This window comes from Bombus affinis, chromosome 1 (genome assembly GCF_024516045.1).
Source record: "Bombus affinis isolate iyBomAffi1 chromosome 1, iyBomAffi1.2, whole genome shotgun sequence".
Lineage (NCBI taxonomy): Eukaryota > Metazoa > Arthropoda > Insecta > Hymenoptera > Apidae > Bombus > Bombus affinis.
The window spans coordinates 12019190-13172622 of NC_066344.1; the positions used below are offsets into that span (position 1 = coordinate 12019190).

At 38.0% G+C, this 1153433-nt stretch overlaps 64 protein-coding genes, 21 long non-coding RNA genes and 2 pseudogenes across 233 annotated transcripts in view; 46 read left to right on the plus strand and 41 right to left on the minus strand.

Moving 5' to 3' along the window:
• Positions 1-13065: 13065 nt before the first annotated feature.
• LOC126921463 (peptidyl-prolyl cis-trans isomerase G-like) lies at positions 13066-15506 on the minus strand. Its single transcript, XM_050733115.1, has 2 exons — positions 14924-15506; positions 13066-14441 (listed from the first exon to the last, which is right to left on the minus strand). The coding sequence occupies exons 1-2, from the start codon at positions 15065-15067 to the stop codon at positions 13926-13928; spliced, it is 660 nt and encodes a 219-aa protein (XP_050589072.1). The 5' UTR covers positions 15068-15506; the 3' UTR covers positions 13066-13925.
• A 105222-nt stretch (positions 15507-120728) lies between these two features.
• On the minus strand, positions 120729-200767 carry LOC126921124 (WD repeat-containing protein 47). 5 transcript variants are annotated; one of them, XM_050732417.1, is made up of 11 exons: positions 200652-200767; positions 175067-175766; positions 174274-174877; positions 173833-174181; positions 165895-166005; positions 165446-165524; positions 132941-133137; positions 125820-125989; positions 124784-125091; positions 123727-123967; positions 120729-123330 (listed from the first exon to the last, which is right to left on the minus strand). In XM_050732417.1, exons 2-11 carry the CDS (start codon positions 175745-175747, stop codon positions 123185-123187), a joined length of 2886 nt encoding a protein of 961 aa, XP_050588374.1. In that variant the 5' UTR covers positions 175748-175766; positions 200652-200767; the 3' UTR covers positions 120729-123184. The 5 variants fall into 5 exon arrangements, with proteins under 5 accessions (XP_050588374.1, XP_050588352.1, XP_050588344.1 ...); XM_050732395.1 differs by lacking the exon at positions 200652-200767 and adding an exon at positions 199334-199398 and having other exon boundaries at positions 123727-123949; XM_050732387.1 differs by lacking the exon at positions 200652-200767 and adding an exon at positions 199334-199398.
• Positions 156046-157607, plus strand: LOC126921509 (uncharacterized). The gene is made up of 3 exons (XR_007712364.1): positions 156046-156410; positions 156691-156970; positions 157034-157607. It is a non-coding gene; the product is annotated as an uncharacterized LOC126921509 (long non-coding RNA).
• LOC126921372 (uncharacterized) lies at positions 177023-179877 on the plus strand. The gene is made up of 5 exons (XM_050732912.1): positions 177023-177145; positions 177235-177654; positions 177727-177862; positions 178339-178688; positions 179251-179877. Exons 1-5 carry the CDS (start codon positions 177128-177130, stop codon positions 179665-179667), a joined length of 1341 nt encoding a protein of 446 aa, XP_050588869.1. The 5' UTR covers positions 177023-177127; the 3' UTR covers positions 179668-179877.
• Positions 200768-201496: 729 nt separating the features above from the next.
• LOC126921060 (E3 ubiquitin-protein ligase MYCBP2) lies at positions 201497-461742 on the minus strand. Of its 8 annotated transcripts, none has more exons than XM_050732278.1 (54): positions 461356-461742; positions 460776-460839; positions 460454-460693; positions 460236-460389; positions 459943-460145; positions 459549-459866; positions 459302-459469; positions 458999-459217; positions 458717-458918; positions 458247-458639; positions 457964-458129; positions 457827-457909; positions 457621-457752; positions 457336-457533; positions 457059-457255; positions 456723-456975; positions 456202-456645; positions 456001-456128; positions 455706-455932; positions 455445-455625; positions 455197-455383; positions 454998-455132; positions 454782-454924; positions 454079-454714; positions 453734-454001; positions 453378-453664; positions 452975-453300; positions 452782-452882; positions 452499-452708; positions 452204-452348; positions 212202-212424; positions 211709-212053; positions 211419-211625; positions 211106-211311; positions 210882-211032; positions 210522-210804; positions 210194-210374; positions 209930-210135; positions 209447-209512; positions 208970-209059; positions 208401-208630; positions 206794-208320; positions 206542-206713; positions 206071-206456; positions 205786-205915; positions 205305-205711; positions 205126-205240; positions 204861-205051; positions 204371-204799; positions 203920-204288; positions 203625-203849; positions 202760-203532; positions 202282-202652; positions 201497-202120 (listed from the first exon to the last, which is right to left on the minus strand). In XM_050732278.1, exons 1-54 carry the CDS (start codon positions 461448-461450, stop codon positions 202005-202007), a joined length of 13902 nt encoding a protein of 4633 aa, XP_050588235.1. In that variant the 5' UTR covers positions 461451-461742; the 3' UTR covers positions 201497-202004. The 8 variants fall into 8 exon arrangements, with proteins under 8 accessions (XP_050588235.1, XP_050588215.1, XP_050588225.1 ...); XM_050732258.1 differs by having other exon boundaries at positions 209930-210120; positions 210447-210804; XM_050732268.1 differs by having other exon boundaries at positions 209981-210135; positions 210447-210804.
• LOC126921165 (uncharacterized) lies at positions 203633-240482 on the plus strand. 2 transcript variants are annotated; one of them, XM_050732482.1, is made up of 4 exons: positions 203633-203781; positions 236409-236828; positions 237465-237757; positions 238255-240482. In XM_050732482.1, exons 2-4 carry the CDS (start codon positions 236448-236450, stop codon positions 240017-240019), a joined length of 2439 nt encoding a protein of 812 aa, XP_050588439.1. In that variant the 5' UTR covers positions 203633-203781; positions 236409-236447; the 3' UTR covers positions 240020-240482. The 2 variants fall into 2 exon arrangements, with proteins under 2 accessions (XP_050588439.1, XP_050588430.1); XM_050732473.1 differs by lacking the exon at positions 203633-203781 and adding an exon at positions 215305-216119.
• Positions 335176-451637, plus strand: LOC126921354 (uncharacterized). Of its 3 annotated transcripts, XM_050732887.1 has the most exons (4): positions 335176-335588; positions 413767-414019; positions 439916-440699; positions 447643-451637. In XM_050732887.1, exons 3-4 carry the CDS (start codon positions 440538-440540, stop codon positions 449008-449010), a joined length of 1530 nt encoding a protein of 509 aa, XP_050588844.1. In that variant the 5' UTR covers positions 335176-335588; positions 413767-414019; positions 439916-440537; the 3' UTR covers positions 449011-451637. The 3 variants fall into 3 exon arrangements, with proteins under 3 accessions (XP_050588844.1, XP_050588824.1, XP_050588834.1); XM_050732867.1 differs by lacking the exons at positions 335176-335588; positions 413767-414019 and adding an exon at positions 432905-433058; XM_050732877.1 differs by lacking the exons at positions 335176-335588; positions 413767-414019 and adding an exon at positions 435707-439704.
• A 611-nt stretch (positions 461743-462353) lies between the features above and the next one.
• On the plus strand, positions 462354-466675 carry LOC126921334 (RING finger and SPRY domain-containing protein 1-like). Of its 4 annotated transcripts, XR_007712298.1 has the most exons (13): positions 462355-462690; positions 462762-462942; positions 463049-463374; positions 463507-463672; positions 463762-463944; positions 464015-464081; positions 464168-464308; positions 464409-464524; positions 464605-464752; positions 464843-465056; positions 465210-465470; positions 465552-465720; positions 465801-466675. XR_007712298.1 is itself a non-coding variant. In XM_050732845.1 (12 exons), the coding sequence occupies exons 3-12, from the start codon at positions 463160-463162 to the stop codon at positions 465637-465639; spliced, it is 1599 nt and encodes a 532-aa protein (XP_050588802.1). In that variant the 5' UTR covers positions 462354-462690; positions 462762-462942; positions 463030-463159; the 3' UTR covers positions 465640-466675. The 4 variants fall into 4 exon arrangements, 3 of the variants coding, with proteins under 3 accessions (XP_050588802.1, XP_050588792.1, XP_050588812.1); XM_050732845.1 differs by having other exon boundaries at positions 462354-462690; positions 463030-463374; positions 465552-466675; XM_050732835.1 differs by having other exon boundaries at positions 462354-462690; positions 465552-466675.
• A 248-nt stretch (positions 466676-466923) lies between these two features.
• On the plus strand, positions 466924-614712 carry LOC126921174 (serine/threonine-protein phosphatase 4 regulatory subunit 1-like). 9 transcript variants are annotated; one of them, XM_050732502.1, is made up of 12 exons: positions 466924-466977; positions 467061-467105; positions 490278-490434; positions 595829-595941; positions 604003-604145; positions 604379-604516; positions 608511-608681; positions 608916-609199; positions 609420-609609; positions 609880-610713; positions 610811-611081; positions 611169-614712. In XM_050732502.1, the coding sequence occupies exons 1-12, from the start codon at positions 466971-466973 to the stop codon at positions 611333-611335; spliced, it is 2520 nt and encodes an 839-aa protein (XP_050588459.1). In that variant the 5' UTR covers positions 466924-466970; the 3' UTR covers positions 611336-614712. The 9 variants fall into 9 exon arrangements, with proteins under 9 accessions (XP_050588459.1, XP_050588509.1, XP_050588473.1 ...); XM_050732516.1 differs by lacking the exons at positions 466924-466977; positions 467061-467105 and adding an exon at positions 481227-482330; XM_050732525.1 differs by lacking the exons at positions 466924-466977; positions 467061-467105 and adding an exon at positions 489765-489982.
• Positions 478492-481044, minus strand: LOC126921505 (uncharacterized). Its single transcript, XR_007712363.1, has 2 exons — positions 480595-481044; positions 478492-479779 (listed from the first exon to the last, which is right to left on the minus strand). It is a non-coding gene; the product is annotated as an uncharacterized LOC126921505 (long non-coding RNA).
• On the plus strand, positions 496873-595822 carry LOC126921427 (uncharacterized). The gene is made up of 2 exons (XM_050733019.1): positions 496873-496883; positions 575966-595822. The coding sequence occupies exon 2, from the start codon at positions 581417-581419 to the stop codon at positions 582503-582505; it is 1089 nt and encodes a 362-aa protein (XP_050588976.1). The 5' UTR covers positions 496873-496883; positions 575966-581416; the 3' UTR covers positions 582506-595822.
• LOC126921300 (uncharacterized) lies at positions 614707-617731 on the minus strand. Its single transcript, XM_050732774.1, has 3 exons — positions 617506-617731; positions 615568-617228; positions 614707-615490 (listed from the first exon to the last, which is right to left on the minus strand). The coding sequence occupies exons 1-3, from the start codon at positions 617648-617650 to the stop codon at positions 614957-614959; spliced, it is 2340 nt and encodes a 779-aa protein (XP_050588731.1). The 5' UTR covers positions 617651-617731; the 3' UTR covers positions 614707-614956.
• A 135-nt stretch (positions 617732-617866) lies between these two features.
• Positions 617867-618998, plus strand: LOC126921486 (selenoprotein F). The gene is made up of 4 exons (XM_050733148.1): positions 617867-618057; positions 618205-618323; positions 618400-618521; positions 618594-618998. The coding sequence occupies exons 1-4, from the start codon at positions 618013-618015 to the stop codon at positions 618773-618775; spliced, it is 468 nt and encodes a 155-aa protein (XP_050589105.1). The 5' UTR covers positions 617867-618012; the 3' UTR covers positions 618776-618998.
• Positions 618999-619069: 71 nt separating this feature from the next.
• Positions 619070-625579, minus strand: LOC126921306 (zinc finger protein on ecdysone puffs). 3 transcript variants are annotated; one of them, XM_050732805.1, is made up of 11 exons: positions 625485-625579; positions 624057-624415; positions 623827-623973; positions 622684-622913; positions 621778-622084; positions 621539-621697; positions 621226-621466; positions 620955-621152; positions 620706-620890; positions 620127-620632; positions 619070-619760 (listed from the first exon to the last, which is right to left on the minus strand). In XM_050732805.1, exons 2-10 carry the CDS (start codon positions 624408-624410, stop codon positions 620150-620152), a joined length of 2304 nt encoding a protein of 767 aa, XP_050588762.1. In that variant the 5' UTR covers positions 624411-624415; positions 625485-625579; the 3' UTR covers positions 619070-619760; positions 620127-620149. The 3 variants fall into 3 exon arrangements, with proteins under 3 accessions (XP_050588762.1, XP_050588753.1, XP_050588743.1); XM_050732796.1 differs by adding an exon at positions 624491-624654 and having other exon boundaries at positions 619070-620632; positions 625485-625568; XM_050732786.1 differs by having other exon boundaries at positions 619070-620632.
• A 230-nt stretch (positions 625580-625809) lies between these two features.
• On the plus strand, positions 625810-629140 carry LOC126921327 (protein arginine N-methyltransferase 5). Its single transcript, XM_050732823.1, has 13 exons — positions 625810-625828; positions 626020-626132; positions 626279-626399; positions 626472-626590; positions 626660-626883; positions 626952-627134; positions 627216-627425; positions 627514-627722; positions 627867-627989; positions 628063-628238; positions 628332-628535; positions 628608-628789; positions 628855-629140. The coding sequence occupies exons 3-13, from the start codon at positions 626311-626313 to the stop codon at positions 629005-629007; spliced, it is 1872 nt and encodes a 623-aa protein (XP_050588780.1). The 5' UTR covers positions 625810-625828; positions 626020-626132; positions 626279-626310; the 3' UTR covers positions 629008-629140.
• Positions 629141-630507: 1367 nt separating this feature from the next.
• Positions 630508-632069, plus strand: LOC126921476 (glycine cleavage system H protein, mitochondrial). Its single transcript, XM_050733141.1, has 3 exons — positions 630508-630874; positions 631247-631390; positions 631481-632069. Exons 1-3 carry the CDS (start codon positions 630730-630732, stop codon positions 631708-631710), a joined length of 519 nt encoding a protein of 172 aa, XP_050589098.1. The 5' UTR covers positions 630508-630729; the 3' UTR covers positions 631711-632069.
• Positions 632070-632115: 46 nt separating this feature from the next.
• On the minus strand, positions 632116-652064 carry LOC126921215 (nuclear hormone receptor FTZ-F1). Its single transcript, XM_050732575.1, has 5 exons — positions 649940-652064; positions 637271-637953; positions 635600-635858; positions 635389-635489; positions 632116-635295 (listed from the first exon to the last, which is right to left on the minus strand). The coding sequence occupies exons 1-5, from the start codon at positions 651246-651248 to the stop codon at positions 635149-635151; spliced, it is 2499 nt and encodes an 832-aa protein (XP_050588532.1). The 5' UTR covers positions 651249-652064; the 3' UTR covers positions 632116-635148.
• A 45581-nt stretch (positions 652065-697645) lies between these two features.
• LOC126921499 (uncharacterized) lies at positions 697646-706744 on the plus strand. Of its 2 annotated transcripts, none has more exons than XR_007712361.1 (3): positions 697646-700247; positions 700619-702752; positions 705315-706744. It is a non-coding gene; the product is annotated as an uncharacterized LOC126921499 (long non-coding RNA). The 2 variants fall into 2 exon arrangements; XR_007712362.1 differs by lacking the exon at positions 705315-706744 and having other exon boundaries at positions 697646-698627; positions 698998-700247; positions 700619-702225.
• A 5090-nt stretch (positions 706745-711834) lies between these two features.
• Positions 711835-714364, minus strand: LOC126921390 (probable medium-chain specific acyl-CoA dehydrogenase, mitochondrial). Of its 2 annotated transcripts, XM_050732954.1 has the most exons (11): positions 714271-714364; positions 713960-714201; positions 713731-713809; positions 713478-713645; positions 713298-713398; positions 713156-713236; positions 712965-713095; positions 712779-712887; positions 712560-712700; positions 712204-712479; positions 711835-712126 (listed from the first exon to the last, which is right to left on the minus strand). In XM_050732954.1, exons 2-11 carry the CDS (start codon positions 713972-713974, stop codon positions 711974-711976), a joined length of 1254 nt encoding a protein of 417 aa, XP_050588911.1. In that variant the 5' UTR covers positions 713975-714201; positions 714271-714364; the 3' UTR covers positions 711835-711973. The 2 variants fall into 2 exon arrangements, with proteins under 2 accessions (XP_050588911.1, XP_050588903.1); XM_050732946.1 differs by lacking the exon at positions 714271-714364 and having other exon boundaries at positions 713960-714223.
• A 296-nt stretch (positions 714365-714660) lies between these two features.
• LOC126921445 (metallophosphoesterase domain-containing protein 1) lies at positions 714661-716189 on the plus strand. Of its 4 annotated transcripts, none has more exons than XM_050733052.1 (6): positions 714661-714788; positions 714920-715043; positions 715189-715333; positions 715404-715680; positions 715755-715981; positions 716036-716189. In XM_050733052.1, exons 2-6 carry the CDS (start codon positions 714921-714923, stop codon positions 716161-716163), a joined length of 900 nt encoding a protein of 299 aa, XP_050589009.1. In that variant the 5' UTR covers positions 714661-714788; position 714920; the 3' UTR covers positions 716164-716189. The 4 variants fall into 4 exon arrangements, with proteins under 4 accessions (XP_050589009.1, XP_050589031.1, XP_050589013.1 ...); XM_050733056.1 differs by having other exon boundaries at positions 714679-714846; XM_050733064.1 differs by having other exon boundaries at positions 714680-714811.
• A 5-nt stretch (positions 716190-716194) lies between these two features.
• On the plus strand, positions 716195-718044 carry LOC126921420 (zinc finger protein 846-like). Of its 2 annotated transcripts, XM_050732996.1 has the most exons (3): positions 716202-716562; positions 716775-716954; positions 717100-718044. In XM_050732996.1, exons 1-3 carry the CDS (start codon positions 716395-716397, stop codon positions 717838-717840), a joined length of 1089 nt encoding a protein of 362 aa, XP_050588953.1. In that variant the 5' UTR covers positions 716202-716394; the 3' UTR covers positions 717841-718044. The 2 variants fall into 2 exon arrangements, with proteins under 2 accessions (XP_050588962.1, XP_050588953.1); XM_050733005.1 differs by lacking the exon at positions 716775-716954 and having other exon boundaries at positions 716195-716562.
• A 161-nt stretch (positions 718045-718205) lies between these two features.
• On the minus strand, positions 718206-722021 carry LOC126921318 (protein scabrous-like). Its single transcript, XM_050732818.1, has 3 exons — positions 721368-722021; positions 720914-721253; positions 718206-720124 (listed from the first exon to the last, which is right to left on the minus strand). Exons 1-3 carry the CDS (start codon positions 721595-721597, stop codon positions 718577-718579), a joined length of 2118 nt encoding a protein of 705 aa, XP_050588775.1. The 5' UTR covers positions 721598-722021; the 3' UTR covers positions 718206-718576.
• A 147-nt stretch (positions 722022-722168) lies between these two features.
• LOC126921101 (inositol polyphosphate-4-phosphatase type I A) lies at positions 722169-731954 on the minus strand. Of its 4 annotated transcripts, XM_050732351.1 has the most exons (17): positions 731812-731954; positions 729839-729931; positions 728321-728476; positions 728036-728236; positions 727785-727939; positions 727522-727694; positions 727277-727418; positions 727054-727169; positions 726861-726947; positions 726604-726764; positions 726344-726527; positions 725019-726217; positions 724476-724741; positions 724116-724333; positions 723666-723988; positions 723273-723540; positions 722169-723160 (listed from the first exon to the last, which is right to left on the minus strand). In XM_050732351.1, exons 1-17 carry the CDS (start codon positions 731927-731929, stop codon positions 723028-723030), a joined length of 3993 nt encoding a protein of 1330 aa, XP_050588308.1. In that variant the 5' UTR covers positions 731930-731954; the 3' UTR covers positions 722169-723027. The 4 variants fall into 4 exon arrangements, with proteins under 4 accessions (XP_050588308.1, XP_050588316.1, XP_050588332.1 ...); XM_050732359.1 differs by lacking the exon at positions 729839-729931; XM_050732375.1 differs by lacking the exon at positions 729839-729931 and having other exon boundaries at positions 728321-728472; positions 731812-731944.
• Positions 731955-733053: 1099 nt separating this feature from the next.
• LOC126921411 (exopolyphosphatase PRUNE1) lies at positions 733054-735867 on the plus strand. Of its 2 annotated transcripts, none has more exons than XM_050732981.1 (6): positions 733054-733318; positions 734359-734494; positions 734581-734852; positions 734978-735219; positions 735298-735459; positions 735539-735867. In XM_050732981.1, exons 1-6 carry the CDS (start codon positions 733246-733248, stop codon positions 735716-735718), a joined length of 1065 nt encoding a protein of 354 aa, XP_050588938.1. In that variant the 5' UTR covers positions 733054-733245; the 3' UTR covers positions 735719-735867. The 2 variants fall into 2 exon arrangements, with proteins under 2 accessions (XP_050588938.1, XP_050588933.1); XM_050732976.1 differs by having other exon boundaries at positions 733172-733318; positions 734253-734494.
• Positions 735868-736281: 414 nt separating this feature from the next.
• Positions 736282-744303, plus strand: LOC126921155 (discoidin domain-containing receptor 2-like). Of its 4 annotated transcripts, XM_050732429.1 has the most exons (16): positions 736287-736469; positions 736546-736755; positions 738096-738273; positions 738382-738487; positions 738795-739020; positions 739341-739488; positions 739648-739949; positions 740073-740286; positions 740388-741020; positions 741218-741375; positions 741458-741622; positions 741701-741810; positions 741896-742075; positions 742158-742250; positions 742340-742481; positions 742632-744303. In XM_050732429.1, the coding sequence occupies exons 3-16, from the start codon at positions 738189-738191 to the stop codon at positions 742962-742964; spliced, it is 2895 nt and encodes a 964-aa protein (XP_050588386.1). In that variant the 5' UTR covers positions 736287-736469; positions 736546-736755; positions 738096-738188; the 3' UTR covers positions 742965-744303. The 4 variants fall into 4 exon arrangements, with proteins under 4 accessions (XP_050588406.1, XP_050588397.1, XP_050588386.1 ...); XM_050732449.1 differs by having other exon boundaries at positions 736282-736755; positions 740424-741020; XM_050732440.1 differs by having other exon boundaries at positions 736286-736755; positions 738102-738273.
• Positions 742094-747757, minus strand: LOC126921432 (UDP-sugar transporter UST74c-like). Of its 2 annotated transcripts, XM_050733041.1 has the most exons (5): positions 746785-747741; positions 745189-745547; positions 744693-744916; positions 744063-744563; positions 742094-742668 (listed from the first exon to the last, which is right to left on the minus strand). In XM_050733041.1, exons 1-4 carry the CDS (start codon positions 747044-747046, stop codon positions 744386-744388), a joined length of 1023 nt encoding a protein of 340 aa, XP_050588998.1. In that variant the 5' UTR covers positions 747047-747741; the 3' UTR covers positions 742094-742668; positions 744063-744385. The 2 variants fall into 2 exon arrangements, with proteins under 2 accessions (XP_050588998.1, XP_050588989.1); XM_050733032.1 differs by lacking the exons at positions 742094-742668; positions 744063-744563; positions 744693-744916; positions 745189-745547 and having other exon boundaries at positions 745579-747271; positions 747336-747757.
• Positions 747758-748010: 253 nt separating this feature from the next.
• Positions 748011-752049, plus strand: LOC126921378 (protoheme IX farnesyltransferase, mitochondrial). 4 transcript variants are annotated; one of them, XR_007712311.1, is made up of 11 exons: positions 748011-748238; positions 748347-748468; positions 748543-748816; positions 748911-749106; positions 749193-749368; positions 749452-749769; positions 749862-750129; positions 750942-751033; positions 751111-751297; positions 751419-751612; positions 751679-752049. XR_007712311.1 is itself a non-coding variant. In XM_050732926.1 (7 exons), exons 2-7 carry the CDS (start codon positions 748394-748396, stop codon positions 750077-750079), a joined length of 1257 nt encoding a protein of 418 aa, XP_050588883.1. In that variant the 5' UTR covers positions 748011-748238; positions 748347-748393; the 3' UTR covers positions 750080-750274. The 4 variants fall into 4 exon arrangements, 1 of the variants encoding a protein (XP_050588883.1); XR_007712304.1 differs by having other exon boundaries at positions 750398-751297; XR_007712305.1 differs by having other exon boundaries at positions 750942-751297.
• LOC126921221 (tRNA-dihydrouridine(16/17) synthase [NAD(P)(+)]-like) lies at positions 750273-757141 on the minus strand. 18 transcript variants are annotated; one of them, XM_050732688.1, is made up of 11 exons: positions 756994-757133; positions 755850-756920; positions 755611-755775; positions 752316-752588; positions 752073-752232; positions 751809-752004; positions 751476-751724; positions 751206-751351; positions 750918-751015; positions 750581-750739; positions 750273-750494 (listed from the first exon to the last, which is right to left on the minus strand). In XM_050732688.1, exons 3-11 carry the CDS (start codon positions 755767-755769, stop codon positions 750336-750338), a joined length of 1599 nt encoding a protein of 532 aa, XP_050588645.1. In that variant the 5' UTR covers positions 755770-755775; positions 755850-756920; positions 756994-757133; the 3' UTR covers positions 750273-750335. The 18 variants fall into 18 exon arrangements, 17 of the variants coding, with proteins under 17 accessions (XP_050588645.1, XP_050588560.1, XP_050588633.1 ...); XM_050732603.1 differs by having other exon boundaries at positions 754189-755775; XM_050732676.1 differs by having other exon boundaries at positions 755611-755784.
• Positions 757142-757394: 253 nt separating this feature from the next.
• On the plus strand, positions 757395-766276 carry LOC126921095 (protein KIAA0100). Its single transcript, XM_050732338.1, has 16 exons — positions 757395-757542; positions 757638-757764; positions 757914-758105; positions 758239-758490; positions 758717-758881; positions 758984-759196; positions 759294-759561; positions 759693-759915; positions 759984-760105; positions 760215-760535; positions 760653-761176; positions 761261-763355; positions 763460-763704; positions 763793-764849; positions 764975-765192; positions 765332-766276. The coding sequence occupies exons 1-16, from the start codon at positions 757484-757486 to the stop codon at positions 765614-765616; spliced, it is 6366 nt and encodes a 2121-aa protein (XP_050588295.1). The 5' UTR covers positions 757395-757483; the 3' UTR covers positions 765617-766276.
• Positions 765132-767638, minus strand: LOC126921468 (sesquipedalian-1-like). Its single transcript, XM_050733129.1, has 2 exons — positions 766999-767638; positions 765132-766898 (listed from the first exon to the last, which is right to left on the minus strand). The coding sequence occupies exons 1-2, from the start codon at positions 767290-767292 to the stop codon at positions 766542-766544; spliced, it is 651 nt and encodes a 216-aa protein (XP_050589086.1). The 5' UTR covers positions 767293-767638; the 3' UTR covers positions 765132-766541.
• A 23-nt stretch (positions 767639-767661) lies between these two features.
• LOC126921402 (corepressor interacting with RBPJ 1) lies at positions 767662-769944 on the plus strand. Its single transcript, XM_050732968.1, has 6 exons — positions 767662-767894; positions 767971-768065; positions 768151-768401; positions 768496-768622; positions 768723-768854; positions 768960-769944. Exons 1-6 carry the CDS (start codon positions 767823-767825, stop codon positions 769468-769470), a joined length of 1188 nt encoding a protein of 395 aa, XP_050588925.1. The 5' UTR covers positions 767662-767822; the 3' UTR covers positions 769471-769944.
• LOC126921367 (ribosomal protein S6 kinase beta-1-like) lies at positions 769942-775385 on the minus strand. Its single transcript, XM_050732899.1, has 13 exons — positions 774923-775385; positions 774795-774835; positions 774463-774637; positions 774319-774402; positions 774126-774259; positions 773910-773972; positions 773702-773830; positions 773156-773246; positions 772947-773063; positions 772715-772846; positions 772534-772641; positions 772270-772448; positions 769942-772135 (listed from the first exon to the last, which is right to left on the minus strand). Exons 1-13 carry the CDS (start codon positions 775007-775009, stop codon positions 772063-772065), a joined length of 1413 nt encoding a protein of 470 aa, XP_050588856.1. The 5' UTR covers positions 775010-775385; the 3' UTR covers positions 769942-772062.
• A 754-nt stretch (positions 775386-776139) lies between these two features.
• On the plus strand, positions 776140-787752 carry LOC126921086 (pre-mRNA-processing-splicing factor 8). The gene is made up of 30 exons (XM_050732326.1): positions 776140-776296; positions 776745-776982; positions 777163-777331; positions 777422-777586; positions 777689-777904; positions 778183-778521; positions 778771-778876; positions 778959-779487; positions 779574-779800; positions 779894-780220; positions 780315-780521; positions 780633-780923; positions 781012-781392; positions 781478-781716; positions 781840-781986; positions 782111-782675; positions 782774-783100; positions 783193-783362; positions 783689-783836; positions 783931-784220; positions 784323-784514; positions 784788-784982; positions 785068-785239; positions 785345-785632; positions 785764-785957; positions 786048-786429; positions 786551-786754; positions 786868-786992; positions 787091-787245; positions 787336-787752. Exons 2-30 carry the CDS (start codon positions 776763-776765, stop codon positions 787488-787490), a joined length of 7125 nt encoding a protein of 2374 aa, XP_050588283.1. The 5' UTR covers positions 776140-776296; positions 776745-776762; the 3' UTR covers positions 787491-787752.
• LOC126921284 (G-protein coupled receptor Mth2-like) lies at positions 787749-797898 on the minus strand. Of its 3 annotated transcripts, XM_050732743.1 has the most exons (6): positions 796566-797898; positions 793132-793983; positions 792732-792810; positions 790077-790261; positions 789844-790009; positions 787749-788999 (listed from the first exon to the last, which is right to left on the minus strand). In XM_050732743.1, exons 1-6 carry the CDS (start codon positions 797392-797394, stop codon positions 788642-788644), a joined length of 2469 nt encoding a protein of 822 aa, XP_050588700.1. In that variant the 5' UTR covers positions 797395-797898; the 3' UTR covers positions 787749-788641. The 3 variants fall into 3 exon arrangements, with proteins under 3 accessions (XP_050588700.1, XP_050588716.1, XP_050588708.1); XM_050732759.1 differs by lacking the exon at positions 793132-793983 and having other exon boundaries at positions 796566-797894; XM_050732751.1 differs by lacking the exon at positions 796566-797898 and having other exon boundaries at positions 793132-796547.
• Positions 797899-799502: 1604 nt separating this feature from the next.
• LOC126921459 (phosphoserine phosphatase) lies at positions 799503-800941 on the plus strand. Of its 2 annotated transcripts, XM_050733091.1 has the most exons (6): positions 799503-799662; positions 799728-799934; positions 800103-800237; positions 800319-800464; positions 800539-800700; positions 800770-800941. In XM_050733091.1, exons 2-6 carry the CDS (start codon positions 799795-799797, stop codon positions 800856-800858), a joined length of 672 nt encoding a protein of 223 aa, XP_050589048.1. In that variant the 5' UTR covers positions 799503-799662; positions 799728-799794; the 3' UTR covers positions 800859-800941. The 2 variants fall into 2 exon arrangements, with proteins under 2 accessions (XP_050589048.1, XP_050589059.1); XM_050733102.1 differs by lacking the exon at positions 799503-799662 and having other exon boundaries at positions 799692-799934.
• Positions 800942-801135: 194 nt separating this feature from the next.
• LOC126921688 (ubiquitin conjugation factor E4 A) lies at positions 801136-806101 on the minus strand. Of its 3 annotated transcripts, none has more exons than XM_050733448.1 (15): positions 805365-806101; positions 804871-805263; positions 804476-804796; positions 804196-804389; positions 803996-804106; positions 803690-803887; positions 803487-803604; positions 803235-803411; positions 803000-803145; positions 802744-802893; positions 802370-802613; positions 802132-802294; positions 801803-802007; positions 801553-801714; positions 801136-801465 (listed from the first exon to the last, which is right to left on the minus strand). In XM_050733448.1, the coding sequence occupies exons 1-14, from the start codon at positions 805926-805928 to the stop codon at positions 801573-801575; spliced, it is 3126 nt and encodes a 1041-aa protein (XP_050589405.1). In that variant the 5' UTR covers positions 805929-806101; the 3' UTR covers positions 801136-801465; positions 801553-801572. The 3 variants fall into 3 exon arrangements, with proteins under 3 accessions (XP_050589405.1, XP_050589401.1, XP_050589415.1); XM_050733444.1 differs by having other exon boundaries at positions 801544-801714; XM_050733458.1 differs by having other exon boundaries at positions 801535-801714.
• A 228-nt stretch (positions 806102-806329) lies between these two features.
• Positions 806330-811391, minus strand: LOC126921722 (uncharacterized). 3 transcript variants are annotated; one of them, XM_050733518.1, is made up of 7 exons: positions 810992-811390; positions 809828-809915; positions 807955-809745; positions 807694-807879; positions 807184-807356; positions 806673-806782; positions 806330-806502 (listed from the first exon to the last, which is right to left on the minus strand). In XM_050733518.1, the coding sequence occupies exons 2-7, from the start codon at positions 809888-809890 to the stop codon at positions 806447-806449; spliced, it is 2379 nt and encodes a 792-aa protein (XP_050589475.1). In that variant the 5' UTR covers positions 809891-809915; positions 810992-811390; the 3' UTR covers positions 806330-806446. The 3 variants fall into 3 exon arrangements, 2 of the variants coding, with proteins under 2 accessions (XP_050589475.1, XP_050589485.1); XR_007712528.1 differs by lacking the exon at positions 807184-807356 and having other exon boundaries at positions 810992-811391; XM_050733528.1 differs by lacking the exon at positions 806330-806502 and having other exon boundaries at positions 807169-807356.
• A 469-nt stretch (positions 811392-811860) lies between these two features.
• On the plus strand, positions 811861-816579 carry LOC126921757 (MAU2 chromatid cohesion factor homolog). 3 transcript variants are annotated; one of them, XR_007712535.1, is made up of 9 exons: positions 811861-812591; positions 812894-813073; positions 813145-813423; positions 813495-813741; positions 813820-814067; positions 814143-814348; positions 814430-814632; positions 814702-815699; positions 815815-816579. XR_007712535.1 is itself a non-coding variant. In XM_050733614.1 (8 exons), the coding sequence occupies exons 1-8, from the start codon at positions 812367-812369 to the stop codon at positions 814896-814898; spliced, it is 1785 nt and encodes a 594-aa protein (XP_050589571.1). In that variant the 5' UTR covers positions 811861-812366; the 3' UTR covers positions 814899-816579. The 3 variants fall into 3 exon arrangements, 1 of the variants encoding a protein (XP_050589571.1); XR_007712534.1 differs by having other exon boundaries at positions 811862-812591; positions 814702-814971; XM_050733614.1 differs by having other exon boundaries at positions 814702-816579.
• Positions 816580-816695: 116 nt separating this feature from the next.
• On the minus strand, positions 816696-818106 carry LOC126921915 (NADH-quinone oxidoreductase subunit B 2-like). Its single transcript, XM_050733961.1, has 3 exons — positions 818018-818106; positions 817031-817582; positions 816696-816927 (listed from the first exon to the last, which is right to left on the minus strand). Exons 1-3 carry the CDS (start codon positions 818040-818042, stop codon positions 816830-816832), a joined length of 675 nt encoding a protein of 224 aa, XP_050589918.1. The 5' UTR covers positions 818043-818106; the 3' UTR covers positions 816696-816829.
• LOC126921947 (uncharacterized) lies at positions 818016-823104 on the plus strand. Its single transcript, XR_007712601.1, has 2 exons — positions 818016-818146; positions 822865-823104. It is a non-coding gene; the product is annotated as an uncharacterized LOC126921947 (long non-coding RNA).
• On the minus strand, positions 819417-848762 carry LOC126921614 (anoctamin-8-like). 9 transcript variants are annotated; one of them, XM_050733352.1, is made up of 17 exons: positions 848615-848762; positions 847534-847909; positions 837334-837419; positions 832164-832324; positions 831768-832044; positions 831302-831490; positions 830486-830671; positions 830187-830339; positions 829141-829276; positions 828504-828559; positions 827691-827765; positions 826720-826986; positions 824966-825163; positions 824456-824747; positions 823352-823663; positions 822885-823155; positions 819417-822789 (listed from the first exon to the last, which is right to left on the minus strand). In XM_050733352.1, exons 2-17 carry the CDS (start codon positions 847724-847726, stop codon positions 822306-822308), a joined length of 3336 nt encoding a protein of 1111 aa, XP_050589309.1. In that variant the 5' UTR covers positions 847727-847909; positions 848615-848762; the 3' UTR covers positions 819417-822305. The 9 variants fall into 9 exon arrangements, with proteins under 9 accessions (XP_050589309.1, XP_050589302.1, XP_050589293.1 ...); XM_050733345.1 differs by having other exon boundaries at positions 823352-823639; positions 826675-826986; XM_050733336.1 differs by having other exon boundaries at positions 823352-823642; positions 826675-826986.
• Positions 836386-838476, plus strand: LOC126921984 (uncharacterized). Its single transcript, XR_007712616.1, has 2 exons — positions 836386-836834; positions 837261-838476. It is a non-coding gene; the product is annotated as an uncharacterized LOC126921984 (long non-coding RNA).
• LOC126921965 (uncharacterized) lies at positions 847907-894115 on the plus strand. 6 transcript variants are annotated; one of them, XR_007712608.1, is made up of 5 exons: positions 847907-848055; positions 881866-883527; positions 883901-884077; positions 884842-888216; positions 888296-894115. It is a non-coding gene; the product is annotated as an uncharacterized LOC126921965 (long non-coding RNA). The 6 variants fall into 6 exon arrangements; XR_007712613.1 differs by having other exon boundaries at positions 883270-883527; XR_007712610.1 differs by lacking the exon at positions 847907-848055 and having other exon boundaries at positions 884842-885085; positions 885246-888216.
• Positions 851841-881820, minus strand: LOC126921513 (uncharacterized). Its single transcript, XM_050733187.1, has 10 exons — positions 881534-881820; positions 865380-865724; positions 864340-864741; positions 862143-864148; positions 861284-861542; positions 859964-860701; positions 859122-859565; positions 857970-858476; positions 855394-856041; positions 851841-854410 (listed from the first exon to the last, which is right to left on the minus strand). The coding sequence occupies exons 1-10, from the start codon at positions 881534-881536 to the stop codon at positions 852887-852889; spliced, it is 6876 nt and encodes a 2291-aa protein (XP_050589144.1). The 5' UTR covers positions 881537-881820; the 3' UTR covers positions 851841-852886.
• On the plus strand, positions 866687-868852 carry LOC126922006 (uncharacterized). The gene is made up of 4 exons (XR_007712625.1): positions 866687-867192; positions 867272-867408; positions 867792-868635; positions 868732-868852. It is a non-coding gene; the product is annotated as an uncharacterized LOC126922006 (long non-coding RNA).
• Positions 894116-894232: 117 nt separating the features above from the next.
• On the minus strand, positions 894233-896745 carry LOC126922022 (uncharacterized). Its single transcript, XR_007712632.1, has 2 exons — positions 895035-896745; positions 894233-894866 (listed from the first exon to the last, which is right to left on the minus strand). It is a non-coding gene; the product is annotated as an uncharacterized LOC126922022 (long non-coding RNA).
• A 16-nt stretch (positions 896746-896761) lies between these two features.
• On the plus strand, positions 896762-900319 carry LOC126921998 (uncharacterized). The gene is made up of 4 exons (XR_007712621.1): positions 896762-898548; positions 899236-899552; positions 899884-900009; positions 900076-900319. It is a non-coding gene; the product is annotated as an uncharacterized LOC126921998 (long non-coding RNA).
• Positions 900320-900491: 172 nt separating this feature from the next.
• LOC126921661 (multiple C2 and transmembrane domain-containing protein) lies at positions 900492-943526 on the minus strand. 8 transcript variants are annotated; one of them, XM_050733429.1, is made up of 14 exons: positions 943399-943526; positions 930540-930860; positions 924349-924723; positions 922429-922704; positions 921541-921683; positions 921010-921201; positions 911999-912147; positions 910925-911330; positions 910468-910610; positions 910032-910391; positions 909590-909719; positions 908677-908841; positions 907584-907909; positions 900492-907099 (listed from the first exon to the last, which is right to left on the minus strand). In XM_050733429.1, exons 2-14 carry the CDS (start codon positions 930595-930597, stop codon positions 906988-906990), a joined length of 2835 nt encoding a protein of 944 aa, XP_050589386.1. In that variant the 5' UTR covers positions 930598-930860; positions 943399-943526; the 3' UTR covers positions 900492-906987. The 8 variants fall into 8 exon arrangements, 6 of the variants coding, with proteins under 6 accessions (XP_050589386.1, XP_050589377.1, XP_050589395.1 ...); XM_050733420.1 differs by lacking the exon at positions 943399-943526 and adding an exon at positions 942336-942519; XM_050733438.1 differs by lacking the exon at positions 943399-943526 and adding an exon at positions 942336-942518 and having other exon boundaries at positions 908677-908796.
• LOC126922041 (uncharacterized) lies at positions 907841-908411 on the plus strand. The gene is made up of 3 exons (XR_007712642.1): positions 907841-907976; positions 908094-908245; positions 908316-908411. It is a non-coding gene; the product is annotated as an uncharacterized LOC126922041 (long non-coding RNA).
• Positions 908714-909077, plus strand: LOC126922029 (uncharacterized). Its single transcript, XR_007712636.1, has 2 exons — positions 908714-908848; positions 908935-909077. It is a non-coding gene; the product is annotated as an uncharacterized LOC126922029 (long non-coding RNA).
• LOC126921975 (uncharacterized) lies at positions 916554-917897 on the plus strand. Its single transcript, XR_007712614.1, has 2 exons — positions 916554-916693; positions 916763-917897. It is a non-coding gene; the product is annotated as an uncharacterized LOC126921975 (long non-coding RNA).
• Positions 943527-946492: 2966 nt separating the features above from the next.
• On the plus strand, positions 946493-949390 carry LOC126921959 (uncharacterized). 2 transcript variants are annotated; one of them, XR_007712606.1, is made up of 4 exons: positions 946493-946835; positions 946981-947085; positions 947181-947334; positions 949296-949390. It is a non-coding gene; the product is annotated as an uncharacterized LOC126921959 (long non-coding RNA). The 2 variants fall into 2 exon arrangements; XR_007712607.1 differs by lacking the exon at positions 946981-947085.
• A 36-nt stretch (positions 949391-949426) lies between these two features.
• Positions 949427-958156, minus strand: LOC126921578 (uncharacterized). 2 transcript variants are annotated; one of them, XM_050733277.1, is made up of 8 exons: positions 957422-958156; positions 956442-957034; positions 956031-956360; positions 955887-955955; positions 955259-955814; positions 954912-955188; positions 954629-954814; positions 949427-954526 (listed from the first exon to the last, which is right to left on the minus strand). In XM_050733277.1, exons 1-8 carry the CDS (start codon positions 957576-957578, stop codon positions 952876-952878), a joined length of 3819 nt encoding a protein of 1272 aa, XP_050589234.1. In that variant the 5' UTR covers positions 957579-958156; the 3' UTR covers positions 949427-952875. The 2 variants fall into 2 exon arrangements, with proteins under 2 accessions (XP_050589234.1, XP_050589235.1); XM_050733278.1 differs by having other exon boundaries at positions 954912-955170; positions 957422-958155.
• A 3469-nt stretch (positions 958157-961625) lies between these two features.
• LOC126921777 (sterol carrier protein 2) lies at positions 961626-964653 on the plus strand. Of its 2 annotated transcripts, none has more exons than XM_050733653.1 (4): positions 961626-961832; positions 961893-962406; positions 962510-962885; positions 962966-964653. In XM_050733653.1, exons 2-4 carry the CDS (start codon positions 961977-961979, stop codon positions 963777-963779), a joined length of 1620 nt encoding a protein of 539 aa, XP_050589610.1. In that variant the 5' UTR covers positions 961626-961832; positions 961893-961976; the 3' UTR covers positions 963780-964653. The 2 variants fall into 2 exon arrangements, with proteins under 2 accessions (XP_050589610.1, XP_050589604.1); XM_050733647.1 differs by having other exon boundaries at positions 961628-961832; positions 961949-962406.
• A 1385-nt stretch (positions 964654-966038) lies between these two features.
• LOC126922032 (uncharacterized) lies at positions 966039-966960 on the plus strand. Its single transcript, XR_007712637.1, has 2 exons — positions 966039-966158; positions 966275-966960. It is a non-coding gene; the product is annotated as an uncharacterized LOC126922032 (long non-coding RNA).
• Positions 966961-967333: 373 nt separating this feature from the next.
• LOC126921520 (trichohyalin-like) lies at positions 967334-985000 on the plus strand. 13 transcript variants are annotated; one of them, XM_050733209.1, is made up of 31 exons: positions 967334-967690; positions 969042-969218; positions 971789-971887; positions 972199-972288; positions 975383-975531; positions 975621-975709; positions 976591-976674; positions 976854-977019; positions 977294-977519; positions 978486-978572; positions 979437-979590; positions 979648-979777; positions 979920-980138; positions 980245-980418; positions 980514-980674; positions 980761-981043; positions 981103-981232; positions 981309-981423; positions 981528-981650; positions 981731-982078; positions 982230-982400; positions 982494-982649; positions 982714-982821; positions 982894-983169; positions 983250-983304; positions 983366-983507; positions 983586-983697; positions 983783-983889; positions 984005-984149; positions 984232-984329; positions 984624-985000. In XM_050733209.1, exons 3-31 carry the CDS (start codon positions 971790-971792, stop codon positions 984694-984696), a joined length of 4269 nt encoding a protein of 1422 aa, XP_050589166.1. In that variant the 5' UTR covers positions 967334-967690; positions 969042-969218; position 971789; the 3' UTR covers positions 984697-985000. The 13 variants fall into 13 exon arrangements, with proteins under 13 accessions (XP_050589166.1, XP_050589175.1, XP_050589212.1 ...); XM_050733218.1 differs by lacking the exon at positions 969042-969218; XM_050733255.1 differs by lacking the exon at positions 978486-978572 and having other exon boundaries at positions 967336-967690.
• On the minus strand, positions 984797-988651 carry LOC126921707 (G patch domain-containing protein 1 homolog). The gene is made up of 4 exons (XM_050733471.1): positions 988133-988651; positions 987675-988053; positions 987388-987612; positions 984797-987312 (listed from the first exon to the last, which is right to left on the minus strand). The coding sequence occupies exons 1-4, from the start codon at positions 988194-988196 to the stop codon at positions 985071-985073; spliced, it is 2910 nt and encodes a 969-aa protein (XP_050589428.1). The 5' UTR covers positions 988197-988651; the 3' UTR covers positions 984797-985070.
• A 396-nt stretch (positions 988652-989047) lies between these two features.
• LOC126921819 (uncharacterized) lies at positions 989048-991371 on the plus strand. Of its 2 annotated transcripts, none has more exons than XM_050733703.1 (3): positions 989048-989648; positions 989703-990283; positions 990359-991371. In XM_050733703.1, the coding sequence occupies exons 1-3, from the start codon at positions 989328-989330 to the stop codon at positions 990720-990722; spliced, it is 1266 nt and encodes a 421-aa protein (XP_050589660.1). In that variant the 5' UTR covers positions 989048-989327; the 3' UTR covers positions 990723-991371. The 2 variants fall into 2 exon arrangements, with proteins under 2 accessions (XP_050589660.1, XP_050589669.1); XM_050733712.1 differs by having other exon boundaries at positions 989051-989648; positions 989712-990283.
• On the minus strand, positions 991250-995252 carry LOC126921882 (ubiquinone biosynthesis protein COQ9, mitochondrial). Of its 2 annotated transcripts, none has more exons than XM_050733893.1 (5): positions 995085-995252; positions 992503-992691; positions 991947-992290; positions 991638-991859; positions 991250-991570 (listed from the first exon to the last, which is right to left on the minus strand). In XM_050733893.1, exons 1-5 carry the CDS (start codon positions 995131-995133, stop codon positions 991535-991537), a joined length of 840 nt encoding a protein of 279 aa, XP_050589850.1. In that variant the 5' UTR covers positions 995134-995252; the 3' UTR covers positions 991250-991534. The 2 variants fall into 2 exon arrangements, with proteins under 2 accessions (XP_050589850.1, XP_050589852.1); XM_050733895.1 differs by lacking the exon at positions 995085-995252 and adding an exon at positions 994842-995061 and having other exon boundaries at positions 991947-992303; positions 992482-992691.
• Positions 992792-994835, minus strand: LOC126921773 (glomulin). The gene has a single exon (XM_050733633.1). It carries the CDS (start codon positions 994633-994635, stop codon positions 992854-992856), a length of 1782 nt encoding a protein of 593 aa, XP_050589590.1. The 5' UTR covers positions 994636-994835; the 3' UTR covers positions 992792-992853.
• Positions 995253-995791: 539 nt separating the features above from the next.
• Positions 995792-997295, plus strand: LOC126921926 (uncharacterized). The gene is made up of 2 exons (XM_050733999.1): positions 995792-996033; positions 996453-997295. Exons 1-2 carry the CDS (start codon positions 995919-995921, stop codon positions 996998-997000), a joined length of 663 nt encoding a protein of 220 aa, XP_050589956.1. The 5' UTR covers positions 995792-995918; the 3' UTR covers positions 997001-997295.
• A 55-nt stretch (positions 997296-997350) lies between these two features.
• LOC126921861 (uncharacterized) lies at positions 997351-1004088 on the minus strand. Of its 2 annotated transcripts, XM_050733854.1 has the most exons (4): positions 1003645-1004088; positions 1000207-1000764; positions 998203-998352; positions 997351-998057 (listed from the first exon to the last, which is right to left on the minus strand). In XM_050733854.1, exons 2-4 carry the CDS (start codon positions 1000657-1000659, stop codon positions 997563-997565), a joined length of 1098 nt encoding a protein of 365 aa, XP_050589811.1. In that variant the 5' UTR covers positions 1000660-1000764; positions 1003645-1004088; the 3' UTR covers positions 997351-997562. The 2 variants fall into 2 exon arrangements, with proteins under 2 accessions (XP_050589811.1, XP_050589801.1); XM_050733844.1 differs by having other exon boundaries at positions 1000207-1004088.
• A 106-nt stretch (positions 1004089-1004194) lies between these two features.
• Positions 1004195-1011449, plus strand: LOC126921896 (DNA-directed RNA polymerase III subunit RPC8). 5 transcript variants are annotated; one of them, XM_050733911.1, is made up of 8 exons: positions 1004195-1004500; positions 1004702-1004893; positions 1008475-1008561; positions 1008646-1008829; positions 1008900-1009040; positions 1009113-1009234; positions 1009350-1009417; positions 1011103-1011449. In XM_050733911.1, exons 2-7 carry the CDS (start codon positions 1004801-1004803, stop codon positions 1009401-1009403), a joined length of 681 nt encoding a protein of 226 aa, XP_050589868.1. In that variant the 5' UTR covers positions 1004195-1004500; positions 1004702-1004800; the 3' UTR covers positions 1009404-1009417; positions 1011103-1011449. The 5 variants fall into 5 exon arrangements, with proteins under 5 accessions (XP_050589868.1, XP_050589877.1, XP_050589886.1 ...); XM_050733920.1 differs by having other exon boundaries at positions 1009155-1009234; XM_050733929.1 differs by having other exon boundaries at positions 1009170-1009234.
• Positions 1006618-1008078, minus strand: LOC126921871 (ribosome biogenesis regulatory protein homolog). Its single transcript, XM_050733867.1, has 5 exons — positions 1007903-1008078; positions 1007575-1007833; positions 1007196-1007497; positions 1006921-1007094; positions 1006618-1006851 (listed from the first exon to the last, which is right to left on the minus strand). Exons 1-5 carry the CDS (start codon positions 1008049-1008051, stop codon positions 1006716-1006718), a joined length of 1020 nt encoding a protein of 339 aa, XP_050589824.1. The 5' UTR covers positions 1008052-1008078; the 3' UTR covers positions 1006618-1006715.
• LOC126921789 (F-box/LRR-repeat protein 16) lies at positions 1009419-1024501 on the minus strand. The gene is made up of 7 exons (XM_050733664.1): positions 1023408-1024501; positions 1017756-1018114; positions 1015442-1015735; positions 1014608-1014899; positions 1013571-1013766; positions 1012053-1012201; positions 1009419-1011325 (listed from the first exon to the last, which is right to left on the minus strand). The coding sequence occupies exons 1-7, from the start codon at positions 1023502-1023504 to the stop codon at positions 1011177-1011179; spliced, it is 1536 nt and encodes a 511-aa protein (XP_050589621.1). The 5' UTR covers positions 1023505-1024501; the 3' UTR covers positions 1009419-1011176.
• A 306-nt stretch (positions 1024502-1024807) lies between these two features.
• Positions 1024808-1026898, minus strand: LOC126921850 (actin-related protein 2/3 complex subunit 1A-A). Of its 4 annotated transcripts, XM_050733810.1 has the most exons (8): positions 1026780-1026898; positions 1026509-1026717; positions 1026396-1026440; positions 1026066-1026326; positions 1025697-1025987; positions 1025434-1025612; positions 1025090-1025359; positions 1024808-1025010 (listed from the first exon to the last, which is right to left on the minus strand). In XM_050733810.1, exons 2-8 carry the CDS (start codon positions 1026537-1026539, stop codon positions 1024972-1024974), a joined length of 1116 nt encoding a protein of 371 aa, XP_050589767.1. In that variant the 5' UTR covers positions 1026540-1026717; positions 1026780-1026898; the 3' UTR covers positions 1024808-1024971. The 4 variants fall into 4 exon arrangements, with proteins under 4 accessions (XP_050589767.1, XP_050589757.1, XP_050589777.1 ...); XM_050733800.1 differs by having other exon boundaries at positions 1026509-1026827; XM_050733820.1 differs by having other exon boundaries at positions 1026396-1026824.
• Positions 1026899-1027027: 129 nt separating this feature from the next.
• Positions 1027028-1031558, plus strand: LOC126921711 (uncharacterized). Of its 4 annotated transcripts, none has more exons than XR_007712526.1 (7): positions 1027028-1029728; positions 1029788-1030024; positions 1030086-1030459; positions 1030564-1030791; positions 1030904-1031034; positions 1031110-1031154; positions 1031243-1031558. XR_007712526.1 is itself a non-coding variant. In XM_050733496.1 (7 exons), exons 1-6 carry the CDS (start codon positions 1027953-1027955, stop codon positions 1031140-1031142), a joined length of 2826 nt encoding a protein of 941 aa, XP_050589453.1. In that variant the 5' UTR covers positions 1027028-1027952; the 3' UTR covers positions 1031143-1031154; positions 1031243-1031558. The 4 variants fall into 4 exon arrangements, 2 of the variants coding, with proteins under 2 accessions (XP_050589453.1, XP_050589443.1); XM_050733496.1 differs by having other exon boundaries at positions 1030857-1031034; XR_007712525.1 differs by having other exon boundaries at positions 1031110-1031558.
• Positions 1031467-1033285, minus strand: LOC126921931 (putative mediator of RNA polymerase II transcription subunit 26). Its single transcript, XM_050734013.1, has 3 exons — positions 1033154-1033285; positions 1032001-1032330; positions 1031467-1031841 (listed from the first exon to the last, which is right to left on the minus strand). Exons 2-3 carry the CDS (start codon positions 1032325-1032327, stop codon positions 1031602-1031604), a joined length of 567 nt encoding a protein of 188 aa, XP_050589970.1. The 5' UTR covers positions 1032328-1032330; positions 1033154-1033285; the 3' UTR covers positions 1031467-1031601.
• A 136-nt stretch (positions 1033286-1033421) lies between these two features.
• Positions 1033422-1034954, plus strand: LOC126922014 (uncharacterized). The gene is made up of 4 exons (XR_007712628.1): positions 1033422-1033627; positions 1033803-1033891; positions 1034164-1034392; positions 1034687-1034954. It is a non-coding gene; the product is annotated as an uncharacterized LOC126922014 (long non-coding RNA).
• Positions 1034955-1035007: 53 nt separating this feature from the next.
• LOC126921937 (uncharacterized) lies at positions 1035008-1036997 on the minus strand (annotated as a pseudogene).
• A 142-nt stretch (positions 1036998-1037139) lies between these two features.
• LOC126921919 (uncharacterized) lies at positions 1037140-1040699 on the minus strand. 2 transcript variants are annotated; one of them, XM_050733984.1, is made up of 4 exons: positions 1040517-1040699; positions 1039540-1040341; positions 1038499-1038840; positions 1037140-1037901 (listed from the first exon to the last, which is right to left on the minus strand). In XM_050733984.1, exons 2-4 carry the CDS (start codon positions 1039555-1039557, stop codon positions 1037599-1037601), a joined length of 663 nt encoding a protein of 220 aa, XP_050589941.1. In that variant the 5' UTR covers positions 1039558-1040341; positions 1040517-1040699; the 3' UTR covers positions 1037140-1037598. The 2 variants fall into 2 exon arrangements, with proteins under 2 accessions (XP_050589941.1, XP_050589931.1); XM_050733974.1 differs by having other exon boundaries at positions 1039540-1040192; positions 1040517-1040644.
• Positions 1040700-1040870: 171 nt separating this feature from the next.
• LOC126921980 (uncharacterized) lies at positions 1040871-1044009 on the plus strand. Its single transcript, XR_007712615.1, has 4 exons — positions 1040871-1041260; positions 1041353-1041482; positions 1041633-1042631; positions 1043877-1044009. It is a non-coding gene; the product is annotated as an uncharacterized LOC126921980 (long non-coding RNA).
• Positions 1042983-1046154, minus strand: LOC126921826 (uncharacterized). Of its 3 annotated transcripts, XM_050733744.1 has the most exons (6): positions 1045996-1046116; positions 1045335-1045586; positions 1044768-1044926; positions 1043898-1044290; positions 1043313-1043481; positions 1042983-1043152 (listed from the first exon to the last, which is right to left on the minus strand). In XM_050733744.1, exons 1-6 carry the CDS (start codon positions 1046020-1046022, stop codon positions 1043115-1043117), a joined length of 1038 nt encoding a protein of 345 aa, XP_050589701.1. In that variant the 5' UTR covers positions 1046023-1046116; the 3' UTR covers positions 1042983-1043114. The 3 variants fall into 3 exon arrangements, with proteins under 3 accessions (XP_050589701.1, XP_050589692.1, XP_050589682.1); XM_050733735.1 differs by having other exon boundaries at positions 1042983-1043481; positions 1046008-1046154; XM_050733725.1 differs by having other exon boundaries at positions 1042983-1043481.
• A 3312-nt stretch (positions 1046155-1049466) lies between these two features.
• LOC126921950 (uncharacterized) lies at positions 1049467-1054365 on the plus strand. 3 transcript variants are annotated; one of them, XR_007712605.1, is made up of 4 exons: positions 1049467-1050189; positions 1050326-1050380; positions 1051029-1051324; positions 1054165-1054365. It is a non-coding gene; the product is annotated as an uncharacterized LOC126921950 (long non-coding RNA). The 3 variants fall into 3 exon arrangements; XR_007712602.1 differs by having other exon boundaries at positions 1051029-1051318; XR_007712603.1 differs by having other exon boundaries at positions 1051029-1051220.
• Positions 1050480-1062499, minus strand: LOC126921799 (tyrosine-protein phosphatase non-receptor type 2). Of its 4 annotated transcripts, none has more exons than XM_050733680.1 (9): positions 1062057-1062498; positions 1060081-1060242; positions 1059753-1060012; positions 1059433-1059658; positions 1059210-1059362; positions 1058837-1059002; positions 1058559-1058772; positions 1058371-1058481; positions 1050480-1051084 (listed from the first exon to the last, which is right to left on the minus strand). In XM_050733680.1, the coding sequence occupies exons 1-9, from the start codon at positions 1062150-1062152 to the stop codon at positions 1051018-1051020; spliced, it is 1455 nt and encodes a 484-aa protein (XP_050589637.1). In that variant the 5' UTR covers positions 1062153-1062498; the 3' UTR covers positions 1050480-1051017. The 4 variants fall into 4 exon arrangements, with proteins under 4 accessions (XP_050589637.1, XP_050589647.1, XP_050589623.1 ...); XM_050733690.1 differs by lacking the exon at positions 1050480-1051084 and adding an exon at positions 1051995-1054242; XM_050733666.1 differs by lacking the exon at positions 1050480-1051084 and having other exon boundaries at positions 1051995-1058481; positions 1062057-1062499.
• Positions 1062500-1063369: 870 nt separating this feature from the next.
• On the minus strand, positions 1063370-1065259 carry LOC126921876 (abasic site processing protein HMCES). The gene is made up of 6 exons (XM_050733881.1): positions 1065206-1065259; positions 1064887-1065109; positions 1064352-1064663; positions 1064174-1064281; positions 1063902-1064056; positions 1063370-1063783 (listed from the first exon to the last, which is right to left on the minus strand). The coding sequence occupies exons 1-6, from the start codon at positions 1065223-1065225 to the stop codon at positions 1063648-1063650; spliced, it is 954 nt and encodes a 317-aa protein (XP_050589838.1). The 5' UTR covers positions 1065226-1065259; the 3' UTR covers positions 1063370-1063647.
• A 143-nt stretch (positions 1065260-1065402) lies between these two features.
• On the minus strand, positions 1065403-1070415 carry LOC126919859 (uncharacterized; annotated as a pseudogene).
• On the plus strand, positions 1070406-1087899 carry LOC126921838 (sarcospan). Of its 4 annotated transcripts, none has more exons than XM_050733776.1 (9): positions 1070406-1070992; positions 1074126-1074400; positions 1075817-1076156; positions 1076555-1076786; positions 1077535-1077715; positions 1078278-1078478; positions 1085642-1085808; positions 1085901-1085996; positions 1086322-1087899. In XM_050733776.1, the coding sequence occupies exons 4-9, from the start codon at positions 1076661-1076663 to the stop codon at positions 1086727-1086729; spliced, it is 1179 nt and encodes a 392-aa protein (XP_050589733.1). In that variant the 5' UTR covers positions 1070406-1070992; positions 1074126-1074400; positions 1075817-1076156; positions 1076555-1076660; the 3' UTR covers positions 1086730-1087899. The 4 variants fall into 4 exon arrangements, with proteins under 4 accessions (XP_050589733.1, XP_050589713.1, XP_050589723.1 ...); XM_050733756.1 differs by having other exon boundaries at positions 1074223-1074400; XM_050733766.1 differs by lacking the exon at positions 1074126-1074400.
• LOC126922008 (uncharacterized) lies at positions 1070469-1074118 on the minus strand. Of its 2 annotated transcripts, none has more exons than XR_007712627.1 (5): positions 1073871-1074118; positions 1072369-1072555; positions 1071753-1071927; positions 1071533-1071671; positions 1070469-1071344 (listed from the first exon to the last, which is right to left on the minus strand). It is a non-coding gene; the product is annotated as an uncharacterized LOC126922008 (long non-coding RNA). The 2 variants fall into 2 exon arrangements; XR_007712626.1 differs by lacking the exon at positions 1073871-1074118 and adding an exon at positions 1072729-1072858.
• LOC126921594 (transmembrane channel-like protein) lies at positions 1087896-1096491 on the minus strand. 4 transcript variants are annotated; one of them, XM_050733301.1, is made up of 18 exons: positions 1095927-1096491; positions 1093711-1093876; positions 1093198-1093369; positions 1092713-1092950; positions 1092460-1092648; positions 1091956-1092191; positions 1091700-1091891; positions 1091186-1091434; positions 1091018-1091087; positions 1090765-1090936; positions 1089860-1090579; positions 1089657-1089763; positions 1089283-1089578; positions 1089030-1089209; positions 1088794-1088914; positions 1088440-1088590; positions 1088218-1088359; positions 1087896-1088073 (listed from the first exon to the last, which is right to left on the minus strand). In XM_050733301.1, the coding sequence occupies exons 1-18, from the start codon at positions 1096041-1096043 to the stop codon at positions 1087965-1087967; spliced, it is 3627 nt and encodes a 1208-aa protein (XP_050589258.1). In that variant the 5' UTR covers positions 1096044-1096491; the 3' UTR covers positions 1087896-1087964. The 4 variants fall into 4 exon arrangements, with proteins under 4 accessions (XP_050589258.1, XP_050589248.1, XP_050589238.1 ...); XM_050733291.1 differs by having other exon boundaries at positions 1088218-1088365; XM_050733281.1 differs by having other exon boundaries at positions 1088218-1088368.
• Positions 1094772-1096017, plus strand: LOC126922017 (uncharacterized). The gene is made up of 3 exons (XR_007712631.1): positions 1094772-1095251; positions 1095506-1095661; positions 1095905-1096017. It is a non-coding gene; the product is annotated as an uncharacterized LOC126922017 (long non-coding RNA).
• Positions 1096492-1096622: 131 nt separating the features above from the next.
• LOC126921733 (carboxyl-terminal PDZ ligand of neuronal nitric oxide synthase protein) lies at positions 1096623-1135703 on the minus strand. 7 transcript variants are annotated; one of them, XM_050733545.1, is made up of 12 exons: positions 1134511-1135703; positions 1125806-1125953; positions 1118491-1118562; positions 1118314-1118403; positions 1116854-1116915; positions 1116471-1116579; positions 1101226-1101430; positions 1100772-1100896; positions 1100473-1100658; positions 1099624-1099806; positions 1098134-1098406; positions 1096623-1098055 (listed from the first exon to the last, which is right to left on the minus strand). In XM_050733545.1, exons 2-12 carry the CDS (start codon positions 1125911-1125913, stop codon positions 1097570-1097572), a joined length of 1899 nt encoding a protein of 632 aa, XP_050589502.1. In that variant the 5' UTR covers positions 1125914-1125953; positions 1134511-1135703; the 3' UTR covers positions 1096623-1097569. The 7 variants fall into 7 exon arrangements, with proteins under 7 accessions (XP_050589502.1, XP_050589512.1, XP_050589547.1 ...); XM_050733555.1 differs by lacking the exons at positions 1125806-1125953; positions 1134511-1135703 and adding an exon at positions 1124432-1124793; XM_050733590.1 differs by lacking the exons at positions 1116471-1116579; positions 1116854-1116915; positions 1118314-1118403; ... (1 more) ...; positions 1125806-1125953; positions 1134511-1135703 and adding exons at positions 1102408-1102813; positions 1105732-1107956.
• LOC126921989 (uncharacterized) lies at positions 1103802-1118320 on the plus strand. Of its 3 annotated transcripts, XR_007712619.1 has the most exons (6): positions 1103802-1103946; positions 1104061-1104157; positions 1115444-1115743; positions 1117427-1117497; positions 1117788-1117879; positions 1118072-1118320. It is a non-coding gene; the product is annotated as an uncharacterized LOC126921989 (long non-coding RNA). The 3 variants fall into 3 exon arrangements; XR_007712617.1 differs by having other exon boundaries at positions 1117427-1117879; XR_007712618.1 differs by lacking the exons at positions 1115444-1115743; positions 1117427-1117497; positions 1117788-1117879; positions 1118072-1118320 and adding an exon at positions 1104224-1104639.
• Positions 1130733-1131568, plus strand: LOC126922038 (uncharacterized). Its single transcript, XR_007712639.1, has 2 exons — positions 1130733-1130869; positions 1131200-1131568. It is a non-coding gene; the product is annotated as an uncharacterized LOC126922038 (long non-coding RNA).
• A 491-nt stretch (positions 1135704-1136194) lies between the features above and the next one.
• On the plus strand, positions 1136195-1138418 carry LOC126920763 (diphosphomevalonate decarboxylase). Its single transcript, XM_050731515.1, has 9 exons — positions 1136195-1136319; positions 1136648-1136718; positions 1136824-1136891; positions 1136961-1137007; positions 1137068-1137219; positions 1137307-1137474; positions 1137551-1137844; positions 1137924-1138082; positions 1138162-1138418. The coding sequence occupies exons 1-9, from the start codon at positions 1136268-1136270 to the stop codon at positions 1138303-1138305; spliced, it is 1155 nt and encodes a 384-aa protein (XP_050587472.1). The 5' UTR covers positions 1136195-1136267; the 3' UTR covers positions 1138306-1138418.
• Positions 1138419-1138623: 205 nt separating this feature from the next.
• Positions 1138624-1139799, plus strand: LOC126920774 (acyl-coenzyme A thioesterase 13-like). Its single transcript, XM_050731525.1, has 3 exons — positions 1138624-1138869; positions 1139214-1139398; positions 1139478-1139799. Exons 1-3 carry the CDS (start codon positions 1138792-1138794, stop codon positions 1139635-1139637), a joined length of 423 nt encoding a protein of 140 aa, XP_050587482.1. The 5' UTR covers positions 1138624-1138791; the 3' UTR covers positions 1139638-1139799.
• LOC126920718 (peroxidasin homolog) overlaps positions 1139651-1153433 on the minus strand; it is a 17392-nt gene continuing 3609 nt past the window's right edge. For 6 of the 8 annotated variants that reach the window (XM_050731459.1, XM_050731488.1, XM_050731477.1 and 3 more), the window contains exons 3-6: positions 1145619-1146136; positions 1143381-1144149; positions 1142765-1143110; positions 1139651-1142687 (exon numbers count right to left, since the gene is read on the minus strand). In XM_050731459.1, the coding sequence (XP_050587416.1) occupies positions 1140633-1142687; positions 1142765-1143110; positions 1143381-1144149; positions 1145619-1146136 (3688 nt within the window). In that variant the 3' untranslated portion in view covers positions 1139651-1140632. Of the gene's footprint in view, positions 1142688-1142764; positions 1143111-1143380; positions 1144150-1145618; positions 1146137-1148394; positions 1149165-1149333; positions 1149736-1153433 lie in introns of those variants that run through there. The other 2 variants (XM_050731497.1, XM_050731507.1) reach the window with 2 other exon arrangements.

The following is a 1153433-nucleotide window of genomic DNA, read 5'->3' on the forward strand; positions in this document are numbered from 1 at the left end:
CTTTTTAGAAAGTCCTAATCGTTCTTCTATTTACCGAAACTTTTCATTTCGCGAGTTAGGATAACAGTGGTAATTCGTCGGTATATATTTAGAGAAACATCAAAGAGACTAGTTTATTTGTATCACTGTACATGTACGTACAACTGTGAATTACGCGAATTTCCCAGTTAAATACGCATCGATCGCTTTGCACTTGTATATTCGGCATTCCTTATTCAAATTTAATGTTACTTTGGAACGTGCCCGTTTGGAACGGTGGCGGGTCGAAATGGCTCGACTTTAATTAACGTCAATTAACGCGCGTAAATAATTCCGTATAGCTGGACATTCAGCGCGAAATTACCATCGACAGGTGTACCATTCGTTTTATACCTCGGCAGGATCATCCGACATAGAAAGTTATTCGCGACCAGGTCCCCGTTACAATTTCCAGCGGTAACGATGCCCACTCTCAATATAACTATTATCTTGAGCCTGGCGAGTCACGGTCTCCCGGCCATAGAGTGTCCACTTATGCAAACACCGACGATCGTTGTCATTCAAATAGTCACCATCCTCGTTATCTCGGAAGAAACGTCTACCAATCTGCACTGCAGCTTTCCCTTTCCTTTTCATCATTCTTCGAATACATATTTTCTTCGCGATTCGCCATCACTGAACGCATACCACAAGTACAGTAGCAATTGATGAAGAAAAACGAACATTCGAATACGTCGATAGACGAGAACTGCGTATAGGGTGTTCCAAAGTTCCCGGCAAACTTCAGAAGCATCAAAGCAGGCAAAAGTGTTTCGAGCAACGTGGCTGTGAGTATCATCGGTCTCAGAATTATGAGATGACATTGTGTTATAATTTCGTTCCACCGTTTGAAAAATTATGCATCACTAATTTGTGTCTTCTTGTCATACAACTCCAGGTAAGCAGGTAAGGCTTCTCTGGTAAAAACGTCTTATAACGTCGAAATTATTATAATTATCGATATTTGTAGGCCGGTTCGTTACAACTTTTTTGCTTACTTTAACGAGATACTGTACTACGCTCCTGAAGATTGGTTCCAATTTTTTGAAACATCCTGTATGGTAAATATTGGGTCGTCCGAAAAGTTTATTTCGTTTTATAAGAAAATAGTGGATGCACAACATTTTCCGTTTTATATTATTTTATCGAATTACGTATGATCCATTTTGTTCTATCAAAATAAAGACACATTCACGTTCGATAGATTAGCTTTCATGTTTGTATAAAGATGCATCATTGTAAAAGACGTGTTTGTAAAAGAAAGACACTTTTCGGACAACCTAATAGGATATAATATAGGAAATAGTATATAGTGTACACGAACAATGTCACGCTTTGAAATCAAAGTTAGGTTGTTCTTGTAACCAATAATTGAAAGAAACGATTCTCCCTTTGACAAACTGAACTCGGGAAGCCAGTGCGTGGCTCGCATTCCTGACACCACCCGCTGCTCCAGGCCCTAATAAATACTATCCAGCAGCCTATTGTTACGTACCCTGACCCATGATTTGTGGCAATTAACGTATGATTTGCTTGTTCGCCGAGAGACACGGCGGGTCGAGTGTTTCTATTCGCTCGGTCCGGTCGTCCCGTTTGTTCGGCTTTCAACGATGCCGACCGATCGCGCAGCTAATTTATGCCCTGGTTCCGCGCTGCGATCGGCTAATTGTTTTTTCAGGCCACCCTTTCGCCGTGCATCTCGTCCACGTAAGATCGTACGTCTTGTTGCGTGCGGACGACTCGCTGATTGCGATTGCTTATAGATCCTCGTGGCTCGCTGCCGATCGAAACGATTCACTCTGAGGTATTTGTATCGGAATGCTGGATAAAAGCCAGTTTAAATAATTTTGCTCAATTTAAAACTTTTTTTATTTCGAAATAGGGTGAAATAACAAAGATTTGTTCGTTAACGCGTGCTTGAATTAATACTTTGAAAGTTGATACTTGATTTATTTGATTTTCTGTAAAGTGGTATGACTTTGAAACGATTCTTAAAGATTTGTAGAAGATAATATCAAGGTTTGATTAGAAATTATCAGAAAATTGTCATAGTTTTATTTTGCGTTACAATGATAATAAACTACTTCGATTCAGCGTGAATTATGTGCAAAAGTAATTTTATGCATTCTCAATGTAAATAACCGAGTATGCGCTCTGTCGATTTATTTCTCGTAATGGAGTAGTTTTTTTTTTTGTCGTCCCGTTTCATAGAACTCTCGCTTTTTCTATATATCGTGTTTACGTGGAACGTTCTAGTTTTTCGTATAAATTGGACGAGCAAAGAGGCGTTTCAGATTTTTCATCGGCGCTCTGTTAATGAGGACGAGGATCAAAGTGTCACCTGTCGGTCGCGTGTTGTCAGCCTGTGATTAAGTCGGAAGGACGACCATGCAAATAGAAAATTGCCTCGTGCATGTAACTTCGATCACGTGAGATTTTTTTTTTTATTCGCAGCCGTCACTCGTCGACAACGTACAGCATCGTTCGCACCTTTTGATACGTTTAACTTAATGCGTCTACTCCAGAGGTTTTTCTCGTTGGCGGTTCTTCTCCTCGATCCGTGGACAGAGAAATATAATTATTCTATATTTGCCTGAAGATACGAATTATTCGATAACCATAATTTGTATTAATCATAATCTATGATATAGGAAAGTAGCTACAGGATAAACTGCATCAGCTGGTGATACTATAATCGTTCTCGACTCTGCACTATTTGTTTTTAAACTTTCATTACAAATTACTACTGACAATATGTCTAAAAATGTTGGAAGATATATTCAGCGAAGGCTAAATTAATTTAGATGTACCTATACTGCCTGAAAATTGCAAGATAATTTTTCTACCAATTTTGTTGTTCTTCGTAGTAGTGTTTACGCTAAAAAAATGTTTCTGTTTGCGTAGTTGGAATAATAAATGGAACAGTAAACAGTGATATACAAATGTAACCAGCATGTCTATCCAATTTAAAGGTCGGACAGAGACTGATGTTATAAAAAGAAGAATTCAGAAATTAAAAGACTCGGGAAAGGACATTCCACTACACATCTCCACTATGTCTCGCATATCAAGATTATTAAGATGCGGATATGTACTTCGATTGTTCTTATCGTCGTCTTTTATCATACAATCAACGCTTGTATTAATACTTACGAAATATTTCGAAACGTGCAACTCGCAATATTCGCCTTTTGTTATTCTGATAATACAGTTTATCCCACATAAATCTCGCGATAAAGGTACACCAATTGCTTCGTATCGTACGACGTAAAAACGTAAATTTGCCTGGAAAAATTTCTGAATTCTCGATCGCATGACGATCAATGATTATTCAAATCCGGGCGTCCCGTCAGCATCGACCCTCGGCGATATCCGTTTCCTTCGATTTCGACTGCAAGCACCAGGCTGTCCATTGCCCGGGGCAAATTTCGTACACGGTAAAATATGCCCGACCGGCATCCAATCCAATTAATCACCGTTAATTACGGGCGCGGGGGCAGTGGCGTGGCGAACGAGGACGATTAATGAGTAATTGATTTCGATCACGCCACTCGCCGACCGAGAAAGAACGCGCCGAGAACCAAGAAGTTGGCCTGATCGTAAATTTTCTTTTCCTGCTCCCGGATGACACGTTGCTCTACCCGATAACCCTTGTGATAACGTTTCCGAAACTGTCTCGCTCCTCTTCCACAGTATCGAGCAGCGTCTCGATAATTTCATCGATCGCTTGTCAACCGATCAATCGATCTGTAATTAGATTATCGAAGATTACAAGGTTCAATTACTCCCGGTCATCCGTATTCGTATTTCAATTTCGGAAATGTCGTGTTTCGACATACCTGGTCAGAAGCGCGATTGAACGCGCTGATTCGGCTCGTTCGTTGAGCGAAATTCTCGAAATTATGATAGGGAACGGTAAATTTCCTATTTATGGAACGGCAGATTCGATTCGACGAAGCTCAAAGGCCTGAGCCGACGCAAAAACGCGGCGAATAGTAATAGTGGCAATTATGTTCTCGGATATCAGTCAGCAGAAAACATTGAAGACGTATACATCGAACGTTCCGCGACTCGTAAAGACAGGCCCATAAATTATCACCACTTTACCAGCAGCCTGTGTCGCCGCGTTCACCGACGAAACAAAGAACCTCCCGGTTTTGTTACTCCTTCCACCTTGCTCGAATCCCGTTTCGCGATAATGATCGCGAGGTATTATTGGCCATTAACGATCGTTGTCGCGGCATCATTCAGCTACCAGATGGACTAATCTCGGGTCAACCAACTCCCCGGAGGCTTACGCTTGTTCTACCTGGCTCGATTAACGGCCAGCTTGCTCACCTGACTCGCCGATAATTCAAATTCGAAAGAGGTCGAAGGCCCGCGCCGCGTGCCTACGTATGCGGCTCTCGTGTTGCGTGCCAGCTCCGAAAGTATTAATTCCTCGGCTTTTTTTTCATCATACCCCCGCCCCACGCGTTGCTATCCGACTCGATTCGACCGGCTGTTTTCACTTCTCGGACTGATGCGAAGCGTGAAAACGACCGGTATTCTCGTCGAAATCGTTTCTAATTAGATTTTACGCCGTCCTAGTTCCATCTCGTCTTACATTATAGCGCGGTTCGGGTCGTAAATTTTTGACGATCGACACCACTTACGAGATATCACAGCTAGAGGTTCTTGCGATCGTTTCACACTTCCAGCGAAATTTAGATGCCTCTAGTCGTAACTTATTCTTCGAATAATCGCCACCATTATCTCCCACGTCGATCGGCTGCGAACTTCCTCCACGTGTGACTTCCCACGAGCGAATCAGTCCGATTTCACAAAAGGGATCGTGGACGTACAACTCTAACTTGGAGAGCACGGAACGGTGGACAAGCGGTTAATTAATTAACGCGAGGATTCACGGACCATGAGACGTTGAATCGAAACCGGGATCCGTCGATCAACGATCGATTCATCGATCGATAAGAGAACGTCGCAGACGGCGCGGAAAGCGCTGAGTTGTGATTACATTGTTTGGAGCTGAATAGAGCCGTGTGTACGCTGCGCGGATCCATTGTGGCTACCCGGGGAACCTGTAGGTCCCTTCTCCTCCTCCTTCGTGTCCTCTATCCTTCCTCCTCCTCTCATCCGTCGTTACGTCCTCGCGTTCGCTGTTGGTTTATACTTTATATAAATACAAGACCGGTAACCTCGGCAGTTCCGTGCGGATGGTTGCCGTTTCCCGCGTATCGGAAGGCGAGTCGGTATTTTCATACATCCTTTTCCCCTACCTTCTGTTCTTCCATTGAAAATCACTTCGTTGAGTTACTACATATAGGCGAATCTTCAGTGGCCGATATGACACTCCTGGCTTTTTAGTTTGCGCTTATCGTCACGCGTGATAAACAATCGTACGCGGAGTATTCAGCGCCGAACGAACAAGACGGAAGAAAAACGAGCTCGCAGGAGCTCGCTAAACACTAAACGGTGTATGGTTTAATACATCATAAACAAACCGGCTGTATCGATTTTATTTACATGATCGACCTGGTATGCGCCTTATTAAACGTTTAATTAACCGGCTTCAGCCTAACGCGAGTCCACGCGACTCGTTACTCCAACGAGATGGAGCTCTGCGCTTTATCGATCAGATAGCTATTACCTTCGGCGTGTGTCGCGACTCGCAATTGTATACTTTTGTTCTGCTGTAAATCTTCCGCCTAATTATTAGCTTCATGGCATTATTATAATTTTATTTGTAATTTGCAAAATTCCCTTCCAGTTTTTCGTTCATTTCATTATCAAACTTGTTGATATTATACAATGTTATTTACCTATATCGATAACTCGTAGCTCGTCTACCATGTAGATACACGATCTGATAGCCAATAATTTCACCGCAAAATACTGGAATAGCCGAGGAAACAGGGACCAAACGCGAAACCGGTAATTAATCGCGATCAAGTAATTTTTCACGCGCGTAATTAAAATTCATGGTGCTAGATCATTGAAAAACAGAGTTGGTCGGCGACGTTATCGCGAACGACATCCAATTTCAGTCGTTAAATGACGATGCAGATGCAATTCGCTTGAAAGAAAGAACGCGGAAGGAGGACCGGTGCGCTGCAGGACGAAGACGCCTACACCTAGAAGCGCAAAAACGCCACCCGTGTGTATTCGCGGCTGCGTCGCAGGTGTAGCCTTCCCTTCCGGTCGACCGTCGCTCTCTGGCGATCGCCGCGGCAGCCTACGTAATTTTATCTCGAGCACCGTTAAAACGAAGTTAATTAGGCCTCCAGATAAAATAATTATCGATAGGGCTTCCGGCGAGCGTACGCACGACATCCGGGGGTGGTGCCAGCTGCAGTCTGCAAAGAGACAAATATCTCTGGCTGTCACGTTCACCGTGCCCTCGCTCGTGATCTGCCTTTCTGGATCTTGGAATCGGGTGGGTGTACCGCAATTTGTGGCCTCGCGCGTATTCCATGCACCTTTCCTGCGTGAATGTTATACCGTTGCTTTGGAGAAGGTTTGGGAGAGCTCGACACTGGTGGTACCAGTTTTCTTTCGTTTCACTCGGTATATCTTTGTCGCATCTTCGAAATAATTATCAATGGAAAGCTTTTTTTTGTATTTATAGAATATAATTTGCTGTTATTTTGAATACAGCAAGATACCTAGCAAGCTTGAAATATTATCTCTGTCGAGTAGTATGTCGTGAAAGTTAATTGAAATAAAGTTATCCTGTGTTTATATCGAAATATGTAGATGTTGTAGGACGCTATGAAATTATCGTGGCTATGTAAGAAATTAGTTGCCTTCTCTATTTTCCAGACTTGAACAAACTTACCTTTATTATTATTCGGAGAATTGAAAAATGTGTTAACAGTCGAGCGATGTTTGCGTTTCATCAAGCTGATGAACTGATAACTACAGTGAACAGTTACTTTGTGTCTCGTTGAAGTGTACCCAGGCTGAAAGAATTCACAATGAAAAATAAAAGTAATTATAAATATGCTTTGGTCGTTAAACCGTGAATTTTTCAAATTGGCCGTGTGTATTATTCGAAACAGTACCTTATACACAAAATCACCCCATCTGATGTACTGAATTGACTTTTCACACTATCTTACGCAATTTCCATTTATGACAACAGAAAAAGCAAGTATGTGAGAGAACGCTTCCGCTCTGAAAGACGTTCCTTTCCTTCTATCTTCGAAGCGTAGTCTCAACAGGTAGTTAATGAGACCTTGAAGCTTTATCGTGGTCGATCTGGTGCACACCGTTTCGCACTTTTTCCCTGTCGAGCTCTATATAGAGAACACGCTATCGATGGTAAGAATAATAAGGATCCAGGTAACCATTCGAGGAGAAACGGAGCTTTTACGCGTCGTCTCGTTTTCATTTTGATGGAAAACGCGCGATCGAGGCCGCCGACTTACCTTCACCCATCGGCCATTTTTATAAACGTCCGATCGTATCTTAACGATTCACTAATTCGCTATAAATCCTGCGCCGATATTATCCGCCGACGCGGGCACGTTCGTTACACGCGAATCCTTAATAGAAAACTACGATTCGACAAATCGGTCATGAAAAAGCGACCATGAGACGAAGCCATTGATAATCATCGTACCGATCGGAATTAACGGCTCATCGTTGCTCGCGATCTATCAAACCGGAACGAAGATTTTCAACGTGTGTAGATTTTTCAGAATATTACCGGTTTGAACACGCTCGAATGGTAATTATTCATCTTTGTGCTGATCTTGCCTTCGTTTACCCTATTGAGAATTAATCCGGCTCGATCGAAGAAAGAGTATAAATTAGCGAAACGAAGAATTATTGAATTTCCAGGCGAACATATGGCAAAATCACTAACGAATATTTATGTTTCACTCGTATTTAACCGAAGCTATAAACTTTCCAAATCAACATGCTCCAAATACGCTCGTGAAGCTACATTTGAATTCGCGTAGGCCGCAGACTTATGTAAATTTATATTTCCATGAACATGTGGAGATTTATGTCAATCTTTAAACGTTATGACCAATTCTTTATTTTGAATATTTCGTGTATTTTTGCACGCTATAGGTACGCGCTGTATACGTTCTCGCGTTTCTAAATTTTGCCATAAATGCATAAATAACCGCAGTCTAGTTATGAGAAACGTTCAAACCGCGTATAACAGGATTCACCAGATAGCTCATTTCGCATACGGTCAATTCCTATAGAATGACTTTTAAAGCAAAGAACTCACACTCGATTTACGGGTTGGTGCGAGCCTGGCCGCGTAAATGCATTTGCGTAAATGAATAGCGAGACTCATTACAAATCCCGACACTCGGCCCGCGAGCTTTGCTCATCTCTTTATAATGTCCCAAGTAAGATAAAGTGGACGGGAAAATAATCATAATGTTGAGCTTACACGGCCGACATTTCCCCGGCGACTAGCCCCGGAGACCATTATCGGTAAACACACTATTAACGCAGCCGTTGGTAGCCTTTGCCCGGCCTGCAGAACCGTGTACCAATCTAGACTCATAAAACTGGCCAAGTGTCCGGTAATAACGTGCGAACGCGCTATCCATCAGCCGGGACAAAACAGTTAAGCGGTTGTACGCTTGCTCTGTACGCGGGCCGACGCTGTAATGAACGCGCGGTCCGGTGAAATGTCGGCGAAAAACCCTCTGGAACACGCGCTAAATCTTCTTCCGCTCGTTGTGCCACGAAGATGCAACTCTACCGCAACGTGGACCGTTGTTCTATTCGTGTAGAAATTCTTCGGTCTTTAGGCGTGGATGGAATCGTGTTTGATACAAGAAGAATCTCAGCAGCGAGAGTAATTTCATCGTTTCTTACGATTATCCGGAGATCTTCAACTCCTATTCTGGAATGTAGACGTGGCCGATTGATTTTAGGTTCGATTAGATTTCCAGATTTTCCTGCCTTGATGAAAATTTATTTTTGAGCGTACGCGGAATATTTGAAGAACGAATAAGTATAATACGTATCACGAAGGTTTTAGAAAGCAGGAATTTAGAAAATCCGTTACGAAATAAAATGAAAAGAACGGTAATTGCGGTCGCATCTGCGCCGCAATTAAGCGCGGTCACCTTTCGTGGTGGCGTCGCTGTGAGATTCTTCGCCGGCTACCGCGCCGCGAGAAAGCGAGGTATCGTTCGGTAATCGGGCGCTGAGATCGCCACCTGCTGATCTCGTATCATCGACCTAGCCTAATTCGAGCAGCCGGTAGTTCACTGCCGGTTATCGAACGCGTAGATCGCTCGAATTAAAGTTTCTCGCGTGTGGTCCTGGTCTATTAGCCGCGAAGGTAGCGACTAATTAAGTTCCTCGAACTAGGTTGGATTAGATGGGTTCGCACGGACCAGAACCAGCGACCATGTCTCTTTGAAAGAGAACATTCAATTGTCTTTCTTCTTCTTTATCGTACACGTGCGCGTGTTTACGCGTTAATCGGCCTGATGCATCGTACGAGTGTCTATCCGAGTCATGAAAGAGAACTTTAAGTTTCTTGTGGTTTCTTCTTCCGTAGTCAATCTCTATGCTTAATCTATACAGCATCTTCGATGATTTATTCCTGATTGCAAAGTTCAAGGAAATGCGATTTGAAGGATGAAGCGCTTAATTTAATTTACCTTATTGAAAGTTCAATATCCAAAGCGAGAAATAAAGTTGCAAGAACGCGAAGAACCGTTCGCTTCGCAACCTCAATTTCATTTACAAATACGCCTGGAAATATATAGCGATTCTCTAGGAGTACTCGGTAAATTAACCAAACGGTTTTTCACTCGGCAGCAATTTACTTCAATACGCGTATATTCGCGTGCAGCGTACAGCGTGCAACCAAACGCCTAACCTAACCTCGAGCTGCCTCCGTTTACGTAGAACATAAATTTACCTTAATGATATCGCACGTAATGCCAGGGTGACGCTATCTCGCAGGTTGATACACGTAAGAACAAGGCTGACACCTCGATCCACCGTTTCGTACGGCACTTCGTAAGAGGAATTGCGGCGCGAAAGATCGTATCGTCGAGATTTTCTGCGGCCCTACCCTGCTTAGCTTCGCGTAGTCGTTTAAGGGAACTCGCGTCGCGATGACCCGTCCACCTCGCGAGACCTCGTTTGCACCGTTCAACCACGAAATTTTCAACCTTTTCACTCCTCGCCAGCTCGTGTTTCTGCTCGTTTAAGACAGCCAGAAATGATTCCAGCCGCGATTCGTCTTCAGATAGCTTGGAGATCCGCCGGCCATTCGCGTCGCCCGCGCTTCCTTCAACTTTTTCTCCATTTACTTTACCGGCCATTCCGTACGCTTGCTTCACACTCCACGTTGCAGATGGTATCTCGACTTTCGCCACTTTGTACGACTCTTCGACGCTTTCACGAAACCCTTTCACGATCCTCGACCTTTTTTATTCGGTGCATCCTGGTTTGCTTTCGATCGCAAATTAACTTGCTGATTGCAATTATCGGCTCTGTAGTTAATAATCGCGTAATTAATAGTTCATACAGATTCTTTGCTTCGAATTTTTTAATTTTAACATAAGCTTCGCGAAATTGTGCCGTCGTTATCTGTATTAGAGAAACATCGAAACAAATGGGGCATTCTCAAATAATAAATAAATCACGGAAACACTACGTTACAAATTGTTACATTCAAGACATTAAAAATTCAAGCGAAGAATTAACAGATTAATTCTATATCAGAATGGAGAGCCGATTAAGAATTTACTAAAAATATGAAAGAGCTTTCAGAGTAGTGTACGCAAAAAGCACGCGTTGCTGGCAGGTGTAAGGTCTAAGGAAGCCAAAAGAGTTGGTGGCCAAGCACGCTGCTTCCCGGAGACGCTGTTCCTGCGAACTAATTGTGAGATCGGTGGCGTGGAAGGGCCTGGGATACGGCGGGACACGAAACGATAACGGGGCTTTCAGCGTGGAACTCGTAAATTTGTCAGTGGCGGGTTGTATCGTGGATTTTTAGGCCGCTTCCCTCCTGCAAATTATCCCCCCTTTCAATTTGTTCGGTTCCCCTTATCGACGCGGAGGCGAGGAGTCGCGCTCGTTAAATAGTAGATAAGGTGTAACGCTGGAACGAAGGAAGGAAAGGTTCTTCCTTTCTTTCTCTCGACGTTATCTTATCACGAACCAGTGCTCGACCCCTTGGCTTGTGCGTCGAAGAGGCACGGCGCAGGTTCCGTCGTGCTAAACCAAAGAGAAGTTCGTTCCGCTCAGGGTGGCATCAGTCGAAACAATCTGCCAGAAGGTTCCTAGGTGAAAAACCCGTGACAAACGATTTCGTGCCGGAGCAACGTTCTACCGAGTGTGTAATAAACGATGTTATGATATTTGTGGTGTCATCAAAGAAAGAATAATTTCATCTTCGAAAATTCACGTCAGAGTATCAGTACTATGATACCGTAGATAATACGAAATATCGACGGTTTAAAAGTTTTAATGCACGGCGAATTCTTTGTGCAATCAGAAAATGTTTTTCAATGTCGTTTTGTTCTATGTACAAATCGTATCTCTTAAGAACTACCATCAACGGACATAGCGTTGTTGCTGTCATAGGCGAAATTTCACCCAGTGTATGTTTTTCACTGTAATTGTGCGTTACGATATAGTTATTGATAAAAAGCAGATAAGTGGTTAGAAATGACAGGAACGAATAATATTAGAAAAATTCGAGTGAGTTGGAATTTCACCCCTAATGGTCTTTACCGAAGTAGAACTATAACCGAAATTCTTTAACTTCTTCAAACATCATAGCTTCTTCTCGTAATTTGAAACAGGCAATTTCAAATCTGATCTGGCTTTCTCAAAGATCTCAAAGAATCTGCTATAACGACACCTATTATTGAAGATCCACAGACTCACGTTTTTGAAGCTCGTAATCTCAGGATGCCAATGTATCGACCTCCCATAGGTTCGATCCGTTCATTAAGAGAATAGAATAGGCCAGTACGATGTGCTGTTGCTCTTGTAGCTCTTACGAAATAATAAGCTACGTTATGGCACACACAGCGAGCGATTATAATGCGCGGGCGCTTACTCGTTATCGCGCACAATGGGTCGCATGTTGAGCCCCGAAACTACCGGCTGCCAGAGCCGATTTAAAGCAGCCGCGACCTCGTTCGTCCTACGTTATCCGTGGACACGAAATAAGAGAACAAAAATGAGCGAGAAAATGAGTCAGCGAACTACTGTCCGTTTTATGAACCGTTGTTTCCTGGACACAGGTAATCATCTCGTGAAACTTGAGGACGATCTCATTTCTCAGCTTCCTTGCTTGTTTGCGATTTCAATCGTGACAGAGAGATTTATCTCTTTCGTGGAAACTTTATATTCGAAATTTTATTGTCTCTATTTATTTACATTAATCGAGTCTCTCAGATCGAATCGAGCAACTCCACTTTTTTTCTTTTTATTCCTTAATTTCGTAAGCATACGACTAACGTTCAATTCTCGATAAGTTCATTTATCGCAAGAAGGCGAGCAATAGTAAATTCTAACGTAAGCTTAAAAAAATAGTGTTTTTATTATATTTTTAGTTTTCCATACTTGGCTTGTGAACGGTTCAATTGATCTTAATAATTTCGTATTTTCTTGACCTCAACTTTTTGTATAGCATGTTACTGTGGCTGTCTGGTCGCATTCAAAGAGTAGCATATTTGAAACAGAAAATAGCGAAGAAACGCAAAAGTAGGTTCCGTCGTGTCGATAAACAAATCGACGGAGATCGAGATAACCTCGCGAAAATCCTTCGATATGAATCCTTTTCATCGAGCTACCGAAGATGGACCTCCGAAGAAGTTTCGGGAAAGCGAACGGTGTACTCCGCGGACGTGGAGGGAAAACTCTTTCGTACAATACCGATACTCACCGTTAGAAGCACATTAATATCGTCCGATGAATTGACCGGTAGTGTCACGTCGACCTCCGTGAGAGTCCTGCTGGAGAATAGGGAGCAGTTAGATCGCGATATTGTGACGCGTACGCGGGTCCCCGCGGGACGTCCGAGCGGTACCAGGAATCGGCAGGCTCTCTCTCAGTGGGGACCGGTAAATACCACTAATCACTTCTCGATCCTTTCTAACCCACCTTGACCCCACCGCTGGAAGAGTTATGGCCGTTGGTTTTATTCAGGCTACCTCGGCCAAGGCCCCGACCTCAGTTCTCGCCTGGAACCCCAGCCGGGGTTCGCCAGACGTCGTGAAAAGTTGTATGTTGAAGAGTCGAGGAGAGAAACCGTCGACGATGTGATTCATTTGCGATTCTTGTGAATTCAAATTCGGAACAGCCGTATATTCGAGTCTTAATGTAAAATAGAATTCTATTTAGGAGAGCCGTATTTATCGGAATTTTATTTAAATGAATACTCAGAGGATCCAGGAAGGGTTTTGTGATATTTTCACTAACAAAGTTGTAAAAGATTATACATACTATCAATATACAATCCTCGTATCTGAACGCAAACCTGCGTTGTATAATCTTGTATTATCCAATTATCGTGTACTTATTGTTCATCCCTAGCAAATTCTGATAAACGAACTTTCACTGCCTAAAGATAGAGCAATAAAACTACATCTATTGATACATAGTGCCTATTTATTCGTTCGAATGTTACACGACGAAACTGAATCAAAGTACACTTATTACTTGATAGAATGATTGACACGAGCAATAGATCTAGTAATACGATCAGTAAGCTACACGATTTAGACAGAGGTGATGAACGACAGGTGACGCTCCGAGACGCGAGCGGTTCCATTCGGCGTCGATCATCACGGGGATGTCGATCGACAAGCCGAGCGTTGTCTGACAACGCGCCGAGAGATTGTCACCGTTAACGATGCACACACGCACGTAGTGTACGAACCGACTTTCCTGATCGATTAATCTTGATCATGGATAGGTCGTCGATCGGTTATGGCGCCATCTCGATCGCTGTTTGCCGATGATCGACTACGACTCAGACTATGATCACGACTTCTGCTCTGTCTGCTTCGGTTCTCCTCGTTACTCTCCTTCTCGCACGTACACACGTTATCTGGCTCTTGTTGCACCACTGGATTGTTACTCAGAACGTCCACGTTCCTGGTTCTCTTGGTACACCTGCATCTAGTGCACCCAATTCGCCTGGCTCTCATAGTAGCGCCACGTCTTCTTCGTCTTGAGCGACGACGACTACGACGACTTCTCCTACGCCTGCCTCTGCTACGTCGACGTCCTCGGCGTCTACTACGTCGTCGTCTGCTGCTTCGTCGTCGTCTGCTTCTTCGTCTTCCGTACCTTTCGGTTGGCGTCAGGTTCGACGTGAGCTGCGGCTCGACTTCCGTGTTCAAGAAGTAGTGGCCCTGCGTCTTCTTCAGGATACCGCAATCCAACCCACGTTTTAACGCTGCTTGCATCTGGCAAATGATTCCATCTTGTTAGCAACATACATTATTTACAGTAAGGTGATAGAGTCTGGTTTTGTTTAGTAGTTTCAGATTGCTGGAGACATTGACTGCCAAGTAAGATTACCGTATGGATTATGATAAAATTTTCATTATTATTGGTCTGCGGAGAATCGAATTGAGTAAACATGAGCAAAGTGCATGTGTGTGATATGCGGAAAGATACGGAAGTACTCATTACCATAGATATGACCTTTAACATTCATAAAAATACGAATTAGCATAAACACCTGCAGGCATATCATTATCAATGTTGTTTGATTTACATTTATCACAGTGATAGGAAATAAATGCTATTTTTACTCGATGATGTATATTACGCTTATTTTAATCCTTCTAAAAATATTAGTAATACTAGTCGTCGGTGACCAGCATGATGACCAATGAGTTTACAAAGTATGGCATCTAAAGAAACGTATATTTTTCAAAAATACCTGTCTCTGCACGGTCATCTCGGGGACGTTGCACTGCGACATGATGTAATTCATGATCTCCTTCGACGTGGAGCCGTGAGCCTCTCGTAGATTTCTAATGGCATTAACCACCCTGGCCGACATTTTCGGTGCCTGTTTCCCCATTTTCCAATTGTTTCCTTCGTTTACCCGAACGAATCTTCAACGCATTGACCCTCGGGTCAGCTCTGAAGGAACCTCTAGTCTCAAAACTATTAATTTGGATTTGATCTTCACGTGGAATTTTAACAATCGCTCTATTAGTGTTCTTGAACTAGGATTTTAATATCACGAGAAAATTTGAAGAAGTTATGCCAAAATCATCGTGACCCTGAATCGATTTGCGTCTCGGAGGTGATCCGGGAACTAATTGACGACACTGTTTATTCTGGTATCCGCGTTTCGATTTTGTCAGGAGACGCCACGCTTCTCGCTCGAAAACGATCGCACTCGCCACTAACGTCATACGATGTAACGAAAAATTGTCACACTTGCCAGAAAATGGCATTTATATAATTTTTGTAAAAAAAGAGAACTTGTTCCGTGCTGGTTTGTGGCTGGACGAGCAGGAAGATTAACTTATCGCCGGCTTATCTCGTCTACAGGATGACCGGGAAAGTGGAGCTGTTTGACTCGAGGATACAAGGATTTTCGAAGTATACCGCTGTTAAATCGAATTACATGGCTGAAATAATAAGGAAAGAGAAATGAAATCATAAAGATAGCGACCTGTCAAACGAACGCCTTCGCTAACGTTAAACAGTCCGAAGTTTCGCTGTTCTTTGGATAATTCCTCTCTTAGTATCTCTCGATAGGTGTCTCTTTTCTGTAGATTCTTTGCTTCCATTGCTTCCATTTCAAGCATATCTTTGGATGTTTCGTTAGATTCCAGTTTCGTTTTACGTTAGATTCCACCAGGAATGACGTGTCGATTAATTAATTGAAAAATTGATTCGAGCATACATTATGGCCACAATATAACGGGAATGATAATAATTTAAAGTAGTCGAGCCTATCTCGTATCTGACTCGATTGCGCTTTATCTCAAAGTATAAGAATTCCGTTTCAGATTCGTTTTGTTCTAATGTCACGTTACTTAATCATTGCACTTCCTTTTCGTCGATTAGCGATCGCGCTTTCTAACTATTGATCTCAGGGTTTCTTATTAGAAATTTATCAACGACGCAGGAAGAGGTAAAATATAACGTCAAATGTTCATTCGAGACCTAACTATGTCAACACCGCTATCGGTTTCGTTATTGCAAGTAGGTAATTCGAAACACGAGCATTTCACTGAATACAAACGACCGTTTCACGCCTTTGAGCATCGAATATAAGCACCCAGCTCGAGGTAATTTTCACTAATCGATCGATTTTCGAATTTCTCACCCAGTTCGCGTCTCCGACGGGCATTCACTTTCGTGATCGATTAATAACAACGAGGTCCTCTCCTGAAGAGAAAGAGAGAGAGAGAGAGAGTGAGAGAGAGAGACGCGAGCGGAACGATCTTTAAGGCCTCATCGTGGTACACGTTAGTTGTTAAATTCGGTGATCCGGATGGTAACGAAGGCAGTTTGCAGCCGGCTCGGTGCCACGCCAAATTTGCCGATTAATTTTTTCCCCCGAGCTCATTAGCCGCCCTTAATGGTGTCGGCAGCGTTAAAAAAGCCGCGATTCCGAGTCCGTGGCTGGAACGCGTGTATCCAGCTCGGGACATCTTGCCACCTCGTCCAGTAATTGGATAGTCGGGAACGCCGCGGTTTACAAGAATAACGCGGCAATTTAGCCGACCATTTAGCCTTCTACCTGACCAGAACCGATTCCCCGATTCGTTAATCAGCACCAGGTGTCGCGCGTCGCGTCGCCGCGCATTCGCCCCGGACCTGCACACCTGCATGTAGATGCTCGCGTCTATACACCAATGATTATTTATCAACGTCGCGCTTAGACAAGAGGAACGCGCCGGTGCCACGGGCTGAACGTCGCGTTTACGCTCCTTTATCGTCGTCAGCCGGAGCGCATGCTTCGGTAATCGCCGCCACTTTCGTCCCTTTTCTTCCGATTCACCGACGTTCATCGCGCTGATTTCATCCTCGCCACCATTCCTCCTTTCTACTCCTTTTACCTTTCTCTCTTCCTTTTTCTTTCTTGTCTTCTTTTCTTCCCTTTCTTCCACTACACAGACAGCTTCTTTTGAACGAACCCTACGAAACGGTAATTCACGCGCCGTATATTTACGAGCAACGCGGAAGGGAAATTTATACCGCGTTCCATTGCAACCATGCATCATCCAAGCGGCCAGCTAGTCAAGCGACAATCCTATTTCGACGAATAGAAACGCCAGCATTTATTGATATCTCCGTGTAGCAGGACTATTTGTTGTTACCTGGAGCCGATACGACGTGCACAGCCGCATTCCGTGACCGATAAAACCGTCATCACGGGACATTATTCCAGGCAGCCGCGAGATATTGCTTCATCGAGGCGTCATGTACCGGAGCGTCTGACAAAAACTGGATCCTCTTCGCGTGGAGAATTTTGTTGTACGGTATTATGGTACACAGTGTTCGATCTGCTCGCGAATTCTCGTGTTCCACCGGTTTTATGCCCACCATGCACCTGTTTTCAAGACGCGAATCAAGTCAATGGCGACGCTGGTGTAACAAATGTCACGCGTCAACGTAATTACCGCGCGGAATTCTCCTCTTCCATGAGAGTTCTCCGGGTCACGAGCGGCCAGAAAAGAGAATCTCGTGGCCTCGATACGATCGTAGCAAATGCCGCTGTTCGAGCGTAGTCTCTGTATGCAGGAGCCGTCACCCTTCGCCGCAGGATGTCCGTTTGGATGGACACGCGGTCAACTGACCCTGACGATTGTCTACTACGCTATTTTTACACCTACGCGACTTACGCAACTTCCTGTAATCGATCGATACATTTCCATCCTAATATTTCTTGCTTCTGAAACAATTCAACGCCCAACATTTTATGACCGTTTACAGTCGATGACGATACGCGGTGATCACAACAAGTGGATGATTGTATTTTTCGAAATCTGTTATAAATGTGATAAAAAGTATCGCGTAAGAATTTTAAGACGATTCCAGTTCAAGATGCGATCATACTTCGTCTTCGTACATTTAAGAAAATCATGGAAATTGCACTGACCTATATATGGACAGGCTGTTACGAGCGCTGTAATGCATCCAATTTTCAAATATCACGTTTATTTGTTCCGTGCCTCGATAAAAGGAAACGAAGATCCTTTGCATATGCGCCGTAGCCTCTTTTCTAACTGCTGATTGCCATTTTACAGCGACTTATTTAATTCCAGTCGTATCACAGGAATCGTACTCTCTGTCTTTCTTGCACTACGTAGAGTATGCATCGACGTTACGTGTCTCGTAGTCAACGCGTTTTCTACTTTGCCCACATATGCAAGTAAGTAGAGAGTGAACTGTTTCTCGGCGAACGAGTTGACGGTGCCCCCGTCGCGTATCGATGATATTCAGCCGGGAGGCTTAGCCTCTATTTAAAAGCGGATACTGGCTGTCGCGTGTACAGGGGCGACACGCGAACAGACGGCTGCTGGTCGATCGACCAATCAACGGCATTGTACCTGTGCCGCGCGATGATTGCAATTGGCTGATTAACGGCCTTTCCGATCGCCAAACGGTGGCCGGGAGTCGCGTAACCCGTAACAGAAAACTGTCCGTTTTGCATACTCGATTGCATCGAGGCGAGCCTGTGTCGCCTTGCTGTCCATTATCGCTGCGTTTTTGCCCCGCGTCGTTCGCCATTTTGCTTATATTATCGCAGGATCGTTAGGTACCGCACGACAGAAATTATCGATCGGCCGGTGCGCGCTCGTATATCAGCTTATAAATATTCGTGGCGCAATTAATAATTAATATTCCGCGAATGAGCCGAGATAAATCGCCGCGTTTTGTATTCATTAGAAGGTTGGGAACGGCACCGAGACACGGCGTGCCGAAGGAAATTATTCGCGGTAGGCCGCGCAACCAGACGAATTGATTGCCAGCGACCAAGGCCGGATCCAGTGGCTCTGGTTTTTCTTTCGTCGATCGTCGTACGATCGTTTTCACCTTGTGGAATTCCACGGCAGCGTACTGTCGCTCCGTTTTTCCTGCGCTCGTTTCACCCTGTCGGCTGGACATCAATTACGCGGAAAATGGAGCTCGTTACAATGCGAAATACGGTTATCGATTCTTCTACAACAGTTCTCCCATACTCGTCATCGAAAGCGTTTTCTATAGCTGAAACCGATATTGCGTAGTCGTAAAATCGATCAAAGCTGTAAAGTTTAAATTATGTAGCTACTATTCGTGCAAGAGTGCTATCAGTGAACCTTTGACCCGGCACTGCCCATCTAATAGTCAAACACGAGCCTTCCTCGTGAATCATCCAAGTAAACTAGTACCTGGCTTCGGAAGGAATTTTCCTTTTCTTCGTTCATTTATCTATCTCTCTCCTTCTTCCTCGTATCTACAATACCGTATTTCATGAAATTTCCCATTGAATCTATTTCTCAAAATCTGGCAAGGAAAGTCGATCGAAGCTTCGAAGTCGAATGTTCCTCCCTCCGAGCGAAACAGTTTGCTCGCGTTAAACCTGTTCCGCGGTTCCTCGAATCTCCCGCGTCCTTTGATCACGGCAGCCTTTGAGTCTGGAACGGTACACACGTGGGACGATGCACGCGAGCAAAGGGACAGCTCGCGCGATCCTCCCTATTCACTCGTTCTCCCTCATTCCCTCTTTGTCTCTTTCTCGTCGTCCGTACAAACCAGACAGATTTTCGGTGCACGAGGTTCGCGGCAAAGGGTGAATTAATGCCGATGAGAGCGGGCGCAGTTAATAAACCGGACTTATTAAACGATTACATTAACGCAACCGTCGCCGGAGATTAATGCACTCGGCTCTGGAACGTCTCACTCGTTCGCGAGCGGCGAGTATATACATATACGAAGAAAGGCAGAAGCCGACAAGAAATATGATCTACACGGTGTGGGCACCGTATCGCGGTAGCCTCGAGATAATTACGGCCACGACCGGCGATAATTTTTGCGTATCGAAGGGCTAAGCTCCGACGCAAAAGTGGGCCGATAAAGGATCGCGTTAATGTCCTCCATCCCAGTCTCTCTCTCTCTCTCTCTCTCTCTTTCTTTCTTGCCCTCCCTTACTCTTGGACCACCCTAATTGGAACGAAATCCATTAAAAAGGTACAGAAGGTATACGATAATTAGCCGAAGGACAGTCTCGTCTGTTCCGTAACGATGTTGACGTAGTTTTGCAAGTTCCAGAATTTATTCCTCTTTCTTTCTTGATTTCTCAACTTTTCGATATTGGTTTTACAATTACAATTCTCGAGCGTATTCTCTTTCATGTTTTCTCCGATTAATTTATTCCTTTAATACCATATAACATAGTTAAATGTGAAAACCTATGTATCAAAGATGAAAGATACAGTCCCTCTATTAATGTTAGAATAGACACGAAATTCGACTAATCGCGACACCTGTTCTTATTATTATAGCAATTAAAAATGAATTATTCTCTTTCCTCGTAAATACGACAGATATATGTTTCCTTACATTCATCGCAACGCGTTCAATTGAGATAAGAAACGGACGAGGATCGAACGTTTCTAAACGAAGCGAAACGCCGAGGAAACACTCGAAATATTCGTATCGGCGAAAACGAGAGAAGTTCGCGTCGGAAGGAAGCAGACACCAGTGTCGGGAATGTAATAAGACGGACAGGGGAAAAGGAAAATATGGAATCAGACGAGCACGGAAGAGAATATGTACGTAAGAGGCTACTGTCGGTCGTCGTACACGCGAGCAGGTGGACGAGAAGAGGCGAGAATACGAAACTGCTCGGCCCACCCGCACCAACCACTCGCCCCGATGTCATGTGTTTATAAATAGTGCATCAACGTAATGCCTGGCGGCTGTAACCACGCTGAAAGATTTACGCGCATCGCGGCCGCCGTACGCTTCTCGCGGACGCGCTGAACGCGGAAAGGAATTCCGCGATATAATAACGAGGGTGTCTCATCTTGTACCTAGTTAGGCGTTACCGATGACTGTCCGAGATTTCACGGCTGCTTCGTTTTCTATGATCTACGCGTCTCGTCGCGTCGCGACGTTCTTCGAATTCAGGTTATGGTACTCGTCGCTGAAACGACGATGGTTTATGGATTTTTCAGGTCGTATAAAAGGTTGAATGAAAATTCCCGCATTTTATAGGGGATGAAACTGTGACGTTTTATCAGAGAATCAGTATTTTGTTCTTGGAATCAAAATTCTCATTGTTTAAACTTCGATGGTTTACTTTTTAGGTGTTTGTCCCAGTGGGTTGAATGGAAAAATTGACTTTTTTAACGAGATGTCCCGTTTGTGTTGTTGTTGATGATGTCTCGAATTCTCAGACGTACGATTGTTAGAAATGTATTTTATCATCTTTATGATTATACTTTTACATGTTTTATTGTAATTTATGATTCGGAGGAAATAGATCGGAGAATGAAATTAGAGAATTATACAGTATTCCTCTTATTTACTAAACATATCCTTTGTAAAGTTTTCAAGATGCAGAAGATAAGGAGTAATGTTCCTGCGAAGAAGGAGTTGAAAATCTCGTAAACTATTGAAATAACTTTCGTCTTTATTCAACGCAATGTCCCTGGTATTGAAACGCTGTCTTTCCCCGAATCACAGTTTCTCGCAGCATAATTTAGGGCACGCATCACGCGGGCGGACAAGCGAAATGCGTCTCGGAAACCATGGCTTACGTTCCACGCTGGCGACGTTAACGCACACGCGACAATGAATAATCTTGTCGCGTGTCACAATTACGCGTCCGCCGGCAACCGAAAACAATCCATTTTTCACGCTAATCCGCCGTCATAATTTTCCGAGAAGCGGCATTTGATACTCGGTGCGGTACGATTCCGACGCGTTTCGCGGCGAAGAATCGAAAACGCGCGAAGGATGACGCGATGGCGCATTAAACCGAAAGCCTGGTAACAAACGATGGTCGAAATTTTCGAAGTTTCTATCGTGGAGGCCGCTTTATCAACGTAGTAACATATTTCACGAGTCCTAACATTGCTGGACGCGTGCTTAGCTATTTCTGCGGTCCGTGACACAAGCGTTTGAGGCGTGTTCTCCCGCGCTACGACGACAGCCTGTCATCCTGTAACGGTTCCTCGACGAAATTGTTATCGCTACTACGTATTTTGTCCTGCTCTTCCTCGTCCTCGAATTTATCGTCGAGTTTCAATCTTGCTTGGTAATCGAGTGAACGGATCTGGAGCTGGCGGCGAAATTAGTCAACGTAATTAAACATCACGTGGCCGCCTGGCGGGAATGCAGATTGAGGCGATCAAAGGAGCCATCAGGGAGACGAACAGGGATAGAAAATATTCGTCTAGATTCTTGGTAACTGCGTGATAATGTTTATTGTTACGTTGAAAGGCATACGATGCATAGGGAAAGTAAAAATATATTTATCTTCTTGGTGAATTCGTAAGGTTGTTCAGTTTGGTACGCACGGATGATAATATAAAATTATTTGTTCATTTTTCTAGCAATAAATTTGCAATGAAGTTTATTAGGTGAAGTTGAGCGAGTAGGTACGATTTTTTAAACGGAGATACCTTCATCGATAACGCAAGACGTGACGTAGAAGAATTACAAAGAAAAAGTGCACGTTGTAACGCAATACTTTGAATGGAGATTTCGATTGGCAATGAAAGACGCGTGAAACGCCTCGTTTAGCAAAAGCGAACAGGTCCAATGATTTCATGGAACCGTCACGGTGCGCGAAAGTTTAATCTGCCGAGAATTACGAAAGCGGTATCGTGGTACGCATGACGAGTTTATTCGTCACGACATTTTAATACCTACACATGATCAAATTATTAAGACATCGTTTCTTTAGTGGTGGCTCGACCATAATATTTAATTTCTCATGCTTCTCCAGGCCAGTGACAACGGTCTACATTCCCTTTTCTTTATCCTCCATAATACCAACACTTTCATTCTCCATGCCAAAGGGATACCCCCAAGCACATACCAATCCTGTCAAATTTGAATTCATCTTAAGAAAACATTTTATCCTTTCAACAACGCTATTCTCATCTTTCTGTTTTAGAATGGAATAACAGCGAGTAACGCTTGAACTTGATGTACGGCAGACGCAACAATCAGCTTGCTAGACGAAACAATCGAGAACGTTCCCTCTGTGAGAAATGCCCGCGAGAAACAGACACCAACGCCCTGGATTCCCCTGAGATTATGTACGCGTACATTTGTTAGCTTAATGGAATCCAACATGTGTATTACAATACGCCCGAAAATAATGGAGTACGCTTGTTGAGACGCGACCGGCACAAAGCGACCACGTCTCTACCATCTACTTGCACGCGCCTTCTCGCAAGCGTAGAATATCCATATTCTCGTAGCCGAGGACACTCCCCCGGTCTCGGGGAATCCAACGACACCGTCGCTTCCGGGTGCCTCCTACGAAAGAACCCGTCGACCAGTTTAGAAACAACCGTCGTGGATCGTTACTGTGCCTACTGGGAGCGAGACGAGCGCCAGATGTTGTCAGAGGGTAGATATGGTTTGTTTGATGTAAATGTTACAAAAGCTTAAAGTCGGTGCAGTTGGGTGTTTAGCGATCGTAGAAATGGTAATTTGTCTTCGCGATTTACCGTGGATTTTTGAAACAATTTTATTGGCCACATTTATTTTCTTATAAAGGATCTTGCTCGTGTACCGATATGCATTAGGTTGTCCGAAAAGTTTCTTTCGTTTTATGAGGAAATAATTGACGCACAACGTTTTTTGTTTTATATTATTTTGTCGAATTACGTACGATCCATTTTGTTATGTTGAGATAAACACCGAAACATTTCACAGACTTGGTTTTACGTATACATGAAGGTGCACTGTTGTAAAAAACACGTTTGCGAAAGAAAGGCACTTTTCGGACAACCTAATATATATGTATTTAATGGTTATACGAACCATTTAAAAGTCAACTTTATTTTCTGACAATCTTCCCAACTTTAGAAGCAATACGTACGATTAACGTGATATTTATTGGAAGCGAAGCAAGAAATTCCGATAGGCCGATCAACTTAACTCTATGAGTGTAAGGAGTGGATGTATTTAAGTTTATGAGAAATTGAGTAATATCCAAGGTAATTAAGATCAAAGGGAGAGAAATTAGTAGTCCAAGAAATCAAATAATATCCAAGTTCATCGACATTATAGTTATATTATTCAAAAGTTAAGCGGCACTTTGATATTTTAATACCTTGAAGATATGCTTTATTGCGAGTTATTTTACCGCCATCATAGGTATATTCTAATTATTCGGTCGAAAAAACATTCTATAGCTCGTTCGAAAGCTAAAAATAATATGAATCGTATAAACAGATCCAAACACACTTAAAGTCTAAAATTCTCAGTAAAATACAAAGTTCCGTTGCCTCCAACGTATATCTTCCACCAAATTAATTTGCACGAAGACCTCCATATAAAAAATTTCTATTAAGAGGCAAGATTGAAAACGCGTTTGCAGCGTATAATTCGTTGATCGCTCAATGTCACGGGCGATCGATTAAGGAGAACAGGCGTGATTCGACGCCAAGGATCCAGTCGGCCTGGGTGCTCATTCGCGGCCGTCGACGCTCTCTAAAGCGAACGACGCGACGATCTCCTTCCGTGGCCAGTAAATCAGCCGATTCCAAGGCTTACGGAGGAGAGTTTATAAATGTATCTCCCACGCCCTCCACTGTCTGGGCCGGATTTCTCTCTTTGCTTCTCCGCTCGTCGCCACGCGCCGCTCCTCGCGGCTTCTGTTCGTCGCTACGCCGTTGTATTACGCGCGAATGCTTCCTCGGGGTAAATTAATTTGCTTCTTTGCCTCGTTCTACGCTCCGTTTCGAGGATGGAACGCGTCGGTGTCTGGGTTTAGAAGATTGCTTCGAAACATTCTTTTCTTCGAGAGTAAAAGCGCGTCGATGTGCTTCGGGAATGTTAGTGATAGAGAAAAAAGACTGAGATTTAGACGTTTTAATGCGATCAACTCGCGAAAATAGGTGACGAGGACGTTGGATGTCTTTAAAGGACGAATTTATTGCCGACACGATCGTTGCAGTGAATTTCTGTTAAAACAAGCGAATTAATCTTTGAGGTGTTGGTACATATGGTGGATGTTAGATAGTAGAAGGAGTTGACATTTTAACCAGCACTTTCAGGGTTGTATACGTATATGTGTGTATGCTTGACAGGTATGTTTTATGAGTAACAGTATTTTTTAATCGTTCGCAAAGGACGTTAATTTGAGACTCGAGTGGAACAAGTAAAAAATGATGCAGGTAATGCGCAAGATTGATTAAAATAAATATGCGCAATAAGAAAAAGCTGGCCGTTTTTTGCCTGTGTAAAGCGTGAATATGGTTGTTGTTTTATACATTCTAATGGTTCGACTTTTTACGTCTTTGTCTTTTATTGATCTTGATGAATGTAAGAAATTCATATATCCTCATATCCTCACATGATCATCGTTTTTTATCGCGTAAAATTAATATCCAACTTCCGCCCCATCAACATCGAACGTATCTTAGTTTCTGGAATGTTATAATTACATATATCCTACTTTTCTCCCTGGAATTTATAATTTCATTAAACACGAAGAAACCCGTCTTTATCATCTGCTGTCTGCTTAAACCATTAAACTCGTGATTTCAGGGTATCACATCGTGATTCCAGTGGCTGAAATCGTAAAGTAGATTCGTTATCGTTCTAATTCATCGTGACACCCAGCTTCAACGCGGTAAATTAAAACGCTGGAACGAGTCGCAAGAGGAGCGAAAGAGTAAGAGAAACGTAGTAGCGTGCGAGCTCGCTAATAAAATTATAATTGAAGTATTAAAAGACGTATAATTAGCGGCGGTGTAGTTAGACGCACGTCGGGGGTTGACAACCGGCTCTCGACTCCTCGGACGTTCGCGGTCACTTAACGACACTTACGACAGTCGACTATGCTCGAATGAAACGCTTCGTTGGCCGTGATCGCACATGGAAGAATTATCACGGAGTTATAACAGATTAACAAAATGTACGATCCTTTTCCTTGCAATTAGCAATTCGTTTGTATTAGACAAACAAGGAATATTTTTGTTGGAATTGTTGAAACTTGGCAAATAATTAGTTAAACGATGGATGAAGATCTGTGAAATTTGGGAAAATTCGAGTTCAGGCAAACTCTTATTCCCAATTATAATCTTTTTCTCAATTTTCAATTTTAATTACGAATCGATCGTTTTGACTGTTCTGATTATTTTTAGTGGTCCTCGAGAGTTACAATTGCAACGATCGTGTTATCCAAAATTCATACGATCGAAGTGTCTTTCTTATTCCTCAAACGACGTTTAAAAATTTCTAGACGGACTAGATTCATACACTGCTCCCATAAGTTATTTTTAAATATCAATCGAGTCTTTTAGAAACCACATCGATCAGTCTCGTAAATTGAAAAGCGCAGGGAAGCAGAGATATTGCAAATATGATTTCCTTACAACGAGTAAAATTATGAAAGCAAGTCATCCGTTTCTCAAGAATTGGATACGAAATTAATAAAAAGTGGCGACAAGCTTGGTTTCCGAGAGGCTCTAGTATCGCGAAACAATGACACCAGATATCACAGAAACCATTTGTCCGGTGTAATTTCGAAAGCATGTAACCATTTCGACGTTTGTTTCGGGTTCAGAAATTTCTTCCGCTATGTAGCTTTAATTGCCGCCACGAGCAACGCACCAGTCCACGACTGGATACTTGTGGATCACGCAACAAGAAACGACGCTGTTGGCGACGCTCGCGTGAAAATAGACGCTCAATGCTTCATAGTCGCGAGACGCCGTGCGACACGCCTGCCTTGAAGTCTCCCCTCGATCCTCCGGGTCAACACGTTTCACTGTTATGAGCAGCTATAATAACAGTGGCGGCTAGCCGCGACGAGGAACCCCTCATTAATGGAACACCCGCGAGACTATGAATCGCCATGGTAAGTCTCAGTGAACGAGCTACCGTCTGCTGACGGTCTCTTGAACGCGAATGAATGTACGCGGAGGACTCGTCGCGCTCCTATTGCATCTCCGATGACAATAATAGACAGGACCGGTGGTCTACGACCGCGTCCAAACCGACGACCACTGGATCACGCGCTCGAAAATCGGACCTAATTGGTCTGCCAAATGGAAGAGTTTCGGTTACTTTCCTTTTCACTTCTTCGCTTTCTGCTTCTTTCGATTCTTCGTTTTTTTAATGGAATTGCAGGGTTTCAGGAATGCTTGGTAGTTTAGGGAGTTGATATCTTATAAATGATATTGTTGATATATCTCATTGATGTTTATTATGAATATCCGAAATTAAGAAAAATGCGATACATCGATGTCTTTGAAAGTTTACGATAATGTCTCGGTGATCAGAAATTTTACAATTTTTTTTTTAATGCCATTTATTTTAGTTCTTTCTTCGTTTATAGGTACAAGCATATTTAGTTTCTTCTCGTTTATTATTATTTAGTCGAATAAATGTTTCACTTCTTTTTTATATTGACTTTGTAATTTGATTAATAATTTTAATATAGTTTACTTTTAAGTATACGTATCTTTGATATAATTCTAAGCGTTTTTTAAAAATAATATGCCACAATGAAACGTTTATTTTCGTGTCAGAAAATTCTAACGCGTATTTGTGTAGTAAGATATAGAATATCGGATTCCGTGCACGGAATATTAAATATAATTGATAGAGTTATCTCCTAGTTGTTTGGGATAATAGATTGCAACATTGATAACAAATCACGGGGTTAAAAGGACGCCTTTGAAAGAAGTTTATTTAAATGTATATACAGTACGTCGCAAAAAGCGTCCGCGAAATTTATGGCTCTCTTAACGGTCGTAAACGTCAGAAGGCGGTTCAACGGGCTACGTTCTGGAAGGCTAAGCTTAAAAAATAGCACCAATTTAGACATAATCTTCCTATGCTCAGAACAAAGCTACATTCCAATGATTCTTCACAACGACACTTATACCGATCCACCAAACTTTTTTATTAGCGAAAATTATTTCCTTTTTTAACTTGATAACCAACAAGCATCCGAATACTTCAACTTCGGAACTAACTTGCTCCTAAACTAACAATTTGTCCGTCACTTTCGAAAAAAGACACTCCTGTAATCTCTCGTAATACGTAATCTCGTTTATAACAAAACTTACGTAAGAAGCAGCACTTTGGAAATGAAATTTGCCGCCCTTTAAACAACCTTTAACATTTCGCGGCGCAATTCGTCAGCGTCGTTCGAAGAGCCGCTACCAAGATCGATGGTTAACTCGTTAACCGGCTATACGCGTCCTTAGAAAGAGGAAAATTGAAATCGACGCCTCGTTAGTCGTGCATTCCTCTCGCGATTTCGCGGCCCCGCGAAATGATTTACGCGCGCGCTTTTTCCCCCGGCTAGGATGAGGAACGATCGTCCACCGGTCGTTAGTTATTTTTCCTCTTCCTTCCTTCCTTCCTTCTTTCGTTGCTTCGTTTCCACCGCCGACGTATCGATATATAAAATTTTTGACGCATCGCGCGCCGCGAGGTCCGCAGCCGCAGAACCCGGGCAGAAGCGACACAGCCAGAACGAATGGTATCGTTCCGTCCGTTTTCAGCGCTTTGATTTATGACCGTCTTATACGCGCACTCGTAAACGTTATATTGGTTTTCACAGTAGCCACGTTCTCCGCGGCAACACGGAGAACCAATTAACTTCGCATCAGCTCCGATAAAAAGCGACATGGTCCGCTACGAGGGAAAAAGGCTGGCGCTGCTTACCGAAAGATATACGTCGAGCCGCGTCTCGCGGCATCGTGAAAAATTATTGAGACATCGAATTCGCCGAACGTAACGAGTTCATGACGCGGCTCGTGTCCAACTTTTAATTCGGTTGATTAAACGCGGACACGACAATCGAAACGAGCATGGCAAAGAACTCAGGACGAATTTTGTTGCGTCTTGTCTGGCTGCTCCTTCCTCTGTCTAGCTCTTATTTCCTTTCTCTCTCTCTCTGTCTCTCTGGTTTTTCGTTACTGTTCGAAAAGAATCGTCGTACGTTGTTCAGAAGTATGCTCGATCGACGAACGAGACCACCGAAAGTTATTTCATGCGACTCTTTCTGCCAACACTTACCACGCTGGCGATTCGAGCGAGGGCGTGCTGACGTGGGACGCCATGACGCTGAGTGCGTTCCAAAAATACGACTGCACTTTGGCACGGCACACCGCACCCGGTGAGTTTAGCGGTTGTTTACATCGATGAAGAAGCTGTTGCGAGTGATTCCGGGCCATTAGTGGCAGTCTACGATGCACCCTCCTCGAAAGGTTAAAGGAGAGTAATCAATCTTTCACCGTTCTTCCGAATACCGAATAATCACGTTCTTCGTATTCTCTAACCCTTTTTCCACTTTGATTCGATTCATTTTTGAGTTGCGTTTCACGAATAGATGCTCCAAAGGAATCGTAATTTTTCTTCTTGACGACAATGCTTTCAGGGACGTACTTTATTCGTAACTCACCGATTAGTTTAGTAAGTTCGTGAGGCAAATTTATAGTTCGTTCAGTTAATTATTTACAGTAATTAAATTATACTTTTAAAGTGTCTAATATCTGTCATAAGCGAAGGATCATTTGCTGAAATAACCGAATTTAAATTAGCAACATGTGACAATAACCATATGTCACACGTACGTTCAGAATATCTTAAATCGTAGAAAAAATTAAATTGTAATCGACTTTATGGAAAGTATCTAATGTTAATGTATTTTATGGAAAGTTATCAAGTTGCTGCAAAGGATCACATGTTTGAAAGAGTTAAATGAGTCGATCATTAAACATGGCAACACGAAGATGCATCTCGCGTTCTCGAAGAGAGCGTCGACTAATCGATGTGTTTGTCTGCGTCTTGGAACCGTGAAAATGTACGGTTAGTCGTTTCCATTCATTAGCGGCGTGCGGGAAAATTAGATGACGCATAATAACAATAACATATCTCAACCCAGCCGTTCATAGATGCGTGTGTCTGGCGGAGTGACGTTTAGTGGGTGTTTTTGGTTTCCATTCGTCACGAAACGAGGTGTTAATTCTCCTACGTAGAAACTACGATGCGCCGACAGTTCTGAATTATTATCAACTCGCCTTGTCGACGCTGCTAATAATTCTACGGCGAACAAGCCGCGATTTCGATGACTAGTTTCTTTCTCTTCTTTTATTCTCCCAGCTTCCCGAGTCTCTTTACGCAACAGTGTAATGATTCCAAGATCTTAAGCCGATTCATATCCAAGCGAAACGATCAAATAACCTTCCAACGTATTAATCAATTTCGAAAAAGGAGAGATAGATAGATAGATAGAGATAGAGATAGAGATAGAAAGAGAGAGAAAAGCTACACTCAACGTGCAATCATCCTATCGATCGATTACTTTGTTACTCGCTTCTGAATTGCTATAATTGCCGCTTGCTACGTCGTCAACTAAAGCAGAAAACCGTGAAATCTGTTTATCGATTAAAAGTTCGAGCGTAATAACGCGTATCGTTGCAACGATTACAACGCGTATCGCTGGAACGATTACGACGCGTATCGCTGGATTACAACGCGCGGCGTCCGAGTAGCCGATGTCGGTGCGGAAATCCACGCGGTGTCATTATAATCCCATTACTCGCGTCGATTCCTCGCCGTGGCTTAATTACAGTCCGCATGTAAATAACGTCGGATCGAGCATCGTAGATGCAGTGAGCCACTACCACAGAGACTTTCTAGCGATTTCTAAGACCGATTGGGAATCGTTCTCGAAACCGTAACCAGTTAAGAAAGGACAAACGTGTCATTTTCGTACAGTTTGGTTTTATAACGTTTCGGAGCTCTCGACCGGCCAATTTGTGGCTGGACACAGTAATCGAGTTGAAACGGCGTTTGCCGTTTAAGACGAGCGTTTCTAGTTTTTTGCACCGGCTGGCAAATCTTCTTTTAAGTGTTACCCATAATTCATCCATAGTCAGATGACCGGTTAGAAGAACGCCGAGGATAAAAGATCGTTTCATTTAAGGATGCTTTTCATTTACCGTATCTTTGTCTAGTTTCGAGAGACCAGTTTAAACGAGATTATTATTAAGACTGCTAATCGATATCGTCGACTGTTGAATTTCAGATCGAAAGGTAGCAGTATATTGCGCGAATTGAAACGCGTTATTGATATTACGAATCGCACATTATCGACTCTTTCGATTCGTAACATGACCTGGCAGTTTGAACCACTTGCGCGTATCGTGTCGAGTCTATCACGATTCATTCAGCCGTACCGATTTGATCTATAGCACGATCCATCATGCACTGTGTCAAGCAATGTCACTATCATCATTGTTATTGGACAAACACAAAGGGAGTGGACAGGCGCAAGTACAATTTGTAACATATCGAACACGTTGACCATCCTACACATATAGCAATCCGTCATAATTTGGCACGAGTGAGGCAACTTAGTCCCTAATTGCTACTGTTGAATCCTGGAATGCTCAGATATATTAGAAATATCGTTATAATTTCTCAAATGATACGTGATGCTGCATCTATGTATATCTTCAATTAGAGCAAGCCTTATAATTATAACTCGACCGCGGAAGTTAATGCATTTAGAGGAAATTTAAAGATGCAAAAGTAGGCAATATGTATACGTGATATGGAAATTTTTCCAAAAGTAAAGGATTATAGTATTTAGAAGGTGAAACAAATTTCTAGCTACTTGTAAAATACGAATTTGCATAAACGTCTGTAGTTTAATTACAACTTATAAAATTAGGTTCAAATGTTTTATCGAGCTACGTATCTTAGAAGATCCGCGAGAACTCCAAAAATTATATAGAATTACCTACCACACTTCATTTTTTAAAACAAACCGTTTACAGCTATTCGTAATTCATTTTCAGCTCACTGCAAGCATTGATTAAGTACTTATATAATTGTAAAGCAATATCTCAAGACTATTCTGAATGCAGCTTACAATAGCATCAAATCATCAATCATTTCCAGATTCTTTTCAAACTGTAAAATAATCTCAGTAGCCGAGTGTCGTAACGATTAAACTTCAAAATGTCTCATTTATAAAACGCGTGGAATATTCATGAAATTTATCTACAACCGTTCCAAAACATTTATGGACTTGTGGATCTCACACATCGTATACGAATATCTTCCATAAAAGCTTCGTATGAATATTTCCCCATAGAAGTTACATTGTACAAAGTTATGCATCGTTTCGACGATTTTTCACGAATCAATTTCTCTTCTCGGCTGTCAACGACGCGCATTTTACACTCGTCGCGGAACATAAACGAGTCGCAAATTTCGCGCAGTTGAACGCATCTGCCATGTGGGTGTTACCACTAAATCTCGTGTGCGCGATATGTCGCATGCCTGTGTCACACGTTCCCCGTTCACAATGGCAGTGACAGCGCGTCGGTTGGCGTGGGTTCGCTCGCGTGTTACAAGAGCGTGCAAGATGAGCTTAATGCGGCCAACGACAGGCACACCCTAAAATCGAGAATCGCGACGCTCGCGACGGGGTATCGCGCGTTGACAATATACGAACCGCAGAATACCTCCCTGATGATGTGGAAAAGAATCTTGGACAAATGTCCCCCGATGTCTCTTGCTACGTTGGGCTTTACGAGCCTCTTTGTTCGGGTTTTGACGTTGGTGTGTTAATACCTTCGCGTATGCCGTGCTAATAACTCGAAGCTTCTCGCACTTGACAAATATTGCTCAAGGGGCTAATAGGAATGCTTTGTACGTTTAATATTGTTATATCGTGTAATAATACTGCAGCTCTTTAATAAGTCTTGGCAGATCTTTTATTCTTAATAAAACGTCAGTATGCGATTCGAATTACGAAGTTCAAATTGCATTTTAGTAAAATTATGGTATATTAATACCTTACGCGTTAATAGTTTTCTTTGTCGCGTGATATTATATCTTTAACGGTTAGCTAAATTTAACAAATTTCGATGCAGATAATTGAGATGATGTTTTGGAACTTTTGAACGGGGGTGTAGCATGCCATGTAAATCTAATTCAAAGTGAAATATTCGTTACAATATCGGAAAGTGAAACAAATTTCTGTACTTATGTTCTGACAATACTATTTTCGTTAAAAAGAAAAGATTTGTACCTATTTAGAGAAAAGCATTGCTCCCTATTATAAAGAAGTTTTTTGTCGTTACACAACGCACAGTGCGCAGACACAGAGATCACACAATGGTTTTCTGAGTCAACATTTATCACCGCTATACTCTCTAAGAGAGTAAAACAAATGCAAAATATTTACGCTTCAAGTCGCCGAATGTATGTCGCCGTGCGTGTAATCCATTTTTAATGCGAATATTAATGTAACCGTAGAACATGGGCAGCATTGGTCGTCTGAGAACAGACGAAAGCTTAACGAGCATTAAAAATACGGAAACTTCTTTTTCTCGAGTTCGCCCTGTTCTGTTCCCGACGACGACGTTTCTGCGAAATTCTCCGTCCTCGATGGAGACCTCGAGAATCTTCCCTCCTCCCAGCGCCCGCTCTGTGAAAGTCAGACTAAACACTTTATCCCGGGGTCGGCCACAAAAAGAGTGTGTCACCCGCATTTTCGCGATGCGTGCGAACAATATCAGCAGGAAAAAGGAGGGGTGGGGGCGTGTAACGGAAGACGAAAGAGGAAACACGAGGGACGAACGAAACGGAGAAGACGGAGGATGTCTGGGTCCTCTCTCCGTTAAACTCTTCCAAGACAACAGATGTTCCCTCTTTTTTTCGACGGTCTGCGCATGCCACGCGAAAAAATTCTTCCTCTCACGACGCTGTCAAAATCGAACGAGGAGGTCTTATTTATCGGGGCCCCGTGGTCGTTCCCGGTTTCCCTTGCAGCTCGATTTCTTCTTTTTTTCCTTCGAGCCACCCGGCTGAACGGGATATCGATATTATCCTCTCGTTTGCGTGTTATAAAATTCCCCCTTAATGAACTCGTCCCGCGGACTTATTTTTAGTGCGTGCCAGGCCATCGGGCCACGCTCGTTACGTGTCCATCGTTTCCATCGGAGAGAAACGAGCGAAATCCTTCTCGCATCGCGTTCCTTTCGTTTCACTTCCTAAAGCATTTATTGGATACGCTAGATAACGACTTTGTACACGAGAAGTTTCTGGATTGAGTGACGCATTGTTGGCCGTTGCACAAACGTAACGCGATATCCAGTCTGACGCTATTTTGTCAAGTAGATTTTACCGAAGATTCAGTAGTCTTTCTTCGCTCATGGTGAAAGGCATTTTGGCAATGATTAATATCATAGCGTAGATGTACCATGGGCTGGACCGATATAGCGAGGTCGTAAAATGGGTCAAAAGTTAAAGTTCATACGTTTTGAAGATTCAAGCCAATACGTTGTACGAAGTATTCTGGAAAAATATTTTTGGCTCTTACTAACAACTTCGTAGAGCGTACAATTTAGAAAGCAACTTTCAGGAATATGTAAAGATTTCTGCTTCCTAAATCATAGATATATTGCATACGTACACGGAATTATAGAAATATACAGGTAGAAAAGGTAAACAAGTAGTATAGTCATTCACGATCAGACACGTACAAATACGCGAAATTTAAATAGAAGCTTCAGATCTAAACCGCAGCTATAGAATTCCTACAGCTCCAAGTGCGGTTACATTCACCGTTAGTGTACCTTTTTATTCAATTTTTATCAATTGTAAAGTTGATATATATAATTCAAGAATTTACTATATCAATTCCGCTATAACACACATGGAGAATATCAAAATTCCACATGTTAATCCTTTAGGCGATCCACACAATTGAAAAATAAAATGAAGGCCTAACATATCGCATTTGTACGAAACAGAAAGCGCGCGGAATAACGAAACGTTTGAGTTTCGTGCGACGACTAGTAGCGAGCGAATCTGTTACTTTCTGCATTCTTTCGCGGAGTCGTTCGCAAGATCGGGGAGACGAGGCTTGGCTCGAGACGCGCGGTCTAAGTTTGCCACAAAGCCGGACAACTCTGATATATTAGTTTCATGCGTGGTTACATAACCGCGAAGAGTTGTTCGCCATCGCATACCCCACGTCAGCCCCGTCGTCGCGGATGAAAAGTCGTTGTTGTCGTCTTCGTCGTGTGCGAGGCGGCGTCATCCGCGTCGAGCGCCCGCGCGCGTTCTGGCGTCGTTGCGTCTCACGCGAATGTCACGCCATCACCGTTTTCTATCTTTTCGTAATATCGCGTCTCAACCTCTTGACAAATTTCTCAATTCTTCGTAATCGTAGACGCTAGCAAATTTTTAATCGGAATTTAACAATTCACGCACGATTCTTCTGTTCGTCTTCTTCGTTAGAAATTGTTCGGTGGGTTGGCCATTTCTGCGTATTTTTATCTTGCGCTTTTCGCTTGAACGTTCAGTATTGAATACTAGTCAGACTGTGTCGTGACATGTATTTTTAAATTTAACATGTTTAAATTACTTTAGGCTTAATCGTGAGAAAGTAGACATCAGAAGATTAAGATGCAAAATGCTTTTGGATTTCGCTAAATTTTAAATAGCTACAAAACCGTCGAACATTACGCTAAATTTTTAAATGGCACGTACTATCGAACGAATACAAATAATATCGCGTATATGATATTATCGATATAAATGGGTAGATTGTGAATAAACCTAACGGGAGAGAAATATTTTAGTGAAATCATGCACGGAACGAGTAGAAGAATCGTAGGTGATTTTCATCTGAAAAAGGGAGAGAAGAAACGCAGGGAACGAACTCTAGGGGAGTTGGCATAGTAGGACGGTCTCCGGGTTATAGTTTCCATGTAAATTAGCGGTCGAGGAAAGAGAAGAAGAGAAGGCCCGCGTCTTGGCCTGCAGCGGTCTTTTACGCCGTGAAACGATCATCGGCGTATGGTCGCTCGTAAAATTGTCAATGATGATGATTACGGTCCAATTACCAGTTCACGTATCGACGTTGTAAAGGAATAAAGAACAGAGAGAAAAAGAGAGAGAGAAAGAGGGAGAGAGGGTGAAAAAAGAAATACCGAGCAGAAGAGTGAAAGAAAAAGGAAGAAAAGAAAGGAGGACGGAGAAAAGAGTAACGGGAGAAGAAAAATAACTTTTCTCCCTCGCCCTGCGGGTCCAGCCGCTAAACGATAATCGTTCGCAATTTAGCAATCAAAAATTCGAAATAAATTCTCTTCCCGTTAGCAATTAACTCCTCGTCGCACGATCTTACATCGTCCTAGATACATATGTAATACTTAGGGTTTCGATCTCGTTTTATTTATGACGGAACAAGACATGAGCACGATCGAAATTAGAATCGTAACACGTTCTAAATATCGGTTTCGCAATTACTCGACGAGAGAAACGACGAGTGGAACAAGAAATAGATGAACGCGCCCTACACTGTATTTACCAGGACCACACGTCGCGTTTTCTATTGGCCACCGATTATCCGCCTCGCGATCGTATCTCGTCGCGCGTTTTTCACCGCGGCACGTTCGCTTTCGAAAACGCGCGACGTGTCTCGAAGCGGTCGCACGCAATGACTGCGCCACCAGTATGTTCGTTCTCGAAACGAGTTCATTATCTACGTGAAAAAGCGCGATCCATCATCGTGCTCGTCAGATTAGATCAAACGGAGAAACAACGCGCGCCACGTGTAACCGTGTGTAACAACTGGTAAGAAGCAGCCGAGGAGAACGCGCGGCCAAGCTCCGTTGTTTCGTTAGAAACAACATGACAGTTTGGCATGATTAGTACACGTGTACTATTGTTCATTCATCCCGAGGCCACCCACCATAGTGCGCACAAAGGAACGCGCCAGTGGTCCACCAGTGTAGAGACAGATGTAGATCACTCTTGTAGATACCGAGACGAAAAATAAAGAGCAGCAAAGCCTTCTACTCATCGCCGACGTGTTCCTTCTACCAATCGTCCAACCGTCTATTGGCTTCGCTTCTATTTACGAACGAGGCATTATCAGTCCCACCGGTTCTCCGCTATGTCTCGCGAGCAATCCATTTCCATTTCACAGATCAGATTGGTATCGCGCCGGGACTCCAATATCCCTTGCGAGCAACGAGTTCGCGCTAATAGAAAATAGAGCAGCAAACAATGGATAGCGTATAGGCGTGCGCTTACGGAAGGTTGTCGGGCTCTGTCGATTCTTAGGTCGCGATTAGATGGTTTTGTTGGCTCGATGTGTCGAGAATAAAGGGATAGGAGAAACTAGTTTCAAGCTTTCATAGATTCAAAATATGTTCAGCTTTCTCTAAAAAGGAGATGAAGTTTTAAATGATATTTGAGTCGTTCATAGGCCAAACTAGATACACATAGGTGCAATGTTTCAAATTTTTCCAATTTTCACGCTACAGCACCGGATTAATTTTTACGTTACATCGTTTCATCGATTTTCTCTACCTCTCGTCTCGTAGTGTTAGCCGATTTGGTAAATAAGTGGCACATTTAGAAATCTTTGAATTTACGTCACGGGTTTTTGAATCTTAAAATTATTAAATCGTATCGTTGTACTAGATCCAAGTAGCCGGCGATCCCAGAGTCACGAGAACGAAGCAGAAGACCTTATTAATAATCGTAGAGTGTCACGGGGACGCAAGCGGAGTTTCCATCTTGGAGTTACTAGAAAAAGATCACAAGGAACCGGGATTGTGCAAAAGGAAGAGACGGAGAAATAGAGAAAGGAGGAGGCAGAAACCTGTCTGTCGTACTGTCCGTCAAGACGTTGCGTCTGGGGGGTGGCGAAGGCGTAATAATAGCGACGATAATACATGCGCTCGACACGGTGAATCTCGTGCGAGAGTCCAAGCAAACGGAGTCCTGGCTTGTCTCCCTTTATTTCATATCTGCCTGACTTTCTCTCTGATCTACTCCATCTTTCTGCTCTCCTCTGATGCGTGTACCACGTCTGAGGTGGGTGGCCACGGATTCAACGAACAATAGTACACGTGTACCCGTCATGCCAGACTGTCGTGGCTATTTCAGACGAAACAACGGAACGCGACCAGACGTATCTTCGCGGCCGTCGCTTCCCCACCTTGCGATCCGATCTACGTCCACCTGACAAATTCTCCTCCGTTGGAATCTCGCGCGCCTCGATTCGTCTGTGGAGCAAGACATTCTACTTATTTTTTTACTTTTCGTTAAAATAATAAATACGAGAAACGAATTATTTTGGTACGAGCTCCTTGGAACCAGCTTTTGAAAGTACCTCAATTTCGTTATCTGGTCATATTATTAATATCCAACTCCACTTAATGGAACGAAATTTGTAATCAGTATGTAACTTGAATGGTTTCCTGATAATCGGAACTATTTATTCGAAATTGGATTCCAATTGTATGAAACAGAAGTAACAGATAGCTTATTACGTAGACTCCAGCTGTAGATCGATCTGCTTGTTCGCTGATGGGTTTGATGAATGAATGAAGTTCTACTTATCGAACAACAAAGTTCTGTAATTGCTGAGAAATAATTTAGGATGAAATTATTAGACAAAGTTTGCATCGATAAATAATATAATTTTTCTGCCGATCTATTAGTATATCAACGCTGCGCTCTCCGAGTAGTTTTGGACACGAAAAACCATGTTCCTACCTGGCGCCATATAATGCAAACATAAATTACTCTCGTGCATAGACAGAACAACGTGCCTCGGAGTAGAATGTTCCTCTTTTTTCTCGCCCCCTTCCATTCGATAATTTTCTTCGATCCTTTTACCTCTTCGCCCTTCCTCGAACATCCTTTCTTCCGCCTAGTTCGTCCGCCTCGTACTTTCATTTTTCTCCTACAAACAGCTTATGGTGTATCTCCTTCCTTGTTTTACCAGGCTGCCCCCTCGGCGAATCGTCAGCGCTCGCTTTAGTTGCATTCCTCTGGCAAGAGACCTTAAGCGTAATTCCGCGAGCCGGAGCCCGTAACGCCTGCTACGAACTAAGGCGGCGTCGATGACGGCGTTATTGCCACCCTGCAACGCTGCCGCTTAACGCGATCGCTGACTGAGACCAGCCGTTATCTGAGAATAGGCGGAGAGACCGCGGTAAAATTGGTTGGAAAATTATGTGTACGCGCACTGGCTAACGTATTCGTTTTTCGAGTTCCGTCCCATGGAACGTCGTTGTGGCGCCGATATGCAGCTCTCGGCACTGTTTCAACATTCTGCACCTTCTAATAGAAGCTCTTATTAAACTACATGTTTATAGTAGCGGCGTATTAACTGGTTGGGAATTTGTTTCGTTAAATGGTCATTGTTAATCCTCGACAGTTCTACGGACTGATTTGTTCAGGAGCGAGCACGTGGTGTTGCGTGTAATAATTTGTGAAAGTGTTGGAATACTTGCTAGTTGTATCCACTTATATGTTATATTCATTAAATGTTTCTCTAACAAGTGTCTTTGCCCTCGAAAAATACTTTTGTGGATTAAATAAACAGATATGCCAAACATCCATACTCAACTTATTCTTGAGACTTTCTAGAAATATATCTACCTCGATAATTGAACAGACAAAGTCGGATCCATGGTCGGTTAACGAAGCATTGCTACTTTAGATAGAATTTTACTCCATCTGAATCGAAGGATAAACATAATTCTTCCCACTACCAACGATTTTACGTTCATATTATAGTTCACATTCGATCAAACACTAAATAAAATTTCGTTTCAATAAACGAAACTCCACTGCAACGAAACATTTCTCACATCAACGAATTAGAACAAACATACAATCCAGCCGAGTTTTTCAAAACTACTCCAAAGCGGTTCCACTCACGCTCGTACAACTCGAAACACGTTACAGCTGTGTATGTATAAGCACGACTCATTTGTCGTTGCACCGCGTAATCGCTCCGTCCACCAGACCACAGACTGTTTCGAACTCGGCACGTCGCATCGCGTCGACGAAAATAAGCGGCAGTGCTCGAAACGAGAACGACGATACCTGTCAGCGTGGCGGAACATCCGCGGAATTTCAGGAAACGTGAACGCAAGGTCCCGTAACGTTTCGCTGTTCGTTTCACGAGGCATCATTACGTAAGCCGCGAGACGGAACAATATTACTGGTCGCATTTTAGCCACAGACAGCCACCCACGCAAGCTGGTTGGCGTTTGCCATTCGTCTTCCTTCCGCTCTTTCCACGACGTTCTCTCTCGATCTTCTAGTTTCCTTCTGCGCTTTCGATCGTACGGAACGACGCCGTGACGGACGTTCATCGCAGCTTTTTTTGTCGTTGCAGACGCCGCGACGATGCACAGACCGTGCGAAAACATTACGATCATTCCCCTCCTTGCCTTGCACATCGACCATAGCCACCGCTAATTCCTTGCTACTATTTGAAGCGGACGTCCTGTACCTCGACTCGCCTTGGTCTTCGTCCAGGACGTTCGACCAATTCTCTTACTATGAGATTACCCCGGGATGACCAAATGGAACTTTCGATGGAACTCGAACTACATCGTTAGTTTCAAAAGATAGAAAGAAAGAAAGTATCGGTATGGATACTGTTTTCTTTCTTATTTCTTCGGATATGAGTTGTCTAGATACTTACACGGATCTATAAATTGGAAAGTACAGCAAAGTGACGATGGTAATAAACGTTAGTTTGCTAAATTTGCCTGAGAATTCTTTACGTCTTTACGTTTATTTACGATCAATAAACTTGCAAGTAAGTAGTTAATTTTTTAAGAAGTTCGACGTTAATCTAAAGTGTCAGATTACAAAGGCGAAGTTCAGTTGATTAACTCGACTTCCGAGAAGCTCGTACGGAAACGAAAGTGGAGTTGAAACGCGATAGGAGATTCTTCGCGAATAAAACGACCATCTCCAAAAATACACGACAGGAAATGCCACGTAATCTATTCCCTCTAATCCCCATCGAAGCCCGTCGATCGTATCTCTCCAGGAAGCCAGGAACAAGCCACTCGGTTGCCGTGAAACTTAACGAACAGTTCCGCGAGAGTCGTGATTTTTGCTCTCCCTTGTAAACGAGATAACGCGTTTGAATAACGGGTCTCCCATTCTGCTGTGAAAAATCTCGTGGCATAGACGAAAATAATCATTGTAGTTAGCCAGTGACTACGTCGTGGAAATTACGTAGAAGAGGAACTGAAATTCTCGCGGATGCTCGTTACCGTCGCTCGATTATAAGTTCTTTTCGTCCTTCTGCCATCGCCTGGAATTCTACCACAGGGTCACGGATTTTTCTTCCGTGTTTTCTCCTTCACGGTGAAGAGTTTGTCGCCAGCGAAAGGTGGAACGCGGTGAATCGGAGAATTTCGCGGCGCGAAAAGGTGCTAGTAGAGAAGGAAGAAGGAACGAACGAAGCACGGGCCGCGCGCGTTGGAAAGCCAGACGTCGCCGGCAATAACTTGTTGCACCCAACCACTTGTTGCACGCCTCTCAAAATTCTTCACGCCTCGCCGAGCAATTTTACCGTAAATTGCCTGTTCGGGAAAAAAATCTCTTCTCGTGGCGTATCTCATTGGCGCGAAGCCGGCACCGTGCAAGAACTGGTCGCGAAAGAGCATTGCTTATAAGATTGCGACCAGGAAGGACCAAAAAGGAACCCGATAGACGGACGCCGCGGTAACAAATTGAGAGATTTTACTACGACGCCGGTTCGCGCGACCGCCGCGTTATTATCCGTTCACCACCGCCAACGCAACGCGGCGCCGCCATTCAATGTCGTTGGTTGTTCGGCGCAGCGTTTCTCTTTTTTCGTTTTTTTTTTTTATTTTTAATTTCGAAGATTGGTTTCACTGGTGTATTAATTGCATCGTTATCCTAGAAGAAACGTATTTATTGCTAAGTTTGGTCGTAAAGTATTTAGTTTAAGAGGAAATTCGAAAAGGCTGGAATTTTTTAACAAGTTGATTAGTTAGCTAGAAATTGTGCATTATGTAATTTTGACGTGACTCGATCGGTATCTAATTAAGGAAATGAATAGAAGGGAATAGAATTTTGTAAAAGTTAACGTTAGTAGAAATTATACTTTTTAGATAGACAGTATACAATTTTAATTTAGATCGATCTGCACGAGTCGTATCATGTATATGTATGCATAATAAAAGGAATCAGAAACTGTGTTCGTAGAAGTTAAATAGAAAAGGATAGTAGTTGTAAAGTCATAATATGTCTTGATGCGGTTGCGCGTACGTTTAATTGAATGGTAATTAACTACCAAGCTTAATCCGGAACGCATTGGAACGACGAGGAAAACAAACTTGATTAGGATAATCTCGAACCCCAAGAACTGAAACGTCCTCGTGATACGGCATATTGAAACGAGCGTTAAATTCTGGTGCTTCGCGGCGTTATTTTCAAGTAATGGGAGAAAAAACAACATTTCCATTAAAATCCACCGGCTAGGTGATCTACGAGCAGGGAATATTAATTTCAGTTGCTCGCGAGGCCGCCTTGATAAATTAGCTCTGCAAATGACCATGAATGTGCCAGCGTTATTCCAGCGAAAGAAGAAAAAAGAAGTGAAACGATTAGATTGTCATAAGGAAGTGCGAATTCTCGTTTCTTTGGGTTGTGCGCGCAAACGTGATGCGATTAGTCTTCTTTTTTAACTAAAGCAGTACCGTACGGTCAATTGAAGCCTGTTGCAGCTATCGTTGCTGCGATTGTGGATTTAACTTGGCGATTTTAATATCGATCAAGATGAAAAGTTGTTCGAATTTACTTTTTAAATATACGTCGTTATCTCGAACGACGATATTCTTTTTCTGTTTGCTGCCGCGTTACAGTAAAACGACAAACACGAGACTAAATATAAATCATGTAATTAATTTGTTGCGAAATCATTATAGCAAGAAAAGTTTTATATTGTTGTAACAGCATCCATTTATCGTTATTTAATAATATACATTATGCAATAGAGTAGCATTTAATGGAAGAACTGGCGCGTAGTAAGTCGATAGAATGTGGTAATAAATATATAATTAGTGATTAGGCTCGATATTGGTACTAGCTTCCAACCTGTTTTACAAATAACATATTTCGTAAAATGGATGTTAAACTGTATTTCATTGCTTCTATGCCTATTACGGCTATTTTATCGGAACAGCGTTTTTGCACGTTTCCAAATATGTATAGTTTTACTAGATTTAAGGAATCCGAATTATCTTGTTTGCTTTGACGTTATCGATATGAGGCAAATTTCAAATCAAACTATCTATTATGGTATTTGAAAGATTTTACATTTTTATATAACGCATCAGTTTTAACGACTTAAATATAAATAAATTTCTAACAACATTCAATTTCTTGGTAACAACGATGCAGTAGAACGGGTATATTCACGCACAGTTCAAAGTTTCCAGTTTAAAGTTCCACGTCGTATCTTGCGATGTTTCCTCGACGAATTAATATTTCGTTTTGAGAGTTTTACGACTTAGGTAACCTCTCACGTATAGAATTGTGATTCGCGGGTCGGCTTCAAACCAATTCGATCGAGTGGATCTACTAGCTTTCGTTTTTCGACGTAGAATGGCGGCTTTTGAAAGGTGAGCGGCTGTGAGCGGATTGATTGAACGTTGAACGACGACGAGTACATCAAAGGAAATATTATTAGTACGTGACAGGAACTCGCAAAAATAGCAACACCCCCGCAGCTTTGTTTCAAATTTCACTTAGCCTGTGGACAGCAGTCTGACACGTATATTAGAACCGTGTTATAGCAAAGTCTTAAATTAAAACATCGTGCAGCGGTGGCACCAAGGGTGGCATGTAGCATTCTTTAGAGAAAACGAGCAGTAGCTGAAGTATATTCCAGTAGTCAAAATTAATATTTAGGCTCGTGCCTTTTCAAGTTTCCACCAATTTGTTCGTTCGGAACATTCGAATCTATTGAGATATGTATAACTTTGTGCGCTAGACTAGATTGGCCGCGTAGTAGTGACACACGTATGTGAATATGAGTGTGTGGAAGTATGTGTGTGCGCGGCGTCTCGAAAAACAGATGAATGTAACTGTTCTGTTGGCAGTGTGATATGAAAGATGATGAGACAAAGAGAGTGCTGAGACGCGTGCAAATGTATATCGATCCTAAATCTAAAACTATTTTAATATGAATTCCAAGTGTAATCTTAGTGTTCCTTTACTTTTATTTCCGCGATTAAGATCCACAATTCTTAACAGAATCATTCTCCTTAAAGCTATTCTACTTAACTCCATGATATAGAGTTACGTAACGTTCAAAATCAGTTCTTGGTACTTAACGATCTTTGTAATATTATCTCTACGTTAATTTTATTCTTTGTAAATTTGCCAACTTCGTTACGTGAATAGTCCAGTTAACGTTCGATTATCAAGAAGTAGACGATTCAGTTTCATAAGTTTGTTTATCACAAGGAATATTTGTACCATCATTTATCTCTACTTTTGCTTATTATCAAATTCAACTTCAAGCATGTTACTCTATCGTCACATATCTAATTTCAATGAAAATTGTCCACCTGTATAAATAATGATAATTTGAAACCTCCGCCCATCGTCTCGATACAATGTACGTTTCATTCCCAATTAAATCTGAATACAATCAGGGACGAACGAAATGCGATGCGACGCCTCTGCAAGGCGTATCACTCACTGGATCCATCGATAGCGATCTCGGGTTCGCGTTTACGTTCGAACGACATTCGCCAGGCGACATAGAAGGATCGATCGATCGTCCTCGTCGAGTCGATCTACGCTGGTTCAGCGGATATCTTACTCTCGATCCTCTTCTCCACCTTGCTCACCACCCACCCGACTAACGAACTCACCGCGACACAAGACACTTAGCACGGCTCTCCGGTAAAAATCGTTTTCACGCATGCAAACGAGCGACTCAGCATTAATTAGCGTCAACGTCATCGTCGTGGCGCACCGCTGCTCACCTGGCTGTTATGCAAGCGTGTAATAGCTCGAGCACGCTTCTGCGAGCGAGTGCGTGCCACTAATGACAAATGCGAACGATCGAACGATGATTTTTCGTTGAGATTTCCTGGCGACCCACAACCGTTTCACGCAAACCGAACGTTTCACCGCAACACGATGCGCTAACATGAACCGTAATCATCGTAATTATTTTATCGCCGTGCAAAGAGAGAGGCAATTAAATCGGCTGACACGAAGGTGCGAATTAATTTAATTGGGTCCTGGTAATTTGTCCAATTTTTTGCAACCTAATTTCGTTATCTCCTTTTACTAGCGTGCCGCTGATTTATCCGCATGCTTGATACGCTCAATTTACGCTTGATCGATCGGATGGTGTCACGGGGTCGGTGTGACAACCGATTACGATCGTTTCTGACGTCGATTGATGCGGAAACCCGGGAACATTGCCGTCTAGTCAACATTGTCCCTCCGACAGCGGAAGAATCTTTCTTATTACGAGATCTCTGAGTAAGCAATCGGAGAATTAATTTGACAAAAATTCATGAATTTCACTGAACATCGAAACCTAGGTATCTTTTATACTGATTACGATATCTCATAGTATTCTTAGCTATAAGCGCTATTCTCAGAAGATAAATTTCAATTCTTCTAATATCCAAGCGAAGCAATCGAACAAACTTCTACAAACCTACAAACGAAAGGAATCTGTCTCTTACTAAGAGATTTCAAATTATATCATCCTCGACTTAATTTGACAACAATTTCAAGTTGAAACGTATTTTCCTTAGGACGTGGTTTCACAATGCCACTGTAACACTGGCATCGAAAGATAAATCTCGACCCTCGAAACAACCGAGCGAAGCAATCAAACAAACCTCGGCAAGCTCGCAAACAAAAAGGAAATCTCTCGAGAAACCACTCCTCCCTTTTGAAAGACGCTGCCATAGAATCACCATCGTCACTTCCGTTTCTCCCCTGTCGTCTTCCCACGTTCACCAACGCGTTCGATCGTGACTCATGACGCGCCACTCGCCTCGAGACTCGCGCGTCGGACGGACGGACAAAGAGAAGAAAAAAGTGCGCCGGTGGGTCGACCGAGGAGGAAAAGTATTCGCGAGCGGCGCAGATATATCAATCCGAGTCGGTATGAATCCCGCCGACAGGTTTAAGGCTTGCGGCTCCGACGAGTCCTGGACAGGTGCGATTCCTATGAAAGACGCGCGACGCACACGCATGCCCGTGCGTGTGAGCGCGCATTGTCCGCGCGCGTTGCATTTCGTGTTAGCTGGAAAGGCGAACGAGAAGCTTGACTGCTCGGTGACACTAACCCCTGAGATCGTTAATAAATCGAGAACTTTTTCGTGCCATTTGGATAATATTTTCGTGAAGTATACTTTCAAGAGAAGGATAATGATAGGTTTAATATTTTTGTGGATTTTCGTTTCAAAGCTCTATGAGAAGGTTTGTAAGCGTTTGGAAGAAGATGAAAATTTGATAATGAATTTTAGGCCTCCATTATACGTGATGCAATATGTGTTCATTATGGCAACGCGTTAGATTTTATAAAAAGAAATCGATATGGACTGTTTCTTTGCACGCTGTTGCTTATTGCTAATTACATTAACTGTTACAATAAATATCACTGGATACGATGGATTTTGTACGATATATGACAAATTGTCCTCAATAATGAGCTTTTATTAATTATTCTTTTTATATTTGCATAGAACGTGACACACGAATCCTATCAATATCTAAGACAGTTTGGTTTATATTTGACTCATGTTAGATAATTATGGTGTATTTAATTTATCATCTTGTATTCTACGTATTAGACTTGCATCGTACAGGATACAGAATACACGTCAAAACGAAGCAAGTGATTCCAGCAACTGCAACTCGCCTATTTACGACGCAGTGAAACCACTTGAAAATTTAAAAAATTATATTTCTTACCACTTTGTCATGTTACATATAATTGGTTTTCTTACTGTAACGATGTGCCTAACACGATAGATGGTTTGAAATTAAAATACTCTCATTTGACACGTAATATACCGGTGCACCATATTACGGAAACAGTTTTTCTTTCGCTCGTAAGATTTGGTCCTTAGCCGTAGCCCGATTTAATTACACGAATCGATTCGACAGAACCGACGTCGGCTGACGACGAAGTGAAAGCCTTTCCGTCAGCGGAGACGCCAATTAGGACGTGTTAACCAGCTCGAGATCGTAAGAACCTTATGTCTGGCTGAAGTGCGATCTCTTTCATGTCAATCGTCACGCACCATGGCAGCAATCGAAACGCACAAATTACCAGCCACGATTATACCTGTCCGTTAATTGAGGGGAAAATTACGTTACGTAAAATTGCATAAAATAAACAGTTTTTAAATCTCCGTCCGGCGAAATTATATTTCGCTTTCGAATTTTAAAAAGAAAGGGAAACTCAACTTTATCGATATCATTTATTATCCAACGTAATGAATTTGTATTATGCGACCAGAGAAATTCAGGCAGGTTGCTAAATAGGCTACTATAAATTTCACATCTTGGATGTCATCATACGTAACGCAATTATTAATATTTATCTCCTGTTGTAAAGTTGAAGATATATATTTGTATACTCGATACTAGGTCCTTCTGCGTAATTGAACTAATATCATTAGCAGAACTTGACACGTTGTACGTTACAAATTAATATTATCAATAAATATTCCTGCACGACAGCAATTAGCGTAGCAATAAAACGAAATGCAAATTACAAATTACGTAAATGGTCTACAACCTATAATTTCAAATTTGTCGTTTCACCGGTATTGTTGGTTAATCAATTACTATAGAAAGGGAGGCAGAAATTCAAGAAATCATAATAATAAAAAAACGATTTCAAACTCTTGGTTATTTTCATTCACTGTCAAAGAGTTGATATTATTTTTCTATACATTTTTTTGGAACCAAGCTGAGGATCGATTCGGAGGGAAGAAAATGGCGACGTTTCAGCCCCGAGAGGCAAGTCGAAACGTTAGAAAAGGGGCAGGCCTCGCGCTGTCTTTCTCGCACCGCGATGACGTACGATAAAAAATCTCATTTTCGTTGCACCTTGCGTGCGGTGGGCCACGCCTGCTAAATTATGTTTTTCCCAAATTGCCCCCAGTCACGCCCACTCGTACGTTCTCGACATCGAGAAGGGTTGACGGTCATTAAAGCGTACACGATCTCCCAGTCGAACAACGATCGTCCGTTCGACTTTTAATCCCTCAAAAAAATCGAGTCGTTTGTAGAATCGTCTGGCAAATTGTATCATCCGACTTTCGCCGTTTTCAACTTCGTCCAACCGTATTAAACAGTCGATGTCGGACGCTGATGCGAAGTTACGTTCTTTCATTAACGATGATCGAGCCTCGTGAAATGGCCAGTATTTGTTTGATACTCCTCGTTGTTGCGGAAACAGGCTTACAGGGAAGGTGGAGTAGCGCGTCAATTACTTGTAATTGTTCGTCAGCCTTTAAGACGTTACATAGCGTACCCAGAATGCTCTTGCCGTGGATAAACATCGCGTGGACGTCCGCTGCGCAGAAGTTTCCAAGAGATAATCCGATCGTATCACGTCGGAGACACAATAAAACCGATAGATCGCCGGTGATCTCCTCGCGTCGCAGTTCAAGCGTTTCACGAATAAGGTGAAGAAATTGAACTTTGTATATGATAATAGAATTTATTATGCAAATCCAACAGAATTACGGTTCAAGGTGTTACAGAATGATTCAAAATGTTACAAGAGACTGAGTCAAAATATTTTAACAAACTGGGGCGAGCGCTTATTTTGAAGGGTTTTTATATTGTGGTTTTAATACTTCTGGAGGGGTTGTCGTCTGGTGTATCTCAGAGGCGCCTATTCCGTTACTATTTGGTTATTGTTTCGATGGCTGTGGTACACAGGATGTCTAGCCTATCCTATTACTGTTTCTGAGCGGGTGGTCTTCTCCAGCGTGTGACAATCGCGTGTTTTTCAAAAAGGGATGTTGCGTTGGACAGTTTCGATCGTTACATCGAGACAAAATAACTCAAAGAGCATATTAAAAGTATAATGGTAGGTAGCTCGACGTCGTTATTACAGCAATGTAGCGCAAGTATATTATAATATAATGAAGTAAGAACGTGGAAATATGAAAGTTAAGGATAAAATTGTGAAGATCGTTGGAAAAGAGGACAAAGACTCGACGACAACGTAGCAGCTTCAACGTTCTATTCTGAAAAGCATGCGGTATATATTCAGAAGCCAATCGATCGTCCATGAAGCACCGAAGAATTCAGATACCTTACCGAACGTTGTTGGAAATAATAGCCGAATTAGCAAGGCCATGCCAACGTCTATTCTTAACGTCCATTACACTGGCGTCTCGAAATCTGCCTGTAAATCTGTTATCGCGACTAAAAGCCTGCTCGTCGTGCGTCACGAAGTGAATTATGATCAGAATATGGAAACTGTCGCGCGTCATTGGTAAAATCCATTCACTATTAACCCACCTCTTAGCATCAGCAATCGAATCCACCTCGAACGATCTTGCCTTCTCGAAGGTTTCGGAGCACGTTTCACAATCTACCGCGAGATGCTCCGAGAATCTACATCGAGTCAGCGAAAAGTGGCGGTTGGACCAGTCGTTTCGAGCGTTTTGACGAGGTAATCAACCAGAATGGGCAACCTTGTTTCGCGGTGGATGTTAAGAAGTCGCGAGATGGACGCGAGGCGGGTTGAGACGCGCGAGGTTACGACAGGTGCGTGCTGTGTTCGACGCTGTCTCATTGTTCACGTTTGTTAAAAGCGTTAACGCGGTAATTAATCACAATTACCGAGCGGCTTGTCGAGGTTAAAATGACGAGAAGACTTTGTGAAAGCGAGAATTGTGTAGAATCGGTAATTTGTTCTGTTGGTAAAATAGGTATTAAACATACGACTTAGTTAGGGGCTGGCTTGCAGATGTTGGCTTTTGTTTAAAGATTGATAGCCGTTAACAGAAGTTTCAATAAATGGGTTTTAATAAATTTCCTATAGCGTACGTTTCAATCTACGACGAATGAACATCGTTCCTTAAAAAATATAATTTTATCGTAAAATAATTTTATTTCGTGACTTATCACAAGTACTATTTACATTTTACATTATTCTCTTGTTTCAACAGTTGTTAACTATTTCTTTTGAAAATTATGTAATATACATATAATACAATAGCTTATATAATTCATGCAATTTAGATTCGAAATGAAATGGAAACATTATTTTGGACAACGTAATAGAAAGAAAATATCTAAAAATGCATTTCTGTTCCAATAGACGCGATATATTCGCAGTTCATTAACATATGTAGAAACGACGCATGGAAATCTCAATAGGATTTTCATGTTCACCATTTTCTATCGGTTAATTACACGCTCCAAATGACAACGACCAGCTTCATCTTGCGTAAGGGGAAAGCAGCGTATGCCATACGGGTGTTTAGGTATGGATTTATGAGCGGCCGTGACCGAGGAACGTTGGAGATGTTCACGTGCGAGCGTCTGTTCGCTGAGAAAAGTTCATCACGGGTTAATCCTGAAATACGGCGATCGGACATCGGACAGCGCGGAGAAAATGCTAAGCCGTGTTAAACGATCGATCGTGGTTAACTGCCGGTGCATACGTTGGACGAGTCTTTGCGCGGGAATTGTGCCGTGAAAATACAACTAATTTATCGTGGCATTTTGTAAAAGCACGTTTGTGTGCGGCATCGTTCAGTTGTATGTGTCACTTGATTATCTTTGACAGGGTGTAATTCAATTGTGACAGGATGAAGAAAAGAACTCCGGGTGATTATACTCTTTTTGCTGTCACAGTTATTGTGTAGAATATAATGACACGACAAAATTGATTTTTAGAACTAGTAACGTAATAACAAAAATGAAATCCATAAGTGTCGAACGTCGTGCATTTGCTTGGTTTTGTAACATGTCTGTTACTTTAAAAGTAAAGACTACCGCGATTGATTCAAATAGCGATATCGCAAACTGACAGCTACTTTGATGAATCGTGCGTAACTTTCACACGCGTACACTATCGCCACACGTTTTTATGTATGATCGAAATTTATAACACGTTGGTTCGATAAGAATATGACAAGCATAGCCTCTAGTTATTACATAATTCGTTAATAAGTTACATATCAGAACTATCCTTGTGGCGTTACTGCAAATCAACAAAAATATCTACAAATATCATATCTACAGTCGGTTTTAATTTCTTCAAATTAATTCTTCTCCTTTTTGCAGCTGCGTTCTTCTTCTTTTCTCTACGTGTACTGATTCAGGTTTGTCAGATTCTACAGTCCAAATGAAAGACCATTTTCTCTTCTTTTCACCGCTTTAACCGCGAGTCCGACTTGCTGAAGTATGGGAAGGGCTTAATCTTCTATGTCCTGACAATCCAAACATCGCACGCTAATCCAAAAATCTTCGCAATACATTGGCAAATGAAGGGAATTATTCCAAGTTTGGAAAAGCTTTTTAAATTCAGGAGGCAAAATCCACGCTCTTCTATCCCTTCGTTCGCATCGTTCCCCTATTTCATACCGGTTCAATCTCCGGACGTTATAAGCAAACTCATCGTTGAACGCAAATGGTCTGCGGTAACTACAGGTCCGAGCAGAAGCGTGATGTCTGCTCGCGATCGATTCGCTGGCCGAGCTTCGGATGAATGGAAATCGCGTGAATGACCGAGGGAACGCCCTGGGTGATTGGGGTGATGCCAGAATGAGCGGCGAGCCGACATGCGTGATCGAGGATGATCGGTCGACTCTCCGGGAATCGTTGGGTCCTCCGGTTTGCTCGCGCAGCGGCTCCGAGAAATCGTCGTTGAAATAATCCTCCTGGAGGCATGCGCGCGAGCGAGCACACGTGTGCCGTGGAAACGAGAGAAAGACGCAGAAGCCGGGAAACGGACAGCGAACCTCCGACGAACGGCAGAGAAAAAGAGAAAAGAAATAGCCAAGTGGAAAGTGGCAGGCCACCGTTATTGGCCGGCCGAAAACGCGCCGCCTCGAGGCGCAATATGCAAACGACGCTTTAAAACGGGATATTTGCGCTTCGCGCGCTCTCCGCCGGATAGCCACGCACACGAACGCGCCAAACTCTGGCTCATGCGAGTAACCGCGGTTTTACTGTTTTCTTCATTCACGCGTCTCGCCGACGCGGGTCCAGATGCGTGGGCTTGACACGGCGGCGTCGATGAAAAAAAAAAATCGTCAAGCACCGACCTGCCGGACATGCGACCTGTAATCAGTCCGGGACCAAAGGGAGGAAACAAGATGGACGTGCAACCGGCAGATTAGGATTTACATTTAATCGAGATCGTCCTTTGGCGAGCTACCGCCCGTAAAATTGATAAAGATTAGGTCGGACGAGTAGTCTTTGGTCGATCGCTATTCTGTTAAGGGTGTAATAGTTTCGTTGCAGCGAGATTCCTGATTTACGCGAAAAGAGAATTGCTTAAGAAAGAAACGCATCTCCCTCAGCGGTAGTTGACCTGGTTCAAACACCTGGATCACCAATTGGCACGGTAAAATAATATTCCTCGAATACTTTCAGGAAAAAAGCGGACCACCTGTGTAATCTTACTCGAAGTTCGATCACCGAACCGAACGTTCTTGGACCTTTGAAAATGCGTCTCGTTACTGATTCCAGAAGGGTTCCGTTACGACTGGGCCGATGTGCTCGAGGTTTGACGAAGCGGCGTCCGAGCCTTGGGGGAGGACCGCGGCGGAGGAAAGAAAAGAGAGTAGCGAGATGCTGGGACGCGGGACAGGTTGCGGGGAGGTGGTTGCTCCACATATAAAAGAGCCGTAGCCCGAGGCGCGACTCTGCTACCGACGTTCCTCCGTTGTGCTACGTGTATAAGACTCGGAAGAGGAGCGGCAGAAACAGCAGCGGAAGAAGGAGAAGAAGAAGAAGAAGGAAGAAGAGAAGAAGAAGAAGAAGGAAGAAGAGAAGAAGAAGAAGAAGAAGAAAGAAACAAAGTGGGAGACGAGAGGGGAGAAGCGAAAGGAAGGAACGTCCATCTCATCCATCCTCCTACCGTCCCCTCATTCTTGCTTCTCCTAATGATAGCGTGCACGTTGTGCCCCCTTCGATGCACCGCGTCGACTGCACCAGCAACAACAACAACAACTACGACGGCCGACAACAACGCGACCGACCGCTGCTCGACGAATATATACACCGAGAAACGACGGTGAAGGCGAACCTAACTACCAGAGCACGCCTCCGCCTCCGTGCACTAAAACATTACCACGCCGCCAGCGTCGGCTGCCGTTCCTGCTACCTTGTAGGGTATCATCCGAGGCACGTATAGGGCCCTAAGTGCTATTCCAGGGCCCCGAACCAGAGCCACCCTTTCCTCGTTCCTCTCCTTCCAGCCAAACATTCTGCTCCTTTCTATCGTGCCCGAGAGGGAGAGACGGGTAATCGAGCGAGACCCGTGATTACCCATTGAGGGTGGAATTCATTATAGCGAAATCCAGGCTTGATACGCTATCCCCCCTCCCCTCGTGTCCGTTTCTCGTCCCTGCTCTCCCCAATTTCATCTCTGTCCTCGTCTTTCGCTCTTCTTATCGTTTCTCGACGCGTTTCTTCTTCTTCTTCTTTCGAGTCTTCTTCTGTGCTGTTCTGCTTTCTATATTCTTTTTCTTTGTTCCATTTTTGGTTTTCTTTTTGCAATTGATCCACCTCGTGTTTCTCTTTCGCGCTTTCTGCGCTCTTAGCGCGGACCAATTAATTTTAGCAGCAGTGATTTAAGAGCGCAGCGTTCGTTCGGTAGATTGAGTTTTGATTCGAATAAGTAGCATCTTTGAAATATGGTTTCTCCGTATTTTCTTTTCTTTTCTTTTTGTTTTTTATTTTGTCGCGCGTGAGAAACGCGACAGCGTCGATTTGTTTTCTTACGAGCGGTATGGGAAAACGATGCAACACGAGAGGCAGAGCGACAGTTGTTCGGCGATCCGTGCGATTTCAGTATCGTGTCGCTGCAATTTACCCCAGAGATGGCAGAATTCCTCCTTAACGACGTATTCGTTGCTTGTTTTCAGGTTGACCCGCGCAGGATCGCGACACGATTATCTGTGACCACGTCCTTAGAGCGAACTTCGATTTCGCGAAGTGGAAAACACCGTTGCTTTCCTTTCCCGAACGCCGATTTTCGTGACATTCGAAGATATGCACCAATAAATACGGAGAACACGTGACGCGAACAGAATTTTAATGACGCCGAGTTAATAACCTTCTCTCCCCAATCTTCTTTGCCACGAAGCAAGACAGATTTCCAAGGAATCCTCTGGTCGACATTAATTCACGATTTCACAGAAACGCGTGAAAGAAAGCACGACATGCACGGGTCACCGGCGGTGACTAACGAATCCGCGAAACGTGTATCGAATGCCGGATATAAAAACAAAATTAATCAAACATCCGAGTCGAAGCGAGGAGACGCGAGTCGAATCGGTAACCCGCGCCACGAAGACGAATCGAATACCCCAAAGCAGTGACCGCGCATGGAACGCAATCTCCGGGTAAAATTAGTCGAGTCGAATGCTCGAATCAAACCGAGGAAGCGCCTCTAAATCGACCATTAAACCAAAACAGACTTGAAAAACCAAAAAAGAAGCCAAGAATAGAAATAAAAGCAATTTCATCCTCTAACTCTGGCTGTCTCGAAATTCAATTTATCGAAACGGAAACGACGGACGTACCGTGATGGGGACTTGCGTTCTCTTCTGGTCGTCCCGTCCTTTTCTCCAGTTTTTGCGCGTCGCTTCTCCCGGGCGGAGTTTTTGCGAGCGCTGGGCCAAGGCTCGTTTCTCGAGCACTCGCGGACCAACGACGCGGAGTACGTGACAACGATAATCAGCGAGCTTAAGTGGGGTTTAATTTCCCTTGGCGCGGGCGGTGGAGAAAGGTGCCGGTGAACCAAGGGGAACGGAGAGGGGATTGGGGCAAGGGGTAGACGGTCGTGGGGCGAGGCGACGGAAGGGAAATGCGTGTATACACCTGCCAAGAAACATGCAGACTCGTACACGGCATAGGCGGACCTTACGGTCTCGAGAAAAGGAGAGGAACCTCGACGAATGGACAGAAAGAGAAGGGATAGGTGAACGAGGAGAGAGAGGATGGTCGGACGCGAGCTGCGCCTCGGACAGGGACACAAGAACGTCCTGAGCACGCCCGCGCCACCTGTAATTGGGTCCAATCATCGTGGTTCTCATGCCGACCGATCGTTTCGATCGCCAACCGGTAACCTGCTGACCACTTGGTTCAACGTAGATCTAATCTACAAGGATCGGAATTGGAATTCTTGTTGCACTTTTTGTTCTTGCTTCCTGTTTTATGGGTGTTGCTCGAAGGAGTGAGTTTCATCGCTGGAGGAACAGAGTGATGTGACAAGTGTTCGCTTTTATTTTTACTTTGTTTGTACGATTATCTTGGATTTTGAAAGGAGAGGTAGAAATTTGATGGCAAGTTTGATCGATGATGGTTTGACGTGGTTACGAAGAATAAATTGATTTCGACCATTTCGGTTGGTTTCGCAACCTTTTGACAGTTTGATGTCAATACGGAATGAGAGTTGCTGGTTGGTTGCGCGTACAGGAGCCACGTCGCATCTCCGGAGGCAGCTGCCTTGACTCCTTTGCCTTGCCTACACGGACTGCATCTATCCTCCGACTGGACGTAGCGCTGGATTAGAACGATACTCGAACCTGTTCAAAATTCTCTCACACCGTCTCTGCTTTTTTCATCGAATTTACTAAAGTGTAAGGAATACAAAGGAAATGCGATATAAATTAACGTATGCAAAGACAAATCATAAAAACTGATCACAGGTATCGGGAATGTCTTATCTTCGATCTATTGCGATCTAGCGCGGATAGTTTTCTCATATTTCGGATTAACAGCGTACATCGATCACGACGATCTTAATTACATTTATTAATTTGCTTCTACATAATCTGTCACGACATAGGATTCATAGAATTCGTTTCGTATTTGTGAAAATGATTTCCGAATAAATCAACTAGCCATCTCCTATAGATTCAACGCATTAAGATATTCATAATTTTACCAAAACTCTTGAATGATTTTGAACATTGATACAAGAGGAGGGAAAAATTACAAATCACTCGATAATTATATGATCTCGAAACTCTCAACGAAACAATGCAATAAGCTCACGTTCCGAATCAAATTATCCCTTCGTCGCTGCGGATCAGCGCAGACAGCCGCTCTAAAAACAGCCCGAAGTCAACCGTGTTGCTTCCGCGCTTCCATAAATCGGCGATTCGAAGCAATCGTCGTACCGGCGCGTAACGGCCCGCGAACATCCTCGGGAAAAAAAAGAAGTTCGATCGGAAAAATCCACATACCGGCGGTCCTCCTCTCGCTCGGTAAAGATTATCTCAATTATGAACGCGTAAAAGAAGCAGACTCATGCCGGCGTGCTCGATCATCATCGTCGTGAGAGCGCAATCGCAATGCCTCCTATGTCCGTGCGTGCGCGGTATAAACCGCTTCTCCACCTTTTCCTTTTCCTTCTCCTCCTCCTCGTCCTCTTCCTCCTTTCCTTTTTTCTTCCCGTTGGTACGCGCGAACACGTACATATACGCCTCCACCTGCCACTCGACGATGAACCGCCTATAAAACCCCGACGAAGGGAACAACTTTTAGCTCGTACCTCCGTAGACAACGTCCACGCTTCTTCGTTTCCACGAGAGGGAAGACTCTCTCTTGCTCCGCTTGAAAAATTTCATCCAACAGGGAGACGCATTATGGTACCTTTACGACCGCGCTCAATGGCACCTGAATCGACGAGATGAAGACGGAGGTTCTCAGGAATCGAAGTCGATTTCAAGTAAATTCACGAGACCAGTGTAATGATTTAATGACTTCGTGGTTAAACGTCCGATGCGAAAGATGAATCGGCAATGGGAAGGAGTGATTATTCTCGGTTGATAAGGAGATGATAAATTATTGGGGTGTGAAATTTGAATTTTATTGAAGACGAGCTTTAGGAGAGATTAAGCTCTATGATTTCTTTGGCTAATATATACCCGTTAGTTGTTTGCAACACGTTAAATTTAGTATATAATTAATGTGTTTAGGAAACATAATTAATGTTCCAGCTGAGATTAACCTCTTACCATATGTTTTGTCTAATTGATATACACATACGTGTTAGCTGTTTGCGATATTAAATTTAGTACATAATTAATGCGTTTAGAAAACTTTAATCCGTAGTTACAAAGAATTGACATTGAGGTTAGAGTTCAAATTAGAATTTGTTGCAAGTACAAATTATCACTTATAGTTAGAAAATTGACTAGCGGAAGGAACGGAAGTCTGAATAACTTTTAAGATATTAATATCATTTTCTATTGCACGATCTCAAAAATAAAGCATAAATCGCACAGATCGCAGGAATGGCGAGTTGATACTTTTCTTTCATCCGTATTCCGCTAGCTATCTCGTCAGCCATGCGTAGTATTTTCATCGAATGGCTATCATTATTCTAGTTAGAAAAGTAACAGGATATTGCAAGCCATGCCATGAAAAACTAATTCCGATATAAATCGTCGATCCTCGATCTTCGTTCATACCTCAGGATACCTGATACAATTTACATCAACAAAAGCGATCTAATCGTGAATACGAAACAGCAACTACTTACAAAATACCAATAAATAATCAAAAATACTCCAAAGATGTAAATTCTAATTAATGGAAAGTTGACAAGAAATCGCTACAGGTAACATTGGCAATTAGACGAGGACCGAATCGGTTGGTCGAGATGGCGAGCACGAGGGTGCGATTATTTTTCTCGCGTTAGGCGCGCGCGAATGCTTTCGATTCTCGACGACCCTTTTCGGTCCCGCGCTACTGGCTCCATATCAGCTGGCGTAATCGCTTGGCATTCTCCGTGTACACCGCGAAAGAAACGAGCGAACGGGCTGGAACTTATGGCGGCGCCGTGCAATGACATCAGTAAGCTGGAACGGGTCCGTACGTCATCGTCGCGTACGCGAGATTCCATAGATGAACGCTCGATACGCGCTTATTAATGCAACAACGCCGAGGATCGTCCGGCGCCCAACCCCGGTCGATGGTGGGCGAGAAAAAAAAGAGAAGGAAAAGAAAAGGGCGAGAAGAAAAGTAAAAAAGGGCAAGCGGAAAAAAAGAAAGGAACGAATGGCTCGTTGAACAACTTCTTCGAGCGGTGAGGCGCCGATAAAGTTTCACCTCGCGGTGCAATCGCCGGCCAGGATCGCCAGTTGTCGCTGTTACTTCTTATTCGTGCGCGGGGGCGAGCTTATCTGCGCGAACGACACCCTTTCTCCTTGTCTACCTGCCTCGTTGCCTTGTCGCGCTTTTTATTCCCTTCCGGTTCCCAGAATATCTCCGTCTCGCGATCTTGTCACGTTCGGCAGAAGCTTGCCGGTTTCTTGGAAACGATTAGTCCGCGAGACTTTCAATTCTGGTAGCATGAGGTAAGCATCCTTTGTAGGCATTCAAAGTAGCAACCCGTAACCGATAGTTTCAATTCGTTTAAAAATTCTCTCTTTACGATACTAGCTATTTTTCATTTATTTATAATCGTCGTGCAAGCGTGTTAGATTAGACGCAAGTAGTATATAAATAGCGTTTATCAAATAGTATTTATCGATATGCGTCAATACAAAGTATTAGGTTGTCCGAAAAGTGTCTTTCTTTTACAGACACGTCTTTTACAACAACGCATCTTTATACAAACATGAAACCTAATCTGTCGAACGTTGTAATTTTTATCTTGGTAAAACAAAATGGATCATACGTAATTCGACAAAATAATGTAAAACGAAAAGTGTTGTGTATCCTTATTTCCTTATAAAACGAAAGAAACTTTCCGGACGACCTAACAGTAAATACCTCGGTAACTCGTTCACCACGAAGGTTAATATGTATATTACGCCACCAAATATCGCGGGAGTTTTATCGAATATTGATAAGTGAGTAATCATTTACTAAATTCACACATAAATTCACATAAGACATTATACATTTAATTATACAAAGTACATTCGCGCATACGTGTTCGTATCTTCTGCATAATAACAGGATATTCCAATCTCTATAGAATAACATCCTTCTAACCAACTCTTTAATAAAGCAAGAAAGATGGGTGTTTTAAAAATGCTCCGAGCTTATCTATTGAACATCGCACCCCCTTCCATTCTATTTCTTTTACATCAATAAGAAAATCCCATTCACCCTTAATTCGCCGTCGCTTCGTCGTTTATTCATCTTTTCTCCCCCTAAACCCCTGTATCCATTTTCTTCCTTTTTTCGGGCGTATCCAAAAGTCGTTGGAACTGTCTTTGACGAACGGTCCGTACGGTTCGCCGCGCATTCCCCGATAGTTTCGCAGCCGCGTTAAAAATACCGTGGCCGTCGTGCGGAAGGTCAAAGGCACGCGGGGGTCATAAAGTGTACGCGGTGCCGCCACCCGCGTGCAGCGTATAATAATAATTAAAGCCGCTTAATTACCGGCACGTTGGCGGCAAGGATTCAGACGGGCGATAATTCAGCGGCGGCCGAAGAATCCCGGAGGGTTGGCGCGTCGCCGTAGCGCGTGCACCGCGAATTCGACGCGGGGTGGACGGTTGTCGGTGTCGCACGGGGCAAGGATAGCCTGCAGAAGCACGAAGCAGTTAATATTGTCCTCCGAGGGCATATTTTACCGAAGATACGATCTTCGGGATGCCTTGCTAAAAGCTACACGTGTTTATCAGCGTAAGTTCCTCCTTTCTATCCTCTTTCGCCCGGTCCGTTCCTTCCTCTCACCCGACCATCGCAACTCTGACTTGGTCCAGTCGCCTGTTTTCGGGTAACGTCGCGTCCAACGTTCCATTCACCTTCCTTCGTCTCCTTTTTTATCGAATCTGCATCTTCCGAAGTGTTCCTTGTACCCACGACATCGAGTTCGCGTCGATACGCAACGGTATAAGTACACTTCCATTCATAAGTATTGGTGTACACTTGATGCTGTGTGAAACGTGATAATTGATTTGGGTTGTTAGCATTTTTAGCTGCTGCAAGATAAGGAGCGAAAGTATATGATAAAATTTGCCAGTAACTATTTTCTTCATCAAGCTTTCCGATACACTATATGTAGCCTTTAACTATCTTCTTTATTTATTGTAGATAGACTGGAACGCATTGTAGAGGTAGCAGCGATACTCACAAAGTGATGGGTCACCCATTATGTTCTTTGCCCCATGTATTGCCAAAATAGATAGTTGCGGTTAAGGAAAGAAACTAAGAAAATAACGAGAAATAAAGATGCTAAAGTATCTTTCTTTCCCGCCTGGAAATCTTTTATATCTCTTCACTTTTAAAATCGAATACTTAGGAGCATTCTAGAATTACATGTCCATCGGTTATAACCGCCGATCGACGATTATACGATAGATTCGAGCCTCTCGCAATTTGACATTGCGCTGCTTTTAAGAGTTATCGAAAAATCCATACGTGTATTCTCCATATGTGCCTTGATTTATGAATAATCTCGCTTATATCGATACTCATAGTGTGCGGCACCAGGAGCAGGCAACAAAAATAATAACCTATCATCAACCGCGGTGGGGACACCTCAGAAGTGGTTCGTTTCTGATCGATGCAACTCGTTTACGGTCGCAATGGTTGCCGATGATAAAGCTCCTCGCGGGGGTTCTAGATGTCGTAGGAACCGGGCGATAACGAGCCGTTTCGATTACCAGCGGTGCCCTCCGGTACCACGGCACTGTGCACGCGAGATAAATGCGCCAGATAGGAAAGTACAAATGATCGAGGGCCGCGATTGAACGGCGCAATAGCCGGTACTGAGCGTGCCGCGAAATGGCTCGCGTCGTTTGACCGTATGACGGATTTCTGTGGAAGCGGCAATCAGCCAGTTAGAAGCAGTATACGATACGCAAGGTGTTGCCACTCAAGATCGATCTTTGCCGGAATTCCTCTCCTTTTACCCCTCGTGATTAACTTGTTTGATGATAGAACGTTTTCGCCGGAATTATTATCCATAGAAGCTTCAGCCGGATAATCAGCGAGAATTCCAAGTTGAAACCCAATAATCAGTGCAACATTGACGAATCTTTTTCAACTTTCTTTCGCTGGATTGCTCGCCAGTCGTAAATATGAAATTACATTAAACGACAAGCTATTAGGCATCTATACTATAGCATTTACTTACAGTCGATTCTTTCACGACGTTACGAAGTATGTCGAGACAGATTAATAAAAAATTCCATAGTTTCGAGTTAAAGACACGGCTAGGGAAACCGTTGCGCCGATACTTCGATCGGATCTCTGGAACGAATCTCGTCAGTCTCCTAGATAGATGCGGCGCGTATTAAATCCCTTTCCAATATTATAAGCTACGCGGAATTTTTTGCACCAGCCTGAAAACGCCAGCAGGATAACGTGTCATTAGATGGATTATACTGTTTAACTTTATTAACGAATTTTTTTACCACGGCCGGCTGTTTGGTCTCTTAGCGCGCGTGCGCCCCATTCGTTCTGACGCCAGACTAAGAGAACGCAGTGAAAAAAGGAAACAGATCGTTCCATTAAGGAACGAAACAGCCGAAAAACGGTGAATTATAACTGAGAAAACTGACAACCTGCTTGTCCGAGTGAACGAACATAAAATTACACGAGAATCACTGTGATTAAGCAATATAATTCATTATTTCGATCCTCCGTTACGCTGAAATAATTTTGTTCAAATAATGCTGGAATTTGTAAAATACATATGGGATGATCGTAAGTACATATATATCGTTGTGGTAATGATACCTTCGGAAAAACGATACGCATCTATCATTGCTATCAGCGGCCACTCCCGATAGCCACTGGTTCGATAAAAACCGAACCGTTGCGTCGGTAGCCAAATTTTTACATATATTATCGTGGTTCGACGCGACGGCTACGCCCATATCACGATGTTCCGTCGTGTTCCGCCAAACTAATTGTTTATAATCTGCTTACCTAATTTCACCGATGAGATTGCACGTTAGCCCCGTTGCGCACGGTGGCCGAACGTTATCGTATATTTTTTAACGCGCTCGAAAATTATCCGACGAACCTAAAATTTCGAGCCGTGAATCGGGAGCTCGCTCGTTCCGTAACCTGACGGCACTTTTGTTCGGTTTGTGCGATCCTCCGCGTGTTGTTTCGTCTGGGAATACGGGCCTGCGACTCTCTTTGATGATACGGTATGATGTGACTACTATCCTGCGCGTTGTGAATATTCAGATATGCGGCAATGCGCGTCTCTTTCGAGGAAACGGGCCGTATTTCGTTCACCTTTTTTCATTTTGTAGAATTTGCTTTGGCACGGTGCCCGCAAATTTGAACGATAGGTGGTAGCTGTTTAGGAAATTTTATTAGAGAAGTCGTGTGGTATCAGAGTAAAAATTTGTGATACGGCTGGTGGTGAACTATATTAAAAAAATGTATATTTCCAATTCTTTTATTTCTATTCTCGCATTATTTGTTTATATTCTTCGCTTATTCATTTACACTTTGAATCTACTTACCTATAACCTCGATTTGTTTAATTACGTTTTTATTATCGTTTGTTTTCATCAGTGGTTCGTTTATCTATTATCTACAATTTATTTATGTATTTTCTTCTCATACTATATCGTACACAAAAATTTATTTTATTTCTATCGCCTTTCTAAAACTATAATAAAATCCCCTTATATAGTTGATGTAATCCTATTCAGCATATTTAAATCTCGTAATGCTTCAAACCTATATCTTCACCGTAGCGTTTAGCAAGAATTTCTAGAAAATTATTCAACTCATAGCCGTATGTCATAATCGCGTGTCAAAAGTATACCGATAAAATATAACGCCTAGCTCAATCGATTTCGTAGTGAAATCTCTTAACGACACTCTCAATCGAGTGTTCTTCGTGCTGTCTCGATCGTTAAGCAACCACCTTGACCGTACCATGAATGAATTATCGTCATAAACGACAGCCGTTAATGCGCGAAACTTCAGAAAAAAGGCAACAATCAGTCGCGCGTGAAAGAGAAACGCGTTTAATGGTCTCCTCATTAAGCACTTCTAGCAGGCTATAAAATATGAACGATAAAACGGAGAAATGATAATCGTTAAGGTCAAGAACGACGATTGCATAAATGATAGGCAGGAAGAAATCGCTAGACCGTGCAATTAATCGTGCGTGCAGAACGAAGCACGTAGAGGAAATCGCCAGGAGGTGCCAAAACGAAATCGAAGGTCGCGGCTGGTCAACAGGTAAAACCAAAAGGGATCGTTCGTCCGCGCACGTGGTTCTCCGTTTCATTTGCATATTCAGCTCTCGCCGCGTTACAACAATAAAATACCGGTAAACACGTGTTTCACGGTACATTACAGTCTGATTTTCGATAGTCCAGTCGCATTTTCAGCCTGTTCTTCGCCGTTTGTGCCTTTTCACGTACGGCCAACATGAACGCTACCGCGACCGTAATCGCAAATTATTCTCGTATCTTCTGATCTCCTTTCGTATCTTCCTCCTTCTTTACGTTATTTTATTTTTTAAATTATTGCCACACAATGCTTTCTATTGGATCCAATAATACGTAAGATCCAAATAGAGAGCATGCAAAATTTAAGATGACGTTCTGATACTTTCGAAAGAATATCATTGTGCCTTTTCAATTGTATAATATGTATGTACCTTCAATGTACTTAAAACGATAGTCTCAAAAGCAATAAGATAACATTTAATAACGTCACGGTGAAACTTTTGTCATACAAAATCTACAATTCCTATTCGCAGTCATAATTTATGATAATCATAATCATATAGATGAAATCGATATTTGTTCGTATATGTGTAGTTAGCAACATCTTTTTTCAATAGCGTTGTAATATTTTCTCCGTGCGTAGGATACGCGTCTTATATAAATCAATACCTACTCTAAATAACTAAACATATTAAACGACATTACGCGAAACTTGGCAGATCTAAAGCTAAAAGCAAACCTTACCCTCGACGCATCTCGAGCCGCCATAAACCAATTTACAAAGGGGAACTATCTAAACAGTGCAGTAGCCTGGTCACGATATTCGTACCTGCTTCCTAGAAACTGCCTGCTAAATCAATATTACACCCTCGTAAGTTCTGCGCAACGACGTGATCCCGGATAAACGTCCAATTATCAAAATCGTAGCTAGCGTGCCACCGACAGGATAAATATGTCGGTGACACGAAGGATCGCGGGCCCGACAAGGATCCTGCGTGCCAGCTCTGCGCATAGGTGTTCAAGTTGCGTGGGCGAGCAGACAATCGCCCGGCCTGCGTTCCTTTTTGCACCTAGGTAGCTCGCGGCAAAAATCAGAATAGCTCGAGCTCTCGCCGCGAGCTAAGCCGAGCCGAGCCGAGTTCTCTTTCGTCCCAGGAGCCTACACGAAAGGGTAGGCAGCGGTGCGTTCGCGCGTTGGAGACGCGTGTACCCCGCGTCCAACGTGAACGCGTCGCCTTAATCCACCAGGTTGATTTACGCACTGATTTACACTCTCCACCGCGTGGCAAGCGAATACCAACGCGAGCGGGTTAATACCGCGACCCTTTTGTCGCTCTCAGTGTGTACAAGGTGTAAACCCGCTTGTTGTCTCCTGCAAGCTTGTTCTACGGTGTCGAGCAGAGGCGAAAAGCCGCGAGTTATGCGACCTCGAAGAATAAATGCCTCGAGCAACGTCGTGTTATAGATGGAGGTGTTTATCGGATCTTGTTGTAGAAGTAAGGGTTCCTTTGCATGGAAGGGAAATAAGGGGTGAGCATGAGTTGATAATGGGGACTTTTTTGTTGCTTGTTTGCGATCATTGAAACAGTTTATGAAAGATGTAGTTAGTTAATCCATTCGCTATTGCCAATGTATATGACGCAGTCGTTTTTGGTTTTGTACATTTCAATAGGAAGATTTAGCAACGTAGACACAGATCGCCACTTAGGTTTTACAGCCTTTTAGTAATTGAAACTCTTTCTCTGTTTTTCATTAAATCGTATAAATATTTACAATGATAAATTTTATACAGTTGAGATTGCATTTATTAAGAGAATATTTGGCATATGTTCGTAGTTAAGTAAAATAGTAAATTCAGGAGGATAATCCAATAGAATACTTTGTCAAATGTCTTCTTTCAAAATGTCTCAATATCTAATAACCAAATTAATCATTTAAATATTCCCACCTTAACAAAGAAAGTAACCACTTTCTCTTTCATTTTCAAATATAACAAATTAAGATACAATCCCATCTCATACCATTCACAAAACACGATTCATAATACACGACCCGCGAAACAAGCAGAACAGTAGCCGCCACTCACGCGAACTCGCTGCAAGGCGCGGCAGCTTTCGTCATAAACTCCTTTGCACGCGTCACGCGCATAATTCGCGCATATTGTCGCTTGTACGCGACATTTCGCATTGGGCGTCTTTATGCGTGCAACGTAACACGGCCATACGTTGATATAACGCGTCACGACGCTCGCCGATACCGTAGAAACGCGGACCGATCGTCGACATTTTCGAAACCGGTCTTCGAGGTCCTGCAACGACTCCTACGCTCTGCTCTCGCGGATCGGCTGCGAATCGCGCGCGACCGGATCGATCGACGTGCGTCGAATTTTGCCGACGCGGCGATTTCCATACAGGCGGCACGTGTAACGAAGATAAGGATCGATATTCGTTGCGAATGCGTTTCCTTTCTACGTCCCGAAAAGATATCGCGGCGATAACGAGAGGCCTCGCGCTCGACAGAACGAGAGGGCGAGTTTCATACGGAGTCGTCCCGGCAATTTCTTCTGGTTTTTGCTCTTTAGGGAAGCCGAACGGTTCGGGGGCTGTTTTTAAAGTACACACACGGAGCGCATCGTGTTATTACGGTGGCGCGGTGATGATAATAATTATGGAGCATAAAGTACGTAAGTTGCCGTGATCTTTCGCGATTCCAGATAATACCAACACGTTCGGCAGCCGATGGGAAGTTTCGTTCGGAGACGATCGTTTCTCGGTCGCTGTCGAACCGGAATGACCGCAAAATTTCCCAATACGAGTCCAAGTTTCGCGAATCGAATCGATAGACCGACACGGGTTTGTTTAGTTTACGAGACATGAATTCTCACTAGGCCACGATCTTCGAACAGAAAGATATCTCCTTTTCCATTCTCCTTCACCTTTTTATTTCTTGTCTGTTTTTCTTTTCTCTTCTTGTTCTTCGTTCCTGTTGCTCTTGCACACGCGTACGCGAGACCGAATCAGTTCGATGCATTACCATCTTGACATGGGCGCCGTCGTCTTAATTCCCATCAAGCTTTTCGTTTCTGATACTAATCTGGCAGCCGGCCGATTGCCATACGATCACGATGACTCGCGTGTCTTTCTCTCCGCCTTCTTCTTCTCTCGTTTTTTCTTCCCTCTACTTTTACCGATGCCTTGTTCCATTCGGTCGTTCCGAACGAAATTCAAACGTCTTAATCTGACGTATAAATGAATGCCAGGGTGGTTTCTTTCGTCCCAACACGCAACCACGGATTTCACGAGCGTCCTTTCTTCTACAGAGTTCTATCCTCACGGCTCGATGTCCACAAATCCTCGGGTCGATCTCGCCGCGCGAATCGGACCACCCCTTACGTCTACTCTGCGATCGATCCACTCGCCATGCATGACTTATCCTCCGACGAAATCTTGTTTCTTCGTTAAACGAGAACCGATCGAAACGATCGCCGTGTCCACTGGCTTAGGTGTATATGTTCGATTTTGCGATTTTCGGAGTTTCTACCTGTGGGGCGACTACGTGTCCAGGTACCGTACGTGCATTCGTCACTCCGCAGTTGAGCGTAGTTCTAATGTTTTGTGGTTGGTTAACGAAGATCTTATAATCGCAAGATGATCTACTATTTTTGCACTTGGGATGTAATAATATTTCGTGAATATAATAATAAGGGATTATAGTACTGTTCTAAAGAGTCAAGCTTTTTTCTAACTACTAAAGATAGTATAAGAAAGAAGATGAAGGTCAAAAAGAAGGAAAAGATGAGAAACATAGCAAATACATTGCTTAAAATAATCGAAGCATATTTGTTACGCGCTTTACAAATTTCTAGACACGTTCCTTGCCCTTGTATATTTCTTAAATGAAGATTTTAATGTCAGTTTTCGTTACAGCATCGTATGAATAACATTTCGATCTGTCAAACCCATACTTAGGTTGATCGGTGCAATAATTAATATCGTTTATAGTAGCAATTTTCCAATTGTTTGTAGCAAAGTAAATAATTGGAATGATAAATAAGCCCGTCAAAGTCCAACCGACAATTCCACTTTTTACGAATATTTAAATCTCATTACATAAGTAAACGATTAACTATCGATTCTCAATAAACAAGTGGTAAATTCTATGGTAAATTTGAAAACAGCGTTTGTAGCTTTTCTGTACCTTCTAATTTATAGAGTTGATCGATATAATTTCTAAATTGCTCGAACAATTAACATAACAATAATTAAGAATACTTGACCCTGTAATTATACAAAGTCGATAACCAAGCGATGGACGATTAGTATTGGAGGAAAAGCTCCCAATGTAGAAGCACTGTGTGTCACTGAATTTTTCGACTTCTCACATCTCGTGTATCTTTGAACGTTATCGCGGATGATACGCGTGGGAAGGTAAAGATTGAAGATAAGCCGGAACTTCGCGCGACTCAATCGAACCCCAGTAAGTGCTGCTATACAGAGGCTATTGTGCCCGATTCGATAATCGACGGTTGAATGAAAGAGTCGATAGACGGGTAATCCACGTGCAAGCAGAAAGGTGCAAATAAGGGAGATTTTTTTCGGCGGCAACAAGTCGCCTAGCTTTTTCAGTTCTCGCTGGCTTCTCTTTTCTCCCTCTTTTCTCCCTGCTTTCTTCCGTGATTGCTTTTGACTGAACATGCGAATATACTCGATACCAGCTCGCTATTGTGTTCTCACTATTGTACAAATATGCGTAGTTATTTGGAGATGCCGATGTCGATAAATTACTGCAAATGTAACGTCACTACAAGATTATTAGGCGAGCTTGTGAAACTTGAATGAAATTTGATCAAAAAATATTGTGAAATATAAAAGTACAACGATATTTAGAAAATTTATGAAGGAATATTTTTGGACATTTTGATAAAATATGTACAGACATTTGTACTAGTCATCGTCTCTGATGGAACAGTGAGCTGAATTCCTGTATTTGGAATTATCACAAATTTCCTCAATCCTACCAATGCGTCGGAATATTTTAGTATTTTCAAATAGATTAGATTCTATTTTATACCAAAGTATTTTAATTCAATTTTCACTTGAAATATTCGGCGATAGAATAACAATCTACAGTTCGAGTATGCTACAGAAGTCTAGCTTGATCCACAATCAGTCATATAATTTTCACTATGTTTTTGGAAATTCTCGTCAACCTAATATAGCTCCAAATGTACCGTTCAATAGTTCAAATGGCACGTCTCTGCCGCTATTTTCACCGCAACGTACTCGTAGATTGATCGACAGATACCAAGTCTTCCTCAAAGAATTTCTCTCGTTCGTCTTCGTCTTCGTCTTCGGGGATGTTCTCTCGATTAACGTCTTATGCGAGCGCAACGTCCATCGAGGATGAATTCAAGACGCATGATAACGAGCGAATAATGGACACGGAGTCTGTTTAAGGACAGGAAGATGCAGCTCGAGAAAGCGAGAAATTCCCAAATCAAGAAATGCCAGCGAAGACCGTCTTCACGAGTGTATCTCGATGACCTTTCGAGAGAAAAGTTCAGGCAGAGAAGAATACGCCGATTGTACTTCGTCCAGCGATAACTACCGCGTATAGCGCGGGTAAAAATTGTCGGTCGTGAGCTTCAAAGAGAAGTATCTTTTGAAGTATAGTGAGAAAGGGCACTTTAGGTACGTAGAAAATTTTATAAGATAATAATATTCTTATTTTAGAATTCACTAGTGTGTAATGTTTTTCCTCTGATTGATTTTCCTTCGTCTTTTAACATCTTCTCTTTTCTTCTTCACGCTGCCATGTTTCTTCCTCCCCCGCATACTCTTTTCAAGTTATTTTTTATTGTCGTTCTATTGATTATCTTAGGTGATTTAATATTTCGTGAAATCCCTTGAACGCAGTTTCCAATGTATTTCAAAGTATTATTAGCGTATTTTCTTATTTTTAGATATTTATTTCATTAGTACTATTACCTTTCTCTTAACTAGTTCCTTCGGTTACCACTTCCTCGAACATGATGTTTCGAGAGAGTAAAGAAAGAGAACACTTTTGTTGTTAAATTTTTCAGCATATAGTCTCAAATCATCTAACCTGTACAATTAACAAATTATATCATAAAATTATATATAATATAATAACATTAACAAACCATCTAACCTGTACAATTAATAAACATACCATTGAATTAGAAAATTTCTAACAAATAGGAACACACAACGACATCTTCGACCACTCATTTCAATCTGTCAATGAAATTAGCTTCCTATCATTGAATCTTTTAACAATCTTATTTATTACACCGAAGATGGCCACCTACGGTAGAAAGATAGTTGTTCGTTAAATTCACGAACGACCAACTGATCCAGTCGCGAAAATACTCGTAACACTGTCAACCGCATGTGGCCACCGCGAGAAAGAGAAGGAAAGGAGAACAGCGGAAGAAAAGTGGACACGGGGTGTCAATCACTTGACCGCCTCGGGATCGGTCGTTTCCTCCGAGAAATGAAACGAAACGGCGTTCGAATCCGCTTTACGAGCGCAATTTCGCGAGGGGAATTACGGCCCTGGCGAAACGAGGCACTTCCGTTATATTTTTCTCAGTATTACACGGGCGGCGCGTGAGCCGTGCCGCGCCGAGAGGTGACTAAAACTTTTCACCTCCGCCTTAAACGGGATAATTAACCGTCTCCGGCTCGGGTTAACGGTAAAAACGCAATATTTCAGCCAGCTTCGGCCCTCGGCGTCGTCGGTACGCCACGGCCACGGTACCGTACGCGTCGTTTCTCCGCTTCGAAACGCTCTTTCCACACGCCCCTGCAAGCACCTTACGCACCTTGTAATTTCGTCCAATTAAAAACGCCCGATAGACGCGGCGTGAACGCGCCCCTGAAACCATCCTAGAGCAAGCGTTAACTATTAGCGCCAATAATTACCAGCGGAGCCGAGCGAGAAAAATTGATCGTGCCGCGAGTACAGGGGGAAGAGTTTCATGCCGCGATATACCTGTAATCTGCACCGTTTAACCTTAATGCCGCGTGCTCGCGTTTGAAGCTCGGCCGCGCTGTGAATTAAGCGTACGAGGTCACGAATGCGCGCCTTCCGGCGTACAGCGTGCTGGTTTTTATGGGTTTCGAGACGGTGTCATGGAATGGATGTCATCGTCGTTTGTTGAACGTTAGGACGATCGTTACAGAAGATAATTACAGTGAAATTCCACTTATGGCAACGAAATATTCATTGGGACGAAATTTTACTTCGTGTCTGACTTTTGATGAATGAATCCACTTACACGAATGTAAACGTTTATTATTTCGTGGATTGTGTCATAGAGCGGATGTTGTTATATGGGTAATTATAGTGAAATCTCATCTATTCGAGTTCTATTTTTTGGAACTAAACGTTACTTAGCGTCCGACTCTTGACGGATGAATCTACTTGTATGGATGATATACTGTTATTTGCCGAAATGCGCGGAATTATAGCGATTCTTATCGATTCAACATAAAGAATAATCGTAATAATTGGTGTTCGAGCTATTGCAGAGAAGAATTTGTGATCTATCTGATATACCAATATATACAGAACACTGCAACAAGATTCTGTACCGTTAGCGTAAATCAAGTAGCCCACAAGTCGATATTACTATACCATTAATATTCTTCAAAAATACATACCCGATCAGCTTCTACCATCAAGATGATCTCCTTTCAAGATGCGGTTCAAGATGTATCTTCCGCGGTTAAAGCGAACCAAGCTAAAAATAGGTATAAATTACCACAAAGATAATCATCTACCCAAGATTCTAAGATCGAACGAAGAATGGTCAAACAGTAAATCGAAAAGGAATGGAAATTATTGCCACTATATAGTGTCGTATAGCTTATTACCAACTAACAACTATGTAGGCATTTCAGAATGATTTACCGACTATCGCAACCCATTGGGCTATAGCACTTGAATCGATTCACAAGGAATTGCCAATTCTTTAGAGGTAGACCAGGATAGTTGGTTGTACCGGCGTATTTTACATTATGTATATATACCGTTAATAAAATTCAGTAGTCAAAGCAGCTGGTCAATTACGTCAGCCCCGGGACATAATTCTGACAGTACGATCAATTCCGGTGAGCGATTGGTGCTCCCGATGACTACAGAGTTACGGCGAAAATTATCATGCTCTCGTCTATACTGGCGGCGGTGCACCTGCGTTCATTATGTGGCGCGGCTACCTCGAAACGCGAGCACGATAAGAATATCCAATTTATACGATCGTTTCATAATTCTGATATCGTTGGATCGGTAACCGGAGAATTAAATTTCCACTTAACTTGTCCAGTTAACCGAGGTAAACAAGGAAACGCGTTGCATCGACGACCGTTTCTATTTCATATCCTATAGAATCAACGTGGCTAGCAGCTCGAAACTTTCGTAGATTTTGCAGAAAGAACGCGATCCAATGCCCGGCCATAACACTTCGATGATTACCAGTCATAATTCCGATACCAGTTGCAGAAATAGCAACTTTCTTGCGGATAGTTGCAGAGCTCAAGTGGAGTGAATGTTACTGGCTATAATGGGTAACTGGTGAGGCGTAGGCCAATCGAGTAAGAACCGATAGCCTTGGGTCAAACGAAAACCGATTGGGTCTAGGATAACGCGTTTTTGATCAATAACGAAACAGTAGGTTTAGAGTTTGGAATTTTGATTAACGTTTGCAGTAAAATTTGATCAGTTATCGCTTATCTTATTTTAGTAGATTAGATTAGCGTAGATTATTTTAATGCTGAGAAATATTATTACAATCGCGATGGAGAACATTAAGGCGTGCGTACTCGTAGAATTAAGCTACTTAATAAAGTAAAACTAATAGAATGAAATAACTTAAATTCAAGCGATTTTATATAGCAAGTGTTCCGACTAATGAATATGAGAATCGAAACTCGAAGAGACATATATCACGTAAAGTAAATAATAGATTTATGCTTGAATGTGATGACTCGAATTCAAGTAACCCGACTAATTTGAACGAGGCTTTACTTCATTATAGTTCTAACGTTAAATCATAGTTTGTTATTCCAAACGAGTCACAGAGCATTTTTCGAAGTACGAGGGGAGAAGCTGTGAGAGTCACACGTAGTGCTCATTAATAACGCGATTATTAGGCGCCGCGCCAGCCTCGTTACGCTATTCGGATCCTAACCTAATTGGCATGGACAATCGGCCACACCGTGAGCCGTTTCGTGCACCGATGAATTTATCTTCTTCCCCGCGGGCCGCGATGCGAACCATAATTCTCCGCTGCTCCGTCGCTCCTTCGACGAATAAATTTTTCCCCGTCTGGATAGGCGCCGCTATGTTACGCCCACGCCCGACGAAGCTATGAATGACCCCAGCTATTTACTAAATGATCCCGATCGAAACACCTCCGGGGAAATTCTTTCAAACCGAGAACTCCGAGTTTCGAGAATTTTGTGGAAACTTTCTTTTTTTGTGGAACAAATTTCACTCGCGACTACAATTATTTTTATTTCGATAAAAATTCAAAATACATCCAATAACAATGTCGAGGAAGCGTACTCGCGAATCGTGCGTTATTCAAACATAGAATAAATCAGCGACAAAGCTACAAAGATCCGTACACGATAGACTCGCAACGATACTTCTCTTCGCTCGAATCTTTCGCGAAAACCGACACCTGTACGAGTAGCTTCCATGAACCAGGCTGATTTAGACAAAAATTTATACCCATCCGAACAACGGTCGTCTCGTTGATCATCGCGGCGTTCCTTTTGCGGCTCGTTTCTCATTGTATCGGGCCAAAAGTTAGCCGGCAAAAAGTCGTCACCTGGTCAGAATGAAAGGGCTTTCTCTCTCTGTCGTTGGCGTACGATCTCGCATCCAGGGCGGTGTGCCCAGAATGCCGGAAAAGGGATCCATGGATCATTGTTTTTGCGGCGGGACGGGAGACGGGACAGAAACGGAGGGCATAAATCCCTCGAGAGACTTTCATTGAACGTAATTGGATCGTGGCCAATCGGCGTGGTCGGTCGGTATACTCGACGAAAGTTTTCCCCTCTTGTCAAAAATTGAATGGCGGCCAGGAATCGTAGCTATCGTCCAACAAGCCGAGTACTTACTTACGTATACTCGTATAAACTGGCGATATCGACTATCGGCGAAAGAAATCGCTTATGTCCCAGTGGCTTCCGGAAACGCGGATGGAAAGGCTAAGAAGTTTGCAGAGCGAATTCTATTCTAGCGATTGGATCTCGCGTGGTAACGAGCTTCCGGTCGATCGCGGCTCGTTCCATGGCCTTATAATTACAAACTGGTACGGTTTCTCGTGGAACGGCCACGGTGAGCATCGAGAGCCGGTTATCACGGCGCTGTCTTGTTAGGACCGTATACATTTCCGATGATAACGATTGCGATTAAACCGCTGGAATTAATGTTCGCGACGGGCCAGTGCCGCGGGCAGATAATCGCACGGAAAAACGCGTCGCGTTCTCTGTTACTCACGCGCCTGGAAAGTTTCTAGTCGCCGCGGCTAATTCCGTTTCCGGCGCCTCGCGACCGGCGACTTAATTCACCGTTCTTGTCCTACGTGCGCTTTAGGTTATCGGTAATTTACTTGGGAAGCGAAATTATTTATCATCGTTGAATGGAACCAAGTTTATGTCTCCTGCGGTGTGAAAAAAGATGATATTAACATGGCGATAAAGAAATGGCAATAAAGTTTAGTAACTCTGTTAAATATCTTACAACTCTTTTACATTTTGTATACGCTTTTGTGTACTGAATTAATATCTATATATTACGATAGTATATATTGCTTGAATTATTATAATATCTACTTCGTAATAATTCATGCGAGGTATCAAATACTCGCGTTTCATTAAAAAATATTAATTCTTAAAAAAGTGCGAAGAATTGTTTTCGAATATAATGATACATTATTTCCTTTTTCTTAATCGAATTGATCAAGGCAAGGGAAATAATTATCATAAAGGGGATCAGAAAAGAGAATCGCGTTTTTCTTCTCAGATTCTACATTTTCATAGAATCAAATTTCTCTAGTCATAGATACAAAATTTAATATACCTGGATCTAGCTAATTAGTGCATAAACGTTACGATAAATACAATGGTGTGAAGATACATTTTGTAACCACTGTACGTAACATCTTTACGTAATGAAAACTCAGTCAATAACAGTAAACACGTTAAAGCACTTAAACCGTATAATCGCCGTAACAACAAACTCTAACACGACCATTAACGTCCCGTTTCTCAATTTGCGTGCAACGTGAGCCGGAATCACGGTTCTATTTTCCGCGTTACAGATGTTAGAAATATATCGGGGCCGCCGTTATTCAGAGGCCATTTCCAGTCACGTATTCCTCGTCTAATAATCGGTTGATCGCGGCGCGTCCGCGCGCAAAACGCCCCGCACTACCGCGAACGTTGACGCGATTTGCATACAATCGCACGTCGCATGGCTTCGACGTATCGTTTCGCGCGTTTTCAAGACTTCTTCTCTCTACACGCGCGCACGTACCCCCATCGCGTTTAACCGGCCACCTTGCGTCCCACGAACCAGATACAACGCGTGCAAGCGGCTGCCAGTCATTTATTTTTATCGACCTGTTGAAAAGTGCCGATGATTGTACGCGACGCCTGTTTCATGCTCGCGTTACGATACAGCTATTATTATTTATTGCCGCGTTACGATATACCGCCCCATTCGACGCCAATTTGATCGAGTGTTAAATCAATCATGTATAATATGGCTCGCTTTTTGCTTCCTTCTTTTCGCACTCAATGGGATTGTTATGTGCGGCTTTATGTAGTGGCAATTGGTAATACGATATAGCGCTACATTCTGTACTTTACAGAAGCAGGAGATTGGCGTCTGTTATTAGCAACCAGAATATTGGATCCTATCATTTTGTATTCAGAGTTAAATTATCGGTGATAGGAAAAAATTCCGAGAGAAAGTGTCGTTTTTTTAAATGAAATTGTACTATTGAAGTACAAAATTCGAAGGGAAATAGAACATCTTTTATTTGTTAAAATATAGGAAATATTTTCTAAAGACACGTTATGTAGATATAACGCTTTGGACAAATTTAAGGATGAGTAGATAAAGCAAGGGACCACGCGGAGCGAAGAATTACTTATTCATACAAGACTTTCGACGCGAAATTGATTACGATCGATAAATCAATCAGCTCGCGCTCCAGAAGGAGCTAAGGAAGATCAGGACGAGAGGAGCAACACGATCTTTACGTCAAAATTAATATATCGATATAATTGATTTAATAAGTTCATCGATTTATGGAAGCAATCAGTGTCGATGGGCAGATTTATTGCGGTAAAATCGTTCGCCAGTGTAACGGTCCGCGAAAATGAAGCATCACGAACCTTTTTTGTCTTTCTTCTAAAGGGGTTGTATATCGAAGTATTCCTGAAAAATATTTCTCATTGAACGAGCTCGTAGTAATTGCGTAAACGATAAAATCATTAATGAAGCAAGTTCTATATCGCGGGTGTTGTGCTTGGACCGTACTGCTACTCGCAAGCGGCATAATATTTATACAGGAGGATTCAGAAGTAGAGATGCAAATTAATTTTTACGTATCTCAGCGTAAAAAATAGAAGAGGATTCAGAAGTAGAGATGCAAATTAATTTTTACGTATCTCAGCGTAAAAAATAGAAGATTTTCGATTATACATTTATCGAACATATTTTTTCTTTGAAGACATAAAATACCTACAATATAAAAGATTTTACGATTTATGACTTTTGAATTATTACGCATTTGTAGCATTTGTATCTCAACGAAAATTCGATCAAGCACTTAAATCTCCCTAAGTACATGAAATATGTATCGCACTGTAAACGTTCATATCCACCAGTCATATCAATTAGACGTGTTCGCGTTTCCGCGGTGTAATTCACGAGCGATCGTTCGAGCTATGGACGCAACGGCGGGCCGCATCGATCATTCGGACTATCGCACGTCGATCGTGCGTTTCTCGAAAGCATCAAAATCTTATGACTTCTATATTGACGTTCTAAAAGGAAAAAAAGGAGAGAGAAAGAAAGAAAGCTCCGCCATTCGTTGGATATTTCGGCGATCTTATCGATTCCCTCGCCCCGGGCTGTTTGTATATAATACATGCGCATCGATCTTGATCTCACGTATCGATCGTTTATCGATGCAAAGATAACGAGGACGTTTAGCGCGATATTGTAGCCATGGTTTCCGTTGTCATCCTCGCTGCTGGAAGCGTGGATTCCTGTCGATGTCTATCTGAATGGCACCCGACTGTCTTCGAGTGCTCCAATTTGTTTTCTGGCACACACGAGTGCCACCTCATTCGACCTCCCGCCGTCATTCGCTACTTAAGTCGCATTCAAAACTCTTAACTCGCGACCCCGTATCGATGCCAACGTATTCTTCTCAATATTCCACCGGGGCATGTGTCGGCGACTTGATTTTTAAATGGCACCCTGCTGAGTCCAGATACATGATAATGATATAATGGAGGAGTCTAGAGCGTTTGATCGTCGAAGATTTTGTTTCTTCTAGAGAAGGATCGATTAAAAAATATAATTTATTGCCAATATTTAACAAGAATCGTTGTTAAAATGTCGCATGAATGCCAAGAAAATTTCCATAGTTTTTATGTGCTTAATACGAAGTACGTAAATCAGAAATAGATAAAACATGAACATTGTAGTTAACTTCCACGTTGTATATAAAACAATGTAATAGAAATGTATGATGTAGGTATATAATTTTCAGTCTGCTTTTTTCAAAGTTCTTTGAAGAAGGGAACATTTAAACATGTATTTTGTCGTTAATATTTATAGTAACAAGTACCTACGCCTTACTAAATTATCGTTTTTATAATGTTTCATTATTTTTCAAAACTCATGAAACGTGATTATCAATAACAAGCTGATTTTCCAACTTTTAATCTCCTTGATGATAAACTTAGTAATTGGAAATAAATCATAGACGAATATTAGTTTTCACGTTGCCAACTGGTCAGAAACGTGGTAAAAAGGAAACAAGGTTGAATACAGTAGAATCACAGCGATTCTCCGATTCACCTGATACGATGAAAGCGGATGGATTCGAAAATAGCGGTCACTGTGAACGCACCTTGAAACGTCGGTCCCTGCCAACTCCGTGGGATGCCATGCTTCGAGTCAAGCATTCCTGACACCCTGAAGTGGCTGTCGGAACCAGAAATGGAAAGAGGGAGAGGCAGCAACAGAAGAAGACCGATAGTCGATTCGCAAAACCGAGAAAATATCTAGAGTTCCGAGATAACGAGAGAAACACTTTACACTTTTTCTCATAGTCAAAACTCGCAGGAAACTCGTAAAAAATGCTAACGTTATCTTCTTTGGTTCCTTTGTTAGTCTGTTGCTTTCGGCTGGTTACGAACGACCCAAAGGAGAGTAATAACGGAAGATAACGTAATTGAAAGATATGAACTGGCGCGTGTGGTTACTCTGTACCACTTTATGAATCGTTACTTCACCCTGACGCAGATTGAACGAGACCAAAAGGGAGGACGACGGTGGAGGGGCGCGCGAGGAGGACGAATCTCATGGGAATGCAATGCGGAAATTTCAGGCTGGAACTCCTCCCCCTCTTCTTTTCCTCCATCCTTTTTGGCCATCTTCGCCTGTTCCTTCTCGTAGGTTGGAACCTCGCGATACTCCGAAGTATCCAACTGATGTCAAAATCTAATACGACACTCGAGGGAATGTCTCTTGTAGTACGATACAAGATCATTTCTCTCACAATGCTTCAAATATTCTTCGTTCTTTTTGATGAATTGGTAGCATTGAGAAATTTGACGAAGATTATTTAATTTTACAAAATTTGCACGCGATTCCGTTAATCGATATCGAGACTAAGCTAGAGCAGAGTATTTAATTGATTGAAAATTCTAATTCTATTGATAGAACGATCATTTTAGACAAGTTCAATAGACATAAATGACAAAGAGCTGCCATCCTTCGGAAATATTTGAATCAGAAATGAGTTCGCCATGCTGCGAATGTATTTGTAGTAGCTAATAGGAAACCATTTTCATGATTTCTTTCCTTCTTATCAAATCATTCCGTTTTATAATTTCTCAAGCAATTTTGAACATAAACATATAATATACTTTATTCAATATGTGGTTCCACATGGCAATCCAGTAGGTAATGAAATAACATTTCGAACCCCAAGAACACCTCCCTATTAATAGCGTAAAAAAGAACGTGAACCACGTTGCGCACAGGAGGCAAAAATAATAGTCAGACGACAGACGGAGTCTTGTTGCGCGATATTTTAAGTGATATCGAGTTATTAATATCGAGCGTTAGGTGTCCCGCACCTAAATATACATTTTTGGCGCGGACCCAAGTGATCGCTGGCTGGTTTTATCGCGGGGGGATAATGTTTTACCCGATAATTAGAAACCGTAGATCTCGGTAGGCGGGGCCTGTGGACCGTTCGATAACTTTTAATTGGGACCGAACCGGTGTACATAATACGTCTCCTTGCCGTGGCCGCGTACTTTCAGCATTCCTCACGGAACAGCCGCGAGACCAGCCTCAGATATCTTAACAAATCGGTCCGAGCTCCCCCCGTTCGACTCTTTTTTTCCATTCCACGCTTTCTGCTCTCTGTGTGCCCCTCTTTCATTCTCGTCGTCGGAGAACTTCGTTCTCGATCCAACCTGGACCCAGAGTGATCTCTTCGGTTTCCACGGGAACTCATTAGTGCTGCCAGGCTGCCCTCTTCAAGACGGAAGATCCGAGATCCTCGATCATTAAGACAATGTTTATTAGCGAGCTTTGCATAAAGATATTTATTGCCTGGCGTCTACGGTTCTCGGCGTTCGTTTCTAGATAGAAACGACGACGTCTTGTTCCTTGAAAACCGTGTGAATTCGTTGATTCTATGCTTCTCTAAGGCATCGTGCGATTTTCTAGCGATCACGCTATGGTATTCGGCAGATTTACATTTAAATGGTAAAAGATAGCTGTTTACAAGTACGGTGAAAAATTTAGCCATTAGACTTATCGTTCTATCGTGATAGAGGTATAATTTTGAATTCCGAATAGACAGTGGTTGCAAAAGATGGAAGTATATTATAGAAAGAAATGAATTTAATCAATCTCAAAGTATTCATTGTCGTTTATTTTCCTTCCATATCTATGAAGCTGTGTCTATAAACGTTGAAGCTGTGTCTATAAACGTTGAAGCTGTGTCTATAAACGTTAAAGCTGAAGATTTCACACTGTCATTACTGGAAACTAGTAGAAAACATACCACCTAATCTAACAAATTGGTAATATTTATGGGAAATTTAACAGTACAGAAATGTACAGAATTCAATAATACGTAAAAGCACATGCAAGATATCTAAAATTGCTCATTATAATATTTAGCGAGTGAAACAAGTCTCTAGTTAAGCTCCATTTCTTTATTTACAGTCGTAAAAATCTAAATTTGCATAAGTATCTATAATCTAATAAAATATTGATATCAACAGGTGTATACACATGCACTATATTAACTGTGATTTACGGCCAACATTCGCTGCTCCAATTAACAGAACCTACTATGTTCGGGAAATGACTTCATTTTACTACTTGTAATTACATAGGTGGTTAAAATACTTCCGTCAATCTACCTATATACGTATATCGCCATATATACATATATCGCCATAGTTGGGAAAATTCGTCGGAGCAGAGCATGATCTTGGAACAAATGCGAAAGGGCCATCAAGTCCCACGAAGGGAGGTGATCAACGTCGAAAAAAGGATTCCGTGGATCGTGTGCGAATCGCGCACAGTTCCCGTTCTTTTCGTCGTTCGTCGTTCCTTCTCCTTTCTTCTTTATCTCGGCCCCTTCAAACTCGACTTACCGGACCCACGATCTCGACGACTCATTAGTGCTGTCAAGCTGTTGAGCCCGCAACAGAAATCAAAGCTAACTAGGGTGCTCGATCACTCAGACTTGTATTAAGGGTATTTGCATAAAGAACGCTTTTATCGGTATTAGAAATTCCATTCGAAGAGACAAGGGGTGGCTCGCCGCTTCTTCCTTCTTCTCTTTCTGCGTATCTCCGCGAACCACCAAGTCTTTTGTCTTTGCGTATCTACTTACGCTTGGCGCGCGTCTAATTTTCAAGGGACATGTTACCGATTAATGGGACTCAATTAACTCGGTTTCTTCATCAACGTCTAAACCACGATTACACCGAGGTAAAGAAGAGGGGAAAAAAGAAGGAAACGAGGAGACGCTACCAGCAGACCCTTTCAAGTAGACGAAGGTTAATGGTCTAGCGAAAGATGCTCGAAGAAGAGGTTTCTGTGACAGGTCCGATAGAGAGCGGTAAGAGAGGCGAGCAACAGACAGAGATGGTTGTTAGTAACCGAAGAAGCGTCTGTTAACGCCTGGTATTCACATGTAAATCGACGCACCAACGAGAACGAGAAATATATTAAAGCGAATAAAAAAAAAAAAAAGAGAAGGAAGAACAATCTGACGGCAGTTACAATATGAGAACCCGTGACCACGCTGCATAAGAGAGAGAAAGAGATGCGAAAGAAAACGATGTTAAGTGTCGGTTATGATGAACGCATAGGTGCTTCCTGACTGAAACGATCGGTTCGAACCGAGAGTTGTCTTTCGGCCGATCGACCAATCCTCTTCGTAATAGTATTCCCATTCGGTAGCGTCGATCGTCGATACGCGGATCGATTTTTCTCAGGCCTGCACGTCTTGGGAACAGTGACAGCCATCGAGTGCACGCTTCACTCCAAGTAAAATGATGGATCTGATGTTCAAAGCGCTCGAGATTGCGGGATACCACTGCACAGGGTTGGAATTGGCGGCTTGATCTCGATCGGCAACGATTCAAAACGCATTTTTGAGGCCAGACGGTGAGCGAAGTTTGAGGAACGCTGCTTCTTGGTCAGCAGAAACGAAAGTAGGCGCGATTGAACAGTTGGCGAATGATTCGTGACGGAGGGTGTTAAATTTATATCTTTGTTGGGGAGGTTAATCTTTTTTGTAAGATTCATCTTGATTTTGAAGTGTCGAAAAATAACTATTTTAAAATAGAATACAAATTTTAATAAGTCGAGGTAAAGGATGTTAAGTATTGCGTAGAGATTAACCAAATGCACCTTTAATTTTTGGAAGGACAGAACATTTCATTATAAACGAAGCCACGCCTAATTAAAATCCTCGAATACAGGTTCAAAATACACAGGTTCACGTTTTCGACGTCCACAGGAAATCCCACTTTCATCGATGAATCCAATAACAGACACCTTCACCTTCCTCTGTCTCATGCTTCCATTTTCCTTTCTACCTTCTACTTTCATCATACAACCACATCCTCCAAACCAGAAACTCTTCACCTCTTCCAATACATCAGCCCACAAAGTACCTAAAAAGCTCCCATGACCCCGCTACAATGTATCAATATCGTGCTCTGAAGTATCATCGACATTCAATTACGCAATATTCCCAAACATCGATCTCGACCCCGAGGCACGCGTTATTGACCCCTGCGGTCCGGGTCTCTCTCACGAGGTTTGCCTTGGCGAAACGCGATAACGCGCAATCATGATCGCGGCGTGACGAAACCAACCAACAAAACAAAGGGAAAGAAAAAGATCGAGACAGGAAGGTGGGGAGACGATCGTTGACGATAATTGCCAGGGCGAGGTTATGTGGGCGTAGAGGAAAATGCGGACGAGTAAGGGTGCATCTGTAAACGAAGGTGTAGGAAAGCGCGCGCGCACGCGAGCGTACCCTTGCCTGTTACTTGCATTACAGGAACGTGCACCGCTTTCGTGCCGCGTTCAGATAAGTGGTGTATGATTTGGCGATGATTGATGGGGTCGTAGGTCAAAGTGATCAGCGGCGCTCTGGGCGCCTCGGCTCACCTGACTGCGCCGGACCCGAGCCTCGAATACCGGGGGCCCCCTGGCCGTGTAATACGCCCTCGACCCGACCCTCCTCCCACTCGTACGCTCCTCACAGTCTGTTGGTATTGCCCACGCGCGGTTCACTCCAGGAACTCGCTGTTTCGTTTCTTAAAGGGAATTTGGAGGCAGATCTAATGGCTCTTAAAGAGGGTGGTTGGTTCGTTGATTATTGGTATTGTAGCATTTGCGAGGCAGCGATCGAGTGGTTCCAAAGAGAAGAAGAAAGTGGGAATTTTCGGGAGATCGTTTAAGAAAGTTCTTGCAATGTTTTGATAGCACTCCAAAAAGACTGGAGAAGTACGAACGTTGACACATAATATGGCTATCCATCCTTGAAGGTGCATTCTGTTTCTTATCAGATACGTATTATCGAGCGATAATGTTTATGTCATTACGTATGTTTCTTACTGCTTTGTTTCTCTTTACCATTCTGTCGTCAAAAGTAAAATATAGTGGGTGTAACATTCGTATTACTTAAATAATTAAATCAGTCACAATCCAATGGCATAGAGCTTGGTTTGAATTCAACAAAGTATGTTTCCTTACTTATGTAACCTTAATTTTGTAAAACCTTAATTTCAACTTCAATTGCCTAGTAACAATTGATATAAACAACTAATTTAAAATGTTTCAATATCTCGTATCATAATAAAGTTCAATCACGACTTTTTAGTAACTACTTAAGATGAGGAGTTAATGCAATTGACCCATTTCCAATCCAGACTCAAAATTTCCACATTATGGCGAACACAAACAATTAGTGGCAGAATTACGACAGCTATGTACGGTGGGTGCGTGTCCACTAAGTCAACGAAAATCATCGTCGAGATGTTGCGGATCTTCCGTCGCGTCCGCGTAGCCGATGCAACTTCCGAGAAACTTCTCCTCTGTCTACGACAAATTGGTATATCCACCCGCCCCTCTAGAGATCTTTTTCTCTCTCTTTGTCTCTCTCTTTTTCTCTCTCTCCACCCTCTCTGTCCGTACTCTGACGTAGCACGGTGAATATAAAGCAGCGCCATTAGTCAAGCTTCTAACTAATTCGGGCAATTAAGATTGGAACGGAGATCAGGCATGAACCAAAGTCGCCGGGATCCAGAAGTGAAAACGAGCCCCACTGCTCTCCGAGGATCCAGATGAAAGCTAGAGGGGAAGGATGCTGTGAATTTTCACTGGCCACGGCGATAATTACGTATAATTCGAGGGAGATGATCAGGAAGTTGTTGCTATTAATCTTGCCGACTGGTTGTTCGATTTGTCTTTAGAAATGTGTTACGTGGAGCCGGGTGAAGATTGATGGGAACTGTTACGACCCCGTGAATTAAATAATTTTAGGCACTTCGAATATAAGTAACTTGTTCTAGATCGACAGTTCTTTGTGACATCTTTGAATTTTCTATCGTCGAGTTTGCAAGTCTGGTGAATTTTTAAATTTATTGGTTAAATTAGTTAATCTAGAATTAACAACTTTAACAAGTTGCAAATTTTTTATTTTGAATACGGATTTCCCTAATTCTTTCGTCGTCACAATATTCTAATTCCTTCGCGAAAAAAAACCTACGATTTTAAGAAGATACTTTTCCTGCTTAACCTTGACTACGTACTTACGTAGCAGGAGCTTATCTCAAAGCATATACTGTTGGATGGTAGCTGTTTGAATCAGTAATAAATCTTAAGCTACTCACATCAAAGTCCAATATTACAAACTGGATTCCACGAGTCTAGAGTTCAAGAATCCGCGTAATCCATCACGTGGAAAGATTTTCCTTTACGTGGGCGAGTGGGTGCACGCGGATTCCGGTAGATCGACAGTGAGTGATCTACAGACAGTGTAGCGCGAGACACCGTTTTGTAGATGAGACGCACTCAACCATAACTAATTAACCCATTCGCGTGCAGCTATTACATCTTGTCTTTTCGAACGTCGAAATCACGATAACGCGTGAATTTACGTCGTTGGTAATTGCTGACATCCGTTCAAGCACCGAGTCGAGCTACTTGGTTCGTAATTTTCGTTACGGTGGAAGCAATGGTCGCAATCTAGAAACATCGACTGAGATCGTCGAATTATTCTGATTATCCCGAACGTCTTTTCGTTCTCGAAGGCTTTCTATTTTACGGAGCAATAAAATATAAGCCCACGTTTGACTATCTTTTGCACTTCGTCGTTTATCGACTCGGAGCTTGTCACGATATGCCTTGATCCTCGTTTAATGGTAGATCGTTGTAAGCTGTCGCTTTTGAAGTATGCTTTCTGGAATTCGATCCACGCATTTATCGATATTGTCAAACATACGGTATTGATTGGTTTAGATAGTATCCTATGTTTTTGCGAACGTTGATGATCAGTCATTGCAATAATTTTTTGAACGTGTCTACGGATAAATCAGTCTTTGACATCGGATAATGCTCTTTTGTTTCTATTTCTTTATTTGGATAACGTGATAATGACGAATTTACGGACACGATGAATTAACATTGAAACAAGATTAGCTATCTACTATCTTTATTCGCTATAAAAATCCTTGTTCATTTTCAGTCTTGATCTTCAAGCCTTATCCTCATTAACTTTACCCTAACCTTCCCTACATTATGAATCAAGCTTTATACAATTTTTATCAAATCTTATTCCTTTTTAATCTTTGCGCTCAATCTTTATCAAAATTAACGATCCTAATCTTCCTCCCTGTCACAGACAATATATTGTATCTAAATCTTCATACTTAATCCTTATTATTATCAATTTTATTAAATCATAAATAATATGCAAACATAATTTCACAAAATTCACATCCGCTATAATTCCATACTGTAAATCCTTGACCTTTCCCAACTTTCATACTCAATCTTTATTACGATTAATTTTATGCTAATTCGTCTCTATAACGTAATCAATATTTAAATACACTGTCACAAAAATTTACACTCAATCCCCGCCATAAATTCTAGTCCCTTTTGAATCTCCATGTTCTGCAAATCTTATCACTACCATATTATCTTCATCTCTGGCATAGTCCTTTTTTACATTTTTAAAGTATTCGACGCGGTTCCCAAAGGTTCACAACAAATCCCTTTAACGCTCGAGCTATCGATTTCACTTGGCGTAAAAAATGCTTGGAAAGAAAGAATGAACGCGGAAAAAGAGGATATTCACCGGTAAACGTTTTTCGTTCAGTGTTATCGTCGGGCTGGGCCAGCAACGAAGACGCTGGTAATCCAGGCTAATCAATTTGGGCCTAATTGGGGATTACGGCGGATCCTCGATTCCGTTTCCTGCAATTCCCCTCGTCGAGTTTCTTTCCCTCTTTTATCCTCGGTTCGGCGTGCTCGAAGCGGCGCGGAACGGGCGCGGCGCTAATAGATTAATTTATTACGCCAAAGCCTTCAAAGACACCGCCCGACATTGCAGCCCGACGACATATTAGTATCGTGTCACGACGATCGTTAAATAGACTCGAGGGAGGGGTGCAATCGTCCGGCGGCGGAATGTTAATTCCATCAAGATTCGCACGAGCGATCGCGATGTCAGCCGGAATGCAACGCGACCGCGTGGGTGAAACTTACTACCCTTTTTTTACAGCTTCTTTCTCTCTTCTCTAAACGGCAAACATTCCGATGGACCCGACCCAGAATGGACCTTTTCTTTGCCTGGAGAAAGGAATTTTTGCGTATGTAGGTAGTTGTTTGTTGCGTTTTCGGGTTTTGGGAGAGCGGAATTTTATTTAGGAGGTCGTAGTGAAATATCGTAGCATGGCATTGGGAGCGTAGCGGAGGATAGTGATCATAAATATGTTATATTTAATAACGAAATGTAAGTATGAATCTCCTTTTTGTTTTCCTGGCGCCGCTACTGAAAGAAAAATTATTATTTGGTTTTACCTTCGTCCATAAGGGAGAGTAGAACGATTATAACTTTGAAACAAAGTTTTTGTTTTTTTTTAAACAAAGATCGTATCAAAATATTTTGCAATTTATTTCACAATTTGCTTATCGCTTAAAAATCTCCATTCTACGATCTCTCAATCTCTTTTAGATTTTTCTAAATTAACGCTGTTATACATTTCTTAAAGCCCATCTTTCTTACAGCTACTAACATGTATCAGTGATAAATAAAACTGTTATAAAATTAGCCGGAGATATCTTTAAGCTTCGCGACAGTTTTATGCTATGGATCCCAATAATTTACGATATCATGACAGTCTTCCATTAGAATTTTAAGTGGATATGGAATTTTTATTAATTTGTTTTCCGTAAGATTTTATGCGTACAATATTCTGATGAAATTAAAGTCATGAGAATATAAAATAAGATTCTCGGATATTCCTTCGAATGAATCTTTTAGTAGCCATTACACGGAACGACAAGACGAGTTCATTCGAGATCATTTATATACGTGATTTCGAATCTTCCGTCATATATTTCATATTAATTATGAATGATCTCCAATAAACTTTTTAACTCGCAATCAAGCAGTTTACATTCAATTCCCCACTCGTTAGTAATCCATTTTATAAATCCGTATATCGTGTATAAATTTCATTAGCTGAATCGAAATCTCAATTAATCAATAGAAATTTGTTTTTCACCGCTCAGAATCGCAGAGCTCAGTTATTCTGTTGCGATTAAATCGCCCAAGAACATGCTACTACTTGCGATAATTCCGGGATCGAATCAATTAGTTCTTTCGCGATCTCCAGCGCCGGTTATGTTTCGATAAATAATCGGCGCTGGAACTAGCGTAGTCGATGTATCGAGGACCCGACGTTTATTAATCGCTAGTTACTTGGCCAATGATGGCGTCATTATTGAACTATTCGCTTCTATGCTTCCTTCATCGTTCGTTATTTAGGTCTGTCGCATTTTCCACGATTTTACGTAACTCGACTATTAATCATTTATAGACTGATGCGTAGAACATCCCAGGAATGTTCAGGAATTTATAGATAATTAAACGAAATAAATATATACTCGTACTCATAAATATATTATGAAACTATGAAAACAAAATGTAGAGCGTAATAAAAATGTGCTTCTTTAAAAAAGAAACAAATCTCAAAAATATGAATTTATACAAACGCTCATAATCTGACCATAATTGACAATATGCATATAATGTAATAGAAGCATCGTACAAAAATCAGAAGCCACCTAAACAATGATTAATCAACACTTCCTCAAGCACGGTTCGCAACCATCGCTTGGATCGCTGCAACAAAACGGTATCTTCTTTCCCCGGTAGCAATGTATCCTCGAGGAAGAAGTGGGACCTCGAGAAAACAACAAAGAACGAGTCCCTCATCAGTCTGGAAGTCTAGGAATCAATCAATGACCGTCTTTCCATGGAATTCAACTCACTCGTAGGCGTACACTTTATGCTTCCTTTCTCGCTCTTCATCCTCTCGCTTCAATATTCGCTTCCATCTCTGTTTTCCATCCTCGTTTCTCTGCACAATTCCAATTATTCGAGGTGCCCTTGGTTTTCATGGAATCTACCCTATTCTAAGAGGTTTTTGCGCATCGAGGTTCAGCCAGAATCTGGCAATCGCTTCATTTCGCGCGACATTGAGGATAATGGGTGTTCATGATGGTAACGAGAATGAGGGTCCTTTCCTGGTATTCCGTGGTTTTTGGAAGATTGGAATCTCGCTCGTTGTGTTGGCCACCTGTTTGATTGGTCGTCAGAAGAACTGAGGTGACGAAATGTCTACACTTGTATCGATTTATTTTAGTCGCGTAATACTTTTTTCTCATGTACGTTATTACCGTAATCATTTTCTTGCAAATCTGAGGAAGATTTACTATGACGAGTATGTAAATAGCTACAAATTCTTCTGACGATTTAACTGAAATTATATGTAGTTTATACACAGCTATACTTCTGACTAGAGCGCTATGTATTTGTTGAATAACCATTACAGCTTTACAGATATTAATTTCACGGTATAGTGATATTAATTTAGAAACAAATATTTTACGTTATTATTTGTTAGGATTATCAAAAACATAATGTCCTTATTTATACAGCTTCCAAAATCGAATAAAAATGCAAAGGTCCTCATTTACTTATTACATCAGCTATATAGTTTGTTACGAAACGTGTATTTTTAATAAAAAAGAAGAGGAGAATTTCAAAGCACTGACCGATTTTCCAAGCAAATGTAATACGACTGGCCTGGAAAGTTGGAAGGAAAAGATCGTCGCTCGACCATGAAGAGCTGACAGCCGCGAAAGGGAGAAAATACGCGCGGAAGATGCAAAGAGGACCGCCTCTTTATTTCTTCCAACGGTGTCTTTCACTTTTCCCGCAGCCTTAGATGCACTCGACCTTCCGCACCTTTCATCGTCCGGTTATAAAGCGCTACAGAGCTCCAGTTCCTGCAAAGATAAGAGAGAAGATGTTTACAGCAAGTAACAAGCGCGCCAACGAGCATCGCCGATAGCGAGCTGAAATCCACTGCCTCGTTTTTTCTCTGACTTCGTCGACGAAATACACGCCTGTGAATTTATTCTCCAAAGGCACACTCTTCAGAACTGTGACAGGGAAAATACGTATCTCGTGCATTGGATTCATCGATAATACGTTAATTTAATGTTACTCATCGTGAAATTCTTACCCATTTGTCACATTGGCTGTTACGGAGGTCAGCAATGATTAGAAAAAGCCCGAATTAAATAAATATAAATTTGTATTACAAAATCTTTACCATTTTTAATGTTACGATACAAAGCAGACTGTAATCTCATCAGAAAATGCCTAATAACAAATCTGCTTTTCAATAAGATATAACGTAATATAACGTGAAAAGAGATTTATTTATACAGAAAAAAAAACACGATGTCGATCGACATCTTTTAATATTACAGGATCTTAGTTTTCCGAATACGGTACTGTCACGTTAATCCAACAAAAATTTTGTTTTGTCAACTGGCTATTTGTATTCCCATCGAATTCAGAAATGGATTCCTCATGAAGTGAATTTCTGCTGTTAGACACGTCAGCCACTTGTACTTAGCAAATATACTTGAGATTTTTTACAGATGTACCACGCTCGATAGCGAAACAAATAAGGTTCCAAACTGTAGCTAGTTAGTGAACTAGTACGATAGAACATACTGCTATATAATAAACTATAAAGAGAACCAATAAGATTGTAACGCATTTCATATGCATATTACAATGTATCCTACTGAAATAAATAACTTCGGTGTAGCAAATAAAATATATAAAATTCACGTGACAGTCAACATATGAGACACCAAAACCATCAAAATCCGTTTTCAGTACTTGTAATATTGTATCGGTACACAACGCGCAATAAACATGTGAAAATGGGGCGACACATTTTTCTCAAATCGCAGTATGAGATCTCTACCTCGAAATCTCGATTTACGCGAGTATCTCGCCCACGCGAATCGCGCGTGAAATTCGTGCGACCCTTAAGTCTCAACACCATAAATTCAGCGCTCGTGGCATCATTAACACCGAATAACGAGGCCGATGTTATGGTTGCTCCAGCTGGGGACCCCGACGTTGGATCCACCATCCGAAATAACGACACCCGTCGCCGGTGGAACCATGGGGTGCGTCACATTCCCGGAGATCCGAAAATAAGTAGTTTTGCCCTTCTTATACGCGGCCCATTTGCATGGAGATTCCGGGACCCGGTCTGCGCGGAATCCTCCATTCTTCAAACCGGCTATTCCTCTGGCCGTTTCACGATGTCTGTTGACTCTTAACTCGTGAAAGGCTTGCGAAGTTGCGAGCAGCATTTAGAAAAGTTGGAGAGAGGGTACGCTGTGTTTACGAATTTTTGACCCGTTTAAAACGTTTCGTTGCATCCACCATTTGTTCCCTTGAAAATTTGGGGTGTAGAGTAAGACGGAAAGAAAAAGAGATAAATAAGTAAATAAGAGATAAAAAATAAATACGTAAGGTTATAAGAGGTTTCGTTGTTTCGCTTGTTTTCCTGAAAGTTTAAAATGTAAACTGAAGAAAAAAAAAGAAAGTACAAGTATTGTAAGAGATGCTTAAAAATCTTTCCTGTTGATTTCAAAGACGTAAAATATTGCTTATTTTTTGCATGAACTTCGTTCGTACGAGTCAGATTCGATATCAATATTCGACTTCGATTTCCAATAAACTGCAATTCGTGTTAATTTTTTAATAAAGCACGGAAATACGTTCGTCGATTTACAACAAACAATATTTGCCACTCTGAACGATGGTATATGTATTTATAAAACTGCGCTTCCTACTTACGATACGAACATATCGCGGATAATCGTAAAGGAGACGCGGAAAGCGTACCGAGACTCACTGTTTGTTAGGCTTTAGTCGTAACCACGTATCTATAAATTCTCGCCGTGTTATCCTTCGTCGTGATCGCTCCCCAGGGAAGAGGAAAAGGGAGTGGAAAGAAGAAGAAGCGGGTGCACGTGCTGCGGGCTTAAATCATAAATGAGAAGGAAGGGGTGCAGCTGCAAGACAAACGCCCTGTAAACGAACGTTGCAAAACCGACTTTCTCCTGACGTACGTCACATTGTTGCATAATTTTATTGGGACTCTACCAAGTGTTTGGAATGTTTTACACGTGGGTTTTGCAAAACATAGAGTGACACTGTAGCTATCTTTTTTTATTAATGCATGACACTTATCTTGGCTACTCTACCCTTTCAGCAAACTACGATAGAAAATCAAATAAGAAACTTGCCTGTCTTAGTTAAAATATCCTACCTGTCATTTTAAAATTCTAATAAACCGAAGCTTTATCATTTTCTTCGCTCGATGTAAAATGTCAGTCATTGTTTTGTAATAGCCTGTATAATTTTTCTCGTCAGAACATTTAATTTTACCAGTACAATCTTAATTACTGTCTCTTATCCAGTTTACGATCGGCGCTATATTTACAATGATCATAAAGAATAAAATTATTTGCAAACTTCCTTACATACAACGTTATTATATAGTAATAAATTAGAATATTGAATTTGATTAAATTATAGTGTGTCAAAAGTGAGTAAACCTTCGAACGGTAGTGGTTGGAATGAAACTGGCGAACGTACGAGCGGTAACACGCGTACCGCACGTCTTAATCATTCTTTAATTATGCCTAACACGATAGTAGCCGTGTAACTGCCGAAGGCAGTGGTCGATACCGTGGCTATTCACTGTCGAGGTTCGCGCGTCGCGTTTTCATCACGCGGTATCCAAGAAAACGAATCGAGTTATGAAATACGACTGGGAATGTTTACGTTAGCGTAATTAGAAGAAGAGCGGATTACGCCGCTAATTTATCTCCCTGTCACGCACGAAATAAATCACTTCGCAATGCATCGACCACTGTCGCGCATAATCATCGATAGCCACAGTGAAAGTGTATTCTCACCGCCAGATTGAATTCTGAAGCCAGTCGTCGTATTTACTCAACGGCGTCAGATTTAATAGCTTCGTTTAAAATCGAATAAAAATTTATGAAGAAAAAATAATAATGAAATATAAAAATCGTGCAGGTTTAATGATTTTTTAACGAGGGTTTTGACATTCAAATAAGTCATGGAAAATTTCAAACGGCCCAAAGTCGCAGTCACATTGAAAATCCAAGGGACAAACTTCTGTTTTTTCGTCGCGATATTTAAGAAAAGAGAGAGGCTTTTATCTTTTTATTAGAATATTTGTAGCTTTTCTCAACTGAAATATTTTTTTTTTTTTTAGTTTTCCTTGGAATTTACTATTATTTATATTATTCACACGCGATGAATGAACTTGAGAGTAGTCACCTATTTTTTGAGAATTGAACATTAGTTTTTCGGATAATAAAATTGAAGAACTTGTAAGAAATGAAGTTATTTAATACTACCTATATAAATAAATTTTATTTCTCTTATCCTCAGGGTTTATTCGCCATTATCCATTCTAAACACGTTTCGTTCGTAGCATTATGTTCACCGCGTGATCTCGGTAGAATTAATGGTACAATTTCCAATGGAGGCCACCCCCAGAGGCGTTTGGTTCCGCGTCAGGAGACATCTTCCTCGGCAAGGTTCAATTCCGCGTATCCGGCGCGGCAATCATCGTGGAATTTTAGGCGGTCATGAAAATTGCGCGGTCGCGGTCGTAGCGACTCGGAGCGGTTCGGAACGGCACCTAATCTTTTTGCGGCGTTATTACGGTAATCAAGGTAGTCCGTACGGCCATTATCGATGCTCCACATTTCGAACCCTCCCCCGCCTCGCGGGCCCAACTAGAGCTTCGGTGTACACACTGGCACCGAAATCGTCGTGCAATTACTCGCTCATAAACGAGGGACGCTAAAGGAAGTTATGCGCCTGGCCAATAAAAGCAGCGTCAATGACACACGCACGGCCGCCAGCAAAAAGCGTTAATGGCTGACGTACCATGCCGGGGCCACGAGCACAATGTGTTCGGTTGTACAGGCCGCGTCATTTTCACCGGACCACTGGAAACACAGTTGGATGACTAGATCTATAACTAGATGTATCAATGATTTACATTTATCCTTTGTGTATATTGATTAATACTGAAATAATAATATTATTTAATTTGATTGCAAATAATGGTACAATTATTAAAAATATACAGATTCATTCTGTAAAAATAATGGTGATTTTTATGGGAATAGGAATACATGTAATTCTGTACAAGTATTTATTTTCATTATATCACTATGAATAACTTGTTCGGGTATATAATATAAGTTCGTATCTAAACCAACCAAAGTCTAGTACTTTCATACTAACTGTTATATGTATATATGTGTGTATGATAATATCGTTACAAGATATTAACTAACTAAATGATAATTGTATTTGATTTAGATAAAAAAAGTGGTTCTAATTCTTATAGTTTGTCTTTTTCATAGGAACATCCAAAAATGCCTGACTCCGTTGTAAACAATAATTGATAAAAAAAGAAATTTTTTCCATCGTATCTATATATTTCGAGAAAATTTGTTTAAAGAATATAAATATAATTATACTGATTTATTCACATAGCTTCATATTTTTAAGTCTTTTTGACAGAATTTGAGTTAGCATTGGGAGATTACAATAGCGATGAAATATTTTTAATAATCGGAGGACCGTGGAGATGAAAAAGCTGCTGTCATCGAATCATTGAATTCCAAGTGGCGTTCCAAGGATCGCCCTATGCAGACACATATACACGGGCAGTTAAACCTTATCCAAAGTCGATGCCGAAGAGTACAATAACGACGAAGACGATAGCCGTGTCTTGTGTGCTGCCCATAAAAGCTTTCCAGTCGGACTACGCGGATAATACCCGCATTAATAATTTATAACTCGGCCGTTAACAGTTTTTTTATCTGTTGTTCGTACGTTTTGTTCCTCTCGAGCCGGTAGGAAGAACGTCGTCGCTGGATCTTTGTGCTTTCGTGCGACAAAAGGCTCCCGTCATCGAGCATCTTCGTATCTTCGCTTTGCGTTCAAATACTTGCTGTTAATCGAGCATAACAACCAATCAATTCCATTAGAATTCACGCATTCCCATTGAGATTTTCCAGAAAAGCGAAGACATTTAAAAAGTGACCAGTTTTTAAATAGCTGTGGAAATTAATTCTAAAAGTGAACTATGTTCTTCTTATTTGATAAAATTATATCATTAAACAACAATAACATTACGATTCAAATAATTGGTAACTAAAGAGTGAAAAAATTGCTTTAATTGCTAAACGAATGAATTTAGTAATTTTGCTAATTAATTGTAATTTAATGTTACTATCGCCAACGAATCTCAATAACCTGACGCATTCTTTCCTCAATCCCTTCTAATCAATCTACGATGTGACGTATGATCGATCGCTTATATAACTGTAACTGCAGATGTAAACGAAACTGCATTTGCATGCGCAAGTGTAACTTTGACTACGTCTCCAATTGTAAATGCAAATGCAACTACACGATGGTAACAAAACATTGAATATCCACGGGTAGACATTCGCCTGTAGATATAATTCGCATTTTAATCAAAAATTTTGGCCGGACGACTCCAATGACAACTCTGGTTCCGTAATCTTTATGCATCGAACGGTTCTTTCTCTGTATTCGTTCTTTCGTAACTCTGGCCCGAGAAATATCGGTTGGTACGATTTTTGGAACACTACAGAATGTCTGTAGGGTGCAGATTCGCGTGATTACGTATCGGTGATCAGTCATTCGAAGGGGCCTACGGTTCGTTTCGAGTCGCGGAATCACGACGATATCGTATACAGGAGAAACGAAAACGAGCGTACATCGCCTACCTCCTTGTGGTTTATTTTGTCAGATAAATCAGAACGGGCTACGCGATACTGAAGGTAATAAATTTATTTTACGTTCGGCTCCGGTGATCCATCGTCTTCTTTTTTCTGATATACACACTTAAATGTTTTTCGAGAAGACGATTGATATAATGATGAAGATTTCTCCCGGACGATTTCGTAGTAACATCTTGTTTTTATCCATCCCGATGCGGGAACATTTACATTTGTGATTAAGGTGACTGATATTGAGAAAAGATTTAATGCTCCCTTCGATCGGTCAAGGTATATAAAACACGTGGGAAATAACTCCCGAATTTCCAAAGACGTACGATCATGTGTATTATCGACGCTCTTATTAATTTAATTTCATTATTTCCACGGTCTTAATACAGAGGAAACGATTAATCGTCGTTAAGCTTTTACTTTACGATATTTTTCATATTATATACGATCTGAGGAGTCAAATTGATCGAATCCATTTTCTGAAAATTTGTTTATTTTAATGTCGATGTATGCGATTAATTAATTCAGAAATCAGATAATTAATTTTTAACGAAGTTAATCAATTTGGTTTCTATAAGGCTGGCATGTAGTATGATTTACATTGTGTCTAAAGTAATGTATTAAAATATTACATACAATTCATATTCAATAATATGAAATATGCGTAATAAAGCAGTGTTATAGCGTAGAATTCAAGTTGGAGTTAAGATTAAACACGCGTAATCTATCTTCATTTCATTTGCCCCCTTAATTCACGCCTCAAGTGTAATTCAATATTAAAAGACAAGGAGTTGTAAATATCTCGGACAATCGTTAAAAAAACATCATCGTAAATTATTAAGAGGATCGTGACAACGAAACAGTGTTCTCGGTGTGAACAGCGCCTCAAGAGAACAAGCAACGCGCTGGCAGGTCAACAAAGGCATATTTCGTATTCGCTGGGCATAAGGAGTATTAACTCCAAGAATAGTGCGCGTGGGCAGCTCTCCCACGTACGCGTCATACGCGCGTCATACGCGGCAAAGCGGCTCTTCGAGATCCAAGCTCGACAGGTAAGAGAGGCCTGTCTGTGTCTTCGACCACGAATCCCGCGGTAGCCTGTAAAATTAACAGTTTCGTGAATTTTGAAACACAGTCTCAACTTCAAACATTTGTATTCAAATTCGTCTTAATTGCATTCTTACATGTGAGAAATAATTATTATCTGAAGATTTTTCTTCAACAAACGTTTGTGAGCCTCGATTGAAAATTAATACAAGTGCACTTTTTCTAAATAAGATAGATATCTAACTTTCGTGTTTATCTAGAAGATTTTCACGAAAAATTTCACGTTTTTTTTTTATATTTATGTAACGTTTGGAAGTATATAGAATTTTTCTCATTTTTTGTCATTTCATATATTGAATCTATGTTTGAAACCTTCTTCAATCTCTTTATATCGAATATTTTTTTTTTCTAAACACTATAATGGTATAAAAAAGTGATAAATAAATAATCGCAAGGCAAAAGCGAAAATCTGCTACAGTTTTTTTCCTAGCGGCCGAGCAAGCAAATTCAATGTAGGTCAGCAACAATTCAGCTCAACGTCCGACCACCCGTCACTCAACTATTAAAGTGAAGTCACCCACAGTTTTCTCAAATCAAAGTCTTTGTCTCGTACCACTTCTCCACCGAGCTTTTCAACTGTGATAATAGACGACCTATTCGTTTCTATTAACTCCTCTATTTCTTGTTACAAATACAGTAGCTACATGCTGATCGATTCATCTACGTTCTAATGCATCTAATTTACGCAATTCGCCATAAATTTCACTTGGATATATCAATTTTCCATTATCCTGTCGTGTTAAAATGACGCAAGAAATCGTCGGTTGCTATCGATTGCGTAACGGGTCAAACCGGTGGCTGGCAGCGTTGGCGGATCGATGCTTGATTTACAACCGGTCGGATGTCTCGCGTGATCCACGAGAGAAAATTGACCACGCAACGCGTAATTGGTTGGTCGTTGCTTATCGTGGAAGGCAACTGACTTTGTCTGTTTGATGTGGGTGTCGAGCATTTTTTATAAGAGTCCTCTTAGATTGGCTTTGCAGCACAAAGTCACGGCGCGAGATCGTTGGAATACTACAGCCATATTACAATAATAAAATTTCAAGCTGATCGTACACGTAACAATTGGTTGTAAAACTTGCTTCTTTATTTGTTGCGTTAAACGACAACGGCGACTTCGCAAGAATGTAACACTGTTTGTACTGCGCTTCGTCTTGTTGCCCAACGAGATAAAATTAGTATGTGTTTGTTTGTACAGATTTTATTTTTAGTAGACAGAAATATCGTACGAATGTTCTATTAGAATATGTATAATAATACGGTCTCTCTAGTCGACCATTTTCAATTTCTTGGACAAAATCAAATGATTAATTAGAAAGATTATAAATAATATTCATTTTGCGGAATTTATGAAGGATTTTCTTTGGTTGTACATCTACAGTGGAAATGACATTAGATATAATTAAAAAAATGTAATTAAACTCTATTACATATATAAGTAGGTACATTATTCCAATCACTCTATTTTATATTTAGATCTACCAAGGACAGATTTTTGATTTCCATGATACTTCTACAAGGTACACAAAATTTAATATGACGGTGAATCAGAGCATTCGATAGAGATATAAACACGTCTTGGGGAAATTGAAGTATAGCTGTAGAAAACAATGGTTAACATATTACTTATAACCGAGTGGATCTTACGCCTTAACATTTTGAAGTTCACACGTATTCATAATCTGATATTCAAACTTCGACGATCCTAAAACTCAAGTTCCGCGTACAAAACATGTCTTCTGCTACAAGTTACATGAAACTCGGGTAGTTTAAGTAATCTTGCTCGTATCCACCATGAGGGAATTCTCGTATTTGGGCGAGAAAGGTGACAGAGGAGAAGGCGAAGGAGGTTTCCTGCGAATCTCTGGCAGTTCATCGCGGCAAACAGCGGTCGGCCTCGATTAGAGTCACAGAATAAATTTCTGCAGAGTGTGGGAGCGAGGCGGTCGAGGTCCGCGTCTCCAATTGACCCCACTTTGCTGCGAAACTCAGGCAACTCCGCGGGCAGATTTGTCAGTCGGGACGCGACCATGCCTAGATTTTCGCAGATTACGCGTGTTTCCGTACTCGAGACACCGACCAGGTGAACCACCTGGTGTGCTTACAGCTTCCAGTAAGACGACGTCTCCTGTGTAACTTGTCTCAGTTACTCTCGGTGCGTGTACATGTTTCGAATTTTCTCTTTGGCCCATTTCCCACTTTCTTGGTTATACCGTGTCATAAAATATCGTCTAATGAGAATTATAAATTCTACTCCGGAGATGTATGCTAAAATTACCAAATTTTACCTTTCGAGTCGAATTCTCCGTATCAACAACGCTTAGCGGTAAATTATTTTATAAATATGTATGAGACTGTGATGGGAATGAATATTTTTCGTATTGAGAATATTTAAAAAAATGATACAAGAAATGATATTCACCTTCTGCAAATTTCGAACCTTGAAATTACGCTGGAATCATAAATATCAATAGGATGAAACTAAATTGGAAAGAAACGCTTATACAAGTAGAATTTATAACGATTCTTATCGATGGTCGATGTCATAGTGATGTATACGACATAATGCAGAATATTCTGTAAAAGATATATCGATTATATATCGTTATCTGATATTATGTAATTATGTCTATTATAAGTGAATGGAGATGTAAATGAACTTCTTCACGCGTTTCCGTAGTTAAAGGCTTTTTTCTTTTTCTATACAATGTGGAACTTTAACACGGCGGAATCTTTCGACTTTTAAGGATTTTCATTTGTAATTAAATTTTAACAAAATTAACCTATACGATCAAGTTATAATTTTATTACGTAAATTCAGCAAAATATCTCGCAGTGTCATTGTGAAATTAAAGACAAATTTCAATAATTACAACAGTGAAACATTCGTTTTAGCCTATTTGGGAGAACGGGAAAGGATAAAGCGGCGTGGCAGTGTGATTTACGGGCCACCATCCTCGATCTCGACTCGCGGTTACGAACGAGCATTATTCCGCAGCGCCGTATGAATCAAGATCGGTATCGTCACTCAAGCTCTTATAAGATAACAAGCGCGACTCTTGTTACGAACAAACACAGCGTGTCGAGAGGCGTAGTGGGTGGTGGTTTCGTGTGGACGAGTCTTTAAGCGTTAATTGAGACGAGAGCCGCGCGTTGGTGGTCTAAATTCTTCGCTATTCCGGGAAGGCTATTTTCAGTTGTATCTACGACAATTCGCCAAGTCTAAGGAAATGGGGGGTGGACGATGACGTCCGCGGATGTATAAATTCTCTTCTTTTACCAGGCGACACATTTCTCCAGTGCCTATCGTGGACTTGTTTGTTGCCATCGCCGTGGATTTAGTTCAGATGCAGTGAGAAATAAGGGCATCGAAGTTCCAGGAAAGCTCTATAGACTTATAATAAGTTTTTAATCAAAGAGAAATATAGCTTTCTATTGTATAAGAGCTATTTATAATTGAGAGATAAAAGTACACAGGATGGAACTTTTCTTGTAAGACCTTTTTACTCTTTTAAATTTACCTAAAGCTATAAAAAGGTCGTACACTTTATAAAAAGACCATTTTTATTTAGATAAAAAATATAGCTACATCGTCGTGACATTTATTTTTTAACTTACCAAGCAATAATTAAACTTTCTTCAGCCATTTTCCTATAGAATGATGTATACAACTATGTAATTTTGTTGTATCTTATTCTAATAAAAATGACCTTCCAAGATTTTACGAGTGATCGTACCTTTTTCATTTGAAGTTTTATTATTGCCCCCTCCGCTATCTGTCAGCATCCTCGTCTTACCTTCAGTTACTATAACTTCGAGAATGAATCAAAGAACCCTCTACAGAAACACTATCATCGAAATAGCTGAAATAATCGAAGTAACTAAAATCCAAAGCCTACCATCACCGGAATAGCTAAAATCTTCATCGAAATAGCTAGAACTTGATATCTAACTTCACCAAAATAATTATATAAAAATTAACTTCTCCACTAATTATTTCACTATCCACCATGAATTCGAAGACAAAACTGCAACGTTGTTGGAAGCTGTTGTATTGTGTAACTCATTGCACATAAGGATCAGTGAAATTATGGCCGTATAAGCAAGCTTATGGAATAAGTAATGTCTATCAATTTTTTTCTCAGTTCATTTTTCAGCTCGTTTCGAGGTAGCTGCGTGGGAGGGTGGGGTTGTAATGACCGTCAGATAATAACGAACGGATACGCATTCGATCGACCGGTGAATCAAGTACGGCTGCTTAGTATTTCACGGTTTACGGGTTACGAGCACAAGGATTATCGTTACTATTATCGTCGGACCACCTGCGTGGTCGGAGAGGCCGCTTTCACGCGAGCGCTGCCTGCAATGAGGAAGGGATTTTATTTTCGTTCGTTGAAAAGCCGCGTTTCATCACCTGTCGAGAAGATTCCCCGATGGGGGTGAACATATAATACTTCGTAAAGAAAGGGAAGAGTATGGATGAACGGGAATTTAAGGAAGAAGTTAAAATTGCTATGCAATTTTTTACGTAATTATTAGCAGACTGTAGACGTTTGTGCATTTATGGGAAATTTAAATGTACAAAAGTGTACAAGCCAGCAAAAGTACAGTGATTCTTCATATTTTTAGACGTGGATATTTAAGGAATGATAGACATGTTTGTAAAAGTTCTACTTGTTTAATCGTATTCAGAAAAATGGATTTGCAAAAATAATCGTCTGAATTCTCAGATACTAAATACTAATCGCGTACTTTGCTAATAAAATCAGATAAGATTAATTAAGCGGCTCATTTAGAAACGCAACGATAGAAATATCTAACTTTCGAATCTGTCTAACAAAATCTGAAGCAAACTATACGAAGGCTATTTAGAAAATTAATAGGAAACTTTCAAATGTCAAAAAACATCAAACACCTTCTTCCGCCGCAAAAAATGTTTCTCCCAAGCCGTAATCTCTCCTCATTAAGGTTACCAGTTAAGATAAAAGCGTTCTCTGCTCGTACGATAGCTTGGTACATAAACATTTAAGTACTCAGTTAAATTAATCGTCACGCGCGATTTAAGCAGCCGCCATGACGATAATATACGACCAAATTTCCATGGTGGATCATGCTTGATGTCGTCCCGGTCCAATATCGTTTAGATTAGCTCGAAATTGTCGGGGCGAGGCGAGCTCAGTCGATTTACGTACGCCCACACGTGAAACGCCGTCGCATCTTAAGTGGTCCCAATGAAAAAACGCCAGCCAGTCGTGGTCCAAGCCGGTTGCATTATAATTACTACAAATTGAATCGTTTAGCCGCTTTTAAGGTCGTGAGATAGTGTCCGGGAATGCGACGCTCGAATAAATCAATTCACGGGTTCCTCGACTGCTGCTCGCTTCTCACTTTGCGAATTGAATGTAAGAACGACGAGCATGCTTGTTACTTTGGAAGGACAAAATCGGTATCGTTTACAAGAAAGAAATCTATCGGATGGTATGAATTGCAGGAAGAAAACTTTATTTTGGTATAATTAGTTTGTCCTGATGATTCAGCTTTGCAAGATTTTTGTATTAAAGAAGTATTAATTTAATAAACGTACTACGTATTACATAAAGTCATTTATTTACAGGTATGCACGTATTAATTGATACGTAGACGTATCCCCAAACAGTGAAGTCTTATTAGTCGAGGCATGGATTTTCAATTTTCATTTCGTATATACTATCCATCAACCGCACACATTTACTAAGGATAGTGGATATTCTTACCTTTTTGGATTTAGCGAATGTATTTACATTCTGCATTTAGTAGAAACCCACAAACAATATTTACTAAATTATAGGTATATTTTACATGCATATAATATGTTACGAAAGACAAGGAATTGAAGTCGTAGCCTAGCAAAAACATATTGGATGATTCCTCTAATCACCCTGACCACCAACAACCTCGTCTCAAGATACCAAGCGCATACGCACAAACGCATAACAATTAATCGAAAGAAGAGCCCGCAGCTACGTCGTATACAATCGACAACTCTCTCATACCTTCCGCGCATCTAAACTACAGAATCCAAGATATTTAAAACTAATCGACGCTAAACAAAAAGCACTTCCCTACTTAATATCCTAAAACTAATCTTTCTGTAACGAGTCGGGAACAAGCGAGGGCTTCCGCGCTCGTCGCACGCGTTACGATCGAAATCTGATTATTTTCATACAGGAAAAATAACTGCTTCCATCGTACGATCTTCCTTTGATCTTTTTTCCTTCGTTTATTATGCCGCTTTTTTCTTTCGCTATAACACGTCCGCGGCCAGCTTTCTAGTTTACGGTCGATGAAAGCTGCGTCGTTGGACGCGCGTTTAATCGAAGCTGCGTTCTCTCCTATGCCCTCTCTCTCCTCCGTTGAGAGACGAGCGTTTCATTTGGATATTTCGCGGCCAGGGTCATCGCCTATAAACGTCGCGGACCAGGAGATCGGTAATTTACGGCCGGTGCCCTGGAAAACGAGCGGACCAGCGATTATCGGTCTAATTGTAATTAACGTCTCCCGGCACCGAGGCCAGCGCGCCCGATCGTTTATCGTCCGCGCATATTTATGAGTGTTCGCGAATCACTTGTCGCTCGCCCTGATACGCTTCGACCAGATACATCTGTTTACGCTCTTGCGAGCCTTTACTTGCTGTCCGAGATCTCTCTGGTCCAGAGAGAAACAGAAAGAGAGAAAGAGAGAGAAAGTAGAGTGGAGATCCAGTCTTCAGCGCGGTTTATTATCGACGAACGAAGAGGCTGCCGAGCGTAGTCCCGAGTGTGGGCGGTTTCGGGAGGATGGGATCGGGATTGGCGACCGAAAGTGATTGAAAGCGATCGCCTTCGGAGATATTCCGCCGAGGGTGAACCAGGAGGAGTGTAATTATGGTCGTATTAAGGCTTCTTCGAGCTCTTTCGAAACGCTCCGACAATGTACAGGGTGTTCCAAATAATAACAGTTTCAAAGATTTTTGTTACGTATCTCGTAATGTGCTGAAAAATTAAACTCGATCGTTATACAAAAGCATTTAGAATACTAGAATTATCTTATTGTATGAATGGAGTCGGGTTAGAATGTAAAATTTAATTGTTGATGAAATACTTTGAACTTTAGGAGCGAGGATTGTTAAAATTATTGAACTTGATAGATATTTATGCCGCGAGTACATCGTGCTATAATGTTAAATTTAATTGTTGATTTAATATTTAAGGCCCTAGGATGAGGATTTTTCAAGAATATTTATCTTCAATTGTAATTAAGGTTATTCAATATCAATGAAAGTGATCTCGTTATTAATGATTACGTTCTATTTTAAGAGATCATGTGAGAAACATTCTGTCAAGTTTCTATCCGGTACAAGTTGATTAAGAACGCATACGTGAAAATAGACGACGGTGGACTGCTGGCAGTGATCAAGCAGTGAAAACGAAAAACAATTTGCCGATGCAAATTCGCGAATGTCTGAATCTTAAATGGCGATGCATATCTGTTCTAAATACCGCGTATTATGAACTGTCCCGCAAAATCGTTTAATTATACACGACATTCCCGTTGCATGCGTATCACGAGCTGTTGCTTCAATTAACATTCCAATCAATTCGTAGATATCATTGATGCGCACTCAAACTTTGTAATTGCTTAAAGGTGTGCATTCTACCGTGAAAAAGATGTTATTTAATACTATTCAAATTGATTTTCCAGATTCATACTTCGATAAATTATCAACGTGGGCGTGAATGGTACAGAAAAAGTAAAAATAATACTTATCTATCATTACATTGGACGTTTATAGTAATAGATTTGAAATACAATTTTAACCACATTTGAATTTAAAATATGTGAAAAATGTAAAGTACGTACTGATGTTACGTGTTGGTAAAGTGATTCAACTGAGTTGCTATACATCGTATTCTTTTTTTTTTTTTTTGTTTCAGGCTAGTGTATATTGAACTTGATCCCATCACTAGTAATTACTTTCCCTGCGGCCTTTTTCGCCGCGTCCTGATGAATATTCATGTCGGTAATGACGCGAATAATTGCGCGCCCTTTAAGGAATCTTAAGAGATCTACGAGACTTGGGCCCTTCGGCAGATTCACGTAACACGGTGGTTCGTTTGGTTTCAAGCCCCGAAAGCACGCCGGTTTACAAATTATGTCGAGCTTCGACGCAGAATATGATACAACGAGCCGATGATTAATAGGCGAACGCAAATTGTACGGGAAGTATTGCTGCTTCTGTTTCTGCACTTTTCTGTCATTATTTCACTACGTACATACAAATATATTTATATGGAATTATGATTATATAAAAGTTTAATAGAACGATCGAAGTAAAATTATTGAACTTCGCGCACAGGCACTCGCATATAAGAAATCTTCCAAAAATGATTTAAATTCAAATTCAAATTTAGATTGCAATAATATTTTTCAAAAGCCATATTTCAAATTGTAAATCTCAATGAAGATCGGTTAGGAACAAAATGAAAGATATTCTAAATAATGTGCCTACATTGTTTAGGAAATATTTCGTCGAGTCAACTGCAAATCTTCGCGGCCTCTGCGAAACATTTCTCACCCCCTGTGAGAGCAGAGAATCCAACTTAAGACGTCTCGTGAATCGCGGATAATCGTATGGTGTGTCTAGGGAGGGAAACATTTGCTAAAACGTAGAGCAGAAAGACGAAGAGATCGACCAAAGTGAAACGTTTGCGGCACCCACGCGACCACCAGTCTAGATGAACTGTTTGTTGTTGCGTTTCAGTGAGTTATGACCGGACCGCTGCCCCGTGCTACGAAACCGCCGTATATTAGCGGCTGAAAGCCAGCAAATGAGATCCGGGAAACATTACAATTACCATCGCAAACAATATTCCGTCGTACGCAGCGAACCTAAGAAAACGGTAATTTACTACCCATTATATTCACGAAACAGCTTATGGTGGCGCGTGTTCATTCGACAATTTTTAGGGGAGGATCCTTGACGCTAGACCCAGTACCAGACCAACGTTACCACCAGAGATAAAATAAGCAATTAAAAATTCTTTATAGAAATTTTGCAGGTAAATAACGGTGCATTTTTTAGAGATACGAATAGAAATGAAATAAAACTTTTGGAAATTTAATGCAGTATATGAAGCAAGGATTTATTTTTTTTCTCCCATTATGTATTACATATTTTCATATAGCTATTGATTTTTTTTAATACTTTAACCATGGGTAATCTTCGTATTAACTTCTCAAATTAATTTAGATCGAAACATTAAAATATCGCATGAAACGTAAAAAGTTTCTATTCTAAAAACGAGAAAGAACATTTTCCCAGTGACTACTTTGCGGGTAGGTGAGTACATTATTTATCTCGCATCGCCTACCGTTTTGAATAAGTCGAGAGCCCACAGAAACCCGATGGATTTAATCGACCCAGATCGCTGACAATGCCGCGTCAATACTCGTAAATAACTGGCTAACAAATAAATAACAGCGAACGTTTCAATACACAATCAATACCTTTCACAATACTAACCAGATTGCATTCAGAAATTCGTTCCACCGTTTGCCTTTTTCTATACGCTGTGTTTGAAGTCATCCTGATTTTTGCTACCGTGTTCAACGAAGAATCGGTTTGTCGCACCGATCTTGAGATACAACCTCAACCGGAAATACCAGGCGTGTCGATCGGAATCTCCGCGTGTTGGAGTTTCCTAAGCAACAGGAAAAAGAGGGGTGAGCTTTGTTGGCGTCTAGGCTGGACCTGGCGCGAGGAAAAGTCAATGTCCGGCATTAGGCGCATTCAAAGCATTCCCTAATGTTTCACCGGAGGATTTATAACATATTTAGCGAGCGGTGCCGCGATACATCGTCAGATAACGCCGACGTCCGTAAGCGTACGCGGCACACATACGCCCGTTGTTCGGAGATTTATGCGCAGCGCATGGAACGCGCCGTTGTCGCCATTGTGCCAGCATTAGGTAACCCGGCTGGCACTCCATCATCGCCGATATAATAAGCCGGCAGGGAGAAAAAAAGTAGTATGCGTTGGAAGCTACTCATGCAGAGACGTTTCTTCGTAAATCTTGTTTGTAGGTACTTGAAGTTTTGTGAGATGTACCATGTCGAAGTAGAGATGACGAATATCGAATTTAAGGTTCTGTAAAAGTTAGGCTTCCAGATGAGGGTGGATGTTAGGGAAGGGCTGTATATTAGTTGTTGGTAAATTAATGTCGGTGAAGTTTAGCTTTGACGAGAATTCTCCGTAAGGTTTACGATGTTATTTCAAATTTTTGCGAATACAACTAAAGAAACGGAACCTAAATTATTGAGAGTTATCTAAAACTATGACGGGAGACTGCGGCACGATATCTGTTTACGTATAATTATGTAAATCAAAAGAGAAGAAACAAGAGTATAAATATGTAAATTTGTAGTAATAGGAATTTCAAAGAAAAAGAAGTCCAAATGAAGAGGCATTGAATGGCAGAATACAAGACTAAAGAACAGGAAATATTAAATTCTGTGCTATCGTTACCTGTCAATTATAACGAGAGAATTTATATTCCTTTATCTTATCCTGAGCAATTAGGTAAACTAATTAATAAATGAATAGATATATCGTTGTCCCAACGATTAATGGAATCTTTATTAATTAATTAACAAATAATTCAATATCATGTTCCAGCGAGAAAATAAAATTCCATGGTCAAAAATAGGTAGCCTAAAAAGGACATCGTTCTGTAAATTCAATTTCAATGTCCACTTGCGACAAATCACTCGATCGAGATCTAAACTAAATCAAAAGTATGAATCCTTGCTGCATACGCTGTAGGTAGGCGCGTGCCAAACAGGAACTTTGTGGTCGATCGAACAATGGAAAACTGTATTGTATTCGAGTCCAGTAGTTGATCAACGGAAGTACCTGGACTATAAGATCGAACAGTAGCAACCGATCACGGTTACGATCGAGCTGCGTCACGAAAAAAGCTCGCTGTCACCACAACGAAAAGAGTAGCGCGGGCGCGGTCCTACAACGACAGAGACGACCACGGGGAACACGAGAATGCGGCAGGAATCTAAATAAGACACAATCGTGGCGAACAATCGCATACCGGTGGCGCATTGGGACTTTCTAATAAGCGCTTCTCGGCGCCGCGCCGCGCCGCGTCGTGCTGCGCTGGTCGGCCTTGCTATGACTACTGCTAGTCGAATCGAAACGGGACTGTTCACGTTCAACAACCTGTTGCTCGTAAGCTATCTGTCTCACAATCTGTGCGTAGTCGCTGGCGGAAATATTAAAGAGGAAAATCGAAGCTGATTGATAGGATGAACGTTGGAAATGTGTAGCATGTTCCTCGAGTGTCAATGAAAACTGAAGCGTAGTACAAAGTAGCTACGGGAAGGGTATTATTGAAAAGGAAACGGAGGAAATCTGATTAGAGTGATGGAAGTAGTTAAAGTGTTCGAAGTCTTGCCTTTTCCGACTACCTTTATGTTAAATGCTCTCTTATGAAAACAATTTAAGGTACAACTGATAAAGAATTCAGAGTTTGAAAATTTAAAAGATTCAGTTTCCCATTTCATATTTTTCATTAACTGTATTAATTATCCTTTATTTAGATTTAAGCGTCTTGCATTCTTGAGATTAGTTGATTTTTGTAGGACAAGATGAATGAAGATACACCTGTTTGATATTTTATGTCTAAAGTAGGAAAGGTTTAAGTAGCAATCTACGCCTATTTAATAAATCTACGAAGTTTGTGGATCTACTGACAATAGTTTTCCTTTAAGACATTAGTCTTCTTTTCTGCACATCGTTTGAAAGTTAACGCGAATTCTCCTATTGCAATTGTTAATTTATAGATTCTAATTTATAGATTTATCACGGCTATAGGTCTTTCTCATGATGGCGAAACGTTTCATGATGAAGTTTGTGAAATTGATATTTATAGAAATACAGCTAAAGGTATACGATACGTACGACGAGAAATAAAATTGAAATTAAGATATGTATGCTGGATGTTTCGCTTAATTGAGCTGAAAGGAATCGAATATCAAAAATGATTCTTAATTTCCAGCCAAGTCATGTAAAAAATGTTAAATGGATTTTGATAGATCGTAATTCTCACACTTAATCTTTGATTAATAATTCAGAATCTCGGTGTATTCAACGCTGTACGAAATTTTCGGCTCCGTTCCGGGATAGCCTCATTCGCACTTCATAACCGCGTGGCGAATGCAAATGCGAAACAGCTGGAAGATGACTGGTGATCCGAGATCGGGTTCCACTGGTTTCGAGGGTCGCTTAATTGAATTTAAGAGGTCTGCCCATGACTGTGCGCAAACAGTACAGCTCCTGGAAGTCCCCAGACAAAATTCCACTTGCTCGATTAGACATTATCTGCGGTTAATTTATTTTAAAAATAAATTTTGCAATTTCGACGTGACCTTCGCTTTTCTGTACCGACGCACCTTGCATCACTTTTGTTTTCTCACCCCTCGTTCATAACTTATCTTGATCTAAGACATGATAAATATAAAACAGCAGTATGGCTTGCACTTCGTTGCATGGTCGTTGAACGATGCCGATAATCTTATGCCCGAACACAAAAAAATCTCATTTCTCTAACAATAGTTTTAATGAAAAAAGGAAACCCAAATTTATGTACAACTATTTGTCTTCTCGTCATATTGATGCTTCTATCATTAGGTTTGTAAGTTTGATTTTAAGAGACAAATTACTTTAAGAAAGTAAAGGATGGCCACTTTGAAATAAACTTTAAAATAAAATAAATCGTTACAATTGTTGTTCTTTCCATCTTTCATAAGAGTGTAAATAGTATGTCATCGTCGTCAAATCTAATCCACCCATAGCATGATATTGACGCGTTTAAAAAAATGCAATAAAATATTTATTTAATTTAATAAATATAATTTTAAGCAATTACTTACATAATCGTGTATTTCACCACTAAAATTAATAAATTCTTAGAAAGTAGAATAATATGAAGCGATGTTGCTAGTAGCCAATATGAGAAACTCTGTTAGACCTATAGACGTAATAGGAGTGGCGTTTTCCACCCAAGTGTCAAGTGAAATGAACCAGGTTTCCGTGATAATTCGATATTTCAGCTGAGAAATATAAACGCGAGTGGCTGGCACGGGTTGACTTTTTCTCTTCCACGCGACACGTCGGCTTTTTCACGCGAGCAGCTCGAATATTAGCCGAACACACGTAAACCTCGCTTGCTTTTCTCTTTTGCGACGCAACCAGTTCTCCGATGTTCGATAACACGAGTCATCGTTTTCATAAGTCAACCACCTTCCTTTTTTCCCCTTCTACCTTCAAGATCAGTACGGTCGATAGACTTAACGCGGTTAAATTGTTTTCCGAACTGCGAACAAAGGGAAAAAAAGTAGAGAAATTTAAAGAGCGCTAGTTCGAAGCTTTTTAAACACCTCGTACGAGCTCTGTTTTGATTTTAATTATCGACAACAAGTCAAGGGGATAAAGGGGTTGAGCGTTGAGACTCTTAACGTTGTTTATGGGGAACCGATTAATTGCCCGCCTGACCACACAGGTCGTCCAGCGAAAATAATCCCGCAATTATGCTAAACCATTGTATGGCAACAACCTGAAACTACCCATCATCGTATTTTGCTGTTCTCGTATCTCACCGTCTTGGCAACTCTGAATTTTCTGCGATCTCACGTTGCGAACTTCATTCTGTCATGTCTATAATGTGCTTTTTTCCCCACCCTTTCTTTTTTCGACGTCAGCAAATTTTTTACTTGTCCTTCGGTGTCTCTGGAAAATAATTCTGTGGAGTAAGAACCATCTTGGTATACGATACGACAGTTGTATATTCTCGAGAATTAATGAAAATTGTATGAGATAATTGGTAAGGAAAATAGTAGGTAAAACATTCGTTCATTATATTACTTTCTTTATTCTCTCTTAGGTCCCTCTTCGACCTTAATGCACCTGTTGCGTCCAGTTTCAAGTCGTTGCCGCTACGCGGTACCACCGATCAACGATTTCATAAACGATGTTTCGAATAGACGAAATAAAATAAATGGAGATTCTTCTCGTAGATAAAAATTATCATAAATAGTTTTCAGGAAGAGGAATTTAATCTGATAATGAATAGATACTCCCAAACATTTAGGGAACAAATTACCCGCTATCAGTTCCTTAATCTCCTACTTTAAGAGAAAACGAACAGCAACTAAACTTGTTACTAGCGTTACGTGTTTGAGCGGAGATCGATAATTTTGAAATCATACAAGATATCCTTGGAGATAGAATAAATCGTAAATAAAACAGAAAATCTCCCTTACTAATTAAATAAAGAATTATGTATAGGAATAAAATCTAATCCAATAGGAATCTCTAGAATTCCCACATAATCAAATCACATTCCAAAAAAAAAAGAGAAAAGGGAGAAAAAGATTGAAACCATATTCCATACGTAACTTGAGAAATAATTCATTTACTATCATTCCACCTGTTACATAAATTTTCCTTCAAAATCTTTGCTTCAAAAATTGAAACTCGTGGAAGAACTCGACTAACGTTAAGCGACGCTCTTAAACGAAGTAACACAAACGTTCTTAAACGAATTCCAACGATCGGAATCCTCGTAGCTCTTTTTGTCGGAAATAAAACACTTTCATCTGGCTCCTTCACTCAATTACGCGGCGCGGCGGTCCGATTTTACGTTTATATCCGTAGCTGGTACCTGGCATGGCAGAGGAACGCGCACGTCATAAAATGGATCGCCGTTTGCTCGGAACTCGTCTGCGTTCAACCGCGGAATTTATTAGTTTATTAGACGAGGCGATAATACACGTTCGAAGACAAGACCGCGCCTTGTGCGTTTAGCCACGGCTAGAATTTTTATTGGAAACAAAATGGCTCGTTTCTGCTCGTGCATAGGTTACGACACGTTCTTGAAGAGTCTGGTATCGACATAACAGGCGTTATCCAGTAGAGAAAAGGGAAATAAAGTGAAAGAGGCGAGGCGTTTTCGGTCTCTTCGCTTGTTAAAGCGCGCCAGACACCTGTCATTAATTACAAGCCTACGTGCAGCGATGCTACCTTGCGCTTTCCCGGCGTTCAGAATATATCGCGTTCAAGCGAATCTGATCGATTCGCTGGGCAATCCTTAATTGATAATCTTCAGCTGTGATGAATAATTTGAGCGGAACGAGCCTCCTCTTACTGTTAGTCTTACGCGCTTCAGATTTACAGGACAGTGGTAACGCTTAACATTAAAACGTCGTGGGTTTTCTGTTGTCGAGGTTAACGAAGATAACTCGTTACTTGTAAACTTGCTCTGCTTGTCATCTTATATGTGGTATCAGCTACCGTTTTAAATCACGCTGTCACTTTGATCGGCAACTATCGCGGCACAGCAACGAGTTTTTAAAACCAGATACGTTAGATTAGTATAAAATGTAAAAGAAAGTATAATGTGAAGAGAAACTTGGTGAACATGAGGGTAAACCTAGATGAGGGGAAACTAGGTAAAAAGTAGGTAATTACATTTCGTGACGTCCTTTTTGTTTGAAATGTAAATAGTGCTTCAAAGTAATTGGTTGTTTAGACAGGATGCTACTTAATAGGAAAATTTTAGAAAAAGGAACACTTGGAATACAAAGATCGTAAAGTGTAGGTCTCGACATGTGCAATTATGCAACAAGATGCATATAACTAGTTTCCCTATTTTACCACATCTAGTCCTACGATATTTTATAACACACTCTCTCTACTTTGCTCTTACTCTGTAACACTCTTTCGAGAACGCAATATCCGCTTTTTACTTCTCTCCACTTCTCCCGCATTCACGGTATAACAAAATGCATACAACTGTCTCTGTTTCCTATCAAATCTGTGTCATTCAACCACTCACATTGAACTATTCTCTTCAAACTGATCCCGCTTGGAAAAAAAACGAAACGTAGCCGAGTAAGACATGGTCATGGTTTAATTGACAGTAGCCGCGTTCGAGGGGGTTATGGTGGTCGGCTACCTAGCGTCCTTATTATCGTTAATTTTAATTAGAGGTTACTGCCGGGTCCGCGGCGAGAGATACGCAGCGGTCACGGAAGCAGCGGGATGCCGGGAAAGGAAGGAGATTTCTAAGCTGCGGGAGGAGACGCGAAAAAGGACACGCCGGCCGATCTTGATTATAAACGACTGGCCCCGTGTGGACGCGGTGTCCCGCCGCGAAAGAACGTCCTCGGCGGCCGCGACGACCGGACGAGATTCCGAACAAGACGATCCTCCCGCAGGCCAGACCGACCCCCTGCGTGAATCTTCGACCGCGAGATATCTGATTCTGGGACCGAGGGACAGCTCCTGGATTCGTACGAGCCAGCGTGATAAGAATCCTGCGGCGAATCTAATTTCTCTAATTTCGACCTCGTGGAATCGAAGTTTCCCGCGTGGAAACAAGTAGACAGAACTTTGATTCGTCGCTGGATTAAATTGGAGTTAGGAGAAATGTAAGTTTATTGGCAATGCTTGTTCTTGAGTTTGCGAGTTTCATTGGGAGCGAAGGGAGTGAATGGTTGCATAAATATTAAGTTAGAATATAAATTCGTCTTGTTTATATATTGTATAATGCGTGCGTAATAGATATAAAATGCGTTGTGATAGATATAAAAATAGGACGAATTTAACCCCTACGATGTATGTTCGAGAATTTAAGTTTGCTCCGATCATTTACTACGGGCTATACTCGTAGTATTTACATTTTGCTCGATCATCGTACTACGGGCTATGTCCATAATTGTAGGTTAAGGGGTTAAGTTACAACTCGATATACACATATCCTACTATTAGGCAATGGAAAAATGAAGTTTCTCAGATGGCAACAAAGTGATACAGCGACTTCGCAACTTGATGACTTCATATTGAATGTTTTCGTCTACGCTATTCTTCTCTACTTTCCCTCATTGATCTACTTAGTTGCGACTGTGGAACTCTTCGGCGATGGTTAAAGAGAAGGTTAAAGAAGAATAATTCGTGTTTTAGAAGTTGGACAGGTCAAACATTGTATTTTGGTAAAAGAAATTTTCATGAATTCTGTCGAGTATATATCACTCCAGATGATTCCTTTGTGTTAGTCCAAGCCCTTTTAGGACTATATTCTAAATCTTACATAATTTTATAGTAACTGCAAGGCAAATATTACAACTCGATTCGCTTCTATTGAAATTAGGTTTACATTTGTTACAAATGGAAAATAAGAATAACCCAGATTTTTCAAAAGGTTCTTCTAAATGGTAAGAATATGATTCAGAAATGAACTTCTGAAATGTTCAAAAAGTATGAATCTTCCTTAACTTTCTTCGCACAGTCCACTTAGCTTTCGAATTCCTTTTCCTCCCTCGCAGACAGGGGGCGTCATTCGCTGCAGGGGATTCGTCGCGTCGAACAATTAAATCTTTATAATCGTCCCGCGTAATTGGACCGAATTAGTGATGCCGTCCATCCAAGAGCGAACTCGAACACGCTGATTATCGTTGGTCGCTCGGCCAAATAACAGAGAGATAAAGCAGAGGTTCGGGGACGGTCAAATGGAAAGGAGCGAGAGAAATAGGAGCGTGGCGGCTCCATGAAAAAAGAAAGGAGTTTAGAACAGAGGGGGGCACTTAACGGAATACGTCCCGGTGATTATTGGCTGTGATAATGATCGAGTCGCTGCGAGTTGTCTATGGCGTGATTGTAGGTCGCAGCTCTGATCCTTAGGCCATCTGCGAGGGTGGTTATTAAGAACGACCGGTTCGAACGGAGAACACCAATGACCGTGGATTAGAGATGAGACCATAGTACCCATGGTGCGTATAACTAGTGTATTCGTCACGTTTCAATATTATCAGAAGAAACCTTTCGGTTCTATTATTCGTATCTCTCTGAATTTTTCTGCATGAACAGTTACCATGTACCAATTGTATTAAATTTGTCATCCAGGTTACACTTTACCAACGTATGTACCACTGTGGCAAGTGGTAGCCTTGCGCGCTGATACACCAACTAATTTTTTGTTGAAGGATTTTGTTTGAGGATTTTTCTTGTTGAAGTGGTCATCACTTCTAAGAAAACTTTACATCTAGTCTTTTTAGCTTTCTCAAGCACTGAAGCCATCGACAGCGTATAGACAATAGACTGGGACGAAGGCAGACCATAGACAGTAGACAGGCGACGATGGCTTCGGGGTTTTCAGTTATAGGGTAACACTGTTAGCGTGCAGAGACCAGCTCAAATTATATTCCTACTTGTACTTACTCTTCTGTATTAAAATATATTTTCTACTTCACAATTTATCCACGCGTTTATACATCTAACAAACTCAACATTTCTTTTATACGATATAGCATATAATGTAATATGGGAATAACCCAGTGATCATCAGCGAGTGACAGAACGTATTATATTAATGGAATATGACATTTTCTTCTTCTTCCTCTGCAAAATACAAAACAGTGACAAATTATTCCGTACATGTATAGATATCTTTGTTTCCTCTCGCAGCAGGTACAAGAGCAGTCACGTAACTGCATGGCAAACGCATAAATTTCATTAATAACATCGCATCGCGCGGACAAGGGCAGCTAACAACTCGCTGATCCCCGATGGGAAGACGCTCGCAGTCAGTGTTTACACGCTGATGATTTCCGAGGGCTCGAATTCTTTCCGCTGACGGGGGTATTTAGTCCGACGTATTTACCCTCAAGAGACAACGTAATGGGTCGGCAATTAGACGGCGAACGATTAAAACCGACCCTTAATTGGCCACGATAGAACGTACGAGAGGATTCACACTCCTGCTTCTTCATCCCTCTCGTTCGCGATGGGCCCTACCCTTCTTTCCTACTCTCTGCTTCTTCCACTATGTTAGTCGATCCTTTTTTGTTGAACGTTTAGTCGAGACGAATCCTTTTCTCGCCGCCTCCGCATGCCAAGCCCGCGGCGATAAATCACGCGAGCTCATGCAAGTAGTAACTAGTAACCGATTCGCGTTTGTACGACTCCTGTGAGATATTAGCTATTACGGAGAGTTATGGCGCGGTGCCACCCTCGCCCTGTGGCTATGGCCGCGGGAATCACCGTGATCGACCTTGATTAATTGCGACGCGAAGATTGCCCCTCGTAACCGCGCTGTGATCGCGCTTGGCACTCAATGACGAGTGTTTTTAATTCCAAGCAACGATAATCGTAATAGCGTCTGTTTTTGTAAATACATAGTTCTGAACGATTAGGAAAACGTAGTATTTTTTTTTTTAATTACTTTTATACGTGGTAGACGTTGGAATATAAAAAGTTTATAGTTACAAAATGGACAGTTCTTATGGGTAATTACTGTTTGTGAATACATACGTCGTATTGCGTCAAGTATTTTCTTTAGTCGACGTGCATATTAATCTATATTACCCGCCTATTAGATACACATGTACGTTCAGGATGAACTATATACTCAATTGTTTCCAGTTATAGTGCATTCTTCCAATGTAATTGAAATGGAATGTTGGAGAAAGATAATAAATGATATAGAAATTATTACACGTGTAGTCATATATTTTTTTCAAATATAAAGATGAATGTTTAATTAACAATTGTATTGTTATTTTAAATGGAAATGTATAGTCTTTTCCCGGATTTTCTCGCTATTATTCGTACATAAGTGTTGGAGCGAGAATTATTAGTTATAACTTTTATTGAACCTAGGTCTTATTCTATGAGTCATTCGCTTTACTAAAGTCACGAAATAATTAATTTTTATGCGTTGATAATTACTGTTCATTGCTGTTATTTTCTAACCAGTTTCAGCACCCTTTTTTGCCGATCCTCGCTTCATTTCGGAACGACGCTGCACGAACAGAGGTAAATTAACACCGTGATGGTCATTCGCTCTACTAAAGTCTATCGAAAGATAATCTTCTTCCGTTTTTCCATAATCAAGAAATAATTAATTTTTATGCGTTGATAATTATCGTTCATTGCTGTTATTTTCTAACCAGTTTCAGCACCCTTTTTTGCTGATCGTCGTTTCATTTCGTGACGACGCTGCACGAGCAGAAGTAAATTAACACCGTGATGGTCATTCGTCGTAAATTCATGCAAATACTTTTACAAAAATACCTATAATAATCTCGACCCGTAATCAGCTGTTTCTTTTTTTTTTCTTGCCCATTAAATTCCGTGCTGTTTCGTCTTTTGGTCTGCACGACCATCTGTTTATCGTTCCTCGTCACGCGACGCTCTTGCTTCGCGTTCTTAATCACCGTGTTTAAAGACAAAGAAATTCGTTTTTCGCGGAAATCCTGGCGCGTGGTGATTTGAATAGGTGCGACGAACGAGCCATCACGCGAAATTATACGTGTTTCGCCGTATTATATTACAGGTAATTACATTCTTTCGACGGTGATTTCCGTTTTTTGTCAGTTTTCAGTTAATAGCGAGTTTAAAGGCGAATCTAGAATTTCTAATGGGCCAAATGAGCTTCTATAAACAGGCACCTACCTTTTGAAAAAATTTACTCTTTTACGAACTAAATTTAATTATAGTATCTACCTCTCATTATAGTATTCGATGCTCTAATCGCTTTGTAATAGATCTTAATTTAAGATTAATTCCTAGAAAAAAGCAAAGAAACAAATAGACGTGAAAAAAGCTTTGGAATGTTCAATGCTAACTGTCGCGAATTACGAGCACACAAAAAGATATTTATATACTATAATAGAGTAAGGGAAAACGTTGTAATTTATTTAATTCCTTATTAAAATCACCCAAAGGACATTTTGATTTATTTTACATAATACTTGAAATGCATCGTGACAAAACTAAAGAATGTATCTGATGATGATTGTTATCAGAAATAATAGAGAATTTTTTAAAGAACGATACAAAATCACGCTACGAAACAGGTGAGACAAAGCTCCTATTTCGTTAAAAACTCAATACGATATGTCTCAAGTAAGGAAGATAATCGTCGCAAGGAATGGAAGAAGCGTAATAAGAGCGAATGACGAAAAAGCGTATGGCTGTTGCGGTCGTTGAAATCCCCCGCGGTCGCTGAACGTTCGTCTACGTCGAGCGCACAATCGGCAGTGGCGTTTTCCCTCGCATTTCATTCTCGGGCAGATGATCGTGTCTCTGGTGTGGCGCCCCCGGCTTCGACCCCCGGTGATTATGAATTTCTGGTTTCGTCGTTTAACTGCGGTGCCGGGACAGAGAAGCAAAGGAGGACGCGGACGAACGTCGACGAAATCATCTTAAGCGGCAAATTACACGTATGCTAAGTGGCCACGATTCAAATTATTATTATCGTCATCATCCCCCGGCCCCAGCGGACTCGCCCTTCTGAGAATGATTACACGCGCTCATCTTTCTCTCTGTTTTTTCGAAGTCTTCTTCTCGTTTTGCCTCGTCCCTTTCCTCATTTGAATGCGATCTCCACTATCAGCGGTGCGCATGCATGTCTTCCCAACGTTTGTTCTGACGAGTGTTGAAAGAGACGAACGAAGATCTAAATAATATGAAGTATCGAAGACTCAAGCTAGACGTTTTTGTTATCCCTGCAGAGGGATGATCGCAAAATCTCACACTTATTCTTAGTAGTATTGTTCACATTTAACATTATTCTTCTATTTAAACGATCGGAATAATAAACAGGCGTGCAATAATAATACACTAATTATTGATTATATTTAATCTAAACCTCAAACGAAGAACGCAGTTTATCTTGAAAATCGTTATGAAAAAAGAATTTAAGAATATCTTAGTTAAGAATGGCAATGTTCGTGAAAGTAGTATGACTTCGCGTTCGGTGCAGCTTTTAAAAAGTTGTTCGATTTTTTAAAACGCTAGCTTTTAATTTTCTTGTTGAATAGAAGTTATATTACGGGAATGTGTGAGAATTTACATAACCAGAAATAAGGATTTATGTATCTATATTGAATAAAAAACCTCACAAGGATTCACTTCTACAAATTACTAGCAATAATAATAAATAACGATTATACAGTCCGATCTTTCCTAAATATCAACGATGAGCGTCATTATGATTTAAAAAAAAAAACCTGAAACAATGTATTAAAAGGAACGCCCAAGTTAAATGGAGAACCACTGCGGAAATGATAGAGTATACAAAGCAATGCCTGCATTCGAGCCGAATTGGAGGCGATTTCTGTAATACGTTATTAATTTGGATGCCTCGCGCCCGATGAATTATTTAACGGCGCGATTAGCCTAATGCATCGCGCGTCCTCTTCTATTAAAACACGCTGAAACGATGTTTGCGTCATGATCGACAGGCAAGGAGGATCGTCTGCTGTTCCGTAATTTTGTTTACGCTTTCCGATCCTTCAAATCGCTCTCCTCGATTCTTTTAATCGCGAGACTCTATTAGCCAAACAGAACGCAACGACTCTTCCCGGAACCGTGACCGGTTGATTATTGTTATTACATATCGGAAATTGAACGTGTCTCGTCTCGAAAATTTTACCACCGATGGAACATTTCGCGGCACGTGCCAATTACTCCCTCCGTTATTCTCTTCTAAAGTCTCCCAGTCTTCGCTCCATTACTCTCTTAACTTCTTTAGTCGAATAATTTGCGCATGACGAGTTTTAAATTTGTGCCTTCGAAGAGAATTAGACGACGTTGATCAAAAATCGTAGACTCTCACAAGTACGTCCGAAGCTTGCTTATGCGAAAGTAGCACGTTAACACCGTAGAGCTCTCATAGCGGTCAAATTGATATTTCAAACTCCTAATTACTTTCGTCTATTATAATTATCGTCTGATCTACTTTATTTAAACTTCGCTCAATCCAATCGTAGCAAAGTCACGTCAACTACACGACTGTCTACGTTGAACAGTTTCCAAGACCTGCAGGGTTCTGCAGAAATCATCACGGCAGTCGACATTCAGCGTCAATCCACGAATTACACGGCCGGAGGATGCTCGAGGTGCACAGACCTCGTCCGTGTCGCTCTCGTCTGTCTAAAACGTAACATTACAGGATCGTCGCAGCTCCGGGGGCATTCCTAAAGCCTGTGCAACGTTGTGGACGCGGTATGGCCCAGCCAGAGGATGGAATTCCGATCGTAGGTGGTGCTCGAACAAGAAAGGAAACGGTCTCTGTCCTCGGGGACCAACAGACCGCGTATCCATTGGCGCCCCGGCAATTAGGGTGCCTGGCCCGCGGTGAGGATTTCGAGGATATTTGTGAACCGCGAACCGACAGAGGCGAGTTCGTCGAATCGACGGATGCCGCCGCCTAAGAATTTCGTGGGTGGGTCTGCACCCCGAGTGCGTTTGTCCTCCGGCACTATCGAAGACCTGGCCTGATTCATGAGTATTAAGACACCAGCTGGTCTCGAACGAACTGTCGTAATTGACATAGATTATTGGGTGAACGATCGACTGGTCTGAATTTTGTGATCGTGCTGCAGGTAGATCTGAAGTCTATTGGAAAAGTTTGTAGGAGTTATTTGCAAGCGTATATTGTGAGAAAGTAACGAATTCATAATTATATTGCTTTAACAGTTTTGTGGTCTGAACTTTAGCGGAGAAAGTTTCGACTGATCGAATAAGAAATATTGCCTCTGCGATTATGTGGCTTGAACTTTAGCGAAGAAAGTTTCGACCAATCAAATAAGAAATGATGGTTCTATGATTATGTGGTCTGAACTTTAGCGAACAAAGTTTCAAATTAAATAGGAAATTTTGAGAATCGAGACTCGAAGAGTCGTTTATACTATGCATGGAACCAAATAACAGTAGTGTAAATTAATAATAACTTAACAGTACAAGTATGAACATTTGTGAATGCGATTGTCAAAAACTGGAGCAAATATAAACGAGAGAAGAAAAAGTTCAATCCTACTACACGCACATAATGGATACAATTTTTCTTTAGTTCTTAAGTTAACTTAACTTTCTTTAGTTCTTAAGATCTGAACAAGGATTGCATATTAGAAACTATATCCTGAAGAGTTTAATAATTTTCAAATATAAAAAAATTTAATGTAATATTCCCAAGGATATTTCCATTGTTGAAATCCTTTTTTACTGAATTTCTAATAATGTAAACTTGTTCACTGAAGCGTTTACCTATAAAGGTGGCTCGTTTTAATTTTTTGCTGGGTTATGAATTTCATTTTTCGAAATTATTGGTTCCACAGCTCGAGGGTGTAATGAGGGTAAATCGAGATCCCCTGCCGTGGATCCGTTTGAAGTTTCGTAAACTAGAGCGTCGGTTCAGAGAATCCTGTGGTGTAGCAATGGCTATTTTGCCATGTATTTGACTGCGTAGAACGCGCGCGGGTGGAAGATTACATGATTGCCCGGTAATTATGGGAAATTTTCAAAAAGACGACGATCCAGGTACCTGGCACCCTCTCAACACTCGATGTGATCGGTTTTACCGGGCTAATTGCGTCTATTACTGGAAATCCCGGAAGGCTGATGGTCGATTAACTTTCTTCATGGTTCTTTGATCGCACCGACCAAGGAATTTATTCAGTGAAGTTCTTCTTTTACGCTCAAACGATCGATAATGTGTTTTTAACCTGGCAGATTTCGGTTCCAACCGAAATTTTTGCATTAATCTGAGTTGCTTAAGACTTATACTACGTTTCGTTCTCCATTGAAAAAAATATCGTAGATATTTTTATGTTCGAAATCTGAAATTATTTTCCTGTCGTCGACACATTTATAAGTTTGTAATTTTGTATTGTTTAATTCGTTTTATTAACAGATAAGATTCTACGCCATAGTACACTCTGAACGGTTAAATGTTTCAAATTTTTCTTACGCGAGATACCGCGTTACAGTCGTAATCAAACGAAAAGGGAGGAATTGCATGGCGAGAAACCACATTGTTTAATAACGTAAATTTTATTGTTTAAATTAGACGTGACAGTATTATGTCGTATCTACAGGAAAAGTACAAAGTTATAAGTTATGCTATATGTATATCATATGTATATATATATATATATATTTATATTAGAATACGGTAATTATCGTACGAGATAGCGAAGAGATTTTTCATTTTACTTCAGCATTTTTATGACAGTTCGATGGGATGAAGATATTCTCAAGGATCGTCGAACGATCGTGATTTATAATATTTCGAAGCTGGTGAGGAGTGAGGTTGGGGAGGGGGGATTGATGGAAACGGGGGAAGTCGAGGGGTGAGGACGAAAAATATAAAAATAAGTGTGAATCGTCGAAAGCAGTCACGACAGAAGGCACGACAAATTGCTACATGGAAGCAGATGCTCGCACGCGTTCTCGCGGACGCTTCGTTTCTTTCCCTTTTTTCTCATCTGACCAATTAATCTCTTGATCGATTTATCGCGAAGAATGCATCTTATACGTCACGAACGAAACGAAGTAATCGATTATAAGGCAGCATCGGGAACAAAATATCACTTCTGCCACGAAGCACGATAATTTTCTCCTCTCGACTGTTCACTTTTCAGATCGCTCAAACGTTTACGTCTCTAATTCCTGTGATCCATTTTTTCATTTATTTTCGGTACCAAGCATGTGCATATAAAAGGTTCCTAGGTGCGATTTAATTGCTAGATGCGCGGATGATGAATAAGGAGAGACAGACGATGCTTGTTACCTTATCAATGTTCATTTTCGAATGAAAACAAAAGGAGAGACGCGATCACGCTTGCGCTGATCAGGTGAATAGTAGCTCGAAGAAACGTGCGTTATGTACAAGGAAAAATTGCGATTCGTTCGCTGGTATCTCGAGCAGCGCGAGACTTTCTCCCTCTTTTCCCCAATTATCCAGGGCTAATCCGACAGCTTTGGCGATTGTGACAAGCGACAACGTAAACCGAACCTTCCTCGTCCGTGACGCTTATCATGCTACATTTATTGCGTCGTACCGGAACATCAAGTTCCTTTCTTCCGAGTGTTTCCGACACGCTCAGAGAGAATCCCGTTTCTCGTCTTATCATCATGGTAAAAAATAGCGATTAATAATGAGCGTACGTATATGTTGTTCTTCTTAATATAAGATAGGTATCTATATATTATAATATGCGTAATATGCGAATATTTGGCGTGACTTCGGGGGATCGATAAGACAGGGACGATGATTTGGTGGGAAGAAACGCTTTAAAACGATTTAAATAAGAAATAAACAAAAAAGGAGAATGAAAGAACGAAACAGATAAATAGGCAGTTGATAGTTAATCGACTAAAACAGACGAAGAAAAGAAAAACAAAAGACACAAGCAAATGGTAATCAACCAACGTCGTAGATAGATTTTACAAATGTTATCCGCAGGTAAATCTAGAAATATTTGCAACGAGAAATAATAGGGTATCGAGTAGAGAGAGAGAGCATTCAAAATCTAAAAGTTACAGAGAGCGATTAAATATGTATCGGGAGCATACAGATTTTCGTCTCCCGCGAATCATCGCCCTTAAACCTATACTAAACTTATGTACACTGGGGCAAAACACACGACCGCGAAGAAACTCTATAAAAAAAAAAAAAAAGAAAAAAAAATGAAGAGATAGACGTTATACAATGAGTCTACAACGAAATAAGCTCGATCTGAACGCTCACGATAGTGCTGCACTGTCGTTTGTTCTAATCGAAAATGTTGCTTTTGAACAAAAGAATCTTCATCGAAACGATGTACGTTTCGCTATCGTGACTCGACGTATTAAGCATATATCTCGAATGACGAAGTTTTCTTGCCGGTTCTTCCGCAGTCTTATGATTCCTAACAAACGACTCACCGTCGTCGACAAATGATTAACGCCTAGAACGCTCGTTACATCGTCTCTACGCGAAAATGCACTTTCACTCTTTCTCACACGAGGTTCTCGAAGCGTGTAACGTTTACTTAGTAACGCGTTAACAATGTTGCTCGGCGTGGCTGTAATTGTTTCTCGCACGCGTCGTCGCGCGTTGAGTCTCCATTACGCTCGACTGCTGCCGCGGTCTGTACTTCAGGAAGCTTTAATTGGTCATGGTTGAATTATGCTCGTACACGCGATGAACTTTTCTTCCTGTTCTAATACGCCTCGCATCGATAACGTTCACGATCGCTCGTTCTCCCGTTTCCGGCAACGACCATTTCCTTCGCGGATTAAAAAAATTACGTTTCAACACTAAAAATAATATCTACTCTCGCTTGATCGTGCCATCGATTTCTTATTGTTATAAAAAGAAGACAGACTCTCTGATGTTGATTTAAATAAAAAGGAAAGAACAAACGATCGTAACCGGGTTAACGCGACAGTTCCTGAAAATGAATGTTGAATGAACGACAAATGCGTGCCATCGACGTTCGCCTGCCTAAACAGGTGGCAGAGCCCACAGAGTCGCTGTCTTGTCAGCTGAAGTACTGAGGAACGAGAATTCCGTCGGATGCCATCGGCCGGAAATCACCTTGTCTTGGTGTTGCGCCACAACTACGCTGGGCAAAGGCATCGTTAAATCGCCTAAAAAAAGAATTTAAAAATTACTAATACATCATACGCACAAGCACTATTTTATTATTAAATCGTATTAGATTATGCAGAGTATCTTAGGCTAAACCGAACATCCAAATATCTTCCTTGTTTTTAATGAGAAGGAAAAATGTTTGTAAACTGCGATAGGAAAAGATATGACTTTCCACGATATTCCTCTTTTGAGATTGTTCAGACTACACCTCATTGTCAGACATTTCCCAGTATTATTAAAAAAAATATATGCATTTTGTTATTTAAGAGCTTGGTTTATAATAGTAACACTACTAGGCGGAGAATTTAATCTCTTAATAAATTTAGAAAAGAAATTTCATTTCTAACCATTTGGTCACGCATGATCTATATACTAAAGTAGCATAAATTTACCTTGCAGGTCAGTCAGAACGAGCTTGTTATCGTAGCCACCGGTAAGCAAGTAGTATGCAGAAGGGGAGAAGCGTATGCTTCTGATATCAGCAGCGTGAGGTTTGAAGCATTGAACGGTCCGACCGCCCCGGATGTCGAAGAGGACGCAGCTGCTGTCCTCGTGACCGGATACCAGAAGACGTCCGGATGGATCGACGCAGAGAGCTGCCACCGGACTGCCAACCTGCAACGGGATCAAATGCTAATCAGATACGCGATACCGATTCCGTTCCAAATTATTTTCGAGTACGTCCGATAAAAATTCGATCCTGAGTTGAAGAGAAAGAGCAAGAGTGAACTAGAGGAAGAAAGAAATGTGATTCGTGAAGGGGGATGTATGATCGGTGCGATTCAAAAACGTGGGTCGAAATTTTATCGGACGTCGAACGAAAAAACGAAACTTAAAAAACTGAAAAGTCGATGTCGTCATGCATGCATATGCTGGGTCCGTTATGAATCATAGAAATCCTTTCCACATTATGTACGAATTATTTATCGTTGATCGATGATGCCTGGATTTCTTATGAAGTGATAGAATTAATCATATGTATTACTAATACCTTTTCTAATAACTTTTCTAATAAAGACCGATGACAGGAGGAAAGCGCTAATTGAGAAATAAATTGACGAATCTGAGAGTCAACTGTGATACAAAAATATGAACTTGCGGATCCACGATATAAAAGTCTCTGTTTTAGTTCAATGAAGAGAAAAATTGAATTTAAAGATACTTCAACTGTAAGATTAGAGTCTGTTTAAAATTAAAGATAGTAAAGATCAGTAAATGTACATGTATAAGTTCACATATATGTATTAAAATATAATATTACATAGCGATGTTACACAACAGAGATACAGCAAACAGTTACTGTAAACGATACGGATAATAGATTTCAAACAGACTGTCTTACAGAAAATCAGCAACTTGAACAAAATTTACTAATACCGTTTGACAATCAGATTCCTCGCTAGGTATTCTAAATACACAAGATCTCCGTTGCAGAGGAACTAAACTAACCCTGCTGCCAGGAACCGTAGCTGGTGTGACCATATTCACGCAACCTCTCGTTCGAAGATCCCAAAATCTGACCGTCTTATCCTGCGATCCGCTGACGAACATTGCTCCACCCCAGTTGTAGAGGGTGAGCACGTGGCCACTGTGACCGCTCAGAGCCTGGAAGGGTGTACCTGTCGCGCAATCGGTGACGTAGATCTTGCAGTCGCCGGCACCGCCACTAATCAGCAGACTCGACTTGTTCGAGGTGTCCTCGAGGAAGCACAAGTCGCGAACGGTACCGTCGTGCATCGTCAGCTCCACTTCTTGTCCTGGAAGGGACACAGGGTTGTAAAGAGAACAATGTTTTAATACGTTAACTTGGATCATTTTTGAATCGAACACTTTTATAATGAAATATCTCAGGAGTTAAATTGCTAAACTTCAGTTTTTGTTAATTTCGTAATTTCATAGCACGAGTACGCTATTAATATTCAATTTTCAAGAAACAAACGGTTCACTTTCTTGAAAGAAGCATATAAGAAGATACGATAAATAATCTAAATGAATTCTAAGGCCAATTAAAAAATTTTCTAACTTTTCCGATTTATAAAGTGGGTCAATGTAAGTTTTACACGGCTCGATTATAAAATTAAGAGTTAACAGAGGCATATTAACTTCAGTTGAATCGAGTTTATTTTCTGCAAATACAAATACGATTAGTTTGTTTTCAACATAAATTATACGATGCATTAGAAGATAGGAAATCTATAAATAAAGAAATTTTGATATCCTAGAGATTGGAAATCAAAGTAGTTTAATTCTCCCCGGTTAATAGGTTAAAGGGAGAAAGTTTTTTCAGGCCACGTTGTTACACAACAGTTATCATACACTGCGACAGAGTGACAAGTAGGAAGTTGCAAATAAATGACTGCCACTTTGAGAACAGTTTCTGTGAGGAATCGGTGTAACGACTATCGTAGTTAGCGTGAAAGTTGTGATAAATGTTTACAAAATGAGAGAAATGTTAAAAAATTTTCGAGAACGCTTCTAGATTTACCTTCGAGGTTTGATGTATCGGCATTGAAGCGCATCAATTTGACAGTCTTGTCGTTGCTTCCGGTCGCCATAAGCTGTCCATCCGGCGTCCATGCGAGACAATATATCGAGCCCTTGTGGTGTTTCGTTCTCTTGAAGAGAACCGTGGGCTGATACGTCTGATGATCCTCTCTGAAGAAAATCCATTCCAGCATTAGTAACAGTTTCTTACTTTTGTTATCCTTTTTACCGGACGATTGGAATACGTTTGTTCCATTTCACCGCGCAAGTATTACTAAAACAACTAAACCACTAAAAAGAGTCACGCAGCTTACGAGTCGTTTCACTTTTGTTTGAACTGTTTGCTCTTTCACTCTTCTTTTTCAACAAACTTTCCATCTCGACGCTATAAACTTCAGCGTGAACCACAAGCGTCTCGTCGACTATTAAGTGGTTGACTTACACTTTGAATTAAATGCTTGACACAATATTTTATTGCAAATTATACAAATATAGTACATGTACTGTAAACTACTTGCTATTTGACTTGTTCAAACGTTGCCAAGTGAATTGCTATTTTAATTTATCCAATCAGATTATGGAAATAAGATCATCGTCGAAAGACATTTCAATAAATCGCAGCGTATTCAAAATACGCTAAAAAGATAAATTTTAAACTCTTCTCATACAAACTATCTGCTGTGTAAACTTTATCATATATAAGCCCCTCAGAAGCCAAATTCAGAGAAATTCAATCTTCTTAAAATGTATCAATTTGCCACGAAAGAATTGATCAGTTTGGCTTCTATGTAACACACATATATATACTTGTACTTATATACGTGAGCCTGATCGACATACATATGTATACTATGCACATAGCTACTGCCATAAAATGAAATTAAACCAACGTCATCAAATCATCAACATCGACCTACCTCGCAAGGGAATAAAGTTCTCATCAACAGAGTCACTTTCCTTGCAACCTCGTTTCCTTCCTCGTTCCCAGCCCCGACGCGATTGCGCATCGTCCTTAATTAAACGAGTAATACTTAACACGGCGATCGTGTTTCGGTCGTGGAAACGAGGGAGAGGAGGATCGTCGATACGATTTTAAACAGGAGCGACGCCGCTTTCACGTCGCTCGCCTTTTTACGTCGATTTTAATTAGCTCCGAGTTTTCCCAGACACAGCGCATGTACGCTATTCGTCGATCGAACCTCGGTCCTCAAAACTCGCCTCTTTCTCGAGATTCAGAGCTTCTCCTTCTCGCGCTTCTCTCTGCTCTTTCACTTTCTTCCGTGTAAACACGAGAATCGCGTGCTGGAAATTATCTACGGTCCGGTAATCTCGCCTCCCGAAGGAATCTCGCCGGGGATTTTCAATCGCTCCATTAGAATCGTACACGCGTTACTTTCTCTGCGAAGATTCAGAGCAACGTCGAAACGATGGCTCGATCGAGGCGTTCTAAGAACACGCGAAATTGCTGGCTTCCTTCGGGGGAAATTAGAGCGTTGTTACGATACAGTGGATATAGAGCAGGGTAGTTATGTGTTTTCCTCGATATTTGATTCTCCACGATAACAGAGCTTTTATTCTTTGTTTCAAAGAAGAAAACTCGACGAACCTTTTAGTTGGCGAAAAGAAGTAAGAAACGAAGAGTGGGACTTCTGGTTTCTTATACGAAAACTAACTGACGTCTATATTGGCTCTAACGCACAAGGATTATGAGTCAATGTTGTGAAGTAGAATAAGTAGTAGCGTAATTGTTTCCATTTGTCCGAGTCGTGTGTAACTGCAGTACGAAACAGTACCATTTCCAACCATAATAACCATTATTATCGTGAAATTGAAGGAGCCATTAACGAACTTCGTGATTGGAAACTAATTGATCTCTCAAATAATTTTTTATACGCTAATACGCAAGAATGCCACGAACAGGACATTTTTCTCGTTTTCCAAATTCCTACTCTTCTGCAACGATTCGGTACGTCAACGAATGAAACTCAAAAACACTGTACTTAGCGCGACAATCATAACAACCGAAGAAATGAAAGAACAGTTAACATATTTCAACTCGTAAAAACTAGAAAATTCTTCCTCGATTATTTCTGGTAAATTGTGACGTGCGAAGACGCTGCGAACACGAGCGAACATTAGCAAGCGACTCTACCTATTTGCCACATTCCTATATCCCAACGTTAGTTCGAATGAAACCCAAGCCAAATACTAAGAAGTCGAATGGTCGGTAAACGTGTCAGTTTCGTTTACACGCATTCTCCTCTAATCCTCCCTCCAGATCCAAGATTTTGGTCGACTGTCATTTCGAAAGTGGACAGAACGTTCATTGGAAACACCGACTAAAGATAATGGCAAAGAGAGTTGGTTCTGATACTGTTTTTCGAAACGCTACGCGACAGATGAAGAAGCGCGCTCTCGCTTATCAATCACCCGCTGTCACGGGGCCGAGCGTTTATCACGTTCCACATAGCCCATTTACAAGGAGAGGACAGAGTGAAACGCTTGTCGTTGCTGGCTTGTCGAAGTGAACACACGGAAACACGGATACCGTGACGGATGAATCGAAAATGATAGATCGCTGCTCGGGGGTCTCAACATATTGGACCTTTGACGTATTAGACACCTCGTCTTTTTCCCTCTGTGTTCGAGTATCACATTAGCAAAAAGTTCCCTGTTGATTCTGTGTGGATTCAAAGGTGAAAGAAAGTGGCTGAGAATGGAGGAATTCGTGTTTCCAGAGAAGTTCCGGGGTAAATCGAAAGGCTTTGAGAGACGGTTTCGAGGAACAAAATCTTGGAGAAAGGTTCGAGTCTTTTCTGGTATATTTAAGGAAATTGTATGTTTATGTACGATATACCTTTTGATACGGTTCTTGGATTAATGATAATAAGAAGGAAGTTTATGATCAGTAAGTTAACGAGTTCACTATCTCATTTGTTATGTGTTGTAATTGAAGATCATGAAGCAGAAATATAGTTACATAGTATTTTCTAGTATGCTGTGAGAGAGTAATTTTTAAACTGGATATGAATAGAATTAAGATTATAGAAAATTATATGTATCACGGGAGAAGAGCGTAATTTTACATTTTTCTACGAGAAAGCAGTCGTTAGGTTGCATATAAATATAACTAGAATTACGCAAATTTGTATAGAAAATACAAGGATTAATTTTATGTTGCTCAAATTGTATCATTATTTAGGTTCATAAAGTTAAGTATAGTTTTTTAACATGTTTGTAAAGATTTAGAAAATATTCGTAAACTAACTTCATAAATGATCTTATAAAACTATCGTCTATTTTTAATATCCCAATTATGTCATACTAAAATATTGTCTTTATTAAAAAATTAGAAAGTCGAGAAAAAATAGTTTCGTTCTGTTTTTCCCATAATGACATTCGTCTATAACTATCAATCGAAGAAGAAATTATCACTGTCAATCGTTGCCATCGATTCGAAAACGAGAAACAAAGTCACGCAGATCGATTTCACAGCACCTGCGCGTGAATTAGCTTTAAATTCGATCTCGAGTACCTGTCAGAGTAAATGGTTGCTGGGTAGATGATAATTGAGCGATCAGCCTGCAATCTAATGACCGACTTCGTATAAACCTTGCCTTTGACGAAGTCGTAACCTGGCATTACGTTGCAAAAATGATTTCCTGCAGTTCTGAGACTGCAGAGCACCTGAAATTCGACTATCGTGTGCAACTATCGCTCTCGATTACCTCACAAACATAAAGTTACACGTCAAACAATTTTTAAACGAAAGTCACGCGCTAATACCAGTTTACGATCTTTTTCGTTCATTTTTTTACTAGTAGTGAGTTTTTTAGTATGTACTCGTAGAATGTTGATGAGAAGTAACATACTGGAGAAAAATTTTCGTAATCTACGTTCGTTGATCTAACTTCGCCACACCGTAATACTATATATATATTTTGTACTTTCACTCCATTTTAAATATTAATTTTACAGACAACGCAACACATGGACTGTTGGAAAGTGCGTTATTTCATTTGTAGCAGACGTAAATTTTTGAAAGGATTACGTAAAGAGAGCTATTGTATCGCGACTTAGATTTAACTCTCCAACTACTAAAGGAGTCCGAGTGATTGGTTTCTGATTTCTTGTGTATTCGCAATCATCAAAAATACATAAGGATTTCTGATAAAATTAATATCATGTTTTATTAAGACAGAAATATGACTACTATATATATATTTATTTATTTTTATAATTATATATTTAAACTCCCTAGAGTTCATGTAGGATAGGGATTCTTTTTGTTTTACGGGTAACACGACAGGCTGTGTTTCACGGACAGAGCGATCTTCCTTTGTTTTACGGACGACCATTTGAAGAAGCATGTTTTTCCCAAACGAACGGACAGAGAGTTACATTAGAGACAGACAAGGTTACAGAATAGTTATTTAAGATTTTAAAGATTGAAGATTTAAGATTTAAAGACTGAAGAAGAAAGATCGGTAGCTCAGGACGTTGAAAATCGATTCTCGATTTTCAGGTAAACATTGTACCAGACTTGTTATTTCCCGTTTAGATAATTATCGTTATTTATTGTTATAGACGCATATTAATTGCTGTTTATTTTTGTATTTTTAATTACTTCATAATAAAGAAACTCGATTTTCAAACTTCAGAATCGATCCCTGAATTATCCAATTATTGAACCTTATATATATATATATAACACGTTTAATCACAGATCAGAAGCTCGTATGTAGTTGTAGCGCTAAACGCTTTTGATTCTTTATGATGTCATTTAAGAACTGACTCCACGTCGTTTCACATGTACTTTTCTTACTTTTTAGCTCACTTCTTACTACAATTAGTGCGAGTATAATTGTAGGAACGTATGGGAGTTATCACAGCGCGAAATGTAATAGAATTATTGTTGATAAAGTTCTGAGTTCAATGCCAGATACTCGATCGGAGCGAATATAGATTAATCGTTTTACGAGGCAGAAATAACGTATTATACCGAAAGTTGCTAGCCTTGATGAAGTTTCTGTAGACTATTAGAAGAATAAAAAGAAACTGAAACAAGGTGAAGATTTAAGAAATGGAATTAATCCCGAGCCGTTGGACTTTCACTTCAACTCGGGTGGAAAATTCTATGAAATAATTAGAAATATTATCCATCAGCTTCTATCTGTAATCTCATCTACTAAATGGTAAAGTCGGTTAAACCAATAAAGTAAATTGCATGGCTATTTTCAACGATATTAATTAATTTATTTCATTGTTTTTACTAGCCAGTCGTTACGATTATCAAATTACTTTCTAACCGAGAAACCTTTTCGACCTCAACCAATAAATTGTTTTTAAACAGAATTTCTCTATTATCGATTAAAATAACTGTACTTTTGCTTTCCATCGGAGTAAATTTATTAACTTGTATCCTATCATGAAGACATTATATTTGTAATAGCACTTTTGAAAAATATTATTATCATTCTTGAAAATGTTATCGTCAATGAAAAATTCGTTAACTGTGCAAAATATTGTACTGCTACAAAGAGAATGTTTCAATACTATTTGATATAAAATACACACGAAATAAAAAGTACATAAATCGATATTCGATTTTACAAAAATTCTGCTCCAAAAAAAGCGATACACACTTTAATTTAATTAATTAATAATTTAATTTAATTTTGATACGATTTAAGGTAGTTTCAGAATTTAAATGGACGCTTTATGTATTACGAACGGATATATCACTAAGTAAATGAAATGATGATTAGCAAAGTGTACCGCCGAGAATTGAATGAATTCACGGTTCTGCTCTGAAATTTTGATTGAAATTCATTCAAATATAATCAAAGGAAACAAAAAATGTAGAGAGAACGAGAGGAGACAGATCGGAGAGAGAAAGAGAGAGAGAGGGAGAGAGGGAGGGAATCGCGAAATCGCGATAGCAGATAATAAAAGAATCGCACGAAGGATCGAGGGATGCTCCGTTTGGTATGAAGGCCTCCGTCGTTCGTTAAGTCAGCAGGCTTGCGTTAAATTAGTCCGCTCGACGACTATTCGTGTACAATCGTAAATAGCGCGCGGATTGTGATAATGACGTGTCAATTTTTTTCTTTTCTTCGCGGAGAAAATTTGTGGATTTAGCGCACCGTCTAAGAATATTACGGACAACCTCTAAAGAGAAAGAACGAACAGTAGTCAGAAGAGAAGTTTGATAAAGAATAAGAATATAGGAAGTATTTTTCACAATTAATTTTAATCTGAAATTAAAATAAATAAAATAAAGAGATAAATAAAGAGATAAAAATAGCGGAATAGAAAAGTAAATAATCGTTATCCATTTTTAAGGGTGAAAGAGAAGATAAATTAAGTGATAAAACATAGAGGTCTTAAGCAATAAATAATTGGCACCTAGTTGAGATTCATAGCTGTTCAATATAAATTCGCGTGAACATGAATCGATCGAGTATCGAGAATCGTTTTGCGTAATTACCAGTGTTGGATCATTCCAGTGTGCTCGTTAACAACGACAGCTTTATCAATAATATGTAATTTACGATTACTACTGCAGCTATTTTAGCAAAATATATCGCTCGTACCCTTCACTCCTATTTCATCGTTTCTTCACGCTAGCCAATGTAAATTTCGAAAGATTTCTCTTTGCGACATCCCATTTCGAAATACAAAATGCGCGGTCCAGCTTGATTAATCGTTTAGATAAAAACATAAAAGTCTACTATTTACTATGCATTTATATTTCTGAAAACTGCTTTCTCGATTTTACGTTATGTATCCATTAAAGAGAAACATTTTATATAAAATATGATATTAGGTGCAAGAAAGTGTGATGTCCACTGATGGAAGATACGAAATTACAAATAAATGGCGATGGGAAAGGCAACCGTTCTTAATGAATAATGTAGCAGAGAAGAAGAGGTATGTTTAGAAAAAGATTAAGCTATACGCGTTGTAAAATATGAATCAATCGTTCGAGACATCGACGAATTCGTTTTACACGAAGAAGAAAAAGAAATTCATGAAAAAATCACGTATTAAAAAGGGCAAGAGGTAAAGGAATGTAAAATATGAAAAAAAAGACTAAAAGATCCAAAAACATTATATTACCTGACATCGTGAAGCTTTGGATAAGAGCATATTCTCAGCGTCTTCGAGTTCGATCCCACGGCGTACAATTTTCCATGGGGGTGGAATTCCGCGCATCGAACCGCTTGCACGTCCTCGAGCGCTGTCACAGGAACGAATCTCGGTCTTCCGCCATTGCTATTTCCGTTGCTGGCATCGAGTTCCTGCCTCGGTTCTTGCTGTAAACGAGAACGAAATCCGGTTACGAATTACATTTCATATTGGAGCTTTGACGTCTGTTCACGATTAACGACTAATGAATAATTATGACTGTGACCAATGATTAACGAGTAAATTCATAATGCAATAAAGAAAAGTATCGATAAGATCGATACGTTCGAGCCGTCATAAACGTTAATAAGTAGAAAATCGTGTTAGAGTGGGGAATTTTTAAAGAGTTCTCGTACTGTAATTACCTATTAAAGTATGTTGCGATACGATAAGAAAATTTATCATCATGTTCATGATACATCGATAGGCAAACTGAGTAGAACTTATGCAACGATAGGCAAACGTTTCTAAAATTAATCCCATGTGTGCTAATTAGAAATTAATAACTATTCCGAATCATTTGTGTCTTTACAAAAGGTGTCTCATCTAGATCTTAGATTTTCAATATTAAATTATCATTTTGATGAGGAAATTTTATTACATTATGATATCCAGAAATTTTCGATACTACAATTATGTCTTAAATAACACTCGGTACATTTTTGTTCTAAATTATATATCTGAATGGTTTCCATGCGTAACGGACCTAATTCTATACTTGAATAACTACTTTTATTTTACGTATCCATTAAAAAACTGTAACAGGTTGAATTTCACTTATTCGAGCATACTTTTTTATTCGTGACACTATTACGCAGACCCGCAAGTCAAATCATATTTGAATGGCAATTTTACTGAAAAAAGCGTCTTTCGTAGTGGTATACACGGTGTCAAAGAAAAATGAAGAATTTAATTGCAACATTCGTCAAGGCACACGCTCGTTAAGATTAATATTCCTAGCGTTTCCACGTCAAAAAACAAGGTGGAACCTTATAATATAAAAACGAGACCCGCCTTGACCCTTTCGTGTACTTCGCGCAACAAAAGTCACCGTTTAGGAGCATTTTTCTGCGCGAACTAGTTCGTTCGCGACAGAACGAGCACCTTACCAGCAGGGAACGTAACGAGCGACGAAAACTTCAGGGGAATTAGAAAGTCAGACCTTGAAAGGATTTCAAACGCCTCTCTTTTCTACACAATCACCGTGTTTACTTGTATGCTAATCTCTGGTGAAGTTTCCTGCTCCAGGCTCTTTATCTAAAGACCCATTCATGTTGCAGTCTTGTCGATGCAATCTTCCTCTCTCCTTGCCGTGCATTATTTTATTATTATTGCTATTAGTATCATTATATCATCTGTGACGAATTTGTGCTCGTTCACAATACGTATTCATTTAATTAAAGAATGTGTTTAAACATATCTTTTAACCCACTTGAACAAATCGTTAGCAACAGGTAATTACTGCGGGCAATAAACGAAATGAAACACTCATGGTATTAGTTAATAGGTGAAACAAATTGCTGTTTAGGCTTCATTCCTTTGGTCAGCTCCATAGAACATTAAGTTAAATACACTCGTTACTGTATTTAGCATATGAAACAAATTTCTATTTAAGTTCCACTTCTTTACTCGTGTTCGTAAAATATATAAAATACATAAAGCGAGATATTCAAGGTATTTAATAGACAGAACAAATTTCTATTAAGGTCTCTCTCTTTTTTTTAACTGCACTCGTAAAAATATGTATTTACACAAACATCGACCGTCTAGTAATCGTCGATTTCCTTAATCCAACAATGACGTTATGTGGATTCTATGCAGGCTTAGTATCTAACGATCGAGAAGAAAAGAAAAAGAAAAATGGACAAAAAGGAACATTCAGGGTCCCTGAACGGAACAACGATCTTTCAAGTATCGCGTAACACATTCTGCATACTTCTTTTCCATATAGCTCGTAAAATTCTTCTGTTCTTAATCGATCTTTACTTTGATTTGTTTCTATGCCGTCATGGAATGATAGCTTGTTCTGACGTAGTAAGATTGCGAAAAAGTTTGCTATGGAAACATTCGAGGGGAAATAAGGAGCTTGAGAATGTTTTTCAAGCTCTCTCCAGAGGAAACCGAGCTGATTTAGAATCGTCTTGCGACTCTTCTTGCACAATAATCTGTACGCCTCGCCACGCTTTTACTTTCGACTGCTACGAGTTTTTCGTAATTATCGAGATAAGGGCAATTAGTAAAACAAACGAGCAGCACTATTTTTCGTTATGATCGTCTAATTTTTCCTTAACTGCCTATAAATCAGACTCTGGTGTGAGGAAACAAACTGTAATTTTAAGAGTTTCTTACTTTGATCTAGTAAATACAGACCGATAATGTTATGAGCAGACTGCTTGGTATTAGAGTAACGATGATACAACGATAAACGAATAAAATATAGATAAAAACTATGTGAAATGGAAGAAAATATAGAACTTAAAAATGATGATTTTTTAATAACGTGTTTACTAACTTCTTTTTTACTCTCTTGTTTTATCTTTGTGGAAATATTATAAGATAAATCGAGTCGATCAATGAATTTTATTTTTAGTGTTGGAAATTACAAACCGAGCACGAATAAGTTGAAACAAATGAACTAACTGTTTGCTGAAGCTTCACATTGCTACCGCGAAAGCAAATATAATTACGAAGAAGAAAATTTCAAATCGACAAAGATTAGGAGTCAATAATCGGGACGACACTATGATTGACGCAACGACGATTATTTTCTCGAGCGTTGCGCCTATAGATCTTACACACAGTTAATAATTTCGTTGCACAACGAGGCAGAAGTTTGATTACCGCGACACTGGTAACATAAATGTCCTGTTCGGTCGACATCGTAAACCTTTCGAAAGATTTCTACTTATATGAGAATTCTAGAAATCGAGTATTTCATTAGCTAAAAGGAAAAAGTCGATCGAAATAATTTCAATATCTTAAAAATATTTTACAGAACGCTTTACTTTTAATACTTTGCTACATGGTATTTCGTTGTGAGAAATAGAAATTTATCTTTCAAAAAATCGAGGAGGGATTACCTTCGCAGTAATTTCGATGATTGCAAAATAGAGGGCCGAGGCGAAAAAAATTCGAAAGATCTAGGACGAGACAGGTGTAGAATGATCCTGAGGAATCGTGAATCAGAAACGCTCGCTGCTTAGTCACGAACACCGTTTCTCCATCGATGTTCACCACGGTGTGTCATTCGCGAGGGGAACGCTAATAGAAATCGACTAGATCATAAGCAAAGATACACAATTAATTTCTCCTTTCTTATAAGATAAATTATACGTTTTAAAATACGGTAGAACTCAATTTATTCGTACGAAATTTCAGTTAACGACATATTGGTCCACTCATATGAACCTTAACTCTTACCACGTAAACGAAAAATTATAATTATGGGTAGGTAGTATGGAAATCATTGCACTCCTATTTATGAACTGCAATTATATAAACTTTTCCTCGACAGATCCATGTAAATAGAGTTGTACCGTAGCTATGCAATCTTCTGTAAGTGAAGAAGATTAATGAAACGCGAAGATAATGGAGTTACAATCACAATACGCTTGTGCGCTGCGTCCTTTGCAACTTTTATGAGCCATCATCGGACATAACTGTCGATAAACTTTCGTGTTAAGCAATTTCTGTCTTCTTTGGTAAATTTATTTCATTTATTCTTTCTTTCGCATATCTTGAAAGAATATTGCATGTTTCTTTTTTCAAATGCTGTAAAGAATTAGAAGAAATGGCGTTAAGAGGAAAAATAAATGGATTTATGATGAAAAACGAGGCCGTCGGAAAGATTCATCGTTGATCCATTTCGAGGTAACTTTGTGAAAATTTCATCGATGATACGGCTTTCTTCCGGAGGACGTTTAACGAATCGGAAACGGCACGCCAGTAAACCATCCGGGAACGACCGATAAATTTCAATGGACCTGGTAGAAGCCTAGTTTCACCGGCGCGACGGGTCACTAAACCCATGAGTTATTGGCCGTTTTTTCTTTTCTAATTGCTTAAACCCGGGGTTCGATGATTTTTCGAGATAGAAGCTGGCCATGCAATTGTACCGTGAAAATGACATGGTTTCTGACTTTCGGAGTTAATTTGACTACTGACAATGGCATCGATTAGGTACGTTAAAAATTATGATCCAGGAAAATAAATTGTTTTAACAATGTTCAGAAAAAAATGAACAAGGATGAAATACTGGGTTTTCATATTGGAACTGTCAAATTTGTTTAAGTGAAGGGTTTTAGATCTTTCGCTTTAGAAATTATAAAAAATTTCAAAGAAATAGTGAAGTGATAAATGTATCGGAAGCATATCGAATCGAACCGATTCCATCAACAAAGAGATAATGTCTCTGTTAAATATTGGCAAGGATAGTGAAGATTGCTGAAACCGACCGAAGACCCATCAACGTTAAGAAGGTAAACGTCTCGTGAATTAATCAAACAATACCATTCTTCGAGGATAGATGCGTCGTATTTATTCGATACGTTCTCCTCGTGGGACATTTATTCCTGCCTCTATGAGAAGTAATAATCGCCGGTAAGATCGTTTTCTCGCTGTATTCATAGTTCTCAAAAGAAGATTGATGGCACCGTGGGCTACTAACTATGACTCACTGCTTACGACTTTGAGCGTCAACGGGATTTCCTGCGTGCAGCTTAAAAGCATCCGATTCATTTTCAGAATGACGAGAGTACATTTTGAAGACAATTAAACACCCATTTCCTAAAATTTAGAATCACTTGCCCCTAAAACACAAAGGTTCGTGTAACTTTTACGCCTGAGAGAGCTTCCACGTGACACAAACAATAGGTCTGATTATTACATATATGTTAACTAAATAAGATGTTAGACTATTGATCGTAGATAAAACGTGTAATATTTATCAGAAAAATCTGAAGAAACTAGTAAATGTTACAAGCATTTACGTTGAACGAATGTTGAGTAGCGTTTTGTATTTCAGGATGAAAATTTCGCGTAGAACGCAATCTTCTGCTTTACAATGTAAATCGCACGAGTAATTCAAACGTCAAATTACCATTTTAATCACCGATCTTCCATTGAATTGTCGAATAGAATCAAGACTCGAGCGGCAATCAACCGTCTGTTAATTTTCGACCGATGATTAGATGCGAATTACACAGAAAATTTAAATTAAAGCTACGCCGTCTCATGAATAATTTATGTAGGTCCGATTATCAAGTAACAAACAAAATGATTGAACGTTGCTCCCGCTTTCTATTGCAATTATTCCGTCGCAACTATTAGCGTTTTTTGCCACTTTCGATATTAAAGCGATCACGATCTTTAATCACTTTCTACGCACGTATTACCATTGATTTCGTTTACACGCTGTTACTTGCACCGATATATAATATTAGCAACTAGAGTTCGCGATCGATCTAAACGTTAGAAGATAGAAGAAGATAGAAGAGCCCTAATCGATAGCATTCAAACGTATTACGAAATATTTGTTGCAAAGGATGCTGCGCGAGAAGAAACACGCTAGTGTAGAGGAAATCGCGAAGGTCTTCGATCGAGCGTCCACAAGGACTATCTAACGACCCGTGTCTCGATGAAAAGCAATTACCGATTACGAGAACCTTCGCGCAATCTTAGAAATTGCAATACGCCGAATAGGCAAGAATCTCCATGGAAATATTCGAAACATTCGACTCGTTCTATATCGATAAATCCGCATTATCTCGCCGTGTTTATCGCCACATAAATTTCCTACGCTGTTCCCAAGTGAAATCGCTTGATAGAGATGTTCGAATTAGTTGGAAACGGTATTTATTAAGGCAGCTTTCTTATCGCAGTTTTCTTCACGAAAGATGGAGAGAAGCATCATAACGTTTTGAGTTTGAGACAGTTTTGTTTGTGGAGCAGAGACTTTTCACTTTTGACGAGGAACCGGTCGAGCCGGAAACTACGTCCTTTCTCTGTCTGCGGCCCAACAGATCGATCCACTCGATGATAATCGTATGATCTATGTTTCACCAAGTCTCGAAATACAGAGAATACGTCGCGAATTCCGGTGAAACCAGTCGCAGCATCGCGGATCTGGGTTGCGACATACTTTTTCAGCGTGACGCTGTTTCAGGAAATCGAAGATGTGTGTGGACGGGGCTTAATGGCAGCGCGCGCCGTCGCAGGGTTCCTTTCGGAGGAAGGAACTTTCGAAACTTGTACACCGGAATTTCACCGTTCGAAATTGTTCAACAGATCTCTGTTCGAGAAAGAACGAGAGAAAAATCGCTCGTTTATGATGGAAACAGGCGTGGAAAATTTATGTTAATTTGAAGATTAGTAGATAATTATTGGAGTTTCTTAAAAATTATTCTTTGTAGAAATTGTTTCTGTGCTGCAAAAGTGTTTGTTCTTCAAGAAAAGTATCATTCATTGAAAAAAGTGGAAAGATATACCTATCTTCGTTGAAATTCTGCCTTTTAACAGAAAAATTGGTCTTTTAACAAAATTATTTACGAACAATTACTTAAATTCATCTTCTACGGCAAGAGTTTACCATTTAGAGTAAAAATGCCCGTCTTTTTAAAAGAAAAAAAAGGAATAATTCACTTCTTAATAATTTAGCTATTGTTTCAAAACCCTCCAAAAAAGTTATACATTCTCTCAGTACGGAAAGAATACTTCATCAAATAAACGTTTCGTTCCAAATAGCAATAATTTCAAGATCAAACGATTTGACGTTACAGAAATATAGCGACGACAATAAATAGCAGTTCAAGCTCTCGACTGGACTACGGCTATCGTTAAAATGTAGCGGAGATTAAAAACTAGTTTGCACGACGAATGGAAAAAAAATGAAACGCGTTCGAGCCGATCCAAAATTCAGAACTAGAATACAGAAGGAATGATATTACTGTGGTGAGATTTTACAAGAGGTCACTTGCATTCAACGAGTTCTTATCGAACGCCTTGCAACCGGTGTCGGCGTAAGAGAGCGTGTAAGTACCTTGCTCGGCGAAGCTTAACATACTCGAAGACGACTTTTTCAAAACCAGAGGCCTTTAGACCGATCGATCACGTAATAGTTCAAAGGATGGTCCCCCTCGGGCGTAAGATGTTAGATGTAACTCGCGCACGTGCCAGATTAGCCACGGCTCAACATTCTCTTCTTTCTATTTACGAACAAACTCGAAAGTCCGGCGCAGTTCAGTGGACTGGATTGCGATAGAACGTAGATCGTCTGACATATCCTTTTAAATTTATGTAAAAAACTACCATTAAATTGCGCGTGGAAATCATTTTCTTGCTTCCTAAGAAAATTTTTAATTAAAAGAAATTTCAGATGGAATATTACATAGGTTAGAAAAACGTATATTGATGAAAGTTCAAATGATGAAAAAGCTAATGAAATAGGAAAAACTAAGAAATTATTATTCTTACGCGAACACGTTTGTTAAGCCGTAGAGTATTGCTAATTAACCATTAAGATTAGAGACCTGGATGAATGATTTAACGATTTCACGTAGGCCAACTGAAAAGCGAATAACGGCTGGTCTTTTCATGTTTCTACGTAAGATAAAACCACCGTTTATTATGAACTAACAAGCGGGTTTGAATTGTTTGTAATTAACCATCCACCTATCGCTTGATTGTTGAAGTTAATAACTCGATACGGATAATATTTCTTTCATGTTTCTCTATCTAATAACGTCAGACACTTCCTTTATTTCATGCCAACAACAAGAATAGAATAGAAAAAATAGCAAGGGTAATGATAAGACCAGCGATTGCAGACTGTTGCAATCGAGCCACGAACACAACGTTAATTAAGCAGCTCATCGATCGAAACGACCACTTTTCCGTAAGCTACTTCCACTTTCGTTAATCCAGTGGATCGCATGACGAACAAAAACACCGAAAAATTGCGTTCTAACGGTTCACAGAAACCACCAGGCGACGTGATCGCTCGTCCTTGTTCGCACCTCCATATTGCGCAACCAGCGAATTCACTTTCACCAGAAAAATGCTTTTTCGAAAGTGTCCGTGTTTTAATTGTTCTCAGCAGTTAGAGTTCTCCTTTCCGAGGAATCTCTTCGAAGCACTAAAATTTCAGCGAACGTCTCGTTTGCTCGAGCATTGAAATCGCCGATACTAAGGCGTCTGACTATGAAGGGACCGATCTACTGTATACTATACATGAATTGTATACAGATATAGAAGAAATGTAGAACAAAAGATATGAATTTTGTTTCTTTTGGATAATTACGAGAACTTCTGATATTGAAATTATAGTTTTCTTTTTGATAGTTAATTAGATAATTGTTGAAGATTTTAGGTAAAAATATACATCGAAAATTCTTGAATGAGTGAAATTCTTTCATTTTAATAAGTAAAGTAGATAAAATTCTCGAAGGAATATTTATAGGAAAATTTACATCAATCTAGCAAAAGGTACATACTGTTCAATGTTTTGATAATATATTAAAACGATAAAGAATTCAGAATGAACAATGTACAGAATAATTATTCCATTATCTTCAACCACAGAATCACAATGTCTCAGACAAAAAATATCTACTTTTAATTTTTCCTACGAAATAAGTACTTATCTACAATAAAAACTTGAAATTTATAGTGTCATATTTAATGGCTACACTATGCAAGAATTAGATAATCGATCCAGTTCGACAAATTCGAGCATGGCATGTATAACTCGTTAGAAAGAACGTGTTTCTATTTTTTGTCTTCTGTCGATCATTGATCTAAGTCGTCGTACAAATTAGTCAAACGGAAACTATTCGAATTCTGTAGAAGATTTCTCCTTAATATGCTACATCGTAATAGATAGATTCAAATATATAACTTTCTAAATAAACATCGATAATCTAAAACAATCTAAACATCTAATTATTGATTTATGACAATTCTATTATCCAAGTGACTCAAGTTTCTAAATGCTAATGATGATCGATCAGTGATGCGAATCAGTGAACGAGAATTCATGATAGACAAAATTCACGGTGGTCCATCAAACGTGAAACAGAAGATTAGGTTTGAGAGAAGCTACCGAGGTGCATTGTTCCCGATGGATTCGGTTTCTTTTTTTTTTTTTTTCGTTTTAACGAAGAAGTAACGGTGGATTAACTCGAGGTCACCAATCGGGAACACTTTCTATCTGTGACTAGTAAAATTACGGTTCATTAATACCGGCTCGTTATTTTTTAAAAAGTATCGACCGATATGAAGATAAAACATGTAATCGAACGTTTACGAGAAAAAAGGACAAGATCGCGTGAAGACGCTTTTTCTCGGCAAATTACAGCGATTTCTGCGATAGATCCTCCAGCCAACCGTGTCATCGGTGGTATTTTTATTAATGAGTCGGAAAATCGAGGCTATTTAGAAAACAGAAGGTTAATACTTTAAGACACGTCTCATTTAAATCTTATATATCTCATTGCAAGATAAGTTTCTATCGAAAACTATAGTGACGGACGAAAGAAGGTTTAGAAAGGAAGCAGTACAAAGAAACAATTACAGAAAATGGAACCATAATTCATAAGAGCAATGAGCAACTACAATACATACAATAACTTACTATTACCAGAGTAATACCAAAAAAATGTCCAATAAAAAAGTTGCAAATTTTCATATACAAAAATATCAATTTTAAATGTACTTTTGCCTGGCACTGTACTTCAATCTTTTTACACCGATCTATTGTATCATATTTCAATCAATTTAACTATACCGAAGTGATAAAGATAATAGAGATTATGTTGCAAAGTGAAATAACACTAAAGTATAGTAATCGTACATGAAATAGTAAAATAATACTAGAAGATAAGATTTTCCACGATAGAAGTTTGATCGGACACAATTTGATGTTTATCAAAGCGAGAGGAAAGCCGATTATCTCCTTTCTGATACGATCATGTCCGGACCAAAGCAGGTGGTTAAATGCGATTCAGCGATCGATCATCGCGAAAGCGACCGTTTTGAAACAATTTCTTTCTGGGCAATATATATGCGTTAAATCGCGTAATTGATGCGAACGTTTGTGGACTTCCGGGATCAGGCGTTGGCACCGATTAGAAATGGCGAAACTGGAGCAATAAACTGGCGGAACACTTTCCATTAAACACTGTTCCCGTTAATCTACATACAAGACGTGATAGGTGCAACAAATTTGCGGAATAAATCGAAACGAAATTTCCAGTAAAAGCGGTTTTACTTTTTATCAGCTAACAAATTTAGAAAAACAAGCGAGAAAACGGGATATGGAGTGGGCGGAATTTCGTGTATAAAGTACCATTTGAACGAAATTCTTTTCCTGTATTTTATCTATTTAAATCCGACCGAACAGGCAAAACGAGATTTTGAACACGAAAGTACAGTAATAATTTCAACTGTTTTAGTAATATCTATTGATACGGAGGTTTCTACATATTTAATTAGCAAGAAAATTATTGCAGAAACGAGCAATAATCTCCAATGAATTTGTTACCAATCCTGAATCATTCGTAAAACCAATATCTACAAACATCACGGTAACTAAGCTTTCTACGAGTTTAACTTCGAAAAAAATAGTTATCAATTTTACATTGGAATCCAGACGAAACATTTACTTCAACGAATCTTTATCTTACAACATTAATTTCTGTCGCAGCCTAATCCTAAGATTATTTTCTCTTATTTATCCCCACGAAATCCCTAAAAATCAACAAACCATATAACTGCCGCGCCTTCTTCCCGGCCTCTCGTTTCTTCTCTCATCCGGTTTTCTGCAAGTTCTGCCAATTCTCTCAAACGTGTTCAATTCATGCTGCTCAGCCGTTTCAACATCCAAAAGGTTCTCCATGGACCGTCTAACTTGTCTGCATGCACCACCATTCTTAGGGCTCTTCCTCTGCAGATGATTTCCATTTTCATCGTGATAATCCTCCCATTCGCTCACTTCGCTTCTAACGTCCTCCAAGGACCTGGTCCTGCCTACTGAACAGGTGCATGGAGGTACGCTGCTTCTACATAGTCCTCCAGAGTTTTTAGTCCTATTTCTCGGTTCCATCATCATCATTCTTGGTGAAACAGCCACGGGTGGAACTTGAAGAGGTGACATGGCTTGTGGCGGTGGAATTGCGTTTCGATATAAAGGCGCCAAATAATAGTAATCGCGACCTTTGTTAGAATTGGATGCGCTTATTCTAGTTGGAACGTAATTGTAGTCAGCTATATGAGGTGTTACCCATTGAGTCATCGCGTCCATCGGCATAGGACGATAACAGAAGGATGGTCCTCTGGTGGCTGGATGACTACGGTACATGGGGGGCCAAGGACGAGACTGCTTGAGATCGAAGCGAGGATCCATCCGCGGATCCAGCACTCGGATGTCGCCCATGTCGTACGCCGCGATCTCTTGACCGGGTTTTGAATGACAGCTGCGTATCGATGTTGAAAGTGGCGTCAATGAACGACATAGACGTTCATCTTGAACTACCAGTTTTGATACTCTTGAACGATCTTCATAGCGGTCGAGTTACCGTTCTCGAACGAGTTCTTTCGATAGGATACAATGTGTCTGGAATATTTATGAAGCAGAAGTAGGCCACGTTTATACTCCTGTATGATCGAATACCAGGGAGTAGCCAAGGAAAAGTCGGAAGAAAGCGAGGAAAATCGGCAACCGATGGCCTTCTTCGAACGAAGAATCGGGGAACAAAGGATGATCCAGTCGTGTTCGCACGAATACGGGATTTTCACCACTTTCCACGCACGCTGGGAAGTCTCTCGCGAGCTCAGGCCCTGTCACTTTCCTCGCGTTTCCCTTCCGACACTTTGCACTTCACCTGTGGAATATTCGATATTTCCTAGTTTCCTAATCAACTCGTACGTGTTACCCTTGTAACAAGCGCGTCACACTTATGACGTTATTACGTGCGCGCGAATGGCAAACCCGGTACCGTTACGTCTCTCACCTTTCACCCGTTTTTCGCTGAAATCGCGGTCGGAAGCGGTGCTGCTCGCCCCCGAACAAACGTACTTCCGCCGTGTTATCAGGGCGAACAATCACCAGAGAGGCCCGTGGATCGTGGATCGTGGATCGTGGATCGCGGATCGGAGACGACTGTGCTCAGCTGAGTGCAGCGAAGGAGTGCGTAGCCGACGCGTTCTCGTCGAGTGACTTCGCCTCTCGTTGAGAAACGACCCACTTCTCCTCACAGGATTGAAACTTCATCTCCCTACCACGATCGTGGCGCGGCTCTACAACTCATCTCTGGCTACCTCTTCAACGTCTGTGAGTTTCCAACGAGAATGCATGCCGCGCCGGTTCCGTTCGCGGACGCTGCGCGTTTAGGTGATATCGCAACAGGTGGTCCACCGAATCAAACGTGACTGATTATTATTGATACTCGAGGGATTGAAGTTGGCACATGAGATACGGTTTCTTTGAGGATGACGAGTGAATTTTAAGTTTAAATTAAGATAACTTTGGAACGGAACGATGTTTAAGGAAAATTAAGCATTTAAGATTCTAACAGGTTAACCCCAATTCTCCTCGAGTCTGCATCACCTGAAGCGAATATTATATTGCGATAGATTTTAGGTCTCGATATTGCTCTCATTTTAATGAAAAGAAACTAAGATGACGTAGCAGGAATAAGTTGAAATTTGAAAAATTAGAGAAGAAAGATGAAATAATTTAATTTAGAATATGAAACAACAAGAAGCTTGAACTCTGTGTCACTAATAATTTAGTATGTATTTTTTAAATACTAAATAATCACTAATAATATTAAGATAATAATAATCGTGTACCTTTGTTAATCGTAAAATCAGTTACTATACAATGGAACCTAGAAGCTTCTCAATCTTCATCGCACACACAGGAATCTCACCTCGCCGAATAATTTCGATAAAATCGAATGATGGAAAATCTAAATGCTCCGGAGGATATTCGCGAGAGAGCTTTTGATAATCAAACACGAGGATTAAAAGGACATCGCGTTCCTTTTCTGTAAGCGCTTTCACTGAGCCGCCTTGATCCAAGTCCACGACAACCGTGCCCATCCTTTCGGGTTTATTTTACTTCGTACGGAAATCGCGCCATTATACGCCGGAAGTTGGAAACAGGTGGGTGTAAAGAACAGATTCAGTCGCTAATACGAGCCGCGTTAGCAGATTTTCATCATTAAGAACTTTAATTACGGATATAAAATAGATTTGCACGAGAACTCGAAGCATAGAAACGCTATTTTTAAGCTATCTTTTTCCTGGAAATCAATCTTCGCTCATCGTTTCGGTCGATTTTACATATGTACTCCGTTTCCTAGAAATAATTCGTGTTTTTGCAATCGAAGATCTCTTTCGATCGAAGAATATTATTAAAATAATTTAAATATTTTATTCAAAATAATTTTCGTGGTCTATCTATCGTATCTATCGTGGTATAAATTATTCATAGCTAAAGTTTTTAGATGTAGTTTCATATAATTGTAGCGTGGCTCGATCTTAGAACGATATGAGACGATTTATGAGATTATTCAAAACAGAATGTTTAAATTTCCTCTTTGTACCATGTAATTTTATTTTTTCCGTGTGATGACTTGTTTTTTAAATGTTGGATGCCTCAAGGATCGCCATGCTGGCGCACGATCACGCCGTCTCAATTTTCCATCTCAGCTTTCTCCGATACGCTCCGTTAATAATTCGTGGCGATGCGGCAATTCCTCTCTATTTTTTTTCCTTCCCGTATTTCTCTTTTCGCCCTCTCTTTCTTTTATTCGCGGGAAACCATCGCGTGTCGAAACCCACGCAAGATTTCCTTTCGCTAGAAACGGACCTGGCGCGATAACGACGTGGAACCACTTATCGACAAGATCGTGGACAACTCTGAATTCAAAGATCGGTAGAATAAGCAACGACAGGTAATTATTGTAACTCGAACGAAATCGCGTGGAAAACTAGCCGTAAACCGGTCAAGTCGATCCGCGGAATAATTCACCTCGTTGCAATAGTTCGCCGGATGGTTCCATTATTTCCATCGTTTCTATCATTTTATGATAATAGAAAGAAATCGAGTCACTTTCACGACCTAAACGGCATCGATAGTTTTCTGCTCTGACGCGTAATAGATCGATCGTCCCGAGCAGAGGAATCCGAATCGATTTAATCGAGTAAAAGTGACGCGAAGACAATCGATTTCGTACGTTCTGATAGTCAACGAACTTTTCCTTTATCGAAGCCAAATACAATGAGAAAATGGGTCGTAACGTATGAATGGAGAATGCAGACGTCAAATCAGACGCAAGATCGGTATCGTGCACATTTTAGAGAAAGTTCGCCGCGCGACACGAAAAGTAAATTGCTGTGATCCGGTCGTCCGCTTTTATGCCAATCGTATCTGATCAGCTTCGCACCAAAACGACAAATGCTCTCGGTCCTCGTCTTATCCGTTCGAATAAGAAGCCGCTATTTGTTTTATTGAAAATGAACGTTGTGTCAGACAACTTTGATGAACGTCTTCCCATTGAACCTGTTTACCGATTCAAAAAACAGTAGCTTTATCCAACCAAACATATTTTTGGATGACGAATACATTCGCTTCAGAAAGTTACGAAATTTAGAAAGACAGATACGATAAATATATTATAGAGGTATCTGCAATAATAAAAAGAAATATATATATATTTGATCGAAATATATAGGTATACGAATCATTTAGAAATCATCGTTTTGACCAATTCTATAAATTGAAAGGTAAAGAACGAATGATATCGTAAACATTTCTTTTTGTATTATTTTAGAATTTACTATTAAATATACATTATCGTGCGTGTCTATGTAATATTAGGTCGTCCGAAAAGTTTCTTTCGTTTTATAAGGAAATAAAGGATGCACGACATTTACCGTTTTATATTATTCTATCGAATTACGTTATAATCCATGTTGTTCTATCGAAATAAAGATCACAACGTTCGACAGATTAGGTTTCATGTTTGTATAAAGATGCGTGTTATAAAAGACGTATCTGTAAAAGAAAGACACTTTTTGGGCAACCTAATACAGTTCAGAAAAATTGACAGATGGATATCGTAATCGATTTGATATTTGGAAAATCTTCCATATCGTTTTCATTTCTTTTCGTTCATTCTTTAAGATCCATTCTTCAAAGTCCACTTATTACTTTCCGATTGTTTCTATGTTATTCTAAGGCAATTAACTTTCCATTGCGACTGTATGTGTTGCTTTTTTCATTTCTGACATTGCTGTCTTATTTTCTAGAATCGAACATTGCGCCAGACTTCATCCTGAAAACTGTGTCAGCGTTCTAAAAATTTCGAGTATTTAGAGTGAAAGTAGATGAAAGATCTAAATTTAGAAATGTCTATTGCTGAACGATAAAATCGTAGCAAGTATCTAACGTAAAAGACTTACTTTACATATTTTACGTACTTTAACCGCGATATCGATGAATTATGAAAGTACGAATACAAATTTTGCTTCGACGCTTAGCTAATTTTCAAGGTATAGTTCGTAAAGCATACGATAAAAGCAAGTATACTTCGTAAGTGGTAAGAATAAAGCAATCGACCGTCTCAGAACAATTCGCGTTAGCTTTCTAACGTTAATAATTACGGCATTGTTCCAAGTTTCACTGTTGAAATAAAATCAACGACCTTTCAATTTAATACTCCATATTCTTTTTCACTTTCGTACGATACTTGGTTCGTTTATTCCTCTTCCTTATCGCTGCAATTTTACATTATTTTTACGTTTTGCATAATGCAAAAAGAATATCCGTAAATACGAAGATCGGCAAACTCTATACAGAGGATCAAACAGGAATTGTACCTATTTATCCTACAAGTATTATTATATTTTCTAAGAAATAACGTCTGTATTTTCTAGTAGATATCAAATTAATTCACTGTATATTTTATAGATTTTCTACATCCGTAAAAGTTGGTTAAACGAAATTTTATACGTGCTTTCAGTTCAATGAAATTATCATAATAGTATACGATAATGTAGGAATACATATGTATTATAGGAAACGGTAGTTTAAACGTGTTCAATAACCTTTCTCTTTATCCGTCAAAACTTTCATCTGAGGATGTGATTTATTACTGCTTTGTATCGTAATCCACGTTCTCGCGTCACTTTCCATAAATGCAAAATTTACCAGTTCGATAATTACCTCAGAAAACTAAAAAATCTCGAGTCTACAACAATTTAAAGCCAAGCATGAAAGTGTCTACGTAACATCGGACATGTAATATCGGTAGAACAGTGTAGCGATCGCGTAATACGTATCGATCCTGTGTCACGAGTTTATGCTATCTATTCACTCGTTTCAGGTACTGTAATTAGGTCGCGTGACACAATGAAAATCAAACAAGGATATTAAACGATCCCACGCATTACCTTGCAGAATCGTCGAAGGTCGAATGCACGCTCGATCGAACAATCTGAAAATCAGCACGATTTTTCTCTATTTCAATGTAATGCGCGTTAAACGTGTCTCATGAGGCCAGATATCGATCTTTTCGCTCCAAGAATGGACAGGTAACAGTTTCGATTAAGCGGTTCGGCTATTCGATTCAATATTAGCATTAGGTGCGATTCGTGACGCAATTTAGCTGCTCGCGAGGGCAGAACAAAATGCAACCTGCTCGTATGAGACGAAAGGCACGGTTTGACGAGAATTACGCAACAAACTCGTACCGTTTCTTTCCGATTTTTCTTTTCCTGTCGTTCGCTGCCTGGCAAAAATCAGGTATTACCGGATCACCGTGTGGCCGCGCGAAAAATCTTAATAACAAACCCGATACGCGCGTGTACGCGATAACAGCCAAGTGCCACTAGATCTCGGTGTGTTTTAGTTCACGTACGGCGCTACCATAATTGCTTTTCCGTCCGGTCGTGGTACGTGGACCATGACTCGCCACCGCCGAAAAACTGCGCGCGAAAGCGATGCTGAAACTCGTGTGGAAACGAGACGAATCGAGTCTTCGCACGGCCTCGCATCGTAATTATCTGGTTTTGGAAATTTTCGCTCGGAACCCGAGGCGATCGTTTGTCGATGAATGAAATACGCCGGTTGCATAATTCTTTGGTCATATGAACCCATACAAGTAAATTTCATGTCTGTTGATTAACGAGTCACTGTTTTATTAAGGGTTTTGAACCTCGTTTCAGGCGTTTCCGGTGAACTTGCGTGTTTTCAATCTCGTGTTTTTACCGCTGTTATGCTACGTGCAACGGGACTCGTTTTGTGTGTAACATGTTTGAGATATTGCGTATCGAACGCACGAAAGTTCGTGACGTTTCTGGGAATATTATTCAGAAGATTGCGTGCGTGTTAAAGTGGTTCGTTTTTTCCTATCCGACCAATAGAAAGTCGATCGATCGATCAGAATGCTGGTATTGTAAACGAATGTTCTGGATCGTTCGGTGCATTTTAACATGGGTTTAATAAAGATCAGCAGTGAAATATCGCGTTGTTGTCGTTCCATGAAGTGATATAGGATACGAGGCAGCATATTTGGAACGATGCAACTCGATTATATACGAGCCTCGAGAATCGCAACATGAATGCGCGCTGATCTGTGACATATTTACAAGCTGACGGTTGTTAAGAAATACGAAACGCTAGCAGGATGATTGGGAGAAAAGAGTATGATCGTGAAAATCACAAAGAATTTACAAGAAAGTTGATGACCATTAGATCCGCCTGGTCGGACTTGTATCCGTTGGTGCAACGATCCTGCCCTAGATTTCTTTCACAATCCAAGTCTTAAATAATATTTTTTTTCTACTTCTCACGCGTATTCGAACGTTTACTTTCGTTGTATAATAATTAGAACGACCGGTGTTCGAACGGGAATTTGTCAGTCACAAAAGGCGCAAAACGATCCCTGGTGAAATCGAAAGTCGCGGGACTGCTGCTTAACGGGTAATACAGAGTGAGTTTTAAGCGATCTTACTTGTAGTCGGTAAAACAGTATTCATTGATGCATGATTAGATAAGATATGTAAATAAATCGTGAGGGCCTCTGTGATCGAAAACTGAAATACCGACCTTAGAAAGTATCAAAAGTTTGATTTTACATTTTAGACATTAATCTAATTTTATTTTATTAGAATGTAATATTATTAAGACCAATAGAGCTACGCACTTAAAAAACAAACTAGTAACAAATAAATATAATAAATTCTGTTCATCACTTCTGAGACAGGATTTATTTTTAGGTCTCTGATCTTTTAATTTTCTACGTATATAATTATTTGATTATCTTCGCGAATATTTTTCACATTTGAGAGAGAGAGACGATACTAATTACTAATTACACTTTCTATCGACTAATGGGGTTAGGTTTATAGGATTATATAATCCTACTCGACTGTCATTCAATAATTACTGCAGCTTGTCTATCCAATAAATCAACTTAAATTGTCAAATATGATTGAATTTTATAATAAGGAACTAGAAACTTCCTATCGAAGCGAAATCGATCAAAGATATGGATTTATGTACATTAAGGTTATTTATGAACTGATGATTGTAATGTGATGAAGTAACGAATAGAGATTTATATTTTATTCACCTAGATGAAGAAAGTCTTTTGAACCAACACAAGATACGGGAGTATCATAATAAAAATTGATGTATCGTGAACATATTACATTTACAATTAGAGAAAATCCTGTAATTTATGCTGTGAGAATATAAAGAAACTTATCTGTTCAATAAAGATAAATTATTTATCAACATAAAAATATCTCGTTACAAACCAAATTACGAGTTGGCAGATGGAACGGTAAACACTGAAAAACCGCAAAGAAATCAATGGCTGTTGCCAACTATCTTCATAAACACGTTGCGGAGCAATACCCACGCGATTTATTATAAATGGAAATCCACTGACTGGTATATGACGAAATGAAATATGTAATGAGATAACAAATCTTTGCAAACGTGATCACAACTAAAATGTACTTCTTATCCGATACGTAATTACGCGACCCTTAAAATAGATGCGTTTTCATTAGCATGAAGAAACATGGTTTAATATTATGATATGTTGGTGGATTAAGATTTTCAGTGCAATTTATTCTATACAAATTTCACGTTGTGACTTTATACAACAAGCGCATAAATAATTGTTAATAATTTTAGAAAACGTTTATAATCTTCATATGTATTTCTAATTACATGCTTCGCACGATTTTAAACGAAGTGCTACACTATTTCATTAAATCAATTTCTATATAAATGTATTTTACACCTTAAAAAGATTCACCACAATTATCAGTGCAGGTCTTACGAACTCGTTTCTCAGTTTCCCTGAAATGAGAGAAATAATCATAACTTTTACGTGTCTAATTAAAGAACATCCTTTCGACTTAATGTTCCACATCTTCTCTTTTTGAATAACGTGTTTTACGATGCATTGTAACCACTATGCGAATGTTTATACATTTGTGTAAAATTTATGGATGAATAATGTACTGAATACAAAATGATATTTCAATATATACAAAATATTTATGATTAGACCGTGGGTACCTGAAAGATCGGAAATGGAAAACTTAAAATTATGGAAGATACCAATTAACCGATTATGGCGTAATATTTCTTATCATTCTCTACCATCGTTAAAAATATTGCAACGGTGAACTTTATTTTTGCGTTGGTCCATTAAATACACAAATTCCACGACCGCCCATCTTTCCAGTTGACTAGAGATTCTGTTTGATTTAATCGACGATTGCCACGGAGGAAGATATCATCGATAATAAGAATTTAAATAAGAAGAATAATTACTTTAAACAATAAATCGAACTGTAGCAGATGAAAATGGAAGAAGCGATCAAAGAACGACAGTGGAGGAAGGTGCGATTTCACCGAAGTATAAACACGTAGAACTTCAAACACGAGACTTTCACCTAATTGACAAAGCATGACGGTGTCACTAGTCGAATTCATTTCCCTTAATTTGTGCAATGAAAAAATTCGTATCTTAAATATATCGATATACATACTTGGTAATTGATAGACATGTTCCTCTCGGCGTAATGACTCTATCGCGGTCTGTATGACGCTTTAATTATACTAACTGACATCGTTTCATCGATATTTGCCTCTATAGCGTGCTTATTTATTTTCCGTTAACGAGCTTCTCGTATAATTTATGACACGATATTTAGAATTCTAAACAGCTACGTTTGGTATCGTACATTTTGCATGTTACTTTTAGCAAACTTATAAAAATTCAATACACTGACCGTGATAATTATGTAGAATATTTCACAGACACGTATTGCATAGAGATGTATAGCGCTAGAAAGGATATAATCGAAGACTAGTATGCAAAATTATATTTGAAAATTATAACTGGAATCTCAGTTGACCTAAAAAATATTAAGAATTCCGTAATCCGCAATAAGTCGGTAAGCTTAATTAGCATGCTAATGATAAAAGTAGAGAAAAATATTTGCCGGAGAAATGTCAAGGTTCGCTAGCCCTGGTTTCTAGATTTGCCGCGTGAATCACCGATTTCTTTGCACAGTGCCACTTCGAACTTGACCCTATTCGGTGTATTTACGCTCGGTACATTTCAATTTAATCATTTTGTTGAAAATCTCGCGATTTTTTGTCTCCTTGGCATGCAGCTATCTCATTATCAAAATGTAATAACCGTGGGAGAAAACGTAATAGTCTTGCTTAAAACTTTTATGCTATGAAACGAAGAATATTGTTGTCACGATACAAAGAGACACGATATAAAGAACTTTAGGTGTATTTACGTTAGTTGATACGGATAGATATAGAGTCATAATGTATTCTCAAAGACGATGAATATATCTCAAGGGAAATAATATCTGATTTGTTTAAACGTATGATTTCGAATCGTATGGGTACGATATTGACAATTATAGATACACTGTATCATTGACACATGGATGATTTCAAGTACTTTGTAAACAGAAACTAGTCTAAAGCAATCGCAATTCGATACTAGTAATTCTAGATTTTACAAAGACACTGTCAAAAGCAGTAGACTATCAAAGCATATCTTCAAGGTATTAATGATTCGTTTGGTCTCGTTAAATACAAAACCTCCTCGGGATCTCTAAGATCTCAGCAGGTTGCACAAGCTTCAGCAGTATCAGTTCTGCGAGTATCGAGGATCTTAATAGGTTTCAGGTGTTTCAAGATTTTCTAGACTTTCAATGGATTTTTAGAATGATCTAAGTCCTTAGTTGCCCTAAGCTTTCAAAAGGTCCTAGAAATATTAACATCCAATGTCATTCAGTTTCCTAATTCTATCAAATTTGCCAGATTTAAGTCTCTAATAACAGAGCAGAAATTATATGCATTCAAATTTGGAATTATATGCAAATGAATCTAACGTTATCTGCAATGGTAGCAAAACTCATAATCGATATTTTAGCTTAAGTTTTGTGAAATAGATATTACATACACGTCATAGTTAAAGTATATTTAATGCTTTGTTACGTTATAAACGTAAATCAAATTTCACTAGCATTCAATGGAATAAAGCAATAAAGCAACTTGATAGAATAAAATTTATATTCTTCGATAATAAAACCAATCCTACTATAAATGCAGAAAATATTCTATCTTTGGTCAATCCATCAACGTACACCAACTAGTGCACCGCGAGACAAATCGTTTCGCGAGCGGACGCAGTTGTGTGCGTTCGTACGTCAATAAGACGTCAATTTTTGTTAACGGTACCGGTCTGTTTCGGCCAATCATCTCGGACGTCGTACCGTGAGACAAAGCGGTTCCGTACAACACGGCACGAACGCGAAATGCGTGTACTCGCAGCGCAAGAACGCGATACGCGTGCAGTTGAAAGCGCATCGCGGCCGATGCACGTGCATCGTATCGAGGAAGTAAGCCGTGGCGACCGGGCAACGTCACGTGCCATTCCAGACGGAAATTGCCAACGCCGCGATTTCAGGAATTAGACCTATTACGCGGACCGTCCAGTATAATGCCGGAAAATGACGCGTGCAACTTGTCGATTCATCCCCATTACGCGTATTTTCGAGAGCCTTTGGAAATCGGTGCTGCCGATGTTCCCGGTATCGGGTCGACGACCGAGATTGAAAGGAACCAGTGGCACGTTAATTTCTCTTTTCCTTCGGTTTGACTCGGTTTGAACGGTGTGCGAAGTTTAAATAAAATTCACCTGCGTGGAATATTTAACGAGATTTTAATTATGGAGGAGATGATTATGGGAGTTAACAGGAAGGATGTTATTTTTTGGTTTTGACTTAATTAACAGCCACTGATCTTAATGAAACATGATAGAAATTGAGGGATAATAACGGTATTATTTACGAAGAAAATTGTTAGGGTGTTATTGTACAATTATTCTAACGCAATTAAATATCGTATATAAGTTAAAATAATTGTCTAAAGGCTTTAATATAAATTTAATATTTTCTCTTTCGCAGGATGCTGTTCACACACAAAACACGGAAAGGACGTTTCGCATTGTCCGCGCTCGCACAGATTTTTATCCCGTAAACGAGCAAAAACCATCGTCTTGCTAACAGATTTCGTGTCATTAAGATGTTAGGAAGCATCTTAGAGTCGAGTAATTTGTTCCGTTATCACGGTTCGATGGTACTTCTAATTGGATACGAACAACCGAATTCGGTGCTAATTAAAGCTTAATTTACATTCGATCGGTCGCTACTTTCTCGATACTAACATCTTCTAGTTCCCCTTTCCGACTCTCCAAGTATCCTTTCAATTTTTGATGCATACGCTACGAGTTACGTAAAAAAAACTTTCTTTTCGATCGCGAATCACGCTCGGATTACATAAAAGAAGTTCCTTTAAATAGAAAACAAATATTACGATAAAAACTGCGTGTGCTATTAATGCAACATGTCTGCTTCGATTTTTGTTTCAAACATGCAATGAGTTATAAAACTCATGTTTCAATCTATATGGCTATTTATCTGACATCTTACAGTATGAAATTTTATGTTATAATAGGCGATACGATATTTGCATTTCCTTATTAGCATCAATATACAAATGGGAATTCTAACGTAAAACACCACCAGCAAATTTATTCTACCAGACCAGTAATTGTAAACAGTGGAAAACAAACAATGGGCATAAAATTCCACTCAATCGACTATGCAGTAATAAACGCTCCAACGAATCAACGAAGAACTTAAAACTTCAGTATCCAGCATCTATTAATAAATCCACCTTGCCAGACCATGGAGCATGAAAAAACCAGGAAACGGGGAACGTAAAATTACACCCATTAATATCAGCCTACTAAAAATAAGTAAAACAAAATAATTAGTGAAGGTAAAATTCTATCCGAATGACTATTAATAATCATTCAAAAAATTAAACGAACCTATCAACAAATCCATTCTACCAGATTAAACATCGAGAAGCAAGAAATTCTCATTATTAATCCATTTCAACACCACTAACACCCAACATCTATCAACAAATCTAATCTGTCACCGAACATTAAAAAACAAACATCTCAATAAATATAGTGCTTAACGCAAATGGCCATGAATAAGTAATTAATCAAATCGTTAGGTGTTTTATCCATATAATGATGCGATTTTTCCAGATTTTGCGAAACAGTCGAGTGTCACGACGACACAACGCGCCAAATAAGACGAACGATGGCGAACATTAAATACGAAACGATCGGTGGATGGATGGGATCGGGTCGACATTAATGACGCGAACGCTACTTTTAAATCGTCCTGGCGGTGTGGCCATATCGAGGAACCGCGGCGTGGGTCGCTACGCGTGATCGCTGTTTACATACAAGACGAACGCGAGGTGGAAACGAGACAAAAAGCTAAGAACGCGAGGAAAAAACGCGAGGTACAAGCGCCGTGCAGGTGAGTGTGGGCAGCTCATGGCCAAACGACGCGTAGGCCTTACCTGCGCCAATCTTGTTTCAGGAAATGCGCCACAACAGCATCGCGTTTCACCATCAAGAGCAATGCCAATTCAGGAAGATTCAATGAAAATCACGAAAATTATTGTTTCGTTCGGGCCACTTAAAACTTTAAAATTGAGAAGCAAAGTGATACTGTTAGAAGCATTGTATTTTTTAATTTATCTGCAAATCTATTACTATCTATGTTATCTTTTTCCAACAAATGGACTTTGGTTTTAGAAAATTGAACAATAAGGTTGTGATACTTGCAAAGAGTGGGGTTGAGATTTTGGCTTCTGAGAGGTGCATTTCATGATTCACAAATTGAGAGATGAATGATTTTTGTAAATGTTCTAATGGGTGAGCTATCGCGACCTGTGTCTACAATTCTACTTGTTAGGTATAGAAATTGAATGATTTGTTTCTTTTAATGGACGATGTAGCAGAATGGTAATTACGCTTGATGTATTATGCATTACGTATGCAAGGAATGCTTGTGTATCAGATAGAGGCGCGGTGAATAACAATGATTTGAACTCGCTTCTTAAATAAGCGAGTTACATATTCTCAGCGTTTGTGCTCGAGAATTACGGAAAACGAAAGCAATGGCGTATGCTGGAATGATGATTCCACCGCACCGATGCGAAGGAGGAATAGGAATTACGTAGCTGCGAATCTAGGAGGTATGTGTGCGCGCGTATGTGTATTCAGCAGGTGAAATGCATCCAAGAGTTGTTCATACGAAAGAGGAATACAAATATTTGCTAATAGTCATAGGCTGTAAATAACCGTGACGTCTTTCCTTGGAAATACAAGTAGCAAAATTTATTTCTTCGAAAGTATTACAATACAAGCAACACGAAGATCCATGAAGTTTGAAAAACTGCGTGTCAAAATCGAATCGAAGCATCGTCATGTCCTTTCATCTATTTTTAATCAACCTACGTGTCACGAATTATGCATACACATTCTCGACAATATTCACGCTTTCATAAACAGTCGATGTTATTTGATCTCTAGCAAATGTAAAAGATCAAAGTCGAATCAAAAGCATTATCACAATTTTTAGCCTATCTTTGATCAACCTAAGTGCTACGGATTTTATCAAGAACGAGACGCATAGATATTCTCGATGCGGTGGACGCTTTCATAATCAGTGGATGACTAACAGCGTGTCCATACCGTGGAAGGCATGTCGATGACGTAAGTACGCGGCGAACACTTTGCATGTGACGGCGCCACATGGAAAGCACCTTAATGTCGTGAAACATTAAAGCCGTTGCACGATTGACACACGGTCGTAAATCAACGCTTTCGCGAAATTCAGCAGACGTTTTCTAACGACAGATGAAAGTTTTGTAAAGTATTACGCCGTCTTTATCGACGTTTCTTAGCGAAGTTTGAAATCTCATCGGGAAACTTGTCCACAACGTTAGCGTATCCTTCGGCAGAAATTTTCGTTGCGATAAACTTGCAATCCGATTGCGAATGCTTGGACTCGAGAATGGCATTCCCACGGCCGGCCGAGTGCACCTTCTAACACGGGACGATAAATTCTGTCCGCGTGTGCAACGACAATCAAGCCCCGCACGTTTCACCACGCTTCGAGATGGTTTCTCTTGTCCCTCGCGGGAAAACGCCAGAGACAATGAGGCAACGTCATTCGGCTTTCTGATCCGTTGTTAATATCTGACGGAATTTTGACAGCCACAATGGCTTGAGAAGACAATTCCAGAACAAACTTTCTATCCTTCCTTCTTTCAGTTAGTTATTTCTAAGCCAGGTTTTTCTTCATAATCGTTCGTAAAAGACAATTCATTTTGGAGTTCCATATTAACAAGTTAGAATATTTTACCTGATCGACGCAATCGAAGGTTCCTTCCTCCCAAATCGGATCGTCCCATCCTCCGGATGATCCGGAAGAGCCCCTGCGACCCGGATCCCACGAGTTTCTCTTCGTATTATCCAAAGAATCTGTGGAGAGTCTTCTCCTGTCGTAAGAGCCCCTTCGACTAGAAAGCGGCGCTATGAATTTGCCGTCTTTTTTCAAGTTTCCGTTGGAACCCATCGAAAGATCAGTACTGAGCGTCACGTTCAAGTTGCTTCTTAAATTTCCACTAGATCCGGCCAAGCAGCTCTTCAGGTTCGACGTGCTTCTCGCCTTTAGATCGCTGTTCGACGAACTCAAGTTAGATTTCAAAGAATTCTGCGATATCGGAGAAGTCGCAAAAAGGCTGGCCAAATTGCTGGTGTCTCGTCGTGAGATTGGTCTCTGAAGACTCGTCATCGATTTTGCCACATAATCCCGTCTCAGTGGAGAATTGTAGCTTGACATGGTGTCTTTCTTCAAGCAGCCCATTGATCGACCTATAGGATCGCGTCTCAGCGCCGAATTAGCCAAGGTGGACATGTGAGGATCTTTCTTCGTGTGATTGATGGCGCTCATTGACGAGCCCAGGTGATTTTTCCTCAATGTATTGGGAAAACCAGAAGGATGAAGCTCCTTCTTCGGTGGTAGAGAACCTCTTCTACTCGGAGATGTTCCTGGGTAACCGTCACGACGACCGAGCGAATCTCTCCTGAACTGATACGCAGCCCCAATGGATCCTCTACGATTCCAGCAATTCTCCTTCGCATGCTTGCCGTGGATGTCACAACAGCTCGTGTCGATTTCCACCTTCACTATCTCGGGATTATACTGCTGTTGTTCCAGTTTCACGTTTCTGAAGAGAGCCTCCAAACGTCGTATCGCTGCTTGCTGATGCGCCGCGGTAGACATGTTGACAACGGACCAATCGTTCAATAACACGTCTGATATCTGTTTTATCGAAATCGTTTCCTCGACTTCTCGACGCAACAGCTAGTTCCTCCGGACGCTGCAACTATACTGAACTTCGTCGATGCACCGCATAGCTACTGCTTTCTATCGAATACAACCTTCCTGTCACTTGTTTCCCGGTTCGTACCAGTCTTTGACGCGTGTGTTCTACGCGAAAGATCGAGTCTAAAGACTAAACGATAAATAAACAATCTAATAACAACGATCGAGTACGTTCCAAGATATCTTATCTTTTGTTTTGTATCTCTCGTTGATAGAAAAATCTGATCGAAAAATCGACTTCAAGCAGTATAGATTCCAATTCAGATTATTTTCTCTTTCTAGAGTCATGAAAAATGGCACACAACTCACTGACAACCTTGCGAAGAACGGTAATGTTTCCCGTTGAACGTTCCACGGACAATTTACGGGACGGAAACGTAATCGTAGTTACATGGAAACGCGTGTGCGGCGTAACACACGTCCGGTGAGGTACTGGGGAACTCCGTGAGGAGAGAGACCCGAAGGCCTCACAGGAGCTCTCCATACGGATCCCCACCCGACCGGTGGCATTCGTAAAGTCCAAGTCTCCATATTAGGTCAAACCTTATGGGTTTGTCGCGCAAAACTGCGGGAGAACACCGACACGTCCCTGACGGTCGTTGTAATCGGGCCGAGGGCCAACTCTTAACTTTGCCATTGCGAACTTTACTTTCTTCTCTTCATGGCTTGTCTACCGCGTTCAAAGCTTTACGCTGTCATCGACACTGGCTGTGCCACGTTCCCACTGGTACTCGATGTTTCAGCCGGTTGGAGACGCGTGTTTCGTTTTTCGTTTATCCACTGTACTCTTTATTGACATGAACAGATATTTCGAATCTTTGAACGTTTAACTCCAACGGATCTACTATTTATTCAAAAGGATGCTTGTGAAATAATCTTATTATATTTTCTAAGTTTCATTACATTGTTTATATTGTTTAGTATCCTGTATGATGGATAGCCATTTTTTGAATACTATGCAATTCAGTTTGTAAAAGAAAAGTAACATTATTTTAAAAAATATCATTGAAATATTTGGACACATCTGAATCAATTATTTTATTGGTTAGATTGTACCATTTATAAATATTGTTATCTTCGAGCTTCCTATAAAATACAGTTTTGTATATTATTATTGTAACGTGTTGCGTATTTGCCTTTATTTCTTCAGAGGAAACAAAATGAGCATGAACTATTTTATAAATAGTGTCTTACTGTTTCGTTATTCGCAACATCTTTGCAATCTCATGAATCACCTGACAATCATATTATCTCCGCATAGAAACTATTATTTTTCATTTTGTCATTAAGAACAGTACCTTTATATCAAATTCGTCCAATTCTAAGTTCATTGAACAGATTATCAATCTCGTTGCGTTTAACAACGAGTTCTTGGTTTTTATCCAAAATATATTCGATCGTAACATAAACTGAACGTTCAAGAAAGTTTTCCGATTCCAACAGAATTCCATCGAATTCTCGAGATGTCTAATACAAAACTCGAATTTACGAGTGTTTAAAATCGACCAGTATTCTTGGTACACCGGTGAACTCATTCAGATGTTTCTTTTTTTTTCTGCCTCGTGGTTGGTATTCGAGCTAAAGAAGGCTTTGCCTTCGGCAGACAAACGAAATGGAAAAAAGATGTTTATTGGTCATTACTAGGAACGTGTGTGAGTCACAATCGACTGTGTCGAATATAGCGCTACACTTTAATGTTTCAAGAAAATGCTTGAAATCTAAAGCAAAGTAACAATGATTTACAAAACTAACAATGGCTCTTTGAAACTTTGAAACTTTTCATATGATATATGGACGTTGAATTCAAATTATCAAGGTAGTGTTAGAGATATAATAAGAGATATATGTCATCGTTATTCTACTAACGTTAGAAAATAATCCGATCGTTCATACAGTACATAGTTACACAACATTTCTTTTGAATATGTTCCATAGCCAGGTTACGAAAGTATTTCAATGCTTAAAGGTGAACGATGTTTACAATGTTGAAGAGATTTAATGAATGACAAATTCAGTTGATACTATCACATCGTGTTATTATCATTTAATTATGATTGTTACTACGTATATTTTGGTATATTTATTAAATTAGACTTGACATTAATACCCTATAAATAATTAATCCGTTCCCCAATTATGCAAATTGTCAACCGGGGATCTACTACGTCGGTAAACTCATTCATGATCTGACGCGCTGATATTCTTAATTAATCCCTGCATCACCAACGAAAAGCGTTAATAGAGTAGTGATATTTGCAGAAACAAGCTCTCATGCATGTAACGAGATGGAGCTGCGATTCTATTTCACATTCTGTATGCGCTCTGTATGCACTGTATGCTCGACATCCAGAGCAAATGATATAAGACACCGATCAATATAAACGAACATCCCATGAATTATACATCGATCTGTTACGTTCTGCGTACAAAAAATTTTAATTCAGCTACGAGATAAATACTTATGGAAATTTGAAAATTTCCATAAAAATAATTACATAAATTGTTAAAATAACAAAGAAGTTTGATGGTACCAATTTTCAATTCTGTAATACCATGACTGTGGTATCGTTTCCAAATATTTAAAAATTGGAACATCAAATCTTCGTCAATTCTAAACCAAATGACTGTCAACACTGCCGTTATACATTAATCATGAATACTAACGAGTACGTGCCATTATTAAGTTACTAGGCGTCTCTTCCACACCCACATGGCTGTCGATTCCAGTTCACCTTGACGGTCGAAGGTGTATCACGCTTTTAATTCAAGTAGGAAAAGGTGTACCGTTTCGGAAAAGTGATACGTTGGCAGGTGTCCAGTTTCCAGCGGAACATGTGACAATTGTTGCGATTTATTAACAAACATAATACTCCGGTTTTCTCGAAAATGGCCACACGTCTATTCTCGAAAACATTTTGCGCTTGAATAACGACGATTTTTTTCACGGAGCTATACCGTCATGATTATCTTGTTAAATTCTGTAAACGTTACATCGAACAAACATTAAATCACAGACAGCTGTGAAATGTCTGATTAATATGACTTCATCTCACACACATATTTTCCCTTTACTACTTACTGCGATATATGATAGTCGTAAATATTGAAATTAGAGTTTGTCACAGAGCGATCGCCAAGTTTGCAGCTCGGCAAAAATCTCGGAAAACAGTGATCACCTACGCGGAATAGCCATTTTTATCCGTGTTACGGCGCGTCTTCGAATTGTGCGAGGAAAAGACGCATCAGTGCGCGACTACATGTCGATTTGCATCCTGTAACTGCGTCATCGCGTAACATAATCCAGCGACGCTCAGGAATGAGCATTAGAATTTCGAGTGTGGGCGCTTGGACCTTGTCTTGCAATTAATTCAAAATCAAAGTACGTTCCACAGAAAATTCATGTTTCTAAAGAATTTGATCGATTTTTTCTCACTGTACTTTGAATCTTTTCATTTAAAGGAGTACTTTTTATTCTTTTATATAACTGTGTTTCTTCAATGAATAATTAAGAAACAGAATAGTTTAACAGTTGCATACGTTTTGATAAACACTCATGACTTCTCTCCCACGCGACGTAATTTATTTTCCTTAAAGAATGCGCGACACGCACGTTTATCGATGTCGTAAGACTTCTGTACTGAAAAGTAAATCTAATATGGATCGATGAACCGGTTCGTCCGCGATACTGGAAACAGACAAAACAGGCCGTGACCCATTACGACCACCAAAGGTAGACAACGTCGCCAGCTGTTGTTGGCGATCGAGGTGATCACGTACGGGGACACGACGTCGAATCGGAATCTATGCATAGTTCTGAATGGACACCTGGCGAATCACTTGGATCGAACGTTTCGCAGTTCTATGAGATATTCCGTGTTGTATAATCGAATATTATTGATATCGTGAATTTAATTTCAAATAGGAGATGATTAATCGATCGATCGATGTATATAATAGTAATCGATGTAGAAAATTTGAGAATGGAACAGGAAAGAATTTGTGCTTCTAATTATTTAACTAGAATTACGTAAAGGTTAATTCGAATATCAAAACATTCGAATAATAAAGGTATAAATTTTTGCGATTAATTCGTCATGGAAGCGAGTCCTTGCTGACTAAACGATGATGTAACGTAGCGTATGAAAAGATTCAAACACCGAATAATTATTACGATGATTACATGCCATTTTATTTCGACAAATACTCTTCGACACATGGTTCATGAACATGATAATTGCCCTACGATTTTGTCAATTCTTCTCTATTCGTGGTTTTTGTGTCGATGGTGACGCGAAGGAACATTCAAATGTAAACTGACAAAATGACGTCAACGACGTATTATCTCTACGGATCTTCAACAACGGAAACGTGTTACAAATAATCGTGGAAGATATTCGAAATGCGCAGCAACTTGCCTCGGTTACGTCACTGGCGAACTTTGCGGAAAAGAATTTCGACATAGTTGACGGAGGACAAGGGAAGGGGGAAGTTATGAGATCGAATGGCTAATTGCGCCGATTAAAACGTCTAATTGGCAATTCCTCGATTAACCAATCGATGATTACGGGAATTAGAGTCGATCTGGACCTGGAACACCGAGAACGAAGTTTCTCCGAATGCTCGGCACTGTAATTTTCCAAACTCTGACACTTTCACCGGTGTAATTTGATCGCTGATTGAATTATATTAAATTGATCTTAAATCAATACAAATTGTTAACAGGCCGATAAAATGGTATCTTAAAACGGAGCATTTTTATGAGATTTAATTATTAACGGTTGGAATATTTTGAAATTACCTGTTCTTAATTTGAAAAGAAGTAGATATAGATAATTCAGACGTAACGTTTGCAACTATTCGTGGAAATTGCTGTTAAGCCAGTTTCTCTGGTGCGTTACGAGTCGAACCATAAACGAGTCACGGGTTTATGCGGGCGCTTACGGCAACAAGGAGAGACAGATAGAAAGTTAGACGTTAAATCGATCCTTTTTCCCCAATTATCAGATTGTAATTTCTTGATGCAATAAACGTACACAAGAACATCCGTTACAAGGCTACAAATATATTTTCTATTTTATGAAATCGTTTCTTAAGAAACTTATCGCTAATTACGAGTGACTGGTCGAAACTTCAAATTGGCGTGAAAAGGCCGTTGAACGGTTCGAATCGTCACGATACGCTCGTTTGCAATTTTTCGTATTAATAACAAATTTCATCGAGCTCCTACAAGCGTTATTATCAGCAATGTATTTGCAATTCAATTCTGATAAGCGAGTATATAAAGTATAAAGAACGATTAACAACTGGAAGCAATAAACGTGTAAGTTACTTGATTCAAAATAAATCAACTGTTAAACGTTGTTCTTGTCAGTTTGTTATTAAATTACATCGAGCGTCGTAACGACGATTTCGCGCCACTGCTTGCGCAGCAATCGTAAATTAATTGTATCGGTGGTCCGTGAAAGCATCAACGTGGTTTAAAATAGCGACGAGTTATTCCTCGTGAATCTTGTATATTCGGTGCAATAATCGTAAATGAGTTTATCGACTTACCTTCATCGGCTTGACGACATCGTAATGACTCTCCTGTGCTCTAACGTCGTAAGTATTGCCCAGCGCCGAGTTCTGTCTTCTGTAAGGACCATTTTCAATGAAATATCATGACAAATCGTTTCCTTTCGAATCTGGTATTTGAAAATTGCTGAACTTCCTACGTTACGCCATTGCGTATGCATAGAATACACGCGAAAATATATAAAATATCTAAAGTCTAGTTTTAGTGTAGCAATCGTTACGCTAAAATAACTTTCTTATCCGATTTCCACTTTTTAAATTATCTTTACAATAATAGAAATGTATATAAATACTTATAGTTTAAACGTTACGTAAAAATGTGAATGTCTTTTTCAGAAATTTTAATTCTACTACAATTAAATGCAAATTTACGATTATAATTTCTTTCGTATAGATAACTAAGTAATGGAAAGTAGCATGACACTTACACTACAGGCTCAGATCCATTAATCGTAGGCTTTGGTGACTGGATACCAGATCGAGCAGGCGTGCTAGTGTGAACAGGTGAAGGTCCTTTACTCCCCAAAGGTTGCTTTATACTGTAATCGCAAAAGAAAGTATACGATCAGGCTCTGTCGTGACCGTGATTTTCTATAAAATCGTCGCATATTATATGCGATTGCTCTTCAATTTCGTAAAAACCATCCGTAACCAGTGAATTGATAAATTATACCGTTCGACAAAAGCGAAATTTCCATTTCGTTTAAAGTGACTATCTGACATTGAAGGATACCGTTGTTCTCATGTTGGTAAACGTTTAGAGGCTCGACGGCAATCAAGATTTCCTTTGGAACATCATCAACGGGGTTAGGTTGGGGTTAGAAAGGTTATCCGAGGCATTGGTCATTATTCAGGCAAGACGTGATTCATGGAAACAAAGCATCCCACATCCTTTACAAGCCGAATACAAACTCTGTCCCCAATGGACAAAGAATGCGATTTAAAGTAATTGATAAGATACACAAAATATTATAGAATCAAAATTATTATTATACCAATCTTTTTCCTAATCTTTTAAATATCTTGCACAACCGAAACAATTCCAAACGTATGTTTACAGAACGATAGACGTTTCGTTCCTGTGGTACAAGTTCGTTTCTTGCGAGATTTACAAATACTTTCCCACATCAGCGTTAAAGTAACGCGAGTGAGTTTCTCAATACTTCTAAGCCTACGACTTTATTACGTTGCATTTCGTCGTTTCGTTTTCATACACAGTGACAGGTCCGAGAATCAACACGCGTGCTATGTGAACTGGCTGATGGGAACTGGAAGCGGAAGCTGTTCATAATTCAGCGTCGCATTCTAAATGAACGACACTCAACCAGTGAGACGATCTAAAGAGAGGCTACCCATTCAGATGCTAAAATCCTTCAGAAACTACAACCACGAGTTGATCAAAGATACATTTATAAAAATATTTTTTTTCTTTGACAATATAAAATATGAACCGTGAAATAAGAATTTACACCAGAGGTTGCAAAAAATATCTTATCGTGTACCGATTGACACATGGCGGCGTGGAACCGGCGCTCCTCAAGCTGCACGTGCTACTGTGGTTGTTCTGTTTCGTGTAAATCGGTCGATTGCTCGGAGCCAAGCTGATACGTTCGGCAATCCGAAATCGTGGTATCGTCGGTTTGTGATAAATCATCGTTTCTTCCAATCCAGAAAATTTCGTCGATCAAAAACTCACACTTTCATATCTCAGTTCGATTCTCCCTCGTATCACGAGGAACGAAATCAAACTTCGTCACGACCAATCCCTTTATCCTCGTAGTCTAATTGCAAAGCGATCACCACTACACACCTGGACAAACTCGAACGATCGGATGTCTCATAGACCACGTAGACAGAAACGATCGGTTCGTAACGATTCGACCGCGCCACGGAATTCGAAGTGTTCGTACCTTATTTAGGGAGCGTGATCAAGGACCGAATGGAATGTCGAGTTCGCGACGATCCAACGTACCGTCTGTCTGTCCGTTTGTCCGTACGTATCTATGTGTATAACCGCGTCGCAGCCACAGAACCGGGGGAACGATGCTGCTGCGGAGGAAGCCCGACGTGAAGTATCGAGGGAGCCAAGCGTTGGCTACGATTTCGCCCGCCAGCGGCATTAGACTCGACTGCCCGTCGACCGACTCCGCTCGTAATAACAAAGCGTATCGCGACCTATCAGAGGCTGCTTTGATTCCCGCGGCCCTGCGCTACGTTCACGTTTGCACACGCGGTCTGCGATCAGCTGTGCCCGCAACAAACATACCGATCGAAAGATGCAGCCGCGAGCATTCGAGGAATCGTCTCGCGGTTTTTCTTTGCGCATGGATATTCAGAGCGTGATTCAAACGAAGCATGTTTCAGCAATTGTTAGGCCTTTGTGATCGGTTTGATTGCTTTCTGATCGAGCGAATTTCGCGGTTACCTCGCTATGGAATCTTCGATAATTGGATATCTGTATGGATGTTTCGATTATAGCATTCTAAATGCGGAGCTCTTGACAGAACTTGAGAAATATTCGCTGAATATTGCAGCTTTTAGTAGATATAGAGGGGAATTCTAGAGTACGTGATACGATACACGCAGAAATGTAATTTTTTATTTATGGATATTCTTATCAGTTAAAATCTTACAAAAGTGCTAGACGGCGTGTGCAGTAGATTTTATCAAGAGCGATAAGATTCATCGATGGCCGACAAAATGCACATCATAGACTTATACAAGATGTATTTTAAATAGGTAACTAACGCCTTTCAGGTGCGACAGGACTTTTAGAAGCAGTAGCGTTTGGAGTTTCGTTTCTGCCTCAATAATGTAGATTGGTTCTTCGACGAATTCGAAGGTTAACGAATATCTTTCACTGGAATTCACTGCAACGAGAGAGTAGTGTGGAAAAGGGTGGATGACCCTTTTTGGAGGAATCAAGAGAAGAAACATCTGGCAGATGTGGTGGCCCAAGAACAGAAGGGACAACAGACGTAGCACAGTTATTTCTCGCGTAAAACTACACGCGCTTTTACTCTAAGCGTGCAGCGAGGTATCCTGCACGCGCTGTATTTCACAACAGGTTGAACGCAGAACTATACTTTCCGCCATACACCAACGTGCGAATTCCTATAAATTTTCAAACGTCGCCGTATTCGCGCATAAATTATTCATTCTACTTTCTTGAGTTATTGTTCCCATAACATTTATATTGCTGCCTTTCTTCTTTACTTGAGCCTCGCATTACACAGATACACAATTTTTTAATATTCAATTCTCAAGAAACAAATTACTTCAGAAATTTGTTCATCGCAAATAAGGAAATTCCAAGATAACACTATAACACAGGGTTACGTTATTTTTCAACTTATAAAGTTGATCAATGCGACTTCTGATTCGCTCATCTGAACAATGATATTATTACTGCAAAAAGAAAAACAAATATTCTCATGAATATGCAATAATTTTCAAGCAAATCCTACATTATCAAAGTCCAGCCGTGCAAAATGTAGATTTCGTAACGAAGCATCAGTGAAAACAAACTATTGCGAGAGAATGGGACACCATCGTCCCGTCACGGCACCTGCAATCGGTTCACCTTGAACCAATGCGAACTAACCTACTCCCAATGTACTTTTCCACTTAAGAACGTTTACAACACCTGCTATTCTTCGATGCTAACGAGGCGATTCGATTCGAGATGGACGCTCATTTCGCGATTCCCTCTCGTTTTAATCGAGCAAGTCTCGAACAAAGCAACGTCTGTGGCCAATCTCGGCCGGTCACGCGTACTAATTGCGCGCTGCATCTCGTGGTCGACATGCGCAAGTAGGTGGACTACCGTACTTACGCTGGTTGAAAGCTTCGTTGGCTGAGGAATTGAGAAAACGCGGTGTCGTGAGCCAAGAAAATCCACGAATGACTGGCACTGTCGACGATCTTCACGGAGAAAGCAACGTCCGTGACAATCGCGCGCTGACCGCTCGACAGCTCGAACGAATCGAGAACGTGCGTGTGAGACATTCGCGAATTTCTATCTTTCTACGCTAAATCTGTCTTCCGACGTGCTTAAACTCGATGCCTCACGATTCATTCGACGACTCTGGTCACCAGAGTTATTCGAGGTAGCTGTCTCAACTTGTCTCGCGTAATTTGTATCTTTGAGAGAAGTTAATAAACTGTATTATGGATACGATTTGTGTCTGTCACGCGTGAAAGATAATACGCGGTTGGTAAGTGTGTTACCACGCAGAAGAATGCTTTATCCTGAAGTAATAGCATGGACAATAATAAAGTAATTTCTACGAAGAACGCGAGTTAACTGGGGATTGCTTCTAATTCGAAAATGTGACAGCGCGTGGCCATTTAAAGGGATTCACTGGAAAGAATCGAGCGCAGTGAATCATTAAGAACGGCCTCGTTTGTTGAGCCGGTTGAAGGATCAAGGACTACCGTACGCTCCTTATTTTAACGACCGCAAAACGTAAATTTTACTACTTCAAATATGTTCGTATTTTGTGGTTAACGAAGTGCCAGACATTTGAAATTCCTTTGGCCCGTTAATTCCACGACTTACGTCTCAGACGCGTCAACGTGATTGCTAACAAGTCTCGTTAGTATCTGCACAAATGTACACTATCCAAACAGTATACCATTAAAATATACCAACTCGCTGTAATTCGATGTAAATGGATTTCACCTGCCCTTTTATTTTCATTCCTAGTTTGATTTATTTGTTAAAATTCTTTGATTATCAAGTTTAAAACAATTGAAGTGGAAAAGAGATCATTTATTTACTTATTTATTCGCGCAACAAAATTCTGTTATGTAAGATGTATCGTAGAGAAACATTTATCGTTCCCTTTTTTTAATACAATGAAAAGAAAAAGGAATATCTAGTAAATTCAGTACAAAATAAAAAAAGATTATAGGAATAATCATTTCTGATGAAAAACTAATTTTAGCTTAAACTGCTTGACGCGTGCAGTTTTACGTTTGTTTGCAAAAGAAATACAATATTGTCACTAATTCTAATTTATGCCATTAACATACAATATTACTGTAATGAAAATATGAATTACATACTTTCACACAAACAAAGAAATTTACTACGCAAAATATTGTTAAGATCTTTGTATGAATCGATGCTTGCAAGTTACTTTTAAGTGCATTCAATTCTTTACTCTCCTTTCATTCAACTTCTAAGCTTTTCATTTTTTCATTGAAAATTCTATGAAAAATTCGTGTTTTGACAGTAATGTGAGATCAGAAAGCTCTCCATGCACAAACATGTACTGGGATTGTGAAATATGAACAGTAGCAGGCGACGGCGACAGCGTAGTGGGTAACGTAGTCGGCTATAAACGCCAAGGGACTCGGATTCGATTCCTAGAACACCATAGTCACTATTTTTCACGTCTCAACAGTAATGAATGACCTGCAAATGCTCTTCTCAAATAGTTAGTAGAAAATGCTCTCCTCAAAAACAGATACATCTGCTCTTGAGAAGCGTATTCTTTTCTTACATTCTATTGGTCTTCTTAAAAACATTTTTCTTTAAACATTATTAACATATTCGAAATATTTTTGCATCATTCCTTTGGTCCTTTCAAACGTTTCGTTAAATTCTTTTGTTCTTCTTGAGTTATTCGATCGAAATTAATCCACTTGTACTTGAAATACGTCAATCGATTCTGTTAATGACTGAGTCACTCGGACGTTTCTTAAGCAGATATCAAGATCTTACGGTCCCTTTCAACCGAATAATTGCATGATATCATAGATTATAGATAAGAGAAGGTATGAATCAGCTTTATGATACTGAATCTAAAAACTGTCATTGTCAATAGCAAGAGCAAATAAAAGCTCCCTAAAAATCCTATAATATCTAAAAAAAATTGCTATATTGTCCGAACAATTGGTGATAATATCGAATAAATGTTCAAATGGATATTTGAATAAATATTCGATGTATGTAATATCCATTCTTCATTGTTTAAGAACCGAATGCAGTCATAATACGACACCATTTGCATACGTATACAAGAAATTGAAACCGACTACCGCAAGCTCGTCACGTTGCAACCACGATATTGTCGCCTCTGAAATCAGTTAAACTTTGTTCGCCAGCAATCCACAGTAATTAGCATTTTGCAGGCTGAGGATGCCCTTCAGGCACAGTTGGTATCTGTTATTTCGCTTCATTTGCAGTTACGATTAATTTTGCTGAAACGAATTCCACGTTGATGCACATCGAATTACTCTTCGCTACGTATTAGGTTGTCCCAAACGTTTCTTTCCTTTTATAAGGAAATAATAGATGCACAACATTTTTGTTTTATATTATTTTATTGAATTATGTATGACCCATTTTATTCTATTGGAATCAGAACAGAATGGATCATACATAATTCAATTTTGTTTTAATAAAATAAAATGGATCAATAGTAAAATTAATGGAGTGCAATTCAAAGTAATGGATACATAATTCAACGAAACAATATAAAACAAAAAATGTTGCGCATCTATTATTTCCTTATAAAACGAAAGAAACTTTTGAGACAACTTTATATATTTAGATCTCGTTTCAATAAATTGTAGCTAAAAATAAAAGAAGTTAAATATGTATAACTATTAATTTCACCTGTATATTCGATGCAGTGAAATTATTCGTCAAATTTACGAAATACTGAATATTTGTACGAAATAATTTACCCTTAGCTTTATTCAGAGACCGCATTTACATCGTCAAAAAAAAAGAAACGTCTAGACGATACACCGCATACCAGAAATTTGCACATTCATCTGCGTTTTATGAGGAACCGGTATACATGAATGAGACAATGAGACCATAAATATGCAGAACGAAACCATGAAGCGAGAACCTTCGATGGGGCCCAAACCAATGACGAAGCTGTATGGTCACGATTTCCCTGTGACAACGTGCGCGTACTTATTCTCATACATCCGGTATCCGGACTCGGAACAATGTCAACGATCGGTGCCAATGAACCGTGTTTGAATTCCACTTTCATTTCTTTGACGCATCGATACCGCGAACTGGCTTTTTCACGACAGCGTCATTGAGAATTATTTAGGTCATTTTACGTTATCGAACCGCATACACACGATGGCAGAAGATACGATAAAAGATTAGAAATTACATGCTCTGACCCGTTACAAAATAAGCAAAGTGAGTTCATATCTAGAAATCTATGAATCTAAAAAATGGTAAAAAAAAATGATTCATGATTCTGAATGGTAAAGTATAATGTAATGTTACTTTTATGTAAATATCTTGACAAAGTGATGAACTAAAGCTGATAGGATAGCATAGAAAGTTCACGAGATCGGCGTTTAAACGCCGTTTTCAGTTATTATCACCGGATGCGACCGATATGCCTTTGCAGAAAAGATACATTGCACTTGACATCTCGTGGCGATGGTAATTTTAGCTCGTTACAAGACATTTACGAGGATACAGCCGGGACCGTTTATTCGTTCGCGAAAAGGAATGTGCATGACACTTACGAGGGATGACTTCCCGCCGCTACTGATTTGTCTACGGTGAAGTTTTCGGTGTGTAAGCTCGTGGGAAAACAGAATTGCTACGATCGGCAACGTTCAAAAGAAACACGTTTTCAATGAACTATAAATAATACACGAAGGTAAAAAGAATAAAAAGAACATTTTTTACAAATAAATATTTTTATAGTCCCTGCAGAATTTTCAAATTCATATACGGTATTGAGTATCCCAGTAAACTCTCGTCTTTTAGAAGTCGATAATTAAAGAGAGAAATAGAATTGCGATAAGAGAGCAAAGGTCAAAGGACATCGTCAAATCAACAAAATAATCCCGGTTTCTTTTGAACGTTTCCTGTGGAGAATTGCTATTTCGATCCGCGCCACACGTTGCTGTCTAGACCGAACAAGTTATTCTCGGCCCACGCTTTAGTACCATAATAAGCGCGACAAAGGCATTCCTTTGCTGCCATCTGTTAGAGAATGTAGCCAACTACTCTGTTTGATTGACTGTGCTCTGCAGAACCTGCGAGACACCACACGGAAAACAACAGTATTTGTCTGCATTTTGTCGCACGAGCAACTCGCCGGGAAGCGAGCCAATGTTAATTCGAAGCATCGTACCACTTTTCCGTGATTGCCTCGTGGTGATAATAGTCAGCACTCCGGCCACTGAATAGCGGCGCATCGAAACACGACAAACAATACGCTTTTGTTTCTCTGTTCTCCTATCGTTTCCGATCGGATTCTTTACATTTAAAAAACTATCAAGTCAAACAGTGAATATTTATCACTGTCGAAATTATACTGGCGATATGAAAGTTAGTTATACTGGCTAACAATAAAACTTTCACTTACCCATCTCCCTGAAGTCTATTATCGACGACTTGAGAGGGTAACGGAGCCGACAACTGCCTGACCAAATCATCCCATTCCCTTTCTCTCTGTTGGAACTTCTCCTGTAGCCTTTGCTTCTGCTTTTGGTACTCTTTAAACAGGTCGCCGTTATAACTCTGCTCGAGATGCTCTCCACCTAGGGAAGCTCGAACAGGCATCGCAGTAGGTTCCGTGATCTTTGCCGCGACTCCAGTTGGTTTTTCTGCTAAGGAATCTCTTCTCGAACTTCTAGCCGTCGATGGGGCGGGAGATTCTCTGCCTGCAACTCTACGCTCTGGCGTGGAGGCTGCAGAAGGGTCAGCTTTGATACCTAAAATGAGACGCATGTAAAAGTATTAAAAACAATAATTTATATGGCATATTACTGTATTAATAAATAAAAACAAAAATAAATAGGCTTACCCTCGGGACTCTTCGATTGTCCTCTCGTCCTCGGCGGAGCTTTCGGCTGGCTGTTGGTCGTTGTTTCTTGTATAGAAGGCAGTTGCTGAAATTCAGCGTAGCTCGAGCTAAGAAAGACATCACCCTCGTTCTCAAAGAGTCTGTCCACGCTGGTGTTCATTAATTTGTTATTCTTAAAACCGGTTAGATGAAAGCTCGCGAAAGATGATCTTGACATCGGGTTTATATCACCGGTAGACAGAGCCATTAGCGCCGCAGATGGTATCGGTGTATTTTTAGGCCCGGGACTCCTTGGTCCAAGCCCAGCTTCTAAAGCGGGCACTAAACTTCGTGACATCATGTCAGCGGCGGATCTTGGCCTGGTGAACGGCATCGCGCTATGCGGGAAGGTCTTCGGCTTTATGGGGGTGATCAACATGTGTTCCGTCCAGGAGGTCTCCAAAGATGGTCTCTCGAGCCGTTCCACATCCACGTTTAACGTTCGTTGAGCGAAAGGTACGGCGAACGTTTCCGGTGGTATACTTTGTAACCAAGAAAGCAGACTTAAGTCAGAATCACTGAAACCAACTGAGCCGTCTAACAGTCTGGAAAAGTTCATTTCCACCTGTAATACAAATTTATATCTTAATTATCGTTAATTATCTTTAAACTATAAAGAGAAGTAAAGTTAATATATGTCTGATAGTATCTACGTACTTCAAGTACAAATATAAATATTACTCGAAGTATCTGTTCTAGTATTTCAAATAAAAAAAAATAGTCGACTTAAAGATAAAATGAAAACAAATGTTACCTGTTCGCTCTCCTTCGAGCCTGTAGCTTTGGCCTGGCAATAGTTAACGCAAGACTCGTACAAAATGCCCTTGATGATCAACTGTATGAGCCGATCGTTCTTCGCAGAGGTGACGGGATGAGCAGGGTCGGTGCTCTTTCTGTCGCCAGGCAGAAATTTCTCAACCAACGGATGCACCTCGCGAAAGCACTGAACTCTGGCATTGCTAGGATTCCAGTCCTTATATTGCAAGTGGTCCGTGAGTCGCGGTAGCGTTAGCAATAGACACAAGCTGCTGTACTCTTCTTTCGATGGCGCGACCTTCTCGAGGTCGCTCAAAACCTTGACAACCTCCTCGACCGCATTGTCGACACTCCCGTTTGTCCCGGCGGCGATCAAGTTCGCCTCGGACTTGATACATAGCAACTCCACGTACTTGTGCCTGAGGATCGAGTAGGTGAACTTTCTCATATCGAAATCCGGCAGCGCCTCCAACGGCTGAATAAACTCGAGCACGTCGTCCCATTGTCCATCGAGGATCAGCTGACGAAGGAACAGGACGTCGTCGCTGTACTGACCATTTATCACGCCAGTCTCTCGTTCCAACGAAAGCTGCGAGATGTGAAGGTCACGGCTGTGGAGGAACTCCAAGGTTAGTCGTACCACATCCTCCTCGCGCAGCGTCAGGTGCGCCGCCGGCATCACGTACCGAATACGCAACCTGGACAGTTTCCAGAGCAGAGAATTACAGCATCGACCTTTTGTATCGAGCGTAACGAGTTACAAGAAATTTCATTGATAAACGGTCGAATGAAATACGGCTCGACAATTTCGATGATATTGTAACATCTAGCAATTTTATGCAGCTTGCATACATAGGTTATATCTGTACATTATATAGAATCAAGGGAAAAAACGATTTTCTGTTAATATAAAAACAAAGACCTACATATAGATTATGTGAGTCGAGAATGTGGGTAGGTTGATATCGAAATTGTTTTGCCCAATGCTAATTTAGCGATCGATAATACTAAGGTTCAACGCATCACGATCTGATTCACCGGGATTGCTGTTCGGACGATACGTGTTATTGCAAAACTGAGTAATGCTACGCTCGTAAGGAATGTGCGAAATCCTTGCTTTTATAAGTTCGTTGCACTTCGAGGCCACCGGCCCTGCTGACACGCCCTGATTGTCGCACGAACTGGGTGGATAGATTCGGACGTTGATTTGCTATTCCCCTACTAAACTACTCTTTCCTGTGCGTGAATATTTCAAACATTAAATCGCCCGCGTTTGCTTCCGTTTGTATATCGTTTCGTCGTTTCTAGCTCATAGATTCATAGGTCGGACGATGAAATCGCACGAGTTGCTTCTTGAATGAAATATGCACAGCGGGAAGGCTCGGAAACGTTTAGTAGATTGGAACGATGACATGGATTTACACGAGGGCCGTTATTATGCGGCCACCATATGACGATGATATTCCATTTCGTTGCAAAATCCTACAGAATCGATGCAGCAGGGAGAAACTTGATATTTCGAGCAACCCCGTAAAATCTCCTACTTTATATTCCTCTGGAAATCTCTTTCTATCCAACTTGCTGGGAATCGAAGCGCGAACGACGTTGGCGGAGAATATGGGTATGAGGAAAATTGTTATCGACTGCCTCCATATGGTGCCGAAAGTTTCTTTCGAAACGGCTCTTGATCAAAGGGTGTGAATTACGAGATTTGTATTGCTTCACCGACCAGATGAAATACGACGAAACGAAAGGTGATTTCTGTGGCTGAAAGCTTTCTCCGAAAATACATTTTTATTAAAAATAGATATATAGGATATGAAATCGCGATGAAAGCAATACAGGTGTCAAGCGATACGTGAATTTCGTAAAACAGTGACCCATAAAAGTCTTCTGCGAATTTGCTAAATTTCCCAAGTTTGTAACATGCTGGCTTGACAAAAGTGCGTGCCAGACGAAATACGTGACATCAGCACCTTCGTCCATTAATTTATGTGTCTTTAAAGCCCGCTGCGCAGATTCGATCGAACTGTTGAACGATTAACGGTAAAGTACAACAATGGGGCAATTAACGATGGTAAGATCGCAATAATTGACGTTTGAAATCTTAATATGTACACTAAATTATAAAATATCACGCTCATACTTGATAATATTTGATTTCAGTTTTTAATGGCTATTTTCCTAGTCCACTATGCGCTGGCTGACATTATGGTACAACCTGGATACGAACATTCAGAGTCTACACAGAAATCACATTTGGAGAAAGAATATCAGCCCATAATTCAACCTCCTGAAACTCTTCCAAATTCGGAAGACAAAGACCATGAATCACAATCTCAATCACGCAATTCACACCAATTAGTACAACAGGAATACATGGATCCAGGGTATCATTTGGAACTTTATCCAGTGTATTCGGATTCATACCATGTTCCCGCCCAAGCATTGTCGCCGATGTTTCAACATGTAATATTGCCACCTATGTCAAAGATTGCTTACAGGCGACTGCTGTCTGATATGAACAGCTACGGAGCAGCAGGAATTCCCGGGGCAGTTCTACCCTATTATCAATATCCTCCTACAGTGAGCACGCAAAGTTCATTATTACCTTCAGCACTGTCTCCTGTAATTATCGATTAACCGATCATTTTTTAGGCAGCACACAATCGATACAGAAGATCTAATCCAAGCGAAGAACCCGATGGAAAACAAAGGGCCGAACACGATGATGTGGCCACGAAGTCGCCCTTAGATGATTCGTTATCGGTCGTTGATTTGCAAGATCAAGAGAGTAAGATAATTATTTTCAAGTACAATATTAGTGTTACATGTGGAATGTTGGCTAGTTGAATGATACAGATACTCTGATTCTTATATATGTATAGTAGAATTTCAAACGAAATATTAATTATGTCTCTGTTCAATGAATTCTTATCAATTCCATCTACATATCTGGTCATGAGCTCCTATTATACGAGTGAAAAATCATAAAAAGAGATAAAATCGGTGAACTTTCATGATATGCATTGCAGCTATGTGAATTCTACTACAAATGATCCATATGCAAACGTGATTATTTTGATCAATGACAAAAATATATTCGCTCTATTTTTCAAATTATGTTACAAAAGATAGCCCTATTATCTACTATATTACCTATTATAAATCAACTAGACTTACATATCTTTCACTACCTAACTTTCCACCTATGAATAATCTTCATAAAAAATCGCGAATAAATTCTACTAAATAATGATGTTTCCGCAGAGAAGCGCGTGAATACCCGTCAGAGTGTTTCGCTGTTGGGCTTGAATCCATCGAATATGTATCCTGTGCAGCAACAATACCGTTCTGTGAATTCGAAACCAACCTATAATCAACCAATACCACTCGAACTAAAGCAAGAAACGCCACGACAAATACCAATTGCTACTCCTATACAAAAAACGAGTTCTTTATTAGGCAACAAAGATCTTCATCACGCATTATTATTGCAACAAACTTCCCCCCAGGAACAGCAACAGAGAAACTCCTTGGATTCTAGATTGGTCTCTGCTTCCGTTCCATCGTCGCCAGTTGATAACGTGGGAAGTCAACGCAAATCTAAAACATCCACGGTAGGAATTTTTGTTTTATCTACACACAATGAACCATACAAAAATTGTTTCATACAAAGAACTATTAAATTCTAATGACTTTTTATATGTTCATTGCGGATTTGATCTTATTATTACTAAACTAACTAAACTAGAACTACGAATACTTTTTTTCTGCAAATTTCTACTTTTATAAACGCAACAGAAATCTGTTCCACTTACTGAATGTCATAACGGATACTATACTTTGAGTAGTTTGTATTTTTATTGTATTTATTTATTTTTCTTTAATTTTTAGGTATTATACCTTTAAATCTCGCATAAATCATAGTTCATTCATTATAAATAATTCTCCAACAAATAATTTTCATACACAATGCCTGTTACTATTATCGTATAACTTTAAATTATAAAATATTTTTTCACATTTTCGTGATTTTGCATCGCGTCTTACATAACGTATGTGATATGCATAATCTAAAAATAAGTACTTATTGACTCGGATCATGATAAGACATAATTGATAAACTTGTTAATTGACAAAAAATAATGGATATGGATTTATTTGCATATACCTAAACAGGAAAAAGCTGATAATCATAAGGAACTAGTGGGCATGAAGGTGGGGGATATCTATAAAATAAAGGTGCACCAACACGTGCATCAGCACGGGAAATTCAAGGATAATATGTCAAAAGAAAGTTACAGCATCACAATTCCTACTAACGCGCACCACGACGCTGAGCCATCGAATAATTTAACACCGATACAGCCCGCTGCAGAACAAGTCGTGCAAGTTTACAGTAATCCAACTGACCTGGGGACAAATTATTTGCCAAACACTCAGTACACCGTTGCACCTCAATCTTATACTGTTAGCGATTTCGGTAATTATGTAGGTAATTATGTTTGGTCATGCCCATATTCGTCCCCCTATTCGCCATACAGAATTTGTTTCGATACCAATGATATACAACCTGTCGTATATCAGTTAGTTTAAATGAATCTCGACTTTGCAAATCAAACGACCACGCAACTTAACTACATAGTTATACTTTTTAGATTTTGTATAAAATGTTTATATCACGATATTTTATATTTTTCCACGGATATTACACGTCAATTAAGCATCTATCGAATATATATGTAAATTTCATCGTTCTTAATCGATGATTAGATGAACATTCTTCAATAAACGTATAACCATAAACACCGTCAAGTTTATTAAAAGCTTCCCTACCCATAAAGTGTTACACCTCGTGCCGTTAACAAGAAGGCTGCACATAATCGGACCTTAATGCTCGTCTGCCAACCGGATCTCACTATCATCTCATCAATCGCTTAATCACGGAACTAATTCGAAAATACGTCTATCACTTGACACCCCTCTCGTCAATATTTATTAACTCGTCGGTTTTACGCAAACATTTCCAGAGAAATAAGAAACAATTTTCCCCAATGATCCACGAGTTCTCGCAGAAAGCCAAAGATTACCTTTTATTCCGGTTCGTTTACGGTTTCCTGACTCAGCTCGTTTCCAGATCGCGTAAGATTTCCCTGCCATTAACTCGACTATTCCTTAATTAGTATATTAACGCTGAAGACGGCGAACTCTCGTCGAGGACACGTTTCACAGCCCGGACCAGGCAGCAGCGGTTGCGGCTGCGAGACAACCGAGCGACTGAACGAAAATTCAATTTCGGACAATTTGCCGGCAGCGTTAATTGACCCGAACAGAGAGGCGAGAAGTATGGCCGGTGCACGACGAGGGCATCGAGTGTCTGCAACCGGAAAAGGAGGGCAAACACTGATCGAGCAATTTCTGATTTCTCGCTCGGGACCCGAACTTTCGAACCTTGTATCCGACCCTACCGCCCTTCGTTCATCGTGAAATGCAATTTCTTCGAAGCTGCGAAATTTCAACAGTGTTTGCCATTCGTTACGCTCGTCGAAAGTGCAAGCGACGAGATAAGGAAATTACTCTGTGTAACGAAGTTCGGAGACGTGCCTCGGAGAATACACGGGCTATGCAGATGCACTCCAGCGATTACGGGCAAGCGGATAGGCGAGGCGAGAACGTGAACCGGGGATAAATTCAGCATTTACGAGCGAGCTTCCCGTCCGCGCGTTCTGAAGCAGGACGGTGAAGAACGAGCGGGAACGAGCAAGTTTTTGGAAAGAGAACGTTTCACGGGCGCCCAGGAGATTAATTTTCGCAAGGAGAGTTGCGGCTACTTCTTGCCGTGCAGCCACATTTAATTTCCCTTTAAATTGTGAAACTTGGCGAGAATTGGAAAAAATCACATGCCATGTCTTCGCAGTGGTATAATTCGCGTTCTCGATGCGGTAGTTTGAAAGGTAAAAGTTACAATCGAGATTGGAATGAAAGAAATCATACTTTTATTCGTCGATCAAGTCCGTGAGATTTAATGGTCGGTTTTAACGGTTGAATCTAGCAATCGTACAATGTTGCGCGAATAGAGGGTATCTGTCTGTTCCGCGAACAAGAGTATCGATGTCTGTGCTATGAATAGCTGTTGCAGTTGACAACGAACAACGGTTAGGTATTTTTACGAAGCTATATCGTTGACCCTTTTATTTGCAATTTTTCAGCTTCGAGACTCGAAAAAAATTATAAAGAATTGCCAGTGAAAGGGAGCCAAAACGATAATTATTCAAAATCGAAGACAGTGCAGCCGATTTCTTTTTTTTTTTTACTTTGGTAAAATACAATCAACTTTATTGAGATAAAAAATATGAAAGTCCAAAAAGTACAAGATCGATGTAACTTAATTTAGTTACAAAAAAAGAGAAGAATACTGTCAGACGATGAAATTAATTAAGAAAAACGATCGAATAATCGTTGACGATTCGTGTTATACTTTAAAATGGTCGTAAACCCACGTTGGAAACGCGATGGCAATAAAAAGATGGCGAGACGTTTAAAGTGCACTGTAAAATTACAAAACACAGGACGTAAAACGCAATATAATTTTAGCCACGCGATTATCGATGCTTCGTGGTATATAATCGAAACTAAATTTCTCAGCACTGTTCCGCTTACGTTTCACCCGGCTCCGTCACGGGTTTACTCGGCTTTCGTTACCAGGCAAACAATTCGACTCCAATTTCATTTTAATTACGCCGTGATCCTTGTATTTCGATCTCAAACGAGCAATTTTACTATCGACGATTGGACAGGTTATACGAATCCGCGTGCTTTTCAAACGAAGCGGATTTTGTAGAAGTTCGGAAAAGCTGAAGCTCACAGCTGTCGGTTCTTTTTTTGCGATAAATCTTTTGAAAATTCCATTTATACTTTAACGAGTTTGTTCACAGAGGAAAAACTCTCTTTCTATCATGTAGAACTCCATAGAAACTCTTGTGGAGCTGTACGATAAGCCATCTTTATTAATCCCTCTCTTTCTCTCGTTTTTATCATCTGAATAAAGAGATATATGTATGAATTTGATTTTTAAAGAAAAGGTAGTAGACGAGAAACCTTAGACAAAGAATTCAGTAGCGAACTAAACGGTGATTACATCGGAATATAACGTTGTATGAGAGTCAATAACCAGACACGATTGTCAATAATGGGTAAATGGAACGAAAGTTTTACCGATGAAAGTTTTTGTTTTTTTATAGCCGTCGGTTCTTAGTGTACGTAATTCGCTGCGCAAACCAAGCAGCGCGCTGCCAGTTATTCATAAACGTTGATCGTCTACTTATTAAAATGGCTAATTGATACGAAATCGATGGGGAAGTGCGTTTATTGAGCGGAAATTGCGAATCGTCCACAAATTGTTCCACCACGTTTACCGTCCTATAACGACCTATGCAAACTCATCGTTATTCTCGTAACAAGTGACTCTAAACGACTATAATTAGATACTAGTTAAGGGGAGTCGGCATTTACCAAACAAAACTATCGATCGATATTTCGTTCGCAAAAGAACAGTGAGTAACAATGCCACGTATTTTGATACACATATACGGCCTCCCATTGTAAATGCGTTCAATTGTTATTTGTTTTCAAAACAGCAAATGTTCAACATGATCAAGATCGATATATTATAATTTTTATAAAGCAAGATTTGTGAATAGACACACGGAAAAACACAAAAACCTTCATCTATGATATATTGTACGTAGAAGATGTACAATTTCCAATTCCAAAAAATATAATATTTATAAAATTCCAATGGAAGGGGTACTGTAATAAAGAAATAGCTCTACTTTCCAGTAATTTGAATAAACCAACAACAACCAACCGAAGATCAACCACAATCAAACCACTTTTTCAAGCGTGTCATATATTCATAGTCAACTAATATCCATAGTAATAAACTTTTCCACGTTTGAATATTCGCTACAAATAAAATTTTAATATCGAAGCTGCCCCTTTATTACTGCAAACTCTTTAATTCCCAACTCTTTAATTCTCAAAAGGTAGAATTTCCAGATGCAAATATAGCAGAGTTTTCAAATGCAAAAAAGTACAGAAAATCGATACTATCAAATATTACAAGCTTGGTGTAAAAAAGGTTTTCCTACCAAGGCCAACATATAGAGCAGTTGTTAGACTGATAACGAAAGTAAAGAAGAAATGAACACGCCGCTGAAAGGAAGAAAAAATAGAGAAACGCTCTTTAATTTGTATTCTTGAACGAAGGTAAAAACAGGTCGGTTCTATGGAACGGTTCTATGGCTCGTGAAGCGCATTGCCCCTAGCCAAGGAGCAAAGACACAAAGAGCGAAGTTTAAAAATCTCTCGGCGGCTTTGAAAGCCCGGTCATTCCTCCATCTTTTCGATGCCGACTGGCGGCGTTTAATGCCAGAGTCAGTCCACGATCCTTTACTATCGGTGTTTCTCGGCTCCTCGCTGCGTTCGTAATTCCGGCTTTCAGACGTCCAGACGGCCACCGTGACACTATTACGTATGCGCGATTCAAATGTCCGATTAATTTATTCGATAACATTCACGGAGAATCGATATACGTGTGCCTCCTCTCTGATTAATAAATCCATTAATAAAACGCATAGACGATCCAATGAAACGTCAGAAATTTCATTTTTTTTTCGATAGTTAGATTAGAAATTCTTCGTGTAAATATAGAAATTTTATTCTTGGGGTTCGTCTTATGAAATTATACGTTATGTCGTTTCACGTAATTACAGATATACGATCGAAACGTAACCTGATCGTGCAGTAATCTTTAATTAAAACCGATTCACCAAAACTTTCACAACTTCACAAACCTCGTGTCTTCAGCTCAAAACTTGTCCCTAAGTATTCCACTCATTCTCCAGGATATTTCGTCAGAAAGTTCGGGTAAGAAAGATACGATGTTAGTGACTGCGTCTTATCTACCGACACGATTTATACCTGGAAGCTTCGAGCAGTCCAAGTTCTTCTAAAACACCACACGTATCTATCTAGCACAAAAACTACATACTCGTAAAATTCTCTGTTAAAATAATTAGCCTGTTTTTCGGACCACCTTGAAATAAGGTGGATAACTTGGTTCTCCTAGTCACGGAATATTACAACGATGTGGACCAACGGCCTCGGACACGGCGTCGGACACGGTTCGATTCGGTACGTTTACCTGCATGGAGCGCCATAGCGATTTATAGAAGGGTAGTATCCGGTCTCTTCGTGGTTCAAAGCCGTATGGCGTGCTTTCTTCATACTGATGCACGAGTAAAGGAACCATTACCCGGTCTGTAATGGAGGTATTCAAGCAGCTCACCTTTGACCCGAAAGCTCGTGGTACCGGTGCGAGTTTACTCAAGAAGATAGCCAGCCAGTGACAACTTTTTCCTCCTTTTTCACGCGACACGAATTCCTCGAGAAGGCTACCGCCTCCGGGAAATCTCGAAAGCCTCGTTTAACCGGATGAAGACCGTATGTGTCGTCACGAGACATTCGTTTCCTTGTAAATCTCACTGCGCGTTTACATTAACGGTTGCTAAATAAATGCGAGTCGATTACGAGACGAACAACGTGAAACTCGTTGTTGCATGCGTGTCACTCGCGTGATTAACACGTTTGAGAGTTTCCTATTTTCACGATGTCTTCGATGGAAACAGAATTTCCCCACGATGAGTTTGGCTTTTTAAGAAAATCGATGTACTATCGCGGATCGCTTCGAACGTTCTCGAGCTACGTTGGATGCAAATAGGTTAATCACTTTCGAAAGACTGAAAGCGAGCCAAATCGGCCGATCTCTTGTTACGCTTAAAAAATTGCTTCTCTAGAAAGTCAGTTGTAACACGACGACGTATTATATTAGACGAGATTTGTCTTAACGATATCATCGAGAAAACTTCAATTTGGCAAGTTTTCAGTGTAACAACGCTTGTATAATGAGTTTTAGCGTTTTGGTAAAAGAATTGCTAGAAAGTGGGTGAAAGATGTGGCGATGATATTATTAGATAGGCTGCTAGAATGTATGAAGTTGTTCGTCAAGTTCGGACGAGGTAAGCAGCGATTGCAGAAGCAGGGTCGAGCGTGTGGGAAGCGTAAGATCGTGGGAAGCAGAAAAGTAGCAAGCATATTGTAGGACTGTTTCCCAATCGTTGAGACGATAAAGTGGGAAAAGAAGGGAGGAACATTGCCAGGACAAAGTCGGAATACTCGTCGTCTTCCTGAGTAATTTTACAAAGTGGTTGTATACGAGATCTGGCTTGCTGCTATTTCCATTGTCTGATGAACAAAAAGACCAGGAAAATGATTACACAAGCTGATCCATCGAACTACATTTCGATACATCTTCTTTTATTATTATAATTGCTTCATCGTATTATCCTCGTCGTCTTTATCGTTCAGAAATAATCCATATTAAAAATTAATTGGCTTACTTCAGATTAAGTCTGCCATAGCGAACATTATTAACTCCCAATCGCTGTTTCCATAGTATCTATCGATTTATCCGTTCATCTACCACAAGTATCCTCAACACTGCTACATTATTCGACATTCATGGGACTACTTGTATGAAGGAAGAAGATCAACCTGTCAATCCAAGATTAACCATCATCGTGCCTCTGTACGCACAGAAGGAAGAATGACAACGTAATTCGTCAGCATCGTGGCATGCCATTCACTCTAGCGCAATTGACGGTGCCCTTTTGTTTACCGAGTCCCCTGCCTACAAACTGCACGGTTCATGGATTTTTTAATTGCCAGCAAGCTCTGAGCGTGGATGAGCACAGAAGGGTCTGTTCACGAGTTAATTCTTCTCATTCAACCTCACATTTTATACATGTGAAACGATTTCTTAACTAAATCTTTTACATACATTTGTTGCATACATTTTCGGTCATATCTTTCAATATACATCGGCCCACGAAAAAGTATTTGAATTCCTGTAGATATCCTTCGTGTATTATATGAAATTTTTTGAAATTTCATTAATACATATCAGTGGATTATTCATTACATTAATAAACCTCCAACAATGAGGAAGCCCAAATTTAACACTTACATATTTAAGATGACTACTTATGCTGTATAATGGAATTTTAAACATATAACTTTGTGCATATTTGCAATAAATATTTGTTTAATAATAAATAATTTGTTATAAATAAATAAATATAAACGCTTAAAATAATAAAATATAAGTTTTCCATGGCAAATGTTCATATATTTTTGTAAACCGCTACACATATTTTTCGATATTACGAATATCTTACTGAAGTCATAGTCGATGTCAATATTCATCAAAACAGCAAAGCTCTTTCTCTTTAAAGACCCGTTTTAAGCGTGGCCTTGCTCTTGGGGTATATCGAAGCTTACTCGAACGCGTCCATGCGGCACCCTTACTTTCTAACGAGTCCTCGCCGCCCTCGTCCATTGTCTCGCGGACGAATCAGCCCCGACGTGGTCGATAAAGCGCGAAAGTAGCTCGCCGTGATTTATCAAACCGTCGCTCTCTATAGTCGTGTGGAGAATTGAACAGAGAGGATGAAGTTCAGCTTAGGAGGTCGTCCGATAAACCTCCAGACTCGTAAATTACCGCCATCGCGAAAAGACACGATGTCTCGTCGATCGTTCATCTGTATTAGCCTTTTTAGAAAGCATTTTAGAGCACCTCTAACGAACACGTAATATTTTACACCGTATAAAGAAGTTTTGTTCGTTAAAATAGTTGACGACAACATTTTGTTCTCGTTTTAGCTTACAAAATATTTTATATTTTGCACGTTTCAAGCCACAACCATCGTAACCACCGGTCGATGCGTGTTAATTTAATTTTTCAGGCGGGTTGTGACGTTGACAAATTTCCGGAGTGACGCAACAATTCGGGAAAATTTTATACAAAATGGGTACAAGCGAATTTACACGGTACATCGTTGGAACGTTATCGTACGCTGGGGAGCGACGCGTTAGTAACAGCAACGCATGTATCAACGAAGGCATACAAACCGCGACGCTCGTGCCCCTGCAAATCCAATCTGTCGATTCGCATCCCCTGTGCGATCTTTCCACTGTTTCACGGCCGGATCGTTCCCTAATACGGTCGATAATACGTGTCGGAAACAGCTTTTCGCGACCAGTTTGAATGATTTGTGCAATGCACGTGATTATGTAAGCGGATCGTAAGGGTGGAAAGCAGATTTCGCGGTTCGCCATGTAAATTATGCGTATCCCACATTAGGGCGAAAAAACCCTGCCCTCCGCCCACATAGGAAGCCCATATCTCGATCTAGAAAATGGTAGAACGAATCCATAAAAACCGCTGGAACCTGCGAGGATAGAGTTAACACATAACACTTGCTATGTAGAGTAGAACAATTCACGCGGTGTTTCGCAGAAACTAGCCTTCATTAAAACAAATTAACCTTACATCGTCTCGTCAGGGCAGAGAATAGATCTCGTGATACTTTGTCGTTTCGCGTACGGAAATCATAATATTAGTCGAGATACGACTGCCGTTGTTGTTATCTGTGATCTCTCGTTATCAGAGATATCCAAATAATTTATTAATTCATTCGATTGATATTAAATCTACATCTTGGACGAAACAAATTTGTATAATATATCAATTCATAATTCAAATATTCAATGTTTGATTATGAAATAACGCGATCCAATGTAAAATTAAATTTCGTCGAAAGATAAATGTTGGAAACAAATTACTGAGATTGGCTTGTACAAAGAAACTACGTATTTACTTCCTCTTGATCGTCTGCTTGCACGTTGTGGACATTCACGTAACACGTAAGAAGGTCGAACGACTCAGTGGAACACGCATCACAATCTCACACGAAATCTTACGGCGAACGGAAGCACAGAACCGGAAGCACGTGGCTGAACTGCACGAACGACGTCGCAAGAAACACTGACTCGACGCCTGGCGTCGAATCGCTTCTGCGACGGCGCCTGTATCTCCGAAACGCGCGTCTATACGCAGACCGTCGCACGCGTCGAAATGCCTCGCGGAAGATGAATGCTATCTCGAAACTCGGAACTGCTGAATCACAATGCTGTGATTGAACGCTTTGTGAACTATTCGAGCTCCTCAAACAAATGTTTCGAACGAACTGGAGTTTCATAACGATAGATCTATTTGAAGGAAATGCAAGTGACAAATTTTTATGAATTTTTGGAATTTTTATTACATTAGTATTTAAAAACGTGTTGAAATTTATTTACTTTTATTTAATTTCGAATTTTGAAATGAGTTAAGATTTCATCGAGAAATCCAATATTTAGATAATGACCTTTTTTATTCCACTCTGTAAAATCACAATTCAATTAAAAAACGAAATAGCAGACGTGTAAGAGCTGATACTTTCGTATTAAATTTTAAATAGAAACAGCCCACGCAACGTGAAACAAGTATACTATATGGAAGATGGTACAGAACAGAATCGATCTCTAGAGAGTCTGGCATGGTCTAGGTGAAGGATAAAAAATGTCTCGATTACGTCACTGGAGAATTCTTGGAGTACCCTGGTCCATATTGAACGAGAAAGGAAGATGTAATTAATGGTAGAGAGTAATTTGATGAGAGACAAATTTATATTGAAATGAAAGTTATACGTGGAAAATACGTAAACTTTACTTATACTCGATATAAAGAAACGAAATAAAAAAGATATAACTTAACTCCTATTACAAAGAGAATAAATAATTCATAAGCAAGCAATAACAATTAACTTCGTCCTGTTCATTAAAAACTTCATAAATAAATAATCCCAGCGTTTTTTATCTATACTTTCGAGATTAATTTTCCTTCGCGACTACTAATTTACCGCGTAAACGAAACGGTATAGATCTTACCACTTTTGAATATAAAAAGAACATAGGAACTACACGCAGGATTTTGATCAAGATCAAAAGTTTCCAGGCGAATCGAATAATTTAACACGTAACTCTTGTTATCTCGCAACTCTACCGCAACTGAAATTAATTTAAAGAATAAAAGTCTATTATATCATAACTTTTTTTCTTTTTGAAGCATATTACACGTTCCTGCTCCAATTATATACTGTAACATATAATGCAAACGGTATAGTTGCGCTAAACTTATTAGAGCCTTGAAATATTTTTGAACGAAACCTTTTCTTCGGAGTATTGTTTCACAATAGGGAGAGTTCGTGTCTTAATCCTATTGTTCAAGTAACGAAAGGGTTAACAAAGAAGCGTGTACTCTCGAAGAAAGGAGATTCAATTAAACGACTACCCCTCGCTCGCTATTCCATCTACTCGACCACGCCAACTACTTATCTGCCGGAAGTACTCGGCACGCACTGTTCCTTGACACTTCGATTAGCATATAACGTAGTAAGCAGAATCCATCCGTTCTCTCCACGATAATTACGATAATCGTAATCACCTAATCCAAACCAGCCAATTTTTCACGCCACGATTTTCACGGTTCAATTATGATACATATAAAGTCAAAAAGCGTACAAAGTGTAGATGATAGATTGAACATCTTGTAAAAACGAGCATTTACAAATTGTTAATGAGATTAATCAGTTAATTGGAACGTTCACGATTATCAGACACCAATGTTATGCAAAGTACAGATAAGGTAAGTGTGCACACAATCACGAAAGTATTCGAACATTTATAGACATCTTCTATGCGCGTGTGTATTACGTTACAGTGCTAATGCAATTTCAAAATATTGTATATAGCATTATTTGCACATAAAGATTTTCTATGGTATGTGTGCAAATATTTTTGTGAGTTTACTACTACCAGTGTAGATACAAATTGCAAAATGATAACAAGTTTGCAAACATCAGTCGTGATGCGTTAATAAATATGAATGGCGACGCGAGCCAATTTCTCTTATGGTATAACGTTTACGATGAACAATAGAATTACACGGTTTGACGTATGAAATAACGTCGTATGCTAATTCGTACATACGCCACGTAGCCCCGCAAGTTTTCGCTCTGAAAGAGGATTAAATGGTGGTAGGCGATTATTTTGCATTCTATGTAACCGCACATTCCTGCGGTACGCAAACGGCGACCATCATCAAGGAATTGCAGCCTCATTCGATATAAATGAAGTCTCTCAAAAGAAACGTCGAAATTCCATTACTTCGAAATTTTACTCTCAGGGAATCTTGTGACAGTAAATAAAGAGCAACGATAAAACATAACCTGACTCGACTCACGATCGATACTATTCGCAATTTCATTCACAGCGTGATGTATAGCGTATCAATCACCATCAAACGAGGAATCACCAAGTATATTCGAATTATCATGCAATTGCTGTTTGTTACTATAATCTCCGGTAATAAAGAAGGAGATATGATACTGCGATAATATTTTCAAGGTTAAAGAAGAAAAGGAGAAAGAAGCCGGGTACCTTACATAAATGAAGACACGCGAGATCTACGGAAGAAGGTTGGCTCCGTATACTCCACGAAGTTTCATGTCTGATCGTAGAAAATCAGATTATTTGGTGTATAAAATACGTGTCCTGAAAACGTATCGACTTCCTCTCCAACCATTCCCCACCCCTTTGTCTCCGAATGACAAGTACGTTTTATTTACGCTTGCCACTCGTGGCGACCGAACACCAAAAAAAGATTTACTATCGTTGACTTTCGTTTCGTCACGGATTTTAATCTTTCCGTGTGTCGTTCACCCGCAAGAAGAGTGATTAAACAACGAGCACCAGATAGCAGAAAACATAATAAAAGCTGAGAATTAACTAACAAAAGTTCCACCAAGCAAAGACGAACAAAGTCTGAAGCCGTCCGAAAACCACAGTGCAGCCATTTCCTAGTCGATGTAACGGTAGAGACTTAAATAACTCACGAGTAGAGGTCACAGCAGCGGAACCACCGACTTTTTGGTGAATCTAGAATGAAAATAAAGCTCACGTAGCTCACCGTCGGTGATACTTACGAGAGCGCCCAACGTTTAAAACATGATAAATTGAAGAGATAATTTCGAACTCCATTCTACGTTTCCTAGAAACTTAATCTGTGTATTGTATTTCTTCTGTGTGTATTATCTAGTCGCAGAGACTCTGGGACTACAGACATATTTAGTCTCTGTGACTAATAATTCATATTAAAGACTTGTTTAGTCTCTGTGATTAAATAATATCTGCGTATCGTTATAAGAGGTTATTGCATTATACACTCGGCTAATTCAGTACATATACTCTTCTCGTATACGCTTCTCGCTCAAGATAACAGAGACACTAGTTATCGATTTACAAGATTTTTAGTATTACTTATTCACTGCAAGCTCTACATCCGGAAAAGCAAAGTTTACCAATGTCGACGAATTTACTACTGAAATTTTCCCTCGACCGTCTCTCGAAGCATTTCGTCCTTCATCCTGTGAAAAGACGGGATATTCTAACAGCCTCCCATGGACATATTAGCTACCGACGTTGCTCGGGTCTGACTTGCATAGCGTTATCAACATCGCGATAAATATAATCTCATATTTCCTTAAACAACGTTCTATGAGATTATAAATCTTATATAACGTTCCGGAAAACTCTAAGAAGCAGTATCGCAAAGCATAACACGTTTCTCACATAGTATACCCAATCTCTCTGACCCTTCTTTGACCTTCACCTACGCATTGAACTTTATTGCTCACGGTCAACTTCTATGTAAGGAACTTATAGGTGTATACGTTTGCGTTTGACGACTTGTATTCCTTCCTCGAAATTCCACTTTGAATGTAAATTTTACGGATGTTTCACATCGAAGAAGGAGCAAAGGTAGAAAGTAATGACGTTCTCGTACACGATTCGCTCGATTACACTCGTGGCCTCTTTATAACCGGCGTCTGTACGCTTTTAAACGACATCCGCACGATTATGGATGCACGAGGGCACGGAAATTATTTGCGACCAGCTGTCGGCGGCAGTTTTACGGTGAAAGTGAAACGTACGAGGCAGTCGATTAATAAATAGAGGGGCCTTCCCTCGAACCAATTTCTCGAACGCATCTGGAACTTCCTCGATGTTTGTCTGAACGATTTAAGAATAAGGCAGATTCGATGAAATACGCACGCGATAAACAGCAATTAGCTGAACAAGTTGCAGAGAGAAATTTCTGGATAAAAAGTCTCGACGGTTTCAAATATTCAATGGAGAAACTCTATTGGAAATATTAATCAACGAGGCGAGAAGAGACTATATTCCTCCTTCTTTATGCGCTCTATTCTGAATGGGAGATATTGAATCAGTCGGAGAAATCGAATCGAACGTGTTAACAATGAAAACAAAGGGGGGAGATGAAAGATGTTTCTACGTTCATATACCACACGAACAAAACCCAGGAACGAAAAGTTCAAGCTAATTACTGAAACCGAAACGATATCTGTTTAAAAGTCTTATTACGCGATTATGTCAGACATTTCTGCGCAAACATTTATTATCCATTGTTCGATCCAATCTACTTTTCGAGTTCCTATAAGGAGATTAAAACGAAAGAAGACAATTTAAATTCGGCTTCGCGCGGATGTAACCAAGAACTGCGACGATTCGCAGAGCAACGTTCGTTCCGGACTGTGTACTTCCTTTAATTGACTGTGTGTTTTTCCTCTCCCCAATACGTTCACACGTTCCTTCCCATCTTCGACATTTCCCTCCTTCGATATCAAAGCGTACATGCAGCAAATCATGTTTCCATCAATGGAAAATCGTGGAAACGGATGGGAGAAGACAAGCGGACAGGAAACCGTTTCTGTGCCGGATATGGCACAGAATACTAATAGGTTGTAGGGTAATCGTTATACCTGTATCATTTCCGATTCCTTTTTCTTTTACTTTGTATTGTAAAGCGATATAACTCAGATGAAAAGGAACCAGGTATATCATACAACTTTTTACGATTTAGAAATTTCCGACTATATAGAAACTTCCTTGAAACTACGACTGAAAGTTGCTTACGCAACTCTCAGTCTTCAAAACTTAGAAATTCGCTTAATGTCAAACTTCTCCAATTAATCTAACAAAGACTCATAACAATGAAGTATCTGAAAGTTTCATTTTCATATCAAGATATACGGCATTCGTAAGTTTCGAGAAGTTATCGCGTATCAACAACTAAGATTTATTCGCGTTTCACGACACATAAAATAAAGTCAATAAGCAAGTACATAAATCAAAATCAACAAATTCCTTTTCATACGATTGAATGACTGTAATTTCTTCATTTAGCAAATGATATTTAAATAGTTCAAGCAAAAAGTGTACAGACTAGTTTGAGCAGACCCAGTTAAATTATGATAAAAAACACTAAGAATCGAGAAATTATCGAGCACATCCAACATTCCTACTAACCCGCTCGTAATCGTTAAGTCTGCGTTATATCAATGATTCTTCGTCGATGGGCTTCGCGTACATCGATTTTGCGTAAACATGCGTATCAGCGCAATTCGTATTGAACAAATAATTCTCCCCTTCTCGCTCTTAGCAACCAGTGGTTTCAACGAAAATCGTGGAGGATAAGGCTATGGTTACGCTGAATGCTTTTTCTGACGAAGTGGCATGAACTGAAATATATGAAGATGATAAGTACATTTTCCTCGATTTTCTGACTTTAACGTGACTTCATGACTAACAGACATTTTCATTCGTCAAAACGACAGTTCGCTAAAAAAAACACATCCATTATAGCCATAGTTCAAGAGCAGTTCGTCGTCTATTTACCACCTGACTACATACAGTTCGCAAACATGTTTGCGAAACACAGTGATATCGCGTAGTGTGGATACAAAAATATTTGCAAACATCTTGCAAACGCTGTGCGCAAACAATGTTTTTGAACTGTTCACTAGCGAGTACGCGCCTTAACGAGTGCTCAAACGTTCTCGCGTACCGAATGGATTTTCAGTGACAAATGACGCGTTTGATGCAATATGTAAACTCCCGTGGAGTAATCGAACTCGAAAGAAAAATCGACAGATTACTGTTTCGTATACACCGTTACTCATCGATTTCGAAAGAGGCAGACAATTAAAGAAATAGGCAACAGCACTTGGAAGGTCGAATCAACTGGCGCGTCGGCGCCGCGATCGATGTTTCGGAGTCGCTATCGGCTCTGTGCTTCTTGGTTGAGCGACAGACCGATAAATGAGGAACACGAGCGTGCATACGCGCGAGAACGAAAGAACGAACAAACGAACGAAAGAACGAAATAACGGACAAACGAACGAAAGAACGGACAAACAAACGAACGAACGAACAGATAAACGAACGATTTCAACGTGGAAGGCCAAGTTCGTGGCGACCTTCGTCTGCACGATTTCAGGTGAGATCGTGACTAAAGAGCGCGATCGAGTATACTTTCGATCGTTCTACCAAGGAATAGCATGCTGGTTTATCCACGATGGAGAAACGAAAGATCGTTGAATTTCACCGACCTAAAAAACGTTCGTCCACGTTGCTTCCTGTCGTTTGAATTTCGACGATAAAACGAGCAATAAAAACAATTTCGCGTGAAATGGAATGCTCTCGAGTCGAGGCACACGTAGGATTCAACTTCGTTTTTCTATCGACGATAAGTTTAGATCGGTTAGAATGGTTAGACGGTCACCTCGAAGTCATTCGAAAGAAGTTATTCGCGCGACGCGGCAACAATACCGTGAAATAACGTTGTTTCTTGCAGTGCAGCTCCGACCGCAGAACCTCGCGTAACGTTAAGTGCGGCTTTTTTAGTCTGATCGTCGTGTCCGTTAGATTTCGTGCACCTATCGGGGTAAAGGGGGACATTAGTGTAATTCCGCGTAACACGAGCAGGACTTTAACCCTTAACTGAAAACATCCGTGCGTTACGGTTCTATGGTAATACGAACGATTATGTCGGCTACGCTGATGTTTCTAACAGTATCGAACATTTCCGTATATTTTTTGAAAGCTTCACTAAAAGACATAAAGACTACTGTGTTAATATTAATTGTAAAACGATTTATAGAGTACATAAGGAGTAAAAGAAAATTAAATACTGTTTAAATTTGCAGAATTTAGTTAAGACATTTCATATGAAATATATGACCATATTGTACCTTCCTAAGGTGTCTTTGGAAAAATCCTCAACCACAGTAATCGCCGATGAAGCCACGACGACCATGGTAGAGCTTCTCTCCCATATCTCGTCGTTGACCAAGTGTTTCTATTTTGAAAATCTTGTTCTCAAACCGTAACACTAATAAACAGCATCCACTATCACTTCTAATGAAAAAATTGCTGCTTCATAGACCAATGAAACACCATACGAGGAAAAAGGCATTCAAACAGTTTCTGTCCACTCTTCGATTCTCGTTTTCAATTTGCAATGCAAAAACACTAGCAGACTTCACCGTTCGAAAGCTTTATCAATCATTATTTTCGAGACACGTTTACAGGGAAGTTCGTGTAGTCAGTTGGTGGCAAAGGGCTAACGACGCTTTTAATTAACAGCGAGCGAAAGGATACGCTAATGCGAGTCAAGAGCCGACATTCGTCAGCGCTTCAACGAATCAACTCGTCACTCGATATTCATCAAGCTAGGTCAGTTACGAACTACATACTTTTCTGGCCGTCACGAAACTTCTAATGACCCGAGATACTCGTCTCACAGGAATACACGACGTTTCGCGAACATTTTTATCGACACTGCCGTCTAAAGCTCACTCGTATCGAACTCGATCAAATACTTCGTATCGTACGATCTCGGCAAAGTCATACGGTCGACGATTCGCACATTGAACCTTTATCGGTTCTGTGTCCGTTTGCCTCGCGTTTGCTGAGAATCTTCGAGTCACGCGAACATTCCATGTATTACAAAAACGTCGATCCCTCTAAATATAAAACGAAGAACGATCGAAGCTGAATCACGGTTTCGTGGAGCAGTTCGCCATACGTCTCTTTTCCTCTCCGATCCCACTTTTGGATGCTCGACAGGTTTGGTAAACAGGAGCGTTCTCGGTGGCTGGCCTGATCAAAGGATGATTCGTGAAACGAGCAACGACGTCTCGGAAACACGGCACGGGAGCGCGCAGAGCCGGCGATACATCGTCTGCAGTGTTGATGTGAAGAGGAAGAAGATACGACTGAAGGTGCTCAGCGGCGTTCAAGGCGCATTCACCTTGGCTCCACGCACCTGTGTGCACGCGTGAGCGAATCTGCGCGCTTTCTCTCTCTGTCTGTCTAGCGGATACACGGCGTGCACACGCTCGTGACCGCTCCGGCTCGTGTCCACGCGAATTTTACGCTCGCCCTGCGAATCGCCGGAGAGTTTCACCGCGACCGGCATCTACGGCCTTGATCTTGGCTGGCGATGTCTTGGCCACCGATGCTCGGGGACACAGCTCGCGGGTCACGATCGCGGTTCGAACGACGTCGTTGTGTCGGTCGCAACCGGTTCGAGATGGTAGCAAATATAAAAATCCGAGAGTTGCGCATATCCGTGCTGGCATTCGAGTGTCGCGAATTTTTTACGTTTGAGAGAACACATCTCGTTATCGAATTTCTTATCAAATTCTACGCTTGTAGGATATTTTTTATTCCTCTTCGAAGCTAAGCTAATTATCCGCATGCTCGTTGTAGATTATCGATCATCACGCTCGTCTGCTTTTTCAACGATTTTCCACGTGCGTACGTCGCCTAGTTTCTCTGAAAGTCAGAATCTTGCACACACGTAAAGATCGACAGAATAGAAGATGAGAGAGCGTGAGGCAGAAAAGGGCAATTAAGCTCATCGGAAAGAGGCCAGACTGGCGGACGCAACCTTAAATACCTCCCAGCGCAATTAAAACATCGTTAATCTCAGTAATGAGAGCGCACGCGTTGACGCATCTTTAACGCAATTACAATATACCGTGCGCTGTCACAGTCTGAATGCGATGAAACTCAAGATTTAAATACACATCTGCGATCCTGATGAGTGATACGACTTCAATCAAGTCCTCGTATAGTCTACCGATATAACCTTCCTACCAAATCCGTTAACCATGAGGTTCCCTCTTCAGCGAACCGAGGACGGAATTAATTCGCGATCGAAAGTCATTTTGCCGAACTCGTTCCTCATTGGAATTCGGCCTCTGAAACTGCTCATTTTTTCTATTCTCACTTTGTTTCTAAAATAGAAATATTCTGAAATGTTGTGTTTCTTCTCGAGGATACCATACGTCGGGGACTTCGTAATCGAAAGATTATTAATAATAATTCTAACTTCGGACTGGATTTCTTTAAATTTGGATTGTTTTTATTTGACTATTGTAATTTCTCAAATGCGTTTCCAAAGATATTATACTCATTAATATATAATAATATATATACAATAAGAAATACTGCAATATTATCAGAGATTCCAGACATACCATACCATACAGATACCAGATTTTGTTTTAATTCACGGATTAACTTATTTTAGCTAAAATCCACCATTAGATCTAAACGCGTATTTCATTTATTTTTCAGTGATAAAACATTACTTGATTTTTTTAACGATAATTAATTATATTTCTGCAATAATTTTTTCGATTCTTCGTCAGTATATACCAACGAATCATTTGAATAATAATAGAAAGATTTTAGTATAAATTTCCACAAGCTTTCATGACTAAATACTAAAATAATAACGTGCCTTAATATTTGATCCATTTTATCTATATTTTCCTCAAACTATATACTTCGTCACTTGTACCACTTTTTCTTGTAATCACTCGTTTATCTCGAGCCATTCATCGCTGTGAGCGACATGCGTCCAATTAATGCACTGGAAGTGTCTACCGACGCATTAGTAGCGTTTTCAACTTTCTAACGCGACAAGCAGAAGATAAAGGGAAGAAAGCACATTTACGGTGAAAATTCCGAAAGAAACCAACCATGCTTCTGAAGCTACAAATATGTGCCGACCTACGGAGAAATAAAACTTGCAGGAAAAAGCATCGTTAATTGGCATCACTGATTGAAATATACGATTAAATCAATGATAAAGACGAAGCTTCCAGATTGTCAGTCTAATAGAGAATTTCACGGTGGATCCAATCGCGATAATTCGAGTCACGGAAGCTTCTAATTAGAAATGAAAATTATACGATGGGGAAAATGTTTGTCTATCAGATCGAATGGAGCAGAATATATGCATAGTGCGGTTAGACAAACACGCAAGCTCATAGATCTAAGCCGTTAGAGACTTGGAGGAATATAGGAAGTGTTTAATTAAGATGGACTTTAATCTTGAAGGTAAGGACGATATATGTGATGTGCATGTGAAACGTGATGTGCAAAAAGAATATTCTTGTGTAGAATTGCAGTAGACTAATTTTAGAGTGCTAGAATTTGATCTAAGAAATGGCGACGAAGGCAACGTGGTTTATGACACGTATGAATTTGGTAATTTAGTTAATTAGGGAATAACTAAACACGCTTGCTTCTGCCTTCATTTATTACATAAACATTTAAAATAGAATAATAATGAGCAATTTATAATGTATCCGGAAGAAGTGCAAAACTTTAAAGACAATAAGAAAAAAAATAGATATCATTTGTAGCATATATAATAAATATGCACATTTTTTTCTAGTTTATTCATGCAAATATTTCATCATAAAGAAATTAAGGAAAGAAAATATTCGATAAATACCAATAATAGCTGGTAAAAAAACTAGTAATACTTAATCTAAATGAATACGTCGAAAAAGTTAAAAGACATAACAGCCGTGTTTAGTAATGTCCGAATTTAAGGCCGATTTCGGTGAAAATCGTAGAAAGTATATGTAAACCTTTCGACACATAGTGCAGATATCGGCTGCGACATATGGCACTGACGCAATGCATACGATTCAATAAAAATAACGGGACACGGTGATCTCTCGCTGAAACTGGTTTTCCGGGGTACCGGCGATGTTACTTCAATCACGATGGGGCCCCAAGCAGCGTAGTAATCATAGAAATTACTGTTGCACTAGGCATTGACCAGTAGTATTCGGATTTCACTAAACACGGGTCATCGGATTAATTGAACGCGAATGTAAGCGCGATACTCTTCGCAACAGCACTTTCATTCGATCGTAAAGGACGTAATAACCAATGTGAAACTGAATGAACTATACATACATGAGTTAGCTACAGAAGAAAAACATATTTAGACATACTGAGTATCATATAATAAATACATATGTATACATATATCACATGAAAGAAAAGCAATGAAATGCTATAAAATAACCTGCCGCGGAGGTTGATCTCCAACTGGCTCACCGGCGCAAGTAATGCCATTTCCAGAGAAAACGGAAACAGACAAGAACGAGTCATTCATTGTCGCCGACAAAGTGTACTTTCTCAAATGATTGTGTGCGTAGAACGATTCACCATGAGCGACAGGCGCGTGCTCGAATGCGTGAGATGCGTGAAATGCATTAGACCGCGTGGTACGCACGTGTTTAAAACCAGTTTCACGTGAATCTAAACGACTCCCGCAAAGCGTATTTCCCATTGGAATGCCACGGTCGCAATCTTACTCAGCCGGTAGTCCTGACGACCGGCTGATTCGTTACAAACGCGTCAGATCGTGTCATAACGTATTAAAGCATGAGCACGTCCAAACTGCAGAGGCCAGAACCCTCGCCATTCGACCCATTATTCTTTTATCGATAGTCGAGTCGCATGCGAAATAAAACGTGCTTTGCAGTATGCTCTTCCAATACCCTCCGTACGAAACAATAATTTATCGCAGGCATTATGGTTACGACATTGATTTTAATCATTCATAGCACGCAGTGGTTCATATTAAAGTTTGATACACACCGACTGACTCTATGATTTTCATGATATCGATAAAGAGCAAATACGAATATTTTTGGTAGAATTTAGAAAATGACCGTTAAGTATGAATTTCGAAGTAAAGTTCTATTATATCCAGCGCTAGACGATGAAACTGAAAGGCATTGTATCTATACATTATCGACTATCCGAATTCAAGGACCACTTAGCCTCGAAAGCGTCTATAACTTGACAGCACATCGTGTTAAGTGAGCAAAGTGAGGTTAAGTATCGACACAGCAGACGACAACTTGGCAGGAATTCTATGCCCTCACAATCTAATTTCGAAGAAATATTCCGGGAACGTGAGTCAAAAGAGCAATCTACGCGCATAAGAACATTGTCTGCACAGAGTTGATCTGTCTGTTGCTTTTTATAAAGACTTTCGTAAAGAATCGATCGGTGTGTTTAAATTCATGTAAATCTTGACTGGAAGATTCTCTTTTAAACAAGGAACTTGTGTAATTTCGTTCAATTAGGCTATCGCTCGGCTTGCAATTGGCTTCAATTCGTGGTAAAAATAAACAGAGCGAGTTGACAGTAATGCTAGCAGGGTGGCACGAACGTGCGTAGGAGATCATCTCGAACCAAGCAGTTGCTCGATCGTTTCCCACCAAGAAAGCAATTTCCCGCCAAAGGCCGTTCAATGGGTGAGTATACATAACTGACGAGGTTCAGGAATTATATAACTATTGTTGCACGACTCGCAAATAAAGGCTACTTACCGCTGATCAAGGCGAAAAACGTCAGGATCGCGCGCACACACACACGTTACACCTCGCACTGCTTAAGGCAAACTGCCGTACCGTGGCGCTGTTGTTCATCGCCATCTTGGATCGATCAGTCGGCAGTCGAAAAGTGCGCAGATTTTGATTCTCGAACTGTTCTGACGCCATATTCGAATAACGGCCGTTATGTTCGTCTTGAAATTAGAGGTGAGTAATAAACTGATACTTTTCTTCACGATCATTACTTTTATCTAATCTGCATTAAATCAAAGCACAAATAATAACAATCGACGCTTTATATGTTAATTACCGTCCACACGTTTTATTTGTATATGAATATACACAATGATACTATCATCTCGCAAATAGCGCATATAATACAAAGCGTTATACCGATAAATAAATAACGGCACAGGTTTTATAGTACACGATCTATTGTAGTACACGTTTGAAAAAATATAAAAACAAACAAGAAAATGAAAAACATGATAAATACAAATTTCATGACTATATTGAATAATAGTGCAAATGTAGTACAATTAATTCATTCCGTATACCACGGATAATAATTATTCATTCAAACTTCGATTTTTTTTTTTATTTAATTTATGTATTCTTCACAATTGAATTCTCATTTTTAAATAACACACTTCTTTCACATACATAATTTACCTACATACATAATTCATTAGGATCATTGCAGATAATAATTAAATATTTCTTAGGTGACGTAGAGAATTATATTAGGTATTTATATATATATATATTATTTTAAACACTTATAGCTAGAATACTTTACCAAAAAATCACTACACTTTGTATGACTTATGCACGTGTGCAAGTTTTCCTTTTTTTTTTTTTTTTTTTTTTATTAGCTTTGCATGGAAGTTTAATATACGCACAAATTTTCTTCCGCGTCTATGCGTTTTAGTAATCTCTATCTCAATAATTACCAATAAAAACGACTTACGTAATACTTAACAAATATAGTTTCACGCGTCACCAGATCCTCACTTATGATTGTAGCTAGATTCAGTTTTGTCTATTTGATTTCTCTTGCATCATTATATTGTATCAATTCCACTTTTGCGATCATTATAAGAATTCTTAAAAATCAATATACACATAGCACTTCGATACACATATTCGTAATTATGAGGATGGTTATATCGAACTATATATCCGTTTAGTCATATTAGTATATATTGCATCGATAAGACTCAATAAAGTTTTAAGAGTCTCTCTTATCGTGTCGAATGTAGCTCGTATAAGAGCTATGTCCTGTATCAATATGTTAATAGATAGATTTTGTAGATCATAGATTTTGTAGATCATAGATTTTGAAGATTTTTAGAAAGTATGCGCGTTGCGACAAATGCCACAGCCGAGAGCAAATTCTTCTCCAGTCGGTGGATGTTTCACGTGTAATGGACATTCGTCCCCCTCGAGTTGTTTTGCTTTAGGTCCTAATAATAAAAAATTATCTATATATGACATAAATTATATAATAACATTATGTAGAATAAATTTATATTTGATATCCTTTTCTATTAATAATTTGTATAGTATAATTTCAAAAACATATCATAGATAAAATTAAGGGGTAAAATTAGAAGGAGAAATCTACCTGCAGGGCACGAAGGCAAATCGCTCTTTGGAATGGTGGTGACTCGTTGAAAGTCGTCGTGGCAGGGGTTACAGAAGTGTGTAGTTCCAAAGCAAAAGAAGACTGCCACCGAGCAACAATAACGACACTTATACTCTAGGAAGTCTGCTCCGTGCTTCGGACACATCTGAGCCCTTGCCACGTCGCTGCAACCTCCACACACTAATTCTGTGGGATCGAACGTTTCTCCGCCTACTTGTGCATCGCATCGTGCTTCACCACCGTAATAGGCCTTCTGACATTTATAACAGACATAATATGCATAGCGTTCCATTGCGTATGCAGCAGAATCTTGGTGATATCTTCCACCTGTTCCAAATGCTGCTTCAGCCCTGTAACAATTAATAATCGTGTAGACATGTAATCCCATATACGTTTTGATATTCAAGAATAATATTCTTCTAATATTATCTAATATTCAGTATAAACTTGTACATACTTATGCAACCCTTCGTATTCTAATCGCATTAAGGCTTTTCTTCTGACATCTTCATAAAGTTCTTTTATACTAGCCAATTGATCCGCCAAAGTAGGATGTTCCATCGGAACTTTACAAATTGGACAAAGAGAGAATCCAAAAGTTATCCTAGGTCCCACCCACCTCTTCATTAAAACATGCCTACAGCAATGCAAATGGAATACGTGCCCACATTGTAACTGAATCGCAGGCGCAGCAGATAAAGCTTCGGTAAAGCAAATCATACACATGTCGTCAGCATCTTGTTTCAGATCACTGCCTGGTAGGCATCTGTGTAGACAAGGTAGACAAATATTCTCGTTTCGAACACCTCCACAAATATGTCCACACACGTGTACTTTGCTGCACGCATTTTTACCGTGCTCTTGACAGTCATGATCTGCACAAATATTCCCTACTGCTAGCAGCCCTGTATTACCAGTAGTACCACAAAATCTGCACATTCCAGATGTAGCGCCAACAGGTTTCCTTGGTGAACCATCACGAAACTCTACCAATGCTTTTAACGTTCTACTGTCGGCTAGAGCTAAAATCCAAAATAATTTTGTTCGACCACAGCCCTCGTGAAGGTCTACGCGTATCGCTTCTTCTTCTTCTTTGCAAACTTGTCTTATATGCATTCGTGTTCTCCTATGTAAATGCAAAATTCTATCACACTCTGCACATAAGTTTCCGCAAACGTTGCATTGGATGATTGCTGTTGTTTCACCATCGTCGTGATTACTACATTTTGGCTAAGTAAAAAATTTTTAATTTTTTAATTGGATATATCAAGATATATGCATATGTATAATAAACCTCTTAAAAATTAGTTTAATATTCTCACTCTAGGTGGTGGTGGTTGTCCTTCGGTACCGCTCCATTGACCAGAAGATAATCTTTCAACATGATCAGAATCCAATACACACAAAGAAGAAAGGGCGAGCCACAAAGTTGGAGTTTTGAGACATTCTGCCGGGTCACGACTTTTTTCATCCAATCTGGTGAGATTTAGAATATTTTCTGCTATCGCTGCTTTAGTTACAGATGCCCAAGCTTCTGATAATTTTCCCTGCAAAAATATATATAATATAATTGATAAAGTATAAATACCTCACAATTTTTAATCAATTAATACGTACCGACGCCATATCTTTCAAAAGTTGAATAATTACTTCTGCCAATTTTCGAGTCATACACCCTCTTAACCACCATCTTGCTTCAACTTGACTTTTGGGATGAATACTAGTAGCTAATGAAGCAGTTTGCAAAGCTTTTCCATTTTCTTTCCCTTTTACTTTAACTTGAACAGTTAGTGCTTTAGCAATGCAACTTAAGAAAACATCGAGAATTCCTGGGGAATGTTCATCAAATTCAGTAGTTTGCGGTAAACCATTATTTGCCGCGGATACAATACTAAAATCTGTGGGTGGCAATCGTTTGACACTGATAACATTAGCTAATGTTTCTGGCTTAATTTTTGGTAAAATTCTCTTCAATAAAGATGTTACCTAAATGATTAAAAATATAATATTAAAAATCAAAATTTAAATATAAATATAGATAGGAATTTAGAAAGAGTAAAATACATACTTGACGTTGTACTCTTGCTGACCCAGTATGTAACAAACTCAACAAATCTTTTAACAATCCATACTGGTGTGACAGATAATACTGTCCTACGGAACTACCACTTAAAGCCAGCACCATAGATAACATTTCAAAGCAATATGTATCGGCTGCCTTAGGCAAATCACTGTTATCACTCAACAAACTATTAGCAGGAGTTGGAGAACATAATAGCGCCTCCCATTCTTCTCTCAAACGAAGAGTCTCTTTTTGAATAGCTTGAACAATATGTGTACAGACTTGTTTTTGTAAATGCGTCAAATTATTTCTGCTGAACAAAATTCCAACCATGTGCTCGCGAAGATCGTTGCTATCTTCCAAGTCTTCGTTAGTACCTTCCGTATTATCTATTTGCTGTTGTGGTTGTTCACCTTGTATAAGCTTGCCGAATACCTGACAAATGAAACATATTAAAAATACATATTATACCAAGAATAGTGTATAATTAACGTACTTGAGAAGTAATTAAGCGGAACACTTTTAACGTTTCTGCTTCACAATTTCTTTGTTGAATCGTTTGTGTATTCAACTGTTTTCCAATTTTCAAAGATTCTCCTTCAATTTCGCCTAGGATTCGTATTTGCCGTACTCGCAAGGAATTATCAGGGCCTTTCAGTTTAAGACCGACGATAACGTGACGTGGATCTGCAAAAAATACGACAATAATATTCACAATAAAAGATTCATATGGTAATTTAAAATACATAATATGATGTTACCAATAACTGGACAACTAATCCAACCGGCAGATCGACTTTCAATTTCTTCAGTTCTCAATTTGATCATTTCATCTACATTATTACCTGACTGAAATGTAATACTAGACACTTTGTGCTGTAACATAAGTATAATGAATATGAAGACATAGTGGGAAAGTTAAAGTTCATCATTAACTTACCGTTAAGTCACGACAATTATCGATATGTATGTACACCATTCGAGGGAGAGAATGAGCACCACAAATGATGGTAATCGTCTTAGTTTTGTTTCGATCTTCATCACCAGATTCCCAGAAAGTTTCCGTCGAATTATCAGTCAAGCTACCGATCATAGCTTGTCTACTCGAGGCTTTTATTTCCACACCACACGTTAAATCTTTCAAAACTTCCACGCAACTATTAACTTGTTGAGAATGAACCGATTGATGGCTTTCATGCATGCTCACTGTAATATCTTCTTCTTCCTCGGATCTCGAAAGTATTTTACTAATGTTACTAAAAACGTGACTTCTATGAAGAAACATGTGATCCGCGGGTGTAAATTTAATGCCCCAACATCGAATAGCAGCTTGTTGTAAAGGAGAACCTAAAAATTAATCCATTAAAATTTTCTATTTTCTATAGAGAACAACAATTCTATAAATAATATGAAAGACATACCAGGTGGTGGTAAAAGCATCAAGTCTGCTATAGTTTGCAACAAAGTATGAAATACGGTTGGTAATGGATTAACAGATTCACCTGCTATGACAAGATCGCTTAGAGGGTGTTCACATACTCCGATCATTTCCTAAAAAATTGCTAGAAGTTTATTTATGTTTATGAAAGAAGTTAGCGAATTAAGCACACAATGAGTTTGGTAGTTTCTCTAAAGTTCCAGTATACGGAGTAGAAACCACGAAAATGTTATAATATAGAATTTAATTATTGCGTTGGTACGCTTACATGGTCATCCTTTTTATCGGTTTTGTTATCTTCATCGTTCGCATCTGGAATGTCAGACGATATTGTGGGTGTCAGAGACGCAACAAACCACCATAATAAATCATGGAGGCAAATAGGCTGTGTTACACTCCTTAGTAGCCAGTTTAATGCTTGCATTGCATAAACTCTGCAAGCAGCATGTCTTAGCGCTTGCTTCATTGCATATTGTAGATGTTGTAAATTGTGTTGTTGTAGGACAAACAGCATCACCGGTCTCATGAGGATTTCTATTTTATCATTACTCGTGACTTCTTCTTGACTCGTCGAGACAATTGCCGATTGATTCATCGATGGTACTAACTTTTGTAGCGCGGCAGAAGGATAGCATAGAAGAGATGATCCGGCGTCTACAACAAAAAAAGGAAATATTTTTACTATTGCTAATTTAAAATTAAAACTCTAACCGTAATTAGCATTCGATTGTTCACATACCAGTATTCATTTCACTACTACTATTGTTTCGTTTTCGCATCACGACGACTCTACCATCGTTCGAATTTCTGGTCCAAGGGGCACCGGTGGACATCGACACAGATCGGTGGAATATTCCACGGCCTTTACCACCTTCACTGTCGCTGTCACTCAAAGGGCATTCCGACAAAGGCTATACAATAATATATAAATACAGTCAAGAGTTAACAAGTCCTTAAACAAAGTTGGATAAAAAAATAGAAAATTTCTTACCCTTCCGTTCGTAGTATTAGCCATGATATTGCTCCCATCGTACGCTGTTTGGTGTCCATTTTGGCGTCTTAAAGTCTCCTCGTAATATCTTTCATCGTGACTCTGCGAATGATGAACCCCTAAAGCTTGCAAACATTGAAACGGTCCAGTCGGTGGAAATGGCCCAGCTGCTTCCGGAGGGCTGTAATTTTCTGCCACAGACGACAATGTCTGGGAAGGCCGTCTCTGCTGTTTTGGAATATTTAATCCGGACGCGCTAGCCAAGTCTAAGAGAAACATAGCATTGTTCTTCATGATTATATGTGTCTCAGTTGCACTAGGGCTATTAATTGGCGATACGATCTTGATAGAACCACTCTTTTTCTTCGTCATTCCAGTCAAAAACTTTTTTGCAAGCTTAAGTTTTCGGGCTCGTAGATATTTATCGCGACACGTATCACAGATGAGATACCACGAACTTCCACCAATTCCACCGTCACCACAATTCCCCGCCCAACCGATGCAGTAGTTCCCTCCGCTGTTGTAGCCTTTTCCTCCTGCGTGCCATCCGCAACCAGGATGCATCATCTTCATGTGATACGTCACTGGATGAGGAAACATCAGACCACATAATTCACAGATTGTTTCTCGTTCTATTCCCCCTAATACTTCAGGTCCATTTCCTCTACCAACTGGTTTCCATTCTTTCTTCTTTCTACTGCTTTTCTTTTCACGTTCTTTGAGTTTATCTTCCCGTGGTCGCTTTTCTGGTCGTTTCCCCAGTTTCATTGTTTGTATTTGTGATATCGGACTTGGCAATACCGAGCGTTGTTCTATTGTCTGAAGACAATTGGTACTAAGTTCCTCCCACAAGAATACAAGGCTCTTCAGTGCCGGTGGTAATACCGCGACCGTTTGAAATTCTGGCAAAGAATCCAACTTTCCATTTTCTTGTACTTCTTCTTTAATGACTGTCTTCTGCTTCTTTCTATTTCTATTTGCATTAGCATTCGCGGCAGACCGTGTTAAAGCTTCTACAGTGCTCGGTTGTATATACAAGTAGTTTCCAGCATTGATCACTTCGACGGAATGTCTTTGTCTGGCTTTCTGTTCCTGCTTCTGTTTATCCGTCGATTGTATCACTGTTTGCCTGGTCACAACAAGTGCACCCTGCTTCGGTAAACTAGGATGAAACTTAAGAAAACTGGCGCAAGCCATTGCATCGTGCACGATTCCTTCGTGCCAGAGAAACGCTGCAAATACCGCTCTCAAACATTCGGCCACAGATGGACTGATGGCATTTTTTACCTTATCTTTAGTTAAATTCAATGGTCTACTCGTGTTTGTACTTTGTTGAGTATTAGTTGGAGACATAGTACGTTTCGTTCTGGTTTTCACTACTTTAGTGTGATCTCTTCTGACTAACTTCACTCCTTCTTTTGGTCCAGTAGAACCTATACTAAAGTGACCTTTCATAGCTGTAGTCGCGCTCTCAGGACTCGTCTGCGTCTGTGCTTGGGAAACTTTCTTTGGACTTTCTTGGGAATCCTTGAACAAAAACAAACATCCATAATCTTTATTGTACCATGGTCTTTATATGGATAGTAAACATATGTTTGTTTACTTACTCCGCCTTCTTGCTTTGGAGTATCAGGTGGACTGGCTACACTACCCTCGGATCTCATGTGTAAAGAACTACAACTCGGGCTTGGGGAGAGGTCGCGAGTATTGGCAGTTGTGCTAACAGCACTTGGCGATTGCGAAGGATCCCTTGTTAAACTACTGACCAAGGCACTTGTATCGCTTTGTGTTGATCCCCGTCGCTGTGACGTCATACTGTCTATCAGCCCACCAGAAACTTTAAAAAAAAAGACGAAGTCTTCGTAGACGAGAATTTTAGCTTTTTCCAAAATTAAAAATTAATAAGTTTCTCCTCTAGCAAGGATATCGTTATCTCACCTTGCTTTTCAGAAACTATGGATATAACAAAAAAATGTAACAAATTTGATATAACATTCGTATAAAACTTCGTGCAATGTAATTTCGTGCGACTTTGTCGTGAAATGAATGAAAGAGCAATGAATTTATCTGAATAATGTATTAAATGCGATCATGATTCGAAAAATAATCGTTTCAATGCGACTAGGCTTATGTTAGTGTAAAGTTATAGAGTATTAACGTGTGTTGTTATCCTTACCTAACGGGGAGAGACCGACACTTCGGGGGGAGCCACACAGCACAGGGCTGCTGCTGATACTATCTCCCCCTCCTATCAAACTTCTCCCACCTGACAAGTTTTTTATTAGTTGCAGAATTCATATGTAGCGTGTTATGATTTATTGCTAAACTAGGGTCTCTGTGTATTTTATTAATGTGCACTATTCGATTCTCTATCTTAAAAAGGGGTAAAAGTGTACTTGTACGTGCAACGATTGGTCAGTTTTATCTTATATATTAATTAACATACTGTAATTTGCATGCATTTAAATCGTATAATGTTCGTACATCAATAAGAAGAGAAGTCTACGGTGCTATTACGTGTTTCTTTCAATAAGAATATGTAATTGGTGTTCGAAGTAATACATGTACCGAACAACATTAAACACTATACGCTATCGTTAACTGTTATCGTTAACAGATTGAGGGTTATGTCGAATAGGAAAGCAGCGAGTACCTGGTGCATGAGTAGCAGGAGGGAAGAGGCAATTACCAGAACCAACTGGCTGCCGACTGGACCCAGCTAAGAGCAACATTACTATTTTGTTATAACTAATCCGAGATAAAGATCTGTATATATTTATATCCTAAAGTCATTTGTTCAATGACTAGAATAGTATTAATCGGAGAAAGGTGTGACTTATTCAAACTTAATGGTTTCATCTAATCATCATCCATTTCACGGAATAAAATAAAAAATATCTGTGAGACGATATACATAATCTTACAAGTAGCAGTATCGGGTCTCTCAGCTTCTGAAATGATTCCCTCCTCAGACCAGTTACGATGCCAAAAGTGTGAAGTAAGACACACGCATGAATGTATGAGATTAACAATGATATTATCAGTTAAAAAAAAGAAAAGAATAGTAGATGTAAACTGATAATATATTTGTCGTATAGCAGCGATTCGTTTTGTCTCGTAAATAGTGTATACGTACCAGGTATTGGAACCGGGCTAGAGGACGGGCTGTGAAATCTTGGTGACCCACCTTGGGGATTCTTTGGCGACGAACTTCTTGATAATCTTCTTGGTGTCTCCGGTGGCGTAGGTCCATTACCGTTGGCTCTACTTTCTCCAATAGCTTTTACCAGTTCCTTCACGGATACTCCGACGAATTCAGAGAAGTCTCTACAAATGCCAAAACTATATAACGAAACTAATCTAACTGCGCGTGCCTTGTCTCTCATTTGGTTTTACTCACCTGCCAGGTGAGCTTCTTTTCTCCCCGTGACATTTGTCATCGCCTCTCAACCACTTTTGTAGGACACTCAACTTCCCACCGCCCCCTTCTCTTTCCCTTTCCTTCGCCACCCTCTCCTTAGAATGTGGCTTGGAGAATTTTGGCGAAACATCTGTTTTCTCCTGGGTAAATCTATCACTTCCTAAGGTGTACAATGAAAAATAGATAATATAATGCATTACGTACGATGAAGCGCATTGCCTTTACGCAATACCTGGTGAATCGTGTTGATTGTATGAACCGAAAACGAATGGATTTGTATTACTACCCTCTCCAGATTCTGCTGTACCTGGTGTTAAATTTTGCCCGGTGAAATTGAAGCCCTCATGACTCACAGAAGGCACGCAGAACTCGAAGCCTTTCTGATTGGGCAATTCGGACGGATCTGCTATCACGGATTTCTTTTCCACTGGGTCGGTTTCGAAGTCTTGCTCGATCTTCATGTAAGTAACCCCATGTTTGGTGACAGCGAGAGACCAGGCCTCACTCTCGGCTACTCGACCTTTTCGAAAGCAGTACTTCCCCATCGATTCATCGTCCATGCGTACCCAAGTACCTTCGCTATTGACAAACTGCAGAAAACATTGTTTAGTCAAATATTTAAGAAATTTTTATTAAATTAGCATAACAGAATAATATTAAGACATACGTATTCTTGAACGGTCACCGTGTTACCGAGGGCTAGCTTTCCTACCGGTGCAGCATTTAATCCTGGCCTACTTCTGATGTTATGGCCGGAAGCACCGCACTTTACGACGACCATATTCCTCCTACCGTCGAACGTTACCGTCTTCCTTTTGCTAAAACGAACAATTACGTTACGAAATCAAGTAGAACAACGATAAACAAATAGATACTCGTTGATTCCCATACTCGTCAACTACTTCCGGTCTTTTCCGTAAAATAGTTTCCTTGATTACTTGATCCAAAATTGATTTAGGCTCTTCGACGGGAAGAAGCAACGTTTTTCCCAAGTGCTGATTGTATTGCAGACACCAAGCTTCCAGGTGACTGCTGCTACAATATTCCTTTATCGTCTCCGCGTTCAGTCGTAGCCAAACACCATCGTCGTTATGAATCTACGGAAATAGTATAACAAGTCACAGAGAGATAGAACGTTTTAATAAAGTTCTAAGTATAACCTTCGAGGAAATTGAAACTCCGCGAAGGAAGCAGAATTGCATACTTCGTCTATGAAGGCTATGGTATCATTAACCAAAACGATGCCAATTTGCTCGCTTTGAAGAGACGGATGCGCTCTGATCCTTAAGCCAGCGCTATTCTTTGTCACGAATTTTCTTAATCTACTCGGCTGATGCTGCGGCTTCTTCACGATGTTTTGAGTCGGTGGCTGCATACCCTGAGGAGATTCCTTTACTTGTACTTTGTATTTCTGAAAAAAAAAAGAATTATAAAATGATTCACAAACAATTTTGTGGAATTCAATACGACAAAATTTAAAGGGATAATATTTACATCTTCCATGTTGTATCCATCGACTGTAATCATAAGAGAATACCATCCGACTGACGATGGTGTCCACGTTGCGCTGTAACTCCCATCGCTATTAGGTCTAACTAGCATGTTTTCGCTTGTTCTTTTTATAGTCGGTGACATAAACCTTAACTCCTCGAAGGAATAGTTTTGATAAGCTTTCATGACTGTAATCGCGTAGAAACAAGTCTTGTTGTTTATCGTGACTTCGTACGGTACATCCAATGGTGGCTGTGGGTGACCACCGAAGGTCATTGGGTCAGGTTGGGAAACTCGCTCGGAATCTCCTAAATCCTTCTTGTCTATAGGTACTGCCTTTACTTCGACCTAGAAAATTACGAATGGAAGCAATTTCGGTTAGTACGAAATAATACCACGCAATTATACAGTACTAAATAATATCTACACAATTATCGAATGCCTCTGAAATTAGAGAAGTAATTTATGGTAGAACAGAGAATAGTTATCGTAATACCTTCAAATTGGATACATGAACAACATCTCCGTACTGGTCTCTGGTGAATATGGTAACTATGGCAGGGCATCCGCACTTCATTTCGTCCTTGGAGTAAAGTGCCTCGCATTTCGAGGGATCTACGAAACTGTCTGGCTGTAACCATCTTGCCAAACGACCTCCGCTGGTGCCAGCCGAGCAAGATACGAAGTCTCGTAGAAAGAGTCGTTCGTTCGAGTGACCACTGCGGGCAAAGAAGATTCTCCAGTTACTTTACTTTATCAGACAAAACTCTACAAAACCTGCTTAACACAGACGAAGAAAGGTAATAAATTAAGAAATTTTCACGGAGAATAATTTTAATATCTGTCATCAGTGCAATTTTTTCTCTAGAAAATTTTAATCTTACATTTAAAAAAACCTAAAAGTAACTCTATTTTCTCGATTTGTATACATATATGTACTTAAATTCCACGTTATTAAATTACGTAATCGACATGTAACGAAGTTGAAATCGTGAAAGTCGAAGTCTCACGAGCATTTTCGTAGGTTAAAAAGCAGTCTCGAACGAGGTCACAATCATCACAGGTAGCCGTCTCGTTAGAACGAGTTTCCAAGTTGCGATGCCCCTAATTGGTGCTCCGTTTCGCGAATCTCGTCTGGGTAGATCACGAGCAGAGGGCGATGCTCCTCTGGCAGCCAGACAATCGCTGTTTTCCCCTAGCGAGACATCGTCGGACTCATCCCTAATAAGCCGCAATCACGTCGCAATTCTGTCCACTGTGGATCGCCCGCTGCGACGTGTCCGCTACCTATACGCTATCACTGCTTCTACCGATTTTGTTCTCAACGAGCTACGAGAACTACTTCTTCGAAAGCCTCGTACTCGGTTACTTTCAAACAAGCATGCGGCCAAACCGGTATCCGCCGAGAGTCGCCGCGGATTTAATCGGAACATGGCTCGGCAAAGAAATTACATTCGCACCGAGTAGTATCTTCAACTCATTCTCGCGGATCTCTAAATTTTGAACAGAGTTTCTAAAGTATTTGATATTATACGTTCTTAAAAGAACTAAGATTGAAGATTGAACGATCTAATTACGATTTAAAGGCGATTGATTTAAATAGAAATATTTTTCATATTATTTTAGAAATATTGTAGGAACATGAGATTAAATGTGACAAATTTTTACAATTTTCGTTTATTAGGTATATTTTTATATATGACGTAAATAACTCAATGGAATTCTTAAAAGTTTTACACATACAACACATATTCTTGCCACGCAACCAAATTTTGTGAAGAACCATATCGAAGCCGTGAATTCCATTCTATGTAGACATGGTTTCAACCAGTCTTTGCTTGCTATCTTAACATAATCATCTACTCAATTCACATTTCACATTTCCACGCTCATTTAAAATTACGTTTCTGCAACATTAAACTACAATTTGTATGGAATTAGAAGAAATGATTATAATTGAAAAAGTGATCTGATCGAGACTCAAAGGCAGAAGACTTTCACGTATCTTTAGAAATATTAAACCCCCATTTCCTAGTAGAAATTCTTCAATTGGAATTAGAAAAACGATGCCGTGTATTAAATAATTCCACCTCTGTCACGATGGAATTTGGTAGAGGTAATATTAAAGAAAATTCATCCGTCATAAATGTCGATATGTATTCGCTGACACTCGGATCGTGGAATATCCTTGACGTAGATCTCGTTTTACCGATCCACGACGAGTAATGTGAGATGGAAGAAGATCGATGGAAGGAACGTGAAACGAAATCGAACAGCGAGGAGCCACTGGCATCCAAGAGGATCGTCGGTTGAAATTGGGAGGGCGGCTTTAAGGTCGTCCCGATGTGACGTATGGTCAGCACGTGGTCATTTGGGAAATGGCCACTTCGACTGGCGTCAGGTGCTTCCTGGTTTGAGAAGAGCGTTATGAATGAATGGACGTTTCGCATGTGTGATGCGGACACGACGGGACGCCAACGAGCCCGAAGTTGCACGGACACGCGCAATTTCTCATGGGAAATTAAATGGCCAGGCCTTTTGCTCATAAAGCGAAGAGCTACGATGGCATGGCGCTTTAGGGAAACGCCATCTACCATGAAAAGAGACGTGGCTATGAAGAGACGCTTCCGATCTCGTCTCGTTTTCACGCTGCGCATTTCGCGTTAGGTTTCGAGTTTTCTGCGAACAGGCCAGAGAAAACGCGTAATTCGACTTTCAGTGCTTCCATCGCTCATTTATTTTTCCTCTTTGGTCATTTCTGCACGAATATCACGAGCCTTATGAGCGTAGCTTAGATTAGAGCCTCAGTTAAGACTTGAAAATTTCGGAACAAAATGATGTATAAATCTCAAATTGTTTAAAAATTCTCAATGTCTTTCTGCCTCTAATATTTCTTGATAACCGTCATAAATAACGGCCAAATTGTCCTACTTCAAACCGAGTGGATATAACTTACGAGCGAAGTTTAGACTAGGTTATTAAAACTTGAAGATTTTGAAGCTGACGAAGTAAAGCATGATGCGATTGTTTTTAAAATCCTCATTCTACATTTTTATATAACACGAAGTTCATATTTCCTGGTATTGCTAATCTCGTCTTTCTACTTTAAACCGATCAAAATAACACATGCAGAAACCACAGAAAGCGTATTCTAACATAGGAGAAAAGGAACAAACGAGGAAAGAGCAGTAAAAAAAATACGACTTGATATCAATCGCTCGTCAACAGGTACAATTGCTCTCCCACGAACATAACCTGCTTGAGTAAACCGCACACAAACACGTGTTACGTAAAGCACGGTCACGAGGATCCGTGATTCGCGATAGACAAAGCTGTTTGGCTCGGTAACTTGGTCAAGGTCAACCCTTGGAAGGCAGAAAGTCCGGTGACCCTGCGACCTGCACGAAAACCGGTGTCCCGATCCTACGAGCGAGCCAAGCCCTTCTCTTTTCGTCACGTCCCGAGCAGGAGGAACCTCGTCGAACCGGCGTCGAACAGTGCGCCCCTCCGGCCACTCGAACACGCTTCGTAGCCTGGCTTTTATCTTTTCAAAGGCCGAAGAGGGAGAGTAACGCAAGAGAGCGAACCAAGGCAAGGAATACGGTTCTTGGTGGGGAGGAGACACTGATCGTGCATGCCACCGACCACAGTTTGAAAGCAACCTCCGTCATGATCGCGTCAGCTGGCTTCTAGTTGCCCCACCTCATCGGAAACAAGCCGTCCGCGCGCGTGTTTGGATTAGCTCGCGGCGGGTATCCGCTCGAGCAATTTTCCGTCCACTTCTGATCTCTCTGTCCTCGAGCGCGTTCCGGATCACTCGACAGAAATCCTGTTCCGAAAGGATACAGGGATAGGAGCGATCGATAACTTTCTAGAGTCTAAAATCCAACGACCCGTGGTATTTGCCCTGACCTTTGTTCGTATCGCAGCATTAAAGCATCAAGCAGGGTGTGTCTATAAGAATTTTTCTTTAGAAGGAAAGTTTTCAAGTGTTCGATCAATCGAGACAGATGTAACCGACTTCGAAAAAGAGAAAGAGGGGTCGAGGAAGATCCAGATCGATGAAAGTGTGCCTTGCGTACGAGTAACGGTGTGCTGTAAACGATGTGAGGAAGATCTTCGCGCAAGAGAATCGAAGGCGATCGATCGCGGTCGTTGAACAACGCGGCCTTTTGTTCCCTCGGAGGATCGTCTTGGATCAACGAAGATGAGCGGCAGAAGAAGAGTGTTCAGTGCCCTGAATGGGCTAAAGTGTGATCGTGCTATCGTATGGTCGGTGTTTTTGTGGTGTCTAGTATTTCTGCCTGGTAACGTGGAGAGTGCACCGCCCGGAATATGCGCGATGGACGAGTGCAACTGTACCGTCAAGGCACACCGTTGGGTTAACGTCAAGTGTGTCTTCTCCAACGATCAGGTGAATGAAACAAACAAGTACCCTCTTCGTGACTAACCTGCGATGCACGCGATGCAGATATCCTCAACGAAGATACCATCGTCACGATGTTATACGTCCCGATTCACGTTGCGTGTAGATATCTCTGTCGTTGAAATTCATGTTACACGTAGATACCTTTGTCGCTAAAATTCACAACCGCCATGATAACGATGCTGGAAACGTGCGACGCAAATGCGCGCCCGATGACTAACTCTCGGCTTCCAACTTCGCGCTCTGCGCGCTATAACTTATTGTTAGCATCTCCCGTATATACGATCTTTCTTGCGCGATCTAAAAATGGAATCTTTTCGCGGTTCCACGGTCTAGCTAAATAGTACGTTTACTCTTGCTATAGTGTCAAAACTCAAGTAACGCCTTGTTCTTAAGAACAAAGGTTTCTTTCAAAATATTAGAAACACGTGTACCTCGTACACTTGAACTTTAACCTTAATGACGCGTTCTTTCTTTGACAAACTTCTTATCTTTTGACACTATTTGATAGATAATTTCCGAAGATATTTGTCTTGAGCTTAGAACATTTTCCAAATCTAATTTAAACTCGAATTTAACCGTAGTCTAACTCAAATTTGGCCTAACCTAAACCAAATTCAATATATAACATAACCGCAAACTCAGACCCAACCTCACCTGCACACTCGATGCTGTGATTTACTGTTTTGTAAATGTATGCTATGCCACGTGCAGTAACTCTTGTAACGAACGTAACTTTCCAACCGGATGTTTTCTAAACTTAAACTCGGTATTTCTGGATTTTATTCTTTAAAATTAAATCATATACTATTAGAAAATATGCAAATCGAAAAAACGTTTTCCAAATGTCCTACAAACGAAGTTTCAAATCATCCTTCGAATTACCAAATCTCTACATTTTCCTCCCAAAATAAATCGATACTGTATTCATAGTACAATTTCTGCCAAACGATTACTATTTCTAATTTAACCGTAAATCGTTACTACCCAGCATTTACGACAGTCGATGGTGAAAGTTTCTAGATAGACAGTGTGGATCGTGCTTCAATGTAGGAATTAGTGTACAAATCATTGGTCCGTGAATATGGCGGGAATCACATAGTAACATGCACATGGGAAACTCGAAGGCATAACGGTCTGTACAGGCGTCTCCTATGAGCACATTTTGGCACATTATACATATCCGGAGTCCCACTTGCCGTTCCCGTTGTCAGCCTCGCTTGGCTGGATACAGTCCAAGCGATCCACCGACCAGCAGTGGCACGGTATTCGTTGCGAGCCAACCAGGCTCGTTCTCTCACCTTCAGCTTCAAGCTGGAACTTCCGCAAGAAACTTGGAATCGAGTTAGAACGGATGCACCGGCTGCTAACCGGATAACAGATTGCTATTGTTGTTGGCCCGCGTTCTAATATGATGAAAACGCGATGTTTTCTATCGGCGATCAAAATCGTCAACTTAAAAATGGGATTACCAGCAAGAAGCAAATGACTCGCGAAAAGTTTCGAACCGATGCTTCTAGGAAATGGAAATGCTGAACAACGTAAAATTCGATCTTATTGATTAGGTGTTATACGGTGGCTCGCGAAAGTATTTGAACGTTTAAACATAGAAAACTTTTATGCGTTTTTACAAGATTTTTTGAAACTTCATTAGCACCGTAATGAGGCATGTTTGTCAAGATCATATCTGTTAAATTTGAAACCAATTGAGAAATATATATATAGAAATTATAGGATGAATTATATAGGAATTACAGAATGTATGTAGAAATTATAACTCATAGAAGGTACATATCTACAAGTATTCGAATGCTTTCGAAAGCCACTGTGTAGTATAACTGTTTCATTTCTCAAATGATCTTATTCTGAAGTTGCCAATGGTACGTATCGAAAGAAGATCGTACTTATATGGTAATAACGCGTCGCGTAATTGATGGTCTTGATTTCTATGGTTGATAGGCGGGTTAAGTATCGATGCACGCTACGCTTCTTGACTGAGAACTGGGTTCCTTATTATTACCTATCGTTATTTCGATCTGAATACCGCACGGAAATGCAAGGATAACCAGTTCTACATAACGTTTGCAATGCAGAAATCTATTCATGGTCCGTTAGCGATTTCTTAGATGTAGTTGAATTTATAAACGATGCTAAAACTCCTTACAGTTCTACGTATCGAAGTTCTTCGTTAAAAACTCTTGATACGCGATTAAAATATCGGTATGTTGCTATTTTGTACTTCTGTTATCATCGAAGTATAGTTTCTCTGTGAAGTGGCTGCCGAGTCGACTATATATAGTATGATTGAAAGTAATTTCTGTCGATCCGACAAACGCCTGACGCGACACTCGTAGGCGTGACACGCATTGCAATGTATACCGGGTGTCTCGAATTAAAGAATAGAGGAACGATCGACGATTAATTTTTCCTTTGTCGCAAGTATCGTAAACCTGATTCTAGTTCAATGACATCGTTCGTCCGCGATGGTCGCCGATGAAATTCACTTGTTAATCGAATCAGATCCAGCCACGACGTCACTTATCGTTCCAACGTCATTAATTCTATTTACAGACCCAGTACGGTTATTTGCGTTAAATGCCCGTCAGACTTTCTTTAATCGTGGGCTTTTGATTATGATAGTCAGTTGAATGAGATACCAATGGCATTGCAAGCAACGGTTACATCATGATAGCGTTAAGTCGACAATTGCAATTGCGATTTAGTCCCCGTGGACTCGAATTATATTCTTCCACGATCAATCGAAATTACTTTATCGTGGAAGAGTCAAAGATAAGATAAATCTATCTTAGGTAACACGTATGGTACCAAACTATTCGTACACATATCTTATTCATCAAATCGTTACGTCAATGCGATCGATAATCGTATTCCTGTTGAATATTAAGCGTTGATCGTCTCGTCAGGATTCTCGATTCTCGTGCGATAGCGAGAAGCCGATTGGAACACTTCCTCGACAACGCACGCGGAGTCGAGCACGTCCGTCATTCCCATTTGAACAGTTAAACGCCACGCCGGTTCGAGGAACCTCGTGGCACGAACCTCGTGTTTATACATTCAGAGAGGCACCGGAGCCGAAGGGCAAACCCGTGTAGATCGACGCGATAGGTCCCACGAAATCGTTTGCTGGTGCGTTCGCCTAAACCTAGCGTGGCTTCCGGCGCGCGCAACTTCCGGCCGAAGGGTTAACCATGCTCTGCAAGTCGGCGGTCGTACGGGGAACGAAGAGAGACCGCCCTGTATAACATGTTGTCGTCGATTCCATCACATTTCTCCGCGTCTGACCGGCGTCATTGTTCTCCCATCAGCCCCGTAAACAGTTTGATCTTCCTACTGGTTCGTAGTTGGATTCGAAAAATCGGTGATTAACCTTATCGCCGACCGTCGGGGAGAGGACGTTGACCGCAAATTGCTGTAGCGCAACGATTCCAGTTATAGAGCATAGGCGTGTGCCATACCGCGTCGTGTTATGCTGTTCTCCTTGATAAACGGGCAGCGTGTCGCAAATTCAATTGCTGGCCGATATCAATGGCCTGATCAGGACCGGCGTACTCGTCAATTAATAACGAGGTCAACGCGTGCCGCCGATTAATTCCATCCAACTTTCCTGGCTTTCGAACGATACGATACGATAACGATTGTGCACAGTTATGATCGTACAAGCAAGGCAAATAAAGCTGGCGATCGGATAGAACGAACGTGCAGTCGTGCGAACGATAAAAGCAGCCAGTTACAACGGAAGCGAACGTTCCCCGGTTATAAGCGCGAGGCTGCGTATATATACATGTATATGTATATGTACAATATATACAGGAGAATAATACATTCGATCAGTTAGTTCGTCGTCTAATTATCTGATCCAATTATCGCTCGGACGATTTCTGAAAATGGGGCGATCGTGACCTATAGACCGGACCACGGATTTCAACTAAACGACAACAATAACGACAGTTCGCGCGTTCATGAGAGCTGGTCGCACCTCTGCGAGGTCTTTCATACCCGCGCCGTCGGTCGTCCAACGTGGTCGTTGGATTAATAAATTGACGGTTCACGGGGTGTCAGAGGGAGAGAGGCAAGCCGCGGTGGGAATTTCATGCGCACAAAACGGACCACGCGATGGCGAGAGAACACCGCGTCGAACCTCGCCTCTGACTGCTGCCCAATCCTTGCTCCGGCTCAATTTATTCACAATAGGCTCTTTCAGCGAATTACACTTCGGTCCACGACGAATCTCTGGGTGTTACCGAGCGGCTGACGCGTAATCATGCGGGTGCGTTGTGTGGTGCGATGACGGGGCGCGGAGGGGAAAAATTATGGGTGTCGTTTATCGTCCGGACGGCGCTCACCCCGTACGCGGCCACGTTTTCCCATTTGAACCGGCTACAACCCGTTTCTTTCTCTTTTTTGTGTCTCTTCTCTTTCACAGTGCTCCATTTATCGTTCGGTGAAGACTCGATAAGAGTCAGTCTCCTTCTGGAATTCGTTATCGAACACCGCGGATAATCCAGTGTCGATATTTTTGACTTTCGAGAAGAAACTAGGAGAATATTGAACCTATTACCATAGATAAAGCTTCTTGCAATAAATATCACCCATTATCTATGAAGGGTTGCTGTAACGAGAGGCGATAAATCAACGTTCAGGCTCTATCGAACGTTAATCAATCTCTTCGTTTCGAAACAATTTCTTAAACAAACTTTCACCCCTTATTTCCTATTCCACGATCGAATACCGCATAGTATTCAAGCGAAGTAACGATCTTCCGTGTCTCGACGTGACTCTGTCCTCATCTTGTGTGCGTCATCGCAATTGAAGCCCACGGAAATCCTTGGCGGAGCTTGACGCTGGATCTAAGCTGGTTAACGCACCAGATAACTTCGATAACCCAATAAACCGCATGGATCGAGATTGCAGCATACGCAACGCATTATCAGCCAGGGCGACGATGCGCTCGTGTATCCCCAGCGGGCAGATAAATTATTTTAGGACAGTCCTCGGTACACAATACGTGCACGCGCATCTGGCCCGATTGCGGTTTGCCTGCTTTGTCTGGAGAATTCGCTCGGGGGCGTAGATATAGCCGACATCCTGCTTCGTTCATTCCCGACGATAATTCTCTGTAACACCCCGCGAGCACACTCGAGTTATCGCGATTGGCCACACGTGCGAAGTGGCCCGCTTACTCCATCTCTCTCTCACTCTCTCTCTCTCTCTCTTTCTCACTCTCTCTCACTCTCTCTCACTGCTGCTCCTGTTCTTGTCTCTTCGTATGCAATTCGTCGCGTATACGTTTGCAAAATCGTGCAAGAATTATTCATGAGGTATGTCGACGTCTAAAACAGTAATGAGAAGATTTGGAAAATTTTTAATTGATCATAGTTTGAAGTGTCCTTTAATCTTCGGCTTCAGATTTAATACAAATAGTACTATAATTCATATGATCTTTTATGTGTTTTATTCCTCGCAAGAAAACATGATTTATAGAATAGTATGTTTCATATAACCAGATATAAATTACTGCTTTACAATTCCGAGTAGAGATTCAATAATTGCTGAGATCATTTGTCGATCGTTGAAACACGCGATCTTGTCGAGATCTAAATGTGGCGTCGTGAAAGGAAATGTCGCAATCGAAACTTCACACTAGACATATGCGTGTTGACCGAGTCTCTCGTACCACGGCTAAAGTTCTCCGCGTTTAACCAGTCGATTCGTAACAGTTTGTGTAAACAGAAGTTTCTGTAAATTACTCGGTGATACACACCGAAACATTTTCGAATGAACGATGTATCGATAATTTTCAGTTTTTCCAACACAGCCATAAATTGGAATACTTTGCCAGCTTCTCTATTGTCCCATAAAGCAGATATATCACCATCTTTATATTCTAAACTTTCTTCATAATTTAAGTACGAAGTGCCGACATCATAGCAGGTGTCGCGCAAAATAATGTCACAGTAACTATAACGTATAACCTTCTCCCTTACGTTATTACGTTCACGGCGAGTGCTCATCTACAGCAGGTAACCAGTTTATATTTTAAACATATCTCGTGTCTTAAATACGAAACGTTGGCACGTTCTCAGGTGCTATGGATGGCACTGGCACGTGGCTAGCTCCAGAAGAGACGTTTAAGAAAAGTTGAGGAACACTGATGAGCGCGTTATTACGCTCATCTTTCTTTTTTTCTGAATATTATCTGAGTTACGTATCCTCCGAGGAAACTGGACTAATAACGGGCTTATTGTTTCGAGTTCCAGCTGCATCCACGATGACCTTGTGAGACCCATGGCGACGTAGGTCGACCGTGTCCGGACCTAAGTTTTTTCTACGTCTATTCCCGCATTTCCGTCTTAAACGCTGCGTTTCTCAAGTTTTCCACGGAAATAAAAATTCGTTTCGGGCTCGGTTTACCAAGGAAATGCGTGAGAATTGCATTTGTATCACTCTGTCTGTCATGACTTTATCGTGCACGATCTCGTCTTACAGCTTCCTTCCGAACGTAACTATTGTTGAAATGCTCGCATAAATCTTATTGCAAAAAATAGCTTAATGGTCTTCGATGTTATCGCGTTAAATGTCTAATTTTAGAGATTATCGGGATTGAAAATTAGTCGCAGTTAGACTGAAATGTCGTTGATTCGAAGGCAAAGCTGCTGACAGACGTATTATCCAAGTAGATTTAACTTTGGAACGGTACTCGACGTTTTCGAGTGTCTCAAGTAGTTCACAATCTACGACGCTGTTCATGATTTTAGGTGTCGCTTACAAACTGCTGCGATACGCTTGTCAGAAGCATCATATAGTTATGTTATACATTTGCAATTAATACAATTAAGAGCAAGCAATATATGCGAACAATATTCTATTAGAGAGTCGTAAAATTCAAATGATACTTGTTAAATCGCAGAAGAAAAAGGATTGTCATTATAAAGTACTTCTACGTAATTAATAATATTCTACTTCAAACTTTCTACATATTCCAAATCGATTTTCTTACTTGTATCGCTCTTCTAGCAAATCAACGATATTAACCCATCAAGGATCAGCGATTGTATTAAGCATTTCATTTATAATTTTGTTTCAATTAATTCATACAAAATAATTCTACTTTAAAGTATTATCTACATTTCTCTAAAAGTTTCAAAACATCAAAAAGTCACGATGCATTCGAGAACTTATGGCAACTAAGAGACGCTGTTGTGTCAATCCATCAAAGAGGAGCAGTTAGGTCCGCAGTGAAGGCTGGATGCTCGAACAATTAATCGAATTATGCGTGGACGAGAGGACGCGCCATATAATGGCGAGGGATCCGCGTATCTCACAGTTTCGTGTGCCGGGCGACCCCACACGGATAGGGCAAAAGTAATTTCGTGCGCGGGTAGAAGGAGCGGCGGCGCATACACCATCATTCCACGAATTAACTTCCGGCATTCCTATGACGAGCACGGCGCTGCAAGCTCCGCGAAATTCATGGGACGCGATATCGCGGGGGTGCACACTTTGGCGCCCCTAGCTGCGCCACACGCGTGTACAAGCGTAATGCAGTGGTTTTGCGGCCCCGCTCTTGCGGTCTGCCCGCTAACGATGTTATGAAATAATACCGCTGTGGATAGAATTTAAAATCTTCCCACTTCTGGTTTGCCAAATCTGACTAATTGCATTTCGAGTACTTTGGATTATTTTCTTTCTTTTCTATTTTAGCACCTGAAAAACGAGCGCCATGCATAGGCTCACAAAGTGAAACAGAAAAGATTAGGAAGCATCTGAAAACTTGTAAATACTATTTGTGAATATATTTCTTATTTTACTCCTAATATTTCGAAATTGAATTAGCACTGCAATGAGATCTAACTATCGTAATTATATCGGTAAAATTTGAAATGAATTTGGAAATGTATATAGAAATTACGAGGATTAGCAATGAAGAATCGTTGAAAGATTTAGATAAAACTTTTTCTTGCGAAGAAGAAATAGCTGAGGCTCGTTTAAGTTGCTAGGATTTTTGAAAGAATTTGATAAACGCAAAGACGTCACATAATTTCTACGACGAAAGCACGCGGCGTCGAGCACACGAAGAGAGTTGCTTGCAAGTTGATCCATCGATCGGACATTGAACCTCGACTACCTGGCGTCTCGTGTTCACGAGTCTCTCGTTTCGTACGTACATCGTCTCGCAACATGATTCGAAGTGAACAAGAGGCAGAAGCACGCTAGCCGATCCGATCTACAGGCATCATTATCGGTTAACACCTTCGAATCATTTTCGAAAACCTATCTCGTATTCCGTGTAATTCTAAAGCCTTACGCAACGTTAGCGTGGTTTCGTTAAACGAGTAGGCTGAATCGAGTACGTCAAGTTTGAAACGGAAGTTGCTCGACACACTTTGCGGTAGATTCTTTCTCCCAAGTAAAAGTCACGTTGTTTGTATCGCCTTGTAGACTTTTTGTCTCCTACATTTCGATGGAATTCGTTGCTCCATTTTGATTACATAGATTTATTACGAATCTTTTTCTTCTTCTCTATTCTTTTTATATTTAACCTAGAAGACATCGTGCTTGATTTGAGAAAAGGAAATGAGAGAGGGAAGAAGGGATGTGGCGAATTTTATAGATGTTTTATATATCTGTTAAAAGATGTTTTATATATCTCTGTCGATCTTAATCATCGACTTAATCTTCCTTAATTGTTCATTTTTTGTATTCATTTTGGTATTTCACAATGAATATGTCAGCTTGTCACAGGGAAATATTTATATATTGTTAAACAATATGTTGTATTTAATAATTATAAATTATATCTACTTTCATAAAATTAGTTTTCACATATTCATATTGCTTTCATACAAAAATTGCTTCCGTGGTATAGATTAAAATCACTATATACCTCAAATCAACCATACCAATTGGACTTTGTAAATCACAGGGATAACAGTTTTGGGAGTATTTATTAAAAATGTATATTAATAATTGGCGAAATAAAGATCAGATCTCGACCTTTACAAAATGCATTTCATACTTGTGAAATATTCCGCACCAATAGGTATTATTTGTAAACGAGCGAAGCTTAATGAATTGGAAAAACATTGGCTGTAACAATTTCACGGATGATGCTACCGATTCGATGCATGGAACGTGAAAATCGCGTGATTTTCGCTCGAACAATTTTTATCATTTTTTCCCCTTGCTGTTTTCCTACATTTCCATTTGATAAATATTAAATCATGGAGCGTACATCTACATATAATACAGTTACAAGGATTAAATTTTCAAAGACATTCAGAGAGCGATTAACAAATAATGCAAGGTACGCGTCATGTTCTCAGCAGCAACGCGTTAAACGACAGAAACTAAAAGACCTCATTAGTGTCGCGCCATTTTACGAATTCAGCAGAGATTAATAACCTCGGGAAGTACGCGGTGGGAATTTTAAAATTGTTTTCGAAGTTTAAACCGCGTAACTGGTTTCCAAGAGCTAACTAGCTTCGAGAGTTTCGTGCGATGGTGAACTTTCCTTACCGTACGATACCGTGTTACATTTTTTAAATATGCTTCAATGATCGTGATGATTCTCCCTTCCTGCGTCTACTGGAATTTTAAATTCGCCGTAGCTTCCGGGAACAGTAACCAGACCCCTTTTGCGGTTTCGTTGAGCGTTCGCTCGGTTGCAACTGTGTCAAGTAACGATCCTCCAACGCGACTTCGAGCACTTCACAAAGAGAAACTTTCGACATCTCGACGAAGGATTTACCGAGAAGTCGAACACTCGAACCCTGACTTCTTCGTTGTTGGTTCCACGACCGTGCAATTGCCAGAAGATCCTTTTCTGTTTCCTAGTTATTTCCACTCTCCTGTTCTGCCTTCCTTATCAACCTCGCTGATACTTTGCTTTTCTCTTTTCCACTCTTTTCTGTTCTACGTCACCTGAATCCTTCTCCTGCAATGTTTTTTGTTAGCTTCTTTCTCTCTCTTTACTTCTCTTTATGTTTCGTACTGCAATTTTAGTTCTTCCCATTCTTCGTCAACCTTTTCTATTTAGCTTCCTCTTCTACCTCCTCCGTAGAATACAAACCTAATTTTCTTTTATACGCTGCTTCGAAAAGACGTTTATCGACTTCGATATACTGCTCGACGTTTTAAAATTTTCTTTCCTAAATAACATTTCCTAAATTGAGAAAGGCGTAGTCTGTCGTAAAGATGATAACACACGTGTATAAGGAAAAACTTCGATAGTGTGATTATTCGCCTTATGTTTTAAATCATTCAGATAATGTTGTTATCTTTGTTATTAAGAACCGTGTATTTCAATGTAAATGTTAAGACACGTGAAATGCGTTGCTTCGTCAGACGAAAAAACACGTAGGAGAACAAAGTTCTCTCAAAGTGTCGTTATGGTGCGTGATAAGACGAAAAGAATGCGTTTCACCGGAAGTAGGCTTATAAGGTATATAGTTGCGGATTTTTATGCAAATTTATATTATCCTGAATATAACTAAAGAAAAGGAACGTATGGAACGTTCTTAAAGGGAAAGTAAATATTAAAACGAGCACTACACTTTGGATATTTTATATATCGTTTACATATTATATGTATTCTGTGAATTTGTCTACGTCATATATTTTTTATAAATGCATAAACATCTACTATTTATTTATAATCATTTTGTTCTTCGAATTTTATATTCCGATATGATCTTTTTCCATTGAAAAACTATTTCACTGATGAATCATTGAAGAAGAATTGATTAGAGTTTACACTTAAGGGACACTGTCCTCTGTCTCGTGATATATGTACTGAATATGATCAAGATGAAAACAGTCGACCAAATTATGGATATTAGTTAGTAAATAGTGTCATCGATTGCTATTGCTAACTTCCTCAACAAAGACACCTGCAACACGTCGGGTAAAGTTAGCCGAATTCCGAATAACTCGATTACGATTGTCTCAGGCTGAATTACAACTACAAAACACTGACTATCCTCGACGAGAAGAGAGGGTCTGTTACTAGGTCTGTTCCTAGGTTTCTTCAATTAGCCTCTGTACTTGCCGTCAAGTTCGCCACCGAGCGGAACTTTCGAAAGTTTCGTTGTTCTTAAAGCGACTCGACTTCTCTGTTCCCGATTCTATTGTCATCGCAGATCAACTCGAATTTCCATCATAAGAGAAACAACGTACGGCTAACAATTTTTAACGATGGAAACCCTTAAAAAAGTACGGTCCGCAAGTAATAAACTTGCGGCGTAAAACACGAGAAGCATATTACCGCTTATCGTCGTTTCACGTTGGAACAGTTTTTGATAAAAGCCAAACCTGATTTAGGTCTCAATTATCCCCTCAGTGAAATCTTGTATTTTCAAATTCAGTTCCATGCGATACATCGTCTTTGTGATCTTATCATTTGATAGAGTATTTAAAAAAAAAAAAAAACAGTCTGAATTTCAATATAATCGAAAACCACGTAACTCAAGCTCTACATCTGTCGAATTTAACACCATTTCCACGCACGTAAATTGAGAAAGGAATAAAGAAAAAAGGAAGCAAGAGGAAAGACACAAGTACTGTTCACGTAACTCAGGCGGATTTAGCATTCAAGAAAGAGCGTACAGTACCTTCTGTTCCTGTGAACGAGAAAAAATTGATTCGTACTGTCAGTTGCTGTCCGTGGCTCGTACATAAAATCAAGCTACGAAGCGTTAGTTCTCGCTGGGCTGGAAGCGCACGTTATAATCCACGGGAACGCCATTGTCGGTCGTTCTTCAATTTCGATTCAGCCGGCGGATCGCCGATAGTTCGTGACTAGACGCCTTAAAATGCTAGCCAGTTGCGGCGGCGCTTTGCTCTCCGGCATTCGCGACACGCTCCTCGATACTGCTTAATTATTTATCTTCTCGATCGAGTATTTCTTCAACCGTATAATTTGGGGGTCGACGGTACTTCGAAACGCGGCTCGAAGTGCTTCGAACGCCTTCTGCTGGAAGCTCGATTCGAACTGGGCGTATTCTCGTAGTACAGATGCCTCGACAACGTTGCCAACAAACGTTCGCGTTTCCGACATAATTTCTCTCTCGTAATTTATACCGTCGTGCTCACCTTTCTTGCTTGTATCCGTAAATTTCTACGGAGATTGTAAATTTCCGCCCTTGCTTTTTCGCACGATGAAATCTTTTACGGCAAAGAATCGCGGCATATCCGCGTGCTTCCATTTTTCCACGGTCTAGAGTGGTTTTAGCGATCAAAAGCTTCGTTTCGACGAAGTCGCGGTTGTCTTTCAACAACGCGGCTTTAATTCACTTCTGCTTTAATTTATCTCCGCAATTTATGAGACTTTGTTTAACGCCGTATACACGTTCCTATCTATCCGCGGTGGCCTATTTTTCCATGGCAAATAACGCCGGTTACGAGCTCCGAGCAAAGTCTGCTTAATCGCAAATTTAATTGATGGTTCGTTTGTTTCCCCGTTTACGTTCGCTGTGGATTTCGTCGTGATCTCGCGAGCACACCGTGCATTCGCCACCGTCTTAAATCGTTTATTTACCCTCGGGCAGCGAGCCACCCTTGTATAGTTTCAACTCGCACAGATTCCTTCCTCGCCTCCTCAGGGGCCAAGATCTTGGGAGACTCTGACTTCTCTTTCGTTTGTTTACCTTCTCCTCAGTCATCGCTTCTGGCGGCTAGTTCTCGTACGCAGCTCCTCCTTAACCTCCCCTTAAACGACGACATTGCGTTGTCGCGTCTATAGCTATCGCTTCACGACAGAAACCTTCGAAACGCGAAAACCCTACAGGTTAAGGGTAACATCATCCCTTTTGTCGCTTATGACCCGACTAAATTCGATTATTTCGCTAAGATTTCCTCGCCACTGCTCTTCATTCCCCTATTGAAACTGTACACCATACGCTAGGCATCCTTTTAAGAATTTTTTTTTCAAACACAGTGTGCTGCATGTGTTGCATGCTTTTCTAGTCTATTGATAACGAGCTGACAAATTTTCGACTTTTTATTTATATGTTGCACGGTATGTGGTTATGTAAGGGTATGTTAATGGGAAGTAAGTTTTAAGGTAATTAAGGCAATTTGGTAGTCCATTTAACATTTACATTTCATAGACAAATTGTGTCGTCGATGATCCTCTGCATTTTTCGTTTTGGAATTTTTCACCTAGGTTGTGTGAAAAATATGTTTGTCTATGAAGATAAACAAGTCTGTCCCATAGCTTGTTAAATATTTTTAATACTCTGTTGAACTTCGTAAAGAATAATTCTCATCTAATGATAAAGTAAGAATCCGCCATCGTCTTCAAAATTTGATATTATCCTCCTCGTGCACGAAGCAATTTAACGTTCTAGAATCCATACCGAAGAGGCCACAATTAATTGAACGATATAGAGACGATTACGGCGGCAGAGTTTAAGAGCCGTTCATAATTCGACCGCTCCTCTTTGTGTTGGCAACTAGGTGCAGAAATAGCCGACGTTATCCCTGTTCCATCTTTTGAGTCAGCGTGCGAAATGGCACGAATTTTAAGAGCGGTCTTAGTCATTCATCGAGCGTAGAGAAATGCACGGGTGTCCTCGTGTATCTCTCGACTTACGCAGGGAACTGCTAGGAAGAGTTTTCCCTCCTTTTGGTGGCCCCGTTCTTCTCTTTATTTCGGAGAACGTCCCAGCTGTTCCCGTGCGATGCACCGAGCCTGACGTCACCGATGCACCCGTGAAGACACTCCGAGTCAACCATCATACATTACGGGGAATCGTGTTTATAAACTTCCAACTTTCTTTGGTTTTTTTCCTCGAGTAGAAGTGATGAAATTTTAATGACATCAACGGAATAATGGCGTGGACATTAGAATTCAGCAACAGAATAGATTTTAGTATTCTTAGCGAAACGTAATTGAGAAGATCTCTAAAAAAAGGAAGGACCTATAGGTGTTATTGGTAGTCTTGTTGATATTATTATAGGCCTCTATCGTCGATTATGATTTTAAGTATTTGCATTAAATAGTACATTTTAACTCTTAAAATTATCGCCCCTTTGGTTTCATAATTAATTAAGTTGTAAATTTATTGAATTTTTTATAGTGATAAACGACAAACGCTATTTTATGAAAAATAACAATGGACTAATTATGATTCTCAGCAAAGTGTATTTTTTAATCAAATAGTTGAGTTATTGTGGAATTTTTATTTATTTGGCAAATAGGAAAAGAACAAAGTACTCTAATAGCTATTATAATTGCAAAATGCAAATATGGTTAACATTTTCCAATGCTATTCCGTTTTATTAACCAGCTAAAGAACTTCCTTTTTAATAAACTCGTAATAGTTCGTTTATTTTGTGTAATTTTTTCAAGATTCTACCAACATTGAAAATTCGAATTTGAAACTCTAGTGTCTTCGGAGAGTTTCATAATCAATTTAGGATTTTATTTCATTACTTTTGAGAGTAGATGATAGCATGAAATCATCATAATGCGGTAACATCGAGGATTCCAGGGCATCCAAGGGAGATGAAATGGATAAAACGAATCACGATAAAACGGTTTACACGAGTAGTGGCTTGCGGTGCACACGGTGCTTATAATGCGAAGATTGCAGTAATAAGCGAAACAGAAGGTAATTCGACGGTTCCGTTTCGAGTTCATTTCTTAATGGAGTGACGGGTCAGGAGTGGTCAGCAGGAAGTAATTGCAGTCGCATCGCCGCACCCTGTCCTCGATCATTTCTCGTCACGCGATCGGCTTCATCTTTCACGTAAAGTGTAATGTCAGTATGATTTCATGCAGGTTCGTTCACTTGATCTGAATTTCTTCCGCTTTGCGTTTCGCTTTCCATGAAAGAAAATCAAACATAGCCGCGATACTTCCCTGGAGCCTAAAGTCTTGCAATCAGATTCTTGAAACTCTAAACAAGATTTTTGCGTGACGTATTTTCTTAGATTTCATTTCTCTCGGAAGATCGTCAATCCTTTGAATGGTATTTGCGTTATTCATAATGGACGTAATTAAGAGACATTTATATGCTGTTATGTTTAAACATACATGTTGAAATATTTATCAAGAATAATACTTAGCTCCGATTTAAGACAACTCCTTATTTGAATAAAATTATAACGCTTTTATATCATAGGAAAAATTAGAAGTAGAATAAAAAGAGTCACGACAGTCCATTTCAAACATATCTATAAAGTTTCTTAATATAAAGGCACGAGATAAAAATCGAAATCGCAGGAGAAGCGACAGTAAAACAATTCAACTTCTTCGAAACTATCCTTTTACCAACATCAAAACTGCTGCATTATATAAAGACCCAACTACTTAATTCTAGTACATATTTGTCTTAATCCATCCACAAACTTCCTCTATTTATTTAAATATGTATTTCTCACTCAAACACCATGTCCGCGAGTTTCCACGAAGTAGAAGTAGCGTCCCACTACTTCACAGTAACACACGTACTCCTCTAATCAGGCTTCACAATCGAGAAACAAGTTTCGAGTAGTAATTTCAAGCAACTTCCAGACACACTAGCCGCATTGTTCTCGCGGCAGATTCTCTGACACCGTTCCCATTCCTTCGCTTGTTTCGCGTCCCGGTTTGCCCGGTCTAATTAACATTTGCGTGGGCGTTAATCCGCGCAACGAGCGTGTCGACGCGCGACAACTCGTTTCTACAAGACGTCCGATCGACGCGAGCCTTTTCTACCTGACCTCCGCCGATGCACGAGTTCAAGGTGAGCCTTACACAGTGGAAAATTGTGACGGAGAATTGCGTTAGAAATCGACGACGCGACGAGAAAAACAGATGGCGGATTTGTGTTACAACGATTTAACCGTGTCGCAAGAGACGAGATCGCGAGCGTGTGGATTAAAAGCAGAGACAGAGGAGCGACTATGTGAATCATCGGTTCACTGGTGAACACATGGAACATAGTAGCTGCGATCCTTCCAGTTGCTGTCTCAGAACCGAGGAAAACTCGGGATACTTGTTGCGACATTTTGTGGTTTCGATGTTATGCGTCAAATTGTAGAATTTAAATGGGAAACGATGTAGGGGCTAGAATAATTTATTTTAACCTTCAAGATTCTTTTTAATTTCTAAGATAATTTATTTTCATTTCCAGGCATCTCTATAAGTTTGAGAAAGTAAAAGACGATCTTTTTAGAAGAAAAGAATGTGAATTTTATGCTGAAGATAGACGTAAATCTTAAATGTAAAATGATAATTTACGTATAGCTTTTTAAAGCTAGGTACTGGAAAGCAGAGTTTAAAGTCGTAGATATCTTATTTATATCATACTTTTGCTTCTTTATTCTAAATATTAACAATGATTTCTTAAGTCGAATCAGGATAAGAGGGAAGTAATATTTTTAATGAACGAGTAGGAAGTGAAACATCGAAGTTTAAGTCTTCGTTAAAATGTTTTAAAGCAGCATTTGACGTGGTTTTCCACAAAGAAAGGCTGAAGCCTAGGGCTCGATGAGAATTTTTAGTGCAACCAGATGGCCGCGTGATTTACCAGAGCCGTGACAGAACAACAATTATTTAATTATCTGCTGCGCGGGCTTTCCATGGAAGAATATCGTATTTCTTTCCGGTAAGCCACGAAACGCATTACAATGAATCAAGACGTCGCTAGGAGAAATCACTTGGGCTGCTTACTCTCCAATGGATGTTGTGATATCTCGCGAACCAAAATATCCTCAGATAACGAATTTAGCTGCGCCACGAAGGTAAAAGGGGCAGGCCTTCCTCCGAAACTTACAGAGAAACGAAATGCGAGGATACGTACCGAGAATAGCGCGACGAGAAAGATAAACAAATTGTCGGAAATTCCGATCCGAAAAAGAGGAAGTTCCACCGTGAAAGTAGCAGAAATCGCATAATCTTCGAACGAAACCGCGATCAATCGAATGTGCAATTATCTTCCACAGATTTTCATGATCTTTCAGTAAATTCACAATTAACTCATATATACGCAATCAGAATTATCTATCAAACGTATATAAGTAAGTTTGGAGTTTTAATATTTCAAATTTCTATATAAATCTCGAAATATACATGTCCAACGGATAAAAACATGTTATCGCTAGAAAATAAAAAATTGCTAAAAGAAACATTGAAATATGTTACAGCTACACAAGGAGTAATCGTGACGAAGTTAGATCTGACCACAGATTGACGATCGTTAGAATTTTTTCTCGAGTTTTTCACTATAGGCAGAACGCAAGATACGAGGGTATTAAGGGATTACAGGAATCGTCTGCCGGAGGCTTAGCCGGTGAACTGACGCGACACCTCGATTTTCTCGTTCGAGGCTTACTAAATACAGACGCGAAGACTCCTCGAAAACAGCTTTGCTTTCCAACAGGTACAATGAATCCTCCTAAGGTTCACAGTAGTAGGTCTTGGTCTTTTGTGAGACGAACTGAACCGTCCCTTTCTTTAGAAATTCCGTAGTCTGCCTCTCTCTGTCAGTCGAAAAAAATGGGGTTCTACGTGTCTGTCTGATTCAACGTCACCCCTTACTCCAGACCCGATCTCAGCGTTATCGTTCCGTCGATAGACACTATACCGTTTCGTCGACGTGTTGCATTGGGGCTGCCACCACATTTTCTCATGTAAATTTCAAGTTCTGCTGCGGCTTATATCGTGTTCAAACGTCGGTCCAGAAGGGATTTCCTAGAGTCGACGTTTGCGCGGTCCAAACGACGTGAGAAAGCGTTCTGAAACCTTTTCCAAACTGTTACCAGATAGCTTTCCACCCCTTTCATAGTCTCTCCGTTTATTTCCTTTTTTCCTTTTTTTGCAAAGATAAACTCTACAACGATTGGAATATAAATCACGGACGTTGCACACGTACGGGGAATCCGAGGAAAAATGAGATACAACCAAGCCAACCGACAGACGTACTCCATTTTTCCGGCCATTTGGAAACATTAGGAAAAAAAACCTTCCGCTTGTGTCCTATTTTGAGTTTGTACAGCATGAATTTTTCTTACACGACTTGTTACGAGTAGAAGGATTGACGACAGATATTTGTTTTTTTCTATTGCCTTTTTCCACGTTGATGCTTCCGAGGAAATCGATGTTCTCTGGCGGTAATTGCTCGTACACGCGACTCGTTCAGTACACAATTCAAAGAGAAGTGGGGAACCAGCGGAATTATTGCTTAGCATGGCGTTCGAACATTTCATTAAACTGGCGCGCTGACAAACGTGCAGATAGCGGGGAACAGCCAGGAAGCCGACGTCAGCGGAAGTACTTTTAAAGGTAACTCGTCGTGGGCCAACAATTTCGCTCCCCACCGTCTCTCTCTTTCTCTTTCGCTGAGAACGTGATTAGTATGTCACCGAAAACGCAAGCTTCGCGTGCATGTCTGCGTGCTTAATGATGACGAACAAGCTAATTCAATCAACGTTCACCGGTCTCGTCGCTATCACCCAGTCGATTCATTTTCGTTTATGCTCGCAGTTCGAAGAAACAAATTTACATGCGTCTCGATGAACGCACGAAGCTACTATGAAATACACTTTTTGACGATAAAGTCACTTGAAACGTGCCTCGTGGACGAGCAATTAGAGAACGAGGAGGAAACAATTGGTTCGTTCCGTTGTTTAACAAGGAACCAGGGGCAATTCGATTTCTTGCGCTGTACGAGCACATTCGAATTTCCAGACCGGTTCTTGCGTTTCATTTCATCATCGTTGGTTCAAAGGGAGCAGAACGTCGTTAGCAAACCTTTTCGACACGTAAATGGCAATCCACAGAACGGCACATCGATCGTCGCCATTTCGTTATATAATACAAATCTGACTATGGAAAAAAGATGGGTACAGAGATACGCAACCTTGCACGCATAACCAATGATGTAGATATTTCTAGTAATCGTACGTGTTACAGTCGCGTGATTCATTTTTCACACGGACTCAACCCGCAGAACCATTTCCGTCTCATTATCGATTCACCTCGCGTTCGACGAACCAAGAACTCGTTCACGCTACGTCTAACATCGATATAATATTTCCGAGGACTTCAAACATGTTGTATCGGATACAATTGCATAGCATTTTCTGTTCTGAAAAGTTTGATACGACATATGACTTTTACCTTTGATAAAATGACATTTTGAAAATGACGCGATATCCATTTGGCTGACAGAATGAAAAATATACCTTAATTATAGGTAATTGAATTTCATACACAGAAGACGAATAGTATTGAAAATTTCAAAAGAGAATGAGAGTACAGTGTTTAATTAATAATCGCGACATTAATTCGTCAGTGATTCCAGGCCGTCGAGTTTCTCCTGTTCTCTCTCGTATTTTTTCTTTCTTTTTCCTTTCGTAGTTGCTACGACCAGTTAGCCTGGTAATTCAGTCTGATAGAAATTCACTTGTTGATTTTAAAACGCGACAGGGCTAAAGGACTTCCGTTTCATTATGGAGATTTTTAACTATCTGATTATTATTCATCGCTGCCCGAGTCGTAACACGTAAATTATTCCGAGAAATTATTCCCGGGGGTCTATTAAAATCCCTCTGCCTAACTCCCTCAGCCATTCGTCGCCTCTCTTTTTATCGTTACGAAATTACGAAGGCAGAATCCCATCGAGAAGATGATATTTGCAATTACATAAATTTTATGACGGTTGAAATTGAACTCTTCTGTTCCCATTACGTGGAAAACTTGGCTATCTATAGTACCAATAAAAATGGAAATATTGTCAACCTCACTTTGACATAGCTAATTACAGGTCATCTGAATTTCACTGCTAGTTTTTCGCAAATACCGATCATCCATCGCTCGATAAATTCTCAATTTTCCTCGCGCGTATGAAATGAGAACGAAGACAATGAATTTTGGAAGACGTATGAAATGAGACGTTTCGAAGTGCAACTACCTTTACTCACAGAGCTCTCTATACGTACAGTCCACTCGCAGGTTGTGTGTATATTTATCAGATATGTATCATCAGTCAGCTCTCGACTACGATTCATAGCAAAACATGATTTATATCCAGGATACACCTACCTACGATAACTCACGACATTCACCCGCATTGTAACCCAAGTCCCACCTCTCTCGACTCAGGTATAAATTTTCTAAACAACCCTTGTAATATCGAGAATTTACAAAGCCCCTTTACAGCCTTCGGAAACTGGCACAAAGATTAAAATACCTCTCTCCATCGTTAACGCGTCAACCAAGAGGATCGACATACTATAATAACCAATTTTATTTCCCTTTTCTGTTATTAGGACGTGGAGTTACTGGAGGGAACCATTCCATCGGATGCGATGGAGGTGGAGGTCTCTCACTGTAGGGAGTTGAGGATCCAATCGGGTGCTTTCGCGGATGGCGCACCTTTGAAACGAGTCCACGTATCGGGGATCTATAGTCTGGTGGCTAAGAGGCAAGCCTTTCAGAATCTGAGCGCCCCGAACACGCATCTCGAAGTGTCCGAATGCAACAGCGTGATCCTAGAGAGCCACGCGTTCAGGAATTCGCGAGGGACGCTCAGCGTTTCGATATCGAGATGTAGGAACGTTGGAATCAGACCGAATGCCTTCTCCAGGCTGCTCTGGATCACGATTAGGGAGGTGCCCACTCTGGAACTGTCCAGCAACGCGTTCAAACTCGAAGCTTCTCAACACGGCAGACATGGACCAGCGACCAAGGTCAAGTCTACACTGATCAAATTCTTACATTAAAAAGTAGAAAGGTGACGATATTCTTTAGAATTCACTTTGGGATTTACATGATCATTTACACGTCTTTCTTCCGTGATAAATTCGTGGAAGTGATTATACGTTTTTTGAAAGATCGAATATTATTTATGTTTCTAGGCAATGAAATTGAAAATTTATAAAAGTGGAGTCAATCAGTTTGGCTTCTGTGAGGCTCGTATATATTTAGAATTCCACCATTCTTTATCCGACAAAATTTTCACGGTGAATTTTGTGTCGTTTAATTTTAATTTTGATTTTAATTTGACGTTATACTAACAAAATGTGATATTGCTTTTTTACCTATGTTGAATATCTGAATTGAAAATCTTAATAGAAGTTTTGGTACACGTCAACAAATAAAAGAATTATGCATTATAAAATAATAGAATTCAAACTTCTCCGACACAATTCATTTTAATGGCTCTTATATTTCTCATTCGTTTCGACGTAACATAAATCCATCGCGATAAACGGAATACATACGCGAAATACGTTTGGCTAGAAATTGGCGATATTCCAACAGGCTAGCCGCCACAGTTTTCGACGAATTCGCTATAATCTCGATTTCTAATTCGGCTAGTGCAGATTATGTTCCAAACCGTGAGAATCATGGAGTTGCCGACAGCGGTATTCCCATCGGCGGTTGCAGAGGTTCGGATGGATGATATCTGGACAAAGGTGATCCGCAAGAATGCCTTCTGCGCGATGACGATTTTCAGTGTGACCATCAGCAACGCGACTATCTTAGAGATCGAGACCGGAGCGTTCAGCGACAGAGCGTTAATCCAAAGCCTAGAGTTCGTCGACGTTAGATTGAAGAGCATAGAGAGGGGAGCCTTCCGGGCTGGCCACGACAACCTCACGATACAATATTCAAGGTAGATCCGCTCGTTTCCCTTTGTCTCGCTTACTGTTTGATCAGGCGTGTTTGTATTCTTCCTCGCGATTGTTAAGCCGTTACTCTGTTGTGCGTTACAGTTAACGAACGCTCAGATCTTTCCAAACGTTAGAAACGTAAAAATAATGTACTACGTACTGCGTAATGTACGCAATGTCGTTAAATTTTCTTTTTTTAGTAGTGAAAACGCAACGTAATTACGTGTTACGCTATTATATCGTAATATAATTTCCTCCACCTTGAATATTTATCCCATTCGGTAATGTCTCGTGTTTGCTTTGTTTCAAAGTTGACAAGCAAAATTAATTACGCCATAATTTAGTGGAGAGATTAATATCTGTAACTCGAAGCGAGATAATTCCATTTTCCATTCGTGAAAACACGCGAACGTAGTTAAAAACTTTACGTTGAAACTTTTGGAGATAAAGTTTCTGTAATGTGCAAAGTTCAAGACAAAGTTTCCTCTCGCGTTTGCAGGTTGTCCGAAGTAGAGACCGGCGCCATCGACATATCCGCTGCCACGGTCAGCTTCAACAATAACGAGTTCTTAAACCTGCACCAAGGCGCGATCGTGCTGCACCAATGGAATCACATAGCCATCGACTACAATCTCTTCATCGATCTGGAAACCGACGCGATCATGGCAGAGGTGGACGCGACATCGGCACCCAACTTCGAGTTCTCCTTTACGGGGAATCACATAGAGAAGGCGAGACCTGGTTCCTTGAAATTCGCGGCAATCTCGCAACGAGTGAATTCTGCCAGAGTCGGTAATAATTACTTCAAGGAGAAGTGCAGATGTGGCCTGGACAGTTGGACACGTGAAGTGACGGGGAAGAACAGCTCTGTATCCTGGATGATGGATTCGAGCTTCTGTGTAGTTGACCAGCTTCTCGACAAGTGCTTCAATCTCCCTCAGGGCTATATGTCCATGAGCAATTTTACAAAAATTATCTGTCGTCCTGGCAGTCATATCATCTGTGAGAAGCCATCTGCTAAGCCAGAGCCAAGCGTCAGTCCACCAAGCGTTGGTCCACACGTGTATCCAAGGCACAAGGGTTACTTCGACGTGGAGATGAGCGACTCTGAGCAATTGCAACGCGAGAAGAGGATTATTGTAGTGATCTGTGTGGTGGCTGTATTCATCGTGTTGGTGGTCATCTTAGCTTCCGGAATTCTGTATATGCGCCGTAGCGGCGTGTGCCCAAAGTTAACTTCCGGTCATCTGATAAACTTTGCCAGCTGGTTGTCACCCAGCAGTGGAATGACCGCTGCTACTTCTGCCAGGTCGATATCCAGGTTAAGCGTGCACGAATACGCGGGACTTCAGCCGGAGACACGGATTCTGGAGGTTGAGACTCAAGCAGAGCCAGCGGAAGAAGACGAAGAAGATGCCGAAGGATTGTATCCTTATACCGAGAACAAAGCGACGCAAACGTTACCCGAGGAGTTAACGGAGGAGTACCTGAGGGATCTCAGAGAACGACTGAACGATCCTGACAACTACAATCAGGCAAGGGACATGATAGAACACCTGTACGATCTGATTAAAGTGGAAGAGAGCTGCAACAATAACAACGACAGACAACCATCGGGCAGGGAGGAGAACGCGTACGATGTGATTCAGCCGAGACAAAGGAGACTCAGAGGTGCAGCAAAACCTTCCGTTAGTGTCGGTACTAAAGCACCGTCTTTGGAGAAATTATTGCCCAGTGGAATACAACCTAGACCACCTCTGACGGAATACACGGAGCCACGAGATCAGAGGCCTAACGAACAGAATCACTTGTACGCCGAATTACCTGGTGACGAGACGGTTCCCAGTACCAGTAGACTATCTCAACCTATCCTGGCGACTTTGGCTGGAAGAGCGCCGCAACCATTGCCGCCAGACGTCGTAAACGACCACCTAATCAATGATCACTCGAACCAAGCATTCGGTAGCTCGAAGACTGAAAACCACAGGCCTCCAGACAGTCCTAAGTTCGAAGCTCCTAGAAATCAGGGCAGACCCATGAGTTTTTTAAAGGCTCTCGGCGAAAGTATTCTCGGCGGATCGAAAACCAGCAACAACAAAAGGCCCAATTCTCTGCTCTGTGAATACGCCGAACCGTCCGATGCGACTGCCCATCTATACTCGGAACTGCCCGAACCTCAAACGTCGACTCCAGCGAGCAAGATGGCCAACAGACCGCTACCCACCAAACCCGACCAAGATTCCGTGAACATGGCGAGGGCATAACGAACGCCCATCGTCGATTGTCTGTGATAAGTGTGCGAGAGTGGCAAGACTACTACGAAGTGAATCGTGCTCTCTCGTTCTTTTTTTTCCTAATAATCGTTCGTCGAACAACGATGATTTTCGTGCCTGGTGACCGAACGTGTTAGTAGAGTTTCGTCGAAGAGGAACAGTGCCAGATATGTAAGAATCGAACACTTTTTATGATTTTTATGATACTAGTTTAAGAAGCTTTTGTATAAAAAAAAGAAAGAAAGAAAAATAGGGAAATTCATAGAAAGGATGAACATTGTTCGGTTTCGTTGTAACTTTTCTTTTGTTTGTATGGAAGAAATAGTTAATTGGACGAGCGATGAAAGACGAGTTTTATTTAACGACTGGCCCCGAGACGCGAATGTATCATAGATTTATATATATATATATATATTTGCTTCGTCAGGTATTATTAAAAAAGTATTCCACATTCCTCCTCTGTCTTTCATTCGACCCGGTGCGGCCAATTACGCTCTCCTCTTCGATCCGCCTTCCACGAGTTCGTGGAATTATGTAGCTGGATGCGATATCCAGTTCCGATAATTTCCAAGTTTCAGTTCTCTCGAGACTTCCGCCATACTCTTAATCGTTTCATCAGAAATTAATTTTAGATATAACGTGACGGCACTGGATAATCTGTAAGAACTATAATCGTTATGGACAACTCCCTCGAAATATTCTTCCTCGACTTGTCAAAACCATAAAAGAAACTATACGTGTAAAGTAGCTAGAAACTTCTAAGAAATTTCATTTTGCCTGTGACGAAATCATGACCATGAACCTGGTCGCTGTTGCACGTTCGCAACTTTGTCTTTCCCACGAGGAAATCTTGTAGCTACGAACCCTACAGTTGTCTTTCATCCACCGAGTTTATAAGTCGTTTTTCCCATAGGAAACCTTTGCAATTACGAACCTCGCAAATGTCTTACGCCTGTAAAGTTCCTTGCTACATTTTCCCTTTGGGCCAATCCTGCAGTTGTGGGTTGCAACACTGTTTTCCCTTCACCGATTTTATCACGGAATATTTCGCAACTTCCATAACCAGATTCTTCGAAAAGTCTCGTAACAGCGACACATTCACATGACCTACAAATCCACTTTTCCACTTCTTCCATACCTCACAAAAATATAGGAGCCCTATAGGTATATATCTATAGCACATACTCTTACTTCTCACTTCGGAAATATAAGAATTATCTCTTTCACTGTTCTAAGCCTAAAGAAAAACTTGTTTAATTCCCAAAATTTCGTACGACGTTACGTTATCTCGAGAAGCTTTATAATTCCAACATCGTTCAAGACTCTCGCGTCCCAGCGTTTCTCTTGCTCGAGAACGCGGGTTTTGGGTTCAGGGGTCGACACGGATATTTTTTCTCATTCTACACGGCACAGTGGTGCTCGAGTCGTACGAAACATCGTCTGGTCGTTTCGTTCACAGTAGCGAGACGACCGAAGAAAACAGTCGTTTCGACGGCCACCGAAGACCCCGAAAAAGATATTCTTAATCTCTTTCGTTCTCTCTGGGCGTAGTCGGTGTGTATATCCGCGGCGAGACCAAACTATTCCACAAAGAATGTAAGAAGAGCAAATAGAGAAGGCGGCTAGCTGGGGAGGGCTGCGATGCAGCTGTTGATGTTCAAACGGCTGTTGCCTCTCTCTCCTTGGCTCTTTTACCCTGTTCCTCCCTTTTTCCCTGTCTACTTCTTTCTTTCTTTCTTTCTTTCCTTCTTCCTCTGATCCTTACTGAAAACCAGAAAAGTTTCAGCGAAAGAGAAAAAGAGCGCGGTGACAAGGGGAGAAGTCTGCGAATCTAGCCGAGAAAAATATCGACCACCGCTGAAATGTTAAGGTAAGCAGAAGGAAAATTAATTTATACGATTTAGTAGTTTCAGAAAAATTGTAGCGTAGTATAGCGTAATTTCTATCAAATAGAACTATGTGTGCATGTTTGAAAAGTATCCATGAAAGTGAATGGAAAGGAGAAAGAACTCATCGTCGCTCTTATTAGCAAGAGGACAGATGTTTGTTTAATTGTCCAAATTGGAGTACCATTAAAGTTTAGTATCTCTTTAAATATCTCTAAAAAAATCTCCTCGCCATCTTATATTCGCACTTTTATCAGGGTAGATAATTTTAGAATTACCAACCTGTAATGTGTACTTAGATAAATATATTAGAAACAAATTATACTACTTCATATACTTAGAATGAATCTAAATAGGTATATTATATTTTTATCTTAGTAGAAAGAGAACGTTTCAACTTTGCCAAAATTCGCATATGTCGAGTAATTGTAGAAGAAAAAAATCTAAAATCTATCGTTTTTATATATTTGGTAGTTTCAGTGTCAATTATCAGTAATTAAAATATCATATTGCCAATCACATTCATATTCATAACAAGTATCAAAGAGCTACAAAAGCACATGCAAGGGAAACTAAATGAACGAAATTCACGTGAAAATCACGGAAAACAGGTCAGCCTCGAAATTGAACGGACCGCCATTAAGGACAATGTAGCGTGAAAACGTTTTATCGAACGGTCTCTGGAAATCCAGGATAGCCGGGAGAAAACAAACGCGATATTTCTTCCATGAGCGATTCGGCGTACTTTCGTTCCGAGGGTGTGATCCTTCGCGTGTTTTATCACTTGCCACTTTGTCGACAGGCCGCTGCGTAGCGTCGTCGCGATACCGACGAGTCAACGTACGCGGAGCAATCACCCTATCTCGCACCGATTCCTCGGATACTTTATGGGCGCCTATTTTTCAGATAAGGATGTGATTTTTCTCGACGACCGGTTGCTCTTGGCGGTAGAATTATGGGAAGCATGTGACCGGCCGATTTTTGGACGACGCGTCGTTTGTTTAGTTTCGGTGCTTCTGGTATTGAGGAAAGCGTATTATAATTTAATGGGTCACGTTTCACCTACGAACTTGAAGTCTTGTTTAGATTAGTCAAGTTGCTCGAGTTTAAACAACCTGAAGCGAGTGATCAAGATGAACGTGGAAATTTGAACGGATATATCAAATGAGATGTATCACATTGGTCAATACTCTGTTTCAGTTGGAAAAATTATCGAATCAAACTTAATTCAAGATTAATTAAACGATTGAAACTGTTCTTCCGATCGTATTTTACTTCTTGAAGATCTAGATCCATATTCCAATTTGTTACAAACCTTCGTAAAGTAAGAAACGTCTACTGCGAATCACTATTTTCTGTCAAAATTTCTGTATCTTCTGTGCGTTACCCTGAAATCGGGTAACACAAATTAGTTCAGCGGATACATCGATAACATCACCATCTAACATTGTATTAGAAAGATAGAATTCTACGATAGAATCCTATAGAGAATCTCCTCAACAAAAGAAGAAATTCAATCTTTCAACTGTATCTTTCTGTTCCAACAAACATCCTCGAAGCCCGACTACGTCCACCATTCAGTGCATTATCTCGTTTATCATAAATCTACCACCTCTCTTCTCACTAAAAAGGGAAATCTATAGCCTACAGGACCTGTAAATCTTCCATCTGAATGGGGACGATGAAGAAGTGGCAGCAAGTGGTAGGAACCACGACGAAAGGTGCATGCTAGCCGGAAGTGTATACGGGATCACCGGCACGATCCATCGCGTTACACGACAGAATAATCTGCAACGAGGCAGTCGAGGCGAGCTTCTCTATCAGGTTTCATTAGCGAGCCAATCATCTCATCACTTGGATATGGTCGTGCTACCGTCGCCTGTACATAGGTTAACCCGTTTCTCTGGTCCCTGACCTAATCTCCGCGAGTCGGAGATCGTCCAGGAAAATCGATCGAGGATCACTTCGGTCGGCTCTCCCTTGGCGTAGCATGAATACTATCTCTCTCTCTCTCTCTCTCTCTCTCTCTCTCTCTCTCTCTCTCTCTCTCTCTCTCTCTCTCTCTCTCTCTCTCTCGGGTTATCGTAACATCGAAATCACTACTGGAGCCGGTCAACGGCTTATATTAAGCCCCAGCTTAGAACGTAAACGCGTTTTCCATTTCGTGGTCCGTGGAGAGCGAGAGAGAGAGTTCCGTAGTCGACGAAAACAGCTTACGTGGGATAGAATGTATCGGGACATTGTAATTGGACCGGATCTAATATATTCCACGACGCGTCAGCTAGTAATATCGTGCGATATTGTTTCTGGACCACCTGGATCCCTTCCGCCTTCCGATGGCAACCGGCTCTGAGATTAGTTTCCTAGCCGATCTAGTGGTCGCGGGGGGAGCGTCAATTACGTAGCTGGGAGTTTGTTTCGCGGAGGCTTGTTCGTTAAGCAGCTTGTTACTCGTGCGGGTAATGTGCTCCAGAATGATGACGAGAAAGAACTGGATAACTGTGTAATGAGCGAAAATGAGTATACAACTTCCGCATGTTGGAAATTTTGTCCGCAGCGAGAGATGTAATTGGAGAGTTTGGAATGTAAACTATGGACATTTGTCAATTCTTTTCTCTGTTTGAGAAAGCGAGGCGAGAGTACCGCGGTATTTTTAATTCTTGTCCGATGTATTTCAGAATAATGATCGGGGTGTGATCACGAATGTGATAAAATAACAATTTTGCTAACAGAAACAAAGGTATAAATTCTATTCTCTTAATGAGTTTCTTGCGAAAAGTAGATTTTTGAGAAGCATAAGGGTTATTTTCGTGGAACCGGTCCATTTTCGTTTGACACTAGAATGCATTTGAAAAATAAAAAAATCTGATTTTGTTGAAAGCTACTCAAGTATCTATTACTTTTAGATATCTGGAGAAAGTAATTTAATATAATATTATGAAACGTCGGTAATACGTGAAAATTTATGCGAGTCTTAATTATCATAGTTTAATTATGATAATTTATTAAACGATGTCAAGCTAATATTAATTTTGAGAGAAACAAGTTTGCCGTATCGCAACTTTTATTTTTTGTTCATGTTAATTAAATAGAAATCCATTTTGAGGGAAACACGTCTGTTGTTTGGCAACTTCTACCATTTTTCGCTCAACGAAGAGATTGTTTCACCGCGCTCGGCACGAGTTTTACGAGGCCCGTGACGTAACTTGTGTAGTCGTTTTAAATTTTATGGGAAAATGTATAAAATCGAAACGTGTTGGAAGCATACGACCAGGTGACATACTGGCCTGATCGACGAACTGACGGCCGAACTTTCTGTTCGTGCTTTTATTTCGTCGTGCTCGTATATCGAATGGCGCGTTCTTAATATCCACCAAGTGTTCCATACGAGCCAATGTGTCACCTGCCGCCAGGATATTAGACCGTCGTCCTAATGGACCTTTAAGCCAAAGATCTTTATAGAAGCTCACGTATCACCGCGATTCTTTTCTCAAGGTAATCAACTCAAATGACAGAGCTGTCACTGAAAAATGGCGAATCCCTGTTTCGCATTTTTGGGATTTTGTATTCTTGGCAGTTATTTATCCTAAAATGGCATTCTAAGACATCTGTATTTCAAATTGAAGTTAAAAGATAGTATAAATAAATATTTAAAATGCCTTTCAATTTTATGTTACTTTATTGATCAACTTATTGTTACTTTAGTAACAAATAATCTACAGTTTCCAATTTGATTTATTTTAAGTCACTACGGGCTTGCCAGTGAAACGATATGTAAAAATTGCACAAATGTATAAATAACATTATTACAAATGTAAATAAAATAAGTTGTTTTGTCAAGGCACAGAAAACTTATCAGAATAACATATACGCTATAGAAGACCACCAGAAGCCGGTGATACAAAAGGAAGCTCTATAAATTGAAGAAAAAATAATTTATTAAGTTCTTCATAAAATTCTAGATTTTAAATGCCAGGGAAAATAACAAGTTAAGAAGATACTGAGCAAATTCTTGATATTTACGATATTACAATACGAATTCAATAAAATTCAGTAATAAGAATTGATTAAAAAAGTTACAAATAAAACGTTGCGTTAATGTTAGTTCTTAATGGGTTAATAGGAAGATTTGACTCAAAATAATTGATCAGACACTTTCGACGAGGTGCACGGAAGAATTGCTGGTGAAGTTGATTCGCCAGCCACGGAAGGTTCGTTTGCGTTTAGTCGATGGTACGAACATCCGCGAAATGACGAAACGTTTGCCAGTCACGTGTTGACGGTCACGGGAGTCATCCAACGCGCGAGCCAAATGAAAAAACAACGAGTTGGAGAAACAGGATGTCGCAGATGAACGGGAAAACTTGAGTCTGTGTTAATTATAAATATGAACCAGAAAACGATGTCCGTTCGGTGCGCTCTAGAAATCCAAAAATAAGATATTCCCGACTCGTTCCATTGCCCTAAGTTCATCGAGGGAAGCAACAATTACGATCCAGTGTTGTAAGTTATCTGGCACCGTGTTATAGTGAAATCGTAGTAAATATATTTGATAATAACGCTTTTACTACTTTTATCGATATTCATCGAGTACAATATACGACTCGATAAGATTACGCAATACGGAGATATGGTTCCTCAATTTTTGGTTCAAGTAACTTTTTGTTTCTCTTTTTATTACAACAATTTCTTATTCTTATTATTTTATAATATTTTCTACTTGGAAATCCAATAGATATTTCTCGGCTAATATTCACGATGAATAATTGCAATTAAACTAAAACAAATTGATAAGTCAAACAAATCGATAAATGATGTATAGTCGTACATATATAGAAAGATATCTGCAATTAGCGAGAATAAGAGATGTTTAAAATTTTGCGTTAATAATGATTCAAAGTTCCATTGTTCGATTATTTTCCTTCTCTTTAATTAAAAAGAGATACGAGAAACTCAGCGGAGTATCGTATCGACAAAGAAGCGAATTCCTTTATTGCGATTCATTGCCGGGGTCTCGTGTACTTTACAGACGGCGTATCGGCCGTGCAACTCGTGGCCCCGCTCTCTCTTCCCCATTGAAATCTAAATATACCCCATGATATTAATAGCGTATGGTGTGGCGGTGGCAGAAGGGTCGTTTCATACGCCCGCGTTGCACGTAGTCTCTCAGACGAATGCAGAAAACCGCATTCTCTCCACAACTACATTGCACCCTCTGTCCTAACAGACGTTTCACGATTCACGAACTGCGATTCTTTTTCTTAGCGTAAAACACTGCACTACAATTTGTCAACATTAAATCTGTTTGAAACTTAACAGACGCGATTTATTATTATTCGATTCAGATCTTTTAATTAACGTGATTGAAGTTAGCGAAGGAAATTACACGTTGTGTCGTATATTGAAATTCCTTGAATATCGATTTATTTTGTCGCTAAATTAATAAGCTGACCGAATTGAACGGAATTCAGGTTCGTTTGAAAGAAAGCTCGTTACCTCGTTTATGTCGAATAAAACGAAAACCTTGAAGAAAATCTTATTGTTGGCCAGCGCAGGTAATTAATTTACTTCGCTAAATGAAAATGAGTTTCCACCGACCGTTTCAGGGCAACACCATGCAATCCAATCTGTTCATCATTACCTACTTCCATTTTACTTCCATCCTCTTCGATAATTAGTTCTCTTAAAACTCTCTCAACGCAGCGTGGCACGCTGGCAACAATTATCAATGTCGAATATTTCTTTTAATTCCTGGTTAACCTTCTTTGTTTGTTCCCCGCGCTTCCGCTTAAACCGCCTGAACCCTTTCGACGCACATATTTCTTTCTTCACAGAAATTATATGGTACAGGCTATATTCAGGATATATTCATATTGACACAATACACACAAAATATAAAAATAATGAATTATTTATTCAAATAAAGCTATTCCACCCTTGGAAATGCACATTTATACTCCGGAAGTAGTATAACGACTATCCTAACACACGTATCATGAATTTTATCTAATGAATTTTATGAAAACGTACGAAAAACAAACATACAATAATTGTGTCAGTTAGAAAAATTACAACTTTCCAGCAGTCCATGTAAAAATTTCCCTTGCAACGCATTGCTCATTAATCTTAAAAGGGGTAAATTGTAACAAGTTCACTGTGTGCATTAATCTTCGTTGTACATATCCAACGAGATGTTATGAAGATTATCGAAACCGGAAGACATCGGAGAGGGAGCGTAGAGAAGAGCACGGCGGGAATACTTCCGGAAAATCTAAACCATTCAGCACGGTGCTCAGAGATCAAAGAAACGCGTCACTGCCGTGTTAAAAAACCATCATCGTCGTGTCGAATGTTTCTCATCGTCACGGTCGTGTGAAAGAAACGCGCCGCGTGAACTATTCGAAAGATCCGATGGATCTTATGCGGGTTCCGGTACGCAGACCCTCTTGGAGCCCTTTCTTTCGTCGTCGCCAGTCAAACGACACCGGCTACACATTTCCACCCTCGATTTCCTCTTCCGGATCGATTTTCCAAAAGATCGTCTCACGTTGCTTCATGACGAATGAAAACATAAGAAATTGTAGTACGAAAAACACATGTAGCGTAGTTAGTAATATTTTATGGCCCATAAAAGTTTAAAAATATGTACTTTCTGTATTTGATCCTGGAAACTCTTGAAACGATCTATTTTATAACACTATGGAAATATTAAAGCTGGAAATTTATATAATACGTGTAACGTGAGAAGTATACTGAGTATCCAAAGTAAAGCATTTAATGTATTAAGTAGGCGAAACAAATCGTTAGTTAGGTTCTATTACTTCAATTCAACTTACTTCGAAATAAAACTATGCATTTGCATAACATTCACAATATAACACGTGTAACGTGAGAAGTATACTAAGTATCCAAAGTAAAGCATTTAATGTATTAAGTAGGCGAAGCAAATCGTTAGTTAGGTTCTATTACTTCAATTCAACTTACTTCGAAATAAAACTATGAATTTGCATAACATTCTAATATCATAATTGTACTATCGATGATAGTCATACTATAAAAGGAGGAAACCATATACGTCACATTAAATTTATAGAACTGCTAGAAAGATTTGGTCTAGATTCAAGTTACGCCCACCACACTTTAAGGTAACTTTTATTCAGTCCATTTTTCTCCGAGATAATATCGATGTAAATCAAGGCGGTAATTTCACGTATACTTTATCCCCTACATATATCCAAAAACTGTGTTCTTGCGGTTTCACGTCGTTATAGTTATTAAATCTTTCGCATTACGTATACTCGAGATTAAATTAGCCTCTTTAAAATGCATGGTAAAGAAATGTATCGTTAAACACCATGTTATAGGAAAAATGAACAAATTATCACATTCTGCTATCTCCTTGTTAGGTAACAGCATTTTGTTACTTTCTAGATTCTCTGATTGTGGCAACAAAATCTCATCGATGATCCTTTAGGCAAGAATTAGGAAAAATTAGGTAATTTTATTTCATTGACGTATTACAGTTGCAATTAACGCGGGTTTGTATTCGACCGGGAAATTCTTCGTTGTCGAGGGAACCAAGGGAACCGCATACTCGCGTGAAAACGCAATTTCCAGGCTCGTGTGGCATCGTTCTTTCAACACGATTGTATTACTTCGTTAAAATGAAACCAACTGAATATCGCGTCCACAGGGAAAGAAGAGGACATGGTACAACCATTGTACTGGAAGTATCAACGAACTGAGAAACCGAGATTTCGTCACTGTAAATAAGCACGTGAAAATGTGAAATTTTTGTTCTACTAACGAACAGTCTTCGTGAAGACCACCATAAAGAACTTTTCTATTACAAAAGCTACACGTATTACGTCATGGAGCTTTCGTGAGAGAAAAAATTCCTATGACTGAGATTAGTATTTTTCACATAATTCAAGCTGAAAAGAGGTGAAGGAAATATCGGAAAAACCTATTCTCTAAGCACCTGTCTAGCGTACAAATCTCGAATACGTGATCAGCTTGTTGAAATCTGGAATTAAGAATTAAGTAACTTCGGCTTAAAGAAAGGAACTATTTAAATCTTTCCTCGAGCTCGTTCCTATAGACTTTGTGGCGGTGAAAAGAGTTATGTTGGAGGATTCAAGAAAAAAAAAGAAATAAAGAAGCGAGAACGAAAGGTCGCAATAGGTTCCCAATTCTCGTTAACAGATGAAAGATCTAAAGACGTTTGAGCGAAAGTTTGTTTGGGGATCGATGAAATGGGTAAAACGACTAGCTATGAACAGACATGAATAGAAATTGCTAAAAATTCCTGGAAGTAGCATAAATTCCATAGAAAGTTTTTACCTTTTTGTACTTTTATTGAATATTTAAAATTTTGCCAGGAGTTACGATCTTTTAAAACTCTTTTATTTACGAGATCATATTTGATATTAAACGCAGACCAATTTATCATTTAACATTTTTAAGTACGACTATGATAATCTAAACGAGATTATTTCAATCATAAATCTTTGTAGAAAATTTCAGGTTTTCGTAGAAATAAAGCAGCGACTAAGTTAAATGATTTAAAGTTGAGTGGAATAATTCCGTGGTCGTGATACAACGTTCAATGAAACATTTTAACGATTCACTTTACAATAAAATTGAAGAAATCCAGTGAAAAAATGTTAAAAATAATGGAAACGAAGTTTCTTGAGGAGAAGTTGTGATTCCAGGGAATAAATCGTTCTAGGGATGAAATATGGAGGGAGATTTTTGAGAAGATGAAACGCACACGAACACACTCATCCACCGGGAAGCCATCCTTTCCTTCGGCATGATTTCGATAACGGGTCGAGAGGTATGGACGACTTGTATTCCGCGCTGATTGATCGCCCGGTTGTCGCGAAGACTTATCGGCCACTCCGTCGGGCTCGAACGAGTTATCGGGCCACTCGATTTTCACCAGAAACGCTCTTAATAGCTTTCCAGCCGTACCGACCCATTCCTTACGTAATGTCGCCGATTACGTCGATAAAATCGACTTTAATGAAACTACCCGGAGTTCGGATCACCGCGAGAAAAAGAACAGTGTAATCGCGACCGGTTTAACTTCGCGTTTGAGTCGTTCCATTTTGCTCGACACTTCGGTAATTCGGGATGGGTAAGAGCTACGAATTCTTTCAGAGGACGAAATTTCACACTTGGAATTGTAACTAGCGATTTGCTCTATTTAACCTGTACTACGCCGGTAATATAAGATTCATAAAAGTATTTGAACATTTATCGTAGAAAAATGTTGACGTTTATGGCGTGTGAAACATTTTGAAATCTCATTGGTACTATAATGAGACGACGGTCGTGATTATATCGGTCAAAATTGAAAGCAGTATGAAAATGTCCATAAATATTGCAATCCAAAGGATTACAGTCAAACAATCTGGAAATATGAGTATGAAATATGATATTAATTAAGGCAAGACGCCTTATTAAGTGATTTAGAAGCTACAGTATTGTAAAGTACGAGCTATTAGCGCGGCAATTAGAACAGACATCCAGAAGCTTCTTGGAACGTTACAGGAGGTAATCTTGGTATTTTAGAGAGTTTCATAATGCGCATATGTTGCTGAAAATATTAGAATGTTTATTAATAACGGGAACCATTAAACCGAATACGATTGACGTTGAAAATCCTTTAAGAGCTTTATAGAATTTCGTAACATATTGAACAATATATATTCATGTCCGTATTTAAGATATTAAAATGTCTATTCAAAGCAGGAATAATTAAATCCAATAACATAGACAAAAGACAATTACGCTATTTAACAACTTCATAATCAAACAAATAATATTTGTGCGTCTGTATTCTTAAAATATTAAAATGCTTATTAGCGACAGAGAATTGAACCTAGGACACAAAAGATAGAAAAAGTGGATCTAACATTTAAAAATCGTCACGCATGCTTTTAATGCTCGATAATACAATAAAATGGAACGTAATGCATTAGCCCTTGATGTGTTACTTCTATAATCTTTGTGATTTCAAAGGCAATCCAAAGTGGCGGTAACACGATCAGAAGAGCGTGAATATGGCGAAGGGCAAAGCCGATAAAATCGGCGAAGAGAGGACACCCTGTGAACGACGAAGACCACGGTACGGCGACTATTGTGTCTTTAATAGACTTTCCAGCGCGGAAAGAGGAGTAATTCCCCCTAATGGCAGCATGCGCACCGATCAAATTGTAGGAGGAGGGATGAGATCATCGTAGCGGAAGCGATCTTTGAATCGAGTTGAGCTGAGAACTTAATTCGTCCCGTTCCCGTGGCTGTTCGCTTTCTGTCGTTCTTCTTATCCCCCGTCGCCTTCAAACGACCGATTTCTATGCGCTTTAACGCGATCTGGAATACGCAATTTTTTAAAAGACCCATCTCGTCTAAAGATAGCAAAAGTATCGTTGTCAAAAGAGCATCGGTAGATTTTAAGATTGAAATCGTATCAAAGCAAATGAAACTTGGCATTATTCATAATTCATGAAATATTTTCTCGTGCAAACGTACTATGAGCGAATTGGAATGGTTTTTGATTTTTTACTAAGCGAGATAAGCTTGTATTTCGACGATATTCTTTTACGTACAACGATAGAAATAAAATCGGATAAAATATGTATAGTAGAAAACAAAGGATTAATGGGTCATCTGGGAATCTAACTTCAATGACGAAATAAAGCGGCAGCTCCAGAAATACATGGCGTCGGTTGAATATGTTAAAAGGCGAGGTCGATCACCGAAATTGTCGCCCTCGAAACAGAACGAGCCGCAAAAGCGAGTCAAGGTCTCTCTCGATTGCATCAATAAGGCGTTCGATAGAGGTTCGTAGATTCGTCCTGAACAGTTGTTAACCCAGCCGCAATCACGGGACTGTATTTTGACGAATAAAGAGCGGCCAACTGGAGAATCAGCCGTTTATATCGCCGCTATGGAATGTAATTCGTCGGAGGTTCGAAATAAATTGCAATTGTCGTGGTATCGAAGTTATTGCTGCGATCGCCTCACATCGATGCAATCTTCAGCACGCCACTAAAAACTCTGATACGACGATATTAACTGACAATTGAAAACTGTTTCAGGCACTTTAAAACGATATCGGAAATACATTAAAAAAGATAAAAAATTACACGAAGGTTTCAACGACGACATATAATCATCATACAATTAAAGATCGCAGGTGAAAAAGGCGATGAATCACACTTTTTGTGTTTTATAGAAGAACAATTCTTTAATTCAATATGTCAAAATTGCCTTTCTACTTCTTGATTTTCTCTCACTTTCATCAGCATTTATAAGAAATTGATAATATTCGTTATACAGATTAATATGAAATAAGTTAAGCTAACGCAACTATTATATAACGTATTTATTGCCTCCGTCGATTATTTCATGTTAAAATAGTTCTTTGTAGCCATCAAATATCAATGAAAATAAAATCCAATCCTTAACTGTAATAAGTAGAACGCGTTAAATTGCTTCAAAATTCTAATTATTCGAATTAATTTCAAAAATTACATAATCAAATTCTTGTCTCGAGAGATTCCACGGCCATATTTTCCTCTTTTATTTCCTCTTGGGATTATCAACGTCGTGCATCAAAGTTGCTCGGCAAGAACATGAAAGCGAAACGTTTCCCAAAGCGTGTCAGGAATTCAGCTAACCAAAGGCGACAAAATCTCGAGATCCCTTATCAACTCGCCGGTCAAGTGTATGCACTTTATACAGACAGTTCCAGAGGCTATTCGGCATGGTTTACGAGGTATCGATAGAGCGGTTGAATAAAGAAAAGTTCGTGTCGGAGAGTTTAATGCCTTCTGCCTAGATGGCAACACGATGCAGCCGGTGGCACTGAACGATTCTTAGAATCAGCTGCCGGAAATCGCAGGGTCAGAGGGCCATTGGGTCACCGGTAATAAAAGCTCGAAACAGTTGTCATCAAAAAATACAATTGACGTGTTGACAAATAAACTAACGGTTAAATAAACTACGTTACTTTTTAAATGGATGTATGGGAAGGTATAATTAGCAGATTAAAAAAAAAAAAAAAAATACACGGATGGATAAGAGGAAGTTACATCAATGATTTCTGGTAACGCGACATGCGATTAATATGAACCAAATTAATATTTTGATTATTAGGTTGATTACTGATTATTGATTATTAATATATGATAAGTTAGCGATTGTTAAATGAATTTGATAAGAAAATGAAAGAAGCACGATGGCAATATTATACAATCACGATAAAAGGCTGGCTTGAATCTTTTGCAATTTTATGATAACCGCGATTGAATTTTTCAGGTAGAATGGCTGAAAAATATCTTTTGATGGCGTATCAGAAAGAAATAACCATACGCAATTTGAAATAACAATGTCAACGTTGCATGTTGCGTTATAAATCGAGATTGCACCAATCATCCGCTAACTAAGCTGGTAACAAGATTTCCTCAAAATTGTTTGCCACGTTCAGTTAATTTCGCGCTAATAAAAAGTTTTCAAATACGTTCCCCATCGCAAAAAAGTAGATAAATTGAAATACCGATAAATAAAATGAATAAACCGCCGAATTGTTCCATTTATCTTTTAAAAATTTTGTTAAAAAATAAATCTTTATTTTCGTTATATATTTTATTTAACGATATAAAATATTTCTAAAAAAAAAGACTAGTACAAATGGAATTTTCGAAATTCATACAAAATGGAACGATGCCGAAATGGACGGAACAAAAAACGTCAATTTGCTATGTTAATACTTTTTGTCGCAGACGTATAATCGAGGCAGCAGCGCGCGAGAAATTGCGACCTGCCGCTAAATTTTTTTTTCACAGAAATATTTCAGCCGATTTACATTGCGATTCGCTGCGAATCCCTGCTCGCGCATATTGATGCGGCCCCCGTGTCTTCGCTCGTTTTCGCCGCTTGCAAAATAGGCCGCACCGTGCTCGACGATTATATTCGTTTACCGCGCACACGTTCGCCTGCCAAAATTCTGTTTTCATGGACTTTCGGACAGTCGGCAAACGGACCGAAGATAAATACGCGAATGTTTGCTAAACTCTTGTATGGCAATTCTTTAACAAAATACGGACGCATAATGGTAAACACGTAAAATATTCCGTCATGTCATGGTTTGTTGAATCGTCTCGTTGGATGGGTTTTAATTGGTCGCTTTGGTCGCTGAAGAATTTTTCTCCCCGTTTCTGTCCTTTTATTCTTTTCAAGTACTTCTTTTTGGATCATAAAAAGAAATTTGTTTTATCCGCTAATAAAGATAGAAACACGTTACCTGATGTTCTGTAAAAAAGACACACTATGCTAATATTTAACACCAGTTATACTGAAAACAAAAATACATTCATTGCTTAATTAGCTATATGATAATTTTGATAAATCAGGCACTGAAAAAATTAGACAGCGTCATATTATTTAAGATCGTTGTCATAGGAAATCAATCGAAATTTTCTTATGTCGCATAATGTGCTTCGAGACCATCCCCTTTCAACATTATCTGTGATTTTTTAAGTAAAAGTATTATACATCGCCTTAAAAACAGCGAACTCGAAGAGTCGTCGTTTTTCTATACGGCGTTTGTTTAACTCTACAAGTGACGATGATCCAAACTGAAACGTGATAGTATTATAAATATAAATATTGTTTACTGAATTCGTTATAAACTGATTAACCATATTTTCACTGGAAGTTGCGGATTACTCGCTGAATCCGAGATGCAGCTTGAAACAGAGAATACTCAGGGTACACGGACATCGATCGATCAGCGCAATACGTGTGAAGAATGAAAATCTAATATATACGTTACCACGAACTTGTTCGTTCCGGAAATGTTCCCATTGATACCGAGTAGAGACGCGTTTCTATAGATTCTCGATTATTTAAATTTTAATTAAAAAGAAAATGGCAACAGACGATTCAAACGTTGCGGAAGGGCCGTCACTGCCCTTTTGCTTCACCTGGTTTTATCGAACTGCAAGATTCGTATAAAATACGGTATACAAAGAATGCATTATATTCGGTATTCTCTTTTGTGAAATATCGAGGACGATTCGCATGCTGATTTATTGACGTTAAAGCAACCCCTGTCATTGGATAACGGATTGTTGATGACGTCAACTACAAAGAATTTCATAATCACTTTCTATGTTCTACAATTGCTAGTTAATGATTTTTGAAATATTTTACTTTCATTTTGCATACGGAAAATTCTAGATACTGAGATGAATAATTATCGCTTTTTTCGAGAAAGAAACAAGAAAAGATTGAATAATGTGATAAAAAGATGATGCTGTCTTATTTTCAAGCGATAACTACATAAAATGCAATGTGTCTGTAACTGCACTGTTCTTTAAATCTAATTGTTAATCTTCTATGCAATAATTGGCTTATTACATCGTTACATTGGAGATTGCACGAGTAATTTAATTTATAAAAATCGCAACTCCATATTGTAATTAAATTACCTGTCACGAATCTACGTTGAACCGTTTAACCTTCTTCCTACCAATTATATTCATTTTCATCCTTCGAAATAAACCAGAATTTTCGTACGTAAAAATATCTACGTAGTTTGTATATTGTAACGCGAAATTATCAAAGAGGCACAAGAGAGAATTATCAAAGAGATACGATCTGCACGGTTCGAAACTAGCGGCGGCGATTTGTTATTTATTTAGCTCGACTGGTGTTCGTTTGCACGAGATTTTCTACTGCAAAGCAAATAGAATCAATTCTGTGTGGTTTATAAGAGGGAATAATGCATCGAACATCGTTCGATTCATTATTTAACCCCGACGATTATGACGAGCTATGAAGGACATTGAATAATGCAAAGCCACGCCAGCTAGCTGTATTCCGTACAATGGAAAATGAATGCATAATGCGCGTGTCGATTCTGGAAATTACGTTTGCTAATCGTAGAACGCGGATGTACGATTATATCGACTGGTTAGAAAATCGACGAATCGTCACCAACCAGACGGAAACAGGCTTCGTTATTATTTAAAAAATTCGACTATCCTGAACGAGCTTGTTCGTAACAAATTCAAACATTTATAGAAACATATTTTATTAAGCGATCATTCATTAATTGCAGTGACAAGCACGAAAGAGAGTTAAAAACTTTTTAAATTCAAATATCTTTCGTTTCATCGTGTCTTTCTGTGTACGAAATTATTTCTAGGCGTCGCTCTTGAAATCACACAACTTCGAAAGAAACGGCTTGTCCTTGTTATTAAAAACAACAGGAATGTTTCAGGAGAATAGAGCTAGCGCGGGGAGGTTCCGCACGCGAGATCCGCATGCACAGTGTATTTTCAAAGTATTAAAGCGGAAAAAAATTCCAAGTTTTTAATCCGGAATAACTAAAACGGAATTTTAACCAGAAATAAGATAGAACCACGTTAATTGGTTAATGACTTATAAATTGCTCGACGATTCTCCAGAACCACGTCTTATTTCGCGTTACGATAATTAGCACAGAGAACGGTAAAACAGATAGCGCAAATACTTCTACTGATCGTTGTACTTAACAAGAGTTAAAGAAACACACAAAGTCCGTTTAAAAAGTATTTAAAGAATGCCTGGAATATCACCGTACGATATTCGTTAAAAAGATAGTAAGAAAAGTTTTACGGCGTGCACGGTCTAACCGTGTAACCACAGAAAGTAATAAGAGCTTGCGTTCTTATTAGAATCTTGCGAGAATCTCGCGGCTATGTGGAAATCAAATCTTCGAAAGCGGCGGTATCCATTTGAAAGCGGGCTTCGTCGTTCCATTAACGTAATCGCGCGGCGTACAGGCTACAAGAAAGATCAATTCAATTCTACGGACCTCTTAGTCCGCCACGATTGCCTCGTTTCTCCCCCAGGGAGACTCTCATCCTACTCATGACTACAAACCTCCTGCAATTTCACGAAAAAGTCACCCTCGAAGAAAAGGGGGCGCGGCAGCAACTTCTTCCACTCGCGAGTTGGTCTCGTAACGCGCGCAAAAGAATCGCGAGATTCATTATTCACAGCTTTTTCCCGGTTCCGTCGATGTTCCTAATGAAAGATAAACATAATCAATCCCACCGTGGCCGAAAGAGGGAATATTATATCGGATGGCCATGTAATTTCGTGGCCTTCTCCCTCCGCCGCCACTTGCCCCTCGTGTTTTCGTTTCATTATACCGCGCCCGGCGATGCACGCCACCGGTCATCATCTCGCTAATTATCCGTTCAAAGGGTCGAATCATACAGCCCTCGATCCTTCGTCAAGCGACCCTCACGAATTTACGCGCGAATTTTTCGGAGGTCGAAACAATCGTACTCGTGTAGGTTTGATAGGGTACCGCGGGGATATAATGGACGAACCGCCTCTGGCTACTGGATAAATTACAACAACGGAGAATTGTATTACTGTTTGCGTAGAATCCGAAGTAGGTAGAGTTGTAACAGGGTTAGCGAGCGATTCTGGTTAATTTCCTTTTTTATTGCTTATTATTCGAACTTGCTAATTAGTTAGTTAGTTGGTTTAGCGTAGGGCATATTCCTTTGGGATTCTGAATAATACGAGTTCCTAATATTATAAAACTATAAAAAGAACTCTTAAAAAAAAGTCGCGTAATGTTTTACATTTTTATTCATTTGGAGGGAATGTAGTACGATGTAATTACAGGTTGTTAAAAACTAATTAGCTTTAAGTACAAAGGGATAGGTGCTTTCCAAGAACACAGAGGCTATTTCATCGAACGAGGGGAAAATTTCATTGGCGCGATATGCAGGCGAATTTTACGAAATCGGTCAGCTGTGAATGTTAATAATTTTGGTGCACGCAGGCCTGAAACGTTTTCCGGGGCTGATATACGTTCGCCACGATGTGAAATGAATGACGTTAATATTGCATTACCAGCCCTTTGTCTATCGGGTGGCTGTCCGTGTTTGTTGGATTTCCGAGCGGCGTGGCCGATCGAAAAATCATCCGACACCGGGCTACGGTATTACCGAATCCACGTCATATCCCGTCATAAGCATCGAACTCGCGGCTCCACAATAAATGGACGCTCGAACGCCGCTACATTTGTTCAATGTGCTCTAATTAACAGTGCTGCCCGATCGAATAGAAAATTACACGATCGAGGAGCCACCTGCGAGTGACATTTCTACGGGGCTAATGATGTCCGGCATGGACACGATAAAATTAACGACTGAAGGGCGTCCAGGTGACAGAGCGCGTCCAAAAACGTGCTAGACAATTTTTAAGAAGTGAAATTTATGTTTTTGCAAAGCTTAATCGAGTGATATATTACGAACAGCTTTAGCTGAAATTTTACGCGATAACCAACGGGATGTAATATAACACGTGCATGCCCCTTTTACGCTTTGTATTTATTTTCCTTCCTGACACTTTTGTGTCATGTTTTCTGTCGTTTTGAATAATATTTGTAACATATTTAAATGCGATATTTATTGCATCTAATCGAACGTAACCACGATGGTACTATTATATATCGTAATTAATCCGAATATTCTTCGCAAGATGGTTTTATCGATCGGAATACGTAATGCGATACCGGGATTCATTAAAAATCGGTAAACTGTTTCTGGGAGTTTCGTCCGTACTAAACTCATCTGATGGTAAAATAATTCTCGTTTGATTTTTCTTTAACGACGTAATTAATGTCGAGAGCAAATACGAAGTAGAAATTGTATACCAACACACTTTGGTGAAAACGCCAAACAGCGAGGAAAGGGAAGATAGCAGAAAGAGGGAGGAAGAGAGAGAGAGAGAGAGAGAGGGAGAGAGATGAAAGTAACAATTAACAAACCCGAGAGAAAGAGTGGTTCGAATCTCACCTAATTCACATTTCCGCAGCGGACGGGAGCGCTTGGAAAACGCGAATCCCTTAATTTACCCTTCCGCCACTGGTCTCATGCTACGGATTCGCGGCAATTTATTTATCGGAACGAGAACAGTCGCCGCTGGTTGTAGCACGAACGTAACATAAATCACCGGCGAGTATAAAGCGCACTGTGCAGTTCGGGTAACGAGGAAACAGAAGAGCAAAAAAGTAACAGCGACAACAAGAAAATAAGAAACCGATAGATATGGCGTAAAAACGAGGTCATAAAGACTTGTTACGCTTCCCTCTAGTTCAGCCAGTCCCTCAATGAAACCAACATTTGGACCGTCTGTTCTTTCAACTTTCGATCAGCAACCATTTTCTCCAGGCTCCTTTTTAGCCCGACGAAGTAAAATGAACAGGAAAGAGAGAGAGTCGTGAGGGTTTTAAATGTACAAAAGGGTGAAACGGACAGCCACGGACCATTAACAACGACGACACGTCCATTGGCACTGCACGACAATCGTAGAATCGTTTTGACAAACGCAAAAATTCGTTCGAATGAGCCGGTGGCGACCTGCGAGTGTATTTATCCTCGCATCGTACGTCACCGGAGGGCACACGAAAAATGATAAAACTATCAAAATAGCAATGGCTCGGGGAAAATCAGGAATAAAGTGGCTCGGATTGACGGTGTTCAAGCCCCTTTTAACGACGAATTTTTGCCCTGCGGATCGTTAATGTCGATAACGTTGGCCACGTCGCGCTACAACGAAGCCTGGTGAACATTTCCTCTACGGCTATCTGTGTTCCCCATCGATGAGCACGCAGCGAAACTTCGGCCGCGCGAAAACAACAGGTGACAGGGGGGTGGAATCGGCTTTTTGCGGGCAAGATCGCTGCCAGCGCTTTTCATAGCGCTGATCCATTTAGCGTGGCTTTTTTTCTTTGTATCAAACGAATGGAAAGGGGATGAAAGTGCGATGGATTAGATCCTTCCTATTCGGAGCTGGTTATTCCAGTATCTTTCGAAGCTTTTGTTTATTCGATGGATCTCGCGCGATTTTGCTTGGACGTCTATCCGTTCCTTCGTGCATTTCGTCCTTTCAAGAGAATAATCGTGGTTTTTTCAGTTTCGTATTTTATCTCGGTGAATTGGATAATGGGCTTAAAAGGGAAGGAATGAAGACGAGGCAATATCTGGAAAACTGCAACGGAGAACTAGAATGACAAGGAGTGCGCTTGAACTACGGAGAGAAGGCATTTGCTTTGGAGAAAAACATTTAACTAGACAGTCGAGGTTGATACATTAGAATATTGAAAAGAAAGATTCATAACGCGGCTGTAGGTTAAGAACTGGGTCAAGCAGGCTACACGTCCGTATAAACTTTTTTTATTATACGTTCAACCCGTAATTTGAAGCCTTCATCTTGCACACAGATATAACCTGGTGGAAATTCTTTTCAACCCTCGTATTCTTATCGTATGACGCGTACAGAATGATAAAACAATTGGTAATCCAGCCGAATTATACCAACTTTCATGGCTTTTCGCTCTAACAAAACTCATCCTTAAAAAAGACGTTTGTTCTACTATCTGCGAAATTCTTTTAGATCCGCCGACTGGGATACGCCTATTATATTCCACGGTTCTAATTAAGGACACACCCATGAAAACACGTCGGGTCTGCAGAGACAAAGACGTCCATTCAATTCGAGACTAAGTACTGGCATAATTTTTTAAAAAATACGCTTGAAACTTTCATCCGAAACCCTCGACGTCTCAACAGCTCTATCGCGCTTTTGCAACTCTAGTGGCTAAATATTAATAAGTATAATTATGTCGGGAGTAGAGATGCATTTTCCCTTCGTTTACTCCTCGCTCAAACCCCATTCTTCAAACCCCAACCCTCACGGCCATTGTCCAGTTTCCCCTTAGGTTTTTACTAAGCCGTCCGTGCTTCCCTTCACAGTTTCGCGGTTTTCTCCGCGTCCATACATCCACTTGTTTCTCCTTCCACGTTCTTCGGTATGTTCGAAGCGGCTAAAAACCGTATTAACTACCGCTTTAATTACCAGAGGCGAGGCACGATGTTTTACGACGTTTTCGAGGCGAGCGTTTAATTCGAAAAGCGAACAGACCGGCAACGATAATTTTCGATATTACCGGGCGGAATCGCGCGCTCGTCCCCGTTTTTCACCCCGGCCTGATAAATCGCCGCTTGTCAATTAATTTTCTAATTAGAGCGTGGCACGTTGCCCGAGATCGGCCGCCACCGCTTCCACGGAATGCGGCTTCTTAGCCGGGAATTCACGTCGGTCCCTCACACCCCTTCCTGCCTTTTATCTTCTTTCACTTCTTCCGTCGAAGCCCGTTTCTCTGCTCTCCCTTTTTCCATGCCGGATTCCTGTCGGATTGCTTCCTCTTTTGGGTCACGAACCACCCGTAATTAGAATACGTTGCAGCTCCGCAGTTGGAAGGTTAATTGCATCGTTTAGTCACAACCGGGGGTGGAACGTCAGAAATTTTGTTTGATTTCTCATGAATTTTCGATCGGAACCTCGCTTTTACGAATTCAGCCAATGCAATTCTCCTAAGCAGTAAGAAAACGTGAAAGACTTTGGATACCACGTTGAATATCGTTGCAGCATGCGCTTTATAAATACTCGAAACTTGGATCGTTTACTCTCAAGTTTCGTCTCATCCTTATAATTCCATAACGAGCATCGATGACTTAGTAATATATACTCGCAAGAAATTAAGAGCATTTCTTCTTGTCATGCGTGTTTTCTCAATTGCATTTTCCGTGGGAGAAAGGTGTTGAAAAATTCATAGCGCCGCTACGGAACAGTGAAATTGAATGAGAAAAGAAGAAAGGAAGAAAGAGAATAGTGACACAGAAATGCTGCGATTACAGAGGCGCGTGCTCGTCAACGATCGTCCGGTTGAAACGCATTCTGCAAGATGCAAATTCTTTGTTGTTGTACATGATACATATTTATGACTCCGCGGGAAAGTACGTAGGATTGTTGTTTAGTACGCGTCGCTGAAGCTTTTTCAATGTATCCCACAATATATCACCGGTTTACGTGCTATCTTACACACGTACGAGTAAGATTTTAAACGTGCGTTTCGTGATTTTAATAGCGCTATGCATTTGTTTGTAAAATTGAAGCGTTATGTTTGTAGCTTCGTTTATACTTTACGAATCGGAAATTTATTAAATTGCGGGGATTAGATCTTATTTTCGAATTTCTGTGCCTAAATTTTCTGAAATACATAGGCAGAGATCGGAATGTCCGAAGTGATTCGTGAATCTAGAACGTAGTTTCAATGCAAAAATGGAGACTCTTCGTGTATTATCGTTCAATTGATCGTTCCCGGTTATAGACAATTTATCGTTGCGGAATCGATATGCAGAACAAGCTGCGAAATAATGGATCAATTAAAAAAGCGAGGCGGCAAAATGACAAATGGAACGAATGGGAACGAATACAGCTGATAGATTGAAAACCAATGTAATTTGTAATACGAATATCAAAAAGTAATTACTTATTTATATCAAATTCACGTATATTGTTTCATGCTTTGCAAATGGGATGCAACTATCAGTTGCAACTATCGACACAGATATGCCTCGAAACCATTGCATATCTACAACTTCATTTCATCAGTTACAAATTACATCAATTTCCATCCTTATATCATTCTAAATGATAGATACTATATCAGGTATCTCGATCAGTTAGAACTATCGACGTAAATACGTCTCTCGAAACTACTGAATATCTAAAACTTTGTTTTACAAGTTACAAATTAAATCAATTTTCATGTTCGTATCATCATAATATCTAACAGCCACTACTTGTTCCCCTCGTTTAGTTGGACCAATCAAACAAACACGTATTTCTCGAAATTATTACGTACTTAAAAGTTCATTTCATCAGGCAAATCGATTTTCGTCTTAACATCTGATTACATGTAACATTCTTACAAAATTGATTGCAAACCAATAACGAGAAAAGACTGAATTGATGTTTGACTCTCATATAAGAAATTCAAAAATTTTAATCCCTCGTCGATTCGCTACTCAGCTCGACCGTAAACAATTCAAGAAAATTCGAATTCGTTGCAATTCCAGTTGCTACGTTAATTTGAGTCTATCAAATCGATAAATTGGATGGAACTCTTTGACGATCATCGTCCACTATGGATATCCATTGAAATTAACGAACATTTCGAATATCCCTCTTCTCCGTTTCCATTCATCGGGGGCATCTTTTTCTTTATAAATTTACCAAATGGAACGACAAAAAAAGGAATGAAACGCGGATGCTCTGACAGCGCTTGAGCTTTAATCGTCGATGAAATTCCGCTGGTCTAACGGGCTAATTTCGTTTGGCTTAACAAAGTCGAGTTCATCGCGGCTTGTCTTCCCTCCCGCCTATCCGCTGGTTTCGTTCGATGGAATTCCAGCATTGTTCGACACAGAACACCGTTCGCTTGATTTCCGTGTTCGATTGATTGCGACGCGGAAAAATACGACTCGACGTAAAAACGGGAATCCGCCGCGGTGCAAATTAGATACACGACCACTGACTCCCCAATCGTTTCGTCTTCTTTTGAATTGCCGTTGTTTCGTGATAATCGGGAAAATATCGTTAAGTAGGATTTGCGGGTAATTGCATTTCTCATGGCATAAGGGAAAAGTAAGCGCAATTTCGCGCAGAAGATGAGAAATAGCGACTAAAAAAATTCCAAAAATTTGTTTCCATGAAAAAATATATTTTCGATTTGTTTTTTGCTAGAAGAAATGATCGATTTGTAATATATCGATACGCGTTCGTGTTTGATTTATGGGTTTAATAAATAACGGTTAAACAACGAAGCTTGATAGTCGGAAGAAGCGAAAGTGGATATATTGGCAGTAAATATCATAACATATAGAAGAGATAGTTTAAAAGAAAATTTAAAAATCTACAAATTATGCATTTTTCAACGTTACTTTAATTTTCCAGGATTCGCAATTTTTATACATACAGCTTCAATGTTCAATTGATAACTGTTGATTAACCTCGATTTCGGTTTTTATACATTTATTATCATTTCAGAATGATAATACAAAGATATTATAGTATATTTTAAATATTCCTACTCTGACGTAATATCACTACGGAACTTGGTAGACACTAAAATCATCCTCCATGTTAACCTTGTCAAATTTTAATTATCGAAATGAATTATGCAAAATATAAAGCAGCATTTTTTGGTCGACGCGATCGATCATCTGTACAATCTTCAGACAAGAAAGACAAGAAAGATTTACCTTGAAGAAGAATAAAATAGGATGAACAATAAGATCATCGACGAGCCTCGAACGATGAAGTCATCGAACGAGGCACATTAAATTACAGACCACTCGGAAATCGTGGTAATTTCACGTGGTCGTGATCGCCCGAGGGAGCGATTCCCCTGACAATAAATTCATTATAAAGCCGCTTCTAATTGTCGGCTGTATCGCGGGGCCGGAATGAATTCGCCCGGATCCGCCTACGAGTGAACCGCGCCCAGTTAGCAAATTGCAATCTTCCTTCGCGGAGCAAACACGCCGGGAGGTACGCTTCTTAACCGAGTCCCTCCTTAATCGTGCGATTTATTTATGCGAGGTAATTAACGGGAGAGACGCGTAATTTCGCGATCGTTTCCGCTACCTATCTTATCCCGCTTATCCTATCTTCCGCTTCTTCCGCGCATCAAACGAGTTTCCTTCATTTTCATCTTCTTATTTCACAGCCTTTTTGGCAGCGATCACGAGGTTAAGTACAAAAATGAAAGTCTTTCGTGTAGAAGATAGAGGTTAGATAAAAATATCGACATGTTTGAGCGGTGATTAGCTGCTGTAAAGCAACCGGGAATTAATCGCGTTTCGTACCAAGTTACACATTTTATGATAATTATAAGATAAGACTTGACAACTGTGAATCATAATCGCAAGAAAGATTGCAAATGTATTTTTATATAATGTAATCATAGGTCAGGGACATATAATTATTAAAACGATTAGAAGGCAAGGGATTAATCGCGACACTTCAAAGGTTTATGGCACCGTCGTAGGTAGTTTCACAGACTGACTCATAAAAGTATTTGAACATTTGTTATGGAAATCTTTTATGGGTATAAATGACTATCATGATCACGTTAGTAAAATTTTTTAGACAAATTGCAAGGTATTTGCTGCAAATATGTATGTGTCGATACAGACCACAAATGCAATTTTTTCAATAAGTATCTTGTAACACACACTTTTGGATTTGTTTTAAACATTATCAACGTAATTTCGATAGTTATAAACTCATTAAAGCGTTAAAATTTCTTAAAATTTTAAAATGCTTTCACATATGATATAGTTCACATGATATATCATAAATCACTTTTATATTAAGCGTTGAAATACTTTTCGCGAGATACAGTAAGCATCGATTCTACTTTCCGTATGTTTTTTACAAAGCGTGTCAGTCACAAAAGTATAATATTCGAAGGAAATTACAGAAATTTGCGACATGAATTGTAGTCCACTGACAGATAGTAATCACTCCGGCTACGCTGATATCGCGTTACGGGCCACGTATCGGTTTGAATAATTCACGTTTGATTGCGTTTCGTTTTCCAACGACGGCGCGGCGGCCCGGTTGGCTCGCGCTCACGCTCGAAAAGTTCATTTTCCCGTTCATCGATTTCCATACCACGCTCGTAGGGTGGTGGTCCTCGTGATATCAATTTATACCTATCTTCGTGAAAATAGAAACTGCCCGGCCTGCCACTCTTTCGTGTATCTTGTCCAGTTTTTCCACAATCAGATTTCCATTACTCTCTTTTTTTTTCCTTTTCATCGTCGATAGAGTTTCGTTTCGCTTAGAGTCCACAAATGTGGAAAAATGGCGGTTTAAGCCAGAAACAAGAGCGAAATCGAATTCAATGTCGCGTAGGTTCGAGGACAGATCGATCGTTTCGCGAATATTTTAATTTTGACGCGACCATGAATCGGTAATAACAAGCTTCTTTTAATTTATTCGACCTCTTGGCTGTGTTTAATCGATCGAAGACGGTTCTCGAAGTAACAGGCCTTAAAGAGCTTAATTATCCTCGTCTTCTGTTATTACGACGCCATCGCCGAGACATTAGAGTTATCGTAAACATGCTAAGCATTTTAATATTCATAACGAGAATAATTCTGTCAACCGTGTTAACGCATGATCATTTATTGCTATAATTAGACTGCAGATATTTATGTAAATTCATATTTTACCCGATATAAATAAATATTAGAACGATCGTGAATACTTCGGATATTTCACATAAATCCATACAAATACACAATCGACTTATACATATGTATCAGAAAAAAAGTTAATAAAGAATCCTTGGGGTAGCTCGAAAATTTGTTTAAACAAATTGCATAGAATATTCCACTGCGTATTGTTATTGCATAACCTACATGTTAATTATCGGAATCCATTCAATAGGAATCAATTAAATCGCCACCTCGTTGACCTGGTTTTAATGAACGTGCCGGATAATGAATATCGCGAGGTTGTATGAAAAAAGCGACAAATTTCCACTGAAAAGCGGGAACGTTGAGAGCGTCGATATCATAAGAAATGCGTAAAATGAATTTCCACTGGCAAACACTCTCAACGCCACGAGGACAGTACACAAGATTCGTGCAAAGAGACGTGCAACGCACACGACACGATTCCTGGTCAAGGAGCTTCCGTGTTACGAAACAACTCCCTAATGGATTCAAGATGCCGCCGCTGTGATAAGCTACATTCTCTCGAATGCGCTCAAAGGAGGCACCTTGCGACGACCGTCGATTCCTTTTACATATTCCTTTTGTTCGTCTTTTTCTCCTTAGACGTCAGCAAGAACTTCACTTTTCAGAAGAAATTGAGATTGTTCTCCGAGAAAGAACCGAATTGGATCCTCTTTACGAATGGAACGCGCGTTTGAAATATTTGTGCAGATGGTGAATAAGTATGCAGGAGGTAACACAACATAAAAGTGAAAGGCTCGATTTAATAGAATGGAGAATGTTGTACGTTAATTTCAAGTTTTATCAAAGATTAGTATGTTAATTGTATTCTTGACGTAGGCTTCTTGGAAAATAGGTAAGGTTCTTTTAATATAGGAGAAGTATATAAAAGAGGAACATCGAATAGGAATTAAATCGATTTTTTCGATTTATTTAAATTAATTCACTGTTTCTGTCAAATATCGGCATTATATCTTTATGAATAGAACGATAGGCTTGTTTTTCGATAGCTTTGACAAGTCCAGTCATTTCGAACGAATTATAGTTCGAAGTTATGTGATTTAACTCATTAAGGGGGCTAACACAACGTATCACTTGCAACTTATCTCGATCAATTTACATTATTTTACTACTTTTTTTCGTTTAGATTCTACATTTTTGTGAAATCTAGAAGCATTGCTAGACCCATAATGAATTAATAATCAAATCATAAATTAATATCTAACATGCTTGGAACAAAAGAATGTTGCTGTATAGAATGAAAAGTATGACTATGGTGTGAATAACGGAGCTTAATTCAGAGCCATATCGAGGCAAAGCTCCTGTTGGGAAAGTACGGAAACGGCAGCGTCACGTGCACGCTCATAAATCGTGTCGAGTCGCGAGGCATTGATTTGCACGCGAATACTGAATAATTTATCCGGTCAGTTAACCGAATAATTGCACGTTATTCGACTGCTCCGAAACACTCTCCCGATGAGCCGGGTAATCGTTGTGTTTATGTTTCACTATTTAGAGAATAATTATAGGATCAACCGGTGCGGTTCAGCGATAGTGAATTATTAATCGAACACGCGCGCGCAAACATTTATCTGGTCGGATGTATTAATTATTATCTCGACATAACAATAAAAACGAGTAACGTTATTCAGATCTTTTCATTTAGGTTGAAAAAATTTATTTATTACTTATAAGAAACGAATATCCGTATCTATAACGTTCCGAGGAATGTAAATTACAATTGTAATTGGAATCTTTAAGAGTTTCACGCAACAATGGGAATATTTATACAATTTCGATGTTACAATAGTTTTTGTACATTAAAAAATAACTCTGCCTTACCATTCCCCAACAATTCACGTCATGAAGTTTAAATCAACTTTTTGATATCCTAAAATTCCTTGTCTCGCAGTAAATATGTCTCTCAGTTGGTTCTTATCTCGAAATGAAAACGATTTCCCACGAAAGCGTAGGGGAGAATAAAGTCATACAGAGATTCGTTCAGCCGGGTCAAGTTTCCAATCGATTTTTATCGACGCTCGCCGAGACTATTCGATTCTAATTCCGTTTACACGAACAACCCTAAGTAGATCGGTCCGTGAAAGTTTGATACGCCTATCGCGGTGTAACTTCCAGGCAAAGTGCTATTCCGCCGCCACCCATGGGGCCTTATCTCCTCTGCTAACTCGAAAAGTTAACAGCTGACGATGTCCCACCGCAGGATACGTACAAATGCTACTTTGCATCCTGAACTGAACACCCCGTAACACAGAGAAACCTGGAACGATAATGACGACGCGGCGAATATCAACGCCAAACCAGATAGCGCCATCGTTCTTCGTGACGCTACTCCACTGGATTTTAATCAAAACTTCACCACTATTCTGTAAATAGCATGGAACTTCCATCCAAAAAAAAAAAGAAAAAAAACAAATTTACTGGAACATGATAGAGAGGATTAATTCGAATGATTTTCGTTGGTCGTTGATTTTTAACTCGATGTTTACAGTGGCTAAAATTTCACTCTTTTATTTATTTTTTGACCAAAAACCGTTCAAACTGTTTGTTACGACGATGGATAGAGAACATTGATATCGAAATTTTCGTTTGGACAGTATTTTGCTTTGGTCAATTTTTGCCGTGCATAAACACGACCACGGAATAGTTAAATAAGGCATGTGGAAAATGGAGCCATTTATTTGCTGCGCTTGAGTGCACCGTATTTTTGACTTGGAAAATTTTCAATTGCAAATAAAATTCTAAATAGACAATGTTAGTAATTATTTGATTAAATCGTTCTGTTTAATAATGCAAGTTTAGGATCGTCATTGCTGTATCAATTAAAGAGTACCTTAACCCAAAGTAACCCAAAAGAAGATTTTATTAAATTTTCCTCTGAATATCGTCAACATCTTCGACTCTACGATTCAATTAAAAGACACGGCCAGTAAGCTGTAGCAAGTTGTGGGGGTGAGCGATTAGCGAAATAAAACTTTCATTTCAGCGGGGCAAATGATCTCGGGCATCCGATGAACCTAACCCAAACCAAGGAAATCGTGCTCTCAAAAACGAGAGAGTCGACGAAAATTAGAAGAAAAGAATCGTCTCAATTATAAGCGTGACGAGGTGGCTCGAATTAATTTACAGGCTAACGCCGAGACCGACTCGTGGAAATTCCATTAATACGGACCCAAGTGTCCGGGATTCGAGAGAGACGCGCCCCTTTAAAGCAGACAGGCTTGTCCATTAAGACCGATGATGAAATATTTACGTCGCCGTCACGGACAGAGACTAAAGTACACGAAAAGAAATTGCGAATTCTTCGACCGACTGATTATCGAAAAATTGGGTTCAACGACTAGGTGTAAACCAGGAAAATAAAAACGTTTACATTCTTTCTTTGAGAAATTGGAAATGTCTCGACTGAGTATCTCGACCGCTCCTTTGTTAAAAAAGAAATACGATTTTATTTAGAAATGAATTCTTTTATTATTATTTATTTGGAGAAGTAAGCAATTCGATCAATTTCCGTTACCTAATGTACTCGTTAGTCGGATTTTTATTATTTTCGTTACGTAAATTCTCGTGCAAAATTTATTCGTACATCGTATAATTTTAGAAATCCAATTAATCATACTAATCATGGTAATGTATGATTATTTATTTTACGGTAGAAGAAAAGTTAATAAATTGGGTTCTTCGATTTGCTTGAAATTATTTGAAATCAATGAATGTGAATGTGATTGATATTATATGAGTATCTTAATTATCGAATGTCAGTTCGATCAAAATTAATTAAGTTACCAAAATAAATTAACTCAATGTACGTCTCACATTTAAATTGATATCATCAGGTACATTGTGAAAGTAACTATCAATTGCATTTTGTATTTTATATATTTTTTACAAACTGTTTATTTCCTTTCGATTAATGTTGCCATTTATTTGAAGAAATTGCGCACGGGTAATTTCTCTTGGAACATATTCCAGTCACATTGCTTTGAATAGGACGTGTTACACATTCGTGTACAATTCATAGGTATAACCGTTCGACTCGCAAGTTCGGAGAAGCACGAACTAAGAAATTCTAAAGTTGCTTCGCTAAATTATGATCTCGCACAATGTTTCCTTATTACCTAGCTACTTCGTGTTGCAGATTCGCACAGCTTTTGGAAATTGTTCTGAAATTGTCCTCGTCAAACTTCTACGAATTTCGTCTATGTATTCCAGTTGAATATTTCTTAATCGTCGAAATTTGTATATCCCTGACTTTAATTCATGAAATATAAAAAAATCTTAATTCAAATCAAATTAAATAGAACACGGATATTTATATTGCATTAAAATTAAATCAATTAATTCTTACCCTGGCAATTCAGATATTAGCTTCTGTTTTGTATTTGATCGAAATGGAAGAGGATTATTTTTTAAGGAGCAGCAATAGATTGTCTATAAAATATTATAGAAAAAATATTCAATAAAATACCAATTCTACGAAGACACGTTGCCTCCGAATTTTTCTCACATCTCGCTAAATACTTTCGAAACAACCTAATATTTTTCCTTATATTTTTTTATTGAATCTATATTGGACATATATTGGACATATTCTTTTATTGAACTAAAATCTAGTAAATTTAAATCCTCTACCTTTTTTCGGTTCTACACACCTTTGTTCGGTACAACAGAACGCTACAAAATTAAATTGCACCACCCATGGAAAAGTTAATCGATATTCCTATTAGCAAATGATTTAGTCAAAATGTTAATCATGCAAATTTCTCAAAGTTAGCGCGTCATAAACACGTTCAAATTGAATAAGTACAGGGATAAGAGCGAAAGAGGTAATTTTTATTAAAAATAGACCGACATTCTCAGGCTTGCACCATTGCCAGCTTTGACACAGACCAGAGTCTGGGAGTTTCAGAAGTTTCATTCTTCGTTGTCTCGGAAGTTTCGATGGAACTTCCACATCCGGGCGAGGCGTCGAACTTGTCGCCGTGTAGGCAGCTGCAAAAACCTTGGTGAAATCGACAGCGAGGTAGAAGGAATTCGTACGTAGTTAACTGCCAATCAGGATTAGCGACGGAGTCGCCGATTCCGGCGGTCGCTTCTTAACTACGTCGCGTAATTCCGTGTAAAGTTTGCGCGCGGTTAATTTCACCGCGAATAATCGACTTCCACGTTGTTGGCTGTGCCCACGGGGGAGAAACGTGGAAACGAGTAGGAAAGTAAATCCGTAATAGTTTTAAGTGTGTTAATTAATGCTCCCGTGACGAGTTTAAACGGTTGTAACCGACTAATTCGTAGTTCTTGTCCAGTTAATTAATTTGAATATAGTCGGTGTATACGTCGCGATTACGATTAGAGAAACATACTGTGTTCAAAACTACTGCCACAGTGGAACTCTGTTTACAGCAACAAAATTCTCTCTGAACGAGAATTTTTATTTTGTCTTTGTATGAATAAAGATTCATAGGTAAGTGATGCTTAATACGTTTGTTTCTCGGATAAATGCTGTAAGTGAAACTTTAATGTATCATAACGTCATTTATTTAGAAATTTCTATAATATTGCACTATGTTCGATTTGAGTGAAAAACGAGGCTGTAGAATATTTTACATATGAAAATATTAATATGTTTGTTATATCCTCGATCAAAAATAGAGAGAAATTTCCAGAGAAACTTAATGTACTATAATCACAGTACGTCAAAGTCACGGAACAAAATCTAGAATTCCCTTGAACACGAAGCAACCCTCACGTCATCCCATTACCCCGGAAGCCACTGGGAAGCTTATAATTCTCCCAGTCATGTCACGACAGATGGAAAGTCCCAGCACCAACCGCGACAAACAGCCATCTGACGAGAGCAAGATCAAGAGATACTCGCCTGCATTAACCATATAACACCCCTAAACTCACCTACGCGTATACACACGTATGTTTACTACCCCAAACGCGTCAACCCGTGAAAATTGAACTGGCACGCAACAGTCGGGATCAATTGGAAAACAACGCGACGAATGATTCCATTCCAGGCACGATGAATTTCACTTCTGTCCCTTGTCTAACGATTTCACGAGTCAACGAATCGTCCAGCAACTCGTGGCGCCGCAAATCGGATTGCAGGACACCAGGGTGTCCTAGGATGTTGAAGGGAGTTGGGTGGACGAGTGCCAGGCGATAACCGGCTTCCAGGAACTTCATTGGGAAAAGTTAGGCAATTGGACGCGAGGATGAAGTTACCGGCTAGTTTTTAACCTTGGTGCAGTCCTTCGCGATTATGCGTTCGTGCAACGAGCAGACGAGCATTCGATGTACAGGCTTTTCATCGCGAAGAGAAAAGAGAGAGCGAGCGCGCTTATTTCTCGCTGCAAATGAAAATCTCGACAGAGAATGTTTTTATTGGCCGGAGCTTCACCGCGTTTCCGTCCGCCTCAGTAATATATCGGTCGAAAACGATCGGCCGCTAGCATTTTTTCTTTGTCGTTTGACGCACACTCGCTTTTTAACGCTGTGCTCGTTTTAAATTATTTATGGGATCCGTTCGCGAGATTTTATTTTTCACTGACGGATTTTTATTAATTTTCCCCGGATCCTTGCCTTCCGCCCAGTGTAACGTTCTGTCCAACGCCCGCTTTTTATGAAAGCTTCTTTCTTTTCGTGTTATTCGGGCTAATGAAAGCACGGAGCGCTACGAGGGAATAGTTCCTTTGGTCTTCGCGTTATGCAACCTCGTAATGCACGAAGATGTTGATGATATCCTTGTGTGTGTTGCATCGTAAATGAGAAGCTTCCTTTTATCAGATTCTTCCGAAAACATTAACTAACTGTACTTGTTATTCCGACCTGGGTAAATTCAAATCGTTCTGTGTCGGATTCGATTAAATTCTTGCCATGACATCGGATAAATTTCTCCTCTGTACTGCATTTCTGGAATTTCTGCTATTATGGAATTTTTGTACTGGCATGTTTGGAATATTCGTACAAAATAGCGTTTTTGACAGTCGATACGTTCTATCGCGTATTTTGTAAAATTTGAAGAGCAGTGTTCATTACGAACTGCTAAATAACGAAATATCGAATTCGAGATTTCTAGCTGAAAATTTAATGCAGCCGTTAGAGAGAGAGAGAGAGAGAGAGAGAGAGAGAGAGAGAGAGAGAGAGAGAGAGAGATAAATCCATTGTTAATATAAAAGCAGATTTTAAAGAAAAAACTAATTCTGTACACGTATGAAATATAGATATCTTGACGTACTTAGATAATTTTTCAGGCATAGTGTATTACACTATCGTTTATTTTAATCTCTGCCAATTTTATTTTGACCACAAAACACTGAATATCCTAAAAATCTAATAGCAAAAAATATTTCAAAATAATAATTTTTGACAAATGTGTAACTTTCCAGAAGTCAATCACGAATCTACAAAAGATCGCTACAAGAAACGGGTCATATAATATTCAAGAAAATTCCAATCATACGAAATATGTTATCTTCAATTTTTCCTAAAATTTTATTATAAATTTTCCAAATAATTCAGCATTGATTTTTAATCAATGCTTTTTTCATTATATTAGGTCAAATCTCATACCTTTACTTATTGAATTCGCCACGATCAATATACAACGACCTCTTTCATATTTAACTGTCTACACACGGACCCTTTTATCCGCAAATTCCTTCCAGAGAATATCAAATCGAATTTTGGCTTCGCCTGTCTAACTGGCATCTTATCGAATCTCGTCGATGGTAGCCGAGATTCGCCAGCAGCCCCGAGGAACTTTCTTTTCAATTTTAAACCGTTTCGGAAGATCGCGTCGTTTCCTCTGGGAAACCTGGCCCCTCTAGTCTCGTGGATCGCGCAGCAGCGTTTCGGGAAAAGCCAACCTGGCTGCCCGTTGGATCGCGTTCGATTACGGAACTCTCGTGCTTCGAGAACCAGTCAGGAACAAAGAGGCGTACTCGAAAGTTCCTTTACCCACACCTCTATCGCATTGCTATCGCTTTAAATTCTCGCGGTCGCGGCCCAGAATCGTTTCCTCTACTTCCGGTGGCCGCGAGAATCGCTGTTATAAAAGCCTGGAATTGTCCCTGACAGTTCGATTCTTCGAGTCCCTCGTACTTTCTGACTACCGTGCAGTTCCCGATGAAACGGTCACAGTTCAAACTAAACTCAAAGGACTTAAGAACTTGTCCTTGGATCGCGAAGTTTCAAACTTATGCAGGTCAAATCTGCCATATATATCGGCCAGCAGGTGGAGATTCATAGAGAGGAAGAACAGGATTGTGAAGTTGAAATGGTAATTAACGTAAGTGGCAAAAGGAAGGATAACGATTTTCTTCCAATCAGGAAACAGTTAATTTTTATTCGATTCCCTTTTCTTTTTATAATCTTTCAACACTCGATACTTTTAAATTTAATTTCTCTCCTATTTATGAAGGATTTAAAACTGCTAAAATGCACAGAATAGACATAATTATATTTGAAATTTCATGTATTCGTAGTTGAAAATTGTATGCATTTGAAATGAGAGTTCTGACGATTGTTGGTTGATGAGTTGCCATTACTGCAAGCACGATTACTAATACCACCATTTGGATGAAACGAGCTAGTTAGCGCATGTAGATCGATCCCAAAAGGACTACGTCTAGTTAATTAGCTGATCAAGCGTGGTAATTACTCTATGAATTCGTTTGGAAAGAGGGGAAATGCAAGCTTTGTTAGCTGTTAAACGAACATGCTAAAAGCACAGTTATATCTCGGAAATAATAATAGCGTTAAGAATTTTTATATTTCTCTACGCATGTTACGCTATGAAACAAACTAACTAAGAGGAAATTTTATAACTACAAGAATATTAATTACGAAATTAACAAAGTTAGGTGAATTCCAGCTTGACTGATTAAAACTACAAATCCAAACGAATGTATTTTAAGTTGATACGACTGCTATATCATTTCACGTGCTATTTTAACTCGTAGAAATAATGCATTTCATTAACATTGGTTTTGCCATCGTTAAATTTTGTTCACTGTTCGCCGATAGATTCGAAATTAATACAACGTAAAGTTCCTACTGAACGAAATTGTATTCAACAGAGACGTTTTCAATAAATAGCCGCTAGTAATTAATTATAATTAATTTTATGGATAGCAGAGACCATAAACCGACTGACTTATTTTGCTTATAACGATTAATCCAGAATTTCGCTTCGTTAAAGTTTATGCTTTCATGTTATTCTTTAGGTCCAATTCGTTTCATCCGTTTTACTTTTCCACGAGATGTACGCAAATGTAGCAGTTTATAAGCGTCCCACAACCTTTCACAAACACTTCAAACAAGAAGAATCTCTAACTTCTCTGGATGAATTCACCAAACTCTTTAAATGTCTTGTGAAGAACAGCGAGCAATGATATACTCATAAATGTGAGAAGAACGAGTTGTGTCTTTACGAAGTAAACCATAAATAATATCGGTCACATAGAAAAGAGAAGAAATAATTCTTCTTATTCGTTGCCAGATACCAACTTCTCACAACGAGACCAAGTCGTTTTTCTTCATTTCCTTAAAGTGTGCCTCGAACGTGATCCTGTCGATTCGGCAAACCGAATATGTTGAATGAATTCGGGCTGGAACATCGATCCCCTTTGCACACCTGGGTTTTACCGAGTAGAAGAAGATTGTGCAACGAACAAACGAACAGGAGTTCTCGAGGGCGAGATTCAAGCAAGGAAAGAAACGATCGAGCCGGAGGAGACGCATCAACGAATTTTCTGTATTCTGATCTCGACGCACAGTCGCGTTTACGCTTCATTCTGCTACGCATTGTGGTTACGGAATACAGACGCGGCGTTTTAAACAATAAGACGAGACTAGTGATTTATTGTGTGAAAGGAAAAATAAGGGAGGAAAGAAAATAAATTGATTTTGGATTCTACGTCGATCCAATAATATTTTATTCCTCTCAGTATAAGCTGTTGAAATGTAGTACTGCAGATCCTTATCTTTTAATACCATGTATATATAATATTATATTTATATATTTTTGCATCTATGGTCGCGTTAAATTCTGATTGCAATATGGCACGCATTTGCAACCAGTATTTTCTCTATTCTCCAGTCCACTAAAAATCAATGGCAACAATTAATTTTATTAAAAGTCACTTTTGCACCCGTTTCTATTTAATTTAACTCGCGTTCATTTAATCCCCTTTATCACGGTTTGCGTTCGCTGTAAAATAAAAAAAATAAAAACGTGCTCGTCGATAATTCATACGCTCGAATTTTAATAGCACGCGAGTCGATGGAAGCGAGATCAACGATAAAAGTTACATTGAAATTAATTTTATACTACTGACAACAAGTTGTCCTATTTCATTATATGATAGGGATTTCTAGCGAATATGATAAAGTATACATTTACGTAATTGCTTGCACTTGATGGACAGATATGAATGGAGATTACAAATATAACACCTACAATATAGTTAGCAACCGATCGATATAAATCACTTCATACAAAATACACTGCTCAAACTTTCATCTCTTTTCATAACCCATAATAAATCATCAATGTTCCGAACTACTCGATCTTCAAAAAAGCAGCGTTCTTTACACGACGATGTGGAACAACTCGTCATTAAAACGTCGAGTTCTCCGCGCAAAATGGCCGGTTGATTGCAAAGACTCGACCCTCGTCGAAGATCCGTTCTCCACGTTACGAACGAGGGCTATTCTTCTCATGGATCGATCCGGTCTCATCCACGTAAGGAAACAGTCTAGTTACCAGCATTTTCCACCGTTTCATCCTCATCTAAAGATGAATATCTTTACAAACTTCATCGCTAACATATAGTATCAGCAAAAATCGACTAGAAACTTTATTTCGTGAATTTCCATTCCAATTATTAGGTAGAATTGATTTCGAGAGTTCTAATTTATATAAGCCGAGTTTTAATTTCTACTAGTCGAGTTTTTCGAATCATTATTGATGATTACACCGGTGAATGTGTTTCGAGATAGTAAATCATACGAAGGAATTGCATTGGATAGAACGATGATAGATGGAAGATGATGTGAAAGTGTAAATGTGAGGTTCGCTTGATTTCAAGCTCGGTAGTGAACTCATTGTTTACTTCCACCTGGCTTACCTTGCATTCAGCGAGGAAGAATCTGATTAGATGTAGAATTTGTGGAAAACAACGACTTTAAGATGATGGCGTGGTAATAGCCTGGGGCATCTTCTTTGTAGAATGTGAGAAGATTTGTAACCGTTGGATTTCCTAATTGAGGTCTTTCTATTCCTCTATTTTCGATGACCCGAATTTTGAGAAATATCGCCAAGGAATCACCTTAATGAAACTTTGAATTTTAGTGATCCAATCTTGTTTCCATTTCAAGAAGGAAATTCATCAATATTCTGATCTATTATCTGACAATTCTATGAAACATTGATAAAGATGAATCAACTGGAATTAGATCAGTTAAAAAAAGAAAAATTCTTAAAAAAAAAACACCACTATATTCGAAAGATTGATAATTCGAACGACAAATTAATTCGTTAAAAATTTACCAAAAACATTCTCATAAAATTAGAGCGAGAAATCACCCGCAACAATGCTTCTCGCACATTTTCTTTAAACTTAAAAAATTTATAATGAAAGAAACGCCCGGTCAGAATGGAAACGACTTGAAGTACTAAATTGGGCAATTTTGTCGCAAGGATAAGCCTCTGAAGGTGCTAAATGAGAGTGCATTTTTCAAAGGATTTGGTATCAAGATCCCTTGTACGACCAGTTCATCCAAATGATCGAGCACGACGGAAGAAACGAATTTCGAACACAGCGTAGAAAGCACCACCGAGTTGGATTCCACGCGACCTATCGATTAATTCGCGCAGTTGATTCGCGAAGGACTACAGCTAAAACGATTACTCCGATTCGAACGGTGCTCATCATCAATTTCCTATAAAAAGCGGGACACGAGTTGGGAATAGGTAGAAGCGGCCGTGCACCAGCACGGAACGAGTTTGTAATCGAAATTCCGCCAGGTAATCCTTGAACCAAAAAATATCGATTAAAACGACCTGAACGGCGACCGGGCGGAAAACAATATTTTTCATACGTGACTTCAAATTTAATCGTCGAAAAACGAGCGGGTGCAGCGTCGCGAAACGAGATGCCTTGATAAAATCGTCCCGTTTATTGGCTCGTTTCGCGAGATCTATAAACCTGGAGCGTGCAACGGGTACTTTATTGAGCTGTATAGAAGATTGTTATAAAGAAATAGGGTGATCATCGGTCCCAGAAAATTTGATCGTAGAACGTGTTTCTAGTTCGTAAGATTTTAAAGAAGACAAATTTCACAATTCGAAATTCTGTCAATTATTTTCATTGTAATTTGTTCGTAGATGATCGTGGTACGTAATTCAAGCTCATTTTTTAGAGCATTAACTGAAAACGGAAATTCACACTGTTGTGGTTTGAAATTATTATTGCCAGGAGGAAAATAAAAAATGTTTAATAACAGACGCCGTTTGTAACAGCGCTGTGTCCTATGATTCGATAAAATAAACTGTTATATTCATAACATTTTCAATGCTTTTACCGTTGCAGAGAAAAGTATTAAATAGACTAAAAAGCGTTGCCACAATTTTATCTTTTGATAAAATATGTATGTATGTTGTTCATAGTTTAGCAATCAGTGTAACGTATCAATCGACAACTCGAAAAATGTTCGCATCGTGCAATGTCAGAGATGCCAGACTTTTGTACTAAAATAAGAGATGCAAATCTGAGAATAAACTTCCGTGTTTTACATCAACAAACTTAATTTCTGGTTTTATGTAGATTAAGAACGTCTTACTTCTTTAGATGATTATGTACTACTATCTTCTAAAGTCTTCTAAAGTCTGATTCTGCATTTACACTGAAAGTTCGTCAGTGCGACACTCGACAAAGAGATTTCCAATTTGGTACTCAATTTCCTAATCTTCTTTTATTTGAACGTTTACCAAAAATAACGACAATGTACTAGATTGTATTAATTTTCTAAATTTCTTTCCCCATAAATATTTTTATCATTGCAGATCATTATGGCATCATGTGAAAACCAAGAATTTTCTCTTGCACATACAACTTTAGTTTCTCGACATTCACATATATAAACACATCCTTCTTGGAATTGAGTAAAACGTGTATCGCTGCAAATCTAAAATTTCGTACATTACAACCTAACATCACTCTTGAAACTCATCATCACCCTCATATTCCAGCCGCGAACGATTCAAGAACCTCGCGAAACATCCCAACATGTATATCTTGCATCACTATCGACGATGCTCGTTACAAAATTCATCGATAGGATTGCCGCACAGCGAAGTTCACCTTATCGCTCGTCCAAGCGTGGCTCGTTATCCTTTGATTCCATTACGGGGTTCGATGGGAACCGGTCCCGCGCATTGTGCCGCATTCTTGTCTCTCTAGTAGCGTGGCAACGCGTCCTCCAAGATCGATCGATCGTCCAACGGCCATGAATCTTGCGCCTGTGGAATTGCTGTCCCGTTTCGCCTTTTCCGTCGCGTCTCTCCTTTTCCGTCCGGTCAGCGGACTCGTTTCACGATCAAACCAACACGAGACACACTCGTGGATCGATCGTCGACCGACATCGAAGCTTCCGCGCGAATCCGAGCAATCGTTCGACCGATTAGCTGAGGCTACAAGGAACCGCCGGATTCTCCAACTGTCGGTGTTTATCTTCCCTCTGTGGCGTTGACCATTAAAAACACCTTTTTCGTCGTTGATTCGTGTTCAGCTGATCAAGCCGTGGCTCCGTTATAAGATGCAACGGAGACGAGCAAGATCAAAGGAATCCGATGGGCCACGATTTATTATGGGAAACGTCTTCATTTCTTGGCAATTCGACTGGATTAACATCTCGTTGTCTACTCGTGTTTTAATAAGAAGCGTATTCGTGGCTGGAAAGGAGGTCTAACTGGTTTAAGATACTTCGGAAATGAGAGTTAACTCTTTACGCTCTTTAGGATTTTCTAATGGAAAGTTTCTATAGAATATTAGCCTGAGAAATAAAGTGTCATATTCGATATAGGAGTAAGAACTTTTCATGTCGATGCAAACTTGGTAGATAAAAGGATATAGGATCAAGAAAATGCTGTTCTTAGAATAATTGATCACGAAGTCGGCAAGATAAAATGTGTTTTTTTATAATAGAATTGTGAACAACATCGCGATCCTTCTTCCAACATTTCGAAGTAGAACGCGTATTTGACAATGAATGATTTATTTAACCACACTATAATCTGAGTAATACTGAGACACCATATGGTGTAAACGTTACACCATAAAAAATGTCAAACATGGTGGTATCACGGGTAAAAGCGATTTAAGTAGATTCAGACACACATGATCAGCCTATCACGTTCCCAGCTCGGTTAAAGTCACATGTGCTGATAAATTGATCAAGGAAAGAAAAGGAAAGAAAGGTGTTTTCATTTCGAAGCTTCGCCCTTAACGCAATTAAACGCAACTGGAATCGAAACGGTTGCGATTGCACGGGCATTACACGATGGAACGAAAGTAACTTGCAGGAGATTACTTTGTCGAGTCGACCATGCTGCGGGAAAGATTTTCCGCTGTACCAGAGTAGAACGTGACCTGATCCCTCTGTCTCCGTTTCTCCTATCCTCTCGTTCCTTCCTCTTCGCTGTTTCTTTCCCCCTTTCTTCTTCCCAGAATTTTTTCCTCGACGATGGGAGAAGAGTCTTCGCGCACGAAGGAAAGTCCCCTAGTTACGCGAGAATACTCCCGAGACTTTAATGAATTCCGATGGGAGGAATAAAGAGGAGGGTAAGAGAGGAAGGATAAAAATGGTAATTACGATATAAAGGAGCCTCCCGGATAAGAATACCAGCGTAAGAACGGCGTAAAAAGCAAGACAGAGGGGTAACAGCGGGGCTGAAAGGGGTGAGAGAAAATAAGAGAAGAGAGGAGAAGAGACTCGAGTCTCGAGAATCGCCAACTTATGAACCATTCGCAGACATTTGTGAAAAAAAAGAAGCGCAGCTGGAGAATGCAAGGAAGAACGACAAGCAGAACGATGATGGAAGGGGATAAAAATGGACAAGGGAGTTTCTTCAGTTCGAAACTGGCTCAACGCGGATGATAGCCCGACAGTTTATTAAAAGTTGCTCATTATTCCGATCGTTTCACTCGACAAGATGGCACGAAACCACTTTCGAACAGTCGGTCACGCCTTTCAGATCTTCCTGCGGAACGACCCTTCTTAATAACGACACGGTTCCGCTGAATATATTCTATACAATGCTAATTTAATTTTGTACACTGCTAGTACAAAGTTTGGAATGTACAATGTATTTTATAAAATTGAAGAATTTGAAAGAACGTCTGCTTAAAATACTGTGCTATTTTAATCAAATAAAATAACATAGTTTCGTGAAGAATTTGTCGAATTAAAAAATTTTATTTATTTAGATTTCAAACTTTTAGAATGATGAGATGTCGCGAGATTGGTTTTTTCGGGAACAATCGTGTGACACTTGCGTTTTGTGCCAACGTCTCGTAGACATTGCGGTCTATTACTTCACGACAGACCTGAAACAGTTTCAGTTTTTATAAAATGCAAAATGCAACTGCAACAGCTACACGATTGCTCCTGAGAAAATAATATCATGATAAAAGAATATTATTATTGGTATCTATAATGTTAATTTTTAATTAATAATAATATTAGCAAAAGATTCAGTGTAAGTATAATCGAGAAATATTCCGACGATAGTGTACATTGACAGTTTATATAAAATACACAGGGAACAGAAGATTTACGACAATCGTGATGATGATTTAGTATTCATAATCGATAAAGGATACGACTAAATTGCTGGTATAATTTAATAATAATAAGAGTAGGTTTTGCTAGAAAAAGACGTTCGTTGTTACTGTTTCAATTCGTTCTAATCGATTTCTAAGTGCTAAAAAGGTTTTCAGGAATTAGCTAATTCAAGAAATGAGAAGTGTATGAGACGGAAATTACCTCAGGCCAGAGTTCCGGTAATCTAATTTTTCAAGGATCCTCTTAAGGGTACTGGATATAAATCTGGATATAAATCCTAATGCACTTTGGTCGCCATTAAACGACCAACCCTTAAAAATTGAGTTTCGACGATGTAAACAAATAACGATGTAATAATAATTGAGAATCGACGTTGTAAATAAATAACAGGAGATGTGAAAAAATGAAAAGATATATCAGCAAATTTGTGATTAAAATTCAGAAATTATTCATCTAAACTTATTTTTTAAATTACATCTATAAGAATATGAATTCGTATAAATATTTGTGTAATAATAATAAAAGATAATAATAATAAAAAATCTGCTTTGTAATCCGCTGCAATTTGTTCGCACTCGAAGATAATTCTCTGAAGTAAGTCTCGTTAATTCGAAAGTATGTACTGCCGAATATATGCAATAGCAGCTAGCCAAGTGTATCGTGGTAAACGAGTTCGAAGCTTACTCAAAGGTGCACTCAATTTGGCGCGGCAGGGCGCAGTGAGAAACCATGGGGATGGTAGAAATTATTTACGGTAATCGCGTTGAAGGCAAGAAACCATCGACGCGGGATAAGCCGCAACCGTGAGCCCGACTTCCTAAAACCGAAAAGCTGTTCTCTGCCGCATCCTCTGCGCTCACCGAGTTTCTAACGGTCTAACGAATTTACTATTTTCACACGGCGAGCATCGGGCCACACAGCTCGGGAAAATCGATTTTCGCTATGTCATATCGCACCAGCGGGCTTTCACTGATACGCGGAAACGAAAACCGACTGAAATCATGCCACCTAAATTTCGCTAGCCGCAATACCGACGGACACGAGCGAAATGCACGGTTTAGAATTCCGAGTGCGTCTCTCTTATATCTAACAAGTCAATTCACGAGGTTCGTTCGATTCCTCAGACGATATCATCTATTTTCGCAAGCCTACGAAAGTAGTCGAATTTCTAGATATCTTTGATGTACGTATTTATTATGCATGTTATATGGAATATTAACAAATTTTTCACGCTGCTACGAAGCTTGACTATCATAATTATATCAGCAAAATCTGAAATAAAACTGGAAGTATATATAGAAATTGCAAGATATTTAATGCAAACATATATTTAGTAAAAAAATTAGTAGAAAGAAATATAATTTTGTTTAAAGAATACCACTAAAAAGACAAGCAAAGGGTGTCTTCTGAATAACTACAATCGTCACAGTCAAGGGAAATTTAAAACTATAGAAATACAGAGAATACACGTACTGTTAAAAAATACAAAAAGATATCTAAAAAATAATACCGACTATAGTACTTAGAAGATACAACATTCTTCTACATAGGTTTCATTTCTCGCGGTACTTCTATCAAAATATGAATTTGCGTAAATACTCGCACTCTATTCATAATATTCACGAGAACACGAATAATTTGCCACGCGTAAATCAAAAACGAATTGAGCGAAAATCACAACCCACCTAACGTCATTAACCCCACGCTAATTCTTCGTTTAACAAGCATTGACATTCGCTATAAACGTCTCCCCGTACACCCTACCTGAAACATCAAGCAATCCAAGCAGCCTAAGCCGGCTACACAATTAATTATCGTGGTAGAAGGGTTGAAAGCCCGAGTGAAAAATCCATTCCGAGGAGCAACGAAGGATTTCGACTTCAAAGTGGGCGACGAAATCGAATCTGACTGCGCGATACGGGCTGCTGCGCTCGCTCACAGACGAAGGGTAGGATGACAGCGCGCACCCTTTAAGGCAATTACCAGAGGGAGATCATCCCTCGGTGTGTCGGGGCCGACGGGATAAACAAGACGCTGCTCGAAAGTTAATCTAATCCGTCGTAATAAGGAGGCAAGCGAGACGAAGAGAGACTGCAAGGGTAAAAGGGAATCGAGAAGGTCGCTGAAGAAAGAAGAAAAGGAAGAAGAGCAGGAAGATGTAAAGAAGGGACTGAGTTCAGGCTGGAGGAACGATTAAGATGCATCGGGTTGTAATGATATAGGCAGCCACAGTGGGGTCTGTTCGCGGCGGTTTTCAGACCGCGCTACTTAATTACCGTTTAATGAAAACGCTGCGCGAAATGAAATCCTTATCGGATCGAGCGACTCCCCTACGGGCGTGGTACGAATGGCGCAAGCGGATACGATGGGTCGTCGAGAGCCTCGGGTCTCCTGAAACTTGCATGGCCGAACGGAGAGAGAATTGTCGTCCATTGGAGCGTTTTCGAAATTCCTACCTGCGAGTGGAAGTGTTTTTAAGGATCCTGAAAGGTTTGAGGCTCGGATTAAGTTTCGGGTTAAAGTTCCAGTTAAAACAGGGCTTTGTTATATGATACTGTGAGCGTGGTAATATTAGTGCATTTTATAGAAACATTAATAGCTAAATTGCTATAATTTGGCGTTACATATTGGCATTTCAATTTCTTTCTTTCTTCATACTTATTTCTTTTTTATTTATTTCAATTATTAATGAATTTCTTTTACCAATAGTAGACTATTTTATCCGATCGTGTTACAAGGATAATTATTTCCGAATATCAATCCTTCACTTTTTAACATCTATAAGTCTTTTTAATATCTATGAATATTCTGATCGCGCTTTAAGATTTTTTGATATTTAGAATCTGATGCGATGTTTTTACTCTGCCTTCGTTACGGTAATACAGGACGCAGATTGATGCGATATTATATCAGGAGTTGAAAGAGTAGATTTCACCTCATTCAGTGACCGTGTTTCGTTTTTGTTTTATATCGCGCATCAAGTTCGATGAGACTTCAGTAGTCAATTTTCGAATCGAAAAATATTACATGTTGAGAATGTGTTCAACGGTTCGTGAATACGGTTCACGAAGCACCCGGCGATAAAAATCGCGTTTCGCGGGTAAAAAGATTCAAGCCATCGAGCTTGTACACGCGGCCGAACAGGGGTCAAATATTTTTCGATTTCCGTTCACTGGCATACTTTCGTTCGTGAATGGAAGATTACGACTGGATCGAGTGCTCTTTCAAATCGTACCAAATGCAAAATTTCGAGTACCATAGTTTTCAAAAAACCGTATAATACAAACCTCCAAATAACATGCCGTTAATAGAAACAAAGTTACATCAAACATTAATTCCTTTTTCGTTCTCGTCATTTACGATTCTACGCCGAAAGGCAATGCTTTCAAAGCATACGATTCAACTGGAAAATGTATGAAATTCGAGAAGCATACCGTGACACTGCTCGATAAAACCAGAATATTTTACATGCTCCTAATTACTTTGCACTCAGTTATGCATTTAACTAAAATACGAAAATGTATCATTATTTTTCAAACCAAATTCCAGCACAATAACTTTCAACGAACATTATATTATCAGCTAAGGCAAACTACCGAGAGTTCTCATGAATTCCCAATGAATCTTTTATATTTCGAACAATTTGCATACAACCTCTCTCTATTCCGAGCGTCGCATATTTTCGGCCGAATAATACGATCGATTTATCAAACGGAAATACGCGAGGAATTTGAATGGAGAAGGAGATGGTATAAAAAACCGGCCGATCCATTGGCGAACCGTAGGCTTAGTATCGGACGTGTTTATCGTGGGATTAGCAATTTTATTGCGGTCATCTTTATGCATACGGCATTCACAAGCGGGCACGTTCTTATTTCAATTCGCGTGCAACGTTCGAAAGTAGACCCTCTTTCCTGAAGAGGAAACCCTTTTCCTCGTCCTTCTGATAGCTCTTCTTCTTCCTTTTCTTTCTGTCTGTCTGTCTGTCTCTCTCTCTCTCTCTCCTCTATCCTTCTCTCTCCGCCAGGTTCTGAGAGCGCACTCTCGAAACCTATCCCTGCATCTCGACACTGCCGCTTTTATTCTTATTTCCATTAGAAACGTTGGATGCCAAGAAAGGACGATGATGCTACAGCTTTCCCTGAGAGAGGAAAATTCCTTCGTGTTTCTGTGCTTCTTCGCTATTCCTCGTTTTTTCGGCAGCGAGAAGATCGACACGACATGTCGCTCCTCGAGGAGATCCTCGAATGAAAAATGCTCGACTAAACTGTCGGTGGATACTATCGCACGTTGATGAGAGCACGCATGAAGTTATTTAGGGTGAAGAAGGTAAGAAAACCTGTCGTATGTCGGGACCACGATGTATGGTTGTTGAAAAACCGGCGAGATTGCCCTAGATTCCACAGTCTAGGCGATACGATGGACGATCGCTAGACGATGCAATCTTCCCAGAGAGCACGAATTGCGACGGTAAATTTTTAAACATCGAGATACACCGGTTCGATTTTGGTTGCAAATTTTCAAGGAAAAATCGGTTTTTCGGCAACCAAGTGATTCACATTTATTTTCCGAAATAAATGTGTAAAACTAGTTTCTGTTTTGTAAAAACTTATCAATGTCGTGACTAGGATGTTTTATTCACTTGTACAGAACGTAACCATTTCTATTCTGTACGGTTGCTCTAGTGTTTGAGTAAATATTACAGACAATATTTTGACTCTTGCATTATGCTTCAGGCACGGTGTATTGAAATTTTTAGAGACTCTTCAAATTTAAACATCGTTTTAAATAAAAAACAATATGAATTGTTTTTATATTGATTTTTAATTCGCTGATTCAAGTATATCATTAGTAACTGGATCGACGTAATAGTCAGCGACATAATGTACCTTCACAAACTCCCTTCTCATCAAAATGTATCTAACGATCTCAAGATCTTAGCAACAACAGTTATTCGAGAGACATTAACTGATTGAACGTAAATCAGACGTATATTCAAAGGGAGTAAATGTAGAAAGAGGGTTTTAGGGAAAAAGTGGACGAAATGCGATGGAGATGTCTGGGAAATTCAAGTTACTGAAGTGGAGCGAGTGTACTAATTGCGTAACAATGTGGGCTAGAGGGTAAAACGCGAGAGGATGAAAGCTTTCTCGTAATGGGGCGTATTTGACAAAGGTCACGGTCGTTTGGGACCCGCGATAAAGAACTTCTCACAGGATTACAGATGATCATGAACCAAGAGAAAACCCATGGGAATTATATGGAAACAGAAATATACACGTTATTCCTAAAATATTAATTCTAAAAAATATAATTTGAAATTTAGTTATAAAATAGTAGAGGTTATTTGGTCTATTTTCTTCAAAGAATCAAATAGCACTAAACGTTATATTAAATTGAACAATTTTTCTAACTCTTGTTTCCTTATATAAATGACAATTATTAAAACACTTAATAGTAATAAACCTATATATAATATTAATACATATAACAACAATTTAAAAACAGCAACATGATTTACAGAACCACTAATTTTATCGCCTACAATGCCAGTGAATCTTTGGTTTTACTGTAAGCTCATTCATTCATTTGTTCATTTTCTAATAAACATAGATTTTGATAGTTCTACCAATCATACAGTGACACGTACATATTATGAGCAGTGTAACAATTAGAACAGAATCAGAAAATTCAAACCATTCTCCACTTAAATCTTAATTAGACTTTCCATATATTTATTTTTGCCGAATAATACATTCATCGTTAATATCGATTCATTTATTTGAGAAATTAAGCCACGTTCTGACAACGTGAGAATTACAAACTCGTTAAATGTAAAGTCACAAATTGTGATTAACGAATGAATTACCTTCATTCATTGCCGAAAATAATTAACGAAATTCTCTCTATTAGTACGAGAGAAATTTTCGGAAGAAATTCGACGAATCACAACTACGCGTTATACAATCCGAATATTAATTAACAATATTAAAATAAACGACAAATTACTTCAATCGAACTGCTCTATTATTTCAAAAACGTTCTCGTTCAACTAACGAGGCGCAATTAATTGAATCCATTTACGACTTTTCACGGGGCGACCAGTTGATCGTCGACCCCGAAACGTAATTGCAAAATGGGACAGGTGACAAGGAAGCCTCTGCAATCCGTGTCACTGGATGAACAGCCGAAAGATTCGCTGCGCGCTGATTAAACGCACCATTTAAGGCAATTAAATCGTTTGGTACAATACGATCTTTCATATTTTTCGTTTCGAAATTCAAAAATTCGTGACACTGTAGTCGACAAATTCTTTTTTATTGATTTATAATCATTACTGGGATCTCATTTTTGTTTTCTATGTTTTTCTATTGATTATAATTACTTTATAATTACATTATTATCACATTATAAGAAAACATGAAGAAACATTAGCATCATAGTTGTTCAACCATGTTATAATTTTCTTATCATGATTATTATGTTAATCAGAACTTTTGCTATCCTATTACAAAACTGTAATGAAAAAAATCTGTTTGCACAACATTCAGAAAAGTGAATTTTTCCCATTGCTGCAGGATGCAACTTCGAAATTGAAGCTTTCATGGCGGTGTACACTATCCACGTCAATTCGAGCAGACTCGGAAGCGGTTGACAGTGTCCGTGGAAGTACATTAGCCTTAATTAAGTAGACACTTGTTGATTTGTATGCTAGCGAAATTCAATCGTCACGCTGCTGTGAAAGATTACACATCGCTTTCTGTTCATATTGAAACAGAGATCAGAAATGTCTTTATTTTAAATAATAATGTTTGCTTCAACATACTCTTCATTACCGTTTATTTTGTCTCTTTAAATCATTATAGTAAATTACACAGAAACGAAAATGCGACAGCTTCCATGCAACATTACCTACAATTAGATAATTAAAGCGATGCAACGTTTGCGTTAGAAACAATAAAAATATGTATTAAAGAATCGACGTTGTGACATTGAAGAACGAGACTGGAAATTTTTAATAAATTTTCGAGATACTTTGTAAGCTGGATATTTCTAGGAAGATAAATCGGTATTGCTTGATGATCCCGGGAAAAATATTCTTCGCGGTGAATCGGGGGAAAATACCCGCATACTCGTGGCTGCGTACAGCGGGAGCTTAGGAAGAAAATGTTTGGAGGAATCGCGAGGTAATTTCCGGTGAAAAATATCGTGTCAAGGTGTGAGTCTTACTGATTAGAAAATCAGCCGTGACATTGATAGTCGAATAGAAAAATTCGCGAATTATTTGTCCGTTACTATTTATATATAATAATAATTATTTAATATTTTATCTTAGAACATTGGACATTCTACTTAAAAGAATAAAATTGAGATTCAGATTTTTTTCTATATTTCTATTCTCCACGTTTCCTTTCCTTGCAATTGTGCAACTTTTACAACGGTTACGTTTATTACTTTGGACAGTGAGAATATTTGATGTACACAGATTTGATAAGACATCCTGTATAGAAACTACGTACATAAAGTAAGAGGGATTACATGAGTCTATACACGGCAAGAACTGATCTACTTGACTGTTAAATATTAGACAACGACCTGGTGATTCAAGCGCGTCTGACAAGGAATTGACTTAATCTACTTCACACACCGCTATTTAAGTAGAATCTTCACACTGAAGTAGATAATGATTGGTGGTCAAAGATGATGCAAGTACTAATATTGTTGTAACATAACTATGATTTACAATATATTTAATGTTTGAAAAATTACGCATTATTATATAAGCCTCTCAGAAACAAAAGCGATTAACTCGAATTTTCGTAAATTTCTCAATTTCATTACAACTGTGCAATCTGTGGAAAAAATGCAAGTTACTTGTTACTTTCATCCATAAATTTACTTATTGTCAGAAGCAGATGGTATAAATAACTTTACGTTTCGCAGTAGACCAATTCATTTCTACTTTCTAATTTATAATTAATAATTCGTACAGTACCTAATTGAATTATCAAACTTGAAATTTGACTTTAATCAACCAATTAATTTATTATTTTTCTCCGTACTAAAAATTATTTACAAGTTCTTGGATTACGGTCGAATGTATTGCAAAATCTCACAATTAAACGGCGAGCATCGTAGGTAGCTACACGAGGCAGTCGCACAAACAGCAGAAAGATCACGTCGAGAGAGAAGATCGTTAATCGCGATCGATCAGGCACTGGTGGAATACCAGGCGTCAGAAGATAAAGGCCTCACGTGAACGATGGATGAATAACGCTACTGATGGTTCTACTTGTGGAACTTTAGGCATTCCAATCGAGAAATTCCCGATGCACTTTGGCAAGTGCACGAGAGGAATGCACTGATATATCGATCGTACTTCTCTGCTATCAGAGCCAATATGCATGAATATGCACGTGATTCACGTTTAGTCGACGATGAAAAGAAATGTTCCCTTTGCAAGCCGGAAGTGCATCCAACCACTGCTTCGATGTTCCAAGAAGTCTCCTTTAAAACGCATGAAGAAACATTTCGGCCGGCGTGAAATTGATGCGGCTTTAAAATGTTGCGGATTCTAAAGGACTTTCGACTGGAAGTCGGGAATTTCGAATTGTTTAAGATGGTTTTATGCTTATACGCTATAAATGTAGGTTACTGAAAAGATATTTTCTGAAATATTATGTAAAGAAAACGAGTTGTTGAAATGTTGAAAATAAGTAGAGATGTATCTCTACTTAGATAGCTGAAGTAATTTATTTTGCTGCAGGAGCTCAGAATATGCCCTATTTAAATCTGATACGATAAATGATGTTTTCCTAGCAGACATTGTCTACGAACAATTTGCATACATTACTCATGGTGTTATGTATGCAGAGTATGATATTGCGCGTTGTGTATTATAATATATCGTATATTTATATTTTACACAACTTCGTCGACTGTCGATGAGCTGTCTGTAAACATCCAGAAACCTTGCATGTAGATGCTGTATCTGCAAATATTATCTGTAAATCTATGACCTTCTCGTGCAATTTGTAATGAATTCAACGACTAACGGAATTTAATAGTATAAAATTGCAATGAATAGGCTATGTCAAATGGCCCAGATCTGAACGATCAGATTTTTCTTCTAAAACTTATTCAATTTATGATTCTAAAAATACATTAATAGATCCATTCACTTCACAAAAAATCTTTCACGTTCCTTAAAAAAGAGAAACTTACTATTCAAACATCCTCAACCAAACTTAGTCATACGCAAACCAACTATTCAAAATAAATCATGTAAAAGATATTTCTCTAAATATCACCTGAAAATCGTGTAGCAACCCGTGGACAATAGAATCATCCCGAAAATGCATCAACGCTAAACAAGCTTGCAAAAAGTATATACAAGCATCTAGCTCTCTGTCAACGAGGATCGTCGCTTGCCAAACGACGTAACAAAACGACGCAACGGTACGAAGAATATTCACGGGCGGGCAACAGTCTGCCGGCAACGAACGACAAACATCAAAATCCAAAGCGGCTGGCAAACATAGTTCCGCGCGGATCCGCGAATCGGACAGGTAAACACCGGGCGGAAGAAAATCCCGTTCAATTTGCAGCTTCGTTAGCGCGCGAAGGTGTCGCGTTTGACGAGCCACGACGTTTCTCGGGCAAATTAGCAGTCGACATCCTAACGAGGGGATCTACGGATCCCTGGAGGATGGATGCAGCAACTCTGGTCACTTGGCTAGCTGTTTATCGACATGCATTATGGAGAACATGGCGCGCGTGGCCTGTCCCCGAATATTAATTAGGCCGATTAACTGGCCAATTAAATAGCGTGCGAGTACGAGCGTTGCGATATTTAAACCGACGCCAACGATTTATCGCGCGGATTTATCATTAGCCGATCGCAAATCCGAGCCCCGCCGGATACGGAAATCGTGCCCGCTGAGCCTGGAAAAAAGGACACAGCAGCCGTGGTTACAAATGGCTATGCTAAAACGAGTTTCCGGAATATTTCTTTTCTTTTTCATTTATTTACTCGCGACGTTGGTGTCTGTGAGTTTCTTGTTTATGACAGAATATAATAGAATCTCGTTGAGCGAAGTTCCTTTAGATTTGTCTCATAATTGTGGCAAAAAAAAAAAAAAGAGTAGAGGACATTTTTGAGCAAAATGACACGAGCGATTTAAGCAAAAATTGTAGTTCTATTTAAAAAAAAAAAAAAAGGTGCAATTGCACTCTGTGGCTATAGGGGTGCATCCGCGAAAAAAGTTGCACAGTAGTACGATAGAAATTGCGATTCTTCTCTAATTTCACTTGGAACAGTTACTATCGGTTTGGCAACTAAGTTATTGTGGATTTTGTCATTAGGTGGTAATGACAAAATCCGCAATCACATAGTTGCCAACCCAATAGAAACATCCTGTAGAGTTGGTAATTAAGGTACGGAACTTTGAAACTCGAAGTTGTGCAGGATTGTATTAATCAATAGAAAGGAAATTTGGGGGAGAACCTCGTAATGAGAATTTGGTGTAAATGATTATTGCCAGTGACTGAGTAGTGGGTATTAGAGATGGCTGAAATGTTCGAGAACTTAAGGTAAGTGCGAAGGAAGAATAAGATGGCTGGACTAAGTAAAAGGAACCGTAAAATACGTATAGAAAGAATAGAATATAACTTTCTTCAAAATCTCATCCATCTTTACGAAAATAATCGAATAGAAATTTCTACACTAATTAAAAATAAATAGCATTTGCTGCACAAAAAATCGACTTAGTCTTTTCACGATGCTATCACGATATTACCACGCGTTCTGAGAATTCCACATTCATGTACTTTTCTATACATTTTTAAATATAGACCATAGAATAAGCCATTAAATAGAAGAATATAAATTTCCACAACTGATATCAAATAAAATAAAATTAGTAGATCCGTTTTTAATTATTTTGTTCGGTTGTAACTCCACAGCAATCGCAATTAAATTACAAACAACGTCATTGACTATATTTCTACGAAGACTCGTACAAATGCGAAACACGAATTGCAAAAAAAGGCGACGTTCCGCGCGTTTTTTTCAAGATGGAGTATAACGTTTCGTAATTAATACCGAACGCGGTTTGCGCCGAGTATCCATGATACGAACATCGATTCTACGCTTTTTCCCGAACGGATGTCCCAGAGTATAATTAAATTCCGGCGAGGTGGGCGTGTGTTTAAGTTGGAAGAGAACGGAGAGGAACTTCAATACGGAAACTATCGGCGATACTCGTGGAAACGAGTCACTGGGGACACAATAAAAAGAGGGAAGAGGAATGGGAAATGGGGTAAAAAATGAGAATGGTTTCAGTCTTGGATTGATACGGAGTTTCGATGTAGGAAAAATGGATGAGATTGAAAATATAGGATCTGCTCAAGCAAGAGATACATGTACAATCGCAAATTTATTAAACCGTTTTTAATGCTGCTTTATAAAAATGGTAAAAATACCAACTATAAATCATAAGTACCTTTAACGTTATCTATAAATCAAGAACGCTTTGCACGAAATAATAAAAAATCTCGAAAAATATGTAAAACTAGTTTGAACCAATTTGAAAGATTCAAAATTTTAGAACTACAATACATACGATTTCTCGAAAACAACATTTTATATATCTCGTACCTATACAATGTATAACACGTATAAGAATATTTTATACGAGCAATAATTTAACACAAAGAGACAGAAAAAGAAAAGAACAGAAGGAACAGAAGATCTTCGACTCTTTCGCATTCTTTCGATCATTTTCGATTCAGTTATATTAATCTATCGTTAAAATATATCTTTCTAATTCTTTTTAATTCGTCGTTTCGATTACATGTTGAACATTTTTTAAAAATACTAAAGACCTTTTTTGCTTACTAAAACGAAATATAAAGAATCAAGGATTAGGGTAAGATATTTTAAAATTATGGAAGAACTAGGAGCAATCAAGAGAAGAGATCAAGAGGAACAAGGGAAGGACGGAGAAGCGTGAAAGATGGAAATCAGGTGGGTAGGTTCGCAAGTGGTGCCCGGAAATGCCTGCCGGATCGTGTTTTCTGGCCCTATCGGGTACTCGGAAGCCGTTTTAAACCCCGTCATTTCCATCGGGTAAACTATGATAACGATATGTAATCACGGCTGTCGAGTAGCGACGCTCGATTATAAACCGGCCAATGCTCGTGGGACATATAAATAACGTAAATAACATCTCGCGACACGCCCCTTTGGCCCTTTCTATGCGAAAGTTTCCTTCTTGGCTGGCGCAGCTCTCTTCTCACCCCTTTGCCGTTTCATCGAGATACGCTGTCCGATAACCCGACCGCACGGTGCTTGCTAAAGGATAAGCGAGCGAGCACCAGGATCCAACGACGAAGGTGGTCCAATATTTGTAGCTTGAGAAGTAGCAACCGTGTCAATGGGTCCGTGATATCATGGAAGCATCGTGGAATTTATCTTTGGAGTAATATACCCCATAGTAATACGAAAGTGTTAGGACAAAGGAACACCTATCACGTAATTTGTTGGTTGAAATTGGCGTGAACGTTTTAATTGAAAGGAGTGAAAAAATGGTACAGGGGCAATTGAAGAAAAAAGACGGGATAAATATAGGAAGTGATATGAAAGGTGTCTTGTAACAAATGGTACGACCGAGAAGAGGATAATCCTTTTTGGCAACCTAAATTAAAAATATAGAATGCAATTTTTTCAACAGGGTTTGCTCTAAGGAAAATTCACTTGAAATATTTGTCAGATTTTGTAACCAATTTCCAAATTTTTATGAGTACGTACAGCTGTGTTTAGAAATATGCAGATTTCTCTTCAACATTTTTATTTGAGTTACATATTTTGCAAATTCTTGTAGGAATTTTGGGTTGTAGACAGATTTTTATTACAACCGGAAGTATAGATTTGTGACGATAAAACGGTAACAATGACTAAAAACAACTCTCGATTCTCTTCAATGTTCGTATAAGACTTTATTGAATCTCCATTCGAAACCGATATGACAGCACAATCATTCACTCAACCCTTAATCACTCGTCATCCCCAAAATCCTCAATTCCACGGTACAATCTTTTATCGATACTCAAAGGTAAAAGAGCACGAGAATGCTCCATATTTCACCGTAACCTTTACTAAATACGAGAGAAAATAACGAATAGGAAAGAAAAAAAAAAAAAAGAAAACAGAAATCCTGGTAGCGTTAAAAAGAGTGAATCGTTTGAAAGGATACAAGCTGATAGTTTCTGCCTTTGGTAGGAGGAGAAGCTGGATTAAATGAAAAGAAGCGGACATCAAAATGTTTGATTTAATAAACGTGTAGTTTTCCAACATGAAAAAAGAACAAGATAGTGGAACATACAGATGGTAATGGAGCATTATTCAAATCTCTTTATACGTTGCATCCTTCGATGTTTCAAAGTCGCTTTTCCAGCTTTTCAAATGGAAATCGTCTCTCCGTGACAAAGAATACAGACGATATTGAGATACGTTCATCCGTGTTTAAATAACGCGAGTTCCTACGCGAATACACGTGCGGCACGATCAAAGGGGTATACAGAGTGTTAATTTCATGTAAACACGGTCCTTTGAACCCGGCTACGAAGTCGTTGGAATTTCACCGGAAATTAAATTTAAATCGATCGCGACGAGATCTTTCGAAATTTCATCCGCAAGACAACCGCATCGCGAAGCTTCTTAATTAAGAATGTCCATCCAGCGAATCGTGCCCTCCCTACCCTAAACACTTCCATAGTCTGCAAATACGCCGAATACTTCGCATATATACAAAATAGTTGTATACCTCTCCTCTGTTTTGTCACACCTTTGTCTTTCGTTCGCCGTTTCACTCTAGTTTCCTCTCGAATTTTCTCTCCAATTTCAATTTCATATTCTCTTATCCTCTTGTTTGAATCCTCTATTATTCCATAAAATGCAAATTATTCGAGTTTATTCCTCGTGTCTTCAATCTTTTCCTTTTCCGCCTTCTTCACTCTCTGTTCTCCGTTTGAATTTGTTTCTCTCTTTACTATGATATAAAATGATAAGGCAACGTTGTTCTGGTAATAACGATGCCTTATCATATAATGACAGTCGCTTTATTTCTCCATGAACAAGAGTTAAACACGAGGCAATTTGCGAGAAATGACGAGAGCGTGTGTTAAGAAAACCACGTTCACAGAAGCTTTATGGATCACCGAATAGGTTTATAGGTTAGACCTTAAACAATTTATGGGATAGCAGCAGTTATTAAGCAGAAACACGAACGACCAATAGAGGCCACGGTTGATGGAACCGCGGATCCCTGAAAATCCAACGCAAGACCCACTTCGCACGCGAATTTCAAATGTCTTCGGGTTAATCTCGCAGAGGTAGAAACATATTCACCAGCGAAACGTGGAAACTATTTTAAGCGGTAATTAAATTCTGAATTGTTGGATAAAAGAAAAACATAAGGTCACGGTGTTTTAAATACACACCGACGTTTGAAATTTTCAAAGTTAATCGACATGTTGAATAATTTCTCATTTTCTAATTTTATTCGTAGAATTTTAGTCATTCAGTTAGTTGTTATTGTGTTATTTTAATCAGTTCACAGAAGTTGCAATGTTGTACGTATCTATCGTGCTTGATATTAAGCAGATGTTACGTTGTACTTTAAAGAGTTATTAATTAATTAAATGACATATATTTTCACTAAAAGTGTTCTCGAATCTTAGTGGACGATCTCTTCTCTTGTAAAAATATACAAAAATATGTCGTTTACTATTAATATATTATTAATATAAATTCATCGTTACTAATTAATACGAAAGAATCTTTCTCACAGAATTGAATTCGCTAGACACCAAATCCCCCTCCTCTAACCAATCATTCCAAAATTTCTTTGTTTCACGAATAAAATTCACGATGACCAGAAAATCCATAGATTTCGTATTCATCGTATGAATGTTGACACTGAAAACCACAAATTGTTCGACAAGCAAATTATCAGTCAAACGGTTATCTGCATTTTCCCATGTTCGTCCTATCGCGAATAACGATCTTTTTACGGCGGTACAACAAGCCGGCAGCGAATCCATAGGAATTTTACGAGCGTGATCGCACAAATTGCAAACAACATCCTTATCGATAATGTTCAAACAAAGCGAATAATTAGGGTTATATATTAACGAGATTTGCGTTCGCCGCAACACGATTAAAACGGCCCGTTTAGGAACGGAGTTACGATTGTTACGGAAACAACGCGAAAAACGATAGAAATTGTCAGAGCCAGCCAATTTATTTATTGCGTTAATACGGTTCGTGGATACATACGTACGCGTTCTCGCTTTGAAAATTTGTTGCTTGATCTGCGTTAGCGCGCTGGCCTGCGCATTTCATGTAATTTTATCGAGTTGATGACTAGCTGGTGAGCTTCGCAGGATTTTCTCCATTGTTGTTATATAAAAGATCCCAGAATTTTGTTCTTTTTACTAAATTTCGTCAGAGTATTTGACAACCATAGACTATAGGCACAAATATAACAAATGTAAGATGAAAGTGTGAAAGATAATTTGTGTATATATCGAGTAAAATGAACGTTTGAAGTTTTATTAAAGAAACAAAAATAGAAAATACACAGAAACGATCCCACCACCAAGATCTGGGGAACTTGGAGAGAAAAAGTATACCAAACATTGAATTCGCGTAGCAAACTTCTGCAAAGAATTGGTTATCGATTGGCTGAAACGAGACGAAGCTACAGGCTTCCTTACAAAAAAATTAGTATTCTTGGGAATTGAACGTAATATTTGTAAAAAGATAAATTAAAGCTTTTACCTCTATCAGTCGTGTATTTAGTAACAGAAACAAAATGTATATTTGCATTTATTAACTGTCAACTTTCCATCAAAGAAATTGAAAATATCAATATTTACTGTATAATTGTATCGACGAACCAGAGTTCCAAACAATATGTTACACTCGTCATGTTTTCTAAAATGTTTATTCACGTCATATAAAATAGTCTCAAGGAGATATAGAGCATGGGGAATCAATTTCCAGAATCCACCGAGCAAAATAGAAACAGTATGTATGTTTCATGATGCTAGAATATTCCTTTCACGAAGTACATATTGTTTCTGTTCCACAGCTTCTTCCTTTAGCAAACAACCCACGGTATCTTCGAATTTTTGATAAAATCGAAGCAACGTATCAAAATCATCGGTTGAGGGTAACGAACTGCGGTATCAAAAACGTCTATCAGTAGATTACTCGCGAGGAATGGCAGTCGACGGAGCTATTAGCGTATTTCCACAACGAGAACGCCACGCAGCATTTAGCTTGTCGATGATGAAACGAGGAGTAAGAACAAGAATAATATGAAGAGAGAAAAAAGAAAGAAACAAGGAAAAAATAGCGAAGACGGCGGAGACGAGGCTCCAAAAGCAACGAACATCAATGTCGGCGGAAGAAAGGAAGCGTTTGTGCGGAAGCGGAAGTAATTGCGGAAATTGCTCGACTACTTTTCCTTTTGTGCGCGCGTATATATAGCTTCGTTCACCGACGCGGATCTACATACACAAATACATAGATATACATACTGGATGTACCAGTAATCGTGGTACAATCAGTAGGAGAGTGATTTTACGTGAAGAAATCAAATTTTTTCTTTTCCAATGACGTCTAGCTTTCGAGGAAGTCAAATTTACAAATTTGTCAAATGTACTTGAATTTGATACTAATTCCGGACTCCACAGAATAATCAACACCGAAGTTATTATACGTGTGAAAATAAGCGAACCCGTGACCCCTTTTTTATTGAAAACATGGCTTATACAGATAAATTTTAATCTGCATTTTCGACTGTTCGTACAATCACTTCCTTGTCGATTGTACAACGATTATTCATTTACTTGTTATTTCCACGACACCCTGTATACACAGATATACAGATATAAAAGCTTCTTCACAGAAGTCTTATCAGGAGAACAGGGATGGATTTTCGGAGGTACTTCATGGTAATGACGAGGCGAAATAAACAGAAAGACCACGCGAAATAAAAGAGCGCGATAGATAGAAGAAAGAAGTGCCCCCGCTACACCAGGAAACGATCCTTGGAAATATTCGCGACGCGACGAAATTAGGATGGAGAAGGAAGAACCAACTATAGGGAACGCCCAGCGTCGGGAAAAATATGCACCGACCATTTCTCCCAGTTCACGGTCTACGAATTTCTGATTAACGTCGTGGACGCCTGTTTTGTCGTTCCTAGCACCAACATATTTCGCTGATATCGCCACGTTCATATGATAAAATGCTGAAAAAACTTCTGCCGGAGAAAAACAAGAGTAATTAAAGGGATGTGATTTTTCTGGTTTATCTGCCTGCCTGTTTGGGTATTCCGATTTTGCAGGACTTTTTGATTAACATAGGTTCTTTTTCCTGTTTCTATTGAGACGTTTCATGCATTTTGTTCTACTTCTGTTTATTAACGATTTTGCATGAAGTGTTGTGCTTTGCGTGTAGAAATTACACATATCGTTTTTTAATTGTTCGTTCCGTTAGGGCGAATTTTAAGAAGAAAGAGCTCAAATTGAAAGCGTTTGTGACATAGTGCACTGTATGACTTTTATAAGAAAAAATAATGCAACAGTGGTAAATTAAATTATTAATTCAGTTTATTCGCGAGATTGACGAAAGGACTTGTGAAAGATAGTCTTCGAGATTCAGGAAAATTTTTATTAAAAGATTTAATTAAATCCTAAACCGCAGAGATTCTATAATCTAAGAAAGAGAGGAGTGCTGGAAAATAAAGAAGAATATGCTAACGATTTAATAATGTAATTCATGATTTTCTGTGGCCTCATACCAGACCTTGTTGTTTGAAAGAATGACGTAACTTATAAAATGAATGAATATTTCCATTTCTGTGATATCGGAATAATACGACGGTTGTTATTGATTCAGATAAATCATTGGTTCAAAGACATCTACAAAGAAGCTTTGGTAGCAATAAGAATTAAAGAACCGAAGAAGAGACACTCGAAGACTTCAATTAGTTTCCCAAGGCTTAATTAATGACGGTTCACGTGTCCAGCTCACGTAGCCTCTTTTTTTTCACCATCATTTTTCTTCCTCCCTCTGGTTTACAGTTTTTGCTCGGTTCACCCTGCTGTTAATGTCGCGAACGATAATCGACTTTTCCGGACGAAACAGAGAAACCTAGCGAAATTCCCAATTTAACTTACCTCGAGGAAAGCTGTAAATATCAATTTCTTGCAAGTTCCAGGTCACAGTAATTTTGTCCAGTAATAACAAGATCATCGAAACGACGGAAGTTTCCGTACGAGAATAAAATCATCTCGGGGAAACACGGAGCATCGTAAAAATGCGCGGAAAAAAGATAAATAAGGGAGGAAAGAATTTCGCGTTTCTTGCTATATACACCGTCCACCATAAGTATTAGCACACGTACTCGTAATATTTATCTAATATATTTTAACCTTATTTAATATTTTACGTCCTAACTAGACTGCGAATTTTTATGCTATTTCATATTTGTATAAATAGAACCAAAGAAATAAAATCTATGTAAGTTTCGTTTACTAAAAATTGTAACGATATAAAATATTCCACTCTGCATGTCTTATACATATTTTTTTTTTTTTTAATATTATATACGTTCTGTGCATTTTTGCACCTTTAAATTTATCACAAATCTATAAATATCCACAGTCTATGAATAAGGTACATATGAAGCGACTGAAATTACAGACCTATGATAAAATAACTATAAGATAAAAGCGGTAAAAAATATTCAATTTCTACTAAACATCAATAGCTGTCCTAATACCTATGACCGGCAATTTAAATTTCCACTCACCGTAGTATCGTGTCGCGGAAGGTTGCAATACGTCTCTTACCTGAAACAGAGAAAAAGGGTCGTTTAAAAACAGAAGACTACTTGCTTTTCGTGGCTGATACTCAACCACCGATCCAACCCCTCCGACTCCCGTTTCGACGAGGTTTGAGGATGAGTCGCGCCCGAAAAGTTGCCCGGCTAGAGTTTAATCGTTTCGCTAAATTATTCTCTTCTTTTTTTACTCCCTTCCCTCCCCCCGACTGTGGAACTGCCCTCCGGCCGGAAACTTTGCTCTTAATCGTCGCGAAAACTCATTCCGACGGCTGCGAAAGGGTTTAAACCGTTCCAAATAGCATCGTTGCAATTTCTTTTTTCCAGAGCGATAACCGTTGGAGCGTCTTTAAGAAAAGGGCGGCACTGCGCTTCTTTTGAATTTATCGCCACGATCGTGCACCGGTTAATATGAATATGCTTCGAGAAATTATTCCGATCGTAAACAGGTGTTTGGGGATTTTTAACACCAACTGCCACGGGAATTTTATATGTTTTACTGTGGAAATCGTAACGGATTGAGATATATCACAGTATATCGTTGATTGCAATACTGACAATGTCGTGTAAGTCATTCACATCGCTGGGAATTTTTTAGTGCTAGAAATTTATCTTATTTTGACCGCTTCAAAAACCTTGATAAAACGCGGTTCATCAATGACCATCAATAAACATTGTTATAAATCAATGGATAGTAGAAATCCATTTATCTGGACCCGTCGGGGAATAAATAGAATTCTATAATAAACATTCGCGTTTACTTTTGTTTTTCATATAGAATATTGTTCAAGAAATTAATTCTTATCTGTGTGATTAATGGAGGAAGAAATGGTGTTAAATATATCATTGTGATGATCCTTCTACGCTTGCTATAGATCACTGCCAGAGAGAAGTACATGGAAAATCGTATTTGTCGAAAGTAGCTAATTTTTCAATCTCTACATTTTCTAAGTTAGCCTTCACTGTCTTAGCATCCAAAGCTATGTGGCGGCATTCGACCACGGAACTTCCCAACGGCTTCGCGACACAAAGCGCTATACCTTCAAAGCGTAAGACCGACATACCGAATGTACTATCAATATTCCTACGGTTCTTTCGCCGAATATTCGGAAAAATGCATACGCAGCAACCGTCGCCGACATCTAATAAACGTGTGCATTGAGGGGATATAGAGGGGCAATAAAGAAAAGAATCCGTTTGGTTTCGAACCAAAAGATTCATTCTGCTCTGAGCTGTGAAGTGCGAAAGGTTAAGCGTCATAACGAAGCAAACACAATTTGAGATACATGATTATTGACTCTTGATAGTTAATCGTTAATCGTTAATTGTTAACGGTAAATTGTTGACTGTTAATTGTTAATAGTTTAATAAAGTTTATTGTTGAACATCAAGCGTATTTCTTGTGGACACCTTCACCAACATCCACCTCAGCTATTACTTTTAGGATGTAAATCCACTAGTATGGTGTACCGATTTTAAGATAGTCACTAGCAGACTATACTAAGCAGTCACGACCAAATGCATAGACCTCCTCCTTTCGATCTTTCTCGTTGCGGTCAACCGTTAGATGAGCTCGAATTCGTTCAAGAAGATGAGTGACAGGAACGTGCAGTTGCAAAGTGTTCCCAGATGGTATCAGGGTGATTGCATGGCGAGGGAAAGAAAAAGCGAAGAAAGGTTAAGGAGCGTAGACGAAGTGAAAGCACCGGGAAGCAGAGGTTTATAGGATGAAAGTTTAACGGAGTCGAGGAGAAAATCGAAGGATCTTATGGCACATGGACGAGATAAAAATTAAAATTGGTATACTGTACACGAATTCTTCAAATTTAAATATGCAATTAATCGAAAGGTTAACCGATCAAGCCTATTTCCTTTTACCGCATCGTTTCCACTATAAAATATCGAGCAAACAATCAACCAGGTCAACGTCGATGTTTCGTAATTTCCGGCTGAATGTCGGATCATATAGATGGAGTATTAGCTTTTTTCAATTCCATGGGGAATTGCTCGACCAGCTTCCCCACGGATCGATTCGACTGCACGAGATTAATATGCGGATACGATTTTTTCCTGTTTGCGTGAACACGATGACCTAACAATACCACGACGTCCCTGCGCCACGCACAATACACACATTGTCTATGTGATGTACGAGCGGACAATTCATGAAACGTCAATCGACGGACGCACGCGGCACAATCCTCGTCGTCTCGAACAATGCTCAACGTCTAGAGATATTGGATCGAGCCGGTAACCATAAACGGGGAATTAAAAGCCTATTGTAACGCTGTTAACGAGCAAAACTTTCCTTTATACGATGTTCTATATACTCGGCTCTCACTGGATTTTGATGAATTTTTGATTACATATCTGTTAGAATATTTACCTATATAGTTATATTTATAGTTATAACATTTATATTATTGCGGAATGATGTAGTCTTCTAAAAAAAAAAAAAAAAGAAAAAGAACGCAATATTGAGACTTTCTCGCCATACTGCTTCTCGTCTCAGGTTTTGCATAGACGCGAGTGATATTCAACAAACACAAATTCTAGAAATGTAATCTACTTCATGGCTATTCACATGTAGCATTCGAAATGGTGTCATGCCATTCATATCACAGGATATCGGGAAGTCCATACATTTCCATGATGAAAACGTAGGTAGCATTTTGCTAACTTTCAATGAGATCTAATCTGCGAAGCTTCCACATCAAAATATCTAAACATGACGCCGTGTCATTTTTCTGATCACGCAAATACTTCTAACTTGTCACTCAAAGTAGAAAATATAACAGAAAGTTATCATAGAGTCGCAGCTACGTACTACATGTAAAATGCAACGAATGCTTTAGCATGTCAACCTGTCACGTAAAAGTTACAACGTGTTAGTTTCGGCGCGAATTGTTACACGTGCTATCTCATAACCGAATTCACGCGAGTTAATAGTCTGAAAAGCAAACAGACAGTTTTAGTAGTAAAATGTGAAAATATGAAAATATGATTTATCATGTGCATTTCTATAGTTTTCATATCGATCTCATCATATTCTAAGTCTAGATTCTGGCTGTGAGAATGCATAACGACATTATGTACAAGCTTAAAAAATTTGACAACGTTCGTTTTTGTTACGTACGAGCGCTTTCAACGAAAGCACTGCAGAAAGATCGAAGCAAAATGGACGAGCAAAGAAAGCGTTATCACATAGAAGCGTGTTCCTTCTCGTATCTGTTTTTGCTTTCTTTTTTTCCCCTCCTTTTCATTTCTCCGTCTCTGTCTCCTTAATGAAAGCATTAAACACGTCGTCTAAGGTCTAAGCAGACCTCGTTTCTCGGACGATCTCATTTTCATCTCGAGCCCCGGAGAACTTGTTCCCTGGACTCGGCCACGCTTTTTCGCGGGACTAAAAAGCTATCACGCCAGTGAAACGGTTTATCGTTGAAACGGCGCGGCCGGCGATTTAAGTCGTGTCCCATGGAAAATTGTATTATCCGAGTCAGCTGCGCGAAAATTGCACTGTAAATTCGGACGGATAAAGAAAAACAATTAAGAATAGAATGGGGCCATGGAAAAAGAAGTATCTCCACTGTCTGTTTGCTATTAAATCTAGTCGGAGCGGTGTTCGCCTCGTTGGAAAAATACCTTTCGCTCGTAGTTTCGTTCGTAAACGTTCCACTACAATGGAGAATCGCGTTAGAGAGTGTATCTAACGCGAATCACTAACCTTTTCCTATTGTTCTCTCAAATTTTATGTTCCTGGGGAATTATGGAATTTAATATCACATCGTGTGCAGATGATGTAATTGAATAATTGAAGGGTGCATCGATCGAAGCTGTAGAAAGTAGATGACATTTGCAGGATGAAGTTTCACGATAAAGGCATTTACTCGTTATAATATTTAGAAGATGAAAGAAAATTTTATTCGGATTTCATTGTTTAACTTATCCATTTTTAAATATGCATACATGTATATTACAACATATTCTACGCATATTGGTGTACTCCTATATACGTCAACATGCTATAATTACATATACATGTTATATCACCACGTCTATAATGCACAAATATCACTAAATAATCAATTCCTTCATCAAGCATTTCTTCAACAACTTTTTTCCAAGAATCAACAGTTTTTTCGCCATTCGCAAATGTTCCTTCTTAATACACAAATCGAATTTCCCTAATATATCGCTACCCAGTGACACGGAAAAGGCAACGGGCCATCAATCTTGGCGAGAAGTAGCATGAAAAGGGGAAGTCCTTCGATCGATTTGAACGGTGCACGAGGACGGAATTAAAACTCGCGGGAGCGCAGCGTGACGCTATTACAGACGAGCGAAAAACGAGTAAAAGGTGCAAAAGGATCGGGGAATTCGAGCAAATTAATAGATCGTGCCAGGTGAGAGACGGCTAAGAGCGTCGCGTGTGAACGCGGCATAAGCTCTTTCTCGTGTCGGCGCGCACAAGGTGAAAAAGGAACGAGAGGCGAAGTACTGCTACGGGGCTCCGGCTGCATGTGCGCACCCATATGGCGACAGGGAAATACGTTGGCGAGGACCCGTTCACGAGGAAAATATTTTCAGCGTCGATTTCAGACCCGTGGATACGGTACGCAGCGCGATAACGCGAGACGATGGCCTCGCATTCGGAGCGTGCATTTGAACGTTCGAGCTGAACGATATACGCGATAGTTAGACGACTTCCTTGAACGTCCTGCGAATAGATCCAGCTCTGTGGGCGTATCCTATCTCATATGTGTAAATTTGAACAGTATTTTTTCTCGTCCAACTAGAAAAAACAGCGTGGAATTTAGTAGAAAATTTGGTAAAAAGAGGAAAATTGAAAATTATAAAAACAAACACGTGTGACCGTCTAAAAACATTCTTTTCAATAATCGAATAACTATGATAAACGAACGTTGCTGTATTTATAAGAAGAAAAAATAATAAATTCATTGCGCATATAATACGTTAATCATTTTAACGGACATTCCTCTCGTTCTTGGCAACGATTCCACGCAACTCACGTGTCGGTCAGGTCTTTGCATCAGCCGCGAATTCATTCATCGACGACCACCATTGTTAACTGGCAGTAGTAGTTACACGTACCAATTATAACTGGCAAACGGCCGAGTTCATTGCGCTTGGCTAGCTCTGCACTGGTCCGACCTTTCAAACCATTCTAGATGCTCGTCACGTCTGCGTGCGAATCATCGAATTGTACGCAAACCGCCTCGACGCATCGGAATTTCTTCCGAGGATCTAACGATTACATCGAGACTGATTATAACGGGCGAAGTTCGCCGAACAAACGTCGTAACCATGTGCGATACCCAGAAACGTTACGCGTAAGTGGCACTAATCCAAGTTAGATACGGCACTTGAACTGCAACTAACGTAGATTCTCAGATGTCTTGTTGTTAGTTCGAGAAGTTCCCGCGACAAACGTCTCGAAGATTGCGAAAGTTGTTAAAATATCAGGACTAAAAGATATAAATCATTGCACTCTCGAATTATTGTAGAATACCGTGAAATCGTGTTCAATCTACTTCGTTCTATTAGACGCTAAGTTTAAATTTGACTAACCGAATTTTCATCTTATGACCCGTGAAATTCTTTCTTGTTACATTAACAAAAATTAACTTCTAAGCCAAATATCATACGATATATAATATGCTCTTGCTTTATTATCACAATCTACCACACATCCTGCGTAACTTCCATTCAGAGATCTTCAATCTAAGTACAAAGAATCGAAACTAAAGATTTATCGAAGATTTCAAACTAGCCCATGCCATGAATACAATTCGCCTTTCTTCTTTACAATTATAATCCATGATCCATATCATAAGTGTGACACGACATCGTAAGGCAAGAGCATCGTACAAAAAGAGAATTCGACCAGAGAGAAGTGTCATCGATACTCGAGCGAAAGTCGAAGCGCGTAAGTAGCGCTCGGGACGCGGGCGTCAAGTGGCGCGAACTCAAACAGAAGATCCTCGTGTTCGAAATTAAACATGTGTAGTAGACGTGGACGGGACAGGGGCGAGCAATCGATAAACTTGACGCCATTTTGATGAAGCGTTAAGCCAACACGCAGCTACAAGCACAGCCACGACACAGATAGTGGGATCCCTGGATATATCTGGCCGGCTGCTAATCAACGCTTTATTGGCTATAGCCAATTAACGGCTGCAATTGGCACGCGAACAAAGCGAGCACGTTCCAATAGGTCGACCGAGGCTTTCCGTTACGCATGGGTCCTCGCGAACCGTACCATTCCGATTGTCCGCCGCCGAGTATTACCGAATGCCGTGCTAAACAATTCGATTATCTGAACAGCCGTGTTCGCAGATCGACGGATTATTCCTCGGCGTCGCGACCGATCGGCTCTCAAAGCCGTCATTAGCTCTTTTATGAACGAAAGCAGAGCTATGGCGATCAATCCCTCTTCTATTCAAGGGGGAGCGGCACGTGGCAGCTGGCTCTTGATGACCTCTTACACAATTAAATTAATATTATTAGCGAAATTTTACAAGTCGTGAATACATTATAAGTTACTGGTACAATATGTTACTAGAATGAACTAATTATACCATTTATGAATTGAGTTTTTTTTTAAAAAGCACTTGAAATTAATCAACTTCGCTTGTTATTGATCTCCTAATTTCAAAAAATTAAGAAATTAATTAACTACACTTTTATTGATTTTTTTATTTCATTATAGAAATACACGATTAACGTTCAATTTTTAAGAAACAAATGACTTGCTTTCATAAATTCATTTATCGTGAGAAGATGGAATAAATATTGATGATACTTTTTTCTATTTTTCAATTTACAGAGTTGACCAATATGACTCGATTTTTATTGGATTTTCGATCACCACGTGTGAATTTTTACTCCTTCCATACGTCGGTGTTAACGCACAGATCGAGGTACTTGTTATTGATTGCTTCTTTAGCAATCATACCGCGAAACATTATTGAAAAATACTTTCAGAGGCGAAGTTTCTCACAACTGTACCAAGTCGATCGTTTTCTACTAACAAATAACGGGATTCGCGTAGGGCCATTAAAAACCAACTTGTTCCTGCGACCTGTCGATCGATGCGAATGTGTATCGGTAAACAGCGAGTCAAACGTATGAGAATACCTCGATGGAAATATAATATTTATTTACGGCGAGTATTTCGGCAAGCAGCGTGTTTGAACGCGCAAAAATACCAACAATTTTCCATGGTAAAGGATACAAGAATTACAGAAGGAAATATGCGATTGCGAATCGCTTACAATATAATAATATAAATAATAATAATATAAATAATTATATTTCTGTCATTAAAATCAAGCATTCAGACAAAAAGGAAAATTTCATACAATCTTTAACAAAGCTGAAAACGTTGGATGATCCGGTTGGTGGGCGACTTTTCACAATTTTCGCCAACGAGGAACACGAAACTGCGAAGATAAGTAGTAAGACGAGCAAGGGTTCGTAGAATATTTTTCTTGTGTCCCGGGAAAGGTGGTATTGAGACGAAATAACGAGATACTCGCACGATATAAAGTAGACGTATGAAATTTTGCAGAGCTGACGCTTGCGGCCATCGTTGTCGTCGTCGAGAAGGATACAGAATCCGATATTTTCTTTTTAAGCCTGACGGAATTACGAGACCTGTCGGTGCTGGCACGTGCATAGAAAAGCATTAAATAAGGTCCGCCTCCATAAAACTGTTGAATATTTGAAGAATAAGTAGATTCAGTCCGTTGCTTTGACCTCGATCAAATATTCACGATGGTCTGCTAAAGAACAAGAATTTTCGTCGGCTTACTACATAGAAAATGATAAAATAGGACCCATATATGTAATTTAAAACACCGATGTGCTAAGTATTATGCTTGAAAAATTTTGCAGTAAAAAATAAATTTAAAAATATTTTGATTGCTCGTGAGAACAAGTTGTTGCGATTCATTATAATCCTTTACCATAAATGGAATTCTGAGAACTAATAATTTTTATTAACAAACTCGTTTGATTTTATTCTAGAGATAAGCAAATAAAATAAAATTCAAGTAGGAAACCAAAAATTTCGACAATCAAGACGAACTATTACTAATTCAAACAAATATAAGACATTGTCCTTTTCTTACAGACATCGATAATTAATCTAACTAATAAAACAACATCCGTGAAAAACGAGACATTAGCTTCCATTAATGCGTTAACCTGTACCAATTTATAATTTCGAGTACTATCACTTTCTCAAAAGACTTCTTCAAGAAGGTACGAAGAACAAAATTCATTCGGATGATTAAGCGGCAGGGAAGTCGAGTCATTTATATCACTCGGTTCCAAAGATCTTCCCTTTCGCGAGTTACCCTTTCTTGGTGGACAACTGAAAAGAGACAGCGAATAGGTTTCGAGTCGGTTGATACGGTCAGGCTGGCTGAAGGACGAGGTGAAAAGTACGGGAAACGGGGTCGAGCTTCGACCGTGCAGAGAAATGGAAGCGGTCAGACTAACCTCTTCTTGGGAAAACTGCAACCCCCGGACCAGCCCTCATTGCCTGCCGTAAACAATGAAAGCTCAAGTGTCCGGCTAGCCTAGAGGGGCTTCTCGAGTAGCTGCGCCGGGACTTCCGGTTGCCCGCTGGAAAATAAATTTACAGCTAAGCTCTGTGCACGTCCGCAAGTGTTGCACACGGCTCTCTCGATGCCCTGGCCCTGAAACCGACGCCAAAACATCGTCGGAATAAGAGGAAGAGAAAGATACGATCGTCGTTTGTCACCCTGCGGAACGGTCGGCGGAAAGATTAAGAAAGAAATTTCGCCCGAGTGAATTATTTCAGGGGACGTTGAGACGAATTATTTACACTGCGAAGGAGAATCAACGAAAAATAGGAAGCCCTAAAAATTGGATTGACGACAGCTAAAAGATCCTTGGATGACTAATTTGCCAACGTCGAAGGGTACGGAAGGGGTTGTTTTCTCATTTTCGTTCGAGAGACTTTTAATATCGAAACTCTCGAGGTTAACAGAGACCCTTTGACGAGTGTAATTATCTGACCGCTACTAGCGAAGGTAGAGGAAAAGCGAATAATATTGCCAGGGACGAGTAAGTAACATCCGTCAGAAAGCGCGGAAACCAACCAACGGATTCCCTTTGTGATCTCTCTAATGACGACCCTTATCACCCTCATAAACAGGGATTTACCTTCACATATTTCTAACGCTTTCTCCCTGTGGCCGGTCCCATTCTCACCCTTCCGGCATATATTCGCTCTTAAAGGCTGACGAGGGTGAAGAGGACGTTTTCGTCGCAGAACCTTTTCTTTTCTTCCCCTCTCGTGCGTTTCTCCGCGCTTTCACTTCTGCATGCTTTTCCTACTACTTCTCTCACTCTGTCTTTTTCCACTTATACTCATCCCACTTTCCTTCCCATTGCTTTGAAACGCCGCCATTAGCTGAGAGCAACCGTGAATCAAGGGAACGCGCGACCACGAGTAGCTAAATCATCTGTACGCTTGTTACATAGTGAGAGAAAGAAAGAAATCGTGGCTCGAGAAATGTTTCGATCGAAAGCCACGATCGAAAAGCCGTCGTTGTCTGTTATCGATCTTCGAATGGATTTCGTCGTCCTCGCGGACGAAAGGAAAATACGCTTGATCACTTTAGCCGCTAATGGACTACCGATTAATTAAACACGGTCTGGCAAGTTTCCAAGCGTTCACAGCGTTGTTTATTGTACGTACAAGTCGGTAAATGCCCGTTTTGCGTGCGCTATTATAGCACACATATCGCGAACGTGAACACGATACAGAATGCGTACGCTTGCGCCGATAAATCCGGGACAAGTTTGATAGGGTCCATATGCGGTGTAATGAAAAAAGTTTTCGACATACGCTCATGTCCGTTAGGACTTAGTTTTTGCGACATAATCGCTTTTTCCTCTCCGTGAATTGAACATGGTACATGCTTGCCAGATTATGTCGGTGCATCTGGTTTAGTACTGAACTCTACGGACTCTCTTTTACGATAATTAATAGTATTTATATGTATTTATATCTAGTCTAATAACGTTACTAAATTTTGACAAATTACAATCCTTTACATTATATGCATCCTGTACATTTTCGCACCGGTTAAAATTTGTTATAATTGCATAAACGTGCACGATCTAATTACGAGTATTCTACAATACATAGGATAGTTCATATATTTTTGATTATTATGTGCATATTTTTGCATTTTCAAATTTCCCATAGATACAATTTCCCATAGAAATCCATAATTTACTCACCCCCAAGTTTTCCATAATTTACTCACCCCCATGTTCTCTTTATTTACAAAACAATCGTACACGCACGTGCATTACTAATCCACGGAAGCGTGTAGGTATTTTCGGACAACGGCCGCAGCTCCTCCCAGTTGTAGACGTCCATATTTCACCCCGGTTAAATGTCTCCCAGGAGTACATCTTTGTGGGTACCGAACGCCTCTTCGAAGTTAGCCGGAGTTCACCAATCACCTCAAAGAGAACGGTCAACGTACGCGTGTTGACCCCGCAGACTAGTTTCGTACACGATGCAACACGCACTAATACACGCCTCGGGTCAACCCTAAATCAGATGGATCCGCGACAGCCTCAGGGTGAGACGGTCACACGGAATAATTATTCGACGAATTTGCATGCTGATTTTGAGGTCACGTTTACTCGAACGACGGCCTACGGCTCCATCCTGTTCCTGTATTTCGATGGACAAACGAACCATTCACCAGCCTATTATATATTGATGAGGATATTTCGTATGCACGTAAACCTGGATTACAGTCAGGGACTAGGGAAGAAGTTTCGGTCAGTAGAATTTCCTCGTTGCACGAATTGTACGGTTTACGTTTGAGAGAGAAGTTTTCGAGGGGAGAGGAATGAAGGTGAACTGGTTAATTTAACGCTGGAACTAGGATTGATCAAAATGAACATTCCTTGTAGAAATTTTCATGAAGTTTCTCGTAGGAATTTTATAGATTTATAAGGTCGTGCTTGAACAAAAAGCTCGATCATAAATTAAATGTAGATACCTATGTGTACGAATTTGAATGCTTTACGATTTACGAATTTACAATCGTAATATCACCAAATGTATCCTTAATTCTTACAATTATCGAGATCAACTATAAATTTGGAAATTTCCATGTGAATTTATATTTAGGACCACCGTTGCACCACGATTATCAAGAATATAAAAATCTTCCTTCATCCCTAAAGGTGAAATCATTCTCGAAATATTCGTCAAATTTAAAACCGAATTTTCTCACCCGATAAAACAGAAACAAATACAGAAAGACACGATTGTTCCTGATACGCGCGATAAACCTTCGAATTTCCATATTCAACCTCTTGTATCCCCTTTTGCGCTACTCAAAGCGCGGAAATGAGAGAATGCGAAGCACATCGTACGCGTCAACCCCAAACCATAGCGCTACTATTTAAAGCGAGCCGCAACGCGACGCTAAAACACGATCGAATCGGGGTCTATCGGTGTCGCGTGGCGCGAATCCGGGAACCGGTGGCCGAGTTCGCGCGATTCCTGGCCACGGCGTCATTTTCACCCGGCAATTAGATCAGGCGATAACGAATGGGAAGCGACGTTCGAGAGGTCGAGGACCGTGACACGAGAATCGTCGATCGGCGTTGGTCGCTTTTGAAAATCGAATTCGGGGCCCCGTGTTGACGCGTGTGTACAGGGCACGTCGATAATTGCTCGGAAATCGAGGAAGAAAATGAATCGAAACGCGTTCTAACCACACCACGTAAACGCCTCGTCTCGCACCCTTCTACATTATTTTCGATTTTAGGTGACTCGAATTCCGGCTGACCGGTTTCGAAATCGGTGCCGCGTTCGCTTGCCGCAACGATCGCTGCGGTGATTTCGTCGCGTATCGCGGAATATACGATTACAGGAGAGAATCAATGGCCGCGGTGGCAAGTTTGCATCCAGGCCGGCTTATTTGGCCGATTACCAATCCTCGTTCGACGATATATTCGAATTGCGACGGATTTAGACTGCTACGTCGAAAATTAGACAGAGAACATTTTTTTGATTTTCGTCACGATGTTCGTCTTTTATGGGTGGTTAAGAAATGGTATTATAAGAAATTCGAAGAATCGGTCGTACTTAATATATTCGCTATTCGCGTCTTTAATCTTCATTTACGGTAAGTACTATGAAACGAGAATGAGTCAGAGAATGTACCACCGATTGCTTTCTTATCGATCGATTGTCTTCTTTCCAATCAAAACGAATGCACAAAGGAGCACGAAAGTTAAACAATAATATCGTGTTATCTAACTCTCGTTCTTTTTGAAACTTTCATAACTATACTTTTTCATCTTGCACAAACCAAATAACACAATAAAACAAATTTATATAACGTTATAATGAAAAGATAGCACGGAGACAATATTGGATGTTGCTTTTATGCATAGTAAATGTATAAATAATTAAGTATAGCGAATGCGACAGTGAACGTGTGAACTTATTCGAATAGTGTAATTATGACTGGCAAAACGAGAATGAATTTGCATTATTGGTTCCAGAACCTGGTTGATAGCCGAGTCATGAATTGATCGCGATCAGTGTAAAATTAAAAAATTTCCGACTCGTCGAGGTCGCAGAGGAAGATTCACGGAGTTTACACGTTATATGGCCGTATATCATAACTGTAAACATAGGCGGAGATTATTATTTATTGCAACGATGCAGCCACGCCACCCAGACTGCAGAATCCGTGCTCCACCTACGAGACTTCCAGAGAAGATCACTTGTCAAATTTGCTAACCATCTTCCATCCGCATTTACATGTGAAGTTTCAACATGTAAAACTGAAAAAGACGCGCTCTCGACGCTGCAACCACGAAAGTCGTGATTTTTATTGTTCTTGCTCTTTTCTACCGCATTATTTTAGTATTTCTGGTCCTAGAACTTTGATCTTTTATATTTCGAGAATATATTATATGCATAAAATTTCTTAAAAAATTTATGAATAAAATGTATGAAAGAAAGAAACATTTCATTTATATTATTTAGATAATTAAGAAAATTCTGTTTTCTCCTTTATAATAGAAAAGGACGATACCAAGAAAAGAAGGAAAGCATAATTTTATTTAATTAGAAAAAATAAATATCAAGGAATAAACTAGGGGAAATCGAAATGGTCAGTAAGAAAATTCTAGGTGCAGTGAAAGTTTCTGCGATTCAAGTACTAAGCAACGATCGTCTTTTTATAAAAATAGACCGATACGAGTACAGAATAGGAAACACTTATCTCGTAACTTTGAGGCAGTTACAAAGTCTCGATGCCATCAGTTGGCCAACTTCTCCTCTTTTTATATTTGGTTGCCTTTTTCACTTTTTTTTATTGTTCTCCCAAGTGGATCGTCGTGACGTAAAGTTCGTCTTGTGATGTTCCGGCTTCAGAAAAGGAGTTTGCGAGACATTAAATATACTCGTCCGCGAAAGTGCACGCTCGAGAAGGGCGACGATTTATGATCCGTCGCCGCGGATGCGGCACACCGGAAGGAAAAACGTATTCTCTCTCTATTCGCCGGTTCCGAGCGTGTTTTCTTTTGCTCGTATCGTGCCACGAGAAAGGGGCCACAAGGATCGATCCATCCTTCGCGCGGGACGAATTACCTGCCAACGCGCCACCGAAACAGATATTCGCCTCTGAAAAAGAAACATTTCAGCCGTCTCGCGTCGACGTTCTTAAACGTTTCTACCGAACGTGCCCACCTGCTGCTCGATGCTCGAGATGCTCAATCGCGAGCCGCGAACTTGCGACGACCCTCACACCGAATCAAATCACGATATTGGATTAAATTACAGGATTTCGTTTTCATATTTTTGCTTTTATAAGTGAACTCAATTTATAATTTCTACCCTTTTGATCTTCTTCAGTTTATTGTTTCATAGCGTTTATAATTTATGATTTTTAATTTCTAACATTTTCTACCATGACGAAACAATAAAAACGAATAATGACAATAATGAGAAAATGTCTTCAATTTAACGAAAAAAGATGGAGATAGTACAAGAACGATGTTACAGGATAGCAGCTTCTTCCAGTTTGAAGATGGTAAATAAGGAGGATAAAATATTCATAGAATTCGACAAATAATATCTAGACTACAGAAAGAAATTTTCGACAGAAAAATCGCTAGATACGGTCGTGGAAAGCTTCGCAAGACTCATTTCTGCTGGATTACCAAATTTATGCGAACACGTGAAACAAGAGCCAAACGAGACGATAGAAACGCAAGCAGTCTTGCTGTTCGTCTGGTAGACTTTACGGCATCTCGCGAAGGAGGCTTAATTTATCACCGTCGAATCATTTATCATCGAAAACGCCAAAGTTCTCTCTCTCTCTCTCTCTCTCTTTCTCTCCCTCCTCGTTTCCCTTGTAACCTCCATACACCTCCGTAGAAACTTTCGGTTGGCTGCTTACCCTGGCTGTGTGTTTCTCTTGCGGGGACTCAATTCAGGAACGCTGGCACGTGACGAGAAACAATGAGGCGAACAATGAGTCGGGTCGACAATGCTGTCCTCAAAATCTCTCGGCGCCGCTTGCCAAAATCCTTCGGGGCTTTCTTGCAGCAGAACAGAACCGCGTCGTCTATTCGTCCTCGTAATACCGCCATGTGTCTGACGACTATATCCGACGTAACTTGACGCAGGCTGATGCATTCCTGACGTAAACCACGAATTCGTCGGCGACTGTGTTTTTTTTTTATTTTTTACAGAGAAAGAAAGCTTCTTTGAATTTTCCAAATTGCCATCGACTGTGCGTGTGTGACCCATGCTGTAAGTCTTTTTATGCGAAGAGAGTTTCTTTGAATTTTCGTCGATTCTCTGTGCGCGACGCATCCTCCTTTATCTTTTCATACAGAGAAAGCTTCTCTGAATTTTTGTTGTTTTTTTTTTCGGATCTGTCACTGAGTGCGCGTGCGCGATGCATTCTTTAAATCCTTTTATACAAAAAAAGTTCCTTTGAATTTTGTTTCGTTTTTTTACTTATTGCAGAAATTGTATATTTTATCTGAATATATATTTTTTACTTCTTTATGTTATTTATAATAATCTCTGTTTCCATTGGAGGTAGGATAGGTGTTTTTTAAAAAAATTTCTCTGATTATTTCGTAATCGTATTTTTCTTAATGAGAAATAAAAGATAATGGTATTCTGTGACTCGTTATAACGCGAGGTTTCTATATTACGTAAAATTGCATACGTTTCTATTCATACGCGGTCTCGTAATGAAATTTCTTCTGGATAAAGATGAAAAAGTTTAGATAGAGAGTCAGAAACGTAGGTACGTCTCCATGGAACCACGAAGAATGTCCCCGAGGCGTATTACGAGATAGCAGAATATTACCGTGATACTCTTCGACATTTTCTGTAAATATGACTCTGCGATAACGTCGCCATTCGTCCCTAATGTACACGAAACCACTCGTCTCCTTTCAAATCTGAATTTTTAATACAAATGTCTTTCCCATTACTTTCCCTCTTCCCTCAACTTGGTTCATTAATCTTCCAATTTTAGTACCACTAATCAAATCCTTTACAAAATTAAAAAAATAAACTCTGCGTAATTTTCCAACACTCTTACTGAATAACTACAATTCAATTATTACTGTTCGATTGTCATTGTTGCAAATGATAGAATTAAGTAACATAATCTTAAAGTTAAATTATTCAAATTCGGTAGTACCTCATTTTAATTCATATTCTGTATTTTATTTGACAAATACCATATGTTGTTACCATAATTTTCGACGAGTAATTTAATATTGTAATCTGCTGATTCCATAAAAAGGTAGTAAGTGTCGCTTCTAATGATTAATTTCTCATTCGCTTGTACACATTGACAAAAATCACATACCACGAATCGATCAAAGCATCTGAATAGCTGTGACTGACAGTACACTTCGAAATAAAAAAGATTCAGTCGAGAAGAATCCACAAGTCATATAAATCGGATCTTTTCTTATACGTAGACATCATCTGTTCGATATTTAATGGAGACACGAGATGGTAATTTGCAACACACACCTATGAGTACACACGTAGTTTCCTTGACGAGTAACTACCTCGAGATCGCGTAGCGCGAAATTAGACGACATCGCACCGCGACACGTCTCTAATGTCGGCCACGTTTCTTGCGCCGGAAGGACGACATCGTCGCCTCTGTTGTTTCATGCTTGACGCGTGACGACACGCACCAGACACATGCGACTAGCGAACGTACAACCCTCGTGTTATGCAAAGGAAAATGAAGTCACAACAGGGCGGAATCCTCGAGGGAACAGACAACAGCTGATCGAGGATAAAGAAGCTGCTGTCCAGACCGGAAATGGATGAAATTTAAAATGTTTTTTGATTTGATGGAAACTGAAGCCTGCAGGCTTGCGATATACATAATTTTGTCATTTGTGAAATTCTCTCTAGAGAAAGAATTTCTGTTATATTAGATTGCCCGAAAAGTTCCTTTCGTTTTATAAGGAAATAATAAACGTACAATGTTTTTTGTTTTATATTGGTTTATTGAATTATACACGAACATAATAATAGAAATAATACGAGATCATACTTAATTCAATAAAATAATATAAAACATAAATTGTTGTTCATATATTATAGAACGAAAGAAACTTTTCGGGGAACCTAATAGATATAGTTGAAAATCTTATTTCAGTCGAAAGTTGGAAAACTTGAGATTAATGGAATTAAAAGGACTGTTTAATGTAATTAGTTGAAATCTGGAATTTTGGTGATTGTCAAATTCTTAATGGGTTTTAAATACAAAATTAGACATTTGGCTTCTCACTCGATTTTCAAAGTTGAAACTTCGCTTAGACGTTCAACGACCTATTTTGTCTTCGAAGAATTAAATTATATCAAACATCATTCCAAACAACATATATTTAAATATTCTTAAATCACGGTCGAGCAACAATAGAGAATTAATCTCCGAAAATTTTTTAATTCCATGAGAACTCTCAAACCAGAAGATCGAATAAAACACAGTGGCATTAAAAATCCTTGAATCAGTTTTCTAGATAGATTTACAATTCATAAATTCATAAGAAGTCGGATATCATGCGGTCCGTAAACTCTATCGATTTGATTGTAATTGAAAGTTGCAGCCCTAAAAAGGGACGGTAAGTGAAACGACGCGCAAAATGAATTTTCCAACTTTTAGACGGCCAGGAGAGGAAAAGCAGGGTTATATCGGTTGCATTAATTAGCAGGGGTTCTCTTTCTCTGTTAGAAAATGCACGGCCATTGATTATTCATCGTTTCCCTCGATCGAAAGCGTTGCTTCCGCGGAAAAATTCTGCAAATTATATTTAATTTAACGTTGTCGATGTTAATTATTAGAACTCGAGGAGAAATTCTGGGAATCTTGGGTTGTACAGCAGGCAGGAAGCCATGGCTGCGTTTAAATTAGACATAAACAAGAGCAGAAAAGCCATTTCGAGAGGCAACTCACAGGAGACTTCATATTGTGTGAGCAAACAATTTGTGTTCCCTGTGTTTGACTGACAGTCTAAATTGAAACTAAAATGTTGGCTGCTCAAGGCTACCTCCTCATTTAGCTTTGTGTACAATTTCCTATTCCCATAGTGTCAAAATATAAATATAGGATTGTAACTACTCCTTGTGGTTATGGATAAAAGAAAAATTTATATACACAAAATCAAAGAAAAAGAAAGTAAAATTCGAAATACACATAAAGAGAACAAAGAACTAAAAAATATTTCAAGAAACGTACTCGGAAAAGTCAGGTTTTATCCCACATAAATTATAGCTCGTAGATCTTTACGAATAAAATTTTAAAAAAGATCTCTCAATTTTTTCGGTGCTAATTATGCATCCACGTATGTCACATTCGCACAGGTTAATGCGTTGGTGGCTAGATCAATGCATGAAAAGTGAAAAAACGGATTTAGAAAGTTCACGCACGGAAATTGTAGCAGAGGGGCTTACATAAAGGCAAAGTGGCGCCTCGGCGAACGTAAGACGGCGAAGGAGGAAGCCCTTGCTCAAACGTAGACAAACAGTCAAGAGAAACACGACTATGGCCGTTAATGGAGGTGCAGTGTTTACTGGACTCACCGACAATAAGTCCTCTTGCGAATCCCGTTGTCATAATCACCGCTATTTGCTTGATTAGCAACGGTAATTGCGTTTTATGTGTATACAAGCTAACGTGCTAAACAGTTACGTAAATTTATATCGTCAACATCACTCGAAATTTCACTGCTTTCTAAAACGTATTAATCTCCTAAAAACATATTAGCTAATCGGCCAAAAACCAATTAGAATAAGACTGTGGTGCACAATTTATTAGATATTTGGCAGACGAGAACGAATTTACGTCGCAAACTAATAAAGTTAAATTGTCTTTATTCGCCGATTGCTCGCGTTACAAAGATATTACATACATTATCCTCCCAAGAGAATGTTCAAAAATCCATTTTATTTAACCCATTATTTATTTACACATCCAAATAATTTAAATCGGATACTTAAATAATTCCTTGGGAAGCAGATACCGTTTTTCGATCATTGCATTAATCTTCCCCTATTTTAATAAAATTAAAGTATAAATAAGTATTTGTTTGGCATTTGACTTCTGCTCGCCAAATCGTTCGCTCTCGTTTACCCTGAAGAAGCTCCTTTGGTGTAAATATAATTGACAAACAAATTATTGGATGACTGATGTCATCAGATGAGCGAACGGTGCTCTCGTTCTTGTTCTATGCTCTTGTGCGTTTGACTTAAACGTATGTTCAGAATTCCGTGAATCTCTCGATAAGGATTTGAATACATGTATAGGTACACGATATAAGGAATGAACGAGACAGCATTGAAATTGTCGCACGCTGAGAAGCAGCAATAGAGTAGACAAAACATCCTGCATGCCATCGAAACAATAACCAGATAGTAACAGAATAGCCGCGTCTGATATACATCCGACGATAATCCCTCCAGAGGGACCAAACCTTAGTATAAGAACCCTGCCAAATCAGCACTCAACACTTTTTTTGTTATAACACTCTGAACCGTCACTCTGTTTTGGATTCGTACAATAAATTTTACTACCATATCTAAAGTTCAATTTTTTACCTTATTTGTGAAATGTTCGAACTGCGACGCGAGATCACCGGTGATCTGTTAATTTCATGATTTCTTATATCTCGTACATGACAAAACCAACGTCAGCCCCACGAATCATCAGACTCACCAAGGGATCATGACTACTCGAAGCGAAGAAATCGATGAATAAAATCACGCGATAGGGTAATAGGGATAGGATAATCAAAATTCGATCGTTTCTGGAACGAGCCGAGTGCAGCAGCTTCCGGGAACGTGTGGGCGTTCACTCTAGATTCGCTGGTCTACTGGAATTGATCCACCTCAGGATTATAGGGAACCTGGCTGGGTCGTTAACACGAGCCCTTTACCAACATCTCCTCCCACGATCCTAACATACAATGCAGGCTACCTTGGCGGTAGTGGCGCGGCCGCGATCGTTTTATTAGAAACGCCACGTCAGCTTCCGTGGTAACGGAGACACCTCGGCAATAACGCCGACAGCTCGTTACAACGTTGATAAAGCGCCGCGTGGCGGCTAAGCCTCTACGACGCTACGACGACGACGACGACGACGACGAAGATGGCGACAAAGACGACAACACACGACGATCTAGCAGTGAAAACTTTGTCCCTGTTACACTGCCGATCCCTCAAGCTGAGCCACATCCAGCTACAACTTTCACAGCCCTCGTAACATTGTAGGTATACCGCCGCTAATCGATGTTATGGACACCGATCAAATTTAGTGCGATTAAATTTAACACGAAAGCATCGCGATCACTCGCCTTCCTCTGTGTACCATCGATTAGAAAAGGTGAAATGATCCGATTTCACAGGGTACGGGATTAGGATTTGATCACTCTCTATGGCTAATTTTCAAAGGTTCTTTGCCGAGAGAGAAAGCGGGACAGGTTCGAAATAGAATATAAAAAATTCATGAATGAAATATAAGATTTTTACTTATTCCTACATCGTTAGAATTAGCTAGTAGGGTAGAAATATATAACGAACCTTTTCAGACTTTTCATTTTCTTAATTATTGAAAATATGCGGACGTGTTTGGTAAAATTGTTGTGTATATATTTCTTTTCGTTACATGATTTTAATTATAATTATTAATGCGTAGCATATTTATCAGTAGCTCTGGCGATGCATATCTGTAATATGTACACACTGCTTGACCTTACTCTTTTTTGCTCATTTGCGTTTCATGCAATAAAAGGAAGTAAGAGTCGCAATTGCATATTCAAAGTAGGGCACGTAATTACACTGATTCGACGGAAATACGAATATTGAACTGGCGAATCAGCACGATCTCACTTTTAGAACGTACCGATGCAAGTTCCGCGAGCACATTTCTGCCAAACATTTGCACGAGCACTGCCTCTGCGAGGACATCAAATATTTGACATTCGGATCTACATATATACAATCTGCCACCCAGCTGTACGGTCGTTATGTACGTCGTTCTATAGTCATTAATAAACAGAGGATAGAAACTTTTATCCGACCCATCTAACGTTAACGATTAATCTTTCCCTAAGGCTTTCACCTACCAAGACACACACTTTACGAAACCGTTCCCTTTAAACATTTACAACCCTCTCATCGTTCAAAACGTTGCTCTCCAGTCTCCTCCGGTGGTTGCATTAAAAAATTATCGCAAAAAAAATGCCGTGACATCGTAACTCTGCCTCTCGAGCCATTTAAAGCGGATATTCTGGTGAAAAAAAGAGGAAGAGAGGAAAGAGCAGAGGAGAAAAGAGGAAAAAAATTATACGGGAAAGTCGCGTGCGCCCAGGCCACGAGTATTACGTTAAAGTCGCTTCTTATGTCTAAAGCCTTTTTCATGGCCAATGCATGACCCTTGGAAGAGAAGTCTCTATAAGGGTACGTGGCACGCGATCCATCTTTCATGAAACGCATACCGCGGCGTGCAAACCGTCGCGCCGCAGCAATAACGACGGCTTAGAAGCATAAAGTCCGCTATCTTTCTCTCTCTCTCTCTCTCTCTCTTACTCGCTTTAGGCTGAGAAACGGCCAGCAAACGGGGCTGAAGGGGATCCTTACTGCTGCCGAGGTTCCCGAATTCCCGCGAGATTGAACCCAAGGTCGACTGCTTTCGAGCTATACTACCGGGAACACGAACGTGCCGCTAATATTGCATGGGAACCGCACCTATACACCCATCCAAATAACTTCCTCGTGCTTCCACTTTTATATTTTCTACTCGAATTACGTGTTCCTGAAAGATACATGGACGATTGTACGAGACAAAGAGTAGGACAATCTTTTTACCAGATGTATTCTGTCGAAGGATAGTTTCGTGTTGTTTGTCGTAAGATTAACGCGTTAGTTTTACAATTAGCTAGTTCCGAAGGTAATTTGCGTGGTAGGAATTAAGAGAATTATGAAAAAATTTAATGACTATGAAGAGTTAGAAAGTAAAAAGGTAGAATAAGTATGGAGAAGTTGAGTAGTAGTTGGTAGTAGTCGACACTAGTCGCGACAGTCATAGCGTTAACCTCGTTCAGATTAATCGATCTAGTTGAATTTCGTAAACCCGAGTTCGAGTCTTTGATTATACACGACAAGTTACATGGCTAGCAATTGCTTCAAAATAAATACCTAAAATACACGAAACTAGAATGATATGCATCAGTTACTTAGATATCAGTTGCTTAAATTAACTCGACCTTTTCTGAACTTTATGTTTAGTTTCGCTTCGTATGCAGAATATTTTTAGTACGTTTAATTAAGTACTATTACTTATTCTATTTGCTGAGAGATACTCTCTTCAAATCAAGTTATTTGAACATAAATAACTTCAAGGCGAGCGACAGAGATTGGCTAATATACTTGACTGAGATATTTCGAATTATATAGATTTAAATAATTTAAAGTCACCTAATCTGACTTAAGACGAGCGTACAAATTTAAAGGAATATTTCAAGTCAAGTCAAATAAATCAATAAATCTAAACGAGACTCCTACATAGTATTAGTCTACGATTGTGGAGTTAGGTAATTATTAAGTGCACAGGGCACATTCATAATGGCAATTTCGAATTTGCAAATTAGCTAGAATATGATCGGAGCAATTGGACGATATTGCAACCAAAGTTGATATATCTCAAACACGTTCTGTTAATTTTGAATACCAACTAAATTTTACATTAAATCTGTTCGTGTTGAAAACAAATGAAACATACATTGAGAGTATCGCGATTGTGACGATTTGACGCGTTATTTGTACCATTTTTCCCGGTAATGTCCGGACGAAAGGAATCAATTGTGTTAATGTAAACCGGATGTTCCTAACGCCATTCAATTTACGCGACCCAACCGATTAAACGTAAATGAAGCCACTTTAATACTGTTACGCGGTCTGCGTATCCAGAATTCATTACAATTCAATTCGGGACCGGTGGCCACGCCGATGGAATTTCGAAATTTCATTGAAAAGTCAACCGCATTACGAGCCTTCTAAACGAATAGCGTTATACGAGTATATGCCGAGAACGATAATCGACAGCGTTTGTCTGACCGCGATCAGTTAATACTAACCTGACCAACCGTTTAGTAAAACATCGAAACTTCGATAGTAAAAGCGTTATCGATTTTAAAATAACGAACGAACGTGAATCAAAATACAACGGTACCGATTCTCGTAGCGAATACATGGAATAGCTGGTCGGCTATTCTTTAAGCGTAAATAAAAACGGCCGAGCGAACCGATATATTTCTGGATTTCACGAATCCGTTTCGTCGTATCTTTCGACGTTACCGATCGGCAGATCTGCGTGCGACGATTTGTCTCGCGACGTCAGTCGTCGATCTAACGCTGATCCAACGCGGTCTAGAGAAAAAGCTTTTCCACGCGGGGAAAAAAGCACCGGGAATGTGATTAATCGAACCGATGGAGCCCAGCGTTATTTTGGCGGAAAAATCGAAATTAGGTTTTTCCAGTCGCCTGGTTAAAATCTAATTAACGAGCCGCATGAAACGATAATCGTCGATGGACCGCGTTCGACGAAAATTTTGCTCCATCGATGTTACAGTAAATTGGTGTGTGTGTGTGTGTGTGTGTGCGTGCGTGCGTGCGTGTGTGTGTGTGTGTGAAATAGACAGAAAAAGGAGAGGAAAAATGATCATATAGGTGAAGGGAAAAGTATGGGACGCAATTTGAATGCATATATCGAACTGGTAACGTTGAATTCATCAACCACGCGAAAAACGCGACAGTTTGACGAAAAATAATTGCGTGCGTTTCAGTCAAATGAGAATCCCCAGGCGGAAGTTGCGTTATCGATGAACCAGTTCCGAGCCAGAAACGAGGACAATCGGTGCTCGGGAATTAAGATTTGTCGCTCCCTCGGGAACAACCGAGCTCGCGCTCCGTTGCTGCGTCGTTATTCTCGATCAGCTCGTGCCGCAGCGTTTTCGTGTCACGAATCCGCCTGTATTTTACAATCATTCCGCAATGACAGGCTGTGCTACGCGTTAACCTCAATCTACGAAGATTGCATTACCGCCGAGATTGAATCACCGCTTCCGAAATATTAAGCTTTATAAGTAGAAATATTGTATGAAAACAGATTCCTTCATAACGAAATAAAAAGTACCAGGTATGTTTAAAAAATATTTGGCCAGTAAACGCTTCAGAATTCCTAGGAAGTGGAAAGCAAAATAAGTGATATAATATTATAATACGATTTTCTAATACTTTCTTATACTGCATAGATTGGAAGTATATTAAGAAACAGACAATGGAGAGATACAGTAGAAGTATCCTACGTTAAGCAGACATTAGGTTGTTCTTGTAGTAGATCTACAGGAAGCGTCTTTTCCGTTTCTTTATTTCCTTTTCCTTCCTTAGCTGTCGTTCTGTACTATTTTCGTTTCTTTCATTCTCTTAGTATCTTCTCTTTCTGCAGCTCTTTCCTTTAGGCGAACGACCCTCTACATGTATAATATACATACAATGGCGGAAAGAAGAAAGTTAAACTAAGAAGCATAAAAAGTCATCATAATTCTACAAAGTTGATTTACATTTAATAAACGTAATATATGCCATAAAATAGACGACTATCACTAACACGCTAATTTTTCTTCTTTTTAGAAAAGTTACTAAAATTCATAGTGTCCCAATTTTAAACTTTCCTTTCTTCTCGTCACAGTATCATATTCAAAAAAAACCCTTCTAAAATCTTCTTGAAAACCTATTGAAACTTTCATTCGCATGCTGCATCCTTCATCACCCTATGATCGAATTTCGAGGACGGTTGAAACACACGAGCGAGCAAAGGGAGAGAAGACCATCCGATAGCCATTGCAAGCGACGCGAAACGGAATGGCAGAGTGACTCTGGTACGGTGAGGATGGGGTTGGTCGATCGCGACCGGTCACCAGGGAATCTCCTCCGGACGAAAACAAAAATCGGGTTTAGCCCGGGCACAGGCCGATCGTGCAGAAGGTACAAACTCGATTTAAAGCGCGACACGCGACACGCACCGGCGATAACCACCACGGTTAACGACATTTCCCCGTTGGCGCGTCGAGCAGCGAGTAATTTGATTGCATTGGGACAGGATGTGGGCATGGTCAGAGGCGAAAACGGAAGGGAGCTCGGACCAGGGACAACGAAACAGAGAGAGAAAGAGAGAGAGGGAGAGAGAGAATGGAAGGAGAAACATCTAGCCACGGGAAATGGGAACACCATATTCACGGGGCTGATAATACGACGAGCGTGCGACAGAATTTTCCGTTTCGCCACGTCAATTCGTAGCATACGTGTTTTCGTATCAGTGGTAACGATAGAACAGGTTGTTCAACCAAAGAAACGTGTTCTTCGTTCCGAATCAACCAAGTGGTTTTCGGTATTTAGAGACGTTTTTGAGAGAGTTCCGTTTGTAGGTGAATCGCAAACATTTATAACTTTCGTTTAGAAAGTTGTCATCCTTCTCGCCTCTTTCAATTTCGTACAGGAACATGATTGTATAGTCATAGTTTCGTATGCCGATTTATCGATATGATGATTCTGTCTGGAGAGAAGAGGAGGATTGTGATAAAGGAAGGCCACGACGTTTAGTAGGTTGAATAGAAATATTCCATTTAAAAGAATTTAATCTAAAATTTAATCTTGTACCCTTCGTAACAAAAATGTACCATAACAATCCATCTGCAGCTCAACAATCATATGATTAAAAAAACTTCCTATTCAACCAGTCCAAATATATTTGAAGCGAGAACAAATTCAATCTTCAACTCTTTTATTAAATTCCTCTTGTACCCCGAATAAAGAAGAAAGAAGTCTCCCATAATATTCCACTCCTAATTCGACAACCATGATATTCAACATTCACAACACTTACACTCAACCCTGAACTCTGGCTGTTAATCCGACTTCAAACAAAACCTACCACCGAACAGAAAAATCGAAGCACAAGAGACTCGTATCTCTCAGCGACTCAGAGGCGCCATTCGACTCGATAATCACGCACTTCGGTGGGCAAAAACAAGGAGCCATCGTCAAGAGTAGCAGAGGTGGGGCTTGAAAACGAAGCTCGTATCTGATTAATCGACGCTGAGGCGGTAACGTGCTCGAAATCGCACGCCTCGGCTCGACCGTATCACTTTGTCCGTTCGCCACGCGTCTTCCACACCGAAGGCGTCACGTCGACGCGTCTCCTCAATTAGGAGAATTAATGTAATTGCACCGCGAGGCCATGCCTTTCGAACCGACGTCGTCGTCGCGTGCGTTCACGCCAAGCTAACAGATAATACCACCGTGTACACAAAGTATAAATATTTCGATTAATAACTCAAATGCATATTGCAACTGCCGTTGCAGTCGCCATCCGTTAATTTTTGTTTCAATAAAATCATTCAATGTTGATCTACGTGTAGTTTTAGATATTTCGATTACGTTTTTGTAATTAGACAGCTAAATTTTAGAAAAATGAATGGAGAACTCCGGTTCTTTCGATCTTTGCGCAAAGAGGTTGGATCTCTAAGAATTGAACTGTTGTTGTACACAATATGGGGCAAGATATTGTATACGCTTGTGCATAATTTATTGCAAAATAGATTAGACGGTCATAATTAGTATAATAAATGAGACAATTGAAAGCAATGGAATTTGCATGGTTTTTTGTGGTTTTTGTATAATGGCGCGCGGGGAAGTATATGGCGATGCATTTTTGTTACAATTGTAGTTTTTATCGTACCAATATTTTATCGTCTCAAAAAATAAATTAGTATTTAATACTAAATTTTTTATTCCCTTCAGTACATTTATTAACTATGTATATATCTTAAATTGGGGAACTGATTACATATACATGTTTGGAACTGGCCTATTCACAGTTTTGTTATGGCCTTTTGTTAGGATCCATAAACTACCCTCTATACAAAACACAAAACTAATAATTACGACGTTACACGATCTATGAAATTCATGAGGTCATAAATCCTACTATATTGTATCCAATATTGTAATTACTCATGAACTTCAATATTATAATTAATAATAACAATTTATAATAATTAAATAATAATTATTATTATTTCTCTTTTCTATCGAACTAGCAGATTTCAATCGCTCGTTTATCATTAATCTTTTTACTACAATATCTTTGTCGGCAATTAATTTAACGATTATTGCCTGGCAGTGCGCGAGACGCAAAACTGTCTGCATAAATGTGGATAATTGTCGATAATAATAACCACGTGGTCGATGAACGTCCTTGTTATTCCACGAGCGTCTTGCCTCCTGAAGCAAAGTTGAACGTGAAATGCTGCATTGTTCGAAATGCGAGCGGTTGCAGTGTATTATTCTTTCTCATTACGAGTTTTTCTTTTCAGATGAATTCCGTAGTCTCGTGAATGAACTCGCGTTTACCTCGCTCGGCTTCGTTTCATCGCGATTATCAGAATTACCGACATAATTTGTTCCAGCTACGAGATTTCCATTGCTTTTGTTCAGAAACATTTAATCCGAGGAAAACCTCGCGGATTTAACTGTCAATAATAAGTACAATTTGTAAAACGCGCCATGATCATAAAGTTCATTTTATAACATACAATTGACGTACAAACACGATCCTATCGAGTTATATTTAGTGAATAACGCGGAAGGATGGCAAGATCCGAGTTCAGTAAATTATGTGATTTATATAGTTACGCATTTATAAGTACCCTATGAGTCAAGAATATGGAATTGTCACGCGTTCAATAGAATTCCAGAATTTAACACAAAATCAGTCTGAAATTAAATGTTATGATTTTTATACGTTAATTCTGTTTCAATTTAGAGAAGTAATAAGGATTGTTTCTTGAATTCTGCTGTCCTGGTTACTACGACCTTTGGTCTTCTAAAGGTGTCCCGGAAACAGATTTGACCACAATCCTTGTGAAACTCTAGCTCTACTAGCGAGCCACCGTTTATTATCAACTATTAACCCTTTTGTTACTATGGAGAGTATGGTTACTCGCCGCGAAACCCTATTCATATATTAGGTGTGACTATAACCGCTCGCCATGAAGCGGTCCTCGTATGCTTCTAAACGATGTACGAGGTACGCAGAGACTAAAGGGATCAACCTCAATTTCTGCGAATTTCTCAATTTTAGCGCCTAATTGGTATTTAACTTTGCAAAAACAAAAGAATCAGCTGATCAATTTAGCTTACTCGTAAGATTTTAGAAACCAAACTTCAGAAATTTTTCGATTCCTTTAAACATTATTGAATAACGAAGAAGTTATATCTATAAATTTATCTATAGCGAGGGAATCGTAACAAATTTGAAAATATAACGCAGAAAAATAAAATGAAATTTTTCATATTCTTCTTTTTAATTCTAACATATCTTTTACATTTTATTCCATCTAAAATCCTTGGAGATAATATAAAAAGAAAGTAAAGGAAAATATCATGGCAAGACCAGCAAACACTATCTACGCGAAAAATACACGTTCATAATAGAGAGTACCGTCCAGCTAGCGGCCAGTTCCATACCAAAGGGGTTAAAGAAAACACCAGAGAATATCCTGCAGACCCTATAATGGAAACCATTTAAAGTAACTCGCCAACTACGAACTCAGGAAAACTTTCCGACTTGATCCTTAATTGTTTATCAACTAATTGTTTAGTCGTTTCAAGAAATCGTAACTCCTGATCGTTTCTCTCCTTATCAGCTTCTCTCAGTCATTTTCCATCTAATTGTGTTTTTCTAAGGTTAAAAAATATTTCGCGTCGGAACAAAACATAAGAGAATTCCTGAAATTATATGATACGTCATTTTCATTTTACACCAAACACCTTAAAATCAAGGATCGAAATATACAAATTCAAGAATGGCAGTAGGATTATATTTCCAACGATTTATCAATCGCCGGATCGTTTTATTCAGATGTTAATATCCTAATACTTGTGGACGAACATATACGTTCGAATTACCGGCAATTAAACCAAATCCTTCATCACCCCATGACTCTTCCATTAGAACCACAAACCCAGACATTTCAGTGTGAATAAAATTCTCCAACTTCGTCGATATTTCATCGTTTCGAGCGTTCCTCCGTTGAAGCAGAAGGCAACCGAGCATTCGTCCACTACGGACTCTCTATCCTCGCAATTTCTCTTCCAGCGGATGTTCTAGGCCCGCGATATCGTCGCTTTTTCTCTTTCTCTAGTGGGCATATCCACTCGCCAACAGGTCGACAGCGGCTCGACTGGAACAACCGACCCGAGGACGAGATTAAGGAGAGTTCTCAATAGCGGCCGGACCAGTCGTCGCAGTCGGTTATCCGGATTCATCGAAATTCAGTCCGGATCGTCCGCCCTCTAGACTCTAGGCTAATCCTCGATAAGGACCACTCGTTTCGTATTGGCCGTCGAGCTATCGCATCGGGACGCGCGTCCCTCGTTGATTTGCATCCGCGATTGCTCCTGTTCTTCCATTCTTTCCGGTACCTTCTCAACGAGCAAACTTTCTTTCCGACTTTAACAGCATTGTGGAACAATGCTTCTGACAATTTGTCTAGGATTGGCAAAGATCGTTTCTAGTATATGTTGACATGTTGGAGTGATTAAAAGAGACGATGACAATTTTTGATAAGTTTTTGCGATGATACTTATGAGAAGAAAAATGATTAAGATATTGGAATTTGATTCATAGATGGTGAATATTACTTTAATGCAAGATCTCATTCGCTATTCTTTTTTTTTCAGTCAGTTGACATTGTCGAAGTTTGTTTGTGAAAGGGAGTTTCAAGAATTTGTCTAATACTTTTTTCCACTGTTCTTGATTCGATCTAAATTCATCTAGACCGTGTCTCGTAGAAATTGAAATATTCATAGAGCTGTAATAAATTATTTCTTTTATATTTTGAAATTCCTTTAAACATTAACATATATAAAAGTTAAATTTTGTTACACGTGTGTTTTTATGTCTTTCGGTGACATTACGTTCACGGAGTAAGATGAAAGAGAATTTTTTAATAATTAATTTCGAGAGCAGGTGGTTACAAGAGTAGGGATAATTGATTGCAACACTGATAGCGACATTGAATCGTTTTACAAGTTGTTATCGAATCCTCTGAATTTGAAAGAAATAAAGGTAATAGAATTTTTGAATGATTTATGCAGCAAGAGTCTAAATATGACAGTTTAGGTGAATAAAGAATACTGATTAACTACCGTGTTAGAATTTTAATAATATAACGAGATCTGTCACGAGTTGTCGTTATATGTCTTCGATCAATTTGATAAATTACAGAGGATTTCAAGAGGACAGGAAGAGGATTATCGGCGATTCGGTAGACAAATGCGGCTACATTCTTTGAGCTGTCGCATTCTTGTCCGTTTTTTCGTTCCTGACCGATGAACTATGAAAACCAGGTCACGATTAAAATTCTAACGCCCACTGACAGAGACAAGTACAAGTTGGTCTAATTGCCGCGGACAAATGTGACAGGTGACACGGTATTATACAACCCGTCGGGTTTACGAGCAATGCTGATGTAACGTTAACATTTTGACAATAAGAAGTAATATTTCATCTTCCGAAGGAAATAAATATTTGACAATATCTGTCTTCTTTAGAAGGAACTTTTATCGTTTTGTTTTAATATTGATTGTTTGCTTCCTTTTTATTCTTAAGCTCTAAAAATATAAGTACTTAACGCGAAGAATATAAAAGATCGAATTAACTGAAGATTCTAAAAGGTTTCAATACTTTTAGTTCCGAAAATAATTTTCCATTTTCATTTTTGGAATATTTGAGAGAAAATGTGAGCAAAATTTACCCGTTCATGAGAAATAATGTAGTTCAATTATAATGAGTGGAAAATTAAAATGCACGTATTATATCAAACAACGAAAAAAAGATCAAGGACGTATTAATATAATATACGCCCCTCATAATTTACACGTATGAATATTGTATTTGGGTAGGAGAAAGACAAATGAAACATCCCATGTGAAAGAGGACACAAAAAAACAACCTTGTTCGGAGGAAATTAATTTTAAATTTCATGTTTATTAAGCGCTCCTACTTCTCCCAGCCTTTAAATCTTCAAACATTCGTCCTTTATTAATCTGCAGCACCGTTCAAAACAATTATCACGTTCAAAAAGCACAGTACAAAAATTGCAAATAACACGAATAACAATTAAATCACAGAATATATATTTTTTAAATAAAACATTATTCACACACTAGTCGTATAATCAACGTATTATTAATTTACTTAGTTTTCAGAATATTCTTTCTCCTTTCTCCTTCTGTACTTCTTCCTATCTCTCTGTCAGATGAGATATAGGTATAAAATTTGTTCACATCCACCATGCAATTTGCACGATACAAACGGCGCACAATAAATTGGTCATGGTTTCAGTATAAAACTCTCGACGAATGCTACACCACGCGCGAAGATTACCCCGTTTCCTCGCGTTTCCGGCGCGGATGAATTTCATCCTCGCGAGGCCTGAAATCCGGTAACGCGTCGGGCTCCGTGTCTCAGAAGCTTAAGAAAGCGCCCGGAGAGTCAGCTTTCTCTGTAATACACGGTGTCAATTTCATACACTGACCAGGCGTTCGTCCTCTTGCACAGCCACGTCTGAAACTCTTTGTATCGTCTCACGTGTCTCTGTCTTGCGGGTCGACGCCCGGGTGGACCGAGGTCGTCCACCTAAATGCTCGCTTCTCATCCCGCGATGTCACCTCGCGTGACTCCAATTCGAGATCTCCATTATTATTTTTCCCCCCAGCTTTTTTCACTAACTCTGCTTATAATTCATTAACTCAACAGAGATGGTAGAAAAAACTAAACTCGTATAACTCTCGTTGTCGTGCGGAATTTTAAAAGACTCCTTCATTATCCTATATTGGTAAACTCGAAGTGGTATACTTTGGAGTTTGAAAATTGTTTGATCGTTCTGATAAAGGAGAGACGATGCTCGTAGGTCGGGGATTTAGATATTAACGCATGATTTATTACATTATTAATGTGATATTGGAATTTGTAACTGTTACGATATTGGGTGATGGCAAATTTTCCACTTTCGTCGATGTTATACATCATATAATCTCATACATGTTCACTCAATATTTATACTCTACGCTGTATTTTATATTTAACTAAGAACAACAGATTAATCACTAACGGATTAAGCTTTAATCAAGTTACGTATTCCCTTTAATTTAATTATACATGATCTAATTAATTATGAGTTCAGTTACTTTTCGAAGTTTCTTGATCCAACTACTCTTGCTTCGCGTACAGCGATGTTGTGTAATTTGGCAGGTTTACATTTTTAACGATGCAATGCTCAGGTACTGCATAAAAATAGGAAATCACAAATCATACAACATCGTCTCTTTTAAATTACAATGATGTTGCATAATTTACTTGTATTAAATCTTGCATTAAAAAAGCGTATATATACCAAAAGTGCTATATGTACCAAAGATTTTCCAACAGTGAGTTTTTTGAACTTTTCGCACGATAGCTTCATGCCATTAACCGTTACTAACCCAGAATTTTTATTATTTTCCTCCAATCCCATATCAATCACCCATATCACGAAATCGAATCTCAAATGCTCAATAAGAAGTTGTAAATCGTTCTTGGATCTTTCCAGCCGATCGACGAGATGCAAGCTTACATCGAACGTCGTATCGTGTCGTTTAACTTCTCCTTGATCGTCGAAGAGGAATGTTCATCGAATTTGAACAGAACGAAGGTTGGTAAACCACTCGAGATGTATACGCTGTCCACATTGAGGGCTGCAGTTTCCCTTTGCAACCAGCTGGGGAAAGTAGCCGATGGAAAATTGATATGTATCTCGCGCGTCGCATTATGCAGTTTCGTTATCGCGTCGCACCATTGGGCAATTCGTAGCGTTGCTCGTAACTCACTCGAGCGAGTCGACGTCTCTCATCTTCGTAAATCTCGTGGAAACCGGACCGTAGGCGATGCTATCAAACGTAATTTAATTTGTCCCAGAAAACGAGCTGGCCTTCGCTCGATACAAATAACACACGGAGAATTTCGCGTGGAATTCAAACTCGATGGTAAACCAACCGAGGAATATTCGCTCTTTGTACGCGAAATCTTTTGGTAACACGGTATAAGAAAGATATGGTTACTCCATTCGAATAGCCGGGTGAAGAACGGGATTCGCGGGTTGCATGTAAATTAATGTGTCCCCTGGGAAAATATTCTTCCTCCTTCGCGTACTCCAGCAAGAAAAAAAAGAATGAGGGATGTCAAAATGAAAAATTCCAGGGACGTTCGACGAAGCACGGCGTGTGACGCCTACTTGATTCGCGCTCGAATTTTCGATTTGAGAATCCATTCTTGAAAATGAAGCGTAGAGAATCGTCGTCGGTTGTTAGCAACTGTCCGTAGATGTGTTTCATACTAGGAGAAGCAGATATATTCGCGATTGTCGCGATTGTGAGCAAGCCTTAAGGCCCGTTTCTCGCAGCAAAATCGTGGCGGGGATGCAACTGTGGCCCGCGTCCGGTTCTCCAACCTAAGAGACCCGCTTCGTGCCAGTGTCGACGATGCGTTTGCAGCGTCTGCTTCTGCGCAACTTTTGTATCGGTTCGGTTTCGATCTTCAAAGACCGCGAAACTTTAAAACACCGATGTACGATCCCATCGAATAGAATCGAATAATCAGTGCGTTTTCTCTGTCATTACGAAAAGAGTAAAAAATAAATGTTGAGATTTATCACTTGCTAATTATAAAGTAATAAATTCACTGAAACTTTGCCACGATAAACGATCGATATTAAAAACGTGACAATGTACGAATTTGCCCGATTTTTCAAACTGACAAAAGTGTGAAACTTCGTTGCGAAAACAATAAAATCTACAATTGCACCGAACTTGCGCGAGTCCATGGACGAAGTTGATTTTCGATTCGACCAAATAAACGTGAGCAAAGTGTGTACGTCTCGTGGAGGCGTACACAAAACAACGCGTTCTCGGAGAGGATTTCACGGCTGAGTCGGAGCATCCATTGCGGTGAGTGGTTCGCTCGTCTCTTTCTCATCTACCGGTTGCACAGCATCCGCGAAATGAATGCGATCAACCAGATCGAAATTCGATTTTCTTCCATTCGACGGGCTTTAGGGAATTCCTTCTCGCGTCACCTATAACGCTACTTTGGAAAGCGACCGTGTCCTAACGAATTCAGAAAGATAGAGACATATACGAGGATAGTAGTCGCGATATGGAAATCGTCATATGAAAACGGCGGTTCAGTATATGTTTATTTTGCGGAACGTGTAATGCGTTGGCTGAACGCTATTTCGGTGTCGTGCGGTTTGAGAACGGCGACGCTTCGTCGCGTCGTTACAAAACCAGATTAGGATTTTCCTGAGAATTGTTTCTCTTCATGGTGTTGTAGGAATTACAAAAGTTTTCAGGAACTGAGCTTAGAAGTTCTTAGTATTTTGATACTTAATGAGTTTCTTTCTTTTCTGTTGCTGTTGGTTCAAAACATAGATCGTTAGAGAACACTGTAAAACTTATACAACATTATAGAATTTTTTATAATTTTTATTCATTTGGACAATCTTGATTAATGTACACTGCTTTGTAAACCTTTAAATATTAAAGATTATTTGATCGCGTTTCAAATTACAATTACAAGCTACGACCGGAGATTTCAATAGAAGTCACGTCTTGATCTCTTGCCAACATGCCAGATAGCTTCTTTTATTTGAAACCTCGAATTCTAAGAACTATATATGTGTGCAATTTAGGACGTGAAGGCCTAAAATTCTCAGTATTTCAAGCATTACACAGATAGAAAGTTGGTACGCGGAATGAATGCAGGTCTGATTGCTCATAGAGTAATAGGTCCAGGTCCTGTAATACGATTATAAAGATAGAATATGTCGATCTATTTTGACCTTAATTTTTCTGCGGACCTCTCGAGCCGCGATTATTAGTTTAAAGATGTACGATTTTTTTTACGTTAAATTTCATTTTGTAACTGACCTAGTAATATTAGAGTTCAATCGTGCAAGACGAATCAAACGATAAAATGATTAAAAATGAAAACGACCGATCCAATCACGACCGCCACTCAAGCGCTACAAGTTTGAACAGACCTAAAAATCAACACACCATGCAAACCGTCAAAAAATTGGTCAAAAAATCTATCTAAAAAATTGAAAGATAAATCTTTTGTTGCCTATTGGCAAGCATTTCCTGGCGATTTATATAGATCGACAGGAGATTTTGCCGGTCGTATCTGCGTGTGCGTGGGCCTCGCGGGTTCTCCGACCAGTCTTTTATCGTGTCGCTGATTTATCGGGGTGCGCCCCGTCATGCGTGCACACGTGCATCTATTAATAGAAACCGGCGGGGACCACCGTGATCTCAACTTTTCGAGGCACTTGAAACACGCGTCCTGCTATCCCTTAACGAACCCGCCGCCGATCAATGAAACTGGAACAATATCGCTGGAGAACGATTCGTTCCAACGTTTCACGCCGCCTCTGGCTATACACTATACACGTACGAACGCATAGACGTATCACGCGTTGTTTGATTGGATTTTCATATGTTTCGCCAATCCGTTAAGCGTTGCAATTCGATGAGGATTTCGTTACGGATACATAGCAGGAATTGTATGTAGTGAACCACGGACGTAAATAGTTGGATTCGTGTTGAAAATATTTATCGATACTTAGTAGTATCAAGTAACCAAAAGAAAGAGCTTCCCTCGTTATTCACTGCCTTTTTACCCTTGTTTGAATAAAAGCCGAATTTTATAGCGGTGCAACGATGAAATCCTTCGTTCTTATTTGGAATTTTTTTGAACAAACTTTTATTTTTACAAAATGTGTACTTCCAGTATTACATTGAATATGTGTAAGATATATTTATAAATATAGAATTTTCTGGTTTATTTTTTACTATAAAGTCATAGTGGGGGACGTCTTTGTAAATCCGTTCAGTATACAGAATACCTGTTATGTTGTTGCTATCATAGACTACATCTAGGATTAATTTTTTTATTTTTAATTCTGGTTTAATTTTTATTGTAAATATCTAACCTGATGGCTAAGGTCATAATGGAGGACGTATTTTTGGATCTGATCAATATACAGAATACCTGCTATGTCGTTGCTATCGTAGACTATGTCTAGGATTAATTTTTTTATTTTTAATTCTGGTTTAATTTTTATTGTAAATAACTAAACTGATGGCTAAGGTCATAATGGAGGACGTATTTTTGGATCCAGTCAATATACAGAATATCTGTTATGTTGTTGCTATCGTAGACTAGGATCTACGGATTTAATTCCCACAATACACGAATCTATCTTGCGCAAGGAACTTCTCCATTGAATTTAAAATGTTCCTATATTTCGCAAGCTGTACGATATCGTAGTAATCTTCTTCCTTGTCGAATCGCTCTTTTATTTCCTACAATTGGTCTAATTGTTTCAATGTTACACTGTTCCAATTCCTCAGCTAATCTTCTCCCATGCTCGCTCTAAATCTTAATTTAACGATACCAATGTAAAACGTAACCATCGTTACTCGTACATCCTAATCTAATAATATCGAAGCCTGACAGTACGATGGATCTTCCCATCTTTCCGTGTTTCAAATTAACCGTACCAAGCTCGTATCCATGGTTTTTTTCTTCGTCCTCCACATTTTCTCCCATTCACTTTTATTTTCACGACGCTATCTGTTTTAATTGAGATTGGAACGATTTTAATCCGCGAGAATATTGCCCGAGATAGTCGCGCAGAAAAAATAAACGAGGTCACGAACGAACCAAACGATTACGAACAGCAATATAAAACGCGATCCGATTTTAGGAGAATTTGTACGGAATCGTATACGGGGTGTTTCAGAAACTTGGTGGCAAACTTCAGGAACATGTAGAGCTGATCGAAATAAGCAACTTATAACAAATGTGGATCTAAATTAAATCATTATTTTTTTAGTTAAAAGATGTTCTCAACTGTGGACTTATAACAGTATAAAAGATTTTATCTATATATTTGTATCTATATATTGTTTTGTTAGCGAAATATAATAACTTGTCACATTTTGGATATTTCATACATTCTTCTGTATCATAAGCATTCTACTCGTTTTTTCTATTTTAAATTTGCTATAAACGCGTAAGTATCCGCGATCTGGTAATATTTACATTCATGTATATTATCCTTCTATTTGAATGTTTATTCATATTTATTCGCTTTTTTATTTGTTTTAATAAGTACCAAATACTTTTCAAATTGAATACCAACTTTCTAAAACACAGTGTATATGAGGATGGATTCTGTCAAGGATGGGAGTACGATGAAGCGGTTGTAAACTTGCATCGTGTATGAAATATGGACTCGCGTGGACGTACATACGCTATCCTCTCTCTAGCGCACTTTCGATTTCACGATGTGGCTGCAACGTGTTTCGGTCCCGGCGTTTCCCGCCACTTTAGCGAGAGTTTCGACCACGCGTTATACACGCAAACAAGCACTTCCATTCACTCGCTAATCGCGGACCGGGCTAAATTGAATCCCTGGACAACCGCGCATAATCTGTTTGGTCGTCCGTTCGGTCGATCGTTGGGAACCACATTGAAAATTAGAAGAAAATTCAGCGACCAGAATTTTGGTCTAAACACAGTGTACGTTTGCTTAATACTGAAAATTCCAAGATCCAAAATACTAGAAAAGATACCAGTTCCTTTTTTCTGGTAATCTTTTCTTTCAAGTACGTTCTTTTATATCTGAAAATCAATAGTCAAAGAATCTATTATTTTGAGTACAATGCGAAGATCACACTTCATCTTTCTTTGCAGTTAGAAGCTCGTGAATAATTACATTTGTTAGTGAGAATAACAAATTGTGTCGAGGAGTCGAGATAATCTGACTAATTCTTCTGATATTAACATTCAAATTATTAAACTCGTCGAAACTATGAGTTCTAGATACTATTAATGTAAAAAGAACATTTTGTACGAAGCTATCTTGCATCTCTTAAATAGCATTATCTATTTTTCCTTTCATGTCCTTTCTGAATTGGTTTCCTCTTCGAAAATAATACGAAAGAATATTTCTAAGAATATAGGAGGAAGGAAACAATTGATGTCATTTAAAAACGTAAGATTATTTCATTCTTTTATAAATTGTACTTTTAATCTTTCTGTGTACTTATTCACTTTAATCATATCACTATCACGTATACTTTCAGACAGATTAATTAAGCTAATCTAGGCTAATCAATTTTAATTATAAATATAACATTTATATATATATATAATATAACGGGATTATGAAATACAACGAGAATAAGGTGATGTTTCCTTCGAAAAAGAATTCTCAATTGTCCTTGTAGCTATGAAAATGGAGAATGAAAAGAAACTGTATTCTGAAGAGCTAAAGTGGAAAGTACGAGGTCCTTTGATAACGAATGAGCAAGTTAACTTATGAGAATTCTTGGCAGAGTGAAATTCGTGGCAATGTTAAGATGAAACTTTTCTTTTAAAAACTCGCAGTAAACCACGTGTATGTCAAGAACAGAGATCTAAATTATTTCCTATACAACGAGATACAACAACTTCATAGCGGCACCTGAAAGAATTGAAAGAACTGAATTGTTAAAGCTATCGAAAAGTTCTGTATTTATACCTTTTATTCGCCATCAAAATACTGCTCGCCATTATATAGTACTATGTTTTCATCTTCATTGATTTGTTTCTTCGTACTTTTCAATTGTCTCTTACCCATTGTCTTCAGTTTTCAAACATTTTCCATTTACAAATTATCGTAATGATGAAAGTAAGTGATCAGAAAGGGCCAAGTCGGGCGATTGTCTTAAAAACAGAAGTTGTTTGTAACAACAGCAGCGTTACTTCTTTGATATTCATAAAGTAAACACCTGTTTTATCTATTGATTGCCCACCATTAAACTTTGAATAATAAACTAGAAGCTGCTACCAATATTCGCATTCCTGTCATAGTTCAAATTAGAATAATAAAAAGTTCTCTACAAAATAATAAAATCTTAATTAATTTGGAGTGTTGGTATTAAAAGTCCACAATAGACACGATAACCATGAACAAGATACATTGTCACGTACAAATCCGACATAATAAAAAAAATGTAGCGCCCGAAGACTAAAATCAAATCTGAAAAAATAGAGAAAAAGGCTTCTCTAATCGTGAAGTATCTCACGACACTACCTTAATAGTCGCTCTATTTCAATTAATCTCTATTATCTGAAGATCGTTGAAAAGCCGGCAAAATTTCGACGTCGATCAGGATCGATGCATCGGTCATCAAAACCATCGAACAAGTCGATCAAACTAGTGACACAACGACGACGGAGGACAGGCGAATGTGGCGCGTATTTAAAGTGGAATCGACGCGGCTGCCAGTCGCAATGTCGGCTCCAGGCCGAGCGGAATAAACGTCGCGTCGTGTCGCGGCGACGTAACCGCCGATATTTCCCGTCCGAGCCTATCGGCTCGCCAGGAGACGACTTAATAGAACGATGCCGGGGCACCCTCTTAATGGAATATCGCATAAAACCACGGGTGGCATTAACCCCCTTGTGGCCACGCTGCGAGAGCAAAAAGCTGATCGCGTAGCTTTCTGCCAGCCTCCCTCGTTGGATAGACAGTGGAGGATAAAAGTAAGTTTAAGGTGGATATGTATTTTAGTAAAAACTTTATAGCAAAAATTTGTTACCCTATTGGTAACGGTCGTCTATTCGGTAGAACTGCTTCTACGGTGTAAATCGTATTATTAGGTTGTCCGAAAAGTTTCTTTCGTTTTATAAGGAAATAATAGACGCACAATGTTTTTTGTTTTATATTAGTTTATTGAATTATGCACGAACATAATAACAGAAATAGAACGAAATGGATCACACCTAATTCAATAAAATAATATAAAATAATAATTGTTGTTCATCTATTATGAAACGAAAGAAACTTTTCGGACAACCTAATATATTTCACGAATGGGCGGGCAAAAGTGTATACAAGTCGGAATTATCAGTATTTAGTAGCAGAGAAACGTTTATAATATTTAATAGGTGCAGTGCAAGATCGAGCGTTAGATTTCGAACTTACAAAATATATCGATTTAAAAACATCCCCCCCTTTTTTAAATCATACTATTTTTACCAAAATTATTATTATTATTATTATCATTTTTATTATTATTAACATACACTATTAGAATTTGGAAAGATCGAGAAAGAAGCGAAATTGACTCGTACTATTAGAACCATGAGCAAAGAACTGCATGTATTCATCCTGCCTCGACCAAAATTTCCCCTACGCCTTCTTTGTCGACCCACCAGAGATTTATTGCTTGCTCTAATTAAATTTGCAAAATTATGATGTTACTTTATACTTCTTATTTCATAAACTTTCTTTTGTCCGCCACGGTAGTTATCGACGAGGACGCGCACTGAAAGCTCGGAATAATTGGGGCGTTGCCCTGAAAAACACGAATTCACCGTGAAATTGGCGAATCCACAAGACTACAGGGTAGAAGTCTCTAGCGTTCGCTGGTAACCATTCCGTTGAAAGGGGATGAGTTGGTTGAAAGAAGCAGTCGCTATTCGAATCGAGAAACCATGAAGTATACTCGAGGAAACTCGAAAGAAAATGAATCGCCCGACCAAGAAAGAATCCGGTTTATCGTCTATCTTGAAATCGTGGTTCATATTCGCCGTTAACGCCGCTTGGTCCACGAGTCGACCGTTAATGAATCGATGAAATAACAACCGTGGTATACACGAAATAATTAGTCGTATCCTCGGCAAGCGACGGGACGCTCCATTTCGTCCGCTTAATGATCCGCGAAGAGATCCCCCACGCCTCTAATGTCGCTCCTCCCTTCGTGAAATATTCTCGGTTCAATTGAACGATAATTAATTGCACTTGGAGGGTTGAAGGGAATACCGCGATCGCGAGCTTCTCCGGCCGATGCACTCGATTTCATTCGATCGCGCATCAGATCCAAAGAGACTCTCTCTCTCTATGATCGTCTTAATAGCCTCGATCCTGAATACGCTAGTATTGTGTTAATTTACGATCAACATCACGAAGCGTGACTTTATGTGGTCAGTTACAGAGGAAGGTTTGTTTCTAGGATAGTACTTTACCCCTACTTCATGTACCTTCATTTGCGATAAGACTTTTTACGAGCTACTCTAATGCTTCAAAATTTTGTATGAAAGGACTTGACCAAGAAGAAGATTTTATACGAACAATTGTACACATTTCAAAGATCTTTTGCCGGACTTTTTACCAAGATTTTGTATGATATTACCTTTATTATATACTTTTGGTTTTTTTAGAAAACATTGTCAATTTGTCAGCTGATTTGTATGGTTTACACCTTTGTTTCTTTTGCCATATATCACATCATCAAGTAAGATGTATTTTCTTTCTAAATGATTAAACCTGCCAATTTTGCGATTCAGTCTCAGAACTGGTAAGTATATCAACAGCCAGCTATCGAATCATCTAATTATCCTAAAACCATCCGTCTCGAGCATAGGACTAAAAAAAGAGGGTGATCCTAAGTTCGTCAGACAATCTCGCCCTTGAAATTCCTCCATGTCGGCGTGGCAAAAGCGTCTTTCGGCTCGAGTTTCGAAGCGAGCAGCTCGAACGAACACGAGAAGCCTGTCGGGAGGATAGCGCGCGTGCCGATGGATCTAATTAGCAATCAGGCTGGCGGCTTAAGAGGGTTGAAAGGGGGCCAAAGGGGCCGGAAACGTCGCGCAAAACCGTCTGCACGCCCCCATTGTCCCTGGTCCTGTTCCAATTACACGGTGAAATTGCGGTTCGATCTGAATGCGATGCGGTCCTCGACCGAGCTCCGATCGGAGATCGTTCGACGACACCTTTGTTTCACGCTCGAACAAAGTTCGATCGGTCGTTCGACCGATTGCCAACCTTCCTCCGACGCGCTTAAGACCGCGGAAACTCTCTCTCTCCTTGCTTGAACATAGGCAATCTTTGTATACTCGCTCGTGCGAGTAGTTGATCGTCGTTAATTAATCTAGTAATCTCGGACGAGAATCGTCGCGGATGCTTGTCCCAGGCTTATTAATGATCAACGACCGATTCAATGGACGTGGAAAAACGCGAGAGGGAATAATCTAAGTAGTAAGAAGCGTTTTAGGGACGCATTCATTTGCATTTTCATCAAGCTGATGAAAATCGATATGTACTGGGCGGGGGTTAACTATCTGATGAGGTGTATATGAGATTCAAGGTGTATAGCATGTAACGTGTAAATTTGTTTGATAGAAAATGGAGTTCAAGCATTTGGAAAAGGTTCAGAACGAAGACGATAGAATTGATTAAATTCTATAAATTATAGTGAACAAGTCAGAATTTAGATATCATAGAGTCACGGAGCAAGGATAACACCAGTTAAGGGATAGAACGAGATTTTTTAGTGATTGAATTTAGAACAATAATATTTAAAAAATACATTCATTTGAAATAAAGTACCATTACACATGGAAAAAGATGATAGTTTTATCGTATGATCGTACGATAAATATTGGATTAGATTAGACCGATTAACTCGGTAACGTTTGGTAATTCGTTTCTCTAATTGGACTTGCGGTTATGGTGTTGGCTAAATTGGATCGGCGGACTAAGAGGTTCGGCAAACAAGACTAATCTATTGCGATAGCTATTGGTCGAGTTACGTATCGTACAACGAGGTGTAATGGAGTGAGTTCGCTTAGTAGTAAGCTATTCCATTTGGTGTTTCGTTTACAAAAGTGCAAACATAAATTGCCTGTAATTTAAGATACTCTACATGGCAAATCGATAAATTCGAATGTAATAATCTACGCTGCAAACCTTCGAGGGCAATGTGATCAATCGATTGGTTTCAATTTACAAAACCAAACTCGCAATGCATATATCGACAAAATCAACAATCGATGCATGTGCCAGTGCATAAATACCGAGAATCAAGTGTCACCTATAAACCAACGTGACCGGAATTATTCAATGGCTCTTGATACGAGACCCAAGACGGCAACACGGTAGACGTGCTTCAGTCGCTTCGTTTGTATCAACATTTCTTCGTTAATCTCGACTGCTATCGCTGCATTTGCAGGTTATTATTGTCTGATACAGCAACTTTAAGCAAACTTGTTATATAATATAAATTACAAGGATTCAGAGATTGGAACATAGAACTGTTAAAAATTTTAAGTTAAAGATCTGGATTTGATGAAAAATAAGAAATTTGTAAGGAAATACGTCTCAGAATCAACGTCTGACTGTGTTCGTGTATTTACGTTCTTTGAGAGATATCTGATAGGAACACGTTACGTATTTCGTATAAGAAAGCATAGGATAATAGGCAAAGGACGACGAGAGACTCCATCGCATCAACATCAATTGCAACGAAGCGACGAGGTCCTTGCATTTTGTAGCAAGGCCATTCTTTCACAAGACGACAATGCACCGAACGAAGATTAACTGGATGTTTGCAAATAGTGTCAACGTAATATATTGTACTTACGAAATAAAGGCTTTCTAAAGCGTATTTCTTACAAAGTAATTTCTAAATGTTTCACGTCGTAGCTTTCCTCGTTAACAAAAATTCCTACGAAATAAAAATTATGAAACATTTACCGAATTTGGGTGAAAAAAATTTGCCACATTCATAGGTCAGCAAAGTTAGAAATACCCTGGTATCGACTCGAACGCACGACTTCCTGGCTGGATACTGAATAGCCGTGGAGATAGGAACGCGAGAGTTGGGTTAAATGATCGATCGGTTCGCGGAAACTCTCGTTAATCGTCCGTTTCCGTTCGCAGACGTCTCCACCCTTTTCGCGGAGGTGGCTTTCAACGTTTTCGACGGTTTCCGGCCTTTTCCTTGTCTCGTCCGCGCCTTCCATCGTTTTTCACATTCGACGAAACCAGCGAAGACGGATTAAGGGATCTCGCACGGACGAATTCGTTTATTTCCGATAACCGGCCGCCAGTAAAGAATTTATGACCGCTAAGGACGAGTCGTTTCGAAGTTTATCCGCGTCGTCCGGCGAACCACCCTCCACCCTGGTGGCTGGAAACGTGCCTGAAATTCCTCGGCAGCGCGCGAACATCTTCTTCTTCATCTGAACATTTCATTCGCGGAAGGGAAGACGTGAAAGTGGAGAATATCGTAAAATAGACGTCAATCGAGGTTCTTTCCTATTGTTTTTCTTGTATAAAATATTCTTCACTGAATGCAGATGCGTTTTTCAAGAAAATCTTCATAGTAGTATCGGATGGTAAACACTGCTATTTTTGAACACTGCAGAAAATCGATAAACGAAACGTATAATGGGCGTTTTTGCATTTACGAGAAACACGAAATTGCAAAAATGCATAACATGCAAAAAAGAAGATAAAATATCACGGTATTGTATTCGTTATATTCCATCGATGAAACAAATCATTGGTTAGACTTTGTTTCCTCGGTGGTAGCCATAAATATATGAAATCTCAACTATTTTCTCAGTCGCTTATATACGAAGGCTTATTCGAACCTTATTTAAGGCCAATTCCAAGTTTGCAGTCGGAAGCAAAATATAGTAAACTCAGATTTCAAACCACAGTAAATTTGCAGTCGAAGAACACGCAGCATAACTTCCACTTATACGTTAGATTGCCGGATATTTGTACATTTACACTGCATATCTGCTTAACATCAGTAAAAATGAAATTTCGCGTTATAAATTACATCGTAACACGTCCCAGATTTCCGAAATACCCAAAATCTTCGTCTTTCATATTTCAAAATTATTTTATCTGAAAACTGAAAAAAATTAATTCCAGTGTAATTGTAGATAGTCTCGTTGGCATCCTGTTTCAACGATTGCCTGAAACACATGAAAAATCGTAGTAGAACGAGTGGGAAAGCAACTCGAACGAATACGATCAGTAGCCGCGTAAAAGTCGCGGTTTACGATGTTGTTACGTACGTTTAATTCATGCGGTGGCGCAAGACGTGGTCGTAAAGCACAGAGCACGCGAGTAGAACGCAAAGAAATCGGCGACGTAAACGGCGACGAGGACGAATAGCGGACACAAGAAAAGAGACACACTTCTTACTTTTCATGAGCGATTTTTATCGTCGTTCTACGACTAGACCACGCGACGTGGTCGTCGTAAAACCGCGATGGCCGATCCATGCTCACGATCGTTCGATCACCAAGAAGCCAATATGAACGTAAGATATATCAACGAAGAAAAGATTTTAGAACGCGCGGAGGATGAAAGCGAAGCGTTGGTTCACGTTGGTGAAATACTCTGGAAATTTTTTCGGCGAAGCTTGATTTTTGCTCCCGAAAGAAATTAATTTAATACATTTGCAAAGACGATAGTCCAGTACAATTTGGAATAAAGCATTGGTTAGTGAGAAAATACAAAGAGTTGAATATCGATATATTACGATACGACGAGACCAATTTTTAAAAGCTAAATCTTAGACAAATGTTTTGTTAGTTAAAAGACCAGCACCTTGTTTTTATATTCTTTAAGTTCTTAATTATAATTCAGATCAATACTTTCGTAGTTAATGCAAGCGATAATATTACAATATTTCCGATAGATAATTTAAATTTATACTCGATTGATATCATACAAAGTTAGGGAATACTGCTTCTCATGGTTCATTAATTTACAGATTTTTGTAAAATTCGCATATTATTATTACAAGTTAATCGAAGTGTCTTATGATCGAATTCCTGTGAATTATAATAAAACCTAATTCCAACCGATAAAAACAAGATAATAGTATAACATGTGCTTAAAGATGTTACGAAATGATATGTGAAAATCTGACGTACCGATACATCCATCTATGAAAATGGCGAGGACATCTTTGACATACGAATATGTCATCCGTTTCAAATGGAATAATTCTATCTCCTTCGACCCGGAACGAGTTCTTGGACGAAACGATCGTTTGTAAAACGTCGTTCCCGCGAAATCGAAGAGATCGTTGAATTTTATTCTAGGAAAACTAATCGTCGAAACGGTTGCTCGATCCTGGCCAATGCTTGCTGCCTGTACTCCAAGCTTTTATTGGGGTTTCGAAGTCTTGCGCTGGACTCGTTCATTCGATTACTCGAAGGAAACAAAAATGGGAAGGAAGCTCTTAAAAATTGTTTAAAAAAGAGATGGGAATTGGAAGAAGATGTAAAGAAACGCTCGTACTTGATGTCTCGCTAGCTTGGTAAATAAGTTGAAAATAATAGATCTATCCGACTGAACAGACATTCATAGTAGCTTTTATTGACTATACACTCCGATTACCTTGTAATGCTTGATTAATATCGTTCATCATGATCACTCGACGCATGGCCTGCAATATTAAATATTTCACCTGCAGCCCGCGGAATATTCCGTATTTCCCATTCCACCGCAAATTAAAACATACATTATAATATATTACAAATAGCAAATTACAGATAATTATAATTATACGGAACCTCTGATCAGTGAACAGCTTTGTTTAATACATTTTGTGTCGCGTAGATCACTGGTTATCGATGATAGATATCAAAACCGAATGCACGTTCGTTAAGCAGAAGGAAATAAATTTCGAATCAATTTTCCAGCAGAATGCATACATATATATGAAACATTAATAACCAGAATATTAGGAATTTCAGTCGAAGAAAAGGTTATTTTTTAATAAGATAACACAGCGATATAATTCAATGTTAAGAAGAGATAGTTAGTGTTGATTTAGAAAAAAAATGCGCGTCTTACGAAATAAGAGACATCTTCTTACTAGAACTTAAATCGCACAGAATATTTTATTATAAACTAAAACGATATATCTAATTGAAAATAAAAATATAAGTATTTCTTTAGTTCCTAACATCAACTTTTTACTTTTTATTTCACAATTATCCCTTGTTATCCACGTTGATTTCTTTTATTAAAAGCGCCACTGTTCTAATAGAAATTTGGTCCACTGATATTTCTATCTTTTCACAATTAAATACTCTACTATAAATTCTCAATTTTCCACCAAACTCTTCCCACCAACTGTAATTTGCTCGTGACACAGAATGTGCAAACATAACTTCCATATTATACGTTACAACAAACCCGCGTCGAGCGGTGAAATTACAAATAAAATGTACATTGAAAACGCAGTGTGAATCAAACAGCAACAGCGGAAAATTCAAGCTGGTGCGTAATAGCGTTTCCCGTGGAACATTATTGCACCGTCTGGTACTACCGATGTGTGTGCAACGGGGGATATTAAAAGAAAAATCGTGAATATCGTTGGAAATTTATCGTCAAACAGGGCTACATTATCGTAGGGTATACGTAGCACAGCCCCTAGGGACCTAAGTTTAATATTCCCGCGTCTGTTTGACGATAAAATATTGAAAGTTGCAGGGTTATCGACAGTATACATATACACGTTGAACGTTTTCCAACGACGTGTCTTCGGGTGCAACAGTCCGTTTTCAACGTTTTCGCGTGAGCTTTCGCCGGAATAACGAGAGAGCTTTCGATTTCGGATACGTTCGACGTCTCGTCGAGAAATACGCTCGTTAATCCTCAACTTTCTGGCATCCGACATGAGACCTTCGATCGGAACAGGACAAGCAGGTCTTCGTTTGATTCTTGTTGAACGCGATTGTCTTTCAACTCGGCAAAGATATCTTTTTTTAGAAATTAAATAGGCAGAGACGTACGATCAGTTTGCGGGATGATCAATGTCGCATTCCTTCTGTTAATGTCAATTAAAAATAATTGAAATTAGGCGACTTTCGTTTTGGTACACGTTATACCAACTTGTAGATTTCGACATAATAAATTTTTGTTTCATATTTCGATAATATAGGTAGATCGAGCTTTGCCTAGACGAAATATCACATTTTTCCTAAATTGTGTAAGACAATCGTATCTTATTCGAAAGCAAATTAAATTATTAAAATTATTAAAATGATCAGATTCTAAGGCTCAAAACTTACCTTTTATAAAATAAAGAAATACCACGATAAATTTCTTCCTTATACAGTCTATAACATTAACAAGCCTTCACTTTCAGAATCATCGTCATCTACGCGTTCGAAGAAGTCAAAGAACTCTAACAGCAAACACGATCGGTCCAAAGAACGAGACTAATGGCTCCAATACCGCCCGATAAAGTCATTGTACCGCCGACCAGATAGTCGTTTTTTTGCACATCCTTCAGAAACGAAGTAAATCGAAGATCCTGCGACGGATTCGTCGAGTCTTTACATCACGTAGAAAAGGTGTACGTGAGTTTCGATGGGTGTGTAACGTACGAGAGGGGATGGCGACGCAGAAAAGAGGGATAATTAAAGTGACAAGGCAAGCACGAAACTGGACATTGGCCGTGTCTCTCGAGGGCTTCTACGAGATCCGAAAATTTCTGTGCTGCTGCTGCCGAGGCGAATGCGTGCAGATTCCCGGCCGGAATACCAAAAACCGGCCGAACGAGACGCGCGGCATGCGATTGTACGTGCACACGCTCGTCCATCGGCCTCGGAGGTTGCCAAAGAAATTTACATTTCTTGAAATAGTCGAGGAAAATCGAAACGATAGAGAGAATAGCCGGCAGGGGACGTACGAGAAAAATCGAAACGCGATGAAACGGGAATTCTGTTAGGGTAGCGGAAGAAAAGAAGAAGAAGAAGAAAAGTGGTCGATGGAAAGAGAGGTTGGGACCGTTGAAAACCATTCCGACACTGTACTGTATCCCGGTGCGCAAATAAGAACAATATAAGATCAAGCCGTGCTCCTTCGAACGAACAGTCTACGAAGATAGAACCTTGAGACGATCTTTTTTTCACTACGGTCGAAAAAGTCTGGCAAGATATTTGAGAAGAGAGCCGTGGTAATTATGGAGAATTGGATATACCTCGTTGATTGGAGCGGGTTCGGTAGTTTGATGTGAACTACACAGAAGCTGAAATTATCGAGTTCGTTGCGGTAATTCATCCGATTAAAGTTGATCGATCAATTGTGTATAATAGCGCAGTGAAATACATGTGAAAAAGTATACATCTAATCAATCTGATATGCACACCGATTTTAGCTATATTTCAAAATCATCGAACGTTCTATATAATTGGCAAGTCTTTTAGCTGCAATTACATGCAAAATGTAAAGAATTCGGCTATTTTTTTCGGCACCGTGATACTATCGTCAACGAGACAATAAAAGCGGGAAAGAAGTTTCTAAGAGCGACAGATTCGTCGAGATATGCAATGCATGCAAATATCCAGACAGGCACACAGCATTTAGCATTATTTGCAACCGGCTGCGTGAAAAATGATAATAGACAAAGCAAAAACGGTAAACCAAGCTCTCCTTTCTTCGTTTTCCTCTTCAGCTTCTTCTGTGAAGCCACGCGATAAGCTGACGTATCTGAGGAAGTTGGTGCAGTTACCAGCTCGGAAAGTTGGTTAGGAAAGAAGAAGAGAGAAAAAGGAAAGATGTATATAAGAAAGAAGAAAAGGAGAAGAATGAAAAAGGGTATATAAAACATTCGGGTAACCGTGGAACCGGTGAATAATGCATAGCCGAGGAAATGGACCGCTTAGGCGATTTAAATCTCATAAATGCATCGGCCGTTTGTTCTCGAGGACACGTACCGTTTTGTCAGGACATTGGACCGATTCTACTGTGGCTACGTGTCGCGGAACGCGACCGGGACTAAGTCAAGAGAAATCGCGACTATTTTTCCACACAGAAGTATGTACGTATCTCTAGAGAAGACTTCACCGGAGAAACTTCAAAGAGAAGACGAGATAAAGGCGTTGGAACGTGAAACCGGTCGAAGAATCAACCCGAAAGAAATCGAACAAGTCAAATGTTATTCGAATTTAACACGTTGTCAAATTCGGCCTAATTATTCGCTAATTATTTTACGTGTTTTGTAATAGTAACGTTCTAGAATTTAAGTAGTTGTAAAGTATGCAAGCAATTTCGAATAACAAATTGTAATTTGTAAAAGTCACATGAAAATAAAAATATGTTATACGATTTAATAATTGTCTGAATGGCGATGACTGAATTTGTCGATAACATTCCTCTTCTTTGAGGCTGTGTCTTTCTGTCATCGAGGGAAATAAAATAAGCCTTTAGTTCAAGGATGATTGAAAACTAATTAACAAGAGGTACATTATGCACGACGTATTTCATATAAGATGTATATACAATTCAAAGATATATTAATATGCAATAATATAATACAAGATCAATAGCGTACAGTTAATGGTAATAGCTTAATATATAATTAAAATGCAATAATCAAACAAAATGACTATCTTGAATCGCATATTATTCCCATAAATATCGCAATCATATTTAAAACCATATTGCATCCATACTAAAACAGGGTAGTATATCCTAAACGAAATGTGAAGATTACACAAATCAATAATTGAAGCATTTAACTCAAATTCGACTCGAGTAAACGTATTAATTTCTGAGCTACGCGTGTAAATCTCGAGGCGACAACACAGTGAACGAAGAAGAACACGCGAGCTGACGTGAGCGGAATGTTCGCCAAATTTTTTCGCAAACTTTTGCGGGCTTGATCACAGACCGACGTGAATTTTAATTCGCTCCACTGCTGCACGCTCAGATACCGGAGGAAAGCTTGAACACACCGGCAACGGAGAATAATAGAAAACATTCCGTAAAAGAACCGATGCCGGGTCGCGTGAAAAAGTTCAGCAGAGAGACCGAGTGGCTGATCTCGTGAGAGATAAACAGCGCAATTTAATACAATTCCGTTTCATTACGCGCCGCCGCGAGACGCTGTTAAGCCCGGTTACATCTAACTTTCATGTTCACGAAGGAAATGTTTCGTGTTCACTTTTTTCCTTCTGATTCGCTGTTCTCCTTTTTTCGTAGCTTTTTCTTCCCCCCCCCCCTCTTGTTTCGCGATATTTTATCATCGTCAATTTCGAGCTGCGCTACACGAATCAGATACCAGTGAACTTCGAATTAGCATGACTTCGATAACATATTTGTAGATCATTTAACGAGGAAACAGTACATTGAATTTTAGTATAACGTTCATGCAAATTCAACTTTTATGAATACGACTGAATAAACAGAACCTAGAGATTTGTTCCATCCTTCAATCCCCTTGTTTTCTTTTCATCATGTTTGACCGAAACGTATTTTTCTATCGTTAAAAAATGTCCTAAGTAAGGAAAATATGAAAGAGTCAATATTGATACGTTTGATATCTCCTTTCAATTTTATGCTAAAAATTCCCCTAGAACGCTGAAAATCCTTCTTCCACGTGGAATGAAAACGAGGTTGAGATACAAAAAATTTAAGTATCAAAACGGAATTCAATTTTATACCGTAATATAAAACATCCACTTTGCTTTGGATATTTTATATATTCTTGTATGTATATGTCACGCGCATTCAGTGCAATTTTGCACATTTAAATTTTCCATAAATGTGCAAGCATCCGTAGTCTATATGGTAATGTAATAAGATCGATTGGCGCTTCTTTCATAATGCTAAGAACCATAATCCACAGTCGTTCTCGAGAAAAAGCTTCTTCTTATCAAAGAAGTGCTCGCGAATATCATGTAAAAAAGATCGTAAAGAACGTGGATGAGTATGATGAATTTTTCAGGTGTTTTAGCCCTAATAGTAACGATATATGTACTCGAGCGTGTAGCTCGAGCACTCTTTCCAATCAGAGAATTCATCGCTGCAACGCGAGATCAAACAGTGCACGTTACTGGCGAACGTGTTCGTAATAACTTGGCGAGACGAACACGCCTGTTTCTTTCGATTTCAATACAAACTCGGACACTTCTTCTTCTTCTTCTTACGTTCCACTGTTTCAGTCTTCATTTCGTCGCCCAGCTTTTCGAAACATTCGTGCGCGATAAAACAGAGCTCAAAGTCGGATGAGACTCTTCTTCGCGGTCTAACTTTGGTTACCAGGGGTTCGAAACACGGTTCACCGTGGATATCGAGATGAGAATGTCTTTGATCCAGATTAGAATGTTCGAGAAGCGAGAAAATTGTGGTTGCTTCGAAAGGAGGGGGTGTTGATCAAAGTTCCGATGAGAGAGGGAGAGGAGAGAGAAAGAGAGAGAGGGGGGGAAGAGATAAGCAAAAGAGCGTTGTAATTTTGTTCTGATTAAATGCTGAAGAACTTTGAATAATTAAGCTTCCAACGACGACGATGAGCAAGGAAGGTACGCTCCGTGGTTACGTTAAACTTCCATGGTAATTGTTGCGAAATTGCGTTGGCTGAATTGCCGTTAACGTTAAAATTTAATCGGAAACAATCAGCGGTGTTTTCTCACGTGTGAAGGAGTATCATGATCTTTTCGTTTGACCATCTAGAAATGAGAAACATAATCGATTTTCTCAGAATGTTTTTAATTTAAGTAACACTGAGGTTTCCGAATGTCTAAATTCAAGTTCCAGTTCATGCGAAAGTTCAAGTTTAAATTCAAATAAAAGCTTTCAAATTCAGGTCCAAAATTGTTAAATATAAATCTAAGCCTTCTTAGATATACAAATTTGAAATATTTCTCTTCACCCACATATACATATAAATTAAAGCATTCGAGTGAAAATTCATATTCGCCCAAAACGACAGCAAGCAGAGACGATTAAACAGTTCTTTTATTTTTTTCGCTATCGTGATTCTCCATCGCTGTTAAAACCACATAAAGCTGACGCGAAACGCCCGACAATAACAACAGCTCGAAGCCAAAGTGAATCCGCGGAAACAAAGAACACGCCAGAGGAGACCGAAAAGGGGAGAAACGGAGCCGTTTAACCGAACTGCCTCGACAGGACTCAATGGCACGACGCGACGATGTCTCGTTTTCGGTAACTCACTTTCATCGCGAAACTATTCGTCTGAAACTATTCGTGGACGCGGACAAGCCGGTCTCGGGCTTGTGTGCAACGAGGTCGACGTAGCTCGCGTGGAAACGAGTTTGCCTCGCGGAGTGCTAGCTCGTCGAGAGAGGATCGTTTGACCCGAAAGAGAAGCGGGTCGACGATGCGCCCGAGCCACCGCCAAAGAATGGAAATGAACCATTCATTCGGTAGTCGTTTAGAATGGAAAAAAACAGACAGAAGAAAAAGAAGAAAAAAGAAACGGAAGGAATTTGAGACACGAAATAGGGGACAATGTTGTCAGGTTTGTCAATTTCACGTGACGAAATCCCATCCTCTTACCTTCTCGTTCTCTATTTTTTCGTTGCTACACGGGGCACACGTTATTGCCACTGATGGAATGCGACACGACGAAAGCGGAACCTACGTCGCATAGTACGAGAGAATAGAATTCCAAGATCTTGCATGAGAATGAATTTTCGCAACGAAGATCGGCGAGAGTTTTAGGAAGACGGTGGAAAAATTGGTCTGGAGGAAAAGGCTGATTAAACCAAATTAGCTACCGTCGTGATACTTTCTTATTAACCAAGACGGAATCGAATTTTCTGAATTCACGAGCTTAATCCTGCGTAGTAAAAGTGGTCATCCGCGATCCGAATGAAATTTCACTTCCCGAAAAGAATTTTTATTTATATTGGGAGAGGTTCCGATATAATTTCACGGAAAAGTTGTATGAGACAATAAAAACATCGATACGTATCTCGCAATTTCTTCGCATTTCTTAAAAACCTAAAATGGTATCGACATTGAACTTGAAACGAAATAATTCAGTTTTCCTGCACACAGTGTCAAAAAGCATGTTTACCTATGAATAACTAACACGCTTTATCGATGAAAGCGACGATAATCATCGTATAACTCGGTCGGAGTACGTTTCATAATTTGCCAGGACGATAAAAGAAAAGGAGATCCTAAGATAATCTGTCTCGGCTTCTCCAACCGAAGTTCGTAAAAGCGTTCCGCAAGAATTACCTGACAGCGGCACGATGTAAAGCGTGCGATATAAATCGGTGCTTTCCACGAGTTCACGCTCGGTTAAACCGATATCCCCCGCGGGGCAGGCGATGGAGTTGCGTGCAAACAAACATCGCTGTTTCCTCGCATTGATTAAAACGGGCACAGCCTCTCTGAGAATCAACGAACCGCGTCGATGTTACGGGCCACGTAAACACGTTCATCTTGCCTGATAAAACTCGAGCGAAACGAAAGAGCTACTCAAGATCCAGAATGAGTGTCGTCCCGAACAGAAGAAAAACAAGTTTTCCTCTGTGAATGACTCTTTCGATGACGTACTTTCACAACGAAGAAATTTCTACCGTTGCTGAAAGAATAAGATGGTAAGGTAAGAAGAGGATGAATCTTGCTCACAGATATTCCAGCGTAGAGCTTCCCCCATATTTCGTGGCCCGTGACAGGGCGAGCAGCCTCGTATAAATGGTTTAATTTCCTTATTCAGACGGCAAACCACTCGGTACGCCGCGACGAGCATACTGATGAAACAACGACGGGGAACAATCAAGAGGGTCGAGACGTTTACTACAAACAGCCCTCGTCGAGAGTGCGCTCGAAACTTCCGCCGATGACCCTTTTCTCCTGACCGGTTGCGTCACGTCGTTAGTCGTCGACGACGAAACTTCGAGGAAAGAAAATGTTGCCAACCATGGATCATCGTTATGACACCGGCAAGACAAACTCGATGATGTCCTCGAAACTATCGAATTAATTTCCTACACAGTTTTACGTGCGCGGGTTCTCGTGTTTGCTAGTGATCAATCGATGATACAATTAATTTTTTTGAATTTTAATTGACGATAGATGCAGAATGTAGAAATGATTGCCGTGCATATCCATCTGCATAGATATGCTTGATCAATGATGCTTTGATCAATTTGTCAAGAGCAGTATACTAACACTGGCTCATGAAAATATTTAAACAGAAAATTTGTATGGATATGTGTATTACATCAAACGTTTTGAAACTTCAACGGCATGTGGACAATTTTATATTACGGGTGTATTTACTAGACGATACTGTGAACACATGTGTCGATGCTATTCTACTATTCCACTTGTTGTATCATTAAATGAGTAACAACTTTTACGTTCGTGAATTTAGGATAGCGAAATTCTATCATCCCCAATTCAACCTGGAAAACGATAATTTGAGTGTTCCGATATTTTTGCCAAGAGCACCAGGCAGCTTTCAATCGGCCAGAAAGCCCGACGCGAAATCACCGCTTCAAAGTCAAAGAAAATCCGGCACGTTTTTCGCGTTAAAGCCAGATCTACAGACGGGCACAAAAATAAATGCACATGTAGTGAAAGCAGGTATCAATAAAATATAATTGAACTGGTACCAGTTATATACCTAAACCTATATGAGATTATTTGATAAACAGTGAAAATTAATATCCACATTTTTACCTGAACACACCGTATTTGACGAAACTTCATTGGTACTTGTTTCCACTATTGATTTCTGTCTATTTATTTTTCTTCTCGGCTATATACGCTGTAACTCACGGGCCAATTCCATCCTGTTCTGTCCAGCATGTTTCCAAAGAGTTTAATACATCATTAGACGTGCGCGGGAGCGGAACATGAGACGAATGTATTTAACGCGACGTACGCAATACACGTTTTGTTTATCCGTTAATCAACGATAAGCCATCGACGGCGACGTGGTCGGCGGCCACGATCGATATAGGGGAGTACATAACGACTTCCCTTTATCGACGTCTACCCTTAATTAACGTTAACGAACCGAGATAGCGGACACCCCTCTGTGAAGTGGCTGCCGCGTTCTGCTTAGTTTGTATTCGTAGATGCTGCAGAATTTCGCATCGAAGGCTGCGCAAGCCTCCCGTTTGTCCACCTTGTTAGCGTTATGCGCTTTGCACTGAATTTTCACCGGTTGCCAGCTAATTGCATACGGTATCGACTCGCGTTTATCTTGATCGCCGTCCGCTTTGAATAAAGGCAACGGGAGAAAGCAGGTTAGACGATTTGTTTCAACTAACGAATATCGGCTATCGAGATAATTCATGTGTTATAAAATTATAATTTTTTGACGATTAACGAAATTATTCATTTTACGGTTGTTACTTAATAAGGGTAACAAGATTGTCAATAAACCACGGATGTTTATGCATTTATGAAGAGACTTTTAAATGCAAATATTTTCACAAAATGTATATAATATGGAAAAATATGGAAAATAATAAAATTAATGCGTTTATTATAACATATAGCGGATGAAACAAGTTTCCATTTAAATCCTATTTCTTTAATTAAATTGATAAAAATATGAAATTACATAAACATCCGTAGCGTAGTTATTATCGACTAACTGCAACGTAATATACAACATTTCGCAATTATATTATTATAATATTATTATAATCGTGTATTAACAAATATCAGAAAGTAATTCACAATTTTCCTGCTTTTTATGCTTATGATGTCACAATTGATCAAAGGTTCCAAGAACGTTCCAAATCGAATATTCGATAACATATTGTTTCACGACACAGAAATTATTATTTAGCGTTTTAATCAATATTCTTCTATTTGTTTCAAAGCATATTTACTGTACAAAGACCAAAATTATTCGATTTAAGATCCATTGAAATCGTTCTTTTTGGCAACGCACACGAAATACGGTGCTCCGTGAACGGCTGGCAATAATCAGTTGACAAAACAGGAAACAAGAAGAGAAGATCGTAAAAGTCATGCGTTCCTGACTAACAGCATTAAGTATCATTAGTTTCTGTTAGAAAGATAGCGGCTTATACGGCCGATCAAAGATTCCATTCAACAGCTCACGAGATACAACAAATCAACTATTCTCTTTTAATCGATGTTCACCGGGGTCCAGTGTTTACACGGAACACTAATCGTATGAACGATCAAATATTTGCCAGGCTGGTTGCTGACTGTCCGTGAAACTCGCTAAGCAAGAAATAGTCGAAGGAAATTAAAGGTAAATTGAAATCGGTTGCTGGTTCGATATCGATTAAGCGGCTGAAAGGCAAAAAAGGAGGAAAAAGAGGGGTGGAAAGTGGCGCAAAATAGAAAGAGAGAGAAGAATTTGAAAACGAAACGACGAGCAACGCGATTAAATTTCGGCGAGCCGCGAGCTATTCGCCGATTCCACGTTAAAATTTCATAAATCGCATGATTGTGTTAGAGTTCAAAGGCTGTCGTCCAGAGGCAACCTACCATCGTTTAACATCGCTCCGGTCCAATCTGATCGTCATATATCGGATGTATTATCAATTTTTACCGATCGATCGAACAATACCGCTTTATTATTTCTCGAGTAAGAGATATTTTAGTTAATATATACTTTATTTTAAATTCGAAGATAATAATAAATCGAAAGAAGTATAGTGACTACAAAACTAAAGTGTTTTCTCGTTTATCAAGTTCTATTACATTTTATTTTCGTAGTATGAAACATTTCTAGTCATGTGAAAGTACTACTAAATGATACAAAATTTAAATTTAAATTTAAATATATAATTGAAAGAAATAAAAATCATAGAAGTTAAAAAGTTAAAATAAAAGTTAAAATAAATAGTTAAAAAAATCATAGAAGAAATGCATATATTGTGGATGAGACCCATTTTCTTTTATAGCAGAAGAATTTCTAAATTCGTTTCGTCATTACATTATTAAAATTTCTTCATATTTGGGTTTGTAATTAAATAAGTATTCTGGTTAATACTTTAAATATTTAAAAAATATCGACTGTGTGGTATAATGGTAAGTTGACGTTAATATTTGGTGGACTTCCAAGATTACTTTTACAAGATTAATATCTATATTTCAAAAGTATGTGTCATATCAAGATATTCTTTCCATCAACGACATCTAAATCCAGTAAGCACATTCGCCATTCAGCATTGGAACTATATTAAAACGAAGCAAAATTTGTTCAATAATTTGTTCAAAATGATACGTTCATGCAAATTCGTACTTTTACAGACACTGTAAAAGTATAACTAAGTCTTATCTTCTAGACGTTATCTTCTAAATTTATTCTGCTTTCTCTATTTCGTATGTATTTATATTTGTACCCGCCCTTATCCACTTTCGTATATTTGCATTAGTTAAGAATACACGAAGATACATTTACCTAGTAATTTACCATATAATAATTCAAATAAATATCGAAAAATATTTCGTGATTTCTCTACACGTTGTCAGATTGGTTTTAACGAATGTAATCATGACACAGCCGTGTCTCGTTACAGTGCCAATGAAGTTCCAAAACGTTTACACATGTAAAATACGAACGTGAAAATTCTGACAAGTATTCAAATACTTCGATCATAAAATGACATGAAAATTAGGAAATCGACAAAAATGTATTTATCCCACTTTCCTGCTGTTATCTTCACATTTGTTCATAATTTTGCGTAAGTGTAAAAATTTAGTCCTTCAATTCTTTCCTTGAAACTTCACATTAATTATCACCTTGCGTATGAAATCAGTAGGCGCCGTAATACTTATGAGCGTCAATGTACATACAGGCCGTAAGTATACATATCAGAATACCTACTTGTTGCAATTATTGGAATACTCTAATAAATTTTTTTTTATTCAGTATTTTACATTATATGGTACAATAAATTAATAGATTTATACAGCAATAGAACGTTTAAATGAAAAGCAGTGCAATGGATTAATTTAAGTTAACATCACAAAATATCCAAATACTCACGGCCGACAATGTATATATTTTTGTCACGCGGCAGGAAATTTACGAACATTTGGGAAATTTTTGAGATCCCAGCGGAATCGTTGTAATCAAATTCCACGTGGTGAAGACACGATCTATTTTATGAATCGATCGATCGATTCACGAATCAAATTAGTTTAATTACGTTCCAGTCGAGACCAGACCGTACGCACAACCCCATACCCTTTTCCGCAGCCGCTAAAAACACGATTACATTTCCTATAATGCACCGGAACGCGTCACACGCGTTAGGTTTAACGTTGAACGCTTATACGCGGAAATTGCGCGAGTGCGCTTATACCGCTATGCTTTCCCGTTTCCATTCCACGGAAGAACATCATGGGCGAAACGTAATTGCATCCCAATAGTCCATTCGAGGGTTAGGTTCCTGGCGAGAATAAATACGCGTGGAAAATGTGAGAATTCATTTCGCTTGGCCGACTAAACGCACCCCGATTGCACCGTTTTCTCGCTTCTTCCACGCGTAATTCAACCGCAGATTCGTCGATCTCAATCACTTTTTTTTTTTTCATTTTTCCTCGAGGTATCGCTTTCAGAGATTGATCGATTGCTGTGTTATATTCACTGTGAAAGTTTCTTCGTTCTTTCGTGTTGGAGGTTACAGATAGGTTTTTGATGTGTCACATCTCAAATGAGAATCTGATAACTGTCTCTAATAATGGTGTAACAGGATGCTGACAATTATTGGTCAAATATTATAAATAGTTCGTATAAATTTTTCATCCCTCACTTTTTCGAACAACCGACACTTGCTTTAAATTCGAAGGTATAATTAACCTATGTATAAGCAGTTGCCCTAAGCATTTATCCTTGCACACGTGCTTACATTCACTCTTTCGTCAGTTTACTATTTCTATCATAAGATGCACTCGTTCCTAGAATACATTCAGCCCATTATTCTGAATATCTTGGAAGATGATGCATTCGTTCACAGAATAATCACAACTACTTCGTCCAAACACTCTTTGTTTGTTCTTTTAATACTTTCAACTGACATTAATTTTAACATGAAATATTTCGTAAAGTATTAGGTGACTATCTAGCCCTAATACCACTATCATTAGTTTTCGCTTTTCCAACTCTATCATTGTACAAACCTTCATTAAAGTGTTAGTAGTACACATAAAGATCTCTAGACTATGAAATTTAGGAATCTCTAGATTTTTTGGACATAAAAATTTGTATGTTATGAGATTTAGGAATCCCTATATTATTAAATCCATACGATTCATACTATCTGTAGTCTGTAATTTCGATCTAACAAATTTTATCTAAAGTCTATAGTTTCCATAATACTGGTATGTTTTTCTGAGATTTTAACGAGACACGTATCTCTAAAAGAGAAAACCAAATACATTTTCGTACAGATCTATACGCACGCGTTCATAGCTGAGTATCGAATCAATGGAAAAAATGAAAGAAATCATATCGACAAAGCTAGATCCCTCCGGATGCATCTCAAATAACCGTCTCCTGTAAAGGACCCGGTAGATCCGCGCATCAAAAATAGAGGATAAAAAATAGTCGTGTGAGGAATGTTGAACAAACCCCGTGTCGTTTCCCATTTTCGCGTACGTATCGAAAAGCGGCAGGAAAATACATCTCCATATTTTTCTGTGGTACAACGCGCATGGATAGATCGACAGATTGATAGACATTTCATCCAGCTTTTACCAGCCGATTGTCATCTGGTTGCATTTTTTCACCTTTTTCACTTTTTTTTCTTTTCCTCGTTTCTCGTTTCGCGAACTCGATCTGATCGAAATTTTATAGCGATTTTTCCCCCCTTAACACTCCTAAACGCGATTATCTCACGCGATAGAAATACGGGAAATTTAATCCAATCGAAACAGACGATTATCGTAATACGAATCCGTATTGTGCGTTAATATTGCGTTATTAACCTTTTAGATACGATGCACCACTATAGTGGCTTACGCGAATGTCATCTTATATTACGACGCGTCACTATAGTGGCTCACTCTACTGACTCTGTTGTTTGAACTAAACAATCATTTTCATTTATCTTGCTTCGCACTTTTCTTGTCCTCGCAACATTTTACAACAGTGTTAACAATATACAGGCAGAATATATAGTCTTTATTTTTGATACACCAGTGTCAGATATCAATCATTGCTTTTCGCTAAAATAAATGTACCATTATTAGATGCTCTTTTTAACATGCCAATTCTTGTAATTTTGTAGAATCTTCAAGCTCAAAATATCGCTTCAAAATAGAAAACGAAAAGCAATTTGAAAAACACTATCGCGCAATGAGTGTGAAAATTGTGACGTGGGTCTATGTCGTACCGCGCTTTAAAATATATCACACTCAATTGTATTATTAATTATTAAAGTAAATTATTAAAGTTCAAGCATGTGCATCATATCTTTAAGAAAAATTATAATTTTATTATCAAAAGCTTCATTCCAATGTGCTTGCGTAGAGAACAGCATTATCCGTCACACATTGCAGTGCTAGTATCGTTTACACGAAATTCCCGTCAAACTCTACCGTACACAGAAACAGCCTCTTACAAAATTCAACCTAAGAGATTAAACTATCATAAATCAATAATTATAATTACCGTGTCTACGTAAAGATATTTCTTAGCTTTTTCAAAGAGCAAAACAAAATACAGTACAAACGTACAAGACCATCTATGATGTTTTTGTCTATTATTATCATTTCTACAAGACTCTAAGTAGATCATTTTTCTGCCTATCCATCTCGGAAAGGAAATGGCATTCGGTAGAAATGCTTGTGAAACGTATCCGGATGCATGTATCGAGTAATCGATTCATGCGCAATTGTATAGAATGCGACAATGCTTCGTGCGTTGATTCATGTTTTGAAATTTCTAAACTTAGAAAGATTCAGTTTCCGCTTAAAAATTTTCCGGTTTCAATGTTTCAATTACCCAAGTAATTATTATACTAAAATATTAATACAGCGTTAAACGATTCTCATTCGACTCCATAAACGAGTAGACTTTGAAAAACTGCTTGTCACCGTGAAAGCATCCTAAATTTCCTTCTAATTAATTATCATAAAAAAAAATAGCGCGGAAATAAATTAGATTATATTAATGATAAAATTCATTCGAAAATTAAATCATTAGAAAATCTGACAGTTTTAAACTACATACATTACGACAAGTAGAGACAGTAAATCTCGGCACGTTCATTCGTTACACGAAATTTATATCGCGCAATTACTCGAAACTCGAGAGACTCACTAGTGACACTCGTTTATCTTTCCACGCGGCATAAACGTATCGCTGGATGAGAGGATCAAGTGAAACGGATGATTCACTCGGTGGTGCAGAAAAACAATGCCAACGTCAACTACTAAATACCTTTAACCTGACACCGACAACAGGGAATTCGATTCAAGAATTCACGTGTAGACATACGCGCGTGATTCATGAAACCTTCTATTCATAGAGTATGAATATCACTGTCGACATCTAAATTTGCCAAGTAATAGAGTCGGTAATAGTTACTTTCGAATATTAGATTCAAGGATAAAGAAAAGATAAGGAATCTGTTGACCCGAATAGCTCAATCGTAAGCCACTTGATCGACTAACAATACCAGGTTCGAGTTACACTCTATCGATCTAGCTAATGCATATTGTGTACTATGATAGCCGACAAAAGCCTATTTTTATTCAAATTATCATCACAAATATTTTCCTACACATTGAACCATCGAATATTCATTATCTCTTTAAACGTTGCTCTCTTTTCGCCCTTAATTCGCCACTATTTTTCTATATGCAAACTCGTAATAAACAAAGAAGAATATTTTATAAAAATCAAGTGTATCTTTGGCAAATTTCTTTCTGACAATACTAGGCTATATATTTCTTTGCGTAATTGCGTGCACCTCGAATCGCAAATACATTGCAACGGTCACAATACGCTTGGTGCATTTCCTGGCGTCAGCCTGCTCGTAAAACTATTGTTAGCAATAAAGCAAAATTAATAATCAGAAAGTTCTACTGCCAACAGTAGTATCGAGTAACACAGCGTACGATATCGTTCGAAATTCCATCAGCAACTTCGTTTCGACGAACAAATGCGTTCAAGTACCGCGAACGAAACATCAACTTGCAGCCACGCCATTCGACTCGAACGAAACGATCTGTAGAAAATCGATTCACGCCCGTAAACACGCGGCGAACTTGATCCTGCGACGCGAATATCTTGTTCTGTTTGTCGCTTATTCATAGCCCAGTCTTTTCTTCCCCTCGGAAACACAATCTCCTGGTCAGTCCAGCGGTGCACTCGTCGTGATCGCGTTTTTCCTCTTGCATTCCCTGCCACAGCCAGTGTATTAACGAGACTGGTACAGTTCGAGGAACAGAAAATGTAACAAAGTCGAAAAATCGGTTAGCAGTTTAAGTTGATGTGTTTATAGGGTTGAAAATAATTTCAAGACGTCTTTCTTGATATAAGAACTAGATCAAGGCTTTCTTTCACAAATTGATTTCTTGATTATTCAATGATTTCAACCTAATCTCTATTATCGGGATTCTTATCGAGCGATGGTGATGGAAACTTAACCATTTGCGCCTCGAAAAATTCTTACGATATGAATCTAACCCCAATCTTCCATATTTTTACCGAAGCTTTCTGAAATCAAGTTTTCTTTCGAAAGAAAACGAGTGGTTACATATGTATGCTTATAAATTTAATTATACAATGGCCTTTCTATAACTCATATTAGAAAACTAATAGGAAAAATAGTAAAATATTTTCATATCGTCAATGTCACTATAGCAACACCAATGGAATATGAAACATTAATACCGTACGGTACAACATCGATAAATAATTTGCTGATTGAAATTCATAGGCTTTCTATGAATCACATATGGTTTTATCTAAAATCAACGAATATCGTTACTCAATCATTGTATTTACAATCTCGCTACATCGATTCCGTCAACTATACCATCCACGCGGAGGAACACGTCTTTGGCGCCAGCGATGCGTTTCCATCAGTACGACTGCGACTTTTGTCGCAGAAAAGGAGAGCCAGAGTGCAACCGTGCCAATGGAAAAAGAAGACCAGGAGCCGAAAGCAGGAGAAACTGGTACAGTAAGAAGGAAGAAAGATGTGCACTGTGCACCAGTCCAGGTTCGTAGAAGCGAGAAGACGAGCGAATGTCATCTTGAGCAGTGATTCCAGGGTAGTCCAGGAGTTTTGGATCCCCGTGAATGCTCACGAAAACGTCCCGCAGAGAGGACCAAGCTGAAAGGACGAGACGTCACGCGAGAATTTTCTGTTTGCACCGGGCAAATATTTCAGCCGGTATTCCCCGTCGTATTCCGGAATTTCCCTTTAATCCCTCTTTGCTCCTTCGACTCGACCCTGGGCGTACCTCCTCCTGTTCTTTCGCCAAACGTAACGCAGGGAACATTCTTCCCTTAGAATCGTGCAGACTCGATCAAATATTAGCCATCCGCTGCCCCCGGCTACGATTGTTCGCTCGAATGGCGACAGACACGTTTTCCGAGTGGGCAACGGTAACCACCCGACTCGTCTCGAGAATCCCGCGAGGGAATAAAGCGGAAAGAAAGCGGAGAAACAGCTGCCGCGAAAGTTGCCAACTTCGAAACGCGGTATCAACATTGATGCTGTATCGTATAGTATCATACGCTTTCTACAGGGTGTCGTGAAATATACGAAGGTCATGTAGATGTACGATCGATCCTAAGCATTGAAATGATGAAAGAAGATCATATACAAAATCGCCGCTCGAGGCATATGTTTTGAGCTTCCATTTGCATTCTTGCAGTTTTAATTTGTATTCGTATTTTTCAAGCGATTTTATTTTATGCTAGGAACGTGAACGGTTCAGAAACCACACTGATGATCTTTAGAAATTGAAGCGTACAAAAAGTAGTGTTTCAAGCACAGTTGCCTGCTTTTTAATTTACCCCAGAATTTACCATTATTCGTGTCGTCGTTCTGCGATGAATGAACTTACAAAAGTAAGTCACTTGTTTCTTAAGTATAGTATATCAGTCGAATACTTTTGTAACGAAATTAAGTTTCATGTCTAGAATCGACCTTATAAATATCCACATATTTGGCGAGATACTCTGTGACATATGTATATTCTAAAGAGTAAAGAATATTCTCCGGCTGAAGATTGTTCATAGTAAATTTGTTGATTTTTCAGGGTTATAGTTAGCGAAGAAGCAGAGTGCTGGATGTAATCGTTTATCTTTCTGTGGGAAGGTTTAGTGGGAAAGATAATTTGGTTTCTGCTATCTTTAGAGTTTAGTACTTTGAGGGCACGTTTGGGGCAAAGAGTTTACCTCTTTACAGGATTTGTAGATGCTTCAGTCCGTAAATAGTATCCAGATAATATCTATTTACAAACGAAAAAGATGGAGGTAACATCTGAAAATCAGAAGGAACTATCGACACAATTACTAAAGGATAAATTTAACTGCAAAATTGATCAACTAGAGAAGCTAAAAAATTTGTAACGGTACAAACTACTTTCTAAAGGAAATTAGAGAAAAATCTAAATTGGCATCTATTAAAAATAAATAGAATGTTAAACAAAATCCGATAAATTAATGTCCGTCTGGAATTGGAATTTTATCCGTGACCAATAACACGGAGCTATCGATCAACTGGTATTTCGATTTCATCGAGGCGCCCGTTTGCAGAACGTTCGTCTTGATTCACGAGCTTTCCACGACTCGTGTCGATCGCAATTAAAGCGATTACGATAAATTAAACGCGGCATACGGCGCAGCCGAGGAATTTACGACGAACGAACGGAGGTGGTAAAAAGCGGAAGAGAATCAGCAACGACAAATTAAGCCGGCATCGATTTTCCCCTTGCGTTCTCCGCTGGCGTTTTCCATTTAAATGAACAACATAATACGTGCACACGGCGTCGCGTCTATTCGTCTCGCCCGTTATAAATTATAATTGCGCGAAACCAGGCCGGGTATCGTTACGGCTGTCGCAGGAAGTTCATGAAATTGAATAATACCTCCGATCGAGATATGGTACACCAATCACGCGCTCCAGTTCGTTCTTACCCGAAAAGATCGATTGTACGATTTACGAGTTCCGTTTATTTATCTTTTTGTATGACGAGAAAAATTCGCCGCTTGTCCCGTATCCGTTTAATTAAAATGTTTCCAGAAATCGAATCGTATCGAATATATCTTTTGACGGTATGTTTACTTGGTTGGATGTAATTGACACGAAGGATTTCATTTCTCATTATACGTATTAAGTAATTTTTCTTGTTCTTTTCATTGAACACGAGACTCGTACTGTATCGGAAAAGTGACGTCAAAGGCTGAAAAGTGTAAAAACACTGCGTTATTCGGAAAATCATCTTTCTGAATAAGCCAACGTCGCGTCAATCCATACATCTGGTAGGCCATGCAGATGCATCAACGTCGGTACGAACAGTGGAATTGCTCGGCTGCTCGCGCAAATTGCGTGGATAGGAAACGCCGACGCGGTAAACGTTACACTCAGGAATACATTACTGTTCCAACAATTTGCTTCGCCGGCGCGTTTGAAGAAGCTGCTATAGGCAGACCAATTACTATTATCGGGCAAACGAAAACGAAAGAACGAACAACTCGTACGATTAATTGAAACGTGACCTGGTCCATCTCATATATCATCTAGGTTTCGTTATATCGTATAAAAACTTGCATCCTTGTTTTTACCAAAGAAAAAAGGAAGGCAAACTGAAAAATATTAAAAAGAAAGGAGGGAAAAAATGTAATGAAATGGAATTCTTGTGTTTCCCATGGTTAGATTGAATGGGTATGTAGGGTTCGTGAACTTCCAACGGAACCGATAAAACGGCGTCAAACGTGTTGGCATAAAAACACATCGGGCGGGAAGAAAATTGGCGGAAGCCGTTTCCTGTTCTTTGTTTATGGGGAGGGAAGATGTCGCGCCGTGGAAACCGTTTCCTTCGGTTTCCTGCGAGTCGCGCTCCTTTCTTCCGGCGCAGTTCCTTTTTACCCGGGTGACAAAACAGTTCCTGCGGGCTCGTAGAACTCGCTCTTTGACTTGGCAATAAAAACAAGAAACAGAGCGTGCCTGGTGAACGAGAGAGAGAGAGAGAGAGAGAGAGAGAGAGAGAGAGAGAGAGAAAGAGAGACGCGAGACGGAGCAGTGAGCTAGGGGGTTCGAGGTAGCCGAGTAAATACGTCTTCGCCAGCTGCGCCTCGGTTTTCGGAACTAAGAGCAGCAAGACACAACAAGCGTTCTGCAATTAAATTATCATCATCCCCTTTCAGCGTGTACCTCCCACGCTATCAGCCGCCGGCTATGCTTCTTTTTATTCCGTACAACGTGGCAATTAAACGTATTTATTAGGTAATTAAACGGATCGCTTTGGATCCTCGCGTAAAACCAACCGTACGAACCAGAATGAATCCGTTTGGACGAGAATAACGAGCTTCCGCTAGACTTAACCCATGGAAATAAGTCCCAGCTACAAGATCCAAGTCCTTTCTCGGACACGGCAAGGGTGAAACGGTTCGCTGATCGATGGGACAAAAGTCGGTAGATCGCTCGCAACACGAAATACCCGCAGGGAGTTCCAACGAAAGGTACAATTAGAAAGATTAGCAAGACGCTGCCAACGAGTCCTTCCGAGGATGATACAGGCGAAAGAATATGGATCGGAGTGTTCTATAAATCTTCCGCTTCGTTCCACCGAAGAAACCTGGCCGTTTGGTACCGAACAAAATTACCGACCTCCTTGCTCGGCCGTATTATTAACCCGCGGCTAACAACGAGACCACAAACACGTCCAAAACGTTGTACGACCAATCGAGGCTCGACCACTCGATTCGAATTTCCTCGTAGTTCTTCCTCCCTGCGTCGTGTCGCGGCGAAACGATAAAAGCCAAAGCACCATTTTTCTCTCTTTCCTTTCTTCTTTCTTCGAGGACGCGCGACAGCCATTATATTGGCTGGTCCACGGCTACCGTTCACTTATCCCCCTGTGCCACTCGTTTCCCCATAGTTTATCGACACCAATAAGAGCTGAGGCAGGTCGTAGTTCTAACCTTGCTATCGAGAGCAATCCCGCCTAACCTCAACGTTCGCGAGAAGCTGCGCTAGAAAGTCGGAAGAGAAGATGGATAGAGAGTAAGATAGGATGAAAGGAGAGAAAGGAGAGACAAAGAGAAGTTCGAACTTGAACACTCTCGCCGGGATACTCCTGGGAACGTCGCCCGGGGACTTGCAAGCAGAAGACCTGCCAGTCGAAGGTTGCCAAGCTGTGGAGAGTATCATCCATGTGACAAGTTGATACACGAGTATACGTGTGTCTATAAGACACAGGACAGGATACCTAGGATCCTGGCTGATGTAGAATGGTTAGCGAGGGTGTTTATTAGAATAAACACTGGGGGATATATCGTGGTGTAGTTATAATTGACACTTTGAAGAGAATATGGTATAGGAGAATAGACGAGATAAGCTTGAAACAGATTGCAAGAACTTCTGTTTCAAGGTGAAAAGAATATTATGGTATGTTTCTGTGTACAAATTTTTCCTTCGTCCTTTTCTTATTATCCCGAACAAATCATTATTTAGTACTGAATTAAATCTGTTCACTGAATTGAAAAACTATTGGCTGAATAAAGATAGATACCGAAGTGGATACTACCCTGACAAGCATTTATAAATTTTTATTTATAAAGATATATTTTAGTCCTATGCATAGAAAATACGAGAATAAAACAGATTAAAAAAAAGTGACATGCCACTTAGAAGACACAATTATATACCAAAATCAAATCTTTTTCCGATAAATATTTCTCTGTATACGAGTGCAATACAACATAATGATGACATAGAACGAATAGTTAATAATAACGAAGCTTGTCTCATAGCAAACAAGCGCAACCACCAAGTATAATAGCAAAAGGATTAATCATTTCCCTATCATTAAAAACAACATGGATGTTTGTAAATCCTGCAACATATTTACCGTACATTTCCAAAGCAAACAAGTAGAGACCACGAAATTGGCTCCGAAAAGTCTATACAACGCTTTGGTGCATCGCCGCTTTGTGTACACGTACAGAAGAAGTCCATCAAGCGAAGAGGCGTTGCGGTTGGTCGCTGGAGAGCGGCTGCACTCGAGGAGGCCGCGAAATCGCGGGGGAGATCTCTGAAGGAGCGGATGAGAAAACTCGAAACCACGAACGTCGAGGAGCAAACAGGTCGAAAGGGGAACGAACAGCCGGAGACAAAAGCGGTCTTGATATTTCACGGATAGAAGAAGCCATCGAATGAAGGAAAATGGATCACGATCGTCCCTACAATAACATTTTCACGTATAATAGATATTAAGATAAAAATCGATCATTTTCTTAGGCTGCTAACCGAAAATAAAGATCGTCGACGTCCCTAATTTTAAAACCGCCTTTACCTTTCAACGAAACGGATGTAATGGACAGAAGATGTTTGAGCTTCTGATTTTATTTCCAATTAGTAAGCTACAATGTTTGTTTATATCTAATAACAAACAATCAAAGTGGTACACGTTTGTGAACTAAAAAAATATCTTCACTTTGGAAAAGACGAGTACGTTACACAAAAAATCAATAAAATATCAGATGAACCAACTTTTGTAAACTTCTGTAACAGAATAACATAGAAGATAGTTCTTCAAGATGAACTATAAATTTCATCGATCAAAGATCTCGGAAGATGACGAGAGAGAAAATCTGTGTATCGGGGGAAAAGAAAAACAATTGTCAGAAGGAAAGGTCAGGTATTATAGTTTGACAAGTTGATACCTTCCGTATCGGATTTCTCTAAAACACTATACAGGAACCTTCGAAGGATCTCACGAAGTTGTTCGTCGAAGAAGGCAACGATGCAGCAGATCGACGTGCTCCCTTTTGAAATTCTACTCCCGAGACGATTTTACAGTAGACGCGCGTACGCCAGAGGAGAAGCAAGCAAGGAGAAGAGAAACAAGGGATCTCGATTGGTCAAGTATACGATGCGCGGATACGAGATTCTTCCATGGGATCCTGTCGAGAATAGACGGGAAGCAGCGGAGTAGCCTGGCAGCAGTCGCGATTGCCTCGGTCCTCGACATTCTCGAACGATGGAAATTGCATGCCAGTCATTCTGGGAGACGATTAAAATCCTCTCTATAGCCCGAAGGGAAAACTGGTCGTGTTACTCAGTGTCGGTTTATATTCGTTTCCTCTTCCAACCTTTTGACGATTAAATCACCCTTAATCGCGAATGCATCGTTCGATCGCGTCAATTTGCAATTTCTTGTTCAATTTCGCAAAAAACGAGACAAGCTTCGAAGATTGGACAAATAAAACGATTGTAAAAGAACGTATACGTACATGTAAAGTACAGTTCGAGCGGTTGGAAAACAGTCGTTTGGTTTTCTGTTAAGATCGATGGAAACGACATAGCAAGATCGTAAAATAGCGCATTAATCTTGCGACACCGCCTTCGGTGTTTTATACGCGCGCAAGTATCAACATTGCTTCACAAAGATATTTTATATAAATATGTTATGTATATTATATGTTATACATTGTTATGCGTATGTGATATAAAACATTTTGAAACTTCATTAACATTCCAACGAGACACCACTGTCACGATTAATTGTCGGAACCAATTTGGAAATGTATATAGTAGTTACGAAGTATTTATTGCAAATAAAAAAATATTTGATAAAAAATTAGTATACAGAGCTGAATATTGAGGTTTATTAATATAGCGGATACTGACTATTTCAACTCCTTTGCGAAATATAGTTATTATAGTAGAGCACAATTTTGCTCGCCAAAAGCAATAGAATTTAGTGTTATAGTTTTACCTTTACACGATCAATCAAAAAATCATGCTGAAAAATACGAACAGGAACATAAGCTACTTAACTATATCCTTTCGACGATCTGAACGAAGAAGTCGCGGTATTTAGGTGATTCTACCCTTGACTCTATCTGTAGTCCGTTTTCATCGCACTACGCCAACAACAACTGGAAAAAGACACGAGAACAGGCCAAGCGAAAAAAAGCAAAAAGGAAAACGAGGGAAGAAACGTTTCTTATTGCGAATTCGACTCGGTCACGGGAACAAAGTCGGTCAATCCGTAAAATCACGAGCATTACTCTCTCAAGAAGCAACTCGAGATTTACTGGAGTGTGCCGTAGAAAGAAAACTGGCATCGACCGTGAGGTAACCGAGAGGCGAATTCTGGTGAACGGCGAGAAAACGAATGGGAAACGAAAGAAGAGGAGGAAAATCGATGAATCTCAATTCGCCTACGTTCGCTTTATTATGCTCCAAGAAAGTTGTTCCAAGATTCCGTTTATAATTCCGTTAAGTTACATACAATCGATATGATCTCCTGATGGCTAGAACGGTTCGTAGTTGGAGGATTGTTAGTGTCGAGAGCGAGAATATATGAGATCGTTATTTCAATGCGGCGCAATGAAACTTTGAAAGGTTAAAGTGGTAAGGAAGTTTCATAGTTGCAAGACTTTTAAAAGAATTACGTACAATTTCTTGCTGTTTAAAAAATCTGAAAAAATTCAGGGATTATCGACACCTCTGCTTCGATATATCATACAGTCGTTCGTATCAAAGATCACACGTTCCAGACCTTCTTAAATACAGATAAAAGTCCTTTTCGAGAAAATTTAAGAATGAAGAACTTCTCTTTCTTAATTCATAATAGAGCGCATTAGCTTTATACAATAACATCATATAATATAACAGGAATGCATTGATTCTTCTTGTTATTTATGATTGTTAATATAAACGAAATTCTATTGTACATACCTTTATATATAAAACTACATATATATCATATATCAAATATATTACGATATTTAAATAATTACGTTTAAATAGCCAAAGAAATAACAAAAAGCAACTGCGACTACCATGATAGAAAGTCTTCAAGTCATGGAAACTTAACTCGGGGAGTATCGAGAGATTTATTCGAGCGATGAAAGAGAGAACTGGGAACTGGAGAACGGGGTTGGCGAAAGAGGACGAAGCGTGAGACCAGAGAAAAGAAAGCAGGAAGGAAGGAAGGAAACGCGAAAGAAAAGGTTAAAGATTCCCGTAGGGCGACTGCAGAGAGGGTTGGAAGGCCACCGAGAACTCGAGCAGTTTTATCGGGTGAATTGTATCGGTGTCTGACGTGCCAAGTCCCGTCGGACTGGATTCCTCGGCCCAGCGGAAATTACATTCTCCGATAGAACGTGGCGGTGCAAAAGAAACGCGGACCAGAGCCAACGAAAACGCGAGGAGAAAGGTGAAGGACAGAGGCTCTCTCACGTATTCCAGATCCTCGTAGCCGTCGGCTCTACGCTCCTCCAATGAAATTCTTCGAAACAATGCGACACTGACGGTCTAGCAATCGCTCTCCATCCATCTGTGTAACGCGGTTTGGGATGGAAAAAAAGCAGGTCGATCCTGCAGGTTTTACAGGAATTACTGAACTCCGCGATGATTTCTACGATTGTGTTGAACAGAGGAAAAAGTTTCTCGAAAAAAAAAAAAGGAACTATTTTCGTTGGATTGAATCGTTTCGGATCAGAGAACTGAACTGGTTATTAAACGATGTTGACACTCTGAGGGGAATAAATGCGGAAAGTGGACTATTTAGCGGCAGTTATACGCGTCGTGTCGCGTTTTATTCTCGATGCTTTTCAACGAGGTTCAATTAGCGAGCAAATGGAAACGAACAGAGACGATTTTTCGCCATCGGTAACAACGTTTCTCTCCCTCCTGCTCGGCGCGTGCTCCACTCAAGGAATTTTTAAACGGGCAAACAACTCGACAGAGGGTATCGAGCGACACATTCGGATTCGAGCGAACGCGCGCCAATTGAAAACCAACACAGCGGACTTGGTCCTGTCTGGAAATTTTTATTCTACCGTTGCGCCTGGCAACTTCGTGGCCGGACATCTGCGTCAGAAGTGCACTTTAATTCCGTGTAAACCGTTTACTTGGATGCCAGCAGCGCGACGTACAGCGGGCGAATATGTATATGATGAAATAAAAAAGGCAGAGAGGAAGGAAGTTGAAAAAAAAGATTGGAAAGGTGAGTGAAAAACAAGAACCACGTGGAAATAAAAATCACCGTCCGAAAAGTAACGTACTCGCCGCCTTTTTTCAAACAACCTCTGTCACATCAACCCCTTTCCACTTTCTCCCTACGTCCAGTACGCTGCCCGTATATATTAAAAAACGAATCGCGAGCGGCAAGCGGAAATAAAATGAACGCATTGCTCGTTCTTGCATGTACCTGTGAATGCGCAACCGCCCGCCCGAATATTTCATCGTTAAAATCGCGGACCATGCAACGTTTCCGAGTTACTTCTGCGGCCCAGCTGTCCCGCGAGAAAGTTGCGATAAACGGGAATGTTCCTAATAGTTCCCGAAGACATACATTTTTTAACGTATACGACGCAAGAACATGACTCTGACTCGTAAATATTAAGATGGAATGCGAGCCTTTTCTGTCTCAGAACATGTGTGGAATAGTCAACGCCGAGAACCGTTTTGAGTACACAAGTGTCTTCGTTATTTAAATAAAATTCACATTTGTATGTAGCTATGAAAGCGTTTTACGTTAAAAGATTGACCAATATACCAATGCATTTGCTTTTTTTTACTCTAGTTCCAAACAAGTTATACGCCGTTCAAAAACATGATCATCGAGATAATATCATGCCTGTCTGGATCACTTGAACATCAAAGGTGACTATGATGGTTAGTTTGCTTTAATTTGCTTTAATAAATAAATATTCGAAAATCATTGGAAGCCATTGCGATAATGTAAGGCCATAAAAGATCATTGGGATCGTGTCATTGATAGAAAAAAGACATTTAACCTATTGTTGTTTAAAATATACAAAAACTATTTGTGCGATATTAACACATTTATATATTTATCTAAGATCTATTTCTCTAATTTATACGTACGCCTATTTCGTCGAAAATTGCGTGAGTCTGTAAATAGCTTTTGCAGACGCCACAAGTGCTGGGAAAATGCAGTCTAAAGAACCATTTAAAACTGCTCCTCACCCACGCGTAAAAATTTGAAATTCGTCCATGAATAGAATATAAAAGTTAATGGGCGGGGAAGGGGAGAAAACGAGAACAGCAGGCAAAGAGTAGAATCGTTCTTTTTGTTTCTCGCGTATCTTCACGGCCGCGATTCATCGGGCTGGCCGGTTTTGTAGTGCCTACTGCGGTTCTGCTCTGTCAACGTTCTATAATTCCGAAAATCCGCGGGACGGTACGTCGGTACACGGATAATGAGGATCCTCCGTCGGCGGGGCGGCAGCCAGCCAAAATTTTAGCATTCACCCGCAGTCATTTAAAGCATGGGAATGGGTAGTCAGCTGGGAAAGGCGTCCAGCCTTTGTTACGAAATTATTCCTCGGAATTATTTTCGAAATAGAAGCCTTACTGGACCGGAAGTCGTCGAGAGGCTTCCCCATTGCACCATTTCGAATCGAGTTACACGTTTCAAATTTTTATAGCGGCCACAGAGATGAATGGAAATTTTTCTTTTATTAATTCTAACCGGTATCTTACGTGTTATTTGAATTTTAGGCGATGTTCTGAATATAAAAAATATACGCAGACAAAATTGAGGTATTCTATGCTTTATGCGTGAAACGAAGCTTTTTGTACATTTTTTTTTCTTGTTTGAAAAGTGAGAATATCACAATTATAACTTTCATTCGTATAATTATAATGTACAATTTCGATACTACGCAAGGAACATTTATTTACTCAAGGGAATCTTTAGAAATTCTAATATGCTGGAAACTTTGACGAAAGTGTAAATATAGTAAGGATAAAAGAGATAATAGAAACGTTGGTCTTTTGAGATACTATTACAATATTACAGTATTTTTGAATATTTGATATTCGGATATCGGATTAATAATTAGAGCAGAAAGTAATATGTGTATTTTATATATCAGATATCGCGAAAGCTGATCGTTAAAACAGATCTCGTTTAACGGGCGATAGCTGTCGCTAATAATAATTTCGTTGACGAATGTAATTCTCGAATTACTAATCGAAAATATTACGTGATCGCAAATACTATCAAAAAATTACGACACGTTTCCACAAATTGTATAATTATAATTATATAATTGTATAATTTCATTATTATTTTCTTTTACTTACAAAGTACACGCAGTGGCGGTATTTACTCGACGAACAGCAAGACAGCACTGAACTTTCCCATACAAAAGAAAATATCGTCTTGATTCAAGTGTCGACGAGGTCAACGCGAAATACAGGGCACGTGATGTCGAAATTGTAAGCAATACGAAAGTTCTTCGCACAGCCGTGTTAAAATTCCGTGTGACATTCAGTTAGACGGACGACCTACTCCTGGAACATGACACTAGGAACCGGGAACACTTTATTGGACTCCATTTATTTCGTTTCCACGATTTGCATATCTCTTTTCTACCACGGTATTAATAGCGATACTGAAAGTGACGAATACGAAAATTCCGAACGACCAGAGTCTCGTATTTCAGGAGCTACGAACGGTAAAATAATTCAGTCTCGATTGTCATGCAAATTATACGATCGTGATCGATAACCAAACTCAACTAAATTAACGGAAACTGAAAACTACGTGGAACAGAGAGAAAAAGAATTTGATATCAGCAGATCTACGAATTGTGAGAATCTTTTCTTCTCGTTTGAATAAACCATTCAAACGATGCATAAACGTTATTTACCTGAAAAAAAATATTGAAAAAGCCACGTACCAAATAATGGTACTATTCGATATGAAGATCTAAGAACAAAACCGATATTTGCTCTCGTTTGTCCTTCGCCAAGGAAACAATTGCAGCAAATCTTCGATTTCCATTCTATACATTTCAATCTTTTTAAACAAATATATCTAATTGAATCAGGGAATTATGAATCTCGTGACAAAGAGTTTCGTAGAATCAGTTAATTTTCATTCGACGATAAGATTAATAAATCAAGATATTAATCATTTTTCATGGTACATTATCATCCCGTTTATTCAATCAGGATATCGTATATCTAAAGTTGATCGTTATAATGTTCTACTCTACTGTATTCACCATATCTTGGCTATTAGGTAAGGATATTATATAAAAAGTGAAGAAAATCGATACGGGTCGTTCCTGTTATGAGCCCCTCGAATGGAACCGGAGCAAACAATCACTCTTGTCTGGAGGACGATCCTGGAGCAGTTTAGAAGGATGCTTATCGAGCGGGATGCAAATTCGCGTCGAGGGCAAGGAGAATCCATAGTAGGATGTTGCATCGTTGGGAAGACGCTTAAATCCTTGCAGTTAATTTGGAAGCATACCGCAACCGACAGTAGCAGAAATCAGCATGGCAAAAGCTCTTGGTACCGCCCAATTGTAGCTGCACGTAAGTTCGTTGTGAGTCCGTCGAATCGAGCTCTTCCGGTTGACTGACCTACACCAATCCTCCGAACATCGCTTGGCGGATTGATTTCTTCCATTTTTTCCATCGATTTTCCTTCCTCTAGCGAGAAATTACGAGAAAGAGTAAAAAAAAAAAGAAAATTAAGGGAACAGAACTGGTGCATTTGCATTCGAGTATCTTCTCATTAATCCAATAAGTTTTCACCGCCCTGATTCGAGAATCCGAAAACGATGGACCTGCATCCTATCACCGAATTTATACAGGCTTACGAAAAATATTGATTTTTCAATTGATCTTAAGAATATACGAAACATTTTGAGATTTTATTGACGCTGTTATGAAACTCGGCTATCATGATTCTATTGGTGAAGCTTAAAATACATTTAGAAAGTAGAAATATATGTTTTGCAGAGATTACAAAAGTATTTAGATAGACAATTATTCGTTATAGTAGATTTATGATTTACATTTCTAGACTGACTTCAAATTTTACTAATATAATCATGGCAGCCGTGTCTCGTTACTGCGCTAATGAAATCCAAAATGTTGCATACAACACATGCAATATAAACATAAAAGGTATCTACGGTAAGTATTCAAATACATTGTACACCGGCATTCCACCTGATTTCACCATTCCGTGTTTCGCGACACAAAATTTCGCAATTTCTCCGAGAAAATGTAACGCACTATTCGCTTGGTGAAGATCGTTCTTTCTGTCTCATAGTAGAAAGCTTATTTATTATGGATGCTGCCGCTTCGTTCAACGGAGAGGCGATGGAATTAACCATCATAAAAATATGGTTGATGGTAACGAATTATGAAAAGATAACTCGAACGTTGTTTCTAGGAAAAGTTCAAGTTATATTATGTATTTTCTCCTTCCATATTTCTAACAAAGACGAGGAAACAGAGGAAAGCAAAAAGAATGAGGTGGAAAAATCTATTAGAAGCCAAGAGAGAAAAAACTAGCTAATTATAACGGCGTTGCACTATGAGTCCCTAACGAACCGAGAATCGCTGTCGGTGCTTGCGCAAACGCTGGTTACGATAATACAGAGACGCGCGTTCAAAGGAAAAGCGAACTAAACATTTCTTGACTTGAGCTTGCCTAGAGGCGGAACATGTTAGACTTAAAAAAAAAAAAAAAAAATGAATAGTCGAAAATTTTTCAAATTAATTCCCAAAAGACGTTCCTTTCGACTCGGATGTCAACTATTTCTATAGATTTCTACGGTTAATTAAATGTCGAAACAAATAGTAGAGCCCGAAGGAGAAAAAACAATTATTATCGAAAACAACTTATTATTGAAAACTAAAACTTATTATTGAAAACTTATTATTGAAAACTAAAAAAACCTTATCTACCAATATTAAAACATATTATTACACATATACGTAGGTACCTAAAGATTTGAGAATTCATAATAAAATTTTCAAAATGAATACGGATTTCGTGTGTCAACCGTTGTATGTATTTATTTCGATTTTTGACAAAAATGCATTTGTACCATTTTTTTAGTGAAACCATCGTATATTATAGTTTTACATAGATACATTTTTCTCTTCGATTTTTTCTGGCAGATGACAGTGCCGTTATGACGATCATAACTTACAGTTTATGGATATCACGTGTCCTCTTCTTGTTCCTCAACAATCTCACTCAACCACACACAGAATCACTGCGATATACCATAACTTCAGAAACTTTAGTACAGTATGATAGCAGACTTCAAAATTGTTCATGCAAGAGATCCACGTTATTCACGAGTCAACTCAAATTATAAACGAAGAAAACCAAAGCGATTTAAAAAATGATAAACATTGCATCAATGCTGTAACGTTAGTCGCTGATTTTGCAAAGCGTCGTGTCAATTTGCCAATTCTTGTCAAAAATCCGCAGAAAGGAAAGCATCACTGGCACTGCACGAATATCCCGTAGGATATAAATTCAGCGAGTGGCCAACTCATTGTGCTCGACTTTCAATGAATTTCCGTATCGTGGGCCGGTGACAAAACGAATAATTTATCGCGCGCTGCCAACGGCACACGCCTCTCCTCTTCCCGTACAACTTCCTCGAGGAATAATTCAATCTTCGCGAGGCGAGGAACGATCGGAAGTTTGGAAAAGCACGTTCTTAGAGATTTCCGCGGCGGCTATTGGCGGACGAGGCCACCAGGAGCCTGTCTCTCCTGGTGCCCGCCACCGATTCTCCCTCACACTTCTATATCATAGCAATTTTACGCCCGAGCAGACGCGCCGTTTCGAACCACGCCGAACTCGCTCGAGAACTTGGAATGATTTGTACCGCGAGATCCTGGCCCTGTACCCCTCTAACCCCTTTCTCGTCTAGCCGTGACTTTATCGCGGAACATCGTCTTAACTTAAGTTCGCTAACTCGCTCCGAGCTATGCATGGTATTTAACTTCTTGCGATCACTAGGTTGTTATGCTTCTTAGTTGGAAATTAGATGGAACAGATATGAATCCCCATGGACAACTGGTTTGTTTATAAACTTCGATGCAAGACTGTTCACTTCAACGCTACCATACTATTTTTCAATTTGTCGGAATGTAACGTATACGTTGAAGATGTTCGTGCGTTTGTAGGAAATCTAAACGCGCAGAAAATATAATGTATGAAATATTCATACACGATGGAGTGGAATATTTGTTATAATATTCAGAGAGTAAAACAAATCTCTGTAGAGTGTCTACTTTTTACATTGTGTTAATAAAAATAAAGTTGTATAGTCTAATAATTAAAAAGTTATCAGTCAAAATTTGTACGATAGGCGTATCGATGGGAGAAAAATTACATGATTTCGTTTAAAATACTCAAAAAAAACTGAACTGCATTTTAAATAAAAGGGGATCGCCATATATTGTTTAACCAAAAGGCAAACAGATTTTCGTTAATAACTTTCTTCTGTTACACTGGTGCAAACACTTGAAAAGTCGTACAAAATTAATATGTTACATTGAACCTTGCATTTAGAAGGCATCAGAAATGAATGTCTTAACGAAAGAGCCAACTTTCTCTACGGATATCTCTACAAAATATAATTTTAGTGAAAGTGACTTTAGCTATGGCCTTCCTTCAACGTGTTCTTAAAAGAAAGCTCTGTCTACTTTCTTTCGAGCTCTTGAAGGGTGTTTGATTAAAGAAGTCTGGACGTCGGAACAGCCGCAAGACGTTGGCGTCCAGTGTTCTGTCAGGTTGAGGCTGCGACAACGGTTAATGCGGCGTAACGTAACGCGACGTAAATATTAAAGCGCGACACAGCGTGAGACGGCTGGTTCCGTATTCCGTGGTAGTCAAAGCAAAAGATCGCCTTGCGAAAGCCGTTGCTGCCACAGGGGTTGAATGTAACCGCGCGAACTTTTACGGGGCTTCTCGCGACCTGGGGAACGCTCTTGCTAAAAGGCAAAAGAGAGGGAACGCGAGTCGTATTGCGAGACGGGCGCAAAAAAGAAAAAACGCGTCAAAGGTAGAGAAGGAGCCTCGAAATGCCGGAGAACAACCGGAGCTCGTTGTTCCCGGCCGCGCGCTTTTCGAAAATAAGCGCACGGATTTAATGGCGGCTCGAAGAAAAGCATTTCCTTGTGCAGAATTTCTCTCTCGTCAACGAATTGTGGTTCGTTGCCCGGTTCGAGCTTTGAAGGATTAGGTTTTTTGTACAACTTTTGAACCTGTAGAATCTTTGAAGCTTGCCTGTCCGTTTGATATTAGGTTTCTAGCGTTTCACCGAGTGTTCAAGATCTGCAGAGTCGTTGAATTTTCTTTTTCCTACGGCGTCGCATAAAATGTGTCACGGCAGTTCTCTCTCCTCTTTCATCAACCTGCTCCAAGAGAAGAAAACGTCGAGGTAGTTTCCGATCATCTACGTATCGCATTAATCTACTTGTTGTTCTTTAAACGCGTCAACTAGACTTTAAAACGTATCCTAGTTATTCTTGTAGATTAGAAATATTCCTGTAGATTTAAAGACCCCCTTGAACTCTTCCTTCCCTCGAGTATACAGTTATCCTTTTGCTCGCATTTGCATCCGCCCGTCAGAGTCAAACGTATTCTGGAATTTTTAATCACCGTTTCCCGACAAGGGGGGTGGAACGAAGGCGGCGGACAAGATAAAGTAGTTAGTTCTTCGAAACTTTCGGTAGAGATCACCGCACTGAAATGCAATGAAAAACGCTCGCAATTTCGTGAGACCTCTAACTACAGAAACGTAATTTTATCGACTGTCTAAATATTTAAACGCCAAGGGACGATGTTACACTGGCATAAAGGTGTAACAAACCACTGACGAAAACAAGCGTAAAACAAGATGGAATCCCGGCAGTCGAGACTCGCGGCAGATGGTCAAATTCCATTTCCTTTACAAAATTCCGCTTTCGTTTCGACGCCCTCGGCTTCATATTCCTTCGGTGTTCTCTAAATAGGACGAAGTCAAAGCGCGTTACAACGATACTCGCCGTCGAAAATTCAATTTTGGTTAAAGTCAGACGAACTCTCACTTTCACCCTCTCGCTCGCGTTCTTCCCTTATCCGTTTTTTTCCTTCTTTATTCTTTCTTTCGCTTTTTTTCTTCTCTTTATTTCTTTGTTTACCCTTCCCTTCGTAGTTAACCGAGCGTTATTAAAGATATTACGAGCAGCCAGCCGGCACCAGGTTTCTACCGTTTCTCAGCGAATGCTCGGAGGATTAAAACAGGTGTAAGCTTAATACCGGATGCGCCGCCACTGGCCACGCCGATGGATCTGCTCGCACACGCCGTGCTCGCGAATAACTAGCCTCAAAGAGTATACACAGCGAACGCTTGAAAATATTCGACCTGGAGGCTACCTCCGATGTAATCCTGTTAATCTGTGAAAAAAACGTATATCGTTTGAATAGCTGCAGGGGTGAGAATTTTCTGTTTCCGTTTTGTCGCGAATCAAATCTGCCAAAGTCTTGCTGATGGAATAATATGGTATAGGATGTGAGAAACCACATCTGTGAAAACATACCTTATATCATGGAATATATGGAACATGAATGGTATGTTGGTAACGAATACGGTGGGAATTTAGGAGATGGTAATAGATCTCGTAGACAGATATTTCTTTATGCAAACATGTAAATATTTTGAAACATTATTTTTTGTTATTAGTGTTGTAAGTTTCACATATCGACAGTTGCATTTTACAGCAGTCAAACTAATATATTTCAATTTTTCTGATTTTTCAACTTCGTTTCTTAGATTAGATTAGACTCTCGCGAAATTAATTATAGTTACTTATGTTTATAGTATTTTTCCTGAAAATATTTAAATCGGGAATACACTGGTACGTGAAAGTAAACATATGGATAACTTAAATTCTAAATTTCTAAGACAAATATTTATAACACAAATATCTATAACGCAATTAAAGTTTTACTCTTTATGTAGGTTTAAACTGCTCACAAATCTAAAAATACACGGAGAAAAATATCAAACGTCACGAACATGGTGCACGAAGTGTAATCCACGTCCTTTGAGCCCGCCAACCGTAATTAGACATGACTCGTTTATTTACAGACGTAATTTCATTAGTCGCGTAACTTTCGTGACAATCCTGTTCGCGCGTACGAGGGGGAAACGGAGGATTTCTCAGTGTTTAATTTTCACAGAGCAGACACCGATGAGATCACGAATATTCCCAAAACGACAGGACCGTCCCATCCGGTTGCTTCTTCTCTGGATTAAATCCGGAAGCGTACGACGCGTTTACACGCGCGATCCACGCTCCTCCTAAAAGTAAAGCCGCCGGAACTTCGATTTCTCGCGTTCGTAAACTTCGCAAACAGGGTTACTTTATCGAGCGCGAACCTCATATAGTGCAAGTCTTCGCTTATTTTCCACGGTGATTCCATTGGTCGCTGAATCATCGAAAAATCAGGCTCGTAAAAGCTTCAGGTTTTCTTTTTTCAAAAGATTTCCTCTGAATAGAAGGATCGTATTATACGTGGAAATTTCTAGAGGAATTTGAACAACTTCCTTTCGTGGTAAATAGAAAACAGAAGCGTTTTTAAGTTAATCCTGAATTATTATCGAAATTCAATTTCGTTGACATATATAACTCTACACATCAAACCTTCAACTAAAATAAAGAGTTTCAGTGGTCGAGAAACATGATTTTGTTAACACAATATTTGCATTAAGCGATTTCAAACCTCTTATTCAATAATCTTGGTCTTTTCACATCGGGTTAACAAAAAAGTATCAAATAAATGAAAAAAGAAGCTACTGTGTCTTAGAGGTAAAACAAAACTTGCAACTATGGCGTTCCAGAATTAAAAGGCTTAAAAACGATTTTCGACAAAAATAAAATTATCTACGGGTGAAAAACTACCGTTCTCAGTTATAAATCAGTAAAATACATGAACAATCGTTTTATTCCCCTTTCGTTCGTTGTCATACGAACTGCGAATCGACTTTTCGCTCATAAACCGTGACACAAAGCTTGTAATATTAAACAAAGTGCCAAACACGTATCCAATGTGTCGAAGAGAAGTTGCCTTAGACAAGAAGTTCGAGTAGTTGTAACCAGAGAAGTTTGTGCAGTGAAATAATGTCTATTCGAGTATGTAATCTCGGGACAAGACAGTTTCAAAATTAGTGCAACTACGTTACTCGATACGTTTAACTATGCCATATTCTCAATTAGCTACATAAATTAATAGTTACGAGAATTTGACCCAATAATGATAACAACGTATAGATATATGTACAAGTGATAATTCTCCTAAACCAGGTTAAAAATCATATGGAACGTAAGGCGACCTAATTTCGCCACGAAATAATCAAAGACGAATATAGCACGAACGACAATGGCGAATTTCCACTATTCGCGTCATTTTTCTTCCCATCACGCGGCGAAGAATCATAAAAGTCCAACGAAATTGCTAAATCTCGAGTGCACGGATTCCTCGGTCTGTGCGGCAGTTTTAAAACTATTTGAAAAGTAAAACGCCTGGATACCATCAGCCAACCATAGAAGAGGGAGAAAAAGAGAAAGAACGTCGGGATCCATTTAACTTTTATGACGCCGTGGCGCGGCCTTTTTACCGTTTTTCGATGGACCATGCCTTTTCTTTCTGTTCCTCCAGAAAGTGGATAGGGTAACCGTGCCGAAAACTCCACCCTCTGTCTGTTCGCGGGTAGCGACGTGCTGCGATTTCCACCGATACCGGACGCCTCTCCGACCATTTCTTTCGAGAACGAATCCAAAATAAAAAAAAGAAAAAGATAAAAGTGGAAGAAAAAGAGAGATGGGAAAGGTAAAAGAAGAAAAGATATGAAGGGAGAAAGGAAGAAGCAAAGTGGAAAGGAAAAAGGATAGGAGAGAAGAGTAATTCCGGAGATCTGGAATCGGTATAAAGGATATCGCATACATCGACAGCCGCTGATCGGAAATTCAATCAGTGCTTTTGGGAAGCGTTTTAACTTTCGAAACCCTTGAATTTTTCCTCTCTTGTCGAACAGCGCGTTCTTGAAGTGGCGCGAGCCCGTGTCGCCGCGAGGGGAAACGGGATTTCCCTCGATGCGGAAAAAGCGCTCCGACGATTCTGCTGATCCACGTAAAAACCGAAACAGGAAGAGCCCGGCTACGGAACGACGTAAGGCGCGAAGATTGATGAATGAATCGGTGCCTGGCTACCGGCAAATGGTTCTTCGGTGTCTGTCGTAAGAAACGTCTCCAGAAATTAAATCTAAAATACAATTACGGCGGAAAGATGATCGAGTAAAAGATGCAAAAACAAGAAACCTGCGCGCAAGAACTGCGATACGTTAAACAGAGAGCGGCGTATAAAAAGAAGGTTAAATGAGAGAAATGGATAGGAGATGGGTGGAGAACAGAAGGTTTTTTGAAAATTGATTTGGTGGTCCGAATAGAGACAAAAAAGAGGAAGCTTTATAATATTCGACAGTTTGAGAGAAGAATGCAAATGTCGATACAATTTTACGCTATACCTTTGTACTTTTATATTGTACTAAATATGTATTTTTTCCCTTGAATGTTTCATATATTTTTGTATAGTTATGCGTGCACCTAAAGTTCAAAAACTGTCTCCATTCTATTGTCAAGACACATCTCTACGAATCTTCAGATATCGTCTATTCTTCAACCAGCACAATCGGATCGAACACGATGAAAAAGCTCGCGGCGCTACGTAGCGAAGATCTTTTATTTATCAGATTAGAACGTGTAATCGCGGAGAATCGAGGGAAATTTAGATTTCGCGATAAAGCGGACGCGTGAACAGCCGGAGGACACGAAAACCATACGCGAGAGCTTAGGTCTAAAGACGCGGAGAACGGTATGGAAGCAGGTGGCCCTAAATGGGCTCCGCTCGATTCCGGAATCAGTTCTAACGGTCTCACGTTTCAGTATTTATGCGCAGGCAACCCTCTTTCACACGGACCAGCCACGGTCAAGCCATCGATCCGGGCAGGTAGGTGCCATTTCTAGAGGCAAAGTTCCCGTTCGAAAACAGTTACGCCTTCGCTTTGTCCAACTTACAAGCGTGGACGTTCGAACGAAACGTTGCTGGACCGAAGTTTAATATTACGAAGAGGTCGCGCGCGTGTTGAAATACGATACCGAAGTCCGCGGGATTTTTATGCGCGATTATGTAGAAACGATCCGAGCGAACGAGTAGTAGGTACCAAAAATTCGGTTCCAGACTGAATAAAATATTTTTCGAACGACACCTGCAGAAGTGACGCAAATCTCTGGAATCGAAAGACGAACGTTTGTGATCGTAAACGGAATTCACGGAGGATACGATTTCTCGAGTGCGGGAGAGGAAACTAGTAGAATTGAAATTTTAAGAATGTTTTAGATCTTGTGAAATTAATTTTTTCTGCTCGATTCGGAAGACGATTTCGGTGGTAGTTGCGATGGTAAACAGAATTCGAGAGAGTACGATTTCTCGAATAGACAAAGGAAAACTAATGGTAATGAAATTCTAAAAAATACGGACGCTTGAAAAGATGAATTCTTCGTATTTCAATAGTACCGCTACAACTAGTTCGATAATATGAAAATTATTTCTTGTATTGTTTATACCGATAGAAAATGAAAAAGGGAAGATGACTGTTTACAACCTTTTTCACTGAAATAAATTCCTCGGTTTGAACAAGTTTCACTAGATGTAAAAACACGCAAAGATTTTATCTTCTGACGTTTGATGTTACAATTGTTAACTGACGTTAAACGATAAACGTATTTGGTTTCGCAAAAAATTGCTTTGAAACTTCAAGGCATCCCCTTACGTGTATGTTTTTTTATTTTATTACAAATAATTGGTAAAGACAAGCTTTGCTCAAAATTTGAAAGAAATTCAATGCGTTAAACGAACTGAACCGTTGAAATTTCTGATTATTTCAAACACTAATTTCAAACGCGATGTCTAATTCGCTACACATCTCGCTCTGAGATTGCTACAAGTCTGACACACGAATCTGGCTGGTTCGATATGAAAGCCAAGTGGAAGAGAAAGGAGACAGAGTCGGAGGCGTTATCGCGGGAGGACAAATTCGTGCAGGAACAGTAGTCGCGAAAACGTGATCTTCGAAGCGGGAAAACTAGCGCGGCGGATATCCCCAAACGGCTGTTCGTAATGCGAAAGTAAAACACGGAATATTAATTGGAGGATTTAAACTAATTATCGCGGTGCTCTGATCCAATTAGCGAGGTTGCGTCGAAGCCGGTGTTCTCGAGAGACTTGCCTGTAGTTAACCGAATTACAAATTCTTTGCGTCCAGAGCGCATACCGTTCGTATCGAAAATCTCCATGGGTTTCGAGCATCGTCTTTTTCAACTTCTGATTATCCATCGTCGTGTCGCGAACGACGTATTTTTCTTCGAATGAAAGCAAGAAAAATAGAGGGGGGAAAAATGAGAAAGGGAGAATCGAAAAGAGGAAGAAGGTGTCGTTGCGGTAAGAAACATAATTTGACGAACTATTTGCGCGAATACGGAGATTTGCTCGTCGTTGATGTTCGACAACGTTTCAAGATCGAACGAATGCACAAAGCTATGTGTCGCCGGAATCAACACGGATCGTTTTTAATCAAAATTCTAAACGATTCCGTGTGACATTCTTGTAAATCGGATGCCTAGAACATTCAAAGCGTTCTAATTACTCGAGGCTGCCTAGTCATTAGTATGAATAAGTAAGCACCCCCTTGCGACCGTGAGGAATTAAAGTCTTTTAATTAAAGAGCCTTTTTACGGCGAATTTAAATTGCCTGATTTCCCGGAGTTACCTACTAGGGTTCCCTTCTTTTCCATACAGACCCCTCTTGCTCGCTCCGTTCTCTTTCACTCCGCCACCGCCACAATTATGTATACAGAGGGAAACTTGTCTGCTCAAAAAACTCGGACAATTAGTTTAAATAATCCCAATGGTAATCCGCACGCGCGACCAGTCGATTCCACCTTCGATCGTACCTTCTCGTTTTCATTGTGCGCGCCAGGATAATCACCAGGATACCACGGTTAGACGATTAAAACATTTGGATCATGATCACGCTCTCTCGAATTTCCTCCGTGTCTATTTCTCTCTCCTTTACGCTGTATCGTACGGATCTTAGGAACGAAATGTTCCACTTTACGGGATTCCCCATGTGAAATCGATTTGTAACTTGACTTGTACCTCTTTCACGGCTATATCCTCGCACCGATATATAAAGTGGTTCGCTTTGAACGTGAAATCGGTTTAACTTCGATCGAACCTCGGCCGACGAACGAGTTTTTCTCCGATGAAATGATCAACAAATATACACAGACTGAAAGTCGTTTGCGAACTGTAGCCGAAGCAATTATTTCATTAACCATTTCAAACGATCGAAATTGATCGACCAGCAAACGCTGTATCGCGAATTTCGTTTCGGGCGAACATTCCTACGTTCCGTAAAGCGTAATCGAAGATCGACCCAATTTCCAGCAGAGTTTGGCACAGCTTCCGCTTCCAGGTCATGGATAGTATGCGCGATTCTTGTTGTCGCGGTTATTGTGTACGAACAATCGCAGAATTAAACGCGCATTCCCATCAACTCTTAACTTAGTACGATAACAACTATGTCGCGATTATCCATTCACAGTTTGGTCAACTCTGACAATAACGCGATGGTAAAGTTGTGGTAGTAACATGATCATGGTTCGCCGATGTGTCTTAAACAGACAAAATAAACGTCTATCCTGTATATCGTATACGAGCTGCACAGGTTAAACAAAATGGCGAAACGGATCAAATTTGAGCAAGGCGAAATTTCAAGGTATCGTGTGATCGTGTACGATGAACGGAACAGTGTATCATTGGAAAGCATGCATCAGACGTGGCCATGTCGCGTATGTATGTGCGTGTATACATTCGCTATTTGATCCTTCATACAGGATCAAATGTTCCGCTTCAAAGAGCCTGGCTACGTACACACGAACCGATATCTATCCTGTGTTTAAGCTACTCGATGGATCTTGTTAGTTATAGACCATCCTTGCTGGAACGTTTAGATGCCATCAAGCTGTGTATTGGCAAATAAAAAGGAGTTTCGGTGTTTTTAGCTTTAGAGTTTCGAGCAGTTGCGTAGATTGAAATATCTTAATATGTTTTAACGTAACTCTAATGTTAGCACTTAGTTGTCGAAATATTATCTGGTATATTACTTCTTGTTTGTAATTTAACTGAGAAAAGAACGATGAATGTAATAGCAGTTCGTAAAATTTGAGTTACGTACACGTGTTAATAAAAATTAATATTATCTGCAAAAGGTATCTTGAAATAAGAAACACTGGGTTCAATCAATTGTACGAAAGATATAGAGAAATTATTGATAGAAATGAAGTATACTCGAATGATCGAAATCGTTTAATATTTTTGAAAATGAAAATATAACGCGTTTACAAAGACACACTTGGGTGTAGCATAATACGATTCGAAATATTAATCTCTACGATGGTGAACATTTATGTTAATCGACGACTAGTTAAGTTAAACGATGGCAGCATTAAAATTATCGGAGAATTTGCGTGACACTAGAGAAATATACGAGATAAATTCAAATTTCCATAATTTAGGAAGAAATATGTGTTCGTGATGAATATAGATGTGTTGGCATTTGTCAGTTCCGACTGAAATATTTAATGTAATCCCACTCGAGTTCGGAATATCCGTGGCAGTCAAACACTTTTTCCATCGAACGGGGGTTGAAATTCTTTCGAGCTGGAAACGACGCGCTGAACTTGGACGTGGAAACCGGGGAAGGGTACACAATCGAAGGAAAGGTCGGATGCAGACGCGGGGTAACCAACGTAAATACTGTTTCGAGGTGTTTGCCAGCAGTCTCAAAGGTAGTGCACTCGATGGCAGAGAAAATATTAAACAGCCATCGATGTTGCAACACGAACGAATCGACGAGCAGTTGCTGCTCTAACAATGGTCTTAGAAAATCTAATATCAATCCTCCTACCACCTATGAAACTTTACTATTTTTTAACAAATACAGATACGAGTTCGTAACTTGATAAATACTCGATATTCAAACCCCCATCTTCTAAAAACAATACAGAAAAGTTACTCAAACGATCGTTTCCAATTCCATTCTCCGCAAAACGATACTTTGTACTTGCAACCGTTTTCCTTTTTTTCTTTTTCTTTTTTTTTTTCAAAAAAGAGTAAAGAAGGTAAAGAGTAATCTCTGTAAAATATTCCACAAATCCCTCTGAAATGTACCTTTTTATCCAAGAAACCTATCAAATCCTTTCCTAAGCTACGAAAAGGAAATTTCATTTCCCACGAAACAAGACTTTACATTCACAACTCTTTTCCTAGAAAAAAAGACAGAGAAGAAACGAAACTTATACATTCCTTTTATCCAAGGAAATCATTGGAACTATCTCTTCCTCCAGTTAAGGAACAAAAAATTTAATTTCCTGCGAAACAGGACTTTATATTCACAATCTTCTCTTTAAAAAAAAAAAGAAGAAGGAAAAGGAAGGAATAATCTCTATAAAATATTTTTCTTATCCAAGATCATCAAATTAATCCTCTGCTTCCAAGCGCCTGAACAGAGAATTCCGTTTTTCGCAAAACAAAACTTCACATTCACAAGCTCTTTGTTATCAGAGAAGGAAAATTCTCTCCATAAAATCTCTCTCCCATCCAACAAAATCATCGAACCGATCCAATTGTCTCAAATACGGAACGGAAAACTTCATTTCCCGCGAAATACGACGTCGATGAAGTCGCGGAAAACGAATACCCAGCGAGTGGTTTTTACGTGAGCCGCTTGAAGATCGAACGAAGCTACCTTGCTGAACACGAGCTTGTTCCGGAATAGTGGTTGTTCCAATCACCGTTACGGGGTGTTTACGTATGCTTAAGACGCTCGTCGGCACTCGTTAATTTTAAGCGAACCGGAGAGACTCCGTACCGCGGCGCAGAACACCGGCTGGAAGCTGCCTCGCCTCGACAGGGAATATTCAGACTTCGACCGACTTCGAAAGCCTTAATATTGCATTTCTGGTGTCCCCGTTCCGTAAGCGGCACCGCGTATATAACAGAAACCGGCAACGCTACGCGAGATTCTAAGCAACGGGTTGTCTGCACCCCAAGAGAATCTCGGATGTTACGCTGGCTGGTTGGATGAAATGGATCATCCTGCGTGGGCCAATTTCGCGGATCTCAGCTGGCCTGAGGAAGATGGTGACAGTAGTTATCGAGAACGAGAGACACGAATCGTCCGAGGAAAACAGCTGCTGAAGAACCTACGTTGAATACGAGGGAAAAGTACGCAAACAGAATGTGAAACAGAATAGAAATTTCTTTATCTTCAAGGTATGAAATAATTCTTAAGATAATCAAACAAGTAGAAGATATTTGAAATTTTAATATGGAGCGTATAACTAACTAAAAATATGGGGTTTGTAACTAATGACTTTTTTTTATTTGGTAGACTTTTTACAATTAATTCTCATTAAGAATTTTAAGTAAATTATTTTGGCGTGGTACTGTAACTTGGATTATAAGAGTTTATAGTATGTTTGATTCTAGAACTAATGACTTGACTGCGGATGTTTATGCACTTATGGGAAATTTAATGATGCAATGATGTACGCATACGCAAAGATATATGTACAAGTAAGATATATAACAACTGAAACGAATTTTCGCCTACATCCTAATCTCTTTACTCCTTATTCTCATAATTATACAAATTTGCATAAATACCCGTAACTTATCGATGGTCAATAATATTAATATTAGGATATTAATTTCGGTGAAAAACGGAGTACTCCTATGTCGAGCGTTTTTCGTAGATTCGATAACAGAGTTGAATTAAACTTGGACCAATATGAGGGTAGCTGGAGCGAAGATCGTGACTTCGATCGGGCCAATCGTTCTCGGCGTAATTAATGCCAACGGGCTTACTTGGCAAGGTATCTGGGAAACGTTTTCCCTTTCTATCTTCCTTTCTCTGTCTCTCCGTCTCTCGATCGGCTGAACGGGAGACCGATGAAATATCTCGTAATTCAGGGAAAGTTTCTCGCCCACGTAAGTGTAAAGAGAATGAGAACGGCTGAACCGGAGGATGATTTATGAGGGAATAAAATAAGAGAAGAGAGAACCGAAAAGGAGCGTGCGGCTGAAATGAATCAACTTATGAATTTTAAACACGCGTATACCTTCGTAATAAAAAGAACACCGTTATCCGTTCGCTGTCTATTTACCATCGAATTTATATCGACGTTAACGCAACCGCAACGATGAATCAGTTTTCGTTACGAGCCGATCGGATATTATCTCGATATTACTCCGATATTAGACCAATATTACACCGATAAACGCATCGAGCCGGGCGTGAACGTAATTAAAAATATTTCAGCGACTCGTAAACGAGCCTTTGAAACGGGCAGCCGTGGAATTTTGATCAAACGTCACGCGTCGCCTCACCGACGGCGCGCCAGGTTAGCCTCGTTGCGGTATGAAGCTGGAATTTACGAGGGATCGAAACAGCAGGCTGCTCATGCAGTTGCAAGCTGTCTGCAGATATCGTCTATGAAGCTCATCTATCACGATGGACGACAGTCGTATCGCGGGATACGTTCGTGTCCCCGTACACACGTCATTAACATCGTTTACGATTAAGTGATGATCGCCGTATCATCGTGTGCCGTTCGATGCGCCGTTTCATCGGTTGCCATCGAACACGACTGACGTGTCCAACGATTCTCGACATCGTAACCCTGACGAAAGGTGAAACACATATAGCTCGAAATACGTATTCACTCGTCATTCGAAATTCGATAACTTACTTCTTAAATGAACGATTAATTGAATAACTTATTAAGTGCCATTTATTTTTAGGCAATTTTTTCTACATTAAGGCTACATTACACGTTATATGATATATAGTACATTACGTCGCCGTAAAGCATGGTTAGCGTCTCTTACAATGTGTGTGACTACACATTGTCTACGCGCGAAGATCAACGTTGCGCCAAAAATCCCGGGAAACCAGAAAATGGTAAAACGCGTGACAAAAAAAGCAGCGCAAGATTTACAATGATGGAGAGAACGCGAGCCGCAAATTGGATTTGCAAATCCCTTTACGGAGTAACCGAGCTGGAGCGTCGTTTACTGTCGCGACGCACGGATCAAAAGTTCACCCTCTCTCGTTCATTTTGGTCTCGCGCGTCTTCGCGCACGCGTACCAAACTCGCATAAATGTAACTTCCACGAGAGAATAAAAAGAAGAAAATATTAAAAAGCAAAAGGAAACGAGGGAAAGAAAAGGGGGAGTGACGGAACCGGAGGCGAAAAAGAGGAGAAACGGAGCACTGACGAGGATTATCCCCGAACGATGCGAAAGATACCGAGAGACAGGTTAACGTCGTCGTCGCGCGACCGAGAACTTGCCCTCCTAGGCAGAGAATTTTTATATCCGATCCCATAGGAGACAGTCGTCGCGATCCCACGAAATTACAAGGGACCCGTTGGCCCGCAACATCCTCGAGGCAAGAGCCGAGTAACTTCGTACCGCTGATATACGTCCCCGATAAGCCTGGCCTTCGAATTTTTCGAAAGCCCGCGCGAACTATGGCGACAATGATCTGGAGAAATTTCCCCGAGGAGCATAGATTAAGAGAACGCCGGGGAGTCTTTCCTCGATTCGTATAGAACGCCAACTTTTCGAATCTTCGATCGATGTAGTGGAAAATGAAAGGTGGGCTATCTCGTTTTAGTTCTCTCTTCTACTTTTTCAGTTCCTATGAAAGTGTGGGTTCTTATGAAGGGAGGTTGCGTACGTTCAAGAAGATGGTCGCGGTAAGACGCACTTAACGACGTATTTAACGATGTTTTTAACGACGTAGCGAATAGCAATTGCCACGACAAAGGATTTCGCTAAGAGGTATCGTCTCGTTTTAACAGAAGGGATATCAAGTTGAAGAAGCGTCTCGTAAAAGAAGAACTCGTTTATGAAGAGGCGATAAAAATGACGAGGAAAACGATCTACTTCTATTTAGGTGGATTAGAAGTTCTTGCGAGGGAATGTGCTTCGTAAATCAGTCATGTTTACATTATCCCTTAACATTAGAAATTTCAACAACGGAAGTATAAAATTATCAAAAAAATGGAAAAGAAAGATACAAGATATTGAGACATAGATATGTAAAATAAGGAACAGTCTTTATTCGTGTACTGTACGAAATATCATTCGTATCTACAAAAATGCACCGTTACAAGTCTACAGAATTTCTATGAAGCGTTATAAATTTATCGTTATCGCTACACTATTAATTCTAGTATTAAATGAGCCTCCGAGAAACTCATCAACTTCGCTTTTTGTCAGTTACCCAGTTACATTACATAAGTTACATGATTAATGACCAATCCCAAGGAAACAAATAACTTACATGCACAAGTTCATTTATCGCGAGAAACGCGGTATCAATAATAGTAACTTCTCTAAGATATTTGTAACATCGTCGTTTGTCTCTCTTTCTCAATTTCCGTAGCTGGTCGATGTAACTTCTAAACGATTCAGATATCCGCCTTTACAATCCAGTAAAATGTATTTCCCTGTTTATCGGTTTTAACCAAAATGTTGCTTCACAACGAATAAAACTAAAAGAAGAAAGAAGAAGATGAAAAATAAGGAAAACAGAATATAGAAACGACCGTTACATATATCAGAGAGGCTTCGTCGCGTAGCATAACGCGTATTCGAACATTCTTGTGTAAATTTCACCGTATTTTGTCTCCAGTTTTTCAACAATTAATAACCTTCATGAATTTCCCGCTGCGTCAGCCGACGGTGCACCGTCGGGAGCGAAAGAAGAAACGAAATAAAGTGGAATGCTAGACTATATACGACATAATAGGGTAACAGGTAGCAACACTGGCACAGGGCTCAGACGAAAGAGCTCAGGGCCGTAGTATATATCATGCGGTAATGGTCCCGTTGCGGCGAGGGTGACAGCCCTCTCGCGCTAAAATATCTGCGAGGTCCCCGTTTTGCAGACGCGCAGCACATCCTGCTGCCAAAATAATAACTCCCACGAATTAAACCTCATCATTCTGCAATTTGGCTGCCTTCCGAAATCATCGCCTTGCGCTTCTGACATCGACGCGTCGTGTCGTCGTGACTGGTAAAGGCATTGGGTGATGGTACGATGATTAAAGGGGTTACTCGTGTTACGTGAATAGGGCAAAATTACTTTATAGCTCTAGAGGGAGCTGGAGCCGATGTACGTATCGTGTTGTACATACGGGATCGCATTACGTGTAGTTGTTGTTGCAGTTGTGTCGCATTAACGAGAAAATGACGAGGGACGAGTGGTTTTAATCAGCTTTGGAAAACTTAAGAGAGTCGTATATTGGTTTGTGGAAGATTGCCTTATTTCGATTACCGGCCTCTTGAATATTTATGGTTGGTGATAAAACCTGGTGAGATTTAATCGGTCTTTTATACGCAGCGGTACTTTCGAAGGGAGCCGAGAGTCTGACAAAAAGTAGACCTCCTCGGAAGTGGGACACGAAACACATTGTTGGTAACCTAGTGGAATATTGGTCTATCGTCTGGTGCAAGAGTAACGTGAAATCATAAAAAAATACACGTATACACGATAGTCGTACAACATTTCGTCAACCGCTAACGGTCCATCGAACGATCAAATATGTACGAACTCGATATTACTTGAATCCTCGGTCTGCCTACGAAATGTTTCAACGGAATTGATAGTTTTCCAAACGATACCGTGAACGAACAAATCTGGTGCACGACAAAGAGAAAGAGAAAAACGCAATTCCGGGGCATAAATCAAAGATAAACTAAGCGACCGTTTTCCACGAGTACGCCTCGGACGATACGATTTAACGGAGCAAGCACGATGCAAAAATCGAAGGAAATAGCGAGGCACGAGGAGATTTGGTTCGGGTGTGCGACGCGAGGTATCCAGCGCACTGGGTCATAAACTGTTAACCAACCGTACGATTTTCCAAGCGCGTACGTGGCCATATACGAGTTTCGAGGCGATAAGTGTAAAGTGTAAGAGTGACGATGAGAGTCGCTCGGAAGCCGATTCGAAGCTTCGAGTTTCGAGTCATCGCACGAAGGCGAGACGTGGAACCGCGCTGTTACAAACTCGAACCAGCTTCCACGAAGCGAGCCCACATACGGCGCGTATGTACTTCTCTCTATTTCTCTACCATCCTGACTCTCTCCCTCCCTCTCTCTCTCTCTCTCTCAGATCCTCTCTGCTTCTCTTCTTTCGCTGCTATTTTATCGACGATTCTTGCGGTAACCACGCCAAACCAAGCATTCTGCACCGCCACGTGTGCACCGCACAAGAGCAAAACGCGAGTTATACGCGAGCAAGGAGCAGCATTTTGCTACGGCCAGAGACCACCTGCGCGCAGAAACAAACGAGAACAAAACGACGCGAGTCGCGTGAATTGAGATCGCCGCGGAAACACGACTCGAGGAATAAAGCGATATCGAGTAGAAGAAGGTGAACACGTTTTATTAAAACGAGAGAGAACCGAGTGTTGAGACTGCGTGAAACGCATGACTGCAGCTAGACTGGAAACTGAATGGTAGACATTGTGCAGGCGGCACGTTGAAAACGCGCGAAATCTAGGCTATGAACTTCTTTCGCCGTTTCGAGCTTAGCTTCCTCGAAGGCGGCGTGGCTCGACGCGAAACTTTCGCGACGAGTATCGCGACGAACAGGCGCAAACAAAAGTCGGTAATTACTCTTCGCGAGGGGAAGTTTTCGGCGCTGGCCGGCGCCAAGGTAAATAACAGGCTCCGAGAAGCGCGAGTGAACTTTGGGGAAGTGCCTTCTGCTTCGATACCTCGCGAAACGCGATCGATGCTACCCCTTTCGACGAGTCTCTCCGTCCAACTAATAGTTGGTATACATGAAATGGCTTCTTTTTTCAAGTAGAAGTTTAACCATACGGAGTTCATTTGGAGCATCGTGTATTTAATCAGAGTAATCCAATGCACTTCGTCAACGACTAATTAGTTCTATTATGGCAGATTGCAGAATTCAATTTTCAATTTCACTCGTAAAATAATTTATGTATTAAATAAATTTCAGTCTCAATCAAGCTTTTTCCACATTTATATTCACATAAGAAAATCATACGAATATATAATTATCTACAATGTTCAACAACAAGGTTTTCCTCGTTATAAACCTTCGTGACTGATACGAAATTTATTTCGCACAGTGTTTGCTGTATCATCGTAGTTTTCTATTTTTCGATTTACGAAGATCAATTTACAAAAATCAATAACTCGATCGAGTGCAGAGAAAAATTTAACGAATCACATTAACCAATCATTCTTGAACTACATAGAGCGAAACATTTCATACACACCATCCCAATGAAAACATTCTCTCGCCCTCCTCTATCTTCGAAGTTCGAAGTAATCCGCGAGGAGGGTGATCGAGCGAAAAGCGATGAAAACTCCTTTTTTTTTATTCCCGTAGCAGATAGATCCACGTACAAGATTAAGCAAGTGTACAACAAGTTTCGCGACGATGGCCAATTACGAAAGTCTTGCAAGCGAGATAAAGTTCCAACGCCGATAACCACCGACGATAAACACGCGTTTGCGGCTACATAGTAACGTAACATTGCGAATCGTCAGAAATTCAGCAAGGGACGCGACGTGTTCGCGTTTCCTCGCTCGTTCTCCCTTCAAAGGGAAGTCGGCTTGGCATCGACCGGGATATCGCGATGCTTGCTTGATGCGTGCAATAATTATATGCACAGACTGAATTCCCCCCAGAGGCGGAACCATCATCGAGGAATCTCGTTGACCCGTGACGACGTTGTCTCTCCTCTCTCCCTCGCCAATGCGAATAGAAGGGAAAACTGGTCTCGAACAACATTCTGACGGACGCGCGTGATTCCATATGCAAACACAGAGACACGAGACCCAGCCTCTCCGCACAATGGGCTTATGTCATATTATTCTCCCCTCTGTCTAACCTTCCTACGCCGCCTCTTGACTCTGTCACCCTTCTACGCGTTCCACCATACTCCACAGTGTTCTCCGCATCGGCGATCCTCGATTTCCACTCTCCTTTCTCCGACTACGGTCTGACTCTGTTTTCTCAATGAACAGCGGCCGACCAGCTGCATCGACGTTCCACAGTCTATTTTCGGAGAGCGTCGTCATTCGTGTCTCTGAGCCGCTCGTAAAGTAGTAGTTCAACGGCATGACTGGTGCCGCTGATTGAATCTGGACCACCACTCGAGGTGGACTTGCTCCGTGATTTTGCTTCGTAGTGGTGATGGGCGTGATCAAAGCACAACCGAGATTCGCGAAAGTCGTATACTAGTATATACTACAAACAGCTCCGTACGTGTGGCTTGAATAACATTGCGATAATGGAGAATTATCGGTGGCATTATTCCTGTTGTTCGTTTATTGAAAGATTTTCTTAGGTCCGGAGTGTGAGAACCGTACTGTGTTTCTTAGAATGTTAGAGATAGAGACCCTTTTATTTTTAACGTAATCATTGCGTCAGCGTTGAATCGGTCCCAATTTCTATCTCAAACAGATTCGTTAGCGTCGTTCTCAAGGTTTGTCGAGGAAAGCGAACCGCACTCGAAACCCGCTAAAGATTCCTTAATGGGTTGAAGACTTAAGCTAGCAGCGACAATAAATATTCGAATATGTCATCATCAAAACGGCGTAATATTTACTTATGGCCAGTTATACAAATAAAACAGATTCGACGTCCAGTAAAACTTCTTTCTTATTTTCTAGTTGTATATCTATCTATCTGTATAGCACTTGTATGTAGATCAAACAAACGATGGCAAAAACAATAAACTGTTTGCTTAACGGTAGACACCACCTACGACGTCTCGTAGTCTCTTCAGAAATTTCTTTTTCGTCGAACTGTTCGTCATCTCTTGAGACGATCGCAGGCAACCAGACTTTTATCGGGTGGAATAAATCTCGTCGGTCGGTTCGACTTGCATCGGCCGAACTCTGCCGGAGAGATATGGAAAGGAACGATGCTGTAAAACTAATAAACGACGCGGCTATCGATCGGCGACGTTTATCGAGTCGGCGTGCCGCGAAGAATTCCAACCGTTCCAACGATTTTCCACTGGCCAGGCCGCGGGATGTCTGCGGCCAGAAATTCGCACGAAACCATCGTCACCTCGTAAAACGCTGTATAACGTCGTTAACACCACGAACGAGGAAACCTGTGTTTTATAAACAACAAAACTACGATTCCCCAATGCGAATTTGTTCGATTCTTTTTGTATGGTCGTTCATTCGATACTTTCGATATGAAGGATAGTTATAGTAATCTATTGTACTATCGATATCGAGTAATCGCTAACAATAAGCAAGTTAACGATGAGCTTTGCCAGAAGACAAACCGATCTACTTCAATTTGTATTAATTTCTTGTTCGATTGGCTTCTTCGAATCGCAACAATTCTTATACGATACGTACTACTTATACGTGTTAAGTCATTCGATAAGCAGTGCAGTTTTTTTCAATGTAAGAAGATGAATTGTAATTAGCAAGTAGCGTGTTTACCTTCATTTTCTAGAACCATTCGTTATCTTACTATCAACAATCAATTTTCCACTTCTGTTTCGCAAAACTTCTATTATATACTGTAAGTTTTATCATTTTAAACGCCACGTTTGAAAACACTCTGTTACTTATGTAACCCAATATTCATCAAAGAAACGGTAGATCGCAGGTCGTTAATCTTGAGCCCCACATTAACGCGATATTAATATCGTTGAACGTACAAACGATTTTCGCTTAGAGCCCGATTCCCCCATTCACTACCAAAGGGGATAACGATGCTCCGTCTATACATACAAGCACGTCACCCTCTACCGCGTACGATCAGCATCTTCTCACCCCCGTTTGTGGCGCGTATGTCGCCGCATTCCCAGGAACAAGGGTTTCGCATCGCGCCGTAAATTATAATCGCGAAAATATGGCTTTTCGGGACATTAAGCGGGGATCTCGCTTTGAATAAAGTGGCGAGAGAGTGTAGTAGCAGGCGGTCGAACCCGGGGAACCGGTCACAGGGTGAGCACGAAAGAGGGGGTTAATGCAGCGCGAAGAGGTTGCGGAGCGAAGCAACCAACCGCGGAGCCAGCCTATAATTTCTGATCAGCATAAATCTCCTTTCACCTTGTGGCATCCCTCCGTGTGGCCGCTTCCTTCCGCCGGCTCACGGTCAAAGTTAAACCATCACCCTCTCGCTCGGCAACACCCCTTTCGCGCGCAGTGAATATCATCCCCCGTAGGGATTCTGGAGAACCGCTCCCTCGCGGGATACCACCCCGCTGCCACTTTGAGGCGGCGGCCAATGGGAAGCGACAGAGGATCAAAAGTGCCTTCGAGATAGCACGAATTGCAAATTAGACCGCCTAATATCGCGTCGAAGGGTCGATTGAACCCACGGTGCATAATATCCGGTTGGAACGCGTAATGGACGGGGACTAACCCCACGAAATTCTGTGTGGATGTCGGATAGGCAACGAGATCAGAGGGACGCATCATCGCGATTTCTGTCGGATGCGATTTACACGAGGAAAAATATGGCAGCCTGCCCCGCTGCCGGCGAGACGACACTTGTCGTGTCATGTGTGGAATTTCTTTTCCCTTTCTTGTTGTTTGATTCGCTCGTTATGGTCTGAAACGAGGGCAGCGTGTTCTAACGCTTTACGACTGGGGAATATTATGAACAGTTTTGGAATTTAATGAATGATCTTTCGACAATTGAAAGATTTACAGCGATAAGGGAGCAATGTCTAAGTTCTATTTATTGGAACAGAAAGAAAGGTACAGGTTTCATATTCGGGGCTTTCGTATTCAAAAGCGCAAAAGTTTGTTACTACGAATATTGGAAAAGTGATTTGAGTTTGACTGATTTAGACTTGGTTACCCTTAAATTATTCCAGCTTCTCTTAGTTTTCCCGTTATTGAAGAGCGAAGGTGCCTGCATATTGCAACAGTCAGATTTTTTAATTTTCTCTCGTTTCGTGACTTAAAAAATAGATGTTTAGAAGAGAAACGTCTTTTTCACGCGAAAGACAAAATTTAGATTCGGAAATGTTATCGACAAGAGACTTAATACAGCGCGCTTGTAAATGTAAAATATATGCTGATAAACGGAATAATGATAGTAATTCATCGCATAAAACACGTGATAAAATCTGGGAGAAAAGAAGGTGTAAATGGAATCTAATAAACGACACTTTAGACCTATCGAATTAATGGGTACGCGAAGCCGGACCGCAGCGTGGGTAAAATCAAAACACGGTAATAACGATAATCCAGTCGGGAGAAAAGTCAGGTAGCAAGAATATCAGCTTCTCGAGCTATAAACACGTACCAAGATAAGTAGATAAAACCGGTTCGCGTCTGTGCAACGAGAACCGGGTAATCTAGCTCCAAAGCGACCGTAAAGATTTAATAAATACTAAAGCTCGATGAGACAAGATAAATCGAAACCCAAAAGAAAATAAAAGTCTATGGAAAACTTAACCCAAACCGCTAAACCACAACATAATCGATGATACAATTCTGAAAAATGAAAAGAACGAAATACACAAAAATAAGATGTCCCTCTTCTTAATTTAGACTTGGCAGAGATAAAAAGAAACTAGTCTCGAACGACGCGGCAGATCCAAATGTTGAAGAAAGTCAAAGAACGGGAGTGGCAGAGTGAGTTTTTTTTTAGGTTACAGCGAAAGAAACGGTGGCATCTGTTGGAATCTCGGTGGAGGGGTGTGACGGATCGCACGGCGGATGTGGGCACCATTATTTAGTCGGGATGCCAGTCGCAGAGGACTCAGCGCCTGCGGGTGTGCCGCGCGATTCCGGCAACGGCTAGAGGTCTCCGCGCGTATCAAACGGGGCGCATCGAACGAAATACAGTGATCCGGTCAAAGAGATTCCCAGACGGCTGAGGGTACGAGTCGAAAACAAGTATAGCGACGTACGGTCATCTCTGTGTCCCCCTGGCCGATTCCATCCGCGTTTCCATCGGCGTCCATCGTGGTAAATCCCTTGTTTGCCCGAGCTCCTTTGCCTCGAGAGATTGGAAAGCTTTTTCGCTTTGAAAACCGCGACTCTCCTCTCTTTCCTTTCCCGAGGCTGTTCCACAAAGGAGGAAATAAATTAGATTCCTCTCCGGTCGGTGTATGCCCCTCGTGTGTGTCGTTAAATCACCGAACCTTCTCATCAAAGTCTCTCGCGAACCTACTCTCTGTCCAACCGTGCACTTGTAACGCGGCACGTGAGCGTGTGCAGCGTTTGTTTGCGTCGTATCTACCGCGAAATGAGCATTCATCGCGATGCCTATATCCACTATCGATTGACACAGTGATCCAAAAGAATGATTACGAACGATGAACTTGATTTTTCTTAGGTAGAAACTGTCTATTTTGCTGTTTTAATTGTAATAAATATTTTCTTCTTTCCTAAACATATGTCACATGAGACGAGTGAGGCTATCCTTACGTAAAAACAGCATATCGCTCCCACTTCTATTTTCTAAATCCATAGAATGTTAGCATTCTTCAGGTCAAAAAAAAAAAAAGAGGAAAAGAAAAAGGAAAAGGTTACATTCAAATCATTCCACAATTCAGTCAATGTACGTATTTTCAGTATGACATAACTCGATTGTATAGAGCCACGCGAAAGAATGGAACATTCTCTATCGCGTCTAAGAAATTTACGATCCAAGTGACGGATTAACCGGTCTTCTTGGTTAACAAAATAAAACTACGTCGAGAGAAACCATTCAGTACCTGAAGCTCTCGGTGTGCATTACGAAGCCGGGAAAGTATCTCGATTTGGTTTCCTTTTTCTTCGAACGAGACGGAATGAAATGAGCGCACCCGATTTCTGTGCCGCCTTCCAGCGAACGCTAATTATTCGACGAATTACGCCATTAACCGAAGTTCGACTTGCCAGGTCGGAATAAGTACGAGGAAAGCGCGGGGAGGGACTGTGGTCCCGAACAGTTCGCAGACTCGTTATGTACGTTTCACGTCGAGTGTCAAATCGAATTTCTGCGGTGGCATACGAATTCAAATTACTTCGGCGAACTTGCCGAACCGGCCCGATTCGCTGATTCTTTTCGCCTCTCTCACCCTTTCTCTCCTCGATAATTACGCGAAAGTACAGTCAGCGTGTAGGAAGTTTGAGAAACCATGACATCTAGCCCCCTGCCATTAGCTTCCTGTCGACGCTCGAATTTGATAATGCCGATCAACGTACGCGACCGGCAAACGCATCCGGCTCCAGTCGAGGAATTAATCGATAACCGTTTCCAACAGACAGCGTGTCATCCAGCGACAGTATAATAGATGATAATTAGAATGAAAGGTGTGTAAACGTGGAATGATTGTATGATAACGAGGGAACCCGTGTGGTTTTTGGCTATCTGCACGTAATAACTGACTATTTATAGGGGACGAGGCTTTGGAGAAGCGAATACGTAACGTTTACAGGTATTAGTGCAGCGAAATTTTAGTCAAAGAAGAATTCCGCTTGTTATAACCAAATTTTAATTAGTCGTAATTAGTCATTATCTGCTTATCTGAACGTGAAGGAAAAAACATTAGTAGTAAGGGGAATCAACGAACTTGAGAATGAACAAAAATCCCAGAAAAATGACTGCTACGATAGTGTAATAATAGTGAAATTATGTACAAGATGCCCTACGAAACTAGGACAAACTATAGACACACATGCAGCAGGTGATACACTATTTCATTCTCCTTAATGAAATTTTCTCCTACCTCCTACCATTTCCAATCTAACTTGGATCGCTTACACGTAATACTTTTTTATATTATTAACTGACCATTATTTTATCCCTATAATTAACAAACACAATGTACTAACCCTTTTACATTTCTTGTTATCATATACTTAACTACCTATTTAACTCACCACCATCTTAAACTTATTTTCACAAATGCCTACGAAAACCCTACTAAACGCGAAGCGTATATCTTTCACTTGCCAGTCCAGGTACAAAGCTGTCTCTCTAGCAAGCAAGATCGGTGACTCGATAATTATCGCCGCGCAGAAAATCGGTGTTTCCCTTGTACCCGGGCGTGTAGTTAACCAGCAGCCGGGTATTAGAGGTGCGTTATCACCGGGCGAGTAGCTGCATTAATGAAATCCGATGAAAAGGCAAGATTAATGCGCATAAATATCTCAGTCTGACGGTATAAACGCAAGCTGTTGGTACAGCCGGAGAGGGGGAAGGGTTTCGAGGAGTGTACTTTACGCGGGTAATTATGTAAGAAATATGCACATAGATAGCGTAGTCATTAGATTTCCACGGCGAGAGCACGGCCAAGCCATTTTCCCTGGTTTCACGTCGCGCGTTGCGCCTGACGAGCCGAGAAAGAGGGCTGAAAAGAGAGGAGAATTCCACGCAATTAAGCAAAAACGAGACAGCCAAGCTACCACAGGTTTAAAGGGAGAAGAGTAAAAGTAAACTGCGCTGACGGCCGGTCGCCCCGGAACCAGTCGGCGATAATGCACGCTCGGGATAACAAAATTCACCGGCGATATTAATCGACTAATGGGCCGCTCGCGTGATACTTGAATTCCTTCAGTCTTCGGAGATAGGATTATCGCCAGTCAAAGCGCAATTAACCGGACGAAAAGGATTATGACGTTAACTCTGATCGATCTCGTTCCTCGCTCTCTATGCATCATTTTAACCTGCCTTTCTCTTCCCTCGATATACGACGGATAACGAGAATAACTCTTGGAACCCGATAGCAAACTAGTCGCAGAGATATCTAAAATATTTTGAAACACCGGTAGATACGCGGGTATCGCGTTGCTCGTTTATGCCGAGAGCGAAAACAGAATGCTAACCGAATTCCGAAACTTCGGAGAACGTTGCCCATCTCGACGATGAATTTTCGGAAGGAACGTGTATTTTCCGGCAGAAATATCGCGATAAATTAAAGTATTGATCACATCCAGAACTATGTACATCTTATAGGAACGCGTCGTGAAACGCAAAAGTTCTTTATGAGTTGACAAATTATTTTTATAATACGTATAAACTGCGTGAAAAATAATACCCCACACTTGATGTTGCAACATTATACTCCAGTAAGTTATTAATCGATTAAACTGTAAATATATTTATTTGCCACAAAACTGGTCTCAAATTCTAGTTCATCGTATCTTCTTTACAAAACCATCCAAAAGAAAGTTTGCTTTTACTATCGATAAATAAAAAACAATTGTTCTCGCATAAGTTAAAAAGTTCGATCCTAAAAATGATAAATATAGATACTATGAAAAAGCAACTGATTTTGAATCGATATAGTATCATCCCGAACAAGCTCTCCGACTTCTTATACTTCCGATATATGCCTTGAATTTCCATTTGGTCGAAACGTATGAAGTTCTACGTCTGACCAGTTTTATGATCTCCTTCGCAATATCTGTCCATCAAAGTACCTGTCCGCAAACAACGACTAGGAAACGCGTGGAAATTGCTGCTGCCAAGCATTTATTTACTGTGCGCCGCGCTGAAAACGTAGTATCCAGACGAGACGACCGACAGGCGATAATTAACTTACGATTTCCGAACGGCTTTAGTTGCGCAAGTCAAACATCGGGGCTGACCAGCCCTGAAATCGGGAGTCCATGTTCGCATCGGCAAACAATTAGGCAAACGTTCCTGACGAGTCGTCGACTCCGTGTCAACAACAAGTTCGTGCAGCGCATAGTATCGATAGTTTGCGGCATCGGGATTATATCGAGAAAGAAAAAGAGGCTTAGGTCGACCCTCCGACGTTTTTCGTTAGCAACGCTTTTCCTTTGAGAAGGATACTTCGACAGGGATCTTCAAGTTTTCGACCACACCTCGATAACAAATCGATTGGAGATTTAGGGCAGAATGTCGGAGCCGAAGTTCTCGCGGAAGTTGGACATTTATAATTAATAGCCCGGCTGCGGCTCACCTTCGTTTCCCGTCGCTAATTAACCAGAGGAGATGATTATATCCATAGCCCTGGTTTAGTGCATCCGAAAACGGCTACCACGACTATCGATCAGGCTTATTACACCCTGAAATCTTTTACCCAGTTTCTCGAATACTTTTTTGCAAAGGGTGAGGTACGAATTGGGATACCTATCGTTGGGAATACTGTGTCTCGACGATCGATCGCATGAGTTCAATGAGTAAATAAGGAAGCAATTGTAAAATAACTTTTTTCGCCGCCCACTGTTACTAAGCTGTACATTTAATCCAGATGTTGCTGAATTCTTTGCAAATAATTTTATCTCCCTTTCATTTGGAATTTAATTCATTTATTATTCCAACTGTTTAATTGAGAGAATCAATTTGGTAAAGTCTTTCAGAGTACCCATATGTGTCAACGATAAACATACATTGTACACAGATATCGTATCTCATCCAGAATCAAACAGTTTACTCTTAACCTTCACACTGTAATTAAAAACACGTTGTAATTAATTTCCGCAACTACCATAAAAAACCGTCGAACTTGAAAGGAAAAAGAAATGTCTAGCTCTTCAATTATCCTAGAATTTATTTATGTAACTGACATATATATCTTTATCGATTCTCAGGGCGAAAAAAATTAATTAAATGCCACTTGGGTTAAAGTAATATTCCCCAGTGAATGCATTAGCAGTCGACCATATATAGCACGTGGCAGTATAAAAAGTTAAAACGCAACATACACCGACGCAATGATATCAAGTTAATCACTACTCACGTATACCTGGCTCCTCCAAAAATAGCAGAAACTCTGACTCACCTGGAACAAACAGAGAAGCAAATGGTTATCACAAAACGCCGCTGTTAATTCACCTTAATTACGGTCTATCGCGACAATATAATATCCTGCTCCTTCTCGAGAGAAAGCCTTTTGTACACAGATGAAACTCTCGATTTCAGCTGTCGCTTGCTTGAGCGAGTGCTTAAACTTCCGGAAATACAGCGGACGTATCCGTTAATACACTGATAGTGTATGCGAAGCGCCTTGGAGTTGTGCCTTGTCCCATAATTGGGAACGTTGACGTCGTCTCTCGCTACAAGATAATTCAGAAAGTTCTGTCGACGAGCGAGAGGAAGAACGCTGTCGTGATATTAGGACGAGGTTAAGTGCGACGGGTATAACAGGCGCGGGGGTCAGGTGAACGAGGCGGGGTAAAAGTCGCGAGGGTGGGACCTAGGGTACGGGGATGAAATTTGCATCTACACGACGCAACCTGTATAATGGAATTAAAACGAGGTGGTGCTGCAATTAGCTTTCTAACTAATACTACAGGCGTGTCATACGTGGCGCGCACGAGTACTGCCACGCGTGTCTGTCGCGAGGGGAGAAGGAAAAAAGTAGAGACAGACTTTACGAGACATAGTTTACATGTCCGGATTTTCTCAACTACGCGAGCAACGCGTACTAGCTTGGAAATCTGTAGCGTTTCGACGGTACCATGTCGTGTGCCTCGATGCATCCAGAGTTTATCTTCGTTTAGGTAGAGACGAGCCAAACGAGGGATAAAATGGTTTGTCTGTGACGCAGTTCTCTTTCCTTGTTTCTTTTTGCTCGTTCTTTCCAATGTTTCGTAAATATTGTAAAATTAGAAAAGTCTGCCACTTTGTGGAATGGACACTATGGGGAATTATTAAAAATAATTAACAAACAGCTATCAGAAAGAATTCTATTATACTAAGGGAACAGATGCGAGCAAGTTCTGATAAATTGGCATATCATTCGTACGATACAGTGACAAAAAGGGACATTAAGACAATTTTTAAAACAAAATATAAAGACACCATAGGTGCGAAGAATAATCGTAACGGTAGAGAAAATGACCCACTAATAGTCTTCTAAAATACATCTCTTCTGAAATTTTTATCAAATTTAAATCTGTAAAGATATTTGCATATAACCCCGGAAGAAGCTCGAATCTAAAAAGAGTAACCATCGCGTTAACGTAGCGTAACGGTTCTAACAATAATTTTCTCGTTAACGTTAATATCCGTACGTCCGTTCCTTGTACGGGCGACGATAAGTAAAAGGCAAATTGAACGCGGCTGGTAATAGCGTTCCCGGAGTATTACTTTTAATTCGAGCAGCGCGTCGCCATGCGACTGAATCTCGTCGCGTTTCGCCTCGTTAATATAACTCGGTATCGCGGCAAAAGAAACGCAAACGGTTTTGAACACTTTGAAGCACGCGCGCGCCTTCGCTCGCGCCGAGGATCGACGATAGAGAATTTTATTAGCTCGCTGTAATGAACAAAGTTTACGAACGAGTTTACGAAAGAGTAACCGCGTGAAGAGCAAGTTTTTCGCATTGACTCTGAAGCTGCGCGCGCAACCGGATGCTCGAGAAATACTTTCCGACGTTGGCTAAATAAACCGATATGTACGCAACAGTAAGAGCAACGTAATGATAGCCGCCCCCTGCGTCTACGTCGTGGAATTAACCTCGCGTCGGATAATGAACTAGTTAGGTTCGCAAACGACAAGGGGAACGGATGAATCGGCGTGGGCGGCGTCGCGGTTTCAAGAAGGTTACGAAACGGAAGTAACGTTAAAGGGGAAGGAACGACCGCGTGGAAACCCATGGACAAGTTGCGCTTCTCTACTCTGCAAACTTGCCGATCCAGACAAGTTGGCCGATAATTTATGGAAACGCGTCTCTAAATCTTCCGACTGAAATTCGATTCGTTTCGAATTCATTTCGACCAGCGAGTCTTCTCCGTGAAGTTCTATGCTCCACTTTGGATGGAAATTCGTTGATAGAATTCTACCCTACGATAAATTATGCGATTAACTTCTTAGGATTTTCGTTTATTGCAACGTTTAACAGATTCGCCCCAAATTTTTCTAGGTTACTTTATTTTATTAGGTCCTGATCTAATAATTAGGACCTAATTTAATCATTTAGGTATGAACAAAAATGTGAGATACGAACTATATTCTGGAAAATAATGATTTTTGATTTGAGAAATAAAGATACTTTTAGCTCCAAAAGTAAATGTAAAGAAAATTTTGATAATACAAGATCGATAATTTTTCAATCTTTCTTCTGCAATCTTCAAACGTAAAGCATTTTAAAATCGTACAAGAATTAGAAAGAACGCGTTCACTCGATTTGTTGATATTTTATAATAAGTAACTAACTCAATGATCAATCTTTTCATCTTCCCTTGCTTTTAACGATATTTATCGCGTAAAGGATGTTCTCGTCGGCTATTCCATATCGTCGCATACGCTTTGCAACGCGGCCAGATTACCGGTTGTCCGATGATTTTGCACCGTTTGTGTTTCCTGGCCTCTGCAAACAGTCGGCTGGTACGTCGATGACTACAGACGGTTGAAAGGATTCACCGAAGGGTGAGAGGGGAAGAGATATACCACAAGAGGGAAAGACAGGAACAAGGATAGAGAGGGGCAAAGACAAAGGATCAGGCGCGAGAGGCTGTTTCCGTATAATTACAATACACATCTCGTCCAGGCCATTGTATGTTCTCGGAAACTGCGACAAGCTAACTAGCTAGTGGTCACCGTAACTAGCAATCCCGTATCTTCGTGTTCTGCCCCTAAGTCAGAAAGCTCGTGAACCGGTAATGATACGTTAATATCCCTGAGGCGATCTATCAACATGCCAGACGCGATCGTCAGTACACGATGATTAGGCGTAAGATGTTCCGTGACGATCGGAAACGCTACGAAAAGCGATAATAACGACTTTATACGATGTAAGAAGATAAAGGAAAGATTAATCCAAGTTTGACATATGAAATACGAAATGACTACTACAGAATAAGTCTAGAGGAAATTTTTATCTTGATGATATACATACCACGTTCTGAACCTGCATCTTAGATCGACAAAGATATGACTTATTAAACGAGAGAAGAAGTTTATCGACTCAGGAGGTACGCTATAGTCTTGAATATTTCAAAATCAACCATCCATTGGATACTTAACTTGTTAACCTGTCGTCTCTTAAGCACGAACATGTCAAAAGTTAATAAAGGCGAATCAATTTCAGTTAGGACAGTCCTAGCCCTCATCAATATAGCTGTGACGTATAATTAATTTTTAACAAAGAGAGAACGACACGTAAGAAGGACAAAAAAAAGGTAAATGAAAAAATTAGTATGTCTAAAATACTGTTGGATCTTACTACAATTAGTTTATTTAATTTAGATTAAACAGGTGTTGGTTAAACAGGAAACGGTAGTTGTTTAACGCGAACTAAATACAATAACGTACTATAATTAAGACAACTAAATACTTAATTTGCAACTCTCGTCACCACGGTTCCAACGCTCTCTCTCACGCGGACCACACTCTCTCGTCAACGCAATTCGCACTCTTCGACTCCTCGATTCACACTCTCTGACTTCTCAACTAACACTGATTGTTAACTCGTCTTTCTCCCTTAGCATCCCTTTGTCTTTTGTCTTAGCCTCACCACGCACGTGTTCCACAACCGCTCGTGGCCAGGGTCACGCAGGCCTTTTCCACGTAACTATTCGATTGAAGAACCGATGATACATTGTTGAGTCTGTCGGCACTTAGGCTTTCTCGCGACATTGTTTATGATATCTCTTAGGCCTGCCGTTCACGATACTACAATACCGACAATCTCAACAAGTTGTCTCCTCCTTTGCTAAAATAAGTTAAAGAAAATGGTAACGAGGCGAAATTGGAAACTTTTAAATAGCAGAATGATAAATAACACGAACTCGTCGAACAACCTATGTTGTAACAATTGATCATGTACGACTATGAGTTAATTAATAACGGAACAATTGTTTGTGCATGAGAGCAGAGAGAAACGATTGTTGCGGGTTTCATCGCTAGTCTCTCGGAAGAAATCATGCAACAGTGGATGAGATTAATTCGATCCGATATTAGAGACGAGAAGGAGGATTATAGAGGTGGAAACAAGAAAATCGAGAGTTAGTAGCCTAGGGAGAACGTCACGGAACCGGACCAGGGAAAATGCCAGCAGCCGGCAACGGCTCTCTGTCAGTAGTGTAGCATCGAGGATATTACCTAGTGGTAGCGTGAAGGGGCAGCAGGTGATCTATTATCAAGGCTCGCGTGTAATCAAGCGAGCTTCAGACGAGCGGACGAAAACACAGACACGCGCCAACGTGGATAGGAGATGATCAGCGATTAATCTCGTACGTAAGGAACTTCGAGGGTGGTTCTCCTGTAATTTCCAGCCAGGAGAACATTTCCGTCCGCATTTAGAACGAAAACGACCGACTTGTGTTGCGTTTAGAAATTCTTTCGCCGCGATTTATTGCCCTGCCAACCACCATGTATCCGCGATCTTGCGCGAAACACCACCATTATCCTCCTTTCAAAGTATGTTCATACCTTGATACGAAAGAAAAAACAGAATTCTTAACATCTGGAGATTAGATTAAAATGATTCAAGATATAAATTTTCGCTCGAAAGTCTTAGGCTGCGTTAGTGTTTGGCTCAAAATTGAAGAAAAAGTTAAATAATGACGGTAAAAGGTACGAATGGGTATTTACCTCGATATTTTATATGATAAAATATGTAACATGTAAAATGATGTATGCAATTTAAAGTTTATGATCTACATGGAATACCGAAGTTTCATTAGAAGCTACAGGTAATGCGCATATGTATGTTTCATTATATTCGCGTAATTTCCAGTACACTAAACACTCTGCATACAATTATTTATATTAGAATAATGAGAATCAAATTCAATACACGCAGTTGTTTACTCTTCGGGGATTAAACAACAATTGTAAATTTTATTTTTCTTACGACCAGAAACACCATCAACAAGAGAACCTGTAAATTCCTTTGATTCTATCCAACGACCGCAAGATTCCTTAATTCGTTCCTGCTTTCACCACCGTTAAACGATCCGATTCTCGGTTCGTGACAGAGAAAGACAGATTTTGTCAGCGTCGTGTTAATACCCAAAAGACAAGACCGACCGCGGTATGTTTGACGTCGCTAAGCTTTCCTGGAGCCACCGAAGTACCAAGAAGTTTCGTTTATGCAAAAGGCTGAAAGAGACAGAACCGTGCGCGTTCTTTCGTCGTACTCTGCGACGAGTTGCTTGAATAATAGAGACAAAACCTGAGACGATGAAAGAGATGGTAAAGGGAGAAAGTGAAGTGCAGAGAATGGAGACTGCGACGCGATATGAAAAGGAACAGAGAATATAGCGGGTTACAGCGACTTCTCATGGGACGTTAACTTGTCGTATACCGGCACTTTGTGTACCGACTGTTTTCCAACGATGCGTGCCGGCTCGTATATACACGCGGACGAGCCGTCAGGATGAAGGAGAATGCGATTCCGTGCATTCGGGGGCATCGAGGCGCGAGCCTCGTTCCCCATGCACTTTGCATCCGCGGTGCATAATTTGTGCCCCGTTCGCTCAGCCTGTTTTCCATGCGACTCGATCGATGCCCATCATCGGAGCTTACGGTTCGTCCACCGCGTTCCCTTTTCAAACACACGGACCGGCCTGATACGCGTTCCACGTACCAATTACACTGGCTACGCAGTAGACTCTATGCGACCGCGATGCGGAGACTATAGTGGTGTGTTTGTTTCGCGGAGGGAAGATTCAACGCCGATATGAAAATGTTTGATCGAACCGTGCAGCTCGCCGAATCGCGGGGCCTCAACGAATTTTTATAACCGGGGAAACGGCCTGTCAGTAGCTTTCCAGGGGGGAACATGCCAAAGGGAGGAGGTTATGGCAGAGAGCTTATTGGAGTGCTTTTACCGAGGCTGCTAGGTCTTCCATTAGTGGCTGTAATAAAACGTTCCGGTACATATTACGTATGCTTTTACATCGATAAACGGGATGCTGTTTGTTAGTGTTATTTGGGATTTGATTGGGAAATGACAAATTTGTTAGCTTGTTCGTCTTCTAATGATCCGTGTTCTATTGAATTTTAAAAAGACGTGTAAGATTAGAAAATTAATTGACCGTAGAACTAACAAATCAGTCAAAATGACTGGTTTCAAATTGTTTGTCCTCGCAGTTATTCAATACGATGTAAGACTTATTGACGAAATTCATAGTGAATGAGATATAGATATTATCTGACTATTTTTTATTTTCTCTTTGTAATGTATTTAAATATAGGTTAGAGGTTAATGAACTGGCGTTAAAATCATACCAGACAGAGAAAATCTTGTTCTCAGAAAGAGAGTAAATAAAATGTTTCCTAACACTTTGAGTTTCCGTTCCATATATATAGCTTTGATAAAAAAAAGGGGGGGAAGCGAGATGAAACATCGTTACCGAGAACTTCCACTTCTCATTTGATCGAGTTATCACACGTTTCGTTGAGAACGTAATATTTTTCCAGGACGATCGACCCGGCTGGCCAGGATCCAGCCGACGCAGCAGAATCGGAAGAAAACGAGGAAAAACATCTCTGTTGTCGACTGAGACGACTTTGATTGGCAGAATAGCGGTTATTGGCATCGGCCGTGCAACACGGAACGAGTTCGCGGTTTGGGATTCGCCAGCACTAGCCGGATCGATGAAACCGCTCAAAATATGATCGAGTGGACTCCTGGCTGCTCTTTTTAATTCGGCCGCATTCACCGGGGAAAATGGTACGTTAGTGCGTCGACTTTCTGCCGGGCAGAACGTGATTCCGTGGCCGAGCAATTCGCGATCGCAAAAATTGCCTGGCATGACGAGTGAACATAGCGAGGTTGATAGTGGAATGAAATTAAAAAAAAAAAAAACGAGCGGACAAAAAGAATGAAATAAAGAGAAAGAGCGAAAAGAGGGACCAATTTCATTCATAATACATTCAAAATCATTTGGATTCAGTCGCGAATCGTTTTCGCCTGGCACATATCCTTCGATTTTCCGCGCTACTTTCCACTTAAAATGCATCGTATCAAAGCCTGAGAGTTAGATTTCAATATTTTACTATAGGAGAATGCACAGAGAGCGTCGCGAGTGTCGTGTAAAAATCAAAGACGTCGTGATAGAACGCGCCTGACTGTTTCCATAACGTGATCCTATATTCTCTATATTCGCTCGCGAAGGTATTTCAACACCTACACGTGGAAAATTTTTATCTCTGTATCGTACGTTTTGTACGAAACATTTTGTAATTTCATTAACGCTCTAACGAGACTGTTTACATTGGTCAACTTCGAAATAAGTCCAAAAATGTACATAAAAGTTACAAGATATTTATCGGGAACATTTTTTACTGTTAAATAAATGGTCCCACTGAATAATTTTAATGGATAATTGGCTGTTTAAATATTTTTCTGATTTCTGCGCGGTACATATACATACATATACCTTGTACACATACTACAAACATTAGGTTGTCCGAGAAGTGTCTTTCAGGCTCGTCTTTTACAACGATGCATCTTTATTTATAAGGACATGAAACCTAATCTGTCGAACGTTGTGATCTTTATTTTGATAGAACAAAATGGATCATACGTAATTAAAAAACGTAATAAAAAAACGAAAGAATCTTTTCGGACGACCTAATACATATTTCGTAATTTCTACATGCATGAATGTACATATTTTCTACGTAATGAAAAATATCTACAAGTGCGAGTCTGTATATGTACACGAGTACAAATCGAGAAATCAGAGCTTGAGTACTTATATACGTATCGACATGAAAACATACGAAGACGCGCGCCACGATCCTACAGAGACGGTAACATATCTCAGCGTAATAAAAGATGGTGAATATCTCTGAGGCCGGTCCGATGCTATCGATAAAGCCTGTCTTTCTAACATGCGAATAATGGACGTACGAGCGACGCATTGTTGTCGACTGGTAATATTTATCGTCACGAACATGGAGATCGTGCATCTCCGGATGGAAATGGTTACAAGGATTTTCCGTACACCGCCATATTTTCAGTAATAAAGAGACCGACTGAGAAGTGGACGCGTCAGCGTTCAACCTCGCTGGCATTAAAAAGAAAAGAAAACACGAGATGAAAAACAAGGAAGAGAAAAATACTAGCGATGCTTTTGCAGTTGCAAATGAAGCCGAGTTCGTTTGACGAGAGGCGTATTTAATATTTCCATACGCAAATGTCGAAGGAAGAGTTATAAAGAGAATACCGAGGCAAAAAAATTTTACCGCTAATATCTGTGAAATTTGTGTGCGTTCTTTTTTTTTATATATATATATCAGGACGATGGAACGTGCAGGTTTTTTCATTCATAAATCGTACCCATTTAATTTGCCATCGTTTGTCGGTCAAGTAACGTAAAATAAGCTACGACAAGTTACGATACTGCAATAAGTTGAAACACTTTTCATGCACAAGTTTCGGAAAGGGACACTAATCTCCAATGCTGAATGTCTTGTCAATCTTCGATTCATTCTCGTGCAACGTGGTCGAAGTATCACGAACGGCCATAAAATACGTAGACACGATGTTACGCAAACTTTACGTGAGCCCCGCTCGAATTATTACCTCTAAACCCTCAATCGTGGTTAGAGGGAGGAACGGAAACCGCTTTAACTCTCTTCACGATCGCGAAATGATAGTCCCTGTCAAAATTATTGCTATCCATCGTACGATATATCCAGCCGACCGGATACCACACTTCGATAAAGTATAGTGCGCGAAAGTGGCCGACCTTAATTGTAAAACGGAAGTCGCGTTATCGACCGATACCGCGGGCATAGCCGACGATTTGTGAACCTTCAAATGTTTTGCGTATTTTATCACCGACCATTGCATTTCCGAAACGATTTCGATTGTAAATGAACAGCACATTTTCAAAGCATAGTAGTAAAATTCCAGTCATGAAATTAGGATTCTCTGTTATTCCAAGAAACTTTGATATTATTTAAGGAAAGTATTACGGGTAGAATGGTAGATCATAGATTCTTGGATAACTATTGGAAGGTTATAACTGTATAAAGTTTTCATTATTTCGTTTTAACAGAAAAATCGTGGTAGTTACAGATTTATAAGTTTGTCCAAGTCGGAGAGTAACATCAACTGTAATTTCTAGAACAGCGTTTTTAGAAGGACGAGGATAAAAAGTTGCGCTATTAGTAACTCAATCATAGCTACGGCGGCAATCGTAAAATCCAATAGAGCTCGTTCGTGTAACGAAAACAGAAGTCGTACAGAAAGTACAGAGTAAGCACGAACCGCGTGTCGCAAGAAGCGAAATGAACGCCACTCGCGCCTCGATGTTTGATCCTCTATACGTAATTTCTGCGACGCCCAAGGGATGAAATATTTAAGTTTCAAAATTTTCAAATTTTCTCTTCGAAAGTATATATTTAAATTTTCAAGTTGCCCGATTATTAATCTTTTAATTTGTACATTTATGCGTTAAATTAATGCTCGCCAAATGACAATTATGCAAAAAACGAGAGGATAAAAAATACTCTCATAATCGCGCGAATTACGACAACACCTCCGTCATGTAAAAAAAGGTAACATTAACGCGATGATAATGGTATGTCACATTACCGCGCGCCACGCGCGATGGTTCCGCCGTTACGTGTATAAATTCCATTTACCGGGATGCACGGTGGCCGCGTATAATTCTTCATTTCGTGTGTCTTACCAGGAAACAAACGACACCCGTCTCGCTTCTCGATAAACCAACAACGGCCATAAAATAATTACGCATTTGCCACACGGCAAAAACGAGAGGGAAGAAGGAACAAGCATAGGGAGGCGTCCGAAAGGAGTAAAAAACGCGTCGTAAAGTCTTGCCAACGTTGAAATACGATCACAGGCTGCACGGAATAACCGGACCGTGTCTCGATTTATTAGCCCGGGCTCGATCGATACTCGTTGCCCGTGCATGATTAAGTTTTTATCGAAATCCAAAGTCCCGCGTCACTCATAAATTCGGCAAAGCGCGAGAACTGAAATTCGCGTGCACACATTGTGTCTATATATAGGTACATATGTACGACAGAAGCTGAACAAGAGAGGGATGAAACGCGTCCATCCGTTTCAATGAGGGAAAAAAAGGGGCAGGGGTGTTAGAGCAACAACGGGGGCGAAGGTAGGCGCGTTTCGCGAGATTCATCGACAAGTTCAAAGCCGATTAAAACGCTGTCTCGTAACACGCGAACGGGTGCCGATATTTAATTATCGAGAGTCGCGGGCGCGTTCTGTTTGTCCGAAACGCTCGCATTATTTAACGTATTTACGGACAAATCCCTGAATACCTATGTTTCCCGATGAAAGAACGGGCCGGTATAATCCGTTGCAGGAAAAACGCGAAACAATGTTTCCTCCTCGCCGAAAATACGACAGGACACGCGCGCCGATAACAAAATACGACTGAAAAACGAAATATGTTCTCGCGGATCGAAACGGGCGAAAGGAGGGGAAAAGTAAATCGAAAAACAAAGGAAAGGATACGCAAAAACTTCTACCTGCCTCCATCTATTTCCACGCGCGTGTCGTAAAAACGCTCTTTCCCGAGCAACGGATGATCAACTCGCGAAATGCATTTTCGCGAGGTCTTGCCGCGGGCACGAAATAACGTTTCGACGAAGGGCGACGAAGCACGATGAAATGAAAAAAAGAAAAAAAGGGAAGAGAAAAGCACAAAAAAATATACGAGTCGTCGCGATGGAGGCAGTTGTCGCTCGGCCGATATTCATTAGAGAACTTTCATATTCTTTCAGCTCGGGCGATACCAATGTCGTTATTATAGCAACACCGACCCTTATTATAATTTCTCCGCGACGTGCTTTCGACTCGGATTGATGGGAAACGAACCGCGCGCGTTCCAAGGATAAAAAAGAAAAGAGCACAGGAGAACGGAGGGAAGGGGGTGAATGTAGAAAAAAATCTCGGGACTGAACGATGCTGAGGGGGTGGCGGAAGGATGACGGGAACGGAAGAGACCATTAACGCCGATCCAAAAGATGCCTGAGCGACGTGATATTGGAAATCCTCCTTTTTACGCGAGTTCTCGTCCCTCGAGAGTGCCGAGCCACTCGATTTTTACACCGCCAACTCCTCTACATCGCCCTGTGCCACCCACGCGATTCTCTGAACGTCTATCCTGCACGATTTCGTAGTAACTATTGTCGAACGCGAGTTTCCGGCAGATATATTTCGCGGTGCTCGATTCCGGTTTACGTGCGACCCTTTACTCTCTCGCGCACATGTAAATGATCAAAAAAGATCTTCGAGAAAAAGTTCATCGTACGGAGAATGTGTTATATTATATATATGTGTTATATTATATGTTATAATGTGTGACGCCACGTGTTTTACAGTTTCGAATAATGAACAGCAAGAGAGGAAAATATCTAGGAGAAAATTCTGCGGTACACTGAAACGCGTCTTAACCTTTTGTACCTATGCTGGAAGAATAGTATTAATTATCGAAAGGGCGAGGAAAACCAGGTCGAGCATTGTACCGCTTGAAGGAACGTTCTCTCTACTTTCCATTTCTCAAGAACTACGATTCGATAAAAGGAAACACGTGTAAATGGCAGTAACGAGAGCGAAATAAAAACCAAGTTGCAAATAGGAACCTTTGAACTTTTTGGATTCTTCGTACGCATTGCAAATCGCGAAAAGCGCGGTTTCCAAGTTGACGTAGTCAACGAGTTTCGATTAAAACTAACTTTAAGTTCATTGCTAGTCAAATTTCCGGTACCTGTGCTATGCTTTAGTAAATAAATTTTCATAAATTTGAAAAACTTCATAATTTCTCATTTACGTTGACATCGCATGCATACAACAAAATCTCGTGTCGACGGAATTATTCGAACCTTCTCGATCGGATCTCTTTCTATATGTGCGAAGCCTTCGTATTCCACCCTCAGAACGCTTCCGCTGCATTCTTCCCTTCGATAAATCCATTTTATCCACTTTTCTGCCCTTTTCTCAATGCGAGCTTCGAAATTCGGCGAACGTTCGACGCGCCACACAGCCCTCGAATCGCGACTTCGCGCCGCGAGTTGCAACTTCATCGTCGGTTCGACGTTCCGCCAGTTTGTCGGATAGTTTTCGAGCACACGAGACGTGGAGGGAGAAGGGATAGCGGTGGTGAGAGGGAAATGTTGCTGGTGTGAGCGCAGATATCGAGCTTCAAAGAGTCGTATCCATCCTTTCAACGCTCGACACTGCCGGTGTGTTCGGTTTTTTAAAAGCTCTGGCCCGGCACTCGCTCGACGCCATCCCACCGGACCGACTTCCTCCGACATAGACGTCTTTCTCATTCTCACTCGTGCCACCGATTCTTTTTTCCTTTCGTTCTCTTCCATTTTCTTTATTTTTTACTCCCATCTTGGCAAGACTGGCATAAATCGAGCGAAATGCACGCTCACGCGCGGCCTATCGATCGCTTCCGGGCCCCAAAAACACGTGGAAACATCAAACGATAGCTCGGTCCACGGGACAAAGATTCGACTTCGAAGCGAAGACATAGAGTACCGGCACGAACTCGGTTAGACTGCAAGATGCATAAACATCGGTAACAGGGGAAAATGGGGGAATCTCGAGGGAAAACTCGTGAGAACGATGAAGAGAATAAATTGGCCGATAAACAGAAGAAGACACGAGTGTTCGTAGAGAGAAAGACGAAAAGAGAAAGAAGAGAAAGAAAGAAGGGGTAGAAATGCTAGCAAGCTGTAAGTCTCGACGTTATCCTGTTCTCTGCCGCTCTGACTACTCGCCGATCTTCCATCTTCGTTCGTTTTCTAACCCCGCAGCATGCGCGCGCGCCCAGGGCGAAGGAGCGCGTTTGCAAATTACGCGCAGTCTGAGGCGACTTAGGGACTTTCAGAGTTTTAATTACTCCGTGCGGGAGCCGCCTTCTCTTTCTCCCTTTGCGCGCTCCACTCCTTCATCCCCTCGATCCCATCTCCTCCTGCTTGGGGTAGCTCTTGCATCCACTTTCGTGGCTCTTCCTCTACGCCACGTGCCGGTATTCCCGACGTACTATTTCAATTCCGCGAAAGAGTTCCGCTCTTTAACGTAAAAGGGAAGCTCGATTCCCGACTTCTTTCCATCCGATGAGGCCGCAACACCCTGTACGTGCCGCGCCGCTTTCCAAACCAGCACAGTTAGCAGGACCCAGATTCCGTTTCGACGATCGCGGCCAACGGTAGATTCGTGAAAAGATGCCGCGAATTTCGAAAGGAAGATTTCCGTCTGTGTACGATACTCTCTCACAGAACGTGAGCTTTCGATAGAGAGTTAAGTAAATACGATCGATGTGAAGCGTTGAACGAGGTTCGACGAAACGAAGGAAGTCGAGCGAACAAGGTCGCGATTCGCATTCCTTCGATGTACAACAGGCTCCGGGCTTTTTCGAGGGTTTTTAACTTTTTCTTATTTTTTTCCTCCTCTTTGTTCTGTATTTCAGTCGGAATGAGTTCTTTCTTTTGTTTACTAGGCGAGCAGGCGCCTTTTATCCGTTTCACTCGCCATTCTCTGAACGCGTGTGACTTAACATGCGCGCGGCTCGTTAAACAACTAATACGCGGCACACATATCTTACAGGTCACGTTCTACCTTCGTGTAGCCCTCGTAACTTCCCCTTGTAACGCGGCCCATTAGAAAATACAAGAAAATATATGAAAATCGTTGAACCATTTACAAGCACGCCAGTTTCCTATCGCAAACGTGCCACGCGTTTTTCGCAACACGCCATACGCCTCGCGCGGAATCACCGTAGCGATAAACCCGGAAAAAAAGAACAACAAGAAAATAGAAAGAAAAAAGCTGTCGTGACGCGAGTTACAAAATCTAGATAGCAATATTGTAACGCGCAATGAACACAGTTATGAATGCCATATTTCTGTATCGATGAAAACATTCGTCCATGTGCGAATTATAGAACGAATTGCCCTACGACATTATTTCTCTCGTTTTCTTCTTTTTATTCTTTGTTAATTTCGAACGAGCGGCTATTTTTAACATTCGACTAATAGGGAGAAGCTAACTGGATTGATCTATACACTTACAAAAGCGTTGCATTGGATAGCGGAGAACGTTTAACTGAAAATTCGTTTATTTCGTACTATCGTCGAACATCGAAATTGAAAATAATAAATTCATAAAGAACACGCTAGTAACTTTTGTTTAAATACAAATTGTAATTATGACTAGAGATTGCGGTGTAATTAACAAATTGAAGAACGCTAGGGAAACGTAGAAAAGAGAAAGATTTACAAAAACGGTCAAACATCGCTGCGATATTTTCGTTCGAATTGTTAATGCACGGTACGTTAGCGGATGTTGGATAATTACAGGTAGTTGGGGAAAAAAATCGTTGAAAGTACAGTACCGAGCAATGCAACGTTCTAGCTATCGTTCAAGGTAATTTCCACGATCCTGGGTTTCTTGTCGAGTACGTAAGCCACGATCGAAACGATCGGTCGACAGTGATGAATGTCGCGTTACCGGTGGTCCGCTGTCGTAAAAACTCAATACCGCTAGGTGGGAAAACTTGGAGTTGGCAATTTCACGCGAGTGATCGAACACGATCAAAACCAAAGCAAGATGCAGCTGTATCGGTCATTGTCAGGACGAGTTTGGGCATAATTCGTACAAATTGAATTTAGATTTTTTCCTCGTAGAATTTGAATGGTCTTATAAATCATTTATAGATTTGTATAGTGTCTTTTAAAAAAGCACAGGGAAAATCGTAACAAAATTTTTATCTAATTTTGTTCCAGTAAAAATATATACTTGTTATGAAATTTTAATATATAGACGGCAAATGTTTCTAAAGATATTTTTCCGAAGAGATGTAACTTAAATATTTAGTATTTGTTTACGTACGTTTATATATCTTCTGCCATAAATGCAAAAATATCCGCAGTTTGCTAATAACGAGGATATAAATTAAAAAAGAGAAAATTATTGAGCACATCAAGGGCAGGGAAAATAGTAGCAAATAAACGAACGAAATGCCTGGTATTACGAAACTAAATTTATTAAACGCGAATGCTGCGGCAAACCGTTAAACAGATCGATAAGGGCTATACCTAAAATTACCAAATCCATAACGAAAACAGAGGAACCAAAGTTGCTCGATAAAGAGCATTCGTAAACTATAACAACACGCTAACAGAATCCTAGAGTCGCACATAAGTCTCCAAGTCATACAACCTCGCTAGTTTTGGAATATAGTTTAAAGCAGTAATACTCGTGAAACTAGAACCAGACCACTTTGACCTCATAAGACCTTGTACCGAGTGATCACAGAGACGTAGGAGCCTGTGTACTTCGGGTTTATGAGACCTCGTATCGAGAAACCTAAAAGTGGCGTCGGACAGAAGACACGAAACTTCGTGCTAGTATCAGTATTCCGAGGTCTCGAGACTCGAATCGGACAAGAATCACGAGGCATTGCTGAGGCTAACCACAAAGTCATGACATCTAACAAGTTAAATTATCCACAGTTCGTGGAATCTTGTGCTAGGATCCTAGCAAGTCGTGAGAATCTTATTAGATAAATTAAGAGTCGTAAAATTCCGTAACAGAATCCGGAATTTATTGAATGTAAAGTAGAATGTTTTGGAGTTAAGTCTGCCAAATTGAGTTATGAATAGAATCTTGAGTTAAGACGTCTTAAAGTCAACGAATTTTTATTCACGACAAATTGAGGTTCACGAAGATCTTTTAGACGCCACCAAGGATCTTAAGCTTCTTAGGAGACGTACATTTTTCTGTAGAGAAGCAGGTAAATTCTGCATGTTCCGTATCATTTCTTTCTTAACCACTGAATTTTGTGCGGGGTTGTTTCTCTGTGCGGCAAAGTTTGACACAATCCTAGCGTAAACGATACAACATTGCAATGTGTGACGAATAATGCTGTTCTCTACGCAAGCACATTGGAATGAAGTTTTTGATAATAAAATTATAATTTTTCTTAAAGATATGATGCACATGCTTGAACTTTAATAATTTACTTTAATAATTAATAATAAAATTGAGTGTGATATACTTTACAGCACAGTACGACACATAGATCCACGTCACAATAATTTTCACACTCATAGCGCGATAGTGTTTTTTAATTGCTCTTCGTTTTCTACTTTAAAGCAACATTTTGAGGTTGAAGATTCTGAAAAATTACAAGGATACAAATCGTCATGTTAGAAAGAGCATCTAATAATGGTATATTTATTTTAACGATAAGCAACAATTGATATCTGACACTGGCATATCAAAAACAAAGACTATATATTCTGCCTGTATATTGTTAACACTATTGTAAAGCGTTGCGAGGACAAGAAAAGTATGAAGCAAGACAAATGAAAAAGATCATTAGTTCAAACGATGAGTCAGTAGAATGAGCCACTATAGTAGCGCATCGTACCTGAGAGATCAATCCTATACAGATGTAAGTAACGTTCGTAACATCTATCTAAATTATGCTTTTCGTGGTCCGAATTATCCAATCTATCAATAAACGCTTGCTTTCAGACTCTAATAACGACGAGAACCATCTGGAATAATTAACAAGTACGTGTGTATCCAATTGATTTAGAGATCTCCCAGCAGGCACAGCGCACAAACGTATCGTCAAAGGCCGGAACACACGCACTGGTACCGCAAATAAATATTGAAACACAAACTCACGACTGCGCGTCACGCACAACTTCTCCAAAGCGCTTCGAAACGGAAAAATTGCCTCGATGGAGCAAAAATTCTATTCGCACTTCAACGATGCTATCTTTTATTCGTGTAGACGATGGGTATCTGAAATGAACTTGCGTGTTCATAAGACACCGCGAGGATTTCTAATCGTACCGAGAGTATCGGAAATAGGAAGGAAAAAAAGAATAGACCATCCGGAAAAGGTTAAAGAGGCGATCTCTTTACGTTTCATTTATAGTACGCATCGCGGCAGTCGTTGAATCTACTATCGTTTAACGGCTATCACAGATAGCAGGATGGAAAGAACGGCGAGATAATTCGAAGATATTTCACGAATTATCGGCAGTGGTTGGTTTACGATGACTTTTATTCGTGCAATTTACAACGCGGCCGCCGCGACCCCGCGATCGGGAAGCTGGCGCGTCTGAAATATGACGAAAAATATTAGGTTTTACGAGCGCCCAACCTATGGCTCGACGACAACGAGAGGAAGCCAGGAGAAATCGCGGAGAGGCAAAGTAGGAAGAGGCAAATTTATCGTTAGTATTTTTCTTGCGCGAAAGTGCCCGGAATCTTCGAGTTCCTCTCGGACGTGCCAATATTTTTCCCTTTCTCGAACCACACACCGGAAAACACGTCTTGCCATCCTCTCGCTCCTCTCTTCCGGATCACGAGATTTTCCGATGGTTCGCAACGAAAAAATAATCCGTAGGGGATTTTAATTCAAGCTGTCGCGAACGATCGCGGCCGGGACGCCGGGTTTGAGTGACAGACACAGCCAGCGGAATTCGTTTTCGACCGTGTGAAACGTTCCCGGAAACGAAATTCGTTTCGCGTTCCGGGCCCGCGCTCGGCCAAAAGTAATTAGTATGCAGATATCTGCGTTTGATGAGTCGAATCCCTCGTCGTGCACCTTTTATCCCCTAGCAGCGAACGTTTCGAGGACGCTTTAAAGTGGAATCGCGGCGACAAAGAGCGCGAATGGCTGAGCTGTCGACGCGTAGAACTGACAAAAACTGTATCAGCAACAAAGTCTATGATGGAAACAAGGTGTTCACTGAAAATTCCAGCAGAGAGATAGAGAAAGGAGAAATAGTCAGACGCAACGTTGCACCTCCCGAGGGGATCGCGCGCGCCAGAGAAACTCGGCAAACAATTATAACTTCCGGTGAGAAACACCATAATATAGTCGAGCTGCTGGCGCACGTCGTTTCGAAACGTTACATTTATGGCCCCGTTGGTATTGCCGAGCCCTGAATTTCTGGTTTCGGAATTTCGGGTTTCACTGTTGCGGTCGCACGCCGACGATCCCTTTCGTCCCTCGTTTCACCCTCATTCTCCGCGTTTTGCACGCCAAACCCCTCTCTTTATCTCTCTCCGAGTCTCTATCTTGCTAACTTCGCCTAATTTATCTTTGTCTGGTTGCAGTTACTACATCCAACTCTTCCACCCATTTATTTATTTACCCCGAGGCGCCCGCAAGCTAACGCCCGATTCTATCGTTAAACGTCGCGTCGTCCTCTCTCATGCTGACGATTAAATAACGGGTTACCGATGTTGGCGTATGATTTTCAACTAAACATTTATTACGAGAATTTGCTACAATGAACAATTCAAATTCGTGATAGTTTCTTTTAAAAGAGGTAAGATAGGATAGAGGTTGAAGATTAGATCGACTTGAAACGAATTTGTAACAGAGATGAAGCGATACTGACACAAAGATCTAACTGCACTTTGGAAGATATATATATATATATATGTTAGGGTACTTGTTAGTTTGTTCATGACCTTAGCCCTTAGTTGCTGAAGTCAATTGACTGTTCAAGGCCACTCTCTGAACTACAAACGTCGCTAACTTGCTCTCTCGGTGAAACTACCCAGATTCTGGATAGTGCTGCATACAATACGTCTTTGTTTCTTGCGTTTTCTCTAGGGCAACTGCCTAAATACGTATAACATATAGAAGATACAATACATTTATCGTTAATCATCTAATTTAGTTTACCGTGATTACTTCTTATTTTAAGACACAACGTTGAACGTCTTCCTACGAAACCATTCCAATCGTATAAGTAAACCTGATAAACAATTTCAATGCCAATGCTACGGAAATATATCTTACATAAAACGAACGATATTTACAAATACGATCACGTTCGAATTAACATTTGAATTAACATACTGACAGTATCGTTATTTTAACAATATTCTAATCTACTCTAAAGGGATTCTCTAGCGTCGATTGTTCCGTGCACATTATTGAAATTTCGATGAAAACACGAAAATGATTACACGCGATCGGGGAGTTTTTAACGGTGCTTTCTGGGTCACGATCGACGTATTCAGCGTTTCCCGTGTCGCGTCACGTTCTCGGCGATTTTTAATGATTTGCGACTTGAAAGCGACGCGCACGTCCCGGCGAGAATTTTTACCGCCTCCCTCTTTTTGGTCGCGGGGAAAAAACAGAGGGAAAGGTAGTTGAAAATATGATGCCTTCTAGTAAACGGGAGCCGCTCGTCGTGGGTTTCAAAAGATATACTCGCCGCGCGCGCTTTCGTCCCTCGTAAAAGGGAATGGCCTGAGTAGACGAATCCTTCCTCTATTAAACGCCGTTCGTGAACAGAACACCCGACCCACTGCCCGAGGACGTATTTCACGGCTTGTTTCCTCGTCGCCTGAGAAAAATTTCCCGCGAAATAGGAAAACTTTGCGGCGTAACCGGCCATCGTAACCGATGCACCGTGGCCATTATTGTTGACAGATGACCGAGCTTTTGAAAAAAGAAAGAAACTCAAAGATGATAGAGAACACGATGCACGCTTTGTAAAGCTTTAATGCGCCAATTTTTCTTCGGTTTACTTATGAGAATGATTAAATCCTTTTAGTAATAAAACGATAATATCGGAGGACCACACGTAAAAGGCATGATTTATTTTTGTTTATTTCGATGCTATTTCACAGCAAAAGTTTTTCAATGTACTTATTTGTACAGATGGAAAAAAGCTCGTTAGGTTCGATGATGCAAGTCTTTTAAAAACAGCTGATAACTCTATCAAATTTTCTAATAAATCAATGCCGGAATCTCAGAACAATAGATACTTTTGCATTGCTGTATATATTTTTACTATGTAAATCAAATAAGAAGCAAAGAATTGGAAATATAAAATTGATCGGCAGTTTACTGAACAATGAAATTGTTCGCCTGCAAAACGCGACAAACGTGACTTGTGTTTTTCTCCTATGATCTTCGTTGGAACAGTCGTCATAGGAGTAAGAACTGGAATTTGCTAATTGCATCATACATAAATATATATATCTTTTACAGAGTCCCAAATTTTCATAGTTTTTTGAATTTCCGGGTTTGGAAACTTTCCCTTGCGAGTGTACGAAAGAAAAACATAATCGAAAAGAAAATAAGAAACGAATCTGTCGCGTCGAAAAGTGATAAGAATTCACCTCCGAACAATAGACTGAACAAACGGAAACGGAAATAACGATTCCTGATCTCGTCGTGGACAACGATCCGGATCGGTAGCCCCTAGAGGACATACGACGATATCTTGGCGAAGGTCTGGGGTTATTGGACTCGTTGAGCTTGCGTCGATGGATAGAATGGCGTCGACCAGTGGTGGGAAGCAGCCGAGACGCCGCCGGTCGCCTGGCGCCCTTTCAGATCAACGCGGACCTCCGCGACGATCACTCCCTGCACAAACTCCAATTCTCGTCTCGGTCGAATCACCGGAAGCTCCGTCAGCGTTCAAATTTCAGGAAATCTGATTTATATCTCATTTTTCCTTTTTCTTTACCTTCCTCTTCTTTTGTCGATCGCAGCTATGATCGGGGGTTTTAAAATGTATCGAGACATTCTGCTGTTTCATTGAATCCAAAAATCAATGGTGGTATTGTCGAAGCGAGAGATTCATTTTGTGATTTTCTATATAGATTTCTTTGTATCTCTCTGTAGACTTTATTGCGCTCTGTTTACTATATTGTGTCTTTCTCGGGCGTGATTTTATGCGCAGATCTCTTTATATCTCTGTTTATATTTCCTGCAGAGAGAAGATATCTCTGCAATCGTGATACAACCACGAGGAGAGGATGATTCATCGTGAAAAAATAAGTTCGACTCGAATTATCATACATCTTTGTAGTGTACTATTTATTTTTAATTTATTAAACAACAAATCGGTGTGCTATTTTCATCTATGACGGGATTCCAATTAAATGCGGAATGATAGGAGCTGACGATACGATTCAACAGTAAATAAGATAATATCGATGATGGGAACCTGATCATCGCATTGCCCACATTTACAAATACCAACATGGCCTACATAATCTAAATCATATCCAATACGTATCCATCAAATCGAAACCTGCAGTTAGAACGCGCGTAACTAACAAATTTTCAAACTCGTTCTTCTAGAAAACAGTTTATCCTACATTTTCGATTTATCCTGTCATGGAAAATCACTTGCTTCCCTGTTACTCCGCAATTGGAAAAACATCGTGTATACGCTCTACGGCGAAGAAGAAAGGATAAATAACCCGAAATAGGTCAAACACAGTTTAATTCTCAATGTACCATCAAAGTTGCATTACGATCGATAAATATCCCGTTCTGCGGGACAACACACAAGCTGCGCTCCACGAGTGTCCGCAGCACTGCTTCGCGTTCCTTCGCGCGGAACTCGCGGTATTCGTTGAAAGTCTGCCAAACGTGGATAACAGAACGCTGCTTTTTTCCATTCCCTGATCCGCGTGCCGCGTCCGAGAAGTAACACTTGTTGATCGGGCCCACGGTCTATGATTTAACGAGCGAACGTGACGCGGAATTAATCACCCGGCTGAGCTAGCGCCGTGGAAAACACGAGTGCTCGTTTTCAAAGATGCGGGAGAAGCGCGCTCCGACCGTGTCACGGACAGAACGAGGACGTCGTGGTTCGATCGTTCGCTGGAGGAATAGTTACATAACGTGTGTATACCTGTATGCGGCGAAAAGTAGGCGAATTACATGTCCGATCAATGACGCTCTGCGGAATATTTACAATCGCAAAGCTGGCCAAGATTTTGACAAACTTCGTTCGTACGATTTTTGATCGCAAAAAGAATTAAATATATGGGAAATAATATTGTTTATACAGGAATTTTTCTTTACAATTGGAGAGTATGTCGCGCGTATATTTCAAGCGTGTAGTAGCTGAAAATAATTCTTCCTGTTTGAAAGGAGCATCAAAGTCGTCACATGAAAATCTCGCGTGGGAATTAACTAAATATCGGTCAAATAAATGGAATTCGTCTAAACGAAATTACGCTACCTATATAATTACGTTTGAAGTTCCAATATATCTAACTTTTGCATATATCTCAACGGCGAAATATCGAAAGAAAGATTACCGGACGATTTTATGGCATACTTACTAGAAAATAAAACATTGTTGAAACAAATATACAATTTTCTACGCAGCTTTCCACATTAGCCTTTAAATGTTGTTACATCTGAATGTAATTTACGTACAAAAATAACACATCACCAAACTTTCCAATGCAAATAATTGACGATCGGCTAAAATCGTGTGAAACGTGACGTTCCGTGGAAATCAAGCGACCGATCAATTCATTGGCTGCGGTACTTTTATCCGGTCAACATCTAATTAATCACCGTAATTAACAATTTCGTGTCGGCGGTAGCCGAACCAGCTGGGATTCAGCCCGAGGGAATGATGGAAATAATTACCGATGAAATCAGTCCAATTTCTCACGACCGTGGCCACGACCGATTGGCGGACAGAAAATCGGAAATACCCGTGGACGCGATTAATTTTCGGCTAACGGGCAACACAACCCTTTCGATATTTTACCCGAGGAGACGGGGATCGGAGATGTATCAGGCAGGAAACTGACGTCACGGACGAACGAGCGGGAATGACGTCTTGACGAATCGATCATCGAATGGCGCCGCTTATCAGCGGAAGTCGGCCGTCGCCGAGGTCTCCGCGAGCTTCAAGGTGAAAAATCGAGTCGCGATCATTCGCGTGAGATTTCGACCACGATCTCGCGATCGTGCGACATAATGTTATGCATGACACGCTCTGCAGACTAAAGAGGGAATGTGATATAGAAAAGGGGGGAACGCGATAGAAAGTGGAAAGAAACGAGGTAAGTGCGACGCGAAGATTTGCAGTAATGAGAAAAAGAACGGTCGAATATCAAGTAGAAATAAATATTTACATATATGCATCTGTATAGAAACTTGGAAAAAAGATTGCGAGTCAACGTGTAATCTTGTATTGCTTAACATGACTAATCTCATAAAGGATACTACAAGAATATATGTAACTTTTATCATTATATTCTGGTTTCAAGAGATTCAACAAACAATCGTATAAAGTAACAGAGGTATTAATTAATTTTAAACAAAGAGTTAATAAATTGGTTGGTGAAAATGCTAGAAGCACGATATTCTACTAGGACGCCATAAATCGTCAAGCAAATAATATAAATAGCACAAACTTAAGAGACGAGCATTTCTTCAACAAAAATTACAATTGCATCTGGCAGATTCCGTGGGAGTTGGAAAAGGGCCGCGTATCATCCCTGACGTTCAGACAGAATGATAAAAGCCGTAACTTTATAGCTGTTAGAGGGCGAAGGAAGAACGGTCGTAAGACACGATATCGCATCCTTTTCCTTCAAAGCGAGGTACAGCTTATTTTGCCGGCGCGGCGGATCAAACAGACGGGGAGACGATGCTCGCGGCGGATTTCATACCGCGGGAAATACCGTGGAAATTGTTCACGCAGTCGGCGAGATTTTTCAACGAAGTGATGCACGACGTGTACGCGCCGAATTCACCGTAAAATTCTCCGAAAGTTAGAGAGACGGGACTGAGCCCCATTTGAATTAGAATTGAGAAGGTTGTTTCGCGACGTCAGTTTGTCCCGAAACGCGGTTTAATTAGGATCGAATTCTCGGATGATTCTCCGCGCGGCAAAAACAGCGCTCCCTCCCTCTGTGCTTTAGGGGAGATTAATCATTGTTCTCAAACTCCTCTATGAAAATAAAGACGCGTACATTTCGTTATATGGGACGATAAATCACGTCGAAGAGAGAAACAGCGGCGTGCAAGCCAGGAAAAAAAATCATCGATCGAATTGAAAAGGTTCAAAAACAGACGGAAAGGCCGCGATAAACGATCGTCTTGGCTGACCGGTATATCGCGATTTTACACGGTGGGGAAACTTTTTTATCTTGGCAAACCTCCGTAATTAATCAACGGCTAATTAACGAGAGAAAATCCGAAGGAAAATACGAGGGAACGATATACATAGTAAACCAAACGTACACGCTCCCTTTTCCCCGTATCTAATCTGTCGTGGTTGGAACGAATGGGTGCTAATTTTGAAAAAAAAAAACCTATACCAATGGTTTCGCTGCCTTTCTCGGTCTTCTTTTAGGTTCAGTCTCACGAGTTTTTCGCATCTCATTACGGAATACAAAGCCGACTAAATACGAAGGATTTGACGATTTTGCAGCGATAAAAATAACGATCTTCATTGTGGAAAAGCGAGTTATTCGGATGCTCGTTAGTTCTCTTACTAAAGAAAATGTTTGAAAAACAGTGTTGCTTTCAAAATAGAAGGGAGTGTAATATTTTTGGAGCGGCAGATTTAAATATCCTTCGATTCTATTCGCATTAAGGAGATCGTGAACGATTCTAGACAATATGTCAATTCGATTAGTTCGGATTTCTAAATCCGACTTTATATTTAGATCCTCTCGATGATGGTTTTAATTTAACCGCTTCCACTCTTCCTCATTAAACAAAGCATCGTGACTTTTTCATTCAGCGAAGTTCACTTTATCTGCTAACATTTAAGCAATTTGTCTATGGAATGATAGCAACGTTTCATGCGAAGCAGTAATCGCTCTAAAAAAAAAAAAGAACAGCATATTGATGAAATAATCGCTGAAAATAGCACTGGTGACTGGTGGCTACGAATGTTCGGCAATGTTATCAGTCGCGCCTTATCGTTCGCGATAAGAAATTCGCCTGTGCGACACGGAGAAGGGATCGAACGGAGAAAAGAAAGAAAGGGAGAGCAGAGCGAATAAACAGCGAAGATTCGATCGATACACCGATAAGATAACGTGTCAACTACGCGAAACGAACCTTTGAATAAAACACCGATCCGTTTCCTCGCAGTTCCCATTCGCACGGGAATTCGACTATTAAACGCTTCAATTCATAAATTCGTTCGACTCGAACGGCGTGGATTTTGCAGCAAACGAATCGTATCGGTGGCAAGCTGACTCGGTTTCGCGTGTACCGTTTTCAACTACGGTCCCCTGCATTCACGCGTACCCGTAGAGGTTGTGCGCGAAACATTGTTGGTATGGTTCGATACGTGACCTACGTTTACGTGCAAATATTTCATGCAAGCACCCGGAGTAAAAGAGAGAGAGGAAAGAGAGAGAGAGAGGAAGAGAGAGAAAGAAAGTCCAACCGAACGCCGCGTGCTGTGCAATATCTTAAAGGTGCAAGGGCGAATCGATTTGGTACACGCGAAAATAGAGTCCGGCAGGGCTGGGGGCGAGAAAGAACGAAGAAATGGTACGATAACGGTGCGTCGTACAAATATAAGTTTGTTGCTGGACGAGACTTTATCCTCTCTTCTCTGCTCTTTTTCTCATTCTCCATACTCTCGAAGGACAGATACACCGAAAGGAGACGAAAACGGATAACAACGCACACCTCAAGACGGCAAAAGACCGACTGGAAAGCACGCGAGGGAGGGAAGTCCACTTGTTTCGGTGGGGGTACGGTTTTCCGTGCGGCACGAGAGCAAGTGGAGAGGAGAGTCCGTAGAGTGGGAGGTTCGAGCAAGAGGGTAGTGGGGGATCCAAGAGAAGAGGGGATACTCGTGTCGCGCGATAACCGTCGTCGAGGTGCAAACCAGCCGCGAATTCGAAAGGCGGCCAGTTGCTGTTCGCGCGTCGTCTGCGTCGCGTCGCGGGTATATCGTGTCGAGATATCGAGGTAAAGATCATCTTGTCTACGCATCACCTTTATTTTGTACTCTCGCGACGTTCAAGTCGTTCCCCACCTCTCGAACGATTCTACGCGGTTAACGTAGTTTACTACGCAACGACAGTGTGTTTCATCTTCGATCGTTTATCATACTTTAAGAATAAAGAGGAAAAAGAAAAAAAAAAGAGCACAAGTCCCTTTCGGATCCGAGAAAGTGTCTAACAACAGGAGAACCTGTGAAAAGTTCACTCGAGCGAGGATCACACGACGCAAAAGGTTACAGAGGCGTCGATCGCGCGCGTCTCTTTCTCTCTCGATCCTAGAGACGAACGCTTGACCTTCTATCGATGACAATTCGTGCGAGCCGCGGGGAACATCCTCGAAAGATCGTTGCATAATTCTGACACAGCGGCAGCATAAACGATGACGTTAGAACGAACGCGTCGCGAAATCCCGATGGATTTTTCCGCAGCTGAAGCAAACAGTGGGTGTGCCTGTCCGCCTAGAGCCACGTAGATGAGAACTCGGTCAATGAGTCGCGTTATCTCGTCCACAACCATCAACGATGTCGCGGAAATAGGGCTGACAGTCAATCTCGAGGACAAACCGAAACCTCGGATACCCGATGGATCGGTGTCTGATTATCGAATCGTTCCCGTAACGCATCGTTTCCCACGTGGCACATACGTGCGTGCGGTCGCGCGCGTGTCAGCCGTGTATCGTCTTCGATAGAGCTACGCTCCGATAGAGGAATTCAATTTAATCGTCGATCAACTCGATCGTTCGTCTCCCTCCCATCGCTGCGAAAGTTTTCTCCTCCAACTTAGTTCCACTTTTTCACATTCTTCCTAGGAATAAAATTCTCTTGTAAAACTTTTTCGACTGCTAATTCGTTGGTTTCTTCGACCAGCAACGAACAATAACTTGACACTGGCAAACCCATAAATGGAACAACGTATGGTAATTGTTCACACCAGACGCGTCGACCGGCACGCAGCTGTCGATCCACCGAGACGTTCTGCCAACATATTTTTCTTCGCAGCTGCATAGTGTACAACACTGCACGACGTATATATGTATAGGTTTCGCGTATCGAAGGGCAACTATATCGGTTTCCGATGCGATCGTTTAGTCGCAACTGCACGTTTAACGTCGTTCGAGGCTACGACATCGATGCTTCCGTGTTTACCCTATGCTTGCGCCAAATACCGAAAGAAATTTCACCGGTGCCCAACTCGGATTTCCCACGATTTTTTTTCCCAAAAACTCGACGTATGCACCGCACTCGACCTCTCGGCTGGAGCGCACTCGCGCGGTAAATTGGCTTTCCCCGATGCACGCGTTTTATCGCGCGTAACGATTTGTGTAACAGCATAATTTCTCGACAGGTTCGTTCGTGGCGGATAAAAATAACGATCGCCAGAGCTCGCTCTTCCCCGCTTCGACTCTCTCTTTCTCTCTCTCTCTCTCTCACACACACACACACACACACACACACACACACACACACACACTCTCTCTCTCTCTTTCGATTCCCCACCCTTACCTCTTTTTGTAAAATTCATGGATCTAACGGAAAATCTGTTTCCACGAGAGAAATGTCATCCAAATAATCGAAGTAAATGATTAAAATGGGTCAACGTACAAACGATAACAGTCGCGCGCTACTTATCGAGGATTAACGTATCGGATATACGGCATCGTTTCGAATCACAGATGATATTGGCTTGATACCGGGGAAACGATCGCGAATCAATCGCCACAGAATCTCTTTTCATGCCTCGTAAATCGACTTTCGTCGTCGATTCTTCTGCCGCCAGGCGAACTGTCGATAGAAACAACGGAACAACTTTGTACACATATACCTTGTCCTGATAATAACGGATCGGATCGTTGGTAAAGTTCTTCGAATAAAATAACGTCCGTGAAATTCGATTGGACTGGAAAAACGGTTCCCTTCTACGAGAGAATACCAGCAGCTATCTCTTGATCCGCACCACTTCCAAGAGGCCGATTAATCGAAACCTTTCAATATATATATCGGAACGATAGCTATAGCACGGGGGCCGTGATTGCGGGATTATCCGTTGTCTTACTCAACTAACGGGTAGACTTTGACCTTCGAAATACCCCATCTTAATCCCTTAAGGGAGGACGTAAGGAAGTCTCACCCCCCGAGCGAGTTTCGACGATCGAAAGGGTGCTCTTCCCTCTTCCTCTCGTTCCCCTCCGTTATCGGTGGTTGAGAATTGCCAGCGATTTACCGGTTCGTAGAAGTCACGGCGACGATAATCGTGAAACGGAAGATAAGAAATCGAAATAAAAAACGAAAACGATTGTAGTTGAAAGTGGTTGAAGAAAGAAAAGGGGGGTGGGAGAAACGCTGTTGAAAATCTTTCGCGTCTAGAATCTCGAATAAGATGCACCTTGCGGCACACCTCGAGCGTATTTTCCGTGCAGACTTGGCGAGCAGACGGGTAGACGGTCGCGTGGGCCGCGTGTTCCCGCGAGCGTGTAACACGAAGGAACGCGACAAACCGTTCGAGTACGGGGTCGAGCGGAGGAAGAGTCACGTAACAGGAAGCGATTTACTCGTGCGTCTCGTGGTTGTCGCGTGTCGTGGAAATCGAGTGTGAGTAGAGCAACGTTACGAAAGAGGCGAGTCCTAGGATACTACAGCACAGAATCTAAGCAAATAGCCTAGAACGGGAATATATGAATATCCATTAAGGAGAAGTAAATCAGCCGCAGCGAAATGTTTAACCAGTCGACCACAAAAATCGTTCCGTGGACGAGGTCGAATAATTTCCTCGAGAGAACATCCTTCGCTGGCAAACAAAATCCATACACATACGCGCAGCTTCTCTATCGTTCCTTCCGCGAGCTAATTTTCTATCTACGTCGGCCCGGCGTTACCACTACCATCGATTCATGCATCGACTCTCTTTCTCTCCTCTCTCTTTGCTCGTTTCGTTTCGCTCGATTCGTTTTTCTCGTTACGTATGCACGTTCGATCCTGACTAGTCTCTCTTGCTACTGCCGGTGTTTTCCAGCTGTGTCTCTCGCTGGTATACGCGTTCGTTCCTCCGAGTCTCGTCGCGGTTCGTTTGTTCGTTAGTTGTGTTGTAGCCGTGTCGCCCAGAAAGCGATGTCAGTGTGCGCCGGTGGCCAATTAATCGCTCACGCTCGATCGCACTCGCGCTCCACGTTGTGTTGATCGGTGTCGGAGAAAAATGCGAATTCCGAGCGGAAATACGATGTACAAAGAAGCGTATCGATTCGAAGGGAAAACCGGTTGGCGCGCGCGCTCGTTACCAACTTGCGGGCGGTTCGCTTCGATCGTTTCGCGATCGTTCAACATTTTTGCCGCGTGGTACCTTTAAACGAGAGAGGGAACAGCCGATCTGGTACACAAGAAGATCCAGTTGCTCGATGTTGCGACACGTCGCCTTTAATTCTTCGCCAACGACTCTTTGAATTTTCAGCTCGAGATGCGCGAGAGAGTGCAGTAATTAGAGGGGAAAGAAATGAAAGCGTTTGTTCTCTGATGGCGTGCTCAAAGGTTCGAGAAAGACTGAATCGAACAGCAGAGGGAAATTGAATGTTCGCTAAAGAATCCAGCGTCGTACTGTCGCGGCAGTCTATCTGACAACTTTCAGTCGCGCCCCCTTGACGCGTAAACATAATTACGTTTATTACCATTCGCAGTGACAGACGGGATTAACAGAGACATCGTCCGAGATGACGCGTAATGACGCGTTAAAATCTTTTAATTCGCCGAAGCGACGAACAAGAAAATCGACCCGTGTGCTCGTTAGATTAATCAACAAGTCGACTCGAGTTTTTGATATCGCCATAAAGCTCGGCCTGTAAAAAACAGACAGAGACAGAGACAGAGAGAGAGGGCTAGAAAGAACCGGAAGAAATTAAGAGCACAGCCAGTCGAGAGGAGTCAAGCTCGCGGAAAAATTCTTCTCCGACCTTTTCGAATCGGACCCGCCTTTCATTCGCGCCACCCTTTTCACGGCCATTGATGCGCTGTTTCTCTTCATCCAACCCCTCTACATCGCCTTGTATTCTCGCTCGACGAATGGAAAGTTAATTCATTAAAATCGCCTGCTACGTTTCTACAAACGAACTTTCTTTGCCGTTTTCGCGCCGAATTAGCGCAAGCTTTGCCTTTTCTCTCTGAAGAATCTTTCTGTTCGTACAACTGGCTCGGCTATACTAAGCCTGCGATCTCTCTTTCCGAGGGTAGTTTTGATTCCAAGCAGAATTACCAGACAAGTGAGTGCTGAGGAATACGAGTCGATGGTTTAACTTATTTTCGAAGAAGAAAAAAAGATTATTCTGTCAGGATTTAACGATGTTTCCGAGTAAAGAACGCTGGTTCTTCGTTCGTTAAACACTGGAATATTTAAAAGCGACCGCGTCGTCGGACACGAGACTGTGACACGTGCGTTCGCGCGACACTGACCGACCCGGTCCCGAGAATGCCGCGAAATTGCGGCTTAATGAACAGTCGTTTCACCGAAGTGCCGAAGCAAGGGAACGGTTATTCGCCGCTACCTCGATAACCCATGCATCTTTTCTTATTTCGCGCCACTCTTGAAAATACGTTCATTCACCGGAAGATCGTTCAGATACGCCTACGCTCGTATTGTTTCGATGGAATTTTTACTCGGTAGCGAAGGATCGCAGCGACTATTCGAGAAACACAAAGAACAGTGATCGTTTCTATGGAACTAGCTAAATGAAAAGGAAGTCAGACAAATATCGTTAACCTTTTCATAGTATAACATAAGAGAATTGAACAAGCTGTCAAATACAGCATTATAAATTTCACGTTTCAAGCGTTATTACACGTAAGGCGATTATTAGAATTTATTGCCCGTGATAAGTGGAATGTATTAAAATGTAATTCATTTTCTGACACAATCGTAGTGAATTTTTTGTTACTCTATTACATTGTCAAAGGATTAATTTCGTAATATCGATGATACGCTGACTAGCATATCTATAGGTAAAAAATTTTATTCCATTCACTCACCTATAACTTATTATATTCTATCAGGATATCACTGTACCGTAACCGAACAATCGTCACACGCTAATTATCAGTTCCTCGATTCCAAACTAACGTAAAAACCTATAACGAGTCGTAATCCTTTCTCTGTCACAACCAAACAGAGTTTAGCTTACAGAGAGTTGAAAAAGTTTCACCGCGATAACGAGTAGACGTATTTGAACGACCTCCTCGAAACTAGATCAAAAATTCCGCGCAATATACATACATACGTTTGTAAACAAGCTGATATTAGTAGATAAGAGACTCGGTGTCACGACAGTTTGATCCACGCAATTACGCAACGCTTGAACGATAGCAATTACAAGCAAACGTCTCGGCGCGCTTTTACACGATCCGGCAACACGTCGTTGTATACATCAGTGGAATACAGTAAAACTGTCCATTCCGCGTTATAACGACAGCGAAAATATTCGAATAAATTCTTTTCTGAAGTAACACGAGTAAAACTCTGTGTAGAAGTAATTATCACGCAATATGTAAAGTCCTCTTTATCGTGCAAAGGTTGTTACATAACTCTAATTTTCGAGTCAATTCGATATGCATATCGCGAGTTAAATTTGCAGCAAAGCACAATAATTAAACGCAGTGAATCGATTACAAATATCATCCTTGTTTAAACAAGATACTCTCCCACCTCCAAAATTTATTGTCACATACACACATATGTATACATATATGGAATCTTTTTAAGGAATTTTGCGATCGCGTTATACGAAAGCGCGCTAGCAATTTCCTGATCGCGTTATACGAGATTTTACTGTATTTGCCCTGGAATCGAAGTGGAATGGAGGGGCTGTTGTATGTCGTACTCTATGTTAGAGAACGTAGCAACGGTGAATTTAGTCTGCATCAGGCTGCACTCGAGCAATCGAGAAGTACAGCGTAACTGTGTAATCGCGTTCGCGTTCCCCGAAGGGCAAAATGTTTAACTTGGAACGGCATGTGTATCGAGCGTGTGCCAGCTCGGTACACGCGTGTCACGTGCTTTTCGAGCACCGAATCCCGTCAGGAGGGAAGTTGCGCGCCACTTGCGCGCTCCAAGCATATGTAAAAGAATAATGGCCTCGCGTATACGTTTTCAAATGTAAATCAGTTCGGCTGGACTTGCCAACAACTGTTTCGTATGGCGCAAATCTATGTTCTTGAAACGTTGCTAGATTCTCCGAAGTCTGTTCCTTCTTCCTTCTTTTCTATCTTTTTCTTCATTTGCTTTTTTTCGAGACGAAAACAGACGACGTTGAAGGAACGATCGACCAGCAACGATTGACACGAGGAAGAAGGATCTCGCGTGGGTCGAGATTCTTAGGTCGAGATTTTAAACACGACGACACGTGCAGTCAGGCGACGCGTCAAAGTCCCCGATAGCGACGGAATGTAGGGAGACGTTTATAATTAGTCATGCGAGAGTACACAGAGAGAAAGGAAAGCTAAAGAGAGATTATAGCGTAGTCGTGAGTAACGAGATCACGAGGATTTTTCATCGCGACGCACGCCTCTGTGATTCACTGCCGGAACGATAGCACGCGTTATTCTCTTTTCGTTCGGTGAATAAGAATCGGCCAGAAGGTAAACAAAATACGTAATAGAGGGAATTCTCGTTCACGTAGACGCAGTACCGAGAACGAGATAACGATCTTGTGGGTTAGAGTGGCTCGATTTATCAAATCGGATCACGTCGACGAGAAAGTAGAGAAAAATTCGTAGAATCTTCTCGAGAGAGAGCAGGCGAGGGACGTTAGAACCACCCAAAAATTTCACCATTTTTCTATCGTTCCAGCTGGAATTTCGGACAACGTCGAATGGGAGTATAAAAATCCGTGGAAACTGGTCGTAATGCTGAACGATGTTGCACAGTATCGTGGGTGTAATTGGATGTTTCCGGTCGAACGAAGGAAAATAACGACGGAGATGACGTCGTAGTCGAACTGGAACCGTCTCGCGACAGCTCGAATGACGACCTTTCGGAGTGAAGCATCTACGAAAGTTGTCCAGCTGGAGAGATTATGATCCTGACTGCAATATGACCGACAGAATTACATAGTGGCGCGTGGCGTGTCAGACCCGACACGGGACTAGTGCGTTCTCCGCCCTTTTCGCCGAGTATTTTCGTGTGATTTGTGTTTCAACGTCGACGCTACATATCGTTCAAGGGGGGGCTTTTTGGAGAGTGGTGTGATTGGATTCGTGGAAAATCCAAGACGCAAACATGTCGAGACGGCATCCAAGTCGACTCGACGTAGGATCAACTGGTTCGGACTGAGTGTAAACGCGTGAAAAAAGGAGGCTACTGGTTAAAATAAAGGGAGCAAAGACGGTATAAAAGAAGACGAGAAGAGAGGAGAAGAGAGTAAGAGAAAAAGAAGAAGAGGGTGGATCGAGAACGTGAGCCGAGGCGCAAAATGGGAGCAACGAAATTCGTGTTGGGAAGCGCTATCCTCGGACTCTTTTGGTGTTGCTTGTTCAAGGGTGCCCTAACCAATTCGATGAACAGGTGCGACTATCCTCCCTGCTTCTGCGATCCTCACGGCAGGCTGACCTGCGACTGTAAAGAGGAAGGAGAGGTATGTTCCCCGTAGACGTAGCCTAAGAAACTCTACTTATCTCTCTAACGTTACAACGCGACTCGATCTTATCGTACGAGAAATATACACCTAACACGGTCGAGATCGTGGAAGGGAATAAAAGGAGAGAGACGTCCTGGGAGAGGAATTCGTAGGGACTAGCGAAGTTTACGCGGGTCGTTCTAAATCTCGGCGAGCACCGTTCACAACCCTCCGAGAAGAAAGAAACTTCTCTCTCCCTGTTCGGTCTGGCGCGAAATAGCTCATCGCGTTTAACTTGGCCCCTTTCGTTTCGTCGATTTCATTTCGTGCCTCTGGCCCAGGAGAGCCGTCCTCTCCGGGCCAATCGTCGTCTCGAATCTTTTCTTACTGCATCCCTCCATCCTCCGTCTTAGATCTCTCTCTCTCTCTCTCTCTCTCTCTCTCTCTCTCTCTCTCTCTCTTTCTTTTGCTTCCCTATTTTACTCCCCTTCTTTCCCACGAATTCGACGATAGACCGCAGCCAGCCGTTTCTATCTCACGAAAAATCGCAGACAATGCAACGTCAGGGTCCGGCAACATCTTCTTTCTTCGCCGTGCTATATTATTCCGCGATGGCTTAAACTATCGAACGAGGGAAAGATAAAGACCTAAATCGAGTCTGCACGCAACAGAGAGTGGCTGTGTGTATAACGCTCTCGATTTTTCGAGGCACGAGACTTTTTAGCGGATAAATTACACGAACGGTCGTTATCGCGGCCGGAACCCGAGTTACGTGCGATCCGATCGTCGTTCCATCATCGCGTCGATTCCACCGCAGCCACCCCTCGACTAAAAGCGTGCCGAGCCCCAGGAAGAAATATAAAGCACGCCGCAACGAGGGGTTGTCAAAATAAAAACGGAAGACAAGGGAGAGAGGCTAATCTCAGAGGCGCGTAGGGGTTCCCGCGTAAATTGCGAGGGCGGTGCGGCCAGCTCACGCAGAGCAAAACCTCCATAAATTAAAGCGTGTTTACGCAAATCGCAGGCCAGACGTTGCTGGCAGGTAGGTAAGGTGCGCGGCCTCTTCCCACCCGTCTTCCACCCCACCCTTCATCCTCGCCCTTCTTCTCCGATATTTATTACACCGGACTGATTCAGGTAACAGCCCCCGCCTTGGGAAAAATGCTACATGCTGGGAAAAATGACAGCCGCTCTTGACGGATCGCGGTCACGTGAAGACCTTTCTCCAGGAAAACCATCACCACCCGCTTCTTCCTTTAAACCTGCTGTTCTCCTCGTTTCTTCTTCATTTCGCAGAGTATAGTAAAAATTCATTCGTGAAAAGCGTGAAATATAAAAAGTTGGTAACATTGTATCGAACACCGAAGACAAATATTTAAAAACTATTTACGTTTTAGTAATATCTTTTGCCGGATGTACATACCACCCATTTAGGATTCTACGAATCCCAAGAGAACAACATGGTTAAATCTGTCCCTGCTTTCTTTTACATTTTCCGCTTGATCATAATCAAACTTCGAATCTTCGATATCGTATTTTTGATGAAATAAATGAAAAACCACGCAGGAAAATAAAACGGTTTCGAAGAATGGAAAGAAGCTCGCAAGATTCGATATATCTGGATCGAAATAGCTTGTATGTACGTCGTATGTTATCGAGAGGAGGAGTTGTCTCAAGGTCCCGCCTCGAATCACCTATTATTACACCTACGAATTCCAGTACACAATGAAGTTTCGTTTATCGTGCGCCCTTGGAAGCATCCCGGCGTCGTTATGGGCCGAGATAAAGCGTTCTTTATCCCCGGGGATACAGGTCGGTACGTTTCCAAGCGACGCGACGGGAGAATTACGCCGCGCGCCGTGCCACAGTCCAAGGCACAATGCCGTAAACTCGATCCGTAAAGCTCTCGTCCGTGACGAAATGTCCGCGGCAAGCAAACACCGGTTACACGTCGTGAAAACCAATCGGCTCGAACGTTCCGCCATTTGTTCCACGAATGTTAAAAAGAAGTCGTGGAAGAATAAGATTTACCAGCGAAACGATAAATTTCCACGAGCTCCGAATAGCTCGGTGAATTTTAAATCCAAGTGAAATCGGCGACGATACATAAACTGGATTGGTTCGAGCGGCACGATTAAACGTTACGTAATAGATAGTTGAATCTATATGAATCCTCGATCCGCCGATATTTACCAGCAGAGTAAATTCTCGTAACTGACATCGTACGAACGTTTCGCGTAGATCGTAGTTCGCAGCGCGAAATTTTTACTTCCCGTTGATACAGCGTGAAAATGCTTGCTGCGAGAATTCGCGATATAGTCGCGATCGCGACTAGCGTAGGCGCCTCGTGTCGCGTGCGCGAATAAAGGAAGTGGTCGATCGTGGGTCGGATAAATTACGGATCGAATATCATCGGCGTCGAAGATCGCCTGGTCTGTCGTGGACAACTCCAGACGACTACTGCCGGATTCGACAAAGAACGTGGACGTTCCATGCGAACTCTACGCGAATTTCAGGCAAGAAATGGATTTAGAATTGTCGATAATCAGGGACATCGATTTACGATCGACAGAATACAGCGGTATTCGAAGATACCTTTGATAGAGACGTCGGCGTAACAGGAGACCAATTAGCAACGAGTTTCAAGAGGAGAATTCAAATCGACTCGGCCGTTGAATAAATGAGCGGAGGCAGCCGGCACCTTTTCGCGCGCTGTCTGCCAACTTGCCGGTAAAAGGGGTGAAACGTTGCTCGCAAAAGGACACAATGTATTCCGCGAAGGGAACTCGTTTCAGGAAAACCTTAGCTAACAACGAAGAAGACGAAGAAGTAAAGGAAGAAAATGGTAGTGAAAGAGGACGGAAAAAAGCAGAAAGCAAGAAAAAGAGGCGGCAACTTCTATAACGTATAGCGGGACCGCGAGTTCTCCCGTGGATTTCGCATAATACAGCCAGCATTTCACGAACACGCTCAGCCAATTTGTCGCGCCGTCAACTCGTGACTACGAATATATCGAGAGAGACTGGACGTCTCTCTTCCTCTCTCTCTCTCTTTTTCTGTCGTTCTCCCTTACCCCGTCCGAGTCCGACCTTACCGGTCTCTGTCTCGTTTTCTTGTTCCTCTTTTCCCATTTCCGCCGAGCTCATTGGAGTTTCTTATTCAGACCCATTATCTGCTTCTTGGCAGCCTTAGCAACGAGACGCTCGCCGGTACGAGTAATACGTAAAATCATTAGATTCGCGTAATACGTTCAAGCTCGTATTTACACGAGCGAACCAAGACGATACCAACGATCCGGATAAAAAAGCTTGGCCCATTGTGTCGTCGAAGAAAAGAGATTCGACGTTCCATGATCGTCAAGGAAACGATAGAAACATCTTATCTTCTCTCCTTCTTTCGCTTTTTCTTTCTACATAGGTTCGTTTTGAAACAAGCGCGACGGTATTTTACTTTCGAGAAGAGAACACTGCTCTAGCCGTGCGTTCCGATGGCAGAGAGTCAACGGGGATAAAGTTGTCAAGCCCGCCGGCGGGCATTGAATAATTGACGATACGGTAAATAATCGAAGGAACCTTTTAGCGGGTACAGTCTTAAACTCGGCCGCATTTTCCATAACGAGAGACGTCGAAATAAGGTACGAAAGGACGAAATAAAGAACGCGAGCCGCGCTCTGTGAGGCGCGTAAAAGTAATAGCCGTAAGCACTGAGCGGGTGCAGGGAAGAGAACGTAAGGGTGCCATTTACGAGAAGGCGCTCGAATATGAAAATACTTGAAAAATGGAACCTCGATAGCGGAAACTGTCTCGAGGCACCAAACCGTAGAAAAAGGAACAGCCATCTGGAACCTACCGGTGGAATTCGCCGTCGATTCGCGAAAACGATGATTACCAAGCCATTGACCTGTTATTTAATCGCCCACCACGGTTGAAAGGAAATTATTTCAACGCCAAAGCGCTTTCCCGATAGAGAAAATGCATACCACCGCGGTGGATGGTTAAAATGGGAGGTGTTCGTTATTCGACTAATAGAACATCTCGTATTTCTACCGTTTCTACGAACGTTATATTAAAAACGCGTTTCATTTACATTAAACAAAAAGAGCAACGAGTAAGAAATAAAATACAAGGGTAGAAAGTAATAACGCCCTCACAGGGGAAACTATTTCGCATAAATCCTCTACAGATTGTAAAAGGACGTCTTTGCATTCAATGGTCTCTCGCTATTTCCCCTTTTGTTTCTCCTGCTTAGCGAGGAAGCTCGATTTACGATACGACTGTTAGCGATTCCATAATCGAAAAAGCAGAACGCGTTCGAATTTAATCCTCCATGAGGCCAATTTCGTTTTCAGCCTCGTTTCATCGAATAATCTTAGTAATTGTTCCCCGATACGCGTGGCTCGTCGAAAATCGTCGAAACAGTCCCTTGCCAGGTATAATTTCATTAACGTCCCTAACGCGTCTCTAATCGATGTTCGCACTCGATGCGTTTTCTAATTAAAATTACGCTCAATGTTGTTTCATTGGATTGGTAAACACCCGGGGGACAACGCGTACCATTAAACTCGATGACCGTTTTTTCTCTAAAATCGACTCGTCGAACGTGGCAAGCGAATACGCTACGGATTAATTGGCGAAAATTTACGTTTCAACCCGTCATCAGGTATCAACGATGTAATCGAGAAACGGTCTCTCGACGCTAAGCAGTCGCGTACTTTATGTTTATTTTTGATACTCGAAAACGTCTGCAGACTATGAGAGGTTACGCTCGATAGAATTACGTGCCGCGAAAGATACGCATGGGGGTTTAAGCCGAGAGAATAAAGAGCAGACGTTAAACAGGAATACCGTGTTGTAGTTGTTTCCTCTTGATACTCCCGTTTCAACCCCATTCCACGCTATACAGTAACTTTCGTTTCTCACGGGAGAACAAGGCCGTAAGAAAACAAAATTTAAATTCTCGTGGAATCCAATGAAACGCTCGAATCGTTTCCTAATTATTAATATGCATTTAGGAAAGCGGAGAATATTCCATGTTACACGTGTCCAGAGGCTTGTGCAAGCTCGTGGTACGCCATTGTAACCACGTTTGTACGTTCAACAGCGACGAAATCGTGGAAAAAAGAGAGGTCTGTCCCTCTGTGGACTGTGATGGACGGCGAGCAAACTCCGAGAGACGGAAACGAAAACGTTGGCTGGACGAGCGTGTAATTGTTCGAACGTGAAAAACGAGCTGTAGACGCGAAGACAAGTATTTCGGCTGTGGTAATCTTTTCTATGGCCGGAGATTGTGTGTCGGGAATTGACCAAGAACAATGAGACGGGAACAAAGATCGGACAGAAGGAAAGGGACGAGAGGAGAGATTGCATCGGAGGCGAGACGGAGAAACGCGCGTGCCCGCGTTCGTACCTGAGCAAAAGGGGCACAAAGGTTTCTCTTTTATCGACGACGCACTACGTGGGTCGGGCCCTTCTTTATTTTCATCCGCTTCGCGCCCTCCTTTTTCCCCATTCACCACGCACGGCCTTCTTTCCATCCTTCATTCACCGCTTGTGTCGTGACCAACCTCGAAACTCCTTCGTTCGCCGCGAACCCGCTGAATAATGTACAGCCTTCGCTCGTCCGTGGCTTAATAACCGCCTTCAACCGTTTTTTACCAAAACACGTCGCTGTGCCGAAACTCCGGAACACTATTTTACAATCGTTTTGCATCGAACTTGTCAACTTTGTTTTCCTTCTCTTTGTTCCAAGAAATTCCAACGAATTATTCCAAGTAAAAGAAACTTGCGAGCGGTTGAATGTACCGTAGCTAAGATAATTCGTTTATCTGTGCGTAGATTTCCGTCGAATCTATGATTACGCGAAGAACAACCTCGTTGAATCATCGGGCAATCGATGGAACGAACGCGCAGCGCTTTCCACGAGCGACTCGTTATCAGGTGTTCGTTAGCGAGGAAAAACGCGATAATCCGATGAATCGAGTCGGTGTACGCGAACGATATCTGGATCAGTTCTACCGCTGGTCGACACAAGCAGGTATGCGCGTGGCATTTCGCCATCGATTGTTTAACAAACAAGGAACCGCAAAGTGGCAGGTGGCATCGAGCACGCTTCGTTTGCAGTAACACTGACGTGCTCTGCAAGCCGCGTGCAAATGAATTAATAAAAACGCAAAATGAATGAGCAAATAACCGGTAGAAAAACGACGCGCCTGTATCTGAGTTAACGAGGTCGTTTATCCATCAACGAATTACCCATCTCTTTCCTTTTTCAAGACCGCTTTTCCTAGCGTGCTTCCGACTAGTCGAACGTGCCCTCGCAAAAGTATCTTTTTAAAGGAAGACAAACTCGAGAAACGATTCGCTGGACGTTGATGCTTTGTTATTCATCGACGAGAATCGACGAATACGAAACACAAAGAGAGAACGTGCATCGATAAACAGTACTGATGAAACAGTGTCAACGAAGAACGCCCACTTGTAATATATAACGAAGCATTTCAATGACAGAGTAAACTACAGAGAAGGTATAAAAAACACGATAGACGCGAGAAAAAGTACAAAACATCGGGATCCGTGACCGAGTACCATTAGGTTTGAGAATTTTCGTAGCGACGTTTACCGGTGAAAATAGGAAAACCCTGGTGGCCAACTACGGAAAAGTTAAGCCGGTGATTACGATAACGATATTGGCCTGGTTAATAGCTAAGGGCGTGCGACACTGCAGTCGCGCGCGTGCTCCCAACGATTAGGGTGGTTAAACGTAAAATTGCAGCTATTCAGCCTTTTATTAAGAGCCTGCGTCTGGTGCAACGGATTGCACAAGCTTGCGCGAGAAGTTTCATTTCTTCGCTATTTTCTACGTTTATCTTCGAATTTTCTAATTGTACAAAATGTCCTAATCGTAGAAATTTTTAACGATCGAAAACCGAACGTGCTGATTAACCTCGTTTGTCTGATTTCAGGAATTGGTGTTAACCACCGATGGTGACAAAAGATTGAGCCCGCACACCAGCAGGATAGCGGTGAGCAATTGTTCGTCCGTGATCCTGATGAACTCGAGCCTAGCCTCGATGGTCGGACTCCGTGCGGTAGACCTGATCAACGTGGCGAACTTAAGCCTAGTCAGACAGAGCTTCGAGCTGTCCCCGCAGAATACACGCACACGAATATCCGTGAGGAACTGCAGCATCGACACGATACCGAGTTTCGTCTTTCGAGGCGACGTTGAAGCGATCATCTTCGAAAATGTAAGGATCGGCCAGCTGAGCGCGTTCTCGTTCGCGAATCTGGTACACACGGAGAAGCTGAAGCTGGAAAACTGTCGTATCGAGAGCATCGAGGCACAAGCGTTTAAGAAGTTCGACGTGGGCCACCTGCACGTGATCGGAAGTAGCTTCGGGGATCAGGTGCCCAGTAGGACGATGAACGATATCGAGGTTTACCACACTTTCATGCTAGACGGTGTGAAAATGGGTACAGTGAGAAGCGAAGCTTTCATCGTGAGGAGTCCACGGACTGTGGCGATACAAAATTGTATCGTAGAGAGCTTGGAAAGCGAGGCTTTCGACGTGACCGCGAGGGGGCCGGTGATAATCAAGAACAACAGCTTCGACAGCCTCTCGATAGGTGCTTTTCTCGGTATACGAGCGGATCCCGAAGCGAGAACACCACCTGCCTCCCTACCGACCAACCTACACGACCTTATCTTTAAGAATAACAGCGTGGTCAACTTCGAGGAGGGCTCGATGATGTTCGACCGGAGTAGCTTTCGTCTCGAGCTAGACAACCTCTTGGTCGACCAACCGTGCGACTGTCAGATGTTGCCCGTATGGAAGAACAACATTCTCAATTACACGAACGTCTACTCAAGGTTTTACATCAAACAGAACACCGGACTACCCCGTACGTTATCGCCTCCGGACGCCATCAACGAAACGCCCGAAACGTTCCTTTGCTCCGATGGCGAAGTGAACGGGGTGCCAACGAGTTTCATCGAGTACGAGACACGACATTGTTCACTGGGTGGATCCATACTAGTCTTTGTCCTGATAATCGCGGGCTTACTCGTGCTACTGATACTGCTCACCTGTCTGATCATCTGGTGCTGTAGGAGGCGTCGTCGAAATAGCAGGAAGAAATGGACCAGCGTGCCGATGAACGCACCTGACGTCGTGTCGAAGAAGAACGGGGTGATCGGCAGAGAAGCGGCCTCGTCGGCCGCACCGGTCGACAGCCGGATAACGATGGTCGTGCCCGATGGCAGGCTCTACAGGGAGACCGAATTTCACGTGATCGTTGAGAAGGCCGAACCATTGACCACCGAATTGTAACGAGAACCTTCACACGGCTCGACGACGAGGGCCGTGGTAGCTCAAGTCGAAGAAGAATTCGAGTGGTCCGACACTTCGAGCCGTTTTCGCGTGTACAAGCTGTGAACCGGATCAGGACAAGACGATGTACTTTAAACCGGTGCTGGTCAACGATGTGTGACGAACACGTGCACCGGTTTCTCAGTGCGAGTTAAGAGTCGAGGAGAGTTTGTGTAACACGCGTATAGTGATCGATGTATGGTGATCGTTAACGTTCAGGACTAGAGCGGAACTCTTCTAACGAAGAACGCGATCCAACGCACTTCCTCTATGAAGGAGGTTCCTTGAAGAAATTTTTCACGTACTATTATCGATTAAGCAGTGTTGCGTCTAAACGAAAATAGAACGAGAGATATCGATCTCGAATCTCTCTTGTTTTCAATTTAATCGACTATCCTCCTAGTACAAGGCAGTTCGTAAGCTTCCATAATTTACATATCACGAACGAACGCCAATTATCCAACGCGTCTCACCCTGCTCCCATTTTTTTTCTCTCTTCTTCGTTCTCGTCTTCTTTGAACGCAGTCACGTTCCTCTTCACAATTAAGAGTTTTTCCTCTCTTCCACGATCGAGGTCACGTGCATGGATAATCGGCGCGTCGTTGTTAGTTAAGTTTATCATGTTAAGTAGCTTCCAAAAGAGGGCCAGTGTCGTTTCGCGAAGATTGGAACGAAGCTTCGACGAACCGATACACGCAAGGAAAAAAAAGGCTAAGAGATAACGAGAGAGAGAGAGAGAGAGAGAGAGAGAGAGGCGAGAAAGAAGAACAGGAGACGAGACGAGAAAAGTGTACAAAGGAGAGCGATCGAAGGCAAATCCTAAACTCGCTGACTTGTGTAAGATACGCGATTGGATCGACCTTTCGTACTTGGTCGTATTTAAGTTTATCGATCGATAGCACGCTTGTCGACGCACCGCGTCGCGCCTTGATCAACGTTTCAAGCGAATGCATGCTGTGTGAACCAACAACCGACAAATTATCTAACTATGATCGCGCGTTCGCTCGGAAACCAGTGCCATCCCTATACAGATGTGAGTTCGTGCATAATTCATTTAAAGACACGTTCGATCCTCGAAGCAAAAGAGAAAAATACGAAATAGAAGGTAGCTGAATATTCGTGAGTTCGAAACGAACCGAGAACCAAAATTATTCACCCTCTTAACGCCCCTTCTTCCAACCAAATCACTGTACTATCTACTTCGATTTTAATTGCGTTTCCAATCGCAATTATGCTTGTAACACAATAAAAGATATTACCTGATACCCCTTGACAATACGAAATAATGAATTGATATGCGAATATATCTGATATTACTATTAAGCGCAGAGAGAACGAAGATAGCGTACTATGAGGCGAGATAATCGAATCTTGTAATCTACGTTACGTACACGTCATAGATTAACGAAACTTACATTACGAGAGCTCGTTACATTAACGAGAAAATTTTCGTTCCGATTCGATGTAACAAACAACGAGCATAGCTCGATTCTTCTCAAGTGTTCAAAACCCTTTCTGCCCACCCGATCCTTGCGTATTCGTTAATTTATTGTATTATTTCACTGCGACATGTTTTATTTATGAGCTTTGGACTTAACCAATAAATTGTTGTTATTGTTATCATTCCGATCGGTATCTAATTTTGATAAACGAGCGGCGAGGGACACCCTCGGCGAACCCAATCGATTCATCACGAGGCAAACGATTCGCGTTTACGAATTCCCTCGCTAATCTCGAAAGCGTGCAAGTCCCTGACTAATGCGCGCATACGTTCAACGTAAAACCACAACCGACTGCCGCGCTTAAGTATCGTTCCACGCTCCTCGAGCTACCGCTTCCAGTGTGATTAATAGACCCGATATAATTCGTCGTCCTCTCTATTTCATCAAGGTAAGCACCGGTGGTATTTTACTCGTCGAAGATGAGAGCACGTGAAGCACGTACGAGGTGAAAGGTAGCCTTTGGAATTCGAAAAACGAAGAAACGCCGCGGTATACCTATTACGTTGAACGAGAACGACTCGCGAAAGACGATTCGTTCGATGTTGGAATGGACCGTTTTGCGTTTTAAAGTACAATGCCGAAGCAGTACCGTAAGCGGAGTTCTGTGGCATCGCGTGTGCAGCTATCTCGCGCACGTGTTAGCCATGCATTATTGATATCGCCACCACTTGCTCCACACGTAATGACTCTTGCAGCGTTGTTTCTTTTTATCCTCGAGCGTCGAGCAAAAATTGGTTCTCTCTGAGTTTCTCGAGATTATTCAGCGACCTTTCCGTCGTTACCTTGAGCTTCGTCCAAGCACGCCCAATTAGAGACCGCGCGCGAAGAAGTAGCGCGAGTCCAATAGAAGCTGGACTCATCTACCAGCTTTATATGTATTCACGCGTACAAATCCACGAGCGCACGCGCGAATATACAAGTACAATTATCGTACTTTGATGAAAGATTAAGTTTTTCTAAGGACATTTAGTTGTAATTATCGTGAGACTGTGATATAACGACAGCCGATTGTATAATTTGTTTTACATCGAAAGGGACGTCGTACCATCGATAACGAGGAGATAATAAAGATGAAGTTGATGCATAGTACACGACAATCAATTAGATACCTAATATTCCTAAAATATATCTCTCATACCCTCCTTCAGTATATCGCTTCCTTTTTCTCTTTACGCGTAATTATAGATACGAATTCACGTAACGTGTTTATGAAAAAATTTACGATATATCGTCATCGAATCGATCATCGGTTATTTTCAGTTGCTCGCGTGCAAACGTGAATGCTACCATGTCGATTAATTTTTCCGTAATAGAATAGCACCGATTCATAAGCTGCGTTTCAACAAAGCAATTATAGCCGGAACTCAACGGAGGTGATTCAGTTTTTATGAATCCATCAATCGATTCGCTGTTTGATACGCAGTCCTAGTTGAACGTTTCGATAGAACTGACACGGAAAAGGAAGTAACATGATAAACAAACATTTTCTATTATATTAACAACGAAGAATTTTATTCGTATCTCCTTTACTCGTTTTACTTGATAGTATTATGTGAACGACATTATGTTACCAATAAAAGCGTTACTCCTTTTTAACGTCAGTTCTTTAGCGACTGGTTGCATAAAATGAAGCGTTGTGATTCAGCACTTACCTGAATGGAAGCACACCGTCGAGCGCCTGGGAGACCGTAGGAGGTGAAGCTAGAGCAAATCCTCGTCCAAGTAACGTTGAGTGTACGGAGAAAATCCTCTTTGCAGTTTCTTGCATGAGTTCCAAATCCTCTCCTACTTCTTCGTCTGAAAAGGTACAGTCAAATTCATTAAGTAACGAAACAATTGTCAAATACGATTGTATATTTCAAACTACGTATGTATGACGGAAAGAAACTCTGAATCTCTGAATTATATGAAAGAAATATTATTACGATTAAGATAAGTAATACATACTAGACACGGGCGGTAATGGAAGATTTCTCTTCATGAGACTCGCGGCACAGGCACCACCAAGAAATGATAATTCAATTTCCAGGTTTTTCAAACCATTTCCCGATGTTATCCAGTCGTATCCAATAACCAGACATTTGAATCCGTATGTAACTGCTCTGTCGTTCCTCATGTAATCGGAAGCGGTTTCCAACGAAAACATAACTTCATTTCCTGAAATAATAAATAAATCGATTGATATCGATTAAGCATGCAACTGAAATTATTCTGCAAAACGATCGCTTACCTGGTAATACGATCGCGTTTTGAGGCCATTGACTTGGTACATTACTCAATTTACGCAATACAGGCCAATGTAGGGGTACATCTTCTGTTGATGTGCCTATCCTAAAAATATATATATATCCTCAAAATAGATGATATTACGTAATTGTTTTTCGCTGTGAAACTTGTAGACAATATGAATTAATTATGCTTACCCCATAAGAGAAGGAGAGATTATGTTTGGAATATACAATTGTAAATAATCTTCTGGTTGAGCTGTGCCACATTCTGGTGTGAATTCGATGGTTAACCACTTGACCGTTTCTGGGAAGGTGACCCTATAGTGAGACACGGTAGCAGGTTTATAAGGATGATCGCTTTCCAGCCAAGTATAATGATGACTAGAAGTAATGGGTGTGGAAACGTGAGATTGAGCTTCACTTTCTTGAGATATTTCAGACGATCCCATTGCAGACAGCAAGTTAAGTGCCGCAACATGGGGTAACATTTCTTGAATTAAAGTAAGAATTTGTACACCACTCTATAAAAGAAATAATTTGTTAAAACTGGAACGAAAAATAATAATAATTAGAAAAAATACAAGATTGTTAGTCTTACCCTAGGGTCCGATGTAGTCAGAGGACTTATATGTGCCATAACCAATGGTAGAAGAGTTGTCACAAATGTCGCATTTCCAAGAACTTCGGTAGCTACCATTTCTTCCGCCCTTTCCCTCGCTAACGTAAAAATTTCGTTTGATCTTTGAATAATCGTAGCTGTCATAGCAAGAGCACATTTCCTTGCTTGCGCCTCAGCCATTGCTTTACTTGTATGCTGACCGTCAGAGTCTTGGGGATTTGAATGATAAAGTATGTGCGGTATTTGACCTCTGGTCTGTGTTGTACCTACAAAGATAATACATGTTATTATTCCTATTTAAAGAAACACAATATGTTTTACGTATAACAATGCACCATTGAAGCTTAAGGAGCAAGCCGTGAAGGTAAACGTAGTTCCGTCAGGTCCTTTAACGACGCTTAAACCAGCATCGCCATTACTTGTACGGCCTCCACGATTCCTCAGTCTAATAGCGTACTTTACATTTTCCTTAATGGGTACAGGTTTATCAAATTTTAACTCTACTATATCATTAACACAATCATCTGGTCCGAAAGAGCCTCGTGTAAAATCCAAACTACTCCAACGTTGAGTGTGAGATGGATCATTGCCTGTGTTATTTTGCTGCAACATGTACGATACGATAATGTTTACGACAATAAAATAATTAGTTTTATACGAAAGTTTAAGATAATACTCACATCATCAAGTAGTTCTAATTCATAGTCATACATTCCAACACCTCCATAAATACCCACTCCAGCGATAACGATACCAGGTCTGTCGACTGAAAAGCAAATTGCATCTGGAGAGCCATTACCGGTATTCCACGATCTTGTTTGATTTACTCGGGTAAATCTCGAAGGTGTAGTATACATAAGTCTGCCACAGGCTGCTTGAAGTTCATCCTCATTCCCACTAGATTGTGCCGCTAATTCAGCAATCACTCGCGCTAACAAATAGCAACAATGAAGTACCAGTTCTGGCAGTGATTGTGTCTTTTTTCTACAAAGACTTTTCTTCACAGGAACTAGAGTCAAATCTAATAGTCTATCAAGAACGTCACGAAATGACCAGTTTAAAGTTTCTTTGCCAGAATTTTCCACTTGAGATTTATAACTAATTTGTTCCACTAAAATTGGGTATTGATGACTTTCGGTTGAATTTATCATTAGTAAGCCCGTATTGTCGGATGTACTAAGTTGCCGTTTTATACTATCACTGCTATCCATGATGTTATTTAGAATTGGGAATGTACATCGAAGACGAATAGTAGGATTGCACAGTGCTGCTAAAACAGCCGATAACAATCGATCTTTTGTGGATTGCCCTTGCTCCTGTAAAATACCGTAAATTATATAATAAATACCTTTTAATTCATAAAATTGCGAAATGTATACATACTCTGTCAATTTCTGATAGTAGGTCGCATAGAGATGTCCACTTCAAAGACGCTGTCGGATAAAATGCATGATAACAGGCTACAAATGTTCTGTGACATTCGTCTAATATACTATTTGTCATCTTATTATTTATGGCACTAGGACCTACACAAATTATTTTATTATACAAATGAAAAACAATATTTAAAATAAAAAATTGTATTGCACGTAAACTTACTTTTGCTTAGTCGCGTCTTTCCTTTGCTCTTCGTATTTAATGGTACAGTATCGGATAAAATTTGATGTAACAATGCACGTATTTCACCAATACATTCTGCTAGTCGTACTGATTCAGCTGGAGTTTTCTTTCCCACTACAAGCCATTAACATTATTTTAAAATAATACTTAAAAATTTGATATAAAATTCACTACACACCTTGATTAGGATAAATCTCATTGGTGTAGGTTCTAAGTAACCGTAAACTAGCTTTACTAATGTAAACTAAACGTTCCACTTCAAGGAGCGCGTGAAATGAAGTGGCATGAGCCATGGTATCATTTAATGTTGCTTTTAATGTATTCCAGCTCCACTGAAGGAGAGATATTAATGATTGGAAACATTCCTAAAAAAGGAACACTTTTATTTACATTACTCTGCATTTAATATTAGAACTAGATACGTACTTTAGTGACTGTTCTGCTGAAATCTCTTTTTAAGACATAAATGGGTTCAATTCGATCTCTTTGCCTATTAGAAGTTGGATTATCTGGTGTAACAATTCGATACAATAATTGTGGAATTTGACCGGCATTTACATCGGATCCATTATTGGATCTCTTCGAAGATTTAAAATAAAACATAACTCTAGTGGAAGAAACAATTAAAAAACGTAATATTCATCATAAATTTACATTCTTTGGAGTAAAAAGGTTGTTTTTACTAACTGGTCTTCTGTTGTGACCATTCCTTGACCACCAGAACCACAGTCGCTAGAAGGGCCGCTAATTTTAGCCCACGCAACGTACCATCTATTTGCTATTACAGGAACTGGTTCATAAAATAAAATAGAATATTTCTGTCTCGGTCCACATTCGTATGGTATTTCCTCAGATTCTGCTAGAAGCTCGCCATCATTTTCTTGATCTCCTCCATCCAATCCAATATCAAAGATCTAAGATGATGTTTAATATAAGTCTTGGCATAATATTTCATAATGTATTAAGACTATAATATTAGTACTTTTATTTTTGCCGTATATTCTCCTCGACCTCCAAACAATCCGTATCCTCCTAACATGATATCAGTGTCAGACATAAATCTAATAGCCTCGATGGAATGTGCAGAATACCCCCAACCGCCACCATGGCCTAAAGATGCCCAGGATATATACTAAACAGATATTAAAAAATATTTATCTTTTTTCATCTTTTTTATACTCACTTTCAAATCTATTAACTGTAACAAAATCTTCACGACTATACGCTTTTCCGTGTGTTGATTGGTTGCAATCATCTTCTTCTATTATAGACAAATTTTCATCTTGTGCTTGTGTAAGAGTATCCAAACAACCCAATAAATGCATTGCAGCCTGAGAACGTGTTACAAAACAGTTTGAAACTACCGGTAATGCTAAACCTGGACTCAAAATGGACTCTTCCAATCCAGGAATTGTTCTAGCTTCTGTTGATATAATATTATATAAACTTATTTCACTATTTATAGGATTAAAAGTCCAAATCACGTTATACAAAGGATCTAAACACGTCGCACAATTACTGAAATCAACTTGATCTGGTCCACTGTAACTGTTACAAGTACCATCTCTTTTACTTATAACTAAACATTTGAAAGAATTTGCATGATCAGTTTGATGTGGAATTAAAACTGAAACAAGTTTTTATAATTAGATGCATTTTGTAATGTAATAATGATGGAAATATAATTTACGAAAGAGGACATACTTATGCAATTTTTATTTGCCATAACAGTACTCCTTGTTAAACTAATAGAATTTATTTCATCAATTTTGACATAAGTTTGATCTCCACTTGCACCAACCCATGTTGCTCTTCTACCCCATTGTGGACCAATATTTGGAACTACATTAGGATAACAATGTCGGGGCTGTGTTCTATCAGAACGACGACTAACTTGCGGAGAAGAATTTGAGAGTTCATTTTGTCCATTCCACCAATTTATGCCCAATTGTCCTTTCTATGTAAAAAAAAAATATATATATATATATATATTGCACTGCTTTTTTTGTTATTATGGATAACATGGTTCTTAATACAAACTTGATAAGCTCCAAATGTAAACACTTCCCCCTTTGATGTAAGTACAACGGTGTGATTGCTTCCAGCAACAACTTGTGTTGCAATCCCTGGTAGCTTAACATGAACTGGACCAGCATGTGCTACCAAATCTCCTACACCTAACTGACCATATATGTTACTACCAAATGTATAAACTTCTCCATTTTGTAAGAGTACCACTGTATGTAACACAATATAATGGTTAAACTTCATTCTATAAATTTACTGAAAGAACTTAATATATATTTTGAAGCATTACCTGTATGATGTAAGCCACATGATACTTGAACCACAGGACTTTCACTAGGTATAGGAACTCTAGCTGGTGATATACTAGCAATTCTTGTAGCATCACCTCGTTCAATGTCACTTCCGCCAATACCTTCCTCATTTATTGAATTAGTACCTAATCCGAATGCCACTTTTCCAGCAATTTTTTGAATCACACTTGGCCCAGCTACTTTGCATAAAATTTATTGTTATATTAACCATCATAATTCTACTTAATTTTAAAATATATCCACTACATCTATTTTATACAGACATCTTTGATTATTCGGACCTTTTATCTTCAATCCATACTTCGCAGTACTCGGGCCTGCTTTCGTTCTCTGTTTTTGCTTTATTTCTCCTAAGCATCTTTGTAAATATTCTCGAAAATTTGAACTTGATCTACCTACAATGTGATATAAATAATTTTGAAAAATGTTTGATCAATATTAGTTTATTAATTTCAGATCAAATTTTTACCATTAGTACAACTTTTCCTTGCACAAGTGCGACAGCATCCACATTCCGCGCATCCACTATCCCCTTCACCACATCCACATTCCCTAAAAATACAAACTTTAATTTCTTATATTATATGTATGATTTACCATACGTACTGGCCTGGATTTCGATCCGGACGTATACTGCTTAAACATGATATACTGTAGCCAGTGCATTCTCGGCATACTGTGCAAACCATGCAAACACGATGCCTCCATTGATGTAATCCTGGCGGACACATTCCTTTTGTTTCTTCCCAATCTTCAGTAGATTCCATACCATCTAAACAGATTTAAGAATATTAATTTCCTTTTATATGTTATTAAGGAACATTAGAAATATATAATTTCTATATATATATAACTTCTTAATAATTCTATAACAGTTATATGTAATTACCCTCTTCAGTTACTAAAAGTTCTTCCTCTGCTGAACCTATTTCTACAGCAACTGAGGAGACATCTTTATTTATAGAACTATGAACTGTATTAAAATCTCTACCACATTGTCCTTTATTGTTAATTCCAAATGTGTACAAATGTCCTTTGTTAGTTAATGCTGCAGCGTGAGCTTTGCCTAATGAAACATGAACAACACAAACATCTCTGAGATCAGTAACTATTCCTGAAGCAGGGTCACTATGCAATGTATCTTTGCCAAACATCAACAAGGAACCCTCCTTTGTAACTAATGCAGTTGATCCATTGTTACAAGCTGCATCCACAATAAACTGCCCTTCTACTTTTGATATTTTTTTTGGTTTAACTGGCTTAGGTTGTCGTCTAACTTTGTCTAAAAATAAAAGATATATGAAAATATATGCCAAAGCATATTATCAATTTTACGTCATAGACTAATAATATATTTACTATTATCACCGTCTTCTCCGCGCCTAGCAGTCCCAGCAAATAAAACTGAACCATCTTCCATAACCATCACCACATGTTGACCATCATGACCAGCTGCAAAATTTACAAGCCTCTGTCCCCTTAGAAGTGTTAGTTCTATCCATCTGTTAGGCCTTGTATTATTTTTCATACCAAGGGAAGTTCCTTTTCCACTATATAGAACCTTTAATATGCAATATAATATGTATATTTCACGTCTCTATATAATTTTTAACATATTAAAAAACATTACATGTTGCTTACTTTTCCAGACACAGTTTTTAGTAATGCAAACTCTTTTCCTGCAGTAACTGTAACTATTTCATCATCACAGCCTGGATTTAATGTATGAGTGGTTTGTTCTTCATCAAAAACAGCGTATCCAAAAACATCTACACATTTTCTTGCCAATTTTAACGGCAATTCTGATGCGACTGTTACTGGATTACTTAATGTATTTATTGTTCTGACTACAAAACCATCCTGTTAAAACGTAAAATATAAAATTTATATTCTTTTTTAATTAATATAAATTTTAGAAACACTAATTCAAAAGCAGGAACTAACATCTTTTCCAGCAGTTATCATTCCTAAACATTCACCATCAGAAAACATAACAGAGGATGACCAGTCACGACCTTCTAAAACAGCAATCTCCGTAACTGAAAGAGTTTCTGCATCAATAATTAATAACTCGCTCTGTTTTCTCGGTGTATATTTAAAATAAAGCGTGTTCTAAAAAAAATTAATTGTTAAAAGAATATTTTTTATAGATATAATTATGCATAAAAAGTTAATACTTAATTAAACTAACATTGGCATAACCAAGCCAACCCGTTTCTGTTGGATAAAAATCCGCTTTATGAACATACATATGACCCCAAATAGTTCCTCCATGACCACTACCAATCTTCAATAATCCTCTACATGTATGCAGATACAGGTACTTTCCATCGCTCACAAAACTTCGTCCATTTAGTATTATATTACTTATCTCATTTGGTAACTTAAGCGTAGAAGTATAAATCTTAGCACACTTAGGAACTCCATATGTAATCCAGTCTGGCCGTACAAGTTTTCCAAGTAAAACAGCTTGTACACTTCTTTGCAAAGATGTTAATACACATGGCATCTACAACATATAAATTATAATCTCTAAAAATTTAGAAAGATATTCTATAGTATTACGAATTTGTAAAAGGATTTACTTGAATATTTTGAACTGCTAATGCTCTTGGACACATGAGTAAAGCTGCTATTGCTGCCAATAAACGACCAGTATCTCCTCTAACAACCACAAGACTCAATAAACATGCACAAGCGACTGCGGTCAAATGACTGCCATCATTGGCAGCTGCTGATTCTGGGCCGTGTGAAGTTGCAAGATCCAATAATAGATCAAAAAGTGGATCTATGAAAAAAAATTTAATATGAACCTTAATATGAAGTTCACTATGAAGCAATAAATTTGTATGTACAAATGTTGATTTTTGTATATTACCAATAACATCATCTGGTTCAGATTTAAGGCCTTCAGGAAGTTGTCCTTGTAATACATCCAACAATGCTGACAGTGCTTTTGTACACAAAGCAGGTTCAATTGTTCTACTTTCTCTCATCAATGTAAAAACACTTCGTAAACCAATACCTACAATCTAAACATATTTGAACTCGTATATAATTCTTCCAATGTACATAATCTATAACTCTGATGGTTACCTTTGGTAAGCTCTGTAGAGTTGATATTCTTTCTTCATCATCACTCTCAGTATCAGTAGTTTCACAATATTCTGGCGAGGGTGGACGATTATAATTTGATACGCTACAAACTTCATTTGTTTTAGTATGCCTCTCCAAAATAGCACTCCTGACGCTAGCAAATACAGCAAATGCAGAAGCATTGCAGGATAATTCTATTTCTGGTGGATTATTGTAGTTTAAATCACCATTTAAGTCAATCTGTAAACATTGAAGGTACAGGTAACTCGTGTTACAAAAGAAAAAAAAAGAAAATACAAACATAAGAGAAAGTTAATAATACCTTTTTTTTATCCCTTTTACGTACAGATTTATTTTTTTTACATTTTCTCCATTCTTCCTTATTTCTAAAAAATAAAATATATAATGTACCACATAAAACGCTTTATAAATAATATATTATTAACAATTTTTTATAAGGAACGCATTTGCATTTATAAAGTATTCTAAAAACAAACAAGAAAATATATTACATGTTTATTCTTTTTAATGAATGACTATAAGTATATGTTTTTGCGTATTAGCATGTTAAATTAGATAGATAAATAACAATGGATAAATAATTCAAAATATCAATCACAAATTAATTTATAAATTAAGTCATTTACTTCATCTGAGAACTGTCAAACTGATAACCTAACATACAGCTTTAATAAACAAACAATTTTAGGTTATTTTAAACATCTACGAAAATCATGATATAATTTCGTAGTACGATAACATTGTATGACATATTTAGAGAAAACAGGAATAGAATTATCAGAAATTTTGTTGGAATTATTGAGTTTGATAAATGACAGATGAAGTCACCGCCAAAAGCGTCAAGTAAACAAAGGTGAAAGGAGGTTATACGCAATTCGCACCTCTGTGCTTCAGCAATACTTTTGAACAAATCATAAAAACATTTCACGTAATTCTCCGGTTCAGGCAGCAATCTTTCGTGATCCCCGGACACCATGTTGTAGACAAAATTTTCAACGTCCGAATCACCAATTCATTTTCGTAATACTATTGATCGTTGACATTCTCTCGCCTTTCCCATGTGATCGCATCGCACTATTTATAAAAAATACCATTCGACGATTTCTAACAAAGTATTTATTTATTTGGCCTACGATTTTAAATTCACATATATTAAATAATTTAACGGCATATTATTTTTGTAATATTCGAAAACGGCGAAAGATTCGCTTCTGATGTATGTTAAGAAATTCGTCTTAAAAGTACCAGACGGACCGCGACTGCTTTGCGACTTCGACTCTTCGATATATGTTATCACTTTAAAGCAGATTATCATTCGATATGGCGGCTACTTTTCAAATAACCTTCCTTTTATAACTGTAATTTTATAGAGCGGTTTATTGGCTGAATCCTACATTTGTTAAGATATTTACTAATATAACGAACTTCATACAACTTTATTATATGTAAATATAAAACGATACATGTGATAACTTTTATATATTCATTCCAAAGTGAAACATTCTCACAATATTTATATTTGTTGTTTATATGACTTTGTGATATAACGAGTATCTTTAAAATATAACGACTTTCTATTTAAAAATTTTATTTTATGAAATAATATGACTTTAGGTTATATAAATAAGAGTATAATTATTAAATTTCATTTCGTTATTAGAGCATAAAAAGCATGTCCTTATATATGAAAAATCTATATACAAGTTGTTGTTAACATTAATTCTGGAATATTATATATTTTTAAAATGTTTACGTTATTTAGTTAATGTTGTTACATCCAAAATTTGTGTTGTATAAAATTGTATTATATAAGAATTTCCATGTTCATATATTTTTTCAGTATAAGAAAATAATTAACATATAGATAAATGTTTTATCGTACGTAAACTTAATTAAGTAAGCGTTAAAAAGATATACTGACGTAGAAGTCTTATCTCATATATGATTTAGAATTGATCACCTCACGTAAAGTATAGTGTAGTATAGCGTATTCTGTTATGCTGAGAATACTGTTTTGAAGATTATTGAGGACCTAACCTAAGGGACACGATTTAGAGTGCAATTACGTATAAATCTATATTTTATTGGAAAAGAAGTAAGATGAATATGATTTTATAAATTATTTTATAAACGGATAATCAAGGAAAATTGCTGAAGAATTGTATAACTTCTTTCTATTCCGATAACAACATAACCAAATGACAGCCCTCAAGCACGTATGTAATATTTACACATATAATTCGATAAATTATTTAAAAAATTATCATTAATATTTTTTTATTTATAGGCAGATTATTTTAACAAATATATAACTATAATTGTAGACTGATTTTTGCATGTTACATATCTTGGTTGGAACTGCATTTATCTATATATTTAAAAAAAATGACAAGAAAACACTACAAGAAAGTAAACAAAAATTTTAATTAATTGTAATGAAGGAACGTGATTCATGTAATATATTTTTAGTATGTATCATGACAAAGCTTTGTATTTGTAAAAAAATTTAATGTTTACACATTTGTAAACATATGTTATAAATATTGTTATTTTAGAAAAGAATATTACTTTTAGTTGCATTGGATACAACAGTTAATAGTACACAGGTCACTTGATTCTGTAAATATTACTTAGAAAATACATGTGATAGAATATCTTTAAAAGTATCATTATAAACGTGTGGGAATGGGTAATTGCCTGTGTAAAGATACACCAGAAGAACTTGAAACATATAATAGACAAAATCATGCAGAAACTGAAAATACCATATTACCAGAATCAAGTGTTGGCACAGTTGCATCTGGTGATATGAGCACTACAACTTTTAAATTTCCAACTTCAGCTAACATTGATAAATTGGTACTTGAAACTCTTGGAGTAATTGGTTTCCTTGTTGATAAGTGAGTGTTACATACTATAAAGTATGTTACCTTATGTAATTATACTCTTATGAGTATTATAGCTTATATGTAAGTATAAGGCTGTTATTAGATTTATTAATTAATAATTAATTTATTTTTATGCATATTCAGTGAACAAGAGCCACCACCTGCAATGTCAAAATTACATGCTATTGCTGATAAAGAAGATGGATGGATACAAGTTGTAAGTTCAATGGTTAACGTTATTCCTATGCATAATCCATTAGGTCCTTCAGTTATTACACTTCTATTGGATGATTGTCCATTACCATCAAAGGTATAATTTTACTTTTATATTTTATTTGTTGATGTATAATGTGCTATATGTGATGTATAACCTGTGCTATAGGTCTTCTAACTTTTTAGGAATTGGTTCTACGGTTGTCACACATGTTTCAATTATCTCAAAAATTTGGAAATGTACAGACTAGTGCAACTCAACAACGTAACATCTGCGTGGTATTGGGTTGTATAGCAGAAAAGTTGGCTGGCCCAAGTAGCATTGCTATATTATCTGATGAAACTTTGGATTATCTTATTTCAAACATTGTAAGTATAATTAATTATATGCATATAATTTGTTTGAAAAATTTCATCCATGATTTGTATGTTATTTTAGAAAGAAGATATTGATCCTTATGTCGTGTTATATGCGTTAATAGCCTTGGAAAAATTTGCCCAAACTAGTGAGTATCAATTCCAGTAATATATACAAAAAGCGATGTTTTTATTAACTTACATTTAATAAATCGTAATGTTTTTACATCACTAGGTGAGAATAAAATAACTATAAAGAAACGTTTGATGGCAGAAAAGCCAAATCCATTGCTAGAATTGGAAAAATGGGCAACAGAAACTCATTATATACGTCGACAAGTAGGTTTTTGTGCGCGATGGTGTTTAGACAATTTACGTAAGTATTAAAGTGTGTAATATAAAATATTAAAGCATACGTGATACACATGAATAGCAATGGAAATTACATAAATATATACATATTTTCATTATTCTAGTTGTTATGGAAGGTAGAAAGTATTCTCACGATTCAGTGGATACAACTGGTATCAACGTAATGTTAAACACAAAGGATGTAAGCGAGTACCTGAAAATATCGCCTAACGGTTTGGAAGTAAGTTTTGGAAATATAATATATCAGGTAATATTTACATATCGTAAGGCTTCTTGTTATTCTTTTTATTGTATTTTTAGGCTCGGTGTGATGCATATTCATTTGAAAGTGTGAGATGTACATTTCAAGTAGACTCAGGAATCTGGTACTATGAAACACTTGTTATAACTACAGGTGTAATGCAAATTGGATGGGCTACAAAAGATAGCACGTTTCTAAATCACGCAAGTTTTTACATCCTTATCGTAACATGGACGATTACGATGTATGGATTATTTTTGCATATTTTATTTTATTTTATTTTATTACTGTAGGAAGGCTATGGTATAGGTGATGACGAATATTCTGTGTCTTACGATGGTTGTCGTCGATTAATTTGGTATAACGCAGACTGTGAAAGATATCCTGATAGACCTTGTTGGAAAGCTGGTGACATTTTAGGTTGTTTACTGGACTTGAACAAATTGGAAATAATATTTTCTATAAATGGTGTGCGACTAAGACCGTGTGTTCAAGTTTTCAAAACAGTACGGTACGTATTCTCTCTCTCTCTCTCTCTCTCTCTCTCTCTCTCTCTCTCTCTCTCTCTCTCTCTCTCTCTCTCTCTCTCTCTCTCTCTCTCTCTCTCTCTCTCTCTCTCATCTGAATAAAACATTCTTATTAATGGTCATCCTAAATATTTTAGGTCAGGATTTTTTGCAGCAGCCAGTTTTATGTCGTTCCAACAATGTCTTTTTAATTTTGGGAATGTACCCTTTAAATATCCTCCTACTGATCGCGAATATCAGAAATTTAACGACCACGCTACTTTGAAGCCTGAAGATAAGGTTGTGCTTCCTAGACACATATATCTAGATCAATTGAGGAAACTTAGTGTTAGAGAGGATTCATGTACATTGTGTTTTGACCAAAGAGCTTCAGTAAGATTGCTACCATGCAATCACAGGTATCCTACATAATTCTTTCACGTATCTTAATCTTTTTTTCATGATATTAACATGAAACGTAAAAACGAATACTATTTCAGAGGATTCTGCCAAACGTGTTCGAATCAACTGATAGAGTGTCCAATGTGCAGAGCTACAATCGAAGAAGTAGTCACCGATAACACATGACACCACACAAGCGTACCGGCATTTTTTAATACTCTTCCACTATCTTTCTCATATTGTATGATTCTCAGGAACTGCCGCGAGGTAACCACAACTGCATGTCATGTGTATCACATATTAAATATGGTTATAATGTTTTATACATTTCTTTTCTTACAATACAGTATTTTAAATCAAGAGAAGGACTACAAATCAATCACAGAAAGAAAAATTGTATTTAAACATATTGCTCCTCTAAGATATGTCATTCTGAATGTTACATTCATATATGTAGATATAACATACAAATTATCATATTACAAATTCAAGTTACAGAAGAATATCATCTTATATCTACCGGCTGTGCAAATTACTTTCCCTAGGTTTTACCTAAGAACATCTTACATCTAATTAGACGTTTACAGTAAAATAGCAAGATAAAAATTTAAATATTTTTTTTACTCTATACACATTAGAAAAAGAGATAAAATTTGCAATTTACATCTGAATTGCTACCAATGTTGTACATTTCCAATTTAATGTTTGTGACTGGTTCACAAATATGTAAACACTATTTTGTCTATGAACATAATGTTCTCTTGTGTTATATTATGAAAGTCTGCATCATCTATTACTTGTCAAGACTGACAAGCAAGTAACTGAATTTGCGCTGTAATGTAAGATTGATTTTAGAAAACTGTAAAATATTATCTTGTAGCATATATGGAAAGAACATATATATATTGTATAAGCTTATATTATATTCTTGTGAAGATATAAAATGTTATCATATGTATAACTTTGCAAAAGTTTTCTATAAGTTCTGTCGATTTTTATTCGTCATCTTTCTTATTGTTTAAGATGATTCATTGTCATTTGTCACATTTAAATATATATAAGTGACGCGTCTCTTTTATATATTTTTTATTTATTAACTACAAGATAATCATTGCTTTGCAATAATTATTCATATAATAATCAATATAATTGTGCAATTTTCGGTTAATATAATAAAAGAAATTAAAAATTTTGGAAATAAAAGTTTACATATCACACTGTATATACACATGTCTTTACATATATGAATATCCTACTTAAAATTTGTAGATTGTAATAAATATCAAGTTGGCAATATTGCCGAGCGCCGAAGATCTGCCATTGATTTGATTCTTCATTTAACACTTGTAACTACTTTTAAATAAGATGTTATAGCAATTTTTTAAATTGAAAGAACCGTTGAAATTAGAATTAAAATTGGCAATATCGATATGTCCATGAAGAATGTCAAGAAACGATCTCTCGATTTGGAATAGTTAAACGCGTGGCCACGGGGACGCGTTGCAGTTTGTTACAAGATGGCGGGTGAGTGAGTGCCTGTGGATCGAACGAAGCTGCCCAAAAACACGAGGGATTTTCAGCTAACCCGTGGTGTTTGTGGGTTTCAGATATATCCTACATCCAGAAAGAGAACCTGGACGATTCTGACGAAGGTGAGTACTGACACGGAAATACATTTTTGATGATCGTAAATGTTCGCGGAAGGGGTCGAGTATTCGGCACGGTGGCCCCACCATCGAAGCATGCCAGTGTCTGGCGTGCATGGCGGTGGCGTGGTCGTAAATCCATGCCCGTCTAAGTACATTTTATCTTGCATAATTTTCGGGTTGGCCGGGCTTGAAAACTTAATTACCACATATAACAACACGATTCAGACACCTTTGAACGGGTGTCACGTTTCAGTTACGACTGTAACCCGTATGTCACGCCGTGATTCTCACATGCGCGACCAAGTCATGAGAGTGCCTCGATGGCGTTTTATCGGTTAGGGGGCGCCACGAAACGTGCCGCGCTGTGTTTACCTCGACCGCAGGCTGAAAAAAGAAGAAAACAGAAAAAGGGCACGCGGTCGCTTTGCGTCCTCATGTATTGTTCCTATCCATTTTCGTTCCTTTCGCGATCCGCTCGAAACATCATACATTTTTCACCGTTTCTCCAATTTTTATATATTGCGATCGTTACTCTCAACTGACGACATGTTACGACAGTTAATGAGTACACACATTGTCCTACCAATTCCTAATAGGGTTTATTTTGATTGTACTTTATGAATAGATATAAGAATGTTCGAAATGATATGATTCTTTATATCGTTAATGTCTGTAATAAAAAAAATGTTTATTTAGGTACATCGATATGGGTTAAAAATAAATTAAAATTTTTTACAACGTCACAGTTTTGTAGTTTTATGCCTATGATATCAATACGTGTAATTTCTTTCGTATTCATCTAATGGTTTTTTTGAAAACCGATTAAATTGAGTGGAATAAAAGTATCCTGGAGGGTTCAAGTAAACAGAGTTAATGCGCGGTTATTCGCCTATCGGGGTTACTGATCTTTCGACTTCCATGTATTTACTAGTGCCATCTGTCGCATACAAAACTGAACCATATTATTAACTTTCAATAGAACTTTTCGTGTAGGATTTTCAAATTTTTAATTGTAAGCACATGATCGAAATATATAATCGAAATTTATAACATTTTGCAGGCTCGATCAATAACCGATTTATCGACGATATACGTCGTGCGTGGATTTTAGATACGTTACGAAGCGTACGATGCGTAAATCCTTATCGGAGTCTGCTGGACCCTCTGGGCCGATAATGTCGGCGCTCTACGTATACATATAGGGCATCCACCTTTCTTTCTTTCTCCTCCTCGTTCCCATGCATACAACCATTCTCACCAACTGTTGCTGCTGACTAACTCGTAGTTGGTTCTAATCGACTTTATCAAACATTCCAGAGGTCGTTTATCAGCTTGGCTCGCTTATATTTCCAAGCGCGACTAGATAGAAAAATATTTAAGCCTGTGCCCTTCGATCCTCGAGGCAACGACCCGATCCGAGATCGCATCGATCATGAGACTGTCACACGAATTCCTATCAATGAACTATTCTATCAATTTGAACGATTCATGAAATTTGTTCGGGTTTTTTCTCCTTGATCTCACGGTATTAGTCACGAACTTAATTAAATAATTCGTCTTATTTCATTCATACAATGATTCATATTCGGGGATCATTTAACGATTCATCTAGGATCCTGAGAAATCGTTACAGTAAGTGTTTATCGATTTAACCTCGTACAAGTCTTTTTACGTGAGTAATTCTTTGCGATTCATGACTCGTGTATCCTATTTGGTGACGTGCAACAGTAGCACGTGACACACCGCTTCCTGATTCATACTTCCGACTTGAGCGTTCGTTCGATCATCAACTTAGCGCACGTAGAATTTTTGTATAACTTTCGCGCGTCGCCCGCTTCGTTTTAGTCAATTTTGTCCGATTCACGTTTCCTCGAAAACCGTTTTCCCCGAATGACGTCGGATTAACTTTGACCATCGACGAAGGAAAGAATAGACATGACATCTTATTGGATTCCGCATCTCATGCTCTGAAATACCGACCTCGAAAAAAAATCAGTATTTTTTACGCCCTCTACAATTTACTACGGCGAACATAGTAATTATGTTCAACTCAAACGTCGAAGACGATAAAATCAATAATTAGAAAAAGATTTTCATTTGTTACATTCTTAAAAGAAAATCTGTCCCGCAATTGATAACAGCTGGCTGCGGTAGGTTATCTGTATCTGACAAATTTCTACCTTGTTTCTATATAGTATCTTCTGGTTTAAATGTATTAATATTGGACATACGCTCTGATCTCACAGAGATTGTAACTCAGAGTAACGTTTAGAACTTTATCTTATATATTGATCATATCAATATTTTCTCCTTTCTATGGATGGTTTTTTACTTAACTAAACATATTTAACAGTAGCACGAAACGCAGTAAAATGTAACAATCATCACAAGTTTTTATTATTCAATTCATTTATTTTCATCATTTTCATTTTATTATTCACTTGCGGTTCAATAAAAAAAAAAGGTGCTCGAATAGACTATTAATTATAGTGGAATTCGTCGAAATCATATTTACATCCAATGATCTATATCACAGAATTATATACGTATCTATAATTTCATAGGAAAATTTAGTTTTAATTGTTACCACTACTAGCGTTCTTCTTTTATTCTATATTGAATCGATAATGTCGCATGTTGCACGAAAGGGATAAGGGGGTCACTTAACCCCCCAAATCGTAGGACATGAAAAAGCATAGTCAGCATAGCATGTCAGGTCTATCTTGTCTTTCGTCGGTGCCTTGACTTATTTCCGAGCGTCGATAACAATGGTTCCCGGTGTTCGACGTGCATCGTTCCGACACGATCGAACGAAACACGTTCGCCGAATTTTTCAAAGTCTGACATATGGCGATGACTACGCACGGGAGCCACGACGAGCGATAGTAATCAGTCGCGATTATGCAAATGATTCGGTGACTGGCTGTGACAGCTAGCGAGTCGGACGTTTCTCGGGTATCAATGAATCCCTCTTTTCATTCCTGCTATGATACATCATCGCGTTTACGAGTTGCTTCGAGATTCTTTACTAGCTACGAAACACCTTTGAATTTTAGTACGTAAGTAATGCGTCGAATTGATGGAAAATGTACTTTACGATCTCATTGAAGTTTTTTTTTAACTTTTAACTGGTATCTTTAGATCATAAGTAACTGTATAATAATTTATGTATGCACTTATATGTAAATACTATTGACCTCTATCACGTAAAATATAAAACAGGAATTAAATAAAGTAGACTGAAATTAATTGACTTAATCTAAACTCGTATAGGTAACTTACCATCCGATACTAATCGAGGATTAAATTCGTAGAAATGAATGCAACGTTTCCAAACGATTTACAGTTTGTCTAAAGCTTCTCGTAGAAGGTATATACAGGATGACCGATCATAACCATAGACGCAACGAGATCGATCGAACTCCAACAGGTACGAGAGTTCAGCGAATCCTTGCGAAACATTTGCCGCGAAGAAAGAGAGCAGTCTATTTAACTGGCGCGTACGTTGCTCCCCATTCTGTGTTTGCGTTTATCTGCAAAGTGATCTCTTTCTCTCTTTTCTTTTTCCTTTCTTTTTTCTTTTCTCCCTGTACCGGTACGACGTAGACATCGGACGAAGAGGATAGGAAACGGATAAAAAAAAAGAAGGGGAGAGCTATAGGACGAATATAGGTGGATATACAGAGAAACTTTAATTTCTTGGCATTGTGAAGAGTTCCTTGCCCTTTCAGCCTTTTCAGTTCGGTGGTCTGTTTTTGATAGGAGGCCACGTCGTCTAGACACACCGGGGGTTGCCCAGCTTTTATAATCGCAACGAAATGCACCCCTCCGTGCTCGACGCAAAAATACCGGTTTTTTTTTCTCCCTGATTCTGTCTCTTTCTCTCTTTCACTCTTTCACTCTATCTTTTTCCCACTCTAACGTTGAATTTCTCTACCCCCTTAGCCTCGTCACCCCTTCGTTCCGTAGCGTTGTGCCGCCGCGTTACATTAAAATGATTTATTCTCTTTATTAAATTCACATTCGAGGCTACGAGAGCACATTCTCGACTCGCGTGAATCGAATCTCGAGACCGGATGCAACCAACGATATGTGTCTCCTCCGGTGGCGGCGACCTGCCTGTGTGTCTCGACCATGCACAGGATAGGCTTCCCTTTTTCTCGGTCGAGAGGGGTAGTCAAAGGTCACGGAGGGGCATAAATTTTTGTCCTTTTTATCCAAGAAGATACTGTATCTCGTTAGCGATCGTAACCGTATTTACTCTTGCACCATATCGGTTGCCTCGTTTAATCGTCGACGTTTACCCTCCGTTTATCTGCAGTTATGGATTGTTGGCAGATAATTCGTTGAAACGGATCGTGTTTGACTTGCACGTTGTTTAAGGATACCTTGAGACACTTTACCGAACGATAAGGTTGCTTGATTAGGATAAATACACGTTTAGGATAAATACGGTAATATACACGTTTTTAAGGCCTCTTACCACTACGCGTAAACCGCTTATTTAAAACTACACATGCATCTTCTCTTCTCTATTATTATAATGTCTAACATGAAACGTTGAAACATCCTTCAAAGCGTGTATTGGTAGTTTGGTTAACTAGGAAATATCGAGCGCATCCAAACTACGTGATTCTAATTATTATCAATGAATCTTTTTCACAGGACGATCTAACGATCGAAAAGTTCATCCGTTATTCAGCGATTGTCCAACGAACATCGAAGTACCCCGTATAATACATTGATCGAAATTCCTAATATCGTAAATTAGGAAGCGTCGAGTACATTCAAGTATCTAGCTGTTATTTACTATTACCGAAGAATTTTTTGACAGGACGATCTAATCTCAAAATGTTCGTGATCCGCCTATTCTAAGGCTGTGCAAATTCACCCCCTGTTCCGGCGGATGCGACGAGCAAGACGAGTGAAACCGAGCCGAGCGGTGGCGCCTCCTGTCGTCGGAACGGACGCTCGAATGGCGGCCCGATTATTACATGACATTCCTCGAATACCATCCAGACCTCCCTCGTCTCCGCCGGCAAGCAGAGGAGGGCTCCTTCTTCTCCGTTCCCCGTTCCCCGCCACCTGCCTCTTCTGAATTTCTTTCTCTCTGTCTTTTACATCCCCATACGTGGCTACGCTAAGCCTTCCTGTCTCTTTCTCGCGTCTATCACGTTCTAGAGAACCGAGAGTAGACCTCCTAAGAGGCAAAAGGCTTCGGGCTCCAAAATAGGCCCGCGATACGAATGATAAAAGCACCCCCTTCTGCCTTCCTCCACAGGCCACTGCCTCCACCCACGCCATCTCTTCCCCTCGACAGCCCCTCAGCCCCTCTCACCGAGGCGTCTTCGTTTCCTTTACATCCTGCCGTCGCGGAGGAAGCACGATCGAGAATCAGCCGCGCCCTGTCGAGAGGGAAACACGCCCGGACCGCGATATTCCGGCTCGACGATTCCGTGAAAAAATGGCCGTAGGATCGTACAAGAGGCTAGGAATCTTTGTGCTGCGACGATTCTTCAACGAATCTTCTTTCTCTCGTTCTAATCCATGCCTTCCTACTTTCACGATATTCTTGAAAATATCATAGAATCTTTGTTACGTCGCGATCGATTCTCAGGGTAATATATCTTCGGACAAATAGACGTTTAATCGTCAGTTTGATCGAGTTTAATTATTTCGAGTAGACTATCGTCGAAGGTTAGCTTCGTTCGACGAGCACGATTTCTCTTAATCGTAATGACGTTTTCTTTTCGTAACGATTAAGGTGATGGTAAAAGACCAAACGCGTTAGTGCAAATAGACGGCAGCAGTGACGACGACGACGACGACGACGACGACGACGCCGGACGCGGTGGCGGTTGCGAGCTATACGATCGATTCGTGGCCGCCTTCTATTGTCGCTGGCTCTGTATGTAAGGGTTTGCAGTAACCCCCGGAGAAGGACGTTGGCTGACACCCCGTTTAGAGAAAGGGAAAAGACAGCGAGAGAGAAAGAGAGAGAGAGAAAGTGGTGGTAGTAGAGATAGTACGATTCCTCGTAAGCCACGAGCGAACCCATTCATAAAGACGGGGCCGTGACTAACGAGTAAGGAGAAACGAGCGCGAGCCTGCGTCTCTCTGTCTTTCCTTTCCCCCTCTTTCTTTCTTTACTTTCATCTTTGGCCTTTCTCTCTCTTTTTCCGTATCGATTTCCTTTGCTCCATCGGCTTCTTTTCTGACGGATGTTATTGCACCCGGTAACGAGTCGAATTTTTTCCTTCTTTCCTCTTCTCTTTTCCGTTTCCTGGTTACTCTCTCGCGCTACTCTTCCGCCCTCTCCTCTCGCCGCTTACCCCCGCGATTTCACGCTGGTGGTTAATTAAAAACGCTTTGCCGCGACGAGATCCGCCGACGAATTTGATAAACGAGCCCACGCTTCCACGAATCGATCGCGAGACTGTGTACGGGGAAAAAAAGAGGAGAACACGCGCAGAAAAAGTCACCCCTTGCTTGGATTTATCGATCGGAATGGATTACACGAGGTTGGGCACGCGCGCGCTCGAATTCGATTTCCCCCGGAAGCGATCGGTCGTGGCCCTTCGTTCCGTCGCGGTTTTTGCGGCACGTCACGGGAAACCGTTGTTGCGTTACGTTCGTCCGCAAGAAACCGTGTAAATTGTAGGCACGCAACGGGCAGTAGAAAAGAGGACTCTCGCGAAGCGATGACAACGAGGAACGTCGTCAACCTTTCTGGTCTTTGTGCGGACGCTTCCGCGTTCCATCACGTGGACCGACCTCCGGGAAGGACGCGACATCATCGATAACGACCGCGATGGTGCTAGGTTCTTTTTCATCCGTCTCGTTCTCAGAGAAGAAGCTTCCCAACGTCGTTGTGATGGCATTGTTCCGAGCTATCGGTAACGACCGGAAGATTCTGCCTTAAAAGCGGAGTAAGTCTTCTCACCGGTGGCTGACTCGCGGTACATAGATGGCAAACGAGCGTGTTTTTCCTCGTGTCGCGATAGCCCTGATCGCTGGATCGCCTCCTTCTCCTACCTTGCATCGCCATGTTTTCTTGTATTTTGATGGCGAGAATGTCGCACGCTGTCGAGCCACTTAAGAGACTGTTTAAGGTTTTTTTTCGGTAATCCACGGTTCGAGAAAGAAGTTTTCAGAGGGCGGTTCCGTGGGATAGCTAGGAAGATAGTAGGAACGCGAAACGTCTTACCTGATCGGGCAATATCGAGATAACCCTTCGAGAGGGACTTTATTACGACGCTAGGGAAAGTTTTGATTGGGTTACAAAACTCGTTCGCTGAGGGATCGATGGATACCTCGGAAACGGAAAAGCTCGATGTAAACGCAACCCTCCTCTGGCCTCTACGTCCTCTTCCGTCTCTCCTCGTCCTCCGGCAACCCCGGCCTTGGCCCAACGTTCGATGGAAACCAACAGCCCTTCGCTCGCTTTCGGCCATTGCACGGGGGAACAGAAGAGAAAAGAAAAAAAAACAGAGGGCGAAAGAGGAAAAAACAATCTAGCTAATTTTTCTACCGCATACAAGGGCACTGGGACAACCACTGCGAGACTAAAGCGACACCCCACCTTTCGTCCATTCAGTCGTCCTTCAAAGGGATCAAAGGTACACGTCCAACCTTTATCTCGCTGAAATCGTCGAGCCACGCGTATCTACGAAAGTACTTACTTTCGTAGCATCAGAATTTTCTTTCCTTATTGTTTCTAATTCCCTCGCTCTCTTTTGCCGTTACTTCTCCGTTTCTACCTGTAGACTAGCCAATTCGTTTCTTTAAAATCGTTTAAACTTTGCACGATAATTTCCAATTCTCCATCATTGAATTTTATTCTTTTCTTTGCCGCCTCTGTAGTCCGTCTTGTTGTACCCTTAGTATTCTACTTACTTGCAGCCACACCTTGGTTGCATTTTACAGTTTCGTCTTCTTCGATGGAATATCTAGTTACCGATACGTGATCGCGTAATTATTACCGTATACGTGACTTTCGAGGATTGTCGGTGAACCTTATGCTCACGTAGGCGACTCGTACATCCGATTTCGCTATCGAACGAGCGTGCTGAAGAAACAAAATCGGTTAGCCAGGTTAGCCGGTTAAGGGACAAACCGGAGAGCTCGGGTGGTAGCTGGAATCGCGACGATAACGTGTATCGATAACACCGAGTCTATTCAAAGAACGACTAGACAAGGTGTCCCATTAATCAAATCTAAATGGTGGAGAATGGTAACGTAAATGCAACGTGAATGTAACGTGAGTGTAACGTAAAAGTGCGGTCACAACCTTAAAGTATAGGAGCGTGTACAGCTGGTGCGTTATCAGGTACCTTTACATGGGCAGGCAGGAAAGAAGGGAATAGATAACGAGGAAGGATGTCGTAACACCTTCCTCCTTGTCACCCTCGGTTCCCTCACTGTTCTCTTCTCGTTCCTTCTTGAATACGAAAATAGGGACGCGACGACGCACACGAGCCGGCTTTTGTCTTCGTTTCCTTTTTCTCCCTTCGGAGCCGGTCGGCCGATTAGGCAGCGCGTGTAAATGTGGAAACTAGCTTCTCAATGGACGAGCCTGGCATTCTTCGCTTCTTTTTTAGGCACGTGTCGTTTGTGTGTCGCACATATATGCATTCCACACGTGGGTGCGTAAAGTGTAAATAAAATTCCAGACGTTGGCGTACCTAACGGCGACTAACGACGTAGTCGAGGAAAATTCGTGTCTCGCGTTACTCTGTGGTGACGTGCGCGGCAGCACATACACGCTACGACAACGGAATTATCGTCGCGTTAAAGTTTTAATGGTACGGGTCTCTATGCTGGTGTTGGTAGATCGCGCGAGAGAACGTTCCGGTATTTTGGAACGATGACGAACGTGGAAAACACGATCGGTCAAAGAATCGCGAATAAAATACACCGGTGGCGGGCGTATTTCGTCACCGGGAAGTAATTACGTCACCGTCGGGCGCGTCGGGCTCTCGTGTGCCACACAGGCAGAGAGAGAGAAAATCGATCGGCGCCGTACGAGTCGAACGTCATTTCATGTATTTTTAAAGCTTTTCCCTCCTGACGATTTAAGTGGTGGGTGGCAAGTGACGAAAGAGAGCCCGGACGATGGGATCGAGGTCAAAGCTCGAAGCGGCACGAGAAATTTCGTCCCTGGAATGTGCCGGTTCCCGCGCAATTGTTGCGACAATTTAACGCCGTTGTCTCCATCTCCTCCTTCGTTATCTCGCCAACAAGTTAATCTTTATAAATAGCTCGAGCCACGGTTATATTTAATCCTGACCCTCGTGGTCCGTGTTTCTGCGTTGATACCTCTCTTTCTCCATCTCCGCTTGTCTCCCGCGTCTTTAACTTTTTTTGGAAAATCGGAACGCGTTCGATAACTACGAGATTTTCTACGCTCGAGTGGGAATTTCTAAGACGAATGAAATCTCCGGTAAATCATCCAGCGGAAGGATAAGGTCGTGAATGACGCGAGATGGAACATTCATTAAGAAAGAGTAATTACGTGCAACGTCTTCGTTATAGGCAATAATTTATTAAAATTTCTCTGTGACCTTTCCACGATATCTGACCCGGTTCACCGAAATATCATCTACTCGCGGAACTAGCGCGCCTTTCTGAATAATAGAAAAGCATCGCGCGAATATCCATCCATCCAACGTCCCAGCCGAAAGCCGTTTTTATCATCGTTACCGTTTCTCGCTTGCTCTCCTTACCGACATCGTTTCTCGTGGTCCTTCGGTTAACCTAAATTCAGACACGACTGCTAATCGATCGACCTTACACGCTTCTCTCCCTCTTCTTTCGTTTTTTCTTTTATCATCCCTTTCTCGCGTTCCAGCAATACCGGCTTCTCTGTCGCTCTCTGTCGGCCAGAAAATTTCGTGCGATCGATCGATTCACCGTTCTAATTTCGATTCGGGGCTGTAGGCCTCGAGCGCAACCCCGCAGGCCTTCCAAATCAACGTTACGTGTATGAATTTTATTTTACGAGGACGATCGTGTTTTTACGATGTTGGTATCGGTCGAACCGAAGTCGATTCTCGGTTTACGAAACGTTTTCTGACGAGCGGACTAGAAAAGTCCACGCGAATTAATCTTGGAGCTCAACCGACAATAAAACCGGACTGTCCTTACATTCCTGGGCAGTGTGTCGCCCGCTATTTTAAGCCCGGAGTTTAATAAACTTACGTCTCTTAATTAGACCTACTTCTCTCCTCCTCTATCGTCTCCTCTCTCGTTTCTCCTGTCTACATCTGATTGGTAAACGGCTTGAACCAACCGCCTCGATCCAATCGTTATCTCTTATTGTTAGCGCGTACTGTTAGATGTTTTAAACAAAACTCCAGTCTCTCTCAACTTTCGTGATATACCGTTTAAAACAATTAGATTTCTATCGTATCAAAACATGGATTTTTTTATATCCATTACTCGTGTTCCTACATTTCTTTTTTTTTTCATGATAAAAATCAATTTTTATAAGAATATATAAGTAACTCCCTTTGCTTGTGTTTGCTTGATCGGCGCAATGAAACTGGATCATGGCAGTAATCTACTAATTGTTTCGACTAATATGCATGCGTTTTCCCATAGTGGCACTACATGAATTTATCTTTATCCCTGTACATACAGGAAGAACGTAATTCAGATTTTTATATTTCAAGAGTGGTTAGATACACCGTTGAGATACACGAGATTAGATTAGGGACTTACTTTTCAACGAGAAAAATTGTTCGTTTGGTTTTAATCGTACGATACGAAACGCGCGTCCTTCGGAATATTCTATTCCTTACTTTATTTTCTTCTATTCGTAAGGACGTAGAATTTCTTTCTCTCATAGTTTTCTTTTTTTTTTTTTTTTTGTAATATCCGTTACCGCATCGTCTCCCGTATTCGATATATGGAACGGAGAAAATAATTAAAGGCACAGCGACCCAGTGGGAACGAGCGCGTAATGATAACTATCTCATTGCAGTTTCAAACAAAATATTACTGCTCCTCGCTGATTAATCATCGGTACGCGGGATCGAGTGCTCCGAGAAATCATTCGCGATATTTGCTCGGCAGAGTACTCGCGAGGTATTCCGTCCTCTCGTTTTTTCTTTTTTTTCTTCCTTCCTCTTTTCTCTGTTCCGCTCGCAACGCCACGCGAGTTTACGTGTACGTCGTATTACGGCACTGCACAGCGTACGCTCACTATTCTATGATACAATCAATGAATGACTGACTGCGTGCCGTGACGTGGCTGCGCTGGTGACCGTGATGACTTATCTCGAGCTCTTTCCCTTTTACTTCTCCGCTCGTACATTCATTTTTTCGTCCTCTGTTTTTTACACGAGAAACGTCGGTCGTGTATCTAGGCGTAATTAAAATTCAAATGGAAATTGGAATTGATATTTATTGCATACTCTGTACAGTTGTACAAATTTCTCGATAACATTTCGATATTCCGATAGCGAGGCAAAGTAATTAAAAATTTTAATATACAAAACAGGAAAGGTAGAAACGTACGATGGAAAAATTTATCGGTGAACGAATATCGTATCCTTCTTTGGCTAATCTCGAATTTGGTTGCAAAAGGGTGCAATTTCTGTGAAGTAGCCGCTGTCTGTTTTCTTGCCACGATGAATTCTTCGCGCGAACCGTTTAACCGAGTCTGGTTTCACCGCTAGCGAACGGTGGAGAAAATGAGCGAGATAAAGAGAGAAGAACCTGCTGGGCACATGGAGGAAGACAAAGAGAAAGCCGAATATACGTTGCCGGCAAAGTGTGCCTTCCTACTCCCGGTAGTTTTCTCTGCTTCCCCTCGCTTCTATATTCGTCCGTTTCTTCTCCCTTTCTCCTTTCATCCGGTGCACATTAGCGACGTGAAACGTACGTTCTCCACGGCAGACCGCACGCCACGATGCAATCAATGAATGACGGTGTGGCGCGGCGCGCGCACTGACCGTGATGACTTTTCTTATCTATCAGTAGTCTCTCCCTCCGTCTTTCCTCTTTCTCTCTCTCTTTCCGAACCCTATTCCCTTATCCGTTCTTTCACGTAATTCGTCTCTTTCCCTTCGTTACGACCTCGCTGCTCTACATCTGTTTCTTCTTTCTCTGTCTGCCTCTCTGTCTCTCTTTTTAAAACTCTTTCTCGGTCGCTCCCCTTTTACGTTTATACTCGCCTCCTTTTCACTGAAGCTCCCTTTTTTTCCCTCTTAGTCTCTCGCACGCTCTACCTCCTCCGTGTTCTTTTCCCTTTTTTCTTTTTTTTCTTTTCTCGTTCCTTTTTTTCACTCTCGTTCACTCTCTTCCTGGCCTCCCACCCCTTCATCCGGTTCACATTACGCACGATGCGTACGCTGACGGGAGTACGAGAAGGAAGCGCCTCCACCCTTATCGCGGCAACAGTGCTCGCCCGAGGCGCACTTAAAAGGTGTTCCTAATGACGGTCCTGCGACCGTATTTTAAGGCGCCGCTCGCTCGCTCGTTTCGCGAATGGACAAGCCCTGCAATGTCTAGAGACGTTTTACGGAGACTTTCATGAAATCATGAGCAAAACACGGCAAATTGATAACGATGAGTATCGAAGGCGTGGTCGTAAAGGTGCAAATATAGATCGAAAGCTGTGCGATTTGTTTATATTTATAGAATACGTGCCGTCACCACCAAGTCTTCGTTTCCTATAACAGAGGTAATGTTTGAAACCCGGATCGATAGGGTATCGATAGTTCGAATAAATATGAACGTCTCGTGGAAACTCTTTCCTCGTTACTTTGCTACGTAACGAGGAATTATAGTACAAAGTGTTATTTTCTTAAGGAAGTAAGCAAATAAATAAAATACAATCCAAATTCAGTTTTACGTATTTCAATATTTAGCTATGTATCATTAGGCGAACAACCCTCTATGGAATAATTCGATGACCATTTTTCCATCGAAGGCAAAGCACATACCATACACACTTATCATAATTATAGAATATCATGCGGCTCGTACCACGAAATAACAGCTATTCTAATTACGAACTAGGAACGATCAATGTCCACGGATATTTCATTCGTCAAAACGTTCAAATATGTAACTTCTTATCAGCGTATACATTTCGATCTGTGGATGTTCCATTCATCAGAACACTCGTCAGAATACGTATACAGTGTGAGACTAGACTACGAATAGGCTATGAGTTAGACTATAGTGTATAACTGAAAAGTGCAATGAGACTCAAGCAAGAATTCGTTTGAAAAATTCGGAGTAGGGCCGAAACTAAGTATACGCGGTGAAGACTCGAAACAAGCAGCGGAGCCAAAACATTGACTGCCATGCGAATTTTACATATTTTGCTTTGGGTGCCGCAATAGACCGAAATACATTACACCAAAACATTTAGCTTCTGCAAAATATTATATCGTATTTATACACTGTTTTTTGACAATGTTACCTAATTCGTTCACGTTCTTGAATATTTCTCGGTTTATGAAATTTATATATATTTTACCTCGAATGTCCTAGAAAATTGAATAACGAGACGGTAGATACGTTAACGCCCACGCTGTATAATCGTAACTAACGAACGACTAACATGTAGTGAGATTTGATCGAAAAATCGGGAACGATGCCGAAAGTACACGCATATTACTGCAAACAAGTAGCGGGGCCGACTAACCGGAGTGCAATAGTAGTATAGCGGTTCCGTGGCGTAGTGGTGGTGGTCGGCGGCGTCGTCGTTCTCGTCGTCGTCGTTCTCGTCGTCGTCGTTCTCATCGTCGTCGTTCTCGTCGTCATCGTCGTCGTCGTCCTCATCGTAGTCCTCCTCATCGTCGTCGTCTTCGTCTTCGTCTTCGTCGTCGTCATCGTCGTCGTCGTCGTCGGTCGGTCGGTGACTATCGATCGGTGGCGGGCGTCGGCGTCGGTGCCGCGCGGTGGCGCCCCCGTCGTTGTCGGAGGACGGCGACGGCGCTCTGCCTCGGTTGTCCGCCCCTGGGGGGGGAGTAGGGGGCGGCGGGGGCACCGACACGCAGACCAATCATGCCTTTGGTGGAGCCGGCAAGAGCCCGGCGTGTACGTGAGGCCGCTACACTAAATGCGAATTTATCAGTCGACGAGCCGCGTTCTTACCGTAAAACTTTTCACTCCCGATCCACCTTGGCTTTTTTCCACGATCGCGATCGACACGGTGAGAGTCGCGCCGACCGTGAAACAGTGTCGACGTTCACGTCGAAACGATCGAGCGATTCGCCAAGGCGTTCCCGCTGCGGCGCCCCTTTTTTTATTCCGTGGGGGGCGTTGGAGAACGCGAGAACAAGGATGCTGCTTCCTTCGTGCGGTTATCTCGTCGGATCGTCGATGATCCATGTTGTTCGCGAGTTCTTCGCTACGACGGAGTTGGACGATCGAGAGGCTGACACTGGTACACGGACGAGGAACGGATAAGTGAAAAAGTGGCATGCTGGTCAGACATCGAGGAACCCCGCACGATGTGAACGATGGAATTCGGATAATTTCGGTTGATTTTGAAAGCAATTTTTGGCACACGTTTTGTACGAGGAAGAGATTCGTCGAATACGACGAACGTACAGATGAAAGAATTTGTATACAATAATGCACGCTTTAAGAGCTTTGATATTATAGAGTGTGAAAAAATTCCCAAGTACATGACGCATTGTGGAAATTCCAATGCGTAACAGTAAGGAAAAAATGAGACGCGTGGAAAAGAAGCAGAAAAGTATGGTTGGTTTTATTATGGAGCGAGCGGAAAATGGCATTGTAACGCAGCCTTAAACGCGGAAAAGGTGGCGAGGATCTCGCCGGCCACGCATGGCCGTTTCGCCCGAAGGATGTCGTAAAATGCCGGCGTAAGGATCCATCTCGACGGCCAGTAACCATTTTCTATCGTCCGTAATGCGATCGTATCTCTTTTCGACGAGATGCAGAGACTAGAAAAACGAACGAAGGAACGACGGTGAAAATGCTGCGAAACCAGGATAATAAAAGAGATTTCGCATAGAGAAATCACAGGCTGTCGCGACTACGCCAGTAGCAACTCTCTTGCCTGTAGCTTCGTACTTTGTGATAATCGGATTGTGTTAGTTTACGAGGGACAGACGTGTGATTGACGCGAGTGCGCGGTCTTTTCTCTCGAAAAACTGACGCAACGATGTTTATAGTGAGGATGCCTGGAATGACACGTGGATACATGAAGAAATCGTCAGATTGTTTCACAAGACCGGAAAGGTGAGCGAATATTACTCGAGTAAAGAAATTAAATCCGTAGTTTTCCACTTTGAAATAAGAAACGTAAAACGCCACACGATGTGCTACGCCGAATCGCCTATAGCGAGATTATATAACACCGTAGAGAATCGAAAAGTACGCGTCAAACGTGCATCACTGTACACACGAATCGATGAATCGTTCTTGCCACTGTAACTCGCGTCACTATTTCCCACATATTCCATATTTGTACATACGTGTAAGAATCCAATTGCTATAAGAAATTGGTGATCGACCCACGGTTGCGCAATAACCGCGATATTTCTGCACGCGTAACAGAAATTATAGAGGAGATTAAAGCAAAAACAAAGTTTACCTGCGCTTTCATAACAGCCGGTCGATTAATCGAGTAAGTGGTCGAAATACGACTCGTTACCGTTTTTTTTTCCTCCCGGTGAGGATAGGTACGCGTGAAAAGAGGAGCGAAAATCGGTGAGAGAGAATGTGGGTTGTGTGGCGGATAGCGAGAGGAGCGAGAAAGACAGAAAGGAAGTGGAGGAAGAAAAATAAAAAGCGACAAGCTACCGCGAAACATCGACAAAAACAAATGTTCTCGTCGCGGCTAATGAAACGCCTCCGGGAGCGAGAGAAGAGAAGCGAACGAGGAAAAAAGGTCGGGAGGGCGAAACCGAGGAAAATCGATGTAAAACGTACCGGAAAAGGGGTTAAACAATCAGTCGTCGGCCGAACGAAATGGGTTATTTCGCGGTGGACGATGTTTTAGGTGTGGCGAAAGGGAAAAACCTGTCGATTCCTTTTGTTTCCCGTCCCGAGCCGGATAGTCCGCCAAGAAGATGCTCTCTCTCTCCTTCCCCCCTTGATTTATCGATCTGTCCGCTTTGTCGTGCCACTTTCCTTTCGTTTTTCTTTCTTTTTTCTTCCGCGCGAGACAACGATAATTAGCAAGAGGATTGATTCAAGGGTTGAAGCGACCGAGCAACTTGTCTCTGCACTTGGTCGCTTTGAAGCCTCGACGAGAAAGCAGTCGCAAGAGGGAGAGAAAGATAGCTCGTAATGGTTTGTTATTGATCTATCTCGAAGACTTACGGTTTTCCTTCTTTCTTTCGTTGTTCGTTTTCCAACGTTTTACGATTGCATGACGGGGATTGGTTCGTAAGGAAGAGAAATATCTTCGATAGCAGGGAGAGAACGTATCGGGGGGAAACCGCGTAAGAATTTCCTCCGCCTCTTTCTTTTAATTGCGTGTCTCGAAAGGGCGAAACGAAAAACGTAACGTCTGTTTGCTCCTATTGCTGATTTTCACACGGGGAACTCGACGATAAAACAGAGTTTCAAGAAGAGAGAAAAAGAAAGTGGAGGAGCCGCTGTGAAATCTTTCGTGGTCACAAGGCTCGATTACGAGGAAAGCTACTTTGCCAAAAATTTGAAGCTAATTGGGACCTCGTTAAATGCGAGAAAACGCGAGAATTCGTTACTGCTAAATTCAAACTTTTTGTCCGTTTTTTCTCTCCTCGACTTTACTTTTTTGTTTGTCGTTTTCTTTGTTTTCTTTGTTTTCTTTTTTTTCTTTTTTTTCTTTTTTTTTTTTTGTTAAGGTCATAAATACCAAGCGTAGTAAACAGACTTATACACCCTTTCGACCTTTTCGTTGTTTATCCTATTTCTCCGGCTGCCAAGGCTCTGATTCCAATGTTACATGCTCATCGTTATATCTACAAAGCAGTAATTATACCGCGACATAAACGGAAACCTGACGGTTACTCTGGTAGCACGTATATATTAGCGTTAGGTGGTCCAAATATATGCCAAACGCATGCTTAATCGCTTTCTTTCGCTTTCGCCTTGAATACCGTTGTCGTTCGTTAACGTAATTAAGAAATTTCGCGAACTATGCATAGAATACCGCGTAACGATCGTTCGATTGTCACGGACACGTACGTTCGTTCCAATAAATCTTTTCGCTGTTCTAGGACACCGAGCGTTAATCCTGCTCATTGTTTCACCGCGTTCCACGTGACCATTAATGGTCACGTTATTTTAACGAGCGTCGGAAAATGAGCGTTATATAATTGCATGTATCGATACGAGAGGCTGTATGTATCGTTATCGCATCTGTGACCGACTTATTTTAAATCTATCCACAGTCAATCTCTAAAAGTAATCGTATAAATATTCATCGAAAGGTGTGCCTCGCGAATAGATGCTGTCTCTATCTTTCGACGGCTATTCCGGTCGTGCGTAGACGTCACCGAGAAATTCGATTATCCGATCGGGAACATCCATCGGGGAATCGTGGGAAACTGACGCGCTTGACGTCATCTACTACCGATATCGTGCGCAGACCTACTCTGATATCAACCGTAGAAACATTCAATTCGATTCGCCTTAATTAATTGGAATTTAACGAGATTCTCTTTTACCTGCTTTTCAACGAAACGTCACCAGCGTTTCGCGATTGTCAATTTTATAATTTCAAGAAATAACAATACCAATTTCCTTCGCTCGATTCTTTCTCTTCCTACGATCTTACTATTTTCCGATAAGCAGTATGTTGAATGGAAACGCGTCCACCATCGAATAATATCGGACAAGCGTGGATAACTCTTCTTATATCGGTAACCTACTTAGGGAAGTTTCCCTTCTTCTCGAGCGGCAGTGGCACACGCTTCTCATTAACGTCTTTAACCGAGGGTCGTTGGATCGCGTCGAAGCTCACCTTACACGGTGCATGAATTATAAATCATAAGCGGTACAAGTTGGTGGTTCGCTCGGTGCGCTCACCTGCATTACCGAGTCGTTTCTCTAGATATCCCCAGCGTAAAGATTTACGTTTCCTGTGCGGGAATCGATCTGGTAAATGGTATAGTAGTCTTCCCTCTCTTTCTTCGTCTCGCACGTCACCGTGATTCGTCAATGGTCTGTGTAAATGTTAGACATACCGGCGTTGGAAGCATGCACATCGAGTGTGAAACATTGCGGAAAATTTCAAAAGAAAACTTTCGCTTTCCGATCGGTGTGCTCTAGTCGTTAAACCTATCATTACGTCAGTTGTCGTACCACCTGTTATTACGATATATTGTGGTGGTTCTCCCATCGCATTTCATGCGCTGCTTATAACGGAAGGTGAACACACTCGCCACACTGCCTTCCTGATTACACTCCTGCTCGAGGCGTTGCGCACAGAAATTGCTACTAATTACGTAAAACGTTGCTCGGTGTTCCCGGGGTGCCGTCCTTCGCTGCGTGTACCTTGCGTGTACAGGTAGGTAGCGCGTTAATTTCCGATGCTCGACGATTAACCAGGTTCACAGAACCGATATAAATATTAAATGAAAATAACAGGAAAGAATTATTTTTCTCAGGTAGGCGATCGTACGACAGCGTGTCACGGTTGGAGTAATTAGAAGTTCGTACAAAGTATTACAAGGGTCTCGGTTGGTCGGACGGTAACGACCGTGAAAAGAACATTTTAATCCTGGAAGCTTTTAAAAAAGAAAAACTAGCGTCGACCAGCATGCAGAATGTTATTTCAGACGGTCGTTCCGTCATATTAAGCTCGCAGAACAAGAGAGCCGGTAATTACTTTTCGCGGGACTGTCACGTCGGTCGAGACTCGCTTCCAGTGCACCGACCGTGCTTCGGTTATTAATATTGTCGGCTGGCGCCCGGTTAATCGACCGTGCACGCCGATTCCACGATTTCACGATATTTTCTATTCCAACGGACGAGTCGGCTTGCCGCAAACGAAAGATAACTCGAAACGACGTTCGTTTCACGATCGTGGCCCCGAACTCAGGGAATTCAAAGGATCCGTGACGAACAATCGACGATTCATCGCCGTTCCGCGACGATCTGTCGGTCGATAAGAGAAAATCCTACCATTTATTCCACCGCGCGAAATCATGAGACGCACGTCCTGCACAGGGTGCAAATTGTCCCGCCGATCGTGACGGCCATCGGGTACTCCAGCGTGTCGTTAATTCAGACACGTAGCCAAGGTGAAATTAATGTAACGAACGCGGCGTATATGGAATACGTTTTAAAGGTTGGCGCATTTCCACGAACCGCGTCGCCACAATCGAACGTTCTCAGACGCGCGCGTAATGTTCTGCAAATACTAGATTAGCGGCACCGGTAACGAGGCACTCGGTTTCTCCGACCTCGGTGTGCGCTGCTACACGCGATAAACGGATACAGGTTTCCAGCGCGACCGTGTGCTCGTCGCCGATTCGAACGCACGGTGTATGCCGCTCTAGTTGTATCGAAATCGTTCCAACATCGAATGTGCGTCCCGTCGTCGTCGTCATCGTCGTCGTCGTTGTCGTCGTTGTCATCGTATCTTCCTCGTCGCATGGTTTTCGGAAGGGTGAAGGGTAAAGGGTGCGCGGAGCTTACAAGGAGAAGGTTCATTATACCGACGTCCAAGAGATCAGGATTTATCCTTTCTGGCAGGGGCCACGGCGGCGTGGCAACGCGACACGCATACCAGGGGTACGTTGGGCGCCGAAAATGTCGTTGATCTCTCTCACAGTGGTAGAACTGGTCGGCGACCGTTTGCCTTGTATCGGGGTGAGAGAAAGGGAGAGAGGGAGAGAGCAAACGATCTCTCCTCTCTGGGTTCTTCGACTTCGATCCAGGCCGGAGCAGGCTCTCTCCCTTTGCAAAAGGAAGGAAGGAAGGAAGGAAGGAGCCGACACACAGACGAAAGGGGTGCACGCATGACCCTGAACCTAACCGGCGCGCCACCCGGTATAGGGGTGCGAAACTCCGACAGCGAGCGAAAGAGAAGTAAAGAGAGATAGAACGACCACGGAGGAACACGGTGGAGAAGAGAACGGGAAAGGGGAGGACGCGCGTATATATGCCGAAGTGAGAGAGGGATGTGGAGAGAAAGAGAGAAACAGTCAGAGCACAGTCCCCGGGATCAATACTCCCGCGTCTTGCGATCATTCATCTTGCCACGCCCCTCTGCTCTCTCCACACTCTCTCTTTCTCTTTCTCCTCCCATTCCTTCTATTTCTCACCCCCTCCCACTATCTGTCTCCATCTCTCGTCCTTTGCTCCACCATCTTCATCCCCGCGTAGCATCGGCACCCCTCGTAATCGCGCTCGTCGTCGTTTGCCGCCCAATCCTGATATCCATTACGAACGAACGGCCGAATAAAGAGAAATTTCGAAGGCCAGACAACCAACGAAATACGGTGGAAACGGTATCAAATGCGAACGACAGAAGAAGAATGAAAAGAAACGAGAACGCGTGAATAATAGGTTTCGGATGCAAGGGATCTGATACTCTGTCCGATATTGCTCTAAGACGGGTGAAAAAGTAAGGGAAAGTGGGGAAAATAAGGGACGAGAGAAAAAAGGACTCGAAGGTTGAGACGAACATGAAACACGCGACACGACGACACGGTTACGGATGTCGAGATCAATAAATAGCCGGAATCGCGAGGCTAAGGACGAGCGAATGCGAAACTTGGCAGAGAGAGCGAGAGAGAGAGAGAGAGAGAGAGAATGAGAGAAAGGGAGAAAAAGGAGATCGTTAGTAACTACATAGTAGCGCGCGTATATACGTCGGCGTAAACGCGTAGTACGGCTGCACTTGACTCGTCGTTGCACGTGATTCAAATGAGTTTCTGGAGCCCAGCCCCTACCTCCCACACGGTGATGCCAGAAGGCCGATAGAGGGGGCTGTACTAGGCCGGACGACGAGAAAGGGTGGTCTCGAGAAGAGAGAGAGCAGGAGAAAAGAGGGTGGGCGCTTGTTTCAGATAGAAGGGCTCGTCGGCGGAACGGTCGATCCGATCGAGCGTTACGATAAAAGAGAGCCTAGAATCGGACAGACGGAAGTCTCGTGAGATCGATATGTTGCTCTCGTTCCACGCTTCTCTCCTTCCATTCCCATCTATCTGCCTTCTTTATGTACCTATTACCTTCCTCTTTCGCTCCTTTTGCTTCTATCTTCTTGCATCCAACGTGGCTCGTGCGCCGCAGGAGTGGCCGAACCATCCAGTACAATCTCTTCCTTCCACTATCTTCTCTTCCTTTTCTCTCTCATTTCCTATCCTCTACTCCGTTCCCCTCCAATGCCGGCTAAGAATGCTGAGAAAAATATCTCGAGGGAGACCACGAGATCCGCGAATCTCCTATAAATTATCGTTTTGCTGCTGAGACGGAGGTAATTTTCATGCTGTCCCGAGGAGCGTAAAAACCGGGACAAAATTAATTTTGCTTCGTCGAAACGGAATGGAATTAGACCTGGCGGAGAATTAAAATAATTCTTTATGGCCTTAAGAAGCCCGCTGGTGAGAAAGACGCGGAAAAAAATCCTCTCACCTCATCGCGTACGGAAACGTGCACACTCGGAGTCTCATTCGTTTCCTTCGTTCAGCATGCTACTTATACGCTGTCGTTCGTAAGAAACGATACCGTGTCTTTTTCTTCTTCTTGCTTTTCCCTCCTTCTTTCTTCCTTTGTATGTTCTTCCTAGTCTCTAAAATTCAGCGGAGTTTTCCGCGCGATGACGAAATAACATGGCTGAACCGACCCCTCTCCTTCGCCCTCCTCCCGCCCAGTGGGAAAAAGGAGAGAAATCGGAGGAAATTCGCGTTAGTAGAAAATACGAGACACGCGGAGGGAAATGGAAGAAATGTAGGGTGGCGGAGGAAGGTGAACACAAGGGGACGGTGGAAAGCAGACTTGGAAGCAGGAACTGCTCCGTTTAAAGCGTCCGGTTATCCCTGCTGCCTTCTCCTTTGAATCTCTATCTCGTTCTTTGTCACGAGTCGTTACGGACACGCTAGTTACACACGGGCAACCTTCCATCGTGTGCGCGATACCCGTGGATACAGGGAAATTGTCTCAGCAGAAATACAGGGAAACGAATGTTCACGATCGGTGCAACGAACCGGCTGAATTCGAGCGAACCGGTTCGAATAACATTATTTGTCGTCATATTCCCTCGAGCCACTTATCTTAATATCGTTTAGCAGTTTACGTAACTGTACAACTGTTGACATATTTTCGTTTTCTTTTCCTTTGTTTCTTAATCTGTTTATCAATAAGGGACGAAAGTTGTGCAAAAGTAACGTTATTGAAACACGTAGGTAAACAGAGTAAGTTGTGCTGTTCCGACGAAGTATAATTGTAAAAACTATGCAAAATAAAAAACTCATTAGTATAAAAGATACGTTACATAAGTGTAGGGGACTGGTATATAGGATGTTTGACCGTGAGATTTATTAGATGTTATTGCTTGTTGTCGTAACCGTCGAATATATTTAAAAATAATAAATAGATATACAGACTATATTCGCCGAGTCGCTCGTACAGAGTATAAATAGCAAAGTAAAATTGCTAATTAATACTCAATAAATGTTCGCTAGATACTCGTCGATACAGAAAGATACTCGTACATACTACTCTTTTCGGTTGTGTCGGTTTATTTATTCTGGTCGGGAGGGAGTTGAAAAATTCAAATTCGTCTTTGTTCAATAGTTGTACATAACGGCGACATTGTTTTGCACGGAGTCTATTTATTCTTACATTATATGTGTCCTAACGATCTTGATACTCCGAGGCAAAACAACAACATGATTTGACTTGTCCTCTACTCTACATAAGGATCATATACATCAGAAACACGTGAAAAGGTATAGATTGATTTAAAAAATATATATATAATTTGCCACGAAGCTCATAAATAATTGAATTGCTTGGAAATTCTTAAAATTCTAAAATCTAGACAAAAGATAAAAATTCAAATTCAGTAACATAAATTCGCTGGAGAAATGATAAATGGTCTTTAGTACGTTAAGATACGTAACGAAACAGGCAGGAATATTTTCTTTTATTTTTCTATGTTACTATAACGTATCGCAAGTCGAAATAAGTTTTATCTTTTTCCTTCCTTTTTGATTAAATGTTATTACATTTCGGTCTGTACAGCAATGGGGATCGACGAAGACTGCGATGATGTTAATTATACTCTAAGTCCTACTGGGACCGGTATTTGCAATGTTGGAGGAAGTGGCGACGAAGGTGGAAGGGACGAACTTCTTCTCAAATTGCAACAGTACGTAGCGTCGGACGCAAGCTTCACACGGTGAGTTTCCTCTCTTTCTCCCACCTCTAACTGTCACAACAAGTACATTCCAGTCGTTAATTTGCTTGCGAATCTATCTCGATGTTGATATATCTGGATAAATCTGCGCTTATAAACCAATAGCCTGCACATATACGGAAAAATTGAAGAGTGTGACCGTATGACAAGAACGAAGTGAACTCGTTATAAAACACAGAGCTTGCCCGTCGGTGTCGTTTGCATGAAAGAGCGAAAACGAATGAAAATTCGTTTGCATACACATCGAACAAGCGTGCTGTCTCTTAATATTTTTAGCTGAATCGCACAGCAAGTTGAAATCTCTTTCAAATGTTCTGCCTTACATTTGTGTCGCTCACTCGAAATTATTTACGAACATTTTCGAATTTCCCTGACTCCGTGCCGGCGTGAAATATCATCAAAACGCGAGACAAAACGAATTTCCGCGCGTTATGCGAAACATGGCAAGAAAATGTAACTATCCGTCCTTTGAAGAACCTCTCGACGTCTCCGCGAAATGAAAGAAACGATGGAACGGGATGGAGGAACGATGTTTAAGGGATGGAGACGGCAAAATTGTTGAAACATTGGAGTATGTAGAACATCGGCAAAGGGTAAGAGGAAAATATGATGTACGCGCAAGCAGACATTGAATAAGGCCGCGATGAAAGAAATGCCTGCTCATTTCCATACGGAGAAAAAGGAAATCTCTTTCGGAGGATCGGCGACTGCCGCTACACAATGTAACGCCGAAGTCCTCTCGTGCAGGTTTCGCTTTTTCTGAGTACCACACCGGCCGGATACGCGGTACCCGAGAGAGAGAGAGAGAGAAAGAGAGAGAAAGAAGGGCTCGTCCATAAATTCTCGAAGCGCCGGTAGTCGACGGTTGCTGTTTCTTCTGCGTACAACGAATCCTCGCGTTGCTTACCAACCCCCTCGACTTTTCTCTACTCTTTACAGTCACCCCGAACTTTTGGCTCCGAGACGCTTGCTCCGACGTTTTCCCGCCCCTCTCGTTTTGCATCCACTTCAGTTTGCTCGCGCTTGAAAACGCTACCTGAAGATAAAATCGGCTATTTTGGTAAAAGGAAAAAACTCGATTGCATTCGTTACAAATCATCTTTATCACCAGCGAGAAGATAACTGATTATTAATTAAAATTGATGTTGCGGATACAAGTAGCAACGATCTTTATCTCGATAAATTTACTAGCAAAAAGAGTTCTAGGATCAAAGATTTTTCAATCAATTTTGAAATTCTTAGATTCTATGAAACATCTGAGCCATACTTTTGACCTAATAAGTTCGTACCATGGCTCGTTTATAGTCTTCGTGACGCGAACTCAAGCTGACGAACGACCAGAATGACTAATTCCATACGAATCTAAGCGACGAAAGAAAAAGCATTCGTAAATAAAAAATCTCTGTTCCTTCGAATTTTCGCTATTTCAAAGTTAACCGGTCCATTGGTATTTATAGAAAACTAGAGCGACGCCAAAATTGGAAGTTTCACAATAGCGAAGCGATAAACATCAGACGAGTTAATAATAGTGGACAAAGATGATACGTTTGAAAATACTAGAAAACTAGAGGTGTTATCGGTGACTGACGAGACGGTTAGGTGAAAAAATAGAGACCGTGAAATGGAGGTTTAAAATCGGAACAATATGACCTAGAGGATATCGAGGATAGCAGTCACTCGAGATTATCTACCGCGGAAAGAACTACTACGATCGGACGTGGCGGACCCTAGCCAAATATACACGGTGCGTCAGCGTCGCGGCGCGCGGCGTCGCGTCCTCCCTTCCTGCACCGTCCAACTGCCGGGCGCCTCGTTTGAGGTCAACGTCATTCGCCTCTCTCTCTCCTTTCTCGTTCCTTTGCTTCTTCCCTTTCCTTTCTTCTCCTATGCTCTTCTACGATCTCGCTGGCTCTCTTCCCTCGTCTATTTCTCTCTTTCCGTGCCAACGTTTCGGATGAGCGAACTTTGGAACGCACGTCGAGTCGGTTTACCTATGAGTGAAATAGACCGTACATAAAAATCTGATGTCGATTCGACCTCGCGGGAACAAACGAAAAATTGTCATCGTCTTTGCAATTCCGATCTTCTAACGCGACAAGACGATCGATCTTCTTAATTCGTTTACTACGAAACACGTACACTGTCAGACGTATGTATTAGACCAGCTACTTGTTACATTTATTGGGAAATTGTAACAGATTTTTTCACCTTTTGTAGTAAAACTCCGCTTACACGAACGAAATTTTTCTTAGTACTCGATTGAACGAACTTTTTGCATGTTGAATTCACTTATCTGCACTTCGATTCTAAATTAAAAAATACGATGCCAATGATAATAACGGATTTATAATAGAATAATCAGGAAGTAAAGAGCATTCAATTTATACCAACAACAAGTACGTGTGTCAGTAGGACAATTATCGAATATTCTTAAATGCACACGTTCTCTGTGACATGGAACTATTTTCATTTTCGATTACACATATCTGTCATAACTATAAACGATTAGTAGTAGCATTTAAATGCTAACACATGTATCTTCTCCCTATTAACAAAAGTTATTTCGACATGTGCACCAAAGAAGGTTTCGGTCTCGAGCGTTAGCGTAGAACAAAGGCTAATTGCCAACCTCTAATCGTCCATTTCCTTCACCGAGCATAACTAACAATTCTCGAAGGCTCATCGTCATAGGTTGTTCGAACGATATATTCATAGGGCGTCACGATTTTGCAATGATTTCGAACTTCTTAATTGACACAACTGATTTATGCAGGCGGCATGGCGCGTGTGAGCGCGATACGAGCCGCAACGGAAGAAAGGAACGTAGTATCGGTATTGCGCGTCGTATTTCTTGCCCTGCTCCGATTCAACTTGATCTTGATCTGACCGCGCAGAACATAATTCCCAACTCTTTCCGAATCGACCCGTGCGATCTGTTCCTTGTGAAAAGAACGAGTGCAACGCGTTTTATCGTACATCCGTGCGATTATTCGACATTTAGTCTGGTTAAGTGTATTTCCACGCGTAATATGTATGCCGCGTTGTCCAATTAATACGAGAATGTAAATACGTTAGAAGAATTGCCATCGACAAGTATCGCAAGCGTTCTGGTCATCGTCGAAAGTCTCGTAAGACGTACACAGGTTTCCCTGGTGAACCGTTTCACCGTTTCACAGGTGCCAAGATCACCCAGACCATATAATTAAAAGCATGTTTCGTAACCGCGCGCGCTCTTGCATGGTTTCCGATTACCAGCTACCGGCGACAACGTGCTCACGGGATTTCAGGTGCAATTAGAAAGTTCGTTCTTTGCGGAACGATCGTATCTTTCGATAGAGAAACGCTTTGTTTATCTGGCATGCGTCGATCGATCAGCAAATTAACGTAATTCTGTGCGTTACAAAATAAGCTGCTCGAAACAATTAGAGGATCTACGAACGATTCTATTGCATCAACAAGCTGTGCCGATGCAAAGAGGACTCTGTATCGTCCAATTGTGAAGAAACATAAGAAAGACTGTATCTGAGAAAGAAGCATTCCGTGGCAAATCATTTTACAATTTCACATGATAAAATTTCAGATCATAATATCTCATAATACATTTACTACTTTTTTGTACTTATCACGTCGAGAAACGTATCACTGACAATTTTGGCAAAATGAGATACTTCATTGTAATTTCGCACTAAATCGTCTCGCAATACGTTCACAACTGTTCAGAGGTACAAATTTCGTACGTTTCGTTAGACATGCCGTTGTTCTGATACTATGACAAAGATTCTTTGTGACCAACAAGTCTACAACACTCGTTGAATAAAACTTCTTTCAGTGTACAGCTACGATATGCGATTCTCGAACTCTCTGACCAATTTATGTGTATTGTAATTTTTGCACTGGCTAGTTTCGCGATATTAATCATTAGGCTTATGAATACGCAACAGTCCGCTGGAAATCATAATTTAACACGTCGTTAACTCGATTCGATCACAAGTTTATTCTATAATAAGATCAGTGGGAAGATATCTCGCCCGCGAGAAGCGCGAACGTTCTACCACCGTTATTATGCTCGTGCATAGTTTAGATATCGCTCGTATAGTTACGCCGTGAAAGTTTAAACAAAGTTGGAAAACCTCTTTTTGACCCGACTGCTGTTTCTCCTCGTTGGCGTGGCACGTGGGAATTTTAACGAACGAGGAAAACGGTCGGGCGGAAACCACGGCCTCGCGGTCGATGCTTCTGGCGCCATGATGCGTTTCCGCGAAGCAGAGCCTGGCTTGCGCGGTGCACGTGCGAAATATTCTGGAATACCGACGTGTTCCGGACGAGCCAATGGGTTCTTCGGCTCTCTCGTCGCGTACAACGCGAGACGCGGTCGAAACAAAATACTGCTAAAATTAATCCGGACCTTAGGTCACGTCTGCAACAAGTCTAGACGACGAACTCGTTGACGACATGGCCCGTCGAGACCAGCCGATTAACCGGTTATGTTATTTCCACAAATTTTCGCGTTGCTTTCTTCCAGTGGCTACAAGTAAAAGTATTTGCACACCGTTGATTTATTGGAAGAAATTTAAAACTGCGAAAGTACGCAGAATGCGCGTAATATGAATAAATACATGGGATATGCAAAGTATAGTAGTGCTTGCTCTATTTCTTGAATTATATTCTCGAAAACAAGAATTTGCCTAAAAGTCCGCACTTTAATCATAGCATCTATATGGTAATTAATTAGCTACAAGTATATTAAATTTTGTATCATCTAGTGGTAGTTTTATACAACTACGAAAGCTTGACGCTATGAAAATGAAATGTAGAACTTGATAAAAAAAGTGTTTCATAGGATAATACAGATATGTGCAGATACTTTTAGTGGCCACTGTAAATGTAGAACACTTTTATAAATAGCTTTAAACAATTTTTTGTGTAAACTTTGCCAAACAATAGTAGCTGTTACGTAACAGATTAAGTCTCTATGAGAAGGGGTGGGGAAAAAGGGAAAAGAAGAGGGAAGTTTATGTAGCATTGAATGGAGAGAATGGAAGGTTAAGAAGGAAGTAAGAAAGGAATAAAATAAAAGAAATGGGTGAGTAGGAAGGACAAAAAGCAAAAAGGGGGTGAAGAAGTAAGGAAGGAAGAGGCGGAAGAAGATAAGAAGGGAACGTGAATGAAGAAACTATTGCAGCAGGGGAAGAAAAGAGAAGAAATACGACTACAAGAAATGAAATCATTTCACGAATAGTCATTCGTAGCATTCAATGTCTAAATACATAAATATCTTTCTTCCTACAAGATACAAAACAATTCTTTTATGAACTTAACAAATTCACCTCTAAAGAGATTAAATACATAGGAACAATTATATTTTGAAATTAAAATTTCAACATAGTCCTTAGCCCTGCATGACATCAACTTCGACACAGTCTTTTACAAAGATTACAAAAGCTTCGCTCACCCATGATATTAGGATAATATCATTTTTGTAAAACCCGCAGCGGTCGCGACCACACGTGCCGGAGAGCGAATAACGGCAGCGATTTCGTGCGGACAGTAAAAATCGCATTTCCCCGGAATTTTTCCTAGTCGGTGGAACTGGGTTCCCCATTCGAAGCGCAGTCATTCAATGACTAGTCGATTTGTCTGGTGTGCCAAGCATTTGCCACGTCATGCCTCTTCCACCGTTGCGGAGAACAGATAATGCGGACATTGTTCGGTGTGAACGCAGCCTTCGACCAGATGGCACAATTTTCCGATTGTCGTTCTCCGCTTTTTCATCGTTCGACGCTATTCGCTCTGGCTTTCAATACGTGAAACCTGCATATACACGCGAACACACGTACACGTAGAGTCAGACAGACAGACAGACAGACAGACAGACAGACAAACAGACGCACACGGCATAGATAGAACGGAGAGGGAGACCAATATACCGGGATTAGGGTATTACCACGGGTATTTGCGATTTCGATTTACGTCCAGGTAATTTCGTGATTCGGTTTCGACCGCTTGAAAAATAGCCGTATCAGCTATCACGGTCAGTGGGACACCGCGCCTATCATCCAAAAAGCATTCCTCGCTGTGGAATGCACTGCAAAATCTAAGGAATTTATCGAACGAATGAATTACTAGAAAATCATAGATTTCTAAAGATACTGCACGGCCATGCTTGTAATAACGAAGCGATTGCATCATATTGCGCGACGTTACACCGATCTACGTGTGCACTTTGATCAGTTTAAGGATCGCGTCACGTAGCTGTTCACTCTGTCGTGCTTTCTTGCCTCGTATGTGCGAACTCGTTGATCGATCGTTATCGCTATACCCTTGCTAAATGATTCAAAATCTTCCGTAGAAGTTAGAAAATCTATCGTGAGAGTTCTTCTACTCTTGGAAAGGTGAAAAGTAAGTTAATTCACGATATTCGATGGAGCGACGTAACTTGTTTTCATCAAAAGTATGATTCGAGAACAATGCACGGTAAACGAATCGATCGTCTTAGGTCACGATTGGAAGTCGTGCTTGAACGGTGCACGCCTAGGGAATAATCATCGTATTGTTGCTCTGTGATAAACCCCTTTATTGCATCCATGCGAATCGTTTTCGTTCCTGATAGTCTTTTTCTGAAACCTGAGGTGTGTATTTAAACCGCGATTAAGCACAGACGTTCTCAAAGTGATGTAAGACGTAAACTCGGTTTACATACATCGAAGAAACTTCTACTCGCTCGGTTATGGATATTGAAATTCAAGTTCACTTTATACGGAACAAAATCCATGAACATGTATGTACACATGCAACGCGAAAGGCAAATATTGACGAATTTAAAAAATATTCGAACGCAAACAGTGAAATACAATGAAATGTGAGAATCGATGCCGACAATGGTGACGTCAATATAATATAAATATTGAATATTAAAATGAACGGATTGACGTTTCTCATAGTTTCAATATAAAAACTTGATATACAATGTGTTCCAGGACACGCGATAAGAACAAGGAATTATTCTTCGCTCAAAGAATTTAACAAATACCGAAAAGAAAAATAAAGTTTTTTCATTCGAAATTGTTTCGAGGAAATAGCGTTACTATGTTACTACACGTACTTGATTAACACCAGCAGATTATTCACGGAAAATTATTCTACAAACAAATGTAAGTCGAAAATGTAAAATACAATTTTTCCGTATCACTCATCGTTTTCGAAAAAAATCAAGTTTGAGATAGGTTTCGTTAGTTGGCAGCCATGTCGAACTCAGTCCATAAAGAGTTCGTTAAATGGACGTGTACTCACCGAATTTTCAACTTTATTTTCTCGAAAACGAGGCCTTGGTCGAAAAACTTTAATTCTTCTTTTCCGACTTATCGTTACGTATAAAATATTTTTCGTTAATTAACATATAGGATAATCTTCGCTAACTACCGGAATTATCTTATATTTAATTTATTACACTTATAAAAGATCATAGAGAGAAGCAGAAACAATGTATATAGAATATATTGATATACGGAATAGAATATATTTATTAATTTCGACATCACTGTCAAGCAACCAACTCCAAAGAATTGATATATTTGTATGCTACTGTAGCTGGCTACCTGTAAGTTTAGTTTTAGTTTTGCTATTCGTAAACTATCTGAAACCAAGCCCGATTTTTCGAGCATCAGACTAAAATAGATAAATACAGTACAATACGATCATTCCCCAACCAAGACGAACGTCCAACAAGATAAATTTAAAGACATCAGTTTATCACGGGCGATCGTTAAACGCTTAACGATTCCGTTTTTCGTTTCGAGCGGCGTCGAATTTAAACGTCAGCGGGACCACGAGAACGGAAGTGACCAAGAACTCGGCATAAATAGAGCAAGATAAGTAATTCCTGGTAAAGAAGGGAGTTCGAATTGCGTCGATATAACGTTGTTCCTGTGGAAGGGTCAGATCGATACCGAGTATCGTAATAACCGTTGGTCAGAAAAGGAAGAAAGATAAAGGGGAGGAGAAAGGAGAGAAAAGGAAAAGAGAAAGAGGAGGCGTACGCGTGTGTAGGACACCTTATCGGCTACGAGGATCTCTAATTATCTACGTCGTCGTTCAGAAGAAAAAAGAAATAATGAAATCGTAAAGCCGGTGTCTAGGGCACGTGCCCTTCGCCCTATGACCATCTGCCCGTCTTATTTCGTCTCTTTCTGCGCGCGTCGTTCTACGTTTCCTTGGTTTTCCGTTTCTTCTTCCCTTTCCTAGTCGTCGTCATGAAACGTCGTCATCGTATTCGACGGTTTGCCCATATAGTTTACGATTTACGTCACGATATTGCAGCATCTGCCGCGGAAAATGGTCATTAAAGGGTCCCTCGCTTCATTAGGAGCTGCTCTAGCGAGAACGCCGTTCCAAAGTCGAAAACTCGAAAGCTGTCACACGACGCAGCGAGCAGAGTGCCAGGGGAGAGAGAACACGAACGAGAGCGAGAGAAAGAGAGCGATTAGGTCCACGCCCAGCATGGAAACTTTTAATAATGCGGTCCTCCGCCAATTTCCCCCGCAGCCTGCTGTTCCGTGGCGCGAGGGACGCGTTTCGTTGCATCGCTATCGGAGCTTTGCGCTTCACGAAGAAAAGTCCGTCCGTGTTACAGCCGAACAAACGAACCACCACCATCACCACCATCAACGTCATCAGGGGGCGGCATTACACGTGTAACTTCGCTCTTGCGCGGTCACGTTTCTACAAAGCTCGTTTACCTTTGTAACTCCCCGGTTATTGGCGGCTCTCGCTATTTGCGCGTTTCTCTGAAATTAATTGGACGATTCGAACCCGTTAATCTCGCGTTTTTTGCTCGTTTCCTTCTCGCCGTCCTCCTCCACGACCTCGCGCCCATCTGGATAGTTCGTCGCGTGCCTCTCGCGACTTTCTGGTCTTCCGCGCAATTTCGAAAATGTTCCCGTCGAGTCGACGATATCGTCGGCACCTCGTTACGGAGCGGCCAAGTTTCTAGGCGGCAAGTTTCAAAGGGGCGTAAACGTCAACTTCTTCGGTGACGCGCCAACGGAAAAGGGATTAAGGGCGCATCGTTGGAATGGCAAAGTTGGCGAAGCGGAGGGTTGCAAACACAGAGAGGCTATGCATCGGAGAAGCAACCACGAGAAACGGTATCGTTGCTGGCAGCAGCCGGCTCTTAGGCTTCTCTAGGTCCCTTCATCCTCTCGTTTCGCCGCCTCTCTACTGTCGTCGCGACGATCTCCCAGCGAAAGTTACTTGCAATCACGTTGTTGTGTCCTACGTAGATGAAGAATCAAAGAGAATCACTCTTTCACCCATGTGTATACTTTGTTTGTTAGACGTTACGATGTCTGAAAACAGTAATTGTTTCTATAGTTTGTCACAGATGTTTGATAAAAGTTTCGAAAGACTTGCTGAAGTCGTAATCGTAAACTAGCTGCAGGATTCCGCATACGAGGAACTTTCACCCCTTTTGTAAACTAGGACATTTCGACAAAACTTTTGACATTGTCACGAAGAAGTTTGCCATCGACAATGCGTATGAAATTGAATTCGGACGTTAAACAAATATCATGGAACATCCTAGATACCGGTAGTACTTACAATGACGATGAATCGTAAGGTTTTATCCAACGTTTCTTTCTAAAATGTTTAACGTACGCTTCGAATCTACCGATATCTCTAACTCTAGAACAGATCTCCAAAAATTCTCCATTAAATTCTGCAAAAATACTGCGCTCCGGATACAAAAATCGATTATCAAGATTTACGGTTATTTCGTTATCCCGCGGCAAGTTGAACCGGTACGGTGGTTGGTCGGCATTAATGCGTCGTATACATAAGTAAGCTCGTCGAGCACCCTTTTCTTCGCGCAAAGTTTATTCACCGGTCAAAGGACCTCGACTCGAGTCAGACAGCCTCCTCTGTCTACCATCCTAGGAAATAACATGTCGGAATCGCAGCGGGCTAACTATGTTCTAGTTGCGTCGTAGCCTCTCCTCTTTCCCCTTTCTCACTCTGCCTCGTTCACTTTCTCTTTCTATCCTCCATACCACTGGCATCGCCGGGAGTAATCCGTGTGCATTTACGACCCTCGCTGCGCGCACAGTCATAGCGACGTGCATGCGTGTCGGTGAGGGGCAGGTGTGTACATTCGGGGGGGAAAACGAGACCTATCTGCACGGAGAGAACGAGTGAGAGAGAGAAAAAGAAGAAGAGAAAGAGAGAGAGAGAGAGAGAGAGAGAGAGAGAGAGAGAGAGAGAGAGAGAGCAGCGCGTGCCGCCGTCGACCATCCGGAGGCCAGGTGTAGCCTTTATCCATTTTACTCGCGTTTGTTACCCTCGGACCTCTACGATTCCGATGCACCCTCTGGGTCCCGCTTCAGGGGCGCCCATCGACCGACTGGATGAAAAAATATATGCTGTAGCGATCGACGACCGATGCCCACAGACATCAGCTTTCTGCTACATATGTACTCTAGTCGCTCGGCAAACCTGTGATTATCGAACGTTTTTGTTGTTCCATTTTCGGACCAGGCGTCGCGCGTTCCTTATTTGTTTCGTCGTTCGCCGTACCCCAACCGAGCAGTTTGCAGCAGCGAAGAATAGGCAGTGGAAATTTCGGTGATTAATGTTTCAGGGGAAAGTCAGGATACTTGGTGAAGGCAATGGTAGAGTATTTGCCAGAGTTTGATATATTTAAATGCGATGAGTAGACAATGAGTTACCTTAGATCATCGTTTCTGTCGACTCATTTTGTATATGAAATTTTCAGAACTATTAATTCTTGGTATTATGTATCGCTACAGTGACGTATATTACCTGACGCATGATACCTGACGCATAATACCCACGATTCGTAAGATAATTTGTGTAAGTGGCGATAAAAAAGGAACGAGTAAGATATGTTATATCGGGATCTCGTAAACGAAATCGATTGTCTGGTTGATTAGATAATTTAATGAATCAAAACCACGATCGACGCAAGTATACGCGACACTCGTAGAAAGTTACGCTTTTCCATAGAAACGGCGCCATGACCAAAACGTTTGACGATAAATATACTCCTCGTAGAGTGGAATACCTAGCGCGAACCCTGTCGTTTATCACATTTGACATTAAATATTTCCGCTATCGATCGGCTTCCGCGTAAACGGTCCGATAAAAGCTGGATCGAAATCGACCCAACCCTCTTGCTTCGCCATGTATCGAGTGGAAACATTGTCTCGCGTGCGAATTAAAGTTCGTTTCACCCTGTCTGGCCGAGCTGGCGTCTCGGCCAACAATGTGGAGAAACAGATCGATGAAATTCCACCGGAAGACCGTAGGAAATAGGCAGCAGCTGGAATTTCAAAAATCTACCCCAGCTGTCGAGTCTGGCAATGGACGAGTCTAATCCTGAAATAGCAGAAAGGGGGTGTGCGCGGGGACCCGCGTGCTCCCTTCGACCCCCGAAGGCATACGCCCACGCGGAAATGACGTCCGCCCTTAGATAATCAGCAGGGCCCCGGTAACGACCATTTCGAAGGGCGTTCTCGCGGCAACGCTTCCGATTTTCTCCGTTCACCTCCGGCGCGGTAGCGTTTCACGGGGATGGATACTGTGGCGAAAGAGAGAAATTCGTGCAGCCACCGTGTCTCTTTCGCCCGAACAATTCCTTCTCGAGTGGATATTTCGTTGCGCCGTCTCATCGAGGCGAATAAAAGAGCAGATTCTGGCAACAGATTCCCGTCCAGAGGCGCCAGCGAGTAAATCCTCGCGTTAATTCCTCGAAACCGTCTCCGAGGAAATTGACAGATGGTATTTTATCCCAGGAAACCGTCCATCCAGCAAAGTGGATCGTTCTTTTGAAACGGAGCACGCTTGATTGCTTTAAATGCCGGGCATTAATACGCAGGTTAATAAGTCGCTGATGACGAGCATGAGAATAGAAAGAGGAGATGAAGAGAGAGATGAAGACTGAGAAGGAAGAAAGAACGCGTTAGCATTCCTAATAAAGCTGTTCTTTGTTAGCGGTTTAATACAAGAGGCGAGCTCGTTGCGCTGCATCCATTCGCTTCCGCGGACATGCAAAGCGCGAATCATGACATAAATATAACCGAGCAATGCTCATAAAGTTGCATGAAACTACGTGTTCACGGAACCGGAGCAATCCAGGGTAAAATAGTCAGGGCGGAAATATCTGGTACAGAAGGAGCCGGCTCGAGAGACGCTCGGATACGCGTATCCCGGCAATGCATTTGAAAAGATTCAAAGATGCGCGACCTTATTTTTTGACGAACATATCCCCTTCGTGCGGAGTTACGCAATTCTACTTTATCTGGCAGTATATGTTTCGAAGGACACGTATCCTTTTCTTCTTGCGACTTGAAAACCAATCCTCGCTCGACGGATATACTCGTGAATATGTGTGGTATAGGCGCGTATATAGTCGAGAGGAAAGAGCAGCCGTCAGAACGTGTTCGGACAGGAGGGTGCGCGTATACACGTTCCGCCAACGGAACACAGACGCACGCCGGGTCGATGGCTCGTTTAAATACGTCGAGGGTGGTCAAAGGACCATCGCGACAGCGTCCATTGCCGATCCTTTTAATCCTGCTGCGCCGCCCGTGTCCTTTTACCCTACTGTCTCTGTACGACGAAGAAAAGGGGTTGCGGTGGGGGAGGGGGATCGGGGGTCGATGACGTTCCGCCGAGTCTTCTCGGCTGTTAAGGCCGGCGTTTTTCATCGGTTATCTCGTTCAGGGCATCTTGAACGGCAGGGACAACGTTAAATAGCGACGAAGTACTAGAAGCCCCGATGACGACAACGACAGCCCTTTGACGTACATTAAACGCGTCACCGACTAAGTGTTTCTCCGCAGTCACTTCTAGCCTTCCTTCGCCTCTTCCTGCCACCCGCTTTTCTCCCTCAAGCCTTTCGCCAACGAGAGAAAATGACATCGGCCCGGCAATAACCCGCGGCTACTTCTACCACCGTTCAGACACCAAAGCGAAAGAAAGAAAGGAAAAAGGCGACAGAAAGAAAGGTTAGGGTGGTACTGTACGCCTCCTGCTCGCTCACGACGGCCGACGATCCTGTAAGAAGGGCGAACAGCAGGCGTAAAGTACTCTTCGAGAGCCATTCCCGTAGATAGAGAGAAGAGTTCTGAGGAATAAAGGCGATCGGGTAAACTTCGGGGCTTAAGTTCGGTTTCTAGGACACCTCGAGACTCGAGTGTGCATTGTTCGACGTTATCGCGATCGTCCTCCCATTGAATTTCGTTAAAATATTCCGAGTTCGATTAGCAGGTGAACCGCCTAGACCAATATAAAGCGGCTCCAATCTCGGAGCGGTGTGCCTGTGTGATTTGTTCGTGGCACCGTGGCTGACACAGGGAAAGAGGACACAAAATTCGTCGACTTGATCCGTACAAAAGGAACCGTCCTGGGTCCCCTCTTTCCGTTGGTCGATGAATATTCGATAGTCGAAAATTTGATCATACGAAAGAGTCGTCGTTAGCGCTCCTCGCCGCTGTGGCCTCTTAGGGGAACACGAAAGAGCGACCAGTTATCGTGTTACGACGCGCGTCTCGTGTTAAACCTGGTAACTGAATATATCTCTCTGCCCAATAGCCGTCAAACTGCCGACAACGATCGAATTTGTCCAGCCAGCCGTGGCCCGCTGGGGCCTCTCTTGCTCTCTCACGTTTTCTTTCTCCTTCCCACCCATCGAATTTGTTGCCCTGTTGCCAAAATATATCAACGCCACGGGGTCCTCGTTGCGCACCATACGTGTGGTACCCTTAATTGATTTTCTAGCCAAACAGACTGATTTCATGAATATTTCGTTTCGTCACTGGTCTGGCTTCTTGCTATCTCCTCATTCATTAGCTCTCGCTTCGCTTCGCCATTAGGAATACATTAATAATTTCTTCCTTCTTTTAATACATATTATCATATTTAAGAAAGACATTAGAGTCTGTCAGAATGAGCGTTATCACGCCGATAATCTCCTAATCACCATCTTACACTCGTAACTTTAGAACTTTCACGCTTGCCGGAGCCGCGTGTCCTTCCACATCGACGGGATCGAACACGAGCCAACGTTTCTGCGTACTTTGTGAGGCTCCAGGTGCGAAGCACGCCGCGCCAGGATCCAATGGGCCCCTCTCTCGTACCCTTCCTCGAAGCGGCCTCGTCCCCACTTTCGCGAGACGACGCGACGGTGGCACCCGAGCGCTTCGTCTCGCTATATCTCGACGCGCATCCGGGGCCCCACAGTGGCACGGAAAGTTTCGAGTCACAGAACCCAGAGTTAGATGGAAAGCGAAAGAAGAAGAAGAAGAAGAAGGAGAAGAAGAAAAAGAATAAGTTTTGGCCCTGTGTGTTCGTAAATATGAACGTACAATTCGTTGGTTCGCCGGCTCGCTTTAAAGAAGCCAGACCCCTCTATTCCAAGTTCTTCGACTTCGTGCCCCGACTATCGTGCAGAGCCAACAAGGGTGCTGGTGAAAGAGGAGGGGTCGGGAAAGGGGCTTAAGGGGGGAGGGAGAGGCAATTTGCGGCGGTGGTGCAGGGCAGCTGCAACCTCACGAGATACGGCTTAGATCGTCGTGGCACGAGCCTTCCTGGCATGTGTTTCCTTTAGGCCCTCGACCTCCTCCTCTCCCTCCCCTCGTGTTGCCCTTCCACCGTAGATTTTTACTCGAATCTGCCTCGCTTCGGCCCTCCGTCGCCGTTCCTTCTTCTTCCTCGATACGCACATGTATATAATTCAAGCGAAACAGACGTCGCGGTCCTAAACCCTTTCTCCACAGTCAGGGGGATCCGGACATTATTTCGTGCAAACGACGACGCGCTACAGCCAGGGGTCGGCTTCGTCCAACCTGCAGGTCAGCTTTCATCGTAAGAGTACAGCGATTCCGATCGTTTGTACAGTTGGGATCTGTAAATATGGATTTTATGGAAAAGCATTCTATTTGGGGAAAATCGATCGTCGTTTCGCTTAATGCAGAAAGTGAACAAAAGAATTTTGGGCGGAGTTTCCAAGTTCAACGATTGGCAGTTGCTTCTGGAAAATAGAGCCCTTGTTCTCTTAGAGATTGCTTTTGGTCGATGAAGATTATCCGAAGATTACTTTATATCGTGTAGTCGCTCCAAAAACGAGGCGCTTGTCCTTTCATTCTTCCTTTCAAATCGCTCGATCGGAGGTTGTCATTGTGAAAACATGGCACTTGTACGTTCGCAACTCGTTCTATCAGTAGAGCATCGTAAAATGCATCTTGCACCGTGTCGCACAAAGATTACCTCGTATGGTGCAGTTGTCGAATGAAAAATGAAGCGTTTGTTTATTCAGAAATCTTTCGATTGATGATAATTTTAACAAACATCTAAGGCACAGGTTGGGGTATTACGATTCATAAGTGGGTTTTCATTTACCCTCGCCGTAATTTATTCTCTTTGGGGAACATATGTCACGCTTATCGAAGCTCGAAGCGTAAACACTCTGATCGCATTTAACGATGCCCATTGACCATTACAAAAGTACGTGCGCCTAGATTCGCTTGCACTTTCCTTAACAGTTATTTCATTGCGAAACTCATGGATATCGCGCGATCGATCGATCGATCGCGTCGCGCAAGCGAAACTGACAGCTGTTCACCCGAGATCGTAGTGAAACGAGAATAAAATGATAATTGCACGCGTAGTAAACCGACAGTTGCTTCCTGCGTGAAATGGCACTTTACGCTTAAACGAGATCGATCGAACGCGAATCACGTATCATCGACGACGATTTCGGGCATGGTTGTCCTTATCGCGTTAGTAACCGGCCACGTACTTTGTGTCATAGGAACTGCATTCCTATTTTAATGAGACCATTGTGCGTCGTGGTAATCCGCTAACCCTGGCGAGCAGTTTTCAAACCAGTCTTGGTCCCAGAAGCAGGGCTCGATTAAACGAAGATTAACATTCTCCAGGCGTATCCTGAGGTCTTCTGCGTCGTACCATCAGACATTTCGTGTTACGTAAGATCACGATATACCCACTTACATATACTTACCTCGAGCTTACGAGGCGTATATCTTGGTCGAAGCGGAAAGTATCGAAAGAAAGTGGCACGTGCGGCACAGAAGGTGAATCGTGTCCCTCTCCCGGTGGACATCTGTTTGGGTCTATCAGCGCAGGGAAATTAATGCATTTTTTCCCCGGTTTCCAGCCGCAAGCGTGTGCCACGGAAAGAGAGGGGAAGGACGAAAGAGAGTAAAAAAGAGAGGCAGGAGATGCACGGCGCTCGTTCCCTTTCTCCGAGCCTGCACAACACAACGTGCACACCTCATGGTAGCATCTGCCGAGGCTTTCGATGAAGTGATTTCGTAGCATTGTACACCTTTTTCTTGCTGGATCGCCTCCATCCCCGCGCGTGTTCCGCTGCGGGGTGCTACCCGCCACTGGGTGGTGGGATCGAAAAATTTAGAGTAGACCGTGCAGGTAGCCAGGACTGTGCCGTGTGTATATCTGCTTTCCTATACGCGCGGTTTCCTGAACCCTCTTCCGCCCTTTCTTCTCTTCGACCTACGTTACGTAGTCGTGGATCGTGGTGTCGGCTTTTTCTCTTCCTTTCTTTTCTTCTTCGTTTCCTTTCTCCTTCTCGGTCTGTGCAGAGGCTGGAGCTCGTTGGTCGCGGGTTGTGCGCCGGTGTCTCGGCCCGTCGATAAAATCGCCAAAGGAGGGCCGACCATAGACAGCTTCCTTTACGCGTGCACACGCGGGATCGAGAAGAACCCAAACTCCTCGTCGTATTGCAGCTGACACGCACGTGGCACGTGGCCATGCACCGGGCACACAGATGCACACGGCCACGTACGAGCCGAGTATATTTACCGAGAAGCCACGAGAAGGTGAGTTGGCTTCTTTCGGAATACTTTCAACCTATCGACCCCCTTGGAAAAAATAACGCTGTTGCGTCCCAGCGAAACAGATGCACCGCGAAAACCCCCGCTGGAGCGTTCAATTGGATTCGCCTTTTTTTTCCAGAATCTTCGATTATACCGAGATACGTTTCTACGTTCTACCGGAAGGTGGACGGATCGAAGAAACTAAGCGCGTCGGTAAAACATACGCTCGGGTGACTTCCAAGGATCTACATGACGTAACGATCGTAAGGACAACGACGCGCATCAGTCGTCGTCGTTCTATCTCGAAAGACTCTATCTCGAAACAGTATTATCTTTCGCCGGCTAGACACGAGCTAAGCACAAAAAGATTCAAGCATCCGATACAGACGCGCGTTGTATCATTGTGGTCGGCGTGTAGCGCACGTTCGTCCAGCAGTTGCAGCTCTAAGCATTCCACGAATTTTCGGTGGCTCACGCGTGGTTCCGTGGACCAAGATAAAACCATCGGCCGCAGATCCTGTTTCTACTAGTTTATCTTTTAAAGGATTGCATAATCTTAACTCTGGCATCCACTAGTCTGCCCTCGTTCCTTCTGCCTGGTTTGTTTTACTTTTTCGCCGTGTTTGTTTTCAAAGAAAGGAAAATTCATGGTAGGGTTACTCCTTCCGGTATCATCTACATTCGGCGTCATTGGTGGCCGTCGTCGTGGCGTATTTTTACCGTTGCACCCGACAAATATTTTTTCACCGGTGAAGACGAATCGGTAAGTGGCGAGAATCCCCGAAGAGCAAGGGATCTCTGAAACAGAGCACTCGGTTCTTGAAGGCGGCAGGCGGCTAGGGTCGATGGTTATCTGACTTCCTGTCCGTTCGTTCGCCCTTCGTGCCTTCGCGGTCGAACCCAAAGAAAGAACGGGGCAAAAGAGACGGACGGATAAGAACAAGCAATAAAAGTTTGGTGAAATAAATACAAAAGATAATGGACGGAGGATTGTTAGGAGTAGCGGTGCTGCTACACTGTCGCTACACCTTTCTCTGCTTTCTGTCTCTGTTTCTCTGACATCTGTCGGCTTCGCCAACTCTCGGAAGGAAGAGAAACAAAAGGCATTTCAAAGCACGCGTAGTAAAGCGAGATTAGCGTCTTTAGGTTGTCCACTATTAACCGTACTAATAATTTCGTTCTTTCGCCAACACGTTTACCCTTCTATTTATTTTGAAAAAGAACTATTCTCTTCTCTCGAAAAACGCCGCTTTTCACATTGTTCTTTTGGCGAATGACAGTTACGGTAAGAAAGAGTATGGTTACGATAAAGTTGGTCAATTAATGACCGAAAGAATCGACGTATTAAGGTGTCTAAAGTGCCGAGTTATAAGTTCTCTGTAGAGTGGAGACGAAAGAAAGAGAAACGAAAGAGAATTCTACGAAGAGATGGTTGGGTGGGGGCGAGGGGTTGAGGCTCAGGCACGTGACCGGAAGGCGGGGGGCAAAACGGCGCACGCGCCGTCGTCCTCCACCTGGTGCATCACCTGCTGCCCCCTGCTTAAGCCTCCCTGCCTTCGCCTTTCCTTTTTTTCGCCTCTCTTTTTCTCTTTTATCCTGTCTTATCCTTTTCTCCTTTTTCTTTACCTTTTTCGCCGTCTCTTTCTCCTCCTCATCCCCGTTCTCTTCTCCGTGCACTCGTCCTCGCCCATCCCTCGCTCATTTCACCACCTTCAACCACCTAGAAGCACTCGACGTTAAGCTGCTCGTTCGTTTACGATCCTCCTCATTCTTTCTCTTCTTTTCCGCCGGTTTTAAATTAATCCGTGGTTTCCCGCCAAACCACCTACGCGATTACACCTCTCTTGCACCAGATATTTTAAAACTATGTTAAGAGTTGGGATTTACGCAATGCTCGTACAATATGTCGCGTTAGGTGCATGGTGTCTTTCACTCGAGTTATTTCTCTGTGTTTCGCGACACAAACTTGGTGTCGACGTCTTTGCCGATACAGACAACGATATTCCTTATCCGACAAATACCTATTCATTTTCCATGCTAGTAGAGAGATAAATTACAAGCTGTTACGCACACCGAACGTGCCGCCCGTAAACGTTTCTCGAGTCTGGAGGATTCTTGAATACCCTGGCCCACCACCTGCCACCCTTCCCCCCGTGCTGGAACACACCATCGAGAACGTATTTCGCTATGCACACCGTATCTCTCGTGTGCTTTCTACCTGTCGGTGTTCGCACGACCACGATGTTTTCACTTTTTTAGTTATTTTTTTTTTGGCAGACATTTAATTAACCGGCGGTTCACGTGACTGAAATCAACGACTTTTCAAAAGACTGACGAGGATAAATCGCAATGAGGATCGCGACGATGGGCGAGCAATTATCGCCCCAGTCAAGATACCGGCGAAACACGCGGCGGCACAAGGTGGCAGATGCGGGTCCCTTTAGGCGGAGCACCCTGAGCCAAACGCTTGTTTGTGTATGCGCGTGCATGTGGCACGAATGACAGAGAGAAGAAAAGAAAACAGCATGGGGATGAAGAGAGAGAGAGAGAGAGAGAGAGAGAGAGAGAAAGAGAGAGAGAGAGAGCCGAGCGGGCTAAGATGAATTCAAGGTCCAGGTGGTGCGGCACCGTACGCGTTTCGTGACGCTTTTGTAGGATCGACAGAAAGATCTTCGGGTGTTAGGTTGGGGTAGCAGCCAGCGAGCCCAGAGATCATTGTCCTGATCGCGACAATCTGGCGCGGCCCGTTCCAACGAGGGCCATGCCAACGGTGCCCTCTGCCAAATCGACACTTTTCGCGAATGCGGACGTCTATGCACGAAAGAAAACTGTACAAATAACCGGCTCGCTGATAATGCGATGGAGAAGTCTGCTCCTCGATGGCGTCAGGACTAGCCTCACCCGTCGTAATGAATCGTGTCGCGTTACCAATGGCCTTCTTCCTCTCTCAGAGGATACGATGAAGCGGTAACGTTCAACGAGTACGTATTTATATCCCTGACCCGGTCGCGATCAAGATCGGGTAAATCGAGCGATTTAAGAACACGATGTAGGTCGCCGATGGTGCACGCGTTCCTGTTACCTGAGGTCACGACACTAACGAGCTAATTGCAAGGCTGAAACGCGAGAAATTCACCGATTTGCTAAAAATATAACGCGTGTGCTCGCACACCATTAATCGTCCTCCCTGCTCGACCGCTAATGAATGACTTTTTCGTTCTGTTGCAGGTAAGTTTATCTAAGCAACGAGATCGTGTATACACCGAAGCGGCGCGTATGGCGTGAGTAACCATTCACACGTGTTATTACTATAGCAATATATCCTTCATTCTTGGAATATTTTATTACCGTTTGAATGACGCGTGTACGAACGCATACACGTAAACGCCTGCACGATATCGTACGAGAGCGGTTTGAACGCGTTTCGTGCGACTCTTATTATTCGCTGATAATCCATTCAATATTTGCACCTATCTTAGCGAATACCTCTGTTAACCGCAACGGCTTGCATCACGAGAGCAATTCATTTAACCGCGTTACACGTCGTGTAGAATCTGTTTTACACTGAAAGCTGAAACGCGGACGAGTAATTTGAAAGTGTTTGCGTGTGAACTATGCGCGTGAGTTTTGCATCATTTTTGGATGCATCGCTGCCAATCTCTCACTTTTCCCCACCTTGATATTCCTTATTCCTATCTATCTTCAGCTTTTTTCTCGTCCCTGTGATATTCCCTCTTTTACGTGCTGTTATCTTTTGCATACCCGTTACGCCTATAGTATACATTGCCAGGGTAAAGGGATACGAGTGAAAACCAGACACAGAGAATAACAGTACGAATCACGGATATTTTTCCGTGCAGAAACGCACGATACGTTTGGAGCATGTGAAGTTGCAGATCTTTATCGCTCTGTTTCTTTCGCATCTCGAGTAACTTCCGATTGACGGTCGACTAAAATTTAACAACTTTGAACTACTGGAAAGAGAAACATATCAGAGACACGTCAGAGTTTGCCGATGATACGCGGATAATACGCATTGTGCTCGAGAATAGAATAAAGATTGGGCGAGAGGGGAATTTTTACCCCATGTCGCGACTTTGACGCTCGACAAAGGAAATTCTCTCGCGCCCAACTTTCCCGATCGGAAAAAGAAAAGTGAAAAAGGGAGAGACGCGTGCGCGCGTTGATTCGCGAGGAAAGAATTCGCGCAGAAAATACCGCGCGTTTGCCCGATGATTCGGAAAAATTCCAATAACGCGTTAGGGATCCTGACTCATGCGTCCCGAGCTCGTCAATCGAAGCGTTACGAGTGGAAACCAAAGAGCAAACGCGAAACGAGACCCTGTGACAACACGAACACTTTCCTTGTCCTTTCACGAACAAAATTTAAAACCGGAGCGTTTGCCTTGCATTCCCTCGTCGCGTTGGCTGGTTATCGCGTAGCTTTCGGTTGAATTTCAGAGCGCATGCCGGATTCGTTAACCAGTACGGGCCGGCTTGAATCGTGGCCGCTGCTTGTGAATGAATTCGTTATCTGAGGAAACGGTCGTGGCTCGCCAAGCTGCGTGAAACGTATCGTGTAAGGTCAGTCTGGTTAGGAGCTCGGAAAACGCAATAGAGAATCGAGCCAAAATTACACGATATGTCGATATCGATTCGATAACAAACATACATTGCGTTTCTAATGGATTTTAGATTCGTGCAGCTGCCACGAAATGGAGAGCGAAAGGAGTACGTTCGTCGTGTTGCCATAGCGAAAGAACAATGACGCGATTGTGATAAAGCTATTTTTCAAGAGACGAGGAAAATAAATTCTATTTTTGTAGTATTTGTTATAAAGTAATAAGAGAAACGTTTGACGAGTCTTAACTCGATGGTTGAGAACAAAGCAATTCTTCCTACGTTTTAGATATTTTTAAGTTGCATCGGTGTCTAACTTTTTTTGTATCAAACAAGAAAACAAATCTCTTTCAAATCGATCCATACGATGAATTGTTATTATAATATGATAACAAAATGAAATATAGATATATAAATGAGAACTGAAGTAGTTTGAAGAAATTTGAACAAAGACGTCTAGACAAAGTATGAAACTCTTGTAATTTTGCGCGCGCTAGTGGTACACGGGTCCAGTAGATATTTTGCGACCCCACGAAAGATGTTTTCGCGAGGAGCACGCGTGTGCGTGCGGAGCGTGCGCGCAGGCCACCGCTGCGTTACTTTACAGGCTGCTCTCTCTCGCGAGCCCGCGGTTCAATGTCGCCAGAAGCAGTCAACAACAATGTGTAACCGCTAAAAATACTCTCTCCCTTTCCTCTCTCGCTCTTTCTTTGCCCGGGTGTCCCCGGCGTCCTCCGTTGCTTCTCCGTCCGTTCATGACTTTTCTTCGTCCGCTTGTGTTTCTTTCTTCGTGTCACTGAGAACCGAGAGTCCATCGCCACCATCGTGCCACCCCACTTTGAATAACCGCCGCGCGCAGTAATAGTTTCCTCTTGGGACTTCGCAGCAAGTTCAAGACCTCTTTCTCCTTGTTGTTCGCGTGTTCTCGCTCTTTCTCAAAGTCTTCCTCTCTTCTCGCCGGAAACGTTTTATTCATTCCTCTCCACGTTTTCCTTTTTTCGTTTTTTTCTTTTCCCCTTTTTATCGTTTTCATCGGAAACTACCGCGTTCTTACTGCTTACTAAGTTCTAGGATCTATTTGTTAATAATCAAGGGACATACAAGTATATGGTTCCTCGAATCACAGAATGTTTGCGCGACAATAGGAAAGAGGTATATATCTGGCAGATAAGAAACGAACGTCAGCGCGACACTATCAATTCGTTTATACACTGCCGCTATAGTATGATTCACGAGAGTTCGCGAATGAAAATTCCACCTACGCGAGACTCGTTCTATCATCGTGCTCTAGACGCCTGCTATTATCGTCGATTGATAATAGCTCACTCGAAAATTTGTGAATCATGTTGCTCTTTGGAAATTGCCCTCATCTTCGTCACCATTCATTAGAATGACGAGACTCTGAAGTGACGATTACGTCATCATACATAATCATCATCGTCCGCTATAGCGTACGACCTTATTGTACGCAAATCAGGGATATTGGTTTCCGTTTTCTCAGTCAGCAGACAACAAGAACGTAGTACCGCGAATCGCTTGTTCATCGAGTCTATGAAATCGTTCTTACGAACATGTCCGCGGTGGTGGAATCTTGAGAAAATTCGTGAGTCACTCGTACTGCCTACGTAGGAACCGGTTCTTTGCACTATGAGAAATTATGACTCGAATGCTTGTGCGACGAATACCAGACGATCTCGCGCGAACTTTACCTTGATCCATTCAATGGGAATTTGATCGATCGTGAATTGCTCTATTTTAGCTTTTTGTCAAACGACGATTCGTAGATCTGCAGCCAGCTTCGAAACAAAGAAACTTCTAATGCCATCGTACCGAATATCGCGTTATTAATTACGTGTTAAAGGTCATGCAAGATTACATTCTCCTCTTTTTCCTCTCTTTCTGACTGATTTTCGCGCGGATCGCTCTGTTTCCGTTATAATTTTTCAAATGTGCCGCACTATCGATCGGTCGCGCTGGTATTCACGGTTCGTTAAAGGGAGAACCGGGAGTATCGTCAGACAATTTCTCAGCGATTATTGTAAGGAGTGCTTAAGCGAATCTCGAGGCAAAATCCAGTTGAATGAGAGCGCTGCCGGGTTGATCCGTGCCGACGACTCCTCTAAAGTCCCTCTCTCCCTTTCTCTCCTTCTCTCTCTTTGCAACGTCGTCGAGGCAAGTAGCACGAGGTAACTCGTGGCAAGTTGGTCCGCCGGCTGGCTTAATTGCTAATTAATTCTAATTGATAATTCCCTCGATAGTGTTAGGGAAGTAATCTCAAAGCATGTTTACGCGAAAGTTCCGACGAGCAATCGTCGGATCCTCGTCTGACGTCTCAGACCTCGTTGATCCGCGCGTCACTATCTCTCGTTCCACTGTTCATCTTCTTCTTTGAACGTCATTTTTTCGACGACCCCGGGGAATAAAATAAACGGTTTAATTTTCCATATGATAACGTGCATATGTTCCTGTATGTTTTCTGGCAAAGATTTCATCGTGCTGTCGATCGATAAGAGATGTCGTAAACGAAAATTAAAAGTATATCATATTCAGACTTGGGAGGCGCAGTAAACGGGCAGGGACACGTTTACGCGATTTATTCGTCGCATTGATAACGCGTCATACGTATCTGGTTTTATTGCTTCCTACTCGATGCCAATTTAACGTTCAATCGCGTAATGGACACAAAATTGCTATCTGTCACGCGAGTTTTAATACCACGATCAGACTCGTGCGGTTGATAGAAAATTTCCATCAAGACGATTTCAAAGAACTCTACTCGAAGAAGCCGATTCCTTTCGTCTACCGTTGGCGAAAAGGAACAACGTAATATTTTATGCAATGAAGATATAATAGCGCAGTTGCGTGTAGCTCGAAGTAAATATTTGTGCACCAGAGTACGTTCGAATCGTGAAAAACACGGAAGCGTCTCTAACGTAACTCTCGAGCCGATTGCTCGTAAATCGCGAACGTTCCACGGTTGAAAGTCGACAGCGATACGAACCTGATAGCGTCATGGAATTAATTAACATGAAACGGTGCTTGTCACTCAAACGTTCCTTATTATTTTCCATTGTCGTGGGTACCTTGTTATATAGCGTTTGCGTGCACGATGCATCATCAATGAATCTCATTTTCTTCTTGTTTGCGCTACCTTCGCAACCTTCTTTCTACCTGTCTCTCTCTTTCTCTCCCTCTCTCTCGTCACTGCGCGCGTTTGTTCAGGTTCGAAAGATAGTCGGTCGACAATCGGTAGCAACGACGCGTGACGTTCGGCAACACGTGAAGAAACTGCAACATAGATGTCACATGTGTCACGTGACCTATCTACGTAGAAACAAGATCCGAGGGACGTTCATCGACGACTACGACGACGACGATGAGGGCGAGAATAAACGCGGAGAAACGCAACAGGAAAATGATAGCCATGATACGCGCGCAGCTTTTCGTCTCTGAGCGGAACGTCAGTGGCTCGTTATCGACGCACGTCATCGATAGCCGATGATCGGTTGAAACGAACACGACCAGATAAATCAATATGTCGGTGGAAAATTATTTCGTGATACGCGAACGTCGTCGGTCGATTCAAAGGTTTCGCCGAGGCGGAACGTCGACGTTTCGCTAATGAAATCGATCGTCGTGAATGAAATGCTGCATCGTCGCGACGTCAACCGCCACGTGACTCTTAAACATGTGCCCGTGTACGTTTCTCTGTGGGCGGCTGTTGTACGTGCATGCAGGTAAAGTACGTATATATGGATATATGTCGGGCCGTTCGAGGTCGTTCCTCGACAGTGTCGAACGATAACACAACAAAACGTTCGTCGGGTTTTCGTCTTTATGTCAATCAGCCGGTGATACTCCATTCGCGTGGTTAGCGTTCCACGAAAGTTTGCGTAGTTAAAGTTAAGATCACGGAAGCTACTCTTGTTGTTTGGCGAACAGTGATTACGATTAAAATAGGAAAATAGATGTATATAGTAAGTGCCGGGCAACGCTAGCGTGGAAACGGGAGATCGAGATAAAAGGTGATACGGCAGAAATTAGAGTTCGAGTCGAAACGTAATCGGTTTCACGTAAGTGTATGGATTTGAGCGTGATCGCGATACATTATCGCGAGTTTCGCGATATATTGACAGTTCGGTGTCAGCGATGAAACAAAGGGACCGAAAACAGTATCGTCGACGACGTTACGCGAGCCGCGAGCGCGAGGCTCTTTGTCGTTCGCATGACGAGGAAGAAAGCTTTCAACGAGTCGCGTGTTCTCACAACTGCCAGTTCAGAGGCCACGAACAAATCTAATTGGCTGATACGAGTGTGTTGGTGCGGTAGTTTCTAGAAAACCGAATGTACCAAGCGGCACATATACGGGTGACGATGTTACACAGGCGGCGGATTTCCGTGCGACGATGTACTTACACACAGCGGAAAGTATAGTGACGCGCGAAGACGTACACGCGGAACGAATCGTCGTCGTTGGCGCGCATCGTGTCCTACACAATCTCTCTGTGTGTCCCTGCGTTCAGACGCTTGGATTATAAGGAATGTCGACGAACGGTGCTATTTCTGCCGCGTCTCTATTCCGTAACAATCAGGGACGTACTGAGCGAAGGCGTTTCTCTACAATGTTCCTCTACGCTAAACCATATCTACGTATCTCGCGCGATTTATCCCGGTTTAATCGGGAGCATATCGTTTGACGCTCGATGTTTGCGCTACTTTTAGAACGACCGTGCGCTATTCTTCGCCAGTTATTGTCTCTAATTGAGCCAATATCGCGTTACTACGTTTTAAGGCGTATAATGTCAGGCATATTTTCGGAAGATCGGTTATTGCTTCTTCCAGGCGTGAATTACAGATGACTGGGTTAATGAAACAGATAGTAGTTTCGTAACATCGCGCGCATTTCATAGTTGAATCGCTAATGACAGCGTGGTACACGGCACTCAGTATGCCGAGTATTCGAGCAGCGGAAACGAGAGGTCCACGCGTAACAACGTAACAGTACCGGCGGCATAGAAAATATGATTTTCCGCATAGCGTGGAATTCGTTGCACTCGTATCCGTTCCGTGGCACGCGTGCGCGCGCGCTCGTTTACCGACCGGGCCTGATTCACGGACGCTTGGCAATCGGAATCGCATCGTTCGTTGTATACCGATGACCATCCAAGTGCATTAAAGTTCGCCGCGCGATAACAGAAGCAGCAGGGGCAATGAATTTTTCAAGAGGCCAAACGAGGCATATGCTCGTCTCACGTGACAGCCCATATCGGTAGAATCCCAGCGACCTGTGCTACATAATTTTCCGTGTACACGATGCACGGACCGATGTTGTGTCACGTTACGCTGTTCTCGCTCCACCCCGTGCGTTCTCGTACGCACGCACGCACACACATACACAAATGTAGCGTGCGTGTAGCGTGCGTATACATTGGGCTTTTATCGCGCACGCATACACAGAAGCGGACCAGTACAGCGCCACCCCGAATACCGGATGTGACGACACTCGCGCACTTGGCCCGACGCACTCTTGAGATGTCTCCCTTCCTCCCTCCACCTCTCTGCTCTATTTCTCTCTTTCTCTCCGTCTCTATCCCTCGATTTCTTCTTCCCTTGCCCGTCACCGCCGTTCCCCTCGCCCACCCCCCTCCCTCTGCCTTCGTCGTGGCCGTACACTGCTCGGTACGCGAGACTCCCTGCTCCCCCAGTACCCCCACCCCACCCGTTGCCTCCCCTCCTTAACAGGGCGCTATTTACCCTCGCAGTTCCGGCGACGGCCGAGCGTGGCGCTGTTCGTTCTTGCGTCGCATCTTGTTCGGTGTGTTGTGTCGACGTGCACAGCGTCGGACTCACGCTAGCGCGCACAGTCCCACGCGGATCTTCGCGCGCGCCTGCTGCTGCGAGTGTCATCGTGAATCGGGGTGTTTATCCGATTTCGCGATGTCTTTCTTCCGCCGCCAACCACGACGTCGACAACGACAACAAAATACCAATGTCGCAGCCACGTTCCCGATTTCACGCTTACGGCCGTCGTACGACGCGCGGTCACGCAACGCAGTAATCCTCGGAGATGATGCCACCGCTGTCGCAGCGCGTGTGTCAACGAATCTCGCCGTCAAGAGGAAAAGGAAAAAAGACGAGACGGGAGAGCACGACGAACGAAGAGAGAGAAAACAACATACTCGCGGCCATTTTAACTGCGTCGTACGCTAACCCGGGCCACCCAGTGTGTAGTATACGAGAGCCAGAGAACCGCCGCCACCGCCGCCGCTCTCTCCTTAGGCTTAAACTGCGTCTCTCGCGTGTGCGCTTTGCTTCTGCGCACGCGAGTCAGTACATGTTTTCTCACACATACATGGACGACAGCTTCGCGACGCTCGTGCGTTACGCGCACTTTCTCGTACACGACCGAGTTGTTTGTCGCGTTCGGGACGTCTTTCGTCACGATCCAGAGCCGAGTCGCAGAAAATTGACAGTGACGGGGGACACGCACAACGGAGGATCGTCGATACAGTGACACACCAGCGAGAGGCGACACGCGAACGGAACGTGTCCGCTCGACCGGTATGTTTGCTCGTTTCACGACCACGAGAGAAGCGCGCCAATCGACGAATCGGTGAGAATCGACAGTATTTTGTATGGTCGTATTGTATCTCGCACCGACGTATTGTGCGCGATGAACATGGAACGAACGCGATATCGCGGAAACCCCCGTGGGAATAAACGCGAGGACGATAACAAAGGAATGATCAATCGCAGTATACGAGGAAATTTGTTCAGCCGGTAACAACGGATTTGACAGCGACCGGGGTTACCCTATGATAACCCGTGCGGAAGAATCGGGACGCGATGGAATAATTGGAAGTGCGCGAAGCCATCGAGGAAAGGAATACGTGTCGAGGTGAAGGATCGTCGTAAACAGACCGATCGAGAGATGACGAGAGACCGAGCGAAAGTACGGGCAGCATTCGTTACGGCGTGGCGGCCTCGTGAATTCCTGTCGCGGGACACAACAATACAAAGGAGGAAAAGAACCAAAAACGTAAGTCATACGTATGGAAAGAGGTTAAAGACGCGCTAAAAGTGGGGATGAGGAAAGTTCGACGTCCGAGGGCAGTAGCGGGACACACAGAAAGAAAGAAAAGTTATCGTGTGCGCGACGTAGGTACGAATGAAGAACCGCGTGACTCGGAATCTGCGCAGTAAATCGCGTTCACGTGAACGCGGACTCGAAGGCGCCGCGAAATTCCCTGGCGCCCAACGACGCAACCATTCGTCACGAGGAGGTGGAAACCTTTGAAACTCGATCGTGTATCACGAATATAACCGACTGTTTCGTTCCTCTCGTTTCACACGTTTTTTTTTTTCTTTTGTTTACTCCGTTTTGTTCCTGTACTCTTTGACTTTTGTCTTCCGATATATACCTTGCTCGCGGTCTCGCTGGCTTATTCCATTCGTCTTTTAGCTTTCGTTCGTCGACCAAGCACCGAAGCCCCTTCTGCGAAAGACGTGGGCGACATGGTGGCTTACGTAATGCCCCGAGCGATAAGACGGATAACGCCGCGGCGGCTTCGAGCGCGCCACCGAAGCGGCGCCTCTATTTTCGAACGCGCGAGTCACACTGGTTACCGCCTAACCGTACGCGTCGTGACACACCCGAAAAAGTCTTTCCAGGATAAAAACGTCATTCTTGTCGCATCGTTCATGATGACCGTGTTTCATGCGTTACTGCTCTATTCGCGGTATTTAAGCACACGTTTAATCAAGAACGCCAACTTGTTATTTTTTGATCTATCGAACCCATAGCGAGTCATCGATGACGTTCCTAAGAAAATTCGATAGCCCGACTCTATGAAAGCAGATTGGTGCTTATAAAAGGGCAGAGGGAACATGTACAACGTTCGAAATTCTCTCCACGCGTCTGTAGTGTGCGTGGCACCGCCTACGGAGACCGTCTGCTCGAGTCGTCGCCTTCCGATCGATCGTCAACGGTTCACCAAGGTGAAACGATCCGAGTGACGAGCGGTGAGAGTTCCTTTGATCGGTGACCCCTGATTCTTCAAGGATACGTCGTTACCGTGATATCAAGGTCATTTATTAAGACGAACAAAATCGTGTTCTTTCCTCCTACGTATATACCCGTTCGTCTTTTGCTTTCGAGTTGTTCGAACGATCGAATTGGCAATAGAGAGAACTATATCACCAAGGTTGTGCCATCGAGGGCCACGTGGTACCGGACGTCCAAAATCTCCATAGCGCGAACTGTGATAACGTACCGAGAGGAACAGCGTGACTCATCGGCCTACGTATGCGAAACTAAACCATCCTGCACGATATTAAAATGATGCAACGTTTTGCAATTCACGCGTTAGCTCGAACGGGACGTTCCGCTTCTCGTGCGTTATAGAAAGCTATCACAGACCGAGGCTTGGCTCTCGTGATGATTCCTGGCGTATATCTCGAAACCACCGTCCTCGTCCCCGACTGTATCGTTTTTATCTGAATTGGAGATTCGCGCGACTCTACACTTCGTGTCTTTCTCTCTGTGTGTATATATTTTACCGCGCATGTGTTATGTGTGTATCGCGTCAAAGGACGATCGAGGGGAAAATATTGGAGAATAGCTTACTGCCAAATTGATACAGCGTATTCCGAAGCTTAAACAGATGGAAAACGTTCGTATAAAGTTCATATCGTATGTAAATAATTTATTATAGAATTCATTACGCGAATTCTTTTGTCCCGCCGCTCTGTTGATAATAGAATTATTGCTTTAATATATTGCTATAGAAATAACAATTGCTTTCTTATTATTATTATTATTACTGGTTAATGGTTAAGAATTCTCTTAATCGGTTACTATTATCCGGTACCTACTTAGACGATGTACGAAACTAAAAACCATCGTACAACATTACTCCATAGGCAACTCTGGATAAATTTCTAGTACAAGTTTATACGAAACTTTTCCATCTGTTTAACCTCTACGATGTATCGTAACAATTTCGTGCCAACCTATTAAGCCGCATCGTATATTAGCCGTTTGGAAATCATATTGATCGAGCGCACGTAATTGGAAGATACAGGAAAATCGTAAAAACTGTGTACTTGATATTTATCTTAGAATTTACTGTTACTCGTGCCGATTCTCTTGCGACGAATAAACTTACGAAAGCGAGTCGGTTATTTCTCGTGAATCGAACATTAATCGTGCGTTCGTATGAATGGAATTGCGAAACGGAAAGTGAAATTAATCGATTTGTCTACCGAGAGACTCGCGTATGCGCTCTTCGATCTGTGCAATCTGTCGATAATAATCGATCGTAACGACGTAAAAGAAGGCTTGTTTTTCACCGAGACATGGGCAAACGACGGCAATTGGCGTATCAAAAACTTCGCTTCGCCAACGTTGGAAGAGGGGCGACGACTGGTGGTGGGGAGATCTCACTTCGCATGGTGGACGAGCAAGATGGCGGCCCGGGTTAGAGACACGTGAGAATCGCGTTGCCGCGTCACGGATCCCCAAAAAATACTCGCGTACGTATCGATATCGATACGAACGATTTCCCTTCGACCAACGTGAACACATCGACCTCGTCTCCTGATCGATCGCCGACTACGAACTCGACTCGAGCTCTTTCAACCGAGGATTATGCATCGTCCGCGTTTTCTTCGGTCGTTTCAACCTTCTCATCCGACGACGTCGTGCGTGATTCAGGATTTGAAACGAATCCATGATACCAGAGACCTACGAGGTAAGCTAATTGATGATAGAATTTCTTTCTCGTCGCCGTGGAACCGCCGTCGATCATTTCGTGGAGATCTTTACCACTTGGACCTTTTGATTAACCGGCTTAATGGGGTCTGAGGCAGTTTGGTTATACGATGACTTGGGAAGAAATTGCCTAAACTGTATCTGTAGTTCCGTTCGATGAACTTGTAATTGTGCCATCTACTAATCTCTTCTTTTTCCTTTAAACGGTTATAGGTTGAATGGTTTTGCTTTTAAATCGCGTTCATCTCGTATAAAATGAAATTGACTTATTAGATGTAATATACGTTTTATAATTTTAATACCAGAGACGTCGAGAGTATGCACGCGTGCATCGAGAGAAACGTTGCGCAAGTAATTATTACGTAGAAAAAAAGGTAAATTTATGTGACCCGTTTCTCGAGCGTTAATTTATGAATGAATTTTTATCCGCCAGTTTTTTGTTTAAAGATATTTTAATTGGACGACGATTGATCGAGTTGTTGATATTCACGCTCTGAGATTCTACCTTTTTCTAAATTTAATTAATGCATACGGAGGTGAAAGGATAGTAAACGACCCGGACGTTTATACGTATGAAACGAGAACTAACTTGGTGTCATTAAATTCTTCCAATGAGAAATACTCCACTTAAAGGTCATTGTTCACACGAAAAAGTGTTTAGTTATGCTACAAGATCCTGTCGACGACCATTTGTCGGAGGAAGGAAGAAACTAGGTAATATCGGTCGGCGAAGCAATAACGCGTTGCCTAGTTCCATATGCAATGTCTAAGAAACAGCTTCTAGTACTTGTAATTACCAGTTTACCACTTGGCCGTTCCGTTGCAAGTATTTGCATTTTCCTGTAATTAGAACTCTCATCCCGGTAGTATGTTGCTTGCCATCAGCTAAAGTGGTAAACGAATGTCAGTGTCCGCTGCATCCGTTTCCTTCCGCAAGGGATTCTTCCTGTCTATAAATCGCATTTTATCTGTGTTCGCTCTTCCTTTTTCCTAAAACGGTTCGCTCGATCATCATTTACTTTTTCGCTGTCCTTTCTAACGTATTAATTTCTTTTTTTCCCTTCTACCGTCACGAACGCTCGCGCAAATAAAATTACGGGCATTCGTTATGGGGCCGCATGTCTGGTATTCACGGTTCGACCTGTCGCGACCAGTCGAGGGTTTCAAGGAAACTGGTACAACTACTTTATCGGCCGAGGAAGATCGACGCAACTGCCTGCACTGATTTTCATTTCAATGCGTGGCAAGATTGTTTGTTCGGGACGTTGAAGAACGCGTCGACGGAAAGTTAAAGATACCTGGGCCGGTCGTGCTCGAACCAACCTGTCTGCGAACTTTCTAACAAGGGAAGGGGGTCATCGCACCTCTTCTCCTCCTCTTCTCCTTCTTTATCCGTTTCTCAAATTTTGTTCGCTTTCTTTCTCAAACGTTTCAACGTTTCACGCGAAAAAGCATCGACAGAGATGATGCACGACGGTTGGTGAAAGCGTGTCGACGGTGGATGCAAAAATGGGTAACGATATTACGTGCTTAAGGGCGAATGCAGAAGGGGTGTGCCGAGAGCGATGGCTGTCGGAAGCTGTAATGGAGATTGATGGCTGCCGCCGCGGAAAAGTCGATGTTGCGAAAGTAAATTAGTACGCGAAAAGCTAGATCGAGCCTAAAATATTGAAATCTGTGATAGAATAGTTATCGTGTCTCTTTCTTTGTCCTGGTCTCTCTCTCTCTCTCTCTCTCTCTCTCTCTCTCTCGTTCGCTCGTTCGTTCGTTCGTTCGCTCTCGCTCTCGCGTCCCCATTCTAATTCGGCTGGCGACGTCCGCTCCGTTATCGAACCCTCGGGTTTGTACGAAACAATTCCAGCTTCTACGTCGATAACGCGTTTCGAATTGCGGACCGAAACAATCGAGGCACTCGTGAACCGGGGGAAGAACGAACAGGAGCGTTTAACTAATTGACGAGAGAATTCGGTAGGTACTTACTGCTATGGATACACGCAGAGATTTCTTTTTACACGTCGGTAGATACGTGCGGTTACGGTTTTGATAAAATATTTTGATAAAAGTGAAATCACTCGAATGATTGAAAAGATATATTCTTAGATCCCTCGCGCGTTGTATCGATTGACAAAGAAATTACAATAATTCGTGTCCGAGGAAACGCTAAATGTCGATAATGGCGTGCGTTAATAGCTATCGGTGGCGATAAACAACAAAGGCTGAAAGCGACAAACAGGCTAAAAGCGTGCAAGGTGTGGAACGCAGTCAGGTGGGCGAATCGCATTTGGCTGCTACCATAATTGTACTTTCACGTTGCGCCATTGTTTTGTGCGGCCGCGTGGGCAGCTTCTCCGTACGCGAGCATGCGTTAAGGGTTGATTTTTCCACGAGTTATTGTCGAGTGATACGCCGTAGAGGCACTTTATTTCGTGACAAACGTCATCTAGTTCGACGCTGAGAAAGAGAGAGGGAGAGAAATAAAACACAAGGAAGAGATACAAAAAGAAAAATGAGAATCAAGATGGCACGTACGAGGAATTTTTCGCGCGAGATCTCGACCACTTGAGACAATTATTCTTGTCTTGTGAATAAAATCGAGAATGAAATGAAGAAAAAAATCGTATTCCGAAGCGTCCCAACAAAACGCCTACATGACGTAGGTAAAACGGAGCGTACTCGTTTATGGCTCACGTGTCTCGATCTTAATGAGGCTGCTTTGCGTTTCTTCGCGGTTGAAACACGCGTGTACGCGTCCCACTCCTTCCGCGTGTAGGCGCCGCAGATCTTTCATCGGCTCGTTACGATTTATAATTTGTCAGAAACGGCGATACGATCGCTCGGTCATCGAACCGTTTAAGGGATCCGCACGACCGCTAATAAATAAATCGTGGCACCTCAATGGCGACCGGAGTTTTCATCGTATATCAAGACCGCGTCACTACGAGGATTTTTCGATGATTCATCGGTTTCTCGAGAACCAATCATCTACGATCTACAAATTACCGTCATTTTCTCGTATCTTCTTATTTGTTTCTTCAAATTACCGTGTGGATGGCGCGTTATCGGTGTCTGGAGGCAGCTTGTTCCTCGTTTCACCGGCACGATTAGCAGCAAAGTAAATATTGTCGGTGGCAGCTACGTTTCCTCGCGTCTTTGTCGTCGATGTCGGCGCAGAGACACAGTAAGTTCGAAGGAAACCCAACGAGGGTGCAGGTGGCTCGTATGTCAAGAAGATGAAGTCTCTCGTCTTGGAACAATGGGCTATGACGTGCGCGCCAGGAAGCATACATGTCTTGCTTCCGGTGACTCGCCGTCTAATTGATTCTCAACCCTCTTGTTCGGTTAACGTCGTCTATCGGGTCTCAAGCTTTGCCGCCGCGTTCTCTAGGCCCCGTCGTCTTTGTGCGTCGTTGTCGTGTTACGTCGGCGTCTAGGTGAGGACACAACGGCGAACTGCGGCGCCGCCTCGCACACGCGTTCACCCGCCGCCCGTGTGTGCCGTTTTCGTTCGACTTCGACCAAACGATCCACGAAAAGTCGTAAAACACAGGTACTCTCTTCGCAGGCAAATTCTAATGCAGATATAGAGAACCGAGAGGGGGAGCAGAAACCCCGGACCTTCCTCCTTTCACGACCGATTTAAGATACGCCGACGTTTCGTAGCGCCGGTGACGACGTTTTCTTTGAACTTGGACCGCCCGTGAAATATTCACCTTCGGTGTAATATTCAACGGCGTGTCGTAAATTTCGCGTGCGCCGCCGCAAAAATTGGCCGACACAACCAGCGTCCTTGCACGAAGTCCTTGTGCTCGCTCGTTCTAAAAGCGACCCCGTGCGTCGTTCGTGCCTCCTAAAAGGAAAGAGCACGAAAAAAAGGAGGAATACCGATCGGAAAGGTCACATCGTCTCGTTATTGCGGCGAATTAATCTTCGACCGAAATAGCGTACCATTCCACGATTACGCCATTCCAGTTTCGCTTCTAAATATACGTTTTACATCGTTCCCCGGTTACAGTCGCCGATAATTCTCAGAAAACTACATTCTCGCAGAAAACTGAATTATTATTCGAATTATCGACCTCCTTTGGGCATTACAAACGTGTACCTATGATGCAGGATCGCGTCGCAATATCTTGAAAGACGAATAAAAGTCTGCTGCTTGACAAAGATCGTTCCAATCATCCACATCCGATTCATTCGGTGTATCCACCACCGAAAGAGTTGCTCTAACGAAACTTCAAATTACGTCGCCATTGTACATTTCAAATTTTTCAACATCCGAAATTCGTTGCGCACACACCTAGAAAATGAAGCGACAAGGATGAAGAACGCAAGGATATGAGAAATTTGACCGATAAGCACGAGTCGGAGACAAACTAACGGGGTAGGCGTGTACAGGCGATCACAGAGTCTGCCGGCAGACTCACGGGGGTTTGTTTTGGTGTGCGACTATCGAAAAGAGTGCGTGGTCCGCTCCCGCAGTCCGTGCCAGGCACGCAACTGCACGCACATACAGTATCATGTCCGCGCGACCGGTTACACACGCGTGGATGCAAAATGCGATGCGTGCACGCAGCCCGCCTCCATGGCCTGTACGAAAGATAGAGTACCGATAGCGGCGATTCGCCATGGCCAGCCGTGATTTAGGGGTCGCTATGGCGCCGCAATTCAGAAACAAGGGTTCGTTGAACCCGTTCGCAACCCTCGCCCGCGATCGTTACTCTAAAAGCTCTGTCAGCGTGATTACGAAAATGTAGGATGGTGTACAGGGTGGGGCGTGCGAGATCGAGTTTTTCTTTCTCACGTCGACGACTTTTCACTCAAAGATTCACGATGATCGCTTCGCGAGAATGCAGTCGCGATCTATGCAGAGACGAGAGAATTTTGTACGAGCGTTTCAGTAACGTTAGATTATGCGAAGATGTAGACAAAAAGGTGGTCGTGCTTACGATAGGTAAAAATTGTCGAAAAATTACGTATACATGTATTGTGGGAAGCTGAAAAGATTTGTAAATTTTTGTTCAATAATTCGCTACGATCATAATTGCGCGCGAGATCGAGATGGATGGAATGAAATCCGAAGTCGTGTAGACGAATGGATCAAGCAGAGTCTCTTCTCTGTCATCCAATCGCTAGTCTTCTCTTGATTTCTTTACATCTCTGCACGAATCTCTCTACGCACGTGTGAAAATAAAACGTGCTCGAAATAAATTTCTTACGAATTCGAAAAAGTCGCAAAAGCGCGTAAGAAAGAGTCGTTCGTCCTTTACCGAACCAAATCTTTAACAGACGCGTTGCTCGTGGCGGAGGAACGATGGTTCCGATTGAAATCACCAGCTCGAAAAATTTATACGATAAACGCGCCGCGATGTGCGTAACGGACAGCGCGGCGGGTCGCCGTCAAGTGGCAGATTGTAAACATCCGGTAGCCGATGCAAATCCGCCTGCAGTGTGACGACTGTAGGCGAAACAGCTCTACAGAGAGAGAGAAAGCAGCATACCGTATACGTCATTGTCCGATTGCGTGCGACTATGTATTCAGGTTCTGTTGCGATCCTCCGATTCATACGGAATACGCTGGCAGCGCATTTTCCCTGGCAAAGACTGAGATACGTCTACGTCTTCTACGACGGCTTCTTTTGTACCAAGTTATTTTAAGAGCGCAGAATTTTGCACGCTCGCTCGAGTATGGCAACCGCGTCCGCGGATAAAGACAAATAAGGGAAACAGCTCGTAACGCGCTTAGAGATTCGTTAGAGCTACAACTTTGTTCGACGAGTCTTCTTCGAGATCGTTTCATCGAATGATCTTTCTGTTATTATAAGTACCTACTCTTTGTTAGAGATATACACGGTTGCACGATCGACTAGCCAGCCAGTAGTCGCGCCCGAGTAACCATGGAATGAACGATGGCGCCGTAAATTCGTTGAGAAACTGGACGATTCTACGAAGTCTGGTCGAAAATATCTGCTCGGCTGACTAGACGATATTATAAAGGCTAGCGTTTCCTCGTTGCTGTCTTTGGTTTTTCATCTTGTCATATAGTTGCTTTACTTTATCAGGTTTACTTGGTTTGCCTTTTGACTTTTCAAAGGTTTCAGTTAGTACGTCGATTTTATAAAAAAATTCGCCTATCGATACTATATCATATTCTGTTCTAATACAAGTGAGGATTGTTGAAAGGAAAATTAGATAAATATTTTTCTATTAACCCCGACAAAAATGATCTCGATCGTATCTTTGGCCAACTGTATTTCGTAATTTACAAACGTTAGACGTTGTTAGCCGGTTTTAGAATGTAGATTAAATATGAAACCGAACGGCAAGATGGCGTGGAGAAACAACACGTACCTACTTCTCGTCATACTCCACAAATAATCGACACAAATCACTCTGTCCTTGGCACGGTTATCTACGATATTTCGTACTGGTTTTCCGTTTCTCCATTAGAAACAACGTGGTATTTACGAAAGGAAGTCGGCAAGAAGGCCGTAAACTTGGTTTCCAGGCTGCAGCGCGTGTTCGTGCGTTCATAACGTCTGCGTATCAATGGCGGCTCTGACTTTACCGTTTACCTTACCGACCGTTCCTCCTCCTCGCACTTTAACGACTCTCTACGGTTCTCGAAATTATTTTCTTCTGCCGTGTCGATGCCAAAACGAAACCAAACGAAACGAAACACGACGTTGAACGATTACACGCGAGATATCGAGAAATTGGGATACACGTATACCGTCGATCGGACAGCTCTCGAAGGAGAAACACGAACCGTCCCGTGAAATGTCGCGTGTTCTTGCCTCGACAGTCGGATGCCACCTTAATCGATCGCGTTCGCAGAGACGCTTTCAGCGCATAATGAGAAAGCTGCCGGCGTGGATGCGCCATTGATTTTCAACCGGAAACTAACTTCCACGGGTAGAAGCAACAAGTAATTACTTTAAAGAAATTGAATTACACGGACTATATAGTGCGAAGCGCGCGCGTCTCCTCGCGTAAGTACACTCACTGTAATCGAATCACCGAACATTTTCGTGTAATCAAGATTGTTTGCGCCGCGGCTGTTCCCCGTGGACATTTTTTCTTCTCTCTCTCTCTCTCTCTCTCTCTCTCTCTCTCTCTCTTTCTCCTTCTTTCTCTTTCTGTCCCCTTGTTCCACTCCGTTCTTAGTATTTCACAGAGTTTTTCCAGTTCGCGACCGCGAGAAAGGGAACGTTGATTATCGGCTCTCTCTTTCTCTCTCTCCCTCCCTTCCTCCTTCTCCCCTCTCCACTTCTCCCTCTCCCTCTTCTCGCTAAGACATCGTACAGAGAAAATGAGGACCTCTCGCGGTGCCACGGCATTCATACCCTATCGGGGACGTGAGAGGGTAAAAGACGGTTTTCACAGGCCCGAAAGACGATCGTTCGTAATGTTGTTCCCCGAATGCACACGGAACCCCTTACCCACCTTCTACCCTTTGAACTTTTGAGAGACCACTCGACACTTGGAAAGATGCCTCTAAGCGTTCAATGAGGCCAATACCACGAGGGTGCGGCTCTTAACAAGGTTATGGGGCTCTCCTCTTCTCTCTCTTCCTTACTCTTAGTCTCTTTCCTCCCATTTCTCCTTCTAACATTCCCTTTAGTTGGCTGCATTTACACCATGCTTCTCTCTAACTCTTTTCTCTCCCTCTCTCTCTCTCTCTCTCTCTCTCTGCTCGTACCTCGCGCAACGGTATAGCAGCATTCGGGCGTGAGACACTCTTTCCTCTGTCTCAGTAAGGGGTGGTTGATTTGGGCGCGAAATTGCCCGACAAAATCAAATTTCATTTCGCCGAGGGCGTGTCTGGACAATCGAGCAGCCAAGTGGCCAGCGGCCAATCTGACTATCTCGTCAACCAATTTTGTCGGTGATTACTTTACTCCTCGTTGCTCATGTCCGATGACGAGCGAAGCGCGGCTTTCGACGCCGCGCGCGTTTTCCAAGCGGTCTTCGCGCTCCCGCTCGACCTTGCTTCATGATTTAAAGTCGTTTTACGAAAATTCGTTTCGTCCGACTATATTTCTCGTTCTCCTTTCTGCTCTCTCTCTCTCTCTCTCTCTCTCTCTCTCTCTCTCTCTTTCTCTCTCACGCCCCCCGAGTAGTCGGTCGTCTTACCCGTTTCGCCGTTTATAATACAATAATCGCAGGTTGCCACGTCGAGACAAGAAACGTTTCTCTCTTTCTTTCCGCAGCCACCCGTTTCTGTTTCTCTCGCGGAATACCTGTCATCGCCACGCTTGTAATTTAAATTCTCTTTCGCGAAATTCATTTTTTCCCTTTGCCCCACCGGATTCTAATTACGCGACGATGCCCTGAGAAGCGTATCCGCGGAAAGACATCTGTTACCCTCGAGTTTCTTTAATATCCGATTATATCGTTCCCGGATGGAAAGCTCCGAGAGGAAGAAACAATTACACGCACGCGTATCTTTTCTTCGCCGCAATGAGGCTGGTTACAAAGGGAGGGAACTCGATAAACTGGATGCTCGTCAACGAATACGATATTCGTAATTAAAATAACTCGTTCGCTCGTTCTCGCTCGTTATAGTCTTGCCAAGCTTCGCGAGCTTCTTATTCCCCTTCGTGGAACCACGTACCCGCGATTCTGCCGCGTTTCACCGGAACGTGTAATCACGCGCTGGCGCGCACGCGTGAAACGATCGGGCAAATTTTCTTCGCTCCGGCCTCAAGGTAAAGCGCAAAAATTTTCTCGTCTCGCTCGCGGTTTGCCACACATGTGTGAATGTGCCCCGGGGTAGCTTCCCACGCGGCACCTGCGGAGACGAAAGCTCCGCTTATCGTGGAAAAAATCTAAGAATCTACGAAAAACGCAGTGGGAGACGCGTGTGTTCGTGTTTGTGTCCGTCCTTTTTTCAACTGGTGTGCCTTTTATGTATATACATCCGTGTTTGTATATTATGCTCGTTTCTGACTGTATACAAGAATTATTCTAGTGGATAGTACGCGTGTGCGTGCAACGAAGATCAGGTCCGAGTTTATAAGGGTTCCTGGAAGGGCGGCGACCTCCCTTGGGCCTCTTTCATCTGGACCGCGTCCTTCTCACTGTATCCCCCTTTGCCCCTTCTATCTCCTATTTTCTCTCTCTCTTTCCGTCCTTCCAAACGTACCCTCTCTTTTTCTCCTCCCCGTTTTTTCTCCACTTCTCCTCCCTCGTTCGTCGAGTTTCTTTTCTCACCTTTCCAGCTGAAATCCCATATCTAGCTGGCAGGCAGAGAGATACGCTCTTGTAAGTGATCCAAATCGGACGAATTCACTTGATCCCGCGGTCCAAGCCTCCCCCGTACGTTATCATTTTCGCGCGCGAACTATACGCGCGTTGTGTTCGTTGGTATCGATCGTTTCGATTCTGCTTATTTTCTTTCTTTTTTTTTTTTGTTTTTTTTTTTTTGTTTTTTTTGAGCATATGTATATGCACTTGAAATATACAGAATTATAACACTGACAAAATACGATATCGAAGAATACTTGATGTTTGTTAGGGCAGTCGGCAAAGTATGAAGTCGACCTCAGTGTAAGCAATTATTTCTATATTTCTTCGAATAATTGTCTTATTTTCTAGTAAGAATATCACAAAATTCGTCATTCTCTCGATCTTTCGTTAAAGTTTATGCAAAAATTTGAAATATCACAGCTTCGAACATAGCCGTGGTATTTTGATTGCACGGGAATATAAGTGAAAATGCGAAACGAATGAAACAAATCACGGGCCCTTCGGTTTAGAGCGTAAAAGTTGATCGGCTAGGAGCTACTGTCGAACATGGCTCGTCTCTTAGTTGGACGCGACTGTCAGTTGGAGCCTTAACGAGATTAATTAACACGCCGAACCGTAGCGGCGCGACTTGCGAAGCGTCCGACTCGAAACCGGTACAGAAGCGCGAATCCCGCCTTCGCTTCGTACAAAATAATCGAGTTTCACGAGACACCAGGCAGAAAGAAAGAGAAAGAGTAGAAAAAGAGAAGAAAAGGGAACGTGTACTCTCTATGGCTTTCCGGCCTCGGGCCCCCGCGTTTCATTTGCTCGTGTCAGTCTCAAATTTCCACGTTCGACGCGTACCTACCTGGTACTTGTGCCCATCTCCTCGTTTACGTCGTTCCGTACCTGTGCCCGGTTCTCCGATTCTTTTCGGCTTCTACCTGTGCAACCGTCCACGGGACGCCCGTGAAGGGATGCAAAATCGTTAATGTACGGCTCGAATGAAGGATAATCTCCTGGAATAACTTCATCATGCTCTCGAGTAGCCGAGTATTTTATAAAAATGTAGTAGAATGAACTTGCTTTTTCAATATTCGGGTCTTTTTGTGGGGCTAATATTTTTTGACACGGGAAGAGTTTGATGATTTTTATTCGAAATTAATACTCTCATACTGTCCTAGGCTTTTAAAAAATTTAAAAGAGTTTTCAATAGCAATACAAACTCTAATAAACGACATTTCGATCTTGTCTATGGAGGTTTAATGTTTTAGAACCTTGGGAACATTTTATAAGATGAACGTCGCTGATCCTTTGTCATAGGGGATTTGGAAATAAACAAAATTGCCAGTAATTTATAACTTATTAATCGTATCGACCTATTTTTAATCGCAGCCTGTTCAACGCAATTACGCGGTTCATCGACCAAATAAATTATAGTATACGCTGGAATATATGTGTGTACGGTTCGTTTATCGTTAGGACAACGATTGACCTTTTGCGGTTGAATCGCACTGCCCAGCCAGATATTGGTGATATCAAACGCTGGGATCCAACTGTGTCCGCAAGGCATATCGAAATTTAGGCTAGCGTTCTCTATAAATTTCACTGCGTCCTATAACTGAAACGCGTATCGACAGATAGGATACTATAGGTATTTATGTCATCGCACTTTGCCTTTTTTAATATTTTGTCCTGCGCGATTAAAAAGATTACTTTACCAACTGTTGGTCGCACAACTATCGATATATTGTATAATTTATAGTATGCTATATATAGTACATTGCAACTAAGTAAGTAACCCGTTACTTTGCGCTTCGACATATTACGCTTCGTACTTAGATACGTAACTACGATAAAATTGAAATTTAGAGAAAAAGATTGCAAGTGGTAAATACAAATTGGACAGTGCATCTATCATGCATTTCGAGCGTCGTGCATCGCGTCTAAATTATTACCGCGGAATCGAAATATCAAGCTTCGGGTTACAAATTTAAATTCAAATTACGAAGCTAATACTCTCATGGTAGCTGTATCTCGTAATAGCTTATAATTGCACTCAATAATAATCATTTTCTCTGATTTCAGGTAAGTCCAGTTAAGCTCTATCCACGCTGCACGCGATTTCACCATTTCCGGTAAGTGTTCTTACCGACTGCTTCATTTACAAACTCTTTTACCACCTAACTGGCAAAGAAAAACTAGAGAAAAAACGAAAAGAGCAGAAAGAAAAAAAAAAGAAAAAAAGGTAAAAACGGGAACCAACACTGGTCGGTAGAAAAGCGGTATGCGCGGTGCGCCTGTGACGCAAAGCGTGACACATTCTTTCCCTCTCTTTTCCTCCTGGCAGCGTATACACGCCGGTGTGGTTTCACGATTTCTTCGACATTCTTTGGCAGAGTAGTCGCGTATGTAGATCAGCGTCTCGGGTCAGTCGGGCCGTTGCGGTCTCTCTCTCTCGGTGTCATGGCGTTCGCCGGACAAGGAAGCGATGCGAATACACGGATCTCTTTCTCGGGAGAAGCCTACGACGCAGTTGCTCCCGCGGTAGGTACGCGCAACTGCGTCGTCGTTCGAATAAGGATCGTAGGAAGAAGAAGGGGGAGGGAGAGAGTGCGAGCGTCGCGAGAGCGCGTTTTCAAGAGCGACAAAGATAAAGGAAGGGAAAGAGACTAGTGTGTGCGCGTATGTGTGTATGTGTGCGTGTTGCTTGGAGAGAAAGAAAGAGGTCGAGAGAAAGATAGGGCGAACTGTGTGCGGAGAAGGCGATGTGGATTGAACGGGGAGAAGGAGAGAAAGAGAGAGAGAGAACGAGAGAAAAAGAGAGGAGTGTATGCTGTGAAGTTACGGGCCGGTCACGTGGTCCCACGTTCGTCTCGCGTACCTTCTTAGTGTGCCCCGCTTCGGACACGCGCGCGTACCTATGTGTGTACGTACGTAGATGGTGCGTGGATGTGTTGGCACTTGGAGGGGGCGGGAGAGCCCGAAGGGAGGGGTGGTATGCGGGAAACGTTTTCCTCGGTTCCCACGGCGCGACGCCTCCCCCTTCGCTCCTCGCTTCTCGCCCTTCTGTTGCCCTCTGTCGGGCATACAGGCGCGCGCGTGCGGCCTCGTACACCTAATACCCCAGCGTGCTCACACATATACCCGTTCCAGCGAGGATCACGAGTGTACATACACTGTACACGCGCTATCCCACCACCGAAAAACTGTAGCTGTCGCGGGGGGGTGGGGAGGGCAGCGACGCCACTGGACCGCCTGAGATGCTGCGAGGCTCGACAGCGCGCGATCTCTGGCCGCCCGTACCCATCCGAAGACGAAGAGGGCGGCGTGCTTCTTTCTAAGCGTGTGTGCGTGCGTTGCGTAGCGAACGTTAGGACCTACGAGTGGGTGTACGTCGCGACGTGCGCGCGTGTACGTTGCGTCGTCGAACCGCTGATTGCCAGGGGAAAGGGAGAAAAACGACGCTTCCTCTGTTCTCTTTTTGTAGAGACGCGCGACACCGGGATTTTGGAATCTGTCAAAGGGGCGGTGTGTGTTCGATCGAACAGAAGGAAAAAGGTAGTCTCGATACTGCGATGGATTTTTTGTGAATTTCAGCATCATTCGATGCACCGTGGTTGTTCGTGGTGTCGCGAGTCGATTTAGCGTCTGATGCAGCCTTCGTGGTTTTCGCTTAAATCGCGTCCAACATCCGTTAATTGACTTCGCCCGAAACGGAACGCACGAAACTCTGTTAAGATGGGAAGAAACGGTGATCCGAGAATTCGCCGGCAGATCGTATTTTTTTTCCCTCGTAACGGGCTCCAATTTCAGAGGAATGCGCTCGTTCGCAAGACCTTTCGAGATAAGACAGAAGGAAGAAACTCTGGCCGAGAGACTTGACTTTCGCACACCGGTCGCGGCATACCAATGGACCGTCCGATTTGCATCCTACCGATGCAACAATTGCCAAATTACAAGCGTTTCGGTATGGGAAGAAAGTCGCGATTCTCGGTGATACGTTGACCCTTTGGACGTTCTGTCAACGCGATCGCGAGCGTGCGAGTCAGGTCGTAGTTAGTGGATGGCCACGTGGTTCGAATACCGGGGCTGCAGTCCCTGCGATTGCTTCGCCGGTCGGTATTCGAGATTCGTACTCGAGCGCGTCCAGTGTGCCCACGATGCTTCCAAGTCAGGCATTTCCCTCCCTGTTTCGTTCGTTCCTCCTCCTCTCGCGGCCCTTGGCCTCCGCGCTGCCTCTTGAAACCGCTGCCACATCGCATTGACGACATTCTCTCACGTGCCGGCCACTCGTGTCGCGTCCGTCGTTCCTGGTAACAAGAGAGGAAAGATCAGGGAAGAAGGCGGGAAAAATTCCACCGCGTGCTCCTTCTGTGTTTCCAGCTAGTTGAACGAAAATAATTCGCCACGTAAACCGAGAGTAAACCGGGTGAAACTAGAAGAACGTGTTTCGAAATTTTCAAACGTTAGCTAGCTACGCAGAGATACATGCAAGCCTTCGTTGCGATTTACCCATCGAAAAGTCCTAGCACGATAACGAACAACGTAACCGATCTATCGGTCGATCGAAGAGCGTGTGCCAAGGGACGGTGATCCCTCAAGTTCCACGAACGGAGCACCTTTCCGGACGTTCCACGCGGGACGTGGAACTCCGCGATGGAATTTCGAGGAACCTCGGAACGAGAAAAGGAGGAGAGAGAAGGATAGAAGTGCGGTAGGTGGTGGGACGGTGGTTGTCGTTTGGTTCCTGGTGTTCTTACTGCATAGCCGGGTGCTCGGGTACCTACCTACTCACTCCCTCGTACCAAAAGGGCAGCACACCTTGGCTGGCCATTGGCTCTCCTCCGTCCTCTTCTCTCGTCCGAGAGAGAACGTCACGACTTCTCTGTCTTTCCCATCGTCGAGGTTCTCCTGTGTTCCACATAAATACACAAATACCCTGGCATAGCCGACTGGCGCGTATATACCGGGACCACGGCCGCATTCCACGACCCCCGCCCTTTCCCTCTCACCTCTGCCTCCGCCTTCCCTCTTTTTCCCTCTCCCACCTTCGTCTCTCTACCCTTGTGTGCCGTCACCACTACTACCAGCGGCAGGAACAACAGCATCACTAACATCACTAGCACCACCATTGCCGCCACCACCACTATCACCACCACCACCATTACCACCACCACCATCACCACCACCTCCTCCACCACCACCACCACCACCACCACCACCACCACCACCACCACCACCACCACTACCACCGTAACCACCACCAGCGTTGATCGTCACTATCGCGCCACCAGGGCCCATCTTTGGGGCCCTTTACCTCTCCCGGGACCGAGAAAGAGTCTCCCACCTTTCAACCGCGTGCACTGCCTCCTCTCCTCGTGCTCCTCACCCTCTGCGCGCTACCTTCTCGCCCTTTTCACTCGCTCGGCCGTTCGCTTGGTCGCTCGGTTGGACGCGAGCGCGGCGCCACCGAATGCCTTCGTAGTTGCTTCTCTTCTCGTCCGACTCCTCGCCCTTACCGAGGGCTCTCCCTTCTCTAAACACCTTCGTTCTTCTTCGTCCTCTTCGTCTTCTTCTTACGATTCTTCGCCTCACCCTGTTATTCGTCTTCTTTCCTCTCTCACATGTATGTGACGAGACACACACGTAAGAAGTCGCTACAGGTTTCTGTGTGGCATACACCGACCTGTAGGAATATTTTGTTTACCTCGCTCACCTAGTCCTTTGAATTCTGCGCCGGCAACGTTCTTCTTCTTCCTCCTTGGTTTCTACCAGCCTCTTCCTCTTAATTCCGTGACGTTCTTCTATGGACGGACCAAGGACTCTCCTCTATGCATAAAGCTATTCCCTGAATCGAAGCTGATTCGACCGTGAGCCGTTTTCATCGCTTCACTCGTTTTCGTCCTCTCGTACACTCCTCGAATTCTATTCTTTTTCACTCTATGCGTGTCTCATGATTTTACGTACCTGTGTATATTCTTGGACAGTGTACCGATTAGAGGAACGTTTCCGGTCTACTCTGTTTGCTACGGGATCATGGGCCCCGAAAGGTGCTTGATTAAACACCGATACTCGGAGAAATTGAAACGGAATTAGTCAGACCAGTTACCTAACGCTCTCCGCTGCGAGTAGAAATTCCGCTGGTGGCGAACGTGAAGTCTGTGTTTATTCAAACCAGCGGTTCCCATGCTGTACGATGTCGCCAAGGCGTAAGAAGGAACAAAACTTTGACAAAAGCGAAGTTCCTGGGATGAGTTGATTATAATTTTAATTGGTTTACCGACCGAATTTTCGCACTCTAATCGCCTAATCGTGTCAATGAGAAGAAGTAAAGGAAAACGTCTTAGCGAAAAATACTTCGCTGAAAACGATCGAATGTCCATTTTCCGTGTCATTCTTTGATTTTTATACTCGTCGCTTGTGTCTGCATTTTTCAATAATTATACTAAAATCAATGTTCTTTGTAGCGACATACGAGTAACATGTCATTTTGGTTAGCTTGATTGATGCAATAAAACCATCGCAATATCGGTACTCTAACTGTTATAACAGCAAAGAACCAAGTATCGATCTTATCCTTCATCGTTTTAAACATTCTCTTCAGGAAACTTCAGGTTCGCTCGATCAAGCAGTGTCTCGGAATTTTCGGCGTCGTTCACAAAAAGAACATCCAAAAATCACCACAAGTTTGTCGTCTTTTGAAATGGTGCCCCTAGCAGCAGGGAAGCAATCAACGGTGCACCTTTCGTACGATTAACGGCAAAGGCATCCGCTGCTTTATCACGGTTCCTTCGACACTTTTATCTGCGTTCTCACGCTCAGATTTTTCGAGGGTAAAGAAAAGAAGAAAAAAAAAAGAAAGAAAAGGAAAGGAAAAAAACACGCGTTCGACCCTCTCGCGCGTCGTTGACCGTGGCCTGTATCGGTACGAAACGAAAAGGAACGAAGGGGGCGATCGGTGTTGGAACACCGACTCCACGCATACATCGACAGTGGGCCGCTGGCAAACGGAGTCCGTTTTCGTAAAAGCATGCACTTATTCCCAGCATCTCGAGAGGTTCTCTCTGTCCCGGGCTGGGCAACAACAGAGAAAGGGAAAAGAGAAAGAGAAGGATATACGAGCAGAGGCTCCCGAATGAGATATATAGCACTGAGCAACAAATGAGGTCCTTCCGAGAATCGGGCCACCGACACAGTGCCCGAAACGCACGAGGGGGTGAGAACCACCCCGGTCGGTTCTTTTCTACGCGATGGCTACGAACGATCTCGCGAACGAACGTTTGTTTCTTGTCGTCCCTGGCTTCTTTTTTCTTTGCTTTCTTTATCTCTGTTCCAGGTTTCGGTAATCTGCCACGGAATTATCTTATTTTCGTTTTCCCTCCTTGCCTGTAAATACGCTTGTCTTCGAGATCTTTGACGTGTTATCTCTATTTTATTTTTTTGTTTCTAAAATTTTTCACATACGACAGAGAGAGAGAGAGAAAGAGAGAGAGCGACTGTTATCGAATATTGAAATTTCAAAATTATCGAGTATTTCTCTTTCTTTGTACGGTAAGGAGCAAAGAATCGCTCGCTGTCTCGTGTCGATCAAGTAGAGTTAAAAATGGCACCTGTTGCCTGGACCAAAAATTCCCAACAGGAACAACGAGACGTGTAGGCTGTTTCGTTCGACGAAGGTTCGTCGACATCGCTGGGGAAACCTGCGTCGATGCTTCAACTTGCATCCCCCTCTGGCCTGGTGTAAGAGGGGGCGAAAGGGGAATGGTAAAGGCGGTGAACCGCCTGGCGCCATAGCGAGCGCACCACCCCCTCGGCCCTCTTCCTCTCTCTTCTTCGGGGTCCCCTGGACCACCACGAGTCACGTGACCGTCTGCATTCTGTGTTTTCTGTGAATGACTGGGCCCACGGACCAATCGCAGCCTTGCCGATAGAGGCAAGCCTTAGGCGCGGAGGCGCGACAAGAAGAAGCGGAAAGCGGAGCGCGAGAAGGAGGGAAAGAGGGCAGAGCGCCGCTCCGAAACGTGGGGGCGCGCGAGCGCGCGGTTTCTTGGCTTTTGCAGGCCCAAACTGGGCTTGGAATTTCTTCCGAGGATACCTCGAAACGTTCCACTTCTACCTCGTGCTCGCTGTCTGCTTCCTTTCGCGCCATCGTGTCCTCTCGCGAGACTCACTTTCCTACGCGCAATCCAATCTGCGATCGCGCGACCCACGAACCGCAAGAACTCTATATTCGCCGGTACACACCTTCAGACTCCACTAATTGTACATTGTAATTTATGTTTCGCTGCATACGTTACGATATCAACGAATAAAATTTACGAACAATCTTCTCTTTCGCGCCATTTGTTAGGGCTACGGCTTTCTGTATTTATGAAAAACGTATACCTACTTTAATGGATTCGAGAGTTGTAAATCCGTTTTGGAGCGTAACGCGGATCTTGAAAGAAAGGCTCCTGAAACGACACAGGAGAAGAAACATCGGAGGATTTTTTCGGAAAGCAGATACATCGACAGCGTGGAATAGGAGCGCCGCGTGACCTGTGCCGGTTCTCGGAAAGGCGGATGCTCCTTTCGAAAATGTAAATGCAGGCGCCGAGTCGACCACGCTCGTCCGTGTGTCTTTTGTACGAGTATTCTCTCCGCCACCAAAAACCAGAAGAAAGAAGCAAAAAAAAAAAAAAAAAAGAAATAGGCATACACAGAAAATCAGAGAGCCGCGATCTTTCCTCGTTTCCTTTATTTCTCCCGAGACCAGAAGTTTAACGAGTGGCGACTCGAATCGACCGGTGGAAAAGGAGCGAAGCGAGGGATAAAAAAGGGGGGAAAATGGACAGCTTCTAAATCGGCGAGTTTAGTAGCCGTGCGTCAAATTTACGCCGCAATTTGCGCCTCGAACAATTTAGCCGGGACGATGAAGCGCGTCCCGACGAAATTTTTCTCGGGCCACGCCGCTGCGCTCGCGCGCGATGCCATTAATTCCCGACCATAAATTCCCCTGTTTCTCTCCTGTGGAACGTGCGAGAGACACGTTCGAGAGAGCAGAGAGAGAGAGAGAGAGACGAGCAGCCGTTGAGAAACACGGAGACGGCTTTACCTTCCTGCCTAGGATTATCTTAAATATTATGACTACCCTCTTACCCTGGCGCGGCACACAAGCAGCACGAACGGAACGATGCGTGGGAATTTTACCGGTACTACGGATCGGCGAGTTTTACCCTTGAAAGTGGATCTCCATCTTCCCTTCGCCAACGATGTCAAAGGAATCGAACGATCCATTGCGCACAAGTTTCGGCGGGTGGACGAATATCGGTATTTCTACAATGGAAAATCTATCAAAACAGTTGAATATGAATGTTGTTTTGGGTTACAAGGTTAGAAACAAAAGAGCTATAAATAGACTTTTATTGCTGTTTGGTATCACTTTCAACTATAGTTATATACCAAGGTTAATTTATCGTATTGTCCTTTGTTATAAATGTACCAACGTGGTGCTTCCTTTTATTGTAATGTAACAGTGTTAGAGTGAGAATCTGAATTAGCATACACTACACCTGTAATTTATAATTATACTTACTTCAATATATATTTCTATTACAAATTGTTCCACGCGTTCCTCTATCGAATAACCTCAACACTTTACCAGTGTGAAGTTAACTTGAAATACGTAGAAAAAAGATCAGGAATACTATTTTATTATAATTATAATTAATAATATTATAAATAATATTTTCATACCGTGGCAAGCGATATTTTTGAAGTTAGGAAGTTTCGAAGCTGGAAAAGTCAAATAAAGAGACAAGTTTGTCGCGTTCTTCAAATTTTTCTTCGTCTTCGTATCTTTTCAAGCTTCAAATTACTTGACGTTATATCGTCCGAATTCAGATAATTCGACCAATCTGTATGAATCTTCAGCTTCCATCGTTTGTCATATCTAGCAATATAATTCATCTTATCGCATAGCGTTCGTACAAGTGTAAGAAGCTGTTCGAAGGAAATGAAAAAGAAAGGACACGAATCTATGGCTTTCGAATTCTTCGAACTGTGGAACACGATCCATCCTCTGTTTCCTAAGAAAGTAAAACCACTCTGCTTGGCCAAGTACATATTTCTTTCCCTATTTTTTTAATCCTTGACTTTTCCACCATACGCGAAGAAAGATTTAAGCAATGGGAAAAAATTTCTTCTGAAAACGTGTCTGGTGTTTCTCCCTCGAATGCAACGAGAGATAGGCAAGGAGGAAACGGCGAAGAACGCTGGAGAAACGAGAAAAGGGCCGTTGGAAGGAAAAGGGACGAGCGTACTCGAGGGGCCCATCGATTCCAGGAACCTTGGGGTAGGTCTTTTCGGGAAAAAATGCGTTATGCTATAAAGCATGCACCGAGTCCTGGGAAAAAGAAAAAAGACGTCGTGGGACATTTTTCCAGCACATAACTTTCTATACGTGTGTGTGTTCTATTGGCTAGCCGAAAGACAGGAAAAGAAAGAAAAGAGAGAGCCGATAATACGATGTTGGACGAATGAATGGCCAAAGGGGGCAGGAATAAGAAGGGTACGGAGAAAGTCGTCGAAATGGAACGAAGGCTCTCGGAAATTTATGTTGAAGTCCGCGTTTCTCGGAAACTCATTGTCGATTCCTCATATGTATGCGGACGATTCGTCTCGTTCTCGTCGTGGCGGCCGGTTTTCGACGATCGCGTACGCCGGTATGCCTCCGCTACGTGAGAAAAACTCGAATACGAAACAATTTATTCATCCGCGTGAGAGTTACCGTCTGCCGGTGGAGAACGCAAAGATTTCTCACGAAACCGAGCCGCGAGCTCGTGTTCTCGCGTTATCAGCTTCTATCGAGATCCGCGATACGTATCTCGCACACTCTATGGATGGACGGATATCCAGGAAACATCGGAACGAAACGAGAGAATTCCATCGATTAAATAGTCTTTGATCCTTGTTCTGACTGTCTCGGAGGTGTGGGTCGATCGAAAGTTTAGACACCGCGAAATTAGGCCCCTGTGGGCTCTAGACATCTCTAATACACGAACGAGTTGCTTACGATTTTAACGAAATGATAATAAAGCGATACATATTTATTTCAAGGTATCGATGAGTGAGAATAGATTCGAGGAATGCCGATGTAGGCTAACAATGTACGAAGTTGACTGCGCGTGAAAGAGATGCGATTGAGATACGCGGGAGTTCGGAGTTAGTGTTATTGTTAGACGAGAGCATTTACCATCGTTCTTCGTAGTATTGTTTAAAAAACTATTCCTTACTTACTACAATTAATAATTTCTCACATTAATCGCAATTATCCTTCCAAGAACGGAGCTGGCGACCGCTACTCGTCAGACGCCGGTGCATGGCGGGTTGCCCGAAGTCAGGCGCTTAAACCAAGCGCTTCCAAACATCCTCTCCGCTTCGAAATAAAACGATATCGAACATACGTTCGTTAAATAAAAACGATTTCCGTCTTCGTTATCTACTATTCCACTTGATCGATTGATCGATGAATTCTAAAGCAACGTTTCATTTGTCAAGCAACGAGCAACGTTCGAAAAATCATGGAACAGAGATTTGTCCTAAGACTGTGAGCGTAGACTCGAGCTGGCAGAAGCTCGACCACCTACTCGTACAGTTGTCACAAGACCACCTCGTTAGCGATATACGCGAAGGTCGGTCATAAAAAAGTGAGAAATCCGAGAGGCAACGGTGTTCGTGCTCGTTGTTCGATCGAAGGAGGACTAGCGCGATGGACTCGGTCTCGTCGATTCTCGGAAGGTCCGCCAACGAAATTCGAAGGTGCCGCGCTACGACCTCGGGCAAATGGAGATTTCGTGTGTCTTGACCTTCGTCAAGGGAGGAGCCGGCAGCTAGAGAGTGAGAAAAATAACGAGGAGGAGAATAGCGTAGTATGCGAAGAGAGACGCAGAACATAGGGTCGAAAGCTCGTTGCGAAAAGGAAAAAGGTATCGGTCGTCGCGTCGCGGCGCTCCTACGCCGGCCGGCGTCTAACCTTCGGCGAACGCGCAATCTCCTTCGAAGAAAACAGTATCGATTAAGAGAGCCTTCGTCCTTCTCTCTCTCTCTCTCTCTCTCTCTCTCTCTCTCTCTCTCTCGCGAGTCGTCCCAACATCGAAAGAGGAAGGATAGAGGACAGACACGAGCAAAGAGAGGAGAGCCTGGCAAACAGGGAGAAAGAACTTTCTTGCTTTCACTGCGCACAGACCAAACGAATTCCTGGGGATCCGCGAGACCTTTGAGATTCCAGGCACGAGAGGGCTACGGAATCAAATATTTCTCCGTTTGGATTTCATCCGATAGAGAGATAAATCTTCGTCGTTGGTTATATTAGGAATGTAAAAGGAAACGAACGAGAAGACGAACGCACGATGAACTCTCTTGAACGAGCAACCTCTTCCTCTTTTATCTTTTTGGGTTAAAAACGCGGTTACCTACGCTTTCGTAAGTCCTTGTTTCGACTTGTACGAGATGTGTCGTAGTCATGGTAGCGATCAGCTAAAGTCCAGAACGCAACATCCGCAGCTACGTTCCGCGTGTAAGCTTCTTCCGTTTCTTCTTCTTCTTCTTCCCTCGTTTTGCTTTAAAAACATGATTACCTTTTCTTCTACAAGTCTCTGTTTCGACCTGTACACCAATTTATCGTTTCGTAGCGGTGATGACGGTACGTCCACGGGAATGCAACGGACATGGCCATCTCTCGCGGCGGTAATCATCGTCGTTAGTGATCCGCGACGCGTGGCCGCCGCGCCCGTGCGAATGCCAGAGAAAATTTGGCCGCGAGCCTGTGCATGGCCCGCGGAGTGTTAACGCAGCGCGCGCGGAGGGTACCTCTCTCTCGGTGATGGTAGTGTGTGGTGAGAGAGCAGTTGCCCGGGGTTGAGACGAAAAGACAGAGGAGAGAGTGAAATAAAAAAAGGGGGGAGGGAAGAAGGAGTTGGGGGACGCAGAGGGCGAGAGGGAGAGAAACGACGAGGCCGATTGGAAGGTGAAGATAAAGGGCTACGAAGCGGCGGCACGACCAAAGAGTAGAAGCCGTAAGAGGTTCTGTGCTGCTTCTTCGACGAGGAGAGAGAAAAAGGAGAGCCACACCGTGCATGGAAAAATAAAATGAAAAGAAACGAGAGACAAAGAGAGAAGAAGGGAATATGAAGTGAAGAGACGGTGGAACGAAGAGGAGATGCTGGCTGAAACGCGATGGAGGGAGAGAAAACGAAACACGAAGAGAGATCGAACGAAGTCTGGCCCTGTTGGTATCTTAGCCAGGATCGCCGAGCTTCGGGGCCTTATTGTGTTGTATCGCCTCGGGGGCCCCGAAGGTGAAACACGGGGCTTCGTTCCGTCGAATCTACCCCTAGTTATACACCATGTTATGATACGCTTCTAACGACCGTGAGATGCCGATGATGAGAGGCGGTTTTACGCTCTCTGGCCCCTCTCTCCTTTTATCTCTAAAATACGACGGGGCCTTGTGGCCCCGATGATCCTGTCACGACAACGGCGTCGTTGACTTCACGATTTTCATCGGGTAACACACAAAGAGGGGAGGCCATCCGCCTCCGTTCCTTCCTTCCTTTCTTCGTCTCTTCCTTTCTTCCTTCTTCTCTTCGTCTATTCGTTTGTTTCGTAAATTCCAATCTTAAAAATTTTTCACATCATCGTTTTATTACAGCCAATTATAACTCGAGTTCTGAAAACGATCGTGTGCTTTTCTTAGTTCAGACACACTGTGGTCTTTTCGCTAAATTGCGTCGTAGATTTCATCCACACTGGTCCACGTCGAATATCCTGTACATTGACAAGGTAAACGGGTTCCTTTGCCCTCGACTAATACCTCGTCCGTGATAATTGACGATCGGACGGTTCTGCGTCGTGGCAGCGGCATATGTAGCGGTACGCTTGTTTATCCTCGACGGAAAAAGAAGGGAACGAAAAAAATGACGAGGAGGGGAAAATAAAAGGAAGAAGAAAGGCGGCTTGGAAGAGTAAAAGCACCTGAGTGTCCAGGCAGGCGACGCTTAGTCTGCCTCGGGTAACCTCGACACGTATATTAACATATTAGACCAGCAATGACCAGTCGGCTAACGATCTCTCCGACGAGTTCGTACGAGTCACGCGGAATCTACTCGACCGTGAATCCCAATCTCTTCGTTTGAACTCGCAAGACTAATAACCTCGGAACTCGTGTTGACCCTTGCCGGATGAAACCTGGCTCATTTTTGTCGCTAGCATCGAACGTTTTTATTTTACGATAGTACGACGCTTGATTTGAATGAAATTTTAGTTTGCTACTCGATTAAGCGAACTCGTAGAAACGAAGGCCGAAAGGAAACGAATCTCTCGCTTATCTGGACGTTGACTTCCATTACGATATACGGCTGAAGTGTCGTAAGTAGCTGAAAGGATCGGTAAACCTTTAATTTGTACGAACTCAAATTACGTACGAAGGTTACAGGCGAGGAACACGATAAATTACATTGTCCATGTTTTACGAAATTTTACATTGAAAATATTTGATCCTTTGACGTTGAAATTAAACGCGTATCTTCGTTGGCATCTTAGCGATAAACGATATATTATTCGTTTTTGCTGTCGTATGTAAACGCGAAATGCTTGCGCTAATGAAAACCAAGTCGAATCTCCGTATTCCAAGAATTCAACGATAAAATGATGAAATATCTAAATTTACGCGGCATGTTCGAGACGACGTATCTAATCGTATTTGAATCGACGACTGAGACAATTTTCCGCGAAACAGCGATAGCGTTTGTAGAAGCGAACTGTGCCATCGAACGATCATCCGAGGAACAGGGATAAGCGGTACCGTAGGTCCGGCTCTGGCAGGCCGCGGGGTTGGTGGACATTCCAGAGACCCCAGGTAGCATTAAAGGAATGCAGATAGGATGAATGAGGTGGTCCATGCCACTGCCGACGGATGCATAGGAGTGAATCCTCTCTGCCCCCCTTCTTTCTTCTTCCTCCGTTCCCCCTTCTTGTCGAGCTGGCTCGAGAGAAGGACGGAAGAGACGAGCGAGAGATGAGAATAAAAGGGAGACACAGTATCGAACGGATCGGTGAGCGCGCAACAGAGAAACAACGAACGAAGGGAGAGAAGAAGGAATGGGAAACCGAGGCGCATTCCACGTTACCGCGATAATTAACGGCTATATTCCAACCCTATCCCACGGGACGATCCTCACGAAGCAGGAACGAGAGTGGGGAATGCAAAGAGAGGGGAGGAACTGAGAGAAAGAGCGAGCATTTGAATAAAAGGCGCGAGTACACGAGTTTCCTTTAATCAAGGGGATTCTTCCGCGGTAGCCTGGAGAAACTGCGCGTTGAGAGGATTCCTTTCCCGAGCTCTTGCCCGGCACAAGAATGCACCGGGATGAGTTCTTTCACCCCCTTTTCCACGAGCACGCTCGAAACGCGCGTGGCGCGCTACGTTGTCCAAATTCCACGGATCCTAGTTAGCCCGCGTTCTTTCTCCTCTTTTCCTTCCTTTTTATCTGCTTTCTCTTTCACTTTCTTTCTTTCTTCTCTTTCTGTCTGCAGTTTTAGTCAAGAGTTGCTCGTTGCCAATGTTTTACGTTAGACAGAGCAAGTAAGATGCTTGTTCGTGGATGTTAGAAAAATAAGGAGGTCCGTGTACAATGTAGAAAAATGCTCCGAGGTTGCTTGTGACGACGAAAAATCGTAGATATGAATGGCGAGGGCTATCGTCCAGTCGATACTGGGTCACCGACTGATAATCACGGTCGTTAACTTAACAGAAGGAAAGAGAGGGAAGATACACGTAGAGAGAAGTGGAAAATAAAGCAAGCAACGATGTATATGTATGTAATATCGGTAACACGTGGGATCGTCTAACGAGTTTCTGTTTAACTCACCGTATACCGTAACTATTTCTCTACGGTGATGGAAAAAAATTAACGCGATCTCGATAACGAAACGTCGCGATCAGGGAAAGGGATCGTAAAACGATTATGTAACGATCGATCGGTACGTGACGTAATACTCAGCAGGAAGGCAGAGTTCGAGCTCGGTATCGCCAGGGTGAATAATCTGTGACACGTGTGTCGGCCGTGGTTTCATGAAAACACGCTTTTCTCCTCTTAGGGGAACGCGCTACTTTCATTGCCACGTTTTTCCGTGGCCGCGCCTATGCGTATAATATCGATATGCCGAGACTTTCCGATAACCGATCGCGTCTGCTATACGATATATACAGAAACATTCCTCGGTTCGTTGGGTGCTCTTCTCTCTTCTCTATTTTTTTCTTTTTTTTTTTTTTTCTTTTTCTTTCACGTCATACTGGTACCACGGAGTAGAGAGAAGCGTGGTGTGTCGTTTCTTCTTTACCAATCTCTCGCTTTTTTCCACGTTTTCATTCTTCCGTTTCGATTTAGTTCTTTTTCTACGTTTCGTGGCACGTTTGTCGTATCTACGCGCTTCTTTTCCTCCGGCGATAAGCGCGAGGGAGGAGAGGAGCAGGGTACACATGGAAGAAGGAGCGGCGAAGAGAGGAAGCGCGGCGGCGCAGAGAGGGAACGGGTGACGCGCATTCTGCTTCCTCGGTCGATGTTTCGAAATACTCGGGCTTTCATTCATGAGCACGCCACGACGGAAACGAGTCACTCTCCGTCTCTATCCCCCGACCGTGTAACCGAGACACGAGTCGTCGGTCTCTCTCCTGCTCGATTCAACGGAGTGATCAATGGTCGTTATCGCGGCGGATAATTTTCTAGGGCCGATAAAGAGGCGCCAGCATTTTTCACGATCGACAGCAAAGCAAACGTAGCCGCACGCGTGCTGCTCGTGTTACAAAGTGTCGTCGTCTCCTGCGGCGATGGTTCTCGCGTTTCCTCGGCATTGTGCGTATCGAGAAGAGCGAGCGATTGCGGTCGCGTGTAAATTAGGGAAACGATAGCGGGGCCGCTCGTCTCGTATCGCGGTTAGAAACGATGCTCCGATACGAGAACACAGAGAGACTGTTATCTCTGGTGGAAATTTATGTATGCGTACGTCGCGCGTATTCCGGAATTCGGTAATCGGTTTTTCGGGGTTAAACTGGACGGTGCGCGGGGTCAGGAATATTTGCGATCTCTATGACGCTTCGAAATGACCAATCGAACGATTGTTTGGGGAAGATAAACGGTCCAGCCGAAATTCCGATCGATATTGGCGCGTTACGCGTACTTTATGAACGAAAGCTAAATATTTCTCAGAGACTGTCGTCGTCGTGTCCAGCGATCGTTCCGTTTCAAATGGTCGCTGGAGGTCGATAGGTCGCGTTGCCTCGTCACGGAATACAATCGCTGGGACGGATCGCATCGATCCACTCCCTTTCTCAGACCGTACCGCCGCTCTTTTCTTCTATTTTTTTCTCTTTTCCCACAGTCGACTTTCCTTTTCCCTCGCGTTACAAACCTCGTCCACGATCGTCGTTTAGATCGATCGCTCGAACATCGAATTCCAGGCCCGCGCCGCCTGTGGGGCGACCTAGAAAACACGACGCCGCCAGGCCTACCGCAGGGGCCCCTCGTGGAAAATTTTTCATTAAGCCTTTCTCTCCTATACCTGGCGCCTGCGCCTAATCCGAATACCTTTACCCTACCCTTCTTGCCTCGTTTTACCCACCATTCGTCTCTCGCCCTCTCCCTCTCCTCTCTATCACTCTTTCCTTCTCCCTCTTCCTCTCTTTCACCGTTCCACGTCGTCATCCTTTTCTCTTTCTCGTTCTTCTCGTTCCTACGTCTATGAATGGGATTCTTTCGAGCCGCGTTTTACCAACACGCACACAATCTCGCGTGACGCTCGCGTTGCCTCTCTCTCTCTCTCTCTCTCGCTCTGTGTGTGTGTGTGTGTGTCTGTTTGGTGCGTACACTTACAATCAGAAATACGTATACTCGTACAGAGTCACGCACACAGACTTCTACAGAGTGTAAGTACGTGTAGACCGCGACACAAAACGTAGTCACTCCCTGCTTCTGGCTGCTCGACTACTCTCCTCTCCTCCTGCCCCTGCTCGCGGCTTCACGACCGAGTAACGCGTTTTCTGTTGATCGTACGTATGCCGACGACGAGCACCTTCACGCATTCCAACCTACTACCATGACGAAATTCAAGACGAGTCGTCGGCCCGATAGCTCCGTTTCTCGGTCTCTGTGTGTCGACCACAGAGCAAACTTAGCACCCAGAAGACGGTTAGCAAGAGGGGGGCCCGTTTTTCCGAGTTCCAGCGACCGACGTTGATTCAAGAAACTCTTAAGTGGTCCCATTTAAGACCACCACGACGCGGACCTACATAAATATAATACCGCTAGTAGCTGGCATTTCGAAAAATGGAGCGGATTGGAAAGACCGTTTCATAGACACAATTTTTCCTCTGTGCAACATCTGCGCACCAATATTAGGTTGTCCGTAAAGTGTCTTTCTTTTACAGACACGTCTTTTACAACCACGCATCTTTATACATACATGAAACCTAATCTCTCAAAAGTTGTAATCTTTATCTTGACAGAATAAAATGGATCATACGTAATTCGATAAAATAATATAAAACGAAAAATGTGCATCCATTATTTGCTTATAAAACGAAAGAAACTTTTCGGACGACCTAATACTTTTGGTTACGCGCACTCAAGATCTGGTAAAGATTATCGGTGTTGGGTATTTCGCTATTAACCAAATATATTCGCAGGAATAACTTATACGGATGTAGTCACTACATGTGTTAATTACTCGTCAACTATTTGCTATACGAAAGAATATGTGAAACATAAGTTGTACGCTATCAACGGAGGTTTCAGTACGCTAACTGGTTTTCATAAAAACACCAATTATTACCGTTATTACTGTAATTTAGTATAATTTATGTGACAAAGCTAGAAGACTCATCCTGTATATTCCGATCGTTGCGACAGTTCTTCAAAACATCCACAGTAACCACGTGCTTACGATGTTGTACATCGTACGCGCCTGACGATTATGGAAACTCTCAGATTCTGAATTTTCTTCGTCTTTTATTCCTGTTGCCCGTCGTAACGGCGCAAAGAAATAGTTTCGCCAGAAGATTTTATTCGGTTCGCGGAAGCAAAGCGAAAACGTTGGAGGTCTGTCTATTATGTGATAGGTTTATCACCGCTGGACCACTTCCGCATCCGGTGACATGGTTTGAACTGGCGCAAATTTCCCAGCGATACGCGGCCAACTCTGGAATGTCCCCTTATCGATCATACGCGTGTCGTTCGCGGATCCTACATAATCACGTGGCCTGAACCGCTGCACGTATTCTCGGATTCCCCACTGGCAAATTAATCGTAGGCGCATAGTTTGTTTTTCTGTGGAATTGACCGATCGATCGGTGGTCGGAAATGGTATTTCCTCGTCGCCGCTACGACCATCCAGAAACTTTTCTCTCCCTCTTTCTCGCTCTCTTTCTCACTCTCACTCGATAGGGAACGACGACATATTTTTTTTTTTTTTTTTTTTATTTATTAGAATATTTACAATCAATTCTCATTGAGAATTTTCAGTAACTTAGTTTGGCGTGATACAATGACATGGATTATAATAATTTTATATTGTTGGTTCTAGTAGAAACTAAGGATTTAATCTAGAGGGTATTTTCTTTTTAGTCTGCGGATCTGGTCCGTCGTGTCCAGTAGTTGGGTGACTAGTGGGTTGTACGACGACATATTCCGTTGTCCCTTCTTAAATAGCGACATGGCTAACGGTGCTTCGAGTGTGGTGCGCCAAGCGTGAGAATGAAACGTCGCAGCGCTAGCGATAAGCCTGTCCTACGTATTGATAAAGGAACTCGAGGCAACCAAGAAAACGTCGCAACTTTCCAACGATCTTCGAAAACTCAACAGGCGTCGATTCATCGTTTGTACAAAAGTATCGGTGTGCGAATATAGGATTAGGAAAAATACACGTAGACACATTTTATGAGTACAATATTTGTACTGTACGAAACGTAGAATTTCATTAGAATTATCGTGAGATTCGACTATCGCGATTATATCGGTCGACTTCGAAACAAATTTGAAGAGAAATTACAAGATATTCAGTACAAGTATATCTTTCAGCTATTCGTTGTAGTAATAAACCTGATATATATGTTTGCAATAAATATCTCATAGCTTCTGTACAGATTTTCAGATTCGTTCCTATTCTGATCAGTTATAGAGCTCATGATATTTCGAGATATTTTACGAACGCACGCAACACGAACATAAATGATTTCTATTGCGTAAGCGTTCAAATATCTTCGTAAACGTATTTCCAAGTAATACGAAATTTAATACGCTTGCACTTAATTAATTAACATTCAAATACCATAATAAACGCAATAGCGTTACCGTATACGCGATAATTTTTGTAACCGCCGTATATCTCTATCGGTTAACACGTTGCGTATAGATTCGTCAGATATCTTTTCTAGCTTAGTCATTTGTTTTTCTCGTCGTACGTCGATGCGTGATTTCGATAATCGAGTATATTCGGAATTGAAATAGCGAGACTGCCGAGCAACGATAAACGAGCAGTTGTTATTTTCAAAAATCATCACTTTCAGCGAAATTTCATTTCGCAACTACAGTTAAGGTACATGCTCCTAAAGTATTTCTTGCATTGCAATTTCTTATCGATCGAAAGATTGAACAGCGTTCCGCCATTGGTACGCTCGCCTGCTTTCAGTGTCGCTCATGGTTGTTTAACGCTTACTTTTGCGCCAAGTAACATCGCATAGAATAGGTTTCCTATGTTATTTCTTACTTTTTTTCACCACGCCCGCTGATAAAAAACATCGCTAATCGCTGGAATTACACATTTTTTCATTAGGAACGACTTTATCTTGAGTAATCATGTTTGTTCCAACACATTTATCTAGCCAAGTGATTTTGACGAAACACGCGAGAACAAAAATGCAATGGTTGTTTGTATAGTTGAAGAGGCGCGATGCATGTGCGAGTGACAGCAAAAATCAAAGAGCAAGGTTTACGGAAAAATACGTAATGCTAGCTGTTATCCATATGTTTTATCAAAAATCAATCAATCAATGAAACTGAAAATTAATACGAAACTAGAAAATTTCGGCAAAGAACTGTGAATGTTTTCGTCCGTTCTAACATCTTTGTTCGAATATTTTCTGCAAATGATTTCACGATGAATCGGTTTCGATCGTTTGAGAACGCTTCTAAGAGGTTGATTATTTTATCACAAGCTGGTTGTGCCGAGGAAAACGCGTTCGAAGGGACACGTTGCGAGCATAGAAAAATGGAAGACGGTGGTGGACGCATCGAAGGTGCGTAAGGATGCGGCAATTACGGAACAAAAATAAAAGGAATGAGGGTAGAAAGGTGGGACGAGCCGAGCCTTCACTAGGGCGTACTGTGTCCCCAGTGTCGCGCCATTCACGGGTAATCGTACGTCACGGAAATAGCAGCCTGTCGAAATTGTTCTTTCCGCATAACGACGCATCGAAGGTACAAGAAAATCATACGTTTCGGATGAACGACCGTGTCGCGTGGGTGGAACAGCGTAATTTCGCGGCGTTTACGTAGCCTATAAACCCCGGCCGACCCCTAACGTTTCAACGATCCTCTTGTTCTTGCGAATTTCCGCCTTTTTTCCCTCCCACCACGTCGGTTAATACTCTCGTCGCACGCGGTTAATTATCGCGAATTCACCGCAGCTCTGGTTCACGATTTTACGTGTGTACGTCGTTACGTATTTTTAACTTTTCCTCCGAGTACTCGAAGTTTTGAACGACGATCGTTGATATTCACACAGCCGCGTGGTCTTAATTAACATCCGTACGTGGAAAATTTATATCTCGAAGCGTAGACGATTCCGTGTCCGATTTTCTAAGCATCGCTCGATAATATTCTGAAACGAAGAGAGAAGAGTAACGACAGAAGATAATAGTTGGGAACTTAAAGTTAGAAAACAAATCCAAACATTTTCCATACCTCAATCGTCGCTAGTTGTATATAGCGTCTATGTGTAGTACAAATACATAGAACGTATTAACGTAGCGAAAAGACGTTGGAACGATAACGCTATTAGCGTCGTTGTCGCTCACCATTATCCAAGCGTATAATAAAGGAATATAGCCCTGTGTAAAGATCATGGTCCGAACAAGTTCGAACGACGTATACTATATACGCTTTACGTTCGCGTTTTATCGAATCCATCATCATTCGCAACACGTTGCTCCGTCGCGAACGGTTAATACCGTCATTGTATCGCGAACATCCTCGTCTTTCCCTACGATGGTACGGTCCCACGGTGTTGGTTTTTCTGGTGAAAAAGAATTAGGCGGGAAATTCGGGAGGTCTCGATTCCTGGAAGTTGGAAGACACTAGAACCAGAATGAAGAAGGGACGAGAAAAGAGCAACAGAAAGGGAGGGGAGAAAGGGAGGATAGGGGAAAGACAGAGAAAGATCGATGGGTGTGAGAGAGTGGCGGGTGTGATATCCCTCCCGGGCGCTACAGCGGGTGTTACCACAGGGTGAAGGGGTGCGCGAGGGATAAAAGAGCAGAACGAGAGAAAGAGAGACGAATGGAGAGGAGAGGGCAAAGGCAGGCAGGGGGTGAGGGTTCTATAGGAATTATATGATGGGAAGGGAAGCAATTATTGGGATGATGGATGGCCCCGGGGCGCCGCTGTAGTGCTTCTCTCTAACCAAAGATCTTTCTATCTCTCCTCTCCGCTGCCTTCTCTTCGTCCTTCGTTTCGTCTCTCTTCCACAACCGCATCTTCCGTTCGTGTCCCTTCGTCTTTTTCTCTCTCCCTTATCGCCTACCATCGGCACTTACCGTCTTCCTTTCTCATTACCCTCCTACCACGAGCCCTCTCGAGCAGCCGATTCGCCCAAATCGACTCAATTTTCGCGAACATCCGATCGCGCCACGCATGCAACACCCTTTACGCGCGCCAGCCTTTAGCCGCCGAAGAACTCGCGGATTCGGCAAACTAACTTTGTACTCGAGAAGAATCGATCGGTTTAACGCTGTTCGAATTATCGAAGGACAGCGTGTTTCTCTAAATATTCCTATCTGCTTCGACGAAGATATCTGTATTTCAGTAACAGCGGAAACAAAGCTTCATGACGATTCATTTTCGCGAATTTCGATACTTGTCACACAGTTACACAATCGTTTCACTCGTCGCCGTTGCGAATAACGTTTGCTACAACTCGAAGAAGCTTGCCAGAATTTCAGAATAGAAGCTCTTCGTTTCTAAAAATCATCTTTTGCTTAAAGACATTGGCTTTCCGGCCGAAATTCCATTGGAATTATCGTACGCGAGACGCCGATATCACAGGGACCGCTCCATCGAGAAGCTCGCTCCTCCCAAAACCGCCCTGCTAAACGTTGATTTCGTTGCCGCCAATGCCCCAAGTCTGCCGCTTAATTCGATTTACCTAGCGAGGGGGCAGCCAAACGAAATTGCGTGGTAAAGGGCGTCTTCGTCTCGACGTAAGAGCCCAGGGGTTGCTAGCCGCGACATTCGAACGCAGCCACGCACGCATGCACGCCCTTCCGAATCCGACAGCCACGCATGCGTACGCGTTCGCGTGTACAGCGACGCACGGGGGTGTGGGTGCGTCACTTAGGACGGCCCTTAAATGGTCGCTACGACGAAGGGAAGCCGGATGATGGACGAAAGCATCGCAGACTCGCCTCCTATTGAATTAATTTCTAATCATCTTCTCTGCTACGTCCTGCGATGGAGTGTCTTCACCGAACTTCTATGCTTCCATTTCTCCCAACCACCCACCCCCTTTTCCGATCTACCATCTTTTAAAAGCATTTTCACGCTATATCTAACTCGGAGAATACTTAGTAACACGGGTCTAATGTATTTTTCGTAAGAAAACAGTACCCAAAACGATAGAAGATTTTGATCGATAGCTAAATTGAAAACTGAGATACAAGACCGGTGTGTTCGCAGAATTTTTCTCGGGATTCCTCGTGCTTCCATTTTTCCCAACCACCTGTCGATCTATCAGAATTTCAAAAATATTTGTAATCGGAGAAAACACGCTTCATCCAAACACAAAAATGATCGTATCGATACTTGGAACAAGTAGCCGGAAACCTCGCGACGAATTAACAAAAGAAACGAAATTTTCTTAAGTATCGTGAAATTGCGACCAGCAAATTATACCGGCAACGTACCAAAAGTTCAATCCTCGTCGAATAAACGACGTCACCGACGATTCACCGTTCCCAACGATTCCCCGGAACGTTTTATTATCCTTTATTGTCTGTGATCGCTGGTCGGTGTCCCGGAGAAAAATACGTTCCCGTTTCAGCGGGACGTAATATGCGGCCGGTTTGGTGGTGCTCGCGCGCCACTGTCGAAGGTGAGAAAGTGAAAGAATCCGAAAAGGAAAAAAGAAGAGCGCGAGCCCGAAGGTGGAGAAAGAGGCGTAGACTGGCAAATGCCGCGAACGTATGAAAACAAATTACGAGGCGGCGTCTGTTTGTTGTGCTCCGAGAACACGTCCAGGAGAAAGAGAGACAAAGAGAGAGAAAGCCACGGTGGCTGGACGAGGACAGGTGAAGGACCATGGTGCATCTCTCCTTCTCTCGCCCCGGTTCTCCGATCTTCGTCTGCAACGGTGCATACGTAAGAGTAGGTAGAGAGACCGTAGACGGATTCTCGAAGGTGCATTCCATTCTCCCACTTTGACTTCCTTCGTGTTCTCTTCTTCGTCGTCGTAGTGGTCCTCTTCTTCTTCTTCTTCTACTTCTTCTTGTGCATCTCCTAACCTCGCGGGATGCGTAAACTCGATCGTACTCTGGTTGTGGCCCGAAGTCGTTCCATCTTCTTCGAACCTTCTCTCCTTTCCCTTAGATCGCAAATGATTCCTCTTTTTCGTGCCGTTTCCGTGAGATCATATTGTAAAAAAGTTGCCGCTTCTTTGCGCGCGGCAATCTCTTTGACACGGTAATGGCAATTAAGGCTGCCATTAAGTATTACGATCGCCAGGAATGCGTTAAGATATCGCGAAATAGCGAAATAGACTTTTTAAGGAAATTCTTGCGGCTTCTAGTGCTCGATCACACTCGCACGAATCGTGGTCCTTCGTCGAATCGAAGCTTTCGCGGCAACCACAGACAGCTTTACGTATCTGGCAGAAGAGAAAAAATGGTATCATATTGAAGATTGCAAGAGTTTATTATCATTGCAGATATACGTTTCTAGTAAGATTGAGAGAATGATTTTCTTTCGGTCGATTCCGACTTGGTTGTGTCGATTTATTCAAATTACTGTTTCTCGATCGTAGAAACTGTCGTCTCGTAAGATATTGAGAGTCGAAACGATTCGTACGAGTGGAAGACCTCTACGAACGTGATAGATGCGAGAGAGGAGGGAAAAGAGGGTGGAATGTTAGAGAAGAGCGCAGGTAGAGAGACGTCCGATGGTGTTGAGACGATATGATAAAGTGGTGGCGCTAACCTCTCGAGCAAACACACCGCTATCGGCACTCTGCCCCGCGTATCGTTCTACCTAGAGTTCATGTCGTCTGTCGTTACCTTCCACGCTTGTTATTATTGCCGTCCCGGCCGATTGACCGATAAACGAATTACACGATATTAACGAGGAAAGACATTTCCATCCGCGCCAGCGTAGATAGCAAACCACTTGTTAGCCCGCCGATAAGAATAATTATTTTCGGGGAAATTCACGACGGTGACCAGGAAAATATTTTCGCGTCGGGTAAAATGCTGCTGATGTCGAACAAGCTACATATTCGCTCGATATATCATCCATAATTTATATGAAACATCGTACCATATTTTCGTTATTAATTCTCTTAATTGAAATATATTATACCATTTCTGCGAATAATTAGGATGTGTATAGGTATAGAAAACTGGTTTGTTCTTTATGTTCTTATACGACCTCGTAATATTACGTACGACGTGTGAAATATTCATTATACTTTGTGTCAAGAGATTCATAATTTCAATTGGTCATTGCACGCTGTCGAATTACGTTTCTAACATATCGGAATATATCGTCCAAACAATTACATGATATGTATTGTACACACGTATTGTATATCGATATTCATACTCGCTATTTACTGTCTCCTCCTCTCACACGCTTTATCTAGATTAAAACTTGATTAAAATTCCGAAAATATCGCAAAAAGATCCTATAACATCCAATATTTTATATTATTAGAATTCCTTACATTTTCCTCTGCCGTACAATTTCATCTTCGTAGTTGCAACCTTGAGAGATCGACTCTCTCATGATCAACTATTACGGTAAAACGTTCGAGCCTTCCGTAACGAAATTTTACCAAAGATAATAAAATATCGATTCTCTTCTACAAATCAGCGAGGCAACGCCTGAAACCAACATTTCTGTCGACCCTATGCGTCTTATATATTGGCTTGGCAACTAAGTGATTGCGGATTTTGTCAATACCACCTAATGAGAAAATCCGCAATCACTTAGTTGCCAAGCCAATATATTAAACGTTACACGCATTAATCCGCGAACCGGACAACACAAACTCCAATTTCCGAAATGTATTTAGAACCTGCGTATCTCGCGAGTCTTCGTATCCGTATCGCCATAAGAGGAGAGAGTTGGTTAGGAAGATTGGCGGGTAGTTTCGCGTTCGAGCCGCTAATAACTCGAAACAAAGTAACTCGTTCATCTGGGAAGGTTCGCTGGCGTGCGCTGCTCCAGTCGTGAAGCGGTCGAGCGCCTCGCGTCGTTGACGTAACGCGCTGAACTGACAGTGGTAACTACATTAACCTTTGAAGGGAGGCACCGTGTCGAATGGGATTCGGCACACGCCGGTGCACCGCAGATTCGAAATTCTCTGTCCGCGCCGCGGCACTCCGCCACGGACGATGCACCAGTCGCTGATACAAAGGGAACCGGCCGCGATTAAGCGCCGATGAGTATTTCGGGCGTATTCCGTCTTCACCGAGTTGAGAGGCGAAACGGTGCGGAGCTACGGTTAGTCGTAACGCGATTAACCCACCGACCACGCAGGCTGGGTCAGTTCTGACACATGCAGATATTTCATATTTATTATTGGACCGTGCAATAAGTCGGTACCGTGATCTTTTTATGGTGGTCGTGGCGTGTTTTATAAATACAGAGCGATAAGTGTAATCGAATTACCGATTAATCTTTTGGGGCTTTTAATCGAGTTTAGTCTAGAGAAAGCATTCGAGAGGAGGAGATCGGTAAATACGTACGTAGCGAGTAGGAATATCGTAAAGGAGAGAGCAACGTTTGTTACGAACGATTCTTTTGTAAAAGCCGTATTTGCACATAGTAGCAGTTTATTCGAATTGGAAATGAAATTTTGATCTTGAAAGTTAAACTGGATGAAACGAGAAATCCTTTCGTGCAAGAGACGTCCAACCCCCTGAATATTGCGAAATCAATTGATCTATCGGTATTTAATAAAGATGGGAATAATGCCAAAGCTGGAATTTTTTAATACCCATACGATTTAATATCTTCTTAGCTGTAAGACACAACAGTGTGTTGTATGCTCGCCAGGGACGAAAGTTAATCGACCGCCGACATCGTCCAAGCTATCATACACCCTAACCTTTTTTCTGCTTCTGAATATTACAAAAGTCCGTTAAATATACCTGACAGTTTCACGAGTAATGGTGCATTCTGTGTTAAATAACCAATGAAAGGTAAGAGCTTTTACTCTTTTAAGTCTTGCTTGAATATCGTTTATTCGGACGTTTAATAATAAACGTAGACCGTTAAAGATGTGTATGGAATGGTAAAGGAAAATGGAAAATTGCAGAGGATCGCTTATTAACTCTTCCCGGATAGCTTGTCCGAGCAACAAGATATCGGAGGTATCGTTAGAGTGACCAAGAATAGACAAAGGAGGACGTAACAGGTAGAAATAGGAATGCCAGCGCGATTATTGCCGTTCGTATAACTGCGGTGGCGAGTAAAACAACTCGCGATTACCCAACGTGGCATTGAGCAATCGTAGGATGCAAGACTGCCGTCCTCGTCGCCGTGGTTCTCGGGCTTTGCACAACGATTCGACGAACTGTGCGCTTGTACATCGTCTATTCTCGTGAAAATTTCGGGACCAGTACGACAGACGTAAATTGTCCGTTAGACGAGCTTAGGTTTCTTACGAAGTAGGAGATCTTGCTTGCGCGACGATTTTTAACGATACAGACGGTGAGCCCCCTGAGAAGGGCAACCGATCAATTCTGCTTTTCATTAATTTCGTCATTCCTATGTAAGAGAACTATTCGACCGACTCATCCATTTAAAATTAACATCTTTCGTATCCAAGTATCCAAGATATTTTGTAAGAAACGAGTAACGTCGGTTTAGTGGCTGGTCGTTGGTTTATCTTAATCAATTAGCCTGCATACATAATTAATCTTATTAATATTTTTAAATATTCAAGAAAGTGACAAAATCATATTCAAATGAGAAAATAATTGGATGTAGCATCGATCGGCTACATATTGAATTTTAAAATGTACGATTTAAAGTGGATGATGGTAGAGACGAAATCGTAACGATATCATATACGCGCAAACGATTATCACACGTCTGCTTATTTTATCGCTACGTATCCATCGCTTTCTCTTCGTGCCGCTGCATACCTGGTGCGAAAACGCGCGAGAAAAATCGCTCGTCCGCAACGAGCCTTAGAATAGAACGTAGTATACCTTCTCATTGCCACGTATGTTTCGTCTACCGCGAATCACAGTGTCATTCGATAGTCGATAGTGCTCGATGGTAGACCGGTTCGTGCGACGATCCATCCTGTCGTCGACGAAGGCCAGTTTCTCATCGAGAGAAGAATGGCATTAGTCGTGCTGCAGGAAATTGTGTATTCCGCGGCGTGGACGAATACGGAACGGAAGTGCGGTTCGATCGAGTGGAATCGACCGAGCGAGACGTTCTCGCGCGATTTAAATCGACCAAGGATCTACGCGATGGTAGGTAGCTTGATCGCATGGCGATCTTCGTCGCGTCCGGAAGTTTCACGCGTTTCTTAGTGAGATTCGGAAGGCTTCGGATTTGTGCGGAAACGTAGTATTGCTATGACGAGAATCGAGATTCCCGCGAACGGGACAGCAACGGAACACTGCGGAGAAATAAATGGACTTGGAAAACACGTATATGCGTTACGTATATCCATTATACGTACTTACTTACATATAGTTACACGGTACGAGCGTACACTAGCGTACAGTCAGAGATAAATATATTCTGTTGATTTATCGTGGAACTGTTGCACATTATCGAATAGATCCGAATATGCATATATATAAGGCTATATACATGGAGCCTCTGAGAAATTTTTTCTTCAGAAACTGTAATTCTTTTTTCCAGGAAGTTAAGAAAAAAAAGGACGAAAAGATACAGAGACAGATTTCTTATCACGAAAGCTTAATACTATTCGTACCTAATCGAATATTTAATAACGTAGAATATATTTCTCTCTTTATTTCTACGGTACGAATACTTTCGTCTTTCGCTGTACGCACGAGCTGACGACTGTCGCATAGTTGAAACATAATGAAACAAGAGCAAACGAGGAACGGAGGAAGGACGGGTTGGCCGGAGAAGAGCGCGACGAGAAGAGAACAGAAGGACAGAAGGGTAAAAGGCAGGGCCTTTGATGTTTTCACGTACAAAGTCGATGTGGTCTCGAGGTGGTCCCGACAGTGGGAGGCTACAATGGCCACATGAAGTCCTACAAGGTGCTATGTTCACATCGTTCTCCATACTCAATTATCATATTGGGTCTGGGACCAGTTCCGTCTGCCCTCGAACCCTCCCGCCCCTCTTCGTCTAGCCAGGCTTTCTCTTTCTCTACCTCCTTTTCTCCGTTGAATTTTCTACAACGCGTTCCTCCGGCACGACGTCTACAACAACATCCCTTCTTCCTGTGCCCCCTCTTTCACGGCTTCGCCTTCTTTTCACCCGTTCCTTCCACGTCTCTCTCTTTATCTATCCCGTTCGAAAACCTCGTACGCGCCGCGTATTTGTCCCCTCGCACCACTCGCCCCGCTGTCTTCCATAGACTATTGTCGGCCGCCTTCCAGCATAATGCATCTTAAACGGCGGCGCCTCAAAGATCGACGCCTCTGCCTGGCCTCATCGGAATTCTTCAATATAAATTAGATTGTTGAATGGGGATTCTAGATCGCTGCTACAACCTGGCTACGGTTCGCGTGCTTCAACGAAGGATGCGCTACGTGAGCTGGGTTGCTCGAGTCAAATATGTATTTATTTATCTATGCGATCGAATATTGGAACGCATTCGTCTTCCTCGTGTTCGATAACCTCGTGTAAATAATACGCGACCTCTTTCTCGGCTTTTCGTGGAATTTCATCCAGACACGTTTCCCACGTCCACCCGATCGTTCGCCCATTAATCGAACGACGTCGTCACCGACCGCGTGTTTCGTCCCTTCGTCCCATTGGTCACGCGTCGTCGACCAAACGAATACCTTTTCTCTCTGCGTGTACTAAGTTACATGCAAAAGAAAGACAGAGCCCGTTGCGTTAATTAGAGCAACGTTCTAGCCACCCGATCGGGCGGCCTGATTAGCCGCGTTACGCCCCGCTGAATTCGTGTATATTTCCACGACGATCGCCGGCTTCCTGGAAGAAAGCGCCACCGCCTACGCACGCGGCCTGCCGTCGATCGATTCATCCTGTGAACGCGGCGTTATGTATACAGGCCGATGGCGTACTGTGTCTCGTTTCCTCACGTTCGCACCGGCCCCGATATCCCGCTTCGACCACCGTCATTGACGGCCTCTCGCGTACAGGGAAGTGTAGGAACGGCGCTCGCACGCGAACAAACCGAGTAACGTTTTCCTGTCACGAGATCGCCAGAGGGAGGAAAGGAGAGTAGCGTCGCTCGTAGAGAAGCCCACACGAGTCTGGCCGGATACTCATACTTCCGGTTCTACACATGGCCGCGCGCGCGCGTTCTCTCGCTTCGTCTCTCCGTCGTTCTTCATTCTCCTCCATTTTCTCTGTTCGCGACGCTAGCCTGCATTCGTACGTCTAGAACGCGTGTACTCACGACGCTGCTCTTCCCTTTCTTCCCTTTCGTCTATATGCATCTGTATTCGTGAGCACGGAGATACCAGCGAACGTTACACGCGACTTGCGTCGTTCTATACTCGTACACGTATCGTATACGTATGTGGGATAACGTGTGTGTACCTCTTCTGCTGTGACGTCACCGATCGGGCACCCTACGCACGCAAATATGCGCGCACCGCACCGAGTCATTCACCAGCGTAGCCAAGTCCGCTTCTTCGACTTTGGCCAAGCTTTCGTACTTCCTTCTTTGTACAGACGCGGAAGGAGTATCGTTGTAATAGCTACGCTACGTTGCCATTCAGCAGCCACGTTGATCGACTCTACAAATTAAAAAATATTTTTCAAATTTACCTCGGGATATCGATCGATGCACCGCAGCGAACGCACCAATCAGCGACGTTTTCTTTTTTGAGAATCGAGCATCTATCGTACAAGACGTTGTACGTTTCTGAAATGTTAGCGTCCAAGCACTTGCGATCCACGCTCATCTCGTATGATTTCGCCAATTTCCTCTGCTTCTCTACGACGTGCGACGAAGTTAACAAATTAATAAGAAAAAGTAGAATCGACGAGCTTGATGGTATCTGCTGCCAAGTTTATACAGTAACGCGAGGAACACCTTGTCGCGATAACCGCAGACGCTGGAAGCACCGTGTCCACCGAAACTTGCGTATCTCGGGGTCGCTGAAAAATTCCATAGTTCCGCGGAGAAGCTACACGATGGAAGGGGAAGAAGGAACCAGGTCTGGCCACGGAGACAAATTAACGGCGGGGGTTTCCGTTCGTCGTCGGACGCATTTCGATGAGACAGATTTAGACGGGAGGAAAAAGTGGGTGTAGGGGATTACGTGGCCTGTTTACAGAGAGCCCGCGCCGAGTGGCAACGGCTCGCGTCACGCAGAAAAGAGGGGCTGCTGGAGGAGAAGGAGAACGAAACGAATAAGCCAAGTCGAAAGGAGGATGGATATAGAGAAGAGAAGGGGAACGCGAGGGGCAAGAGAGCAAGCGGCCACCAATTTGAGAATCGGCGACGACCCTGGGCACGGACGACTTCCGGTGGTTCCGTTGACCCCGTAGAAGTTCGTCGCTACGAACTCTCGCCGACTCGCACGACGCTCAAACAAACGGACGACTATTCGCGCCGGGCACGCTGCCCTGCTTCGGATTTCCTACCCACCGCGTTTCTTCTTTCTTCTGCCGGTCTTTTTCCACTTGGCATACGAATGTCAGAGTTTCGAACGTAAATCGTTCGTCGCGATGATTAAACGTTACGATCGAAAAAGTATAATGGCGCTCTATCGTTTAAACGGTACTGTTTAAATGACACTTGTAACTTCGTCGTCGTTGACGGACTAAGACAGTTGTCATCAGATGGTTAAAGAGAGTCGAAGTATCTCTGTTTTGCAACGAGTGCCAGCAGACTACGGGGATGCGTGACACGTTTATTTACGCGTTTATATGCGCGTGTACAGAATGAAACAGAAACAGCGTGAAACAGAGAATCAGAGTTAATTAACGTTGCCGCGTGAACACGCGGAGACTCCTGGAGTATAAGCTGGCCGATTCTAAGACTGGTATGACGATACTAAAATTGATAAGCTCTCAGAATACGGAAAAAACTCTTAGAATCGAAACTTCGTTTTTCCCAGGTACATGATTAATAACGAAATACGAAATACTGTAACGATAAAAGATTCGCTGCCGCAACGACGTTCGTCGCCACGAAACGTAAATACTAAATGCGAAATGCAAATGATAAATACAAAAAACTAACGTCTCCAAGGTAATCGGTTTTCCCCGAAAGATTCGTAGCTTGCTAGCTTGTAAATTCCAAGAACCAGTGCTTTTAATACGATCACTCTCCCCTGCTAATTTACAAACATGTTTACTGTATTCCCACTGTTCTCGCTACTACTTTCGCTGCACTTTAACGACGATCGCACGGTTAATAAAGGAGGAGTAAGTGCAAGGCGCGTAAAAATACTACGCCACGCGAAACGATGCGACCAGGCAAAGTGAGAATCGGCGAGGAGGAGAGGAGAAACGATTGAATGAATCGTCGATGGTGAAGCGGCGCGGCGGCGCTAGTTAGCGGATGTGAAAAGTGTGTACAGGATACGGGTGGCCGCGAGGGGGGTGGTGAGGCCGTATTAGTCGCAGGAAGGGTGGCGACGAGGAAGAAAAGAGGAAGGAGTGGCAACGAAGAAGGCGACGAGCTGCGCACGCGCACGCTACGTGTCCGCCACTTTATGAATGCACGCCGCAAACGTGCGCGTCGCCGCGCCGTCGTACGTACGCGCGGCGAACGTACATTCATACGGACCGTGAACGTAGCCGTAGCCGCGTAGTGCGTAGTAAGCACTCACCACACCACACTCGCGGCCAATGTCTGCGAGCTGGCTGCGTGCGCTCTCTCTCTCTCTCTCTCTCTCTCTCTCTCTCTCTCTCTCTCTCTCGTCGGCCCCGAGGGATTTACTTAGAGCGTCGTTGTGTCGCGCGAATCGTTAAAACGACGCCGGCCACTCGCGAACGATGGCGCTTGGGTTTATTGACGTTGCACGGTTAGAACGTGTTACGTGTTTTCACGATAAAAGAATTTTCCTTTGTGCTGCTTGCTTCGTGGAACGATTTACTACAGTAGGGCCGATTAAAGTCGAGTATGTAAGAAGCGCGGATTGTAATTCTCGAGGCACGAGCGATTTTCTTTCGCAAGTATTTCCGGGAATGTTGACGAGGGCGAAAAGATCGGATCTAGCGAGATCAAACGAGAAGCGCCAATTTCTCGCTTAGTCTTGTTATATCTAATGAATAGATAGACAGAGGTCTTTGTCGCTTACAAGTACGTTGCAAGCGACGTTTACGACACGTAGAAATGTATAAAATATCCAAAGTCCCTACGACATTCGTTACAATACGTACTGGCTGAAGGAAATTTCTATCCAAGTTTCGCTTTGTTAGTTACGTTCGTAGGAACGTGAATTTGCATAAACATTCGCTGGGTCTAGTTATTAAGCTTAGGTGGAGCTGAACTGGAGATAGCGAGTAGTAGGGGAGTGCTAGGGCTGTGAGTCATTCGAATTTAGGTGAAACAAAGCGATCGTTGCTACACTATGTTTGGACGGCCTTTTCTATCGTTGAATTACATTCGCGACAGAGTCGCAATAGTTTGGATAGCAGTGTAGTTGAAACGTAGTTGTTTCTAATTCAGAGGAAATGGTTAGCGAGAAAAATAGCGGGCAAATTACGGTAGTTTCTAGTCCGCGCGAACACGGATGGCTTCACAAATCACCGAGCGTATCCACGCCCGCGAGTATTGACGTAACAATAACCGCACGCGTTTACAGATATACAGCATTAGTTTGCAGCCTGTAATACACCGGCCGTCCCACTTGTCTTCCCTTCGCGTTTTTTTCTCTTGCTCTTTTTCCACGTACGCGTGTAGGCTTTTATAAGCACGAAGAAGAGGAAACACGACGCATGCGCCTTTTCTCTGCACAGTTACACAATGATAATTCCACTCATTGGTATTTTCCTCCGACTCATTCACCGAAGTCGGTGTGTCAGTCGCGTATCTTTCGCTGCACCTCATCGATCCTCGCGCAATGCAAATTACTATGTCACTGTCACAACGTGCCGCTCGATTAGCCACAGAAATCTCCTACAGTACGTTCCAATAACTGTTTTCCGATCGATTGTAATTTCAAATCTTCCCAATCCAATCATCTTCCATCGACTGCATAAATTACATTTCTTCGTAAGTCAAATTTCTCTTAGAATTCGCTGCGTTTATATCGTCTTCTTACGACAAAGTAACTTACAGGAGTAAGTTATTTGTTTCTTGATATTTGTATATGCAGGTAACGAAGTTGAGATAGAAAAAAGATGGAAGCTATCAGGATGTGGCATGTGAAACGCAGGCGAATTTTCTTCGAACGGTTATTCCCCGATCGTTGTACGAAAACGTAGTCAACCTCGGAAACTGCGTCATCCTGTCATCGCGATATTGTCTCTCATGCCAACAGAATCGGAAGAAAAAGAAACCGTCATGCACGCGAATAATGGGAGCTCGTGCTCGCACGAGATAAACACCCCTATACGTTCACGTATAATTCGAAATCTTCTCTCGGATCTTGTATACCTTGCCTCTCTTTTTCCACCACGTCCGCGTCCCTCCGAGAGAGAAAAAGAGAGGAGAAAGCTGCGATCGCTCGTGCTACGAACGATAATTGCGCTCACGCAACTCTCGGTTCATTGACGCCCTTCTTTTCCAACCCTACCCTCGTCCGGCGCTCGGTCCATTCATCGAATCCCCCGGTTCGCGTCGAGCCGAGCAGCCAGCGATCGCGTCGTCGCACGAGGATATCTATTTGTGCGTGCCAACGCACGTTACGACGAGAAGGATACACGAGGAACGGATGGGGAAACGAGAAAGGGAGGGAAACAGAAGGGCGGAGGAGGAGAGATACATAGGGTTCCAGAAGTCAGATGGAAAGGAAGGACGGCTCGCATAAATATGCGTAGAAGTTGGAATGTGAGAAGAGGAGCGGCGAGGGAGGAGGAATTTCCTGTTGTGAACGTCTTGGGATGCATCTGCTTCTCGCTCCGACTCTTAAGCCTGAGCCACGCGTGCGAGTACCAATTAAGGCGCCACGAGTCGTCGTGATTGGCCCCGCGGGTGCAACCCATCGCTGCTTGCTGCCGCTCCCCTTTCTCTTTCTCTTTGTGTTTTCTTCTACTATCCGTGTTCGTCTGCCTGCAACAGCAACACGGCTTCTCTTAACTGATAACGCCGCGGCCCGTTTCGAATCACAAGCCGAGAGGCTGATGACGCCACGTACGATGTGTTTCTGTTGCGTTCAAAACATTCGATGGCACACCATGTATGGCTTATAAAGAAATCGATATCGATGCTATGAAAAATGTGTCGATGAAATCGCATTGTATAGAATTGGAGCGATAGGTAGTGAATAAATAAAGCGGGCAGACATCAACATCGGTTTACGTGTTGTATTTATCGAATACAAACGGCTGAGCTTTGAGTTTAGTCTACGCGCATTTAAATTTCGTTCTCTTTCTCTTTGACAATCGACGATATACACCCACTGCCTCTTACAAGTCTTCGGACTATTGCAAAGGATTATAGACGAGTTTACGTGTGTCGTTATTTTTGTTTGTTCCATTCGATAAATAATATATCGATATATATATCGACAAGTTTGTTAGAACAATGGATATAATCGAAAGTTCATAACGCGAAATATCCAAGTTTTATTAAATCCTGAGGCTTTTGGGCGAAAGTATATATGCCGACGAGACAAGAAAATTAAAAAGTTCTCGCTATTTTAAAATCGAAACTTTTCAAGAATAATTAAAGAACATAATTACACAATGTAGGTCAAATCAAACAAAGAGTAACTCCGCCCAACCTCCAACCGTTTTAACTTTCTGAGATCGTCTCATAATAATAGCCGAGGCTCGAACGAGTTAAATAACATTTCGTAACAGCCGCTGGAACGTGAACGCCTTCGACTTCCGTTCTAGCACCAGCTTTCGCCCCTTTATCTGGGCTCGCGCCTGAAACTCGATTCGCTCCTTGACGATACGGTGGTCGTCGAACGTTTATAGATTTCGTGGTGACTCCCGGTGGTTTCAGCGCACTTCCTCCGGCACCCTTTTCCATAAATATAGAGCTCCGTGCACGTCAGAAACGGCCGCGTCCCATTTACGCGAGCAAAGAGGTGGCGCGATGTCACCTGTACGACACGCGAGCGAGCAAAGCCGTGAGGCGCGAAGCGACAACGGGTCGTCGAGAAATATTGTGGCGACTGTCCGTTACGAAATCCAAGATAGCGGGCATTCGTCTTGCCTTTTGGCCGCGGATGGGTGTCGTTGTTCCCTTAAGTGCCCCGGCGTGTCAGGTGGAAGAACTGCGGAACGGAAAGGGGGAACAAACCACCAGAGAAGGAGAATGACGGCTCGCGGTGCAGTGATTCATCGGGCGAATCTCTCTCCATTCGTCGTCACGCATCCCACGGATAAATCTTTTCTCCGTGTTCTCTCTTCTGCTTCCTATTCTCTCATTTCGTTCGTTCTCCTCCTGTACCACGTTTTGACGAAGAACAACTCACGATCGAAGTTCTTGCCCGGTTTTGGGCTCGTTCGACTCTCTTCTGCACGGGATACCTCGCGATGCAATTTCGCTTGCGCGTAGAAAAATATTTGCCGATACCTCGAAACGAATGTTGTTTTATGGAAAAGATGAAGCAAATTTGTTTTGCATGGAATTCGAAGTTCAAATACTTCGTTATATATATTTAACGTCGTTGACACTTTGCCGTTATTCTCTAAGATAATGCCGTTCTTCCTTTATTTGGATTATAAATCGAACGAATCTTTAAATCTGTTGAATGTAAGATGACTGTCGGATAACTTCCCAGGAGGTGGTAGTTATCCTTTCGAAATTAAGTGCGGTCGACGTATTCGAGTTGATGCAAATATTTCGTAGATACGAAGGAAATGAGAAATATATTATTTGTCCTCTGATAATTTGAAAAATATATAACGGGATGGAAAAATGGTATCCAATGAAACAGGTTGAAAGAGATCTTAATGATTTGACATTGATCGGAGAAGAAGAAATAATTGTACAGTGGGATGGAACAGTGGTATCTAATGAAACAGGTTAGAGAAGGATTATAGTCTAATGATCTGAAATTGATCGGAGAAGGAGAAATAACGTATAGTGGGATGGAAAAGAGGTATCGAATGATGAAACGGTGATGCGGAGTGACGCAGGCGTTCGGTTCGCGCGCATTCCATCACGTTTCCGTGTCTCTTTATAGGTTAGGTGCGCCTCCGCGATCTCCTCGCATAGGCGTCGCAACGTAACGCGCATAACGAGGATACACGCGTATATCGTTTTGAAACGCGAAATGGAATGGACAGCGATGCGTGGTCACGTTTACCATGCCATATTGTTGTCCGAGATGCAAATTGCAAGGTTAAAACGAGCCGAATAGTTATTAAAGTCTCGATGGCGAAGCGGGATCCGATCCGTTCGCAGCGATCGCAAATTACATGCAATTCCCGGTTCGATCGTCGGCAACATCGTTTGGACACGCTGTTCGATCAGCCGTAACGACAAAGTTGCAACTTTTAGCTTCGCCTTCGGGCTTAGCTTATCCCAGTTATATCTCGCGGATGAGATTTCAACCGTCTCGCGGTCCACTTTCTGCTCCCATCTCGAAGTATACGTAAAGATAAACCTATATAATAACCGACAAAATGTCTGCGAGACTGAAAAAATCGACAAAATTGATAAATCGATTTTTATACACACGGTTTCCAATTATCGAAGAAAAAACGCACGACGGAGACGTGGACGTGAACGTCGAACAACGAACCGACAGATTAATCGACTACGATTAATAACCGAAATGAGTCTCCTCGGCCGTTATTTTGCATTAGACCGCGCCGTTTCTATTGGCTCGATGGCGAAACAATCGGAACGTTGCACGAGCAAAAGGTCTACGTTATTTATAACCGTTATTATTGCCGTAAATCGATCAGTTTGAACCGGATTACGTGCGGTACAGTGCGTCCAATTACCGTTGCATCGATTATAGTTCGAAACTATACGGTGGGACCCGATTATGCGAAGCTGGAATAATCTTAATAATATACGTAGATATATAAATGTATATACACGAAATCGGTAACCGGTGTATCTCCGGGATACGTCGCGATCGTCGCTACACCACTGACCTTAATAACTCTCGTACGTTCCTTGCGTACCTCGATGATGACGATAGAAAAGGTCTGCCGTCTAGCAGGCGAACCGTGCGCATCAAATATGTACACGCTAGTTCCTTCTCCCTCTTTTTCTCTCGTTCCTCCTGTATAACTCTTTTCTCTATCTCTCCTGTTTCTTTCCTTTTTACACACTCGACATCTATCTCTGGGATCTCTGTTCCCTCCCCGGTGTCTCTGTGTACAAGTACACCTTACGGTCGTTCACACGAGCGCAACCGATGGAATGCACGCCGGTGTACACACACGCGTGCCCACCTCCGTGCCAAGGAACCGTTAATGAATCTTGCAGTTCTTAGACCGCCCGTGTGTGTCTCGGGAATCGTCGTGAGAGAAAAGGAACGGAATGAAACGCGCGCACGAAACCCAGAGTCTCGATCCCTCTGCAACGGAATTTGGTTGAAAGAATTTTACGCTTTCCAGCAGTCGTCGTCATCGGGTCACTCCATTTCGTCGCGAGAATGTTCCGTAAAGCTATTATTTTACGAGAAAACCGTCATATCGACAAAATTTGTTATCGATAGAAGAAAAACTCGTAGTAGCAAAGTTTGGGAATATTTTTTCGTAAGGAGAGCCGCCGAAACATCGTTAATTGTAGATCGCACGAGAGGCAACTTTCTCATTTCGCTGGTGCGCACGCTATACGTGGTGTGTACCACCCACGACGCTGCCCCCGTTCCGTGAAAGAAAGGAAATGTCGATCCCCGATGGGTATAAGACCGGCCACCACTTGCCACTTTTACTCGGTAAGAAAAACTAGACGAAAGTCGAGGTCGCGTTTCGGCGAAACGCCCCCTTCCCGCCTGCATCCGATGCTTTCCCACACACGCTGCTTGTGTGTAACCTTTCTTTCGTTTCTTCTTTCTTTTTTCACCCGTAGAGAGGCGATAACCGGTTTTTCTCCCAATTTCATCGACGTCGGTATATTTACGGGCCTCGCTGCTCCGACGTTCCATCTGCTTTCTGTGAAAAACACATGACATCGGTATGCGTTCGTCACTCGAGTAAACACTTGTATCTAATCAATGGCCGGTCGGTCGGTCAGCTTGCGACAGAACTCGCGCGCCTGTCCGTTTATCGCGCTACGCGTGAATATATCCAACGCGTGGCTATAAAATAAAATATATACGTAGAGAAATAACAGAGAAAGAGACATAACGCGATGGAAATAACGACGGAGAAGATAAAAGGGAAAACATTCGAGTTGGTAATTTCGAAAATTCCAAATCGTGCAAGTACCAAATTCCGTCCGTGTTTCTCGCGTGTCACGAGACACGTAAGAGTAGCGAAGAGAGTAGTAGGTCCGAAAGCAAGCACGCCGGTGGTGGCAAGGGAAAGAGAACCACCACGGTCGGTACGTGGTTACAGGTCTGTTTGGCGGCGAGCGGTGGCGGTCCACTTCTGAGAACTAACGGGTCTGTTTCACCCCTCTCTCCGTCTTTCTTCTCTCCTTTCCCCGCCTCGTCCCTGCCCGTTCACGGACCTCTACCACCCGCGGCAACGCATCGCGTATACGTAGAGGAAGAGAAAGAGAAAGAAGGAGAGAGGAGAGTAGTTGTATGTAGAGAGCCAGGTTCGTGTGGGTGCGTGCATCGCGCATGCGTGAGTGCGTGTTAGCGAATGCGAGCGCACATCGCGGCTGGTTGCCGCCGCGTCGTGCGCAGCAGCGTGTGCGCAGCCCGCGTCTGCGCATCGCCGTGAGCGTGACGCGCCAGCGATCACTCTCAGTGTGGTACGATCCGTGCCGCGGTATGGTCGTGTCGTGTTCTTCGTGACCGTGCTCCGTCGCGTCGATCCACTTTCCCGTCTCTCTTTCTTTCGCACTGCACACGGCCATGGTGGAACGCTGTGTACGCGTGTGCGCGAGTGTCGGCCTGCACGCACTGGATAAACATCCCGTGCGGTTGGTGTCAAGGGCGAACTCGCCGAGGAAATTCGGGCCACATGTCGTATGTAGTAATACACGATCCGTGTTGTTTGTATACAAAGAGGGTAGCGTCCGAGCGACTTTGCTACGATGAAACGGATATATACGGTATTATGAGTGCGTCGACGATGCTTCGAGTAAAGGACGGATCGGAAAGAATAGGCGCGTTACCAAGCACCACGTGGCTTGAACGAAATAGAGTCAATCCGATAGAACGACGCGAGGTCGAGAAAGATATCGGAACATGGAAAACGTGAAGTAGGCGCAATGGCGGAACCTTTGGCCGGAAATCGCTCTACCGGTTTCTCTTTTCGCGTCTTACGCGCACTCGAGAACGCTTTTATTTATGGCACGAAGCGAGTTGAACGTGGACGCGTCCCTCGATATACGTTCATAGAGCACATATCGCGAAATTCGTCGAAACAAGAAACGGGAACGTGTACAAGCCATTCCTACGCGGCGAACGTGAAGCAACGCCGAGGAATACGCACGAGCCGCAACGAGTAAAATTTCGCGACGGAAACACCGAAGCAGTAATAGACGCGCGAGGTTCGAGGGAAAAAAGGGAAAATAAGAAGCGGGAGGAAAGTGGAGATGTACACGCCCCCGAAAAACGCATTAAAGGAGTAACGACGAGCAACGTGGCTTTAACCGGTAATTGGACCATTCTTTTTGCCATTGAGGTAGTAATGGCCCTTGTAGCGTGGTCACGCTACACTACGGTGCGCCATAGTACTATAGAGACTTCCGGCCCGCCGCAGGAAGTGAGACACACGTGTTCAGGCGTGTGTGTTCCCATAATACGGGCCCCGGCTCCTCCTCTACAGTGCGTTCCAAGTTCGATGGCCCATACGGGAAGCAGGCACGCCACGGATATATTACCGTACGTTCGAGTAAAGGTGAAGCGAGGGAAAAAAAAAATGCGCAAACGTCACGTCCATCGAGCGAGTTCGCAGCGTGCTACCCCTCGATACGAAGAGCATCACGACAAAACGTACGTATTCGCACTCACGCATATATATTTAGACGTATAAATAAATATTTACTCTGTCCTTATCGACCATCTAACACGCAACAAATTGATCGTAGCGTTACGAAGTTTCCCACAGATTATCCGCGATAAATAGAATGTAGAGAAAGAAAAAACCTTGTACCCGTGGTATCTGTTACTCTTCGATTTCTATTTCGTATTTTTCATAGTTACTCGCGTTTTATACTTGGTCTTCGCAACGATTTCGGTAGAATCTATCTATAAAAATTCTCGATCGAATCCCACACGTTGAACATACACCGCGGCCCACTCGAACTGCGCGCGCGTAAGCCTCTCCTAACCGGCCCATTATTCTCACGATTTAGGAAAACGACCGTGTTATTTATCGGCGGATCTCGTTAACCTCTTCTCCTCGCTTCCCCCACCGATTCTCCCCTCTCCGCGTCCAGCTAACGACCGGACCCGTAATCCGAAATTCAAATAGCACGCCCCCGGTATATTCGAGTAGCCAGATCTTATTATGAATGAATTTTCGGCGTTACATTCATATTTCCTGTGGCAGCGTACGCCCGCGCAGCCACAGCGGCCGCGCATCAGCGGTTCTCATTTCCGATAAGGCAGCGCCCTACACTATTTTTCTCCTCGTCATTTTTGTCAAATATCAAAGAGAGGGAGAAAGAGAGACCAATTTCGGGGTCGATCACGTTAGGCTACGATCGAACGAAACGCGAAGCCGTCATTTCAACGCTGCAAATATAACTTCTTGCGTAACATATGAATAATCACGTCTCGGACGGTTGCTTTCAATGGCAGCTGCGCGCGAGCGAGCGCACATCCGAGTGCAGCCTCTGCATCATCGTATTTATCGCATTCCTGAATACCCGATGCCTGCCATTTTCGTTTTACCGCTTGACCGTATTTGTTCGATTCGCCGTGCAGGTATTTCCCAACGAATTACGCACATCGCCGATTATTTTATCGCTGGCGTCGGATGAAAATTATTTCCGTAAAATGCGATGAAAGAGAGCAGCGAGATAAAATTGTACGAGGAAGCGGTATGTACGTTTCCTGTTGCACGGCATGGGCGTTCTCACCGATCTCGATCTTCACGTTGGCAGGGATCGAGCACGATATACAAGCGTGTGCACGCGTGCTATTATGGTTAGGTGGGTCGATCGCAGCGAATGCGAACTGTAGGAGGCTGAGTTAAGGACAGGTACCGGTGGAATGTCGTCTTGGAAGTTGACCGCTCCAGCCCCGACCACCGTGTTTCGTGCTTCCTCGGGACAAGAACGGCGACAGTTTCGTGGCTTTGTTCGCGTGGCTGTTGATACTCTAGCCCCGCGTTCGATCAAACTGAGAAAATTACTTCTACGCTATGTTTCAAAGGTTCATCTTGTTCATTTATATATCTGTGTCTGTTTCATGGGAATATGTGAGAAAGTGGCAGGACGTGGAAAACGAACTGGGACCAAGTGTCCTGGAAGGCTGGATGAGGCGAAGCGAAGGCAAGACCTTCTTCTCAAGTTCATCGCTCCCGCGCATGTGCAAACACGAGGCATTCATGTGCCCTTTCTCCGCATTATTGTCGGCGGTCGCGCGTTAGTGGGACCCTTCTCGCCCTTCTGCCGTCTCCCCTTACGAGACGACGTTCCCGCCCTCCTGTGGGAAGATATACGATAGTACCCACGTTACTGAGCGAGGATATCCACTCGGCTTCCCTGCTCGATCTCTTTCCTTTCGATTTCTTCTCGCTCTAGGTACCTCTGTCGTTTATTCTTCCGCGTATTTTCTATCGTTTCAGCATCGGGTTCTTCCTCATTTTCAGTCCCCTTTTTCAAAAATGCCTTCACCTAAAAACGAAAATGGAAGCTATTTGCCGCAATAAACAGGCACAGCCATATTGAGATCGTATCTTCTGGTTTACAGAACGGTACAGGTTTCGTCTTCAAAAGTGCGAAATATTGATACTACGAATATTCGTCGTATGTATCGTGAACTTGTTACAGCGCGTTCGAGAACGCGAATCGATTCGGGTTGATTTTAAGTCGGTTTACGTTGCGTGTCACACGCTAAAGGTAGTAGTAACGTTACATCGAATATCCAGACCAAATATCTAAAAACTGTCCTGAATCTTAATATCCATTGGGATATAACGTTAATCTCCGGTCATATAGAGTGAAGGAGAATCGTAAGACTATGGTAGAGACTAGATCGGACGAAAGCGTTCTATATATTTGTTTCGAAAAAATGGTAAGGAGATGACCGCGATTTACGATCGATTTCGACGCAGTGGCGCGGCGTTTCTTGGAAACGCGTCGTTCAAAAATGGCCCCGGACTCGCGGGTATTTCGGTCCAACAAAGCCCGGGTTGATTAAATACGCGATCGTGGTTAGCATGTCGGCAATAAAAGCGTCGCGCCACGTCGTGTTTACGGCTGCTGGCCTTCCCGGACAAGTCCGACTCTCGCTTCTCGCGTAATGGTCCCGCGGCTGCGTTTGATCGCTAAATTATTTCGCGCTTCTCGCCCGAACTTATCCTCTCTGTTCATCCCCTTTTGTCCCTTTCTTCGGTCTCTATCGACTGTCTTCGTGATCTTCGGTGCTCTTCGAACGAGGATCGTGAACCGTACGCTGTAATTCGCGTTTCGCACACTTTGTAACTTCAGGCCACGGTTTAAAAGTTGAAATCGTCGCTACGAATCAATGTACCGTTTCGGTCGATCGTGTTCAGGTACTCGATCGCGGTATTCCATCGGACAATCGCGTTCCACGCGTACTGTCGTCATTCGAACAGAGTACGCGATCTTCGCGATCCTGTTCCGTTTACATCGATTTGTGTCGATTTGTACCAATTGTTCGTTACATTATTCCGTTACATTACGTTTTATATTTCAGTAGAGTATTTAAATTGCGCGAACATTCGCGGTTTATAAACGTGGCCAACGATGTCTCGTTTACGGCTAAAGCAAACTATCGGTTATTAGATCGAGAAAAATTGGATTCGATCGTTGTAACTTTCAAGAGTGTGAAAATCGACAACGATAGCAAAATTTCGATTAAATTTTCTCATAGATATCGCAAGAAATTCGAGTCGTACGCGACACGGCGAACGTTGACGCGTTGCTTGGTATCGGGCGATGAGAGCGGCAGAAAGAGGGAGGGGGAGAGAGAGCGCGGCGTGGCCCTGGCTTGTTTACGTCGCGACGCAGAAGGGCCTCGGCGAGGAAAAGGGGGCCCGAAGTACGGCGAGAGAACGCGCGCGCCTTCGCCGTGGAGCATTTAACGCAGTGGGCGCTCCCCTCCGTCTTTCCCTACCCCACCCCCATTCCTACCGTCTTTTGCCATCTCCCCACAGGCCTCTTCTTCCTCTGGCACCCCTTCCTTTCGGTTCTCTTTCCTCTTTAGCCGCGTGCAACGAGGACGAACTGCACGTTGCCCCCGGAGTGCATGCACAACGAGGACAGACGAAGCGTGTCTGAGTCGCTGGCCGCCATGACAGAGCGGAATGCATGAGAACGCAGAGCTACTGACCCTCTTGTCCTCCCCTTACCCCGTTCTCACTCTCTTTCTCTATCTATCTATCTATCTCTCTTTTTCTCTTGTTTTATATATATATATACATATATATATATATATATATATATTTGGTTCTTTCCTTCTCTGCCCTCTCTCATGACGTCTCCGTTCCTCTTTCGAAACGCTTCTCTCGCTCGCACACATCTCATTCTATCTCGCTCACTCGGTCGCCGACCGATCTCTCGCTCGCAGACCCCACCCCTCCCTTTAATCTCCATATCAATCCCACTCGCCGAAACTGGCGTGTCTTTAAGCGCGCCGATTTGGAATTTTTTCGCCGGCGTGACGCCCTACGTCGTCGTCGATCAACAACGACTCGCTGGCTCGCTAGCGAAATAATCGTTCGCGTCTCTCCTTTTTTCGCTCGTATATAGGAATCTTTGCATCGAAAGCACGAACCACGATCGAGAACTAGTCTATATTTTATTTTTCGATGTAAATAGGATGAAATTTTTAGGATCTAGGATATTGGGGATATTAGGATGAAATAGCGGAGAAGGGATTAGCAGTAAATTAAAAATTGCGTGGTGAAACTGTGGCTACCAGGAACGGTGAGGCTAGAAGCGTCTAGAATGTTAATTTCGAGTGGTATTGGCGCAACGATCGGGCGAGACACGGGACACCTCTAGCGAATCCGGACAGCATGGGAAAGCAGGAGAGTCGCGTAGACAGGTGCTAGCAGTCGGCGCGGCTGTCGTGTGCCAATCGGTCACATAACGGTCGCACGGTCGTAACACGACCGTCGCCGCCACCGCCGCCGCCGCCGCTGCTGCTGCTGCTGCCGTGACGTCAAGAGATTGACGACCACACCGCGACAACGACAATCATTCATAGGATTCGAAGGAAGAGGCGGCGGCGGTTTCTCGGCCGCGCGTGCGCGTTTCGTATTCGACTGGAATCGTCGTCGAGGAACGTTTTCCACGTATCCGGTCGAGTATAGCGTTCTAGGTATCGTCAAAGAGAATCAAATAGAAAATTTCTCGGTGGACGTATACCCAGCGTGTGATGGTTACGCGGAACTTTCTGGAGTAGAAAATAGACGTAGATCGTCGTTGACTTCGTTTACACGGGTCAGAAGCGCTCTGTGGCGGCGTTAAACCTGCGCACAGCCGTGGTATTTTCCTTTCTAGCGGCGACAATGACGTAATCCAACGGCCTTGTTAGATCGGTGCAGATCTATCGTGATTTATCGTTGTTCCAACGCGCCTTCATTTTCATTCGATCACCGTCTCCTCCGCTCTGTCATTCGATAACAACGTACACGTCTCGCTTCGAAATAACAAGGTCCTTCAACTTTTATTTACTCTTCCTTGGAATCGATTCCAAAGAACAAAATTAGAAGAACCATGAAGAAGATACTTCTTGGTCGTTCGCGTTTATCAGGTTCTACCACCTGTACGAGGCGCACAGGCAATGGAATTCCGCAAGGCAAACGGCCTTGATCCCGTATCAATCCGCAATAGCGGAGGTCTTTGCGCGGATTCAAGATGGAGAGAAAGAAGGACAGAGAGAGAGAGAAAGAGAGCAGAGAGGTAAAGAGTTTCGAGCGCGCCTTAACGCGGAGAGACGGCACTTCTCGTTGGGTCGTTGACTCCCCGTTTCTTCTTTCTTCGAATCCTGGGCCCGGTCCCCGTCCTCGTACCAGGTTCCCCTCCGCTCTTCGTCCTTCTTCTTCTCTCCCGTTCACATTCTCTTATACCACTCGACTCTGTGTTCTCTCTTTCTCTCTTTCTCTCTCTCTCTTTCTTCTTCTCCTTCCCCTTCTTCCCCGTTTTCTTCGTCTTCGTCTTCTTCGCCACCCCGTGTTCGTCTCTTCGTTTTTCGTCGGTGCACGCGGATGCTTCTTCTTCTACTCCGTTCCTGCCAGACAGTAAACAACACCACGCCGTACCCACTCCTCTCATTCATATCTCACACGAGCGTATCCCGAATTATTTGGATGCCGGCGTATTTCGCTCAGCAGGAGCGGGCCGGCCGTGCAACGAGGGGTCCCCGTCCGGTGGATTGCTGCGCGTTGCTTACGAGCCCGTCCGCTTCTCTTCTTTTATTTCTTTTCTTCTTTCCTTTTTTTCTGTTCCAAGCCAACTATAAAAATACTTTGCGCCCCGGCGGAAGCGGCGAAACTAGCCGTTGCTGGTTGCAGCCGGCGTGAATTGACGCGTCAATTGCCGGAAAACGCCGCATGCATTCCTCCTTTTCATTGACGTTCGTTTCTAAAGGCGAAACTGTCGTAGAGCAATAGAAAAAATGGGATTCTTGGAACGTCCCTCGTATTCGAAAATATACGATTGCGTAATCAGTGTAAATCGAATCTTTTGAGGCAATCGTTACTTGGAAAATCGGAGCCTTTTCCCAGCTCGTAGACGTAACCAATAAATCGAATCTTTTGAAATTCAATTAACATGCACGGACTGTGATTGCAAATCGCATAAGCGTGATTGGGACTGCATTATTCCGTGCTACAATCAGACCCGTGGTAATGGAATTTTTGAGACTCCCTTAAGGTTAACTCTCGACGACTGGTGGAGTTGTAGTAACAGCGGCGTATAAAACGGCTTGTGTAAAGTAGAACGAGGGAAATGCATGCGAACTGTATAGCACAGTGTTGAAACTATCAACCGATACGGTATAAGACTCCATGAATTTGTCATCGGCATTGATGCGACCGTTTCTTCAGAAACGTTTATCCACTCGAAACCATCAATTATCTACGACTACGAGATATCATTCGCCATGACAGAAACATCACTTATTCCTATGTCCTGTAGCGGTTAGAGAACGATTAGAATCCGTATCGGAACACCTGGCAGAGGCTATCGACGGTGTCTCGGAGGCGGCAGGGAGGGAGAGGAAGAGTTCTCGGGGTCCGTTCAACAGGTGCTCGTCGTCGGTCGTGTGTGAGTCGGCTGAAAAGGAAGCCGCGGAGTCAGGCGCGAGGAGAAGGCGAAAGAAGTCGAAGGAGAAAAAGAAGATGCTAATTGGAGCGGCTTGTAGCGTCCAGCAGCGCGTGTTAACACGACTTCCAGGTACTCGGTTTCTCGCCTTCTTCTTCCCTCTCGGACGAATACTTTCCAGTAGGTGCTTCCGGCTAGACTCTGGGCGGCCTCCTTCAAAGAATCTTTTGGAACTCGAAATGCAAGGTCGGTGGATAGAACGTTGGTTCTAGAGAGAACGCAGGGAAAGAGAGAGGGAGAGAGAGAGAGAGAGAGAGAAAGGTATGACAGGTATAGAGAAGGTGCGACAGAGGAGAGGAGGAAAAAATATTCGTTGACGAGTAGAGAACGGTGAAGGGAACGCTTTTCGAGAAACTATGAATGATGCTCTCTCCTCCCGCCTGTGTCTCTACTCCTACCCCGTTTTCTCTCTCGTTTCGATCCTACGTGTCTTTCGCCTGTACCCCTCCTTGCCCCCCGTTCCCCGCCCCCGCCTCTCTTTTTCATTTCTCTTATATACACCCGTTAGTCGGACGCGCTGGACAAATATTTGCTCGAATTCAGGGCGACCGCTCGTAAATTAGAGAAAGAGCGGCCGAGAGAGGACTCTGAAATTCTTCAGGGCCGTGCCCTTGCTTGCTTCCACTCCCACTCTCCCCTTTATACCGTGTGTTTCCTCTTCTTTGGCTTCTTCTTCCCGTATTTCGCTCCTCTTCTCTTCGCTTCCCTTCTATGCTCGCGGCACGGTGGAATCTCCCTCGTGGGGCGCTGGGTTAGACAGCGAGCGTTCGGTGTCCCGGAGTCTTTGGCTTCTCGCCGCGGCAGGAAATTAAAACGGCCCCTGTGAAGTGGCCTCCGACGTTCTTCCGTCCTGGCTTTCCTGAAGATCCGCGACACGCCGCCACTCGGTTCCGCTAGATCTTGTAATCTCGTTCGCGGTTTGTAAGCAAGAATGCCTTTAAAGTCTTGAGAGACAGAGATCGTTTTGTTAGACCGTGGGGAGATCGAAAAAATCGTCTTGATGACAGTTTCTCACGGCACTCTGCTAGTATATAGCTACTACTACTATCAGTAAGCATATAGCTACTACTTTACAAATCGATAGTTTACAATTTGATAATTACATCGAATGTATCGTGTACGTTCGTTTCTTATTGTTGGAGATGGTTTGAGAAATCTTAATACGGAAGCGGTCCGGTTTTTGGATGGAAATTTCAAATCGTCGTTCAGAACCCTAGCCGCTGATTGCCGCGTTTCCAAACGGTTCGGTTCGACTTTCGCCTCCGATTTTCCCCAACCCTATTTATAGCCTCGTGAATCATATGATTCGCGCGGTTCTCGTTACCAACGGATTTAGAGTTCCACCAAAGTGAGTGGAATACTTGAGCGGAGTAGGAGGGCGCCGCCCGACCAAGACAACAAGTCCTGTAAATAAAAAAGTCCGGCACCTCGAGGGTCGCCACGGAAGGCCAGCTACTAGCCCCGGTAGGCACTCGCGGAGGGAAACTCGCGACCAAATGGAGAGTTCGTCGACTATCGGACTGCACAGGGTGGGAAACGGCCGATAGAGAGAAAGAGACGACGTTGTCCATGGGATGCTGCGCGGTTCCACGTTCTTCTCGCTGTGATCTCGCGATTAGTACGAGCGAGAGACTTCCTATAAAACGAGACGAAGATACAGGGAGAGGGAGGCAGAGCACGCAGAAGGGAGAGAAAGAAGGAGGAAAAGAAAGAAAGAAAGACGATTACCATCCACGGGAGGGGCGGTGAGGATCAGAAACGCGACGGCCGGGGGGCAAGGGGTGCAACGTGGAAGGGGTAGAGAGTGGTGTGTGCCGAGTGGGGGTGGGGGCAGTGGCGATGTCCTAGCGAAGGTCACGGCCGGGAATGCGGTTTGCGTCCGTCGGTCCAAAGTGGCGTGCCGCGTTGCAGAGCTTCGTCGCTCTTTCTCCTTTCCCCTTGACGCTCGAGTCTCTCTCATACGTTCTCTTCTCTCGCCTTCTTCCTTCTCTCCCGTCTCTGTCCAACGTTCTCCGGCTTGCTGGCTCTCCTGCTCTCTCCATCGCGAGCCGCAGCGGCGCAGACTACAGGAATGCACCAAATGCAGCGCACTGACCGGTGCTCGTCCCGTTCCATTGCTTCCACTTGTTTACTTCGGTCGTGCTCGCGCGCGCGCACGCGTGTTTCTCCCGTCCCCTGGCGCGTTCTTCTTCTACACCCCTTCTCTCCAACGTTTTCTTCGTCGCTTCTTCTTCCTCTCCTTCCTGGGACGATGGATTCGTCTCTCTGTGTGGAACAGAGAGAGAGAAAACGCGCGGGTTCGCTACTCTACTCCTGCGCTTGGTCGTGTATCCTTTATCCCCTCGACGGTTCAGCGGCACCGTTCGTCGTTCCCATCGTCGCCCGTCGTCGACCTTCCATCCCCACGCCCCGCCCCACTCGTTTCTTTCATTACTCCACCCCCGTGCGAACGTTCACCCCTTCGCTCCGTGTGTTTGGACCGTGTCCTTGCGCTCGCCACGGACCCGTACGTTCTCTCTTGACTCTATATGGAGAAGCTCGTGGTATGCGCTACCTTGCCACCAAGGTGACCAGAATTCTGCGTTCTCTTTACTTAATGTTCCTTTCTTCTTTATACTCAGTTCCCTTTTTCTCTCGTATCTCGTGTAACAACATCTCGAACCATGCTTCTCTTATGATTTTATTTCATTTTCTTTTCTTTTCTCTTTCTTTTTTTCTTTTTTTTTTTTTTTGCTATTTTCCCATAGTTAACTACCAAATATCGATCCTCAAGGCAATCGAAATACAGCCCCAAATTAAGATTCCATCGATCCAGGCACTCATAACGAGCAACGACATTCTCGGTGGGGTTGTAACCGCAGTCGCGTTTCACGTCGAGAATTCCACGATCGCCAGCATTCCTCGAAACGCAGGAATTTCCTGGATTCACGGTACCCTCGAAGGGCGTACGTGTAAACGCAGCCAATATTCACGCATACACACACGCGTACCCGCTGAATCTCTCTGGAGGTTTGACGAACTCTTCTTCCACTCGTCTCTTCGACCTAGCCGAATCCGGCCGCGATTCTCCGTCTCTCTGGCCCTGACCCACCCAAAGGATGCAGTCAACCCCCCTTGCAGCAGTGGTAGATGGGGTGCTCCGGTGGGAAGCGGTCTCTGAACCAAGCGGAGGGTGGGACACTGTGTACTGTATATACGCGCTCGCGCGGTCATCGGGGGCTCTCTGAAAGGGGGGTGTACCTAAGCCGTAATTGTGTATGCGACCGTCTGTGACGCGTGTGTGAGGAATTCGTGCGTGTATCTGGTCTCTATAGGGAAGCGGAGAGCGTGTACGCGCGCGGACCAGCCTGTTTAGCGGCGAGCCGACGCGCCGTGGCAGAGCCATCGTGTAACAGAGAGGGGTTGAAAGCGACGAGAGGGGAGGGGGTGCGGTGCGTTCACTCCACAAATCAATACCCATTGGCTGCCGCGTGTGTACCAGCCGTGCACAACGAGCGAAACGTGTCACCCACCGACCCAAACCCAAAGGACGATATAGCAGCTGCACGCACGGCAGCCGGCATATGTCGGCCGATGGCCAAACCCGACGCTCCACGAGCGTGTTCGTGCACGTCTTCTTCCGTGCATCCTTACGTGGCGCATACTGTGAGTGCTGTGTGCGTTGTTTTGATACCATGAAACAATTTTTATCGATCATTTTGATAGAGGTAGAATCTCGTTCTCGTTGAAACGAAACGAGACAAGATTTAAACGTTTCAGGCGAACTTTACTTTCTATCCTAAATTTCCTAATTTCGTTGGCAATTTCGTTACGTAAATGTGAACGTTCAATTGTTGAGAAACTCGTATCTTATTTCTGTAGAGTCCATTCGTTGGAGAAAGTGGTATCGCGTACAATGGCAAATTATAAAATGCTTTTGAATCTCGAGATTGTCCGTACAACGAGATGTTAGCCAGCGCAACGCGTTGCCAGAGTTCAGGAAACGAGGTTTTCTAGCGTATCGGGCTTTCGGCTCGATATATAGCGAGGATTTGTCGGATTTGTGGAAGTTGCGTGGCCGCCCACGTGTATTCGTTTCGTTAATTAGTTACACCCGGTTGTTTTTAGCGCGCAGAGAACAATAGGATATCGCCTTGGGGCAGATATTTCCGGCGCGGCGGCCAATACCGTTTCTTTTTTCGACGAGCTACGTGCCTCGAGTCCTCCTTCTCGCTTCTACGCTATTGTTCCGAGTCTGGGGGCTTGCTGCGCAATTACTCGGCAGAGCCCGCAGTAACGAATCAAATAACAATCCTACAACCATCTCCGCCGAGCAAATTTCTAATTTCCTCTCGTAGCGCCTCGTCTCGACACACCGCCGCGCCGCGGCAAAGGAGGAAGGCGACGCGGCGGTGGTAGTAATACAGACACCGAACGTCGTCGACGGTTCTCTGGCCGAGCGGGACGTTCGCCTGTACGCGCCGCGGATGCGGGCCAATGAAATTCGATCTTCGGCCCGTGCGAAATCCAGCTAGAAATCGTTGCGATAGACCACGTTACTCTTGCACGATAGAAACGAAATTGTTTTCGCGGTCCGATAATATTTACAAACTGTTACTCTGTAAAAATACGCCGTACGAATCTCGCCGATCGAAAAACAAAACTTGTACTTTCAAAAATTAAAAATAAGATGCGTATCTTCCTCTGTTGATTCGTCTAATTAAAAGGCAATTCGAGCAACGCATTCAACGGCCGACAAAATTCACAAAAGCGACGTTCTTATCGAGCGGGAAGGCTGTAGGTAGGCGCCAGTCGAATTTGACAAAGTTGGAAGCCACGGCCGAGCAAACACCACGGGCCTTTATCCTGCTAGCCAGCCGCATCGTGTAACAGCGGCGGCGACGCGCACGGTCGCGTATATACCGTGTGTGCGTGGCCGTCGGGTGGCGATGGTGGGGGCCTTCATTCAGTGCGCCTCTCGGGGTGCGCGACGCGCATGCGCAACCCGTCGCGCGTACACACGCTACTCACGCTGTGCCTCCCTTCCTACTCTAGTGTTCCCTCACACGTACGTGTCACGCACGCGCACACTACTTCATCTACGTATATGGACTTTGTACTCGAGCCGATCTCTTTCGCGCGGTTGTCCAAGAACGAACGGCACACGGACACGCCGTTCTACGGCACACCGGCGCGGCGTGTGCGATCACGTACACCGATATTCGCGATCGCGAACCAACGCGCGCCGTTCGGAAGAGAAAGAAAACGTACGCGCGGCGGGAGAGGGAGGGCTCTGGCGGCCGTGGAAGGGAAGGTACGCGTATGTGGGACCTAGAAGGAGAGGGGGGAGGGTACGGTGCGAACGGCCAAGAGTGACTGAACTGCACGAACGACGACCACACGCCGCCAGCTCTTCGTCGTGCCGCGTGCTCGAATACGCGCGCGTTTTTTAGATTGCCCGCGTTGACTTTTCTTTACCCCGTTCCTTTCGCTGGATTTCTTTGGTAATCATGGAATAGTCGATAAGGAAAAAAGAAGCGGACAAAGACGGACGGGAGAGAACCGTATCGTGGACGGAGAGGGATTAGAACGGAACGCGGTGTCTCTCCGCCTTTTTCTCTTTTTCCGTTGTTGTGTAATTTCGCGGGTCGCGCGGGCGTGCATACGTGGGACGCGGTAAGCCGCGTGCTTTCGAGGTCGTTGCTATCTATCGTTCGCGTAGATATCTCTTTTCCCCTCGAACGATTCGAACGAATTACTTCTTTCTCTTTTCGATTTGATATTTCGACGGGCACCGTTGGAATTCTTCGGAAAGCGAAGACTGTTCGATTTGTCCGCGCAAAACCGCGAATGTACCGTTCGAAAGCTACTTCTGCTTGCATTCCCAGTTCTTACGCGGCCGTTTCCGCCGCGTGACTCGCGTGCCATTTCCTGCAAGGGAAAAACGTCGGATCTCCTCGGAGAGGGGAAAAAAACGACTCGGGGAAATAAAGAAACGGAGTAGTCGACGAGCACGTAACCCGACAGCGGTGTACAGAAATCGTTCGGTTTCCGGAGCATAGAAACGTGTGTGTCACGTCAGATCGATACGGTCGCCGGTTGTTTACAGCCCGACAAAAGTCGGGGAACGTCGTGGCCCGAGTTTTCTTTATCGCTTTACACGCCACGCAACCAGGGCCCGCATTTAAGCGTTTCTGTGTTCCTCGTTCTCTCAGCCCGTTCCTTTTTCCACCTCCGCCACGACCTTCCCTCTTCCTACCTCCGCCTCCGGCTTTTTACCCTGTCCTGTTTAGCGAGAGAACTCGATTCGAGTCGACTCGTAACACGCGCCGCCTCGGTATGCATCGTCCCGTGATGCATTGCTTCCAAGAAGCGATAGCGCACCGGCTTCAGCTTTGCGCCGTTCTGCCTCGCCGCAACGCGCTCGCTTTCAAGCTCGGCCCCCGTGACTCGTGGGAAAGCAAGTTCACCTAGGAGCGAGTCTCGTGCAAGCGCAGGTTTCGGTTTTTAAATGCCGGTCGTTGGAGTATTCCATGTCCGAGGTTCATTTCGTTTAGGAATTTTGAATATCGTGAAACGCGAACAAAGATCGTGAAGTACGTGACGATCTGTACGCCGAACATGGCAGCAACTGCGTTTACCATTTATTCGCGTTTTACTCGCACGCCACCGATTCTACCACCATGTTGTATCGTTCCCACGGTGTAGCTACACGTTCAAAATGACGAAGTAGAGCTCTCGTTATTCTCGTCGGAAGCTAATCATTCCATCTGTAAATAATCTTGACGCGTTTTATAGATATCATGATGTTTACAAATTGCCTGCTTGTCGCGTAGGTAATATCTACGCGAAGGAATTACAGGCAAATGTTTGCCTTTACTAAATAATTTAAGAGAGGAAAAATAAAAGGTACACGCGTATTCCGATATCCCGCCGCGAAATAATACCAATTAACGATCTTCAAAATACACGCACGTTATCGATAGTACAGTGTCATCGACCTCAGCCTAAATCCACCGAAATAGAATGTGCCGGGAAGGTGAGAAAGTTGCAGCCTCGCGAAAAATTGATGGAAAACATTGGTCCGCGACAAACTTCGTCTCTGCTCCATGTGCGCGAAGACGTTATCCTACTAAGAGGATAGGGGGAGGGAAAATTCAGAGAAAAGCGTATGCCAGAAAAAAACGTAGTCGCGTATAGTAGGCAAGACCAGCGACGACGTAGTCGTAAAGTGCGGTAGAATGCACTCTGACGTAGTAGACTCTGTGTATTGCTTGGCGCGGCGCGTTGCATTCCCCTGCGGTGCATTGACTTTGCCGCCCCTCTTGCGCCTCGAACGCCAAACTACCCCCCACTCCGTCCCGTCTCTTCTCCGTCGAATCCTTCTCCCTCTTTCTCCACCGCGTTGCATCGTCTTTCCCTCCTTGTCGCTCTTCCACCGCTTGATCCACGCCGCCGGTCGCGCCGTTGCACTCCACCGCCTCCCCGATGCAACCGCCTCCCGGCACAACAACAACATTCCTTCTCTCTGCAGTCCCTTCGTGCCACGGAGACCCTGCTACCAGACTCCTCTTCTTCTTCTTCTTCTTCTACTTCTTCTTCTTCTACTTCTTCTTCTTCTTCTTCTACTTCTTCTTCTTCTTCTTCTACTTCTTCTTCTTCTTCTTCTTCTTCTTCTTCTTCTTCTTCTTCTTCTTCTTCTTCTTCTTCTTCTTCTTCTTCTACGTCGTCGTTCTCTCAGACAGCGGCGTCCAAGCCGTGAGGAATCAACAGACGAGCAACACGCGTGTGTATACGCTTCGTCTTCCTCTCTCTCTCTGTTTCTCTTCGTGTAACTACGCCTCCCCGGTGGAAACTGGTCGCCCGCGAATCGCGTGTGCGATCGACCTCATGGCCACCGGACGAACAGAAAACGGCATAAGTTTTCGGTTGGTATGTATCGGAACGATATTATATCTACCTGCTGTACCATCGATTTATCGACTGCTTGTCGCTTCGAAGAGAAGAGACACAGAGAAACAGCGTAGTCACTGGATTCTCGTGGTCGCGTTCCAACGGAGTCGCGTTGCCTCGACGTTTCGTCGATATCGCTCGATTTTTCCCGCGAAGAAACACGAGCAAGGGTTACCTTCGTTTTCATTAATTCATGACACTCGTTGATACGTCGGTATAGATAGAATGTGAGACAACGTAGCATGGAGGTACATACGTGTGGTATACGGATATCGTGAATGTTGGATGAGAACGATAGATGGAAGAAATTAGATATCAAGTTGGTTAACGGAGAAACGCCTGTGTTTGTAGGAAATATTGGGCGAGCGATGGCGCGAGATTTGGCGGATCGACGCGCGGCAACATAGGAGGCGCGAATTACGTCGGTTTTCGCGAATTGTTTGTCTCCGTGCGTTACATCGATCTACCGCGAACACGCTGAACACCGCTAATTGGGTTATTACGCGGAGCCGTACGAATCGACGCGCGTTATGCGCACGTCGTCCCTCCTGTTTTGTTCTCGTGTTTGTGAACAGTCTCGACCCAGTCTGTTTACACGGTTGATTTCGAATTTGCCGATGATGCATTATAAGAGCTGTACGACCGACTAACGAGCCGTAAATCTGTTTCTCCCTTCGATACCCTGAAAAAACTATCCTAATCGCGCATGCCTGTAACGGAAATTACGCTTATCCTCGTCGAGTAATATAGCAATTAGACGATACCAGGTGTCACGGACCTGGATTAATTAGAAAAAGCAATCCGCGCTATTTCCTCGAGTTGGCCGACCATTTGTCGCCGATGATTATACGCCGGATTTGTCCTGCGTGCTATCATCGGGACATGTTCGTTGTTGAGCAAATCTTCGACACCGACGAGACGGGCAAAACCATGTCGTTGGTGTTTTTCCATTTCCAACCATTCGTCCTTGTGGACAGGTTAATCGTTGGTAAAACCTCCACGCAACGGCCAGACATGTTGTTAAGAAAGTAGCGAAATTCGTTAGACAAACCGTAGAACGTGAATAATGGGCAACCTTGTCAGATACAGTTATTTCTTTGGAATAGAAATTTTATTCCTATAGAATCTCGGGTTATTAGGAAAACTCATGTTTCAACCATAAACAGTCTCGATGCTTCTAATGACAACGATGTACTTTTTAGATAGAATAGACTTCTCCAAACAACTCTATCCAGAGGATTTAAAGTTGGACCGTGACTCGGAGACGTTACGTAGATTCCTTTCGAAGCAGAGAATTAGCCGATCCCATGTTATCGACTGTCGAAGATTTAAACCTTTGCATACCCTTTCTGACGAGAGACAGGAGTTCCAAGGAGGAAGAATAAAAACATGCCCAGGGATGGCATTTTCTAGAAGGCAGCCACCGAAATATTATTTGCTCCTGATAATAAAAGTAGCCGGAGGAGGTGCGCCACCGAGTTGCCCTTCCTTTTTACCCTCCTGTGATTCTTTTTCTCCGCTCTTTTGTCTCCGCGTCCTTCGCTTCACAAACCTTCAACATTTGCCGCTCTTCGGCCTGGTTGAACTGTTCGACGCTTATTTATTGTCGCGGAAGAACGTGAAACCATAAACCAATTGAACGAACGAGCGTTAATCCTCTCCGTACTTAAATCATCCTTCCTCTGTCTCTTTCCTGGCTCGGTTCTGCCACATCCTGTCCGTTCCTCTTTTCACTCTCTCTCTCTCTCTCTTTCTCTCTCTCTCTCTTTCTCTCTGTTTTCCCATCACTGAATTTCACAGCTACGTTAGGCGATTGTTTGATTTCTTAGCCGTTAATCGGATTTTCAGAGCTTTTTCCCTCTGTCGAGCGAGGAAGCATGCACCGAGCTTTCTCGAGTGTCACCCTCGGCTGATTTAAGTACACGCAGAGTTCACGGCAGAGTCCATCGAGCGGAAGTGGCGCGGTCGTTTTTTATCGTTTTTCCGCTGCTGGAAATTAGAGGCTTTCGCTTAATTCAAGGATTAGTCCTTAGGATGTGCATAGTATGTTGTGAGTAGCGCGCACCAATATGCATATAAAAGTTGTCTGCGGTACCTGAGTGCTCAAATTGTACGTACTTTCGAGAACCCGTGTTTTCTAGATTTTTCTAAACTTTCAAAACAGTCGGTGGACGTGTCGTCGTGCTTTCGACGCTTCGGAATTTTGCGATTTTTCTCACCGTTTCGAACCTTCCTTCCTTCACCCTTCGAACATTGGAGCAAAAGTGCAAGAACGCGATTGATGTTGAGAAACGAAAACCATCGCATGGATAGTTTTTAAACGTTCGATCTTAAAACTCGATGTAATTCCCACTCTTTTGCATCCGAAAATTCCATGCCTGTTATAAGTAAAGTAGACGAGAAAAGAAAGATACTCGAAGAGATGCACAGATTTGATGGTTTGATCGTTTTTGATATATCGGCGGATTATCGGATGAAAAAATTAGCCTCGTTAAATTTTGATTGGATTTAGAAAACCTATTTGGGTATTAGGTATTATTTATGCCGACAAATTACGGATTTTCCTTTTTGTATTCTCAGTTCGTTGACAGACCGGTGTTATGGCATTGTACGTGAGATTAGATGAAACGCATTCGAGCGACAGATGCGCACGGCCAACAAATTTTGCCCTTTCTCATTTCCACCGCCATCGTTTTTCCCCGTCTGTCCTTAGGTGCGGTGCATGTGACACGAGGTACGTGCACCTGGAGGGAGGGCGCTCCCCTAAATTACAATGATCGGGGCCCAGATTTTCGCGTTCCCCTCGTGCCACCACCGTTGCGCATCTGGGAAAACTATCGCGAGTTTCGCTGCAGTTGACGTGACTTAAAATCAATTTCCAACCTTTCACTTCCCCTTTCCACTACGATTCCTCAAATTATGTGAAATCCTGTTTTTCCAAAATTTCTCGCATCGTAATAAATTGATCGCTCGGTGGATAAAACTGATTTTCGCTACGATTTCGCGGTTCACCCTATCTTCTAAACGCTCGCAGGAATTAAGAGCTTGCAAGGCTTCCTGTTGCCTGTTGCCGATCGCCTTTTACGGCTTCCACCACTTTTCCCGAAACCAGTCTTCTGCCCGATACTCCATCCACGCAACAACAGCAACAAACGCTATATCGCCTTTCATTACCATGTCTATGGGGAATTTTCGCCGTATAACAACCCCTCGGTGCTCTGGCCCCGTTTTATCCGCTCGTCTTTCCTTCCAACTGATTCGTTAGCGCGTTTGTCCTCGGTGAAACAATGATGGACAACCGAGGAGCGAAAAACTCGCGCGGGACAATCGGACGAGACGCAGGGATAAAGAAGCAAAGAAAGAAGAGACAGGGCAAAGACGGAACCTAAACAAATCGGGGGGTTAGAAAAACCGTGTGAAGACGAGCGAGTGGAAAGTCCCGTACGTGGAAGCCGGTATCTCGTAGTCGTAGACACGCGAGTTTTCGAGTGTCGGTACCCCACAGTCTTTTCGACCCTCGTTGCGATCCCTTTGCTACCAATGAACCCTGATGAAGGGCGAGAGGGGGGAGGACATCGAAGGGCGACGTTCGGGCCCATGGGAATTTATCTTGTCTCGCAAAATTCTCCTGACGCTGGTCTCTTTCAGAGAACATCGCCGGACAACTGTTCGTTTGGTGACCAGAATGGAACTTGGAAAAGAGGGTGGAAAGGGTAATTTATCTTTTCTCGTACGTTTTCTTCGGTGTTGTTGGTGAAAATTTAGATTTACCCGAGTTTGGATATTTTTCCAAGTAGATGGAAATAACGAAGTCTGGCGAGCTTATGCCTCTAATGTTTCTATTTTAATTAACGTTTTACCTGGAATGATTTATATGAAAGTAAGCAAAGTATACAAAATTTAAGTGGTTGAATAATAATAGCGTATTAAAGGTAACGAAACTGGATGGGAGATTGCTTAAACGTTGAACAATTGTTCGAATGGAAATGTTTAAATATGAAATGTTCGAATAAATAACGAAACGCACGTGTAGATACCGTTCGACACGAAGAATTTTTGAAAAGCAACTTGAATTGGAAAAACAACTTCGGTCTGCAAATTGTTGAAAACACGCGATGAAGCTCTTTCTCCCCTCGATGCGTAACTTCGATATATCGATAGAGGAATGTGAAATTTATTTAAAGAATATGACTGTTTATAATTACACGATAATTACACGAATCTCATCCAGCAGTTTCGCTTGTTTTTTTTATATCGCGAAAGTACCCACGATGTTTTCGATGTATTCGATGTACGTACCGATCGTGAAACAACTTGGTCGCCGAATGTGGGTCGCTCGTGTCAAAGACGAGGGCTTTGTCGTTCGGTGCCGGCTAGCTTCTTGAGATAACAGCTGGCTTCCGGTGGCTAGAAAGCGCGGTCAACTTGTCCGGTAAAGTTGGTCGATCGCGGATGCGTTTGTTTAACGAACCGAAGAACATTGTGTTTGTCGAACGGTCAATTGCCGCGAATTAAGATCTCGATGCGAGTTCTCCTGCTGTTCCGGTTTCCATTTCGTTTACCCATTTTAACTATCGAACACGCGATAGAAAAACACGACGTTGGTGTAAAATAACAAAACGATAAGTTTTCGTCGAATATATGAAAACAAACGATTTTTCCGCTATCTTCGGTGATTAGAAGAACGTCGATTAAAAAAGCGTTGATTATCAAGATTTCAAATCTTCAGAAGCAGATAGCAGAGGAATTTCATTTCTAAGATCGACGTGCCAACTTCTCTACGACTGATAAATCCGCTTTTCAACAGCCACTTCAAACACTTCTCTCCTTTTTTATTCTTCTGGGTAATAGGCGAGTGACATTCCACCACCAAATTTAATAAATAACATTAGTCGATCGACTTGACGCGTAATAAATTTCAATGGGAAGAAGACGTTCCTTCTTTTCTCGCGTCGTAATATCTCAAATTTAATGAAACTTTCAATAACCAACGTAACATTTGTACTAAATAAAGAGAGAGGAAGACATTAAAAAGAGATAGAGATGGTAGCTGGCAGTGAGCAGCATCGCACGACGATGCACATAGTTATCCATCTTTACCGTTTCTCCGTCTCGGGGACGTGACGTTACGTCTATTTCCACGACTCTGCGCGTTCGGAACGACAAGCAAATCCACTTTTCTTCGTTCAAACGGAATACGGGAAGCGCACACGCGACTCGAATACAACGTTGTATCTCTATGAGGTGGAGGTTGCACGCGACATGGAAGATGCGATATATTTTCCGCGGACGCCTTTTCCTCGTAAACGATTCCCCGAATATTGCTGGTCCTCGTGAGCGTTCCACGAGGCGGATAATGAAATTTCGCGACCGATACTCGGCGAGAACCGTCCGCGCGAATTACGCACGATCGCGTAATAACGCGTTATCGTCGAAATAACGACCGTATCCCCGTTAAAATGGGGCCATGGTTTTAACACCGATAATGAGAACCAAGGCACAGTGCATGTCGGCGCCAAGGAATTTTTTCCTTATTTTTTTTTTTTTTTTTTTTTTATTCGATTATATTCGATTAATTATCGGAACGTCCCAAATGGAAAGCAATGGCGAAGTCGTTGCAATGGAAGATCGCGAGTTTCGTTTCGGTAACACTTGTTTCAATGGAGCTGGAGTAAGTTTATTCTGAACTTTGGATATCCTATAGGTGTCTGGTTTTGCGTTATACAGAGGCGATTTGGAAAATAGAGAAAATTTGAAAAATTTAAGCAAAATTTCTGGTGAGGGATGTTCGAAGTTTGTACTACAGAATATGTAATGTATAGGTAGCTTGGTTGAATTAACAGGAAGTACGAGCGTACAGTTAAACGCGAAGTTTTCAGCGCGTTACATCGTTGCGAACGATTCCCCCGCCCGACAAATCGACTTTCCCCTAAAATCGAAACCAGCCCCCGAAGCCCGTCGGTCACGAAACCGCCGTCTTCCCTATCGATCTTACGAGCCATCCTGAAGCACGAACATGCGCAGCAGCGCGAAGTTACCAGCGGAGTTGTACTTCAATTTTGGGCCGGAGGTGGTGCTGGGTCCGCGTACGTATTTCACACCCCATCCGCCTTTATCCGGTCTCGCGTCTATCGATCACGAAAAACGTGCGATAAAGCGGATGCTCGTTTAAATCGATCGTTTTGTGCATTCGTATAATTTCCATCGGAAGTTGATTGGCGAGAAGAAGTTCAGTGATACGCGAGCGGAATTTAGTGGCGATCCTCGTGGTCGGTGTCGTCGTCGTCGACGACGCCGGCGGCGGCCATGTTTGCGCCGGCACGGTAGGCGTTCACGGGCGGTACCATCCCTCTACCCGTTCTCCAACGACTTTGGAGAACGGTCGCCCCCCCACCTCCGATCGTCCGGTAAACTTCTGGTGGGGTACCGCAAACGATCTTCCGTTGGTGCCAGTTCTACCCCCCACCACGCGGCCGCCTCTCCTTCGTCCCCTCCACCGCTTCGGCAACCTACCGTGCTCGGTCTTTATCGCTCTACGAGTATCGTGACATAGTCTACTCGCCTCGCGGCTGCTGCCAGCGCTCTCTCTATTGCTTTCCCCCCACCAACTCGCTTCCCCGCGTCCATCCGTTCACGCACTCGGCCACAGTGGAGAGGATAGCGTTCCCCTCCACGGTGCTATTGAAGCGCGGTGGGGGGAAGTCTTGCGAGGACGCCAAACTAGAAGATCGAACTCTTCGCGTATCTTCTTGCTTTCTTCGCGTCCTTCTTCGTCTTCTTCGCGCACCTCCTTGATTTTTTGTTTCTGTTGCTTCTTTCTCGGTCCAACCATCGATTTCGCTCCTTTCTATCTTAACCCCCGTGCTCATTTTTTCCTTTTCTTTTTCTTCTTCCTCCCTTCCTTCCATCCCCACCATACAGCCACGTTACGCGTTGCTATACTTTGCGTTTCACCTTTTCCTTTTCTCTTCCACCGCTTTCTTTCTCTTCTTCTTTTCTTTTTTATCTTTATTTTTTTGTTTCCTTTTTTTTTGCCACGTTCGCTTCCACTTCGATTTTTCGTTTCGAGTAGAACGTTGTCTCCTTCTGCCTGACACCGTCACGATGGCCGACTGACAACCACTGCCGACGTCCGTTCCTTTTCAGGCTTCTGTCCGCCGGTATATCCTGATTGGCCCCCGCAACCGCGCCGATCGTTAAGATTCGACCAAGTACACCCGCTTCGCCAACTTCCCTCTCGTTGGTGTGCAAGTTTGAACGAAATTGGCTGGGGAACCGGACAGCGATGAAAGTTGCGACCGATCGTCGTCGAGAATTTCGGGGACACGCGAACGATTCCGAGACTTCGTCAACGAGGGGGCGCCCCACCGTTCCTTGTTAAAACTTTTTTCTCCCCGGCCAACTTCTTCTCTGTTCGCCGTTAATTATCGTCCCCTGCGCTGATATTTGCATTCGTCCGCGATTCCGCCGAGAAAATGTAATTTTCCTTAGGTAAACCTGCCCTTTCTCGCCACTTTCTTTCTTCAGTCATCTCGCGCCCTCCTTAAGCGTATCCTTCGGCCAGTTGCTGCTAGATGATTTATATTCGGGACGAGACGCGGCTCGTAAATGTCTGCTTACTTTCTCGACGTTCTGCGTGCATTGCCTCGTCGTCGATCGCGATCATCGCTGTAAAACTACATTTCACTTGGATCGTACGGAAAATTCGTTGAATTACCGGTTATTGGAATTTTTATGAATTTATACTTAATTATAATATAAATATGTAAAAATATTTAAAATATCCATATAGCGTTGTACTATAATGTGGCGCACCTATCAGGCAAAACGATACAACGAAACGCGTTAAATCGATGTAGCTATGATTTGCCGTAAATTAGATCGTTAGAGTACGGAAAATTCGTTGAAATACTGGTTATTGGAATTTTTATGGATTTATACCTAATTATAATATAAAAATGTAAAAATATTTAAAATATCCATATGGCGTTGTACTATAATGTGGCGTGCTTATCAGATAAAACGATTCAAGGAAACGCGTTGAATCGATGTAGCTCTATGATTTGCCGTAAATTAGATCGTTAGAGTACGGAAAATTCGTTGAAATACTGGTTATTGGAATTTTTATGGATTTATACGTAATTATAATATAAAAATGTAAAAATACTTAAAATATCCATATAGCGTTGTACTATAATGTGGCGTGCTTATCAGATAAAACGATTCAAGGAAACGCGTTGAATCGATGTAGAGCTATGATTTGCCGTAAATTAGATCGTTAGAGTACGGAAGATATGTTAAACAGGCGATGTTAATTTGCGACATTGTACTTTTTCGCATGTTATCGCAATTGTAGAGCAAGTTTGAAAGTAACTATTGGCCATTTCAACGAGTAAAAATTTCAATTAAAATTAATTGATTTTGTTCTTTCCACTTTCCACTTTTACATATTCAAGGCATCTCTGCTGTTCTCGGTACTTCAACTATACAACGCTTTCTTTTTAATCACAGCTGCACCAACTAACCTTCGTACTGTTACTTCTTGTTACAGACAGAGAATCGGGAGGATGCTGGTGGAAGTATTTCGCACTGCCGCCAGCAATGGAACGAAACTTAACGTGAACGAAGTGATGCAGGCGGTGAGACAGATCGCCGACGATACTGGTAAGTTAAGAACTTATTTATCCATTAAAATTATACATTCGAAGATATAAAGTATAACCGAAGCAATTAGAAATCTATCGCGTTCTTTATCAATTCTAAAGAAAAAAAAAAGAAAAGAAACAGAAGAAGGAAGATTTAAAATGAACAGGTAGAAAATCAAATAGTCACAATCTTAATTTGACAGTTTACTTTATGATGTGATAAAATCCAAGAATTTTAATTTGGAGGCTGTCTCATGCCAGAAACAGACGACTCGAAAAACCTAATTTACTAAATGTTCGCTCTACACAGTTATATTATTCTAAACGTTGCACGTTGTTGGCGTTCGCACATTTATTTTATTTTACAGCTTCTAAATAAGAAACGAAAGGATTGGAAATAATTCTGAGCCAAATCCTTGACGCACTGCTTGCGCACGTAATTTATAAATTACCTTCCTTTGCTGTCAGATACTGCATCTTTGAATGTTTTTTATTTTTCCAATTTTCCCCGTTTTTGCTTTCCATTTGTACAACTTATTAACCACCTCGTCTGGAAACGATTTAAATCATTATCTACGATCTTAATCCGCAATAGCCAAAATTCATATAGCAAAGTCTACTCTTTAGATGCACGTAAGTTTTATCATATTTACGTCTTGCATTCAATTGGTTTCATACGTGTGATTGTTGAAAGGGTGATCAATCTTTTACCAATTATCAAAAGACTATTGTATAACATTCGCAGATTTCAATGCCTATCGCTTACTCTATCGTGTGAAAATTCTTTCTATTTATCGGGCAACGAGAAGATCGACAATTTGTACGTTGCCATCGACTCTTCCAAACATGCATCGTTGCAACTTGTTTCAGTCTTACACAGCACTCTTGTTATCTCTGTACTAATAATCACACCGTAGCAAAGGTTTTCTTAAAAGAAAGCTGAAACTTTAATTGCTGCAACCAAGTTTATTCTTTTACGCGCATATATTTGGATCCAAAATCCTACACCTCGTCTCGAGTTGCAATTACACCTTTTACAGAAATAATTTAGCAACCGCGAACCAGACATTTTTCCCTGGTTCCCTCTCGACCATGAAAAATTGAAATGACGCAGGATGTTTCCTAGCTTGCACAAACTGGCCTGGAGAAAATTCCTTTTTAGGTGGTTCGCCATTTGTTTTTCCGGTTGCTCAGCCCCGTTTCCTCGAACGAGATACACCGAACGAGACCCGTGGGTGCGGGATACGGGGGAAGTTTAAAAATAGAAAGGCCAGGACGCGTTCTTGAGAGAAGACAGAACGTGTTCCGCGTTACCGGTGGGGTAACGTGACGAGGAAGCCAGTTGGGGTTGCAGACGAGGCTGTTGCTCCGCAGTAGGTGACGACAAGATTGTCGCCGCTTCCGGTGTAGCACGCGCCTCACCGGAAGTCTGTCGTGGTTTCTCTGCGCGAGGTATTTATACGAACACGCTGGCTACAGTTTACTTTTTCGTCTAGCCCACTTCTACGTTACATGGAATTTTGAAACGAAACACCCGTCCCAGCGGCGAACCTAAAGACGATGTTCTTGCTTGTGATATCGTGTTCGCTGCCTGTAATTTCAATAACGCGATCCCTTTTTGTTGAAACTCGAACGAGAGATCAAAACGCATAACGGCGTTGGTCGAAGAATAGTTTATAGTTGGGTTTAGAAGTAAAGCGAAGCTTAAGGAGAAGAGAAAAATTCCCTGATCACGTGTTAACGCGTTTACCATCGTTCAAAATCACAAAGGTTACGAGTAAGGTTACTAGAAATCTTAAAAACAGGTCAAGAATTTATGTCCTGCTATTTATTCATAAGGAAACGGGCATCAGTTATTAAATTAGAAATACAGCTATTCGACGATCGACAGGAGATACAGCAACAAACATCGTTAAATATGGGAAAATATGAGCGGAAGAATTGTGACAGCGTTAGGAGAAAATTTCGAGAAGCCATAAAACGCGTGAGAATGACTGGTCGTTTGAAAAATCGATTTATTTCTCTTCGTCCTCCGTAAAGATCGTCATTGTTCGGGGCGGTTTTCGCGGAACCGAACGATGTTCGAAGGTCATCTATGACGATTTATGAGTCATCTATGACTATCTATGAGTCATCTATGAGTCGATGAGTATCTTGGGCAAACGTTAGCCTAACGAAACACACAAACGAGAAAGATAGAAAAGGAAAAGATATCTATGAAAAAGCAATAGCCAGCAACTATAGTAGGTCGGCAGCGATCCTTCCGTGAAAAACGTTTTCTTCTTACCTGACCGTTTCGAGGAAACGTGGAAAATGACGCGCCACTGCGTTTTCATCCCACTAATGGCTCTTTTCTTTTCCCAGGCCTTCGAAAATACTTTAAGACAGCCGACTTTTAAAACCTGCGCGGGACCTCCGTCACGTGAAAAAAACGCGCTCCTTTTATATTTCTGTGCCGCCGCAGCGTTTTCTTAATACGCGACCTCACGACGACAAAGGGAATCTTACGAATTGCAAATAAACTCGCCATCGATCGTACCTGGACGCGTGATCGTTATTTCCCGAGCGTTAACGGACCTAACGTTGGAAAAACACGTACGATCGGGCTTCGTTGGTTTCCAGCGTCATTCTACGAGACAAGCAAAACAAGGACGATGAAATTCTAGTAGGAAATTCTCTAGACAAATTTTCTGAATTCTCGATCGGTTATCTTGAAACGTGCAAACCTAAACGCCTGATATTCACGCGGCGAAACAGTTTATTTCAATGAAAGATCTGCGTGATTCGATGACAGGGTTCGATATTTTGTCGTTTTAATTGTATTCTTATGGTACGACAGGAATATTAAAAATGTATAATATATATGCGACGTATCTAACTAATATCGATATTCTATATACATAGCCTCGCAGTACAAATCAATTATCATACTTCGCGCTATATTACTTGTGAAGAATTAAAGACACATTAAAATTACGAAATTTGTTGAACATTTTTTGAAGTTGATCGGTTCTCTTTCATCGTCTAATTGAATTTACCAGAAATAATATATTATGCAGAAATAGTATAATATATATAATAATATATAAAATATTTACCAAAATAATCTATAATTATCCATAGCTTGATATCAAACTATCAACGCACAATTAGTTACTATCTATTAGTAACTATCTATACATACTTCTCCATTTCTATTAAAATAATCGTGTTGTAAACGCAGCACGTGTCCTACGAGCTATCAGGCGTTTTCCGACAGGGATGCAACTGTCGAGGAAAGGTGCATTCCCGACAGAGCATGATCCCTAACGAGTGTCACATACTGGCGCTGGACTATTTTTAGGGACGATCTAGACGACGATGGAACATCTTGGTCGTAACACGTGCCGGCATCGGTGTTTTTCCGTGGGCCGATCGAAGTATAGCATAGGGGAAGACACGAACGAGGAAGAAGAGGGTTGGTAGTAGGAAGGAAGATTCAGGACTCGTGATCAGGGGCACACGACACGCGCGCTTTTTCTCTACATGCGTTCACGTATTTTTGGATTAGCTTCCTCGAGCAGGAACAGATATCGAAAGGGACACGCGCCCCTTTTCCTTTTCGGTGGATCGGGGAAAGAGGACGATGCCAGTTGCGTCGACTAGTTCCCGATTTTTTCCTGCAATATGTGAGGAGGAATTACGTGAAAGCTTAACAGACAACGAAACGGATATTTCCTTTTTCTTCCTTTACTATTTATCTGCTTCACCTTTTTTTCTTTTCTCTGGAATGACAGGATACAACTTGCGTTCGGGAGAATCTTCTTCGTTCCTTTTTTTTTTTTTTTTTTTTTTACGGTAAAATAAATTCTATCCCATACAGTTCTATCCCATAGGTTTTCGAGAAATATATTACATTGAATAAAAAAACGTTGATTTACGCCTACCATAAAAAAATGTGTTAAAATTTTAACGAAGAAACACGCAGAGTTATATAAGTTTCATAATTGGGAATGTTCGATAAAAATGGACAAGACGAGAATGTATCTATTTTTCTGGTGGCGAGAACGAGACAACGATGGCTCCAATAACAATGACTCTTCTAGTTACGGGTTTTCTCTCTCTTTCTCGATAAGAATGCAACGAAGCCAATTGTTCCCGTAAAGCGAAAGGGGTTCGAATACTTGTTGTTCCGTGAAGGTGGTTTTCATGCGGATCTTGGTGGCGTTTCTATGAATCCGTGCCACTGTTACCGGAGGGTGTCTTCTCATTATTGGCCCGATACGATCGATACCCGAGATCGATCCATCCGTCACCGCGTAATTAGTGTCACGTAAAATTTATGATAAAAAAGGAGTAACTGAGCAATAACTTAACTTGACGGTGCTTTTATAATTTTGTAGGCTTTTATTCACGAAAATGATTAAGTACAATATTACAATGAAGCAGCAAAGTCAAAATAGTTCGTTCAAATCACGGCCAAACTGTACATAAGACTCAAGACTAAAAACTAAAGACTAAAAACTAGGAACTAAAGGCTCCTCTCGTGGTCAAATGCTTGCAGTTGTAATATGTTGCGTTTGTTTGCTGTGAATGGGCAAAGGAAGGATCCTAATTGCTCTACGTAATGGGGAAAGTATAATGTTGGGCCATGTGCAAAGGTCAAAACCTAACGGTTCCCTGTCAGATAATGTGGAATGACGTGGATTTGGGTATGGTCGTTGTCACACTAGCTTCGTCTTCACGGAACTGCCAAGGGAAAAGTAACTATATATCGATCGCTAACACGTTCCTAATTATCCATCGCGGACGAAGAGCATTTCAATTAGCAGATAATAATTGTACGAGTTACACGACTCGTGCATCGTGTTTCGGTTTAATTTCGATCTGAAGAAGTATCTCAGTTTTGCTTTCGTTTTAATTAACAAAAGTATTTTTAACGTTTTAAAAATATCTATAGCGTAACATTGAAGGGAGAAATCATTTATATTGATAACGACTAAAGGCTGCTACAATAACAAAATAAAACTGATTAAAAGTTTGATACTTTTTCAAAAAGCGTTATAAATGATTCATTGCCAATTAATATTCGTGAGACGTAAAACGAAGTTTCGCACCTCCGAATACCAAACTTATGCTTTTCTCTCTTTTCCGATAAATACCGACAGTCCATCGATTTACGCGGTCGGAAAATATAATCTTCCATAATCTTTGTCTGAATCTATCGTGTTGTCGAAAATAACGAGATTTCCAGCGAGCGCTTTTAACCTGAAACGTTTCTAATAAAAGCGAAACAGAACTTTGAAAATAAGTCAAACGGCGAATATGGTGACTCTGAGACAATTAAAGAAAAAATTGATTGTCTGGAAATATGAATACGGACAAAGACGATGAATAGAATTTGTTTCAGCTTTTGTACGATTCTATATATCCAATTTATTTGCGAACCTATAATGAATACTTTTATAACTTCGATTTCCTCTACAGTATTTTTTCTCTTCTTCCTGTATTAGCAGATTTCCCCTAGGTACGCGATTTTTATCCGCGTAAAAAGGATTATATACATGGAACGAACACCGCGTAAATCCAGAGTGTAAAATTAAATATCGAAGCTGCCTGCCATAATCGATTCTTTCTTTTTCACATTCAAAAGATTATGAAACGATAAAAAGAAATACAATTGGCTAGTTGGAAAATGCCTGAGAGGAACGCAGGAATCTTACCTCATTCCTAGAATCCTCTAAAAATATTGGCGCCAAAGACCTAAATCACGTGGGCCGGGTAGAAACCGCGCCAAAAAAAGAATCAGCTTTTCAAACATAGTGTTGGCTAGTCTTAACATTGGCTACAGTCAACAATGGACTTTCGTCCCTTCAAAGAAACGATCGACGAGATGAACGAAAACGAACGTGGCTCGAAAGGAAACGAAGATGCCAGGGGTAAATAATCGGCGACGCTTAATCCTGAAGGAACGTAGCGAGATATTTTTGGCGGGATCTCGTGTCCTGGACAGAAGGCGCAAGGATGCAGTAGGCGGAGAGAAAGAAGATAAGACCCAGCGCGTGATTAATGGACTGGGGCTGCGTGGCGAAGAGAAAAATGCCAGAGGGTGGGGACAAGATCGAGCTTCTTGTTCGCGTTTCGTCGGCCAAAACCGGCGGTACGAAGGGCGGTTGCGTCAACGTGGGAGGAAACGATGGAAGAACCGATCGTGGAACTCGCCGGGAAACGGGTTACGAGAGGGGAGGGAAAAGCGAGCACGTGCTCGGATCGTGGGCCTCACGAAGTACGCGCGAAGCAATCCGAAAACGAACGAGCCCCGTTTTGTCCGCGATCCCCTATCCCCTCTCCTACTCGCTCCCTCGTTGGGCCTTGCAGTCGAGTGGTGGGGAGATTACTACCCTTCTTGTTCTCCCTACCACTGGAAAAGTCCGACAAATCGGGAATGTGCATTTCCCGCAGCCAACTAACCGACGAGACACTCAGTCGCACCCACGCTCTCCGATGGAAAGGTGTTGTTGTTGCCTAAATTTCTTTACTCCTGTCGGCTTCGAAATAGTCGATATACTTTTCCACTATGTAATGTCTTCCGCGTGTGTGGTAGTGTGTATAAATCGCGCCGGTTGGATTCCGAATTTCATCTTTCTTTTTCTTCCTCCATCGCGTCGATTACTTCGCATTTACCGATATTACTTTCGAAGTTTTTTCAATTTTTAGTAGTCTAATATTTAACGGAAAATCGAGTTTTACGAGTCGTGTTATTTCCAAACCGTAGCACCATTCATAAAATTCGGAGATAAGTCGGTTTTAGCGGCTTCCTATTATTTTTCCCTATGTTTTTGATCATTGAAGAGGAGTGGAGAAATTCGAACGCGTCAAGAGTGCAATTGAAATCGATCTGTGATAATGGTATGTACGTTCTCTCCTTCTCTATTTATTTCTTATATCTTATTAGAATGTTTGAAATTGTACATTGAATATCCTTAAAATATGCCTGTATCAAAAATTTGAAAAATACAATATATATTTCCGTAAGCGTTCCATGAAACGCTACTTCCAAGATTCTCGAGCGACGTAATTTGTACTTGTGTTGTGCCTGACCAGCTGACCTGTCCAGTTGGCATGACCGTTGACCTGATCCTTCGACTAATAAACAAACGAGACATTTTGGCGCACTGGGAAGGTGCGAAGTTTTCCTAATCAACAGGGACGCTGATATGCCAGGCTTTTCTTTTTCGTTCAGGTATTTTTACGAAAATGCCTGTTGGGGTAATAAAAATGGTCAAGATCGAGGAAACGCCGAAGAATGGCCCCTTGCCTTTCCCTCCAGTTTTTCTCGCTTTCGACGCACGAATGGCTGACGGTTAGCGGCCGATCGTGAGTTGCAAAGAAACGATCGAATTCCTTCATAGAACGCCGGCAGTTCTTTCCTCGTTCAAAGAACCGATGGATCACAGCAGATCTTCTCTCTTTTCTTTCCTACGTGTTTTTCTTTCTATTTCGATGGGAATTTTTATTCCTCCCCGGAAGAAATAACTTTAGATTCGTCGAAATCTCCATTCACTATTCGTGAATATTCCGTGATTAATTATTTGAGGGAAATCTAACGAATATCACCGATTCGATCGTATCGGCGCCGATTAAAATAAATTTGCATTTGTCTGCTCAGCCTGTTCACCGTTGAATTATTTTCAATAGGATGACGGAGAATCACGTTTGTTCTTTCACAAACAAATTACTTCTGCCGTTTTACAAAAACGATTATACTAACGATTGTATTAATTATCGCCATTTTGAGTCGCTTATCCGCCACATAAGTTGACTCCACCAAGCAAAAAGTAGACAAAAATTGATAAAATTATATAAGATAAGCGATCGCACGAGTGGTTTGACTATAACATTTGAAAAAGCATAGTTATCCACTTTAATCTGCGATCGACTCAACTTACGACTATCGAAAGAAATCCAGAATTCGATCTGGACGGTGGCCGTTGTACAGCAATTTTTAAACAAACGGAAAATAGATAAATATACGAAAAGCAATATAAAAGCAAAAAGAATAAAGTTTAAGCGATGAAAAATCGATTATTTTTGATTTTAGATGCGCAAGTCGGGCTGGATCTGATGGAGCACATACCACATGTGGTGACGATCTGCCACGAGACTCCCCACCTATTCGACAATATTTTTCACAATCATCTCCTCGACATCATTATTAGATACTTACAAGATCAAGACAACCAGGTGAATATTTTGATCACGTTCCTCTACGCGGTTGATCGTCAAAGCTTCCTCCCATCGATAAGCATCTTTTCTTCTTATGATTTATGTCGATTCAGAGATACTTTTCGATAACCGTTTGCTTCTCTTTCGAAACCTAGCGGAAATCTTGTTCTTTCCGCAGGCGGCAAGGAATTTAAGGCCTCGTTAACGAATTCTAATTTTTGTTTTTTCTTTTTTCTTTTTTATTGCTTCAGGTACGAATGATGGCCCAGACAGCAGTGTTGACGCTAACGAAGAAAGGACTCATCGATAACACCACGATAGAGGGCAAGCTGTGTCCCGTTATAGAAACCCTCTGTACGTCCGTCGATTTCCTTAACTCTGGCATCTCCGTAAGTTTCTATATGTTTTTCTTTTTCATTTCTTTCTTTCGTTTTCTTTCTTCCATTTTTTTTCTTTTAAATTTTAAATTTTGTTGCCGAAACCTACACCATCACCATATAGTTACATTCATGGTACGTTATATCCATTGATATTTTCTAAGAAATATATTAAGAAGGGCAATAGTGGTTACCGACGTCCTCTTCGATTAAAATGTCCCACCTATCATTTCCAAATAATTCGGCAAACTGCCGTTTTATCATTCTTTCGTGTATTTTAAAATAGTTAACTTAACGAACGATTTCAAACATTTCGACTTGCCTGGAAAAATGAAAGCGCTAGATCGGACATTTTCGACGAACCATTCGTACGATCAAATTAAAAAACTCTAACGGAAATCGTAATCTCTCGGCTCGCCGTAATCCGCGTATTCGGATGTTCGCAATGTTCATAGCCTGCAATTATTGCTTGTTCGAAGTGGAATCGCGCGTTGAGAGAACGAGTGGAATGGAACCTTCGCAGAATCATTCTGCAGTTCTTTCTTTAGCCCGCTGTTTCTTCCACCTTCTATTTTAACATTCTATCAGGCACCGTGTAGTTTAACGAGTTTTCTCATTTTAATGCGTTCAAACGAAGCGTAGCACGATCGTCGACGTCGTTTAATTAAAGAATACGTATGTAAAGAATTACTCAAGGGTAAACGTGTGTCCATTGAAAATACGGCAGCGTGGTGAAAAACAAGGCAAGACGGGTTTCTCGCGTCTAGCATTCTTGATCCATTCGGCTCGACCACGCTTCCATCGTATGCAAGGAAGTGTATCACCGACTATCCGGAGCAATAGGTGTATCGAGTTTGTGTCGTGTTTATGGTCGTTGGACCTTACGCCGCCCTCGTTCCAACGGATTCCGCCTGAAAGACATGGGTAGTGAGATGTTCTCACGCTATCGCGTCTCACTATCTTGTCTTTCATCCGGCGTTCGTTCTACTACCACGTTCACCAACGACCAAACGAGACCTGATCTATACGTCCGAGGGAAATTGGGATTTTTAACGCTTTTCATTTCGTACCGAGCGTTTACCGATTCCGTCAGAGATCCCTAACGCTTTAGTAGGCACCGTGTGGCTTCTCCATAGGAGATGTTTTTGGTTGAAGAATCATTACGGTGGCTCTCCCTTTATACATGTAATTTCATTACTCGAGTAGGTACGCGATTAATTGTAAAAAGCAAATGACTTGCTTCTATAAGTTCGTCATTTATGGCAGAATGACAGGAATAACGATCGATTTTAAAGTAGGAATCAGTGAAGAGTTAGCAAGCTCTTCGAACGATTTTCAGGTGATATCGACGAGAAAGAGAAGAGTTTACGAGGAACATCTGGCGCATCTTCGACAAGGACATGCTTTTACCATCAAAGTTGGTTTGTTATAGAGTTGGACTATCACAGCCAGCTTTGATGAGCAAAATTGTGTCCGTCCACGACGCACGATTCGACGGAGGAAATCGAACGAGGGGAAAAAGGAAAGGACGAGGGGAAAGGAAAACGTAGAAATAATTAGCAGAGAGAACGAGAGAAAGCGGAAAACTGAACGCGTCGTTTGTATCTCTCGCGGAATTGAGGGACGACGAAAACGAACGATCCGCAAGAGAGGAACACACGTACGAAGAGAGAGGGAGAGAGAAAATCGACATAAAGAGAGAGATGGTGGAACACGAACGCTGTACCCGAGCACAGGCACCGAAATGAAAATACCTTTTGCGGTCTGATACATCAAATTGGTTGTGGAATGTTTCGAGTCATATCACAGCCATTTTGTTGACTTTGGCCCGCAGAATCGATCGTCAGGGAAGCATATTCGTGTGCGCTGTACGAGTGCACTTAGTGCCCCCGCTTAATTAATAATCACCCACGTCATCGATGGACACCGAAAGGTATAGCGAATGAACGACGTGCGCGCATAACTTTTACGATCTTCTAATTTTTACCCTCATTTTGCCATCTTACGTTGCATACACTCACTCCTCTAGTACCGTTCTCGATTACGATCGAGACTGCAGCTTGTTTCACCGTACGATCGTCACGAGGAGACGAAGAACGAGACGAAGTGGCCGCAGAAGAGGCGAAACTACAGAAAACGAGAACAACGCGATCCAATCGTCAAATTGGTTGTGGCGTGTTGCTTTTATAAATGTCATATCACAGCCATTTTTGACGATTTGGATCGCCGTTTCGTGCAACGTGTCGTGTCTTCTATTCGAAGCAGCGTCCTATCCGACTGTATTGAATGTAACAGTACTAGGAAATTATAGATGTATAAAAATAATACATACACAGAACATATGGAAGCTTGTTTCTCGCAGCTTTTAGGATCTTAGGAAGGTTCGCAGGATAAAAATGACGCGGATGCGTCGCTCACAAAGTGGTTGTGATATGCTGATGCAAGCGTTCATATCACAGCCAGCTTTGATGAGCGCGGCGACGCGTTTCATCAACTGTTTTTTACGTTCAATATGATTCGAAATGTAAGATCGTCGGTTAGTGAACAACTTCTAGCGTGGATCTCGGTATCGATTTTCCTTTATCGTATCAAGGTAGAACTTGGTTTTCTGTAAAAGCAACGGAAACGTCGTCTCACCTTTACGCTCGCTGAGATCCATTCTCGATCATCCTTGAAGCATCTTCTATGGGTGGCGTGGCCGTTTTCCCGCGAAATACAGCGTTCCATCGCGAGCCATTTTAAAGAAAAACATTTCCGATCGGCTGTCCCGATACGGAGATCGACTCCTCGCGCGTAGTTTCCACTTTCGGGAAAGGCTTTGCACTCTTTCATAGTCGACTTCCTCTCATGGATTCACAGGATTCATGAAGGACGTGATCGCGTTTATTGAACGACGATCTCCAGATGACTTCCTTATTCGTGATCCACGATGATGATTGCCGTACACTACGTTTACCTTCAATTCCTTTCTTTTACCACTTTTTATCAAAATGTAAATAATGTAATTATATATATATACAGTGTCTACAGAAAAGGACTTTGTGCACAAACTTATCATTCGTTGAAACGTTTTGTTTTTTTCTTTAGCAGGTTATACATTTTATTTTTATAAAATGTTACTAAATTTAGAAATTATAAAATTATATAAAAGTTAATATACTTTGGTTTTATACTATTTATTGGTATATAAATATTGTACTAAATGCAATTATGTGCAAATCCTTTTTGTTGCCACTGTGGTATATAGAAAGTGGTAAAAATTGAACAGACAGAATGAAAATGAACGATAATAAAGATTTAACGATACGTACGATCCAAGGATTTGATGTATTGCTAGAAAAATACTTGATAATGTTAATCTATGAAGCTAACGCTTGACAGAAGAGAAAAATAAAGTAGGACAAAACGCAATGCGCGTACGCGGTCACGATCGTCGAACGACGATAGGATGATTCACCTCTTTCTAATTCGTTTGATCGTTGCACAATGACCTTCTGATTCGTGCAGATGCGGGCGCCAAAGGAGGTACTCGAGCATCGTCGCGAAACGATCGATCTTCCGCGGTTGTCTCGGACACGTTTGATCCTCTAGCTACCGGCCAACATCTACCACACTATTGATGTATGTATCGTACCTGCTGTTTTGTTTTCCAGGTATTTAAGAGGCGCGAGTTCGACTGTTCCTCCTATCAGAGTGGTTGTGATGTGGTGACTTGGACTCGTATCACAGCCAGCTTTGATGAGCGGAACGGTGCGGTTTATGACTCCGTTCACTGCGATCTTAAACCACGCAGACGATGTCGCAAACACGTTTTCCTTTATTTTATGTTTCTTTTGAATTAATTAATCGTATACACGCGGAAGCAACTACAAAAAACGTGTGCGTATTTGTACATTGTTTCCTTTGATTTTCTTTGTTACCGACTTGTTTTCTGTCGGATCACGTTTGCTTTATCATCGAAAGTCCGAAAATTCACCAGAGATATATGTGTATATTATTATCGCAGCTCATGTGCAAGATGGCACCGCTCATTGGCAAAGAGCTGACAGAAAAGATTTTTCTGGACAGATACATCACCCTCTGCGAAGACAAGGAATTCTATACGAGAAAATTCTGCGCGTCGCACCTTGGAGAACTTTGCGCCGCTGTCGGCAGGAAAACACTTTTTCGGAAATTGGTGGGTTTCTTCACGCGAATCTCTCCCTCCATGTAGAAGCTAACGAACGCTTGACATTTTACTTTTATATTCATTTGCAATTTCATTCGCTTGAAAAGAATGCATGGCATCGATTCCCCCTAAAAAAGATTTATAATTTCTTCGATGGAATAGAAATTTTCTAAACTGTCTAGCTGTTGAGCATACGAAAAAATAGGAATTGTTCGTCCTTTTAATTTCTTCTTTCTCCCGCAGTTTCCAATATTCGTCGACCTATGCAGCGATAAAGTGTGGGGTGTCCGGAAAGCGTGTGTAGACGTTATGATGCCAGTCTCATGCTGCATGACCCTTCAGCATCGTCGATTACTATTGGCAGAGCTTCTGGCCACGCATCTTAACGACGAGTCGAAATGGGTGCGAATGTCTGCCTTTCAAATTTTAGGACCATTCATATCCACGTTCGCGAAACAGTTTACCGAAGTAACTTATAATCAACACGGCGAGCTAGTGTTTACCAGCCAACAAGATAATCGTTTCAGGTATAAAAAGCTGAAAGTTTTTACCTTCTACTTGGTCGACTCTGTTCACAGACTCGCGTTGTAATATCCGTTTTATTTGTTCTCCTCTGTTCTTCTTATTCTGCGCTCCCCTTGCTTCGTTTTATTTTCTCATCGACTCTGCCGCTTCGTTTATCACGCTCGCATTTCCCTTACGAACTAGAAAAAAGAAATAACGCAGATCAACGACTTGTTTTTACAGTATAAGGTACTCGTACGAGGGAATATTTCCTACTAAGTGCGCGATACGAAGTCACACGCTCGACATGGAGGACCATAATTCTAAGGATAACTTCAATTCATCTGTGATAATACAAAAACCAATTTTCGAAGACGACGAGGACGAATCGCAAGAGGATGACATCTCCACAATGAGAGCTTATAAGTCGAAGGTACGACACGTCCGTAAGTAACGAAACGTCCGGTTCGCGAGCTCATTTGCCTTTCTATTTCCTTGAAAATGGTCATTAACGTGATTCGTTTTCGCTCTCCAGTTATAATGGTAACGAGTCATAAACGAGATTGTATATTCTTAAAACGTGTTTCAGAAAGTTGCCTCTTATTCGTTCGACTATGAAATACAACCAGTACATAGTTTTTTTTTTTTTTTTTTTTTTTTTTTAAGATGCAGATAAAAAATAATTTCGTCAAATTTCTTTCAGATACAAAGGAAACATTTAAAGAACGACCAAACTCTGGACGACACGGAAAACTTTAATTCGTTTCTATACTACTACATAGAGCCAGACCTTCCACTGGACGACGAGCTGGTCGAAGCTGCCAAAAGATCCGCAGCGCAGAACAATGTAGACCGGAAGCCGTTGATCAGCACTACAGCGTCCAGTAAAGCGTCGTCGTTAGACGCTGCTTTAAAAGAAGACAAATACGCAGCAGACGATATTAAGAATTTCAACGATCAAGAGATCGTTCCTCAGCATCTGATCGATTCGTTCTTGTCGATGGCTGAGCCAGAACAATGTTCCGGAGACATGAGCCCCGGAGACATTCCTCATCATTGCGCATTTAGTTTTCCCGCTGTTGTACTCACATTAGGAAGAGAAAATTGGCCATACCTGAAGCAAGCTTACCAGTCTTTGGCAAGCGCTAATCAATGGAAAGTGAGGCGCACGTTAGCCTCCAGTATTCACGAAATCGCCGTAATTCTAGGGGAAGAACTCACTATCACTGATCTCGTACCGATCTATGATGGATTTATCAAAGATCTGGATGAGGTCAGAGTAGGTATACTCAAGCATTTAGCGACCTTTTTGAAAATACTCAAGCCTACCGTTCGGCTCCAGTATTTACCAAGACTGAAGGAATTCCTCACCACCGATAACGAATGGAACTGGAGATTTCGAGAGGAACTAGCCACTCAGTTGTTGGACATTGTGAATCTGTTTGATCCTGCAGATGTTGACCGGTTTATTGTGCCCCTGGCTCTCGATCTACTACGCGACAAATACGCTGCTGTGAGATACGTTGCTCTCTCTTTGGTACGATTTCATGTACTTTCTATGTACTACGTAAATTGTCTAGCCTAACGTTACTCTAATATTTGTCTTATATCTTTGCTTTGTCGTATCTGTACAGATGACACAAATAGTAGCACATCTTTCTGACAACAGACGTCTTGTAAAAGCGCTATTTCGAAAGCTCAAGTCTCTCGTTTACGCGAGAAAATGGGTCAGAAGACAGACGTTTGCCTTTGTGTGCGCCAATCTGATTTCGAAAAACGCCATTAGCGGGGATAGATTTTCGCAAGAAATGTTACCTACTTTGTTAGAAATATCTTCCGACAAAGTACCAAACGTGAGACTAGTTGTGGCGAGGACTTTGTCAAAGAACGTTATTCCTATGGGATGTAAGTATTTATTTGTAATCTTCTTCAGATAATTATGTTACGAGAGAATTTCGAATATATTCAATAAACGGGTGTTTCGATTTTTAGCAGAATGGTTGGGAGTGAAGCAGGCGGAAGAAGTAGAGAATAGGCTGAGAGAAATGAGATCAGATCCGGATAGAGACGTTCGAGTTTTAGCCGGTGGTGAGGAGAACGCCGCATTAGATATACTGTCGCAAACGAAAACTGAACAGTCGAGGAACATAATGTTTTAACGAACTCAGATTTCGTGAGAATCAAGTTCTAATTATTTCCTGCCATACAAATCAATTTTATACCGGACTGCCACGAAAGAAAATGGGATAAAAGAAATTTCGTACGAATGTTCTTCCATACGTGAATTATCTTTGTAAATGTAAGAAGGAAATTAATTGGATGGAAGAGATAAGAATTTCGTTATACCGATAGAGAATGAGATGCAAGAGTTTCTTTAAAGAATAAGTTGGTGTATCTATGATGTAAAAATGAGCTCAAGTTTTAAACAAAGAAACAAGACATGTACCGTTTAGTGCAGTCAACATAGAAAAAAAGTGCAACTTAGCGTTGTCGTTACGACCAAGGGACCGACAATTTCCGCGCCCCTTTAGACTAAGACAGATTATAAGTATCAATGGTCAAAAGACATTACGCAGTTATATAAGAGTGTGTGTGCATGTTTAAAAGGAAGTGAACGTACACTGCCGCTGAGTACTAGGACACTTGTTTAATTGTAATAAATATCTGTAAAAAGTTATGAAATCATTGCTGAATTTTACTAAATTTTATGTATTATTTTGTACCGTATTAGAGAATATATTTTAACAAAAATTTATTAAATTTTTCATCAATCATAATAAAAATATGATTATGTTATCTTTCCATCTATCCATCGAGTGCTTTTGTAAATGCATTTACAAGTCTTTAGTAGCTTGGCTACTAATACTTTTTATTGTTTCAGGCCTAATATTATTCCATTCCATTTCGAAATGTTCCTATAAATATTCTTCCAATTTGGGATATTTTATTCGGATTTTATCTGAATGATCTCATAATTTTTCTATGGGGTTCAAATCAGGAGATTGGTGGCCATTCTATTATTTACACATTAGAACTTTCTTGTAAGTGATTTTTACATATTTTAAAAAAATGTATACCATCCTTAACATGCACAAATATTCAGTATCGGAAAGGCACTAATGTGCAGGATGTTTTTTAAAATATAATCTGTTTTTAACGAATCTCCTGTTGTTTCCTATACGTACAATCTCGCCATTTGAATTCAACCATTTCAATTGTAGACTCATCAAAATCAATCTTGCGGTGTCAACTTTTCTGGTACTTAGTTTATGCCAATAGCGACTGGCATCTCTTTATCATTAATGTTAAAAACACTATCTTTGAAACTATAATGGTTTATCGCTATGGAATTGTTTCCTTATCTGAAAATAGATACAAGTAATTTAAGGTGCATATTTCATCGCAGCGGCCACGACAGACAGAATGCTGTTAATTTTACCTGTAGTTCATTCTTATCAAGGTCTATATTCGTGAAGAAATTATTGTCACTACCATAAAGGAGCGAGTTACGTTTTATCCTTAATAATAACTTTTTCACTGCCAAAATCGCAAATGCCGACTTCTACAAGTCGCCTTTCTTACTATGGCCATTGAAATTGTTTCATTCTTAATTGTATTTATTTCCTCAATCGTTTCGGAGGTTGTTACTTTTATTTCTCTTAAGCTTTCAATAAAGCTTTGTATATATGTTTTCTGGACCTCTCAGGTCTTTTTACAGACGAATAATTGTGTCCTACGCTGTTACCCGAAATTTTATCACGTTGTGTGAATTTTTTTTCTCTATAAATGAGAGAAGAAAGTTTTAGAAACCGTCCACACATAACATAATACAGCGTAGGCACACCGCATATACTTTTAATTATTTAAGTTCCTTAAATAATTTTTTCAATTTTTAATACTCTTATATAAATAATACTCTACCACAGGTTCATTAGAAATGAACAAATGTCCTAATACATTCGCGCGGTAATGTATGCGTGATTTAGTACTCTCGTGTATGTATGCGATTACCATTGTGATCAATTTGTATTTGTAAGCGGTCTCTTGGACAAGCCGAATATTAATTAATAGAGATATCGAATAAAGGCGGGATCTCTTGTTCTTTAGTAAACAGTCATAGCACGTTTTCTTCAGCCTCGCAATCATTGTTATCGCCTTTGCTCCAATATTAATTTTCGGTTATCGAATTAAAAATTATTCCGAAATAATTCATGCGATCAGAGGAATTTACTTTGTAATTTTATACCGGTTGGATGACTCAAGTTTTCGTGCTATGATTCATAAACTGTATTCATTAATAAATACTCTTACGTTGAAGGAATGTAATGTGAGAATTTCGTTACTGTCAAGAGCAAGAAGGAAAAAAAAGAGAAGAAATTTATATTGGATCCTCTGATCATCGCGAAGTGGTAAATCGTATTGGAGTTCATTCGATTCAAATTGCTTGTATTTTGTATATATCATTTAATCGTTTCGTGGAGATACGGTGTGTAACGAAATATGGAACGAGGTGTGCAATGGATCGTTTACGAAGCTATTTTTGGTGAGGTTATGTGGAATATTCTGCGCTCTATATTCGCAATCAAAGATAGCTCTACGATCCTACAACAAAATTATTCTGAACAACAATCTGCAAATTTTAGTCTATAAGACCGCGATATGCGCCTCTTGACACGGTGGTGCCTGATTAGACGTGAAAAACTGTGCTTACGACCGTCCCGCGTTGCATCGATTTCACGACTTCATAACTTACCGATTTGATGCAACCGGGGTGACAGTTACTGTGATCTTTGCCTACGCGTGATCACGTAGGTGAATGTATATCATTTCATTGTAGATACGTAAATATTGTAAACACTTTGATTTTTGTTAACCCGTTCCAGCTCTCCGACATATGGTAAGGATTTTTGTTAACCCGTTCCTTCTCTCCGACTTAAATTAAGGGATTACGATTTACACAAGAAATGTTTCGAGAGCCTTACATTTAGAAACTTTTTAGCGATTTGTATATTAAATACCACGAAAATGAAATCATGTTTATACGATTTACACGATAATCCTAGGTTATAAGCAACAAAATATGAACGAGGAGAAATGAGTGGCTGTTGAATAAAGGATATGTAGAATAAGAGGTTTAACGAGTGTAAAAAAGAAAATACGTATGGACCGTAGACAAAGGAATACAATGTGATCCGATGAATTATGTGATTGTACATTTACGAAACAATTGTTATGGAATGGTACCACAAGATATTTGTGAGTAACCTCAATATTTTATCCACGGTCGCTAATATTTTGTGATGTTTTAAATTAAAGGAAAAAGCAAAAGTGAAATACTGCGTCATAGTTGACTCTTTGTGAAAACAATTATTGAGATACAGTAAAAAAAAAAAAACGAATTTCGCTTAAGCAACGAAAACTCGTTACTTGTGAATACGTATGAAGAAAAGAAGTTTTGTTTAAGATATTCTATATAATATATTGTGTATTTGGTAATGAAACGAAAAAAATATACATCATGTGATTTGTTACACAACAGCGTTGATGTCGTTTATTTCAATAATTTCTTAACTAATCGCGTGACTAACGATTAAAGTTAATTAATTCAGTTCTTTATTTGAAAAAAATCTTTCCCTTTATCTTTTTACATAAAACGTGCTATATAAATTATATGTATTCGACATACAAAATTACTATGTAGGCATACATTAATATAGACAAAGTAATTCTTGAATCATTGTGCTTCGATTCGTAATGAAGTTGCTAAATATTAACAGTTATTAAAATATACCAAGGAATTTTCCTGGTGGACAAGCTGGCAATTGGCAAGCTTTCTCTTCCATCTCGGTTTCTGCAGTACTACAATCGCGTAAACAATATCGCCATCTTATTTGACGACCTTTACCGCAAGTAACACTACAGCTGCTCCAGTCTGTCCATTTCCCCCATTTACGACCCGATTTTGTTTCTTCTTCATTACGAATTGCCTTTGAAGTACTCGACGATGTTTTAACAACGTGTCTAGCCACTGATCTTCTTTTCTCTACCGAATGTTTTTTTGGGATCTTAACTTCTAATTTATGTTTGTTTGTCATTTCAATTGGATTTGCTTTTCTTTCAACGATTTTGGTCGCGGATCTGTCATTTTTTGCCGGTATACATTTCTGGACAATTTCAGGTGCTTCTTTAAAAGCGCCACAACCATTGCTAACGTTTGAACATAAATCATCGATCGCACGTGTTTTTAATTTTGTCTCTTGTTTTTCGTTTCCTGCTGTTTCTTCGATGTTTAAGTAATTTTGTAACTCATTTACCTGAAAGGAAATTTGTTGTTAGTTTAAAGAAATATACATATTATGTTAAAATACTGTTTATTATAGATAATATATACCTTTGTTACTAATTTCTTTGCGAGTTCTTTAACTTCTTCAATCGATCTTACTGCTCGATTAGGACCCATTTTATCCATCATTGAAAGTTGATTTTCATCTTCGTCATCACAATGATCCACTACAGTTCCAGGCTCCTGTATATTCTTATAATACTTCAGTTCCTCTTCCTTATTTAAGAAACCATGATTCGATTCAGTATGTTTATTTCTCTTTGCGCGTAATTTGGAATCCTGTGGCGGCATTAATTTTTCAGTTTCTGTGAATGATTTTTGCTTCTCATTTTGTACGACGAATGTATTTGAACTTTTATCCGTTTCCGCCTTAGAATCACCAGCGCCATCCGCAGTTTTCGAGTCTCTTCGCGCTAATGAAAGTATGGAAATATCGTCGTCGATTTTATTCTTACTTTTTGTCTCCAGTTTTGCATGCAACGTTGATGGAACATTTTTTGAGAGATGATCATTTTCAGAATCGGTACTATCGATGGATTTTTTCGACTTTACGGATCTACGGCGAAAATTGTTGTCATTATTTTTCTTAGCCACTACATTGACAATTCCTACTTTTAAATTACCCTCGCTTTTCGTTTCATCCATTTTTCTCTTGCGAGACACTCTACGTCGACCCATATTTTTCGAACAAACGTCTTTTATTGACCGCAAAGAATTTTTTGGAAAATCATGTTTTTTCCCTACGCGTTTCTTTTTCTGTTTTAATTTCTTTATTTTGTCTCCATTATTGTTCCTCGTTTTTCTCCTGAACCGTAACAGATCTACTCTAAGATCAGCGATATTTGAACTGGGTTGATTCGAATGCTCTTTAAATGTTTTTAATTTGAGAATTGATTGTTCTTTTTCATTAGACGATTTTTCTTTTTTAGCTTGCAGATCAGATAAATTTTGCTCTTTTAAATTCTTTTTGTTATATATCTTTGAATAATCGTTTCGTTTTTTCCTAACAAGTTCTACCGCTAGTATAGGATCTGGTAAATTTTCATTTTCCGGATTTTCATATGATTTTCGGTTTATAATAACATCACTCAATGGCTCTTGTAACGATACACTTTCCTTGCTTTCTGTTCGATCTATAAATTTTACGTCGTTATTCCCTAATGCATCTGTTCCATTAGCGGCAAACTGCGGACTAATAAAATTATTAACGTCGGATTTATCTTCACCAAAGTATGAAGGAACCGTGATTGCAGCATTCTCATCTGGAATTGCATTGAACTGTTTGTCATTTACAAAATATTCCTGTGATTTAATTTCTCGTTTCCTATCGAACGACGCATCGTCATCGTAAAAGTTTTCTCCTATTGACTCGTATGAATCTCGAGGAAAAGAGTTGGCCAAATCCTTTAAATAATCTTGTTGATATCTAAATGACGAAATGGAGTCTGATTCTGATTTGCTTCTTTTTACTCGTACGTGTGTTGTTAAAGAATCTGGATCATCGACATCATTCATGGGAACTGGTTCACCGTAATCTAATAATGTCTTCCTTTTACCTGTTCCTTTGTTATTTTCAAATAGACTTCCCGTAGAATATTTGTCATTATCAGAAATTGCACATAATGTTCTCCGTCTCCATTTATAATCGACTTGGTAGCTTTGGCACTTGTTATTCCTTTTTATAAATTTGGACAGTATGTTGTTGGACACTAAAGAAAGAATTATGTAATGATTAAATGTATCTGTCAAAAAAATTGTAACTAATAACCCTTCGGAATAAATTGCAATATTTTTCAATTTATTTCTCAATAATTTTGGCAATTTCTTTACATTGCTAATTGCATCTTTTGTATTACTACTTTCAAATCAATTTGTAAGAGATAATGAGTCGTATATACACGTGGCATTTAATAAAACACTGATGAAGTCATGCAGAACATACGCGAAATTTAAAAAGAAATAATTCAAATTTTTTTAATGACTCACAATCTTGGGAGTAATTGTAATTATGATAGTGACGCGTGGATAAGTGGGTATTAACAGTATTATATCTCTCGGTTTTAATGACAGGAGCAATTAACAGAAGGATTGTAAGAATCCAAGCGACTGTGTAAGTTGCAAATTTCAGCATTACATACACTATCTCAAACTTTTTATGTTATGTTGCTCATTGAGAAAAAAGCATTCAGTTGTTGTTATTAAAGATTTGCTAAAATAGTTTTTGCTCCAGGTTTTTGGTTACTTCAAATTTCATTACTTTTGCGATTTTGCTAACATCGATTAAATTTCGATGGGTCGAAAAATGCATAATAAAATATCGATTTTTATTTCAACACTGAGAACAGAACTTTAAGTAATAGTTAGTATTATGGTATCAGTATCGGTTCATAAGATACGTGTGGTGTAAGTGTATTGATATTAACTATTATTTCTCTAAAATAACATATGATTAATTCTGTATATATGTATTTTATGTATATATAAAATAATACAATGAAGTCATCAAGATTAGCACATATATTTTCATTTATCTTAATGGTAAGAAATAAAAGTATTGTTACTTAACCTATTAAATTTAAATTGGCATACACATACATATTATATTTATGATATAAATTAAAAATGTTTTTGAATTGAGTGGAGATATAACATGAATCGTATTTTCATTATAAATATATTTTTTAGGTGAACATTGTGTCATCGGAATTTTCAGCTGATGATTGTAAAAGTTTAGGTTTCAATAAAGCTAATTTACTTTGTTCTACCTGTGAGGAATTTAATAAACATGGTTTAACAGAAATATTGTAAGTAAAAATGAATCTGTTTTGTTGTAATTCAATATCTTATATTAACAATTAAATTAATGTTTGATAATCATAGGAGTAATTGCAAAGAATGTTGTTTGAAAGACGATGATTATGATGCATCTGGATTAAAAAAATACCCACGTGCTGTTCTGGAAGTATGCACATGCAAGTTTAGTACATATCCACAAATACAAGGTAAATAGAAATTTATATTTAGAAATAAAAGTGTAACTGTTTACAGCACACATTTATTCTGGTTTTTTATAGCTTTCATAAAAAGTGACCGACCGAGCAAATACAAAAATTTACAAATAAAATATGTTAGAGGCTTAGATCCAATAATTAAATTATTAGATGCGGATAATAAAGTTGAAGATATTTTGGACATACACAAATGGGATACTGATTCTGTTGATGAATTTTTAGCAACTCATCTCTCGATGGATTAATATTGTTATTGATAATGGTATATATTTGTTTTATTATTAAGTGTAAATAATCATGTTTGCTATGTAATTTACGTTCAAAAAGTATTTTTAATTGGATCACTGCTCCTTCCTATCTTAAGAATTCTTTAATTCTATGATACTAAAAAAGTACTTTGTGACAACACTATATAAATGGTATTCATATTAGAAAGGTGCAAAATAAAACTTATTATTTTTTAGACCATTTATTGTTTTATATTTTCTACACACTAATACAGAAGAATCCAATGTTGGAATGAAAAGTTATTTAGATGATTCAAGAATAATGTTAGGTTTTTATTATGTTCTAGTATAGATATAGGTTTTGCATGATACTTACATAAATAAACATGATTAATATAAAGAAATTATGAGTTATATATAACTTGTTATTAAAGTATTATATGGCTATTAAAGCCATCTCTTTCATGGGCGCAAATTTTATTACAAATAAAATTACTTTATAGGGACTACAAATATAAAGTGTGTGTATTGTGTGGGAATTAGAAATTTCGGTATTCCATAGGACAATTATCGAGCAGTATGCATCTTTTATATTAATTCTTTTTTACAACGCCTTATGTGTCATAAAAGATATAATTCTATAATGAAACTCCTACTGTATTACGATAAAGGAAATGAAAGTACGATTATTTCTCTTGTTTATCAATATAAACTTTGATTTACTACAGTTAAACTTAAATCGGATAAAATTTTTATCAACATCTTAAATTTATTGCAAGGTATTTTTGGATTTTTTATTATACTCAGGAATGAATTTTTTATAATAGAGTTTCATATTGTGATTGTTACTTAAAAATGATAAAGATGTATTAATTAGTTGAATATTAATAGTATTCCTTAATACAGAGTAGTTACAAGATAATCAATATCAATACGCGTGTAGTTCTCCTCCATACTTCGAAAATGCATTATTTTCTTTAACAATCGTACATAGTACAGTTCTCTGTAAGTGATAATGTGTAATTAGAAAGCTTTGAATAAGCTTGGGCAAACCAATATTTATATTGATATATTATGAATATTTACAGTATATAATATTATATATATATATATATATATATATATATATATATATATATATATATATAATAGTATATAGTATATAATATTCACACATATAAAAAGATACATTTTATACATGTAAAACGATAATCATAAACATTTGATTAAAATAATTTCTTTCATTCTGTTAAAAGATGTAATAAACCAAATTATTTAAACATTGACGTCTTTAATATATCAAGTAAATAAATGAAACTTGATAGTAGATATATTAAGGGACGTAATTATGAAATATACTCAAGCTTACTCTAATTTACGATAGAGATCACTTTATCGTCGAGCCCTTCGTGCTCGAGGAGTACCGCGTCCGCGAGAGAAACCTCGACCACGTGTTAGCTTCACTTGCGGATTTAGATCTCTGTCTAACTTCTGAATAGATTTTTCATGATCAACCTGTTCTTTTTCATCTTCATTGTCAATTAAATTACCTATTTCCGCCTCGTTATCATTATCAATATCGGCCCATATTTTATCAACTGGTGTCTTCTTTTCTGGAGTATTAACAGTATTTTGCGAAGGCTGTTTTCCGCTCTTTTCCGCTTCACGAGTTTCTTCTTCCTCAGATTCTGCATCAGCTTCAAGCGGATCATACTTTTCATCTCCGTCAGTTTTCTTTTGAGCATTTGCATTTTCAACATTGTTTTCTTGTACTTCTTTCATTTCCACATTATTCTCGTCTTCAGAGTGAACTACTTTACGACGTTTCCAGCTCCCGTCATATTCCTTGTCATTTTCTAGAGAGTCGTCGTTAGTCTACACAGAAAAATTACTTATTATATTGTGTGCATATTGTGTACATTAAACCCTTTTACGTATTAAAATATACCTCAAGTTTTTCTGTTGATCTTTGTTCTGTAGTTTCCGTACTCGAAGTTAAAGCCTTTACTTCTTGCACGAAATTTCGGTAATGAGTAATACTACGTAAATGAGCATTCATATCTTCAGCTAACAGCATGAATCTTCTACATTTTTCACAATAAAATCCTTGAACTTCTTTCACCATAGATTTTCCTGAAACAACATGTATATATAGATAAGTGAGTCTTAAAATATTAAGTAGATAAGTGCAATTTACCAATGGAAACTTGATTTTGTCGACAATATTTATAAGATGGAATTTTGAATTTCTTTTCACTCAAATTCTCAGCAATATCCGTAACATATTCCTGTTCTTCTATAGCATCTTCCTCCTTTTCATTTTTATTGTCAGAACCAACATCTTTTTCTTCATCTTCTGCAGTACGCACTTCAGATTCTCCTTTTGCAAGTTTTTCTATAAAAATGGAAAACAACATTACATAATCTTTATTGTGACAATAGTTTCTTTCAAATATCTTTTCATGTACCTTTCTTTTTATTTTTTCGTTGTTCTTCACACTGCACAGCTTTCTTCATGTGTCCAGGAGTTAAACAATGTTCATCGTATTCAATACGCGATGGGAATTCTTTCAAACATGGGAAACATCTTGGATGCAAAAATGTTTTTAGCTGTTGATGTTTCTCACTCTTTCTGTGCGTGGATAATGTTCCATAAAAATTCAAGTCACACATTGTGCAATATTCACGTACATTCAAATCTACAGACACCTAAATAAAAAATAAAATACATATAAAACATTTTATAAGTTATTAAACTTTTACATTTGTATATATACTTACTTTCTTACCACGACGTTTCGAATTAGTCAGACTAAGTTCGCGTTGTTCTTCTGCTACTCTTAATTCGTGCCGCATGAGATCAACCTTTAATTTATATGATTCATCTAACTTTTCCATCATCAACTGATGTGCTCGCCCGCGTAAATGATTTTCGAAAGACTATAAAAAAATAAAAAGATGATAATACCAAAGATGACCTCGATTGAATGTACAATATATATTGAGTATTAAGTATATACATATCCATCCCACATATGTTTGTTACAAATGTGACAGAACATATGACTCATTGGAACCTCTGCATAACGACTTTCAGCGTGTCTTGCTTCCGATTTTTTGCCTGTCAATTTTGAATCCTTCTCCGTTGTAGATGTATTTGCTTCTTTCGGTGGTGTTTCTTCTGTTGCAGGTTTGTCTGGCTTTTGTTCTTCATCATCTTGAGGCTTTTCTTCTGTTTCCTCAGCTTCTAAAATTTGAACATCTTCGGATTCCTTTTTAGTATCCTTCCGATCAGCTTTCTTGTCATCAGATTCTTCATTCACTCCACTAGTATACAAACAAACAAAATTTTTATTATAATTACAAATATTAATCAGATCTATATATTGTGCTTTTTTGCTTTGATATAAATATTATAATTTTTTAATATGTGTTTTAGTAAAAACACATATATACACGAACTTCTCAATATCGATAGCCAGAAAGTAATTGGGCATAATATTAAGTTAAAAGAAGATAACTCACACTTCTAACAACTGTATACAAATTTAATCAACCTATTATTATGAACAAATATTTGGATAATGTGTATTGAAAGAAGAACGCATGGGGAGTATTTTATATGATTATGAAATACTAACGTTATGAGATTATAGGTAATCTAATTTAAATTTGAAATGTGAGTTGAGTTTAATCAACAATGACGAGTGAACATATAACATGATATGTAGACATATGTATATATAAATGCATATATACGTATGTATGTAGTACTTTTTTAAAAGTCAGACAAGAGAAAGGACACAATGCTAATTCTTTAGCAATCATACCATATGTACGTAACAAACACCGTACATACAGAGATAGGTGACAGAATGAGACTTACTGAAGTTTGAAGAAACTATTCACAATCACCAGGAGCTTACCTTGTTACAGCAGGTGCTTCTGTTTTTTCATTATCAGAGGTCTTAACGTCCTGCTGTTCCTTTTTGGCAGTCTGATTTTGTTTAGAGGCAGGAATTGGTTTAGAAGATTTATCGTTGTGATGTTGAGTTTGGTTTCCATTCATACGCTGATTGCCAGACTGGGGTGCACGAGATTGTTGTGCAGATGGACCACGTCGCCCAGCAGGGCCATCACGGGCGCGATTGCCCATCTAGTCATGTAGGTCAAATGACCAAACCGTCATGAGAAGTATCTGATATATTTGCGATTCTTCTCGAATCGAATTTGATTTTAGCAACCACTGGGATATTTGAGGGAGAAAAATATTCTACTCGATTCGGAAGCAGGACGTATTTAGTGTTTCAATGAACACCAAAGGTCAGTATTTCCACAGTTTAGTGGAAGGGAAAAGGAAAGTAGTAGCAAATCGTTGAAGATGCATACAATCGTCGCATCATCTAACTTTGTACAGGCAATGATCTTATTGATCATAAGATATGATATTTATAAAACACATACTTTTATCCTTTGAACATAGCTCAATAAAGCTCAATGAAACATAATCAACAAGAAGAAGAAGTTAAATCAGTGAACAATGCAGCTTGTAATCAATACTTTTGAATACTGTTCTTCAGCTACTGTTCTTTAACTACAATGACGAATAGAAGACTTGGGCGGATTATAAATGAACCAAGTTAGAGGAGAAATATATCTGCATGTCTATACTGAAATTTGTTACACAAAATCACAGTTAACTTCCACTACTAAAAATGAGAATACACATATTTTGAAATCAATACACGTCTCGTTATCGTGTTTCTTAACGAAATAACATTGCGATGGTAATTTTCTCCTATGAAAATCGTGTTTGGCACAACTAGTCCAGCAGTAAGAATTGCTTATACTTAGTAACTGCACAGGGTAGCCACGTAGCATGTCATCCACTAACTGAAAGCCTCATTAATGAATCGATCAATGAACATAAAAAGGAGAATTTCAAACTTTCAAACTAAGGATTGGTGTTGTTGATGTATAAAAAAAAAAAAGAAGTGTAGACTAGAAATTGCCCTTACAATTTTCATTCAAAACAATCTGCATATTAAATAGAAGATATGTATTCATACCTTGTTATATGGTTGTGGTCGTTGATTCTTCATAGGATGCCTAACAGGACGATCATTAAAACGCCCAGAAGAAAAGTTCTGCTGATTTGGAAAGTTAGGTCCTGGTCCGCTAAAGTTATTTCCAAGGCTGAGAAGTGATGGTACCTGCTGTAAATACAAAATATCATATGTAATACATGATAGTATAACAAAAATGACAGATAATATACATAAAAATGAAGTCTCCTAACTTGTGGTTGTACTTCTTGCTGACTGCGAAGTAAGTTTGAAAGGAGATTACTAGCTATTGCTAGTTGTGCTTGTGGCGATGCTAAAGATAAATTATTATTAGGTGTTGGTAAAATTCCTCTGCCGGGCATCATTCCTCCTTCCCAAGGATTCATTCCACCACTTCCACCGCTACCTCCGCCTCCACCACCTCCTCCACCCCCTCCCATTCCACCACTCATATTGCCACCCATACCTCCACCACTTCCTCCCATATTTCCAACCCTTCCTCCGCCACCTCCACCACCACCACCTCCTCGATTATTAAAGTTTCGATTCCCAAAGGAATCACGTTTTATTCCCCGATTAAAAGACATTGTACCTAAAAACAAGTACATATAAATACCTTACAATAACAGAAAATATTACTTTATTATTACAATATATGCATACATACATATGTATTGTATATATTCTTTAAATGTAATTTATTTATTTATGATAAAAATTATAGTAGTTTTATTTCTCAAACATGATAACATTATAACGGTATAGGAGTCAAAGGACGACGCGAATCGAGAGAACTCATGTTGTTGTTTTGCATCGGGACATTGACACAACCTAGACGCAGGAAACGTAATGACAAATAAACTCTGGGCAAAGTAATGTCGCCGCTACATGCAATCGTCGAATGAAGACGAATTTGAATTTTTCGACTCTCCCCCGACCAGTATAAATAAACGGACGCGATCGCGAGCGAGATAGTATTTGACAGTATTTACAGTATCTCCGAGTATTACAAGTATCTACCGAGTTACGCGACGAGCATTAGCAAGTATTTATCCGCTATTTTATTTTGCGATTTATACTTTGTACTAACGACTCACGTATACAGGCTGTACATTAATTTATTATTTTAAATATATTCGACGGTTTCAACAACAAGCAATCTCGTCCTTTAAACCTCACGTACTATTCTCTACACATAAACCTTTACAACATAAATATTTAATAATAATTGTATTATCATACTGCACAATCCTAAGTTTCTATAGAGAGAGACAGAGAGAGACTACCCATTTTAATTTATAAATGGAGTCTGTAAGGACGTCTATTTCCGATATGAGAAGTTATATCGTTTACAATAATTTATCTACCTACGGTTTTACATAAACAGTAATAATTCATAATTATACATACGTGTATTATATTTTAAGTAAACGCAAAAGAAAACACTGAGTATATAATAGAAAAATTAATTATTTAAAATTTTTTCAATTGATGTTTTACACATCAAACGACGCCGTACAATGTGACTGCTAAATTTCAAAAACTTTTATTATCGTATCAAACTTCTATTCATTTCGAATTTAAATAATCTAAATTGTACTCAAAATTTTTAATAAACAACTTTTGTTGGAATTTGATTGGAAAAATAAGCAACTACTCACCACAAAAGTAGCAACTTCGACCACAGCACAAGAAAAGGAGGCAAAATGGAAAGCTCAAGGAAATGGAGTCATCAAGCGTCTACCATGAACTAGAACAATAAAAGCGGCATTCAAAATGGTCGATGTCAAAAGCTACTGCTTGCTTTTGATTGGATGACACTGTAATCTAATAAATACACACAAAAAATTAAAAGTTTTATTTCCTTTCATTTATGTAATATGTGATATAAAGAAGAAAAAAATCTTTAAATACTATGATATGAAAAATGTATCCCAATTTATATTTGATATTATGAAAATGAACTATAATAGTTAATTTCTATGTAACAACTGATTTTAAGCAGGTATAAATATTTTCCCTTTTTGTAAATTCAAATGTAAAATTGTTAAAGCAAATTAACTAATTTTTATGTATTTGAATCGTGGAATTATATATATTTTATTTTTTCTTATTAATTATTTTTATTCAAAACCAAATATGTTTATATTTATATCTTCAATGACAATATATGTTTTCGATATTTTTTACTAACAGCACATTTAGGCAACAGTGTTACACGTGCAATTGGCGCCTAGGCAATACTGCAATTTTCCTATTGTTTGTAACATTTATACATTATTGACAAACCACTGATCGATATTATTGAGGTATTCGTGCTTTAGTACAGTTATATAAAAAACTTATATGTATCACATAGTAAACTTTTTGTTAAATAATGCCGATAATAGCCGGTGTTTGTAAAGTAAAATTATGATGTTCCTTAAATCTTGCTTTATATTTATAATATTTCTAGGAATCAACTTTAACGTTTAATGGTAAAACATAATGTCAAATCAAAGACCAATTTCTTGTGGTCTTGACTTTTGTGCAGCACCAAATTTGAGTAATTGTCTTCTTACAGCAAATGCATCAAAGTAAGTAACAAATTATAATATATATTTTATCATTCACCTTTATATTGTTATTGTTATTGACCTTACTTACAGATATGAGTTTATATGTGCTCCACTTGTCCATCCATTGTTTAAAAGAGAATTTATTTGTGGAAGGGCAAAAAATCGTGCTGGACCATTTACCAGGCCAGACATAGTTTTATGCAGTTCTGGTAAGGGTAATCAGTACTGAAGAACTCAAGCAACAAAATATTATTAAAATATTATTACTTATTTTATAGATTGGAATACTTTAATTATTGGTAAATTATCACCACATATTAAAGTTGATTCAAAAAATCCTAGCTTAAGGAAAAACAGCGAAGAAGCTTTAAAGCAAGAATTAGCTTTAGCAAGTCATTTAGGTCTTACAGGAGTTACTTTTAAATTGACAAAAGGAATAAAAGAAAATGCAAATCTTAGCCGCATTATTTGTGATACAGTTTCAAGCATTTGCAGTTTACAGGTATACTGATTAACAAAATAAATTTATCATACGCTTTGTAAGCTAAAGTTGTCTTAATATCATTACAGATTTGGGTTCAGATTCCAATGGAAAATCCAATCAAACAAGCTTCTTCTTACAGAGAAGAAGATTGTGAGGGTATAGTAGAAAATCCGTGGGAATGGTGGAACGGCTTCAGAATAGTTTGTGATTATAATAAAAAAGTATGTGTTGCATTAATTGTCAGCCATGATCTTCCTGATCAAGAAGAGGTATCTCAAAAATTGTTGTTTTCTACGTATTTCATTAGTAACATGAAAATTCAAATGAAATAAAGTTGATTTAATTATAAGATTGATAGGTGGCTAGGAGAACCAGTTAGGTGTTTGATCTTTCCAACAACATTATTTATCACAAACAAAAAAGGATATCCTGTACTCAGTAAAGCACATCAGACATTAGTGAAAAAGTTTGCAAGGCTAGAAGTACAATTTATACTTACAGGGCAAAATCGATATCAAAGTATTACTTATTATCATAATTATTTGGAGTACTTATGGAAGGTAAAATTTTATATATATTTAGTTTCAATTTTTTAATAATAATAATTTGGTTCAAATATTTCTATTTAATTACAACAATTTCGTACAGAATTGTGCATCAGATGGACCAATTGAAAGATATGCTCGTGGTTATGAAGATTATCTGCAATCTCCTTTACAACCACTTATGGATAATCTTGAATCTCAAACATATGAAGTGTTTGAGAAGGATCCTGTTAAATATACACAATATCAAACTGCTATTTATCAAGCAATTAGTATGATTGCGGCTACACCAGAAGACAAAAATAGGAAATTGTACTAAAATACAAAAATAATTATAACTATTGACAAAACAATACCACCTATTGACAAAATCCGCAATCACTTAGTTGCCAACTCAATAATTATAAAAATGTATTACTATTGTTCAAAAATGTAAAATTTTATTTTAATTTTTAGAGTAATAATGGTAGTTGGAGCTGGAAGAGGACCACTTGTTCGTGCATCTTTAAATGCAGCAGAAAAAGCAAATCAACCAGTTAAAGTATATGCTGTGGAAAAAAATCCTAATGCAGTATTGACGTAAGATATAATAATTGTAAACTTTCCTGTGCATTATGTAGAGAAATATCTTTTTAATTTATTATGCATACAGTTTACAAGCACTAGAAAAAGATTTGTGGGAGGGCAAAGTAACAGTTGTATCTTGTGATATGAGAGAATGGAACTCTCCTGAAAATGCTGATATTATAGTGTCAGAGTTACTTGGTTCATTTGGTGATAATGAACTTTCTCCAGAGTGTTTGGATGGCATTCTGCGATTTTTAAAACGTACATAATTTTATTATATTACAAATATTATTAATGAAATATTTCAACTTTCGTACTTATTTTTATAAATCATTTAATACTGTCTATCATCAGCTGATGGTGTATGTATACCGTCTTCGTACACATCATATATTGCGCCCGTGCAGTCATCTAAATTGTACAACGAAGTAAGACAACACGGAGAAAAAGACAAACACTCTTTAGCGCACTTCGAGACTTCATATGTAGTTCATCTACAAAATAAATATGACATTGCAAAACCGCAACCATTATTTACTTTTAGACATCCAAATTATGGTTAGTAAATCAGCAATATTTAGTAACTGCCATTACATGATATATGTCTTTCAAGTATTATTATATTTTCAGCACCTTTTACTGATAATTCAAGATATGAAACAAGAGTATTTAAAGTACGTCAAAATTCTATATTACATGGCTTCTCTGGATATTTTGATACTATTCTATTCAACAATACCGTACTAAGCATAAAACCTAGTACACGTAGTCCTGGAATGTTCAGTTGGTTTCCTATCTTTTTCCCAATTAGGGTAAGATAAATTTATATCATTGTATTTTAAAAGAACGTAACATAAAATACAATTTATTGTTATAGGAACCAGTACAATTAAAAGCCGGGGACGAAATAGTTGTTCATTTTTGGCGTCAGTGTAACTCTAAGAATGTGTGGTATGAATGGTGTATTAGCAAGCCTTTTCCAGGACCTATCCATAATCCTGGTGGTCGTTCTTATACTATAGGTTTATGAGTTAATGTTTATTTTCGTGATTCACTTATTTAAAAAGAAATCTCTAATATTATAAAATATCCTTCATCAATAGAACTGTAGTAAATATTCTGTTACACATTTTTTCTAATAAAAGTGATTCATTATACAACAACTTCTTGAATAGATTATTGGTTCTAATAAACAGAAAATATTCTTTTAATTTTGTAGAATAAGTTCCTGATATATATATATAAAATATTTCGAAATTAGTATAGATGTATCTGTATATGAAATTAGTATATATATATTAGTATAGATGTATAGATGTATGTAATATGTATGTATTAGTATAGATGATATTAGTATATATGTATTAGTATAGATGTATATATGTTTATGCTTATTAAAGAATTGGATATGTACATTTACAATTTAAAAAACATCTATCTAATATCAAATGATATATTAATATAGTTTTGTCATAAATGATATAAAATAGAGATAATTTAATAAATGTTTTAGATTAGTGTTTAACGTTTCTGTTTGTGGATTATCCATATCCAATACGGAGGTCACTGATATTGCACAAGTTTGATAACATAAATTACAAGTTATCTGCCGAGTGTGTTTCTAGTGACCTTTTAACCTCACGTGATCACACACAGAATTTCAATAATATTACGTTTTGTCTAGAGCTATAAAAAGATTTTTACTTTCAAGTTAAAAGAGTAGACCTTGTTTTTGTTATCAAAATTAAGAAATCGGAACATTACTCTTTCAAGAAAATATATATTAATACTATATACTTACTTTCACATACTTTCTGTAAATTTTAATCCAATTTTTTACTGAAATCATATGATGCGGTTAGAAATTAATTAAAAATATTTTTCAAATAATTTATAATAATTAAGCGTTTATTTATAACAGTTAATTTATTAAGACTTTGTTATACAAATCATAGTAACAACGAATATTTAGAATCATTATTTATTTTTATTTACATTATTTATGAAGACATGTAATTAATAATTATAATAAATAATGTGATTACTTATTATAATTTAAAATATTTATATACATATATAATGTTCAAATTTGGATAGTTCAGGGATCGATTCTTAAGTCTGAAAATCGAGTTTATTATAACAATACTTAAATAAAATACAGAGGTAAACAGCAATTAATAATAATTAATAACAATAAATAATAATGAATAACAAAGCTTTGTACAAGGTCTACCTGAAAATCGAGAATCGATTTTCCACGTCCTAAACTACCACTCTTTCTCTGTTAATTTTCAATACTCTAAATAAAAATTTCCTTCTTGTGACCGTGTCTATTTCTAATGCCCGAAATCCTTCTTCTTCTCTAATCGTCCGTCTGTGTAATGACTTTTTGAGAAGTTTACACATATTGTTTGAACTCTTAGGAAGTTTACACATATATAAGTATTTATTGAGTATAAAGTATACATATGTAAGTGTACAACATTTATATGTATATTTGATTGGCAATAGTTTGAATTATGATGATGAAATATATTATACATGATAAAAATCATCGATAATCTAAGAACACATGCTACATAGAAATATATTAATTCCTTCAAATCCCGCGTTTCGTTCATATTAAACTCTGCCGACATTGGGGAAACATTACAAAATTAATTGAGAACGTAACGGTCTACACATTGCATGATACGTGTTTTATAGGTTAAAACTATCTGATTGTTTTAAAACTAAAAAAACATAACTCAACATGGCAAAAGTAGTTGCACAAATGACAAAATATACTGCAAGAACATTTTTACGTACTTCAACGGAAAATTTATTTAACTTTTTTACTCCGAAAGTGTCATTATATGTTTCACGTTCCATCGTTACTACTCGTTGCTTAAATGCCGGTAAGTTTAAAATGTATATTAAAAACACAAAATAAAAAAATTATATATTTATAATAATATTCTTAGAAACAAGATCTTAATGCTAACAGTATATTTATTGGTTATTAATTATCAATAATCTAAAGAAGAATATTGCATCACGCAGCATATCTTACTGCATTTTAAAAAAATTGCCATTCATGTATATATTTTTGTTGTTTATGATATTTAAAAGCTTAATTGTTTAAGAAAATTGGTTTATGAAATGTAGTTGATTAAAATAAATATTTTTTTAGTTTATAGTAAATATGATGTATTTAATATATTGTCTTTTTATTAAACAAGATTAATGGATATTTTTATATATTTAGAAGTTATAAATAAAATTTTTAGAAAGATTTTATACGGAAAAACATGAGTGGATAACAATTGATGGTAACATAGGCATAGTTGGAATATCCAATTATGCACAAGAAGCATTGGGTGATGTTGTTTATGCTCAGCTTCCAGATGTTGGTTCTGAAATAGAGAAAGAAGGTTAGAACGTTCGTATTTTAGATGTCTCTCTTAAAATAAAAATTGAACTCTATTATGTTTTCTACTTGATAAAAATGAATTTCTTTACAGTTGAATGTGGAGCTTTAGAGTCAGTGAAAGCTGCTTCTGATTTATATAGTCCTGTCAGCGGGAAAGTAATAGCAAAAAATGAAGATGTTGAAAGAACACCCAGTTTAATAAATACCTCTTGTTACGAAAAAGGATGGTTATTCAAAATAGAATTAAGTAAATCTGATGATCTAAAAAGTCTAATGAATGAGGAAGCGTACAATGAATATTTAAAGTCTGATCCATCATAAACATATTATTATATTTCTAACATGTATAAAATTAGTTGATAATGATTTAATCTTTGTTATTTTCAATTGTGTTATTAGTGAAAAAGAAATGTGAATATTTTTATTTATTTTAAACCTTATAATAATCATGCATGATCAAATATACGTATGAATATCATATTATCAGCAAAATAAGTATAGTTTATTGATTGTTTAATCAAATAGGAAGGCATTGCCTCCAAGAAAACAAATTTATAAATTGTGCAATTGTAATAAAGTGTTATAAACTAATATATTGTATCTTTGCAAATGTAAAAAAATAAATTGTAAACATTATTTTGTATATAATAAAGATTAGACAGTATGTTTAATGAAATAAATGTGGTGTATTATGTAAACATTGCAAATTAATAATATGAAGCTATGTGCAGTAGTTAGCTGATGTCTTTATTAACCACTGTGCATTTTCTTATCTTGTTACCATATTTGTACAAAGCAAACAAATGTTTTAATATACATGTTATTAGGTATACGAATGACACCATTGTTACAAATTATAATAAACTTTGTGTTGTACATAAACGCATTTAAATTATAATAACTTGTATGTATAAAGAAACAATTGAATGTTTTGGAATACTATTTGTAAATTTTTGAAAATTGTCTGCTTAATAATTTACATAGTACCATCCTTTACCCTCCTGTTGAAAACTATCTTACGTCTCGTGGTCATTGCATGTATTTTTACAATAATAGCAAAGACAGGAGTGCAATAAGGGAAATATTATCATATAGTAGGAGTTCAATTAGTATAATATATAAAAATAGCGCTGTCAATCCTAAAAGGAACAGTTATCAGTTAATAATAAAGATATATTTACAATCAATCATTTTTTTCTACATAATTTACAATTGCCAACTCCTAATGGCAGTGTCAACAACGCATAATAGTTCATCATTTAATGTTAATTCCAATTATTTATTGGATCAAAAAATCACATCGATATTAAATTAGATTGTTTGCCAATTATAATTGGTAACTGTACATATTTAACACAATGCTTATAACACCACTATTATATTTCCTAATTACAATTATTAATAAACACTTTATAACAGAATCGAGCGGACGATTAAATAGGATGGACACATACAAAGATCATCGATTTGGGGACAATATTTAGAAGAGACAATTTTCATTTTTTTTGAGACAGTTGTGTTTACGATTTTTGTAAGTTGTTCCAAAATTATCAGACCGACACGTTCTACAAGAACTCCTGAAGATAAATGAATGTACAATAAATAAAATATTATTTGATTTTACCCAAACAGCAACACAAGATTAAACATGACTTTAGAGACTTCGTTGATAATTTTTAAATTTCGACTGGAATATATCGTACACATATCATAAAGAAGTATAATCTAATTTGGAATAAATATAATAATAACTAAAATAGTTAACATGGAAATATAACGGGTACAATACTTGAATGGAACTTTTATATTCTGTCGATACGCATATTACAGAAGTCGTAGACTTTAAATCTACGTAGGTAACATTCATACATTCCATTTAATTTGCTATCTGGGTGTCTATTCTGAGGTATGTGGTTTACTAAAAATGTAAAAATGTAAGACTTAATACAGTTATGAAGAGGTAGACATTTATATGCGAGTTAAATAAAGGCAATCCATTTTGAAAGTATTATTTAAAGAGCCAATAATAAATAATGCAAGCTAGTTTTTTTTCGATCGATCAATTAAAAGAACCAGGCGATTTGAAAATTTGGGAACATGTCAATATATATTTTGCATTTATATCAAAGATTTCAAAAATTTTTCCATGGACACAAATCTTTACTCACACGATAAGTACATGCAAGCTTCTGAAAATATATATTCTTATGTATATATATTCTTTCATGGTAGTAATACTCGCAGCTACTCCTCCTGATTTGATTCAACACTCGATTCTTAATCTAATGTGGCATCGAGTTTTCTTTTTACATACATCAATAAATCGTTTAAATCTATATTTAATATCTTATATCGAAGTCGGTGGAAAAGTGAAAGTAGTAAAATAGCATTTTTCCCAGGTACTTCTTTGATAGAGGATATAAACAGTAGGAGTTGCAAAGGGTGGTACTACCAGCCTACCAGTACGAGCAAAGATTTCTGTTCCTGTTGCCACACTTGAGCCTCGAATCTAGCACGTGTAATTACCGATGGCTTAGATACCACAGGCGTCGAAAAGACAACCTTCACAGCACTGAAAAGTTTCTGACTATTGACTAAACAATAATAATCTATTAGTGAAAAATTACTACGTTCGATCGCTATCTTAACATTCAGTAAATATTTATCTATTTAACAACTGCGATAAGACAATATTGATCTTATATACTTAATATTAATCGCTAGATAATGTAGGACCACATAAACCTTGCTCCAATGATTCTTTTATTTCTTAAAACAGAATCTTTATTATGATACAATATACAATAATAAAATATCGCAATTTGTGGTTATTCTTTTTCCGCCACCTATTTGAAAAATAATAAAAGAGAAATACATGAATAAAACTCTAAAATTAGTGAAGACATTAAGTAGCTAATGATTTTTTTTCAGTAAGCAACAGAAATATATTTATTTCATTAAACTATACACAAAATATTATAATTACATATTTAACATGATTCATACTTTACAACGTAATTGGAATGTGTTAACTAGTATTTACAATATAGTAGCCCTGCTGTGTGCAAGTGTGACAAAATGCAGATTTTTCATAGGAAGTTCTAAGGATGCCCAGGTGGCCGTGCGACATATATGTATATATAAGTATATCACATGAAATTTTACTGTCGTTCAAGTATGCCCATTGAATCCCTTGCAGAAGCACGATTGACTGGAGAGTCGACAATTTCTTTCGTTCGTTACTATTAGGATTATCTTTTTGTTAAAATGAGAGCAAGGCTTCAGTGGTATATGCTTAAAAATAATCGCTTCTAGTATTAGAAAAATAGCTTTACTTATTTAGACAAAAGTTGCCTGCCCTTTGACCAATATTTTGTTAACCACCCTTTGTACTGTTTTCAAGGCATCTTGCTTACTATTTCCCTGCGCTTGTACCCATCAACAGGGGTAATAATTCTCCATGGATACATCTCTAAAACTTCAACATCAAATATAGAAAATATATGTCATTATGTTTATATATTTAGATACACTTTATAATACATATATTATGTATATATGTAAAGTATGTACGTCTATACTTGATTTGTTTGCCTAGGTATCTTTTGAACCAGACCCCTGAACTTGGTCCAATACCCAAGCAGCATTAGCTCTTAATAGGTACTTGAGGTCCACTCTGACAATAAGGGGCTCTATCTTGATTTTTTAGATATAGCAATAGACTAATTCATGGCAAAAGTGCCAAACGAATCTATCGTTTCATTTTCTTTTAGCATGAAGCATTTCCATGAGAAGAGTTTGAGTTGGTGCTCCACCGCTACAATGCTTCTGATAAAGGTGATCTTCTCCCCTGCTCGCTACCACATGGATTCCAGGTAATACTGCTAGCAGCTTGTTAAATTTATCCTGTTTATATAAAATCTCATGTATATCGAATCATTCACGAAGCTATCAAAAATTAGAAAAAAGGAAACCTATGTATATATGAGATAAACATACCGGTATAGAAGGATAACATGTCAACGTGTAATCCAAAAGAGCTTGTTGGACTTGTTCGTGTCCATCTTGTACATGTTTCTTGTTAACTAATCCACGAACTTCTGCATATTTAAATAAAATTGATGCATCAATGATTTTTGTCTAATAATAATATAATCTCATAGCAAGACATGTAAATATAAGACAAATCTAGAGAAAAAAGAAGGCGTACCATGATTGAGCAGCATCAAGAATTTCATGCATATATAGTCTGAAAGATCAAATTTGAGTTCCTGAAGTTTGGTCGACAAATCATTGAAAAGGTCTGCCAAAGAAGGAACTCCAAGTAGGCCGAGGCAAAGGAGATCAAACTTTTGGCCATTATGAAGCGTAGTCTCATCAGGTAGATTATTGTGTAACCTTTGATGAAGATGGTCGAGCACCAACATATCCGACCAGGAGTGCTGTAGCAACTTCATTTGGTCATCAACCTGCCCAAAAGAACGTAATAAATTGTAAAAATATATATAAAATTTTGTCAGATTGAAATGTAAAAATTGTGCTAAATTTTTTAATAAGACGACTTGTAACATATATATTAAATGAATTTAATCGAGACATTGAAATTTTGGATAAAAATAATTAAAAGAAATAATTAAAACTCGAAAATTTGAATTTTGAAATATAACATTGAAAAATAGTATAACAAAAGCTATAATTATTTATAAAAGGAAAATTATATGTTAATTTTTAAGAAATAATATTTAATAAGCGACGAAATCTTTATATTCGTGCTCCATATTGTTCGTAAAATACAAAAGCATGGTTTGAGACTTGAGATATCGATGAAACGATGACAGAACATTTTACAGATTTCCAAAGACAAACACAACAAAAAGTATATAATCGGTTAAGTAAACGGTTTATAATTAACATGGGCCTGCTTTAGGGCAACCGCCATAACCCAGAAACGTATCTTGTTATGACCTAGATATGAGGCGATGCTTGAAATCATTCAGTGATTGTGCAATGCTGTTGGTTACCTCACATCCCCGCTCATACCACCAACAGGCCAGCGAGGAGTTATTTATCGGTAAGAACTAACTTCTCTTGAAAAAGATTCTCGACGACGGTTAAAACCATGAAATTTTTATATCTCTTATAATAGACGCTTAATATACGCTTGTTTATGGTATAATTACAGATTGATCTAATTTCCACGAAAAGATATACGATATTTCAATAATTTGTAGATAGAAGTTGAAAGTGAATTTATGTATACAGATCAATGTAAGATTCGCCTTAACGCATTGTTCTACATTATGTTGGAGGACAAACAGTTCATATAATTGAAGTTCATACAGCTAATAGAAGTTTACTAATTCTCCTCGTGATATTTCTTATTGAAATAAGTGGAGGTACGTGTTTTCATATAAACGATATCAATCGGTTACTTAACGAGTTAATCGCATACTAACGAAAATTTCCATAGAAAAAATAAATATAAATGAAGTTCGGATGAACGAAGTTCTACATTTATATACTCTTCCTAAGCCGATGACGTTTCGATAAATTCAAGTCAACTTACACAGTGTTATATATACACGTTAAATAAGTATATTTAACCCTCCATAGGTAAACTAGGTCATTCATATCCAAGCTTAATTTTTCGCTATTCTAAACTTGCAAAGTATCTAAAAAAAATTCTAGGATACCTATCGGAATATTTTTACTACGTTCTATACGTTATACACCATCGTTAAATCAAATACCTGAAACTTTGTTCAGTAAAAATAAAAAATCAAAGGAAGGAGAGACACGAGAGATTGAAATTTCTCTTGGATCCTAAACGAGCCAATTTGCCTAGTTGAGAGGGATTAAAGTCAACAACATTGGCACCAACCTTGAGATCCTTGAAGAATACCGAATTCCTTGCCCAGTCCACCTGCGAGAACAGATTCTGATCGAGCACTTTGCACATTAATTCGAACAAGTCCACTTCACACTGATTGTACGTTTGATTTTGTAACAGTCCAAAAAGGGATGCCTGCCACTCGCGATCATCGACCGTTTGAACGAAGTCTCTTATCATCGGACTAGTTTTCAACGTGGCGGTAGAGGGTGCGGAACCAGCGGCCCCGTGAGTGGACTGTTCGCCGAAGTTGAAGGCCTTCGGGCTAGGGGTGGTGGAATTGGCAGCCCATAGCTTGCTATCCAGGCCAGGGTTGAGGTTGTGCAGGTGATTACCGCCAGAAATGTTTGGCTGGGAGGACGGTGCGATCAGTTGATGCTGACCAGCTCCGCTGCCAGCTTGTGTCGTGACCAGACCAGCGGCCACGGCTGCGGGGGATGGACTCGAATCTGGAGAAGACGTTAGACTCGAGACCTGAGGTATTTGTATTTCCTGTTTAATATGCAGGAAAGGCGTTACGGCGGAGGGATAGTTCGATGGGTCACCGAGACTGCCGCGTATCGTTTGCAGTGCCAGCTGCCGTTGTCTCATCATTTGTAGCTTCCGCGCTCGGTCTCTCTTGTACATAGGTCCAAATTTATTCCTACCACCTCTCATTCGGTCCGCCCGCACGGCTACAACAAAAGCAAACGTACAAAATATTGAAACAACAGGATCAGTTCTTCGGCTTTGCTCGCAAGTACATCTGAAACACGAATCGAACGGTTACTCGGGCTTTTCTGGGTGATCGAACGGAATGATTTTGTTAGTCTTTGCATGTTATGTTGCGTGTCTTAACAATTTTATGTCATTTTTAATCATGTCTGAGAAAATGATCGTTGAGACGACATTTGACGAGACATTTGAAAGACGAGTCGAACTTTAGCTTTTTAACTGAACGAAACGATCTTGTTAATTTTTCCAGTTTTCAAATAATTCTATACGATTTTTAACGATTTTCGATGGCTGAGAAACGATAATTGAATTTGAAATTTATTTTAGTAATTAAGCGTAGTCGTCGCCAATGTTTGAGTTTAAAGAAGCGCCACGTTCCAGAAGGAAACGAGATTTAATCTTAGCCAAACGGGACAAAGCGTAAACCACTTGCGACTATCCTTGTTCTACGACTAGCGACACGTCTACTTGCTGCTTGTAAACGAGTAGCTACGTGTACGACATGGATCTCCACCTACGAAAGCTGCAGGTGTTATTTGGCACGTTAAACCCGTCATTATTGAGAGCGAACGTTAAGACTTGCCAGCGTCGATTATTTATTGCCTGTCATTAACTGCAAGGGACAACCTGTTGACATTCTTCTTTTACAACAGTGCCAATGTAAATGCTTCTTAGATATTTATGGATAAGGATTTCGAGATAATAAAAATTGTCTGACACACAACGAGAAACGAAATATCGAAAGATTTTAGTATAAAGCGGACTCTTTGGTGCGACCCAGTTGGATGTTTATGCTCGAAACTAAGTATTACTGCATCTCCGAGTTAAGATTCACATTGTAAACAACAGATTCCCAGATGTGTGGTCTCGGGGCCGGAAGTGGCCCAGCAGAGGAACTCGATATGGATCCCCCTTGGCAGCGAGGGATTAAAATGTGCCTTCGTGAGTCTGCCGCATTAAAGTACCAGTGTTTCCTTAGCCAGTAAACATGATATGAATTCGCATCTACTTAAAAAAAAAAAAAAAAGTAAGAAGAAGAAGAAAAAAGGAAAAGAAAGAAAAGAAACGGATCTTCGTCCTAAAATCAATTGAAAGTTCGATTTCCCCGTTTCTAAATTTAAACGAGAAAATGTCGAGACAGAAAGCCAAAAGGATAATGGAATAAAATGAAAGAAGTCACAAGACTAATAATAACGTTGAAAGAAAAAAGAACAGTCTCGCGCCATAAAAGGTGGCCGGTTCATCCATGTGCATCGCGACGGAGAAGTTGATGGCGGTGTGGCAACGTATCCCCGAGAAGAGGTCGTGTGCCCGATGACGATCATCCGCGATCCTCAGGGTCACGGTGCTATCGAGGGAGGATTTCGTGCAGCTTTAACGATTTATAGGGCGGACACGCGGCTAAATCGGCGGCGTTGCCTATTTTCGTACGAGGTGTTTGCTATCCGTCGTCGCATGAAAACACCAGCGAACACGAACAAGCGAACGAGCGAGCGAGTAAGCGAGCAAGCGCGGTGCGCGCTCGTTGAAAGTGAAAGGAGGTTGAATCGCTTGCCCGTCCACTTCTGCCTCTGAGCCGGCCTGCCGAGGGAGGAGGGCCACCCCTCTGTCCCCACCTCGCACACATATATTCATACACATACACATACACAGGAACCGTGTCGAATGCCGTCCGACACCCCGCCGCCTCCTAACCCTACTTATTCCCTTCCCTCGACCCTACTACTCTCTTACCCCTCTCTGAACACCTCTCGCCTCCCGTCGATCCACATTGCCGCCTCCGCCACCCTGTGTGCGCGCGACCGCTTACGCCTCCTCTCTTTTTCTCTTCTTTCTTTCGTCTCTCGTTCTCACCGATTCCCTTTGCCTCCTCCTTCTCCTCCTCCTTCTCCTTTTTCGCTACTCCTGACTGCTTGCGTTTCTTTCTCTTTTCTCCTCTCGTACGAAACCACCACCTTTTCTCGCCTTTCCTTCGTCGATTCCCTGCCTTTTTCGAATATACTCCCGTTCCTGTTCTTTCCCGACGCTCCTCGTCTCCCTGAAAACTCCGCATAACGCGGCCACGCACTGTCGCGGTGTCCGAACATCTGCGACTACGATTGCAACCATGTCACAGTCTATAACTTTGTATATGTAAAATTCGCACACACACACACACACACGCATATATATAATATTTTCGTAATAAAATATATACATGAAATATAATATTAAAATATAATAAATATATACATATATATACATTTGAATATTTTCGTTTCGCGCAATTTAGAAACTTTTAGTACGGAGCTATACGACTGGAACGAAGAAGGACATCCGTTAATTGCCTTCCCGTCAGGAGCAATTATTCTCGATAACTATTGGCCGGAAAGATAATTCCAGCATGGAGGACTGAGAGGTAGAATTCACGGCAAAGCAACGATAGATTCGCCGCCGTAAACTTGACACTCGGCTGCGAGCATTCGTTTCCCGAACTTTTCTGCCGTCAGTGCTCTGACGAATACGTACTATGCAAAGCGAGCGTCATCCATCATCCAAGGATTACGCGAACGTGCTCGCGCGAGCACGCCTCCTCGTCCTTTCTGCTCCTATCCGCGACACTCTCTTTTCTCTCTTTCTGCAACATACGTGACCGACTCGCCGAGAATTCAGACAATAGCCGAGAGAGCAAGCCAATAACGAAAGTTGCTAAACTTGACTTTCAGGTTGTTGCTTTCGGCCACTTGTTCTCGATTGCTCGCTTAATGCTACGCAACGCCGCCATCGGCTATCTCGCTGACTTATTTAACACGTGTAAAAAGCTACCTCGCTGCGTGCCTCCTTTTTCGATCCTTCGTTTACGATCTTTCGTACACGCGTTTCCCCCTCTTATTCCGTATTCCATCTCGTTTCAGTTTCTTTCCTTCGTCGTATTCTTCTATTTACATCGTTCGTTATTTCGTATCTCTTATATGCAAGAGTTTCATTCTTCTAAAAAGAAAAGATAGATTGGATTACGATCTTTCGTGCATTTCATTTTCTCGCCCTCTTTCACCCTGTCTTGTATATTCATTGTAACGAAGAACTCGAGGAGACTGGAAGGGTCCAAAGATCGGCGTAGATCACGGCTAAACTTGACTCTCGGTTCAGCAAGGTTTCTTTTCTCTCTCCTTATTGCCATCCTACGTTTACGATCATTCTCCCGTGGTCTTTCTTCTCCCGTGGTTTCACCGAGCGTCGTAGGTGTTACACGCTGTCAGACGTACATCTTTCTACCTTTAATTTGACGCCAGGTGCATCGTGCGCTTGGAAATCGTCCTGCCTTATGTATGTGATGTAAATACTTCTGCTGCAACGAAACTCGCGTTCAATGCGAAGACTATCCGGTCGATAAATTCATCTTAAAAACTTCATTCATCTTTGGATTGCCTTCAACGATATCGACGTTCGTTTAATCACATTATTCACGTAGAAATCAAAAGCGTAGAGGTTGAATTTCATTGAATTAATTATACATGTCGTAGGATTCTAATTTTGATTAATTCTCATATTAAAGCATATGATTATTTAAGGCACAATTATTTAACTGTTATCTTTCTCCATCGCGTTCGATATCTTTTAGTGCTCGCAAAGGAATTTAATTCTCAACTGTTACGGTAAAACGAGAACGTCTTATCTTGACGGAGGTGAATACCTACCAATGAAAGAAATTAAATTTCAGCTTGTAAGTTGTAATTAAGCATCTCGATCTAATTAAAGATAATCAATTGTATGATTAAAGAGATACAACGTCATACGTTTGTTATTTATCTTACTCAAAAACTAACACGTCTTACCACCCACGATGTTAAAATTGCAATTATAATTACTACATTTTCTATCCTACGATCATAACTCGATCTATGGCACATTAAGACGATAACGTCAAGCAACTAAAAATCTTGTACAGTGATCTACCTAGTACATTTGCAAGTTAATACAATTGGAGATACGAGTACGAATGCAAAACTTGCAACCAATCGGAAACACTTACGATGCACAAAGACACAAGTACACTCGTGACTGGTCAACAATGTGTTAAAACTCGAGACTCTTTCACCCCGGAAACTCCGTGGAAATGATCTATCGTCTAACTTCCGACCACGTGTCACACACGTTTCCCGTGTTTTTGTTAAACAAGCGAAGCGTGAACAACGTGAACGGAGAGATCCAACAGTTTCTGTTGCCCGGGATGGTGTTCACCGAGTGGGTGGCGGAGTTTCGCGTGGGCAGAGAACATTAGCGTATCGATATATACGGCTCGATTTGATCGGGCTCGATCGTCAAATATACATGCCAGACAGCGACACTGATGATATTTACGAGTCGAATTCCGGGGTACCCAGCGGGTTGGAACCCGCGGAAACGTGGAATCAAATCGGAGGAACAGTGTACCTCGGTGAAGTAGCAACCGGAAGTTTGAACAGGACGCACGAAATTGCATCGTTGTGGCGTCGAGTTTCGTGGCAGCTCTTGACTCCATTACGCGAACGAAATTATCGATAAATTACAGCGATCAGCGACGCTAGGATATAGCCTTGTATGATGTAAAACGATAATATCATTAAGAATCTTGATTCTCTATTTTCATCGATAGAAATTCTACGAGATCCGTAGCGAAAAACATAGTAAAGAACAAGATTACCGATAAATCAAACTATTGAGAGCTATTGAGAGTTTGAGATTTCCCGGAATTTCATCTAGCCCCTGTGAAAATTGTACGAAAGGATCATGAATCGCGGTACTCGTGACACGAATGAACCGAGACGATTCGATTTATGAGAGAGAATTTCTGACTCTTGGGTTGCGCAGGGATGTGGCAAGACGAGAGTCGCGGTGTTACCAAAGCGGCATATAAATGCGTTAAATACACCTGAGGACGATTTTCCATCGATCGTCAATGGCTGGAGAAACTGTGTCACGATCCTCGTGATTTGACAGAGCACGCGATCGTCCAGCGTACATCTACCGGAAAAGTTTCATTTTGTTCAGTTCAATGTGGATTTAATATAGTCTCGCGAAGGAAACGCATTCTATTTAACAATAGCGCGACACGATATTCTCTTTTATCTTTTCCTTTTTTTCCAAAATCAACATAGATATCGATGCGTTTTGCATAAAAAGTGGTTACGTTATGAAAATATGACAAGATTATTTACTATTGAAGGTACCAAACGTGAAGCGTGGAAAACGTGTGAAACGTGCATAATAAATCGCCTTGAAGCGTACGAGCGTTCTAAAACAAGAAGCAAAATAAACTTGTTAAGAAAATGTATACCAGGAAATTTTTATTTTATTAAGTAGTCGATCCCTTGTCGTAAATAAACTAAAATATATGCGCTGTACACGTCAACGGAGATAAATATAATTACATACATGTTTTTCCGTTTACTAATACGCTTTATCAGTAGGTAGCACGTATCTATGATAAAAAGCTTCAAATATGCCTAACAGGTTGACCTTTTCTCCTGCGCGTAACAATTGCGAGCAATTATAGTAACAACGGTAAATGCGGACCGCGTTACGATAGCGTTTCAATAAAAACATGCATTCGTAATTGAAATCGATATTTCCATCGGTGGTTCTCCGTACTTTTCTCCTGTTTATAATGAATCTGCGACAGAGTGGTCCGCGTGCATGACAGAGATCCACGTGCAATGAGGCCCGTGCAGGCCATTGAAAGAATGCAACCCACGTCCGGTTCGCAAGGTCCGCCGCGACGATAAGCGTAGTAGACGCAAGAGCGCCGAACCCGAGAGCGCGTATGTCGAAAAGAAAGGGAAACCCACTTGGTGAATCTGGTCCACGGGTCCAGTGACGTCAGACCCTCCCCATAGAAATTAATGTGCGACCACGTGACCACCGTCGCCCACGGTTGGACCAATCGCGCGAGAGAAGTTCCCCCGTGACGCAGCCGACGCGACGCGCCCGACCGTTGCGTTAGTGAAGTCATCCGCGCATTGCGAAACAACGTAAAACAAAAAGAAAAAAATGTAGAAAACGACGAAATCTTCGGTCAGGAAACCCTTTTGGATTTCTAGCCGAACAAAGAATTATAATTAAACTACATATTTATGCAAATTCATATTTTTGCAAAGATATAGAAAGCTATAGAACCTAAGCAGAAATTCGTGTTACCTATTAAAAAACTATTACAACGCGTGCTAAACTTTTTGTATGTTACATATACCTTTTGTGCATTTTTGCACTTTCAAATTTCCTACAAATGTATACAAATCCGCAGTCTAATCATGATCTTTCGACTTCTACGAAAGACAAGCTAGGGAAAGACAGGTGCTAGATACATGCATATGAAGCGTTCTGTTTTACCAAGCGACGATACTAACTGGCTGTCGCAACGGAACTTCGAAGATATTTCGTGCGACGATAATTGCAGTAATACCTGATAATCAACTGGCAGGTTTCGGCATTAGATTTTAGTGCTCCGCCAACTGCGCGCCTAAACACTTAATCATTATAGGAACAGGTTAATATTGATGGTTCGATAATCGGCCGTGTTACCGACAGTCGTAGCCGAAGTTTTTCAGGAATTCAAATATTACTCGTATCGCGGCAACGATGACGTACATAGATCGTACGCTGCGACGCGATTGCGTATCGGTGTTTAATGTATGTATATGTATGGATACAGGATACGAATTCGGGCGCGCGCTGGAAGGAATGAGAAAGAAAGAGAAGGAGTCACGAGACAAGAAAGAAATAAAAGCTTCGGCGAAAAGAAGACGGTGAGGCTCCACTCAACGAGGGATTACACAATCCCCGCCTCAACCTAACCTTTCTCCCCCACCTCTGTAATGCGCGCGCGCGCGCGCGCGCGAATGACGAAGGTAGGAGTCGAGCAAGCGAGCAAGGCAGCCCAGGCAGGTAAGCAAACAGGCAAGGCAGACAGGCAGGCAGGCAGGCAGGCAGCTAGCAGGCAGGCGGCCAGATGTACAACTTTCTTGCAACATAATACAATAATTATGAAATTTATGAGTTTCTAAACAGAGGCGCATGCCACGATTTCCGCTGTCCCGTCTATTTTTCCGGGCTCCCTATATAATACATATATTTACAAGCCCCGAATCCTTAAACGCCAAGAAAGTCATTTCTCAGCGATTTTGACTGCGCCGCCGATCGACCGGTGACCGCTCTCACTTTTACGACGGGACACTGGGACGGGGCATGTCCCGGAATCGACAGGGACCAAATCGAACGTTCAGAGTACCCTGTGTTCGGCCATTAAATACAAACCTGCTCCACGTGGCGGACAAATGCAAAAGATGCGCCGGTTTTTCGCAGTCGTAAATGGCCTTCGTTATTACTTTTAATGCTATGCCTTCGACGAATTACTGCCACGAAATTCTCCGCGTCTTACAACGTCCGTTTCACTTCGAAATACTTCAACGCTTTTGTTAATTTCTCGTTTGTAATTCTTTCTTTCTATGTCGCAGGCACGCTGCTTGCAGTAGGATATTCTCGCTGGTTTTTTAATTACTTATATTTTACGCTACCCCATTGTAAGACTGTACTATAGTAATTAGAGTACTTAGAGCGTCTCTGCATAATTCGAACGTAATATGATTAAGAAAGCTGATAAGAATGGTATCGTGGATTATCTCTCGAGGGAGCCTACATCCACCAGGAAAATAGAGTTTCGTCGAGGCATCGAAGCAGAAAAGCACGAAGCATCGCTTCAGCTCGCGCGAACAGTCATCGCCTATCTCGATTGCAAAATGCGAAAGAATTATGAGTGTATACCTATACACGATTAACAGCGCGATCCGAGCGAGCGTTTAACGGCAATAAACCGAACCTTTCTTCCGAACAATCGGTTAGTTAAGAAATTTTAACGTTACGTAAATTAAGCGGGAAATTGATAAATAAGTTCGTCGGTAATGAAACTTTGGTTCCAAGGGACACCGCTAAATCGGCGGTCTTTTTTATATTAAGTAATACCGTTAAGTAATATTTAAGTGGCACACAAATGGCGAATCTTTTTTCGTGACTAATGAACACATACAGATGTAGGCCCGTGTGTGTCATAATCACGGAACTTTCGACGTCGAAAGCGACCCACGAATCTTTCCGACTCTAATTTCACCGTTGTCGCCGGTGAAAATATATTTCGACCGTCTAATAGAAATTTGTCCGGTCACCGAAAGGCTTTCTCCTGATTGTATCGTGTGGACGCGAAACAAGTTCCGAACGTCCTACCTCAAATTTCTAGATTCCATTTGCGCAACACTACCGGTTCGCCTTTGGCCATAGATGAACGTGCGCGCGCACATTGCCGCTCCTCCACGTGACAAATTTGCTTTGTCCAAAACGAAAACTCACTGACATCGGTGGTATACCGAATTTTTTGTCAAGAATGACGCTAATGACGAAAACGAAAGGCGAGTAAGAAGTTAGTTCTCTAAGAGAGCCACATTGAGGAAACTTTTTATATCGGCTACGCCAGATGCCTAAAACTACTAGAGCGCCATAATACACGCTATCCATCCCATTAACGTAGCCATCTAAAGAACGTAATTATGATTAATTGTAATTATGATGGAAAAGTTCTGTGTCTCTTCTAAAATTCTAGAAAGGTAGAGTAGTTCCTTTAACGAAATTATTGTACGAGTAAAAAAGATGACAATTTCTAACTTTGTGGTGTGATTATTACAGATATACCAGGCTCTATATCATTGAGAGGCGATTACAATTATTATTCCGTACGAAGGAAGCAATTAGAAATCCAAAATTGGATGGAAAATAAAGAAATTAATTACGATAAAATATCGTTCGTGGAACGAATAACACAAGCCTTGAGGAATAAACATCGCTATATTTTTAGAAGTCATTAAGTGCACGTTTAATGAAAAAAAGGGAGAAATCCAAGTGTATGTGTACTGTCGAGTTAATGTTGCATAAGTTATTTCGATTTTTTTGTGTCATTAATGTTCTTTGAATGTTACCTCAATTATTTGACTGATTATCCAATTATGTAACCTTACGTCTGCATTTCCGGAGTATCGTCAATTTTCAGCAACTTTCGCTGTAAATCTTTCTAGCGAATACGGAATTACAATACACGAACCATATTTGACAATAAAAATGTTTACATTTCAGGAAGAATTTGCTCGACTAAAATCTTACGAACGAACGTTCCTTTTTTTTTCTTTTTGTTGAAATCAGACGAAAGCTTGAGACAGTTTGCCGTCTGGGTAAAATTGGATAACGCTTCGAGTTCAAATGGGACAGTCAAATTATTCGCAGCTGCGAAAATTAAGACTCCAGTGTCAATATTTGATCGTGTCTGTACACATATGGTGGCACGTTTGAAAGTGAAATTAAAAACCCAATGAACGTTTCGACCATTGTCGATAGCCTATCTCTGTTCAACAACGGTACGACAACTACAGCCAGCTCAGCCTTGTTTTAAAAGGTAAGACAGATTCATTTATCGTTAAAGGGTAAAGCGTGGAATAACTGACAGTCGTCGTATATCAAAGAGCTTCTCGCCATTCGGCCGACATAAAGCTTTCTTCTTGGCAGGGTTCTCTGCTAATTTGCCTAATTACAATGCCAGGTAAACACGAAGAATTTAAGTTAGAAATTTAAATGCGTTTGCAAGTTTTATGGGATGAGCGTGACCTCGTTCGTTACCAGAGTTTTACAGTCTCATGAAATATATGTGGATGCTCTGCTAGATGAGTTCACGGCTTACAGAAGAGAAGATGATTTTCAATCAGCTTTAAAGCAAGACCGAAGTAACGTTCATTACGTTTGAACGAGGCGTGTTCTCGTATTCACGGACCACTGCAAAACGGCAGGTTTGTTGCAGAACTGTGACAGGTGTTATCGCACGATTACCGCCCATTTAACCGGTGTTTTCATCCGATGTCGACGCGCTCTTCCTTCCGCGCAAGTATTTCCATTTTTTCCACATAAACGTGTCGAAATTTTACAACGAACGACGTATATCGGAACGTAAAACAACAGTTTATACTTTAACGCTTAAACAGAAATGCGTAAACTATGTGGTAAGAAGTACCGAGATGACAGTAATAGCGGTGACAACAACCGCGAAACTTTTCTTGCCGATCGTATATAGCAAGCGTTACGAAACGATCGTCGAATTAACGTCAAGAAGCATTGTCAAGTGCACGTTCGACAATTAATGGTTGGACAATCGTTAAGACGCAAACTTTCGATAGCAATTAAAACAAATATGTATATACGTTTCGATATTTCGAAGATAGTTGGGAGATCAGCTCGTGCCACGAGAAGAAATCGGTTCTACCTAATCGGTATAAAATTTATACGTAGAAGTAGGTTTTTACATTTCTGAATAGCGTGCAAGTAAGAAACTGCTTCCTTTCGTAAACGCTCGCAAGCACACTGGAAACTTTCCGCGTTAAGCAATCCGCGTTGCCGCTGTAGGAACGCCGTGGAAAACGGCGTGCAAAGGCGGCAATTGCGACAGAGCCTGTTTCGAGATTCGCTTAATCGTTGGGCCTTGAGGGCCTAGACCCAGTTACTCGAATTGCATTAGACGCTTCGTTCGAATCGTCCTCCCATTTAACTGTTGCCAAAGTGCGAAAAAGATTTTCTAAGACCGGTGGCGCCAGCCACGGCGATTGTGGTTTTGCGAATATATAACCTCGACTTTCGCGTAAAATCTGCATAATTCACGGATGGAAAGCGGATCAAAATCTAATCGCGAAAAAGTAACGCGATACATTTAGAAAACCGACGGCAACTATGTTGCGAATTCTTTTTGTTACGTACATGCAAGAACGGTTTGCCTAATCGGCTATTCGAAATGGACGTGAATCGTGTGATATCGGTGTAATTAAAATTAATGATGGAACATGGTCACGTGAATGATATCGACGTTGAAACGAAGAAAAAAGTGTTGATCAAAATAGAAGCGTTAGAGCATCGAAAGAATTTGCGAAGGAAGACAACGGTATCGGTTGAGCGCTTCACGCGCTGTGTAATAAGGTTAAGTTCGTAGGAGCGTAATGCGAAAAGGCTCGAAGGCGAACGTATTCTGCCGAAGTTTGCCGAAAGGAATCGTGCGGTACCGAAGCGCCAATCGCTGTACACGCGTTCGCGCGTAAACTGCTTTTGACGTTCCGCAGGATGTACGTAAAGATATTGAATAAGAGATAACGCAAAAGTTGATAAGAATGCGGTAATATTAACGCACCGGTGATATCTTGAAAGTTACGCCAAATGCCTGTAACTCGTAACAAAGCGGTGAAAGTAATTAGAACACAGCAGAATTCAATGGGGACAATAATTAACGCTTGCGGTATTAAATAAATGTACATATTTATACCGTCGATGTTTCGACAGAATTATTAGGCAATTTTTAGTAAAGATATGATATGAAGAAAAATAAATGGCACCTGTTTTATTAAGATCTTTGTTTGTCAGTAGCGTCGACGTTAATATATTTGACCGAAAACCTGTTATACGCGCAGACGCAATAGCACGCGTGTCCCACGATTACGTTGCATAACTGAACATCGAAATCTACTCGGTCGCATATACGCGAGCGCTTTCGTTCTTTTACCTTCTGCATAAAAATCGCGACGATACCCGCATGCAACGCTTTCACATCCAAAAAATGAGTGCCCATATTGTCGGACAAATAAAATTCGTTTACGCAACAGTACGAAATTCACTGTATCGTTGTTCATCTTGCGCGTCATTCCCCCCTGTTTAATCTCCGAATTTTGCGATACGTGCGAAATGAAAAAAGAAAAAGAAGAAAGAGAACAAAGGCACGTTCCGTGGATCCATCGCGAGGGATTATCGAGAAACTATACGCGCGCATATGTATTTTTGCAAAGCGTAACGAAATGAAAAAGCGTAATAGATGGTAGATAGCCTTGGTATAATGATGTCACAATTCAACAAAAAACTCACCCTCAAGCTTCATGCCGACTTCGAGGCACTTCTGAAAACGACAGTAGGGACACCGCTTCCGTTGCGTTTTGTCGATGTGACAGGACCTCTCGGCGACGCACGTGTAAACCTTCTTGTTTTGGACGGTGCGCTTGAAGAAACCCTTGCAGGATTCGCAGGTGAGTAGCCCGTAATGGTATCCGGAGACCTTGTCGCCGCAGACCGGACAGAGCTCTTCAATGATGATGTCCTTGGTGTCGGGGAATTCGGACGGACACGGTATCGAGCCGGTCACGACACCAACCCCGACCTGGCCCAACCCAGGATGACAGATGGTACCAGTTGGTAATGAATAGGTGGTAGTTGGTATCGCGACATTGCCGCTTACCGTAGCGGATCCGCCGCCATTTCCGCCGCTGCCGGCCGCGCCACTACCGCTACCGCCGCCGCCAGCAGCTGCATTCCCTGCGGTGGGCCCACTGCCGCCAGCGGCACCCGCACCACCGCCTCCACCCGCTCCTCCGCCGCCTCCGGGACCGGCGGCACCGCTACCACTGTAACTGCTACCTCCGCTACTGTCGAGGGCTGTCGACGTACCGCAACCACCACCTCCACCGCCATTCGCCGCGCCATTGTTGCCTCCACTGCCGCCGCCAGTGCCGCTTCCGGCTCCTGTTGGCGAGAACAGACACGTGTACACCTTCTTGTTGCTGCAAGATCCGATCTCTAATGCCGATGATGCGCCGCCGCCGCCGCCGCCGCCACAGCTACCGCTTCCACCGTTGTTACCACCGTTGCTACCGTTTCCGCCACTTCCGCCGCCTCCACCACCGCCTCCACCACCACCACCTCCGCCCCCACCTCCCCCACCTCCAGTCGGCGAGAATAAGCACGTGTATACTTTTTTACTACTGCACGGTGAGTTGTTACGTTTGAAAAAACCTTTACACGACTCGCACGTCAGCAAACCGTACTGATAACCGGACATTTTGTCGCCACACATGGGACATCGTTCTTCGAGAGCGGTGGAATCGAAGAACGCGGCGTCGAAACCCGACATACCACCCTGCGAGTGCGACTGACTGTGTACCGGCAACTGTTGCTGTTGCTGCGGCTGTTGTTGCGACTGTGACTGATGACACATTGTCGTCGGTGGACTTTGAGCGCAATTCCCATACGGCGACGAACCGTATTGCGGTTGTTGCTGTTGTGGTTGTTGCTGTTGTTGACCAGCCCCGGCCGCACCTTGGGGACTACCCTGTGGGCTTAGATGAAACGGCGACATATTCAGGGATATCAAGCCCGAATGCTGCTCCATCTCCAATAACATATCACCCTTGCGCAAGTGCTGCACGGAGGAACGTGCTTGTGGCGTATCGGCTCATATATGAATTGCCAGTGAATTCTCCTAGTTCTAGCCACTGTGGTGAATATCACGAGTATTTCTTTCTTTTCTTTTTCTCTTTTCGTTTTCTCTTATTTCTTTTTCGCGGCTGGTGTGTATGCGACAGAACAACGGCGGTTTATCGGTTTATTGGTTAGGCTGCCCCCTTTAAGTTTCGAAGCGGTAACGGTGTACGTCGTGCAAGGTCGTGGTACTCTCGTATGCTACGGTACCAACGACTGTGTACGATGTTGTCGGTAAAAATGACGATACAACGACAAGCACAACGACGATGACGACAACGATGAAGTGGAAAGCATAAGCCCGAAAGAAAACACACTATATTCCCTTGGCACGTACAATATCGATCACCAGTCACGTTTTTCTACGGCACACGTTCATAAAGAAAACCATCGCGCACCACCGCAGAAAGTAAATCCTGTTTCGATCGTGCGTACTACGTCCGAACCATCGTAAAAAATGTGACGAAACGTGGGTCTGCGCGTGTTGCGTGAAAAAGAAAAAATTCTCGGCTGTCACTGTTGCATTCGTGTTACTCGCGAAACAACAAAACCACTGTAACGTCCCTTTTTTTCTATCCTTTTTCTATCCTTTGGTTGCGTGGTCACTGATAAATCCAGCTTTTACAACGTGACACGAAACAACAGCAAGCACACACGAGGTTCAAACTGATCGTGGAAGCCACGAGACGGGGGATGATCGTATCGACTGGGATCACAGTGCGAGCAGGACAATCGGATCGTTGTTTCACCGGGCACGCGAATCGCCGGTAGCGTTACCGAGTGATCGCACATGCGCGGATGCGAGACCAAGTTTTGATCGCGGCGTTTTGACACAAAATAATCGACGCGGACCAATCGTTGAATAAATAAGCCGGCTATCAGGAGAACACGCACACACTGCAATCCAACTGAATATCCGTAACGTATCCGTGCGAAAAGTCGAAAAAATATACAACGGTGTCTAAAGTCCGGAACAAATAGACACACACAAACAGAGAGAGCGAGAGTAAGAAAGGGAAAGAACGTTTGGAGTTCCCGTATCGTGCGACTTGACAGCGCGGCTATCTGCGTACGACTAGTTGTCTTCTCGCCTCGTTGCTTTCCCGAAGGGCCCGCCCCCTCCCCTCTGCTGCCCTACCGGCGATACATGGACGTAGGTAGAGTTGGGAGACCGTCTCGCGAGACACGGCACACGTCACGTATATCACAGCAGCAAACACGACAACGATCACGGGCGGCGAACGCGAAAAACACGGACTGCAGGATGTCTTCCTTTTTGATCCATGCCCGGCTGGCTCTCCCCTCTCTCCACCGGGTATATCTACTGTTATTAATGTCGTTGTCGTCGTTGTTGTTGTTGTTATTGTTGTTGTTGTCGTCGTCGTTGACGATCAGAACGACACACGAGTCTGTACACGGCGATACTGGCTGCACACACCACACGACACGATGACGATCGAAACGAATACAGCACGACAACGCGGCACACGGTGGCACTCGGTGCGGCACGGCGCGGTTTCGCCCGGTATAGAGAGATACGCGCTTCGCCGTGACACCGCCAGGAGTAAAATAAAATTGGCAGAACCAGGAGAATGGCGAGAGGCGCGCACACACCACCGTCGTCAGGCTCCCTTGGCTGTTTCGGTGAGTACAGAGGAGAGAAGAGAAGGAGCGCGCGCGTGTCCCTTTACCGACGGCCACGGGTCGAGTGTGAGAGCGCGAGAGCGAGAGAGACGTACGGCGTATAACCAACACAGCGCACGGCATAAGTGAAAGTGATTCAGCAGCGCATGCCACAGCGCGCGACCAGGTGCCCGACGGAGAGTAGTGGAGGTGCCTCCGAGAGCTCGACCGATTGGTGGGGGGAGGGCAACACGCGGTGTTCGGGAGGAGAGGGACCGACTGAGAGAGAAGCAGGAGGATGGGGGAGGTTGGGAGGTATTGCCGTGGTCGAAGGGATTGACGCGGGAGGGGAGAAGGAGGTTGCAGAGCCGATGGCGGGGATGACCTACTTACGGAACCAGGTCTATGTCGGCCGGAGAAGTATTGTCCCTGTACGCTCCCGCGCCGGTCTGCCGCCCGTTGCTGCCGCCGTCGTTTTGTCGACCGTATTTGTCGTCGGTGCTGCCGGCAAATAGCTCGACGCACGTGTACCACGAGCCCGCACGGGTTTCGATCTCGAATCGATGCGTTCCCACCGAGTTACGACGCGTAACGATCGATATATCGTGGAACGAACGTTCGAAAAACGTCGATCGCGCGAGAAACTGAGACGCGTTTAGGAACCGATCGGACGAATGATCAAACGCGCGCGATCGTTAAAATATTTCGATGAAGATACATTGCGACACGACGATAAAATAAAATTTCTCGAGCGACTCGCCCGAGATACCGTTTATCCCGTAATGATTTCGCGTACGCGATACGTACTTCCATTCTTTTTTTGTCGTCACACGCGAGGAAGATGGAATGGATGCCTCGAGCCCGCTAACAACTCTTGCTTTCAAAGAGCACAGGGGAACCAAACACAGAGAGTCGCGGTAAGCGGGCACAGGGCAGGCGCACAGGCCACATACAGGCCGTGGCTGGGTCAACAGTAACGCCGTTGGCACTCCCCGACAGTGCCAGTGCTTCTCTGTGTGTACGTCGCAGTAGATGTACGACGTGAAGCGGTGGGGAGACCCACTGACCCAGTTCGCTGAGAACATGACGCAGCCGCGACTCACTCCCTCTCATTATGTCTTTTTCTCTCTCTTTCTCCGTATCTCCCTTGCCTTCTCGCGCCCTCAGCCAGCCACCTCGCGTATCCTACCCTCCTAGCCTATCTTTCGTCTCTCTCTCAGACCCTGTCCTTACCTCTTTACATGTTCCGTCACCCTAAACGTATGCGCGTCTCTTTTTCTTCTTTCTCACTCTTCCTCCCTTCTTCGTCCCGTTTCTTTCCCTCTTTCACGCTATCTTGTTCTTTCCCGTTCTTTCCCGTTCCTACCCTTGCTTTCTCTCTCTATCTCTCTCTTGTTCTGCTTGTGCCTAACACGTATCGCATTTGCTCTCTCGGCCGACCAGGCTAACTATACGACGCGTTTCTTTCTCTAACGCTACCTCACACGGCTCCCTCCAAACCTCTCGACAAACGTGCCATTGCTTATACACACGCCGAACGTAATTGTCGCGCTCTTTTTCGTCTAAGTAACCGTGTGCGCCTGCCGTAATAGCGCATACATTTACGTACGACCTGTCCTACCTATATGCAACACACGCATGCACGCGTTCGCGCGCACGCCGTGTCATCGATGAATGCACGCAGCAACTATTGCAAACGTGTTGTCGTCATCGTCGTTGTCGTCGTATCCAGTGCATCGGGTTTAGAGGTTAGGTGGTTAGGATTATTTCCAATAAAAAATTCGTCGACGTACATTTTCAAATGCTCGACTGGTAATCGGGCTTTCTTAAGAAACTCTTTTAAATAGACGTTGTAATTCGGTAATTTTCTCGTGTAAAGATCTTGCATAGAAACAGTCGAATGAGATTTTCATTTAAGTAACACGAACATCGTGGTTTTTCAATTCGAATACATCGAGCGTATCGTTCGAGTTACGTAACAGCTTAAAAATAAATCATATTCCACATTCGTACGCTTAATTACATGATATAATAAAAGCAAATAAGAAGCGTGTATACAAATGGCGTTCAGATCAACGAGTTGCATACATATTACACGTAGAAAAATAGTAACATAAGAATAAATGGGAGAAAAATGTAGCGAAAGATAGCGATAGACGCTGGCTCATGGCTAAATGTTAATTACGAAGCTCGAGCAGGAAAGTTCGTTCTGTTAATTTTACTCGTTGGAGAAGTAATGGCGCGATTGCGCGAAATCCAAATTGACATCTGCTGAATATCCCTTTAAAACTCTTTTCATTTTCGCGGGCCCCCGCTCGTTTACGCAATAACTTGTTAACAATGCCCCTTTTTAAATAGAACTATCAACTCACTGTATTCCAAATTAACGAGAGTAACAAAAGTAAGAAAGAAACGTAATTCTTTCTCCAGAACTTTGGTAATAGAAAAATAGCGAAGATATCGAGAAACACACCAGAGTATGTAATTTACGTTAAAGTAAGAATCGTAATGCGTAAGAAAATCCATTTTTTATCCACTATCTACAGATAAAAAGTGCATCAGAGTAAATTTGCATTTTCTAAAGAAAAATTACGACAACCAAAATATTTTGATTCTATATCGGTAGCGTCCCTGTTAAACCACTAAAACACTGTACGAGTAACAGTGGAAGAAGCATAGGATCGATCCTACATCCTGTTCCTCATTGTGTACCACTTTGTGCGGCGCCGAAACGCGGTTGCACACAGGTTATTTTCTCGCTTTGTTCCTTCGGGTGCAAATCGGAAACGCGTGTATATACCTGTATGGTATGGTTGTGGTGGTGCCGCGGGCGCGACCATCGTGCAACACATGCAACACATTTTATTTCTACCGGCGCATTGAGAAAGAATAAAGAGGTCGGGCCTCTCTGTGTTCCATTGCATGTCACGTTAAATCACGATCATCGCTGTGTGACGGTAGAAACCAAATGAGAGGAAAGAAAAAAAGGAACGAAGCAGAAGATAGACAAAGAAAAGTAAATAGCGCGTGAGTGAGAGAAAAGAAAAGAGAGAAAGGATGGAACGAAAGGGAAAAGGGCCGCCGCCGTGCCTCGGCCAGTCGAAAGGGCGGAAGAACCGACGAAAGAAAGTGAAAGCTGTGACCCAGAAACTCTGGAAATGTAAATGGCGCGCGCACCGATACGTTCGGGAATTATAAATGATTATACAGGGGTTCTATTTGATTTCGACACGCGATAAGTAGACGATTTCGTTAGATTTGAACGCTACAAAACTGTCCTCATAATTTCAATCGGAGAAGATTACGAAAATTACTTATTCAGTTTGATGTTTAATGAAATTGTCATTGAACGTGTTACGTGAGAGAAAGAGAGAGAAAGAGAGAGAGAGAGAGAGAGAGAGAGAGAGAGAGAGAGAGAGAAAGATTTACGTTACGAACTGGTAGACTGTGTGGTAGCTTGGTCGATTTGTAATATAAAGTTACTGGGTACACAGATGGACGAACAAGCACGAGAACGACTACGTGCTATGACAAGGCTGAAAAAGTGCGAGTCCTTTACCCGTATAAGCTGAAATTATGCGACCATTATCGGCATTATGCTATTTCTGGGTCAATTAGCATCACGCTGATCCTTTAAACGCCCTACTCGAGTAGACGAGTAGGTAGCGCGAGAATGCACGCGGAATTGCTATCGCGTTCTTGGCTATCGGAAGTAATTTAACCACTGATAGACGTGTGGTTCCACGCTTTTGTAGGAATTACGTTTACCCGCTGTGCGATACATTTCTTCCTTTGACGTAAATACGGGGAAAACGTCACAATTTTCGAATACACGGACATACAAAAAAAGATTCGAAAAATGTCAAATGTATATTTCTGTGTTGCTTCAAGAATATTCGATTTTATATTTATAATCGTATCGTGTCTATGCTAATAAAGCGACGCGATGATGTTTTAGGATATTTTTAAAATTGTAAACTGGACATATCAATTGAAGAATAACAAAGTTTTATCCATCTTCTTTGTATCATCTTTGTTCCTCTTCGTTCAATTTGAAATATTTACTTATTATTTCGTAAAGACTTCAATGATCCATTCGGAGACCCTATCGATCATCTTCATAAATTGAAAGGTGCAGGAAGATGATGATGTTACAAAACAATTTACCTCGGAGTTTACCGTGATTTGTTACTTTCTTGTGTCGGATGAACTTATGCAAATAGGATGATATCCGTTTCTCAAGAACTGAATATTAATTATGCGCCGATATAGCGAGCTTAAGAAATGAATCAAAAGCAAAGTCGATAAGTTTGGGTTTTAAGAAGATCGTATCTCGAACGAAATGAAAAATGGAACTAATGTAAGAGGAGCAGTATCATTCTGCTTGCTGATAGATTTGATGGATAAAATATTTTCTTATCGATAACATTCAATTAAGATTAATTCAAAAACAATTGTCTGCTTTTTTTAAAGCTAATGTCTTTGCGTAACGTTACACTCGAAGCAGAAGGATACGATGTGTACATATACATATAGAATATATGATTTATTTCCGTCGGATTATTTCATGATCGTATTCAGACAAGCAGTGGAAGTAATCTTCCTTTAATAGATCGAACAGTATCAGGTTGTGAAGATAGAATGTTAATAAGCATATTAAGGTCAACCTATCTCACTGTCGGGGAAAAAAAAAGAAGAAGAAATAGAACTATCCACATCGTCTTCGAACGATTACTATCTCGATATTAACTATGCAGGTATGGTATCTGTAACTCGTAATATTCGTCGCAAAGAATATGAGCTGGTGTGATCTTTCTCTCTCTTTCCCTCGGCTCTTACTCCGTGAGCAACGTGCCTCGGTGTGTGAAGTGTGCCAAGGACCGCCCCACTCCGCAATCCCATTTTCGAAACTAAAAGTAAAATCTAACTCATTGTGCTGTGTTGTACACGTACACGTTTATCCTTATACATAAAGGTTTGCATACACAGGCACGTACGTAAGAAAGAAAAAGAGAGATTGTAATATATTTTTGTCATACGACCGAAACCGTCGAATTCGTTTAGGGCGACGCGGTCGCCATAACAAGGACGTGGCTATGAAATTTTCATTCCTGGAACGAGTTCGTGAAGTTTCGATATTACTTTCGCGGGGATCCTCGGCGTCGACGCGTAAGGTCGCGCGAAGGATCTTAAATCATCGAGCAGGTGGGTGGCGATATTTTCGATATCCTTCGAACGGAACCTTCGTATTCCTTGTCGTTCTCGTTTCGCGAAATCGCGCGGTCCAAACAACATTTTTTTTATCCGCGAGTTCTCCTCTTCGCATCTTCGTTCTTACGACCAACATTTTGCAATAAAATTTCATTCTCTGTCACCAGGAAAAAAAAACAAAACATATCGAATAAGGGAAACCTAGGGAAAGAGAGAAAGAGAAAGAGAGAGAGAGAGAGAGAGAGAGAGAGAGATTGTTTCATCTACGAAACGCGAACTGACGTTTTGCAGGCCAGTTCGCACGTCCTTGACACACTTACCCACATGGGATATCGCGAGACCATGTGTAACTGTGTGTGCATTAACGTGTATGCGCATGTACCCACACACGACGCTAGACCACACACACGTACACATAGACACATCGTTACACACGATCCTGTGTAAATGCATGATCTTTCTTGCATGTGTCTTACGACGTATTACACGAACATATGTACGTATGAAACATACACACGCGTATCGTGGTAACGAAGATGCGCGTGCGCGCGTGCACATGCATCGCGTTCTACGGCAAAGGACGCGTAGACCAGTTTCTGTGTGGAAGTTGCAAGGATGTACCCCCTCGCACAACACGTATACATCTTATCCGTGTGTGACCATGTATATACCCCAGACGACCCTCTCGGTACTTGTCGTCTCCCATTTTTATTACCTTGCAACTGGGACACACGATGGAATGCGAAATGGACCTCGAGCCGTGAACGGGTGGCGAACTAACGAATCCGGGTGAAAAACGCGAGGAGATTCGGCACAGTTTCGTTGCCATGGAAAATTATCCCGTTCGGCTAACAACGTCCATGAGACGTGCTCGATCACCGTACTTCCGTTTGTACTGTGACTTTCTTTTACGAGATAAACGACGTGGAAATGGGGGAGAAAAAGGGTCGAAAAATATCGTTCTTCCAATACGTTTCTACGCTGAACATCAAACCATTGTTTGGATTCAAATAAATTTGATTAACGTTAGATGGGGCGCGGATAGCTGTCAACTTCTTTTCCGAGGGTTAGGTTGTAGCTGTTAATAATTGAGAAATTTTCGTCGAATGGATTTATGCAAAATACGAGGATTATAAAAAATATAAAATATAAAAAATGAAATATAAAAAATGTTCGAACAACGACTTTTGTATTATAGTAGAATGGATGAAGGAAGAAATAAGTAAATGTGACGGGAAACTTTCGCCGTTAGATTTACTGTCTTTCTATTGTCTTCTAAAGTAAACTGCTTTTGTTCATTACATATGTCATAAGTATCAGATAAAGTAAATAATCGTTAGTAGGAAAAAATTATTGCTTTGTTCAATAAATCAACGTTTTTCTTTACATGTGCTCGTCATATGTATAAACCTTATTCTTCTTCTGTATTTCAATTTCTGACCGTACTGTCATCCTGGCATAAACCGATAATATAGATAGCTAATAAACGTAAAACAGGGATTCCATTGAATTCACCTTATACCAGATAAGAAAACGACAGAAAAAGGCAACTATGCCTTTCTAGAAAGAAACTAAATTACAAGGATGTCCCCGACTACCTGGCCAGATCTTTCGCCGAATAACATAGCCGGTCCTGTATATCTCTCTTGAAGAGTTGTACAGAGGCGTGTTGCCGATTTCTCGCCGGGGTTGTCAGTTCATAAATTAAGGATAGACGTAAATATTTGGAAATACTGTCGAAAATTATTGCGTGCAATTCGCTACGGGGGGGCCCCTGGTAACCCAGTGCCCCGACAACAATCGTCTCTGGCGCAAGAGTGCGTTTTCTCTTTCACTGATAGATCAGTGTAACCGTCACGTGTACTTTTCACTACTTTCCGTAAAATTTCCCCTTTAGTGCGTCTTAGTGCGACAGCAGTAAAACTGAAATTCCTGGCCCATGATGCTTGACGCCTCCGAAAATTCAGCGCAGCTCATCCGTGAAGAACAACCGAGAGAAAAACAGCTACAGCAGAAAAAGACTTCCGCCCGTTTCGACGCTTGCTTGTTTCTTCGAGAAGCGACACAGAACTCGAGATGAAGAGTCACCAGAGTCACCAATTTTAAAAACGAACATGAACGGGGTTGATGCCCTAGATAATATCTAAGATTTACGTCCTTCGGTATTCCTGCCCAAATGTCAAATAATTATACCTCGTTAAAAGTATAGGGACATGTCTTTTTTAACGTTTGTCTCAATTTCTACCTGATACAGCATAATTATTTTTTGGCCAAGTCTTGCTTTTGTCACAACCGAACAAGGACTTTTAACGTTTCGAAAAGTCTTTACCATAAAATTGAAACAAGGAATCACACATATCAGTAGCGATTCGTTTTAACGATAGAAAAATGCGATTCGATGGAAAATGGCCCAAAGTACTCAGCAGGATTAAGGAAAACTTCTTCGATCTACATACTAAAGATATAGTAAAGATGATATTTTCGCTCAGTTCCTAGGCTAGCGTCATAAAAGATTTCAAAGCTTCTATACTTGGAACGAAGATAATAAAATAATATACACGATCCATGTGACCGATCTCTTCGGTCGTTTATACATATACGTAACGCTCTCAGATAACGTATTCCATCCGTTTCTTCTTCGCTATGGTGTAATGAAAGTTTTTATCGAATCGTACACGATAATAAGTAAATACATACGTATCTAGCCGGTTGTTACTTTTAAAATATTTTCGTCGAGTTATCGCGAGAATGGTTAGCGGATAACGGCAGTAGATCAAAATTATTATTATTATTATTATTATAGGCATTTTTGTTTCTGTCATTAGGCTAAATAATATTCGTTAATTATTTGATAAGGCTTAAATATTCGAGCGTTATTCGTCGTTGTCCTAATGTTCATTAAATATTCTCATTCTTAAACGAAGCTTAAAATAATTTCACACAAGGTTCCTCTTATTCAATGAGCTGTCTGTCTTACGAGCAAGTTACGAACATTTCATTATAATATCGTTGCTGGTGCGTCGATCGTTTTGAACGACCAGAATTCTGGTTCCTAATATTTTTGTATTCTACCATCACGTTAAAGGCACATGCTTTGCTTGTTGCAGATGCTCAAAAAAATATTCGAACATTTGTAGCAGCCTCTCGTGAATATATATTATGTCTTATACGTAACGTTTTGAAATTTCATTAGCATTCGAGTAACGAGATTCGATATTATCATGATTACTATAAATTGTTAATTATTTATATAAATAAGCCTAATATTCAGCGAGGCTATTGTTAACGCTTAATATATTGCTTAAGATGACCGTTCAGACTACAAACTAATGTTTTACATATTTTTGGACATTAAATACATTTCTGTCGCTTTCTTGAACACGTAAAAACGTTAATTATGTATTTGTAGACTGATGTTAATTAACATAAATTAATTAACATAAATGTTACATTAATATTGCCAATTATCTCTTATTAATATTATATAATAATTAACCTTTCATTAATTATTTTATATTAACATACTTCTTTGTGGCCATTATGCCAGAAAATCAACAAAAACGTACCTATTATATCCTTTCCTGCATGCTTTTCCATTTGGAAAATATTAACTCCGGTACAAAATCTTTTTACGCGAATTTCGTTTGTCAAATCTTTCCTACTCGAGAAACTGCGAGCTGGAAAAAATAAGACGAAATCTCCATAACTCGAGCATTCTAGTTCTTCCCTTGAGATTCGAGTTGGCGAGGTTCGACTGTACCAACACGTGCACGCGACAACCTTACAAAGACACGATTGTTCAAACGCCAACGACGCGACGATGAAATGTGAAAGTTCGCGTTCTTCGCTGGACGATAAAGGTATTCATTGCCGTTTATTATGCTTCGTTAACAAGCGAATCATATTTATGTATTTAGTCCATTGCGAGTTTGGTTCGCGAGTTACCGTGCACGCAATTTATGTATCTGTCCGCTACATCGGGCATTGATTGTGCACACCTTGAGCTGCAACCCGGCGCTGGTCTCTTTTTTTTATCATTGATCACGATTAAGAAAAGCCAAGGACATCAGCGACCTTGACCGAAAAATCGCTCGGTATGATTAAAAATTGGCGATCCACGCGGAACGAGCGTGCCATTGCGGCGAAAGCGATCGTCTCGTTGGAGAAGCAGAGGCTGAACGCACGATCGAGATCTTCCTCTCCCGTAGGAGTATGTATCGGTCGCAAACGGGATAACGCTCAAGGTTGGAAAGCGAATCGAGTACACGAGAGCGGCTCTTCGAGAAGTAAGGCCAATAATAATGATCAGTGACTATAATGACCGGTAATTTCCCGGAGAAAATAATCTCTGTCGGAGCCAGACAGTGTTGGGTGAGGCAGACCAGTGAGAACGTATACACGCGTTTGTGCCTAGAATTTGACGTATCTATCTCTATGCGCGAGAACCGTTATCCATAACAGAGTCACGTGACTAGAAGGTAACACAATGATACGAGTAATACTAGTTTCGTTATTAATCGTTAATTAAGCGTACAATTGTCAAAAAGATCAACGAATAACAATACCCGATAGTCATCATTGCGATGCACCATTTTCCATGTTAATACGAAGACACAACATGAAAACGTAGTTGCATTTGCAGCATTGTTGAAACGATCGCTGGAGTACAAACAAGGTATGCGCTAATAGTACCAAAGATGAGTAAACCTGCAATGCAGAAAAAGATCTGAAATGTGTCGCTAAATTTAAAAACCTAACCAATAAAACGTGGATAATAAACAAAACGTGTCACTGTCGGAAAACAGCTCGCCAGTGGAACGACGGTGGCGTGCGCGTGGTGCGCATGCGCGGCGGAACGAGCACGTAAACGCATATCCGCACGTGCCAATTCCTGCAGTCACCTCGGCTGGATGCGGCTCGTGTTCGCGCCTAGCCGTGTATTTATATCGCATGTAGAAGACGGTACATTAAGCCTTAATAGTAATCCAGCAGTGTCGGTTCAAGAGCCGCGGAGACGCTGGTAGACGGTAGACCGATGAATGGGCGAAAGTTCTTTCCTTCTCTTTCCTCCACGGTCGGATAGCTAGTAGGCTATTACGCTACTCGTAGAGCCGTAGCTCTCTTTGTCTTTCCTTGGTTAGTCAGCAGCCAGGCAGCAGCCACGGGCTCGTGACGCGCGAAAAGTGGCTCATCCGCTTTTACTTTCCACGATAGCTTTCGTTGGCAATGGTACTAGTTACGGCTGTTACGTTAAGCGGTTACGAGAGAGAGAAAGAGACGCGGGGAGCCGTTTCACGTTCGGTTAACTCGCGGCGACTCGAAGTAAGCCAACTCTCTTATTCGTCTTGCTCTTTCCTCTCGTGCTTTCTCTCTTTTTCTCTCTCTCTCTCTCTTGATTCCTCCTCGCTGTTGTTTGCAGTCCCGAGATTTTTCCCTCTCTTTCTCCGCTCTCACTTTCGTTGGCGAGCTCGCCTACGTAATATGCCTGTCTGTGCGCGTCTCTCTTCCGCTCGACCGCGATCTTTGTTACGTTCCCTTGATACCCGCGGTAAATTTTATTTCGTCAAAGCCCGTAAATAGTTTCCACGGCGTCTCTTTCGTCACGTAGCCCCGGTAGAAGGACCACCTTGCGTGAAACTCTCGTGATACCGCTCTGGTCACGCGCGCGATCATTTTTTTCTAACATAGCTTCTAAACTAATTAAGACTTGCAAATGCGTATATATATCTGAAAGGTTCGTTTTCCCGATACGACGAATTAGTTGGCGAACGTCATCGTGGAGAGATATACGGACGAAGAATATGTATATATCGTAATTCGTAATGTAAGATAAAGGTGGATTTATCAACGGAGTTCTGAATATATGTACTACGATAATGTTAATTATTGAAGTGAAACGGAGGTGACATGAGCGAAACTGAACGTTGTCGAGCAATTAACGCCAGTTACCGTTGAACAGACCGCTACGAATAAACCAATTTCATGGAAGTAATTTGTTATTTGCAACGAAGCTATCAACCGAAATATGTAGAAACACGTTTATATAATCGTGGCAATCAAACTTAATCAGTCGTAAGAAGAAAAACAGGGAGGCGCAAAAAGAAGTATAGAAAAGAAATAAAAAGTCACGATCTTCGAACGTGAAACGAAATATAAAATCTTCCCGCGCATTACCATACGATAGATCGAGATTTAGGAAGGAAAAGTGAGTCGCGACAAATCTAACGGGCAGCAACAATTTTTTCTATCTAGGTCAAGTTGAAGAGTTCGAACTGTCGAGGAAGGACGGTGGCCAGCGTGAGGTCACCCGTGTCGTTGTTGCTCGTTATTTTTAGCATGTTGGGGAGGTGTTTTTACCCCGCGTTATTATTACCGACGTGGTCGTCAGGCTATCGGGTGAAGGATACACGTAACGACGAATCGAATCGAATCGATAATCCTACCTAATCCACCATCGGTCTTTTGATCAAAGAAGAAACACCATTCGTATACTATCTTCCAGTGAAAGAGATCGTCCAGAAGAATCACGTATGCATGTACATACACGCAACATATACAAAGAAAGAGAGAGCGAGAAAGAGAGGAAGAGCAGTGGACGCCTTGAATCTTTCCCCGACATAATTGTACGTTTAATAAGCGCTTTATCAAAGGCGATAATACGGCCGATAACGGTATGTAGGTCAGTTTGATACGAGTGACCTGATTCCTGGCTGGCACCGCGTTACCAACGCTCGTAGATCCGCATGCGTGCCACCGACGTAGTACGATTTTATACGTGTGTACTTATAGAGCATAATTCTAAACTCGCGTTGTACCCACGTGCACGGCCACCCACACGTTCGCGCGGCCGTCTAATCCGGCGCGCACACACATGCGCCACCAGTGTGTGGAGAAACGCTCGGTAAGAAGGTATCGCAGTCGATTGCGTGTAAACACGAGCGTGGCTACTTTTAACCGAGCATTTCGTTTCCACCGAACATTCTCTCGCCACGCTTCGATCGAGCTTGCATCGATCCTTCAGCGAGATGCCTCTTCTTACTTTTCTTCTTCGATCGAAGTTTGATATTTTTATAGATCCTTCTATAGATTCTCCATCGATGGAATTTTATCGAATGATAAAATTGTTCGTCGTTGTAATATCGTCTCGGAGCTGACTGATTTACCGATTCGACTGCAGATGTACGGTTTCGTATTGAAAGGGAAGTTCGTCGATACGATATGCCTGTCGACAGATGGCTTATTTAACAACGTCGACGTAGAAATTCAAAGGCACCTCGATATATTACGAAGCGCTTCTAACCGAAATTTAAATATTATCTTACATCCTATATATCGAACGACCCATTAAGAACTTTGTATACTGATATACTTCGAGTACGCTCCTCTCTTTTTTTGTATTTTCTTCCTCTTGCTTTCTGGTTTTTGTCCCTCTCTTTCTCTTCCATTCTTTATATTTTAGCGCGGGTTACGTTCATTATCAGGTTCGTACTACACGCCATCAACACGTTGCAATTTTACTGCCGCAATTACGGCGCGTCTCACGCGCGGCAGGGTCATTATCCACGGTATTATGATAATTAATCATTACGAGAAGTAATTTCAAAATTCATGTAGGCATGGAAGCATAAATAGCGCCTCTACGATTGCCCTGTTTATCTTCGACGATAGAGCAACGATTGTATGCTGATTTTTTGTACTGCATTTCCGGGAATTTCCATTTCGGGAAAGAAGTAACATTGAAAAGAATAGAATTCCCTTAGGCATCGTAAATTGTATATTTTAAAAATAAACTCTTTCAATATTCGAGATCCTTTGTGTTTAATTAATTTTTCAAAAAAGGAAAAATGAAGAACGAAGAAGAATGTATTTTCGTGAATATTTTAAATAGAATGTTTTAAACAATCGCAAGTACGGTGATGGTTATATCTACCCGTACCTTCGCGTTTTTCCTCCAAGTCTTTCCTAGCACGGTACGCCCCGCGCGACGCTTTCGTCATGCACCGAGACACAAAGTGCAGCTCGCCAACCAGAATTAATTCGCTTGACCCATTTACCCGATGCACTTGGACCACCTTGTACTACCGGTATCGATGTGTGTTAAAAGTGTGCCGATGAGTACGGGGCGACGCGTGCGCGCACATCTTCTCGTTTACGTTTACGATCCGACCGAACGCTTCGAATGCTAATATTATTGTTACAACGTGTTACGGTAAAAGCATCGAATAATTACATACGTGCGCTGCTAAATTTATACGTACGCCGGACTTAACTAGCATAAATATCCTATTAAACAACCGTATAACTATGCTGTACGAATCAATTCAATGCTTCTACGATAACAACAAATTCTTATACATATACGAACAATACATTCGTGCTAGCGTTATTAACGATAAAAATATTCATCCTATGACTCAACCGCAGGAAAAATGGAATCAAAATCTATATCGCGAACAATACGCTGCACGCGTTGCGTAACGCAAGCTCGAGCGTATCATGCGCGTACGTAAGTGCATACGCTCTTCCCCCAGGGATATAAAAAGCAGCGATGCGTCTAGAACGTTTTTCGATTTGTACGCGCGATCCATCGAAGAAAACGGATCATTCCTAACCACGTTCTCTGCTCTAATTTGCCAAGGTGCGTTTCGACGCGAATATCAGATCCGACGTCTGAACGGTGTCTGCGCCAGTGACACTGGACGAGCGGAAACTGCGAGGGTTCCAACGCACACAGGAAGTTGATAACCGTAATAGCTCCTTAGCTGCGTGCCATTCCGCCGTAGAGACGACCCAACGCGACTACGCGCGCGGCAGAGATTAAGCGAGTCAACAACGGCGAACAATTTAATGGACGGCAGCGACGAGCAGGAATATAGAACTGCGTCGAACGAACGGACGGCGCTTTCCGCCGCATCGTGGAATGTCCGACGACGGCTAGAAGAGCAGAGACAGATATACATACACACGTAGATGGGAAAGAGAGGAGAGAATAGAAAAGAGAATTCTCGCAGCGCCACGTTCGTGCTCCCGCAACAACGTCGCTCTCTCGGTTCTCTCATTGACCTAGTTACCCAGTACACTTGACCGCACTCTTCGCGTCCCTCCCTCGCCACCACGCCACATCCCTTCTTCCACACCGCCGCCCTGCCCCTACTCTCTACCCTTCGAACACAGTGGCGCGCCGCCTCTGCTCGCGGAGTAACCAAGCCTCTCCCCTCCCCGCTGTCCGACACAGCTCGTTGCCGTTGCCGTCACTGACGCCGTCACCAACGCGCGCGTCGTTGTTGTTGTCGTCGTCGTCGTCGTCGTCGTCGGCGTCGTGCCACGGCTCACCCTTGCCCCCACTCGACGCGCCGGTTCACTTCGCTGCTCCGCGAGTATGCTCCCTCTGGATCGCGTCGTTAACTCCCTTTTCTTTCTCCCTCTCGACTAACTTTCCCACCTTCCTTTCCTTGCACGCTATGTGTAATTTGTATATCATCTTTTTTTTCACGGTCCCTTCTACTCGCATATACACCGTTTTTAGTATTCCTATGGGTGGCATTCTAAATTGGATAATTCTACCTTGCGTTTGTACTCTGTTTGTGTTTAATGAAGTTTGTTTCTCCGATGTAAAGGAAGATTTCTTTCTGTACGGATAGTAAATCTATCAAAATCCTGTTTGTTTCGTTCGTTTGGATCACGGTGGATATACGATTCGACGAACTGTTCGTTTTGACGAATAAAATGTCTCAGATGTTTGCCATACTCATGAAATTTCATGTCTCTCCCGGCGGTATTAGAGAAATGGAACGTAAATACAAATCCGTTTCGTTCGCCAAATATATGACAAAATATAGTATCGTGGACAGATTGTCTAAGAAATATCGGGTGAAATATAGACAATGTTGCGAGAGAGCCTAAGCGCCAACAGACCGAAAGGGTCGGAAAACTTCAATGGGCCAAGCGGCCCATCAATGTGTCGTCAGTCCTTCAGACGAATATTTACGCGGAAGAAGTCGTACGTGACCATGATCGCGGACAGTTACAGAACACGTACGTGGTGAGTATATGAGAAGACAACAAAGGGATGCTTAAGGGAGAAAGACGATTTAATCGGCGATCGTTAATTGAGAGTCGAATTGTAATGAGTTAGTTAATTGCGAGTCGAGAGTTACCGATTTGTTATAAATTGTGAATTATCAATTTAGTTATATCACATTACTGCATTAAGTTTACCTTAAATAACCATCTGTGGCGGCACACGAGCACGGAACTTTCCAACGGCTTCGCGACACGAAGCGTAAGGCCGACGCGCCTAATGTGCCATCGATATTCCTATGGTTCTTCCGCCGAATGTTTGGAAGAATGCACGCGCGGTACATCTAATAAACGCGTGTGTAGTAGGGATATCGAAGGGCAACTAAGAAAAAAATCCGTTTGGTTTCGAACAAAGAGTCATTCTGCTTCAAGCCGCGAAGTGCGAAAGGTTCAGTATCATAGCGAAGCAAACACAAGCCGAGATACGCGATTATAAACTCTCGATGGTTAATCATAAGTGTGAATCGTATAAATAGTTGACTCGTTGATTGTTAAGAGTAATAAACTTTTTGTTGAACATCGGAGTATTCCTTCTGCACCTATCACGACATACCACCTCACATCGGTTCTTGTTTAATCCACCGTATATAGATCCATCTATCACTAAATTTATCATATAGGAAATCATTAGAAATCCTAATTTCCAATATTTCTGAATAAATAATCCTATAATAAAGGAGTACTTCGTATTGAATATTTTATGGGTAGCTCGTATAGTATATCCTGTACGTTTGTACTTTGAAATAACTTGTAATCGCATAATCAATCTAGTCGCGAGAATCTCTATATCCGATTATTCTTTATGCATTTGACGTATTCGTCAGAACGACAATTCATCAGAACACCCACTATGTATAACCGTAACCAAACGGTGGTTGAAATAGGCAATAAAAGAAAAGAAGGGGCTGCAGCTACATAGGTTGGTGGTTGCTCGGCAATAGGCGGATCTGAACAGTTCGATGAAACGTCGATTGCAGGCATTCCAAGAAAATTGCTTGGTATCGCTATAAATATCGCGGCAGCGCGATGAGTCAAACTTGAGGAGAAAAGTGTGGACATCTCGCAGCTATTCAACGCGAAGTAACAAATTAATTCGACGAGACTATTTTTTTTATTTTCGCTCGGTACTACGCGCGTCGATCTTTTTCGAACTGGACCCGACCTTCTCGTAGTAACAAAACAGAAATACAAAGCAAGAAGAAGGTAATACGGAGACAATAACGCCGTTCGCGGATCGGTTTCGTTTTCGTTGAAGAGTCGATCGTGTATTACAGGCTGGGAAACGTTTTAAAGCTCGTACCGAGCAACTGTATGCTTACTAGACTGGAATTCCGCTCACGCGGGGAACGTGGTTCGCTCTTACCATCCAATTAATGCACGTCGAATAGTAAGAAGTGCGCACTGCCGCTCTTGTACTTGCATGGAAATACGCGAATCCACCGGTGAAGAAAAAGGGAGAGAAAGAAAATTAAATTACAATAAGAATCGCCTCTTGTTTTCATGGAACCATGAAGGCAGCTTGTAACGAAACCATATGAAGTTCTCGATCGTCGATCGGTAATCGCGTTTCAATTTACGCGAGTCAAAGAAAACTTAATGTAACGAGGAATTACAACATCGATTACAACGTCTTGTTCTCGTGGCATATTGTAACGAACGTTCTGGATCTTCGATTTTTAATCGCGTTTAAATTTACGTGACTCGAGCAGAATTTGATGATACAGTTAACAAGATGACATAAATTACATACTCGTCGATCTTCTGCATATTTACGTAACGTTTAATAATCAACGAGAAACATCGACTGTGCAAAGACTATCGTCGGTGATTCATTTACTGATCGTATTATAAACGTTATAGCGGAAAGAACAAGCTCGTTGAAATCGTGCAAAACATTGATTCCCCGCGATATCAGATAAGCGATAGCCTGGTGGTATTCTTAACGCAATGTCTCTGTTACTATCCGAACTTATTCTTGTTAATCAGGCTTCTGGGTTACTAGTAACACTCCGCAGTCATTTAATTACATCGGTTTAATTTGTGGAGAGCCTCCTTATCATTGCATAATTCGATATGCATAACAGTGAACGATAAAATGTCGAGGAGACAGATAAGAAACATTTTCAAAACCGATATATTACGCGTTTAACGAGGGAAGCAATTAATTTTCAACCTGTTTACCGGATCACGAGTTTACTTCTGTTGTAGTTCAATTTTCCAATGAGAAACTTCTGCTAAACCGAAAGATAAAAGTAGACGAAGGCGATGTAATTTTAATTAGGTCGAATATCGTCTTTGTCTGTATAAACATGATATAATAAAAGTACTTTTCAACGCTTCATTGACCGGACAAGCCAATTGATCTAATTAAAACTTGCGTTATCTACCAAGACCGCCAATTGGCGCCCTACGTGATACAATCACGTTGCAATGTGTAAACATCGAAAGCACTTTGGCTATCGCGAAAAAATGTTTAAATGCAACGTTCTAGGAAATATGTAGCATCGTATGCAATACCTGCTATGCACCTGTGTACGTAACACACTATCAGTATCTGGATTAATTAAAAACTAGCGCCGCGTCGATTCGTTAATATAAATGTTGCGATGGATCGTTTTACCTGAATTATTGAATAAATTAATTAAATACGTTGATACATCAAGTTTTATCAAAATAGAAAAATATACCGGTATAGTAAATACGTTACAGAAGCACAGCAATCAGAGATTTAGAAAAAAGTGGTTTAACATGGTGCTATATTACAAGATACATCAATTTCTTCAAACTTCATAAAATGGACCTTCTTGCGCAATTTAACGAAAAATTGATTTCATATGCCAAAAATACGAGAAATGGGCTGAACTATATCGTAACGATAATCGTAACCATAATATTAAAAAGTTCGAAACTCAATGATATAAATGAACCAAAAGAAAATTGCATGAAAAATATCGATTTAACGGGACGTTTGCCCTGAAAACGAACGAAACGATCGATCAATACGCGTATCGATGAATGACATGGAAAATATACGTTGACGAGTTAACAGGTTAACAGTTGAGAACGTGGCATAATCCCAGGGCAGGTGTCTTTCGACGCTAAGTGACGCGAGAGGATCTCAAAGAGATGCATCTTTCCCTGGCGGATACTCGTCGTTCTACGTCAGCGCCTCTCCGCAGCAAGTTCTCTCGATCCTATCAGATCCGATTGATCGATCACCGATCGGGAGAGCAGGTAGCAGGCCGCAGACCGGCAGTAAGCAGTAGTAGGTAGTATACCGCGAGTAGTTAGCTGCTCGACGTTGCACCGCTGCAGCCTTGAGCCTATTCCACGCACGAAAGCCCCCGCCGCACGCCTGGCTGCACGCTGCACTTCACGTTCAGATCCCAGACTGACTAAGCTGACTCGAAAAAAACCGCGTCTCTATCCGCGACATTTGTCCGGCTGACGGTAAATTTAGTTTTCGCACATCCAACCCGATTCATAGTTAACCCGGCTTCATCTTTATTTTTTCTTTACGACATATTTATTTTCCTCTGTCATTCATACGAAATCAGTTTCTACATTGATGATTTTTCTTTTCTTTTCGATCGTTTTAAAAACGATTCATCGTTGAATTATATATGTAATTTTTTGGTAGAAAGGAAGATGTAGCTTGATGGTATAAAGCGATACCAGTGAATGTTATCGATGGTAAGAAAAGGATTTGTTTTTATTACTCTGTATCACCTTTGATTTTAATATTAATGCTAGATACTAATTATCGGTAATATTAATAAAAATGAACGATGGTTGAGAGTAAGTAAACAAATTTTCCGCCATCGATAAAAGATATTTCATCACCAGCCGTAATGATTATCGGTAACCGAAAGAATGTTAATCGTCCTAATCAAAATTACCTGAAACAAGGTATGAATTTTTTTATATCGCAACTTTTTAACTCGGGTTTCAACCGTCCTGGTTAGAGTTAACCGTCAACTGATATCGTCAGGCTATTAGAGACACGTAATGACTGAATTTTAGATTACTTAATTTCAAGAGTATTATCTTAATTTAGTTTTATTACCGGACCTTATCATAAAGAATATACGATATAAAATACAATTACGTATCCCAACCTTCAACGATCTTACGTGAATTATCGTAGCGCGTTATTCAACGTTACTATGGCATTTGAGAGTAGAAATCCAAGTTATACGAAACTTAAGTAAATCCAGGAAGAGCAAAGTATTTAACGAGCCATCTCCTTGGATCCATATGCGCCCGTGACTAGCCAAAAGATACCGTTTCGAAGAAAACGTGGCAGATTCGAGGTTCGCGCGCGAAGTGCATCTCTCATCTCGGTTAATCGAATGCGTATCGAAGGAAATCGGAACGATCGTTTTTTTGGGCAAACGGTTGGAACGGGGGCGTGTAGGTATCACTATTGGTGGATGGTCGATAAAGTTAGAGCGAGAGATGGGCAGTGTAAACTTGCTCCCGATTTAGAGCCGAGCCCTTTTTACACGAAGCCAAGTAGGCCATGCGCGAAGGATGATGACGGCGTGGAAAAATATAACATTTTACGAACATGCAAGCGTCGTTGGGTATATATCGCTTGCATCGGTCTTTGCGTATACAAGCAGCCGGCGAATCAATACTAGAAAATCACAGTGGGCTTCTAAAAGAAGATCACGATCGTGTGACTACGGGAGAAGCATACTCGCGAATCGAGCGAACGCAAATAGCCGACGAGAATAACTTCTCGTGCGATCCAACTTGGAAATAATTTCTTCTATCGCGATGCTTATTTATCGTAGTTTATCCGTTAACCTTCGTCGAGCTACCCACGAACCTCGCTGGGGTTGACGAACCGACCGATAGCATGTATATATTCCGTGTTAACCCGCACGACATAAAACTGCACTCTGGTGTTCCACGATCTCGAAGGTTACTTCTTTATTCCATCCATATAATATCTGATATATTTAGCGTAAAATTTGGGAAATTTTGTTAAATAAGTAAGAAGCTTGCAAACATAAAACTATGAACCTATTAATCGAGAAGATGGTCGGTTTCCTAAAATAATTTCTTTACTTAGAGATCTTTTTACGTGTTGTTTTATTTTTGAAGATTTGAAGATTAAACTTGAAGATTTTGATTAAGATTAAAGCGTGGCAAATAACATTGCGGATCTGTCATTTATTAGAAGAATATCTTCCAATCTATCGAGTTATTCTCCTCTTCGCTCGTTTCATTTTGTCAAAATATCTTTAACCGGCGTGTGATATTAAAATCAGAAGTCAACTACAGTAAAAGTCATATTTTTCTCATATTCCGTGGTCTTTAATTGCAATCGCTGAAGATTCGTTGAGATATTCGAGATGAAAAAATTTAAAGAGACCGATTTAAGTCTCAACGAACAAACAAGTTTATGAAAACGATATGGAAAAGCCAGCGATAAGGTGACAGTGACAGTGACTTACTAAACACCAATTACAATCTTTTCCAACGAATTTTTCCCTCGTTACTTGAAAAGTATTTAAACTGTCAGAACTATTATCGTATGAACGTTCTATGGTTGCACAGTTGTATGAACCGAAGATTTCTAAAACCTTGGCGATTTTCCGATAACAGGGTTCACGTAGTGGGAAGTAGGATGTGTGTTACGACGTGAAGTTTCACGGGCGTGAAACGATCGGGCAAAAAGCTGGGTCGGTGCGGTGGTTCGGTGGCCACGGCGTTAAGTGGAATGATCCAGAGCACAACTCGGTCAGACGCGAGGCATGCATGAGCGAATATAAAGTAGTAGCTAGCGATAGCTGTACGGGCAACGCTAGGCTGCGAGGGCGACGATTTCGCAAAAATTAATCGCGGCCATAAATTTATCGCGTTCCTATCGTGAGAATCGCGGTGTTCCTCGGGGCGCGTACCTGTGGCTTGCGATGTAAAAGCGGAATCTAGGCCGATATAAATAGGCTGACACACCACGGAATAACAGGTAGCCTTAAACGCCGCATTAACAGCGTGGATACATTCGAGAAAGAGCTGGTTGCCGCATACGGGGACTTTGATACTTAGCTGTGGTCAGTTTTCCGGGTTACGAAGAATCCTTGAATCGTGTGTCATACATAGTTAACCCTTGACTGTCGTTGTTGGGTCATATACGAGTAGTAAAATATGATTTCGCGTATATTTCGGTTGAGTCACTTGGTTGGGCTTTGAGGGGAGTATTTAAATTTTTCTATTCTGGATACGAATGAATTAGAATATAATAAATAGAATATAAGCGTTTCTTATGTTTTTCGTGTCAGATATGAAATATGTAATTTGATTTTCTCCTTGAGTCATAAATTTTTGATATTTATAGGTATAATCGAATTTGGACATGCCTCTAATAATACAGCGTGAAATTCACAGCCATTTATTAGATTTCGACAGGCCGTGTGAATTTTTCTCGAGTTACGTTGCGAAAAATTTAATTTCAATTCTCTGTAGCCTCGACCTTCTATTGTAATAATAACGATCGTCACGATAAATTGGTGTAGTTCCAATATATCAATTAATTACAGCTTGTAGGTCAGGTCGATAAGCAAACAAGCAAAAAAAATTGTTTATATATTATAAATGTATGAATATATATAATTTCCAACTGATATTTCATATTTTACTCGAGAAATCCTTCCGGTGATCTGTATCACATAAAATACAGGATACGAATTAAAGTAAAATGAAGCAACTTAACCCAAATGCTGATATGAGTCATCTACGATCTAACGAAATGAAACGAGGGTCGATACAGCTATAGGAAACGAAACGTTTAGCAAGATGTTGTAACGTTAACGAACGTGAATCGTCGTGATTTATATTATATGAAAACAGTAAGAATATGATATGAAAACTCCGATCTTTTTCTTCTTTTCTTTTCTACCATTCGCCTTCCTGTTCTGTGTGCACGCACAACGAGCACACGTACCGAGAGTTTGCCGGAGCAACGCGTTTCGCTTCGTTGCGCGCATCCACGGTAGTGTATATGCATTACGAGCAGAAGAAGAAAAAAGAAAGAAGCCTGCCACTATAAAACTCCCGCTGGTTATGGTCCGCGCTGTCCTAATTCTGCCGAGTACTCAAAGAGCTTCCCTTTTCAGCAGGAATGAAAAGAAAGGAAGAGAAAATTACGGTACGTTTGCGCGTAAATAATACTCGATCACGAACCAACTTGCTCCGTGCCCTTCATCATACGTGATTTTACTTAACTCTACGTTTAACCACGGCGATTGATGAGGATCGAATAACACGGAGATGTTTTCAAATCTTGTTACGCTATAGCGAGGTTTATCGTTAGTTAAAGTAATTATATGTGTATATGATATATAATAATATTATATATATTTTGCATATCAGATCAAAGAAATTGTCGGAAATGCGTAAGAAGTTTCATTGACTTTTAATTGACGAAGTTAAGCAGTTATCAATAATATGAAGCCAATATGAATATTTTAGAATTGATCGTTATTTATGTCATCTTGTCGCAATGAATGGTCTTATAGAAATATATAAACCCTCATAAACCCTTTGTTTCTTGAGAATCGAACATTAATCGTGTGTTTGTACAATGAAATTAAGTTAGATTATATAAAAATGTTTAACTAACCTTCATAGAATCCAGAACCATAATTATCATAGAATCCAGAACTACAATTATCATAGAATCCAGAATCATTATGTAATTCAAAACCATAACCATCATAAAAATATCCATACGTCGAAAAAAAAAACAATAAGAAAAGAAAAACAATAAGATAAGAAAGAATTTCGAACATGGGAGAGGTTCCTTTACTGAGACACAGTATACAACGTGACTGTCGGACAACGTGTAGCGGCACATGAGCCTGAGAACAATTCAAATCATGTTGTTTTGCCTTAGAGTATTAATATCGTTAGGATACACATAATATAATAATAAATAAACTCCGGGAAAAACAATATCGCCGTTACGTACAACTGTCAAACAAACTCGAATTCAAATTTTCCGGCTCTTGCCCGACCATTATAAATAAACGAACGCGTTCATTAGGCGACCAGCTTTTGATCAACGAGTCGCGCGATTCAAGTTGAGTTATCAGTCAGTCGTGCGAATCAATATCAGTTATCAGCGATCTCATTAGCGATATATACACTGTCTTTAGCGAATCCGTTAGTACGAGCGTCTTAGCGAATATTGTCTGTACTTATTTATTTATTATTTTAAAATACACTTGACGCTTTTAACATCGACTTATCTCGCCATTTAAAACACACTATCAACCATCCTTTACAAACGCGTTTTGCTCCGGTGCACTTAGCTACCTTTGTGTCCGTTTTTCTCTTCCCCTGTGCCCCCCCCCCCCCCCCCCAGGGAGAGACAAAAAGGCGGACAGCATAAAACCCCTAGCACAGTGGCGTGGTCTGCCTATCGGTATATATCGGCTCTGTCCCAATTCCGCAGAGTATTGTGTCACTCGATTTTACTTTGCCACACGACGACGATGACGCTCGCTCTCGTTTTTGCGTATTTTATGCGGGGCATTAATGCACCGGGAGCCGATGATGCTCGAACGATACGCACATACGTTCGTTATGGACGCATGTACGTTAACGATGGGCTCGAGTAACAAGTACATCGCAAGTAGGTTCGTACACTGGTCGAATATATTCGCGCTCTCTATAGGTATTTCGGGGAAGAGAAGTATTTTTAAACAGATGTGAACATAAACGCGACAGGTCCGATCGAACGAGTACCTTAAGAAGTGGGGTAAGCATTCGAAAGTAGAATCGAACATTTATCGAATAAGTTCGAAACTTTACGAGCATCTTGCCAGGAATTTCTCATTCTCTTCAGATCATTTCCCTTGGCTACCGTTGAAATCCTCTGTACTGTAATAATTGGCTACACCAATCTTGTAAAGGCATAAATAGAATACATAGTGTTTTTCTAAAGCTCGTGATTCCATTAGTCATGTTATTATTAATTATTTACTAGTAAGAGTATCGATTCGTTTGAATATCCTAGTATTTGTAAGTAGATTTTTGAAACTTGCAAGTAGCCATTCTGAAGCTTGAGAACAGTTTGCGAAGATCGGATACTTGGCAAGTACAATGAATGAGCCATTACGTATTACGACTAGTACTCGAATCCTTGGGTATTGCATTTGGTTCGGTTTTATAAATACATTTTGAACTTTATCCCGTCATCGGTATATATACAACGACGAGGACCTCCATCCTCCCTTCGTCGTTATCAACGTCTCTTACTGTCTCTGTAGAATCTACGTAAAAATGTCTCGTGTGCTCACCGAGCCAACGAATAGACGTCTAGCGTAGGTTAATCTCCTGGCTTGCCTGTTCCACCGTGGCTCACCTATCTCAACTGACCCATAACCGATGTAATTCCTACGCGTAACGCGTTACACGGCTGTGTAACTGCGCGTTACGCCGTTGTACTCGCGCGTCCTTTAATAACCACTATGTTCAGAGATGGATAACGAACCGTGCTGCTTTTTCAAACTCCAAGAATACGTTACTGAAATTTTTGACCGATAATTCTTACTCTAAAATATAGCAGAATTAAATTTTAATACTGCTACGCGACAAATAATTAAATCATTAGAGTGCTCGATGCAACGCTTCATTTGCAATATTTTTTCAATCGGTTTACATTATCGAATTTTGTTTTTTTAGCACTGTAGCTGGGAAAGAAAAATCTAAGCTTTCGCTTAATACTTATCTCCTTGTCGTTCTTCCCACCTATCCATTATTTTACAAATATGAAATAAATTATTTTTAACAACAAATATAAAATTTAAAGAAATTCACGTGTTTCTAACATTATGATAAAACCATTCCTTGGTCCTTATTCACTTCTAACATATTGAGATAGTATTGCTGGGGAATCTCAATACGATCTTTCAGCCCTTTTAGCCATTGAAAGAAAGGTAATATAGGAACGGCTTGTCTCCACGACGAATTCAAATAAGTAAAATTCTACTAGCCTTCTGCAACGATATATATATATATACATACATATAAAACAGGTATGGAAAACATTTAATCGTGGTAACCGTAATTTCGCAAGAATGTCGAATAAGAAAAGGGGGCACGCATCCGATATAGAATACGATATAGAGCAAAAGATGTGTGGGTGTTGCCGGCCCATATAGCTTATTGATCGTTTAACCGCGCTTATACCACGAACGAATTATCCAAAAGGTTGGTCGACGAGGAGCTTATAAGTGAAAACCGTGAATCGGAAAAAGGCTAGACACAGGAGAGCCAAGCGACGAGCAACTACTCTTTTCCCTCTTGCCGTCACGCGTAATCTCTGCAGTGTATCTCGAGTTTCTCGCGAGGCGTACGTACGCGGGCGTAGGTCGTTCCGTGTGTAAGCTCCATAAAGGCGTCACGCTCCGTAAGCAGAGCCCTCCTTGATCCAAATTCCAACCTGGGGTTGGAGGTTGAGCGATTCAATCTGGCTTTAATGTGTTCACACTGGACAACGCTGCTGCTGCTGTTGCTGCTGCTGTTGGTCGGTACGCGTTGAACTGTGAACCGCTTTCACCCGTTTTATTTTTTTCCATTCCCGAATCGATTAACAAAGGGAATTTTTCACGTGGCCGCTTGACGCTGGTAGGAAAGAGGGGGCAGAGGGAACGAAGGAGGAAAGAAGGTGGGGAGAGGCTGTGTGTTGCAAGCGCCGCTCACGAATCGCTCCGTGAAATATTTCACGTACTTCGAGCCACGTGTTTCCGAAGAAAGCGCCGTCCTGGATCGAATCGATTCGAAACCAGACTTCTAGTTCGGGGAAAACTACGTTTCTACTTAAACCATTAAATCGATAATAACGTTGAATTCCCCTCTCGCTATGCCATGTCCTAAAAATAACTCAAAGATTCACGTTTCTTATGGTTTCTTTTAACCATGTAGATACGTACTCAACGTGTACGTGTAGTCATTGCCCGATCGCGATTTCAATTATTTCGTAGAGGTAAAAATATGACGATGAGAGAAAAGAATGGAAAGAATTGGTAGAAAGAAATGTACCGACGTCGTATACTATGTATTGTATGTATAATATATAGGTGAAGCACGATTTGGACGCGAAGTTTGGTCACGAGAGAGGAGGAACAGAAGCCAGGCAGATAGACACGGCCAGGTAAAACTCGGCTCTCTCGTTTCGTTTCGGCTCGTCACGGACCGGTGCCCTGTTAGCTCTCTGCCCTTGACACAGTTCTCCCCGCGAGAGGAGCGCTCTTGCTGTGTTACGAACTCACGACTCTCTCGGCTCCGTGTGGTGGACCGAGGGCGCCTCTGTCTCTCTGCTACACCTCGACGCATATGTCGTCCCGACGACGCGTCGCGTCGCGTCGCGTCGTATACGTTTCAAGCTCGGTTTCCACTAGCCCTCGCGGGACGCTCCAGTGACGCCAATCCCCGCCAGCGAATATGTTTTTTTTTTTATTTCTTACTGAAAGATTAAAAGATCTACAGGGTATGTAATGTGGCAACAAAATTACAAAATAAACGATGCAAATGAAAAATCACGAAATTTCGTAAAATTGTTGCATAACAATTTTCATGAAAGACTTGTGAAAGACTGATGAAATACTTTCGTAATAACGATGAAGTATATATGCAGAGATTTATTTAATACTGTTAGGTATTTTGGCGCGGATTTTGTGCGAATAATTTTTTACGACATAGTATTTTGGTGGAAAAATTATCGGCATATAACGTATCGAATGAAAAGTTCATCACTTTATAATAAATATAAATTGTAATGATAAACTGTTTCTAATTTATGTCACGAAATGCGAGCCTGAAAGTTGGCATAATCAGCCATTTGTCAAGTCAAGAATAATAGAGGAAGTATTTAACGATCTTATGACAACCAATATATTTGAAATATTCAGAAGAATTCGATGGTTTGTTTTCTGGAATATTTAACTTCAGATAAAAATGAAACCATCAAATCAAAAATTTCTCCAATATAAAACAAGAAATATATAGATATATGTTCCTATAGCGTTCGTCAATTTTACCATATTATATAACAAATTAAAGTTTATAAAAAAATTGCAACGCCCTATGATCCTCAACCTAATTCTTCAAGGCTACTTCGTTACCAAACTTCGCTGCATTCTACGTTATAACGCACGCTACGTTATAACGTTTGGATGCCGCGCCGTGCGGATCAAAGCGGACGCGAGCTCCATTATTCGACGTGCTCACGTAAGTTCACGTTCGTGCACACGCCCGGTTGCCATGCGTTGCACGGTTCTGTCCAATGAAAACGTGCACGAGATTACCGGGCCCGAAGAGAGAGAACATCGCCAGGGTCCGTGCGAGTATTTCGAAACAAGCGTAACTAAATGTTTATCCGTCTCTCTGCACCCGTTTGCCACGTTCTCTTACGTTTCTCCAAGAACAGACACGAAACCACTCACGGATTACGATTTCGGATGGATTTCATTTGAGAAAGAAGCTCAAGTTCGTCCCACGATCTCGCGATGAACATTATTCCGATCGCGTCTCGTTCATTCGAACGAATTCGTTGGTCAGCATTCTTTTTATGGAATGTCTGTCTTTATTGGCCAGCCTGAACTATTTCTTCTTTTCTCGACTGTATTTCAGTTGATTACAATGAAGTACAACAGATAGAATATTGACGAATATTATCGTCAGTCGGGTTGTGATTTTCGTCCTTGTTGACGCGTGTTTGGTCATTGATACGGAGCAATTCTCTGTTTGGGAAGGCTTGATTGCTTACAATAAATCAAGTTTTTCTCAGTGCGAGTAATCGTGACTTTAACGAGAAGATTTCGTTCTTATCCTTGAAATAGATTTAAGAACGATTTACTATTATACAAGGGAAACGAAAACTCTTTCGCATCGTTCAGTCTGACTACAGTTTTAGAAATACATATTTATATCTTTATGTTTGCACATTGCGTAGATACGTCGAATCATTTTGCATAGAATCACCTTTTTTCTTTCTTACCTGCACCACGTGATTCGACTTAAGACTGCGCGTATGTCATTTTATTATCCGCTTTGGAATACGCGAACATTTGGCTCGCAAATAGAGATCTGTCTGCGAAGCACATGCGTTCTGCATGGTCATCTTGGTTTCTTTGATCTACCTACTTTGTTATAGCGCAGTTAGTTTAAGAATATAGTTCCGTTTCCTCGATGATCGGTCATCCATAAGAAAAGAAAACGAGTTGCGAAAACACGAATTTCGTCGATGATCGACTGTCCGTTTAAAATAATTTGAATTAAAACACCGAGGAACAACAAATTTTCTTATTACGAAATATTATTCGTTTATGCATCGGAGTAACAATAGATCCAACTGAAGTTCACGATACTCATAAAATATATTCTATAGACAATAGAAAATACCACGAGAGTCTGTATAGAGATTTTTGTACGTTCTTCGCGTACTTGCATGGAGTGGCAACATTTAACTCGGAACAACGCGGTATTTAACATATAAAAAATGTATATAAAACAGGAGAATAGGGGTGCATCGTGCGTCGACACGCTTCACGCGTGAACACCTGCGTAGAGAGACGGATGTATAAGAACAGCATATGGAGAAAAGGGGACGATCCAACAATTACCCTGGTTCTACCTGCTCGTTATTTTAACCTTAATTTTACGATTATTCCTCCTTTAATTCACTCGTTGTGGAAATTAACCCTTATGCCCATCCCTCTTCGAGTAATTTTCAATTTAATCGCAAAGTCCTTAACACATTGCGGGCCAGACGTGTTATTGCTGACCATACCCAGCAGCCAGCTATATTTTTACCTAAAATACTTTCAAATCATTTACAGTTTGTTAGTGGTTTCTAACTCTTCAAAAAACTTTTAACTCTTTCCACCGCGTCTTTTGTTACTGCGTTCTCAACGCTCTCGACAGATACATAGAAAACGCGAAATATCTCGTCGTTAGTTCATAATGCGTTATAATATCAATATGACGATATTAATAGCATTATTTGTCGCTTTAAATTTTACCTCAAAATTTCTCTGGAACCATTAACCTTTCAACAGTCTAATAAAATAAAAAGAATTCGCACTAAACGATTTTGAAAACATTTGTCGCCTTATCTTCAATGTTTACTATATTCCTGATAACCAGACAAAAAAACCACATATTTTCCATTCTTATGGAACAATTATTAATAAATATTAATAATTGCGTTGCGCGTGATAATATTTAAGATGTGAAATTTATAGTATGTGATACACGTTCTACGCTGTATACTACGTACTGCATACCATATAATACGTATTATAACGTTGTATACTTGTTTGTAAAAATTCCAAGATTACAGCAGCGTTGAACGTTATAGTAGCTACCGATTACCATCCGGCGTAGTCCGATAGAAAAATGAAAAAACTAAGGCGACTCTGTGACATAGACGATACGATTCAGGTAGTGGAAGCAAGCGGCAGTGGCACACATGTGTGGAACAACAAGTCGCGAAATTATTCAGGACAGGTAGAGTAACGTGTAATGGCTGCGTCGTGAGCAGTATTTCCCATCAGTAGATAAGTACATTCAAGGTCAGCCGCAGTGCAGCAGACCGTTTCGACGTTACACGCTTTCCCCGCCGGTGGTTCTTTATCGACTGTTTAAGTCAATAATCGGTCAACACGCGATACATACGTATGTATCAAACGCGCGCAAATATCGTGCCAACCGGAACACTCTCTTCTCGTAAGAGGTGGAAACCGTCGCGTGACGTTTATTAAATTTAGACTCTGTTGTATGATTAACCCGTGCGACGTCTTTGCAAGTTTTGCATTCTGAACGCTTTGTAATTCAATGACTTTGTACGTAAGCTTGCAGTTCTGCTATTAGAATTTTGAACTATACCAAGCTCTAATGTAATATAAATTAATTAATCTGCTATCAATCTGGGCGAAAAATCATAACTGGTAAAGTTGAGTGCGAATGAACGATTCGAACTCGTTGAATTTTTTAATCAATAACGTTACATGCAAGACACGAAGTTGTCCTTTGTATGTTCTTTACACTTCCATCTGTAGAAAAAATAGTAACATCAAATTACCCACTTCTTCGTGTCATTCAACTTTTGTTCGAAACATTTTTCCACGCGTCAAGTGATCGTCGAGTTACTTGAAGTTACCAAGTTAGGAAACTCAAGCTGCACAATGTTCTCTAGTTTGACGTAACGTTTGCCTGACACTCTATTAACAAACGCTTGATCTCATTACTCCGAGATATTCTCCCTCGAGTATACTCATAAATTCTCTGTCCAAGAGAATGACAGCTTTCGTTTTCCCGACTTAGAGTAACTTCTTCATTTCCAACATCAAGAATATTGTTTTCTTCCGCCGACTCGGGGGACACTGTATTTTTAATAGCATATTCGCGCATTCGTGTCACCGTATCCTTAAAGACCTCACAGATCTACTATACTTTTTATCGCAGATTCGTAGAAACGTCACCCACGCAAAATTACGACGAAATCGCATTATTCATCTGTACCAGCTTCCGACGCCTGTACAAGGGTCCTCTTCTTGCAAGCGTTGGTGGCGCAGCCATTCAAGCGAAAATCAAGTAGAGTTACGAAACAGTGGTTGTTACAGTACCACGCTAGAATGCCGTAGGAACGATCGTGGATCGCAATTTTCACACCGTGCCGAGTCGTATCAGGACGAAAGGGTCGAGCTGTCGTTTCGAGGCGTCGAATCGTTGCGCCCCGTCGGCGCGCAAGAATGGAACATACGATTTGTTCAATGGCTCGACGATAAGCCATCCGATTACCGTGGACTATTTACACGAGCTATCGCGTCGCGAATCGACTTATTTATATCGTTCAATGTTAATTCGTTTGTTCACCATCTCGAACACAGTCGTGACCGGGTATTTTCGCAAAAAAATTCCAGCTGCTATTTATCCAAGAGCTCGCACAATATGTGTATGTATATATATATTGTATATATATATATATATACATATACGTAAATATGAAAGTGTGTGTATACAGATATATGCGAGTGAAACGATGTATTTCAGGAAATTATAGGAAAAAGTTGTCACCGTATGAAAAGTTGGGCGATATAAATATACATATTATCGAGTGCACGGTTGCACAGAGGTAGAAACACGTGGCAACCCACGAACGACCTATTTCCAGGCCAACTCGTTTTCCACTGATATAACTTGGAAAACGAATCGCTGCAGCGATCGGGCCTCGATTGCTCGCTGAGCTCGATGACAATGAGCCCGTCTCGCGAGACATTTCGTGTGCACGAAATTCGTCAATGCCCAAACGAGATTCTCGCGTTTAACCACGTATCTGGTGCTGAGAGACTCGTAGGTCACCGATGTGTGACGACCGAAATTTCTTACATAGTTTATCGACACTTTAACCCTCCACCTGACCCTCGGCCATTGAATTAGGATAGCATGAAATTTATGATTTTGTAATTTGAATTATGGATACTATGTCATAAATGGCAAATTGTTCTTGGATCTGCCCATATTACTAAATATAACGTTTAGAAAAAATATTTACACGTACTGTTATTTTCTAATGAATTGTTTTTTATCAGCTTCTATATATTTTATTGCAGTGGTATTAAATTTGCGTGGCCGTAGACACTGCTAAACGACGTGGAATTTAATATGCTCGCACCTAATTAACATGTAAATGCTATAATAAATGCAATACGCGTCACAACGTACGCATGTTAGTGTGTATATATATTTTAATATTTTCCTATACTAAATAACTTTATTTATAATCTTCCCAACTCAAAGATTTCGTCATCCATACCACTCCCTCTCTGAGTAATCAATAAATTATCCCTCCCTACCAATCGATAAACTTTGCTATTACACAGTTCCCTCGCACCTTTCAATTTCACTAAAAATACTACAAATTTTAGTGGTCCTAATTCGATAGCCAGGGGCTGTAGTTGCGAGAGTCGGCTCGGCTCGTCTGCAGGCTTAACCGTGTCACGATTTAAAGGTCAGTCTCTTTCCACGTACAGCCAACGATCGAAGATCTTGTCTCGAGCTTTCGACTAATAACAGGCTACGAAAATGCTTTTTCTCTAGGTTCGTCGATGCTAAACACTGCACTGCTCCCTAACAATGCATCGTCTATGGTAAATTTAATCCTTCGTTCGTCGAGGAATTGCAGGCTCGACGATGGAAAAGCAGCGTATGCTAATGATAAAACCACGTTTGACCGCGCGAATAGATCGAATTTCGCGTGCAAGTGACTTTGAATCGAAGGACTCGCAGGCGACGTTAAGGGTGGAAAGCGCGGAACGAAGAAAGAGAGGAAGGAAGGAAGGAAGGAAGAAAGGAAGAAGCGATGGAATGAGGTCGTGTTAAAAGTGGGCCAGGTTTACTCGGTAACTATGTCACCGCTATTGATCTGTCATCCACCCACAACCTTCTACCGCACCACTTATCGTCGGCGTAGTCTAACAGAGCAAACTGTTGCGATAGTTTATTTTCATTTCCTGTCCATATTTCCTGTATAATCTATTCCCGTCAATTCATTTCATCATCGTCACGCTGCTCCTTTTACTAGTTTACTACAAACTTGACTAACTCAGCATTAGACTCAACCATGAATTTTTATTATACAGCTTGGAAACTACGTACGATTCTGTGTATGTATTATTGAAATCTTATTTTATTTGCTTATCAGTCGAGTGTTATATTTTAGCAACACATCCATTCGTATCAATTATATATTCGTAAATTTCAAAGTGTGTAGAGAACGCGATGTATCAATATCCGTTTTGAGACGCGAGAAGTCTTTCATTTTTTAAACCAGTACGCTCCTTTTACTGTTACCATCAAGTTCGATTTTTCCTTTATAGAAACCTATTAGACGATGGGTAAATAATTTATAGATTTATAATAGAATGAATGAATTAATATAATATTTTGCATTTAAGCATTTATTCTATATATTTATTTTTGTTGTATTTATTAATATATTTATTTTTAGTACAGAGATTCCCAGAGGCTTCTCGATCGTTATACTCGTTATATACGAAAATATACTATAATATACACATTTAAAAATAAGAAAATTAATTTGGAAATATCAATTTTTAAGTCCCCGATTCTAGTTCTAGTTAACGGATTAATAAATATCCTAAGAACGGAAAATACCAGCTTTAAGTAGTTACGTAAAATGTTATAATGTTAAACACCGCAAAGTTTTTGGAAGGCCATTGTCGCACGTTCCATCTATTGGTCAACGAGCATTCGTATTTCCTGCTTACGCAACGGGCTTGGAACCAGATTTCACTATTTCGGATTAGAAACGAACTTGGGACAGCTTTGTAGCGGCACATGAAGTACAGGACAATTCAAAACATATTGTTGCTTTGCCTCGGAGTATCAATATCGTTAAGATACACGTAATGTAATAATAAAACAATATCGCCACTACGTGCAATCGTCAAACGAAGACGAATTCGAATTTTCCGGCTCTCCCCCAACCAGTATAAATAAACGGATGCGATCGTAAGCAGTTGAGTATCTATCAGTTACCAACGAGTTATCAGCAATCTTATTAGCGATTTACACTGACTAGTTGTCTTTAGCGAATCCGAGCGTCTCAGCGAATATTGTCTGTATTAATTTATTTATCATTTTAAAATATATTTGACGGTTACAACAGCGAGTTATCTCGTCATTTAAATAAACACTCCACTAATCATCCTCTACAGCTTCTTTGGTAATACCGGCCACGGTACTACGAAACACTCTTCCGACTACTTAAATTATGCCCTGTAACTCTTACCTAGTTTCCTAATTGTACGACTCTCGAGCTTTCTCTATTTTTTTTTTTTTTTTTTTTTTTTTTTTTTTGGTCGTTGGTCATCTCGAGACTCCTTCAACCCTGCCCCACCCTCGTCACAACCTATCGACCCTCGTACGACCGCTTTTCATTCTCTCTCTCGAAAACGGGTTAACGCGATAAACCGTCGAACACGGCTGCGCCGTTGTTCCGTTTATACGATACTTTGCATACATATGTATATCGCTATACGCTCGCGGATACCTACAGTCGTAGGCAAAAATAAGTGGACAGATAGTGGAAGTAGGTATCGATGAATTTTAATACGTTCAATACGGCAGGACCTTTACGTTTCCTACCATCTGCCACGAAAAAGATCGGAAAACTTTCTTTACTTGGTTTTACTTAGAAAATGAATAAAACGCGCGTTACATCGTTTGGAAATATTATAAAAGAAAGACGATGTTGATACATATGTCGAACATTTTCGTCTGAAAGGTTCCCTTCTCCTCGATGCACGAATCTATTCCGTATTTGTTAATCAAATTAGTACCAGGATAGTGTTAGGTTTTATTTGTTATAATACATCCGTATAATACATAGATCGTTTAAATAATCAAAACTAGTATTTACATATTTGTAGAAACAAAGCTACGTTTAACGAAACACACGGTAACTCAGCATACTTCCGTTATCTACCCGTTTATTTTTGTCCACGACTGTATATCCTATCAAGAGGTCTTATATACGTAACAGAGATGATATTCATTAGCAACGGTCCACGTTACTTCTCTCTGCGTGAGGTTTCTACGAGATCTGTTTTTCCAACCACGCTCAAAGTCCTCAGAATGTTAACGTGGCTAAAGATAGCGTGGACGAAGATTGAGTTGTATGTATTCAGACGAGTATAATATATTCCTTACTTTTTTTCTTACTTGTCCTTTCTTTAGAGTTCTAACGCGACGTAGTAGGTGTGATTTTTTGCGACGTGCGTCAGCCACAGCGGGAACACCGTTTTCCATGACATAAGTGTTCCAGTTTACATACCGCGTCCTCAACAAGTCGAGACTCGCCTTGCCGCGCGTTTGAGGCAGGTCGGTAATGTTAGCGAACGCTACATATCGCGCAAGCTGCATTACCTTCGATCCGACCGTCTCGATATGAGACGAGCATCGAGAGTCGAGAGTCCGGTGACGAGCCATCGGCCTTAATGAGGGAAGATAGCGAAAACTGGTTTTCGAGTGCCGTGGAAAAGAAATCGAAAGTCATCCGCACGATTCCCAATGAGTAAGAGAATATACGAGAGACTTCGTCGTAAAATATTTTGACTGTAAGCGTATTTCGATGTTTGTCAGAGTTGCTAGCAATGCAAAAGTAATTATTTTCCAAGGATAATGATTTGTATACTTTCAGTTTTTTTAATCCACATTTGGTATCGTTAGAGACAACGATATTGCCCTCCTTAGTCAAAGCGTCTTATTTACATATATTGTTTCGAACACGAAAAGAAGGAAAAAGCTGACGCTTTGTCATTTTCTTCGCAATGTCTTTATTTTACTTGGTTTGATTTTAAATATTTGATGGTCATTTCGTAATAGCTTATATAATATAACTTTACTTACGAGGAACTTGAAGCATTTCAACGTATTCTGAAAACTGGTGGTAAAAGACCGAACAATTTCTGTTCATTGAGATCCTAATGCATCTCACATTCTCATGACTCGATCATTCCTAAAAGCATCTTCATCCTCGATTCGTTCCTTGCTTGTTCGAATGAACCTGATCTAAAAATCTTATGAACAGTTCACTGTATTGAAACATCAGGAGAACGAATAACGACCTGGAAATGTTTTCTAACAATGTTCACAAGAAATGCTTCCACAAATAGAAAACATTGCTACCTAACGATATATGTATGTATAATTGCAATAAAAGCAAATCACTTTGAAGGGACCATTGCAAAATAAAATAGCATTTTCTAATTCCGTTATTATTGTCGTTATGACAATGTTCTTGGTAATGGCAAGATTCCCGTACAATTGCTAAAGGAAATTACTTTGAAGGGATCATTGGAATATAAAATAACGTCTTCTTGATAATTCCAAGATCCCCAGCGTTTGCTCGTCCAGATCTAAATTTCGCGGGTGAAAACGTTTCGATTTGGCAGCGTGACGGACGAGCATCGGCTGGATCCTGCCCTCCACTAAGTATACACGTCTGCGTCGATTGTCTCGTGAAGCGGTCTCGTTAAAACGGCCCGGCGTTAAGTGGATGTTATTTTTAGATCAGACGCTCGAGTCAAACCGTTCGGGTAATTGAGTGGCAACGGTGATTTCTGTGCCGCGATTTGCATAGCACCGTGGCTCGCGTGTTCCCCCGCTAGAAAGAAATTCGCTTGACGAGACTCTCTGGCCTGATTCTTTTCCTCCGACTGCCCTCGCAGAGAGAAAAAAAGAAGGAGAAAAAGAATACACGAGAAAGAAAAGAGTACGCGATGCCGAGCACTTGCGTCAGAGATACGTATCCCACGCTAACGCCGCGATTATGACGTTGCCGGCTACTTGCTGCTACCTGATCGATAGAGTTGCAACGCGGGCCAGACGACCCAAAACTCGATCGTTTCTGGCTCTAGATCTCGATGATTTTCGTTAAAAATTAGTCTCCTTTTTTATTTTATTTTATTATCGCAATATAATTTGGGGGAATTTTAAAAGCTGCGGTATTGCAGTTCGATTCTTTAATTGTAAGGATCTTTTATCATCGAACAAAATATTTATTATTAATTAATTATTGTTAATTAATGTTTATTGTTAATTAATTTACAATAAATATTATTAGTTATTAATTTTAATTTTAATTTAATTAATTTCGTAACGCTGGGATTTCATAAGTAGGTAGAAGATTAGTAGTTTTTCTTTATAATTATCGAATATACAGTAACAGTGTAGGTATTTTTATTGCAGATATTAAGGATAATTTATTAAAGATACGAAGACGGTCCAATTTTAGTTTCCATTGCAGGACTATCCTATAGTCAAAGTTGTATTTGAAAACTCTTTTAACAAAGCCAATAACTTCTTTCTCAAAGACTATATTATGAATTTTATTGTATGAAGTATCCATGAAAGTATTTGAACGCATTTTACCTTCGAAAATTCTTATGAATATATCCAACGAAATTTCAAAATGTTTCGCATAACACGCATAGTATATTCGTTTCTAGAAGCGTTCGAATAATTTCATGAGCCACTCCAATATCGTACCACGATAGCAATTCGTGCAATCGCCTCGAATTTCATAAAATCGTCAAAGTGCTGTTTGGAAAAATGTTTTCTCGATATGATACACGGTAAACGCGTGCCTACGCCTGGTGTATAGTGGCTATAGCATAGTCCCGGAGGCGAAAGCGAGACCGTGGGCCCGAGCAAGACGGAAAGAGAAACGGGACCGAGAGAGAAAAGGCAGCCCGGGCACTCGGCTTTCGTTTTCACCCAGCCTACTTGTTAATCCGGTGAGTCAATAGTTGTATAACACTGGAACTACGTTGCGTAACCCAGCGTTGGTTTCCCTGGCGACCTACTTGCCTACTAAACTAGACACACATTCTTATCCACCGGTAATCCGTCTCTCCCTGACCGTTTCTAGCCTTCTCCGCTTCGCTATACCCGTCGCGAGAACCGTTTCCTCTCGTGTGCGCCGTGCACGGCCACGCTTCCATCGACGAGCCGAGACTCGATCGATGCCACCTCGAAGGGACGCAACCTGTTACGACACATGACGAAGTGGACCCTTGTCGTCTCAACCATACTAACGAAGTTTCGTCTCGGATCAACGAGAAAATATAACTCGCATCGTGAGACGAATCTTGAAAGCTAGCGAAACCTTGAAACTGCGACCAGATCCCTCGGAAGTTAATTAGACGATTTAATACATGAAACCTGTATGAGAGCGCCACAGTGTACAATATGCATTTCGTACGACGATAGCTAGTCGATCTTCAAATACAGATACCTTTTAACTAAACGTTTAAAATACATATTTACATATTTTACGCAAACGAAACATCGAAGATAAGCAATCGATCGAAAGGAATTTCCGCCTTCTTTATTTTTTCACAGCAACCGTATGTTATTGTCGAACAGATATCGAGAAGAAAAAAACGAAAGAAAAAGCAAACGCGGAAACTGTTGCGGTATCGTAGTTTATTTTCCGCGAGGTAAAGCAAAAACACGATAACGTTTCCGATCTGCTGGCGATACGATAATACCACGATGGTAATCTGAATTTCATTCAGACCATGACCCAGGCTAAGAGTGAAAAATTATCAACGGCTTCCATACGTGGCGAGCAAAACTATATTCGTGGTTGGTGGCATGCGTTGCGTATACACAGGCTCTCAAGGACCCGACGAACCGACAGTCGAGGAGCAAAAATTCGATTTCAAGGCGGCAGAGTTTAACGGGAGGAAATTTCACGACACAACCGAATATCTTCGACATGGTTTTCGATGCTTGCCCGACCTTGGGCCCGATCGATTCGATCCATTTCGCAGATATCGCACGCTGATTGCCACACACGCGTCGCAAAAACCGGCATCAATACGTTATTTCGCGTTCGAACAGAGTTCACCGCGATAATCGTGACAATCTCGCGAAGCAACCGCGTGACAAAGTTATAAGAGAGGAAAAAAAGAACAGAGTAGAAAAAGAATTACATTGACTGGCGGTGAAACTGGGACAATGTGCAAGAGCATGGAAAATGAAGTTTCTTTTGCAAATATTAGATCGTATATGAATGGTTTCTTTAGCTCAGGTAAATTCCGGGGCATTTACTTTTCATGAGGGCAAGTTTAATAATTGAAGCACAGTAGTATATTAGTAAAGTAACTATTAAAATGGTAAAAGTTTCCTATGTACGTCCTTTGATAGACTTACCGTGAGTTTGTTTCAACTTTATTTTATCTTACCCGTAAGTTTGTTCTGCTCTCGGTTTTTAAAGTTGCCTTTTGTTAGAAGAAACTTTAGAAAACCAACGATAAGTTAGTATGTTCGTTAGTACTAACCTGCCCAAAATTTCTTCTATCCCATTGCCATCATATAGGCACGTTTTTATCAATAAAGCATGGAAAATGTGAAATTTACAAAAAAATATATAACCGTTTTAACGAAATAAAATGCTTGGTTTCGATGAATTTCAACTTTTCAACCAGCAATCAACAGGTTGATCGTTATAAAAATTTGTCAAGCGCAAAGGGCCGATACAAGAATCATATGATCATATAGATGTTCTGTCGAATGAATTCACAAATCGTGAGTCGCATGTAATAAAAAACGGATAAATAATAGAAACGTTGAGTCATTCGATCTCGGAACCGATTCACGTGGCGCCCGTGAACGTTATCTATCTTAAGCTCGCATTTAAATATAGAGTCCTCGGTGTGTTCCATAGTCAATCGTCTCTGGATTTGAAAAATCGCGGTGTCATGAAATCGATCGCAGAATGGGGTCATCGTGGTCACGCAATTGAATCGGTTGGATAAGAAATAAAACGCACTGGGGTGGACGATAGGGAATATTATGAAAGCCAAATCTACCAGATTTTACGAAATACCTTCGATCAATCGGATCAATCCACTGATATCTTCTTCGTTGCGGTTTATAATGGGAAGTTCGGTCGACTTGTGGTAATCGATATAGTGAGATGGTAAATTAAAGCGTCTATTAACGATATCTATCAATGTAATCTATATCGTATATATGTTGTAGAGAAGCTTCTTAGATCGCGGATTACAAACATCTTTGTTTGTAGGGTTTTATTAAAAGTGTACGATATTAACGTATAGATAGTCGCTTTAATAACATCGAAGTACTTTTACGTTTCTTTGTGGCTGAGGTAAATTCACGCGGAAAAATTATCAGTAACTCTGAGGAAAGAAGAATTTCTTATATTCATTTCAATTAATAATTCTTGGAATTCTTCTCTTACGACCCTCATAGTGTAAAGTGTTAGTAACGTCACGCGTTAAGTACGTAACGTCAATCGTACGTTTAATGTATTAAGACTTTGTTGTCGCTTATTGATCAACGGATGTTAGTAAAATGTAATTTAGCCATTAAAAATTAAACCACATACTGTTTACAGAAAGAACAAAAAAAGAAAAAATGATAGTTTGGAGTCAACATCGTCAGATGCCGGACAATGTTTGCAAGATATCAGAAACTATACTTCGCTTGTATTTATGATTATCTATTATACAATCTCGTCGTATCTTCTCCATCAATTACGCTATCTGGATAATTATAAACGCACACGCATGTAAACGCAAATCGTGGGAGGGGTATAAAGAGAAAGAAATGGAGAGTGAAAAGAAAGGAAAAGGACTCGCGTGAGTCTACAACGGCTGACTTATTAACGCCGGTATTGAGATTAAGTTTATTCAGCAACGAGTATGCCATGACACACTAACCAAGTGGTCGAGACCCACTTAAGCTACCGGGTGACCTCCATCGAAATGGAATGGATGGGGTGATAGTGCGTGGTGTATTTTAAGCGAGGTATACGCAACACTCACGGAAAGCGTCCCGACGCGAGGCCGTCCACGCGCGAGTGTCCTTCGATTTTCAAACGGGAAGACCATTAATTGCCTGTACGCTGTGCCACGGCTATCCGCGATTCGCGTTGGACCTTCGAGGAAACGACTGTGTTTGCACGGCACGCGAAGTCTTCTGCAAAGGCCCGATGCATCCTTCGCCCAGCGTAAAGACTAATCATTATCGTATGGTATACGTTTACCGTATTAACGTCGTATATCGTTTCGAGGCGTCGTTTCGCGAACATCGTGACTCTTCTTCTTGGAAATGATAAATGATATCTTCTACTGGTCGCGAATAACCAGAGAATATAAAGAAACTGATGGGACGAAAGAAAAAAGGGATAAGGAAGAAAGGTAGTACGATCATAATTAGAGGACAATAGGATTTTTACGAGCACAGATTACAGAGATTGCTCGAAGGAGCAGAGCAGTTTCACTTTCGACCAAAGCGAAATCTGTTTAAACCGAAAATTGGCCATAGCTGGTTGCTACTCGGCTGGCCAGGATCTTTGGAACGAGAAAGTGCCGATAGTTTCGCTGTTTGAAGGCCCGAGGATATTACGATAAATTTCTGCTTTTACGTAATCTCCGTCTGGGAAGTCACGTATTGTCAAATATATACCGAGAGCCTGGTACCCGGTTCGAGTCAAACGGACGAGGATGAAAGTTACGTTACTCAAGATAATACGTTCCACGGTGTTCAAACATTCGAAAAGATTTTTAGTAGACCGTAAAAATCAGTTGAGGAAATATTTGAGACCGACGATATCAACGTTACGACATACTTTTCGTTTAAAACGTGTTCCTTCTTTTATTTAATCGAATTGTTTTCCAGCGTGATCGAAAATCAATTCGATAAAAGATCTTTCGCGCAAGATCGATTGTTTCGCAACTTTTCGAATTCCATCACTCGAAGATATTCGAATTCAGAGGCAGAAAAAGAAACGAAATTAATGAATATGATAAGAAAATGTTTGCTGATTCGCTTCTCGAAAAGGAGAGAGGAAAAATCTAAAGGGGAAGAGGAAAATCGTCTGGTATCCTTAGATATCGTGTGTCGCGAGGTACATTAGCTAACCGGGTACGTATACATTTCTTACGCAAACTAGCGAAAGTAGGCGGGTGCGAGAGCCGCTCGGCAACGGACACACCAGCCAGCCAGTCAGACGGCCAGCCACACACGTAGAGCACCGAGGCGAAAGATACGTGAGAGCGCGTGTATATGTTTTCGAGCCGGTTGGGTTGGGAAAAGGGTTGCGAAAGCCTACCGAAAGCGCCTCCTTCGCACCGAAAGCGAGAGTGGAGAAGGCCTGGGCCGAGTCTCGAAACGGCCTGCCGGAGACATATCTGGGGCCTGTACGTTCCCAACAGGCCTTAATTAACACGTGCTCAGGCTACGTGAGTTATTTATATCGCTCGTGATCGAAGGGAACCGTATAATTGCCCCAAGTTCTCCTCGTCTAGGGAATTTTTCATTTGTCCCATAGAAATGACTCTGGTCGACCAAAATTGTTTTCTTTTGTTTCTTTTAACGAATTTTTTAAGAAATTTTGGTATGTTGTATAGTATACTATATGTGTGAATTTGATTTTTATTTTTACTTAATTCTTTTAGTGTTATAATAGAATTTATTTATTATATTATATTATTAAATAAATTATATTTGATTATTAATATTATTAGATAAAGTACTATTTTTATGTCATAGGAATTTGGCCGCGTGCTCTATACAAATTACTGTGAAAATTTCTTTTGGGAACGTCTAAAATTTTTTATTTGTGTTCCATGTAATTGTAATTTGTTGTTATACATAAATAACCCAGATTTACAATTTCTTTAATACAATTCAGTTTCCATTGTGATAACAACGATTCCTAGTTACAAAATTTGTATTTGTAGCCATGCAAAATTGTTGCACGGTTAATATTCTCATTCTCATTTAGCACATATAAATAGATATATCTTAAACAAATAGAACAGTAGTAATTATCTCCTCTTAGTTCTAACAAATTCGCCCTTGCGAAGATTAAATTGATCGTAATGCGCTGATCGTAAATCAATGAATGATAATAAACAATGGAAATTTTTCGATATGACAATCATTTCTATTTAAGTCTATTAGAAGAAAGGTTCGAAATTCAAAGGAAGTTTCGATGAGCTCCGGTTATTATGCATATAAGTACGTATGTTGTAAGACGAGTCCAACAGGAAACATGCCGAGGAAATTAACTGGAAGGGAATGAGACTTAATGCGAGCTTGTTAAGCGTGGGACGCCGGGAACACGGTTTTTATTCTCGCTTCTTCTCCCGATTCGTAGGGGAAAAGGAAAGTTCGAGGCTGGCATTGAAGCAGGCCACGGGGAAGACCAACACGCTAGGCTGGAGAGGATGTGTAATGCGGTTTAGATCGTGGACCATGACCAAGTGATAGTGACTTCAAGAATCAGCTGGCGCGCGGCTCAATGAGGTTACGCCGCATTTAAATTGCGTTCCATTTTATGACGGTTGTACGGAAACGGTTCGCTGACGAACCGCGCTCGAATCACGAGAACGTCGCGCCGTTAGCCAGTCGTTTCACGTAGCCGGCGCGATTCGCTTGCATAAATCATTAGAAAGTTATTGAAACGCGTCGAGGGCGAATTCACGCGACGAGTCCAGCACCAACGAGTATCATTTTGTAACACGTGTCGTTCGTTTCTTTCGTCGAGGCGAGCGCGAGGGAGAAGAGGATTGCGCAAGAGGTAACGGCCGTGGTAATAATGCGACCGAGTCTGAGAAATCCACAGGTGACAAAAAAGACAGGCTACAAGCGTTTTTACGAGTTTCTAACTGCCCCTCGGATCTTTCAATTTCTTACGCGCTAAAGAAACCGGCCGTTTGTTTTACGCCGCTCCTTCTTTTCCCTGTTAGCACCGATCGAAATTTATCTAACGATCTGAGTCGCCTTTTGCTAACCTATATTACAGTACCTTCTCAGTTAATATCGATTAAGATGTAACCGCGATACAATCCGCTTTTCACCGGTTTCGCTTCGTTTTATCAATTAACACCGATTGTTATCTACCTAACGACCCTACGAATTTATTTTTCATCGTTATTCTTATTACTAAAAATCTACATTTAGATAAGTCCCATCCATATTGGTCATTCAACATCGTGTTCGTAAACTAAGGACGATAGTAATAAAAAAGAAATGTAAAAAAGAAGATAAGACGCATCTAGGCGTACCTTGACGCCTTTCGGGAGCGGCGCTTACGCGGAGCGTCACGGATGGCCTTTATTTCCAATAGCACCCTGTGTTTGCATGCGCCACGTAACAATCACATCGATATATCCCTCAAAGAGATAAAAAGCATCGCGTCCTCGCCGGATTCGCGCTATAACGCGGGACGACGCGACGCCTGCGCCGAGTGCGCGGGAGAGGTGCGAGAAGGCGCTGCTGCGTCCACGTACACGCGACCGAGGGAGTAGGACGCACGGACGTGCGGAGGGAGGGCGGGTGGGAAGGAGGGTAGGGGAGGAGGGCGGGAGGAATAGTGGGGAAGGGTGAGCCCGGTGGGAGGCAAGGATTCGTGTCATTGTCAGTGGGTAATCAGGTCAGTGGGCCAGTGGGACGACCACTTTCAATTTCAGTCCTTCTAGCTGTGCAACTCGCCGTGCCGCGCGTCGCGCGTTATCTCGCGCTCTCGCTCTCCGTCTCCCTCTTTCTCCCCGCGGCCGCGATACGTTCGTCTCTTTTGCCTCGCGATGTTCACGCGACTCTATCCGCCGTCCGTGTCGTTTCTGTGCTGTTTGTTAATATCGCGGTACATACATACGTACTCGTAGCTCGTGGTTCCTCTCGAGGGCGTCGTGGTTACTGGTAGAGGGAGGCAAAGAGGGTGTAGTGGAGGGGGGGAAGTAGAGGCGCGAAGTCGTAAACGTGGCAGAAGTATGAGTCGCGAGAAAAAGAAGGAGGATGCAAGAGGGGAGAGGGGGAAGTCCTGACACGCGCCAATCACATCATGCTTCTTCGGTTGCAAACGTGTACCGAGCAGTACGCGGTTTAACAGAAAGAAGCGAGAGAGAGTGATAGGGAGAGTGACAGGATGGCGGCATGCGGGACAAAGAGCGAGGGGAAGGATGATGCACGCGCGATCGCGCTAGCTCGCTCGCCCGACGGCGCTCGCTCGTTCTCTCGCACGGACGCCGGGAAAGATAGCAGAAAGTAGGACGCGTATTAAAAACCACAGACCGTGTCCCGTGGCGTCACTTCTCGTGCCTCGCCGCGGCGCGTCGGTATTACCCAATCGAATTCATCATAACTGGCACGAGAAACGTACGAGCGAGCAAATGAACGAACGAATCGACGGACATATGGAGACATGGACGAGTTGTCGAATTGAAAAAGAGAAAGGGAGGGGGAGAACTATACGACGTTTAAAAGAGAGAGGTAATTTCGGTGATAAGCGCGATCAGCGCCAAGGCGCGGTGATCGATGGAAACACGGACGCCCAGTATCTTACGATCTATGATAAAACTTTCGATTTCGATGCGTCGATCGCGAGATCCGTGTAACGCCGCGGCCAAGCACTACGGTGAATCGTGCTTTCTTATTTTCAGTGTTTAGCCGAGGAGAAGAAACGAGTCACTTCCTCTCATTATTGCATTCCCAAACGAAATTTTTGCACGCACAAGTTCCAGAGAAATATTACCCGAGTGCTAAATTTAGCGACTGATCGAAACGAGACCAACGCCGTGGTGCGGCGATCGCGGGAATTATAAAAGGTGCGAGCGCGCCTCTTCCGCTCGAATCAATGATCCTTAATTACGTTTGAAAATTAAGCTGACGCCAAAGTATCGCGCAACGAGTAAATGAATTTTCCTAAGGAAATTAGGTCATGCCCTTGAAGAGTTATTCGTGAAAGCTTAAGGAATTTCGGCATCGACTATACACGCTTCATCGACTATTATTTGACGACGTTTAAGTAAGTACGATCTGATCTTCCAATATAAGCTTACAAATCCACCAAAATTTCATCTTTTTGGCATGAACAAATTTATATCGAACAAGATCGAATCTGTGACCTAAAAAATCGATCGAAGAAACCTAGAACGTTGTTGTTTGCATATCGAACGCTCGTAAATTTACCAAACTATATCGATAGAGATAAACAAAAGTTACAAAGATTGTTCCCTTCTCTTAAAATTATTACACCAGCCTATTCAACGCGCATGGCTGAATAAATCGAACGTTTCCGCGATGCTAAACATTTTAACACCCCGGCTACTTTGAATGTCGCGCGCATGCGCTCAGTAGTACGGATAGCAATTCTTATATGCGATCCTTTGGACAAGCTTTTAGATGTTGATACCATTGGGAGGGCGCCACAAGTTAGGAGAAGCAATTTGGCGATGCGAGATATGTACACGTATATGGTCTACTTTTCGAAGTCGGACCGCGTAGACGCGATTCGAGCGCGCATTCAAATACGTCTTGCTTTGCATTTGCAAGTACAATGAAATTATGCAAGCGTGTTATATTGCAATTATATGTACTCGCAATAAATCGGTAATAACGGAATAATAGCCGTTACTAATACACCGGGAATGCGAGCTGGGATATTTCCAACGGCATACATTTAGTAACGGTGATCATAACACGGAGACTTACGATCCAATAATACAATTTGTAATACGGTACTACAGAAAAGAATTGTTTTTACAATTACTTTAAAAAAGACACATTAGAAATAAATCTGTTATACTTATTACATATACAGAAATAAATCTGTTATGCTTAGACTGCGAACGTTTATGCAATTTTATTTTATTATGGAAAATTTTAATGTACAATAACATAACGTAATATAGACGATATACATAATATAAGAGTGAGCACGATACGAAAGAATATATGCAATAAGAAAATATGCAAAGTGATACACCTGTCGTAATATTTAAAGACCAAACCTAATTTCTCTTTACAATGTATGCTTGATTGTTGTGTCTATAAAAATTTCAATGTACATAAACATTTACAGTCTAGTTATAACTACTTCAAGTCTTGTCAATGAATTATGTAATTTCATACGATTAAAAGTAATAAACGCACTTTAATAAGATGAGCAACATAGCTGAAACTTATTTGTAAAATCAGTGGAATTCGATCGTACCATGATTACGATGCAAGAGGGTAAAAGCTGACGTGGACACGAGGGATGAAGGTTCGGCATCGATAAATTCGCCAACGTATCTATACCGGTGCTGTAGCCCGCTGGGGACGTTGAATAATAATTATTGTTATTGGCTCGGCTTGGGTGTTATTGAGTTATTCCAATGCGAGTTTATCAAAGTGGGTCAAGCGATTCAATAGCGACCGCCGTGGAGGAGAAACGACCCATCGTCTTAACGTGGCGTGGGAGTGTACGTATAGCAGTAGAATAATGTGCACACGATCAAACACACACCGGCAAACGCCACCGAATTGGTACACGTATAAAAAGTGACGAACAACCAGACCGTAAAATCGGCGCTACTATTACGAGGAACAATTACAACGATGATATTTCTTTATATTATTCGAAGAAAATTGGTGGAAAAAATTGGTACGTATTTATTTATATGAAATATACAACTGTAAAAATGCAAAAATAGTATAAGGCTATCTTCTAATAACCGAATAACGTAATTCAAAATATTTCTAGTTTTATTTGAAAAGGAAGACAATACTTTGTTCTTGAATAAACGCGATTTCTTATTTTCTTTTTTTTTTTATCATAAATACGTACGTATGTATCTCAAATATTTGTCTAATTCTTAAAAATCGGAATCTTTTAAAGAATCTTTAAAAAGCATTTGTTCTCGGATAAATATTATACTGCATTATTTTTACAACTTTGTAATTCAAATATTTTCTGATTCTACAAAACTTAAATTTCTCATTAGTAAAACAAACAATATTTTTATCTAATTCCAGGATCAATTTACTCGGGAAAAACAGGAACGCAGGAGAAACAGAATTCGTGAAACGTAAAATCGTTATCTAATTGAAATCGTGGAAAAAACAAATGTTGATTCGGAGCTTGGTGCGAGTTATAATCTCAGTAACGATTCCGTATGTATACATTTGCTCTTCAATCCGTAAAGTCCGCTAATGACTCACTCACTCCACCTTCCGTACGCTCATTATCCGTCGCTAATTATCATAAATCCCAGCTCAATCACGAGAATAGAATGGCAATGTTAATAGACACCTTTTCGGACAAACAACGGTCACACGTAACCAACGTAATTTCGTCACGGGATTTTCACAGGCAGTCGAGAGAGAGAGAAACTAATTATCCGGCTTTCCATTAGCAACAGGTAGAACGACGGACGAGCCATAAATTCCTGTAGGAAAGCGAGGAAACCGGATTTTCTTCGCTCTTGGTGAGAGTTGGAACAACACTCGATTGTTGCATAATAGGGACAACAAGGATAAGAGGCGTGTGTCCTCGGTCAGACTGGCAATAAACAAACAAAGAATATTTGACTGAGATGTCACGGGTAAATAAGTAAACTGACGACAAATGAAAATACAGCCCAAGTCCCCTAGAGAGAAACGAAATCACGAGTCACGAGAGAACCGAAGAAAATGAAAAAGGTCGCGTGTCTATATTGGAGATCGCTTTCGAAGTCACCGGATGATATTGTAAAAAGAAGCGAAGAATTATTAAGAAAGTTTGCCATCATTCACGCTACGCGTGTGATTTACATGTTATTTAACCTTCCGTAAGCAAACTGGCTAGTTATGTCCGAATGTTTTTTTACTGTTATTTATTATTATATTATTACATTATTATTTTACTGTTTCCGACTTCGAAAAGATCCTCAAGCTATCCTGAAATAGTTATCAATGTTTTTACTACGCCAAATGTTTGAAATATTCCTCAATAAAAATAGACATTCTTTTTGGAGAAATTGTAGAATGAAATTTAAATTAGATTCTCAACTACTCGATTTGCCTACGAAAGATTAAATGTACTAAGAATACGGATATCGAAAATGAGACTTCCGGGGAAATAACTGTTTGCAAGGTATCAGAGGATTATATTATTCCTTCCAAAACCGTATGGTATTGAATCGTCACAGATTCGAATATGTGTACTAAGCATATTTTCACACTAATCAACTACTTTAAATATGGTTAGTTTCGATGTAGTTACACGTCTTAATGCAACAAGAATCAATTGTACATAACCACTTGAAGTAACCACATAGAAAAGATTGTATTATAAAATGTCTTGTACAGAAGTTCTATATGCCTCGAAACGCATGCACGATGCGCTCGCAAAAAGGGTAGTACCTAAAGAATATGTAAAGCAGGTTAAACGATGTATCGGAGACACAGCCTTGAATATTCATGAATACTGAACAACTTTTTTGGAATGGTATCACATTTAAATTCCACTCGTCCTCTGTTACCGCGTTCTACGCTCTATTTGTAAGCATGCACTTTGCACTTTGCTTAACACACGCGTTTCCTATTGTCGTTACGATGTTCAAAAATCATTTCCTATCATTTTCCAAGAGAAACAATATCTAGCGTAAAGAAAAGAAGGGACCTTGGGTAAAATTTGCACCTGTGCCCTGTAGGTCTATTTCGTACCCCTTACTGTGCGGATAATCGTGATTTATTGTGTGCAAACAGCGGACCCAAGCGGAAATGTAACAAGTGAATTTCGACGCAGCAGGTAGATGTTGACGTGGTCTATTGTCGGGAAGAGTGTATACATCGTTGAAAGAACCGACCCCATCCACTCGACAAGGGATTGCGACGAATTCGTGCCGGCCACGTGCCGCCACGCTTACGCAAACCCGAGAAAGCTGCAATCCCTTATTCTACAACATTTTTACTACTCGGAATAGTACATAGTAAAAGTTAAAGTGACAGCCAACTTTTACGAGACTAATACTTTACCTCTGCCTAACAAGAGCAGGAGGACATCCACGACAATAGTCAATGTTACTCGTAATATTTCTTCGAGGGAAGACTCTATTTGGAGTGAAATACGATCATTATAAAATTATGAAAATTGTCTCCTTGATTCTACGACGATAGAATGATACTGGTAAGGTTGCTTTTGATCCGTGGAGAAAAGAAACATACGAAAAAATTACGTAGTTATATTTTCTTACACTGCCACTGAAAAGTATTTGGCCACTTTATCTTTAAGGCTTAACTAAGTAAAGGTATCGCTTATTTTTCACGTAATTTAATTAAAAAGAAATTACAAATAAAAATTACGTATTCATAAATAATGTCTACATTCCGTGGGTATTATTATTTTATCATCACTATATATAAGGTTACCTTTATATAACCAATATTAGTTATACGTATTAATACATATGCAATGAAATGTTGGCATCCACGAGAATAAACGTAACCCTAACCAAGTTATGACACAATTTTTGAACAAAATTTACGAAACATTCCGGTGAAGCTATTTATCCCCGGACTATCTTCAAGTCTCTAAAATACAGATCAGATAGATTCTTGTAAACTTGTATCATATTTGACTCGAACAATAACGTTTCAAACTAATAGATGCATCGATGAATATCGCGTTTCAAATTTTAATACATTGTCGGTCGATTTTCAAACAATTAATAAAATGTATTATTTGTTGATTCGCTAAGAAGATAAATCTGTTAAAATGTTGGGAAACTATAGAAAATTTGAAAGTGGCAAAATGCACAGAATACACATAATTCACAAGGCTATACAAAATACTTGAAATATTCGTATACGGCTAATTATAATATCTAGCGCTAGAAATAAATGAATTTGTTTAAGTCTTATCTCCACAGTGGCATTCACAAAAATGTAAATTCGCTTAAGCACCCATAGTCTAGTCATAGGTAATAGTGTAGGTTAAATCGCAAAATTATTTTCATTTTCGTTGAAATGAACTCGACTCTTGGCCGTTTGTCCGATTTTAGAACTCTCTTTTAACGAAGCAAAGGGTCGAGATGAGTCTGTTTATAGAGAGAGAAATTTCGAGCGTTCGTGTCCCCTTCGGGTTTGTCTGGTTCGCGAAGCGTGTCGTCGGGGTCCGGATGAAAGTAAAAGTAAAAGTACCGAGAATGGGCGCCAAAGTATACGTGCACGTGTGTACCGCGATCTGGTCGCGTGAAACGCGACCGTCGAAGGGGGACGCGGCTCGCCACCCGTTTTTCCGACCTTTGAAATTGTACAGACGCATTTCTAGAATGGCACTACGACGTTCGCCGAGTGCTTTCACCAGTGTCGATGCGTCGTGAGCTCTCTGACGTAACCAGTTTCACTGGAACGCGTCTCTCCCATAACACAGACCTAATTTTTAATCGACGTCAACCTGTTTCGAAGCGATTACACGATGCAGCTCGTCAAGGTGATGATTAAGTAATTACCAAAATTAAGGCTTCCGGATGCAAGTTGTTTGTATTCTAATTTTTCCCATATACTACTGTTAATATTATTATTCATATATATATAGAGTATTTGTCGCTTTTTTATCGCAAATAGTAGATTTATGAACAAAGTTAAAAGAACAAAGTTTTACTATCTTTTATACAATAGTTTGAATAAATCTTCTTTCATTGTTCTTCGCTTGCGCGGTATTAAAGAAATTACGAATATTCTTAATTGGTAATGAACATTTTTACACTGCATCGTGAATGTAAAAATGAATTGAATATTTTCCTTACAAATCTATCATTTACGAGGAAACTGGTGAAGGCTAAGGCCGGGTGCAGACGAGCGACTTTTTGACGTTGCATTTTCGCTGCATCGTATATCTGTCCTCGTTGTGTTTAACTGGGGAAATAAAGAGAGACGTATGACGCAGCGAGAACGCAGCAGGAAAAAAGTTGTCTGTCTGCACCGGGCCTAATAGCACGAACTTGTATGTATTAATGTATCATTCGATAATAATTTTGATCTCTGACGAAAATGAAACTTTCAGAATATTTCTTTGAAAACGGCATGAAACAAGAGTCACAATTTTAAAGATTGTACATTAATTGACTATGAACGCCATAAAACTCTATATAAAGAAGGTGATGAATTTTACAATAGGAAAGGAACGCGTGAAAATCGAAAGAAAAAAACGCTATCGAATCTTTGCAGCCGAGTCGGAAAGATATTTCCGGTTGATAATTCCATATCATTTCCTATGTTATCTGGTGCACCGCTAATTTTACAAGTATATCGCTCGCGAGTTATAGCAGATTGTGTAACTTTTTAATATCAGGAAAAAGAGAGAAAATAGATGTTTTATATCTTTCTATCTTACTTAACAAACACTCCATTAAATCGATTCGAAATAGAACTAGCTAGTCACAGATCGAGTATACGAAATGAGAAATAAAGATCGTAATTAAAGTTTCTTAAGAATTGTTATGACGACTATACATATCCATATTCTTATGAGCAACCTAAGCAGAAATTTATTTCACCTATTAAACGTTATAACGAGTATTACATTTTAAGTATTTTATATACTTTTGCATATTATATGCATTTTGCAAATTTCGCAAACAGTCCAATGATAACTTATGTAAAAGGTAATTGTAACTCGACTATACGTTCGAAAGATACTTGGCAAGAGTCGTGTAACGTTTCAGTGACTCTTTCCCATTCTTTTCAGGTGGTTGGTGATCAAGCTCGGCTCTGTATCGCGGACGAATTGCCACGCTCGAGTAGATTTAACACCGGCTGCGCAAGTACCGGTAGCTGTTCGAAACGGGAGCGTTAATTGTAAACGCGGCTAAAGGGGACGCGGGACAAAGAACGAACAACGTGACGGAAAAGGAAAAAAAAGAAAAAAAGAGAAGGCGGAGAAGAAAAAGAAACGAAAGACGGGAAAAACAAACGAAATAGAACGGACGATCGTAAGCCCAGAAAATAGAGTGCAAACTGCCCTTGACGCGAACGAGAAGCAGAGCTTGTATCTTTGTAACGAGCCCGCGTAATCGCGCAATGCCGCCAATGCCACAATGCAGCTAATTATCAGCATTAATGCTGGCGAGAGTCATGAATATTCATACTTGACATCTTTATCGAGCAGCGGGAAATTGGAGTCGTTATACGCGGGCCTCCTTTTTGACCCACCTATCCACGCGAATCGATATGTGACCCGTGCCACGGTTAAGGAAATTAAAACTTCTCCCCTTCTATGTATATATACCTATGTATATCTACAATTTTCTTCAATCTCGTGTAAAATATAGCGTGAACCAGAATAGTTGTAGAGATTAGAAGAAAGAATGAATGTATAAAAAATAGTGGAGGAGTGGACTTGTGCGAATGACAAAGAGGGAGTGTGCAATTAAATTATAAGATTAAATTTAAGTAATTAAATATAGAGTAAATAGAGTACAGTTAAGTGTAAGTTTAAGTGTATATATATATTATATATTTATTTGCATTATATATTTTATATTACATACTACATTATATATATACATAATGATCTAATGTATATAGAAACTGCGTAACAGTATGAATGAGACATCTATGTAAATCAATCTCTGTTTTTAACCGGCAAAAATTAATAATATATATGTATATAAATGACGTGAACATAAATTCGTGGTATGAGTGAAAAATAAGGCAAAAATGAAGGGTAACAAAATTGCTTTGGATACTCAGTTTTTTTAGAAAATCTAGTTTGGCAACTTGTTAACTACCTATACCCTAAGCCGAATCGGTATGCTACATAACTCGCGTCACAGTTAAGGAAATTAGAAGTTCTCCGTCTATATATATGTGCACCCCTCGTTCATATGGATTAGGCCACCTATGAAAACTTAATCGCGTTAAGACAACATTTTATTTGTATTTTTAGTCAACTTATTGAATGCCCGGTCAGATTTTAAGGTATCCTATCTAGACTTCTCGAGGTATCCTATTTAATTCACCGTCAATTTCTTCAGCAGTGTTTAGATTAGGAAACTATCGAGATCGGCATATAATTATTATAACTTACTATGCCAATGTAGTCCTTTCAATAGCTTGCTTTTTACGAACGCACATTGGGTAGCAATCTTGAACGAATATAAAATCCTACATGATTAATCGTTTCCTTGATGCTTCGAAATTTTCATACTCGATTCTCCTCGAATGGGAACCTTAAAGGAAAAAATATCATTCTGCACCTTCGACATAACTCGAACCATAGAATCTCTCTCGTTTCAATTGCATCACGAATTTATACCCATAGTGTGAGTTTATTTTATAGTATACGAGATATTCTACGTACGAGATTCCAAGATGCAACGACCTGGCTAAAGAAACCAACTGAGAGAAAGGGAGAAGCTTCTTTCGAGCTCGAATAAGGCGGCTTACTTGTTTACCGAGTAATTAGATATTCTTGCTGGCCGGGGGGCACTTTGACACGGATTCGCGTGCGTCTAATGGTGCAAGAAAAAACCTCTTGGCTGCTCGCTACTAACCTACTCAGTTCTTTTAAGAACCGTGCTACCTCAAAATGTTCTTTTTGGGTAAACATGAGTTACCAAAAAAGAAAAACAAATTTCAAGAAAAATCTCCATTTTATGAAGATAAGTTGAGAGCTACAATGAGAAATTACGATACGGTAGAACACTGTTTAAAGTAATACAGGTAGAAATGGACTAGTAGGTGGATCAGGTAAGTATTTCTCAAACTATTTGTCAATAATTGTCAATAATTGATCAACTAATTGCATCAGACTTAATTACCGCATCCTGTGAGTTTCACATCATATTTTTGGTAAATTTTAACGTGAAACAACATTTTAATTTCCGATTTACAATTATTTTTTGAATGATTGTAAAAGCAGTTATTGATACGTTGTTCGATATAATTATATATACCATTTTTATGAAGTGAATTTTTACAAGATATTATTACAATTCTCAGGTAAAATGAATTTAGTAAGATAAAATAATTCTTGTTCGAGGATTAAGTATCGCTCGCTATAGCAAAGAATAGATGAATAACAATTTAAATTTTTATTATTCCAGTGGCTCTATATAAAGATAGTTCGTTATACAAATGGAGAAACATAATATTCAATACCTTTAAAATATTTCAATTTATGATGTTTTTAATACCAAACGTTGGATATTAGATATCTCATATCTACAATTTCAATCCCAATATCGAATACCATACTTTCAAGCATTAAAACTTATCAAGATTCTCAAGAATTATCAAAACTTAAAAGACTCAAGATTCAAATTTTATCTAGACTTTCGAAAATCTTAAGTACATATTAAATTAAGTTTGAAATAATTCTAATCTTAAAAATATTGAAAACTTTGAATGATTTCAAAATATTCAATATTCAAACGCGCAATCACTAACTACGAATAGTATACAATACGCAGACCATAAACGAAAAACATAATAATCGATTTAAAAATTCAGTAATGAATTCCATGTTAACAAAACTATTCCCTTTGTATTGCTTGTGAAATTAAATATGTATCCTTGCATCCTACTGAATATTACAAAAATCATCGTTTACCTATTTACAAAATTTCACAGAGTTATTACTTATTTGTAGGAAATTTATATTTGTGAATCTACCAAATTATTCGAAATGAAGAAATTAATAAAAATGGACTTGTTCCCAAAAGATTCCTTATGCAATCGCTTACGATATATCATGTTAGACCAGAACTAGTGTTAAATATAAGGGTTGGAACAGAAAGGGTGAAACATTGCGAACACAAATAAACGTCTCGCTTCATCGAATTGCTGCGTTTCATTCGCGAAGCATCGGGACGGTGTGAGTTCATAAAGAAAACGTTCTGAAGGTTGTCTGTTCTAAATCTGAGGCGAGATGTGGCAGCGACCGGGCACACGGCTCGTTTGCATCGTCGCTACTGCGGAATTCGCGACGGAACGCCTGTTGCGCGCGAAAGCCACTCGTGACGTTCGTAGAATCGCGCGCAACCCCCGATTCCCAGTGACGACCAGCTAAATTTTATCGCACATGCCAACAAATACTAATACGATATCCGATTCCGTCTACTTTTCTATCTCTTATCGTTCTCCAGGTACAAAGCATCGTTACCAGGTTATTTCGCACACTCTTGCATTTTTATCGCCATCGCGTTGCGTTCGTCTACTGCTTTTTTGCCATAGTTTTTCCTTTCCTTCTGACGATATTTCTAGGAACTTTTCAGTGAAACTTGTTCCATATGGAATGCGGTTGAGTTTGTCTCACGCGGCGGGTAATTTAAATCGTGCATACGGTTACGCTCGATACCTTTGCGATTAACTGCTATTTATACATAGGTATAGATAAAGATTGCTAACAAGCCTAGAGGAATTAACGGGTAATAAACACGTATACTTATTAAACGGAGAATCGATAAATGAGACTCGCTTTCGTATTTATGTATTTCGTTAACACGAATTATGATAAAAATGTGGTATGTTTCTATTTACTGGTTACATATATGTAATTGGTACTTATGCTTGCTACTTATGAGCGTAAAAAAAGTCGAGTAGACAAAGTGTAAAACAGGAAAAAGATGTGACACTTTGCTACATCGCGCAATAAGGAAGAGCGAAATCGTATGTACCTGTAACTTCGCAGATGGACCGAGTCGAACAAAAAAATGGGCAAAACGAGTACAAGCAGGCGAATAATAGAGAAAAAAAAGGGAGTGGGAGAGAGGGAAAGCAACGTACTAGCGTTGGCGAGTAGAGGATAGATGGAAAGGACGAAAGACTATACGCACGAAGCGAGAGGTAGACGGTTGAAAGCGAAAGCGAAAGCGAGAGGCAGAAACAGCAAAGAGTGAGAGTGAAGCGTAGAGAGAAGGCAAAGTAGCGGGAGAAAGAAAAAGAGAGTTTGGCAAGCGGTATACTGCGGCAACAAAGAACTCGAGAGCATAGAAATGAGTGGTTGAGGTTACCTGATGTATCATTCGCTGGCAGATCAGTGACCAAGTTGACCGGTGGTCGTGAGTGCGTTTGCTGTTGTTGTTGTTGTTGTTGAGTTTGCTGTTGCTGTTGTACCTGATGAAGGGTCTGTTGTTGAGGTCCCGGCAAAGGTAGGTTAGTCGAGGTATTGTTTTCGGCGAGAATCGTCGGTACCGAGGAGGAGGAGGATGACGACGATGATTCCGTAAGGGCCGTCGCGGTGGTGTTCTCGAGGGCCGTGTGGCCCCCACCTTCCCCTGCCCCTGTAGCCATTCGGCCCTCGTGCATTCCAGCAGACAGACAGACGGGGGTCCCTCCTCCTGCACGTCGTCCTCGAGCGCACGCACTTCTCTCGAAACACCTACACACTCTCTTACGTGCCCTCGCTCTCTTTCTTACCCCCGTCTATCTATCTGTCTGTCCCGTTTCCCTTCCTCTTTGTCTAACCAACGGAACCGCGCGCGCTCGCTTTTCTTCCTTCTTTATTCCTCTCTCTGTATACGTTCCCTCTCTGTCTCCTTCTCTCTTTCTCCTCGTGTGCGCACGCTCTTGCTGTCCTCCTCTCTTTTTACTACTACGCTCCCCGCGCCGGCCAGCGCCGTCTGAGCGTACCGAAACTACACCGTCTCTTTCAACCAAACATCAGTATATCACATAACAGCGACATCACACACGCCCGCGGAAAAATGAGCCCCGCGCGGATTATTAACCTCCTGTCCGCCGGCTCGAAAAAAATCGAACGTTAGACAAATGTAGGTCTGTAGGCCACTTCACTTACACTTTGCATCGGGACGGGCACTCCCTTAGTCAAGCGAGCGTCCGGCGCACCGTTGCGCTCTGACAGCACGAGTTCCAGGACCGTGTGCTTAGCGCCGGTGCCCGCCGTCGATTCTCTTTATCGGTACCGCGCGCCCAAATCACGCTTTTCGTCGCCCACCTTGTTGCGATTCTTGCCATTTCTATACATCTATTAACGTACGTTTCCAAGTCTTTTCTCAACGTGTCATACGCGTTAATTCAATCGACAGTCAAGGTTTAATTAGAACGATCGAGCAAAATTAGGCGCGTTATATTTATGAGATCAAAACTCGAAAAAATGGAATGCGAATTCTTTTACGTTCCCTTCTTGATCTGCGATGTACGCGTTAATTGGTTTTGTTTTAATGAGCCTTGAACATTAGAGATATAAAATATATTCTCGTATTATAAGGAAAGTTTAATTTTTGACTCACTAATTTTTAAAAATGTTATTTCGCTTTATTGAATTACGAATGTTGTTATTCAATACTATTATTCCGCTTTATCGAATTAAATGCTTTGACGAGTGTGCAATTGTAATTTTGAACAAAATTAAAAGATGCTAGTTAATTAGGCGTTAAAAAGTTATACATTTGAATAATCATAGATAAAAGAATCAAAGATTGTTCGGTTTGAAAAAAAAATCGAAGAATGTTAATTTTTACTATGGTATAGTACATCTGTCTTGTAAGAATGAGCTAACCATTTAATTTGCGCCCAATTTTACCATTCATAGGCACGGCAGTGGATAACGAAAGGGAAAATATTAACTATACCGATCTCGCACACGCTACATGATGTAGAAAGAGCTCGGCGAAATTTAATGTACGAAGCCTCGAACATTGGGAATAATCTTCCAACTGTTTACTTTCAATTGTATCACATCGAACAATAACAAAAGGGAAAGTATTTTGAGAGAAGGAACGTATCGAGCGAGGTTTTAGTGGGTACCAGAATTTGCTAGTCACGGCACTGTGTTCCAATAATGTATCACGGAAAGACGCAATTTCCGAAAGATTCCCCAGTTCCCTCGTGTTTGCAGGCAGTTAGAATCTGCAAATTGAAAGGCTGTCAGATACGTTTTTCACGTTATAAATGTTGTCAATTTACCACTGCCTTAAATATGACGGTACCGTCTAAGTAGGTCAGATGTCACAATATCTGGACGTCTTATTATGGGGCGCTTTTACACCAAATGTTGCATAACTCGCCACGCACGACTTCACCAAATATAACCGTGTAAAAACTATGACCTGACGGACATAATGCGATGTAATCCCTTTTCATTGTACAATACACTTGACTAACGCTTTCGAACAACGTTTGCAGCGCTATCTAACACCGATCAGCGCGAAATATGAAATACAAAATTGCCACGTTCCTTCTCCTTTATGTTTTCCTATAATAAAATGTATATTTCAAAGTATTTATAAAAAATTAACAAGGTGCAAGATTTTAACGTTTAATTAATATACAAAATGTTATAACAAACATACAAAATATTATAAATTTTATAAAAATACATATATATAATACTTTTAAAGAATTAATATTTTTTATAATTGCACAAAATTCTTGTTAGAAAAATTATATATTTTTCTGAGTAGCCTCAGAAAGTAGATAACGCGAGATTATAAGTCTCTGGATTTGCGCAGTACCTTCATAAATTTGATAAATTTTTGCATCTCGCATCAATTTTTCTACCGGATATTCGGTGTTGAATCCAGCACCACCGAAAATCTGTAAATAATTTCGAATATGAAATAGTTACTTTTACTTTTTAAAAAAGACAAATATATTGTATAATAATAATATACTTGAACAGCATCTGTTGCACATTTGTTGGCTACATCACCACCATAACACTTTGCAATGCTAGCAAGATTTGTAGCTATTGGAAGACTACGATCGGCAGCCCAAGCTGCCTTCATCCATGCAAGTCTAGCAGTCTCAACACCGATCGACATATCTGCGAGCATGAATGCTACAGCTTGATGTTCTCCTATTACTTTATTAAAAGCTTTACGTTGTGTTGCGTATTTTATAGCTTCGTCAAGAGCTCTTTGAGCTAGACCGACAGATGAGGCTGCAACCTATGAAAGAAATAAGAAACAACATTTGAATATTACAGTTTATAATTGATTATCTTTAAGAAGTATTTTCATTATCATACCATTGGTCTAGTTCTATCAAAAGTTTTCATAGCAATCTTAAATCCTTCGCCTTCTTTGCCCAAAACATTTTCTTGTGGAACACGGACGTCTTCGAATGTTATCATTCGAGTATCGGAAGCTCTTTGACCCATGTTTAGTTCCTGTTTCATCACAAAGTAGATTTATTTTGTAATTCTAAAAAATGTAATGAAAAATAATTTATTAAGAACAAACATTACTTTTCGACCAGGTGTTACACCTTCATACTCGCGTTCTACGATAAAAGCTGTGAAAGCTTTAGCAGTTGGAGTTTTCGGATCAGGATTTGTCCTTGCTAATAGAAAATACCTATATAAATGATTATTTTATATAGTGAATATAGACATAATTTAATGACAAATAAATTACTGATAAATTCAATATACCAATTGGCAACACCTCCATTTGTTATCCACATTTTTGTTCCATTAATGATCCACTCATTTCCTTTCTTTTCAGCTTTTGTTTTAATACCTGCAACATCTGATCCAGCTCCAGGTTCGGTAACACAATATGCCTATAATTTTTATATTGTAAATGTATTCAATTATTAGGAATTAAAATTTGATTATCTTACAGCAACAAGTGGTTCTTCGATAAGTCTTCCAAGATATTTTTTGTGCTGTTCTTTTGTTCCAAATGCAATTACAGGAGCTTGCTGTAAGAAATTTTAAATACCATTATTTTACGTAAATAGAAATATTGCAAAATGAACTTACACCTAATCCTGATCCTTCTAATGCAGTTGATATTCCTGTACAGCCATAAGCAAATTCCTCTCCAACTAAACAACCTTCAAAAGTACCAACGTTCATTCCTCCTATAATAATAGTTCATATATCTATAATTTAACCCTTAAAATTTTATATTTTTTAAATTATATAAGTCTGTAACAATACCACAATGTTCAGGAATATGTTTATTTAATAAACCCAAACTCCATGCTTTCTTCAAAATATCCCATGGATATTTTCCACTTCTATCATATTCAGCAGCTACTGGAATGATTTCTTCTTTTGTAAATTTGCGAGCCAATTCTTGCATTTCTCTTTGCATATCATTTAGTTCTAAAGTGGGTATTATATAATAAAAGATATTTTTATTTTTATAAATATAACTATGTTATTGTCATATTCTGTTTGTCGTACTAACCAAAGTTATATCCTATAGCATAATCAGATGTTGATGAAAATGTTCTCATCACCTTTTGATACGTTAGACTTTTCATTATCTAAAAAGGCATATAATATAACATTAATATCTTTAACAGCTCAAAAAACAATTTGCAGGGTTTGCACAATAATGAAAGTTATACATATTTATATCACCTATGGCATTATTTAACTTTTGTATAAAATTTCATGTCTTGTAAAGTACTTACCGTTCGTGAAAACATTTTGATGTTTCTTTGTTTTTACTTTTAATTTTAAGAAGTTCTTTAATTTCAAACTTTTATCGGTATTGTTACTTTTGAACGTATTGAAAATTCACAAAGTTTTTACATAAGACATTTACTTTAATCGAAATTTTTATCAGAATATTTAACAAATGCTGCAAATCACCGTCCTTGCAGACCAAAGTACATTAACGACTACCAACTATCATTACTTATGAAATAAATACCTAAAATAATTAATATTTGAACAAATAAGACTATGTTCATAAATATATTATAACTTACTAATTACATACTTTATTAACACTGTATGTTATACATAGAGCTAAAGTATATGTATATTGTAAATCTAGTATAAAGCTTTGGAAGTAAATAACTCATTGGTTATTTTAATATATGTTATAACCTTTTTCTTTTGATAAACATATATTTGTAGATTAAGCATGTTTCGCAGTTATAATTTCTCTTTTATACATGAGACTTATTTTGTAACATGAAATCTTAATATTGATAAAAATATTTAAATACTAATTTTATATACATGAGAAGGCGCGAAAATTTGGGTCACTTCTTCGATATTTAAATATTTTCGGAAGATTTAAGAAATGCGTTAAACTAGATTTAAATTACTTAATAATTTAATAAATGTTTATTTAATTAATTTACGAATAATAAGTTGTAAAAAATATAACATTATTTATGAACAAAATAACAAGCTATAATCGTTTAAATCCTCATAAGGAAGGGAAATGAATCTACCAGTCGATGTTGAATCGTCTTTGTCGACCAAGTAATTAATATTTTTATGTGAAAGGTACAACATGAATTTAAGCTAATGTATGTAGAAAAGTAGTTGTGTGTTAATTAGTGTAGTATGTATGCTAATTTCATTTTTTTGCTATAATAATAACTGAAATTGACAAGCGACTATTGCAATCTCTCCAGCATGAAGATAGATATTCATCCATTAACAAACAATCCTACAGCAGCTTGGCGTGAACTGTCACAGCAGCAAAAAGTGATTAAAATAAATACCAAACTTCCAACAACTGAAGCAGCAAATGATAAAGTAAAAAGTTCAAATTACTTGTTATCATTTTTATTACAAACATCCGTTGAATCTAACCTATAATAGCGAATATACAAAACTCGTATGGTATTATAATACTAAGGGTAAAAAAAACAATTTATTGTAGTATTTCATTATATTTTAGCTCCGTGTTGTTTGTATGAGTGATACTCATTCATTAACACCATACATAAAATTCGATATACCCATGGGAGATGTGTTTATACATGCTGGAGATTTTACAAAATGTGGTAGTTTACAAGAAGTCATAGAATTTAATAATTGGATTGGTAATGTCAAACAAAAAAGCTCATTTTTTTAACTTGATAGTATTAGTTGATAATAATCATTTTGTTGTAGGTAATTTGCCACATAAAAATAAAATTGTTATAGCTGGTAATCATGAACTTAGCTTTGATCCCACATTTACTCATCCCTTTTCTTTACAAACCAGTGGAAATCGTCAAAAACATACAGGGACCAGTATTCTTGACGATATACCCACATTAGGAATGTCTAAAGATACTCTTGCAGAAGCAATACAAACTGCGAACGTTAAAGAATATTTGACAAATTGCACTTATTTAGAAGATTCAGAAACTATAATACATGGAATAAAAATATATGGTACCCCATGGTAAGTATTTATTTCTGTATTATAAAGACATTTTATATATCATAGTTTTCTAATAAATTTTTTCTATACTTCAGGCAACCAGAATTTTATAAGTGGGCATTTAATGTACCTCGTGGAGAAGCATGCCTTTCAAAGTGGGAAATGATACCATCAGACACAGATATTCTTGTAACACACACACCTCCTGTAGGTCATGGAGATTTATGTTGTAGTGGCGTAAGAGCTGGATGTGTTGAGTTACTTTCTACAGTTCAAAATAGAGTTAAACCAAAGTATCATGTTTTTGGTCATATACACGAAGGTACAAAATACAATTTTTTTTATTCCAAATGAATTACATGCTTATAATTTTTAGGGTATGGTATCTCATCTGATGGGAAAATCATATATGTAAATGCATCAACGTGTGATTTAAATTATTTACCAAGTAATCCACCAGTAGTCTTTGATATAACATTACCACCTGAACATTGTAAATCATAAACAAAATTAAAAAGTATAACGATAAATTTCGTTACGTTTCTTATGTACAAACATATATAAATTTTAATTTATTTATTCGTATATTTCTATAAATTTTTTGTATTACACTCTTATCTAAAAAAAATGAAAATTACAAGGCAGATGTAAAAAAAATTATGGATAGTATTGTTCACTTGAAGATATTAAAAAATTGTTGAATAATTGTATTAATCATATCGAGCAACAGCGACAATGACAGAAAGGATGAACCAGTTGATAGACTACGCGGAACCCTGCACATCGAACAGTGGAATATGTAGGTTGTGCCTTCGCGTAGATAATCGTTTAATATCGATATTTGACGGCGGAGAAACTTCGAAACAGTTACGTTCTCGCATTCGAGATTGCTGCCCCATAAGGGTAAGTAGTTTCCCCATACCTTTTACGTTACAATTTTTATTCTCTCTTTCTTCACCGCTTCATCACTGCTTTTTTCTTATTCATTTCTTGTTGTTTTACATGTTTGATACACGATGGTTTTATACGTAATTACATATATATACACATGATACGGATTTACGACGCACTATTCGCTTATAACTTTTTTATATATACGCATATATTCGGATTAGCTGTTCGAAGACGACAGACTACCAAAGACGATTTGCCGCGAATGCGAAGGGAAGATAGCCGTTACATTCGAATTTCGCGAACAATGCAGAAAATCGGACCGCGTCTTGAGATTACGGTACGAATCATGCCGCGCAAACAGATCAATTTCTATAAACGAATCCAATTGGAAAATCGGTTCGGTAAGTAAGATTAATACTTAATCAATATTGTGTAAGCTTAATACAAGTTATTTTTGGAAACTCTACGAAAGCACCGATTAAAAGATTACTTGGTAATTATATAGAAGACGGATTTTAACGCTTTTCTAATGTGTCACGATTGTAGGATCGCGGCATTGGAAAGCCCGAAACGATCGACTCGAAAGTGCAAAGTACGTTCGAAAAAGAACAGGAGGAAAATTCAAATTCAACGCATTTTTGGCAGAAATCGGAAATCGTATGTGGCGAAGATGCGAAAGCAGATGGAAAGACGATGACGAGATTGTCGCGACTTCAGCGTGTCGAGCGATGTCACGTTGAAGAAGGAAAAAGTGAAAACAACGAGGAAAATCGCGTGTCGAAAGAAAGCGGTGGTGATGGCGGTGGCGGTAACGTGTTTAACGTGCAAAGTTACAGTGATACTGTGACGTCCGTGGCGACGCAAGTACGGTATCTATGCGACATTTGCAGTAAAACGTTTGCCTCGAAATCTGGACTGCGATTTCACTTGAAATCGCATGATGCCGTAAAGTCTTATCCCTGTCGATACTGTGACAAAAGATTCGTGATTCCCAGTTACACGAAGAGACACGAGAAAATTCACACAGGTGACAAACGGTTCGTCTGTCAGTTTTGTAGCGCGACGTTCGCCTCTTCGAACGGTTTAAAATATCATTTGAGACTGCATTCCGGCGAGGCAAATTATCATTGTGAAATTTGTGGCAAATCTTTTTATCGAGACAAATATTTAAAGGAACACGTATTCACCCACACGGGAGAAAAACCATATGTTTGTAAGGCATGTGGCGCTTCCTATGCAAGTTCTGGCAGCTTGTTCGTTCATAAGAAACGATGTAAGAATAAGTAGAAGATATAAGTAAAATAAATAATATATATATAACATATAACATATTACATATAAAGATTATCGTTCTTTTATACACACGTGTAATATATATATATATAAGAACAATAATCTTTGACCCTACTGAATTTCATCGGGATCGGTACCGCATTCCGACGCTATGATTCCAATCCTTGGGCATTCCGATGATGATGATGATGATGATGATGATGATGATAATGATAATGATGCATATTAAATAGCAAACTCGTTTCTTTCGCATTGATGCAAAGGGAAGGGGGATTTCCGGTAAGGAAAAGAAACAACTTGCACAAGATAGTAGCGTAAGATGCAAAATGGTTAAAGTAATAAAGAAGTAAACACCAAAGGAAAAAGTAATTTATTTATTTCGTACAAGGGAATAATTAACTGTTATCGTATCAAAATAACAGTTTTTTAGAACGCTAATCATGGCGACATCTAGTTTGACTCGCGATTATTTTCGTTGACGATTATACATATAGGGGTATATAGACGTTGAAACAGCTGGAACGAAGAATATTTTCCAAGGGACAAAGTCGCGAATAATAACGGCGATAATAATTAAAGAGGTAGCGTACCCGGGCGATCTATCGTTTGAGTTCGAATATCTGGACCGCTTACGAGTAAACGAGCAGCTGCGATGCGACGATTAACAAAAGTCTTTGGTATGGAAAAAGAAGGTGGTTCGATATCGAATCGAATCGAATCAAGTAAAACGCTATCGGGATCGACAATCAGAGTTTCTGCGTAAAGACATTTCCGATGAAGCGATTGACATCCATCGATTGGTGTCCGATCGGAACCATGTAAGACCTAGGGAATATTTACCGTTGAGGTTGGCGTGTTGGCATCGACTAAACCACCATCCGCCGCGATAGTTTCTCGCGCAATGAGTCGTGCTAGCATCCATGTCTCGATCTTTCGCGCTGAAAGACATACCGTTCTGATAGGAGAGAGCGTCAGTTGCGTTTCCGGAATACCCGTAAACATCTAGTCTGTAACCGGTCTCCTCAGATTCGACCCTGAACGACTGATATTCCGCGCGCCAACGTTCTCCGTAAATGTCCAACATGTCGATTCGAAGGCTGGTGCAGTTGTCACCGTGATCGGTCAACCTGTGAAGGATTTCGTTGCCGATCCAATACTCACTAACCGGAGAGCCGAACCCGACGGAATAATCGTTCCAGTTTCGATCAAAGTCGAGAGTCCCATCGATACGACGCGCTATCACCATCCAACCTCCGCGACAAAACACCAACATCGGTCTGCCCCCTTTGCCTGCTTCCGAAAGTCGCAGCCCGTCCATAGGTTCGTTCGCTGTCGTCTGCTCGCAATCGCCCGTCAAATTCTTTCCAATTAAATGATATCGATCCTCCAGGTGTTCGAAACTCGAGAACAACGAATTGTCGGATAACGACGACGATGATGACGAGATGGTGGTAGTAGTTGTGGTTGTGCTTGTGGTTATGGTATCCGACGCGATACTCGACAAGTATCTTTGAAAATCAGTCGTCGAATGGACACCGTTTAATCGATCGATCGCTTCTTGTTGCTTGTCGCTTCTCTCTTGAAGCTTAGACGCGCTTACGCTTAACGCTTGCACGGTGCGACGTAAATTGCTTAGCTCTTCCCTGGTTAACGAAAGTTCAGCCGCTTTTCGAGCGGCATTTACATCGAGCCGTGTCAATTCTCTCCTCGTGAACGAGTTGTTCGTTTCCATAGCATCCTCGAGAGTTCGTAACGAGTCGATCAGTCGTGAGCCAAGCGATTCGTTCACCTTCTTCGTGAAAAATCCATTCTCGGTAACATTTGAAATTTTCCGGGACAATTCGACGTGACCCTTTTCCAAACTTTTTATTCGTTTGCTCAAACTCGTCCATTCTTGATTCTCGTACGTGGCGATACGCTTCTCCAACGACGCTCGTCTCCGAGCCGACAACAAAATTTTACGCTCCAGACTCTTTAAACGATCGTCCAACCGCGCTCGATGCCCCTCCTCCTTTCTTTTCCAATATCCGTGTTTTCTCGCGAACCTGCGCCGAGAGGATCGTACACTGTACGACGCGGCAGCTGTAGTCTCACGATCGCTATCCCTTGTACCCATTCCACTAAAATACGAAGTTACCGCTGCTGCCGTTGTTCTAGTCTTCCTTTCCGCTTCTTTTTCTCCTGGTCCTCCTCCGTTACGTTGAGCCACCGAATTTGCCACATTAGCGGAAAACGATTCGCATCTAAGAGACTTTACCTCAATTTGCATGGAATTCAACTGAAATTCAAATTATATCGTGTTATTAAACATTACTATCAATTAGTTTCGTGTTATCCGCGTAACGTAGTTCTACACGTTTCAATAGTATTCGTTCTAGAATAGACGAAAATCTGTCAGGAATTTGCTGAGAATCGCATAGAGGGAAAGAGACGACAGCGAGAGGCAGGATATAGGAAAAGATATAGGAAATAAAATACAAAGGACGAGAAAAGGGCGGAATGTAAAAGGGACTGAAAGAAAGGGACCGATGAAAATGAAACCGATAGCCAAGCAAAACAAAGACGAAAGTTTTGAAGAGCAGCTGCAGAACGATGGAACGATCTGCCACTGAAATCGATTTGGATTGGCTGACGCACGAAGCGGCTGGAAACAGCAGGTGTTTCGGTTTGTCGGCATTCTACGTGCACGATGGACGCGATATATGTATAATACTTACGTACATCGAATTACAGCGTTTCTGCAGCTGTCTTAAAACGAGGTAACAAAATATATGTATGTGAGTACTTATAGCGCACAACCATTTGCGATCAGGGATACGACGAGAAAGGGGTGGGGTTGGTAGGAAGGGAAGAAGATGGTAAGAGAAAAAGGAAGAGAAAAAAGGTAAGGAAAAGAAGAGAAAGAGTGGCAGATGCGCGTGCGATCGATCGGGCACGAGCAGGTGGCCACGCGGCGGACGCACAGGATAGCAGAATGGAAAAAGAGAGAAAAAGAAAAACGTAAAGCTCGGGAGAAAGTGGAAGTGGAAAGGAGAAGGATGAGAAAAAGGGGACGCGGCAACGTTACCTGACTGGCAATGTCGGCGCAGGTGCGAAACAACAGACTAAAGCGTTCCTTCATCGCAGCGATATCAACGCGAATCGTTCCGAGAATCGCTTCGATTTTGGCGATTCTACCGCCGAGATTTCCAATTCCTCTTCCAACCGCAGCTACGTCTCCCTTTAATAGAGACAGCTCGCCTTTCATTCTCGATCTCTCGGCAAGTTCTTCGCTCGCGTTTCTCGTACGAAGAACTTGGGCAACTTCCCCTTGAAGTTCGGTCACCGCGCTTCCTAGCCATCTCACTCGCAACCTTTCGTTTTTCGCCTCGTTCCCGTTACCGCCACGTAGAGAGATCACTTCCTTTCTGAGAACGAGAACACACCACCACCAGAGCAGAGATCCTGCTCGTTAATTGGAAATCGACCAGCTATGGAGCGCACGATGCAACAACAACAAACCAACAAACATTTTCTTTTACCTCAGTTGTTTGATTTCGTTCTTTAGAACGAACAACTCTGTATTTTTCTCGATCGCACGCTTCAAGCTTGCCTCGAGAGCGTTGTAATCCTGTTGTCGATGATCGAGAAGAGCGTTTACTTGTTCCCGTAGCGACCTTATAGCATCGGAAACATTTTCATCGCCGTAAATTTCTTTCCGGGTAATAATCGCAACCAACGTTACGCACAACAGCCAATCTTTCCTATTCATATTTCGACTGATCGCGTTATTAGCATCGAACGTGAAACAGCATCGATCAACTACAAGGACCTCTTTCGTTATTAGATATGACCTGCGGATCGACGCGACGATAATTTTTTCTTTTGCGATCGTCAAACGTCGAACGTAACCGACTCGACCACCGAAACCTCACTGACTTAACCGACAGCCGCCCTACCAGTTTTATATCGTCCTTCCCATGAAAGGTTGGGGGTAGAGAGCACAAGGAGCAGGTGTCCGCTTGCTAACGCAGTCAACGTGCTCCATGGCCATGCATTGTCTCGTGCCTGCAAGCTGTGCCGCCTTCGTCACACCGTTACCGATCCTTTACCGTTCAACATTCTTCGGTTCGCCGAAATCTTCACGAATCATTAACGGCGTTCTACTTATCGATTAAAAAATTATATTTCCACATGGCCATACGTTGCGGGCCAATTTCATTACCGCGCGTTCAATTTCGTCGTAAGACGGTTAATGAAAACAGGAAGAGTAAATCGAGTCAGAGAAAACTTGTATATATACGTATCTCATTTCCTTTGGTGTCCGTTTTTATGTACGTAAATCAGAGGATAATAGTTTATTTAAAATACAACTGTTACCCTGATAGAATCTAAAATTTGTATACTTTTACTGGAAATATGCACGATCCCGCACTTACGCACTTTTCAGTTGCGGTGTCGAGTCTAGTATTACATACGTATATTACAAACACCGATGTGATTCAATGCGTTGTCACTCTTATATGTCATCTCTACTTTGATCGAACAATCAGTTTCCAAAGCTAAAAGCATTTCTTTTGATTCGTCAAATCTAACGTAATCCTCGAACATAATCTTTCAATTGCTACATCCTTGAACTCGCACCATTTATCGTCATATTCTTGATATCCATTGCGTTTTATCGGAAGACGCTAAGGGCAAGGATGTTAATAGACGATCGAACGATATAACTTTGCCGACGAAAATATATATATATCCTACTGAATGGAACACGGTCGTTACCATGGTGGAGTACACACCCACCTCCTTTCAATAAATTACGATAACATATATATATATTATATGTATATATAATATATATATAACTGTTGGCACATAACTTGAATTTCGATAAAATTTTTATATATATACTGTTTGACCGCTTTTTATATACGAGTATATCCTTACCTATGGTAAAATTCTATGTACAGAAATAATAAAAATACATCATTTCAAAATTTCGCGATCTCTATGCTAACACGCGATAGTATTAAATAAAATGGCACTCTCTTTCGTTTCCATGATGAATCGATCACGCACACACAGTCGTACATGCACACGCATAACAACTTTTTCTTTTTCATAATCATTCGACTCAAGTTCGATCGCACATTGACATCGTGCATATTATGGAAGAATCGTGCTTTGTTACGAATCAAGTTTTTAAGTTTGTGCGGATCCATAAGTTCCTGTTGGTGGCCGATACAGTTTCGGAAATGTTAGTATCTGCAAGCTATTGAACGCGTATTTCCGAATTCCGATATTTTTCCACGTATTTTCCCGTCGACATCCTTCGCTGCAATTAGAAACAAGTATTCTCAGTGGTACTGTTTACCGTTTATATATTATTAGGAAACAATGGTTACTGCTATCTAGATGAAATTTCATATTCGATACAAGAAATTAACCTTCGCATACAGTCGAGCGCTCTGATGTATTCGTGTTCGGCCAGGTGATATTCGGCGGTCAAGATGTTCACTTGCTCCAGTGTTACTGACATCCCGGTGCGATCTTTTGCGCTTTTGCAGCTGGTAAACCTCAAACCGCGCATTCTCCGACAAATTTGTGAGGATAATTGTAACACCTCCACGTTCTTGTTTACTTTGGCCTGGACACTTGTCTTTAGATTCGTCATCAGTTCTGCTAACGTTTGACCGAGCGGCGATCTTGCGCCAACTAATGAATTAAAGTGATAAAGCATAGAGGAAAGGTGAATGAACGGAAAGTGTAGCGAATCGAACATCACTGTACTATGCATTTAGATACTAAGATATTAAGAAAAACGAATAGAAGAAACTTACGACGTTTTGACGACGTTTCCGTTGGCAAATTCAGTTTCTTGAAACGCAAATAATATTCGTTCAGTCTTTCGAAATTATCCATATTGCTTTTTTCCTGTGGTTTCGTGGTTCCGAGACTCTCCGCCAGAGAAGCCATTTCGTTAATACCGACGTTAAAGAAGACCGGGGTAACATTGAAGGAAATCGTTTGCCTAGAAGAAGGAACTAACGGCAGCAGAGAATAGATCGCATCCGGCACAGGAAGTACCACTGTTAATGCTGTTCGAGAACCCAGTACTCTTGGTAATGGTTGTTGAAACGGAGCGTTACAATTTCCCTCGAACCTGAAACGTTTGTGCGAATATTTATCGTTGCAAAATATATTTATTCGCTTGTATGTATTCGGGATTCGTCAATATCCGATTGTCATGAACAGCTTGAATTAATACCGGGACAGACGACAATACTAACCTCGGTTCAATTCCACATCTGGTCAGCGTGAAAGTTACGGTATGCATATCTTCTACCGCTACAGTCATGTCTCCCCACATATCTATCTCGTCTCCGTAATAACTGACAAGTCCCTCGAACGAGACCAGAGGACCAAGGGTGGTCAAGATTAGAAGAAACATGGGATCGGGTCTTTGACACCAAAGCTTTGCCATCAATCCCGATACCAAGCTAGTCAACTGAAATCATGATTGGAGATTATTACATGTATCGTTATCCAACTGTTAAGTAAAAGAATCGTCGACTGATGAAGTGATCGAGGGAAGCGTAATCATCGAGTGAAGAATAGTAGAGACAAAAAGAGAAGTAAAAAAAACTTACGGCTTGACTAAAGCATACGTCTCGCCTATACCGAACGTTACAAGCGCGTTGAGCCATTTTCGGATCCTCTTGCACTCTAAATACCGAATGCGTCAATCGAGCAGTTTTCAGCAATCCATCCATAGCTTGGCGTAATTTTTTCATACTCGGCCTGAGCTCGCTAGTCCAATCGACGATTGAGGCAAAATCTAAGCCTTCGGTGAATTTGTTCCTTTGTCCCGAATTGCTTTTAATCATTCGCGTCATCGAATCGACAGCTTGGCACACTTTAAAACAAATACAATACTGTGTTTACTCGTATACACGAACCAAGAATAAAATTATCGATTTATCAATCAACAATTTTCTAATTTGTCTGTTCTTTTCTTTCTTTTATACATTTTCTTAGACTAGATTTAAATATTAAAAAAAAAAACGTGATTTTTACATCCGCAAATACGTAAATATAATAAGATAACGAATCGTGATTCTCACGCAATAAAAACACTAGTTAAACGATAGGAATCAAAGTTGCGAAGGATTATCGACAATCTAGTTTTTTACCTTCTTTGGCTTTAGAAAAGGCTGGTATCTTTTCCGAACCTGGACTCGGTTGTTGTCGAAAATTCGAACGATTTTCCACAGATGCATCGAGTAACTTGCTCGACTCGTCGTTATTCTTAATGTCGTTTTTCGGTTGAATCGTCACAACATGAACAGTTTTGCTACGATTAGTCGGAGCGCATCCTTTCAAGCTATGCGATCTGCCTACGATATTTTTATTCCGCAACCGTACAGCCGGACTACTACATCTTCCACAAAGAAACTTGACTTTCGACACTAAACACATTACACTCGCCTCGATATTTAATTGGGTCAGATCCCACGGCTCGGGTTCATCAGTAGGTTTGTAGTAATTAGCAGACGGTGAATTGCACATCTTTTGAGTATCTAGGAACCGTTTGCATGGATCAATATCGCCTTTGATATCCGCCTCTCGTTCCTCGTTGTCCTCGCATTTGCTAGCATTTGTAGCCAAGATAGTATCGCTAACGACGGGATTGATCCCACTGTCGTTGATGTCATCGGCGTCGTCGTTGACGTTTCCACTGGTCGACGTTTCTGCGCAAGTTTCGATAATTTCCGAATTTTTAGCATCGTTTTCGACATCTGGAAAAATAACAAAATTTTCTTCGTCCTTTCCATCGGTAACGTTATCTTGATTAGTGGTGTTAACGTGATGGTTCACATAAACGTGTTCGTTTTTCGAGGGAAACGAGGCCGTATAACCGTTTTTCTCGTTCTCTTTCGTCCACAGATCTCTCACACATTCCGGAGTATCGGGTGTAACGAAATCGTCAAAGTCCGGACTTTTCAAGTCAAAGTTCAACTGTTGCGTAATTCTTTTAAAAGGAGACAACGATTGGTTCGTTTTAAAGTCTAAATTCAGAGAGTTTTCGTTCGAAGTTTCATGAACCTTGGCTACTTTGTATTCCTCTAGAAAAGTTAATGCTTCTTCGACCAAGCCAGGATCCCACAGACTGAGCAAAATTCTGGTCTTTGTGATCATGTCTTCGCAAATTGGTAACATTCCACTGGTTTGTTTGTCTTTCGCGAGTTTCATCAAAGCACGCATAGCGTCGACAACGTCTCGCCGGAGTTGCTTAATTGCTTGAATAGCATCGTGCGCCATTGTTATCTTCGATGTTCCTTGATACAACTGATTGCCACGCGTTGGCGATTCTTTTAGCGCTTGCAGTAACCTGTCAAACAGTATACAGTCAACAATATGAGGATATATTCTACATATTTACCTAATTATCTATCGATCTATCCATTCTCTGATTTACTCGTCTTTCGATTCTATATATAGTTTATATATAAGTTACCTAATGAGTCCACCGTTTTTACTTTTATGCGAATGCGCAGTGAAAGCTCCGACAGTGATAAAATCATAAAATCCGCATCTGTTTAACGTATCGTTATGCACCCACATTCTTTGAAGGTGTAAGTTGACAGGTGCAAATTCGAGCGTCCTATCGTTTCTGCGTGACGATCGCTTGAAATAACTTCCTAGAGATGTCATTATTTCAACGATTAGTGAGGTGCACAAGGTAGGGCGTTTCATATGGTAAGCGTTTTCGTTTACCTTTGAACGCGGCCAAATTCTCTTTAGCTTGTGAATAAAGATGTAAAAGATGAAGATGGCGATCAAGCAATTCGATTTGCTTTGTATGCCAGGGCTCTCGTAGTTCACCCATGCCGGCTACTTCTTGCAGCAGTTCTTTCTCTTCTTGAATCCAAATTGCACTGTAGAAATGGAAAAAATATTTTCTATGTTATCTACTTGATTCGTCCAGCAAGCTTACGCGAAACAAAATGTTATGGTAAACGAGAAATACTCACAGTAAATGCTGTGGGAATTGGAAACAAAGTTTACTCTCTGCCATGATTTCGTGTACACAAATATCGCCGCCTAAACCAGAGTGAAACCTGAAAGGACGATGCACGTGATTCCAGAGAAATGTGACAAAAAAAGAGAAGAGAGAAAGAAAGAAAGAAAAGATCACGCAAATTTAATTTATTATTAAAATTGTACCTGTATGTTTGTATGTATGGATTAGCAAAGAGAAGCTTGAGTTGTCCTTGATGCGGCAACTTGATTTTGGTTCCCAATCTAGGTGGTAGTGATTGTGATCGTCTGTGCGAAAGTACCTAAGAAAAATCAACATATACACACACCGGAAAGAAAGGAACAAAAAAAGGGACTATAGAACATCTGGCGATGAAAGGGAAAAAATTGGCGATAGGTCGATATTTACCTGATGATTCATTCCGCAAGAAGGTTCCTTGGATGGGGTACTTTCTGTACTGTTCCCTCTGTCTTCTGCTTCCAAATTCCACACGTTGATCGTCAAAAAGCCAACGGTTGTTGTCTTTGCTGACTTCAAAGGTATCCTCAATCTAAAAACGTTCGATCACTAGTCAGAGAGGCGATAGAATGGGAAAATTGGTAAGGAAATCGAGGGACGGGTAAAAAAGTCGAAACAAGAGTCGGTCAAATTACCTAGGTGTATCTTGAATCGCATTCAACGTCACGATCGCGCTTCCAATCGGTGTCGCCGTTTGGCTCACGCGTTCCCTGACATCGTACGCGGTTATCCTCACTTTGGTCTCCGTGGTTAGTCCGTCGCTAGCTCGGAAGCTGACAGTCGTTAGAAAACCGGGATTGCTGCTTCGCTATATGCGTTTATGTGTGAGAGAGAGGGAGAGATTGGTATGAAAACTAAGCGATATAACACACTGGGATGAGTTTGTTTAGAAATTTACCTCCACTACTTCGGTTCGCGCATATTTGATCCAAGTTTTTGAACTTTTCACTTGCACATCTACCTCTAGAACTGGATTAGGTGGTCGACCGTGACCGTCGCAAAGGAGGTTGTCGCATGCCAACGATATCTCGCATATCGGTATTTCGGCAGGATCTGAAACAGGTCAAGTCCGACGACAGCTTCGAAACAACTAGAATAATAAATACCTATTAGGAAGGATAGAGTAAGAGAAAGACGTAGATGGCGAACCTGTCGAAATTCCACGTTGCAAGCGTAACATTTGGATGTCGGTGTCGTGTTTGTGCCCACTGAACGCTTCTATGCGTTGCTGCAATGCCAATAACTGACTTCGCATACATTCGTAGCTGGCAAGCTGAAGGGCTTGCAACCAACTGTCCCTCTCCTCGGCCGAATTTGCACCTAACGCTTGGAATAAACCTCCGTCGAATACTGAAATCAATGCTTTCTTGATATATTGCTGCTCATTGATCAGACGTTACGGGAGTCGTTTCTTGAAAAACCAAATGTGCTTACCTATACTGAATCCATACGGGATCTGATTGCTCGGTTGTTCCATGCGAACAAAACATTGTTCCAGTATTATCACACCTAAAGGCTCCGACCATTGTTCCCGTGATTTGAAATAAAACAATAGGTTTCCCCGTAATCTGCACCATCTCTCCAAACTTACTATGCAACAAAGAAGAGCGACAACTCCGTGTTAGTCTGTTAGCGTGTTTTCATCTGTGATGAAAACAGGTATTTCGTCCAAAGTTGCTTTCTTCTGTCTTTAGGAAGAAAGAAACGGGCTAGAAAAGGATATATGTATGTACAATAAAATAGAAAGGGAACAGAGAATGAGGCATAAGTAGCGAGTTGTAGATATTCGACAAAGTTACATTACGCGTCTAAGTAAATACATATACGATATACATGTAGTATCGTATTAGGCCATTTAGTATGTATTAGGCCAAAAGGCCTAAGGTATCAGCCGAACTGTAAACAAAGTACCGTTCAGCATCAATGTACCGTTGGGTCCTTTAAGTGGATAGTTTTCGTGAAAAGGCTGCGTGACCTTGACCACGGGGGTTTCGGGATACCTGCTCCGGAGAACGGGAAAAGGAACAGAGTGTGCAGAGTGTGCAGAGTGTGCAGAGTGTGCAGAGTGTGCAGAGTGTGCAGAGTGTGCAGAGTGTGCAGAGTGTGCAGAGTGTGCAGAGTGTGCAGAGTGTGCAGAGTGTGCAGAGTGTGCAGAGTGTGCAGAGTGTGCAGAGTGTGCAGAGTGTGCAGAGTGTGCAGAGTGTGCAGAGTGTGCAGAGTGTGCAGAGCTTGAATTGGGAAGTCGAAAGCCGCCTGCGAGAATAGAACGTAGAACAGGATTGTAATCATTTCGTTGTTTCGAATATCATATATTAAATCCAAACATCATTACTTGTCCTTTCCTCTAAGACCCATTTGGATACTACATACATGTACATACACATAGGTCACAGAAGTAAATAAATGGAAAGGGATGAGCGAAAATCACACAGGCTGAAGCTGGTTGGCTGCGCTATTGTTTTACGGAGATACGATTTCTAGGCATTCGTCAGACAAGGCAACTATGCAATACACTAGTAGAGTAAAGAACATACATTTATAGAACTAAGAAAGCTAAGAATGCATGCGATTTATAACAATATAGGTAGAATAATAAGATTTATATGACGCGGGACGCGGAATCGTGCTATTCCGTGATTAAGGTGACAAAATTGAAGGAAAATGTTAAAGGAAGACACGCGTACGAGTAAATACGGTATGCAATAAAAGTAGAGTAGCGCCGTGCTCGATGGGAATGGTGGTTGAATATGGCGTGATCGAGGAAAAGAATATAAGTATCGATAAACGTGACAAAAGGACGAACGAGATCTCGATCGACAGAAATCAATTTGAATTGATTCGATTAGACTGAAGTTAGCGCGTAACGAGAAGCGTGTTAATCGCGATTGATCGAGTTAAGACAGTGTGAAGGAGAAAATTTTGGATGAAAAACAAAAAAAAACTCCAATATACCTTTACTCGTACTGGCTGTAACGCAACTGAGGTCTCGTAGTGTCTTATGTGTTTTTCCCTTTTGATATTTGTTGTCAGATTTTTTACCTGTACCTGCAAATTATACGTAGCTACAGGTAGCTTAATTAACGTGCTCTAATATCTGAACGCAGTCGGACGTGGCTGTACACTAAGCGGCACGTTTTCGTCTTTTCATTCCTTGATATAAGCTGTTTTATTCGTCTCGCTTCGAGTCATAAATGCGATCGTATACGTCATACAGTATATACAGTATACATACTACAAGCTACAGTCGAAGATCGAACGCTACCTTCTTCCCACCCGTCTCCCCTTGCCCCTCTCTCACTATCCAATTTTGTTTTCCTCTTTTTCTTATCACATTGCAATACGCGTTGTCACTTGTCACCGCTCTCGAGTCGATCTCGACCAGAAAAACAAGGAACATTTTCAAATAGGTTGTATCGCGGTAGCTTTATTTAGCGAACATAAGCGATTCGATCGAGTCGCAGCGAGACGGTTTCAATCCATGAACGATCGTGCACACGTCCGACAGGAGATTCTTCCATCGATCGACAGTCACAATTTCCAAGCATGCTCGATTCGCAGAAATCAGTTTTTAAAACAAAAAATAGAAAAAGAAAATAAGAATATAATTGACAAGTCCACAATCTCGAAGATAGAAAGTACAATAAATCTACGATGTTAAATATAAAATGCAACATACTATATGTATAAATATATAGAAAAATATGCATATGTGTATATGTATACACAATATATATGTATACATACGTATATACACACATACATATACAAACACAGAATATTCAAGTAGCTACGCGACATACCGAATTCGTTAATTGCCATTTAATGCAGGTATAAAATCATGATTTTGACTTTATTGTGACATCTTGTAAGATGTTCTGGTACCTTGGATAATAGTATTCTAATACATAACAGTATCTTTCAATCATTTTTTCTCAGGCTATTTATTGAAATTAAATGCATATTGTATTAAAATCTAGTATACGCCATCAGAATGACGCGCCGTATCAAAATTGTGTTATTATTATTACTGTTGTTGTTGTTGTCATATCTGTTAACAAGGTAGCGATATTTGTATCAACGTGTATTAATATCGAATAATTTTCATACTCGTCCAGTAGGTGATATTTTAATAAAATCATTAAACAGCTACGGTAAATCTTTGCAACAACAGCAATAATAGCAAGGATAATATCAAAGGGATAAACAAAGGAATAACAATGTAAACGAAACAATGTTTCGCTCTTAGTACGTGTACATGTGTAAACAGGAATATATATGTATTCGATTCGGAATGTTTCGTAGCTTCGACGTGTGTAAGTATGTAATATACGAAAGGTTTTAAATGCTTATGCATTCGATAGGTTTACACGAGAGCTCGACAAATTCTTCGTACTCGGCGGAAAAGGGAGACAAATAGCTTGAATCGCGATATTTGACGCTTGTCGGTTCGTTGATACTTGGGAAATTATTAAAAGAGAAAAAAAAAAATGATATGATCATTTGGCTTATACAAACGGCAGTGACGTCAGCGTTGAAGTCAGCGGCGAAGGTGAGGGCAGCAATGGCAATAGCCGCGTAAATCGGTGACTGTAAACGGGCGTCCTATGTTATACACGCGAGCATTGTACGAATCTCACAAAACTGAAAATCTCAATAGCTGATAATATATGTACGTGATGCGCGAATCGTATCCTTTTGGAAAACAGATGATAGGTTGGCTCTATATTAAATACAAGACGAAGAATTTGCGTATCACGTGAGTTTATTTTCAATGATCAAATATACAATTTAGATAAGGAAAGAACATGCGTTGATTGGAGCATTTAAAATTACATGTACAACGTACAATTGAATCGATGAAAAAATAGGCGACCAAACACGCTAATATTATTTCTATTTGTCAAGGACTAAATCTGATCACTCACTCTCAGTTCTGCGAAAGAAGCCTTCTTGACGTTCGCGTACATACAATATACCCTCCTTCTCGAATTTCTGTGAAGGTTGCGTAGCCAGGGTCAACAATTCTTGCTTGTTAAACCGCATCGCGGAAGGCACCCGTCTACTCGTGGGTAACTTCCACGTTATCTGCGATCACGTACTCTTCTTTCTTGTTATCTATCAAGAATAAACATTTAATGACACGTGTATCGCATCTTTTTCTTTCACGGTGTTACGTCAAATTTCCAAAGTAAAAAACGAAACGAAATGGAACGGAACATGGAACGAAATGGAAACGAAACGCGGAATAGAACGTAGAACAGTGGAATAAAACGAAATGGAAAACAAAGTCATCTAATCCTTATTCCTAATTCTACTGAACGCGAACGAATATAAAGATCAATCTCTGAAATCTATAACCTATATTGTCCCATACACACCTTGTGCTTTTTTCTCATCTTTTTCCATGTTTCTCCTTCTCCCTAACCCCCAATCCCCAACCCCCCTTCATATAATCGCACTCCACGCTTGCATTTCTTTTTCTTTTTATGTCATTATTATCACTATCTCCGCAATAGCATGCATTTTGAGAGAAGATATATTATTTATCGAATCGTTTAATCTATCGAATAAGTAATGAAAAGTAGATAATATTGATCACTGGGGACGTAAAAACGAAAGTGCAGAACAAAAATAACAAGCGATGGAACCGCAAGCAGATATATTGTACCGCATCTTCGTGTAGGGAGTATGCTCTAATATCCTTCCGAAAATTATTCTCAAATAATCCATTAGTTTCTCCTCGCCGTAATTCGCCTTGTCGAATGTATATCTTGTTCCTAGTACCAAAATCACTAGTGAGACAACTAAATCACACTAATCAGATTTCAAATATATCACGTTGCGATGGCTATTTTCATGCTAATATGAAAATAAAAAAACATGCTTGCAAGAAAATGCGAATGCACCAGTAATCTATCCAAAGATCAAAGCTATTGGATCAAAATAACTATCGAACGAATGTGAAATGAATGTGTACCGTATTTCGCATCTCGAAACATACGACGTACGACGTACGACACCTATCAACGACTATCAGACAAAGGAGCAAGTGGTCGCGGCCATACTGTCGTTTGCTTCGTTCGATCTCGGTATCTTTCGTGTATTAACGAAGATTTCCGATTCAACTCGAATACCTCCGAGTATGCTCTAATGTGCTCGACAAAATTCAATAGCACTTGCCAATAATTTTCAATACGTTTCTTTGCTAACTTTTTTCTATATTTGATACAACAATCTACTTGTTTGTCCTATACTAGCAACCAAATAAACCGACAGCATTTTCAAGAGATCTCAAAATTCACACGTAATTAACAGACATGAATTCACAATATATGAAGTCAGTTGATTAATTATATTATATGTACATAAATAAATCCTGCAACATAGTAAAGAAGCATGGAATCATTCCTATCCGCATCGAAAGCAGTCTTGGTAAATTTCTGTTTTGTTTTAATTGACTTGCTGTAGTGAATAAAGTTATATTTTTCGTGAATTGTAACAAGACAATAATATACGTGTTCACTTCTACTAAATAAGTTAAGTACTAAATAATAGTATGTAGTATATATAATAAACTAATGTACTGCATTTGGATAATTTACTTATATCACTAATTATTACTTTTCTCTATTTTTCCATATCATTAGTTTCATCGTAATTATTCCTTTGTTATTATATTTATATCGCATTAAGAACATGTTAAAATTAATATTGATATCAATATCTATTTATATTTTAATATCTATAGTAATAATTTGATATTCATCATTTTTCGTCTAAATTTATACCATGTACATCTATAACAACGTAGATGACGAGAAAATTGTAATTACATTCTTCTTAAGAAAATTTTGCCCAAACAAATTAATACCACAAATTGCAACTATAGTTGGTAGCAGTTATATGTGACGTAATATGTAACAGATAGTTTCAGTTTGTATCTTCTGCGCGCCAATTCTCTGAGACATTTAAAATTGTTAGTCATTAAAAAATTGAAATATGTTATCCTATTTTGCTTAAAAAAGATAAAAAAGTCGAAATTATTGTATTATTTAACTGGTATTAGATAATAAATTGAATATGTGTGTAGAAAACTGAAAATAAATTTGAAAAATATAAGATATTTAGTTATTTATCAGCATAAATTGTTATTTTGCGCAACTATATGTAAAAATGAATTGAAAATGAAAATCCAAAGCGGACAAATTTCGAAATATACAAGTGAAAGGGATAAACACTGGTGGATAAAATTATTGAATGATAATCTAAGATATCGGTATAATAGGAATAAAAATTTTTTTATAAAAAATTTTTAGAAGAGACAAAGTAAATATTTAACAAGGTATTGGTTTGTATATTATTTTAGTCGAAGCCGCTAGCTTACAAAAGAATCTGCATCGTTTTGGGTAATGAATCTTGCGATTTAGACTCTGCCGTATCGGCATTGATTCAAGCTTTTTCTGAATATTTAGACGGAATTAAAAGGAAGGAAACTGATTTAGCGGTTATTCCGTTGATGAATATATCCGAAAGAGAGTATCATGTAAAAACTGAAGTCGTATTCTTCTTGAAACGTCATAACATACCTTCCAACTTGCTGACATTTCGGTAAGTTACAAGATTTTCTAACAAATGTTATAGAATGAAAAAATGAAAGTAAATTGTATAGATAGATGATCGTATGTATATTATAGGGATCAAATAGATTTGAAAGCTTTAAAGGAGAATGTGGAAACGAAATTGGAACTGGTGCTCGTTGATCATCATAACCTTGCGGACGAAGACACTTATCTAATGGATTCTGTAGTAAAAATAATCGATCACAGACCACAAGACAAACGGTGGCCGTGGCCTGGTAGAGAAATACATCTGGAGAGCGTAGGCAGTTGCGCGACGCTAGTGGCGCGAAATTTATTCGATAAACATGCAGAAATAATAGACTCGCAGATATCGAGTCTTCTGAGAGGTAAGCAAGCAAGTCAGCAAGCAAATAAACAAGATTGCTTTGATTAAATTTTACTCGAATATATTATTCAGGCATCAAATTGATTTTGCGTTATTTAAACGTAATCGCTATTGCAATTTTTATAGGTCCAATCTTGGTCGATACTTGTAATTTTTCAAAAAAGGCCGATCGTGCTACCCCCGTTGATGTGGAAATTGTGGAATCTCTGGAAAAAGTTGGACTATCAGATCTAGATAGAGATAAAGTGTTTAACGAGATCGTCAAAGCAAAATCTGACATTAGCGAATTGACTATCGATGATCTTTTGATCAAAGATTTAAAAGTAATTGTTGGCATACCGATTGTTGGATTGCCTATGTTGGTGAAGGTAAAAGCTAAAGCATGCACGTATTTCCTTCTTTTACATATGAATTGTAATTCGTTCAATTTGCATATCGCACTTTAGGATTTCCTCGATTTACAAGGGGCTCATCTAGAAAGTCTTGGAAATTTTGCCAAATGTAAAAACACTACGATCGTCGTTCTAATGGGAATGCAACTTAATGCGCAAGAAATATCTCGAGATATCGCTGTTTTTTCGTCTCATGCCAATCGGCTAAGAGATAAGGTTAGCACAATCTTTCCGTTTTTATTTTATTCGATCTGTCGATAGAGATACGATCTTGAGTCAATTTTACTATTAACAGATAATAGAAGCTTTAATGGCGTCTACGCAACCATCTCTCGAATTGAGTTTGATTAGAAAAATTCACCAAGAAGATGGAGATGTTAATTTGTTCCTTTATGAACAAAGAAATCTACGTGCCACGCGAAAACAAATTTTACCGATCATTCGAGATACCGTTTCGTTGGAGTGTCGATGCTGAGTAACTATTCGTGATAGGATCTCTTGCTTGAAGTTGAATTTGTAAAGACAAAATGCGAAAGATTATAAGAAGTCACATTTCAGATGGCAGTGTCAGTTCTTTGAGTTCAGTCTTTCAAATAAATGAAATAAGAACAATAGGAAACAAAATGACTCTTTTTACTTTAAGCTAAGTTGTTTCGAAACTCCTTAATTTAAGCTAAGTTGTTTCGAAACTCGTTAATTTAAGCTAAGTTGTTTCGAAACTCGTATTATAAATAACCAACATATTTAAACGCGCGAGAGTCCACAGAATTACCTTATTTCTTTTGTTACATGAAGCGAGAGAGAGAGAGAGAGAGTAAGATACGTACAGAAAGGGAGAGAGAGAGAGAGAGAGAGAGAGAACGAACGATCGATTGATACGACTACAAGTTGATGGTAATTACTCCAATTTTCTTCGAGTTAATTATGCTCTATGCCGAGTGTAACGTACATGAAAGATCGATACCATTATAACGATATCAACATCGTTACTACGATCGGAGATACATACATTGGAGGGATGATATTCCCCTATATCCCCTTTCGCCCCACTCTTCTCCGCCGCTCCTATCTTCGAGCAAACTCACCACCACCACGGGCCGATACCATGGATGTTGGGCTAAAGCTTTGGTCCAGGGTGGCGGAGTTTGCATCGAACTACGTTTCGCGAGAAACGCGACAAGACGAACAAATTTATTCGCCGAAAAGAGCCGAAAAACTAACCGAACGTGAGAAAATCTGTCAATTATATAGTGCGGGTAGCAACAATTCTTACGAGTTGTCGTTTTTTCTTTTTCTAATTAGGACGTGCACCGTATGTATATACGTATATGTATTGAGAAAAGAAACAAGGAAAAAGGAGAAAAGTTAAAAGAGAAATTGAAATTACGATAAGTTGGTGCACTTTGATTCGTGGTTAGCTTTACAACGATGCAAAATTTCTTTCGTTTTTCAAAATTTGCCGTGTTCACGTATCCCGTATACGCAATAAGTGACATGCGTCAAGCTTAAAAGGTAAGCACCTTTTGACATTGAGCTTTTTATCAAACCTATCAGATATAAAGATCCAAACATAATAAGTGTCATATCGCATCAATTACGGAAAAGAAGACGCACGTGTTTCATATTTAATAATAATTGACGCGATTCATTTTACATGCATGTAATAAATGTAGAAGAAATTTGGTAATTATAGTTTTGATAGTCGAATCGAATGAAAATTACATTATAAAGCAGATCAGTTTCAATAAGGAAAAGAAAAATTCAATTTTTTAAATTTTTATAAATTCAATTTCATCGGCACATTTTGAATCATATCGAGCATAAACGGATATTGTTGTATCTATCATAGAAATTATTAAAACGAATACATGTGCGTGTACGCAACGTGTAAATAGTAAATACATACATGGATCGAATGAAAAATACTAAACGGGACATAATAAGACTTCTCTAATCGTAAGAGAAAAGGATGATTCGATGATCCTGTACACATTTACATTTGCCTCTGCGTTTGTATTTACGTTTACACAATGACGTATATACATGACATAGTTGAATGACATAAATATTATAAATATTGAACCGTTTGTCGAAAACGAACAAAGGTCCGAACAAACGAAACAAATGGAGCAAACGAGTCGAACATGGTCATGCTCTTCCTTCCTGCGGCACGCTCGTATTGATCGTACTTTACTTGTTGCACGCACACCCAATACCTATCCAGGACCCCGTGCGCATTCCCTAACCCTCTTTGTCTTCATTTTCCATCGGTGAATCTAATTAACGTGCAACCTGCGAATTGCCAGCTGCTAACTGCCGACCGTACAGGCGCTAACCTATCTAATATCGATGGTAATAGCGATATTCGATAGCGGTTTCGATAGTTTCAATTTCTTCGTCTCTCAGACAATCGACAATCTACGATCGATTCTTTTTAGATCTTTCTTTCATAAATACGGCCAGATACCTAAACGGATATAGTTCCGCTACTCTTTCGCTTTGGATACACTTGAACATCGAACGCGTCTCGCGTGTATTAACGCGCTGCCCTAGTCCTTTCTCCCTCCTTTAATTTCATAAATCATGTTTCTTTTTCTTCGCCGCAGTACGATTAATCACGTACCACATGCAATATCAACACCTACGACGACCATCAATCGCGTGTATTTCGTTTTTACAGTAAAATAAATTATACCACGATATGGCTTGAAAAGCAAATAGCGATTATTCGTGTTACACTTACGATCGATAACACGTAATATCTAAGCCTAAAGTTATTATAATTGAAATTAAAATATAATAAGTATAGTTAATGTATAGTTAATGCGATTAGTTGATTAAGCAATATACAGTTACAGCTTGAGAAATCGAACAATGTTAGCAAAGGACTCGGTCTATCATGAACTGTAAAGAAATCGAGAACGATAGAAGATCCGGATATCGAGATGCGGTGCATCCTAACGGTTGTCTCATTGGGAGTGCTTCTGGCAACTGTTCGCTGCAGAGAAAATGCAACGAAAAACGTTTTCGGTGAGGAAATGAGCGATTAAGGATAACGGTATCGAAGAAATTAATTGTAAAAAGATAAGATCGATGAAATAAGGCCTGTATGTAAATATATATGTTCGCAACTTGCAGATCAGTGCATCTTTCCCCTTGGCATGGAAGAGGGAAAAATTCCAGATGATGCGATCACCGCTTCTTCTAGCTACGAAACGAAATCCGTGGGCCCCCAAAACGCAAGGTAAATTATTTTAAATGATCGTTGTCGATAAAGGTAAAATTATACGTACTATTCGATGTGTTTTATCTTCGAACGATTTAGATTTCAACGTTTTACGATTCTTTTATCAGCTTCGCGTCAGTTTCGTTCCGTTAAACGTAAACACTACCGGTGGTTGGAATTTAAATAAAATAGGATAAGAAATATTCGGTTGAAAAATAAGATTTAAAACGATATAAATACATACGTATACGCAGTATGGTATGGTATGGCACTGTAGCGTAGCAGTTGGTAAGAAACGGCGATATCAGTGTTTGCACGTTTGTAGGATAAGACAAGAGAAGAATGGTGGCGCTTGGTGTCCAAAAGCGCAAATCAGTAGCGCGATAAGAGAATACCTGGAGATCGATTTGACGAAAAATCATCTGATAGCGTGGACCGAAACTCAAGGACGGTTTGGCAATGGTCAAGGTCAGGAGTATGCGGAGGCTTTCTTTCTCGAGTACTGGCGCGACACGAAATGGCATCAATATAGAAACTTGATGGGTGACAGAGTTCGTGTCTGTGTGTGATAAATCGACCGGAAATCGTCTGCATTGCTTCGAATTCAAGCACAGTCGCATCGAATACATAAGTACTTACATACATACTTATATACATATGTATGGGTCGTCGCGAGGAAGGAATTAGAAAAATATAAGAAAGTTACGATATCGTAAACTTTCGGGCGGTTATTCAAAGAAAAACACAGTCCTACGCTCTAGTCTGTACTCGAGAGCAAGGCGAGACGTCTCCGGTGACCGTTGATGCTGAGAAACAATGCTGCTACCGATATTCCTACGTCGATACACCGATCGAACATCGTTCGTTTCAGGTACTACGCGGCAACAGCAACACCTACTTGGTAGAAAAGCAGAAGTTGGACTTGCCGTTTGTCGCGAGCAAAGTGCGATTCGTACCTTACAGCCAACATCCACGGACGGTTTGCATGCGAGTCGAAATTTACGGATGCGTATTGGAACGTGAGCATTTCTATACCGTATATTTTACCGTTTGCCTTACCGTTTAGGCGTTTCGTCATTTCTCGTCTATCAATTCGACGCGTTGCGATCGTGATAACGTGTACGTATTATAATACAAGTACGCACTATACGAACATCAACTATTTTTCTCATCCTCAGAGTATGTCGCAAGTTATAACGCGCCCAAGGGATCGAATCCCGGTCCCGGAGGACGAAACGTTCAGGATGCTTCGTATGACGGTGTCGAGATCGAGCCTCTTGTTCTCGTAAACGGTCTCGGCCAATTGACGGATGGTATATTAGGCGAAATTTCTGAAATTCTCTCCTCTTCGACCAATGCTACGAACTGGATCGGCTGGTCGGATCGTACTACAATCCAGATTATTTTTCGTTTTCAAGAACTACGAGAATTTCAGAATTGTACCGTACACGTCGCTCGTATACCACAACTAGACGTCGAGGTTCGTTTTCTTTATTCTTTTTTACAACGAGCTTACATACACATACACAAAATTGAAAATTCAAAAATTCCTTTATAAATATCTTTCCAAAGCTGACAATTTTTTTTTATTTTTTTTTCTTAGACATTTTCGCAAATGCGCGTTTGGTTTTCCATCGATGGTGAGAATTATCGATCGGAAGCAGAAAAATCCGAGTGGCCGATCGTTGTTAAATCGGCCGCTGCCGAAACGGTTTTGGTATCGATCCCTTTACAATCTAGGATCGGACAATTCGTAAAAGTGGAATTCAGTCTTGCCGCGAAATGGTTGCTTCTCAGCGAAATTACCTTTTACACTGGTAAGTGTTTAGATAATAGTCATATACGAGTACAAGAATATCAGAAAAAAGAAAGAGTTGGACGCGAATTAATAATGCTTTGATAACCGTATTGACCGCAGGTAGCACAAGTCGATCGAACGATTTAAATATTTTAGCTGATGATCAATCATCGGAAATTCAGCAAAATCGAAGCGAACCACGAGCAAAATCCAGCAGCTCCGTCATCCACTCGACCATCAACTCCGTGAGTTTGAATGTAACGGATCTTTACCAAATCGACGAAGATGCCTCGATACCGGATGTCTTTCCCGTTGGTACCTCCCAAACGTATATCGGCCTTGTCAGCGGCCTATTGACAGTGTTTGCTCTTTTCTTAACATGTACAACATTTTTGATCAAACAAAGAGGCCGTAACAAAGTCGCTTTGTTGCAAAAGCATACAGCTCTACTGTGCGACTCATCCGCACCAGGCATTGCGATCTCTCCGAAGGATGTTAAACTCTCGAATTCGATCGTAACCGGATTATCCTTGATTCGCAAACCTATCATTATTGCCCCTTCCGATAACTTGCCTGATCGATCCAATACAGATTTCCAAACGGATGCCAAAGCTGCTGTCGTCGATTCTCACTTCGATAATTCCGATGCCCGTTCCACTCTATACGAGAGAACATACAGTCTATTTTCCGAAGAAAATCTCGTGGTTGCAAACTCAAACGCGTCCTCCACTTGTACAGCCGAATCATGTTCAGGTGAATCTAACCAACCTTTTCTACACAACAATTTATATACTCTAACCTATTGATTTCCGCGCCTATTTGTTCTAGTAAACTGTATTATGCATGTGCGTATACATACATGATACTATATATATTATTATTACGTATATTATGTTGCATTATATTACGCCAAATCTCATTTTTCTTCTACCCAATTGAATCCATTTCAGATTTCAAGCGCAAGTCGAGCTTCACGACAAACAAGTATGCGGAAGTGACAATGTCAACGACTATGACATATTCGCCGAAAAAAGCGTTTCATCTTCAATCGAGAAACACGAATCAAAGAATCTACGAGGGGTATTATGCGGCAACAGACATTTTAACGGTAGGATGATGGATCGGATGTGTTTGTAAAAATTCTAATAAAGGTATTATATAGAGATTTTTATATAGATGTATGGTTGTAGATAAAGAGAAGGGAGATACCGTCGACTATGAGCCCGTTTACACAGCTTCACATTCGCGAGGAAACCGTATGTTTACCAAGTACCATTGATTCTTACAACGTTCAGCGTGTTTCCAGACACAGATTAAGAATTCTAGACAAACTCGGTGAAGGAAATTTCGGTTTGGTAAAAAGAAACAATATCGATGAATTAAACTGATAGTTTACCAATATGAAATTTAATCGAATACGTATGCTCAATCAGGTCCATTTATGTGAAGCAAAGGGAATCACGAATCCTGAAGTAGGAGCGATCCAAAGTCGACAAATTGTAATCGTTAGGTCTCTTTGGCGAGGCGTTGTAGATTCTTTAAGGTATGTTACTAATTCCGAAATGTAACGCCGGTTCGAAAAACCTTTCTTTATATTCTTATGGCATTTTGACTTGAGCAATACACAGGTTGGACTTTACGAAGGATATGCATGTTTTGGCGATGCTTCAAAATTCAAACATAGCAAAGATGATGGCCTTGGTAGAAGAGGAACCGTTTGGGGCTATTTTCGAGTTCGGTCGATTCGGAGATCTCCTTACCTTCTTAGAAAGTCGCGCTGATAATTTGGACAACAAGGACGATATTAGGTGAGTAAAATATCATGATTATATATCAATAGTGTATTTGTCTTTTCAATTTCCTTTCTATTCTATCATATTCTATTCGCAGCTATGACAACCATTTAAGCTTTATTACCCAAATTGCATCTGGCATGAAGTATTTGGAATCCATGAACATTGCACATTGTGATTTAGCAGCCAGGTAAGTAAATCGAGAAAAAAATGACAGAGTCCATAAAGGAATAAATCGACTTAATCGATCCTCGATATATACGTTGTGTAATATTTTAGGAATTGCATTGTTGGTCAGGATCTGACAATAAAGATATCGGATCATGCCATATATTGTAGCAAATATGATCATCATTATTTCATCGACGGGCATAATGTAAAAGTTCCTCTTCGTTGGATGGCATGGGAAGCAGTGTTACTGGTAAGCGACTGTTTCTTATTTCCTCTTCGTTTCATCTCTACATTATCGTCATAGCTACGTCTCCTCGTCTTGTGCGCCTCGAGTATATGTTTCTGCTATCGTAACTTCGCTACGGACCCTATTTATTTTCATTTTTGTTTTCCCTCTCAGGGTAAACGTAGTTGCCGAGCCGACGTTTGGTCGTTTGCTGTAACAGTTTGGGAAATTTTTCTAAATTGTAAGGAGATACCATATGCGGATTTAACAGTGGCACAGGTTTTAGAAAACTGTGGCCGCTGTTACCAAAACGAAACGTATATCGGTTGTAATGGACAGCCTGATGACAACAACGACCAAAGAAATCATCATCGAATTCTTTCACAACCCGATCATTGTCCGGATGATCTCTACCGTGTAATGAAAAAATGTTGGAGTACACGAATCGAGGACAGACCCCAGTTTGCGGAAATTCACCTATACCTCGAGAGACTAGCCCTCGATTGAACGTTCGAGATACTCGAGATCGAGTAGCACGGACCAAATGGTTACAATCAGCCAAGAAGCATCCTGTACGTAAATTTCAGCTTTTTATGCTGACTTAACCTGTATTTTCGCTTCATTAATTTCTTTTTTATATCTATTCCTAATGTATATTTCAATCCATCTTAAAAATATCGTAAAACTATTTCTTTCCTCCATTACAAACACTCTTCGTAATCGCTTCAGGATGCTCTGGCCATTAACTTTTAATGCTCAATTAGGTTTATATATAAATCAACTTTTATGCATATAGAAATATACACACACAATCACACTTGTACACACTCACATACATCAAGCAAGAGAGAGAGAGAGAGAGTGAGTGAGTGAGTGAGTGAGTGAGTGAGTGAGTGAGTGAGTGAGTGAGTGAGTTTCCGCAATCGTGAAACACAAAGCACCATACTAAGAAATTATATTGTCTTGTCCTTCGATCAACTGTAAATGATCGGTTGTAATATGCAAAAACAATCGATGATTCAACATTGCAACCGTGATTCTTTACATACGAATATTCCAACAGCGAAACAAATAGACGTTGCAATTGCGTTACAATTCGAATGTCTAGTACCTCAGCTTGTTTAGCGCCCAATAATATTACAATACTGCTCATTCTGTATGTACAAGGAATAAGGCGTTGCATATGAAAAATAAATAAGATTTACCGGTTTGGAAAAACGCGCGGCAAGAGAAATACGTGAATTTAAATGATCGAGCACGCAAACGAATACAGCAGAAATGAACTTTTCAATGGACCGTTAATATTTACTTTTTATCAAAGCTAGGCGGAAGATGGTTTGCAAAGAGGGATATTGCGTTGTTTCGCATGTATACATGAATAAATTCACGTGCTCGAGTTTTGCATTCGAATGTGTTACGCCGTTACGCTGCAAATATTTGTAGAGTAATAGATAAAACTGCATATCAAAAAGATAGCCAGTAATAGCGGTTTGCGGGCGTTACTACAAACCAAATGGGACAATCAATATCACGAACGTTGTTTCATACAAATTAGACGGTACGCGACTTTAAAAAGTAATTATCGATCGATTTGCTAACACTTACCGAATATCTTAGGATATTACACCCAAGCATTACCAATCGGATTGTATCCTCACGGGTGAATCGATCGTACTCTCATCGTATCGAGCGTTGATATTTACGCGTACGTTTCTATAGAAGCATAAATTTTTTTAAATGTGCGATTACATCGATCGACATTTGTAATACAAATCATACGTATCCCATTAAAAATTATATTCTTCATATTTCCAACGTTACGGTAAATAAAAATTGTTATACACTATCTAATAAGCTGTGTCTATTGTTGGTGTTATAATATATGTAAGACTATTAAGACTGTTAGAGGGAAAAGCGTACGAGGAATTTCAGATTTCATTGCTAATGGTTTCTATCGACACCAAAGGGATGATGTTTGTTTCTCGATGAAACTCGGCAAGGGGTTGCTCCCAACGTTCTTCGAAGTAGATTCCCAAGAGAAATTTTGTACCAATTCCTGTGTTAATAGCCCAAGGCAGATGATGCTCGAGATATAATTTCCTTTGCCTAAAACGCCAAAGAGAAATCCAACTAATTGGACTGGATAAAATCCGGCGAATTGAATAAAAAAAAGATGGAGACAAAACCATCGATCGGTTGCAAGTATCGGGCTCGAGATTCACTCGATGAATTTACCTTGGACGCAACCGGAACGCTCCAAATATCGCTCCGCTGAAACACATTGGTAATCGTAATTGTAACGCTTCTACCCACTTGACCGTCACTTCTCCAAGCATCGTAGTTGGCATTAGAAGTAGAGCATGATAAATATCGTGTGTTTCTCGATATCTTTGCATTACATATGCTAATTCAGTATCTTCAACGAATCTGACCGCAGGTCTAGAATCGGGGGACACATTCTGTAACAGACCAATATTTTTGTTCCAATTTGCAGAAACGCGCTAATAATTTCAGTATATGATGTAATTTGTAAGAAACGACCGATCGATTGGTATGATCGCCGTCTACGTATATCTCTATCTAGTGCGCGATGCAGTAACAATTTTCATTACGAATTATACGTGTAGCGAAACATGGAAAATGAAATATGAAAACTGAAGGATGTGCGCGGATTGAATCGAATTGAATCGAATCGAATCGAATCGAGTGGAGTCAAGTCGAAAGAGCTTACGTTAACGTCCAAAAAATCGCAATAGATCCTGCCAAGTGTTCCTTGTGGTAATCGTCTTAGCGCGGAAAAGTCAATCGTAGACGAGGATATACGTGGTTTTCTGGCAAGAATGCGAGATCCCTCGGAGGTTGCGAGCATTTTTTGATGACAGTAGGAAAGAGCATCGGTACCGGTCGTTTCTCCCAAGCATGCGATCATGTCGCCGCGAAAAGGATCAACGAATGAGATCGCGGCTGCACCGGCCGCCAAAATTGCACGTTGCACCGGCGACAGAGATACACGATGTTTCGCGTAATCCATCGTGAAGGATGACGAGCAGCCAGTACTGCTGAATAATCTTCGAAGTGGCCAGCCTGAAACTGACGGAGGACTGAATGAGAATCGATCGTGTTTCTTTTCTCCAGAAATTAAATTTATTCACTATAAAGTACTTTTGTACACGTGCATTATTAATAATAGTATATTGCACCTTCGAGATTTCGAAGTACGTATGTACAAGTTGTATTTCACAAGGTAAAGGTGATACGCTATGGCGCGCAACATCTTATTATTCATTTCTTCTATCCGGTAACGGTCTTATCGCTTTGGTATGGAATCTTATATCTTATTTATGACTATTACTATAGTTTGTCACGCTTGCTGCTCTTTCCCTATTCCCATTTCGTTCCCTCTTTTTCCGGCTCCCAAAAGCATTATCATTCCACAACAAGAAGAACACGTGACACGTGTCGAACACTAACACAGATACAAAACACTAATACAGAGAAACAAGGTGATGGGCTCGAGGAAGCAAGAGCAACGGAGAGAGAGAGGAAGAGAAGAACAGAAAGAGCTGCGGCGACATATGGCACGACTTCGTTGCTCTGTACATCGATCATACAGCTTGCACTTTATTCGTCGTTTGGTCATCAGAAAGCGGAGAATACTTTGGTTCGGACGATTCCTTCCTTCGAAAGGTTACCCAAGTGTAAACCAAGCTACCGACAACGCTTAAATTCAATCCTACGAAATTTAACCACGTAAATATGTAATCACCACCGATCATCATTCCGAGATAAGTAACGCATATATTTTTCAAACATCCGATTATCGTGGTGGTCAACGCAGAGTTATAAAGTGTACAAAGTATCATGCTGTAGGACAATACAAAACCCATTACACACGAAAGCCCAAACTGTATAAGAAAGAACACATTGTTCCAATGTGGAAATTCTATGACAGAGTGCATGTCTCCCATCCAGTAGGCAATGCTAATCGCTGGGACAATCATAAACAATGAATTATAGTACATCAGTCCGTATTTTCCTAGTTCCTTCGAATCCAATTTCTTCTTCATGTAGACACCGTTGGCGGCCGTGAAGAAATCGTTCAATAGGATAAAAAGATAGCCCTCCAAATTAAAAGCAAGATCATTTAATGCAGCCACCACTGCCCCGACTATCATCGTGTATACGCTCAACTGAACGGAAACACGCGCCCTTACTCCGAGAATATAGTATTCAGCGATCATCGTCATAAGAATGCTAAATCGTCTAAGGGCGGTGAACATCGGAAGGCTCAGCTGTTTTGTACCACCTAATCCAAAGATCATGTTACCGATGTAAATGATTGGTAATGGCCATATCTTGACACACGTTGTTACTTCTAGGTTAGGAAATTCAACGTAGCGCAACTTCTTTGCTGCAAAAAGTAACATGATGGTAGCCAACATTTGTCCTATGCCGAGCATTTGAAACGATGGAAATTCGAACGACGTCAGCACTGTCTTATTTACAACTGTGATCATAAATGAAGATAACCCGTAAAATAGGGCAGAACCGACCCTCGCGAACATCACATTTTTATGACTCCACGGCATACCGATTAAATTGATAATATTCTCTTACTCTCTTCTTTTTTTCTTACTTTCTCTTCTTCCCTTCTCTCTTCTCTACGTTCCAATCACAACTTTTGTATTACTAATACGCCAAATTTATGTCAAATTTCATAAAACATACACTGGTATAACCTTATCATTCTTCTATCGGTTTTCTATTTCTCCTTTTGTGCTGCACACGTCGCCAACGAAGATTCCACTATCCTACTGGATGAATACTTAATGTTACTGAATACCATTAAGATTTGTTTACAAAATGTAAAGTACACACACGAGCGCTTCTTTTTCCTCTAATTATTCTTTAAACGTGTTGACGTAATATTGTATCTTCCTCTATCCCTATTTCTATTTCTACCACGGTATTGCACTACTCTTCGTTTATCGTTGTCGTTGATACATACAAATTTTCTATCTCGCTTTTCCTTCTGCTTTTCTCTTAATCTATTATCTTTGTTCTCAAAATGAATCTCAGTATATATACGTAGTATACTTGCATACATACGTATATCGTGTTTAATTCTTTTATATGAAGATTAAGAATTTCTGCTTTGCAAAATTTTTATCAAATTCCTTTTATAATTTATTTCATTTATAATAATGAATAAATTGTTATTCATTTAATTTTCAGCCTGTTATTAACTAATTTGTTATAAATATCATTCATCGATTAATAATACTTGTATACATATTTATCACATGTACAAAGTTTGGATGGTAGGAACACAATACTAATGAGTCATCTTATAATTAAAGGAGATGAAAAAGAGAAAAATATATATCGTGAGATATACATATTATTCTATTATTTGTCTTTCTCTTTTTATATACTAGTAAATATGTATATCGCTCGATCACGAATACTTTACGAAGAAATGAGACTTGCTTACAAGGATTTTGAACATGAAGCGCTATCTTGCGATCGCGTTCCTCTAAAATTCGATCATACGCTGATGCGTTTAGGATTTCATTTCATAGTCTCTTTCATTCGGTTCAACTAGACCGAACATAGTCCGAGCTCTCGTTTAGTGTAATGAGTTTCTATTCGATTATTTAAGCAAGCGTAGACTGTAATAGTCTAGTAAAATTATTTAAAGTTTCAGCGCAATGTGTTTTTGTTCAAAGCTTTCTTACATAACACGAACTAAAAGTTGTAAAAACAAAAATATATCATGATGTAAGTTGAACATTTGATTTTAAGAAAACCTTGAAACATTTTACCTGCCTTCTTTCGTTATTGGTTACATTATAATCGATAACCAACTGGTTCCCATGTTATTTTCAGGATAGAAAAAAGGAAACATTGACGATTTTATACGACGTATTTTTATCATGTTATTTATTTCTTGCTCAATCAGGATCTCCCGTAACGTATGCCTATCATCGTTGAAACTGTCTATCGCTACAGTATGTGTGTTTACTTTTTTCCAATATTATTAAGTCTTCAATATTTTGTTACTTTTTCTGACAAATTATCCTAGTATTCTACCGAGGCTACATCAAGCGTAAAGAAATTATCCCGTACACAGAAATACCGATGTTTATTAGACACAAAAAATGTCAAAAATCAGAAGATATCACCTAACTTTGTTACATCGTTTGATCACCAAAAGCCTACTCAATGTGTAGATATAACGAACAATGAAAAGCAAAAGAATTTATACATGCAAAATGAACAAGAATGGCAGTGTATAAAATTAGATTCTGGCAAACTTCGAAAACATTGCTTCATGTTATCTAAGATACGGTTAACATGTAAGAGAAACTAATATCTTTAACAAAAACATTGATATTTTATATGATAATTTGTTTGAATAGAAAAAATGGAGAATCAAATGATTATTTTTAGCTTTGGTAGTTGTAACAACCATGGCTGGATATGCATTAGCACCAGGGCCTTTCGATGCTTTTACATTTGTTGCATGTTCTATGGGTACTGGATTAGTGTCTGCAACAGCAAATGCTATCAATCAATTTTTTGAAGTTCCTTTTGATGCGCAGATGTCAAGAACAAAGAACAGAGTGTTGGTTAGAGGTTACTTAACGTATGTAGGATATAGTTTCAATTACAGAAGCATCCAGATTCTTTAGCTTAGAACTAGTGTTATCTATAACAGAATTTTTCAAGTAGACCTGGCCATGCAGTAATGTTTGCAACGGTATCTGGCTTCAGTGGATTATTATTATTATATACCGAAGTTAATGGATTAACAGCTACTTTGGGAGCAGCTAATCTGCTTCTGTACACTCTTATTTACACTCCTATGAAACGCATTAGTATTCTAAATACTTGGGTGGGTTCCATAGGTAAGTATATTATGATACTTTTGTTATTGTATTTTAATGTTTTTCACTATACTAACTGAGATTACATATCAACTGTTATTTAGTCGGAGCCATACCACCATTAATGGGTTGGGCATCTTGTGTCGGCAATATAATATCTCCAGGTGCTTGGATAATGTCTGGTCTATTATATGCATGGCAGTTTCCTCATTTCAATGCTTTATCATGGAATTTGAGACCAGATTATTCACGTGCCGGTTATAGAATGATGGCAGTCACGAATCCAAAACTTTGTCGTAAAACAGCATTACGTTACACCGCTGCATTAATGGGTCTTTGTTATTTAGCACCAGTTTGTGATGTAACAAATTGTTGGTTTGCCTTGTTATCGACACCACTTAATGCATATTTTCTTTACCTTGGTATGTCGAAAACATATTTATACTGATATTTTGAAAAAAAGAAAAGGAAGAGGAATGAAAGTAAATTTAACTTTGTATTTTCTCTTTTCTAGCTTGGGAATTTCACAAGCACTCTGATAGTAGAAGTTCACGCAAACTGTTTCGTTTTTCATTGATTCATTTACCTGTTCTTATAGTTCTTATGCTTATAAATAAGAAACAGTGGTATAATGATGACAATAGACAGAGAGATATGGTACTTTCAGAAGAAAAAAGCGATATGTACACAGTATTAATGAAAACGATTGCATCGACATTTTCGAGCACTTAATAAACTACCTTGAAATTTACGTCATGATACTGTAGGAATCATAATAAGCTGTAAGTTGTACATAAAGATGACTTTATAATACTTGATGAAGCAATTTGTAGTATAATTTGTGAATAATAACAGTTATCATAACTGTGATCATGTATAAATATTAATACAATATTCATAAAATATGATTACGTACATGTAATAGTATATATATTTATTTATTTATTTATTTAATTTTTGTTTTTATAACTTAAAATATTATACAGTGTCATATTTTATCTTGAATAGCTTTCCGTTTCGCAGCAAATTCTATCGCCATTTGTCTTCTAGTTTTAGTTAAATTTCTGTGTCCAGCACAATCCAGATTTTCCGTGAAACATTTGTTTCTACAGCACTGTCGGCATAATTTATGAACACATTTGAGACTCTACGGGAGAAAACGTAACGGCGAGATTAATAAATTTCATTCGGATTGATAACAAAAGATTATGTTTAAAATAAAGTTTTGCAAACCACTGGATTTGGACAATCGCAACACAAATCAGATCCTCTTTTCACGATGATAGCTGGTCTGTTGGGGCGACGCGCTATTCGTTTGAGCTTCTTCAGCCGTTTTCGTGATATCTCATTTCCTTCTTCGTCTCTGAATTTTCTCTTGATCGTTTCATTTTGCTACAAAAATTGAATGTCGAAATAAAAAAACAATTATATCATATGATAAGGGAAAGAAAGAAAAGAATAGGGATAGGGATACAGATAGAAATAGAAATAGAAATAGGAATAGAAATAGAAATAGAAGTAGGGATAGGAAAAAGGAAAAGGAAATTGTAGTAGAATAATGGAAACCAACCGTTTCGATCCTTTCAATTTCTAGCTTTTGTATATTCTCCTCTGGAAGATGACGTATATATGGTTGGCACAACCAGGGAGGTAGTTTTAAGTTATGATCTGAAATATAGAATACAAGTAAGTAACAACAGTCATACTTTGGCGGTATATAACGATAATGTAATTAAAAATACAAAGAGAAAGTGTATACACAGCCAGAAGGAAAGTGGATATATGTATGTCATGCGAATGAAGAATAAAGTATATAATGGAATATAATATAATCGAATATATGGTAGAGCCTACGAACCGGACATTTCTTCCTGCCAGATTAAACGACCTTCGTGATAAGGCAGATACCGATCCCTCAAAGCGTATACGACGTTTCTGAAGGATTCCATGGTAGAGTTTCGGGCCAAATTTTCTCTCTCTTCTTTATTTTCTGCTAAACAAAGTCTACTCTCTAGTTAAAAGAACGCTGAATGCATAAGTCGATTTGTAATTTCGAAAATTATTTATATAGTGTACATAGAGATCGAAAATAAACGGAAGCTACAAATAATTGATTTTTCATACGTACGTGTGTTGGAACAATTTAAAAAGATGACCACGAATGTAAGAAGGAGGGGCTGGATAACGTTCCACCAAATCCAAATATTCAAGCGCTGGCTCCCAACTAGGTGGATAACGAGCTTCGAATATGTACGGATTGTAAAGGTTGCCCTCTGCTGACATTACACCGTGAACACCGGTTTCCTCTATACATCTTTCGATATCTTGCAGACACTGTATGTTACCATTCGCAAACACTGGAATTGTGACGGCCTGTCTGAACGTTTGAAATAATAAGAAATAGCAACTGACTGGAAGATACACGCCAAATGAAGATACGAAGAGTAATTGTTAATCATACCTGACGGCTTTGATGTGATCCCAAGATGCGATACCGGTTAATGGACCTTTTTGTTCCCGAGTTCGTCCGTGCACGGTAAGTAATCGTGCCCCAGCGGTCTCGAGCATTTGCGCGTACTTAACAGTTTTATCGATCTCCGCAAATACACGAAGCTTACAAGTAACTGGCACACGGAGACTTTTGCTCAAAGTACTTACTGTAATATTTCGTAAGAGGAAAATAAATTGGAGATGTAACGTTATATTTAAGATTTATGTTACGAACCGATTCGTCGAAGCAAGTCCCAATCGTCTTGAAGGAAAGCACCATAACGACCACGTTTCGCGATAGCTTGAGGACAACCAATGTTTATATCCACTGCGTCGCAGTACGGTTCTGCCAAAAGTGCTGCCTCTAATAGCGTATTCGGATCGTTGCCACAAAACTGTAATAAACGAGATCAATGCGAATATGAGTTAAAGATAGAACGACGATTAAAGTCGAGAGAGAGAGATGTGAGTCGTATACCTGGACGATTAATGGGCGATCTTCGGCAGTGCTGGTAAGAGCCTCTCGTCGATATTTCGGATCTCGACAGAACACGGAAGAATGAAGCATCGGAGTGTAACAAAGGTGCGCACCATGACGACGACTTAACAACCTCCAGGCTAATTCGCTTGCGTCGACCATTGGTGCAACTACGTATCGTGGAGAACTTAATACATTTTCCCAAATATTCGTCTCAGATGTAGCAGAATCTGTGGCGAGTTGATCGGATGTGTTTACTGAAACTGATGACATCTACAAAAATATATGATCATGAGTACATAAGAGAAGGTAATTTATTAATTTTTCAGTTTAAGCGAGCAGCATGAGTTTTGTTCAAAAGATTCTGTTCTTACGATATGGAAACGATTACTCACTTACGGTACTCACTTTATGATGTTTAAATCTAGGATGAAAGATGTGGTGCATTCACACAACTATTCCCCCCGTTTCTTCCCCTTTTTCTCTACCATATTCCCTTTTCACATTTAAGTTTGCCAAGAAAAGAACATGACGGTTTTAGAGTTTACTGCTTATCGCGTATTAGAGCCGTTTTAAGCCGAAGAAGCAGCGGAGCAAACGATCGGAGTAATCAATCAATACGATGGATTTCACATTTCCCGTGAAAATGAAACGGGTCGCGAGCGACTTGTGAAGACGACAAAGGGCGCGGCACAGATGACGATGATGACGACGATGATGAACAAATGGAACGGTTGGAGAAGCCGGAATACGACGACAGAGAAGAATGCGTCGATCGTGGTGTGGCAGGTTTCGATAATTCCGATTCCAAAATAGGAGACAGCTTGATAGATTGCGTCATTTGTGATTTGATTTTGGCTGTTTGTCCTCTTCGAAAAAGAAATCGTGTGTTCGATCTCCTATATGTCGTGGATGATCCGAGCATTTTCTGTGATCGGACCAAGTTCCGATATTGTTGTAAGTCCAATGAATCGGATTCTGTGATTGACGGTGAACGATGCAACGCATGAGGTTTCGAATAAGATCGTCGTGCTGATGTTATTGTTGTTGCGTCAGTCGCCAGCGTTTCGAACGGAACGATGAACGAAGAAGAGACCGTGGCTGTATGGGAGAGTGACGATGATGACGACGACGATGACCACGATGGCACCGTTGCCATCGTTTCCTTGATCGTCGTTAGATTCCGATTTCGATTGCGATTCCGATTGAAATCGGTAGTATCAATTTCCTTGGACTTTGGTGTCTGCGACGTGTTGGTCGCGTCCAACGACTGTTGTCGATTCTTCCTTTTCTTCCTGCACCTTCTCCTCCTTTTTCCTTTACTTAGATAGGTCCGGAGAAATCTTGCTATTCTTTCAACTGTTTCGCACGAGTTTGTCGAAACGCGCACCACCTGGTCGGACGTATCGTCACAACTGGATCGTTTTTTGGATTCCAACACGTTCGGTCTGCCGTTTGCCGTACAACAATGCATAGTTAATGGCGAATTGAGTGCGGCGAAGCAACAAAAAACAGGTGACGGTGTTGATAAACCAGCGGCGGTAGCGTTACAATCTCGAGACATCGTAAATTGTTCGGTATTTATTGCTGCCGACGGCGATGGCGATACGTCCGCGACCGTCGAAATGCCCATGGCCGACGTGGTTTCATCGAATCGCGATGATTCGGGCTTGTACGCCGAGAAACAAAGTCGGAAATTTTTCTTTTCGTTTTCTCGATCGGAGTAAGAGGATCGAGTTGAAGGAGATTTTCTTTCGAGACATTCGTTTCGGCTGTCGTTTATACCGCGACGCGAATATGAGTTTGCATTATTCATAAAGGGTGATACTAGAGGATGAGAGGCGGAAATGAACTCGCAGAAGCCATGTCGTACCCTTGTACTCGTAGACTCGGCAACTATTTGCTGCACGGTTATCGTGGAAGCGTTATCCGTAACTGTTGTTGGTTGATTGGTGAGTGTAGCGGCGGTGGTAGTAGTAGTAGTAGTAGCGGCTGTGATGGTGGTGTTTGTGGAAGTAGAGGTGGTGGAGGCAGCGGCAGCAGCCGCAGCCGCGGCAGCAGTGGCGGCTGCAGCGATCGCGACGGCGGCAGCGACAGAATTCTTCTCCCTTTTGTTTCGTACGTATTCGTAGGTGGTTAATCCGAGACAGGCGATGTAACCGTGAAAAAAGCATAAATGAAGTAAAAGTATTGCTACGATCGCCGAGAGAATTCCAATGGCGGAAATAGCAATTATAAGAGTGGTGTCCGAGGCAGGAACAATAAAGGGAATGACGGGATCGGTTGTGTTATTCTCCATTGTCAGATTTGCGAGTCGATCGAAGAATAAAGAGGAGGACAATTCGACGACGGAAAGACCAGTAACAAACAGGCTTGCTAGAATAGCGGAAATCAAACAAACTAGAAAAGCGCGATAGTTTCTAGCTCCGATGCAATTGTTGAGCCATTTGCAGTGATGATCGAATCGGACGATGCATTTGTTGCAAATCGAACAATGTTTCGTCCTCTTGCTTTCGGTGTTTATGTTGCAAAGATGACATCTACCGTCTTCGATCACGTGCGAGTGTTTCTCTCGGTCGAATTCCGGTAAAACCTTGTTCGTTGGCTGAGATCTGACGCGTGGGTCCGCCGGGTCCAATAAAAGTACCGCCAAATGAGAGCAAATATGCGTAAAGAAGATAGCAGCTATCGCGATCGAAAAAGCCGGACGTAAATTCGGTTCGAGAAGCGGCGTCAGTACCGCGAACGTATTTACCACAATAATTAAGATCACCACCCAGCCGGTCACTTGTTGGGGATGCAACGGAAGCTCAAGTCCATGCACGCGTCTAAACTTTCTGCGTTCCGGTCTCATCAACGTATTGCTTTGCCCCGAGCACCATTTCGATAGAATATCGTTCGTAATTCTACTTCCTTCGTGTCGCATAACGTAACGAGATCGTTTGTAAATACTTGCATCCGCTGCTAAATTATCCTCGAATCTGTCACTTTTCTCACTTCGTCGTCGTATTCGTCGTTTTCGTCATCGTCGTTGTCGTCGTCGTCGTCCTCGTCCTTGTCCTCGTCCTCGTCGACGACGACGATAAAAATAACGTCTTCCTTCCAGCTTTAATTTTTCTCATCCTTCTTACATCTTCCATTTTTTCATCGCTCTTCCTACTCTTCACTCACCGTTTTTTCTTTGATTCCTCGTCGTGTCATGTCCTCTCGAATTGTTCTTGTTTCTTTCTTGTCCTTTATCCTATCGATTTTAAAAAATTTGCTTCTTACTTTAATTTTGATTCTGTTTTCTTACTTTTGATTCATCGTGGTCGTCTACGATCCTGCAGTACATGACAAGGCCCACTTGTCGAGAAACTAGATTCCACATCGTGCGACTCTTCTCGAGAATTCTCGGTAAAACTCGGTTTATGCCCCTTTCGATGGAACGCGCGGTTTCAATCGATATTCGCATAGCAACCTAATAAACCTGTGTAAATCAGCCGAAACGTACGTCTTAGATTTTTCATGGATATCGTTGTAAAATACAATTACCTCTTTCCGATAATTTAAATGTCTCCAATTCTTGCTCTAGAAATGCTACATGCATATCCACGTATAGATACCAACGTATTCGCATATTATTTGCCAGCCACTTCTGCCTTTCAAACGCCAGAGTCCTTTCTAATATCTCTTTTCTTTTTTTTATATCATGTACTGCATTCGCTGTATTTATTCGTTTACAGACTCGCATATTTCAAAGCTTCAAAGTTGACAAATTTTGAAACAGCAAGATAACACGTTCATTTTCGCTATAAAAACAGTCTCGAGAAGCTTGTTCAATTTTGTGTTTTCTTCCAGTCGTATATCGTCTCTCATAGTCATAGTTTCTTACAAGTTAATGTCTAAAATTGTAATAAATAGGCAGTGTCATTGGATCATTCTGCGGTAATACATTGGTTATGTATGTAAAAATGCGTGGCGAGCAGATGATACGATTCTCCACACCAATCACTATATGGTTGTATAAAAAGATACATATAAAGTATTTTAAAAAAGAAGTGGCTTGCGTTACACGACACTTGATGTGAAATTTCCGTTGCTACGCATTTTATTTGGTATAGAATGATTTAATGCCACTATGATCTGTGTGCGTCGCTTTTACGGGACAAATGAAATTTGATATTTTTATGACTTTTTCACAAATTTATATTTTCTGTAATACAATATTCTATAATTTTTGTAATAAAATATGATATCGTTACAAATGTTAACCCTTTCACGACTTTATTATCGTTATTATATCGTTATTATTATTATCGTTGTTATTATCATTATCCTGATTCTTCCAACGTGGGTGGTAATCTCAACTTCTACATATATATGTCTTCCCTTTTAATGATATGTCTACGTGTTAACATAGATATAAAATCATACAACGGTCGAATTAAAACTTTCCTGATTTTGATTGATACACACATCCGCACGTATGCACGCAGCTTATGTCATATAACGAAATTAGAATTTCCCCTAGCCCGTACTACATGTTTTTTTTTTTTGTACATTATACATTAGAGTCTCTACTTGAATTCTTGATCTTTTATCATTTCGATATTCGATCACGTACTATTATAAATTTGTTGATTAAACAGTGAACTACGCTATTGTCAAAATAAAATATACATATGTATGGACTAACCTTACTCTTAATTCCCAGCTGTGAGGTTAGTCGTTAAGTTTTGTCAATATTAATGCACGATGTAAAGGTACTCGTAGAGCAAAGTATACTTTCTCCTTGTTGCACAATAACCATATATGTAAATAAGTTCGTCACTTGACAATATTCTAATAATAATTTTGTGATTTGTTTCGATCTACCACCTTGAATGATACCGAGTGTTTCGAAGTTTCGAATAACCAAGTTATGCTCGTTTTCAAACACATTATCGAAAACATCGATATATCGATATGTTGTGAACGAACCAAGTATAGTAAAAACGTATGTAAATACGTATAGGCAGGTGTAAGATATGGGTATGTTACAGTTTGATCAGCTGGTGATCAGAAAATTTTAAAGCGTATTTGATCTGAAATTGGTATTGTTATTTAATTGTTTTAACAATAATTTTTGCGTTAGTGTTACCAAACAATTACATTTACATTCTTCCTGCAGTATGTAATTTGTAAAAATGACTGGTTTAGTCGCCTTGTGTATGACTTGTTTCATTCTCTATTGTAGTTTTACTTGGTAAGATACATAATGATTATATATATTATACTATAATTTTTATAACATTTTGGTACATTTTATTGACTAGTAATGTTACTTTATTTATCTATCAGGGTGATACCAAGGTTCTTGGCATGGTTAGTAAAGAGACGATACAAAATTTATCTACGTGTTGGTCACATTTCATTACCATATTTTATATTACGGGACGTAAATATTTCGAAAAATGGCTTTACATTGGTAAGTTTCTCTAGAAAAAGATAGAAAAATTTACATTGTCATTTGTGTTCTCATTTTCCAAAGCTTTAAAGAGTCGATCTATTAAATTTTAACAAAATCAAATTATATATATATATATATATATGGTGCTTAATTTCTTATAATTTTAGCAAGTGGAAGAGATCAGTATAAGAAGCAGTCTTTTTAGCAGTGATGTCGCAAAACTTTTAGCTGTCATTATGAAGGATGTCAGAATCAATAAAGATGTTCCAATAAAACCTGTACAGATAATAAGAAAACCAAGGAAGCCAATGGATTTTCAAAATAAAAAAATTCCACCGATAATTATAACTTTTGTACAAGTATGTATATCACACTAAATCTATATACTAATGAATATGATAACTTATTTCTGTCAAATTATCGTATTATGCTAATGAAATGGTTTCAACTAAGATTACTCGCTAACTTGACAACTGTTTTGAAATGTTTTAGTTTATGGCTGTTCATATAGAAAATTTAAGTCTTCTGGTTTTGGGTAATGGTTGGCTAGCTAATGGAAGTGCAGAGAGTCTGACTTTAGATGGTAGTGTTGTTCATGGAGCTCGTACTCTTCTTGCATCTGCTGCTATCATAGGTGGTGCCATGAAATTGTTACGTCATGCATCAGACGCTTGTCTTTCACAGATATCCTTCGCTGGAACTGCCGAAGCGACTCTGAAAGCGCAAGGGGAACTTTCGGTAGAGGTATGAAGAGACTGTCTATAGGATTTGTATATGTCACACAAGCTTATTTGTTCTAACACGCAAATTGCAAAGGCTAGGAAGTAATGAGATACTATGTTGTGATTTAACGATGTAGCTCAATGCTTTGAACGATAGCTATTTGTGTTTAGCACACTTAATGGATGATCCTGAACAACTGTCCTTTGCAATGGGATTAGATTGGAATCAAGCAGGATATAATTTATAGAAATTGTACATCGGAATAACGCAGACAGAGGGTTCTGGAGGAGCAGGTCTCATTACATTCTTCAAAGACAGAAGTTCGTTAACTAATGCTGCATCTTCGTATTCAGATGCACGTGTCGATCCTTCTACTAATCTCTTAGCTCGGTTAGCACCAGTTATACCAAAGGTGAATTCATTACTATCTACCACCGATCTATCCAAATTCAAAGACAAAAGCGTATATTATTAAAGATTTAAAAAAGATAAACATAATTAAATATATTTTCAGGATTTTATCCTGAAAGTGGGTAATTCTTCCATAATTACGGGTAGAGAAGATGGCGTAGTACTTGGTTTGGAAGGTACAATGAAGGGTTTGCAAATTAGCACGAAATTCCAACCATCTGACATGCTATTAAATTTCACCTTAAATTTGGATGGATTATCAATTCGTAGTAAACTCCCTGTTTTGACATTACGATCGTTAATAGTAAATTCAAAGGTACTACGGGACTTGGGTCTACAGATTGTTACTGTTTCACATTGTATTGTAACAGATTTATATTACAATGTAATATGATTATTACTTATACACATAGATGGAGCAAGACGTTTTACAAATTGCTACACAGATCAGTAATCTTTCTATTATTTATGATCATAAAGATTGGGAGTCGATATTGTGTAATACCGATAATGAAGTTTCAAGACCTGTCGATAGTATAACGTTAAAAAATAAATTACCATGGTTAGACATTAGAGTAAATACTGAACTTTATGATTCGTCGTTATGCATCAAATTATTGGATGTTCACGAAGCTTCGTGTGGTGTAGCACATATGAAATTTTCGCTAAATACACTTACAGGTATGTGTAATGTGGCTTGTAATTGATACGTTTTACTTATTCCTCTATATTAAGATACTTAATATATACTAAACTTAATAGTAATTATAGTAAATTACTAGTAATTATTTGATGATCGTTTAATTTCGTAGATATAATAGATAGTTGGAACACAGAGTTAGTAGTGGAATCTTTGTATTGTACCTTAAATGGTTCCAATACCATTATTTCGGAAACATCTCATCGATGGGGAACGCCTTTGTCTATCGGAGTATTATTAGCTACGACCCGTACCAATGCCATAGGGATTGCCGTTGATGCTCTTGTAACTGAATGGAGTTTGGAACTAGCTAGATTTCTTAAAGAGGCATACAAGTAAGATATGTGTGAAAAATAAAAAATAAATACTCTAATTGATTTACTAAAAACTGGCTATTTGACAGATGTTGCCAAATGTACAATAGAAGAGCCGAAACAATGAAAAATACGAAAAAGTCGGATAGCGTTGTTCAATTAAATCTCAAAATTACAAATTGTAATTTGTTCTTTATCGCAGAAAACAATCGTATGTATATACATATACATATATATAAAATACTACATATATATTGATCTATTCTATTTAAGAATTTTAATCAGGATGTTCAAGACCAATGTCTCGATTGATTGTTTAGTCTCTGTCATGATGCGTTTGGATACTGCAAATTTAGAGCACAATACAAAACGATTAGTGGTCGTAACAGAGGGTGTTAGCGCGATCACATTGAATAAAAACGAACCAATTGTCTGTCAGCACGCACAAGCATTGGCACATCCATTTTTAGCTATAAGGAAGTGCAAAAGTGCAGTTACATCTGAAGCGATAAATATTAGTTTAGATGGTACCAGTCTAGCGTGGAGTCCAAATTTACATCTTCGCCTCTTACAACTTTGGTTGGAGTCTGCAGATTTTAGATCAATTATAAGTGGAGACTCATCGACATATACTACTCAAGGTTAATCTATACCTTATCCATTTGTTCGTTTTATTTTTTTACCCTTCATTTCTTTTATTGTATTTTTCTTTTTTATATCTTTCTACTACTACAATTTATTTAATCTTCTTTCTACAGATGAAGACACTGATAAACAGCAAAAACGATTAATAGATATATTGGCTACTGGTGGAATCAGTTTATCTATAGATATTTCTCCGAAACACTTTTTAGAGCTTTCATCGGACCAGTTACGTTGGACGCAAGGAGAATGGAGACTTAATTATATGCGTGTAACTTTAGATATGGCTGATATAATTATGATCGAAGGTTTCGAATTAATCAGAGTATTCAGCAGCGAAGAAGTGCGACTAGAACGACAAAGTAACGAAGGTTTTGTTTTGGATTGGAACGAAACTTGGATGCTCAACATCGAATCAATAAAAGCTTGCTTTCCTTACGAACATCAATTTACTGACGCGATTCAGAATGAATTATTCAGTATAAAAAAATGGTTAAAAGAAATTCATTCATCGTCGTCGTCGTCGTCGTCATCGTCATCGTCGTCATCGTCGTCATCGTCGTCATCTTTCTCTTCTTCATCGTCATCGTCATCGAGTCAGGGAAAAGAAAAGCGTTTACCGTGCGATTTAATTATAAAAGTACGTTTATATAATAGACGTAGATTTACATGGAAGTAGTTGTTCTTTATAGTAAATATAACCAAAGTATTTCACATGTTATAGATTAAAGAATGGATATTCGAAGTAAGCGATGATCCGTTTGAAGTACGTTTACGAGATAATTACGAATTATTGGAGGACGAATATAAAGAGAGCTTGAAAAGGCAAGCAATGCTTGATACTAAAGTGCAAGAACTCTGTCGAGCGCATTTGTTACTTCCTCAAGGTAAAGTTGAGGAACTGTACGCTAGTTTAAATAAAAAAAATGCGGAGATATATGTACAACGGTGGAAACAAATGCAGCGCGCCGGTCCAGCTAGAACGCGTCTGTTTGCTTGGTCTATGTCGGATATCGAGATATTGGCTTTAGTCGACCCATCGATCGACGGTATGGAAAATGCAACGAGGGCTCTTCGAGAAATGGACGCGGAAACTCCCTGGCCAGAAGATGGTCTTGAATTCAGTACCTTATGGGTAAGAGGAATCAGTTTAAAGTGCGCCGAATGGAAATTACAATTGCGGGATTTCCCGCAACCGTTACTGTTGGTTGAAAGTTTAAGCGTTTGGGGTAGACTAGCTGGCGCAGAAGCTTTGGCACCGCCACGAGCCAGGCGAACTGTGAGAATTGAAATCGGTGCTCCTTGGGAGGATATTGTCGTGGAAAGAGGCATGACATCTTTGAAGTATTATCACGATCTGAACTGGGATATCGACAAGTTCAGATATGCGTTTGGGCCTTGTTGGGAACCAGTTATAGCGCAATGTAATCTCAGTTTCGAGAAAATCATCCATCCGTCACGAGATCCGAGCCCTCCATTACCATTTTGGGACAAAATGCGATTGGCTCTCCACGGAAGATTAACACTTTGCGTGAAGCAGTTAACAGTTTTGCTACATGGTTCATTGGATCCGTACAATACCACGGAGGAGATGGAACTTACATGGACAGGATTGGAACTCGATTGGACGCAGGGAAGAATTATCGTAAAAGGAGATTTGGATGTTTATGTCCGTACGGCCAGCAAATACGATGATTGCAGATTACTTCATTTACCAAATGTACGTTTGAGCATAAAATTAGCGTGGGTTTGCTTAGGTGATCCTAGAGACCATCATGCTGCGATACCTTGTGCTCCGGATAGATTACCGGAATATTCGAGTAATCAAGAGCACGACTCGTTCAGAGCGTTTCGATCTCAAAATTTGAATGTCAGCCTTTCTTTGGAGACGAAGCCAACTGGATCTCCAGCGTTAGCAAGTGCACCAACCGCCTTACTCTACGGCAGCACCCTTAGGTGGTTCGAAAATCTAAAACTCATTCTCTCCGGCGCAACAAGACCAACGAGGAAAGGGCCGCTTTTCAAGAATATCAGACCTAGGAAGAAACAGTTGAGCAGGCATTACAGGAAAGTTCGGTTGACACTGGCTTTCCATCAATTCCATGTTAGTTATTGGATGTCATTCGCTATGCAACGCGGTTTCGAAGTAACTGGTGGAAGAGTGGTATGTAGTTGCGAACACAATTTGTCTTTGCATCCGATCGATGACGGTCTAATACATCGACCGAGAGCTGAATGGTCGGTCGTGTATATGAATTGCGAACTTAGTGATGCGGAAATTTGGTTGAAAAGCGCGCTTCACGAAGATAAGGAGAGCGCATCGCTCCGACAACCGGTTGAAAAGTGTTACTGTTTGAGCGTAGCTCGAGTCAGTTACGGCAGAGAGGCAATGGTAACCGGAGTCACCGGAGGGGATACTCCCACGCATAGACTTGTCGTACACGATTTGAAAGGGGCTTGGACAAAGACGAATAGAGATGTAGCGTTTGCACTTTTTGATTCTTTCATAAAAACTCAGCAGCTGAAGAAAAATCTGTCTACCGCAGCCCTAAAAGGCTTTCACAGAGAAAGTTCATCGACACCGCACAAAAATCGAACAAGATCAGTCGAGGTGCAAAACGTGGCGACACAAGTAAATGCGTCATCCGCCACGAAACCACAACAGGGTGAAGCTGTCGGTATGTTGCAGAGATTAATAGCCGAAGCTGCAAACAAACCGGTTGCATTCAGTGACGATTTATCGGTACAAACGAGAGGTCAACAATTACGTGGACTAGCAGCTTGTCATCAAGATGATGTCCTTCACAAAAATTGGCTAAGTATGTGTGTGCATTTTACGATTATCTAATTTTGTTCAACATCAGTGTATAGCTGGAAAAGAAGAAAAAGAAAAGAAAAAATTGTATTGCTTTGTATTTTGCAGTCGCCTTAGTGAATAGTCAGGTATTATTGAAAGGTATTGAAACGCGAGGCTACGTGATCTTGTCCGCGGCTAAAGCGGAAATATTGCAAAGAGTTCATCAACCCGTGTGGAAAGAGAGAACTTTAGTATCAAAGACAACCTGGGTCGGATCGTTAGAATGTATGCAGTATTATGCGACTGTCAGTGCCAACATTGACGAAAATATCGACGATAATATAATGTGGTTGACATTAGACAATATACAAGTAAGTTGAAAATAGTTAGAAGGTAAATTGTACAAGTAAAATTGTTTAAAATTGATGTTAACTAAAGTTTTTTGACCTATTAAATTAGGAGAAAGATTCAACTGTGATAGCTGGTTTACCAGATGTGCCAGCGCTGGTTGGTTCAGGACAGAGCGTCGGTGGTGTGGTAAGTCAAACGGTTGGCGGTGGCGGTGGCCCTCAACACCAATTACAACGTATCGTTTCGAGATGTAAATGCGAATTCTTCTACGTTGGTTATGGACAAGCTTTAGACGTTGGCTCTATTGATCAAGTTCCACCACCGCCAAGAGAAGAAGTTAGCCCATGGGAAAGGAAAGATCTTTCAGCAGCTGACGCGTTTACATTGATGCATCACGATTTGGATGTTTGCACGAATTCGTTGCAGTACGCTATGATTTTAGATATCGTTAACAATTTGCTTCTTTACGTAGAACCGAGGAGAAAAGAAGCGTCTGAACGTTTGCAGAGAATGCGATTTCAATTGCAGTTACACTCGGTTGAAGATCAAAAACGACCGATTCAACAACTGCAAAATACTGTGCGTGGTTTAGTGGCAAAATTAAGGAGATTGGAGCGTGAGACGTATTTGGTGCAAAAAGCTCTTGCGGAGGAATCTAGCCCTGAGTTATTAGCAGAAATGGAACGGTTAGAAGCTAGAGTTTTCGAATGTAAGGAACAACTCGGAGCAAAAGCGGAAGAACTCGATGTAATGTTAAGCTGTTATAAGGAAACTACCGCCCCAACCACAGCTTCTACCACGTTGAAAGATAAACCGGCAGCAGTTGCTAGAGTAGCAGAAATTTGCTTCAAACACGCTCAGTGGAGATTAACGGATGCAGATGGTCAATTAGGAATCGCCGATCTTATATTAACCAATTTCTTGTACACCAAAACTAGCAAAACCGACGATTCGGTTGAACATCTCCTTGAATTAGGATATGTTAGAATGACAAATTTATTGCCGAATCAAATCTACACGGAGGTATTGACACCCACTGAACTGCAAAGTAATATGCCTGTTGATAGGCAACGAGCTCTTCGCGTTTTCTGTAGAGAAAAAGCACCGGTTGCTGGAATATCCGTCAAAGAACATTTCGAAATCAATGTAGTTCCACTAACGATAGGTAGGTAACTTGCATATTGTCGTATATCCTCCTTCTCCTCTTCCTACACCATTCTGCTTTTTTTTCTATCCTAACATTTTCATTTGTCTTCCAATGCTAATTAAGATCAATCGTTTTACTGTTAGGATTAACGAAAAAGTTTTTCAATACGATGCTCAAATTCTGTTTTCCTGAGAGAGATCCGGAAGGAATAGAGGAGCCACCTGCACCGCAACGAGATTCCTCCTTTTATGTGCCAATCGAAAGAAGGGATGACGTGGAAAAAATGAAAGAACGAGCAGATAAAAATAAACTATTTATATATATCAAAATACCTGAAGTACCCGTTCGTGTCTCTTATAAGGTATTTACAATCAATTTTCACGAAACCATCATATTTCTGTCTCATATTGCTCTCAAACAAATTACGAGTTACCAAACTAATATTAATAAATCACTTGTTTTTCCACGCGCACACGCATACACACGCAATCCACCAATAGGGAAATAAAGAGAAAAATTTGGAAGATGTTCGGGATTTTGCTCTGGTAATACCTACGTTAGAATATCATAATGTTACTTGGACATGGCTCGACCTTCTTTTGGCTATGAAAAGCGATTCTAGACGTGTAATATTAAGTCAAGCTATTAAGCAGAAATTACAAATAAAGCCAAGAGGTCCACAGGAAGAATCCGCTCCGCAAGAAGAAGATAAAGCCCGACTTTTATTAGGTGCCAGACATCTACCGGGTGATGTGAGGAAGAAAAGTGTTTTCAAATTTAAGTAACATTTTAGATTTGTAACTCGATGAATTTTTCATTTATACAAATATACATAGGATTGCAATATTTATTCTAATGGAATATTTAATAAGAAAGTTGTTAGTGCATTGACAAGTATTTTTATTAAAGCCAAGCAATATTTGTACGGTTTTTTAACCACTTACACAACTCTATATGGTTTATTATTTGTTCAATTATTAACTGATATTGAACATTTTCATATACGTTCATTACTCAAATTCGAGTAATGGTAACGGCATTCTGTTTTACTTACAATTCCTTGTACAATTTTGATAAAATTATTCTTAAGTAGTTAAAGTACCGTGAATGCACCGGGATTAAAACGTTAGTCTTCGTAAATAGTTGCTTTTCTTTAATTGATGTTGTTTTTACTGATCCGAAATTATTGTTTCAATTATACATTTTAATTATTTTGATTTGTTTGAAATTTCACAATGAAGCGTCGGTATGTGAATGAATTTTATATGTAATTTAACTTAAATTGAGAATGATGTACGATTGTATTGTACGGTCACTTTCTATTGTTTGCGATGGCAAAAATTTGTAATGTTCTATTAATGATCGAAAGTATTTTGTTACATTTTGATTGTAAATATTTCGTTGTTATAAAAATAAATGGTACAATACATTCCAATGATACTTAATACTCGTATTATCGATGGAAGAAATATAGCCAGGTCTTAAATTAAAACATCGAGTAATATCGTTGATCGATCGATCGCAGGAATATTCAAGGTTGCACGTATGTAGAATTCCATCTTTCTCAATAAGAACTGAATCGTAGCAAAATTATAATGTGTAAATAATACACATATGATAATCGATTTTGCAACCTCGTTATATTTCTTTCGCCGGCTGCACATCACCTTATTTCCGATTAAATATTTACAATCTGTATATAATACATCGTTAAAAACTAATTAAGGGAGCTTCTACAGTTTTTCTCGTGTGCCTCCATTCATTCAAGTCTGCCAAAATCCTTCTACCATACATATTATGCAATTCGCGAAATGTTATCCTCGTTCTTGGAACATTTTCTGTTCTACCTGGAGCAGATCTAACGCTCTGTGAGCGATGATGCAACTCAGATCTATTGAAAGGATTATGTCGTTGTCTTGGAGGAGCTTTTGGAGACTGAGCAGGAGCCATCACCATTGTTGTTTCTTCTTCTGCTGCATCCAATTGTCTTTGTAATTCTGCTACCATTAATTTCATGTAATCATAGCTTGCACATGCTAAAGCTTTCATCCACTGCTCCATAGATTCCTATAAATTCCTCACAGTATAGATTCATCCTCTACTGACCATTATTATAGAGACAATAATTTCTATTATAAAAATCAAATTTATCAAGAAATACTTTTACCTGAGATTCTGCTGCAAGAGCATAATTTCTATTATTTGGACCATGAAATACGATCTGAAAACCAAATTGTTCTTCGTCTTCTGCTAATTCAATAGTACAACCTTCAAGAACTATCATGCCCACAGGTTCCTTGTCACCGCGTCGGTCGAAATAAAATAATATATTTCCTTTGAGAACGAACCATCTTCTTTGATAACCACGATTCAATTCACCACGTTTGTTTAACCAACCTTCACGATCTACTGGTGTTGCCGAAGTTGCAAAAGCTACCATATTTTTCTCGTTTATTTTCATTGCATTTGAAACTTTTAACCGAATTAAAAGAAAACTCTTAACTTCACGTAATGTTTTTCTTATCTAATCCGTCTTAATATTTATCAGTACGAAAGCAATTTGTTTCCAACTTTTATATTGAACTGAAATAACCTTATAACCTTTAAAACGTATTTAGTTGCACTCGCAACAATACATGATACAGTGGGAATCTGTAATATTTATGACACTAATCGGATGCTCTGTATTAAAACGACACCTTTTTCCACTCTATTAAAATTTGTTTTTTTACACAAAAAACAATTCATTTACAAGAAGGAAATATTTGACATAGAACAGAATTGCGATGTTCGCAATCAATTACACTAACCTTCCTTGACAGATTCCTGTGGCTACAAGTAAAAGTTATACATACATACATGTTATTTTATCGTGTTAAAGGATAAGTTGCGGTTACGCATATACTTTGTTACTCATTATAAACGTTAAATACACGTCCATCTACATTATTATTTGTTAAACGTTGACACACGTTTATTTAACAATACAAGATGGGAAAGGGATTTAATAATTACATGTGCAAAAAATTTTTCCATCCAGCATCTCGAGACAACTTGAAACGAGTACGGTTCAACTACTGATATTTTTTTAACCTATTTATGGTTCATACTATGATTAAATTTACGATCCTTTTTTAAGGTATGGATGGCTGAACAACAAGCAGAGGCTTATAAGAAAAAGCAGGAAGAATTACGTGTTCAATATGAAAAGGAACAGGATCTTCACAATAACAAGTGACCAAAATTATATTCATTCAGCAAATTTCTTTGATATATTTTTATCTATAACTTTTTGTTTATTTTATTATGTGTTTTATAGAGCTTTGTTGAGTAAAGAAAGCAAGGATAAGCTTAGCGTAAATTTTATGTATGAACCGCCACCTGGAGCAAAAAAAGAAAGAGAGAAAGAAGATAACGAGCCAGAGTATAAATTTGAGTGGCAACGCAAGTACAATGCACCAAGAGAAAGTTATTGTAAAGGAGATAGTGAAATAAGAGATCAACCATTTGGTATTCAAGTACGAAATGTTCGTTGTATCAAGTGTCATAAATGGGGACACATAAATACAGGTTTGTATAATAAATATGATATTGAAATATATATACATATACATATATTTATCCATATTAAATAATATCCATATAAAACATATTTTGATTACAGATAAAGAGTGTCCTCTGTACAGTCAAGCAATGAGTGTAGTAATGGCAAATAATTCACCAAGTACATCTGCTCCAGATGCTTTAGCATTAGTGCAACAAATGAGAGAAGATGGATTAGCACTCAAAAAGTGAGCACAGATTTGGAAAGATCTCTTCTTTTTTCCATTGTTTTTACTGTTAAATAAATAGTTCCCTATTTTAAAACAAAATATTGAATTTTATTTGTAGATCTGCTCTTAGTGCTCAACAACATTTACGAGTCCCTGAGCATGAACATCTTATGGTATCAGATGATGAAGAGCAATCTGAAATTACATTCTTGAAAACCTTGTCTAAAAAAGAAAAAAAGAAGTTATTATTGTACGTATTTCTTGCATCTGTATTTTGACAAGTACTTGTGTTTATTTCAAAATAATGTTAATTTGATATCATACATGTTTAAATTAATAATGTTTATGATTGTAGGAAATTACAACAACTTGAAAAAAAAACCAAGAAAGCGGAAAAGAAGAAATTGAAAGAGAAACGAAATAAACGCAAAAGAAGTAATAGCGAATCAGAAACTGACAGTAGTAGCAGCAGCAATGATAGCAGTAGCGATAGTAATACTAGTACTTCGAATTCTAGCATTATAAGTAGTAATAGTAGCTCCGTGAATACCACTGATAAAACTTTAAATGATTATACGTCAAAAAAGCTTAAGAAGAAACAAAAGAAAAAGGAAAAAGCAGATTATATTTCAAATGGTGACTCCATGAATCGTCATCGGAAAAAAGAGAAAGATAGAACAGGCAATCATAAGAGAAGAAGTGAATTTAAGCATGAAAGGAAACCCAAATACAAGAAATATTATGGAAAAGATGTGAAAGAAAGTAAAAATAAAGATTGTTATATCTACAGGAAAAGAAAGTTCATAGAGTTTAACGAAGACAAAATCAGTGAAAATCAAAACAAAAAGAGAACTAAACGATCTTAAAATTAATTGTGTTTTTCCATATCAAAAATACACGCGTGGTATAAACGCGCACGTTGTATTTGGTATTCACATAAGTTGTGTGGAGTACGAGAAGTACGATATATGCATAGTGAGTCACATGTTCTATGTCATTCCAGAAGGTATTAATTGCATTCCTTTTCATATACTTTACGATCAAAAGTATAACTCTCAGTGTGAAAGTTGAGAATTTACGTTATACATATACATAAAAATATTTCGTATACCGCGACTTATCTTTCAAAACTATAAATGTTTCAACAAATACGCTCAATAGTTCATTTCAGGTGTAATAGTTTAATCTGACTCACCTTGTATATTCATATAGATGGAATAAAAAGCACAATGTATGTAACTATTTAATAAATTTCAAGTGAACAATAGAAATAATAGTTTCATAAATATATATTTCAGATGGAACAAGATTGTTTAAATAAATTTTTTACACAAATGTTATTTTAGACTTGTTATTATTTCATCCGTAGATGGCTATAATTGTTATTTTATTATGAATATGTAACATTAATATCATTAAGTATTAATAGGACTTTTGTTTTCAAGAGAATGTAACTGCTTAATAAATACATAAACAGGATTTCTATTGTAATATTATATACACGAGAATGATTTAGTTTTAAAATATAGCCTATGTCAATTTAAGGTAGTACTATATAATAGATAAATGTTTATACGAAATTAAGTGTCAAGCTTTTTGATATGTTCTAATTACAGATACCAAAACAGCGAAATAGTCATTAAATTAAATTGAACGATACTATTGGATATTTAGGCATATATATTTGAAAATGCTTTGCTCACTTCTTATCGTTATAAGTTTGTCATGAAAAGATATATGTAGAAGTAAATTCATTAACGCATTATATTTTAAAGAAAAAAATGAGAAAGCATTTTCATACCTTCATATATTTATCTTACAAGATGTTAATTTCTCACTCTCAACATTTTACTTTTATAACATAATTAACTATTAACAAGAATTTTACATACTTATTACTACACACGCATGCGCAGATGAGCGCGTATAAGTCTTTCTATGGAAAATTTAATACTATCCAGCCAGTAGCTGTGAACACTTGGGCAGTTAAAATTTTTGCATAATTGTCATTTTCACAACGATTATATGTAAAAAGTAGAATCGGATTGGTTACTGAATAAAAACAATGATTTATTGTTGTCTATCGACGGATGTATTCAAAGTTATGTATGTACATATAATTAGCGAAAGACGTATAAAGACTAGCCATAAATTTATTCTTGAGTGAAATATACATATGAATAAATAATTAAATAATTCATCAAATATAAGTTAGAAGAAACAACAAAACATTTTTTTCAAATTTTAATCAAAGGTCGTATAAAATATCTTGATTAATTCTATTTCCACTAATCATTATTGTAAAATATATTTTGAAAGTTTGAATCCTAAAATGGGATATCATATACGACCATGAGATATTCTAATTTTTTCCTCTTACAAAACGACGATTACAACTATTCGACACTTGCGACGATTACAACTATTCGACAGAGGAAAAAATATATATTTATAATCCTTCTCCGATTCTACTTTAACAAAGATCAATACAATTTTTATTTTTATACTGTTATTCTTCTTTTGCCTTTCTTTATTTTATTCGCATGCTCTCCTCTTTCTCTGGTCCTAAGAAATTAATTTTATTCTAATGGCAGAACAAGACTTTCAAGTTTAGCTGTATCCAATATTCTAGTCTTAATCAACATGATCTATATAAATTTAATACGATGTTTATCGTCTAAGAAATTTGTGAATTACTTCGGAATGTATATTTATGTAAATAACTTTTTTGAACTTACAATTAGTTTATTGAACAACAAAGCAATGAAAAAGTTGCACAATTTATATATTTGCACGAGCAATGCATTCCAAAGAGGCGGTAAATTTATTTCATTCTTTTTATGGCAGACCTCTAAATATATGCAAGCTAAACAAATTTATTTTTATATACTAACTTAATTTTTATATACTAACGATAAACTCGTATTTGTCGATGAATGGAACGTTTTAAAAACTTGAATTAGTCGTTGCAACAGTAAGATATGTCATAAAAAATATCTTTCAGATTTTTCAATGATATAGCATTTTGTTTAAACAGAATGTACTTATTATCAGGAAACTGGACATATTTACATAAGGAAAACGCATATAATATTCCTTCTTTGCACTGAAAATAATGATCAGTCACATTAGAGAGCGATTGCAGGCCTACATACGATTTGTACGTGAATTGCACTGCCCTATAAGCGTAACTTCTTCGACATTTAGACTTGTTTATCTTTAAATATATATGTATATATATATATGTAAACAAATTGCATTAAATTCGATAATTAAACATAATAGTTCAAGTGTCAGAATAAAAGACAAACAATGTAGGATATAATTTTTACAAAGATTTTGCTGAATCTAAAATGGAAGATCCAACGTTTTCTTCGATTATTTATATGTATCTCGTTATAAATGATTCCACTGTTAATTCAATATCTTCTACATCACTAAAATTTATTATGCAATGCTTAGAAATTAAAAAGCGGACCTATATCCGCCATTTCGGTATCTTCCATATTATTTGAACCTACAACGTGATGCCTAGAAATTAAAAAGTAACTTTTCAAGCATAGAAGTGCATATCTCAAACGAGTAATACATAATTACCGTTGAATTTACATATAAGATATTTTTGTTTTTCAAGATGGTGAATGAAATATCAAGTTTGAAAATACCTATGTTGTTGAAAATGAGACGCTGTATGGAGATGGGCATCGGGTGATCTTGATGACAAACTGTGAAGATTTCCACTAAATTCTGTATTTAATAGACCTTTACGTGGGCTTCTAGCGTTCACAACTCTTGGTTGGGCACACATCTCCTCCAAGACACTGGGTGCTACATATGTAAAGCCCTATAACCATATCATTGAATGTGCATAACTTTATAATTTTTTAATGATTACTTTGAATATATTTACAATATATCTCGAAACTTACTTGAAAGATCATATTAGCGGATTCACTTAAAGTACTTTCTACCGGTGAATCAACTGGTACAGTTGCCGTGAATTGTTCATCGAATTGTGATGTATCATCGGCACTTTTCTGCAAACATTTAAATACACATTTACTCGCATTTATTATTGCAACGCGTTTTATTTCAATCAAGAATACTCACTAATGAAGGCTTGAAAGGGGGTTCTAATTTACGTGAAATCACATCTTGCCACTTAATATGTTTGAAGAAGTTATGATTCATAATCTGCTCAGCATCATCAGGCCCAGATCCTAATCTCTGTGACACTTGTCTCTACAATTGATCAAATGCTTAACTTTTACTACACATAATACAAACAATTAAGTAAATAACCAAATTAGCATTATTTTGTAAAGAGGAGTTAAAGACATACCTTCAATAACTTTCGTATTAAGTCTTTTGCATCGGGTGTTAGGTATAATGGTAGACATAACTTTCCGCGTAAAATCTTTTCAATTGTTTTTCTTCTGTCATCTCCTGTAAATGGTGGCTGTAGGGATTAAAATGTATGTAGTTGCGTAATTTGATTCAATTTTCATATTTTTTTACGATATTTTGTTATTTATTATTTAAGCCACGTACCATTCCGGTAAGCATGTCAAACATTAAAGCACCTAAACTCCACCAATCAACTGCTTTTCCATGTCCGCTTCTCGTTAGAATTTCTGGTGCCCTAATCATGTTAATGATAATAATAATTGTAATACATACATTTTGAATTAAATCATTATAGCTTATAATTTATTATAATTACTTTTCTAGATGGCAGACATTTGTAGGAAGAAAAATATTCGGCCGGCCAATTTACTATTGGACTGGAATTCGAACTCGGATTTTCCGCTGTAGGACTGGTACTTACCCAATTGAACTACCCAGGTCATCGCGGAATATTTTCTCCCAAATGCTTAAGTTCCGAGCTATAGGCAGCAGCCGTTTGAGATTTAAAAATTTGGTAGAGAATATTCAGATGGCTTGAATAGCTTAATTGAATAAATACCCGCCTGACAAGCGAAAGATCAGCGTTTTCAAATCCCTGTCCAGAAATCCGATCAGCCAAATAGTTTTCTCCCTACATTTCAATATTGACAATGGGATTCAGGATTAATGCAACGAAAATTTTTTACTTACATATACTCTATGGTTCCGCAAAATGTATGCGTTACTGTACCTTCTTCTATATGTTCTTTACAAAGACCGAAATCTGTTAATTTAACATGACCTTCGCCGTCTAATAAAATATTTTCCGGTTTTAAATCTCTGTGAAAATAATTAATCCAGTTAGATATATATGTATATAATGATTTTTTAATAATATTAATGATTAAGGATATTGTACCTGTAAATAATACCCTGATTATGGAGATGTTGCAATGCGAGTATAATCTCAGACAAATAAAAACTATAAGTACAAAAGACATGTTATAAGTACAAAAAGCATACTAACACATATAATGTGAAGATATTAATAAGTATATAAATTTTAGATACAAGTAGAATAAAATACATGTATATTATTATCATCTACAATTACTTGAGAAACTAACTAATTTACCAAGCTGTATCTTCTAAGAAAATGCCTTCTCTATCTAAGTATGTGAAGAGTTCTCCTCCACAAAGATATTCCAAAATTAGATATAATTTACCACCAGTTTGAAATGCGTACATTAAATTAACGATAAATGGATGCTGGAAAAAGAATGAAGTGAATAAATATCATATTAAAATTTGCAATGAAATCTACTTACTTTTACTGCTTCCAAAATATTTCTTTCTGCCTTTGTATGAGCTGTGTCCTTTTGATTTCGTATGATAGATGCTTTCCGTAGTACCTATATAAATAAAGAACTATAAAGCTTTTTACACGCATGTACAAATACAAAAATATTTACCTTCATAGCAAAAATACTGCCTTTATCTTTTCCAGTCACTTTTTTAACTTGAAAAACTTTTCCATATCCACCTTCTCCAAGAATTTTACATAGTTCAAAATCTTGTGGACCAGTTTTTTCTTGGCCTGCATTAACATTCTGTTCCGATAACTGTACTCTTTCTAAATTATCAGATCTATAAAAGATTCAATTTTTTTTTTATTTTCTAAGAAAAGCAAGAAAAACGTTTGTATTGAAATTAAACACATAATTCAGCACTTTTATTACTGTTTAGAAGGTACGATTTAACGATAAATTCGATATCATACATTTTCAAACATTTGATTACTTACTCTAATATCGTATTTACATTTGTAGTATGATTGTATTCATCCTAGAAAAAAAAAGACATATCAGATTTAATACGATATATCAGATTAATCAGCGATCTAAAATCTATGAAATTTGACAAGAAACGAACTTCTCTATTTTCGACGATATCATCGTCCGACTCGTCTTGACTTATGGAGTCCCCGTCATGTAACTCTATGTCAAATACTCCAGCCATTCTTCTCACAGAGTAATCATTTAAAAGATTTTCTCGTCCAAAACTTTAATTGATCGTAATGCGTCCGAATAACGTAGATATTTACGTATCTGCGTACACGCGATTGTAGATTTTATTTCCCTTTATTTGCGTGTTCCACACTGATTTTTTGACGGGTAAATTAAACTATTTATATATAATCGTGAACTATCAGATATATCTACAATTAAATGGGCCCATGAATATTCCTTATTTTTTTCTTTTCTATCTTATGACACAATAATCAGGAAGAAATATGGAAAATTTTAAAAAAGAAACACGAGACGATTCAAGTATATACTCTGGACACAAACTATGGTCCAACGTGAATGCCAACTGCATTCTAGCACATAGGCATATGTATATGTTTATGGTGAAGCATGAAATATAGAAATTTTAAAAAAGTTTTGTTCTACTTTTGAAGATAAAAGTAAACTTAAAACTACCCTAAAACTTTTCATTAATTTGAATTTACATAGTTTTGCGCTTTTAATAATGGATTCTATAATAATAATAATTTTTACTTCTATGAATTGGTCCTTAGCTCAATTTGAAATATCCGTTTAGAAAGAAAATATTAAATTGAAATAAAGAATTGTTATTTAATTCAACATGAACTTATATTAGAAACAATTTCTTTCGTTTCTTTTAATTTTATTACATTTTTATTCTGACGATATGCATATTTTTAAATGAATAAAAAGTGAAAAGTTTTATCGATGCGATATCTATAATAAGTAGCTAAGGTAAGTGTAAACACACACCGACTCGATCATGGCACTAAGCTGAATTTGAATGGCAACAATGGAAGAATCTGGTCTTGATGCAAATACAATTCGTGCCTGCAATATAACTAGATATAACCCAACCGTGATATAAGCTCACGTAATTAATATGACTTCTCATAATTTTATGAAATGTTTGTTTATTCTTATGACAAATGATCATAAACAGTCGTATGAACAATGAATTAAATCATAGTGCAGTATAACATGTGTATGTGCGTATGATATACGTATATAGCGTAGGTTTGTTCCATATTTATATAAATCTTTATATTTTCATATCTTATTTTTGCAAACAAGTTGTTTTAGGTCATAGTGATGGTGTAATGTGTCATAGTCGAATGTTGTGGTATATAGCAGTGTTGCCATATTGCTCATTGTAGATGGCTAGTAAATTAAATATTATACTGTAGAGTGGAACATCTATATTATTTAGTTCTGTTTGATTTATGTCCGTGATGAATGTCTACCGTATAATATCAAAGTAAGTTTACGATTTATTAATTTTTCGAAAAAAATATTGTTAAATTACATAGTAAAAATCAATATTTATTTCTAAATGAAAAATAAAATATTGGTTAAATTAAATTTGTAATTATGTATATCTCCCGTGTAATGTTCCACGCGGCATAACGATATATATATGCAGTGATACATTTATATTATCATATCATATTGGTTATAATTGGTCGGTTTTATATTTACTTGTTTCTAACAGCATTTTTGTTTGGAACCCTGTTTGGAACTGTTTGTAATTGTATCAATATGTATTGTTTATTGTTTTATATACATATGTATATGAAATTCAAATAATATTTTATTACAATTATAGGATGCATATATCACCAATTTACGTTAAAAACAAACATTTTACCAAAATACTTGAAATACATTCTTTTGTTATAAATAACTTTTTCCTTTCTTTTTTCTAGTCATTTAATTTAAAGAAAATGTCGATTCCACCATATTTATTGGGCCCAAATCCTTGGGCCACGATGATGGCTCAACAACAGGCCCATGCTCAGTTAGCTGCAGCTCAGGCTCATGCTCAAGCAGCTGCACATGCACAAGCTGCACATCATGCTCATATGCAAGCAATAGCCGGACCCCCATTGCCACAAATGCCTAAACAACCTGAAGTTTTGTCAGAAGATAAACTTCAAGAAAAAGGTGCTTAAAAATTAACATCTTTTGAATTAGAAAAAAAATATACAATTATTACAATATAAATTTAAGGATTTATGATACAATGTTTATATAAAGCTGAAATTAGTTAATCTTTTATATATTGGTGTTATATTATAAATTATATATATTAATTATATTAATATATATTTTATGTAATTTTAGCTCAAAAATGGCAACAACTTCAATCAAAAAGATTTGCGGAAAAAAGGAAGTTTGGTTTTGTGGATGCTCAAAAAGAACATATGCCCCCTGAACATATAAGAAAAATTATTAGAGACCATGGAGACATGAGCAGTCGGAAATATAGACATGATAAACGTGTTTATTTAGGGTAAGTAAATGAATATATTTGAACTTTGATGTCTTTCATAAAGTGAAAGAAAGATTAAACAATTCCTCTATTTAATTAATTCTGTTTCAGAGCATTAAAATACATGCCTCATGCAGTTATGAAACTTCTGGAAAATATGCCTATGCCTTGGGAACAAATTCGAGATGTAAAGGTGCTGTATCATATCACAGGTGCAATTACATTTGTGAATGAAATTCCTTGGGTTATTGAACCTGTATATATTGCACAATGGGGGTAAGCTGAAAAAAGTGTTCTGTTTGTTTGCATTTATGCAATATCCAATAAGAAAGAAAGCGCATGTAGTATATATACACATATTCTATTTTTATTATCTAGTACAATGTGGATTATGATGAGGAGAGAAAAAAGGGATCGTAGGCATTTCAAAAGAATGAGATTTCCGCCATTTGACGACGAAGAACCTCCGTTGGATTACGCAGACAATGTTTTGGATGTAGAACCATTGGAAGCTATTCAAATTGAATTGGATTCAGAGGAGGATGAATCCGTGGCATCATGGTTCTATGAACATAAACCACTTGTTGGCACAAAGTAGGTGTTAAATATTGTTTGAATTAATTACAGACATTTCATTACATATATTTGTATCATATAGTTAGTATCATATGATGAATTGCGTAGGGGTCCTGAGATCAACTAACATGTGAGTTGATGGCTATAGTAATTCGTCAGTCTTATCCGAGATGAGTACTACGAGTTACTATTAGCTGGACAAAACGCTAAACTGAATTATTGCTTTGTGTATGAAATACATTTTATGATGTAAATATTGTTTATTAAATCTTGTTTAATTGTTAATAACATTACAGACACGTAAATGGATCTACTTACCGAAGGTGGAATTTGACTTTACCGCAAATGGCGACTTTATATCGTTTAGCTAATCAGTTATTGACGGATTTGGTTGACCAAAACTTTTTTTATCTCTTTGACCCAAAGTCGTTTTTTACCGCGAAAGCATTAAATATGGCTATACCAGGTGGACCAAAATTTGAACCATTGGTAAAGGATTCAAACGCAGCCGATGAAGATTGGAATGAGTTTAATGATATTAATAAAATTATTATTAGACAGCCTATAAGAACAGAATACCGCATTGCCTTTCCTTATTTATATAACAACATGCCACATTTTGTACACTTATCGTGGTAAGTAATAATATCATTTAATAAATACGTACAATAAATAATTCCACATAAGTTTTGAGACTTGTTTATGCTTATTATATTAAGTCTTACTAGCAGCGTGGTAAAGAAATTTAGTGGTGATTGTTATTCGTATCCTTTGTAAAGTATAAAAGGCAACTGCTGAAATCACCTACAATCTTTGTAAAAATTTTTAAAATATAACAATATGTAATTTGATTTTCTAATGAAATTCTCAAATGATATTTACAGGTATCACGCACCAAATGTTGTTTATATAAAAACCGAAGATCCTGATTTACCTGCATTTTATTTTGATCCCTTGATTAACCCTATTTCTCACAGAAATTCCCTCAAGGTAAATAGCATGATATACAGTGTATATTAATTGGAGTAATCGTTAAATCGCTAGAATGCATGAATTACATATGTTTTTTCAGACTGTGGAACCACAAATCGAAGATGACGAAGATTTTGTGCTTCCCGAAGAAGTGCAACCTTTCCTTCAAGAAACTCCATTATATACAGACAACACAGCAAATGGTATAGCTTTATTATGGGCTCCAAGGCCATTTAATACCCGTTCCGGCAGAACAAGAAGGGCCATTGACATTCCTCTAGTGAAATCTTGGTATAGAGAACATTGTCCACCAGGACAACCTGTTAAAGTTCGAGTTAGTTATCAAAAGTTGTTGAAATACTTTGTGTTGAATGCACTGAAACACAGACATCCTAAACCACAAAAGAAACGTTATTTGTTCCGGTCGTTCAAATCCACGAAATTTTTCCAAACAACTACAATTGATTGGGTCGAAGCTGGTTTACAAGTCTGTAGACAAGGATATAACATGTTAAATTTACTAATTCATAGAAAAAATTTGAATTATCTTCATTTAGATTATAATTTTAACCTGAAACCAGTAAAAACTCTAACGACGAAAGAGAGAAAGAAATCTAGATTTGGAAATGGTGAGTCATTGGTTTAAACACATAAAAACAATGTATACATTTTACAAATTTCGACATAAAGTTTTTGGGTATTTGACTTTTTTCAGCTTTCCATTTGTGTCGTGAGATTCTCCGTTTGACGAAATTAATCATCGATTCTCACGTACAATATCGTTTGAATAACGTTGATGCATTTCAACTTGCGGATGGTTTGCAATATATTTTTGCACACGTTGGTCAGTTAACTGGAATGTATCGGTATAAATATAAACTAATGCGACAAATCAGGATGTGCAAAGATTTAAAACATTTAATTTATTATCGCTTTAATACGGTAAGGATGTTAGATTAAATCGTGTGCTATTATTAATATCATTTAAATAAAATACAACGAATCATTGATTACTTTTGATATGTGAATAAATAGGGTCCCGTCGGGAAAGGTCCTGGATGTGGATTCTGGGCACCTGGCTGGAGAGTATGGCTTTTCTTCATGAGGGGTATTACTCCATTATTGGAAAGATGGTTAGGGAATTTATTGTCTAGGCAATTCGAAGGTCGCCATTCGAAGGGAGTCGCGAAAACTGTAACGAAACAACGAGTAGAGTCGCATTTTGATCTTGAACTAAGAGCATCAGTGATGCACGACATTGTAGATATGATGCCAGAGGGAATCAAACAGAATAAAGCCCGGACAATACTTCAGCATCTTAGCGAGGCGTGGAGATGTTGGAAGGCTAATATTCCGTGGAAGGTTCGTCTATCGTAATTAATTTCCGATTTCTTTACTTATTGCTAATGATTTCTGTTTAAAACTTATTACGGTTTCTTTTCACTACTTTCCGTAGGTTCCGGGATTACCAATACCGATCGAAAATATGATTCTTCGTTATGTTAAAATGAAGGCAGATTGGTGGACCAATACTGCGCATTATAATCGAGAACGTATTAGACGTGGCGCTACTGTGGATAAAACTGTTTGTAAAAAGAATCTTGGACGTCTTACCCGACTTTATTTGAAAGCCGAACAAGAACGACAGCATAATTATTTGAAGGTACAGTAAGAAATGAACAATTACGAAATACGTACACTCTTCGTGTACTTATCATATGTCTTCTAAAATTTAATTATCAATTTATAAACATTTCGTCTGTTATGCACGCAGGATGGTCCGTATATTTCCCCAGAGGAAGCAGTAGCTATATATACTACAACTGTACATTGGTTGGAATCGAGAAGATTTGCTCCTATACCTTTTCCACCATTGTCTTATAAACATGACACCAAGCTTTTGATATTAGCTTTGGAACGATTAAAGGAAGCATATAGTGTCAAATCGAGGCTTAATCAAAGTCAGCGCGAAGAACTTGGTTTGATAGAACAAGCATATGACAATCCTCATGAAGCACTGTCTAGAATTAAACGTCATCTTCTCACCCAAAGAACATTTAAAGAGGTAAAATTTTGTTCATTACTTACCTTTTCTAATCTCCATATTTTGGATTTGTTCATTATTACAAAACTTACACGTATTCCCTTCGTAGGTGGGAATAGAATTCATGGATCTTTATAGTCATCTAATTCCCGTTTACGACGTTGAGCCGCTTGAAAAAATTACGGATGCCTATTTAGATCAATACTTGTGGTATGAAGCAGATAAGCGAAGATTATTTCCACCATGGGTTAAACCTTCAGATACAGAACCACCTCCTCTATTGGTATATAAATGGTGTCAGGGTATCAATAATCTACAAGATGTTTGGGATGTTAGCGAAGGGGAATGTAATGTATTGTTGGAATCAAAATTCGAGAAACTGTATGAAAAAATCGATTTGACGTTATTGAATAGAGTGCTTCGATTGATCGTTGATCATAACATAGCCGATTATATGACTGCAAAGAATAACGTTGTCATAAATTATAAGGTATATCCTTTATTTTATTAAAGAGCATGTATCGATTCTTTTTGTTAAATAGAAAGAAAAATATAATATATGTGATTGTTTCTAGGATATGAATCATACTAACAGTTATGGAATAATTAGAGGATTACAATTTGCGTCTTTTATAGCGCAATATTACGGTCTGGTATTAGACTTGTTGGTTCTTGGATTACAAAGAGCTAGTGAAATGGCTGGTCCACCCCAAATGCCAAATGACTTTTTAACTTTCCAAGACGTAGCTTCAGAAACAGCACATCCTATTAGGTTATATTGCAGATATGTAGATAGAATACATTTGTTTCTGAGGTAAGATTTTATATCTTATCGTTCGTTTTATTCTTTATGTATACAAAACATAGATTTCTGTCTATTTTTGATCAAGTTGTTAGGATGTCAGTTGACGTTTAATTTTGTATTCTATGTTAATAGGTTTTCTGCCGATGAGGCGAGAGATCTAATTCAGAGATATTTAACGGAGCATCCAGATCCTAATAATGAAAATATCGTTGGTTATAATAATAAGAAGTGTTGGCCCCGAGATGCGCGAATGCGTCTTATGAAGCATGACGTTAATTTGTAAGTAAATAATGATTGAATGATTGTTTAATTTTTTTTGTCATTTCATTTACTGTAGATTAATCTTGAATTCATTTTGTTTTTTTTTTCCTTTTTTTTAAATTTCTTATTTTCTTATTTCCAGAGGTCGCGCTGTATTTTGGGATATTAAAAATCGTTTACCCCGTTCCACGACTACGATACAATGGGAAAATAGTTTTGTTAGTGTATATAGTAAAGATAATCCTAATTTGTTATTTAACATGAGTGGATTTGAGTGCAGAATTTTGCCAAAATGTAGAACTACGCACGAAGAGTTCACGCATAGGGATGGTGTGTGGAATTTACAAAACGAAATTACAAAAGAAAGAACGGCTCAGTGTTTCTTGAGAGTCGATGATGAAAGTCTGCAACGATTTCATAACAGAGTTAGGCAAATCCTTATGGCTTCTGGATCCACAACCTTCACGAAGATCGTTAACAAATGGAATACAGCTTTAATTGGACTCATGACCTACTTCCGCGAAGCTGTGGTGAACACACAAGAACTTCTAGATTTATTGGTTAAATGCGAAAATAAAATTCAAACGCGTATCAAGATTGGTCTTAATTCAAAAATGCCTTCGCGATTTCCACCGGTAGTGTTTTATACACCGAAGGAATTGGGTGGGCTTGGAATGCTTTCGATGGGACATGTACTTATACCTCAGGTAGATTATTATCTTTAAAAATTTCTTCGATAGCTAATTCTTTCAGACACTTCCAAATAAAACTATAATATATATAATATAATTATAAAATGTTATAGTCGGATTTAAGATGGTCGAAACAAACCGACGTTGGTATTACGCATTTTCGTTCAGGCATGAGTCACGATGAAGATCAATTAATTCCAAACTTATATCGGTACATTCAACCCTGGGAATCCGAGTTTATAGATTCCCAACGAGTATGGGCGGAATATGCGTTGAAGCGACAAGAAGCCAATGCACAAAATCGTAGACTTACCTTGGAAGATCTTGAAGATAGTTGGGATCGTGGTATCCCTAGAATAAATACACTGTTCCAGAAAGACAGACACACTCTTGCCTACGATAAAGGTTGGAGAATACGTACAGAATTTAAACAGTATCAGGTATTATCTCACGTATTTTATTGCAATATCAATCTTTGCGTTCATCTTATTTATGCATGTGAAAATATTATATTTTTTATATGTAATTGCAGGTCTTAAAACAAAATCCATTCTGGTGGACCCATCAACGTCATGATGGTAAATTATGGAATTTAAATAATTACCGAACAGATATGATACAGGCTCTTGGCGGAGTAGAGGGTATTTTGGAACATACTCTCTTTAAAGGGACATACTTCCCAACATGGGAAGGTCTCTTTTGGTAAGATTTTATAATTTTTTGAAATCATAATAAGGAATAACTTATTTAACTTGGCAGAGAATTAATAACCGTGAATATAAACATGCAGCAGTTTTGCAAGCAAAACAACACTGCAAGCCAAAGAGCGGAAAAACAGATTTAATAATTGCAAATTTAAGCGTACATATATACTTTACTCGTTTAATATATGTATCCATGTTTATTGAAACAAAGAAGATTGATTTCTTCTTTCTTCGTTTTTCTTTTCTTTTAGTTTTAATTTATTTCAAAATTTTAAAATTGATAAGAGAATCGATAGTTTGTTACTTGTCGTTTCTTTTACTTAGGGAGAAAGCATCTGGATTCGAAGAATCTATGAAATATAAGAAACTGACTAACGCTCAAAGGTCTGGTTTAAATCAAATTCCAAATCGTCGATTCACTTTATGGTGGTCACCAACTATTAACAGAGCAAACGTGTACGTTGGTTTTCAGGTAATATTTCATCATGTTAATGGATTATAATTATTTGATGGATCATAATCAGAGGTATGTTCTTGACATAAGTGAATCGTTTGTTTATCATTAGGTACAACTGGATTTAACAGGAATATTTATGCATGGTAAAATTCCAACGCTAAAGATTTCGCTAATTCAAATATTTCGTGCTCACTTGTGGCAAAAAGTACACGAATCGATAGTGATGGATCTTTGTCAAGTTTTTGATCAAGAATTGGATGCATTGGAAATCGAAACTGTTCAAAAAGAGACCATTCATCCTAGAAAATCATACAAGATGAATTCTTCCTGCGCCGATATTTTGCTTTTCTCTGCATATAAGTGGAATGTTTCTAGGCCATCACTACTCGCTGATTCAAAGTAAGTAGTCACATTTTTTTTTTAGCTTTCTATATAAATTTCGTATTATCGTACTTAAAATTGGGCTCAGTATCTATTATTAATAATTTATTCCTTTAACAGAGATCTTATGGATAATACTACCACACAAAAATATTGGATAGACGTACAGCTTAGATGGGGAGATTATGATTCTCACGATATTGAACGATATGCTAGGGCCAAATTTTTAGATTACACAACAGATAATATGTCTATTTATCCATCACCAACAGGGCTATTAATTGCTATCGATTTGGCTTATAATTTACATAGGTATATATTTTTAAGTATTATTTGTATTCAGTAACGCTATACTGAAATTCGCAGAAATTGACTGATCGATGATTATTTCTCTCTTTTTACTTGAATGCATTTCTTGAAAGTCAAATGGACAAATCGAAACGCGCGTGTTAGAGTCAAAACACGGTAGGCGATTTTTTCTCCATCGCTACTCGAAAAAATGATCGTAATCGGTCAATATCCGTGAATAAAAATGTATTATTCACTGCAGGAATATCTTGTAAACATAGTAATTTTGTTTATTAGCGCCTATGGTAACTGGTTCCCAGGATGTAAGCCTCTTATACAGCAAGCAATGGCAAAAATAATGAAGGCTAACCCGGCTTTATATGTATTGAGAGAACGCATTCGAAAAGCATTGCAACTTTATTCATCAGAACCTACAGAACCATATCTATCTTCACAAAATTATGGGGAACTCTTTTCAAATCAAATTATTTGGTATTTCTATCTCTATATATTTTCATTAGTATAAAACAAAAATATACACTTATATTAAAGATCTTTCATTTTTCGAATCTATTAGGTTTGTCGATGATACTAACGTTTACCGTGTTACAATTCATAAAACATTTGAAGGTAATTTAACGACAAAGCCTATAAATGGAGCTATCTTTATTTTTAATCCTCGGACTGGCCAATTATTTTTAAAAATTATTCATACTTCTGTTTGGGCTGGTCAGAAGCGTTTAGGTCAGGTACGTAATATACATTCAGCATACTCATTATAATTAAATTAGGAAATTATATTATTATATTAAAAAAGTAGTTAATGTGGTTAAAATTGCATCTTCATGTAACAGTTGGCAAAATGGAAAACTGCTGAAGAAGTAGCTGCGCTTATTCGATCTTTACCGGTTGAAGAACAACCTAAGCAGATTATAGTAACAAGAAAGGGAATGTTGGATCCCTTGGAAGTGCATTTACTCGATTTCCCGAACATTGTTATAAAAGGATCGGAGCTCCAATTACCATTCCAGGCTTGTTTGAAAGTCGAAAAGTTTGGTGACTTAATATTGAAGGCAACAGAACCTCAAATGGTGTTATTTAACTTGTATGATGATTGGTTGAAAACTATTTCATCGTACACGGTAATTATCATTAATAAATGTTTTCCTCTTCTTCTTCCATTTCTGTTTATTTTTATCCTATTTCCCTTTTTAATATGCTTTCTAAACCCCGATTTATGAGCCATTTTATTTATTTATTTATTTATTTATAGGCTTTCTCACGTTTGATTCTTATCCTTCGCGCATTACATGTCAACACTGAGAGAACAAAAGTTGTTTTAAAACCTGACAAGACAACCATAACAGAACCACATCATATATGGCCTTCTTTAACAGATGATGAATGGATTAAAGTCGAAGTACAATTAAAAGATCTTATTTTAGCCGATTATGGTAAAAAGAACAAGTACGTATAATATCTGATCTTTTTCTTTCTTTATAACAATATGTACAAAGTATGCCTGTAGAGTAACTGGAAAATTTGTATTGGTTTCAGTGTAAACGTTGCATCGCTGACACAGTCAGAAATTCGAGATATCATTTTGGGTATGGAAATTAGTGCACCATCTGCACAACGTCAACAAATCGCTGAAATAGAAAAGCAAACAAAAGAACAATCGCAGCTTACAGCGACAACTACACGAACAGTAAACAAACACGGGGACGAAATTATTACAGCAACAACATCCAATTATGAAACGCAAACGTTTAGTTCTAAGACTGAATGGCGAGTAAGAGCAATTTCAGCTACTAATTTGCATCTTCGGACCAATCATATATATGTATCGTCTGATGACATTAAGGAGACTGGTTATACTTATATTTTGCCAAAGAATGTTCTTAAGAAATTTGTTACCATTTCGGACTTGAGAGCGCAGGTATGTCTTTCTTATGAAATACTTGATTTAATAAGTGTACATATATGTACAGCTCAGTATCAGAGAAATTACGGATAATATCTAATTAATCTTTCCTTTTTCTTCTTTCTCTTTTATATAGATCGCGGGGTATTTATATGGGATTAGTCCACCAGATAATCCACAAGTTAAAGAAATACGATGCATAGTTATGGCTCCGCAATGGGGTACCCATCAAACTGTTCATTTACCTAATACACTTCCGAATCATCAATATCTCAAAGAGATGGAGCCTCTCGGTTGGATTCATACTCAACCTAACGAGTTGCCACAATTGTCACCGCAGGTTAATATTATATTGTTGGATATATGTTTATTAAACGAATTTGATTTAAGGCTATTCTTTGTTCTATGATACATTGTATTATATATTGTGTTAATATGACATTATTTTATTAGGATATATCTACGCATGCTCGAATAATGGCAGAAAATTCAATTTGGGATGGAGAAAAAACTATCGTTATTACTTGTAGTTTTACGCCAGGATCTTGTTCTCTTACGGCATACAAATTAACACCTAGGTTCGTATTTCGAACAAAATATGGTTGTTTATCATTGTCTTTAAACATCTTACGATTCCTCTGATTGTTGTCAAACTATACATATGTTCATGTTTTAGTGGCTTTGAATGGGGAAAGCAAAATACCGACAAAGGAAATAATCCTAAAGGTTATCTACCGAGTCATTATGAAAAGGTACAAATGCTATTGTCTGATCGTTTCCTTGGATTTTTCATGGTTCCGAGTCAAGGGTCTTGGAATTATAACTTTATGGGTAAGATATATGTGGTTGATTTGATTATTCTCATTTGTAGCTGAATATTATGCTTTACAATTTTATCATTATCTTTTTCGGTAATTACAGGTGTGAGACATGATCCAAATATGAAATATGAGCTGCAATTGGCGAATCCGAAAGAATTCTATCATGAAATTCACAGACCTGCCCATTTTTTGAATTTCTCTAGCTTGGAGGATGGAGAAGGCGTTGGAGCCGATAGAGAAGATGTATTTGCATAAATGAATGAAAGCGAAAGAAGGGACCGAGGTGTAATGAATTATGGAGTTCATATTACCATGCTACCAAGATTTCACTCTGGCAAAGCAACAATGACATTTGCTTGTTTAATACAAACAATACGGTTTATAACAAAGTTGGAAACTCATAGTACGTGATGTTTAATAAATAGGTTCGATATAGTATTACTTTAGATATTAATTACTTTGTACTGTATTTTAATAGCTTTGTAGAATAAAAAAGAAATATATATATATATATATATATATAATGTGTGTTTAATTAGATGTACAACATATATAGTATACATATAAGAAAAATGTACAAAATGTTTATCATATTTAACATAATAAGAATAGTAAATAATATACACTTTGATATACATAACAATGCGATATTGTTACTTCCTTATTTTACAACATAAAATTCGATGAAATTTTCGTCATATTGATCATTGAATAAAATTATTACTATTAGAACTTATATATTATAAGAGAAAAGAGTGTCGCTATAGTAGGAGTAACCCTAATTTATTCGTACATTATCTCGACGATACAATGATATTAAACTTGAAAATTTCTAAAGATTCTTAATTTATATTTGCATATTCTTGGCGATGATTACAACTTCCTATACGATATAAAATAAAAGTTGAACGCTTCATATGCAAATATCGAACAATCATACGGTAGCAAGTTTGAACGTTAAAAAGACAGCCCATTAACGATGACTAGATATGCTTCGATAAAATATACATTCAACATTTCTTTGTTTCTTCATCAATCGATTAAGTATTCGACGCGGATCAAATATTAAGCGAGTGCACATTTGTGACAAGCACCAACCTAATAACATTTTTCAATGTTTCCTTCTTTTCCTATATTATTTTTATTGATTTATTTTATTTTTTATTGATTTCCGTTCCGTTTCAGTTCGTTCCATTTTGTTTCATTTCGATTCAATATAATTCGCTGCATTATTTTTCTCACGGTTTTCATGTAAAAGTAACGAATGTGATATGTGAATGAAGTTAAACGAAGAAAATTGTGATGTTCTTGCGAAAAATAGTCGCATGGGCCATACGTATTTATGAATCGCGCAAACATCAAAGTACACATATATTTAAATCTTTCCAGGCTAATCGTGACTCTTGTTAATTCATAACGATTGCTTTGTCGGAAGAAGATTCATTCGAATAGGGGTCGATTTTCTCCTGAAACTGTGTCGTCGTCGTCAATGTGCAAGTACGAGATATCGCTGAACTATGACAAGCACTGCGAGTCGAGTTTCTTGAAAGAATGTTACTTCTGTGACAACTGAATCTTTTTAATAACAGTCGTTTGACTTTATCTTTCCAAACGAAAATTAAAAAGATGAGTACACCTTGCAAAGTATTGGTAAGATCTGTAAGATACCAAATGTAAGCCGGTGAATTGTTGCAGAGCCATGATATTATTTCCATTGACCAATTAATGCCCATTACGATGAAGAGTTTCAAATATAGATTGAACCTGAATAAAACGAATTAAAATTAAAATATGGTAAAGTGAAAAATTAAATTAGTTATATGTATGTGTATATTACAGGAGTATTCGCGGATGCGGTTAGTAATATGCAGAGCCGGCATTGCCATAGATCACAAAGAAATTAGTTACTGACAATACCACCGACAGTGGACAATGTCAATCTTGCTCATTACAACGGCATATGTTCAACTACTTTTTCTACTTTGTCGGATAGCAGTGTGTATATGTGATACTGACAATGTTCTGGCGAAATCGAGCTTGTATATTCTGCGAACTGCATCCGTAACGTATGTATAACGTATATGTATATATTTTCGTATACGGTATCCTGAAATCTTATACGCGCAATCTTATCTATGAATAACGTTGTAGAAAGAATTTGAATGGTACATGTTTTGTAATACGTATTCCAAGTATGTAGTAGCAGCTGGTACGTAGATGTAAACGATGGCAAGTTTGAAAGATGAAATGTGCGATCGCGAGCGAGACCCTGTTCGGACGGATGTATTTGTTACGTGAGAGGGACCCGCCTCTTCCGTCATTACGAAAACAAATCGAACCATGGGAAAATCTTTGCTTTACGCGTTCCGAGAGAAGGTCCGAAAATAATTTTATCGACATAGGCGTGTAATAAGAGGGATAACGTCCAATTACATCGATGTAATTAAAGGAAAGAAAGGAAAATGTTGCGATTTTGTAATTACGGAGCTATTCTATCTTCATAGTGGTAGTTTAGTGTTACTTGTAGGTAAGTAAAAAAATTGAGTAGCTTTCAAACGGACAGAACTTTTCAATTTCATTGCATAAACGAATAAAAAAGAAAACGTACCATTGTTTATTGTCATCGTGGCGCCTACTGTCTATGCTTTTAAGCTGTTGAGCAGTGTTCTTTTTATGTTGCACGATCTTCAACGCCGTGGAGATGAAAAGGCATATGTTGCAAAACACAGTAACGCCCATTGGCGCGTAAAAGTATATCGCCCTTGCCTTGTTAGCTATAACGGTATCGAAATTATAAAAAATTACAATCAAATTATCGAGACTAGGTTTATGAGCACTTACTCGTAAACCAGCAATTAATTCTGCCAAATTGTGGCTTGATAAAATGCTTTGGAATGTCAGGAAGAAAGTCCATAATGGCACAAACTCCGGTGAGTAGCGATGCGCAACCCCAAGCGTAAACGGAGTATATTAAAAACTTTTTTCGCTCCCTTTGCTTCACGCTGCCCTGTAGAGATCGGAAACCTCTGAAAATCAGGAATCCTTGGATAAGAAAATGGAGAAAACCGAAAAAAAACGAAAGCAAACAGAATAAAATAGAAAAGAAGAGGTGACACACTTTTACTTTCAGGTTTCAGATTAGTTTCGACATATAGGATATATGATACGCGCAAGTTGTGGTTCCAGATGACGCATTTCGTATTTCCTACTTATCGCATCTTACGAAAGTGAGATTTTAATTCTTTGTTTTTTAGAGGCACAGCGTAAGAACACAATGCTTTTACCTTTCTTTAATACGATCGTGATATCGAAATCATGATTTCCGTATTTTATTCCGTTTCGTCTCATTTTATCCTATTTATTCGAGCTTCGTTCGAGTACATGTTCGAAAATAAAAACGCAATTTGATTCATTGGAATTTTTCAAGAGATGTACGCGCAACTGATCGACACGATCGAAAACAAAGAAGAAGAATAATGAAAGCGAAAAATAAAAAACAATTGTAAATAGTCGTAAATGAAAGAAATAAATTAGATTTGTAGAATTAGAATTGGAATTGGTTTGTTCATTTGTTCGTTGAGGTTAACTTTATCGGGAGAAAATAATTGCAAACAGATGGGTGATATTTGCGAAAAGATATGAGGGCGAGTATTACGGATATATCGTCCGAATTAAGTGCGGTGGTAATTTGTGATTGATGGCGAGTGATGTCACTGGTGTCCGCACACGTATGTGTATATGTATATTGTATATAAGTAAGTACATATTATGTATATCATCACATCAGCTGAATCGAGGTCATTAAATAGGGGGCGACATGGGTACGCGTAACGCACCGCGTAGTCACGCCCTTAATTATACTCGCACACATCTACGTATCTCTACTTACTTAAATTTACGTATATAATAAAAAGGGCTTGGCAAAAAGAGCAACTACACGAGTGTACTACGAACGACCATTCGCGGTATTACAATTACACATGCGCTACAAATGATATTAAAATGTAGTATAGTGGTTAGAATTTTCGGGCGCGACATTCTCGTCACGCGATTCTCTTCTTGAAACGTTATTCTATTCGCGGAACGTTTAAAAATACCGATATGCCTATACAATGAATATAGAATGTGTGATTTCGTTGAAAAAGCGAATTCCATAGAATTCGACAAATGAAGGAAAGTTGGAAAGATAGCCGACAATAAATAACGTAACATTATCGTACGGTAATCTTCTCAGCTGATGTGAGAAGAAAATTCAGACGTTGAAATATCGTTACGTATCATAGTCTAATATAAAATAATCTACAGTACGTGTTGCGATTAACAACTGAAATCTGTTCGGGACATCTGTAAAACATATAAATCATGTAAATCATGTAATAGTTGCTTATCTATTGATCTTATTTTCGAAAATTAAAATTCCTTCCACTTTCGTGTTTTATCGTAGTTTTAATATTTGCAAAATATCGGAATCGATATCGGCACGTACACATCGTACATATACATACACATAACAGTATACGCGTACTATGTGTGTATATAGACACTGTGTGGCATTAGCATGGCATGGAAGTGGCGTCGGTATGGCGTCGCGTCGGTGTGGCGTCGGCGTTGGTGTCGAGGAAAAGAGCAATTCCGAGCTTTCGAGGTTTGTTTAGAGAATACGCCACGATTTGTTTGCTGTACACCTGGCGCTTTACAGATATATATGTAGGTAGAGCTGCTACTTTTATAAGAATTCGTTCCGGCAAGTAAAGATCGTTACTTGCGATTTTTAACACGTAATCATTTCGCTGCTATACGCGATTCTACCACTTAAATACGCTCGTCATTGTCGTTTTAATATACCGAAATAAATGGACGTGATAGCAACGAACGCGTTTATTCCATTATGAATTTTATATGGTTATCATAATAATAACAAGTTGGGAAAAATGATCTGTATACGAAGAGACAAGATCGGATCGATCGAAAATTGGAACGGAGAACAGAGAAAAGACATGTTATCGTTATTGTTGTCATCGCCGATGACAACGACAATGTGAGACATTAAATCGATACGTCATGGATGGAGACGTCTAAGTAGTAAAAGTACTCGAAAAAGGAGCCACTTCCACTTCGTGGACCGATCGAACTTAATTTAAGAATGTTTGCAAAGTGTACACGTGCCGTCACGAACCGGATATTAATTCGCGTTTATGCCGCTATCAATTTTCTTCGACGTTCGTCAACTATCGAATTGCTTTAGCTAGAAGGCTAATAGGAGATATAATAGTATTTGTAATACGTTTCACGGCACGTATACCATCGATTATAATAAGCTTTTAACGATTAAGCGCTCATAAGTCGTAAGCTCGCTAGTCAAATTACACTTTAGTTCATCGTACTTAGACTCGACTTAACGCCATCGAATCAAGAAGAAATGTTGAAGATGAAGAAAGGCTTGGAATCGATATGTAAATGATCGAAGTCTTACATATATACGTAAATATAACTTACCCAAAAGTCCACCAAATATCAAAACACATAACGTTCAACCAGAAGAAACTTGCCAAGAAAGAAAAATGGATGATGAACGCTGAAACAGAATTCGATTTAAGTACACCGTTCATAGAAATGTATTTGTCATATGACACACAGTATGAATTTATAGAGGCACTAAGCGAATAAACATGATTTAATACGATAAAAAGAATCGCAAAGAATAGAGTAAGATGTATAAGCTAAGTAAGATGGATAAGTATGGGAATACCCGCGTTGTGCTACGGACGTACGGACTAAAATAATTGCGTTACGTAATTAGAAACAATGGTAAGGTGGAGGAAAGGTAGAATAAGAAGCAGCGTAGAATATCGAGAAAATGACGGTAAACTGGTTAAAATCGGCATACGACGAGTACCAAATGCGATGCAAAGAGAATCCGAAATCTGTTGCTGCGGAGTCATCTGTACGACCGCGAGTATCACATAGGCGATCAGCAGAGAACCGACATAGCTACGAAGCGTACGGCCGTGTATATTCTTCCATTCTGGTATCAATATGTAGGCGACAAACGTGGCAAACAAGAATGGCACCGATATGATCAATCCAACAGGAAACAGTACCGTGATTTTCGTCGTTTCCTGCGTATCCTCGTTCTCGTCCAAATTGAAACAAAGAATCACATCGAACAGTTCGGTATCGAGGATACCAAAACAGTAGTCGGCATCTCGGAGAATATCACCCTCGTTTTTCATATAGATCGAACCATTGTTGAGAAGCATGAACGCATCCATCGGATTCATATTCGGGTCAAGTTTATAGCGTTGACGATCGATGCAAGGATCATAAACGCGCAAATTGAAATAGCGTTGATAATTCGGTGCCTCGTCGATTAAGGTCAAGTTGTTGGAATCGTAAAGAGCCGGGAAGCGAAAGGTGACATTCGTTTCAATGCATTGGCCCTTGCTCAAACGTTGTCCGTACGGGCAACATACGGGCAGACTTACTCCTCCACCGTGACTGACCGACTCGGTCCAATAGTCAACGCTTTCTGTACTTGGTATCGTAGAAACATTTCTCTCCTCTTCGACGTACCTCTTGTTCGATCGGAACGATTCCGGTTGCTCGCTACTTTCCACTTTCATCGTTGATCCGTACGCAATGTGTTCGACGAGATCTCGACGAGGAAACATTGTTGTATCATGGAGTCGCGTGGATCGTTGTCCCATCGAGTGTATCACGGGTATCGTAGATAATAGGCCAATGATCACTACACGAAACATCTTAGTAGGTAGGTTTTCGCTGAGCAACTGCTTATCGTGAATCGTCCGGATTCGTAATGACCACAGACATTATCGCGTTATGCGGAAACGATACAACGATTGCCAACGTCTACGTCTCTTAGCCGCGTCACGTTGTAACCGACCAACTACTACCATGGATTTTGTCCTTCCCTTTTTTCCTTCCCTTCTCCCGTATTATTCTTATATCCTTTTTTCCCTCTCCCTTTTTTCTCACTCCCACACCCATCTTCGATCTTTCCCTTCCCTTTTTCTTCTTTCTTTTATCATTCTTTTTGAACTTAAACGTTTCATTTCTGCCCAATAGCCGAAACAAGTTTCAAGGTTACGAATCGAAAGGAATATTAAAGAAAATGTAGGAAGAGACGTAGAGAGAGAGTGGGAGATGGGGCAGAATGAGAGAAGGAGGGATAACGCGCGTACGGCGGGAAAGATAATTCGACGAAGATCAAAGATACACATGTCGAAGAAGACAGGTAAAACAATGTACGAACCAACTTTTAGTCAAACAATCTAACCGATCGAGGGCAAGACGAGAAGATCGATCGAGGTACATGTATACCTACATATACACCAGGATCAAGAACTCCAACTCTTATTGGATCGCAGTTGTAGATATCGAGCAGATAGTTCCCACAAGATATTTCGATATTTCTCCGCTTGCGCTCATTATATGCAAATATGTAAATGCGTAAATATGGTATAGCATCATGCCACGGCAAAGTAGGAGAAAGCAAGATAAATAGAAGATAAAGCGAAGACGAAATTCCCATTAGGCAGTGCCCGACATGACAAAGAGAGACATCACGACTCATCCTCGCGCTGTTCATTTTCATGTTCGTAAGATAAGAAATTTACGAGATAAGAATTCACGAAACTTATGTCGAAATGCAAATTCTGACTATTGATCAGGGATAAATAAAAACTTGTTCAGTTTTGGCAATAGGAAGGAAAAAAGCAAAATAAGAACAATTATCGTCCTATTTGTTTCTGCAAGTACGAAATTGTACAAGTTTTTTCTTTGCCTTTGACCAAACTAATCGTAAGTACATATGACTTCGATAGTTAGTTTGCCTCTTATCAGTTTCTTTCAGACGAGCATCGTCGTTCAGCTAATCTGAGCATCGATAGGACGGTTTTTTAGCAACTTTACGAATCAACGGAAAAGCTAGTCCTATCTAGAATAACAGATAGAATAATAATAGAATATCGATCGGATATCTATTAAATCTACGAACAAGGCTGTAACTAGAACTGAAGCGACGTTATTTCTGTCGCGATTGATCACATTGTTAAACGCATATTATTTATGTTCCGTGATTTCGGAAAACGACATGGAATTGCTGTCATCGCGAAAGTCAAATCATCGTCGTAGTTATCGTGCAAGATTAATGGAGTACCTTCGAACGAGAACATTACACGTTCTTGCGTAAATGATCATCACGACATTAACAATAAGCATTTTTCAAACTACCAATGATCATATTCAAACTATTCATCGTTCACGAAACCGGTATCTCTGTTTGACTACAGCTTACGTTGTTAATCGTCTATTATCACATTTATGTCGATGAGCTGTAATTTCATTGCCTTGTAATGACAATTGTATCTGATTTTTTGAATACTTTGAAATTACGCTTACGTTATATGTAAATAAAGTCAAAGTATCAAATAAAGATTGACGATAATATATGCATTTACTATTAACATATAAACGCTAAAATGTTGATAAATATTCGTAGATATATATACACCTGGATACTTCATTCTTATAACGAATGTATATCATATGATTTTCTGCGTCATTTGTCCTTTTCTCGTCAATTCGCTAAAATGATAAGCATTAATTTACAAATTAATTATGGGTACGACTGTACATATACATATACATAATAAATCTATATATATACTTGTATGACATATAATACGTATATGTATGTAAAGGAAGACACACGCACGTGCAATTTCATGATATAGTGAACGATGTCACGCGAATGAGGCATAGTGCTAATTCGATTAATCTTTCGACGAAAATGATATACAATTCTCCGGACTTTCGAAACTGTGGTGGTTAGCCTTGCAAAAAAACTCATCGAAACTTCTCAAAATAATATACATTTAATGCGTACCTAATAAACGATCAACGTGCAACTCTCATAACAGAGAATTTGATACATTATCTTATTTATTTGCAGTTCCTTCGTCTTGCTTCGACTTTATCGCGAATTCGTAAAAGAAGATTATCATAGAAAAAAGAGAGAGAGAGAGAGAGAGAAAGAGAGAGAAAGAAAGAGGGAGTGCCGGAAATTCAAACTGATAGGACAACGATATCATAGCTTTCATACCGTGCGTAATGTTTGATTAATCAAAGAAATCAAAGTACCTAAAAGAGGGGATATTGGTATTGGAAACGAATGAAGAGATAGGGAGAAAAAGAGTGCGTGTATGCGTAGGAGATAGAGAAGTATAACGGAGAGAGAGAGAGAGAGAGAGAGAGAGAGAGAGAGAGCGAGAGAAGAAGAAGCAAGCAGCATAAAATGAAATTGCTTACCTATTGTGGAGCAGAAGACAAACTCTAAGTAATGCAGTTTGGCAAAAACAAGAAAAGAGTAGGCGAGTATCAAACAAGCCACATAACACATTAGCGTCTTTCCATAGAGATTCCTCAATTCCGGAATGATCGCATAAACGAAAAAGGTGGCGACAAAGAAGGGTATAGAAATAACGATGCCAACGTCGAAAGACTCCTCCGGATCAGAAGAAGCATTTACTATGGATGAATTAGAGGAGCAAATTAGAGCGACGACCTTTTTGGAAGATTCTTGCCAGTCGAAACAGTAACTCCATGCTGCATAGTTGACGGTCGGAGTTTCGAGGGTACCGTTTGGTAGCAGGACGAACTCATCATCTTCGAAACGTTCTGGTTCGAGCATAAACCTCTGGGGACACTGCATATCCTCCACAAGAAAAAATAGTTCGTCTATACGGGATATTCCTTTAATCTCAGTAGCGAGTTGATGCTGTTTGAGAACGAGAACCGGAGCAGGTAACCCGTTTGATGAGCGAGTACAGTTAGGCCGAATACCTTTCCCTAAAATCTCGTCTTTTTTACAACACTTTCTCAAACATGCTCGCAAATTACATGTGCATCCGTATGTTTTATTTTCAAATACTCGATACAATCCAGCAGGATACACCAACTTATCGTGCACTAAGCTTCCGTTCTCGGATCTATCGATCTTAGTTCCTTGCAAAATAATTTCAGGGAATGGACGACAAAATGAATCTTCTTCTCTCTCCATTTCCTCCCCATTGATTTCTGTTAATCGATAAATTAGAATGAACAAAATTACGCGAATAATCGTACAAAAATGCTGCATTGTTATTGCCTATTTCCGTGCGTCTTCCCGCGCTCAAGATCGCGCCGCACTGCCTTTCACCCCCTTTCTCTTTCTTTCCTTTTCCTTTTCCTTTCCCTATCCCCTTCCCTTTCCCCTTCCTTCTGACTGTTTTTTTTTCTACCACTTCTTCCTATATTATTTGCAAGGTGTACGTGTATTTCGATTTTCTAGTTGCTTCCAATTGAAAATAAATAATTTTCCTTTTTTTCAACACCGGCTAACAGCATGCTTTAAAAAATCATCGTTGTTCGCACGATCGTGAAAGTCCACGTTACTGATGATGTAGTGGTGATCACCCGATGAATCGCAAAGCTCGCGACTAACTGCCCTCAGTATTTTTCGATCGTCTGTTGATCGTAACGCGCGAGCGCGCGCGCGCGCTCCTCTCAATGCCGAACGAGTACCAGCCGAATACTATGGTATTACGGAATAGCTTCAGTCTCCACTTCCAACTACCCTTTTTCATTTTCTCATTCTGTAACTCGTTCATCAATCTCGATAACATTACAATCGCTAACTAGAGCGCAGCACTTTACTCGAACACGTCTAAGTACACCACGCAGATCAATCTATGTAACGATCAACAATTATTATATTATATCAAGTTAGTTATTGAATTCTATGCTTTGTTTATGTCTATATCATTTCTGGTTTCACAATCATACTTTGTTTTAATTTTAATCGGTATTACTACCTACCACCGACAAATGATCAATCTTTTGAAAGTGATGTCAAATTCAAAATTACGCACTAAATTCTAGACACACATACGTATGCAATATGTATATAACAAATTTGACAAGTTTCTTTAGAATTTCGTTAACTTTATGTTATGTAATAAATGAAAATTATACAAGAAAAAGAGGCAGACTTTACTCTGATTTTTCATCGCTTATTCTTTTTGTGTTTCTTAATTTTACTCGCATAAATAACAAAACAATCTTGCTTCATACTAATAAAGTCTGTTATTTTTTTATTTTCTTGCATCCTGAGTAATTAAACAAATTTTCACTTCGGAAACTATCAATCATAAACGAACATAATATTCTTTTCGCCTTACTTGCGCGCTTTGTAAATATAATTATCAGTTTTGTACAGCAAGCTAATTTCCCTACTAAAAAGTTACGGACAAACGTGCGCTCAACTTATTTGAAAATTGATCTCAAAATGAGTCATTAAATCTTGTCCTCTATTATGTACTAATTCGAAAAGAAATTTGCACTTTTGGTCAAATTAATTTTACGAGTCTCATGATCTTCGCAACACGTTATTTATTTTTAAACATCTAAGTTCCTAAAATGAAAATAAAGTGCAAATTAAACTTCAAAAAATATGCTTATACTTTTTCAAATTTTTAAACATGGTGTTTTACTCAAAATTCGGTGTTTGTACTTTACAATTTCAAAAGCAAATGATAATATGAATTTGGAACGTTACTTCCAACTTTATCTACTTTCACTAGTTTCTTTTGACTTCCCTAGCTCGTTTGTGGTAATTTCTACCTTTCAATCGCTTTATAATACACTACACTCTGTACGGTCGTGTACGACCGTGCCGCTCTAAATCTTAAATACTTAATAAAACAAAGTTTTTCATTTTCAACAATCGGTATTTCAGTACATGTGACAGTAAGAAACACAAGATGGCAGATCTATTCTATACTTAATCCGTGGTCTGTGGCCTGTGCAGGCGTACACATTGGGAATTAATTTCTTTCTATTAAATATTTCAATTTATCGATTCTAAGCGTTTTATTTCGTATATTTGATTAATTTTTCTTCAACTTCAAATGGATTATGTCTATACACAACAATACAATAGTTCCTTTAAAATTCACCCCCTCATCCGTAACGTTCCTCTTCTTATTATCTCCGTTTATCAAATTATACAGTTCTTAAGTAAACATTATATGTTTCAGTTATAATTTCTTTTGTAATGTAGCAATACAATGATGCAATGAAACAAAAAATATAACGTTTACTTCTCTCATTATCAATACCCTTGAGTATATTTTCTAATTGCACAACGTATCAATAATGTCTTAACCTTAAAAAATACTCATACTTTTAATAAAACTGGAATATTGAAAATTTCGAAGTTATACTATATTTCCTAATTCATATACTGTTTTTATGTAATTGGGGAATATTATAACGAATTTCGTAAAAGACACTTTTTATCAGTGCTCAAATCAGCTCGACCGATACACAACTAAACTACAGTAACTTGCATATGCATGTAGTATAGGTACGTAAATTCTTCTTTGTAATGTTATGATTTTTTAAAGTAAACGAGTCTGATTATTACCCTAGTTTTGTACGTGATAACGATAAAAAATTCGTCAGTTTGGCGTACCATTTGTTGAATTGAACGAGATAAATGGCTAATCCAAATGAATTAAGATCGATATGGAAGAACGCCGACGCCATTACCTTCGATGTCGATTCGACTGTGATACAAGAGGAAGGAATTGATGAACTTGCAAAGTTTTGTGGAAAAGAAAACGATGTTATTGCGTTGTAAGCTTTCTCTTCCTTTAATTTTTTTTTGTTTAAAAATACAACACATTTTTTATTATTATCATTATTATTTACACCACTTGAAGGTGTCCGCTCTAACGGAAAGATAATCTATATATGTATTTAGTTGCTTATATGTATATGTATAACATCCAAAAATGATTTTAGAACAAATCGGGCTATGCAAGGAGATCTGACATATCGACAGTCTTTGGTTGAGAGGTTGAATATTATAAAACCAAGCTTTATGCAAATAAAGCAATTTCTGGCCTCACGTCCATTAAAACTTTCACCTGGAATTAAGTAGGAAATAATTTTTAAGTCGACGAGAAACAATGAAACTAGATGCGTAAATAATTTTACAGTTACTTATAAAAATTTCAGAACACTGATAACAGCTCTACAAATTCGTGAAAAGCAAGTATTTTTGATATCCGGTGGATTTCGTTCTTTAATTGCACCAATTGCTACATGTCTGAATATTCCATTAGAAAATGTTTTTGCAAACAGACTTAAATTCTATTATACAGGTTATTATTTGTTCATATTGATATAATATTAATTTAATATAATATATCTAAATATTTTATGAAATCACTTGTAGGAGAATATGCAGGATTTGATGAAGATCAACCTACTGCAATAAATGGTGGGAAAGCAAAAATAATAGAACAACTCAAAAATGAAAAAGGATTTACAACTGTTGTTCATATTGGTGATGGAGCGACAGATTTAGAAACTATTTCAGTAGTAAACCTATTTATAGGTATACCTTTCCATTACCATAATTCTTAATTTACTTTACTTAATATTTAATATCACTTTTATTATACAGGATATGGAGGGAATGTGATCAGAGAGAGCATAAAACAGCAATCATTATGGTATATTACTGATTTTAATGAACTTGTCAATATTTTGTAAACATAAACAATATGATATTTCTTATAAATATTGCGATATTTGAACAATTTTAACAATAATTAATAAGTAAAGGATCAGAGTTTTATCAGTTTTTTACTAATATTTCCCTTACTCAAAAGTTAACTTTCATCACGTTTATCTACAAAATTTGAGACTATTATATATATATATATATATATAATAGTATATAATATATATATATATATATATATATATAATAGTATATAATATATATATATATATATATATATAAGTTTACTCAGATGGTAGAAATTAATTTTATTCCAAACTCATCAATAACATTTATTTTGTTTGAGTCGAAAAGAAAACTTTATAACGAGTAGTTTTTACACGTATTATACAATAACAACAACGTTCAGCTCTATGCTTACATTGTTATATATACCGTTATAAGACAATTCTTTGCACAAAGTACAGTGTTAAAAATTTTATAGAATGATAATAATTACAGTATACACTTAGTATCTGTACATATCTATGAGGATTCATATAGAAAAATATATACCTCTCTGTAAGTTATGAAACAACCAAATTTAAATCAAATACCGCAAAACATCGGATTTGCCATTGATTATATTTAATAAATCTGAAAATTAAATTCTTTTTTAAAAAATTCAGAAAGTATTAAACGTGAAAATTATACTTTGATATTGACTTGCTTAACTTTACTGACTATGTTCCATTCTTTGGTAATCAATGGTAATTTCTCGTTTTTTCTTGCTTCTTTTGTTGTATCCATTCTTGTACTCTACGTTGAAGTTCAACATTTGATTTTACCATATCCATAGTAAGAGGAGATCTATTGAACGGGTCAGTCTGGTCGCTTAATAAGTGCCTAAACAGCATTAAAGATAAAAATAATCAAATATATATTTTGTTATAACAAACGGCCTGAATAATAGCAATGACAAAGAAATACTAACCTTGCAATGGTTTGCCGATCTATAGTTATCTTTGATGATGGAAGAACAACAGGATCTGTCATTAAAGTAGACATAATTGGATCTAGAAACTCATCGGGAGCATCGATTAAAATTTCGTCTTCCTCCTTTTTATGACTTGCGGCTGCCTCAACATTTCTTGCAAATTGATCTAAATCGCCTAATATACCCACACCACCGATACGAACTAAAATTTTATTGTCTTTAGTCGGCATTTTCAATCATTTATAAAAATTAGAACAATATGGAATATACGAATCATGATATTTTATGCATCTGATAGTAATTAAATTTTGCACAGATATAAGTACCAAGAACGTTATCAGCCAGTTTGAACAGTTCCGGGCTATATGAACGACCATCTTGTGAAACAGCAAGCGTAAAAGATTCACTATGACTAAGATTTATATAAATTTCGCATATATTTAATACTAAATTTGCTGGTTGGAACGCATACTCTTTCTGTCCATTAACCTAAAATTAAAATGGTTAATTCCAGCATTCTACAGTTTAAATAGGAGCATCTAATAATTCAATTATATTTGTTACCTTTAAATTGTTTTTATTTGGCCCAACCAGCTGAAGCAACAAATAATTAAGCATCGAGACAATACGATCCACCATTGTTGGATGACAAAAGATGGATTTTATTTCTGTAGTTAACATTTTTAATGTGTATATAGTTTTTCTACCTAATATATTGTCAAATCGTGCAATCATTCCAAGATGTAAGAGATAATGAGCTTGTTGATCACGTTCATGTTGTGGTAGTTTGTTCCATTCTCCACTTTCCCTTTTGATTGAAATTATTTTTCATTAATCTTATTTATTTAATATTATTTGTTATATAAGATTTATACAAGTTAGCAAAGTAAAATTACATATTGCTGATTAAATTAATAAATAATAACCAAATTGAATACCTTGCTTGAATCAATTGTTTCAATTGAGCCATACTTGAAAGTGCTTCATCTAATAAGAAAACTGCATCATTCATTAAAAGATTTATAAAACGCAAAAATAATGGAGGCTGAGCTGTTTCCATATTGGCTTCTGCTTCTTCTGCTAAAGAACTGTACATAAAATCATTATCATACAACACCATGTAATATGAATTATAGGGTTACTATAAAATATAAATAATAATAAATTTATATATTATCCTTGTCTTTTGCTTACATGAAATTATTACGATGTTCTGGTAATTTCCACAAGTACTCCATAGCAACATACATTGGTCGCCGATAATTAAACTTTTGTTCAAATTGTACACTTTGTCCAGTCATTTCAATGCTCACAAATACTTTAAGTAAATTCGGAACAATCTAAATACATAATAAATAATACATAATAAGACAAAGTTTTATGAGAAAAAAAAATATTCCATTTTATGAATTTCAAGCAGGTTACATACATATTGTCTATATGGATGTGTGATAAATAATTGTTCTCTATGGAATGACCCTAAGCTTGGTGTTACAGGGCTCATAGTTTCATCGCTTGTAGGTAAAAGTGCCTCTAAGCCTTCTGCTAGACGTGCACGTAGATGAGGATTATATAAACGTTGTTGAGACTCCATTAATACTATGATCTGATATCACATACTCGATTATTTTATTAAATCGTATGTATTTTTGCTATTTTTAACATATTGTTGTTAGCTCACCTCTGTTAATACAGGCATTAGAAAGGATGGCCCTTGTTCTTCAAAAATATTTGGATTTATGCGTCGTAATAAATACAAAAATCTAATAGTATTTTCTACCACAAATTCCGGAATGCATCTATGTATAAATAATGGTGTTGTTAAATATTAGTTGTAATTATTAATATATATAGTTGAAACAAAGCACAATATTTAGAAGATACCTCAAAGTATCTGGAACAGTTCCTGGTAAAGGGAACTTCACCTCTTTACATTCCTTTGGAATGTAATTTTCTTCATTTTCTCCAATCTGTACATCATTTAAATATACTTGTACTAACCAAAATGCTGTTGTTGCATGAAATTTTGCTAATAGTTTTAGCATCTCTGGTACTAAAAGGCTTGCTCTTAAAGATAAATACCTAAAATTTAAGATATAAATTGTATATAATAAATTATGCAATATAAATTTTTATGGTAAAAAAGGAGAGATAAATCTTTTTTTATTCTTAAGAATCACAAATATATACTTGGTCATTTCTGCTTCCATGCGTTGAGTTATTATATCAAATACTTCCGATCTACCACCATTCTGTGCATCCTGATATACTCTCTGTATTCTTACCAAATCCTGGTTTGTTCTAAAATTCAACATATAATTCTCTTAATTACCAATATTCTTTTATTATAAGTCTTGATTAAAATGGGAAGAAAAATTTAAAAGTCAAACCTTAAAAGTTTGTCTAACACTACTCTATATCCAAGATCTAATGCTCTATGAGTTAAGAAAAAGCATTCAGTAGTAAAACCAAATGTTTTTGCAACTGGTCTGGCACCACCTTCTGACATTGGTATCAAACAAGTTTCTGAAGACATTCCTTTTAAATGTATATTTGAATTTATACAGTTATCCTGATCATTAACCTAGATAGTTAATTGTTATAGAATAGTACATTGTTAAAAATTTGACAATTAATCTTAGTTGTATTATTTTTTGTAAATTGACTTACATCTGCAGCACAATATGTTGGATCAATTTTAGGCACTTTAGGATCATTTTGTTTAATGCAAAATGGTTGACAAAGACGCAATAGCACATTTCCTAAATTTAACATAAAACCGTCAGAAACACATAACATTGAGTTGAAGGTCACATCATTCTGGGTATTCCAAATTTTTCCTCTATTTGCATTTAAATGAAGACAATTGCCTATCCATTGTAAAGTCAAATGACGAACTTCTGCCGAACATTTTAATAGTAAATGAAAAACCTTTTGCAATGATTCATTTAATGCATCTAAGGCTGTCCAAATATTTCCTTCAACTGAAGTCTACGTGATATAAAATATATATAAATATTATTTCATGCATAATTTTTGTTCTTTTTTTTTTACAGTTTACTTGCCTGTTGTAATGGCTTCTCAAAAAAATAAAATGGTTCTTCTATTGTTTTTGGTAAACAGCTCAAGCTAAAAATTGCACCTAATAATGTATCTGCATATGCTCGGCCTTGATTGCTTTTAGGAGTACTATGATCAATTAATAATTTAGCTAAGGGTTCTATCGAGGAAAAAAGATTTAATACATTAAACCAATATTGACGATAAAGGACAAGATTACTTTGTGCTGCTTCTTTGTAAATTATATCAAGAATAGGACTAAAAGACATAGCTATTATATCCATAGCATCTTCTTCATTTTCATTTAGTAACTCACACACAATACCATTGACAAATGATACAAATTCTGATTTGGGCCCAGTTTCATCCACACATAATGCAATAAACTGATTATAAATCTGTAAAAAACAAAAAAAATAACTGAAAGTCCTTTAAACTTATTATATTTAACTTTGCAAAATATAAATCTCATTAATTATGTAAATGTACATTGATATACCTCTTGTTCTTCAAACAATTCTGGCTCTTCTAGCGCGATAGTTGCATTTTGTAATATAACCTGAGTTATTCTAAAAAGGGAATCAGATAATTCTGGTTCGTCTTGATACAGTTGCAACCGACAATAACTCTCAAACAAATAAATTAATACTCGTTTTTCTGTTGTATGAGGATCGGTAAAAATTTGTTGAGAATTGTCTATAGGTACTAAGTTAGATTCAAGATCAGGTAACATTAATCGGTCAAAAACTGCTTGTTCGACTGAATCAACATTAACGAAAACTAATCTTCGTTCTTGATATTCATTTGCTTCTAATTCGTGTAATGTTATTCCAAGTATATCACCAAGAAGGTGGTTAATCTGATGATCGGTTCTAAAATCTCTGGAATCCTCCAAACTTTGGATTCCCGCAATATCGTCAAAATTTTCATCTTCAAGTTGCGCAACATGACTAGCTCTATTACTTTCGTTGATAATTGCCTGACTTTGAGAAGAGAATGACACGGCATCGTTGATAGTTGAAAACAACCCAGCAAATGGATTGTTATTCACATTGTCGCACATGATTCTCTCGTTAAAATTCTATCACAATTATTGCAAGCATAATTATTTTGAAAATAAATTGCTATGATTTAATTTTCAACCCAAAATGTATTACAAAATAAGCCAAAATATTCTCCTGATTACTGCACACTACTCTGTATTCGTTCCGTCGTAGAGCGTATATGTATGCGCACGCGCCTGGTATGCGTATGCGTATGCGCGCGCACCAATGGTTGGATAAATCGAATTTGCTATAAAATACTGTTACGTATATGTATATGCTTTTATTATTCATTTGCCACAAAAATTTTTGTTTTCTTTGTTTATTGATATAAAGTTTAATTTTATGTTGAAAACCAAAAACAAATTGTGTACATGACCAAATTTATTTATTATATAAATGATTCCTCTAAACATGAAAATAAATTTTGTATGAAACGAATTTATTCAAAAATTCAGGCACAAAGTGGGTTTGTTTACATATTTCAACACAATGTACATATATTAAATTAAATAATAGAAGGCACCGTTATATCAATTTATCGCCAAGGTTTTCGTACAGTCCCAGCGCTGGTACTTCTTTTAATACTCTCATCTGCAAGTTATATAATTATTGATAATACACTGATATTGATGACTTATGTATCATGTAGTAAATGAGTTAAATAATAATATATACATATGTATATGTATTAATACAATTTGCAAATTAATTGCAGTAATAAATATTATGACCTGACATTATAATAAAAGAAAATAACTTACATAAAATGTTTGAAGAGATAAGTCTTTCTTTAATATCTGAAGTCCAAGTTTGACATCTAGATCTAGACAAACATGAACGAACAAACGAAGTTGGTTGATATTCTTCCATCCTACCAGAAAAAAAATAAACAACAAATAAATGGGAATTTATATATATATAATTATAGCTGTTGGTTTAAACAGCAGTATGTTATGCTAATATAAAAATGGAAACTGTGTACTGGATACATGATTATTTTAGAAATTCTATTTGCTATAGAAAAAATTAAATATTGAGAATCTAAATATTGAGAATAAAAAGCATACTTCTGCAATACTAAATATACATTTCATATTAAGTACTAATTATGTTCATTGATAAATTTATGGTACTAAATTCATTTAATACAAGCATCTAATAGCAAATAATGACATAATTTATTTTGCTTCAATAATATAACATTTTACATTTGAAGAATTCATAGAAATTTCTGTAAGAAAACAAAGTAAATTTTACTATGCAGAGTCATACTCCTTCAATTTTTTCCTGGCTAAAGTCCGTTGAGTTGCAAACGAGTATGATCTTGCAGATGATGGACGTTCTATACGGGATTTTTTAATTTCACGATCTTGCGCTATTACTTGCGTTCTTTTCTGGGGATTTTGGGCAAATAACTCCACTATATTCATAGAAGCTGCGTCACACTTTTAGAAATCATAAAATTCTGATGAATATCCTTTCCTTAAGAATTTTCATATTTTAAATAACAATTGTTTTACTTATCAACAGTAATAAGATAATGGATTTTAAAACACTTTAAGTAGATTATTATTAAAATAATACAAATAGAAATTATTTGTTTTATTTTATCTTACTGTCAGCTAATTACTATCAAATTGATACAAGTGAAAAGCAAATTTTTCTTCTTAAATTTATAGACGATATGATAAAAAAGAAACAAGACTAATAAACTTCTTAATATTATAAAAAAACAAAGTACATTGAGTGACATTTTTTTATTACAATATTTAACGATATTACCTGTAATTGAAGCCGATGTAAAAAATTAAATTCTGAGCGATTAAGGGGTGCATCAACATGAAGTTTAAGCATGCAATGTAAGGCTTCTTTGTATGTGTTTTTTAAAGCAATCACACGTTCTGTTCGCATCATTCTACGTACTAAATACCCTCTTGCATATGCGTTTATTACATTTACTGCTTTAATCTGTAGCATAAAAATAATTGTGTAATTTGAAATACTATTTAAATGGAAATCTAAATACAGAATATAAATACTTACATGTTTAGTTTCATATATTGTCCTCTCAAGGACTGGTACATGAGTAGTTTTGCTATCTAAAGGAAATAATTCTCGGCTAACGTTTGAACGTTTACTTGTTTCACCCTCCTCTAATAATCTTTCTTTGTAATTTACATCATTTGATTGCATCTCTGTATTTCTTCCATTTATTTTTGTCAGAGAATTATTAATATTGACTGAGGGTTCTGTTTCTGATGATTGAGCTGTATATGAATATCTAGTAGAACAAGGAGCATTATCATAATTCATTTCGGAATAAATATAATTCAATGGACAGGAAGTTATGTTCGTCTTATTATCTTGTGAATGTTCTATTTCATTCTTTTGTTCTAGATTATCTTTTAAAGTTCTAACATTTTGCATATTGTTTTCATCATTAAAAGCAGGAGACAAGATATTTTCAGAGAGCAAAGAAACTGAAATTTTTGGAAAGGATTTTTTAATCTCAGTCAATAAAAGTAATTGTTGTTTTTCAAATTCCTTTTGTAGTAATGTTTGTTCCTTGTGTTGACGAAACATTAATTCAGCCATCTGATTCTTATGCATCTCTTGTACCTTTTTATAAACTGTTAGAAGTTTATCAGATGCAATAGTAGATTTCAATTTAGGGATTGGGTTATCTATATCTGTATCTTTCGAAAATTTTGCCATCAAATTATTAGTTGCATAAATGCTATTGTGCTCATTTAGATCTTCCAAGGAACCACCAAGTTTACATACTGGATTAAAAGTGCAAGAGCTATTATGCTTGTTCCATGTTTGTAATTTTTCTATGTTTTCATTGTTATTATCTACAATATACTTTTCATTGTGATTAATTTGTATATCACTTCTATTAACACACTCTTTAGCTAACATCGTTTGAATGCAATCTGCAGACTTTGTTGATGGACATATTACAAAAGAAGATTCCGGTTTCGTTTGTAAAGAAACGGATTTACACATTTTACGATTAGTTTTACGATTAGAGTTTCTTATAGGAACAGATTCTTTATCTTCAGTTTCATACTCCCACTCAATTTTAGCTTGTGTAACATTCCATTCTTTTTGTTGGTTCGTATTCCCGTAAGATGTTGGAACATATTCTGAACATGGAGCACAAGTTGAAGTAGCAAGTTCCATTTGCATGTGTGCCAATAATATTGGACTTGGAGTATCTAACACATAGGAACCTTGACGTACTAATTTAGGAGTATCTCCTAAATTATCAAAATTACTTTCTTGACAATCTCTATCTCCGTTACATGTAGCATTATTCAGTGTTAATGGAATAATATTTAATGTTTTAGGCACTTGTGGTTTACAAATATCTGATATTGTTTCTGTACTAGTAGATTCTATTGAAGCTGTTTCATTCAAGCAACGATCTCTATCACCGCTAGCAGTTATTAATTTTGATTTTGAAACAGTACCAGGAGCCAAATTTACCTGATTTTCACACTTACATTCCATGTTTAAATTTTTACTAGATTGTAATGTTTTTTCTAAATTGTCATTAGAGCTTTCAAAAATTTCTATTGGAATATTGTTTATATCCACAGTATTAGTTTCATTATAATTAATATTTTTGCATTCAAAAGAAATTAAATTCTCTCTTGAACCATGAACTGTTTTTTTACATTTCATATCCCTTGATTCTTTTGTAACTTTTCTTATATAAATATTGCTATTATTACATTCTTTAGCAATGTGTGAAACATTCAACTTTTTTTCTATATTTATTGCACTTTTCTTATAATTGGATATTTCCTGTTTAATATCTTCAGTTATCTAAAAAAGATATATTTTATCACAAAATTAATCTTAAATGGTAATTATATATAATACAATGCCTATATAATATAGTGCATACCATTGGTGGTAAAATAGGAATTCCATTAATCTTGATACATGAAACATATGAATGACCTTCCATAGTTTTAACTTTTTAAATAGATCTGCTAAAAGTGATAAGAAACTTATACATAAAGAAAACAACTATTGTTTAAAAAAACTTACTAAAGAAAGAGTAAGATAATAATAATAATAATAATAAGTAAAATAAATTTTCATATTAATAAAGGCAATATTGTTAATAAACATTCTGTTTGTTACATAAAGATGTAAACAAGATAATTAAGTGATAGTTATATAATAATCAGAATAAAAATAGAGTAAAGCATTAAAGATAAATCAGAGTTTGGGATTGCATGCTCAAATATGTGCACGCATGTATATTAATTTGATTATTTGTTTATTTACATATAGTAATTTTATTATATGCATATATAATTGAAATGAAGTTAATGAAGCAAACACAATATCATCTAACAATTTGCTTTCGAAATGTGTCTCAATCTCTTTAAAGATTAATTTATTTAGCAAATTTGTTTGTCAGAACTCATTACATTTCATATTATACTTACTGTTACTTTGTATTTTTTGATAAACATTTTATCCAATACTAACACTAACGTTAGAAGAAAATTATTGAGTATATTTAATTTTATTTAAATGAATAAAAAACGGATATGCATTTTCAGTTTATTCATTTACATATTTATATAATATGTATCGATGTATCGATGATATTATATCGGGACAAACTTCCAAAAGCTAATATTTCATTAATTATTTATGCATTTTTTCATTATGAAAACATCAAGCTCTGATCACAGACGAGAAAAAGAACAAATGTGACATCGACATGCAATGATGCAATGCTTTTCCGTACACACGTTTTGGGGTCATCTAAACCTAACCCAACTCTTTCCCTTATTGTGCAAAGGGCACATCCATTTACTTAAATTGCGTAGGTAACGTGTGACGAAGGAAGCGAACGGAATGCATCAGAACTGAGTGAGATACATCGAAACATAGCGAGCAATGAATTGTAAAACATTGTCATAGGAACAGATACAGAGCTTCAAATATGCGTTATCTTAATAAATCTACACATATTATCTCTTGCTGATATTTAAATTCTACTACTATGTCAACACTTTGAGAGTGATAAAAGTGGAAGCAGGCAAGTTACCTCTTGTTCCCTGTAACACCTAGAGTGAAGATTTCTCACGAATAATAAACAGCAAATGATTTTTTAACATGTTACGCATAGAAAATTAATCACGTACTAGGTTAAATGGTAATTATTTAGAAGTTTATTTTCACTATCGATTTCGATGGTTTTTGAACATATCATCGGAGGCATGATTTTGAACAATTTTTTTCTATTATACATGTAACCGGCGCTCGGCCCTAGTTTTCGAGATATTTACAAAAAATTGTTGGTACCACTACAGTGAATTCTGTCTATAATTGTACGTTCGTGGTAGCGTATTCGTTAGTTTGGTTGCCGGCTGGATAAAATGACCTAACCTAATTCAAACCTAACCTAACCCAAACCTAACTCATCTTTTGTTTATATTATACAAGGTGAGTCACCAAAAACGAATCATCTAAATAACTCTTTCAATTTTTGAGATACAAAGAAACACTTGAAACAAAAGTTGTTTGGTTACCAGGGGACTATTACGTAATAGAAAACATTTTTCTCAGGTGAACGTGTTTAAGAATCTTGAAATTTCACGATTCAATTTTAGCACAATTTCTTCTGTGCGATTTTCGGTATATGAGTATCGAGGCCACGATCATGTAAACAGGTCTCGACATCTATACATGCCACATGGAAGAAAGCATTCTAAAATTGAATCGTTAAAAATCAATATGAAAAGTAAGAAGAGTCTTGTTTTGCACATGTGTGACATGTCTCAGACAGAGACTAAGACAATTTACCCATCTTTGTCTATTTCGCAAAAGCGAAAATTCCATGTTGATTTTTCACGATTCAATTTTCAGTTTTCCCTAGAAAGTCAAGACCTGTTTATATGATCGTGGGTACAACTGTGCTCAAGTAATCGCAATCTAGTTATCATTCGAAAGCCACCATCCAGAGGTTAGAAAGCCAATATTCCCTACTAAATAAAATAAAACCCTATTTAGTTATATTCCAAAGTATCCAAAGCTAACGAAGTAATGATATATAGTTCACTACCGTTGTACATAGAAATTATTAAAATGAATAATGTCGATGTCTATCTAGACTCGTCTTGTTGTCGAAATATCAATTATCTGTGCCTGGAAACGATGATTCTTAGTACGTGTATAAAAAATGTGAAGCAATAATAATAGAAAATGTCTTGTTACATATGTATGTAAACATTACGCAATAAGCGGTTTCCAGGGGAAACGAATCTGACGGGACACCGCGAAAATTGTAAATCGAATTGTGATCGTAACTTCTCTTCTCAGAACGGTGATTCCAGTTTTGTTTCAAGTGTAATTGAGTCCTGTGTGCGAACCCAGTGACCGTGTCTTATCACGGTTGGAGATTTTACCCGTGAAATGTCAAAATGGCGTCTTCACAGGACGCTTGGTATCTGTCGTTGTTAGGACTAGCAGAAAACTTTCGAACCTCGAGTCCACCGAATATCAAGTCATGCATACAGTGTTTACAAGCGGTCTTCAATTTTAAACCGCCTCCAAGAGTCGAAGCACGCACCCATCTTCAACTTGGTAACATCCTTCTTACGCATACCAAAAACATCGATTTGGCGCGGTCTCATTTAGAACAAGCGGTAAGTTGAACTATTATTTGTACTTTAATTAATTACATTCAACTTTTTCTTCTAATATTGTATTTTATTTTTATCGTGCACTACGTGGAAATTTCGATACATCTGTTTATACTGATTCTAACCTTTCTTTTTATTTTGGTACAGTCGGTAATACATGTATAAGATTATGAGTGATTAAAAATCAATTGATATGTTAATCTGTATGTACTTAAGCGATGGTTTAATTTTTGGATAATTGATAATTTAATATTTGAATAATTGATATTTGTTAATTGATGTGTAATATTGATATTATGTTTTAGTGGCGATTGAGTCAGAATATAAACACTTTTGATGACGTTAAGTTTGAAGCAGCAAGTGTGGTTGCTGAACTGTATGAGCAACAGCACCAATCAAATCTAAGTAAACCTATATTACGGAAGGCTATAGAACTTTCTCAACACAATGTGTATTGGCATTGCAGACTTATTTTCCAACTTGCAGTAAGTTAGAGATTGTTTTAATTAATGTCAATAATTAAGTAGTTGTTTAATGATATTTTTGTGTAATTTAGCAAATACATGCATCAGAAAAAGATTTTGTCGCAGCTAGTAGTCTACTTGCAGTGGGTGTTGATTATTCTCATATCAGTAATGCAAGTTATACGAGAGTTCTATTCTTATTGAGCCGATGTATGCTTTTATTAATAGACAAAAAGTTTACTGAGGTTCATCCGCTTTTAAATTCAGCTGGACACCATGTTGAAAATTGGCAGGGTAGTCCACATCAAAAAGAGTATTTAAAAGTATATTTTTTAGTGCTTCAAGTTTGTCATTATTTAATGGCAGGACAAGTAAGCAATGAATAATATTTTGTATTTAATAAATTTATGCTATTTATTTATATTTAAACTTTTTTTGACAGGTTAAAAGTGTGAAACCTTGTTTAAAGCAATTGCAACAAAGTATACAAACTATAATGTCTCCTAGCTGGCCACCAGATGAAATAGTTACGGGTTCTAATATTGGAGATATGTTTATATGGATGCCAAAGGACCATTTATATGTTTTGGTGTATTTAGTAACAGTTATGCATTCAATGCAAGCTGGTTATATGGACAAAGCTCAGAAATATACAGATAAAGCATTGACTCAAATTGAAAAGCTCAAAAGTAAATGCAATGACTTATCATCTTAATAGTATTATTATGACTTCCTAGTTAAATTAACATTCATATTGTATTTTGCAGTTGTTGACAACAAACCTATACTTTCTGTTTTTCAACTAATGTTGTTGGAGCATATAGTAATGTGCAGACTAGTAATGGGAAATAAAAGTGTAGCTCTTGCAGAAATTTCTCAAGCTTGTCAGCTTTGTAGAAGGCAGCCAAGGTTACTTCAAGGTCATAAGCCACAATTGCATGCTTTATTGGGACTATATGCAATGTCTATGAATTGTATGGAAGCTGCGGAAGCACAATTTACTGCTGCTTTAAGAGTAGGATAATAAACAAATTAAATATTACTAAATGTGATTTTTTAGTAGTATTGTGAAAAATAATCTCTTTTACAGACATCACAAGAAAGGGAATTGTGGACTTTCGCGAATTTGAACTTGGCAATAGTATATCTTAGGACAAAGAGGGATGCTGATTTAGGTGCTTTATTAGAACGAATAAATCCCGAGTCTTTACCATCTCATTCACACTCTTTAAGGGCAGCAGCTTATTATGTTCAAGGTCTTCAAGCGTTTTTTGGAGCGAGATACAACGAAGCAAAGTACGAATCGATAACTGTTACTATACTTAATATCTTTCAAAAAGCCATCAAATGTACCGAAACATATAAATATATTTATAGGAGATACCTCCGGGAAACTCTAAAAATGGCCAATTCCGAAGATTTAAACAGACTCACGTCATGTAGTCTCGTACTTCTTGGACACATATTTCTTTCTTTAGGAAATAGTAGAGAGTCCATGAACATGGTTACTCCTGCGATGCAGTTAGCTTCTAAAATACCTGATGTTCATGTACAATTATGGGCTACCGCCATACTTAAAGGTATATGGAAATTTGGATGTATTTAAACAACAGAAAGTTCATCTTTAAATGACTCATCTTTGTCGATAGATTTGTATAGAATTTGTGGAGATCCGAATCGCGAAAGTGAAGCATATCAAATGCATTGCACGTTTTCGCAAACACTCTTGAAAGATCATTTTCAAAGTACACAGATGGGCGAACATAATCTTATACAGTGGACTGATGGGCCTGTGCCTGCTTTGCCGAGTAATCCACCACCTTCAACGTCACAAGCAATTCTTTAATAATATTCAAAAACTTGATAGTTTGTATATTCGAAGCGTGTAAACTATTTGATGGAGCACAGAAAAGTGTTAGGTTTGTACAATTTGGTTATCGAATTATATAGTGAACAATAAAATCAGAGGTAATAATAAAAGCATGAGTCTCTCTTAAACGAGAGAGTGAAGTAGGTTGAATCACAAACAAATTAATTAATTGCGATTAAATCGAAGAGAGCAAAAATTTAATTGTTCAATGTGGATATTAAATGATGTCCACAAAAGCTCATTGTTTATTATCTAAATATTTTCGGGTAACTAAAAATCACACAGAATTTCATTTGCAGAGTTTCATAAAGATTATATATATACTATAAGTTTGTACAAACAATTTATTGTAGTCGTTTTCTATGTCACAGAGATACACAAAAAAAAGTGAAAAGATGTAGAAAATATTGATATATTTTATTATTTTGTAAATTGTAAATTATCTCGAGACTTTTTTCCTCATAAGTGTAAATCTGCAAAGAAGAAGAGAGAAAAGTGGCAGTACTATCGCTCCAAGTATCAAAATAATTAAATGCATTTTTCAATGTAATTATCATACCATTGCACAAATACTATTTTAAAATTAACATAAAGTTTAATTTATGCTATAAAAATGATAGATTTTGATACGAATGTTAAGAAATATTTGTTGTTGGTGCTAAATTAAAGGGCACATTAAAATGCATTAATAATTTAAGTCTTGGAAAATCTTATTTGCCACACGGAGAACAATATTTCCAGCCAAATCAATTTTTCTTTATATCTTAGTTGCTCTCTGTAAGTAATTTATCTAAATTTGACATCCTAAGAATAACCTAACGTTATTATTTTGTAACTTACATTGATTTTATTCACATATTTTTTAAAATTTATAATTCATACAACTTTTTAGGTTTACATAGCACGTTGGCAAGTATGTTTTGAATTAAATTTTAAATCGAGACTGATAAAATTATTATAATAAAGAACTAGATAAATATGGATCAGAGATACGATACGTGGGTGCATATTTCAGAGATTATGAATTTGTACATCTATGAAGATAAATTTAAATAAAATTGAAACATTTCACGAAAATAAAGAATTGGATTTGGTAAAAATGAAGAAAATAAGAATAAAATATTGATAATATTTCCAACGTACTATGCTCTTCAATGACCAAAGTAGGCTTTTAAAATTCGGGCTGTGGACACAACAGAAATAATTGTATGTTCATAAACGTGTACCCTTTACATGTGGGGAAATATGTTGATAGGTACAATAGGTTGCAAAATGTTCTTTGAGAAACAAAAGAAGTATCGTACCTATCGTATGCGTGGTGCGTATCAGTTGATGTGTTTTTATCCAACAATGTATGTATATAATGTATAATTAAAATAAACACAATCGTAAGTAGTATTAGATAGAGCAATATATGAGAAAGGAAGAAAAATAAAGGGGCCTTACTATGTGGTAAGCTAAATGGCAAAGACGTTCCGCCTAACTTTGCATTGTTTTTAAATTAAGATATTGTACATATTTTAAATAGCAAAGATAATAAAGAGTAAAACAGAGAAAAAAATATAACAAGACTACATACCTGTAAAAAAGTACTTTATCGTTTTTGTGTATTTATGTAATCAATATGGAAATTATATTATTTGAATTAATACTGTCACCTTTGAGTTCTTTATTTATAGTATTTATATGTATTTTTGGTGGTTGTACATGATGATAAAAAATCCATAAAAATAAACAAATCTTAGGAAAAGACATGGTTGTATAATAAATTAGTCATTTTAAAACAGTGATTTATTAATTTTTAACTATTATTTAAAATAATTTATAGTTTTATTTCTTATATCATATTTTATATTATAATACCAACATGTATATATAATCTATTACAATTATTACGTACATTTACATTATTTTCTGTACCATAACTGTACATGTTTCATACGTTTCACTTTCTTCTGCAATTGAAGGATGCCATACATTAAAGCTTCTGCTGTTGGGGGACATCCTGAAATGTGTTTAAATATATATATAACAATTTTCTACTAAGATAGAAGATTAAGCCTAAGACATAACATTAAGCTTTTTACGAATGTTACATCAAATATTACCTGGTACATATATGTCCACAGGCAAAATCCTATCACATCCTCTGACAACAGAATAACTGTAATGATAATAACCACCACCATTGGCACAGCTTCCCATTGAAATGACCCATCGGGGTTCGGGCATTTGATCATACACTCTTCTCAATGCAGGTGCCATTTTATTTGTGAGAGTACCAGCAACAATAATAACATCAGCTTGTCTTGGAGAGGCTCTAAATACAACTCCATATCTGTCCATATCGTATCTTGGAGCTGCAATATGCATCATTTCAACTGCGCAACAGGCTAGACCAAATGTAAGAGGCCATAGTGATCCTTTGCGACCCCAATTTATAAGATCATCTAATCGTGCTACTGCATATTCAGCCATATTGTTGGTATCTTGAAAAGGACTATAGGGCTTCCTTTTTACTTTTTGTGGCAAGGAAGGTCCACTTTCTTGCACAACTGCATCTGTGGCCATATGTTTGGCTTGATTGACTAAAGTTCCAGGACATCCTGATAAAGCAATGTTATTGCGTATCAGGGATGCTAAGCCCTGATTAAAAGAGGCTGAAAAGAAAATATTTATTCATATTAATTTTTTTAATATGTGATTTAATTTATAATATATTTACATTTATGAAAATTTATCTGTTACATAAGTCACAATTTTTGTAAAAGATAAATTTTTTATTATTATTGGAAATTTTTGTTGATACGTGAGGTTATGAAAAGTGTTACAATAGAATTTGAAAATGCCACCTATACCTCAGTGTAAGAAAATAAAGCTAATTTAGTTGTAATTGCTAGATCTTATGCAATACAAACTATTAGAGAGAATGAGCCATAAAATTAAACGTAAATATATATGAAACATATTAGTATATTTAGAGTAGAATTTCTTCCAAGTGATGAAATGCTATAATGTTACAATATGCGCTTGTCATTATTTTACTTAATTACTGAAAACAATCGAAGATATTTTGAAAAGAATTGTAAACTTACGCGATAACATAATACTGCGCAACATCTTTCACCCTACAGTCTACAACACCCTCCCGTCACGCAGTTGTCTGTTACACTGCGATTCTGCGCTGTAAATATATCTCAAAGCGTTATATGTATGGTACCATGGTATGTATTTACTATAGAAATAAGAAATGTATAAATATATAACCGTAATATAAATTGAGCTGTTAAACCTAATATAGTTGATTAAGTGGCAACAGATATATTTACCTAATTAACCTCAAAAGATATATTGAGTTTTTTTAATTTATAGGTTGTGTTCATAAAACATAATATATTTTCTAATAAAGATATGACATGCAGAAACAAGCGTCAGGCATTGAAAGATGTAGATTTATTACAGATAGGTCGAATATTGTAAGAACTGCGATTTTCAATATTTTTAACCACTTGTAGATCATAGCAATATTAATCGATTTTTTATTTTATTTTAATCGATGACATTTTCAGCATGTATATATAACTGATATAAATCTATAAAACGTATTGTTTAAATTTGCATTACAAGCTTAGGCAAAAAAGTTGCAATTTTCTCAAAAAATTTTCGAGAGTGCATGTAGTAAACTAATTCGTCTAATTTCTCAAAAAAACTTAAGTCGTTTAATTCAATCTTAAAAAAGTTATTTAAAACACAGCGATCGCATCAGTCAGTTCCAAGTTTTTCAATTAATACAGTTAGTAAGTAAATACATGCATCAGCAGCTGTTCAAGCCTCTTAACAAGAGAATAGATTATTAAAGAGAAAGCTTCAAAACAACATTTTTCCAATTAAAAAGATCTTAAAATTATTAGAAGTTACTGAATATTTGATATGTAAATAAATCAGTTGATTTGATTAGATGAACAAAAAGATCGAAGGATCTATTTTCAACAGATTGCAATCTTACCACCAGAGGACTGAAATCTGAGCTATACTTTCATTAACAATAACTTTCCCGAAAGAATCTCATTGTTGAATACAATATAATTTCGTTTTATTATACAGATAAATAACTACAGCAATTAACAGATATTTAACAAGATTTGCAATGTTTTAAATCATTTCACTTTCTTTTTAACATTCATATTTCTATTCAGTAAGATCTACTTTCCTAACCGAATCGTGATTTTTGAGAACTAATTCTTTGATACTTTAAAATTTTTTAAAAGAAAAATTATCTGTTTTACTTATACCAGATTATAGTTATAATACCATGATAATAGTTATATAGTTATAAATGTTATATATAGTTATAGTTATATATTTGTGTTAGGAAAAAATATAAATGAACAAAACATCATTTTTTCGTAGAATGTTTTTATTGGCTCAGTTTCTGTTTTATACAAAACATCTAAGAAACACAGATGCTTTCCGCTGATATTTTTTCCCTTAAACTTCGCCTTACGAAAGCGGCTAATCTATCGACTTCGCGACGTTTTTCTAGTCTTGCAGTTCCCAAAGGGCACGCTAAAGTATAATGCGATACTGATTTTTCTTGTTTGCTTCAACAGTGCTTGTATGTCGACGCATATACCTAATCACAACACTACTTATTTACTCAATGGTGGTCGTTAAAAAGTCGAAACGTAAGGTTGTTAAAAAGTGCCTCACATGTGAACGACTGCCTACTTTAGCAAACGGACGGGGACTTTAACTAGGCCATAGAACCAAATTTTTTCACTATTCGCGTTGCTTTGTAAACGTAAACAATTCCCTATATACAAAAACGGTCCCTACTATTTGTCGCTTACCAACCCAGCTAATTTCATTCATAGTAATTTTTTTACCTAAGGCTCCTGTTTTATCTCACCGATTTATCTCGATCGAACGGTAAAACAAAATTTTTCTTTACATTTTACAAGTGTATCGTGCTTCGTTGAACGAAAACTGCATTTAATTATTTTTTGTTTAACTACTTGCCTTATATCGTATACAAAATCATTTTCATAACTTACCGATTATCGAATTATAATAGACCGCGAATTTTTATGCATTTATAGGAAATTAAAAAGTCCAAAAATGCACATGATATTCAAAAATATACAAAATATTTAAAAGATAATGCTTATTATAATACTGAGTGGAAAAAATAAATTTCTTCTTAGATTCTATTTGTTTAATTAGGTCTGCGAACATATGAATTTACATAAGAATCCTCAGTCTAGTAATAAATAGAAAATTATGTTTGAACCTGAGTTTAGCTACATTGAATCACGTGGATGTTACTCTGATTAAGTCCGAAATGTTTTAAAGAAATTACGTGCGGTTAAAGTTTCATTTGTAGAAACAACATTTTCATTTAAAACAACATAGTAAATTTGAATGAGATTAGTTAAAAAATAAGTCATAAGGCAAGGAGTTAATCGTAGGCGTGTATGAACTCTGTGTGCATTTGTACGTTGTATCATATAGAGACCTCGTAGAGAACTATTTAGCGAAAATTCATTAACTCATAAACATCTAGGTAACATATAATTAACAACTTATATTTCAGCAACAACAATAGGATCATTTGTTATTTCTTTAAGTTTCGAGTCAGATATATGAATGGCTTCCGCTATCAACAGCAGCTGCCTAAATAATTTACAAATGTCGTAACAGTGTTTCTTTCTATGCATCTTAAACTCTCATTTCCAGTCGATTATTCGACGCCAGTTTTTATAATGTAATGTTCCTTTTTAAAATTGATAGGTAACCCATTTTAGAATGGTCATTTTAAAACGTATCTAAACTTAATTTCAAGTAACGAACTAATTATCACGAGAATTTTATTGAAACATCCCAAAAATATAGAAAAACTTTAAATTCTAATATTTTTCCTGCGCATATGTTATGAGTTAAAATCCTGCACGCATTTGTGCGCAGGTGACTTTCTTGTAACATTATCGCGTATCCTTCAAAATTGTTTTCAATTTTTTCTTTCTTTTGCCTTTTTATCTTTTTTATAGAGTTAATATAAGATTTACAAAGTAGTATTTGCAAATTATAAGAACAATTTAACATAATATAAAACCATATTAAAGGGGAAAATGTATATGTTTACACATACAGTTGGCAACAAAAATAGATGGGCAGATAGTGGAGATAGATATCAACAAAGTTTCGTTAAATACGGCTTGTTTACAGAAAAGTGTAAATTAATTTACTAAGTAATTTATGTAATATATGTATATATAATAAATAAAACTTATATACATATAACACTAGTACTAGTTCGATTAAACTTCATTGATACCTACTTCCGCCACATTTTCACTTATTTTTATCCCCGATTGTATCTTATTTTCAATCCAAAACAATCAATATAGGCAGAATATTTGTAATTATTCCTTTTATATGTTTTAAGATGATGAAATTTCAAGGAAGTCAGAAACAATTTCCATATAGTATGGCACAAATCGTTCTGAAGTTTACGATCTACAATACTGAGGTATCGACTAATCTACCAAAAATTGTGATTTTAAAAGGATGATAATCTAGAATTTCTATAGAACCTTGTCTAAAATTTTCAATTTACTTTGTGCGCCGTTCTTTTATTCATTTTCATTAATGATTCTCTTAGAATCACGACTCTAGATGATACATAACGGTCATATCTCCTTAATGATTTCTTAAACATTTTTAGAAATTCTTATGAGCCTTTCGGTGCACATGGTTCACTTGCGCAAATGATACTCACTCGAAATCTTGTTATATTAATGAATCAAAATTTTTAAGAAAATGAGCTTTCTCTATTAGAAAACATAAATAAAGTCAATACTCGAAGCTTTGAAACCATTTGCATTAAATGCTCGCTCGAGTACATCGTAGTTCAGCGCCATCGTTGTCAACATTATAGTTCAGAATGATAAAACAGTGAGTAGCATTATCTTCCAAATTGAGCAAGTTTTCGTTCAACAATGATATTGAAAATTTCAATTGATATTAGTTCCATATTCAAGTGGTAAACAGAGAAGATTGATTTTTGCAAAAATGTACAAAAAATAATGTACAAAAAGTATTCATTGTAGGAATAAACAAGTGTCCTTACCCCCATTTTTGTTCTTCATTTAACTTCCAGTTTCTTTTATGTGCGTTACTAGTTTTCCTTTGATATTTACATAAGAACGTATGTCATAAATCGATTAATTCGCAGAACCCCTTTTCTCTTTTTAAATACGTTGTTGATATGGCTTCAGAGATTCTGCGAAATTCATATACAACACTCGTTTCGTAGCGAGTATCACTGGCGCAGACGAACGTTTCTACGTTAGCGTGTAAAACGAAAGTGGAAACGTCAAGCGACTAATGATTAAGTCTGCGTAATTCCATGGCTGCGATGTCGTCCACGGATATAAGCTTCTCTATGGGGATGCAAGAGAGCTCGCCACCGACGCACGATTGTGGTTGTTGCCACCTGGCTTCTTTCTCCGCCACTTTGGCTTTCAACTCAGCCTCTCTTGCTCTCCGTTCTTTCAGCTTCAAGGAGAAGATCGCCACAGACCTGGCTCTCTTCATCAGACTCTGTTTCACCCTGGTCTTCTTCGCTTCCCTGTCCTCTTTCGATGGTTTCTCCTCCTCCTGACTTGAAATTGTTTTGTTTGAGTCTGAAAGACCGCTCGAGTCCTTCTCTTTCTCGGCATAATAGGACGATTGCTGTTTGTAATCCTGCATCTCTCGCTGATGTTGCTGATACTGTTGCTTTTCTGCCTTTTCTCGTTCCCTTTCTCTCTCGGGGGAGAATCGGAACTTTTGGTTTCTGTGAGCCACTGTCCATGGCGGAGCAGATCTTTAAACAGAATTATGAGTATAGTTTGATACACTAGATTTTTAAGAAGATATTCTCTTTAATCTTACACTTCAGGATAAAAGATGTAAGATTACCTAAGAAGATCACTGTCCGACGAGGATGCAAGATCTTTTGAGACGATACAATCAGTGGACCTGTGAAGAGTCAACTCGTCCCCGCTTCCACTAACCGTACCAGCTCCACTGATCTCGGAATCGCTGGACTTCCTACCACCAGCTTCGAGACCTAATCTTCGAACCCAATCAACACCTCCATGAGGTCCAATTGTTAAGTGATGACTGTAGTGATCAGTTCCACCCGATGCCTCTGATTCAGTCTGAAGCCATTCCCTTGAACGCCTTCCTACTTGTAAATAAAAAGAAATTGTTTTTTATATAGTTAGGAAACATTAAAGATCTATTCAACAAAAAATTCATGTTTACTAAATTAAAAATAAGCTTACTAAACTATATATTACATTAAATATATATAATAGATCCTTCTATCAAACGTTTCCTAAAAAGGGGGGAGGGGGCGGAAAAAGAAGAAGAAACTATCGAACCTCGTTCTGCACCAGGAATAGAGCATCTAGGTGAATTGTGAATATCACGAATGCTGCCCATAGTGTTTTCAGTCAAGAATTGGGTGCTTAAGTCACTGCTGCCTGCGCTACCAGGAGTCTGGACTGCGGAAGGTGTTTCTGAGATCCTTGGCACGGATGCTGCACTAGGTGTCGGGGGACTACTGGGTGTCTGGGTGGACGACGCTAGGGTCGGTGTATCCGGAAGACTGGAGGATGTTGCTTCTCCGGTGCGGTCGGAAATTAGTTGTTGTTCTTCGTTCTCACCGTCTGCTGGACTCACCACGAATCTCCCTGAGTTCGAGCGAAATTAATAGATGGTAGGAGGGAGGACGAGAGATTGTGGGCGTCGTGTTTACCCGATCAGTCGGTGAATAATTGTTATTAGAAATAAAAAATTATACAGTCAGCTCGAGAATTTATAAAATTTTATCTAAAAATTCCTTAGAATTCCTCGAGCTTTGGGAATATTTTAAGTTAATTCTTTAATTCCTTAAATTTACAGAGTTTCTAAAGTTCTTTGAGTTTTTTAATTGTACTTTAGGTTTCTTGAGTTCTTTGAGTAGTTAAAATTTTCTAATTTCTTTGAATTCTACAATTTTCTGGAGTTCCTTGGGATTCTTTGAGCTCTGAATACCAAAGTTTCTCTAATTCCTTGAATGTACAGAATTTCTTGAGCTCTTTGAGTTTTTTCAGATCTATTCTAAGTTCCTTAAGTTTTTTGAATTCTTCAAGTTTTTTAGATTCTTCGAATCCCTTAAGTTTTCGAAAATTTTAAAAAATTTTAGAATTTTCCAACTTCTCCCATAGTTCCAGAGATTCTTAAGTTCCACGAACTTTTTTTATTCTTAGATTTTCTTCACCATCTTTTGATTGTTTCAGGTTCCACAGAGTTCTTGGAATTCTTTGGAATTCCTTAACATTTTAAAAACATTGCGAGGCATTGAATTCAAAACTGATCAGGTCCCGTAAGCAGGAGAATTGTCTCTAGTTGGAGAAGAAGCGGAGTAAGGAGGAGAATGTTGCGACAAGACTTACATTACATAGCTCGTTACATTTAAAAACGTGATATTACTGTTTACTTACCTATCACTGTGGCTGGATGTTGTTCTGGTGACGGAGTAGACGACAGTCTTCTGACTGCTTCTCTTCTCAAAAATTCTACCTTGGCCATTTCCGTGGCCACCCAATGCGGAATATCCGGAATTGCGCAGATTATTATGAATCGTATCCCCAGCATAATGTGCTCCAGGGCGACTATCAGCAAGATCGTTTGCGTGGCCGACATTTCCGGGAACATTCGTTGCACCTGCCCGCTTAACCCGATCAGAGCGCAATTGACTAAAATCGCGACCAGGCCCATTGCTTCCATAGCATTCTAATAAATAAAAAAATTTTATGTTATTTTTATTTAAAAATTGAATTATTCTATAAACATTTTGTAATTGATAGTAGTATGTTTTATATTAGTATATTTTATTTATGATAACTTTTGGTAAATTGAACTTTTATTAATTACGATGATAATTACAATGGTTTTACAGAGACTTTTATAGATGAAATTTTGCTGTATTTATTTATGTATTTACTACTCACTTGCCAAGTTCCAATATTAGAAACTCTTCGACCAAATGGTCTTTGAAGGACGAAGCAGAGTTTGAAAGCGTCGCCGCGTAGTTCAAGAAGATTTCCAAGTAACGCCGCCATAGCAGCCAATGGAAAGGCTGAAGAAAACAGACAGACGTATCCCAATTGTGACAGCATCTCTAGATGCTCTGAAAATGCTCCGTCGTACTGCGAATGGAAATATTTCTGCATAAATCGTTTGTGGAAATCTTCTAGAGCCAGACTTATCATTATTATTATCATTATAATTATAACATGTACATTACTCTTAAAATAGAGTGATACTGTAAATAATTAGTTAAGTTTCCCGCGCAATTCGTTGCAGGTTTATTATCTGAAATACATATATAATTATTCTACTTGTACATTCCATCATATCATTAATATTATATAATATAATATACTTTTGGATAAGAAACCTGCAACAAAATTTTTAATTACACATATAATTTAAGAGATATCATTCAGAAAAATGTTCTATTAGGTGAACAATATATGTATCTAGCATAGGTAGTGCAAGGATCACTATGCTTTTCGAACAAAACATAAGAAGCCAGCGCTTAACATGGAGTTAGCGTTACAAGCTGTGAGTCGTTCCATTCACCCTTTTGATTACTCTATTGCTTTTTACAGTGTACTTCAGAATTGTAAATCAATCAGGCTGAAAATTGAACCCAATATAATGAGTGGCTAGGCGTCATTTAAATGTAAAAGTAAAAAATGATTGAACATATATTTATCACATAGAGAACATTCCTTTAACATTCACTGCTTGATTCAGTTGAAAGAATTATAAAAGACACTACATATTTCAGTTTATATAACATTCCTTTCTTTCTATTTTATCGTTTAATGCGATGATAAGCGCAGTCGGTAATCGAAAGGATGAAGTATTTAACGGTAAGATGATCAGATGACATTACCTTTTTAGTAGATACCTGTGCGTTGTCGACAGAATCAGTGGGAAACGGAAAAAAAAAATCATTAAAATTTTGCAAAAAGAACCGATCAGACGACACAGGACAACATTCATTAGCTCTACCTCTTCCGTTTAATCCTACCCTTCTTCTTCTATCACCAGAATCGCTTTCAAATGTTTCGATTGCCCCCAAAATAAAATTAATTGAACGAAGAATGACTGTACACGCAAGCGAAGGATCGTTAAAAAGATACCGTAAAGGAGAAATAGAGTATTATGATGTGATCAATAAAAGAACCTGTATCCACCTTGGCACACTTCATTATTCAACTTCTAAAATATATAAACATCTATTACAATATAATAATGAACGAATACACAATGACAATAGGATAATTAAAAAATATACAATGATTTTATTCTTTTAGAGATACAGAAAAGAGTAACTAGAAAAAGTATACATTCTATTTATCATTACATTTATGTAATACTTAGTTAAGACTAAGTATGTTAAATCTCATATCATTTAATAATACTTTCATATGAGGGTAAAAAATTAATATTTTGAAAATAAAAAAATGTTTCATTAGAAAATAAGAATATGTACAAACACTTTTTGTAGTCACTGTAATTATAAGTTTTTCAATTCGTTGTCTAATTCCAGTTCTCGTTTAAAAAGCCCACCAAGGCGAATCAGGTTCAGTGCGCAACTGCGTGAGTGCATCAGAAACGAAAGAAATTAGCTAAATCTAGTTCAAACCTTGAACGTAACGTCACTAAGTAGAGAATTAGTGGGATGTCCTACTCTGTAGAGAGAACTCTCCAATTCGGCCTGGCTGACGTTTCTCGGCTGTTTGGATTTTCCGCCATCGGAACGTTCGCTCTTATCCTCCGTATTCTTCCGTAATTCGTCATCTTCCTCGCCAGGTGGCGGCCTAGCCTCGCTGGGACTCAACGCGCCAAAAAGTTCGAAACTCAGTCTAGCCAATCGCAGCTGCTCTATTAGATACGGCACCGCGGACTCTTTTAAATTGCCAATCACTTGACGCGCTATCAGTAGTGCGGCTAATTGCTGAAATCATAACCAATAAGATTTATTATTGTTTTTTAAAAATATTTGTAATCTTACGAACATTTTTAATAATTTAGTTTCTTTAATTTTGAATAAACGAAGAGTACATTTTAGAACATAAAATACAGATGGTCTTTTGGACCTCTTAAAATTGTATTTTTTTTCTATACCCTCTTTAATTTGTTAAGTACAAATTTTTATATTCCTTCATTTGAATTTTTTGTTTAAATTGTGAGTTAAAGTAAACTTCAGAATATAGGATTTTTCATAGATCAGATTTTTATTATTTTTTATTTGTTTCATCACAATTAAGACCTTATATTCTATTGAAGTTTCATTTAATTTGGAGTAGAAATTTCCAAGATACATTTAAATATATTTAGAATTTAAGTTCTAGCATTTGACTGATCTATTCTACTTATTTTTCAGAGTCACTGTTTTCTAAATTGTGATTATGATTAACCATTATATACTTTTCCTGTTTGCATTCTATTAAAAACAATCTAATATCTTCTAGATACTAATTACAGAGACAAGAATTTACAAGGATAGATAAGTCGTAATAGAAAAAACGAGACGATATCTAAGTTTGTCTAAAAACTCTGTCTATGGACATTCCCGAAGAAGAACTTCGATAGAATAAAGAAAGAAGAAGAAGAAAAAGATGAAGAAGAAGGAAAAACCGGGATTAAAGGGATCCTTACCTCTTTAAGTCTCTCTTGATCCTGTAGGTAGAAGGCGATGTAAAATAGCGATAGGAAGGAGTTTACAAACTGAAACTGAAATACATAGTCTCTTCTGTATACTCTATCTGTCGTGGTGAATTAAACACACACTAGAATGCACGAAATATAAGCGCATGTATATAAAATCACGCCATATTCTAACAATTAAACAATTATGTTTTGAAAAAGCGCAAGCAAGAAAGTAGTCTAGGAGAGTATTGAGTTCTCATGCAGCGACAGAGACAGCCAGAGCAAACTTTTACTTTTCAATTGATCGAATCGAAGCCGAAGAGCTTTTATTTAATACTATAATTAATGGTCCACCTCTAAATTTGTCTAGAATAGAACAATCTATATTTATTGAAAAATTTTACCATTGCAATAATAACGATAATTTTTTATATTTCTTTAGCGTGAAATCTTAAAAGAAAATTGTATTTTCTTTTTGTTACTGAATGTATATGATTGAATTGAAGTGTATAAGTGAGTATTTTATCATTAAAAAATGCACATGCTTTACAGTAATATTTAAAACATTATTTGAATTACTGAATGATATATGTTTCATAATGACATGTATTAGGTTTTCCAGAATCGCCATGGTTGAGAAGCAATGTCAATATCAATCAATGTAAACGTTGAATTTTAAGAAAAAAAGAAGGAAAAATAAAGAAAACGAAAATGGTATAAATTCTATGATTCGGTTAGAGGAGGACACACAATAATACAGCTAGTACAACATACAATAATAATAATTCTAATCATTGAGAATGGAGAGTTCTTCTTTATTACCAGTGCCACCTTGTAGATCAGATGATTCTCGTACTCGGTGTCTAGCCGATAGTTTTCTGCGTCCAACACACAAAAATCACAAATACTATCTACTGTAACATGACTGCTCTCCAGTATGTAAAGAAATGAAAAATAGGAGAGAGAAAAAGAAAAATTAAAAAAGCAAAAAAGGAAGAAGTTGAGAAAATAATTAGTGGAATAGAAAGAGGAATATAATTATAACAAGATCTACAATATAATGTATCTCGTTTGTTTGATATTATTTTTATAATACGTAAGAGGATACAAAAACACTCTGTTTTATAGATCTGTTTAAGTCATGTTCGTTAGTCAAGGATTATACATAGTTCTGAATTAATCTCTAGAAGAAGCTAAGCCGTGGAAAGATTCGAAAAGTATTTATGCTATAGGCTTTTGATAGAAAAAAGAAAAGAAAGACTAGACGTGCAGATGTGTCTCGTGAAGATACACAAAAATCGATGTGAGGAACTTTATAGAAAATATTCATCCACTCTCGCATATCGTATCTCGCACACGGCTGATCAATCGTGTCGAGAATGAGAGTGATAGCAATACTATGGGAACCAAAATAATGTACATAATCGTTGTTCGGCGCATCTAGACGTTCTATACGTACCCATGTCGTTCAACCATACAGCGACTTTGAAGTAAGCTTCGTCCATTAAAGCTATCACTACCGCCAGTAGAACTTTTGGCACATAACTCAACCAGAATGCGTGTCCTCTTGATTCGAGACGAGCGTCCCACCAATCCTGTAATCATTTGTAAAATGTATTCCATATACATTTATAGGTATATGTAAAACATTGAGAATCTAGCTTTGTTTGAAAAAAAGTAGAAGAGCAGAATTTTTTTACGTCAAGTTCTGGACAGTTGGGTAGAAATACCGTCTCAGCCTCTAGAACTAAATTGTTCCCGGACATTTTTGTTCCTCGATGGGATTTTGTAAGAAAAGTTTGCAAGCGCGACTTCAGGCACGTTGCCAGATTCAGTGATTAGTGGGAATGTCCATTGATCGCTCCATTTATGTCTTGAATATTTCGAAGGAATTTATTAAAACTTGAATTCAAATAATAAGAAGTTGGGAGGAATTTTTAATTTGTCAGCTGGAAAAAATGGATTAAGTTATTCTATCTAATTTGTTATTTTTAAATAAACTTTTACAACTCACAATTTATAATTTATAGTATGCTTTTGTTAATAACAGAAATTTATGTCATCTTGCTTTAGATTTTTTTGTTTTCAAAAAGTATTTAATTTTAGGAAAGCGATGAAATTTCTATTCTATGAAGTGTTGAATCTACATTATATCACATATACATGTATAAGAGTGGAACTAAAATTATGCTTTTTCAGATGTATGCTGAAAGGAATATCTGATTAAGAAATGGTTTTATGTTGTATAAACTTCTTTAGAAGGAACTCCAAAAGTAAAATTTTCTTTGCTATAACACGTATCTAAAAAAACATTAAAGTATGTGTCACGAATTTAGATCTGTTTAGATCTATCTTATCGTAAACTTCTGCATTTTCCTTTAAAGTTTTATTCTGGATAAGTACTTCAGATAAACATATAATAGGTCGAATAAATCATGTATTTAATCAAGTATTCCATATTCAATAAGTTTTTGTTTATCTAAAAGTACAAAAAATGTCTCGAACCTGTATCTGAAAGCTGAGGATCATCACAATGAAAACGAAGAATAAGCACGCTGCGATAATCGGAACGCTGACAAAGTACCGGAACATGTTTCTCTTCCATCTAGGATATGTTGGCTCCAATCTCCCTGTTACTGCTGAAGTTTCCAAAGTGCCCTTCAATTTCGGAAAAGAGAGAAGAGGAAAAGATATCATAGCATTGGAATTACACTCAGTACAACTAACTTCAATTAACTATGTTTTAAAGCGAAAAACGTGTGAAAGAAAGCGAGAGTGGCGCTAGTGATCACTAGGAAACTTACCGTGAACAAGGGCCTAGGCTCGACAAGTAGGTCATCTCTTTGATCCAAAGTACCCCACCTGTAGGCCAATTCGGCGCCCCTTCTTTTCCAGGTTTCCAGATAAACCGTGGCCCAGATCACATTGAAGACGGAGAACAGAACATACGCTACGTCTTCCACCGCTTGATTCCTACCGATGATGCCGACCTGGAAGATTAAGTTAAAACGAGATAGATGTTAACAATGCAATACTACATTTACATAAAATCTTATTACAATATTATACTGAGTCGTTATTAGGCTGAAGGTATTTATGCAAATTCATATCCTTGTCAATATAATTGAAAAGGCGGAATCCAGACACAAGACTGTTTTATCTAGTAAATATTACAATAAATACTACATTTTCTATATTTCACATATTTTTGCGTATTATGTGTATTCTGTGGATTTTTGAACTTCCACTTATCATAACTCATTACATATTCCAAACACAAGAATATGTAAAATTAGAAATTAAAGACAAAGTGGTTAAAAATGGTTAAAAGAAATATAATTTTATTCGTAGAAACGCTTTGAACACACCTTATAAAAAAGCTATTAGTTACAAGATTAACATTATTAAAAATTATAAAATGAAAATATAAGAATTGTTGGGTATTCAAAATTTGACTTGTAGCTTTGTTAAAAGCTTTTTTAGCCAAAAATTTGAGATTTTCACGGCTCGGTATTACAGAATTACTTTTATGGATAGTTACTTGGAAAAAATATTCTCATGTTCTACAAACATTATAGTTAATACTTGTAAACTGTAGGAATATATATTTCTTTTCTTACCCAATATATGGCACCCACTGCAGCTGGAACGATCAGAGCGGTGGTGTAATGACCGAGCCATGCGAAGTACATGGTAATCTTGACTCCGAAGTATTTACAAATGTCGTCCAAGGGTTGGGGGCTAAGAAACGCGCGAACCCATGTTCGTTGCAGCTTCTCCAACGCAGGTAATTCGTGAAGAGGGAAGACCTGGAAAAAAATATATTTCTTCTTATAAGCACAGGTACAACAATAAGTTGAAAAGAAACAATCAAATCTTTTTATGAAAAGCTAAAAAAATTTCAAGAAAGTTGAACTTATCAACAATTAGTAATAATTAATAATTTCTCAGAATAATACAAATTTCTTTAAGAATTCTTATAGATTCAATCTAAGTAAGACATTTTGATTATTTATAAGAATTCTTAAAGGAATTTATACTATTCTGCATTTGCAGATCAAAGATCGTTTAACGAATAACACTAACCTGGGATATAATCCCAGCAGAAAGGCATTTTGGAATAATTGCTTGACCTTCCACCATCTTAAGCCCGGATAGACTATGAAGATCCTGCGGACCCGCCCTAAGAGTATGCAGCAGGTGCAGGACCAGCGATTGCCTTTCCTGAGTAGTGAAGAATCGAGATTCATCGTCGCTGCCTTCGAAACAGCTCGATTCAGAACCTACAAATTCTTTCAATCCTCCACCGAACTCTTGACGTAAAGTCTTTGGTAAATGCACCTCTTCGGCAGCTTTCAATAGTCTATCAATAAATAAGTATCGTTTAAAATTTTTTTAATCAAATCAGTTTGGTTCCTGAGATTTCATATAATCAATAGAATGTAATGATTATAATTTACAATATATAAGAAATATACTTACACACTAAAGGGAGCTGTTAAATAAAAGCCATAAGTGTCTGACGAAGTATGATGTCGGACATGCACCACTAGGCCCGGGGTTCCCGCCCGAAGACGGCCTAGGAGCCACATCAAAGTTTCATCGCTTGCTCCGCTTGGAAACATCATCACGACGTCGCATTCCTGTACAATTCATCATTCATATTTGGCGAATATCGATTATCGATTACAACAAATCTTTATGAATTTTTAGTCTTAGAGTTCTTAGAGTTTAAATTCCTGGATTTCTATTTTTTAGTTTCTTGGGATTTGAATACTTCAATTTTTAGAACTCTTTAATTTCGTAGAGTTTCTTAAGTTGCAAAATTTCTCGGACTTCTAGGATTCTTTTTTAAGTCGTTTGAGTTCTCAAAGTTCTTCAAGCTAGCTGCTTCGAGATTCTATTTTACCAGTTTACTGATTTTATTCCATATCTCCATATCATCGAAATAATCAGGTTTCTCGTAAGAAATAAGATACACTTGAATGTCCACAAATAAGAACCATGACGTTATTTTGTACTTATCGCTGGACAAGGTACACTTATTTCCCTATGGAATTATAGACCGTAGGGCGAATTATACATGTGTTCTGGCACAGGGACTAAACTCGTTTGCCCTGGCCGTCTTCCAAACGACAGCAGATTGCTTGATATTGACAATCTACGCGCGAAGATATCCTGATGGCATGTCTGACCTAATACCGCCGTCGAAATTCACTTCTATTATCCGTATTATCTACTCTGCTGGAATTAAAAGAAATCCTTCTTTCTCAGAAATTGCTAATATTTACTATATTTATACATAAAGAGCAATGTATGATAACATGACACTAGATAACAGTGACGAATCATGGAGCGTAGCCAAACAAGTACAAAGACTAACTTTAACGCTATTTTGTTACGAAGATTTAATTTATAATTGATGTGCTAACTAAAACTTGCGCTATATACTGACAACGTTAATTAGATTGTATTACATAGTTTAAGAGAGAACTAAGAAAAAGAAAGACTTCAGAGTTTACAATCAACTTTTGATGTAATCTTAATTGTAATTTTGAGCCACTATATTATGAATAGTATTGTGATATCGGTCTCTGTGTAGTGTAGTCTCTGACAGAAATTAAAACTTCTGCATTTAGTATAAAATATTGAACAATGAAATTGTAAAGTGGAAAAGTATACCTCCTATACCTATTATATTTTTTCGCTAAACAAGTTCCTCGACAATTTTCAATTTTCTACCACATTGTGCATAAAAAAGAAAAACAGCTAATAAAGCCAACTTTTCTACGTGAGTCGAATAAAAAATCTCACGGAGGAGGCTGAACTTCTGGAACGCAAATGATGGCTAGTATTGAACGATATATGGAAAAAGTTACGTAACAAAGAATAGAAACCGCGCGTGGGCATGTCTTAGGATATCTCATCGGAACTACTATCGTTACGGGGATGAAGATGACGCTTTTTAAAAGGTCACCTTATATTAAATTAACTGACGATCAATGAGCAGCACGTAGATCCAAAAAGAACGCGGAGATAAATAAACCTTAACGCTGGTTAGATGTGTTTAATCCTCTGCAACGTGGTTACAACACAGGATGGATTTTTTCATCGCTCTTTGATCGTTTGATTGGTTGAAATACAGTTAGGTGAAGTCATTTTTCTGGGCATGATATTGTTTGATCAGATTTTCCCAAGAAAACTAATTCAGAAAAAGCATATCCGATTAAAAAAGCAATATTGTTTTAAAAAGTATAATTTTAAAATAAATAAAAATACTTTATAAATAAACACGGGCAAATGAAAAAGTTTTATTCCTAAAATTTTGTATTCATTTTAATGAATATCATTAACATTGATAAAGCACACTTTAAAGATCTTGATGCTCTTTGCGTTAATTTACTGATTTGAATAATTGTTTGCACGTTAGTTTTGTATTTTTTCGTTCGTGTCTTATACACACTTTAACTTATCGATCTTCTGCCTCCGTTTCGATGAATTATTCGTTAGAAGGAGGGGTAATGCAAGTTTCATGGGTTTTTGCTTTCACTTTCTTGTCTCGTTGTTTTACTACATCTTTCATATTTTGAACATTTTTATAGCCTTTATGTATTTCCATTTTTACATGTTTTACCTTTTTTCATATTACGCAGGCATCCTCCGTGAGTATTCTAACGTGAACCTGTTTTCTTTTTAAATATTTGTATCCACGTCGTATCAACTTTACATAAATGATTTTAATCGTGATAATCTGAAATTGAAGAATTAAACTATAGGGTCTATATTTCTATATAGATCTATATCTATATCAAAGTAGAAAAACTGCAAATGTTAGTAACTATTTCAATAAATTGCGATATAAATATAAATATTTAAAATGGAAGTAGGGAAAAAGAAATAGTAACATAAATATAAATTTATCTTACAAAATGGATATAAAATGACATTATATTAAAACTTTCTTTGTATGTATAGATATACATATGGCGCCCGTCGAGGTTTAAATTCCTTATCCACTGCTGTTCTTGTCATTTTCTTTGTCCCGATATCCGAAATATGAATGCTTTGACTACTGGCCGATCTTACGACCTCGTTACATCATATTCTGTGCCATATACCTAGAGCAGCTCATGAATGTTTATACATAGAAATCTTTCATGAATATATTATGTGTATGATATGAAACATTTTGAAATGTCTCTAACAGTGTAATGAGATTCGACTACAATAACTATATATAACGTATAGAATTATATTCTAAAATTACACAATTCACTATTTGATAATTTACATGAAAATTACATCTAGAATTAAGTCTAGAATTAAGCATATGTGTAGAATAATTCTCAAATTTTATTAAGATATTTTTGGGTATTAAAAAATTCTATAAAAGATACAAGATATTTAGTGTAAGTACATATTTTAGAGATTTTATTAATAAGCCTCGATATTCACTAGGACCTAGGATCTTTAACATTTATTACAGCTTAAGCTATCATAACATGTACTAATTTTTTTACTAAACGCTATATATTTAATTTGTTTGTTAGTAAGTTTTAATTTTTTAACGAATATTGTACCTTATTAATGTAATGAATGACTAATTATTTAATTACTTTGATACATTTTGTAACTTTTACATATAAGCATTTTCACATTATATTCGAACTTTATTAATATAATCATAACAGTCTTATCTCGCTATGATACTAATGAGATTTCAAAATATTTTCTGCAACACATATAATATATACATAAAAGTTTCCTATTGTAAGTGTTAGAATACTCTTGTGAGCTACTATACATAGTAAAAGAAATAGCAGACATCTTAATAAAAGCACGTAACAAGCTTTGAATAAGTGGCAGGCTTGAAACCTCTCGTTATAATTTCCTTTCGAAGAGTAACTTGTAATAACATCATCAAACAGTTTGTTTGACCGGTTGCCAGGAGTTTATTTGTTTCGAAACTTTTCTACCAAATAGACGATAGTGAAGGCATACACAATGATGATCTTGCCAAATTGCAATCCCGATGTCGGTGTTACCGACATATCGGCACAACGATAATGCGTCACGAATAGAGAAGTTACCCGAAAATGTATGCGAACGTAAAAATACGAAAATTTTAGAATATAGAAATGTATCGATGTTTCGAAGAATAAGTAAATAAAGAGCTACAAATGTATAGCAATAATGTGAAAAGGATAGAATTGGAAACATATCGTAGGGGAATCAATTTCACTGGTTGGCCGTTTTATTCGCTAACGCCACCTTTCTCAATTCTATTCATTCCTACACGCTTGTATATGATATTCTTGAGATTCCTCTCTAGATGGCTGACGCGTCAAATTCTTACATGACTGTAGTGCGAATTCATATCGGATCATAGTTCTAATAGTTATTTTATAGTACATGGATGTACATATTTTATTTACAATAATAGATAAAATAGTTGTATGAAATGCGATAATAATAAAATTTTACAAGTAAATTTTACAAATTATATATAAATTGTTCGATTATGCCAATAATCCACTAATTTCCTAATATTAATTGGTTATTACATCATTACATTAGACAGCCCTGATATTAATCTACTAATTATAAATTGATGATTTAGGATTTGCACGTCATTTCTAAGCTCCGCCCGCCCCTACACACAATCGTTTGATCAATAACGATAAAATCAATAGCCGTAGAACGCGTTTTCGTAAACAAGAAAGCCAATCCCAATTATAAACCGTGTATGTAGTAACGTAGAATAACGAGGATGTGTGCAACAAAATTTGTTTGTACGTCACGTGGATACCGTATACTGTACACGATGGATTCCCTGTGCTCGTCGTGTATTGATTTCAATTGGTCAGGAATATGGTGATAGATGAGCCATTCAGATGGATATAAGGATCCGGTGTGCTCGGGCGTAGAATCAAGTTGGAATGTTTTTGCACACGTTCTCACCACTGGCTTCTTGCTTCGTCACGGATAATTCAATCCGGACAATGGTCGAGTAATTAGCGGTTATATTGGTCAAACATGTGTTACAGCGAATACTGGCATTTTTTTCAATTATGGAAATCGTTTACGATAACAGTGAAAAATTGTTCTATCATTTTACATGAAAAAAGAAACGAAGAAAGAAGAAGCCTTGTGGTATGTACTAGGTGTTTCTTTTAAAGCATTTTCGTTTCTTCCATTTTGAATATATAAAAGCAAACTTAACCTTTTCTAACGTTTAAAATTACGTATATTGAATGTCAAAATTTGTTTTACCAAATAATAAATATTTATAATAGTTGATAATATAAGGAGATATTTAGAGAAATTTGCTAAAGCACTGATTGTGTTGAATTTAGTTAACTTCAAACTTGAAACTGATGTGTAACAGATACATTGCAAATATAAATAACAAATACATATACTATTTGACAATATTATACAGAATTCTATAAATGTATAAAATCCATCATATATGTAACAAAGTGCAGAAACACTAAGCTATCCAAGAATGAAAAAGTAATAATATTAAATACTAAATTTATTAAAACATTTTTCATAATTTGTAGTAACTTTTTAAAGGAAATGATAAATAGAGGACATAACGAGATTACAGTGGTACATAATAGAAGTATGTAATGATTCGAAAACGTACTTGAGTTGGAACCTTCTGTATCCATAGGCGGCGGGGGGTCATCAAGTGGCCTGTGCATGGTATCTTCCGCCTGAGTAGACGGGATGCTGCAAAAGAAAAGGAAAATGGAAACGACGTGTTGTTATTAAATATCGATCCATGCCAGTCCTGGTGTCTCCTAACGAGACACGTCGTTAGCGTCGTGTTATTTTTCCAAGGATTAATTTTCCGTGAACGTGATGAAGCGAGAACGCGGGTTTCCTTAATAAAGCGGCAAATTGCGGGGTTTAATAGCTCGCGTAATTGATGGAAACGCGACGATCCATATAACGAGACGTGGAAGCGGTCCCCGAGCTGTAATTCGCCTAACCAGTCTAACAGTCCTCTTCTTCGATTAAACAATAATATGTAAATGAATTGAATCTGAATTTCTGATTGTTGTTGATTTATCGATTTTATCTATTTTAAAGAGGTAATGTATATTCGAAAACGTATCACTGGTGGAACAGATATTGTGGGGTTATGAATTGAAGCGATGTTTGTTAACATCGACTGATATACATACGTAGATGAATTTAGGGTCACAGGTCGTTTACGCGTGTAATAAAATATATTTATAATGATATATGAAATTTGTCTGCGATAGCTATATTATAAATTACTTATACAATTTTTGTATACAAAATTTTGTTTTCATTTTCTTATACCATTCGAAAATATTCAATTATCACATTTCATGTGTCTTATACAGCACATCTTTTTCTTTAATGTAATGAAGAAGCAGAGCTCTTTTTTCTGGAGACATACTCGACAGACATAATTAACTCGAAGATAAAGAATTGGAAAGATCGTCGAGTATCAAAACGAAGTACTGAGAATTTTTAACGAATTCGAAATAAGTCGCAGACAATTCAACGGTGATCATTAACGAAATACTTGAACTGGCTTTTTCGTATAACGATAATACTTATTTCAATTTTCAATCACCCGTTTCCTTTTATAGAATACGAGGAACAGAGCATAGGGTCGTTATATTGGAGGATGTTCAAACTGTGGCTGAACCACAAATAAGAAAACAGAAGAAAGAAGATACAACTACGTGGAACGGCTGTAAAATATATGAGCTCCCTTTGTTCGATAATAAATTAAATTTAGGCCAGTTAATGTCTTGCGAAGTCATTAATAAATTTTTATCCATTTCTTGTCCAATCAAATTCCTCCGCAATGTACAACGCTACTTTTTGAATTATTAAAATTCTATTATTTTTTGGATTATCGTTCATTTTTTGAAATTCTTGTAGATGGCTCTAATTTAAAAAAATCTCCCGAAATTGAAAAATTTATTACTCTTAAAAATATTAATTTTTTTAACAGACTTAAAAATGGACAACTATAAATATATAACAACAACAAAGGAAAAAAAATATATATAACACGAACAAATAGCGTGACAGTATTATGCCATCTTTTTTCCTCTTCATTAAGTAACTTGGAAAACGTTTTCAATTCTGCTATTTTTTAATCAAACTTACCAAAATTTTTAAGAAGATGAATCTTTTAAACGAATTTAAAGATAGACAATTGTTAAAACATAGTGCGACATTATTGTGTGATGCGTTTTCTTTTTCAATAAGTAAGATTAAGAAATGCTTTTAATCCACGTTTTCTATCAAACCTCCCAAGGACACGTTGTATTAATGGCGATTTGAAAACTTCCTCGCAACCAGCTCCTATCGCAAGACCGCAATAAAAAGAGTTTCACGCTACCGTGCCGAAGGTAATTTTCTGGCCAACGGTTACGAATCAGGAAATTGCTCAGCGACCTCCGTGATATCGTAGCTTCATTGGATGCAGGAATTATGTTTGTTTTAATCTATGTAAGACTGTATCTTCTCGAAATTTCGTCTGAAATTTAGAATTAGTTATCTTTCTTTTTATAGAAAATTAGGTAATTCGACTATTGTTTAATTTTATGAAAAATTAAATAATGTGATTACTATTTTTGTACTAAATTTATATCTATTGCTTTCCTTGAAAGAGAGAAATATAGACGAAGATATTTCCCCCAATTGAGAACATTAAAATTCATCCAAGGCCTAATATAAAAAATATAAAAAACATATTATTATATTATATAATACATTATATTTATATATGATGTTTCTTAATTTATTAATATTTTATTATATATAAATATAAATATATTAATAAGAAATATAAATTTTGTAAGATTCTGCAACATTGTCAGGAACTTCCGTATGGTTTGTATTCTGAAAGTTAAGAGTTCCACCCTTCGTTATCCATCTCTATGGAAAATTGCATTTTCCGAGCTGGCGGAGCTTGTTGTATAATGCACTGTATTTTGTTCGTTAGAACATCATTTTGCACGTTCAACACGCGGTACGAACACGAAAAGTTTCCTTTTTCCCTTTTTAACGTTTTACTCGTTCTTCCGGTGATAAACGACGTTGCAGAGGTGCTCGCGGGGTAGGAAGCGGAAATTCCAAAGGGGAATTCGATTTTTATTGTTCTTTGTGTGTTACTTGCTTTACCATCGATAGAAAGAACGGTGGTATTAATTTTTTGCAGAATCGAATAACACACTAGCATTTGTTTTACTTTGCGCAGGGTTGTGCAAAAGGTATATTTCCGTTAAAACGAAAAGTACTCTTTTTCAAAGTAATTCTGATTTCCTCTTTTTTTTTTGTAAGTTAATTTCTATTTAAAATTCAAATTGTATACAATTTATATAAGAAGTTACTTCATATGGAGATTTATTTGTTTCAGGTAATAAAAGTGAAATATAACAGAGATAAAAAAGTATCTTTATCTAACAGTTAAATTGCAGTAAAAAATTAAATTATTAATATTTACCTATTACTGTATATTAGTAATTCATCTTTTATTCTTTTTATATTGCTACCATTATAGAACGTAATAGAATATTAACGAGGGCAAATTGAATTAAAGAATTTCTGGCAAAGTTTCTCTTCTATAAATCACACGAACATCAACGAAGAGTAAATGTGAAATAAAATAAGTATATTTTTGGACTGTTACCAATCAATGGGTCATATCTCTATCATACGACCAATAACGATTTTATAGATTTCATTTCTCCACAGAATTATCTTAAATTAGCCATGATATGTTTTTAGTGTGGTTATTATGATTTTTATATTCCTATTATACTTTTAACTTTTATGACCATTTAACTGCGGTGGACAACGTTTGATTGAACGACATTAAAATTATAGCAGAATAAAATCGAAGAATTTAATGCACCATCTTTTTATTTTTGTAAATATCGTACATAAGTTCTATTTATAATAAGATTTCACTGAAACTTCCTATATATTCTATAAAATGGAATGTCTTCTTGTAAAAAGTAATGTGAGGTCTATTAGATGATAGATACATGAAGTAATACGTAGTAATGTTAAAAAATCATCATTGAATTATTAAAATAATAATAAATAATCATTAAAAGGTTATTGAATACAATGGTTAACATGAATGTTATTACGTTATTGAACTTCAGATAGGTGACAGAAGAATAAGCAACCTTTCCCACCTTTATCTTCATATATAAATAACAAACACAGTAACTTTACTATAGTATATTTTTATATTCTTATATTAAGTAACTATTAATGGTAACAATTGGCTCAATTATTATTAATTATTAAGAAATTCATAACATTTATATGATACTATGTATGCCTGATATAGTATTCTTTTAATAAATAGAAAGCATATAGATCAGCCAAGCTTTAAGTGCAAACTTAAAAAGACAACTTTTGTAAAGCATGTACGTAAATATGAATTTTTATATGTATCATAATAATACATTTATCTTTCCTTGTGTTGACTACATATATAAAATTTTTCACATGATTTGTAAAATCAAAGTATCTCATAATGGCTTTTCCGCGTGTTAGGTAAATCTATTGAATATCAAACACTCTACTACATCTAATCGATTTACATACTAAATAATTATCGGGAAAAACAAATATATGTTCAAATACTTTCGTCATCCACTATAGACACGAATTAATTCATCAAATTATACACAACTCTATAGACCTAATCTTTACAGTATTCTAGACTTTATACTGCGTTATCCAGTTGAGTGGCTGCTACAATAATTGATCGAGTTTTGTTAGAGATCCTGTCATTTCGAGACCGCAATTATGCATAAATTTAAGAAATGAATAAACCCGAAACTCTGGTCGAATTGATAAAATGTTATCTTGCAGGGTATAGAGGCTTGTACGCTTTCAACATTTTACATCTCATACAATAGTTCCAGTCTATTAAATCGACCGTATTTCACCCATAGTCTGTTCTCTCAAGTGTTGCGTGATATTATGTACGCGTCTCTGAACACACTATCTTCTAGAAGAAGCACGGTGACGGTTGCCTTGGTTTCCATAGAGGAGGAAAGTATCAGTTAAAACCTTTCGAACATCCAGAGACGGAATATCGTAGAGACGTTGCTTTCGAAAGTTAGAAAGATTTCTTTAGGAACGGTTAAAAGGAAGGACAGTGATTTATGAAAATATTCGAACACTTAACACAGAAAATGTTTATGAATATAGTCAGGGACAAAAATAAGATAGTAGAAGTAAAATATGTACACCGACAGATTCATAAGAATTTTTAAAAATGTTTACGAAATTATTAAGGAGATATGTAGAACCGTTAAGTTTTAATTGAAGCTGCGATTCTAAGAGAATCGTTAATGAAAATGAACAAAAAAGACGATGTACAAAATAAGTTGAAAGTTTTAGACAAAGTTTCATGGAGATTCTAGATTATCATCCTTTAAAAATCAGTTTTGGTAAATTAGTCTATACCTCGGCATTGTAAATCGTAAACCTCAGAAAGATTTGTGTCATACTATATGAAGATTGCTTTTGACTCTCTTGAAATTTTAACGTCTTAAAGTGTATAAAAGGAAAATTTACAAATGCTTTGTCTATATTAGTTGTTTCGAAATGAACATGAGATATAGTCGGAGACAAAGATAAGTTATATGAGGAAGTAGGTATCAATGAAGTTTAATCGAATTAGTATTAATATTATATATATAATAATTTTATTTATATTTATTTATACTAATAATGATAATTTTATTTATTACGTATCTGTATAGTATGTAGAGTATTTACTCAATAATTGAAATTAATTCTCATATTTTTGTGCAAGTAAGTTATACTTAACGAAACTTCATTGATATTTATTTCTACTTACTTAGTTCTACTACTGTCCGCGTATTTTTGTTGCTGACTATACGTATATATGCATATATACATATGTATTAAAACATATACATTATCCGAAACGTTTTAAAATTTCTTTAGCACTATAATGAGACGCAGTAAGCAAAAAATTTTTTATGTCCAAATATTTTTGTGAGCCACTATACAGAGTCATAGTTGCAATGTTTGGTCGAAAATTTGTTATATGTATACTGCGTATGATGACATTCTGAAGTCGTAGAGTTTGTTATTCGATGTTAAATTACTATACTCGATGGCTCTAAAGTTTTGTTACCAGATACGGGGCGTGGAATAATATTCTGGAATTATAGGATTTATTAGTCAACGCATTTGGAGATCGAAGTTGTTTTGAAATTAACTCGATATGTATGTATGTATACATACTAAACGGCAGCGTAGAATAATATTCTGGAATAGTAGTATTTACTATTTAAGTATGTATATATCGGGTGATAATAAAACTTTATCATTTCATATAATGTAATACAAAATTATATATTCTAAAATGATATAATTTATCACACACATACATATTTGATATTTTTACATGAAAATTGCACGTAGAAGTAACTCCATATACTATATAAAGAGTAATTTTTAGGACTTTGTTACTATCTTTTTTAGCATACTTAGTTGGTGTACTTAATTTACGAGATATGACATGAACGTTACGTGTCTTTTAAAGCAAATCGATGTCAAACGTGTGGCACTTTATGACTGGTGTATCGATCATCCCATTTCTTTGCGTTCCATGCGTTGGTAGCATCAGTGGCACGTGCTTTTCAAGCTACAGTGTACGTGCTTTTCGCCGTATGGCTTCGCGTTCCTGACCCTAAATAGCGTCGTATTCTGTTTAACGTAACCTACCTAATTAATACCTGTTAATTGACTTACGTTAATTTCGTTTAAAGAGAATTGCATATGTAACTTGAATATGTAATTCTTTATTTTTAATAAAGAATTATTTAATTAACCATTTGAAAGACATTGAAAAATGATACGAATAATATAACTTTCTAAAAACATACCTGAGTTTCTAATTTCTAATAAATCAATTTATTAACATTATTATTAACTTAAAATGTTAAACCATTTTTATTTATCTATTTTTCTATCTCATTTTTCTAGTATATATAATTCCTACCTTTTTATGTAATACTAATTTTAATAATGTAATGAAATAAACTATTATCTTAGAAGAACCAGATCAACCATTCAAAGGATGTAAAACACACGAAACATGTCGAATGATGATTCGAACACTCAAAAAACAGTGGGAAATCACTTAAGCATCTTTAGAAATCTCCATTTCGTGTATTGACGATAGGAGTCGTTTCAGGACTGTTCACATGCCTCATTTTGGCAGGTAATAGAGGGGATGGAGCACTCTCTTACGTCACACTCAAGTATATACAGTTACACTTCATACCGCCATTTCACAGCCCGGTATATGTATAGGGTGACCCTGAAAAGGATAGTTTTCTTAAAAGGCTACACAATTGGTGAAACTGATATAACTATCAGGAACTAAAGTTTGCACGTTTCGAGAGTAAAAATATGTAATTTGAGACATTTTCAGCAATATGAGGAGTTCAAATCTTATTCAAGGCCATATGACGTCAACTTGCTTTTCCGAAAGTAAAGTATGCGTCTTAACCATTTTTATGTTTCATGCAACACGTAAAGATTGCTTCTTCAACTATTATGAGAAAATATTTTAGCGCAAAAGTTGTTTGATTTAATGAGAGAAACTTGATAGAATATTTGACTTTGTTTTCTACGCTATTACATATAAAAATTTCGATATCAACATATATTTTTTAATGCAGTTTTATTATTGTGAAATTACTACACTTTAAACAATTTTCAATAACACATATGAAATGTATGTTCTATGAATTTTTCAATTCTAAAACCCACGATTTTTATAAAAGTAAGATGATGGAATTGATTAATTGTTTAGAAAATGTGTGGTCGTTGCTGAAAAAGTTAACCTTAGTGAAGAAGGTTTTTTTAAAAATGCGGAGAATTTGAGGGAAATAATTTTAATACAGTGACCTTCCTTAGTGCTTAACGAGTCGTTTATATAGAATGAAGAGGCTGCCTGCTGAGATATAACGTGTGAAAAGAACCGCCATTCAAGTTTCAATCGCGACTTTTTATGTAGGGGAGAAGCTATAAATATTAAAATGATCTTTTGTTTTGCAATACATTTTCTGTAATATTTCTGGCATCGTTTGCAAAAATGAATTTAAAAATTCTAACTACAGTTTACACGTGATAGTGTATAAAATTTTGCGGTTAAGAACAGAAATGTTCTGTTTTTATTAATCAATACAAGAAAAGTTAGTATCCACATTAATTGTCAAAATCATGAAAATTTAAGATAAAATATATTAAATCTTATTGAATCATATAATAATAATCTTAAAAAGTATCAAACTTAAAAACTGATCATAACCTTAAGAAATATTAATTAATTTAATATAATCATATTTTAAACTTCATAATACTTAAAGTAGAGTATATCATTAAAATAAATCCCACTAAATCAGGTAATTTCACTACTATGCATATCACCCTGCAATAATAATATAGCCACATTGTGGCGCGAGGTAGTCGTGCATCGATGAGATGATCAAACGTATTCGTTCCGTGGAGATTATCAACGCCGCATAAAATTACATTCGCCGGATTACTGGTATCGAAAATGCGAACCTAAATGAAAATGCACAATTACCGCTATAGAACGAAGCCTCTTGGTGTTGCACGGATTTTTAGAATCACGTAATGTTCGCGTTCACGCGATTCATGGTGAGAATTAGAGTAGGGTTTACATGGTATGCTTTTGTGGTATGTTTTTTAATTCTAATTTACCCCTCGATGATGCTTGTTAATCAACACTGGGGATTTTTGGGGATTTCTTTAGAAATTCTTTTTTGTGATGAGTCAAGATTAGGAAATTTTTTATATTTTCTACATCACAAATCGGATTATTAATAGTCTTTATTGAAAATGTTCTGTTTCAATACAGATTAAATTTTAATAAATATGATATAATTAATTTCTGACAAAAATGAAACAACTCATTAGAGTCATTTTTTAAAAAGAATTTCATAGCAAAACAATATTATTGAAAATAATTCATAGAATAATTCACAAAGGAAATGTAAATACGGTTTCCCCGAACAAAGTCGTTTAAATAGATGGATCCAATTACTTCCGACACGGCGTAGAAGATAAAGCCACAGAGAGCCGAGTTATCACGTTTAGATATGGAGTATCCGTTTCAGCAAAATTCTGTGGAGTAGCATGATCAAATCTAATAAAATTCCTTTGTGGATCTAGCTGCTCTTCCATAATTAGATAATTCCTATCTCAAATCCTCTGAGAAATGATTCAAAAGAAATTTTTAAATATTAACATCATTTTGGCCCAAGACCATTTGAACAAATATGTAGTCGAACTTCAGCTATTTCTAGAAACGTAAAGGAAAAAAGCACGATATAAAATAGATTATTCGCTTTAAAGGTCAAATCGTGACCGATTGTATCCTGACGGTCACAGGGTGAAGAAACTCGACCGTTCGAACGCTAGCATTGATGTGATATACGACGTTTGAATTCCAACTAAACCACACTGGTATCGCTGAAATTTGCTCGAAAATGCAATGCCCTTAGGCGATAATGCGCTCTCTCGTCAGCTTGCACGCGATTACCGGCCTCTACTCTATTGGTCTAACCCCCACTTCGCTATCTAGATCTCGAAGAGTCGACACGAGGAAAGGCGACATACGGCGATTATTTGCATTGAAAATACAGCCAAAAGTTGATTTTTTAAGTTTTGCGTCATTCGTAAAATTTTTAGTGGCAAAAAGAGTTGAATCTATGATTTATAGATGAATTCTTGAAATAATACAGTACTTCCAAAGCAATTGGTTCATTTAAAGTTTTGAAATAGGAAAGTTCTTAAGTACTTCAAAAACTGTGGAAAGTTTTAATTACATGAGTTTTTCAGAGGTATGATGTTTCAAAATAAACTACCAATGATTTGTAAATATATTTCAAGAATCCAACATTCAGAGGACAATTATATTCCAATTCTTTTTTAACATCATTCTAAGGAACATGATAATATATTCACCTATAATATAAACAAATTTACTCGCTCTCCAGAGAATGGTCACAATGTTTAAAGAGAACGCGGTTGCGAAAGAACCGCGAATCAAGACATGCGTACGCAGCCGAGTGGAGTTGGGTGCAAATGGGGATAAGCTGAATTCAGAGGGGACTCGCGGGCTAAGAAGAAGGGGATGACCGGGTGGGCGTGTGTACGAACCATTTTTGGTTCAGAAGGTGAATCGATTCCTGGATGAAAATAAGCAACCATGAAAATCATTGACAGTGATTTAATACTTCCCCACATTGCGATTATTGCGCGAGCTTTCGTAACGAAACCCATCTACCTTCTGTACATACACAGTCCCATGTATTTACAACGGCGCGGCATTGAGAACGCGCGCACCAACGCCGCTGAGATAGCATCCGTGACTGCGCGCACTGCGGACAGCGAATATACTCTTTCTTATGTTTTCTGACTGAAACGTATATTCGCAAGGGCAAAGAATAACGGTCCGAATACTGACGTATTGTATGCCTAGATGTCGTCCAATAATACGACCGAATTCGACTGTATAGTCGTTGGGTTCTGTTGGTTACTAGATTGGTTGCATTTGGTGTTTATCACTGAGAATATGTACTAACTATCGCTACGAATTATTCGTATCCACATGAATGCATGTACTATCGTTACGCCGAACGAATTGTACCACATTATATCTGCTTGATGAAAAATCAAACATAAGGAATGACAAGATGATTTATGAGTTTGGGATCAGTAGTACTACAAATGGAGGAGATTTATTAAAACTCACCCTTGTCGAAGGTTTCTTTGGCCGCGTGTATGACCTTCCTCCGTCTAAGACCGTCGCCCGTGAGGACGGTCGTCATCGTGCTGGAAGCGGTGCCTGTCGTCCTCTCATCTTCGTCACTGTTCGCGCACTCGCCGGAGGTGGTCGATGTACGGTGGTCGAGGAGATTGATCGGGGACCCCTCGCCGCCTGGCATAGTGTCCCGATTAGCAGGACCGTCGCGTCCTTAACCGAGGACCTTTGCGCCTGAACTGAACTCGCTCCCTCTATGCACCCTCTATTCGCGAACTCTCTTCGCCCTTCGTCTCCGTTGCATCGTTTCGCGGCACTGGCCGCATAGTGGCGCCACTCTTGCGACGGATTATTATGGGGCAATTTTCTGAAATAATTTGCAATTTTCTTCCGGTAGCGGTTATGAGACATTGTGAAGTTTCTTGATCGATAGCTTGAATATAAACGTGAAAAATGTGAGTATTTTATTGATGAAGATAATTAAGACTGGATGAAGGCGAAATCGTAATAATGGTAAGTCGTATTGAATTCGTCTATAAGTAGAATAGGTTTGATATAAAAGTGACTGCAGAAATGATCAAAATCACGTGACATTTAAGTTAAATATGTTTTTGGTTATGATCGATGGTCGTTTTTATCAGGATTGATTAATGATTAATCGAACGTTCTGATTAATTTGATCAATTATTAGTAGATCATCGAGTATGATTGATCGCGATCAATCACTAACAGATTTCACAAAATCTTTTGAAGAAATAATAATCTTACGATTAAATGTCGAAAATCTAACGATCCTTAATGAGGATCTCTACAATCTTCAAATTTTTTTATATATTAAAAAAATACTTACAATTATTTCTTTTATAGAAAATTCATAACTTAAAATTAAAAATTCAGAATTTATGAAGAAATATTTTTTAGTCACATTAAGAATAGAAGTATCAAAATATATAATATTAAGGAACAATTATTAATAAATAACTGATATTTTGATCATTCGATGATTGAAATTGATTTAACAAGGTGTGAATACAAATTTAAAGAAACTATCGAGAAAAATCTTTAGATTTACCTCGTGTAACATGAAGTTACTGTGAAAGTTTACCCGCGTGAACCGTCTCGCGAAATTCGCGGTCGTACCACTGCTCTCGCCGATGTTAATGTTCTATGACTCATCCTGTTCTTTCCTCGAAGTAGGGAAACATTTCTATGTAGTGCCGCCATCTGTGACGAACTTCTGACATAAAGCGACTTGCGATCGATCCAACGCAACGGTGCAACGCCATTTCTCGCTTGACTACTCACCACGATTTGTGCCACTTTTTCTTTTTTTTTCTCTTTTTCCACTTTTCCCCGTCGTTTCCTACGCCATGTGACACCACCGGAAACGTCGAGTATTCGTGGCATATGAAAATTAGGTTGAGAGTTCGGCAGACATTTACGCCTGCTATGAAACTTCTCTTTATTACATGTTCCAAATGTTCTGTTACCTTCAATATCTCACAAATTTATCAATTCCTTTAAAGATCTTTTAAAATATATTGTTAAAAAGAAAGAAATTAAAAGAATTTCTTGGAAAATATAATCAATTTTTCATCTTTACCATTTAATGAATTTATAGCGGAAGAAATGGTTATAACTGTGCGATCTGCTTGTAATATATTATACCTAGTCTTTAATACTTACCATTTTTATTTGGCACTTTCAACATGCTATATGTTGTTACTTGTAATATACTGTAGTTTGTAACATTAAATCGTTTTTTATTTAAGATTTGCAGTACATTATAATCTTTAGTAATCTATACTGCAATCTTTTGTTTGCTATATAATCTAATAACTAACCTAATATGGTAACAACAGATATGTACTCGAATCATAAAATTGATCTTTACAAGACAAAAAAGATTTTTTCTTACAGTGACTATTTTTGCCTTAAATATTACTTTTTATTTAATTTATTGCATATAATAAACTTTTACAATATAATATAAATTTTGTTTATAACCTCATACTTTTTTACTTTTCAATTTATGGAGTTGATCAATATTATTTCCGATCAATTCAAAGTGGGACAAGAAATTATACCTATATCAATAAACTTTTTAACAATTTCTTCAAGTTAAAGAAATTTTTTGGCAATAAAAAATCATAATTGTATTGAAAATAAGCTCAAGGACATAGCGGAGTTAAGTCGATATGGAATGTCGATTGATCGCGAAATGACATAACATGCAACATGTACCAGAAATCGAATATCCGAATCGTGTTTTGACTGTCGTAGTACCCGTTAAAAGTGTCGAATTATGACATGGGTGATGAGGGAAAATTGAACGTTTTGGCAGTGTCAAGGGCACGCTCTAAATTCAAACCCGTCGTTAGTCTATTTCGAGATATCGTCGAGTTGATTATTTCCTATTTCCGGACTCGAAGTGGCCATCAGAAGTGACAGTGGTGTCGTACCCGTGGCACAGATATCGACAAGAATCGATGGTATGGCCCTTCAATACAATGTAGATAGGATAGGAAAGCGTAGCTATTGGAAAATGATCGTAATGTGACTTCCGGTACGCTTTGATAATTTTCTTCGTTGGGTGTGATGGCTTTCAAGAGGGGTTCCCTACATCGATAAACAACCCCGAGAACCTCGAAATAGAATTCTAAAGATGATCGAACGAATGCCACGGACGAATCAAATTAATTTGACCGATTAATTCCAACCGCCATATTGACAATTATATACATATATGGAATTTGCCTATTAGACAAATAACAGCAGAATTATTAAACTCACTAACATAATGGATTCCACATTTTTTTATAAATTATGAAATTAAAAAATTGTAAATTACAAAATTAATATTGAAATTATAGAGCTTAAATGGTTAACCATTTAAGTGTTAGAGACTATAGTGTACTACAAATAGTAAATGTTAGATGATTTAAATGATAGAGACTACAATATATTATAAGTAATATAATATATAACACGAAATATAACATAAGTATAATAAGTATAATACGTAGTAAGTTAAATAACGAATGGCAAGTATTAAAGATTATACAATAATATACTACAAGTAAAATATATATTTTTGATCATTTCTTTTTTGATTAAATTTATTAAGATGGTAAATATCGAAAATTGAAAATATTTGCTTTTAGAGCGTGTATATCTCATTTATCATTTCAAATCTTCAATTATTAGGTGCATTCCATGTATGTGTACTTTCCTTGTTAACTTCATCTGTTCTTTTTTTTATAAACTTTCAGATAAACGGTAATTAATAATACTCATTTGCAGAAATTATTGGATTGTGCAATAAAAATTAAACTTACGACCGACCGGACCGTCGTTAGAGAGTTTTCGCATAAAAACAATGGAAGGTTAATTAGAAGAGATGCAACCAGGCTGATGAACTCCATTGAACTTTGGTCCTGGGAGTTTGTTGGCTCAATTTAACGCGAAAGGGGCGAGTTTGGAGAAGTTGTCCGTCTTTCCCTTTGAAAGGAAAACGTGCACAGCCATCCCGTTCCCACCCTTCTTCAAATCGCGGAGCTACAATAGGAGAAACGTTTATTCTTGGCTCTGTTTTCCAACGAATGATTTAATCCCATCGGCTGTAACGATTCTGTTCTTCAATCCTTATCCTTTGTGCCTTGAATCGGGGTCAGATTTTCGACTCTATGTACATGTGTATATGCGTATGTGTACGCGCGTGTGTAGCGTTACACATTCCATAATTAATGAATTTTTTAATTAAATTTTCAGTTTACTCATCTATATCTTTCGTTCATTTTAAAATGCGACATTGATTTTTCTTAACAGAAAAGGATGTTTCTGTAAAAAAAGAAGGAAACACGAAATTTCTTTGGAATTAATTGTTTGTCATAATTTGGCATAGTTCTAATGCATTAAATCTAAAGAAATTTTTTCACTAGCGGAATTTCTTCAATAAAGTTATTAATTATAAACTTCATTTGTAAATATCACCAAAAAATCTAAAATCCTTTAGCCGCTTACAACGCCCTCTGTTTCATTTCTAGAGCTAAATAAGTTAAGCTCGAAAAATTCATAAATTAACTACAGCGCCCAGTATTCAATTTTTAAATAGTACTCAATTTTTTTATAAACATACAATAATTTTCAGATAAAGTGACCTGCTCAATAAATACTAATTGTAATCAGACATCGAGGTTTGCAGCATAAACAAAAAGGGGGTCAATGAGATCAGTTTAACAAACCAATCATAGGAAGTGTCAAGGAACTTACGTAGGGTTGTGTGAAAAAGAGGCTGGTTTTTGCTTTCTTGTGTTTTTAATAAAGTACTTAAACGTTTAACTTACACGCATACCAACAGCAGGTGACAGGTAGATTTCAATTAAATAGATTTAGCCCTTTATCGTTTCATTTTTTATCTTTTTCTTTATCCTCTTTTTGCTCTAGATTAGAGGCGTTGCTGAGAACGCTAGCAGGGCCTCTGTTTCCGGCTTCGAACCGAGTCAAAAACACCAGAGAATCCCCTGGCACGATTTTCATAAACAAACTTCGTTACACGTTATCGATTCGTCGTCAACGGTGCTTGATATTTCTTATCGAACCAGTTTACCCTGACTAGGGTAATGTTCCACTACTTTCTCTGTTGAATCTCTTAATTCACTTAATTCAATCATTTTTACATTTCTTCATTTACATATATCTTCTTCTTTACATTATACATTTAATTAGTCTTAACTCCTTGAGATGGAAGATATTTTATTCAGTAATTAATATCATAGTTCTGATTAGAACTAAAAAGGAGTTAATAAAGCTACTTTTTGGATTTATTTCCATTTATATGTTCTTCTTTATATTATATCTACATATGGTTAATCTCTACTCATTGAGATGAAAATCATTTATTCAATCATCAATATCATAGTTCTATTTACAAGTGAAAAGAAGAAATATTTTTGTTCACAGAGACTTTTACACATCTCACCGCTTCGCTCATAGTGAGTGAAATCATCCAATAAAATTATCTGACAATTAACATTTATTAATTATTATACTTTTAGTAAACAAAAGGAACACTTTTATCCACAAAATATTTTTACACATCATTTTACTAATTAATCTTCAACGAGTTAAGCTTTACACTCTGCACCTTCCGCGAAGAAAAAGATACTAAGAAAATCGCTTTTAAAGAAAGTTCCAATTAAATAAATAAAACGAGACATGGTATGAAGAACGCGGTCAATGAGGCCCTCTCTATATACAGATACGATCCATTCCCTAGATCAGATCGAAGGGAATGACGCTATTTATTCTCTTACATTTTTATCGATTACCAATCTTTTTCTCTTCATCTGAACTGATCGTCTCGACTGGGCCTCGTCATCACGCATCGGCCTCTGTAGCAAATCTCCGTCATATGCGAGACCTTGGTAGTTGTTGAGGTTCGCAGGACTTTTCCTAATATTGATTCTGTCGAATTAATTAATAAAGTGGTGCTACTCGGTTTCAGAGTCGTCGAAAGAGGAGGATCATTTGCGAAATAATTCTCGGACGTAGAACTCGTCGTTGTGTCTGCAATCATGTCGATTCGTCCCAAGGTCGTCGCGTTCTCCATATCGATATTCGTCGTGGATTCAGTCTCCGTCGATTCCTTACCATTTTCATTAACATCTCCAATTGTCTGTAACTCTTCAAAGCTCGCTTGAGTAGTCATTTTAACTTCATCGTCTTTTAATTTAAAAATCTTTTCATTATCCACTAATATTTCTTGCTTTGATTCATTAACATGATCTGGAATGTCTGTATTAAATACAGGAAGCCCAGTGGTAGTGGTTTCATCTGGATTTTCCGTGTTGGTTACTGTTGTCTCCTCCTCAGCACTCTTCATGGTATCGAAGATCGCTTGGACGTAGTCTGAGAGTGTCTTCACACTGGTGTCTCCTTCCTTCTTCGTTACTAACCCCGGAATCGACGTTGTGGCAGATCTACCACTCGTTTTTGAATCGTAATTCCAGCTGGATGATTTGGAGTGATCAAAGGCAGACGGGTATCTTACCTCACTCCATTTGGCCCTGTGATTCTTGGGATGGTTATAATCCTCGTCTTTTGATCCTTTGTTACTTTCTTCGAATTCTATTGTACTGTCTCTATCTACTTCACTGCGATCCTCTAGCACATCATTCTTTCTATTCGATTCTTTCTGATTAAAATTTATTTCTTCGATATTTCGAAATGATTCTGAATCATTTAATTCATCATTCGACTTGCTCTCATCATTATCTTTGGTTGTATATTTACCTGCTATTGAGACAAAACTGAGAGTGTTCTGAAAATTCTTCCGGTTCCATTTCTTCGTCGTTTCCCAGGTTTGCTGTTCCTTCTCTCCAGTAACTATCTTCTTCTCGTTCTTTTCCTTTTTCTCTTGTTCATTTATCTTTATATTATCATGTGGTTTTTTAATTAATTTAATAAATAGATCTTCATAAGGCGACTCTGTGATTGTTGTTTCTTCAATCTTATAAGTGGTTGGAATTGTGGTAATCTGGATTTCCGTAGTTCCACTGACGTCTTCAGGGATCACCATAGGAGTGGTCACGGCTGGAGACATTGTCCATGCGGTTTCAGGTACCTCAGTGGTTGTGATTTTCGTAGGTTCGTCGTTCTTTAGAATATCTGATAGAAAGTCTTGTAAAATCGATTTTTCGGCTGAAGCTGAAGCTCCTGCAAGAGGTTTCGGTTCACGGATGGGGTTGTACTTATATTGGCCTTGGAATAAACCGTTCAGGGCAGAATTGAAGTGCTGGGACTCGGCAGTGACAAAATCGTCCACCGCTGGCCTGACTCGAACGCGGACTCTTCTTCTCCGTGTGATCTGAAGCAAATAGTTGCATGCATTTCTTGTTATTATTTTTTGTTATAGTATTATTCTATAATATGTTATGTAGTATTATTATAACATTCCAATTACATTATTATTTATACATTTCGTATAGTATTACATTTTTTATTAACTTTTAATTCTATGCTCCTTACTCTTTTCAACTATTTCGCCGATTTCTTAAGCTAGATAAATATTTTAATACATATACATTTTTCTCTATCTTTTGTATGAAAATATCAGATCAATTACTCTTCTGTTTCCTTACTTTTTTCAATTTTTATTATAATATTGTTGATAATTTTAATTGTTAAATCTCCTATCGTCGTCAAAAATAATACTGTTCACCTTAATAAAGGACTGTCTTCACCGCAACTGCTCATGTCGATATTAATATCCTCCTTCTCTCCCCATAACGATCTACCAACCTCTCATAGTAATATTAAGCTTTCCTTCACCTTGCCTGTAACGATCTCCAATAACCTCCCGTACCTATACGCTGTCTTCAGGAAAGAAAAACCACATATTTTCCTTCAAAAGGTGGAAAAAATTTTCATCACCTACAGATACAAAAAAACTACTATGATGCCCATGTTCTATAATTATGTCTTTTCTATCTCCTTTGTTTTAAACCGTCTAAATTTTGGAAAATTTAAAAGAAAATTTACAAAGAGTCGTTCAATACTAATTAAAAATAGTTATATTTGCACTAATAATTATAAGGATCAGTTGATAAATAAGTTACGCAAATAAAACATTAAATATTGTTATTATTCCTCATCAATTCAATAATATTAATTAATAATTAGTTATTAATTGCAATAATATTTTTTCTAGAATAATATTTAACATATTTATTGACCTTGTAAATAAACCATTACAGTCTTTCCTTGAACCTTCTCAAACTTTGCAAAAATCTTATTCATAATTATTAACAAATTCAGATTACTCTAGATCTAGATCCAAATATATCTTACCTTCCTCCCAGTTGTGGAATTATCGCTTTTCCTCACAATCTTCTCGAAATCAGTACTTTGTTGCTCAGTAGAACTGTCAACCTTATCCATCAAAGAAGAATTTCCATTCTGATCACCTTCAATCTCACTATTATTCTTCTGTTTAATCTCTGTTATATTGGTGCTCATTTCAGTCATATTCATCTTCTCAGTATGATCCTGTATACCAGTTTTCCTACCAAATATTGTGGTACCCATTAACATTGACTCATCTTCCTCTTCTTCTTTTTGCGTTTTTTCTATCTTCTTATCATCTGAAGAGACTACCAGTGTTACAGATGAAACTTCTGGTGCTGCTGTGATTATCTCTGGTGGGTTAACATTTTTCAAGGATTCATGGAACCATTGACCGTTCTTAGAAGCCTCCTCTGGGACCTGATTCACTGCGAAACTCGGCTGGAACGAAGTTCTCGTCAGCTTTGTAGACCATTGACTCTCAGCTCCGTAAATGTCTGCCGTCGTCTGGTGGTTGTCTTCCGAAGGTCTCGTTCTTGAAGTCTGGCTGTATTTTCCTGGTGAACTATTGGCTAGTTGAGTCTGGTCGTATTCGTCACGTTGAACAGCCTGCACTGGATAGTTGCCAAAGTTTAGGACGAACTCGGGTGGATACTAAAAATTCAGAGAAGTTTTAATTGGATGGAGGTTTGGATAAGCAGTGTGATTGAATGATAATTATTTATATAGATTTATGTGCATTCAGAAATACGCTGTCTTGTTTAGAAGAAAGTTGATGGTATTATAAGTCATAACTTTTGTCATGTCTCTAAGAAAAATCAAATTAAGAAGATTTTTGGAAAAGAGAGCTGGGTGTATTTTCTACTCAAATGGAATATTTTATTTATTTGTTATTTCTCATTGTGAAATTGTTACTCCTCTCATAAATAAATTTTTATTTATCTTATATTTTTTAGTATGAAAGATTTACATATTTTTGTAAATATAAAAAGAATAAAGTCCTCTAAATGTCATTATAATTATCAATTCTGATATATATAAAGATTAAAATTGTAATTTCTAGTATAACAAAAATTTCATTAGTTTTTGTCTTGTGGATCTCTTTTCCAAAAATTTCCTTAATTAATATTTTTGAGTCTTATCATAATATTACTAACAATAAACAGTATTATAACGTATATAAAGTACAATTACATTATATATTATGCCGATATACACATATCTCAATTAGCAAAAGGTACAGTAAAAGGTACAGGTTTTGATATTTCGAGGTCGCTTTATGTAAGTTCCATTAGAACAAAGTACGTATTATTAATTCTTCTGTATATAAAGTTTCATTGAAATCGATACGTTGTAATGTTTAGTGTAATTTCCTTTTAAGAGGCTAAACTTGCTTGTGAGTGCTGTGTGTATGTGAAAAGGGATAAATTTTCCTTAAAGGCTTTAGTGTATACCGAGAGAGAGTTTAGAAGTAAAGTTAACGAAGAGAGTTTTTAACAAGGATTCTTAGTAACTTATAGTGAAAATCTGATACACTGTATTCTAGGTAATATTTCAATTTTAAGAAAAAAATATGTAGACTTCGGAGAAATTTTTGAAATTTTTGTTAAAATGATAATGTAGTTAGTAGTGTACTATAACATATTGTAGTATAATGTAGTACATTATGGTATTTTTATATAAAAAGGAAATAGTATATTATTTCTATAATTATAATCTGTATTACCTAAATATAAATATAATTAATAAATAAATATTGTTACATAATAAATATTATTTAATATTTATATAATTTATTATAACCAATGATGCATTTCATACAAAATACTAAAATGAATACTATAATTGTTATATATATATATATGGAGAGAGAGAATATGTACCATAATATAATATAATATAATATATTACAATATCTTTATTAATATAAAATGTTATTATCAATATTATCATGCTAATAATATCATACTATTTATATATATAGTACTATAATTCCTACGCCCTTGCATCGTTTAAAAATTCCCACTATGTACTTCTCAAGATGGGTCTCAATATAATCTCAACTATAAAATTTCCATATCGTGAATTACAACACGACAATTATTTCTCCCTTATCGCGACCCACAAGCGGGCTAGTGAACGAGCCTTCGAACTGGCGTAGAGGAAGGCCAGAAACAAGAGACTACAGCTATACCGTGTACGAACACCAACAGAAACTGTGCTCGAATTTCTAATCACGCTTCGCATCGTCTGTCATTAACGTCCCTACTAATCGTCCTAACTAGTCGCTGGAAACATTATTATAGATATATTGTATATTAGATGAAATAGATGTAGCACGTCCAAACATGTAATTTGAGACATTTTTAGGATACTGACAATTTTCAAGTCCTTCAATTTACTCATTGACTTAGATCATTTGGTTCTTTATATCCAAGTCGGCTACAACTGATTGATAGAGTATTGGGTTGTAAGATCTTATTCCATATATACGAATTACGCGTATTGTACAGGACAAAATGTTATCACCCAATACTTCTAATTTATAACCAACCAACATTTATTCCTCCAACTGTACTCACGTTCTCACTAGAGGACTCGTAGAATTGATGTTCAGTTGGATTACGTACTCCACCGGAGAATCCTTCACCGTTATCGTAATTATCCACGTATGGTTCCTGTTGTTGCTCTGTGGTTACAGATTGTGGTCGTATAGGCGGATAATTTTCGTCCAATGGGAGCTCGTTATGCGCTTCTAGCACGGACTCGGTTGTACTAGTGGTAGATACACGTTTTCTACCAGGTCGTCGTATTCTACTTCTTATTCTAGTTTGTTTTATCTCGTCTGGTCTAGATCTTGGCCTAACAGTGTATATCGTGTCGTCTGGAAGCACTGTGGCAACAGGTATTACTTCAGTAGTGGTGGTGATTTCTGGCGTCGTTATGGGCGATGGTAAGGTTGTAGGTTTCAGTGGTAGACGACGATTGGGAGTTGGCTGATACTTCTGACGGTTTTTTAACAGCTGCGTCTGTGGAGGACTCGATTCCACTGTGGCCTCGTCGTTTGGTAGCAGAGATTCCTGCGGCACCTGGAAACGAGAAGTTTTATTTTAAATGGTTATCTTTTAAAAGTTTTTGTAGGTCCTTAGCAATTGGAGAATTTTACAAATTTCAGAAATTCTATATCTTATTCAGTAAATTTTATGTTTTCGTTCTTACAAATGTTATGCTTTCTTTGGTAAATTTTAAATTGCAATTTTTAAATTATATACATTTTAAATTTTACCTGTATATTATATTTATAGAATATAATACTTATATAAAGTACAACGATTAGAAAATTTGAACATATAAAAATGCATATAATATGCAACAATATATAAAATACTTAAGTTATGTTATATACTATAACATTTAATATATAAAACAATTAAATAGGCTCCGTTTTTTAAATTATTAATTTAATTTACATAAATATCTGCGATGTGGTAATAACTGTATAAATTAATAAATTATTATAAGATTTTTTCTGGTCTCTTCAATGTGTTATGCGTAATGTAATGTTATTAAATTAATCATAATTGAATATTAAAGAATTGTGTTAAGAAATAAATTTGTTGTTTAAGATGCCATTGTGTTTCTTGCTTAAATTGTTCATTAAAAGACACTTCACATAATTCCTCTACACAGATTTGAACAAATAAAAATGAACATGATTTAATATCCTCACTTACCTCCGGAAGCTGGGGCCGGTATGTAACAGCCGTCTGAAATCTGTTATCCACCGGATGTACCGGTCGGAAGTTTGGTGGCCTTATAAATCCGTAATCAATGTCCTCTTCAGTTGGACGCACTGTAGTGGTCGTTGTAGATGGCGCTGGTGTCGTAGTGGCTTGTCTTTGCTGCTGAACTGCGTGAATCTTAATATATTCGTTGCCGTCTGTCTGAACTTGAGATCCATGATTCTGAGTACGAGGCCTGGATCTGACTCTCTGTCTGTTGGATGTGGTTCGAGTAGAATCCTGGTTCACCACGTTGAAACGAACGTACTCGTCCTGTGAACCCCTATTTCGCGTCTGAACCGAAGGTTCATGATGCAATCGTGTGCCAATGCGCCCTCGAACTCGTTGTCGAATCACCACAGGAGTGGTACTCGTTGTGATTGTTTCTGTTGTTATCTGAAATGAAAATTGTGTTGACGTCACGATTGAGTTACCTTTGTCTGTCTTTCTTGTTGTGATAAATAATATAAAATCAATATAGTCTGCACGTTGCTTTGTTATTTGTATCAGTGTAAATAGTCTTATATCTGAATGTACAGAAATTTAATTAGTAAAAAATCAATATACGTAGTTAAAAATTTGTAAATTTCTCTCTGTGTAAACATTTGTCTCTGATCAAAATCAAAAAAAGGAAATCAAAGTAAAATCTTTGATCAAGGAATTTGTAAATTTATAACCATTTATCTCTTCATTATATTGATTTTTTAGCAGAAGGACAATTTAATTATAAAGATTTAAGTAAGCAGCAGATGAAGGTTAAAGAAGCTTCAACTTTATCAGACAAATTCCCTTACATCTGACAATGGAAGCTCGGTGGAGGAAACAGACAGCTCATAATCCTCTTGTTTATTCTCTGGCAATGGGATAAATATTGGCTGCTCGTTAGGATTACCATCGCCAACACCGGTTTGAATCTTATCGCCCTCCACACGATGCAGATTATCCTGCCCAGTGAGACTGTACTCCGGCTGATTCTGTGGTACGTTCACCTCGTAAACCGGAGAATAACGTTGCTCTTCCGGTGTCCTTAGTCTTGGATCAACAGTTGTAGCCAATTCAAAATCGCTGTTTTCTGCTTTTCCATCTAACTGATAATCTTTTGGCCTTTGAACAATTCCTTGATCCAGTGACTCTCCACTTTGAACTTGATAATTAAATCCATTCACTGGAGTCTTCTCAAGACCAGTGTGTTCTAAAGTAGATTGATCGTAACTAGATCGATAACGTGGATTTTCTTGAATATTCTGAGCATAGTTATGACTTCTTGAGTAAACTTCAGAAACCAACGCTGTAGCGTGATTCACTGTGACATCGTGAAGAGATGGATAGTTCTCGGTGGTGCTGACAATGGTGGACGGGTAATTCTCGGGAGTATAGTCGTTCAAGCTCGACGATGAATCCAGTTGACGAAGAATACTCGACTCTGGCCTGGTCGGTTGGATGAACCCGTTTGACGTAGGGGAATTCGAATCGCCTTGGGGTACAGTATCATACGATTGCTCGGTCTGCGGGCTCTGAGCGTGTCCCAGGACCTATTGACATTGGAATAGTATTTGTGTGCAAATTGTTGAAGTTGGAAATATGTATAATCATATCAGAATCTATAATAAAATATAAAAATATTTAACATTTATGTTATTATATACAATATTATTAATAATAACACTTGATCAATTAGTCTTGATCAATTTAGTAGTTTAAACGTAAAGAATTAAAAAAATATAATTTTTCTATATTTACGACAAAATCTAATTTTCAACTTTATAAAATACAAAACTGGGAGCAATAAATAATTGCAGAAATGAATAAATAAATAGATATATGTATATTGTACACTGATAGTTAATATTATTAATATTCACGTGGCGCTAGCATCACGTCGTCAATCTCCATAGTATCAATTTTAATATGTTATTTATTTCTTATTTAGTACATAAACGTAATTTCTTTATTAAAATATTCATAAATTTATTTTTTTCTATAAAAACCGACAGTTTCTTGTTTTTAAGAATCTAGTTATTTTTAATACAGTCAGGATTCGATTAATTTTCAAGAGCAGAGCTACAGCTGGCTTAGCAGTTTATACATGATCGTAAATTCGCAAGACGTTTTACCTCAGATTGCTGACTGGTCTTATCTCGACTCCTGTACTTATGTGTTCTACTGGTTGGCCTCCTTTGCTCTACATTATACCTCAACGTAGTTTCCGGGATTCTAGATTTAGTTGGCTCGTAAGCGGATTCGCGATACTCCTCTGTAGTGGTCGTGAATCTAGATCTGGATCTGTTGTACGGTCTTCGACTTCTATCTATGTTCGATCTGGTCGATGGGGTTTCGGTTGTTGTTCTTGGCCTTGTAGAAACTAATCTGTTCCTACAATTACCAAAATTTAATATATTTTTTACTATTTATAGAAAATTTGTCAGTATAGGCCACTCTCATATTCAATTTTATGACATAACTAATCATTTTCTTTTAATTAGATTCTTTTCGCTAGGTTCTTTTAACTTGAGTATTCTTTTTTGTTCAGTATCACTTGAAGATCATGAACAACAATGTAATGATAGACGACCTTGAAGTTGTAGACCATGAAATGTTCTCCGAAAAAGATTTAGTTATCCGTTATTTTTTAAATAAATTGGAACATCGTTTATTCGAACAGATTGGAAGACAAGGCCCTCCACTTCGTGTTATTTGACGTGGTCTTTGGACTGTCCCTATCTTCATCATATGAGTACGTATTTCTATTGCATTTATTTTGAATAACTGAAGTTCGACCGCAATTCATACGATATAGTCAATATAGGCAACTTGTTCATGTAAAGAAAGTATGGATAAACAAGGTGTACTATAATAGCAAAAATAACTCAAAATCTAAAGTTCAAATAAACTACATACTTATCCAACTAAATTTCTTTCAGAATCTAAACATTTTAATATACTTCTCTCATAAAGAATTCAAACGAAAAGCACCTCTGTCTACTACGTGGCCTATATGTTGTCGTAGGAGTACGCTGTGTCGTAGTGGTTGTAGTGGTAGTGCTGCTCGTAGTCGTAGTTGTAGTAGCAGCGTGCAGTTTCGCCTCATTCTTGTCCAATAAAGAATTCACCAGACCAGGAAGGTGCGGAGAGATCGCCGGTAGTTCAGCCGGCAAACTATATTGCGTGGGTCCAACGGGAGCTCTAACGTCGTTAATGTCACCGGCAGTGATTTCACCGCCGAAACTACCAACGAGACCAGTGTTGGACTGGGAATTCTGTTGACTGTATTGTCCTCCACTGTTGTATTCCTGTGTCTGCTGAGACAACTGTTGATTAATTAACGTCAGTTGGCCCGACGAATCCTGTTGACCAATTGTTTCTTCTTTGAAACTAGGTGTAGTAGAATACGAAACTTCTTCGATTTGACTCACTGCAGTTTCCACTTTTGGATTTTGAATAGAAACCTCTGTCGTTCTCGAGTTTTCATCATAGTACTTCTGCTTCTTTGTAGTTGTCCTCTGATCGTCGTAATAGGAAGTACTAACCACAGAAGCTGGCTTATTGTCACTATAAAACTGTCTGAATCTGAATCTGGAGCCAGAGTATCCGGGAGATGGTGATGCTGTATATGTCTGCTCATATTTAGGAGTACTTAATGGTTCTGGAGAGTAACTTATAGTTGTTTGAGGCTCGTACGAAGGAGTAGTAAAATCTGATACACTGTCCAAGCCATCTATGTAAGAGTTAGGTTCTATTATAGGAGTTGGACTAGGGTTTTGATCATCACTGTCTTTTGGATTTGGAGCGTTGTCTAAGGTGTTCACTACCACTGATCCTATATGTGGCGCTGGGAAGGGAATTTTGGAATATCCAGGAGGAGGATCGAAGCTGAGTGGTGCCACGAAGAAAGGCAATTTGTCGACCTTCCTCTCCACACGATTATGATCGATAGACGATAAATAAGGCAGATCAAACTTGGCATAACCTGTTGGTGGATCCAAACTAGTTGGACCCACGAATACTTGAGGGGTATCTGGACCAACTGTGTCCAGAACAGCTATGGTTTTGGCATCCTTTAATATCCTTAATACGTCAGACACTTTAACATTAGCTGTATTTGAACTGGTACTTCCCATGTATACTGCTAAAGGAGGCTGATTGGGAGATGGCGTTGTAGTCGGTTCTCTGTAATTTTGTTGATCTTGGTAATGAGTCTTCGGTCTTTGCCTGCCTCTAATTTTATTCTTACTTTGTCTAGAAGTTTCTGACGGATGTTGATGATGGAACTGTTGATGTTGATCTCTAATCAAGGGAAGAGCATGAGTTTGAATATCATGGTTCTCTGGTCCAGACACTCTAGCTTCGTTTTCACGCTGTTTGTCAAGGAGCTGTTGTTGCTTTAGAGCCTGCTGGACTTCTAGTTCTTTTTGTCTTTCTAAAGCAGCTAGCCTTTCAGCTTCTTTCTGTCTGGCTGCTTCCTCTGCTCGACGTTTTTCCTCTTTTGCTCGAATCTCTGCCAATCTTCGCCTTTCTAGTTCTTCCAATCGTTGCTTCTCTCTGGCTTCACGAATTCTTTCAAGTTCTCGTTGTTTGGCCAATTCTTCCAATTTTTCTAACTCCTTTTTCTTCTTTTCGGCCTCACGTTGTCTTTGCAACTCTTGTTCTCTTTGTAGGGCTTCCTGTTGAAGGCGAGCTTTTCTTTCCAGTGCTCGTTGTTCCTCGTTTAGCCTGGCGATCTCCTTCATTCGCTCTTCTTTGAAGAATTGAGCCTTTTCTTCGCGTTCCTGTTGGATTTGTTGTAGTATTTGACGGGCAAACGCATCCTGATCGTGCAAAGTATCAACACTTGGGCTTTCGTGATGTTGCTGTGGTTGTTGAGGTTGCTGTTGCTGTTGCTGTTGATGTTGTTGACGGAGGGGATACTGCTTCCGACCGCGGTTTCTTTTCGGCTGACCTCGTTGCGCCAAGGTTTCGGCTGGTACGTAAACTAATTGCACCTACGAAGAGCAAGTATCGAAAAAAGAAGTTAAATATGTTTGTCCTTTAATCGAGTGAAAAATAGAACTGTGAAGAATCTTTGTTAATTATTAGGAAATAGAATAGGTTTTAGAAATTTGGGAGTCTGAAAATTTCAATATTTAGAAATTTGGATTAGGTTCGGAAATTTCAAAATCAACTCAAGACCAACCTCCTCCTCTTCATCTTGGGCGCTTTCGCCATGAGGCAGCAAAGAGGCCTGAGTCGGTTCCTTTAGCTGTTTCGTGCCTTGTCTTTGATTCTCTTCAATTTGTCCGACATTTCCAATATTTTGCCCTTGTTGCAACAGCTGACCATTCTTGATGTCCTGACCGGATAAATTCGTGAACTCTTGGGGAAGGCTCGTATCCTGTTTCGTTGGCGGGTGAGGCCTAGGTCGTTGGTTGAGAAAGTTTTGCGCTGGGAAAACTGGTGGTAGTGCTTCAGAGGCAGGAAGAGGTGGCACTAGATCTTCCGACGAAAGATCTGCCACCTGCGTACCCTCTAATCCGACTTGATGCAGTTGCTTTCCGTCGTCTGTGTTGCTAAAGCCGCTTGGTAGGAAAGCCTGAGTCTGGGGAAACAAAGACTTCTGTAAGTTTTAAAAGGAGTTCGTTTCGATTGACAAAAATTCTTTAAAAATAGCAGAATCGAAAATATTAGAATTTGAAATTTAAAAATGGAAGTGGCTATTTAATCATCCAGATATATCTAGAAAAATTGATATAAGTTTGCATTAGCAAAGATTGAAAAAGATAAAATCAAACATATTTAAATTTATTTGAGGTTTAAAAGTCAAAGTAGATATTTACTCTGCTTAATTTTCAGAACTACTAAATCAGAAAAATTGATATTAATTTATTTGAATTATTTAAAAGATTTTTTGAAGATTACAGAGATATTTGCATTTGAAATTGAAAAATAGAGATGGATATTTAATCTTTTGAACAAATTGACAAAAATTGACCCAAGTTTACTTGAATTTGAACGAAAAGAGAATCTTTCAAATTAGTAAAATTGAAGACACACATGATTATGTTTGAAGTTTGAAAGTAAACCCAGATATTAAATTTTCAGACGTTATCCTTCTTTTTTTAGAATAAATATAGAAAAATTAAAATAAGTCTATTTGAATTAAGCATTTATCAAATAAATATGTATACAGTCTATTGTATTTAATCGTACAAAGAAAAGAAACATTCTTCGTTATACCTGAAGAAGTTGTTGCTGAGCTCTAAGTTGCTGTTGCAGCAGCAACAGCTTCTGTATATTTTCCTGAGTCTTTTGCAATTGAAGTAACTGCTCTTGATACTGTTGTTGAAGTGCTGGCGGCAAGGAGAGCTGCGGAAGTTGAGGTAGCTGCGCGCTTCCACTCGCCAAGGGTGCCGCAGCTGGGTTATTTTGTTCGAGTTGAGTTTGCGTCGCCCTAGGATTCGCTAACGGTATCCATTCGCTGTTTGACACTTGTCGCGACCATCTTTCGGCTTGTACAACGTCGAATTTTACCGACAGTATCAAACAGGTCGATACCGTTAATGCTAAACACCTCCGCACAATCTGAAATCATAAAATGCAGAGTATAAAGATTTAAAATGCAGATTTATTTACTTGTACTATTAAAACTATAAGCAAAGCATAGCAATGTAGAATATACCAGAGATATATTAGAATATGTTAGAAATACCTAATATATATTGGAATATATTATATTGTTACACATTGACTGTCCGAATATTTGCTTTGCTAAGTGGCTATCTTTGTCCCCACCAACTTCTGTAGGGAAGCTTTCATTCAGAACGCAGCTTCAATGTTATACGAGTTCTTTGTTATTTTATTACACTGTCAAAGGATTCGATACAGAATTTGCATTTTATTACTTGTTTTCGTCATTTTTAATGGCAACTAGGGATTATAATAAACAGAATGGCGAATCGTAGAGCTGGACGATCGGAACGACGATTTTCTGGTCGGTCGGTAAGGAGGTAGAAAAAACGCAACCGCAAGTCTTGATGATCCGCAGAAACGCAAGGAACTGAACCGTCTCATGACAAATACTTAACCACGATTCAATTGGCATAACTATTAAGATAACCGCAAAAGGAGATAAAAGAAACATGATAGAAAATACTTTCACGGTGTTAATGGAATTTATATAAACGTCGACTACGGTAATTTTCCATTTGGAAGAGAAATTTTCCTAATTCATATAAATTAATAATACTTGTAAATACTTGGGAGATCGGTTGGTTTTGTGAATAATGTGTTTGAGATATTGCACGGATTAAACGAATTGTTTCGAGAGAAAGGAAGCAGTTTCTCTGGAAAAAGTAAGGCAGGTGCTAAGTAGGAAATTAATTTCCTTCTTCAATTTTCCCAATAATAACAGTTTTCTTGATTCTTGAAAAAATGAATTCTAAATAAATTCGAAATACATAGGAATACGCGAATTTAAAATATAATACCAATTTTATACAGGTTTCATATATTTGTAAAAATTTCTAATAAAAGATTTTGCTCTTTTTATCGGTTAAAAGAGCGAATTCAAATTTGATTTTAGTTCACAAATTTTTTTTAACGAAGTACTTTAACATTTCTGGACATTCTGATATCTTACACGATATCAAGTGAAAACGGAGAAATTTGTTTTTATGAATTTTAATTTCTGTTAACCAATTGCATTTACTAACGCGGATTTTCAAAGTTTCTAGGCGGAAACTATGCGCAGCGCATAGACAACTTATAATCAGTGAATGTAGTCGTCCTTCCAGCTGTGAACTCGGAAATATAGAAAAAGTAGTGTGTTACGTTATGCGTCATATGCATTTGTTATCTCAAATCCATTCGCATGATTAACCTCATCCACTGTTCTCAAATTCCGATTTCAACCATTTAGATTCGGTTATAGTTGTATAAGTAATTATATGATACTTTAATGATATTTGAAACACTTATATTTTTCTTGTGCATTTAAGGCAAAGAATGAGAAAAAGATACAAAAAGAAAAATAAAAAATATTTTTAAGAAGGTAATTTAAGTTACGAATAATATTATATACATTAGGAAATATTATACAATAAAGATGAATAAAAATAATATTTTTGTAGATAAAATGTGAAAAGTGGCGAGGATTTTAAATCGGCACAAGTTGGAACATAGGATTTACTAAAGCGACAATGGATAAAATATGGTGGGATAATACCTAGACATAGAGTGAAAAGAATTGATTTCCAATTTCGGCAACGTAAGCAGTTTACACGCTTCTGTTTGTCGTATACGATTTCTGAATACAAGATTATCTTATCGTGGTCTCCTTTTGGTGTTTAGTAAACCTAGCTTACGTGGCTCGCATTTTCATATCACAGAATCGTAACTAAACGTAACGTTCACGTAACGTCTTTGTTTTTACGTAAGGAAGTCGATTATTCGATTTCGATTTCTTCGATCTAGATTTTTGATATAGATCTCTATAAATATTATTAAGTTTCTCTACAAATCTCTATAAATATTATTATATATAATTATAAAATATATATAATACTATTAATATTCATAAGTAATAACACAATGCGAATTAGTCGCGGAAAATGATATTAATTTCTTGATATTAATTTACAATTTTTACAGGTTTAAAATATAGTGAAGAGAATATAAAGGCGACTAATTATCCTTAGCGTATCCATTAGATGAGAAATTTTTAAAGGTTAAATTTTCCATTTATTATTCATTCATAAGTAAGAAGGGTAATTAATCATCCTTGTAAACGCAAGCGATGATCTCAGTGCTTTGGAATGATCTCAGAAACATTCAAAAGAATTTGTTATTCTAACGAAAAAATTATCATCGTCATCACCGTCATTACTGGTATTGCGTGTGAAAATATTTAGAGTGCAACCATAGTTAACGAACTATGAACACTCACGAAACGGATGATTTCTAATAAATACCTACGCTGACTGAACTTCCACGATAAATCTTTCTCTCGAATTTTCCAAACAGATTTCGCCGTTCGTCCTTTCAATTTGCGATTTAATCACTACTTAATGCGTTTTTCTTTAAACACATTAATTTGATTTACTTTATTTACTCTTCTTAATTATAATACCGAGGCATAAATTGTTTTTTGTTAATTAACTCATAACTAGTTTCTGTTTCAAATAATTTAAAATTACAAATTTCTCTATTTCGAATAATTTGATATTAAATCAATTTTATTTTCAGCAATTTATGAAATACATTAGATTCATTTTCAGATTCATATTCTTCTTTTTCTAATTGGTATGCACTCCTACCAATATATACTTATGATTTTGTCAATTACAGGTAAAATTGAATTCCGCATTCTATTTATTTCATTATATTTCAAACGCAAAGCAATATTTGTTGCATTTAACAATCAATTCAAATAATACAGTTTTGCGAATAACAACACGGCTTCCGATTGTGCATTGGCTGTTACACTAGCGTGAAGGTAGATACTACGCCCGATAGATAAACTTACTTTATTTATTTTATAATATTCATGATATTATAGTTTTATCTTTTTTATTCTATTACTTATTTTTAGCTATTCAATCTATCTATAGAAAAGATATCATATCCAACATGGTAATCAAGAAATTAAAATCAAAGAGAAAATTGAGAATTGAAATGTGATAATAAAAATCTTTTTCAACGTTCAAATATTACTCCATTGTTTATTACATAATCTTCTACACAATTGCATTACTATCACTAAAGGCAGATAATAAGTCGTCTGATGGAAGAATAGTTTTATTAAATAAAGGCTTATTCAATTTACTCTATAATCATAGAGAGTTCCAAGTTCTGCTTTGCTTAACAATGCTACAATATTGCAGAAGCGTCGTTGCAATTATCCGAAAAGTGGGGAAACACTCTTTGTGTTCTTATTGTTCCAAGCGTCTTCGTTAGCAATAACAAACTGGTTATATTCCGTTTCGACAGAACTATTTGTCAAACGCAAACTGAAAACATCGTATAGAACAAGCAGCTACGATGAAACTTCCCAACTTCACTGTACCGAAGCCATCGATTTTCATTCAAAATTGAAGAGTACATAAATTCTCAGATGAATGAACATATTAGTAACCTTAAGGACCATAAATGATATATAGTATAGTTCTAGCTTCAAAATTTGAACCACAGATCTCATATTAAAGCAACATACTTTTAGTAAATATCACAAAAAATATTAATATAGATTGAAGAAAAAAAAATATAGCAAAATTCAATTCAATTTTCTTTGATAAAAAAGTAATTCTCATATTATATTAATAGTGTAGTAATAATAGTATAGTATTAACGTGTATGTACATCGTACGTATATGTTGTTAAAATCACGGATTCATTAATAGATCACGGATCTCGATGCCTGTGCGTTACTAAACGAGTTACCGACTTTCCTTCGTTGAAAGAATTTTGCCAAAACGATGCCGCGATCGTACTACTGACATCATTCTGATTACATTATGCTGTACATACGATTTACATCGCGGAAGATCGCGTGCTGGACACGGGCTGTGGTCTTTCTGCTTTCTTCGTCGTTCCCGCAATGGAAACGGGCCCATAGACTGTGAAATCCAATACATACACCGAGTGCAAAATGTGGAATTACAGGATGCAATAATGGCCCAGTAATGGCAGAGAACAATAGAATAGTTTCACATCGATATCTTCTTTCATTTTCTTTCGCAAAAGTTGGCAAAAATTCCTCGGAATTTCGTAAAAATCATTAAATGATTCGCATCAGAAAAACTTGCTTCTTAGTTTTGATCAAGTAAATATTACTTATTCATCGTATTCAATTTTATATGTTCACAGTAAAATAATGAAACACAGTTACTTATAATTAAATCCACTCTGAAACTAACTAAAATAATTAAATCTGGTATTTAGAGGATAAAAATAATAAATAAAACATAAAAATCTAGCATATTTGCAAAAAGTACAAAAATATTATTAAATATAAAGTTTCATGATATATAATCTTAAGCGAGCAATATTTAAATAACAGTGCAGAAGTAAAAGAACATTATTCAAGTAACTAATTTTCATTCCTACTGTATATACGGACGTTCGTAATTCACAATCGACTCACATTGCATCACAGTATTATGCGAATCCCGTGACGGCTTTCTGATCAAAATTTCGGTCACCGTGCAGCGAACGTCGTAAAATCGGTGCGGCCTGGTGTTACGCAAGCCTTAAGGCAGTTTCTTATGAGCTGTTTCGAAGGAACAGGCTACTAGACGCTTGGCAGAACTCTCGCATTGATTTATTTATTATCAGCGAGTTCTTTTTCTTGCAGCAGAAAGAGCGCTTTAAATATCATCTGAGAGGAAAACTTTTCCTCGTTCTGAGAATGGTATTACTTGGATCAAGAAGCTTTGTCGTGTTCACATGAAAAAAAGAAAAGGTAAAGAAAAGTAGAATGCTACTGAAGCGCATATTGTTGTGGAATTGATGACAGGTGAATATGAAAGATACAGCTCATCAATCCTTGTATTTACATTGTGTTCATGAATTATTAAATCTGAATTGATGGACTGAATTTCATCACGGACTCCGCAACCGTGTTGATACATATTTTGGTATCAGAACATCGATCACGTAGTATGTATTATCTTTTGTCAGTTTATGTATAGTGATTTTCACACAGAAAATTCATAATAGCTTCAAATTTTTTTCACTTATGAGACGATTTATAATAAATAATTTAAATACTCTGCATTAACTAATTTCGATGCATATAGTCCTATGCAGATTGAATTTATTAATATTTCTAGAAATCATAACCAGATCAAGATCTCTTATCTGCTCCTCTTGTGCAACATTTATGACCACAAATTATCCCCACCACTTTTTCGATTACTTGATTTCAAGCTGTGGCCATTTATGGGAATGGTATTATACATATGTATTACTTTATTACATTCAATGTAATACTACTTGAGCTTTAACTGAAAGGTGTAGTTTCAACAGAAGATATACCGAATCAAATCTCGATCATTCATGTTCAATTTAGTACAAAGATAATTATTATATACATACACATAACCATACATCGAGTACGCGTATAACAGGTCTATTCTTAACTAGACATGTCCAAATTGTATTTTTTTTTTTTTTTTTTTTTTTTTGGAAATGAGACCTTAAACGATTATTTTCACATTTAGAATAACCTACTGTTGATTATTTACTCATATTTAGTTGATAATTAGCCAGATTTTCATAGGCTAAAGAAATTATGAAATTTGATTTTCTCGAAAACGAAGCCACAAACGAAAAAGATTTGTTCTATATTTTCGACTTATTTTTTCATATACTCACTCAATACTAAGACAACTTGTATATCTTCTGACTGAAAGTTTTTCTAAAGAGTACTTTCAAGAAGTAATCGTGCATTCTTATGAAAGATGCGTACGCTACGTACGTATCAACTACCATGACAACTCAGGTATTAATTTTAAACAAGTTTTCAATAATGAATTTTACGATCTACATAGTTTGTGCCGCCTATTTCTCTTTTTCCAACACCTAACGTGCAACGGTACGCTTTCGTGGCTCCCTCTGACGAGAAATCGATCTGCCGGATTCCCAATTGAAAAAAGCTCTTCCTTTCACTATCAAAGAAAGTCAATACACGCATAGAAAGATCCTCCTACCGACGATCTTTCCCTCGATTCATACGGGCGTTCCCTGTAATTCTCTCGTTAGCCGATTGGACGACTTTCTCTCTCCTTTCTTCTGTCAGAATTTTCCGAGGTGCACCTTCAACACGGCCGAGAAGTTGGCTGATACGTATCTGATCTCCCATGTGTCTTAGAACTTTATAAACTTCCTTTTCTTTCTTCGCTATTATACATAACCTTTTTCGAAAACTTTCAATGCTATGGAGATGCTGGGAAGGTTATGTTTATGTAGTCATCGCTCATTATAATTATTTCTTTACTAATTTTCTTATGTATTACATTTCGTTAGCATCATATAGGAGAAACTTGCTATTATTAATTTTCTCATCATTGTTATACTAAAAATGAAAGAACTATATTTATTTCAGTCTTAAGTTTTAGTCCTGATGTTACGTAACAGAGTCGCATTGAAAATTTTACTTACAGCAAATATAACTATCCATTTCTCTCGATAAAATGAAAAAAATCTATTTACTCATAGCTTTTTTCTCTCGGAAGCAACATAAGATATACCATAAGATGTAGGATTAATCCGAAAGATTATCAATCGACGAGGTCAGACACAAACGCTGGAGTTGGAAACGAGGTCGTGCCACCTTTCTCTCATTTGGAGAGAAGTGGCCGCTTCTGCGAAGGTGCGGTCGATGGATTGATCTCGAAGAGAGCACATTAGGAACACAGCTTCTTTCCCTACGAAATGTATTGAGAAAGGGAGCAAACCTAAGTTTGTTTGAGGATTAAGTTTTAAATTTTAATTGTTAATGGAATCAATCACTTCATATAGAGTAAGAATTAAGTTTATAAACATAAATTTTAGTACTGTTTATATTTTGCCATTTCATGAAAAATATTGATAATAATAATGTGTATGCTATATATTATACTTCTATTATTCCTCAATATTATTGCACTTCAAATGATCACAACTGAGACGCGACTACTCTAGAAGTTATGATATTGATTAGCCATTTGTCTTTATAATTTACGATTTGATCTGTATTGATGAGAGAATGATAAAGGGAACAAAACTTTGAGAAGAAAAGCCTGAAACCTTTCTATGGATATGAATTATACATTAACGGGTACTTATTCTCTATTGAGAAATATATGCGACTGTAGTATCGGCGTATTAACTGATGCTACTACTTAAATATTTGATGATGAAATCACACTATATTTTGGATTGTGATACACATGAATAATATGGTCTTTATTGCAATGATTACAGTTTAGAATACCTAGAGTAATACTAGGGGAATTTGCCTAGGGTAAATAATTTTTCTGTATATAAAGTAAATAAGAAGATATCTGTTTTTTAAATATAATTATGTATATAAACAGCTTTCATATTTTTTTATCAAAAGTACACGCGAATATCGTAATTCAGATTCAATATACTTTTTACGGATATACTTATTTGACAATTGAATAAGTAATTAAAACATATAAGGACTCATAATAAAACAGTTAGAATCGATAACAGTAGATACAAATACTCACATATTTCTTCCATTTTCTCCTCAATTGTAAGTATACGACACAACAGTTAATGCGACATATATAATCAGATTCGCGGGTACGCAACTTTATGTAAGTTCTTATTTTTAATGTATTTTGAATGTGTTTGTTTTTTAATCTTCTTACAAAGAAAATCTTTTTATACAAGCATAATAAAGGTGAGCTATTATAAAATATTTGTTCATAAAACATTATAAGAGAGAATCCAAACATGAGAGAGGTTGGGAAACACCGAAATAGGACGATCGTGTTTCTAGTGCATAGTATTCTGTCATCTTACACATAATTAATCTTCATTTTTATGAAAGCAAACTATGAAAGTAAATAACGATATGAAGGAACGCCAAGTTATGGAAAATTAAACAGCTCGAGTCTTCAGCATTTTCTAGACAGTCTCAATATTCATGACATAGTCATTAGACAAAAAACTGTCTCTTATTCGGATACTGCCAAAAGCCACATCTCTGTTTACATCTGAGTGGACTGAAGATGAGCAGAAAATCGCGAGAATGCTTCTTTAACGATGGAAGAGAATCGTCGAGTCGACCTCTTCCAAATAAGAGGAAGAAGTACTAGTTGTTAACCGTTCTCGCACGTTTCTTTCTCGTTCGCCGCGTAAGTTGAGTTTGAAAAAGAAGAAAGGTTGTCCAACAAATGTAGCATTTTATACTTTAGAATATATTATAATTTATTGTATGTATCGTTTGTATTTTAAAATGGGTATATTAAAATTTAATTTTAGAAATTTAGTATTGTCACATCTTATTAGACTACAGATATTTATGAGAAAATTAAAAATGCAAAAATCCACAGAATTCGTATAATCTGTGCATAAAAATACTCGTATACAAAATATGCAATATGTAGTATTCATCATAGTATTTGGTGAATGAAACACATCTCTTTTTAGACTCCACATATTTCATTGTATTTATGAAAATATAAATTTGAATAAGTATATATTAGTCTACCGTAATCTACATATTGCATATTTAATGTTAAAGCCTTTGATAAATTTCAAATATGCAATTTTTTATAATATATATATTTTTATTCTTTATATATTTTATTTTCCTATTTGTATATTTTTTTGTGATATATCTATTTGCTTTTTCACAATGCTACCTAACTTAATCTCACTTTTAATATAAGAAATATGTCAAATCATTGTCATACGTCACATTCACAAATTTACGAATCATGTGAAAAATGTATATTTTTAAACATACATGACCAGATTTATGTAAATAGTGTAATAATGTCGGATACAAATTTTCATCTTAAAGAGATAGATGGCTAAATAAATGGAAATGGAAGGCATCATGAGATGGAAAAATAGATAAATGGAATGGTATCAAGCTTAATATGCTTGAATTTCATGGAAAATTCTCAATTTGGAATGTGAACACTGGTCGAATGCAGAAGGTGATTTACCGAATGGTCCAAAGTTCACGATTCCCGTAAATCTAAGCTTTCTCTGGCTCCGTAGCAAGTTCCTCTATCTACACCCAGCACATATCCTACTTTTGGTATGCTTCTCAGTTCATCAGAGTATTCGATGCTGGCTAGCTGCAGAAAGTGGTACTTAAGGCTTGTGCACAACCATAAAGTTCGCCAAAGAACCCATCATTAAAACCATTAAGACTATCAGAGCAACAATTTCCTCTACTTGCACTTCATGTTACAAACCTTTCGAATCTTAAGCCTCATCTCTACTGAAGCAACAACGAGGAACTTTTTATTGCTAATCCATGTTTCTTGAAAAAGTTGCCACTGTTTCCTGTTTCTATTTGGAGCAGTAAAATCAAAGAAAAATTCCTATGCGCGGCAACGTAATGGCAGAAACAGATGCTCCTTCAGTATACATATACGTATTGTTAGCAACAAATAGCCTTGAAACCGAACCAAAACCCAAATGTTCCTCAGATTATGTTGCTTCAGTGTGGACAAAATATTCCTATAAATTGCTGTTTGTTGGAAATGTTTCGGAATATGCAGCAGTTGGATAAAAGGTTGTTGCTTCAGTAAAGACATCGTTTTAGGGACAGTAAAATATGATACCAAAGTTTGGTCACCTATTTCTGAAACACCTTGTACAAAAGACCAATCTATTTCATTTTTATGAAATCTATCTTCCTTTCTAAAGTTCATGTTGGATACTTTTAAATCAAAAGGCTTTGTCAGGCGATTAAAGAAATCGCACGCGATCAAACGATGGAGAAAACATGCCGGAATGGTCGCCAGTCAACGTTCACTCGTTCCAAATGAACAGCAGCGTGATAACACGCCAGTCAACTCGATCCTTCGGTCGGTCAGATACGAAACGACACGTGACCAGCCGAATGGTTACCCGTGCTGTAACCCGATCGAGGAAACGACACGCGAAAATACCACACTGACGTCCTTCGCTGTTTCACGCTCTACTTCTACGTATCCCTGTACAACCGTTCGACCTGTCCCTCTCGCGAGACTTTCGTTTCGAGAGTGTGTCCTACCGAGGAAAGACTCGCTGCCACTATAATTGCCTGGATTAAGATCTATTAGTTGTCTATCAGTTTCATTTTTATCACTGGAAACGGATGAAAGCTTCAATAATCGGTAAAATTGAAGTTATTTTCGAAGTGGATGCATGTTTTCTTTCAATAAGAAATTTTAGAAGTTAGAAACGTTCAAATTGTTCTATGAAACTTTTGGGTTAACACCATGTTGTGATCAGAAGAGTTTTAATCAGTCGTTGATCATAATGAATGTCGTTTTGGAGATAAAGTTTTACATTTGGAGAGTTTAACGAGTATCTATCGATCACAAATTCATACATTTTGAGAATGAAACAATAGATTACGAAAAGGAAGCAGAAATACAATATATTTTATCTAACAATCCAGACAATTATGTTAAGTTAGTACAATTTTTAAGTTTCATTAAAATGACAAAAAATGGTCCTCAAAAGCTACATACGTTAAAACTTTCATAGAAGCATACTTTCTTTTTCCTTGTAACCATTACTTTACGCAACAAACGTTTACAAACATAACGCGTATACAATAAAAAAATAAGTTATACGAAACAATATATCGTTCCCATCACACGATGTAACCTGCGATTATCAATAACTTATGTCATCACGAACTTATCTATTATACCAGAATACTGTTTATTCTCTTTAATACAACAATTATGTAAGACTTAAAATACAAAGGTTGAAACATTATCACAAAGACTTTCACGATAATTTCTCAAAGGAACAATCGACAGAAAAAGATACAATCCGGACGATCAAGCTTCCTTTCTCACCCCCCCTCCCCATCTGAAACAGGCCCGATTCCCGTGTCCTTTTCGATGTCTTGTCCGTTCTACTTAACGTATTCATCGAGTGGACTTTCTTCTTTTTCATGTATACTTTCACCTTCAAACTTTTTGGACATTGGACCACTTCTGATCTCACATACATTTCTTTGTCAATATGGAGCTACTGAATATTTTCATGAAGTTATCGTACTAGCATAACTCTAGGCTTTGTTATAATCAATAAGAATCAAACAATTGCTACGAAGTATACTAATTATATTTTGTTATTAGTGATAATGTACAATTGTAATAATGCTAGTACCATTGATAGATATATCTAGTCACCTAATTTACGAAGAGTGTTTTATTTTATGAATATTATTACAACCAGCAATAAATTTAACTAGTATATAGGAAATATACAGGACTTTTACAGTTTTTACATGCGAAAGTTTTTGTATTTGCAGCAACTATTTTAAAAAAGCGAAACACTTTAAAATTAAATTAATCTTTCAAAGATAATAGTAATTGAAATATGAAACAGCTAATTATCTAATATTCCAATACCTGTGCATTTATAGTCTGCAGTCCAGATAATTTAGTTAACAGAGTACGTAGTTTTCCAACAAGCGAAAGGTCTAAGTTCTGGTGCCGCATATATATTTCTGCGTATAAAACATAACAGCCACCTTGAAAGTGTTACCAATAATTCAATATCATACAAGTGGTATCAAAACGGAAAAGTGAAAAATGTATGAGCACAATCGAATATTGAAAAATAAGCTCAAAAGCCATGATCGATCTTACGCATCGATGTAAAGTTTAATTTTTAAACAATCCTTCACATTCGAAAATAAATTCAAAAAATATCAATCTCACGATGTATAAGTCCGAATTACATTTCTTCACTATAGCGGACATTCGTAAGCCAAATATAAAGCCGTTGTTTCCAAACGAAATGCATTAGAGCACTTCCTGGAAAGCAACGTTTTGATGTATTCCAACGAGGAGAAAGGAAGCTAAATTATCCATAGAACGTGAACGGTTCCAAAAGGCGTTGAAATGAATCCTAGTCGTCGAACCTTTTTAAGGTTATGATTTCTTACTCTGTTAATTTGGCCGTTTATGCAGGAGAAAAATGAAATTGGCTTGTACTATTAGAATCATAAGCAAAAAACAGCAATACAAAAAATATTAACATCCTTATATTGCTTATCAAAATTTTGTTTATATTCTGTTGCTTGCCCACCCGAGAGTTATAATATTCGTATTTTTCAGACAAATGTAAAAAAGAATTTGTTTCATCTAAGAAGGTAAGGAAACTCTAAACCTTTGAGCGGGAGTGTAGATATTGTAATAAGTGTTGAGCTTACGCAATATAGATCGCGTATACGGCGTCGTAATTACGACGAATTCATCGAGTGGACTTTCAACAAAGGAGCGACGAGAGAAAACTGAAAAGGGATTCCTGTGGATCTTCTTATCGACGCTGCAAATCTTCATTGTCTATTAAGCCTCTCCGTTCTATGATAGATTCTAATCTTCCTGTTTTCAAGCTAACGTGCTTCTTTTCCCCTCCCGCGTGTCTTTCTGTTTCATAGCAGAGACTGCCAATTTCTGGTTGCTCAACGGGAATCGTATCTTCCCAAAGATCGTGTTTAGTTAATGATGAACAAATGATGATCATGGGATTATCGATCACTATCTTTAAGTTTAAAATATTTTTAACCTGTTAACTCTTGGACATACTAGTGTCTTTATCTTAGAATATCCTATTTTTGTTACTTCTTAGGTTAAATTTTATTAAAAATAGATTATATCATTATTTAACCTATAGTTCTATGACTATAGGAGTTTCTGTTTATATTAGTGATTGATAGTATGTAGAGATATATAATAGTAGATAGTAGTAGATATATAGAATAGTATGTCGAGAGTATATTGATGTATTAGAAAAAGTGTTAAAAATCAATTTTTCCATATGTATTCTGAATTTTCCGAACGTATCCATTAATTAAAACTCGATTAAGGACACTAGAGTACACTAACACTACAAAAATATTGAAACTACTGAAACATAAAAAACTTGCACAAACTTTTTTGAACTCACATATGTTAATAATAGATATTAATAATAAGATTTATGACCCAGAAAATGAAGCGAAGATTAATTGCTTTAAGCTTCAAAGAATTAATACTAGATTAAAGTTATGAGACAAATAGAGCCTATTGCACAGAAGAATAATCAATATATAACCATATATAAATTTTCGACATAATAAAATACAAATATATCAAAACATGATTACCAACGTTGAAGGATTATTATAAAAAAGAAGAAAGAAGAAATAAAATTAAATTATCACGATGATTTTTCCGTTCGTTCGTGTTTCCTGTACCAACGTAATTAACACGACCACGATGCAGCGAGGCGAGACTTCGTCCTTAAGGATGCGTTTATATCAAAGAACGTGAACACTGAACATGCTTGTGACAAAGCAATTAGTAACAGAACAAAGAATACTTCCTACGATTTGATACCCTTCTCGCGAACGCTACTAAAATTCACACTAAAATTCCCTGATTCCTCCTTTTCTGTATTCACCATTTGATTTATAGCTAACGAGAGTTTTCTCTCTTCGAGGTTTCAGCTCCTGCTGGAATCACTTTGAAACAGGAGTCTGCGTCCTGCCTAGTCTAGACTACTCTTTTCATTGAAACATTATTCTTTTTGCTGACTTTTACTTTATTTGAACTAGACTTACGCTTTTAACTGGACTAAGTACATATAGCATAAATTATATTTATTGGTTGAGATTATGTTATTATGATAATTTTTAAAAATAAAAGTATTGCGAATATTGTATAATTTTCTTTGCTTATAATTTGAACTGAAGAGTTGCAAGGAAGAGTAAAATGTTGTATAAATTAGAAAAATTTGTTTAGGGGATTTACAAGAAGTAGAATTAAGAAAACATGACAAAAGGGAATTAATTACTGAAAAATGGAATTGAGGAGATCTATCTAGCTGCTCGAGTTAGTACTCAATATATTTTTATCAGTTCGAAATACGAATGTTAATTTTATTACTGCATCGTTTTATTCATATTAAAGATTGTTAAAATCGTAAGATTTTAGATATGAAAATTTTAACATTTGACATTTAAAGAAGAGAAAATGTAATATGTATGAATTAATTTACGATACTATTTTACGAAACGATATCAATTATAACAATACAAATTTTAAACAGACAATATAAAATATGTTCAAATATAAAACAAAAGAGTAAATAGTAATAAACATTTATTTTGCTACAATAAATTTACTACCAATAATAATTCTTTACTGAGAAAAAAGAATAAGGATAAAGAAAATGACAAAAGAATTTCTCTTTCTGCTGAAGAAAATGCCCATCAGAGAAGGGATAGAAACTTTGGCAACGAACCAATTTTCTAACAGAGTAAAACAAAAAAGAAAGAGAGGAAAAAAGAGAAAGAAGCATAGCGGCACGATCGAAGGAGGAAGACGGTCGGCGACCTCCTGAATTGCGACATAAGGAGCGAAGCTGTTCACACACTGACCCCCATTTCCTTCCCGCCGGCGCGGCGAATAGCATAGCACCAGTTTTGATTTTGCCTACTACTCGATCCCGTATTTCGCTCTTTTTCTTCATTCAGATTTCAAGGAAAACTTGTTTTTTCTTTCAATCATGGAAAACATCTGTTCCCTTTTAGAGAAAACTGTGACTTGCTTCTTCCATTTGGATCTTTTACGCAATTTTTTTTACCTATTCCAAGTATTTGATACGCTTCGTATTTCATAATTAGTGGATCTTTAAAGTAACAGAAAAACACTAGAGAAAATTTGTATGTCTGACAGTTTTTTTTTTAGATTATAATTTAATTATTACTGAAGATGAGTAAATTTCACTAAAATGAAGTTAAGTAGATTGTATGTTTAAACTGTTATACTAGTAAGCATAAATGAGAAAGTAAATTGATTTTGAAGCGTCACTAATCGTCGATAATTCGCCTACATTTCATATTAGTGTAGGTGGATTAGCAATAAAGAGGAATGCGACTTTCCACTATTTAGTTCTTTTATTCTATACACGCATATGCGTAAGTCAATGCACGATCTACTAATACCTTTTGCAATAGAAAGTATACCTACAACCGGAATCGACAGGCAATATCCGGGAAATTGCTAAATATTTATGTATACAATGCAAACTTGTCCTTCAGCTTATCTCTTCGTACGTCGATCGAAATTAGACCTCTGAATCCTAACAATTTATAAAGAAGAAAGAAAATAAATCGATTCTAAGTCAAAAAAGAAAATGAAAATTAATTTCAGTTTCCTGACTCAAGTTACGTATTCATCGAAACTTGATATATATTTCATAGAATGAATTTAGCGAATATAGACAAGCTAAATCAATTAGTGCTAAACGGTATACCTAATCATACTAACTTACCTAAATTAAAAAATGACAGAATCCTAGTATATTTTTTCGAACTATCATTAAGTTGGACAAAAACTGTAGCTTTATATGTCTATTTCAATAGCGTATAATATCAAAGAAAAATTTTTTTAAGAAATTGTAAAAATCTGTATAAAAAAAACCATATGAGAAACTTATAAAAAGATTATATTAAAATTCACAAGTATCCCTTCTTCTCAATTTCAATCCATTCCATTTCAAACTTAGTTCCAAAACAAACAAAAAAAGGACCAAGAAGAAGTAAAGAATAGACAAGAAGTGTAGGAGGAAAAAGTGAAAAGAATGCATTGAAAATTTCTTCAATTCTTAAACACAACATTACCCTAATCGTAATAATTACTCACCATGGTGCAGGGTGATCGTAGTCCCAGCGAACGACCAAGACACAAATGCAGACTCGAGGACTTCCGCCTCGGAACGATAAGCTCGCGCTAAACTCGACTACGTTTCGCTCGTTACTGTTCGTCTCGGTTGCACTCTCTCACAACGCACCACGATCGAGCCATGTCCCTTGTACCCCTTCCTCTCTTCACCACTCTCTTCTTCTCTTTCCTCTTCCTCAATTCTAATAATTTTTCTTTTTTCCAAAAGGGCGTTCACCGAAGATTCAAACTGCGTTTACACACCGAATATTAATATAAGTTTCTTAAAATTGTTAAACTACTCTCGTGTACAGGCTTAAGATCGCGGACAGTTTGAAGGGGCTCACCCGGAATGGACAGCCTATATAAATATCCCCTCCAGGGGACGAGAAGACTCGGTGCAAACGAGTGATCCAGGAGAAAGCCTCTCGTTCGATTGGCCCCACGAACCGGTATAACCGAGACAATTCCAGGTATCTCTTTCCACCGAGCGATACAGAGCTGTCCGCCACGCATCCTTCCCTCGTTCCACTACTGATCTGAAAGCGACGCATTTTTGTTAGAGAAATTCAACGAAGCATTGGTGACAGCACTCGAAGTCTTCTCTGTTTCGAGATCAATGGGTGATCAATTGGATATCTTTGCAATACATCTAAAAAATTTGTTTCTTCATACAGCAGATGTCTATAACTTGTTGTTACACTATTAAACAACTAATGATAAAAATTGATTACAAACATTGACGTAAGGGTCTCTTCACGCGCGAGGAATGTATACAGCCCTAGATACGGTTAGATCAACTGACGATTCCATATACCTTTTTATTTTATAACTTCCATTATATCCATTTAGATTAGTTTATGTAAAGAGTATGGAGTATGATGAATTCAGGTTGGATGATTATGTGGAGTAGTAGAGTTTCTTTTGTTTTGGATCTGTGGAATATAAGTTATTAATATTTCTTTGTTTAGACATTAAGAAGGTTATAGTATGTGATAAATTAAGATTTATGGTATAAAGTATAGAATACTGAAGAACCTTGTCTTAGATCTGTGGATAATGGAGAGCAATCTATTAGGGTTTCTTTATTGGATTGTATAAAGGATATAGTGTTCAATAAATAGAAGTTAATTATTTGAACTTTGGAGTACCTTTATCTTAAATCTGCAAATGATGCATTTTTGGTGAACAGTTGGTGATTTGTTTCTGTGAAATTTTATGGATCTTGTTAGTTTCTTGGTAACCTTTAATTTAAGTATTATGAAACTGTTTACTACTAGATATGACCAAAATTTACTATCGGTAAGATTTTATGAACTTTATTACTAATTTGCCACATGATTAATATAATAAACTCAACTCTAAAGAAGAATGAAAAATTGGTAGAAATATATATTACATTTATTATTTAATCTCCTTCATAATTATACTCTAAAAAACCAAACAAATATTAAACCATTGTAAAAAAAGAAATGATTTCATCATTTAATATTTATATAATATTATTTTATTTTATATCAATCAAGAGTTTTCAACAATAGCATACAAACCTTTGTACTGTACCTAAATCTTAAAAATATGCTATCTATCATCTCCCAAAAGAGGAAAACAGAGAACTAAAGAAATTCTCTTTAAAGAAGTTAAGTCCTTAAATATATCTTCGAGAATAGCACTGGAAGGCTTCTATAGCGATTCATCTTTATGTAATCGTTTTGCAGATTATTTGCAGACAGAAAGCAAGTCAGCCATTCTGCTCACCGAACTCGATTTGTGCACGAATTCGACGCAAGCAACGCGATGTATTGATCACACGTTGCGATCTAATGGGTCACGAAACACTATCGAGCTATAAATACTTAGCTGTAATCGATATCAATTGATGTCCTCGTCGATCAGAAAGATTTAATCGAAACTCACAGTGGCCGCAGGTTTGGCTATTCCTCTATACATTCAGCAAAAACGAAACATCAGTGAAAGTATATATGTGCATGTTACTAAATTTTGTTAATCGACAGTATTATGGCTGCTACTAACATAGTTATATTTATAGATACATATACGAATGGCTATTTCTTGATCTTTTCATTTCATATTCATATTTTGTAAAATATTTAAAGTATAGTAATAATACAGTACAGTACACGTATAACTCGTTATATTATTTAGTAGCTCAATCTTCTACTTACAGTGGCTATAAAAAGTATTTATTATAGTATTTACATTGTATATATGCAGCAGTACTTAAGCTGTGTTATAAAATACATATATATATCTATTAATAATATAAGCACTGGAAATAAATGACAAAAAAGTGTTGAAAATGTAGTTAACATGGTTGTTTAATTACAGGGGAAACTATTAAACTTTAAACGACAGAGAGAAGCACTCATACGATCCTAGTAATAATTCGACGTTGTTAAATACCAATCAGGAGAATTCAGGAACGACCGGTTTATCGGATCGTTCTAAACGTAGAACTGTTCTTCGAACTTCTAGAGCAGAAAAGAAAATTGCCTGTATATACCGGTGCGTAGAAGCATTGCTAGTTAAGCATCGTTAATGTAAACTTTACAAACAACATTTTATTAATGTCTAATTACGCGCGAAAATATCGTTCGAACTGCAATAAAGTCCTAATTGTTTTCTAATCTTACACATTTTCTTCCATATTTGCCGTACAGATATTACAGAAACTATTTTGGTTACCTACTTTCTACATAGCTTAACCTTTCTTCTGCATACTAATCATTCACACTAAAAGATTCCAAATATAGAAGAATATCTTTTTTAACTTCCTACATGTTTTCCTGAAAATGAAAAAGTATTGCTAGTATAGAACCATTAAAACACAATTCTAATATGAAGCTATTAATACATTAATAAATTAGGTTGACAACTGGGTGATTGCGGATTTTGTCATTAGGTGGTATTGACAAAATCCGCAACCACTTAGTTGTCAACCAATACTACCAAAGTACCAATACAAGTTTTATTTCTTCATAGAGAAACTATAATAACATACAAAAGTACCATATAAAAGTGTTTTGCTATAAAAAAAATGCTTCCTAAAAAACTGCTCTAATACATTCCTAATATAGAAAAGTAATAAAATTCTAATCAAATCCTAAAATCATCATTCTAAAATTAGATTTAGATTTGTTATAACTTTAAATTACTTTAAATTCCGTTTCATCATCTTGTAATCATCTTGTATACACTATGCTAACCAAAATTTACATTAAAGCTAACTACTAAGTGTTACTTATTCCTAACCTCTCAAATTTCACTAGGTTTGTGAACGAATTTCAAGCGTCTTTTCCAAGCGCGAAATATTCGCGTCAGCTTGAACGAAACAGGATCGAGAGAAGTGAGAGGCGGCTTATAGTATGTATATGGTGGCGCGATCTTATGCAATCTCATGATAGGAATCATGGGTCAGTCACTTGGCCGGCTCATGGTGCTTCCATGCGTTATGATTCTCCGGCCAGGAAAAAAGAACTGTCGTACGGCAGACAGCTTTTATCGAAGACATAGGTATGTCGTAATGACAGCTCGCGATTCTTTGAGTAGAACTTAATGAAAAGATATTAATAGAAGCGTTATATAACGGTATAACATCGTCTACTACAGCTACCGCATTATCATAGTCAATGGAATATCATTATTAAGTGTATGACTTTTCCCGTTTTGCCAGAAAACTAGCGTTTACGGATTCCACTATTGGCATAAATGATACATAATGGTAATAGTACAGTGCATGATTGCTGATGGAAGAAAGATGATGGCAGTTGGAATTATAGAAATTAGAGTATGGCATATATTGCATGGATGAATATGAAATATGATTTGGAGAGGTTAAGATAACGAGAGTGTAAGTGATTAGATCTGATGTTGATTAGTTAGTAAATTATATGATAAAGAAAGTGTATATAGTCTAAATAGGTTACTCTGTTATAATAGTTCATGTTACATACATATACATATGTATGTATATATCCTTCTACTCTTATCATATCAAGGGATTAGATTTGATATTGATAGTTCAATTATTAAATTGGAATTGACATGATACGAATCAAAAAACGTATAGTAAATGTTTAATAAATGTTATCTATGGACGTTTGCCTTTTGTTAAAATGTGTATACGTTCTTCTGGTATCCTGTGTATTTATTTCAGAGTATTCAAGCAAAGTAATCTAATTACTGTATACATATTCTCTCTATCATATAAAATGAAATAAAATATCTTAACTTTTTCGTGTCTTTTAAGAGGTTAGATTTAAATACATGAAAGAATCATTCTTCACAGAAGGAAAAAAAGTGCTATTCCAATTTTAGAAAGTAACACAAAGAAAGATTTTGTGCTCGAAAGTTATAAAATATTAATTAATTAATTTAATTTTTCTTTATTCTTCCGCTTAGGACGATTTTCTTCAACTTGATTGAACTTTTAATAGAACAATCAGATATTAAAATATATTACAATAAGATTCAAAAGTTAAGAGAACTGACATATTAATTAAATTATCACGGAATGTAGATTTGTAGATCTGAATGTAAATTTTGTGAGACGATGGTTGACTATATGGAGTTAGAGAATAGAAAGTGAATGTATTGATGAATAATGCTTCCATAGTAACTACCAGTGAGATTGATGTAAAATCGAATAACTAGAATTGCTGCTCAGCGAACGTCCTTGAAATTCATCCTCTCACTCCTACTTCTATAGAAAATTACATTCCTAACCTTCTCCATCCAACAAGCGTCATCTTAAGTATATCAAGTTAAAATTTATGGTAAGCCAATCATTATAATTCCAATACTAAAAAAATTAACTTCGGCTAACTTCCAAGATTATTTCTATTGTATATATCCTCGAAAAGTTTTGTCAGATATAAAAAAGAGGTAATAAATATCTTTTTAGAACTACAGAATGATGCAGAAGTAGTAAATATGTTTCATGATGCCCCAAAAATCTTATCACAATTTTTCTCTTATTACTTCCAATAGTCTCTTTTGAATAAAAGAAAATATATTTAAAAAACATACTTACGAAAAAGAAAAATCGTGATAAGAACTGCGTTACTTTTGCATTACTTTATACATCAAATATAATTGTCATCAAATTGAAATTGACAATCTACCCTTGAAAATTCCCTCTTATTAAAATATTCGAGATTAATTACTAACTGCAGTTTTATCGCAGTGTTACCAACCTATGTAAAGCACGTTACAGATTACAAAATCTACGAGACAATGCAGAGAATGACGCGTTTCCAGAGTTATTCAACAGAGAGGGCAGGTGTCTTCTACTAGTCGAACCGCTCAAATACATGGGAGTAGGATGGTTATGGGTACTGTGTAATCATCAGCTCGCCGTGTATCCGGGCATTGAATTCGAGGATTCTCCCCGGCCTCCTTCAGATCCCCTCCTCATTGCACGCTGCTTTGGTTACTTGTCTTTCGCAAGATGAATGGCCAGGACCGTGTACATCCAATCACCAGGGAGAAACGATCAAACCTGTAATCGATTCTGTAGAGATAACACTTGATTTTGTAATCCTTTATTACGAGATAATTTTGCTTATTACATAAAGCTAGGTATCTAGGAAATTTAGGAGAATTAGTAATTCTGTGAAATTAATAGCTGATTTTTTAATTTTTATTACATGATATTTTTCTTTTTTATCATAGAAAAACTGGATGTCAATGAAGCTTTAGAAATTTGAGTGGTTGAAAATTTATTAATTTTGGATAATTTAAGATTATAAAAGTAACAATTGATTTATCCTACAAATTGCTTTTATATTATAAAAGTAGGATACTTAAAAAATTCTTTAAGTTTATGGCAATTTACAAATAAGATCGGTTTATGTTAGCATAAAATATCGATCTATAATATGGTTATATCAGGTCAATTTACATACTTCTTTATTAAGGAGGCCAATAAAATGGGAGATTTACGAGAGTTTTGAAACAAGACATCGATAGCTACCTTGGTCCGTGATGTGGGACAGAACAGGAAGAAACGACGATGACGTCTATAGATGTGACGCCAATGCATTTCTTGGCAATGTACAGAAAGACATAATCTTGATTGTATAGTCTTCTAGCCGTTTTGTATAAACTCATTCCCATTTTATTGCATTTATGTCCTTACTATTCATTTGAAAATCAATCCTTTTCTTTATTTTAATAATTCTCTATATATACAAATAATTTCTATAATCTTAAATAAATGAAGAAATAATTATACAAATAGCTGAGAGTTCCTAAGGTTTTTGATGGCATATTAATGCGTAGGAAATCATTTGGTTTACACGTACAGATATTGAAACACAAGTACTTACGTATGTATATACGAGATACAGCAAGTACACGTACCAAATCGGATTTTTCTGCGTGGTACCGGTGAAAGGGAAAAGATACCGGCGCGGCGCGGTGGTCTGGCAGGCCTAGATACCCAAGATCTGTCTGTCCTCTCATTTATATTCAGCAAAGTTCACGTTATTTTAAGATTTTCATCTTCCATAGAATTTTTGATTTCCTTCTCATTTTGTTTATTTGTAGGTTACGACCATGGTACTACATATTGTAGCAAATTGTAAAATATCAATGAAGAGAAAGCTATAGTCATTCTTTGTTTATCTATAATGGAGATCAAGGTACGTAGTTACAAATGTTTACCAATTTATAAGACATGGATTACTATTTTATTTATTTATTTAAAAAATTTATTTCTAGACAAGAACTTCTACCTAGTAATTGATCATCAATGTTGTCAAAATACTATACAAACATAACATTAATACATAATACTAATACAAACACAATACTGGAAAATACTACGACTTCATACAACGTAATACCATAATAATCAACATATAAATCAACATATAACAAAGAAGATTCTATTGAAAAGTAAATGAACATCGCCCCCAGGAGAAAGATAGAGCTACTCGATCTCATAAACTCTTTACACACTCAAACAACGTAATATCGTAACAATTAATTGACAATAAAGAAGATTAGATTTCATTGTTAAACGTCGTGTCCAACAAAACGCATGTACTACGTGACGAACTGATATTAGTCAAACGCACAAGAATTTAGAAAGTAACGGGTCACTTACGAGCCTCAATTACTCCCAACATCGAACGATACGTTTGCAAAACGTTTTAATATTTCAAAGTACCGAGGGAAGGTCTCAGCTTAGAAAGTATACGATTTTTATCTCACGGATGAATAATATCCTGACCAGGGAGCATCGATTCACCTGCGGGTGATAAAACGAATCGTAAATTTCTCTTACTTTCACTCTCGTTCGTTTACATTGTTACGGATAATTGATCGAGTGTGGTTTGCTGATTAGAACAGATTACCAGGTATCCTTGCGAGATTAACCTAACAATGATGAAGCTTCCCTTCATCAGTTTGGATTTCATTCTCTATCTTTATTTTGTCTCTTTTTCGTCCATTCTTTGTTTCCATTTTATTGATTTATAGATTGTTTTTATCAAATTTATTTTCCTTTTTATTTTCATTTATATTTTTCCCCCGATATCTTCTATATTTTTTACTATTTTTAGTTTCTTTGCTATATCTCGTAATTTCTCTGTCAACTTTGCTTTTTTTATTGTTTTCATTGTATTTGTTACCTTCCTTTTGACTTTCTACGTATATTATATCTATATTATAGGAAATCGATTTCTTTCTCTTATTATTTCTCTTACATATAAAGCAATTCACTAATAAACGCCGCTAACAAATCTCGCTTTTATGAAATTGCTGATGTTTCTAACCAATGACTCTAGTTATCTCTTTCTATCATTATACAATTTAATCTCTCCTAAGTTTTGCTACATCGAACTTAATTTTACTTTTTAATACATTTCCACAAATTCTAAATAAAAATAGACAACCATATCTCATGTCCTTTATTAGCCAGTTTTACTCTTTTCCTAGCGAGAGGAGCCCTCAATAAAACACCTAATTAATGAACTTTGTAACCAACAAAAATGACCTGAAAGTCTATATCATTTTTCTTCATTGTCTCCAACAAGCTTCTAGCGAAACCGAAAGCGAAAAGCTAGGATTAAAAGGAAAAAAGGAAGTGTATCGTGCAAGCTAATTTTGGTGAACGTGTTTCCGCGATGGCACACGGAAACAACCTGAAGCAACCAGCCCATCAAACTAACCGCCTTTCTTCCTCCTGGTACTAGAAAGCTTCCATGGAATTATACAAAATTACAATCGGACGTCAAGCTTGGCCTTTTCTATTCCTATCCCATTCTTCGCCCGTATTGCGTTACATCTGGAGGATACACGAAGTCCTAGAAACGATGGATTACCATCATGAATCTAATTGATTGCGAAGACAATGGATTTTTCTATCTATGACAACATTGCCTCTACTTTGAGGACCGTCATAGGTGAAAGCGAGACAAATTCCTCCACTGTGTTCAGCCCCCTACTGCTCTTTCTCTGTAATTACTTTAATAATCCACCTTCGTATCAACCTTATTTCCAATGTCCTAGGAACTCCTTTCCCTGGCCACACAGTTTAGGTTGTTTCTTAAGTTTGTCTGGACAATAGGTGTGACATCATATTATTGATAAAATATAAGATTAAGTGCGAAATTGCAATTTTGTTTTACATTTTACCTCAGAAGTTTAACTGTTAATACATAACCTTGAAAAGCAAAGGACATTTCCATGTTTCATTTTTTGCAGTCGTTCCTACGACAATATCCATCATCTTTTTATCCATTCATATTCTCTCAATCGTTTCAAGTATTCCATCATTGTTCATTCAATTACGATTGCACCATAGAGACTCGATTTTGCAAACACGTAACGCAAGATGATCTTTTAAGAGTGATGACAATATTTTACAAATGGTGTTCGATGCTTTTCACAGAAATTCCATTTTCTTTATTACTAACAACCTTGGTTGAAAGCACACAAAAAAGAAAAAAATACAATTTGCGACTACCTTAAGGAAACAGTGAAATTACGGGTATCTACCGCTGGAAGGCGAATACTGGTGGAAATTATCAAAAAACATAAACTTTAATCTCTTTCTTAAGCGCCACGAGCTCGAAAAAGTTGTTATAAAAAAAATGAAACGACCTGTTTATGTTCTTAATCAATAGTTATATCATTAAATATACATCATTAAATTTTCAGTACTGTAAGTCAGTACCTTAGAATAGTTACAGTAACTTTTGCGTCGTTCAATTTAATAATTAATTAAATTCTTTGATCATTAAATTTGAATTTTTTAATTGGTTGATCTTGAGAAAGAAAGATTTTGAAAAGTCAAATTACCAATTACAAATAGTCCAAGTTGAAATTCTTTTAAAATTAGGCTACAAATTCAAAAAGTTTGCAATATAAATTTAAGAAATTTCTAGATTTCCTCGTAGAGAATAATTTATAAGCAGAGAACTTGATGTCCGACCATGTGACAATAAGCAAACCTATTCTACTTTTCCCAACTAAATCCCTAGAGTTCCATTTCTAAATTCAAAAACAAATTATGAAATGTTCTGAAAATAATAAGAAATTGTGTAACAAGTTTTGTCAAAAATATTTTAAAGACATTACATTTAAAAAATATATTATATAATAAAACTTAAAAATATTGTATACGTGTACATACATAGCATTTGATATTACTCTACGTTCAAAAATTGCATGCTACTGTACCACATTCCAATTAAACTGCACTAAAAGCTATATAACGAAGAGAGAGGCGACGAGAATTGTTTAATTTAGGTAATAACGAAGTACAGCTCGAAAAGTTATGGCATGCAAGAATGTTAGCCTCTTCAACTAAAATTACAGACTACTTGAGTAATTATGTTATTGTTTTCGTGATTACGCTAACGTCGACGAACTCTACCGTTGAACTGCGTTGATTGTACTTGATTGTCTCGAATGAATATTATCTTCGTGTATCAACTCGTTTTAAACGATTAAAGTTAGAATTGTCAACTATGTACCTTAAGTGAAGCGCGTTACACGCATTCATCCCCTTATCACGAACGGAAGCTGCAATTACGTTAATTATCTTTATTGGAGCATTTTTAACGCGTGTTATAATGTCACCTTGGTAAAAAAAAGCCATTTGGTAAATCTGTCTTGCCTCTCTGGATAAAATACTACTCTTTAGAAAAAAATGTATGACTTAATTCTTTGATAATTATTTACGAAACGTCTTAACTCTCTGAGGTTAATGATCTTGAGATACACTGTCAAGGTTATGGGTAATTTCTTACATAACCATTACTGAAGCCTAATTTCAGAGATATGGAAAATATTTTGAAATAAGTTAAATTTGGATCAAACAATTAATATTATGTTAATATGTGATCATTACATAGCATTATTATTAATATGCGATCATTACATAGCATTATAATATGATGTTATGTTTGACCTCGATCAATGAATCGGTAAATCGTAAAGGATGAGATTGTAATTGCCTTGTTCCAGATACTAATTACTGTAATAAAATATTTCATTTGGTTTATTTGACTTTAAAGATTGAGTTTCTATACATTATAGCTTTTTATTACCTCAGTGATTTGTTGTTTTCTATAAAAATGTGTAGTTGATATGGTTCAATTCTCTGAAGAACAAAAATGGAAAAAGCAGAATGAGTCATAGTGAAAGATACTTTCTAAAACTGATGTTTCCCAATTACAATCCACCATTAAAATTTTCGTGCTGCTTTTAACTTATATGATTAGTTAGGAAGAACAAGATATACAATGTTTTAGAATCTCTGTTAACTTGAAAATAAAAAACTAGTATCGGAACTTCTTTCCTTAACTCATTTATTATCCAATAAAATACTTATTAACCAAAAAACGACATCACAGGACAACAAAATATCCCTATGAATAGGTATATAAAATTCCCACAAATTGTTCAGCCTTAAAAAGTATTTTACGTAACCTGTGCAGTTCTCGAAGCCGCAAAAAACTTTCACCGCATTGGAACACGACCATAAGCACAAAAAAGGAGCATAACCAGGACTCATATTTACATATCTTCTCGATTTTTCAATTTTTCAAACACCTTAACTTCTGCCACGTAAACTTTGTAAGCGTATATTTATTTGTGTGTTAAATTATAAAAAAAAGGATGAAGTTTCATTTTACTCTGCCATTTTCACGACTCGGATACACCGAACAGAATGAATTGGTTACCATCATCGTCACATGCTGGTTCTGGAGATTCGTAGGCGTACAAATTGAATAGCGACAGGTAAGCAACGAGCAGGGGAAAGAATCAGGAAGAGAGAAGATCGGCACGCGTACAAGGTGAGGTCAACGCGCCGCGCCGTGGATGAGCAATGAACTTGACCGGAAGTGGGTCAGGGACAGTCAGGGTAAACCTTCCTCGAGCTCGATAAGCATCCTTCGTAGCGCCGCGCCGCGATCCTTCTAGTATGACCAATGATTAGCTTTATGAATAGGTGACGACTAATTTATATAGTAATGAAGAGCTGTACATTAGCCTGAAAGTGTTATGTATTTTAATAAATATTTTCTAATGTGAAAATAGAAACTTCTATTGAAAATATCATAGGTATTCTATTTGTTATGCAATATATCGGTTGATCAAAATATGAAATATTTTGATATATGATAAAATAACTGAACAAATAGTGGAAGTACTTAGGTATTGAAGAGGTTTAATCGGGCTAGTGCTAGTGTTGCATAGTTAAGTTTTATTTATCATATATATCCTTATAGTACAGAGATTATTTAATCAATAACTGAAATTAATATTTACAGTTTTACCTAAATAAGCTGAATTTAACGTAACTTCGTTGATCTCTATTTCCATTATGTGTCCATTTAGTTTTGTGCGTGACTATATCTTGATTATTTAGATGCATGAGATATTTGGATATAACACTTACATACTTTAGTTACTTCAACTATTAGTGACTTTAACATACAGTATATATCTAGTAACCTTGAGTACCTCAAATAATTTAGCTACTCTATCTAGATATGCGTTACGAAACAGTTTCAAATACCTCAAAAGCATTATGAGTCTTTAATATTTAAGGTATAAAGTATTTGTTACCTCGACACGAATTATAGAGTTGTTCCATATATCGACATAGTAACAAATATTTGATCCATTTTCATTATTCATACATAAGAAACTTCTATACATAGAATCCGTTCCTTAAAATAAAGTATCTTGCATAATTATAGTAGTGCAGTTTGCACGCAATAATCAAATATGTGATAGAATGTAAGTAAAATCTATACAATTATCAATAAACACAATGTAGCCATAATCAGATTTCTTCGTATCATATTTTATCGGCAGATTATCCTACTCGAGCAACAAGAAATTTTTTGGAAATTTCAGTCAAGCTATAATAAAATGTAGGTTAGGATCAAACAACACAATAATTTCTTTTCTGATGACTAGGGTATACAAGTCTACTTTTATTGAATAATTAAACTTTGAGGATAAATACTTGAGGATAAAGCTATATAAAATACTATAATACTAATATACATAACATATGTACTAGTTTATTATATCTCACATATTTATATGTACGTAGATTAATATTATAACTACCAAATCAATCAAAATGATCAGTCAAATTTTTTATTTTCGTAATTACTAAAAACATTCAAATATTTTTGATAATATTAAAGTTTATTGTTATTGGTACAGGAACTTGAATATATATACTTATATGTTATTATCATATTGCTTTAATTTTAATTAACTATGTATAACATATTTAGGTACACATTATAGGTTGGCAGTTCTAGCGATACAACACAAACACACGCTCTAGCGTTCAGAATACAAAATACACACCCCGTGAGAAACTCAAACAGACGGAATTTCAGTAACGATAAAGGTCAGTCGCGTAACAATGCTAAACTCCAACTTCCTTGTGTGGAATTGATTCGACTGTTACACCCTTTTTCAGCAAAATTTGCTTGGGTAACGAAATTCGTCCGATGTTCATCGAAAAGTGGATCACGTAACGTGAAACCTTCGACTTGGAATTTTAATTCGCATTGCGTCACGCGCTCGTTGCGCGTGTAATTGAAATATGCGGGCAAATAACAATTACGGAAGTGGAGAACAATAGTATAGACTAACGAAGAACTGTGAGATTTTACTTACGTTTAACCTTTTTTAATAGTTTGTATTCCTATTATTATTTTCTTATAGTAACATATCTTAGTTATTTTTCAATTCTTTTATTGCCGTTCCTAATTGTTATTTACGACTCTTCACATCTATTTCTAAATATCTGCAATATATTTATAAGATTATTGGATGAAAATATAATCCTTTGGAATATAAAAGATATAGATTAAAGTCACATATTTTTTCTTTAGGGAAAAGTATGGAAGATAAGAGAATTCGTTAGATCTCTAAATAGCCTTCTAATCTAAATATTCTAAAATGATTACTTAACCTGATTGTTGTAATTTTTCTTCAACAAAGGAAAGAAATCCAAGTAATGGTGAGCATTGTTAAGCAATTTGTTAGTGTAGAAACTCGTTTTTACGAATGTTGTTTTTAAACACGATTAACGTATAATTTATTCTCCGTCTTGACGAAGCTGTAGGCAGAAGAAAACTGATTCCTGTTCAATTACCATTCCATTACATAGGGTTATCCTGTTTGCGTAAAGTTCGTTCTTCGCGAAGAATCTCGAGCATCTGATCGAGCTTCTGTGATTTCTGTCAGGCTGATTCATGGCTTTCATTAAACTTTTGTTTGCGATGAGTTTCCAATATCTAGGACGATTTTTGCAAACGGACAACCCAATCAAAAGAGGATATTGCCTTTCTTTATCAAAAGATTAACTTTCATTTAACTAAAAATTCATTAAAAATCTATGAAAAATTTGTTTAATAATAAATATATCATTAATAATAATAAAAATGGCTAATAAGAATGTTATTATATATAAATGAAAATTGTATTTAAAAATATATGAATGAGAAAGATTTGAAAAAATGATTTTTGTAATTAGGTGTGTTTGCTTACTTAAGTACACAAATACTGAGATAGGTTACACTTAATAATCGATAAAAATTTCTCATGGGAAAGATCTTGACCCGTATAAGTCGACATTTCACGATACAGATAGTTACGAGATTAGACTTATATCTAGGAGCAAAATTGCATTGTCAATTGCACAATTCTTTTACATTCTTTTAGTATCTTTATAACACTGTGATGCAAATTATGAGAGATAGCGTTATAAATATATATTGCCTTAAATATAAATATAGTATTTAATGTTGCAATGTTACTATTGTTCAAAATTACTTGAATAGTTTAACTCTATTCAGAATAAAAAATATTTTTACATATAAATATAAAATTAAAACGTAGCGTTTAATTAAAAACTAAATTTGAAATGCAAATAATAAATTAAATCTATCAAAACATTAATCTTGATAAAATAAAGTGCCATAAAATAAACGATCCTGTGATTACTTGGATCAGGTATTAAATAATATTTTGTTGAACATAAATAGGAATTGCATTAAGGTTCTACTCACGAGACTATTACGGTGCATTCAAAACATAATTCATCGTTCCATGAATGTCCTAATACACATGTAATAAAACGTTCGCATGTCAGTCACGTTCCATGACATTGAATAATATTTGATTATACCGTGACAGATTCGTAAGCATATGATGACCATGTCATCGACGTTTGTTGAATATTTAATGACGTTGCATTACAATTTAACATATTACTGCTCAACATTGTAAATTTTGGAAACTTTCAAATTTCAAGTGATTTCTCTTTTACAATTCTCTTATCGATATTACTATTTTATTTCCTTCCTTATAATTCCAAGTCTTTCTTTTGTTAACGAAAAATATCTCATTTAATTTCTACCATTGAAAACATTCAAATTTTGAGATATAAATTGAATGTATAGATTGAATTTTTAACTTTAGCTAATTAACTATTAACTAATTTGTAAAAAATGAGAAATAAAATTGATCTGCAATCTTCAACGATGTTGGATAGCGTGAACAATGCTGTGAAAATTACAACATAAAATTACCTTATAATCGCTCCTTCAAAAAAATGACACCATCATTTTATGTTTCATTTCACTTTACATCAATTTATTAAAAAGAAAAAATTCACTATAAGCTACATTAATGGGGAGTAGATGAAAAATAAGTTATTCATGGAAACCTACCACCTTGATGCTATTTTTCATTTTACCTTCCATCAATTTCTGGGAACGAGCTTGCTTCGTTGAAATTTCACACTCATAAATCCTAATCAAGGGAACGTTAAAAGACTGCTTCATAAAAATCCAATAGAACAAAGAAGCCCTACAGAACTAAACATTAACGACTTCCTCATATCACCAATGTGCTATCTCTGTTGCAACTCAGTGGTGGCCACTAATTCGCCTTATCTGGCATTCCAGCTCGGTGTTACCGAAATGTCAGTCGGATCGAGGTCACGGCCAGTGGAGAAAGTTTTCTAATCACTTCCGTGGAATGGTTCTCGAATGTGTTCGTCTGCTGAAACGTGTAAAAGTATCTATAGTCCTATTCTTGTGTGTTTATCCATACGCATGTATAAAGATAAATAAGAATCGGTGCAATGGAATTTTACTTTCACATTCGTATTTCTGTTGAATCAAACCCACTTCTCTTTGCAGAGGTTATGGGAATCATAAGAACTCACCAATCTTTTCAATCCTAGCAATGCATGAGAAATAGGATAGAAAAGTACCCAATTTTTATATTTATTTTAACAATTTTTGTATTTTATATAAAATATCACACGACCTCTTTCGATACCGTATTAATTTTAATTCTTTACATAGTATATCAATATATACAAAAATTTCCAATATTAAAGCTTCAGATTTATTGCTAGTTATACACTTATTGAGTAATCACCAATTTGGTTGCCTACAAGTTGGGGTTAAAAGGTTAAAAGGCTATAAGGATCAAAAGTGTCTTTCTTGATATCGGAAATTTCAGGTAGATGTTCCTAAAAAATAGGAAAACTTATTGGAAACAGAAAACTTCTGTATAGAGAGAAAGTGGTAATAGGATTAAATAATAATTCTAAATTGAAATGAATTAAATTTGAGACTTACTTTGATGCAAAGTAAAATTCCATGATAAGGTTGTGTAATGAGAACTTTTATGAGACTGCTAATATTTTATTAATTAAACTGACACAGAATATGTTTGTTAATTATTAGGAATTAACCTTGGCCATTAATTGATAAAAAAGTTGATTTCTCCTATAACTGACAATTTATGAAATTATTGAAGTTATAAAGTTATTATTATGAATAAATAAAAGAAGTTTCTATATGAATTCACTATTATATATTTGCACGCAGATGAATCTCCAAAATCACTTTCTATACAAATATGAAGTACATATGTATAGCAAACATGAAATGGTATACTAAACATAAAAAAGAAGATCAAAGAGTAAAGGGACTATTGCATAGTAGATTCAATTTAATGCTAAATTTCCTCTACTTTAATATTATATTTACCTATTATAAAAAAGATCTTTATCCAAAATTGTTGTCCATTAATTGATAATAATATTATCAATCTACTCCTAACAATTTACTCTCTACTATACTGCAATAATTCTCTGGTATCAAATATTCTCTACAGAAATTACAAAAAATCAAAGTAATCGACCAGCTCGCAGGAACAGAATTACAAGAATGCGACTAGACGAGACAAACGTGTTACTGGAGAGCAAACAATTTAGAAAATCACGATTACCAGGTCAGGAGGAATGATGGAAAGAGATAGAGAACGATTTGTCACGACGTATCCGTTGAATCCGGCTCGTGGAATCGTGAAAACTGGACGCACTCATAACTTTCTATTGGTATATGAAAATTTCAGCGGGGCAAACGTGGCCACCAGGCCCACGGCATAAAAAAAAGCAAATTCAGGTTCTCATAAGTTGCAAAATATCTCTTCCTGTCGTGAAAGTTTCTTTCTATCCATGATCCACTGCTTATTTAAAATACTGTTACAGTGACAAAATGTGACATTTGTCTTTTTCGGTTTATTGTCGTTTTATTCACTTAGAAATTAAACGTATAGGTAGAAAAGTTGTTATATAATTTAGTTGATATATGAAAATTATAATGTATACCTGTTATGTGATTTTTTAGATGGTGGAATTGGTTTCAAAGTGTCTAGTTAAAGAATAAGTGGTTCATGGCAGCTGTACAATATATTTTGAATTTTTTGATGATGACGATATTGCAAAAATTTTTTTGTAGTACGTTTTTCATGTTCTTTATCCTCGTTTTATTTAATGTAATATTTTAACCCAAGTTTTCTAGCTAAAATAATACTTTTCAATGAATTGAAAAAATATCTTTATACAAAAATCATGTTCCCATACACAAATCAATTTATTATAAGACTTTTATATTGGAAAGAAAATAGAAGTACTTAAATTAATAACAGAAAGTACAGATTTTTTTATTTTCTTATTTCAAATTAGAAATAAGAAAATATGTATATATTAATGCAGAATATAGTATTTCATTAAATAAATTAATTTATCATAGGAATTAAATTCTATCTTAGTCATTTAATACTTTCCGAGGAGAAATATCTGTATTTAGACAGCTGGATCGATGCTTCCTCAATGAGATCCAAATCACCGAGTCGATCTCGACCTCGACTTTCACCCTCGCGCAAGGTCTAGGACACTCAGGTAACACGGATCTTCTTCCTATGAATGAAGAATCCTTCGTGGTCATCAAGAAACTGGTATGAAATGTGTCTCTAAAGTTTCTTAAATAATAGTCGCTTCCTCAATGTCAAGAGAGGCATTAAGAAATTGAGATATTCCTACAAGTAATTATTCTTATTATTTTGTTAGGAAATGAATATTTCAATATTTTAGCATAGAAATTATAAAAGCACTTGGATCAATTAAGTAAGTATTTCTATAAAAAATCTTTTTAATAAAAAACAACTATAATAGATATAAAGTATCATTTTTTTTTGAAAATATAATTAATACATTAATAATGCTGCTGAAATAATTACTGCAGCATTATTAATAAGTACTGCAATGATCTAATTAGTTCAATAAACACGTCTTCCATTTTTTATTTAATATAATGGTTTTATGTATTTATTTATAAATGTATGAATCTCTTTTAAATTAAATATTTGCTGTTGCTATTTTCCTCTACAAATCGAAAGAAGTTTTTCCTTTTTAATAGTAACAGCTTGCTTATTCTTTTCTGTTCTATTAACAAAAGACCAACAAATTGGGTCAAATCCTGTTACTTTTATACTCGGACGATCGTAACAAAGGAAATTGTGTTAGCGGAGTGCGTCATATTGTACCGAAGGAATTCTCGAAGAGAGGAAGGAAAAATGGAAATGTGAGTCAGCATCCTATGGGTCTTATACTCACAACTTCAGTTATAGTTTCACTTTCGCCATTCCAGATGCCGTTCTTTACCGACGACTCAACGAGCCGGCTTATCGCATATTTGTATATATCAAAAATTGCTCAAATTAGCATAAAAAGAAATGTAGTTCTCTCAATGGCATGTCGGTAGAGAAATGATAGATGTAATTGGAAAATAACTTTCCTAAAAGTTTTCTATTGTATTTCTAAAATTTACTTAAGAGATCAAAGAAAAGAGATTGTGATTTGTAAAGGAAATATATTGAAAAATTGTCTTTAGAGTTAAACGGAGAATCGTTTTATCTGATGTTGTCATGCTTTTCCTCTTTCTTTTTTTACCCTTATTTTGTAAAGGATAAAAATTTCAGTGTTGAATATAAAAATTGTATTCTTGAGAAATTGAAAATTGTACTTTTCAGTAGATATCTTCCTGGAAATTGAATGAAAATGGTATTGGATATTAAAAGCTTTCTTTATTTTTAATTTTATGAATATAATAATGAATCTTATCACCTTTTGTTGTAAGTACATTTTTGTCGGGAACACTGAGAATGCCGACCAAGTTCCAGAATTCGATCTAAATAACAGTCATATATGTATATGCATGTGTGTATATATATAATTTAATACAATAATATATTAATGGTTATACCTATACATTTTATCGCTTTGTCTTTATCCTCGTCTCTTCCAGTTTTCACTCTTTTTTGTCTGTTTTTCTAATTTATTTTTGTACGATCGAGATCAACCGATCTGGACTTGGTGCGAACCTTCTTTGCTTCACACGTGACTTCAATTTCGATTACTCGATTAATCCACTGATCGAATCACAAATTGTGTTTTAAACTCTATCTAATTATCTTAAATTTAATGTTCGTTCGTCCTATCGAACAGACCTGTGCGGAGCATTGTCGATCGATCTGCCATCTGGATTACTATCACTTTATCGTTCAGCTACGATGAAAGCAAACAAATTCGAATTGAATTGAAACATGTAGAAACTTGTAATTTATAATTTATATTTATATTTGTATAATTTATATATGAAGAATTGGAAAATTCGTAGCGAAAGTTAAGAAAGATTTAGTTCATTAACGAATTCTCGATATTTCTCTTTAATTCACTTTAGTAGCCAACTAAGAATAATATTTATACGAATAATATTTATTCGTTTTATTATTTGAAAGAAATACATAATCAGACTACGTATATTCATGCAAATTCACATTTTTACGAATATAATTAAGAAATTGCAATTTGAATAAGAAATTGTTTTATCTATTAAATATTGTAGAGGATACTATACTTTGGACATTTTATATATTCCTGTTGCATTTCCAAATTTTTCATAAATGCATAAAAATCTATACTCTATTTATAATAAGAGCACTACGAACTTTTTCAATGACCAATAATAAATAAAATGGAGTTTTAGAAATAGAAAACACTCATCCAGAGGACAGAATTCGGGAAAAATATACGCGCCCTAGTGTGATTTCGTGGAAATCAAATTCGTCCTTTCTACATATTGTTTTTTTCACTATTTCTCATGTTCTCTTTCTTTCTCTCTCTCTCGCTCTCACTCTCTCTCTCTCTCTCTCTCTCTCTCTCCGTATTTCGGCCTTGCTTTCCTCTTAACGGCTAAGACACTTTAATGAAGATTCATATAACACGAAGAAACTGGAGCATGCAAACTTGAAAGTGCGTGCACGAGATAATAATGAATATACGCGTGAATGTATGACCGCTCGTATCTTTTTACGTTTCCCTGTTTGCGCTTGAACAACCGTGTTCCGAAAGAAACGGCTCAAATTACAAGAGCAGACGTAGAAAACTATTTTCCTTCTCTGTCGGTGAGATGCTTATACGGAGGAAAATGTCTCTTTTAAAATTAAGAAAGCAATGTTTTTGAAATATCTTATACACCTTGTTGGAAGTACAAAATTGGAAGAGTAGAAAAACCACGGTGTAGAACGGGAATAGTTTCTCTTGAAGCGTCGATCGATACTCACACTATCTTCAAAAACTGTAATTTAATTATTATTTATTTGTAGTTATCTAGCTTTTGAATGATTTAAATCGTATGTTGTAATTGTAAATTAATTTTAAGTTATGGAACTTAATAATTGAACGAATAAATATGACTATGAAAACAATACAAATATATGTAGTCCAGTATTGGAAAATTTATAGTTTTCGAATTGTCAGAAATAATTAATAATAATAATAATAATAATAATAATAATTACCAGAAATAATTAACAATAAGTAGATTCTTCAATAATCGTTTCCATTACAAGTGATTATTCATTACCAAGGTTAGTGATCTGTTTAGCGTTAATGTGTTACATAAGCGTTGCTAATAGTCACTAACATTAATTGTTCCGAACCTTTACTGTTTTGAGTATTTTATTGCTTATGGTCACAACGATTATCGTTGGTAATTATATTTACTGTTGTTAAGAGTGCTAATATTTAACCGACGCTTCAATGTGATTAAATGTTACCAAATGATTGAAAAATGAAATTGCATGAGCACACTATTCATTATAATCTTTTGAAAAGAATACAATGAATTGTTATCCACATCATTGTTTATCTGTTACTTAAATTTATCTTTTATCTGAATACAAAGCATTTTAGCAAAATTTACCAAGAGAATATATTCTCACAATTTCATGGAAAACATAAATGGAACAGTGAATCCACGTACCCACACAATTTCAATACAAGGAATGTCGTATGGAATGACTATAGAAAACAACTTATCAGCTATGTGATTTAAAATCCCGAAAATCAACACCAATAAATTCAATAATCGACTCATACTTCTGATTGTCCGCCTTATAATAAAACGAAGCTAAACTAAGATCTATAAAAAAGAAAAGTTTCTGTTTAGCTATAGTCACGAAATTTTAAATCACACGCTCTACATCTCTCGACCTAAACACAATGAAATTGATTTGCGATATCACAAGTTTTTCACTTACGAAGAAAGTTCGTTGATTAGATTCTACATGATAGAAAGAATCGCCTAATTTTCCCTCGTTTTTCGTATGCATCTCACGTTCACGTGTAAGTGTTCAGTGTGTTCTGTATTATACGTTTTGTCCCTCGACTCAGGCCCAAAATCGGCGATAAACGTTACTATGCACCGCTGACCATAGGTATGTACATATTTAAGACACTTAGTTATACTGCTGAATTCAAAGAAAGTCCTGTGGAAGAAACACTAGCCTGATTGGTTGTTAGCAGACCCAACACGATCGTAAAGTTAAGCACGCGTATTGGCCGAAAGTGTCACATATATAAACAAAAGAATGTAGGAACGCGTGACAGTAAACGATAAATAGTATACCTTCTTTGCCGATCCATAAGATTTTATTAAATAATTCAAATAAATTTTATTTCACTTAGTTTTTTACTTTATAAAACATAGGTAACGCGAATGAAATAACACATTTGTAACAAAAATAAAAACAGTGAAATGCATCTAATTTGTACTAAGTATCAAGAGTTGTCTTAATACTTATGACCGATATTACTTACATTTGAACCCTTTGAAGCGCGAACTACTTCCGGTTATAGTCCGATTTCTTTAATTTCCTACCAAGATAAAATACGGAAGATGGGGATAGAATTACGCTAACGGAACTTTCAGTCATGATTTCAATTACGATTCGTCAATTTCACAGTTGACCGATCACGTTATTTAACGACGATTTAGCTAGGATAATTTTAGTATCTACTATTTAATTTTAATAATCTAAGAACTAACTCTAGTTCTAGTAATTTTTATAATTTCTTTCAATATTTCGAATATAAATATGTAAATATGCGTACAGGATATTAAAATTATGTAGGTTCATAATTTTAAATGTTAAAAAATATTCTGTGTGTTTACATGAATTAATTGTTTAAAATAATTTCAGTCTGTTAGTAACTTCTTTTTCGATCATTTGAAATTTTCATCTTAACACAAACTGCATTTTAAAAGACTGTACTAAGCAGCCATAATAAATTTGTTTTATACAGTTAAGTTAGAATTGCAGATTTATAAATTCAACAATATAATTGTATCTCTGTATCCTTATAAATATACAAAAAATAAAATATGTATAATTGAATATATAAAAATATTATATAAATGTATTAAAAAGGAGATAAAAATTTCGAATGAAATATAAAAAATATTTATAACGCTTCAAAGGGTCAAATATGAGTGAAAATGTACTCGAAAGATACAATTTTCTTTTACAACACTTGTGGTTTTACTGACATCATGAACCTCACGATCATGCAAATACAAGAAACAGCGAGAAAAGCGATAGCGAAAGACTTGGAAAAAAATTGGCGATGCCGCGATGTTCCGAGTTAGAAAAGCGAAAAAATGGATCAGCGATATCTCTCCTTCCCCTTTCAGCTTTCTCATCGGCTGGCACGAACCGTAAAATCGCGGTTAGGAATAATTAATTCAACGCGTTTTGCCTCCCTCCTCAAGCATGTTTGCCATGGCGGATTTACCCATATTCATTTGACAAAACGCTAATTAGCCAAATTTTACTCTATAATAAATTCCTTAAAACGTACTCGAAAATACAAAATTTCATTTATAATTATTTTATGAATCTTTTACTAGTCGCATGCTAGTCATCGCATAATTTTACGATATTTTTCATATAATACTTGATGTACAACTTTTAAAATTGTAATATTAATATCTTTATTCGGCTATTATTGCTTTTGCGACAACGCGAGCTCGTAACTATCCGGAAATGGAACATACATAACGGAAGTAAAGTGGTTTTTCCTTTTTACAGAGACAATATTATGATGATGATTACACAATGAGAGAAAAACCAGTATAAAAAGAACGCAGCGTAATATTCACAATGAAGAAAGTTACGAGGTCTGGCAGGAACGTTATTTAATCGCAAGAGCTACAAACTATTGTCACGAGGACAGCGATAACTATTATTGTTATAAAAATAGTAATACAACCGGTCGGAGAAACTTTCTGCCCCTTTCTATGCTTTTTTCCGGTTTCTTCCGAACATCTTCACGCACGACTAATATTTTCCACGGTTTCTTCGTTAATTACCATGATTTGTACAAAGAAATCGCATAATGCCATTACCCAGCACGATTCTATTAGAAATTGAATATTTTCCTTTTATTTAAACTGCGATATGTTCCTGGTTATAACGTGAACAATTGTAATAAAATTCTATCATTCAACCGTAAAGAGAAACTCTGTCACTTTTTACAATTTTCCACACGCAAAGATGCTCGTTATAGCATATGTTAATTATATTGTATTCATGCTCGAGGAGGCGAATGAACGCGTGACAGTGTGCGTTGGAACGAAGAATTCGATAATATTAAATACTATTTAAAGAAAATAACATTAGGACACTTCGAGAGGTCTTAACGGTAAAAGACTAAATAATAAACTGATTTCACGAACGACGAATAGCTCCTCAACGATCGTTGAATAGTAAAATTACAATCGTGAGACTATAACGCGATAATTACAGCACGAGGTAGCGCGAAGACTCGAATAAGAACAGACTATATATATCGATCGAACTGTTATTACTTTCTTTTTTTACAATAATATAATATATAGAATAAAGTTTAGATGTGTGAATGTCGAATAACTGATTCTATTCGTCGTTCTTGAAATGGAAGAAACAACTCGTCGAGCGAATTTTGTCGGCTAAATAAGACCGCCGTAGAACAACTATATTTGTCTTTTTTTTTCCTTTCTTTTTTTTTTATATTTTTTCCTCTTTTTTTTCTTTTAAACTTGTTAATATCTCTCTCTGTCACTGGTAACGATTCTGTAGCAGCTATATCTACGACACCGATGGACGAAACGGATCGACGAGGATAGCCCGTTAGTGGGAATTATTCTCGCGTATTTTTCTCGTTTTTCTTCTTTAAATGACTATGGTATCTCTTCTCCGTCGATATTGTTAACTAATATACCGCTATCGAACGCACATTCTTCGTTGAGTTTTGATACATTTGAAACGTGGTTCTTCCGTTGAAACCAGATATATATACTTTCAGAAACGTTTGTCTATTCGTTTGTTTTCCTTCGTTTTTTCTCACACAGGAAAGTCAAACGACAATTTATCGCAATTTGTTTCTTTCTTAACGTTACGTTTACTAAACTCGTTTCATTCGAATTTATGGAATTTTTTAATTTTCAAGGAAATAGATATTATATATTCAGAATAAAATTCAATATTTTACTGTCGTTAATTTCATGAGAGCATTATCGGGAAATTGCATTTCATTTTGACTTCCTTGTCGATGATCATACACACAGACTCACCAACACCATTATAGTCGAGTCGTTTGATACAACTACTAATCGTTCCAACTATCGAATCGAAACAGTATCTAATAACAATTTTGCATGGTATGTCCCGGAGATTTATCTAGGTATCTAACGACTTTATATTACGTATATACGTATTTAATTACCGAATATAGTTGCAACTTTGGATATCTTATGCTATAAAAATGCGGAAGTCCTTCTGAATATTGTGATTACAATCTTCTTTTCTCTTTCTTATTGCAGTGAACTCGACCATCTGGTGGTTGATCTTTTTCATCATCTAACTATATCTTATCTATTTCCTATTTCTCTTCATAATATGATGTAAAACTACCCTCACTGAGAATAAAACAGTTCAGACTTCGAAGATATACCACGCGAGGTGTTCTTAACGTGACCAGGTAAGACTGGAAACTAGAATGATGAAAATCCCCCCTAGCTAGACAACTATGAGTGGAAACAAAACGTTTCTCAGTCTATGTCGATCACATCCGGATTTTCCGCTGATCCCTTTCGCTGGCGCATCTTACGGCGCAGCAGGATCGTCCTCAGGATGCTCGGTGATCGTAGACCCGCGACTTCCGGCCGCGGGGCATGCTGCTACGCGGCCTTATGCCTTTTCCTCTGTTCCCTCCGCGTTAAATTCGACGCACCTGGACTACCCGATGCACTGCTCTTCTCGCAATCGGCAGTTGGTAATGGTTTCAACTCTCTGAAAAAGATATATTATTTTTATTTGTTATATACTTTCAAATTAGTTTCAAATAGTTATAGCATAATATAGTACAGTAGCATAGTACAAACATAATAAATGTTTATGTTTAAATTTGATTATTATTTATAAATAATAAAGATAGAAATCTTCGGAAAATTCTGGATTATCTCTTACCTTTACAAAATTGTTGTAATATAGTGCATTCATTCATAATGTCTAAATTACTAAAAATTAAGTACTAAAAATTGAGTTACAACTTTGCAATAATTGATATTATTTGTTAAACAATATATTTTTACTATTTTTTTATTATTTATTTTTACTATATTTTTACTATATTTTTAAGGAATAAAGATATACATAAATTCTGTTGGTTAATTTAGATATATGCTACATTGCCATTCATCAAAAAAGTTTCATTCATTATAGCTTCAATAAAAGATGCTTATTTTAAAAAGTTATAGAGTAATTCTAAACAGACCTGTAATTAAGGAGCTCCTCGTCATCGGGCACTCTAGTTATGAGGTCTAGAAGCTCGTTGTTTGGAACCGAGTGAGGCCGGACAATTTTCCTGGAGAATTTATTGACGCCCCATACTAGAATAAGGTATCTTAGTGGGATGAAATACAGGACAGCAACACCAAGGATCGCCAAAATCATGGCTAAGTAACTCAAATAAGGAACAGTGAAATTGAAGAGATTCTTCACTCTTTCACAGAGACTGGCTATGTAACCGATCGAGTTCTGAACAGTCTGGGTCACCTCCTGAATTGCTTGCAAGCGTTCCTTTAGACTTTTTTTCTCTTCCTGAAAGGAAGAACCAGAATAATCCATTTTAGAGAAAATCTGATAAAAGAAGATTTACTAAAAATAAGTAAATATGCTGAAGAAATCAAATTTTGGTCCCAATTTTTTATTAAAAATTTTATTTAAAATAATAGTAATACTAATAGTAATTAGTAATAATAATAGAATGTTTTCTGTATGTTAGGACGTATAATCAAGGTCAATCTTTAACTCGGTGAAGTCGATTTGACCAATATCGGCACACATCAATTCGTTGTTTGAATAGGTCGAAGGTTGAATCGAGGAAAGCGCCAGACCAAAATACTTGCCTATCGCGTTCGTGATATACGTCCAAATGTAATATTCATTGAAAGGAACCTTTAGCTACTGGCAACTAGGAACCTATTATAAACTTTTATTATTCCAGATGAGTACCATGAATCATTAAACAAATGACAGTTGTTTAACTAGTATATTACAAAACAGGAAATGTAATTTCAATTGATAATGACTTGTAACATTATAAGAGCAATAATTTGCTATTATGCAGCAGAATTAAAAACAAACGGTAATCCAGCTTTTCAATTTTTTACAGAAACATATGACTCAAATTTATATAAAATTATACAAATTTCTTTTCCTAATACCTTTTGGCTGTAGAATAAATAAAACAATCATATGAAATTCTATTAAAAATGTAATTTTTTTTTAATTTTCAATGAATATATAAACTTTTACAAAATTAAATATCGATAACAATTTAAATAACAATTGCTGAAAATATTTACTTTGTCCTTATCGTCATCGTCGTCATCGTCGTCCCCAGGAGTGGCAGGACCTTCGTCACCCTCGTCGTGGAAGTGGGAACTCGATTGATGCGATAGGGGCGTACCGGTTATTACTGCAACCTGTCCGGAAATCCATTGATTGAATCCGCTTCCATCTCCATAAAGCTGGCAGGTAGCAAAGGACGTGGACATGCAGCAATGCAGGTAAAGGTCGTCAAGCAGATGATTTACATACGTGTTATCTTACATGTGTTTAAGGTTGATTGGTTATTGGCGTCTATTATTTATAAGCAAGCTCCAGCATTGAGAAGATATAACAATAGTGATCAATATATTACATACTAAATGGAAGAAATATGGTAAAAATTGCTCTAAACTATGTAAGCCATTTCTATGGAAAATTTTGAAAATTTACAAGCATAAACCTTGAAATATCATTGTTGAACAATTCTGTACTAAATACTAGAATACTACTATATCTAATTTTATAAAAGTATTTAAAAATGTAAAGATTTAAAACATAGGACAACCAAACTGTATATCCATGCTAGTCACACAGCTTTTTAACTTTAATTTCATTTAGCCCAAGAAGGAAGATAGTAATTTCTACTAAGTAGCAGTAACAAGAATAGGAAATTTAGTCAATGTATAAGATTACCTCGTTCAATGGGACATTTTCTAATCTACAGCATTAAATATTGCAGATAATATTACTAAATAAAAGTTTTAGTAGTATTCAGCAGAATGTTAGATTTTTGCAGGTACTTAAGGCTAGCAATCAAGTTTAACGAATTAGCAAATACATAAGGTAAATGTACGAGTGTCAATAATTCATAAAGATGGTGATAAGTGATTTAGAAAAATGCTTTAACAAGGTAAAATGTAAAAGGATCTGATTAGTTTGTTCACATACCAGATAATACTTTAACAGAATAAGAAGTGCTATTCCAGGAAACATGTAAGGTTCAAAGTAGTAACAGCCTAAAATAAAGATGACCAGTGCGATGATGCTTCTCATTTTATTTTCCCATTCCCAACAGCTCCTAAGGATACAATAAAACACAGAAAAAATTTTCACCATTATTCATTCAATAATTTTATAATATCTTCGAATAGGATTAAAACGTAACATATACGTAGATTAATATATAAAATATCTCTCTACGTTAATGTAAAAAATTAATGAATAAATGAATAATATAGCATTCTAGGAAACGTAATAATTATTAATCATCGTTTTGACGAATGACAAACAGTATTTAATTCATGAAATAAACATACGATGTGATTTACGTAATAAATATCATGACTATTTCTAAAACAGATTGAAAGTAGAATCAAAGTAGTACACGTACTGCACGTATTTTCCAATATCAATAACGATAACGATGATTGCCTTCAGCCTGAGAACGTTACGTAAAAACACTTGTCTTTTGAACTTTATCTCTGGTTCCATGTACTTCTTCTCCTTGGGATTCAACGTTCGAACACATGCTCTAACAACGTTCCACACCACGTTCAGCTCCAAAAGAATTTGCGCAGAATTTCCTTTGGCACGACCCCTCAGTTTTTTATCCTTTAACGCGTACCATCGTTTCTCACCGTTCCTTATCCTTAGAAGAGGTATGGCGACTTTGCCGAGAAACTCTACTTTATGGTCCCTGTCCTCGTCGTACACTGTCACCTCTAACACCGAATTGATGTCTTTCACGTTACTATGAGAAACAAATAAAAAAGGTTATATTTTTTATATTCTCTTCTGAAACTCGTTACATGGTCACGATAGCTTACAAAGTGAATATTTTCTGCCAACTTGGAGCCAGCGTTTTATATTCCGTCTGGGTTTGCAATCTTGCGTTTACCAATTCCAAGACGCAGAAAGGGTCGCTCTTGCCACCCAAGTCGGCTGCCGCGAGACCTTGTGCTCTGAATACCTATATAACGAACGAATCATAAATATACATTTTATGAATTCTACAAATCGAAAGCAATAAACGAGAGATATAAGAGATACGAATCCTAAATTTATACTTTCAAAAATTTTAGATACATATTGTAAATTTCTGTGCAGTTGACAATTATATTTAATAAGATTGTAATGATGAGCTTGAGAAAAAAGTTGAACCTTTTTTAATTAATCCTAAAAAGCTATATTCTTCTCCTATTTTTGAATTTTCTAATTAAACATTTTCCTACTATTTTTAAACTTAAGTTTTCTTCTTCTCCTCCATTTTTTAAAGATAGGTACCTTTACTGTTAAATGACCAACGTCTCGTACCCTCTGCAACGAGTTCACCAAAGCATATCTTTGGTATAATTGCTCACGTTCACGAGGTGTTTCTTCGTGAGCGGCTAAATCGCTGATCGTTTCGCTAGCGGTGGTACCACTAATAGTTAACAGTAAAAATATGCTGCCAGAGCCGTCCTCGAGATCCCGCCAGAGTCGATGGGTCGTCTCACGTTCAAGCGTCGTCAGATCGATTACCGTTTTTCCCATTAGGTCATCCTGATGGCTTTTATCCCGATCCCACACCGTGACCTCCAATTCTTGGCCTAAATAAGGATCTTCGTAAAGGTGGAGATCGAACTGCTCCAACCAAACGGGATTCAGGGTCTTGTGCACTACTTTTGACTTGTACTTTTCCGTTCCGAGACTGAAATATGCAGAAGAAAATGATTATAATTACCATTAAATATTAATTTGGATATATTTTACCAATAAGTAAGAATAACACTTGATGGGTAATCAAATTAATGTATTTAGTAATTTGCTAATTTTAATATTATTTGGTTTTCTCAGAAATCAGACTAATGAATCTCATGTTTTCTAAATTTTCCAGTTTGTTATGATTAGTATTCAAATTCTGAATTCTCAAAAAATAAATGATTTGTTTCTATAGGATTGTTTATCATAGGATCGTGTGAATAATTTAAATTGTGACACACATTTAAAGGAATAATATTTCTAACACGGATACTATATTATCAAATCCTTCTATTTTTCAATTGATAGAGTTGATCGGTGTGGTTTTTCTAAGCGATATATTTATCTTCCTTTTAAGATAGCAAGGCTTTTATAATGATTACATTTTATATCGCATTATACTGTATAATTTAAACAACCAGTGACAAGAAGTACAACTGAAATATAAATTAGATACTTTATATAACTTATTTCGTTGACATCGATACTTCTTAATCTTACAAGTATTTCACACTGAAGGAAGCGAAGTACAGGGATAGTATCAACAATACAAATAAAATAATTTCAATACAATGACAATATTGAGGACAAAGGTGGAAATAATAAGGGTACTCATACCGAAATTTGACATAAGGATCCGAAAGACCGTCTATATCCATCGGTAATAAATTCTTCGCCTCCACAAGAACAATCGTTACCACGGAGCTCCATATCTGTGACTTTAACCGTCTATTTACGTCCGCCAATCGATTGGTCCTTTGGAAATACTGCAGACATAAAAATACGCCATGCGAAATTGAATTTTCTATCTGATGGAGGAAAATATAATAAGAATAAAGTAAAATAAAAGGAAACAAAATAGGGAAAAGAAAAATATCGTTTCACTGTGGAAAATAATAATTTTAGAAGATTCTGGTTAGAACATGTGTATTGGAAAAAATGTTGGACAAAATATCAGCTCCGATATTAGTCTTTCAACTGTTTGTTCGATGGGCACGATTCTATGTATATATGTATATTATATATAGGGAACCAGTCAAGGTTTATCTACGGTTCTATATGTTCAACTTTAATATTTGTTTCTGAAAATAGTGAACAAATTGTTTCGAGAAGTCTATACAGAGCTTACCACGGTAATTGAAACAGAAGATATGAAAAAGAGATAGAGGCTCAGATTAAGTGATTTTATATGTAACTGCAGCATTACTTTTACCTCTGTCATCAAGTCGACAAATGTGAATCATTCACTAGCATCGATAAATGTTATCTCTCAACATGAATTCAGTTTTGACTTCATCCTATGTACATTTAGTGTATTACGAGATGTTAGATAACATAATTAAAAATAGAACTTGGATTTGTTACCGCAATTAAGTTTTTTTTCAAAGACAAAACGTGTATGTTCTGATTGTGAACTGCATCAGGAATCTACAAAACAACAGATTCTCTGAATATCCTCTATCATCTGATTTCAATTCTTAACAACTTCTATAAAAAGAAAACTAATCTTTCATAGTATTCTACAATTTAAATTATAATCATAACTACTGGTTCCCTAGAAAAATAAAATGTTCATCAATATCCTGTATCATCTTTTTCCAACTGTTAATAGTCATCTATATATATAAACAAATTTTTCCAGTAAAATTAATTAAAAAAAAAAAATACTCCAGTCTACCCTATGAATATCTTCCATTTTCTCTCTAACATTGCCCTTGAGTTTATCGAACAGATCATGATGCTTCACGTCCTTCGCGTCCAAAACCTCTTGCTCCTCTACCTTCGACTGTTCAGAAGACTTCCTCAACCTCGAAATCAAATTTGCAGTCTCGAATCCCGATCTCTCCGGTCTCTTTAAATGTTCCAATTTAATTTCTATTCTTCCCACCTCGTCCTTCTTTTCAGGCGCGGTAAATTTGAAATCAAAACTCTGCTCTTTCTCGCTCAACCTCCCCTCCTCCATCTTCAAACCATTATTTTTCTTGTCGTTATACGTTCCAGAGGGTCTACAACGTTCAACGATCCAATTTTCTATAGGCAGCAGCCACGGATGCTTCTCCACCTTCTCTTCCCATATTTTCTCTATCTGATCCTCCAAGATCCTCTCTACAGAGCCCATCTTCCTCTCCAACGAAGATCTCAAAGATCCGATCGTTCTCTTCTCTTTGCTTCGAACTGGTCTTTCGATCGACAAACCCTCTATCCTATTTGTAGAAGAGTCTTCTCCAACATTTTCCGCCTTTCTCGCTAAATTTTCCAACGAACTCCACCTTCTAGTCGAACGATCCGATCTAATCTTATTCTCCAATCGAACATCTTTCTCTTCGTCATTGATTCCTATGAGGAAATTAATATCAGATATTTCATTATTAACTTTAAATGTATTTTCTTTCTGCTTTTCTTCGTTGGCGCCAGAAATTATGAGAGTAGGATCATTTTTCTCGAATTTTTTTTTAAAGGTACCTTGCTCACCTGCCAAAACATCCATGAACTTACGGTCTTTTATACGATTGGTACTCAATCTTAATCTTCGAGGTGGCGCTTCGACGGCTTGCGGTAACTCTGAAATGCTTTCAGTGTTTTTGTTATCATCTTGGCCAGCATTTTTCTCTGGAGAACTCTCGTCAATGTTAAAAAATCGACGATCGCTATCGGATCGATCGAATCGCATGCTTCGAATCGCCTTTCGGAATACCGCATCCACTTCCGCAGTCATCTCTTCAAAAGTTCGATTCCTCGTTGCGAAATCTTCCTCGGACTTGTGTCGAAACTTATCTCGATGATGAACCCAAAATTTTTTCCATTTATTTTCATGAGTTTCTTCATTGGAGCTTATTTTGAGAAACTTTAAAGAAGTTTTCGTGGAAGAATTTTTTGAATCGATCGGCAATTGTTTTGGAGGCATGTCACTCACCTTGTCGCGCTTTAAAAAGCTACTTCCGCTCCGTGGTCCCGCTACTGTTGGTTCATGGTCAGACATTTCCGGTTTGGACTCGGTGTCTGATATTTGACTTTCTGCCAAGTCTCTTGGACGCGTATCTTGATTGTCTTCGTTGGTTGTTTCTTTCGAGTCTGTTTTAGGCTTTATGGACTCTATGTTCTTCTTCATTTTGTAAAGCTGTGACGTAAGACGATGATTCGTTATGAAATGAAAATACTAGGGAATGGTATTTTTTAGGTGCTTCGAGTGGAAACGCTTGCCTTGCAATATTTTGAATATATGTATTATGTGACCAATAAACGCTTTCTTCCGGTCTTCGCGTGCGAATACGCGCCTAATTGACACCACCCGACGTGACGCCGAGAATTTCTTTCCTTCTCCACGGACGATAGGATAGTTACGTCGGTCATCGTTGGTTACAGTTGTCAGAATTGTAAAATTTATTTTCTATCTTGTTAACTTCTTCTTATAAACTTGTACTTTTTCTATATATAAATATGTTTTCGTATTTTTAATTTTACTTCACTTTCAACGAAGTTTTTATCTTGAACTATGAATTTCGTTCGATTAGGGTTAGGTTCGAGTTATATATAATATGATATAATATAAAAAATATAATATAAAAAGATTTCTTTAATAATTAAATATTTTTCTTAAATATTTTAATTAAATATTATTCTTTAGGAAATATTATTCAATTTAGGAAAGTTGATAAAGATTCTGTACGTATAACTTTAAAAATTGCAATTGGAATAAAAAGAATTTTTAAAATAAAAATTAAAATAGAATAAAATATGAAATAGCAATAACAAATAATAATGCAAGGTAAATTGGAATCTTATCCGACGATGTCCATGAATATTTCGTTGACTCTTTTAGTTCCGCTCCTATGGCATTGTTATCCTTCTATTGTTAAAATTAACTGCAGTAATGTATCTTCGACTTCGTTACGCCACACTTTTACACATCGACGAATCTTCGCGTGTTAACAATGGTAACGATGCTAACAAGTCTTCCTTGTAAATCTCGAAGCAAAACTGTCCGCATCTGTCACTTTTTAACGACAATAAAAGATCGCATTTGAATCAGAACATAAACTTCTTCTTTGGTTTCCTTTTACATAATATAAATATTGCGATACGTCAGAATAATTTTTCACTATATATATATTTCTAACACGAACACTTTTTATACAAAAAAAAGATTATCTTCACACCTCACAATCAAAATTACTTTTGATAAAACCTTTCAAGTACAAAATAATTAACTTCGGAACCAACTAAAATATAAGGAGATCAATCACAAAAGCAATCGTAGAAAATCCATTAATTTGTCTCACACAGTTTCACTAAACCTCCACAAACGTATTAATACCAAGACTTTAAGAACACAGACAAAATCACAGTAGCGTTTCGAAATAATACTTCATTTCACTGAAATCGATCCAGCCAATACAGGTTAACTGATTCCATACAGATCGCGTGACCAATCTAACGATCTGAAGCGTGGAATTAGTGTTCAGATTGAATAACCAAAGTTAAAGATTTTCTCTCGTAACCTTAATTGCTATAGAGAATAGAACCGAAAAATCTTCTTCAGACAATACTACGGCAAACGAACTGCTCGAACACAAATTATTAGAGTTCTTACAGGCTCACTGAGTCATCGGAAGTGTTTGCAGTCACGTGTGCACGTGGCTCGAAGTCGTGGTTCCACTTGCTAGTTATATTACATTGTCTTGTTTAACTAACCATTGTTATCCACATTATTTCTTAAAAGTACCTTTGTCGAATAGAATTCTGGTTATACAAGATGTTTCTTTATTATTATGTAAGATAGACTTTTTTTCATGAGAAATAGACTAAGATTTCGTCACTTCTTTACATATTTTTACATATAAAGTATTGACAAGCCAAAGTTATTGAATCCATTTATCGACATTTTTCGAATAATCTACCCTACTTTTTGTTTTGTAGAGTGAACCGATTTGGCAAATATGTTCATGTTACTGGTTCACATGTATGTCGCTCATTTTACACTGCTCCAATAACTGACACCACTCAGCGGTCAGTCAAGAAAGTAGTGTCGTACACCGTATTTCATACCATTTCGAGATTTAACTGCCTCCTGGATGATTCCCATTCCGCGTTCCCATTCACTTTGTGCACACACTCGTTAGTTACGATCGTGCAGTGTATCTCGCAATGCTTGAAAAATTGTGCAAGTAAATATGTACTTATGTATGCATATGTTGACAATGTGCGGCGAAGACAAAAGAGTTACGCGAACGAAAGGGACGTTATTTTTAGCAGGAGGATCGTTCTGGTTTCCCGCGGAATAGCTCTCTTGAAATAATCGACAATTTTTTATCTGTACGTATTTTCAATAAATCTTTTTATTAATTTACTTTGTTCACTTTGTTAAAGATCGAATATTTTTAGATAGAACGCGTTGGTTTAGAAACAAAACTTTAAAACAGAATATACGGCGGCAGCAAAACCACGAGACCTAACATGCTCGAATGACGATGGTGACTGCTTGACGATACAGCTTAACTCGACAACCGAACCTCTCTTTCCCTCTCCATTCCCGACACAGGAGGTAAACATTGCGATATCACGTATGCCTAACTTTAATATATGGTCGACTCGCATCACATTGGCGTAGACAAGTAAATAAAACATTTCTACTCTCTTTTGACTTTTAACGAAGATGTGAATTTCGCCTCTAAGAACCCAACTTTTTAGTCGAAACTTATGTACTTATCTGATAAGTACTTTGTTGATACTACGAACGGAACTAAATATTGAAAAGTATTTATTCATGGAGATTGAAAAGTATTTACGAGTAGTATTGTTTAGAGTACATATTTTGCAAAGCGGTATTCCGTTACTTTAAGCATGGTATACGTTCAAGTAAATGATAAAATTTGCCGTTTAAATGGTTATCAGATTAAAATAAGCCATACAATACGCCAAAAATATCAAACTTTAAAAAGGTATAACTTTTTAACCAATGAGATCCTTAAACTCAAAATCGTGAATGTGAAAGTGCATAAACTGTTGAAAAAAGAGAGGTACCCAGAGAAAAAGCTTACTCTGACAAAGATTACTTATTTTCTTAATTTTTCTCTGGATACTTTTCCGTTTTATATTTTTAGGATTTACAAAGTATAGCATCACATTGTTATATGCAAGTGGTCAAGATACGCTGCTACTTTCTTTTAGTTTCTGATTAAAATTCTATATCTTTTGATATAGAATTTCATACATTCTTATTTGTCTGCATAGACTGCGTAATTTTGTATGTAAGGTACGTCAATATTAGAGATTAAGTAAAATTTGTTTATTTATATAGATGATAAATGACGATTGGTGTCAAAAGGTTGAATACGTGCGTACTTTATAACATACCGATAATGGACTCTTTTGAGACCACGTGAAACCTGTTAACTACTGAAACCGTTCGTGAATGGTTATTGTAATATTGTGAGCGCTTTATGCTCGAACTTTGTCGCAGCATTTATGTACTCACGTCTAGCAAAATATTAAAATAAAAACCTATATTGTCGCCTTCCTAATTTGTATTTTTAATATAATTACCATTTTAGAAAACCTTTTGTATGCATGTAAATATAACAATTATATTTATAGTTATATTTATAATAAAAAATGTGCATGTAATTAAAATAGAAATGTTCGGATTCTTAAAATTGTAAAAATTTATACCAGTCAGCGTTACTTAACCACATTCATGTAATTGCTTTTTAAATGCATGCGTCATGTTCCATTGATACCTATAACACATTACATAAGATAACTCCATTAATTCACACCCGACGACAATAAACGTTAGCAAACGTTTCTATGAATATTTTGTCGACTATCCTACCGATAAGTCAATGTTATACAGGAAGACCAATTGTATTTTCAAATCATATTCCAAACCATATTTCCGAATTTTAATTCTAATTTTCATCAATATTGATAATCTTTTCTATCGATTCCATTTGCAATTATACAAAAAGTAATAATTCAAGTGTAAATCATAAATTTACGATTTCAGCGATGAAATTAGTTCTTCCTAACGTTTCATGATTTTGTAATCCTTTAGACAGATTTCCATTAATTCAGAACTTACGAAATCTACTTCTTTCTTCTACTTTATGGTATTGCAGATCAATAATTGTCCAAGTATTTTATCGTCAATATTGATTTCGACACACGAAATGATTTAGTGTGAGACTATAACCATCGGTTAGAATGCTTAGATCAGGCTCATTTTCTTGCGCTTATGGAGAAATTTTTAGATTGCTGAAGCGGAAACATATCAAGGAATACGAAACATATGTCTTTTTACAGTAAGGCTGAAGATAAAAGCAAATATCAAAACAATCGTAATACCTAATCATATAAGATATGATATATATTTATGATTTATGTCTTATAATCATAAACAAATGTCTTATAATCTCATAAGTACTAATGTACATAATGCATACTAATATATTGTAAGGTAAAGGATATCAAATACCAGAGTCAGAATCTAGAAATAGTAATTAGACAACAGAGCTATTTTGCAATGGAAGAAGTTCTGAAGGCATCAATATCTTCCATATCTTTCAAAACCTAATAGAGTGTTCTGGGAACTAACTGTGTAATACTGATGAATCTTATCACCTGCTTATCATGAAATACTGCATGAAATGTATTTTTATTCAAGAAAGAAGATTAAAGAGACAATTTACTAATACAATTTTTGTATGCTTAATAACCGTGATATTAAGAAAGTTTAAATTTAGATTTATTTATTATTATAGCAGTTTTATTAATAGTACTTACTAAGTATATACTTACTATATACTTAGTATATACTAAATATATACTTACTATAGTACTATTTAAGATAGTACAGTTATAAAGACCTATATTAAGTAGTAGGTTAAATTGAAATTTTTATGAGCACATTTAAAGAAATAGAACCTAAGCACAGATTTATTTTACTCACTAAACATTATCATAAATACAATGATACTAAGCTCCCAACTTTTTATAAATACACAAACACCCACAATCTGTTTATTAAAAATAATCTTATAGTATCAATTTATTTCAACGGAAAGGTATATCGTACCTTCTATTCATTCTTCTATAGAATCGACAACGAAACGAGCAATTTGTTGATAGGTCTTTCCATGGCAAACACTTTGACAGTTCGTGTTCACTGTTTGCGTTCCAATTGCAGCTTGTCGAAGTTCATAGTCGATGGACTTATCGTTTACCGATATTCCACTGCGTAGAAGGTATCTATCCACAGGAACGTCGAATTGTTCATTGTACAATGTTTAATGCTTTCCAGTGTGAATTGTTCGAAGCGTCCATCGAGTAAGAGTCGAATATTCCTTTGACACAGTAATAAACGTGAAACTGGACCAACGAGCCCTAATTTTCCATTCAGGTACTTCATCATCAGTTCCTCGACCTATTTTAATCGATTTTAACATTATGAGGATCAACGATGTTATTAGGTTGACTAGCATATGAAATGTTATGAAATTCTGGAAATGCTGAAATATGAAATGCTGGGAAAATACTACCCATTAAATATATTGTCCTATCATCAATTATTTTTTTCACTAATTATTTTTATTAATTACTTTTTTTAATTTTATGTTTTTACTTTTCATATATTCAAAGTTATTGAATTTCTCAACATATACAACTTGAAATTATATTTTGTTAATTCTTAATATGAAAAGTGCACCTGAAACTAGCCAGTCATGTTATAATTTTAACATGTTCACTTGTAAGACTGTAAGTATCATAGAGTGTCAAATTCACACATTTTTACTGCTTATAAATTATGCAGCATTCATATGCAGTTCATTCGGTTTATTAAAATTCTCTTCAGCGGCTCGTGCGAGGAAGATAACGTCGTTCAAAGTGGCACAACGGTCTGTGTGCCCCTATCACCGCCATAATATGCAAATCCTCGACATTATCTATGTTTATGGATTCTGAATCGGCAGCTGTTTAGCCTCGATAGTAGTAAACAACTACAGGTCGCATAATCGATCGTTCAGGAACATTTACCGTTTAAAGTTTCCTTATTAGGAGAGACGAAGAGAGTTTGGAGCTTAAACATGCAGTAATGCAACTTTGTCTTGAAAAGCTTTCCATACAATAATAACTAAGACAGATATTTAGGTGATCCCATTTAGCTGGGCCACCCTGTATATTGATTGTTTATGTACAATAGAGTACAGCAAAAAGAAATTCTTACAAACTCACTAGTAAGTTATTAAATTTGATACACATTGTGGTAATAGAAGACAAGAGGGAGCAGACAAAGCTCCGGAGTTTACTTTGACAGGTGTCTGTCTCTATTATCTACACTTATAAGCTAAACGACCGTCGCCTATATCTTAAAGCTCCCTTATTCTGATCGTATTTATTTGCTCCATCAACATAATTTAAGTACCATAGAACAAACAGGAGGACTTTACAATCTCGGTTTTAAATTTCCAGATGCTAATTTTATCCTCATTAAACGGTATATTAATACTACTTCGCATGATAAGGAACTACGATTACTTTAAAAACTTATTAAAAAATAGCTAAACAATCAACTTTGTTTAATCAGGGAACAAATAAAAATCTAAGAAATTACAAAAAATCAAAAAATCTACCTGTTCCTTTTCCTGCTGATTCCTCGGCCAAAGGGTAACTGTCAAATAAATCTCCCCCAAATGTTGTTTGGGCCTATTGTGGTCTTTCAGTTCCAACATGACATCCTGTGACTGACCCAGGTCCAATTGCGTGAGATCCAATTGCGCTACGCCCATAAAGTCATCCTGCAGGCCCCAGTCGTAGTCGAAGACCTGTCGAAACGACCAAGGTCTTTTGCTAGTCAAAAGAAAGAGCAAGAAGAAACTGATAAAAATCCCGGCGACCATCTCTAAACGTTCTAGGACGAATTAGAGAGCGAATAAAAAGAACACGATCTATGGAATAAATTTAATTTTCTTTCAGAATTTTTCGTGGGTGACTATTACAGTTAGCATCAAGAACGAAAAGGACTAAGAATTTTTTTAGAATAAATTCATTCTCTTTTTTAATACACTGAGAGATTGAGTTGGGAAAAGCTTGAGAAAAATTTAATTAAAAAGATTCCTAATAATCTTATATGCATACAACTTGTATAACGATGCAGAATTTACCTTGAATGTTAGAGACTGAAAAGGATCCTCGATTGGCAGAGTTACGCTTTCATCCCAAACTGGATTTAGGTCGCGGTGAACGGTCCGCGACTTATGCAATAATCGACCCCCGCTTTTCACTTTCACGTAAGGATCACTGGCGCCTGAAATACACAATTAATGTCCTGTTTTTCAATTCTATGCCGAACAATAGTTATTTGCTTAATCGAAATTTTATCATGATTTTGAGTAACATTCTACGAAAGGGGGATTACATGAAACTGGGACAAGTCCTCTGATAGAATAGAACCTGGAAACGTTGAACTTCAGTAATGTATGTATCATGATACGACCTTGCTATTTCTCTAACAATAAGTGGTACTCTTTCTACATGGGTAGAATATTCTGCATGTGATGGAGGAAAGTAAAAACTAAACACTAGATACTACATTTTTGAAGAACCAGTATTTTATACTCTTCTTTTCTAAAAAAAAACAAAAGTGGCAAGTTTTTATGTGTTTCATTAAAATATTCAAGCTGTTTTGGAGTACTTTAGCCTGATATTAGCAGAAACTTGTCTCTTATTAGTAGAATATTCAAAATTAACATTATACTTAAAAGGAGAATAAATAATAATATTACAAATTTTATTACACTATTCAATTATTGTAAATTACATAATTTAAATTATGCAATTATAAATAATTGCTTCCATATTAAATTCATGAAATCTCTCATACACAAAACCTACTTCAACTCATCAAAGGGACTGATCTAGACTAATTTGCTACCCTTTCACATCTATTCGCGCAGTTCTTCAAAGACAGCTGGCAGAATCAAAATACACAGGCACAGTTCTACTTTCGTCTACTTATAAAAGCAGAAGTGAAAAATAAAGGTTTATCTCACCGCATCTATCCATAGCAACAAGGTTCGCCCCTCTTTTGATGTGCAAACGAAGCTGGAAGAAAGCATGCTGCCTCAACGCCAATTCCCTTCTACGTGCGAGTTCCTCCTGAACGAACGAGCTATCATCCTGGCTGATCGATCCTCGAGCTTCCTCGTTCGAGTCCTTTGACTGTTGGAAACTCAAGGATCCTTTCGAATACGCTTCGCTGCATTTTCCAGGGCTGTCTTCCGGTCTCGTCACGACATTTTGCCTTCCTCCATATACCAATGGCGACTCTACGTGTACAAAAATATCAAACACGTTAAACACAACGTGTTGATTATATAATACACAGGATGATTATAATTTTGGTAACCTAATCTGACTTAATCTTAATGTGAATCAACACCCCTGAAAGGAGATGTATAGTATACAATTTTCTGTTATTTTGGGTTTTCACCAAGATTTAACTTTGAATTACTACATTGAATTTTTTACATAAATTTAAATGTAACATTTCTACATTCCACATTAAAAAATATATAATTATTATAATAAGTGGGTTTAAAAATTAGTATACTAAAGATTGGTATTCTTGAAGATTATACATGCACATACATAAATGTATTTAGCACTTCTTTAATTTAAACATGATTCCAGAAAATACATTTAATGAATATTATTGTGAATAAATATTGTTAAATGAATGAAGTCCTTCGGCAAATAATTAACTTTAATCTAGCATTCACGGTGTTTTCTTAAAATTGTAATCACAATAATTTCTTAAATAACAAGATGATATAATAATTAAATTAGAAAGTGTTTTCAAGTAAATGTTTCTGAAGGAACTCTGTTCAACTTAGAACACTGTTCAATCAGATATGTACGTAAATAGTTTATTAGCTTGTGGAGTACACAGGAAAGCTTTTCAGTTTAACATCGGTCTAATAATGATGCACAAACGATAGAAATCCCTAGCACACGTTTCCCAGATCAATCAATATAATAAAACATAAACGACCTGCTTATATCGATCCCGTGCATCAAACGTGCGCGACCTGGCGTTCAACATTTACAGAGTTTTTCTCTTTTTCGCAACTTGATCAAGAACAGAGAGAAAAAAGTTTCCCCTGCTGCGGAACAAATTTCAAAGTTAACATCCATTAAACCTCGTTATTACTCTACTCGAGGATGATCTTTTTTATGGAAGCAATCCCTCGTGATAGTTTCATCATTCTTTGTACGATCATTCTTCGGTTAATTGAAACTTAATTTTTTCCATGTACTATATTGTTATGTATTGTACGTGTACGTGTATGTATTATACTATGCACGCTATTATTTACATTTTCATTTTGTTCGTTTACACCTTTGACTTGTATCCTTAAAATTTAAGCTTACTATTTACATATATTATCGGTTTATCTATCTTCCTATTGGTTTCTTTGTCTATTTTGCTTATTTAATTACTTATTGACTTATTTGCTTATCTACTTGAAATTGCCAGAATTCTTTCAAGACTATTGGAAAACATCGATCATAAAACATAAAGTAACATAAATCGTATTATATTTTCATATTTAGTATTTTCTTGTATTTTATATACGTATGCAGTTCTTTAGCAAGATGCATGCTGCTATAATTATAAGTTCCTGCAAAGGGAAATTGTTATAATTTATTTGTAATAGAAATGAAGCAGCGCATAAAGAAATAAAGGATTTCTAAATAAAAAAATTGTTACATACAAGAAATTGGATATAGTAATGTAATACCATAATGACATAATGATGAGTTAATTCGTCCTCTAATAATAAGTTAACAAGTCCAGAAATGATTGAAAACAGAAAAGGACAATATATGTACTTATTTATTTATTTATATAATATAAATATTAATTATGATATAATATATAATAAATAAATAAAAAAATATATATATACCTGGATGAGTGAGACAGTGCCTGGCTGGACTCTGCGTAGCCGACGAACTTTTACTATGCTCTGAAGAGTAATCTGCAGCGTAATCGGATTCAACACCGTGAGATAACGTGGTACCGGCATCTTTTGACTTTTTCCGTTCTTTGCTTCTATTCCGACCCCACCGGCTCTTCAAGGTTGCGAAAAAGATGTGTGTACGTTGCGCCACCGAAGTGGCGTGCCGATGATGCCGATGATGATGGACGACACCAGAATCGGCTTGTTCACCGCGTCGTGACGGCGAACTGCTGTCGTTGTTCCGGAGCTCCGTGGCGCTTTTCGAGAGCTGACGGCTCCCGTTCAAGTTCAGTCGGGATCTCTCTTCCACAAGTCTGCTATCTGAAAAATTATTCTTCTATGTGATACGTAATTCCATAACATACATATAATATTGGACATATTTCCAATACAGCCATATTTCACGAGAAACAATCTCATCATAATACATTTCGCAATATAATTGTTCCACGAAATACATAAGTACATAATAATGTCTTATACATTATTTGTAATTCGTAATTAGTAATTAGTAATAAAATAATAAAAATAACGTAATGGTATCGAGTCGCGGGTCGTGTAGATTGTAGCATTATAACTCATATTCAGTAGAAGTAGGTTATGTTTATACGCATTAAAATTCAATTTTAATCGGTTGACTGCCATGGCGATTACATATTAGCATTTGTGATGGCGCCACAGAAGTCTCTGTTTCTCTGGAGTGCATGCAATAATGGTGCCACAGAGAAGATTAGTGGCCAGAATTATCAAACCTATAAGTAGCGTTATAAGTACGCTGTGGATAATTGTGGAAATTATGTATTTAGTATTTTCATGAACGCAATTAAAGCAATGGAATCTAACAGTAAGCGAAAAGTTGTTTCGCTCGAAACGTTTAAATATGTATTATTAGTAGGCACGATATTTTAAAAATTTATTAAATTGAGAATTATTTAATTGCTATTAAATAAAAATAATTTGGAAATTATTTTATGTGCATTTTTTTAATTTCAAATTTCCTGTAACTGTGCAAACATTAAAATTAATAATTTTATAAATAGTAACATAATGATATACAATAATTATGAATATTCGTATACATATAAGAGACAATAATCTAGCTTAGCGTATGATTTTATACAAGTACGATCCATATTGATGAGTGAGCCAAAATAGAAGACAATAAGAGCAGATATTATCTGCAAAAAATTGCTGTAAAGCTTGTAAACGTTCGACTGGAATAACGGAAAGCTCCACGTATCCATCCCGTATACAATATCGTTAGTAACGCGATCGATGTCCAAGAGCATGAGAAAGTCACCTGAGCCTTTAATTCCTCCAATGAGGTCGTTACAATCACGTTCACAAAGGCGTTTAATCACTAACAACGAGAGGGTAGTTACGTTGCAATATTCTGCGGCAAAATTACGTTTTATATGTACTTACATTATTAGTGAACAAATTATGAAACCATTTAAATTTTTAGCAGTTCTAAAAATCAAGATACTATATCGATTTTGAATAAACCATGAACTCGTTCGAGAATGAGAAAAAGTCCAGATAAAACTAGAACATCTGACAAAGCTATCACTCACGTATCTAGAACTCATTAACCGATATGAAACATATATAGATATACATAATATATACATATGCATAAGCATATATCTAAGGAATTATTATGCAAATACAACTTTTAATTCACTCCTCTCTCATAAGAATTTAATATTATGTTACAATTATGTTTGTGTTACATTTTCAATGCATTACATCTGTAAAACATTCATTCGTATAAACATAATAAACAAAATGTATATAGCTATTATTATGTACATATCAATAATAAAATTTATACATTGAACAATGAAATATGATAAAATATAAGTAATGAGATATCAATATAATATAAGGTTAGGAATGATAAAAAAGTTAGGTACATGTATCTAAGTAAAAGTCTCTTATGGCAAGAGGATACCGAATTATTCAGGCATGCATTGAATTCAAAGGTTCTGGGGTTAAGTGCCATGCCATGTCTCAGAGACCTCTTACTAGAAGACACCCACTCACCCCTTCCCCAAACGATAGTCAAATCTTCCAGGAACAATGTTCCTATTCTTGGGGGCAACACAATGTCGGGTTCCTTGCCATATGTACTGTGTACCCGAAGACTCACACGCGTCTTCCAAGCAATTAATCCCATGACACCTGATAGCTATTTGGTTTCTCTAACTACTCTTGAACATTATTTACTCTTACAAGAATTTTGGTCAAATGCAAGTTAAATATGTTAGATTTGTGATAACAGATTTTTCTATAAAACTATACAAGAATTAATTCGTATATAGTAACGTATATTATTAACAATTATTAAGAATTAACAATTATGTCAATCTACTTAACAGTAAGATTTTTAAATTATGTAAAATACTATACAATATAAATAACAAAATAGTACTGGTAAACTACTACAAATGAGATTTATTTAATATAGATAACCTAAAAGAAGAAAAATAAAATATTAATAATTAAAATAATAAAAATAAGAAACTGATTTTAATGAATAGGTAAAATATAATGTCCAAGTGTTTATTTGGAAATACCATTTCACCTTAATAACACGGTGTACCTTTTATTAAATATACGCAATCGCTGGTCAAATGGGAAATCTGTCTGAAATTTTTACAAGATTATTTGGATTGCATCAATATGGCTTTACATACTCCCAAACAAAAATGTTAATAGCCAATAGCTTACGTTAGACGCACTGTTATACAACATATGATATAATTAATGGTACAACCACGAAGAAAATACAGTCTATGCGACAATACGTATAATGTTGTGCCATATTAAATTATAGAGTGGTCGTACTAGTCAGAGTAGCGACATTAAGAATTCTTTATAGGATTATCTTAAAGATTCGGATTTTCTAATATATGTCTTTTATAAGATTTTCTATAGCATTATATGTAATATATATAGTGTAATTATGGATTAAACTGATTAAAATATAGCGATACATACAATGGCGCTAGTAGATACAACAACTTTTAAAGTTGTTCATAGGAACATCTTAGAGGTTAGAATTGTCTTATATATTTTTGTAGACATTTCCTATAGCACAGTATTTGAATATCTATCATATAAAACTTTTATGTTATAAATACATATTTATTATTATCTCCTCTGTGCATACATATATCATACTTCATCATATATGCGAATCATTTTAGAAATACAACGGGAAGAGAAACATCAACGACATTTAACCAAGCTGCAGTAACGCCACAAATCTTGGTAAAGTGAGTAAATTGGATATAATATAGGGAATTAGAAACACTCGATACCTCGCTTAAAAGGTTATTGATGTACAGTCTCTTTGTAGGGAGATGGGTTTGAGGACGACAAAAAATACAAGAAAAATACATTATATTTATTTCTATGGAAACTAAATGGGGGTAATATTATGAATACCTAAGCGATATTTTATGATCCAATGATGAAAGAGGAAGTGACGTTGCATGAAAAAATGGTTTATCTCTCAAAAAAGCAGCCAGTTATCTCTTATTCTGTTAACTAAAAGTTTTTATAATAATATAATTACTAGATTAAAATATTTCTTTTTTAAATTATATTTATAATTATAAGATGTGCATTGTGATATTTTATGATTCTTTTTAAAAATTTGGTTAATAATTGTTCATTTTAGATTATCGTTTAATATTATTTTTCTGTTGAATCGTACAAGGTGATTTCATAAGAAAGAAAGTATCCAAAGGGAGGAGAAATGCAATTTAGTGTGTTCAATGTTATTAGATTTCGACAAGATTCGTCGGAAACGACATTAGTACATCGATCCACGAGAGAAACCGGATGTGATACGGAATCGTACTATTACAGGACATTGCTCCAATCTAATTGATTGCGGATAATGGAAAATATGTAATTCTAATTTTCAAACCGAATATAGTTACAAAAAAAGAAACAATGAAAAAAGACAAGCTTGTAATTTCTGTTTTTTTCACGAATTACTCTACGTATGATATATATGTCAGAATCTTACTATATCCTTAATTTTGAATCAGTACATAATTGAATACACAATTAAAGTACATAAAATAATACATGCAATTTTAGGTGCATCAAACAGCGCCACTACTGGAGAGTTTTAAGAGGCTGCATTTCTTTCACCAACTATGCTTCTAGCTCTAACTCAGGCAAGTAGTACAACATACGACTAAGTTGACCAACTGTGATTCCAATTCGCACCCATAATAAAATTTTTAATAAATTTTTACTTTTAGTTAAATTTAATATAGATTTATGTATAGATCATAGATACTGAAATTATTACGTGATTTACATATAATATCTTAATTGTGTACTTAACTATGATCTCAATTAAATTTAATATGTAAAATGAGCACGTAAAGCAGTGGTTTAATTCGTTGACACAATGACGATCGCAACGGAGCAAAATTTAACGGTTTACGTAATCGCATAAAAGTACATTTAACAGTCATCACCGACAATGCAGCCTCGTTGAGCCCTGTTGACTGTGGTCACATGAATCCAGATTTTATCTCATAGCGTTTAAGTGAGTCAAATGGAGAAAAAAATCAAACTTAACGAAGTATTTGTAGAGTGATTGAAATAATTGGATACGACACAATGACCAGATTTTATTAACCCGTGAATGATTAATTATAGGGGAGTCAGTTTTAATGCGATTTTGTCAATTTATAAAACAGATAATTCATAAGAGAGATACGATACCATGTAAATTATGAAATATTTAGCAATAAATATCGTATTTTATATGTCAAATATTTTTGATTTATATAATTTTTATAAAGAATTAGAATTAAAAAATCCATAATAAAAATGACCCTTTGAATCATAGTCTATAGGTGACATAGCAAGTTAGGTTAAGTTATTTAATATTGAAATATTTAGTTTTAATTTGTATTTTGTATATTATACAGTCGATAACATCTATCGTGCAGTTAATTTTCTCATTTTCAATATTAATCTCATTTTCATTAATTTTCATCATTTTCTCCAAAATGGTTCCTAATGACTACAGAACTACTGTGAACGTTTCTGCGGATTTTATTCCGCTGAGAGTGTATTAGAGATGTATATATACATATACTTGTACGAATAGTGGTCCATATCGGATTACTGATTGGAAATAATCTATCGACCTATAAGATTCCTGTAGCCAATATCTTTCTAGACTACTCTCTACTGTGATTCCATTAAAATTTGGAAAAATTGCCGCATTCGAAAAAACAATCTCCTTACTGAGAGGTTTCTAGAAGGAATTGTAAAAACAAGAAAACCTAACCTTTTAAAGAGTAATTTTAACAATAAAGAAAACAATAAATAGTCTAAGAAAAGAATAATAAAACAAGTAATGTAAAAATATACATAAAAAGTTATAATAATAAAAGGATAATAGAAGAATAGAAAAGACACTAAAAGAAGTACTAACAATAGGAATAACAAGGACACCAACGATAGTAACAACGAGCAACACCATAGAAAAGATACGATATCAAAACACAAAGAAAAATAGTGCCTTTTCCATATGAAAATACGACAAAGGAATTTTGAGATATTTTCAAAGACAAAGCTCCTTTGAACTCTTTTAAAAGATATCCTAGAAGTCCACAGAACATCATATGTCAAAAGCATAAGACCGGAAAGCTTTAGGTGGATGAAGTTGACTTACAAAGTCGCCAACGTGAAAATGTGACACAATATATATACGGACTAAAGAAAGAAACTTAAAGAGAAATACAGAATTACAAAAAAATCTTCAATGCATCAATCATGCTCAAGCACCAAACATAAGAAAACGAAACTAAAGACAACACACAAAATCACCAATACTTCCAACCATTACTATATCATCATTTATAACAAAGTCTTCACTTAATTAAACTCTTTAGAACTCCACAAATGTTTCTCAATTTTCAAGCAATGTACAAACAGTTGCTATCAATTCTTTTGTATTCGATATTTATCTAGATAATTGGAGGAACTGACCTAGGTCAATATACAATATCTAGCATAACTCCCGTACCATAATTGACAGCAATAGTCACTAACAAAGGTAGAGGACGAAAGGTTAGGAGGATTAGCGCACTCACCCACTTGTATCTGTTCACTGTCCTCCGACCCAGCGAGTAGCTCGACGCTCTTGCTCATCTTATCCACCGAATACGCGGTTTGTATATCGACGCTCCAGCTCGCGAGCCTTTAATCTCTTCTTGAAGTGCGCCAGTCTGCCGCATGCCGACAGCATGATTTCGTCGGGGGATCAACGAACCTAAGGAGCATCGGCAACCAGCCGCATATCCCGAGTTTCCACGGGAACCACCCGCGAATTCCTCACTTTCAGATGATCCTGGATCCCGTCAATGCTTCCACGGCTGCTCCATGCTTTTCGCGATTCAAGTTGACGCGATCAACTGCCGTGATAGATGAAACAATCGTGAGAATGCGATACCATGAATTTTCATTTATACTAACATTCGAAACTTTGGGTACACATACCCTATTTCTACTATAAACATGTCTGGTAAAATTGAAAACGAAATACGTAGCAAACACAAGATTTGTGGAGAATTGTGCAAATCAACGCAAGATGGCGGTACAGTATTGTTCGCATTTGTATCTGTTTCGTAAACTTTGCTATAACATATTTGTATATTTTTATATTAGATAATTATCAATTTTAATTTTGCTCGATTGTTATTAACTACTAAGAACATTAACTATTATATTAACTAAATATATAATGTTATATATACGTTTATAAATAAAAAGCACATAAACTAGACAAGACTTAGAAGAAAAAGGACGTGAAACAGTAAAATTGTATCCTCCAAATTGTATCTTCCAAAAACCCTAAGCTCCAAATTATAGTGATGAGGATCATTTTTCAAACAGTAATTAGTCAAATTATTTAAATTCAAACAAGTTAAAACCATTTTACTAGTATAAACATATTACTCACTCGATACAAGTTCCTACGCTAATTATTATTAAACAGGTTACTTGACTTCAATTTTCTTATATTCATGTATTTAGCTTCAAACCAGTTTATTGTTGTATACCTATTACCTTACTTACAATTAATAAGAAATATGGTTCTATATTTCAAAGAAAATTGTACTTCTTTCAAATACCAAAAAAAAACAACAAGGAGCTGGATCTAATCTAATGTTATTTAACTTTATATTTGTTGACAATGATCCTCTAGGCCTAATTGATGTTAGATATACGCCATTCTAGATAAACAATTCTATGATTTAAATTCAAACAATTTCAAGTAAAATTACATTGGACAAAAAATTAAAATTAAGTAACCTGACTAATCGGAAGACTTGAATAGTATCTTTGAAATAATTAGATAGAATAAGACAATTACTGAAGAAAGATAAGATAGTAGTCAAACGCAGTACATGGTTAACCTTCAAATGACTCTCAGCCATCAATATCTCTGACCTCTAACATAAACACACGTAAATAAACGCACAGCTTCCTCAGCTGTATCGAAATTTGTTGAATGTGGACGGTCCAATACAATTTAGCATCTGTTGCCGTCTGACTTAAAGTAGAGGCCAAGTGTATTGACTGGTTAAGGGCATTGCTCCTCCGTTACTTTACCGCACTGATGAATATTATGTAATGTAATGTAAATGTTATATATAATATGTATTTGGTTAAATAGATAAACGTTAAAAATATATAGAAAGTGATCTCGATGTATTAATTGACGCCGCTATGTACGAGAACGTACCACTACAGTGAATACAGCCTATAATCGTGCGCCTGTGGCAGCGTATGTGTCAGAATTGGTTGTCGGTTCAGCTGATTGTCTTCTGTTTATAAACAAGGGATCGAACGAGCTTAAAGATACCGTGCATATGCAAGTCTGCAAAAAATGTCTGTTATCCTCGTTTATAAACAGAGGATAAGCGGCTGGTGATGGGCAAACAATACTGACTCATAGACTACCACAGACGCACAACTGTATGCAGAATTCACGGTGTGGTAGCGACAGTTCTTCGCAAATATTTCGGAAGCTAAGCGAGTTCTGCCCTTGTATGCATAGGAAAAAGTTGTTCCAAATGTGAGATTTTACAATATATCCAAAAATCATATAAATCAAAGTCTACTCAGTCCTTCTACAGTTTTACCGAATGTAATTTCTGCTATGGCAATAACTTTATGATATAAACCCTCTTTCATCTATATCCTCTAGTATATTTTCTTTCTTCATACAAAAATAAATCCGTTCTTCCTCCTACGGCAAGAGTGCAATGACGCTGGACAAGAAATAATCTTGATCAATCAGTACATTCAATCTTACTTCATAATGTTGCACCGTGATAAAATTCAACGAATGTTGATATGTACATCATAGAGGACTGTACATTTACGCGCATCGGATACTATATAATAACGTGTTATTTGTTGCGCGCTCTTATGTGACGCGGCGTTGTGCAGCGCATTTGTGAATCTGACTTATGTAATTCTTATCAGGATACTCTAAAAATATCATACATTTTAGAATTATAATCTATTAGTTTATTAGTTAAAAACAAAGAATGGAGACTTAAACAGTCAAAGACTATTAATTGGAAATATCGTAGTAAAGAGAATGCGGATTTTTATGCATTTATGAAAAATTGCAAAAATGCACGCAAAGTACTTAATAATAAAAAAATATATAATATACTTAAAGTAGAATACTTGTTATACTATGTAGTAGGTATAGTAAAACTTTGCAAATAGGTTTTAGTCTTTCAATTATTTATATTCGTATAACAAAATAATTATGTATTAGTAAAATTAATAAAGTTATCGATTATTTTCATTCTCACAAATATCCGCAGTCTGATAATAAATGTTAAATAATGGTATATTGATATATTTTCATATTGTTTAAAAATTGTTTAAAAATAGTGAAAAATAAAATGATTGAAACTACATAATATTTTTTACAGTACATCTTAATATATTAAATCATTATACTTTAAGGTCTATTTTATAGATGTGTACGCAGGATAAGATAACAATGGTGTAAGATTAATATACCTTTCAACCAGAACACGTACCCAAAACTTTCGTGCAATAGTTTATAGATAATATATAGATGTACTTATATAAATATTGCTTTGATAAATGGCTTTGCGAGAGTTGATAAATGATAATAATTTCAGAAGAAACAATTTCAGGTGGTCATGGTGATTATTCTCAATCAAAGAACCAGTTAGATTTTATCAAAGTAACGGTCGATAAGCTATAGTAATCTGTGCTTAGAAAAATACACTGGTGAAGTTTGACACTTTGTAAGGTAATGTGAGAATTAAATATATTTATTTTTTGTAGAAATAAAAATAACTAACATATATATATATAATTATTAATATGCTACTATACTATATAGAATATATATAGAATTAATATATTTTCTTAAAAATAGAAATAACTAACGTATACATATAGCTTCCTTAGAAATAGGAATAACCCATAACATTCTTAGTATTTGCCATTTTACAATGGATGGTAGAGAGATAGTAAAGTTCCATAATTGACGTGAGCATAGTAAAAGGAGAAAATGATAACATGTACAGGTAGGCCTGCCTTTGATTGTACGTGTACTATGTACAGGGTAAGAACTGGGGAAGATATAGTAATGCGACGTGTGTTGACAATCTCGCTTGTAATGCTAATATATGGACTGTGATAGCGTTACGGCCTAATAGTATCCTACATTATTGAATAACATGTACCACGAATGTACCATTATGCACTTTGTAATTACCTGCCAAAATAAAACAATAAGTTAAACCAATAAATCGTTCTTTTCGTTAAATTCTAAAAACCAAATAATTTAAAAATCCCAAATATTCCACTGTTGAATTGTTTGTTCAAAAAGTCACACCTATTTTGTTCTGTTACAAATTTTACAAAATAAATTTTCCTCAAAGTTAATCCCTCTGTAAAAAATTATATTCTCTACAATTTTAATTCAAAGTACTTTTCGTATAAAAATTCAAACAGTATGATTTTACATTTTTATAAATGTTTCAAATTTTAACACAGATTTATTTTTACAATAAAATTTAAATATTCCGTACAATGCAAATACCCCTGTGTAACACGAGATTTATTTTATTATTCATTAAAGAAAAAAAAGAAAATATACAACACATCTATGGCAAACATAGTCGCTGTTGCACACAAAACACTTCTTGCAATTTTTGCACCGATTAAATATCCATAAATTTCTGTTTAATTTACGTGCCGATGGCCAGCTCCACAGGAAACAGAAGCTGTCCAGAATGATTCACGATCGCGTGAATATTGCGCAAATTACTTCCGCCCTTAAGACTCGAACTTCCAACGATTTTCTGACAAACTAATAAACATCATATTATACTGAATTATATTATATGAATTTGTAAGTGAAATCTCTTTATCCCCTTAGCACTGAATTGTTCGATAATATCAAAAAATATAATAAGAATAAATCTCTTTTTGTTTAACTTTGGATTATTACCGAGGCTAAATGTACAATATTTTGCCTCTGAGATAACACTAGTGCTAATATTCTAGTTTACTCATTATTTAAGTGTTTCTCTTGAACATTGTCCACGAGTGTCTGTGAAACCCTATATGTACTAGCAAAAAAATAGGTTAAGTTTAACACGTTTATTGGTGAGACCTTTTATATTACATAGTCAGTGATTACTTATAGTACAGTTAAACATCATACTCACACCACAAATAAAAACACCAGTACCATCTTTGTAAATTGTGATAGACATAACTATTGGTAGCACGTTTCCTACGTGGGAGAAGTTGAAACGAAAAAATTCCATAATATTAAGTCGTAGGCAGACTTGAATTAATTCCATAAATACTATAATGATCTTCAATTCAGAATCTAGAATATACTATATACTATATTTATATATAATATAAATAATTGTTATTCATAACATGTATGATAATTTATGATTACGATTAACCTTAACAGTCCATTTATTAATAAGGTTATGTTCAAATGAAATCCTAAAGTGATACTTCTCAATGCTTCGAACATTTTAAATATTTCAAAGCATTTTAAAGCATTTCGGGAATAAGGTTATAAGGACTTTTAGGTTCAAGGTTATTAACTTTTAATGACGAATAATAGTTTGACAGGGTGACTATTATATTGAAGACAGAACTGTTAAGAATAAGTACCTCTAATAATAGTACCTATAATAGAGAAGAAAAAGCTTGATAACCACAACAAATTATATACAGTAATTATTTCGTGCTATAAATGGACGATACACATATTCACATTTAAATTCTCCTCTCGTGCGTTACAAATACATGGAACAAAAAGAAAGTGGTAAAAATAAGTACGCGTGATTACGCTCGTACTACAAATAGCATACAAATAATATGATTTCGTTTTAGCATTATTTTTGTAAATAATTTAGTAATAGTTATGAAATATTTGTATATATATGAATTTAAAGTATAGAAAACAAACTTCCTAATAAAATAATTTTCATTTTGTTATTTCTGGTATATTAGATTTTTTATGTATAAAATAATAGCAATTAATACATTTCTTTTAAGGTATAGGAAATTGACGTTTAAAAAGATTATCTCAGAACATTCTTATGTTAATCAAGGGTTAAATAAGCATTGTACGAGGATATTTATTATTATTTTAAGAAAACAATTTACAGGGGATTTTTGAAAAAGTATGTATGACCAAATGGGACATCAAGATTTTGCGTATGAATCACGATGAGATTTCTCAAATTCGCTTGATAAAAGCTTGTGCTATAAGTGGAAGATAAACACGTTGGATCGCCATTCCACTCGCCAAGTTAAACAGAACAAAAATATTCGTAGAGAAATTTGGAGAGAGAAGAATAAAGTATGCAATAGAATAGAATAAGGTAATAAAAAAATTATGATAGCTGTTAAAAGCACAGCTTTACTTGTACATTATAATCTTATACTATGATTTTATAATTTTCAAAATTTGTAACGAACAATTTTTCTTAACAACAATAACCGTTTCAAATTCTAAATTTAGAATAGCAAAGTATCTTCTCAAAAAATTTCATAATAAAAGTAATTATTCCTTTTCATATCTTGGATAATAAAGTTCCTTTTTCAAAAAATAATTATTCCAATTTCCCATTTTTGTGTGGCAAAGATACTCTTCGAAAAAACAAATAAAGAAATACAAATAAAAAAAATATTTCAATATCCAAGAAAAGTATTCATATACTATATAACAAAAAAAAATCGTAAAAAGTTTTATAAAATATACTGCGATGAATACAAACGATTTTCATAAGAAATTAATAAATTCAGTTAACAAGTCCGTGACTTTATCTTCACCAGAGCGATAATAAACTTCAAAACGCTATAAACTTTATACGTAAACGAGAATGGTTGAATTGCAGAAACTGTGAAATAAATTCTAGATTTCAGCGTAGAGTACGAAGGAAAACGGAAGTTGCCGAGGAAATACGAACTGATAAACAAATAACGGCTACGCGGCGCTACGGAAATCTGAGAACGTACATATGTGCCAGTCTCGCTTGAATTCCTGAATGCACGTTTGCGTTTGTCCTTTATTTACTATTACTTTTAATTGGATCACCAAGTTAATAGAAGTCGTTTTAGTTGACTTCCTTTTGATCAATTAAAGACTTTGTGGGAGGGCGCTTTAAATGGCCTTCGAATCATAACTGATGTGTCACTATTGATACTGATACTGCTGTGCTTCATTTATTTTGGAATCCTCACCTGATTGAATATCTATGAAAAAGATAGAATCAAATGATGAATATTAAAATTGAATTTGGAGGTACCTGATCATTCAATTTCGAATTTGAATCCCTACATTTGAATTTTTATCTGAATTTATGAATTTCTATTGATATTTAAAATTTCAATGCTTAAATTGGAATTTTTTAATTTGAATTAATATTTGAGTGTTTAAATTTGAATTAGTTGAATTAGAGTCGTTAAATCCGAATTTGTATTTGAATTTAATATTTGATTTTATACTTTAATCTGAATATAAAATTTAAATTTGGCTTTAAAGGACTATTGTAATACTAACAAAGAAAATTGACTACTTCGCCACCGATTCTGAATAAACCTAACATTTTTCGAATACGTAACGTAGATGACATTCTTTTGCATATAACCTCACTTTCACTTGGTAAATACCCTCTAACCTAAACTATTCAAGAAACATCCAGAGCATGCAACAAAATGATCAAAGAATCTTCCTTGTCACAGTTTCTCGTCACATAAGTAAGATAAACGACCAACCAAGAACATCATGCTTCCTTAACAAAATAATCCCTTCAAACTGCATGACCTGGTACACAATTGATTTTTCCCAGCGCAAATACTTCCAACGTACAAAGATATTGCTCAGAGAGCAGAAAACGACGGTTTAATTAATTGCAACGTCTGATCGACTTTGAGGAAGTAAAAGGGGCCACTTGAACGACCGTGATCCTGTGTTCTGTCGAGATGGAAGAGGACGACGTTGCAGAATTTCACGAAACAGCGCAAAGAAATATGTAAGTACAAATACCACTTGGTAAATAACTGGGAGGCTCGGGTCAGACGCTTATAAAATGCTCGTCATCGACGATCTACTCGAATTCATTTTCAACTCGGTTAATTTTTCTACGTTGCCAGCCTGAGAACGGCTAAAGGATATGTACTTCAATTAACTCTATTAGCGATTGTTAAAGCCTTTACGGAAATCTTTTCTGCAAATAATCAACTAACCGATTCTTCCAGATTTTCTTCTTTATTTTCGTTTTCTTCCTTTTTCGTGATTTGTCCGTTATTGTGACGAAATTTTATACTGATCTATACAGTGAAAAGTGGCTTTTGATTTCTTGATTCTCCCATGGTTGATTTTTATTCTTAGAAGAAACAGTGACTAAGATTTTTAATCATTGCTTTTTAATTTTCATACTTTTCTCTTTTGTTGTTGATGTTGTTGTTGTTGTGTAAAGTGATTTTTAATTCCTAAAGGCGATGCTCTTTATAATATATGAATTTTTATCCTTTTCAATATTTTCTTTTAAACAGTTTTCCAAGAATTTTCCATTACTTTGTTAAACCATTCAGGACTTTTTAATTCTCCTTCCTTTCAATTTATTGCAATTCTGTTACCCCAAGCAATTTGATTCTAATTGAACTAATTTCACAAAATACAATATCTAGCTTTTACGAGTAAAACTATTTCATCGCAACATCTTAACAGAAATTATTAAATCTACAATTTCGATATAAAGTTCCAAGATAAAATCGACGTTCATCCAAAATTAATGTATCGTTTCTGTTTATACGTATAAGGAATAATCTAAAGAACCGGAAGGTTGATCGAGCGTTGACTAAAACGGTGATTATCAGAACATAACAAAATTCATCAGCAAATGCACGGTTGACAAAAATATCATTCGACGCCGCGGCAACACCACATCCAAGGATGATGGTGAAATTTAATCAACATATTCTGGAGAAAAATTTCCGCACTGACGCGATGCAAAGATAAGATGAATCGCGTGGTTATTGAATTACGAACTACTAAGTTTAACGGAAATTGATCGCTTTCAATTAAAATAACGCCAAAGAAACAAAACTTTTCAGACTGACTCAATTATTACTATTAACCTTTTCGCTTTAACTTTAATATATGAGTTTACTTGCACAATTGACATATCTAACATAATTAGTGAAATTTTAAACTTATCACTGTAAAATTGCAAGATAGAAATCTATAACCTACAATTTGCAACTTGCAAAATTCTAAAATAGGAACTTATAATCTATAACCTATAATTTGTAAAACTGCAAAACTACAAGATTGTAACAATGTGAATTCATAAAACACAGGTCCATAAGCTACAATAACCTATAAATAACTTACCGATTCACTAATATTATTACTTGATAAATTATTGTGCAAAAGGACTCTGATACAGGTACAAAATTTTTCTAAATAAAACATTTACCTATAGAAATATATTTAAGAACCCCATTTAAAAGTTCTAGTATATTAATTCATATAGAAACGATCAGAAATCTGAAGTGAACACGGAGAAAGAATACTGAGAAAGAAGTACATTGCAGAACATTGTAGGTTATGAAGGGATATAAAATGTTCCCCTTATACTAGCGAGTATATTAAAACCTGCAGATCGATATATGGTCGTGTCGCTTGAAGGAATGCTGCATTGTTGCTTATGCTTATCTCAGGATTAGGCTACTCGCAAACAACACCTTATCCGCTCCTTCTGTCAGTAAATGAATCAAGACAGCCATTAATGTGTGTAGTATGTAGAAAATACAAAGAAAATGATCTTCATTCATTATAGCAGAATATACTTGTTTTATAAATAAGTATGTGCCTTTGTATCGTTTAGTAGGGTTAAAATGGTTTCGAGTTAGGCTCACGTGGAGTAGGAAATATGTTGAAACGTTGGGCTCCACGTGGATCATCTGTGACCCATAATATTTATTGGTAGCAAACTTATTATAGAGAATCCAGTGTATTTTTATTCAATATAAACCGGAGGCCACCGCAAAGCCGAAAGGCAACCGGAAATAAAGATATATAAGATATTATAAAGAATCTAAAAAAATATATAATATATCGAATATGAATAAGAAAAAAAACTACTAATAATCTACTACTTTGGATGCTTGGTTTAGAATATCCCAATTTTATGACAACCTTTATTCAAATAAAAATGTATTCTTCAATAATAATTCATTGTTAATGAATAAACAATTATAGAAATAATAACAGTAAGAGGATGATATTTTTTTACTATGAATTTCATAAAATCGAAATTCGAAAATTTTAAAGTAATAAGAGATAGTAGAATATTAAAATTTTTCAACAAATATATTGTTTAAAAAAAAATCATTTTGAAGTATCTTGTCATGCAACATTGAATTCAAACATTTTTCTCCACTTATATCAGATCACATTTGTATCAAAGACACGCACAACGTTCTTTCCAAACTTAAAATTCTATTTGTTGCTTCAAATGGATCAGACACGCGATAACATAGTTCGCACTCCTTTGCGCGACAGTGGTTTCTTTAGATTTAAAAAAAAAAAAAGACAAGATATTTGGAAGTTTCGTGCGGCAAACTTATCTCGTCATTTATCGTATTAAATTCCCTGTCCGACGCAATGTTTCGGAATCTTTCCAACGCTATGCTTTAATATTCTCGACAGTCTGTTCAACTTGCTGAGCTTTGCAGAATCTATTAAGGAGAGCAAATTAAAATTTTAATCAAAGCGCTTCCCACCATCGGAAGACTGTATTGGTTAAAAGAGGAAAACGTTTCGTCGATTCGAAGAAACATTTCGATGCAGTTTCTCAACGTTTTCGATTGACTAAATTAAGGTACCATTTTTTACCATATATTTATAACCAATTAATAAGGAACAAATTAGAAATTTATTTTCAACAAAAAATTTTACTTTCGACATTCTGAAAAGTAAAAAAGCTTGTAATAATATTTACATCATGTATCTATAATTAACTAATAAGAAACAAACTAATAAATTAGAAATGTATTTTCAAAAGAAATTTACTCTTCCGACATTTAACAATTTTTTTTTAATTCATGAATATATTTGTTTGGATATTAAAATCAATGCAATAAAATTTGTTCAATTATAAATTACATAAATGATTCGAACTTTCTTTTGATGTTATATAGAACAAAATAGAAGAAGAGAAGTGAATTAAGGAAAACTGAAATCTTTGTTCATAACTCGATGATTTGCTAATAATGCGACAAAGAATGAATTGCTTGCACAGATTAAATAATCTTATGCTGCATGGTTCTTAATACGCTACCTATCGCGTGGTTATACATATTCCGTAATGCATCCAGTTCCGCAATCTTTTTCCTTATTGACTTAGCTTCCATAAAGATACATCCCGTTCTTCGTTTTGTCAAATAAACACAGCACCAATAAGATTCTCTGGACAATACTAGGTACCTTAAGTCTTAACCGAATTTCCCCTCGAATTTCCCGATCGATCGTCAAACTTTTCTGCTAAAATTCACACGAAATCTCGTTACGTCTTCGTCCAATTTTCGATATCGCGATTCTACAACTTTTTTTCTTACTTTCTACTTTGTGTGGCGTTATTACACTGCAGATGTTTATGCACATATAGAAAACTTAAATATACAGTCATATACAAAATGTAGACAATATTTAAAAACGTACAAAATGTAATATTTGAAGAATGAAATTCTTACTTAGGTTCCATTTTTTTTCCTAACTAACCTTTTCGAGGCTAATGGTACACTATGTCCCAAGATACCTTTAGAACGACTGCTGGAAATTTGAATTTTTTAGCATTCCATTATAGGTGGAACTTCATATCTCATTTAAAAGATTACATTTTATTTATGTGTCTCAATTTAAGTGCATTATAGTTCATACATTATCAGATTCATTGCTAAAAAAAAAATTCGTCTTAAAAGGGTGAAGTCCCATTTTGTCAGTTGTGTTCATAAAAACATAAATTTCCATAAACATCCGCAGTCATCATATCCATCAATCCGTTTTGATAAGAATATTTTTCCTGTATCCATCTACATGCTCTTGCACTTTGTCTCTAATCTTACTTCGCATTTCTTAACCTCTTTCTCATCATTCACCTTTTTTCATCAAACCTAACCAGCAGAGCATTTTTAAAAGTGAAAAATTATTTCGTTTCGCGTATGCAGGTGTGTCTTATTGTCTATGTAGGCATGTGTATGTGTGTGTATTTCTGTCACAAGAACATCACCACCTATCGTTGCGTAGGCGTAGCATACAATTTAAATGTTGAACACATTACCTTATGATCGCCTTGAGGGGCACCACGATGCGATGGATGTTGCACTTATCGAATAATACAACACGAAAAATGAACTATACGACCGCGTGAAATTTTACTGAACCGACGAAAAGACGCAAGAAACATACCACCCTTCGTAAACCCGACGCTTTCGTGTCCGAGAGGCCACTGACAAAACTCGCGATTCCCCATTTTGCTCGAATACTCCTACCCCTTCTCTTTGCAGTGTCATTGGAAGGGAGAATGGTGTAATAAGGATAGCAGATAAGGAGAAGTAGTAGGAGTAATAGAGAGGGAAAGAGGCTTTATCGACCCAACCGAACAACCACCAGTGCAAAAGATGGAGATACACTGGTAGCGATGGGTCTGACGAAAATATTTATCGTCCTGTAGCATGGTACAAGTAGTTATCTACTTAGTTTTCAAGTAGTTATTTACTTAGAGTAGGTATGATACAGATATCGGTTCTATTTTCACTTTCTTAGGAGTTCAACTTTTATTTGTGTATTATTATTAAACATTATAAATGTTCTTTTTCAGGACTTACGGAAAATAAGTTTAAGATATGCGGAAGTATGGAAATAATGAATATTTTACTTTATTTTATCACGTATTAAAGCTATTATTATTAGAAAAGTTATGTTATATGTATATGATACTGGAACATGTGTAACATTAGTTTTATAATATATTAAAACTACTTATTAGAGAAAGTTATGTTATTTATATATAATATTGGAACAAATGTAACATTAAAGTCCTATCATTTCCCATTTTTAATTTCGAGACACAATATTGTGATTCATTTTGTCATCCTATTAAACTTGAGAAATATTTCTCTAAACTTAAATTGAACAATTTACCATTCCACTTCAACCATTCGTCATTTACAATATCAAATCGCAATATTATAATTCATTATTTTACCATAATAAATATAAAAAATATCTTTTCATGTTATAAATGTAATTTATAACAAGTAATCTCTATAATAGAGATTGATGGATATGACCAAACCGTTTAAAAATACATATCATGCATCAGCAAGTAGTTAAATACTCACAAAATGACCACTTTTTTTGTAGCCTGTTGACGCCGTACGGAGGTGAGGATCAATGCCATCACTATGCACATGCACGCTTCCGTGGACGACGTGACGTACGACAAAACGGCGCCAACGTGGTCTCTGCCAGGCCAATAACGTCTTTCGAAATTTTGACGCTTCCGAGAGGGGTCGCGTGGAATGAACAATTGAAGAATAGGCAGGGAAACGAACAATCGTAGATAAGCATTGTGTATGCGACGACTATTCGAGTGTTGTCCACTTTATACGTATATTAAGTCAGTTTTTCATCAACCATTTAAGTACCTGCAATTCATAGATACATAGAATTTTGTTCTTTATTGATTATTAAATTATTTTTAGTCATTTTGAATAAATGTAATTGGTAGAAATTTTCAAAAATTGTTCATCAACAATTACCACCATATGTAATTTATAATATTTTTGTGCTATATAATTTATTAACATATGGCAGGAAGTGTAGTCAATATTTTTATAAATATGCAATACCTCTTAATTCTAATTTTGTATATTCTATAGACTTCTGAATTTTGTAATGACTGAAAAAAGGATTAGGTTAATTAAATACATTGATCACAAAATAATTAAACTTAGGACACTTTATCGATGTACCTCAATCCAACGAAATACGTTTTTATGAAGTGCATATGATTCTTTGGTGAACTTGAAAGAGGTAGATTGTTGAAGAACTCTCGACTTTGCTGAAGGAAGCAGATTCTATTTCAGTAATGAAAATCTTATAATGCGTGATGCGAAACTGAATTCCGCATCAAGCTTTTATTAATTAAGGAAGGTACATTAAGATAATTAGAAGAATGTACCACACCTGTTCAACGTTTGCACGCGACTCCTGTTCTTTTTTAATATTCCAATTTCTTTAATCTCTAAAAAAAGTACATCAACAAAGAATGAGATTGAAAAAATTTAACATCTTTTTCTGTATGAAATATAGAAAATTTATTATCATTTTTATAAATTTCTGTTTAGAATAATAAAAGTATCATATTCATTTATCTTTTATTTTTATATGTTCTTTCTTCTTACTTATGCATTATTTAAGAAAATTATTTCGGAAAATTATTTTATTGCAAAATTAAATATTTATTAAAGAAATTCTATTTGATTTTGCATACCATTACAGAATATTTCTCCCTTGATATTTATTGTCCGTTCAAAACTGTCTTACTCTCCTTAGTCTGCCATGATCATCCTTTTCAAATATTTAGCCACAAAGTACGTGGTAAATTGAAACAATATTCCAATTCTTAACGTTTTACATAGCGTTTTATCTAAAACATTAATTTCAAAAAGAATTATTATTTATTATAAATTACCACAAATGCTATTTTAAGTTGTTATTTTATTGGCCACTAGAAATGTTAATTCGGGAAGTTTCGGGTTAAAAATCACAAATTACAAGGTATTCTGTCTATCAATAGGATATAAATAATAAACACTATATATGTACGTGCGTGTGATTATCTCATTTGCTTCATTTGCCCTCTCTCTAAAAGGATATGAGTTATGTATCCACTGTGGCACACCTAGGTTAAAAGGCCATAATTCTGTAAATATATCATGCTGCGAATAAGATAGATATTTCCTTTATTTAAGCTTGATACTCATCGAAAGTAATATATCACAGTCATTTACGAAATTCAAATGTTATTCTTAATAATAAATCAGTTGATCCTTCAAATATTCGAATCCTGCTTTTAACATTTAAAAAACATTTAAAAATCAAATCTAAAACTTTTAATAATCAGTTGTAGTACTTTTTCCAAACAAAAGTCAATACATAACGTATAGACTGCGATTTGCAAATTTAAGATTCGAAAAATGTATGGAATATAATATGTAAAGATATATAAGATATTTAAAGCACTTATTATGATACTTAGTAGATGAAACAAATTTCTATTTAGATACGATTTTTTTAACCCTGTTTATAAAAATATCAAATTGCATAAACATCCGCAATCTAATGATATGAATCTGATTTACCGACAATGATAAAACCGTTGTAAGTCAGCGCACTCTGCGACATTCACGATGTAACGTTACATACTAGAAATTTATCTCTTTTATCCTAAGAAAATTTGATTGAATTTATCGTTAACTTCATCATAATTTTACGTCATAAATGTTTTTCTATCCTTAGGTTTCAAAAATAAAATTTTTCTTGAGCAGCAGGTGATATTCGCAACAACATTTCGGACAACTGTGGTTGGCAACTATGTTTGGCAATCTGCCATATAAACAAGTAGTGTGAATGTAAGCCAATTATGACATAATATCGTCTGAATATCGCAACACACATTGCCAATATATCTTTATGCACTATACAATGTTGTTATATAGCATAACTTCATTATGGTTCGCTACCATTATCGCTCAATACCATGAATAACCTATATTCCATGTACCGAGATTCCTGAGAATTTGAATGGTTCGATTACGAAATTTTTCCTAAAGAGGGCGTGACAAAGAAGGGTGTAATATTTTTCACGCAATAATTGAACAAAAGAATACTTCTTTCTCTAATTTTACCATTATATAAACTAGTTATATAACTTTTCAGTGTGTCTATTAAAAAATTTCATAGAAACAACAGAATTACATTTGATACAAAAGTTTGATGACATTAAATGCAAAGGTGCAAGGAAGTATGATACTTTGAAGAGAAGTTTGTTGCAAGTATACCATGAAGTATAGAATATACATATGTACATACAGTTGATCACAAAAGTAAACTCCTACATATTTTTATTAATATATTGTATGTGATTGTATATGTTATTGAAACATAACTACCATGATTATATGCATTGGTAAAATTTGAAACAAACCTGAAAATGTATATAAAAACTAAGAGACATTTAGTGCAAGTATATATTTCACATTTATATAGAGATGAGAGAAGTATTAGTCAATTGTCTATTACATTAAGTATTAAATTCATTTAATGAGATTGTTTTTGCCAGTTATTATATTTAAGATGTCTGTTCATAATGTACATATATTAATTTTTGATCAAATGTATGTTTACAATAAATATCTTGTAATTTATATATACATCTTCAAATTGATTTCCAATTTTTCCAATGTAATCATAGCACTCGTGTCTCATTACAGCGCTAATGAAATTTTAACACATCTACAATACGTATAGCTAACATAGAAGTTATGTATAATGTATAGTAAGTGTTAAAATACTTTCGTGAGCCACTGTACGTTAGGTAACATAGTAGAAAATTTCCAAAATGGAACGTATGCTTCTAGCTTTAGTCGTTTGAGCGCTGAACTGTTTGGTAAGGTATAACTTGCATTTCCTTTGCATTTAATCCCGTCAATTACATAACAGAGCTGCGATGACCGGAAGCGCTGCTTAAGAAGCGTCAGCCAAAGAGTCAAAGGTATTTCTATGAAGCCCTTAGGATTGCAGGGTTTACACATCACAATATTATGATATATCGTTTCCTAATAAAGAAACGTAACATGTATCGTATAACAATCGAATTCGTGCTGCAAAAGAACTTTCGTTTCTCCTTTTTTTTTCAGTTTCTTTCAATATATTGTACCTTAATATAAAGGCAACAACGATAAAATGATTGTGCAATACAAATATATATATGTTATATCTCATCGAACTTCGATATTCTTTAAGTATCTATATACTTATCTTAAATATAATACTGTATTATGTACATACATACAAATATAATATATAATACATACATTATATTTATATCGCTTTACAGCTTTGCTTTTCTTGTTCGTCTCTTTTAAAGAATACAACGAAGAAAATATTCCCGCTGAAGTTTGGAACTGAAAGTTCTTACGAGATCACAGGAAATCACGATTTTACAAACGGCGATCACGATAAACAATCGACCCCATTTTTATTTGGACAAGGTACAAAAAATATTGTCAGCATACACGGTATGCAGAATGCGGTTTTACGTTAGAATATAAAACTCATTCACGATCTATTATTAAATAATTAAACAATAGCCTACTTTGCGAGATTATCGTCCGGGATAATCGGTCTGATTTATTAATAGAACCTCAGATCGATTGCCACTACGCTTACCGTATCAGAAGTTTTGAAATACTATGTGAAAAAACTACAAAGAGCCGGTCTTTTTGCTCATTTCTTCACGGTTTATCCGCCTGTCGGTGATTCTTCCATCTTCTTTTTTAAATTTAAACAGTACAATGAACTTATATACAAATACTAAGGAGTAAAAAGAATTATGTAATCAATATCGAGCATTCCCAGGTCAGAAGATAACATTCAATAAATAAATTAATCTTCCACAAAAAAGAAGCTATATATATATCGACAGGCGAACGAACAATTTTAAAGAGAAAGTGAAACTGAATGATCGAGACACCAGTAATAAACTTCCGCTTAATAAAGCGAAATTCGTTACTTCGAGTGAAGGCACTTTACCCACAGACTGATTTGCACTTTCCATTGCACGCACACGCAAGATCAATCTACGTTCTGCTCTATATACATATACATTGCTCAAACATCACTGTCACACATTTATAACGTTGCCTCTGTTTCTCGATATCGCGATAAAATCGCTCAAATGAAACTTGACCGATGCAACTACTTGCCGGAACGTAATAATAAGCGACTCGACTTCTAAACTACCATTACAGCGTTACAGCTTTCTAGTTTTTATCCACTTGTACGTCTCTAAAGTCTATCCAATTTCGTATTAACATGCAATTTATTCGATTTAAGAAAATGAACAAAAAAGTTGTTAGAATTGCGAGCCATAAAATCAGCTATCGCGAGCTGTCAACGTGAAAAATCAGGAAATAAAGAAATTATGTATGTTTAAATAAAGAATTATACTTTTATGTATATCGTTAGATATAAGAAAAACGAAAGAGGAAGTCGAGGTGTATAAATTGTCTATTATCGTTCGAGTTTCATTCAAGGGTTGTTTTATCTAGAAACAAATTGCACCTTTTCAAAACGAGTGATCATCGGGGATATATTTGCACATTTGTTTCGCAAAAATATTCCCAACAGATCGTGTGTTACATTGCTACATAAATCACTTTCGCGCTTTTCTCTTTACCGAAAACACCATACATACACATATATACATATACATTTGCACGTATTAATCATTTTAAGTAAAACAACATGAAAGTTCACGCTAGGAATTGGTAGAACACTTAAATCACGCACACATGGTGTATCGCGTGCATCGCTAGCCAAAATCGATACCACAACATGTTGCCTGGCGAACAAAGAATTCAGCTTAGGATATATCTTCAACTTTGTGAATTTCTTTGTAAGAAAATAACGTAGCAACGATGACACGCGAAACACATTGCTCGAGCTGCCAAGATTATCTTTCAAACTTTCTATCAATATATATATATATATATATACATTCATCTATACACATTATTCTAATTTATAACAAGCCTATCCAGTATACACATTCGTCGATACATAAAATTTTGAGTAAATCCTATCTTATAAGATCCTTTGTAAAATTTCGAGTAGATTCCACTCTTTGCAATCCAATCCGTACAAACGATCGATATTTCGATTTTTTTTCTTTTTTTCTTGTAAGACTTCGCTGACGAAACGAATGATTATTTTAATTACTTTCAAAAAAGGAATATTTAAAAAATTATAGAAATGGTTTACAGAATTATTGTCAGTTTTAACGGTCAGATTGATTGATTTTGGAATCGATTGTATAGATGGAGACCGCAAAGGGCGGAAATTGCGAATTCCGTGGCGAAACGCAATTCACCAGGCTTAAAATTTCAAGCAGAGATACATTTGCACGCGATTTATATTTTTTATTAATTTTCACTCGGTAACTCGATTACAGACGTTGAAAAAAATTGAAAGAGAAAGCAAGCGGTGAGAGTGTTGAAATAGTAGAGGACCGTTAATGGACATATCTCTTCCTCCTTGCCTTTGCTTCGTGCGCGAAGAAAAAGGTAATGATATAACGCTAAAAACTGTACAATATGTATTTTATACATTCTGTTCAGGCCATTGTACGTGCTCGTGTTACAAGTATTATATATTCGTATCTATCACGCGCTGGTATATACAAATCGATACACATCCCGCCACATTCTTTGAAATTCACCAGCGTTCGCCCTTTAAAACACTTGTAAAAGGAAACAATAGAACCAAAGTAACGTAACGATCGAATTGAGATATTGAAGATTTTCCATGATGTGAGAAATTAAATCTATTCCTTATAATAAATGTATACATCTAGTCAATTTGTGCACGTATCAATTTTATAAGTAAATGTATTCGCAAACAATGAAATTTAAGTTTTTACCGATAGATCATAATCATACACATGCATTATTTAATGAAGGAATACATTTACCAAGAATAATGGACATTTTCATACTTAATTAATAATTTTGTTAAAACGTTACATAAATCCACGCATTGACTGATAAGTGTATATATTTACCAAATAGAACATTTTTATCGTAACATATCAATGAACTTGCTTCTCATATATCATTTGCAACATCATAATCGATGAAATAGTTGTTGAAAGCGTTTTAAAGTACATTATTATTTAAAAGTTTAAAAATTTCGATATGTTAGAATAAGTAAAAATGTTTGAACAGAAAAAGAGTAAGTTATCTCTTGGGTCTTAGGCCACATGAATTATAAAACACAGATAACGTAAGGAAGAACCAAAAGTCGATTTTCTGTGATAGTAGGCGAATTGAGGTAGATCCATAGAAATTTCAGATAGTCAAATAATACGAATCGTAATAAAAAAAGATAAATTTTTGTAATCTATAAATAATAATTCATATACCTTCGTCCGTGAGTTTTTAAAATAAAAAGTGAAAAATAGAAGAAAAAGAAGATTGTTTCTAAAGACATGAAATAAAATGATCTATAAGTCTGTAAGTATCTTGGATCTGTTTAAAAAAAAAAAAGGATAAAACAAAAATGTTTAATATATGTGAATTAATTAAAATAAGGATAATAGAAAATAAAAGAAAAAATTGATCAAACAGAGAATAGAGTGAAAGAACTATGGATCTACATAAAATCACAATGTCGCGATCGAACTTACGAATCTTTAAAGGAAAGCAATGGAAAGCCGTGCTTTAGTTCCTCTACTATCTTCCATTATAAGTAGAGAAAATAAAACATTTCTCTTTCTTCTTTATCACGGAATGCTTTAAACAAATAGGTACGAAAAAAATACAATGTACGTTAAACAGGAGTACGGTTTGTCGAGTGCTGGCAAGGTCCTCGGTAAATTGCAATGTTTTATTAAACAGTCAATTAGTTTTCCAAGGATTTATCTTGCTACACTTAATTCCTGTGCATTTCGCTATCGATATCTACATGTATTTTTCGTTTTTATTCAAGACAGTGATTCGTTTGCTTGCTACCCGAGTTTCAAAATATCATTTCTCACAAAAATTCTTTTCCGTGATGAGTAGTAGATTATAAATGTTTATGCAAATTATTCAAAATTCTTTCATTCATTAAATATTGTAACTAAATCTGTTTCACTCACTAAATATTGTAACAAATACCTTATTTTGGATATTTTATATATTTTTACACATTTCGTACACTTTTGCATCCATAAATTTCCCAAAAATACGTAAACATATAAATACGTAGACATCCATAATCGAGCGATGAGATTCGTAAAACGAATAATCAAGATACATAAAAAGAAACTTTAAGTTAGCTAATAAAGAAACTACTGATGCTTTTACAATCACAATGTATGTGTGTTTATACATATATGTATGTATGTATATAAATGTATATACGTATAAATACACATACGTATGTATATACATACATATGCGTATATACATATATATACGTATTTGTATATAAACACACATAGTTTTACAATTCTTTATAAAAAAAAAAACTCCATCGATATATCTATTTTCTTTTTTTGTCACAGATGAGAAACGCTCGAGAACATTCAACGCAGTGGATGAAAAAAGAAGAAACGAAATGAAAAGAAAACGGGTTGGTCAGGCAAACGAACCATCGTCAACGGAACTCGTTCGTCACATTTCTTTTTTCTTTTCTCTTTTTTTCGTGCAATGGTCTTTGTTCCTTCGCAATAGGAAAAACAAGAACAAAATAAAAATGATTGTAAGATATTGGATTATAATATATTCAATAACGACCTGCTCTTATATCTATTGTATTTCGCACTTTCGTCTTAACAATATAACATTCGTTTCCGTTTTTTTCTTTTATTCAAATTCGAGCTCTCCTCGCAAAAAAAAACGAAATGAACACATGTTATTATGTATTATGTATATTACTCGTGAAAAAAGTGGGGGAAATGTACGAAGTGGACCAGAACATAAACATTGCATTTTTATTAATACACTTTGAAGATTCATTTGACATGCCTGTTTATAAACGAGCCTCGATGAAACGATTAGAAATGTGGACAGGCGGAGAAAAACAGGCAATTAGCGTTTTATTTCTGGTTAATAGGCAAGTGAATAAAGAGAAGCGATCCGTGAAACAAATTCTAAAGGCCTAGAGCTGCTCTCCTTTTCTTCCCTTTTTGCTTTTCTCGTTTCGACACGTAACATTCACCTTTAAAGACTAAAAGGATCGACGCTAAAGCAAAATCATTTTCACAGGTCAACCCACCTGACATATAAATATTCTTTCTTTTTTCACCTTGCTTGTACTTGTAATAACACATATGTACGTAAAACAGAAGTTTCTTTTGTCTTACATAAAATCCTAGGAGGTAAAATATCGACCATTACCGAAGCGACAACCATCGATGATACGCACACTATTGTATAATGTCCCTTGTTCCATCAATATTTGTATCAACACTGATTGGAAGTGCTAACGACAAGGTTGTATCAATGTAACGTTGAAAGTCCCGCTTCGGTAATACATCTAGTACTTTATAATAAACGCGTGTACATGTATCTGAGAATCGGATCAAGTTTCTTCAAAGAGCATGAAGAGACGGAGCAAGAAGAAGAGATAGAGAGAGAATGCGTTTATATGTACGTGTACATCCTTTATATCTATATTATCTATGTAGTTTTATTTATATATGTATATAGGCGAATCAATCGCACAAAGAAATGTGAATCTCCGACAAGGAAAATCACCTCGTCTAGGATCACACCAACTCTTAACCCCATTCCCCCGTCTATATGTCCAGAGATGCACACAACGATCTCCCTATGTGACGATACCACAGTGGGTTTTTTCTTTTTTCACGCAGTAATTAATACGTATGTACAGAATACAAAAAAACGATCGTTCTTTCTTATTTTTCAAAAACAGTGTATATTCCTTCCTTGGTAAAAACTGCAGCGAAAGTTTCTCTCCTTCTTGTTTTTCTTTTTATCCTTCTTAATATTCATGAATTCATTTATTCGTGAGAATTCATGCACTTTCTACCAATTGTTACCACGTCCCCGACCTCTGAAGCCGTTACCCCTAAATTGTCCACCGCGTTTCAGTCCCCTCGGCATAAAGTTACCGATCACAGGTCCACGAGGTCCCCTGTCCATCCAAGGAGCTCTTGGACCACCCCTGAAACCCCTACCCCGAGGTGGACCACCCCTCCAAGGAGGAAATGGAACCGGACCACTGAGACGCGGTCGGAAGTTCGGCCCAACGGGACCATCGAAGTCGTACATCCCTTGATGTGACTCCGCCGAGACCTGTGGTATGGGCCCGTTCAAACCGGCGTCAGACTCTGTCGGTGTCTGCGGCCCGTTCGATACGATCCTCTTTTTACTACATCCAACATCATTCTCGTCGAAGCTACCATTCGTCGATGATCTTTTCAATTCGTTGCTTGGTGTTGAATTTCCAAGATCGTCCACTTGATCTGGTATATGTTGCTGTTGCGACTGCTCGGGCAGATTCATTTCTTGACCCGTATTTTCAATAGATTCGCTACTGTCACAGGTCTTCTCTGAGATTACAGCTTCTGGTTCGATGTGTTCTTCATATTCTGAGACAGGAACATATTGATTGTGCTGCGAGTCTTTAGGCTCCGTTATCACGGGTACAACAGTTACTTGGTTCATTGCTTGTTGTTCGTCCGGCTCCATAATTGGAGGTTCGGACTCGTGTTCGTGAAGATTCGAACCACTTGAGTATACAGATTGCTGGTCGAGGCTCCGTGAGTTTGGTGTGCTGTGTGGTAATCTACGATCTTGACAGTTTTCTTCTTGTTCAGCGTCTGGAAGATGCTCTGCATTCGTTGGCGCTTTGTTTTCGTTGGACAGTCCTATGGGCATACCATCTTCGTCAAGAATGACAACAGTGTCTGGTGCTGGTACCAGTAAAGGGCGACTGTTTGGTAGGATTTCTGGGGACGATCTTTGATGTTGCTCTTGCGATCGGGATTTGCGACTGTTTTGAAGGTTCCTTTGTTTGTGATCATCCGAGTATCTGTCTCGTCGGTTCCTTGGAAAACCACGACCACCTCGACCTCCTCGGTCGTTCCGATGAAAACCGATATCTCTATGCTGATGCTCCGTTGATTGGGAGTACCTGCCACGCATTTGTGGCTCACCAAGGAACTCCTGATTAGGTCGTAATGCGTGATTTTCACGATATTCAAACTCTTGCTTTGAAAATTCTGACTGAGTTTGGTGCATTTGATGGAATTCTTGTGGAAAATCCTGCTGGTTTTGGATGAAATTTGGCGGTGGCCTGTTTTGATGAAAATTTGATTGAGCTGGATGAAATTCTGCGGGATTGTGTCGAAAGTCTGTTTGATCTTGATGAAATGATGGTTGGCCTGGATGAAACTGCGGTGGCGGAGGTGGGGGTGGAAGAGGCCCTGAATGCATCATGTGCACGTCTTGCATTATTTGTCCATGAGGTCCTGGCATTTGACCCGCGGGAAGCGGAATCATTCGCATGTCCATATCCATGTGCTGTGAAGTCGCTGATTGATTACCGACTCTCATATCCCTGTCTTGTGATCGAACGTCAACTAAAACCCTTCCCTTTGGTTTACTGTCAGTCTCGTCGTCCGACATTTCCATGTCGACGCTTTCCACAATATCGCCTGGTTGCATGTGTTGCCTGATTCCGTATTACAAAGCATTAAAGTTGTTACGGTGAAAATTAAAACTGCTATTGCAATCCTACAAAATTCTAGTAATTGAGCGAGTTTCAGTATCTTACCGGTAATCTTGATCGCCTGTGGACCACAAGTTGTTACTGTTAGCTAACGCATTCATAGAATTGTCGTTGACATTATGATTCGCCGGACTTCCTGTTAAACTAATCAAGTTTCGATGATCAACATCCCCTGCTTTCATCAAACGATATGGTAATTGATTCTCTACCGTTATCGGGATAGGTATTACTCTGAAAAATAATAAATTAAATATGTTTTTGCTCAAAATTCTCTGATTAGTACACATATATGAACTGATTCTTTTTGAATTGTTATTAAATTCTTCACCTATGATCTACATCTCCAGCAGTACTTAAAAGAGATTCTTGTGGTTGAGAGTCATCATATTCAACTGGATCTGTAAATCCAGCTTTCTCATACATGGGTGGTGACTCTGGTGTTTCAGATAAAATTTCACTTTTCCCTCTAACAGCATTAGTCCACGTAGTTTCGTTACTAGGATCCCATCTATCCATATCACCATCTATCCAGGTTTTCGATTTTTCGTCGCATTCACCAGGCCAAGTTGGGTTCATGCTATTTTTTCCTGGAAATATTACGGAACCTGCTATGTTATAAACTTATAGAGCTGATATCAAAATTTTTATATGTTATATTGCAAAATAAATTCATACCCTTTTCCTCCCATTTGGCTGGTTCCTTCATAGTTTCACTCGTAGGTGTCCACGTTGGAAACTTAGGTGGTAACTTATTATAACAGTTTTCATCGTCGAGAAAAATTGGTGGAGGTAATGGTGGAGGTGGTAAAGGATTAACAGTATTATTATTAGTTGGGCCATCGAAAGGTACAGTAATGTTACTCTGGCTGTTTTGACTGGAATACGGTGAAGGAGTATGCGACTCGCCGGATAAGTTTCGAACAGGTAATGGAGTACTGTGGGTTATAGGGCAATTATTCACACCAATAGGTGTATTTTGATTTCCCATAATTCTTGAGATCACAGGGGTTACTGAATGCTGCCCTAGTATAGGTGAGTGCCTATAATTTGAACGCTGTGGAGATTCTACTCGCGATTCTGGAATATCTAAACCAAGACCAGGAATACCACCAGGATCTTGAGATCCATCAGAGGAAGGAAGAACAGTCTTTAAAAAACTAGAGATATTAAAATCTGCACTATTACTTTCATTTTTGGAGGGCCTCATGTTGATTACTTCTATTGGTTTAGCCTAGTAAAATATGCATAATATCTTTATTATGTTTTATCAGATAATAAATGTTTATTTTGATAAAATATATACCTCCAATGATTCATTATACTGCTGTGAGATTCCAGTAGGAGTTAACGATCTTTCATTAAATATGTTTCGCTTTAATGTGAAAAACAAATGATTTACAGCAATATTCATTGAAATTAATATGTTTTTCTAACTTTAGTGTCTTACCATATTACCAAAATCCACATTTCCTCCCATAAAAGATGAAAAATTATTAGTAAAATCACCAGAATCATTGCCTTGGCCCATTTCTGGAGCTGGTACAGGTACCGGATCATACTCATGAGAATATGAACCATACATAGATGGTGGTGCTACATCCATAACTCCTAACTGATTTTGAGATTGATTTTCTTCTCCTGGAAGTTCTATATCACTATCAGGACTTGGAGATGGAGCATTTATGTCTGGTGATGGAATTGGTGAAACTAATGTTGGTAAAAGCTCATCCAATTTTTTCTTCAAATTTTTTACACGACTACCAAAATTTCTGTATGCCTATTAATAAAGAATTTTAAGAATGTTAAAAAACATTAATGAATATTATGGATAGCACACTGATTTTTTTAATGTACTTACATTAGTAACTATTTTCACTTCACCTCTTTGAGTTTCATAAAATTGATCAGCCTGTTCCAACAGCTCAAGTACTTGAGTTCTTTCTCTAATTTCTGCCTCCAATGCACGTACATAATTTTCAACATTTCTAACTGCCAAATCCACTTCCTTCTCTGCATCTTCAACCCTTCTCCTATCTTTCAAAGAAGCACATAATTCTTCTGCATTCTCTATATCTATATTGCTGTCACGTAAATCTCTTAATCGAGCATCAGTTGCTTGTTCTAGTGTAGCACATGATCTCATAGTAGAAATGAGTAAAGCAGCTTGAAATTCTTCTGGAGGTACTGTTGGCTGGGGTTCTAATTTCTTTTTTGGAGCTGCTGAAATTAATCCAGATAGGTCTGCCAAGAATTCTTCATCATACACTTGTCTCTGATCCCAAATTTTAAAAATCCTTAATATACGATGTTTCACTTTCTCATCTCTAACCATGGTCGTTGCTCGTTGTAGAGTTGTGCCCCAGGATTCCACAAATTCAAAATTTTTTCTCTTGGAGTATTGTATAACATCATTTGCCAGATAAAAAAGTGTAAGGCGGTGCTCAACTTTTACTGTCATTTAAGAAAATGTCACTGTTATCTTACAAGTTACAAATCAATAAAAAAATTGATATAACTCAAGAACAACCTCAAAATGTATTAAACTAAATAATTACAAATAAAAATTTATATAACAGCATGTATATTTCTAATGACAATAATGGAATCAAATATTACAATAACATAATACATAAATTTTTAATATTTTACTACAAAAAATTAAATATCTCATCAATTACAGTTTACATTTTACATTCTTAATAAAACCCTTTAAGATCACTCTACTTCCCAATACCAATAGCACAAATAATCTAAATCTTAAAACATAAACAAAGAAAAATAAAACTTGAAACTAAATACAGCAATGATTTCATACTAAAACAAAAAATATAAACTTACCCTTCTTAAGAACTTGCAACCAGGTAGCGACAATCTTCTTATGGTGCTGTCTCCTCTCCAAACACCAAGCAGAAAGACCTTGTATTGACTCCTGTGAATCTTTCAATGTGTGAAGCCTTCGTTCGAAGAGCTCCACATCAAAATCACTTGACGCCATTATAGATTGGAATAACACATTTAACGTGATGTTTACAAGGTTAATCCAACGTCACGTTTTAACGTGAACCACCGAGAGGAACACGTGGAACTTTGTTCTGCTATCATAGGTATGTCTATATACTTAGACAATCAACCTAACCAAGTAAGTATCGCTACTATGTCACTCGTCGGGTTATTAAACCTCGTGAACGTTCATTCGAATCAAACCATCTTATCCTTTTTATCCCGATAACGTTTTCCAATTCGTCGAACTCTGTTTCGCACAGAAAACAACCGAAATTTCTGAAAATCACTTCGTTTCGGAGTTCGCCTAATATGCACGCTAAAGACACCGCTTTCACGTCGCTTACGAACCTCAATGAAACTTCTTCGATCCCACCAGTAAATCCGTCGCAACGATAATTTCATCCACTCGGTATTATTGTACATGTAACATGTCAACTTTCCCTGGGTATCCGAAAACTATCGTATTTCTATGTGACCGATCTTGAAAACAAGAGTCCGCCATCTTTTTAGAACCAAAACACGAGCGCGCAATGGCCGGCGCGATTTTCCAGTATACAGGGTAACACTGAAATAAGTAAGCTTTGGTAACATCGCTTATCCTTCCTGAGGATGAAAAAAAGTCATGTAAACATAGATCCAAGGACTGTCTTTTCTGAGATGTAAACATGTTCTGATTATATCGAATGTTTCTTGAATAATTCTCACGTGTAGAATTATGAATCAATTGTGGATATTTATTCTTCATATTTTTATTTTTTATTCTATATTTTTATCAATACAATTAATGTAGAACTTATAAATCACAGTGACTCGTTTTACCTATTAACAAAATATAGGAGATTGTTATAGATCCACTCTACTTTAGACATTTCATATATTTTTGCATATTATGTGTATACATATTTGAAATTTTGTACAAATACATAAAAATCCATAGTCTAATTATGAGCAATGTCAACATTTTCTTTCTGTCATATAACAGCTAAATATTAGTAAATATTACAACATATACAAAAATCGTATTGCATTACAGTATTTGACAAAATCCGGAATATACCGAGAATTTTGTAATGTCTTTGATAATCAAATAATGATATGAATACGCATATTGATAATACAGAAGAAGATCATGTTTAATAATTTAATTTTGTGATCGATACACAGTCAGGAAGAAGCTGATTCCAGTATAAAAATAAATTAAAAATGCAAGATGTTTTAGACAAATTTGTTTTCGAGAATATTAGGTTTGAATAGCTAGTTAGTAATGCATTTATAAGTAACTTGGCTACTTTGCTCAATTTATACATATAGTCATCACTGTGTACTTCTATGTTTATAAACAATCTAAATTAGGATTTGTATAATTTAATTTGTAGGTATAATTTAAAATAATGCATTAAGGCCTTAATATTGACATTAATAATTTAAAAATATTGTCCTCGACGTCCATGATAATTGCTTTATTCATTATTCTTAAATCGTAAAAACAATTAAATTCTTGATATCGTAAATACGGTTTTAGATTTTCGTTAACTACAATAATACATCAATTATTGAAATTATTTATAATTATATCAAATCATAATTGACATTTATAAACACAAATTAGTTAGCTCGAGACAAAATTCAGAAACAGCATTTTTTCGCAGGATACACTACATTTCGCTTTCAAACTTCTTAATTGACCTCTATATTAAATAATACCAAAAAAGAAATCTTTGATAACATGTTTTCCAGGTAACAGTTTGGACTTTGGTCCTCTTAGGACCAATAATAGAGAGGAAACTTCCTCTTTGCTAGTAACAAATCAATCATAAATAATCTCTTTTCATATCGCATTTTTATGATTGATTACCTCTAACTTAAGAATTATAATTAAGAATAATTTTATTATTAATTAAACAAAACGTAAAATATAGATATCATAAGTCTTATAAAGATTAATACTTAATTCATTTACCAATAATGTCTAAAAATGTAAATTATGTTATGTAAATTAAACATGTTATGTAAATAAAACAAATTTACGTAACGTCTTTCTTGAACCTGAATCGATTAAACGCTAACTGCCTTAGTATTACTTTTACTGCAAATTTACCATTAGTTAGGTTAATAATTTATATCCCAGTTTAATTACAAACTTTATTTAGAAAATTAATTATTGTATCTATAGAAAACCAAATTTAATGATACTTAGGAAGCGACATCTTGAGTAGAAAGATTGTAACTTAAGTTAATATTAAGTAAATGTAGAGATGAAAAGAAGTTTCCTGGAACGAACGCAAATTTGATTGGTTATTTCTGATGAATCCAATACAATCGTAATAACAAGCACGCCTATTGGCCAGAATTTTCGCATTAGAATCGTAATAGAATTCTATCTATTTCGCAATAGAAGGTCAGAAGTATGGCAAATAGAGATGAATAGAGAGATCTCGAGAACAATGCTAAAAAAGTCTATCAAAAAATTGACACTGAGAATAAGGACCTCTCGTGGCCAACGGTTGCACTGTTCGCCGATTTCATATCTGGGAGTTGGGAGAAACGAGCGAATGCTCGGCGAGAGGAGAATTGTATGATCGTGACTCTGGCTTGTATCGGTGAGTACTGGAGGAGGAATATGCGCACGGCACATAGCACTGCCAGAGCAAACATATGTATATGTACAGATATACTGCCAGCGATGAGTACTAGGATACTGATTGATGTTGTAATATAAATCACATGCCTTTTATTGCTTTTATTTTCTAGTTATTTTATTATAAATTTATTATTCCATTTGCATTATACATGGCTTGTAATGAAAACTAAATAAAGTAAAATTTGTTAGAATTATCTAATAAATATGACAAGTAGATATACTAATACTTATGTCCGACAGTATAGATAGATTTGTTGTCAACTACCTATTTTGAAGATGATCCTCAATCAATTTCGATAATTTCTGAATATAATGAAGCAATTTATAGCAAAAAGCGCAATTTAAAAAGAGGAACACGGTTCCGTTTTGCCGAACCAAACGAGGTTAATTAAATAATATAAGCAATGTCCAATGTGCAAATTTAAAACAAACATATTTAAAAATTTAAAGATATGTTAAAACGTACTTTCTGTTCTTAATTAAAATGTAAATAATTAAGCGTCGAAAACTTTACGACGTAAAGATATAAAGCGTAAATGTAAAATTAAAGTGGAAAGTATCGAACATTCCAAGCATCTGTATATCGCATGTAAGTGTCTATCCGACTTTTTCCAAGACCGCCCGAAACCGTAATCTCGCGTACCCACAAATCCTTAGTAAGCACGAGTTTGCCTCTTTAAACGAATTTGTCTCTTTAAAAGGATACCAACTATTCCCGCTACTTTATGAAACTCATAATTAGAAACAGTTCCCGTTGTTATCTATAATCTAAACAGATATTTCTTACAGCATCGTATATGTAGTTGTGCATAGGGGTTTTAAACTCGTCTGACCCCCGTTCATAAACAGAAGATAAGCGGCCAGCGGCCGGCAACCAACTGACGCATATGCTGCCACAAACGCACAATCATATGCAGAAATACGTTATAGCGATACCAGTGGTTTTTTACAAATATCTCGGAAACTAAGATCGACCACCGATTATATATACAAAAAGAAGTTGTTTAAAATATTGTAAAGCTCAACATTTTAAACAACTTCTTGAGCTTTACAATATAGTCAAGAATCATCGAAATCCCAAAGGAAGTAGCGTTTCCTTAAGTTTACTAAATAACTAGAAAATAAAATTATATAAAAAAACATGTAATTGATACTAAATATCAATCAATGCCTAGTACTCATAGCTAACAAACAATATGTATGTACATATATGTTTGTTCCGCCATTGCCCTATGTCGTGCGCATACTTCCTCTTCACTACTCAACGATACGAGTCAGGGTCACTAGTCGCACATTTCTACTTTCTCTCGCCGTTAGCATTAGCATGTTTCTCCCACCAAGAGCACCAGACGAGACGTGATAATAGTACAGCTGTTGACCACGAGAGGCCCTTATTCTTAGTGTCCATTTTTCACCCGTAAACATTTACGATCTCCCTACTCCATACTCCCTACTTCTTACTCCTGTCTGGCGACGGCGATTATTAAACTGGCAACTGGCGACGAAGACTGTGCTAACAAATATATTGTCATTTACCAGCTGAGAGCAATTGACCTACTCACAAAATAGTTTTGTCAATTTTCATTTTTGTATTATTAGATAGATGTAAGTAAGAATAAAGTTCAGTATGTAGTATTTATTAATAAGTAATAACGTTTTAAACAGCTGTGTCCAAGGAAAAAAACATCTAATTATACTTATTTTTTCTTGGAATTCTAGAGTCCATTCTACTTCTAAGAAAACTTCAAAATGTCACAGAGAACAAAGGTTTATATTATTGGTGTCGGTATGACAAAATTTGAGAAACCAGGTAAACGGGAAGATTTCGATTATCCGGCTATGGTGAAGGAAGCAGTTACAAAAGCTTTGCAAGATGCAAAGGTTTCTTATGATAATGTGAAAGCAGCATGTGTTGGATATGTTTATGGTGATTCTGCTTGTGGTCAACGAGCGTTGTATCAAATAGGTTTTACCGGTTGTCCTATATATAATGTAAATAATAATTGTGCCACTGGCTCAACCGCTTTAATAATGGCTAAACAGATTATTGAAACTGGCTCTAGTGATTGTGTGTTGGCTCTTGGTTTTGAGAAAATGGAAAAAGGTTCTTTAATGTCTAAATTTGCGGATCGTACCAATCCGATGGACAAACATGTGGAACTCTTGGCTGATATTGCTGGTGAATCATCACAAATTATTTTTAAGCTACTTTTTGTAAAGAATTTATGTTCCATTATTAGTCTTTCTTCTCTTTCATTACTTATTTGTATTTTTATTCCCAGGTATAAACGAAAGCCCAATCACTGCCCAAATGTTTGGAAATGCTGGACTTGAACATATGAAGAAATATGGTACCAAAGTTGAGCACTTTGCGAAAATTGCGTATAAAAATCATTTACATTCTTTAAACAATCCATACTCACAGTTCCAAGAAAAATACACGTTGGAGCAGATAATGAAATCTCCAAAAGTATTTGGACCTCTTACCAAGCTTCAGTGTTGTCCAACATCCGATGGTGCAGCAGCTGTAGTTCTGGCTAATGAAAACTTTGTTCGTAAACATAGACTTGAATCTCAGGCAGTAGAAATTGTAGCAATGGAAATGGTCACAGATCTAGCTTCGACATTCACAGAGAAGAGTTCTATTAAACTTGTTGGGTAAGAAACATCAATGTATATTATATATTTGGCAATTTGTCAACATTAAGAGAGGTAAGTAATATTTGTTTACTTTACAGCTATGATATGACAAAAGGTGCTGCTGAAAAGGTGTTCACTCAGTCTCCTTACAAGCCATCAGATGTGGATGTTATAGAATTACATGATTGCTTTTCTACTAATGAACTTATTACATATGAAGCATTGGGTCTTTGTCCTCCAGGTCACGGTGGAAAGTTAGTTGATGCTGGAGACAATACATATGGAGGAAAATATGTAATAAATCCTAGTGGTGGTTTGATCTCAAAGGGACATCCTTTGGGAGCAACAGGATTGGCACAATGCGCTGAACTTTGTTGGCAACTTCGAGGAATAGCTGGCAAACGACAAGTGCCAAACGCAAAACTTGCTCTGCAACATAACATAGGTTTAGGTGGAGCAGTTGTGGTTGCTCTGTATCGTATGGGCTTCCATCAATCTCATATAACTAAGAGAAATTTAAGTGCATCTGATCCGGACCAGTTCAAGGCAAATGTGTTGTTTAAATTATTAGACATCGCAATGCAAGAGGATGAAGAAAATCTGGTCGAAAAAGTTCGCGGAGTGTTCGGATTTAAAGTAATCAACGGACCAGGAGGCGCGGAAGGCTTTTGGGTTGTGGATACTAAAGTAGGAAAAGGAAAAGTAGAATATAATGGAAAAACTAAACCCGATGTTATAATTACGATTAGCGATGTGGACATTGTCGATTTTATTTCCGGAGAATTGAATCCGCAAAAAGCATTTTTCCAAGGAAAAATTAAGATCCAAGGTAACATGGGAATGGCAATGAAACTAATCGAGTTACAAAAGCGTGCAGGCAAAAAGATTGAACTTCTTCGATCTAAACTATAAAGGCATTAAGTCAATGAAAATAATCTTTCAATGTCGAAGACAACGTAAATCTAATTCCAGAAATCAGAGGATTGCGTATGCTATTCTACTATTCTCTTTTTATTTCTCTATTTTTGTTATTTTTTTCTACGAATTTATAATCTGAAAGTATTTATAATCTAATCAAAGTATACACGTTCTCATTCCACTATCTAAAGTTATATAATTTAATATATACTGTTCTCAATTGTTATTGTGTACGCGTACACGAAATTGAATTATGTAAAATGTAATATCGTTATTATATAATAGAAAGGAAGAAAGTTTTTTAGGAAGCTTTTATATGAGATATACTGATAGTTACTATTTTATCTTAAAATTCTATTTTTATAAATGTTATTCCACTTTGAGAGAATTATATTTGATAAGAAAAAAAGTGAATAAACAAAAAAAAATAACAATAATTTTTTTGTTTCACATTAAATATAAAGTACTTTTATTTGTTAGCCTTATCTAGTTTTTAAATGAATTGTAACTCAATCCAATTTGTAGTCAAAAACAAATCTTGATTATTTCTTAGAAATAATTGTGTTGAGTTCCCAAGTCAAATTGGTAATTTTATTCTGAGTTTATTGAATTGGTTGTAATATGTTATCAAGTCATATTCTTTAAAAAAAGTATCTATTCAAAGGTAATAGATATGTATATAAGAAAAGATGTAAATGAAGAAGAAAAGTTTTTATAGAATAACTTTTACAAGTGATGAAAAACATAGATGATATAAATTCAGAAGCGAGATATAATAAATAAGAAAATTACGTGATGAAGGTGTAGGGTATTGAATTTATTAGCGATATTTGCTTGTTACTATAAAATAAATGAAACGAACAAATTATAGTGCGTTTTTTTTTTTAAATGGATCTTGTTCCTTGCCTCCATGAAGATATTCTTTGCATATTCATAAGTATTACATGCTCGATGAATAGCGGTATTCCACAATTTATCACAACTTGTTAAGGTTTCAGTGAAACCGGTTTTCTATCCATGAAAGGAATTCTTCAATATATATTAAACGTGGGATTTTAATTGTTTACATGTAACATGTTCGTAAATTAAGAATTTTATACAATTGTAAGTAATATAAATTCATAATTACAAATAATATAACAAATAGAAAATTGTAATGTACTACATTACAATATAATTTAAGATAATAAATATAGAAAATTTGACGAGGACAATTTTGCAATAAAAATAACTCAATTAAAATTTAGATTTCTAAAAGAAAATAGTTACTTTTCATTAACAAATTTTCTTTTACAATAGTACAATACAATTAGCATTTTCGAGATTGCTTGACACTAACCTTACCAGATCCGGTCAAATGATCGGTTCCAAAATTTAATTAAAAATTGTACATTAGTTATTTCTTTTGCTTATCTGACTTTATGTAAATTCTTATATTAACAGAAATTGAGAAATTGATTAATCAGATAATGTAAGAATTATATAAAGTTAGGTGAATAAAAGAAATAACGATCAATGTACAATTTTAAATTAAATTTAAACGGGCCTGGTAAAGTGTTAATAACTGGTAGCAAAAGATGTACGTAAACCGGGAATATATTATGGGCAATATGCCATTCGACATATAGTTAATAATGACGACTGTCATCTACCAAATTATCACCTATAAAATTATAATACGGTGAAAAGAAAGTGAGAACTATACAATAATTAAAGAGTTCATAATAAAGACAAACCTTATCAATTTTTGTCTTTAACTTTTATTCTATATACTCTAGTACTTTACTGTCGCGTTTCACTTCATTTACCACATTTCATACTAGAAATAAGAAATAAAATTGTTAATTATTCTTCAAGAATTTACCTAATGTTATTCGTATCCTGAGTTTTACAAAATATTTTTGTATCATATAATTCGCATCATTAGCAATGGTAAATACGTTTATCCAGAGCATTTTTAGTTAACGCTAACTTAAAGATCATATTAAAATGCATCGTTCGATAATATCATTAACTACTTATTTTTAACAAAACCAGGGACAAACTTGCAAAATTTGTTCTAGAAGTTTTTATAGATTTGCGTATAGATGTACTATGCTTAAAATTGAGAAAATAATTTTAAATAATTTTAAATTTTAAATATGCTGCGATCATTGAATTTGTATATTTCAGTCTTACTCTTTACTAAAGAATATGTTTGACATAAAATTGTAACGAGAAACCTTGTGGAACAATAATTAGACTACGGATTTTTATACAAATTTATATTTTTATACTATACGATATATTTTTTATACAGGTTGTGCCTACGTTTTTCCGTATAACTTTGCCTTTAATTCTACGAGTGAAATTTAAAAAAAGTGTCATATAAACGTAAGTTTAAAAATGCTTTGTTAAGAAACTATAACAAAAATTCGAAATAACAACGTATAGATTTTCGTTCGATAGCATAAGAACAGATTGGCAATATTTATCTGATTTGTTTATAGAAGCTGTGTAAATCCTTAATATATATCAGGAATTAATGCAAAAATATTTATAATTTATGCTGAATAAAATTCAAGGAAATCAACGAGAAATTTGCAATAAATTCAATATCTGACAGGTGCCAAAGGTGTATTTATAAGAATGGACGACACTGAAATGAAACTAACGTACGTATATATCGTCAATTGTTATTTCGAATTTTTGTCATAATTTTATAACGAAGCATTTTTTAGCTTATGTTTATATGATATTCTTACTTATTTTCACTTGTAGATTCTATTGGCAATGTTATACGGAAAAAGTAAGGATCTTCTGTATACAATACAACCTTAAAAAATAGAATTTAAATAGAAAATCGTTTCCTACAAATTATAATGAATATGAAGTTTTATATATATTAGGTCATTCCATAAGTTCGTGCCGACTTTTGTGTATACATTTCATGTGTCGATTTATAAACATACGGCGATAAGGGACCAATGCACTTGAAAAATGGGAAGAAGTTGTACAACGAGAGGGGGATTGCATTTTTTCATGAAACTGAAAGGTATGTAAACAATCTATATATATATATAACCGCTCGAAAAACGGAACGAACTTATGGGATGATCTAATATATATATTATATACATTCTGTACACTCTTGTATCTTTAAATTTCACATAAATGCATAAAAATCCACAGTCTAGTTATTGGTATATATTACATATGTAGGCTACTAATAACATTTCTTTCATATTTTTCTAAAACTTCAGATTATATTTAAAAAATACGATTAGATCGATCATAACCAAAAGAACGCAGCAGGGTTAATTGTGTAAGAGAATCCAGGTATAGAAATCCTCCCTTGTTAACTGGCCAGATGCGGCATTGCTTCTGTAGATACCTTTAACCCCACGCGTACGCGTATGTGTGCACAAAATACTCGTAAAGAAGCGCACTATATTTATAGCTAGAGATAAATATACATTTTGGCAGCGATTCAAATTATCATACGTGCGAGTCCGAAGCGAGTAACGGCCTAACCCTCGTAATAGCAGCACCGTGTTAGTGGTATTAGTGACGTCTATGGACGTTGTGATCGTCGCAACTACCTAGAGAACAAAAATAAGGAAAAAGAAGAAATCAGTGCGTCAGTGAAAAACGTCGAAACATGTAAACGAACCGTGAATGTTAAAAAATAGAGGAACGCTTTGAACAAGTGCACTCGTTACGCCTAGTGATCGGTTACAAGATTACAATTATACTTATGTTGTTCGTTTATTATATTCGTTTAATATGAGACTAGAAGGTTTCCTCATATTTTGTATCCTCGAAATGAAAGATGTGCTCGCGAAAAATGCGTTTGAGCATTTTTAACAACGCTTAGGACAAATTTAATCCCACCCGCCTGCTGCATTTGGGTGAACATCGATCAAGTAAGTACTTACACGCTGATCGATATGGAATTGCATAAGATCAAATCGAGTTCGAAAGCGGGAGAAAGAGAGAAATCTTATGTGTGTTCGATTATTTAAATAAGAGGAGTGTTTTATGGAATGCGATTCAGAGTCGGATTAAAGTTTTTGAGAACGGAAACTACATATTGACTCAGCAGAGACTCCTTTCATAGAAAAATATTTGTTTGGAAAGAAAGTAAGTTTAAAGATCGTATTCTATGCGTTAAAATGCAATTAGCGATTTTTGTTATGGAATTCGAAAACATGAAGTGTTAAAAGCGTGAAGTTTTTTGGGGAGAAGAACATCGATTCGATGTGGATTCAATGATTGTAATACGAAGATCTTATTGGATCGATGTTTCTTAATTGGATATATCGATCGTATAAAAACTCCAGCATATATAATAAAGCGATACAAACTAGTTTTAATCCAATGATTAAGTTTGTTTATGACAAAAAGTCTGTTAGACGTTGATAATATATTTTCATTTAAGCTAAATGTATACTAAATAATATCGAAATCGAAAAATTTGATACCGAGTGAACATAAAAGAGTAACGAGATTGCACATTCCATATTGATTAATAGACTGTAGACGTTTATGCAAATTCGTACTTTTATCCAAATAATTAAAGAACTGAAACCTGAATAGAGATATATTTCATCTACTATCATAACATGTGCTTCATTTTGAATATTTTATATATTGGATTTTTTGGAAGTTCGTAGCAAAATTTATTTAAATTTATTAACAATTTAAAGATATTGCATATTTATGAAATTAGTATATCGATAAACAATACTTGCACCATATATTTTTATAATTTTCCATTACTATTATTGAATGCTTTCCGCATTAATTTTTTCTAATATAATATACAGAATATAAGAGAATAAATTAACTAGTTAAAACACTATGAATTTTCCAAACAGCTCAATATTTCTTCATATTACGTGCATTCTGTAAAGTAAATCTTTTACTTCTCAATGTTCTATAAATGCATAAATATTCACAGTTAGATTACAAATAAAAAAGTATTTATTTATTTTTTCCACAAATTTATTATTAGAAATCGGACAAATAATAGCACCGTTGATTGATAAAAGACAATTTGGAACCGCGTTGACACACAAGCTGTAGATTCCATCAAGGTTTCCTAAACGTACATTATAACTATTTGTTCTATAAAACATAGTTTCGAGCTGAATTTCATTTATCCCTTGCCAAGTATTTCGCGATTCGTCGAAAACCAAGCCTCACCTTAAGTCTCGTCTTCACTGCTTACGAAACTTATTCTCTTATTATATTAATTCAAGGTTTTATTTTTAGGTAAATTCTGCTAGCATCAATATCGATTGTTCGTTGAGCAAGCCTTTATACCTGTTAGAATCGTGAAAGGCACATCGAAATATATCTGCGCCCCATTTACGAGATATGCTCTGCTGGAAATCGTCGAGATTTCCGATTACCAACTTCGTATATTTCTCACGTAACTCGTTTATGGTGGTACGACACAGTTTATCATGATCCCCGTGATGTATCACATGTCACCGTTCTTGTTCCTACTCGCTGTCTTACACTTGCACTGTCGGTCATGAATATTAAAACATTAACTGATATTTAATACAAATTATATGTTTTTTACTGTTTTTATCTTCTATGTATCTTATTATAAACCTATTATTTATTAATAATTTAAAATACTGAGTAAAGTAAAATGTGTTAAAATCCTTCAATGAATGTACCTGTTCCAATATTTATGGCTGGCAACGTGTATTAACTATGATTAAAGTAAATGAAAAGCAAATTATTTATCTATACTACTAGTATATAAAATCTAATACTTCATATATATATGTGTGTATGTCATATGTATATGTTGACATCTTGACACTAATGATTTATTTTTTTATTTACAAATAGCACGACACCAGGGTCCAAATTCATCGGTTATTTATGTGTAATGAGCTACGTCTTGCAACTGGTTATGCACTCTGGAGCTTTAAACCGTTTCGGATATATGTAGACATACATGTGGCGAAAAATTTGAATCACTTTGAACAGATTTTATATTTAACTCTCTTAAAGATCTTAATAAATCTTGAATATTTAAAGTTTGGTTAAGTCTTGATAGATTTGATAGGTTTCAATGTTTTGAAAGTTTGGAGGTATTCAATATCTTATAGTATACACATAACCATATACTGAATAATCATCAAGCTTTGAAATCTATTGAGAGTTTCAAGATTAATCAAAATTTTAAAGATATATAGAAGTTACAAAAAGTATTTGCACAGATCCTTATTTTTAATCAGGTTCTACATCCATTTTCATAGTATTAAGTGTTTATTGTCATATAAAAGCATGTACTATTAAATGATGCAAATTTAATATATGTAATTGGTCTAATTAACCAGCGTGTAAATACTTCTTATAACTACTACACTAAGTTCCAAGATTCAACATCTATCAGCATCTCCAACTTAGAAGTTTCAAGAATTATAGGAATCATCTTTAAAGTGATTCGAATTATCATACTATTGAAAAACTTGGAATCGTTTCGAACGCTCCCCACTAACCGTCAACCGTAACGTCTCCCTGGACGAGCGAAAATATTCTTGTTCTATCGAAAAACCACTTCTACAAGCATGCATCGCGTTATCTCGCATCATGTAAACTGACGTCGTGTCTAAGTGTCGATTTAACCTATGTGTTGCACTGCACGCGACTAGAAGTATGACATGCCAAACATCTACGATATTTACCTATTGTATAACAGAAAGCTACTAAGTACACTTCCGGACAAACAAATAGCATATAGCACAAATTCGGAAAATTTTATTGAATAACAAGCAGAAATACAAAGATATATTTTATTAACTTAAAAGCTAGTTTTTATTAGGTTGTCCGAATATATATGTGTCTTTCTTTTACAGGCCCGTCTTTTACAATGATGCATCAAACATGAAACCTAATCTGTCGAACGTTGTGATCTTTATTTTGATAGAACAAAATTGATTATACGTAATTCAATAAAATAATATAAAACGGAAAATATTGTGCATCCATTATTTCCTTATAAAACGAAAGAAACTTTTTGGACGATCTAATATTAATACCACTATATAGTACTGAAGTGAAAATTAATATCTTTCCTGCAAAATTAGAAATATGACAAAATGATAGCACATGCTGCAGAAAAAGGGAAATTTATTCAGATTCACTAAAGATATTGTCATGTTAATATTTCGTATAACTTCCTTTATTTGTTACAACTGCTGTCATTCTTTTTGATGACTAGCTGATGATGAATAGCTTTTGAAATTGAATTTTTTTTATTTGAATTGTATATTTTTATAAACTGCTCTTACTGACTTACCCCAACAATTTTCTATCATATTTAGATCGGATGACCTTGCTGGCCATTCTAAAACTTAAATCTTTTTCTCAACAAAGTACTTGGTCCCCGACTGTGCGGTGTGACCGCGGCATTATTTTGTTGGAATAAGCATTTTTCTCCTCAATACATACTGTATGTGCTTGTATTTATTGGTTGATCAAGTCAATATACTTTATACTATTCGTTTTTCCAATTAACAGATGTCCGTAAGAAGCAAAGACTGGAATTTGCCGCAAAGCATTTAAAATAAATTGAAAGCTGGAGAAATGACTGACGAGAAAAGATTAATTGATGGTTTAAATAGGTGGAAGTATGTATTTGTATCATGATTTACAGACGGAAGAGAAATTTGCAAGTTGTCTACAAATGGGTAAAAACGCAATGGTGTGGGTCACAATTGGGTATTATGGGAAGACGAAAATTGTATTTATTATGGGAAAAATATTTGTTTTCATTTCAAAACTATTTCAAAATATAAATGTATCCATTTCAGAACTATAGACATTAAAAACTAATTGTTAAGTTAATGAAATATATTTTTGTATTTCTGCTTGTTATTCAATAAAATTTTCCAATTCTGTGCCATGTGTTTCTTATCCGGAAGTGCATGTTTATATTGAGAAGATCACTTGCATTGTGTTTCGTAACGATTCATATTTCTCGTTTTCACATGTAGAATGCACCACATGTATTCCTCGAAGAAAGGAGATCCTCTCTGTCCACTTGGTTTCCATCCGCAAGTACGATGGCCAACCCGTTGCAAAAGATGCTTCAGGTATCACTTAGTCGCTTATTTCTATCATTGTAAAACTTATGTATATACAATGGCAACAAAAAATATTTGCACATAGTCTTATTTTCCAATGAACCAGTTTTTTTACTAAATTTTATCTTCATAATACCAAATTTTTGTAGTACGAAGGTGGTATTAAATAATACAAAATTTAATATACTTAGATCTAATTAATTAATATCTAAATAGAATGGTGCAAATACTTTTCGTAGTCACTGCAGTTAAAGAGTAGAAAGAAAAGATATTAGATCTGGCTAAAAAGGCTTGAATAATCATAATAAAAACATGTTTAGAGATTACAAGGAGCACGGAGGCAAAAAAGATAGCTTGAGGGATATCACATCGTCGTCACCTAGTTTATCGTACGAGCAATCTTCAGGCCGGTAAGTGATTAATATTACAGATGTTTATGTATTTATGCAAGAGTGCAAGTAGTTGATGTAAAAATATGTGCATATAAATAATGATAATATATGGTAATATATGTGTAATGTAAACGATCAAACCTTGAATACATGTTACAATATATGATATGTATTAAAGTATGTACATAAAAAATTCTATAGAATTTGTTAAATAATTATTTAGAAAGCTGCCACCATTTTGGATTTTGATGATTTTTTTAATATATTAGAGAAATCAACATTTTAAAAAACTTTTTCTTTTTCATGTTACCATTGGGCTCTTTTAGTTTTAGAGATATATAGTTGCAAAAAATCTGTTGGTACCACTACATTGAACTCTACCTCCAATTGTGCGTACGTGACAGTGTAACAGCGTCGTTGCCGGTCATTGGTTTACAGATAAACTTCACAGATAAAATGACACTTGACCCCAACCTATATAAACTATAAACAAATCATACGAATTAGGTTTGTCTTAGGCGTCATTGTGTGTGTGAAGTTTAACTGTGAAGCGGGCGGTAAACAATACTAGCGCTTACGCTGTCACGGACGCACAATTGGAAGTAGAATTTAATGTAGTGATACCGACAGTTTTTTTGCAAATATCTTGGAAATTAAGATCAAATGACGGTTATATATACTACAAAAGCTTATTCAGAATTATGCCGTCAACAACATATTAAAACACCATCGAAATCCAAGATGATGACAGCTTATTACCGAAAATCGCATTGAATACAAACTTTTTAACTTAGTTACTATATTCTGGTAATTGTATAACTAAACGTATAACTCCATTAGCAAAATCATAATTTGAGTATATTAAAAATTACACGAGCCTCTTACAATTCATTCAAATGACTACATGATATAATAAGGGAAAAATTCTACCCGTTTAAAGTACGTACACACACATACACGCGTGCGCGCGCACGCGCGTATGTTGACGTTAGATCACTCTAAAAAAGCGACTGTACGTGTCAAGGTCTCTCAAGAGGGTGACTTGGCGACAAGCTCGATTATAGAGCTATGTGCAGACTACAGACGACGCGAGGGCTACGAAGCAGATCCACGAGGTTGTCTCCGGACGAGCCAATGCCAATGGTTGTCGGCTTTTTGGCGAGATCAAAGGTGCGACTTCAGCTTTGTAAATACAGACAGAGATAGTGCGAGACACTGCTTCTACCTTGCAGGAGCCGGAGCTGGAGCTACACATTTCGCAAAAAAGCCGACAATCACTGGCCCGCCCGAAGGTAGTCTCGTGGATCTGTCTTACAGGCCTCGCACTACCTGTACATAATTTTAAGGAGTGGATATATAGATTTGAGAGAGCTCTAGGAGCTGCGAATATTATAATTTCAAAGTTCAGAGTTCGGAATTCGCAGAAACACACGCACGACCGATGACCTGACGTCATGTGGCGCGTGTATAGTATAGAGTAGTAAGAATGGTTTAGAAAAATCTGGTCACGGAGTGAGGAAAGTGGCGAACTTCGTGGCAAAAGGACTGACTCGAACAGCTCAGCACTTATCCCATAACCTCGAAGGCAAAAAGTCATTTAGCGAAATTTATTCGTAGTATATACATATGCGCAACATATGGAAAATAAGGAACAAAAATAAGCATAGAAAGGAGAAATAATTATTGGAACCATTCACTGAAATTGTGATTATGGGCATATCAAAAGTCGAAGGTTATAACAGGCTGATTGTAATATCATTTGCATTCGTTAACCCGCAATTATAGGATCACAGAATGATTATACATATAATATGTACAGGGTGTTTCTAGCAACTAGGACAGATCATAACTCTGATCCAAGTAAAGTTAAAAGAAAATTTTGCACTGTTTAACATTCTCTACCGTGCTAACTAGTTCTTTCGCAGATGCAATTGCACTTTTTTTTAACACTATAATTTTTTATAAACCATCCGACGCACTTTTTCACAAAAAGATATCGAGGTACTTGGGTCGAAAAATGATTAATTTAAAAGATATTTCAATTGCAATTTCGTAAAACGTTGCATACGAAAAAAAAAAGAAAGAACGCGAAGAACACTAAATTTGGTGAAATTTAAATTGAAATTATTTCGTAATACATTTCAACTTTATGTCAAACTTCCAATTTTAGATTTTAGAAAAGTAAACGAGTCCCACTTTTTTTACTTTTTTTACGTTCCCTATAACTAACATAGATATTATTATCCATTCATCTAAAATGAGTAAATTTTAGCAGCATATGTATTAAAAATTGAGTCTTTTTTAGATGAGTATGCAATAATATGCAATGATATAGATGAATATGCGATGATAACTATAATCATAATAGCATGAAGTTTAGTTATATCCTATACCTTACAAGTTACAAGCAGACGTCATTTTAAAATCGTGGAGCTTCGATAGTTAAAATAATAGAATCTTAAGATACACCGAAACTATCTTCTATCGGAATTGGAGAAACTGACCAGAATCACCAAGGAAAGGTACCAAAATATAATGACTCCAGACTCAAAATACCGAAATAGTCTGAGCTGGTCTTTCGATATGATTCTGGGATATAAAACACATAACTATTTTATGGTAGATTTTAGCTCCAGCCAAAGTATTTTACAATTTAAAGGACTCTGATCCAACATTTTCTCTGTTGTTTCATGATTCAATTAATCTGAAATTTTATCCAAAGCTTCATCTAGATTTACGTGTACGACTTTATTACCTTTATTCGGTTAAATAGATTTTTCACCTCATAATTTGAACTAATGTTTGGTATAAGAGCACGACAAGTAAATGAAAACCATACGACAAATAAACGCTATTGTACAATAGTTATATAATTATTATAAAAAATTAGTTATCGTATTTAAGATAACAGTTGTAAAACTGAGAATATTCAGTGAAAAACAGTGTGTAGTAATGTTCTCTAAGCACTTCTGATAATGTAACAAAAATATTCCAGATAAAAGTTGATCTGTATTGAATCAATTACAAATTGCGATAACATCGTCAAATTTGATTCGTAGGAATTTTTAATAGGAGGTTATATCAAATGTTCACAATAATACTTGTGTCGTAGATCTGCCGAGAATGGAAAACGTGGTTGGTCTTCAGCGACAAATTTGGCAAAGGATGACTTTAGAGCAAGCTCAGAGTCATCGCACGCAGCAGCTGGTTGGACTTCGCTCATGGATCTTTCTGCTATCGACAACGAAGAGAGATTGGAAGGTACTTACATATAATAAATATTGCTTTTTATCAAGATTATCGATAAGCGTGTTTTTTCTTTGTTGTCAAATTCATACCGTTATTTGCAGATAGGAGGCCAACTAAGTTACAAATTAAGGAGGTTATAGATAACAGCAATGAGAGCGCCTCAGAAAATGACGTCGAATTCATAATCCAGGTAAATTTTCAATCGCTGTGAGATTTTGTGAGTTTTAAATGTTGCTTATCGCAATGTTGTAACTTTTATCTTGTTATAACTAGGATTTGTTGATGTATATGTATACATATATGAATAAGAGCTAATTTGGTTTCAGTTGAATATTTATTTCTAAATATTTATGCGTTTAAGCTTTTAAAATCAATTAACTTAGTTAAATGACTGTTCCATTTTGATATCAGTCTATAATAATCATTTATGTGTAACTACGTTATCGACTTGCTATAGAAAAGAGTGAAACATCTGAAATATCTTCACTTCTGAAACATCTATAAAAATTTAATCTATAAATAAGTTCTTCATTACAAAACTTGTAATATATAACAATAACAATGTCAAAATTCAAGATAAGATTATTTTAACTCCCTCTTGAATAAGCGATACTGTTAAATAATATTTTATTAGAAACCCTACCAAGCAATTTCTTGAGAAATTTCCTTTTCTTTAATTTATATAATTTTTCTACCAAACTAACGATATACGTATAAACAAAAATTTGGAGCTTCTTAACAGAACCATTTTCATTCAACTCGCAATCAAACTGCTGGAATGTTTTCAATTATTTGTATATGTGTGTACGTTGTACATTTACGACAGCAAATTTAACCACACTTGAACTTCTCAAGAAGATCTCATAACTTTGCTCATTGAATGGAGCGTTCACCAAAATGTATACACGTGATTACACCACGTAAACAACTTTCTTTTTACCGCTATCAATTCTTACGACAGTTATTACTTAATCTGACTATGTTTACCTTTTAGTGCTTCACGAAAGAAAAGTTAATAATCGTACATGGAAAAATTGAATTTCCTTGTTGTACATTGCTTTTTCTATTCAGGTGAAGAAGTCGAAGACTGGTTCTTCGAAAAGCAGCGAAAAAAATGGAGAACGACGAATGGCAAGCGAAGAATGGACGGAAAAAGTAACCATAACAGCATTCTTCATTTCGTTTCTAATCTTTCTTACTAATCGGTTTATATAGATATATGTAGTATGCTTGTAGCAATAATAATCTTACAATTAGTGCTATAGATAAGATTGATAGTTATCCACACGAGTGTGAAAATTAAAAGAATAACGGTGGAATTTTATTATCGTTAGAGCGAGGTAGAACAGTTAAGGTTACAAGTAAAAGAATTGCAAGCACGATGCGAGAGGGCGGAAAAGGAGAAGAGCGAGATCCTGATGAGGCGATTAGCAACTATGGAAACCATATCGAGTAAAGCTGCACCGAATGAAGTACAGAAATTACAGAAGAAGAATGAAGGTATTACCCATGAAAAATGAATAAATTAATATATAAAAATTAGAAAATATAAATTTTTACAAAATTTATGATAAGAAATGGAGAAATTTTTAAAGATGCTTTTGGAAATTTGCTAATATAATAGAAACTAATATTTAACTATTTGAAATTTAAAATTTGGAAGTGTTTTTGTTATAGTAAACAGTAAATTATTGTTAATTGCTAATTTATCTAATCTTTCAATTCTGGATAATTTAATTACTTGAGAAATGATAATAATATTAATAATATTCAGCGCTCACGCAAGAAAAGAACAGTTTATTGACCAAGATAAGAGACCTGGAGAAAGAAGTGAACTCGAAAACGTTTAGAGGAGAACGAGACCGGGAAAAGGATGAGCTACGTTCGAAATTAAAGGCAGCAGAAAATTTATGCGAGAGTTTGATGGATGACAACGAAGATATGAAGAAAGAAATACGGCAATTGGAGGAAGAGATATACGAACTGCAAGATACCTTTAGGTAATTTTACGTTTTCATATCTTTAAATACAAGTACATTTTTTCTACATGCATGTTTACCGTGGCTTCTTTTTCAGTTCATAATAATTCTCTTTTTATTGTTTAAAACCATGTTTCAAACCTGTTTACTATCAAAGTAAATGTGTATAATTTAATTATTTTTATTGTATGTACCACTGAAGTAAAGTTTTATAAGCTTTCAAGAGAAATTTTCAAGCAAAAAAAAATTCGATTTAACGCCCTGTAATTTCATGCGTAGTGCAATCTTTGTAACATTTTAAGAAAAAAAAAAAAACAAATAAATTAAATAATTATGAAACAAAGAATACATATTTTAAGTATGAAGTGATCATCGTGTGTAGGAAAAGAAAGATTCCACTGCATTTTACTAACTGATTTGTTTGAATTCGAATTGATTAACTAATCAGTACAGAAGTTGATTGATCACAACAGCGAATTACGACTCGCCCTCCTGTGATCCTTTTCGTGTTTATCAATAACATATATGTCTGTTTGTATTAATAAACGCGACCAATATTGGCACGATACGACGCGAGATATTTTCGTACAATATTATCATATCATAGAAAAGAACAAAGGAAGAGTTTATCAACTTGGAAGAAACACGAAACCGTGTTCAGAAATGAAAATATCTTGAAGGGGCTCGAAAACAGTGGATTTCCACTTACTGCAGCTGGAACCAGAAGCAGATAAAACAAAGAAACATTCTAAATTGGAATAATATTTTGAAAGGAATGATCTAAAACAGATAAAATATTAAATGAAATGGTCAGAAAAGTAAATCGAATTTTTTTCATGATTCGCACTCAGGAGGAACGCTTAAGCAAAAGATACAAAATAAAGGAGATATCTAATTAAAGCTGTCGCCTCTACCACGTAATGTCTACGAAGAAAGGACACACAGCCCAAAAATGTTTAGCAAAATGAGCTATCTGAATTGTTGCAGGACGTCGATTTGGACGGAAGATTCCAACACAAGAACAGCACTGTTTTTCACCAAAAGCTGGATCGAACGTGGACGTTTCGTTGCTTGGTAAAATGAATACATATTTGACCACATTTTATTTTTGACCGTTCTTTGTGATCGAGGAAGATTTTCGAACAAATAAACGCGAGACCCATCTAATGAATCTTAAGAGCAAAGGAACGAGATATATGTATAATGAAATAGCATTTTTAACGTAGACAGCAGTAATGTGGAACGTTATACTGTCATCGAACCCTTTCGATTTTTGTACACTTACCACGCGTATGCTTCCTCCTGCTTACGCCCATCCTGAATGGCATTTCGGCTTCCGTTTGATTAAATGTATACGTGACCAATTAACTCAGGTAATTATAACACGCTACTGAACTTCATGGAACTGGATAATCTATAAAAGAATATGAATAATTACCTACAGATAGAATAAATTATTTGGAAATTATAAACGAAAATTAAATATCCTGAAACTTATGAATATAATAACTTGAATATTCTTTAGAATATCTAGAATATCGTTTTTGAAAATATTTAGACTTATCTTAAAATTTGAAATTTGTATATGATGATATCGACCAATTTAGGTAATTACTACGGTATAGATGTTTATGCATTCGTGAGAAATTTAAATGTACAGGAACGTACTGAATGTCTATAATATTAAAAAATAGATAGAAAATATCCAAAGAAAGATACTGATTATAATATTTATGGGGTGAAACAAATCTCTATTTAGGTTTTATTTCTTTAATTATATTTTTAAAAAAATATAAATTTGCATTAACATCTGCAATCAGGTCTAGTAATCACTTTGGGAATTTTTTATTGAATCGATTTTATCCGGTTCCAATATACTATAGTCTTTGGATAGAAATTTCGTCGAGACTCTTAAGAATAGTATTTCGTATTGTTAAGGGATGAGCAAGCGGACGAGCACGTTCGTTTGCGAAAAAGTTTGGAACAGTCGAATAAGAATTGTCGAATCTTGTCGTTTAAACTGAGGAAAGTTGAGCGGAAGGTGGAAGAACTAGAAACTGAGAAAGCTACTCTGGAAAAGAAATACGAAGAGGCAAGTTTCCGTATAAAGCTCAAATGAGACATTAGTAATAAAAGTATTTTATTTTAGGTGAAGAAAGTTGAAGAAACGTTGCAAAAGGTTAAAGGAGAATTCCAAACTAGGCCTCTGAAAAAGGCGACTGAATTTACAACTAAAGTACAATTGAAGAAGATGGTGGAAGAGATGGAAAAAGAAATAGGTTCATTCTAAACTAAAAGACTACTTGTATTATATAATGATATTAAGAATAATCTAGAGATAAAATATAAATGAGCGAAGAAAAATTTATCTTAATTCACCATCTTAATCATAATATTAAATAAATGAATTGTATTCTTTAGGAGATATGATGACTGTCTTCACGAATATTTCTGATGGCAAAGAGGTGAACATTCAGGACATGAAAATCAAGGATAACCACGGGAAATACGACAAACTCTCAAAGGAGCATGAATTACTTAAGGAAAAGCTCGATTCTGTTATGAAAGAGTTGTTAGATGAGAAAGAAAAGAAGAAATACAGTACTAAAGTCGAGGAAAAAAATACGGATTTGCAAAACAGTAAGTATTTCAATTATTTTAAACATACTTTTCCTATTAACGTGTTCATATTAACATATTGAATAAGTCACTTGTAGTAAATCTATTCTGGTATGAAATACTTTAGTAAAAAAGAAATTGGAGGAGGCAGTGACATTGAGAGAAAACGAAAGGAAGACATGGGACCAGGAAAAGACAGCACTGCTCGAGGAGAAAGAGAAGCTAAAATCGAAACTTCTCTCTCTATCTGCGGAGAAACTTAAAGTGTATAACGAAACTGTACAATTGAAAAAGGATCTAGGTAAAAAAGTTATCATAAATAAAATACTAAATTTTTCTATCAATAACAATTATTTTCTAAATTAATCTTTTTCCTTTTTTCCTGCTTCTGTATAGAAACAGCTAAGACATCAGAAAACGAAGGTGCAAAATTAGAGAAAACGATAAACGATTTGAAGAAAGAATTGCTTTTGGAAAAAGATAAATCGAAGAAGCTACAAGATGATTTGTCAGGATATACGGAACGAGAGTCGAAAATGAAACAATCAATGACATCAGTAACTATCTGTTTAGATAAAAATTACATTAGTTAAATAATTAAAAACGCCATTAATATAAATATTAACATAATATTATAATGCAGATTGAACAAACAAAAACTAAGCTCGATACTGAGTTAAAACGCTTGAAGAAGGAATTAGAAAACACAAAAACCTCCAATTCCGCGAAAATAAATGATCTGACTAGGGAGGTCTCGGAATTAAAGAAAGAAAAGGAAAAATTGTTATCTCAAGTCGATCAAGAGAAAGAATCAAAGGAGAGTGAAGTAGCTACCTTGAAAAAGAAGATCAGTGCATTGGAGAAAACAGGATTGAACACGAAACGGATGAATGAATTGAGGCAGACGTACAATGAAAAGATTCTGAGTAAGTTACTTCACTATGGCGACACGAGAAACATCAGAAAAGTCTACATAAGATAACAGTGGCCTATATTTTAGATTTGGAGAACGAGCTCAAGAAAGGACAACTGGAATATGATAATCTGAATGACAAATACAAGGAATTGACGAATTTGAAAAAGCAATTCGATTTGGATAATGAGTCGCTTAATAGGTAATGGGTAATACGCTTAATTAATTACAATGAAACAAAATATTTTTAATTATTTCTATATCATATCTAAATATAGCAAATTACGAGAACAAAATATAGAGCTGATAGGTGTTCGTAGAGAATTGGAATCAATGCGACAGTCAATGAAAATAAAAGAAAGCGAATGGCGATCAGAAAGATCAGCTCTAGAAGTGAGTATAAAATAATATAATTAACTATTATATCCGCTATTTTGAAGAATACTACAATTTTCTTTAATTAATTATAAAAAATTATCTTTAATATAAATTTCCAGAATCGTATACGAGAGAGTGAGCTGCCAAACAAAGCATTGATAACAGATTTGAATAATGACATAAGCAATTTGAAAAAAGAAAACAATACATTAGTAACGCGATTAGAAGATTTAAGAAAAGCGGTAAGAAAATTAAGTTATACATATTTATTTAACAGCATAAACTATGTAATAAGTTTTGTTTTAAAATATATACTTTGCAGAACGACGACCTTTCTGACAAACTGAAGGACTATGAAGCAGTATCAAAAATCCATCAAGCTCTGACACCAGACACAACAGCTTTGGAGTCGGAGATACGAAAATTGAAAAACGCCCTTGAAAACATGGAGAAAGCAAAGAAAGCTGATTTAGCTCAATGCAAAATGCGTTATGAGCATAGAATAACTGCTATCAACGACGAAATTCAAGCTATTCAAAATCAATTGTCTAGGTACAAACGCGAGCGCGATACATATAAACATATGTTAGAAGGTGCTCAAAAAACTATCGCAGAATTAAAGTCTGCTAAAGGTAGACAGTCGAACGCATCTTCTGGGAAATCTGACGAGGTTGGTTATTTTTAATCTTTTTCTTTTTACCCTCCATCATTACGCTCACTTTCCTGGATCTATTTGTATGTTACATCAAGAGTGATTACTTTTAACTCAATTTAAAAGCAATCCTTACATTTTTATTTATACAACATCTCTCATTTTTTAGGAAGAAGAACTATCTAGTGCCAGTAAATTGGTTCTAGAAACGCAGATTAATAGCTTAGAAGACGAACTTTCTGAAGCAAGATTAGAAGCATCCAGATTGAAAGCTGAATTGGTATCTGAAAAGTCAGCGAGTCATGTTAAAGTATCTGAACTGCAGTCGCGAATTAACGAGGTATTTAAATGTTTTCTACAGTAACTTATCGATGATTTAAAATACATTTGCACACTATTCATTTTTCTTTTTATTTTTATCTTGTAATTTTAGCTCGAAGAAGAGAAAGTGCTCACTAGTGGTAGAACGAAGATTCCAGGACTGAAAGTTCGTATGGAGTTAGCGTGGCAAAAAGAAAGAGAGGAGCATCAGAGATTATTGCAAGAGACCGCTACACTGGCGAGGGATTTGCGACAAACTCTATTCGAAGTACATGTTAAAGTAGAATTAATGTTATTAACATAAAGAACCTAAACAAATGATATTTTTGTAGATTGAAAGAGAACGTTCCAAGGAAAGGCTGGAGAATAAGAGACGGCAAGATCAATTGAAAAAGGTGTACGACGAAGAGAAAGAAGAAAGCAAGAAGAAATTGTTAGAAGTAAATAAAATTTTGGATTGTCATTCTGCTTCTTTCCGATTCTGAGATGTTTGAAAATATTAATTTTTTCAGTTACAATGCGATTTGCTCGAATTAAGGGACGCTCACGCAAAATTAAGGACCAGTAACGAAAAAATGAGACGCGAAAAGGAACGTCATGAGAAGGAGAGAGAAGAACTCAAAGATGTAATATTGAAAAAATGTAAACAAGAACAGATTGAATTGCGAAATCTGAATGTATTGATGCAACAAGTCAATGACTTGATGAAACTTTTCCCCGAATTGAACGGTATAGCAGAAAATGGAACTGCGAATACTTATACACCGACTCCACCAAGACGATTAAAGGTATATTAAATTTACAAATTCAATAAAAAAATAATAAGTAAACTAAATCAATACGATAAATAATTATTTTCGTAATATAGGGACCAAAATCGAGGGAATCATCACCACTGTCGGATTCGAGAAGCGATATAAGAGGTAATTATTAATATTATTAAATCTTCAATCTTTAGATGAATAATGTCAAATTTATTAATAGGTTCAAATTCTCAATTTATTGAGAGAACAGAAAAATTAGAGTATACCGTTAAAAAATTAATGGATGTGGCAAAAGAACTGAAAGAATCGAAGAAATCTGCGGACGAAGTAAATACAACACGATTGAAGAAACTTGGCAAGAGGTATTTATTACTAACAGTGACCATTTGTTTTCTTTAATGAAAACCTAGATACTCATATACAGTAAATCAATTTTATAGATCAACATCCGTGGAAAGCGATCCCGGGAAAGGTATAACAACATCTCGTTCGAAACCACGTTTGAAGAGAAAGAGTTTATCTTTAGAACAGACATCAGTACGAAATGAAGAAGTATGTTATTGTTCTAATGCTGTTAAGTTTTCGATAATAGGTATATTAAAAAGATATTAGCATTTATTCATTCACAATTGTACAGTCACGTATTTGGGGCACTGATAGCAACATGTCCAGTTTGCAATCATTAGAAAGTTCAGATGCTGAAGGACGAACACAAAGTTTGCAGAGAGATTCCAGTGTCGACAGGTAATTCGATAATCATCCCCTCAATTTTGTTTGTTTCCTAACGCATAATTTGAATATTCATTGACTAAGAACATCAGGAAAAAAAACTAATAATTAAAATTCTTATAATACATAGTCGCCTCTCTACCGGTTCTACTAAAAGCGAAATGTTGGAGCGAGAAAAAAAGCATAGTAAAGGTATAATAAAAAAGATTACAACTAAATTGACTAAATCAGCCAGTGTGGATGATCCAAATATTTCTATGGACCTTTCTCTTCAAGTAAGTAAACAACGCCATTATTTGTTTAAAAGAGACTATTATACCAATAACTTTAAAATTATTTCCTTTTTTGTTGCTGCAGACATCGGGATCCGAAACAAGCATCAATGAGAAGACTGAAAAGAAAAATCTAAAGAAAAAATTAACAGACATGTTCAAGAGAGGATCAAGAAGCGGCAGGTATGTTTCTATTTAAAACAAAAATTAAAAAATTAAATAGTGAGAAAAATCTACTATATTTTAAACGGGCATTGTTAATAATTGATGGAATTATACAAAAGATTTAAGTTCGAACATATTTTTAAAAATATCATTCCTAGAATATTAAAAAAGATGAATAAATAATAAATTATAATAATATATGTACATATACATGTATATACGAATTACTAAGGTGAAATTAACTCTGAAATTAGGGTCAGTGGCAGAAAATTTTCATTGAATAAAATCGTAATGATGTTCTTATATTTTCAGTGTAGAGAAGAAGATAAGTTCTACGAATCATAGTAGGCCAGCATCGAGAAACTCCACAACGTCGAACAAATAATTCGATTATAAATTCCGAGGAAAGTATGTCATTATAGATACTATACTATTATTCAATTGTAATGACAACAAATAATTCTGAACACCGAATAATACAAAAATAAGGGTTTGCTCACTTGTGTGTATTGGAACATATACAAAGTACACAACAAAAGGATGTACATATATGTATTCATGTATGTATATATCAACACATCCCTTTACTCTCTTAATAACAGATTTGCAGAAGCATTTTCAAATATTTCATTAAATATGTACAAGGCACCATATTATGATGCAAATAAAATGAAACGTACAATAAATAATCAACGGATATATTTGCTCCATCGACATCTTCTTCATGTAATTCCTTCGCTATTCCAATTATTTCCTACATCACGAACTACGCTTTTCCTTCTTTGATTTCCGCTTATGTTTCGAATTTTTGTGTTCTTTGTGTTTGTGCTTTTTCTTCTCCTTTTTGGACTTCTTCACTTTCTCCACCCATACACCAGAAACTTTAGAGTCTACTTTAGGTTTTGGTACTACAACACTTCTAAACACAGGCTTCAAAGCTTGCGAACTGGACGCTTCTGGGGTTGCATTTTCAGATTTTAATAATCTCGAAGGAAGAGCAGGTCCATACACATCCAATAATAATCGAGCTTCTGGGGGATTGAAATTAGAATCATCTTCTTTGGGTTCAATCCCTAATTCAGAATCTACTATGTTTATGTCTTTTTCTTTACTCGTTGTTTCATTTGTTTGCATACTACTTTTTGTATTAGTAACTAAGCTATCGAGATCCACCTTTGCAAAAATTCCTCTAGGTGGGGAGGTGTTTCTATTTACATTTACCTCGCTTGGAACTTTACCAATCAAAACAGATTTCACGGCTTCGCTGTCTAGGCTTTCATCTGGCTCGGAATCAGATTCCTCGCTACTGCTTAAGAAAATTGCTTTAAAAAGATCCTTCTTTTCTTCTGATTTACTTTTTGATGTAGGTTTCGTTGTAGTATTGATATCTTCTTCAGTTTTATCCTGTTGATCTATAGTCTCTGTTATTCTATTTGCATCAAAGTTATTGTCCAGATTTTGTTTGTCTTCGAATATTGTCGATGACGTTTCTGGAACTTCTTTTCCAAAAACTTTTTCATAAGATACTTCAAAATTTCTCATTTTCTCTGACACAGGTTCGAAAATTTGATGATTATAAAAAGATATATTATTACTCATTTTAATGTTGGAATCCGTATTGTTAATAGCGCCTTTTTCTGTATTGTCAATAATGTTTTGGCCCGTATTTTCAATACTGCTTTTGTCTTTTGACGATGTACTTACTTCATTTACTTCTTGCGACGCCCGTAAAAACTTCGTAGAATTATTCCAATCAAAGGAATCGAAGATGGAAAACCTTGTTGACCTTTTCTGCATCTCAGGTTGAGCACAACCAACTTTTGGCTCTGGAATATTGAATCTCTTACAAACTATGCTCGCTGGCTTCCATTCCACTCGCTCCCGAGTTAATTTCCCGAACATTTTCATTTTTACAGCCTGTTTCATTTCATCCTCCTGGCTAAATTTTGCAGAAACATTTGAATTCGTGGAATCAGAAGCACTTGTAAATTTACTCCCAGTATATTCATTTGTTGGTTGCCCAACCAGTTTTACTGCTTGTTCGAATTCAATTCGTTCATGTTCTCTGTCCCATTCTGTCATAGATAATGGCTGTATACTTTCAAGCTTATTTTTCTCTCCTTCTTTTACGAAAAGTAAATATTGTTCAAATCGTCTTTGTTTATCAGAATCAGAAAAATATGGTTTCACATTGCTATTCTTCACAGAATCATCTTGATCCAATTTACTTTGTCCCTCAAAAGTCAAAGAGGAATCTTTAAATTCTTCTAATCTTTTTAAACTTCCATCAGAATCTTTATTGGATCCAACGACACCTCCTTTAACAAAACTTTGTGCGTTCAATTTTTCCATCCATGATACAGCTGCCTTAGCTTGTAGATTTTCTTCTTTCCGCCTTTCTTCCGTTTGCTGTTTCCAACGTAAATTTAACGTATTTGAAATGATATTGGAAGCAACTGATGGTACCGAATTTGAATGCGTTTCGGATGTCTTTTTCGCATTGCATGTATCTTCTAATATTTTAGCTCTATCCGCGGCTGTGAGATCTTTGCGCTTCCCATTCTCTGTTCTACGAGAAATATTATCAATCGGAGGATAAAATCTGCTCTTCCTAGCTGTATGTACTGGTACAAAATTCTTAGGCAATTCCGGAGGTGGAAAAATATTTTTCAATTCTAATTTATTATCTGCCAATACAAAGCCTTCTAAACAGTTGTAGCTTAAATTTCTCGAACTACTATCCTCAGACCATCTTGTTTTGATTTTCCGTTCAGGACCTAAGGAAAAGTCGTAACGTGACATATCTTCTCTCTCGTATATATCTTCATCATCGGCTTCGAATGCGCCAACTCCAAATGCTTGTCCATGTATCGATAATTTTTTGTTCTTATCCTGAATGCTAAATGCTGGCGTTTCAAATAAATTTACATGTCCAGACAATATGGTTCTTCTATCTAAACCACTGTATCCTATGCCAAAATAATTGTCTTTTGGGTTACATCTGTAGAAATGAAGCAAAGTTGATATATGTATCTTATTTTGCTTATCAAAATTATATACAACATTTTGAATTTACCTAAATGGTTCATAGTCATCAGGTGCAAATGTAACATTCCGATAATCATCTTCTGAATCATCAGAGCTATTTTCTGAACTTGCCTTCCTAGATCCCTGCTGCATATCTTTTAGCTTCTCATTTCTTTTTTCAATTTTAGCTTTCTCCCTTTTTGTAAGTCTTGATCCTACTCCCTGACCTGGTCTCCACCCCATTTTCTTTAGTAACATAATACCAACTGTTTCCCTATTATATCAAACATTTATTATTGGTATTAATATGATGTAAAAAAGTAAAGGAACACTTACTTCACTGGCTTCAAAAGCTCCTTCAATACTGGAGTACCAGGAATAGGACCACTGTTGTCACGAGTGATTCTCTCGCGTTTTGTACCTCTTTGACTACATTCCATATAATCCTCCGTAGCACGAATCCCTGTTGGTGCAATTCCAAATTCACTTGTATCCTCCTCATCCATAAAATCTTCTGGACGCTGAGTAATACTTCCAGCTTTGCTACTTCTAGAAGATTTAAATCGTTGTGGCCTCCAACCATCTCTTGTACCAACAGTATTAAAGTATCCAGCAGAGAAACCACCCGTAAATGCACCATGAAATCTACGTCTACCTTGTGCATCATATGCATATTGATCTTCAATCATCATTGGTTTCTTCCTTGGTACATTGTCTACAATAATTGCATGTGAAAATAAAATACTGTACTATCAATATTTTATTTTTATATCCTCCAAAATATCTTTACTAACCTTCATCAATTGGTTCAAGGGGGATTCCAAAAGTAACATAATTTTCGTTCTCAGAATCACTCATTTTTTCAATATCTAATAATCAATTTTTAACATTTAATGGTAGAACTTATTCTTCATTCATAGCGTGTCTAACTGTCAAGAGTAATTCATATGAGGTTAGAAAATATATACACAACGAATGTACTGTTTCTTTGATTTTCAATTAACTTTGTGTCGCCTCATTCTAATAGAATATATATGTACTTAAAACAGATTATATACTGATAAAATACAAATAAAATAAGATATTTAGAAAATACATCAATGTTTTTGAACCAACTAACTAATCTGTACTTTATTCAATGAGTTGAACCATAAGAAGTAAACACAATTGGTCACGTGATCAGATATTCTAATGATATTAGTGGATAATACGGTCATATATACAGAAATGAGTAGATTCGCTTCATGGGCACAGAAATATGTTCCTAGGTCTTTCATCATCTCTGATGTAGGCAATATATAGTCCTGAACTGTAATGTGGGCTACGATCATATAAGTACTGCTCACTGCTCGTCTGTTTTTTGAATCGAGAAATATCAAAATGGATGGCAAGAGAAGGTCTCGTCCTGCGCATGATAACGCTATATATATATATATACATAGATATTATGAATAACTCCTCAATCGTCTCTGTCTGTTTCGTAAAATGAAATCTATTCTTGCCTTCCATCTTGATCTTTTTTCAACTCAAATTGGTTGGTCTTCCAACTGGATTCCATGGACCAGAGATATTAACTGGACAGATTGTAGTTTAGTTATTTTAATCTTTTTTTCTGGCTGTCATGTTATGTTGGTAACAAATACTTTAACCAATGATAATCTAGTTAATAGGAACTTTTTAAGCGGAGTTAGTGGAAAAACATATCTTTCAAAGCAGTAGGGAATAATTTTATACAAATTTACGAAAGTACACAAAAACATTCTCGAGTTGGACTACATTTGGTCGGCGTAATAGGATAATTTTCTGAAATGATTGTTAAGCGATAATCTATAGTGAAGTTTTTCAAATTTCTGAGAAAAAATTTGTAATCACGAAGAAAGAATAGAAGTTAAGGAATAGATGGCGTGTGAAATAATTTTTGATAAGATAGTGGAAGCGAATCCATTCTTCAGCTTGGAGCCAGTTTGAAGGGCCGCATGATATTGAAACATGATAAGTCAAACGTCAGAGGAATTCATCACGACTGCACCAACATGTGCGGCGAAAACATCGAACCAAAGCTTGAAACCACGTAAGTTGAATGGTAGAACATTTGATTTTCTTTGGTGGCTTGATTCACGACGTGAGAACGTATCAAAAAAAGAGGAGAACCAGAAGAAAAAGGAGGATTTAATAGAAGTTAAAGTCAAAACAAATGAAAATGATAGCAAAACAAAAAGTACTCTCTCCTCCAAAACATCGTTTGAATTTTTTAAGAATATTAAGAAACACATGCAGATCAGAAAGTTGACACATAAATCTAAGAAAAGGGTAAGTACGCACAAATTTTCATGACAAAGATCTTTGTTTCATGCATAATCGAAGTTCTTACAGACGAAGGAAGTCGAAACATCTAGCGTACAAAATGACACAAATTATGATCCATTAGTGATTCAGAAGGATGTGCCTACAATTTCTACCGAAGAAGATAATATCTCTGAATTAAAATGTGAAGAGACTGACAATAATTTTGATAATCAAAACAGCAATGTGTCACAAAATGAATATATCTCAGAGAGCCTAAATGATACCATAAATAGTTGCAGTGACACTGAAGAGAAACTAGAAGCAATTAATGAACAAATTATTGATAAGTTGGAGACAGATATCGATCATGAAAATGTTTCTAACATATACCAATCATGCTCCAATAATGAAACAGAGCAGTTAGAACCCAGATCAATAATAGAAAATTATATAGTAAAACATCAAGTTGAAAAAATTAAAGAAAGTATAGAAGATAATAGAAGTAATGATAACAAAGCAAAAGCAAGTCTTACAGAGGAATTGCTTAAATTAAGTAATTATGGGTGGTATTGGGGTCCAATATCAGGAACTGAGGCTGATGCCAAACTTCTATCTGAACCAGATGGTGCATTCCTAGTTAGGGATTCATCAGACGATAGGTTTGTTTTTCTTCCTCTTCTTTTCTTTTTTGTTAAAGCTATCATTGAGGAAAATCCATATATATTTTTTTGTAGATATGTCCTAACACTTAGCTTTAAATCAGCTGGCAAATTACTCCATGCTCGTATGGAACATAGTGGTGGTTTATTTTCTTTATGCAACCAAAGTGAAAGTGAAGGATTTAGTTCAGTGGCTGATTTAATTGACTATTCGATGAATTTTAGTCAATCAGCAGTTTTCTGCTATTCACGGCCTAAGTATCCTGGCCATCCATCTTTCCCTGTTAGATTAACAAAGCCAGTAAGCAGGTTTACTCAAGTCCGAAGTTTACAATACCTTTGTCGTTTTGTTATACGTCAAAATACTAGATTAGACAATATTCATAAGTTGCCTTTACCAAAAACAATCAAGGGTTACATAGAAGAAGCGCACTATTAACATCGGCCTCACAAAAAATATTTTTTACATTGTAAATGTATTGTTATTGATAACACAAAGTTTGTATTGCATAGCAATAATGGCTTTTTCAGAAAAACGTATTTCCGAGAAGTAACAAAAGATTAGATATGAGCTTCTTTTTATAAGAACTGAAATGTTCATTGTTAAGATTTGCAAGATATCTTTACTTTTATAAAAATTAATTGATATAATTGTATCACTTTCAAGAACATTGATAATGAACAATATGTGAAAGATTTAGGTTTACATGAATCACTTCTTTACAAAGTACGTTACACTTTTTAACGTAATTTGATTCGATTTATGAAGTACTTGGCTGTGTGGTGTGTATCTGTATAAAAAAATATATTTTTTTATAATAAAAGTAATCTCCTGCTCAATTCAATGATAAGGACCGAAGTTGATCTCTTGTTCAATGGAGACACAACATAATTTTGTATAAAAAGAATACTATATTACCTTAATCATAACAATAGTGCAGGGTAATTATTAAACATTATTAAATCTATATTTCTATCAGTTTATATCTTTATATGCATCAAAAGTAAATCACATTTATTGAATTCAAACTCACATGTACAGATCTTGTTGAAATATGACACTAAAATAAACTAGCTATGATCGTTAACTTGTCTTAACATTATCCTATTTTTTAATACCATCAGTATTTAAATATTGTTACACAAATTTTTTACATAAGTTCATATTTTCATTTGTATCAAATGAACTCCAAAAAACACTTCGTGCTTTTTCTCTATTTAGTGATCTAAGCTTTAATTTTTCTTTCTTTTCTACCTATTCCAATTCAGTCCAAGTATATTGCGTGCCTGTTGAAAATAAAAATATACAATGTAAGTATGTAGAAAAAGACGATTCATACTTTAATATACTTACTGTAACAAAGGCAGCACTTGCTGCTTCACTAGCACGATTTAAATCTGGTAATGCCATATCAGAAGTTGTTGTTAGAATTGTATGAATTTGTGTTGCATCTTTTATTCGTCTTTCCAAGAAGTTCCAAGTTTTCTGATGATCTTCGCTATTATCTTGTAACATATACAATTCAGTGGTTTTATAAATACCTGCTAATACTACTCTTCTAGTATACCAGTTCATCTGATTCAACAAAATTTTTATATAAGATACATTTCATAGTCATTAATATTTTAACATAGATTTACAAAATATGCTTGTTATTCTTACATCAACTGATCTATCACCAGCATAATAGCAAATATCGTCCACTAAAGTGAGTAAATTAGCTAGTGACATTGGTACGTTTGGTGGTAGAGCCATAAGAGCTAATGCTTGTGGCCATGTCTTTTTATATGGAATCACCATGCTGAGTCTTGTCTTAACAGCATTGCATAGTTGTAATTCTAATACTTTTGTCTCTTTAGTAGGTTTCTCTTCAACGGTAAGAGCTTTTTCTTCAAGGATTTTATTCAATTCTTTATTGCATGTTAAATAAAAATAATGAACCAAGTCTGCTCCTCGATTAGGGAACAATCCATGAATTATCCCAGGGTAGTCAATAGACTCAGCACCTTTGGTACATAACTTTTCATTAAATATTTTTATTTATTATCTATATCATATACTAACAACATGAAATTATTTTTTTTTAATGAAAATTTAAAAATTTTTTAAACAGTTAAAAAACATACTATATTTGTAATACATCGAAAATATATTTATTCACTCACACAAAAGATTGATCCTGACTCATCTACTTAACTGAAAAATTATTACAAATTACCAGCACTGATGGCTTGCTGGCTCCATCCAAGATCATGGACATACTTTAAAGATGCAGCAAGAATTTTTGTTTTGATATTCTTCTCATATTCCTCTTCACTTTCTTTACTATGTTCCTGATTTAATTGCTGCTGATCATTTTCAGATTGATCTGTGAGTAGTACTCTACAAGTCCATAAATGCCTAAAACCTATCAAAGTCATATTTGTTTTTTTATTTCTTTTCCTTTATTCCAAGAAATATAATTTTGCAAAATAGTAAATAATAGGATATAGTCAAAATACATGAAATGTAAATAAAGAATGATTTTTATTCAGCAGTGAGTTATATACACTACATAAATGTACAATTTTTATTCTGAAGATACTATTTTATTAATATTTTGCTTAAAGGGATTATTAGCAATACATTCATTGACTCTAATTAAAATGCTTTCCATTACATCCAGACCATTTAGTGCTTGATAACAAAATGTAATTTTTTCTGGAACTGGCATTGCTGGTAATTTTTCACCACCAACAGTTAGTGTTATCTCAGCATAGCTTTTTTCCAATTCCATATTCTCAGTTATTTTATGCATTTTCTTTTGCTCTTCTAAATCTTTTATTTTTACTTTCCAATGTGCTCTAGAGAGATCTATACCTTCTCTTAGTGGCAGTAAATACTCATTATGAAGTTTATCTACCAAGTTCCAGATACCAGTTTGATTTTGCTTATCCCTTATAAATAGAAATCTTAACAGATTTAGACTTGTAATTATTTCATCACATAGTTCCACTAGATCTGATGCACTACCATGGTGTAATTTACAAGCCAATTTGATTAAAGTTCCTAGATTACTACCGAGAAAATATGGCATAGGAGGCTTCGCTTGGAGGCATTCAATAATAGAAGTTTTAAATATTCCTGTAGTTAGACTCAATAAACCTGAATGTTCATTAGTTTGATACAAATGTAAAATAATGGAGTATCTAGCTTGTATATCAAACATTTCAATGTAGTTTTGAAATAAAGTCAAAGCTTTTTTCCTTTCTTTATTGCTATTGGAATAAATCATCACATTCACAAGTACATTGAACAACTCAAAGAATATATTCAATTCTAATAATTGCAATGTTAAAGAACGTCTTGTTAATCTCATCAAAAGGTGATCCAGGAAATTTAAGCCTTTCATAGTACTTTCTTGTTCTTGTAATAATTTAACAATAAGATATATGCATGTCTGAAAGACATATTGTAAATCATATACCTGTGGTACCTTCTCCCACAGATGTAGTTTTGTTATAACGTAAAAGTAAAAGTTAGCATATGCTAAATCTGATATGTTCTCATTTAATTCAAAAAGTGTTACTTTAAGGTTAAAGCTCCCTTCTTCTATACTTTTCTTCTTGGACTTAGTTTTTCTACTTCTTACACTTGTAATATTTAGAAACGAAAGCAAATCTCCAGTTACTTGACTTACAAGTATTACAATTCTCTCAGGTAATGGTTTACTTGAACAAGATTCTAATTCTTTTTCTTGTAAATAAATCAATGGTTTCCCCATTAAAAAAATTAGAATGCTAGCAAGGTAATCTCTTAATATGGTATATGTTTTGGAATTTTCTAATCTTGACTCATTTATTAATGGTTCTAAAAATAATATAACTTCATTATAAATATTTTTTATTTTATTTGTAATAATAATATAGTCTTGAGAATCTTTTTCTGGTATAGGTAGACTTTCAATGTAAGATTTTATTGTACTAATGCACCATTCTATTGCCTTCATTTTATTGTCCATTTTTGAAAGACATTTGATAAGTACGCTTAGAATTATAGAAAATTTTATATCATCTTCTGGACCTTCCACTTGTTCTAATAATTCTAATACCGTCTCAGAAGGATTACATTTTTCTACTATAGCATTTAATATTATTGTACAGCATTCGACTAAATTTCCATTGCATTTTATATTTTCCATAGTGAAATAAGATAATATAATTGGAACGATATCCCATGAGGACTCTCTAATAATATCATCATAACTATTACCCTCAAATAAGTGTAAAACTTCTTCGAATTTATTTTCTTTCAAATTGTCTGTTAATTCCTTAACAAATTTCTTTGTCAGGTTTTCCTGACGTTCTGTCATTTTTCTTTAATAGATAACTTATCACATAAATACACTTGTAAAATGTAATATGAACATAACCTCTTCCTTTAACGTATTTAATGTTTCTATCTCCATGAATGAAAACAAAAGTTAATAAACACAGGAAATCATTGCAGTATTTCAAGATAGATGTGTAAAATAAAATAGATCGCGTAGCTACAGTGGCATTAGAAATGACATTATACCTTACTTATACGATCATACTATACTATAAACAAAACCATGTATATCTTCCCGCAACGAGAAACATATAATGACAAAATTACGTAAACGAATGCAATCATCACACGTATTGCACAATTGTCTTAATATTTTCCACACAAAATTGTATAATTTATTTCAAAATTTCAGCAACAAACGTCAAGATGAAAATGATGTGCTTATGAATTGTGATTGGCATATATTACAAATAAAGAAAACTCGCTTACCATTTACTGATAAACCTTTCCGCATTAATAAAATACTAGACATAGCCATATCAATAGTTTTAAATAAACTACTTGTTGCACATTTATGCGCACACGATGAAACTATGATTATTATTATTCTATTCGAACGATTCGTTTAAAGCATTGCGTATTCGCCTTCAAACGTCACGAATATAGATGTGAATCTATTCTAACATTTTTGGCGCGAACTTTAAATGTTAAGAAGTTCTGATGTAAAGTAATATATATTTAAATAATTTTCTATTCATCCGTTTTAAGTGACAAAACATATTTTAAAATTAATTACAAATGTAGAAATTGTATTTATTAAGCGTTTCATTGAATCAATTAATTGATCGCATTCAAATAAATTTAAAATATAAAAAAAATTATTAATTTGAAATTTTAAAAATATAAGAAGTTACCAATAATGACAACTTTTTCTTTTGTTTCATATGCACAATAGATGCATGTTGTAAATTGTGCTTTAACTCTTGAATCATTTACGGATCTACCTGAATGATTCGTTTATTTCTATCTATTCTTCTCCATTTTGTTTAGTATAATAAATATAAATTAAATGTTTAACTAGAAGAAATGGTACAATATATATTCTCATATATGAAAATCATATTTTTAAAAAGCTAAATATAATTATAATTTCAATGTGCACTGTGAGGTCGCTTGTTGTATCAGAAAACTACACATGCTATTGGTGTCTAGTAATAAATTTGTTTATGCCAAAAAATAAAGTACCGTGAAAACAAACCTATAAACAGGTTAAGGAAATTAAAGTGATTGTGTTTAGCGTATTTAGTGTAAATCAAACTGGAGATGGAAAATAGTGGTGAAAGTGGCGACGATGGAGGACCTTTAGGTCCGTCTGCGTTCCTCGGTGGTGGTGGTGTTTCTGCGTCGTATATTAGTGTACAATCTGATGATATGGAAGGTAGGTTAATTATATTTTGAAAATTTTTTAAAACATGGGTATTTGTATTCTGTATTGAATATCATAAGATCACGGGATTTTTAACAGAATTATTATTTTATAGGAAGAAAAACATGTATTTTATTGTTTCCTTTAACTGATTGTTGATATGATGTCAATATCGTGTATGCCTCAAAACTTTACGAGATAAGAACGTATACAGTAGCTCACAAAAATATTGGAACATTTATAGAAACTTTTTATGAACATATGTATGTTATACAAAACATTTTAAAATTTCATTAGTACTGATAAAACATACAGTATATACATAAAAATTTTCTATGGTAAGTGTCCAACTACTTTTTTGTGAACTACTGTGTATATGAATTCTATATTTTGTATTCTATATTATAAATTATGCTTATACTTTTGTTCAGATGATCCTGAAAATACGGATGATTCAAATCATGGAGCTAGTGATCCCTTACAAGGAGCTGGAGGTGGCAGTGGTGGAGGACCTCTTCGTGAACAAGATCGGTTTCTTCCAATAGCAAATGTTGCCAAAATTATGAAAAGAGCAATACCAGAAGCAGGGAAAATAGCGAAAGATGCACGCGAATGTGTTCAAGAATGTGTATCTGAATTTATATCCTTTATAACATCTGAAGCCAGCGATCGGTGTCACATGGAAAAACGCAAGACTATTAATGGTGAAGATATTCTGTTTGCTATGACGACTCTTGGTTTCGATAATTATGTAGAACCACTAAAAGTGTACCTACAAAAATATCGTGAAGCGACAAAGGGAGACAATCCTCCAGGTAGTGGTATGACAACGGGCAATGGAAAAACTGAATCTCAAGGAACTATATATGAAGATCAATTGTTTGCTATTGCCGCGACTGCATCGAGTGCTACCACTTCTGATACACCTGTTATATACAGTTACACGTCTACCGATCAAATGCAATTTCAACTTTCCTGATCACTGCATGTTAAGATTATGTTAATATAAATTATTTAATGCAAACCGTAATTTACAAAATAACTAATTCAACTATGCGCATATCTTTCAAGATTGCGTTTTGTAAAAGACTGTAAAGTCGGTTTAAGATGGTAAGTCGATCTTATATTGTAAGACTAGAATAATGTGCACCTTCTTAAAAATTTTGGAAGTAAGGTGATTTAACTTTAAGCAATCTTTGTAAAGAGAATGAAAAAATGAATGAAAATGAAAAAAAACGCGGAAGAAAATAAAACCAGGAGGCAGTTCACAAAAATGCACTAATGATTACTCTTCTTTTTTTTTGTTTACTTTTTCAAACACAGTAGGGGTAGAAAAACATAGCCGTTTATTTATTTAACTATTATTTTTAAGCGCTAAAATTCGCATTTAAACTAGAATTAGGCTGTGATGGTTGTTGTTTTTCTTCTGTTTTTGCGAGTACGGTTCAGGTCGAATGGAGATAAGATAATTCTATATTGGACAAGAACCGGCAGTTAATCGGCGTGTAGATTTCTCGTAGAAAACGTTCGTAATTATGTTTTCACTCTGGTAATTGGGCAGGAGAGAGCAAGAGCTCATGTGCTTTTGTTGATGATGATGCAGCGCCACTCGAAGACATGGCCGATTGCTGTTGTTGATGCGCTGGTGATAGAAGTGAGGCGGTAGGCAATGTTCCAGCGGGTTGAGCTTCCGTTTTCCTCACTTTTTCTTTCTTGTCAGAAGTAACATGGCAAAATCGCCAGCGGCATTGACCGCAACTACATAGACAGAGGCAGAGCAGCACCCGAAATAGGCAACACAGTAAACCGGCGCACAGTAGTGAAGGACCCACCAGCCTCAATTCCGGACTGAGGAATCCTTTCTCTCCAGTGCCGACAAACGATATAACTAATCCGAGCGCTGTAGTTCCCAGCCCCGCATAAAGTACGGTATTCACTGCCGCACTAACTTCACCTCTGCGACGGTTTGCATTACTGCTTCCATCTTCTTCGTCATCTTCTCCACTGCTTCCATAGCAATAACTTGCATCTCTTATCTAAAGATAAGAATATAGTATAGAACAATTTTTGTTTGATGTAATAAGTACTAAATAGTATGTGAAGCTCCTAATACATGTAATTACATGTAATTACATGTAACTTAAAAACTTTCTTTTTAAATTGTAACAAATGTTTGTTTACTCTGTTCCTTTTCATCCATCGTCGATGAGCCTCGCATTGCTTTGTCTTGTAGCCATCCCCACGGCAACCATGAGGTGACATAGGAGATAAAGGAAGGGGAGAAGGTCTGCTGCATCCCTGCCATGCTGCTTTGCCTGGTCCTCCGCCACACTGAAATTATTTTTTGTTCAAATATTACCTTTAAATAGTTGCTTAGTAACTACAATAGAAATCATTCAACATTTCAGTGTCTATTCAATTTGGATATAGCAAAATTGTGAATAATCTAATATATCAAATACTTTATAACATTTTCTTTAATCTATCATAAATATTATTTATAGTATTGTACAAAATATAAATGTATATATAAATATAAAACTTAAGATCAATATGATTGTGTAGTTTACATCTTTCTCTATCATTTAAAACATGTTCATCAAAACGAATGTCTAGAATTTGTTACTATGTTATTGGATAAATTCAATTAATGATTTTTCCTCGTTACTCAGCACATAAATAATAAGATAAAAAACATGCATGCATGTACTAAATAGAACATAGAAAGATTTGTATAAATGGAACCGATTGAGATAAACGTTTTATACGTACATGTATCGTAGAACTTGTCTACACAAGTACACTGTAATCATTGCATTGTCTAATTGACAGCAAAGAATTGATTAAATATAATTAGTGCCAGTTGTCAATCTTTGGGTGTGGAGTATTGAGTAGTACACATTGTAGGGTTACAACTTTTTGCGCTATATTAGTCTAAAGACTAGTATCATAAATCCTGGTATACAGAAAATTCTTCAAAATACTTTTTTGAGTTAAAAAATTACAGGCACAAATCATTTGTTATTTTTACTTTTAAATCATAGTTTAAGTTAGTATTTTAATAAAGAGTTCACATTAAGCAGTGTTATGGTATCAAATATTTGAAATTTTGTACACTTCAATTTCTCCAGATGTATTTAGCAATTGTATCTTTTAGATACAAACAAAAGTTGTGTGTATAATAATATAGAAAACACTTATTTGTTCTATGATTAAGAGAAAGTAAAAGGGGAATAAACAACACTACAATATAAATTTGTTTTCTCAAAATGAGCTACACAAAGTTGATGCACATATGTATAATTAGACAGAAAAGCGGCAGTTACCCTCTGATACCAATAGCTTACTGTTGATGATACATATTAAAATGACTTTAATACTTACCCCATAAACATATGATCGTGGGGGATATCGTGGAAGCGGTGGAATAAGTCTGGTGGCCAAGTTGGAGGGTAATTCTCTAAAGTTCACCACCTTACCCCCCCGTAACCGTTGCTTCTCCCTTCTAATTAATAAAGCAGCCTGCATTCCGCTCATTCATTTGCCTGTTTTATTGATCGTTAAGATCTCGACCGTCCTTCTCCTCCTCCTCTCTCTCCTTTCCACTTTTTTTATACACCGGTTACAACTTAAATTCTTCCCTTATCCTTTCCTCAACCAAAAAAAAAGAACAAAAGAACCACACGAGTTTCTTCTCAAAGGTCTTCTAATTGTGGCTGGTACCAGACACTACAACTTACTCCTAACATCTCACAGTCTGCCTCCGGCATTAGGTGATGTCTGTATCCGCTGGTAGGAACCAGTAGGGACATGTTAATTACTAAAAATTACAATTGATGGATAACCAGCTGACGAACCTGGAGAGTCGCTCGAGGATGTGTGTTATCGCGAGGGATTTACATACGCCACCAGACAGCCGATCGATGGTGTATTTCCTAATTACAAGTAAACGTGTGCCAGCAAGAAAAGAGAAGGTGCAGAGTGCAACGAGGATTTATCAAATACTTGAACAAGGATAGATTGCGTTATAAATACTGTGAGATAAAGGGTACCTATTAGCAAGAGCAACTATATAATATGTGTGATAGAGAAAGAAGAGAAAAAGTAGAGCTAAAAATATAGATAGATAATGAAATCCTATAGAGCCAAATTTCAAGAATTTACCGCTAAACGAGATTTACCCACCTGTAGCTCCGAAGAAGATGGCGAGACTCGGAGATCGAGGATCGATGGTGGTGGAAATGGGAAGTTGTTGGATTTAGTCGGGTAAGTAACCGAACTTGGCGACTCAAGGGATAGCGGCGGTGGCGATATTGGAAATTGGATCGGAGAAACAGGTGCAACCTGCTGAGACTTCTCGACATGACGTCGTCGATCGATGCTCGGATGGAATGCAGATGACGGTGGTTGTGGTGGTTGTGGTGGCTGTGATGTGGAAGATGGTGGAACAACGTGCGGACGAGCAAACTTGCTGGGGTGGTGGTGTTGGTGTTGGTGTTGATGGTGGTAGTGGTGCTGAGAAGCTGGTATCGTCTTCAGTCGTGACGGGACCGTACCCTCGGCGACGCGTTTGTTTAGCTGTAACCGTTTCTGCTTCCTCCTATTCGCTATACTGGCGCCACCCGCAGCTGCGTACATCGCTTCACGCCCCGATTGTACTCTTCCCGGTTTAACGCCTTCGGGCCAGGCGTTCTTTCTGTTACGATCTTAGATCCCTTTGCATCGTCTTCCTGTCTTTTTCGTCTGTAAACGCAAGAAACATGACGGACATCCGCCCGCTATTGGCGGCCGTCATATCCTAATTCTACCATTGATATTCTAGCGAGAAGCACATGAAAAGCGTCTTAATTACAGCGATATTTTACATTTCCTAGCGATATTTACATATGCATAATGCTGGAAATAGATAAGCTTCGTTTCGGGGCATACCAAATTTATGACTTGTCTTTATATTCATAAGCCGGCAAAAAAGTGTATAGAAGTCAGAAAAGTAAGAACGAAATAGTACAGCACAATTTATATTGTTTTCCCGCCATTATATTGTACTTTTGATATACGTATACTATTAGAATTTCAAATAGAGGAGCGGAAAAGAAATGAAATTGACTTGTACTATTAAAACCACAAGTAAAGGACACCAATGTAAAATACAGAGTACTTATCCTATTCTTAGCTTATATTCTTTTGCTTACAAAGAAGAAAATTTATAATATTAATAGATCAAAAGGTTACAGATTATAATTAAGAATTTATCATTTTTTGTTAAATAGAACAATCATATAACTTGTAATTTGTAGCACTTAGTTGTAAAATTTCATTCATTTTATTACTAAATTTGTTACTTATGTTTTATAAAGTTATAGAAATTTCACAAATTTTCGATTTGTCTCAAAATGAACTTTAATTCTGAAAACAAATAATAATAATATGCGTGAGTGATATATCTGCCAAATGTTATTTCCCTTCTAATATATCTTGGAAATTTACAATTAATTTGACTTATATAGTTATTGATAAGCTAGTAGATTAGTAACGTTAAGTTTCTATATTGCGTACTATGTAAAGTTATCAGATAATTGCTTAAATGAGATAAATTTGAAGAATAAAGGAACTATTTTAGTATAATATAATTACATCAATTTGATTACAATTTCTCTACACAAGGAAAGCACAAGTTAGAAAATATTCATTACTAAACTCTCTATCGGTAATTAGTAAAGGTAATATGACATGCGATGTTTCATATATGGAGATATGTACACAAATAAGAAATAAGAAGTAGAATCACATATGATAATGGCGGGACGTAAGAAAGAATTTACCGCGATTTATTTTTTACATTAAAAAAATTACTCTCCAAAAAGAGAAAATAGTATAATCACGAATTTAAAAAATACTAAACGTGAATATAAAGATATGGTACGATTATTAAATATATACAAAATTAAAGATTTTTAAGATATCAAAACTATCTACTTTTAACTTTACAAAAATCTATGAATATATTTATATTATTTCAACTAAAATATTAGAAGAAACAATGATTACTTTATACAAAAAAGAAATTACAAACATCTTGTCATATTTTGTACAGAGATTATATTACAATGAATCACATTGATTAATTCGAAATATCTTTATATACATTTTTACCTAGATTTGTTTTTTACCTCTAAGCTTTGAAAATATTCAAATCGAACATTACGAAAATACTTCTGCGTTGGCATCTTTCCGTTTTGCTCCTTGACCTGTCAATGGGTCAAGTGGTTCCGTCACAAATGTAACAAATCGAAAAACCCTCTTCTTCCTCATCGTTTTTTATCGTGACATGTTCTAGTTTTCCCTTCTTCTAGTCCGCCCTTTGCCATTTTTCTCTTTTTTGTCTCCTCTCTTCCCTCCCTCGTTTCATCGCGTTCATTTTAAGTGCCCTTCCGCTATCTATCTTTGTCTCTGTCGAACTTCTCATCCCTTCTATCTTGTTCAATCCCTTATCCTCTTTTTCCCTAATCTTTGTCAACTACCTTCGTCGTAAATAGTCAGCGATTACATAATAATATGACTAGACTGCGGATGTTTATACAAATTTATATTTTTATGAATGCGACAAAAGAAATAGAACCTATATAGAAATTTGGTACATCCGCTAAATATTATTTTGGATATAAAATATTTTTGCATATTATTATTACATATTGCACATTGTTCTTTAAATTATCCATAAATGCATAGATATCCGCAATCTAAATAAAGTATAAGAGATGCATAGCCGAGAAAAATGTAAACAAACGTGTACGCCACATTATTTCTCGATATATTCAGCATAAAAACAATACTAACTGCGACGGATAGCATCGCATACTAAACATCGACTAAGCACCGAACGAGACTGCAAATCAGGAATAGAAAAACGAGGATAACGAATTCTTGCGAAAAAGCAAGCAAACAAGCAAACGTAATTACTGCTATATGATCACATGTATCAATGAGAAGAAACGAATTACATGCAATGATGTTGTACGTGCGTGCACGAAGCAAGTAAAAAAGGGTACACAAAGCCGTGAAGAATTCCAGAAACAAAAATGTCGAAGGACCGATAGTACCCACGATGAGATACGAACTCGGCGATATATAAAATCGTCCTATTAAGTCCTATATATAGTTTCTAAAAAAAAGAACACATATATGAAGCGCGTAAAAAAAATAAAAGGCTGGCTGGTGGCCGACGGGCACGTCACATTTATTATTTTCACTCTTTTCTTTTTTTTCCCCTTTCTTCTTAATTCACGTTAGGAGAAACGCGCATCGCATTAACAGAGGAGCGATTTTGTACAATAAAACGACGACCAAACCACGACGAAACAATGAAGGCTACATTTGTCTCTCTCTCTCTCTCTCTCTCTCTCTCACTCACGCTCTCTCACTCTCTCTCTCTCTCTCTCCCTCCCTCTCTCTCTCAACGACACATATTATCTTTCTCAATTCTTTTTTGCTTTATTTTTCGTTCATTTTCGCATCGCTAGCAACTGCTGCAGCAACGTCGGCGGCGATTCGACGGCGGCGGCAGCAACAGCAATAGCAAAGCAGGCATCAAGTCAGCCAGCAACACCAAAAGGCTGCGCGTACCAACGACTCAGGGTAACCACTGCACCGTGTTCGACCTGCTTCTCTCTCTCTCTCTCTCTCCGTACGCCTTGGTTCGACTATGTGGGCGACATTTTCCTCGTGTTCGTGTTCTGTCTTTATTTTGGTTTTATATCACACACTGTATTTTTTCTTTTTTTCCTGTATTTTCTTTATATTAATATATTTCTTTTATCCTTTTGGAAGATTGTTATAGGATTTTAAAGGGATACGGACGCACACAAAAGCACGGGCACAGGCACAGGGGGGTGGGGGCGAGAGGCGCGCGCGATGGGGATGCACGAATCCAGGACACGATCCCCGTGTATACACACGGTGCGTATCACTCGGTCGTCGTAATTAACGCAGCCTCCATCGTTACCCCACACTTCGTGGACGCGCCCGTTCGTCGCGAGCAACCACTGACTGAGCACCGCGACCGACCGCGCGCGATTACTCCGTAGTCCTGCTCAGCAACCCCTTCCTCTATATCCATCTTCGCACGCGCGTTACGTCGCTCGATTATACAGGGTCTTTCAGGAACTCAGGGTTAAATTTCAAGAGATGTAGTACTGCCTAGACGAATAAATAGTCTTAATAATGTTGGATCCAAATATCTTTGGTTTCATTGGGAATTATGAGACGTCTTCAACCGTGAACCTGTATAAAAGAGTTCAGTGTCATATTGTTTTATCTAGAACTACTACAATTTATCGAGTTAGGCTATGCTCACAGTGTTCTAACGAATGAAATATGTCGAAGTAATCAAATATGTATGTATATAGATTCTTACGTGTGTATACATTTCGATCTTCAAATGTTTCGTCGTTCGCTGTTATTATAATCTAAATCTCGTACAGTAAGTAATATAATGCGATATGGTAGTAACGATATCATTCAACAGTAATAACAGAAGAATATACCTTCATACTTTATTATTGTAGCATCCGTTTATGTGTAGCATCATTCTACTTTTACATTATTTAAATTATAGTTCTATGAGAAAATAGCTTTAATGTGTGTTGAAATGAGCGGAGGTCATATTAAATATATATTATAGATTGGTGGAAACGACTTATAATTTTGAAACTAACGATACCCATGGATCCAGTAGACGTGTTTATTAAAACGTATTCTTCCTTGTTTTAATGAGTACTGAATGTTCCTGAAGCTTTCAGAAACGCCTTCCTATATATGCCTTTCAATTGTCTTTTTGAATATCTGTACTTACGAAAAGCTAAGATGCTTTCATGTGAGTTATATGTTTCATTAGGAAGTCACAATTAATTCTCTGTAAAAAGTATATATTTACGTATATGTAAATATATAGGTTAGTAGTTTCAAAGATGTTTTGCTTTATCGCATGTAGACGTAATAACATTCGATTTTTCTGTATACAACTATACAGTAGTGTCGCGGTAACTGGCCAGGATTTTGCTTCGTTAACTGGCCGTCAGTATTCACCCTCCCAGTTCCTGCACTGACGTGGAGCGAGTTCTGGAGTTATGTTTTGTTATGTAAAATAAATAAATGCGTCAGACATCTGTATCTCTCTTGTGGTTAAAGGAGAAAAGAAATATCCTGGAAACATACTTTCCCGGATAACTGACCTGATAAACATGATCAGAGTCATACATGATCGACAGTAAAATATTAGTCTAGCTCGGTTCCTGGTCTTAAGTAAATAACAAAATCGAACTAAAGTAATCAGCTTCTCGGAAAATAATAATTTGTGCTTAGCAAGTAGCATGGCGAATGTTTTTTTATCTTACTGTAGAATCTTGTAGACAAAGACCAATTTCGAAAATATGAACATATATGTATTACAGATACAGTTATGGTACCAAATTATTATTTTAGAATATATCGATTCTTGGTCGATATCGGAAAATTTAGCTATCTTCATATATCATAATTCAGCTACGGATTTTTATGCATTTATGTGAAATTTAAGGATGCAAAGTTTGCAAAATGCATATATTATGATTAAAATTATAAAAAATATTTAAAGTAAACCGTATATTATGATAATTAATCAATGAAATAAACTATTTAGTTTTCATATTTTTTTAATTACGTTTACTGAAATATGCATTTGAACTAATATTGGATGTCAAACTTGACAGTATTATAATCAAACAGGATATATGAGTTGGATAATGCATTTCCAATCTGAAATACATCATACCACTGCGTCTTCAACCATGTGCCCTTATTTTACCCGCAATAGTATACTACATTCTATAAGATTGATTATTTATAACTTTTAAATAATATAAAATAGAATATTGAGACCACGATGAGAAAGTACGGTTAAGAATGAAGATATTAAAATGAAACATCGCTATTGAACGTAGTTATCATATCAATTCCTATAGATTGCGCAAGATATCCTAATGCGTTTGTGTTTCGTTCAAATGGCATTGAACGTGTACACATGCAACATGCATGTATAAAATCACATGCGGGGTGGAACCCCTTACTGATTCTAGGGCAACCAGCTTTCGCACTTACCCTCCCTTACACCCACTACCAGGTTACCTCGCCCTCTTGACTATCCCGAGTCGATATCCCGTGCTGCTTTTGACCTTTCACCTTTTTCGCGTTACCCTGATTCTGTGACCAAGGGACAACCTGCCTTATCGACTTGTAATGCTACTCGTTCATTTTATTCGCGATTCATTATACTTCACCCTTGATTAATTTTATTTTTATGTATGCATATAATTTTATACCTTGACTATATCTTCTTCCTTTTATATTTTTTCTGCAGTTTTTATTAGTTTTTTTTTTGGTGGAAAGGGGACGAATAAAGTATTTTTGTCATATTTTTAAACCACTTTTATTTAATATTAGATGATAATTTAAGTTTTTAAAAAATGGTATTGCTTGCCGGTAATGTGAAAATAAATTCGACTTATTTGTAGAATGTCAATTTTAAAACTATTTGGGAGTTACTTAGGAGCTAGCACAAAATTTTCGTATTGATATTATTTATTTCAACATATTTAATACTATGGTTTTTAAGTTACAATAACCGAAGTTAGAGAGATTGAAATAATACCAACAAATTTTTATCTTCGTTTTCTACCTCCAACTTTACGCTTCATATTCCGTTGTCCTTTACCTGCTTTCGGTTTCTTTACTCCCTTAGCTTTTACTCCCTTTTTACCTTTTTTCTTGTCTTCTTTTACTTTAGCTGGCGTTGTTCTGTGAAATACATTCAATTACAATCTTTTCTATACTAATAAATCTTGTAAAAAAAATGTGAAAATTTACTTTGGTACAGAGAAGTCTTCACGAAGAATCTTAGTGTTACTTTTCAGAATACTGTCTACCAGATTAGTATTGCGTTTCTTTTCTTCCTGTAAATTTTTAGGAATTTCTTCTGCTTTCCTTTTCATACCTGGAACTTGCTTGGCTATACCCTTGGCATCTTTTTCTTTTGGTAACCTATACAATATCATAGGAATTTTATATAAATTTTATATAAATTTATATTAAATTATAACTATATTATGATTAATTTTTAAATGATACAATATGAAATATACCTATCTTGGAATTTGCCAAGAGATGCTGTTGATGTACGTGCAATAGTCACAGCTTGTGAAAGTTGTTGTGAATCAGGAAAATGTTCCCTAGTAGGAAGTCCTACCTTTGGAATTTTTATATTTTTTGCCTTGGCAATATTACGCAGTCTTTGTAATTCATTCTTAGACTTTCTTTCTTCCTTTGCTGTCTTTGCAGCTGCAAATGGATCTTCCATAGCTTTACCTTCATTATTAACTTCTACCAACCACTCCTTCTGTTCTATGGCTTTGTTATGTTTATAACCAAAAGTAGGTATCCATTTCTACAAAAATATTAAGATATGATAAAAGCTTATATCAACAAGTTAAAATTTATTTCAGAGGAGTACTTGTAACTTACCTGTAGTTCTTCATCCCATTTAAGTTTAGATTTACCTTTTCGTTTAGTTTTGATACCTTTCTCTTTAGCAAATTGTTGCCATTTTGTCAAAGGTTTTGGTTTTGGGATTTGTCGAGCTCGTGGTAATACAAATTTCTGTTTGGGCAATTTTGCTACTATTACCTCATCAACACGTTCTATTGGAAGTTCCCATATTTTATTAATAACTATTTGCACGTTGTCCCTTGTTAAACTTTTCAGATATTGTTCGGTCTGTGATCTATAAAACATTAATTAATATATGCAGATCATACAAAAATAAAAATGATGGAAAGGATTTGTAGATTACTTTAATGCTTTTAGGTCCACAGTATTATAATCTAACGCTAAAAGAGTTCCTAAGTCTGTCTCAATTTCCACGTCTTTATTTACTTCTGTGGATTTATGTATATCTTTTTCCTGAGTGCTATTTTCTAGAATTGAATTTACAACATCCATCCTATCGGTTGTTCCTTTATTTTAAATTCTAAATGATCTACAGAAGAAAATTTTCAATTTTATCTTTGTTTTAATCACAAACAGTTTTATTTTTTATTTATACTACATCTGTCACTATAAATATACGACAAAATACACGAAACAAAATATGAGAAGTCTTGTTTTGCACTTCTTTGCTTAAAGCACGTGCGTTAAAGGTTATGTTGACAGTAATATAGTTTTTTTCGATGCATTCGTAATGGTGGTTTACTCTCTTTAAAGCACGCAAAATCTATGATAGGAATCATACTTTCAGATATTTCTCGAAATCAGAAGATAAATATTGTGTTAGTGATACAATAGATTTTTTTTTTATATTAAGATTTATATTTTAGTCGTTTTATCATATACAATACATTAATGTTTGTCCTCACGGAATTAAAGGACACAGTTAGAATTCCACCATGGGAATTCAAGCGAAAATTAAATGATGCTATTACAGATGAACTTAATAGAAAATTAGCTAACAAGGTAAGATATCATAATTTCATTTAAATATTTGCAGCCAAATTTCACCGATGGAATTAGATAGAATTATTAATTTATTTGTTCAAGGTTTATCTTGATGTTGGTCTTTGTATTGCTCTTCATGATATTACAAAAATTGAGGAATCATATATTTTTCCTGGGGATGGTGCATCTCATACCAAAGTAGTATTTCGTTTCATTGTGTTCCGTCCATTTATGGAAGAGATACTAATAGGGAAGATACGAAGCTGTAGTGTTGATGGTGTTCATGGTAATACTTAAAGCAATATTAATGTTTACTTCAATTTATGATTTATTTACCATAAAAACATTGTTTACAGTAACATTAGGGTTTTTTGAAGATATTGTAATACCACCTAACAAATTGCAACATCCATCAAGATTTGATCAAATAGAACAAGCATGGGTATGGGAATATGATACAGGAGATGGTCAGAAACATGACTTATTTATGGATGCAGGTAAATCACCTTAAAAACTTTGATTGCTTCATGAAACAAGAATACGTAAGATAGTAAAATTGTAAACTTTAGGAGAAATTATACGATTCAGGGTAATAAGTGAAACATTCACAGAAGCATTACCTACAGGACCAAATATGTCTGGGGAGACTGAGAAATCAGAAGCTAAAAATACACCTCCATATACCTTAGGAGTAGGTATTTATACTTTAGGTGTATGATTAAGATATTGATTATTAATCATATATAAATAATAATATATTGCGCATTATACTGAAAAATAATGGTTATTTTATTTTTGTATTATAGGCTGCTATTGATGAGCCAGGACTTGGACTACTCACTTGGTGGGAAAATACCTAAGAGTACAAAAATAGGTTCAGATCAATAAATTTTTATTTCACAGCACATTCCATCATGTTATCATATATCACTCTTATAAGTTACATCCATGACCTGCGTCGCATGCGACCCGACCTCCGATAGAATTTCGACTGTGCGGATATATTTTATATATTTAGTTTTGATTGGTAACAGAATTATTAACCGCATATTTGTACAATATATACAAAGACGTTATGTGCTAAACATGTGGTAACACACAAAAAATAATTTCAGTTCGGTCAGAAATTGAGTTAATGCTAAAATGTTACGCAGAAGTTATTCGGTAGTACGAGTCTGAACATAAAAACGTTGCACTTATTTTGCAACGGCGGCGTAAAATTCTCTTTCAATACCTTACATGTTGACTTGGATCATTAGTGTGTATCTGACACCGACTTGTTTTAAATAACCGTCGAAATATAGTTAACAGTATTAAACACGTAAAATACGTTTTTTTTTCTATATTGCGATATATCATTACATTTAATGAAAAACATTGGGAACTTAGCTAGATGTAAGCCTTAAATATAGGAAATATTAATTACATGACAGCAGAATATACATAGGTAAAATATAAGTTAAAAACTTTTTTTTTCTTCTAAATAGTACATACATGTGCAATGATCTTTAACGTTTTTTTTCTCTTTTTTTCATTCGTTTATTTAGCAACACATTGTCGAACAAATGAAAAACTCGCAGGATTGTGATGTCTCGTAAAATAAAAGTTCTCGTTAACACGTAACCGGAATGTTTTTCTGTATTCTTTTTGGTTTCTTTTATCTTTTTGTTTTAATCACTTTATTACGATCGTAGCTTGCTTATTATACCTTTTTTTCTCTCAAAGAAAGCAACGCGTCTAACGCGTTGATAATTACGCGCATCCTTAAAACGTTTAAGGTTTAAACGAAGCAGGTTTAAACAACGCCCTAAACATATGTATATAGTCAAAGTAGAACAACATACGTATAATAAAAATTTATCACAGTTCTAACTGTTGTTGAGTCTGTCGTGTCATTTCGTCGTACAATGTCTACGTCTTTTTATATATCTTTTTTTCATTTCTTTTCTCCGTTTTAACGAGAACCTACTATAATTAAACTGCCTCTTCGTTTGCTTTCTGTTTTCTGTTTTCTCTATTATCAAGCGGCGACGTATGAGACTCCATATAAGATATCGATTTATCGAGAGGTGCATACTTTTCTGCATTTTCTTTTTTTTTTCTTGCATTTCTTTTTTTTTACATATTTTTTTTCAAACGCGTTTCGACGAAAAATGCAAAAAAGGAAAAAGGAAAGAACAAAACTAATCGAACCGTATATACGATCCGATCAGAAGTTCTAGCATCGGCGAGAAAGGAGTGCGATTCATACAGGAGCTCTGGTGTATTAAAAATGTCTACGCGCTATCTTAGTGTTAACATGTTTGCATGTTTTTAGGGCTAGTGTTTTTCTTTTTTTCTTCTTATATATCCTTTTTTTTTCATTTTTTATATCCTTTGTTGTTACAAGAGAGAACAATAATTTGCGGTACTGCTTGTGTATGGACGTCAATTGCTTCTTTCCTATCGGTATCCGCATCGTCTTCTCCCCTCGTAGTCAGTACTCTTTTTCGTTCTAAATATTGCTTCTAAATTTGCTTTACGTGAAACATTTTTTTATGTTATCGTCTCGTTCTATAGGAATTGAAACGTCTTCTGTGTGGAACGCAAAGGAATTTGCTGGAACTGCTGCCCTGCTCCCAACGAAGCGTCATTTATTCGATGATTAGGCAGCGCGGTAGGTGTTCACGCAAATAATCGAACAGCTCTTGAGACGTTCCTGGACAATTAGTTAACTCTAGCTCGTGTAAATGTCGAAGCTGAATCAAGCTCGATAATCCGCTACTTGTGAGCAATGGGCACCCTGTGAAAAATTTATGTTCTTTAATAGAAATGAATTTTTACCTTTTCTCCTTTGTGAAATAGTATAAATAAAAAAGTTTATCTATACAAAGAGATAAATTTGATCCATTGATCAATGATTCAAATTTCTTAACTCCTTAATTCTTTTGAATACCTTTTTTCTCTTTGTGGAAGAATGTAAGATTTTTCATCAATAATTGATACATATTAGGTTGGCCGAAAAGTTTCTTTCGTTTTATAAGGAAATAATAGACGCACAATGTTTTTTGTTTTATATTAGTTTGTTGAATTATGCACGAACATAATAGAAATAATAATAATTAATTATATAATAATAATAATAGAAACAATAAAATAGAACAATAATAGAATAATAGAATAATAATAGAAATAGAACGAAATGGATCATACCTAATTCAATAAAATAATATAAAACAGAAATTGTTTTTCATCTATTATCACCTTATGAACCGAAAGGAACTTTTCGGATAACTTAATAGAAATAGATAAATTTTTGAAAGGTAAATTTTAATACTTTTTAATTGTTTGTGAAATATTATAAGACCATTGGTCAATTATTTATATATGAAAAAAAGGGTAAATGTTTGGAAATAACATTTGTTCAATAATTGTTCATCTTTGAGAAAGGGGGGACGGTGAAGTTTATTCTTTAAATTTCGATGTGCAATGTAGGTTGACATATAGAGCAGGGTTTAGGTTGATCTTACCTGCCACGGAGAGTACTTGTAAGGATTTCATGCCGCACAAGTGCTGAAGTCCAAAGTCTCTAAGTAGTATGCACCATCTCAAGAACAATGCGCTCAATGATCCCATTGTGGAAATGTAGCCCACGCCTATATCTGTGATATGCACACATCTACGCGAGGTGAAGAAAGAAAAGTTTAACAAACTATTCGCTTCGACTCTTCTCTTAATATAAAGCTTTGCAATTTTTTCATTTTTTTCGTTCCTTTTCGATTCATATTTTTCATGATATCATTCTTTCCTAGAAATGAATCTTTATCCTTATATTTTAATCTAATTTCTAAATTAATAATAATATCTATATCTGTAATATCTATATATGTAATAATTATATCTAAATTATGCATTTATCATAGATTTATAGATTGAGAAATCTATAGCAGCAACACATTATTATTTCACTTTCTAAATTAAAGATTATATGATTACATAATTAGAAACTTTAAGATAATAAAGGAAGGATCTATAATGATCCACGACGTCTTCGCCAAATTATTTAATGATCGTTTTCTGTTCATCGTAGATTCGTTAACGTCTCCATTCATGACAAATTGGCATGAAAACGAAGCCAAATCATTCGAGTCCAAGTTCGAAAACGACATACACTCCTATCCATAAATTATCGAAAGTTTATTAGTACATATATTTAAGACAAAGACAAATGAATTTTGTAATTACAAAAATGAAGTTGACAAGTTTATAAGTCATATGTATTGAAAGAAAACCAAATTATACTATGTTTTGAAGATATTATTAGAAATCTATTTTAATAAATATTATGTTTAGGATTAACAAGTGGCGAATGAATTATGGACAAGAGTGTATAGTTGATAAAAGTAAAAGATATAGTGTGTTCTGCTGTATATTTAAAAAAATGTATCCTATAGTGTACTATTCGAAAAACAAGTTCCAGAAATTTTTATCGACCGATAAATCATTTGCAATTTGAAAATCAAGGTGTTTGGATGTGACTGTGAATGTCATCAGTTAGAACTTCGCTGTATCGCTTAGAACAACTGTATATTCTATATATATATATATATAATCTCCTATAGCCACCCGATATGTTGCTAGATTGTTAGTTCGTCTCCTTAGGCGTCTGAATGCATCGACGATCGCTGATTCATGGACGTATTGCACAATAGTTGATCGTAAATAGAATGCTTGTTAACGCGCTTAGTATGTAGAACATGAATGGATCGTACGGATTCACCGCGGTGGGTCGCAGTGTCATTTAGCGCGATTTAAAAGAAGAGTTAAGAAAAAGAGAAGTATGCCTCTTCATTTTCGTCGGTTGCAGCTGAATGCCTTTTCTCTTAACTCATTGGAAACCAACGTTGCAATTTTTTTCAACTGATTTACATTATTGAATATTTAATGTTTTGCTTAATACATTTTTTATCATCGTTTTTTGTACGAAACTTTAAAAAATTTTGGATTCCTTTTTATGTTAAGTCCTATAATAATTAAACTGTTCTCACCTGTCCAATGTGAGCTCCTCTAAGTGATTCAGATCACAAGCAATGTACTCTAGAGCCGCGTCGGTGATTCTCGAACACCAGCTCAGATCCAATGAACGAAGCCTGGATAAGTTTTCTGCTATCAATTCAACGCCATCATCTGTTACTTTACTGCATCCGGACAGCGACAGGACAGTCAGATTGGGCAAGGAATGTACTGGAAGATAAGACAGAAAATGAAGAATACATTATACACTCTCTAAGATTCTTTTTTCTTTTTCTTTTTTTTTAATCTTTTTCATTAACTTATTACAGAGAAATACGAAACTACCATATAAATAACGACATCTGGTCGTTGTCCTCGAAGTAGCTACGTGTACTCACTTAGAAGCATGAGTCTGAGCTGTTGCTGACAGCTTGAAAGCTAAATAAAGCGGTGTTCCTTAATTCTAAATTTATAATGGTCGAATGCGTGCACCACCTGACTTAATTTCACGGTATCGTCATCAAGAATTATTTCTACCTGGATCCTAGCAAAACGATTTTGCAACTGTCCCGTTTTACGCGACGTTAACGTCTTGAGTTATGTTGGAGTATTTTTTACTATACATATACAACGAAGATACCACTATAATAACTAACATGATAACTCAAAGACTAATTAGTACCTATTCTTATTATATCCAACCATGTTATAATATCAGACACCTCGAGTGACTTTAGTGGAAGACAATTTGTCATTTTATCACAACAGTGAACATTGCTCAACTTTTTATTGATATATATGTCAATTTTTCAATTTTTATTTTTTTTCATACTACAGTAAAACATAAATAACTAAAAGTGTGGATACTGTATTCAAAAATAACTTTTCGTAATATGACCCTCTTTTATGTTATATTGATTTTGTATTACTAAACACTCCAAATGAATATTTGCTCCAATTTTTATTTAAAATCTATGTCTTATACTTTAATCGAAAGACATACGAAATGTCTTATTCGAAGCAAAATACGAATAACATTACAACGCAAGATTTCAAAACAAAGGCACCTTACCAATATTGACTACACCATGATTAGTGAGTTCCCAGCAGGACTGCAGCCTGAGGATACTAAGGGAGCTACTTTGAGTGGCGTGGAAATATCCAAGAGCGGCATCGGTTACATGGTAAGCTTGCAACGAGAACTCGTAGAGACTCGGCAGCAATTGAGCGACAGCACCGACAGCTTCATCGGCCACATTAATACAATCCGACAAGGAGAGCGATACTATTCTAGGTGTCAAGCAAGTCCACAGGCCGGCTTCCGTTATCTCGTTGCAACCAGCTAATTCCAGCTCGAACAACGCCTAAAAATATAAAAACATTAGAGAAATTTCTACTCCCTCTTGCCTTAATATCTACTCATTAATTTACTCTGTATCTAATAAATGAGTGATATAAAGAAGAAAAGATAGAAAATAGTAGTTTGTTTGAAAGTTTTGAAAACAAGAATGAAGTCTGTAGTAGTTTATTTATTTAAACAACAAGATATGCATAATCAACATTTTTAAAACAGTTGATTTAAATGTCTATATTTGGATCGTACAGAATGTTTCAAATATTTTTGATTTTTCAACTTTAGAAGTTGGGAAAAAATAACCTTGAAAGAAAGTTCATCCCCAACGTACTTTTTCATTGTAAGTTTTTAATATAACATAAACGAAACATTTAGAATAAAAAATTTTCATTTCTGAAAGAAAAATTCAATTAATTCTTGCGTACTATACACCAGTAAAAATCTGTTGTAACTTTAATCTGCAATCAAAAGGTAATAATGCTCATTTTTTAAGTGAAATATTTAAATTTAATGGTTGTTTTGTATTAAGGAAAGTCATGTGTATTTATATACCTGTAAATGATCTAAGAGAGCTTCAAGCCCCCTGTCAGTAACGGCGCAACATCTAAGCGATAACGAATGAATATTTCTCTGCGCTAATGGGAATCCGTGCGTCAGTTCCGGGATATCCTCATCCGATGCGCCGAGAAGAACCAACGAATGAAAGCCTCTTCTAACTAAGGAGGCGTAAAGCCGTGTGCGTGAACTAGGAGGCATGGCACGCACCTCACGACACCTCACCACGGGCACTAAGCCTGCCCAGAGTCGAGGTCGCGCATAAAGTATATCTCGCCATCTTAAGCACACCTGTAAATCACCGAATCGTTACATTTTTGTATATTTTTAGAAATATAAAATTTCACGAATAGAAGATTTTAAAATTATAAGATATTTCAAAGATGCAAAATTTTAAGAAATTGAAATGTACATCAATGTTGAAAAATTCACGGGTACTCGATTCGCCATGGAATAAATTAAGAATCATGGAAGTGGAATCTCAATGTTGTTAGATTTTCCGTTTTATTTTTAGGTTTGCAAGTTATTCTAGAAAACCTTTGCCAGGATGATTTCATATGTTTGTAACAACTGCTTAATAAAATATTTATGAATGCGCACGCATTGCTTCCATTTTTAATCGAGGTACGCTGGCAAAGTCTACGTAGAACCCTGTGGGACGGACATCCTGGAATAGACGTCTTATATAAAAACTGCATCAAGATTGAATCAATATTAATATACCGTTCAAAGAAAGTGGGGTAACGTCTGTTTAAATCTTGAACAGTATTGTTAAGAGACTTTTCCTTTCATCCTATCATGTTAGAGCGTCTAAGTAACTAGATAAGTTGTATTATGTATTTATAGATTTATATATGCTTATTGTTCTGTTCTAAGCAGATGAGAGAATCAATGTTTACTGTCCCAAGGAGAATAGAATGATGCTTTAATTTTATGACATAAATCCTTAACTCTTAACTAGTATCGTGAAGTTATAAGCGATCCTCTTAACAGTTGGGACTAAGTTACTTAATTCTAAAATACTTTATACTTTTTAAAACACGAAATGGATTTAAATACCCTAAAATTAAATAATCCGAATTAAAATTTAACAATTTAATTTAATAGATTATCTAAACCAATATTAGAATCAGAACCAGATGACAGTTAAGAACCTTGTATAAGATATATGCAAGATCGTATATCAGTCTAATCTCCCGTGAAAGATCATTCGACCAGTATGAAAAGGCTTCTGATACTATTATTTATAATTGAACAGCGTTTCCAACCATAAATCAGTAAATCAGCCCGAGTCCACGACGTATGTATGTACACAAGTCGATAGCCAAGAAGTCTGACGTCCGTTGCTAAACAAATATGTCATTTAACAAAGCATCTCGCAACAAGACTTTCCTTAATCACAAGTGATTTATTTTACGACCAAGAAGAATCATCTTGCACGACCGTGAAAAGATTATTATCTAATCCACATCGTCAACCCTTACTATCTTCAATTCCACAGCGAATCAATGCCAAGAATTGAGGATTGAGCGCATTCTACTTTTCCAATAGAATTAAAAGCTTCAGCAATATATAGAGTACAGTCAAAAGTATTATGGAAACAATATTATACAAGAGGATTCCGTATGCAAAATTAAATTAGTAGTATCAAGTGAAATTTTTTTATCCGAGAATTAATTTTAAGGTCAAGAGATACTATAATACCCATTACTTTTCTATACAAAATCTGCGCGACTTTTACGAGTAGTTAGATTCAAGAAAGTACAGTGGATAGTTTCATTAACAATACTTCATTTCGTCAATAATAGTAAAATAAAATTTTAGCTGTCCACAATCTACTTATCTGAGCCTAAACTCACATTATTTGAACTAAGTATCATAAGTGGCAGAAAAATCAGCGAACTTCTATTATACAAATTCTCCTTATAAACTGTATCTTACGTAATAAATTCTCAAAATCCATTCTCTTCAATACTGTGCCTTCAACGAAAAGCTATTATTCTACGTTTTTGACGTACTTTCGCATAGGGAATCACTTTCTGTCCTATGTATGTCATACAGTATTTTATACAATCCTCTTAGCTGCTCCCAAACAAAACAAATAGAAAAGAAGATAACAAAGTATGTATCAGGTATTCGATATAAGCGCTATTCCTCTTTGATTGTATATTCTAGTGTAATTCTTTCGACCGAACTTATCTTACTTCTCACCGAGGACGGAACATGTTAACATGTTAAAAAAAGAAAGAAACAAAGATGAGTGCAAGTCTGTTGCAAGTTAGATTAATAACGATCGTTTAATCGCTGGCACCTGAGCCAAAATCCTTCTCTCGATGGCGGTGAAGTAGAGGAAGAATTTACTGAGGAAATGATCGTCTTGCATCAGCTGATCCCACGTGGTGGGCGCGACGTATCCGCCCGTTCCACCGCTCGCCAACGGCACATTCTTCCCTCGATTTCTCGATATCCTTGCTCTGCCCGGTATACCGACGTTGCTCAGGCTCTTGTTGTTCACCGAAGGCATGTTGCTCATCGACGTTGGCACGCTCCTGCTTGGCTTTTCCGGGGTTGCGTTCGCATTATTCGCGCTCTGCAAATTCGTGTACGGAACACCGCCGCTCCCGCAGAACACGTGCGTAACGCGTTCCATGACGCTCGCCTTTCCCCCACCTGAAACATTCCCATGGTTTATTTAAACATCATCCTTTGTCTCAATTACCAATTGATACCTAATACGTTTCAATAGAGATTGTTTAATATTCAAAATAATAATTGTATTTCTTTTATCACCAGATTTAGGATTAATTTCTTTTCATTTATGTTATGTATTGCATGTATTAATTATATAAATAATATTACTATTTGTTATAGTTCAATAGTTAAAAAATTCAATATATTTTCAATCAATTTTATACCTCTTATTAAATTTGTCTTTTTTATTTTCTATTAGAGATTTTTTATTCTCTTAAAAATTTGCAAATCATTGCTTCTTCTATACTCCTGACTTCTATAATGCTTTGCCAACTAACATTTTTAAATTTTGTCAATATTAAAGATAAATAACAAAATTTGGAAAATAAATATAATAGAGAGTAAAGAATCTATTGAAATGTTTTATCCTGAGTGTCCTAAGATGGTTTTTGCATCCAATATTATTATACAATAGTCCATTTGGATCAAACAGGCGATTAAATGGGATTATTAAGAATGACTAGGAGTTACATAATTTATGAATTGCTTGATGACTTCTAAAACTTTTATGAATGTATTATCATAGTCGTTTGGAACGGTGTAGAGGAAATATCGACTCGATAAAGCTGAAAGTTGTTAGGTTTCAGAAGGCTCCTCCAGGTTAAAGGCTTTCGTAAATTCCTTTAAAGAAATATTTACTTTCTCGATTATAAACACTCATAATCGAACATCTATATATGAAACATTCGTTTGCAGGAACAAATCTATGTTGTTCATGAATTTAAATATCCACGATGTTTGCCTGTAAGTTAAATTTAGGATGAACTATCCTTTCAATAATCATTGATTTACAGGGAACTCCACGAAAATATTTTAAATTTATCAATTTGAATAAATCATAATCACCTCTATCAAATATATTACAAAAGAATTCAAAATAATTCTTTTTTCCCATTGAAAAAAAATTGGCATCATATTATCAACAATACAAAGGTGTTCTTTGTCTCCTTAGAAGGAAGGATTCCGTATCGATGTTTATAGAAATAATCTAAAACATAAACTTCTTTCAATGATCAAATAGTTCTTCGATTATTCAAGTAATATTTTTAAAACAATCTATAAGTTGAAATAAACTACAATTACATACATTAAATAAATTGTCATAAAATAGCATTTACATACAAAAGAATTCCTTTTTTTCTATTATAAAAATATTAAAAATATTATGTGTAGATAAAGGTGTTTAAAACAAGTTTCTATATCCAATATAATTTTTAAAGATCCATGCTTGTAATGAGGACTGGAGAGTATGTCTTTAAAGGCTTTTCTGTAAAGGTAAACTTGCTGCGAAGATGCGACAAGTTATTTTCGTTTTATTTTCGAACTGTATGTCCCATTTGGCTCCGGGTACATCTCTATTTCCTGTCTCTATCTCTCTATCACATGGCAAGCATTTTTCCCCCGCGAATTGTGCCCACCTACGATTAACACGTTGATTGCTACGGCGATAGTCGCAGTTGGTATACTACGGATTTATATGTAAATTCATAGTTTTATATGTATGATAAAAGAAACTTTAGCAAAAAATTATTTTACCTGCTAAATAATATAGAGACTCTTATACTCTGGATATTTCATACATTTTTGTAAATTATTCACATTCTGTGCATTATTGCACTTTAGCATTTCTCACAAATGCGTAAAAATCCGCAGTCTAGTCATCCATGAATCACGTTACTAAATTTTTTAAAATAATTGGTACAAGATTAATCTCATAGGTTAACAAATTTTCAACAATATGGATGATTTAAATAATGTTATCAGAAAAGAATGCGCGAATATAATATAATTTTCTATTGTAATGTATGTATGGAAATATTGTAATTAATATAGAAATTAAATGTTATGTTGTAGCATATTTCAATCTATTGCGACTTCTAGAGAAAAATATATAAACTTTATGTGACAGTCAACGTGTTAAATTACAATTCTGCTCTCTTATCCAACTCATCTATCGAACAACAATAACGTATCTCGCATCACATCTATTCTATCGCGAGATGTAGCTCGATCGATAAGTTCATCGAATGATAGTTTCACCGGTATTCGCAATCGAAAGAATGTATCGAATAGATTGTCGAAAAATGTTTCCGATTCGAATAAAATTCGTTGCAGCGTGACAAAAATTTTCTATACGCCACGACACTTCAAATTTATAGCCAGTATTGATCAGTTCCACGTGTAATGTAAATAGATATTCCCTGCAGAGATCTTTATTGAGGACATGAAAATATGGGGATTTATTAATACTTATTGGTCCAATTGTCTTTAATGTAACAATTTGTTTTTCAGATGGCGAATTAACAAGATGTAATATGAAAATTATTACAAATGTCTCGAACAACCTTTTATTTTCTTCTCTATGTTAAATTCAAACATGAAAGAAATTTTATATTTATAAAATGAATATCATTTGAATCAGAGAAGTTGAAATTATATTAATATGATAATTTTATGATATAATGACAGGTAACTATGTATCTATATAGAATTACAATAATTTTATATTAATTTAAAAAAACAAGAAAAGCTCTATTTCATTTCAAATATAGACGTACAATAAACAAAATTTCTAATCTTCGATCTCAGAGTAATTCCTTCACATTCGTATAATATAATTTATAATAATCTAAACTTCGTAGATAATCAAAATAAAAAAATAGAGAATCGAATGATGTTCATCATCTAATCCTATTTATTTTCTTGCAGCATCTAAATTTTACGAAAAAGATTAAGAAGATGGTTTTGGGTTTTTGTTTGAAGAAACAAAGATGATCATGCGATGATACAGTAACGAATGATTAATTGCTTGAGAGGAGGGGTTTGGCTGATCTGCCGCAATTTTATCAGTCGTGCAGGGGCTCTGGCGGCAATCCAGCCGCCACGGTGATTACCTATTTTACGCGTTAAAATAAATCTCTTGCTCTGTCGCGACTTCTCGGCCGTATGAAAACCGGCATGCGTACGCTGCCTTTTGTCTCCCGGATTCCCATTCAAGCAAACCCGATGCTCGGGCTCTCGTGTTCGTCAGACACGACAAATCGCCGATTCACCGATATTTCCGGTCCGTGAATCGTCGACCTAGTCATGTCAATCGATACGATGTTCTCGTGCTAACAATTAACCACAATTAACAACGGTTGAAATAAATTCAGGTGTCACGTTCAAAACATACAATGCCTGATCATTTATGACTGCATTATTATTGCCTTTACAATAGCGCACGAAATCAAACGAATTGAACGAATATCTGTAGAGACTTTTTATGAGTATGTTATGTGTTATACGAAACATTTTGAAATGTCATTAGTATTGTAACAAGGCGTGATTATGATAATTGTATTGATAAAGTTTGGAACAAATTCGCAAGTGTATATGGATGCTACAAGATATTTAATGTAAATATGTATTTCACAGAGATTACAAAACTATTTAAACAGTTAATTATTCATTATATTAATAAGCCATGATATTCAGTGCAGTCATCTTAACCTCTTATTATATGTTTAAGATGGCTATTTATGTTGTATACTAATTTTTTAATAAATATATTTTTCTATATACTTTTATATTATTTATATAAGTTTATTTTTTAATTAGAAGTATATTTTAAATATACTTTTTGCACAATATGATACACTACATACACAGTACATATATAGCTATAATGTTTCATTATTAACTAGCCATTGTTAATTTCAACAGTTTTTGGAAATTGGTATTAAATGTATATCCAAAATAAACAAATGTATCAGATATTCATATCCTACTAGCATTCAATAGAAAAGATACTCGAGAGTAATACTTCTTAGAAATATACTTCCAGTAGTAAATGAAATTAAATTAGTATGACTATAGTTGAGATGATTAATATTCATATACGAAACATAGGAAACCAGGATAAGTTGAAGTTAAATACATATTTCAGCCGACAATGATCCAACATCTTTGCCATATTTTTCAACAATACACGAGGCCTAACAGTGTCTTATTAAAACTTAAGCTCTAGTTTTAGATACTAGATTTTAGATATAAGTATCATAAGGTTAACCTCTAAATGAGATTCGAAATTAAACCTCAAATCATCCATAAAAAATACATAAAAGATATAACGTTGTAAAGGTATAAGTTACACTGAAAAGATTGATAAACTCGTTAAAAATATCATAAAAAGAAAAAACACACAAAATTGAAGACGAATGATGTATGTATGTATATCTTTCCCAAATTCTCAAGCAAATAGAAAATAGAATGCAAGGTAAAAGATTACAAGATGGTTAAGTTCTACGTTTTCACGTGCATGAGGACGAATGCTATCGATTCCATTGCAGTTCAGATTGCGACTAAAAGCACTTGGTGGCCGCTTTAACGAGCGCTCCGGACGAAGATCGCCGGGACAACACCGAACATACGATGCATCGGGTAATGTTGTATAATGCAGAATTAAGAAACGTTGTCCAAGGAGCGGTTCGGGGTTGCGGTTTAACAGAAATCAATTGGTATTTGTGATTACGCAATAATGGCTGGCCAAATTCGTCGATCGCCCCGCTTCGGCGACTGTTTAAGATTCCAGCACGATGAAACAACGAATAAAAAGGGCAGGAAGAGAAAGAATATTAATTGGTAATAACATTCTGTCGAGGCTCTCTTTAAAAGAATCGACGATTATGAACTATTTGTTTAAGTTAGGATGAAGCTAGACAATTCCAAATTAGGTATCGATTTAAAATTATTCTCGAGCCATTCACATGAAGGATAAAATAAGTTACAAGTTGCTTGAAATAATTAGAGGATCGTCTTTACTCGAATGAGTTTATTGCTCAGCAAGTTATTCAATAGCTTGAAAGCTTGATAAATACCATATTGAATTGTGTATTTAGTAGAAAGGTTAATCATTTTAAAAATAAAAGATACAGAACGTTAATAATTTTAAAGATGAAAATCACAAAAGAATGTTTCTGATCGTATTTCTCATTTCTTGATAATGTATTAAAAATTCATGTATTTCAATGTTAACAAATACTTTTAAGAATTTCAGATCGACTCGGTTGAAAAAGAATCACATTTAAATACTCGGTAATTCCTCAATCTCTTCGATCAATCCATTTTTCCAAATTCCTTAAATACATATCTGAGGTATGATTCCTCTAAGTATCTTCAAGTCCTATATCGTACTACAAGAAAAAAAAATAATGTTAATTAATTCACCAACCATGATGTTTAGACGCTCTTAGCCCCAGACCGTTGATTCTTTTGGTCAACTCGGCGCTGGCTCTTTCGACGACCCCCTGCGCTGATATCGAAGACATTTCTCAAGAAGCGGAGGCGCACTCCCTTTGCTCAGCCACGACTTGTAGTCAAGACAAGTAGGGACGCGCGTGACCGTGGTTGAAACGTTTCATATTCGACAGCCACGGAAACAAAACTCAATCTTCGAGTTTTGCACGGTTCCTCTACCACTCTCCTGTTTTTTCCTGCGTTTCGGTTCTTCTTTTTGCGTTCGCAACGTCCGGCTGCTTTCACGACAATAACGGGTTCCTCCAGCACATAAGGTCAATCGTTAATTCCATGAAAGTTGTTCGATCATAACGTTCAACAGCTTTCTAAATTTATCAGGTATATCAGCGCGCGTAGCCAAGGAGAACGAAACGCAACCCTTCGAGATAGCTCGTCGCATGCAGCGAATCGATGACGGAACGTTTTGCTGGAAAGATCTATTTTAATCGACAGCTCGTGACAGTCGCGTGAACCGTTTGACGAAAGATTTATATGTCAGAAAAACGAAAGGAGACGATAGTTCAGAACGAAGAAAAAGAAATGGAAAAAATAGATAATGACGAAGATACGTCACAATATGATATAAGTATACGTTCGACGACTAATATTCTTCGTATAAAACGAACAAAATATCACGTTCGTTAATCACGACTCGAGTTTATGTAATAAACTTGACCACCTCACTAAAAACTGTACAAATGATGGAATGCCTCTTCAACACTAGCTGTCGAATCGATAAGCATCATCGGCACAGACATTTCTATCGACGATGATCTGGTTTATTCGCGTCTAATACATCCCCACAATAGTTGTCGAAATAATTGAACGCGCCACTATAGTCTTTTCCCGTTCGTAGAGCACGATGTGCACTATGCACACAGCCTCTTCACCGCGGTGCTTCTCTTTCTTTCCTTCTCTGTTTATGTACCAGTCATGATACCGAGCGAAAAACAAAGTTAGAAGGTGGAGCTGCTGCAACGGGCACGGTACATGGGGGTGGTTTGTGCGAGACTGAATCGATATTCGTGCTGAACTTGTCCGGCTGCCCCCCACTCAAGCCGCACGAGACCGTGTGGTTTCCAGGCGCGAACCAACCTTTTACGCCTGACAAACAGTGAACCACCGTACTTATCGGGTCGCCTGAAACTATGCAAACCAGTCGACGATCCGAGATGAGCATTGCATTGATCGCAACAGTGTGTAAGATGACGTAAGGAGGAGGTAGAGGAATTTAGCAAATGCGATTTGACGCGTTAAAATTTTAAGTTTAAATTAAAGTTGTGGATCACAAGGCAAGGGAATCATATTAATTTATCTACACATGTCGACAAGTGATTAGCTAAAAATATAATGTATTTTGTATAGGAGTAATTGATATAATTGAAGTATTAATGAGAAATTGTATATTTTCTTTCGTTTCGTTTCAGATTTAACATTTATACATCTTTTCAGTTGATGTAACATCTTCCGTCTTCCTTTGATATAAAAAAAGATTTTACTTATGCTATCTTGAGACCAGCAATAGAATTTTCCAGAAGCTAAATTATAAATTAAATTGTTAGCATATTTGTATTAATTATATAGATGTGAAAAAAAAGGTATAGAGATAAGATTTACCTTGAGATCCCAAACTACCAATTGACCATCTAAACCGCTCGTACTAAATTCATTATCTGATACTTTGCGCACACAGTTGATAGTATTTTGATGTATACTATCTAAGGCATTATCGTTCGTGTCGGTTCTCGCTTGGCGATCTAACGATTGAAATTTACGCATAGCGGACAAACCAGCAGCCTCCTTTTTCTGTGTATTGTCTAATTTTGATACGAAATATAGTTGACCATTATCGTCTATAGAATACAGCATAGGCATACAACTATGTCCCTAGAGGAATTATTTAATTCATGAGTTATATATTTATAATGAAAATTATCGCAGTTAAAAATATAAATAAATACCACAGCGATAATGGAATTGGACCCCATCCAAACACAACATAAAAATGGCAAATGCTCTGTATATAATCGTATAACAGCATTTCCTTTAGTAGCATCTGCAATGCAAATTGATGAATTGTGTGCTACCCAACAAATTTTATTGCCACAAGGACTAAATGCAACAGAGTGTATCCAACCTCCTGAGTATAAATAGAAAGGAAATGATTAATAAATATGACTATAAGATTTCTATTAGCATTGTAATAAAAAGAATACTTCTCTACCTCCATTAGGAGTATTCTGGAATTCGGCGAGTAATGTTCCTAAAGTATTACTGTGACCCCATGGACCATTACCAGGTGCATCTTCCATATCACTAATAAATGCACTAAATACACGAACTTTATAATCAGTGGATCCAGCAACCAAAACTTTATTATCTGGGTGCCAATCGACTGTAGTTACAGTGGACCTTAATGGGCGTTTTATATGCTTACACTGCCACCAATTGTTTTCAGAAACAAAATAACAAACAGCTATTACTCTACCTCCAGATCCAACAGCAAATTTATTTTCTACAGAGAAGGAAGCAAGCAATTTTTCAGCTTACATTTATTCAAATCCAAATCAACAACACTTCAGCTGGCTCATACCTAATGGTGACCATTTTACACATGTTGCTGCACGATTTATTCTTAAAAGTACCCATGCGGGATTCCACTTTCCATCCCCTTCCTGTGTCCAAACGTATGCATTCTTATCTGCGGAGCATGTTACTATTCGATTGGTATTCGGTGCCCAATCAATACCCATAACATGCATATCATGTTCCTGTAGATTCTGTAACAATTTCCAACCACTCGACGTGCGTTTGTAAACTTGGATCTCATTGTTATTTGGACAAATGGCCACTTCTGTAAAAAATATATTAACTCTGATCATTGATTGGCAAGGGTACTGTACGCGTCAAACAAATGTCAAACCTTTTTTGTCTTTATTCCAAGCATGGCAACTGATAGCGTCAACACCTAAGTTATGAACTTCTGTCATTTTGTATTATATTTTTTACCTTAGGAATTCAATAAATTTTACATACAATATCTATGAATCACCACACATAACCACATAAAACGGGTGCGGTCACGTATGTATTAATGTTATGACGGCCCTCCTATACTCGCCACCAGAGGGATGCACATCAAATACACAAATCTCCAAAGTCTCCACTCTACTTCAGTCTTGACTTTACTCTTCTCTCTTTACTTTATTAATCATAGTTATTCCAAATTCCAACGTCTGATCTGTCTAATAAACGGCCTTGTTCAGAAGTCTTTTACTCTTTGACTGACGAGACTACTTATGCTTACTAAGAGGCTTCAAACGAAACACACTTTTCCTTCTTTTTTCTTTTCCTTTCCTTTCCTTCCTCTTTCGTTCCTATCATAGTAGATATTGTATACTTGGGTTAACTTCATGTACTAACATGATCATATGATACATAGATATGTTCGTGCAGGGATTCGTGTTACGATGCGTTCATACGCCTCACGGTTCAATTCGTAAATACAGAAAGACAAGAAAGGAACTTAAGTATGATTAGTTTAGCTTTGCGAAAACAACGAACATACATGTAGTAATATCATCATGCTCATATATAAAGCTAACTCAAATATAAAAAATAGTAAAGATATTCATGAATATCTCTGAAACTAACGCCAAGCAGCGGTTATATAGCGGTATATATAGGAAAAAGTTGCTCAGAATCATGTTATTGACGACATATTTGAGAATAAAATTATATAATTATCATTTATTATACGTAATCATTAGTTCAGTTTAATTTACCTATGAACGCAATCAACTTTCTTCTATATAATATTAGTGTTCCATATATTAGTAGTTCTGAATTTGATTGTGGATATGCAATTGGTCTTTATCCAGTTTATATAAAAAAATATATTTATGTAGGTATATTGATATAAAACATTACAATGTACTTCTACGAAAACATTTTATTTATATGATATACGTATATGTAATAAATAAAGTTTTTTAAAAAAATACTATAAGCTCGATCGATTCAGATATCGATAAATACATTATGGGAATCCCATTATTACATGTTCAGTAATCTTAATATTTTGTAGTTTGTAAAACAAAAGAAGTCTTCTAGATAGTGATGTTTTAAGAGAAGTATCATTAACTAACCACATTTCGATTTTTGTAAGTTATTGTAATAATAATTGTTATATTATTACATATTTGAACAAAGTAAAAAGTATAACTATCTAGAAGAGAAAATTTCTTCTCTAATAAAAGTTTAAGTTTGCTTGTATATATATATATTATAATTTTTATTGTTTAGTATTTTATAGGTATTAAAAGATTGTTGATGTTAAAAAGTGATCTTTACTTTATAAACCAGGAAGATTTAGAACAAAGATTATTTAAAAGTTGAAACGAACTTTTAAAAATATCCTCATTATATATATATATATATATATTATAGAAGTATTCAAATCTAAAGTTACCAAAGAAAAATGGACGTAGATGAATGGATATTGTTCAATTCAAATATATTTTCAAGCCAGTTTGATTTAGATAATAATCATATGAATAGTAGCTCAGAAGAAACGGTTCCTGAAAGTTATATGTATCCATTATTTTCAATATTAACTAATGTGGAATTACATATGGATACATGTAAAACTGATAACAATCATAACACATGTGCTATGTCCAGTAGAGAAAGTTTGGAGAGTAATAACAATGACTCAAATAATAATTTAGATTTTATTCACAAGTCTCAAAAGCAGACAGATATAATTTCATTATCTCAAAGTGGTATATATAAAACAAAATCTATAGAATCTTTGAGCAATCCATCATTAAGTGACTCTAACGATTACCAGATTACGAAAATAAGAGAGAAAGCTAATCAAATATGTACACTTCTGCCAATATATGAATATGATCGTGTATTTGGAATTTTATATAAAAATCGTTATGCAGAGAATTATATAGAGCTTAGTTTGTGGGATTTATTACCAACGAAAAGACCAGCAATAAAAATTTCTTGTAATATGAAATATGTAGATGACAATTCGGTCAAATGCAAACAGATATTTTATCATAATGGTTTATCGACACAGCAAAAAAATGTTCATGGGAGAAAAAGAACTAGTTCTATGAAACAAACAAGTGACCTATTAAGCATGCAATATTCATCGAATAATTCAAATACCGAATGTAAGGAGACTGTTCTACAAACAAGGTATAAAGGGAATAATAGCAAGAATTATGGACAAATATTACATAATTATATGCAATATTTGAGTAGTAAGGAAAACATTAAGAAACAGAAATTATTTGCCATATATAATCAGAAACAATTAAAAAATCCAACAAAAATGTTAGAAATGTCAAATGTTGATTTAAGTAATATAAGACCTTCCAGAATAAATTCTGGTGATTCATCATTTACTAATGAAAGAAATGTTATTAGGACAATAATTTCACCTAAAAATACATCGCCTAATATATCACCACGTTCCAAAAGCACATTGTATGATACTGTAACAAGTGATGTATCAGTTGCAGTAACAAAATCACAAGATTCACTTGAAAACATAGAAGTGAAACCATCAACTTTTACTGGAATTTATTCTATACAAAATACCAAACATGTGTTTGGAGGTACTAGAAAAAAGGATATTAAGTTTTTGAAGGAAACTAGTGAGAGCAAAAAAGCTATTGATATAGAAAATACTAGGATACCCCTAAGGATGCAACTGGATAAAAGATTAGAATTTATATTTCCTGATTTAGATAAGAATTATATTAATAAACTATGTGGAAGATATTCAAATACAGATCTTAGTTTAGATAAACAGTTTGAGGAGTTAATTAATATCATAGTGGAAGATAGACAAGTATGTCCTGTCGAAATAAATAGCAAAATAAATCAGGAAAAAGATTATGATATAGATGAAAAACATAATTATTTAAAAGGAATTTTTCCTAATGCAGACCCTGCATATTTAGAAAAAATTATAGTACAAACAGCTAATGATCCTGATAAATTAGACCAGTTCATAGAAGATCAATGCAAATGTCCTACTTATCTAACAATAGATGAAAAAATAAGACGAATGCGTATTACAGAACAGCAAATGCTATACATTCACGAATTTGATGTGAAACAGTTTTTAGAAATGTATCCATATCCACATACATATTTTGAAGATTCAAAAAGAAAGCATGAATACAATCCCGACGCACTTGAATTTCTGAAATATCATTTTAATAAATTTGAGGTATGTATGTTAAAATATATGTCACTTACGATGTATAAAGCATTATTTGAAATTTATAGGTGGAAACTTTAATGAATGTGTATAAACAGCATAATTATCACTTAACTATAACTGCAAATGCTTTAGAGAATATGAAACCGGATAAAAAAACAAATTATACAACCATGTGGGAAAAAACTCTATCAGATGATATTCCTTTATTACATGAATGTGCATTTATAAAATATAAAAATCGTATTACAGAATATCAAAAAGAATTAAAAAAAAAAGAAGATCAAGAATTTAAGGAGTTACAAGTATGTTATTATATTATAATACGCGCGAAAAGAAAATATCATTTTTTTATTTGTTTATTAGATAAGAAATGAACTTTTAATATGTCAGTGCTGTTATGTTGAATGTATACCATCTAAATGTTCAACATGTGATGATGGCCACGTTTTTTGTAACTTGTGCATTGTACGTGGAACTCAAACACAAATTGCACAGGGAAATGGGCATGTTCCATGCTTTGTAGATTGTGATGGAGAATTTAGACTTTCAACTCTTCAGAAAGTATTAACACCGATGCAATTTAGTACATTTGTCCGTAAGAAGCAAGAAAGAGAAGTAATGTCTGCTGGAATCCTAGGTTTAGTTTCATGTCCGTTTTGTGAGTTTGCATCTATACCTCCCTTAAAAGATAATGTTTTTAAATGTCTTAATCCCGAATGTATGAAAGAATCATGTAGGTAAGTTCGATTTAAAAAGATACAATAATTATGCTCACCGAATTTATGTTATGAGAAAATTTTTCATTTCTACCATTGTTATGCACTGTTATATTTTGAAATAGATTATGTAAAGAGGTAAATCATATACCGCTTAAATGCTATGAAGAAAAGACTGAGAAAGCACGTTTATTTTTGGAAGAGAAAATGACAGAAGCACTTGTACATAAATGTCACAGATGTAGCCGTCCATATTTTAAGGAGAATGGATGCAATAAAATCACTTGTGTCTGTGGCTGTATGATGTGTTATCTCTGTGATGAAGAAATTACTGGATATGAGCATTTTAGCATGTATGCATCACATAGAAGTTGTTTAATTTAGAACCTACTAATTAATAGAAATATTTGATTACCAGAGGTATATGCCCATTAACGAGTGACGATTATTCATTAAATGCTGCAGCAGTTCAAGCAGTTGCCCAGAAAACTATGAAATACATAGAAGAAAAGGATCCGAATATAAAGATAAATGCTGATATTGTTTTCCCAAATACAAAGTATAATTACAGTGATGCTAATAATAAATTAATACAGGTAAGATGTTAGTTTAATGATGTGCAATTAAAGTGTAGTTTTATTGATATTAAATACTTCTTATTTACTTTATAGAAACGAGTAGACAATATAACAAGATTTGCTTAAGCGATATATAAGGTATATATAATGTTTTTCTTCAGAAAAAGATTAGTTTTGTGTAACTATACTATAATTTTTTTTTTCATGTGTTAAACATTTATAAAAGTTGAAAGAATAATATAAGTACATTTCAGTTCTATTATACTATTATATTCAGTTATATTATATATTATAATATTTGATTGAAATTGAAAATTTTTGTTAACAATAGTTGAAATTTTATTTGGAATTGTCTAATATTTGATAATTTTGCATTTTTATACATTAATGGCTGTTGATAATGGAAGAGGTAGAGATAATATACAAACCAGATAGAAATACAACATATCATCAGATGCATCTATTTTTATTTCGAATATTATTAATGTGTACATGTTCAATGTATCATAAAACTTAATAAATAGATTACTTTTAAGACTTAATGAAGACATTACTTTCCTTTTTACTTTTTTTACTTTTTAGTATTTAGAGGCCCATTCGAGTATCAATAATTCCTTCTCCATAATTATGAGGAGGTTCACTGGTTTGAGGTTGTGAAGTAGTAGTAAGTATTGGGATAGTTATTTTGGGATTCCCCTCAACATTTTCATTACTATTAAGATTTTTATTGTTAGAATTTACGTTATCAGAATATTTCTTATTGGCACTTGTACAACCAAGATTTTCATTACTTGTTAGCTTTATTTCATCAAATTCAGTAATGATCTGCAAATGATTATTTGAAAATTAAAATATTTACTTTAATATAAAGATCTAACTTATCACTAATGAAATTACATATCATTTAACTTATCCATATATGAAATGTATATGTATAACATTTTCTAAGAACTTCTGTCACTAATGTCATACTAAGTAACTTACGATTTCGCCTGTCAACGGTCTATGACAAATCCTCACAGCAGTGCAAGATTCTGAGGCCTTATTCTGTTGGTTAACTTTGTGTGGAAAAAGTTTTTCTAATTGTTTATGGAATAGTGACTGGTCTGATGGGACTTGCATGTATGCTGGTGTTGGAAGTGAGTGGCTTGGTGTAGGCAATGAATGTTCTGGTGGTTCAAACTGATGCTCCGGTAATGAAAACCAGTGTTTCGGGCGGAAAAATCTACTTAAGGGCCTTTCATGATTTTCCCGAAAAATACTAGCATCGGCCACTGTCAGTAGGAGACATACAGCGAGAATTTGCTTCATCTCCTAAATAATAGAAATTAATATTAATATATGGTAACGTGCAATAAAATAAAGCAAGGGTATGATACACTCGTTGCGATACACAATGGTACAATAAACTCGAAACGATACCGAAGTTACTGAGAGAAAGAAAAAATATTCACTATAACTATAACATTCATGCATTGTGCAAAAACATTGTCGGTTAAACATAAAAAAATACTATTGGTTAAACTGTGACTCATAATTAAGATGCTTAACCAATTATATATCCTTGACTGATTGTAATCGGATTTTTTCTAAAGAATCTCATCAGTATTACTGTAATTTATACGTAGGTTTCATGTAAATTTTTACTATGATGTGACCTCGAAATTCATTCTATTTCTCTAATTATGAAGAAATCACTGTTATCGTTAGTATGGAGTAATATTATTTTAAATAATTTCTCTCAAGTTCTTTCAAAGGGTAGTGGCTAATATATATACATAACTATCTCATTTCCTTTGATACCATGGAGTAAAAGTACATTTTTTTCTACATTTTTTTAGTTTTCTAAGCTAATCAAGACAAGCTAATTGAAGTAGTTCAGGGACAAATATATAGAAATGATTAACGACCACGAACGCTATGTCGTAACTCACTGTTGAAGAAGTGCAAAGGACAATTTACGTTCACCGAATTTACCGGTGAGAGAGAGAGAGAGAGAGAGAGAGAGAGAGAGAGAGAGAGAGAGAGAGAGAGAGGGAGAGAGAGAGAGAGAGAGGGAGAGAGAGAGAAGATCCGGAACCGTTTAAACGTTGGCGAGGCCTTTTATGAGTATATATATATTTTTATGTATACGTACTTCTGGGGCTACTTTCGACGATTTGTGTCTTGAGATTAGCAAATACCATTAATCGCATAAGTCGCAAGCAATGTGCTTTTAAACGTGGATCATCGTGAATTTATGATAATTTATGCCGAATTGCGATCATCGTGACAAAGGTCAATGTAAGTCAGTAGCTTTTGCGATTCGATCATTTGTGTTACGATCTAACGCATTGACGTAGGGGTTGTTGATGTGAATTGTAATCTTAAGGCGTAGCAGAGTCATAAAGTCAATTAATCAGAATGTTACAAATGGATTGTTAGAAAAACAACTTAAAGTTTTAAGTAAACGTAGTTTCATTGAAACACGATCATCTTTCATAAATGCAAAATTCATGTTTCCAAAAATGTTCATCACATTAATTTGTTCATTGTAACATTTTGTTCATTCTCGTTATAATCAATAATGAGGTTTTGGAGAATGGACATTTAATGTGCATCATCCTAATATGTGCGTAATTATAAATTGTAAAGTAATTATAAGATGAAAATATTTCGCTATTCAAACGTTATATATATATTATTATATCAGCATATCATATATATTATTATTTATGGCGTAACAATATCCTTCAAAAGTAAAATACGTTGAGATTCGAAAACCATGTTCTTTGGGTATGTTTTAGATACCCTCTCTAGGAAGAGATTTCTTGACTCTCTGCACCTTTTACGCACGTGCATTAAGAAACAATTCAGAGATAACCAGCTTCATTTTGTACGTTTAAATTACTCTTATTCAGAAACGGTGAAGTTAGAGTTCTTTTTTATAAAATGATTCTCCTAACCATTTTATGCAACATATTAGTTTTCCAATAACTGTTTTTCCCTAATTGATCAAAAAGTCATTTTCGCAATGAAGATTTGTGATGATGAATATCTCTATTTCTGTAAGGTTAAACTCTAGATTGATTTGTGTATAGATAATATACTAAATAACATATCATCAAAATTTCAAAGACATTGTAAGAAAATTAATTTATGCTACAGATACCTTAACACGAAAATAATTATCACTTCAACGATGAAAAGATTAAACAAGGAATATTGTGACGAAAGTGAAAATTTCGAATAACTCAAATAAAGGAAAATATGAGGAAGTTGGATTATTATCGGGATTTTGGCATATATATATATGTAAAGACTTACACCGATTTTAAACGCATCATAAATCCTATTCACGTACACCATGCAGCTACTAAGCGTATTTATTCTTTTCGTAAGTTCCAATTACTTTGTGAAACGTATTCTTCTCTTTGTCTGTCAGAAATATACATTTTTATAATTATCATTCTCCATATAAAATATTTATTTATATATTGTATAATTATAATTATTTCATTTTTCATATTGTCATAAATCGGTTTTCAGCCGCGTGAAATCATAAATTTTTATAATCACTATTTTAAAGAGAATTTATCAGTTTTTAAAATTATTTCTCTGAGAAAAAAAGCAAAATGCAACCAAATAACTTCGCAATAGCATAGAATAATTCTGTTCCAAATTTTTTTAGATTTACCTTACAATGGTGTCGTCGAGAACGTATTCCTTGGGACGACCCAACGACCTCATCATTAATGAGAAGCGGCGATAAAATATTAAACAACGTATTGGGTTTGGAAATGACTAACTTCGAATTCAACAAAAGTGTTAAACTCGCTGTTTTAAAATTATTAGCCGCTGAAATTGACGTTTTAACGAACAATGTTCAAAACAGCAACGTTTTTGATTTAATGAATTTGCTTGTCTTTAAACTCCTCATGAATATATTGGGACCATTATCATCGAAGAATAGTGATAGCATTCTTTTTCCTGAGTCAGAATAAGAGTCTGATAAAGACTGGTTTCACGAAAATGTGGAAATTCCTGTGATTTACAAAGATTCGTCAGGAAGTCCTATGTTAACGTCAAAGGAACCATTGATCGAAGAATCTTCAATATTCGTCGAAGAATCGTCTGTTTAGAAGAAATTTTATAGTTATAATATCTTTTATTATTGACGTTTATGCGGATTTATATTTCTATGAACATAGTTTATAGAAATGGATCGCCGGAAAAAGTTTATCATCTATACGCCACTTATTAAATATATATGACAAGTATTATTTTTTGTGTATTTTTGGTATATTTTTAAGTACTGTGATTAACATATTCTGCGAACTTTTGCATTAAAAATTTTTCTTTTTAGATGTATATATATGTATCTTTAGTTTAAGTAGTAGTAACATATTTAGTTTAAGCGTTATTTTAGATGATTTGTATAGATATTAATTCTGTTGCGTTGTTTGGATACTAATCAAATTATTGAAGCTATTTCCACTAGCAAAAACTGACCATTTTACAATGTTACGACTTTACAACTTATAATTTTACGAATAAGGAACTGTATTTTCCTCGAAAGTCAGTCATAAAAAACTTGTACTAGAAAAAGCGCCTTAAAAACAAATAAACATACAGTATAGGATACATTAAAAATATACAGAATACAGAGTACTATAAAAAGATATAGTGAAAATAGAAAAACAGAAAGGTAAACAAAGAAAGCTATTATAAGAAATATCGATGTCAGTTTTCTGGAAGTTCCAGATCGCTCCGCTTTTTAAAAAAATTCAGCGTTTCGTTATTGCTCCGCGTGGGCTCGCCTCGCGTATTTATTAATTGTTTGAGCTTCTCATAGTCGTTTTTCCATAGTAAATGTCTTCTAAAACGAATGTCGTGGTCATAAGGACAGACACTCCAGCGAAGATCACCCACATAACCAGTTCAAGCGTGACCTGAATGAATTATAAAAGAATTTTAATTATTACAATTTTCATTTGGCAAACTAAAAATCATAACGAATCGTAACTGAAAATAATAATTTTAAAGCCATAATAATTTTTAAGCCAAAATTTTAAGAATTTAAATGTCAAAGTATCATCCCCTTTGTATCTTAGTAAGTACAACTCAGAGTTGTAATAATATTAATTATGAAATATTAATTAATATACAGTAATAATATATAACAATAAAAAAATGTCTAATAAACGTAGATCTTAAAAATCGGTCCTTTGTAAAATCAGCTTTTGAAAGAATTGATTTTACGTCCTATGTTGATTAGATATTTTTTACTCCTTTCGATGAGTACTATCATCCTTTCAAGTTATGGACCCTTTTTTTACGACCATGCTGTACCATATTAGAGATTTTATATATATATATATATCTTATATATAATAATAATATATTTTATATAATACGAAATTTTTATTTGTATAAATATTTACTTCTACTACGGTTTTCAGGATTATCCTTAAACGATGATTGACAGAAATCCATTGCCAGATTATCACTGGCAGAAGAATGATCAAAAGTATTGCTTCCAGAGCGTGCAACACTATTAACGATATCGAATGATAAATCATAGATTTTCTTCGAAATTTCTGTCTACAATGACGCAGTTATTTTATCGTTAATATTAATATATATTTTATTTCGTAGTATCTTAAATTTTTAAGTACCTATTTTCTAATTTTTCTTTTTCTTCTTGGTTTTCTTCTACTTCGACTACTTCGTTGTTGTTTCCGCTATCCGTTTGATTTTTAATGTCGTACATGTTAAATGATATTTGGATAAATTAAATGTAAAGGATTTCCCCGAGAGATAACTGCTTGTAGATAAGAAGCATTCAATACCGCAAATTTCCTAGTACATCTCATTTTAAATTTGTCAAATTAGACAAATTGGACGATGAAAAATTGGATGGACAAGGATGTTGCTATCTTTCATTTGTTTTCATTTAGTTTCCATTCACAAGGTGAACAAAAAGTTGCTAGAAACCAGGGGGTCACATACAAATCATTTCTCTTATAAAAATTACTTAGAGTACAATAAAACATCAAATTTCAAATAATTACATCAATCATAATTCAATTTACATATTTATGAGTCAATCATCATCTAATTGTAAATAATAAACTTGAAACGTAGATTCAAATTCAATTTATTTTCCTCACAACACGTAATGTAACAAAATATCAAAATTTGAAATAATAGTATCGTATATCATTAATAATTAATCGTTATCTAATTACTAATAAACTATAGATTCCATCATCAATAATCGTAATACTATTTGGTAACGTTCTCTATCCGGCATTTACATCATTCGTTTATCGCGCTTTCGATCATTGTAGTAACTCATTTCCAGTCGCCAGTCTTCAACAACCGCTTTCTTCTTTTATGGCACAAAGTGACGCTGACTCAATCGGTTAATTATTATGATAATTAGGCGACTTCAAGGATCCACAACGCAAACATTTTACCAATTTCTTGTTTGCATATCTTTCGTAAAACAGTCGGCCGTTGTTTTATCGCATTTTGATGTTGTTCTAAGCGATTGAGACAAAAAAATGCGGTTTGATGGAAAGAATCTCAGTAAGCTGGTTAGTTGTAACAAGATTTTCGACCAACTGGGAAACTGTGAACATGATTTTTTCCTCGATGCTGCCTTCTAGCCACCTGTTGCCTGTACACGAACAGTGGCCTAAAAATTTTGGCATCTTGAGCTTCTAGATCTTCTAGATCATTCTTGACATTGTCTTGCTTTGTTTCTGCTTTGATGGATCTGGTTATTCTGGATCTTTGATTCGATGGAATTTGATAGCTGGCTGGAGGTATCTGAGAATTACTTCTTTCAATATGACCGTTCATTTCGAGATGCTCTTTGGTTTTTCCGTAGGCTTCGACCTAAAATTGATTGATAAAGATCGTGAATTTTATGTAAGAAAATATTTTTTAACGCAATAAATAACATTTCTATTTCGATCTTTAAGATCGAGTAATCAGTTTTTCGATAATTTATCATTCATATTTTGATGGTTAATAAAGAAAATTATATTGTTTGTATAAAAATTTCGTGTTGTATTAGGTTTTTAATAGGTTAAAGAAAATTGCTAGTGAAAGTAAAGAAGAGACTCCTTTTAAGGAAGATTATTCGTTTTTTATCGATATTTCAGATTTTGTTTTCAGTTGAAATTAGGCTTACGAAAGAAACGTGTTTCCATAGTATAAGTGACGCAATATGTATTAATGTATATATTTTAAATCGTCTATCATTTTAACTTAGCTGAAACTAAGAAAATATAACGCCAGTGAAATGTTTAATTTTGTATGAAGTTCAAGAGAAGACACAAATTTATTTCTATAAAATTAATTTACCAATTAAACATTATACTTACATAAAAAGAAAAATGTCGAAATGACAATAACAATTGAACAGATTTTCCTATTATTCCATTATTCTAATATTAATATCCTTGAAATCTAGAAAATATTCCCACGCACCGTACGAGCAATCCTCGAAGTGTCCTCAATATCTTTTATAATTTCTTCCTGTGTCTTCTTTTCAATATAGCCATTATTCTCCAAATTCTTTTTCTGCACTCCATACGCTCGAATTCCAGGAAGATCCTCTTCGGAATTAATATGGATCTTTTCCACTTTGCCATCAAATCCATGTTGATTTTCTACATGCAATCTCCTAGTTCGACTATTTTCCCTAAATTTCCTTGGAAGCCTGTCTGGTATGTCTCCTACAGTCCGTAATCGTGACATAGTTGGTTCAGAAAACTCTGCGTTCAATGATGCCGTATAGTTGACATCGAACGATGCCATCAGAAACAGAACCTGCAAAAGATTTAGAATAGAAACAAAAATTCAATGCACATAATTTTTTAATCGCATTTTAATTATGTATGATTTTAAGGTAACTGTTATTGAACTTGGAAAAGATTGGACGCTTTTTGTTACGTATTGGTTAGATAATCTATACTGTTTTTAATGTTTCGATAAACAAGTTTTGTTGATGCATGTATGTATGACATTTTTATAAGGGGTTGATATATTTAAATAATCAATGATATCGCTACTATAAATTTTCATGGAGTTTTCCAACTTTTTCTACAGTTACTAATATTATTATCAAATCATTATAGCTCTATTATCATAAAAAGTTCTAAAAACTCAAGCAAAAAGTCCATTGTTTACCAAACTTTTATCAATATTTTATTTTACTTGATTAATTTAAAGGTTGAGCTATTTATATCAATATAATACTATATCAGTTAATATCCATACGGTGTATTAATGTTATCACCAGACTGATTTTTATGCATTTATGTGAAATTTAAAAGTGCAAAAAATATGCAGAGTATATATACATACAATACATAAAGATATATAAAATATCCAAAAGTAGAGTATTCATAATCAATTTTAACAAGTAAATCAAATCGCTGTTTAAAATGTATTCCATCGATTTTGTTTATAAAAATATAAATTTGCATAAAAATTCACAATCCAGATATCACATTAACTCTCTCTTACCACGAGTACAGTCCACATGGCGCAAAGATTAACGTTTCTCAACTGAAGATATCGAAATCCACAACAACGAATTCCGTTCTCGGCGACACTTGGATCACGATTGAGGGAACAGATTGGTCGAGCATCGGTTATATACGTGACGCGTTTGCGATCTCGAGGAACGCGATTAAGTTGCTGCCACTCTCGACGTATACAGAGAGAGGACGATGTGGTTGGAGCTTCCAGTTTAGATGTGAGTCATCTTCGCGACCGATCCTCGGAAAAAAGAAAAGTAAAGGGGGTCGTCTTGTTTCTTTTGTCACTTTCGAATTGGTTTTCCACGCGAAAGCTCGAACACCTTGAATGTTTTCTTAGCCTGGCCTTTTTTTCCCGACCTTTCATTCCGCGTGGAACGATAGCGGTATTGTTTGTAATTTCTTTCATTTTACTTTTTACTCCAATGTATCTTCCCAATGATATGCATTATTGCATTTTTAGCATAAATGTGTAATATTGATAATTATTATAGATTTTTTAAAGTATCCTTTTGTTTCATGTTTTCTACCTTTTTTTTTCTTTAGTTGTTATATGAAGTTGTAATATTTGAGTTACTTTTCATAATTGTGATATTTGTAAAAGTTTGATCATTGCTTTAAATTTTCTGTTATGTGGATCTGCAATAATAATTATTTTTATTTTACAACGTCATTTTATTGATAAAAGAACCGATTAGATAAATATAAACGCATGTTTGTGATTAGGAGCATTAAATATAACTCTTAACAAAGAAACCACAACTTCTTTTGGCCACCGCTCCTAGTTCCTATATGAATAAAACAAACTAATTAGATGTAGGTCTTGATAAAAAGAAAAATATTATAGTTTAGCCAAAACCACTGAAACGTACATATCCATAGAATTAAATTCTATATTCTAATTTCTTTTTATTATATTTCAAAGGAATCTTTATAATTTTCAAAACTATATTTCATATCTACCAATTTATTTCTGCAATTGCTATCCATGAAGAGTCAGCCCTTTGCTCATTGACTAACAAATTTCAAGAACAGACCCCTATTTCACACCTTGGTAATTCCCTTAAGAGATACTCCACTTATTCATCACATTAGTACGAAGAATTTTGCCAACATACCTCTCAAATCAGTCACCACATTTTTCATAGGTGTTAAACGTCCACTCAGTGGTCGTTAAACATTCGTATGATAGGGATCATCCACAATTGGGATTCACAAGTGCGCCTTTCTCCCTACTACCAATATTGTACAAAAAACAATCGATATTTTGATCCGAAATCTGATTAATATTCAGTAGAAAAGTATTTGAAGGTTAATTATTGAAGGTAAATTAGCATACAATAGCGTGACCGGTAATAAATCCAAGTTTACGCAAATATAGATTCGTAAATATGCATATTCTATATTAAAATGTATGTATTTGGGATGTATAAATTTTCGTGCGAATTATTTGTGCTGCGCGCGCATCGTACTGCGCAGTAGGAATCTGAGTGAAACAGAAAATGAATGCAGCATCGTGTGCACTGTTGTATTTTGGAATAAAATTGACAATTAAAATATCATGTATTTGTCGAATGAAAAAGAGGCAGAAGCATTTCGTAAAAATGAGCAGAAAAAATGAAGAGGGGAATGAAAATTCGGGACAATTTCCAAAAGTGTGAAATAGAGTTCCTTTCTTGGAATTCGCGAAACAATGAGATTCTTTGAGTACGAAAATTTAAAATTTCTATTTCTTTTCTAATAAGGTTTCATATTTAAATGTTTGTTGTTACAAGTATTAGTTGATGGTAAATTTATAGTACGTTCGAGAAGGCATTTGATTTTTGCAAATAAAATTTGGCAGACATGGAATTGATCAATGGTCTTCCTTTGACTTAACAACATTCAAACAACTGCCTCACTCTGTTAATTCAACTGCATATCTTCAAGGTATAATATATAAGTGTATAATATATAATATATAATATATAATATATAATATATAATTTAATCTCTTATGTCTTTAAAATTATCAAAAACTCTATCCTATCATACATATACAATAGCTACCAAAAGTATTTACACATCGTTATATTACAGCATTTTGATGATATGAGATCCATATAAGTGTATTAAGCATAGTATCATTTCGAAGTACTTTCGTATGACTATAAAAATATAATTGACACTATGAAATGTATAAGTAATATGCAAATATTTTTTGTTCGCCTGATGTTGAACAATTGGCATCTGCTCTCCAAATTCTGAGATTTAATTTGAATGAACATTAATTTGGTGTACACCCTCGTCGTACATCTGCTCGACATCTTCGGTGAATGAATCTAGGAAGGAATGAATGACTAACTATTCTGCCTAAAGGTATTAACATGTCGTTAATTCGTGTCTATAATATAATGTATATAGTTATCGGGACTCATTCGTAGAAAACTGGTTTGTGAATATTTATCGAACACGTTTGACCACTAGAGACATTAATCTCTGGGAATTTAAACTTGATCATTATTTAAAGAAATTTATATGTATCTGGGTTGTTTATAAAAATTCCTTTTTAGGTTATCGTGTTATTTATTATCACATAAATTATTCGTACAGATACTTGGAATTTGGAATTGGAATTTATAGATTTGTCTTCTTTGATCCTGATTATTGTTTATCATGCTTTAAGTTTCTCTGAAACGATATCAGTTTTATTAAAGAAATATATTATCATATGTACATGTGTAGAAAGTGGTACATATAGTTGCTGTTTTTTATTTTATTGGAGATTAAAATAGAATGCCAGTATTAAGTAATATTAACATTTATGTTAGAAATTCTTATGAATATTTTAGACTTTAATGTATTCCGATTAATTTTCGGAGAAAATAGTGACACCGTTTAATTTTTCTAAAGAACTGTACGTTTTCAGATTGATTTACAATCTTGTTTAGAGACTAAGTGTAGAAAGTCTTGGGTAGATATAAGTTCTTTCCCAAGGAAATAAACGGTAGTAGCTCGTTCGGAAACGTCATTGAAGTCCTCATTCCTTGAGAACCTTGTCATCGTTTACAACGTTCCAATCATCCTCGCAGTCTTAAGGTACATTTCACAGTGTTTCTATTGTTACTTTCTATTCTTTTCATAGCGTAATAAATAGAATTAATTTTTTATTCATATTTGTTGGAAGAACAATTCTTTTATCTTTTAATACATAGATAACAATATATATTTTCCTAATTTAACATTTTCAATGTTTTTCTTTTCAAAATTAATAATTTCTCACAATCCAAACCATTTATCATTATTATAAATTTTTAACATGTTAACAAAAGTAGAAAGGAACCTAATTTGAAAATTTGAACGTACAGTTCAATTCATATTCAATTTAATTGAAAACTTAGTTTCTTCCATAGAACGTTCTCTTTAATGTTTAATTAAATAATCATGACGTAAATGAAAACAACATTTTATTTATACATTGAAATATAGAATTATAAAGTGATAAGAAATGTATCAATCGAGATATCTTCCTTTCCCCTCTATCCAAGCATAAATCGTATTTCCTTCTTTCTCTTTCTCGTTTTAATCCTCTTCGTTTCTAATAACCGCCGTTACGAGGTCTGTAAAAATATCGTCTTGGATAATAGTTGTCATAATCGCGATACGGTGTGTAACTGTATCGTCGATTGTTTTCGTCATAGTATTTAGACCGCTGCTGCGATTCCTGTCGATACCTAAACAGAGGTCTAAATATAATATCTTCAGCTACATCCATGTCACCTGTTTCTCGTGAATAATCCATTTGATCATCCTGCAGAGATGGTGTCAGCATTGCCCATTGCGACACGACTACTGGAGACAACAACTTTTCGTTTGTAGCCAAACTTGGGGCTGCCTCATCCAAGTAGGACATTGGTGCACTGCTATAAGGCGATAAAGCAACAGTGATCTGAAAGCGGAAATGTCTCCCTTTTTATTAATTTTTTATTTTTTCTTATATTGTAGATAGCAGTATTGGAATTTTTATAATTTTTTATTAAGGGAAATAATGTGTTGTAGTTCTAAAAGAAGATAAATAGGTGAATATCATGAAATTAGATATTAGCCGTACTATATTATTAAAATATTAAGAGTTATTAGTGCAATATTATGAATAAGTATTATATAATATAATATTAGTAATATACTATTTATTGATATCCTCATTTTTATAATTTTCTTTCTTCTATCCTTCTACTTTCTTAACTTTAAGTCCTTTCTTTCTATTTTTTATTTTTCCACAACTACCATAATCAAAATATTTGTAATAATATCCCTATTTTCTAATTTTATCTTTCATTACAGATATTTTCTTCAAAAATTTACCTCCGACGGTGTGGAAGATTCCCAATAGTTAGGATTGACCGACAATGAACTCTGATCGACAAAGTCTTGAGCTTTCTTCTGAATCTTCTCGCTGTTATGCTTCAAGAATTCAACCTGGCTATTCAACTCGCCATTTTTAACTTCATTAGGCAGAATGGCCACGATAGGGCTCTTCACTTTGCCCTTCTCAGCGTTTGAGGGATCAATGACCGCAACAATAGGAACGGCCACCTTATGCGAAGATGAGTCTTCTGGTAACACACTTCCATGATTAAGTTTGTCTTCCAAGAATTCGGTTTTGCTTTTACGTTTCTCGTTCGATGATATCGGTTGGTTCACGTTCTGTTCTGAGAAGGATTCGTTCTCGTTTTCTTCTGATCGGTCGTCGCTGCCCTGGAAATCGAAAAAAGGTTAGAAATTGCCTGTATTAATAATTAATGAAGATTTTGTAAGAATTATAATAGGAAGTGAATCATTTAACTGATAATTTAAAACCATTTAAAACCATTGAATAAAGATTTAATTTAAAAATTTTAATAATCTTTAGAAAAATAGATAGATAATATAAAGACAGAAAATTAATTGTTAATACTACTATAAGAAAAATTTGGTTTACGTAAAGTAACTAAACATTATACTATAGGATGAAATTTGTAAAAAGATACTGCAATGTGGAATTTTTGAACCACATGCAAACGAATTGATTTATCCCGTAAATATCTACACTCAGTTACACGGATGAGGAAAAAACAATAGATTTATCTAAATAATAGATTGTGTTTTTCTAGCACGATCAGATAGATACGCTTCACCTATCGCAGACGAAGATCTCATTGGATGGAATGTCCATGTTAAATTATTATCCTCTACCTCTGGCGTATATTCACGTGCGTCGTCTTCGAAGAATGATTGGTTCTCTGACGATGAAGACTCTTGAGCTTCTGCTTCCTTCGCTTCAGTAATATTTTTTCGTACATCTTCCAAGTTCTCAGTGGGAACCACCAGAAGGTGTTCGCGTTTCGATAGTATCTTGATAATAAAAGATAATACAAATTTGGTACAATAATAGTATAATAAAATAATAAATTAGTATAATAATTATTATATGTTATAAGTTATCAGTACCATTATTATAAAATTAAATGATACAAATTACCACAATAAAAATTTTAAGAACTGATTTTTAAATAACATAAAGAGGTCTTAATTCTTATTTAACAGCAGCCACGGTATATTAAGATCATGCAAACAGTCCAGTACCACAGTTTATATTTTTGCTTTAAAATACCTAGAATGCTAATTTTTAATTTAAATATTTTTCCACTTGAAATACTCAATTTTTAACTCCTAATTTTCAGGTTGTACGAAAGGAGCACGAGGATTACACAAAAATAATAATTATAGTATATTTTGTTCGTTTAGTCGTTGTATACAAACCAGATTGGGATTGGTGGCTGGCATTATGAATACATGCTTTTTAACAACTAATCCATTTAGAGATTTATTGGTAACCGTATGATGCACAGCATCCTGGACAACTGGATCCTGAACGACTGCAGCTATCGTTTCGTTCTTATCGTGTGGGGTTGGTGGAAGTAAACCCTCTACATCCTCTGGCGTTAAAGGTTTCCCCATTGAACCATTCCCATAGATTAAGACCAAGCAAAAAACAAATTGCAATGTGATCGCCTAAAAGACAGCAGTATTAAATCAATATAAAAAATTAATACACACTGAAATAAAATTTAAATTCTAATAATGATATTTTACTAAACTATTTATTATTTCAGAGAAACTATTTGGAGAAATGTTGGATAATTAAATTCGTAAATACATAATAAAAGCAAAGATAACAATCGAACATACATTGCGCAATATTCTAACGCTTACTCATGCAATACTGAAAATGTGGCATTAAAATTTTAACACACAATTTTCACACTATACTTTTAATTTATATTATTTTATTAATCGTAAAGTTATAAAATCCAAAATTTTAAAATTACTATTTTATGATTACAGATAGAAATGTCTTTGCTCGAAAATGTATTACGTATATTTTACTATTTATAGACACTGTGGTTATACATAATTATACCCTTTGTGGTACCATTTTATGTTTCATCGAAGCTATTATGGAATCTTCTTGAGTCTTCTTTTATAGTAGTGCTCCTTGAATTTTCTCTTTCCTTGACAAAAACCTGAGCAACGTCTTTTCGACTTTGACTAGTAATAACGGTCCGTTCGTGTTTTATACCAGGTACCAAAAGAATTATCGTTGTCCTGCTAACAGACGTGAGTATCAACCTTGCGGTACATCACTTTGGCCAGTTGCGCCGTGAACTTGTCTTCTCGACTTTACCATCGCATATCACTTTTCCTTGATCAGCTCTCGTTAATCAAAAATTGATTATATACCACTACTCAGTTTTATTTATTATATAAGTATAGTAAATTTAAACAATGAATCCTCATATTACATGTCTCTTATAAGTGAAATACTATTGATGATTTAATTGTTGATTTCATTTATCAAATCTATTAATTTTTTAATAACTCATTCTAAAAATGTTCTATTCATTCCAATATAACTTTGCTAACTTGAAAATGTCTGAAAACTAGAATGATGTCTTATCTCCGTTGCCGAATAGTGACTGAAAATATAATGACCTGAAATAAGAGTAGAGAATAGTAAAGCAATTATATCTGTATAAGATTACTTCACCACACATACACATACATATAATCAATATTAAGATTTTCGTTTTCGAAGATTTCTGTATATTTATTCCAAATGCTGTTCACGTAAACGCTATTTTAAATCATCAGGATTATTTGGACACTAATTTGGTAATTAGTATGTTGTTAATAATATTCAGACGTTTAGCGATCACTTTACCAGTTATTTCTATATAGCCAACTATAAAAGGGGCAACTTCTTTTTCCGGTTCTTTAGTTTCTCATTACCACTTGAACAGCTCATACCGTTATTGTCGAATTAAGAATTTAGATTGAACGATCTTAAATATTGTTCATTTTTAAGATTCTTTAACAGTGACAACGAAGAGAATGGCACACTCTGTTCGTTTCTTCAGTTTGATTATCTTGTTAAAAATTCTCCAAGCATTTGAATGCAACAATTTGGAGACAGAAACACTTCCGATGCAATCTCCAAATTCTGATTTGAGAAATGACAATGGGACAGTATATAATACATCAAAAAATGACTCAAAATTTATAAGCTCTACAAAAAGACCAGCTTCTTTGGAAGAAAGTGTATCAGCTTCTGAAACATGTTGCAAGGAAGCATTCACAATGACAGAGTCATTTACAATGGATACTACAGAATCCAAAGATAAGGAAGAAAATCAACAGATAATCACCATACTTAAAGAATCAATTCATAATTCCGTTTTAGAACCTTGGTATCGCGTTAAACGAGATAGCGAAGATGAAGAATACCAAGAGCCGTCAAATTCAGACGAATTTTCACAGGATAATACTTTTGATTCTGATCGGGGATTAGCTGTGGATGAATCTCAAAATAACGATTATGAGACTACAGAGGAAGGAACCGAAGATGCATCAAATAAAAATTCCAATGAAGAATCTTCTAGTCTATCTGATCCTGCACAAATAGATTCTGCGAATGTTAAGAACATAGAAAAAAGGAACACATATTCAGAAGAATCTAGGGAAGAAGGCAGATTGTATCCTCCTTGGTACCAGCCAACATTTGGAAACAGATTTTGGTCTAGTGGTGAGAGAGATTCTTCTCACCATTTTATAAGGATTCCAGTATTCCCAGGAAAATAGTGTATTTTTTATATGTCTGTGTATTCATGTGATTAATTACAATAAACATATATTATGTATATATAAAAAAAATAAAAAGATTTCTTAAGTATTTTATTATAAGAAATTTATTGAATGAGATTAATAATTAGAGTACATAAAAAAATCATATTACAAAAACAGTTCATCAATTATAGTTAAAATACTTAACAATATTGTTTTAAATAAATACATGTAAGATGCTTACTTTGGTGCCTTTGGTAGTTTTTCCTTACAACTAAAAATTACCTTCAATTAGAGTATTATCTTAAATTACTAATTCATACTTTTATACAATATAAGCTAAGATTTCATCTTACAAAAATCAGTACAAAATTTTGTGACAAATTACGGAACATAAGAAAGACTAAATAAATTGTAGAAAGAAAACAGAAACTTATACATCAGAGATGTTGTTTTCTGCATCTACTAATGCTTCTGTTTATCACGTGGGCAGTTTGCTCATCCAATTATCAGCTCTACTATTTATACTCTTCCATTAACGAGTTCGATAACTAATGCAGCGTTAAAGACCTCTCTATTTCCGCCTTCGATAACTTCTATACCTTGTAAGGATTTTCTATCGTTCTCATCAACAATAGAAGAAATACAGCACGAAGTTCATCTTCGAAAATTGAATAATAGTTAAATCTTCAAAAACTTATACTCTTCAATATTCTTCCTATCTCTATTGCATCCTTCCTGGAGATTACAGATTTTCTTTTAGTACTCTTATTTTCTTAGATTCTTCTTAATTTTCATTGCATTACTTTCAAAGGGATCTAGCTTTTCTCTTTTCCACAGAATCTTCCTCAAAATTGAAGTTCCTTTCTACTCCATAAAAAAGGGAACTTCATATTCCTCTTTTCAGTCATAAATTTCTGTATATACTCCTTTATGAGGTGGTTTATGGATTATATACGTTCCTTTAGCTTCCAAATCGTTTGTCCTTTTGTTTGTCATGTTGTCAACGTCATAACCGGCTCTATTAACATGATTCAGAAGCGATTTTCTCGACGATACGTATCTCTGAGTCGTTGCCTATACGCCAACTGCTGTCGGTAGACGAACAGTGGTCGAAGAACGTAAGTACCAGCTGCAGTTTCAAGATCTTCTTGATCTTGTTCTTTTATATCGCGTTTCTCGACCAAAGTACCATCAAAATCCCCCTTTGACCCATCCAATTTACTCAGGAGAAATGCGTATGCTACTGGAACTGAGTCATCCTGTCGTTTGTTTCTAAGATCGGTTGGTTCCTCGGGCAAAGTCAAAATGCTGGCAAGTGACTTGGAATTATTGTCCAGCTTGACCGGGAATGCGGTGCAGCAGCCGAGGAAGGTCAGAAAGAAGATGATTGCGACGGCTTTCTGAAATGAAGAAACGAAAAATATTATTACTTTTCAAAATTTTTAGATTTATCTAGACGAAGATAAATTTTTACTGATAACTCTGAATATTATTATGTCATTTTTAGTGATTTTTTTCAAAGTTCTTGATTTTCTTTCAAAGTTCTTTCATTAGTTTTATCATTCCACAGTATAGGATTATAAAATTACGTAGTTGCAAAGGAAACTCACTCAAAGATGTTCTTTTATTAAAATACCAATCATAATTTCCACTTCTCAATAAATTTTCACCGCCGTATTGTAAAGAATTGTAAAGAATTGTAAAGAATTCAGAGTTTCATCACGTATCAACCGAACTAAACTTATTTAAATATTCTCAAGATAATCTTACCATCTTGTTACTTCAGTGAAAAGCTCCTTCAAGATTCAGGACCAATCTTCCAATCTTCAAGCTTCAAAAACACCCTCGAGTACTCTACTTGAAAAATGACTTCACAGATCTTCAAATCTTCGCTCAAAAAAGATAAAAGCAAGAAAAGGTGCAAGTATAATTCGTATAAAATCACTTCTTGTCTATGAAAAACCACTAAATCTGTTTGTAACAGCTCTGTGGCAGGTTTGTGTCCGGCAAAGCATCCTCGTAGCATTTATATGAAATAATGACGTCAAACGTAACCACGCTAATCGTACAATGACGTTCTATGGCAAGTGATAACCAACCTGGTAAACCAGTAACATCGATGCATCCTCGAGTACGTGTTTTTTTAAAAACAGGAATCCACCAAACGGGGGTGAAACGTGACGTTGACTAAGAGGCATGCTCACGTCAATCCTGATCAAACACTGGCAATTCTTCGTCGTTTGTCTCACCTGCTACGTAGAAAAGTGTTTGATGTTCAATTAACGATCGCTGATTGTGCTGCACTATGATTCATTTTACGCGGAAGTTGATTACACGCCATGGCTATGAAATTACGCAACAAACCACTAGAAGAGTTTGTGCCTCAACGATACACACTTTATTCAGTAGAAGAACGTGGTTCATTTATACGTATCAAATGATCGTTTACTAGATGGGAAATTACGAGCCTCTTGTGGAGCCATGTAAAATGGTAATTGCATTTCTTGCTTAGTTCCTTTTATTTAGATGTTAAAGTTTGATGTGTGGAACCTGACAATGAGTTGAACAGGAACTTTGTTTCGCCATAACTTACACATTACTATTTTGGCATTTCTATTTGTCTGTAGAGATTAGAGATTCAGAGTACCAGTTCCATGGAACTAAAAGTAAAAGATTGGTCTGGTAAGTAATTCCACTGTATACACCAAGTAGAAAATTCATGTTAATGATTGGTAATGCATAGTAAAATTAGTACTACATTTTTGAGTAAAAGAAATAAAATTATTACTTTATCCCAGTTTATCTTTTTCAATAAAGAAATACAATAAATAGTTATTCCAAATGGATAGTACAAGCCAATACAAATCTATTTCGTTATACAGAAGATTAAAACTTTTGGTTTGATTCTTAAAGGATTCCAATCGATTCAAGATACTAAATACAATCTCTTTTCGATCATCAGTTATGAAGAAATATAAATAAAAATCATTGATTGGGAAAGAGGATGTGTCTTAAAAGAACATCGTGCATCGTCAAATTAAGTGTTGCTTCTGTTTGTATCAAATAAATTGATTTATTTTTCTCAGTTTAAGCATTCGTCGAATAAATAGCCCTCCGCTTCTCTAGCTCATTTTCGTACCTATGTGTTCATTTGAAAAAAAAAAAGAAAGAAAAATCCGATTCAAAAAACGAAGAACCTCTTTCTCACGTGTTTACTTTTCGAGATGTTAACGCGATCTTGTCGCGAGATTTTCGTATCTTTCTTTACTTTTCTTTTTTTTTTGTTTTGTTTTGTTTTCATATATATGCAGTTTTTATTTTATTTTGCAGATTCGGCCTCCTCGTTCACGGTTTCGCTGCTTTCGGTAGTAGTTTCACTTTTAGATCTGAAAGAAATCACCAGATGAGGGTATTTCGTGGCTGCTGGGAAGACAAGTACGAGAAATAAAGAAAACAAGCACAAGGCAAAACGGATTAGTAATAGACCAGATCTGTTAGAGACACGAGGATCGAGTTAGATCTGTTAGTATATGGGAATTGGTCGACTCGATTTCACTCATACCATTCTTCCCGGATGGAATTGTTAGGTGAAACATTCTGTTGAGGGAACCGTTCGACAGGTTTCGGTATCAAATACGCTAATAAAATATCTTAATTACAAAGCATATCATTTTTACATACGCGAACTTCAATTTAAAAAAGGAAGAAAGAAAAGAAATATACATATACATTGGCTACTAAAAGTATTTGTACATATTCTTATTTTCCAATGGAATGTGTTTTTATCGCGTTCTATACATCTCATTTTCATAGTATCAAATTTTTGTAATCGTATGAAAATACTGTTAAATTATATGAAATTTAATATAAGTATAATATAAATACTATGGCGTGCAAATACTTTTTGTAGCCACTGTATACTGTAAAGAATGTATTCCCATTGTAACATATAATTTCTATTGGAAATACTATATCTAGACTGCGGATATTTATACATATTTATATTTCCATGAGCATAATCGAAGAAATCAAACCTAAACAGAGACATCTTTCATTTATTACACATTACAAAGAGTATTATATTTCGGATATTTTATATATTATCGTACATTGTATGCATCTTTGCATTTTCACATAAATGTATAAAAATCCACAATCTAGATATATCTAAAAAATACATAGTTTTTATTTTTTCTATCTTATATAATTTTTCATACGAATGTCAATATCCAAAACTTGTCGGCCGGTCACGTTAGTCAAAAAGGGGGGTAGTGGAATGAAAAAAAAGTTGGAAAGTACGAAAAAATCCTTTCCTGTATTGATCGATCTAAATATGCAAATCGGGGAACCTCGTCTACGAGTAGTTCTTGCTTTGCTTTTTTTTTGTTCGTTCTACATTTGGGAGTAAAAAAACGAATATGCGTCGTGAGGGCATCGATGCTGCCGCGCATATCGACCTTTTTCTGCTCTCTTTCTCTTTCTTGTCGCATAAATAACATTTTATTGCATGCAAACCATTTCCTCATGCTATTCACTGTTTTCTTATTTTTTTGTTTTGATCTAATGTTCTATAGTTGGGACGTGTAAAGAAGCGAAGTGATGTTTCAAATGAATTTTTCCATTAATCTTGTTCTAATATCGTTTCTCTTTTCATATAGCCAATCGGAAATAAATTGTATAAAAATTTGTTTTTTCTTTCTTCCCCAATTTTCGCGAATCAGTAACACATTATCTCATTTCACTTCTTTCGACCCTCTTCCTCTATGATTCAGTCTTCTCTAATTCTACCAAGTGTTACGTTTCCATTTGTCATTCATGTGTATGTATGTGTGTATCTGTTCTCGTTTTACATTTAAAATACCATGTCTTGATACAACTTCTACCACGGTGTACATCGTAAATGTAAATATTAACAGTTAACTGCGTAGAAGTAGAGTCGCAAGGATGCAGTTTGACCTCAGGGAGAAGTAACTTCCTACCATTGCCCATGTTCTATTTGTTTCCGGAAGGACAACATTAATATCGTTATCTAAACCCTGATCTTCGTTCTTGCTTTCCTGGTCCTTATATCGTATTTCATTTGTTTGCTTCCCTTTTCACACGCGTAACTCCATTCTTAAGTTTTAGACGACCTGACTTGTCAAATTAATTGATCAAACCACGAGAATGTCTTTTCTTTTTTGTCTTGTTGGGAAGAATTTAGTGACAGGTAAAATAAACATCCCTGAAAATATAATCTGTAAATACATTATTTTTGTTACTCATTACATTGTGATTTTATGATATTAAAAAGAAATGTATATATATATTATTTGTATATAAAAGAAAATTAGTTTTGTAATTAGTGACCTTTTCTACTTAGCTTTTGAATTGAATTTTACCAGTACACTAGATATCTTCCATGAAGTATCATTGCATTATCGAGTTCTATGAAGTTTGCATTAAAAAAAGTCTTCTGTTTTCAAATACTAGCCTGTGAAAAAATAATTATAATAAACTATAAATCATAAATCTCGTGACTCGATCATTCGACAGTCAGGTAACAATAGATTTACTGGAACGATTATCTATTTCTAAATATATATTACATGTATAAGTATATATTGTCGGATAATAAAGGATTCACTTGCTCGATGATTACGCTCTTCCAAAAAGGCGAGGGGTTGCGTACAGTGTCGTAACTCTATTTGAATGCTACTACAGATCGTATTTTCACTATTATGACTCCCTTTTTTTCTCTTCCCTTTTCTTTCGTAGGAGTAGGCACTTAGCTATATGTTTCTGCGGTTCCTTGTAGTATCGTAACGAGTTTATGTCTATTGTATACGACGGAGAGATTACTGGATGGAGAAAAACTGAAATTGTATACGAAAGCCTCCCCTCTTCGTCTTTTTTTTTTTATACTTTTTTTTCTTTTAAATCTTCTTCTGAGCTCGATCGTCCGATTTCTATATATATAAAACATGTTTCTATCATATAATCGACGAAGTATACTCCTCTAAAAAACTCCTTACATGGTGTGACTTTCTTTTTTGTTTCCTGTTCTTATATTATTCTTCTAGAGGCGAAATGTAGGAAAAAATGTTCGTACGAAATCTCACGATCGTCGCTCGTAACATTTCGTCTTTTTCACTCTCATACTTCTTCTGTTCATTCTCGCTCTTTCACGCATGCACGCGCGTCGAGGCGTGTTTCTCAATACTTCCTCTTCTCCTTTTTCCCTTTCTTCCTTCCTTTTATTTTGTCTCTTTTTTTGGAACTTTTTATTAGCACCGTGTCTTTCATGGATTTTAGTTCTCAAGAATACGTATGTTTCTCGTTCCTCATCTCTCACACGCATACATTCTCTCGCGTTCTCTCGCATGCTCTCTGTCAAAATCTTCAAGAAGCTTCCAGCAACGACAACAGATAAGTCGGACAAATGTTTCGACGTCTAATATTCACCTTATTTTTTCGATAATTACAGGAACGAGAATGCTCGGTGAACGCGTGATGAACGCCTTCATCACGATTGATCATTAACGATGAAAGACACTAAACTAATCTGAAACGAATTTTAATCTTCGGTTAACTCGTCGATTACAACTGTTATAAATAAACTACGGATGCATATTTCATATTTTTGTAATTAAAGAAATGAAATCTAGATAAAAACTAGTTTTACCTACTATAGATATTATAATCTGTCCTTTGTTTCGGATATTTTATGTATCTTTTGCGTATTAAGTGCACTCTATACATTTCTGCACTTCTAAATTTGTTGTGTATATATAAACATCCACAGTCTAATTATAAGTTTCCAGGTGCTAATTCTGGTCTTGTCAAAAATTAAGTAATAATATTGCAGTGTAAGAGTTACTATAATGTCATTAAATACTCCTCATATTTAGAGAATTTCAATTGTTCAATTACGTTGTAACATAGAAATCAATGTTAACATTTATATTATACAGTAATATAATAAAATAAAGTTGTCATTATTATTTCTAGATCTTCTTGTGGAAGTGATTTCGACATAAAAATTATGTTCCAAAAGTCAGCACCTGGAAACTTCAAACAGTTTCAACCGTTCAAGAAAAGAAGCACTCTCGCTATAAACTCGAAGATCACATTCATCGTGTTTCTAAAAAAGAAAATATAAAAAATATCGAATTTGTTGACTCTCCTCTAGGAACGCTCTATCATCTCTTTCGCTCAATGTAATCGCTCTAAATGAAGGCTGACGTATGTGTCGTTCTCCTTGCTGGGAGAAGATTGTTTTTTCACACTGTTCTCGCATGCTATATTAAAGTTATTCGAACATGTTTCAAAAATCATTTTAAAATGAGAAAAAAAAACATGTTTGGGTCGCATGTTCCTCTAACGACAATATAAACGTACGAATATACTCTAGATGAAAATCAGGTAACAAGATATACAATGGTGCACACACACATAGGTGAACTGTACCGACGACAGAATACTGTATTCAACTTCGAACACGTTTTAACATTGCTTTAAATGGAACACGATGACATCTCTCCTACGATAATTTGCGATTATGCCTCGGTGCATTATGAACGAACACACCAACACATATACAGTGGTTACAAAAAGTATCTGTATATACCTATATATATCTTTGTAATAAAGCGCTTTTTTTAGCAGGTCCTATATTTTTACAGTATCGACTTTTTGTAATCACATAAAAGTACTATTAAATGACACGAAACTGAGTACGTTTGAATCTGATTAATTAATATATAAATGCTATAATAATTATGTACTAATGCTTTTTATAACCACTGTGCAGTGAATGTAACACGTATCAGAAAAATAATTCTTTGACATGAAAATCGTGTTCCAAGCATCCTATGGATTAACGACGTAATACAAAAGTACACAAAATACGTTTGTTCACGCCACGCGTGTTTTCTTCTTGGAAAAAAGTCAAAACGTAAGCAACTAAGCTATACTTTGCTTCCTGTTCTAACTTCTTTCCCTCGTTTGTTTAACGTTGGAACACGATCCAGTAAGCTTACTCCAGGTTAAAGAATGATCGTGACGATTTGTGTAGAAGCTCGGCTTAAGAGTAAAAATCTTTTTTAACCGCGTTACGTATTTGTAATTCTTTTTCGTTTCCATTCGTTTCTTTTTTAAACTTCATGTAGAAGCAATTATAGATGTACTCAGTCTTTCCACGATGCTCAATATGCTTCAAACGATTTACTATTGAGCAAATCAGTTAGAATTCGTGTTTTAAAATAATGTTTTTTTAACCCCTAGTTACTCTCTTTTATGTGGGAACTAAAGTTCTTTATAATTTGTATAAATATTGCAATATCTATCCGAATGCTAGACGGGAGTGAGATTGCTGATGATAGATGATAGAAAAGCGCCTTTGATAAGGGGTTAAAAGTGTATAAAATAAAATTTACTAACACAGCTATGATACCGTTGATTATTCCAACATGTTCCTCTGACTGAATCAATTTTCGACATCACCTTTGATATTATACTAATCAGATGCGCACAAAATATCAATTTCTGATAAACAATATCATGTACATCTTGGTTACACTAGTGGAATCATCTACAGCAACTTTACTTCATCTTCAAGCATGCGAGGAAGTTCCTACGAAACACTAATTTCTCAAATTAGTCGAGTGCTTGATTCAATTCCATGTAATCAGATATTGTTCTAATACTTACACTGAAGTATGCATCAAGGCTGATGACCGAAAACTGATTCACAAGAATATTAGATATTTCTATATATATTATGCATGACGTACAAAATTCTTGTTGGCTTCTCATTGTTTGGCACCCATTATGTCGACAATTTCATCACATGAAATGAAAAACGCAATGCGCAGGATAACGAGTGATGAATACAGTAGCAAGTTTTGCTCGCTGAGAATATTCTTGCCGCTAATTATTCCAGTATTACGAGAAATTTGATAATTTTTCTGTTAACCAGGTCATGTAATTCTCGCATAAAAAATACCCTCGGCTACTTCGAGTATAAAATGACTCATATTACAAACGATTACGAGCATTTTACGAAATTGCATGAATTATTTACGAAGTACACACAACATCGAAGGCACCAGTTGCCATATTAAACGGAATATCTCGATGACGCGTTTCTTCCAGGAAGAGAGAAAGTCAAGATGATTTGTTTCTTTTTTCTTCCCCCTCCCCTTTAACGCATGCCCCAGGAACAAGTTTCGAACGAAATCGATGATTTTAAGTAAACAACATTCATCTGCCATGTGAGAATGGGCCATGGTACGTCACAGGCATCGCTTATGCTAATTTCTAATGTGACTTCGTTACGTCATGAACATTTTATAGAAGAATGGATTCTACTTATATGGGCAAGTTATTTATAAAAAGAAAGATTTATATAGTGTACTATAACTGTAAAGTTCATTAACATTTCTCTATGACTATCACGAATATATCCATTAAATTCTAGCAAGATGATCGGGGTTACTTATTAAACTCTAAGCGAATGATTTTGGTACCCTGGATGATTGCTAACAGTAGATCAAATTGTTCGAAGAATAACAGTTGAAAAATTGAAGGAAACTCGTCTCTTTCATCCTTCAACTCATTATCAGAATTAAAATATTGGAGATAATGAAATGAATTAAATTAAAGAAATCTACATTTATTTAAATGTTGTAAGAAATAAAAAATGTGGTAAATTAATACTTTTAATTGCCTCTATATTGATTATTACTTTAAAAGTAAATAATCGATCTTACTTATCGAAATGTCGTGCACCCTTCGTGTGTAATGTCTATTATATGTAAGAACCTACCATCATTACAATATGAGAATAAGAGGACACTGTTATTTTACTTATATTAGATTTTTACATGTGCTTTTTCTTACATCCTACTTCACAGAATACACGTTCAATTGTTAGCATCATCAAACAAATAAAAAAGATAGTCTCTATTTTTAATTGGGTAGAAAAAGATCACAAAGTAAAAATCTAAGTTAATTTACCTCTTATTTCACTATGATTGAAAACGCGAATGCGAAAGGGTCTACTGACTTTGTCAAGTGCAACTTTCATGGAAACCTAACAAGAAGATTTTCAAAAGAATGTTTAGCTTCTAGTATGATACATACTCATTAAGTGAATCACGATACAAAAATACAAATCGAGGATCTCCCTTTTTCTCTTTCGTTCCTATTTATCATTGACTTCCTGATCTCTTTCTCATTTTTTTTCTCGCTTCTTTATCGTGCAGCAATGTCCTTTACAAAATGCACTTTGTTAGAATAAGTTACTTCTCTTGAACGTTTCTTTGATAACTGACATATGTCTCATTTTGCCAACTCAACTGATAGTCTCATTACTATAACGCCTCACGACGACTGCGTGTATTTTTACTTTAAATTACATAACACTAAATGCTTCTCCCTGATTAATTACTCTCTCGAAACGGCAATCAATGGCATGTGCAATGGAGCTGTTAAATATTTCGTAGTGAAAGTAACTATTCTTGAATGTGCGGATCACCTATTATCACTGACAATTCGATGGTCCATGTACATGTGTGACAGGGAAACAATTCGGTCCTAACCACGCATGTACAAATAGCCACAGATTGCTATAATACCCCCACCAACAATTGCAGCGCCTATGCCTATTGTAAGAGGTTTAAATAATGACCTCTTGAGCTTCTGCCATTCTTCAGTCTCTTTTTGACGACGCTTCATCTCCCGTACTTGTGCTGCCAGGCGTTCTTTCTTCTCCTTATTACGATGACGTACTTCGTTTTTCCTGTTTACATGGGATAAGTAAGAAGAAACGAAGATATTGAAACACGTAAATATGATTTCATTCTTAAAATAACTCACGTATCTGGACTGGACGGAGGACTAATTGTTTTTGAAGAGTTTTCACCGTCACTAGTATTATCATTAGGCACCACAACACCATCGGAATTCTGTTCATGTAAATTGTTTGTGATTACTGCAGAGTTTGCAACAGCCTGTGGATTGGTAGTAGATATTTCTGTGGAAATTGATGGCTCTCTAGGCAATGGTTTGTCAGGTGGTGCACTTAATTCGTCTAATATTGGATAAAAAGAAAATTATATTTTGAAAATTATTAACTTTTACAATTACATGCTTACCATTTCTTGTTATTGGATTTGAAGTTAAATCTGCCATCATGCTACGTGTTAAGGATTCACCTCTTGGAGGTGGCAAAGGAGGTGGTTCATCTTCCTCTTCGTTCGAAGAATTACTGATGTTACTTACCACGTCATAATGATTTGTTACCACTTCATTATTAATATTCTGTAAGGATCACATAAGTTAGTGAAAATCAAAGACTGTCATGTTCCACAGTAGCACAATGTTATTAGAGTTAATTCACGTTAAAGACAAGACTTTTCACAAAGACAAACATGTATGTACATGAAACAAACGACAAAAACATATATTAAGTTAATTTAGGATGAAGAGACTAATAATATTGTACCACTGTGAATTGGTATTAGTTACCACGTTGTTGGATGGCAGTTGTTTTGCTCCTTCGATGATGGCAGCATATGAAAATCTTAATTGATCTGGTGTTTGAATTAAACCCATTCTGTGTCTTCTCATTTCTATTAACACTTCTCTAACATTCACAGAATTCAATCCACTTTCTTCAATCTGCAAAAGAATAGAAAGGTAGTTTCCCATTTGTAATTTCTAGATTCTCTTCAGTACATATAATGCTTACCAAAACAAGACATGTATCAACTAAACAAAATGTTCCCGATCTCCCAATTCCTGCAGAACAATGTACCACAGGAGGACCAACATTTTGATCTAATGCTCCTGATTGCCTGACATCTGTTAAAAAACGTAAAAAAGCTGTTGGACTTTGTGGAACTCCAAAGTCGGGCCAGGTGGTATAATGAAAATGTAATATTTCTCTACTTTCTTTTGTTTCCAAGTCAGTTAACCTACAAAAGACATGAACAATAAATCAAATACCTCCTCAAATTAAACATGCACTTCTCAAAGAAGTATCTGTAATATAATTCTTTATCTCCATACTTTAATATTCTAGTTGTGTAATCCGATGATTCTGTTTTACTGATATATTTTACTTTTATACCAACATCCGGAAACATCATAGTATTAATCGAATCACCAAGAGGCCAATACTGATAACACTTAACATGATTCTTTTCAATTATCTTATTTAACATTAACACAGCTTTAGAATTTTGCTCCCATACCATTAGCCAAAAGTGGCCAGCAGTATTTTCCAATGGTCCTTGTGTAAGAATGTATTGTCTATGGGCACGATCTACCTATAATAAAAAAGATCTTTTTATCATGTTCTTCTTACTTAGAATTAATATCTGAATATGATATCTACCCTTATGAGGTTAGCGTTGACATAATCACATGGGCCCCTTTTAAGGACAATCCTACTATGGTCATATGGCAAAACATCTCTATAACGATTTAAATTTCTGTTTTGTGGTTTCTTTGATTCATTGCATGTGTATGTAAAATTACTGCATTCATTGCGTATATGCTGTAAAAGTAACATTTTCTTATATAATAGGGAAAACAAAAGATATAAAAATAACAATAATTTTCATTTGTTTAATGTATCTGTCTTAAGCTATATAACAGCTATCAAACAAAAAAAGTCATACAAATATAAGTCATTTAAATATAAAGAGAAGTTTAAAAACATATGAAACATATATGAAACAGTATCAGTTCATTCAGATGAAACAGAATCAATATAAGTTTCATAAGATAATAAATTTAATTCGTTACTGATATCAATTTCATACCAGCAGGAACAATTCAGATTTTGAGATAGAATTGACAATTAATGATGATTACGTTTACTGTAGGTATGTTTGTCTTATGGCAGTAACTGTAGGTTTGTTATTGTTCCTTCATATCTCCTAGTTTTATCATAATTCTTTAATAAAGTTTTAAATGACCTATGTTTACATAACATAGTCGATTATACTCATAGAACACATCTATGAAGTTTGATTGTTAGAACCTGTATAAGTTTCATTTAGTATCTGGTAAACAAATCTTACATTTCTACTTATGAATACAAACTGTATTACTAAATATATACCTGGCACGTATATTTAAAACCAAGAAATTCGACCTTGGTAATAAAATCACAATGCAGAGTCTATGCGGTATTTAAAAATTTTCCCGTGAAAACGGCTTTCCAAGAAAGTAAACTGATAGTCCCTGGGTATCGTGAAACAATCCGCGCATTGTAAATATCCGCGGAAAAGCATGCCAGTTACGGGACAAAACAGATAATGGATAAACGCAGTGGAACTTCTGACTCTTCTCCAATATCGTATCGAATAGCATCGTTGTAAGTACGGATAAATCAAATTCATGTATCGAGCATAAATTAATCGAGTGCGTTGGGCCAGATTAGCAAAAATCACGAAGGAAGTCAAATGCGGCCATGCGGCCAAGAACGGGTCGCGTATGATAAATAAACGAAAACTTGATAACAGACGTGTGTGACAATACACACGCTGGTGCTGGTATACAGGTTTCCCTGTTCATTCAGCAGCGCTAAAAAAAAAATGACGAGCGTATCGTGAGCTACGAGATCTCGCGACAGATGAGAACGTGCCAGCGACCATGGTATTAGCCTCCATTGGCAATCAAACATCGTCGAGCGAGATCGAAACGAGATTTCATCATGTTCGCAATTTCAATGTTTCTGGATCATACATGTCTTGGATGAAACAGTCGTGTCAGCGGAGAGTCCAGGCATCTCTTGCACAATAATTTACCAACTAATATCAATAAATTGACAAGTTGCAAGTTGTAGGTTATGAACTTCTCTTCAACAATTTCATAACTTTTAATCAAATGTAATAGTCAGACAACTAGAAGTTTGTTTAGTATCTTGTAACAAGACTGCAGATATTTATACATTTATAGGACATCTGAAAATACAGAATTGCGCATAATATGAAAAAACAAATATATCAAATATCCAAAATATAGTGCTAATTGCCTATCAAGGTTCTACGTTTTAAATTATATCCTCGGAAATATGAATTTGTATAAAAATCCGCAGTCTACCTATAACCAAACTCACTACCACGTTGCAAAGATATTTTATTGATACTATTACCTTGTGACTTGGGACTTGTAAATTCATAAATAATGTTAGTCAAATTGTGCAAGGAGGCCCAGATTACGTTAGGATGTGATGGTAGGAAGACTCTCTGTGCGTGACACATTTGCAGGCAGGAACCGCCGTTTCTCGCTGTAACCGGAAGGAAAGACGCAAAAACGGAAGAAGAAGAAAAGAGATGGAACGGGGGGCGCGATCTTTCTTACCTGATAGAGAATCGGCCAGGCTCCTTTCGAGTTGATCTCGAGATACTCGGTTTCCACGTTACTGATCCCTTGGTCGAGCGTCTCCTGGCTGGTCATTCTGTCGGCTCGTTCGCGACTCTGTCTCCCCGGCGCTCGAAAACGACAAAATGAGACGAGGCACGCGAAGAGGCTGGGCCCCGGCCGTGCACGATCCTGCTCTCTCTGTCTCCGAGAAAAAGGCGTCTCAGGCACGAAGCGGTGCCATGCGTGACGCGGATTATTGCGAAGGGTAGCCCCCGCCGCACGGGAGACGAAAACGCGTAAGCACAGCTCACCAGCCAGACGTACTTACACCTTCGCTATCTAACGTACACACTGTACCCACTCTGCAAACTCGGACCACCACCGTTCACCTTCGCCGCCGCTGCTACCACCACGAAATACAAGATACGAGCCAACGTGCTGACATCTGAGGGAAACCGGCCAGTTTCTAGCCCCCTCCGTCTCTTTTACTATCTTTTTCTTTATTGCTGTCGAATAGGATTCGAGATGGCCATCGCCATGTTGACAACTATTGCGCATGCGTACTGATACGCGCCAGATAGAATTCGCTTTTTCAAATAGCTTTTTGGATAATGTTTAGGAAAGTGCTTAGAATTTTCTTTAAGATTTGTAATAGATTACATTTGGAAATTGTATAGTATCATAATTAAATTTTTTTATAAAGAAGATTATTAAACTTGTCATGGAAGCATGAAGAGCAAACTCTAGATATTTTAGAAATTTCTATGATTTTCTTTATTATTTCTTGAATAACCAAGGATTCATGAAGGACTCATACCACTAGGTCCAAACTTATACACTTTCTGTTCATAAATAAGTTGCGAATTTTTACACAGATTCATATTTTCTTGGAGACAAGTAAAATAGTAGGATCTAGGTAGAAATTTGTTTTACTAATTAAATATTACAAAAAATAGTATATTTTAGATATTTTATGTACACGTGTACACTCTATGCATTTTTGTATCTTTGAATTTTCCTAAACGATGTAAAAGTCCGCAGTCTATTCATAAATAATTTATTATTGTGTAGGAGATAAGAAATGGATTAATAAATTTTAAAATTATAAATAAAATTTTCTCCCGGCCGATTCTATAACGTTAACATTCTTATGAAAAGTTATTCTATAATTTTCAAAATCACAAATAATCAATCCTTTTGCCGATTATTTGAAGAACATCTAAATGTCAAATTATCTAGCTATTGGATCGAGCGACTTAATTATGACAGTATAAAGAATATATTAAAACACAAAAGATAAAGAACACGCATTCAAGATATAGTACTGTTTTATTTATAATACTGGAGTTCACATATCTCTATTTTATTCTCATTTTATGATTTAATGTTGAATAAACATAGATTATATAATTAATTAAGAGATACTATTACGAAGATATTTAAAATATTAATATTGCTGTATTAAGTACAAAAATATAAAAGAATTTGTAATAAATATCCTTAAAGAGCTCAATATTTATTTAAAGTTGATACTTTTGCGGAAACAAAGTTGACCCTGAGATTTCGTTTGCGGATTTGGATGAAATGATTAGCTTTCCTTAGTAATTTTTGGTGGTATGTTGTCATCTTTCTTAGTTTCAGTATTTTTTCTTTTAGCTGAGTCTGCAGACCCCTTCTTCAACCAGGAAGCCATAAAACTAGTAGGGTTGCTTTTTTTCTCTCCTCTGTACATAATGGAATTAGTAAATCAATAGTCTGACATATCACTTCACAGGATTAAAAGTTCATAATTCTAATAGTGAATAGTTAATTGTACCGTTATATATATATGTATATACGTACATGTCTTTTGTCTCTTTTCTACAATCTTCGCCTTTATACAATACATTGTTTACACGAGTTGAGACTGTATGCCAACTTAAATCACCATCTGATAATGTTAATTTGTTTAATTTGTCAATGGCGTCGGCTATTGGTAGCTCCTCATTCAGCCAGACCTATTATTAGAAATATAAACATACAGAGATAGTAATTCATTCCAATAAATGATAACACAAACTATGTGCAGGAAATATTTTTTGTTAATATTTATATAAACATTTTCATTTCTTTACCCTTGAGTCTTGTTCTTTATTCAAAAACACAGGTACTCGATTATGCAACCAAGAAAGAACACCATTTGCCTCAGTAGTAATTATTGTACAGCTATATATCTTCTTACCCTGAAATGTGAGTTACCATACCTGTAGCTTTCTACTTAAATCGTACATAAGTCCAACATGTTGCATTTACATCTCCAGTTGAAAATATATTAAAAATTCCTGCCATCTTTAAGACTTTAAATCCTTCCCAACCGTTCTGCTCAGACCATTCGTCCTTCCATGTTGAAGGATCATCTGCCCTTATTCCTTTCTCCTGACTAGCATAAATGTAATATGGTTGTTTAGGATCTTTCTTCGTTTTCCCAGCTTTCCATTCATAATATCCTTCACAAAGTACTATGCATCTTTGGCCATTGCGTAATGGTGCACTATACAACTTGGAATTTTTAATATTTTCCAAACGTGCGTTATGTGTCGACAATGTGTGCTTTCTGTAATCTCCCTTAAAAAGGAAAAAGATTTCTAATATTTTTTCCATTTATGTACTAATAAAATTGATTAAGAAAAAAATGTGATAACTTATTATCTCAAGGAGATATAATCAAAGTGTTTACATTTGATAGGGACATTTTACGGCAACGTATTTGTTGATAAATGCTAACCACTTAACCTATCCCCATCCGTCAAATGTCATTGTCAACCTAACCTTGTTTGTAAACACTAACCTCATGCCAAGGTGGGATCATACTCCACATCATAGCACAGAGGACTCTTTCGTCTCCTTTACCATAGTGTGAGCCAGCAACGATACATGGAAGAACGTCTTTAGGCCCAATATTAGTAGATGGAACATATTCAATGTCACTTTTGGCCCATGATGTCGTGCATCGTTTACCGGCTGCATTCTTGTAATCGCAAGCACGACACAAAGTATCCGGATTCAAGGAACTGTAAAATTGTATGTAAATTTCCTTTGTCGTTAGCAGATTGCTATGTTTGCGTGTCATGAATTAATTACTGAAATTACGTGATGAGATTACTCACCAAGCCGCTCGACCACACATGTTTCTCGCGCCACTTAGTTCATTAACACAATAACGCCACCTATAACATGCTAAAGATATCTGGCGGGAATTTATAACTATTTAGAAAATCATGTCTATATTCTCATGTCCTTTTAATGCAGGAGAAATTTTGTAGTATATTTATTACTTAAAACATTAAATTATTTCATATCAAGATGTCTCTCTGTTTTTAATTCACTTTATAAATTCTAACAATTAATGTTTATAAATGAAGAATTTTTTAGTAACAATTTAGTAAAAAGTTATTTGGTGAACAATTTTGTGAGATATTATACGATTTATATAAAAAGCGTATTTGCATATTTTAAAATGGAAAATATCTGCAGAGTTCGTGCATGAGTTATTTATCTAGTTGCCGGTAGAGGTAGACAGTTGTCTGTGGAAACATTATTGTACCAAGGTCTACTTTTTTAAAATATTTCAAATAATATTTTTATTAATTTTACATATTTTAAATAATTAAAGTAATTTTCTTTTGTTTAACAGAGTATTGTTCTAAATGTCCTAGATTAATGTAATACATTACTATCTACAATTAACGCGAACTCTATCCATCGGAAGCTGAATTTAATTATAACAAAGTTCATCGTTTTTCCATTGTACTTACCTCTACTGTAATGCATTTAGCCTCTGTACTCAATTTCTACAATTAATCATGCTACACTTATATAACATGAATATTAACCTCAATATGTTAATTTTATTTAGTTTCCTGTGATATACGAAATGTGATTGAAATGTATTACAACTTGACCCGATTGCACATTGCGTTGGCTTCTCGTAGCTGTACGTAAATGCAATTCTCTAAATAATGCTTCAGTGCAACAATGCTTCCTATACACTTGGACATTAATACCAAAATATTGAATAATCAAATAAGTATTTGATGATATAGTAGAACTTCGTTTATATGGACATATTGGGGGACAAGCAGTTCATAAGAATTCACTGATTCTTCCACTATATGAACAAAAAATCACAAGTGGTTGGGAGAATCAGTGAACTCTTATTATGTATATGATCTATCCCAATTTACACATCTTATCTTTGCGATAAATGGAGTTCTACTGTACTTTTAGGTAATTTCGTTTCATAAAAATGGTAAGTCAAAAAATGTAACATTGTAAAATGTAAAAATGTAAAATTGTAACAGCAGTAATTACAACTGATGTACATATTGTACATCACAGTTCTCCATCACAGACGCACATGATTGTCAGGAGAAATCGTGAAAAGAAACGATCGCTTTTCTCGCTGAGTTCATTAGCGGCACAAATTAGTGTCTATACTTGAAGGAATTCATCGTGCCAGTATTTTCTATAGGCAAAACGAATCGGAGTTCATCCGATGAGCATTCACGATGCGTTTCCACGCGTACGAAAGGAATGTGTCCCTTCTCCACCTCGTTGCTTATTGTTCGTTCCATGGGTGCGGTTTGATTCGTCTGCATTTCGATCCAATTCCATTCTTCTCTACCTTTTAATTTCCGTTCTTCTTTTTAGTAAACAAAAATATTATTATGTTAATAACAGGTTTCTTTTTTTGATATCTTCATTTAATAATTTATTTTTTATGTTTTTGTTGTGGTTTAATAATTGATTTACTCCGCCAGACACAAATAACATCTTCCCTATTTGCATTTAATTGATGCATTATCCTTCGTTCAACCTATAATTTGCAATTGCAATTACGTATTTACAATTATAATATTAATTATAATTTTATCGTGCTATTCTGTTCTGACTGTATTATGTTTTGTGTGTGTAAAAGTTGCTCTTACTTGACTTTTTTAAAATACTAGTCGCATTGTTCTTCTCTTTTCATGTCCTGATATGTTTTCTCCTCTTTTTTGTTGTACATTTTTAACTGGCTGCATATGGACCATCGACATTCCAAGATGCTAGTAGATAAAACACGAAGGGCTGGGGGATGCTTTCGTTTCTCCCTCGTCCTCCTAGAAAGTCCTGGTTTATCTCTCACGGATTCCTGAACGCCAACTCATCGCGCCTTATTGTGATGTTGATGTCACGTCTAGACCGTGCCGTGTCTACGCATTGATTCGCGTGAATTAAAAATTGGAACGTGCATTTCATGCACGTGCACTTCTGCCATTTTTCGATCTATGAGTGTAATTGGATAGAACAGAGAACTGTGAAATAGAATTAATAGGTACATTAATAGAATGAATAGAAACTTAATTATGGTTGTATATTATGAATTTATTATATATTACGAATGTATATTGCGATATTTTATGGTGTTTGGTATATCCATTGCTTATTCAATATTCACTACAAGATAGAATTTTTATATTTATAAATGACAGCTTTCTGATATTTCCAGGAAAGTTAGAAAATTATTTCGGAGAATATCTAGTTAGTAAGGCTTAATTTGATATCCTGAGACGGTGCTAATTAAGAACCGCTATTCCCCGTCGGCGTTAAACTAGATTGGTAATCAAGCCTGGATACTCACCTGTGTTCACTAGTGATTCATGCCGCTAGTGACGTTTATCGGAGATCAAACACGAAACTTCTGATCAAGAATAAAAAGACTCAAATGAACAGGACGCTTCGAAGGTAATAATGAACAGTTATTAAAATCATACGAGTCGCGAGACAAGAAATACGTAGTTTTCAAGGAAGAAAAATGTTCGACCTTCAGAGTTAAATTCTTCGCATCTTCTTTCTATGAAAAGTATCGCGTGCGTTGAAGCAATGGTAATCATCGATTGAAATGGAATTATATTTGTGTTTGACGTCATCGATGAGATCTTTCAAACAATTTGGCTTCAGAAGCTTTTCATGTCATGTTTGGTGCCTTGCATTTTCCACGAAACAGAATGAATTTGTAACTTTTTCTTTTATCTTTATTTCTCTCTTGACACGTTTTTTTCAATCACATTTCTTACGAATTTTGTATATCTTTTATCTTCTTTTGCAGAAACTAGATATCTTTTAACTTTATTTTTGCAATATTGGATATTTTTTTATTCTTTAAAGAAACATAAGGTTTTTTTATCTCTTCAGCTATTATGAGCCAACTTCTTATTAATGCATTATTTAATGTTTATCAACATTTAATGTATACTCAAATACTTAGATGAATCATTCCTTAAGAGATTAATACTCTCTCTGTCAATTTTTAAATTTTACACCCCTTCATTTTTCCAATAGTTCAAAGAATTTTCTATTTTCTCTTGTTCCAATCCTTTTCCAATCTTGTTCCAATTCCTTCTTGGTTCATTTATATTAAGCGATGGGGCGTCGATAAATCGTTAAGCGATTAACGTATCACCGCTAAGAGCGAGGGGAACGTGTTATCTCCGCTGGAAATGGAATTTCTCTCGCGGCCGGCGTGGTTCTTTTGTGGCTCTCGACTTAGACGATTTCGAGAGACCGGTTTCATCCGCAGGTATTCGCGAACCTGGCGGCCTTTCCCCTTCCAACCGTGGACGACCGCTAACGACATGGATGAGAATAAAACAGAAAGACAGAGGAAATACCAATACGTTCGAACGAGAAAGAATCGTAATTTATATGGAACCGGTCGTAGGTGGTACGTCTCATTAAAGCAGAGGAAATGATCGTGGATGAATGAACGGCGTCGTGTGGGTGGTTGCGATAGCCAGCGGACGGCTAGAACAAAAGTGAAACGTTCCACTTGTACTTGGTAGTATAAATTGTTTCTTCACGTTATTTGAAAAATTAAAGATTGTCAATATAAAAAAGATTGTGTGTTTGAAAAGAAATGAAACTGCAAAACTTTCTGGAATATCCTAATATTTACTTACATTGCAAGTAATTAGAGATGTGTAATCGTGTCAGCTGAAGGTAATGAAGGTAAAGATCAGCCGATTCACATTTCGTGTAACACACAATCTGATTACTGAAAGTTATCCGATTTTGAACTTGGTATGTAGTGATTTCCTCTGCTTTTTAGGCGACACGGATGTTTCCGATATGAATGAACTCCATTAAAAGTTTATGTTCTTCCACAGCAAATGCGTAGCTAATCAGGAACATTATATAATAATTAACTAAGTTTAATCAGATTGGTATACATGTTGATTGATATTTACATATTGATGCAAGGCTTCTCTATGTAACTTGATTGAAAAAATTCCACTAAAAAGAACTTGTCTGTTGAATTTATTACCTGTGCGTTTAATCATGTTGTTGACCTTGGATTTTATTGTACCGTTTTATTTAGAGTTTTACGTGACTATGCAACGTCTTACATTTTTTGCACCAACTGCCCTAAGGTGATCCTTTAAAGCGGAGTATATATCATGATCACCATTCAACAGGAAAGAAAACAACGACGAAAAAAGAGTTGCAATAAGGCTGCAAGAAATTGTTCAAGGTAAACGTCAACTGTTGGGCATGACCGATTCCCCTTCTTCTTTCACCCTTTTTCTCGCTATGACAACTTCCTTCATCGAGCCTCCTTCTGAAACATGGTGGAGGATGTGAAAGTGAGGGGACAGTGGTGCTCAGATAGTTAAAAAAAAAAGTAAAATCGTTTCTCTGGTTTCAAAATCAAGACATCCGGCTTTCTTATACGTATAAGTAGAGGAAAGAGAGATATAAAGTATTATAAATAAAAAAGGTGTGTCATTATCTACTATAAATAGAGATTATGTTGTATATTTGTATAATATTGAGTTAAAATATATTATATTATATCAAAATATTTTAAAAAGAGATTTAAAAGATTTTAAAAATTTTGTCTAAAAAATATAAATAAAAAAGTCGTTGATCATTACATTTTTACTAATTTAATAACATTTTTATCTAGAAGTTTCTCTTTTAATCTTTTTAAAAATTCTATACGAGATATTTAATCTCTTCTCATCATCTGAAAGATTAACTTTAAAAGATACGCTGTAATCGTATTAGTTTAAAGAAATTACTATATAAAAAACAAATCTATAAAGTCTTTTGTTATTCGTTGTGCAAATCTCGTAAGCGGTATTTGCACCGTTTAAATCGCATGAAATGCGAATTGTTTTGTTGATGAAAGCGTCCCTCGCCAAGTAATCGTCATCTGCATCGTGATTCGTACGATTTGAGGTACGCTGACACCTGGTATGCCTCGACTTTGGTGAACACTTTGGTGGGGTCTTGGGAGCCTCGTCGAGACGCGCGAAACTAGAGACTTCAGTTGTCACTGCGACACCAATGGAACAGCATTGTGTTGTGTAGTTTTTTCTCTAGGAATCTAAATTGTTAAGTTATTCATACTGCTACTCACGCGTTGTTAGTTCCATAGAAAAACGATGTTTTTGTGTAAAAACAGAATTTTAATAAATTACCATCGGACTAGATTCAACAAGTGTTCTTCATTCAAGTGCTTAGTACAATTTTTAAGTAAAAAACCTTTTCATCCTCGGTAAACTTGCCTTTCCATGTGGTCAATGCTACAAAACACTTTAATGCAAGTATCTGATTAATCTAAAATGAAAGTGTATTTGAATATTTTCATTCTTTCTACTTTTTAATTATATTTTATTTATATTTATCATTTCTTAATAGTTTTTTCCTATGTAAAATTGAATCAATGGTGAGAAACAATAATCAGTGTTAAATTATGTAACCGGACATTCAGTGAATACCAATTGTACATTTTATCTAAATTTGACTGGTCAAGGAGTCACACGTGTCGAATAATAAATCCCGCAAGGATCGATAGCTGTGGTATGGGAAGGAAATCAGTGGACATTTACTGTTCACCACAATACTAGGTATTTATACTGGCAGTTTCTCTCTCGTTTCATTTTCCTCTAACGATGTTCGTTAATTCTGTAACAACGAATATATCTGAACTCGGTATATATTTGTGTAATGATTTATGTTACGTTATTAAGGCGAAGTAGCGCGAGTATTCGCGCGAGCACATTAAGCCAGCAGCTGCGCGGATATCGTAAACAAGAAAAAAGACATTTGTCTTGTCTGATAACAGTGATACAATAAACGTATAAACTCGAAGGTCTCCATCCCGAAATATACTGGAATTTAATTACTTTGTAGCAAAAAAGATTGATGTCATTCTCTTGTTCAGGCAGACATGAAATAAACATGCATCTTCCTGAAAAACTGGAGACAGAAAAAATATATTTATGAGTAACATAAGCTTTGTATTATTGTGAAATATTCTTTCTTTTAAAAAAGAAGATATAAATATTGTCTAAGATTTTGAAGTCCATATAGAGTCGCACAAATATATGACTTGTTGGCGAAGATATGAAATATGCTTTTCATTCAATTGTATATTGTATGCGTACAAAGACTCGAAGACAAGATCCTTCCGGTGATTTTGCCTCTTTTAAAGCTCATTTTGTATGAAAGACGTCGAACAATGGCGTGTAAAATAGGGCGACATCGCACTTTCAGGCCTCGATAAGAGTCGCACGTTCATGAACCCTGGGAATGGTTTGTAACCGGAGAATTTAATTAGAATAATCGTAGGTCGCACGTGCTGAACGTTTTCTCGCGCGAACTTACTGAATTCCCGCCTTCAAGTGTTTGGAATGCGTTGAATTAATTGCGAATCTTTGAACTTTTTCTCTTCAACTAGTGTCAGCCACTTTAGAATATTCTGTCGCGTTAAAAAAGAAACATCGTAAGACATTAGCATTCTTATACGGTATGTATTTTGCCTTCACCCGGCACCAGTCACCTATGGATATTTTATCTTATTAAAAAAAGCAACATCTGAATTGGTTTTTCATGTCTATGAATAATTAAGAGAAAAATGAAGAGAACTTTAAGAATAAGAAAAAAATATTACAAAATACATAGTATTATTGAGAAATTGTAATATCTATAGCATATGTATTGCATGTATACTTTTTTAAAAAAAAGTATTACATATTTATGTATATTTTTATTTAATTATAATATGTAATTTAATTGTCATCAACAAAAGAAGATTAACTTTGCAATTATATTCACTATCAATAAAATGTGCTGTGCACAATATTATTCTTTTCGTCTCTTCATTTATCAAATAATTACCTTTGTCTTTGCCCAATTAATTGTATAGTAATGTACATTTTAATATAATTCAATTCATTGATGACGACAATCATAATTTATTCTAATCATGAAATATACGTACGCGTATCAATTATGTATACAGTTGATTACATTTTCATGAGTGCAATTGCTAAATCTGATCCAAGTGCGGGATTGCACTTTGATGTGATCTTAATCATGATGAGGACTTTGAATTAACTGCTGTACAATTTATTTTAATCTCCATTTCATACGTTCCGTTGTTCCATTCATTGTGATTCTATCGATTTCTAAAACACATAGAGTATTTAGTAACATGACGTCATTAATGTTTATAACATTGGAATATTTTGCTTATAAATTTTGAGTAATTTTTATGATAATGTAAGTCAAGTCGATAAAACAGTTTGACTATTTAGCATAACGGAATCCATCTATTATACATATTAATATACATAATTACATTGCAGGGATTAAGCTGTCCCATTTGTTTAATGTAACATCACGTGTGATCGCAATTCACGACTTTTCAATTATTCTTAAATATTCTGAATCGGTCGTATTTTTTGTTAGCATACAAATATGTTTGTTACAGAAATACGTTTAATAATAATTTAAATAGAATAGTGATATAAGATTGGATAGTAAGTATAGATAATATACTAGAGATTAAATAAAGTATAAGATTATTCTTAAAAAAATATGCTTTTAGAATTATAAATATTGCTTAGATTGGCAATTAAAGAATTTACGTAGAAAATGAAGCTATTTTCCTTTGGAACGCGATTATGTAATCTTATGAATTTTCTATCCTTCTTATAGTTGGCAACACCACATTTTGGCAGGCACACTTTCATACATCCACGTAACGCACAAATAGATCGCGATGGGTTTATCTCATTCCCTATAATTAAGTACAGGAATGATCGAGCGCGTCATTTTTACAAAAAGACTGACAGGAACTCATGAATTTTACGATTACATGGTATTCTAAAAAAAGCAACGGTATTATTATACCTAACTTAAATGCAGGAAATAACTGGAAATAAGCGATAGTAACTGCGTTCTAGTTTAGTCTTGTCTCATTATGCATTCTTTTGTTATGAGGTTTTTTAATCGGCGCTGGTTTCCTTTGAGATATACGACGAAAAAGAAAAAACAGGAAAATTACATACCATTAACCATTTTAGAAACTTCTAGAATGCAGTACAAACCAAATCGAGTGGAAATTTATTCTACGAGCTATCCAAGTCTAGTATCATATGAAACAAAATATTGCAATACTTATATCCGATGAAAATACATATTTGGCCATTATATTAAGCTTTTATGTATAAATTCTATGCATTATATGAAACATTTGAAACAATCTGAAAATGTATGTAGAAGTTACATGCATTTGCTGTAAACGTATACATTCAATAAAGGATTGGTATCCAGTATAAATAACCAGCTTAAACACATAATAAATGATAAAGATGGTTCCACTGAATATTTAGGTTATATACTGAATATTTAGGAATATTAAGGTTTATTAATATAATAGATAATTTTCTATTTAAATACTTTTGTAATCTCTATGAAATGTGTATTCGCACTAAATACCTTGTAGCTCCTAAGTATGGACGTACATTTTTAGATTTGTTTCAAACTTTACCAATATAATCATTATAGTCACGTCTCATTAAAACGCTAATAAAATTGCAAAATTTTCCTTATAATATACATAATATATTCATAAAAGATTTCTACAAGTGTTGAAATACTTTTGTGAACTACTGTCTATGTCGTATATATTTGCAAATGATTTAATTGAGTTGAAAGCAAAGATTTAAATACGATAATTATGCAATTTTCTAGGCGTTCGCAAATCTAGAGTTCAGTAAACTCCTGGTCACGGTGACGTGACTGTGAGCGCCGCATAAAGGGGCTTAATGGAGAAATGACTTATTTCCAGCCGTAACCCGAACACCGGTTCGAGCATAGGTAGGTCACATCATTGTACAGAGTCCCAACGCGCCACGGTTTCATTGCGTTGCGTACCATATTGCGCAACACCGGTCGGTATCTATTAACTTCAGATCTGGTATTGTGAAAGTAAAGCGCCGCTCACAGTCGCCTAATAGAAGATCCAGGTAGTACTATTGTATTATAATATAATATTGTATTATAGTTATATAATTAATAACAAACCTCTGTTATATAACTAATCATCACAAACATTGTCGGAACATTTGACTTCAATTTTTGTGACTAACTTTTTATTTAAATTCTGAATATCAATAATTCAGAGTCTCATTTAGAGATACTTCTCAGATACTCATTTAGAGAGAAAGTATGTATTTTTATTCTATAAAGAAACTTGAATTCAGAAATTGAATTCAGAAAACTGATCGTATACGAATTATGGAAATTTGCGCTCCTTTGGTAAGAAACTTTACATATAAATTATATTTATACGTATATTAATAGAGCATATATATGAAATAGAGTTATAAATTCTACGTTTCTATATTTACAATCTTTTCAGTTACATACATACTTACCATTAAACGAAGAAAGTGTTCATGCTGATAATGCATACTTTCTAACAGGATCTCATAACGTTATAGCTTACTTCTGTAGAATTTCCTATATTCGTGACACATTCATTTGAAACTCACCTGTTGCATATTACGAAACATAGCTTCGCAATAGCAAGTTTTGTATTCGTCATGTACCACTTAGGTTATAACACACGTGGTCCACGAAACGGGTATTTAATTGACTGTGCTTCTTGTCCCACGAGGTCAGGGCAATCGAATCAACGACGATGAACGATGCTCGTAGTTCCCACGGGAAAAAGTTACGTTTTCTTTTAAGTACGCTTCGAGGGTCTGTAAAGGGATCAGTTCATTCCTCCTGAGGAAACATTTCCCGTGCAACGAGGTGTGACGTTTCATTATATTGTAATTTCAAATGATTCATCAGTCTGAAAAGATTACCTGATTTTGTTGATTTTTTTAGTATACGAATCATAACACATAAAATATATAAAAATTGTTTACATACATAGATAAAACTTCATATAAATTATTTTTACCATTTTCTTTTTATATTCATAAAAGTCAGTCATAACCTGATAAATAGTTACGTACGCTACTGTATAATCATTCCAAATTGTAGAATATGCAACCAATCAAATTAATCATGTTCCTTCATCCTAGTTTGAAAGTTCGCCTGCTTAATGCACTTTCAATTATGTTCGACAAAAGCACTAGGAGTACCAAACTAGGCTAAATAACTGCTATTAAACTTTTTATTTCTATAATTACTAAAAACATGTAAGTGTTTTTAATAATATTAATATTTTCGTTTTTGAGTAATATTTTCATAATTACACTTCTATATAATATATGTATTTATGTGTGTACATCAAATCGGCAGCTCTGTGTTAATAATTAAATACGCTACGTTACACGCAGTACTTTTCTCAAATAATTGACACAAACCGATTGAATCAGAAAACGATACGTATATTCCCAGACTAACGATTTCTCTTTATTTTTCAGACGTTTACGGGGTGACGGATAGCGGGCGCACGTGACTGGTCACGTGGATAGAACATCAGAGAAATCGAGGAACGCTGATCGTGGTGATTCTACGACTGTTTTCCTTCGTTTAAACCCAGATAGAGAATTCGACGCGTGACTTACGATACATCAAAGGAGATTAAGAGAAATTTCTCTTCGATCCATCGTCCGCAAATTAGCCGTTGTGATTCATACAATGATCGCGTAAGGTGCAGGTGTTTGCGGGAAGTGGAAGATTTGCGGTTTGAAGATCAAGGAGGTGTAATTTCTCTGCCCGTCGCAAGGGGAAACCTTAATATGAGCTGACACGACCGTTCAGGTACAAATATTAATTTATTAAACATATCGTCCTTTAATCAAAAATTTTATAATTAAAATTAAAAATCTAATTATTAAAAGATAATAAAAATAAATTTCAGATAACTCGATTTCAATTTTTCCAATTATAAACATGGTACAATTTAATTTCGACCGAAATTTAAAGAAATGTACTGAAAATAGTGGATCTCTAAATAAATAAATAAATTATTATATCCATGAAATTCAGCGTGTAAGAAGTTAACCCTTCTTCTCCGAACTTTAAAACAATTTAAATTATTAGTAAAAATTGAAATCTGAAATTTTTAATTTTAAATTTCGATTTGCTTATTTGAATTTAAAATTCTGATTACGTAATAAGTAACGTCTAGGTAACGAATTTGCATTGTTCTATTTTAGTTGGAAGAAGCATAGGTATCTTTGACGAGGTCACAAAGAAAATCTTATCACGCTTCATCGTAACTTCACAGTCGCCGGAAGTGGTAAGAAGAGGAAGAATCGCAGGATGCCTGGCGAGGTGCGCGCGCAGCCCTTAGACCCAACTACATACGGTGGTAGCATAATGCAGCCCGACGACGAGATTCAGTACGCGCCAAGGAGTCGTCCTGTTAGCTTTTACGATAATTTTAAGGTGAGTCCTAGTACCATACCACGTGTTACTGTTTACGTTTGTATTTTGATACGCAGTCAGTGTTGAGAATCCATTAGAAGACCAATAATATCCAGCATAACGGACAACGATATTTAGTACTTAAGTATCATCAAATAAAGGGTACTTAAATAAAAATTAATTTTTATATTAATATCTCCATATAAATGTTAATCGACTTTTCTTCTTACATTTATTTATACTATTTAACTAATTTATCAGATTGAATACTAATTAATTATCTTATTTTATACATAAGATATAGAATGGTGGTTGATCTTCTTATGAGATAATATATATTTGTGGATCACTTACTGATCAAGTGCGTTCAATTAATTTAGACTTGTCTCAATGAGCAGTCTATAGGCTGACCACAAATTTGGTTAAACGAAAAATGAGAGTGAGATAAACCGCAACGCATGATGTATGAGAATTATTGACTCGTATATACATAAGTAAAAGTAAACGATGTTTATGTGAGAATATGTTTGATCAACAATATCAATTTTACATAAATTAAAGTAAATATATAAAATGAATGGCTGTAATTCGATCGTATAATTGGACATTAAGATTAATTTGTTCTTTTTGTAGCATGAGTACATTCCATGTATTTGATTATATGTTGTTGGTATAAAAATTACATATTGTTATATAGATTCTCTATGTCGTTTAATTGAAATGTAATCAATTCATAATAATTTCTGCATTTTTCTATTTCGCTGTTTAGGACGTGCCAATGGTGGCACCTTGCGTGACTTCCGCTCTAAGCGCCGACAATTTGAATCAGGTTCGTGACAACGGTATTAGCTCGTCGATGGCCACGGCCAATAACAATAATAACAACAATCGAGTGAGTAGCGCAGTCAGTGCTGGTAACGTGTCGAAGATCCAGAACGCCAAAGTCACTGGTAAGTTTAGTAAACTTTTCATTCTTTCTTTCTATTTAATTATTTCTCTGAGGGAAACGGTTACTCATTATCAATTCAGATATAAAATATATATACAATAAAAAAAGAAAAATAAAATAAGTACATAATATTAAATGATGTTTTAATATTCTTCGTTATCTTCTCCATTCTTGAGTGTTAATTAAGATAACCGAAGGGATTTTTAACTTTAGACAGAATTGGATATGCTGCCACTCTCCCTAGGAAAGTTATTCGACTGTAAATAGAACGGTCACGAGTGAAATTCGGTCGGACACTTTGCTAGCACTAGGTATTCGAGCAAACTTTCTCGAATTTCATTTTATTCGTGCATCAGACAACGTCGTAGTAAAACAAAGCCGGGCAGAAAATCTTACGCGCTTTCTAGCCATACCATCTTGATAATATATATGATTCTAATAAAAAATTGAAAAAGAATCAATTTTTTAAAATTCAAATTAATTATAATCTAATTAAATTGGAAGAAATCTAATAAATTATAATTTTGTTTTTCTCGTGTAATGGTCGCAATTTACCGTGGCAGGTGCAGTATCGACAGGGAATATTGGGAAAATCTATCGGTTAGAAAAGGAAAAAGAGTTGGGTCGCGCCCCGTCAATGGCCAATTGTTTGTCAACCACGGTTCCCGTTAACCTGGCAGCCGCTCAAATTGCTGGTCGGCACACGCCCACAAGGAATTCCCTCAGGCACAGCAGGATGATCGTATTGAATCGCAGCGGTCATCGTAAGTACACAACCACTTTTTTTATTTTATTCATAAATCTCTACTTGTTAATTTCTTCCGCTGTTTTTTATATTTCCATGAAATTTATCTACTTATCTCCTATCAACATAGATAAAAATATAATCCTAAGGATTGACTTTCTAAAAAAGATATAGAATTAAGATAATTCAAATAATAAAAGAATTATTTTATTTTGTTAGTTTTGTAAAATATTTACTAAGTAACAGTGTACCTTTTGTTAAATTTAGATCATTCATTTAAATTATTTAAAAGACAAGGCATTTAATTTATTTAATTTATTTAATTGGAGGTTAAGATACCATTGTTTAATCAAGAGACATTTTTAAAACTGCGATCAGCTGCAGCGTACTTTCCATGGTTGAATGCTTTGAACCGAACATATTCTCCTGTTGTTCGTAGGATGTTGCTTGTTTTTGCTATTATTATTTTCTGCTATTTAAAATCAAATACAAAAATTAAACATACTAAGAAATGTAAAATTCAACTTAATCAATTCCTTTATCGTCATTATAACAAAAAACATTCAATTTTTTATGTATATAAAAATATAGTGATATATTCTGAAATAGAGTATAAAAGTTTATAAACCTAATAAAAGTTCAGGTATGTACAGTGAAATATGTGCAACGGAGTTCATCTTTAATTCATTTGTTTAAAATGTACTTTAAGAACTTACATTGAATCTTATTGGTTTATCATACATCGTATGATTCACACTATTAGATATCCTAGCAGGTCGTTGTACTTTCTCTGCTGACTAATTTCAGAAAAAGTCAAAACCTTGGGTGTATTTAAGCCCATGTCTATTAACTCGCAATACATGTGAATCGGATCTCTAGAAATCATTATTGAAGGTATTAGGAAGAGATTAGATACTTCGAAATTGTACCTAGAAGGTTCTATATAGTAAGAGATTCTTGGAACTTCCATATCTCCCTTTACCATATTAATAATAAGTAAAATATCCAAATGTATAAAACCTGCTAGAAGAAAAACTTTCTCTTAGGAATTCTATACATTATGTTAGTTATATATACACGTCGTTTACAAAAATTCTTGACAGAAAAATGTTTTTGTGACCAAATATTTAGTAATAAGATGACTTTACTATTTTTGCTTTCATGTTGAATAACACAGACGTAACGCTTGTTGATTAACGAAATCAGAGATCAGAACAGGTATGATACATGCGAACGAGGCTCGAATGTCACTGAGCGGCCTTTCACGGTGCAATAAACATTCTTTCGAAGGAAGGCGGAAAGCGCAATATTGCTACAAACAATTAATAATTTATATCACGAGCGACGCGTTCCCTTCAGGTTTCCTTTTTATGAAATCTAATACTCTAGGATTTTAAATTTAAATTTGTAGAATCTTTCGAAATTTAAGTTCTCCGAAGTTTGATTAAGTTTAAACTCGTTGTATCTTATTGCATTTAGTTTTCTTCATCGATCCTTTCTCGTCGGGTTCTGTATAATGTAATACCTATTTCAAAAGTTATTTCTCTTAAGACATAACTTGTTAAATTATTACTTCTGTTAAAGAAAAGATTGGACGTCAATCGTTACACGTATACAGCCAGGTAATCATAACACAAAATGGTCCAGAACAAGTCAATCTCTCTTGAGAGCCTTTCCAATGATGAAGATGCTAGTTGCGTGACTATCGCAATTTCATCCTGCATTTGTGATGACGCAGTCACAATAAAACAGTGAGGTTGCTGCCAAGATAGTAAAAAAAATTATGGTTAAACCCTCAAGGTATAGAGAAGCCTTGACATGTTCTTCTCTTTCTTCCGTAACAAACATGTTCCAATTTTTATAATCATGTTGTCACTTAACTTAACATGTTGTCATGTTAACACTTCTTATTGCACAAACTTTATGTTTTTTTAAAACAGTTGTTTTCATCTTGTATAATAAAAAATGATGATGTAAAAATTTTGTTAAAATTGTTTCATTGAAAGCAGGTGAAACGAAGAGGTTAAGACTTTTTGGTCCGCTGGTTGCCGTGGCCGCTTTAAAGTGGTTACACATGCTTCTCTGTGAATAGCGGAAGTAGCAAGCCGGAAATATATCATGTGATCTTTTTTGAAGTGCATTCGTTCACGGGTTAGCGTGTACGAACTTTGGGTGTAACTCTAATCGCTTCTTCCGCTTTGCGTTTTATTTGTTCCTATACTAAATTTTTCAACAGCTGATTCATGGTCTATTCGTGTACATATGTGTAATCGAATCCAAAATATTTTACAAAAAATTTCCCGAATATCGTGATTCTTGCACAACTTCTATTAGCCAACTCCTGAGTTATAGGTTTATATAACTTAAGTAATATGATACTTTCAAAAGAAATAATATTGCGATGTTATGTCAGTTTAGCGAGGAATTTCTTGTCTTGCATTGAAACAAAATCCAGAAACAACCGATACAATATTTTGATCCTTCATGTAAAAAGATGAAACCCGAAGTCCAATATTTTTATGCAGATTTTGAGGAAATAAATATTGACACATAAGATATTTTGACTTGTTTTCGGTGTGTTGATTTGCTTAATTAGATTAACACGCTTCTGGAAAGGAGCGTTTTTTCCTCTTTGAAGTGTTACGTAAATAGCACGTGTGTCTTGCGAGGGTTTAAACGGATGAAATGTGAGCATTACTCGGTTTGGTTTTCTCCCATGTGGTAAAACTTGGGTTTGGTTCATCCCCATTCGTTGAATTCTATTTTCAGATGCAATAGGCAGAGGGTACTAAAAAAAAAAAAAAAAGAAAAAAGAGATCGATACAAATTTTAGCAAAAAGAAATTTAGAATAATAGAATTCTTCCTAATTCTAAAGAAGTGTTGATTTTTAAAATTATAGTTTAATAACGAATGATATTAAGTTTATCATATTCATTATGAATGTGTTGTAACGATAAAGCGCCAAATGAGTCACGAAGCTTGACTGGAAGGTCAGATATCAAAACACGCGTATCTAAATGTTAACCTACATCGCTGCATGTTTTTAGTGATAATATACTGTGCAGCTGAAGTATTCTTTTACCAATTGCAATTTTATATGGTCTATTGGTTATTATTACATTGCTACATTATCAATGTGAATCATATATCTATTCTCCATTTTTGTTAAGTTTACTTCAGTTGTGTTTGATTATAATCAAACCTTACCTGTATTACAGAATACTTGTTATTCTACAAAGGAATATATGTTTGGAAATTAACGTCGCTCATTGTGAATAGACCTAAATAATTAAATATGATATATCTGTGATTTTCAATATTAAAATCACTGACATGTGACATGTCGTATAAAAAGTTACTGAATCTGTCGTGACTATGAGGTGAACGTACACGATCGCGTAATGTACAATGATATCTGAGTTGATTAAGGATTTTCAAGAGATCGGAAGTATCGTGGGCGATGGTAGTTCTCTACAATGTAGTTACACAATTACCGTGTTTCTTCTTACGCAAGTTGAACACTCGAGTCATTATTCATGTATCGAGGTCACCGGATAATGGAAACGTACCACCCAGTACGTTTTCCCACTTGCGTTGTATATTGTAATTCTTGGCTTGTCAAAGTCATTTCGAAGATGATGGTTCAAATATTTCAGCCAATTATCTTTATCTATACACTGTATCATTGTTGCACATTTTCATATAGATGTCTCACTATAAAATCTCAAGTGTATCATAAGTATAATTATTTTAATTCAATTAGTCTTAGTATTAGTATAAGAATGCAAGCCTATATTTTCATATTAACGGAAATTCTACAAGTTTTATGTAAAGTCCAGCATAGTTTTTGTTCGACCCCTGCAGACGATATTCTGCAGGAGAATCCTCTTCTCTTATAATGAGCATATATACATATACACATGCAGCAAATACAAACATAAGATCCGCATACAATGGGAACGACACGCATTCGGGTCTTGCATTCTTACACCGTGTGAATCGTTCCGCGAATGAAAAAGCGATAGCGTGCTTGCATCCGGCACAAATCACTTTTTTGTCATGGAAAATTTTGAATACGAAACATGAAACGTTTCTCTTACATTCCATTATATTCATTATATAAAGAAGTTTCTTCCCTACTTAAATTTTATTAAAACATGTTTCTTACTCGCACTAAGTAATTTTGTAATTTCTATATAATCAATTTTTAGGTTATTTACGTATTTGATCATATATACAATAATCACAGCAGTCGTGACTCGTTATTTGAATATGTAACACATATCTACAATATGCATACACAGTGATGGACAGCAGAAAGTTAAAAATTGATATACTATGAATTTCATATAAAAATTTGTTTACCATATTAGTAATAATCGTCTATTTTATGATATATATATAATATTTATCGGTTGTTCTTATTAAATATAAGTCCATTTTGTAAAATTATGGTGTCTTTTTATATCCCTTATTTTATAAACTTTCTCTTGTCTGTTATTATATATTAAAGTTTTCTATAGTATGTGTTCAAATACTTTCGCGAGCCACTATAAATCCGATCGGAGACTAGTCCCAAGGGAGATTAATTTTTCTCTTCTTCTATTCTTGTCTGTACATACGTCTGGTACAGTTAGGACTCGTTCTGTATGCAAGCCTCGTGCAAAAGAGACCCCTTATCGATTGTAGTGCGACGAATGAGAATGCGGTGTCGCTTTTTGCCCCATCGTAAACTTCGTATATTCCTTTTCTCGCCATACGCGTTATTCGTTGGTCATCGATCTTCAGCCACCCATTAATATTCTTCGGGTGTCGACTAATATCCTGCAAGAAAAGAGTGAAAGAATTTTCTTTTATAAGGAACATTCTACGCAATGTAAAACCCAATCTTCTACTTTTCTGAGCTTGTACCCGTTGTACCCCGTAATACAGTACAACCATTATATTATAATTTAAAATCTTACCGCTTACAATAATGTGAGATTTCTTTAAATTATTCAAAATAAATTCTAATTCTTTCTCTTGCAGATATGTTTTGCGACTCTTCAAAGATTATGTGATCGAAGGTGATGTTTCCAGCCCCTTTTCGAAATCTCCGTATTTCATATGTGAATGAGATTTACTTATGGTATTGTAGGGTGCAGTATATCATTATCGACTATCAGTCAGGCAACGGGGGTTTAAGACGCGTTTGCTATTCTTCGTGCGAAGAGCTGTCCTTGCAGTTTTCTCTTTCTTAGACATGGGAAACTCAGCTGGGTATGGAGCCATACAGAATTATTTGTGAAGATTATTTCCCCCTTTCTCCAATTGAAGCTTTTCCAAAATCCTTCCAGGCCATTATGAGTTCTTCGATTCTACCAATATGGGTACTGAATACGTTAACAATGGATGCAGAAGAATTTTATAAAAATAACAACCACATCTTTTAATCTATTCTTCTAACTAGACTGTGAATGTTTATGTAGATGAACTTAAGCAGACATTTGTTTCATTTTATACATTTTTAATTATGTGCTTCGTGCTCTTCTGTACCTTTTTCAAATTTCTCATAAATGCATAAACATATATAGCCTACCGATAAAAATGTTCTTACAGTATCAATTACATGGCAATATTGCGACAATACAAATTTTTTCCACTCAATAGGAAAAGCATATTTTATTATATTTGCCATTACGTAAGATAATCTTAGTGCCTACGTTATAAATGAAATATCGTTAATTCCAGATTTCTTTGATCGTACCTGTCACCGATTTCGCAAGACCGCTAATGGAATCACGACCTATCGCCATCAACATTAGCACAAGTCAGCATGACGGTGGGCGAGAGCGTTAACGCGTTACTTTTCTTTTTTCTTTTTCTTCTCTCTACCTTTGAATTACCGTTGCAAACGGTGCACAAAGAATTCTGGTGGGCGAGTTTCCTGACGGCTAAGTTTGACATCGCATCGGCAAGGACGGCACATGTTCGGTCGTTCGGTTGAGATACCTTGTAAGGAGGGACAGCGAGGTCGTTTCGTTCGGAAACTCTCCTTTCTTTCGGCCCTACATTCGTTTCTCAGAATCTGTCACGTCGTATCGACCGTCGATCGCTATGGGAAAATGTGTGTCGTGAGCTGCGAGAAAAACACCAGGAGATAGCACCGTACGTGCCCCTGCGTAAAAAGCGGCATGACTAGCTTGAAAGAAATCTTCCTCTCGCTCATATGTATATAGGTTATGGCTCATATTGAAGTCCAAGTCTTGCGCTTCTCATTGATAAACATCAGTGTCATTACATGACTACGGGTTTTTATATATTTATAGTAGCGATTTTCAACCGGTGTGTCATGGGAATTTTTTAAATATGCAATACCTGACTATATAGTCAAGGTTTACATTTTCGCTTAATTTTTCCTCTTAGATTATCAAATAAAAAAATAACAATATCCGAGATAACAATAGCCGTCTGATGTGAATGCCCTATTTTGAACCAAATATGTATAATATATTCTTTTGTTTTGATGTGACATTGAATTTCAGTAATTAGGCGTGCAATAAGGTGAAGAATATTGAAAATCGCTGATCTATGGAAAAAGGGTGCAAAAATACAAAAATGTGCATAATACGCAAAAATGTATAAAATATCCAAAGAACAAATCCCTATCTAAGTCCTGCATATACTCTTCTAGTTATTTTCATAAGAATATGAATTTGCATAAATATCCGCAGGCTAGTCATCACATCAGTATCATCATTTTGTTATTAATGTTTTCATCGGATTATGTACGAACGTATCGGTCATTGCATAATAGATAGAATGAAATCAATTTCTTGTTCGTATACGAAGCAGGTAGGATGGATAGAGGTATGTTATGTAATTGGATAGGTGATCGAATGGTATTAGCAATCCCATCTTTTAACTACTCGTTACGTGAGACGTTGGCATATAGATTAAAGGTCTCACCTGTTGATAAGGTTTTATTTTTTATTGTTGATCATTAGGTCCTTAAACGAGTTTAACTTCATTTTATCTTCTTAACTAATTCAATCCATGTACATATTTGTTTACTATGTACTTTACTCAATTTGAAAAAAATGTGTGATGGAAGGACTGATCACCGCGATAATGAAAAATATAATAAAAATAAAAATATTTAGTAATAGAACAAAATGTTTTAAATATTTCTTCTTTTTCAGGACCTCAAAAATTCCTACCGCCGTTGGTTTATCATTGGCGGTTAGGACGGTGTTTAGCAGCGTTGCAAACGATTCTCGGTGTTGCGATAACTTCGTTGTCATTATGGTTATTACTTTGGGCACCTCATTTACCTGTGGCGGATAATCCCTATTGGAGTGGAATGCCGGTGAGTATTCAAGCAATGACAGTCTTTAACCGTCTTCTTGGAAAACATCGTTTTCTGAAACACCGTTAATTCTTTCCTTTCTTCATTTGCAGTTATTACTTTCGGGTAGCTTCGGTATTTGCTTGCTGTGCTGTTTCAAGAAGGAATATCCCGTCATGAGTCCTGGATTGTGTCTCACTTTGATCAAGGTGATTGTTCATCATTTTAGAATACATGAATATATTATTTTCAAACGAAATACTTTGTGTTCTATCTTTGTGTTCTTTTTTAATGTCTAAAGACTAATTAACAAAATTTATTTAATCGTACATAAATTAAAGCTTTCCTTGTAATTTGGATTTTAAATTCAGTCATCTTAAAGTAATCTGACTGTTCAAATGAAATATCTATTTTTTTTTTTTTTTTTTTTTTTTTTTGTTAGTATCGAAGTTTGAGTCACATTTTTTATTCAACGTAGTTTATTGCTTTATTATTTACGCATTTCCACTAATATTTTTTCTTTTCTTTAAACAGGTAATCAGCGTGCTACTGGCAACTCTAGCAACAGTGACCTGTTCCATCGCGTGTGTATTCTCTGCGATACACCTGGCGCGTTTAATGGGCCTGGAATGCAACCCAGCGCGGGTATTAAACGCTACCTGCGTGTGCAGGCCTCGGGGGAATGCGTCGAACTTCACCGAATTGGCAGTTAGATACATGGATTTGAATTGTCCCGAAGTAGAGAGTATTTTGACCATTCTTCTCATCTTTTCCTCCACTTGCAACGCTCTTGGAGCCCTAGTATCGGGCTGGTATACCTACCTACATTGGAGTACCAGACACAAAAGGCCAAAATACATGCAAGTGAGAACCACTCCGATCAGTGGGAACAACTTCCTCAGCAGCAGGCCAATATACAATCCAAATCTGAACGAACGATGACAGTCTTCACATGATATTGACGAAGAAACATCGTATCTTCGTTATTCATCATTAACGATGGATGATGGAGTATTCTGAAGGTGTTTCGAAATTAGCAATGACAGTTTCGCCCGAAAATTTAGCAGTGGATGTTACACAAACGACAATAACGGTGATTTTACTTAAAAAAACTCGTTGGAAGAGCTCTTTTAATATATGTATTTTAATACGACAACGGACTAATAATGAAATACTTCTGTTTATGTTGTGGATACATACCAAAAGTAACACGTTGAAATACGTGTGAGCTAGTCTTGGATAATAAAATAGATCTACATGTGGTTCTTGAGCGAAAGTTTGTAATACAGTATGTATAAACTTAGGGAAGATTAGAATAATAGATAAGAAATCATATTTATAATTGATTAAAGTGGTATTTAATAGGTAAAAGTCAAGAAGACTAGGATAATGATCGCGTAATTGAATTAACTAATTATTTAAAAATCTTCTTAATGTGTTCTTAATATTTATTACATCATAACTAAGGAGTACATTGCTAAGTAGATAGTAACCGGTATGTTTTTAAAAAGGATGAATGTAATTTGTTGTTAACATGTCAAGTCATGTAATGCAATTTTTTATAATTCATGGATAATGTAGAAAAACTTCATAGGTTATAATATCTGAACTAAAACAAATTCTCTTTTACTGAAGAATAACATATTTGAGTAGTTTCATATCATTATTATAAGGATAATTAAAAGGAAACAAGCTCTTTTCGATGATAGAAACGTATTCAGAAGAAAATCGAGTCAGAACTTGATTCCTGCAAAGTAATTTTCACGATTAATTTCCGTGTGGATCGTCAGTATTTTAGGTGTATTATAGTAAAGAAAGCAAGTGAATGTATCGCGCGCGCGCGCGTGTTTATGTGTGTGTTTCGTTCGTTCGTACGTGTACCGTGTTTGTAGTGTGAGTAAGAAGTAAACTAGGAGCATGAGTGAAACGCTTTTTAATTTCTATATTTGTATATCATCGATTTTATACCTCATTGCTATCGCTGTCTTTAAGGAATGAATTTTAAAACTGCATCTGTAAATTATGTCATAACGTATGCACATTGGTAGAAAATCAATTTATCAAATTTTAATAGAAACGGACGAATAAATCAATTCAGTATCAAAATCTTAATTTCTTGCTTTTTAGTCTTTTATTTAGTTAGTTTTATGTACATTGTGATCTTTTCTAGAAGCTGATCAAGAATGACACTCTGACTTCCCCTCGACCTTGTTTATGCGAATCTCTGGTATTACGGCACAGTCACTGGATTGTGATTCCCAAGAACCGTGGAAAACTTTCGTCAATCTGCTTGTAACATTTTAATGACTAACAATATATTTATTATCCATATTGAATAGATATTGGACATCTAAGCAATTTAATTAAACAATTTAAAAAGAAATAATCGAAATTTAATGGAATTTCCTGTAACTTTAAGTTCAGTATTACCTGGTATTAATTGTTCCTTTTTCATTGTAACTGCTTTCAGAAATTGTATGTTGCGTCTGATTGTGTGATATCGCATCCTGTTCCATATCTGTTAACTCTACTACTTCCGAAGCTGAACGTTTCCTTTCATCGAAGACCATTCCTGCAACTTCTGGTTTATCTATAACTTCATTAACATTTCAATAATAATTACTGCATTAATTATTAAATTTCGCTGTTTACCTTTCGCAGTTCTTGTTTTTGCCGATCTCTTAGTTAAAGCTGGTAACATTCTTTTCCATTTCAGAAAGGACGAGTCAGACAGTTCTTCTCTTTTCTTCACTATTTTAAATAATTTCCGTCGTTCCTCAGTACGTTCATGACGCAGTTGTATCTGATCAAAGACAATAATCAATAAATTATCAAACTTTTACAATAACTAAATGAATAGATGCAATAAAAAAGCAGATGTATACTTCATTAATTGAACTAAGGCAGATCATTTAAAATTCCAATTTGATAAGTTCATAATCAGGATATTTCTATCTGGTAAATAATTTTAATTTTTCCATTCGGGAATTATAATTTGATAAGTACCTTTAAGTCATTATTAGCTTCTCTTAAAGAGTTAGTTAATGAGACCATGTAATAAATAATGAGTACCATAAGAACAATTAGTGGAATTATTATGCCAGGTGAAGCAATGTAATCAAGGCATCTGAAAATGTTATAAAACAAAAAGATGGTAAATAAATGTTAGTAAACATGAGATATTCTTTCTTAGTTCCTTTTTCAAATTTATATTTTTTTTTAAATAAAATATACTACAATACTTGTTAATTGGATCAGGAAGAGAGTCATTGAGCTGTTTAGTTGCTAACTGGTAAATTTTCTCGTAACCAGAGAATGGACCACAATCCCAGGATGGTTTAACCCAAACTATGGCGTAGCCAACAGGTAGAATATATAAACATAGCATGGTTAATAACAGAGCATAGTAAAAGTTATTGGATCTGCAAAAATTAATACTTTAGAATAAATGAAATTAATAGATGCTAAAAATAAAGAGAACAATTTTTTAAATACCTAGAGGCCCGAAAAACTACTTCATGCGGCACATTACAGGTAAGAACAGCCCAGGATCTTAAATACATAAGAATTCCAAGTTTTAGAAGATTCAGGGCTGTTAATCCTGGGCTGAAGAACATCCCCATCCAAATAATTCCTTGATTATTTACCAAATGAAGTATATTTTCAGCAATCTTGAAATCACCATACTGAGGAAATTGCTTTTCTAGGTCCCAACACCAACAATTATTCATGTATCGTACAAAAACTGCACGGAAGAAATCTATACTAAGCGTGGTCACAATGCTGAGTATCTGTGATAAATAAAAAAAGTATTAAAAAATATTTAAGGTAAAGAACAAACATTGAAGAATATTAAAAATTAAATTCACCAAGTCCATGACGGTGAGCTTAGCAAGTTCTTGACCAAACATCGTTTCCCAGCACAAACGACGAGGCTTTTTCCGAGCTTTTATGTCTAACGGATTCGGTGAAGAGGCTAATAGAAGAAATATTCAAGTATAAAAAATATAAGTTAAAGATTGAACGATAATATTTTTAAAAGTATAGTATACAAATTATACTTTGTTTATACTTGTATTCTGTGTAGTTGTTGTGCAAATCTTTTCAAAACATTTTGTGACGTAGTCCTTTTCTGAGAGAGGTATTACACCTTCACGTAACGTTGTTGAGGAACGGTCGATAGTGGAAATTTTATCAGTACTTTCTATACTAGATTCTCTATTAAATGTAATCGTGTTCATCGAATGTTCAGTGTTTGTATTCAATGTTGTAATTACAGAATACTCAGATGTATCATTTATTTGTGATGATATAGATGATAATGTGATAAATTCTTTTGTCTTCGTAGGAAAAATTTCATTGTAATCTTCAGTAATGATACTAGAAATAGTATTTGTGCTTGTACTTATATTATAATCTCTTTCTTCAATTGTTTCGCTGTAAGCTGTAGATTCGTTGAAAAAAATACTAGTCATAGAAGAACTATCAGTTTCTTCAGTGAAATTTGTAAAAGAAATTTCTGTGAGATTTTCGAAGATAGTGAAAATAGTGGTTGTTTCAAATATATCATTTTGTTCAAACATTTGCGTTGTAAAATTTGTCTCTTCAGTTATATTTTCGGTGGAAATGGATGCAGATTTGTTCAGTTCGCTTGATGTAATATCGTCGTAATTATCGTATGTGTAATCCAGAGGAGGATAATCTCCGACATTGTATATTTCTTCCAGGGATTTTTCATCGAGTATCGGGTTCAGATACAGACTCGCGGGTATGAATGAAAATGGTGGCAGTGCTAAATTATTCGATATAAAGAAATTGTTAATGTATATTTATATGACAACTAAACGTATTAAAACAGAAGAAAGCAAAAGAAGAAATATAGAGATTAGAAGATTCTGTCCATTAATGTAACTGCAGTCGAGCTCCTTTGTCTAGAATAAAAAATTATGTAAAATATTAATGATGATAAAGACATACTTGTTTCAGGAAGTTCACTTCTATACTGCATTGCAGTGACATTGTTTGCCAAGATTAAACTTAAGGATGCTAATGTCACGACCTGTTGTGATTTCTTCATACTATCATCACATTCAATAGATATGTATTTGCAGTTCTTAATTGTTTCCTGAACATATTCTAAATCTTGCTTCTGTAACATCAACAAAACTAGATATCTTCTTGAATTTCATAATTCAATAAACATATCATTGTATAAATACAGTTCACTTGCCATTGAATGGATCTTCTCAAACAATGCGAATATTAGTGAATAAAAATTCAATAAATTGAGAACCATTATTCTGCGAAAAGTCAATTCAATCATCAAATTAATAATTATCAAATTTGAAACTAAGATTCCTAATGGATGTATCAGATTAAAATTGTTGATAATACTCACCGTGCAAGCTGCAAACGCAGCTGTTTCCTAGGATGATAGCTCTCCAGTAGTCCCAATATCTCAAATAACGACGGGAACACGTATGTGATCAGGGACAGTACGACCGTAATTTCGTTTTGACGCCACCAATTGGTCTGTTCGAGTTCCTCAGAACTTCGTACAACCATCTTTACCACGGCATACGCTGATAATCCGAATAATGCAATCACAGATGTGTTTACGAAGATCCTCATTGATATAATCCTCCAACTAAAATTTTCCAAAGCATTAAGTTTATGAGGCAAAATAATACAATTACAGGGATCCACTAATTTAATAGAAGTGAGAATAAATGTAAGTAAATAAATTATTTGCATTAATATTGCAGGTATTTGCAAATGTAAACTAGAATAAGCTTTATAAAAATGAAAATAATATAGAAAAAGATATGTATAATGGAAGAATAGGTGATTTTATAAAAAAGAAGATATTGTAAAATGATAAAAAAATAATATATTTCTTTGGGTAATCTTACTTCCTTTCATCTTTTTCTTTTTCAGCTTCCTCCAACAAAGCTTCTTTAAATCCAAGAACGATGCTCGCCGTCCTATTGTGCGCAGTTTCAGTATTTCCAATCATGAAGTCCCATCCAGTGAATAATTTCCAAGAAAACACGCACTCGTCGTCTTTCTCCGTGAGTTTGCTCAATCGTGAATTTTTTGCCATTCTAAGAAAACCGTCAATATAATTTTTTGTAGAGAATAAAAAATTTGATTTATAGATAGCCGTACTTGCGTAATATGGCGACGAAACTGTAGATATAAATGACCAAATTGGTGACGAAATAAGCTAGAGGTAATCTGTAACCGCTTTCAGAATCTTGATTCGTGTACCAGCCATAAAAGAACGGTGAGTACCTTAAGATCCCCTCAAATTCCCACAGAGTTAATAAGTGCTTCGATTTTATCTTTTCTTCCTCGAGCATTATCTTTCGCTCCCCTGCTGCTGCCCGGTCTGCTATGAGCATCTGTCGCGAAGAATATCTGACAAAATTTGAGCGACTACTTTTCTTTGTAATAAGATTTCAACTTCCTTCAATTTCTCAAATCCAAATTTCCAAGTGCAATAAAAAGTTGATTGATAAAAAGTTGATTTAAAAATAATGAAATTATAATAATATTCTCCTTTAAATTATAATGGACTGTCATTCAAATTATATCACATATTTTTCAAATGATCTCGAATAGTCTCCAATAATAATTATTTAGTTAATAGTAACTAGTATATTACCATACCTCAGGAATGGCCACAAAAGCAGTAAGAATAACTGTCATGACAAGGTTAATCCAAAACAACCAACGAAGGAAGGTAAAATACGAAGCCACTGCTGAACCAAAATGTGATTCGATTTCCTTTATACGAAGTTCCCATGGCACTAACCATGTTTGAAGGTTAACCATCTCTCTCCGACAGTATTGCCATTTCTACAAATTAAACGCTGTCAATGGAAAAGATCTACATGTACCAACAGCTTTTTTAAATTATTACCTTGGTAATAAACAGGGAAATCCGAGCAATAACGTCTTTCGTGCTGCGAGTGTGAGCTAATCTTTCCTGAAGAACTCCCTCGTGTCTTCTAACGTAGGATTTTGCTTGTCGTACTAATTTAATCTTCCGACAAAGTGGCCAAGCCTGTTGTTTCACTCCACTCAACACTTCTTTGTGCATTTTCAACTTTTCAAATATCTTTTCTTGACTTCCGCTTTCTTCAATAGAGATCACCGTTCTGTACAAGTTTACACGCATGCTATTTTTATTTCTACCCATATTAATCATCAATTAACATTCTTTATATGTTTATTTTAAATATTTTTAGTATTTTAATGTATTATATAGTATTTAATACTTGTAATATTTCCATACTTTCTCTATTTTTTCTATTTAAATTATTTAGTTCTTAATAATCGCTTTTTAATTTTTACAGGGATAATTCTTATAATCGATAAACGTAAGATTGAAAGTAATATACTAACTCTCCGGAACTTATAGTGTAAACGGAAGATCTTCGACGTAGCATGGCTTCAGCCTCGGCGTTGAAAGGAGAGGATGGACGACGTCTCCGTCTGCTTTGTCGCCGACTAGAACTCCGTCGTTGCATGATCTCACATGCTGAAGCAGAATATTCATCCTCGTTGGCCTCTTCCTCTAAAATTCATTAAGTATTCACATTTTATATCTATAAATTAAATTCCCTATACATTTATTATATTATGTATTACAAATATGTACAACTTTACAGAAATTCTTAAATGTTTTCAGAACTCTTGAAAACTTCTTACTGATCCATCTACCTTCATATAATAATTAATTTTTATGTAAGTAATGGAACATTTTTACAAAAATAGTTATTTATTTCTCTGATAAATTTGTTGTGACAAATTTAATAAATTATTTTCTATAATGGATTAATATGGATCATTAAACACGTCATTCAGAATGATATGAATTATATTAGTAGATGATTTGTTTAATTTACAAATACAAACCAGCTATAGAGACTCTCTGCATATCGGTGCAGTTTTTCACGTCAATAGCGTTTCTCTCTTCTTTCCTCGCTTGATTTGAGCAACTTTCCCTCTGATTACCCTCGTCTTCGGTGATGACAAAGGTAACTGATCGTTCAACCGATGATTGCAGAGAAGTAACTCCCACCTACAGCAGAAGGCAAAACCGGGAAACTAGTTGGATGAATTTCACCCGTAAATCATCCATTCTCACGCCACGTACTGTGCACACAATATGCATAAGCGATTGATTATCGAATGATAACATCGAACTCAATTTTAAGTGTATAATTCTTATTAAATTCCACGTCCCTGTTATAAACTCCACTTTAGAAAACTTTTTCATTGAACGTATCTTCTAAGACTATTAATTAGAAAAGACACTAACACTTTTGTTGTTATATCGCAGAGGAAGCTTTAAACGAAGAAAGAGGAAATTTGTTGATGATAAAAGACAACAACTTGGATGTTAATAAAACTGGAAGATTGCAAGTTAATAAGACGATGATTAGAGATGAAGTGAGGTCGATGGATAGGAAGGAACTGACATCGTGTCAATAGGAAAGAACCTGGTCATTCCCTGGTGAAACCATCCCTCTGTTGAAATCTATAAGTTGCCTGTAATGCCTGCTCTACTCGATATCGGGGACGTCGTGTTTCCGTCCACGACGCAAATCCTCGAAATCACGAAAGGTCGTATATTAGGAGCAAGTAGATACTTCGTTTAACGATCAGACAGTTTGTTAGATATATATCGTGATGGTTATAGGACAAACGTGTTTTCTAATAATGTTCCAATTTACCTTCAGAAAACAAATAGCTTTAAGAGCTAGCTTTAATAGGTTTAGATAGCTTTAAGACAAAGAAGATGACCTGTTTCTTATATAACATTATCAATAACAAATTTATAAATAAGATTCTTCTATCATTATGCTATTAAAATTCTTATAGTCTTACACTATTATTATAAAAGTGATTGATTCCTAAAATCTATATTGATATTATAATTCTTATTAATTTTTAAGCTCATAATGTCCTTCTATCTTTTTTCTTCTCTGTCTCCTTTGTAAAAGTAAGAAAAATATGGAGTTTAGCTTCTTTATAAAATAATAAAGTATTGAATTCTAAATGTTTATAATTTTTATTTTCAGGAATATGGATCTCTTGTATGGATCAATCATCGATGGCAAGAGCTTAACAAGTGTCAATGTAAATGTTCAGAGGCACGAGGTCACATGCGACGTGCCGCACCCTAGATACTCATCGTGCTCACGTATAACTCGCATTCTTCACGTGACCCCACCCTGCGCTTCATAGATAATCATTCTTCTTTCCTAATCTCGCGTCGCGTAGCACGCGAGATCTATAGACTCCCGAAAATCACTCTCTCCCTTTTCGTCTACTATTTACTCTTGGGACCTCAGAAATGAGATTTGTGAAGAGCCACGAAACGCCACGTTATCGTTATCAGTCATTTTTATGACACACCTTCGTAAAAATGAGTCATCTGTCTAAAGAAGCAGGTAATTTAAACAAGTCTTAGAATTGAATTATATGTATGTATCATTTTAATCTATACCAACTGAAATTTGAATCTAAATATGACATATTTCCGATCTTGTAAATTTCAAACTTTTACGCTTTCTCATTGTATATCACACATACCTATATTAATATCTCATTTTTAATATTGCATATAATTATATTATTCATTGAAACTTTACTCTATTTATTCTAATTAAATATATTATTTTATTGTTTTATTTTATTATTTAAGAAATTGTGTTGAGTTTAGCAGTATTCCATTGAAGATGATTACCGTAGTCTTTTCTCAAAACTGGTACAAAAGACACAGTTATAGGAACTAACATTAATTGTGGAAATACGTGTGCAAGAACTTCACTTTACAAAACTAATTTGCTAATTAGCAGAGGTATACATCTTATTAATCACTAAACTATCTGAAAATTTATCGAACCCAATGACAGCTTTGATACTCACGCAATGTCACTCTTTGCCATCGACAAACACATTTGTTGATTAAACGGGCGTAACACAAATAAAAATTCTTGCTTTCTATTTTTCCAATCTTTTAATTGCTTTTTTGTTCTTCGAGATGAAAGGAATGTATTTAATTAGTTCTTCATTGTAGTACAAACTCTTTTATTTATTTCAGAAAACATATGTTTGAACCTTACCTGCAGAGAAGGCTGCATCGACAATGGCATCGATTGTACTTGAGATTGAGATGCAGTATTCGATCTTAAAATTCCAGAAATTTTCTCCGTGGATTCCTGTTTCGTACTTTTCTCCATATCTATATTCTCAACTGAAGAATTATTTCACTATATTAAAAAGCCAAATTGCCAAATAAAAAAAGAAACGGCGATCTTTTGCGGTGTATTCTTATTAGAAACCAATCATTATACCCGCAAAATTTTCAATAAATTTCAGTTTATTAAAATTTAATCGTTACTTCACTAAAACTTTAAATGCTTTTTCTAAAGATATTTCTCATTATTTTTATTATTGACAAACTTTAAGCTAAGTAACACGTTAAGTTAAAAAGTTTTACTTATAAATTTTATAAATATGTTTAAAAAATTGTTAACGTAGGTTTGTATAAAACAAAATACAAGTATGTATATCTTTCAAGAGTTAAATTGTTCTGGTCTTTTTAAGGTCTGCTAGTATACTGATTACCATAAAGGCAGGAAAGTACAAGCACTGTCAGAATAGTGAACTACACAGCATGATTACCCTATTAATACTGAAAGATACTAACACGTATTAAACTGCAAGCCATTAATAGTACCAGATACAGTGGAAAGGATATCATCATTTATGAGGATATTAAATGCATCCTGACTGTAAAGGTAAATTAAACACGTCGATTTTTCACAGAACATTTTATTTACTGGCCATTGCAATTTTTAAATATACTTTCTGATGGCTTCAACGTTTTCATAAACCAATTGTTTATCTTAATTTATTTTAATTGCGAGTTTAACATGTCAGAGCTACATATTTATATACTCCTCTGAATTCAACATATAGATTTGTCTTTTTCTTTTTACGTTCATTAATTTTTCCATACATACAATACAAAAAGAATTGTCTTCCCTAAGAAATATGTTAGATAAAATTTATAATAATTTAACACCAGATTAAATCTGCATCTTTCTATTTTACAATACAGAGTTCGACTTGTAAAATTAGTTATAGATGTGTAATAAGTATGTACAAGAATGATATACTTTATATACACTTATTTGTCACACGCTGATCACAAATTGTTTGCTCGCTTGTTGTAAATACGCTTTATTAAAAGCTCTACTCTTTTGGCACAAGTTCGCCAAATCTAAAGGATACACTAAATTTATACATTCCGCTATCAATGTCTGATTTTATCATTCAAAGAAAGACTGTTAACAACCATTTGGAACTATTATTTCTGTTTGTTACGTTGATAATTAAAATCCCACCTCCTATGAACACTCTACAGCGTTTATAAGGAAAACAATGCATTTACATGCTTCACTTAGTCCTTACATTTAATAATAAGCTTACTTGGGCAGAACTTTCGTGTGTAGACAATGGTTTTGGTTATATTTAAAACTAAGAATAATTATAATAACAGTTAATTAATTTTGATTGCATTATAATATAGACAGTTTATATAGCGGCCAAACAATCAACTCCAAATTAATTCGCGACCCAAACTATACTACAAAATATAGAAAAGAAAACATTATTTTTTATAAAAAGCGTTCTACCCAAGAGATGATATGTTTAGTAGACAGTAAAATTTTTCAGAAACTACTCTAGAAAAGATCTTTTATCACTTGGTTGTATGTCTCGCCCAGGTAGTCCTGTGCACTTCGGACATCAAATCATTTCTTGGAGGCAAACGAGCACTGGTTGTGCGAGACGGCGGTGGACCAGGAGTTCTTAATATGGTAGCCAAGTTTTTCTGGTTATGTAAACTTTGTTTATTCGACGCTTGACCGTTGGAGTTTTCTTTAGTCGGTGATTGCTTAGGTGTTGTATCTAAGCGTTTACCCTGAGGCGGAGGATCCAACACAATTGGTGGAATTTCGTCATGCAGATTGATTCGATCCTGCTTACTCTTCGTCTCCTGAACTACGTGACTGACGTTCCTTTCGCCTGTACAGGGTAAAGGTTTAATAAATGTTGTCTTCAACTCTGTAGTCTCTGAACTTCCGATATAATTGTCTACTTTGTGCGTCATTATGGGTGATGAAGAGAAACTGTTTGGTTGAGAAGCTCTTAATGACATGGAATTTGGAGACAACTGGGCTGAGCTCTGTAAAATACAAAAGAATTGTACAAATTATGTATATTTTGCTGGATTTTGTTAGAATTAATATTGGAATTTACTTACAGCTGGCCTATTGTTAGGAGGTACAATAAGATTGGGACCCATTGTATAAGGAGAAGGCGTGTTATAAGGTGACCTTTGAGGCTGATATGGACTTATGTTGTGCAGCCTTTCTAGGAGTTGTGTTTGAAACTGTAACTGATCTGCTGGACAACTATTTCCTTGTATTCCTATTGTATTCAAACCTCCAGGGTATAAGGAATCTGATGGATAAGAGTAGTATGGAGATGGTGGATCCAGTTCCCATGGTGAACTTTGTCCTCCTGTTCGTTGGCACTGTTTAGAAGGTAATGATATTAAAACATTCTTCTAGAAAATATGTAAAAGAGTGGATAACTAGAAATTTTAATGTTTAATACATTCAAATATGCAAAATTTTCACTTTTTAATTATCACATTTTCACATTTTATAAATTTAGTGAGGCAAAAATTTGGAATGTGAAACGTTAAGGAAGAATGACAATAGTTGATTACCTGAAATTCTACATTTTTAATTCTGATGCATGCTTTGTAAAAATTCAAAAATTGGCAACATTACCTAGCATTTGTTGGTAGCACAAAATCCAAAATCCCGTGCGAAGACCTGTTACATAACATCGTCACACCGGCGCTTAGCACGATTATTGGATTAGCGATTTAGCTTTAACGTCAGCATTAAATTGCTATCTTCCGGCCGAGCAATCTAGGATGAAACGCGTCGCTCATAAGCAATACTGTTTTCACGTGTTTCAAAGTTTAACCGCTCATACAGTTTCCTTAAAAGGATTAAAAAGTTCCTTTGTGAAATATGCTTAAACTTATCACGTATACTTAACAACGTCTTTTTTCCATCACAGCGTTTAAATTTTGTTCCACTATTTTTTGACCAATTACTATTCATACTAAATAAATTATAAGATCAGTTTTCTTTGTGTAAATGGTATATATCCATTTACGGATTGATACTATTTACATTCAGGTATCTTAATTATGTTAAAATATAAAATCTTTCATAAACATAAAACAATATTTTAAAAAACATAATCATGAATGTACATGCAAAAAAAAAAAACTAGGACATTCAATTTGAATTATAGCAAATACTTTTAAACATACATTTAGTCGTATTTTATCTAAAAATAAAATGACGGAACGTAATCAAGTGGTACAAACAAAGAACAATCGCCATTTTAACAAATGTAAAAAGTAAAGAAAAGCACGCATTCTCAATTCTACAGTAAACAAATTAAAATACTTGTAACACATTTCTTGATACAAAAACAGTCACACTTGCTCGATGACAGGTGCAAAATATAAAAAATGTGCATAAATTGTTTTATTAAGAAGATCACTGAAAGATGCGTCAGTACAAAAGGCGTTACGGTATAAAAAAGAAAAGAAAAACAAAGAAAATACAAAATACAGTGCTAAACGTTAATTGGAATGCAACGTTCGCAGGCATACGGCTTGCTGGCTGTTGAACACTCGTGTCATGGTATTCGGTAGAGCGTTACCTGGCCGAGGTTCGACAGATCAGGAACGGTGGTAGTTTGTTGCATCGTCGCTGAGCCAGGCAACTGAGGCTGTGAGGTTACGTGACCACTCGAGATTCTTTCTTGCTCTCGAAGATGGCCGACTAACGCACCTATATGTTCTAGAAGTTCTTTGTTTTGCATCAGCAATTGATGCGTCCTGGCCTAAAACATAAAACATAATAAACATTTGGTATCATATTTAATTGAGCTTGTCAGTATGTATTAACAGCAACAAGTAGTTATTATTATCTGTTGATAAAAGCTAAAACACGACAAGATATGAATGACATATAGACATAGATAAAATATAAGTACTTAGTGTTATATTTGATTCAACTTATCAGTATCTACTAACAATAACAAATAGCTGCTACCGTCTGTTGATAATATTTACAAAATCTAAAAATATATACCGATGTCTCTTGATGTTTATTACTGCCCACAAATTTTTTTACAAACTTTACAAATTTTATAAACTTCGCTGATGCTTGCTTGTAAATTATCAAAAAATTAGTAATAACTATCTGTTCTAACATGTGTCAACATTTATTAACATTGCAAATCGATATTTTCTATTGTCATACAAACAATATTAATTATACTTATCAGTACCTACACCTGCTAGTATATATTTACTCTAATTACTTTTACTATTACTTTATTTTATTACGATTATTTTTTCAATTACATGTATATATCTGGCAACCTTAATTAATATCTATACAGAGCAGATGATAATACGTTAAATCTAGTACTGATAAATCAATATTTTCAGATCTGACATAATCGACAGGCGGCTTATAAGCAAAGCAGCGCATCATCACTTACTTGAGCTTCGACTCGAGCTGCTGTTTCAGCCGCAAGCTGATCCTGAAGCAGTCGCGCATGGGCAACGGCGGCTCTGGTCTGTTGGCTCTGTTGCTCTAATCGTTCTCGCAACAGTTGAATCTCGTGCTTTAGAGCGGTTAATTCGCCTCCAACCAGTAATCCTCCGCAATCGGAGGTCACCGTGCCCTGTACATGAGATTAAACAATTATTCATAAATCTACTTATATCCAATGTATCTTAAAGGAGAATTTTAAAATAGACTAGCGCATTATTAATATTATATGACGATTCAACTTACCGATGGCGATTGTCTAATAGGGGAGGTAGACGCTGTGGTCGCTGGGATTTCGTGCGTCCTCAGAAGGCAAGGAACGCTCGTCTGTTCCGGTACCGAATCTTCTACATCCCCTAATAACGATATATCTAAAATACAATATAGTTTTTAATTTTTATTTGGAAAATTCTAGTCGTTTATGTGATTTCACATTTTTATGAACATAACTAAACAAATGAAGGTAGAAATAGACATTTTTAAATTTCTCAAAAATGCATAAACATCCATAGTTTAATAATGGAAAAGGAGAAATATTACATTTGCAAGAATCTTTTAACTTTATAGTTTCCAATATTATGAGAGAATTAAAAACGGTGTAAAGAATATTATGATTCATTAATACGTCATTAAATGAAAAACTAATTGAGAAAGGTAAATTGCTTTTTTTTATAGTTGAACAGAAGTCGGGATGTTAAACCTTTATGCACAGAAGATGGAGACGGTTGAGACTGTTCATTCGGAATTTCGTCTTGGTCCTCGTAAACGTCACGATGATTCTCACCGTGCTCCCTCTCTCTCTCTTTCTCCCCCCGGTCCCGTTCTTCCGTGGCGTTGTTTAAACTTAATTTATGGCACACCTCGAAAGCCTGTCCTACCGTTCTGACCACCCTCATCGCTTGACTCTAACGAAATCCAACTTTTTCAATTGAACGTACAAGTAAGTATAATATTTAGAGGTGACGAGGGCTAATTGTCGCATAACATGCAGATATTAAGGTGAATGTGTGCCTGATCATGAAACTTCAAGTACTGAAAGATCAAAATTCGACGCAAGCATGTTGGAACTTACAAATACTTTGAAGTTTTAAGGATAATTTCGGTCTAGTGGAAAACATAATAATTTAAAACGTCAAAAGTCTGGAAATTCCGAATTTTCAGAAGATCAACATTTAAAATCCAAGTTCCCAAATTTTGGAATAATTAATTTTAATTTTCCAAAATTCAAAATATACAAATTTTTGAACTTCAGATTTGTAAATTTCCAAATTCCTGTAAGACTTTTGGATCTCCAAATCCTTAAATTTTCAAATTTCTGGATTTTCTAATTCATAAACAATTAAATCTCTTGATCTCCAAATTATTGGAACTATTTATTTTTAAATTCCCAAATGCTCAAATTTTGAATTTTTCAAACTTTTGCGTCTCCAAATATTTCAATTTCGAAAAGATTAAGATTTTAACGTGCCCTTAATTCCTTACTGAGGACTTTTAGGTGCTAAAATATTCACTCGCCACAAACTTCAAACAATCTAATTCTAAACTTAAACCTAAACCATCTGAACTGTATTCGAAAACACTTTGATATATCAATGTCCCAATTTCTACCAAACCTAATCTTCACCAAACTTCATTTCCAAAATAAAAAAGTCCAACTATAAACAAAAAAAAAAAAAAAAAAAAAAAAAATACAAAAGAAAATGCTATAAAAAATTTGACTCCATGAATAAAAATTAAGACATATAATAGCATAATTTATTCCTGCGCGATGTTCTTCATCTGCCAAGATATCCCGTGGCTCTCCTTTACTTTTCTTTTTTCATTACAGGAGCGGGACAACCTTACCCCATAAACGGCGTTATTCGTAAGCGTACACCTTTACCTCGAGCTCTTCGAGGTCATCGTTCTCCTCCTCAAAGGGGTTCTCATCGAAGCTAAAATCGACGCTTGTGGTCGAATGCGTCAACTGAAGAGGCGGAGGTTTTGTCTTTTTAAAAGGTTTCTTCAACTTCAAATAGTTGAATATTTCAGGTTCCTTGAACGAGAGTTTTTTTCTGGGCTTCGGGGTGGTCTCGACGCCAGAAGGACTAGCTGGACCGGAACTAGGGGACACTGCTGTCTCAGAGTTCGTTTGCTTCGAATTCTTCAGCATGGTTGTTGGTACGTGTTGCGTTTTTACAATGAAGATTTATTCAATAAGTAACACCAATACTTTTTTCAGAAGACACTGTATGTACACGTATAACGTGGTGGAAGTTTATGGTCTTCTTATGGACTTCATTTTTGTTCTACATTGAATGGTATATTTCCTTTTATACTCTTATCTTTTTGGATGCATTCAATAGTGAGTTTATTGTAAACAGCATGCTGTAATTTGAGGACGGTGATAATCGAGTAATTATACGCTGAACAAACAATTTTGGTTTATGGAAATATTTAATTATAATCGCGAAGGATTAATTATTAGTAATAATTTATTATTAAATTATTTATTACTAAATTCTTACTTGAAAGAGTACATACTTATATCTTGAGAATACATTTAGAGTATATGAAAATTTTGTAACCTTAACACACGGACTTCGACTAACTTTAATTACTGCAACTAAAATTTTACCCACCATTAGTTTTATGAACAATATTCTTCACTAAAGGTATGTTTCTAATTCTACTTAACCAATTCCAATCCAATCATCATTCCCGCCCTAATTTACATCACGAGGGATAAGCAATTTAACAAAAATTCGATTTCCAGCTCTTCCCATTTTAAACGCTTTATAACTTCTCTGTGCAATACATATACTAAACTTCGTTTTCAATTTCAGCGAGTCAAACGAATCCGATCATCGAGGTATTACCATTCTCAAAAAGTATCTAATCCTCGTAAATGAAAAGGGAACTCGAATAACCGCGAATCACAATCCGTTGGAAGCGATAAATGGTGTAACGAAATTTATTTCAAATACAAGCGCCGGCGAAGAATCGATATTTACGTGTTGTAGCGTAGCTGGACGATTCCATTTATAAACAGCCGACCAGCCGGTGTGGACCCGACAACTGGCAAACTCCCCGATAAATCTTGCTCTTGCTTTAGAAACTATTACGGACCGGCGTCGTTAACGGAGCTACACGAGAGTTTATTTGCTCTGTAGCATGTACAACCGGCGACGCAAGTCGCGTTCGCAACGCACTCTCGTTTCATTCGAGGAATTAATCTCGAACCTGTAAATCTACAATCCGTCCATCCAGACGTTTCAAGACTCGTTCTGTGTGGGTTGCAATAGTTAGTTTGAAATAATACTGGATGGAGTATTATTTATGTACTTTTTTCCATTGTGTAACGTTCTTTTTTATTTTTTACTGACTTTTTTCAACTTTTCTAAGAAAAGATCTGTTTCTAAAGATCATATTATAAAAAATAGTACAGTATATCTTTTTTAAATTATTGCTATACTTTCTATTTTTTGATCAATATTGTTTATAAGGAACATTTTAACAATAAATAATGTTTCATGTTATATAATTTCTTTTGTAGATTTATAGAATAACTATGATTGGAAAGAATGAAGAAAGGAAATAAAGATTCAAGAGAAGATGCATTTCTAGAACTCCTTTTAGTAGAATTAATATAGGTAAGAGATTCTTAGTAATAAATAGTATTTTTATTAGTATTTATAATTATATGATTTCCCTCTTAGAAAGAGTAAAACTGCTGTAATGATTGAAATGGATGGAAGAAGATAATGTAGATGTAAGAGAAGATCTATTTCTGTATAGGCCTACTTTTACAGGGATTACTTCCTGAATGTATGAATCAACCCCAATGACCTTTACTTTATTCACATACCGGTAAATCTACTGTAGTCATTCATAAGTCTCGAACTTGACCTCACATGACGGTCGTTAGTGATAACGTGTAGCAAGTGCGTCGCTTTGATTAGACGAGCGTGCGTAACACGAGTGAACATGCTCTCATCGGTGATTAAGTGGCAACTTGATAACACGCGTTCCTTTCGATCGAACGCACGCGATCATATTTAAAGACGCGCAGCTTGTGTTTGCATAATTATGATCGTCTGACATGCATCACAATTTAAATACATACGTAGATGAATGTGTTTCTTACTTTTCTTTTATTCCATTAATTATATCTATTTCTCCCTTTTTCCTATTTTTCTTCTTCTTTCTTTTTCAAATCTGTTTTATAACTAATTATGAAGTTAAATTATTACTAGAAAACTGATATGTATGTTACAGATAGCTGTTAATTTATTTAATGGGTATTGAGTAGAATAAAATTTAATAAAAATATGTTAAATGAGATTATCATTTCTATACGAATTGTTTAATAAGTCTTTTTCACAGGTAATTATCCGAACATATTGGCGATGTCTCTATCGATAAGTTCAAGGATATACTGTACATAAATTGATAACAGAGAATTAGGTAAACGAGGTGAAACCTGTTCAGAGAATCAGTGAAATGGAACACGAACACGTGGCCTAAAATAAATAGCTACGGTGTTTACGCCAAATCTCTAAATCCTTTGATGTTCCATCTCCTGTTTCTTCGTTCAAATTAAAAGCAAAGAAGATAAAATATATAAAAATATACAAAGTTTTTAATATCGATAAAAAAACTTAACGAAAGAAGGTATTAAAAGATGGTATAGTGTGAGAATAAGTAACGGTAAAAGTATCAGTCGTTCAGTTTCGATTCTCCAATTACCTCGATCGGTATATTGTTCCATCAAATTGTGGGCGGAAACAGATCCGTGAGAAATCAAAGGCTTCTCTTGAAAGCTTCATTTTCTGAAAGCTGTCTATAAATACTTGCCGGTTTCGAGGAACAATTTCAGTTTACTACCGTATGAGTTTTCACAACCTTATTATTATTATTACCCACCCAAATACGTAATACTATCTTCATTTTAAGAAAACAATTCTATACAAAAAAAGATAAATGAAATATTATACAATACTATCAGGTGACTGTCTTCAAGATAAGAGTGTAAAAGGAAAACAAAACGTCGAAGCTGTATTGAAATATTGTCGAATACTGAAATCGTATCCCATTGATTGTTCGGAATTAATCCTGTTTACTTGTCATTTTTACAGTCACTTAACTATTCAAGCATTTACGGATAATTTTGAAAATAAACAAATGGTCGATCAACAATTCATTTTTTCTCAAGATGAAACTCTACCTCTGTTTGCTGAAAAGAACGTATCACTAAGATTGATCTTCATTTAAGGCTTTCGCGATGTTGTCGAAGGTATTTTTGGATGTCACTGAACAGATCACTTTACTTGTCATTAGACTCACTGAACAGATCACTTTACCTATCGTTGGAATTCTTAGAATTATTCTATGATTTTTGTTAGATATTTTTATCTCTTTTATTGGTAAGTTGATTTTCTTTTTCAATTTGAAATTTTCAATTTGAAATTTTCAATTCAATTTGAAGAATTAGGAATTTCTGTGTTAAAATCTATTCAGTTTATTAATTTCTTGGATTTTTATGAATCTCCTTTTGCTTCGCAACTTGGTTGTTTTAAAACTGATTTGAAACATTGTTTAGAATCTTGTTTCTTTTACGAACCATTGTTGATTTAGTTTTTTATTTCTAGATGAAACTTCTTCAACTTTTCTCCCCAAGATGCACTCAATTCCTCATTTAAAATTTCTTCAATTTCTGGTCTATCCAGGGTTCTTCCACGCCTCTCTCGAGTCGTTCCATTTTCTTTCTGAAACTTGTTCTATTTTCTCTCCAGAACTCCTCCCAATTTTCTGTTTCCCAAAGCAAGTCGAACGTTCCTCTACAAACTTTCTTCTTTCAAACTTCTCAAATTCCCTTCAATCAATTTTTCCCACGTTGTATCTATTCGCAACTTTTTATTTCAAAATTAATATTTTTGAGTTTCTCTCTTTATACTTGTCAAACGAGTACTTTATTTTCCTTTACTCCAAAATTCTATATTTTTCTGTTCTTCTTCTTCCGACGCCATTTACAGCATACTTATATTCTTTATATCCTTTTCTCGTCTCCATTTTCCTTTCAGTTCACTTGTCTCCTCTTCATTCCTAAACTATCGTTGTGTTTCTATTTTTTTCTGTTCTTCTTACAAATCACTGTTTTACTCTTTTATTAAACAGTGCAACTTTCAATTTTTTCTTCCGCTGCATATTCTTTTCTTAAGTCACTATTCTTCTTTTATCTTCTTCCAAATTACAAATTCTATTCTTTAGTTAGTTTATTTTCTCTTGTCTTCTATATTCTTCCTCTTCCCTGTTATTCATCTTGCTATGTACCTTCCTTCCACCATTCATCTTCTTACCAAGAGTATGAAATCTTCATTTACTTGATCTGCTATTGTGAGCTCGACGTGAAGAGTTCCAAAATGAAATGAGGCGAGACTCGAAGAACGCGGCCGCGCGTTCTCAAAATACTCGAAAACGAGCGGTATCTCGCCGCGACGGCGGCCAGGTGGAGCGGAACTAAGCGGCGGCGTGTGCCTCTGATGGATCGCTAGCCGAGCGATAGCGTCAGCGGAGGAGCAAAAGCTTCGCGACGCCGCGGCTCGCTGGATTTTTCCTCCGGTTTATTTATAAACGCATTAATATTCTCGCTTTCGTGCAGCTCAATAGCATTTCCGCGTTCGTCTTTTACAGATGCGTGAAGAAAGTCTGAGCTCGTCTCTTCTTTTATCTTTTATATTATTTGACATCAATTGAAGCGTTGATGACTGGTGATTTCTTGGCTGTTGCATTCTCGCAAAACATTATTTAGAACGTCTCTGTGGCGTAGTTTCTTTTACTTTGCTTGTTTGCTAGCATTTTTAAGTTTTGTATTTAAATTGTTCTTTCTCAGATCTTTTTATCAGACAAGAGAATTTTTTATTTTTTTAGGAATAAGGTTCAGTGTTGTATGGAATTATTTAAACTATTTAATATAGATTTGGAATTTAATATAGATTTGTCTTCATAGTTTTTTCCTACTTTTCAATATTTTTCTTCTAATCTTCTTGCTGGTCTCATAAGAAAATTCTTTGATTAGTTTTATGGATGAGGTTCAATGTTGTAAGGAATTACTTGGCGTACTTAATGTGGATTTGGAGTTGTGTTCCCTTTCCTGAGCTTATTTTTAGCAAGGAATACTTTTTTGTATTAAACATTTTATATTATAATATTTATCTACAGCATAAAGTATTTTTGGAAAGGTGGCATTTTCATTTATTTTGATATTTCATTTTTATCTGCTCAGAGTTCTGTTTTTAATATAGAAGTACTTTTGAGTAGCTCAAGTGTGAAGTTGGAATTTTCTTCTTATGTTGACTTTAATCTTTTCTTTGGAGCAGAAATGTTTTTTTAGGGATTCAATGGAAAACTTGAATCTTTATCTCCATCTCCTCTTGGCAGATTTCCTGAAGTATTTTGGGTTAGCGCAAAGTTTAAATTTTCTTATAATATTGCTCCTAATTTTATTTTTTAAACAAAGATCTCCAAAAAAAATTCTTGGAAATATTTAATATAAAATTTGAAACTTCTTCTTCTTTATTTACTCCTTGAATAAAGAAATAGAAACTTTTTTAATATCTTCAGCATAAAGTACAAATTTTCTTCTCGTATTATCTTCTTCCTAGAACTATGTACGTCTTCTAATTTCCCTCTGTCAAGCTCATTCAGCTTTCCGTCCCACGCTTCGTCTACACACGTGCACCTCTGTTACATTCCTTAATTAGCTTCTAGCGTTACAAAGAAACTCAATCAATGCCTTGTTACGTCGAGTTTCTTCTCACTTCCAATTATGATGTACTTCCATCGCCATTATAATATTATTCATTACGCGTATATTTCACACTATTCATATATATTAATCAGAATTAATTATTGTCATACTCTTTCTCCGTTGCTTCAGAGAAATTCTTGCTTTGTACCTACAAAGTCAATCTTTCAATGTACATGATTCACAACAGTTACCAAACAAAAGAATTCCAACTCTACTTCAATCTCCACAACCACAAACACTAATCTGAGAATCTTTTCCATCACACTTTGCCTCTTCAAACAACAATTCTTGAGAACTGACCCCATCTTCTTTACTAAAAGTCCAATCAATTCAAGTATCAAGATATACAAATTTACAGAAATAGTCTTCTATTCAAAGATCAAAAGTATGGTCTCTTCAAACTCATCCAAGGTTCACCAAATATAAACATTACATTTCTGCAATCTTCCTCAAGGATTTTCATACTTGTTACGCTCAAGTAACTATATACAATTCCCACTTTATTTTCCCCTATTTAACTACTTTGTTTTTGAAATTTGTTATATTACGTGGCCAGATTTCTATTATTATTTGTAAGTTGCTTTGTTTCCCCTGTTACTTACTCTTCAACAATCACACATAATTCCGCTTCATTGATTTCCTTCATTCATCCTCTTCTCTCTATCTTCAATCATTTTCGCTTACATAAGACAAATCTTGTTGTTCTCTCGAAGTTCTTTTGTTCCCCAGTTACTCACTCCTCAATATCCGTACACAGTTCCAGCTCATCGATTTTCTTCAATCATCCTCTTCTCTTTATCTTCATCTTCTTCAACCACTTTGACTCGCAATTTCATTAATATCAGTCAGATTCTTGTTACTTGCTCTTCAATGATCCTACATAATTCTTTTCTATCAGCTTTTTCTTCAGCTCCTTTAACAACCACTTTGATACAATTTTATTATACTTTATGGTCGGATTCTTGTTACTCTTTATAACTTCTCTTGTTTTCTTATTACTTTTCAATGACCGTACACAATTCCTATTCATTCACTTTCTTCAATTATTCTCTTCTCTTTCTCTTTTTCAAACCACTTTAACTCACAGTCTTATCACATTTCATAACCAAATTCTTATTACTCTCCCTATGTTCTTGAGTTTTCTCCAGTCTTTTTTAAACACTTTATCGCAATTTTCATTATTAGTCAACTTCTTGTTACTTACTTCAAGTTCTTTTTTCTATTGTTTTCTTCTCAATTCCTCGTCTTTACAGTCCTTTCTTCTGACTTTCTTCACAGCTGACCAAGGTCTGTACGTTTTCTTCGACGACCAAGCCGCTCTCTGCTTCTCTTCCTACTACTACTCCTCCTTTTCTGCTCTTTTGAGAGCTGAAATGAGAAGGAGAGAGAAAGAGAGAGAGAGAGAGAGAGAGAGAGAGAGAGAAAGAGAGGGAAAGAGAACAGGCAAGAGAGAGCTTAAAGTGCTACGGCACAAACGAGCTTTCAGAACGCGGAAAGCAACGTTTGAAATTCGCCCGTTTGCATTCCCGTTTCGAGCATCCTTCAGTCGAAGCAGTAATTCGGTTGAGCGATTCTACTCGGTCTTTTCTTTCTCATGCTCTTCTCTCTTCGTTTTATGTTACAATGATAACGAAACACGTTACACACGTTTAGAAGAGTCGGTTAGAGTCCTCCAGCAAGATGCTGGGAAAAGGAATGTTGTCAAGTGATTCCGGAGATTAGCTATTATGAAGTGTTATGCACTGAATATTCGTTCTTCTTTCTTCAATTTAGAAAAAAAGTTGTATATTTTTCTTTCCTTTTACCTTCTTTTGATTCAGAAAAGAATAAGTATGCTTGGATTTATTGTTTATACTGTTTAAAGTATTACTTTATCTTATGAGTACTTCTTCAGTTATTATAGCATAAGATAAATAATGTTCTTCTTTTCATTTTCGTTCGTATAGAGTTTTTATATAAGAATTGAAGACTATTAGAAAGATAAATCATAATAAAGAATATTTTAATGATGCTATTTAGAAAATAGAAATTAGTAACTGGAAGAATTTTATTATTAGAAAGATATATATTTCTAATAAGAATATTTTTTATACTTTCTTCCCCTTCTTACTGTTGTCTACACGTATGACTATTTTAATGGAACTCTGAGGACCATTTTACTTATAAGACATCTTACATGGAATATACGAAAGAAAACAGAATGATTGGCTATTGTACCAGTCGAAATATAAAAAGTTCCCTCAACAAAGTAAAGCATAAGTATACAGAGCCTAATTCATTCGTGGAATTGTTTATTTCTAGTCGCGAAAACAGGTCTTAAACGAGAGCTTACCAGCGATTCAAATCACTTTTCTGAACCTCCCTCCCGTTCACGTTTATTTCCTGGACTATCGTCTATTTGTCAATCACCGTTCAGTGGAATTTTACAACGAGCTTTGAACTTTAACCAACTGCTAAACATGTTCAGACCTCGCTACATTGAAGTTTATTTAACGAATTTACCCTATACATAACCACCATTGAAATTGAAAAACTTTGAATTTCAATAAAAAATGATAAAATATTATCTCCTTTCATCATACTATGTGTGCTCCTAATTTTGTTGTATTTTACATAAATATTAATTTTGTTATATTTTCACCTATAACTTTGTCCCAGTTATTTATTCTCTCATCTAATAACAAATAATCCTCCATAACTGATGAATATTTATGTATATATATATATCTCGTACTTCCAGTAACAAAAGACGAACGATATACAAAAGTTTATCGAAGAACGAGAATCGAGGAAACTCCACGCGAGAAAATTTGAAAATCGTGTTTACCGTGAAAGTTCTCGAAGACGGACGAAAAGTGACAGAAGCTCTTCCACTCGTGAGTTTAATGACGTGAAACTTTAAATATTAGCTCATGGTACATAAATATTTCTAGCTGCATAACTTGTTCTATTTCCAGTTTGTAATTTTTAAAATTTATGATACATTTGAAATCTCAACATCTACTGAAGAAAAAAAGAAGTGGAAGGAAAGGAAAGAAAAATAGAAATTCAGCTACGTTGAAGATCTGTTTCTCTTTTTGTAGTGACTCTTTTTGTGAGAACATTTAATTGAAATTTTTACCTCCATTCTCTTTCTTTCTTTTTCTTGTCATTAATTCTTCCACAATTGTTGTTTATATAACAAAAGCTATTGATTTACCAATTATACTCTCGGTATTCAGATGTCACATCTTTAATTAATCACAATAATTTTTCTAGATTTACCATTATATCTGATGCACCAGTTTTAAAATAAATAACTTTTTGAATAATTAAATACGTAGTTCCATAAAATTTAACATTCACAAACTCCAGCCATTTACTGCGTATTAATCCAACAATTTACACACACATGAAAAGAGACAACAATTTTATTATTAGTATTCCACCATAGATGTTTGAAACAATAACAGTTAAATAATAAAGTCATAACAGATATCGTTTCATCTAAAATTTAAATTAGTTTTTGTCAAAACTAAAAACAAAGTGCAGTAGTACAAATATAATTTTTTATATAAAATATTCAAATGATCTCCTGCCAACAGATTGAAATAATATGTCAGTACAGTCGTATGGATTTAATAAGAATGTAGAGAAAAATGTGGTTCCATTTTACTGGCACGAGTCTTCAGAAATAATAACGCTCTGTGTAGTTGATTTAAAATGCGCGCCACTCGGTATTCAAAATATTTTCAGACGATAATTTACGCGCGAACGCTGGGATCGATGTATCGTGCGAGAGATTCGTTGCCGTGAGAGAAATATTTTTAAAACGGCTTATTACCGGTGGGCTCCTGTAAACCAACGCTGTATAAGTTAAAATTAACACCTTGACAACGTGTATGACGCACATAGTGCGTCTGTTGTACTAACGATACGATATACATACCAGTTGTCGAAGTTCAAACAGTTCTCGCATATTGCCTCGAAACAGTATAAAGTATCGAAAAAATTACAGAATCTGAACAGATGTTTATCTAAAACATTATTTATGAACTATGTTTCAAGATAAACAATTGTACTTTTTATAACTATCAGATATCCATAACTTTGTCCATTATGAAGTGTGATCTTTCATTTCCAAGAGAAGAAATTGTGTTCCAATGTATATGATTGTAGTTTTCTATTGTATCAGTCTGTGAACTTTTATAATATCTTATCCTCTTGGCTTATTTAATTAAATAATAAATACTCACAATTTTTTATAAGGTAAGAATTTGTATTATCATGAAGAATGAGAATTGTTCAAAACCTGAGCCCCTTTGCACAATTAAGCTCATATTATTAGTCAAACTTTGTTAATAATAAATTGCTAATCACTAGTGTTAATAAATTCTTTAATATATATTACACTAACACATATCATGCTTCATAATGAAACAAAAGAAATTTCTAGAAATAAATTTTACCAATTATAAGCTATGTATTTATCTATTTGATTTTAGATTGCAAAATTGTGGGAAATAGCTACATAACCTATAATTTATAACTAGACAATTCTAAACTAATAACAGTAGTCAAATAAAGATTGAATATATACTTTCTGCACAGATAATACAGGAAGTTATTGGTTTCAGACGATTCTTTGTTTTATGTAATTTTCTCTTGCTCGAATAAAACGTTTGACTGTTTTCCATAAAGAGATCGATAAAAGTTGAGCGTCACAGTTCGTTGACCAACACAGATAGAGATAGAGATAGAGATAGAGATAGAAATAGCGATAAAAATAGGGATAGAGATAGAGATAGATAGATAGATAGATAGATAGATAGATAGAGAGATAGAAAGAGAGATAGAGAAAGAAAGAGGGAGGGAGGAGGAGAAAGAGAGAGAGAGTCTAATTTCAACTACTCTGCCTCGAAATCAAACCTCTTCTTGTTTCCCCCTTGAGCGTGTACTTAAACAACTTTACCTTGATCTTCAAGTAATTTTCAATGATCTCTGATTATAACTTGTTGGACATGTCCTGGTACACTTTTTCAAAAACAATGCGAGGAAAGTTCGGATAATGTCGCAATCTTCTTTATCTGCCAATCTTTTGAATAGGTCGGAAGAAAGCAACACAGAAAATGACAGAATTGATCTGTTAATACTCAGATATACGATACTGTTCTTAAACATGAAAGCAAACGTCGCAAGTTTGAATTGTTCAACATTGAGTCAATTGTTCAAATATCCTTCTACTAACTATTTCAAAGTTTTACTTTAGATCACTTTGAACGTGTTTTTATTATTATTTTTTGCATAATTTTCTTTTATTCTAATATTTAATTTCTTTTCCACTTCTTTTCCTTACTCCTTTGCTTCCTTTTTATAAGTCTGTATATCATAAGTATATTGTGTTCTTTTTCCATTATTACTCTGAATAATTATTTTTATTGGTATATGACGACTAAAATAAAATAAAACACTTTACAAAATATAACGGATCCTAGCCTCTAATTTCAGTTCCAGTAAGTCTCCATGATTCTCATGTTGAACTCAAATACATGTTTTATTATTTTTATTCTAAAAATAGAAAAAGAAACTAAAAATAAAACAACGTATATGAATTATACCCAAATTAAAGTCACTAGATAAGTTTAATCAAATAAAAATCAGCAACTCTCTTACTCACGAAGTCAACAAAATTTATTACTATATTATTATCATTCAAAATAATGTAAACTAATGTAAACTTCTCTAGCGGTTATTTAAATTTATTTATAATTATCTGATCATACTAACATACGTCAACATCATTGGCTGACGTTAGTGTCATCAGCAAAAACATACATAAACAATTCAAACTTAAAAAAGTTCTAAATGCAATAATTATTAAACAATCAAACAACATATAAAAATCATACGTAACAGAAACAGCAGATGACGACGATGCAATAGAGACTATCGCGTGTAATCTTCCAGTCTAATGATATTATGCGAGATTCTTGCAGCGGTCCACGTTAAGCTAACGTAAAATTATACGAGACAGAACCAACATTTATTATAATACACCGGTAATACCTATCATAGTCATAATGAACGAGCCAGTGTGGATAGAGCATTACACCAGGGATTTTATCGTCACACGATCTCCCGAAGCCGGCGCCCATGATCTCGACCGAGAGAAGTGGAAGGTGCATTCTGCTCCCTTGGCAGCGATGCAACTTTGTCCCCTCCGCTTCTCTACTCCTCTCTTTGACCGAACGACAACGATGGTTCTAACAAGCCTCGAGAGTCTGCCGTTCAACATCGAGAAATTTCAGAAACCTGATATAATAATTTGGTGGAATGATTTTGAAAGTAAATTGCAAAAATTAAATATTAGATTATTAAGATAATTTTGTAATCCTGGAATACTTTTTGAGAAAGCTTCGGAGGAATTGTGTACAATAATTGAGCTATTGTGAATTTGGACAATCCTATAGATTGTTATTAGTTTTTAGTTTTAAATTATTATTAATTTAGATGGTAATTATATAGATATCTGCAATTTTCGAAAATTACAATTTTGTAGAAAAGGATTCTGTTGCATAATGAAAGTAAATTACTAAGAATCTTATGAAAATTTGTAGCATTTGCTTCTGGAATTTGTAAGATTAAAAAATGAACTCTGCAAGATTCAAGTACTGAAATTAAAAGTTAATTAACTCTACTTAATTTACATTTAATTTCAATTTAAAAGAATGCGATTTTACTACGGCGGAACATTGAATCTTAAAGTAACCAATAATTTCTCAAATTAAAAACTTTCTAGAAGAAATTCTAAAGTATCTATCATCTGAAGAAAATTACGAGTATTAACGATCAGAAATATTCAGAAGTTTATGAACCAGTAATGAGATGTTTAGTAGATCTTGAAAGATAAACTTTGCAAAAAAGTCCTACAAACACAGAAGATAGAGTAGAAATCCAGGAAGTCTTACAAACATAAAAATCTATCGCTATGTTAAGAGCATTACAACAACATTTTAAAATTTCCTAGTCATACAAGCACTCACACATGATCTACGTGCATCTCTGATATTTTAATTATATTCCACACTTCAAACTCTAATCCTCCAAAAAAATTCTTTAAGAACTATTCAACTTTTTTATCTTTTTACAGGATGCAAGATTTGCAATTTTTTCAAGGCATTATAAAGACCAATTCACATCAAAACATCAAGAAATAAACCAACATCTTTTATCCATCTAAATTACCCTGAAGACTCACCAGAAAAAGCTTAAATGACTATAGTGATTGCATGAGGAAGAGGTTCAAGTTGATTCTAGCTGTGACGAGTAGAAGAAACGTGGAATGAGGCGAAAAGAGGAACAGGAAGGCTTCAATCGAGCTGGAACAGGCAGAACAAAAAGGAGAGTGAAAGAAAAGAACGGGGAGAAAGAAAAGTCAGGGAGCAAAAGTGTACGTGTGCATGAAAGAACTCGAGAGGGATGGCTCGGTTATTTATAGGATTACAATAACGTGACTTGATAAAATGCCAGGCGACACAGTCTTGCGCCGCGGGAATAATTGTGGGTGTACGCACGTGCACCACGTAACATTATGGCTTGATGACTATGCACACCCTACAGAACAAGAATTCTACTATGTTCTGTGTAAACATTTTTAGAGACAGTTAGCTTAAGTTTAAGCAATTCTGAAAATTGTAGAGTATTTAAATTTTTTAATTTTTTAGGTGTCTAGATTTTTTAATTTTAGTTGTAGGATTTAATAAAATTTTTGAACAGATTTCAGAATCTTTAGTTTTTTAATTTTGGCATTAATGAAAATTTGGGAAAGATTCTAAGAATTTTAACTGTATAATTTTTTGTTTAAGATTAATAAATTTTGTCGCAAAGATTTTAGGAATTTTAATCTTATAATTTTGGAATTAATGAAATCTTGAATTTATTGAATTGCGTAATTTAAGAATAAAAGTATAAATTTGTAGAATATATTTAAAATTAGGAATAAGGAACTCATACAAATTGTAAATACCTTTGTACTAAGAATTTTCTAGTAGCTTGTGCCCAATTACTTTAATATCATTTTCTATATCAGTACTTGAAATTTGATGACATTACAGATATTTAAGTTAGTTCATCATAGTCACATAAAGAATATAAATAATTTGACACGCATCACTTACCTTTTTACTAGATTTGAAGACATTGCACTTAAACGTGTTACTGCTTCCATCACGGGCAATGTAACTAAAAATTTTCAAGTCGTGGCTATCATGAGAGACGTAGAATATCCTGTAACAAATATAAACAATCACTAAATCAAATCACTAAAAGAACCTGCAGATCTACAAACAAGTATTTCCAAATAGAATATATAAAAAATGATTATAAAAAGATACTACACAGTAGAAACCGGTTAATATAATTTTATAATTATAAAACGTTTGTACATAATTAGATTAAGGATTGATCAGAAGTTACGTTAATTGGTGAACTATAGCAAACTTGTTCTTGTACACAGAGTACGCAGGATGTTCCCATGAGAGAAGCGAACGATTTAGCTTACCTATATATGGGGTGGTGCATCAGGTATATTTTATTCTCGTCCATCCACTGTTGCTGCTTCTTCTGTGAAAACAAAGAACAAATAACGACTCATTAATCCCATGATTTGTAGGTTAATCTCGGACGAAAGAATTGAAGCTTAGAATAGTGTGTCTCGAATGTAATATGACACTTGATTGAGAAAGAAAAGTTAGGTTAAGAAAGTATACGTGACGCTCATAATAGACGGAGAGAAATAAAGATGTTTCTGTTTTAAATTTGGATCATCACATTGATGAAATATGTACACATGAAAACATTGTTTTTTTTTTCACGTGATGTTTCATTTTAGAACAGATTTACTCCCGCTGTATGATAATGGACAACAAAATGTAAATATAGTCAAGAGGTATACATATATTACAGACCAATGCAACAAGCCAAAAAGCATGGCGTAATAAATCAGACCCTGCTGTTTTGAGTAATTCATATGTTAACGTTAAAATATTACGATGCAATCTTCTGTTTTTAGCGGCAATTTTTATTGCTTTATTCAATATCTCTATACATATTGTATTTCGTTTATCTGTTTCAGATACAAGATGAGATTTCATTCAACTGACAAATTCTGCGAAAGAATGTTTGACACTTATTTTTTTATATTTGGTATTCAAAGCTTGTAATTTGATATTCTAAGCTCAGTACTCAGCATTTGATACTTAATTTCTACAACTTAATATCTACAATTTATTTAATTATTTAACGCTTGGTATTCATTAACCAGAACTTAATATCGCTTAGAACAGTGTATTTAACTCACAATATTTTACATTCCTTTCTTAGTATTCATATTTAATAATATTCACTATTATGTTCTCAACACGTATTTAAACTTTATCTGCTATCCTCGCAAAGTACAATGCATATTACTAAAAACTTATTATGCTTTCCCCAAGAAATCAAATCTGTGCTAGACGATCATCCATTAGAGCAGAGGTCCTCAACTTAGTGTACAAGTTCCCTGGGGGCATCCGGGAAAGTTTTTGAGGTACACTACAGCCGTTATTAATTGCTTATTACAATATTCATGATTTTATAAGATTTGTGAAATATTTATGTCATTTTAACGCGTACGTTTACGTCAACATTTAACACGTATTTCCATACTATAACTATTATAATATATAATATAATATATAACTATTTTATTTATCTACACAAGGGATACACCACTTTTCAGGGCACATGCGAACCCTAAAGAACCCGAAATGATTGAAAACCGCTGCATTCCAGAGTGGACAAATTTGAAGATATGAACGGCAGATGACACCGTCGCATATACACATACAGAAGAATAAGGAAAAAAATAAGAAGCAGAAAGGGAAAAATTAAAAACAGAGCTAATAATGCAGCTAATAATATGACGGACACGCAATAGCGAGCAACCAATCGGATAACGAGCACGAGTACAAGGGCAATTACCTTCTTCTTTCGAAGAGTGACTTTTAGTCCGTCCACCGATACCTCCAGCGTCACTTTCTTCTTTTTGATCCCTTTGGCCTTGAACTCGTACTGAGGACAGAATAAGGCTGAAATAAACGAACCAACTCTGGCCCGCGGGAGCGTCCTCGCGGTTAATTAGAGATTATGCGAACTCACGCGGATTCTTCGCATCGCCGCCACGATCTCCACTCGGCTGGTCGGTCGAGGAACCTCCATAGAGCCGATGAACTACAGACAAACGTATAAAAGAGGAGGAATTAGAGACAGGACTGGATTTCTTATTACTCGTTGCTTTCCATACCACCGGCTGGCAGATATTGACTTACCTCCACCAGTTCTGCCATGTTGATTCAAATAATGAATGTATCTAATCAAATTGTGGTTTTTAGAAAAATGACATTTGATATTTAACAACCAAGCATTGATTTCACATACGTCCAAAATGTTATATGAAAATAAAGTTATTCAATTATTCGAACAATAATTAGTTCGGATAATCAAGATCCTAATGTAAGTTGAATTGAATATATGTAATTGTTTTTTCTTATGGAATGTAGAAAATTGTAAACTGAACTATTCTATACCTGCTATAAAGATTTAAAGAATAATTTTATCTTAATTCTGAAATATAACGATTATATTATATATAACGATAGCAATTATAAATGTTTAATTCTATTTTAATTGGAAATTTCTATTATGATCGAAACAGAATAAAAAGCGGATTATTAGACATAGTAGTGAACATCTGATTTCTACCACTGTTTTGAGAACGCCAAAACAGCTCGACTTGCCGGGGGTTACCGGCTAAAGATCAAAGGCAGATAACCGGAAATAGGTTCGCTAAATGCAGTGACGCGCTTCGTCTTGGCCAGTAATTTATCGGAATAAATCGTGAAACGTTCAGTTGTAGCTTGGTTATTGATGTACGATGGAACACCAAAAGATTAATAAAAATTAATAGATCAAAAAGAAGAAAATAAATATTTTCTTTGATTTTTCATCGACTCTAACGAGATCAAAGAACAGGTTCCTTCGTTATGAAATAAGTAAACAGTTCTGGAGGTTTCAAAATGAAAATGAAAGAGGAGAGTTATTTGAATTACATAACAACTACACCATAGAACCACTTCACGTAGTATTTAGTAGTAGTATTTAGTAGTAGTAATAAAAACTATCCTGGAAATCTTAGTATTTGCACATACAAAAAAATAATGCTTTTTTTCCATATTAAACGACAGATATAATAATTCCTCAAGATAAACATAATTTTCAATTTTTTAACTTTTCAATCCCGTATATTTTAAAAATATAATTGTGTTTTACAGGGTATTTCAAAATCGGTACAAGGTTGATACAACTCTCAGTATAACTTGTTTTCTTTGATATCCTATAACTTTTCTGTTTTTTACAATTTCTGAGATTTTTATATCTATTTAAACCGTATACCCTATATAGAATGCATAGATCGTTCACGAGGATGCGCTGAACGCGACCAAGCGGCCGTATTTAGAATTTCCCCATTGAAACGATGACCTGGCCACGTGTTCTTAATGCACACGTGGTCATCCCCACACACGCCACAAGAAACGATCGAATTTCTCGAATTCGCGATTGATCGCGAGCGCAACGCGGTGAATCGGCCATTCTTCGCAGTATTTTAAATATTTTAACAGCTGCGCTGCGCCGGCAAGCAATTCTTCGTAAGTGGTGTTTCTACTCCGTAGGTGACAAGGCTAGTATAGATCTACATATAGAAAGTATTATGAGAAATCCAAATCGTAAGAAATGAATTAGGCACTATGAAAACTTGTGCAGCGGAAATAATTAAATTAAGGAAGAATTTAATTGAAAAAGAATTTAATTAATAAAAATTAATAATAATAAGAATTTGTAAGTTGATTAATAGATTTTTTACAGTTGAATTATTCTATTAAATTATATTTCTAAATTATTATTGTTATTCGATAGAGGTTATTCTTTTGATTATTTGGAATTCGCTAGAACCTAAATACATACATACAGCGGATAGAAAGTAATCTAGAAGTTCAGTATCCTTTAATATAGAAAACATTTAATATAAGAAAACATTATTGATCTGCATAGCCTAAGTTTTATGCATAAATAATAAAAATTAATAATCTGAATCGAACATTATATACTGTTAAAAAATTCAGAAAATGTTCGAGAAGAGGGTAGAAAATGCATTCCATATTAAAGTGAAAAACACATAGGGGTGGAGATAAGGTATAATGTATCTATGATCGAGCCGTGACCAAGTTTCCCGGATATTCATATCGCATGAAAGAAACGCAACGCGAACGTCTTTGCCAAGAGGATCAACCGTGTCTAAAATTATTGTGACTTTACTAGGGCGAAAAATTTCTCCGGAAAAGTGGGACGCACTCAGCGAAATGTATTTTGATTTTCGTCTTCTAAATCCTTGTTAACAATACACTAAACTATAGTCACAGTGAAGTATATTATAATACCAAGGAAAAAATAAAATATGTAGTAAAGTAAAAAAATTCGTATAAAAATTAAATTATAATAAAGAAATGTTGCATATATAATAATTATAATAAAAGAAATTTTTGACTGAGATTTTTTCAAAGAATTGATTTATTGAATTATTAACTTTGCTGAATGCACTGTGCAAGATTGAATTTAAATGCTTAGAGATCCGAAAACGGCTTTGAAGGATATTATATTTCTTATCGTTCAAAATTCGAAGTAAATCGTATACATATATCCAAAAAAATCTGGACTTAGGAAACCGAAGATTAATTCGCTAGGAAGTAAACTCTAGTAAATCCAACGAGAAGACAGCGTTAGTAAAATCGGGCTCGTTTGACCTACATTGAAACCGTACGAGAAAAAGAAAAAAGATGTATTAAAAGGGACAATGAAAAATTTAATAAGAAAAAAAAAAAAAAATAAACGTAAAAGATCTGACTCAGTACAAAATTGAATTTTTATAAAATACATCATTGTTTGGTGAAATACAGTTACAGAAACAAAATTTGAAAAGGAATCGAGGAAATTGAATTGTAAAAAGATATTCAGAAAATACAACCATTAGTCAGAATAAAACAAAAATTTAGAAAAAAGAAAAAAGATAATACACACTAAAAAATTGATAGATTCTAAAAGGGATTTCATTCAAAATATTGTGAAGCCACTTCCGTCAGTTTCAAATGAAAGAACGCATCCTGAGAGAGAAGAAAAGAAAACAAACAATAAAAAAATATTTGCATGAGTTCAAAAATTAAAAGAAACAAACGGAAAGGAGCAATAAAAAGAACTTATATTCCAGTTCTGCATAAGTGAAAATAAATATTAGAACCAAAAATCCTAATTCAGATCCAATCCCACGAAAATGGAGAAAGAAAAATTATTACCTTATCCCTTATAATATGTTACCATGCAATTGCTTATAAAAAAGAGAAACTACAATTGCTTTCTCACCTTAATTTGCAATAAATACAATACGACAAATAATACAATAAATAAAAGTATTATAGTGACACATACAATATAGACTATGAATTTTTATGCATTTATAGGAATGTAGAATAGCAAAATTACACAAAATGTACATAATATGAAAAAATATATAAATCCTTTCCGTAATATGTATTTGGTATTAGATCATCCCATAAGTTCGTGCCGACCTTTGTGTATACATTTCATATTTTAAAGAAAAACAAGAGAACTTTTATCGAGACGGAATAATGAAAAATGGAAAGAAGTTGTACAACGAGAGGGGGATTACATTTTTTCATGAAACTGAAAGGTGTGTAAACAATCTTAACATATATAACCGCTCGAAAAACGGCACAAACTTATGGGATGACCTAATAGATAAATTTTGTGTGGACGTTCTACCGTCTTAATTACATTCTCGAAAATGCGAATTTGCATAAGGGAAATAAGACTTGAAAATATAATGTACATGAAAAAATATATATGCATGTGACTTGCAAGTCACATGACATTTAGCAGAGGGTTGGTGGGCCTGCTCTAGGGGACCACGTCGACGCTGGAACACAGCGCGGAAAGCCAAACGTCACTGAGAGAGAAACTGCTGAAGAACAACGCGAATAGCTTCGGTGCGACGTTCCCTCGCAAAGTGACCGCTTTACGGTGCCGCTTTACGAGCTTACGAACGCGAAAGCTTTAACCTTTCTGAGAAACGAACGCGCAGCGCTCGAATAAACACGTGCACAATGACGTCACGGTCCTGTTTCTCCCCACTTGTATACCACAACCAAAAATATTCGCTCTGTCGCGTTGTTGTCGCGATTGTTGCAGTCAGTAGATAGCTATCGATTAAACACCTAAGTTTCTTCACTTTTTCTTACACTTGCCGATGATTTATAGAGGTTATAGGTTGTTTCATAACCATGTACTGTTCGAAGAAGTGAATGAATATTGATTTTTTAGTCCTATCACCTGTCGCTAAGAGTACTATGGGACTTAATTGTACATAATTGTTTCTTTATATGAATCGTTACTACAGTTGTTACCTGCATTTGATCAATGTCATTTTTCGTGCTGCGAGCGGGAGTGAAGTCACGTGACTTGTGAGGGATACATTGAAATGAAGCGCAGGCGTATTGGGACCGATTTGTGTGTTAAGAGAATGTAGTAGTATATAATCTACATATACCATGTGTATAAACCCAAATGGGCCTTGATATATATTGATTAATAAAATAAGTATTTTCTTCTATGTTTGAATTAATTATTTTAAAATATAATATAAAATTATATATAAAAATATTTAATATAATAATAAATATGTTTTAGAATGATATTTATATTTAAAACACTACACTTATAAGCAAATATATAATATATATAAAGCCTCTATTATACTATGCGTATCTCAATTTTTATTTCAGCAATATAAATCTTTTAAAAGAAAAATCTATTAACAAATTTGTAATGGTTGCGCACTCTATTCTTGAGATTAATGGAAGAAACTATTAATGGAAGAAACAGTAACAATGTTTCAAAAGATAAGAAAAGAATTCAATATTAATTTACATTTAACGGATATTGAAAATCCAAGTATGTAATATACTTATTTAGATTATTTTCGAATCGTTTCAACTGTTCTATGAAAATTATAATAATAGTGGTTGTTTCAGCGACTTTGTTTTTGTAAATCACCCCGTATATTCTCAACAAACAGATTAACCGCTTCCGTAACGGCGTAACGGAATGATACACTTTTCAGTTTCTTGGAAACACTTGCGGTTTTATGCGGCCATTCGAACGGCCCGAATTGTGCAGTAAATTACAGCGTCACTCGTCAAGTATTTCGGGAAAGCGGGACCAACGTGAATGGCTTCATGGTACAATTGGAAAGCGCCAGAGAACGGAACTTCAATCACTCACATGATATAGCTACACTACTATAAACTACAAGCCCAAAAACTAAATTATATATTACAAAAAAATTGTATTAGGTTGTCCGAAAAGTGTCTTTCTTTTACAGACACGTCTTTTACAACAACGCATCTTTATACAAACATGAAACCTAATCTGTCAAACGTTGTAATCTTTATCTTGATAAAACAAAGTGGATCATACGTAATTCGATAAAATAATACAAAACGGAAAATGTTGTGCATCCATTATTTCCTTATAAAACGAAAGAAACTTTTCGGACAACCTAATAGTATCTAACAAAATTTATGAATCCATAATTTATTTAATTTTGATATACTATAAAATACGTGAATTATTCTATCAAATGTGATACAATAAAATTTCCACAATATTAAAAATAAAAAATATTGCGATCAATATTTAAAGAAGTTTTATCCTGACAACCAAACTTTATTAATCTAAAGTCAAAATTTATGAATCTATACTTTATTCAATTTTCATATGAAATACATACATTATTCTTCCAAATGTACTATGATAAAATTTACTCGATATTAAATATAAACGAATATTAGCAGTATTAACAAAAATATCCTGATAACAAAAATCATCACAATTAATAGTTTCAACCGAAATAAAAAACCAAAATATTCGCGCTGTTTGATAAAGAAACAAATAGAAGACCATACAATTTTACCGTTTCGTGTATTCTATGATCGCAGGACATAATCCAGATATCCGTTAGACAGCTGTTGTTTCCATTCTCATTTCAGCACTTTTCTTCGCCGATCATGTTTCGAAGGTTTAACGTTTGCCTCCCGCGAAATAACTGTCCCCATCCGATGTTATAGTTGTAATAATCGCTAGTGCTCAGAAGACAACGCGGCCTCCCTCCAGAAATTACGCCTTATTGACATGATAAAATTGGTTACTGTTACTACCTTTGTTACGATTTTCTCAGAACTCACTTAAAATGGAAAGATCGTTGGCGCGTGATTGGACCACGCTGTGTTCTCATTGAAAACTCGAGCTTTTACGATGTGAATAATGGAGGTACAAATTGAAATACATCCTTAATTATATCCGTAATTTAAAATCGTAGTTACAGGTATTGTAAGTAATTGAACAGTTTTAATCTTAGAAATGGTAAATTGAGAAAGGAAAGTTTTACACTGTGAGATATTCGATACAAAGGATGTCTAAAATTGTGAAAACCGATATGAATGTCCTTTAAGGTTATGTGACGTGGTACAGTAGCCTTCCCGATATAGCGAGGTCTTAAATTAAAACATCCACTAGCAATAATAATGAATATAGTGAATTCCAGGGTTACATATAATGATTTGTGATGAATGAAGGTTATGTTAAGAATTCTTATTTGATAGGATATGATAAACGTGATCTATAATCTATACGAACGAATAACTCAGGTGGCGCTAACCTAAGATTCTACGACCAAAAAGAAACCTTTCTAAAGTCAAATAACGTAAGACAGATGAGTAACTACAAAATGATGAAACTCAAGTGGTGGCATCACGATATTACGTATTCCCGAATCAGGAAACTCAAAATCGAGGGATACAATTATGTCTTTATAAAATCTTATAGTAGTAAATTTAGTCCTATCATCCTAATATTTCTTAAATCAAGATTTAGATCTGATCCAAACTACATAATCCTAGAATTTTCCAGCCTAAAGTTCCACGATACTATTCTAACACAAATCCCACAACTTCATATTCTTTGAATTTAAGGTCCTGTGATCTTAGAATTGCTCTCCTGGATATCAAATCTTTCGAACATTTACAAATTTCAATAATTCAGGAGCGGTGAAAATTATTTTTTACTTTTTAAAATTCATAAACCTCAATACATTATCATCATTCTTAACGAAACTTATAATGAAACGTTATACACGTAATATACCAGTTTCTTTAGAGTCACGTGGGGACCTGGAATTTGCCTGGGGATGCGAATACGAGTGGGAGAAGCTCAACGGCTCGCAAGTTCTCGTTTGGGCGGTGGGCAGCCGCTGGCTGTGAAAATCGAAAAGCGTTTAATGTTTGATTACCTTGGCGTGGAAGACAATTCCACGGTGGAACGCCTCCTCACTATGCAGTGGTATCCTCGTGTCGTACTCGTCATTATGCACGAGATTGTATTGCTTCTTAGAGGGCATGCTTGGCCCAGCTTCATTCGATTATGCTCGTCCAGTCTCGCTGAAACATTGTATCAAATATTATCGTTTGACACCATCGTTCCATCACTCATAAAATTTTTATTGAAAAAGATAAAGATCCTGTTAACCGTGTCATGATCATTTTTGCCTTTTCCTTCTTATTTTAGCACCCTCTTTATCTTCCTACGTTTAGAGACTAAGATTAAGTTGAGAAACATTGTTCTCTCGCGTACATATTTTTTACGACTTAAAACGTGCCTGTCCAAACGATTATAAAAAAAAATAATTTGGAGACGCTGTTGCTTACGACTTACTGCTGTTGAATTCTTTTTCGGCGATTATGTTTTCCATTTTAGAGATATTAAATAGGTAACTTTTAATTAAATGAAACTTTATGAAACGCATTTTATGAAAAATATAGATTTGGAAGGCTCTTTAGTAATCTTCTAGAACTGGAATTTAGTTTCCAAGAAAAAGAAGCGATAATCAATTACAATCAATTAATTGTTAACTTGAAATGTGGTAACTAGTAACTGTTACAAATAGATTATTTAGTTTAAATATAATGGTATACTAATAAAATAATATAATAATTTAGTGATATGCAATGAATTACCACGTTTCGTTGTAAATCTTGTGGATTAATTCTGCTATTTTTTAAATTCTTCTAATCTGTCGTAACTCCCCTACCAAAAAATTTTCCAAAGTACTTCCTGATTTCTAGAAAAACAAACTTTAGTATAAGTTTGAAATAAAAGGTAAGGTGAGCAGAAGAACTACATTACGTCATATGATCAATACTATATCATGTGTATTTATATGAAAATCTGTATATACGAGATACCAGACATCTATCATAGCCTACGAAAGCAGGAATGTTTGCGATCACCGAGTCACAGATTTTCAGCCTGCTGACTAACGGACAGGAAACTGACTAAGCTTGGATAGGAAATCGATGTCGGAAGATTTGTACGTAGCCACCACCCTATTAATCTCTCTGATATTCGATTTAAAGGTAAAAATTCATGGATGAGATAGGTTTTCGACTATATTTCGAATAGATTAGTTCGACTGACAACAAGAATAACCTAACCTAGGATAAAAAATGTGGGTCAACCTTGTGCTTCGACTCTCAACTGGTTATGGCTAGGATCATTTCACATTTCAACGTCAAATGTTTACTTTGTAGCGATAATATGAAGAGTGTTGTACAGTATCCGGACTGCAAAATATTCGGCCAAAATGACACTTTTTAGAGGTTTTCGAGATTGTTGAAGCCGAAAATAAGAGTCGTCCTTCGCAGAAATAAGGTGTAATACTGCGTATGCATTTAACTCGTAAGTATTGAATTAGGTTGGAGTTATTTTTTATTTTCCGGCCGCCGCCGTTAAACCGTGACCATACAAAGAACAGTAAGTTGTTATTTTGCCGCTCTGTATGATCACGGTCTTACGCGGATTTTTACAGCGAAGATTTTTGTCGTCCATATGTTCATAAGGCTGAATTTCTAACACAGTTCATTTCCGCGAAAAATGACGCCCATCTTCGACTTTAGCGGTCTATAATACCGCCGAAAAGACATACTATACTTTAACCGGATACTATACTTTATTCTTTTTATTTCCCAATATAACTGCTATAGCTTTTATAATTCTGTGATTTCTAATAATTTAAGTTTTATAATCTACATACATTTGCAATAAAAATGCAATAACAAATTGAAATGTGAAATACATGAGTCATAATTAACCCAACCTTCACGACATGAGAGTTCAAATAAGAGTAAGATTAGAAAATAAAGATTCAAATACTACAGCCAGGTTATTAAATTAAAATAATAAAATAAATAGTTGTACATAAGTAACTAAACTTCTCTTTCTATGTTCGATTCTTAAACCCAAACCTGCCATCATCGCACCAGGTGCTCCACCATAATAATCTAGCCGCAATAAATCACCTTGATAAATTCACCTTGAGTATATCAGATTGCTCACCACTGTAAGCCTTCACCGTACTTTTATTCTTTCCACGTTATCGAGCCTTGATTACTTTCTGAAAATAGTACATATAATCTCTATTTAAGGCTTGGGATTTCAAAAAGAAAGAAAGATCGAACCTGTACATCCACGTGCTGCAACTGGTACCGCGTTCAAGGTCAGTCGTGAGCATAGCTGACGCACGGCTGACGTTTTCTGATCGAGCTGTGTACCAGGTCGAACAAAAAGGCTCGTCGAAGCCTCAAGATAGCATCGAGGCCGAGAATAAGCGCCGATTTCCTGTGCCCGCGTTCAATGCACGAATCCCACCAATTCGTCCTCTCTCATTCATGGTGGAGAAGTGCCAGGTGGTCGGTCCTTTATTGTAAAAGCTAACCCTCGAATTTTTTTTAATCTGTATGCGCGTGTTTTGGTATTATTAGATTGATGGGAAATAAATTCCTAACTTAGATCGAATGGAACAGATATAGGTTAAGTATGTTACTGTGATGCTAATTTTTTATCATTTGTTACTTAACTTAGAAAAGCTTTCAAGTGTAAAAGATTAATATTTACGTACGTCATTGATTGATTAAAAAATTGATTTACGTTCCTTGTATTTGTATTATTATGAGGAGAATTCTGCATTATTTATCCCGTGAGTGTATAACCCTCGTATGTTTTGGTATTATTAGATTGGTGTAAAATAAATACCTAACCTAGATCGGTTGTAATGGATTATAGGTTAACAGCGTTACTGTAATGAGAACTTTTTATTATTTATTATTTAATTTTCAATAATACCGTTAGAGCCTTTCGAGCGTAAAAGACTAATTTTTGTAATGATGTTATCTCAAAATCAAAAGTTACTTTATTAAAAAAAAATATCGTTGAGCAAATAATAAATTGCCTCTCCTATCTCGTCTCTCTCAATTTCTAACAATAAGATCATTCTTGAAACGCAACAAAACTTGTCAAGATTAATCTCAGTCTTCATTGAAAAGCCCTTTCAAGGGGAGAAAAATGGTGCGAATTTAAGAACACGATTTTCTTTTGTTAAATTTAAGTCGCCTAGAATTAAAAAATTGTTAACCTCTAACGAAACTATGCACATAGCATGTAAAGCATGCAAATCATCATTTACTGCAAAAATGAAAATTTTTTAATTTCTAAAATTAATTTATAAAATTAAAGAATTCCGTCTAAAAAAATTCTGAAATTCATATACCAAAATATCATCGAGTAGCTAAGTGTTATATTATTTATATATTAATAATAGAAAAGAAGTAGAAGTCCTTATACAGTGGTTCATAAAAGTATTTGAATATTTACCATGAAAAACTTTTATGTATATATATGTGTATATACAACACATCGAAAACCCCAATAAATCCAATTTCAGTAGTTTACACTCGAACCCTCCGTATATTCTCCTTTAATAAACCTTTAATAAATGTAAACCGCACACTTGTATTCCGAACAACTCCAACCTTTTAACAACACAGCGCAGCTTAAGCAAAAAAGATACACGGAGTTCATGAAAATTACAGTACGTTGGAGGGTTGCGAGAAATCCTAAGATCCTCTTGCGTGAGAAATAAAACCTCGAGGGGCGAAACAACTTTACTTTACAGAGTAAATGAGATAGAAAAAGAAAGGAACAGGGAGAAGAGTGAAAAAGGCAGAGAAGTCTTCTACATCAATCGTACTTGGCAAGATTTTATCGTGACGGTGATTCCATTAGCCCCTTGCGAAAACAGAATTACTTTCGACTTCAACTCTTCTACACGAATTACATTCGCTGGTGCGTGCAGTGTGTTGCATTTTACTTACGGCTGAAGATAACGAAAATATTATATACAATAATATACTAAAATTGGGCACGAATTAGTGGAGAGTTACATTCGTTGTATTTCTCGTTACTCAAGAAAAATACATTTCATATTACAAATATAACGAGTGAATTATCTTAAGAAAAATTAAGGAAGCAATCGTATCTTAAAAATGCATATTATAAAATTTTCAATATGATCTATTACAAAATAAATTTTATTTTATATTTACTTAAATTTATTTCATTTTAACATTTTTAACCCCCTTCTAATATCTTTATAAAAGTCGATTGTCCTTCAAAGATTGTTTCAAAAGCTTTAATCTGTCCTGAGTACTCCTAATTAAAATACGTATACAACAATATAATAATGTGTGTATAGATATAAGAATTGACAAGTATGAAATATTATATCAGAAGGATAACAGGGAAATTAAAGAAGATGGCGAAAAGGAATGAATATATCGATCGAATTTGTGATTCATGTCCAAGATGATTCATTTTAACAAGTAAGGGAAACACATATGTAGAACTTACAGATGTCACGTGTGAATCGAAATGGAAGAATTGACTGCAAAAGAGGAATGAAAAAAGTTGAACAGATTCGTTAAAGCTTTCTCGTACAATATTATTAGATAAAAGAAATAAAAAAGAATTCTGGGTTATCTGCATTATTTTTATCCATACACTAGCATCAATATTCAATAAAACTATCTTTAACACTTATTACTTATTTACAATGACTATTCATACTATATACTAACTTTTTGCTAAATATACTTACATATACAGTAAATATCTCGTGATATTTACATACATTTCATTACTCATTATATTGCTAATGAAGTTTCAAAATATTTTATATAACACGTATAATATATACACAAAAGTTTCCTGTGGTAAGCGTTTAGGTACTTCAGTGATTCACTGTGTATGATGATAATTCTTTGATCACACCCGTTATAGGAAGCCTTGGAAACCATGGGTACGAGATGGAGGGGGATTAGAACGAAGATGCGAGAGAGCAAAGGTAAAGAAGAGACGATAGATGGGAACCTTATATCAGAGGGACAAGTCGTAGCTGGATTTATTCTTCGAACTAGAATTCACGACGATCGGTCCATTCGTAAACGAATTCTCGGACCACGCAGTAAGGTCATCCAGCGATTTTGTTACACCATGCGGCAGCTGCGGCTTTATCCGCCTTCGTATCTTTCCATGACCGTTGTACATATATACCCACATATATACTTGATTCCTTAACCGAATCTGTGAAGCATGAAAAAGCTAATTGATCAAAGTATCTTATTGCATTAATGAAACGCGTGTAGAATGCTATTACAAAGTAAACTGCTAAAGTGAGGGAAAAATGTTATAGAGACACTAATTACGTTAAAGTAGATGGCGCTAGTGTTTCTTTATGTATTCTTATTTTATTTTCTTTCCATAAATGTAATATGTTATTTTGGTATATTTATAGGATCTGAAATATTGGAATATAGAGGAGAAGTATTTCCTGCTTCCTCGAAGGTATTTCAACCATGCTATGAGAAATGTGAAAAGAAAAGGTTTTATGAATAACAAGTATGGATAAAAGGCGGAATAGGAAGCAATTTTATTACATCCGTTTTAACGCCAACTGATATCCATGGAATCATGAGCGACGAAGAAAAAGAACAGTAATGTTTCTGACATTATCGCAGTCCAGAAAGTAATATTTCCTGGAAAAAGAGTGGCTAAACTTATTCCTTAAAAAGGATTAGAACTCGTTACAATATTTGCTAAATAGAATGCCTACTCAGATTCTACAGATAAAAAAGAATAAATAAATTTCAAAATTTATTAAATATTACTAAATTTTTCTTTTATCTATACATTTATTAAAATTCGTTAATTTATATTCTTCTGTTTAAGATACTACTTAAGATTTGTTAACTGTGATCGTAGGAACACAAAGTTGTATAAGTACACAAAACCGTAATGTTTAATTTTCATTGCTCGTATCTCTATCAGTTGAAATTAGACATGCTTCTATTCAAGAAATCTGAATTGCTTTACGAAGAAAACACAATTTGCATTCAATACCCATACTCTTTCTTGGTATCATAGCGAAGATCTGCCGTGAATGAACATTTAATGCACATAAATAATTCCTAGAAAGTTACAGGTTCGTTATAGGCATAGAAAATCATTAAGTACTGTTCGATTTATTTTTAATAAGCTAGACTTGAGCATATTGATTGCGAAAAACGGAATTAATATATGAAAGCAAACCCGTTGACCTTATACATAAAAATAAGTATAAAAGAAATAAATTCAAAGAAGTCAGTCGTCAAGTTTAGTATATTCAGCAATATTTGATTAAAAAATTAAATGTTAACATATTGAGGAAGAAAGAAAATTGGAATTAAAAGAAGATACTAATATCTTGAAAGAAAAGAGATTAAAAAATTAAAAAACTACTAAAAAGAATACTAAGAGAACAAGAATACAGTTACTATACGTAAATCTTCCTCGAGAAATATACAAACAAAAAAAATGTCTATGATCAAAATTTAATTGTATATGAAATATTTAAAAACGAATTCCTTAGTATAGCAAGCACTCGCCGACGGGTATAAAATGAATACAGTAGTTAATCTCTTGGAATGAATTAAATACGCCTATAATATCGGTCGAGCATAAAAAATCACACAGTAAAAATCCTGAGAGAGTCGATTATTAAAGGGATAGGCGATTGCGTCTAAACGCAGAGTTCAAATACCGCCAGAGGATGCAACTTTTCTGCACACTTGAATTAAGGTGGCGTTCACATGAGCTCGATCAAACAAAGAGAAGGTTTTTGTAGCTACAACCTGCGTCCACCTATGGTGGCAATAACTATGGAACGGTAAACGCGCGCCGCATACTCATTTCACGATCCGTCTCTCTGATCTGTTTGTAATGCGACATCCATCGTGAATAGAATCTGAGGAGGAAACGCGACTTAACGCGATCTTCCCGTCTAATTCCTTGATTTCTACACCGACGCATAATTACGCCAGGTTTTCATTACTTTTTCAAAATAGCCACAACAAATTGTATGAAAAGACATTTCCTATGGTAAAATCAAGTCCTGTGGTTAAATTTCCTGCGGTTGTAGAATAACAATAATATTGGTAATAATAATGAATAAGTAATTATTTAAAATTATTATAATACATATTCGATTGTAATAATAGATTGTAATAAATGTAAGGAACATTTTTTATTTTCCATTGTTAAAAAAATGTTTTAAATTTTGGGGATTGTACAAGAATCAATTTCAGTTCTATACTAAACTTCTATTAAAAGAATCAAGGTCTTTCTGTTTTATGAACCAAGATTTTAAATAACAACTGCGAATTTATAAAAAAAGAGGAAGATGTACCGCAAAGAATATTAGATATATTAGTGTATCATAATTATAAAAAATGATTTTCTCGACGAAAGATTGTAAATTATATAATTTCTACCTATCACTCAGCGTTTACTGTTTATAAATATTGCTCGAGCTCGCAGGTTGTGGAGACTCATTGGAAACTGAGTCAAAGTGAAGGATCTCATAATCTCATTTAGCCACCCCACGTGCTATTGAACGCGTTTTACGGCCTGTGAGCATGTATCCCGCTACTTTCGCACGAGTCGTTAATTTCAGTGCGAAATCCATCGGTTTTCGTGATTTACACCGCGGCGTTCCGATATACAGCTTCTCATTGGGTGTACGCCGCAGAAACGAAAGCTGAAAACAAAACCGACGCGACGAAAACGATCTATGAGAAAATCTAACCTAATTTAGTATATTATGTACAATGTACAGTAGTATGTTGTGAACTGGCTATCTAAGTTCCTCCCTACCTGTAGTCAATTAACGAGACACTTACTATTCTAAATCTTTGTTTAGAAAACAAATAAAGTTCGCCAATATATTATTAGTTCGTTCGATTTATAATTAAATATATGGAAAGTTGTTATCAATAAAGATATACCTCTTTGGACAATTGGCCACATAAATTGTCACTCGTGGCCAATTAACGAGAAACATAGTTTAGGAAATAAAGTTCGCGAATACAGTATTACGGCGTTCAATTTGTAACTAAGTACATCGGTAAAAATATACTAGTACCAATAATTATTGGTCATATAAATCCTCACCTGTGACCAATTAAAGAAACATTACTCCAAAGCATTGCTCTAAAGCATTGTTCATAGAACAAATAAAATCAATAATATAAAACAAAATCCACCAACTTATTACGTCGTTTAATGAATAACCAGATAATATACGGAGAATTTTCCCCATTAAAAAAAGACACTTTGATATTTTCCATATTTATCCCTGTATTATTATTGGTTATATTTATTTAATGTAGTAAATCATTTTTTTCAGTTATTAAATAAAGACGAAAATTATTACAAATTTCTACCTTACAACCCTTTCATTTTCTCTATACTAAATACAAATAACGGAACTTATATCACTTTCTATTGATAAAGCATTATAATAATACATTTTTATGATACAATAAGTAGACTGCGGATTTTTATGCAACTTCATATTTTCATGGATACAATTAAAAACTCAAAAACGTAGGGTCTATGCAGAAATTTGATTTTCTTAAATTAAATATTATAAAGAATATTATTTTTCGGATGTTTTATATATTTTTCTGTATCATATACGTTTTATGCATTTTTGTTTAAAAATTTGCAGGTTAATCATAAGATAGCTACAACAAGACGCCACAATATATCCATGCATAAAAATGTTACCTGTTAGCTGATTGGACGGTCGAAGCCGGATAGTCCTCATTAACCAATTCGATTCGCGTTCTCGGCAAGAACGACCGAGACACGGTCCTTGCCCGAAAATCGGCTCCCTTTGTGAATGCAGCTTAACGATGGAAGGCAGGCCAGTCAGCCAGGAGAAATATGCACACATTCAGGTCCCGCCGTTCGTGAAGGACCAACACCGATGCCCCATGCCGTGCGATCGTACACTAACACACACAACAGATCGCCGACCTCTCTCTTCTTGGAAACAGATGACAGAGTGACTCGGTCACCGTAACCCACCAGACGTCCCACGGGAACACCTTTATGTTGTTCGTGGTCTTATTCCACGCAATACAACCACTTGATCATTCTACGTGTATATCTTACGTGCCACTAGCATCCATTCCTACCATCTCTTCTCTCTTCTCCTTTTTTTCTTTGTTTTTCTTCTTCTTCCTCGTTCCTCTTAACCCTCAACTATGTGTATCGTTGTAGTAGAGTTTTACTTATTTTCAAAGTATCTTATTTTATTTAATATTTTATATCTAAGATGATGAAAATAATTAATGATTTTTCTTGCATAGAAGTATACAATATCGAATAAAAATATAATATATGTATATTTTAATATTAAGAAATGTAACTTATTGTGGTCATCTACATGACCCACGGATAACAGTTAAGGACTAAATTCCTCTCTTCTTTTCGCGGTGAACGCCAGAACTCTTAAGTCTCTTTGGTATGACGCGAACAGAGCTATGAAACCGCGTGCTAACTCGAACGGGGCTCAGAGAAAGGAAACGACGATGCATAAGTTCGCTGTAAATGCACGCGAGATAACGAGGAAGGGATGAGGACAGAATATCATTCGAATCGCACCACTACGTTCGCATCGTCTTTTAATAACGTCGAGTGGTACCTTTCATACACCATGTTCGACTCACCACATTGTATCTCTCGTACCTTGGTACTTTCTATGGAATTGGTTATCGATGAATATTTTGGAAGTCTAATAGTTCTTCATAACACTCACATTGTTCTTATTCTAGTTTTCGTTGTTCTGTCCCAAAGAACAAGCGCGCGCTTTGAATATACACCGTACCCGCCGTGTATAATCGTGGTTTGTACAGCCCTCCGAGGACCGTGCAAATCACCCCCACCGTCAACGCAACCGGCATCACACTGAAAACCGGCTGGCTTGAATATTACTCTCGACTTCTCGAGTATGAAGCGGGAATGCGATCGTGGAGTAACGCCATCTGCGAGAAAAACTACGAAACGTATTGTTGGTAGCGTCGATATGATGGAAGTAGTTTGTGGCGCGTAAGAATTGCTAAGCATGAATAAAATAAACATGAAGTATGAATAAATAAAATAAATAGATAAAACATGAAATAGGAAATTAACAAACAATAAATTTAAATATTATTTGATATTAATATAGATATAAAGATTCTCTTGCTGATACATAAAGTTATTATGCCACTTGAATATTATTGTAGCTTACACGTAGCCAATGAAAAGATATAGTTTTAAAACACGAAAATTTGAAATTTTGTGCAATATAAAATAGGAATAGGAAATAAATAAATATTAAAATACGAATTGATAGAAAATAGATTGTAACAAATTGGGATATATGATTATCTATCTAGCTTATAAATAGTTTATGCTTCTTCAAGTATGAATACTATGCACGTGTGGGTTCAAAGTCATTTGCGTGGTAGAAGCGATAGTCGACTGGGATTAAGAAAATGAGTACCGTTACGTGTATCGCATCCGTCAATATTGCCGTTATAAAATATTGTATGTATTCTTTTGCTTTTCTTTTCTTTTAAAATAATTACAGTACAGTAATATAATTACTATAATAATTAAATTGCATTTACTATTTAATTTATTTAAAAAGGTATTAGAGATAAATGTTTCCGTATATCTATTATTCGCATGACCGCCGTTTTGAATTTCAAATTTGATGTATTGCAAAGTACAATGCTACAAAAACTGAACATAATATATTACGTTTAAAAAGTCTAATTTTTATTTTTGCATATGAATAGAATAAATTTGTATTATACCTTTCCGATTTTTTGAAATTCAAATAGATCTAGAAACATAAATTTTTCTTTTACAGGGGGAAAGAGAGATGAAACTTTAATCTTGCCAGTAAATGATTCCATCAGTGCTACCTTAGATACAGATCATGTAAAAATACAATTTATTTTTTATATCTAGCTAGACATATTATTATATCTAGTGAAATAATAAACGTAAATGGCATATTTTAATTTGATCCATTTTAAATTTTAGCTACACACAAAAACTACTGTAATGATCAGTCCAACTTTTAAAGAGGATCAGATCTGGTTAAATGGACAGTAAGTGTTAAATAATTATCTACCATAGAGAAGTTGGGTATATTTTAAAAAAATTGTATAACTTTTTAGGGAAGAAGATATCAAGAATCCTAGATTGCAAAATTGTTTAACACAAAGTATGTAATTATATTAAAGAGATCTTGAAATTTTTTAAATAATGAAGTATACTATTCTAGTTAGGAAAAGGGCAAGAAATTCCAATCATATAGATCAATGGAAAGTTCATATTTGTTCAGAAAATAATTTTCCAACTGCAGCTGGGTTAGCTTCTAGTGCAGCAGGATATGCTTGCCTTGTAGCAGCTCTTGCTAAACTATATCAAGTAGAGGTATTGCAAAGTTAACATAATTATGATCTTTATAATTCTATATATTATATCTGTATAATTTTCACATATTTAAATATTGATTTCTAGGGTGACATTAGTTCAATAGCTCGTATTGGTTCTGGTTCAGCATGCCGAAGTGTTATGGGAGGTTTTGTAAGATGGTATATGGGTTCTGAACCAAATGGTGCTGACAGCATAGCAAAACAAATTGTGCCTGCCTCTCATTGGCCAGAAATGAGAATTTTAATATTAGTTGTGTGTATTAGTTTTAATTCTTATCTTATCTTATGTTTTATACTAAATGTATTTATGACTAAATATTCTACACCAGGTAAATGATGCAAAGAAAAAAGTTTCCAGTTCAGTTGGAATGAAAAGAACCATGGAAACATCTGATCTTGTACAATACAGGATAAAACATGTTATTCCTGAGAGAATGAAGAGAATGGAACAGGCAATTGTAGAAAAAGATTTTAAAATATTTGCTGAACATACAATGAAAGATTCAAATCAATTGCATGCAGTATGTTTGGATGCATATCCACCATTTGTTTATATGAATGATATTTCACATGCCATTGTTGATCTTGTTCATGCCTATAATGAAGCTGTGAATGAAGTAAAGGTATTGATATGAAACATCAATTTTTTCAACTTTAATTTATATATATTAATATTTTAATTAAATATGTTACTCGTTTTAGGTTGCATATACTTTTGATGCAGGACCAAATGCAACTCTGTATCTCTTGGAAGAAAGTGTTCCAGAATTTGTGGGAGTATTAGATCATTTCTATCCACCAGGAATTAATTTAGAAAAGTACAGGAGAGGGTTACCTCTTAATGAAGTTATAGATTCGCCAGTAAATATTTTTTATTATTGTATAACAATTACGTATCATTTGATCTATGCCAAAATAAATGATTTTAAATTTGTTTTAGGAGCTATTTAATAACATTAATGCAAAAAAACAAGCACCAGAATCTCTTAAATATATTATTTACACTAAAGTTGGAGATGGTCCTAAGTATTTAAAGGATCCCAAAGATCACCTTTTAAACAAAGAAGGATTGCCTATTAGTTAAGTTACTAAAAATGGGTTGTATTTAAATTATTTATTGAAAATGATTCTACTTCATTGTAATTAGTAGATAGATGCATTTATTATATAATGGAAAATATATTCTTGTTTATATTATTTGGACATAATTGTTGGCTGTATTATATTATTATATTATGTTATATTTTGTAACAAAATAAATTCTTGAAAATAGATCATAATATAATCTGGTAAAATATAAAGCTATTCCTGTGTTAGTTACTATCCAAATTTTGAGCACTGTTACTCGTTCCCATACCTATATTTATCTAAAAATTGTCCTACCGCACTGTTTATTTATTGAAGTATAGGTTATTCAAGCATAATGTGCAAAATTTTATAAATTCAATAAGTTATTAATTAATATTTTGTTTCTCTTGGAATATAATAAAGGCGCTCTAAAGTGTACAACGTTTTGTTATAAAAATCACAAAAGTTTAAATGAAAAATCGTAAAATTTTCAAATCGTAAGATGTGTAAAACAAAATTGATTACATCAGTTTTGGAACGTGTTCTTAAAACGCCAAATTTCGGACAATGTTTACAAAAAGTAATGTTTTTCAATGTTTTGTGATCTGTTTTCTTCTAAGTACATATATTAGCAATTCATAAAATACAATAAATACTATATACTATTAGGTTAACCCAAAAGTAAAAGTCCTCCGTTTTACAAGGAAATAATAGATACACATTTTTTGTTTTATATTATTATATTATATATTATATATAATATATAATATGGTATAATATAGTATATATTTATTATTTTCTTATAAAAGAAAGAAATTTTTGGGACAACCTAACAAATTACAATTAATTGAATAAAAATTAAATATAACAATAAGTGGATTTTTATCTTATTGTGAAATAATTTTATACTTGTTTTCTAAACAGCTCCAAATAATCTCAGCAGGAAATGGAAATTGTAAAGCACAATTAATCATATCCGAGGAGCATTTAAACTTAGGTGGTACTTTGCATGGTGGTTTCACAAGTACGCTAATTGATTGTGTTTCTACATATGCTATAATGACACATGGGAATAATTCACCAGGTGTCTCAGTAGATTTAAATATTACGTAAGTATAACCATAATTATAACATGAGCTATGTATATTTATAACTAATTATAATGTAATAATAATAATTAATATATAGGTTTATGAAACCTGCCCTTCCTGGAGACCTGATAACAATTGATGCCAAAACTGTACGTGGTGGAAAAACATTAGCGTTCCTTGCAGTAGATATTACAAAAGACGAGGGAAAACAAATAATTGCTCATGGACGGCACACAAAATTTGTTGGACAGAAATAAAGCAGTACATATATTGTTGTATAATGTTAATATTTAATGAACAGAATACTTTAGTACATGGATATATTATAAAACCTGAATATGTTCCAGTAATGTTTCAATGTGTATATAGTGTGTATATGTTTATATAGCTACACAAGTGAATATAATTTCTTTACTGGATGCTGCATTATGATATTCTTCAAACATTGATCTATCCTTAATTTTCTTTGAATGTTTCTATTTAATACATATTTCCAAAGATTTAGATCTTTCTGAAATGAATCAATAAACACTTTCTACAATACTCCTACAAATTTTCTAGGAGCTAACATGTACATAATATAAAACAAACACATGGCACAGGATCATAGAAATGTAAGCGTTCAACATAACGGTAATCAATATCAAAACTGTACATATTAAGTAGTAAATGTATTTATGGTTCGTTTTCCTTTAAACTTTGTGTTAAATATAGAACTTGTTAATAAAATTATTTTGTGCATATCATTAATAGCTAGTTGATATAATAGTTATGTATTATCTATGTAAAAGGAAAGAGGGCAAGGTGATATGTAAATCTTTTCATTACTAAAAAAGAAAAATGTTATTGCATAGAATACAATTAAAATATTTTTATCGTTTTACTTAAGTCAATTTTGAAATGTATTTATATTATGCCATCAAAGCAATATGTGACTCTCTGCAGCTTCAAAAATGATAAAAATGGAAAATCGACAACAGTGCGATTTAAGCTCTATTATTACTTCTATAAATATCATTAAGCTCTTTTTAGTACCATTAATGTATCAAATATGAGACTAGAGGTAATAACAAATATCTAAATGACGAATTCGAATCTGACAGGAGAGCAATAAACAGCTAATCTCCTAATAAACCCAATTGGGCTTCGTGTATGTACAGTAATAAACGTGCAACGTTAATGAATTTCTAATACGAAGCGAATTTAAGATAAATTGGATGCGCGTTGGAACAATGGTACATCGTCTATTGTTCTACTTCGATTTCTTCACGTCCTCTAAAAGTGATCTCAGTTCTTTTATCTTATGAGACAAGGATTCTACAACATCTATAACCTTTCTAAACTCTTGCTCGGTTTCCTCGATTGTTCTCTCTAAATATTCTATTTTTTCACTCTGGCTCTGTGTACTTGTATCCTTCAGAGAGAAACTATTTTGCGATGGCAAATATTTGGCTGCGCTACGTCTGAATCTCGAAATTGTATTACTCTGATCTTCACATCCATCGCAACATTCGGACCAAACTCTTAAGTCTACATATGGAATCTCATTGCAGGTGACGAACTTATTATCACCTTCGGGCAGTAAGAACACATTCGGTTGAATTCTATTAATATTGTCGCCATTGTCGCATAGGATCCTAGCTAAGCTCGTTTGTTTTATCTGTGCGAGTTGTTCTGGTTTAAAAACAGTCGGACTCTCATACCAAAATCTGTCGCCATTTCTAGTACGTTTAAATTGCTCTAACAAAATACATTGGAAGAGTGGTCCTAGTTTGGCATTAGGCAGTTGATCCTCCAGTACTCCACCAACCCAGACATCTATGTTCCCAGGATGACCGTACAGTTCTCTTAATTTTTGTCTAACCTTAGTGCTGCGAATTTCATCGGCTAGATCCTCGAAAGTTTCAACGTAAGACATATTGCAGAATCGTCGCCATTCTAAATAACCTGGCAGTGCATGATCTCTGCCCCGCTGGATATTCATCGCAGCTAAATCTAAAGCCACCGCATGGGCAGTATGGAATAATTGTTCCGTCAGTTCTGAGTTCAAATTTTCTTCGGGCAATTTCAATTTTGCGGCAGTGCCAAACATTCCTCTCATAAGAGGGTCCACGCCACCTTCTTCGACCAATCTCCACGGCGAAAAGAAGGCGTCTCTTAGCTTAAGAGGACCCTGGGGAATCGGTTGAAAAGATTCGTTAAGACGCTGCAACTGAGGTTGAATCAATGTATGACCGAATCTTAAAGCTGCGGTAGCAAAAACATTGGAGATACTAGCATCGAGGTTAGGATCATAACCTCGATACGAACCTAAAAGTTCTTCTGCAGTTCTACCAAATACATGAGGTATCCAGTATTGATATGTAATATGTTGCATCTCAGCACCTACGATCTTTCTAGCTTCCTGATACAATTTTTCCCCATTCCATTGAGGGTTTATATCACGTAAAGAGCGAGCTATGCGATTATGTTCGCGTAACCATATCGTATGCATTGCTAGAAGACCCACTTGTTCATTGGCTCTGATATCTCCGGCTACGAAACAATTGATCGAACTTTCTACAGGATTTCTCCTGCAATCGACGAATTGACCATTAGCGTATGGCAGAAGAGGTTTATGGCCAGGAATTGCAGGCCCTTCTCGCAACAAACCATGATCTGTTGTCAAGTCACGGAGATCTCTGGCTAAGGCATCATCGTAACCATATACTTGAGAGCCATCCATGTAGCTGGTTAGCTGATTTAATTGTTCTCGAGGAGTGAGACTGCCCCATAATAAACTGGTTGCACCAGAACCGCAAACTGCACTCGTTCTGATAAAATCAATGCACCTTCTATTATTGACTCTAGGGTCACCAGGTGGAACATCCATGGGAAAGCAAGGTGCAGCATTGTCACAAGACTTCTTACAATCTATACCATCCCATGATTCGCTAGAAACTGATGGAAGAGCGTGATCTAAGTCATGATCCATGAACTGACCCCACTGCATTACCATATGCGTGATTCCACTATCTGAAGTTACGTTATGAGTGGTTATTAGCGTTGTGGAAACTAAACGCGCAGAAGGTTTCGGATATCCATAGTAACGACGATTTTTTTCCCAACCGACTGGCGATGAAAATCCATTCTCGTAAATTGGTTGTAAAACTCTACGGAATCCAGTATAGGAAGAACCCCAGGTTGGATGTCGTAAGTTGTTGCAGCTGCCATCTATGTTACGGTACTTATTGTGATAGCACATGTTTGTGCAATTCTGACGATGTCTGTGGCCTGTGCATCCAGATAACCTTTCGATTTCTCTAACCTATGGAATGGTTGACATTTGTTAATAACTTAAAATATTATTGTACAAAAATTAACTAAACCATAACTCAAACACACCTGTTCCGCCGTTAGAATTTCCTCATATCGGAATTCAGTGCTGGTGTTCGCACTCAGGCCAGAATTTACCATTCGTCGTATATTTACGAGCGTTCTTTCGAAAATTTCAGCAGGTCTGGCAGCTGCGCGACCGACTGCATCTGGGAAACGCGCGAGTCTCAGTGGATTCGTCCGCGCAGATCCGCTAAGAAGATCTATCAGCGTGTTATTTATGGCTCGATCGATCTCCTCGGTTGCATCCTTGAAGGCTCTGATCACAAGAACATCTGCTGCTTCGGTCTGGCGAACGCGTACCAACGCCTGGGCGGTTGCTCGACCATATTGGTTCACAGCGGAGCATTCATATCTATGTATACAATTCTTGACTTATGATGGTGAAAACAAACATACACGCAATATCAGAAACCCGTTAAGATGTTGCATTTAAAAATTTAGTAAATTTTCCTACATTCATCTATATGTCATAGTTATGGCAATATTTATGTCTATTCTCATATATTCCTGGATTTTTTTACTATATTCTATTCAAGGTTATAGATCATAGACCACTTAATATTTTCCTATATTTTTTAAATAAATAACACAAGAAATGTTAATAAAAAGTATCAAAATTCACCTTCCAGTATCGGCAGCAGTAACATTATAAAGATACAAGCTTCCCCCGCGCGATACACGAAATCTAGACCCTTGAACAGCTGTACCATCCTTCTTCCACTGTATCACGGGTTTAGGGAAGCCTTCTACTCTGCAGGGAATCTCTATAATGGCCCCAGATTCCGCCTCCATATCGTGTGGCTCATACGTTAGCTTAGGAGGACTATAAGATTCATCTACTACCCTCAGATCCGCGCTTGTTTCAGCGTATCCATTAGAGTTTTTCGCTTGACAAACGTATCTAGCTGAGTCTGATTCTTTTACAGCAAATATTCTTAACAAACTTCCTTCGTCTTCTATGGCGATACGGCCACCAACGTCTAACATTTGACCATTTCTCCACCACTGAATAGTTGGTGCAGGACGACCATCTACTTTACAGATAAAAGAAGCATCTACTCCAACCTGGACAGTTTGTGACTCAGGCAACTCGGTAAATCTTAAGGATGGTGATACTGTGATTACTGCTCTGGCCTTTCTTGATTTTGTGAAGCCCATTTCGCTCTTGGCCATGCATTCGTATTCACCAGTGTCTTGTTCCGTTACATCTGATATTACTAATGTTCCATCATCCTCGATCACATAACGGTTCCCATCGGCGGATACTTCATTAGAGTCCCGCATCCACTTGATTTCCGGTATCGGGTCTCCTATTACCTCGCAGGTGAAGCTGATGGTCCCTCCCAGCCTGACCTCTACATCCTGGGGACCGTTCATTATGCGTGGCTCAGCTGAAAAACGAAAATGAGAATTTAAGAATAATCTATAGTTAAATAATTGTATAATCGTATTGATAGGTATATTAATGATTTGTAACATTGGAGTGGATAAAATTTTTCATTTGCTTTTAACTCTCTATAATAAAATTTTGTTTCCTTATGTAGATTTATGTTATTAGAGATCTTTGTTTGCTTATGTAAATTTATGTTAATGGAGATTTTTATTTATCTATGTTATTAAACACATACATAAAATAATATACATCTATATTATTGAAAATTTTACTTACTATAACTCTACATTAAGCAAATAATATTGGAATAACTAAAATTCCTTTTGCTTTTAGTTTTGCTACTTTGTTAACTTTGCTTACATGCAATTACATTAACAAAAATTATAATTGATTACGATTTCTCACCTTAATCTAAAATGTAGTAATAATAGTTTTAAAAAAATTGTTTAATACTAAATACATTTTTTTATTTTTAATTGCATTTAAAAAAGGGAGTAGCTGAACTGTTTGAAATCAATTTAGGCATGGTTGGTATATTTACCAAAGGTACTAATGTCAATCTGTTAAAAACTGGTGCATGCGTGTAGCTGTAGCCAAGTTTATTTGTAGTTGTCTAGATATGTAAAATGAATCGTGTTTCTCACTCTGATCTAATTTGGAACTGATATGATTAGACAGTTTGACATAATTGTGTTGAATAATTCATATCAGAGTGTTCTTTAAATAGACAGCAGAGGATGATATTTGTTTTTATACTTAATATACTTTTTGCCTTTCATCGAACATGTGTGACCAGGTAATCGAGGATAATCGAGAAAACAGACGTGTCATTCTCAACCGGACTCTCCCCACTTTGTCTTCATCACCATCAGCAAATTAACTTTCTCAATAAAAAGTTCCTAACTGTAAAAACCAACTGTAACTCGCAATATTTTCTAATGTCGTAAAACAAAGTTCTCTTAACGCCATTAAGAGCGATGCGTCTCGCGAGAGCCATAAAGGAGCGCAGTGGTCGATACCTCCTCTTGTTTGTACTTCATTTCATTCGATCTTTTTGTTCGTATGTATGAAATCTCAAATTTTAACCACTTGATTTTCAACTATTTAAAATATCCAAAGAAATATTTTGCAGATTTAAATTACTTTTACGTTTGAACTAATTATTATATCTATCCACTTTTCATCTCTTTATATGTGTATTTTTATTCTTTATTTTTTGATAAATAGAAATTCTGAAATATGCAATATTTTTTAGCTATTTCAATATTAATTACTTGCAAATAAAATTGTCAAATAAGTTTCAATACTTCGTTACCCATACTAGAGTTAAAATGACTTCATTTCTTTTCATGAAAGAGATTCTAAACTATATCTCGTAATTTTAGTATTATACCTAGATCTATGTAACCCTACATTTTCTTATCGTTTCAACGATCAGGTGTAATATGGATGGTTCAATTACTCAACTGCAATGAAAATCGTTCATCGACATGCTTGTCAACGATCTTCCCTTCATCTCATTGGGCGACTGGCAAAAGGCTGCCATCTCGGATGGTTTGTTTTGAAGCCTCTGCACCAGCCAGACCAAATTACAGTCGCAAACGAGAGCATTGCTATCTAAACGAAGACGTGTCATGGGTCCCACATTGTGAAAAGCGTCCGCTGGTAGATGATGCAGTAGGTTGTTATGCAAGAAAAGTCTCTCCAACGATGGCAAATCATTGAATGTCCCCTTTCTAATTTCTTTCAGATGATTGAAATGTAGATATAATTGTTCTAAGTTTGGCAGACCAGAAAATGCCCCTGGTGAAATTCGTTCCAAACGATTCTTATATAGATAGAGGATCCTTAAGTTTGATGCACCTTCGAAGGTTCTTGGTAAGAGGTGTTTGATGCGATTGTCGTTCAATAGAAGTGTGTGTAAGTCGGATAGACCGTGGAAGGAGCCAGGTCGTATCTCGGCTATGTTGTTGAATCGTAGATCACTGTAAAATTAATTTAGCTTCATTAATGTAACAGAAATATATTGATTACAAAGAATATATTCCAAATAAGATAAAAATAAAATATGTTTAATGATAATAGAATATTTTAATTATATATTAGTAATAGGATATTTAGAATAGAAGTAGAATATTTAATTATTATATATTGATCTAAATTGGGAAATTAATCTAATTTTGTTAATATAATAGAACGGTTTTATAAGTATAGAGAAAGTATAGAATATAGAGAGCTGTAATATACACAAATTATAGAAGTTATTTAATAGATGGACCATCTTCCTACAATGGAATATTTTTAATTACTAATTTATGCAATGGTAAAAACAGAAGTTATGATTTGCGAAAGAATATGCAAAGTATATAAAGTCAAGGTTGTCAAGAAGATCGAGAAGAGTAGGAAGAATTTAGTGGAGGTGTCTTAAATACTCTGACATCACTTCAATTTCTCTCCTACGGCACCAGTGTATTTTAAACTATATCTCGCTCTTACATATTTTGCGATCTGTTTTAAGTTCTGCTTTATCTAATATCTCCCTCCCGTCAAAATCTCCATACAATCGTACAACAAAAACTTCCATTTAATCTATTCTACAAACTTGAGCCGAAGACAGCAAAGAAGCTCTTAATTTCAGAGATTACGCAGAAAGATCGCTATGTCGACTGACTCTTATGTTCCTCTCACAATTGAGCAATAATCGTGCTCCAAGTATCGATTACAACCGCAGTCGACTTGACAAGAGCTCGCGAACCAACGAAGGAACTTTAACTCGATCGTTCGAGGAAACTGAAAATAATTCCCACTAAAAGTTGGTCAATTGCAACTCCTTCTAATAAACCCTTTGATTTATAATTTTTTTCCTGAGTATAGGTCAGAGCTAATTATTTACTGCTTTAACATTTTATTTAAAGAAAGATATTAAAATATTAGATAGAAATTGTATTCAATAGTCTATAATTTTATAATTGGAAATTAAATTTAGAGTTAAAATTTCAAAATTTAACTAAAGAGTTGAAAATTTGAAAAAGACTTAAAATTATTCTTTGATACAAGCAGAGCTTCTTCTCTTCATTGTAATTTGTTCCTTAACATTAGAACTATCAGTGACTAAAGTATGAAATTTGTATCAAAATGAAAAGTATATGATAAAATATATAATACAATAGGAAAAATAAGCCGTTATCCATATATGTTACGAAGAACCATTAAAATCTCCAAAAATGTGATAGTACAAATGTATAAAATCTCTATATTTTGGTAGTTCTAATATTAAATCGCGAGCGTGACTCGATATTATAAATAGGTCAAATGCTTAATTATTTATCGAACGAACATAGATTTCACAGATCCCCCTGCATTTTGTCGAGAAACAATAACAATCAATGTGTTAGGCATCATTACACGATTCGCCGCTACAAAGATCGCCAGAGCCATAGAGCGCGAATCTCTTAATTAACGATTTTACTCGACTCGTTGCACATTATTTCCTCCGTCTAAATTGTCAGGCGAGTTCTCGGTTCAACGCGTCGGTATTTTAACCTCTTTATCGCTCCAGCTGATCTTCCAGAGCTTCGTTCCGTGGCGAACCACCGACCAGACGAACGAAAATGGAACGATCCGTGAGTAGAGCCGACTGCTCGCGACACGCTACGGCATAATAAAAGATTCTTCTGCTAAAAAGCTTTCACAAGCAACCACGTTTGTATTCTGCTTCTTATTTTTCCGCATCGTGCACCTTTTCATTCATATTTTTCTTAATTTCTTGCCATATATGGTAAAGACGAGGGAATGGTTATGTCTGGAAAGAAGAATGGCAAAGAAAAATTGTGGAAAATATTAGAAGTGAAAGAGGGATCCGATGAACTATTCGACTTAGGTATTGTTTGATATTTAGAGAGAATAAATATATCTGACATGAATAGTGATAATTATCCAGTTATCTTTATGAGTTATATAATAGTAATATTTATGTGTGATATTAATATACACTGAGTCGCTTAGGTAATCTTCTTTCAAGCAATTATTATAAATATTTGCAGTGATTCGTTGAACAAATTATTTATCAATTATATTTCCTTACTTCTTTTTCTTTAAAATTCACCGATTCTACAGAAAACAAATTTTACTCTAAAAGCAAGCTTTAACTGTCGATATACATTATGTATAATTCTACCAAGAATCATATTAGCTAGAGAAACATACAAAAATTATCATAATATTCACTAGTTGGGTATACTACCATACTATGTCGTTTCCCAGTCCTTCTTCGAATATCATAAATATCTTCCATATTTTCTATCACAACATTTCACGTAGAAGAAGATTATAATTGAAGATAGTTCTCTTTTTGTCAACATTTACATTTTCTTCGTTCTTCTTCTTAATGCTATTTCCATCCTTAAATTACGATTTCATCTTGGAATATATTAATGTAAAGTGTCCAAGAGGAAATATCGATCATCCTGATTGATAAAAAGGAAATTACATATCTAATGCGTACGATGTACTATGGCAGAAAAGGAAGCCAATAAAAATGATAATGAGCTGGAAATAAATTTACTTTCACTGCAGCAAGATAACTTTGCTATTTTACTTTCGGATTGACATAAATATTAATGGTGGGTATTATTTAACTCTGTCGATCGTTATAATTTTCTCCGTAATTCGACATCAATGAGATCGGTTCGATAAAAAGTTATCGCTATTAATATTAAAGGACTATCATATCGATGAAATGACAGCCAATAGTGACATTATTAGCGTACATTCAGAAGTTATATTTCTAAAAATATTCAATAATGTTGATTTTTTGATCTATGTTCTTTTAATTTTATTCAGCAAATTCTGGTATCAAGATGACGTCATAGTTTGTCATTAGTTCGATTCATGATTCACACGTACTTATATGGAATTACAACGTTTGCGGTTTTTCTGACAATTCTTGTTTGTGCACTTCCTTCACTCGGTCAACTGAAGCTGTAACTTAAATATAATTATCTTTACATAAGTTGAGACCTTGGAATTGAAATGAATAAAAAATTAAATTTATAAGAAAAAACAATTTTGTTTTGAATCATTATTAAAGTAATATATCATTCAACTTTGTTAAATATTAAATATATAATAACATTATTAAAATATTCATAATAAAATATGCAAATCAAAATAAAATATTTACGATGTTTTTTCCAATAATTTTATCGCAAATAATTCCAAGTCTTATATCCTTGTATCTTGTATAAACTTCAGAATAATTTTTCCAATGTGTATTTACGGCTTAATTGTTTAGACAGCAGTCGCTGGATCGGGAGAACTTTTATCTCGAAGGCATATCGGTAATTTAACAAAGGTGTGTTTATTCAATGAAGTCAGGACAAACCCCACTTAATGGTACTCGATATTCAGGTCAATATCCATAATAGGTATACCTGCGCCGATCGATCCGGATACCGTTCATTTCATCATTTTAAAAGATTCTCGGTCCACGAAATTACGTGTAACGCCCAACGCTTGCAGCTTCTAATAAAATACTTGCTCAACTTTTAATCACTATCTCCTTCTTCGTTATAAATTATAAGGAATATCCGCTGTAAAATTTTATATATTAAATTATGACAAAAACTAATGCAATGAAAATAATTTGTATGAAATACAAATTTTTGTCTCTAGTTACTTTTAGTTTACTTATAATATATTAAATCTTTCTTGTGAAGTATCTATCATAATATGAAATTTTAATTAAGCCTAGTTTCGTTTGATATGCTATATTATAGTCATCTTTAAGAAACATCACTTTAAATAAAGTTTTACTTCGATTAAAAACTTCTATCATCAATCTTGAAGACATGTTCAGAGTTATGCTTCAACCTCCATCATCTTGTCTATTTCATTTAAAGTTACTATATTACTTTCGTTTATCTAAAATCGATTTATGAAGTTCCAGAATTTTATTCAATTTGTCCTCATTAGATGTTACTTTACCTTAAAATTGTATTTATCATTTTACATTTTTTCCTTCTGACATGTTCATATTATTTGTATTAGAAATAATTCTCGAAATAGGTTACAAATTAAATTAAACTCTATCAAAATATTTGAAAAATAATCTCTACTGCCATCTGGTGATCAGTCGCTCCATCCACCTTATTGGAATATATTAGGTTGTCCGAAAAGTTTCTTTCGTTTTATAAGGAAATAATAGACGCACAATGTTTTTTGCTTTATATTAGTTTATTGAATTATGCACGAACATAATAATAGAAATATAATGAAATAGACTATATCTAATTCAATAAAATAATGTAAAACAGAAATTGTTGTTCATCTAATATTACCTTATGAAACGAAAGAAACTTCTCGGATAACCTAATATTTTCAAACATATCATTGGCATATTTCCATTCGTTAAAAATGTGCAAAAACATTTACGTTTACAATGGTTTGATTGTATTATACAAATGCTTGACTAGACTCGAATTAATCGTCGTAACGAGCGACCCTACTTCATTGTCTTGGTAAGGATACTTGAACTTAACGAGACCATTTTATCCGATAGAAAAAGTAGAAACCATCAAGGAGTCATCGTATCGGCTATGAATCGAAATGCGATTCGAACCCCTCTCCAAATGAAAACATTCAGTCCCTTAACGAACAGTAATTTTATTCACATTCTATTTCGTATGCTATCTATTTAATGGGAGTTTGTCTGATAGATCTCCATTATTCTTTTTTACTAATTTTTACGACTGATCTCCAAGCACTCCGTGTCTGCGTTGGTTATAAACAGAAAATTATAATGTAGTAATAATAATAATAATGATAATAATAATAATAATAATAGTAGTAGTAGTAGTAGTAGTAGTAGTACAACAACAATAATAATAATAATAATACAATAAAATAATAATAAATAGATTACAGATATTTACGCATTCATTGAATATTTAAAGAGTACTTGTTATAATACTTAGTAGATGAAACAAATTTCTACTTAAATTCCATTTTTTTAGATATGTTCGTAACAATATAAAAATGCATAAAAATCTGCAGCAAAATAATAGCTAATCACAAGAAGTATAAATATGATAACTTATATAGCAGAAAATGACGTTATTACCTAAGAAACTATAAACTATTCCGGTTGATAGTTCGAATGCAACTGAATTATTTGAAAACAATGCCTAAAGTTAGATTTACATAAATGTTTGTGTTAAGAATGTGCCATAGTTTCAAAGGCAGTTAAGTACATGTGTCCATATTGTTTTGACTACGCATTTAAGTGCGCAACTGCGCAGCTGGTAATTTGATCCATCTTTTTTATGGGCCGATGCTGTAGGATCAACATTTTTCTCAATTCTTTTGTGAGTACAATACATAAAATCAAGAGCTGATAACTCCAAGTCTGTCACTGACAATATTATAGCGTTACCTTATTGCAATATTTGGACTTAATACATAGAAAAAAAGATTAAAAATTTTAATGCTTTCCTTATTACGATACAATGCAACTAGTAATAATAAAAAAATTAATGAAAGTAGCGTCAATTAAAAGAAGGTTGTCAAGGTCAGTTCATATGCTCATAGAGGGTGGAGGAGTTTAACTATATCTGTCAAATATCAGCTATATTTTAATACAAACGATTTATTGTTAGCGAGGAAGAAATCGTACGAAATTCGTTGCACAAATTTGTTCTAAACAGATTTAACATCGCCAAAAGGAAATCGATCATGCTGAAGTGGAGGAAAAAACAGAGATCTTTTCAATTCTAGGAATGCTGTTTGTTTTGTACGTTTTATTTGACGTTCAGCGACAGGACTAATTTATTATAGCGATCTAGTGGACAAGCGAACGGGATTAGAATTTTGTGCAATCCTCGTTTGTTGATAGAGGAAGAAGTTCCATTGCGAGAGGAAATACTTAGCTAGAATGTTATTCGTGATCTTCGAATTTCACTTAAAAAGAATTTTTCTTTTATTTTTTCAATAATGTAAAATTCTTTAATTATTTTTATTAAATATCTTTTTACTTTTTCCATTAGAAGTTGTGTGGTAAAAGTTAAATAATTGATAAACTCGCTTATCATTTCTGTTTGCAAATAATTGTCAGTCATTTGTAGACGATGAAAAAGGTAAATCTTCTACTCTTTTTAAAATTTTTGTTTCACTGCTTCAACAAGCTTTTAATTATGTAACATAAAGCTTTTCCATTGTTCTTATTAAATTATCTTTTTACTCATTTTTGGGAAGACCAAGAAATTAAATTTTTTCATTCATTAGAGGTTATGTGACAAGAATTAAATATACAATTGATAAATTTGCTTATATTGTTCCCGTTTTAAAATAATTATCAGTCATTAATGGAGCATGAAAATAGTAAATCTTCCAATTTGATAAAGATATTACTTTAGAAAGTTATAGTGAGCTAAAACAGAATGTCTTCTTTCGCAAGACGACGAAGAGTTTGAAGAAGATAAATTTGACTTATATAGAATTACGTCATCAACTGATTATTGTATTTCAAGTTATGTATTTAAGCTTGATAAGAAGAGTATAAATCATTTCACGATATTCTATTATGAAGGGGACCGCCCGGTTTAGCCGAGAGGCAATAGTTCAATTAATGGTGATTTCTTTTAATTACATTTTTTTTACAGATAAGAATATTACAACGTGTACTCGTCTCTGAGTGATCTCCCGATGCAAACATTCTAGCGTTCTCATTCTAAACAAGATTCAATTGTCATGTCGATATTCTTGCAGTTTATGTTCAGCTTTACCATTAGCCATTTTACCCCGAATTAAAACTAAATGTGAAAAAACTCCACTTCAGCAGGATTTCACGATTTGTTCAAAGGAATTTTGTCAAACTTTAATAAATTTCTTCAAACAGAAAGAGATCTCATGTTACCAGAGTTATATGTGTATGTATATATACATTTAAAACAATATAACAAATTTTAAAGTAAGTTTATTTTTAAAAATACATTTTTGTGTATTTTTCTATATTCATATTTCAATACTCATTAGCTTACATTCATTTCTATAGTTAACAAGAAAAAAAGTGGTAATAGCGATCATAGCGACACAGTCCTTAACCCCATTGAGGGTGATAAAATTGATAAAATATATATGATGTGTGAACATTATCTATAGATATATTCTTATCGTCTTTTCGCCCGTTTAAATACATATATTCGTTTTCTTGCTCAAAAGAAATAATCTAATGCCTGTTTTATAAAAAGAAAGGAAGACAGGATTAACGTATAATGTACAATATAC

What these genes read in the sequence shown, in the direction of transcription:
- LOC126921919 (XM_050733984.1), bottom strand. An exon ending in CTTCGAGGATTGCTCGTACG is followed by an intron (nt 1,037,902 to 1,038,498) that starts GTGCGTGGGAAT and finishes AATCAATTTTAG; the next exon opens with GTCGAAGCCTACGGAAAAAC.
- LOC126921284 (XM_050732743.1), bottom strand. Translation starts at nt 797,394, where the DNA reads ATGCAGCATTTTTGTACGATTATTCGCGTAATTTTGTTCATTCTAATT. An exon ending in TGTCTTCTGCTCCACAATAG is followed by an intron (nt 793,984 to 796,565) that starts GTAAGCAATTTC and finishes TGTTTCGTGTAG; the next exon opens with TGATCATTGGCCTATTATCT. An exon ending in GATATTTGGTGGACTTTTGG is followed by an intron (nt 790,262 to 792,731) that starts GTAAGTTATATT and finishes CCTGATTTTCAG; the next exon opens with AGGTTTCCGATCTCTACAGG.
- LOC126921390 (XM_050732954.1), bottom strand. An exon ending in TTGATAGAACTAGACCAATG is followed by an intron (nt 712,480 to 712,559) that starts GTATGATAATGA and finishes TTTCTTTCATAG; the next exon opens with GTTGCAGCCTCATCTGTCGG. An exon ending in GTGCAACAGATGCTGTTCAA is followed by an intron (nt 712,127 to 712,203) that starts GTATATTATTAT and finishes AATTATTTACAG; the next exon opens with ATTTTCGGTGGTGCTGGATT.
- LOC126921661 (XM_050733381.1), bottom strand. Translation starts at nt 914,489, where the DNA reads ATGAAGAAGAACATAGAGTCCATAAAGCCTAAAACAGACTCGAAAGAA. An exon ending in AAATGGAAGATATTCATAGG is followed by an intron (nt 912,148 to 913,058) that starts GTAGACTGGAGT and finishes TTATGTCTGCAG; the next exon opens with TATTTCCAAAGGACCAATCG. An exon ending in TTGGTCATTTAACAGTAAAG is followed by an intron (nt 910,611 to 910,924) that starts GTACCTATCTTT and finishes TTCGTTATATAG; the next exon opens with GTATTCAGAGCACAAGGTCT.
- LOC126921513 (XM_050733187.1), bottom strand. An exon ending in AGGCCACGTAGTAGACAGAG is followed by an intron (nt 861,543 to 862,142) that starts GTGCTTTTCGTT and finishes TGGTAATTGTAG; the next exon opens with GAACAGATTAGTTTCTACAA. An exon ending in ATTCCACAACTGGGAGGAAG is followed by an intron (nt 854,411 to 855,393) that starts GTAAGATATATT and finishes TATTTGCTTCAG; the next exon opens with ATCACACGGAGAAGAAGAGT.
- LOC126921486 (XM_050733148.1), top strand. Translation starts at nt 618,013, where the DNA reads ATGAAGTCATCAAGATTAGCACATATATTTTCATTTATCTTAATG. An exon ending in TATTTTCATTTATCTTAATG is followed by an intron (nt 618,058 to 618,204) that starts GTAAGAAATAAA and finishes TATATTTTTTAG; the next exon opens with GTGAACATTGTGTCATCGGA. An exon ending in CATGGTTTAACAGAAATATT is followed by an intron (nt 618,324 to 618,399) that starts GTAAGTAAAAAT and finishes TGATAATCATAG; the next exon opens with GAGTAATTGCAAAGAATGTT.
- LOC126921789 (XM_050733664.1), bottom strand. Translation starts at nt 1,023,504, where the DNA reads ATGTCTTCGATATCAGCGCAGGGGGTCGTCGAAAGAGCCAGCGCCGAG. An exon ending in TCATGGTGTAGTCAATATTG is followed by an intron (nt 1,013,767 to 1,014,607) that starts GTAAGGTGCCTT and finishes CTTATCTTCCAG; the next exon opens with TACATTCCTTGCCCAATCTG. An exon ending in ACAAGTACTCTCCGTGGCAG is followed by an intron (nt 1,011,326 to 1,012,052) that starts GTAAGATCAACC and finishes AATTTTTCACAG; the next exon opens with GGTGCCCATTGCTCACAAGT.
- LOC126921476 (XM_050733141.1), top strand. Translation starts at nt 630,730, where the DNA reads ATGGCAAAAGTAGTTGCACAAATGACAAAATATACTGCAAGAACATTT. An exon ending in TACTCGTTGCTTAAATGCCG is followed by an intron (nt 630,875 to 631,246) that starts GTAAGTTTAAAA and finishes TAAAATTTTTAG; the next exon opens with AAAGATTTTATACGGAAAAA. An exon ending in TTCTGAAATAGAGAAAGAAG is followed by an intron (nt 631,391 to 631,480) that starts GTTAGAACGTTC and finishes ATTTCTTTACAG; the next exon opens with TTGAATGTGGAGCTTTAGAG.
- LOC126921445 (XM_050733052.1), top strand. Translation starts at nt 714,921, where the DNA reads ATGAAGATAGATATTCATCCATTAACAAACAATCCTACAGCAGCTTGG. An exon ending in AGAATTTAATAATTGGATTG is followed by an intron (nt 715,334 to 715,403) that starts GTAATGTCAAAC and finishes ATTTTGTTGTAG; the next exon opens with GTAATTTGCCACATAAAAAT. An exon ending in TTTTGGTCATATACACGAAG is followed by an intron (nt 715,982 to 716,035) that starts GTACAAAATACA and finishes TATAATTTTTAG; the next exon opens with GGTATGGTATCTCATCTGAT.
- LOC126921306 (XM_050732805.1), bottom strand. Translation starts at nt 624,410, where the DNA reads ATGTCTTTTAATCGGGGAATAAAACGTGATTCCTTTGGGAATCGAAAC. An exon ending in CGAAACGTCGTGGTAAGAAA is followed by an intron (nt 621,467 to 621,538) that starts GTAAGTATATAT and finishes TTTTTTATTTAG; the next exon opens with GTGTCTGTAGATTTGAATGT. An exon ending in ACGAAAAAATAAAAAGAAAG is followed by an intron (nt 621,153 to 621,225) that starts GTACATGAAAAG and finishes CCATTTTTATAG; the next exon opens with AAAAACTTGCAAAAGGAGAA.
- LOC126921060 (XM_050732248.1), bottom strand. Translation starts at nt 461,450, where the DNA reads ATGGTGTCCGGGGATCACGAAAGATTGCTGCCTGAACCGGAGAATTAC. An exon ending in GTAAAAGGGATAAAAAAAAG is followed by an intron (nt 460,694 to 460,775) that starts GTATTATTAACT and finishes CAATGTTTACAG; the next exon opens with ATTGACTTAAATGGTGATTT. An exon ending in TACAGTTAATAGATTTGAAA is followed by an intron (nt 456,129 to 456,201) that starts GTGAGTATAAAA and finishes GGGCATCTTTAG; the next exon opens with GCCATGGTGGCGGTTGGGGG.
- LOC126921215 (XM_050732575.1), bottom strand. Translation starts at nt 651,248, where the DNA reads ATGTTATTGGAGATGGAGCAGCATTCGGGCTTGATATCCCTGAATATG. An exon ending in AGTCGGCATGAAGCTTGAGG is followed by an intron (nt 637,954 to 649,939) that starts GTGAGTTTTTTG and finishes CTTTTGTTGTAG; the next exon opens with CCGTGCGGGCGGACCGAATG. An exon ending in CATGTTATCCTTCTATACCG is followed by an intron (nt 635,296 to 635,388) that starts GTATGTTTATCT and finishes TTATATAAACAG; the next exon opens with GATAAATTTAACAAGCTGCT.
- LOC126921101 (XM_050732351.1), bottom strand. Translation starts at nt 731,929, where the DNA reads ATGCGGTTTAACAAGCAAGAATTGTTGACCCTGGCTACGCAACCTTCA. An exon ending in GCAACGTGGAATTTCGACAG is followed by an intron (nt 727,940 to 728,035) that starts GTTCGCCATCTA and finishes GACCTGTTTCAG; the next exon opens with ATCCTGCCGAAATACCGATA. An exon ending in AAAAACGGTGGACTCATTAG is followed by an intron (nt 726,218 to 726,343) that starts GTAACTTATATA and finishes ACTGTTTGACAG; the next exon opens with GTTACTGCAAGCGCTAAAAG.
- LOC126921327 (XM_050732823.1), top strand. Translation starts at nt 626,311, where the DNA reads ATGTCAAATCAAAGACCAATTTCTTGTGGTCTTGACTTTTGTGCAGCA. An exon ending in ATCTTCCTGATCAAGAAGAG is followed by an intron (nt 627,135 to 627,215) that starts GTATCTCAAAAA and finishes TTTAATTATAAG; the next exon opens with ATTGATAGGTGGCTAGGAGA. An exon ending in CATTCTGCGATTTTTAAAAC is followed by an intron (nt 628,239 to 628,331) that starts GTACATAATTTT and finishes GTCTATCATCAG; the next exon opens with CTGATGGTGTATGTATACCG.
- LOC126921354 (XM_050732887.1), top strand. Translation starts at nt 440,538, where the DNA reads ATGGGAGCAACGAAATTCGTGTTGGGAAGCGCTATCCTCGGACTCTTT. An exon ending in ACTGTAAAGAGGAAGGAGAG is followed by an intron (nt 440,700 to 447,642) that starts GTATGTTCCCCG and finishes GTCTGATTTCAG; the next exon opens with GAATTGGTGTTAACCACCGA.
- LOC126921799 (XM_050733666.1), bottom strand. Translation starts at nt 1,062,152, where the DNA reads ATGACCAGCCAGGAGACGCTCGACCAAGGGATCAGTAACGTGGAAACC. An exon ending in TACACAACTAGAATATTAAA is followed by an intron (nt 1,059,659 to 1,059,752) that starts GTATGGAGATAA and finishes TGTCTTTTGTAG; the next exon opens with GTTAACTGACTTGGAAACAA. An exon ending in AACTGCCATCCAACAACGTG is followed by an intron (nt 1,059,003 to 1,059,209) that starts GTAACTAATACC and finishes TGATCCTTACAG; the next exon opens with AATATTAATAATGAAGTGGT.
- LOC126921876 (XM_050733881.1), bottom strand. Translation starts at nt 1,065,225, where the DNA reads ATGTGTGGTCGAGCGGCTTG. An exon ending in TGATCCCACCTTGGCATGAG is followed by an intron (nt 1,064,664 to 1,064,886) that starts GTTAGTGTTTAC and finishes TTCCTTTTTAAG; the next exon opens with GGAGATTACAGAAAGCACAC. An exon ending in ATATATTTTCAACTGGAGAT is followed by an intron (nt 1,064,282 to 1,064,351) that starts GTAAATGCAACA and finishes CTCACATTTCAG; the next exon opens with GGTAAGAAGATATATAGCTG.
- LOC126921722 (XM_050733518.1), bottom strand. Translation starts at nt 809,890, where the DNA reads ATGGAAGGTCATTCATATGTTTCATGTATCAAGATTAATGGAATTCCT. An exon ending in TACATCGGCTTCAATTACAG is followed by an intron (nt 807,357 to 807,693) that starts GTAATATCGTTA and finishes GATTTCTAAAAG; the next exon opens with TGTGACGCAGCTTCTATGAA. An exon ending in TATCTCTTCAAACATTTTAT is followed by an intron (nt 806,503 to 806,672) that starts GTAAGTTATTTT and finishes TATAACTTGCAG; the next exon opens with ATGAGAGTATTAAAAGAAGT.
- LOC126921688 (XM_050733448.1), bottom strand. Translation starts at nt 805,928, where the DNA reads ATGTGCGACAATGTGAATAACAATCCATTTGCTGGGTTGTTTTCAACT. An exon ending in TTGAGAAGCCATTACAACAG is followed by an intron (nt 804,797 to 804,870) that starts GCAAGTAAACTG and finishes TATATCACGTAG; the next exon opens with ACTTCAGTTGAAGGAAATAT. An exon ending in TAATGCCTGTATTAACAGAG is followed by an intron (nt 803,412 to 803,486) that starts GTGAGCTAACAA and finishes ATGTGATATCAG; the next exon opens with ATCATAGTATTAATGGAGTC.
- LOC126921915 (XM_050733961.1), bottom strand. Translation starts at nt 818,042, where the DNA reads ATGTTGCGCAGTATTATGTTATCGC. An exon ending in GCGCAGTATTATGTTATCGC is followed by an intron (nt 817,583 to 818,017) that starts GTAAGTTTACAA and finishes TTTTCTTTTCAG; the next exon opens with CCTCTTTTAATCAGGGCTTA. An exon ending in TGTGGACATATATGTACCAG is followed by an intron (nt 816,928 to 817,030) that starts GTAATATTTGAT and finishes AACACATTTCAG; the next exon opens with GATGTCCCCCAACAGCAGAA.
- LOC126920763 (XM_050731515.1), top strand. Translation starts at nt 1,136,268, where the DNA reads ATGAGTACCGTTACGTGTATCGCATCCGTCAATATTGCCGTTATAAAA. An exon ending in AAGCTGTGAATGAAGTAAAG is followed by an intron (nt 1,137,845 to 1,137,923) that starts GTATTGATATGA and finishes TACTCGTTTTAG; the next exon opens with GTTGCATATACTTTTGATGC. An exon ending in ATGAAGTTATAGATTCGCCA is followed by an intron (nt 1,138,083 to 1,138,161) that starts GTAAATATTTTT and finishes AATTTGTTTTAG; the next exon opens with GAGCTATTTAATAACATTAA.
- LOC126921459 (XM_050733091.1), top strand. Translation starts at nt 799,795, where the DNA reads ATGGCTAATCCAAATGAATTAAGATCGATATGGAAGAACGCCGACGCC. An exon ending in ACTTAAATTCTATTATACAG is followed by an intron (nt 800,465 to 800,538) that starts GTTATTATTTGT and finishes AATCACTTGTAG; the next exon opens with GAGAATATGCAGGATTTGAT. An exon ending in AGTAGTAAACCTATTTATAG is followed by an intron (nt 800,701 to 800,769) that starts GTATACCTTTCC and finishes TTTATTATACAG; the next exon opens with GATATGGAGGGAATGTGATC.
- LOC126921367 (XM_050732899.1), bottom strand. Translation starts at nt 775,009, where the DNA reads ATGGCTGGAGTATTTGACATAGAGTTACATGACGGGGACTCCATAAGT. An exon ending in GCAGTATTTTTGCTATGAAG is followed by an intron (nt 774,403 to 774,462) that starts GTAAATATTTTT and finishes TTATTTATATAG; the next exon opens with GTACTACGGAAAGCATCTAT. An exon ending in AATCAGGGTATTATTTACAG is followed by an intron (nt 773,831 to 773,909) that starts GTACAATATCCT and finishes TTATTTTCACAG; the next exon opens with AGATTTAAAACCGGAAAATA.
- LOC126921838 (XM_050733776.1), top strand. Translation starts at nt 1,076,661, where the DNA reads ATGCCTGGCGAGGTGCGCGCGCAGCCCTTAGACCCAACTACATACGGT. An exon ending in CCAGAACGCCAAAGTCACTG is followed by an intron (nt 1,077,716 to 1,078,277) that starts GTAAGTTTAGTA and finishes TTACCGTGGCAG; the next exon opens with GTGCAGTATCGACAGGGAAT. An exon ending in TGTGTCTCACTTTGATCAAG is followed by an intron (nt 1,085,997 to 1,086,321) that starts GTGATTGTTCAT and finishes TTCTTTAAACAG; the next exon opens with GTAATCAGCGTGCTACTGGC.
- LOC126921777 (XM_050733653.1), top strand. Translation starts at nt 961,977, where the DNA reads ATGTCACAGAGAACAAAGGTTTATATTATTGGTGTCGGTATGACAAAA. An exon ending in ACTCTTGGCTGATATTGCTG is followed by an intron (nt 962,407 to 962,509) that starts GTGAATCATCAC and finishes TTTTATTCCCAG; the next exon opens with GTATAAACGAAAGCCCAATC. An exon ending in AGTTCTATTAAACTTGTTGG is followed by an intron (nt 962,886 to 962,965) that starts GTAAGAAACATC and finishes TTTACTTTACAG; the next exon opens with CTATGATATGACAAAAGGTG.
- LOC126921707 (XM_050733471.1), bottom strand. Translation starts at nt 988,196, where the DNA reads ATGAGTGATTCTGAGAACGAAAATTATGTTACTTTTGGAATCCCCCTT. An exon ending in GAGCTTTTGAAGCCAGTGAA is followed by an intron (nt 987,613 to 987,674) that starts GTAAGTGTTCCT and finishes TTGATATAATAG; the next exon opens with GGAAACAGTTGGTATTATGT. An exon ending in GATGACTATGAACCATTTAG is followed by an intron (nt 987,313 to 987,387) that starts GTAAATTCAAAA and finishes TCATTTCTACAG; the next exon opens with ATGTAACCCAAAAGACAATT.
- LOC126921882 (XM_050733893.1), bottom strand. Translation starts at nt 995,133, where the DNA reads ATGGCTATGTCTAGTATTTTATTAATGCGGAAAGGTTTATCAGTAAAT. An exon ending in CTGGTGATAGATCAGTTGAT is followed by an intron (nt 991,860 to 991,946) that starts GTAAGAATAACA and finishes TTGTTGAATCAG; the next exon opens with ATGAACTGGTATACTAGAAG. An exon ending in CAAGTGCTGCCTTTGTTACA is followed by an intron (nt 991,571 to 991,637) that starts GTAAGTATATTA and finishes TATTTTCAACAG; the next exon opens with GCACGCAATATACTTGGACT.
- LOC126921468 (XM_050733129.1), bottom strand. Translation starts at nt 767,292, where the DNA reads ATGAAAATAAACGAGAAAAATATGGTAGCTTTTGCAACTTCGGCAACA. An exon ending in CTCTTGCAGCAGAATCTCAG is followed by an intron (nt 766,899 to 766,998) that starts GTAAAAGTATTT and finishes AGGAATTTATAG; the next exon opens with GAATCTATGGAGCAGTGGAT.
- LOC126921420 (XM_050732996.1), top strand. Translation starts at nt 716,395, where the DNA reads ATGACAGAAAGGATGAACCAGTTGATAGACTACGCGGAACCCTGCACA. An exon ending in GAGATTGCTGCCCCATAAGG is followed by an intron (nt 716,563 to 716,774) that starts GTAAGTAGTTTC and finishes TATTCGGATTAG; the next exon opens with CTGTTCGAAGACGACAGACT. An exon ending in CCAATTGGAAAATCGGTTCG is followed by an intron (nt 716,955 to 717,099) that starts GTAAGTAAGATT and finishes TCACGATTGTAG; the next exon opens with GATCGCGGCATTGGAAAGCC.
- LOC126921432 (XM_050733041.1), bottom strand. Translation starts at nt 747,046, where the DNA reads ATGCCGTGGAGTCATAAAAATGTGATGTTCGCGAGGGTCGGTTCTGCC. An exon ending in GCGATTTTTTGGACGTTAAC is followed by an intron (nt 744,917 to 745,188) that starts GTAAGCTCTTTC and finishes GGTCTGTTACAG; the next exon opens with AATGTGTCCCCCGATTCTAG. An exon ending in GCGTTCCGGTTGCGTCCAAG is followed by an intron (nt 744,564 to 744,692) that starts GTAAATTCATCG and finishes TTGGCGTTTTAG; the next exon opens with GCAAAGGAAATTATATCTCG.
- LOC126921174 (XM_050732494.1), top strand. Translation starts at nt 572,511, where the DNA reads ATGGCCCTTGTAGCGTGGTCACGCTACACTACGGTGCGCCATAGTACT. An exon ending in CAACAAGATAATCGTTTCAG is followed by an intron (nt 609,200 to 609,419) that starts GTATAAAAAGCT and finishes TTGTTTTTACAG; the next exon opens with TATAAGGTACTCGTACGAGG. An exon ending in GAACGTTATTCCTATGGGAT is followed by an intron (nt 611,082 to 611,168) that starts GTAAGTATTTAT and finishes TTCGATTTTTAG; the next exon opens with CAGAATGGTTGGGAGTGAAG.
- LOC126921871 (XM_050733867.1), bottom strand. Translation starts at nt 1,008,051, where the DNA reads ATGGATGTTGTAAATTCAATTCTAGAAAATAGCACTCAGGAAAAAGAT. An exon ending in AATGGGATGAAGAACTACAG is followed by an intron (nt 1,007,498 to 1,007,574) that starts GTAAGTTACAAG and finishes ATATTTTTGTAG; the next exon opens with AAATGGATACCTACTTTTGG. An exon ending in CTTGGCAAATTCCAAGATAG is followed by an intron (nt 1,007,095 to 1,007,195) that starts GTATATTTCATA and finishes GATATTGTATAG; the next exon opens with GTTACCAAAAGAAAAAGATG.
- LOC126921861 (XM_050733854.1), bottom strand. Translation starts at nt 1,000,659, where the DNA reads ATGTACGCAGCTGCGGGTGGCGCCAGTATAGCGAATAGGAGGAAGCAG. An exon ending in CATCTTCTTCGGAGCTACAG is followed by an intron (nt 998,353 to 1,000,206) that starts GTGGGTAAATCT and finishes AAATAATTTCAG; the next exon opens with TGTGGCGGAGGACCAGGCAA. An exon ending in GATGGATGAAAAGGAACAGA is followed by an intron (nt 998,058 to 998,202) that starts GTAAACAAACAT and finishes TCTTATCTTTAG; the next exon opens with ATAAGAGATGCAAGTTATTG.
- LOC126921318 (XM_050732818.1), bottom strand. Translation starts at nt 721,597, where the DNA reads ATGAATAGGAAAGATTGGCTGTTGTGCGTAACGTTGGTTGCGATTATT. An exon ending in AACGAAATCAAACAACTGAG is followed by an intron (nt 721,254 to 721,367) that starts GTAAAAGAAAAT and finishes TCTCGTTCTCAG; the next exon opens with AAAGGAAGTGATCTCTCTAC. An exon ending in GCGCCGACATTGCCAGTCAG is followed by an intron (nt 720,125 to 720,913) that starts GTAACGTTGCCG and finishes TTTGAATTTCAG; the next exon opens with TTGAATTCCATGCAAATTGA.
- LOC126921614 (XM_050733317.1), bottom strand. Translation starts at nt 847,726, where the DNA reads ATGCCAGGCGGCGAGGGGTCCCCGATCAATCTCCTCGACCACCGTACA. An exon ending in CAGTGGGTGCCATATATTGG is followed by an intron (nt 830,672 to 831,301) that starts GTAAGAAAAGAA and finishes TTAATCTTCCAG; the next exon opens with GTCGGCATCATCGGTAGGAA. An exon ending in ACATCCAGCCACAGTGATAG is followed by an intron (nt 823,664 to 824,455) that starts GTAAGTAAACAG and finishes GCTCGAACTCAG; the next exon opens with GGAGATTCGTGGTGAGTCCA.
- LOC126921773 (XM_050733633.1), bottom strand. Translation starts at nt 994,635, where the DNA reads ATGACAGAACGTCAGGAAAACCTGACAAAGAAATTTGTTAAGGAATTA.
- LOC126921378 (XM_050732926.1), top strand. Translation starts at nt 748,394, where the DNA reads ATGTTATTTATTTCTTGCTCAATCAGGATCTCCCGTAACGTATGCCTA. An exon ending in TGAAACTGTCTATCGCTACA is followed by an intron (nt 748,469 to 748,542) that starts GTATGTGTGTTT and finishes AAATTATCCTAG; the next exon opens with TATTCTACCGAGGCTACATC. An exon ending in TGCATATTTTCTTTACCTTG is followed by an intron (nt 749,770 to 749,861) that starts GTATGTCGAAAA and finishes TCTCTTTTCTAG; the next exon opens with CTTGGGAATTTCACAAGCAC.
- LOC126921095 (XM_050732338.1), top strand. Translation starts at nt 757,484, where the DNA reads ATGACTGGTTTAGTCGCCTTGTGTATGACTTGTTTCATTCTCTATTGT. An exon ending in CGTTAATAGTAAATTCAAAG is followed by an intron (nt 759,197 to 759,293) that starts GTACTACGGGAC and finishes TTATACACATAG; the next exon opens with ATGGAGCAAGACGTTTTACA. An exon ending in TGACATTAGACAATATACAA is followed by an intron (nt 763,705 to 763,792) that starts GTAAGTTGAAAA and finishes CTATTAAATTAG; the next exon opens with GAGAAAGATTCAACTGTGAT.
- LOC126921594 (XM_050733279.1), bottom strand. Translation starts at nt 1,096,043, where the DNA reads ATGGAGAAAAGTACGAAACAGGAATCCACGGAGAAAATTTCTGGAATT. An exon ending in CTGCGTTTGCAGCTTGCACG is followed by an intron (nt 1,091,088 to 1,091,185) that starts GTGAGTATTATC and finishes GACTTTTCGCAG; the next exon opens with AATAATGGTTCTCAATTTAT. An exon ending in AGCTCACCGTCATGGACTTG is followed by an intron (nt 1,089,579 to 1,089,656) that starts GTGAATTTAATT and finishes TATTTATCACAG; the next exon opens with ATACTCAGCATTGTGACCAC.
- LOC126921819 (XM_050733703.1), top strand. Translation starts at nt 989,328, where the DNA reads ATGATAAGTCAAACGTCAGAGGAATTCATCACGACTGCACCAACATGT. An exon ending in CACATAAATCTAAGAAAAGG is followed by an intron (nt 989,649 to 989,702) that starts GTAAGTACGCAC and finishes GCATAATCGAAG; the next exon opens with TTCTTACAGACGAAGGAAGT. An exon ending in AGGGATTCATCAGACGATAG is followed by an intron (nt 990,284 to 990,358) that starts GTTTGTTTTTCT and finishes ATTTTTTTGTAG; the next exon opens with ATATGTCCTAACACTTAGCT.
- LOC126921221 (XM_050732588.1), bottom strand. Translation starts at nt 755,241, where the DNA reads ATGCGACACGAAGGAAGTAGAATTACGAACGATATTCTATCGAAATGG. An exon ending in AAATTGAAAGGATCGAAACG is followed by an intron (nt 750,740 to 750,917) that starts GTTGGTTTCCAT and finishes CAATTTTTGTAG; the next exon opens with CAAAATGAAACGATCAAGAG. An exon ending in GCGATTGTCCAAATCCAGTG is followed by an intron (nt 750,495 to 750,580) that starts GTTTGCAAAACT and finishes TTTCTCCCGTAG; the next exon opens with AGTCTCAAATGTGTTCATAA.
- LOC126921334 (XM_050732845.1), top strand. Translation starts at nt 463,160, where the DNA reads ATGGGTAATTGCCTGTGTAAAGATACACCAGAAGAACTTGAAACATAT. An exon ending in ATTGTCCATTACCATCAAAG is followed by an intron (nt 463,673 to 463,761) that starts GTATAATTTTAC and finishes CTAACTTTTTAG; the next exon opens with GAATTGGTTCTACGGTTGTC. An exon ending in CAAGTTTTCAAAACAGTACG is followed by an intron (nt 465,057 to 465,209) that starts GTACGTATTCTC and finishes TAAATATTTTAG; the next exon opens with GTCAGGATTTTTTGCAGCAG.
- LOC126920774 (XM_050731525.1), top strand. Translation starts at nt 1,138,792, where the DNA reads ATGTGTAAAACAAAATTGATTACATCAGTTTTGGAACGTGTTCTTAAA. An exon ending in TCGGACAATGTTTACAAAAA is followed by an intron (nt 1,138,870 to 1,139,213) that starts GTAATGTTTTTC and finishes TTTTCTAAACAG; the next exon opens with CTCCAAATAATCTCAGCAGG. An exon ending in TCAGTAGATTTAAATATTAC is followed by an intron (nt 1,139,399 to 1,139,477) that starts GTAAGTATAACC and finishes ATTAATATATAG; the next exon opens with GTTTATGAAACCTGCCCTTC.
- LOC126921931 (XM_050734013.1), bottom strand. Translation starts at nt 1,032,327, where the DNA reads ATGAAGCAAATTCTCGCTGTATGTCTCCTACTGACAGTGGCCGATGCT. An exon ending in GACCGTTGACAGGCGAAATC is followed by an intron (nt 1,031,842 to 1,032,000) that starts GTAAGTTACTTA and finishes AATCATTTGCAG; the next exon opens with ATCATTACTGAATTTGATGA.
- LOC126921463 (XM_050733115.1), bottom strand. Translation starts at nt 15,067, where the DNA reads ATGGGGAAACAGGCACCGAAAATGTCGGCCAGGGTGGTTAATGCCATT. An exon ending in AGATGACCGTGCAGAGACAG is followed by an intron (nt 14,442 to 14,923) that starts GTATTTTTGAAA and finishes ATCATTTGCCAG; the next exon opens with ATGCAAGCAGCGTTAAAACG.
- LOC126921757 (XM_050733614.1), top strand. Translation starts at nt 812,367, where the DNA reads ATGGCGTCTTCACAGGACGCTTGGTATCTGTCGTTGTTAGGACTAGCA. An exon ending in AATTTACTGCTGCTTTAAGA is followed by an intron (nt 814,068 to 814,142) that starts GTAGGATAATAA and finishes TCTCTTTTACAG; the next exon opens with ACATCACAAGAAAGGGAATT. An exon ending in GGCTACCGCCATACTTAAAG is followed by an intron (nt 814,633 to 814,701) that starts GTATATGGAAAT and finishes CTTTGTCGATAG; the next exon opens with ATTTGTATAGAATTTGTGGA.
- LOC126921124 (XM_050732404.1), bottom strand. Translation starts at nt 195,250, where the DNA reads ATGGTCGTCGTGGCTTCATCGGCGATTACTGTGGTTGAGGATTTTTCC. An exon ending in TCCAAAGACACCTTAGGAAG is followed by an intron (nt 175,767 to 195,185) that starts GTACAATATGGT and finishes GAAACTGTCCAG; the next exon opens with GTTGCGTATTCGGTACGTGA. An exon ending in CTACGGTTCCTGGCAGCAGG is followed by an intron (nt 123,968 to 124,783) that starts GTTAGTTTAGTT and finishes GTATCTGATTAG; the next exon opens with CATTTGATCCCGTTGCAGGT.
- LOC126921086 (XM_050732326.1), top strand. Translation starts at nt 776,763, where the DNA reads ATGTCGATTCCACCATATTTATTGGGCCCAAATCCTTGGGCCACGATG. An exon ending in TTTATTATCGCTTTAATACG is followed by an intron (nt 779,801 to 779,893) that starts GTAAGGATGTTA and finishes GTGAATAAATAG; the next exon opens with GGTCCCGTCGGGAAAGGTCC. An exon ending in TTGGCTTATAATTTACATAG is followed by an intron (nt 784,515 to 784,787) that starts GTATATATTTTT and finishes TTTGTTTATTAG; the next exon opens with CGCCTATGGTAACTGGTTCC.
- LOC126921826 (XM_050733725.1), bottom strand. Translation starts at nt 1,046,022, where the DNA reads ATGAAACATAAAATGGTACCACAAAGG. An exon ending in ATAAAATGGTACCACAAAGG is followed by an intron (nt 1,045,587 to 1,045,995) that starts GTATAATTATGT and finishes GCTGTCTTTTAG; the next exon opens with GCGATCACATTGCAATTTGT. An exon ending in CAGCCACCAATCCCAATCTG is followed by an intron (nt 1,044,927 to 1,045,334) that starts GTTTGTATACAA and finishes TTTATTATCAAG; the next exon opens with ATACTATCGAAACGCGAACA.
- LOC126921155 (XM_050732440.1), top strand. Translation starts at nt 738,189, where the DNA reads ATGCGGTGCATCCTAACGGTTGTCTCATTGGGAGTGCTTCTGGCAACT. An exon ending in TTACGGATGCGTATTGGAAC is followed by an intron (nt 739,489 to 739,647) that starts GTGAGCATTTCT and finishes TCTCATCCTCAG; the next exon opens with AGTATGTCGCAAGTTATAAC. An exon ending in GACAACAAGGACGATATTAG is followed by an intron (nt 742,076 to 742,157) that starts GTGAGTAAAATA and finishes TTCTATTCGCAG; the next exon opens with CTATGACAACCATTTAAGCT.
- LOC126921300 (XM_050732774.1), bottom strand. Translation starts at nt 617,650, where the DNA reads ATGCTGAAATTTGCAACTTACACAGTCGCTTGGATTCTTACAATCCTT. An exon ending in TTACAATTACTCCCAAGATT is followed by an intron (nt 617,229 to 617,505) that starts GTGAGTCATTAA and finishes TTCTTTCTTTAG; the next exon opens with TGTCCAACAACATACTGTCC. An exon ending in CAAAGAAATTAGTAACAAAG is followed by an intron (nt 615,491 to 615,567) that starts GTATATATTATC and finishes ATTTCCTTTCAG; the next exon opens with GTAAATGAGTTACAAAATTA.
- LOC126921411 (XM_050732976.1), top strand. Translation starts at nt 733,283, where the DNA reads ATGGAATCATTCCTATCCGCATCGAAAGCAGTCTTG. An exon ending in GATTGCCTATGTTGGTGAAG is followed by an intron (nt 735,220 to 735,297) that starts GTAAAAGCTAAA and finishes ATCGCACTTTAG; the next exon opens with GATTTCCTCGATTTACAAGG. An exon ending in CCAATCGGCTAAGAGATAAG is followed by an intron (nt 735,460 to 735,538) that starts GTTAGCACAATC and finishes TACTATTAACAG; the next exon opens with ATAATAGAAGCTTTAATGGC.
- LOC126921578 (XM_050733277.1), bottom strand. Translation starts at nt 957,578, where the DNA reads ATGGCGTCAAGTGATTTTGATGTGGAGCTCTTCGAACGAAGGCTTCAC. An exon ending in GTTGCAAGTTCTTAAGAAGG is followed by an intron (nt 957,035 to 957,421) that starts GTAAGTTTATAT and finishes CTTAAATGACAG; the next exon opens with TAAAAGTTGAGCACCGCCTT. An exon ending in AGCCAAATGGGAGGAAAAGG is followed by an intron (nt 955,189 to 955,258) that starts GTATGAATTTAT and finishes ATAACATAGCAG; the next exon opens with GTTCCGTAATATTTCCAGGA.
- LOC126921850 (XM_050733810.1), bottom strand. Translation starts at nt 1,026,539, where the DNA reads ATGTGGTTATGTGTGGTGATTCATAGATATT. An exon ending in CCAGAATACTCCTAATGGAG is followed by an intron (nt 1,025,613 to 1,025,696) that starts GTAGAGAAGTAT and finishes ATTTATACTCAG; the next exon opens with GAGGTTGGATACACTCTGTT. An exon ending in TGGTAGTTTGGGATCTCAAG is followed by an intron (nt 1,025,011 to 1,025,089) that starts GTAAATCTTATC and finishes TTTATAATTTAG; the next exon opens with CTTCTGGAAAATTCTATTGC.
- LOC126921165 (XM_050732473.1), top strand. Translation starts at nt 215,913, where the DNA reads ATGAGCGGCAGAAGAAGAGTGTTCAGTGCCCTGAATGGGCTAAAGTGT. An exon ending in GACATGGACCAGCGACCAAG is followed by an intron (nt 236,829 to 237,464) that starts GTCAAGTCTACA and finishes CGGCTAGTGCAG; the next exon opens with ATTATGTTCCAAACCGTGAG. An exon ending in CTCACGATACAATATTCAAG is followed by an intron (nt 237,758 to 238,254) that starts GTAGATCCGCTC and finishes TCGCGTTTGCAG; the next exon opens with GTTGTCCGAAGTAGAGACCG.
- LOC126921711 (XM_050733486.1), top strand. Translation starts at nt 1,027,953, where the DNA reads ATGGACGTAGATGAATGGATATTGTTCAATTCAAATATATTTTCAAGC. An exon ending in ATCATTTTAATAAATTTGAG is followed by an intron (nt 1,029,729 to 1,029,787) that starts GTATGTATGTTA and finishes TGAAATTTATAG; the next exon opens with GTGGAAACTTTAATGAATGT. An exon ending in TGTATGAAAGAATCATGTAG is followed by an intron (nt 1,030,460 to 1,030,563) that starts GTAAGTTCGATT and finishes ATTTTGAAATAG; the next exon opens with ATTATGTAAAGAGGTAAATC.
- LOC126921733 (XM_050733545.1), bottom strand. Translation starts at nt 1,125,913, where the DNA reads ATGCCCTCTAAGAAGCAATACAATCTCGTGCATAATGACGAGTACGAC. An exon ending in ATGCACCACCCCATATATAG is followed by an intron (nt 1,116,580 to 1,116,853) that starts GTAAGCTAAATC and finishes TATTTGTTACAG; the next exon opens with GATATTCTACGTCTCTCATG. An exon ending in TCTTCAAATCTAGTAAAAAG is followed by an intron (nt 1,101,431 to 1,116,470) that starts GTAAGTGATGCG and finishes GGATTTCGTTAG; the next exon opens with AGTCAAGCGATGAGGGTGGT.
- LOC126921427 (XM_050733019.1), top strand. Translation starts at nt 581,417, where the DNA reads ATGCACCAAATGCAGCGCACTGACCGGTGCTCGTCCCGTTCCATTGCT.
- LOC126921402 (XM_050732968.1), top strand. Translation starts at nt 767,823, where the DNA reads ATGGGAAAGGGATTTAATAATTACATGTGCAAAAAATTTTTCCATCCA. An exon ending in ATGGGGACACATAAATACAG is followed by an intron (nt 768,402 to 768,495) that starts GTTTGTATAATA and finishes TTTTGATTACAG; the next exon opens with ATAAAGAGTGTCCTCTGTAC. An exon ending in GATGGATTAGCACTCAAAAA is followed by an intron (nt 768,623 to 768,722) that starts GTGAGCACAGAT and finishes TTTTATTTGTAG; the next exon opens with ATCTGCTCTTAGTGCTCAAC.
- LOC126921372 (XM_050732912.1), top strand. An exon ending in ATTATCAATATCCTCCTACA is followed by an intron (nt 177,655 to 177,726) that starts GTGAGCACGCAA and finishes ATCATTTTTTAG; the next exon opens with GCAGCACACAATCGATACAG. An exon ending in GCAAATCTAAAACATCCACG is followed by an intron (nt 178,689 to 179,250) that starts GTAGGAATTTTT and finishes ATACCTAAACAG; the next exon opens with GAAAAAGCTGATAATCATAA.
- LOC126921926 (XM_050733999.1), top strand. Translation starts at nt 995,919, where the DNA reads ATGGAAAATAGTGGTGAAAGTGGCGACGATGGAGGACCTTTAGGTCCG. An exon ending in ACAATCTGATGATATGGAAG is followed by an intron (nt 996,034 to 996,452) that starts GTAGGTTAATTA and finishes ACTTTTGTTCAG; the next exon opens with ATGATCCTGAAAATACGGAT.
- LOC126921896 (XM_050733911.1), top strand. Translation starts at nt 1,004,801, where the DNA reads ATGTTCCTGAAGCTTTCAGAAACGCCTTCCTATATATGCCTTTCAATT. An exon ending in AAAAGCTAAGATGCTTTCAT is followed by an intron (nt 1,004,894 to 1,008,474) that starts GTGAGTTATATG and finishes ACGGAATTAAAG; the next exon opens with GACACAGTTAGAATTCCACC. An exon ending in TGACTTATTTATGGATGCAG is followed by an intron (nt 1,009,041 to 1,009,112) that starts GTAAATCACCTT and finishes TGTAAACTTTAG; the next exon opens with GAGAAATTATACGATTCAGG.
- LOC126921520 (XM_050733201.1), top strand. Translation starts at nt 973,250, where the DNA reads ATGTTGACGTTAGATCACTCTAAAAAAGCGACTGTACGTGTCAAGGTC. An exon ending in GAACTGCAAGATACCTTTAG is followed by an intron (nt 977,520 to 978,485) that starts GTAATTTTACGT and finishes GAATTGTTGCAG; the next exon opens with GACGTCGATTTGGACGGAAG. An exon ending in CTTCTGGGAAATCTGACGAG is followed by an intron (nt 982,079 to 982,229) that starts GTTGGTTATTTT and finishes CTCATTTTTTAG; the next exon opens with GAAGAAGAACTATCTAGTGC.